Consider the following 1028135-nt stretch of genomic DNA (forward strand, 5'->3'; position numbering starts at 1 on the left):
GCACAGAGACTGGGGTCCTGATTAGCAGGATCCCAGTCAGATTGGTCAGAAACCATAGCAACACCAGGCAAAACGTGGAGTTAACCATGCAGAAGGATCCTACCTTCCAACATTAAGCATTCTATGAGGGTGCATGTGGTTTCCATCTCATATTCTTCTCCCCAGCACTCCCTGCTACTGTCTCCGTCATGTCATAACCTCTCTTCTATGTACCTCTCCCCTGTCAAACTCCTGTTACTTTCTCGTGTGCTTCTTCCCCACATAGGGATATAAGTGGGATGAAAAAACATGGGTGGGGTCTCTCAAAGTGGCATGGTCCTACTAATTAAGGGTCTGGCTTAAAAACACATAAGCTAAAAATTTGTGCTTAGCATAGTGTGCCGCCCGACTAGTATTCTGCTCGATATATAATACAACAAGTGACATTTCACCTATAATAAAGCGGGACTATTGGCTTTATCAATGGTTGTTATTTGCGTAAGAAAAATAAGCAATAACAATGGCTACACTGTATACAATATTGAAAATGCTTCAGTTCTGAAATGGGACTGTGCAAGAACTATAACAAGTCTCTTTGAAGTTAAATCACAGGCTGTTGCAAAGTCATCCTGTGCCCTGGGCACCCCCCAACTTTTTGCTGACTGGAACTGGTGGTAACTGACTCTGACTGACCCTGGGCTCTGTTTAACCAGGCCCAGGGCCAGTGCCAAGCCAAAAGGAACACATTAGAACACAGTTAAGACACCCAACATACACTAGGGTACACTTAATTATGATGGGGTACCCCTGTAGTTGGCATGACCTACCACCTAAGCCCCTAGTACAGTGTTCTTCAATCTGTGGGGCGCACCCCCCTTGGGGGGCGCGACACCTTCCCAGAGGGGTCGCGTACTCCACTTCAATCTGACCTTTGTGCCCTGCGTCGTCGGTCTGTCCGTGCAAGTCTTCTTGAAGGACTCCGGTATGTGGAAGGGGGAGGGAGGGGAGATCGATGGGGCAGGAACACATTAGAACACAGTTAAGACACCCAACATACACTAGGGTACACTTTAGTATGGTGGGGTACCCCTGTAGTTGGCATGACCTACCACCTAAGCCCCTAGTATGTAATACGGCAGGGGATTGAAACTACCTAGAAGTCTCTGCTGGCCTCTAAACTGCATGGCAGTTTAGAGGCCAGCAGATTCTCTGCACCAGCATGTGTGCAGTGCTGAAGCCTGGGGTCAGTTTAAAAGCTGCACCGGTGGCCAGGACAGCTTTTTAAACCTTAAATTGTACCCAAACTCGACTTTGGGGGTAGGGGCCCTTAAAAATTAAAAACCTACCATGTTTTTGGGACCTCCAGTGTCACCCCTAGTATCCCAGGGGTGGGGGGTCAGTTATCTATAAGGAGCGCCCTTATAAATGAGTTTTTATAAGCCTGGGTAAAGTGTAATTTTACATTTCACTCCCCACATTGTCTTAAAGAGGCGCTCAAATTCGACTTTGATGCTGGAAGAATTGGGTAAGGGTGATCTGCAATATTTCTGTAGATTCAGAACCCCTGAAGTCTCCCCTAGTTGCACAGGGGGTGGGGGTCCGGTAGAAATTAGGGAAATACTTATAAAATATGGTTTTATAAGCAAAGCCCTGGTGCTACAAAAGTGGCGCAAGTCATTTTCCCCATTGCAAACCCCATGGCCCATAGGTTAACATGGTAGGAAGTGATTGATTAATAAATATTGATAGGAGAGGACTAGCCGGACCATTCAAAGACTTTGATGCTGGACGAATTGGGTAAGGGTGATCTGCAATATTTCTGCAGATTCAGAACCCCTGAAGTCTCCCCTAGTTGCACAGGGGTTGGGGGTCCAGTAGAAATTAGGGAAATACTTATAAATATGGTTTTATAAGCCCTGGTGCTACAAAAGTGGCTCAAGTCATTTTCCCCATTGCAAATCCCATGGCCCATAGCTTAATATGGTAGGAAGTGATTGATTAATAAATATTGATAGGGGAGGACTAGCCGGACCATTCAAAGACTTCCCAGAATGGTCGTAGTAAATCCAACGATATTATATTGTTGAATTTCTCCTAAAGTGTACATACAATAAGTTATGAGACTTTCGAAGGATGATGCACTCTGGGACAAACTAATGCTACACTCCACAGGATGTGGTCATAACTATGAGGAATTTCCCTGCTCTCATTGGTCAGCAGTGACCTGGTGCTTGACCCAGAGAATTTTGTATAAGTATCTGAGAGGGGCAGAGCCCTCCAGATCTGCTGCTTGAAACTGAATGAAGCAAGAAGTGCCCTGCTGAAGTTTGCTGTGCAAGGAACTCTAAGGCCTGGCCTATGAAGACTGCCCCATTTGAAACTACAGCCCTGTGGATTACCTTGCTGCCAAAAGACTCAAGAGTGGAAACTCCCTGCAAGCTACAGGTTAACAGAGCTCACCTGGACAGCCCCACAAAGAATTCAAAGACTGGATTACCAGTGGATTTGTAAGGGTTTTGTTCAAGTGGATTGCGGAATTGAAGTTTCACACTTTCAAGGACCCTCTTGGAGATTCCAGAACCTTGGATTGCGTGTTGGATACTTTGGGACCCGCAAGCAGAACGCCAGGAAGGTGTTCTAACTGGACCCCGCTTGCTGAAGAAGGCGGCCCACTACAGTGGTGAGAATTCTTCAGAACAATTTATAAAGGTATGTCCCTGACAGAGAAAACGAAATGACTTAAGGGGCACTGTTGGTTTCTAAGCACTAGAAAGTGACTAATCTTTAAAAATTCATATCTCTGGTTCCCTACAGTGGATTATTTTCTTTTTGGTGTCATTTAAAATATAAAAATATTACCTATTTTTATAAATTGGTGTTGGATTTTTATTTTGTGTTGTGTCTTAATTATTTACTGAAATGGTGTTTTTGAATGCCTTACATACCTGTCTTTGAAGTTAAGCCTGTCTGCTCGTAGCCACGTTACCAAGGGTTGAGCAAAGGAATAATTTTCTAAGACCTATGCTGAGTCCTATCATGTGGTAGTGGTCTTATTGCCAGTGGCAGACCTACATTTGCCCCTACCAATAACCCACTTTCCAACATTTGGTGTTCAGCGGTGTGGATGAGGACTTGTGTTTAAAAAGTACACCTTTCAGTGAATATTTTAAGATTATAAAAATCCTCTAAATTGCCTTAGAAAAAACTTTTAAGTGTGATTTTTGGAATTTGGACTAAACTGTTTTTAATCCATTGTTTTGATTTTTCCAAATTGGTCTAAGTCCATTTTGCCTATTTTTTTGTGACCCAAAACTAGGGAACCATGGAGCTGGACCAGGCTAAACTGTCCCAGTTTAAGATGACTGATCTCAGGGAACAGTGTAGGCTTAGGGGGCTGCATGCTGCCAAGAAGATCAGGAAGGCAGGGTTGCTTGAGTCCCTGAAGGCCTGGGCCAGGGCAGCTGAGGAGAACCCAAGGGGGTGGGAAGATGTTCCCCCCAACCTCACCCGAGAGGGGGGTGAGGATGAGACCTTTCCCATTGTGACTAGTGTTAGCCAGGTGAATCAAGGGGGTGGTGGGAGTGGGGAAGGGTCCCTTACTCAGGTACCACTACTGTCCCTTGCAGAGAGACAGCTTCAGGCTCAATTAGAGTTGATTGCCTTGGAGAAGGAGAAATTCAAATTGGCTAAGAGAAAATGGGAGAGGGAGGAGAAAAGGAATGGTGGCAGCGAAAGTGAAGAAGATGCTGAGATGTCCAGGGGTGGTAGATTTGAACCTAAATTTACCAAGGGCATAGTACCCAAGTACACTGAGAGGGATGACATTGACAAGTGGCTAGCAGCTTTTGAGAGGGCTCATAAAATGAGTAGGGTCCACTCTAGATATTGGGATGCACTCCTGTGGGAGTTGATTCCAGTAGCTGGTAGGAATAGGCTCCTGACCCTGAAGGGAGAGGATGTAGAATCATACCAGCAGATGAAGGCATGCTTAGTCAAGAGATTTGGTCTGACTCCAGAACAGTACAAGGTGAAGTTTAGACGCAAGCAGAAATTGAGTTCAAAGTCTTGGGTAGACTTTGTGGACGTTTCAGTAAAGGCACTGGAAGGCTGGATTGTGGGTAACAAAGTTGACACATATGAGGGATTGTATAATTTGTTTTTGAAGGAACACATTTTGACTCATTGTGCAGAAGAGAAGTTTCGCCAGTATCTAGTGGACTCTAAGCTGACAGACCCCAGAGAGCTGGGGGAATGAGCTGATGAGTGGGTGGGAACCCGGGTTTCCATTCAGCATCAGGGGGGTGACCAGAAGAACGGAGGACAGGTCCCTCCACAGGGGAAAGCCCAGGGAAATGAAGGTCAAAATCCTAAGGAGTCCTCCAAAGACCCACAAAAACCTGCACAAGGAGGGGGGGGGGGGGGGCCCGAGCCAACCCAAATTTAAAGGGAGGGGGTTTCAGGGAAAGCCTGGTAGGTTATTTGATCCCTCAAAGGTGGGTAAGTGCTTTGACTGTAACCAGCCAGGGCATAAGCAGGGAGATGCTGTCTGCACCAAGAAGCTCCCCCCTAAGGGGCCATCCACAGGGATTGCCAGTGTCACTGTAGGGGTGGAGGGTGGTGTACAGAACAGGCAGGTGGTGGAAGCAACCTTAGTGTCCCTGGGTGCGGTGAGTATTGCCACCCTTGCTGCCTTTCCTCCAAACATGGACAAGTACAGGCAGAGGCCTAAAGTGCATGGGACTGAGATTGAGGCTTTCAGAGACACTGGGGCTAGAGTAACTATGGTCCTGGATGAACTGGTGCCCCCAGAGAGGTTGTTACCTGGTGAGTTTCACCAGGTGACATATGCAGACAGCACTACCAAACTCCATCCCATGGCTGTGCTGGATTTGGAATGGGGAGGTGTGACAGGCCCTATGAAGGTAGCTGTGTCAAGGGTGCACCCAGTCGTTTACTGGGCAATGATCTTGAAGCCTCTGCGTGGTCAGAGGCGGTGAGAGGACTCCATATGAAAATATTGGAGCTCCCTGAGTGGGTATGTGTTGTGACTAGGTCACAGACTAGCCAGAAGGGAGGGGCTGGACACTTGGACCCTGGAACAAAGGGCCAAGCATCCAAGGACAAGGGCACTGGGTCTGGTGAGCCAGCCCAGGGAACTCCAGAGGCGCAGGAAGAATCTAACCCTGATGGGGAGGATTTGGCCTCTGAGGGAGGGACTCCATCCCTGCCAGAGCTATCAGATTTGGCAGAACTGTCAGGAGCAGGTGGACCCTCCAGAGAGGAGTTCAGTCAGGGACAGCGTGGCTGTCCCACCCTTGAGAGCTTGAGGCGGATTGCTTCTAAGCAAGAGGAAGGGGATGACAGTGGGTTTCATAAACTCTACTGGGAAGATGGACTGCTTTATACTGAGGCCAGAAACCTCAAGGAGGGGGCCACCAGGAGATTGGTGGTGCCCCAGAAGTACAGAGAGTTCATCCTGACTTTGAGTCACGATATCCCCTTGGCAGGACATTTGGGACGGACAAAGACATGGAACCATTTCTACTGGCCTAATATGTCTGAAAAGGTAAAAGAGTTTTGCAGCTCCTGTGTCACCTGTCAGGCCAGTGGCAAGGCAGGGGGCAAGACAAAGGCTCCCCTAATACCACTGCCAGTGGTTGGGGTTCCTTTTGAAAGGGTGGGGATGGACATTGTTGGTCCCCTGGACCCACCTACTGCATCAGGGAATAGGTATATCTTAGTGGTAGTTGACCATGCTACTAGATACCCTGAAGCCATACCTCTTAGAACCATTGATGCACCTGCGGTAGCTAGAGCACTGCTTGGTGTGTTCACCAGAGCGGGTTTTCCAAAAGAGGTGGTGCCAGACAGGGGCACAAACTTCCTGTCCAGCTATCTGACTGCTATGTGGGATGAGGGTGGTGTCAACTACAAGTTCACCACCCCCTATCACCCACAAGGAAATTGTCTTGTTGAGAGATTCAACAAAACCCTGAAGGGCATGATAAATGGGTTGTCAGAGAAACTCAGGAGGAGATGGGATGTTCTCCTCCCATGCTTACTGTTTGCCTAGAGGGAGGTGCCACAGAAAGGGGTTGGTTTCAGTCCTTTTGAGCTGGTGTTTGGACACCCTGTGAGGGGGCCATTGAGCCTGCTTAGAGAGTCTTTAGAGAAGCCTCTTAAAGAAGCTAAGGACAATGTGCTTGATTATGTGCTAGGCCTGAGATCTAGAATGGCGGAGTACATTTTCAAGGCAAACAGGAAACTGGGGGCCAGCCAGGAGCTCATGAAGCACTGGTATGATCAAAAGGCTACTATGCCTGAGTATACTCCAGGACAGTTGGTGTGGGTGTTGGAGCCTGTTGCTCCCAGGGCCCTCCATGACAAGTGGAGTGGGTCCTATCCAATCTTAGAAAAGAAGGGTGAGGTTACCTATTTGGTTGACCTTGGCACCCCCAGGAACCCTCACAGGGTCCTGCATGTGAATAGATTGAAACCATGACAGGGCAGACATGACCATGTTACTGGCCACTGATGAGGGTGTGGAGGAGGAAACTGAGCCTGTGCCCGACCTCCTTTCCACCAATGTGCAAGATGGGTCAATGGAGGGAGTTGTGCTCTCTCCCAAGTTGACAGACCAGCACAACAGAGACTGTAAGCAGGTGCTGGAGCAGTTTGCTGGCCTGTTCTCTCTGACCCCAAGCATCACTGAGTTGTGTGTGCACCACATTGACACTGGTGACAGCCGACCTGTCAAAAAATAAATGTACAGGTCGTCTGACCATGTCAGAGCCAGCATTAAAGCTGAGGTTGCTAAGATGCTGGAGCTGGGGGTAATTGAACCGCCTGAGAGTCCATGGGCCAGTCCAGTGGTACTGGTACCTAAACCTAATCCTCAGGGGGGCCAAGGAGTTAAGGTTCTGTGTGGACTACAGAGGTTTGAATGCAGTCACAAAGACGGACGCTCACCCTATACCTAGAGCTAATGAGCTCATTGATAGGTTAGGGGCTGCTAAGTACCTGAGTACTTTTGATCTGACTTCAGGTTACTGTCAGATTGCCCTCACTGATGGAGCAAAGGAGAGGTCAGCATTCTCCACACCAGAGGGACATTCTCAGTTCAAAGTAATGCCCTTCGGATTAAAGAATGCACCTGCCACCTTCCAAAGGTTGGTGAACAGGGTCTTGTCTGGGTTAGAACAGTTCAGTGCAGCTTACCTGGATGATATAGCTGTATACAGTTCTACCTGGGGGGATCACTTAAGCCACCTAAGGGAAGTGCTTCAGGCCATGCAGCAGGCAGGCCTGACTATTAAGGCAAGCAAGTGCCAAATAGGGGAGAGTTCTGTGGTGTACCTGGGCCACCTGGTAGGTGGGGGCCATGTACAGCCTCTCCAAGTTAAAATCCAAACTATTTTGGATTGGACAGCTCCTTTTACCCAGACTCAGGTCAGGGCATTCCTTGGACTGACAGGGTACTATAGAAGGTTTGTTCAAAATTATGGGACCATTGTGGGGCCTCTAACAGAACTGACTTCTAAAAAGGGGCCCAAAAAGGTGATTTGGACCCCAGTGTCAGACGGCTTTTGACACTCTGAAAGCTGCCATGTGTTCAGCACCAGAGTTACTGGCCCCTGACTACACAAAATAATTTGTAGTTCAGACTGATGCTTCAGAGCAAGAGGTTGGTGCAGTTTTGTCACAGCTGAATGAAGGGAGCCTTGACCAGCCAGGTGCCTTTATTAGCAGGAGGCTTCTTCCCAGAGAGCAGAGGTGGAGTGCCATTGAGAGAGAGGTTTTTGCTGTGGTGTGGTCACTGAAAAAGTTGAGACCATATTTGTTTGGGACTCACTTTCGTGTTCAAACTGACCACATGCCTCTCAGGTGGCTCATGCAGATGAGAGGGGAGAATCCCAAGCTGTTAAGGTGGTCCATTTCCCTACAGGGAATGGACTTTACAGTGGAACACAGACCTGGGGTTGCCCATGCCAATGCAGATGGTCTTTCCAGGTTTTTCCACTTAGCCAATGAGGACTACCAGGGTGTAGTTTACTAACCCATCACCTTTCGTTTGGGGGGGGGGGGCTATGTTGCATAGTCATACTGTGCCCTGGGCACCCCCAACTTTTTGCTGACTAGAACTGGTGGTAACTGACTCTGACTGACCCTGGGCTCTGTTTAACCAGGCCCAGGGCCAGTGCCAAGCCAAAAGGAACACATTAGAACACAGTTAAGACACCCAACATACACTAGGGTACACTTTAGTATGGTGGGGTACCCCTGTAGTTGGCATGACCTACCACCTAAGCCCCTAGTACAGTGTTCTTCAATCTGTGGGGCGCACCCCCCTGGGGGGGCGCGACACCTTCCCAGAGGGGGGCGCGCACTCCACTTCAATCTGACCTTTGTGCCCTGCGTCGTCGGTCTGTCCGTGCAAGTCTTCTTGAAGGACTCCGGTATGTGGAAGGGGGAGGGAGGGGAGATCGATGGGGCAGGAGGTGCCCGTTCTTTTGACATGTTAACTTTCCCAGGAGGGGGTTAATTCACAGAGCAGACAGCTTCAGCTGCAGTGGGAGGCGAGGCGTCTCCTCTTCTAAAACCAAAAGCAAACCAACAGACACACTTTCGGTTTTAGCAGAGGAGACCCCGCGCCTCCCACTGCACCTGAAGCATGTCAGCTCTATGAATTAACCCCCTCCTGGGAGAGTTAGCTCTTCCCAGAGAGGAGACAAAGTTTCCAGGGACCTTTCAAGGCATAATGCACCATTTGCTACCTCTTGTATTTGTTTGCTCACAATTGTCACTTTTGCCTCATGTAATGTAACGTTTGATTTTGTAATTTGTTCGCTTGTAATGTTCTCATGTATCAGTTCTGTTCCTATTGTGAAGCGCTCTGACCCCTTCGGGTAAAGTCCACGCTATATAAAAACGCATAAATAAATAAATAAATAAAGGGGTTGGGTGGGGGGACTGAAAGAGCCAGCTCTATTCTACAGAGTCTTGCCCTCATGACCTTGAATCATTTTAAATGATTCAGAAAAGGGGGTGGTGATGAACAGAGTGTCTGAATTAAGCAGACCACTCTTACCCAGTCCAAAGATCAGGGCTTGATCCATCACCGTTTTTTAGCTCACTGCACCATCCCAGCTCAGAACTTGGCTATATGCAAATTAGTCTGACCCTGGCCCAGTGCATCATGGGAACAGGGCAGACCAAACTACCAAGCCAATTCTTATACTGGGAAGGAAACAAGCTACCGGGGACCGGTTTCTGGCATTTCAGCCGTCTTCGGCCCGGCTTGCTTGAATCCTGATGGTGCAATGAGCTAGGGACTCACATCTGAGTATACCCTTCCACGCTTATGGTGGACAAAAATGATTCAGAAAAGGGGGTGGTGATGAACAGAGTGTCTGAATTAAGCAGACCACTCTTACCCAGTCCAAAGATCAGGGCTTGATCCATCACCGTTTTTTTTTTTAAAACACAATGTTGTAAATAGCGTTTTTCAATCATTCATTTTTAATGTGTAAAAGTCTATTACAGACATTTTGCAGACAAAATGTGTTTATGCGTCATGCGACATCCATATAAAATTATTTTAGATCAATACATGACCTCACATATGAGAAATAGAAGGGTGTGACAGATTATTTACAGTAATAATAGTGAACTGCTGTTGTATTCCATACTGAAAACACACATCACCTTCCCTGAATATCCGATTTACACACATTTAGTATTTTACCAAAGAAGGCATGAAAGAGCTGCAACTAGATCATAAAATCAAAGCTGGTTCGAACAGGGGCCCCAAAAATACATTTGGGCCACAGGCCCCAAAATCCTTAAAACGTCCCTGAAAGTTTATTATAAAATTACATAGGCAGGCGCGCAAATGCCAGGCAGCCATGTGATGTTTAAACAGCTTTCAAATTGCTAAATATGGTTATAAATAAGAAGTATATATTCATTTGTAATGTTAAAAAGCTCCCGGTCCCCCCTTCTTTTGTTGATTCATTTGTAATGTGACTTTTCTATCTTTGTTCCCTTTTATTGTCAGTCATGGATCATTCATGCAGCTCTAGGAAACAATTAAAAGTGCTTTCTATTTATATTTGCTGTTCAAAGTATGCACAGACAAGTGCTGAAAATACAGCTTTAGGTGACTGCTTATTTTTATACCATCTGTGACATCAAAATAATGAGCTGGCAACCGTAATCATAAGACTGGAAGTTTGTTGAGGGATCAGCACATTATTTATTTCCTCCACCCTGATTCCTGATTACCCGCCATAATATTACTAGTTTAACACATTTGAAACCCTACGCTGCCGTCAATAACATGCTGAGTTACTTCAAGTGTCTGGGAAAGCACCCTGCATTCAGGCCACTCACTCACTCCTCATTCTCACCCTTCACTTTCACTCTCACCCAGCACTCACACTGGCCCCGATGCACTCACGCCATTCATCCACTTACCCTCCACTTACAGTGATCACTCTGCACTCACAGCGATCACAATGCACTCACACTGACCACAATGCACTCGCACCATTCACCCGCTCACCCTGCACTCACACTGATCACCATGTTCTCACACCATTCACCCACTTACCCTCCACTCACAGTGATCACTCTGCGCTCACAATGCACTTGCGCTTTTCACCCTGTGCCTCAGCCTGCAGTCACACAAGCCCACTACTTAACCTGCACTTGTCACACTTCACTCACCTGTCCCCCTCACTGTTCAATCTGCAATCTCACTCCAATAAGCCCACCACTAACCATACATTAATTCGTCCCACTCTGCACAAACATGCGCCCCCAATTTCATATGGTCGCCTCACTCCCCCTGTACACAAGTATGGGCATGTCGTGCCCCATTAAAGTTTTCGTCCTAAATTACAAAAGGAAACATCTAAATGAACTACAATCCAGCCTTCCAGGGGGCCCTTGATAGAGACACTTCTGAATATTAGCTGTAAACGATTTTAGAATTTCGACTACAGTGCCTGTGCACCGTTAGTTGCCTGGCTAAATAGGGTATGGCAGAGCTGAAAATAAATCATTTAAACTCAAACCTGTACTGAACAGGGGCTGCCAAAATAGTTTTGGTCCAGGGCACCCATAATCCCTAACATGTCCCAGCCATCACAAAGTGTGATGACGTGACTTGTTTCCATGACTTGGTTCCATGGGAGTGTTCCTGCTTGGAACCAAGTCAGTGGAATGTCGTCTATGTTCCAGCTTTGTCAGTTATTCCTTTTGAGGAACAACATTATCAATATGGCCCATGTTGGTCATTTGGGAATTTCAAAGACAAAGGAGCGTATTAGACAGAATTTTTGGTGGCCTGGTCTTGATTTGATGGTGGAAAGGCTGTTCGCGACTGTGTGGCGTGCTGTGTAAGTGACAAGGTACTCAAACCAAGGTGTACGCCTATGGTGTGCAGAGTTTTGCCGTTGTGCCCGTGGGATGAAGTCGCAATAGACATTGTAGGTCCATTACATGGAGAGCAGAATACTCCTTATTTGTTGGTGTTGATGGACTTATATTCTCGGTGGGTGGAAGTTAGTGCTGTACGTGACGTCACCTCTCGTTGTGTGATACATTTTCTAGAAACTTTATTTAAAAGAGAAAGTTTTCCTAAGTCCTTACTTTCGGATAATGGGCCTCAATTTTGTTCTGTTGAGTTTGAGGATTATTTGACAAAATGTGGTATTGTTCACAAAAGGATTTCGTTATATCATCCGGAATCCAATGGTTCCCTGGAAAGGGTAAACAAAACTTTGAAAGAAGGAATTCAGTTAGCTAGAGTTAATTCGATTGATTGGAGGGTGGAATTGCAGAATAGAGTTTCTGCTTATCGTTTCACTCCTCATTTCACAACTGGCAAGACTCCTTTCGAGTTGTTTAGGGGTAGATCATCTAAGCCTGATAGACTCCACCCAAAAGATAGCAGGGAAAGCTATACTTGGTAGGATTTTCCATTGGGTGGAGGAAAATAAAATATTATCAGAGTTCCAGGCAGGCTTTCGGGCAGGAATGGGGACGATAGAGCAGGTGTTTAGGTTGGCACTTCTTGGGTGGAAGGTGGTGGAGCTAGGCAAGGGCAGTCTATATCTGGCTTTTATAGACCTGAGGACTGCCTTTGACCTAGTCCCCCGGGAGGAGCTATGGAGGGTGCTTTATGGGCTGGGACTGCCTCCTTACATCTTGTCCCTCCTTATTAGCCTTCACGCCCACACCTTTGCTCAGGTCCGCTGGGGAAGAAATGGAGAGCTAACAGAGAAAATACCAGTGTCTAGGGGTGTGAGACAGGGATGCGTTCTGGCGCCCACCCTTTTCTCATTATATGTGAATGGGGTGGTGGAATATCTCCAGCAAGAACCAGCCGACGCCCCCTGTCTCGGAGGAGTGCGGATCCCCACCCTGCTTTTTGCGGACGACACGCTCTTGATTTCTAAGACTCCGCAAGGCCTCCAGAAACTGCTAACTCGTTTCCAGAACTTCTGTGTTGCAAAGGGCCTAGTAATCAATGTGGATAAAACTAAGTTTTTAGTCCTAAATCCTCCAAGGAAACTGGGCCGCCCTCCTATTCTTAATTCTGTTGCCTTGGAGAAAGTATCCGAATTTGACTACCTCGGAATTCGGATCACGGATAGCATGAACTGGTCACCTCACATTGCTAAGATGGTCCTCAACCATAAGAGAGTAGGAGGGGCCCTCCTGAGGGAATTCCGGGCATCACAGAGGAGGTCGCTTACCCCAGTAATTGACATCTATAAGGCTAAGGTAGTAACATCAGCCTTGTATGGGGCCGAACTGTGGGGGCATTGCTGTCTGGACTCCTTGGCAACAGCAGAGAGCAAGCTCTTGAAATCCTTAATCGCCATCCCTCCGAGCACCCCAACAGTACCTGTACTGCTGGACACAGGTTGTAAGAACATTAAAGACCAAGCCCGGCTCCGCCCACTCCTCTTATGGACACGTATCTGGAGGGGTGAAGAGTTAAAATCGTATGCTGAAGGGTTGGCGGAGATAATGAGCTTGGGCGGTTGGGCAAAAATTAGATGGTTGAGAGATACCAAAAAACTTTTGGAGGATATTGGACTGGGGGACTGTTGGTTATCAAGATCGGCTCCACCAAAAGAGGTTCTGAAGAGACTATACTGGAATTGGGTTGCGGAACAGCTAGTTACAAACTCTGAATATTGTAAATCCACAGCTGCCTTTTTAACAGTAAAAGATGCAGTAGTCTACGAGCCTTATCTGGACCTAATTACTCTTCCAGTTGATCGAGCACTGTATTTTAAATTTAGAGTGGGCTCCCTTCCAGTTGGGGCTCTGGTGTCTAAGTGGAAATCAGGTGCTCACACGTCCCCTTTTTGTGCAGGTTGTCCTACTAGGATAGAGTCCATCACGCATATCCTATTTGAATGTCCGGACTATGCAAAGCCCAGGAGTTTTTTGCTTAAACCCCTTTGCCGCAATATGGGCACACGTAGTTATCTAGTAGCCCTGCGCATCCTAATGACGGACACTTCCCCCCCTATTGTTTGTGGTATAGCCAAATTTTTAAAACAGTTTTGGTTGATTCGATGCAAGAGACTGTCAATAGCGTTTTAATTCACTTTTAGCTCATTTATTCTGGCACCACATGCCCTTTTATCTTTTTTAAATGTGCATTTAATATCGCTTTTTAAAAAAATGTTTTTTGTAGTTTTGTAAATGGCTGTATTTTGTGTACGCTTACAAGATATCTTGCATATCGAATAAAAGCTCAATCATCATCTAATACAAATTTGTGTCCAGGTTGGATGGATCTGGACAAATGTCTGAAAGATAACAGTATTGGGCAATGGAGAGTCAGAGAAGTCCAGCAACAGAGGAAAAGGAAAATCTACTATGATGAGAAGAAAAATGTTTTGGTTCCCAATTTCAAACTTGGTGACATGGTAAAAGTTAGGGTTCCTGTAGGTTGTAAGAGGTGGTCTAAGTTTACTGATGCAAAGAAAATTGTAAAATTGTTCAAAAATGCAGTGAAAACAGATGATGGGCGAATTTGGAACCTTAATAGGGTTGCTCATGTGCATATTAGTGATTCAAATGATGTTTTGTTACCATCTGTTTCTTATAAAAAAAATACTCTGAGTCTGTCACGAGGGTTAATGACTCTCGCAGCTCTAGCAGAGTTACTAGAGCACCTGCCTATTTGAATGACTATGTATAACATCTCTTTTGGTGCAGGAAATTGTCTAAGGTTTTCATATTATTGTAAGGGAGGTGTGGGTTGTAAGTCAGCTAGAACCATGTGTAATTTTGTGTCATTATTTTATTTAGTCATGATCTCTGTTCTTCTTCTTTATCTTTAAGTTTGATCTTGTAAAATGTAAAGAGGAAGGAGTGTGATGACGTGACTTGGTTCCATGACTTGGTTCCATGGGAGTGTTCCTGCTTGGAATCAAGTCAGTGGAATGTCGTCTATGTTCCAGCTTTGTCAGTTATTCCTGTGAGATGCTGGATGAGGTTGATTAATAAAGACCTCCTACTTAAACTATACAACTTCTAGTATGTGCCTTATTACACAAAGTCTGTCAGACAACATCATTAATTTATTATTAGTTCTATTTTTTTTAAACATAAGCCTGACGTGTCCCAAACCCCCGCTACTTCAGGCAAGCAACTTATCGTACCACTAAGGAATTCTCAATGAGGTGTTTGTTCAGCACCTTCTCTGTTGACTTTTAACTGTCTTAGGATCCATAACTGGTTGGTGGGCAATTATCCCATTATAATACTGCCTAAAACGTTTGTTAATGATTTCTAGAGAAGATTTGTTTCTCGTGTACCAGCTCTGAGCTTGGGAGTTCTCGAAACATCTGACAACACTGTCTCCCTTACAGTCCCTGTCTTGGCTTAAAATGTCTGCAGAATATTCTGCTTTGGGAGAAACTGCTATCAAAACTCTCTTGCCTTTTAGCACATCCTATTTATAGGAGATTGAGTTCTCAGCACTTGCGGTATTAAAGACGAAGTATTGTTCAAGACTGGATGTGGAGCACATGGCCCATAGGTTAACATGATAGGAAGTGATTGATTAATAAATATTGATAGGAGAGGACTAGCCAGACCATTCAAAGACTTTGATGCTGGAAGAATTGGGTAAGGGTGATCTGCAATATTTTTGCAGATTCAGAACCCCTGAAGTTTCCCCTAGTTGTACAGGGGGTCGGGTCCGGTAGAAATTAGGGAAATACTTATAAAATATGGTTTTATAAGCCCTGGTGCTACAAAAGTGGCGCAAGTAATTTTCCCCATGGCCCATAGGTTAACATGCTAGGAAGTGATTGATTAATAAATATTGATAGGAGAGGACTAGCCGGACCATTCAAAGACTTCCCAGAATGGTTGTAGTAAATCCAACGATATTATGAATGAATGAATGAATGAATGAATAGGAGTCTTATAATGCGCAGACTTAGCCCAGAGGGCATCAAGGCGCAGGAAAAAGACAGACATAAAGTGTCAGAAACCACAAATTAATAAGCCTGAGAAAAGAGCCAGGTCTTTAAAAGTTTGCGAAAAATCCCCATTGAGGGTTGACTGGAGAGTTCACGGGGGAGAGAATTCCATAGTTTCGGGGCAATGGTGGAAAAGGCTCTTCCTCCCTCCGCCCTTTTAAATCTGGGAACAGAGAGCAGATTTCTAGAGGCCGAGCGAAGGGTTCTGCTAGGGGTGTAGGGGCTGACAAGGGACCTAGTACCTTCAGAACCTGATCCGAAAACTACTCTATGGGCCATGCAGATCAGCTTGAAGAGAGATCCTGGCTTGTATTGGTAGCCAATGGAGCTCTTTCCTGGCCTGGGTTGCAGATGCAAGCCTGGGGAGGTTCGAGACCATCCTGGCTGCGGCATTTTGGACCATCTGGAGGCGATGGAGGGACTTCTTGTTAATGCCGCCATAGAGCGCATTACAATAGTCGAGCATGGAAGAGACCAGGGCAACTGTTGACTGTTTGAGGGCATCAGGCGACAGATATAGAGCGATCTTTTTCAGCGTCCGGATGATGGCACAGCAGGTGGACACTGTTCTGTTGACCTGGAGGTCCAAGGAGAGGACCGGATCTATAAGTACGCCCAAATTCCTTGCCGAGTGGGTCGGGTGGAGACATTCCCCCAGGGAGGGAGGCCACCAATCTCCAGACCAAATGTCTTGGCTTCCTCCAAAAATCAGGACCTCAGTCTTTTCCCCATTTAGTTTTAGATAGCTTTGTACCATCCATTGCGAGACTGCCTCCATTAATACTCGAAATTTTAAGGCAGAATCTTTTAAAGACTGAGTAATGGAGACAATAATCTGGGTATCGTCAGCATAAGACAATACCTGGTAACCAAAAGAACGTACTACTTTGGCAAGTGGGGTTACGTAGATGTTAAATAAGAGCGGGCTCAGGGCAGAGCCCTGTGGAACCCCACATTGCACAGACTGAGAGGGGACAGAAAGTTACCCAACTTCACTCTCTGCTGTCTCTGGTGGAGGAAGGAAGATAGGAGATTAAGGGCACTGCCTCCCACCCCTATCCCCTTCAGCCTGTCAACCAGGATTGAAGGGGACAGGGTGTCAAAGGCTGCCGTAAGATCAAGCAGTACCAACAGCGTGGTCTGTCCCCTGTCGACCTCAGATCGGATGTTGTTAACCACGTCTGTGAGGGCAGACTTGGTACTGTGGGCAGCGCGAAACCCATGTTGGGAGATGTCAAGCAGGTTCGCACTCTCTAGGTAGGAGGTCAGATGGCGATTGAGATGGGCCTCAAGTATCTGGGCCGGGGCTGGGAGTAACAATATGGGCTGGAAGTTTTTTAGGACTTCAGGGTCCAACGAGACCTTTTTCAGAAGGGGTTTGACAACTGCAGTTTTCCAGGGTACTGGGAAAATCCCCTCGGTGATGGCTATATTCATGACCTCTAACAGAGGAGGAAGGGCAGTCTCTCTACAAGCTTTCAAGGTTTTTAAAGGACAGGGGTCCAGAGGCGAGCATGACTTGATGGCGTCTAGGAAGCAATTTAGTTCTTCCCGAGTCAAAGGAGGAAAGCCTGCAAAACCAGGAATGGAACCAGATTCGAAAGCCTCATCTTGGACAGGAGAAGGGGGGGGGGAGACAGGGATGCGAGATTAGTGTCCACCTCCAAATTGAGGGTTTTAAGGGAGTTGTAGATGTCAGCAATTTTAGAGTGAAAAAAGCTCGCGATATTGTCACAGAGCTCCTGTCTCTCAACAACAGAATCGGCAGCTTTAGGTGTCGACAGAGTATCAATGATTTTGAAGAGCTCTCTCGATGATTTTAGCGAGGCAGTGATATTGCTACAGTAATTCTTTTTTTCCTCAGCTATAGCCCTTTTGTATTCCCTCAGAGCTAATTTGTGTTGCATTTTCCCAGGGGAGTCAGGACGTGCATACCAGGATCTTTCTTTTTGTCTGCACTTCTGTCGCAAGATTCTTAGACGTTCCGAATACCAAGGCAACGAGGGACTCTTCCTGGCAGAGTAATGTTTTTTAGGTGGCGCTATGGTGTCCATAGCGTTAAATAAGGCGTTGGACAGACCAAGTGCAGTGGCATTGGGATCTGACGAGGAGGGGGAACTAACGGCCGTCATAAATGGGGCGAGGGAAATGTTAGAAACCTCTCTATAGTTTCTTCTGGTTTCCCATACCTTCCTATTTATTTGATTGGAGGCTGAGGAAGAGATGTTAAGATGGAGAGGTACAGCCCGATGATCCGACCAGGATAGAGGAATCGAAATTCCCGCCACCAGTCTGGTGTCATTCGAAAAGATACCATTGAGCGTGTGCCCAGCAAGATGTGTAGGGCCTTCAACCAGTTGGCTCAGCCCACAGGCAGTCAAACCCTCCACCAAAGACCTCGTGCCTCTGTCATCTACCACCTCTAAATGAAAGTTAAAATCGCCACGGAGGGTTAGATTGGGCCTATTAATGTAGGGCTCTAACAGTTTGAGTATTTCATAAGAGAAGGTGGCCCTGGGGCCATGGGGCCTATAACAAAGAATGCCGGAAAATGAGGCTGAAGGTGCAAACTGTATGGAGAAATACAATGCCTCAAAATTATCCGAGGGGGACAAGATGGGGTCAGTACGCAAGTAAAACAGTCTCTTCATAAGATTCCCAGCTCTCCACCCCTGCGCCCGGTCTGATCCATTCTAATCAGGGCATAACCATCTGGAATGGCATCAACCAGGTCTGGGCCAGAGGAATCCGAGCCCCAGGTCTCCGTTATGAAGACCCAGGGGGTTTCCTCTGTAGTACAAAGTCGTTGAATGCTACGTTGTTTTTGACCAGTGACCTGGCATTAATAAGAAAGCCTGCCTCCTTTACAGGATTATCTAAAACCTTAGCTACCTTCGAACTTGCCCGGTGCTTTCTGAGATTTCGAGTGCGAGCAGGTCTGAGTGTGAAACAAACACAGTTATTGGTTGATATATCATTCGGAGATCGGGTGTGATGGCATGGCATAGGAGGGGGGTCTAAGAGCGAGCAAGATGGAGAGTGTATAAGACTCACTATCAGCAGAGCGTGGGAAGAGAGGCCCGGGCAGCCCAGCCCTTAGCACGGCCTCAGCGCGGACGGGCGCAGACGGGCTGGAGTCTGGCGTGACTCCAGCGCTGATGCGACGCTTCCGCTGATCGCGTCTGTTGCACGGAGGCATCACTGTCTCTTTTATGTGCTGCGACTAGAACGCTTCAGGTGTAGCCTCCCACCCATCCAAGATGGCCGCTGCTAGTTCCGAGGTCCGTGTGTCTCAGCGCCTGAATCGGCTGAGCACCGGATGAGCACCACATAATGCGGGAAAGGAGCTGACGATTGCCGAATGGTCAGCAGAAAGCAAGGTCTGTTTCAAAGTGAGTTGTAGGAAGGGTTCTAACGTGAATCTTAAAACACAACGCTTTTTAAAGTAAAATTAAAATAGGGCACAACAGAGAGGTCCACCCACACAACACAACCTCCCGGCTTTCCGCCTCAGGAGGGAACAACACACAGCAAGGACTTACGCCTGCTTGGGATGCTCTTTTATCTGCTGGCGACTAGAACGCTGCAGGTGTAGCCTCCCACCCACCCAAGATGGCCGCTGCTAGTTCCGAGGTCTGTGTGTCTCAGCGCCTGAATCGGATGAGTACCGGATGAGCACCACAAAATGCGTGAAAGGAGCTGCCGGTTGCCAAATGGTCAGCAGAAAGCAAGGTCTGTTTCAAAGTGAGTTGTAGGAAGGGTTCTAACGTGAATCTTAAAACACAACGCTTTTTAAAGTAAAATTTAAATAGGGTACAACAGACAGGTCCACACACACAACACAACCTCCCGGCTTTCCGCCTCAGGAGGGAACAACAAACAGCAAGGACTTACGCCTGCTTGGGATGCTCTTTTATGTGCTGGCGACTAGAACGCTGCAGGTGTAGCCTCCCACCCACCCAAGATGGCCGCTGCTACTTCCGAGGTTCGTGTGTCTCAGCGCCTGAATCGCCTGAGCACCGGATGAGCACCACAAAATGCGTGAAAGGAGCTGACGATTGCCGAATGGTCAGCAGAAAGCAAGGTCTGTTTCAAAGTGAGTTGTAGGAAGTGTTCTAATGTGAATCCTAAAACACGACGCTTTTTAAAGTAAAATTTAAATTGGTCACAACAGAGAGGTCCACAAACGCAACCCAACCTCCCGGCTTTCCGCCTCAGGAGGGAACAACACACAGCAATAAGTTATGAGACTTTCTTGTTTGTATGTCCAAATTCAGCCTTTCAGTGGTCTGCCCTGATTAGTCAGAGTTAAGTGGATTAACCAGGCTGCTGGGAGGGCAGTGATCTGTTCTATAGGAATGCCAGGCCAGGAGGTGGCGTCCTAAATTACGCTCTTCAAAGGCAAGAGGGGAGGCCTGGCTTTTAGTCCACGATGACAGTCGTGACCCAGAGTCAGGACTAGGCTTAAGAAAGGTATTTGCAGATGGCACGGGGATGGTCCATGGAAATGAGATACCCCAGGGGGTGTGTTTAGTCAGCTCTTACCTCCTTGCTGGAAAATCAGCCATTATGGATTTGGAAGGATGATGCACTCTGGGACAAACTAATGCCACACTCCACAGGATGTGGTCATAACTATGAGGAGTTGCCCTGCTCTCATTGGTCAGCAGTGACCTGGTGCTTGGCCCAGAGAATTTTGAATAAGTATCTGAGAGGGGCAGAGCCCTCCAGGTCTGCTGCTTGAAACTGAATGAAGCAAGAAGTGCCCTGCTGAATTTTGCTGTGCAAGGAACTCTAAGGCCTGACCTATGAAGACTGCACCATTTGAAACTACAGCCCTGTGGATTACCTTGCTGCCAAAAGACTCAAGCTACAGGTTAACAGAGCTCACCTGGACAGCCCCACAAAGAATTCAAAGACTGGAGTACCAGTGGATTTGTAAGGGTTTTGTTCAAGTGGATTGCGGAATTGAAGTTTCACACTTTCAAGGACCCTCTTGGAGATTCCAGAACCTTGGATTGCGTGTTGGATACTTTGGGACCCGCAAGCAGAACGCCAGGAAGGTGTTCTAACTGGACCCCGCTTGCTGAAGAAGGCGGCCCACTACAGTGGTGAGAATTCTTCAGAACAATTTATAAAGGTATGTCCCTGACAGAGAAAACGAAATGACTTAAGGGGCACTGTTGGTTTCTAAGCACTAGAAAGTGACTAATCTTTAAAAATTCATATCTCTGGTTCCCTACAGTGGATTATTTTCTTTTTGGTGTCATTTAAAATATAAAAATATTACCTATTTTTATAAATTGGTGTTGGATTTTTATTTTGTGTTGTGTCTTAATTATTTACTGAAATGGTGTTTTTGAATGCCTTACATACCTGTCTTTGAAGTTAAGCCTGTCTGCTCGTAGCCACGTTACCAAGGGTTGAGCAAAGGAATAATTTTCTAAGACCTATGCTGAGTCCTATCATGTGGTAGTGGTCTTATTGCCAGTGGCAGACCTACATTTGCCCCTACCAATAACCCACTTTCCAACATTTGGTGTTCAGCGGTGTGGATGAGGACTTGTGTTTAAAAAGTACACCTTTCAGTGAATATTTTAAGATTATAAAAATCCTCTAAATTGCCTTAGAAAAAACTTTTAAGTGTGATTTTTGGAATTTGGACTAAACTGTTTTTAATCCATTGTTTTGATTTTTCCAAATTGGTCTAAGTCCATTTTGCCTATTTTTTTGTGACCCAAAACTAGGGAACCATGGAGCTGGACCAGGCTAAACTGTCCCAGTTTAAGATGACTGATCTCAGGGAACAGTGTAGGCTTAGGGGGCTGCATGCTGCCAAGAAGATCAGGAAGGCAGGGTTGCTTGAGTCCCTGAAGGCCTGGGCCAGGGCAGCTGAGGAGAACCCAAAGGGGTGGGAAGATGTTCCCCCCAACCTCACCCGAGAGGGGGGTGAGGATGAGACCTTTCCCATTGTGACTAGTGTTAGCCAGGTGAATCAAGGGGGTGGTGGGAGTGGGGAAGGGTCCCTTACTCAGGTACCACTACTGTCCCTTGCAGAGAGACAGCTTCAGGCTCAATTAGAGTTGATTGCCTTGGAGAAGGAGAAATTCAAATTGGCTAAGAGAAAATGGGAGAGGGAGGAGAAAAGGAATGGTGGCAGCGAAAGTGAAGAAGATGCTGAGATGTCCAGGGGTGGTAGATTTGAACCTAAATTTACCAAGGGCATAGTACCCAAGTACACTGAGAGGGATGACATTGACAAGTGGCTAGCAGCTTTTGAGAGGGCTCATAAAATGAGTAGGGTCCACTCTAGATATTGGGATGCACTCCTGTGGGAGTTGATTCCAGTAGCTGGTAGGAATAGGCTCCTGACCCTGAAGGGAGAGGATGTAGAATCATACCAGCAGATGAAGGCATGCTTAGTCAAGAGATTTGGTCTGACTCCAGAACAGTACAAGGTGAAGTTTAGACGCAAGCAGAAATTGAGTTCAAAGTCTTGGGTAGACTTTGTGGACGTTTCAGTAAAGGCACTGGAAGGCTGGATTGTGGGTAACAAAGTTGACACATATGAGGGATTGTATAATTTGTTTTTGAAGGAACACATTTTGACTCATTGTGCAGAAGAGAAGTTTCGCCAGTATCTAGTGGACTCTAAGCTGACAGACCCCAGAGAGCTGGGGGAATGAGCTGATGAGTGGGTGGGAACCCGGGTTTCCATTCAGCATCAGGGGGTTGACCAGAAGAACGGAGGACAGGTCCCTCCACAGGGGAAAGCCCAGGGAAATGAAGGTCAAAATCCTAAGGAGTCCTCCAAAGACCCACAAAAACCTGCACAAGGAGGGGGGGGGGGGCCCGAGCCAACCCAAATTTAAAGGGAGGGGGTTTCAGGGAAAGCCTGGTAGGTTATTTGATCCCTCAAAGGTGGGTAAGTGCTTTGACTGTAACCAGCCAGGGCATAAGCAGGGAGATGCTGTCTGCACCAAGAAGCTCCCCCCTAAGGGGCCATCCACAGGGATTGCCAGTGTCAGTGTAGGGGTGGAGGGTGGTGTACAGAACAGGCAGGTGGTGGAAGCAACCTTAGTGTCCCTGGGTGCGGTGAGTATTGCCACCCTTGCTGCCTTTCCTCCAAACATGGACAAGTACAGGCAGAGGCCTAAAGTGCATGGGACTGAGATTGAGGCTTTCAGAGACACTGGGGCTAGTGTAACTATGGTCCTGGATGAACTGGTGCCCCCAGAGAGGTTGTTACCTGGTGAGTTTCACCAGGTGACATATGCAGACAGCACTACCAAACTCCATCCCATGGCTGTGCTGGATTTGGAATGGGGAGGTGTGACAGGCCCTATGAAGGTAGCTGTGTCAAGGGTGCACCCAGTCCAGTGTTTACTGGGCAATGATCTTGAAGCCTCTGCGTGGTCAGAGGCGGTGAGAGGACTCCATATGAAAATATTGGAGCTCCCTGAGTGGGTATGTGTTGTGACTAGGTCACAGACTAGCCAGAAGGGAGGGGCTGGACACTTGGACCCTGGAACAAAGGGCCAAGCATCCAAGGACAAGGGCACTGGGTCTGGTGAGCCAGCCCAGGGAACTCCAGAGGCGCAGGAAGAATCTAACCCTGATGGTGAGGATTTGGCCTCTGAGGGAGGGACTCCATCCCTGCCAGAGCTATCAGATTTGGCAGAACTGTCAGGAGCAGGTGGACCCTCCAGAGAGGAGTTCAGTCAGGGACAGCGTGACTGTCCCACCCTTGAGAGCTTGAGGCGGATTGCTTCTAAGCAAGAGGAAGGGGATGACAGTGGGTTTCATAAACTCTACTGGGAAGATGGACTGCTTTATACTGAGGCCAGAAACCTCAAGGAGGGGGCCACCAGGAGATTGGTGGTGCCCCAGAAGTACAGAGAGTTCATCCTGACTTTGAGTCACGATATCCCCTTGGCAGGACATTTGGGACGGACAAAGACATGGAACCATTTCTACTGGCCTAATATGTCTGAAAAGGTAAAAGAGTTTTGCAGCTCCTGTGTCACCTGTCAGGCCAGTGGCAAGGCAGGGGGCAAGACAAAGGCTCCCCTAATACCACTGCCAGTGGTTGGGGTTCCTTTTGAAAGGGTGGGGATGGACATTGTTGGTCCCCTGGACCCACCTACTGCATCAGGGAATAGGTATATCTTAGTGGTAGTTGACCATGCTACTAGATACCCTGAAGCCATACCTCTTAGAACCATTGATGCACCTGCGGTGGCTAGAGCACTGCTTGGTGTGTTCACCAGAGCGGGTTTTCCAAAAGAGGTGGTGCCAGACAGGGGCACAAACTTCCTGTCCAGCTATCTGACTGCTATGTGGGATGAGGGTGGTGTCAACTACAAGTTCACCACCCCCTATCACCCACAAGGAAATGGTCTTGTTGAGAGATTCAACAAAACCCTGAAGGGCATGATAAATGGGTTGTCAGAGAAACTCAGGAGGAGATGGGATGTTCTCCTCCCATGCTTACTGTTTGCCTAGAGGGAGGTGCCACAGAAAGGGGTTGGTTTCAGTCCTTTTGAGCTGGTGTTTGGACACCCTGTGAGGGGGCCATTGAGCCTGCTTAGAGAGTCTTTAGAGAATCCTCTTAAAGAAGCTAAGGACAATGTGCTTGATTATGTGCTAGGCCTGAGATCTAGAATGGCGGAGTACATTTTCAAGGCAAACAGGAAACTGGGGGCCAGCCAGGAGCTCATGAAGCACTGGTATGATCAAAAGGCTACTATGCCTGAGTATACTCCAGGACAGTTGGTGTGGGTGTTGGAGCCTGTTGCTCCCAGGGCCCTCCATGACAAGTGGAGTGGGTCCTATCCAATCTTAGAAAAGAAGGGTGAGGTTACCTATTTGGTTGACCTTGGCACCCCCAGGAACCCTCACAGGGTCCTGCATGTGAATAGATTGAAACCATGACAGGGCAGACATGACCATGTTACTGGCCACTGATGAGGGTGTGGAGGAGGAAACTGAGCCTGTGCCCGACCTCCTTTCCACCAATGTGCAAGATGGGTCAATGGAGGGAGTTGTGCTCTCTCCCAAGTTGACAGACCAGCACAACAGAGACTGTAAGCAGGTGCTGGAGCAGTTTGCTGGCCTGTTCTCTCTGACCCCAAGCATCACTGAGTGGTGTGTGCACCACATTGACACTGGTGACAGCCGACCTGTCAAAAAATAAATGTACAGGTCGTCTGACCATGTCAGAGCCAGCATTAAAGCTGAGGTTGCTAAGATGCTGGAGCTGGGGGTAATTGAACCGCCTGAGAGTCCATGGGCCAGTCCAGTGGTACTGGTACCTAAACCTAATCCTCAGGGGGGCCAAGGAGTTAAGGTTCTGTGTGGACTACAGAGGTTTGAATGCAGTCACAAAGACGGACGCTCACCCTATACCTAGAGCTAATGAGCTCATTGATAGGTTAGGGGCTGCTAAGTACCTGAGTACTTTTGATCTGACTTCAGGTTACTGTCAGATTGCCCTCACTGATGGAGCAAAGGAGAGGTCAGCATTCTCCACACCAGAGGGACATTCTCAGTTCAAAGTAATGCCCTTCGGATTAAAGAATGCACCTGCCACCTTCCAAAGGTTGGTGAACAGGGTCTTGTCTGGGTTAGAACAGTTCAGTGCAGCTTACCTGGATGATATAGCTGTATACAGTTCTACCTGGGGGGATCACTTAAGCCACCTAAGGGAAGTGCTTCAGGCCATGCAGCAGGCAGGCCTGACTATTAAGGCAAGCAAGTGCCAAATAGGGGAGAGTTCTGTGGTGTACCTGGGCCACCTGGTAGGTGGGGGCCATGTACAGCCTCTCCAAGTTAAAATCCAAACTATTTTGGATTGGACAGCTCCTTTTACCCAGACTCAGGTCAGGGCATTCCTTGGACTGACAGGGTACTATAGAAGGTTTGTTCAAAATTATGGGACCATTGTGGGGCCTCTAACAGAACTGACTTCTAAAAAGGGGCCCAAAAAGGTGATTTGGACCCCAGTGTCAGACGGCTTTTGACACTCTGAAAGCTGCTATGTGTTCAGCACCAGTGTTACTGGCCCCTGACTACACAAAATAATTTGTAGTTCAGACTGATGCTTCAGAGCAAGAGGTTGGTGCAGTTTTGTCACAGCTGAATGAAGGGAGCCTTGACCAGCCAGGTGCCTTTATTAGCAGGAGGCTTCTTCCCAGAGAGCAGAGGTGGAGTGCCATTGAGAGAGAGGTTTTTGCTGTGGTGTGGTCACTGAAAAAGTTGAGACCATATTTGTTTGGGACTCACTTTCGTGTTCAAACTGACCACATGCCTCTCAGGTGGCTCATGCAGATGAGAGGGGAGAATCCCAAGCTGTTAAGGTGGTCCATTTCCCTACAGGGAATGGACTTTACAGTGGAACACAGACCTGGGGTTGCCCATGCCAATGCAGATGGTCTTTCCAGGTTTTTCCACTTAGCCAATGAGGACTACCAGGGTGTAGTTTACTAACCCATCACCTTTCGTTTGGGGGGGGGGGGGGGGGGGGGCTATGTTGCATAGTCATACTGTGCCCTGGGCACCCCCAACTTTTTGCTGACTAGAACTGGTGGTAACTGACTCTGACTGACCCTGGGCTCTGTTTAACCAGGCCCAGGGCCAGTGCCAAGCCAAAAGGAACACATTAGAACACAGTTAAGACACCCAACATACACTAGGGTACACTTTAGTATGGTGGGGTACCCCTGTAGTTGGCATGACCTACCACCTAAGCCCCTAGTACAGTGTTCTTCAATCTGTGGGGCGCACCCCCCTGGGGGGGCGCGACACCTTCCCAGAGGGGGGCGCGCACTCCACTTCAATCTGACCTTTGTGCCCTGCGTCGTCGGTCTGTCCGTGCAAGTCTTCTTGAAGGACTCCGGTATGTGGAAGGGGGAGGGAGGGGAGATCGATGGGGCAGGAGGTGCCCGTTCTTTTGACATGTTAACTTTCCCAGGAGGGGGTTAATTCACAGAGCAGACAGCTTCAGCTGCAGTGGGAGGCGAGGCGTCTCCTCTGCTAAAACCAAAAGCAAACCAACAGACACACTTTCGGTTTTAGCAGAGGAGACCCCGCGCCTCCCACTGCACCTGAAGCATGTCAGCTCTATGAATTAACCCCCTCCTGGGAGAGTTAGCTCTTCCCAGAGAGGAGACAAAGTTTCCAGGGACCTTTCAAGGCATAATGCACCATTTGCTACCTCTTGTATTTGTTTGCTCACAATTGTCACTTTTGCCTCATGTAATGTAACGTTTGATTTTGTAATTTGTTCGCTTGTAATGTTCTCATGTATCAGTTCTGTTCCTATTGTGAAGCGCTCTGACCCCTTCGGGTAAAGTCCACGCTATATAAAAACGCATAAATAAATAAAGGGGTTGGGTGGGGGGACTGAAAGAGCCAGCTCTATTCTACAGAGTCTTGCCCTCATGACCTTGAATCATTTTAAATGATTCAGAAAAGGGGGTGGTGATGAACAGAGTGTCTGAATTAAGCAGACCACTCTTACCCAGTCCAAAGATCAGGGCTTGATCCATCACCGTTTTTTAGCTCACTGCACCATCCCAGCTCAGAACTTGGCTATATGCAAATTAGTCTGACCCTGGCCCAGTGCATCATGGGAACAGGGCAGACCAAACTACCAAGCCAATTCTTATACTGGGAAGGAAACAAGCTACCGGGGACCGGTTTCTGGCATTTCAGCCGTCTTCGGCCCGGCTTGCTTGAATCCTGATGGTGCAATGAGCTAGGGACTCACATCTGAGTATACCCTTCCACGCTTATGGTGGACAAAAATGATTCAGAAAAGGGGGTGGTGATGAACAGAGTGTCTGAATTAAGCAGACCACTCTTACCCAGTCCAAAGATCAGGGCTTGATCCATCACCGTTTTTTTTTTTAAAACACAATGTTGTAAATAGCGTTTTTCAATCATTCATTTTTAATGTGTAAAAGTCTATTACAGACATTTTGCAGACAAAATGTGTTTATGCGTCATGCGACATCCATATAAAATTATTTTAGATCAATACATGACCTCACATATGAGGAATAGAAGGGTGTGACAGATTATTTACAGTAATATTAGTGAACTGCTGTTGTATTCCATACTGAAAACACACATCACCTTCCCTGAATATCCGATTTACACACATTTAGTATTTTACCAAAGAAGGCATGAAAGAGCTGCAACTAGATCATAAAATCAAAGCTGGTTCGAACAGGGGCCCCAAAAATACATTTGGGCCACAGGCCCCAAAATCCTTAAAACGTCCCTGAAAGTTTATTATAAAATTACATAGGCAGGCGCGCAAATGCCAGGCAGCCATGTGATGTTTAAACAGCTTTCAAATTGCTAAATATGGTTATAAATAAGAAGTATATATTCATTTGTAATGTTAAAAAGCTCCCGGTCCCCCCTTCTTTTGTTGATTCATTTGTAATGTGACTTTTCTATCTTTGTTCCCTTTTATTGTCAGTCATGGATCATTCATGCAGCTCTAGGAAACAATTAAAAGTGCTTTCTATTTATATTTGCTGTTCAAAGTATGCACAGACAAGTGCTGAAAATACAGCTTTAGGTGACTGCTTATTTTTATACCATCTGTGACATCAAAATAATGAGCTGGCAACCGTAATCATAAGACTGGAAGTTTGTTGAGGGATCAGCACATTATTTATTTCCTCCACCCTGATTCCTGATTACCCGCCATAATATTACTAGTTTAACACATTTGAAACCCTACGCTGCCGTCAATAACATGCTGAGTTACTTCAAGTGTCTGGGAAAGCACCCTGCATTCAGGCCACTCACTCACTCCTCATTCTCACCCTTCACTTTCACTCTCACCCAGCACTCACACTGGCCCCGATGCACTCACACCATTCATCCACTTACCCTCCACTTACAGTGATCACTCTGCACTCACAGCGATCACAATGCACTCACACTGATCACAATGCACTCGCACCATTCACTCGCTCACCCTGCACTCACACTGATCACCATGTTCTCACACCATTCACCCACTTACCCTCCACTCACAGTGATCACTCTGCGCTCACAATGCACTTGCGCTTTTCACCCTGTGCCTCAGCCTGCAGTCACACAAGCCCACTACTTAACCTGCACTTGTCACACTTCACTCACCTGTCCCCCTCACTGTTCAATCTGCAATCTCACTCCAATAAGCCCACCACTAACCATACATTAATTCGTCCCACTCTGCACAAACATGCGCCCCCAATTTCATATGGTCGCCTCACTCCCCCTGTACACAAGTATGGGCATGTCGTGCCCCATTAAAGTTTTCGTCCTAAATTACAAAAGGAAACATCTAAATGAACTACAATCCAGCCTTCCAGGGGGCCCTTGATAGAGACACTTCTGAATATTAGCTGTAAACGATTTTAGAATTTCGACTACAGTGCCTGTGCACCGTTAGTTGCCTGGCTAAATAGGGTATGGCAGAGCTGAAAATAAATCATTTAAACTCAAACCTGTACTGAACAGGGGCTGCCAAAATAGTTTTGGTCCAGGGCACCCATAATCCCTAACATGTCCCAGCCATCACAAAGTGTGATGACGTGACTTGTTTCCATGACTTGGTTCCATGGGAGTGTTCCTGCTTGGAACCAAGTCAGTGGAATGTCGTCTATGTTCCAGCTTTGTCAGTTATTCCTTTTGAGGAACAACATTATCAATATGGCCCATGTTGGTCATTTGGGAATTTCAAAGACAAGGGAGCGTATTAGACAGAATTTTTGGTGGCCTGGTCTTGATTTGATGGTGGAAAGGGCTGTTCGCGACTGTGTGGCATGTTGTGTAAGTGACAAGGTACCCAAACCAAGGTGTACGCCTATGGTGTGTAGAGTTTTGCCGTTGTGCCCGTGGGATGAAGTCGCAATAGACTTGTAGGTCCATTACATGGAGAGCAGAATACTCCTTATTTGTTGGTGTTGATGGACTTATATTCTCGGTGGGTGGAAGTTAGTGCTGTACGTGACGTCACCACTCGTTGTGTGATGCATTTTCTAGAAATTTTATTTAAAAGAGAAAGTCCTTACTTTCGGATAATGGGCCTCAATTTTGTTCTGTTGAGTTTGAGGATTATTTGACAAAATGTGGTATTGTTCACAAAAGGATTTCCTTATATCATCCGGAATCCAATGGTTCCCTGGAAAGGGTAAACAAAACTTTGAAATAAGGAATTCAGTTAGCTAGAGTTAATTCGATTGATTGGAGGGTGGAATTGCAGAATAGAGTTTCTGCTTATCGTTTCACTCCTCATTTCACAACTGGCAAGACTCCTTTCGAGTTGTTTAGGGGTAGATCATCTAATACAAATTTGTGTCCAGGTTGGATGGATCTGGACAAAGGTCTGAAAGATAACAGTATTGGACAATGGAGAGTCAGAGAAGTCCAGCAACAGAGGAAAAGGAAAATCTACTATGATGAGAAGAAAAATGTTTTGGTTCCCAATTTCAAACTTGGTGACATGGTAAAAGTTAGGGTTCCTGTAGGTTGTAAGAGGTGGTCTAAGTTTACTGATGCAAAGAAAATTGTAAAATTGTTCAAAAATGCAGTGAAAACAGATGATGGGCGAATTTGGAACCTTAATAGGGTTGCTCATGTGCATATTAGTGATTCAAATGATGTTTTGTTACCATCTGTTTCTTATAAAAAAAAATACTCTGAGTCTGTCACGAGGGTTAATGACTCTCGCAGCTCTAGCAGAGTTACTAGAGCACCTGCCTATTTGAATGACTATGTATAACATCTCTTCTCTTATTGTAAGGGAGGTGTGGGTTGTATGTCAGCTAGAACCATGTGTAATTTTGTGTCATTATTTTATTTAGTTATGATCTCTGTTCTTCTTCTTTATCTTTAAGTTTGATCTTGTAAAATGTAAAGAGGAAGGAGTGTGATGACGTGACTTGGTTCCATGACTTGGTTCCATGGGTGTGTTCCTGCTTGGAACCAAGTCAGTGGAATGTCGTCTATGTTCCAGCTTTGTCAGTTATTCCTGTGAGATTCTGGATGAGGTTGATTAATAAAGACCTCCTACTTAAACTATACAACTTCTAGTATGTGCCTTATTACACAAAGTCTGTCAGACAACATCATTCATTTATTATTAGTTCTATTTTTTTAAACATAAGCCTGACGTGTCCCAAACCTCCGCTACTTCAGGCAAGCAACTTATCGTACCACTAAGGAATTCTCAATGAGGTGTTTGTTCAGCACCTTCTCTGTTGACTTTTAACTGTCTTAGGATCCATAACTGGTTGGTGGGCAATTATCCCATTATAATACTGCCTAAAACGTTTGTTAATGATTTCTAGAGAAGATTTGTTTCTCATGTACCAGCTCTGAGCTTGGGAGTTCTCAAAACATCTGACAACACTGTCTCCCTTACAGTCCCTGTCTTGGCTTAAAATGTCTGCAGAATATTCAGCTTTGGGAGAAACTGCTATCAAAACTCTCTTGCCTTTTAGCACGTCCTATGTATGAGAGATTGAGTTCTCAGCACTTGCGGTATTAAAGACGAAGTATCGTTCAAGACTGGATGTGGAGCACATGGCCCATAGGTTAACATGATAGGAAGTGATTGATTAATAAATATTGATAGGAGAGGACTAGCCGGACCATCCAAAGACTTTGATGCTGGAAGAATTGGGTAAGGGTGATCTGCAATATTTCTGCAGATTCAGAACCCCTGAAGTTTCCCCTAGTTGTACAGGGGGTCGGGGTCCGGTAGAAATTAGGGAAATACTTATAAAATATGGTTTTATAAGCCCTGGTGCTACAAACGTGGCACAAGTAATTTTCCCCATTGCAAATCCCATGGCCCATAGGTTAACATGGTAGGAAGTGATTGATTAATAAATATTGATAGGAGAGGACTAGCCGGACCATTCAAAGACTTCCCAGAATGGTTGTAGTAAATCCAACGATATTATGAATGAATGAATGAATAGGAGTCTTATAATGCGCAGACTTAGCCCAGAGGGCATCAAGGCGCAGGAAAAAGACAGACATAAAGTGTCAGAAACCACAAATTAATAAGCCTGAGAAAAGAGCCAGGTCTTTAAAAGTTTGCGAAAAATTCCCATTGAGGGTTGACTGGAGAGTTCACTGGGGAGAGAATTCCATAGTTTCGGGGCAATGGTGGAAAAGGCTCTTCCTCCCTCCGCCCTTTTAAATCTGGGAACAGAGAGCAGATTTCTAGAGGCCGAGCAAAGGGTTCTGCTAGGGGTGTAGGGGCTGACAAGGGACCTAGTACCTTCAGAACCTGATCCGAAAACTACTCTATGGGCCATGCAGATCAGCTTGAAGAGAGATCCTGGCTTGTATTGGTAGCCAATGGAGCTCTTTCCTGGCCTGGGTTGCAGATGCAAGCCTGGGGAGGTTCAAGACCATCCTGGCTGCGGCATTTTGGACCATCTGGAGGCGATGGAGGGACTTCTTGTTAATGCCGCCATAGAGCGCATTACAATAGTCGAGCATGGAAGAGACCAGGGCAACTGTTGACTGTTTGAGGGCATCAGGCGACAGATACAGAGCGATCTTTTTCAGCGTCCGTATGATGGCACAGCAGCTGGACACTGTTCTGTTGACCCGGAGGTCAAAGGAGAGGGCCGGATCTATAAGTACGCCCAAATTCCTGGCCGAGTGGGTCGGGTGGAGACATTCCCCCAGGGAGGGAGGCCACCAATCTCCAGACCAAATGTCTTGGCTTCCTCCAAAAATCAGGACCTCAGTCTTTTCCCCATTTAGTTTTAGATAGCTTTGTACCATCCATTGCGAGACTGCCTCCATTAATACTCGAAATTTTAAGGCAGAATCTTTTAAAGACTGAGTAATGGAGACAATAATCTGGGTATCGTCAGCATATGACAATACCTGGTAACCAAAAGAACGTACTACTTTGGCAAGTGGGGTTACGTAGATGTTAAATAAGAGCGGGCTCAGGGCAGAGCCCTGTGGAACCCCACATTGCACAGACTGAGAGGGGGACAGAAAGTTACCCAACTTCACTCTCTGCTGTCTCTGGTGGAGGAAGGAAGATAGGAGATTAAGGGCACTGCCTCCCACCCCTATCCCCTTCAGCCTGTCAACCAGGATTGAAGGGGACAGGGTGTCAAAGGCTGCCATAAGATCAAGCAGTACCAACAGCGTGGTCTGTCCCCTGTCGACCTCAGATCGGATGTTGTTAACCACGTCCGTGAGGGCAGACTTGGTACTGTGGGCAGCGCGAAACCCATGTTGGGAGATGTCAAGCAGGTTCGCACTCTCTAGGTAGGAGGTCAGATGGCGATTGAGATGGGCCTCAAGTATCTTGGCCGGGGCTGGGAGTAACGATATGGGCTGGAAGTGTTTTAGGACTTCAGGGTCCAAAGAGGCCTTTTTCAGAAGGGGTTTGACAACTGCAGTTTTCCAGGGTACTGGGAAAATCCCCTCGGTGATGGCTATATTCATGACCTCTAACAGAGGAGGAAGGACAGTCTCTCTACAAGCTTTAAAGGTTTTTAAAGGACAGGGGTCCAGAGGCGAGCATGACTTGATGGCGTCTAGGAAGCAATTTAGTTCTTCCCGAGTCAAAGGAGGAAAGCCTGCAAAACCAGGAATGGAACCAGATTCGAAAGCCTCATCTTGGACAGGAGAAGGGGGGGGGGTGGAGACAGGGATGCAAGATTAGTGTCCAACTCCAAATTGAGGGTTTTAAGGGAGTTGTAGATGTCAGCAATTTTAGAGTGAAAAAAGCTTGCGATATTGTCACAGAGCTCCTGTCTCTCAACAACAGAATCGGCAGCTTTAGGTGTATCAATGATTTTGAAGAGCTCTCTCGATGATTTTAGCGAGTTAGTGATATTGCTACAGTAATTCTTTTTTTCCTCCGCTATAGCCCTTTTGTATTCCCTCAGAGCTAATTTGTGTTGCATTTTCCCAGGGGAGTCAGGACGTGCATACCAGGATCTTTCTTTTTGTCTGCACTTCTGTCGCAAGATTCTTAGATGTTCCGAATACCAAGGCAACGAGGGACTCTTCCTGGCAGAGTAATGTTTTTTAGGTGGCGCTATGGTGTCCATAGCGTTAAATAAGGCGTTGGACAGACCAAGTGCAGTGGCATTGGGATCTGACGAGGAGGGGGAACTAACGGCCGTCATAAATGGGCGAGGGAAATGTTAGAAACCTCTCTATAGTTTCTTCTGGTTTCCCATACCTTCCTATTTATTTGATTGGAGGCTGAGGAAGAGATGTTAAGATGGAGAGGTACAGCCCGATGATCCGACCAGGATAGAGGAATCGAAATTCCCGCCACCAGTCTGGTGTCATTCGAAAAGATACCATTGAGCGTGTGCCCAGCAAGATGTGTAGGGCCTTCAACCAGTTGGCTCAGCCCACAGGCAGTCAAATCCTCCACCAAAGACCTCGTGTCTCTGTCATCTACCACCCACTAAATGAAATTTAAAATCGCCAAGGAGGGTTAGATTGGGCCTATTAATGTAGGGCTCTAACAGTTTGAGTATTTCATAAGAGAAGGTGGCCCTGGGGCCATGGGGCCTATAACAAAGAATGCCGGAAAATGAGGCTGAAGGTGCAAACTGTATGGAGAAATACAATGCCTCAAAATTATCCGAGGGGGACAAGATGGGGTCAGTACGCAAGTAAAACAGTCTCTTCATAAGATTCCCAGCTCTCCACCCCTGCGCCCGGTCTGATCCATTCTAATTAGGGCATAACCATCTGGAATGGCGTCAACCAGGTCTGGGCCAGAGGAATCCGAGCCCCAGGTCTCCGTTATGAAGACCCATGGGGGTTTCCTCTGTAGGACAAAGTCGTTGAATGCTACGTTGTTTTTGACCAGTGACCTGGCATTAATAAGAAAGCCTGCCTCCTTTACAGGATTATCTAAAACCTTAGCTACCTTCGAACTTGCCCGGTGCTTTCTGAGATGTCGAGTGCGAGCAGGTCTGAGTGTGAAACAACCACAGTTATTGGTTGATATATCATTCGGAGATCGGGTGTGATGGCATGGCATAGGAGGGGGGTCTAAGAGCGAGCAAGATGGAGAGTGTATAAGAATCACTATCAGCAGAGTGTGGGAAGAGAGGCCCGGGCAGCCCAGCCCTTAGCACGGCCTCAGCGCGGACGGGCGCAGACGGGCTGGAGTCTGGCGTGACTCCGGCGCTGATGAGATGCTTCCGCTGATCGCGTCCGCTGCGCGGAGGCATCACCGTCTCTTTTATGTGCTGGCGACTAGAACGCTTCAGGTGTAGCCTCCCACCCACCCAAGATGGCCGCTGCTAGTTCCGAGGTCCGTGTGTCTCAGCGCCTGAATCGGCTGAGGACCGGATGAGCACCACAAAATGCGGGAAAGGAGTTGGCGATTGCCGAATGGTCAGCAGAAAGCAAGGTCTGTTTCAAAGTGAGTTGTAGGAAGGGTTCTAACGTGAATCTTAAAACACGACGCTTTTTAAAGTAAAATTAAAATAGGGCACAACAGAGAGGTCCACCCACACAACACAACCTCCCGGCTTTCCGCCTCAGGAGGGAACAACACACAGCAAGGACTTACACCTGCTTGGGATGCTCTTTTATCTGCTGGCGACTAGAACGCTGCAGGTGTAGCCTCCCACCCACCCAAGATGGCCGCTGATAGTTCCGAGGTCCGTGTGTCTCAGCGCCTGAATCGGATGAGTACCGGATGAGCACCACAAAATGCGTGAAAGGAGCTGCCGATTGCCGAATGGTCAGCAGAAAGCAAGGTCTGTTTCAAAGTGAGTTCTAGGAAGGGTTCTAACGTGAATCTTAAAACACAACGCTTTTTAAAGTAAAATTAAAATAGGGTACAACAGACAGGTCCACACACACAACACAACCTCCCGGCTTTCCGCCTCAGGAGGGAACAACAAACAGCAAGGACTTACGCCTGCTTGGGATGCTCTTTTATGTGCTGGCGACTAGAACGCTGCAGGTGTAGCCTCCCACCCACCCAAGATGGCCGCTGCTACTTCCGCGGTCCGTGTGTCTCAGCGCCTGAATCGGCTGAGCACCGGATGAGCACCACAAAATGCGGGAAAGGAGCTGGCGATTGCCGAATGGTCAGCAGAAAGCAAGGTCTGTTTCAAAGTGAGTTGTAGGAAGGGTTCTAACGTGAATCTTAAAACACGACGCTTTTTAAAGTAAAATTAAAATAGGGCACAACAGAGAGGTCCACCCACACAACACAACCTCCTGGCTTTCCGCCTCAGGAGGGAACAACACACAGCAAGGACTTACACCTGCTTGGGATGCTCTTTTATCTTCTGGCGACTAGAACGCTGCAGGTGTAGCCTCCCACCCACCCAAGATGGCCGCTGATAGTTCCGAGGTCCGTGTGTCTCAGCGCCTGAATCGGATGAGTACCGGATGAGCACCACAAAATGCGTGAAAGGAGCTGCCGATTGCCGAATGGTCAGCAGAAAGCAAGGTCTGTTTCAAAGTGAGTTCTAGGAAGGGTTCTAACGTGAATCTTAAAACACAACGCTTTTTAAAGTAAAATTAAAATAGGGTACAACAGACAGGTCCACACACAAAACACAACCTATCGGCTTTCCGCCTCAGGAGGGAACAACAAACAGCAAGGACTTACGCCTGCTTGGGATGCTCTTTTATGTGCTGGCGACTAGAACGCTGCAGGTGTAGCCTCCCACCCACCCAAGATGGCCGCTGCTACTTCCAAGGTCCGTGTGTCTCAGCGCCTGAATCGGCTGAGCACCGGATGAGCACCACAAAATGCGGGAAAGGAGCTGACGATTGCCGAATGGTCAGCAGAAAGCAAGGTCTGTTTCAAAGTGAGTTGTAGGAAGTGTTCTAATGTGAATCTTAAAACATGACGCTTTTTAAAGTAAGATTTAAATTGGTCACAACAGAGAGGTCCACACACACAACCCAACCTCCCGGCTTTCCGCCTCAGGAGGGAACAACACACAGCAATAAGTTATGAGACTTTCTTGTTTGTATGTCCAAATTCAGCCTTTCAGTGGTCTGCCCTGATTAGTCAGAGTTAAGTGGATTAACCAGGCTGCTGGGAGGGCAGTGATCTGTTCTATAGGAATGCCAGGCCAGGAGGTGGCGTCCTAAACTACGCTCTTCAAAGGCAAGAGGGGAGGCCTGGCTTTTAGTCCACGATGACAGTCGTGACCCAGAGTCACGACTAGGCTTAAGAAAGGTATTTGCAGATGGCACAGGGATGGTCCATGGAAATGAGATACCCCAGGGGGTGTGTTTAGTCAGCTCTTACCTCCTTGCTGGAAAATCAGCCATTATGGATTTGGAAGGATGATGCACTCTGGGACAAACTAATGCCACACTCCACAGGATGTGGTCATAACTATGAGGAGTTGCCCTGCTCTCATTGGTCAGCAGTGACCTGGTGCTTGGCCCAGAGAATTTTGAATAAGTATCTGAGAGGGGCAGAGCCCTCCAGGTCTGCTGCTTGAAACTGAATGAAGCAAGAAGTGCCCTGCTGAATTTTGCTGTGCAAGGAACTCTAAGGCCTGACCTATGAAGACTGCACCATTTGAAACTACAGCCCTGTGGATTACCTTGCTGCCAAAAGACTCAAGCTACAGGTTAACAGAGCTCACCTGGACAGCCCCACAAAGAATTCAAAGATTGGAGTACCAGTGGATTTGTAAGGGTTTTGTTCAAGTGGATTGCGGAATTGAAGTTTCACACTTTCAAGGACCCTCTTGGAGATTCCAGAACCTTGGATTGCGTGTTGGATACCTTGGGACCCGCAAGCAGAACGCCAGGAAGGTGTTCTAACTGGACCCCGCTTGCTGAAGAAGGCGGCCCACTACAGTGGTGAGAATTCTTCAGAACAATTTATAAAGGTGTGTCCCTGACAGAGAAAACGAAATGACTTAAGGGGCACTGTTGGTTTCTAAGCACTAGAAAGTGACTAATCTTTAAAAATTCATATCTCTGGTTCCCTACAGTGGATTATTTTTGTTTTGGTGCCATTTAAAAGATAAAAATATTACCTATTTTTATAAATTGGTGTTGGAATTTTATTTTGTGTTGTGTCTTAATTATTTACTGAAATGGTGTTTTTGAATGCTTTACATACCTGTCTTTGAAGTTAAGCCTGTCTGCTCGCAGCCACGTTACCAAGGATTGAGCAAAGGAATAATTTTCTAAGACCTATGCTGAGTCCTATCATGTGGTGGTGGTCTTTTTGCCAGTGGCAGACCTACATTTGCCCCTACCAATAACTCACTTTCCAACACAGGCACTGAAGGATGGTACTGCTGCAGAGGTAAGATTTTTTTTTCACCTTGATCGTGAGGGAAAAAATTGAGAGGCTGATAGAGACCCGTCTCAGCAGTGGCCCACTTAAAGCCTTGCCTCTGTGTTGCTCTGCCTTGTCTGTTCTTGTCTGCTCTGCCTTGTCTGAACCTTTTAAACCTCTTGCCACCAGACCACTGTCTTTTGCGCTACTTCTTTTTCAATTGTTTTTAATTTACCAAATCAATGAAAAAAATGCAACATGCGTAATTTTTGGAGGCGTGCATGCGTAGTGACATACGCATACACATCATCGCTCATGCACATGTCTACAAAATTACGCGGCAGTGTCATTGCACCTTTTTTTCTTTTGGCCATACTAAACAATATCTTGCAGATGCTGTACATCATCACCAAAAACATTGACAGCGCTGATAGGTCCCAGAGGTGACACCAATTGGCTTTGCCAATACTAGTTTTCTTTGCATTCTGGAACATTTATCCATTCTTATCCTATTTGAATCCTTTGTGCACCGTGAGGATGGCTCCAACCCGTCTTCACACCCACCTACTGGGAAGCGCTGGCACTCCCCCCATGTGCCGCCCCTCTACATGCCCCCATCAGGGATGGCAGCAGAAGCGTTTCTGCTGCTACCCCCAAACCTCTCCTCCCTTGGCTGTCTGATGATGTCATTGAGCAGGTCGTATGCCAACATCATCTGTGCAGGCTGGGGAGGCAAATGTCTTCAAGCGCATTCAAGGAGGTAGGTGAGTGTTCCTCCAGTGAAGGCAAAGAGGCACCAGGGGAAAGAGTTTTAAATTTCCACCGGTGTCTCTTTAGAGTGCATTCCTGCTGCGCAATCATAGGTGGGGCTGTGATCGTGCAGAGGAATGAACCCACTAAACACCAGGGATGTTTTATATTGGGCAATTTGGATTTATTTGGTGTATGGGAGCATCCCCATGGCCAAGGGTCGCTCCCAATAAGTTGGGCATTGTTTTGATCGGCCATATTTTTAGGCCCATCTGCCCCAAGCCACTAGACACCAGGGATGCTCTACGCCACTCTATGCCACTCCAAGACACGTCACTCTTTGACACTCCACAACACTCTACTCTTCGCCATTCTACTCTATGACCCTTCATGCCACTCTCCCCTTCCACTAACTTTTAGTCATGCTGAATAGCAGCCACGCTGGTGTACAACATGGCTAAAACACATTGGCAAAGCGAATAGCTCTTGCATAGAGGTGACCTATTTGCTTTGCCAGTGCTTGTTTTGTAATAAAAACAACTTCAGCTGAAGTCTCCTGAAGAAACACATGTAAATATTTAAAACTGATTATTAAATGTTTCGTATAGTTGTTATGAAACATTCAGAGACTTTAAAACTAAGTGCATCCTGCAAGAGCCATGAATTACATTTGAGCTCAAGGTATTTCCCCCAGGGAGCCCACCAGCATGCAGGTGAAGGACAATGTAATCAAACAATAGCATGTGAGTTGATAAGGGCTCCTTTGACATTCCTCCAATGCAAAGTGATATTTACATCGAGCTTGCAGCAATCGAGCATGTGTGACACCAAAAGAGATGTCTTTTCTACTGAGGAAAAAGTCATGGGCGTGTTCTGGCTCGCTGACTTAATCAGGCAGCTGTACAATAAAACAAACATTGTCATAAACAATAGCTCTTGTGTGTCGAATCTAAAAAACTGAAACCAAAATACCCCCAAAGCCATCTGAATCAAGCGAGACCAGCAAAATGACACACGCATTGGCAAATCCAATAGGTCTCGCCTGTCAATGTGTTTTAGCCATGTTGTACACAAGTGTGGCTGCTATTCAGAGTGGCTAAAAGTTAGTGGGGTGGAGGGTAGATTTGATTGGGGGTAAATTGGAGTGGGGTAGATTGGGGCTAGAATGGGGTGGGTTAGATTGGAATAGAGAAGAGTGGGGTAGATTGAAGATAGAATGGGGTGGGATAGATTGGAGTAGAGTAGAATAGGGTAGATTGGAGTCGCGTGAAGTGAGGTGAAGTGGGGTAGGTTGGAGTGGGGTGTGAAGTAGATTGGGTTGGAGTGGGGAGGATTCAAGTGAAGTGGGATAGACTGGGCTAAATTAGGTGGAGTGGGGTAGATTGGAGAGGAGTGAAGAGGGGTAGATTGGATTGGAGTGGAGTGGGGTAGATTGGAGTGAAGTGGACTAGATTAGAGTGGGGTAGATTGATGTAGAATGGAGTGGGGCATATTGAAATAGGGTGGGGTAGATTGGAGTGGGGTAGGGTTGTGTAGGGTGGATTTGGTTGGAGTGGAATGAAGTAGGGTACATTGGGGTAGATTGGAGAGGGGTAGATTGGGGTACAGTAAAGTAGGGGGGATTGGAGTGGGGAAGAATGGGGTAGAGTGGGGTAAATTGTAGTGAAGGACTGTGGGGTGGATTGGAGTTGCATGGGGTGGAGTGGAGTGGGGCAGATTGGGTGGGGTAGATGGGTGGAGTGGAGAAGATTGGAGTGGGGTAGATCGGAGTGGAGTAGGGTCGACTGGAGTGGAGTGGGATCGAGTGGAGTGGAAAGGGGTAAATTAGGGTAGATTTGGGTGGATTGGGGTAGAGTGGGGTAGGTTGGAGTGGAGTGGGGTAGGTTGAGTGAATTATATCAAAGTTAGTTAGACTGGAGTGGAGTGGGGTAGATTGAAGTGGTTTAGGTACACTGGGTGGATTGGAGAATGGTAGTTTGGAGTTTAGTGGGGTAGATTGGGGTTGATTGGAGTGGGGTATGTTATGTTATGTTATGTTAAGGAATGCTTGTAAAGCGCACTGTCACCGTGGGTTTCCTGGCGCTGATCTGATGCTGAGAGAGGCAGAGGGGGATTTAGCGAAGTTATGGGAAAAGCCAGGTTTTAAGGGATTTACGAAATTGGATGAGAGAGTTAGAGGTTTTGACCAAAAGAGGGAGAGAGTTCCAAAGTTTAGGGGCTAGATGTGCGAATCTCCGACCTCCAGATCGGCAGAGTTTGATGGAAGGGACAGCCAGGAGGTGAAGGTGAGAGGATCTCAGATTGCGTGAGGGACAGTAGGGCCTGATGAGGGATTTCAGAAAGGCGGGGCAAACACCGGTTAAAGATTTAAAAGTAAAGCAGCCGATCTTGAAGGCTGCCCTCGAAGTGACAGGGAGCCAATGCTGTTTGGTAAGGAGAGGTTTGGCAGATTGCCATTTCGGGATCCCGAAAACCAGTCTCGCCGCTTGGTTCTGAACAATTTGCAGTCTGAGGAGAGAGGATTTAGGCAGACCGTGGTAAATAGAGTTCGAGAAGTCCAAGCGGGAGAGGACAAGGGCCATGATAACTTGAAGCAAGGCTTCGGGAATCAGGAGATAAGCCACCTTCCTGATCCTCCGCAACTGATGCATGCAGGAAGAGACCACCGCCCCTATCTGGGGCCTAAGGGATAGCTCGGAGTCAATAGTGACCCCGAGACTTTTCACCGAAGCCACAGGGGTAGGGGGGGGCCAAGTTCTGCCGGCCAGAAGTGCGGACCCCAGTGGGCAGAGCTCCTACCCGGGAGAAGGAGCTCCGTCTTTCCGGGGTTCAGTTTAAGTTGGTTCAGGCACATCCACTGGAGGATATGGGACATAACTGCCTGGAAATTAGAGATAGCAGAAGAGGAGTTAAGAGGAAAGATGAGTTGCAGGTCGTCAGCGTAGTTGAAGACGAGGACGTCCCACTGCCTCAGAGAGAAAAGAAGAGGTCGAAGATAAAGGTTGAAGAGAAGAGGAGATAAAGAGGAGCCCTGGGGGACCCCGCAGAGCGAGTGCTCCCTGGGTGCCCTGAAAGTACCCGAGCTGAGGGTCTGAGACCTCCCGGTCAAGAAGGATCCGACCCATGCCAGCGCCAGGCCCTGGATGCCGGCCTGCTCGACACGGTGGAGAAGAATGTTGTGGTCCACCGTGTCGAAAGCGGCCAACAGATCTAATAGGTATATTGGTGGATTGGAGTGGGGTAGATTGGGGTGGAGTGGAGACAGGAGTGGAGTGCGGTAGATTGGAGTGGAGTGGGGTAGATTGTAGTTCAGTGGGGTAGATTGGAGTTGAGTGGAGTTGGATAGATGAGTGTGGAGTGGAGATTGGAGTGAAGTGGGGTAGGCTGGAGTTGAGTGGAGTTGGGTAGATTGGAGTTGAGTTGGATGGACGGGTGTGGAGTCGCGATTGGGGTGGAGTGGAGTAGATTGGAGTTGGTAGATTGGAGTGCAGTGGAGTAGATTGGAGTGGGGTAGACTGGGGTAGAATGGAGTGGAGTAGATTGGATTGGAGTGGAGTGAGGTAGATAGGAGTTGAGTGGATTAGATTGGAGGGCGGTCAATTGGTGTGGAGTAGGGTTTAGTGGGGTGGAGTGAAGTGGGATAGATTTGGGATAGATTGGAGTGTGGTGATTGAGTTAGAGTGGGATGGGGTAAATTGGGGTAGAGTGGGGTAGATTGCAGTGGAGTGAGGTAGACGGTAGTTCAGTGAGGTAGACTGGAGTGGGGTAGATTGAAGTGGAGTGGGGTAGATTGGAGTAGATTTTGGTAGATTGGGGTGGAGTGGGATGGATTTGGGTAGACTGCAGTTGTGTGGATTGGTGTGGAGTGTTGTAGATTGGGGTAGAGTGTAGTGTTGTGGGTAGATTGGGGTAGATTGGAGTGGAGTGGGGTGGACTGTTGTAGATTGGAGTGGAGTAGTTTGAAGGAGAGTGGGATAGATTGGAGTTGGGCAGATTCGAGTGGGGTGGGATAGATAGGAGTGGAGTAAGGTAGAATGGAGTGAAGTAGACTGGGGTGGAGTGGGGAAGATTGGAGTGGAGTGGGATACAGTGCAATGGAGTGGATTGGAGTAGATTGTATTTGGGTTGATTGCGGTAGATTGTAGTGGAGTGGGGTAGATTGCACTGGAGTGGGGTAGATTGCACTGGAGTGGGGTAGACTGCTGTGGGGTATGTTGAAGTGGTTTAGATTGGGGTAGATTGAGGTGCAGTGGGGTAGAGTGAGGTGGAGTGGGGTACATTGGAGTGGAGTGGAATAAAGTGGAGTGGAGTAGATTGGTTTAGACTGAATGGAGTGGGGTAGAGTGAAGTTAAGTGGGGTAGACTGGAGCGGAGTGGAATGTGTTAGATTAGAGTGGAGTGGAGTAGGGTAGTTTGGAGTGGAGTGGGGTAGATTGTGGTACATTGTAGTGGAGTGGAATTGGGTGGAGTGGCTTGGGGCAGATTGTGGTGGAGTGGGCGATAGTGGAGTGGAATGGGGTAGATTGTTGCAGTTTGGGGTGGGGTGGGTTGGGATAGAGTGGAGTGGGGTGGAATGGGTAGATTGGGGTGTAGTGGGGTAGATTGAGGTTGAGTGGGATAGATTGGTGTAGATTGGAGTGGAGTGTGGTAGATTGGAGTAGAGTGAAGTGGGGTAGATTGGAGTGGGGTGAGGCAGATTAGAGAGGAGTGGGGTGTATTGGGGTAGATTGGAGTGGGGTGTAGTGGGATAGATTGGCATGGAGTTGGGTATATTGGAGCAAAGTGAGGTGGATTGGAGAATGGGTGTAGTGGGGTAGATTGGATAGACTGGAGTGATGTAGATTGTTGTAGATTGGAGAGGACTAGAGTGGGCTGGAATAGATTGCGGTAAAAATTGGAGTCCAGTGAGGCAGATTGGAGAGGAGTAGGGTAGATTGTGCTAGATTGGAGTGTGGTAGACTGTGGCAGATTGCAGTAGGGTAGTTTGGAGTGGCCTGGACTGGAGTGGAATAGATTGCAGTGGAGTGGAGATTGGAGTGGAGTGGGTAGATGAGAGGGGAGCGGGGTCTTTGGAGTGGGGCAGATTGGAAATGGAGTAGATTGGGGTGGAGTGGGGTAGATTAGGGTAGATTGGAGCAAACTGTATTGGGGTAGAGTGGAGTGGGTTAGATTGGGGTGGATGGGGATAGATTGGAGTGGGGTAGATTGTGGTAGATTGGAGTGGAGTGGGGTAGATTGGAGTGGATTGGAGTGGAGTAGGATAGATTGGATGGAGTGAGGTAGCTTGAGGTGGAGTGGAGCGGGTTAAATTAGGGTAGATTGGACTGGAGTGTGGTAGATTGGAGTGGAGTGGGGGAGATTGGAGTACAGTGGAGTGGGGTAGATTGGTATAGACTGGAGTGAAGAGGGGTAGATTGGCGTGGAGTGGTTTAAAATAGATTGGATTGGAGTGGGGTACATTGGAGTGGAGTGGGGTGGGGTAACTTGGTATGGGGTAGATTGTTGTGGAGAGGAGTGGAGTAAGTGGTGTATAGTGGAGGGGTTCAGAGTGGAGTGGCTTATAGTAGAGTGGTATATCATGGAGTGTCATAGAGTGGAGGTAAGGGTTGTAGAGTGTCATAGTGTAGTGTGTCTTAGAGTGGAGTAGCGTAAAGTGGAGTGGCACGCCATAGAGTGGAGTGGATTGATATGAAATGTAATGGAGTGCAGTGGAATGCCATATAGTGGAGTGGAGTGTTGTAGAATGGAGTGGTGTGGTGTAGAGTGAAGGGGGATAGAGTGGAGTAGAGTGTTGTAGAGTGGAGTGGCGTAGTGAGGAGTATGCATGGTGTGGCAGCGCACTGCCTTTACAGACAACACATTTGCAGTTGAAATGGCCATTATATTTGTACAGACATACAGTTTTATTGTGCACAGATGATCATGTGTGGAAATGTCATCACCTAGTGTATTGATGTTTTTGATTGTATTCAAATATTTGTTCCCACCACACTTCAGAATTAGAAAAAAATGTGCTTCATTTTTACTTTCCTAACTGTTATATTCTGAAGTATCATCACAGCTAATTTACAAACATGTGTTTTTTTGTTGTAAGCTAAATAAATCCTCTCCTTTCACAGTACATTTTTCACATAAATTCCCTCACTTTGATGACAGAGAAAGAAAAGTAAACACCTTGTTCCCTCTGAAAACAGAGCCTGATATTTGACCTCTGTCTTTGAATGCACAGCAAGTGTGACAAGATAAGAATGACAGTCACAGGCCGGTTTACAGACAGAAAGAATACAGTGTACCATTGATGCCCCACAGGAGTGACTGTGACGAACACAAGCCGGACAACCTAAAACAAATATAGCTAAGCAAATAGAAAGCAAGTAACTGTGAGTTACAAACCACAAAGCCAATGGTAAGCAATGGGCAGAATGCATTCACAGGGAAGCTTTCAGAAAGCCCACAAGAAGTTGTTAACTGGTAGGCTTTGACCTAACCAGCTGCTGCTGACCAATAAAAGTGAGACAAAGGAAAGCCTATCAATGGTATTACGAACTAAAAACAATTCACATATAAGTCAATGTGATGTTTTATTGAGTGCAAGACAACAGCCTCTCAGCTGCTCAGTTCAGAGCTCACAAACCATTAACTGTCAAAGCCAACTATAATAGAATGTTGGCAGGTACCAACTATAGGGAAGGACAAGGGAGCTGGGGAAAAGGTAAAATGGAACACCTAGGGAACATAGTGAAAGGGACAACATATCATCAATAATGAATTACAGTGGGATAAATGATAACACTTCTCCCTTCTATAATTATTGAAAAACATAATCTTTGTGCCAAAAAGGTACAGTGTGAGCCCTAATACTGCGGAATGTTTTATTAGAACTCAAATCCTCCTGAGACTCCTCACTCAGATGCTCTAGACTCTGAGAATGGTTGCAGTGTGTAATTCTTTCCATGCTCCATGTCCTACCATCCTATAGAGTCACAACATTTTTCTACACTCTGACTACTTTTAATGTTTTAGAAAATGTTCTGCCACCCTTTTGGCGGGAATCAGGAATTCTGACCATTACTCAATCACCCACCTTCCATTTACTTCTCCTGGTTCCATGATTGTGATCATACCTTTTTTTGTATCCCTTTTTATACACCTTAACTTGTTTGCCCATCCTATTTTTGCATACCCATCTGGGCTCTCCGCCATCTAACCAATTCAGAGTCAATTTTGTAGCTGGAAGTCTGCCTTTGAGTGCCAGAAATGGTAAATCATTGGTGACCTAATTAGGTGTTGTGTGGTATAACTTTAAAAAAATTTGAAGAGCTTTATCTGCAGGATTTCCTGACATATGCACCAGTTGAATACATTCTTTAATCATGATATTAACAAGTTCCAGTAAACCATTTATCCATGGACAACATAATGCTGTTTTGTGATGCAGAATTGACATTGTTTATAAGAATTTCCTGATTTCCTCTGATGCAAATGGAACCCATTATCTGTTATAATGGTGCTTGGTACTCCTTCTCTCATAAATGCATCAGTTAGGACATTTACGAGAGATTGAGTGGTAATGTTGTTGACTACTTTGGTAACTATCCAATGGGAATGATAGTTTACCAGTACCAGCATATATTTCCCTGCCTACTTGAAGCGTTTTAAAGGACTTATGATGTCCAGACCAAGTCTATCCCAAGGCTTGAGCGGTAGACTCACAGGAGACAACAGTGCACCACTTGTGCTCTTGGTTTTATCACTCATAGCACAGATCATATATTCCTTGACTTTATTCCCCAAAATAAAGAAATCTCTATCCATACCTGAGAACCAGTATTAGGCGCTAACTTTTGATTTAGTGAGGCTCCTACCTAAATGGCCTTCATGGGCTAACTCTGCTATTCTGTCCCATAAGTCCTTGGCGGGCACCAATCTATCCCCTCTCATGACACTGCCATCCTTTATGTTTAACTCATTATTTACATCTTAAAAGTTCTTGAGATCCACTTTCAAGTTACCAAGCTTGGCTGAACATCCCTGGACAATCTTCTCCTTCACCAATTTAAGAATTTGGTAATTTTACATGACTATTTCCCACTCCTCCTTTGTGATTCCAGGAATCTTGACTAACAATATAGATTGGTAGGAGCATTATTTCTACCTGCTTGTGCTGCTTGTGCTTTTACAATCTCACTGCCAGAACTATACTGATGTTATTTTCCTTTTAGCACTCTGTGCATGGAGATGCCTGGCTTCATGAAAGGCTTGGCGGCTTGGTAGCTCAACCACCTCGGTTCATTTCAGCGTTTGATTATTTTATTGTTTTTTTCCCTTTCTCCTGCTTGTTTTACGGTTATTATTTTCATTTGTTTTAATTTCACCAGTATTGATAACTGGAAGGGGAGCCTTCCTGCTACGTACGGGGCTCCTAGGCTCCGGTTTGTGAATATTTGTCCCTCCTTTGTTTTTAGGTGTTTTCAGCCAGCACCTTAGCCATGCCCCTATGGAAGGCAAGCTATTTAGTCCATGGTTGGTGCATGGACTCCTTGGATTTCTCACTGATAGGAGCATTATTTCTACCTGCTTGTGCTGCTTGGGCTTTTACAATTTCATCTGCCAGAACTATCCTGAAGTTATTTTCCTTGTATAGCTATGCGCATGTAGATGCCTGGCTCCACGAGAGGCTTGGCGGCTCAGTAGATCGACTACCTCGGTTCATTTTAGCATTTTAGCATTTGATTATTTTATTGTTTATTCCTTTCTCCTACTTCTTTTATGGTTATTATTTTATTTTGTTTTAATTTTGGCAGTTTTGCCTACTGAAAGGGGAGCCTTCATGCCAGATATAGTGCTGAGCTCTGGTTCATGATTGTTTGTCCTTCCTTTGTTTTAGGGGGTTTTCACCCAGCACCTTAGCCACACCCCATTGAAAGGGGTTGATTTAGTCCACGGCCAGTGCGCGCCAAACTAGCTGTATTATACCCACTCCTGAAGACCAAGTCGATGCCCATGCAGAGCAAGGTGCGAGCAATCACCGCAATAATTCGACCAACTCTGACATACGCTTCACCAGTTTGGAGTGGCTGCCGCCCGCAGCTTCGGGAAGACCTACAAAGACTACAGAACAAGGCCTTACGGATTGCAGCAGGTGCACCTATGTTCACAAGAACAGCAGACCTCCACAGAGACTTAGGCATTGAGATGTTGGACGACCATCTCCTCAAACTCAACAGGAAATTCTACAAAGGATTAGATCAAAAGGAAAACCCACTGATCAGGAAACTCGCAGACATCTCTACAAACCCATTTGACCGCTACCCGCGTCCCATTGAAGCGCTAACCTTGCGAAACTGAAACAGCAACGCAGCATCCAAAAACTCATCACTGCTTGAAGGCAAACGCCGGCAGGTTCGCAAAGCTCACCGCTGCCAGCTGGCATAATCGCCTCGGCAAGCAACCAAAATCCTTTCGCTGTCTGATGGCATAATCGCCGCGGCAGGTACCCAAAACTCAACACTATCAGAAGGCACTAGATAGACAAAGACGAGACTCTCTGAGGAAACATGCTGACAATTCTGCAAACTCAACTGACCCCTACCCGCGGCCCATCACTGAGCTGACCATGTGATACAACCTCAACTGTGACAAAGAGTCACGCATCAATAAGACAACCGAAACAGCGACTAAATAAATCGAAATGAATATGGAGTAATGAGGCTACTGCCTCGGTATCCAAAAACTCATCACTGTCAGAAGGAATCTGACAGACGAAAACAAGACAGACGGCCAGTGCGCAGACACGCCAAAGACAAGCCTGTCCGTGTCTGAACAGCACCAGGGGCCACAACCCCTGCCGGTCCAGAATCCCTGCACAGATGGTACTCTGCTAACGCAGACCGCACGTTGATTCCGGGGTTAGCCTTGGAGTGCTGCCATGCCTAGACCTCAATACTCCGAGTTGACTCCCATTCAAGGATTTTTGGTGAATTGTAAGGATGCTAATCACCTTGTTTTTTTTTCTCCCCCTCCGTTGCACAGTTATTTATTGTTCATGCTGTATTCTTTATCCGTGGTTTGCTTACTTACTGTCAGCCTCCTAGGTAATGTAAGGCCCTTCTGTTTTTCACAATGTGTTTGTGAAGCGCTCTGATACCTACGGGTCTAGATAGCGCTATACAAAACATTTAAAATAAAATAAAATACTGGGTGTGAGAAATATAGGTTCACGTTGGTGAGACTGACAACTGCGCCACCTCCAGTAGAGCCAGGAACACCCTGTGTGCCACATGCCTGTAGTTTTGTACTGAATTGTCGGTTCTTGGCCGAACATAAAAGTAAGATTTTTTTACTTTCTCAGGGATTATAATCCGGACATGTTATTTTTAACTGAAACGTGGTTGACCAAAAGCTCTGCTACTGAAATTCTGAGCATCATTTCTGAGGGCTATGCACTGATTGGAAAGGATTGCTCCTCTCAAAGGGGTGGTAGTGAGGTAGCCTAGAATCAAAAATCCCCAGAATCGTGCAAACTGTGATACGAATATGGCACTTGGCACGTTGTTTCAGTAGTCATATGAACATTGATTTTTGATATAGACCCCAAAAATCTGAGCCCCCATTTTAAGCGTGTGATGTCATAATACAAAGTGGCCGCCAATAGGGCCAGTAAATGATCATAAATGTAATATTAATCTTCCACAGTGACGTAGCTAGGCCTCAGGTCACCCTTGATGGCCCCTACAGCGGCCGAATCTAAGAGCCGGGGTGGCGCTGGTGATTCCTGCAGCTGACTGCCACCCCCCAAAACGCATGCTGCCCCCCCCCCCCCTCCACGCCACCACCTGCTATGCTATTGTAATGTTTTTTAGCCAAGGATTTTAAAATGTTGCAATTTAATTGACTCATATTACACTACAATAAGTATGTAGATATGTCATAGATATACAGGGTGTTCCACATAACTTTTGAACAGCTAAAGATAGAAATTTCAAACAAAAATAATGTTTCATCAGAAAATGTCTAGATTATGTTGTTAGAGTTTTAGGGGCACTTAGGTCCCATATACAGGGTGTACCAAAAATCTATTACAACATTTTAAATGACACCCTGCATATTTTTGCTATATTTTTTGTTATAATATAAAAACAGATTTTGTAACATTTAAACATTAAAGCTTTTTTTGATGAAAAAGAATGAAGACACAAATGATATTGTTATTAATGTTTATTGTTATTTTAGTCAACAGTTTTTTTAAAGGTTACAATATAGTCAGTCATCTAAAACATGTCCTCCTGATTGCAGTCTGCCTGATTGCATTGTCCATCACAAACACAAAGTCTAGAACATGAAAGAGACAATTGTTTGCATTTACGAGCATGGGTACACAAGGCTTTAAATCCACACTTAACAAGTTCCTTGCAGTCTTTTGAAGCATCAGGCAAAAGTGACCACAGAGGATCATATCCAGAATCTTCCCTCTGCCATCCCCACTGAGCTGGATCAAGTATATCAGGATACACATTCCACCACTGAGACTACACATAACCCGCTTGCAAAATTGCTCTCTTGGTGTGCTGTAAAAGAGCAACCTCACTTGGTGGCACATTTCCTAGAGAGGGATTACGTTTGGTCACCATCATTCTTCGACACTCTTTAACAGAATCTGTGTTAATGTTCTAATTGTACAATCTAATTACAAATTGTTGAAGCTGACTGAAACTGTTATTTGAAATATCTGGTGGGCAATGAGAGAGCTCAATAAATGTTTCTGTGACAGCATGTACATTTTGCCACGTTTCCCAACCTGTTTTCTTGGCACGACCTGCAAATACAGATACAGTGTCACAACCTGTAAATGCATCGAAAAATAAAATACCTTCACAAACACTTTTACCAAGTTCATTAGCAAGCTCATGGATTGGCAGTAGCCCTTGATATTTCCCAATACCAAAATCAATCCACAGATTTGAAAGATTTAAGCTGCTAAATGCAAGAGCAATAACTGCTACATCAGAATCAACAGTATGTATAGTTATAGACTTCTGGCCACTTTCACTAGCATGTTTTGCATGTAATAGTATTCTGGTTTCAGCTTATTCTTGATAATATGGTTTGAGTTCAGATACATTCAGATTTTCAGGAATATTCATCACATTATCATCATTTGTCAGTATTACAATTTTACCCTCTGATATCTCAAGCCTCAGAAAGTTAGAAGCCAAGAATTGGAACAAATCATTTTTGTTACCTTCATTTTGTAGAAACGTCATCCAGTTTCTTGGTATATTTGTTGAACCTTTGACACAATAGCGTTGACCAAAACCTCGCCTATTTCTTTCTTCCTTATTCAGAGACCCCTCTATGTAACAGTCAAATACTATGTCTACTCGTGTGATTTGTTAAGTATATCCATTCCATAAGGCTAGAATATATAGGTGCTAGTCTTGAAAATTGCGTACGTTGTCAAATTTTAAGAAATGGATCATTGACGATCCATCCATAGTAATACAACTTGCAGTGCTCAAATATTATTTATGTTATCTACAGCACCATTAAGCTTTTCAAAACAAGAGATAATGTCAGACTTTGTCCCTTTTTTTTTAGCAATCCTTCTTCACAGAGTGATGGGGGATAATCAAGATTCTCATGGGCAAAAAAGTTCCTCTAAATCTCCTTCTCTATCTTGGCAAGCAATATACAGTCTAGTGAATAGTGAGCAGTCACCTTTTAAAATGGATACTTTGTGGTGCACTATTTTTAGGAGTACCTTATGAAATAAACATAGCTTGTTTCAAGGAATAGGTTCGAAAATAGATTTTTCGCGGCATACCAGGCATTTTTGAACAAACATTCCATATTGAGTTCTCCCCACGTCGTCAGTAATTGCATTATCACTCATGATTAAGTTGGATGCAATATTCATACAATTTTTGCCAATGCTACAGGAATAAGGATTTCTTTTATCATGTGAAACCACTTGTGTTCCTTAACATCATTTACAAATCAAGTGTTGCAAGAGACGTTGTCCTCATGGTGAACACAGTTATTTTAGTTTTTACTGAATCCCATTTCATCATCAAATTGTCCCCGTAAGCTGGCAATTAGAGGTCCAGACACCATCCATTTCATCAATGCATTAGCATTATCAAGAATATCAACTGCCCAGCCGGCTGATTTTATATCCTTTTTAGTCTGCTTATGCATCTGAGCATGAGATCTGCAGGAATAAGGCCTACCACTTTTACAAGCAACAAAATATCTGTTTGAAAATTCTTTATAAACATCTGGAATTCTTGTTTTCAGCTCGACAAGTGTTTTAATTAACATTGGCATCCACCTGGCATAGTGGGTGTGGTCCATAGCAAACATCCATGGACAGATCATTTGCAGGGTTACAATAAACTTCTCAAAATTTGCTGATCGAATGGTATCAAGAAATTGGAATACCAGTAATTGAAGTGTAATATACCAATATTTGAAACAAACAGACTCTGCAACTCTTTGTGGAATCCTTTCTTTCATGGATATTTGCCCAGCAGTAGATACATCATAAGTCTTCTTCAAAAGTATATACCACTGGCGTAAGGCATGTGGTGGGGCACGTGGGGGGGGCCTCCTCCCGGCTCAATCAGGAGCTCGGCAGCCAGAGTGCTGTGCAGAGGGGACCCCTGGAGCTTGGGGCCCCCCGCACCACGGGGGCTGCGGGGGGCCTGTGATACGCCCCTGGCATATACAGTGATGCATAACTAACTGTGTTTATGTAGCGGGATCGATTTACATCAGACCCTTTTAGACATTTGTTGGACCCGGCCTCGTGGAGTGGTCCGACCCCTCCCGCATGGCGGGTCCCGGACTACTGCTACCCCTGTTCCCCGGACAAGAGCCACACCTCCAGCCCCTCCGGGCCGCCCCCAGCTCTTCCCCGACGGAACCCAAACTCATATCCGCACCCTTCTCGGCTGGCCCGGGTCCTCTCCCGAACCACTGTCTCCGGCCCAGCCGCCATCTTGGACCCTCCACGACCAGGCCTCGTGGCCTCGGGTCGACCTCAGCCTCAGGCCCAGCCAAGCCCCGACATCGAGGCACCACCATCCACCCAGGGGGTAAAAAGACCACTTGGCGAGTCAATGGGAGAAGGAGTTTCGATGGTCCCCCATCCGCCTGGTTTCAATCGCCCCCGGCCTCCCTGGGTGCTGGCTCCACCCCCCTGCTGGGTGTCTGGACTCACTCATCCCGGACCTCCCGACCTCCAAGTGCGAGGGTCCGGACATCAAAGGGCACCAGACCTATAACTGGGGCAGCTCCAGAGCAGGAAGTCAGTTGTATCCTGGAGTCGAGAGACACCGAGACGAACTCATCCTTGGAGGCCTGCTGGCGCTGCCGCGGCTCCTCTTCGTTAACCATCCTTGGAGTCCTGCTGGCGCTGCCGCGGCTCATCTTCGTGAACTATCCTTGAAGGCTTGCTGGCGCTGCCGCGGCTCATCTTCGTGAACTATCCTTGAAGGCCTGCTGGCGCTGCCGCGGCCCATCTCCGTGAACCATCCTTGAAGGCCTGCTGCCGCGGCTCAACTTCGTGAACTATCCTTGAAGGCCTGCTGGCGCTGCCGCGGCCCATCATCGTGAACCATCCTTGAAGGCCTGCTGGCGCTGCTGCGGCTCATCTTCGTGAACCATCTTTGAAGGCCTGCTGGCGCTGCCGCGGCCCCTACCCGAGAACCCTCCAGCTCGAGGATTGAGAGCTGAACACCGGATATCCCTGTACCAGACCGGTACCAAGACTGTCCCGCTACCCCCTTCCCACAGAGACTAGAATCGAAGGGATCCCAGTGTCCTGTTCCTACTGTATCGTTAAGACTAACCTGCCTAAGAATACCGATAAAAGCGTTACGAACCTATCTTTGTGTGGCGTCCATCTGTGGGGGGGTGGTTGCTCGTCCGTACGATCTAAGGAGAGGACCCTCGCCAGGAGGCCTCTCCCCCTTGCTCGGCCGACCCTCAGGTTTCCTGTCTAACAACATTGTCCAACTCTACCCCCACTGGTAACATTGGCTGCAACTAAAATATCGGCCACTACCATCAAGCCAATCTCCTAAAACAGAAAAGGAATGACATTTCAATGTTTAATGCTCCTATCATGACTACCAATTTGTCTTCCCCATACAATTCTGAAAGTAACTACTGTAATTGTTCAGCTGTTGCATAGACTGGGTGATCACATGTCACCACAGCAGTCTGATTCAGATTAATTGTGGCCAGTATACACCTTAGTATATCAAAGCAGTGGCATACCATGGAAGGAGAATTTATTGACTCATTTAATAAAGGTAGCAATAAACTATGGCTTTTTGTGACAGAACCACTTCTGTTGGAGTGGAAAGCAGCCCAACTGGTCTGGCTTATATTTGTTAGATTATGGAGATCAAGAGTTTGAATCATCTGCAGTCATTCTTCTGACATAGGTTCACTATGAATAGGAGGAGGCTGGAAGGCATTGATATTACTTACTGGTACATTTGGCTGTTATTTGTCATTGTACATGGTAACTGCAAATACCACTCTGGTAGGGATGAAGTACATTTCTTGGTCCACTCATTTTCTTACATTTTTTAGAAGGATGATATACCCTCTGCATCTGATTTTCTCTGTATCAGAGATATGGCTGTTCCATGGAATGACTGAGTGGATGAAGATGACGAGGGGTTGTGATTAATATTGTCTATTGCAGCACAAGTGAAAGTGCAGAGTTGAGGGCCTGTTGGACACACAGCCCTGTCATTTCAGAATTGCTTACATTTTATGTTAGTTATTTTTGCTGACACTTCTCGGACACACTCATATGACATGCATACGCCCAATTTGTGCAGTTGGTTAACGAATTCCGTTTTTTTGTTTTAGCATGCACCAGTAATCCAATATAAAGAGGTAGTGGAGTTTCACTTTTTTTTGTGGCAGATGTTTTCTTTTGGATTTTCCTTCTTACACTTACTGGTATGCTACCAAACAAGCTGTCAGACTAACAAAGCTGCACTCCTCATCACTTACTGTGCTATCATTTGAAATGTGACAACCTTCCATAATCATTCATATTAGATTTAGAATAGCAGTCCCTACTGACTTGTCTTGGTAATTTTGCTCAAACTGTCCACTAAATCCATCTACTTCAAGTTGAAACATTTCTTTTTAGGTCTCGCCTATTATATCCCGCGGGGATAAATAGGCGAGATTATAGTAAGCGGAAAAGAAAAGTCTACCTAGCCTGCGGATCGCGTACAGTTCATGTGAGCTATGCGCGTGCACATCATCGCCAGACACTTGACACACCACCATTTGTCTGTGCCTCGGCATCAGACTTCAAAGGCTGCCGCTCCCCCGCCCCCGCGTGCACATCGCACACCACCATTTGTCTGAGCCTTGGCATCAGACTTCAAAAGAATGCGCTCTCGCTCCCCGCCCCCCCCCCCTGCCACAGCAATGCCAAGAGCTTGTTTTTTTGCATCCATTTTGCAGGGAAGCCGTGTTTTGTTCGGCGTTCTCTGAAACTTTCTCAGGTTTTTTTCTGGACGAAAGTGAAAGCCTACCGTGCTTGTTTACAGTAGCTTGCTCCTCAAATGCTGTTTCTGAGTGTCCATCTCTATAGGGACACTCAGCTTGAAAACACTGAACTTGCCAGCTGCAATGCTACATCCGCCATGCTTTGCCTCTAGACACGTTGATCCCTTGCAGACAGTGCTGACTCTGCCCCTCCTGATTCTGAAACTGACCAATGCAGTCACCAGGCAGTCTCTTCTCTCGGACCCTGACCCTCACCCTCACACCTCCTCACCCTCACACACCCTCTCACCCTCTCACCCTCACACACCCTCACTCACCCTCACCCTCACACCCTCAACCTCACAACCCTCTCACCCTCACCCCCTCACACCCCCACACCCCCTCACCCTCCCACCACCTCACCCTTACCCTCACACCCCCTCACCCTCACCCCCTCACCCTCACACACCTCCTCACCCTCACACACCCTCACTCTCACACCCCATCAGCCTCACACCCCCTCATCCCCACCCTCACACACCTTACTCTCACACAACCTCACCCTCACTCACCCTCTCACCCTCACACACCATCTCACCCCTCTCACCCTCACACCCCTCACCCTCACATCCCCACATCCCCTCACCTTCACATCCCCTCATCCTCACATCCCCTCACCCTCCCTCATCCTCACCCTCAAACCCCCTCACCCTCACACCCCCTCCCCCTCACAGCCCCTCACCCTCACTCACCCTCTCACCCACCGTCACCCACCCTCTCACCCTCACACACCCTTTCACCCTCACACACCCTCTCACCCTCACATACCCTCTCACCCACCCTCACCCACCCTCACCCTCTCTCCCTCACATCCCCTCACCCTCATCCTCACACCCACCCTCACCCTCACACCCCCTCACCCTAACACCCCCTCACCCATACCCCCACACACCCTCACACCCTCACTCTCACACCCCCTCCCCCTCACACACCCTCACCCTCACACACCCTCACTTCCTCTCACCCTAACACCCCCTCACCCTTGCACCCCCACCTTCACACCCCCTCACCCTCACACACCCTCTCACCCTCACACCCCTCACCCTCACACCCCCTCACACACCCTCACCCTCACTCCCCTCACTCTCACACACCCTCACCCCTGTCAGCCTCATCCCCGTCACCCTCCCTCACCCTCACACACTCTCACCCTCACACCATCACACTCACACCCCCTCACAACGCCACACCCTCACCCTCACAACCCCACACCCTCACCCTCACAACCCCACCCCCTCACAACCCCACCCCCTCCCCCTCACACACCCTCACACCCCCTTACCCTCAGACACACCCTCACCCTCACACATCCTCACCCCCCTCACCATCACACCCCCTCACCCTCACACCCTCACATCCCCTCACCCTCACACCCCCTCACCTTAACACACCCTCACCCTCACACACCCTCACACACTCTCACCCTCACACCACCTCACCCTCACATCCCCATATCCCCTCACCCTCACATCCCCTCACCCTCACACCCCCTCAAATCCCCTCCCCCTCACAGCCCCTCACTCTCACTCTCCCTCTCACCCACCCTCACACACCCTCTCACCCTCACACACCCTCTCACCCACCCTCACCCTCTCACCCTCACATCCCCTCACCCTCATCCTCACACACCCCCTCACCCTCACACCCCTCACCCTAACACCCCCTCACCCTCACACACCCTCACCCTCACACATCCTCTCACTCTCACACCACCTCACCCTCACACCCCCTCACCCTCACACCCCCTCCCCCTCACAGCCCCTCACCCTCTCACCCACATCACCCACCCTCCCATCCTCACACACCCTTTCACCCTCACACACCCTCTCACCCTCACACACCCTCTCAACCACCCTCAACCTCTCACCCTCACATCCCCTCACCCTCATCCTCACTCACACCCTCTCCCTCACACCCCCTCACCCTAACACCCCCTCACCCATACCCCCACACACCCTCACACCCACACCCCCTCCCCCTCACACCCCCTCACCCTCACCCTCACACACCCTCATTTCCTCTCACCTTAACACCCCCTCACCCTCACACCCTCACCTTCACACCCCCTCACCCTCAAACACACCCTCACACACCCTCTCACCCTCACACCCCCTCACCCTCACACCCCCTCACACACCCTCACCCTCACACCCCCTCACCCTCACACACCCTCACCCCCGTCAGCCTCATCCCGTCACCCTCTCTCACCCTCACACACTCTCACCCTCACACCATCACACTCACACCCCCTCACAACCCCACACCCTCACCCTCACAACCCCACACCCTCACCCTCACAACCCCCCCCTCACAACCCCACCCCCCCCCACACACCCTCACACCCCCTTACCCTCAGACACACCCTCACCCTCACACACCCTCACCCGCCTCACCATCACACCCCCTCACCCCCCTCACACTCACACCCTCACATCCCCTCACCCTCACACCCCCTCACCCTAACATCCCCCTCACCCTCACACACCCTCACACACCCTCTCACCCTCACACCACCTCACCCTCACATCCCCACATCCCTCACCCTCACATCCCCTCACCCTCACATCCCCTCGCCCTCTCTCATCCTCCCCCTCACACCCCTCACCCTCACACCTCCTCTCCCTCACAGCCCCTCACTCTCACTCACCCTCTCACCCACCCTCACCCACCCTCTCACCCTCACACACCCTTTCACCCTCACACACCCTCTCACCCTCTCACACCCTCTCACCCACCCTCACCCTCTCACCCTCACTTCCCTCACCCTCATCCTCACACACCCCCTCACCCTCACACCCCCTCACCCTAACACCTCCTCACCCACACCCCCACACACCCTAACACCCTCACCCTCACACACCCCCTCACACCCCTCACTCTCACACCCCTCCCCCCACACCCTCTCACCCTCACACACCCTCACCCTCACTCATTCTCTCACCCTCACACATCCTCTCGCCCTCACACACCATCTCACCCTCACACACCCTCACCCTCACACACCCTCACCCTCACACCCCCATACCCTCACACAGCCTCACTCACCCTCACACACCCTCTCACCCTCACACACCCTCACACCCTCTCACCCTCACACCCCCTCACCCTCACACCCTTACCTTCACACCCCCTCACACACCCTCACAAACCCTCAACCCCGTCAGCCTCATCCCTGTCACCCTCCCTCACCCTCACACACTCTCACCCTCACACTCACACACCCTCACCCTCACAACCCCACACCCTCACCCTCACAACCCCTCACCCTCACAACCCCACACCCTCACAACCCCTTCCCTCACACACTCTCACCATCACACTCCCTCACCCTCACCCCCCTCACACCCTCACAACCCCACACCCTCACAACCCCACCTTCTCCCCCACAAACACCCTCACACCCCCTCACCATCACACTCCCTCACCCTCACCCCCCTCACACCCTTACAACCCCACACCGTCACAACCCCACCCCTCCCCCTCACACACCCTCACACCCCCTCACCCTCAGACACACCCTCACCCTCACACCCCCTCACCCCCTCACCCTAACACCCCCTCACCCTCACATCCCCTCACGCACCCTTACCCTCACACCACCTCACCCTCACACACCCTAACCCTCACACACCCTCACCCTCACACACCCTCACAAACCCTCACACACCCTCACTCACCCTCACACACCCTCACTCACCCTCACACCCCCTCACCCTTACACACCCTCACTCACCCTCACACCCCCTCACCCTCACACCCCTTCACCCTCACACACCCTCACCCCCTCACCCTCACACACCCTCACCCCCTCTCACCCTCACACACCCTCACTCACCCTCACACACCCTCACCCTCACACCCTTACACCCCCTCACACCCCTTCACCCTCACCATCACACCCCCTCACCCTCAGACACCCTCACACACACACCCTCACCCTCACACACCCTCACTCACCCTCACTCACCCTCACACACACACACACCCTCACCAGCATAGCATAACAAAACATGGCATAGCATAACAAAACAAAGCATAGGAGAGCAAAACAAAACATAGCATAACAAAACATAACATAGCATAGCAAAACGCAACAAAGCATAGCATAACATAACACAACACAACAAAACATAGCATAGCATAACAAAACATAGCATAACAAAACAAAGCATAGCATAACATAACAAAGCATAGCAAAATAAAACTTAGCATAGTAGAACAAAACATAGCATAGCATAACACAACAAAACATAGCAGAACAAAACATAGCATAACATAACAAAACACAACAAAACATAGCAGAACAAAACATAGCATAACATAACAAAACATAGCATAACATAACATAAAACAAAGCATAGCATAACAAAACATTGCATAGCATAACAAAACACAACGAAACATAGCATACATAACAAAACATAGCATTGCAAAGCATAGCAAAACATAGCATAGCATAACAATCACAACAAAACATAGCATAGCATAACAATCAAAACAAAGCTTAGCATAGCATAACAAAACATAGCATAACAAAACATAGCACAGCATAACAAAACATTGCATAAGAAAACATAGCATAGCAAAACAAAACATAGCATAATAAAACACAACAAAACATAGCATAGCATAACAAAACATAGCATAACAAAGCATAGCATAGCAAAACACAACAAAACATTGCATAGCATAACAAAACACAACACAACATACCATAGCATAACAAAATAAAGCATAGGATAGCAAAACATAGCATAGCATAACAAAACAAAGCATAGGATAGCAAAACAAAACATAGCATAGCATAACAAAACATAGCATAGCATAACAAAACATAGCATAACATAACAAAACATAGCATAACAAAACACAACAGCACATAGCATAACAAAACATAGCAAGACACAACAAAACATAGCATAGCTTAACAAAACATAGCATAGCAAAACAAAACATATAATAGCATAGCAAAACATAGCATACCAAACACAACAAAACATAGCATAGCAAAGCATAACAAAACATAGCATAGCAAAACAAAGCATAATAAAACACAACAAAACATAGCATAGCATAACAAAACATAGCATAGCATAACAAAGCAAAGCATAGCAAAACATAGCATAACAAAACATAGCATAGCATAACAAAACACAGCATAGCATAACATTGCAAATCACAGCATAGGATAGCAAAACATAGCATAGCATAACAAAACAAAACATAGGATAGCAAAACAAAACATAGCATAGCATACAGCATCACTCCGCACCACCACAGCATCACTCAGGGGCACCACAACATCACTATGTGCTACGACAGCATCACTGAACGCCTCAGCATCACTCGTTCACCATCACAACATCACTCAGCGCCACCACATCATCAATCTTTGCAACCATTCAACAACACCTGGTTCAAATATGTTCTCTCAATATTTTAAGCTTTATTACAAATGTAACAAAAAGATGTTAATATTTCACTTCTGTTGTTGGATTTTCGTCACAATAAAATACACTGAACATAATCTTCACAAAAGTTATTTACAAAACTTTAAGCTATTGCCATTATAAATTACAATAATTTTTATTTAAGTATTAATTATTGAAAAAAATTAAAAGCCATTATTATTTAGTAATATCAATACATGTATGTCACATAAATACAACACATATTGCATTACAAATGCTATTGGTGTCACATTTGCGAAAGTTATAACTATTGGCATTGTAAATGACAAAGTTGTTAATTTCGCTATTTTCAAAAACAAAACATAAATAAACAAGCATTTACAATGCAATGGTTTTGCCTTTGCAAAAGTTAGAGCTATTGGCATTGCTCATGACATTATTTTTATTTATGTTTTTTTTTTAAACATAAATAAATGGCATTGTCATTTACAATGCCAATAGCAGGGCAGGAGAGCAAGCACAAGCAACGAGGGGGCAGGACAGCAAGCACAAGCAACGGGGGGGGAACAGCAAGCACGAGCAACGGGGGGCAGGGGAGCAAGCACAAGCAACAACAGGACAGCAAGGGGGCAGGACAGCGAGCACAAGCAACGGGGGACAGGGGAGCAAGCACAAGCAACAACAGGACAGCAAGGGGGGAAGACAGCAAGCACGAGCAACGGGATGGGTGCAAGGTCACAAAGGGAATGACGGCTGGGTGGATTGACAGGTTGCAGGGTGGAACAGAGACGGTAGAGCAGGGTCATATGGCCAAGAATTGCGGCACAAATAACAGGGTATACAAACTGTTCTAACAGTAATAAAAGCTTTGATATGAACTACAAATCCCATGATTCGACAAACTAACCAGTCCACTGACCGGAAACGATGGTGTAGTTCCACTAATGATCCTGAGGTGAAATACGATTATTTTGGAAAATGTAGAGATTCTGTAATGAGAGCAACAGAAAAAAAACCTATGTTGTTGCCACCACGTGAACTGCAAATGCAGAAGAATTTACTTCAAATAGCAGTTCTGACAGGCCGGGCTGTAGCCTCCCCTCTGGACCCCCGTTCTCACTCACCGCGAGCCTTCTTGGTTAAGGAAGGGGGAGATAGAAGAAAAGTGAAATTTGAAGAAAAAGACTAGGAGAGAGCAGATTGAAAGCAATGTTGATGTTGAAAGGAAAGAAAATTGCAGTATAAAGGATGCTAGAGATTGAACGAGAAATGAAATTCGGATTGAAAGAATCTGAGGAAAGGGTGAAATTGAGGCAAAAAGAAGATATTGAGAAGAATGGAAACGGGACACAAAGAGAATGGTCAACAAGAGAAGTAAAGAAGGCAAAAATATCCATGGGATAATGAACTATAGAAAGATAGAAATAAAGACAAAACGAAACTAAATGGGGGTGGAAAATAACAAAGCAGAGCAGGACAGGACAGAAAAACAAGAAGGAAAAACAAATAAGGGTGAGAGAGAGTGGTGCATTGGAGAGAGTTAATAGTGTGGTGAAGGGAGAGTGAGTGACGGGATGAGAGTATGAGCAGAAGAAAGAGAGGCAGGTAGTGGAAAATAACAAAGCAGAGCAGGACAGGACAGAAAAACAAGAAGGAAAAACAAATTAGGGTGAGAGAGAGTGGTGCATTGGAGAGAGTTAACAGTGTGGTGAAGGGAGAGTGAGTGACGGGATGAGAGTATGAGCAGAAGAAAGAGAGGCAGGTAGTGGAAAATAACAAAGCAGAGCAGGACAGGACAGAAAAATAAGAAGGAAAAACAAATTAGGGTGAGAGAGAGTGGTGCATTGGAGAGAGTTAACAGTGTGGTGAAGGGAGAGTGAGTGACGGGATGAGAGTATGAGCAGAAGAAAGAGAGGCAGTGAGAGAAGGAGAGTGTGGTTAAAGGGAAGAGTGAGTGACGGGATGAGAGTATAAGCAGAAGAGAGGCAGTGAGAGAAGGAGAGTGTGGTGAAAGGGAAGAGTGAGTGACGGGATGAGAGTATGAGCAGAAGATGGCGATAAACGCAAATCTAGTGAAAGGCTGTGGGCAGGGATGTCCTGTGGTAGTTCTTGCTGCTGAGCACCGAATGGGACATATTTCTGGTGAAGGCCTACTCAGAGAGGCACTTGGCAGAGTGTGCACTGCTTGCAGATTCCACGAAAAAGTCCCAAGAGTAACAGCCTGCGACATAAACTTGCAGAACTGAACGGACCCAACTCACAGAAAAGCTACCCAACTCATGATGAATATTGGAGAACGTGTTCTTTAAGAACCAGTGGGTTGGTGGGACAGGTGGGTGTTGAGGGAGCAGTCGCAGAGGAGACAGGCATGAAGGCTAAAAGTCATGAATCTGACAGAGAGCAAGCCAACTCATGGAACTGAATAGCAACACAGACAAGCAATTTCACAAGACTCTGGGACGGCTAGAGGCTTGAAGATGCATTGCAGAAGAGACTGGAATTTACCCCAAGCTCTCCTTTGCCACCAGAAAAATAGTCAGGCAGCAATACTGTTTTTCATGTCCGAACGCATTACAACCACTGCTGTGTTACAATCCTCGTCAACACTCACCACAAACAGAACGACAAATAAAGTGTAAATGGTAGCTTAAAGTTCCGACAACCATTCTCTACTTCAAACTCTGCCAACATTGCAAAGGACTGGGACAAGGAAGTGTAGAGATGAGTAATTGCAACATTACCATCTCCGTTGCTTTGCTCATGCCAGTCATTAAGTTTGAGAATTACCAAGCTACAATAAATAACCTCAAACACTACATGTTATGCACCACTATGAAAATGTATTAAGAATGCAAATCATTCAAGTACGGACTGTGTTCAAAACCCCCAAACAATAATAGAATGGTCCTCCCACCGTTATTTTATAACACTGGACACAATTGTTATTAGTGACTGCCCACATGGCTGAGCAACAACACAAAGAATCTCAGCATGTGAAGCAAAAAGCCAGATAGTACACCTAGCGACCACTTTTACCTAGAAGATGAGCCTCTGCTGTCTCATATGCTTTTAATGAGGCCATATAAATCCACCTACTTGGGGTACTTGTAGATGAGCGTTTTACTGAACCCCCAAGCGGTACAAACAATGCATCAGGTTTACGAAACAGTGCAGTTCTATTGAGATAGTCTCAAGCTCTGCAAGCATCAAGACATACTGTTATCTACTGACTTGGGACCTCGAGGGAGAAGACCAACTCTTGCTCAGAATGAAACCTATAAGAAGACACTTTGCTTAAAAGCTGGCTCAGTTGGTAACCAAACCTTATCTTTGACGAAATGTAAATTAAGGCTCATGGTCTAACATGGCCAACTCTAAAATAAATCTAAAGGAATTCTTAAAATGCACTCACCATGTGTTGTAAAATAGCATTAAGGACAAGTCCCATGGAGAGACTCTAGAATACAGCAGAGGAAATGAGGAGGTGGTCTGCATCATCTGAACCTTGATCACCAACCACTACCCAATATCAACAAAATGCTGCAAATGTGTAAGTGCCCAGGTGCAAGCTGAGTAGCTTGAGGGCACTGTTCCTCCCAGATAACCAAAGCAGAAAGAACAAGCAACGAGGGAGGTAGGGGGTAGGGGGAGGGGGGTGGGGGAGGTGAGGAGGACGCAAAGACGGAAACGCCAGCCGACTGGAAACTGGGAAGAACGAGCATTAACATATGAGACAGCCTCAGTAGATTATCATGAAGCAGGCACTACGGGTTGGGTTTGTCGAGCGTTAACATGAGACAGCCTCAGTAGATTATCATGAAGCACTTTGAGAATGTTGATGAGCACTTGGCAGTTTATCGCAAAGCACCCGGAGCGTGTTGTAAGGCACTTTTTGAATACGCATGTATATCGGCGGCTGATTTTATCTTGTGATACACAACTAGAGAAGTGCTGACACGCCCGGACTGACACGGCAGATCGTTGACTGCAGGCCCTTACCATGGAGGCCGCTGTGGCATGCTGATTTAAAGCACCAAGAACGCACTTATGCACACACAAATAGAACACACCTAGAACGTGCGTACCTCCACAATTCCGGACCGTCTACAGCCCGTGTGTTTCAACCACGAATGTGCACCCACGCTCTGTGCAACCCAAGCACGACTTTGTACTTGACGACGTGCACAGAACCAACACACGTGAGAAAGCAACCCCTACAGTCCAGCTCTCCCGCACCTGCACACAGCTCCATATGCAATGGCCCACCCTCCACACGCATACCCTTTGCAGGTGTCCGCAAGACACACAGACAACACGCCTGGAAATTCGCCGCAATACGCAAGTGACCACCCACGGATCCACGACTGCACTCCTGCACATAGAACCACCCCCCCCACTACACCAAAGCTCCCCACCGTCTCAATCCACTGCACTGGGAGTGCTGCCGGTTTGCCTCGGGGTAAACATTCTCCGCAATTTGTGGCCTTCCAACCTGGGACAATTACCACACGACTGAGAACGTGTGGAATCGCCTCTACAACAACGCTACACCAAGTGCGCTATGCCTAGCCAAAAGCAACCCCCACGGAAACACAGGGTGTCTGAGCCGCCGCCAGGACTCAACAGCGGAGGGGGGGTGCGGGAACAGACACACACAGACATAAGGCAACAAAAAAAAAAGCACTCACCTGGACTTCTTCCGGCGGCCGTGGTCGGCATGGAAGAGGAGCGGGAGAGGGGGCGGGAAAGGCGACCATGCCCACGCGAGCAGGAAGGCGGGTGCCGGCTCAATGCCAGACCAGATTCGGGGGCGTTCCTGAGGGCTTTTGGCTGATGTAGCGTGACGTCGCCAAAAGCGAAAAATTCTCGGGAACGCCCCCGAATCTGGTCCGGGATTGACGGACAGAGCTGTCTCCCAATGGCTAGCCTCCATTTATGGAGCTAGCCAATAGGAGCAGGGGGCGGATACCTGACCCCACAGAGAAAACGTAAGGTTTTTTGGCGCATGCGCACTACGTGCGCATCGCCAGGCAAAACCTAAAAATGTGTCATTTACAATACCAATAGCTCAAACTTTCCTAATGCGAGACCTATTGCATTGCAAATGCTTGTTGAATAATAACAGCTGCATTGGCCAGGCACATACCACCCTGAGGAGCATTTTGTTTACAGATACTGAATATATATTCTCCTATATCATTTTTGCACAGTAGAAGAATATCTCTACCTTTTGTGTACATATTTGTCTGCCTTTTCTACACCTAATTCTGTCATATGATGAACTACGAGTGATTTGATGTTAGATAAAGTAAATACTGGCGATATTTCAGAATCTTGAAGTGTATCTTGGAGATGGTTTACAATTTCACCTAGTACCATGCAATAGATTAATGTCAATTTGTTTTCTTCACCTTTTTCTAGGTAGCCGGTAATAAAAACTAACAAGATACTTTTTGTAGTACTTCGCTTCAGTCGCAACCATATCACCACCACTTAACTTGGCAAGTACTTTTGAGTCACTTAATGCAACTGCAGCATCTCAAACTCGATTACTCAGTTCAAGTGTACACACATGTATAATCTCTGCTTCTAACACTTCGTCACAGAAGAAACATGTGTCTTTCAATTCACCAACTTTAAAAAAAGCACTAGTTTAGGTTTTTTTGATAACCTTGCAAGTTTTTGTTTGTCAAATTTGTTTCTACATGTTTTATGGAATTTTCCACAGTTTTCATTTAATAGTTGTTCAACTAAATCATGATTTTTTAACAATTTGGTCTTGATGATTAATGGAAGTCCTTTTATTTAATCAAAAGCAAACAGATCATCAAGCAAACCTTTGTACCCAGTTCCTTTATCAGAACTTTTACTATTAGCTGGACACATCAAAACCTCAGGTAAATCTTGTTGACACAATACACAGATTCCAACATTTTGTGTACTAGATATAATCTCTTAATTAATATTTACAAATTCACATCTTCTTTTAGTAGACATTTTTACTCATTTACAATGGATAATCTTTTCACAATTTCGAAAACCGGCAACAACAACAAAATATTTGTTAGTTTACAAGGGCAGTACAACATCATTAGGTATTTACTTACTGGATCCATTAAAAATGCCTCATACTTCGTCAGGGGTCACCAAAAATGCAGAATTTGTACCACATTTGCCATTCCCAACCAGAAGAGCATGTAAAATTATGTGATTAACACCTAACATGAGATTCATAATCGCTATACAAATAATATCGGCAGCCATTTTCTTTTATGACGTAATACTGGCAAAGTACCCATACAGTTTTTGGAGTCTATATCATCACTCATTATTATTAAGCCCTGTGCAAAATTTCATGTTGGTATCACATTTTGCACAATTCTAACGCTAAGTTACCTACCTATTGGGGGATTGCGAATATTTTTAAACACCCTATTAGTTGCGCTTTCACTGATAAAGAGCTGGAAGAATGTGAGGTCTCCTTTTTTACTTTGGCCTTCTCCAGCACTTGTTCAATGGCTGGTTGCATTACCTACTGGCCCCCTGGCCCTGCTCCTGCTGCCAATTTGGTTTCCTCATTAACGGACTGCTTACCTTCTTGTGCACTGGGGAATAACAACCTGGGGGCCACTGGGGATTTTACTATTCAACTTGAGGATGTCAATTATTGCCTGACCTCTACACTTGTAGCTTGAGGAGCTTGACATCATCCAATTATCTAAATGGGTTATGAGCCCTATGCACATTTTAGGACATTTGCTCGACCAAGTCTTCACCAATTCACCAGCTTTGATTGTTGGCACATCTAGCCCCATTTTGTGGTCAGACCACTGATGGCGCGCTGGACCACCAGCTCAATTTACCATACTCACCTGGGCCCATAAACATTCACACTTTGAACTAGTAGTCCTGCTTTCTATTTCCAGCTTATCAGTACTTTGAGCCCTTTTAGAACTTATACCTGTAAACCATGACTTACCAATCCTTGTCACCTATGCTATAAGTCCTAGGGATCGAAAGGGTGTTAGCATAATAAGTAGTATTTAACAATTTTACCTTTCCTGTAATAACCACAGACTTGGCCGTGTAATGCAAATATTAGTAAACAAAACCTGTTGATTAATTAATTATAGGTTATTTCGAGAGTCCAAGCAAGTTTCTGTACATATGAAACCTTGCTCCATCAATCCCCTCTTTGATGATATTTTATATCATCACTAATTACGGAACCAGATGCCAACTTTAGCACTCTCCCAGCTCAATTTCTTTTTTTTAAAAACTTTATTTTGCAGTATAGGAAAAAAGGGAAAAATAAAAAGAAAAGGCGACATACCGCCACGAAACCCCACACAGGGGGCGCAAAGAAGGGGGAGGGACTCATCTAAAGGGGAAGGGCGATAGAGCTCCATAGTCCATCCATAATAGGGATTCTAGTCCAACATAGGAAGTGGTAGAGCGAGGCAGCGCTCAGAGTCCGCCCGTGGCTCTGTAGCCCTCCCCAGGCATAGTTAGTTGCAGCGAGAGAAAAAGGGGAAGGGAGAACAGAAGACGAACACCCCAACTATCCCCCACCCACAACCCTCCCCAACATCACCCTCCCCCCCGTGACGGCGACTAGCACTCATAGCACTCAACACAGGCATTCTTAAAATCAAATCTGGAAGAGATGAAGAGATCGCAGCGTTGGCGGGCACACAGCTGAGGGCAAACCTCGGGACAGAAATCGCACAAGTGGGCCCCAATTATACATGAAGTTCTTAAAGCGCCCCAGGAAGATGTCAGAAAGGCGTTCCATGCTTAACAGACGCCACAGTCGGGCATGCCACAAGGAAATAGCCGGGGCAGAGGAGGATTTCCACGCTGCCGCTAGAGTCTTTTTGGCCGCTCCCAAACACAACCACATCACCCTCTTATCCGCCCTAGTCTGGTGTTCAAGCAGCGGGTCTCTGAGTCCCAGTAGGACAAAGTCCATGGAGTGTGGTATCGGGTAACCCAGGATGTCTCTAATGTGGGATAGTATCTCAGCCCAGTACGGCTGGATGGTAGGGCAGTCCCACCAAATATGTTTAAAGTCTCCTAGCATTCCACAGCCCCGCCAACACCTATCTGAAGTAGCTGGGAAGATGCGGTGCAACTTGGAGGGATATAGGTACCAATCAAAGATGACTTTCATATGTGCTTCTCTGAGATCAGCAGAGTGATTGTGCGCTGTCACGTCTCCCCATAGGGCCCGCCATTCGACAGCAGATATGTCCTTCCCCAGCGTGGATTCCCAGTGATCTTGATATCGTGGGCGTGGTGACACGGCAGAGTCTAATAACAGTTTGTACAGGAAGGAAACCGCACCCTTCATGGTAGTAGTGTGAAGGAGGAAGGACTCAAATTTCGACAAGGGCCTGGTAGCCGCGTCCACCACTGCAGGCGATGTAGCCCAATGCAGGAGTTGGAGATGCCTGTAGCGCTCCGTCGGGAGGACGCCATAGTCCCTCATACAGTTGTGGAAAGTGAGGGGTTCGGCGCCATGGAACAAGTGGGTGAGTGCTCTGCAGCCACCCTCCCTCCATCCGTCAAACGGTCCCTCCTCCAGAGCCGGTGGAAAAGCCGGATTGAAATGAATTGGGGTGAAGGGGGACGGGAACGTGGTCCAGCGGTCGTCACCGCTCACCGTGTCCCATACCTTCAGCACCGTGCTCGTGGGGGTGCTAATGTAGGCATTCCTGGGGCGGTCCGCCTTAGGTTTCCAGGCTAAGTCCCAAACGGAGCGGCCCGCCACGCTACGGTCCATGTGGAGCCAGTGCTTCTCCGACTGTTGCTGGGACCACTCTACTATGACCCTCAGTTGGGCAGCTTTGTAGTATAAGTGCATGTCCGGAAAACCCACCCCTCCCTCCAAGCGTGGGCGCCTCAGGACGTGGAATGGGAGCCTCGCTCGGCCACCCTGCCAGACATACCGGAGCATCACGGTCTTCAATTGGCGGAAGTAGGCCAGCCCTATCGGAATAGGTAACGCCTGAAACAGGTATAACAGTTTGGGAAGGAGCACCATTTTAAGGGCGTGCACCCTGCCTAGCCACGATATGTATTTAGGCTTCCAGCGTTCCAGCTCAGCCCTAACGGAGGACAGCATCGGAGGGAAATTAGCGTGGAACAGGGCATTCACGGTAGAGGTCAGTCGTACTCCCAAGTAGAGCAAGGACTCTGAAGCCCAGGCAAGTGGAGTGAGCTGCTCGGCCGCGCGTACCTCCCCCGCCGAGAGAGTCAGGTTGAGGATGTAGGACTTATCAAAATTCACCCTAAAGCCCGCCACTCCCTCGTAGGCCGCGAGCACTGAGTGGACATGTGGCAGTGACCGCGCCGGATCTTTGATGGACAGCAGAACATCGTCCGCGAAGAGCGAGATCTTGTGCTGTTCGCCCGTAAAGGGAAGACCCAAAATCCCCTCATTATCCCGGATTGCTAACGCTAAGGGCTCAATACTCAGAGCAAAGAGAAGGGGTGAGAGGGGACAACCCTGTCGCGTCCCTCGGGAATGGCGAAAGATCGTGGATCGATGGCCATTGACCAATACACGGGACGTGGGCCCACTGTAATTAGCCTCAACCATCCTTACGAACGCGGGTGAGAAGCCGAATGCCACCAGAGTCCGATGCAAAAAGCCCCAGTCGACGCGATCGAAAGCCTTCTCCGCGTCGAGCCCCACGAGCACCGCGGGTATGTGGAGGCGCTCCGCCTTCTCGATGAGGTGTATGACGCGGCGCAGGTTATCATGGGTCTGTCTGCCCCTGATAAATCCCGATTGGTCAGGATGGATCAGGGCCGGCATCAGGTCCTGCAGCCTAGTCGCCAAGATAGAGGAGTACAGTTTGGCGTCTATATTGAGGAGCGCTATCGGGCGGTAGGATGAACAAAGGGTAGGATCCTTCCCCGACTTGGGAATAATGCTAATTAGCGCTTCAGCCATAGAATCTGTGGTTCTGCCATCAGTCGCCATTGCGTTGAAGAGGGAAGCCAGGTAGTCGCATATCTCAGAAGCAAATGTTTTGTAAAAGAGGGCCGTGTAGCCATCAGGTCCGGGGGCCTTGTGTAATTTCAGGTTTTTAATGGCCTCCAGGATCTCCTCGCGGGTGACGGGGGAGGATAGCGATTCGTTCCATTCTCTAGAAACCTTCGGGAGAGATAGTCCCTCCAGGAATTTGGACTGGGCGTCGGGATCGAGAGTGTCACTCGAATAAAGTGCCGCGTAAAAGCGCCCGAAGATGGCTGCTTTGTTCGCGTCACTATGCTGGACAGAGCCCGCCTGATCGCGAATACCCCCGATATAGTCCTTCTCGTGTTTGTCCCGCAGTTGTCGGGCCAGATGACGCCCGATCTTGTTGCCCTGGGAGTAGGAGGTACGCCTGAGTCGCAGAAGGGTGAATTCCGCCCTGTTATTGTAATGGGCCCTCAGTTTCCCTCGGACCGCTGTCAGGGGGCGTAGGGTCACCCTGGATGGGTTCGCCTTGTGGGCCTGTTCCAAGGTAGCCAATTCCAATTCCAAAGCCTCCCTCTCCTCGCGCCGCAGCTTATTCAGGTTTGCGTTGAGAGCGAGGCATGTGCCCCGCAGGGAGGCCTTGCACGCGTCCCACGTGGTATACACCGACGTGTCCGAGGGCGGGTTAAGGAGGAAGAAATCACTAATTGCCTTGCGCAGCGCCTTACACGACGTCTCATCCCGGACTAGAGCCGCCGGAAAGTACCACTTGCGCCAACCATCCCCCCCAGCGGTCCAGCGCAATCCCAGAACAACAAGGCTGTGATCCGATAGCGAGAGTGGAAAAATATTCGCCAGTTGTACATCTCCCCGAAGGGCCTGGTTGAGTAAGATATAATCAATACGGGAGTACGTGTGGTGCACGCTGGAGAAGAAGGTGTAGTCTCTGGCCTGTGTGTGAAGAAAGCGCCAACTGTCAAACAACCCCAGATCTCCCAATTGCTGCTTAGTTTTGTCCGAGAAGACGCCTGTGTCCGCTCTGCGGCCCCCAGAGCTATCCTGACCTCTGTCCCACACCATATTGAAATCGCCTAGCATTATCAAGTGACCCTCCACAAAGTCCCCCATTTTATCCAGCAAGTCCTGTAGAAAGCCATTCTGACCCGCATTAGGGGCATACAAAACAGCAAGGGTACACAGGCGGTCCCGCAACAGACCTTTCACCAGAAGCCAACGGCCGTCTCTATCCGCCCTCACACCCATGGGTTGAAAATGAAGGGAAGCCCGAAAGAGTAGGGCCACCCCTCTGTGCTTCGTGGCCGCAGAGGCCCTGTAGATAAGGGGGAACTGCCGGTGACGAAGCCTCAGTTCGTCTTTCCTAGCCAGGTGGGTTTCCTGGAGGGCCACTATATCCAGATGGTGATCTATGATGTACTTCCAGAGTTTCTGCCTCTTCTGTGGGGAGTTAAGGCCCTTGACATTCCAAGTCCCTACGTTAACAGGCATAAGGATTCACACAGATACCACTCCAAGCTCACCTTCAAGCAGCCACGAGGCCCGCTCCAGACTCGTACTCGCCCCACAAGCCAAACCCAAAGGAAATGGACAACCACGGGTTCTCTAGGGAAGAAACCCAGCCACAACCCACCCAGGAGGCCCTCCCGTGCACCTCGCGAGTCCCATGAGGCAACCACAATCCCAAGGCACATAAGGATCAACAAGGGCAGTTTCCAGAACCCTACGTAAAACACAAGTGAAAACAACGAAAATGAACCTGTCATCACACATTCACCACACAGTGTCGCCGCCACCCCTCGAACTCCCAACCCCAACCCAAAACCCCCCGCTATGACACCCATAATCAGAGCGCCAACAAACCCCCCCAGCACCCCTCCAAGAACCAAGAACAACAAAATGCCACCCAGGGCACTGAACCTGAACCTCGCAGTCTTCAGTTCCAGCAGGTCACGGTTCAAGAGTCCCCCACTGGACTGTAGTAGGGGCAGGGGAGTCTTCCTTGGGACCCCCAGGTCCGAAATCCGGGGTGTCTTCTCCAAAAGTACTTCAGAACCCCGAGGACCTCAGGCCAAGAGCCCTCCCCGACGCCACCTCGCTGAAGTGGGGTCAAGCTGCACCAGAGCCCAGCTGGGAGTCCGCCACAGTGGCGGAGGCCACCGATGCCACCGCTGCATCCCTCTCTTGTGCGCTAGCCGCCGAATCTGGTCGTCGCCGCTCCGGAGATGGGCCCACCCTTTGCCACGAGGAAGAGCGCCGTCGCCTACGGAAGGGCGAGCCACGCGCCTCCTGTGATGGTGTCGACTCTTCGATGCCCAGCAGCTCCTTCGCCACCTGCAGGGAGTTGATCTGTCTCAGTCTATTCTCCCACCGAAAGACGATCCGGAAGGGGTGACCCCAGGAGTAGGACACCCCGCGCTCCCGGAGGAAGGCGGTCACAGGTCGGAAGTCCCTCCGCTTCTGCAAGGTCGTCGCCGCCAGATCCTGATAAAGCTGGGGGTGATGGCCCCTGAATTGTAATGAAGAAATGGTTCTAGCCTTTCTCAATATCCTCTCCTTCAACTGAAAGTCATGCACACAGACAAGGATGTCCGGCGGTGGGCCCCCCCCTCTCCTGGGCAGCCCCACCCTGTGCACTCTGTCCATCAGGACCTCCCGCACATCTTCATCCTCTAGGATCTGAAGGAACAAGGCTTGGACGTACCCACGCAGGTCCCCCGCTTCGCCATCCCACGGGACCGCCTTAATACGGATGTTGTTCCTTCTGGAGCGGTTTTCCAAGTCCTCTGTGTGGGTCTGCAAACTCAGATTCTGCTCTGTGAGACGTAGGATGTCCTGCTGGAGTTGGTGCACATCATTAGCCATGCTAAGGTCATGGTCCTCCAGCGTCGCCACCCTCTCGCCGATCCCATCGACATCCCTCCGCACCTCCCTGAGGTCCGAGGCCAGCTGTGTGCGAAGTTCGGTAATGTCCTCCTTGATGGTAGCGAAGAGTTCCTTCATAAAGGCCTTGGTTGCCGGTGCCTCATCATCCGACTGTTTAGAGGAACCGCTGGCTCCCGGCGACGCAGGTTGCTGCGATGGTTTGGAGGCCCCCTCCTTCCCCTTATTCCCTCCTCTGCGCTGTGAGTTGGACATGGCCGCGATCTCCGTCTCGTGCCCACCACCAAACTCTAGGCAGACGCAGTTGGGAGGACCAGTCACCAGCAGGGGACCCACAGCGTCGGGCCTCCCGTCGGCGGCGCAGTACACCTTATCCCGTGTTCAAACAGGCGTGCCCAGTCGGCAAGGCGGCTTCCTCCTCTCGGGGCGCTGACTGCACGCCGATGCCCGGGTTAGACACCCACCTTCAGCGCCTGCAGGACCACGCGGGCCGTCGCGGGAAGAGAGACCCCCTCCGGTGGTCAGTGAATGCAGCTCGCCTCCAACAGGTCTCCGTGTCCTCCAGCCGCGTCCCCCCCTCTACTTCAGGGTGCACGAGTCAGCTTCACAGCGCTAGCGGTCAGCTGGTTGCAGGTGTGGGGAAAACGCGGTGGGCGCCTCCAGTTAGCAGCACAGCGAGGACGAGCACCAAACAGGGGCACACCAAGATGGCGGCGCCGGTCCGCACTGTGAGTCGCCCACCTCAGGCAGTTAATCGTCCCAACCGCTGATGAGGGTAGAGTGCTCCTTCGGGCAGGACCAAGCAACGCAGAGGAAGTACCTTCGCCTCGCAGAGGCTGTGATATGCGAGGGGCTCTCAGGGCAGCTAATGAAATGTCCCTCCAAGCTCACACGTGGCAGCACCTATGGGACGAGGAGCGTCTTCGAAGGCAGCCCCCAAAGTTTGCACAGACCTTCCCCAGGTCGAGGGCTCCACAATAACGCGGCGCTCTAGCAGGCAGTTGCAATAGCGGAGAGGAGCTCAGAGCGCCGGAAAGCCGAAAGGACTCCCCCGGTGCCGTCGGTCAAGTCCTCGCTCCTCTAGGGCCGAGGCGCCGCTCTCGATCCGCCCCCGGCTCAGGTCCCCTTCAGCTGCAATGCTCTGCGCGTCTGCGCCAGTACCTTGCGCACCTCCGCCGCTCCGGTGTGTCCCCCGCCGTGCTCTGGTGGTGAGGGAAGTAAAGGCGCCCTGGCCGGTCCACCTCCGTCGGGGGTAGGGCTGCCGTCTATGAGCCCGCCTCGCTGGGACCGCCGATGCGCTCCTCCTCGCTGCACTCCGCAGGGACACGCCCGCACTGCGTCCGATCCACGCCGGGGGGTCACCAGTAGCAGCCGGGCCCGCCAGGGGCGAGACGCCGCTCGAGTCGAGGCCGGGCCCTCTAGCACGCGAGGACGAGGCTTCACAGGCCGCAACTTGGATCGGCCCCCAGAGGCGTCGCTGGCCTCAGAACTCCTCTCCGGTGGCACCGGAGCACTCCGCCAGTCGCTACACTTCGTAGGGCGCCGGGCAGCACTCTTGGGACCCCGCTATACGCTGCTTTGTAGGAGCGGCGCCGGAGAGGTTAGAAAGTGCGTCCTACTCCGACGCCATCTTGGCCACGCCCCCCAGCTCAATTTCTTCAATTACTTTGGGAGTTCTTTTTACACTTTTATTTTGGAAAACTTTCATTCTTTTATATGTATCCCCCTATAACTCCTCCATTAGAATTTCGTCAATTTTTCTTTTCTTCCTTTTCTCATTTACTGTATATCGCTTTCTGTTTCTGCAGAATTTGCACCAAATCATTATCACCAAAATTATTAGTGATATCCCCATTATTGGTACTTTACCCACAATGCTTCTACCAACATTAGAAAGCCAACTGCCTACTGAGGAGAGAACATCATTTAGTCTCTTCCATGCACTATCAAACTCCAGTGGTTTCAGTTCTTCTTCCAAATGAGTAATATTTCTTACATACCTTTCAATTTCAACAGTTTTATCAGGTATGTAAGTGCAACAATGTTTCGCCTTCAACATTCTACAGACTCCGCCCTCTTTTGCCAATAATATATCAAGAGCAAGTCGATTTTGTAAAACCATTGATCTGATCGCAACTAATTCAGTATTGATCATTAAGAATCCTCCAGCAGTGTCAGTCGATAAGCGATCCACCACTGTAGACAATTTGCAAATTCTTTGAGTGTTCAGATTTACTCTCACTGTAGGTATCAATGCACTAAATATGTCACCTACAATTTCTGAAAAACTAGCTATTTTATGTCATGTTAGTTCATTATCGTTTTCATTGCTTCTAGTGATTCTTTTTACATGGTATACTTTTCGGAATACTATTCCGAAATAGCAACTTCCATACCAATGATCAGGCAGTTTAAAATAAGCTTTGTTCCCACAAATATAATAGACTCCAGGAAAGACTGGATCAGTTCCCCATTTTAGTCCCCAACCCCCAATTATGAGGAAATTGTGTTCACATTCAATGGAACCAATGAATACATTGTTATATTCAGTTTTCAACCTATGGAGACAGATTTTCCCCTTCTTTTCAAAATCCAGAGACATAGCAGCATGAGTCTTGCCAGTTGCCATAAATTCCTCCCTTTCAGCCCATTTGGGTATCTTGGGTTTCGGTTCAGTGGCTTTTCTATGAAAATCCTGTCTCCTTTTTTCTACTAAATTTAAAAATATTTTCTCCTCTTCATGTAATCTACAAGTTAAATTGTCTTTGTGTGCTTCAGCTATATCTATTGTTTTCATTGTCAAAAGATATTCACCCATGAACTGTGAGTCTCTACTGCTAAGAACAGGATTCAGTTTTCTGCGTATAGGAATTTCAGAAAAAATGACGTCTAGATTAGAATAATAATACTGTAACTTTTCATTTCTATAAAACAAACTAGTTAATATACAATATGAAATACCATATGTCAGTGGTAAATGATGGTAAGTAACTCCTTCAGCTACTGATGTTGGTAATTTCATACAGTCATAGCAATCACTAACTTGCATTGTCTCTACATATTGTACTAATAAATAAGCAAATACATTCAAATCTGTTTCATTTCTATTTCTAAAGTGATGTAATTCTATCTCATCTGGTGCTTTTAAGTCTACTCTATCTTGTTTGTGGTGTTCTACCCTTCCGTGTATACTAGTGTCATTCTGTTTAGCAGCCATCAAGTAAGGTATTGCTATTGTCAGGTCTAGCCATACTATAAGCACTATCAATACACTACATATGCATATCCTACAGCAAGGCTTTATACAATTTCTTTTAGAGTTTCCAGTAACTCTAGTATCAGCCATTTTTGACTAAGGAGACTTTGCCGCTCTTTGTAAACTGTACACAGAATATAACTGTGAATTTTATCTCCAGTTGGTCTCACTTCTTCGATAGATTGATCAGCAATCAATTCTTCATCACTTTCATCACTGATTTCCAAATTCTCGATAACGTATGTCCATTCAGGACCTTTGAATTTATTGTTCAATCTTTTCAAGCGTGGACTTCTTCTTCTGTGATTACTTGTTGACGGTTCAGTATGACTGGTTACTTCGTCCACTTGTTCAGGTTCTTCATTTATTGTGACTAGGCAATATTTCAGTCTTTTAACAAAACCAGGCCATTTATCACCTTTTCTGAGTCTTTTAGCTGGCACTGTGCTTTCATTTTCTTCAGATGTTCTTTTGTTATCTTTTAGTTGTGGCACAATTTGATTTTCATCGTCTTCAGGTATCCTCTCTATTTGACCTTGTCCAGGGTTTATTACTGTTAGACGGGAAATCTGAAGGTCGGCCGAGCCAGGGGGAGAGGCCTCCAGGTGAGGGCCCTCTCTGAAGATCGTACAGCCGAGCAACCACCCCCCTACAGATGGACACCACACAAAGATAGGTTCTTAACACTTTTATCAGTATTCTTTGGCAGGTTATTGTAACGATACAGGAGGAACGGGATTCTGGGATCCCCTTAAACTTAGTCTCTGTGGGAAGGGGGTAGCGGGACAGTCTTAGTACCGGTCTGGTACAGGGATATCTGGTGCACAGCTCTCAATCCTAGAGCTGGAGGGTTCTCCGGTATGGGCGGCGGCAGCGCCAGCAGGACTCCACAGATGGTTCACGAAGATAGGCTGCGGCAGCGCCAGCAGGACCCCAAGGATGGTTCACAAAGATGAGCCGCAGCAGCGCCTGCAGGACTCCAAGGATGGTTCACGAAGATGGGCCGCGGCAGCGCCAGCAGGACTCCAGGGATGGTTTACGAAGATGGGCCGCGGCAGCGCCAGCAGGACCCCAAGGATGGTTCACGAAGATGAGCCACGGCAGCGCCAGCAGGACTCCAAGGATGGTTCACGTAGATGGGCCGCGGCAGCGCCAGCAGGACTCCAGGGATGGTTCACGAAGATGGGCCGCGGCAGCGCCAGCAGGACCCCGAGGATGGTTCACGAAGATGAGCCGCGGCAGCGCCAGCAGGACTCCAAGGATGGTTCACGAAGATGAGCTGCGGCAGCGCCAGCAGGACTCCAAGGGTGGTTGCAAGAAGATGAGTTTGTATCGGTGTCTCTCGACTCCAGGATACAACTCCCGACCTGCTCCGGAGCTGCCCCAGTTATAGGTCTGTTGCCCTTTGATGTCCGGACCCTCGCACTTGGAGGTCGGAGGGTCCGGGATGTGCGAGTCCAGACACCCAGCAGGGGGGTGGAGCCAGTGCCCAGGGAGGCCGGGGGCGATCAAAACCAGGCGGATGGGGGACCATCGACACTCCTTCCCCCATTGACTCGTCAAGTGGTCTCTTTACCCCCTGGTTGGATTGTGGTGCCTCGATGTTGGGGCTTTACTGGGTCTGTGGCTGGGGTCGGGCCGAGGCCACGAGGCCTGGTCGTGGAGGGTCCAAGATGGCGGCTGGGCCGGAGACGGTGGTTCGGGAAAGGGTCCGGGCCAGCCGAGGGGGTTGAGGAGAGGAGGTCGAGTTCCACCGGGGAAGAGCTGGGGGCGGCCCGGAGGGGCGGCACTCGTGGAGGGTGGATGGTGCTGCACCAGGGGTCGAGGTAGTCCGGGACCCGCCATGCGGGAGGAGTAGGGCCACGCCGCTTGGCCAAGTCCAACATGCGTCCCCCCCAGCTGAAGGCAGGGAGAGTCACCCATCTTCTTGGGTATTCTCCTCGCCGAGGCGGAAGAAGCGGGACAGGCCGTCTGCGTTGGCGTGGTCGTTGCCTGGGCGATGCTCCACAGTGAAGTCCATCCCTTGCAGGGAGATAGACCAACGCAACAGCTTCGGATTCTTCCCTCGCATCTGCATCAGCCATTGCAGAGGTCGGTGGTCAGTTTGTACCCGGAAGTGGGTGCCGAAGAGATAGGGTCGGAGCTTCTTGAGAGCCCACACCACGGCGAAGGCCTCCCGCTCGATGGTGCTCCAGCGTTGTTCTCGGGCCAGCAGACGTCGGCTAATGAAGGCCACTGGCTGGTCAATTCCCTCGGCGTTAGCTTGGGAGAGAACTGCTCCGACGCCGTGATCGGAGGCATCAGTTTGCACTATGAATTCCCAGGTGTAGTCGGGGGCTTGGAGCACGGGTGCGGTGCATTGCTGTCTTGAGGGTCTCAAAGGCGGCCTGACACTCTGGTGTCCAGTGTACCTTCGGTGGGTGTTTCTTTGACGTGAGTTCTGTGAGGGGGCCCACAATGCTGCTGTAGTCCTTCACGAAGTGCCGGTAATATCCCGTGAGCCCCAGGAAGGCTCGGACCTCTGTTTGGGTGACTGGGGGTTCCCAGGCCAGGATGGCGGCGATCTTGGGTTGGAGGGGGGCCACCTGGCCACTTCCCACCTGGTGCCCCAGGTAGGTCACGGACCCTCGGCCGATTTGGCACTTGCTGGTTAGTCCTGCCCGTCGGAGGGCGGCTAGGACCTCATGGAGGTGTTGGAGGTGTTCGGTCCAGTGGAGACTGTACACCGCAATATCGTCCAGGTAGGCGGCGCTGAACTCCTCGAGCCCCGCCAGCACTTTATTCACTAGTCTCTGGAACGTGGCGGGGGCGTTTTTCATCCCGAAGGGCATCACCCTGAAGTGGTAGTGGCCATCAGGGGTGGAGAAGGCGGATCGCTCCTGGGCGCCCGGGGTGAGGCCGATCTGCCAGTAGCCCGCGGTTAGGTCGAAGGTGCTCAGGTATCGGGCGGCCCCCAGGCGGTCGATCAGTTCATCAGCCCGAGGGATGGGGTGAGCGTCTGTTCGGGTGACGGCGTTCAGGCCCCGGGAGTCCACGCAAAACCTGAGCTCGGGGGCGGCGCCAGGGGCGGCGGCCTTGGGGACCAGCACGACCGGGCTGGCCCATGGGCTGTCGGAGGGCTCGATCACTCCTAGAGCCAGCATCTTGGACACTTCCGACTGGATGCAGGCGCGTACCCGATCGGGAACTCGGTAGGCCCGGTGCCGTATAGGTGGGCTATCCCCGGTGTCGACATCGTGGAGGCACCATGGGGTGACCCCGGGGGTGAGAGAGAATAGATCGGCAAATTGTCGTAATAAGTCTTGGCAGCTTTGGCGTTGTGCTGGGGTCAGGGTGGAAGAGAGGTTGATTCCTTCCACGGAGCCGTCTTTTTCGAGGGTCTTCAGGAGGTCGGGTAGGGGCTCGGAGTCCTCTTCCGCCCCACTGTCGGTAGCTATCAGGAGGCTAAGTTCTGAGCGGACAAAGTGAGGCTTAAGTCGGTTGGCATGGAGGACCCGGAGGGGGTTCCTGGGGGACTCCATGTCCACCAGGTAGGTGACAGGGCCCTTGCGCTCCACCACCTTGAAGGGCCCCGTCCATTTGTCCTGGAGGGCGCAGGGTTCGACCGGGGACATCAGCCAGACCTGTTGTCCCAGCTCGAACTCGATGGACGAGGCGTTTTGATCGTACCACCATTTCATGTCTTCTTGGCTGGCTTCGAGGTTGGCCTTGGCAAGTTCCCTGAACCGCCGAGTCTGGTTCCGGAGGGTCAGAAGGTACCTGTACACACCAGGAGGGGCATTCTGGGTGCTCACCTCCCATCCTTCTTTGACCAGACTTAGGGGACCCCGGACGGGGTGCCCATACAATAGCTCGAAGGAGCTGAACCCCAGGGACTTCTGTGGGACCTCCCGGTAGGCAAATAGGAGGCAGGGCAGCAACACGTCCATTGGCGTCGTAAGGGCTCTGCTAGGCCCATGATCATACCCTTGAGGGTGCGATTGAAGCGTTCCACCAGTTCGTTCCCTTGCGGGTGGTAGGGGGTCGTAAATTTGTACGTGACCCCGCACTGTTGCCATAGGGACTTCATGTATCGGGAGATGAAGTTCATGCCTCGATCACTGACGACTTTTCGGGGGAAGCCCACCCGTGAGAAGATTCCCATCAGGGCCCGGCCCACCACGGGTGCTGTCATGGTCCAGAGAGGTATGGCTTCGGGATAGCGAGTGGCATGGTCCACCCGGACGAGTATGAACCGGTGACCTTGCGATGTCCGGGGCTCCAGGGGCCCCACAATGTCAATCCCTACCCGCTGAAAGGGAGTGTTGACGACTGGAAAGGGTTGCAGGGGGACTTTTCGTTTTCTGCCGCTCTTCCCGCTGGCCTGGCAGGTGGGGCAGGCTCGGCAGTGGTTGATCACATCGTTCCTCATCTTGGGCCAGTAGAAGTGGGTCACCAGGCGGCTGTACGTTTTGTCCTGCCCCAGGTGCCCGGCGAGAGGTACATCATGAGCCAGGTTCAGGGGGAAGTCTCGGAATCGGAGGGGAACTACCAGCACCCGGCTGGCCCCTAGCTCAGCAATCTTCTGTTCGCTGTAGAGGAGCTCATTGTCCCAATAGATCCAGTGAGCCCCCGAGGCATCCCCTGCGCTCTGGGCTGCGGCTTGCTGTCGGATCCCCTCGAGGGAGGGACACGTTTTTTGTTCTTGGCGGAACTGTTCTTGAGTGGGGCCACCTTCCTGACGCCAATGGGCCAGCTCCGGGAGGTCACGGAGTGGGTCAGGTTCTTCGTCGTTGGGCCCCGGTGGACCGGGTTCAGGGGTGGTGTCTTCAGTGATGACGGGCGGTGGAGGCTCGGGCCACTCGGGTTCTTCAGTGGGTGGGATGGCGCGGGCGGCCATGGATCGGGTCGTTGCACAGACCCATTCAGGGAGGCCAAGCATCCCCAGGTGCTCCCTCCGCTCAACGGCAGTCCAGGGGGAGCTCTCGAGGTCGTTCCCCAGGAGGCAGTCTACGGGGGCATCGTCTCGGATGGTCACCTTCAGCATACCCGACACTCCCCCCCATTCAAAGGGGATGCGGGCCATCTGGCACAGGCTTTCAGAGTTATCCGCGGACCGTACTGGGCATAGCACATTGGGCAGGATTTGATCCGGGGTCACCAGATGGCAACGGACGGCCGTTACGCTGGCTCCCGTGTCGCGGAGGGCTTCGGCCCGGTGTCCATTAATGGTGACCCACTGGCTGTACTTCTGGGTGTTGGCTGGGATGGGGGCCCGTGGAACCATGTCTCTCTTGCCTAGACATACCAGGGACATGGCTGCGGGTTCCCATTCGGTCGGGTATTGTTCACAGTCGTCGGCTTCTTCTTCGCCTTGTTCCTCCCACAGAGAGACGGCGGTGATCTGGCGGTTTTGTGGACCCGGGAGTTGGATGGTTGGTTTCTCGGACAGTTCGGGTCATTGGCGTAATGACCGGGTCGCTGGCATTTGTGGCAGATAACGTTGGAGCGGGATCCCGGCCGTGCCAGAGGGCTTCCTCTCCCGGCCAGGGACAGGGAAGTGCTGGTGGGGGGCACCGTGGCGGTGTCCCGGCCCCGGCCCTGGCCTCCTCCTCCTCCTCGCGGACGGTGGGATCCCTGGGAGGCTCGGCCTTGGTCGCCCGCCCAGTTCCGGGGGACCCGGGTGCTCTCCCATCGATCCGCTTCAATGGCGAGTTTCCGGGGCTCGGTCAGTTTGCTGTCGAGGAGATGCTGCCTTAGTTCAACAAAACAGTTATTGGAGAGGTGTTCCCATATGATGATATCGAACAATTGTTCACAGGTGGTGACCTGGCTGCCCTTGATCCACCCCTCTAAGGCTCTGCTATAGAAGCTTACATATTCTACCCAGGTGGTACCGGGGATCCTTTTACAGTCTCGGAATCGCTGCCGGTTCAATTCGGGGGTGAGCCCATAGCGAGTGAGGAGGGCAGCTTTCATATGCTCGTAGGAGGTCATTTCAGTGTCGGGGAGTTGTAGCAGGGCGTCTCTCCCTTCGTTGACAAATCTCCCCCACAACCCGGCCCCCCAGTCTTTTTTTGGAACACAGTGGGAGGTCATGGCTACCTCGTAGACCTTAAACCATTGCTGGATGTCATCGTTCTTATAGTATTCTCGGACGACATCTTTGGTGATGTGGACCTTGGTGTCCGTAGAGGGAGTGGAGCTCTGGTTCCCGGAGACGCCAGTGTCCCCGTTTTGTTTCCTAATCTCTAGTTCTTTCAAACCGCGCTCGTGCTCGTACGCGAGCTTCTTTTCCTCCAGCTCCCTCTGGCTTCTTTTCTCTTCCAGGTCTCCCTGTAATCGTAGTTGCTCAAGGGCTATCTTCTTTTACGCTAGTTGCAGCTCCCCATCTAAGCGGACTCTAGCCAGTTCCAACTCGTGGAGCCGGCTCCTTTCTTGTTCTCGGGCATCCTCGTGAGAGAGGCCCGTGTTTCTCTCCTCCTCGGGGGTTGCAATGTTTTCCGTGATTGCGATGTTTTCGTTTTGGGGTGGCGACACTCCCGTCTCCACCCAAGTCTGCAGGGCATGCTTGAGATCGCCTTTGGTGCTTAGTCCCGTGGTAGCGATACCCAAGTCTGTGCAGAATTGCTTCAATTCCTTGTGGCTGTAATCTTCCAGCCGTTCCATCTGGAATTTTGCGGTTGGTCCGGTTTCTTTAGACGTCATGGTCGCTGTGTGTTTTTCGCTTGTAGTGGGGCGAGTTACTCTCTGTACGATTTGCGTCGGCTCGAATCGCGCCGCTGGCCAACAATGTTAGACGGGAAATCTGAAGGTCGGCCGAGCCAGAGGGAGAGGCCTCCAGGCGAGGGCCCTCTCCTAAGATCGTACAGCCGAGCAACCACCCCCCTACAGATGGACACCATACAAAGATAGGTTCTTAACACTTTTATCAGTATTCTTTGGCAGGTTATTGTAACGATACAGGAGGAACGGGATTCTGGGATCCCCTTAAACTTAGTCTCTGTGGGAAGGGGGTAGCGGGACAGTCTTTTTTTTTTTTTTTTTTTGAAACCTTTATTGTGCAATAACAGCATACAGGTACGGGCCTACAACCACCTGGCCGGCCTCGAAATCAATTTGCGGCACAAAAAGCAACCATAGAACAGCTCAGCAGTCCCTAGAGATTTAAACGCAGCAAGTTTTCGAAATATCACATATGGGAAAAGCGACCGCCGAGTACAGGAGAAGTTAGGTTTATTTTAAAATTATAAAGAAGAAGGATCAGACGCCATACAATCCGCCGCAAGCACACAGTGGGCAATGAACACAGCAGGACATCAACGATACTAAGAGTTACAATCGGAAGATCAGCTGAAAGATACGCTTATCAGGATAAAAGACATGTGTGCACAGTACATACTGGACATTACCCACCCCGTGAACATAGAGCGTCCTAACTAATGTTAGCGGTAACACTAACAACAAAAACAATAGGCAACGCTACACCTAAGCACCATACTGACCCAAAAGAAGAAAGAGAAAGAGAAAGGAACCAGGAAAAGAGAAGAGAAGAGAAGAAATAAGGCCCATAGAAACTAAGACAAAACAAAAAACCCACCCCCCAATCCCCCACCCAGCACGCATGCAGAGGCTACGGCCTACCCCCCCCCCCCCCCTCCCCCCCTAGCAGTGTGCCTGTCGCCCGAAAAACAAGAGCCCGAAATTTATGTACAGAAAGAGAAAGGAAAAGGAAAAAGGTTACATAATACCGGAGGAGGGCCATCCCAACAGGCTCCCGGTCTCCCCTTCCATGGAAATAGTCACCACCCTAGAAGCAACAGTCAAAGCATCTATCACTTAACACAGTGAAAATGGGGGTGAAGCATCACGTATTGCGCCATTAGGTATATCTTAAGAACTCGCCAACCCGCTTCCCCACCAGCCACACAGACATCAAACACTAGAGAGAACCGCTTAGCCCTGGCCCGTTCTTGTAAGTCCCCAGTGGCGTGCATGCAGAGGAGATCCCGTATCAGCAGACATAGGAAGACAAAATGTCCACTCGCAGCAGAAGCGCAACTTGCAAGTACAAAATGGACGCCGCCGACCACCGACAGAGTCCCCTTCACCGAAGACCAACACTCCCAGTTCCAGTTCAGGGGACGCATTCCCCAGCAAAAGTACAGGGGCGGGGAAAGAGGAAGCAGTCACAGGAGGCAACAATAGCTGAACCAGTGTCCGAGTCCTCCACGACGCTATAGTGGATGGGACCACTTGCAAATGCTGGGAAAGGCATTCTTCAGCACAATAGAGACGTGTGGACATTCTGTCACAGGCACCCACACTGTCCGGGATCATCCATTCCCCTCCGCAACCGTGTAGAGCCACAGTACTCTCCTCAAACGTAGGTGGGGGCAATTCCTCGCGTACCTGGGGGCCATCCGAGCGCAGCCGCTCCAGTGCGAGCGCGATATCGTCTAGCTTCCCACCAAGCGCTCGGGAGCCATCCCTCCATTCAGTGTAGAAGTCACTCAGAGCCGCAAGAATATCACTGCGGGACAGCACAGGCTGTATTACCCCCATCACTGAACTACTCGGTGGCTCGCACTCACCCTCACATAGCATTTCGGTAAGCAGGGTATTGTACTCCATCTTATTCAGGCACCCATCGGGCTTTTCCAACTGGCCGGGAGAACAAAAGCAGGGCAGGGACAAGTCCGGTGTAGACAGACCACAGCTGAAACTCCTAGGGCCCCCAGAGTAGAAGCCTGAGAAGCAATCCACGGCGGAAGCCATCCCCTCGCCGACTCAGCAACAGTATCAAATCCGGGAGCGGCCCGCAAAAACCGGGCAGGACCAAAGACAAAGCCGACAGGCTCACCTTCTGCACTCCGCAGTCAGCAGTAGGTCCATCAATCCTCCATGGTGATAATGCACTCCAGCCGCATCGTGTGGCAATCAGGGCACCCTCAAAAAATGCCTCTTTGGAGTTGCTGCGTCCCGGTGGGCCGGCTCCGCCCAGGTCCAGCTGGCCGCCGCCGAGGAGTCAGCGCCCGGCCATGTTTACCAGCGCGATCTCGGCTCAGGGTCGTCTGAGGCCAGCAGTCAGTTCCGTAATTATCTCCGTCTGTGGTGCCGGTAGAGGCGCTGGGATTGCGCAAGCGATATCTGCGCGCTTTCACCGTCGCCCCGCTGCCATGCAATGCCAGGATCTCGGGCAGGATTGTTTTGCGGGGCTCGGAAGCTCACGGAGCCGTGAGCCTACACAGCCGTCCCGATCGCCATCTTGGCTCCTCCCCCTATTCAGAGGGAGAGTCTTGGTACCGGTCTGGTACAGGGATATCTGGTGCACAGCTCTCAATCCTCGAGCTGGAGGGTTCTCCGGTATGGGCCGCGGCAGCGCCAGCAGGACTCCACAGATGGTTCACGAAGATGGGCCGCGGCAGCGCCAGCAGGACCCCAAGGATGGTTCACGAAGATGAGCCGCAGCAGCGCCTGCAGGACTCCAAGGATGGTTCACGAAGATGGGCCGCGGCAGCGCCAGCAGGACTCCAGGGATGGTTTACGAAGATGGGCCGCGGCAGCGCCAGCAGGACCCCAAGGATGGTTCACGAAGATGAGCCACGGCAGCGCCAGCAGGACTCCAAGGATGGTTCACGAAGATGGGCCGCGGCAGCGCCAGCAGGACTCCAGGGATGGTTCACGAAGATGGGCCGCGGCAGCGCCAGCAGGACCCCAAGGATGGTTCATGAAGATGAGCCGCGGCAGCGCCAGCAGGACTCCAAGGATGGTTCACGAAGATGAGCTGCGGCAGCGCCAGCAGGACTCCAAGGGTGGTTGCAAGAAGATGAGTTTGTCTCGGTGTCTCTCGACTCCAGGATACAACTCCCGACCTGCTCCGGAGCTGCCCTAGTTATAGGTCTGGTGCCCTTTGATGTCTGGACCCTCGCACTTGGAGGTCGGAGGGTCCGGGATGTGCGAGTCCAGACACCCAGCAGGGGGGTGGAGCCAGCGCCCAGGGAGGCCGGGGGCGATCGAAACCAGGCGGATGGGGGACCATCGACACTCCTTCCCCCATTGACTCGTCAAGCGGTCTCTTTACCCCCTGGTTGGATTGTGGTGCCTCGATGTCGGGGCTTTGCTGGGTCTGTGGCTGGGGTCGGGCCGAGGCTCGTGGAGGGTCCAAGATGGCGGCTGGGCCGCAGACTGTGGTCCGGGAAAGGGTCCGGGCCAGCCGAGGGGGTTGAGGAGAGGAGGTCGAGTTCCACCGGGGAAGAGCTGGGGGCGGCCCGGAGGGGCGGCACTCGTGGAGGGTGGATGGTGCTGCTCTTGGCCGGGGACCAGGGGTCAAGGTAGTCCGGGACCCGCCATGCGGGAGTAGTGGGGCCACGCCACAAGGCCAAGTCCAACAATTACTGTAGTAGTTTCTGCTTGGATGGGTTCTTCTACACTAGTCTGACTTGGTTCAAGATATTGCTTTGCTGGGCCTGGAATTTGTTCTTCTTCCTGAACCTGTTTTTCTAACCCTGTCTGGTCCTGCACAGGTCTTGCAATTTCTTGATTGTCTTCTGCCTGTGCATTTTTTCTAGTACCTATCTGTCCCTCCTCAGACACAGGAGTTCTGGTGAGTGTTCCGTTGGTCTGAGTATATTGCTCTTTCCTTATCTGGTCCTCCTCAAGATTACCAATAGTGTTGATTTCTGTAATCTGAGAAGGTTTTTCTATTCCTATCTCATCCTCACTATCAGTCTGACTATATAGATATGTTTGGCTTCTTGTTCTTATTCTTATTTCAGGTATATCGACCACTGGAATCCATTCATCCTGACTGGTGCTCGGTTGTTCTTCGTCAACTACTTCAGGATCAACTGTTTGAGACCCTTCAGCTGCACAACCTTCAGCCTCAACTTCGTCAGGATCTGTTACCCTTTTTGTGTGGCTGGCGTGGATCCAGTTTGGGACTCCCTTGCACTTTACAGCTGTGGTGGTAACCAGTATCACTTGACGTAACTCTTCCCACCTTGGTGCTAGGCAAGATTCCCAAGTATGATTTTTTATCACTACCCAATCTCCGGGGTTCAAATCATGTGCTGGAGTTGATTGTCTGGCTTCAGCATCTTCCCCAACCTGGTGAGAGATAGAACACACTTGGTCAGCCAACTCTTTGCAGTACTCCAACAATAAATCATCAGATATAGTTAACAGCTTGTGTCCTGGCACACATGCCTGCCTCAGTGCCCTTCCCATGAGTATTTCATGGGGACTCAAGCCCGTTTTCTTGTCTGGAATGCTTCTTAGTCCTATCAGGACAAGAGGAAAAACATCAGGCCATTCCAATTGGGTAGATTCACACATCTTTCCCAATCTTGCTTTGATCGTGCCATTCAGTTGTTCAGCCACTCCAGAAGCCTCTGGGCGGTATGCACAGTGCAGCTTTTGCTCAATTTTGAATGCTTCACAAATCAGTCCAATTATTTCATTTTTGAAATGAGACCCTCGGTCTGATTCAATCGTTCTGTATCTGGCACAATGTTGGGCCACTTGGTCAGCATTACGATTACCAGCTGTCACTTTGTCATTTCCAGATTGGTGAGCAGCACACTTGACCACGGCCAATTCTTTTGGCAATAGAATTGCTTCAAGTAGTTCCTGAGGAAGTCATGAACTCCCTTTGCATGCATAGTTGGACAAAGTCATGCACAACCCCATAATCATACTGGCTATTAGTGTTAATGGTTACTCTCCAATTTCTCCCAATTTTGCACACTTTTATTAAAGCAATCAATTCGGCTACTTGTGCAGACTTGACTCCTGGTAAATAGGATTCTTAGACTATACAAGGGATTGTACACACAGCATAAGCAGCGCTTAGTCCTCCTTCCTCATGGCGCATACATGAGCCATCTCCAAACAGTTCATGTTCAGGATCCTTTAGAGGTTCTTCTTGTATGTCTGCTGGTGGTTTAGTACTGAATTCAGTGAGGCTGATACAATCATGTTCGACGTCCTCCCTTACTTCCTCAAAGTGTTAATTTGGCAATAGGGATGCTGGATTTAAAATAGTACACCGGACTATTGTCACGTTCTCTGAACCAAGAATATTTATTCATCCGACTAGGAGTTAAATACTGAGTACGTGTTCGAGTTAACAGAATCACGACTGCATGTGGGACATATACTGTTACAGGGTGTCCCATGACAATAGATTCACTTTGCTCAAGACTCATGCAAGTTGCAGCTGCAGATTTTAGGCAACCTGGCAATACTTATGCCACTGGGTCCAATGTGGCAGAAAAATATGCCACAGGACGTCGCATTAACCCATCGGTCTGGGTTAGAACTGAGAGAGCATAATTGTCTCTTGTGTCACAAAATAGTGCAAACTCTTTTGAATAATCAGGGATTACTAATGCTGGAGCTTCACACAGACAGTTGCGTAATTTTAGGAAAGCAGTCATGCTTTCATCATCCCATTCGACTGGATCTTTTGCTTGTTTCTTTTTCACCTGAATCAGTGGTTTAGCTAGCACTGCAAATTCCACAATCCACTGCCTGCAATAACCTACAACTCCGAGAAACATTCTGATTTCTTCCTTAGTTTGGGGTAGTTTCTTGTTTTGAATTATTTTGATTTTCTCAGATGTCACTCTTCTGACCCCTCCTTCTATCTGGTGTCCCAAATACTTGACTGAGGTTGTACAGTATTGCAATTTCTCTGGGGACAACTTATGTCCACCCTTTGCTAAACGGTTCAATAATGCAATGGAATCAATCATGAAGTCATTTCTGGTTCTCGATGTTAATAATAAATCATCGATATACTTCACCAGAACAGATTGTCCGGTCAGCACCAGTGATTCAAGACATTTTTTCAAAATCTGATTAAAGATAGATGGGCTTTCCGTGTACCCTTGTGGAACACGATTCCAGACATAAACATGCTCGTCAAATTTGAACGAAAATAAAAACTTGCTATCTGGATGCTATGGAATGGAAAAGAAGGCATGGCACAAATCAATTACAGTGAACCATCCTGTTCTCCATGGTATTTGATACAGAATCACGGCTGGATTTGGTACTACTGGGCAACATGGGACGACAATTTTATTAATTTTACGGAGGTCTTGGACGACCCTGTACTTTCCGTTTGGTTTCTTTATGCCAATATAGGTGAATTGCAAGGACTGCTCATTATTTCTTCTAGAATGCCTTGTTCAACCAAACGTTCCATTTCTTTTGCAACACCTGCCTTTATTTCGGGACTCATTTTGAACTGTCGAATATTTGGGTAAATTGCACCTTCTTTTACTGTCACTTTTATGGGATCGACCTCTGCCATCAACCCTACTTCTTTTCCAGAAAAATCCCACACATCAGGATTCACAAAGGTTTTCAGTTTGTCTGGTAAATCTTCTAGGAACATCTTTTTAACTTGCGTTTCCTGTTTAGCTAACATAATTTTGTACACTCCATCTTCATATGGAGTCTGAATTTCAACACCATTAGGTGTGCAAAAGATTTTGCAATTCATCTTGCACAGTAGATCCCTTCCTAGCAAGTTTACAGGGCTATAGTTGCACACTACAAATTTGTGCATCTCTCTAAAATTACCTACACAGACTTCCATTGGCTCTGTGACAGGGGTCCTAATCTGTTTATTAGAAACGCCCACTACTTGGATCGCTTCTCCCGAGAGGGATAGGTTTGGGATGTCTGCTGTTCTCACAGTAGAACGGGTAGCACCAGTGTCCAACAAAAGGTAACATTTTTTCCCTCCACTTTTCCCTCAATGTAAGGGCCTGACAGATCTACTGGTAAGGATGCGCCAAGTACGCAATCGTCTTCCCCCCTCTCAGGCACCGTCAATAATCTTCTGTTTCAAAGAATGTATCCTGCAAAAGAAACTGTGGTGTTACCGTATTTTTCTTACCACTTCCCTCCCAAAATCCAGTGTCCACACTGTATTTGGCTTGACTCACAAAATTTGGCATAGGGGCTTGAGGAAACTGATTCTGTATTACCTGTTGCGGTTGTCTCATTGACACCTCATTCAGCGTCTGTGGATTTAAATTTTGATTTTGGAAATTATTATTCAGTATTAATTTACATTCGTTTTTTCAATTCCCCCATTTTCCGCACCCATGACAGAGAAACTAATTCTTTGATTCTTCTTTACTCATCTTTCCTCTCGGTTTACCTCCACTTCCTTCACCTTCACCTTTGCCTTCCCCTCTCTTCTGAATATTTGCTTGCTGACTTAACTGAAGTTCCTGTTGTTCTGCCATTTTTACTTGAGCCCACATTACCTTTTCTTCTAATGTCTTTCGCTTGTTATCAATTTCATCCTCACAGTATTTTGCATACTTGAGAATCTCGTCAACAGGCTTCGCTTGCCAACATAATTCATTTTCCTTAATCGTTTGGGAGATTTCTGGTTTCAGTCGGGACACAAAACGATATATAAAATGTGTTGTGTCCTTATTATCAATGTTTTCTAAACAACTGTACTGTATAAATACCTGCAATAGGCGTTCATAATATGCATGTACAGATTCATCTTTATTTTGGGTGGTTCTGTCTATTTTAGTCCAGTCTGTTTCTTTTGGGGGAATCTTTCCCTTTAAATAGGTTATAACCTGATTATATTTTTTCATTACCTCTTCTGACGGGGCTCCTGTTTTTAGATCTCTAGGGTATTCATCATTTGGCCAATCTACAGTAATTTTACAATCGGTCCACAAATCAGTTGGAACAACAATGTCAAATAACCCATCTAAATCTTTTAACAGTACCTTCGAAACTTTCACAAACCTCTCAACTTGCCGGTACCATTCTACAGGTTTTCTCTGAGCTTTGGGAAGTCATTAGTAAATCATAATATATCCTGTCGGGATCATGGGACATGTACATAACCTCCTCCTGGCACTTCTCTCATTGAAAACAATCTTTCAACCTTTTCTGTTTCTGTCAGTAAATACTCAGATGTAATTTTATTTACCTGTGCTTCTTACTTCTTCTTAGTCCATCTGGCTTTCCATATGTCTAAATCTCCGCATTTTTGCAACAGTGACAACAGTTCCTTTATCTGTGATTACGTCCTGACACATTCATGTTTTCTAAATCCTTGTCAGAAAATTCAGCTCTATACGGTTTCTGTAATACCTTTGATTTGCCAATGTCAATTCCCATTTCAGAAGCCAAATTCATTAACTTTTCATGGTATATTTTTGTATTTCGAGAAAAACTTCTTCATATAAACAACAGTATATCTTCATTAAATGAATTCAACCTTTCCAATCCTACATTTCCTGCTACCATTTCTTCCAATTCTACCCTTAATTTGAATATGTCCAATACCTTCGGAAGTGATTTTGGCTTTTCTATGTCCCTGGTCTATCTTTCTAATTCATCTGGGCTTACTACAGTTGCACTTCTCGTTCCTGAATATGTTTCAATCTGTACTTCCTTTGAACATCGGGAAGTAATTCTTCTGATCGATTCACCCACTGGTTCTCGTATAGGTAAATCCATTAAGGAAACTACGGACTCGCACTCACTTGCTTGATCATCAACTATTAGGGTTTCTTTCCTAAGCTGTACTACGGATCTAGTCATAACGGGAGTTTTAGGACTAATTTGCTTGTCTCCATATAGAGGAACTACGGGACCTATAGTTACTGGTATTGTTAGAGCTTCAGGACTCGTATTTAATTGAGTGATTTTCTGAATTAACTCATTACACTCTCTGTTTAATGCTTCTTTCTCTCTTTCTTGTAGTACTTTTTCCAATAAAGTTTCATGAATAAAATGTGGAACCAAAAGAGGTTGTAGAAATGGAGCACTAGGGATAGCTCTATTGGTTTCTTCTTGATAAGGTGGCGGATTTTTCATTAACAAATCATCTAAATAATCATCTTCCGAATCACCACCACTAGTCATTAAACGTTTTGTTTTCTCAGTACTTTTACTTCCAGTCGGTTCTTCTGTGGTAAAAACAGGATATAATCCTTCCACTAGCATAGACTGTCTCCATTGTTTCATTTGTTTATCTCGAGTATCCTTTGTAAATCTGGGATAAAATCTGCTAAAACTTTTGTCACCTCGAGATCTATCTCGCTCAAAAGCTTCTATCTCCCACTCTTCTAGGTCTTCATACTGCGTTAATCTTGGTCTGGGGTCTAATTCATTCATGCAAGTTCGCAAATTGTGCAATATTCTACCATTAAATGTACATTCTATCCAATTCTCTAACCACACACACGTGTGGTAGCCTCTTTCTACCATTATATATGATGCGGGCGTTTTTGGTGGTGGAATAATAATTCCTTTTCTCATTTTCACCGGTATATCTTTTTAAAAATAATTCTTTATTTTCTGCATAAAAGACTTTTTTCGTTTTTCTCCGTACATGTTATATTGTCTTCCTCTAATACTCTGTTCTCGGGCAAAACCTAAATATCTTCTATCTGGACGATTTCCTACGATTGCTGGATCTAAATACCACATATACCGCTGCCTAATTTCGACGAAATTCTAATCAATTAAATTAAATTAATTTGTTTACTTTGCAGAAATATTTCTCAAATACCAGCGTGTCTTTTAATTTCAATGACCAATCAATATTTGACTTAAAATCAGCGTTGACCAATGCTTGCATTGTTTTTCTGTGACGTGAGTCTCACTCTCTGCGACCCACCACTCCTTTACAATTTTCTCACGGTTACACACCCGCTGCTTCTACCAATCCCAGCGCAGCTCTCTATGACGTCAGTGCGGCACCCACAACTGACTCCCTATTTTGCAAGGTAATACAACAATTCAATTTTTTTTCAAAATTAAATGCACATGATATTATAGAACAACATAGAAAAATTCGCTACTGTGCCTGATTGACTAAATTCAAAGAAAAGATCATTTCTTTCACAACGAGTAAACCCAGTTCCGTCTACTCTTCATGCACTGCGAGTAAAACAACCTTCCGCTTACTCTTCACTTAAGCAAAAAGAACCTGTTACTCCTCTAGACTTACCCTTTCTAGGTAATATAAAACCAAAGTTTCACCAGCGAACTCTTTTGATACCAATCACTCTCACTTTTATACTGGAAATAATCCCTAACTAGTGTTTCAAGTTTTACCTAACTTTTCCACACCTATTCCATGAAGGCAAGTAACCTCACAGCAGTGTGGCTTCTATTTACCACCCACTATTCAATATCCCAGGATTTCCAAACAACAAATAACAATACAAACGGGTTTTGGTTAGTACATAAAATCAATAATCAAAAAAACAATCAATAATCAATGCGCAAACTACCTATCTTTAACTAAACATTCCTGTCGCTCTGCTACCAGAAAAGTATACCAATGGCGCGCTGGACCACTAGCTTAATTTACCATACTCACCTGGGCCCATAAACATTCACACCTTGAACTAGTAGTCCTGCTTTCTATTTCCAGCCTATCAGTACTTTGAGTCCTTTTAGGACTTATACCTGTAAACCATGACTTACCAATCCTTGTCACCTATGCTATAAGTCCTAGGGATCTAAAGGGTGTTAGCATAATAAGTAGTATTTAACAATTTTGCCTTTCCTGTACCAACCACAGACGCGGGAGGAGTTTTAAGCACTTTATCTATGCAAGTTTTGGTGAGTCTTTATCCAAATTACAGTGACCACAAATTTCACTAATAAGAATATGATTAATAGGACATAAGGTTTGCAAGAAATCACAGTAACACCTTTAAACATTGGTACCTGGGAAGGGTGAGAAAGGGAAATAGCACAAGGACATACTACACAGATTACCTTGAATGGTGTGAAGACTAACCCTGGCCACGGGCTGGGACAAAGATAGGGCTCCCGACTAATCAGGTGCCCACTGGACAGGACAGGTGCAGATCAGGACAGGTGACCTCAGCTAAGTGCAAAGCCAGCGTTACACCCCTCTCTCTACGCCAAATTAGGTACCCCAACTGGGTAATCGATAATTCTCCCTCAGCAACACCTCGATTCTTCTGACACAGTGCTCCGCCAGCACCTCTGCTCTCGATCTCCTATAGCATGGGATGGGTCAGTGACAGGTCAGCTACCTGGACAAGTAGGACAATTTTCTCTAACTAACCCTACCTTAGTTGTACTATCTCACCATACTAAGATGAGGTCATTACTTATTCAATGTAATGGATCAATGTCCCCGCCCATAATTTACTTTCTCACTTTTTTATTCCACCCAGCAATATTATTTCATTTTAATATACAAAGTTTAATAAAGTAGCAATTCTTCTTCCTTTCCCAGGTTTATAGGTTGTGGTTCACATGCGCGTTGCCGGAAAAACAGTTCACTGGCATCAGTTCAATGCCATTGCTTGAGGTCTCTCAAAGTTCTTGGCACATGCGCAGAGTGGATCCAGTATAGCTGAACATATCACCCCTCAGGCCCAAATACGAGCTATTAAAAAAGTCAAAGAGAGACACATTAGAATACAAAAATAAATGAATGCACTGTATACCACTTATATCTACTCTAACCCCATTACTTTATTTATACTATAGCATTAATAGTTAAGCAGAACGAACAAAGTTTAGTACAAGAAGCAGCAGATGCTTAAATGTGTGAGACATGAAGCAGCCACTTGGCACTAGTGCGCAGAAGCAAGAAGCTCCCACCAAAAGCACAGGTACGTCACACCACGTAGATGTAGCAGACGCATGCGCAGAAGAGTTCCCGCGTTTTCGGCAGCCATTGTAGGACACTCGGGTTACTGTTAGTAAAAGCACATAGGAAAGCTTCCCCTAGATACTAAATGTCATGTAATGCGAATATTAGTAAACAAAACATGCTGATTAATTAATTATAGGTTATTTCGAGAGTCCAAGCAAGTTTCTGTACATATGAAACCTTGCTCCATCACCACTACCTTGTCCCTTTCCAGCTAGAGCCTTCTAGTTAGCCCATGGGTCGCAAGGTATGCATGAACAAAAGGATCAGGAAATGGGCGTAGGTCAGCACAAAGTCTTTTAAGGAAGGCGCTGCAGACCAAAGGACTTGTGTTTGGCAAAGACAGTGAATCGGCTAACCAGTTTTTGGATAAGTGGATCACTAGGGCCCTAGAAAAGATTGCCCCTCTAGGGGATCATGTAGCACTGAGAGAAATGGTTAATGCTGAGCTCTTATTTTTAAAATAACCTGTAAACAGCTAGAGCGCCTATGGCACAAAGTCCGTAGTGTCAGCAGCAAAGCAGACTATCCTGTGGCCTTGATAACCTATCATAAAAGAATCTGTGCTACTCATAGGCTCTTCTATGCCGATAAGATCAAATCATCTTGTAACTCATCTAGAGTAGAGAATTGTTCTCCATTGTTAAATCCCTGACATCATTGGGCTGCGTTTCCGTACATGCTACTCACTCCCTTCAGAGCTGTAATCCCATTGTATGCTTTTTCCACTATGCTTTTTCCATGCCAAGGTAGTGCATATCTACCAGATGTTCCCAGAATCAGTGAGGGATATAGGAAGCCTGGAGGCTTGGTTTGAAGCCTCCATCTATTCAAAGGGTCTTCCTAGCTTCACCTGTCCCTCTCCGGAGGAATTGCAGATTTTGGTCACCAGACTAAAATCAAGATCCCCAGAGGACCCTTCTTCCCCCAGAATCTTGAGACAGGTCATAGAATCCATTCTGCCTGGACTGGGCAATCTTCTGAGTAGCTCGTTTTCCTCTGAACTGACACCTAAAAAATTAAACACCCGCCTATTTAGACAGAGTTAATTTCCTATGGTGCTCACAGTTGTTTGACATCTGTTTTATACCTTGGATGCCTTATTCATTTTAGGGTTCCTGTTAGCTTCTTGTGTTGTTCTTTAACTGTTCCTTTAGGGTAGCAATCCTAGCACAGGGACACTCCAGCCGGAGTAATCTGAGCTCTTTAAAAAACTGCTAACATAACATAACATTCTTCTACCCTGATTTCTTCCTCTTTCTCCCCTATGCAACGTATTCTTTACAGTCAGCTACTAGATTTCTTGTACCAGGGACATATTCAATTATAAAATTGCATCCTTCCAAAACCATGATCCATTTAGCTATACAAGAAGTGGTATCCTCCCTCCCTTTGGCAGAAAAAATATACACAAGGGTTTATGGTCTGTGCATACTGTGAATGGTAACCCCATAATAAAAATTTGAAGTGAGAAATGGCCCGAGCATATACTAGAGCCTCCATACAACTGTAGAATAGTCGCATTCAGCATCTTTTAACGCCCTGGAGGCGAATGCCATAGTCTTCTTCTTAAAAGCAAGTGGAACTCGCACAGCTTGTTCAATCGGTAAAGTTGCAAGGTTGTAAAGTTCTGTAGTGTGCTCAAAGGAAATCACTGTCTGGCCAAGCAGTGAGAAATCCACAAGAACTAATACATTGCTCCCCCTCTTGGGAGAGAGCACCTTCAAGCACAACTTAAGGGGGACCACGGGGTCTTATTCCATAAACGTAAGGTTCAAAAAAAGTTTCAAAAAAAGTTTCTTCCAAACGCACGATGGTGTTCATCCAACATTCACAGTTTATTAAACTCATTATAAGTTCATGGCTTAAAGTGAATCACTGGGTAGTTGGTGTTCAAAATATCTTGATCAGCAATGCATTGTTACACATGATAGCAAATCCCAATGCATTTCGGGCTACGCCCTTCCTCAGGGGTTACTCTACAAGCAAAACAGAAAGTCAAGGCATCAGCTATACATCCTCATCCTGACATAGTCAATAAATAAATCAATGCAACACATCTCCTATTTGCGAAGTGAAAAGAAAGGAAAATTAGGCAATGTCCAACTAGTAAGCAAAGGACTCTGAGGAGTGTAAAGAAAACAGCGTGTCTGAATAAACGAACCAGTTACAATCACGGGAAAAACTTAGTCCCAAGGTACCCCATGTTAACCCCAAGGGAGTGAAAGCAAGGATTCGAAAATCAGGGTGAGCACTCGCGGTGCGTGATGTAAGGCCAAACTACGCGTACCAAACATGCAACAACGCTCGGCATACTGGAGGACGTGTAAAACAATAAAGGTCCCATCCGAGTAATTACAATAGCGTAACTACGCAAGAACTCAGCGGAGTTCCGAGCAGCAAACAGTGAACCGAGCTAACAGCTACACAGCAGTGTTAAAGTGCATGGGGGAGTCAACATAGTGAACTGACTATGATAGAAAGAGCACTACTGTGGGCGCCATGATGTAACGGGCAAGTCTCACCAGGTAAATATGTGAAACATAGGTAATAATGGTAAAGTCTTCAAACAGCAAAATAAATCAATGTCGGACAATGCTAAGGATACAGAAATGAGCAAGAAAATAGTCAGTGTGAAGGTTACAAATAACATTGAAATTCCATACGGTCATTCAACCCATGGGGCACCATGGTGGACATAAATCGGATCCAGAAATTTTCTCTTTTCAGTAAAGTGTTCTTATTGTTCGGGGTAACCTTGACCTGTTCCAACACTTGGAATTTAAGCTGAGCAACACTGTGTCGATTCTCATGGAAGTGTGTCGCCACTGTGGATTTCAAGTTCTGGGTTCTAATGTTACTCTTATGTTCCAGGATCCTGACTCGGATCTTTCTTTCTGTGTGACCTATGTAACATTTTCCACAGGGGCATTTTAATAAATAGATGACATTGCTACTGTTGCAAGTGGCATTGACTCGTAGTTTGATAGGATGGCCTTTCATGGGATGGTTGGTCATATTACCTGGAATGCAGTTATTACAATTACTACAATTGTAACAGGGTTTTAAGCCTTTATACGTAGTCTGTGTGTCTGATTCACTGGGTTTGGTTAGAATTTCTTTCAAATTTCTGCCTCTGGTGAAGGCAAACATCGGAGGGTGGCTGAAAAGGCCATGGAAATCTGGTTCCATGGTGAGGATTGGCCAATGTTTGCGGATAATGCGTTGAAAATGGTTGGAGATCACAGAATATTCATTTATTCAGACACGCTGTTTTCTTTACACTCTTCAGAGTCCTTTGCTTACAAGTTGGACATTGCCTAATTTTCCTTTCTTTTCACTTCGCAAATAGGAGATGTGTTGCATTGATTTATTTATTGACTATGTCAGGATGAGGATGTATAGCTGATGCCGTGACTTTCTGTTTTGCTTGTAGAGTAATCCCCTGAGGAAGGGCGTGGCCCGAAATGCATCGGGATTTGCTATCATGTGTAACAATGCATTAATGATCAAGATACTTTGAACACCAACTACCCAGTGATTCACTTTAAGCCATGAACTTATAATGAGTTTAATAAACTGTGAATGTGAATGAATGAATGAATGAATGGATGAATGAATGAATGAATGAAATGGTTCTTATCTTGCGCATACTTAGCCCAATGGGCGTCAAGGCGCCTAAGTCAAATATAGAAGCTAAGGCCCCCCCCTCTGCAGCATTCTCTCATTGGTAGGCCCTCTTAAAGAAGCCTTTTTAAATGACTCTATTGAAGGAAGAGTTTTTATTTCAATTGGGATAGAATTCCAAAATGTTGGATGAACACCATCGTGCGTTTGGAATAGTCTTCTTCTTGCCATCCACAATTGTGTCAAAGAGGTTCCAATTCCGTTTCCAGTGGCATCTGTTTTGCGTCTTGTGTCAAAATTCCTTAGGATGGTGCGTCTATGGTGGCTTTTTTAGTCAACTCAAAAGTAGTTTGTTAATCCGAATCCCAATCGAAATGAACCCCTTCTTTAATAAGCTTCTCATGGGTGCAGTGAGATCCGCAAAGTTTTTAACAAACTTTGTCATGTAATCAACTTGAAACTGGAGTATTCCCTGGGGCAGAAGTCGGACTGTACTTGTACAAAAGGACAATTAATCTAAAGTTACCCTTCCGTTTTCCCTCCGGTTTCAAGATAAACAAGACTCTATTACTTTGGCTGGCATAAAGTAAGCGGATTTACTTATTAAAGGGACACTCCTGATTAATCGAGTTCTCTTCAAGACAGGACAGTTCACAATGTAGTTTTTCCTTTTCCCTTTGTTTTTAGATTCACAGCGTATAGTCCAACTATTGGGAAGTCCACGGCTGTGGTCTCTCAGAGTTAGGTAAGTGGAGGCTGAGTTGCCAGGTGGTAGCAAACTTATTCGTAAAAATGGTTTTATAAAAGTCATTATGCACAGTTTTTCTTTCTTTTTTCTTTAGTTGTATTTGGTCCTGATGAGAACCCCGGATCCAGTGGGGGTTTGAAACGCGTAGACCTTTTTACTCCTCAACACCAAAACAAGTTTTATTCATTAGTGCTCTTTTGATACTCTTTTGTATATAATTGTTATAACTTAATGAAAGATGGTGATTGATCTGTCACGTGCATCATAAGAAAAGTTGTAAGCAATCTTTCTGTTTTGGTGTGAGCAAGGGCCACTGCATAGTAAAAGTCACGGTGGTCCTTAAGACTTTTTTGGTGTGTAGTGAGCATGGTGAGTGAATGTATACAAAGTGAATGTGAGAATTTGAGTGAAATCAGGCAATGTTTAAAGGAATGCAAAGTAATGTGAATTATTTGTTTGTTGTTTTGTTATTGTGATTGTATTTGTAGAAAAAAAATGTTTTCCCTGATCTGACAAACATGAATTCAATCCCTTTTTGATATTGAAATAAAGGCAATTGATGAGCCTAAGGTTGCATTGTTTGATGGTCTTTGCGTACCTTGATTCAAGTATTTGAAATAGTTATCAGTATTGGCATTTATAATAAAGAGGTGACATGACAACTTCTTTTTATATTACCTTTATTTTTCAGTTGGAACAAACATGTAGCAGCAGAACAGTTACAACTGAAAGGTTTGGCAGAGGCAATGACAAACATACGTTATTATACAACGGCAGACAATGTAGTCTCGAAGTATCACAGTTCACACTTCCACTCCCCGTCATCTGCCCAGTCATGCTTAGTTTCATACGTATTTCTTCAGCCAGTGTCCACTTCAGCACATCCCAATGCCAGACTTCAACTGTGGAGGCCGTTGACCTATCCCCATTATGGCTATTCTACGTCTCGCTGATTAATACCAAAGGCAGTTGCAGTTGCTTGTATGCCATCCTGCACCCCTTTGGTTTTTTAACACTGCCCAGTAAATATTATAGTGGTGAACTAACAACGTGGAAACTTGTACCCCTCTATATATCAGTCATCACCCTGGTCCAGAAAGTATGCCCCATAAGGCATCCCCAGGCTAATTGCAGAAAATCAGCTCCCCCCTCACCACATCGTGGCAGGCATCTGATCGGGAAGGGGTGATACGACAAAGTCTCTCGAGCGTCATATATTTTCGATGTAAAAAATTGTAAAGCAACAGCTTGAAACGGCCATTGTTGGGTACTGTGGGTGTGAGTCTGCTAACAGCAGACCATATCTTGTCCTCCAAAGTTGTACCTAGGTTTATACCCCAAGTAGCTCGTGCTTTGGGCGGTGGGCCAGTTGTATCCAGCCTCATTGCTTTATAAAATAGGGTTATCAAACGCTGACCCGAACCACAAGGGTAGTCGGGTCATGTTACTTTAAATATTTCAGTCAATTCGGCGTAGTGCAAGTAGCGTCCCTGTCCCAGCACAAAATCCCCACATGCCTGCTCATATGTATTGAAGCAGGGTATAACTCAGCCATCACCTAACAACCACCTTCCCTCCATGCCCGAAAAGACATATGGGCCATCATCTGCCTTACTTGCGCCAGTATCCATACAGGAAGTTCCTGGTGGAATAGAGCATGTTTCAGGACTTGTTCCACATATAGCTGCCAAATGCGTGCAGTGTGTCGCACTATGTAGGGTCTGTCATCACCAACCCCAGTGCCTTCCATCAAGGCTACAGCAGTACGTCAGTAGGGACAAGTCCTGTCAACAATCGCTTCTCCCAATTGTCCCCCTCGTTAAACCACCTGGCCACATGTTGCGGGTGTGCGTAGTAATATAAGTCCAGTCTTGGTGTCTTCAGCCCTCCCTCCTCGTACCGTCGGGACAAGATGCTCAGGGCTACTCTGCTACAGCGACCAGCCCAAAGCAATGAGATGAATGCTAAGTTCAGTTGTTTAAAAGCAGTCTTTGGGAAAGGTCATAATGCGTTTTGTAGAATATATAGACAGCGGGACAGTACCACCATCTGAGACACCGCCAGCCTGCCCATCAGTGAAAGGGGTAATATGTTTCAGAAGGCTACTGTGCTCCCCAATGCAGCAATGACCCTGTCCACAATAAGGTGTAGCTGGGCATTCGTGTGCACCACTTGTATACCCAAGTTGTCGAAGTGTGCCAAATCCCAGTGCAACCCAAGACAAAGGAGGCGATCCAAAAGTGTAGCAACCATGCTCGCCAGATGGTACATTAAAGACTTGGTGTGATTAAGCCATAGGCCGGACCAGTCTCCAAAGTCATCTAGGAGACATAACAATCTAGGTAATGTCACGTGGGGTGAAGCTATATATAGATTGACCCCGGGCCAAAACTGCAGCCTATGCCCACTACCATCAGCATTTCCAATAAGTAGCCCCAATCTACTGTATCAAAGGCCATTTGCAGGTGAATCGATACCAAGGCCAACTCCCCATTCCTGCTCTTCACTTTGTGCAGTATATGGGTCAATCGCTGCAGATTCATGTCGGTATTTCGTCTGGGTTAGAACTCACATTGATTCTCATGCACCAGTTGAGGAATTTGGGTGCCAGGCGAGTAGCCAACGACTTGCACAGCACTTTTATATCTGCGTTAATCATAGTGAGCGGTTGATATGCCACTGGGTCCGATTCATTACGCCCAGGCTTCAAACACATATTTCCGCCTCTCTCATGGAAGGTGGCAACATGCCGTGTTCATATGCCTCCAGGAACACCTGTAGGAGATTTTGCACCAGTGTCGCCGAGAACACCTAGTAAAACTCGGGTGGGAATCCATCGCTCCCGGTGGCTTCACGCTTGAGAGTGCCCTTAGCAGCATGCTTAGATCTTCTAGTGTTAATTGAGGAACCCATGCCTCCACATCTGGCAGCCCCATTTGCGTTAGGGACAACCCTTCCAGAAATGACATATATCGGTCCGCCTTAATAGCGGGGTCTGTCGAGTACACTCGGAGGTGCAGTTCAAACACCTCTACTATACCAGTCCTAATGGCTACTCTATTGCCCTCAGGCGTAATCAAGTGAGTAGTCTGAGGAGGGGACTGTTGTCTTAGCAGTATTCATGCTAGAAGGCGACTGGTCTTATCTCCCTCCCTATGTATGCACTGTATATATGGTCAAAGTGAATATTTATCTAGCCTGTCCCATATGTCACTGATGCGTCTGCGCCATGTCTGCTCTCGGTCAACAGTGGTTGGATGTATTTGTCCCTCTGCCTGGATCGCAGCCAAGGCTTCCTCCTCCCCATGGAATTCATGATGGACCTGCTGACGAACTCCATATGTCAATCCAATGCATGTACCCCTTAGCATTACTTTAAGTTCATCCCATTCTTAGATCTACTAGTTGGTACTTCCCAGTTGAAGGTCATGCATTCGGTTAACGCTTGGTACAAAGCCTCCGTACCAACCGGTCCTCCAGGATATCGGCGTACATTCTCCATGTCCTAGACTCTTGTTCAGGGCAACCCCATTTCACCACATAGCTGACAGGGGAGTGGTTGGATAAGAAATGGGCTAGGCCTGTCCCTACAATGTCTTCTACCCTGGGTAGTCCTGCCACTACAACCTTATCTAGTCTACTATGGGTGTTATTAGTAGATGAATAGCAGGTGTATATCCGTTGTGCTTGATGGCTGAATCACCACACATCGTGTATGCCCACATCTCTCATCACCTCACAGAGCTTTTTTGGCATTTAGGGTTGGGTGCCCGTTCTGGGCGGGAGTCTATCCAAGTTAGCATCTAGTATACAATTAAAGTCCCCGAGCCACAGGAGGGGCAAGTCTATCTCTTCTGTTATAAAATCTTGACAGTCTGATTCAATATAGGGTCATCAAAGTTTGGGGCATAGGAATTCAATATGGTTATTTCATGCCCATCAAGTGTCCCCCTAAGCAACACACAGCACCCACTTACGTCAGCCTCCATGTATGATAAGGAGAAAGGTATTCCAGGAGCCACCCATATCAACAAGTCAAAAAGGAGGAATGAAACATCTGTCCCTGCCAGTGCTGTATCAATCTCAATCTGGTTGTACACCACAAACAGTGAGCACATCTCAAACCAGCCCCCTCGGCACTAAAGCAAGCGTAGAAACTCCCCCATCTGTTCAGCATGTAGTCCTAAGACTCTATCACACTCATTGGTCACAGATACAGTGTCCCAGGCATACACAGGCTTCGGGCATAGGATAATAATAATAATAACAAGGAGTCCACATTAGTGACATTCTCACAAATCCACTTTTTCGGATGCAGGGGCAGGCAGAGTGTTGGGAATAAAGTCTGCCATCTGGCTCAGTGCCATTGGTACGTCTCGAGTCAGTACCAAAGACTGAGATGCATTTTGTTCTAGCCCATGCATTTCCACAGTTCCAAGTTGCATTGTTCCATCCTCATTCACCGTGACCCTCCACTCCCCAAACGGAATCACATTGGGGTCTTCTACGGATGGGCTGCTGTGCCGCTTCCGCCTCCGGGCATGGGAACCCCATCTTCGCTGTTGATTAAGCACCTCACGGGGAGGGAGGGCATCTCCTTTGATCTCAAGCCATTCCCACACTTCTTCTGGGGTCTCGGAAAAGTGTGCTTTTCCTTGTGTCAGAATTTTTAATTTAGCTGGATACAGGAGCTTATATTGGAGTTGTAGCGCTCGCAAATTCTGCCTGACCCCAAGAAATTACTTGTGAAGGTCCTGCACCTGTTTGGTGTAGTATGGGTAAATAGTGATCTTACAGTTACCAAAGCTTAGGTCCTGTTGCCCATGAGCTGCACGCAGTATGCAGTCTGTGTCATGATACTTAAGAATCTTATATATGATGGACCTTGGATGGGCCCCCCGTGGCGGAATCTGATAAGCCCTGTGGACACAGTTAAGTACTGATCCATTTCTCCAGGAACTCATCTGCAGACCTCCCCCCTCTATCCATTCCGGGAACCCCAAGACACAAACATTAACGCATCCTCAACTAGATGCTCCAGGCCCTTTGTAGTCATGGTCTTCTGGGTCATCTGTTATTTAAGAGTGGCATCTCACCATTCAACTGCACAATGTCTCCCTCCTCAGTAGACACTTTATGTGCCACTTTTCACAAGTCGCCCCTCAGTAGATCCACATCTATCAATACTGTTTCAATTTGGTGTTCCAAGGGCGTTCTGGAGCCCTATATGGCCTCCAGCATGTCTGCATTGGAAGGTTCACAGCTGCTGTCAGCCTCACCCTCGTCATTGGTGCCCTTTTGCCTAGTAATCTGCTGGAATGGATGATGTGGTGTGGTATACTGGGTGATGGTATTGGTATTCGTAGAATGGGCTGCTTTGTCTTCATCCATGTCGGAGCGGTCCGCGCCTTCCGCGCCTTCCGCGCCTTCCGCTGCTCCAGATATCTGGCCCAGGGGCAATCAGGGAAGAAGGGCAGGTGTGTTTGTCTGCACTCAGTTCAGCCTCTGTAACAGTTTCCAGATTGGCCCCCACAACACCACTGGCACTGTGTGTCCACTTCTTCTATAGGCTTGGTACCCAGGAACTGCTGGATACAGCGTTTGCTTGGCTCCACTCGCACTGTCGCAGGGTCCCGATGCAGTCACTAGGTACAATGCACCCCTGGTGCAGACGTGGATCTAGGACCCCTAGATCAATCCCGATGGGCAGCTCCAACCACTGTGGAGGGGGGGACCGGTCAGGCCAGGAACCAGCCAGTTTTATGACGGTGCTGCAGAGCCTCAGGTTTCTATGACAAAGATCCACCGCCTCTTTACAGTATTATCTTGAGGCGTCCTATGCTGGGTGGCCCTGCGTGTGTTGCTCGGAGCATGGGGGTGCCTTACTACCAGCAGTTCTTGTCAGGACCTTCCACCACCCCCTTCGGACCGTCCAGGGGCTGCAGGGCTCCTCACTTGTACTCCCTGGTGCTTTCGGTGTTGCACGCAAGCCCATTTCTTCACTTCAAGGGCTTGTGGAGGGGCAGCCAATCAGCTGCGACATCCAATCAGGGCGCCCGCATCACCGGGGGGCCATGGCCTCACCCCTCTCAGCAAAGGTAGTCTCAACATGAGCAATGCGGGCCAAACCCCGGGCACCTGCCGACAACAGCTCCGACCAGGGCGCAGTGAGCCCGGAGGCCCCGCTTCACCTCCAGGTGGGATGACCCTCACACGTGGCTGGCCCCCACTACTGCAGTCCTGCACCGGGCAGGCAACCACAACGTCATCAGCTGCAGTGTACCCGCCAGACGGCCCTCTCCCCATCTGGCATACCGATCAGTCTCTGGGCCACAGAGCAGGGGCCCAACACTCACCCACAGCCACCATTCTTCTACTCAACCACGGTGACCGACTCACACCCTGCCAGATTCTGTTCCCACAGCGCTCAGGGTCATCGGGGAGCCACAGAGTCCACCCAGGAGCTAGGCAAGGCTTCTAGTTGCAGTAGGCTGCTGCAGCGACAACTCTGGCGGGGGGCTGGGCTCAGTTGTTTGCCACTGAAGACCACGAGGCAGGCCGGGTAGCAATCTCGGCTACGGCGCAGGCTGAGTTTGCAGGCCGCCCCCGCAATGGCGGTTTCACTTCGCCCAAAGCACTTTTTCTTATGCAGCCCAGTTTCCGCTGCTAGTGAGCATTGGTTTACACTGGGAGCAGGCTTTCTCTGTCAGGATTAAGCAGGATTTATCCATCGGCCATGTTCCCAGGCCATGCCCTGCCACATGATAACTTAATAATACCTCCTGTTAATAAAAGGCTCTCCTGAAGGATTGATAAGTCTTTATCCCTGTTTCCTGCTTAGAGGGGATAGCTCCTATCCCCCTGTTATTATTTGATTATCTTTGTCTTTGGAATTAATTTTACACTACCAAATTTTAAATGTTTAGCTTTGTTACATGTGGTAGCAACTTGCACTAGATTTAACAATAGTAGCATTATAATTTATTATCATTGTACTGAGTGAAAATTAGAATACAGAAAGTCTTAGAAATGCAAAACGTTGCATCTCCACCCTTCGTTCTGCCTTCTCCAAGTGAGCCACTAATTGGGTGGTCAAAGTGGAAAAAAGTATTTTGGAATTATGCTCCAGTTTGTGGCACTAATTTGAGTGCTGAACGTAAACATGCACTGCTTTTACAGAGTTTGGGGGCAGAGGGCTAGGACGTGTTGGAGAATTTACCTGAGCTCCGGCACGACATTGCCATTGCAAAATTAGATCAAAATTATTTGCCACATGTAAGCACAATTTTAGAAAGATATCACTTTGCTTTGAGGTGTCAGGGTAAGGATGAGTTGGTGGAGGAGTTTGTGACTGCCATGAGGAGGTTGGTCTCAAAATGTAAATTTGGGGGGCGTTAGAAGAAAGGATTAGAGATCAGTTTGTGTTGCGGTGCAACAGTGACAAGTTATGGGAGGAACTTTGGATGAAAGATGAGCCACCTCTTGAGGAGGTTCTCATTGTCGCAAAACAAGTTGAGCACATGTTGAAGTGTGTGGGTGAACTAAAGGCAAGGAAAAAGGTACATAGTTCTAATGTTTCTGGTACAGAAAATGTTGCAGTGATTACTGCAGATAAGTCTTGAAGTGTTCCTGAGGCGAAACAGACCTCTGAGGTCAAAGGTGCCAGAAGAAGGGAACAGGATCTCAATGCTACTTGCTACACATGTGGGTTCGTAGGCCATAGGGCAAATTATAAATTCTGTCCCGATTTATGCCAAGTTTGCAACTCATGTGGTTTCAAAGGTCATTTCAGTAAATGTTGTAGGAACAGCTATAAAAGAAACAACAAGGGTGGGAACAAGGAACCGTGTCAGGCGATTCTATTACAAGTTGATGAGTCCAAAAATATATTCCTTACTGAGGTAGGTAGTATTGATGGCAAAGAGATCCTGATGAAGTTTGATTCTTGTCCTCGTATCACTATTATCTCTGAACAAACATTGTTGAGGTTGTTTCCAGATAATAAGTCACTCACAAAAATGGACATACAACCTGGAGGCTATGGTGGGAGCAAGATTGAAATGCTAGGATATTTTGAAACAATCATAGGTGTATGTGGGAAAAGCACTTGTGTTTAAATGTGTGTGTCATGTAAAGGTGATGATCTTTTAGGTTGGAGTCATCAAAAGAGGTTGGGTGTCAGCTTGCATCCAAGTAAAACCCCGCAAGTACAAGTTGATGAGGTTGAATGTAATCAAAACAAGTTTGTTAAGGAGTTCAATGTCTTGTTCCAAAACATACTTGGCAAGTTGGTTGGTTACAAACACAAGATCAGACTAAGAGATCACATAACCCCTGTTGTGGCAAAGGTAAGAAGGATCCCCGTGCATTTGAAAACAGCAGTTGACAATGAACTCAAGAGGTTGGTAGAGTGTGGGGTCATTTAAGGAGTTGAAGCTACAGATTGGTTGGCTCCCATTGTCGTTGCTCGCAAGGGCAATGGTGACATTCGCCTTTGCGTGGACTTGAGAGCCCTAAACAAAGAGGTTGTGGTTGACAGATTTCCGTTACCCAACATTGAGGAAATGATCATGACTTTTACTGGTGCTAAGGTATTTAGCACATTAGATCTAATGTTGGTCTATCACCAGGTCAAGTTACATGAGAGCTCGCAGGATCTGACCGCCTTTACTACTCCTTTTGGTATTTTTCGTTTTAAGATGATGCCTTTTGGCTTAATTTCTGCTGCTGCAGTCTTTCAGAAGAATATGCCGGTCATTTTGAAGGATCAGCCCAGTATGAAGTGTTATCAAGACGACATATTTGTTTTTGGATCTAACAATAAAGAACATGACCTGTGTGTTCTCCAGGTGTTACAGAAACTTCAACTAGCAGGTTTGACACTGAAAGCTGAGAAGTGTAGGTTTGGCGTTGGTGAAGTAAGCTATTTGGGATACAAAGTCATTTCAACAGGGATTAGACCCAAGAATTAACTTGTGGGCACGATAAGAGCTCTAAAGGAACCTAAAACCCAAGGAGGAACTTTCATCTTTTCTGGGAATGGTTAAGTATTATAGCCGTTTCAGTAAAGACTTTGCTAGCAAAACTTTTAATTTGAGGAAAGCAGATTTTGTGTGGGGTGTTGAGTGTTCCCAGGAATTTTCAGATATAAAGCAGGAGTTGAGTACTACACCTTCTCTGCAATTCTTTGATGCTTCGCCTGTGAGAAAAATTGTGTGTGATGCAAGCGGAAAAGGGCTGGTTGTACTGCTCATTCAAACTTGAGATGGCAAGGAAAACCTCATTGCATGCATCTTGAGAACCCTCAGAGACGCAAAACGCAACTATTCTGTTATTGAGCGAGAGTCGTTAGCGGTGTTTTGGTCCATTATGAGATTTAAGCATTTCTCTGGGGTATCAATTTTTATGACTGATCATAAACCTTTGGTTGAAGTTTTCGCCAAGAAGGGACTTGATTCCATATCATCTTGCATACGGAGATGGGTTGTGGGGTTGCAAGACTTCTCTTTTACTGTCCAGTATGTTCCAAGGGCGAGCAACTTTCTGTTGACTACCTTTCTAGACTTGTAGACATTGAAAATTTGCAGCCTGATGGTGGTGGAGAACTGGACGAGGAGGAGGGAGTCAGTGTGTGTGAAGTGACTGAAGTATCTATTGGTGAAGAGGAGTGGTTAACTGAACTTCAGAATGATGTGACCTTCTGTAAGATTAGGGATATTATTAGTTCTGGAACGAGGTGTAAAGCTCAGCTCAAGGATTGTGCAGGAGGATGGGAGAAGATTGTGGACAAACTTACTGTGGACAAAGGGTTTTTGTTAAGAGGCAGAAGACTGATCCCTCCTGAGAAGTAAAGAGGTAAAATATTCCATTTAGCCCATGAGGGTCACATGGGTATTGTAAAGACTAAAGGGAGGCTTCGGAGAGATTTTTGGTGGCCATCACTCAATCGTGATGTTGAGTGTCTGATAAGAGATTGCTTTGAATGTTTAGTCTGTGACAAGGGGCTTAAAACTAGTCCATTGCCTATGGCATGCAGAACTCTGCCAAAATATCCTTGGGAAGAGGTTACGATGGATATTTTTGGGCCGATAAGAGGTGAACATGCTACTCCCTATGTCATTGTCTTGATGGACTTATTCTCCAGGTGAGCTGAAGTATCTTGTGTGCAGGACATTTTATCTTTGGGAGTGATCAGGTTTTTGGAGGGTGTGTTTAAGAGAGAGAGTTTTCCCAGGTACCTACTTACAAAAAATGGAGTACAATTCTGCTCTTGTGAGACGGAGTCGTGTTTGTAGAATTGCGGTATTGTTCATAAAAGAAATCAGCTCTGTATCAAATGGTGCCATTGAAAGAGTCATTAAAACTTTAATGGAAGACTTACAACTAGCAAGAGTGAATGGTTTGGATTGGAAGAAGGGGTTGTCAAGTAGACTGTCAGGCTATCGTTTTTCACCACATGGCTCCAATGGGAAGATTCCTTTTGAATTGTTCAAAGGGAGATCCCTGTCTATGTATGCATGTCCTGGTTGGATGTGCTGGAGCAAAGGATGTGGTGACAATACCCCTGGTGAATGGAGAAAGAAAGAGATTTCTTTTCAACACAAGAGGAAAGAAGAGTTTGACTCCCATAAGTGAGTAAGAAATGTTTAAGTTGGTGTGGGTGATTTTGTCAAAATCAAAGCGCCTAGAGGGTGTGCTGATTGGTCTAAATTCACTAGAGAAATGCAAGTAATCAAATGTTTTAAGAATGCTGTTAAGACACATGATTGTTACAAAAAACAAGGGAACCCAAAAGGTATAGTATAGGGACCTTGGGCAGTATCATGTTATAGAGAACAATGGTCCCTATTTTCAGAGGAAGCATCACTTATATACAATATTCATACTCTAAATAGGTAGTATCTCTTTTGTCCAGCCGTACAAGAATTTATTTAGCAAATATGTATAAAATTAAATTGTTAGAAACATTCAATGACAAGTGGGCACAGCCGTGACCCATGAACCAGTGAGACAACACAACGAAGCACAGAATGGCCGAAGGGCAAAGTGAAATACATCTGTACACTCCTATTTGAAAGTTTTAACAGACTAAGATCATTTTCCTATACACTATTGCACATTACAATATTGCATAGTCATATTGCATATGGCGATTTTTGGTGTCGACGACGTTTCGATGCCACCACTAGATACTGGGCATCATCCTCAGCACAACATAATATTTCATTGTTGTCTTTATGAATTTACAATTGCACTATGCCTAAATCGCATTACTGTACAATTACATAACACAGGCGAGAAATTGGGAAATTGGGAAAGAAACAAAAAGGAACATGAATTGGTAAACATGAATACTGTTAGGCATGTAAAAATGTGACTGTTGTGAGTTTAAAATCGGCGAGATGTGTGGAACAACGAGTGGGGGAGGAAGGTTTGGCGTGACTGAGTGCCTTTTGTGCGTGGTCAAAGAGGTGAGACCACTCTTTGCTGATCAATCTATACAGATTACACTGTGATAAAGTGAAAGGGAGGACGGCGCAGTGATTGGTGTTGTACGGCTGCTGAGAGACCACAGACGTAAGGCGCAGCAGTCAGTGTGTTTAAACAATGACAGGACCACAATCTCAGGGTTCATGCATTAGATCGTGTGAGCATGAAGGTGGTAATGAAATGAAAAAGTGGATACAAACGGCGCAGTGATTGGTAGGACACATTCGATAAAGCATGTGTCAGGAACAGAAAGCTGATGTTGTCTCCTGCCGTGATTAGATCACTAGTAATTACGGCGCAGTGGTCGGTGTGATGACATAGAAAAGGGATCATGCAATAATATCGAGCTGGCACAAGATCGGAAAGGCTAATTAGGGCGTGAAGTAGGTTTAAAGACGGGCTTGTGAGAGGATAACTGCAAAATGGATCAGAAGCGGGCGTGATAGCTCGGGGTCACAAGGGGTGGTTAGCCAGCTGATAGGGATCTAGAAGCGAAGGGAGGACAGAATTACTATCACTCAAGCCATTGTGACAAGGCTTGTGGCACATCCCTGGGATGAAAAGCGGGAAAGCTGCAATTACCATGTTAGTTCGGGAGTCCACTTGGATAGTCGAGATAGGGATTCCTTACAAGTGCGCAATCGCACAGTCTGAAAAAGAGGGTCTTGCTATAATGACTTAATATTAAATGTCTTTTGATGCTTAGCTGTGTACATTTCATACTTGTTTTCTGTTTACATTTGTTTATTATGCACTGCAGTGTTTTTTGTTGTATGAGGGGGAGAAGTGGGACGTGGAACCTCATCTCCGATGACGTCACTATCAGAACTCCCACAGTGGATCCTTCTTTTGAGAAAATTCTGTGAGATGACAGTTGCTCTGCCATCGCTTTACTGGCCATTGGCCGTCTTTTACCACTACACCACAGTTTACTCCTTGCAACGCCCGGGGGGGGGGGGGGGGGGGTCATAAAACAATATACTGGAGCACTCTAACAGTTTATTTAAATAACACTGTTTGGGGACAAATAACTAGAAAAGTCAGTCTATAAGTCTAAGGTCATGGGATACATTTTCGTCATAGATGAAGTAAGTCGATAAAGGGCCCACGGTATGAGTTTCTTCTAGGTGATCTCTATTGTGGCCTCTTGGACTTCTGGATTCTTCCTCATAGCAAAAGTAGTTGTCCTCACCTATTTATATTCAATATTTTCAAGCTCACAATGAAGGGCTGTTGCTATTCAGTCATGGGGCGACACCAGCGTAGAGAGCCTAGATAAGCTCTGTACTGTCCTTCACAAAATGAAATGTGCCAAGTACATTTTTGTTAATTTTCAGCTCCGAAGAACTTCCAATGTATGAAGGAGTGAAACACACTGGCTGATGCTATCATTTATGAAATAAGGAATAAAAGATGATTCTACATTGGATAACAGAACCCATTGCTTGATTTACTTATAGAATGAATAAATTGTGTGCTCTCCCAACCTTTGTGAGAAGAAGAAAGCTGTCTTGTGAAAACAGTTGTTACAACTACTTTGATTACACTTCAGTTCACATTCCACCTAATTTCGTACCCTCACCTTTGTTGTTTTTCCCTGTCTGGGACCCTTGGTTCCCCAGCCTTTATAATTCCACTGACTTGCTTGTAACCTGTGATTGCTCGTTTTGTCTCCCTCTTCCCAGGCTACCTCCTTACTGATGCTGCATTGCCATTGCCTCTTACTTTGGCTTTTGAGGGGATATTCCGGTGTGCCGATAGCCGCCCCCACCCATTGCGCGCCCGGAGGCGCTTTAAAATCGAAGGTGAACATCAGAGGAGCGGGTTGCTTTATAGAACACTGGGAGCACTTTCCCTGCATTATCGGACGCCGTACCCGATTCAGCCCTGCAGCTGGGACATTCCTGCCTGTTTCTTTTTGCCGGTCTCCTCCCGCCGCTGCGTGCCTTCTGTCACCTGGCACTACAACCACCATCAGTCTCAGCGGCAGGAAGCCGCCCCCACCCATTGCGCGCCCGGAGGCGCTTTAAAATCGAAGGTGAACATCAGAGGAGCGGGTTGCTTTATAGAACACTGGGAGCACTTTCCCTGCATTATTGGACGCCGTACCTGATTCAGCCCTGCAGCTGGGACATTCCTGCCTGTTTCTTTTTGCCGGTCTCCTCCCGCCGCTGCGTGCCTTCTGTCACCTGGCACTACAACCACCATCAGTCTCAGCGACAGGAAGCCGCCCCCACCCATTGCGCGCCCGGAGGCGCTTTAAAATCGAAGGTGAACTTTGCGTCGCGGGACGCGAGCGGGACGCCCGGGGCTAAGCCCGGGCAAAGGGCGGGCCCTCTGTGGCCCTCAGGGGACCTAAGGTGAGGGGACGGGCCACCCCTCTTACGTGTTCCAAACAAAATTCATTATTCATTCCTGATATTACCGTCAGGATCCGTGTTTACTTGCTGCCCTCATCGCAGTCGGCTCTGATCCGGGACTGTTTGGGAATTCAAGCAGGAAGGTAACAAGAATTCTTTGGTAACCTTGATTGACTATATTGACTCTAGAGGGGTAAAGATTGTAAGCTATTACCATTAGCATCAAAATGTCGAAGGCAAAAAAACCTAACGTTCCGGGGAATACCATGGATAATTATTTAGTACAAGTGGTGGAAAAAATTAATCTTGAAAGGAGGGCTTCGTTGGGTCTGAGCTCCCCACTATCGTTGCCCCAAAATGAGATCTCTGATACGGATTTAATTGCTCTGGGCACCCCGATTATTTCATCCCCAGCCTCCCATGACCTGGACATGGGGCTACCACAAAATGTATCAGCCATAGAGCACTTAGCTACCACTATTGAAGCACCAGCTGGAGATTTTGAGCTAGACATAGAACCCCCCCTGCATGAACAAGATCTAGATTTGGAGATAGTAGATTCCTTCCCCCCCCACCGGATGTTCCTGTTCCGGCTCCAAGAGTAACAAAAGCTATTGCTAAGATCCTGACAAAAAGAGAAGGGCTAAGGTCTAGCAGGAGAAAGCCAGCTACTCCGCCTAACAGGAAAAATGTAGATGGGAATGCGAATAGAGGAGATATGAATCAAGGATGGGATGAAGAGGGTATATTAAAAAAACTCATGGGTATGCTGGATATTAAGTTAAACCAGCTAGTAAAACCCTTAATCTCAAAAATAGATCAGCTAACTGCTAAAATAAATAAATTGGAAGACCATGTAACAGCAACTAACAATAAAATGGGGGAATTGCCAACCATGTTGGTAGAAAAGCTGGCTGAAAAAACTCAATTAGAAGTTCTACCCCAAGGTGAAATAGAGCTACTTCAGAACGAGCAAGCTCGACCCGAGCGTGGCCCACAACAAGCTAACCTTGCTACCATTCCATCAATCGAGCCTGAAGGCAATTGCTTACTGCAGGGCCCCTACATAGAAAACAGCCCCATGGAGCTAATTGTTGAAGCTTCACCCCTTATCCTGGTTCTTGCCAATGTTCCCCCCTTAAATATAGGTCAACAAGAACATCCAGAATCTCTATTAAACAAGGCATTTAACTGGTTAAGTAATAACATGCATATGTGTCCCGGGGGCGACCATAAACTGGCAGAAGATTTATTAACCGCAAGACGGGTAAAATGGATAGGGAGTAGCACTAAGAAATTTTCTGGAGACTGTGTGATCCTGAGTCTTAAAGGCCCCGAAGTCTTACCTGAAATCTTGAATAACCTTTTTCCACCTCAACGCAGAACAGCGGAGTTAATCCCACTAACCCTGGACTTTTTTTATAATAGGAAAGGCCTAGCATCAAATCCGAGCATCCTGAGAACTAAATGGTCAACAGTGACCAGTAGATGTGCGAAGGGGGGCCTAGCCAATGTCTGGGGATTAAACTTAGATAACAGATATACAGCATTGTCTAATCTAAATGAGTGTGACTGACTCGTAATGGATAAAGGACTATTAGTGAAAAATGAGGTACGACATCCTACAAGCCAACTAGACAATCCTATGGTCCAAAATAATAAAAACATGGATCCCAGCCACATGGTCCCCAAAAGTCCAAATAGCAACATATTTATATTAGGGCCAGAGGATCTTATCAACACTAGTCCAGTAGCTGGGGTTAATACAGGACCTGAGCAGGGGGGCCCATCAAGAAGGGATGTCAGTATAAATACGGAGCTGGCATGTACACTAACTTTTATATCCTGGAACATAGCAGGTATAGCTAGCAAAATAGATAACCCTGATTGGCTTGATTGTATAGACATGCATGACATAGTTATGTTACAAGAAACCTGGTCAGTCGACCCAGTTTTTCGAGTGGGGTATTTAAATTTTTTTAAACTTGCACTTAAAGGTGGAAAGGGACGTCCCTCTGGAGGATTGTCGATATGGGTTCGTCAAGCATTGTCCTGTACCATATCACAAAGGCAAATAACATCAAATGATATTCTAGCACTAAATATCAAATGGCCTAATGGACAAGAAACAGCCTTGTATAATATCTATGCCAGGGGGGTTAGTGCAGGTATTCCTTCTGATGTCTTTTCCACTCTAGAACAAGACATTGAAACCCTCTGTTCTAATCCACACATTATAGTGGGTGGTGATTTTAACTCAACCTTTGAGCCCCTAGGTGAAGAGGATGGGAGCCTAACGGAGGAGGAGGATAGTAGATGGGGAATACCACAATTGGAGCTCCCTCCTATAAAAAGATGGAGTGCCACGGCCATTAGAATTAAGAGCCTCTGCCTTTCTAGAGGCTTGAGAGCTGTTAATGGGAGAACACAATCCGACCAAAAAGGGAACTCCACTTTTGACAATGGTCGTGCCACAAGTAGGATTGATTATCTCTTAATTGATGTAAGAGCATGGCCCCAACTACTAGACATGGAAGTCGTCCTACGATTAGAGAGTGATCACCACCCCCTCTATATGACATTCCATCCTTATCAAGAGTCTAGAGTACCCACTAATAAAAAGCTGATGGTAACACGAGATCTTGTCTGCTCAAATAATCAAAGACACCTGAAATGGGGAATGTTGTTAAGAGATGAAAGGAACCTAGAAAATATGAAAAGTCAGGTAAGAGAGGAAGTGAGTAACATCATAGTGCAATCTGGGACTCGTAATTTCCAGAAATACATGATGGAGGCTCATAAAAACCTATTCTATAAATTGCAAAGCTTTTTTATTAAAACAGTAGATCATACCCCAGCCAAAAAATCCATAGCCGTTAAAGGCTGGTACGATAAAAGCTGTAGAATGGCAAGGCAAAATTTAAGTCAAAAACTAAAAATAGGAAACCCAACAGCTGTTAAAAGGGCAAGGGATATCTATAGGCAGACACAAAAACAAGCAAAGAGGAGATGGGATGAAGAGGGATGGAGCGAATTAAAACAGGCATGTACCAACAAAGATTCCAAGCGGTTTTGGGCCCTAATTAAATGGAATAGGGGTGGGACAGCAGATCAACCACAAAATCATGTGCCAATAGATGGCTGGAATGATTTTTTTAAACCTCAGTACGCAAGAGCCTAGACATATGCATCCATATCTCCCCCCCAAGCTATATTTTTCAGCGATCATATATTCACTGAAAAGGATGTTAACTTGGCACTAGATTGTGTATCGGGTGGAAAGGCGCCAGGCATGGATGGCATCCCAGCTGACGTCTTTCTATCTGACCGTGCCTCTTGGTGCACATATTTCACAATGCTCTCAAATGCTATCGCTATGGGTGGAGAAGTCCCAGCCTCATGGAAAGGGGCAGAAATCATCCCTATCTATAAAAAGGGGGACAAAACCCAGGCAAAAAATTATAGACCCATTAGTCTGATTGATACAGCGCAGAAAATAATGGGTCGACTAGTCCAGAATAAACTGCAACAATGGATTGAAGACCAAAATATACTGTCACCTTATCAAGCGGGTTTTCGCCCCTTGACTAGTAGTGTTGACCTAGTCTTTTATTTTCTAGCCGTGTATTGGAGAAATGTCACGTTGCGAAAGGGAACATTGTATGCAGTTTTTGTGGACCTAAAAGCGGCGTTTGACCTGGTGCCGAGAGAGAAATTGTGTGAAACCCTGGATGAGGTGGGAATAAGTCCTGAGCTCCTCACTTTGCTGGTGCGCCTTCACGAAAATAATTATGCGAAAATAAGGTGGGGCAAACAGGGGGAAGTGACATCCCCCTTCCCAGTAGAACGAGGGGTGAGGCAAGGGTGCGTTCTGGCCCCAACGCTTTTTTCAATCTACATAAATGGAATTGTGGAGCATTTAAATAAATCTCCAACTGATGCTCCAACCATGGCAGGTGTACACGTCCCCGTACTTATGTTCGCGGACGATACGCTTTTATTATCACGTACGCCTAGTGGATTGCAGAAAGCGGTTGATGCCTTTGGGGTTTTTTGCGATAGTCGAGGCCTGGAATTAAATACCAGCAAAACTAAATTTATGTGCCTGAACTCCCAAACATGTTTTAAGGGGACGATAAAATACAAGGGTGAACCACTGGAAAAAGTAGATGCCTTTGCTTATTTAGGAATCACCCTCCAAAATGACATGAAATGGAATTCACACATCAACATGGCATCTTTAAAATTTAGCCAGCTAGCAGGTGCAGTTACAGTCAAACATAATACTTCTTTGACAAGACCTATAAATTGCGCACTTAAAGTTTATAGTATGAAAGTAGTAAGTGCATGCCTGTATGGGTCTGAGCTCTGGGGTTTTTCAAATCTAGGTGACCTAGGGCGGGCGGAAAATAGATTCTTACGAGGGCTTGTTAGGGCCCCACAAAGTACACCTATTATCCCACTTAAGATGGATCTAGGTAGGAAAAATATTGAAGACATTGCCCGCCTACGTCCCTTGCTATACTGGAGGCGGTTAATGGTAACCCCAGAGTTAAGTCACTATGCATCTGCTTTTTTTGATGTTGTGAAGTTTGATTGCTTTCATTCCATTGTATGGCTAAATGAACTGCGGAGCACACTGGTGAAATTGGGTCTGGACCATTTGTGGGGTAATAAGGATGATGCCCTATTCCCTTCAAAAAAACAACTCAAGGATATTTACTGGGAGCCAGTATATGCAACACTGTACTGCAAAGGTTTGCAATCTTCCCTGACCTTACGCTTTTTGGATACAAAACAAATTCCATCATACGAAAAATACTGGGATGTAGTTGAACGTCCATTGGATAGGAAACTATATTTCCAATTTCGGGTGGGAACTCTCCCAGTGAACGCTTTTACACAAAAATGGTCTCCACTAAAGGACGCTTATTGCAATCATTGTAAAAATGAAATAGAGGACATTGCACACTTGTTTTTCATCTGCCCCCTCTATGTGACCCCGCGCCAAAAGTGGTTAAAACCAACCTGTAGGAATTTGGGTACTCGTTGTTGCTTACAGGCCCTAAGAATTTTAATGTCTGACACCTCAATACCACTGGTAATAGGCGTAGCAAAATTCCTTGCATGGGCGTGGGTAATAAGATCTCGTGCTTCACGGCCTATTGAATAATATGATTTATTAACTGCTGGTATAACCTTCCTTGTCCATTTTTAACATTTCTATATGGAATTTTATAAAACTGTATGTATACATTTTATAGTATTACTAGCTTTTCGATTTTTGCTGTTTAATATGTTTTTTAATGTAGTATTTTAAGTATTTATTGTATGATGTTTAGGAGGTTGCTTTTATGACTAAAAGTCGAATAAAGCTTTGAAACGTACAAACGATAGGCTAGCCACTGTCTGCCAACACTCTGCATTGGGCAAGTCAAGATCTTGTTCATTTTATACCTATATCTGTATACCTCTTGTGTGTCTCTTCACTGATTGGACTTTCTTTCCCAAAGAGGAGACTTGGCTGGCACCTTGATTATAGGGCGAAAATGCTGTCCCACATCCTTCGAGTCCAGGTTTTCCAACAACGAGCCTGCAGGAGGATGGGCCTCTTTTTCCCTGTACGGTTCACCCCTTCTTTCCTCCTTCGGATTTACCTCTTGTTCTTTGAGCTCTTCAAGGCTTTCCTTTTGATCCTCTAAGATCTGTGGAGTTTAAATTCCTTACCTTAAAGGTTCTATTTCTAGTTGCCATCATGTCAGCAAGGAGGATTGGAGAATCTGGTGCTCTTCTATGTAACCCCCTAATCTTCGCATTTTGGAGGATGGCGTAGTTTTGAGGCCAAATGCAGAGTTTTTGCCTGCGATCGCTTCTTTGATGCATAGGGATCAAGAGATATTTTTACCATCTATCTCTCCTGATAGTGATTCTGAAGAACGTTTCTTTACACACTTTCGACGTTAAGAGAGCTGTGCTTATTAATTTGGAACGCACCCAGTCTTTCAGGAAATCTGACCATTTGTTTACTTTGTTTGGTTTTTCTTATCAGGGAAATAGACCATCAAAGAATTCTATCAGTAGATGGATAAAGGACACTATTATGTTAGCTTATGATCTGGCTAACGTACCACTTCCAGAGGTAGCTACTGAGAGATACTAGAGGCTGTACCGACCAGATTCTCGGACCAGATGAAATCAGCTCCTAGGAGCCCCTCTAACCCAGCCGGAACGTACTCACCTCCCTCCTTAGAATATATTTACAATGGGTATGGATATATGTATGTACATCTTATACCTAAGGATGGGAAAAATAGCAATAAACATGCATTGGTTTTCTACAATATCCTATTCACACCTATTGGTCTCGAGGCCACGTAGGCCCAGACTGGTCACCCCTAGGGCAGGTCTGATAATGTACCATTACACACTGATCATCAGTGCTCACCCGACGCACAATCCGGCGCGCCTACACACACACGGGCCTGCAGACCCAGTGCTCTCATTGATATCCGACCTGCAATCTGGCAGATCTACACACCTCTCTATCTTAGGTGCTCTCACTTACACACGGCCCACAATCCAGCGAGCCTCCACACCGTCTCCCTCCGGTGCTCTCACTTACACACGGCCCACAATCCAGCGAGCCTCCACACCGTCTCCTTCCGGTGCTCTCACTTACACACGGTCTGCACTCCGGCAGATATATATACATGCCATGTACCAATGACGATCACTTTCCTATGAACATTTAAGGATAAAGTCTTTGGCTATCTACTCGGGATAAAACTACGATAATAGAAATTGATATGGCCAAATTATAATATGTACCTTCTGCTCCTGACATCAAATGTTCCCTCTCTCCCTACTTGCTCAGTCATTCTTTACCTGATCGGGATTCGCATCCGTTCATGCAAACAATGTCTAACTAGAAGCTCAGGTTACCCTGATTGAACAAGAATACAAGGCACATGTCGGTTCATTATGAACTGGGGTGTTTTCTTTATTACAACAAAAATAAACACAATACTACACAATGTATATACTGTAAAGAAAAGTAAAGGTTAGAATGCGCGCTTAACAAGGAAAAGGGCAGAGATCACCTTATTAATGTGAAGTCGGGGCTCGGCAGTCATCTAGGTTCCCTTCTCGTCTCTGTGTCTTGGCTCGTCTTGGAATCACACCTCAGCAGTCACGGGTACACGTCTGCACCGCTATGCTCAATCTCCTCTGCTTCCCTCCAAGTCACTGGAACCTCGCTGGCTATTAGCTACCGTCTCTCTCTCTCTCTGTTTCTGTGCGCTCCGCGCTATTTCTCCTTCAGTCTTTCTTAGAGAGTCTCGGTTTCAGAATCTTTTCTCGGACTTCCAAATGGCGATTGTCTGCTCTGGAAATAATTAATGGCATAGATGCTAACGGCTAGCTGCCGCCTACAGACTGACTGACTCATTGCCTAACACTTTCGCTAATATCAAAACCTGCCCCTTCATGGAAAGTTACGGCCAGTAACCTGCAGCCCACCAAATTCTTGTACCTCCCCGTACCAAGGGCACGTTCCCAGCCGGCCGGCCTGGAGTTGTGTCTTCGGAGTGGAGAAAAATACAGTCTTTCGATAAGGGCCAGCCTGAACCGGTTCTCTCCAAGCGAACAACACCTTAAAACTAAAACATTACACTTGACCTAGAAAGCCTCTCGAACTACCAGGCAGAGAGCAAGATGGAAGACAACAAACCCTATGCACACACTTGACAAGTAAAAAAACGGATTCGATGTCCAGATATGAGAATTCGATAGAGCAGAGAAACCAAAGTAATGTTTGAATTGATATATATAAAATGAATAAGTATCAATGAAGAAGTCTTGGTCTCCTTGTTTTATTCCAACACAGCATGTGAACAACCAGCCGACACGTGTTTCATCGCATCTTGCGAATCTTCAGGGCTCTATTGGTTGTGCATCGGACTTTATGGTCGCTCTTCCGGTGATACTTCCGACCCGGAAGGGCCCAAGACCATCCAAGCTCTATTGAAAATTGAGGTATGATATCTTGCAAGCGTAGTGCGCTTGTTATGGGGTGCCCGGGGGAAGATGTAGTGCTCGGTCACTTTGTATCTGAAATTCCCTTAGAATTGAGCAAGTTCGGAATTTCAGATACAAAGTGACCGAGCACTACATCTTCCCCCGGGCACCCCATAACAAGCGCACTACGCTTGCAAGATATCATACCTCAATTTTCAATAGAGCTTGGATGGTCTTGGGCCCTTCCGGGTCGGAAGTATCACCGGAAGAGCGACCATAAAGTCCGATGCACAACCAATAGAGCCCTGAAGATTCGCAAGATGCGATGAAACACGTGTCGGCTGGTTGTTCACATGCTGTGTTGGAATAAAACAAGGAGACCAAGACTTCTTCATTGATACTTATTCATTTTATATATATCAATTCAAACATTACTTTGGTTTCTCTGCTCTATCGAATTCTCATATCTGGACATCGAATCCGTTTTTTTACTTGTCAAGTGTGTGCATAGGGTTTGTTGTCTTTTGTTATTGTGGAGCAGTGAGCTTGCTCGCTTCTCCTTTGGGTGGTTATATGGTTTTCCACTCACCCAGTTGCACCACACTCTACTTTGTTTTCCTATAGTGCTTCCATACTGGCAGAGCGCCCGCTCTCTGACAACCTAAAAGCCATTTCCCTTTCAAATTCTTTGAGAGAGCAAGATGGAGTCTGTCCCGTTTAAGGCCTACAAGGCCCAAAATACGCATAACTCCACAGAAGATGTACTAATACTCTTACAAAAGGATGGATCATCACTAATACTTATATATCTATCCCCTAGCTTAAGTTTATAAGCCCTGATCTAAAGAAAAGGGTACGAAAATGCACTACTGTGCCTCATGGATAGGTCCTACTTATAGTCCTAATCCCTATACTCTAAGGGTAATAGGCTGGAGTCATTCTCCATCATCTTCCCTCTCAAAGAGGGTCGAAAAAGTCGGTTATCACACTTCACCCTTGACTCCAGTCTATTAGCCATATCTTATATCGAACTAACATCAGTGGAAGAATAATAAGAAACAAAATTAACTGACCTATTTCTCCTACCAAAGCCACAAAATTGTAATAGAGAAGGAATGCACTGAATACAACAACAAATAGCTATCAAAACACAAATGGCAACAATAACACCCCCTAAAATCTGTCGTAAAGAATGCAAGTCAGGTAACATATTAAAGAGCCAGTCAAATAAGCCCTGATCAATGTGTTGTCTAATTTCTGCAGTCAAGTCGTGTAGTTTGTCAATATGGGCTTGGATTGATTTGGAATGGTCGGACAAATTAAAACAGCATAGGCCCTCAAAATCAGAACATTCATGTCCATGTTTTAACAAAAGATAATCAATAGCTGCGCGATTCTGTAAAATAGCTCTACGTTCACCCTGGGCATCTAATAACAGATCAGACAAAACAGTAGAGGTTTGGTTGATGGATTTAACCATCCAGCAGGCCATCTTGCCAATTGTTTTGGCATTATAAACAGCCAATGCAGGGACTCCAATAATAGAAAAAGCTAAACCAAGGTATTCTGATTTAGAGTACAGGTGAACAGAGGAATCACAATCTTCATGTAATGACATTGAATCTCGTACCATACGGGAATGTGAACTAGGATGTGAAGAAAACATTAATAAACTCAATCTAGTGATGGCACAAGGACCACCAGAAATATTAGCGGGAATATAGGGCCAAGATGAGTTCCCGCAGGAAAACAACCACCCAGAGGGCAGCAACATAGAACGGTAATAACTAGGGGCAACTAATAAACGTTTACATGTCATATTATTTTTCACGGAAACACATGAATTCGGAAGTCTCTTTAAACACAGCAATCGTTGATGAGCTGAAAAGGAAGTGGCAGCCTGAATTTTTAATTTGATGCATTCGGTGATAGCCTTGGGATCACATGTTAGAATAAAACATAAGTCACCCTGCATAATATTATAGGTCGTGATTTGGGAATGCATAGGGAAATCAGAATCAGGAAGAACAGTACATAAAGGGCAAAACTCATGGGCCGCAAAGTCGCCCAGAATAATATTGGATCGGGCACTTGAAATATTGAAAATATGTCTCAAAGTTTCAGTAGATGCAGGGACAGCAACCAAGCAGGTCGCCAAGATATCAGTCACAGACCTCATGGGAGTGAGGCAAAAATGCGGAGAGTTAGTAACCCGTTTAGCAAGGGTAATCCAGAAGTTGGACGACGAATACCATGCAGCGAAGGATCGTGGAACTCGTGTTCTCCAATCAACCGAAGTCGGTGGGTCCTCTCCTCTCCCGGCGTAGCAGACCAAAAGGAGTCCAACGCTGGCACATCCTGCAGCAGCAGTCCAGAGAATGACCTGAAAGAATACAAACAGAGGCCTTAATCATTCTCGTAAGTAACATTTGTCAGCTGGGACAGCTTCCCAGCTATCTTTCCCTGGCTTCATCACCAAAATGGTGTTATCATGACCGGTCGCAATAACTTCAGCCTGTTCAGGGGGATGTTTAGGCGATTGCACCCATATTTTGGCACCGGGATTATCGGTGGAACCGAATCCTTTTTGGCCTCGTACTGTCAGCAAAGTTGGGGCAGAGCCTCTCTTAATCTCACCACTGAAGACAGGCATAATGAGTAACTGAGCAACACGGTCAGATTTTTTGATCGATAAGTCAATTTCACTGATAATCACTGTCAATTACTCCTCCGAGAACTTGAATACCTTTCATGGCAAGGCCCGATCTAGGGGCAATAAGTCCAAAACTACCGGCTGGTATACAGACACCAACGCCGGTTTCAACAATAATTCGGTCTCTGCCTTTCAGGATTGCATCATTCATAGCATGCAGGTCCAAGCCTGCGGAACCTGGGGTCGCTCTGCATGGAGCTAAAGCTCCGGGGGTAATTTCCCAGTACATAACAGTAGTGGACGTGGAATAGGGTTTTGCATCAACAGTTGGAGGAAACAAACGCATTAAAGGAGATTCAGCATGTAACAAAGGGCGATTATTTAGAATCATCAATGCCTGGAGCAAAACATCTCTCCAGTTTTTGTAATGGTCGTCAGTCAATTTACGTAGTTGTTCTTTTAACAAACCATTCATACGCTCAATGAGGCCCGAGGCCTGTGGATAATATGGAATATGAAAAATCCATTCAATGTTATTTCCCACACAGAATTCCTGCACCAATCTTCCACGAAAATGGGATGCATTATCCGATTGAATTTGGAATGGAACACCATAATATAAAATAAGCAATTCCAGGGTCTTAATGGTATTCACTTGGGTGGCTTGTTTGCAAGGGAAAGCGACCAACAGGCCACTAAAAGTATCAACAGCTGTGCAAATATATTGACAATTTTTGCTCATAGGGAGCGGGCCAATATAATCAACTTGCCAAATTTGGGCGGGCATTTTTCCTCGATGTAAATGGCCTTTAACAATATGAGGTACTGTTCTTTTTCTAGAATGCTGACAGATAGGACAATGCAGAATGACATCTTTAATTAAATTTAAGGGAATATGAATCCCTCGATCGGAAGCCCACCTGCCAGTGGCTCTTTCTCCAAAATGTCCCGCTTTTTGGTGGGCCCATTTCGCCAATCCTGCCAAATCAGAATCCTGCATGTCCACCACTGCCTCAGCAATTTTAGACTTTTCATCTGCAATGTTATGAAAGAATTTGTCAAGGGAATCAATCGGGGTATGAGCGTCCACATGAAAGATTGTACAGTACTCTGTGGGAGCAATTCCCAAATTTCTTGCCATAATTCTTTACCCCACAGTTCTTTTGAATGCAATTCCCAATTATGAGAATGCCAAGTTGGTAACCAAACCGCCAGTCCATTAGCAGTGGACCAGGAATCAGTAAAAATATGACATGTGCCAGGTAGTTCCTGTTTCAAAACTTGGTAAACTGCATATAATTCAGCATATTGACTACTCTTTCCATCACCAGTTGTACTCAATAATTTTTGCGTGACAGGATTGAATGACACTGCTTTCCAGTGCCGTTTCTCACCAATGAACTTCGCTGAACCATCCGTAAACCACACATGTTTTCTGTCCTCCGCGGACAAATCATCAAATGGCTTACCCCACCTAACAGGAGATTCCTGGACTACAGGCACAGAACAATCATTTCCAGTCTCATTCGATGGCGCCTGCGCCACTCGCTCATGCAACACAGCCACACCTTTCGGACCCACACGCGCTCTGTCCTGAATGTACCATTTCCATTTAATGATACTCGCCTCCTGAGCATGTCCAATTCGATGGGATTTCGGCGAACTCAAAACCCACTGCATGATAGGAATTTCAGGTCTCAAAATCACGGTATGACCCAACGTCAATTGCTCAGTATCCACCAGAGCCCAATAACAAGCAAGCAACTGTTTTTCAAAAGGTGTATAACGCTCACCAGCCTCAGGTAACTTTTTAGTCCAAAAACCCAATGGCACTTTCTGTCTGCCCTGCTTTTGCCACAGACTCCAATTGGCATACAGGCCATCCACAGAAACATTCAAATCCACATCACCCTCGCCCACGGGCCACAAATCCAAAGCATACTGAATTGCTTCTTTCGCCAAATTAAAAGCATTTTGTTGTGGTTCACCCCACTCAAACGCATTCTTTTTGCGGGTGACTCGGTACAGAGGAGCTAAAATCTGACTCAAATGGGGAATATGTTGACGCCAAAAACCAAACAGGCCAATAAAACATTGAGCCTCCTTTCTGTTCCTCGGAACAGCGAAATCCAAAATTTTACGCCTCACCTGCGGGATCACTTCTCTGTGACCTTCATGCCAATTAATTCCTAAAAATGTAACATTCTGGGAAGGGCCCTGCAATTTATCAGCATTAATCTCCCAACCTTTTGCACGTAAACAGTCAAGAATCTGATCTAAATGTGATTGGACTTGGTCGTGCGTCTCACCTTGAATCAAAACGTCATCAATATAATGACACACCTGAATCTGGGGATGTACGGGCACTTCAGATAAATGTTCCGCCACCAGCCGGTGACAGATCGTAGGACTATGTACATAACCTTGAGGAAGACTCCTAAACGTCATTTGACGGCCATGCCAGGTAAAACTGAATTGCTCCTGACACTCGGGGGCAATTGGAATCGAAAAGAAAGCATTAGCAATATCAATGGACGCATACCATGTACCTGGATGCTTCTGAATTCTCTGAATCAAAGTAACCATGTCAGGCACAGCAACAGCCAAAGGCGGAGTGTGTTTGTTTAATTGTCGATAATCAACCGTCATGCGCCAAGAATTATCACTTTTGCGCACAGGCCACACAGGATTATTCCAAGCAGAAGTGATTGGAGTTATAACTCCTGCATCAATCAGATCCTGAATTGTGGCACTAATTTCTTCATGACCACCTGGAATTCGATATTGTTTCTGAGAAACAACTTTAGTAGCTTGGGGAATCTTAATGGGGGGCATCCGCAAACGACCAACCCGTACGGGTCTGGACGAAATGTAATGCTTCGTACCAAATTGATAACAGCCATCATCAAGATGCAAAGTCATTCCTTTCAAAATGTCAATTCCAATTATATATTCCAGGAGAGGCACAACTAACACAGAATATTCTTTACGGGGAATTCGGCCAATTTTCATGTCAAGCGCAGTTTGCACTGCGGGAGTTTCCTTACCACCTAAACCAGTAATTGTAAAAAACTGTCCTTTGAATTTTTTCGATTTACCATGAATTAAAGTGGCCTCCGCCCCAGTATCCACCAATGCTCGGGCCCTTTGGATATTACAATGTTTCCAAAAAATGTCAATATCTACATAGGGTCTATTGTCTTTATGAGCCCACCTGCGTACCGGAGCTTGACCAATTTCCTAGTCATTTTTACCATGGTCAGCCAACCAAGACAAATCAGGATAGATGTTTTCAACTTTTTTCGGAATCAGAACATCCTGCTCATATCCATCTCTATTACGAAACGGATTAGTGTCATGTTCAAAGAATTGAGAATTACGGTCAGAAAGCTTGTGACGATCCTCCCGTCGTCTAACATCAGGGGAATACCTTCTCTCATCTCTGCGTCTATTAGAGACACGATCATCTCTACCCCTGTCTCTCTCTCCCTCTCTCACCCTTACGCTCTCACGGCGGGGGGAAATATCACGTTCATAACGCCGGTCATCACGGCGATCAGCATCCACACGACGCCTCTCATCACCACTGTCATCAGATCCTCGGTCACAATCATTCTTACGTACACGACGGGCACCCTCCTTCCGATCCAGACCACGCTTACGAAACATGTCCCACAAGCGATTATTAGGTTCACCATCAATGTCCTCCCTTTTCACACCATCAGCCAAAAGTGCAAGAAACATATCACGTCTAGAAAATTTATAATCCCCAGCGGTACGACCTTCAGGTCGAGATTGCCTCTCAGGTTTAAACCATTCACCCAACTCACCAAGCTGACGAACAGATTCAAGCACCATAGACAAAGGATTGCCAGTTTGATTGATCAACAAAGTCATCATAACCTGCTTATAAGCAACAGGCGAAGAACGGATAATGCGATTACGCACAGAAGATGTTAAAAGACCATCCAACAATCTGTCAGACGTACTGAGAAAAATGGCAGTTTTCATTACTTCCTCTTTCAAACGTTGCGACGCATCGAACAAAGTGTACCATGGCTTGTCATTGACAGGCCAATCAGATTCAGTAGGGTATTTATGGTTACAACCATCGTTCGCAAGCTGGAGCAAGCTAATTTGGCCAGCACCATTATAATTTCGAAAATGATCTTGTACAGTAGAATCGGAACTCAAAGAGCAAAAACGTAAGCAATCACCAGCATCAAGCATAATACCGGCAGCACCTAGTTCATAAAGGCGCACCATCCAGGTAAGCAAAGTTTCACCGGGTCGTTGTCGAAATCGTTGTAAAATGTCACTAACCTCCTGTTGAGTAAAATCTTCAATACTATCCAAATGAATACCATTCGGCATACCAGGAGCCTGTTGTAATTTACGTCGAAACACAGGGTGAGCAGAAACCTCCGGAAGAGCCTCCGAGGAAGCCCGGTCCTTAGATTTAGAAGAACAATCAGAGCGTAATATGTCATCAGAATTGGTAGAGCGACCACGATCATCAGAAACGTCGTCTTTGTCACAGGAAGCAGATTTACAATCACGTCCGGTGCGAGAAGACTCGCGCTTGTCACCCTCCTCAGCCGAGGAGCCAGATTCGTTCGAGTCCCAGATATTACCATCCCACTCATCAGGATTCCAATCTAGTCCGGCTTTTGCCATGACCAGACGCACTTTCCGTGTAGACACACGACCACGGCGGTGCCTATATTTATATTTCGCAATGCGCACCGCAGCCCTTTCGGCTATAGTCTGATAAGTCTCAAGTTTGTCGGCAAGCAACTTATTCTGACATCGCAAAAGAGTATGCGCATTCTGCACCTCAACAAACTTTTCTTCCATATCAACAAACCGCTTCTGCAATTTCAGAAACTTCTCATGAAGCATCCTGTAAGCAGTCAGCACAATCCAACCTCTGCGTCCTAAAACAGGAAGCTCATCACCCTTCACTACTGGCGCTTTTTGCAAGGAAGAAACCACATCAGCGGGCTCCGCCTGCTCCAAACAAGAAGTCCAATTCTCACTCAAACCAGTAGAATCGGCCCACTCACGGGCCAAAGCCTCATAAGGCGTTGATTCCCAGCCGGGAATGTCAATCGGTAATTTGAAAGTAGATTTAGATTTCTTCGAGAACATGTTAGCACACAAAAAATATATACACAATTATAAACAAAGAAAAATACGTACGAGCCGAGCGCAAACCAACAAGATGAAAACAATACAGCGCACACAGGCTTCGTAAACAGTTCGTGACGCCAGATGTACCGACCAGATTCTCGGACCAGATGAAATCAGCTCCTAGGAGCCCCTCTAACCCAGCCGGAACGTACTCACCTCCCTCCTTAGAATATATTTACAATGGGTATGGATATATGCATGTACATCTTATACCTAAGGATGGGAAAAATAGCAATAAACATGCATTGGTTTTCTACAATATCCTATTCACACCTATTGGTCTCGCGGCCACGTAGGCCCAGACTGGTCTACCCTAGGGCAGGTCTGATAATGTACCATTACACACTGATCATCAGTGCTCACCCGACGCACAATCCGGCGTGCCTACACACACACGGGCCTGCAGACCCAGTGCTCTCATTGATATCCGACCTGCAATCTGGCAGATCTACACACCTCTCTATCTTAGGTGCTCTCACTTACACACGGCCCACAATCCAGCGAGCCTCCACACCGTCTCCCTCCGGTGCTCTCACTTACACACGGCCCACAATCCAGCGAGCCTCCACACCGTCTCCTTCCGGTGCTCTCACTTACACACGGTCTGCACTCCGGCAGATATATATACACGCCATGTACCAATGACGATCACTTTCCTATGAACATTTAAGGATAAAGTCTTTGGCTATCTACTCGGGATAAAACTACGATAATAGAAATTGATATGGCCAAATTATAATATGTACCTTCTGCTCCTGACATCAAATGTTCCCTCTCTCCCTACTTGCTCAGTCATTCCTTACCTGATCGGGATTCGCATCCGTTCATGCAAACAATGTCTAACTAGAAGCTCAGGTTACCCTGATTGAACAAGAATACAAGGCACATGTCGGTTCATTATGAACTGGGGTGTTTTCTTTATTACAACAAAAATAAACACAATACTACACAATGTATATACTGTAAAGAAAAGTAAAGGTTAGAATGCGCGCTTAACAAGGAAAAGGGCAGAGATCACCTTATTAATGTGAAGTCGGGGCTCGGCAGTCATCTAGGTTCCCTTCTCGTCTCTGTGTCTTGGCTCGTCTTGGAATCACACCTCAGCAGTCACGGGTACACGTCTGCACCGCTATGCTCAATCTCCTCTGCTTCCCTACAAGTCACTGGAACGTCGCTGGCTATTAGCTACCGTCCCTCTCTCTCTCTGTTTCTGTGCGCTCCGCGCTATTTCTCCTTCAGTCTTTCTTAGAGAGTCTCGGTTTCAGAATCTTTTCTCGGACTTCCAAATGGCGATTGTCTGCTCTGGAAATAATTAATGGCATAGATGCTAACGGCTAGCTGCCGCCTACAGACTGACTGACTCATTGCCTAACACTTTCGCTAATATCAAAACCTGCCCCTTCATGGAAAGTTACGGCCAGTAACCTGCCGCCCGCCAAATTCTTGTACCTCCCCGTACCAAGGGCACGTTCCCAGCCGGCCGGCCTGGAGTTGTGTCTTCGGAGTGGAGAAAAATACAGTCTTTCGATAAGGGCCAGCCTGAACCGGTTCTCTCCAAGCGAACAACACCTTAAAACTAAAACATTACACTTGACCTAGTAAGCCTCTCGAACTACCAGGCAGAGAGCAAGATGGAGTCTGTCCCGTTTAAGGCCTACAAGGCCCAAAATACGCATAACTCCACAGAAGATGTACTAATACTCTTACAAAAGGATGGATCATCACTAATACTTATATATCTATCCCCTAGCTTAAGTTTATAAGCCCTGATCTAAAGAAAAGGGTACGAAAATGCACTACTGTGCCTCATGGATAGGTCCTACTTATAGTCCTAATCCCTATACTCTAAGGGTAATAGGCTGGAGTCATTCTCCATCATCTTCCCTCTCAAAGAGGGTCGAAAAAGTCGGTTATCACAGAGGCTTAGCTGCATCTTAGACGGGACTGAATTGAGTTTCCATGCGGGATAGGCACATGACCATCTCTGCCAACTTTTGTGAAACACTATAAGATTCAGGGGTTGCAGATAGAGGATGGGAATTTTGCTTATAATGTGCTTAAAACAGCTAGATCAAAATTTTTAAATAAACTGTGATTAATTTTGCTTACTCATGTTTCACTATTAAATGTGTTTTCTTTACATGGTTTTTTGTTTTTACTTGTAAAATTTTTTGGGCATCAGTACTTTGGTATACCTCAGTAGTAATGACTGGGACAAGGATGTTGGACATAGGAATAATGCTCCTATTACTTACCGGTAATCCTCAGTATCCTTAGTCCATATCATCCTCGTCAAAGTCATTAGGACCTGCCTACCCTCCTTTTCTGCTAGCCTTTTTGGGCTTGGCATGATCAGAACAATCTATGGGTAATGGAGCCTATTACCGGAGCCCATACGGTGGACAGAGAATAGGCACGACTATTCCTACTTTCTGATTTCTTTTTCTTGTCATGAGGTGGGATCACCTCAACAGTAAGAACTGGGACGAGGATGTTAGATGCAGGGATAACTGGAGCAAAATATGTGTTGCACCCAATAAAATCTTATTCAGCTGGGTCAGAATGTCTCAGGTGCGATAATCACTACCCAATGACGAGCTGCTCCCCAATAACGGGGAATGTCCAGGGCCGGATTAAGACCTTGAGAGGCACTAAGCACTTAAAAAATTGTGGTGCCCCCAAATATATCTAATTCAAAATGCAAACAATAATAAACTGTAAAATAACATTGTATTTTTCAAAATGAAACAAAACTTACAGTAAGATGGAAAATAATGTGTATTTGTATATACTTCCACTCTAGGTTCAGCTACACAATTTGCAGTTTTGCACCATTTGGTCCATAGTAAATCCGGCAATGGAAAATCTCTGTAGTGCCTTAAACACATGCCTATTTTTTGCTTAATGGTTAATCCCACCCTGGCAATATCATGCAGGTTTTGTTGCTTTCTACACCGCTTTGTTTCCACAATTGATATCGGGAGGTTTGCCCTGCTGAAATATAACGGGTGTGCGATATTTTTTTTACATACTCATAATTCCGATATGCGAGGTGGCTCGAATTATTGCACATGTCAGAATTTAACAGCAAACTCATAATGAGGGCCTAAGTGTCTTTTCAATACAGCCCCCTACTTGGGAGGGCAGAGGAAGGGAGATCACTTAGACTGTATGTTGTGAAGTGGTAAAAAGGAGTGGCCTCCTTGCTGAAACCACACCCTAAACATGTTGAAGGTAAACACGTTTTTCGCTTTAAACACAAAGCAGGGGCGGCTCTAGGCTCATGGCGGCCCTGGGCAGGGAGCCTAGGTAGGGGGCCCCGGAAGAGCGGGTTGGGCGGAGCGCGGAGGCCAGTGAAGAGGGGGGGGGAATCAGGGTGTTTGGAAGTGGAACAGAGCAAGAGGCCGCCAAATCCCTGCCAGGGGTCGCCACGCAAATATGTATCCATCCTCAGAGGATTATTATATTAAGGATATATATTGGTGTGGTGGTCCCTGGGGTTTGGTGGCCCTGTGCAGGTGCACAGCTTGCACATGCCTAAGGCTGCCCCAGCACAAAGACATACGTAGTTACCTCGTCGTTCCTTATTTTCTTTAAGTTTCCTTTCCGCCTCGACTATGGGAATGGCCTGTACGTGGGCATACCTGCTTACGAAACTTGCCGGCTCCAGGCCATCCAAAATCAGGCCGCTCGCCTCATTTTGTCTCTCCCCAAATCCTCCCATATCACTCCCGTTCTCAAATCTCTCCATTGGCTTCCTATCCGATTCAGATCCTTTTTCAAACTGGCTTGCTTAGCTTTTCGAGCTCATTCCCGTTCTGCCCCCTCTTTCATCACTTCTCTCATCTCTTCTCACGCCCCTAGTCGCACTCTTCGATCTTCCTCCCTCTCTCTCTTGCACATCCCCCGTTTTCGCAAATCCAGAACTGGCGGCACTCGGTTTTCTGTCCTGGCCCCCCAGTTCTGGAATAGCCTCCCACTTTCTATTCGCTCCATTCCCATCTACACTCACTTTCGTAAGGCCCTTAAAAGTTTCCTTTTTTCTCAGGCTTTCCCCTCTTAGTTTTCCTGGTTTCCCTCTGTGAGCTCTGACCAGGTCCCCAGCGCCAGGAAGCCGCTTGGCCACAGTGCGCTTTATTAAATATTTTTTTTCATTTCATTTCAATGCACTGGAACGTTGAGTCGTGTCGTGTCCCGTCAAAAACAGAATGTCCTGAGGCCACTTGTTGAACTCTGGCGTACTCCGGTTTTGTTTATGATTGATAAAAATACAAAACTCAACAGAGGACAGTGATATCAATTTCTTGCCCAACATGTTCACTGTGCAGTAATCGGAGGCACAGTGTAGTCAGCACGTGACCAGTTCGAGTAGGGGTTGGTGATGTGTATTAATTAGTATTATGTGACAGACACACGGTGCTTGGACCTGTTTGCATTTCACACACATTCTTCAGACGGAGCCAATGGCGACTGACTCCTGAGTCACTCTGCTTATACTAACAGCTGTCAAGAAAGAGCTGTTCGGCAGGGTTCTGCTCTTCTGGAAAGACGAGCCTGTGAATGCAAGAACGAGCCGGCGCAGGGCTGTACAGAGGAACTAAAGAAGACATAACTAAAATCCATGGCAAGCAAACATGCACGTGCTTGCGTTTAACACTAGGAGGAGCCCTTTCTCCGCCAGAGAAGAATTAATACTTCGGCAAGAAACTGCAAGTAGCAATGACCGTTCAAGGTGTTTATATAAAAGCAAAGTCTTGCGCGTGGCACACAAGCACTTCCAGATGTCTGGAGTATAAAACATGACGCACAGATGGTTTTAAGGTCTAGTGCAAGGGAGACCGGGCGGCCAGGATTTCTTTGCAGATTGAGTCTCTGTGTTTCGAGGTCGGTCCCGGCCACCTCACACATTTAACTAAAATAAACACATGTCCAAGTTATTGGAGAGGGTCGAGTGAAAATATTTTTCGCGCCGATATTTCCAAAGGCCATCATCTCTAGTTCCATCAAACCCATGAGGATGTTAATTGTAATATTTTTGGCATCAGGCGGGCAACCAGAGCCAAATTTCGGGGGGAGGGGGGGGGGGGGGGGGGGGGGATGGCTGAAAAATATTTTGGGGGGGGGGGGCTAAATCTTCCAACCATAGACAGAGTGGTTATAAGAAGGGGTGAAAACACAACACAAGCCTAATTTACAAGTAAATGGTCTTTTAAAGACCTGTTAAGTACTCGGGTGCGGCTGCAATTAGATGGTCGCCAGCTCGCAAAGCTGTGTCAGCCTGGGCTGACACACACCGGGGAGGGGCGGGGGGAGACTGAAGCCCCGTGAGCCCAATGGATGTTGCACGCCAGGTTGGCATCTGTGTAGGCTATCTGTGATTCCCATCTCATATAGAGCATTCTGACGGGCATTCGGACAAGTCCTAAATAAACAGAAGTCCAGGGGACTGACCTAGTTTGGCAGTATGCAAGTGACATCACGGCGCGCTACATCACGGCGCGCTACATCACAACGTACGACATACAGCACACGATATCACACATGGCATCACAGGAATTGACATCATAGAAAGTGGCATCACAAGCCATGACTTTACAGGAAGTGGCATCACAAGAAGTGACATCAGATCTAAAGCCCTCACATATGTGTTTAGCAGGTCTATCGTGCACAGGTTTGAGCGACCTGCGAGGACAATAGCACCGTGAGCTATGGAAGATGATATGTGACTTCTACACCTTGCAATCCCCCAGTGTTATGCAACACATCCTGTACATTAATTTAGAAACTTATATAATTTACTATACATGTAATATGCACGTGTTGATGTAAAGTGCTGTGACATCCTGCATTGGAATGAGTAGGGCTATACAAGAAAAAATAGTGGTACTTAAATGATTTCAACACCTGCTCAGGAGAAGTAAGCTCTATATAAATGCAATTTGCTTTGCGTAAATACTGGGAAACGCCAACACATCTGATATTCTTACAGTGCATGCATATCTTCTAAACTGGGACTGGACCAAGTGAAAAGCTGCCTCTCCTAAGTATGCGTGAAGTGCTAACGAGGGGTGAGCCTTTGTTTCCCCTCTGCTTCATTTGCATCAGGTGTGATGCTCCTGCCTGCTCCCAGCCAGGAGACTGATCAAAAAGGAGGCCTGATCACCCCTCAAATATGGCCTTTGTTATGGGCCCTGCAGGAGTCTTCAATAAGAAAGCCCCGTCCCTGCCTGCACGTTGTTGCTTGTTGCAGATAGAAAGCAGACACTGTGCAGGTGCTGCTGAAAGTGTCCCGGTGTTTAGAAATTACACCGGGAGGAGTTCAACACTTTATTCAGTGGGGCTCAAATGCTTCGAAGCCTATTAAAAAAGTGGGTGACGCCGTCACTTTTCCTATGGAACTTTAAAGGAATTCAAACGAGTCTGATGTTTGTTAAAGTTTGTGAGAGATTAATAGAATGTAGTTCTAATGTTGACCTTCTACCTGGTCTGTATAAGTTGGTACAAAGTTAAGTTAGGATTGATCTAGGGAGATCTTGTAAAGTCTCACGAGTTAGTACAGGTGAATGTACAGAAGGACTCTAGGATTTTATCTGCTTTGGTTTGTCTATTGGTTTGCTGGAGTAAAAGCTTTCTGTACCTCTGCATCAGGGTCCAGGTAGGAAATTGTGATGTATGAGTGCATGACTGGTGTGTTTATGCTAGCTTTATAGGAGTGGTTCTATGGGGTATGTTACTTTGCTGCATGACTTCTGTGGGTTTAGTTGCGCTCTCCCAACTATCTAGTTAGGTTGCCAAGTTGTGTGCATGAAGATGTTTAGGTTGTATTTAGAGCATGGGTACTCATAGTGGGGCTCGCGGTCCCCTTCCTTGGCGGGCCGCAGACCTTGCAGACATCGCACCCATGTTTTATTTTAAAAATGTTTTAAAGAGTATCCGCAAACACTGCTGGTTGCTGCAGCCTGACTCTGAGAGAGACTGCTCTATGGGGGCCGGGCGATTCTAGCGATAGGCAAAGTGGAGTTGCAGGGGCGCAAGAAGAGGTGAATTTACAACAAAGCCTCATTAACAAGTAAATGGTCTTTTAAAGACCTGTGAAGTACTGGGGTGTGGCTGTGTGTGTGCCCGGGAAGCTGTCTCAGCCCGGGCTTACACACACACAGGGTGAGGTGACAGAGGGAGAGGGAGTGAGGGTGGGAGTGGGAGGGAGGGAGGGAGGGAGGGAGACAGAGAGAGGGAGACAGAGGGAGACAGAGAGAGGGAGATAGAGAGAGGGAGACAGAGACGGAAGGAGACAGACAGAGACAGAAGGAGACAGAGGGAGGGAGAGGGAGGGAGGCAGTGGGAGACAGAGAGAGGGAGACAGACAGAGGGAGACAGACAGAGGGAGACAGAGAGAGGAGAGAGAGAGAGAGAGAGAGAGAGAGAGAGAGAGAGAGAGAGACACACAGAGACGGAGGGAGACAGACAGAGACAGAAGGAGACAGAGGGAGGGAGAGGGAGACAAGGGAGGGAGAGGGAGACAGAGGAGGGAGACAGAGAGAGGGAGTCAGAGAGAGGGAAACAGAGGGAGTCATGGGAGACAGAGGGAGACATGGGAGACGGAGGGAGACAAAGGGAGGGAGACAGAGACAGACAGAGGGAGACAGAAAGGGAGGGAGACAGAGGGAGGGAGACAGACAGAGGGAGACAGACAGAGGGAGACAGACAGACAGAGGGAGACAGACCGAGGGAGGAGGGAGACAGACCGAGGGAGGAGGGAGACAGGCCGAGGGAGGAGGGAGACAGAGGGAGGGAGACAGGGAGAGGGATACAGACGGAGGGAGACAGACGGAGACAGAGGGAGGGAGACAGAGGGAGAGAGAGGGAGGGAGACAGAGGGAGAGAGAGGGAGGGAGACAGAGAGATGGAGGGAGACAAAGAGAGAGAGGGAGACAGACAGAGGGAGTGAGTGAGACAGAGGGAGACAGACAAAGGGAGATGGAGAGAGAGAGAGGGATAGAGGGAGACAGACAGAGGGAGACAGACGGAGGGAGACAGAGAGAGAAAGACAGAGAAAGGGAGACATAGAGAGGGAGACAGAGGGAGGGAGGCAGAGGGAGACAGAGAGAGAGAGGAAGAGAGACAGAGAGAGAGAGGGAGACAGACAGAGTGAGTGAGACAGAGGGAGCGAGAGACAGAGAGAGATAGAGAGAGACAGAGAGAGGAGACAGAAGGAGACAGATAGAGGGAGACAACAGAGGCAGACAGACAGAGGGAGACAGACAGAGGGAGACAGACAGAGGGAGACAGAGAGAGAGAGAGACAGAGTGAGACAGAGAGAGGGAGATAGAGAGAGGGAGACAGAAACGGAAGGAGACAGACAGAAACAGAAGGAGACAGAGGGAGGGAGAAGGATACAAGGGAGACAGAAGGAGACAGACACGGAGACGGAGGGATGGAGACAGAGGGACGGAGACAGAGGGTGATAGACAGAGGGAGACAGACAGAGGGAGACAGACAGAGAGAGACAGACAGAGGGAGACAGACAGAGGGAGACAGACAGAGGGAGACAGAGGGAGGAGGGAGACAGACAGAGGGAGGAGGTAGACAGACAGAGGGAGGAGGGAGACAGAGGGAGGGAGATAGATGGAGGGAGACAAAGGGAGGGAGACAGACGGAGGGAGACAGACGGAGACAGAGGGAGGGGGAGGGAGACAGAGAGGGGGACAGAGAGAGAGAGAGAGACAGACAGAGAGAGGGAGACAGAGTGAGTGAGACAGAGAGAGAGTGAGAGAGATAGAGAGAGGGAGGGAGACAGAGACAGAGAGAGAGGTAGAGAGAAAAGGAGGGAGACAGAGAGAGATGTGTGTATGCCGGGTCTAGTGGCTCATTGGACAAAGGCGTCCTCTGCAGGGACCTGTGTTCAACCTCATGGTCACAGTTTGTTTTGCTCCAGCCCCGCCCCCCCACTGAGCCCGCCCCCACCAGTGCGGCCCTCGGCCACAAACCACACTAAGGGACCTAGTACGATGGAGGATTTTCCGCATCCTCCGGTCCGGCGGAAGCCACCGCCAACCCGGAGGATGCGGAAAATCCTCTGCAGACCCACCAAAGACCCACTGCCACATTAGGATGGCTGGTGGGTCCTGGTTTCCGTCCGCAGCTTTTCTGCTGCGGTTGGCTTACAACCGCGGCGGAAAATCTATAATATGGTGACGGTGTCTCTCAGACACCGTCAGCCAGATTAGGATGGGCTGCGAAACATGCTTTTCTGCGACGTCTTTTCCGCCGTGGAAAAGCATGTGTAACTTCACTGCGGGGGCCCGTTGCAGGCCCCCTGGGTGAAGGGGGTGTGGGGGATGCACATGGGGGGTGCCTATGGTGCCCCCTGCATTTGTATGCAGAAATCGGCAGGCACGGCACGGTGCCTGCCGCTTTCTGCATACAAATGCAATGTATGCATTTTTACCATTGCGGCGGATGCAGCTTGAAGCCGCACCCGCCACAATGGTAAAAATAGAGGATGTGACCGCCAGGATGGCGGTCACATCCTAATTGCACAGGAGGGAACTCTGCAGGCCATGCGGAGGTTCCCTCCTACTCTATGGTGGCGGACGGACTCAGGTCCGTCCGCCATCATAATCGGCCCCTTAGTTTGCCCCCCGAGAGAATGTTTGTGAGTACCAATGATCTAGAGTGTGCTGCAGAGGATGCCCATTGGAATGTGTGTCCGGAAGGATGGTGCATGAGTTTATTCTTCCATTGAGAGTTCTCTTGCGAACATAGATTCTCCTAGTTTTATGATCAGGGAATCTGGATTTCATTAAAGAGACGGAGGTGAGCATTATGCATAACCATTTATTGCTACTCCAAACGACAGCACCTTAAAGCATACTTCAACCACACTTCCAGAATTAGAATCCGTACACAGTCCATATAAACCAAAGCCCAGCAGCCATCTTCTTCTTTATAGCTGCTGCAAGACTAACTTCTTGTTCTTGTAAAAAAAAAAATAACAAAATTATCCTCTTCTTCACTCCTTTCTTCTTTTCGCCAGATCTCCATCTTTACTAATTCTCTAGAAAAACAACAACACTGAACATAAATGGCATTTCAAGCAAAACCACATAACAAATGGATGCAAATTAAAAAAAATCACCATACATTTACAAGATCTTAATATAGTAAATCTTCACTCTCCCTTCAATGCAGCCTACCTGGGAAGATAGGGCAGGATAATGCTCACCTCCATGTCTTTAATGAAATGCAGATTCTCATATCATAAAACTAGGAGAATCTACATTTCATGTCAAGACCAGAGACGTGCATTATGCATGTTCCAAGCTAATCTAAGAAACATGCTCCATAGGCTTTAAATAAAACCTTGCAAATACACCAGCATTTGACCAATCTGCTGCCATCAGAATCTCCTCAAGATGACCTCCAAACGTGAACTTTACTCACCATAGCTCCTCTTGCTGAAATTAAATGAATCTTTATTGGGATGCGATCACAGCCATGAAAGATAAAATCATGGTACTCAATACATTCATTATAAATCAGAAAATATTAAAAATATAGACACCTGATTACATCCGTCTAAAACAACAAAATAGAGAAAAATAAGTCCACATCCCGATCAATTGGGTCTTGATTGTCTTGACCTAAAAGCGGCCCGCAGGAAGTTCGTGACTACAAAAATGGTATGTTCATTGGGCAGGAGTTGCAAGTACATGAGCGCCACTCGGGCTTGCCTGAACTTTAAAGATTTTAAAAAGGTTTGGAGAAACTGCTTCCTAGGGTAACACAAATATTTACATAAATGTACAAAATGTAAGGTATCTGGTAGAGACCTAGAGTTGCAGCCACAGGGCCCTTTCGAGTTTGAGTGATAACCAGACGGGGTAGCCAGGAGATGATGAAGCTGATTGAACCTACAGTGGGTCACTCGAAACCTATCACTTGCACTAGTAAGGATAAAAAGATAATTCTTCATTCCTTGCACTGGTTTCAGCAGAGCACGCCCCTCACCGCAGGTTTCCGGAGCTCAATATTTTCACAGTGAGCAGCGGCATGCTTGAAAAACAAATTCTTTACTATGTTGAGCTCTTGGGGCCTCAGTGAGTAACGGTTCAAAAAAATGTCTGCCCTGCCCAGAGTATATAGGGACTCCTTTGCATACGATATCCATGGAATTTTAAGCATGTGATCCAGGGCCCGATGTAGGTAGGGCGTTACCGATCGGTAACGGCCGAAAATACCGATTTTTGGCCCTTACCGATCGGTAAACAGCCATCGAGATGTAGGGAACCAAAAACAGAAAGAATCGGATAGAAAACCGATTCGGAATGAGTACCGAATGGGAAAGAATCCGATACGTACATACCGAAAATCGGATATGTAACGAATCGGAAAAACACCGAATCGGATGCAAAGACCGAATCGGTCCATGTACCGAATCGTTAGTGACACCGAATCGGAAAATCACCGATTCGGTCCAATTACCGATTCGTTAGTGACACCGAATCGGAAAATCACCGATTCGGTCCAATTACCGATTCGTTAGTGACACCGAATCGGAAAATCACCGATTCGGTCCAATTACCGATTCGTTAGTGACACCGATTCAGAAAATCACCGATTCGGTCCATTTACCGAATCGGTACAAATACCGATTCGGACATGAGCCGAATCGGAAAACATGCCGATTCGTATGAATCTCCGATCGTGAAATTCCCCGATTCCGACAGTTGGGGAGATGTAGGGAGGCACAGAAACACCGAAATCGGCTCAAAATCGGTAGAATTCACTCGGTATTTACCATGGATTGCAATCAGGTGGTAACCAACTCCAACCCATATAAACAGTCCCAAAATGCATTGCAACTTGCAGGATGGCAGCTTTCTATGTCATTGCGAGGCGGCTACGGCTACAGCAGGAAGGACAGAGGGAATGGCTAAGAAATGAACAGGTCTACAGACAGAGGATACCCCTGTTCATGCTCACTGAGGCTGAGATCCTACAGAGATACAGGCTGGACTCTGACACCATACTTGAGCTCATCAGGGACCTTAAGCCATTCTTGGACCACCACACCCCAAGGGCACACGCCATCCCTGCGCACGTCCAGGTGCTATGCAGCCTACACCTGCTAGCGTCTGGCAGCTATCAAAGTGGAGTAGCAGCAGCAGGAGGGGTGAGCCAGAGCAGCCTGTCAAGGTTCTTCCACATATTCCTTGACGCCATGATAGACAGGATGGACCAATACATCTCTTTCCCTGCAACCCACGCAGAACTGCTACAAACTAAAGCTGACTTCTACCAGATGGCACAATTTCCCCAAATCATCGGTTGCATAGATGGCACGCACATTCCGATTTGCCCACCAGCGGACACCGAATACATATACCGCAATCGGAAATCTACACACACCATCAACGTGCAGGTGATCTGCAATGCCAAGTGCACCATCACAGACCTGGTAGCAAAATTTCCAGGGAGTACCCATGACTCCTATATATTCCAACAGAGCGGCATATATGCACGGCTGATGGCTGGCGAATTTGGAGAAGGATACCTCCTAGGTGAGACACATCATCAGACCCCCATAACACATAGTAGGTAGGTGGAATACATGTATGCATGTGTCTAATGTGACCCCTTTCTCTTCCAGGCGACAGTGCATATGCCCTCCGCTCATTCATACTCACCCCCTACCTCAACCCCTCCACACCCAGCCAAAGGAGGTATAACCGGGCCCACATACGCACAAGGAATGTTGTTGAACGGACCTTTGGCATCTGGAAAAGTAGATTCAGATGCCTGCACAAGAGTGGAGGTGCAAGGCAGTATACCCCCATCACCTGCTGCAAGATCATAGCTGTATGTGCAATGTTACACAACCTTGCGGTCAAGAAGGGCACTGAGGTGGAGTTGTCTGACTACGAGGACTATGACGACGACGAAGCTGTGCCACTGACACAGCCAGCTGGGGTGTGTACGCCAAGTGATGGCAGATACAGACGTGAGGAGATCACAAAGAACTATTTCTGACTGAGTACAGATGCAAAGACAGCTAAATGTTGCTTGCAAAAAACAAATTTTTTTTTTCATAACCAATTTTATTATGAGTTCAGGCAAAGTTCAGCACAGCCCTCCACAGTCAGGAGGAGACTGCCAACAACAGATAGAAAGAGATACATCATCAATATAGCATCGAACTCAGCGTTATATAGAAAATGACATCAAACTACCCCCCCCCCCCCAACCCCACAACTACCCACCCCTTATCCCACCCTAACCCAGTGCACGTGATCACAGTCTAGCAACATGAAAAAGCCTACCAAGGTGGAGCCAGCCATTGGCCTAGGGTGCGGGATCCCCATCCAGCCGTAATGCATCATCAATGTCCATAGGGGGGTCAAGGAGCAGGCCCCGGTAATCCGCCCACCGTTTCCAGATTTTGTAGTGTTTGCGGGGACATCCCCGGGCTTCAAAAACAGGTTGCTCTAGACCCATGAGGAAATCCAGGCCCGCCCTCCAAGCCCCGAGTGGGGGGGCGCGCTCGCTCTTCCAGGCCTGTGCCAGGTCCCTCTTCGCCACCACTAGCCCCAACAACAGCAAATGGCGTTTGTAAATATTGCCCCCAACGTTCTCGAGAACATGGAGAAGGCCCAGCTTGGGGGTACGGGGCAGGTCCCAGCCCAACACTTCTGACAGGCAGTCCCAAACCCCAGCCCAGAATCGAGTCAGTCTCTCACAGGACCATATCGTGTGAAACAGGGTACCCTCTTCAGAACCACACCTCAGGCATTCCGGGGACGCAATAAGGCCTGCCCGCCATAGGCGGCGTCTAGTATAATACGCCCGGTGGAGGTATTTGAACTGGATGAAGCGAAGGCGGACAGCGATAGCAGCACCTCGGGGAGATTCCAACGCCTCACGCCAGTCATCATCATCCAATGGACCAATATCACCCTCCCAGGAGGCCCTCAGCGCTGCGAGTGAAGGGGAACAGTGTGTGACCAGAGTGCGATATATCTGCGAGACCTTCTTGTCACCCAGGTCTCCCATAAACAGTTTAGCCTCGATAGGACTAAAGTCAGGGAGCTGGTCCAGGCCCACCAGACTAGGGGTAAGGGCGTGGCGAAACTGAAGATAGCGGAAAAATTGTGTCTTGGGCATGCTAAATTCGGAGCTAAGTTCCTGAAAGGACTTTAGGGTAACACCAGAGAGGACATGGCCTAGGGACGAGATCCCAATCGCATCCCAACCGTCAAATCCGGATAGAGATGCCAGCGCCGGTAACAAGCCATTGCGCCACAGCGGGGTCTCAGCTGTAAGCCGACCCCACCAGCCCACCCGATGCAGAGCCCGCCGCCAGACAGCGAAAACCACCTGGGTGACCTGCGGAAGCAGTCGTCTCCGCCTAGCCGAATACAGCAGGGTGTGAAGGGAGGCACCACCCATCAGTGAATGCTCAAGAGCATAAGCCGGATCACTACGGTCTCCATACCACCACTCGTTGAGCACAAGGAGATGAGAGGCCTGATAGTAGGATAAAATATCCGCGGCCGCCAAACCGCCGCAGTAGGTTGAGAGGAAGCACGTGCGCAGCGCTACCCTGGCGGCACCGCCAGCCCACAGAAACCGGCCCAGCACAGAATTAACCGTACGGAACCACTGCGGGTCAATCTGGAAGGGATGGTTCTGCAGTTGATATAGCAGACGGGGCAAAGCCACCATCTTGAAGATGGCCGATCGGCCGTAGATATTAAGTGGCATGCGTGTCCAAGTCTTAACGTCCAGCTGGACCCGGTCCCACACCGGCAGGATGTTCCGGTCCCAAGCCACTACAGACGAGGTGGAGAGGTAGACACCCAGGTACCTCACACCCTCTACAGCCATCCGAAGGGATGCAGCCCAAGGGCAGTCCACCGTGGCACTCCCCAGCACCCACAGGGTCGATTTGCGCGGGTTGAGGAAGAGTCCCGATGCCCGGCCAAACTCGTGCATCAACTCCAGGACACGAGGACCCGTACGCTGCAGGTCAGTCATGAAAAACAGCACATCATCCGCGTATAATGCTATGCGGTCGGAGTGATCCGCACCCCAGACGAAGCCACGGTAGAGCTCATCGCGGCGCACCCTGGCGGCCAGCGGCTCCATGGCCAGCGCAAAAAGGTAGGGGGAAAGTGGACACCCCTGACGCGTGCCCCTGGACACCGGAAAGCGAGCAGATGCCGTTCCCGAAATACGTACCGAGGCCGTGATCTCAGTGTAGAGCAGCCTGACATAGGATAGGAATACCGGGCCAAGATTCAGCAGCGGCAACAGAGCAAAAAGAAAGGTCCAGCTGACCGAATCGAAGGCACTATCAATATCAGCCAGCAGGAGCGCCGGCGGGTCCTCCGAAGACTCGATCGCTTGTATCGCAGCCTGCGCCCGTCGTATATTGTGTCTCGTTGCCCTGCGCGGCATAAAACCGGCCTGATCCGGGTGGACAAGGGCCGAAATGTGCGGAAGCAAGCGGTTCGCTAGCGCCTTTGCCAGGAGCTTGGCCTCGAAGTTGATGAGGGATATGGGGCGATAAGAGTCATGGCGATCGGGGGGCCTACCCGGCTTCGAAAACACTACTATTTCGGCATGACGCCAGTCCGGTGGAAGGTGACCACACTCTCGTGCCTGTTCCAGAGCCCGCAAGTAATGCGGTCCGAGCTGTAGAAAGTACTTCTTATAAAATTCGTTGGGGAAACCACTTGGCCCCGGCGCCTTGCCTACATTCAACTGACCCAGTGCATCCCCTAACTCCTCAACCGACATGGGGAGGTCCAGGGCCTCGCGCACCTCATCGGACACTGCCGATGGGGGAACCGATGCAATATAATCTGTGATAGTGGCAGGGGAGAGAGTCTCCCGTGAGGCATACTGGCGCTCATAGTAGCGCGCAAAACTCGTTGCGAGAGTTGCCGGGTCTGTAATCGCCACTCCGGCACCATCAACAAGGCCCGGCAGAGTAAGAGGCTGTAGGTTCTGTTGACACAGCCTATGGAGCATGGCGCAGGACTTATCGCCCCACTGGTAGACCCGACTACGAGTGGCCAGCCACGCCTGACGAGCCTCATCCAGCAGGACCGAGGAATAAGATTGTTGCGCCTGCAGGAGTAGGCGCAGTGCCACATCATCGGGTGCCTCGCTGTGCCGAGCCTCGAGCTCCTCCACCCGCTCCGCGGCCGCAGCAATGCCTCCCAGCCTAGTCCGGCGAGCAGACGCACACCAAGCAATATCAATGCCCCGCAGAGTGGGTTTCATAGCCTCCCAGACTGTCACTACATCCATCCCCCCGGTAAGGTTGTCCTGCCAATAATGGGCGATCGCGCTACGCAGATGCTGGGAATAGTCAGGGCGCTGCAGATGCCACGCTGACATTCGCCATCGGAAGGGGGATCGCGCCCTGCACAGGTCTATTTGTACCGCCACTGGGGAATGATCAGAAAGCCCGCGAGGCCGAATCGCGGCCCCCGTCACCCTGGCCAGGAAGGCCCTCGGGACAAACACATAATCCAAACGGGACAGGGAGCCATGGACCGCTGAGACAAAGGTGTACTCTCGCCGGCAAAAAACAAATTTTAATAGTGTTGCACCACAGTTACAGCACTGATGTGCATCAAAAAATGGAGTATGTAAAATCAAATAAAGTCCAGGGTTCTGGTTGCCTCATCCGCCCTTGCCAGGCTATTTTTTTGCCCGCTTGCCAGACCCACTGGGGTGTCCCTCAGCCCCCTCTGAATGCCCAGCAGCATCAGCGGATCGCCTGGTGCTCCTCCGTGGCTCAGACGCAGCGCTGGCCGGGCTGCTGCGGCTGCTGCTGTCTCCAGCATCACCCAGGTCCAGGGCAGGATTGGAGGCGGTGTTTGAAATTATCATGGCCTCCATAGCCGTGGTGATCCTGGCCATCCCCCTAGTGAGCTCAGCTGTATGCTGACTAAGGACAGATTCCTGGTTGGAGCTGCGATGGCACAGTTGTGCCGTCGCCGCTGCAAGGCGGGCCATGGCCCGGTTCAGCACCCGGGCATCCCGCCTGCGCACCAGCTCATGCTCCTCCTGTCTGGCAGATGAGTGGGTGATGGCAGTGGTCAGCCTGCCTAACCCTGCTGCCACCTCCTTGTTGGTTTCCACAACAGCCTGGAATCCCTTCACCAACTCTCCCATCTGCATGTTGTGCTGCAGGAGCTGGCGTTGGCAGGCCATGGTGGATCTTGCCTGTTGCCTCTGGATTTTAACCATCTGTCCCTCCAGGCCCAGGAACACACTGCCCTCCCGTGCTGGTGCAGCAGTGGTGGTGATGGCACGGCGTCGGGCACTGCTGCTTCCGGCCTGCTGAGTGGGCTGGGGTGCCACTGGTGGGGGTGTGAAGCTGGCCGGTCCCTGAGCCCCTGCTCCCAGGACAGGTTGAACAGGTGGCAAGGCCACGGTTGTGGCAGGAGCTGGTGTAGGCGGAATGGTGTGCCTTGTAGGGGAGTTTTCTGGGGAGAATTGCAAGGGGGGTGTGCTGGGCAGTACTGGGGAGTGCACTGCATGGAAGTCAATGACCAGGACTCCCTCCATACCTAGCCCTGGGGTGTCTCCTTCCTCATCCTCCTCCTGGCCAGCCTGGCTGGTGCTCGGCCCTGCGACTGCAGTGTTGGACGGTGCTGCTCCCTCTGCTGTCACTGTTGTTCCGCCTGATGGGGCCCCTAGGTACAAAGAAGCATTTGTAAACTGAGTGCCGATGTATTACAGTCAGTACAATTATGGCATTCCACATGTCCTTGCATCTCCTTACACTGTGTCACACTGTTTCCTGTCTTGTGATTCTGCACTGACATATTTGGCTAACTTCTGCTGACTACATGTACCATGATGCTTGTCTCTTGTATGTTGGTGACAGTACAGTGCTGGGGTTTGCCTATGCATTGTGTCTAATGGGGAGGTGTCTGGTAGGGTGTGTCATGATGCGCATGCTTCTTACCTGTAGCTGTAGCTCTCGCAGAGCTGTCCAGGGTCCCGATTCCAACGACACTCTCCCTCTCAATGGTGCTGGAGACCAGTTCCTCCAGCTCGGTGAGGGGTGGCGCCGGGTTGTTGCCTCCTCCAGTGAGTCCAGCCTGCCTCTGTATCTCAGCCATCTTCCTCTTAGTGAGGCTGCGGATGTCATAAAACCTCTTTTTCAGTTCTTCTATGGACCTGGGGGTGACACCCGCAGCATTCACCTTCTGGGCGATGTCGGCCCAGATTCTCCTCTTGGTGCTGTCTGGCACGTTGAGGGACAGCTTGCCAAACAGCTGGCGGTGCACCCTCACCACCTCCTCGACCAGCACCTGAAGTTCGGTGGTGGTGAACTTGGGCTTCCTCTTCTGGGAGGACTTCTGGCTTTCAGACTGCTCTGCCATGTTCTCCAGTTCAGTTGGCAACCTCCTTCTCCCACTGCTGCTAACTGTGAGTGTTGGGCTCAGGCAGGCTTTCCAGAAACTTCTTAATTAGCTGCACCTGCCAGGGTTGCCACTCCCTGTTTGGGTGGGGGAGGGGGAGCCACCTCATTGGCTGAATCGCCTATTGCCGAATCGGCTTTTACCGATTCGGTAATATCCGAATCGGTAAAATCCGATTCGGTATTATCCGAATCGGTAAAAGCCGATTCGGTTCATTCAATGCATTCCTATGGGCTTTTTCGCCATGGGTGTGTTTTCATGGCTACGAATCTATGATTGCCGAATCGGATTTTACCGAATCGGCTTTTACCGAATCGGTATTCGCCGAATCGGGAATATCCGATTCGGTGGTAGCCGATTCGGTGATTTCCGATTCGTTGTTGGCCGATTCGGTACTTTCCGATTCGGACCGAGCAGAATCGGAACGTACCGAATCTCATTTCCGATGCCGACCGATTCGGTATTCATTCGGTTTTTTTTCCCTACATCTCGTTTTCCGATTTCAGAATACCGATTCGGCCCGCCTCGGTATTTTGAAATCGGAAAATCGCGTTTACCTACATCGGGCCCCCAATAACAGACAATCTGAAATGATCAGGCGGTTTAGCTCAGCATCCTCCCTGGACCTTATCTTCACCCAACACAATTGGGTTTCAGAAATTGTTTTTTGTTTCAGAAATTTATTTTGGGAAGCTGTAACTTGTGCACTTGTGCACTGAGGAGTACCCCCATACCTCACTACCGTATCAAACCTTAGAAATACATTCAGACTGTTATACCTTTAAAAGCACGCCTGCCGACCATTAACCCAATCTATGGGCATAGTTGGCAATAGCCCCTATTGATTTATTCATGTCAAGTTTCCAGTTCAATTTTGCATCAAACATAGTTCCCTAATAATAAATGGTCGGAACCTTTGCTAGGGTATGGTTCCTCATCTTAAAAATGTTGGACTTAGTCAACAGAGGGCCATTTTCCAAAACGTAAGATTTTGTAAAGTTGACCGTCAGTTCCAATCTGTCCATAAAAGAAACACACCCATCAATTAAAACCTGCAGGCCCAATGCTGTACATACCATGAGCACTGCCTTGTAAGCATACAATAAAACTGGCAATAGTTTCTTATCAACTCTAGGACAGTCACACTGTAGTGCAGAGAGGGTGGCTTCTAGGCTGTTAATATAAATAGTGAATAAAAAAGGGGCAAGTATACATCCTTGACAAACACCCCTGGTACATTTAAACTGCTCTGAGAGACCCACCCCCTTGGAATAACAAACCACTGCTGTAGTGTGGGCATGGAGGTTCACCAGTAAAATTACAATAGCAGGATCAGCACCTTAGAAATAAGTGAGTCCCACAGTTTATTTTGATTCACCTGGTCAAAAGCCGGCATAAGGTCCATAAATGCTAAAAACAGAGCACCAGGTTAGAATACCATGAATTTATTAACAAGTAAATAAAGGTTGAGGCATTGCTCAGTAGTTGATTTACCAGAGTGAAAACCAAACTGCATCTCAGAGATTATCTGATTTGCGTTGGCCCATGTTGAAATCTATTCAATATGACCCGGCCAAGGACCTTTACCACTCTTTAAATAAGGGATATGGGATGGTAGCACTGTGGGTTATCCTTATCTCCCTTCTTAGAGATCGGTATTATAGAGGCCTTTGACCAGAAAGACAAGATCTCTTTCCATGCTGCTGCGTTTAACATCATGGTCAAGACTGGGCCCCAGGAGGGAGGAGCTTAGCGCGCATCCAAGATGGGCGCGTGAGCACAGGGCTCCCCGGACCCTCGCCACTCCTCGCAATTTATCCTGATGATATCCTGAATTCTTGGACAGACTCTCGAAGATGAACCTCGACTGAGTCCATAACTCTTTTCAGAATTTAAATCGGACTTGGGTAGCCGAAATTACAGCGCTTTGAACTTTTGAGGTCTACCTGGAGGCCGTGCCGGGGACTTGGCGACTTGTGGATCCGGGACGAAGTTGAACAACAACGGCAGTGAGGCCTCCTCGGTGGCCGTACCTCCACTTTCGGTTTCGTTTCCGGATCCTGGCATGGTCTGATTGAGAGACCGTTTCACTCGGCTGGGGACCAATCCAGCCTCCATTTAGTGTCAGCGCTGCTTCCTCATCATAGCCTTTTGGGTCAAGTCGTGACTTTCTCTTGGCCGTATGAGCCGGCTTTTGTGGTCTCTTTGTGCCCGGCCTGCCGGCGGCCATTTTCACCAGGTCTCACGGGCCCCTCCGGGGCGCATCTTCCAGCATGGCGGGCAGGGGTGAAGCAGAGAAGCGGAAGACCAAGACGCCTCTTCGTGGGGGACCGGTCCAGACAAACTTTATGGACCGGTACACTCAAGCCAAAGGATCCCCCAGGCTCTCCAGCCGTACTCCGGAGGATGCCAGAGAAGACCCTTCTGCTCCTGTCGACTTGTCCCTGCAGGACATTATGGGCGCCATCACCGGCATGAAGGAGACCATCGGCCAGCAATATGAGGCTCTGGCTCGTAAAATTGACATGGTCGCCATTGATGTCACTCTAATCAGGGCCGACCTGTCCAAGACTAACGAGAAAGTGAAGTCATTGGATTTGAAGACTTCCAGCCTCACGGCCGATGTGTCGGAACTTCAAACCGAACTTGGCAATTTGAAATCGGCCAATGACCTGATGTCCCATCGGCTTGATGATTTCGAGAACAGGGCAAGACGCAACAACATTCGCGTCATAGGTGTTCCAGAAAATCCCGAGACTCACTCAGTTGACCTCCTGGTTGAAGATCTAATCCTCACCCATCTTGCCCCTTCTGGACAGAGCAAGTTTTTCGCTGTGGAGCGTGCCAACCTCGGACTCGCTGTGGAGCGTGCCAACCTCGGACTTAAACAACTGGTCACCTCCCCCACCCACATCGCAGGTCACACACTCGACCCTATCTTCACCTCCAGCAATCATGTCTCCTTCAGCCACACCACGGCTCTCCTCTGGACTGACCACAGCTGCGTCCACTTTACCTACAACAAGCCCAAACCCAACAACCACCCCCAACCAACTTTGCAAAGAAACTGGAACAAAATCAACATCGACCAGATCTCCTCATCGCTTCTTCTAAACCCCCCAACCCACTCCTCAACCAAGCCGCCACCTACCTCACCCTATGGCTATCCAACAGCGCCGACATCCTAGCACCATTGAAAAAACGACAAATCAAACTTGGCAGCAAGAAAGCCTCCTGGTTCAACGATGATCTCAAGAAATCCAAGAAACTCTGCCGCTCCCTGGAAAAGGCCTGGAAAAAAGACCCAACCACCAGCACCAAGGAAGCCTTCAAAAACGCCACTCGCACACACCACCAACTGATCCGAAAAGCCAAGAAAACCGCCTTCAAGGACCGACTAGATAGCAACGCCCACAACAGCAGGGAACTTTTCAACATCGTCAAGGAATTCACCAACCCCTCGGCCAACGCCAACGACATCACCCCCTCTCAAGCCCTCTGCGACTCCCTAGCCTCATTCTTCCACAACAAAATCGCAGACATCCACAACAGCTTCGACAACCAACCCGGAGACCAACCCACCCAACCATCTGCTGGACCTTCACCTCCCTCGAACATCCTTAATGACTGGAACCCAATCTCCACTGAGGACACTATCCGCCTGATGAACTCCATCCACTCAGGATCCCCAACTGACCCATGCCCTCACCACATCTTCAACATAGCAGACTCCATCATAGCACCGCACCTCAGAGACGTCATCAACTGCTCCCTCAACTCCGCCACCTTCCCGGAAAGCTGGAAACACGCAGAACTCAGCGCACTTCTGAAAAAACCCACAGCAGACCCCACCGAACTCAAAAACTCTAGTCCATTTCGCTCCTTCCATTCCCGGCCAAAGTCATCGAGAAAGCTGTCAACAACCAGCTCGCCGCCTTCCTCGAAGCCAACAACTCTCTCGACTCCTCACAGTCCGGCTTCCGAGCCAAACACAGCACTGAAACCGTCCTCATCGCAGCAACAGACGACATTCGAACCCTACTGGACAATGGAGACACAGTCGCCCTCATCCTCCTCGACCTCTCCGCAGCCTTCGACACAGTCTGCCATAACACCCTTCTTCAGCGCCTCAGAAACATTGGAATCCAAGGAAAAGCACTGGAATGGATCACCTCGTTCCTCACCGGAAGAACCCAGAGAGTCCGCCTTCCACCATTCAAGTCAGAGGCCACTGAAGTCATCTGCGGCGTTCCTCAAGGATCTTCACTCAGCCCCACCCTTTTCAACGTATACATGAGCCCCCTCGCGACCATCGCACGCCAACACAACCTCAACATCATCTCCTACGCGGACGACACTCAACTGATCCTATCACTCACCAATGACCCTCGCACAGCCAAAACTAATCTACACGAAGGAATGAAAGAAGTTGCCGAATGGATGAAACATAGCCGTCTGAAACTGAACTCTGATAAAACAGAAGTCCTTATCGTAGGTACCTCCCCCTCCGCATGGGACGATTCTTGGTGGCCAGAAGCCCTTGGAAAAGCACCCATCCCGACAGACCATGCACGGAACCTGGGCGTCATCCTGGATTCCTCACTCTCGATGAACAGACAAGTCAACGCTGTCTCTTCATCCTGCTTCAACATTCTTCGCATGCTCAAAAAAACATTTCGTTGGATCCCCACAGAAACTAGGAAAACGGTCACCCACGCCCTGGTCACGAGCCGACTGGACTACGGAAACACCCTCTACGCCGGTACTACCGCTAAACTCCAGAAAAAACTCCAACGAATTCAAAACGCCTCAGCCAGGCTCATATTAGACATCCCTCGTAAAGAACATATCTCTGGTCACCTGAAAAACCTCCACTGGCTTCCCGTCAATAAGAGAATCACCTTCCGGCTACTAACCCACGCACACAAAGCACTCTACGAAATCGGACCAGAATGCCTCAACACACGACTATCCTTCTACTCCCCCTCTCGCCAGCTACGATCATCCAACCAAGCCCTTGCCACTGTACCTCGCATCAACAAAACCACCATGGGAGGCAGATCCTTCTCCTACCTGGCAGCTAAAACCTGGAACTCCCTCCCCACTCACCTTCGCCTTACACAGAATCACCTAGCATTCAGAAAGCAACTTAAAACGTGGATATTTGACAAGTAATTCCTCTCCCCTCCTCAAGCGCCTTGAGACCCTCTGGGTATGTAGAGCGCTATATAAATTCTTTGACTTGACTTGACTTGACACATCGTGTTCCGGGCGGTAAGCCCAAGCCGGGCGCTCCTCCGAGGCCTATCATCGCAAAACTTTTTCATTTCAGAGACCGCAATGCGATCTTGCAGGCATCGAGAGTGCACGGCCCGGTGAAATTTGAAAACTCCTCTGTCAATTTTTTCCCGGACTTTACTCAACTTGGCCAGAGACAAAGGATGGGCTTTCAGGGGGTTAAGCGACGTCTCCGGGACCTGGGATTGAAGTATGCAATGCTTTTCCCTACCAGGCTTCGAGTGGAATATGAGGAACGGACTTTCTTTTTCGATCGACCGGACAATGTGAGTGACTGGTTGGATTCCCTGCCTGGCCGAGGCAATCGGACAGAGAGCCCTGGCGGTGCCGAGGGTGGTGAGCCTACACAGAAGTGACTTTTCGGTCCCTGACCTCCGAACATCGGACATTGCTCAGCTGGGTGCTATTTCCTTTGTATATTTTGCCTTATAGTAGTCCACGTCTGGGTGGCGGGTGGGGACGGACCTCTTTCCTCCTCCGGGGTCTTTTTGTAGAATGGGATTGTTAGGGCGACAGGCACACTGCATTTTGGGGTGGCTTTTTAGTCTACTGCAGGGGTGCAGGGAGGGGAGAGTTGTAACGGGTTTTGGTTCGGGGGTGGAAGGGGGTGTTTGTCTTTTCCTTTCTCAAGGCGGCATATTGGTTTTTTCTCTGCTTCAGGTGTCCTGCTCTTTGTGGGGAGGCTCATGCAACACTTGTGGGGATGGGGGGTAGTGGGTTGAGGTTGATATCTTGGAACGTCAATGGATTGGGGGACCGTATAAAACGGGGTGTTGTACTGCAATATTTGCGTCGTTTGTCTCCTGATGTGGTACTCTTGCAGGAGACGCATTTGGTCAGCAATGTTTTTCATGCTATGAATAGGTGGAGTTACCGATTCGTTGCACACTCCGGGTTCACCACTGGTTCCAGAGGGGTTGGTATTCTGGTCCAGTCTTCCCTCCCTCTAGAGATTGATAATGTAATCCTTGACGACAGAGGGCATTATGCCGCCCTAACCGGTAGGTGGGAGGGTAAGACTCTTTCTTTAGTTACGATATACGTTCCCCCAGGCCTCCAGACCTCCACTTTCTCGGATGTTGGTCGGATGATGCTGGAACTCCCTGATAGTTCTCTCCTTATGGGTGGGGACTTCAATTCTGTGCTATCCGGCGATTTGGACCGTCACCCCCCCAGGGACCTTCCCGCTTCCCAATTATAGCTCGGTGGGTTCTTGGACACCTTTGGTCTGGTGGATTGCTGGAGGTTAATGCATCAGACAAAATGTCAATACACCTTTCACTCCGGGGCTCATGGGAGTCTCTCCAGGCTTGATTACTTCCTCATGCCCGCTGTCCAGTCCTCCTATGTTGGGGAGGTTAGACACTTGGCCTGGGGCATTTAAGATCACTCTCCTGTGTGGCTTATTTTCGATACGGGGATACACGCTGCGGGCGGATCGCCCCTATCAATCCTTGGCATCTGAGCGACCCCAAGACCTGTAACAGCCTCATAAAGTCGCTCGACCACTACTTCCTGGAGAACGAGGGGTCTGTTTTGTCCTCAGTGTCCCTGTGGGAAGCATTCAAAACTGTCATTCGTGGAAAGGCCCTATCTTTAATAGCTGAGACCAAGAAAGCTAGGAATGGGGACGTCGTGAGTCTGGAGGCCGAAATACTGGAGTTGGAGGCTGATCTAGACTTAGGTGTCACCCAGGATAGACTCCACGCCCTTAGCTTGAAACAGTTTGATTATAAATCCCTTGTTACGGATGCTGCCAAGACAATGTATAGGGAACAGCAAGGTAGACTGTATGATGTTGGGGATAAAGCGGGTAAATTGGTGAGAGCGAATCGTGTGGTCCCTGTGATTCAGAATTCTGACGGTGTGAATGTGACTGACCCTGGCGAGATTGTGGAGTGTTTTGCTGACTATTTTCGTGTGGTCTACTCCCCGGTGTCCGATAGAGCTGAGGACGACTCTCGTTTATTGCTGAGGGACATCGCGCTGCCCTGCCTGTCTGATGAGGATCATGAGTGCATGGAGGCCTCGTTGTCGGTCGACGAGATTGCTACCGCGATCCGTTCCCTCCGTTCTGGCAAAGCTATGGGCCCAAATGGTTTGCCTATTGAATTGTACAAATTGCGCCCGGATAAAGTCGCACCATATCTTTGTGATATGTTTATGGAGTCGCGTGATCTTAGCTCCCTCCCTTGTGACCAGCGTCTGGCTACTATAGTTGTAATTCCAAAGGAGGGCAAGCCTCGTGATCGGTGTGCCTCATACAGGCCTATTTCCCTACTGAACGCTGAGCCGAAGATTCTCGCCAAGGCCCTTGCCAATCGTCTACTCACTGTCATTTGTGACCTGATCCATCCGGATCAATCCGGTTTCATTCCGCACCAGAACACCGCTCTCAATTTGCGGCACTTACATGGCGTTCTCGCTAGGGCGGAGTTTCTGTTGGAGCCGGCCATCTTGGCTTCCTTGGACGCCACGATGGCCTTTGATACGATAGAATGGCCATATCTTTGGGCCACTATGGCGAAGTTCGGTTTCAGTGCGGGATTTATCAGTTGGGTGAGACTTTTATATATGGATCCGCTGGCTCAGGTTGTTGTCAATGGTAGGGTGTCCGAGTCCTTTGCTCTCGGGAGGGGTACTAGGCAGGGGTGCCCGCTGTCCCCCCTGCTCTTTGCTCTTGCTCTAGAACCGCTTGCAGCCTGGCTCCGATGGGAACCGTCGATAAAGGGCATTCAGTGGGGCCCCGATTTTGAAGACCGGGTTTCGTTGTATGCCGACGATATTCTTTTGTACCTCACCTCCCCTCGTAAATCCCTTAACGTCCTATTTGACGTCCTCACTTCATTCGGTAAAAACTCCGGTTTGATCATTAATTGGTCTAAATCGTGTGTGTATGTCAACTCAGGCGGCCTTCCCCCCTTGCCGAGTAGGTTTCCCATTCAAATTTCACAATCCAGTTTCAAGTGCTTGGGGGTCTACGTATCGTTGGACCCGGCTGTCCGCTACGAGCATAATCTCCTTCCTCCTCTCCGACTATTGAAGTTGGACGTGGCTCGGTGGCGTAGATTGCTGTTGTCGCCACTTGGTCGAGCGGCACTCTTTAAAATGATGTCCCTGCCCCGATTTCTCTACGCACTTCAGAACTCTTTTGATATTATTCCGGCGGCCTACTTTCGGGAGGTGGAGGGTTTACAGAGGAGGCTTATTTGGGACGGCCGCGCACGCATCGCTCTCGCAAAACTAACTCTCCCCTGGTATGATGGGGGCATCGCGCTCCCGGACATCAGGAGGTATTATTGGGCCTCCCAGTTGTCCTCCATCAATCATGCTATGTACGCACCTGGTCCAAATCCGGCTTTCGAAATGGATAAATATCAGTTGCCTGGTGGCAACTTCAACAGAGCGCTCTACTCTCGGACGGCGGGGAGGAACCTAACGGGGCCCACTAAGATTGCAGTGCGTGTGTGGAAAGATGCCAATGCAGCCATGGGATGGAATGATCGATTGACACGAGCGACCCCTTTGTTTGCTTCGGAAAGATTGGGATGCCTCTGGACAACGAAAGGTTTTGAGAACTGGGATACGATTGGCATTAGCAGAGTGGGTGATCTCTGGGTGAAAGGTGCGGTCAAGTCCTTTGTGGTGCTTCAGAGTGAGTATGAGTTGAGTGAGAGGGAGTTCTTCAGATATGCACCGGTTCGTCACGCTTTGCTTTCGGTCTTTACGGCCGGTACCACTGTCCCTGAATCTTCCCCACTCGAGGACCGTATACTTGATGGTCATCTGCCTGATAGTACGATTTCCTTGATTTATAAGAAACTAATCAACAATCGGGCGGATCTCCTTGTGCGTCTCAGGGAGGCCTGGACCGGAGATGGGTTGGAGTTGGTTGACGAGGACTGGCAGTCCGCACTGTCCTCCCCGAAAGAGGTCGCCATTCCTGCCCGTCTCAGTCTCGTCCAGCTCAAAATTCTTCACCGTGTGTATGTAACGGGTACTTGTTTGGTTGCTATGGGTTTTTCCTCGGATGGGTTGTGTAAGCGCGGATGTGGAATGAGTGCCACCTTCCTTCATATCCTTTGGGAGTGTCGTGAGGTCGCGGCGTATTGGGAGTGTGTCACTGGGGTCGCTCTGCTGCCTGAGGCTCATAGATTATTGTTGAATGTGTGGGAGCTGAATGATTACAACGTTGCCCAGGCCCGGTGGCCGGCACTTGGGGACATGATTGCAAAGAGGGATATTGCGCAGCTTTGGGGTTCCCAAAGGCCTCCAACCGTGTCAGTATGGAAGGAGAATATGGACCGGTGCATGTTTAGAGAGAAGACGGTATATTTGGCTAGGGGCAAGCCCAGGGCGTGGAGTAAAATTTGGGGCCAGTGAAACACTTACCGAGGGAACATCTGTACGCCCCCCTTTGAAGACACTCCGGACATTTCTCTGTCCCCCTGACCCTGAGGTTCCTGGAATACTTTACTCCTTTTGCTGATTGTTCTGACTTCCCCACTGCCTCCCCCCTGGTCATCTCTATTGTCCTCCTGATTCTCTATCCGGTATGGCAGGTCCCCCCCATCGGAGCCCGACATCGTCTAGAACGTTTCTCGCCTTGAGTTTTGTTTCCTTGGTTTTCTCTTTGTTCCTTTTCTAAAAATTTTAAAATATTTATATCCTGCCTATCTCCTGAGTTGCCGAAAATGTATCCTGTAATTCTGCTGGACCTCTGGGGATCAGTCACTGCTTCGTGACGTCAAGTAATTGATTTGCATGCACTAGCGGCCGGCCCCTGTGGTTGTAGGTCCATATTTGTAATGATGTTGTTTTGCTCAATAAAGTTTTTTTTTTAAAAACGACTGGGCCCCAGACCTCAATATTATCCCAGAAGCGGTCCGGAGAAATCTCATCGGGTTCTGGGGCCTTGTTCTGGGACACTGCTTTGATTCCCTGACAAACTTCCTCCAAAGAGAAGGTAACTTTGGCATTACCCCAGGTTGATTCAGCCTCGGTTGGTGTCCCTTCGATCTGGCCAAAGTTAGACTCACCCTCAAAGTGGTCAACCTGCTGTTGAGGGGTGATATTATGGCATAACACTGATCTTATAGGCCCTAAAATCAAGGCCTATTTATGACCTGCCAAAAAAGTGTGCTATCCCTCAGCTCACCAGCTTAAGTGAACTCGTCCCATGACTGCTTCTGTAACAATTTCCTCCATCTTTTCAGAGTCCCCTTATAGTTAGATCAACAGTTTGTCACCTACTCTCTATCTTGAGGGGACTGCATCAAGGATTTCTTCAGGCGGTGGAGAGCCCATGAACATTCCCCCGACACAAGAGGGTCCAAGTAGGTAGACTCCTGCAGGCTGGCTGCAGTGAGTGGATAAAGACCTCAGGCTCTCTCTGCGACCACCGTAAACACCTCTTGTGGCCAGTTAGTGATAATATTCAAGGAGGAATGCTCCTTTAGGCACCCCACCACCTAAAATACTAGAGACAAAGGGTTATGGTCACTAAAGGGCTATGTGTGATGTTAAAGATAACAGACGCCCATCCCAAGGAAGCTAAAGCGAAAATAAAATCGATGATCATAGCACTACTGCTCCCTTTGAATGTGGGGGGAATTTGAAGCTTGACTGAATTAGTCAACTTATCTAAAGTACAGACCAAATTGTCAGTGTGTAGGGAACTATTTAGTTCAATACCTTTGGGGGTATGCTTCATGTGAATGCCCTCAATAGAATTGCAAGATGGTATGCTATGAGGAGACTTAAGGAATTTAAAAACAGATGGCAATTAAAATCCCCTGCCAAAATAAGTTTCTCTTGAGCAAGGCCCTCCCTTATTAATGAGGCAAGGGCACCACTTAAGACTAAGAGGTTTGAGGATCCACGTGACCCCCTTTTTGCATTGTAGAAATTGATCAATAACAGGGAAAGAGATTTCCAGACAAACAATTTAAGTCCCTGGACACTAATTTTGGCAACCTCTCTGACAGATGGTGTCCTGAATAGAATAGAGGTTACAAGCTGGATCTTCTTTGTTTATTCCAAATCCCCATTTTCCTGGAGGGTTATCCACTGACATTTGGTTTCTGGTGCTAGTGTTCAAACGAATCTATTAGGCATTGGGGCTATTATCTTCGCTCCCAGAGAACTAAAACACTATTCCTCAGTCCGAGCGAAGATGGAACAGGGTTCCTTACAAATAGGCGCTACACTAGTTTCCCCTAGAGCAACATCAGAGGCCATCGACGGGGGAACTGGCTAATGCTTTCGTGGCCATCCAGGCAGAAGTTCAGAGTCTGAAACAGGAGAATCAGGCATTAAAACTGGAACTGTCCAAGTGTAAGCACCCAATGAACTCTTGCGGGGATAAGATCGGAGCAATCGCTAAGGGCAGAGGGCCTGTCCTTCGTCCAGCCACTTATCATGATGCTGGAACCAGAACATCCCCTCAAGTTGCAACACCATCACCAGGGTCTTGCCCATACATTTAACTGTATTATCCCTGTCTCCTGTACCCATAGCACCCCCGGAGCACTTTAGTGGAGACAGCAACAAATTCAGTAAATTCATGATGCAATATCAAATACGGTTCATGTGTCATCTCACAGCCTTCCCGGATGATGTAGACAAAGTTGCTTTCGTGATATCCTACTTGGTAGGGAATGCTACTACATGGGTAGTTTCTTTAAGTAGATACCGATCATCCCGTATTGTATAATTGTGGGGCCTTTAAGGAGCAGATGCGAAGGCTGTTCGCTAGGCATACTTTTATGTAAGTAAGTGTTAATGAATTATTAACCCTTTCCATGCAGCCGCGATTCCCCTGGTGTGCTGTAAACAGCACGAACAGGGGCGGGCCGTGACGAACCCCAGCCTTCATCAGCACACGAGCACCGTAGTGCATGATGGCTGGGGTTCGTCATCAGCATGGAAGGGGTTAAATCTAAAAGAAGGAAATAAGGATTTGCTTTCATATATTACAGTGTTTAACAGACTGGTATACGAAACAAATTGGCTAGAGGAAAAAAGAAACATTTTCTTTTAATGAGTATTACGAGATGAACTAAAAGATGTTTTAACTCAAATCATGGATCCACCTGAAATTTTTGCAGAGATTACATTGACTTGGCAGTGAAGGTGGATCAACATTTGGGGGAATGAAAGGCGAGAAGAACAAGGGAGATAATTCCAGAGTATTACTTTCCCGGGGTGAAAAGAAGGAAGTTAAATGGAAACAAAAGTACGGATGTCTCAGAGCCAATGCAGATTGACAGCATTTGAGGACCATTGCCTATACAAGAATAAGAGAAAAAAACGTGAAATAAATTTGTGTCTCTACTCTGGGAAGGAAGGCCACTGTGCGAAAGAATGCACAGTGAAGCCAAAAAGAACTGGGAAGAACATAGCCATAGCATGTATGATCAAATCTAAGGGTCGGTTACTCAGCTTGGGAGGGCATCACCTCGTCGAATTCATCCAAAAGTTTGATCCTAGAGGACTAGCGATACGCTTCGACCCAAATTCCGAAGCACTTCATTGTTACCAATACTATGATTATCAACAACCAGACTCGAAAAGTACTTCCCAGCTTACTGCATTTTGCACCCACTGGCAATTTCTTGGATATTACCTTGGGGAAAACTTTAGACATCTCTTTTCTATGCAAAGAACATCCTCAGCCTGTGAGAGCTGTGGATGGATCAGAATTCTCATCTCAATTGATTTCCTTCCACACACAACTCATTATCCTTCAATGTGATAACGGACATTGAGAGGATCTTAGTTTTGATATGATAGATACCCCTACTTTTGGAGCATTTTCAGGGGTTCCATGGTTACAACAACATAATCCTAGAATCAACTTATCAGCTAGAACTGTAACTCTGAATTCCAGTTACTGTCTTTGCTATTGTTACCAGGATGCCACTGAGTGGGTAACCCCATTGACTTGCACAGTAAACTCCACACATCAACCAGAATTACATCCTCAGACCTACGTGGAATATGTAGATGTCTTCAATAAAGTCAAGATGACTACTCTGCCTCCTCACCGTAGTTTTGACGGTAGGATCTACCTCATCCCAAGAGCCACTTTACTAGGTAGTACGATATATGCCCTCACAGAGCCTGAAAACAAGCATCTACGGGATAACTTGGATGAACTTCTTTCCTATAGATTTATTCAGCATTCCTCCTTACCTGTTTCCTCCCCCTTTTTTGTTTCTCAAAAAGGGTGGGGAGTTAAGGATCTATATCAACTATAGAGCATTTACCAAGCTCCCCATCAAAAACAAATAACCTTTACCCTTGATTCCAGTGTTATTGTATCAGGTACGAAAAGCCTCTCTACCAAGCTAGACCTACAAGGGGCCTATCATATTATACGTGTCCATGAAGGGGATGAATGGAAGACGGCTATTAGGACAAAGTATGGCCCATACAAGTACAATGTGATGTCATTTGACCTCTGCAACACCCTGGCAGCATTTCAATAATTCATCAAGGAAGAGCTGCATAATTTCCTTGTTCTTTTTGTTATCAACTTAGATAATATGTTGATCTACTCGCAAACAGAACAAGAACATATACAGCATGTTATGGGGGAGGAATAGAGGGTTGACCACAATGTCGACTGAACTCTATTTTGTATCCCTGGATGATATCTAGTACCCATGCATCAGAAGAGATCATGGCCCAATTGTGTACAAAATGACGAAGTCTGCCCCCCACGGAACCAAAGGAAAAGGAGTCGGTTTTACATGAATTGTATGTTGAAGGAAGCTTGAGATCAACGGGCCACTCCCCTGTTGATGGGACCTCTGAAGCACCTTGATCTGGAGGGGAAAAACAGCTCTGGAATTGCCTTGCCATCCACCATGACATCGAAAGCTGAAGCCCCTCTGAGGACTTGTGAGACAGCCAAACGTCCACAACCATGACCGGTACGCCCGAAAATAGGATGAAACACTTTCGTAAGGCAGGTATGCGCCTTGTCAAGGTGAACGTGTTCATTAACTTTCTAATTTCTTTTACAAAATGGTCTTCAAACAGCTTCCCTTTGGCAAATGGGTGTCAGGGACTGTCCGGGACTATGTGGGGAACACAGTCAGGGACTTGGGCAAGGACTGAGAAATGGGTAGAAAACTTACACAGGAAGAGGAGTACAGCGCTGCCCAGGATCATACAGGGAGTCAGAGAAGAAAAGGGGATCCAAAGGGGACGCCTGTACAAGTGAGCAAGATGGGTAAGACTCAAAAAGGAAAAGCACTCACAAGGCAATTCAGCATTCGGAATAACTACATCCAGGACGAATGTGCAAGACATATATATGAAACAACATTAACAATAAAGGGGGGTGTGGGGTAAAGCACTCAGGAGTTCCACACGGTAAGACTGAAGCTCAGTAAGTTTCTTACCCACAATTGCTGTTACAGATACTGACTGCAAATACCCACATGTAGGATATGCATGCAAAGGCAGGGTCTGTGGAGTTTATACCTACGGTGATGTTATAAATGTAACTCAAAGATAATACTCACAGTGAACAAGAAACACCACCTAGGCAGTCAGCTGTGCCCACGGATCCTGGCAGTCAAACAGGAACACGCAAGGCAGTAACAGCAAGAGGGTAGAACTAAACACAAGCACAATAGACAAGGAGCTAGCAGGGAGGAGTGCTTAACAGGAAAGGAAGGAAATCACAGGGCACACTTGGCAGAAAGCAGGTAACAAACATACAAGGCAACAGAAGCAAGAAAGCAGAATAGAAAGACAGCAAACTAAGAACTGGAACCAAGGAATTGGGAAGAAAGGCAGGGACTGGAAAGGGATATACAGAAGGGGAGGCTACAAGGGTATACTTGAATAGTGCAGGTTAAGGAACCAAGAAAACAAAGTAACGTCGAAGGCAGTGCTCGGACAGGAACAAGAATTGAGCTAAAGCCCAGGATTCTAGGTAGCACTGCAGGCAGTGCTAGTTCAGGAACAGGGAATTAGCTACAGCTCAGGAAACAAGGAGTCAAGAGAGCACTGCAAGCAATGCAAATCAGGAACAAGAAAATAGCTGAAGCTCGGGAACAGGAACAAAAAATAACTATAGCTCAGGAACCCAGGAAACAAGAGCACTGTACGCAGTGCTAATTCAGGTACAAGGAATAGCTATAGCTCAGGAACTCAGGAAACAAGGTAGCACTGCAAGCAGTGCTAATTTAGGAGAAGGGAAACTGATGCAGTTCAGGAACAAGGAATACTAAGGCTCGGGGGTCAAGGTAGCACTGCAGTCAGTGCTAATTCAGGAACAAGGAAAACAGCAGCAGGTCATGAACAAGGCATAACTAAAGCTCAGGGAGCACTGGAAACAAAGATCGGTCTCACCGGTATACAGCTACAATGACCAACCTTGGCCTGAAGGGAGCTGGGGCTTAAAAGAGCTCACAGTAATCATATGCATCAGGTGTGAGCAGGCTAGCAGCATCCAGCCACAGGTGAGCTGAATTCCTTTACCCATCCTTGGCCTGCAGGGGTGGAGACAAAGCAGTGAGCAGGGAATTCTGGGGAACAGAGTTTCAGGCATGAGTAGGCTGGCTTCAAGTATAAGGAGGCTGGCTGTCACAAAACCCGGCATGGATTTGGAATGGATGTCAATTCCCAATAAGTGTCGAAATGGCTGAAAGTCAAGATATGCATGCAGGGGAGTGTCTGGAAGCTTATTAGAAGACTGGAAAGTCTCACTATGTGGCCCCCTGGTGGTGGGTACGAGAGCACAGGGAGCAAATCGTGATAATGGGCCAGCTGCAGATGTGGTTAAAATCTACAAGCTTGGGATCAATTATCATCAGGACCGATCTACACCGTTCAGACAAGAGCAAACAATTGGCATTTCCATGAAGGCTGAACACCCTTTGGGCCCAACCGGCAAGGACCTCAGGGTTCATCTCTCTCCCAGTCACTTGCACCTCAAAGACCAGTTCTAAAATCCTTTGCAAGGGTCCGGAGACATCTAGCAGTTTGTCTTGGCAGGCTCGTAAGACACGGTCAATGCCCTTTTTGGGATTACACACATATTTTTGTGGAAAGTAAGCATACTCAGGTCTATGTCTGGGGTCTCAGCAGTATTTTAGGGGGAGGTAGGGACAAGGGCATTCAGCTCTGAGGCAATTATGCTCTTCCTTTTGAAAACTTTTGCGAACATGAGCCTGTATGTAGTCAGGCACAACAGGGGCTAGGGTCCAGTCTAAGGATTGTGAGTGGACGATACTGTCCAGCTCAAAGTACAAGGGGTTATGAGAAAGAGATTACAGAGAACCGCTCTGCAGGGGGCTAGTGGTCCACTTACACTTGCCTCCCAAAGGCCTACTCAGGTCGGAGAGGGGAGAAGAAAGAGGATTGGAGTCTGAGTCAGGATGAGAGGCATTCCAGAATGTCCTGCGACAGCTTCGCTATGGTCTTTACTGCCAACAACAGAATTAAGTACAGTCATGTCACAAGCTCTCCTGGACTGACCATACAAAGTCCACTTCACCATCACAGGATCCCAAGACACCACCACCAGGCATCCAAGCCCCTCCCACCACAGCTGGAGCAAAATAACAGAGAACCAGTGGACTGACGCCCTCAACACCACCCAGACTGGATCCGCCACCAACAATTGAGAACTACTCCACCTGGATCACAACTGTGCTGACAGAGTTGCCCCAATCAAGACCCCAAACCCAGGAGATCCAACAAACAGGCAAGCTGGTATACTTCGGAACTAAGAACTATGAAACACAACTTGAAATGGAAGAGATAGGGTGTGCATTAAAAGTAACTGTTTCTTTTCATAAATGGATATCCACAATCTTTTTTGTTTTCAATCATTTTATTTGGATCATCTAGAGTTTAACCTGACATAAAGTGTACAGCTGACACAAGTTTCGCCTGTTTTGCTGGCAAGCCTGGGGCTTTTTCAAGGATGATGTATATATCTACCATAAATACATTACCACAGTGATACACACAATAATAAGCATTACAATGAATAGGACATCAAAAAAACAAATAACCAAAGACATGACATACATACATTGAACACAGATCACAACCAACATTTGCAATGGAATAGGTCTCGCATTTACGTGAGTCACAGCTTTTGGCGTTGTAAATGACAACACCTTTTACCCATATGTTTTGGTTTGGAGTGGAGTGGACGTATAAACAAGCATTTGCAATGCAATAGGTTTCGAATTTGTGAAAGTTAGAGCTCTTGGCGTTCAAAATTACAATGTTTTTTACTTTTTTTTTGTATGCAGCTGAGTGATGATATTTGCATAGCACTATTGACATTTATATGACCTTGCAGTGCTGAAGAACCAGAAAACGGGAAATAGGTTATGAGGGAGGGGAGACAAGAGTAATATGCTGGCTGAAAAAAAAGTAACAACATTCTGGAAATAGCAAACACTCATAAGGAATGCAAGATTAATTAAAGCATGTGAAATGTAAGCAGGAACAACATTGTTACCTTAAAGCTTTTACACTTATTATTCAGAAATCATTGTACGTTTTCGCCTGAAAAGTTAAGAACATGACTAAGGAGCCGGCAGGGGTCTCAATGTCCATTGCTTATATCCTTACAAAACATAAGCAGTATGATTTAAAAAGATCAAATCCCTGAACACAGAACCGCTGTACCCATTTTATAAACTAATATAAGGAAATCCGCTGATAAGGATCGCATTAACATTTTAAACTTTACGCATCAACCAGGTATTGCAGTACCTCCAGGAATGGTGCACTTCCCCACCCGGGGAAAACAATGTTGTTCAAAGACAGAGGAGAAAACGAAAGTAACTCTTCACTGGCAAACTCTGTAACGTGGCAATAATGCGTGTGGTTGTGAATAAAACCAATCTGCCTATTTTGCAACCACTCTGTATTGCTTGGTTTAGTTTTTCTTTTGCAACTGCAAAAGAATAACAGGAAAGCGGTGTCCCCATTAGTGAGCGTAGAAACCAAAGGGATCCCAACTGCCCATGCACACCTAATTGCAAAATGAAATTAAACACCTCTTCATATTAGTGCACAGAGCAGTCATGCTGAATATAATACAAATGTCCTCATTGGAAAATGTTAGCGTGGCGAGCTGCGACTCTAGAACTGGAGAACTTGTGCTTATGTAAAGTGCTCCAATACCTTCCGTTTGGGTTTGTGCTATAACTGCAAAAAGAAAATACAGGAAAGCGGTGTCTTGGTTAGTGAGCGTAGACACCAAAGCACTCCCAACTGTGCATGCACGCTTAATTGCAAAGTGAAATTAAACACCGCTTCATACTAGTGCACAAAGCAGTCACTGTAGGGAGGTGGGTGGTGTGAGATGAGTGTGGCGAGGGGAAGGTGGGTGGGATTTATCATATTTAGAAGGGGGCCCCTGTTAGTTTTATTGCGATTGGACCAAAGACGAGCCGAGAAGCAAACTTAAACGTTTTCCACTGTACACAATCAACAAGTTATTGCAGTACCTCCTGGAATGGTGTACTTCCCCACCCTGGAAAAACAATGTTGTTCAAAGAAAGACAAGAAAATGAAAGTAGAGCTTTACTGGCAAACTCTGTAAAGTGGCGCTAATGTGTGTGGTTGTGAATAAAAATAATCTGGCCCCTTTGCGACCACTATGTCTTGCTTTAGTGTTTATTTTTCGGATTTTTAACCTTTTTTGTTCTCTCCTTCCCGAGGCTGCACTTTCAAATACAAAAATGCCGGATAAAGATAACATTTGCACTCAAAGTGATTTTTTTTGTTTTTTTGATCCATTTCACAGGGGAACAATCAAGGAAATGGAAAGTCAGGGCCGATATCAGCCCTGCTGCACTTATGGCGGGGTGCACCGTCCCCCACTCGCCCTGGGTTCCCTGGTGACCTGGAAGTGACTTCCGGATCACGAAGGGAACAAAGACCAGGCCGTTTAGATCCAGCCTGGCCTGTGAAGGGTTAAAAGGCCGTGCAGCGCGGGAGTCGGCCTCTTCGGCTCCTGCGCGCCACGTCCTGCCCTTCCAGCCTCCAGGAGGCTGTAATTCATTTTTGCTTTATCTTTTCAGGACGTGGCGAGGCTCAACTAAGAAGATTCCATCAGCGCTTTGTGGTTCGCTGGACGGCGGTAGCGGAATAGGGCAGCCTCGTATAGAGGCCTTTTTACCATGTTATTTTCTTTTACAGGCTTTTAAAAAAAAAAAAAAAAAGGGAGGCCGTGGGCGGATGAGATTCAGCATGGAAAAAAACGGTGGGGCAGGAGCAGATGTACGTCATCGTCGTAGCTTACCTCAGGAGCGGGCGAACAGCTGATCGCAGCGCATCGGCGCTCAACTCCACGCCAACAGGGATGGCATCCGGAGTCTCAGCTGAGTGGGAAGCGTTATCAACATTAGAACAGCGTTCGACCCAACCGCCCTTTACCTGGCAGAAAGCTGCTTCTCTGGCAGGACCGGATGGCGGGGATCGGTGTGTCAATCGGTGGAACTGGGTGCTCGGCCCCGGAATGGTGAGTTTGGCACATCCAGGAGTGCTCCATGTACCCGGCAAAGCGCCTAACGCCTTTGGCCCTCCAGATTAATAAGCTCCTAGTAACCCATTCCCTTACAGCCTGTAACGGCAGAATACCTCCTGATGTCCCAGGAAAGAGCACCTATAACAGAGTGGGTAAAAGCACAACCATTGACTATATTATGGTCAATGTGGAATTTTGGCCTCAAACGAGGGCCTTCACGGTAATCCACAGGGTAGATAGTGACCACAATCTTTTGTCACTAGCAATAAAATATACACTAGGACAACAACATGAATTGGGGGCGTTGGAGACTTTCGCTGACTCGAATTTAATTACAGCGGCGGGGGCAGACGTATTAGGTGGGCCAAGTTTGCGTTAGCTCCTGATAAAATAGCTGAGCTTTATCAACACGTCGCCAGCTCCCTAGCAGAGGCCTTCGAACTCCCGGTTGACAACTATGATCTTTCCTATTTCCAGGAGTTTGAGCATCTCCACACTAACCTCTTTTCTACTCTGGCAGACTATTTCTACACTACAGTCAACAAGAAGTCACGGGCAAAAAATCAGGCACAATGGTTTAACAATAACTGTAGGGCTGCTAAACGCGCTCTTGTTAGGGAGGTTAAAACCGGCTCTCTGTTGAGTATTAGAGGGGCTAAGTTCAACTCTTGAAGAAACCCTTTAGTGTATAGCCCTAACAACTCGAAATGCCAAATTCGTCGAAAAATATACAATCTTTAACTATATTAGACATATAGTGAAAACACAGGAATAACAAAAATTTTAAATTTAGCAATTGCTCAATTTTTAAATCAACACACAAAGCTTTTTCAATTTTTAATTTTTGTTATTCCTGTGTTTTCACTATATGTCTAATATAGTTAAAGATTGTATATTTTTCGACGAATTTGGCATTTCGAGTTGTTAGGGCTATACACTAAAGGGTTTCTTCAAGAGTTGAACTTTGGGACTTGTTAAGTTCTTTACCTCTATTCTCCTTGTCCCCAATTGGATTTATAAGGAGACCTCCCTTTTTCTTTTACCTATATTAGAGGGGCTAGACTCACCTACAAAAGTATAATTACGGAGTCCAAGTCGGAATGGGAGGCTTTGAGATGGGAAAGCATAAAAGAAGCCCTGGACGGACGTGATTACAGGGCCTTCTGGAACCTAGTCAGATCAGGCTCGCCAGAGGGGTCGTCCGCTATAATACCCAACCTGAGCGAAGAGGTCTGGATAGCCCACTTTAAGCCTCTCTTTTCCCACACTGACACTGCATCCCCAGCTGACTCAGTTTCACTATTGAAGAGTATACTTGCTACAGCGTTATCGGATGCAAATGATACCGATTATCTACCCTGCACTATGCTCGAAATCCAGGCGGCCCTTAGAAGCTTGTCCTCCCTGAAGGCTCCCGGTCTGGATAGGATCCCTGGAGATCTATTTTTGAGTGAACAGAAGGTATGGGCTCCCTACATTTTGCTATACTTTAATGCCATTTTACATGGCATGGAGATACTCAAGTCATCTACTCCCTCTCCACCAATAAAAATCTCCCCTCGTCCTCTCTTCAATCCGGGCTGAAACAAATATCGAATTGGATGCTGAAGCACAAGCTAAAATTAAATGGGGACAAGACAGAACTTCTCCTGTTTGGCCCAGACACTTCACTCTGGGGCCCACACCATTGGCCATCGGAGATGGGTCCTCTACCCACTCCATCAGAGTCTGCTCGCAATCTTGGGGTCCTTTTCGATAACCAGCTAACCTTCAAGCAACACGCTGTGAAAGTCTCCGCCACCTGTACCACCATCATCAGGTGGCTGAGAAAAATCATGTGGATGCTGCCTGCAGACACCTTGAGGACCGTAGTCCAGGCTCTTGTCATCTCCCGCCTGGACTATGGGAACATCCTTCTCTTGGGTGCCGCCAAGGAGGTTACCAGGAAGTACCAGGTGGTGCAGAATATGGCAGTTCGCCTTATCTGTCACCTTCCTGCTAGATCCTCGGTTTCTCCCCATATGCGGAAATTGCACTGGTTGCGCATTGAGAACAGAGTTAAGTTTAAAGCACTCTGCTATATGCATAAAATCATGACTGGCAGGGCCCCTCACTATCTGCCTGCCCTAGTGCAGCAATATATTCCCCCCCGGACACTCAGGTCGTCCACGCAGAATAAGTTCATGATTCCACGCATCAACAGAGCCAAAATGGGTGGACGCTCGTTTTCCCTGCTGGCCCCTTCCTTATGGAACGCCTTACCTCAACTGTTGCGCTCCGAATTCTGCTTCCTCACTTTCCGTAAGGGAATTAAAACCTGGCTTTTCAACACTTAACTCTATGGTCTATTATTTCTCCCACCTTTTCTTACCGTTTAGTCTGCCTTAGCGCCGGGAAACCTCCGGGTAGCTGTGCGCTTAACAAATGTAATTATAAATAAATAAATAAATAAATACCCCAACCTGGATGGGTGCAGCGATCATCCACATCCATCCATAAAAAGGCTTCCCCACTCGACCTGGCTAACTACCACCCCATTAGCCTCATTGAGGTCTTGCAGAAACTGTTTGCCTGCCTTTTACTATCGAGGTTGCAGAGTTGGATGGACGACCACCACATCCTAATCTCCCTCCAAGTGGGCTTTCGTGCCAAGGTCTCTACTCATGACCAACTGTTTAGACTCCAGCTGGTATACTGGAAGACGGTGACCATGGGGGCTGAGAGTCTTTACCTGATCTTTGTGGATCTTCGATCCGCATTTGACTTGGTACAGAGGGACAAGCTCTGGGCGATATTGTTAGAGTTGGGAGCCCCGGTTTATCTGTGCCAATTGTTCAAAGTCTTCATCAAGGCACTTTTGCAAGGGTGAGGTATGGGAGGAATGGGGAGCTTTCGGCTCCCTTTCCGGTGGAAAAGGGTGTAAGGAAGGGGTGCGTGCTGGCCCCTACACTCTTTTCCTTGTTCCTCAATGGATTGATCGAACATCTAAAGGGAGCGAGGGATCTAGATTCTCCTAGTTTAGCAGCCCACAAGATACCAGCCCTGATGCTCGCTGATGACACCCTCTTGCTATCAAAATCTCCTATGGGTTTACAGCGAACACTGGAGGCGTTTTGCTCCTTCTGTAGATCTAGATTAATCTTTCCAAAACTAAATACATGGTTTTTAACGCAAAAACATCCAACTGCCCCCACCCCCATATGGAGGGTTCGGTGTTGGAAAGAGTCTCCACTGTCGACTATTTAGGGGAAACACTAAACGACAGGATGGAATGGGGGTCGCATATGGCCAAGGCAAACTTGAAGCTGGCCCAATCCTCTGGCGGTATACTAAAGGTTTATAATGAGTGTTCATTTAAATCCTTGGGGCCGCCAGTGGAAATGTATAAAGCTCAGGCAAGAGGTGGGGCGCTCTATGGAGTAGAGCTATGGGGCCTCGTCAGCGCCACCTCGCTGACCACCACTGAGAATAGTTTTATGAGGCGCCTATTGAGACTTCCCCAGAGCACACCTCTGACCCCTTTACGGTTAGACTTGGGTTTGGCCCCCATACAGGAGGTCATCTCAAACCGCCCTCTGCTGTACTGGAGGCGACTCTGGTCTACTCCAGAGCTCCTAAGCTATAGGGAGGACCTAAGGGACTTCGTGACCATAAGGGGTGTGGGAAAAATCCCCTGGCTAAAACACGTTAAGCAGCTTTGTTATGCATTGGGCAGGGGAGACATGTGGCTCTTTTCCGAGGAAACTTGCGCCCTGACCTCCAAGAGGTTGTTGGTTGCTGTACTTAAACAACACCGAATGGACCTTATATCATCAAATCCATCTTTGGGTAGGCTGACCAATAGATTTCTGGAGGTTAAAGATAACTATCAATTTAGGAAATTCCTGGACGACATCCAGCCTCCACTGGCAAAGAAGTTATATGTCCAATTTAGACATGGAATACTTCCAGTGCGGGCTGTGACAAACAAGTGGTTGAACGCTCCCCATGTACCGAGCTCTTGCCCTGGGTTTGATTGTAGTGAAGAAACGGTTCTGCATGTTCTGCTCTTCTGCCATTTCTACTCTAAGGCCAGAGCTAAATGGATCGTCCAACTATGTAAGTCCAGGGGTCTCAGGGACTATAGGGAGGTATTTAGAATATTAAAATATGACACCACCCCCCTGATCGTGTTTGCAACCTCCAGATACCTTCTGTCTATGTGGTGCGCAAGAGGCGCCAAAATAAAAAATAGCCAAACTGCCCTAACTGCGCTAGCGTAACTACCGTAATCCAGAAGGTATTTTTAATACCATTACGCGCCGGGACCGACCCTTTCTTCCTATCTTTTTTGTACTATTTTAATCTGTATAGGACATTGTCATGTTTTCATCATTCCATTTTAAACCATTTTAGGAAGTGTTGCTCGTTATTTTGAGTACACAGTATTGTTGTATAATGGTATGCTTTTATCTGAAATTATTGTATACATGTGCTTTTATGGTTTTTAACCAATAATAAAGCTTTTTTGACTGACTGACTATAATACAATACAGATATGGCAACCCTACAGTAAATCGAGGAACATGTGTTCTGTGTTGCTTCAAATTAACCACGGGAGACCATGACCTAATTTGCTGATGAACATTTTTATATTTATATTATCAGCTTTCTTTAGCTTAGATGAAACTTTCAAAGTTAACGGGTTCTTTTCAATGAATGCAAAACCACCAGAGCTTGCAAATAAAGAAAAAAGTTAACTTGTCAATTAAATAATGCTATTTAACCTACAGGAAATTATACGACCAAGGGCAATCAATAAGAAAATGCAAATTCAAAGTGTTCTAGTCCAAGCCAATCAGTAAAAAAAATATGTACAAGAGAATCAGTGGAAGAAGCAATCTATTAGCTGAAATCGGTAGAATTTAAAAACCAGGTGTGAGAGGGCGCAGGGACATACCCTAAAAACGAGTCTCCCGTTGCGGGTTTCGGAGCAGCGCCACACTCACAGACCATGACGTCCATGTCCCTCTGCTATTTCTATTCAGGAATCCACAGACTGCCGTAACCCGGAAGCACCGCCTCGGTACGCCGGATGGAGAACTCCAGAACCAATGAGAAGGGCAGCGGTTACAGGGGACGGCGCGCAGAGAGAAGACGCGGGACCCGAATCCAGGAGAGAAGACGCGGGACCCGAATCCAGGAGAGCAGACGCCGGACTAAGCATGGGCGGAAAATCCATTTCGCTCGCGGATTTTGTGGATTTTCGGTAAATTTGCAATCCGCGAGATTTGCGAATCTCCCGCAAAATCCGCAAATCCGCGAGCAGCGGATTTTGCTCGCACTGCTCGCACTGTTCGCGTGAGTTCGCGGCTTCCCAGTACAACTTCGCGCCCCGCGAATAAGTGCAAAATTGCAGAAATACGATCTTAGCAAAACTGAAACTACTTACCAGGTTCAAAAGTTCAGGCTCATCATTAGTAGCCATTTCCTGTAGTGCTTCCTGAGGGGCCCCTCCAGAGTTCAGTTGCCAGTTGCAACTATTATGTGACCCTGCTCTGGACCTCAGAATAGTTACACATATGCCACAAAGGTCCTGAATTACAGCTAAGGGAGACAAGCAGGAGCCAGGCTGGAAGTTCAAATCCATTAATCAGCCCCTAATTCATTATTGTCAGTTGGGGCAGGGCAGGTGTTGTAACTAATTTTGCAACAATGAAAGCACTTAGCAAGTGCAAAAGATCACTAATCAGGAAGCACTAAGGAAGCAGGTGCCAGCTAAAAAAATATTCTGTGACACATTAATCAGCCCCAAATTAATTCAGGTCACTTGAGGCAGGGAAGGTGTGCTTGCGTTGCCACAATAATGTACACTGCCTGGACAACCAGAGGGTGCTGTGATGAAACAGAGGGTGGCATGGGTGGGCCAGAGGGTGGCATGAGTAGTCAGAGAGTGGCAGTGGTGACAGAGAGTGGCAGTGATGAAGAAGAGTGTCCCAAACATGCTGGACACGTAGAAACAACAGGTTCGCGAAACTTGTGACCCGACAGGTAAGTTCGCAATTTGCGAGATTGTACAAAACCCTCGCGAACTGGCAGAAACCCGCGCAAACACAAAAAAAACCGCAAATTCGCGAGAATTCGCGGATTTTGCGGATTGCGAGTTCGCAAATCCGCAAAATTCGCGAACGCGAGATTCGCAAAATTCGCCCATGCTTACGCCGGACCCGAATCCAGGAGAGAAGACGCGGGGCCCGAACCCAGGAGAGAAGACGCGGGACCCGAATCCAGGAGAGAAGACGCAGGACCCGAGTACAGCAAACCCTTGTCGGACGTCCGAACAGCTGGAGATCCGGAGGACGAAGAGGAGAGCTGATTCGAGGACTGGTGGTGTCCGGAGGTGGCTGGGGAGTGGCCGTGACTCAGGAGAGTTACGGCGGGAGCCGGTGAGTACAAACGGCTCGAGGGTGTTAAGTAAAGGAAGGGAGGGACGGAGAATGGGGAGGAGGGTGGAATAGGCACGTGCATGATTCTTTTTGGCTTTCTTTCGTTTCTTATTCACATATTGTTGAAGCTGGACTGCACCATAGTAATTCTTTCACCTTCATTGTACCTGTTTTGGCCATAGTATGCCTTCCTTATTGCACAAGCCTTAGACTAGCCTGAATACCATATTCCTCACTCCGAATTGTATCCTTAAATCTCAACCCTGACTTGGGCAATATTCTTGGGATCCGTCCCTTCTTGGTGGCACTAAAGCATCATAGAGCACTGTGGTGTGGTGAAGGAAACAACCAAACGCTTTAGCGACAGAATTTGTTCTTACGGTTCCTTTTTGTTCTTTTCACTCCTATGAGCCTCCGGGGTAACCACCCCGGTCCAGAGGAACCAGGAAAGAAGACAACATCTTTTTCCGACCCTTCCACATCATCGGAGACCTCGCACGAAGACGAAGGACCACAAGAACACTCCTTAAAATCTATCTCAACAATTTCTACTACCAATAAACCTTTTTCTAAACCCCTACTGCAGCCTCCATGCCTGTTTATCAAACCTGCCCTCCCACACCAGGGGTGGCTCGCCTATAAAGGGCGGGGAGGAAGAGTATTGCCCCATCACTTGAAACCACCTTTATTCTATGTCAGTCCACGGAGGCTTCAGATTATGCTTCTCTTATCTTTACTGACATGAACAGCAGCCAATAAACTTTAAATTAGCATAACCCCGGAAGGACAACTCCTGCCAGTATGCACCAATCCTATAACGTCCATCAGTATATATGTCTCTGATGCCATACAACTTCCTTTTTCTTTGCTGCTGCAGCAGCGAGTTAAGTGTCTTTTATTTTTCTTGAATGATTACTTGTTTTGTACTTGGCAATAATTAATGCTGTTGTGCACGCTCATATTACTCATGGCTAATTGTATGATGTATTTTTCGCTTAGAGGGTGTGTTTAATTGCTGCAGTTGCTCCTGTCTATTTTGATTGGGGATTAGTGCTCTGGCATGCATAGTGGCTTTTCAGTGGGTGGAGCGGGAGCTGGACAGACGCGCATTGCAAACTTGAGGAGCAGTCCTTTTTTATTGCCACGTGCATGCGTGGGCAGCCTATTCGGAGATCCTTTACCGATCGGCTTCCCATGGATTTACGAGCTTCACTGCGTATATCCTCAAGCCCAAAGAACGCCCTACAGGGGTGTAAACGTTTGAAGGCACAGCACTGCCTGAGGGGGGATTGAGGGGTGGCTCCCTCCACAGAATACAAATCTGATTTGGCAAACTTTGGAACCAAGTTAGTGATAGGTTGAGTGCCTGATTTCTTCTTCACGCTAGGGACAGGTTAGTGAGGGCACCTGGAGGCTGTTCCTTCACCCTCCAGTATATACCTTTGGCATCAGTGACACCCCTGGGTTTCTCCCCACCTGAAGCTCCTCCGCATCTCCATACTTAGCACAGTGGCGTACTACGCAGAGGAGGTTGACCAGTGGGCCAACTATAAGGATTATGCAGAATTTGAAGAGGTGCCCTATGAGCACCAGATGGAGGAGCAGCTGGTGAAAGCCTTGGATACCCACGTCCAGGGTTCTGGGAACAGGGTATTAATCAAGGCTCTACAGCCATTTACTAAGCCCCTGCAGAATTATGGAAAGTGCAAATTTAAGGCATCACTGGGTGAGTCGTCCCTACACTCCTCAGCGGAAGTCTTTTTCTCAGGTGGCGTCCAACGTCATGGAAGACCATGGTTATGGCGGTTCTCTCCCTTCTGGACATTCATCCCTTTTGAACCCAGGAGACGAGGAAGAGTCTTCTCAGGACTCTCCAGATACCTCTTACTTTGAGCAGGAACCAGAAGAGCCTAAAAAAGCAGCTAAGAGAAAGCCCAAGACGCATAACGTGAGCAGTCTCTCCACTAATAAAAATCTGCTCCTTGACCCCAGAAATATTGTGCATTGAGGTCCAGTGAGTGGGTGTCATGTGTGGGAGTTGCACACTGCATACAGGAGAACCTCCGCCAAAGTGTTGAGCTCAATGTGCGCGCTACCCTAAGATCTGAATGCCCTAGACCAGCCTTACTGGGGAAAGTGGCGGACACGCCAGAGTTGGACCCTAATATGGCCACGTTCCTAAAGAAATTTTCCAAAGATCCTAAAAAAAGGTTAGCTAGGGCATGGAGAGGGTGCCAGGATAAATTACTGGATGTATCTGGTCCCCTCACGATAATCCTCGACGCGGCTGTGCAGGCCAAAGATTCCAACACTCCCTTAGACGTGACAGAGATCTTAGAATGGGCGCACAGGACCCTCTGTTTCCTGTTGTGCATTTTCAACCCAGAGGAGGAGATTGTTCCTAATGCGGATTGACCCGCAACTTGCGGACATGGCCACGACCGAAGCCGTAACCCTGGCGAACAGGTTACTGTTCGGTGATAAGTTTGTCAAGGAGTTGGGGAAATATGTGGCAACATTCTCGGCATTGGACAAGGCCCAGAGTAATATCAAAAAGGTTTTCCACACTGGCCTTTTTACCAGGGCCGGACGCTTCAGGGGTCCAGCAACCAGCCGTGGATTTAACCAGACCTCCAGAGGCTTCGACCAGAGAGGACGTGGGGGAGCCCAGTGGTCCAATTTCTATCCCACCAGAAATAGTGATGGTAGAGGCAGACATCAGAAAGGAGGCTGTCGTGGACAGAGTAACGACAGAGACGCCGCCTACTCAGGCAAACCTGATTCAGTGTGGGGATGTCAAGGTGGGGCGTCGGATTGCTTGGTTTATACACAAGTGGGAGACACTGACGTGCGACCCTTGGGTACTTCAGACAGTACAAGGTTTTCAGATAGATTTTTACCCAACACCACAACAGACTTTCAGATCACGACCGCTACATTTTTCCCATGTAGAGAGGTCTTTTTTTGACAGCAAAGTGGCATCTCTGATGCATAAAGGGGCAATTGTAGAGCCAGCTATCACGGCTTTAAAAGCACAGTGTTTCTAGTTCCAAAAAAAGGATCAGGGCTTCCGGCTGATGCAAAATCTCAGGGAGTTTAACTCTTGGGTTGTGTATCACTACTTCAAGATGGAAGGCATACACTTACTCCGAGACCTGCTCTTAGAAAGGAATTGGATGGTGCGGCTCAATTTAAAAGACCATATTTAGCGGTACCCATTTTTCCTCCGCACGGACGATTCATTCAGTTACAATGGGGGTCCAAGTGGTATGAATTATCCGCAATGCCGTTCGGACTCTCGCCCCCCCCTTGGTGTTTTACCAAACTCCTCAAAGCGGTAGTGCTGTTTTTTTTTTTTTTTTTTTTTTTGGAAGACCTTTATTTAGAAAAGGGTGCACACAGCTATTCAGCCAAACATCCCGGAGGCATGGCAGCAAAATTAGAGCATCAAACTGTTACGGCACACCCAGGAGAGCAACTCAGGATAAGAGAGGTCAATTTTTAAAAATAAAACAGGATATACACGGTAAATACGTAATACAGTTCCATATGTTAACAAGAAGAAGAGAGAGAAAGGAAAACAGGAGGGGGCCGGCTACGGGATCTAAAGTAGATGCAATCATCGGGTGGGCAGGGAAGCGTGTCCAACTGTAGAGACAACCACATTTTGAAGCAAGCAATATAAGCAAGCATACATTACTGAAGGTTTCCGACTAATACCCCACCCGATGAATCCAGTGACGGGAGAGGCTGAGCGGCCACAGTCCCAGCACAGCCCAAAAAGCCCAAACAGTAACCCGATACCCTGACCCCCAACCCAGGGAGAGAGAGAAAAAGGAAAGTCCAGTCAAACTAAAAAGAGAAAAAGGCCATAGAAACAGATAAAGGAAAAACAAAAATACCCCACCCCCGACCCCCCACCCTGCACCCCTGCAGATCGCTACGGCCTACCCCCCTAGCAGCGTGCCTATCGCCCAGCGACCAAAAACTCGAAATATAGTAGAAAAGAGATTTATGAAGGAAGGAAACACAGAAAAAGAAAGAAAGGAAAAGTTAAGGGAGGAGGAGAATCACGCATCCCCGGTCACACTACCCCCCTCCTGCGACGTACAGTCCTGGTCATTAAACAAGCAGCAACAAAGCAAAGTAGGTTCGGTAGAACCCAGGAAAGACGTCCTACACCGCCTCGCCCCCAATACAAGAAAATGGCGGATCCCGGGTCCCTCACGAACCCCTAGCATCCAAGTCGAACTTCAGTCTCACCCTTGACCTCTACGAGTGTTCACGATGAGTTCCGCACACCGCACCCGCCTATTCACAGGATAAATCAAAAGTCCAGCCAGGCCCCGAATCTGTGCGGCGAGTCCAGCGGATGTCCACAGTCCACCACAATCCTCAGCCGCCATGACACTCACCACGGTGCAACCAGATCCCGTCCGTCCCATACTCCAACTCACTGCACAGCTCACACGATCGGTAGATGCCCGCTGATTCCGTCGGGTCACAGTTTCAATAAAGTCATTGGGGGACGAGCACGTGAACACGACCACAGGCGGACTCGTAAACGTGGACGGACGATACACCATGACGGCAGATTCAGTCGCACACTGCGGTACAGACATTGCTATCCATGCTTCGACACTAGATGGGCCTCGAGTCGTAGATTGCGGGATCAAAGTGGGAGAAACGGCTCGCTTAGGGGGACCAGACAGATCAGAGTCATTATGCGATCGGGCAGTTTCGGTGTCATCCGCGATCGACTTATGTGGGAGAGCAACCATAGAGGAGCACAGACCCTTAATGGCGGCCATCACGGTTCGCAATGATGGCTCTTCTTCACCCCGCACCGCCGCAAACTCATCAACTCCAGACATCAGTGCGCCCTTCGGGTCACCCGATTCCCCCAGGGACCGAAGTGCGATGAGGGCAGGTGGGGGCAGGAGGCACACAGAACAGCAGCGATAAGGCCTCTCGGACGGGGGCCCCACCCCGGCGGGAAGGGAACGCCGAGAAGGGGACCCCGACCACTCAGCCCTCACAGGATCATTACACCTCCTCAATGCGGGTAGAACCGCAGGCTCTCCACCAATCCAGGGGCAGGTTGCTCTCCACCCTTATTGACCGGACCGTGTCTGGGTCCCCCGGCCGCCGTTGTTGCACTGCAACCCGGCAGGGTCAGTACTCGAGGTCCCGGCTCTCGGTCAGCATTAGGCCTAGGACTTCCACTCGATGCAACTCCGGCAATCCGGGTCGTAAGTTTCCCAGGACCACACCGCCAGTATCTGCAACAGGTCACCCACACGGGGGCTAGGCGAAAAAGCAGGATTTTTAACAGGATATTCAAGCAGCAGGAGGAGGTCGACGGAGCCGAGAGCTTATGCGGCCATCTTCGTTCGTCGCTAGGCTCCTCCGGTAGTGCAGTTTTTGAGCGAGAGAAGGACAGTCTCATATTCTATTTGGACGACATCCCGATAATGGCTCAGAGTGTGGCCACTGTTCTTCAACATCTAACGTGGACGACGCAACTTCTACAGGAGTTGGGATTTGTCATCAATTCGGACAAGTCTATAATGACTCCAGCACAGTCGATGGAGTTTTTGGGGTTCCAAGTGAACTCGGTAGTGGCACAATTATTGCTTCCTTTGAAGAAAAGAATTGCCATCAAGAAGGAGTTGAGGAGAGCACTTGTCTCTCAGACTATATCCTTACAGACGTTGGCCAGGTTAGTGGGCCTGTTAGCCTTGTTGATTCAAGCCATCTTCCCGGGTCCCCTTCATGACAGGGCACTCCAGAGGTTAAAAATGATGCACTTACGCAAGGGTCTGAGCTACACAGAACAGATTTTGTTAAATTAGGAACCCAAGACGGAAATTTCTTGGTGGTTGGAACACATGGATGCATGGAATAGCAAGGCCATTTTCTCGTCAGTCTCAGAAGTCGTGATTGAGTCGGATGCCAGCAGATGGGGCTGGGGAGCCCATTGCAGATCCATGGAGACTGGGGCAGATGTTCCCCGGAGGAGCTGAAACTCCACATAAATTGTCTGGAGCTACTGGCGGGCTCATTTGCGATCAGGACACTTTTGCCACAGAAAGCGAGTTGTTGCATACTCCTGAGGATGGACAATGTCTCTGAAATGAGATATATCAACTGTCTGGGTGGCACAAGATCCCAGCTGTTAGTGGAAATAGCCAAAGATTTATGGCATTATTGCCTCCTCCACCACATCTCGCTGACGGCGGAGTAAATTCCAGGCAGCACCAATGTGGTGGCGGATTGGAACTCACGTTTCCTTCGATATTCCAGCGATTGGCATCTTCACCCCAGAATATTCTCTCAAATGAATTGAAAGACAAGTGGAGTCCTTGTTCGATAGACCTATTTGCGTCCAGGCTGAATGTGCCACTACCGCGGTTTTACAGTTGGCGACCAGATCCTCAGACGATCAACTCTGACGCATTCCTTCAATCATGGACGACAGGTATGCTGTATGCATTTCCTCCATTTGTCATGATTCAGAGAGTCTTAGCGCAGATTCGCAGACAGGGGGCGGAAGTGATGTTGATATCCCCGTGTTGGAGAGCACAAGCGTGGTTCCCAGTAGCACTGACCTGGTCATGTGTGCCTCCAATATGTCTGATATCGTTTCCAGAAATTTTGACAAACCCTCTGGGTCAACCCCATACGTTGGTTCTTCAGGAGAAATTGTCCCTCATGGCATGGAGACTTTCCGGAGACGTTGGCAAATGCCGGTGAGATTCAGAGAAAGCAATGATTTTCTTGTCTCAATCATGGGCCCCTGCTACGCATAAGCGATATGAGTCAGCTTGGCGGAAGTGGGTTAATTGGTGTGCTGAACGGCAGGGGGATCCCGTGGGATCCGGAATTCATTCTATAGTTAATTTCCTGTTGGATATGGCAAGAAAGGTTTGGCTTCAAGGACAGGTAACAATTTCAGATCTGCAATTTTAGCAGGTCATCCTCATGTGGACGGAAAACCGGTGGGGGAACATTCCTTGGTATGCAAGGTGATGAGAGGCATCAGGTTGGTGAACCCTCCAAAACCTCGATATTCAGAATTGTGGGATGTGTATGCAGTTCTGTGTTTTCTCAGGTATTGGCCAGCAATTGAGGGCTTATCCCGTAAACAGTTGTCTGTGAAACTGACAATTTTGTTATGTTTAATTTCATGTAGAAGAGTCTCTGATGTACGACCACTGGACTTAGCAGGTAGGGTATTCACTCGTCTGGGGTTTCATTTGTTATTTCAAAAAGAACTAAAAACAAATTCTAAATGTGTTTCTTACCCTGTGTTTCCGCATCACAGTAACTTTTGTGTTGTACTATGTTTGAAATGTTATGAGTGTTGCACTTGAGAGTTCAGAAATGAAGTTGCAGGACAATTGTTGATTTCCTTACAGAGACCTTTCCGCCCAGTCACTGCCGCAACGTTGGTGAGGTGGGTCTCTTGGTAGTTGAATTTTTGTCAGGTATTGATACAACCGCCTTTGGAGCCAATTCTGTAAGAGGAGCTATGGCTTCTAAAGCCTTTACTACAGGTTCAAGTTTGGAAAATATCATGACTGCGGCGGATTGGTCTTCTGATTCTACTTTCAAGACGTTTTATCATAAACCAATTGTTGATGTAGCAACAATGGTGGTGGATCAACTTTGAACTAGCATAATCTAAAGCCTCAGTGGACTGACATAAAATTAAAAAAATTCTAGCTACTGCGTCAAAAATTTTCAATTCTATTAAGGACACGGAGGCGAGAATTATCACACCCTAGAAACTATATTATATTTTATACGGTTTGATTTGTTCTGATTGACAAATGTGATTATATACAAACATTACGTTTTATGATGTTAGGTTTCTGCCCACCCGTATTCTTGTTGGAAGTACATTCAGTGAATGGTTGTTACGACCTATAGTCTTTTTTCAGGAGCGCAGAATAAACCAGCTTAAGGAGTCGAGGGGGAATGTATGACGTTACAACGCATACTTTTACAACGCATACTTTTACAACGCATACCTTTACAACGCATTTTTTACAACGCAACATCCATTACAACGCATTCCATTACAATGCAGGCCATTACAACAAATTTTTAAAAAGTACCTTTACAACGCATTCCATTACAGTGCATACTTCCTTTACGACGCATACCATTACAACGCATACCATTACATTAGATGTATGGTAAGTATTGGATAGTGTAGGGGTCAAAAATGACTATTCTAACTCCAGGGGGGTGCAACAGTAGGGTAAGTGTTGGATAGTGTAGGGGTAAAAATTACTATTCTGACTTTTGAAGGATGCAACAGTAGGGTAAGTGTTGGATAGTGTAAGGGTACTATGAGTTGTGATGGTATGCGCTGTAATGACTGCGTTGTAATGACATGCGTTGTAGTGGTATGCGTTGTAGTGTCATGCGTTGTAATTGTTGCGTTGTAATGGCATACGATGTAATGAATGTTGCATTGTAAAAGTTTCATTGTAATGGTAGGGCATTGTAAAAGTTGCGTTTTAAAGGTTGTTTCCCGTCGAGGGGTATTTCAATCTGGATCAACAGGAGAGTTCCCTGTGGATAAGTTCCGGTTCAGGTCGACGGAAGATCGGCGCGTTCCAAAGTTCAACGGTCGAGTTTAAGGACTGTGTTTGAAGGTTTTTTCGCAAAGAAAGAGGAAGATGTATGGCATCAGAGACATATATACTGATGGACGTTATGGAATTGATGCATACTGGAGGGGGTTGTCCTTCTGGGGTTATGCTAATTTAATGTTTATTGGCTGCTGTTGATGTCAGTAAAGATAAGAGAAGCATAATCCTTGCCTCCGTGTCCTTAATAGAATTGAAAATTCTTGATGCGTAAGCTAGAAGTTTTTAAAATCATATTAGATTTAATTAGTTCAGTGTGCGGGTCCAGGCCATTGCAGCCTAGGAGGAGGGCCATGACGTGACATCATTGTTGTGGTACTGATGGACAGCTGTTTTTACAGTGTAATTGAAGTGCACATGTCAATCTGATCAATTACTTTTTAAAGGCGAACCTGACCTGTGCACTTTATATTTCTGATGCTGGGTTGTATGGATGGCTGGTGGAGTGCAGAGCCAACAACCCCTCAGTCTACTGTGGAGAGAGGGTGGTTATCCTGTCCTTTCCAGTCACATAGCTTCTCTCATGCTCCGTGTTGTTTTTGTGTGCTTTAGTCTGCTCCACAGTTGGACCCTGAGCAGTTGCATAGATCTGACTCTCACTGCCTGTTACTTCCTTTTATCAGATTATAAATCTTCAAAGTTGCGGTGAGTAAATGTTGTTTTGCAGGAAGAAAGAAATGTGTTATTTTTTTTTAGTTAAAGCCGATCTGCCAACTAATGATATTTTCTTTCATAAGCTCTGGCACTAATTAAAATGTCACATGGGTATGATTAAAAACGTACTTGCAAACGCTGTTAAAGGTTGTGCATATATTATTTCTTCAAACAAGAAACAATTCCTTACATAAATGGTGAAAGAAGTATATCTTCAATTGACAATGTTGTTAATTGCTGATGGCATTTAGTACATTTTATTCATATAATTATTTCATTTGGTTTAGTCCCAGAATCAGAAAGAATGCTTCTTTGGGGTGTGATACAAAAATTGATTGTTTTGTGTCTGGAATTGCACCAAATGAAAAAACAGCTGTATGTTGCTGTAAATCAACCAATATACTGTATATGTTCATAATTGCACTTTACCTTCATGTTTTCAAACTCAGTTTTGGTTTGTCTTTTCACTTGGGGTTCACTCACTCTACCTGAAAAAACACACACATCTATATGTTCAAAACTACTATTCATTGCTCTAATAAACTCGGTTCAGCTGAACCGCAGCTGTTTCTTAAAAAATACTGGCTTTGCTGATTCTTTCTTCTTTTTCCTATCCATGGATAGAATGTATGATATTTCCATGAGTTTTTTTGTAATAGATTTATTTTGTAGAGAAAAGTCTATGAAATAATAAATATTTCCTAAAATGAGTTCCATGTGATTATTTGCCAAGGAAGGCTTGATTCCACTGTTCACACGGACATACGGAGTGCTCTTGTTCTTTTATAAACCCAACTAACAAGCACACACCATGGGGGGCGCTAGAGGGCGCACAAGCAGAATGGCCGCACTAACATGAGGCTCCTGCAGCCTGGAAACAAAATCCATACAGAAAAGGGATTGGTGATGAACAGAGTGTCTGAATTAAGCAGACCACTCTTACCCAGTCCAAAGATCAGGGCTAGATCCATCACCGTTATTTATCTCACTGCCCCATCCCAGCTCAGAACCTGGCTATATGCAAATTAGTCTGTCCCTGGCCTAGTGCATCATGGGAACAGGGCAGACCAAACTACCAAGCCAATTCTTCACCAGAAAGGAGACAAGCTACCGGGGACCGGTTTCTGGCATTTCAGCCTCTTCGGCCCGGCTTGCTTGAATCCTGATGGAGCAGTGAGAAAGGGACTCATGTCTGAGTATACCCTGCCACACTTATAGTGGCCAAAATCGATACAGAAAAGGGATTGGTGATGAACAGAGTGTCTGAATTAAGCAGACCACTCTTACCCAGTCCAAAGATCAGGGCTAGATCCATCACCGTTATTTATCTCACTGCCCCATCCCAGCTCAGAACCTGGCTATATGCAAATTAGTCTGTCCCTGGCCCAGTGCATCATGGGAACAGGGCAGACCAAACTACCAAGCCAATTCTTCACCAGAAAGGAGACAAGCTACCGGGGACCGGTTTCTGGCATTTCAGCCTCTTCGGCCCGGCTTGCTTGAATCCTGATGGAGCAGTGAGAAAGGGACTCATGTCTGAGTATACCCTGCCACACTTATAGTGGCCAAAATCGATACAGAAAAGGGATTGGTGATGAACAGAGTGTCTGAATTAAGCAGACCACTCTTACCCAGTCCAAAGATCAGGGCTAGATCCATCACCGTTATTTATCTCACTGCCCCATCCCAGCTCAGAACCTGGCTATATGCAAATTAGTCTGTCCCTGGCCCAGTGCATCATGGGAACAGGGCAGACCAAACTACCAAGCCAATTCTTCACCAGAAAGGAGACAAGCTACCGGGGACCGGTTTCTGGCATTTCAGCCTCTTCGGCCCGGCTTGCTTGAATCCTGATGGAGCAGTGAGAAAGGGACTCTTGTCTGAGTATACCCTGCCACACTTATAGTGGCCAAAATCGATACAGAAAAGGGATTGGTGATGAACAGAGTGTCTGAATTAAGCAGACCACTCTTACCCAGTCCAAAGATCAGGGCTAGATCCATCACCGTTATTTATCTCACTGCCCCATCCCAGCTCAGAACCTGGCTATATGCAAATTAGTCTGTCCCTGGCCCAGTGCATCATGGGAACAGGGCAGACCAAACTACCAAGCCAATTCTTCACCAGAAAGGAGACAAGCTACCGGGGACCGGTTTCTGGCATTTCAGCCTCTTCGGCCCGGCTTGCTTGAATCCTGATGGAGCAGTGAGAAAGGGACTCATGTCTGAGTATATCCTGCCACACTTATAGTGGCCAAAATCGATACAGAAAAGGGATTGGTGATGAACAGAGTGTCTGAATTAAGCAGACCACTCTTACCCAGTCCAAAGATCAGGGCTAGATCCATCACCGTTATTTATCTCACTGCCCCATCCCAGCTCAGAACCTGGCTATATGCAAATTAGTCTGTCCCTGGCCCAGTGCATCATGGGAACAGGGCAGACCAAACTACCAAGCCAATTCTTCACCAGAAAGGAGACAAGCTACCGGGGACCGGTTTCTGGCATTTCAGCCTCTTCGGCCCGGCTTGCTTGAATCCTGATGGAGCAGTGAGAAAGGGACTCATGTCTGAGTATACCCTGCCACACTTATAGTGGCCAAAATCGATACAGAAAAGGGATTGGTGATGAACAGAGTGTCTGAATTAAGCAGACCACTCTTACCCAGTCCAAAGATCAGGGCTAGATCCATCACCGTTATTTATCTCACTGCCCCATCCCAGCTCAGAACCTGGCTATATGCAAATTAGTCTGTCCCTGGCCCAGTGCATCATGGGAACAGGGCAGACCAAACTACCAAGCCAATTCTTCACCAGAAAGGAGACAAGCTACCGGGGACCGGTTTCTGGCATTTCAGCCTCTTCGGGATGGTGCAGTGAGCTAAAAAACGGTGTTGGATCTAGCCCTGATCTCTTGACTGGGTGAGAGTATTCTGTTTAATTCAGAGACTCTGTCCCTCACCACCCCTTGTTGTAAATATTTTTGTCCACCCTAAGCGTGGAAGGGTATACTCAGATGTGAGTCCCTTGCTCATTGCACCATCAGGATTCAAGCAAGCCGGGCCGAAGAGGCTGAAATGCCAGAAACCGGTCCCCGGTAGCTTGTTTCCTTCCCAGTGTAAGAATTGGCTTTTGTAGTTTGGTTTGCCCTGTTCCCATCATGCACTGGGACAGGAACAGACTAATTTGCATACAGCCAGGTTCTGAAACTGGGATGGTGCAGTGAGCTAAAAAACGGTGTTGGATCTAGCCCTGATCTCTTGACTGGGTGAGAGTATTCTGTTTAATTCAGAGACTCTGTCCCTCACCACCCCTTGTTGTAAATATTTTTGTCCACCCTAAGCGTGGAAGGGTATACTCAGATGTGAGTCCCTTGCTCATTGCACCATCAGGATTCAAGCAAGCCGGGCCGAAGAGGCTGAAATGCCAGAAACCGGTCCCCGGTAGCTTGTTTCCTTCCCAGTGTAAGAATTGGCTTTTGTAGTTTGGTTTGCCCTGTTCCCATCATGCACTGGGACAGGAACAGACTAATTTGCATACAGCCAGGTTCTGAAACTGGGATGGTGCAGTGAGCTAAAAAACGGTGTTGGATCTAGCCCTGATCTCTTGACTGGGTGAGAGTATTCTGTTTAATTCAGAGACTCTGTCCCTCACCACCCCTTGTTGTAAATATTTTTGTCCACCCTAAGCGTGGAAGGGTATACTCAGATGTGAGTCCCTTGCTCATTGCACCATCAGGATTCAAGCAAGCCGGGCCGAAGAGGCTGAAATGCCAGAAACCGGTCCCCGGTAGCTTGTTTCCTTCCCAGTGTAAGAATTGGCTTTTGTAGTTTGGTTTGCCCTGTTCCCATCATGCACTGGGACAGGAACAGACTAATTTGCATACAGCCAGGTTCTGAAACTGGGATGGTGCAGTGAGCTAAAAAACGGTGTTGGATCTAGCCCTGATCTCTTGACTGGGTGAGAGTATTCTGTTTAATTCAGAGACTCTGTCCCTCACCACCCCTTGTTGTAAATATTTTTGTCCACCCTAAGCGTGGAAGGGTATACTCAGATGTGAGTCCCTTGCTCATTGCACCATCAGGATTCAAGCAAGCCGGGCCGAAGAGGCTGAAATGCCAGAAACCGGTCCCCGGTAGCTTGTTTCCTTCCCAGTGTAAGAATTGGCTTTTGTAGTTTGGTTTGCCCTGTTCCCATCATGCACTGGGACAGGAACAGACTAATTTGCATACAGCCAGGTTCTGAAACTGGGATGGTGCAGTGAGCTAAAAAACGGTGTTGGATCTAGCCCTGATCTCTTGACTGGGTGAGAGTATTCTGTTTAATTCAGAGACTCTGTCCCTCACCACCCCTTGTTGTAAATATTTTTGTCCACCCTAAGCGTGGAAGGGTATACTCAGATGTGAGTCCCTTGCTCATTGCACCATCAGGATTCAAGCAAGCCGGGCCGAAGAGGCTGAAATGCCAGAAACCGGTCCCCGGTAGCTTGTTTCCTTCCCAGTGTAAGAATTGGCTTTTGTAGTTTGGTTTGCCCTGTTCCCATCATGCACTAGGACAGGAACAGACTAATTTGCATACAGCCAGGTTCTGAAACTGGGATGGTGCAGTGAGCTAAAAAACGGTGTTGGATCTAGCCCTGATCTCTTGACTGGGTGAGAGTATTCTGTTTAATTCAGAGACTCTGTCCCTCACCACCCCTTGTTGTAAATATTTTTGTCCACCCTAAGCGTGGAAGGGTATACTCAGATGTGAGTCCCTTGCTCATTGCACCATCAGGATTCAAGCAAGCCGGGCCGAAGAGGCTGAAATGCCAGAAACCGGTCCCCGGTAGCTTGTTTCCTTCCCAGTGTAAGAATTGGCTTTTGTAGTTTGGTTTGCCCTGTTCCCATCATGCACTGGGACAGGAACAGACTAATTTACATACAGCCAGGTTCTGAAACTGGGATGGTGCAGTGAGCTAAAAAACGGTGTTGGATCTAGCCCTGATCTCTTGACTGGGTGAGAGTATTCTGTTTAATTCAGAGACTCTGTCCCTCACCACCCCTTGTTGTAAATATTTTTGTCCACCCTAAGCGTGGAAGGGTATACTCAGATGTGAGTCCCTTGCTCATTGCACCATCAGGATTCAAGCAAGCCGGGCCGAAGAGGCTGAAATGCCAGAAACCGGTCCCCGGTAGCTTGTTTCCTTCCCAGTGTAAGAATTGGCTTTTGTATTTTGGTTTGCCCTGTTCCCATCATGCACTGGGACAGGAACAGACTAATTTGCATACAGCCAGGTTCTGAAACTGGGATGGTGCAGTGAGCTAAAAAACGGTGTTGGATCTAGCCCTGATCTCTTGACTGGGTGAGAGTATTCTGTTTAATTCAGAGACTCTGTCCCTCACCACCCCTTGTTGTAAATATTTTTGTCCACCCTAAGCGTGGAAGGGTATACTCAGATGTGAGTCCCTTGCTCATTGCACCATCAGGATTCAAGCAAGCCGGGCCGAAGAGGCTGAAATGCCAGAAACCGGTCCCCGGTAGCTTGTTTCCTTCCCAGTGTAAGAATTGGCTTTTGTAGTTTGGTTTGCCCTGTTCCCATCATGCACTGGGACAGGAACAGACTAATTTGCATACAGCCAGGTTCTGAAACTGGGATGGTGCAGTGAGCTAAAAAACGGTGTTGGATCTAGCCCTGATCTCTTGACTGGGTGAGAGTATTCTGTTTAATTCAGAGACTCTGTCACTCACCACCCCTTGTTGTAAATATTTTTGTCCACCCTAAGCGTGGAAGGGTATACTCAGATGTGAGTCCCTTGCTCATTGCACCATCAGGATTCAAGCAAGCCGGGCCGAAGAGGCTGAAATGCCAGAAACCGGTCCCCGGTAGCTTGTTTCCTTCCCAGTGTAAGAATTGGCTTTTGTAGTTTGGTTTGCCCTGTTCCCATCATGCACTGGGACAGGAACAGACTAATTTGCATACAGCCAGGTTCTGAAACTGGGATGGTGCAGTGAGCTAAAAAACGGTGTTGGATCTAGCCCTGATCTCTTGACTGGGTGAGAGTATTCTGTTTAATTCAGAGACTCTGTCCCTCACCACCCCTTGTTGTAAATATGGAAACAAAATCCGTCATTTATCCTACTTAACCGACTCCTTGCCCGACCAAACCACACACGAGTGCAGAGGATACCACTATGCCACCTCGGTGAAAATTTCAGAGCTCCACGTCGTACCGCTACAAAGCTGGAAGCAGCGGAGTTTGGACCATGAGCTGAGCTGGTGCTGGGCGGAGCGTGCTGAGGGGGCCTGCGGACTACGCCAGACTGCAGCGCACCACGAGGCACACAGGCCTCTGGAGGAAGATCGCTAGGAAGTGCCCACCTTTCGGCGCTGCTGCAGGACGAGAGACCAGGAGGCACCGGAGTAGTAATGGACACTATTATTGGCATTGGCGGCACCTATACGAAAAGCGACTGAGGTTTGTGCGGCGGGCGGGGGAAGACTGAGAACTGCGGCGAGACGCGCTGCCTAGAAGGGGGCTTATGGACTTCTAAGTGCCGCCGTAACTAGGCGCGAGGGCATCTGCGTGTACCTGCAGACTGCGGAGCACCGATCGAGAGGTCTAAACCCCCCCCCCTCCCCACTCCTGGACATTTTAAACAGGCTGTAGCTACGTGCGAGAACCTACCTGGGCAAGGCGCAGACCCCCCGCTGAGGTGCCTAGTCCCCGAGGGGTGATCTGTGTGCATCTCGCGGAGGGAGCACGAGACTCGACTACTGCGTGGTGCGGTAGAGGAAGACTCCTACCCACGCAGAGACACCCTGACGAGCCTCTGCGCTCGCTACAGCTTATTGTGGAGCCTATAGGCCGCAGATAGACACACCTAAGCACACAGCACAGAGGGCCGTTGACAAGGGCGAAATAACTACTGAAGTTGCCTGACGCGTATCATGGAGTCTAATGCTCAGATTTAGAGGGACAATTGACAATATCCTGAGGTGATTGTGTCCACCTTGCCGCTCATTGCTACTAGAGGAGCTGCGGGCCAGCATATGCGGCCATATTGGAGGCGCTACTCTGCCGCAGGTCCTACCGACTTTCGCCGCACTGTCTTGGCCTGCAGTATGGTGTCCCCACGGTCCTGCTCTATCTGCCCTGATTGAGAGGAGACTATCTACTGAGCCACGTGGGCAGGCCCGACTTGCTACCTGGGACCGCGGGCAGCCACTCAGGACGGTTCCCTGACTTTCTGCATGGTGGGGTTGGAGGTCCATAACTGCCTCACCAGCCTCATATTCTCACTGAAATTGCTATGGGTGCCGCAGGGCTGTATGTAGCTGGGATCACTCTACCAGAGGCGGTGCATTGAGCCTATTTCACCAGCCCGTATTCCACATCTGGTATAGACTGCTCGGACGTTTCAGCATCTTGGTGGAGGAGACACCCAGTCGCATTGCACTGTACTCATGAATACAAGCTCCATCCCTCGCCGGGAAGAACGTGAAAAGCGACTCTCACCTACCGCTGCGAGTCCCTACAAGAGACCCACCATGGGCAAACAGGATAATCTGCAACCTAAGCTAACGTTTGAGTCCACCACTTCAAAGAAAGGGTTGCGGAGCGCGCCGGATGCAGGGGGCTCCCAAAGCCCATCGACAACTGGAACGAGTTCTAGCTCCTCCACGTCGGAAATGCAACAGATGATGCAAGAAATGATGCAGGAGTTTGCCACAATAGTGGACAAAGTCGACCGGATGTCGTCAAGAATGGTCGCCATCGTACAGAAAATGGATGTACACGAAGAGCGCATCACTGAAACTGAAAGGCGAATATCTGAAAACGATGACACCACGGCCTCACATACCACGCAGCTCTCGAGAATGGACATTGTCCTCAGAGTTATTGCTGCGAAGAATGAGGAGCTGGAGGCTCGCAGCCGGCGAAATAACATTCGCGTAATAGGCGTGCCGGAATCCACTAACACGGGGCGCATGGAAGAATACGTGGAGAAGATACTCATTGTTGCTATTGGGCCTGAGGCGTTCTCCAAACAATTTATCGCCGAAAGGGCACACCGCTCGCTTGGTCCACGGCCTAAGCCTGGAGCCCCTCCGCGACCCATCATTGCACGGCTCCTAAACTACCGGGACCGAGATACTGCGCTGCGAGCAGCACACACCAACCAAAATCTCACGTGTGAGGGTGTCAGTTTTTCCATCTATCCAGACTTTACGCCTATAGTGCAGGAACAACGACGTAAATTCCTTGAAGTCAAGAAAAAACTCTGTGCACTACAGGTGGAATATGCGCTGCTGTATCCTGCGAGGTTGCGAGTGACTCATCAAGCTAAGCAACACTTCTTCACGAATCCGCAACAGGTGGAAGATTTTCTGAAGACTTTGAGACGGGAACGTTCTGGGCACAGAAACAATGGCGGCGAGAGACAGGACGATGTCCACTCGCCAAATGAAGATGATTAAAATGGAGCTCTGATCCCCGGGGTGTTGGGATATCCCATTGACATTACCTGGAGGCCCACAGGAGGGCTTCAAATGTGAAAGGACGCTGCTGCCGATGGTGTGTCCCATGGACGGGTACTGGACTGTTGGTGGTAATGTATTCCAGGTACCACCCCCTTCCCTAGAATGCGCCCGAATGCGGCCGAACAGGACGAAGGGCAAGGTGTAGGGGGTGGCTATGTGCGCACCTTAGACAAACCCCATAGGGTGTACCCCAATGGACATGTTGACTCTATTGCAAATGTTGGGTTGTTTAATGGTTGCTAAGGGAGGGGGGATGGGGATTCTGGCAAGTTGGAGATGCTTCAGTGGGTGGGGGGTGGTATTGGGCTTTTTGAGACAAATTGGGTTTTCTATGCTATCATCCATGATTTGGTTGTCTTATTATTGAAAATGCATGATGCCGATTGTTTGAGATACGAGTTGCGACTCATACTTGCAGGAGCGAATAACATGGATTATAGTTTAGGCTTAACTGCAGTTATGTCCTGGTTTGTGGTACGGAGCTGGATGTATCCAATGTTATTTAGATGGGGGGAGGAAGGGGCACGAGGCCTTGCATTGTATTGGATAGGACTTACCGCATTAACAGTTGACATTATGGTAGGGGCTTCTGCCTTTGGAAACTTGGAGTTGTTTCAGTTGAGGGAAAGGGAGGGTTGGGTGTTTGCTAATTACAGTATAAGTTTGGACGCAATGGCTATCGAAGAGTTGCTACATATAGATCCGACAGGCCTTTGTGAGGATGGTAGGCGGGAGGACATTCTCGCAATGCATTTTGTACACACAAGCATAGATCCACAAGATTACACCAGCATGTGTATTACCTTAGGGCTCGGTCTGTTTGACCATTGGCCCAATGTGACAGAGCAAGACCTTGATGCGGCTACTCATGACTTCAGAACCTCACGGATGTACCTAATATGCTACCTAAGGTTGAGAGACCACACCACTCATGGGGGATACTGATTTAAATGTATTGACATGGAATGTGAGGGGCTTGGGAGACCCTAGGAAACGGCGTCAAATTCTATCGTATCTGGACCGCCACTCAGTGCATATAGCCTTTCTCCAAGAAACTCACTTTAAGGCACAGGCTGTCCACACCTTTGCCAACAGATGGGCGATTCACACGGTATTCTCGTCCTTCTCAACATATGCTAGGGGCACAGCGATACTGGTACGGAAAGGTACCCCCTTTACTATGGCTGGTACTGCAGTTGACACTCAGGGAAGATATTGTATGATGTGGGGCAGGCTAGGAACCATTGCGGTCACCTTGGTGTGCTGCTATGGTCCCAACATTGATGATCCTCAATTCTTCACGGATCTGTGGGCGGCAATTGTGGGGACAAGCCTGCAACAGCTCATCTGGGGGGGAGACTTCAACACTACCCTGGACCCTACTTTGGACAGGTCACACCCGTCCCCTCACCATTACACTAGGGCAAGAACGACACTTCGTGCGGCACTCGCGGATCATAATTTGATAGACACCTGGAGACATTTGCACGCTGACACAAGGGAGGGTACACATTTTACGGCACAAGCGCGTTCATGGGCGAGACTTGACTATATATTTCTGACGCCACAGCTTTATACCTCACTTGTTAAATCACAGCATCTCCCTAGGACATACTCTGATCACTCACTGGTGAAAATCACTCTGCGCTCGGCAGATATAGGCCCCCCGACCACTGCCTGGCGAATGCAACCTACGATGTTACTTGACGCTACGTTTCAGGAAGAGCTCCGCGAGGAATGTTTAGATTTTTTCAAGCGTAATAAAGATTCTGTTAATGACGTAGAAACTATTTGGGACGCGTTCAAAGTGACTTTGAGAGGGTTCTGTATCGCTAAGAGTTCAGGGGTTTTAAAGAAAATCGTGGCACGACTGACGACACTAGAGATGGAACTTAAAAACCTTGAAGCGTCATTGGTTATTTGTCCTGATGATACCACACTCTCGAATATACGTGATAACATTTCTGAATAAACTGACGAAGCCGCTAGGGAATCGAAATTTAGGGGCAAGTATTGAATTGCTCGCCGCTATAGTGAAGGCGAGAGACCTGGGAAGGCCTTGGCTGCAACAATGAGACTGGCACGAGTGCCTAATATTAAACTGGAGCTCGAAAATCCGGAGGGAGAAGTGTTTAATGACACCGCACAAATCCTAAACTCTTTTGTGGCGCACTACAGCACACTATACACGTCCACTAGGACGGGTGACCTCCACTTGCAAGAATATCTAGCCGATGTTTCCCTTGGTTGGCTTAGCGATGCACAGAGGGCGTTCTTGAGTTCCCCCTTCGAGCTGGATGAGGTGCGTGAGGCGATCATGCATATGCGGTCAGGTAAAGCTACGGGATTAGACGGGATCCCAATAGAATTTTATAAAACGTACATAGATTTTATGGCTCCGGTACTACGGGAGGTCTATGAAGATGCCCTTGAGGTGGGCCACTTGCCGCCCTCTATGCGTGTAGGACTTATTACATCAATTTTAAAACCCGGGAAACCGGCGAATAAATGTGACTCTTACCGGCCCCTATCCTTACTAAATTGTGATGTGAAGATACTTGCCAAACTGATTGCTACTCGTATCAGCCTCCTGCTCCCTACCCTGATATTGCCCGACCAATTGGGTTTTGTGCCTGGCAGAGCGACGTCACATAATTTACGTACTTTCTTCTCGCTTCTAAACTCGGTACGCGAAGACCAGCCGATGGCTGCCGTTTTCCTCGATGCCACTAAGGCCTTTGATTCTCTAGAATGGGATTATGTGTTCCGAATCCTGGAGCGAATGGGATTTCCGATAATATTTATTTCATGGATTAAGCTCCTATACGAGAATCCAGTGGCCAGAGTACTCCTTAATGGCAGACTTTCCTCTGAATTCCCCGTCACCAGAAGCACTAGGCAGGGGTGTCCCCTATCGCCGCTCCTGTTTGCTATAGCTACGGAGCCCCTGGCGGCAAAGTTGCGACAACATCACAATGACAGCGTGCTGCAATGCTTTCAGAGACAAATTCTAGTATCCATGTATGCGGATGATATCACTTTATACGTGCTCGATCCCAGCAAGCGCTTGAACCCCATTCTCAGAGAGTTTATACGGTTTGGTAGACTCTCCGGAGTTCAAATTATTTGGGGTAAGTCGTGCATATTCCCACTCACGACATCCATGACACAATTTGGGCTGGACTACCCCATCACTTGGTGCGAGGGAGACTTCAAATACTTGGGTATCCACATAGAGAAGGACCGAGATGAATCGCTCAGAGCTAACTATGGCACTACGATGACTCGCACTGTTGATAATATAACGACATGGATTACCCTGCCCCTATCTATAGCTGGTAGGGCGTCTTTGATTAAGATGGTGACCCTCCCCCAATTGTTATACTTGTTTTTGAATATTCCTTTCTACCCAGGCAGGTATTTTTTTCAGCAGCTTCGAACAGAACTCATCAGATTGGTATGGGGCGGAAAAACACCTCGACTGAAATGGGACACCCTGACTAGGCCGTATAACCAGGGTGGGTTTGGCGCACCATACTTTGAATTGTATTACCAGGCTGCTCAGGCTCACTATGCCTTCTTTTGGGTGCATCAGCCTCGATACATGCCCCAATTGACGGCGGAGCACTGGCTGGCCCATCCGATCCCCATAGAAGGCCCGTTCTACGCCTTGGTACCAGGCAGGGACAAGACACCCACGACGGTGATGAGTACAGTAACCGCGTGGACCCGACTTGCAGCTAGATTGGAGACCGCAATGCTCTATGTGCCGCTATTACCGCTTGCTTACCACCCAAGTGTGCCCTTACTGCAGGAAGGGGGTTTTCGCAGGCGGCTCCACAAGATCCACATTACGACATGAGGTGACTTGTATCACAATGGAACATTCCGTACTATGGAACATTTATATGAAGGCATACAACCACCTCCACTAGACGTCTTTCTGTACATTAGGCTGCGTCAGGGACTGAAAGCACTTACACCTGATTTCCCTCATGAACCTCAAACTTTTGCTCCCTTGCAGCACATACTTCAAAATGACACCCCTAGCAAACTGGTATCGACAATATATAGGTCAGTGCACACACAAATAGCTACCCCACCTCTAGCGGCTAAATTAAAATGGGACCAGGAACTGGAGACGCCACTCACGGACAGGCAATGGGAATTTTGTCACCAACAAACGGAGCGCATTTCTTCCAGCAGCAGGTACAGAATTATACATTACAAATTTGTACACCGACTGTACTACACTCCAGCCCGAATGTGTAGATTTCAACTTCGCACTACTGATAACTGTGACAGATGTCACGCCCCAGGGGCTGATTTTTTGCATCTGGCGTGGGCATGCGATGCAATTCAGCTCTATTGGAGTCAGGTGTTTGCAGCACTGTCCAAAATGATTGATGCAGAGATAGACCCCTCCCCTAATCTGGCTCTTTTAGGATATGTGGAGCCCATACAGGCAACACACCGCAAATTTATTGCACTAGCCCTCCTGGTAGCTAAACGGAGAGTTGCATGCAGATGGGGCAGGGGTAGGGATCCTAAATTTAAGGACTGGCTGCGTGACCTTACTTATTGCCAAGAACAGTTAAATACATATTCAGAATTATTGCCAATCACTTCACGACCAAAGGATATCTGGGCCCCATTGCAATGTTACCTATTACATGAGAATAGTGCTGCGGGAGAGGAGACGACTTCCTAGAAAAGCCCATATCTATCTTCTATAAGGTATTCCGGGAGCGTACATGTGAGTACAGGGTACAGAGAATGTAGATCCGAAATAATGGACTGAGTACTTTGTGAGCTTTCTTTTTTAAAAGGATGAGGGAGTGTTAATATGCGGGCGGGTATTGAATAAACTGCTTTGATGTTATCTGGGACTGGTGCTTGGGTGATCGGGGCGCCTTTTACATGTATGCTAATTTGTAAAGGATTCCCCTTTGTAGAAATGTGAGGGCGCTGCACGCCACCTGAGACGCTGTGTGGCCTACTACTATGTACGATGTGAGACCAACTGAGAATGATGCACAACTATTGTAACGGAAAAATATATAGCCTATCCCCTGGTTCTATGCATGCATTAAGGATTATGGACTAAAATGTGTACATGTGAATGCACGCTTTGATGCTGGTTTGTCGCTAAAAAATCAAAAATAAAGTTTTAAAAAAAACAAACTAACAAGCACACACCATCACTAACAAAAAAAGTACCACTTCCCCTGCTTAATTCCATTCCATCCCTACTTCAGACTCCCCCTTTTTCAATCAATTCCTATTGTATCCCTACTCTAATCTCTACTAAACATGCATGAAATCTAAGGAACAAACCTAACACAACTAATACACAAGAAAAAAAAAAAAAAATGTGTACCTACTTGCTAATAATCTTGGTTCTGGACTAGTGCGCTATGTGCTGCGCCCCAAAACACGCTTCAATGCCTCATCAAGGGTTGTAAGCACTATATAAATACACTTACAATTCTATGTCAGGAAGCGGAGGCAAGGATTATGCATAATCTTTCTTCATTTATTAACCCCTTCCACACTCATGACGAGCTGGGCTCGTCATGGCGTAGCCTCCTCGCACGCTGATGCCGAGCCCAGCTCGTCATGAACAATGGACTTTCAAAGAATTCAGCACCGGAGGAAAATATCAATAGCAGTGATGGTGTTAAACAGCAAGTTCAAAGTGAAACAAAAAAACACACTCCTTGAACTACATCTTCCATGAACCCAACCAGTAACCATGGGTACCAAGTAGCCAATCACAGTCCATAAAGCCAGTCCATATAAGGAATGGTCCCTCGTAGTCCTTCCTCTTTCTTCATTGCTACCCCCGTCAGTTAAGTCCCTTCACGCATTCCTTTGACTTGGGGACTTGTCGCGTGGGGTATTTCATTCGTACTGTATATTTCACTGTTTTCTGGTTACTGTGTCAATTCAGGTTTCACCCGCTTCATTGGTTACGCGGTAGGCTTCTGGCCCAAGTGTTTCTTATTTGCTTCGTGCGAGTGCGCAGTGTGGTGCCGATTCGCGCTGCTGCGTTTCTCTGTTTCACCACAGTGCCCTTTGCGCGCGTGTGGTTGAAATGCGTAGGGGACCTCAGCGCATCTGGTACCATTGTTTTTCTCCCCTCTCTCCTTTGCCTGACACCGCATGTGCGGTAAGACTGACGGGCCTGGCCCACTATTTCATTAGTTTTTGCATTGCTCACAGTTTCTTTGCATGTGCAGTTTTATGTGTTATTCTGTGACTGGGCACTGGTGAAGGGGGGAACCCTTTTATATTTTATTGGGTGTGTGGTACTTGTATGGGTGCCCGACCCTCTGTTGATATGCAGTCTCATAAGGAGCACGATTATGTAGCCTTGCCCTCCCCGGGGAACAGCCTTCCCAGGGACGCCCTCCTGCAGAGGTGGACAAGCTCCTTTCTTCGGCCATTGCCCAGGCGCTTGTACCCCTGCAGGACAGTGTCAATAAACTGTCAGCATACGTATTTAAAAATAGCGCTGGCATCCTGGGTGATGTAGGGGCTGGGCCTAGTGGTATTCCCTCCGTGATGCCAAACAAGGCCGTTAAGCGTGACGCGGGGCACCTGGAGGGCTTCAGTAAGCTAGCAAAAGCCTTCCATAAGGGTGCGCGCACGCTGCGAAGCGTGCCCTACCGGGGGGAAGAGTTACCCGGGACTACTGGTGACTTTGTCACCCCGGTATTTGACTCTGAGGAAGGGTTTCCCGATGGCGGAGAGGGTGATGATGATGATGATTTTGAGGACGAAGATGATTCTTCTGATGATTTGCAGGATTCTAGCAGATCTTGGCGTCCCCAGTCTTCCTGCTTGGATGTGGGGGATGGAGAGTCACTTGCTTCTGATATGTTTGATCTGACCTGCATTTTTTGTCCGCGTTCTGCGGATTGGGTCCCTGATTAGAAGGTAGCTGATTATGTGGCGCAGAAAATTCGGCAACCACTTAATCAAGAGGTTAGATCCAGTCTCCGGTCGGAGTGCCCAAGACCTTCTCTTCCCAATGGTGTCACAGCTACCCCGGAAATTGACCCGAAACTATGTACTTTTTTTGTGAAATATATGAAAGATCCTAAAAAGGGCATAGATAGGTCTTGGAGGGCTTGCCAAGACAAGCTGTGGGATATTGTTGGTCCCCTCACCAAGATAATTGAGCTGGCAGAAAGGTCACGCAAGTCTGGACAGCCTCTCCCTACGGATGATGTCGCCGGGTGGGCGCAGAGGGCTATGTGCCTTTTAGGCAACGCCAACTGCGCACTTTCGGCTGAACGGCACCGTTCTCTGTTGTTGAAAATAGATCCAAAGCTTGGAGAATTGTCATCTTCTGAGGCCAGCCCGGTGGCACAGGGCTCCCTTTTTGGTGATCCATTTGTGAAAGAATTAGGGAAGTTTGTTGCCACCTTTTCAGCTTTGGACAAGGCACAAGCTTCCATGAAGAAGCTTCCCCAAAAAGGTTTTTGGTGGGGCTGGACGAGGCAGGGGTCGCTCTTCCGGCCGACAATACAGTCAAGGCCCCAACAGAGCACAGGCCAAACGCAACAATGGCTGGAATGATGGTCGTCAAGGCACCTTCTACCCCTCCTGGGGTGGCAGAGGAAAGAACAGAGGCTGTGGTGGAGGTCAGGCCAATTCCGGAGGATACAATGGTAAGCCTAGATCTCCTCTCTCCTGTTTGGTTGGGGGGCAGGATTTCTCTGTTTCTAGCAGAATGGGTGTTTCTCACGTCAGACCCTTGGGTGTTGGAGACGATCCAAGGTTTTCACATAGAATTCTATGGGACTCCCATTCAAACTTCTCGTCCACGTCCCTTAGTGTTTTCAGCCCTAGAAGAGTCTCCCATAGATCAGGAAGTTCACAATCTTCTTTCCAAAGGGGCTATTTCTCTTTCTCGTCTCCATTCCCGCAGCTTTCTAAGAAATATTTTTCTAGTAGAAAAGAAAGAAAAAGGCTTCAGACCGGTTATTAACCTCAGGTCTTTCAACGAGTGGCTGGTTTACCGTCACTTCAAGATGGATGGGATTCACCTCCTCAGAGATCTTCTCCTCCAAAACGATTGGTTAGTTCGGCTGGATCTCAAGGATGCTTACCTGTCGGTACCCATCTTTCCTCCCCACTCCAGGTTCCTTCAGTTTCAGTGGAAGGATCAGATATTTGAGTTCAAGACTCTTCCCTTTGGTCTTTCCTCAGCACCTTGGTGCTGTACCAAACTTCTCAGACCAGTAGTGGAACATCTATGGACAAAGGGCATCCGGTTGATCATTTATCTGGACGATATTCTTTTGATGGATCAGTCCAGGGACCAGCTTCTCCTCCATCTGCGGACAACCGTTTCTCTTCTGCAGAATTTGGGCTTCACCATCAATGTTCAGGAATCAGATCTTGTTCCCCAACAGAAAAAAAGTTTTATTTCAAACCAATTCACGAAGCCGCAGCGTTGGTGGTAAGTAAGCTTTGAACATGCATAATCCTCCCCTCCGCTTCCTGATATAGAATGAGAAATTTCCTAGTTAAAACAAAGGAAAGTTTCTATTAAGGACACGGAGGCGAGGATTATCCCCCCCAGGCAATCTTCTTTGCCTTCCACCCTGACGACCTGTCTGGTTTGGACCTTCTGATATTTATTTCTACGTATCAGGGAAGTACTGTTGGTCTTATGATTCTTTGCTTTCAGTTCTTGGTACAATGATCATTTGCATTATTGGTCTTGTTCTCTTTATGTATAATTTGCATCCTAATCATTTTTCAAATGTACTTCATTCGTATTTGCATTCTTGATTACATGTTTTTTTCTGCCTGATAGTCCTTTGCTCGCTTTTTATTCATGTGTTTGCTGGACCTGGGTATTATAGTTTTTTCTGTTCTCATATGAACTGCTCCCAAAGCGGAATAGGAGGCGGATGGCTTAACTTCCTGCAGCGCTGAAAGAGGAAGAACTACGAGGGACCATTGCTTATATGGACTGGCTTTATGAACTATGATTGGCTACTTGGTACCCATGGTTACCGGTTGGGTTCATGGGAGATGTAGTTCAAGGAGTGTGTTTCATTGTTTCACTTTGAACTTGCTGTTTAATAAATGAAGAAAGATTGTGCATAATCCTCGCCTCTGCGTCCTTAATAGAATTGAAACTTTCCTTTGTGTTAACTGGGACATTTATAATTTTCACATGTCAACTCTGCAAGAGTGTATGATGTACTTATTATTTTCATAACATATTTTTATTGCGTTTGAGATGATAAAACAACAAAGCAAAGTCCAAAGAACTCACCTGCCCATCAGACCCCTCTCCCACCCCATCCCAAAATGTATACCAATGTCGCAAAGGCAACATTTGCCAATTTCCCCTGGTCACGCCCCCCATGCTCGGATTTCATCCTGAAGTATGTGGTGAGCAGGACAAACAGGTTCTAGGAATACACCCCTGTAATCGCCCTACTTTTCCAAATTTTGGGGTGTTTGTGGGGGCCGGCAGCCTCTAGCCTTGTGAACTGCAATCTCCAAATTCATACAGCGATCCACACCACGTGTCCACACTGTTAGTGACTGGGGAGACTCAGCTGTCCACTCTGGCTAGATCACGTTTAGAGTCAATCCCAAGGAGAGGTGACAGTTTATATATATTCCCACCTAGGTCAACTCATCCGTGAGATGTTAGAAGGACTGCTTTCGTATCCCTGGGGTCTGCCACGATAGAACCTCATTCAACCATGACAACACTCTCTCCAATGCAGGGCAGCTTCATTCCGTGTGGAAGAATGTGCCCATCGCTATACACACCGGGTAGACAATCACTTCCATACGCCATAGCCTAAGGCGAGTAAAATATACACTGATTTACTTATTTCTGCTTAATAAACAAAAACATCACTGTATTTTTGCATAGCTTTAGGCTCCTGCTTGTAGAACGCAAGGCAAGCAGCTGAGAGCAGTAAGACATCATTTCCCCGCCCCTCTGCCTTTCACGCAAGCACTACAAACCACGTGGCGCGAACAAGGGGTTGATGATGTCACCAACAAGAGGAAACGTTGCAGGGTTCCTTCCTACGCACGTCCGAACCCCCGCCTCCCACTCACAGTCCGCCTCCCATTGAGAGACTTCGGTTATCTGTGGGCGGATGGGCCAATGGAGAGCGTCCTGCCATTGTGACGCGTCCGAGGCTGTCTCGGATCCTCCGCTGGGATCTGAGGTAGCCAGGAGTACGCTAAGGGCACGTGACTTCAGCTGCACAAGAGCCCTGTCTGTGCGAAACCCTGTAAGCCATTGACACGTGACTGTGCGCCTGCCGGTGGCGCTGCCTATGCACCCTGCAGTCATGCTTCATGTGCAGGGGCAGCCTGCACGCCCTGCCATATGAACATTTGCAGACATGGCTCCCACCCTGCTGCAGAAGCTTTTCTGCAAGAGACCCGGAGCTTCAGCGGCAGGGGGAGCTCCATCCCGGGGGCTCATTGGAGAGCCAGCAGTACCCAGGTGAGAATTTGTGGAGCAGATCCTGTTACACGCGTGTTTCTGGGTGGAAAGCGGGTGCGAGGTGGGATGGAAGGCGAGTTCTGGGAGCCTGTATAGCAGCGTGTCCGGGGTAAATCATGACATTTTGTGTGTGGGAGGATGCGCATTGGCTCGATTGATTAATGCGTCTTTCTTTCTGTTTTGGTGGGATTAGGTGGCATACAAGAAGGTGAAATTTAGAAGCGTCATACCAATGGGATTTACAAACTGGAATTGGATGCTTATGTGACGTCTCTAGATATATAGTGGCTATGGCTACATGGGGTGGGGGATGATGATGGGGGGGGGGGGGTAGCATGATGCTTGCAATTAGGGTAAAACATATCAGTGTTAAATTAGAGGAGGAACTCCTGCATACCGGGTCTAAGAAGGGAGTAACTAATTGAGGTAGAGTATATTGGAGTATTGTGCGGACACATCATGCAGCCCATTCATAGTTGTCGACTGGCCCCACATATTTATCCTAGTACTGCCTTTTATCAACAACTCCCTAGAGATGCTGGGATTTATAAGCACATACATACTAACTACACCTATTGCAATCAGCTGTTGGTTAAAAATCCAGGACAGGTGATGGTTTCACATCTTAGTTTATACAAGCATGTAAGGCAGGAGTCTGAAGCAAAGAGGAGTAGTGCAGATAGGAAGAGGTAAATTGACCTGGGCGGAGTTCTGCTCCGTGGACAGGGGCAGTGGGTGACATTTCAAAGTGGTGGGGCGCAAAGTGATGTGCATACAGCACCATAGCGAGCGAGCGTAGCGAGCGAGCCCGAACCCCAAAAGTGGGGCTTGGGGTATTACCCCCCCCCCCCCCCCCCCAAGAAAATTTTGAAAAAAAAGAAGAAAAATCGTGCATTTTCAAGCACATTTGAGAAAGCAGGAAGGTTAATAAAGCAATTGTGAAAGTGCAGTTATTACATTAATAGATGGTATAACATAGATAGCAGCTTATTCAGTATAACCACAGAGCTTCATACATTCCGTCCTATTACGCTAAGGTGCTGAATTCAGACTATAAGACTTTAATGAAAATCTCAGATCTAAGAGTAGAAGAAGTTGCACAGCAGTTGGGAAACCGCCTTCACAAAGCATTGGGAAAATGAGAGGCAATTACTTGAAAGCAATGCATCAAGTAGTAACTTAAAGCAATGCATCCAGCAAAACAGTGCATGCAGTCAACCATGCAAAAGTAAACTAAAGCAAGTGTGAACCTGTGAACCTTCACTTTGAAAGCAGGGTGCTAGTCAACAGGCCAGTCACATACATTTAAACTGCAGAAGAGTACACCTCAGCATGCAGGCACCAACATAAAAGCACCAAGCAAGTCAAACAGTTTAATGAAAGAAAAATGAAAGCAATACTTCCAGCAAACTAGACAGTGACTCAAAAAGTAAACTGAAGCAAGTGCACACTGAAAGGAATGCGCAGTCATAAGTCAGACATTCACATAAAAGCAACTTACCAAGACACCCAATCAATTACATGGGAAAAAACCTGAGCCAATGCACCCAGAAAACCAGACCAGCACACCAAAGCATCCCACCCCTGATAGGATGGCAGCTGTGCTCTTAGGGTCACCTCTCAGTTTTTTGGCAGGGTTGAGCACCCCCCAGTTTTATGCCCTGTGCGCCTGAAGGGGAGACAGGCAAAAGGGTCATAATGGGACATTTGGCACAGCCACTTTGTAATCGAGGTCACCCACCCAGCTCAAGACTGAGTTACAGGCTGATCTTAAATCTTTAAACAACCACAAGGGTCTCCAGCTAGTTGGTTCTTGAGCCAAAAGAGTCCTCAGCTCACTGGGAGTCTTTACATCGCGCCTGAGATGACATGACAATGTCCCTTAATCCGGAGCAACTGTGGGGACTGGTCTGGGTCTGACTTGGTACATCAGAACTGCCCCATACCTTACTGCATTAAAAACATTCAACAGTTTCTGGAGTGAGCCACTTGTACAAGTGGACATAAGTACACCGAAACTCTGGAACTGTCACAAGTAAGCAATCTGAAGTCTTGGCAGCTGTAAATAAACACTTTGACTGTCAGATCACCAATTAGCAATTAAAAGGCTTAAAGGCTCACAAAAAGCAACTTAATTACACCAAATGTGAATGTCACTTCAGACCAGCTTTCTCCTTTCTCTTTATTTTCACTCTACACACTCCAGCAGGCTGCAATCACCAGGGAGGAACACATCCAGCTCACAATTTGACTTCCCAACAATATAACCAGCACGTGGGTCCTCACAGACTGCATTTAGGGCACTTGTGGCTGTCAGGGCTGGGCATGGGATGCAGGGCGGTGGCTTCCGGGCGGTGCCAGGCTTTGTTCGTAGCAGTGATGCTGAACCACTGGGGGCCGTCTGCACACGGGCACTGCCAAGTATCTCTCCTGGGTTCTGCTCGCACCCAGAGTGTCCCGGGAGGGGTCTTCGTGCCAAACCCTTGCCCCTTGCTGTCATAACCAGCAGCTCTGGTGTTTGGAGGAAGCACCGAGAAGCCCCACCCTAGAGCGCGCTGACATCCGAGCGGAGGCACCGCAGGAGCCCCGGTGACTTCCTCCCAGTGCCGTTTCCTCCCGATGCCAAAGGCTTCCGAGCAGCCTGCTCTGTCAGGCCACTGCATCCCACGCCCTGCTTCCGGACGCTTTCTTCTAGAGCCGGCTTCTACATACTTTAAAGTTGACATGTCACAGGACCCACCAAGCAACAGGCACCAAGACTGTTATTTAAAAAGAAAATCTGCCCAATGAGCCGCAGACACACCCATGAAGCATCCTTTCATGAAACCATCTGAGGACGGCCCTCGCGTTACTAGCGATTAACTGTCAATTCTCCAATCCAACCTCCTGGTGACCTTGCCGTGCACATACGCACGCTGACCCTCTTCCGGGTAAAGAGTGCAAGGGCCGCGGAGTTACATCCCAGCAGCGAGAGAAAATCTCAGTGAACAGACGTACAAATACTATACTTTTTAATTGCATGAGCAAAGTGGGCAGTCGTCCTGAGTCCCCCCCCCCCCCCCCCCTTCCATGGGGCCTCTGATACAATTCTTGGGATAGCTGTAAGACAAGAGTCACACACACTTTGCCTTTCGTTTCTCCCTGTCCTCATTCCCTCGCTGTCTCCCTCCCGGTCTTTTCTCTCTGCGTTCTCTGTCTCGTTACTTTTCTCCACCTCTCTCTGACTACCTCTTCCTCGCCCTACGCACCATTTATCCACTCTCTCTCTTTCGGTACCTCACTTATCTCTTGCTCCATTATCACTCACTCACTACATGACTCACTTTCTCCCTACATCGCCACCCTTCTACTTCTCTACCTCCCTTTAATGTACTCATACCTCCTGTTGTCTACCATGCATCTCTACCTCTCTTCTCTTTCTAACTCCCCTTTTTTTTGTACTTTATCTCTCTCTCTACCTCTAATTTGTTGTATCTCATCTCTCTACCTCACAAATCAGAAAACCCTTCTTTTTTCTCTATCACCCCACCCTCCTCCCCTCACCTCTTGACTCCAGCTCTCATAAACTCGCCACTAATGAGGGCCGGAATTAATGGAAAATGAGTAATAACTTCATAGACGGCGCACAAAATGCCTTGCCCAGGGCCCCAAAAATCCCTAAAATGGCTCTGTCAAGTAGGCATATGAGAAGACCGACAATTCAGAGGTAAAGAAACCTGACATAGTGGGTGCCACGGGCCCGCATGCCAGAATGGAAAGTGGTCTCTGCCTCCGTGTAGGTTGAGAAATACAACCCACATTGGCCGATGCACCTGCTGCTCTGTTGATTGCTGAACCAATGAACACCCAGGCAGAACCATTTTTTCGGGGTGCCCATGCCTGAGATGTCGAGTGTGGGACTGCCAGTGAGGACGTGGGGTGATATTGTGTGCTTTTCACGAGAAGGGGATTTCCGTGTGTCAGGGTGAGGCGAGGTGCACGCTGGTGGTTTGGTATGTTTCCTGTCCTCAACTTGATAGTTGGCCTTCATGTGCTGTGTTGACACGTTCACGGTTTCACTGCACCCTGACGGTGACACCAACCGTGGTCTCGCTGGACACATTTCACATTGTTTTGCGAATACTGTAAAGTTGCTCTTCAAATAACCAACGTCCGACGCGGCAAATATGTGTAAGGTGTGCCAGGTGGATTTACCATGCAGCAATACCGTGACATCGACTCCTGTTCATAACCGACTTCAGTAAAGTGCGCGTGAACTGACAGGAAGGGGCACATCTGCGGTGACGTCAGTTCAGTCCGTGCCTGAAGGAGCGGGCCTTGCGTGCCCTGTGCCTATTTCAGCTGTTGGTAGTATGTCAGTCACCTCAGCCGCTTGTTCACTTAGACGGTGCACTATTCAGAGGATCCCTACTGTCTGTGAGACATGGGAGATTTAGGGGGCTTCATCTAGTTCTACAGGGGCCCCCGTCATTTTGTGTTACGTCACTACCCCTACATGCACACATGCTTAGCTAAGCTGCCGTCGGCCCTCTCACTCTTGGGCCCCGTCCGTACACATTACGTTATTGTTAGCTACTTGGCAGTACACGCCATAGCCAGCGGCTCTCTTTTTTTACTGCTCACTTCCAATGGCAACAATGAAAGCACTTTCTCACAATTAAGCCCGTTTCCGGTCCAGGGAAGACATGGCTTGGCAGTTCGTGCTGGACTGTTCCCATGAGGCACAGGGTCAGACTGATTTGCATATGGCCATGTCTGAACTGGGGTGGCAGAGAGGGCTAAAGAACGGTGATGGATTAAACCCAGATCAGTTGAGTGTTTGATTTGCTCAAACGTTCCGTCCATCATCCCCTTTTGTTTCGCTATGCTAAACCTGGAGCATTAAAAACAGATGCCTCTGTCCCCATTACTCGGACCAGCACAACATCCAGAGTTCTGCTACAATACATGTTGTATACACATACTCCACACTCTTTCTTTGTCTAACTTTTTGTATTTCTTTATCACATCACTGCAAGATTCTGGGTTTCAGAGCAAAAGAAGATCTGCTGCAAGCATTGCTTTATGTGATGTAAAAAGGGCAAGGACAGTAGTCCACTGTCTAGTATGAGGGCATGCTAGGTACACTCCTGTAGGTCTCAGGACAGATCCTGGACCTTGCATTGTTTGGGACATGCCTGGGACTCTGCACTCATGGTAGGTTAGTCTTATGCCATGGCCAGAGCAAAAGTCAAGATACCAGTTTCATATGCAGTTGGGCACTCAGGGCAAGGGTACATGCCCATTCACCATCCTGCGGACTCTCCTGCCCCAGCAAGCGGTGCAAGTTAAAGCGCAGTTTTCTCAAGAATTAAATGCACTGCCAGTATGAATACCCAACCAATGGCAGTTTGGGGACATTAATTTCCTGTAATCACGTTAAGGGTTCAAGTTTAAATGTGAGTAGCAGAACCACTTGGAGCCAGAGCCCTCATCTATTCTGCAGACTTTGCAGTCTTGAGTGCATTATTAAGAAATCAATCAATCAGGATTTATAAAGCGGGAAAGGGTATCCAGATGCTTGCAGGTCCCTGAGGCTTATTCGAACAGCCAGGTCTTGAGGGCCATTCGAAAATCTGGATGTGAGTTGATGATCAGGAGGTGCATGGAGAGGCTGCTGCAGGTCTTTGCTGCAATGTGGGAGAAGGAGCATCCTCCACTTCTGCTTCGGTAGATGCGGGGAGTGTGGACAATTGTAAGGGAGGTGAAGCAGAGCCTTCTCAATGGTGGAAGTTCAGGCGGTGGTTAATGAAGGCGGGTCCTTGGTTTTGTACAGCCTTGTATGCAAGGGTCAGCAGCTTGAACTGGCAAATGCTCCCTCTTTGCTACAGATAGTATTTGTGGACCCCGAACGGCATAGATGGACGAATTCAACTATTGTTCAAACATTATTTTCTTAAGTATTGCCCTTAAAAATCAATTCCTTTGTATCTTTAAATGCAGGCATAGTGTCAATATATGAGAGATGGTTGCTGGATCCAATCCATAGATCCTTCAGCAGTTATGAATTAATAAATTACCTTGCCACCATCATCTTACTTGGAGCAGCAACACTTAGTTTCTAGCAGAAGGAACCTTTCCCACTCATTGAAAAAATATTGCCAAGTAGGAAATAAAATTGTTTGGTCTGGTGCTGCTGCTGAGTGAATAGTGTGTATTTTTCTAGCTACTGTCAATTTAATAAGGACTAATCAGGTTCTCACTCTACAAAGTCTGACTGAAATATCATTTAGCAGCTGTCCAAATGATGAACCCCTTTAAAATGTACTAATGTACTCTCTGCTAAACAAATGCGGCAAACGAAATCTTTTTTAGTTACTCACAACCAGGGTTGCTGTCATGGTACATTTTAATTTGTTTAATTCAGGTGTTACAGATATTCTATAATAACACAAGAAAGATACCAAGGGTTTTAAACAGTCAATTGTGGTGTGTAGAGGAAGAATACCGAAGGAGAGAACAAGAGAGAGAAAATAGAGAAAATACCCATCAGCCCACCCATTGGCGGAACTTCGTCATCTGGGTTTTTATGAAATGGAAACTGGTATCCGCTAGGCACCTCATTAGAATGTTTCTTGAGGAGTGCTAGTATCGGATCCTCCAGTTAGATTGACAGCCAGTAGGTTGAGATTGTAGGCTGAAGGGACAAGTTGCAGTGCTCATAAAGTGTGAAACAAAGGAAAAGATAGTGATTTTTAAAAATACCTTTTGTGATGTCTAAAGGTACTTTATTGGATGTGACCATCACAACGGCATGATTAAAAACAGAGTGAAGATAGTATGTAAAAAATTACTATCCAACATGGATATTAGTTGGTCGACATGTTTCAGCCCTAACAGGCTTTCATCAGGACCTATGCTGTACACTACTGCAACAGTGAAGATAAACTGTGATAGAAAAATGATCTTTCTTGTGTTATTATATTGTTCAGTTGGGGGACAAGATACAAGTAGGTCTATAAATATCACTTCCCCTTGGACCCCTCTTATATTCTGTTCTCAGTAGTTATTACAGATATTCTGTCAGAGGTTCCTTTGGGACAGTAATATGATCAGGACATAATTGATACAACATCCCTAAGAACATATGTGTGATGTAAATTTGGAAATATAATTGATGAGACCTTGCTCTCTATTACACCAGCCCATGACTAGGATAGGTTTGCATGAGATGGTGCACATGACTGTACCTGCTACCTTGGAATTGAAAGTAGGCAGATTTTATCCAGTAGGCATTATGTACACAAATGTAGGTCTCTCACTTGAACATATAGTTGGAGTCATAGATAATAACTTTACTTTTGTGCAGGCAATTTCCCTTAACCTTCTGGAGTGCTTAGAAACGGGTTACATGCTAAAACTGAGAGCCATATAAGAAACCAGCTTGGTAATGTTAATGAAGGACATTACGTTGTGTGGGTATGCTCTTTGCGAAATAGCAGAATGCTATCACTCAGTGAAATTAATCCGGGCCTAATTGGTCCCCATACTGTAGTGGGGGGAGGAAAACGGCGAATGACTCAACAGACCACAGTGGATGAAGAAGTCTGGCTAAAGGCTCCTATAAATAAAGTAATTAGAGTGTGTGTGTGTGTGTGTGTGTGTATATATATATATATATATATATATATATATATATGTTCCAAAGACCGCTCAAGCGCTGACAGCGGCCCCGTGGGAAGTGGCACCAACGCCGGCCGAGCCTGCCGGTAATTTAAATATTCCAAAGTTTCCAAGTAACGGTGCTCTCAGCCCACAAATCCACGCAACGCCTCTCAAAGCTCCAAGGGTGTTTATTAAACCAACAACATGTTTCGGCTGCGGACAGCCTTGTTCACGTTAGTTTTCAATGTGCACAGTTTCCGGTAAATAAAGTTTCATTTCAACACCATAGAAACAGGACTTGGTAATACATAGCAGTAAAAAGTAAAATAACCACATTACAATAGTCATGTGCATGACCCTCACACAATGTTTGTGTCTAGTAAGGTTCAATTCATATTAAAACGAAAATTAATACATTTTCATCGCGTGTAATTATTATTCACAAAATATGAAAATAAATACAAAAAACTCTACTGTTAGATGCACAGGAGAACGTAGTATGTTTAGAGCGCTTCTAAGTTAGATATGCATGTTGTAGTAAATGCACCCCAGCCCGAGATCCGCCATGATGGTAGTTTAAGCGGCAGCGCTGAACTACAGGTTGCTATGGCAACCTAGCGTGAAACCAATGTTTTCACAAATCAAGCGGGCTGCCAGAATGTACGCCTGGAAAGTAAGAGAATCCTATTACACATACACTGGCATGGCCCAATCACGTGAGTGTGTGGCACAGAACGTGGCTGGCATGGGTGTCAGACAACACGCTGATCGTGTTGCCGGAGACACAAAGTGTCATGGGTGGTAACATTAAGCCCGTTCCCACTGTTACTCAGGCTAAAAGGGAGCTACAAAAATTGTGAACTCAGAGGAAACAAGTGTAACCTGCGTTCTACAACAAAGAAGCAAAGCACAAGGATCTGGTGTGCACTGGACCCATATTGGTCAGGGGACTATGTTTGTAAAATACACGGAGTGATGGAACAGAAAGGTCTGATGCATTGTGCCTGACAATTGTCGTGACCCATAAATTCCAACAAATTCATACGGAAGGCAATATGTAACCAAGTCCAAAGTGTGGTAGCCCCCACAAGTGGGGCCTACCTTGAAGGAAACTGTCTAGATGCCAAGTGAAGAGAAGGAAGTAGAGTGCTCCCAAAGAAGAGTGTCCAAATTAGAGGGACGTGAGAAAATTAATTTGCAGTCGTGTTCTTAATGGAACCAAATCTGTGAAGCAAAAAGACATAAATTACAAGAGTTCAGTGCTCAATGAGTTTGTTTCAACAATTTAAAAGATTCACTCAAAACATCATAATAAATAAACAAAGCATACTCAATCATGGAAGAAGCCTGATGTTACAAATAACTGCGGGGAAACTAACACAGATAATGGTGCTCATGCTTTAAGGTGGACTGCTAGCTCTTCATCCTGGTTAAGGCCCCCCGGTGTCTTGGTCTGGAATTCAATGATACATTTGGACTCTTTTTGTCTAAGTTTCAGGGTCCTGTCTCCCCCCCGAGGATTTCTCTCAATCTGTTCCAATATATGGAAGCTCATTACGGCTGGGTTGGAAAAATGAGTTTCGGCAAAATGTCTTGCCACAGGGTATTTTTCGTTTTTGTTGGCTATGGCACGGTAGTGTTCAAGCACACGATGTTTAGCTTGTTTGGTACTACTACCGATATACCATAACCCACAAGGGCAGACAATGACATATATGACATAGTCGGTACTACATGTCAGGAATTGTGTCAATTCTCTCGTAATTCCATTATATGTGACTGATTTTTTGTGGAAACTGTGTCTGCAAGCTTTACAGTGGCCACAAGGGAAGAATCCCAATAGGCCCAAACTCTGGGATTTGGGGTAAACAGTGATGTCACTTTTCACCAACAAATCGCGCAGGGACTTGCCTTTCCTGTAGGTGATGCGAGGCGTGTTGGAAAGATCCTTACCGATCACACTGTCAGCGGTGAGGATGTTCCAATTTTGGGAGACAATTTTGCGAATTTGTTTGGATTCGGTGTTGTAAGTGAGAATGAGACGTGTCTGATCCTCCTCACTGTCAGTCTCAATTTCCTTGTCTCTGTCAACTAACGTGTCTGCTCTAGGAATACCATCTGCCCGTGCTTTGGCTTTTTTAATCACCCAGGCAGGGTATCCTCTCTCTTTAAATCTTGCCATCATATCACGGCTGGTCTGTTCGTAACCCTGATCTGTGCTGCAGTTTCTTTTTGCCCTGAGTAGTTCACCAAAGGGAATACTCCATTTGAGTGTTTCTGGATGACTACTCAGGGCATGCAGTACACTGTTGCCTGCAGTAGATTTTCTGAATAGGCTGGTCTGTAGTGTACCTTGGATCACCTCAACTTTAACATCCAGGTATTCTGCGCTACTCTTACTGATGTTACTCGTAAGTACAATGTTGAGATCATTGATGTTGAGTTTGTTTACAAACTCGTTAGCCATTTCGGGGGAGCCACTCCATATCACGAAGAGATCGTCGATGTATCTCCACCATGTATCCACGAGTGGCCAAAAGGACCTGAGGTTGGGGTCTGAATTGATGCTTTGCTCCCAGTAGCCCAAAAAGAGGTTCGCAAAACTGGGAGCAAAGCATGAACCCATCGCCGTCCCAGTTGTCTGTCTGTATAGGACACCATCTGATGGATACATGGTGGAGATACATCGACGATCTCTTCGTGATATGGAGTGGCTCCCCCGAAATGGCTAACGAGTTTGTAAACAAACTCAACATCAATGATCTCAACATTGTACTTACGAGTAACATCAGTAAGAGTAGCGCAGAATACCTGGATGTTAAAGTTGAGGTGATCCAAGGTACACTACAGACCAGCCTATTCAGAAAATCTACTGCAGGCAACAGTGTACTGCATGCCCTGAGTAGTCATCCAGAAACACTCAAATGGAGTATTCCCTTTGGTGAACTACTCAGGGCAAAAAGAAACTGCAGCACAGATCAGGGTTACGAACAGACCAGCCGTGATATGATGGCAAGATTTAAAGAGAGAGGATACCCTGCCTGGGTGATTAAAAAAGCCAAAGCACGGGCAGATGGTATTCCTAGAGCAGACACGTTAGTTGACAGAGACAAGGAAATTGAGACTGACAGTGAGGAGGATCAGACACGTCTCATTCTCACTTACAACACCGAATCCAAACAAATTCGCAAAATTGCCTCCCAAAATTGGAACATCCTCACCGCTGACAGTGTGATCGGTAAGGATCTTTCCAACACGCCTCGCATCACCTACAGGAAAGGCAAGTCCCTGCGCGATTTGTTGGTGAAAAGTGACATCACTGTTTACCCCAAATCCCAGAGTTTGGGCCTATTGGGATTCTTCCCTTGTGGCCACTGTAAAGCTTGCAGACACAGTTTCCACAAAAAATCAGTCACATATAATGGAATTACGAGAGAATTGACACAATTCCTGACATGTAGTACCGACTATGTCATATATGTCATTGTCTGCCCTTGTGGGTTATGGTATATCGGTAGTAGTACCAAACAAGCTAAACATCGTGTGCTTGAACACTACCGTGCCATAGCCAACAAAAACGAAAAATACCCTGTGGCAAGACATTTTGCCGAAACTCATTTTTCCAACCCAGCCGTAATGAGCTTCCATATATTGGAACAGATTGAGAGAAATCCTCGGGGGGGAGACAGGACCCTGAAACTTAGACAAAAAGAGTCCAAATGTATCATTGAATTCCAGACCAAGACACCGGGGGGCCTTAACCAGGATGAAGAGCTAGCAGTCCACCTTAAAGCATGAGCACCATTATCTGTGTTAGTTTCCCCGCAGTTATTTGTAACATCAGGCTTCTTCCATGATTGAGTATGCTTTGTTTATTTATTATGATGTTTTGAGTGAATCTTTTAAATTGTTGAAACAAACTCATTGAGCACTGAACTCTTGTAATTTGTCTTTTTGCTTCACAGATTTGGTTCCATTAAGAACACGACTGCAAATTAATTTTCTCACGTCCCTCTAATTTGGACACTCTTCTTTGGGAGCACTCTACTTCCTTCTCTTCACTTGGCATCTAGACAGTTTCCTTCAAGGTAGGCCCCACTTGTGGGGGCTACCACACTTTGGACTTGGTTACATATTGCCTTCCGTATGAATTTGTTGGAATTTATGGGTCACGACAATTGTCAGGCACAATGCATCAGACCTTTCTGTTCCATCACTCCGTGTATTTTACAAACATAGTCCCCTGACCAATATGGGTCCAGTGCACACCAGATCCTTGTGCTTTGCTTCTTTGTTGTAGAACGCAGGTTACACTTGTTTCCTCTGAGTTCACAATTTTTGTAGCTCCCTTTTAGCCTGAGTAACAGTGGGAACGGGCTTAATATTACCACCCATGACACTTTGTGTCTCCGGCAACACGATCAGCGTGTTGTCTGACACCCATGCCAGCCACGTTCTGTGCCTCACACTCACGTGATTGGGCCATGCCAGTGTATGTGTAATAGGATTCTCTTACTTTCCAGGCGTACATTCTGGCAGCCCGCTTGATTTGTGAAAACATTGGTTTCACGCTAGGTTGCCATAGCAACCTGTAGTTCAGCGCTGCCGCTTAAACTACCATCATGGCGGATCTCGGGCTGGGGTGCATTTACTACAACATGCATATCTAACTTAGAAGCGCTCTAAACATACTACGTTCTCCTGTGCATCTAACAGTAGAGTTTTTTTGTATTTATTTTCATATTTTGTGAATAATAATTACACGCGATGAAAATGTATTAATTTTCGTTTTAATATGAATTGAACCTTACTAGACACAAACATTGTGTGAGGGTCATGCACATGACTATTGTAATGTGGTTATTTTACTTTTTACTGCTATGTATTACCAAGTCCTGTTTCTATGGTGTTGAAATGAAACTTTATTTACCGGAAACTGTGCACATTGAAAACTAACGTGAACAAGGCTGTCCGCAGCCGAAACATGTTGTTGGTTTAATAAACACCCTTGGAGCTTTGAGAGGCGTTGCGTGGATTTGTGGGCTGAGAGCACCGATACTTGGAAACTTTGGAATATATATATATATATATATATATATATATATATATATATATATATATATATATATATATATATATATATACAATTAATATATTTGGAAGCACCAAAAGGTCTTGGCTAACACTAGACCTTAAAAAAACCCAGATTCACTTTTAGACTTTAGCATTCGCCTCTCACAAAAAGAGTGGTGATTTGTGTTGATTATAGACACAAATGGAAACCTTGAATTGAGGTTGGTGGAGTGTATGTGGGAACGGTCCCACATGGAGGAAATGCTTCTCCAAATTAGCTATTCTACATTTTATAGGTACAAAGAAAAATAAACATTGGAAAAGCCAAAAGGACTTGCACATTATTACATTTATTGGCGTTGCAAATTCTTGTATTTTGTTTCTCAGATGGTTTGGAATGTTTTTTGTTCTGTTTTAAGAAAAAACATTCACAAAGGATGCACACATGAGCAGACATCTTGGTATGGTTTAAACTACATTCTCAAGTTGGCCGCTTGGCAATAAAGCATAGTGCAGTAGTGGTGAAAGCACGATGTAATTGTGGAGGCAAGTTGGAGCTGATGGGCTAATAATATATAAAAAGAGCGGGAGGACCAAAATGGGAGAGAAGAGCAAAGAGAAGCACACAGTGGAACAAAAATAGTCTCTTGTGCACTGCGGTGCAAGGTACTGTGCAAAGGAATGATTATGTTCCTCGACTCATCTGTTGTATTCCTTGACAGTTTGTTTTTTTGTCTTCACCTGCTCACAGCGCCAAGAAACCGTCAGGTGTTAGTTGTGCTCTATAAGAACTTTTACATAACATAACATTCACCTCGTCTTCCACCTTTTTTCCGTACTTGTCCCTAATACCAAAAGTGATCAGATTCTTTCGCCTTCTGCTTTTTTATTAATTCTTAAGTGAGCTGTTGCTGCTACATGCAGTTAGTTAGGACATTTGTAACCACTTTTGTGGTATGCTGCTGTGATTGAAGTGTAACAGAATGTTCACTGAAACGAGAAGTAATTTCATTTTCAGAAAGAGGTGAAGGTATAAGCCTTCTAACTTCAAGGCGTACGAGATGGTATACCTAGAAGCTTCTGTTTATTCACGAGCCACCGAAGCAAGAATTGTCGAAGAAGGAACAATTTATAAGTTATACAATTTTTAAGCATCAAAAAACAATTGGCGTCAATATAAAGAAATAATAGGTCTCTGTGAGTTCTCAGGTACTGTCAAAGACGTGTCGATAAAATTAAACCTGAAAATCACCACACACAAATAAGGTTTGTGTCTGTTCAGGTATATATTTATATCTGAACCTTATACATCTTATATTTTCACCACCATCATTTAGAAAATAATTCTCTAATTATGAAGCATTAGCCTTTATTTACACATGCATCTTATAAGAAAGAGTCACACATCTCACCGAAATGAAGTATTTCTTTTTTTAATCTGGTTTTCACAGATTTCATTCATTTTCTCATTGTACTTACACCCACACAGTCCTGCTGTTTTTAGGTTGAGCATGAAAACGTTCCATTACATGACTAACGCATGGCTTGCGTACAGTAGAAAAGAAGAGTTCCCTGTTATTGCACGCAACCCATCGCCTACTACCGGCCTTGTCTTTTCTTAGCAATGCCTGTATGACTGACAAAGCCATATGAAGACTGTTTAAAAAAAAAAAAAAGTTATTATTATGAGCCTTTTGGGACTATCAGCCAAAGAATGTGACCATGCAGCTATCTCTTTAAATAATTCTCCTACTCCTACTCCTACATACAGAGTTGAACTGACATGAGTCTTGGCCCATGTATGTCAGGATTACTGCAACCCCTTCTTTAGACCCCACCCCTAAACAAACTTAGTGCTGGACTCTCAAGTCTCCAGAACTAGGCAGTTGAATGTTGACTTTATTCATACAAGAAGGCCCCATCAAACCTGTCCTTGATACCATACCCCCCCCCCCCCTTGATGCAGAGGACAAGACATTGGTGTTCTCCTTATTACCTTGTTAATGATTAATGCATGGGACTTAAGACTATTCCTTCAAATTGTGTGAGAAAAGCCTTCTGTTGTAAGCACCAGTAGGGTTTTCTTTTAGTAACATAAACTCCGAAAGTGAAAGAAAAGATTCCCTTGCATCCAAATTTTGTTTTATGATTATGTGATGATCACATCACTTTGATCTGAGCCTCTGAGCACCTATCGAAGCGGAAAAAAGGTAGAATTGAAATGGTTAAGGTCTCTTTTCCAGCAATACAACCCCATAGTAGATGCCTGAGTGTGTATCGCTGCTGGGAACCCTCCACTAGACACCAGGGATTTTTTTGGGTGGGATAGGGAGGAGAATGGGCAAGTGCTTAGCCCCTAAAAAAAAAATAATAATAATAATAATAATTTCCTGGTCCCTGTCAATAGGACGTTTACGCCCAATCTGCCCCAGGTGTGTGGGGGTGGCAGAAATCCCACTAAAGTACCAGCTAACCCGCAACTCACTAGTTATAGCTAACTCAAGTAACTATAACTTGCCCCTCCATGCACAGTGTTGTCATAAAGTATGTAATTTCAGATGTCATCAGTGATGTTTTCAAAGTTGCCATTGAATATGTCATGAGTTATGAATAATGTTGGAGTAGAAGCAGTACATGGCGAGCGCCCGAGTTATGGTTGCTTCAGTTAACGATAACCAGTGAATTTCAGTGTTATGTTTTTCTTTTGTTAGTTTAAAATGTTATGTTGTAACTGACATTTTCACCTAACTATAATGCCAATTTAACCTTTGTTTTTTTTCAGAGAATTTCAAATGTTTTTTTTAATGTAAAGTATATATTATACCTTTAGTAGATTTATAGTTTTTTTTTTAAACTTAAAATATTATTTTTTTTATCATCATTGCCCGTGAATGGCTTGGGATAGGCATGGCTTGGAATGGGCCCTTTGCCCAACTGCCGGTGGCTGGGCAACCCCACACCTGACAAGGCATTTTGCAGCGTCGAGTTGGACTCCCAGCCAGATCTGGAGTCACATATATGTGTGATCTGTGACACGTGCATGGCATGTGATGCTGTGCTATGTGTGTAATTTACATTGTTTGAGTCTGGGTGGGTAGGAACTTGTGGATCATGTCTTGTAGAAAGTCAAAGCGATAGTCTCACTCTTCTGTTCCAGTATGCCAAATAATCTGCCATTGTCTCAACAAGATCTGCTTTTCAGATCTGTGATTTTCTGTTTCATTGCCCATATTTCCAGTCCCCATTAAGGTGAGCAGTCTAACTTAACTTCTATCTGTGTTATTCTTTGTTCGATTGCATGTAGGCGATTGTGAAAGGAGAATAGTATTATCTCATGTTTCCAAAATGACTGTTATTCAGCAGGACGTCTAAATCTGCCACACTGGCGTATTTGTTCACTGTTAGGTGACAGGTTGGATCGGGAACAGGTACATGGTGAAATTCTGTAAGTATTTTTACTTTGGTCCATGTATCTGAAGAAAGATTCGCCACCACAATGCACAGTGACTCATATCTGAGGCATCCCTCTCCTCCATTCCATGATTGATTGGGAGAGAGAGAAATACATACTACAGAGAAGGGGTGAAGTATATTTGAGAGGATGCTTTTTGAACCAGTAAAATTAGAAAGGCAACAATGGGTTGCAAATCTTTGACATTATAGTCCAGATGTACTAATGCTTTTTGCGGTCTCGAAGGGTCTGATTCGTAAATATTAGACCTGCATATTTTTAGATACCAAATATAAGTTGTGATTTGGTATAATATTTCTGAATCGCACTTTGGGTTTGCGACTAAATGCCAAATCAGTATTTGGAAGTGGCATGATTAGGGTGTCCTTTCCAACTTGTGGTTTGGAATGGGATGGGTTAATGTTTTGCGACAGAAATCCGGTCGCAAAACCTTAATATTTTACTGCCTGCTGAAAGGTAGTGGTAAACTATTTTTAAACTGGAAGGAGTCCCCTAGGGACTCCCACTTTTTTTACAAAAACATGTTTTAACAGTAGGCAGTGGACAACTGCCTAGTCTTAATTATTATTTTTTTTTTTTTAAGGTTTCATTTATTTTTTTGAACACTTGCCGTTCTCCTTTTAAGAAAACATGCTGCATTAAAAACATTGCTTTATTCAAAAGCAATCCTAGATGTGGTGGTCTGCTTACCCCAGTAGGCCGCAATCCCTGTGATAGCAACAAATCATTGTAAGTCGCAATTTGCAAACTACCTCATTAATATTCATAAGGTAGATCAAATTTCGACCTCCTACAATGCAATATCTTGTGAACAATCTATTGATACATAGGTCTGTTTGCAAAATACTACACTAGTTGTAAAGTTACTGATTACAAATTGCAGCCAATATTTTGCAATAAGTGTTTAGTGCAGTTCACCCTAAGTTTTTGCGGTTGACGCTTCATTTGTAGTTTGGCACACACAAATTGCATGCATCATATTATATTGATAATTGTATCTAGATTCTTTAGAACATGATCCCGAAATATGTTTTCTAGACCTACTGATACAAAGACTTTGTCACTGTAAGAAAGCCAGTTCGACTGCAACCAGCCCCCCACCGTTGCCCTCCTCCCCCAGTAACGAACTGAGCAGTACTCACCAGTTCTTAAGTGAGATGCATTTCAAGGAACAATCAAGCCTGTGAAATATTACAGGGTGATTAGTGTAACCCAAATCCTTTTTCATGATAGAAAGACACACTCCAGAACACTAAGAAACAATTGATACATTTTAAAGATTTATTTTAAATTTAAAATCCTATCTACGCACATACAATATAAATTGTAACAAAAATAAAGAATAGTAGCTGCAACATTTAAAAGTAATATGAACGGCATAAAATATTCCAGAATTTTGGCTGTTTAGTTTTATATCAATACCACCCTCATATCTTTGGTCTATTAAGCTGAACTCCACACCAAAAGAAAAGCCTAATTTGAGGTTCAAAGATTGTCCACACACACATACTGTCTTCGAATGTTGAAGTTTTTGTTCAGTATAATAGCACAGCCTGCTGTTCTTATCTGCCCTGGGAGGAAGGCTGACAAACTTATGGCAAGAAGTCCCTTACTACCCTACATACTGTGTTTTTCTTTTATATAACAGTATCTAGCCACTGTTGCCTCTTTAATAATAAACAATTTACAGAAAGGGGCTTCATGCTCTTAACGTAGTTTCATTCTGTGAACCTGTGCTTTTTTCCCCCAATAATAATAAATTAGAATGAAATTATCAGTTTACATGAAGCCTTGTTCACAACTCAGCAGCAATTATTTTAAAAGAGAGAAGGCAGTACAGATTAAATACTGTGAATATATTTGAGCAAACTTGATTATTACATGGCAAGAAAATGGACTTTAAACCAACATGCCTTCTATATTTATCATACATATGTAAATCATTTACAGATGTAACTTAAACAGGGGTATATGAAAAAACAATTATAACAGTGAAGCTGCCATTATTAGTCAGTGTATTGACAATTAATGTAAAATGTAATTAAAAAGAGTGATCAGAGATATGTAACAAGAACTGGCGAGCAAGAGGAGAAATTGCATGTAAAACAAACATTGCCCTGGAAATAGAACTGGAGCAAGGTTATTGGCAACTTTCGACAGAGAAGAGATGCTATGAAGAAGATGATTGCCACAAACATTGGAGGCGCGGGGGCAGGGCATGGATGAAAAAACTGGAACTGAGAGCAAATTAACGTGTAGCCTACAGAAACAAATACATCCTTGTGACAATTCCCTGAGGTAAGATAGAGTAGCTAAAGAACCAACTACGGCCTTCGCCCCTACAATCGCAACCAGCGACAACCCAACACTCTCCACATGGAGCCCCACTTCAGTCGAACTAATCACCACCACCATGAAGAAGACTCACACGGACGCCCCCACGGACCCCTGCTCCCGCACATCTTCCATCGCTCCCGAGCTAACCCGCACCATCAACTCCTTCCTGGCCTCGGGCACCTGCCCCATGGACTGGAAGCGTGCCGAAGTGAGGCCCCTCCTCAAAAAACCATTGGCGGACCCAACCGACCTCGGGAACTACAGACCCATCTCCCTCCTTCCTTTTGCGGCCAAAGTCTCAGAACGACTCGTGAACACCCAGCTGACAACCTTCATCGAAGAAAACAACATACTGGACCGCTCCCAATCTGGTTTCCGCAGCAACCACAGCACCGAGACAGCCCTAATCGCGGCCACCGATGACATCAGCATGCTGCTCGATCAGGGACACACCGCACCCCTCATCCTCCTCGACCTCTCTACAGCCTTCGACACCGTCTCACATCGCACACTCACCACCAGACTCCACAACACGGCAATTCGATCCTTCCTCTCCAGCAGAACACAGAGGGTCATGCTCCTCCCTTTCCTCTCGAAACCCACCGACATCATCCGCGGGGTCCCCCAGGGATCCTCTCTGAACCCGACCCTATTCAACATCTATATGGCCCCCATCGCCGACATCGTCAGACAGCACGCACTCAGCATCATATCCTACGCCGACGACACCCAGCTCATCCTCTCCCTCACCAGCAACCCCGAAGATAACAGAATGAGCTTCCAGGAGGGAATGAGTGGAGTGAAGGACGGTTGCCTCAAATTCAACTCCGAAAAGACCGAGGTCCTCCTCTTCGGACCCAGACCCTCAGCCTGGGAAGACTCCTGGTGGCCTCCCGCCCTTGGCCCCCCTCCGACCCAAACAGACTACGCTCGGAACCTCTGCATAATCCTCGACTCCTCACTCTCCATGAACCGCCAAATCAACGCTATTGCCGCCACCAGTTTCGACTGCCTCCGAACCCTACGAAAGACTTTCAAATGGATCCACTCAGACTGCCGAAAGACCGTCACTCACGCACTCATCACCAGCAGGCTCGACTACGGCAACTTCCTCTGTGCCGGAATCAACAAATCACTACTTTGCAAACTTCAAACCATCCAAAACGCCGCTGGTTTTTTGAGGAGGGGCCTCACTTCGGCACGCTTCCAGTCCATGGGGCAGGTGCCCGAGGCCAGGAAGGAGTTGATGGTGCGGGTTAGCTCGGGAGCGATGGAAGATGTGCGGGAGCAGGGGTCCGTGGGGGCGCCCGTGTGAGTCTTCTTCATGGTGGTGGTGATTAGTTCGACTGAAGTGGGGCTCCATGTGGAGAGTGTTGGGTTGTCGCTGGTTGCGATTGTAGGGGCGAAGGCCGTAGTTGGTTCTTTAGCTACTCTATCTTACCTCAGGGAATTGTCACAAGGATGTATTTGTTTCTGTAGGCTACACGTTAATTTGCTCTCAGTTCCAGTTTTTTCATCCATGCCCTGCCCCCGCGCCTCCAATGTTTGTGGCAATCATCTTCTTCATAGCATCTCTTCTCTGTCGAAAGTTGCCAATAACCTTGCTCCAGTTCTATTTCCAGGGCAATGTTTGTTTTACATGCAATTTCTCCTCTTGCTCGCCAGTTCTTGTTACATATCTCTGATCACTCTTTTTAATTACATTTTACATTAATTGTCAATACACTGACTAATAATGGCAGCTTCACTGTTATAATTGTTTTTTCATATACCCATGTTTAAGTTACATCTGTAAATGATTTACATATGTATGATAAATATAGAAGGCATGTTGGTTTAAAGTCCATTTTCTTGCCATGTAATAATCAAGTTTGCTCAAATATATTCACAGTATTTAATCTGTACTGCCTTCTCTCTTTTAAAATAATTGCTGCTGAGTTGTGAACAAGGCTTCATGTAAACTGATAATTTCATTCTAATTTATTATTATTGGGGGAAAAAAGCACAGGTTCACAGAATGAAACTACGTTAAGAGCATGAAGTCCTTGGACTACCACGCCGGGAACACATGACGCTGCACCTACGAGAGCTCCACTTGCTCCCCATTGAGAAGAGGGTCACCTACAAACTACTCACACACTCCTACAAATCCCTGAACAACATCAGACCCAAATACCTCAACGACCGAATGATTTTCCACAAACCAAAGAGGGACCTTCGCTCTTCTGACCTCTCCCTGGCAGAGGTCCCCCGCATCCCCCTAAGCAGAGCCGGAGGAAGAGCTTTATCCTACACCGCCGCCACAGCATGGACCGCTCTCCCAGTTGAAATAAGACGCTCGACTACCCTACTCGACTTCAGACGGGCACTCAAGACCTGGCTTTTCAACTGATCGGAGCTGCTAGACCTCCCCCTCCCATAGCGCCTTGAGACCCTCGCGGGTGAGCAGCGCTCTTCACCAACCTTTTGATTGATTGATTGATTGATTGATTGAAAGATAAAGGTGGGCGGTTGAGTATTGTTAACAAATTAATTAGATTTAATAGTGCTTGTGAAGTAATGTCACTGTTCCGTCCAAAGCAGTTGCTTCTGGAGTATAAGCTCTATCTGTTAAGCCTAAATTCTCCATAAAACTAAGCGAAGCATATGTTTTCCCTCATTACACAAAAAATGAGCCTTTAGCATGAATGAAGCCAGAGCTTACCGCAGGGATGCGTGGAAATTACATGAACCCATTGAACATGTGGGCCCTTTGGAGTTCCAAGGAATCCAAAACTGTAATGCATTAACATTTTGCATCTGAATTCCTTGTAAAAATGCTCATTGTGACATAATTCAGAATCGTACCCAATTTTTAGTTTAAGTGGGTGCAACCTGAGCTCTGTTGGATGCTTTATGGAGGTAATTGTAATTTGTAATTGCATTTATATAGCGCCTACTACCCTTGACGAGGTGTTGAAGTGCTTTATGCCGGGCAGCACGCAGCACCGGAACCCAAGGTTAATGGTTAGTTCAGTGGTATTGGTTAATGTTAGTTATAGGGATTAGCAGCAGAGAATGTGTGAGATTCCCTTCTATTGGTTACATAATCTATAATTGTTGATTTTTTTTTTTTTCCGAGAGCTCTCCAGGTTGGATTCAGTTCTCTGATTAGAAGCGGGACTAATCTGGCTGGTATAATTTGTTTTAAAATGTGTTTTCCTAATGCCTGGTGGAGATGAGATTTGTCCGAGTTGCTCCGCAGTGGTGCCGGTATTGATTAATGAAGGTCCCTGGCTAGAAGAGCTTCTTTGTCCAATTCCCGTGAACGATGATGCAATTGTTTTTTTATTGCAAATTTTAATCCAGGTATAGTTGATCGCATTTATGTCCCAGCTCTCCACCGCAAGTTGTGAATGTTCCTTAGCTACGGCAAGACTTGTTGGACCAGGGTTTGATGGTGCTTGTAAAAATTGTTACCTGAAAGTAGTACTTAGCTAGGGCTGCCAAGTTTTCAAGCTTTTCCTGCACCAGCCCAAATTCCAACCTAATTAAGATGTTCCTTGTGTGAGGTGGAAAGTGAAATAACTTCTTGTAGGCTGTGTACTGAATCTTTTCTAGGGCTGTCCCTAGCATACCTGGAAATGCTTGTTGGGCATAGTTAAGTGAAGGGAGCAATTTGGCGCAGACCATTCTTCAGATGGCGATGGACGTTGGGCTATTGAATGTGGTGTTTAATTCGCTCTAGGCATGTGGGCGTTTTTGCTTTGCTTTCATTTTATTTAGCTGCAGTGTCGGTCTGCCGATTTCGCATAGCCATGCTCCCAGGTAATTAGTGTTGTACACAATCCAGCTTCAGTAGCTCCAACCACAACTAGTAACCCTCTTCTTTGGGCATTTCCCAAAGATTGTTACTTTCGTTTTGCTTCCATTAGCCACTAGCTCACTCCTAAGATCATACATATTCAGGGCGTTGAGGCCTGTTTGCAGGCCAGTTTTTGTATGTTCAAGCAACAGTAGGTCTTCTGCGTACTGCATAAGTGGGATCCTCCTATCTAAGATTCTTAAAATAATAACATTGATGCATGGATGGTACTCTGAAGAAATTCAGGCATGACAGGAATGTCGCAGGGGTTCTGTAGGTCTCCATGTGAACCAGCTGGTGTCTAGGTGGGAATGTGATGACTCAGTTGAGCACCTGTTATGCAAGCATGTGGAGATGGTACTGTCGAGGTCACATAATTGAATGCTGCTGAGACATACAAGTAACCAAGAGTGCCAATTTAATGAGTAGGGTGACCGCAACTACGTGAAAAGAGGCCGTTTCAGCATTACATCCTGGGTGAAAGTGTGACTGGCAGGAATGTAGACTGCTGTTATCAAGGTAAGACTCAGTTGTACTGCCCCTGTTTTTTTCTAGAGTTGCATAACTTTGACCACATGTTTGGGTTTGGAACCTACCCTAAAGCAGTGCCAGCCCATATTTTTTTATGCAACATAATGATACAATCCATATTCTCTCATTCTACAGGAAAGAAACAAGTCTGGGCAGCAGGGCTTAGAAACACTAAGTGAAATGTAAGTGGGTATTCAGGCAACAAACATTTGAACAAGATCATTTGTGTACCATAATTTAACAGAACACTTTGGCAAAGTCTCGATTCACTGTCATACAAAGGGATGTTTGTGACTGAGTGAATGGATTAAAAGCATGGTCAATCACTTTCCCCTGAGAGTTACTCACAACTGCTACAGTGGTATGTTTTGTAAATTGTGCTTCATAGACTGACATTACCATCCGGGGTTAAGTGACTTTCTACCACCCATATTTAAATCTTTTAATATAGACAATTTAAGCTGAGTATTTTCAAGAGCTCATTGAAAGTATCAGATGCTTAGGCTCTCCTTCAGACCCATACGTCATTGTACCAGTCCGCTCCTCCTCAAAAAGTAGTGCCCAGTCACAAGCGATCTATCAAATCATCATTCTACCTACACCTACTATCTGGCAAAATATCTTGAAGGTGATTCAAAGGCAGTCATAGACAGAATTACACTAGCTGTTAAAGCCAGCCCAGGACAGCTTACTCCTGAAAGAGGTACAGATTTTCCGATCTTTTAACGCTGATTAGGGACATTAGGTGGGAACTAGATGGCTGCTATTTCAGGTCCCTCATCCTTCTATATCTATTAGCAACTTTTCAACACCTTGGGAGGGTAGTAATAGCTTTATACTAGTCTTAGTTGGCGTCTTGCTCACGGACAGTGGCTAAAAATGCTTCACTTAAAACATAATCTTACATTTTATCAAGTCTGCTCTTAGTTTCAATAACTGAAATCAAGTTGACTATTTCTCTTATCTTTTTATTGATCCCACTTCACTGCAATTTGGAAACTTAAGAGAGTTTATCATAGCTGCAGGCAGATCTTTCAAACCAATGGACAGAAAAACACCACCCCAACCTTTTTCTTTATGAATGCGCCTGGTACAAGGTGATCTGTGTCGAATTGGCTGCCTGGCAAGCTGTTGGTTCAGATACATGCGGAGAGGAGTAGAATTCAGGGAAAAAAGGAAGAGGTGCCTCGTCCAGGAATAAATAGGTCTGTGGCCCCTCCACAGAGCAGGCCCAACAGTCTTTCGGCCCCTATTCTCAGGCAGGAAAAATGGAAGTTGTACCCAAAATAAAAGAAGGGGAGTGGAAGGCACACCCAGACACTGACCATGATGCCCACTCAGAAGGGGGCCAACAGTTTCTCTCCTCATCCTCTCCTCTAGGAGGGATTTTACTAGATACAAGGGATTCTTTCAGGCAAGGGCATGACCCTCCATCCTAACACTCCACCCTCAAAGGCACAACAGTCTTGTTGCCTGACTGGAGCCTATAGCATCCACATACCCATGGCAAGCAAGAGGAAAACGGGATTATTTTCTGCATACTTTTCAATAATAGGCATGCTGAGCGGGGGTAATCCTCAATTTCCTCTCGCCTCTGATTATGAATGGTTGCCCTATTTGGGCTCTGGGTCAGCCAGCAACCATGGAACCCTACATACCATGGGCATTTCTGAAAACTAGGAACCCAGAGAAATCCAGGTTGGTGCGGGGCTTGCCTGGATCCTGCTGCCTTTTCTTACCCAGAATGCCCTGCAAATATCAACTTTTGATTTAAAATCCTACATTTCCCTCACATTTCCGTAGTGGTCAGTTCCATAATCTGTGGAGATGCACCAAATTTCTACCACCCAGTGTTTCCACACTTCTCCTGATTTAAAAACTGTACCTCATGTGTGTGGCTTGGTGCATCGCCTGAGACTGGCACTGTCCAAACTAGGGACAGTGCGAAGGCCATACTAACTTCATATGGTCAGTTTTCACCCGTTCCTTTTCCGGGTGATAATGACTCCTAATTGCAGCAGGAATAGCTTCAGCAGCTAATGCCTTAGATGGGGCAGGTGTACTATACAAGAGAAAGAAAACATGAAATTGTAGGTGCTTACATCAGGATCAAACCTAATATATTGCTTTATACTGCACTTCTGCTATTTCTAAGCGTTGCAATTATAAGCCATTACTCTTACCCAGTTTATTGGTACAGATTTCAAAGGATGGAAAGCCAAGTGAGCCTTGTTGGGAATTAACTTGTATGCTTAAACTCCAGGCATGTCAATGGTGAGTATTTAACTTACGGAACCGTCATGCCAGCTGTTGGACTTGGCCCTTTCTGCAGGGTCATCCCCAGACTTTTTGCCTTCATCCTTCTAGTTTCTCAACCCATTTTTGGTAGCTTTTAGAACTCTGCCCGCTTCACCACTGCTAACCAGTGCTAAAGGACTTCTGCTCTCTCCTTAAAACATGGTAGGATTAGCTTATACCCAATTGGCATATTTAATTTACTCGTAAGTACATAGTAGGGTGGCACTACATGTGCCCAGGGCCTGTGAATCAAATGCTACTAATGGGGCTCCAGCACAGATGGTACCATCCACTGGAGTAGTATTTTAAACATGTGTTAGGTCTGCCACTGAAGCCTCTGTGTGCAGTTTTAAACTGCCATTTCGAACAGGCAAAATAAACCTTTTGCCAGGCACAAACCTTTTTTTTTTTTTTTTTAAATACTCATCAGGGGTAGTAAATGCTATATAAATGCAATTACTATTACAATATGTCACCCACAGGGTAGGCCCCAGACAGCCCCCTGGGCAGGGTGCAATGTATTTAAAACGTTGAACATGTACCTTTAAGTTGTACATGTTCTGGTAGTGTAAAACTCCTACATTTGTTTTTCGCTACTTCAAGGCCTTGCCTTGCATTGCATTGGAGTTACCTTATTTCATTTAAAAAGCTGTAATTTCCACATGGGAGCCAGTAATCAGTTCATGTTTAGTGTCTTTAGAATTGTAATAAAAAATCCAGACTTATGGTGAAGTCGGATTTGAAATTACAACTTTGAAAATGCCACTTTCAGATAATTGACATTTTACTGCCTTATCCATTTGATGTCTGCACCCTGTCTCTGGGTCACATGATTGGGTGTAGTTAGGCTTTGTGTATTCCTGTAATGTAGCCACACACAACGGGGAGCTTAGGTGTGCCTTGATGTCCCATTACTTGCAGGATGGGAGGGAGGAGCTGGGCCCAGCCCCACTTACACTTCAATTGGCTGCATCTTGCCCCCACACAAAGGGCTGCATACCCCCCGTAGTTAGTCTGTGCACTTCTAAGGCCTGCCTCTAGAAGCTTCTCCCCACATCTAAGGCAGAGCGGAGTATAAATACCGGCCCTCATATTCTAACTTTTCAGTACTCTTCTGGACCTTTGGATACTCTGCCAGGAAGAAGGACTACTTAGCTGCTGAAATAATGGCTCATCTGCTGTACTGCTGCTTTGAAGGACTGCTGATCAGCTGTACTGTGATGTGCTGACCTGCTGCCCTCTTACCTGGGGCCGATGGACTGTAATTGACTCTTTGGAACCCAAGAACCTCAGAGTGACTCGAAGGGCTACTTGAATGGCCTCCTGATCTGACCACAGGCATCAACGACCTTACACCTGCACTTTGCCATCTGTGAGTCTACCCTGGCAGGTGGTACCACCCCAGTCCTGGACCCTGGTAGTGGGCTTTAAGGTGCCCTGCCCTTCTCTGTGGATTCAATGGAACCAACTCATCTCTTCTGTGGTGTGGCACAAATCCTAGCAGAACGGATGGATCGCCACTGCTGCATAGATTGAACCCGTCGCAAAGACCTGCATTGCAGCCCAAGGGAACCACCGCTGTGTAATGAATCCTTGTTGCAGGCCCTCGCATACTTCGTCAAGGGCAGCCTCCGAAGACGATGCCGGACACTGCATCGCAAGCCCTTGTTGACTGGATCCTCAACAACGATGCTGGACCTCTCACTGCAGCCTCGCTGCATCTTACAACCGATGCATTGCTTTGGCTGTGCAACAAATCTTCAACGAGGATCCTCCCAACTCTCGGCCAGGATTTAGGGTATTTTGTTTAGTGGACCTAACTGGCTACCTGGAGCCAGCCCACGCTCCTTTGCAGTCAGTCTGAATTTGTGAGTTGGCCCCAGTCCGGTGCGACCAGATATCCACAGTTGGCGCTTTGTGCTTTTTGGAGCTAGTTTCACAAAAATCTTCAAATTAGCATATCCCCGGATCTGGATTTTTGTTGTTTTGATCTTGTTTTATTTATTAAAGAATGCTCTATGTTTTTAGGTCTCGTTACCGATGCAGCGCCATGCGCTGCTCGCGTAAGCGAGACTTATTGTTGCCGGGTAGCTTAGCGAAGTGGGACAGGAAAGGTGCATGAGCGTGTAAATACATTGGAGACAATGGCTGTACCCGTGCACTTTTGGAGACATGGTCTTTGAACGAGCACGTCTCTTCTCGCACTCCTCCATGCTTTCACTTTCGCTTTCACAAGCGAGGGCGCCTGGACAGCCCATGTGCACGCTCACTGCGTCTAGTTTTTAAATGTCATACCCAGAAAATAACACACCTGTTTACCTGTTGATATTGCCTGTATACCTTTAGATCACTTGGACCAAGTCTCTCCTTTCTTCTAAGCTTCCTTCCACAAAACTTTGTACTTACCGGGTTTGGACGCCGGATAATTGAGGCAGGCTGGCAAAGTGAAGAGTCGGGGAGCTCATCGAAGGATGGAGGACGGACGTGCAGCAGGTAAATCGTTTGTCATAGGGGCAGTGTATTGTCAGAGAGACCTCACAAACGAAATGCTGTTCAGGTCTCTTGCTCAGTACCCTAATTGCCAGAGTGGTGCTGCCGCCCGAAAAGACAGGGTTCCTCGTCCCTTAAAAATGTAAAATGTAAGGCGGCAGCACCCTGGTGGCAGAGTTACGGTGCACAGGAGGGAGTGCTGCATGGGGCCACAATACCGATCCCTGTGACGCACTGTACAGCCCGGGTGGCACTCGTTGGCATATGTCCGCTCAGTAGCAATGCTCCCGATCACAGGGGTCTTCCAGTTGGCTCGGGCCTGTAGCCGGTTTACAGGTAGGGGGAGGCAAACCACAGAAGAGTAGGGAAGCCTGTCTGCGGACGGAAAACGGTATGTCCAGCAGGTAAGTTCTGTGCCAGAGATGAGCTACCGGCAGCACCTCTTAACATGAAGGGTGGAACCCAGTGTCCTCAGTGGGCTGCGCTATATCCTCCAGGTTGGGTGATCTCCCCAGCATGGCTGAGCAGCAGTGCTGATATAATCATTTAAGTTGCCGTACACAGCAGTTACCGGTGTGCCCATGACTATGGTTGGAAACGAGGGATCTGGCGGGACCAGCACACACTGGGTGTAGGGAAGCCACGCCCTCCGTCTCGTTACCGCCGATTGTGGCCGACCCTGTCCTTATAATAGTTGATGTGTACAATTGTTTGTATTATTGTTACTTGGGACGCATGCGATGTGAAGTCTCTACTAGACATGACACCTTATCAGTAATTAGCAGACCCCATGTGTAAGTACAAGAGTTGACTTACCTGTCTCTCCGCTATTTCTTGTTCTAATCCGTCATTCTCCAATTAATGGAGCCTCTCGCATAATTTTGCAGTTCGCGGAGGCGAAGCCCGTTTGCTGTCAATTAAAGGGTGGCATCTGTTCTAAGTGTCGGTACATGCGTCAGCACCAACCCGAGCTGGCCTGGCGGACTTCACCAGGGCAATGTCAGGCCACGGGCATGACAAGTATGTGTCTGCAGCGTGAGCGTCTCCGCATCCTGCCCCTTGAGCCGGCTGGACCTCAGAACCCGGCCAGTCAGCCTTGTATGTGAGCCCTTTCACAGCAACACTAGTATGAGAGACTTTTAGATATGTATGTGTTCTGGAACACAAGGGGGAAAGATTTCCTGGTTGACAGGTTGGTTTTTTTTTAATGTTCCACTCAGTGTCAGGTTTTTTTTTTTTTTTTACTAAACCTTCAGAGCCACCATGAGGTAAATATTAGAAAACATATTTTTCCGGTCTTGGTGCATTTATTTTGTTTTTGATTTAGTATTTATTATTTTCATAACTTTTTTTCTCTTATGTCTGCTTTTTATTCCTCCTCTGCCTGGTGGCCAGTCCATTGGAATTATGCGGCAAAGTTGGACCAAATTGTGGAACAAAATTGCTGGTTTTCTGCAGTAGAAAGACATAGTATGGCGCAGAATGCAGCACATTTTGTGACATTATTACTTCACTATTTTATCTTATGTTAACGCTGTCCGTGCAGAGGTTCCACCTCATTATTATCTGCTTAACAAATATGTGCGGCAAATACCAGCTGGATGCTGCCCTCATAACTTATGCAAAGGACCCACTATTGTGCGGCAACATGTGCGGCAGTGATTTTGTTAACTTTTAATACGTTTAAATTGGAAACAATCTCTTTGTCACAAACTGCAAATTACGATAGAGAATATGGATTCTGCGTCAAGTGTGGCAATCCAGAACTATGCGATAAACACTGCAAACGCAGAGTGTCATGATTCCAGTGGCCCTGTTTGGGACCACTTCCAACAGAGGGTGAGTGGTTTGAGACATTCCTTTGTTACCCCAAGACCCACCATCTGGAGGAAATCTCTGTAGTTATATATGCTCTCTTAATATATTTTCATATATTAATTGTTATGGTTCACTGACGCAGATTCTTTCATGTAAAGCTCCCAGGCCTCGTCCATGGCCAATGGCCTACAAATTCACATCAGTAAATACAGAACACCACCCAGCCTCTGACATCAACATAAAGCTACTTCTGAACCACAAGCAAATGCAAGAGAGAGAGAGTTTTTATTAGTGAAATCTAACTATGATAGCTTCTTTAGGAGAAATTGCCCCTTCCGATTAATTGCGGGTCAGGTCAAGGGGTCATCACTTCATCATGGGGCTACATTGCAATCTGCAAGCCAAGCTGGCCATTATGTGAGCACCTCATGACACCAAGGGGCAGACATCCGCCCTCCGCTTCTAATTATCTGATTTATTTATTTATCCCCCAATCCAAGCCTCATCTCTCCCGCTGTAGGGCCGGGCTTTCTAGAATTGAATTCAGTACAGTTGTTTCAGCGGGGGAATAAAATCGGTGTTTGAATGAGGCCTATCTCCTTCTTGGAACTGACCGGTTTGTGTAATAATCTACGGTGGCCTCCTCCGCCCCGTCCATGTCTATGCCCAGAGCGGGACGGAGGGTGTTAGAGAGGATGGATTTCAGCTGGGGAGCCCTATGTCGGTCAAGGAGGGCCGGTTCCATGTCAGATGTTCAGGTTAACCGCTGGCTGTTTAGACCTGCTCAGTGCAGGTTCACTGGGGGCCAATTCACAAAGCCATCTGTGCAAGTTCAACTTCTGTGCACAAATGGCTTGTTTTACTAGTTCGAGCAATTCACAAAGGGGAACTAGCATAAGTAAGTCCATTTACACGTGTGTAACATCACTGCTTGAATAAATCCGGGGGAGGGAAGTGGGCATTTTATTGCATAGATTCCCTGGACCGGTTGAAACCCTCCACAAACTCCCAAATTTAAGGATACAAATTTCAAACTTACCAATCTGTACCTAGAGACGCCAGCCCGTTAATAATCAGGGGCCTACTTTTAAACAGACTGGCGTGTAACAAAATACGTTTTTGATGTTTCGGTGCGCACATAACCTGCCACACAGTAATCTTCTGAAAATACAAACCACACGTAGCACATTTTTCGAGCAGCGAATTTACCACATCATGCCAGCCAGGGGGGGGCAATTCGAAAGATCAGAACAAACCTCTGGCCGCACAAGATGACCACGCCCACCTTTGCAAAGGCCTGGTTTTTACAATCCATATCAGAGTTTTCCAATAAAACTTTGATGTCTGTGAGGCATCCATTTTGCCGTCAGGCAGTGTCCATTCCTTACCTACTTTTGATGGCGAGCGATGGATCGCACTTATTACCTTTGCAACTTTATCTATTTCTGTGGGCAGAGGAATGGAGAGACGCCTACCTTACACAGCGATGGGTCGCGAACAAAAATCCTTAATACATTTAAACCAGTGACCAAAAAAGTTACCCAAACTAGAGCCTCAACACTACAAGCATTTGCAATGCTATAGATCTCGCATTTATGTGAGTTTAAGCTATTGGCATTCTAAATGACAATGACTTTTTATTTATGTTTTAAAAACAAAAATAAAAGGCATTGCTATTTGCAATGTCAATAGCTCAAACTTGTGTCAATGCGAGACCTATTGCATTGCAAATGCTTGTTTAATTTGGTGTGGGATCCTTTTTTATGTGGTGTTTTAAGTTATTACTGTTTAAAAGTGTTACACAAATACTTTACACATTGATTCTAAGCTAAGCCTGACTGCTCTATGCCAAGCTATCCGAGGGTTGAGCACAGGATATTTTAGGGTTGGCTTGTGCCTCACCCTGACAAGAATTGGGGTTGCTGCTTGATGAAGGCTCACAACCCAGTCAAACTTCAACCCAATTTCGTAACCAGCTAAATTATTAAATATTATGAAGGGGTCAATAACACTTAGAATGGTCAAATACCAAGCAACGGGTTCCTAAACTGCACCTGAAACAGAAGTCCATGCCGTAGCCTAGCAGCAGAGAAATGCCTTACTGGATTCTAGCACCTATTAAAAATTCCCAATATAGTATAAGCTTCACAAGTAAATAATGTTATTTCCTTACTCATTTTTGCATCCTCAAACTGCATGGTTTCTCAAAAATATTCACTACTTCCATTAAATCTGGAATTAAAAACTGTCCTTTTAATTAAAACTTCTGTCACCTCCTTTTTTTCTTCTCTCTTTCCCTCCCTTCCATTCTCTGCATGCCTCCTCTCTGAGCACATCCTACACTGACACATGCATGTTTGACTATTTCAAGAAATTTCCCACAACTCATTTACAGGATAACAATCTCTCCTCCTTCCGCTAACAGTCATACCTATGTAACCTAACAATACCTATTCTCCTCTAACTCTTGTATTTTTTCACCAAGCATGTGCTTGATCTCACACCCCAACTAATGATCACAACCAACCACTATTACTTTAGTCCTGTATAAAAAAAACTGAAATGACTGCATGGAATGGATGGTTCTGAGTGCACAAGACTAATTCCAATAACAGTAACCGATAACACTTAACTAATCATTAACCAGATTTCGGAGCAGCGTGCTGCCCAGCGTAAAGCACTTCAACGCCTCGTCAGGCGCTATATAAATGCAATTACCTACCTAATCAATGGCCAGACAAAAGTTTAATACTGTGCGCCCGAGCTCAAGATATCCACACCAACGTCTACTCATGACCTGCATCAAATTTGAGACATGCCAGCAAACTAGACTACCTTGCCAGCAAGTTTATATTCTCCGATGGCCAGAGAGCAGCAACAGCAATGCCATCACCTACATAAAATGGAGGCAGCAGATAAAGAAGGGACTTTGAAACACACAGTCTCCAGTTAGATGCCCAGACTCTAGAATTACTTCCCACGGCACCAAAGATTGGATTGTTGGGTTCAGGAAACAACTGAAAATATTCTTATCCTGCAAGGTTATCCTGCATTTAAACACATCTGCTAGCTAAGGTATTTTTGGTTTTGCATTATCAGGCCTCCCAGTGCCTGTTTTCTTTTCCTTTCACAATCTGTACTGGGACCTTAGTTCTATGTGCAAACCTTTTATTCTTATGCTCAATGGATTTTCCAAAGTATCCAGTATGGCAATGTTAGATAAAAATGGTTGCTCTTTGTAACTGATCATTTATGACTAATACATAGTTAGCAGGCTTCTGTTAATTCTTAGGTAGAAAATACCAGATATCTTTAGCAAAACAATCGGACAAGGATTGAGGATTAGGGCATAAAATTGGATTTGTTTGAGCCAAAAGGAAGAAGCAATTTTTCAGTGGTATATTATGGTCACCCGAATGTGGTACGTTATGAAAAAAGTGTTGTATGCCCCACTTGTATATCTAATAGTAGTATTGCTGTATTTTGCTTCTTATTATTTGTAAAGTGTTTTCCAACCTCTACTGAGCTGGTAAAGTGCTTTCCTGGTAGTTGACAAAGTCTCTCCTTAGTTTGTCATGAATGATTGGTAGTGTTGGTTTGAGGTGTAGCCTGAGAGTTACGTGTTTGATATTGTGTGTGAGGTTTGGGTTTGTGCTCCTGTCATATTGAACACTAAAGAACAAGGGCCTTGTTGTAATATTCACTATATTAATCAAAATAACACAATTTCAGGAATAACATTTTGTAAAAAAAAATTGTATCAATACAAAATACTATGAATACCTGTTACCAACAAAGAACAAGTTTAATTCATCATAATCTGTGCTCAAGTGAACACACGGTACATGAATAAAAACATGCGCAGAAGTGTGTCTATGATAATGGACACACTACCCATTTGGCAATTGCCAATGTTACCTGCCGTTTCCTGCATTCTCTGGTTAAAGCCGGACAGACAGAGAAATATGGCTGGGATTCAAGAATATAATTAAAGTCTACATGCTCCCCCCAGTAGACACTGTTTCCATTTCCAAAGAAAGCTCACGGAAAGAGTTATGCCAAAGGGAAGCAAATGAACAGCCATTTCATGAAATCTAGGAAAGCCTCTTCTATACTGAGGAATAGATTGTCATAGTACCAATGATCTTCCAGGCATGGCTACTCTGCTTAAATACTTTATATGACTTTTGATTTAAACCCATGAGTTGTTTAAAATCCCATGCCTCTGTTAAAGATAACTAATCAAGTTGCTCAGTAAAGTACTTACTCCAAGTATTTCTAGTCTGTCAACAAATTACCCATCGTTATTTACATCCACTGAAGGGACTTTGTGGTATTTTACTGGAACATTTTCCTCATAAATTTTTTTAAGCATTGGTAAATACATTGTTTTACCTATGTGATTGCTTCATAATAAGCTGTGTTTTTGTAAGTTGTAGCTTTCTGGGTAATTGTACAATATAAGTAACCGAAAGTTCACCAATCTCCCATTTGTATGATCAATCTAGCGGTTTTCAAACCACTAACGACCCTAGTCAGATGGAGGTGGCTTTCATCTCGTGCCAAGGCCTTGGGCCGTCCCCACCCGTTAAGTAGTTCTATGATGGGGCGGCCTTATTTGTTCACAAAGGTGAAGCCATTCGCTGTAAAAGACCAAGATGAAAAGAAAACTTGCAGAGGGAAATCTCGAAGCCCGTGGAAAAATGACTCACATGGTCGAAGCTCCTTTAGTCTGGTGCTCAATGTAGCATGTCCTTCCATATGATTGAAAATGTACTCATTGGCCCTGTTTATTGGCCCGATCAGAGCTCAGATGCGCTCCACTGAAGTCATTAGCCCTTGGCCCACTTGGGATTCAATTTCATGTTGATGGAATGACAGATCACCTTCTGACTGACATCACTACGTCTGATTGAGTGCAGCCAATTGCCGTGACAGTGTGTCTTCGGTGTGGCAAGGTGAGAAATTATACAGTTAACCAATCAGGAGTCTGGTTCGGCTCTAAGGAGGTGTGACTTGTGTATTCGCACCTGGCGCTGACCAGGGAGTGGGGTCGCTGTGTTCAAAATAGCTTATGGGTTTCAAAGCATGCTCTGTAGAGTTCCTGGTGTGTCCAGCAATTTTCAGTTAACAATAAAAATTGTCAAGAAAACTTTGGTGATTAATGTTCCTGCTGGAGAAGAATCTGGGTTTTGTTTAGTGGTATTTCTGACCCATCAAACTTAGTGCAGAGGGTTAATGTGCCTGCTGCAAAGAACTTGGACCATGCAGATCACAGAACTGAATGCGGGTGAACTATTACTAGCACTATATAAAAAAAATGACATGTATGTCAAAGAGGGGCTATGAAGAGATTAGAGGCACTATTGGAGGGTTGTTGTGAAGGAGTTTGTGGAGAAGGAGGCCAATGGGGGTGCAGGCACCAAGAAAAGAGTGTTGCACCAGGCGCCACCAGGGTTCAAGCTGACCCTGTCAGGAGTAACTTCTATAATGAGGAAATCTGCTGACCTTTCTGACCAAGGGCTGGTCAGCTATCTTAAGTGCCACTAGGGTTCTCAGGTAGCGCCAACTTAAGGCAGGTAGCTGCTTTTATCCACAAAGATTAGTAACTAAGATGAACTGGTTCATTTTGAAGAACTCTTTCAATCAGAGCTGTACCTCCGAGATAGCGCTATATTATTCTTCAATAATAGGAACTGGGCTGCGACGCCTGATTGGACAGCCCGGCCTATTTTAACTCGCCCATCCCTGCACATGACATAGAATTTTGTAGGCAGGATTCTCGGCTACAGACGACGGTGGCCCATTCCACTGACAACAAGTATCACAGAAGTGGCGAGGATGTAAAGCAGCGACCAGAGCAGCTGACTCGGGAGTTGGGGATCTCGGCACGAGTATCGGTGGCGCAACATCCTGTGATTCTGGGAAATCACTTCATCTCTCCGGGTGATTAATTGCTCTAAATAAATCTGCTAATTTAATTTTAAGTATCGCGCAAGATGAAAAAGCAGAAAGGGGGAAACTTTTTTTTTAAATAGTTCCACCAAAGTTGATGTTAACCTTATGTTGGCTACGGGAAACTTATAAGAGAAGCAGACCAGGAACAAGGATTGGTAAATGCAGCAAAAGAAATGTGCTACAGCCGATAGAAGTGGAGAAAAGTAAGGAGCAAGCACAGGATACAATGAAGAGCCAGGAAAACAAAGGGGCGGGATGTAAGCCCCTTACAAGATTTATATTAAAAACAATATATTTCACAAGCACAGCGCAAGCACTGTTATGTTACATTTCTTTTGTAAGGCGCACAGCTACGCAAAAAGGGTTTCCTGGCGCCAGCCAGGTTGGGAATAAGTATGGAAATTATTGGTTAAATTGCCATGTTTTTAAATTCTTACGAAAACTTGCGAAATTTGTTTCAAGCCGAAATGATGCAGGCAAAGTGTTCCACAAAGTAGGACCAAGAAAGGCAAAAGAGCGACCTCACATCCGAGAGAGTCTAATCCTGGGCACCAAAATTTTTCTCTGAGTAGTAGATCGCAGTTGCCGTGAAGGATAGTAAGGTTGGGCCAAGGCCTGCAGATACTGTGGAGCAGTGCCAAACTTGATCTTAAATAAAAGTCTCAGTGCTTTAAACTTAACACGACTTTCCACCTTCAGCCAGTGGAGATCGCGTAGGTATCTGGTGATGGAAGTGAATTTGGGAATACGGCATAGTAATCTCGCAGCCTCGTTTTGCCCTACCTTAGCTTCCACACTATATCTTTATTGGCCCCAAGATAACGTTGCCATAGTCCATTTTTGAGGTCACACGTGCCTGGACCACTATTTTCTGGGTGGAACAAGGAAGCATCCAAACCACTTTTCTCAACTACTTCAATACAGTGAAGCAGGTGGCTGCCACTTTTACAGCTTGCTGTCTCAGGGACAGCTGATCATCAACAATAAAACCCACGTTGCGGGCTTGTTGAGTGGGCTGGTGGGCAGTACCCAATGCAGTAGGCCAGTGACGGGGGCCCCAAAGTTCTTTCTTGTTTCCAAAAACAAGAACTTCGGTCTTGTCACCATTGAGTTTAAGCATGTTTGTTTGCATCCATGCAGCAACTTTCCTTAAGCCATCTTGTAAAGCTGACGGACCGGATTCCTTCTCAGAGGAAAGAGAGAAGATGATCTGGGTATCATCTGCATAAGAGAATAGAGATAGCCCACTTCTTCTACAATGGTTGCCAATGGTTTAATATAAACATTAAAAAATATTGGGCTAAGAATGGAGCCCTGATGGACTCCACACTCAGATGAATAAACTTTAGATGTGGCAGCATCAGAAAATATTTGAAAAGTGCGGTTGGTCAAGAAAGATACCAGCCATTTCAGGGCTGCCCCTGAGATGCTGAGGGATTGAAGGGATCGTATTAGCACGGTGTGAGACACCGTATCAAAAGCAGCGCTTAGATCAAGTAATACAAGGGCTGCTGTTCCCCCATATCCAGACGGTGTCTGAGCATCTCCGTCACGCCTAGCATAGTCGTCTCTGTTGAGAAACCGGCTCAGAAGCCGGACTGAGAATCATGCAAAAATTTGGAGGATTCAATAAACTGTGACAATTGGTCATTTATATGCTTTTCCAAAATTTTAGAATAGATTGGGAGAAGGGAAATGGGTCTAAAATTGGAAAGCTGGGCAGGGTCATTGTTAGCTTTCTTCAAAAGTGGAAGAATCATAGTATGCTTCCATGCGAGGGAACGCTTGCATCCTGTATAGAGGCATTAAGCAGATTCATAATTAATTCAAGGGTGGGTGTATCAAGTTGTTGCAGCACCCTAGACGGTAAAATGTCCCGGGGTGAACCTGATTTTATACTGCCCAGATATTTAGTAAATGAACTCATATCTAGTAGTGACCACGATTCTAATTTATTAATGGATTCAGTTCTGTTGGCAGCCTCCAGGTCAAGGCTTTGTTTCATAGTTGTGGCTGTTGGAGGGCTCCCCAACATAGCGTGAATGTTTTTAACTTTGTTCACAAGGAAGTTGGCAAGATCATTGCATTGTGACTATTCCAAGGCAGGGGGCGTGGGTTGAGTATCTGATCCTTAAATTTTTTTTACCATTGAGAACAGTGTTCGCGGGCAATTCTGTGCCATAGAGATTGTTTGAGCGACGTAGTTAGCACGTGTTTCTTTGCATAGTGCTTGATATTTTTTTAGGGCGTTTTTGTATTTTATATTAGACTCAGTGGTATGGTTTCTTCTCCAGTGTCTTTCTAAGTTTTTACATTTACTCTTTTCTTCTTTTAATATCTCTGTGAACCAAGGTGCATAGGAGCGGTGATTATATGCTTTCTTCTTAGAATTCGGAAGGCAGTAGTCGAGTGCTTTAGTAATCCATCCTTGAATTATATCTAGAGAGGAGGTAGAGACATGGGGAATAGAAGGAAAACTGTTAAAAAGATGCTCATTAAGAGCTTTCATGTCCAATTTATTCCAGTTTCTGGATTTCTGCTGCGAGCCAGAGATCATTAAGGGTGAGTTGTTTGGATCAGTGCACTGAAATTTAATTGCATAGTGATCTGACCAGCATAGAGGAAGAGGGGAGAGCATTGAGTATCGGACAGATTGGAAAAAATAGGATCTAGTAAATGGCCTGCCTTGTGAGTAGGGCCTTTATTGCACAAAGGCAAATTTATTACTGCTAGATCTGAGATCAGCAGGCCGCTGGTAGAGCATGATGGGTTATCCAAATATATGTTAAGGTCACCCAAGACCGTGAAATTGGCCGCCTTAAAAAGATGAGTAGAGATTAATTCAGGAAAAGAGGCCGCCCAAGAAGTAGGCGCTCCAGGGGGTCGATAAACAAGCAAGCCGGACAGAGTAAAATGAGGGCCGGCTTTACAGCCCTTATAAGCGAGTCCATCTAGTTTGCATGAGTAAGATTTTTTAAATATTATAGCAATGCCACCCCCTATCTTAGGTTCCCTGTCAACTCTAGCTAAAGAATAGTTGAGGGGGAGGGCCAAGGCTACATCTGGACCTGAACTCGCGTGCAGCCATGTTTCTGTTAGAAACATAGCATCAGGCTGTTCACTACTTAAAAAGTCAAATATATCCAGTTTATGTTTGGAAAGAGAACGACAATTAATATTCCAAAAAGTAAAATTCGAATCAGTGGGTTTACAACAAGTGGAGGGGCGGTGTGTAAGGGGGTCATTTACACTGTACTCTCCATTGGAACATGATTTGTCAAATTTAAAACGACAACAATTGCATTTGGAGGATCATCCAAAAGATCAAGGCACTCATTTGGTTTGAGGAGGGCCACTGTAGTTTTCTAGCTGTGCAGACATATATCTTATTGGGCCAGAGTCTTTTGATGAGTTTAGGCCAGGGATTAGGGCCCCTGGTCCCGTTCGGGCGCAGACGGGCACAGACAGGCTTGCCTTTGGCGCCCGCTGCGCGAGTCTGCTGCACGTTCGATGCTGCATCCGGTTTTATCGCGGGAGGTAGGGGCCGCTAAAACGCCAACCTCCTCGCGACCGGAAGTGGTGCAAAGTAAGCAAAGTCCCTCCACAACAATCGGGATATACCCGCGGTGGACCGGGAACCAGCCTTTAGGCAAGTTCAAAATGGTGATATTAGTTTTAAAATTATGGCTAAGACACAGTCATTTCAAAATAACATAAAAACAATTCAGGCAAGAATATCGCTAGATAAAAAAGTAATTTGACCCACTCAGGCTGAGAGCAGCGAGCACTTAAGTCTTTCCGTGAGCGTCCACTGTGCGAACGAAACATAAAAAGGCAGCTTTTGCCGCAGTGGAGTGATTTGTTAGCCTAAACTACTCCCTTATTGGGTTAGTACGGCTGATCATAGTATGTCAAAAAAAGTCTTATGAGTACATTAAGCTAGATAAAAAAACGTTGCTAATTTACTCTAAATACCTCTGCACCGTTATTCTGAGAAGGAAGCTCTGATAACAGCGAGAACTAGTATGAAGATGAATTCGCTATTTTTGTTGATTACGGGATAGATTCATCAACCAAAATTGCGATCGCAATAGTTGCGAAACAGCTATTGCGATCGCAATATCTAGTCTCGCAATTCATGATTGAAAAACCAACCAATTTGCGAATTCGCAAAAATATTTTGCGAGATCGCAATTCAAATCGCAGAATCAACGTGGAACCCCCTTTGCGATTCTGTAATAGCGATGTTCCACTGATTCTGCGAAATAATTGGTGAATTCGCGAAATATTCGCAAATCCAATTCATCAAAAATCGCAATTAGCGAAAAAAAACAAAATCGCTATTGGCGAGGCGCTATTCAAGGAGAAGTAAAACCAGGTGGTAACCATAAAGTTCAATTGGAAAAAAAAAAAATCAAAATGTAAAACTGGGCGGGGCAAAACAAACACACTTAAGGAGACACAGTAGGAGCATGAGGACATTCACAATGCCAGGTCTATACATCGGTACAGAAGGGGGTGGTGATGGACGGAGCATCTGAATCAATCAAACACTCACACCCAGTCAAAAGATCTGGGTTTAATCCATCGCCGTTCTTTAGCCCACTCTGCCACCCCAGTTCAGACATGGCTATATACAAATCAGTCTGACCCTGTGCCTCATGGGAACAGTCCAGCCCGAACTGCCAAGCCATGTCTTCCCTGGACCGGAAACAAGCTTCCGAGGACCGGTTTCTGGCATTCCAGCCGTCTTCAGCCCGGCTTGCTTGAATCCAGTGGCAAAGTGAGCAAGGGACTCACGTCTGAGCATACCCTGCCACACTTATGGCGGCCAAAAGCGGTACAAAAGGGGGTGGTGATGGACGGAGCATCTGAATCAATCAAACACTCACACCCAGTCAATGAAACCGGTCCTCGGAAGCTTGATTCCGGTCCAGGGAAGACATGGCTTGGCAGTTCGGGCTGGACTGTTCCCATGAGGCACAGGGTCAGACTGATTTGCATATAGCCATGTCTGAACTGGGGTGGCAGAGTGGGCTAAAGAACGGTGATGGATTAAACCCAGATCTTTTGACTGGGTGTGAGTGTTTGATTGATTCAGATGCTCCGTCCATCACCACCCCCTTTTGTACCGAGCTCTATACATCGTGGCAAGGCGGCTGAGGCTCCAGCGTGCAGCCCGGAACCAACGCAGGATTCAGGAGCGCATCTTCCGGCTGCGGATAACACTCCTGGGCCAGACTGATGAGGAGATCTACTCCAAATACAGGCTGAATGGGGCAATGATTAAGAAGCTCATCGATGACCTTGACCCCCTGATGCAGCACCCAACACGGAGGAGCAATGCCGTGCCCACCCATGTCCAGGTCCTGTGCTGCCTGCACCTCCTTGCCTCTGGAAGCTTCCAGGGGATAGTTGCATATGCAGGGGGGGATCTCCCAGAGCACACTGTCACGCTGCCTACGGTGTTTCCTGGACGCCATGCTTACCCGGATACACCACTACATAACCTCCCCAACCACCCAACAGGACTTAAATCAAACAAAGCTTGCCTTCTACAACATTGCGCATTTTCCCCATGTAATTGGATGCATTGACTGTACCCACATCCACATTTGCCCACCCACTGAGACAGAGTACATGTACCGGAACCGCAAGTCCTACCAATCACTGAACATCCAGATGGTCTGCAATGCAAAGACAATCATCACTGACATAGTGGCCCAATACTCGGGGAGCACGCATGATTCCTTCATCTTCCGGCACAGTGGCATACACACCTGCTTGGCCAGGGGTGACTATGGCCAAGGACACCTCCTAGGTAAGTACACATGCCCACATACAGTACGTCGAGACCATGTAGCTGCACATAACAGGCACTGACCCTCTGCTCCTTTCATTCAGGTGACCGCGCCTATGGCCTCCGTGAGTACCTCCTCACCCCATACCTCCACCCTGCCACACCACAGGAACGGTGTTGCAATGCTGCACACATTCGCACTAGAAATTGCAGTGAACGGACATTTGGGCTGTTAAAGAGCCGATTCCGCATCCTACATTAGACTGGTGGGGCCCTCAAATACCAGCCTGAGGTCTGCTGCCGCATCGTGGCCGTGTGTGCCATACTCCACAATATTGCTACCAAGCGGAGGATACCTGTGGAGATCTCTGGCAGTGAGTCGGAGGGGGACAACTGCCCCCCCCTGCACATGTGCATCATGCACGCGGGGAGAATCCTGCAGAAGGACACAGGCGCAGCAACCAAATCACAATGAACTATTTCTAGTGCAGCCATACCCCTTACACAACACTGCACTCATGCATGCCAAATGTAACAAGCATTGGAAATGCAATAGGTCTCGCATTAGGAAAGTTTGAGCTATTGGTATTGTAAATGACACTTTTTTTATTTATGTGTTGATTTTGAAAGTAGCAAAATTAATAGCTTTGTCAGTTACAATGTCAATAGTTTTAACTTTTGCAAATGTGACACCTATAGCATTTGTAATGCAATGTGTGTTGTATTTACGTGACTTAGATGTATTGATATTACAAATAACAATGGCTTTTAATTTTGTAAATAATTAATACTTAAATAAAAGTTATTGTAATTTATAATGGCAATAGCTTAAACGTTTGTAAATAACTTTTGTGAAGATTATGTTCAGTGTATTTTATTGTGACGACAATCCAAGAACATTGCATTTGCACCTACACACACAGAGCCACACACATGTAGATGTGGTGGTGGTGGATGTGGTGGTGGTGGTGGATGTGGTGGTGGATGTGGTGGTGGTGGTGATGGTGGTGGATGTGGGGGTGGATGTGGTGGTGGATGTGGGGGTGGTGGATGTGGGGGTGGTGGAGGTGCTGGAGGTGGTGGTGGTGGATGTGGTGGTGGAGGTGGTCGATGTGGTGTTGATGTGGTGGATGTGGTGGTGGTGGATGTGGTGGTTGTGGATGTGATGAAAGTGGTGGTGGATGTGGTGGTGGAAGTGATGGTGGTGGGTGTGGTGGATGCGGTGGTGGATGTGGTGGTGGTGGATGCTGTGGTGGATGAGGTGGTGGATGAGGTGTTGGTGGATGCGGTGATGGATGTGGTGGTGGTGGTGGATGTGGTGGTGGCGGATGTGGTAGTGGTGGTGGATGTGGTGGTGGTGGTGGATGCGGTGGTGGTGGATGCGGTGGTGGTGGATGCGGTGGATGTGGTGGTGGATGTGGTGGTGGATGTGGTGGTGGATGTGGTGGTGGATGTTAAGGTGATGGATGTGATGGTGGATGTGGTGGATGTGGTGGTGGATGTGATGGTAGATGTGGTGGTGATGGTGGATGTGGTGGTGTTGTGGTGGATGTGGTGGTGGTGGATGTGGTGGTTGTGGATGTGGTGGTTGTGGTGGATGCGTTGGTGGATGAGGTGGTGGATGAGGTGGTGGATGATGCGGTGGTGGTGGATGCGGTGGTGGTGGATGCGGTGGTGGATGTGGTGGTGGATGCGGTGGATGTGGTGGTGGTGGTGGATGTGGTGGTGGTGGATGTGGTGGTGGTGGATGCGGTGGTGGTGGATGTGGTGGTGGTGGATGTGGTGGTGGTGGATGTGGTGGTGGTGGATGTGGTGGTGGTGGATGTGGTGGTGGTGGATGTGGCGGTGGATGTGATGGTGGATGTGGTGGTGGTGGTGGATTTGATGGTGGATGTGATGGTGGATGTGCTGGTGATGGTGGATGTGGTGGTGGATGTGGTGGTGGTGGATGTGGTGGATGCGGCGGTGGTTGTAGTGGATGTGGTGGTGGTGGGTGTGGTGGTGGTGGGTGTGGTGGTGGTGGATGCGGTGGTGGTGGATGCGGTGGTGGTGGATGTGTTGGTGGTGGATGTGGTGGTGGCTGTGGCGGTGGATGTCATGGTGGATGTGGAGGTGATGGTGGATGTGTTGGTGGATGTGGTGGTGGTGGTGGTGGATGTGATGGTGGATGTGGTGTTGATGGTGGATGTGGTGGTGGATACGGTGGTGGTGGATGTGGTGGATGGGGTGGTGGTTGTAGTGGATGTGGAGGTGGATGTAGTGGTGGTGGTGGATGTGGTGGTGGTGGATGCGGTGGTGGTGGATGTGGTGGTGGCTGTGGCGGTGGATGTCATGGTGGATGTGGAGATGATGGTGGATGTGTTGGTGGATGTGGTGGTGGTGGTGGTGGATGTGATGGTGGATGCGGTGGTGGTGGATGCGGTGGTGGTGGTGGATGGGGTGGTGGTTGTAGTGGATGTGGTGGTGGATGTAGTGGTGGTGATTGTGGTGGTGGTGGATGCGGTGGTGGTGGATGCGGTGGTGGTGGATGCGGTGGTGGTGGATGCGGTGGTGGTGGATGCGGTGGTGGTGGATGTGGTGGTGGATGAGGTGGTGGATGAGGTGGTGGATGAGGTGGTGGATGTGGTGGTGGATGTGGTGGGGGTGGATGCAGTGGTGGATGTGGTGGTGGTGGATGTGGTGGTGGTGGATGTGGTGGTGGTGGATGTGGTGGTGGTGGAAGTGGTGGATGTGGTGGATGTGGTGGTGGATGCGGTGGATGTGGTGGTGGTGGTGGATGCGGTGGTGGTGGATGCGGTGGTGGTGGATGCGGTGGTGGTGGATGTGGTGGTGGCTGTGGCGGTGGATGTCATGGTGGATGTGGAGGTGATGGTGGATGTGTTGGTGGATGTGTTGGTGGATGTGGTGGTGGTGGTGGATGTGGTGGTGGTGGTGGATGTGATGGTGGATGTGGTGGTGGTGGATGCGGTGGTGGTGGTAGTGGTGGATGGGGTGGTGGTTGTAGTGGATGTGGTGGTGGATGTAGTGGTGGTGGGTGTGGTGGTGGTGGATGCAGTGGTGGTGGATGCGGTGGTGGTGGATGCGGTGGTGGTGGATGTGGTGGTTGTGGATGCGTTGGTGGATGCGGTGGTGGATGAGGTGGTGGATGTGGTGGTGGATGAGGTGGTGGATGTGGTGGTGGATGTGGTGGTGGATGTGGTGGTGGATGTGGTGGTGGATGTGGTGGTGGTGGATGCAGTGGTGGATGTGGTGGTGGTGGATGTGGTGGTGGATGTGGTGGTGGATGCGGTGGATGTGGTGGTGGATGCGGTGGTGAAGTGGTGGTGGATGTGGTGGATGTGGTGGATGTGGCGGTGGATGTGGCGGTGGATGTCATGGTGGATGTGGTGGTGGATGTGGTGGTGGATGTGGTGGTGGATGTGGTGGTGGATGTGATGGTGGATGTGGTGGTGATGGTGGATGTGGTGGTGGATGTGGTGGTGGATGCGGTGGATGTGGTGGTGGTGGATGTGGTGGATGCGGTGGTGGTGGTAGTGGTGGATGGGGTGGTGGTTGTAGTGGATGTGGTGGTTGCTGTAGTGGTGGTGGGTGTGGTGGTGGTGGTGGATGCGGTGGTGGTGGATGTGGTGGTGGTGGATGTGTTGGTGGATGTGTTGGTGGATGTGTTGGATGTGGTGGTGGATGTGGTGGTGGTGGTGGTGGATGCGATGGTGGTGGATGCGATGGTGGTGGATGCGATGGTGGTGGATGAGGTGGTGGATGAGGTGGTGGATGTGGTGGTGGATGTGGTGGTGGTGGATGCAGTGGTGGATGTGGTGGTGGGTGTGGTGGTGGTGGTGGATGCGGTGGTGGTGGATGTGGTGGTGGTGGATGTGGTGGTGGATGTGGTGGTGGATGTGTTGGTGGATGTGGTGGTGGATGTGGTGGTGGTGGTGGTGGTGGATGCGATGGTGGTGGATGTGGTGGTGGTGGATGCGTTGGTGGATGAGGTGGTGGATGTGGTGGTGGATGTGGTGGTGGATGTGGTGGTGGTGGATGTGGTGGTGGAAGTGGTGGATGTGGTGGTGGATGCGGTGGATGTGGTGGTGGATGCGGTGGATGTGGTGGTGGTGGTGGATGTGGTGGTGGATGCGGTGGTGAAGTGGTGGTGGATGTGGTGGTGGATGTGGTGGATGTGGTGGATGTGTACCCATGCATCCATCCATCTATTCATCCAAGGTTTATCCACATATAATGTACATTGAAGAGATATAACACCACTTTGGTAAAATCCTGCATTCTCCATACATCACCTACTCACTTTAATCAGGATATGGATAAATGAACACTGAAAAACTCATACCAAGCCGCCCTGTTAATGTCCCCCTATACAAAACACATATAATAATATTCGCACATATTGCATCTCTTGAATGAAGAAAAGATCACCCACTATCTATGGTGATCTATGGTGATAGATACCAGTTCACCCTTATGGATATGCCTACCACGACGAGCCACAGAACAGCAGGCGTGGTTCTCTAACTTCATAAAAAGGCACCTTGTACATGAATAGAAGATTACTTAGTTCAATAGGTCATCATAAAAAGAAGACTGTAAGCGCTGATGTGCTGAAGAGTATATCTGTTTAGCATATAAGTGTTAAAGGAATGTACGTGCAACAGGCACAATTCTAGTGACATGTTCTCTACCAAGGTCTCTAGGGCGTCGATTGTAAATATTTGGAGATGCTGCAAAGTTGTTTTCACCCTACCAAAATATAATACATGCTATGGAATGGAAAACTGATACCATAAATCACTAGTACGATTGCCACATAAGACAAGCCTGGGCAAAGGCAAGCGCAGCTGAAGCCACAAGTCAAAGATGCTTGCTCGATTTACTCATCCGCGCAGCTCTTTGGCATCTGCAGACTGCCAAGACACACAGACGCTTAATTCAGAAAGAATGCGAGTCGAATGAGGAGGTGGTTTGTAGGTACAGGGTCATTTAGGGGAAAACAGCATGTAAGGTAAAGAATAAGGTTCCTAAAGACAATGGAACACTGATAAAGTATATCTTACACACGTGCATGTGTGTTCACTTTAAGAAATCACACGGAGCACACCTACTTTGCATATGATTACATATGGTTGTAATCTAACATCCCACATAACTCCACACGATGCCGTTGGCAAATCTGGCAGACACATGCCGAAATGGTTTGAAATTCAGGCATTCAAATGCAAATGTAAGGACACTGGCTGCCTGCGTCGTTTTGTAAGCATGCGCACCATAAATGCGTGTAACGACAAAATGGCACAGGCATACAAGCCGGCTGGCTGAGGGCATTGCTGTGGGGAGGGGGGATGAGAAATGCGACACGGCGGGCAGGGGAGGGGGCGGAGCGGGGAGAGCGGCATGAGGGTGTGAAGCAGCATGGGAGGAGTGCTGCTGGCGATTGACTGGCGATTTGATGATGTGCACGCGCATTTTAGGTCAATGCGCTTGCGCATTGACCTAAAAGCCACGGGCACAGCATCAAATCGCCAGTCAATCGCCAGTCTAGGTGAAGCTTATTTAAGCCCCTATAGAGCTTTCCAGCTATGCGCATGCGCACAGCAGGCGAGCCCTAAAAATGACATGAGTCGGATTTACGTTTGAAATAAATTCTTATTGTTTTTCACAATAATGTCTTTAAATTCTTTTTTCACAATACATGACAACTGTATTTCCTCATACAGCCCCATGATAGCGAAGCAGGCGTGCTTGTCTTATCAACATGGCACTGCTGCTAGAGTACATAGTCACTGGCGCCTCCGGCCGGACGCACCCGGTCGCCTCTCCACGTCCTCCTCGCCAGTATTGGCCCGTGATGCTGCACTGGGCCTGGTGCTGGGGCGACGTACGGTTACCACCGGCACGGACAGGCTGCTGAGACTTGATGTGCCCTCACTGGCGACCCCCCCCTCCTCACCCCTTTGCTTGGCCAAGGCCACACGCCTGATGATTCTGGACAGCTGTTGTGACCTGTTCCAAGGCCCTGGCGACGTCCTGGCAGCATTGAACCATCTGAATTTGCATCGCCAGGGAACGGTGCGAAAGTTGGGAGGTCCCATTACCAATCAGATGGTTGGATCTGGTGTATGCTGACAGGCGGGTCAGCAGCTGGTGGAGGCGGCGGGTGATGTCTGCTGTGACACCATGATCTGGCTGTTCTCCCTGACAGCAGCCGTCAGCACCTGCACGCTTTCCGTGAGCTGGCTCACGTTGCGCGCTGTCTTATAAAGCTGCAGCTGCATGGCTGCCATGTGCTGTGCCTGCTTTTGGTGGACAGCAAGCATCCGGCGTTCTATGCCAAGCCCAGGATGTCGGACATGTTCCCCCTTGCCAGCGCGTGTTGACACGTTGCGCTGCTGCCTCATCAGTCTGCTGGACTGCGAACGCACAGTGGCTGTGCACAGTGTCTGCCTCCTGGGTGGGGGTGTGGCCTGTACCACTGCCATGGGTGTAACATGGGGTGGTTGCTGTCCTCCTGTGGCTGCAGGGGTGGCCCTGTCCACCTGGGGAGGTGGTGGTACTGGTGCTGGTGGTTGTGATGGTCCAGTTCGTGGGGCAGGATGGCCCTCTCCCTCGGTGTCCTCAGGGTTCTCCTCAATCTGGAGTGCCTCGCTGTCTGTGTTGGGTTGTTATGACGCACCTGTGATGTAAATGGGTGCATGATTAATGATATGTATCTTGCACATGGGATGTTGCAACATGCATGCAGGCTTGCATTCCCTGACTGGGTTTAGGGATATGTTTCACTTGATTGGTCTGGCTGTGTGGGGCTGGGTCGGTCCGGGAAATATTGTCACACTACAGTTCCCACAATGCAATATGGCATTTCAGGTGTGCATGGCCTGCATTACTGGGGTTATCAAATGGCTAGCTCTGGAGGCATGGGCATTGTTGGGGGGACGGGGTCGCAGTTGCATGGCACTTACCTTGGGATTGTTGGGTGGGTCGGCAGGTGTCCAGCCGGGTGACCCCCACGCAGGCTGCAGGGTTGAGTGTGTCCTCCACCAGGTTTTCCAAGTGGAGAGTTGGGCACAACTGTGGGGTCTCCTCCTCAGGTGGCATGTTGCTCCCCCAGCCTCTCAGCAATGCGTTCTTTGGCACGACCTCTGAGGTCGTACCACCTCCTTTTCAAGTCGTCAATGGAGCGCTGGGTCACTCCAACAGAGTTTACCTTGGACCGGATGCGCCTCTTGTTGGCTTCAGGCACCTTCCGGGATTCCTTGCCAAACAGCCTGTCATCGTCCCTGCTTACTCCCTCGATGAGGAACTCCAACTCCTGTTCAGAAAATTTTATTTTGCGTTTTCTGCCAGGTGCACTGCTTCCTGCTGCTTCCTGGGACATTCTGTTTTGGTGTGTGTGTCCTGTTGTGGTGCTGCAGGATGTGTCTTGTGGAGCTCTGGGCTGTGCATCTTCCACTTTCAGGCTCTGTGTTCTGAATGAGTGAGGGAACTGCCTACTACCTGGTTGTGATGTCATCACTGTGCTCGAAATGCGACTTCCCGTTTTTGCGATCTCGCAATTTGCGATTTTGGTAATTGCGAGATCGCAATTTCGACATGGGAAACGGGCGATTCTGCGATTTTTGTGCGATTTTGCGAAAATCGCAATCGGCAATTGCGGCCGACTGTGATTCGCTTTTTTTATTCGCTTTTCTTGATGCATCCCATTCTGATAATTCTAAATTGCGATTCGGTATTTTTCGCAATTTAGAATTCGCAGAATCTGGGCTTGATGCATCTGGGGGTAAGACCCTTAATGCTAAATTTACAGAGAAGGCTTTTGGTTTAAAGCCTGGTTGATATTGATAGTATGCCCTTCTTTTACTGACTCGTACTGCCAAATATTGGTAATGTGACAACCGCATAAATTATTGCCCAAGAGCTTCTGTTCTGGATCTTCCTTAAAAAATTACATCCTTGGTTTTTATTTATAATCGTATTTATTACAGTCAATAAATCAGTTTTTGAAGGCTTGTACTTGTCTTGTCTAGTACGGTGTCATCTGCGTCTAGAAGTGATGTTATTTTATGACCAACCATTTTTGGAGATAATCTATCAGCGTTATATTAGGCTCTGTCTTGTTCGGCTGTAAACAAGTTATGTAAAATGCGCCTTTATTTTTATTCACAGTAGGTTGGAATTTTCCATCTAATTGTATTCTTACCCATGTATATGTTGAGCGTGTAGCGTGGATGAAAACATAATCACAGGAATAGCCAGCCAATAAGTTTAAGCCAGTGATACCCTTTATCCACTTGTTGAAAGGCTGTTGTTTTAGTTTAAGAAACCGGAGTATTACCACGTTTTCATGTAATTCTAATTATCTACAACCATTGACAAAGCAGCAAAGTTATACTTTCAGACTCATTCAGGCCGATTCAATGATAGAATAAAGGGAATTAACTTTATAACTGAAGCTCAGCTTCCAAATTCTGTCAGCAAGGTTCTTGAAGATCCCTTGGCCTTGACACTTGGTTAGACATTCTGCTTGAAGGGTGCTGGATCTGACCGAGAACTTTGTATATGATTTGGATGTACCACTGATCCCTGCTACGAGTCAGGATTAGTGCTGTTTTAAATATAATTAGAGACAAAAACTGCATAAAGAAAGTTGCTCCCAAAATCTTGATCAGGCTGGAGGTCACACTACTTAGTTTTAAAAAATGTGCAGGTTTGCCTGGTTTCCGTGTGTGGGATAAGCTAGGGTCCAAAATCCACAGCTACCCAGATTGCATTTTTTGACTGAAAAATGAACACTTTTTTGCAATGTGTCCATGTTTCAATGTTGGCTCTTTCCTGTCGTGAGTGCTATGCCTGCCTACACACGTGAGATACCATTTATATCGGTAGACTTTTCGAGGGGGGGGGGGAGATAACTGGGTTGTCGGAATTTCGTTGGTTGCTGCAGATTCCAGAAGTATTCCTCACAGACATTTGTAGAACATGCGTTTTTAACCAAAGTGTGAGGTTTGCAAGGGCTTCTGAAAAACAACAAAACCTAGTAAGAGCCATATGTCACACTACTCTGGACCCCGCTGATTGTCTAGTTTTCAAAAAGGTCAGAGTATGGAAGGTTTTCCTGGGTGGCAGTTGAAGTAGGGCCCAAAATCCATAGTTTTTTACATTGTAAAATAAAAAGCATGGATTCTGCTGGGTCAAATTTATTTATTTATTTATTTATAAGATTTTTTGTGCGCAACTAATACCCTAAGGTGTCTAGGCGCAGCGAAATACTCCAGATTCCAGCACAGATCAGCACGTTCTTATTGATTAAAAATCCAGGTCTTCAGTAATTTACGAAAATTAATAAGGGTGGGAGCGGTTTTAATGTGCAAGGGGAGTGAATTCCAGAGCACCGGCGCCGCCACCAAGAATCGCCTGTCACTCCAGGTGGCCGTTCTTGTGCGGGGGACAGTCAAAAGATAGCTAGCTGCTGATCTTAGATTCATTTTGGGGGTATACACCTGAAAAGCCTCTTTTAGAAACTTTGGTCCTGTCTGATGAATGGCCTTCTAGGCTATACAAAGAGCCTTGAATTTGATCCTGCTATCAACCCTTAACCAATGAAGGTGGCGTATGGCTGCAGAAGTGGGATGTCGCCTAGGGATGTTAAGCAGGATCCGTGCTGCCATGTTTTGGACGGACTGAAGCTTGTTTAGGATGTATTTGTGTGCCAAGAAAAAGAGCATTTCCATAATCTAATTTTGAAAATACTAGTGTGGTGACTAACGTTTTTCCTGCAGATACTGGGAAGTACGGCAGGAGTTTTTTTATTTTCTTCAGTACAAAGAAAGCAGCCGAGACCACCTTATTAACATGGCATCCAAAAGTTTATTTATTTATACATTTATTTATTTATTTATTTATAAATTTGTAAAGCGCCTGGTGACCCGGAGGCATCCCCGCGCTGTAGAAATGCGATATCCAAGAGGAGGGGGGGGGGGACCGGACGACTATTTAGGGAATAAGAAAGTCTTAAGTTTTTTTCGGAAGATGGCGTGGGAGGGTTCCAGTCGCAAGTGGCGAGGCAATGCGTTCCACCCTGAAGAGGCTTTGACCGAGAAGCGGCGGCCGCCGGTACGAGCCTTCTTAAATTTAGGGACGATGGCTAGATGTTCGTCGTCCGAGCGCAGTGACCTTGGGGCTTTGTAGGGGGTGACAAGGTCTTTCAGGGCGGCCGGGCCGGCACCATTAATGAGTTTATGACTGGTGCACATTGCTTTAAAATCAATTCGCTGGCGGACAGGGAGCCAGTGAAGGGCCTTGAGGGCTGGTTTGGCAGAGGCTCTAGGGGGGAGGTCCATTATGAGCCTAGCCGCAGCGTTTTGTGCCCGTTGGAGTTTGGCTAAGGTGAACTCTGGTGCACCAAGGTAGACGGCATTGCTATAATCAAGTCTGGCTAGGATGAGCCCTTGAACCAGCAGTTTCCTGGAGAGCGGGGGGAGGAGGGGGAGGATCTTGCGGGTAGACCGCAAGAGGCCAAAGCATGTTCCAGCGGTCTTGGTCGCCTGGGTTTTCATGGTAAGGCTTGGTTCGAGCCAGACGCCTAGCGTTTTGACTTCAGTCTTTGGAGTGGGAATCTCACCAAAGGTATCCGGCCACACCGCGGCGGGGATTGAAGACCATTTGTTACCCAGGAGCATAATTTCGGTCTTAGCACCGTTCAATTTTAGGGAGGATTCGCACATCCAGGAATAAATGTCCTGGAGACAGTTCCGCAGACTGTCTGGATGTTTGTCCAGCTGGGAGAGGGAGACGACCAGTTGGGTGTCATCAGCGTAGTTGACAACCTTGATCCCATGGGGGGTCACAACATCTTCCAGGGGGGCCATGTAAACGTTAAACAGGGTGGGACTAAGCGAGGACCCCTGCGGGACTCCGCATGTGAGTGGAAGGGGGTCTGAGCGAGAGTTGCCGTCCCACACCTGAAAAGTACGGCCTGATAGGAAGGAGTTAATCCAGGCGTGTGCAGAACCCACGATTCCTGCCCTGGCCAGGCGATGTAGAAGTTAACTTGTAAATGTTATGTTTACAAGTAACCTTTTGAGGTTTATTGTGTAGCAGGTGCTAGACCTTGCCACACGAGTGGGGTACCATGTTATCAGGAGACATATGGAAACACAGAATAATAGAACATTTGTTATTACCAATTGTGCATTTTTGTCTTCCAAATGTAAGCCATTGTGTAAGAAAGAAGACATTTTGCAGAATGCCCTCTAAATCATATGCCAGTAAGATAAATTCAGAGATGTACAAATACCTGCTGCTCCTAAACTCAGCATCTGGTGTACATTTCAGAAGTGCATAGGTTTTATTCATGCCCATTTTGTATTTTTTATATTTTACTATATGAATTGCTCTATACTCTGTAAACAATAAAAAAAACATTGTATGTGCAGCTCAGTTGTTGGCTCTGGGTAACTCAGGTTCTTGGGGAATCTAACCCCCTAAATATCTTCATGGCCAGAAGGGTCTAGTGGACGTAATGGTATATTGCTTTTGTAAATTGCCCATTGTGACAAGAGGTTACAAAGGAAAATGTTACAAATGGCAATTTTTTTTCCTACTCATTTTCATTTGTTGTTATTTTATTTCAACAGTTAGTTTTTGAGAAACCCTAGAAGGATCTAAACAAATGATCCTTTTCTGAATTCAGAATGTTGTATACTTTTCAAAAATGTATAGATTTCTGACATCACACATGGGCTTCACACCTGTTTCCCCTATAAACTGGACTAGGTTAAAAGCACAAAAATTAGGAAAAATGGGCTGCGTCTTAGAAAAATTGCCTAACCTGTAGTAAAAAATGTGTTTTTTGATACAGCTGTGTGTGTTCTTCAAAGCTGGGAAGATGGTCATTTTAGCAAACCAACCCTTTTGATGCTGTTTAAAAAAAAAAGCAAACTGACGATTTTTCCCCAATTTGTCTCTCTTGTAATATTCACCTGATGCATCATATTTTTGGGATCCTGGCTGGTCTTTGATTTTCAGAATTTTAGATGGTGTTTGAATTTAGGGACTCCCTGGCTGGGTGTTCCTAAATGTAGCTGTGTGTACAAATAAGTAGGCCCCGCTAATGTGGGATATTTTGAATGAGAGTATGATCAACAAGCATTTACAATGCAATGGTCTCGGCAATATTAAAGGTAGAGCTATTGGCATTGCTCATGACATTTTTTTTGGGGTGTTTTTTGTTAAAAATCATAAATAAATAGCATTGTCATTTACATTGCCAATAGCGTAATTGTTAAATAAATGGCCTTGTCATTTACAATGCCAATAGCTTAATCGCTCGCAAATGCATGACCTATTGCATTTTACACCCACACAGAGCCACACACGCAAAGCCACCCACACACAGAGTCACCCACACAATCTGCACTCTGAATCTGCACTCTGCATCTGCACTCTGAATCTGCACTCTGAATCTGCACTCTGAATCTGCACTCTGAATCTGCACTCTGAATCTGCACTCTGAATCTGCACTCTGAATCTGCACTCTGAATCTGCACTCTGAATCTGCACTCTGCACTCTGCACTCTGCACTCTGCACTCTGCACTCTGCACTCTGCACTCTGAATCTGCACTCTGAATCTGCACTCTGAATCTGCACTCTGAATCTGCACTCTGAATCTGCACTCTGAATCTGCACTCTGAATCTGCACTCTGAATCTGCACTCTGAATCTGCACTCTGCACTCTGAATCTGCACTCTGCACTCTGAATCTGCACTCTGAATCTGCACTCTGAATCTGCACTCTGAATCTGCACTCTGAATCTGCACTCTGAATCTGCACTCTGAATCTGCACTCTGAATCTGCACTCTGCACTCTGAATCTGCACTCTGCACTCTGAATCTGCACTCTGAATCTGCACTCTGAATCTGCACTCTGAATCTGCACTCTGAATCTGCACTCTGCATCTGCACTCTGAATCTGCACTCTGAATCTGCACTCTGAATCTGCACTCTGAATCTGCACTCTGAATCTGCACTCTGAATCTGCACTCTGAATCTGCACTCTGAATCTGCACTCTGCACTCTGCACTCTGCACTCTGCACTCTGAATCTGCACTCTGAATCTGCACTCTGAATCTGCACTCTGAATCTGCACTCTGAATCTGCACTCTGAATCTGCACTCTGAATCTGCACTCTGAATCTGCACTCTGAATCTGCACTCTGCACTCTGAATCTGCACTCTGCACTCTGAATCTGCACTCTGAATCTGCACTCTGAATCTGCACTCTGAATCTGCACTCTGAATCTGCACTCTGAATCTGCACTCTGAATCTGCACTCTGAATCTGCACTCTGCACTCTGAATCTGCACTCTGCACTCTGAATCTGCACTCTGCACTCTGAATCTGCACTCTGAATCTGCACTCTGAATCTGCACTCTGAATCTGCACTCTGAATCTGCACTCTGCACTCTGAATCTGCACTCTGAATCTGCACTCTGAATCTGCACTCTGAATCTGCACTCTGCACTCTGAATCTGCACTCTGCACTCTGAATCTGCACTCTGCACTCTGAATCTGCACTCTGCACTCTGAATCTGCACTCTGAATCTGCACTCTGCACTCTGAATCTGCACTCTGCACTCTGAATCTGCACTCTGCACTCTGAATCTGCACTCTGCACTCTGAATCTGCACTCTGCACTCTGAATCTGCACTCTGCACTCTGAATCTGCACTCTGAATCTGCACTCTGCACTCTGAATCTGCACTCTGAATCTGCACTCTGAATCTGCACTCTGAATCTGCACTCTGAATCTGCACTCTGAATCTGCACTCTGAATCTGCACTCTGAATCTGCACTCTGCACTCTGCACTCTGCACTCTGAATCTGCACTCTGAATCTGCACTCTGCACTCTGAATCTGCACTCTGAATCTGCACTCTGAATCTGCACTCTGAATCTGCACTCTGAATCTGCACTCTGAATCTGCACTCTGAATCTGCACTCTGAATCTGCACTCTGAATCTGCACTCTGAATCTGCACTCTGCACTCTGAACTCTGCACTCTGAATCTGCACTCTGAATCTGCACTCTGAATCTGAACTCTGAATCTGAACTCTGAATCTGAACTCTGAATCTGAACTCTGAATCTGAACTCTGAATCTGCACTCTGAATCTGCACTCTGAATCTGAACTCTGAATCTGAACTCTGAATCTGAACTCTGCACTCTGAATCTGAACTCTGAATCTGCACTCTGAATCTGCACTCTGAATCTGCACTCTGCACTCTGAACTCTGCACTCTGAATCTGCACTCTGAATCTGCACTCTGAATCTGCACTCTGCACTCTGAACTCTGCACTCTGAATCTGCACTCTGCACTCTGAATCTGCACTCTGAATCTGCACTCTGAATCTGCACTCTGAATCTGCACTCTGAATCTGCACTCTGAATCTGCACTCTGAATCTGCACTCTGAATCTGCACTCTGCACTCTGAATCTGCACTCTGAATCTGCACTCTGAATCTGCACTCTGAATCTGCACTCTGAATCTGCACTCTGAATCTGCACTCTGAATCTGCACTCTGAATCTGCACTCTGAATCTGCACTCTGAATCTGCACTCTGAATCTGCACTCTGAATCTGCACTCTGAATCTGCACTCTGCACTCTGAACTCTGCACTCTGAATCTGCACTCTGAATCTGCACTCTGAATCTGAACTCTGAATCTGAACTCTGAATCTGAACTCTGAATCTGAACTCTGAATCTGAACTCTGAATCTGCACTCTGAATCTGCACTCTGCACTCTGAACTCTGCACTCTGAATCTGAACTCTGAATCTGCACTCTGAATCTGCACTCTGCACTCTGAATCTGCACTCTGAACTCTGCACTCTGAACTCTGCACTCTGAATCTGCACTCTGCACTCTGAATCTGCCCTCTGCACTCTGAATCTGCACTCTGCACTCTGAATCTACACTCTGAATCTGCACTCTGAATCTGCACTCTGAATCTGCACTCTGAATCTGCACTCTGAATCTGCACTCTGAATCTGCACTCTGAATCTGCACTCTGAATCTGCACTCTGAACTCTGCACTCTGCACTCTGCACTCTGAACTCTGCACTCTGAACTCTGCACTCTGAACTCTGCACTCTGAACTCTGCACTCTGAACTCTGCACTCTGAACTCTGAATCTGAACTCTGAATCTGAACTCTGAATCTGAACTCTGAATCTGAACTCTGAATCTGAACTCTGAATCTGAACTCTGAATCTGAACTCTGAATCTGAACTCTGAATCTGAACTCTGAATCTGAACTCTGAATCTGAACTCTGAATCTGAACTCTGAATCTGAACTCTGAATCTGAACTCTGAATCTGAACTCTGAATCTGAACTCTGAATCTGAACTCTGAATCTGCACTCTGAATCTGCACTCTGAATCTGCACTCTGCACTCTGAATCTGCACTCTGAATCTGCCCTCTGCACTCTGAATCTGCCCTCTGCACTCTGAATCTGCACTCTGCACTCTGAATCTGCACTCTGCACTCTGAAACTGCACTCTGCACTCTGAATCTGCCCTCTGCACTCTGAATCTGCACTCTGCACTCTGAATCTGCACTCTGCACTCTGAATCTGCACTCTGCACTCTGAATCTGCACTCTGAATCTGCACTCTGAATCTGCACTCTGAATCTGCACTCTGAATCTGCACTCTGCACTCTGAATCTGCCCTCTGCACTCTGAATCTGCCCTCTGCACTCTGAATCTGCACTCTGCACTCTGAATCTGCCCTCTGCACTCTGAATCTGCACTCTGCACTCTGCACTCTGAATCTGCACTCTGCACTCTGAATCTGCACTCTGAATCTGCACTCTGAATCTGCACTCTGAATCTGCACTCTGAATCTGCACTCTGAATCTGCACTCTGAATCTGCACTCTGAATCTGCACTCTGAATCTGCACTCTGAATCTGCACTCTGAATCTGCACTCTGAATCTGCACTCTGCACTCTGAATCTGCACTCTGAATCTGCACTCTGAATCTGCACTCTGCACTCTGAATCTGCACTCTGAATCTGCACTCTGCACTCTGAATCTGCACTCTGAATCTGCACTCTGCACTCTGAATATGCAATCTGAATCTGCACTCTAAATCTGCACTCTGCACTCTAAATCTGCACTCTGCACTCTAAATCTGCACTCTGAATCTGCACTCTGAATCTGCACTCTGAATCTGCACTCTGAATCTGCACTCTGAATCTGCACTCTGAATCTGCACTCTGAATCTGCACTCTGAATCTGCACTCTGAATCTGCACTCTGAATCTGCACTCTGCACTCTGCACTCTGAATCTGCACTCTGAATCTGCACTCTGAATCTGCACTCTGAATCTGCACTCTGCACTCTGAATCTGCACTCTGAATCTGCACTCTGAATCTGCACTCTGCACTCTGAATCTGCACTCTGCACTCTGAATCTGCACTCTGAATCTGCACTCTGAATCTGCACTCTGAATCTGCACTCTGAATCTGCACTCTGAATCTGCACTCTGAATCTGCACTCTGCACTCTGAATCTGCACTCTGAATCTGCACTCTGCACTCTGAATCTGCACTCTGCACTCTGAATCTGCACTCTGAATCTGCACTCTGAATCTGCACTCTGAATCTGCACTCTGAATCTGCACTCTGAATCTGCACTCTGAATCTGCACTCTGCACTCTGAATCTGCACTCTGCACTCTAAATCTGCACTCTGCACTCTAAATCTGCACTCTGCACTCTGAATCTGCACTCTGCACTCTGCACTCTGAATCTGCACTCTGCACTCTGAATCTGCACTCTGAATCTGCACTCTGAATCTGCACTCTGAATCTGCACTCTGAATCTGCACTCTGCATCTGCACTCTGAATCTGCACTCTGAATCTGCACTCTGAATCTGCACTCTGAATCTGCACTCTGAATCTGCACTCTGAATCTGCACTCTGCACTCTGAATCTGCACTCTGAATCTGCACTCTGCACTCTGAATCTGCACTCTGCACTCTGAATCTGCACTCTGAATCTGCACTCTGAATCTGCACTCTGAATCTGCACTCTGAATCTGCACTCTGAATCTGCACTCTGAATCTGCACTCTGAATCTGCACTCTGAATCTGCACTCTGCACTCTGAATCTGCACTCTGCACTCTAAATCTGCACTCTGCACTCTAAATCTGCACTCTGCACTCTGAATCTGCACTCTGCACTCTGAATCTGCACTCTGCACTCTGAATCTGCACTCTGAATCTGCACTCTGAATCTGCACTCTGAATCTGCACTCTGAATCTGCACTCTGAATCTGCACTCTGAATCTGCACTCTGAATCTGCACTCTGAATCTGCACTCTGCACTCTGAATCTGCACTCTGAATCTGCACTCTGAATCTGCACTCTGCACTCTGAATCTGCACTCTGAATCTGCACTCTGCACTCTGAATCTGCACTCTGAATCTGCACTCTGCACTCTGAATATGCAATCTGAATCTGCACTCTAAATCTGCACTCTGCACTCTAAATCTGCACTCTGCACTCTAAATCTGCACTCTGAATCTGCACTCTGAATCTGCACTCTGAATCTGCACTCTGAATCTGCACTCTGAATCTGCACTCTGAATCTGCACTCTGAATCTGCACTCTGAATCTGCACTCTGAATCTGCACTCTGAATCTGCACTCTGCACTCTGCACTCTGAATCTGCACTCTGAATCTGCACTCTGAATCTGCACTCTGCACTCTGAATCTGCACTCTGAATCTGCACTCTGAATCTGCACTCTGCACTCTGAATCTGCACTCTGCACTCTGAATCTGCACTCTGAATCTGCACTCTGAATCTGCACTCTGAATCTGCACTCTGAATCTGCACTCTGAATCTGCACTCTGAATCTGCACTCTGCACTCTGAATCTGCACTCTGCACTCTGAATCTGCACTCTGCACTCTGAATCTGCACTCTGAATCTGCACTCTGAATCTGCACTCTGAATCTGCACTCTGAATCTGCACTCTGCACTCTGAATCTGCACTCTGCACTCTAAATCTGCACTCTGCACTCTAAATCTGCACTCTGCACTCTGAATCTGCACTCTGCACTCTGCACTCTGAATCTGCACTCTGCACTCTGAATCTGCACTCTGAATCTGCACTCTGCACTCTGAATCTGCACTCTGCACTCTGAATCTGCACTCTGCACTCTAAATCTGCACTCTGCACTCTGAATCTGCACTCTGCACTCTGAATCTGCACTCTGCACTCTGAATCTGCACTCTGCACTCTGAATCTGCACTCTGAATCTGCACTCTGCACTCTGAATCTGCACTCTGAATCTGCACTCTGAATCTGCACTCTGAATCTGCACTCTGCACTCTGAATCTGCACTCTGCACTCTAAATCTGCACTCTGCACTCTGAATCTGCACTCTGCACTCTGAATCTGCACTCTGAATCTGCACTCTGCACTCTGAATCTGCACTCTGCACTCTGAATCTGCACTCTGAATCTGCACTCTGAATCTGCACTCTGCACTCTGAATCTGCACTCTGCACTCTGAATCTGCACTCTGAATCTGCACTCTGCACTCTGAATCTGCACTCTGAATCTGCACTCTGAATATGCACTCTGAATCTGCACTCTGAATCTGCACTCTGAATCTGCACTCTGAATCTGCACTCTGAATCTGCACTCTGAATCTGCACTCTGAATCTGCACTCTGAATATGCACTCTGCACTCTGAATCTGAATCTGCACTCTGAATCTGCACTCTGCACTCTGAATCTGCACTCTGAATCTGCACTCTGAATCCGAATCTGCACTCTGCATCTGCACTCTGAATCTGCACTCTGAATCTGAATCTGCACTCTGAATCTGCACTCTGAATCTGCACTCTGAATCTGCACTCTGAATCTGCACTCTGAATCTGCACTCTGAATCTGCACTCTGAATCTGCACTCTGAATCTGCACTCTGAATCTGAATCTGCACTCTGAATCTGCACTCTGAATCTGAATTCTGCACTCTGAATCTGCACTCTGAATCTGAATCTGCACTCTGAATCTGCACTCTGCACTCTGAATCTGCACTCTGCACTCTGAATCTGCACTCTGCACTCTGAATCTGCACTCTGAATCTGCACTCTGCACTCTGAATCTGCACTCTGCACTCTGAATCTGCACTCTGCACTCTGAATCTGCACTCTGCATTCTGAATCTGCATTCTGCACTCTGAATCTGCACTCTGAATCTGCACTCTGAATCTGCACTCTGAATATGCACTCTGAATCTGCACTCTGAATCTGAATCTGCACTCTGAATCTGCACTCTGAATCTGAATCTGCACTCTGAATCTGCACTCTGAATCTGCACTCTGAATCTGCACTCTGATTCTGCACTCTGCACTCTGAATCTGCACTCTGCACTCTGAATCTGCACTCTGCATTCTGAATCTGCATTCTGCACTCTGAATCTGCACTCTGAATCTGCACTCTGAATCTGCACTCTGAATCTGCACTCTGAATATGCACTCTGCACTCTGAATCTGCACTCTGCACTCTGAATCTGCACTCTGCATTCTGAATCTGCATTCTGCACTCTGAATCTGCACTCTGAATCTGCACTCTGAATCTGCACTCTGAATCTGCACTCTGCACTCTGAATCTGCACTCTGCACTCTGAATCTGCACTCTGCATTCTGAATCTGCATTCTGCACTCTGAATCTGCACTCTGAATCTGCACTCTGAATCTGCACTCTGAATATGCACTCTGAATCTGCACTCTGAATCTGAATCTGCACTCTGAATCTGCACTCTGAATCTGAATCTGCACTCTGAATCTGCACTCTGAATCTGCACTCTGAATCTGCACTCTGAATCTGCACTCTGATTCTGCACTCTGAATCTGCACTCTGATTCTGCACTCTGAATCTGCACTCTGAATCTGCACTCTGAATCTGCACTCTGCACTCTGAATCTGCACTCTGAATCTGCACTCTGAATCTGCACTCTGAATCTGCACTCTGAATCTGCACTCTGAATCTGAATCTGCACTCTGAATCTGCACTCTGAATCTGCACTCTGAATCTGCACTCTGAATCTGCACTCTGAATCTGCACTCTGCACTCTGAATCTGCACTCTGAATCTGCACTCTGAATCTGCACTCTGAATCTGCACTCTGAATCTGCACTCTGAATCTGCACTCTGATTCTGCACTCTGAATCTGCATTCTGAATCTGCACTCTGAATCTGCACTCTGCACTCTGAATCTGCACTCTGAATCTGCACTCTGAATCTGCACTCTGAATCTGAATCTGCACTCTGAATCTGCACTCTGAATCTGCACTCTGAATCTGCACTCTGAATCTGCACTCTGAATCTGCACTCTGAATCTGCACTCTGCACTCTGAATCTGCACTCTGCACTCTGAATCTGCACTCTGCACTCTGAATCTGCACTCTGCACTCTGAATCTGCACTCTGCACTCTGAATCTGCACTCTGCACTCTGAATCTGCACTCTGCACTCTAAATCTGCACTCTGCACTCTGAATCTGCACTCTGCACTCTGAATCTGCACTCTGCACTCTGAATCTGCACTCTGCACTCTGAATCTGCACTCTGAATCTGCACTCTGAATCTGCACCCTGCACTCTGAATCTGCACTCTGCACTCTGAATCTGCACTCTGCATTCTGAATCTGCATTCTGCACTCTGAATCTGCACTCTGAATCTGCACTCTGAATCTGCACTCTGAATCTGCACTCTGAATCTGCACTCTGAATCTGCACTCTGAATATGCACTCTGAATATGCACTCTGCACTCTGAATCTGAATCTGCACTCTGAATCTGCACTCTGCACTCTGAATCTGCACTCTGAATCTGCACTCTGAATCTGAATCTGCACTCTGCATCTGCACTCTGAATCTGAATCTGCACTCTGCATCTGCACTCTGAATCTGCACTCTGAATCTGAATCTGCACTCTGAATCTGAATCTGCACTCTGAATCTGCACTCTGAATCTGAATCTGCACTCTGAATCTGCACTCTGAATCTGCACTCTGAATCTGCACTCTGAATCTGCACTCTGAATCTGAATCTGCACTCTGAATCTGCACTCTGAATCTGAATTCTGCACTCTGAATCTGCACTCTGAATCTGAATCTGCACTCTGAATCTGCACTCTGCACTCTGAATCTGCACTCTGCACTCTGAATCTGCACTCTGCACTCTGAATCTGCACTCTGCACTCTGAATCTGCACTCTGAATCTGCACTCTGAATCTGCACTCTGCACTCTGAATCTGCACTCTGCACTCTGAATCTGCACTCTGCATTCTGAATCTGCATTCTGCACTCTGAATCTGCACTCTGAATCTGCACTCTGAATATGCACTCTGAATCTGCACTCTGAATCTGCACTCTGAATCTGCACTCTGAATCTGCACTCTGAATCTGCACTCTGAATATGCACTCTGAATATGCACTCTGCACTCTGAATCTGAATCTGCACTCTGAATCTGCACTCTGAATCTGAATCTGCACTCTGCATCTGCACTCTGAATCTGCACTCTGAATCTGAATCTGCACTCTGAATCTGCACTCTGAATCTGAATCTGCACTCTGAATCTGCACTCTGAATCTGAATCTGCACTCTGAATCTGCACTCTGAATCTGAATCTGCACTCTGAATCTGCACTCTGAATCTGCACTCTGAATCTGCACTCTGAATCTGAATCTGCACTCTGAATCTGCACTCTGAATCTGCACTCTGAATCTGCACTCTGAATCTGCACTCTGAATCTGCACTCTGAATCTGCACTCTGAATCTGCACTCTGAATCTGCGCTCTGAATCTGCGCTCTGAATCTGCGCTCTGAATCTGCACTCTGAATCCGCACTCTGAATCTGCACTCTGAATCTGCACTCTGAATCTGCACTCTGAATCTGCATTCTGAATCTGCACTCTGAATCTGCACTCTGAATCTGCACTCTGCACTCTGCACTCTGAATCTGCACTCTGAATCTGCACTCTGAATCTGCACTCTGAATCTGCACTCTGAATCTGCACTCTGAATCTGCACTCTGAATCTGCATTCTGAATCTGCACTCTGAATCTGCACTCTGCACTCTGAATCTGCACTCTGCACTCTGAATCTGCACTCTGCACTCTGAATCTGCACTCTGAATCTGCACTCTGAATCTGCACTCTGAATCTGCACTCTGAATCTGCACTCTGAATCTGCACTCTGAATCTGCACTCTGAATCTGCACTCTGAATCTGCACTCTGAATCTGCACTCTGAATCTGCACTCTGAATCTGCACTCTGAATCTGCACTCTGAATCTGCACTCTGAATCTGCACTCTGCACTCTGAATCTGCACTCTGCACTCTGAATCTGCACTCTGCACTCTGAATCTGCACTCTGCACTCTGAATCTGCACTCTGCACTCTGAATCTGCACTCTGCACTCTAAATCTGCACTCTGCACTCTAAATCTGCACTCTGCACTCTGAATCTGCACTCTGCACTCTGAATCTGCACTCTGAATCTGCACTCTGAATCTGCATTCTGAATCTGCACTCTGAATCTGCACTCTGCACTCTGAATCTGCACTCTGCACTCTGAATCTGCACTCTGAATCTGCACTCTGAATCTGCACTCTGAATCTGCACTCTGAATCTGAATCTGCACTCTGAATCTGCACTCTGAATCTGCACTCTGAATCTGCATTCTGAATCTGCACTCTGAATCTGCACTCTGAATCTGCACTCTGAATCTGCACTCTGAATCTGCACTCTGAATCTGCACTCTGAATCTGCATTCTGAATCTGCACTCTGAATCTGCACTCTGAATCTGCACTCTGAATCTGCACTCTGAATCTGCACTCTGAATCTGCACTCTGAATCTGCACTCTGAATCTGCACTCTGAATCTGCACTCTGAATCTGCACTCTGAATCTGCACTCTGAATCTGCATTCTGAATCTGCATTCTGAATCTGCACTCTGAATCTGCACTCTGAATCTGCACTCTGAATCTGCATTCTGAATCTGCACTCTGAATCTGCGCTCTGAATCTGCGCTCTGAATCTGCGCTCTGAATCTGCGCTCTGAATCTGCGCTCTGAATCTGCGCTCTGAATCTGCGCTCTGAATCTGCGCTCTGAATCTGCGCTCTGAATCTGCACTCTGAATCTGCACTCTGAATCTGCACTCTGAATCTGCACTCTGAATCTGCACTCTGAATCTGCACTCTGAATCTGCACTCTGAATCTGCACTCTGAATCTGCACTCTGAATCTGCACTCTGAATCTGCACTCTGAATCTGCACTCTGAATCTGCACTCTGAATCTGCATTCTGCACTCTGAATCTGCACTCTGCACTCTGAATCTGCACTCTGAATCTGCACTCTGCACTCTGAATCTGCACTCTGAATCTGCACTCTGAATCTGCACTCTGAATCTGCACTCTGAATCTGAATCTGCACTCTGAATCTGCATTCTGAATCTGCACTCTGAATCTGCACTCTGAATCTGCACTCTGAATCTGCACTCTGAATCTGCACTCTGAATCTGCACTCTGAATCTGCACTCTGAATCTGCACTCTGAATCTGCACTCTGAATCTGCACTCTGAATCTGCACTCTGAATCTGCACTCTGAATCTGCACTCTGAATCTGCACTCTGAATCTGCACTCTGAATCTGCACTCTGAATCTGCACTCTGAATCTGCACTCTGAATCTGCACTCTGAATCTGCACTCTGAATCTGCACTCTGAATCTGCACTCTGAATCTGCACTCTGAATCTGCACTCTGAATCTGCATTCTGAATCTGCACTCTGAATCTGCACTCTGAATCTGCACTCTGAATCTGCACTCTGAATCTGCATTCTGAATCTGCACTCTGAATCTGCGCTCTGAATCTGCGCTCTGAATCTGCGCTCTGAATCTGCGCTCTGAATCTGCGCTCTGAATCTGCGCTCTGAATCTGCGCTCTGAATCTGCGCTCTGAATCTGCACTCTGAATCTGCACTCTGCACTCTAAATCTGCACTCTGCACTCTGAATCTGCACTCTGCACTCTGAATCTGCACTCTGCACTCTGAATCTGCACTCTGCACTCTGAATCTGCACTCTGAATCTGCACTCTGAATCTGCACTCTGAATCTGCACTCTGAATCTGCACTCTGAATCTGCACTCTGAATCTGCACTCTGAATCTGCACTCTGAATCTGCACTCTGAATCTGCACTCTGAATCTGCACTCTGAATCTGCACTCTGCACTCTGAATCTGCACTCTGCACTCTGAATCTGCACTCTGCACTCTGAATCTGCACTCTGAATCTGCACTCTGAATCTGCACTCTGAATCTGCACTCTGAATCTGCACTCTGCACTCTGAATCTGCACTCTGCACTCTGAATCTGCACTCTGCACTCTGAATCTGCACTCTGAATCTGCACTCTGCACTCTGAATCTGCACTCTGAATCTGCACTCTGAAACTGCGCTCTGAAACTGCGCTCTGAAACTGCGCTCTGAAACTGCGCTCTGAAACTGCGCTCTGAATCTGCGCTCTGAATCTGCACTCTGAATCTGCACTCTGAATCTGCACTCTGAATCTGCACTCTGAATCTGCACTCTGAATCTGCACTCTGCACTCTGAATCTGCACTCTGAATCTGCACTCTGCACTCTGAATCTGCACTCTGAATCTGCACTCTGAATCTGCACTCTGAATCTGCACTCTGAATCTGCACTCTGAATCTGCACTCTGAATCTGCACTCTGAATCTGCACTCTGAATCTGCACTCTGAATCTGCACTCTGAATCTGCACTCTGAATCTGCACTCTGCACTCTGAATCTGCACTCTGAATCTGCACTCTGCACTCTGAATCTGCACTCTGAATCTGCACTCTGAACTCCACTCTGAACTCTGCACTCTGAACTCTGCACTCTGAACTCTGCACTCTGAACTCTGCACTCTGAACTCTGAATCTGAACTCTGAATCTGAACTCTGAATCTGAACTCTGAATCTGAACTCTGAATCTGAACTCTGAATCTGAACTCTGAATCTGAACTCTGAATCTGAACTCTGAATCTGAACTCTGAATCTGAACTCTGAATCTGAACTCTGAATCTGCACTCTGAATCTGCACTCTGAATCTGCACTCTGCACTCTGAATCTGCACTCTGAATCTGCCCTCTGCACTCTGAATCTGCCCTCTGCACTCTGAATCTGCACTCTGCACTCTGAATCTGCACTCTGCACTCTGAAACTGCACTCTGCACTCTGAATCTGCCCTCTGCACTCTGAATCTGCACTCTGCACTCTGAATCTGCACTCTGCACTCTGAATCTGCACTCTGCACTCTGAATCTGCACTCTGCACTCTGAATCTGCACTCTGAATCTGCACTCTGAATCTGCACTCTGAATCTGCCCTCTGCACTCTGAATCTGCCCTCTGCACTCTGAATCTGCACTCTGCACTCTGCACTCTGAATCTGCACTCTGCACTCTGAATCTGCACTCTGCACTCTGAATCTGCACTCTGAATCTGCACTCTGAATCTGCACTCTGAATCTGCACTCTGAATCTGCACTCTGAATCTGCACTCTGAATCTGCACTCTGAATCTGCACTCTGAATCTGCACTCTGAATCTGCACTCTGAATCTGCACTCTGCACTCTGAATCTGCACTCTGCACTCTGAATCTGCACTCTGAATCTGCACTCTGCACTCTGAATCTGCACTCTGAATCTGCACTCTGCACTCTGAATCTGCACTCTGAATCTGCACTCTGCACTCTGAATATGCAATCTGAATCTGCACTCTAAATCTGCACTCTGCACTCTAAATCTGCACTCTGCACTCTAAATCTGCACTCTGCACTCTGAATCTGAATCTGCACTCTGAATCTGCACTCTGAATCTGCACTCTGAATCTGCACTCTGAATCTGCACTCTGAATCTGCACTCTGAATCTGCACTCTGAATCTGCACTCTGAATCTGCACTCTGCACTCTGCACTCTGAATCTGCACTCTGAATCTGCACTCTGAATCTGCACTCTGCACTCTGCACTCTGAATCTGCACTCTGCACTCTGAATCTGCACTCTGAATCTGCACTCTGAATCTGCACTCTGCACTCTGCACTCTGAATCTGCACTCTGCACTCTGAATCTGCACTCTGAATCTGCACTCTGAATCTGCACTCTGAATCTGCACTCTGAATCTGCACTCTGCACTCTGAATCTGCACTCTGAATCTGCACTCTGCACTCTGAATCTGCACTCTGCACTCTGAATCTGCACTCTGAATCTGCACTCTGAATCTGCACTCTGAATCTGCACTCTGAATCTGCACTCTGAATCTGCACTCTGAATCTGCACTCTGAATCTGCACTCTGAATCTGCACTCTGAATCTGCACTCTGAATCTGCACTCTGAATCTGCACTCTGAATCTGCACTCTGAATCTGCACTCTGAATCTGCACTCTGCACTCTGCACTCTGAATCTGCACTCTGAATCTGCACTCTGAATCTGCACTCTGCACTCTGCACTCTGAATCTGCACTCTGCACTCTGAATCTGCACTCTGAATCTGCACTCTGAATCTGCACTCTGCACTCTGCACTCTGCACTCTGAATCTGCACTCTGCACTCTGAATCTGCACTCTGAATCTGCACTCTGAATCTGCACTCTGAATCTGCACTCTGAATCTGCACTCTGCACTCTGAATCTGCACTCTGAATCTGCACTCTGCACTCTGAATCTGCACTCTGCACTCTGAATCTGCACTCTGCACTCTGCACTCTGCACTCTGAATCTGCACTCTGAATCTGCACTCTGCACTCTGAATCTGCACTCTGCACTCTGAATCTGCACTCTGCACTCTGCACTCTGCACTCTGCACTCTGAATCTGCACTCTGCACTCTGAATCTGCACTCTGAATCTGCACTCTGAATCTGCACTCTGAATCTGCACTCTGAATCTGCACTCTGAATCTGCACTCTGAATCTGCACTCTGCACTCTGAATCTGCACTCTGAATCTGCACTCTGCACTCTGAATCTGCACTCTGCACTCTGAATCTGCACTCTGAATCTGCACTCTGAATCTGCACTCTGAATCTGCACTCTGAATCTGCACTCTGAATCTGCACTCTGAATCTGCACTCTGAATCTGCACTCTGAATCTGCACTCTGAATCTGCACTCTGCACTCTAAATCTGCACTCTGCACTCTAAATCTGCACTCTGCACTCTGAATCTGCACTCTGCACTCTGCACTCTGAATCTGCACTCTGCACTCTGAATCTGCACTCTGCACTCTGAATCTGCACTCTGCACTCTGAATCTGCACTCTGCACTCTGAATCTGCACTCTGCACTCTAAATCTGCACTCTGCACTCTGAATCTGCACTCTGCACTCTGAATCTGCACTCTGCACTCTGAATCTGCACTCTGCACTCTGAATCTGCACTCTGCACTCTGAATCTGCACTCTGAATCTGCACTCTGCACTCTGAATCTGCACTCTGAATCTGCACTCTGAATCTGCACTCTGAATCTGCACTCTGCACTCTGAATCTGCACTCTGCACTCTAAATCTGCACTCTGCACTCTGAATCTGCACTCTGCACTCTGAATCTGCACTCTGCACTCTGAATCTGCACTCTGCACTCTGAATCTGCACTCTGCACTCTGAATCTGCACTCTGAATCTGCACTCTGAATCTGCACTCTGCACTCTGAATCTGCACTCTGCACTCTGAATCTGCACTCTGAATCTGCACTCTGCACTCTGAATCTGCACTCTGAATCTGCACTCTGAATATGCACTCTGAATCTGCACTCTGAATCTGCACTCTGAATCTGCACTCTGAATCTGCACTCTGAATCTGCACTCTGAATCTGCACTCTGAATCTGCACTCTGAATCTGCACTCTGAATCTGCACTCTGCACTCTGAATCTGAATCTGCACTCTGAATCTGCACTCTGCACTCTGAATCTGCACTCTGAATCTGCACTCTGAATCTGAATCTGCACTCTGCATCTGCACTCTGAATCTGCACTCTGAATCTGAATCTGCACTCTGAATCTGCACTCTGAATCTGCACTCTGAATCTGCACTCTGAATCTGCACTCTGAATCTGCACTCTGAATCTGCACTCTGAATCTGCACTCTGAATCTGAATCTGCACTCTGAATCTGCACTCTGAATCTGAATTCTGCACTCTGAATCTGCACTCTGAATCTGAATCTGCACTCTGAATCTGCACTCTGCACTCTGAATCTGCACTCTGAATCTGCACTCTGCACTCTGAATCTGCACTCTGCACTCTGAATCTGCACTCTGCACTCTGAATCTGCACTCTGAATCTGCACTCTGAATCTGCACTCTGCACTCTGAATCTGCACTCTGCACTCTGAATCTGCACTCTGCATTCTGAATCTGCATTCTGCACTCTGAATCTGCACTCTGAATCTGCACTCTGAATCTGCACTCTGAATATGCACTCTGAATCTGCACTCTGAATCTGAATCTGCACTCTGAATCTGCACTCTGAATCTGAATCTGCACTCTGAATCTGCACTCTGAATCTGCACTCTGAATCTGCACTCTGAATCTGCACTCTGAATCTGCACTCTGATTCTGCACTCTGAATCTGCACTCTGAATCTGCACTCTGAATCTGCACTCTGAATCTGCACTCTGAATCTGCACTCTGCACTCTGAATCTGAATCTGCACTCTGAATCTGCACTCTGCACTCTGAATCTGCACTCTGAATCTGCACTCTGAATCTGAATCTGCACTCTGCATCTGCACTCTGAATCTGCACTCTGAATCTGCACTCTGAATCTGCACTCTGAATCTGCACTCTGAATCTGCACTCTGAATCTGCACTCTGAATCTGCACTCTGAATCTGCACTCTGAATCTGCACTCTGAATCTGCACTCTGAATCTGAATCTGCACTCTGAATCTGCACTCTGAATCTGAATTCTGCACTCTGAATCTGCACTCTGAATCTGAATCTGCACTCTGAATCTGCACTCTGCACTCTGAATCTGCACTCTGAATCTGCACTCTGCACTCTGAATCTGCACTCTGCACTCTGAATCTGCACTCTGCACTCTGAATCTGCACTCTGAATCTGCACTCTGAATCTGCACTCTGCACTCTGAATCTGCACTCTGCACTCTGAATCTGCACTCTGCATTCTGAATCTGCATTCTGCACTCTGAATCTGCACTCTGAATCTGCACTCTGAATCTGCACTCTGAATATGCACTCTGAATCTGCACTCTGAATCTGAATCTGCACTCTGAATCTGCACTCTGAATCTGAATCTGCACTCTGAATCTGCACTCTGAATCTGCACTCTGAATCTGCACTCTGAATCTGCACTCTGATTCTGCACTCTGCACTCTGAATCTGCACTCTGAATCTGCACTCTGAATCTGCACTCTGATTCTGCACTCTGCACTCTGAATCTGCACTCTGCACTCTGAATCTGCACTCTGCATTCTGAATCTGCATTCTGCACTCTGAATCTGCACTCTGAATCTGCACTCTGAATCTGCACTCTGAATATGCACTCTGCACTCTGAATCTGCACTCTGCACTCTGAATCTGCACTCTGCATTCTGAATCTGCATTCTGCACTCTGAATCTGCACTCTGAATCTGCACTCTGAATCTGCACTCTGCACTCTGAATCTGCACTCTGCACTCTGAATCTGCACTCTGCATTCTGAATCTGCATTCTGCACTCTGAATCTGCACTCTGAATCTGCACTCTGAATCTGCACTCTGAATATGCACTCTGAATCTGCACTCTGAATCTGAATCTGCACTCTGAATCTGCACTCTGAATCTGAATCTGCACTCTGAATCTGCACTCTGAATCTGCACTCTGAATCTGCACTCTGATTCTGCACTCTGAATCTGCACTCTGATTCTGCACTCTGAATCTGCACTCTGAATCTGCACTCTGCACTCTGAATCTGCACTCTGAATCTGCACTCTGAATCTGCACTCTGAATCTGCACTCTGAATCTGAATCTGCACTCTGAATCTGCACTCTGAATCTGCACTCTGAATCTGCACTCTGAATCTGCACTCTGCACTCTGAATCTGCACTCTGAATCTGCACTCTGAATCTGAATCTGCACTCTGAATCTGCACTCTGAATCTGCACTCTGATTCTGCACTCTGATTCTGCACTCTGAATCTGCATTCTGAATCTGCACTCTGAATCTGCACTCTGAATCTGCACTCTGAATCTGCACTCTGAATCTGCACTCTGAATCTGCACTCTGAATCTGCACTCTGAATCTGCACTCTGAATCTGAATCTGCACTCTGAATCTGCACTCTGAATCTGCACTCTGAATCTGCACTCTGAATCTGCACTCTGAATCTGCACTCTGCACTCTGAATCTGCACTCTGCACTCTGAATCTGCACTCTGCACTCTGAATCTGCACTCTGCACTCTGAATCTGCACTCTGCACTCTGAATCTGCACTCTGCACTCTAAATCTGCACTCTGCACTCTGAATCTGCACTCTGCACTCTGAATCTGCACTCTGCACTCTGAATCTGCACTCTGCACTCTGAATCTGCACTCTGAATCTGCACTCTGAATCTGCACCCTGCACTCTGAATCTGCACTCTGCACTCTGAATCTGCACTCTGCATTCTGAATCTGCATTCTGCACTCTGAATCTGCACTCTGAATCTGCACTCTGAATCTGCACTCTGAATCTGCACTCTGAATCTGCACTCTGAATCTGCACTCTGAATCTGCACTCTGAATATGCACTCTGCACTCTGAATCTGAATCTGCACTCTGAATCTGCACTCTGCACTCTGAATCTGCACTCTGAATCTGCACTCTGAATCTGAATCTGCACTCTGCATCTGCACTCTGAATCTGCACTCTGAATCTGAATCTGCACTCTGAATCTGAATCTGCACTCTGAATCTGCACTCTGAATCTGCACTCTGAATCTGCACTCTGAATCTGCACTCTGAATCTGAATCTGCACTCTGAATCTGCACTCTGAATCTGAATTCTGCACTCTGAATCTGCACTCTGAATCTGAATCTGCACTCTGAATCTGCACTCTGCACTCTGAATCTGCACTCTGCACTCTGAATCTGCACTCTGCACTCTGAATCTGCACTCTGCACTCTGAATCTGCACTCTGAATCTGCACTCTGAATCTGCACTCTGCACTCTGAATCTGCACTCTGCACTCTGAATCTGCACTCTGCATTCTGAATCTGCATTCTGCACTCTGAATCTGCACTCTGAATCTGCACTCTGAATATGCACTCTGAATCTGCACTCTGAATCTGCACTCTGAATCTGCACTCTGAATCTGCACTCTGAATATGCACTCTGAATATGCACTCTGCACTCTGAATCTGAATCTGCACTCTGAATCTGCACTCTGAATCTGAATCTGCACTCTGCATCTGCACTCTGAATCTGCACTCTGAATCTGAATCTGCACTCTGAATCTGCACTCTGAATCTGAATCTGCACTCTGAATCTGCACTCTGAATCTGAATCTGCACTCTGAATCTGCACTCTGAATCTGAATCTGCACTCTGAATCTGCACTCTGAATCTGCACTCTGAATCTGCACTCTGAATCTGAATCTGCACTCTGAATCTGCACTCTGAATCTGCACTCTGAATCTGCACTCTGAATCTGAATCTGCACTCTGAATCTGCACTCTGAATCTGCACTCTGAATCTGCACTCTGAATCTGCACTCTGAATCTGCGCTCTGAATCTGCGCTCTGAATCTGCGCTCTGAATCTGCACTCTGAATCCGCACTCTGAATCTGCACTCTGAATCTGCACTCTGAATCTGCACTCTGAATCTGCACTCTGAATCTGCATTCTGAATCTGCACTCTGAATCTGCACTCTGCACTCTGAATCTGCACTCTGCACTCTGAATCTGCACTCTGCACTCTGAATCTGCACTCTGAATCTGCACTCTGAATCTGCACTCTGAATCTGCACTCTGAATCTGCACTCTGAATCTGCACTCTGAATCTGCACTCTGAATCTGCACTCTGAATCTGCACTCTGAATCTGCATTCTGAATCTGCATTCTGAATCTGCACTCTGAATCTGCACTCTGCACTCTGAATCTGCACTCTGCACTCTGAATCTGCACTCTGCACTCTGAATCTGCACTCTGAATCTGCACTCTGAATCTGCACTCTGAATCTGCACTCTGAATCTGCACTCTGAATCTGAATCTGCACTCTGAATCTGCACTCTGAATCTGCACTCTGAATCTGCATTCTGAATCTGCACTCTGAATCTGCACTCTGAATCTGCACTCTGAATCTGCACTCTGAATCTGCACTCTGAATCTGCACTCTGAATCTGCACTCTGAATCTGCACTCTGAATCTGCACTCTGAATCTGCACTCTGAATCTGCACTCTGCACTCTGAATCTGCACTCTGCACTCTGAATCTGCACTCTGCACTCTGAATCTGCACTCTGCACTCTGAATCTGCACTCTGCACTCTAAATCTGCACTCTGCACTCTGAATCTGCACTCTGCACTCTGAATCTGCACTCTGCACTCTGAATCTGCACTCTGAATCTGCACTCTGAATCTGCATTCTGAATCTGCACTCTGAATCTGCACTCTGCACTCTGAATCTGCACTCTGCACTCTGAATCTGCACTCTGAATCTGCACTCTGCACTCTGAATCTGCACTCTGAATCTGCACTCTGAATCTGCACTCTGAATCTGCACTCTGAATCTGCACTCTGAATCTGCATTCTGAATCTGCACTCTGAATCTGCACTCTGAATCTGCACTCTGAATCTGCACAGAATCTGCACTCTGAATCTGCACTCTGAATCTGCACTCTGAATCTGCACTCTGAATCTGCACTCTGAATCTGCATTCTGAATCTGCACTCTGAATCTGCACTCTGAATCTGCACTCTGAATCTGCACTCTGAATCTGCACTCTGAATCTGCACTCTGAATCTGCATTCTGAATCTGCGCTCTGAATCTGCGCTCTGAATCTGCGCTCTGAATCTGCGCTCTGAATCTGCGCTCTGAATCTGCGCTCTGAATCTGCGCTCTGAATCTGCGCTCTGAATCTGCACTCTGAATCTGCACTCTGAATCTGCACTCTGAATCTGCACTCTGAATCTGCACTCTGAATCTGCACTCTGAATCTGCACTCTGAATCTGCACTCTGAATCTGCATTCTGCACTCTGAATCTGCACTCTGCACTCTGAATCTGCACTCTGAATCTGCACTCTGCACTCTGAATCTGCACTCTGCACTCTGAATCTGCACTCTGAATCTGCACTCTGAATCTGCACTCTGAATCTGCACTCTGAATCTGCACTCTGAATCTGCACTCTGAATCTGCACTCTGAATCTGCATTCTGCACTCTGCACTCTGAATCTGCACTCTGAATCTGCACTCTGCACTCTGAATCTGCACTCTGCACTCTGAATCTGCACTCTGAATCTGCACTCTGAATCTGCACTCTGAATCTGAATCTGCACTCTGAATCTGCACTCTGAATCTGCATTCTGAATCTGCACTCTGAATCTGCACTCTGAATCTGCACTCTGAATCTGCACTCTGAATCTGCACTCTGAATCTGCACTCTGAATCTGCACTCTGAATCTGCACTCTGAATCTGCACTCTGAATCTGCACTCTGAATCTGCACTCTGAATCTGCACTCTGAATCTGCACTCTGAATCTGCACTCTCAATCTGCACTCTCAATCTGCACTCTGAATCTGCACTCTGAATCTGCACTCTGAATCTGCACTCTGAATCTGCACTCTGAATCTGCACTCTGAATCTGCACTCTGAATCTGCACTCTGAATCTGCACTCTGAATCTGCACTCTGAATCTGCACTCTGAATCTGCACTCTGAATCTGCATTCTGAATCTGCACTCTGAATCTGCGCTCTGAATCTGCGCTCTGAATCTGCGCTCTGAATCTGCGCTCTGAATCTGCGCTCTGAATCTGCGCTCTGAATCTGCACTCTGAATCTGCACTCTGCACTCTAAATCTGCACTCTGCACTCTGAATCTGCACTCTGCACTCTGAATCTGCACTCTGCACTCTGAATCTGCACTCTGCACTCTGAATCTGCACTCTGAATCTGCGCTCTGAATCTGCGCTCTGAATCTGCGCTCTGAATCTGCGCTCTGAATCTGCGCTCTGAATCTGCACTCTGAATCTGCACTCTGAATCTGCACTCTGAATCTGCACTCTGAATCTGCACTCTGAATCTGCACTCTGAATCTGCACTCTGCACTCTGAATCTGCACTCTGCACTCTGAATCTGCACTCTGCACTCTGAATCTGCACTCTGAATCTGCACTCTGAATCTGCACTCTGCACTCTGAATCTGCACTCTGCACTCTGAATCTGCACTCTGCACTCTGAATCTGCACTCTGAATCTGCACTCTGCACTCTGAATCTGCACTCTGAATCTGCACTCTGAAACTGCGCTCTGAAACTGCGCTCTGAAACTGCGCTCTGAATCTGCGCTCTGAATCTGCACTCTGAATCTGCACTCTGAATCTGCACTCTGAATCTGCACTCTGAATCTGCACTCTGAATCTGCACTCTGAATCTGCACTCTGAATCTGCACTCTGAATCTGCACTCTGCACTCTGAATCTGCACTCTGAATCTGCACTCTGCGCTCTGAATCTGCGCTCTGAATCTGCACTCTGAATCTGCACTCTGCACTCTAAATCTGCACTCTGCACTCTGAATCTGCACTCTGCACTCTGAATCTGCACTCTGCACTCTGAATCTGCACTCTGCACTCTGAATCTGCACTCTGAATCTGCGCTCTGAATCTGCGCTCTGAATCTGCGCTCTGAATCTGCGCTCTGAATCTGCACTCTGAATCTGCACTCTGAATCTGCACTCTGAATCTGCACTCTGAATCTGCACTCTGAATCTGCACTCTGAATCTGCACTCTGAATCTGCACTCTGAATCTGCACTCTGCACTCTGAATCTGCACTCTGCACTCTGAATCTGCACTCTGCACTCTGAATCTGCACTCTGCACTCTGAATCTGCACTCTGCACTCTGAATCTGCACTCTGAATCTGCACTCTGAATCTGCACTCTGCACTCTGAATCTGCACTCTGCACTCTGAATCTGCACTCTGCACTCTGAATCTGCACTCTGAATCTGCACTCTGCACTCTGAATCTGCACTCTGAATCTGCACTCTGAAACTGCGCTCTGAAACTGCGCTCTGAAACTGCGCTCTGAAACTGCGCTCTGAATCTGCGCTCTGAATCTGCGCTCTGAATCTGCACTCTGAATCTGCACTCTGCACTCTGAATCTGCACTCTGCACTCTGAATCTGCACTCTGCACTCTGAATCTGCACTCTGAATCTGCACTCTGCACTCTGAATCTGCACTCTGAATCTGCACTCTGAAACTGCGCTCTGAAACTGCGCTCTGAAACTGCGCTCTGAATCTGCGCTCTGAATCTGCACTCTGAATCTGCACTCTGAATCTGCACTCTGAATCTGCACTCTGAATCTGCACTCTGAATCTGCACTCTGAATCTGCACTCTGAATCTGCACTCTGAATCTGCACTCTGCACTCTGAATCTGCACTCTGAATCTGCACTCTGCACTCTGAATCTGCACTCTGAATCTGCACTCTGAATCTGCACTCTGAATCTGCACTCTGAATCTGCACTCTGAATCTGCACTCTGAATCTGCACTCTGAATCTGCACTCTGAATCTGCACTCTGAATCTGCACTCTGAATCTGCACTCTGCACTCTGAATCTGCACTCTGAATCTGCACTCTGCACTCTGAATCTGCACTCTGAATCTGCACTCTGAATCTGCACTCTGAATCTGCACTCTGAATCTGCACTCTGAATCTGCACTCTGCACTCTGAATCTGCACTCTGCACTCTGAATCTGCACTCTGCACTCTGAATCTGCACTCTGCACTCTGAATCTGCACTCTGCACTCTAAATCTGCACTCTGCACTCTGAATCTGCACTCTGAATCTGCACTCTGCACTCTGAATCTGCACTCTGCACCTGCACTCTGAACCTGTACTCTGAACCTGTACTCTTTATGCACGGATTAGTTCATAATGGCGAACCACACCTGATTGGAAGTGGGGCCCACTGCTCAATCTGCATACGTTAATGGCGGGCTCAGTGAGAGAGCCGGAAAGACCCTCCCCCTAATAGATGCCCATCTGCCTGGGAAAGGCCGCTCAACCCCCCACTGGCGGCATCTGAGACAGCCCAAATTGGCCACCACCCTGGCCAAAAGGCAGCTTATGGCTTCATCTCAGACACAAGCCCATTCCAGAGTGCCTGCCTTACCAATCGCCCCAGTTTTGCAAGTGAGCTGTGGGAACACATTTTTTTCCAGTTGTATTCAGCACAAACTCGACCCGAAGATATTGGAGCGCTTTCCATCAGCATCAGTTACATAAGTACACAAGAACACATTTTTTTGTAGGCATCACGGGAAAATTAAAATGATTTGCCCAGAATCACAGGACCTCGAACCCCCGCCAAAACTCGAACCCTTTTCCCTAGTTGCAAAGTTGGCAGCTCTGGACATAACGCACATCTCTCACCAGGGACCGACGGGAGCAGAAAAAAGGCCAGGCTTTCAAAATTAAAGTGCCCACAATAGCGAATCTAATAGCAAAAAAAAGCGTCCCACGTGAAAATCGGGCAGTTTTGAACTTATAGAGACACGTTGTGTAAGTGTTGGTAGTGTACCCCTGCCACTCCACTCCACTCAGCTGTCAAAACAAGTCATTGTTTAGTTTTTTCACGCTGGTGAGGTAATTATCCGTTCAAGAAGGGAATGTTTTATACACGCATGCATGATTGCGTATTTTACTTTTTCATGCTGGGCCACTGAACAGTAAGCACATTTGAGCTTCGCCCTGGGTGTGGTTAATTATTTCACTGACGGTCGGGGACGGTAAGGTCTTCAGCGGGAGGGGGGCGGGAACGGCCACACACTGACAGCAGGGGGGAGCGGGAACAGACACACACGGACATAAGGCAAACACAAAGCACTCACGCAAAAAGCCGTCATTTTAAAGTCACCCTTGGTTCATTTGGTATTCACCGCCGTCCATCACTACCAACTAATGTGGCATGAATGTAAATGTATAGTGCGAGAGAAAGCTACGGGAGGAAGCCCTAACTCACGTCGCTGTTTTGACAGAAGCTGTTAACTTTAAGCCTTGCGACAAATAGTTTGCACTGCCGAGAAACGCCAGAGAGCAACAACTTAATGGAAGCTGAAGGGTTAGTCTGCGTTATTTATTTGTTGCGCGTTTCGTTTAAACAGGATAAATGACCCCAGCGGAGGCGCCGTTCAGCACCAGCGGAGCCCCGAGTCAAACACATGCACGACTGTGAGCCATTATAATCAACAGGCGGGCGCGAGGCATCGTCCCGCCATTTCACCATTACAGGATGAACATTCCACCAGGATAGAAATGCAATAATTTGCCTCAGCAATTTGGATTGCCAGGGGAATGCGTTTCAGTTCAGAGTCGACGCTCAGAAGTACAAGAAACTAGAGGAGGGGGCAGCGGGGGGGGCGGGGGTGCGCTTAAAGAAAGGGGCTGCCGACTGCCATGGTGTTGTTTGACCCGCAGCGTGCCTGCCTGTGTGCTGCCCGAGCTCGGCCGACTGCTCCGCTGGTGACCTGTCCTCCGCACCACAATGCCTGGCTGGTGAGGGACCGAAGGCACAGATGATGAAGCCCGGGTCCTCGCAAGCTGCCCCTGCTGCCGCTACACTGGGTGAGTTGTCTGGAGCCAGGCTGCTCGGTGGGGGCCAGGAGCACAACACCTGTAGCTCGGCAATTACGTGCAGCTCCTGGCGGAGCTCATTATTTTAAAACTTCAGCCTTGCCGTGGCCTAATCATGATTACGAATGCGGGAGGGAGGGGTGGGGGCCGGGGAGCGGCAGAGCACGACGGAGGAGAGCTGCAGCAGAGGGAGGGGGGGGGGGGGAGGCGAGAGCACGACGGAGGAGGGCAGAGGGAGGGGGGAGGCGAGCGGAGCCAAGCAGCTCCTAAAAGCAGCAGGGAAGGGAGGCGAGCAGCTATGAAAACACGACCACGTCTCTCCGAGGCAAGGAGACAATGCCTCGGAGAAACGCACGGCCATTTTCGGATTCGGGGCGTGTTTTTGCGCCCTGAGTGACAGACAACGTCACAGGGCTAAAGAATGCAAAAAATCACGCCCCCGAATCCGAAAAAGACGGAGCTTCTTTGGAGGGACGGCTCTCTCCTTCAATGGCTTGCCTCCTTTTAGGAAGCCAGCCAATGGGAGATGAGACGAAAAGGGAGGTGGGATAAAGGAGCCACTCTAAGTAGCATTAATTCTCCTGACTTCCGGTCTTGGCCTTCGGCCAAGCCTACAGTCCCTCGACCTAAAAAGGGGGGCAATTCTGAATTTGAAGTTTCTCAATTGCCATAGTTTATTCAATATAATCATCCAAGGGACCACTGCCTGCCCTTAAAAAATAAAACTAAAAGGGTCGTACATCTGCCCCTCTGCCCAGTAGCTGACTCGCACTGTGCTCGCATCATGAATCCGTTGCGTCCCTGGAAGAGGAAGACTGTTCTAGGTTGCCTAGCAACGGCCTGCTGCTGAGGAGTCCCCTGTAGATAAGATAGGCACATGTTGCTTACTGCAGCCAAAGTGCTGGCCGGACAACACAAGGTCTGTAGGCTTTCTGTGATCAAGTCCAAAGTGCAGACTGTTACATCTGCTCACAATGCGCACATACGTGTTTTTCTGTTTTCTGTCTGTGTTTACATTTTCAGCTATGTTACGTAACAAACCAGTGCAGTTTAGAATTGCTGCTTATAAACACTTGCATGTAATTTCACTAAAGGCTAACCAATACAGTTTTTTGATGGATCGTAATAACTGCCCTTTATGTCAAGTTTTCAGTTTATTGTAACCTGGGAAGAAACTCCATGGGAATTTGACACAGTTAAGATTTTTCTTCCTATCTGAAAAGTTTAACAGCTAAACTAATTAATCTGCATGAATAAGTGAACAAAACGATTAAAATTCACAAACATATTGATTTTTTTTTTTTACTTGATGTACTATTTAGTTGATTTTCCAACTCATCGTACATCTCACAATGACAGGGGTTTTGCGCTGCACTGGACCCAAGCGCCTTACACCATATTTTAAGTTGTACAGCTCAAACTCCCCATTGGTGTTATGTTTATAGTACGATTTTCCTCACTGGATTATCGTCAAATGTTGCAGTTAACGTTGATCGGTTATATATCATAAACCAAATTGGTTCTCTCCTATTGCGGTGTCACTAGTCACCTCCCCACCAAGTAACAGGTTGTAAGTTGCTCGTCAAGATGTGGCCGGACCGCACCCCATATGTGCACATAAAGAGACCATGGCCCTGCCCTTCTATGAGTGCATACCCTCACGTGTTACCTTTTATCCAGACAATGAGTGTACACATTAACCAGCTAATCTTATGATCACGGTTTATGCATTAAAAGGTCTTAAAGTCCTGACCGTTTTCTCCATTTCATGTTTTCTCTTTTTACCTCAATCTCGTAGCACAAGTTCAGCCAGTTGTGCAGTAGATGACCCATGTAAAACCTATTGGGGTAACGACGGAGGTTACTTACATCTGTTTTCTGTGGGAGGCAACCACAAATTAATTGGCAGTCAATGTGCAGAGATGGAAGATTAGTAATTTAACATTTTGTACTATTTTTTATTTTTATTTTTATTCATTATGGAAAAATGAACAATCTTGCGTGATAAACCCTATCTATTCATTAAACATGCAAAATAGCTGCAGCATTTTCTATATTATGAAGAAAAAAAATACCTAATAGAATAAACCCAGACTCTTATATGCATGTAATAGAACGATTATAATGGAGATTGTAAGCTTTTTTTCTTATTCTTAAAAATAAAAAGGGTAGACAATTCACAGAAATATAAGGCATTTATATTGAAGAATTAAGCAAGGTGTACCAAGATTCTCACAATTCAGTGCAGTATTGATAAATCCCATTCAGAGACTCCCTTCATTAGACATTGCCCAACCCTTTCCATAGAATTCTGAAGTGGTCAGCCTTTAAAGCCCTATCTCTCACAGATCTCAACTTCTTCAAAACTCCTTTTTTTGTTTGTTTGAGCGTGTGTGTGTGTATGTGTGTATATGTATGTGTGTGTGTGTATATATATATATATATATATATATATATATACACACACACAAAAAAGGAGAGAACTCTGGATAGTTCTCAAGTTTAGGTGGAAAGCAGCTCCTGTTAGAGCACTCTCAACACCAGCGACACTCTAGATCTGCTCACCTCAAATGTCTGTTTTTCTATCAAAGTCTTTAAGCATAGGATTAGCACAGTGCCATCCACGCCGAGATAGAAAAGGACATAGTCTTTTGCCATTTCTACAGCAAAGTCTTTAGGCATAGGACTAGCACAGTGCTGTCCTTGACGAGCTGTAAGATGACAAAAGCCATGTATCACTCCAGGCAACAGCAGACATTTGAGGGGAGCAGATCTAGAGTGTCGCTGGTGTTGAGAGTTTTGTTTTGATATATATATCTATATATCTTATAGAAATACCATATGCATACATACATACTTCTAGCATTAGCAACAGTTGCAGGTAACTCACAGGACAGATTAGATTACAAGGTCACAAATTAGACCCTGGAGACAAATGAATACCCAGAATTTTCACTTGCTTTTTGTCCCCTGATAATACAAAGCTGGAATCTACATCATTGACATTATCAAAGTTATCGCAATTCCCTCATCCAATCTTTTGATCTAGTAGCCCCTATTAAAGGTGCTAAAAACAGACCTTCCAAATCCTAATCCCCATGGCATTCATCCGAGTTACAAATCAATAAATCTACCAGTAAAAGGCTGGATAGGACATAGCACAGAACAAATGCCTCCCTGCATAGAAGGGCCTATAAACATGGCCTTTGCGCCTACCATAGGAAGATTAGATAATTTCGTAAATCCAACGTTGTTAGGATAGATCAGGGAGGCAACTCCTTGAAAGAATTAGTTAAAGTTCTTAACGAATTTACCTAACTAGCAGCCTGCAAACTCACAATTCCTTTGTCTCAATAGTTCTGTGATGTACTTGCAAACCTTTTTGAGGGCAAGATCTCTAGGACCTATAAGACTTTTCCAACAGTGAGAGTTAGTTCTGGTGACTCGTGCATTCTGACTTCTCTTCCTCATTTGGCCTCTGCCTGGTTGATTCACTTCGAGACCATTTCTCAAGACCAGGTGCAGGATATGTTGAGGAAGGTTACATCCGGCTCTCTGTGCGACCCTTGTCCTCCCCTTTATAGCCTCTTCTCTAGCTTCCTCACTTATACCTTGTATCACAGACCTTATCTATCTATCTTTAGATACGGCAAAGTTGCCACATGCTTTGAAATCTGCTCAGGTTATCCCTATTCAAAAAAAAAAAAACTAACGCAGATCGCACTGACCTTTATAAGCATTTCCCTTTTACCTCTTCTTAGCAAAATTCTGGAAGGCCTCGTCATTAAACAGCTCTCCAATCATCTCGAAGACCATGGTATATTGGATACTTAACAATCAGGTTTCAGGGCCTCTTATAGTACAGAGACCGTCCTACTAGCAGTAATGAATTCAGTCAACCTAATTACTGTTGGACGAAGGCATTCCACACATGCTGGTCTTACTTTACCGGTCCATGGCCTTCGATATGGTCTCACATTCTATTGATTGGGCTAGGCAGGAAAGCTCGAGATTGGCTTAAAGATGTTTTGGGCCGACAGAACCCAAGTGGTCACGCTCCATCCTTTTAATTCTAAATCTATGACCATAAATAAATGAATGCCCCAGGGGTCTTCCTTAAGCCCAACCCTTTTTAAGCTCTATGAATCCCGCTTGCTAAGATTGTGTGTGCATGTGTCCTTGATATAATATCGTACGCCAACGACACCCAATTGATAGTCTCTTTTGGAATGGACTCTGAGTTGTCTAATAATGACCCTCAACTGTCTCCATATGAATGGAGAAAAGACCAAAATTATTTTGCTTGGCAAAGTACAGACACATTGGTCAGATGATTGGTGGCCTACAAAGTTACGGCCTGCTCTGAGCCTCAAGAGAGTTGAAAAAACCTGGGCATCTATCCAGAAAAAAACAAGTCACCAGCATCTGTGGTACCTGCTTTAACATATTATGACTATGGGTACCCATGGGTAATAGCCACATTTTGACACTAACTGTGGCTATATGCTCCTCCAGCAAGTGCCCAGGGATGCAGAAATAAATGGATATAATGTACCCTGGATCTAGTTTTACGTTCACATATCTCTCTTGCGCTGCTGTCTTCACTGACCTTGAGCTCTTTTTGTGGGATTTAGTTTACCTTCCTCCACCCAAAACGTCCTTGAGCTTCTCCCTCTCAGTGAGGGGGTTGTAGCCGGGCTGTGACTAGGCATCACGGCACAAAGAGAATCCCAATGATGACGCATGCCACCTTTGGTGGGTGAGGGATTTCGTCCTTTTAAACGGATACTCCAATGCAGCTTGGTCACCCCTTGTGACAGTTCCTCTTGTTTCTTCAACCCGAGGGTTTCTTGTTTTTGATGTATATGTGTCATCTTTAGGTTCGCCTTTAATGAGAGGAATATATTGTTCCAGTCCTCAACCATCAGACACTTAATAAGCCTCTAGCTTCCTCTCTGCATAGTTCTATACTGTGTGCCTCAGGAATTCTGGACAACTTGATCCCAGGTTTTTGGTGTGGGGTTGATTTTAATCTTTCATTTCATTGTTATTACTCTTTTTGCAAACAGGAGGGCGAGGTCTAGGAAGGAGTCAGTCATTCTGTTCTTTTTGGAGCACTTAGAGAGAACCAAGGCCACATCTTCTCGTGCATGTGTTTGACCGGTGATCTTCACCAGTGTGTCTGTCACTTCGGTACAGTAATCTGCTAGAGATAAACAGTACCACACCATGAGTTTTAATTCAGCTAATGTGTTGTGCAACGAGGACAGTTGCATCTGTTGGGAGGTAGGTATGCTCTGCAAAGTCTGTTATATTAGATATGTTTGTTTGGTGTTGCAGAGGGTGTGTGTTTTTGCTAAAGCTCCATTCCATGCCTTGTCATGTAATGCGCCCCTATGTCGGTTTCCCACTTTTTGAGCCGCCCTTGCAATTCTAGTTAAGTATGAGCTTGAGGGGCTTTAAACAGCCGGCTAAGTAGTCTCTTCCGATTACCTATTGTATGTAGGATTTGTATTTGCCTGTGTATTTGGGGTTCCTCATCAATCCTCGCTTTTGCTCAGGACCCGAGGAGCAAGGAATTGAGCATTGCGTACATCAAATTGTTTTGAGGGCATCAGATGTGAGGAGCTAACCATCTTGTAAAAGGTCACCAGATGTCGTGCTATCAACCTCAGACCAGCCCTTGAACTCTACAGATGTGAGGCGATTTCTGGCATAAACCATAAAATGTCTGGTAAGTGTTAAAGGCCGTAGTGTAGCAGCTCAGTGCAGTGCATAACAGTTTGGGCAGTAGGGGACATACATGCCCAGTTCTAGTCACCCACAAAAGGGCCTATTCAGGTCTCTTAGTTGCAGGGTGACCCAATCACAGCAGGTTTCTTCCAGCGATGGCCAACTTTTGGGGTAGCAGCCTACCCCGTCTGACTGGAAGACACCGCTTAGCAAGTGCAACACGGCTGCAGCCATTGTGCCATTGTGCCATTTGATTTCACCCAGCTGTTTTTAAAGTCTTGGAAAAAAGGTTTTGTGAGATAAAGCGGGAGGCAGAAGGAAGGTCATCAATACCATCTTGGACAGAGCAATGTGACCCATTACTGAGCTGAAGGGGCTTTCAAAATGTTATTTGTGACTTTCAGGCAGATACAGCTCTAGTAAGGTTCCCGTTTGGGCTGGAAAATTCTGATTCTCGTATAGCGAAATTAAACTCCCTCTTTTTTCCTACTCGTTTCTTCCAGCGATGGCCAACTTTTGGGGTAGCAGCCTACCCCGTCTGACTGGAAGACACCGCTTAGCAAGTGCAACACGGCTGCAGCCATGGTGCCATTGTGCCATTTGATTTCACCCAGCTGTTTTTAAAGTCTTGGAAAAAAGGTTTTGTGAGATAAAGCGGGAGGCAGAAGGAAGGTCATCAATACCATCTTGGACAGAGCAATGTGACCCATTACTGAGCTGAAGGGGCTTTCAAAATGTTATTTGTGACTTTCAGGCAGATACAGCTCTAGTAAGGTTCCCGTTTGGGCTGGAAAATTCTGATTCTCGTATAGCGAAATTAAACTCCCTCTTTTTTCCTACTCGTAACCCTAGTTGTATTGGCGTTGAGGTAGGCACTGTACTAGCATAGACAAGTACTCCAATGATCTGCATATTCATCTAGCTGTCTGGCAATGTAAAAGATTACTTTAATTTTTTTTTAAAAGAAAGTATTTTATTTAACGGAATGCACCATAAATAGATAATGCACTTGGGCATATTAACTGACATCCCATTTGAAGTAGCACATGATACGCAAGATGACCATTTCTAATACTAGTGAGAAAATGAGCTTCTAGTTTCGGTTATCACAAATCAGAGCTAGCACACATGGGCATGCAAGTGCAGGCCACCAAATTGTGGTTGCTGTCGCCCACAGAGAAATTCAAGGTCAAGCTGTTTAGTCGTCATAGGCTTTTGGTCTCTACAGTCTTAGTTCTTCTGTACTCCTTTAGATCCGGCACACACCAGTCACTCAGTCGCCATCCTGTTGGTGACCAACGGATAAAAATGGGAAGAAGGCACATCCGAGGACAGTCGTACTAAGGAGCCTGATGTCACAAGGACACTACATCACGAGCGGTAAACCCTCAAGGCACCATTAATGATGAGACAAACCGTTGTTCGTAGAATACATTTAGAGTCTTTACAGTGCAAACATGATTTAATTCAATCTAGTGTTCCAGAACAATACATTTTAGGAGCTCTGTACAAAATAACTTTCTAAAAATCAGGAGCCACTTTGCAGTCGACCAGCATGTGAGACTCGCCAGGGACATATTGAACACTGCAGAAGAACCTCCCTCCAGATCAACCTTTGACATCTTCAGCAGTTAGCGATATTTGCACAAGATAATCACTTGCTGCCCGAAAACTGAGTCAAGATTTGGACTCTGAGTTGATTTTGAAATTCTTCTCAGATGGCCCAAACAGATGCCCTCTAATATTTGAAGGCCCAGTTAGTTCTCCCAGTCACGTTTCTTATCCGAAGACCTGATAACTAATGCTCCTTTTGCCCAGCAGCGTGATTGCCAGTCCAACATATGCTGAGAGCTAACTAGCACTGTTATCGTTTACGTGAACCTTTTGTACTCTTACAGGCAGCCGTCTTGTAAGCAATGTGGTTACATGTGGATTGTGTTTGTTACAAGGCTTTCTCGTTTTACAATTTTCCATGGTATATATTGAGGTTTGCAACCAATCGCAATGCAGCATTTTGGTATTGTATAGCTGTCTGATATTCAGCTGTTAATATTACAGCAGATCACGCCACAATAATGAATTGGTATCAATAAATTAATAATTGCCGTTCCAGCAGTTTTCTGACAAAACCAGCTCCTGCATTATAATTATTTCAATGAAGTGGAGCTTACTGGCTCTTAATGCCCCTGCATGACGACATACCCTAAATCTATAAAACACACACGCTGTGGTATGTTTCACTAATTAAACGTGGGCGGACCCTTAAGCATGTTGGAACTTTCTGGTTCTAAACTGTTTTACGAAGACTTCATTTGTTGCATCCGAAACTACTCTGTTGGCTTACCAGGCCCAAAGGATTCCTGAATCAGGGCTTCAGAAGTTGTAATCTTTAGTTTGGGGTAATTTCAATGTCACCGTTGCCAATTACAATTACAGCGTTTGTTGTTGAACATCTTGTATGAAACCCGATGACTCATGAACACCCGCTTCTCACGAGCAATTGTTGGACTACAGCCTATCTTAAATTTTGTTTTTAGAAGTGCAGTATTAAATAGTGCGGAAACTAGGGAGGTGACAAGCAAGAAAAGTTTCCATCAGGATAAAATCAGCAAATATTGACCTAGCCATGAGGAAAAGTGGTTATTGATACGGGTTTCACCTAATATGTTTAGTTTAGAATGTGCTTCTGGTTAATGGGTGAACCATTTGGGAAACAAGAGTGGGAAAACCATAGACCTCCACTTGGATATAATAGGTGTATTTCTGTACTGTGACTTTAGACTCGAGTGTTAATCACATTTCAAGAGGGAGTGGACACTTCTTTAGTACACACTTGAGTCTTTTCTTACACTTTTTATCATCTGCCAAATTTCGCAGCTGTTAAGGAAGACAGAGTTATTTTCTTTGAGCTCATTAGGCTCCATTCACAAACTGCTTAAATTAAAATTATTATTTTTTCTCTTTAAAGCAACTAAAACGGAGATTGTGTACATAAGTAACCCTCACATTCAAGGAATTTGAATATATTAAAATAATAAGAAAATAATGCAATTCGATATATTAGGAAAGGCGAAAATAAGGAGATCTTGACCCATTTTAATTGTCCACAAACAAATTACTTTTACTACTGTGCCATTTTCTGCTGCCTTCCTTTAGTGGTTTGCTGATAAAGCTCCCCCTTCCCAGGTATCTGTAGTTCTAGAAGCACCTCTGGTACAAGGTTATGTATTTGCTGCTATTAGGAGGCATACTAGTGCTGCATGTGATTAGTGATGGGTTTTGTTTCTAGTATCCTTGCTGTGAATGCTGTTGGGTCTAATTTTCTCCGCATACATACGTGAGAAGGTAATAACTACTAGTTGTATCTTGTTCCAGTAACACTGCTGCATTCAGTGGGGAAAACGAATGGGTGTTTAATTGATTATTTTGTTCCCGTCATGTATTGGTGTCCAGTAGCACTCTTTTACTCCTTTTTTCCAAAATGTTCTACCTCTACATTTATTGTACTTGGACATTTGATGAGGCCTTGAGCCTCTGTCAAGAAAAATGTTTGCACGGATGTAATTTACTGTATGTCCTAAAGCATTGAAGATGTATGTTGTCTTGTCTGTGCCATGTAAAATGCTAAAGTCATGTTACTGCTACGAACTTAATGGCAGCTGAAAAAGTATCTTTACCCTGAAAATATAGATGATTTATGGTTTGGAGATAATTGTACTTAAGAAATATCCTCAACTCGTTCTTTGCCAGCACAGGTAAGCTTCCTACGTTGTGAATTTGAATTTTATATATGAAGAGGGAGTTTGAAGATCTCAGGCGTGCTTGAAATTATCTTGTGTTTCTGATGAGAGAAATTGAATAAAAACTTATAATGCGCGACTTTGCCGAGAGGCATCAAGGCGCCTACAAAAAAGATCATAAAGGGCAAATCCAGGAACTAAGGGTAAGCTTTGGCAAAAAGCCATGTCTTCAGGGCCTTTCTAAAAGATTGCATCGATGACAGAGTCCTAATATCACAGGGTACAGTATTCCACAATCTAGGAGCAAGGCTGGAAAAGGCTCTGCCTCCCCACTTGGCTCTTCGAACTCGGGGAACTGAAAGAAGAAACTTCTTTGAGGAACGAAGGTTTCTAGAAGGAGCGTAGGGGATCAACAGATCTTTTATTCCTCCTGTCTCTTTTCTGGTCAAGGCCCCATATACCAAACAGAGAACCTTAAAAGAGATCCTGGCTTCGATTGGAAGCCAGTGCAAGGATTTCCTGGCGACAGTAGCGGACGACCTCCTAGGCAAGTCCAGTACAAACTTAGCCGCAGCGTTCTGCACAATTTGTAGTCGCTGTAACAAGCACTTATTTATTCCAGCATATAGGGCATTGCAATAATCAAGCCGAGAGGCTATCAATGCAACCACAATTTGCTTACGGGCTTGTGCGGACAAATAGTGCTTGATCTTCCGCAGGATCTTAATGATGCCCCAGCAAGTGGAGATTGTCCTGTTGACTTGATGACCCATCGCAAGGGCCAGATCGATCATGACCCCCAAGTTTCGTGCTAAGAGGGTAGGCACAGGGCAAGTCCCCAGAGATAGGGGCCACCATTGCGTCGACCAGATGTCATCCTTCCCGCCGAACACGAGGATCTCCGTCTTCTCGCCATTCAGCCTCAATGAATTGTCAATCATCCATTGAGCAACTGCCTCCATACAGTGTCTAAAATTGGAGGCAGAAGAGCTGACAGACTGGGCGGGAGACAGCAAGATCTGGGTGTCATCGGCGTAGGAGACTACCTCCATCCAGAACGATCTAATGAGCCTGGCCAGAGGGGTCACATAGATGTTAAACAGGGTCGGACTTAACGCCGACCCCTGTGGGACCCCATACTTCACCGGCAGGGATGGAGATAGGAACTCCCCCAGCTTCACTCTCTGTTCCAGGAAGGAGGCCAAAAGACTAAGAGCAGGCCCCTCCACCCCTATCTCCCTCAGTTGAGATGTTAACACGAAGTGAGACAGGGTATCAAACGCAGCCGTGAGATCTAACAGGATCAGCAGGGTACTCGTGCCCTTATCAACTGTGGTGCGGACGCTATCAAGCACCATAGTGAGGGCCGATTCCGTGCTGTGTCCCTTCCGAAATCCGTGCTGCGAATGATCCAAGAGACCAGAGGTTTCCAGAAAGGATGCAAGATGCTGGTTAAGGTGGGTTTCCAGCATCTCTGCAGGGGCTGGGAGCAACGAAATGGGGCGAAGGTTTTTGAAAACCTCCGGATCTAGGGTAGGCTTTTTCAAGAGGGGTTTGACCCCCGCTCTCTTCCACTGAGAGGGAAAAATGCCATCCCGCATTGCCCTGTTCATGATCTCCAGTAAGGAGGGCAAGAGGGTATCCTTACACTGCTTGAGAAGTTTAAGGGGGCAGGGGTCGAGAGGAGAACCCGACCTAGTCTTGGCCAGGAGGACATCCAAGTCCTGCAGGGAAAGAGGGGGAAAACTAGACAGATGGACCGTAGTAGCGGATCTAACAGATACTTGGGAGGGAGTAGCCTGAGAGGTGGAGGAGGATATTGAGGCCCTTTGTAGCTCTAGGGCCGAAACAATATCAGCAATTTTGGTATAAAAATAAAGGGCAATATCGTCACACAGCTTCTGAGTGCAGGTGACGGGGTCCGGGGTCTGCAGGGTGGTCAACGAGTCCACGATCTTGAATAACTCTTTCGGCGAGGTAAGAGCAGTGGTGAGATTCGAGAAGTACTCCTGTTTAACTTTTATCACCTCAGCCTTGTATTCCCTCAAAAGAGTTTTGTGGGTTTCCCTATCCTGTGTATTCCAACTGGCCCTCCAAAGTCGTTTCTGCTTCCTACAGCCCTGTCTTAGATGTCTTAGCGACTTTGAATACCAGGGGGCAGACGGCCTTTTTCTGGCAGAGTAGCGAAGGGAGGCGGGTGCTAATTCATCCATGGCCACTGTGATGGCACTTTCCAGCTTGCACACCGCTGAACCCACATCCTCCTCTATAAAGATTGCTGTGGTGGGAATAAGGGGGGCCAATAGATAATTAGTTATCCTCTTCAAGTTTCGCCTAGATTCCATTTTACTAGGGCCCTTCGGGATATTATTTATAGGAGTAGTATCCAATTTCAAGGGGACTGCAGAGTGATCTGACCAGGTGAGCGGGATAGGGGCATCGGTGGTCAACCGACTATCATTCGAAAAAACCCCATCTAGCGTATGGCCCGACTGGTGGGTGGAGCCCTTGACCAATTGCTGCAGGCCACAAGCCGATAGGGTATCAAGGAGAGAGAGGGGTATCAAGGAGAGAGAGGGTTTCGTTCACCTCTAGATTTTCAAGATGGAAATTCAAATCTCCCAGAACCGTGACATGGTCGCAGCCAAAGTAAGGTTCTAAAATACTGAGCAAATTTATTTATTTATTTATTTTGAACGTTTTATATAGCGCGAACAAGATCTTTGCAGATATCAGAGCGCTTTACAGACAAAGGAAGAGCGTGTGAGTAAATCACAAATGGGGTGGGGAAGGTACATGTGGGAACATAGTAAACCAAATACATCAATAATGAAACAAATACAAATAATTGATAGCGTAAACACTTAGACAGGTCAGTAACACGAGTCATACAAAAATGCAGAAAAGCACAATAGATCTGAATGGTCCAACGTCTGTAATATCATCCTCAGTAATAATTCAAGTGTATTTAGCCATGAGGATAGCTTTTACTTCTTTCTTAAAAAGTATGGTAGAGGAGATGAGCCTGATTTCAGTGGAGAGTGAGTTCCAGATCCTGGGTGCCATTCCTGAGAAGGAGCGTTTATACGTTTTTTCCTTGCGGAATCGTTGGGGCTTTAGCAAGAGATTGTTTGTACCTCTGGTGTTTCTAGAGCCTCCGGAAATCGTCAGCTTCTGGGCGAGATATCCGGGTGATCTCAGGTGGACCGCCTTGTGCGTGATGCAGGCGATTTTCAGATGTATTCTGTCCAAAATCTACTCTGGACACAGGAGGTCTGTATATAAGAATGCCCATAAATGGAACAGCATATGATGCATTAATAGAGAAATGTAAAGCCTGAAAGGAATCGTGAGGGGCTGATGAAGGGGTGATGCGACACGAGTGAGAATCCCTATACAGAATGCCCAGCCCCCCACCTATACGACCCACTCTGTCCTGCCTAACTAGGGTATAGCCCTCCGGCACTGCCTCTACCAAATAAGGTCCCGAAGATTCCTTAGCCCATGTTTCTGTAATGAAGACCCAAGAGGGTCTTCTGTCCAGATCGAAATCCTTAAAAGAAACATTATTCTTGATCAAGGATCTCGCATTAATCAGGAAACCATGGTCCCTACTTATGCTAGTTGAAAATGTGCCTGTAGAGCCTCCCTTCAGGGATCCAGGAGATAACACAGCTCCTGTGGAGCATGACCTAGAGCACCTACAGACGGGCGAGTCTTGGAGAGCCTCGGGGGTAAACGAGTAATGGCACGGTAACCGGAGAGGTTTAAATTTCCGTAGGACCTAATGTGAGTACCTAATGCAGCCGTGTCCGCTCCCCGTAACACAGAGCGCCCCCTCGTCCAGCTCGTCCTTAGCGCGGACGGGCGCAGACGGCTGGACTCTGGCGTGACTCCGGCGTTACTGCGGCACACACGCCGTGCGCATGCGCCGTGCGCTTACATACTCCGGGTTATGTAGGGCTCTAGTCAGTCAGGCTGACTGCTAGAGCGCTAACCCCAATGGCGTCCCGCCGGTGTCCCCTTCACACCCCCAAGATGGCGGGGAGACTCTACGGGAGCGCTCAGGAGAGCCGCTGAAACCGCGGTGTGGGCACAATTATGGTGCAAGATTGTGGAGAGATTTAAAAACAGGGCGACAGAAGTATATTTTAAATAAAATACAAAACGGGAATATTAAAATACAATGCGGCACTCAATTATCAAAGCGTTTACGCGCAATAAAGAATGTGGAGACAGTTAAGAACAGGGGCTAACAAATAAAGTATAATTAAACCCAGATACAAAACGGGAATTTAAAATACAGAGCCGCGCTGAATTGTCAAAGTGTTGCGCACAGTAGTGGGTTGTCTTGTCAAGGAGAAATGGCTCCTTTGCTAGAATACTTTCAGACTCTGACTGAATATAGTGTATTTTGAGCTACCGTCTGACTGCAATAGGTCATGTGATAGATAAGGCTGGAGAATCACAATGACCACTCTTGATTCTTGAATAAGAACTTTCTCTTTCAAACATTGGAACTCTGCGTTCATGGAGGGAAGAAGAAAAGAAATTTCATTTATTTAACCATGATAGTGCAATCCATTTGATAAACGTATTATGCCCACCTTGCTTTCCCAAGATAGGTGGGATATTTTTAGGCATTGGTGCCAGAGCATGGAAGAAGCTTTTTATAAGCGAAGAGGATTCCAGGATCGATACAAGAGAAAGCCAACTCCATCTCCAAACTGGGTTGATGGGACTGTTGAAATCAAAGGACACTTCTCTACAGCCCTGTCTATTCCATATGCCTACTTAGCCAAAGCCCCTATTTATGGTGTCCTGAGTAATTGAAGAATGCACAGAGCTATCTTGTAGCTAACATGTACAAAGACTCTCTTTGCAGCTCTAATGCACTTTGTTGCTGCAAGTGAAGGTATGTTTGTGAGTGCCAACACCATGGCTGCATTTACAGCATTGTTTTGGTGTCTGAAAACCCAGCTTCAGTTGTCCAATACAATCTGTTTGTTGTCGGTTGAGTGAAATGAATTGTAAATACTGGTTTATTGTCATGGATTGAGTCAAATAGCTCTTGTTTCTTGTTGCATATTGTTTTGCATGGAGGTTCTTGATGATTTTTTTGTGGATTCCCATTTTAATAGTTGAGACTATTACCTTTTTCGGTCTTTTTTTTTTTTTGATTTAAAGATTTTTATTGAAAAATAAAGTGGCATATACATTGGCAGTCTTACAACAGTGCTGTAACAAACTGGAAGAACACGGCGAAGGCAAACTTCAAAACATGGATCAACTGGGTCACCTTCCTAAGAGGAGCAGATAACATCACGGGCAACCTCTCGAAAGAACACACGCCCCAAGAGCACATGTGGAAACCACTCGACAAACATTTAAAGAAGCCACACTAATAAATATTAGGTGCCTGTCTTTCTTTTTCAGGGAGTTTGTGGTTTACTTTAGGCTAGGGAATGGGGCTCATCTAGTAATCCATCCAAATTTGCCTTATTGTTTTTCGAGGATTACTCCCTGAATCCAGGAGACCGTTTTGATGACATTTTATATAGAGCACGTTGTAATAAAGACTTGGTGTGCAAAAGAAAAGTACCTTGTATGGTCAGCCACTGTTGCCGAAGTAGAACCAGAGTTGTATGTAACCTATGAGGAAACTATACGCCCGATGTAGTGAGGTCAGGCCGCAATGCAGTCAGTGTGTTTTTGTATGATGACTGCTTTGGAACCTGAAGGGGGTTTTGTGCTGCAACTGATTTATGAATGAGGTAGGCCGTCTGACCTCCTACAGAACCTCCGCATAATAAAAGTACATCACAATAAAGGGTTCCCTAATGGATAAAACCCATTTAACCATGTTTGCCCTCAGTAATGTCTGGCACTATAGGGCATCATAACCATTTCTTCTTTCACACTCAATTATTTATACCATTTGTTTGGTCCTTGTATAGTAAACTCCATCCTATTTTTCATCTCAAACTCCCATATCATGTGAATCAATTTTATAGTCTTTCTTACAGTATATTTTAAAGTTCACATAATTAATAATGTAAAGTTTCGCCAAACATCTTCCCTTTTAGATCCCAGCATTTGCATTCAAGGGCGGCTCCTCCGCTAAGGTGGAGGGTCGCCAGACTGCTTTCAAAGCAGTGAAAAAACAATGATAATAACTTTATTATTATTTTGTTTTTTTAGTAGCTGTGGGGCTTGGTTAGGGCGGGGCTGGGGTCACAGGGGTAGGAGTGGTGGGCATACTCCAAGTGTGCATGACTGTTTGGCAAGCCGTCTTGGGCTGGCCAAACAGTCACGCACACTTAACATGTTCCCCACAAGGCTGCATTACACAGCCTGGTGAGGAACATGCCCGGGCTCCCATTTCCCGTCTGAGCGAGTAACCACGGCGCACAGAACTATCACAATGCTGCATTGCAGCATTGTGAGTAGCTTAAGGGATGGAGCCTGTGTGTGCTTCCAGTTCCTGCTTCCATTCTGGGACGTCGGCAGAGAAGCAAGGAGAGGAGCGGGCGGCCGAAGAGGTAAGTGTTTTTTTTTCCCGTTTTTTTTTTTTCAATAGCCACTCCCCTTTTCCCGCTCGGCCTCTCCTGTTCCCTGCCAGCCACCACTGTTTGCATTCACCGAACGCCAGCATTTTTTTTAATGTAGACCAAAAGGCCAAGGGCTCCTTAAAAAAAAAAAAAAAAAAGTGGCCATTCATTGAATGCATTGGAGAAGAGGGCTTATAATAGTTTCCTGAACACGCTCACCGCTCCTCCCTGTGCCACAAGCCCATTTTCAGAAGGTGGAAGATTTTCATAGATACCAATTCCACTTTGTAAATAGGTACCATCTATTTCAGTGAAAGGTTATCTGTTCAGTGGTTTGTGTCTGCAGTTTTGATGGGAAACCATTTATAGATTCCATAGTGAATTGCAAAAGCAAGGGGACAAACTTTTCATATCCCCTTTAGCTAGCAGGAACAATAGATTTCCTTGTCTGCAAAGGACCCTTTCCAAATCTCCGTGTGCCATTAGTACCTTGCAGCATACCGCTTTGCAGTCGCAAAGCCTGTGATTTTGTAATTTGCAGGCTTTGCAACCCTGAAAAAGGGTTGTTGCATCATACCCCTAAGTCTCAGTCTGAGCTGCTTTCTTTCTCATCGTGCTCCATCGAAAGCACAAAGAAGCAAACCTCCACCTATAAAGAAGGCAGCATTAATCAAGCTGTGCTTCTGTGATGGTCGAGTGCTATTGAGGCCAGTTGAGGCTTAAAAAAAGGGGGTTGGAAAAGGGGATGAGACCACATGATTTATCTGAGCTCCTCTGGACATGGGTGAATCTAAATCCCTCTGGAAGCAATCTGTACCCCATTACGCAGGACTCACTGCTGGATGCATTCATTTCATAATACCAATTACAACAAGATACCATAGGCGCTCCTTTTTTGACACCATCAGACAGCGCGAGTTCGATCTCGACCACAGATGGATTTTGCCAGGAATTTCATGTAGCCTTAATATAAATCCACAACTAGGGCCCCTGTCAAACGGAAGACCTCCATGGATGTGCGAAACTTCAACCCTCTACTGTGAAAGAACCAGTCTAGTGGTTTCAGGCACCCATTCAATCAAGACCCCAGCGGGACCCTCCAAGCAACTGGTGCCAAAGTGGGAGCAACCAGGCTGAAGATGCACACGCAAAGAGGTTAACCAGGCCAGGAAGCCAGCCAGTCGGTGGCTGCTCCTGAACTACACTCCCCAGCTTCTAGGCTTTTCGGAAAGACTTGAGTGGTTGTGGGTGTTCAGTACTGTAGACTTGTCCAGCAAACCAAAACAGCAACTCTTATTGCTGTGCTCCCCCTTGTAATACGTTTTGACTTCTGTTTCTAGAAGATGAGAGCAGTTAGACCAGGTAGAAATAATTTAAACATCCACTAGCAACATTTTGCTCTGACAGCATGGCCGAACCTACATTATTTAAAATTCACATATCAAGTGGCTATGCCCAGTACTTTTTGAGTTCAGGACCTGGGTTTTGGCACGACCCTGCCTCCAATCGCTGCTTCATTGATGTTGTGTGATGTCATCAGCGATATTATATGGGAGGTCATTAGCATTACTGTTGGTTGAGGGAGGAGTTATGTTTACATCACTCACCATAACCAGTGAATTTCATCTTTAGTAGTAGTAATCACATCCCTTCAGCTGAGGTTTATTTTTTTAACAGTTTCTTTATTGATTTGTCCCCATAGAAATACAATATACTTATTCAACAAAAGATAATAAGAACTGACAAGTAAAAATGGAATTCAAGGGTAAAACAGGAGAAAAGGTAATTTAAAAAAACAAAACGACTCAAACCAAATGTGCATGCATGTGGTATCGGGTATTTCTTTCAAGCCTTCGAGGAGCCGAGGACTTGTGTTCTGTATACCAAGTGGTGTATGTGGCGATGACGGTGGCGGGAGTACTCTCCTGAACTTGAAATATTATGACCTTATACTGTTGGACTGGATATTCTTATTCCTTTTTAAGAAATTTGACCTTACAGTTTGTAGAATACAGATTGCTGTAATTGGAAGGAATATTCTCCACCCTTTAGACCCATACTGTATGGGACCACACAGGTTTTACCTGGAATGTGGTGACGATATTACCAAAAGAATACCTTATGCCCTGATGAAGTAGTCAGGTGATTTTTCCCCGAGACGAAACGCGTGTCGGCTGTTTGGCTACATTTCATGATGTCAATGACACAGGATCTCCATTGAGAGACATTGCTTCAAATTTCTGCACTTGTGACAAAGAAAGAAAAACAAGACAATAAAGGAATTATCATTGTGAACTATCATACCTGGATGTTCATTTGGACTGATGAAATTGATAGAATTGAATTTTATTATTAGGTTGCGGTTGCTCGGGGGCAATACCTTGTTTTCAGTCTATCCTCTGTGTCTTATCACAGAAGAGTTTTCCTGGCACATGGTTGGCGTTGCCTTTTATTCCTGGAGCATTTATTCTTGAAATTTGGCTGTATTACTATTTGGTATGGCTTTGCGTAAGGTTTAACCTAGCCACACTTCGCAGTTTTTCGGTGTATGTGGGGGTCCAGCAGATATAGTCTAATTCTCTATTCATCTATGCCCTTTTCAAAATGATAATGATGTACCAGCCTCATCAATTGCCCTGGTTGCCGCAGTCGAAACCGTTGGTCGATAGTCGATGGGCTTGTGTCAGGTGGGACCGGCTAACCAGGCCTTCCTCAGAGTCCACTCTTCAGAGGAGCCTGAGACCCTGCAGTCTCCGTTTCCTACTTAGTTCAGACACATGTTCTGCCCACCTCCGCCCCCTCAAGCCGGCCATTCACACAAGTTTTTAAAGATTTCCATGTTTTCTTAAACTATTCACATTGTCAATCAGTATGGCCAATAGCTTTTCCATGAGATAGATATGCCACCTTTTTGATCACCACAACCTGAGAGGCTGGGGGGTTTCTGTTTTCCAGAAATGTGCAAATGTCAGACTCCCTACCAACAGCAGGTTCGATACAAATGTGTCTATGAGCTGAACTTCTCAGGGAGGCTGAGAAGTAGAACAGTTGTGTCCAGGGCCTGGGCTACAACTGTAATTTCTTCCAATATATGTAACAGTCCTGTCCAACAAGGCTTTATGTGTAGGCATGCCCATCAGATGTGAAGCATTGTTCCTCCCATCCTGTGCTCCTTCCAGCACAAGCAGAGTTGAAGGTTTTTAGGATAATTTCAGTTTTTATCTTTCTGCTTGGGTTGTATGTCACAATATTGTGTCTCAAAATGTTGGTTGGAGAAAAGGCCATCACTCATGCCTCCTGCCCCAGCTTCCAATAACCCATGAGTTCAGGTCCCACTGTGCATGCCCTTCTGCTATATGCGCCACACAGCCTTGCCTCCATTCAGACTATGCGCCCACCCATCCATGCATCTCGGCATTTGTGCATAGGACCTTGTGGCCATCCACCAGTACACCCTACCAGACCATGCACCTACAGAGGGTTGATGACTTACTTCTTTTTTTCTTTTATGTTTGCAAATGTCTTGAAACTCCGGTTTTGAATTTGTTGAAAATGAATCCGGTGTAGTTCAAAAACTTTATTCGGCAAGTTGAAAACCGCCATAAAAGTACATAAAAACATAGAATTTAAACAATGTTAAGCAATCTCAGCTGATCCACATAAGATATACTCTATTTCCTAATAAAATGTCGCAACGTACTTGTGAATTTCAGAAAATTTGCAAATTTACAATACATTAAGTGAATTTCGGATAGAGGTGGGAGAGCCAATACATTAATAGGTAGAGCCGAGCCTAGGGTCGACTCTGGCTCGAAGAACCTATGCACGAGCCAAACCGTGACATTTTTCTTGCATGTAAATCATGCAACACCCATGATTAAATATGACGGTGTCTTCAAAATTCAAAAAAGTTTCTCTTAAACACGCAGAAGTGTTTCACCTCTCTTCATTGAGTATTAAAAGTGAGAGTTTTTAAACCGGTACTGAAAAAGTGAGAGTTTTTAAACCGGTACTGAGAAAACATTAGTTATCGCCGTGATGCCAATGTCATTAGTCACCTAAGAGGCAAATCAGTGGTCACATGAACTCCGGTATGTGACCTAGATTAATATTTTATGTGGAGCTGTTATATTAAGCTATTAAATTAAACGTGAGAGGTTTTTATACAGCGCACATCCTAAACTTCAAAGCATGCTGAACCGAGACTGAGATTCAAACCTGGTTTTCCCATTTTGCATGGTTGGCAGCTGTAGCCACTAGGCTACGCTGCCTCCTGTGAATCTCTGTTTGCTTTAGGCTCGAAGTTCCAAGAGAACATCGAGCTGAGCCGGAGCCAGGATTCTGGCTTGAGCTTTCAGTGGCTCACCCACCTCTAAATTCAGACCATTTTTCATACAAGATACATGGATATGGATATAAGAACAGGAAACGCTTCCCTAAATAGAATTACCTTCATGCCACTTGAGAATAAAATACATATCTTACCTTTTAACAAAGAGATTTCAGCATTTTTAATGATCCAATAACCTGCTGTGCATTGTAAGGAAGTCAACAGTCTAGTAGTTGGGGGGGGGGGGGGGGGGGGGGGGGGAGCGGAGGAGCGAGTTGGGTTGAGGGGAAGAGGAGGAGTCAGGACAGGATGAGGGCAGTTAGAGTAGGGACAGGGCTGACACTGAATGTACAGAATAAAGCTCCAGTTAAATCATAACCAGTGTCTGTGGTTATTAGTAGCGCGATGCTACAACTGGCGACGAGGGTGGGATGACTAAGCCCACCGCTCACAGAACCCCACGAGGACACCCTGTCCCAGGCAACGTCGAGGAAAACGCTGCCAAGTGAAGCCGAGCTGCCGCCTGAAGAGAAGAGGCCAGCAGCAGGGACCTTGCCCCTCCAGAGACCGTGAGGGAGCCGAGAGAGGCCGCAGGAACGAGCGCTGAACTGCTCGAAAAGAAAAAAGCCGATCACGCCGAAGCACGACTCACGCCAGAAGCGTGTGACTTGGGTGAGTCCTGGCAGCGCAGAAGTCGGGAGCCCACTCCGACCCTGCCTCGCACCCAAGAGCGAAAGAGAAGTGCCCCAGCGTAGAGGACGCCGTCCCTGAAGGCCCGCTGGTGAGCGCTGCCGAGCGCATTGAAGTCAGGGCTCGAGTGCCCGTCGATGTCGGAAGACCTCACGCCTGATGCGTGAGTCTTGGCATGCTGTCGCAGAAGAAACGCGGGAATCTCCAGAATAAGGCGGGAGCCCACCCCAACCTCACCTGGTAGCAGCAGCAGTGGGGGAGAAGCAGATCCTGACGTGTGCTGCCCTCTGAAGTCGCCCGCCGGTGAGTTCAGAGTGAAAGAGGACCGAGTGAGCCATGAGAGAAAGCCTCGTGTGCATGCAGTGACGGCGGCCATCTTGGAGTCAGGCAAGTTTCAAGACAGACCCCTTGATCATTGTAGAGCGGCCATTTTGAAGTCCGGCATACAGCATCAGAAACAAGCACTGACAAGAGCAAATAATCAAGCATTGGCGAGAAGAAATAAACCAGCATTGACAAGAGCAAATAAACAAGCATTGGCGAGAAGTAAACAAGCATTGTCAAGAGTAAATAAACAAGCATTGGTGAGAATAAATAAACAAGCACTGGCGATAACAAACGTGAATGAACCACAAAAACACGAACATTGACAAACTCAAGCAGTGTGGTGAAGAAACAGGCACAAGCAAAGAGAGTGAAAAGAAAGCAGCGACACAATGGTGACCCCCGACACCTCACCACAGCGGAAGCCCCTTGTCGCGGGAGGATCACGCCTACGAGCTCCTGAACCTCTGACCGTGACCACGGGAGGGAGCATGGGCCCCAAGTGGCAAGAATGGCTAGACGACTTCGAAGATTATATTGAGGGATCCAAGGTGACGGCAGACAAAAAGAAGCTAATTGCCCTCCGCAACCTAGCAGGCCGGGAAGTAAGCAAAATAATCAAGGACCTTCCGCCTGCAGATTCTGGAACCTATGACAAAGTGCGTGAGGCACTGAACAAGAAGTTTCTCCATAAAAGAAATGTGGACTATGAGCGCCACGCATTTCATCAAGCGCGTCAAGGAAAAGAGGAAGCAATGAGTGCATTCATCACCCGGCTACGACGGCTGTCGAGACACTGTGAGTTTGAAACCTTCTCGCCTGGCGCTGCCATCAAATCGCAAATCATAGCCGGCTGTCACTCAGAAACATTCAGGAGGCGGCTACTGAGAAAACCCCACGAATTGGAGGAGAATGAGGAAATGACTCGCATATATGACCAAGCGGAGGAACACGCCGCCACCATTGAAACAGGACACAGTGTCAGTCATGAGCAAGCACACCGCGTTCAAGAACAACCTCACAGCAAAAGGAAGTATTCGCAAGAGAATCAATGGAGACCTAGACCGTCATCTCGCCAACGACGCCCGGAGTACTGGAGAAGAGAACCAGGGCGAAAGGACCGAAAGCCAGAAAGGACTAAACCGATGTTATCGGTGTGGATATGACTATCCTCATATAGACACCTGTCCAGCCATGGGTCAGCGATGCAGGAAATGTGGGCGATCCAACCACTTTGAAACAATGTGCGGGGACTATCACAAGGAAAGGCGAAGAGAAACACCGAGATCGTCCCGCTCAGAAACAAGAAAACACCACATACGAGCTGTTCAAGGAGAGTCCATGCGGTCCCCAGGCTCATCACATTCCAGCCGAGAATCACGCAGGTCACGATGGGAACGCAGATGCCCATCTCGGGACTCGAGATCATCGTCCTCCAAAGACTCTGCTTACACCGTGGAATACTTGAACATGATTGCGGATCCTGATCAACTGAAAAAATATCCACGCCTAGACATTAGAGTGGGGAATCATGACACCAAATTTGTAATGGACCGCGGAGCCTCGCTGAACTATATTCCAGTTACGGAACACGAGAAAATGATCCCGAAACCCCCACTGACTTTTGCACCAGTCCGCGTCTTCACATGGATGTCCAAAAAACCACTCCCCTGTCTGGGTAAATTCCACACAACACTTACCCATGACGACATCACCATACAGGCGGTCATACATGTCATCAAAGGGCCTGAAGCCGACTGCCTACTCAGCCTACCCACCGCAGAGCGTCTTCGTCTGGTGGAAATCTTATTCAAAGTCATTGACAATCAGAACTGTGTCAGCAAGTTTCACAAATTATTTCACGGCTTAGGCAAGCTGAAAGGGTGTCAAATTCATCTGCACATTAACGAACAGATCAAACCCGTTGCGCAGCACCCACGACGTGTTCCATTTCATCTTCAAAGTGCTGTCGAGGACAAACTTCAAGAACTTCTATCTGCAGACATCATAGAGCGCACGGATGGCCCGACCCCTTGGGTGTCGCCGGTGGTCATCTTACCTAAAAAAGGGACTCCCAACAAGGTGAGACTGTGCGTTGACATGCGCCTACCCAACACGGCAATTGAAAGGGAGCGATATGATCGCTGCACTGAATGGCGCAAGGGTTTTCTCGAAGCTAGACCTGAACAAAGGTTATCACCAGCTAGAATTAGACATCAAATCTCGCTACATCACCACGTTTGCAACTCACCTAGGACTTTTTAGGTACAAACGGCTGAGCTTTGGTGTCTCGTCCGCTGCAGAAATCTTTCAGGAGGCAATCCGTCAAATCATTCAACACATCCCCAACACCTTGAACTACAGCGACAACATCCTGGTCTATGGGTCTGATGTTCGTGAGCACGACATCGCTCTTGATCGTGTTTGCCATGCCCTGTTGGATGCGAATTTGACTTTGAACAAGGAGAAATGTGAGTTTCCCCAGGCCAGTTTGAAATTATTTGGCCACATTTTCTCAGATGAGGGCATTTTTTTTTTTTTTTTTTGTATGTTCTTATATAGCGCTCGACTACCCGGAGGCATCTCGGCGCTTGCCTTGGGAACCCGTCCTGGCTTTTCCCTGTGAGATAGCCCCTAACAGGCATCCCCAAGGTGAAAGCCAGGCATCCCGCCGCGGGGGGCCGTTGTGGAGATTAAGCAAGCTTAATGCCCAGAGTTGCAGAGTGTGAACCCATGATTAGGTCAGGCACCGAAGCGAGAATTATCGAGTCCGTGGACATTTGAGCTCAATACCCTGCCGCGTCGGGAATTGAACCCTGGTCCCGGGTCTGACCTCTGCTTCAGGGTCTGCCTGCTCTAACCAGTGAGCCACACTTCTCCGCATGAAGCCTGACCCGGACAAGATCGCGACCCTGATTAATACCAAGAGCCCGCAGGATGTCAATGACTTGAGGTCTTGCTTAGGGATGGCCAGCTACTGTGCCCGCTCCATCCGTGACTATGCGACCATCAGTCACCCCCTTCGGATCCTTACCAAGCTTGGTCAACCGTTTGACTGGACCCCTGAGTGTGAGCGGGCGTTCAAGGACATCAAGCGTGCTGTGGAGTCGGCCGACAGCCTCTCCTACTTCAACCCTCAACGGAAGACTGAGATCACCGTCGACGCCAGCCCTGTTGGATTGGGGGCCATCTTGGCTCAATACGATAATGACTCTGACCAGAGGCGGATTGTTGCCTATGCCAGTCGCAGCTTGTCTGATCCCGAGAAGAAGTACTCGCAGCCAGAGAAGGAAAGCCTTGCTGTGGTGTGGGCATGCGAACACTTTCATGTCTTCATATATGGCAAGCACTTTACCCTGATCACTGATCATCAGGCGTTGGTCACCATCTACGGCAACCCGAAATCCAAAATTCCTCCGAGAATAGAGAGATAGGGTCTCAGACTTCAGGAGTACACTTTCACTATTGTTCATAAACCGGGGAAGGCGGAGAACCCGGCTGACTACATGTCCCGCCACCCTCAGCCATCTTCAGAATCCAAACCATCGATTGCTGAGGAGTATATCCACTTCGTGGCTGACCAAGCATTGCCACCTGCCATTCCCATGGACGTCATTCGGGAGGTCAACGCCCAAGACACCATCCTGCAAATGGTACTCCACCGGATCCAAACTAATAGGTGGAGATATAACACGCAAGAAGACACAGACTCTACAATCCGGAAAGAGATACAAGCATTCCGGCACGTCTGCGATGAACTGTCGGTCACCACAGATGGAGTCATCCTGAGAGGTCAACGACGAGTCATCCCCAGTCAACTACGGCAGGGAGTTATCAATTTAGCCCATGAAGGCCACAGAGGAGTATTATCTACGAAGCGAGCTCTACGGGAACGCGTCTGGTTCCCCTTTCTTGACGAAATGGTGGGGTCTACACTGAAGGATTGCCATCTCTGCCAGTTGACCAACAAAAGCAATCCACCGGCACCACTACAAATGACCACCCTACCCAGTGGAGTGTGGCAAGAAATTGCCATGGACTTCTATGGACCGCTGCAGTCTGGAAAATATGTGGTTGCCATAATCGAAGAATATTCACGATTTCCCATCGCACAAATAATATCGTCTACCAGGGCCTCCTGCACTCTCAAGGTGCTAGATGAGGTATTTGCAACATGGGGTGTCCCCAAAGAGGTCAAGATGGACAATGGGCCCCCATTCAATGGACACGAATTCAGTGCATTTGCGAAACACATGGACTTCAAGCACAGAAAAGTTACACCACTCTGGCCACAAGCAAATGGAACCATTGAAAGATTTATGGCTACGATCAAAAAGACATTTCAGCAAGCCACTGCTGAGAAGAGAGAACTGCAGGCCGCTCTGAATGAAGTTCTCAGAGCTTACAGCACAACTCCCCACTCAACCACCGGACAATGCCCTGCGACCCTCATGCTAGGGCGGCCAATGAGAAATCGCATCCTGACATGGGAAGGTGCTTTGCAAGCGGTGTCGCCAAGTCACATTCACCAGGAAATGGCCGTGACTGACAAGCATAACAAAGACAGAATGAAATCATATGCCAATGCCAAAAGGAGAGCGAGGTCTCCATCCTTGCATGAAGGGGACCATGTCTTTGTCAAACAGGATCAGCAGAGAAAGACTGACTCCCGATTCTGTGATGAGCCACTGCTAGTTACCCAACAGAAGGGCACCATGCTAACGGCGGAATCTGAACAACGCCGAATCACCAGGAACGTCTCCCAGTTCAAGAGGTGTCCGCGAGACATGAAAGGACCCGGGATGAGCCCGACTGGCACTCTTGCACTTGAAGAACCTGACCTTGGTGATCCAGAAGGCAGAAGTAAGCAGAATGAGCCCGTGCCGAGTGTGTCCACTGGGACCATGTCGTTGCGACCACGTCGTGATATCCAGCCACCAAAGAGACTCATTGTAGAGATGGTCTGAAGCATTGTTTGTTTGTTTTATTAAGAAAAGGGGAGATGTAATGAAGTCGACAGTCTAGTAGTTGGGTGGGGCGGAGCGAGTTGGGTTGAGGGGAAGAGGAGGAGTCAGGACAGGATGAGGGCAGTTATAGTAGGGACAGGGCTGACACTGGATGTACAGAATAAATCTCCAGTTAAATCATAACCAGTGTGCTTCAACAATATTATGTGGTCAATCTTAGAGCTTTTCTCAGTGCCTGGTCTTGTGCCCACACTCTCTATACTCGGGATGGATAAATTGTGGGCAGCATGTGGCCCTGTTCAGCAGGCATTGGGCCCAGAATGACCTTCGACTGTACCCCCAGTCCTCCTCTCCTCCATGTCCACATCCATTTACTTTGCTCAGTAGGATTTGCAGATGGAAGCTTCCACAACCTGTCCCTAGTGCACCTCCTTTTTTTTTATTTATTTTTTTAGTTTTATATAACGCGATCTGGACCCGTGACATCGGGTATCAGAGCACTTTACATGAGTAGCAGTTTCGTTACACGTTGCTAGGCACGGGGAGATTAAGTGATTTGCCATGTTGAGCGTCGTTTCTAAGACTCGAACCCCGTTCCAGCTTCGAGGTCGACTGCTCTAACCCTAAGGCTACATCCTCTCCCTGTTTTAAGTGCCCACTGTGCACTGTTTATCATTTGCTTCCTGTGACACTAGAAATAGAATCTAATTATAAAAGAACAGGAAGTCTCCCAAGAAGCACCCACGCACTTGCCAATGTGCCAGCAAGATAGCTCAGACAGTTGAGCACTAACTGCTGAGATCTGTGTGAAACCTGCAGGCCATATATTTGAATACAGCTGGATATATATTTGAATGCAATGCATGGCTGATTCCGCCATTCATCTTCGGAAGATTGGTTAGATGTGCATCTTTGAATTGTGCAATACTGGCACCCAGTATTTACAGCACATGAAACACAAAGAACAGCAGTATCAAGTCAATAAAAACGGTTTATTACCTTCTCATTTCTAATGACTTTCCTTTAATTTCAGTTCCGGGAGCCTTATATGTAGTAGCATAGCAAAGGTGCAGTGAGCCCTAATGTAAGCAAGGGAATGGTTCCTCGTCCCCTGCTTTGGGAATGCTCTATTGGTAGCTATACATTTGGTCGTATACATTTCTGCTCTGTTTGGGTTCATTTGGTACGCTGCCTTTTTGAACGTCAGAAGGCCGGCTTGGCCTTCTTTTATGGTTGACAAAAGTTAATTTGTTGGCACTAGCTGTCTTTTTCACATCGCGATGGAATGTCACAAACGGGAATAGTCCTCAGTAAAGATACAAGCTATTACCTCCGCCTTGCCTCGCAGTTCCCCTTAACATTGAATCGCTGTATTTCTTAACAGTTCACCCATTTACTCACAGTGCACCTAGATTCAGGCTGAGTTGGTGATCGCCACGGTTGCACGAGTTTCCTTACACCGCCATTCCTCTTGGAAAGACCGAAAATAATTAAAACATTTGCTGTTTTATGTGCGGATGACAAGGTTACTCGCCATTCCAATACTTTTGAAAAATAGCAACAGTTATTTTATTTACTGATGTATTTATTTATTTTGTTATTTTATTTGCATTACAATTATTGGGAGAGGTTTTGTGTACAGCTCCCATGTTTTCGCCTCCGGTACGCTCTGTGGTTCTGTGTCACGTGTCTTGAGAAGTCACTGCTTTAATGTTATATGTGTTTGAACGAGCTAGTAATGGGTCACCCTAAGATTTTTCTGATGTAACTGTGTTAAACCCTGCTCCTAGCCTTACTCAGCAGTAGTATACGCAGAAGCCTCTGGCATGTTGGTTAAAGAGGGAAAATGCACGCTTCTTTGTTCAGTGCAATCAGAGTGAAGCTCGCTGAGCTGCCTAAGAACCATTTCTTCCTTTCAGTGCAGGGTCGCCGTGTATCCCAGAGGTGGTGCAGGGCGAGGCGCCCTTGCCGCGAGTTGCTCCTGCGCCGATAGCAGGCTCTGGTGTTTGCGGTCTCCACGCTGGGCTCGCGCGGTTGCTAGGCCGTGTCAGATGACGCCTGCTCACATGACACCCGTTACAGAGAAGTGCGTGGCCAGCATTGGAGCACCCTTGCAGCCGGGGGCAGGGCAAGGCAGGGCAGCACAGCACGTACAGGATAAACCTACCACAGCACAGACCTCCTGGCAGGTCTTGTGACCGAGAGACTGACTGTATAATCCCACCCAGGGAGACACTGTTATCGGAGGGCAGACATGTGCAGTGCCTGTCAGCTGCTCTGGCCGAGATGGCAAGAGTGCCCGGAGAGTGCACCTAACTGGTTGAAGTTTTTTTTTCCGTTCTAGTGCACATTTTTTGGAATTCTATGGGGGTTTCTCTGATTGCAGACCTACCTGCACGTAGTAAACTTCTATTTGCTACATGCCTCTTGCTTTTCAAGCAAGGTGTTTCAGCTGCCGGTGGCTCTGCAGAAACCCAGTTTAAGAGATGAGCACGCACGCGAGGTAGTCGCCCAGGGAGCTGGAGTGAGAGGCGGCTCGCGCAATGTGTGGGGTGACCACTCAGACCCACGCAGGTGGGCAGCTGGAGGGCCCGGGGTACGGCCATGTCGACTGCGCCGTGAAAGCTGAGCATGCACGCGCCGAGAATCACAGGATTACCTCGAGAGATTCTGGAACAGGGCTGGAAGCTCCTGAGCACAGCAGCTCTACCGAGAAGCCGCAGAGGTAGGACAGATTGCAAAATTAGCTTGTTTGGGGGGGGGCTGGAATCTTTATTAGACTTTAATGACCTTACTCAAGTGGGTTGAAGTTTTTGAGTGTTTCTTTCACATTAACCTAAAATTGTACGATAGCAAACGAGGTTTAATTTTGAAATTTCACTCTGGTTTCCTTGTCAAAATAGCTCACCCGTCTATATTACAATGATTATTTTACATTTTTTGTCCCGTCACTCAAAGACAAAGGCTACAAGGCTCCAGTGAGTAGACCTGATAAGGCAGTCCTTTTACAGAACTTTGTTTTTTCTTAGCTATATTTAGCATGCTGAATACATTTCCATGAGCTGCATCTCCGACTACTCTAAGTTTCAACCAGTTACTGTACAGTATGAATTATGGTACAATACTAAAACTATTTTCTACCCCCTACCTATACTTACTTTACACAAGTGAACCTGTGCCAAACCTGTGTGCCGGGAAGTAAACCGCAACGGTGTGGCAGTAAAACAGGGCAGATGTACATTGAGTCACGCGGGCCCGATTACCCAAGAGTTATTCTAGGGTAAAACCATTTTAAGTTTGTTTTAACGAAGAAGACAAGTGTGACTTCTATTTTAAGCCTGAAGTAGACCTTCGAAAATCCGGCACCCATGTGTAAAACACTGAGCCCCAATATTTGTTTGAGTGGTGACATAACCCCTCGTTGTTTGTTGGGAAAACGTTTGTGAAAGTGTCACTCAGTAGGCATATTTGGATGCCTGTCTGCCTGCTAAGCAGTAAGCTATATTTGTTGTTTAAACCTGCATTTTCAAAGTTAAAATTAATGATTAAAGAAGTATTTTTGGAGAATTTAATGGACAGTTTTTTGTGGAATTCAACTGAGGAGGAGCACAAATACTTTAAATGATCATGTTTGGTGTTCTTTTCTGGGCAGATGGCTTCTGTTTGGGCCGTGACCTGCCCAGACAATTGAAAGTTGGGCACAGTAGCTTGCCCTCCTCTTGGCAAGTGACTTCTCTGTGTTCTTTCCTTCGAAATTGTCCTCAAGTTTGGTATAGATATTTCTTGGAGGTGATTTTGTAAGGTATGATGCTCGCCTGTCTTTCGGGGTGCCTGGAGAATGACTGATTCATTCAGACTGTTCAGGCGGAAAGGTTGAGTCTTTCAAAAAACGTGTTTTCTGGTTGGTTTATTATGTCAAAAGCCACACCAACCCCAAGTTCTGGACAGGTCGCTGCTTCTGGATGTACAGCTTAAGAGAGCATTGATCCATCTGGTCTAGGGTTTCAGTAGCCGAGTCATGTGGTGTCAGTAGGAGGTAACTAATGCAATTGAAGTAATTTAGAGTCGAAGCAGTTGTCTTTACAGTTTGGTGACCACAGATGAGATGAAAATTATGATTGGCATTTAAGATCACTATTAATACATGTTATCAGTGAGGCATGTGTCAACCTGAGTTTTACATGTGTGTGGATCTTCGTTAAAACAGTTTTCCTGTAACTGTGATCTGACTGTACCAATGTATAATGGCCCCTTATTGTTGTGAAGTAACTGTGCTTGTAGATTTTTTATACGGTAACCACTTTGTTGTAAAAACAAACTCATTGCTCAGTCACCAAATAGCTCGTCTTCCATTGCATTAACATAATTACAGCTGATTTGACATAATTACAGCTGATTTGACCACAGTCCGTGCTTCACTGTCCACGCATGTCTTTGTCTCGCTGAAACGCACCTCTTAGGCAAGTTGGGGCGAAGATTGAAAAGTAGTCTGCAGCGTTTGAAAATGTTTTCAAGTACATGTCATGCCAGGTGGAATCATGAGAGTCCGAGTATTAAGTGCATTTGGCTTTGTTTCTTGTAACACCCTGTGACCATATGAGGCGTTGCAGCAATCACACCAAAAATAATGTGTTCGTTGCATTATGCAAAATGAGAACCGAATATCCTGTAGGTGCTTTTGGTTAGTTTTCTTGTGAATGTACTGCTTTGTCAGTTGGTTTGAGAGCATGTTAGAGTGCAGCCCTTCACCCCAGTGCAGAATCCCTCACAATCCCCTCCAGTGTAAAACCAGTACTTTTGCCTTTCGACTAGTTGCACATTCAGTCCTTGGCCTCTCTTCTGAGGCACTCAATTTGGGGACCGTTTTTGTCCAGTGTGGTAGAGTTTGGGTTTGAAATATGCATAGTGCCCAGGTTACGAGCCGATCCTACAAACCTGGTCTCCTAGCTCTCTGGTTTGTAGATCTTAATCAAAGCCTACTGGCATCTCTAGCCACAAATACTGTGTATAAGTTCTATAGAACAATTCTAGATGGCTGCATGAACGTCCCATGCCTGTACTGTTTCACAGCATTACACATTTATAATAACTGTTCAGAACCCGTGTTTTTAACCCTCACTGATAAGTGAGAGCAGAATAACGCAGGTTGTGATTAGACACTGGCTCCCCCAGTTTTGGCTGCCTGAAGCCACCAGTGCCATAAATTGAGCTCCATGATTTACCAACTTCTCCTCCTGGCAGTGCAAATTGCAGATGTCCCTTCCACTGAGGTGGATGGTGGAGACGAATGTCCCCGAAATGAGGAAAGGGAGGCCTATAGATTCATCATATGTGACATACTATGCTGGGTGGTAACGGTCCATGCTGGTACCCCCTTTTTTTAATCTATGTTTTGTAATACAATTCATTCTATTGCACTTTATTGTGTATCTTGTATGTCGGAAGGTTTATGCATCATTTAACTATCGTGTGGTAATTCAAATGCCGATAACATTTTTGAACAGAAAGGGAGGCCTATACTTAATAGAGTATGCAGTGAGATTTTCATGCAAGGATACCCAATGCGGGCACTTATTAGTAAAAAATGCCTCCTCTCCATTAACTCTATAGCTTATAATATCCTAATGCTTCAGCAACCAATGACCATGTGTAACTCTCTGCTTTTTTTTTTTGGCAGATGCTGCTTAGCTTTTTTCAAAGTACTCATTCTGAAATGACATAAATGTGCATGTCCGCCACCTTTGCTTCGCAGGTACACTAAACAACCTCACACTGCATCTTGGCTTATTTTAAACCAAAGCTCCCTAAGGCGTTTTACAAACCCATACTTCTCCAAGAGAGCATATCCCGGTAGCATTTCATGCATGTTCTAAAGGGTATCCTAGTTACTGAACCAATCTATAAACTAGTAATATGCCCCGCCTTTCATCACTTTGGTGCGGACCATTACCTCATGAGCATGATTTCCAGAATATCCATTACACTTCTTCAAAGTGCATTATCCCGAATCATCTGCTGCACAGTATGAAAATGCCTGTTATCCGATGTCATAAAAAGGTTTGGCCTGGGCGCCATATTAAACGGAACATCTACAACCTGATTTAGACATGGATCAATCAATCAATCAGGGGTTTATATAGCGTGCTACTCACCCGTGAGGGTCTCAAGGTGCTGTTGAGGGGGGGGGGGTGTCAGCTCCGGATCATTCGAAGAGCCAGGTCTTGAGGTCCTTCCGGAACGTGTGCATGGTCTGGGAGCGTCTGATGTTAACCGGGAGCTCGTTCCAGGTTCTGGCTGCGATGTGGGGGAAAAAGCTCTCCCGCCGGTTCTGTTGCTGCGGATGCGGGGGATGGTATGGTACATACTGTGATTTCTGGTAGGAAGACCCAGGAGGCAGATAGGTACAGGTACTGTATTCAAGAACAAGTTAAGTAAAGGACCCCACTAGGCGCTAGTATGTAACCAGCTCAGGCCCCAGTCGTAGACAGAAACTTCAACTGACAGGGGTAGAACACTCGCACCAATCACATCACACATTCACCATGGCTTACAATGTTCCACACCATTCTAAATCAAGACATACCAAGGTAGAACAGAAGACCGAATACTACACATCTTCCTCTCAAAGTGCAAAAATCTAAAAAACAAACCCGAGCATCAATCACATAATTGCCTAACGAAAAAGAACACAACTTTGACTTAAAATACACAAATTACACTGAAACAAAGCAAGTAAAATAGACCCTTTTGATCCATGCACACACAAGAAATAAGTTAAAACCTAAACGCCACTGCACACAACTTCACACAGGACAAATATCAACAAGCAAGTTAACACACCTCTTCACACAGGGAACTCAACTGCACACCCACGCAGGGCACACAAAAACAAAAATAATCTCAACACCAGTAATCTGCATTTGCATCACACCCGCTGGAGTACTCTCTACACAAACAATACACAGAAATAAAACACATTGTAGTACCCACACGCTAAGCAAACAGCACCTGGGCTTTGAACCAAGTGGAATACGCACTCTACATGGAAAAAGCACATGGGAATAAAACACAGTGGAGTACCCACACTCCATGCAACAACACACCGCCATCTCTTCCAGTGGAATATGCACCTTCCACACAAACAGCACACAACATCAGAATACCCTGGGGCCCACACTCCCTACTGTGTGTCCTGCAACCAAAAGAATGCCAATAGGCATAATGTGGACGCTGTCGTCACATACCAAAATACACTCAACACTACACACACTCCCTACTCATGAACCCACTAACGCAGTTGCACACAGTAAAATACTACAATCAACTCCGCAATCATCAGCAATGAAGTCGGATGATGAGGTACATGTTCCATGTCACACAAAATGAAACACTCCTTTGCACAAAACGTCCAATAATGCCAAATTCATCATCAGTGGAATTAATTAAAATAAACCCATGTATGAGCACAAACATTGGTATACTTTAGCAATGGAGAAAATTTGCAAGTGAGGAAACCGAACAGGTCAGTCCTACTTCAGTTTTTGAAAGGCTGGATAGTGCGTCTTTCATTTCACTGAATTCCCGTCCATGGAACATCAGGTCCAGAACGCAAATGGCATGTTCTATGACAACACAAGTGGTATCTGGAGGCGCTGATAGTGCATTGCACACCATACTGTCCTGTCTGCACAATGCAGCATTTGTATTCAAAAACAACACCAATTGAAGTTGTGCTCATTTTGCAACATGTACTTGCTGACAGCTGGTTCTCCAGAAAGCCACTTGTAGCCAACCAGGTCACCCAAAAATTAAGTGAAAGCAAACTCCCATAGACCCGATAACTTACACTGCAAAAGTGCCTCAATTAGTTAATATGAGCAACCTCTTTTCATTCTACACTGTGCTTAACTTTTAGTATTGTGAGGCTGGTATTTTCTGATTATGCAGCACCATTCTTTTTTGTGTTGTTCGCTCCTTTCACTGTACAACAGTACCATATAAGCCACTATATCACAGGGCTCACCCTCCTCATACTGTGCTGACACTCCTTGTGAGCCTGGGCAGAAAGGGGTTTGGCCTTTTGAATGCAAAATTGTAAAAGCTGCTGCAACAAACACATTGTTAGCTCTCCTAGATCAGGACTGCTCAGTGCTGCCCGGTCTACTCTACTACTTACACTGACAATGCCTCCCTTAAACTGAATTAGCAGCCCTTCATGCAACACCTAGCCGTTGAGTTAGACTCTGGGATACCTGTCTTAATTAGAACTACTCCTTAGCGCGTACTCCTGCTGGGGCACACTCCTCATACAGCTGCAGCGCCCTGCTTTGGGGCTGCCAAGTCCTGTGGCAATGGTGAGGTTCCTTCTCCAGGTTGGCAGCTACTTCAGTCTCCTTCAAGCACCTTTAGTTTTTGCTGATCGCCGCTGTCGCATTTCGACAATGCAAGCTGGTAGGAACACTCAGGAGGCAGGTAGGTACACAAACGGGTACTTCATTAAAGATCAAGTTATTGTAAGGGAAACCCACCAGGAACTGGGGTGTAACCCGCTCAGCCCGAACTGTAGACAGAAACTCCAAATGGCAGGGATAAAACAATCACACTTATGAAACCGCATATTACTCATGACTGATAACATGCCACACCATGCTAGAACCCAAAAAAACACCAAGCTAGAAAAGAAGATGGGCTACAACAATGTGTTAAATCTGAAGATCCTCTTATTACATTTCTTTATAACCACCGCACCCTTATGCTGGAGGGAATTCTACCAGTGGTTTCTCAAGTGTTTTTGCCCTTTCAAAACTTGTCAATTTAGATGAGATCTGGCAGCAGGATTAAATGATGCAGCAGGGGGTCCGTTTTGTGTTCACTGGTCAGTTCCTGGATGAGCAGGGACTGGCCCCTGAAATAATCTGATGTACTATCATGAATGCTTCTGCTTGTTGAAGTAATAAACTGCATTGACTTTTCATGACACCCTATAATATTCTAACACTATCTTTGTGGCATGGTTTACATGTCATATGTGTTCGAGGCTCTGATTGTGCAGGGGCTCTCTGAGTCGGCCCTTGTCTTGGTTCTGGCTCGGTTTGCCCCTGTTAATTTGTAGGCTCGCCTATCTCTACTCTTGCTCAGGCACTTATCTAGATGGCGGCTTAGGCTTGTGTTGTTAACTTTTAATGCTTTCATTTCGTTAAAATTCTTCCATGCGTTCTCCGCAGCCACCAAGCCTTGGTGTTAGTATTACTCTGATACTCGGTCTGTAAATGTGTCTTGAACACATTTTTGAGAGCTAAATGTCATTGCATGGTTGTCAAGCTTCCAAGTCCTTACCCTGTTTCACAAACGTTTGTTCGAGCATCCTACCTTGGCAAGTGAAGCCTCACTACATGCACAACTTTACCTTCACTTTAGGGGACAGGGTGGAAGCTTCGTTCATGGCAGTCTGAGGATTCGGATCATTTTCAAGTGTAAAAGATAGTTTTTTTTCTTCTCCTTGCATGTGGTTATGCATAGCTTGAAAGGTTAGTTTAGTCAGCGCAAAGCAAACCAAGCAAACCGTGTCTCCCCAAGAGGCATTTCGTGTGTGCTTCGTGTACAAATGTCACGTGTTGGTGCAATTTCAGACTGCTGAATTAACCATATTATATATTTATTGCATCGTCAACGTAGTCACGTTTTTCCATGCTGGTACAATTAATGACGTTGATATTCGTTGGCCTAGAACGTGCAATATATGCTTTATGGGGTGCGGCAAGTTTTATGGCGAACTGAAAAGTTTCATTTTACCTTGGTGAGTGCGCATGCCCATGCAACGTCATGAGGTTCCCAGACTTCGCATTTTGTTTCATTTGGTTGCCTAGTATTATTTTCTCTCTTCGGCGTGACTAATATCTACCCTGAACGCCATTCACCTCGCAAAGAGGTACGGCTGAGTCACTCCACCAGGGCCTGAAACTTAAGCCCCTAAGGATAATGCAGAGAATGATGTAATACATCTTAATAACACAAGCAGACATCACCATACAAAGCCACATTCTTGAATGCTTATTGTTGGTGATTGAGATGCACGAATGAGTAATGATAACTGCCTGGTTTTTCCCCTCTACGCAGTGGCGTAGCTAGAGCTTCTGGCGCCCAGGGCTATCCCCCAGATTGCCGCCCATGGCAGGTAGCGGCGGGTGGGTGGATCTGGGGTAAAATTTTGGCGAGCAGCAGGGGTGGATTGGCAGGGTTTAAGTTATGACGCCACTCTCTACTCCAATGCATAAGGAAGGGTGTGAAACTGCAGCGTGAGCATAGAGCAAACCTCGAAGGTCAAGTCTCAGTTGATGAAGGCCCACCAGCACTAAAATGGCAGATAAACGCATAAGTAAATGTATCCCTTCCTCCTCTTACACCTCTCCATACTGAACTGCTGCTACAAGCACACCACCAAAACAACTCCCACATAGGTCACACTGTACACCCACACTCTACCAAACAACGACAGTACTTAGAAACATGGGTAAAGCTATAGCAATAGAACAGCTTCATTTTCTCTTCCATCCATGCATCTATCTATTCATTCTTTTACCCTTCCATCCCACCTACTAGCATCCACTATTTCACCTTTAGATTCTGTCATCCATTCATTCTTTCATCCAGCATTCAATATTTCCCCATTCTATCAATTTATCTATCTAGCCATCTATCCAATTTGCCATCCATCTATTATGTCATCCATCTGCCCATCCATAGTCTAAAAACCAATCATCCACTCTGCCACCCATTGATCTATTCACTCTGCCATCCATCCTCCACTCTGTTATCTTACCATCACCTCTGCCATTCATCGATCAACTGACATCCTTTCTTCAAATTCATTAACTCTTCCATTCATCCACTCAGCCATCCATCAGCCTACTCTGCCATCCATCCTCCTATCCTCTCTACCATCCATCCATCAATCCACTCTGTCATTCACCCTCTCTGCCATCCACTCTGCCACCCATTCACCAGCCATCCACTCTGTCACCCATCCATTCATCAACTCTTATATCTATCCATTCAACCACCCATTCACTCTGCCATTCATTCATTTATCCATCAATCCACCCACTCTGCTATTCAACCACCCATTCATCCACTCTGCCATCCATCAATTCCCTCTGCCATCCATCCATCCATTCTGCCATCCATCCGCTCATCCAGTTATCCACTCTGCCATCCATCCTGCCATTCATTCATCAATCCATCCACTCTGCTATCCAATCATGGATACAGTCACTTTGCCTTTAATCCATTCACGCTGCCACGCATCCATCCATTTACTTTGCCATCCATCCAATCTGCCATCCATCCATACATTCATCCATACATTCATTCACTTTGCCACCCTTCTATTCACCCTGCCATCCATTCATCATCCATCCACTACGACTTCCATTCACAGATCTTTCGCCCACTCATCCATCCCTTTACTCTATCCTCCTTTCAGCTGTCCCTCCACCTATTCATTCACTCAACGATTCATCCATTTGTTCTGCCATCCTTTCACTTGCCCATCCACCTATCCATTCATGCATTCACCCATCCCTTTACTTTACTATACTTTCATATGTCCATCCATCATCATTCATTTCTTTCACCCACTCATTCATCCACATATCCATTCATCCTCCTACTCCATCATCCCTACTTCCTTTTTTTTCACCCTTTTCTTCCAACATTCCTTCTTTCTTTCCCTGTTCTATTTTTACAGCTGTCGGTTTTCGTCTGTGGCTGTGGGAGTGCTTCCGGTTTCCACTGAGACACGTTTGGTGTCCTTGCTGGTCCACAAAATGTAATTAACTGAATTTGTGCTTATTGTGGCGCTGGGAGTGAGCCTCGCATAACAGAGCACACGAGGACGGAGACGAGAGCAGAGAGACGGGCGGGGCGGCGAACATAGGAGGATATTTGACTTTTTGGGAGCACTGGATTCAATGTCGGGCATCGGAACGCCTGAGAGAATCCGAATGAACAAGTGCAGTCCTATCCTAACTAAAGCTTACTTAGGAGGATCTCCTTATGTAGGCGGCTTGGAGCGGTGGTGGTCGGTCTCAAACTAAGTGAGACTGGTGTTCTTAATGTAGCTGGACTCGACTGTCTGCAGAAAATACCCGGCACTCCAACAGTGCGTTGTGGTGGCGCGCGAGCGTGCGCCTGCGCATCACTTCTGCATTTTAAAAGCACAGTGCGGGGGCTGGCCCAAAAGGCAGGGCCTTTAATGGTAGCACTTTTGCGCGCTACAATATTGACGACCTGGCCCCTGGGACCAGGTGCGCGTGCACTTAGATACACGTGAGGTGTGTAGTGCACTGTGCTGCTCGACAATGTGCCTAAGTGAATCCTGGGCTGGCCACTAGTATAAGGCAGCTGCCGCCCCCAAAATAGTGCCGCCTGGGGCGGACCGCCCCCCTCGCCCCTTCCCCTAGCTACGCCATTGCCTCTACGAGGGTATCCCCTTAAGTGTTTAACAAGCATCTTTGCGACATGCAAGCGTATTATCTGAGCTCATTTACTGTTTTAGGTAGTATGAGGTTGGTAGTTTCCTCTAAGAACCGAACATGCTGACTTTGGGGCATGGAACGCATTTCCACTACTGACCACGTTATATGATACCTTGCAAATTGCTTCACGTCGGTGCTTCCAGGTGCGGTTTCATGACCCAGAGCTCTGCGCAGCGCTGACACAGGCTGTGGCAGAATGCATGCAGTGACTGGGTTGCTTCTGCATCTATTGGACGAGAAAGAAGCAATAAGTTCCTATGAAGGCCGCCTACTGAATAAGAGGTGGTTAGTTGATTTGTGATTAAGGGCTAGGCCTCACGTGCCGCAGCATTATGCTGTGGAAGAGGCATTGGGCCGGTACTGACAGGGTTTTCGCCCAGCACGGTTAGGAAAGGTGGCCTGTCTGGCTTGAGCCGTGCTGGTGCAAGAAGCTGGATAGCCGGGTGCATATTTTCCTTTCCTCATTGGATCTGTGCAGTGATGGTTGCATTGGTGTGGCCTTACTCCCCAGCATCAAGTGAGGAAATTGCAGTACAAAAACGGGTGGACAGCAGAGACCGATGTCAGATACCCAACAAGGAAGCGAGAAGTAAAAGGCATGCTAGAAAGAAAGAGGGAATTGCAGTATTGGCAAAGCAAATAGGTCTGTGCACTAAAAGGCCGACCTGTTGGCTTTGCCAGTGCTTCTTTTTCATCACCGCATATGAACGCATGCATCCTGATGCGTGTGCGTGCATGGCCAGCAGTTTTAAAATAGGGTTTCTATGGAAGAAAACCCATTCCATGATGGCTGCTGCTGCACGCAGGCACACACATCACAATGCCTATGCATTTGTGCTTTATTAACCTTTTCCCCACAGTAGAGGACTTAAAAATCCCGATAGAGAGCGGTATGTGAAAGCTTGTAGAGAGGAGGAGGGATGAATCTGAAACACAGTTGAGAAGAGTGAGTGAAAATGACAGGTTTGGGGTAAAAATGGGTAGAGCAAAAATGTGTGAAGCTTGGCGAGTAAAGATAGATGTGAAAAGTGGAGTAAAGAAAGATTAGTATGAAGAGTAATGATAAGTACAGCAAGTAGAGTAACGACAGGCAGAGCAAGCGGAGTATAGAGAGCAGGGAAATTATGGGTACAGCAGGTGAAGTAATAGTGAGTGGTTATGGGAAGTAAAGTCTGTTGAACCAGTAGGATGGTGGAACAAGCACAGAGACTCAGGGGAAAAGACCCTCCTTCCTTCAAATTTCAGTTCTTGATGTCTTGTGACCTATGAACTGATTGAGGGTTAACTGCTGTTCATGTAGAGAGTCTCTTACATTTCAGAGAACAAGTCCAAGAAAAGGAGCCCTAATGCCTCAACTGGGAAAGTGGAGTTGAGCTATAGCTGGTCCTGTGACAGAGATGTCAACATAGAGACTAAACCAGCCAAAGGTCTGATGCGTGCAGACCCAGTCTGAGGTACCCAGAAACAAAGGTGAGAGGCCACTCATTCTGCCTGCAGATACTTGTTGCGTGTTGAGATTTTAATGCAAGTTCCTCACTTTTGTCACAGGCCAGCACTTTGAGTCTGCCAGACACATTTTAGGGGTTCCTTTGGCGATAGTTAAATGATATTCCTCCCTGTTGCTTGCTTTCCTTCACAGGCGTACCGGCATACAATTGTTAAATTAGGTACTTGAAAAGATCAAGTTATTGAAAAGACAGGTGTGCATCCAACCAGTCAATCAGTTTTAATGCATTTGGCGAATCTATGGATATGTGCGAAAATGGCGTTACAAGGCACCTGTAAGAAAGTGGTAATGGATATGTACACTGTCCCTGTGGGTAACAGTTGTAATGTCGTAGGTTCCAAATGATGAATTCATAGAAAGAACGGACATTGGCAAAGCCGATTGGTTTCACTTACACAACATCTATTTGTATTTCTCATTTGTTTTTTTAGAGATGTTGCACAGCAACGTGGGCTGCTGTGCAACATGGCCTAAAGTAATCAAATAAAAAGTGCTATGACGTTGCCAGCATATACGTGTCATTGCTCTTTTTTTTCCTTTAAGCAATGTTGCAGCTGGTGCTGCTGTGAAATGTGTAAAAACAGCGTGGGTGGCAAGCAACACAAGGGAGAGAGTTTCAACCACGGACAGCAGGAGGTGTGGTGAGAAATCAAGCATAGACAGCTGGAGGACAAATCCAGCATGGAATGCGGGAGGATGAAGCGAGCATGGAGAGCGGGAGGTCTGAAAGCACCAACGAACAGTGGGAAAAGGGTTGGGGAGTGGGAAATAAGCAACGGATAGCAGGAGGAGGGCAAAAGGATGTTAAAGAAACAATGTGGGAGGAGGGTGGGGGAAAGCAACACAAGGGTGGGAGCAGCAAGAGCAGGAGGAGGGCAGGAGTGAAAGAGAAAAACTGCAGGGACAGGCACTCTATAAGAGTGCATGTAAAAAGTATAAAAAGAATACCTGAAGGAGCCTGCGACCAGTGGAAGGACACTAGCCACAGACAAGAGGGTGTACTTGGCCAATGGTCCATGGCAGGGACACACATTAAGCCCCAATAAGAAGCCGGGGACGAGGCTCTGACCAATAAGAAGCAAAGAAACAAGAGTGACATGGTAGTCAACCAATGGTAAGTAAGGGGCGGGCTCTAATCATGCTATTGTGGCGAAACCAATATGGGGTACCTAAACTCGTAGCGAGTTGGTATGTTTAAAACTACTATCTAACAAACAACTGTCTAACTGTCTTAGGTCACGTTCAGCTAGTATCAAGGACTGACTGTGTCTGGCTCTCTTGATAATGCTTAGTCCATCATCATGAAGAGCTTAAATGCAGTTGGATGGATCTGCAAAATGGATGGAATCTGCAGAAATCGTCAGTCTGTAACTTTGCAGGGGTTGTGTATCACGTCTTTCCGAGTCAGAACGTTCAGTGGCTTGAGCTGTAGAGCAGTGGTTCCAAATATTTGACTGCTGTGGACCCCAACTGAATCATTACTGCAATTTGGGGGCTTCACTGAGTCATTATTAGAAGCCTGGGGGCCACTGGCCTGAGCAATTTTTATGATTTGAATCTCCTAACAATACATACAAATATAAAAAGAATTATACACCTAACATCTCCTCCTAATATTTAAATATTTTGTTTATTCATATTCGGAAATAGAAAAGGTTTTCAAATGTGCTTCTTTATTGTATACACTTTACTAATTTTAATCTTTCATTTTTTAACCATTTGCAGACCCCCTAAGTAGATCTGGTGGAACCTCAGGGGTCCTCAAACCGCAGGATAAGAAGTGTCACTGTGGTAGAGTGATTTGGGGGAAGGAGCGTAGCCAAGGCTTCCCCACGTGCCAATAACTTGTGAGGTCAAGTGAAACAGCTAGGCAATGTGCACTTGGTTCAGATATGGGCAGGGGTATCAAGGAAACTAGTGGCAAGCAGTGTGGAAAGTAAACTCTGAGGGGATACTGTTTGATGGTCCACATTATTTAAGTTACATTGGGGTTCGTTTCCTGCTTAGCCGAGCAGAATGCATAGCAGGTCGAGAAGTCCGACTAGAGCATGATTAACACTGTAGAGTGTAGGGCTTTAATTTGGTCTTGAGTTTAACAGGACCCTGACACAGGGTGTTTGGGTAGAATAGGAAGTCCCTGCTGTGGTCCTGCAATGTCTCTTGCAGCAGTTGGCCTTAGCTGTCTTTGTTACCATTCTATTAGCCTTTTTGCTGTCCCTAAATGTTGATTTCTATGTCCTTTGCTTGATATATATAGCTACAGTGGGTCGAGAACGCATTCTCCTTTTGCTGTGTGCTTTGTCTTTTAAACATGATTTAGATGATAATTATGAGAACATGTAAGTGTCCTGTTCTCTACTTAGCGTCATTTTTCAGTAAGAACACCCGCCCCTTCTAGCACTGATAAGAAATAGAACTGTACAGATTCTAGAGATCCCGTTAAGAAGGTTTTTCACCAACAGTTAATGGTTTTGTCTTCCGAGCAAGTGAAATGCTATATTATTAGCAGTGACATTTCGAACTATTAGCTTACAACAGTTTAAGTAAAACAGCATATAACTAGAAACAGGCCAGTGCATTTTTTATTGTGTTTAAATCTGTTTCTTATCTTGACTGGTTTACGTGCTTTATAATGTTTGTCTTCGTAAATGTTTGCCGCAGATCTTTGGTCTGGTCAAACATGACCTGCAATGAATGTACAATGTTTACTGATTGTAGGACCCTTCACATTCCTGGAAAGCAAGCTGTTGGGTAAGTTCGACCAGTATGAAGATTGCTTTAGTGACGTTCTGTACTGAGTACAGTGTGCTGACATTCTCGGAAGGCAGGATAATAGATAAACCCCCCTTTCCTATCTACTGTACCAGCAATCATCCTAAAAAGAGAAACAATTTGGAAAATATTCAGTTTTTTTAAAACGCTGTCGGTCAGCGGTCGAGGGCATAGTTGAGGTTGAACGATCTTGTGCAAATGTCTTCTAAGTTTAATGCTTTATATGCTGTGGTGTAAATTATGAAAATAAATGGTTTGCACTTGTAGTGTAAATCTTTAAAATGAGTCTAACTTCTAGCTAGGTTAAACAACAGAATTAAAACCTGAATCGTGGTACCGAAATGGTCATTCGGTAAGGTTTTATTTCATTTAATTCTGGTGACTGGGCGAACTCAACCCAGCTACGGGCTTCATTGGTGCGCGTTTTTATTTATCTTATTTAATTTTCACAGGGAAAAATTTGCAACTAGTATATGCATTTCTGTGGAGCATCATAATATCAAATATCAGCCTTTAAGTTTGGTCAGACTATCAAATCCATACTTAGATACAGGAGGTCTCGTTTGGGAGTAGGTGCTAGTTTGTCCCTCTGGCTAACCAGTTCATCAGGATTGACCCCCTTCCAGCATTTGGCCCTCTGTGATGGACCCTATCCTTTGTCCATTTCCTATTCTGAAATAGTATCTCCATGACCCCCATATATTTTCACATTTCCTTAGGCATCCCATACCCCCATACAACACTCTCTGATTCCATGTATTGACCAATTCCAGTCAACCATTTTGATCAAGTGGGCTGTGAGTGGCTCCCTGATTATTTAAAGATGTCCCTTTTCGCTACCTTAGGTCTGTTTACCAGCATTAGCTTAAACCTCTGTAGGCTTGCCTCTTTCGTAACCCTTAATCGGAGAAAGGTTGGAGTCCCTGGGAGCGCTGCGTCTCGTACCGCATAGAGCACTCCACCACCCACGAGGTGTTTCTCTGGTGTATGACTCGAAACCCTGAGAGGATGTGCCCTTCTGAATCTGAAGGCAAATTGGGAACGTGAAGTGAAGCTGTACGTTGCTGATCACTGATAGAAGTCCTGAAAATCCCGCCAGTCCTACTTCTGTTCAAAGTCAAGGGCATAGACTCTTGTTCCCGCTCTCTGAGCCTTTCCCATGACAGGCCTTTGTCTTGGTCCAAGTCTTTCAGTAAGTTGAATCGAGGCGGAAGCAGAAGAAAGCTAAACTGGATTCATCAGAGTCTCACCCCTCTCATCCTGAGAAGTCGTGATGATGTCAGAGTGCCTCATGGTCTCATCCCCTCAGCCCTCGTTACCTGCTTGAGGGATCCTAGTCCCCTCCACCCTGTAAATAGTGTAAATCTTTTCTAATGACTATGTCCACCCTGTCCAATCTAACCGCCAGTTCATTGTCTGGCACAAAAGTCCCCAATCATTAATAATGACCAGTTGTATGTCCCAGTAGTAGAATCCGACATTTGGAAAAGCTACAGTACATTATCCTGCACAGGGTAGATAGCGATATCTCTCACGCCTCGGTCCAAAGCAGAATGCCCGATTCTCTGTATGAACCTTAGAATGTAGTCTCAGAAATATGGTGAGGAGTGATCTGGATGACCTAGAATAAGCAGGGCAGTGACTTAATTTTGAACAGGGCAGCCCAGCCCCTTTTTAATAGCGGGAATGTGCACCAGTGTTTCACATCATCAATAAGTGTGGGGACCAAGTTTTGATCAAAGAATGTTTTGGTATCGAAGGCCATTTCTATTCCCAAGTACTTTAACCAGTCTGTGTGCGTATTGTAGGTTTCACCGTCTGAGGTTGCTCACCCTCCCACTTGCACACCTTAAGCAGTGTGATTTGTGTCTGAGCTTTCCACAAACTGCACAAGACTGTATAGCTATATTTTATCCTCCACTTTGAGTTCCAATCAGAACCCCTTAACCTCCAAAGCCTGTTTGATCGAGCAGGCTAACGACTCCACCGCAAGTTTAAAAAAAGCAGCAGGAAAAGGTGGTACTTGCCTAGTTCCTCCCCAGCTGAGCAGCCTGTAATGTGACCCCAATGACCCTCACCCATGCCATTGGATCGGTGTATAACAATTGCTCCCATGCTCTGAATTGCGGGCCCAAATTTTCTGACAAATAAGCGAGCTGCGTCCATCCAATAAAGTTGATCGCCGCTTCAGCATCTAGTGACACTGGTGCCATGGGACCCTTCAGCTCTCTCATCCCGTCATTCCAGTGTGTAGCTTTCTCGGATCGAGTCAAGTGGATCTTCCTGGCGTACATTTTAACTGATATGGGGTGGATCAGAGCACAATGCTCTGATTCTATGGGAAGTATTTTGGGATAGATTTTGGTCTCTAAGATTAGGAGAGATATTAGGTGGTGAAACCCTCATCTGGTGTTTTTTGTTCCTTGTGCATAAGTACTGCTGTTGTGGCATGTTTAAGGTCTTCCGGCAGATGTCGGCTATCATTTGCCTCTAGGAATATATTCAACATCTGACTCAAGTTAATTCCCCCAAATTTTGTATAATTTCAGGAAAAACAAATGTTAACGATTTTGCGCATTTTATGCTTTTGACGGCCCTCCCGGCATGTGGCTTTAGTTTGGATTGCTGCACTTGAAGCAGGTGCTCAAGGGAAGCCCTAGAAACGTCAGAATCCCTTTGACTACTGCAGTCGCAAGACTGACTTCCACTCTGGTTAAAAACTAGACTGCCCTTCAGAATGTTCAGGAAGATCTGGCATATTGTCTACACCAAGGCTTCTTGTGTGTCTTATTCCTAGCGTTCCTGTGGAGTAACTGATAGAAATTTAGATTGTGACTTCGAAAGATCGAGGTATGTTTGACGCTCTTTCTTGTCTGGTTGCTCCACAGACCTCTGGTATCTGTAATCCTACAGTCAGTATTCACCCTAACCCACTGTCGGTAGTCATCAGGATGTTCCACCTTCACTTCCAAATCTATGACAACAATATCCATGTGGTCTTGAGTTGGAGAGGAAATCCAACCCCAATTTGACACACCACGGCCTGAAATTCCACTGTGCTGGGACAAATCCAGCCTTCAATGGGTAAAATGGAATTCTTTTGCTCACCCCCCTTTCTCCTGCCCCGAGAAAAGTTCCCATACCAATGCAAGACTATAATAAATGTAGGCGTTGTTTGCTACTGTTTAATTACTTTCGGCAGTTAGGTTTCCAAAACTTGTAATTACCCTCTCCGGCTTGCCCATACCATCAATCTTTTCCGCCTCTGAAAAGCGTAGTCTGTCACACCTGTTGGCTGAAAAAAAACATAACTATGTTGCTTGCCCCTGTGACATTTGAAGTGGGGGGTAGGGAGGTAGACAAGGGTTTTTTTTGCACAGAGGTATCCACACCATAACCATCTGATTGTTGGCTTGTCAGTGCTGTCCCTCAAATTTTACCGTTTGTAAATTTTCTTTTTTATTCCGTACCGTTATTACAATCCTTAAGCCTTTTTTCCCGAACAGTGCCGTCCGGGCGGGCGCGATAGATCTGCCCAGAGCACGGGGTTTGAGCGGGCTGTTTTATGAACAGCGCCTCAGACAATGAAGGGTGCAAGGACGGCTGCCCGCCTGCTCAGCAGCTTTTGTGATGAATGCAAGCAGGCGCTGGTCATCTGACTGTCTTGTGCTCAGTGCTGATCGCGTGGAGGTGCGAGCTGGTGCTTCTGTCGATGTCTCACTCATAACTGTGCTTGCCTCACGGTCAAAATCGCTTGTTCAGCAAAAGCAGAACTACTGTTTTCATCAACCACGCGTCTTATCCTCCTTCCCATTTCCTTTTGTTTGATCTTACGTGTTCATGATAAGTTTGATTTCTATCGGATATTGTGGAGAGCGGAAAGGGCATAATGCAGTTTTAGTCTGTACGCAACATCCTGCTGTTGAAGCGGATGACTTGTGCAGTTCTCCTGTTGCAGCAGTATTGACAAGCATTTTTGTGTGCAGTTTCGCGTCAGCTTGTGACGATACTTACGCCTAGTTCAGATGGCTGTTTATTATTGCACTTTACTTTTGCATTTCAGAAGCATAAGTCGAGCCGGTTTATATTAATATCTAGCACCTTGTATAACGTGAAATGAGACCAGCTGGTGCAAAAGTTATTTGCAGCATACTTTCTCCATAGGGCATATGCATCTTTACCAATAGGTTTGTGCAATTTGGAATTCTTTTGTGCCATATTGGTTTTACTCAACCTAGACTAGGTATAATTTCTAAAGTCTGGTTTATTTTTTGCTGAAGTTTAAAGGAGTCTCTGGCAGGGTGCATTGGTCGTTGATTTGAGTGTTTTGGGGCCAGATTTACATAACTTTGTGTTTGAAATTACCTAATTGCTATTAGGTAAACGCATACAGCGATGTACTACAGTGCGTTGTACACTGTTTACAATTCCAAGTGGGTCACAAATAGACCTACCTCATTAATATTCATGGGGTAGGTCGCAATTGGCGAATTGGGAATCGCTAATATCACAGAAATGATGACCTGCTGGCGTCAGCAGACCACAATGGCGTTATTGGTTTTAAATAAAGCAAATTTTTTTAAATGCAGACCATTTTCCGTAAAGGAAAACAGGATGAGTTTCAAAAATGAAAAGTTTTCTTTTCATTTTTAGGGCTCGCCTGCTGTGCGCATGCGCACAGCTGGCAAGCTCTATAGAGGCTTAAACAGCGTTTAACTAAGCACGATTCCGCTGGCGATTCCACAGAGTGCATGTGCTTTTTAAGGTCATTGCGCAAGCGCAAGCCCTAAAAAGCGCATGCACAATGCCACCAGCCGCCTGCCTGCCTCGCATTATCACATCAAAGGCAGCCCAGCCCCCCTCCCACAAGCTTCGCCCCCCTCCCACAAGCTTCTCAGCGTGCGCTCATCCCCTAATTATTCACGGCCGGCCGGCCGTACTTTCAGTTTCACGGCCACCGGCCGTGTCTCCTTTCATGCATCTACTTTGGTTTGTTAGTGTATGCCTTAAATGCGTACCTGCCTGAATGCCTTTCTCGTTTTAATACCGATGTCCCTCGGTTCTCTCAGCACGTTTTGGTGTCAGTATTTATCTCAGGCTTTGCTATCACTTATTTTTTTCAACATCTGTTGTGCCTATCTAAAGCAATCTCTCCCGTCACTGTTTCTTTATGTGTTTAAATTATCTCTTCCTCTGACTGTACTTCATGGTGTGTTCTGATTAGTAGTTGTAAGTATCTGTTTATATGTGTGTGTGTGTGTGCTTCAGTCTGTCTTTTGGTCTGCCAGTTCTGTCCCTCGAGCATGTAGTACATTAATCATGATTCTCTATATCTGTTAGAACTATTGAGGTATTTAAAACAAGTCTTGAACTCTTCTCGTCTTAAATTCAATGAAAATACATTTTATTCACAAAAAGAGATGAAAAATGCTACGAAATGCTCCATTTACACCCGGTGTGCAATAATGCGTGGCAGTTTCACCCGGCATGAAGCAAGCGCCACCTTTCTTTTGTTTTGTACGCCGCAGGGTGCTCCTTGACGCTCCCCTGTCGTTCGCATTGAATCCCCCTCCTCCCCCATGCTCGGCACACATGCACTCTTTCCCTTAAGGCGGCAATACTTCTTTAATACACACTCCCCTCTGCAGCATTTGCTGCCCTGCCCAACTTCCTCCATCCGCCCGCGGGTCCCTCCCTGCTCCACCACGCAATAAAAGTACCAGTAAGCGCTGGACCATAGAGACACCCGCAGGGCAATAAAAGTTTCATAGTTCGTGCCCGACCTACATGCTCGCCTGTGAAGTGAACATGGTTACTTGGAGAAATGTATTTAATGAAGAGCTAAGAATCGACTGACTATTTATCCTTTTCATTAAAATCAACATTAAAAGGTTTGTTCGTGCATGTGTGCTACTATCCTCCACTAAATCAGAGTTGAAATTTTTTCGCCCCACCCAGCTCTCGCGTGCTCCACTTCCTTCGTTTCTTTTATATCTTGGTGTAAACAGCACAACAATCAGCCACACCAGTGAATTATTCACGTCTTTAATTTGCTCACTTAATGACACTGGCGTTCTGTAATCAGAGTGCAGAGCCTGCTACCAAGCATTATGGATGACAGACAGATTTAAATGCTGGACAAAATGAAGCTCTCAGTGGTTCTGTAGTTAGTTGTTAACAAAGCAGTACTTAGATAAACTGCTGGAACGCATATTTAAAACCTACTGTATGATGTAAATTAATCACGTTATCCTGTAGACAGCCCTGTTTTAATCGTTTATTTGCTTTTAAAAAAGACTGGTTAAAACTGTGTTTCATGAAATAAATGTTTTTTTTTTTTAAATAAATGCACAACTGCACAGTTAACCAAGGGTAAGTTGTTGATTCAAATAATTTTGTTCAGCCTTTGTAGGTAAAATTAAACAAGATCTAAAGCGCAGTTTCAGGGCAATGTGAACAATGGCACCATGCTGTGAGTGAATACCTATAATTTTCTCAGCCACGCAATACCTACAATGTGCACGGCCGCCAAATACTGTTATTTTATTAACCTGACGTCCGCTTTATTCACAGCCCTGCCATACCTATAATATGCACGGCTGCCGAAAACTTTTATTTATTTACATGGGGCCCGCATTATTAACAGCCATGCAAAACCTATGATATTCACAGCCACGCAATACCTAGAATGTGCACGGCCGCAAATACTTTTATTTATTAACATAAAGCCCGCTTCACTCACAGCCGCACTTAAAAAACTGGCAAGCGCAAATCAAGTTCCATTAACTTGATAAATGCGCTTGTCAGGGTGCAATCTAAACACAGAACGTTGCTCGTCAGCTGCTTTTGAACCACATGAACAGTGTCACGCAGGGACGCCAGTAGGGGGAGGAATGCCCCCTGGTTGCTGCCTGCTGGTATGGGGCACAATACAAGGTAATGCACAGTTTCTTTTTTACTGCTGCAGTTACTTGGAATTCAGGTGAAATGCGTGTTCTGCTTTTACGTTGCAATGTAATATATTCACACTGCAATGCTTGCATTGTTAAGTCACCTTGTTTAACCATCCGTTTTACTCGGCCAAATATAGCACCGTGGCCCTAACAACTACTGTTAAGGCAGACACCACACCTCCTTAAACCCCCCCTAAGACTACAAAGAGCCTAGGCTATGAAATCATAAAAATTAGCTTGGGCTTTGCTGTAGCTTTAATGCAATACTTTTTTCTTATAGTTCAGCAATCTTGTTAGTGGGTGTTGCTGTCCATAAAACATTCAGTACCCCTCGGGCGTGCAGGGAACTGCTCATTAGTGTATTCAATTTAGTCACAATCTGTGGTGCACTAGCCCGTCCCTTCCAACTCATGCTGGTTTAGAAGGCCATCAGCGATAACCCAGGCCCTGCTTAAACTCTGTGTCTCTCTACTGTCTCATCTCATTCTAGTACACACTGCTCGTTATAGGACCCCAAATATGACTTCACAACCCTGAGTGGCTTTTCTGTGTGCATCTCTGCCATAGCCGCTCTAGTCCTCCATCCAGGTTGGCATAAAGGAAGTGATAGAGCTGTGTGGCTGCCCGTGGTGGCATCCTTTGCTCCGCACAGTGTGCAGTGTGCGACTCTGATTCGACTCTTCTGTGGTCATTGATTTCCAATGATTTTGTGTTGTGTCAATTAAGTTCACATATGCTGGCAAGTGGGCTGCAGGTAGGCAGCACTCCTCTTTAATTTCTAGAAAGGTTTTCAATGTGCATATTGTATTAACATCTCCTACCTTGTCTATCCCAAATTTTCCTCAGATCTGTGCATAGTTATCCACCCCCACAGTAAAGCTTTGAACACTATGTTGGGAAAATAAATAGCGCATTATGCCAGTTTGCACTTCAATGTCCCCCACATTTGCATCATTGGTTCCAGGAGTATGGGAAGTTCCTCCTGTCTCCCAAACCATTGGGATCATAAGAAGCTTAAAATCTTTTCCTGTATATTTCCTGCAATCCCCACCCCCGCCCTCCCGTCATTTGAAGTCCCTTCGCAATTCACTGTAGTTGGGATGATAGTTGGTAATATTCAAAGTTTGGGAAGCTAAGTCCATCCTTTGCAATCAGCTTCGACATAGCTCCACCGATGCACCCACCACACAGCTCCACCGAGGCACCCACCATACAGCTCCACCGAGGCACCCACCATACAGCTCCACCGAGGCACCCACCATACAGCTCCACCGAGGCACCCACCATACAGCTCCACCGAGGCACCCACCACACAGATCCACCGAGGCACCCACCACACAGCTCCACCGAGGCACCCACCACACAGCTCCACCGAGGCACCCACCACACAGCTCCACCGAGGCACCCACCACACAGCTCCACCGAGGCACCCACCACACAGCTCCACCGAGGCACCCACCACACAGCTCCACCGAGGCACCCACCACACAGCTCCACCGAGGCACCCACCACACAGCTCCACCGAGGCACCCACCACACAGCTCCACCGAGGCACCCACCACACAGCTCCACCGATGCACCCACCACACAGCTCCACCGATGCACCCACCACACAGCTCCACCGATGCAGCCACCACACAGCTCCACCGATGCAGCCACCACACAGCTCCACCGATGCAGCCACCACACAGCTCCACCGATGCAGCCACCACACAGCTCCACCGATGCAGCCACCACACAGCTCCACCGATGCAGCCACCACACAGCTCCACCAATGCTCCAACTAAGCTCCACCAATGCACCCACCACACAGCTCCACCGATGCACCGACTAAGCTCCACCGATGCACACACCACTCAGCGGAACCACAGCATCACTCAGCGCAACCACAGCATCACTCAGCGCAACCATAGCATCACTCAGCGCAACCACAGCATCACTCAGCGCAACCACAGCATCACTCAGCGCAACTACAGCATCACTCAGCGCAACCACAGCATCACTGGTTCAAATATGTTCTTTCAATGTTTCAAGCTGTTTTCAAGCTTTCATGCTTTATTACAAATCACAAAAAGATGTTAATATTTCACTTCTGTTCTTGGATTTTCGTCACAATAAAAAACTAACATAATCTTCACAAAATTATTTACAAAAGTTTAAGCTATTGCCATTACAAATTAAATACATTATTTAAGTATTAATTATTTTTAAAAATTAAAAGCCATTGTTATTTGTAATATCAATACATCTAAGTCACGTAAATACAAAACGTGTTGCATTACAAATGCTATAGGTGTTTGCGAAAGTTATATCTATTGGCATTGTAAATGACAAAGCTAATAATTTAGCTATTTTAAAAAATAACACATAAATACAAAAAAAATTCATTTATAAGACCAATAGCTCAAACTTTCCTAATGCGACCCCTATTGCATTTCCAATGCTTGTTTAAGAGTAGGCAGTGGTCCATGTGGCAGTGGTCCTTTGGAGACCCCTTTCCCATTCGCAAATGGGTTACCACCTACTTGAAGTATGCGGTAAAATGCGAATGTAAAAATTCACACATACCACTGCGGGTCCCTATTAGGATGGGATGCCCTTAATTCACCCCTTCATTATACCGAATCGCTGACCCATTTTGTGATTTGGTAATAGGTTACCGAATCGCAGAAAAAGGTTCTGTACATATTAAAATGCTATTTGGCGGTCATAAATTCCCAATTCTGCAAACCTGATCATTTGCGAGCTCAAAAAAACTACGCTCATCTGGCCCTTAGAACGTTAACTGGTCATTCAAGGATGAGGACTATCCCAGGGAATTTGGATTTGCTGACATCAGACATCTGTAAATGAAGGGTTTCATAACATTGCTAGGTACATATGTTGTTGTGGTAGTAGGACATGCAGCTTTTACTATCTGTTGCCAACAATGATAGCAGTACTCACAAGGGTATTTTTGAGCTTTTAGATTAGTAAATGTGCTTACACCATCAAATGTGTTGTGCGTTTCCGCTGTCTGTGATGAAATTTACTTAGATTGATTTCTGGGATGATTTTAAGTCATTAATTTCTGGCTGCTCTGAAAATTACATTTTGCTTGTACTAATTTGTAAATATCATTTATTTTAGCTGTGGAAAGAATCTGGAGCCTGATGTAGGAAAAGGATATTGAACGATTCCTAAATAGCAACAAATACGAAACCTTAAATTAGAATTTGTTAACTATGACTTACGCACCTCTCGGCAATTGGCGATAACGTAAATATTCAGTATTTTTAAATACTGAATCGCAAATCACGAGTCTGTAGGAGTTGCAAAATAGTGATTGTCGCACCAGCATTTCAGGTAGTACATTTACTTTTAGCTGCCCAGCAGAAAGAACTTCTTTCTCACCGCAGGAGGTATTCAAACCACCTCACTATGTCCATGCAGGCGCCAAAAGACGAAGTTGGCAGTAAGAGGAAGCCCAAATTTAGTAACCAACAGCTGGAAATTCTTGTGGAGGGGTGTGTCTCTGAACATGGTAAGCTGTCTAGAAAATCTTCCATGTCTGTACGTGATGCACCAAATAACAAATTAGGACCATAATACAGCAAATGATTAATGCTGTTGGCATCACAAAAAGCGAGGTAGGAGACATTGTGAAGTGGTGGTACAATCTGTGTTCCAGCACCAGGCAGAAGGTAGCATCAAGAATATAGGAGGCTGCAGCTGCAGGTTTTGGGACCAAGTACAGAAGCATTGTCTACACCTTTGGGACATTTAAGAGAGACAAGCGACAGGAGGGCAACACCCCTGGTATGTTCTGAGACCATGACATGGATAGTAGCCAGAGCCTGGGCCCTCAAACGAACAGCCCCTTCAGTTCAGCCCGAACCAGCTACCTCTCTGAGTCAGAGACAGAGGATCATTAAGTCCAAGAGCGCTTAGAGACCGTTGGTGATAATGCGCTATATAAATGCAAATTACAAGAGGTACATCAATGCAGCAAAAGTTTTACCGTGAGTGTACCCTGCATAGCACCTGGTGCACCCCAACACTATTCACAGGCTCAGCACTTCCTCAGCTGGGATTGGACTTCGATCCCCGGAGCACAGAAATAGGCTTCTGGTCTGGTACTGCCTGCAGGCCATGCTCTGCATCAACAGAAGGATTCAGAGCTTATTTCAAGCCAGCCCCTGGTGCGGTAACAGCCACACAAGTCCTGGCCTCCCCCAGTGCTAACAGCTCCCTCAACTCCGGCACCCATAGCACATTTGAAGTCCTCTCCGGTTCCGAAACATCAGGTGATGTCGAAAGCTACTTCGGCGCCCATGGTCCAAAAGACTCTCTCCCTGATTCTGCTTATAAAGTGCGTTTTGCTAAGCATTCATCAGGACCAGACCTCCACGGCGGTGTACGCTCTCTAAGGCGTACCCTAACCTGTGGACCTAACAGTCCGAGGACTGGTTCAGATAGGTCTGATACGGGAGAGCGCTCTGTTGGAAATTCTACTAGCAGCTCCAACCACCACCTGGACCCATGACGTGAAGTCATTTGTCACTTCACAGTGCGTTGGCTTTTTGGAACTCCAGAAGGCCGCGTGGTAAAACTGTGAGTTTTACCATTCATACACCTCAACAGGTGAGGGTACGCCTTAGAGAGTGTACACCGCTGTGGAGGTCTGGTCCTGATGAATACTTAGCAAAACACACTTTATAAGCAGAAACAGGTCGACCACCAACCACTTTTAGACTAATTTGGATGTGCCTGATCAATCTAACCAGACCGCTAGTGTCCATTACACCTGTTTTTAATGATATCTCGTATTCCACCATTAAAATTACTTTGGGATAAAACCAGCCATCTTTTAACTCGCACTACTGTCACTGCTGCACTGACACTATCTCACCAGAACCCGCTCTGCTGTAATTCAGGCGTCGTAGCACACCAGGGAGGCACTTGGCCTCTCTGGTGGGAACCCAATGTTGAAGCATGGCACCAACTAGGTTGGTGAGTAAGGGTTCTTTTAAATAAGAGGTTTTCCTCGTGCTTTTCTCCCTCCTTTCCTTCGTATTCACTCTTTTTTTGTTACCAGGATTATAATATAACCAAGACGCAGTTCCCCACAAAAGGAAGTTAACCTTGAGGAGGAATCTGCATTGGAGCCTTCACCTCCACCTAGGCTGAAGAAACACGAGGGCAGGGGCACTAGCCCACAACCAATTTGTCTCCCCACCTCCTCCTTCTCCCTGTCCTCTACATGGACCGCGCCGCTTCACACCAGTGGGTTCTCCACATTCTTCCTATTGCAGGAGGAAGCCCCTTGTACTCTCTAGAGTTGTATGAAATCCCATACGATCCCGAGCCTAGAGATGGTTTGTGGGACGATTATCATGTTGATGCCCTGGGGGACACTGATCCAGATCTCTACCCCACAAAACCTTCCCCTCCTGATTACACCACCTCTTACCATGTGATCATCCATAGAGCTGCCTCATTCTTTAAGGTCGACTCATAGTGTTCAGGAAGATAAGGACTTCCTCATTGAAACAGTGTCCACCACTCAAGGAACAGGCATACTCCAGACTGCTCCTGACACATTCAAAGAGCCCATAAAGGCCAGCATGGTGACATCCAGGGTAGATCAGAAGTACAGACCATCACGTTCCAACCCACACTATATCCAGGGCCATCTTCCACTGGACTCTGTTGTATTTCAACCTGCACGTAAGTGGTCTAATGCCTAGGGTACTGGCGATGCCCTTCCACCAGATAAGCAGAGTAAGAAGATTGACGCGCCAGGTAAAAGGGTCTCCGCACAATCAGCAACTCACTGGAGAATTGCCAACTCAATTGGCTTACTCTTTCGTTATGATTGAGCTCACTTGGATGAGATGGAGTAACTCTTCGAGCATCTCCCATAGCAATATAAACAGCGTGCCTACAAGCAGTTTTCGGAGGGCAAACTAATTTCTAACACCACTAAAAGGTGCACCCTTAACTTGGATGATCATGCCGCCTGGGGCATAAACTCTGGTGTGCTTATCGGGTGCATGCTTGGCTGTGTGTCTCTGACTTTAACCCAGAGGTCCAACCGCATCTGATCAACCCACCCTTCGGCAGGGAGCAGTCCTTCGGCCTGCAGATTAATCACATGCTAGAAAAGGTAAAAAAGTACACTGACATGGACAAGGCTATGGGAGATCTCCAGATGTCTTCTCCCCTGGGTTCCTTTTGTTGTTCCCAATTCAGAAGGGATATTAAAGCTACTTCCCCCGAGGCATCAGCCTCCTACCAGAGGCAACAGCTTACACTTGGCTACTCCAGTGGAGTCTGTAGAGGCAACAACTCAAGAGTAGGGGTTGGGGTGTGTGACTAAGGAGGCCCCCCGGCTAAGCAGTGCCTCTCTCTTTCACCCCCGATCATACAACACCTGTTGGGGAAAGACTTCAGGGGTTCCTTTCACAGTGGGTACAAATTCACCTCTGACCAGTGGGTCCTTTCCATCAAAAGAAAGGTTTACTACTTAGAACTCACAACAAACCCCACCAAACAACCCTCCCCGTAAATACACCCTCACTCCAGAGCACCAGCACCTTTTTCAGGAGAAGGTACAGGTTCTCATCCTCAAAGGGGCGATAGAGCCAATTTGGCCACTTGAGCACAGCATAGGCGTGTATTATCTTTAGTTCATTATCCCCAAGAAGGATGGAACACTCAGGCCTAAACTCGACCTTTGACCACTCAACGAGTACATCCTGTTAGAGCCCCTCCACATGGTCTCGCTACAAGAAGTTATTCCACTGTTGAAGCAAGGCAACTTCATGAATGCTCTTAATCTAAAGGACACCTATTTCCACATTCCAATCCACCCTGCTCACCGCAGCTACCTGTGGTTCATGGTAAGTGGTCAGCGTTTTCAGTTCAAAGTGCTTCCTTTGGGGTCACTTCAGCCCTAAGTTGTGCACAAAATGCCTTGCCATGGTAGCCAACCACCTCACGTTGATTCATTGAAACCAGCAGTCCAGGGCATAGTCTTTTAGCTACTTCACCTACAAACGTTAGGCCTCCCCACCTCGATTCGCTCTCACTTGGCTGTGGCTGCAGCTTACCTACTAAATAGAGGGCACTTCTTTATTCAGAGTCATCAAAGACTTCATGGAAGGACTTAAATTAATTATCCCATAGAGGGTGCCCCCAGCCCCTGTCTAGAACATCATTGTAGTCCTAACTTGACTCTTAGGCCTCACATTCGAATCCCTTCACTGATGCCTAGTAGTTTTGCTCTTGGAAAGTTACCTTCCTAGTTGTCATAACATCTCTCAGGTGAGAAAGCGAGCTTCAATCTCTTACCCTAGAAATGCCTTTTTTCCAAGTACACAATGAGTCTTCCTCAGGACCAACCTAAAGTTGCATCCCCCTTCCACCTCAATCAGTCAGTTGAGCTCCTGGTGTTCTTCCCACACCCAGACTAGGTGGCAGAGAGGGCCCTACACGAACAAGATGTCAAAGGCCCCTCCTGTATTACATTGACAGAAAAAAAAACATTTAGCAAGAAACACCAACTCGTTGTCGCCTATTCTAAAACACCCAGGGGCCACACTCTTTCCAAAGCAGGCAAACCCAAATGGCTGGTCAAGTACCTTCAAACTTGCTATGCCGAAGTCAAAAGGCAACTCCCTATCCCACCTAGGCCTCACTCTTATCCACTAAAAGAGGGCTTCCATGGCCTTCCTTGGTAAAATTCTTCTGTGAAGAAAAACAAGTTGCACACATCCGAGCCCAAGACCAGATGGCAGTAGTATCCACAACACTACATGCCATGAACAGATGCTGACAGAGTTCTAACATATTCCTTTCACTATGTTTTGACCTAGAACATCTCACTCTACTCATACAACCCCACCTGAAACAGAGGATGTTAGTGATTCCTCCTGTCACACAGAAGCAGAAACCGTTGATACAACTATTACTATTCCTACAGAGACAATCCACCCAACAGGCAAAACTACACCCCTGCATTAGGAGACCCAGTTAAAACTATTGCTCTCTCTGCAGTTACTCAACATCATCCAACACCATCCTGTATTATCTTAGAAAGAGAAAAAAGACATTTAAGGCCAACCGTAAGGACCTCCCCCCCGCCACCCACCACCCACCTTACTCCAGCATAGTTCCATGTGTTGGAACAATCAGTTTTGAAAATTCAAACAAAGCGCCATAGATAGGGCTACCTCTGAATAGAGTAGGCGAGTAGCAAAACTAGATAGAACAATTTGTGAAGGTAATGCAGCCATTTTATCTGGCTATGAAGAGTTAACAGTGGCTAAGAAGGATACTTTCACACATGGATCAAAACTGCAGCACGCAGGCGTCAACTAAGACATATGAACTAACAGCTCTAAACATTTGGGTGCTCTTTTGAAAGGTTGGTTGGATACAGCAATTTAAACTATGTGTCAATGAACTGGTCAGACTAGACCACAATGGACTAACCTCCTTGCTGGTAATGTAGCAGGGAGCCTAGCTCAAATAACAAAGACTTTAGAGGAAATACAGACCGTAGAGCGGGAATCGAGGCACCAAGTTTGGGTCGAGAAACTGAGGAAGGTGCACGTCACTCTGCAACACTTACAGCCTGATGTCCTGGAGGCAGTATTCGAGGGGGATTTTCTGCATCATCAGGTTCCTCACTTGCTGGCCCCTTTGGAAGTCTCTTTCGGATGGCTACATTATGCATCATTGCACCAGTGGCTATGGTTTTACAGCACATAGATGTTTCATTCTGTAGGGCTCCCCCACTTTTGTGCAGACCCTGGAATCTGCCTTTGAGTAAACCAACAGCCCGCTTTATAATGCTCCTTGTTTATGATCAGCACTATACCAACTTTCTTTAGGAGTTCAGGGATTACAGTATGGAGTCAAGATCCAGGGTTGTAATGCATCTACTGTTTTGTATTTTGTAGCTGATTACTATCCACTTCCAATTGATGTTATTTTGCACATGCAAAATGCTGTGTGTTCACAAAATTCCTATTTGTGAATGCCTAGTACATTGAAATAGTGATTTACCATTTGGTAATCGCAGTTAGTGATTCTGTATTTTATATCGAACAAACAAGAAATTGGTAATTATTAGGTACAGTGCGCTCTCTTACTTAGTGGTACCAAACAATTTGCGACTGGTTCTCAATTTGCTATTTTTTGAAGCCCCTGATTAGATGCTCAGCTCAAGGGTTGGTGAACCCTGTGAATCAGTCATTTTGCTTCCAAGATGCCACTGCAGGACAGTGTGGCGAGAAAGCTGATGTTTAATCTTTTATTTTTCTGTGGCTATGCTCAGTTTTCAGATTCAAGCATGGCCTGGGTATTTCCGGCAGCATGCCAGTCAATACCCCTAGGCCCAATGTACTAATTATTTCTGGATTCTTCTCACTGCACTGATTAGGTTTACGACCAGCAGCCATTGGCAGCCTCATAGCTGTATAGTTTTATGATAATTGCAGTGTAATAACCCTTTTTAAAAGGACTTAAAAGCGATGGTCGTTTTCCCTGAAATTGCAGATTTATATTATTTTATGGTACCCACCGAACTTCCAAGACATCTTGGAAAGCCCACCCTTTGATGGGCAGTTTTGTCTTCATCTAACTGCCCCATCACTTTGAAGCAGTCTTCTGGTACTCAATTCGTCCAAGAATTGTATTTTAAGTGAGTGTCCCAGAGGGGCAATTAGTAAAGACATTGAGCCTTGAAGAAAATCCAAACGCCTACTAAAATTGACACTTGAAAAGTGAATCCTTTCTCGTGAGTATCAGATGAAACGTGATTACACCGAACATATAGGATGCAAAGAGACATTGCTGCATTCCGTGCTATAAACTGTGGGTGGTGATTTACAGCTTGTAACATAAACCAGTGTAGCCATTCATTGTGGGATCATGAAAACATATGCACAAAGCTTATAATGAACTAACTAGATAACCAGAACATTAATATGATGACACATTCACAAACTGGTCAAATGGGAACATCCTAGCAATTCGGCCAGGTGCAGGAGCACAATAGGCTTGTTGTAATCAGTGAGCTTAATTGAAATGCTTCGGTTCGTCTGTGCTCGCAAATTAATTACTATTCTTAACTTCATAAAGCCACTGCAAACTTATACATGAGGGCACGCATTTGGGTGCAACAAAAATCTCTCTCAATAGGCCCTTTGAGACATTGGCTTATAATATATACCATGGGCCCATGACTTTAAAATGGAGCCCCGTTAAATTAACTATGTCTCCTAGACAAAATAAATGTCGAAGGGAAAGCTATCTAGAGGGAATCCTCAAATTCAGTTTTGTTGATTCAGTGGCTTACAACTTTACCACACTTGAACCACTTCACCTCTCCATAGCCCACCTATTATGCCCAACATCATAGGGACTACTCCTTCCCCTTTCTGTGTTTCTTTTGGGAGTGTCTGTTTGCCTCTATTCCCTTGGCTTAGTGTATGGATCCTGCCATTACCGCCGCTCTCACTTGGCATCAGTAGACAAGCAATAAAGCACAGCTCTGGCACATTATGAGGTGTGATTCAACTACATTTCGTTTCCTTTAGCCACTTTCTGAGCTGTGCACAGTTATAACATTCCTTTATGTAGTTTTACTCATTCCGCCCCTGTATTTCTAATAGTGAGACCTGCTTGTAACACAATTTCGACTTTATTTCCATCACAGATCCACGTTATTTCCCCCCAGGGTAACCATATCTTAGACAGAATAGTAGGTTTACTAGAGTTAATTTGTTTTTTTTCCTCTTACTTACTTACTGTGGACAGTCTGATGAAATCCCAAGAATAAACCTTTGTTGGTCTGACTTGACAGTGTATCTGTCACCAGACCTAATGTAGTCAACCTAAAAAATCGCTTTCAGGAGTACTACAAAGAGGGGGTTTGGCTCCACTCACATGTTGGTAGCCAGAAGTACATGTTTTGATCGGGCAGAAGTTGTGTGCTTCCACAGAAAAAAATTGCTTTCCTTCCACGCAGCTGTGGTTATTTTGTTTATTTATACAGCTGCCCAAACCAGAAGCACTATGTTTGCCTGAGCTTGAACTTTCAGGTGCACAAACACATCATTTTAATGCTGTTAAAGTATCTTAGATAACTAGATACTTTTATGGGATTTGTTTTCATTTGACAACAGCACTGATTGGAGGAGAGCAGCAATGAGGAATGTATTGCAGTCCCAGCACCCTCATCTTTCACCATTAACTTTAGATATATTGCAGTTTTGTGTTTGATAGCAGTTTGGGATGCCCAGAGCTACACTAATGTAAATGAATTTTTAAGGTCTGGCTTGACACAGAAACAGTCCAATTCCCTTATTTGATCAACAAAAAGTACTTACAGACTACTACTGAGAGAGGGACCGAGTTTTCACCCACATGTTGGTTCCACTGAGATTTGGCTGTGCTGTATTTGTGTATTTCAACTTGCACATTTTGGCTTGTGGCAAAGCTTATTCTCGATACAGCAGGGCTGAGTTGACTATAGTGGCAAGCCAATGATCATGGGTTCAAGCCTGATCTGTTTATTATGAAATGTTCTGATAAAAGCACTAGACCGGACGTATTTATTATTAACCGCATATGTTAAACTCAATAGGCATTTACAGGTGTTACTCCAGATGAAATGCTCTCAATAGGTATTTTGTTAAACATTATTTCACATATTACCATAGAAGGCAATGGTTTTGGTGTTGTTTACCCTGTGTGACAAACCATACATCAAGAAGGTTTGCTCTATTAGAATCCTTGTTAGGCCCTCTTAGGAGAGAGAGTATTTTACCTAGCTAACTGCTATTTTGTATACCTTACTAATTTTATGATTGTATTTCTGGTGGTCACCTTGTGGAACGTCTTATGCTCATAACTGTCGGCTTGAGTTGGTTATCGTGACAAACCTTTGGCCTGATTGGTGAACTGGGAAATGTACGGTCCAATGCTGTAGGTCTGTTCTACTTATTATAAAATGTTATGACACTTGGTCTAGCTTATTATTTGTGAAAAACATTTGTTGAAGCCAGTTTAGTCTTTAACAGTTGGATGTTATCACATTGTGTTACAAGCCTTAGACCAGTAATTTACATGTAACCTCACAGATTACTGCAGTAGATAACATTTTTAGTGTTGGCCACCCACTGTGACAAACTATGAGGATTTTCAGTGTCATGACTCTTGTTAAACCTTATTGACTTATTGAGAGCTTTTGTTTGTTTTGCAGGCTGTACATTTCTAGATATTTGTAATTTTGTAACTGTTTGCGTGCTGGTTGCCAGTTTATGGGCACTTGAATAGGCCACCATTGTGTAAGGTGTAAAGCCAATGTTAAAGGCTTCATTCGATCAATGGGAGAAGTCATGCCGTATGTCATAGGTTTGATGTTTTTATCCGGAATCGTTTTGAAAAAAACAGTAGGGTGATCTATTAAAAAGCATGTGTTGAAAACAATGGACTTTTAAAAATATATTGTTATGACATTGTGCTAAAGCCTGTAGGCAGGTATTTTGTTATGTGGAATTTCACAGATTACCATAGTAGGCAAGAGTTTTGCTGTTGGTGATCCAACCTCATAAACCTTAGGGATAGAAGATATGCACTACGATAATCCTGGTTCAGCTTTTTTATGAGGGATAGTATTTTGCTTTGCTATTTTGTATACCTTTGCATTTTTAAGACAGTTGCCTCAGTTGGTTACAGTAGGCCTCAGTTGGTTTTGGTAACAAGCCTATGAGAAAAGCTATGGGCTTGATTGGTCTGCAGGGAAATGTTATACCAAATGCCATAGGTCCGGCCGGTTCATTATTACAAAGGTCATAAGTCTGACCTATTTTTTGTGAAAAGCATATGGTGAATATGCATCTAACAGTGCATTGTTATCACCTCATGTTACAAGTCGTAGAAAGGTATTTGCTTACATTTAAACTCACAGATTAACATAGGAGACAAGAGGTTTTGGTGTGGATCATCCACCGACAAACCCTGGGAGTAGAATTTCACTGTGATTCTTGCTTGGCCCTGTTGAGAAGGGTACAAGTTTTGTCAACTGTAATTCTGTACATATTTGTAATTTTATGAATGCATGCCCCATGGTTGCCAGTTTATGTGCACTTCAGTAGGTTTGGAGTGTATATAGTTTCAAGCCATTAGTAAAGGCTAGAAGCCTAGTCCGTACACTGGGAAGCATTGTTAGATTTTTTTAGGTGTGATCTGTTCATAATGAAAAGTAAGGACAACGAACGTAGGCGTTACCTACTTATTGTGAAAAGCTTGTGTTAATTGCAATAGGCTTTTAATTGATGATTGTTATTAGACTGTACTAAAGACTGTAGGGATGTATGTTACATGGAATCTCACAGAATACTGTAGTAGGCAAGGGGTTTGGTAGTGTTGATTCACTCAAACAAACCATAAGATTAACGATTTGCGCTATTGTAACCCTTACCAGGCTATATAATGAGAAATTTTATACAGTTTTAACAACTGTATTTTATACATAATTGTAATTGCCTTACAGGTTATCTAATGGTTGCTTTGTAGGAAGGATTAGGTCCAACACTGTAGGTTTCAGTTGATTATGGTGACAAGCCAATGATAAAGGTCATAGGCCTGATTGTTTATAACAACAAGTTACGATAAAGGCAGTCGGCCTGACATATTGATTGTGAAAAGCATATGTTAAAGCCACTAGCTATAAGGGTAGATTGTAATTACTCTTTATTAAACCATACCGATACATATTTTTTTATATTTCATTTCAGATTATTGTAGTAATATAATGTAATGTAATGTATGTGTTTTGTAAAGCGCACTGCTGCCCTGAGGCGTCGTGGCGCTGTAGACCGCTGGGGAACCCGTCCTGGCTATCCCTGTGAGATGGTCCATACTGGGTATCTCCAAGGTGAGACCAGGCAATCACCCGGCGAATGTGGGGGGCCGTTGTAGAGATGGGGCAAGCTAATGCCCAGCGTTGCCGAGTGTGATCCCTGGTTAGAGTAGGCACCGAGGCGAGATTTATCGAGTCCGCTGACCCTGGTCCACGACCCTGCTGCGTCGGGAATTGAACCCTGGTCCCGGGCTGTTCTCTGCTTCCGAGTCTGCTGCCTCTAACCAGTGAGCCACACCACTCCACGTAGTAAGCAAGTGTTTTGGAAAGATAGTATTTTGCTTTGCCAACTGTACTTTTGTATAATGCGTGAATTTGTGACTGTATACCTGATGGTTGCCTTGTTAGAAAGCTTATGTTAAGTAGAGGGGGTCTTAGTTGGTTACGTCACAAGCCAATATTAACAGCTAGAGCCCTCATTGGCTCGCTAGCAAAGGATGTTATCCATGCCTTAGGGCTGATATATGTATTATGAAAATCTATAATAAATGCAGTAGGCCGTGACATATTGATTGTGAAAAACATATGGTAAAGTCAATCCACATTTAAGTGCGAATTGTTATTTCTCTTTATTAAAGCCTACAGTTAGGTATTTTGTTACATGAAATGTTTCAGATTACCTTTGTAGGGAAAGATTTTGATGCTGGTTACCACATCTGATCTGACAAACACTACTTGGAGAAGATTTACTCTAATAATGCATATACAGTGTTGGGGGTCCCCGTCGGCAGCATCTTTTGGAGGATTCAAATTGGGGGACATGACCCGCTCTCCCCAACACAAGCCTAAGAAATGCCGGCAATTCATGTGTTTCGGGATGAGAAAGGGAGCAGAACGAGGCTCATTGCCTTGTTAAGCAGGTCTTGGACTCTGCGCTGATTTTAAATTGTGTGGCAAGAGCGTGCTTTGGATGTGCTCCAGTTCTTTCACCCCGCAGTGCCATACTCACCTGGTTACATCGAAACTTTGAGACAGTTAACAACAAACATCACAAAGATTGCACGACAAAGACGCTGTCTCACGAATTGCATCTTGGGAGTTTAAGTGTGGCCAGCAACGGGGCGTGTGATCAAGCACTACACTGGGACATTGCACATAAGAGGACACACCTTTGAGAAAGGCAATATGCTGAAACGCGTCAGGTGCCTCTGACACGTGATTACCTGCGCCAATTGAAATAAAGCATCTTTGTCCAGGAACTGGGTTTTGGCGCATTTCTTGGTTGGATGTAAGTTTGCGGGAATTGCTGTCTCCCGTATTTTGCCATGACCGCCCTGCAGGGTTAGGGGTCCCCGTCGGCAGCATCTTTTGGAGGAGATATATATATATATATGCTGGGTGTGGTCACGACAACAACCTGATGTGGTACAAGTAATGAAGGATGCAGTGTGAAAGCGGCTTCTACTATAGAAAGGCTAATACTTACCCGGACTACATGAACCAGCAGTCCTCAAAGTCCCGCCCACTGAGGTTTCAATACTTATATCTGAGACATTTGCACGCTTTCACTGCTCCAGTAACGCCAAGCCAGTGATCAAGGGAAGTTGTTCTCGTAACGCGTATGGCAGAAAAAGTAATTTGCTGAAGGGACACGCTGAACATGCCGCTGCCTTCGAATACATGAGGTGAAAACAAAGCGCTGTGTGGGTGTCTTCACTGTGGTAGCAGTTTTGTTGGATATATATATATAGATATATATCTATATATATATATATATGTATATCTTGGATTTCACTCGTACAAAACCAGTGAAATTCAGCAGTTATAGTTACGTGAGCGAACTATAATTTAAGTCCCCCGCAGTGGACTGCTTATGAACTCACATATTGCTTCACTCGTGACATGGTAAGTGACATCACTGCCTTTGGAGGGGGGTCCGCGCAGCCCCCCTCCAATATACTAATTAAGCCCCGGGGAAGTGGTAGTCACTGGGACTCAAAAGAGCCTCTGGATGAGGGCTGCGTGTGCCCCCCTCCTAACTTTATATAAAAGACAATGCCCCTGGGACCTGACCCACCCTGGAGTTAATCTCTAAACCAGTGCGGGAAACAAAGCTTTTTATTTGTTTTTTCTAAATAATTTTTGCTGCGGATTTGCGGTTCCACCTGTGATTTCACTGTAAAAAAATTTTGAATGCTTTTTTGCCCTTGTGGGGTCCGTGGGAGACCCCAGCACCATAGCTAAGGGGTCAGGGCAATCCTACCCTGCCCCCTTCTCTCTTTTTTTATTTAAAAAAAAAACATTTGGGGGGGGGGGGGAGACTTGGCTGAGTCAGAGTCTCAAGTTGGCTGCCAACACTTCCTGGTTGAAGTGTTGGTAGCCAATTATATCTCTGCACCAGATCTTTAGGATTCACAGAGGCTCCTCGTCCCAAGGTATACAACTTTCTTTTTCCTTTAATTACTCAAAACCTATTGAAAGGATTTACACCAAATCACGAAAACGCTTTCTGGAAAAAGAGCTAGCTTTCTGACAAACTTGGTATTATTCTGTCCATTGGTTCGGGCTTTAGTCATGTTCAAAATCCTTATGGGAAATTGCATGGGGAAAATGTGTTTTGGATCCCCTTTTTTCTCTGCCCCCACTTGATGAATCGCCCCAATTTTTTCAAGACTGAGCTCAAGTGAGTGAGTGGAATACTAATTTGGAACATTTCGTGAAGATTTGCCGCTTGTTGCCAAAGTTATATTGCAAAAGAAAACTAGGTCCTAACTATAATATATATCGTGCTTTTTGTGATTTGGTGTAAATTCGCTGAGCAGTTTGGGATATATTAAGTGGAAAACAAATTTGTATATCTGGAGACGCAGATAATTTGGATCTACCTACCAATTATCCTCAAATCTGGTGGTCAAAAGAAGGCCCTGATGGGCTGGCCACAGCTTGAAAGTAACGTTGTGGCCGCCATTTTGTTTCCTTGCATCGGCTCGGTGAAAATACACTGTAAAAAACATAGTGGGGGCAGTTATCCTTACCTCAGAGGACTCCTAGAGGGGGGACCCTATGACCCTCAAAATAGTGATTTTAAAAGTTTATTTGATCACCGCAATTTACTATCCGTGGATCCTCCGAAAACTTTGGCCCCAGCAAAAATAAAAACTTTGAAAGTCACTGATAAAACTAAAGGTTAAAGGGTTGTTATAGTTACACCTACTTCTACCCATATAAAACCATAGAAATTCAGCAGTTATAGTTATACTTATAGTTATCCTTATCTGAAGAAACTATAACTCAATGAGTCCTAGTTTCTTAACAGAAGTATAACTATAACTGCTGAATTTCTATGTGGAGAAGTGTGGCTCAATGGTTAGAGCGGCAGTCCCTGATGCAGAGGTCTGGTCCGGACCAGGGTTCAATTCCCGCCTCAGCATGTCTTGAGCACAATTTCCCCGGACCTGATAATTCTCGCCTTGGTGCCTATTCTAATCATGGGTACCACTCTGTAACTCTGGGCAATAGCTTGCTTAATCTCCACAACGGCCCCAACAGCGCTAGGATGCCTGGCTTCACTTTGGGGGTGCCCAGAAGTGGGCACTTCACTGCAAAGGCCAGGAAGGGTTCCTCAGCGGTATGTTCACAGCGCCTTGAGACCCCTTCGGGGGTGATTCGTGCGTTATATAAAAGCACTACATTTACACTTACATTCTATGTTTTTGTAGGGGTAAAAAGTCACCGTAACTATTTCAACCCTGTAACCTTTGATTTTATCAGTGAATATAGATAGATATAGATGGATGTTTTTAAAGAGATTCGAGCTTGAATCATTGGAGTGTAACAAAATCTTCTTTCTCTTCTCCAGTGTTTGTCAGATAGTAACCCGCACCAAAATGTTATCTATATATATATATATATATATATATATATCTCCCCTATGGATGCTTATTGGGTTGGCTCTACCTTGCACTTGGTCTGTCTAGAGTGTCACTTAAACTCTGCTTTCACCTTGATACCATATTGCATGCTGTAATGGTTCAGTTCACATCAGTCATTGGCTTTCTTGCCCCTGTAAATGACAGCATTTTCTGATCATGTGTACATTAACTTGAAAATGAGTGCACTTAAGTGCCTTGACTGCCTGGCCAGACCCTTAATTTTCAGGTTTCTCCTTTTATAGTTCCCCCTCTCATTTGAGAACATTATGGAATGCTGGTGTCCATAGTATTTCATAGTTATACCAATTCAGGATGCCCACAAACCTTGGTTCTAAATGTGGTGGCTAAGCTGCAACTTTAAACTATGATTAATCCTTTACAATACCTCTGCAAGACAGACACCCACTTCTATGGTTAAATTCGTTATTGCAAGTGTATGCTTTTTTAGGTCTCGCAGAGAGACCTATTGCCGCCGATCCAGAATTCTGACTTTTATGATCCGGATTTGTAGAAGTGCACATGCTCGTGACCGCGCTTCTATCCCCCTGCCTTGCTCTTCAAAGGCTTGCTTGATTGCCATGACTCACAGCCCTCCCCCTCCCCAGACAGCTTTGTCGAAGTGCACGTGCTCGTGACCGCCCTTCTATCCCCCTGCCTTGCTCTTCAAAGGCTTGCTTGTTTCTACTTGTATTTTAATTTATCCTGCATATGTTGTGGATTTTGTGTGTGTTTGTGTGTGTTTTTACTGTGGTTGTTGCAAAAGATCAATGCATGCATGGATGAATGGAGAGAGGGATGGATGGATGGATCCATCCCAAACCCATCTATGACACAAAATGCACTTTTATTTATAAGCCAGACCTAATGTCATTGCCAATGCTTGTTGCGACTTGAAATACTCTATATGCATGCAATTGAAAGTGTCGTGCATCACCTTAAATCTGGAGTTTCTCAACACATTGTTCATGTGCCATGACATCCTAGCCCACTCAGTGGTGTCTAATGGGTCTCCAACCTCCGATACGCCCTTGGCCCTGGTCTTTAATGGTACAAGGCTTTTTTCAAATATCATATGATGCAGTTGTGAAATGCTCCCTCCATTTCTTTGCCAGTTCTTTAAGGACCTTCTGAGCACATATTCCGTATTGGTTCTGTCATAAGGTGTGGGCCCCAGACACATTGGTCCTACTATTGCTACTATTACAGCGCGTATAAGAAGCTAATGAATTATGTACTCACTGGGCTTCACAAAGCACCTCAAATGGCATCTCTTTACCATCCAAATAAAGATGTCAACTGTCGTATATCCAGCTTAAATCTGTGTCTTCCTGCCAGTGGCATTGGGTATCCTATTGAAAAGATTGCTTGATTGCCGTGCTAGATCGCAATACTCTGTTCTTATGGCCGACTGTAACAAGCTGTCTCCTCATTTGCCGTTTTGTTAGTCTAATATGTGGATGTGACCATGAAAACGAAACTGTAGTAATCTGCTTCTTATGTAATGATTCTCCCTGGTCCTGGTTCTCTGCCTGATGCTCTAGCTATATGAGAGGTTAAAAGATTTTCGAATCGGGCTAGTTTGTTTTTAAATACAGAGACGGCTTGTGACATTCAGCAGTAAGAATACTGCTCTAGATAGAAGGTTACTAGAACAGAGCATTACCCAAGACAACTCTTAAGATTTTTTTCTGGCGTGGACTGTGTGCTGGACTTGGAAGAAGTCACTGTTGGTTATTCCAGTACCCTATCCACGTAGACCCCTCACCAGTGTCCTGAGGATGGTCTTTAAAATGAGAAGAGTGGGCCCAACATATCGATAGTTCGAAAGCTCTGCAGGACATCCTAGTGTTGTTATTAAAAGTAGAGTGGGTCATTACTCTTCAACACAAGGAGTGCGATTGCCCTCCTGATTTGCACCCTTAGGCCCACAGGCATATTTCCCTTGTTTTGTGTTTATTCTTTTAAACTGTGGTAAGCGTATTTATGTGTTTTCGAAGAGATGTGTTATGGGGTTTTTATGACTCTCTTGTGGGGGGACATTTAAGGCTTTCTCTGCATTATTTTGAAGTTGTCCTTTTCATAGGTTACACAATGCATCACGTTTGTGATAGTCTGTCCCATCCACCAAGCACTAAATCAGGCTTTTTGTCTTGTCCTTGTGTCCCTTACTTGAGGACCATCTCCTGAAGTAATTAGTAAACTTTAGAAAATGTTTGTTTCGTCTGATATTTTTAATTTGACGATGCTCTAACCTTATTCCTGTATTTTCCTTTCCACCAGCTGGTCGTCATCTCACTTTGATCGTAGCCACATCCGGCTGATTGTGTACCAAGATTGTGAAAGGAGAGGGAGGCAGGTCCTCTTTGATTCCAGGGCTGTTCGTGAGATTGATGCAACGTCCTTTCAGGTATGATGATTCAAAAGGATCCTTGCCACTTTTTAAAAATGTTTTTGTCAGGTAGGTTGTGTTGAAATAAACCACGAAAACCGTAACATATGGCAAGTTTCCTTTTGCGTGGGTTTTGGAGGCTTCTTTTAGGATAGCTGTTTTTGCATGTTGTGGCAGATGCCCTCACATTTCTTGGACATTGTTATGCCGTACCTACGTAGCCATACCATAAATTCTTTAAATGAGTGGATAACAGTATTTTCTGAGAGCATCAGATTTGCACAGTTGATTTTGAAATAGAAGATTTTCTGCAGAAAGCAGGGCTGTGTGCCATACTTGAGAGTTAACGGCAGATTGGCGTTTTCTTGTAAACTCTAATTCAATCATTCCATACCACTTTCTTCTTATGCAGGAGATCCCTGCACCACAGTGTATCATAAAAGATATTTGTACACATAGCCTATCATCTTACAAGTACTTATACGAAAAACGTTATCAGGCTACACAAGAATAATTTTGCTTGTGTAAGGCGGAGAAATCAGGGCCAAAACACTGAGCTATTCAAGATCAGGCGTGGGGTACGTCAAGGGTGTGTCCTGGCCCCCACCCTCTTTTGCCTTTATGTAAACCAGGTGGCCGACCTTTTGTGTTCTACTCCGGCCGACACTCCCTCGCTGGCAAGTCATAAAATAGCTACTTTGTTTGCAGATGATACCCTCCTGGTGTCTAAAACTCCCATGGCCCAAATAAAACTTTTAAGTCGATTTGTGATGCGCGGGGTTTGGTCATCAACACCACTAAAACAAAGTTGATGATGTTAAATCCCAACAAATCCTCTAAAGGAAATGTTCTGCTCGAACGAGTGAGTTCCTTTGATTACCTGGGAATCAAGCTGTCCGAGGGAATGGCATGGAAAAAACACCTAGAGAGGGCATCCTTGAAATGTTCCCAGTTAACTGGGGCCTTTGCGATGGGAGCACTGCCTTTCTTACACCAGGCCTGTAACCCCCGTACTTAAGTTGTATAGCTGCAAGGTAGTGAGTAGTGTGCTCTATTGGGCAGAACTCTGGGGTTCCACAAATGTCAACATCCTCTCAACAATAGAAAATAAGTTTCTTAAGAGCCTGGTATCACTTCCACAGAGCACTCCCCTCCTTCCCTTGAAACTTGACATGGGTATCAAGTCTATCAATGACCATGACTGGCACAGATTGGTGACAACCTCAGAACTGATGCCCTACGCTGCTGCTTATACAGAAGTTTCAGCCTTGGACATAAACCATAAAATTGGGTGGTTTAAATACATAAATACCATCCGGGCAGACATAGGTGTGCCTAAGGAGCTAGAAGGTCACCTGCACCCATACTCTAGGGACACACTAAAATCACAGTTTTGGGCATGGGCAGAACAGACGAATTTCTTGAAAATATGCCATGGCTGCTTAACTGATGTGTTCACTGATGTTAAATCTGGCAGCCGGCTAGAAAGTTATCTTGATTTTATAAAAGTCCCGGCAGACAGAAAATTGTACACAGAGTTCAGATATGGCTGCCTACCCATTAATGCTTTTACTAACACTTGGCTGACAAATACATCACAGCACAAGGGCTGTTCCTCTTGTCCATAACCTAATGAAACAATAGGCCATGTATTCTTTGCCTGTGCTGCTTACGCCAGACCTAGAAGGAACTGGCTAACTCCTGTATGTAGACTACTTGGGACACATAGCCATAAAGATGCCCTTCGTATTTTAAAGTCCGATGTGAGACCACTTTATGCTTGTGCAACAGCAATATTTCTGGGTCCATTTTGGGCGATAAGGAGGGCTCCATCTACTCTTCCGTCTGGTGCGTATAAAATATACTGAGAATTAAATGATCAGACCAGTCGGGCGTGTACTCTGCACTAGCACTTTGGATTGTAAATAGTTGGTTTTTAAACTATTATTTTAAACTCTTATCTTTCTACCGGTTACTTGGGGTGTGGGTTTTAAAATGGAAGTTGTTGTGTAATTGGGTTACAGATTTGTAAAATTAACATAATAACAAAAGTCACACAGGCACTAGCACTTTAGCTCTGTTTTGACAGGACAAAGCACTTAAATACTAAAATTCGTGTAGCTTTGTACCTTTTATGTATTCGTATTTTAGTGCCAAGTTTTTCTGAATTTATATTTGTTTTTTTACATTTTCAAGAGTCTGTATAGGGAGTATTTTATAGTACCTTTTATCTTGTTTATTGTCATATAAGATGAATGTGCTTACTTCTTTTATGGTACTGTAAAACCGAAATAAAGACTTTTGATGATGAAAAACTTTACCCCATCTGCCACTTGCTCCCAAGCACCTCTACCATCTCTTACTGCTTTTGTTGCCACTCATGTCTTTTGCCCTGATCTCTGAAAATACATCCAAGTTGCGCCTCTACCTTAGTCTTGCGATATTTGGGTTGGTTGGCTGTATCAAGGTCTTCAAGAAACATAGCATTATTCCACATACTGTGTATAAAATATATCTCGAGGGCTGGATAAAGAAGAAGAATGCTAAAGTTCTTCCAAAACTGCAGGAATATTTAAGGGCTTAATATGCAAATGTTCTGTCACGTGTTGGAATATCAAATGTTTGTGCTTCTTTCTGGTTATTTAACTCTTTATTTCCTGTACACATTAGTGAGTGCAGCAAAATTTCAGGATGCATATATTGTCTTCAGATTTTCAAACGGTGCCAGACAAGAAGTGGTTAAACTGGAGGCAAAGTGGATTTTAGGGATAAACTATTTCCAATGATGACATTTAGACCTATTTACTTTATTGGTTACTTATAAATTATGTTCCACGAACCTGTTTAGTCCTATTTCACTGTACCTGAACAGTTGATACAAGTACAGTTGTGTACATTTTACAGGTCATCAGCTTTGGAGTCAGGTAAAGTCCATTGACCTCATTTCAAAAGATTAGGCCACAGTTTAAGATTTAATCACCAAAGTTTATTATCCTTTTGGTCTTTACTGATCGCTCACTAGTTGAATACATTTTTTGTTTTGTGACAACAAATTGTATCTGAAATTAAACCTACTTAATCTTGCAACAAAATGTGGGTTGCCTAACATGAGCCAGTCAGCATCATATGATTAGACTCGGCTATCATCTGCTTTTGAGGGTAAATAAAGTGTCAGGCTCTGCAGCATTATTGACTGTCTGAAGTCTTCTGTTGAATGCAAGGTCATCATTACTGAACAGCTTAGCAAAGACTCCCATGATAAGCCATGTTCACAACACACGAGGAAATTGATATCAGCTGCTCGCTGAGACTACAATTATTGTTTCATAAAAAGAATGTCATAGTATTTTACAGATCCCACAATGAATAATGTACATGGTGTAATTTATGCTTATGTAATTAGATAACAAAGGCGCATTTGTGTGTGCTATGTTTCTTTTTTTCTCCGAGTGTAAAGCAGCAGCTCCCCTTCACCCCCCATTAGGACAGCGGAGTGTCACCCCCCTTGTGCCAGTGCAGCAAAGGTGAAAAATCAAGTGGTAATAAAATTAATTGCCATTTTATTTCTCACCGCTCCCATCCCGAGCAGTTTGAGAGTGGGGCCATTGTTGCTGACTTCAACCCTGTGAGTAGTGCTCACTCCAGTTTTAAGTGCGTATGTCACTTTGGCCGGCCGTCTTGTGACTGCCAGCCTGACATGCGCACTTTAAATCTCTCCATCTAGCTGTCTTCGACAGCTGGGTGAAGAGCAGGCACAGACCCCAGTGCCTTATTGTTAGACAGGGATCCGGAGGGTCGGCCGAGTACAGGGGGAGAGGCCTCCGGTGAGGGCCTTCTCCGGTAATCGTACAGACAAGTAACTTCCCCCCCACAGATAGACACCACACAGAGATGAGTTCTGCACACTTTTATATATATCTTTAGGCAAGGTGATGAGCGGTACAGCAGGACCAGGATACGAGGATCCCGTCAATTCTAGTCTCTTTGGGGAAAAGGGTAGCGGGACAGTCTGAGTACCGGTCCGGTACAGGAGCAGCAGAGGTGGAGCTCACAATCCTCGAGCTGGAGGGTTCGCAAGGAGGGGCCGCGGCAGCAGGCCTCGTAGATGGTTCACGACGAGGAGGGCCGCTGCAGCGCCAGCAGGCCTTGAAGATGGTTCACGACGAGGAGGGCCGCGGCAGCGCCAGCAGGCTTTGAAGATGGTTCACGACGAGGAGGGCCGCGGCAGCGCCAGCAGGCATTGAAGATGGTTCACGACGAGGAGGGCCGCGGCAGCGCCAGCAGGCTTTGAAGATGGTTCACGACGAGGAGGGCCGCGGCAGCGCCAGCAGGCTTGGAAGATGGTTCACGACGAGGATGAGCCGCGGGAGCGCCAGCAGGCCTTCAAAGGTGGTTCACAAAGAGGAGCCGCGGCAGCGCCAGCAGGCCTCCAAGGATGAGTTTGTCTCGGTGTCTCTCGACTCCAGGATACAACTGCCTTCCTGCTCTGGAGCTGCCCCAGTTATAGGTCTGGCGCCCTTTGATGTCCGGACCCTCGCACTTGGGGGTCGGGAGGTCCGGGATGAGGGAGTCCAGACACCCAGCAGGGGGGTGGAGCCAGCGCCCGGGGAGGCTGGGGGCGATCGACACCTGGCGGAGGGGAGCCATCAACACTCCTTCTCCCATTGACCTGCCAAGTGGTCTCTTCACCCCCTGGGCGGATGGTGGTGCCTCGATGTCGAGGCCTGGCTGGGCCCGGGGCCGAGGTCGACCCGAGGCCACGAGGCCTGGTCGTGTAGTGTCCAAAATGGCGGCTGGGCCGGAGACAGGGGTTCTGGAAGGGACCCGGGCCAGCCGATAGGGTGGTGTTCAGGAGCCATGGTTCCGTCGGGGAAGGGCCGGGGGTTGCCCCGGCGGGTTGCAGGGGTGGTTCTTGTCCGGGGAACAGGAGGAGCAGGGGTCCGCGACCCGCCATGCGGGGAGGGGACGGGCCGGCCACGAGGCCTGTCCAACACATATGGAGCGCGAGGCAGCCCGCTCCAGCCATCCTGGTGCTGCTTTCATGCTGCTCATCTGCAGCATTAGAGCAGTGTCTGGATTTGGAGAAGGGAGTTGGCTGAGGCTCCATGAGATGCTGTCGCACTGACTGCATTCAAGTAGAAAGAAGAAAACCTGGAGAGGAATGTGGGTACGCACATTTTTTAATTATCTTTTTGGCCTTCTGACAGGCACGGTGAGAAACTCGCATTGCCTTGAGCCTCTACTCCAGAGCTGTCAGTCACAGCCCGTTATAAACAGCAATCTGTTAACGAACCATGATTGAGAGCTTTGGCATTGGAGCCTAAAGGTATTATGATTTATTACATTGCCTGCCATTGGCTCCCCTCGACGCATCTTCACTGTTGAGGGTCACCGACCACCACTGGTGAAAAGTATTTTCCCTGTGGAGAAATCCCTATTTTACACCTCTGCAAATTTATGGGTGTTCCCTCCACATTTCCACCTTGGATGGTGATTTACACCTGCTCTTGACCAGAGGAAATCACCAATTGTGTCTAGGAAGCAGCTGTGAAAACATTTGTGATTACAAACGTGCATTAATGGATATTCACCAACTTTGCATGGCGTTCCCATTCTGGAATATCCACTCCCTGCACCTGGAAACAGATTTACTCTTTAGTGACATTACAGCATACTAGTATAATATTTAATGTGAGCAATTGCATTATGTAAATAATGTTGAAAACCACTAATGTCCCATGATCAAAATACCGGTGCAATCCAAACTGCATAGCCAATAGACGCCTTTAGGCACTTGCGTCTCTCAGGGTAGCGAGGGAGAGTAATCGAGTCTTACGTTAGGAGGTGGAATGGTTTAGAAACATGAAATATTGTAGGGCACAACAAGGAGCACACAATAATTGAATGTTCAGTCTATGCTTGACTTTATTAAAGAAATACACTTTAATAACCGTTTAGTAACAAATTACGATAAGTATTGAAATCCTTAAGGTGGTAGCATCTTGTTTGGCTCAAATTACAAAGCGTGTCCACGTGCTAGGCGCTAGATGCCCAGTTGAAATTCAGTCCTATGACTAGGTTCATTAGGTGGGAATGATTTGTTTTTTTCAGAAACATTGGTTTTCCTCCTTTAGAAATGGTGGTTTAACTTGATATAGGCAAGGGTAGTGGGAGAACCTAGGCTTCTCTTTGAAGCAGCTATCTGAACATCCTTGTGTACCACAGAGTAAAATATGTTACACCTAAAAGTAGTTCAAGTTTTTGGATCAAAAGTGTAACACCTAAAAAGTAAAGTAGGCTTGTCTTGGGTAGCTGTGGCTCAAATACACGTTAAAGTCAAGAAATCAGTACTTAAAATTTCCAAGCCAATTTAGTGAAAAAATTACTTTTAGTAACCAACCTAATTTAAAAAACTACTCATTGAAGGGATATCTGTTTTTAAGGAAAATGAATAAGTTGAAAATATTACTTCTAGTAACCAACCTAACTAAAAAAACTACTCATTGAAGGGATATCTGTTTTTAAGGAAAATGAAAAAGTTGATTATAGAAGCCAACAGTGAAGTCATAGTCATTGATAGTGCATGTGCATACCGCAAGTGTTCACAAATGCCCCTTTGCGAGCTGATCTTCCAGACATTGGCTGTAGGAGCAGGGGCAGAGTCTGTAACTTCGGAGGCAGATACGTACAAATCCTCTATATCTTCCAAGAGCTCTTCTGGGCTGTGGGTTAGGGGCTCAGGCCAACTATTCAGCATAGAGAGACACATACCCTATTCTTCCCTTTGCCTGTCCCGGCTAGTCCATTAAAATAGAACATGGATGTCACTTGTTAAATCACAATATTACATCTGAAATTATTACTGCCCATCCAGAGGCCTGAAAACTTAGTGCTACATGTAATATTGAGCCTTAAAAACTCCTTACTACCCAATGCACTACCCTTCCTCGAGCACTGACTTGAGCCCTGTGAGTAGTGCTTACTCCAGTTTTAAGTGCGTATGTCACTTTTGCCGGCCGCCTTGTGACTGCTTGCCTGACATGCGCACTTTAAACCTCTCCATCTAGCGGTCTTCGATATCTGGGTGAAGAGCAGGCACAGACCCCCAGTGCCTTATGGAGCGTGAGGCAGCCCGCTCCAGCCAGTCCTGGCGCTGCTTTCATGCTGCTCATCTGCAGCCTTAGAGCAGTGTCGGGATTTGGAGAAGGGAGTGGCCTTACTACCCTTGTGCACAAGTCGTCACTGACAATGTCTTGATCAAGTACTTCTTCTTTTCGGTCCTGGCATTCGATATCAGAGCTCTTCGTTAACTTGACATTTTGCCAAATTGACTTGGTAGTATTTTGTTTATTAAACTTGGGTTTTGCCAACCAGAATATTTTTTTAAAAACGACGTTGTCCTGTTTTGCTTGCCAGTATGTGCGTTTGTAACCTGTCATACAGTCATTTTAAATTTTCAAGGGCGGAAAACGATGCTGTTTATTCTGTATTCTTATTAGGAGTTATACAGAACCATTGGTATTGGTAATTGAAAATGTTGCACTTGGTTTGGGAGCTTTACTGCTTGTGGAGTTTTCCAGCTTCTTTAGTAAGAGAAATTTACTGCAAATATTGTTTTGTGAGATGATTTTCTTATAAATGTATTTTTTTGGGACCATGTTCTGGTTTAAAATGTTTTAGAGTGCTCTTCTCTCACAAAACTTCAATTTTAATTGTGAAGTTTAGAACAAAATCATAACTTGCAGCTTTTCAAAGCCCTGCTGAAATGTTTTAGCAAAAGTAGAGCAAGCTGCTCCGGTGCACTGCATCTATCAGAGAGGTAGCAAGATCAAACACAGAACTACCCTGTTAGGGAAATAGTCTACTTATTTTTTAAATGCTTTGTATTTTTATGTTATTGTTATTTGGCTATATTCAAAAGTTCAATTGAGAAGTCCTCTTAAAATTCCACGCCACTATGACAGTAACGCAGCAAAAATGTTGTGGATGGAAATGCTTGAAACAATGTGAGCTACTGATTTTTGTCCGTGTATGCACGACCGACCAATGAGCAAATCTCCTTGCACTGCTAGACCACATCCACTCTGAATGGAAACACAAGTAACTCGAGCATATTTGTTCTTTTTCAGTCTTCACAAGCAAGGTGCAGCTTGTGTTCAAATAGCACAGTGCAGCGTCTTGTTATAGCCTTCCCACATGGTGAATCTGTGAGACTTTTCTAAAGTAATGGATGAAATGATTGATTTAATCTGAAACACTGTATATAAGAGATTTGCATGCAATGTAAGATTGTCAGATGTTTGTCTGCCCCAGTATTTACACAAATAACAATTTAAATATCACTATTTCGTTTTTTTCTTTTATAGCGCTACTCATCCCTTTGCAAGGTTTCCGTAGCGCTTTAAATCAGACATACACATTATACATTGACATTAAATCATAAGTGCGCAAATCAATTTGCAGGTTGTGTTATATCGGACAGTGAGGGGTTCAAGGTGTAGGAGTCAGATGTCCTTGGCTTGCTGTGCTATATTAGAAGTGTTTGAATTTATGAACTGCAAATAACAAAACGATCTGTTTTAAAAGCAGTAACCCACATACCTTGCGACATAAATAAAATCTGTCAACCGCACGTTTCATGATGTGCTTTACAGGCGACACATTAACCCTCTACACTCCTTTGATTAAAAACTGAGATTAGACAGACCCATATCTCTACAGCAAATGCAGACTTTACAACCAATTTAGCATAACAGAATTACTGCCACTTTACTCTTTGTTGCCAATTTATTTGTGACAGAATTATTTTTTAAAAAATGAAGGTGAAATTTATCAATCTTTCACACAACACAACTTGCTGTATTGCGTGAAAGAGAGAGGGCAGGATTGTGCAATTATTTACCAATATATGGCACGTTCTTTCTGCCCGCACGGGCACACAATCTGCTCCGAGCACCAACGCAGGCACCCTTGCGCCATGGTGCAAGGGTACCTGCGCTGCAGGCAGGATTGTTTTTATGCAGGAAGAATCACCTTCTTGCACAAAAAAATCCTCTGAGGCTTTTTACCCTCTCTGTTTGCTGCAGAATGTAGCGCACTTAGAGGAAGCAATGAGGAGAAATAAAGATATTTTCTCCTCGTTGGGCCTCCCCTGGGAAGGTGTAGCATTTTGACACATTGGTAAATCTGGAAATGCAGCAAGAGCCATAGGTGGAAGCGTGGATACACCCAGGCTCCTCGCATTGAACACCTTCCCATTGCGGAGTAATGCAAGGGAGTCACTTGCACTGGCTTCCGTTACTCCAGATTTGCCAAGCAACGCAGGGCCATTCAAGGTGACCTTGTGTGGCTTGGTGAATCTGGCCGTATTGTGTTGCCCTTGTGACACCACGTGACCTAAGGGCAACACAATACTATGCTAACCAAGGCTCTTTGGGCCAGATGTAGGTAAATCCCATTTACCGATTTTGAAATACCGAATTTTACCGATTCGGTATTTCAAAATCGGTAAATGGGATGTAGGTACCAACATCTGGATTTTTTACCGATACCTTGAAATTCGGTATTTACCGATTCGGTAAATACCGAATCGGTATTTGCTATTGAATCCTATGGGCCTTGAAGCCCATAGGATTCAATTCAAATACCGATTCGGTATTTACCGAATCGGTAAATACCGAATTTGTCAAGGGTGCAGGGGGTGAAGTGAACAAAGAAGGGGGTTCCCCGTGGGTGTCTTTAGGATATGGGCAGGTAGTAGGGGGGAAGAAGCCAAAATAGAAGAGGAGAGTACCCTGCCTCAAGATATATAGGCCCTAGCTAGGGGGTCCTAACTGATGTGTTTGGAGGGGTGATTAACCTAGGGGTTGACAATACATAGAAAAATCACATGGTCAAATCAAAAGGACTATACAATTTAAGTTTGGAAAATTATATTTTTTATTTTTATTTTTTGATAACGGGGATTAAAAATGATTTTTTTTGGAAAAATATTTTTTTTTTGGTATATCGTAGGTACATATAAGTCCTAAATAAGACAGACAGATATGGGAACAACAATATCACAACAATTCGTCCTACCCAGTAGCAGCCTATATTTACACACACATTATCATTCACTTCAATCCCTACTCACACTTTCTCTCCTAATTTCATACAACTTTCACTCTGTCATTCATTCTAGTATTCCTTGCGAGTATAGCACATAGGTGGTAAAATCGGGATGTTCATCCGGATAGATGGTTTTAGCTACGGGTCCTGATGTAATGAGGACAATGACCGTATTCCTGGAGACATACGCCGACGCGCGTTTCGGTGACCGGCCAATAAGGCCGCACCTTCGTCAGGGCAAGGGGCAGTATACTGGGGCGGGCACAAGGATAAAAACTCTGATTTTGTATTAGGTTCTGCTCTTCAAGTATAGCAGGTTTTAAATGGCGTCATAAGGGTGCATGGGCGCCGATGCTGTAATTGTATCACGGGACAGGCTACATACAATTCGAATCCAGTATTGTTTGGCTTCTCAGCGTTGTGTTTTATCGCACCTTTGGGTTTTAGCGTTCATCAGGATTCTAGACAGTAGTAGGCACACACGGAGCCAGGGTTGCAGACTTTTAGTGGTAATCTGTTTCTTTTCAATGTTCATGGGGCGCAGGGGTGCACACCTCTATAGAGCATCAACAATCCTTTCAGGCTGCAAGGAGGTGTTAATAGTCGGGGATTCCACTCATATTCAGGTCTATCCGTTCTGTCCCTGAGTGTATTCCGGGGGCACAGACGTGCAAGATTCTAATAGGCACCTATAAGCCTTTTTACAGGCGGAGAGGCCGTTCCTAGGTGGCGATTTCAATTATAGTCAGTTTCCCTGCTAGTCGGTAGAAGTGTTCACGTCTTGTAATTCCGGGCCACTTTCGTGAGGTACTGGTTGCTACATCGCCTTTGTCCCGGACGCCGATGTCTTCAAGCTGGGGTTCCGCCGACTCAGTCTGTCGGCCAGTTGACGGATGTCGGATCAAAGGGTGCAGGGGGTGTCACTTTGACACCCTCTAACACCCCCAAAACGGGCATGTGTGCAATGTGGCACACAGACATGCCCTAAGGGCACGTCTGTCTGTCACATGGCACATGTGTACATGCACAGATGTGCATGTACACAGGAATCGGTATTTTACCATGGATTTGTATTCCATGGTAAAATACCGATTCTGAAAGCCATGTGCCAATGAAAAATTGGCTACCCACATAGCATTTTCGGTAAATTTACCGATTCGGTAATAATAACGATTCGGTAAAATTACCGAATGTGTCCCTACATCTCCATAGCCCTTTACCGATCGGAAACGGCCGAAAATCGGTATTTTCGGCCGATTACGATCGGTAAAGGGCTACCTACATCTGGCCCCAAATGTATAAGTTGAGGCCAAGATTTGACGTTGGGTTTGCATCACTTTTTTGGTACAACCCCAATGCAAAATCTCATTCATTAAATCTTATAGTGAGCTCAAAAGTACTCATGATAGACCTGCTAAACATACGTGTTGGGTGTTAAGACCCGATGTCACTTCTTATGAGGTCTTTTCCTGTGAGGTCATGTGAAGTGACATCACTTCCTGAGATGCCACGTGCTGTGATGTCAGTCACGCACCATGATGCCATTTGTATTCTACCTAATTTGATAAGTCCCCCCACTTCTTTTTTTTTTTTTTCTCAAAAGTCCGATTGGTAGCTCATCATGTGCTCCTCAGCCTCACTCCGTCAAGAGAAGTCTGCTTCTCCGTCTCTTCCCAAACACAGATTTGATCGCTTTCCGACAGTTCTGACACTTTAATGCTGGCAGCTGTTGAATGTAAAACTCTCCTGCTGGCGACCACGACTAAGATTTTATCCATATCTATCTTGTTAGGAGCACTGCATGGCAAGGGTTCTTTTTCTACTCCCGGGAAGGCGGGGGTGGGGGTGGGAGGGACGAAAATAAGCCTGGCGTGTTTATCCACCTGACCCGACACCTTCATATGGCAGACGGGAGCGTGACTGCTTGTGCTGCGTGACCTTTCCTGTGTTTTCCAACTGTTGCTGTTCAGGCAGTAAGAAAGAGAGTGCACGTGTAATGGCTTGTTTACCTCCGTTTATCATGATCCGAGCACATGACTGCCGTCCTTTGTGCAATTTTACCATGATAATGACAGTCACGCCGTGGCGCTGATAAGCAACAGTTGTAAAAGTGGTGTAGGTGAGCGCCGGGGCACGTGCGCGGATTGTTAATCAAAGAAATGGGCAGAGAAAAAGGTCACATGCCAGGCCCTGCCTGCATGTGCGTTATCTTTGAAACCGACTAGCCCACTTTTTTTTATTTTTTTTAATGTGTGTTTTTTTCTTTTTTTTTAAAGACTAGCCCACCTTTAAACACTATCTAGAATCTGTTCTTTCGACTTCTCAAACCATTGATGTGCATTCAGTAGCTTGCAGTCTAATATGGAACGTGCCAAAAAGTTATATTTTGTGGCAATTGAGGGCATACATTATTTTTAACCACAATTTAAATGATTACCAAACCATGGGGAAAGGCTTTCCTTTGAATATTAAATGACGCTGTGTTTGCATAACTCGGCAAGTGCAACCTACTGTGACTCTAGGTACTGAGGTGCATACTAGCCTTTGGAGGTTGTCGCTTTTAGCCACAGAATGGCCTTTGTACGAGGGTCTGGGATACAGCCTCAAGACGTTTAAAAAAAATATTTATCTGTGGGATTTCCAGCTCTCTGGGGTGTAGATAGTTTCAAAAGAAGACTTTCCAAATGAGAGAAGGCGATGCATCTTTTTTCCCGCAAAACTTGTGTGTGCAAATAGTATGTTGCATGCCTCTCAAGGGAAGCAGTCATGTGGGGTTTAGTGTTGTGATTGGGGAGGGGGGCGGTGAATACTGAGCGTCGATTTCGGATACAATTAAAATCTCCGTATAAATCTCTTATAGTATAATGCTGGCAAAAACAACTCCTAATGTCAAGAAAAATTGTCCATCATTTATATTGGATCCGTAGGTATTGACAATAGCTACGTCTATACCATCCAACCTGCCTTAAAACAAGAAGTATCACCTCACTACATCTGTCTCCATGTACATGAGGGCAAAACGGAACTCCGGAGCTATCCATGTTAGGACTCTCCTAGCAAAGTTCAAGTAGTTGGCATAGTAAAGTTGTCCCCTCAATTTCGAGGCCTGTTTGGCGTCCTCAACGTCAAAAAAGTGTCTTCTACAAGCTGGCAATGTCAACAGCGTGTCTCTTAAAAATGGATAACAACCTTTAGCGTTTATGAAAATTGCCCAAATGCCATACGTTCCAGAAGTCAAGCTTGTATGATCCAATCTTACCCATAAGAAAAGGGTGATGCGCTTGGGTACCTATTTTTCCCCTGTGAACAGATGGCAACGACCCACTGGTCAACATATGGAAAAATTTCACAACGGCTCCTCCACCCCCCCACCCGCCTCACCCTCCACCCTGGACTAGTCTAAAATAACTACTTCATTACACAAGCCCATAAGATTCGATATGCAAGGACGTGCATCATTGGAACCAAATGTTGTTAGGTCATCATAGAATGTTTGTGGTGGCTGAGCTGCAGATGGAAGGGAGAGGGCTTGACAGTAGTTTGAGTGGCTGGATGAGACCTTTCATGTAGAGAATAAACTACTCTCATCTCCACGTCATCACTCCTGCATTCTCTACCAACGCACCTTGTTACACTGGCGACCTGTGTGAATACGTTTAGCTATCACAACGCCCTGTCCTGCTGCCAGTCATGTGTATACATCTGGCACAGGTGGGCAATTAGTCTGTTTGACCTGCGCATATTTTCAAACAACTAACTTCTCTGTGTAAATGCAACTCTTCACCTTGTGAAGGATTGTACTGTTTCAAGTGATAGCACTAGCCTGTCAGCTGCATGAAGTTTGTGGTGTTTCAAAAACAGTAGTATCCATACCTACAGACCTCAAGACATTGCACGCGCAAGAATCTGAGGGTCCTTCGAGAACCAGTGGCCACTCCTTAATTAGTGCGCTTGACTCAAAGCGGCTCGCGTGACTGAACACAGTAAAGCTAGCGTTATGGAGAGCATGGTGGCCTGCAATAAAGCTGCAAGGCTCAGTGTAAGGCATTGCGACTCTGTGAGGCTTGCGCTACGGAGAAGACTGCGGTCCATAGTACAGCTCCCCGTCTCGCACATCCACCCTCATCATATTTCTGTAACTCTGCTTTTTCCTTGTCTCTTATCTATCTATCTATCTATCTATCTATCTATCTATCTATCTATCTATCTGATGCCCGATGGAGCTACCTTGAGAGCTAAAATGGAGACTGCCTGTGGATTCCCTCCTCGGCCGTCACCTACCCATTTGGTCTTAGGGCAGACTTTCTCTACGTCTCTCATACCGTCTTCCCCCTCTTCCTCTCCCTTCTCACTCCCCCTCTCCCCCTTTCCACTCTATTTGTCTCTCCTTCTCGCTCTTCAATGTGTCGCATATATTTAATGTAACGTGTAATTGTTTTCACTGTTGAAACCTTGTTGAACCTTATGTAAAGCGCTCTGATACCTACGGGTTTAGCCAGCGCTATATCAAACTCGGTTAATAAATAAATAAATGCCTCATCCTAAGACACCAGCAAGCGTCAACACAAGACACAAAAGGTCCCCCCCCACCCCCTCCCCACCAACTGGTTTATAACGCATGGGACAAAGAAATAAACAGAATCGTATTCTTGGCTCCCCCTATCGCAGGAGAGATACAAATCAAGACAGTAAAGATTGTATGAAAATATAGGAAGTACCCTCACGTAAGTGGTCATGATGAGCCTGTTACTCATTAACTTGCTCCCTTTAACTTCATTGGCAGCTTTTCTATAAAACTGGAGGAACCACCACCAAGACTGAATCTAATATTGCTTCTTGTGTGTGTTTCTCTAAAGTCAGAAACCCGCATTAGTTTCTTCAAGGTCCTCATAAAGGAAGAGATAACTATACTATCTTTCTAACACAAAGTACATTAAAATGAGGATTCAGACAATAGCGGGTCGCATTTTAAGAAATATTTATGCTTTGTGTTACAAATATCATGGGTAATGTTTTTAGGTCTCACCTGAGCCAGCGCATGTGCTGCTCTGCGAGACATTTAGTTAGTGGGCTTTTAAATGTCCTACCACAGCTTTTTGTGTGGCATTCTGTGTGCGGTTTCGCGCACAGGCACGAGCAGAGGCGCCATCTGGCTTTCCTCTCGCTCTCCCGTGTGTGCGCCTCGCTCTGCCTCTGTGTCTTACTCGTCCCTCCCCCACCACATGCAACCCCTTCCCCGGGTCGAGGCAGAAGTAGCAGACTCCTGTCCTGCTGCAGCCCTACCCACTGCAGGTCATCAACCTACCCCCACAAAGCAAAACACAACGTACCACACCCTCCCCTTGAAGCAGCTGCGTGCTGCACAGCTCCTCTCAGGAGAAGCTTGCAGAAAACTCCTGCCCGAATGACCTCTGCAGTCCCTTTACCTGCTCCGCAAGCCATAAGATGCATACTGGTAAGTAGCATATTCCTTTTTTGGGACCATGTTCTGGTTAAAAATGTTTTAGAGAGCTCTTCTCTCACAAAACTTCAATTTTAATTGTTATGTTATGTTATATTAATTTATTATGCGCACAGATACTCCAGCCAAGGAGCGTCCCGGCGCAGAGACAAGGAGAAACATAACACAACAGGGAAATGAAGGTGTAAAAAGAGGCAGCTAAAACAAGAATGTTTTTATAGCCCTCCGGAAGGTCAGGAGGTCCTCCAACAAGCGAATTTCAACAGGGAGGGAGTTCCAAGCTGATGCAGTTTAGAAAAGTGAAGTTTAGAACAAAATCATAACTTGCAGCTTTTCAAAGCCCTGCTGAAATGTTTTAGCAAAAGTAGAACAAGCTGCTCCGGTGCACTGCATCTATCAGAGAGGTAGCAAGATCAAACACAGAACTACCCTGTTAGGGAAATAGTCTACTTATTTTTTAAATGCTTTGTATTTTTATGTTATTGTTATTTGGCTATATTCAAAAGTTCAATTGAGAAGTCCTCTTGAAATTCCACGCCACTATGACAGTAACTCAGCAAAAATGTTGTGGATGGAAATGCTTGAAACAATGTGAGCTACTGATTTTTGTTAGTGTATGCACGACCGACCAATGTGCAAATCTCCTTGCACTGCTAGACCATATCCACTCTGAATGGAAACACAAGTAACTCGAGCATATTTGTTCTTTTTCAGTCTTCACAAGCAAGGTGCAGCTTGTGTTCAAATAGCACAGTGCAGCTGTTGTTATAGCCTTCCCACATAGGGTAAATCTGTGAGACTTTTCTAAAGTAATGGATGAAATGATTGATTTAATCTGAAACACTGTATATAAGCGATTTGCGTGCAATGTTAGATTGTCAGATGTGTGTCTGCCCCAGTATTTACACAAATAACAATTTAAATATCACTATTTAGTTTTTTTCTTTGATAGCGCTACTCCTCCCTATGCAAGGTTTCCGGATGCATTAAATCAGACATACACATTATACATTGACATTAAATCATAAGTGCGCAAATCAATGCACAGGTTGTGTTATATCGGACAGTGAGGGTTTCAAGGTGTAGGAGTCCCATGTCCTTGGCTTGCTGTGCTATATTAGAATTGAACTGCAAATAACAAAACGATCTGTTTTAAAAGCAGTAATCCACATACCTTGCGACATAAATAAAATCTGTCAACCGCATGTTTCATGATGTGCTTTACAGGCGACACATTAACCCTCTACACTCCTTTGATTAAAAACTGAGATTAGACAGACCCATATCTCTCCAGCAAATGCAGACTTTACAACCAATTAAGCCTAACCGAATTACTGCCACTTTTGTCTTTGTTGCCAATTTCTTTGTGACAGAATTTTTTTTTAAATGAAGGTGAAATTTATCAATCTTTCACACAACACAACTTGCTGTATTGCGTGAAAGAGAGAGGGCAGGATTGTGCAATTATTTACCAATATATGGCGCGTTCTTTCTGCCTACGCGTGCACACAATCTGCTACCGAGCACCAACGCAGGCACCCTTGCGCCATGGTACCTGCTCTGCAGGCAGGATTGTTTTTATGCAGGAAGAATAACCTTCTTGCACAAAAAAATCCTCTGAGGCTTTTTACCCTCTCTATATTTGCAGCGCACTTAGAGGAAGCAATAAGGAGGAATAAAGATATTTTCTCTTCGTTGGGACTCCCCTTGGGAAGGTGTAGCATTTTGACACATTGGTAAATCTGGAAATGCAGCAAGATCCATAGGTGGAAGCGTGGATCCACCCAGGCTCCTCGCATTGAACACCTTCCCATCGCAGAGTAATGCAAGGGAGTCACTTGCGCTGCCTTTCGTTACTCCAGATTTGCCAAGCAACGCAGGGCCACTCAAGGTGACCTTGTGTGGCTTGGTGAATTTGACAGTATTGTGTTGCCCTTGTGACACCACGTGACCTAAGGGCAACACAATACTATGCTAACCAAGGCTCTAAATGTATAAGTTGAGGCCAAGATTTGACGTTGGGTTTACCCCATTTTTTTGGTACAACCCCAATGCAAAATCTCATTCATTAAATCTTATAGTGAGCTCAAATATACTCATGATAGACCTGCTAAACATACGTGTTGGGTGTTAAGACCCGATGTCACTTCTTATGACGTCTTTTCCTGTGAGGTCATGGGTTGTGACGTCACTTCCTGAGATGCCACGTGCTGTGATGTCAGTCACGCACCATGCTGCCATTTGTATTCTACCTAATTTGATAAGTCCCCCCACTTATTTTTTTGTTTTTTTTTCTCAAAAGTCTGATTGGTAGCTCATCATGTGCTCTTCAGCCTCACTCCGTCAAGAGAGGTCTGCTTCTCCGTCTCTTCCCAAACAAAGATTTGATCGCTTTCCAACAGTTCTGACACTTTAATGCTGGCAGCTGTTGAATGTAAAATTCTCCTGCTGGCGACCACGACTAGGATTGTATCCATATCTATCTTTAAGTTCAGAAAAAGTTTATTAAACAGCAAAAGGTGTCAATACAATATACATAGGTGATACAGAGAAGAAACAAAAACCTTCTAGAAAAGCATTGCATGAATATCAAGAGGTAGACTGGCTTTAAAGGAATAAAGGAGGTTATACAAGAAAACGAGACATTTAGTTAGTGGGCTTTTAAATGTCCTACCACAGCTTTTTGTGTGGCATTCTGTGTGCGGTTTCGCGCACAGGCACGAGCAGAGGCGCCATCTGGCTTTCCTCTCGCTCTCCCGTGTGTGCGCCTCGCTCTGCCTCTGTGTCTTACTCGTCCCTCCCCCACCACATAGCGCGTCTCGCGGCCACACGTCTTGCGAAATCGACCACATGCTGCACGCTTCAATTTCTTTTGCCTCTACAACTAACTCAGCACAGCTCCCTTTTGCAGGATACCTTCAATATGATGCAACCCCTTCCCCGGGTCGAGGCAGAAGTAGCAGACTCCTGTCCTGCTGCAGCCCTACCCACTGCATGTCATCAACCTACCCCCACAAAGCAAAACACAACGTACCACACCCTCCCCTTGAAGCAGCTGCGTGCCGCACAGCTCCTCTCAGGAGAAGCTTGCAGAAAACTCCTGCCCGAATGACCTCTGCAGTCCCTTTACCTGCTCCGCAAGCCATAAGTCCCGCTCTCAGCCCCTGAGCACCATGCCTGGCCCCGTGAAAGGAGCCCTCTCTTTGGTGATTAGTCCTCGTTGCCCCCGGTGTTTAGCCCTCGTCGCCCTGCTCTCCCTTCAGACCTGGCAGGTTCATCTTGCTCGCTTCCTTCTCTCTCTCTCAGGCAGCAGTACACTTTGGCAGAGCCCAGCCCAGGAGAATGAGGTTTGTGATTTTCACTCGTAGCTCATTTCAGCGCAAACTCACAGTGACGTACAGAGTTTGGCGAATCCCTGCTGTATGTAATTTCTGTGAAAAGAAATTCGGTTTGTAAATTACGCTTCAGAGAAAATATGTGCTCTACTGTTGGGCACTGTTGTTGGTAGAAATGTGCACTCTGATTTGCAGAGTTGCACTAGATATTGCAATAGATATTGTGTGACTAGTTAAAGAACCTGAATGTGTAAGCGGCTAAGCACACCGATCTCATGATCATAGGAAATTTTAGTGGACATGTAAATTGATTCACACAGATACAAATTTCACAAGGGTAATTTCATTGCGAGGGAAACTCTGCCCAACTGGTATCAGGTTAAGTGTGTTAGGCAACTAGGTATCACATATTTTTTATCAAACTATTTTCTATTGAGGTAGCCCAGAAGAGCGAGCAGCGTGTGCACGGGCTGAATCTGGGCGAGTCACACCACTTTAAAGTGTTCTGTTGGGTGCATGCCTGCAGGAGCGTGGCTTGTCTAAATGAAGATGAATGTTTTCGGTGATAGTGTGAGTGAGATAAGGGCTCTCTTACACTCAAGACAGAAGTAAGGTGCGCCTGTGCTACTCGGGACCTCGTGGCTTGGGCTGTTGCTCGCGAGCTCCATTCGAGGTGAGTGTCTCGAATCCTTTGGAAATCAAGGTCTGGGCGTGCCAGCATTAAGCGGATACCGAGCCATCACTGGTAGCTCTTCTGTGGAACTGCTTGGTCCCAGACCACGTCTGTGGCACAGAATGAGTCCACATCCTCTAGTAATATGAAATGTAGTAAATGAGCGGGAACGTGCAGGTCACTATAAATGGCAATTGACCTGATTGCTGATAGGGAATCCGACTGGTCAACTTTTTATCACTTGGTAGGCTGTGCCTCAGATATCACACACAGTGAGGTGCTATGCCTAAACATTTCGCTCAGAGTGTATGCAGGCTTGACTGGTGGGTTGGTCACCACTGGCGTAGGTCCCTACAGTCCAACATTCCGGAAAGGGGAGCTGGAGACATTTTTTTCTTTTCTTCAGTGACCAATATTGAAACAGGCACTTTTAGGTGAAAGATCGTCAAAACAAAGCCGTTTTTGGCTTCGAAATCGGGGGTTCTCCCACCTGACTCTTGTTTGCTAGCAGCTATGGTAGCTTTTATTGGTTTAGCAGGTGCAGTGACACTGGGGCACAGAGGGGAACATTTCTGTATTATATTATTCAGACAGCAGCCAGGGTACCCATTTCCTTCCTTGTACTAGGGCCCATGACACACTGGCTACGCTACTAGGTGGTCCTTCCTGAGTCAGCAAGGGTCAGTCCATCCCATGATCCCATCTAAATGTAGTAATTTGCCTTACAATGTAGTCCCAACACTCCTTGATCATGTCATAAAGATGCCCTATGAACTTATTTCGTAGGACAGAGGTATACCAATCACAAGTGGAAGTATTCTACATCATTGGAACATGCTACTTCTAGTCCAAGATGCGCAAGGGCTATAAATGCCGAATGCAGGCGAGGGGATGCGTGTTTGCCTTTATGAGTCTAAATAATCTGTGTGACCTGGCTATCCTGAGGCTTCAGGCTCTCAGAAAGTGGGGGTGCAGGGTTTGAAACACCGTTAGTGAATAATAAATAATAAAACACTAACTAACAGTTATTTTATTCATTTCTAGCCTATTGATAAATGCCTTTTTTTAAAAAAACGTTTGGATTCTTCTGTACCTCGAAGCCCAGCACTGAATAAGCAGGATTGAGAATGCTCCACCCACTAGCTGTTTTTACATTGTGCTAAAAAAAACTATACCACACACCTTTGCTAGCAGTAAAGCCACTTTACTTGTAGTTTCAACTTATGGTTATTGAAATACCCCATAAAATCAACCTTCTAATACACTATAAATTCATGACTGCCTGCCTTCCTTAAACCCTCCCCCAAAACAACTTTCCAGAACCCAAACTATATTTTTTCTATCGATCTCCTTCCCTTGCATTCCACAATCTTTCTTTCTCTCTCCCACATCACCTTGCATCCCCAAGTCATTTCCCTTTCTCCTGCTCCAAAGCCCCAAACTCGCTCTTCCTCTGTAGTCTCCCCACAAGCGGTGGATATGCCCAAGCCCTACTCTCCATCCCCCAAACTACAGCTGTCCAGGAAGGGCTTGAAAGGTATTTTCTTTACCCAAGGTAGGAAAATTCTTATGACCCGACGCCCAGGACATATTGTTTGCTGACCGAGACAACCAGTTTTCATGTTTTAATTGACTTTTGGCAAGTAGGCTCAACCTCCTGCAGCACAACCCTTCCTGCACAGGACTGCAAAATCCTTCTCACTTGCTTACGAAGCCGAGCTTTTTTTGGGGGCACAACAAAGTTTCTTGGGCTTACTAGTACTTTGGTGAAGGAGGACCTACTGACAATAATTGCCAGAAGTATTTCATGCCCCGCCTGAGCCTCTCTAATCACTGTGTGAGGCACTATCGTCTCTGAGTTCCACAACCTGTCTGGCACACCCTTCTTAATAACAAGCATTGGCATAGCCAATAGGTCTCCCTTTTGGAACTTTTATAAGTATTTAGTTATGCAGCACAATATCCTTGGTGCAACAACATCAGCTGTTGCATCTCTAAACCTTGTACCTTATAAGTGTTTAGCCATGCAACAGTTGATGTTGTTGCACCAAGGTTATTGTGCTGCATAACTAAATACTTATAAGGTCCCAAAAGCGAGACCTATTGTCAATGCCAATGCTTGTTTTGAGTGCCTGTCACCCTCAGTATAGATCCTTTCCTCAGCCTCTTTTGTATTGGACCAGAGTCTCAAGCACTAGCAAAGCTTCATGATTTGCACCATCGATTGTGCCGTCCTCCCAGACCACAATGCGAGAATCACTCTGGGCCTCCGGGGGATGGGGGGTTGGGGGGGGGGGGGGGGAAGAGAACGGTATGTGCTCTCATGTCTAGTCTGTCTGCCCCCCCCCCCCGGCGGGTATGGAAGGGGTCTGCAGCATTCGGAGGGTGCACAGGGATTGTCTGACCTGTCTAGCCAAGACCATCCATCCTCGAGGCGCTCGAAGAAGTGAGTCTTCCCTGCAGCAAAGATGCTGGGTTTTGCTGGGCTAGAGGAGCATGTACCAGAGATCCATCTCTTGCAACTTTTTCTTAATCTACAAAGATTTACATGGTTCCTGTAATTCTTTTAGTGTAATCCGGTTAAATTGCGATATTAGGGTTCTGGAAGGGTGGGGCAGCTGCCTCCATGCCAGCCCTCAGGATAAAGTTCAGATCCCTTTAATTAAGGATTTTGGCAATAAGGGCCTATGGTGGTACCCTCAAAAGGGGTACAGGATCCGGTGCCCTGTAGGCCCCCTCAACAACAAAACGGTCAGATAAACCTCTATGGCGAATGGCATTTGTTGGACCCGGCCCTTTGGGCAGGTTCACCCCCAGACTTTTTGCTTTTTCCTAGCCTGTTTCTGGAACCTGGTGGTGGTGATTTTAGGCCTCTGCACACTTTTTCACTGTGGTACAGTGTAAAGTGCTGGAGCTCTCTGTGTATGTATGGTGAGTGACCTGCCCTCCCATAGGAATGAATGGGGAATATGTATGCCCATGGTAGTTCCTGATGTGTGGGGAGTGCAGGGGCGAGTTTGGTATGTACGAACTCGTGAGAATGAATGCTGCAAAATGATATATGCGGCATGACTGTGTCTAGTCTAGAAGTACTACTTTTGGAAGTTGGCATATTTGTGTAAGTTGTTGCTGGCGTGTGATTCGCTGGTGAGCCTGGCCCAGAGTGCCTGGGCCTGCTTGTGGATTAACTGTCTGGTTTGAGGATGACAGGGGCTGGAGAGCCCAGGAGGTTGTCTGAAGTCAGCCCATGGATGAAAGGCAGCATCTGCTGCCAGGGAAGTGGGAGGAGATGGCACCTGATAGTGAAGGGCTGTGCCTGCCTGACTACAAAGCTGGCTCCACCTCCCGCTGGGCGACTGTCACCTCTGTCCCTGATACTGAAGGGACTTCCCTCTAAACCAGTCCAGCTGGTTCTCTCACTGAGACTTCAAAGACTTCAAAGACTTTTCACTGTATAAGAAGGGGCTGTGTCCCCTTCCAAAAGGTTCTTGTTTCTGACTTGAATCTACCAGGGGCGGGCGCTGCCCAGCCCCTGGATGCCTGGAGGACTTCTGGGGGGACCCCTCTGCCTTGCCTGGGCTGATGGAGGGACTTTGCTTTGCCCTGGATTCCTGATGGACTGGTCCTGGACTCCTGAAGAACTTTGCTGGAGGATTTCCCTTAATAGGAGCTGCTGTGCTGACTCCTGGATGCCTCAGGACTTTTGGGACCCTTCTTGATGTAGGGGTCATCTCTGGGGGCTTGTGAGGCTGTCAGTGCCCCCAGCGCGATGGAAGCGCTTTATTTCTGCCTAATAGCGCTTGAGAGCGCTTTATTTTTCACCCGTAGCGAGCGTGTCGCTATCACGCATTTTGCGTGAGATGTTGCAGGTGCCACCCTGCGTTATGCCCGTATTTATTTAATTAATTACGAGTGCCCACCTCGATTGCGTGATTGTTCTTAGGCCGGTGCCCACCCGGCATTGCCCCGTGTTGTCACCGCTGCGGCCCGGGGGCCTGAAGGTGACCAGAAGCCGCGGGGAGAACCACGAAGGGGCCGCGACCTGATTGGCCGAGCCCCGAGGAGAGCCGTGCTCTGATTGGTCCTTTGAGAGGGGCCTGGTCCAGGAGCCGCGCTGCAATTGGCTGACTCCTGGAAGCTTCGCGACGAGTGAGGGAGGCTCGCCGCCCGAGCCGCGACCGGATTGGCCCCTCGATGAGGAGCTGCTGCGGAGGTCGAGGCCGGCCCGTTAAAGAGAGGAGGAAGTCGTTCTCGCCTCCCCCGGTCGGGGGGAAGCCATGGCGTGCTTGTTCGGTCTCCCGTGAGGAGAGGGAGAACGGAGCTGCTGCGCCGAAGAAGGCGCCCGAGAGATGGCGGCCGGTGCTGTGAGGAGAGAGCGGAGGGGGCGCGGGGCACATTGTCGGTGCCCGCCCCCACCGCCAGTGAAGCTGCCCGAGAGGAGGAGTGTGGCCGGCTGCTGGGGCTCCCGTATGCAGAGGGAGCCCCGAGTGAGGAAGTGAGCGGCCGACAGGGCTCCCGTGATGCGAGGGAGCCCTGCTGTATCAAGGAGCCGCCGCCGCCTGAGAGCCCCGCAGAGAAGAGCCGACGCCGCCTCCCAAGGTACCGGTGAGTGCGGGCGTGCAGGGGACAGTGCTGCTTCTGCTCCAGGAGGGAGCTCGGGGGTGTTCCATGCCGGTGAGGCAGAGTTGGTGCTTGGGCGGCCCCGGTTGGCAGTGGGTCGCCCCAACGTTAAGCCAGAGCCTTGAGGCTCCAATGAAGGGGCATATTTGGCGTAGAGAGCCCAGAGGGCTCATGGGCATGTGTTGATTCGAGCCTGCAAGGCTCCAACGACCCCTCATGTGTTTCAGAGCCTGCTAGGCTCAGGGGGGTTAATCTGCTGAGGAGCCAGAGGGTTCCAGAGAGAGTACAGAGCCTGTGTGGCCCAGAGGGGCCATATTTTGTTTAAGAGCCTGTTTGGCTCCAGCGCTTGGTATATCTAGTTAGAGGGGGCGTCGGGGCACATTGCCGGTGCCCGCCCTCTCCTACCTGAGAGGAAGGAGTTTGTAGAGCCTGTGTGGCTCCCACAGTGGGTGCAGTTTGCGCCCAAGGGTCAGTGAGGACCCTGTCGCAGTTTCTTTGATGATTCCCCAGCTGCCCAGCACTTTGTGGGCAGCTGCCACGTTTAGGCTTTTTGTACTTTGAGACTGGCGCTGCATGGCGGCGCACCCTGACATTGAGACTCAAGGCGTCTTAGCCCCAACACGGCCAGTTGGCCTAGGGACTGCCACAAGTGGTGGCTTATGTAAGTTATGCGCAATGTGATTCCTATGTTTTTAATAGTAATTGCCTACTGTGTGTTTTTGCGCTATTGACTTAGGTTCTGGCACCTCTGAATGTGTAGGTTTACGCATCATGTGTCTTTCTTTCCATGCGCTGCACCTCTGAATGTTTAGTCCTCATGTGTCTTCTTGCGCTGCACCCCTGAATGTATTTTATTGCATCATGTGCTTTATTCTTAACACCTCTGAATGTTTTAGGCATCATGTGTTTCTCTTTATTACTCCTCTGAATGTGGTTCATGCATCATGGGTAATGTGTTCTGGTACACCCCTAAATGTATTTTATTCTTAGGTGGTTGTCCTTTTTAGTACAGGTGGTCCTAGTAAGGTCCTGGTTCCTGTTACCAGTGGATACTGGGTGTGATCTTTTTGATTACCATTTTATGTTTAGTATTACTTATTTTAAAAGTACTATATCTGATTCTGACAGTGGCCCATGTGGCCCTGTCTTGTAAATAATCCCATGTGAATATTGCCCGTGCCAGTTGGCACAATGTACATGTGTGATGTTTATCTGATATGTGTTTTGACAATACAAAAGTTATTTTATAATAACCTTGTGTGGAGTCCCTTTTGTGGTGTGCCTAGTATGTTGTTGCTGTTGTGCGCTGACGCAAATGCTTTACACATTGCCTCCGAGTTTAGCCTTACTGCTTGTGCCAAGCTACGAAGGGGGTGAGCAGGGGTTACCTTGGCGTGTGACTGCCTTGCCCTGACTAGAATGGTGGTTTCTGCCTGGCTTTGGCGTCAGCCTTAGCCTACCAGAAATAGCCAGTTCTAACAGAATTCCTTACCCAGTTTTTGTGGAATCGCTCCGCTGATTGGACTTTCACTTTCTCTAGAAAGCCCAACAGGCGTACTTTATTCTGGAGTGATCACTCCTCTGCGTCTTCCACACGTTCCTCCAGGGTGTGAGAGACCACAGACAGTTGGGAGACCGGTTATTTAAAGCATTGCACCTTCTTCTGAAGCGTGATATTAGTTTCTACATTGTCAACTCTATGAATAACTTTACGAAGATCTGCCTGCAACAGATTTACCTCAGTGGAGACTACGCTCCCTGTACAGCCTCCAGGAGGGCTGTACACAAGGGTGGCTCTTGTCGCTTGGGGGAGCGCTCTGGAGACCGCGAGGCCTCTTGGTGAGTGAGTCCATGAGTTGGCTAATGGGGGGAGTGTAGTGTACTGAGTAACAGCATTGCTCTATGGGTGCCGCTGAGGCCTATCCTTCCCCATAATGCAGACAGGAGAGCACGAGCAGGATCAGGATCAGGAAGCCTATTTAGTTAGGCTTGACTGCTCTGTGCCAAGCTACTAGAGGGTGAGCATAGGTTAATTTAAAGTGTGTTACTGACTTACCCTGCCTGGGATAATGTTCCTGCTTTTACAAGGTACATACCTCTGCCAACCACAAGCCCAATTTTTAACAGTGTTTGGTAATAATTCCTATGGAGTCAGTCGGATGGTGAGGCTAGCAGAGTGTAAAAAGTTATATAGTGTAAACAAAAATGGTATGTGCAAGTGGTTAAAACTTACTCCAGCAAAGACTTTCAGCTTTATTCTTGTCTGTCAGGTTTTGCAAAAAGTGAATTAACTTGGCAGCAGTCACATAACCCTGCCTTTTTGTGTTCTAGTGAAGCCTAGCCTCAACACCGACCGACTTCATAAGGATTATTACCACACACTAAAACACCTGAAGAGCTCCTCCCGATTAGAGAGGGAGTAGTAGTCCGCACCATGATTTGCTGTCACGGTGTGAGGAGAGTCCCTATGATGAAGCATGCCACCTCTGGTGGGTGAGAGGTTTCATCCTATTAAAGGATTATGTCTTTGACATTCTAGATTTCTAGCTTGGTTTCTGCTTAAGTTGTGTGTAGTATTAAAAATACATGGTTGCCAGGATGTAGAGAGTGGAGGTGAGCCCTATGCTGTATGGTGTACTGTTTTGTTCTTGATACCTGTCAAAGTCTCATGGAGAGTGTTGCTTCTTACTGTATTGCTCTAGATTCTGCATATGCAGCTTTGTTGCAGTATTGGAAGACAAATGAGCTGACCTAACCTAGCTATGAGGTTGTTAATGTGGTAGAGGATGCTTTGGTGTTGAGTATGATGTCTGTATTCAAGACTGTTACTGCAAACTGGATTGCCGTGGCTACTGCATACATGGTCACAAACCTTACCTTGTTTAGTGGATGTTGCAGAGTAAAGTTTTTGTTGTATAGACTGGAACTCATTCACATCGCCATCTGATGGACGAGTAGTGAACACAAGTTTCGCTGAAATATTTCCTTTGTCAGAAATGTCTACTGTTGCGCTTGGTGGTCCGCCGTAAGTGTTATGGACCATCTTTCTGCCTACTATCACTATAAATAATGTACAAAAGTGTTTCCCGGCCAATAGTTAAAGAATTGTTGTGACGTCTGTGGTTAGAGTAGTCCGTACGTGGCTGGGTTCTCCCCAAGGCAGGCTGGGTGTTGAGAGGAAGAAAGGCATTTTCACGAATGCTTGCCTCCATTGATCACTGCTTTAGGTGTAGTTTGGAAAAAGTGTGATAAGACAAACACTGCAGACTTGATTATAATTGGATATGGAGAGAGCATAGAAAAATACAAGTTTTAAATGTTTTCTTGAAAGCGGATTAGTCTTTTATACAGTGAATGTGTGTTCATTTAGCATGACAAATTACCAGTTTTGTCTGCAGGAATTCAGTGACTTTATATCGCTGACATTTTGACCCAGTTGCAGTCTTTTATTGTTTGATCTCCATGACAAGGTTCACCCTCATGGGGCATTTGTTACCTCCTCTCTGCACAATCACACAAAAAACACCCGTCTGTGAAAAATTCCGGCGCTTATTAAACTATTAGTGGCAAAGCCATCTGGTCTGGCTTCTGCCTACGAATGTAAAGACAGCCAGCCATTTGTTAATATTGTTTATATGTGTTGCGTACCTTAAAACCTGACCTACAGTTTTTGCCAATAATGGGAAAAAGTAGCAAAAATGATTACCTTTCTGAAATCACATAGGAGATAAATTGAGTGTGACAAGTATCATTATGATTGAAAATAGGATTCAGATTAAAATGGTTCCTCATTCATTCTAATGGAAGCGATTCCTGGAACAATTGTCCAATTAGCCAATAGCTTGAAGTAGGAAGGTATACTGTCTTGTGTATTGCAGAGCGCAGGACCCTTATGTTCCGTTACGGACTCAGTAGTCTAATGACGTACGGTTTGGGTGTGGCTAATAAATTCATCACACAGTACTGGTCAGGGAGCATGTACAAATGTTTTTGGCGTTCTGGCGAGAGTAGCAGCGGTTTTTTGACAAGCACACTGGTAAGTGGTGGCTATGGGGTTCATAGCGTTTGACTTGGGGGCAGGCAGTTGGGCATTGGATTGAAGCATGGGAGCGAGGCATAAGCGCTGGAAGCCTAGTAGTTAAGTGAACATAGTGGCATTACGGTGCATGTATATTATGCACATTAAATAGAGACTTCGAGTAAGGTTTTGCACGTTTCTTTTGACCGAAACGAGGTATTTGACGTAGCATATTCGAGTGAAGTTCATTCAACGTTCAACAGAGATAGCAGCTTTGGTAAGGAGAAACCCTGTACTTCACATTTTGAAATGGTTTCGTTGGCTTCGGCATCGTTTTGGGTACTCAATAGTAGCATTCGTTTAGCATATCATCATGATATTTTTACAGGTTCACAGCCAGAGCGGCCACTGCTTACAACCTTTAGAAATTAGAGGCTGCTATATTGTTGGATACAGAGGACGGAACAATCTTTTCAGCGTTTATCATTGAGGTAACCTTGATATTCTTCACGTACGTCACATGTAATCATGTAAAGAACTAGGGATATGACATTGGGTATTTCACCTTTTTTACAGTCTTGACACCATCCCCGTCGCTTCAGATCGTAGTAGACAGTGACTCCCGGTTGCCACAGCTCAGAGTAAGTTCTAACTTAGTACACTTTGTACACTTTAGGCTTTACCGTTTAGCATGCATCCACCCGCTTGGTTGCTTCATTTTTATAACGATTCTCCACACATGGTATCGGGTTCATCGTAAGGGTCTTTCGTGCAGAACCATGTTTTTTCCAGATTATTTTATCGTATGGCGAGGATTCTGTGTTTCTTTTTCACCTCGTTTAACTTTGACAATCACGCTATTTTCTTCTGATCACAATCTCCTTTGATCAGTTTTTCACTAATGTGATTCACTTCTCTTGTGATTTTCTCTTCAATTGCCATGTGTAAACATATTCAGGTGTTGCAGTTTAATTCTGCCTTGAGTGGGCGTTAATTTTCTTGTAAAATCTTTGTGTAGGAAAGAGCTTTCAAATATGGATTATGTGTTCAACTTTTTTCACAGTTTCCCCTGAAGAAGAGATGAATAGAATCCCGAAATGCATTGGGCTGGGTAATTTAGTCGCAAAATGTATTAGATTTTTTGCTGAGTTGCAAATGATCTGATTTCTTTGTATATTATTGTTTGAATCACAGTTCATCCGTTTCCATCCATTATTTGACATATGTAACCAGATATTGATATTCATGTGGTTTTATTGTCACTGGTTGCAATACATTTTTGTATAAAACAACTGATTGAATTGTCTGCTTTTTGTTCATAAATTTGTGGAGTGTTGATTCTATACTTTACGCTCTGCATCCAGTATACTGGTGAACATTCACCTGTAGGGTTAATGGCTGCTCTATACCATTTATCATAGACAGTGGTGCGTCGATAAATATTATGCAAGCTGAAACATAAAATGTACTGGCTCCGGTGCCCTGTCTCACACCATCGAAAACCAAAGTATACACGTGAGCAGCCTCGACACCTGCAAAGTCCAGGTTAATTTATTGTTATTGTTATTGTTATCTGGGTTTTTTATCGCGCCAAATCACCGTCAGGTCTCAAGGCGCGTCTGACAGATACAGCAACAAGAAGTAAAATGAAAAGGGATGCAGATTATCGGCCTAACTCACAGAGATGCAAAGGCGTCTCTGAATAGAAATGTCTTCAAAGATTTCCTAAAAAGGAGGAGATTAGGTTCTTTACGAAGGGCCTCAGGTAGCTTATTCCACATTTTGGGGGCTTGGACTGAAAAGGATCTCCCGCCTTTGGTCGCCATTTTAAAGCGCGGACATGACAGCAATTGGGAGTTGGAGGATCTTAAAGCTCGCTTGGGATTATAAACTTCCAGCCTCTCTTTTATATAGGCAGGTGCCTGCCCATAGATTGCCTTATGGGTGATGCACAGGCTTTTAAATTCCACTCTTTGCTTTATGGGGAGCCAATGTAGCCTGTGTAATAAAGGGGAAGCATGGGTCTGTCTGGATGATCTAAAGATTAACCGCGCTGCATTGTTCAGAGTGACTTGCAGGCGGTTGATTAGATTTTTTGGTAGACCTAGATATAATGCATTCCCATAGTAGATCCTGGAGACTATTGTTGCCGAAACAATGGTTCGGAGCATATTTGTAGAAAGCAAAGGGACTAACTTTCGCAACTGCCTAATCAAGTTGGTGCAAGATCCAACAACGGCGGATACTTGGCTGGTCATTGAGAGCTCCTGGTCGATCTTAATACCAAGGCTCTTTACGCTGGGGCATGGCTTTGGGGTTGGTCCAAGTTCTTGGGGCCAGAATAAGTCATTCCAAGGTGAGGTGGCAGTTGAAACTACCAGGACCTCCGTTTTATCTGGATTAATTTTTAGCAGATTCGTCGTCATCCAGCTCACTGTGAACCGCAGTATATTCTGGGCCATGGACTGGGCCGGTGTTGTATTATCGAAACTCAGCAACAGCTGAGTATCATCGGCATAATTAAAGACTTTACAGCCCATGTTCACCAAGGAGTCTATCAGTAGCTTCAGATATAGGTTAAACAGGAGTGGCGAGAGTGCGGACCCTTGGGGGACTCCACACTCCAGAACACCCACCTCAGATACACGATCTGCTAGTTGAATCCTCTGCGTCCTCCCTAGCAAGAAAGATTTTAGCCATTGGAGAGCCTGTTCTTTTATCCCAGACATAACTAATCTGTCCAGGAGCAATGCATGGCTGACCGTATCAAACGCCGCTGAAAGATCTAAAAGTATCAGGGCGCTTGGTTTTTTACTGTCAGCCATGCATCTGAGCTCATCCAGCACCGAAAGCATTACTAATTCGGTGCTATGATGGGCACGAAACCCCGCTTGCCGCTCCTGGAGTAGATGAGATGATTCCAGGAAGGGTGACAAAGATTTTAATACATGCTGTTCTAAAATCTTAGACAACTATGAAGTATAAAACTATGAAGTATAAAAACTATGAAGTATAAAAAGACAAACGTACAAGCCCTAATCCATGTCCTTCAGGGCACTTTGCCGATTGCATGTTTGCTCAGCTTCAGCACTGTTGCTGACATGGGATTTATCTCTGTGAATTACAATATCAATGCGCTTCATGATCTAGTGAATCAGTTAGTTTGAGTCCTTGTTTCATGGATTATGAAAGCTTTAGACCATTAAAGTGCAGATCCACATGAATGAGAATATTTTTCCTGTTGACCAACAACATAATCGAATTGCATTTAATCTACAAGAGGCTGCTGAAAAACAACTTGAGAAGTTGCTAAGCCATGATATAATTTACTGGTCCAACGCTATGGATGTCGCCGATAATGGTGGTACCTAAAAAGAACAGTGGAGTGTCTGTGTCAATCTGTGGTGACCAGCATCAAGCAAACAAAGCCATCAAAAGAAAACGACACCCAGGTCTGCACATTGCCGATATGATTACCCAGTTGAATGGTGCCAAAGTATTTTCGCGACTTGATCTGAGCAAAGGATATTATCAGCTCGAACTCGAACAAAATTGCAGGCACATTTTCAACCCATGCTCGTTTGTTCAGATGCAAAAGATTGAGTTTCGGAGTGTCTTCAACTGCAGAACTTTCCCAGGATGTCATTTATCGCATTAAACAATCTGTCACGCATACTTTCAATTACAGTGATGATATACTAGTATTTGGGACCACAGAAAAAAAGGATCATGATGGAGCGCTTACACATGTGTGCCGCCTACTTATTGATGCAGGTCTCGTGAATTTCACAAAACTAAAATTCTTTGGGCACATTTTCTCGAAAAGGGGGCATGACTCCAGATCCAGCCAAGCTTCAGACTTTGCCATCTACATCCCCTCCCTCCTCAAGATGTAACCATGCGGCGTTCTTTTCTTGGTATAGCCAGCTAATGTTCCAGTTACAGTCATGACTTTGCCATTGTGAGGGCCCAATTGAGAGAGTTAATGAAGCGGAATGTTTTATTACAGTGGTCACAGGAATGTCATAACAGTTTCAAAATGATTAACCATGCTATTAAAAATGCTATTGAGATGGCTTACTTTGATCCAAAGTGCCATACAAAAATTGTTGTGGGTGCCAGCCCAGTGGGCTTGTCCGTGATTACTGCTCAACATAGTGGACATGCAAATGCACTAGGCATATTGTAGCTTATGCTAGCAGAAGTTTGTCAGAGATTGAAGAGCTTACTTGCAACCTGCGAAATAACTCCTCGCTGTTGTGTGGGATGGTGAATCCTTTTATGTGTTTCTGTATGGGAAACATTTTACACTTGTTACTGATCACCAAGCATTGCTTACTCTCTTTGACAATTCAAAGGCCAAGATGCCCCCTTTCATTGGTAGCTAGGGGATGAGACTGCAAGAGTAGGACTTCACCATTGTGGAAAAGCCAGGAAAAGATCAAAACCACAGCCGACTACTTTTCCGGAGTGCCTATTCAGTGCAAGGCTCCCTCTTCCAAATGTACAGAGGCCTATGTTAACTTTATTGTGAGATCCAGCACTCCTGCAGCTGTGTCTGTGGAGCAAATACTTGCTGCTACCAGTGCAGACTGGAATATGCTCATCCTAAAAGACATTATTATGCATTAATCCTGGAGAACACCTTCTCGACCTCTTGATAACGATGGTGAATATCAGAAATTCAAGATGGTGCGCGATGAACGGTCCGTTACACAAGAAGGAATTATTTTGTGAGGGTCAAGAATTTTTATTCCTGAAAGTCTACAACAGCAAGTTATTGAAGTGGCACATTAGGGAAATCATGGAATTATCACCACAAAGCAAGTCCTCTGAGACTGTGTTTGGCTTTCTCATCTTGATGAGTGAGTTGAGAGAGAGCTCCAGGTTTGTCATTTGTTTAAGGGAGAGGTGTGGCGCCTCGGCCAGGGCGACTGATGCTGGAATCTGGGGATCACGGTTCGATCCCCGGCGCCGGCTGCAGGTTAGCCCAGCACCATGTGACTCTGGGCAATAGCTTGCTTAATCTTCCCGACGGCCCCCAACGCCGGGTGATCGTTTGCGCTTTACAAATGTGAATTATTATTATTATTTAACTGTTTATCTCCTAAAGCAACACCGCATCCTTTGAACATGCCAGATCTTCCAAGACTCGTCTGGGAGAAAATTGTATTTGACTTCTTTGAACCCCTTGAAAAGGGCCATCACCTCTTAGTAATTATAGATGAGTATTCCCAGTTTCCTCTGGTGGAAGACCTTTCTTCAATCACTCATGGCTGAGTAATTGAAAGACTCAAAGGCATATTTGCAACCTGGGATGTTCCATCCATTCTAAAATATGACAATTGCACACCATTCAATGGTTGGGAATTCAGACTTTCTAACTCATTTGAATATCAAGCATCAGAAAAGCACACCTTTATGGCTACAGGCTAATGGCGTTGTTGAATATTTCAGGAGCAATCTTAAGAAGGCTGTCCAGCGCCCTGCACTAAAGGGACTTTATCTTAAGTCCATTCTTCGTTCTACAGATCCACCCCCCCATTCTACAACCTGCAAAACCACAACCACTCTAATCTTCGGGGGATTCATGGGTACCAAGCTGCCTCAGTAGACTACTGAAAAACCAATTGCCGCTCAGAAAGTTCGATTCACTTATTCTCATAAGTCCAGAATGAAGATTTACGCAGACAGGCATCGATATGCAAAGGGCATTCTTTCTGAATGGAGACCATGTCCTTGTCAAGCAGAGGCGGAAACCCAAATCTGATGCTCCGATCAATACCAATCCATTGCAAGTTGTGGCTAGTAAGGGACACAAAGTGACCTCTAGCTGTCCTGGAAACTCCATTGCGAGGGACTCCTCACATCTCAAGTGCCTTCCTCTGAGTCTATCGGTTAAAGACATCCATACTGAGACTCTGTCATCAGAGGGCCAAGAGATCCCCGGGACTGCCTCAGAGTCTAGCTCACCAGTGCCCGTTGCAGCTGTTTCTCCTGTGTCCCTCAACCACACACAACGAGATCAGGAAGAGTGGTTTAATCTCCTCAACGACTCATTGAGGAACTATGATGTCATCCAAATTGTAGGAAAAAGACGCAAACGGACCCAAAATTCAGTGCACAGGATTTTTAGATGCCCTGTACCTCCCCCAAGATGCGTTTCGATCTCCAAGAGGTCTTGTTCACATAACCCGCATACCAATCACATGGTATACCGTAACCAATCACATGGTATACTCCTAGACCTAGAAGAGTTGGTTCAAGTTATACATGACGTAACGTCTCCAGCTGGACAGTATGTACATCAAATAAGAAAATGCTGGCATGAACAATTTAAAAAACCTTAAAAACCTGTAAATATGTTAAAAAGGCACGCCAATGCATTAACTTTAAAAACCTTATTTTACGCTTTTTAAGAGAGGTATAACATTACAATTAGTGTCATTACTGAAAACAAGTGATTTATAACCTGCTAATGCATTTTATCAACTGTAAACAGTAGAAAAACAAATCTGTTATAACCATCTAAAAGACACAATTATACCTCAACTTATCCAGATAATGTTACTGTTTGTTAATGTAAAGTGCCGGTGCATAACAATAAAGCCCACAGGGGGCATTAAATCGAATCTTCTGTCGCTATGATAAAGTGCAAGTGTTCAAATTGCCACCCGATTGAACCGATCCCAGTTCATAAAGTGCTATGTGCTGATATTTGAAGACTTAAAAGTAAGGAAGCATGTGAGCAAATTAAAAAATTTGTTATGAGCAATTAATCTTATATTTGTGCAATTGAGCAAAGAAGAGGCTGAAGTTTTATAGGCAGGTGTAAAAATCCTCACTGGCGTTAAGACCAAGAGGCGTCTTTGTGTCTAACTCCAGGATATACCTGGTTTCCAGTTGGCGTAATCGAGCCTCAAGGTTGCCTCCTCTTCTTAATGGTGGGATTGTGTCTATCACATAGTATTTGAGATATTCTGGATTTTTACTACGCGTTTCCTTGAAATGTCTCGCAACAGGGTACGTTGGATCACAATTATTGATAGCCCTAATGTGCTAGAGAATCCTCTTGTAGACCTGCAACTTGTTACTGCCCATGTACCGCAGGCCACATGGACACTCCAGCAAATATATTGCGTACTCCTCCTTGCATGCTAACAACTTAGTGATTGGTACTAGTTCTGATCTAAATGGGCTGGTGTAAGATGTTTTACTACTAGCGAATCTACATGATTTGCACAAGGAACATTTCACAAATCCCTTACGAGAGGACAAACAGTTCTTAACACTTGTGATTTCTGGGCTGCTTTTCACGAACATATTTCTCATAGAGCGTGCTTTTCTAAATGTTAGGTATGGGGTTTGGGGTATTTGGTCTCCCAGGACCGGATCATTACGCACCAATCCCCAGTTTCTGTTAAATATTTTACGTAGGAGCTGGTGTTGTCGGTTATATGTAAGAATCATTTGCGTTGTTTGGTTGCTTGAATTGGTACTTGTTTTTTGTAAGTTAGGCTTGCCGGACAAAATAATTGCCCTCTCAATTGCGGACATCTTAGCAATGTCATTGTCCACAATCTTAGTAGAGTAGCCCCTTGCCAGGAACCTTTCTCTACTCTCTTGTTGAGCCAAACTACAAACTCGAGGAGTGCTGCAGATGCGCTTAATGCGTAGCATCTCCCCATAAGGTATGCTTTGGATAAGGTGTCTGGGGTGATGAATGGTAGCGTGTAATACTGTGTTCCCAGCCATTGGTTTTCTATGCATCATAGTTTCAATGTTTCCATCACATATGTATACTTCAACATCAAGGAAACCAATTTTTTCTCTACTCATATGTGCAGTAAATTGCAAATCTGTTCTATGAATTGGAGTGTCCGATCTTCTGCCCCCTCCAAATAAAGAACAGATCATCAATATATCTGTACCAATGACACACATGTTGACCCATGATGTCTGCATGCTTTGTTTTGAGGACTTGCTCCTCCAATAGTCCCATATGCAAACATAACTAGGGGAGAAGCAAGCCCCCATCGCCACACCCCTAGTTTGCTGATGGACCTGGTTTTGGAAAAGGAAATAGTTATTTTCCAAGCATGTCATTATCATTGTGACCAACATCTTACTGTGCATATACAAGCACATGGGTCTCTCATTCAAGTAGTGTTCAATAGCCTTAATTCCATCTTGATGCCATATACTTGTATAAAGTGACGTGACGTCCAAAGTGATCAGGATGCATACTGAGTCCCAGGTAACATCACTTATGTTTCTCAAAAAGTCACTAGTTTCTTGCAAATACGACTGTAAATTCCTCACATGGCTTTGTAAAATGTAATCAACATATCTTGAGATATTTTCTATGATACTGTTGCATGCAGGAATGATCGGTCTGCCAGGAGGTTTCATTTATCTTCGGTATGAAGTAAATAGCAGGAATTACATGACATTCATTCTTAAGGAATTTAAATTCTTCCGAGCTCAAAAGACCTGCACTTTTCCATGTTAAAAGTTTGGCATGGTAATTCTTCTGTGCTTGCTTGACACTCTGCATGTTACTCCTCTTATAGTAGTCTTTGTCATTGTCTTGTGGCCATAATACAACATAATACAACATTGCCCCCTTTATCGGATTGACGTATGATGACATTGTCGTTGTCATGCAATTTCTTCATTAATTGTAAATAACAGTTGTTTTTCCGGTTAATGCTGTGTTGGGGGGTTTGTGCTGTGGATCTATAATTTTTTTTCAATTCAGCTGTCACTTGATGATAAATATCCAAATTATCATGCAGCATTACAGGGTGGAAAGTGGACTTCGGTTTGAAGGTGTACGTATTGAGTCACTGATGTTCACTGGACTTATTTCATGTTCACCATTGTTGTGCTTGCAGTTGGTGTAGATCTAACAGTAAATTAACATCCCCTGCAACCAACATTGATGGACTTTGAGTTTTTCCGGTTGCTCGTACAGTCGGCTCCTTATTTTGTTTCGCCTATAATAGGTGATATTTGCGCAATTTTAGTTTGCGTATGAATCTGAAAACATCCATACGTGTTTCTGCATAGTTGAAATTACTTTCTGGGGAAAATAAATAAATGTGTGTGTATGTATGTATGTATGTATATATATATATATATATATATATATATATCCGACAACTTAAGGAAATCTCTGCACTTCCGCACCTCGTGCGGCGAACAGAGATGACACGAACCCCCACAGAATTAGGCACTAATGTTGTTTTATTTGAGCTTCAAATCTGACGCGTTTCGGACTAGATCTTCCTTGCTCACAGATATATTCCACAAAGTGATCCTTATGTTCCGAGAGCGCTCACCAGCGGGTGCTCTGCATAGGGGCCGGAGCCTGGCCCTAAATTAATTTTGAAAACAAAGGATGCGGCACTCTTAAGCAGACTTTTGCTTTAGTTTATTAACAAGCGTTCACTCCACCAGCGCGTTTCAGCCTAACTCCTTTTTCTCACCGTGAAAAAGGCTTTGTTATGCTGAAACGCGTTGCTGGAGTGAATGCTGGTTAATAAACTAAAGCAAAAGTCTGCTTCAGAGTGCAGCATCTTTTGTTTAAAAAAAATATATATATTAATATGTATGTATGTATATTTTATTAATATGTATGTATCTTGTATTGTTTGCATCTTTTTATTTAACGACGGGGCAGATGTAGTGTCTTGTGTATTAGAGTGTGGGACCCTTATGTTCCCTAATGGACTCTGTAGTCTAGTGTCGTATGGTGTGGTTAATAAATTCATGACGCAGTAAATGTCAGCCAACTGTTAAACTCTAGAGAATATAGATGTGTAATACCGAGCTCTGTTTGTGGAGTGATTCATTTACATGCCACTGGGCTGGGGAGGACGCTACCGTTACAGAAGCTAATACTCCTCTGGTTGGATGAAAAGCCCACTATGCACAACCTTTTGTTACAGACTCTTTAAAATATACATACAGCTGTGGTGTCATGCCAGAACTAAACAAGCATTAAAAATGCAATAGGTCTCGCCTGTCATTAAGTTAAAGCCATTTGCTTTGCTATACAATACCATTAGCAAAGCAAATGGCTTTAACTTAATCAAAGGCGAGACCTATTGCATTTTCAATGCTTGTTCTATGCGTGCAGCGTGTCTGCGGCTGCGTGTCTGCAGCGGTGTCGGACTGATGGCCGCAGTCTGTACAGTAGCAGGGACCAGGTCACGGGCGCCGCCAGCAAGCTTGAGCTGCTTTGCATTTAGAGCCCCGACGCGCCCGTCACACTGCCACCTAGCTCTCAGATCAGAACAGAGTGAGACAGTAGGTGTAATAAGCACTCAGCCACTACAGTCACTTCCCATCATCGTATAACGATGATCAAATTGCATTTGGAAGAGCGCATGATCTCGTAATTTGTGGAAGACGATCCCGGGCCACACAGAACTTAAGCCGTCAGCCATACCATTGAGACTTGTGACGTGTTTCCTACACAAAAAGCATGGTGTGTGTCAGAATGGTTAAATAGAGAGCAGTTTGTCACATAGACACAGCGAGTGAGTTTTCATCCGGCTGGTGTGCAGTGCGTGATGAGGAACTGTCCTGCACGCGTGCAGCGCTTTGTCTCATTCCCAGGCAGTGCCTGCTAGCATGTCCAGCCCCTGTTGGTTGTAGTGTCCGGGAGTCTGCAGTGCACAGATACAGGGCTTGTTGAGGAGTCTTTCTGCACATGTGCAGCGCATGACGAGAAGCCGCCATGCACGCGTGTAGTGCCCGTTAATGAGCTGAGCATACATAGACACAGCGAGTGAAAAAGCACGAACAAAAAAATAAGTTAAAGCATGCTAGGAACACTGATAGAAAAAAAGAATAAAAGTGAAAGCACATTTTTATTAAAAAAAAAGCACAAACAATAAAGTTACTTAAAGCGCACGACAGTGAAATCTCATTTAAAAAAAACAGATAGCCCAAGTTAGTTAAAGCACATGACAGTGAAAGCTCTTTAAAAAACAAGCAGCGCCAGAGAAATGAAAGGCGCGTCCGCCTTTGTTGAAGATAAACGCGGTAATACCAAAAAACAGTGCTTAGCAGCTAATTAAGAGACACTGTCTCAAGCTGCAAGTAAAGGATCTAATCCTGGTGGGCGGGGCCAAAAGCGGACAGGGTGGCAACCCTCAGTGTAATGATTGCCCCTGGTGCAATCATTACACTGTGTTTTGCATAATCCATGACGCAAAACGACGCGCACAAATCAAAATTGCAGGCGGAGCTGAGACAGCACCTCTGGAACCGTATTGATTCCAAGAAGCCCCTGCATGGCGAGAGCAGCGCATACGCTGCTAATGCCAGGCGAGACCTAAAAATTTAAATGAATAAACTTGAGGGTATGCCACCGTTGAATCTGACCTCTTCCTTCTCCTACCGTCAAGTTAAATGTTTCTTTTACGGATGTAAATCTCCACGGGTGTTATCGGATGTCACATGGCACGGTGATCAGATTAGCAATAGCAGGGCAAATTTCAACTTTTGCTGTTACAGATTTCTAACGTATTATGTTTGCAAGAAAGACTTGATCATGCATGTGACTAACACAGACTTTGGTCAGTTTGCTAAGCGGTTTACACTCAGAACTGAACAATTAAGAATAACTTGTAGTAAGTCTCATTTGGAATTTAGGTATCTTGTGATTACAAAGTCCTAGAGATATGTAGGGCTTTCCCATTTTTATTTCCCTTTCCTATCCCGTGATTCTCCTTTTATCTTGAGATTATTAATTTGTCCAGGTTGTCACTTCCTGAACACCCCATGCTAATTGGAACATTTTAGTCCCTGAAACACATTCTTGCTCTCAACAAATTTAACTCCTTGGGTGTTGGTTTGCGAAGGAGTCTGGAAATTGTCACGAAGTGCAGGGATGAAAAATTTCCTAGCTAACGTAACGGAAAGTTTCAATTCTATTTAGGACTCGGAGGGGAAGATTATGCCTTCTATTCTTCACTTTATTACTCAGCAGCCAATATTTAACAGACTACATTTCCCATCAACCTAGGGAAACTGTAGTCAACAACAAAACAACCAATCTGTAATGTCCATATTCCACCAATCAGGGAACTCCAGCCCCCATTTAGTCTGCTCTCACTGGCCCTTCCTCCTCTATCTGAGTGCGAAGTAAGCAGTCCAAAACCTCTCAGGCATCTTGTTTATTGGAGTCTGACCCTACGGAGGCAAAAGGAGCCATCAATTCACGAAGGGAACGATTGTAAGCAAAACCAGCATGAAATGAGAGACAGGTAAAATTGCAATCAAGACATCTCAGGAATAGTAACGAAATGTTCCCAACCCCAAGATGGGGAAACATTATCACAGCATGAAAAGAAATACAAGTCCACCCATTAACACAGAACAACCTTTCAAAAATGCATCACTTACTGGCATACGGGCGGGCAACCTGAAATGGTCTGTAGGGTGGGATAACAAAAAAATGAATGTGTCCTCATGTAATGCAACTGGTGCTATGTAAAGCGCTCTGATACCCGATTCGGGTCAAGTTTGCACTATATAAAACTTGGTAAAATAAAAAAAAAATCCTCGACTCCCAGTCCTTAATAGAATTGAAACTTTCCGTTACGTTAGCTAGGAAACTTTTCATTCTATGTCAGGACTGGTGGCGAGGATTATGCTAGTTTAAAGCTTGCTCACTATGAGGTGAGCCATATCCATCACAGGCTTGAAATAAAACCTTTTAAAGGTTGAGTCCGTAGACCAATCTGCCGCATTGAGAATGTCCTCTAAACGGGCGCCCAAGCCAAATGCTTTTGATGCCATCGCCCCTCTGACAGAGTGGGCCCCAAACTTCCGGAGGTTAATTCCAGCCTCCTGCATTACCCACCTGACCCCTCTAGCGATGGTCGGGGAAGAGACCGCCTTAAAAGGTTTGCGGAGCGATATGAGAAGTTGACGCTCTCCCGGGGGGGGGGGGCGGAACTCCTCAGTCATTTCCTCGTAAGCTTTCAAACAGCGAACAACGCAGAGCTTTGGAGAGTCCGGAAACTCCGGGTAGGAAACCGTTCTGGTGTGAGACTTTGTCCGCCAGTGGATAGTGAAAGTCACTCCCGAAGGAGTGAAAATCCGAGACGAAACGTCCAGAGCCCGTACGTCCGAGACTCATCTGCAAGAGACCAAACACAGTAACATGGCCTATTTTGCAGAAAGCTCTTTTCTGGAAAGGAACCTATTCGGTTGCCATGACAGGAATAAATTCAGGACATGATTGACGTCCCACAAAGATGAGTACTGAGGTTCCGGCGGTAGAGACAAACTAACTCCTTGGAGAAGACTGCAGACCAAAGGATGCTCGCTCACGGAGGACGTGTTAATGAGGACGTGGCCTGCCGAAATCGCAGAGCGAAAGGTATTAATGAAGCGGTAAGCCATACCTTCGGAAGCCAGATGTGCCAGGAAATTCAAAATATGTACTACATCCCTGTCCACGGGATTGAACCCCCTTCGCAGACCCCAATGGGACCATCTGCCCCAAGCGGATTTGTAGCGCTTGATGGTGCTGTCAGCCCAGGCTTTGGACATGAGGTCCCAAGCCTGGGCCGTCTTTTGTAATCCTCCACGCTACCAGTCGCAACAAGTGGGACAAGACAAGAGGATGGGGATAGCCGTCGGGATTGAGAAGAAGCTGAGGAAACGGGGGGAGTAGGATTGGAGATTCCCAAGAAAGTTCCAGAAGAACTGGACACCAAACCTGAGATCGCCACAGAGGAGACAGGACTACCAACTCTGCACTCTGGTGCCGGACTTGTGCGGTCACTCTGGTCAGCATTGCGAAGGGCGGGAAAGCATAGCCCACCTCCGGAGCCCAATCTTGGAGAAAAGCATCTGTTGGCACTGCTAGAGGGTCCGGCCTCCAACTGACGTACCAGGACAACTGATGGTCCAACGGTGAGGTGAAAAGGTCGATCGAGAAAGGCCCCCAGAGGTCGTTCAGCTGAAGGAACACTCCTGAATCCAACTTCAAGAGACTGGACCCCTGAAGTGGCGGTATTGGAAGTCCGCAACAAGATTCTCCCGGCCCGAGAGGTATTCTGCAGTCACCGAGACATGATTGTCCAGGCAATAGTGCCAGAAACTGGCGGCTAGATCGGAGAGAGCTTTGGATCTGGTACCCTCCCAGATGGTTGATGTACCTGACCGCGGAAACGTTGTCCATCTTAAGGAGGACAGACGTCTGAATGCGGTCTTTGGTCCAACAACGGACCGCAAAGCAACCTGCTAAAAGTTCCAGACAGTTGATATGCATACTGCGTTCGGCTTGTGACCACAACCCTCCTGTAGAGAACTCGCCGCAGCTTGCACCCCAGCCTCGATTGCTGGCATCGGACTCTGACTAAATCTGGAGCGGAGCAGAAAATGACACGTCTGTACCAAGCCACCACCAAATCTCTTCCTTGGACTCCTCCGAGAGGTCCACTTTGTAAGAGTAGTTAAACCCTTTACAAAGATGGGAAGCTTTGAGACGTTGCACGGCCCGATAGTGCAGAGGCCCTGGGAAGATTGCCTGAATAGAGGCTGAGAGCAAGCCTACCACACAAGCCAGGTCTCGGAGGCAAATCCGAGCTCTGGACAGATTGCGGCGCAACTCGTGTCAAATTTTCGTAACTTTCCGAAGAGGGAGACTGAGCGTGGAGGCACGTGAGTCGATCACGAAACCTAGAAAGGTCATAGTCTGTGAAGGAACTAGCTGGGACTTGGAATCGTTGAGGGCAAACCCCAGGTTCTCAAGGAGATTCACGGTCATCTGAAGATGTTGAAGTCAATGAGGACAAGACTCCATGAGGAGGATGCTGTCGAGATAGACAATCATCCGGGTGCCTCGAGCTCTCAGCCACTCCACCACTTCACCACTGGATGAAGGACCTTGGTAAAACACCTAGGGGCGGAGGAGAGACCGAACGGCAGGGCTGTAAACTCGAAGACTTGATCTTGCCAAAAGAACTGTAGGAACCGTCGATGGGGAGGATGAACCGGGATCACCAGATAAGCGTCTTTGAAGTAGAGATGGACCATCCAGTCGTTTGGACAGAACAAGTCCCTGAGAAGATGGATACCCTTCATCTTGAAGTGGTGGTACACCAGCCACTCGTTGAAGCTGCTTAGGTTGATAACCGGGCGCTTGCCCCGTCTGTTTTGTCGACGAGAAAGATGTTCCCCAGCCGCCCCCCTATTCTTAGATGGGAAGAAGGGAGAGGACTCACCGTTGGAAGAGGAAGCAGGTGCTCTGAAACCTCTGCCTTTGCCTCTCTTGCCTCTTGTCGGGTAAAAGTTACCGAATTGTGACTGATTCTGGTACTGTCCTTTTGCGGAACCTTGACCATGTGGCTGGTTGTTGGCACCTCGGGCGGACGAGTGGCCCCTGCCTCGACCGACCCCCCCCCCCCCCACCCCCCTCCCTGAAAACCCGGATCCCCAAACAAACCGCCCTGGGCCACCGCACCTTCTTCAGAATCCGCAAGATCTCCCAGTTTGGGGTCCACCTTTATCAAGAGCAAACGCCGTCGTTCTGTTAAAATGGCGCCGTTGGCGTTACCCGGGAACACTATAGCCTTCTGGGCCCAACCTTACAAGGATTCCGGGGAGTTGAGGGATCCCGAAGATTTTGCTTCCTCCACTATATCTAAAATGTTGGTCAGAGGGCCCAGAACATCCAAGAGCTTGTCCTGCCAAGTCCGCCAGGACCTATCAATACCCGTTTTGGGGTCACGCATAAACTTTTGCAAAAAGGTTGCCATATGGTTGTCGATTTCTGGTGTTAAGGCTACTTTGCCCTCCAAGGAAGGCCTGGGGCATGCTGCTCGCAGGCAATTACGAACGTCCTTATTCAGGGGCTTCCTGATGCGATGCGCAACATATTCTGCTACCTTGTCCGCCGGAGCCCAGTCTGAGGAGCGAGGATGTACAATTTCGTCGAACATGTCCGAAACGTTGGGCGGTGGGACAGCATTGGAGGTCCCATGGACCGGGGCAGCCAAACGTGCGGGAGGGGGAGGAAGAGCAGGCGGCTGGCCCTGTGGTAAAGCAGGCTGCGAAGCAAGGAAAGCTTGTTTAAGCCTATCATAGGCATCACTAGCATCACATGGGCACTTGGCCGGTGGGGGAGAGGTCACTGGAAGGTCCACTGACTGGGAAGCTGGAGCCTCCCGGCGTTCGCAAAGCACGCCAAAGCTTCATCAATGCGCTGTGTGAGGCGCTCTTCTAAGGGAGCCATTGCTTCCCCCACAGCCTGATAAATGGAGGTGTCTACTGCATCATAAGTCATCATCCCATTGGAGGTTGGTCAGGGCATCACCCCCTCCATAGGTGTAATCGTCATATTCATCCTCCATGACCCCTGCTGGATTAGATAGGTTAGCTTTATAATCTGGGCGTCAGACGCCACAGGAGAGCAAGGCTCCAAGTAAAGAAGGCTGGGTGTCAGCTGTGTAGCAGGGCGAGAACCTCGTAAACCAGTTGTGCACTAAGCAAGGGGAAATGAGAACCCCAGCACCACTGTCTGGTGAACTAAACGCTATTCCACACACTTCAAAACTGGCCTGGGAAAGGTGCTTAATCAGCGCTAATGTGTCCAGTACAGACCCAGAGGGCGTGAAGCAACTAAATACAGGACTCCACTAAATGCCTAATGGAGCGTGTCGTTTACTACGAGGGGCTGCTGGAAATGAGCGTGTTCTCATGGCAGCCCACTTGCATATTCTCCTCAGGCCAGAGAAAACCCCAACTACGGCGCGTCGCATAGACCCTTCAGGGTTTAAAATGCGCGCGCGGTACAGCAGTCCTGCCGTGCCCCCTGACGGGAAGAGGAATGCGGGGCACACCAGACTAACCTCGTAGGCGCGAAGCTCCCGCGGTTCACCGCACACAGACGGGCATTCGCCTCAAACAAAACAAGCACTGGCGTTGCCAATAGGTCTCGCAGTAGGAAAGTTGGAGCTATTACAATTGCAAATAACCATGCCTTTTTTTTTTTTTTTCATTTTAAAAACATAAAGGGCTTTGTCATTTACAAAACCAATAGCTCCAACTTTCCTACTGCGAGACCTATTGGCAACGCCAGTGCTTGTTAGATATGAAATTGTTCCACGGGAGCATGGTCTGCCCATTATTGTGTGCCCTTCTGCCATGTTCTGTAGCTTCCAATTAAGTCCCTTGCAACGGAGAGGATCTGGGCCTAAAATCCCCCGTGTGTCTGTACTGCCAGGATGACATTATTATTACTTCCCCTGGGGGAGACAAGTTGAGGGGGTGGGAGTGGGCCAGGCACCTGACAGCTCTGCTTGTATGGCGCAGGAGTTAGACAAGCGCAGGCAGCGGGTGACGTCACAGAGATGGGGGTGGGGGGGACAAGCGTTTGCTCAGAGGCAGGCAGAGCTGGTTACTCAGAGTGAGAAGGAGAGGGGGTTCTGCATGATAATCAGATAATGACTAACTGACTCATAGAGAGCCCTCGTTTATTTCCTCAGTTCTTTGCAGTAAAACCATCTTGATGTCAGTGAACATTTCTAGCCTGTTGTACGTGGCACAGTGGCATGCGAGATAGTTATGTTAGTAACGTCAGAGAGAGCACAGCAACTAATGCATAAACTTAGAGCAATTTCCGAAGGAGCTTACCGTACTCCGTAGAGGCCTAGGTGGAACTCTACAATTACGTAATTCTGCGTCATCACCTGCATGCAGACAATGCAAAATATAAATTCGTGCTGAATGTCAACTGCACTGTTATAATGCCAATCTCGCTGATAATCGAAATTGCCTTATTTCCCCATACAATATACGACTGTACTTTCTTGGAATACTAAATCAATCAATAAATAATTGTTCTTTGTCGTCAGTATCCGTTTCCTCCTCGAGCTCCCACGCCTGTTGGAGTGCAATTATTAGAAGGGAAGAGGCGACTCCGTTGGGTACAAACGCTGCAAGATGCATTATGGCCGCACAAACAAAACTCTAACAAAAGATTCACAGCAGTTGGAAAATGAACAAAAATAGAGAAATTCTTCCACTGCCAAAAGGATCTGCAATCAAAAGGGACAATGTCAAGACTAGCGAGCCAAAACAAAGCAATAGCTGCTGCCCGTGATTTCCCCCAGAAGAGCTCCACCTGAGATTAATATTGATCTGCGCGAGCACGGCGCGTTTTTATTCTCTCAGTCTTTGGTTTTTTGGGCGCTAAAGCTCCAGCGATGATTTGCATCACAAACTACCCGAATCCTTAGAATTATAGAAGAGCCCTCTAACAATGAGACGCCCCTCCTGGGGAAACTGCTCTGAGAGGTGTTTTACTACACCAAGAACGGCTATAAATATTTTATATGTGATTCAGATGCAAAAGAAATCACAGCACGCCGAGTTTTACTGTTTTCAGAAGATAACTGCACAGGGGGGATGCACCAGGATTGGTAAGAAAAGAATGAAAGTAGATTGATTCCTGCGGGCCCGGACCGCGAGGGAATGTCAACATAAACATATAATGGAGGGAGGCCTCACTGAATCGGGAATGAGTTTGCCAAAATGCAAATAGTGTCAGTCAGTGGATCGCCTGGGGGAGGGGGGGAGGGTGGGACAAACCTAGCAGTGAATAGAGGCTTACCATTCCTGCAATGCCATCATGTAAAAACAAAGCAACAAGTTGGATTAATAAAAAGCTGGTAATTCCTGTATATAGCTTTGTGGGTCGTCTAGTTTGTGGCAGCTAACCTGTGTATAGCCAGTCACAGATGAGAAGAACAGCACAGCTAACTCAACCAAATCGTTCCCAGGCTCACAAGAAGGTATAGGTTCACTGTAGTAGGCAGGAGGCTGCGGGTGAAAGAAAAGGGTCACTTTGCAGAGAAGAATGCAGATAAACAGGCATAGGGGAGGAGAAGCCGCAGAGCGCACGCTGGGTGAAGCCCTTTGATGTGCTGTGAGCGGCCGGTAAACTGAAAGTACGGCCGGCCTGCGGCCGGCCATGAATAATTAGGGGAGGAGAAGCCCTTTGGGAAACTGAAAGTACGGCCGGCCTGTGGCCGGCCATGAATAATTAGGGGAGGAGAAGCCCTGGCCGTGAATGCGCGTGCTTGTCTTGTTTGCTCACGTGATTCACGTGAACTCTAAGAAAACCGCAGTGCAAGAAGCCCTTGGTTTGACGAGGATTTCGAGCACTTGAATTCTCGCTCCCTCAATGCGCTTGCGCGCATTGTAGGTCACGAGACCTAAAAAACTGAGAAATCCCCATACCGCGGCTGCTGCCACGGTATTAACAAAAGTTGAACGGAAAGGGGGAACGGTCAGCAGACCGCCCGAACGAGTGCGTCACACGCTAACAGACAACAAAGTCACCATCTGTTAAGGAAAATAACAACACAGTTGAACCTGCCATAGCACACAGCGCGTATGCGCAATAAGGAAATCCCAAACAATTCACCACATTAGCATCGCAAAAGTACAAGTACAAGTACAATAGGGAAATGAGGAAAGCACTTAACTCGGCTGCTGAGCAGCGAAGAAAGAGGAGGAAGGGCTAGTGAGAGCGGACTACATGGGGGCTGGAGTTCCCTGATTGGTGGAATATTGACATTACAGATTGGTTGTTTTGTTGTTGACTACAGTTTCCCTAGGTTGAAATGCGGTCTGTTGTTAAATATTGGCTGCTGAGTAATAAAGTGAAGAATAGAAGGCATGATCCCAGTCCTGACGTAGAACTCCATTCTGCTCTGACATATATTTATCCTAAACCCTTTTAAAATGTATTTATTGTTCTTCTAACCCCCCAAAAAAGTTTCTCAGCCACCTTCATTGTCCAAATGATGAACCTTCTGCACATGTAAGATGGTTGGTGTTTGCAAGGTGACAACAGGTAGAATATCTATGTTGGAAATCATAGACCCTGCATTACTTAGCAGTGCTGATATCTTTGAAACTTACTACTAAAAATATAGAACATGTTTTATGGAAAGGAGCAGTAATGATTGGTTAACTGTTGGAGGGTTGAAAAGGCTAACGAGTATTTCTACATGAGATATGTCTTAGCTAGTGTTTAGCATGGAACTGTGAAGTCTGTCTTGACAAGCTGTAACTGATGATTCTTACACGTTGCCGAGCTCACGTTTAGACTAGCTGGGTTTCACATTAGCAGTGGTCCTGGAAGCTTAGGCTTCTTAAATATAATAGGGGAGAGGAGTTGGCCTAACGGCTAAGGCGATCGGCCTCAAATCTGGGGAACCAAATTCAATTCTCAGCAAGGACACGCAACGTCGTGTGATTCTGGGCAAATCACTTTTTGTCCCCCTGCCAAACAAAAATGAATGTGTTCTCATGTAACGCAACTGGTGCTTGTGTAAAGCGCTCTGATACCTGATGCCCTCGGTTCAAGTTTGCGCTATATAAAACTCTGTAAAAATAAAATAGAGGTCAAGCATCCTGATGTGCATCTGCAGGTAATAAGTCAGACGACACGCTCTTCCAGCTTTGTTTGGATTGATGAAAATTAGAGCTACTGCAAGATTAGACTCTAATTAGAGCTTCGGTGTAGGTGTGGTTCCTCTCGATCTTCAAAGTGTCCCCTTCATCTTTTCTGTGTGCAGGGTCAGATAGAAAGTGTCTAGCAGCTGGTAACCTCCAGCTGCCCACACACTGGACAGGAGCAACAAAGTAGATGTCAGAGTTTTTGTTCTCTGTGTGACTTTTTGTGCAAATTTATAGATGCCCTTTTACTCTTGTGTTTCAGCATGGCCTGTAACACGTGTCCCCATACAGTTCCAGCTCCTCAAGTGCAGGACTGTATACCCCTCGGCATTCTTGCAGTAGATACATTAAATTTGAGTTTAGCTGAGGGTGCAGGGTACTGTGTATGGTATGAGATGCAGATGGCACTGAGGATGCTAAAGGCATGGCTGAGCATGAACACAGCCAGACTAATGCTATTGTTTTTTGCATGGCTGACTATTGCAGGAGCAGATTATGTAGGCTGTAGTGGACGATGTGATGGAAGTCACTCTGGTGTTGCATGAATGAGCACAGGCGAGGATGTGCAGTGACTACTTTTTAGTGTGTGGATGTGCCGGCCAGAAAATGAAGGGACGCACAAGTCTAATTTTCTGGATCATAATGTGACATGCTTATTGTTATGTGCATCTAAATACAAACCTGCAGAGAGATTGGAGTTCTACCAGGAAATAATCTAGATCACTAAATCAGAAAAAGACTAATAAAACAGACTTGCTTGTTGCTTAGGTATTGTGTGGTGATTGATCAGGAAATTTCTTTTCTAGCTGTTTGATATTTGTTGGTCGTATTTTGCCTATCACAATGGCAGGGCATGTCATTGCTGCCTGTGCATCTTGTTTAGTAGCACACAAGTCTGCCTGAAATCTTAGAGCGAAACAAAAAAAGCCTGAAAATTAGATGACATGTGAGTGGTTGGAAAAATCCTTTATAAGTGTCCAGGCTTGATCTGTTTTGAAATGCAAGATGATTTGTTTTTTAAGAATACTTTTGAAAAATGGTAGCATTGCTTCTTTCTGATAGTGCTAGTATTATTTGGTGCTTATACAAAGAACAAAGACACAGAGTTTACCAATGGTCTGTTGTAGCTGGGTGCATTTCTTTGTCGTATATGAGAAATCCAATTCTCCTTTGTAAACACGTTGGAAGTGATAGATTGAATCCTAGCCAGCCAGAAAAGTAGTTGGAACTCTATGCCCCCAGAATGGCTTGTTTCAAGATTGGGATGACTACTGAACTCGAGATAAAATCTCCTTGGATGCATATAGTGATAAAAGACCAAGAGAGACACAAACATCATCTAAGTTAGATCTCATGTGATGCAAAATATGTAGACCATTTGTTACAAAATTATTGGGTCACAAGTCTGGGTTGAGATGTGGAGATAAACAGGGGTGAAAGAAGTTTGGCTGAGCAGCTAGACTGCAGGTGGGTGATAGGACACTGACACCAGCAGCACAGGAGATGGGTACAATTCAGCTAAATAGCAAACGTTTGCAGCAACTTCGCACACAAATCCAACCGCAGAGAACTCGTTGGTAACCTACCAACTAAGACTGCCACCTGACCCCAAATGGACACCCCACACCAGAAACAAAACAGCAGCAATCATGTGGACCATCTACTCAAGAGCCACAATGGACACATGCCCACACTACATCAGCAGCCTGGGAACATCACCAATCAGCACCACTCTGCTCCCCATCATAAACACTGCCACTTTGCAGGATGAATGGAAACTTGCAGAAAATAATGCCATCCTCAAGAAGCCTCACAGCTGACCCGAATCAACTGAGCAACTTCTGACCCATCTCCCTGCTCCCCAATCCAGCAAGAGTGATTGAGAAGGCCATCAACAAGCAACTCACAACCCACCTCAAACTTTACCATTTTCTAGACCATGCTCAATCAGGGTTCAAAAAAGAACCACAACACCGAAACAGCACTCATTGCGGTCACTGACGACATTGAGTCATCCTGGACTGAAGAGCAACAGCGGCCCTCATCCTGCTCAACCTCTCTACGCCCTTTGACACCATCTCCCATAACACCCTCATCAGAAGACTCCAGGAGACTGGCATACAAGAGGCTGCTCTCAAATGGATCTGTTTCTTTCTTATGGGAAGAACGCAGAGGGCCAGGCTGTCACCCTTCACATCAGACCCCAAGAGGTTGATATGCAGAGTCCCACAGGGATTGTCCCTCAGCTCCACCCTTTTCAATATATACATGACACAGCTCGCCATCTCATTGGATCACAAGACATCACCGTCATCTCCTATGCCGATGACTCCCACTTCATCCTCTCCCTGACAGACTAGACAACCACCACCAAGACCAACTTCTCCAACTGCATGACCATGTTAGCAGACTGAATACAAACCAACTGCTTGCAGCTCAACTCCAAGGAGACAGAAGTACTGCTCTTTGGCAACACGTCCCCTGGTGGCGGTCGGAGCTAGGACCAACAACCACACCTACAGACTATGCAAGAAATCTAGCGATCATTCTAGACGACAAGCTCCACATGATTGCTCAAATCAGTGTAGTGTGCTCCGCCTGCTTCCACATTCTGCGCATGCTACAAAAGATCTTCAAAGGATTGCCTCAGAACACCAGACCGACCTTCACGCAAGCATTCATCAGCGGACTGGACAACAGCAAATCACTCTACACCGGAATCGCCACACAGCGGCACAGACTCCAGACCATCCAGAACACTGCTCCAAGACTCATACTCTACCTCCCACACCACACCTAAAGAAGCTTCACTGGCTCCCCATTGACAAACACAGTTAATTAAACTTCTCATGCACACATACAAAACCCTACACAGGACGGGAACAGAATACCTGAACTGCCGCATACACTTTTAACAGCCCACCAGACACCTACACTCTGCCTCACATTATCTGGATCTGCAAAAGCAAAGTTGAAGGTCGCTCATTCTCCTACATCGCACCGATGACATGGAACAACTTATCTCAACACCACAAAGGATCCTTCTGACTTCTTGAGTACCGCAAGAAGCTGAAGACCTGGCTATTCGTATAAGCACCTTGGGTACATCACACCTACACACCTGCCCAAGCTCCTGGATACCCTCTCGGGTGATTAGTGCATTGTATAAATCAATATAGCATAACACAGCGGTGGCAAGCAGTTGAAGCGTAATGTAGACAAGAGACAGCAAACAAAAGAAGAGTTAAGGGGTTCAGAGGTCATGTTTGGACAGGGGGAGGATGATAGGATTTTGACACTCTTGGGGAATGCGCATGGGGAATAACAGATCAGAAACCTGATAGGTCAGGTTTCGACAGACCCTGAAAGGTACCTGGACATGCGAGCAGGGTTGGGCAGACCAACATTCACAGAAGGCAATTGGATAAGAGAATGGGCTAGGAAAGGACTATAATAGAGGCTTACAAGGGTGTGGATAAAAGGCTTCTTAGTTAACATGATCTCCCTTCTGGAGACGTGAGTAATGAGTGTGCTGTAGAATGCAACAAATTATTTATTTATGTAGCTTATCACACATCACTTCGCCAATTTAGAAGTGCTTTAACACCATCAGTGCTGCAGCAATCCTGCCTCTGTGCTGAAAGTGCTTGAATCCCATTGTTCATGACGAGCTCAGCTCGTCATGAGCACACGAGCAGTGTACTGCATGACGAGCTGAGCTCGTCATGAGCAGGGAAGGGGTTAAATACCAGCGCTTAGAAATTCCTGCTATTGGAAGGATGGAAGGCTGAATGGCTCATGCTGGGGTTTGACTTGTAACCCACAACTCAATATAAATGTTAATGACAGCTCTGGTGTAACAAATGTGCTATAAGTCCTAATGCAAGTAAGGAAAGTGGCCTCACACAGTTCCAGATTGGGGAGTAAAAGACTGTCGTAATTGGGGTGCAATGAGCCTCCCCACTCTTCTGGGCCTGGATGCCGATTCACTTGACACCCTAATGATAGTTCCCCCTCTGAGCATGGATACATTTATTGATCCATCTTGATTGCATAGTTGTATAATTGGAATTAGCAGAGTATCAATTTCAACAACTCACCCGACTTGAGTAAGAACGCATCCCTGGCCAAATCACTTTTTTTCCTCGTGCTGAAGTGTAAATATGTTTAAAGTAAGTTCGTGAAACATCTGTTCTGATGTGCAGCCTAATACTAATGTTGTAATCAAAAAGAGAGAGGAGAACTAGAGAGGCTAGTCCGCTTCCCCAGTTTATATGTTCGCAATCAATGAGAACTAGCTCTGGTTTAAATTGTTTGTATGTCTGCGGGTGGAGGAAAACCATTAGATTTTATGAAGGCCCTCACCCACCAACCTAGTTGGTGGCATGCTTCATCATCGTGCTCCACCCGAGGTACCGAGCTTCGGCACCAGATTACTGCGGAGCGGGTTTTTTGGTTCGTGAGGGTGCTGTGAGTGTGCTCTGAGTGAGGTTTAAAATACTGTCCTGGGTGTCCCAAAGACTGTTTTAATGGTGGGCCCCAGGCAGTCAATAAAAAAAGGCTATCGGACGTGCACAGTAGGCTTATGGCCTCCGACGTCCTGTGCGGTCAACTAGTTTCAGCCAGGCCTTTTCTTCTACTGGCTTTCGTCAGGACCTTCTATGTGTAGGGTGTTACACGGGTTAGTATGAGTTTGTCAGTGCCGTGTGTGTAAAGCACACGCTACGGTGCTTATATGTGCATGAGGTGTTTCCTCTCGAGTTGTGCACCTGATTTTAGCGAACAACTCCGCATGGAGCTCAACAGGGGGCCAGGACCATGTGCACTTGCGTGATGTCGCTGGGCCCGCAATGAACCTGTTGTCCGTATCGTGTGCTTTACACACAGGGCACTGACAAACTCATACTAACCCCTGTAACACCCTACACATATAAGGTCCTGAAGAAAGCCAGTTGAAGAAAAGGCCTGGCTGAAACTAGTTGACCGCACAGGACGTCGGAGGCCATAAGCCTACCGTGCACATCCGATAGCCTTTGTTTTTATTGACTGCCTGGGGCCCACCATTAAAACAGTCTTTGGGACACCCAGGACAGTATTTTAAACCTCACTCAGAGCACACTCACAGCACCCTCATGAACCAAAAAAACCTGCTCCGCAGTAATCTGACGTCGAAGCACACCTGAGGTACACTCGGTACCTCGGGTGAGGCCCGATGATGAAGCATGCCACCAACTAGGTTGGTGGGTGAGGGCCTTCATAAAACCTAATGGTTTTCCTCCACCCGCAGACATAAAAACAATTTAAACCAGAGTTAGTTCTCATTGATTGCTAACAGCCTAATACTAACACAATCAAATGTAACCCTACCAGCCTCCATTTTGTAATCCCATCTAAACCAGGAAGGCATAGAACTTAATGATTTATGCATTGCACCTTATATTTGAAATGCTTCTGTCACAATAAAAATTATACATTTGAAGATCTATGTTGTCTGCCTGATATTAAATAACAAGAATAAGATGTTGAGTTGTCCCAAAACATGTTGCTCTAGATTAGCAGTTGGAAGGTTCACCTTGAATGTCGGAAACTTCTAGATATTTTTGTGGATATCAAGAGACAATGGTTAAAATGTGCATAAGATCCTTGGACCATATGTACAAAAGGGTTTAGCATTTCTTAATGGACCGAATTGCAGTTTCGGTCCGTTAAGAAATTCAAAATTGCTGTTCCATATGCACAAACTAAAGACAGATAGGGAATTGCAACATGCTATTTCTACCCAGTAGGAATCACCTTTTGTGTTTTCCTAAATATGAACTCGCAAATAGGGATTTCCTATTAGCGATGTCCTAAGCACATGTAAAAAGCGTTTCCTAATTGTGAAATTTGCAGTTAGTAAATGCTATTAACATCGAGTTGATGGTAACCATGTGCAATTTAAAAAATTGCACCCAAAAAGTATTTTTTAAACTACAATTTTTGGGAGTGCATCGGGGGTGAGGGGGCATGTATAGGCACCCTTGGTTTTTGCATTTCCTAAATAGCGATTCCTACTCTGTCGAAATCTCTATTTTAGTACATTCCATTTTGCATTTCCTAAATAGCGATTTCTCAATATTCGCTCTTTAGATAATGCCAAAATGGAATTTCGTAAATATGGCCCTTAGTTTCTTATATCTTTGCGTGTTACTTGAACAGTTAGATCAAACACACTTGAAGAAGCGTGATAGGTACTCTGAAACCTGTTGCTAATTTGACTGTTGTGTCCTAATTTTGTCAGGGTTGTACTCCGGGCTGGAATGAATACATTTGTGACTGTAAATTATGTTATTTTTAGGAAAACAAACGTGTCTTTGTTACTTTAACTGTGGTCATTGTGATTTGAATGTTTCACAAACTTAAAGTATGGGGTTATCTTGATTAATTTTTTCCAAGACTGTTTTCCCTAGATACGGCCATCTTTTTCATTATTTAGACAGGCGTCAAATGCCTTTTTGATTAAACTATTTGTTTGAATGACGCAGTGTCTGTCTTCATCAGTCAAAATCTGTTTTCTCAATACAGCGAGCTGCAGAAGATGGTTACTTGAAGACATTGGCTAAAAGCTGCCATACGAGCAGCAGCGGCACCTGCACAATCACATCCCATGCTGCTTCCACTAGTTGTCCACAAAATGCCAAGGAACAGCTTCCCAAGTACCAGGTAAGAGACCGCAGATCCAAAAGATGAAATTCTGTTTATGCTCTTGTTTAGACATAAGTTCCTGTGTCACATGCTTTCACCCGTTTAACTATGTGTGGAGCTGTTGTTTGAAATAGTCACATCTGTCAGTTTTCATTGTTACTTGTGTTATTTTCATTCTTGGTACCATACCGTCCGGTAGTATATGACTTTGAAGTAAAGTGGTATAGTCTTATTGGTTGATGTATGTGCAATTCTTAGATTAAAATTTATTTTACCATCTCGGATGTAGATTTATGAGCGCCTATGGCTGTCCTGTAGAGAACCTTATGTATAAAATGAATTTAATTGAAGAACATGCAGAGAAAAGATGTTTAGTGTGGGTTTATATTGATAGTGCTGTTCATTGTAAAACAATGAAGAAATCTAGATTAAAATGAAACAATGGTTGAAAAGTAGTGTTGATGCTAATGGACTCATAAAGGTACATAGTGGTCACAAAGACCCATGGATGTCTTCCTAGAAGAGAAAATGGTGAATAGATTTGCAGGTGTGCTTCTTTGGTGGTGTATAAGATAGAAAGACAGAGGAATTTGAGCTTGGGTGAGATATGAAGTATATATAGTGACTACAGACTGAGGTACTGTGACTGATATAGAGCATCATCTGACCAGGGTACCGAAGATTATCAGTAAGAATAGACCCACTAGCTGGGTCCAAGCCATTGGCGTGACCCATTAATGAGGTCATACTTTGAAGAGGTAATCTCAGAATTGTTCCCTTTCCTATCATGCTTTTAATACTCCATTTAGTGCAAAATATTCCACAAGCTCTAGTAACCAGTAAGTGCAAAATGTTTATTTTCCTTTTCATTCTCTAGTACACGAGGCCAGCCTCAGATGTCAATATGCTAGGAGAAATGATGTTTGGCTCTGTAGCAATGAGTTACAAAGGTTCTACATTAAAAATTCATTACATACGGTAAGTTTGCATTTTCATTTATCTTATCAGAAAGGTTTTGTTTTACAAAAATGTGACTGAATCTGTAATAAACCTATAAAATCACTTCCTTTGTGTCGACAGCTCTCCTCCTCAGTTGATGGTCAGTAAAGTTTTCTCTGCAAGAGTGGGGAGTTTCAGCGGCAGTACCACAACGTAAGTATTTTCTCTGAAATTTTGCAATTTGTATGTTCTACTTTCCTTGTTCCAGAGAGCCCACTCTACCTTCCTACTCTCTAAGGGTACAGAAGATGTGGTATAATGAATTGTGGCTGGGGCAACATTCTATTCTGTTATGCACCCATTGACTGTGAGGGAGGAAAGTGTTTTTAGAATCTGAAACATCCAGTTGCTGTTAGGGCCAAAATAGGCTAAAAATTGTACTGTGTGTACCATCCTTCTTCTGCCCCCACAGAATCAGAGAAATCATTCTGTTAAACGGTCTGTACAGTTTTGTCAAATTCAACGTTGGATCAATTTAGATCTGAATTTGAAAAACTGATGAAAGATCCTCTAGATCTGAGACCAGTCAATCCATGCTTCATTATTTTCCTTGAGTGTTTTCCCAGTAAACCCCATTTTAAACTAACATAGCCTACTGATTGGATCTCAGAGTTGGGTCGACGGTCTTGCATAGGATCTAGAAGTTTTTCAAACTTGCTGCTCTGATGCCACTCAGTGTACCTTCACTTGGCAGCATTTCAACCAGACACCCTTTCAGAAGAGTCTACCCACTTTTCATATTTTGATACATTCTTTCCAGCATTCTCTTTTGCCCAGTCCAATCAACATTAAAGTAACACTCATCTCATCTCAATTGACGGCAATCTCTTGATTTTAAATACAGGCATGTGCTCTGCTGCATGCTTACACATCTTTTTGGTGACCAGGGCACATATTTCTCTGGCAAAATTATGGCCACCTAAAGTATTTTGCATATGAGTTTTAATTCAAGACTTGAGTATTGATCCATGTTCTAATATGCTTTTTGTTGTTTTCTTGACCATGCTGCCTTATTTTCAGTTTACAGGACAGCTTAGAATACATTAACCAAGAGTTGAGTTCAGGAAAGCTGGGTACGAATCTGAATGTTTTGAGCTCTTGTCGCAGTGGAGGTAACTTGGGTAAGTTCGGTGTGATTTATAAATAAATACTTTCTCATATGATATGGCTTTAAGTCCTACCCAATGTCACTTACTTATCCGATTCGCTGTCACTGAGTTAGAGATTGGTAAAAGCTGTTTACTTTAAGTTCAAGAATTGTCTCTTTGAACAGTAGAATATGCATGTTCCAAACATGTACGTTGTTTATTCTGCAGATTGTTGTGTGCTCTCTCTCAGTTGCTCCCATAATGCCTCTTGTATATCTGTTTATCAGTAGAAAAATGTGTTCCACCCCGATTTACAGTTGCATTGGAACATAATGACATGCGCTTAAGAAGATTGACTTACAACTGTAAGTGGTGCTAGAAATCCTCTTAGGACATGGGTCTCCAACCTATTCTGTAATGTAAGCTACTTCTTATCAGTGAAAATCGTTGTAAGCTACTGAAGCCAAGTAACTAGCGCATTGTTACCAGACACACCCTTGCCCAGCTTCTTCAATTTTAAACCTAATGTCCATTGGGCCCGATACTATGGTTTGAACAAAATTGTGTGGCTAGGGGTTCTATGATAGGGCTGCCATGTGCATCAGTGAATGCATGGTCTGTGGAGATGTATGAACATGTGTGTGAATGAATGTGATATATGTGTATGGGTGACTGAGGGCCAGTGTTGAATTTACTTGTGACATAGGACTTACCTTTCGCTTATATATATAATATAAATAAATATATATATATATATATATATATATATATATATATATATATATATATATATATATATATACACACACATTGGCTTTTCTTATCACTTTTCATCAGGTTTCATTTTTCCGATACACGGGCTATCACTATTGCTATTTCACTGATGCAAGCTATCTTTCTTTTCATGTGTTTTTCTGTTAGTGATTGCAGGGTTGAGAGGTTCTGGAACAGTTCACACACTTGCGTGTGTACGTACGTCAGTATATATTTGATTCTGTTTAAGATTCAGTTCTCTTTTTAAAATTCAGTTTTTATTTAGAATTAGTCTTTGTATTTAGAATTAATTTTATCGTCATTGGTACGAAAACGGTAAATGTTGGAATCATGAAGACAGACACTTCAAACAGATAGTTTCATCAAAAAGGCATTTCACACCTGTCTAAATAATGAAAAAGAAGGCTGTATCTAGGGAAAACCGTCTTAGAAAAAATAAATCCAGATAACCCCATACTTTAAGTTTGTGAAACATTCAAATCACAATGACCACAGTTAAATAAAGTAACAAAGGACACCTTTGTTTTCCTGTAAAGTACATAATTTACAGTCACAAATCTATTCATTGGTAGTCTCACATTTTTAAATATGGCGATCGGGCATCTAAAAGATATATTGTGCAGCCCTGTTTTGCTTTTCATAGTGAAAAACGCCGCCTTCGCAGGAGTCAAATTAGGCGAGTTTGCTGAATCATTCATAACGCTCCACAGAGTTACAGACACAGCTTATAAGATATTTGAACAGGTGCGAAATTGTCCCCCTGAGTTTGGATTAGAACACCTAGTACTAGGTTGTAAAAGTCTTCAGGTTCAGAATGATACTTAGCTGTTATTTTGTACTTGTTGTTATATAGAAAAGCTCGAACCCAAGGTTGCAAGTGTGGCGTGTGAATCAGTAGGTGGCTCTGCCATAAATGGTAGGTCATAGCTTTACCCGTTTTTGAAGAAAGGTTTGTTCTCTGAATCCCCTGTCTTGTGTACACTTTCTGAGCTGATGTGAATGTAATTTGCCATTTTGCATTATCTTAATAAATGAGATTTTTTTTATTCGTTATTTTAGTGTGAAGTGTTTCTAATAATCACCAAAAGGCTTTCACTATAGCAATTCTATATTTTCATTGATAGGAAAAATTAAGACCACAGAACGCTTATACCCAGTGGCGGCTGCCATTAACAAAGGGTGATGGAGTGGGTGGGGGAGGCGCCGTGTGGGGAGCGTGATTGAAATAATGGGGTCAAACCCAACAAAAGTCAAAGGACCTGGGTATTAAATGGTATAGAGAAAAGTGGTCCTAGACATAACTTAATCGTATCAATAAATGCTAACACTTTTTTGTTTTTTGGGGGATTCGATCCTGCAAAAGAAGAGAAGATAAAAACACAAAAACAGCCAGATGCATTTGTAATTCTTACAGTACCCAAGAATGATTCCAAACACAACTTAGTCTGAAGCAACTTAATTAGTAATTTATTACATTGTATACATATAAACAGTGAAGGCTGGGGGTTACTGCCAGGTGCAGTGAGAAGAAGGTGCAAAAGTAAGTTCTTGCGTAAAAAAAGGAAAAGAATTCAGGAAAGATTGAGAAGAAAATCCAATGTTTTATATTGAGCTAAGGTCCAATTCTCTTAGCAAACAAAAAGGGCCTGCCCCGAAGGTTTTTCACACAATATATTACAGGTGTCTGTCACAGTGTCACCGCATCTGTGCAGACGATCAATGGGAGGGGGCATCAAAGGTGCAGGTCCCAGATGGGGGGAGATCGTCGACGTTTCGACCCTGGCGCAGTTGAAGGAGTATTAACACCTCAGCTATGGGTCTTCCTCAGGACGGGGTGAAGGGAGAGGACCTAGGTTGCGGGGACCACGCCCCCAGCAGCGAGTTGGGCAACCCGTCAGTGGTGTGCCACAATATTCCGAAAGTTTCTGGTAGTCTTATATGGACTTAATGAAGAAGTTCCAAATGGGAAAATTTATTCCAAATACTTCCGCTTACAAGAAACGGAATGAGAGACGTGGGGGAAAAAGCAACTTATTATTCCGCCCGTCGATCCAATCAAGGAGTGGTTCTGCTAGCCCAGGTGTGAAGCGTCCTCGAGGGTTCCATCTAACAGACCTGGTCTGTGGGGGGCGTGTTCGCAGTGACTTGGCTGCCGTCCCGTCATATCTCCTTATCAGCCGGAGGCGCTGGACGGGAACCTTTACCCGCCGCTTCTGTCATCCAGGTTTATCAAATTACCAAAATGACTAAAACAGACTATTAGTCATACCTGCCCTGGGTTTTATTCTATTGAGAACTTTCAACCCCGTTTTTAGGGGATCCTTTACTCCCCGGGCTCAACAATATTGTCAGTTTGGGTCATCCGTAGAGGTCGACTATACCCTCCTGGCATAGGGACCTGGTAGCCCCACCGATTCTGATTTAAGCCCAGAGCCCACTCTTGAAGAGTCTTTATCCTTGAAAACTGATGTTTAGTTACCGTCTTTATCCTTGAAAACTGATGTTTAGTTACCACCTTTGTGGTTATCTGTTTCAGGCGCGTCCTCCCACGTTTTGGACCTGAGTATTGCGCCCTGAAGAAGGTGAGACTCACACTTAGGTCACACACCGAAACGCGTGTCGGCGCTTGAGTTCTTCTTGTTAATCAGTTGCTTTATTTTTTCCCCCTGTTTGCAACCATCAATATACGGAGAAGAAATTTGGAGCTCAAACGTGAACTGTATCACTAATTGATTTCTTGCTTCATGTGCTATTTTTTGGTATTGATCATACTTATTCCATGTCATACGGGGAAGTTGTTTATTGTATTATATTTTGATATTTTGTAAATGTGGAACTCTTATTTTGGAGGACGTCTGATTATGTGTTAGTATGTGTTTGCTTGGTGGAACGAATTGGTATGTGTGATGAGGATGTGCTTGATGGAGCGGTAATTTCTTCTGGTAGTTTCTCAATGCAAAACCTTCATGCTACCTCTAATTTACCGCTCAAAAGGTGTTGGGCCCTTCACACCATGTATTACCTTCAGGAGACTTTAAATAAAGATGAACAGTCAAAAATGCAATTATTATTTAAGCCAATAAAGAGAGTTGTTGAGTATTTAAAGGGTTTTATTTTCTAGTCAAAAGTTAATTTTTCTCTGACCCTTTATTCATTAGTAAAATATCAATCTGGTTACAGAATTTGGAAAACAGGAAAAATAGCATTAATACAGAACATATTACAGTCTGCATATAAGCATTACATATAGGAAAGAAAATGTGGCACAAAATGTCATTCAAAACTCTTAAAGAGTTTCTAAGAAAAATAGTCTTGCAAAGCTAATCAATAATTAAATAGTTGGCAAAAATCTCCCATAAAGAGAAATAAATGCATAAGACAAATAAATCTTTTCAGACCTAATTAATTAGTCAAAGCATAAACTTAAAGTTTAGCATCTAAATCTAAAGAGCCTTTCTATCTGTTGCTGCTCTGTGCATCTCTGTGTCTAAAAAGCAAACCAGGAGGGAGACAGCCCCTCCTTCACCAGACCTCAAAGGAATGTGGCCTGCAGTGCCAAAATATGACGTGGAAGCAAGAACCCTCCCCTTGACTCTCCTCGGACGCCCCAGGCTGCACCCGTGACGATCTCGTACCTAACCCATAGAATGAAGCAAAGCCTAAGCCAAAATGAGCAAGAAGCCAGCTGAGCTGAGAAAGCCAGCCCCTCCTCCGGAGAGGTCAGTATTTATACACAAAATTTTGGCAGACTACACAAAATGTTGCATCTCAGGAAAACCTGTAAGTGATTGGTCAGTCATGATGGCATGAGTTCTCACTACCCTGACTCATTCTAAAAAACCTGACTTTACCAGTTTTAACAAAAGAAGCATACATGAATAATACATTTATAAAAGTTTGCAACATTTACTAGGAAAAATGTTTCTATAGTTTTCCTTCCTTTCACAGCGCTGCATGACGGATACTTTATCAAACTGGTACATTGGCACAATCACAAGAATGTACAGTTCAAGATGGCCTTGACTTCTTCGTGGTTTGAGGAAAGCTGCCACAGTCTGCGCATGCTCTCTTCTCTTTCAAAGCAAGCCATATCCTTGCTGGTTTCACAGGCAGCCATTTAATGGTAGGCCCCAAAAATAAAACAAACACAAAGATAATATTAATTTCATGTAAATCAGCCCATTATGTTTCCCAACTCCATACTAATACCCCTTATAAATGTTTACCTAGCCAAGCTATTGGTTTCAAGCTGCTTTTCTATTATTTATGACAACATGCAAAAGAAATGTGCAATGTGCAACATAGTATTTTCATGCTTTAGTGTAAAATTTAAAAGCACACAGTTAATATAGCGCACACAGTTAATACAACACACACAGCAACATGCTTTAGTGTTTTAGATAGCTTTTCATGCAAAAAAGCATTTAGCCCCCTGTGTAGTGTTTGGTGCATTATTAATTCACACACATTATAAAAAGAGGTGTTATTAACTGAAAATATTTATCAAAATATGCAACAAGTCAAAGTCTCTTAAGACAGTACATTTAGACTATAAGGGATTCGCTGGGAAAGAGAGAAACACATTCTATTAATCTTCAAAGCTAAAAAGGCCACTTTTCTCTACATTACAAAAACACATGTTAATTCAGCAAAAGCATTTCAGACTAAATAGGCCTCACTTTCATATTTTTCATGTGCCATGTTTTTAACTTGCACCAAAAGGTGCGCGGCAATTTAAATGCAGTCTGTCTGAAGCACAAAAAATAAAACCATGCCTGACTGCAGATGAAATCTGCTTCATCAATTGGATCATTGTGGTGCTATTTTTCATTATATTTTTTATATAAATTATAAAACTATATTCAAGAAATAAATGTGATATTTTTGGTACGCCGTGGGTCTTTCTACCATTCTTTGGAAGGTCAGTTTTCTTTACATGCTCTTGGTACGACATCAGGGAATATTAGCACATTGTGATTATATATACAGGCAGATATTTGTTGTTCTTATTAGCAGTGTGGGGGGAGGCCACACGGCGGCGGGGAAATGTTAAAAACAACGAATAAAAAACACACCTGACACCACCGGCCGCCTCCCCCGTCATGTCATTCCTGCTAGCCTCTTCCTGGTCCTAGCAGCCCCTCGGACAGACTCCCATCCAATCCCCGTGCTGCAGAGCAGGAATGATGCTCCGCTCAGATCATGAAGTCTGTAGGGTTTCTCCAGTCTGGCTGCTGATTGCAGCCGGGTTGGAGAAACCTAGGTGCGCATGTGTGTTTTGATCGGCCTGAAACGGCCGGGTAAACACATATGCGTACATAGACTGTTCACAGGCACTCCTCCTCCCATTCCCGCCCCTCCATGCACATGCTGACTCAGAGCATTGTTTTATTTTTCGTTTGCTGGCTCTGCGCCAGGCAGTGGTGCGACTCCTCTGCCATTGCGGAGGAGCCGCCATTGCTTATACCGTTCTATGGAAGAAGGGAGATTTTGATTAATGCAAAAACCACAGTTGATGGACAGAATGCAGAACAATGTCATACATTCACCCCAGTACAGAGATCTGGGCCTAAATCCATCGTTTTTTTGCACTCCACACCACCCCAGTTCAGACATGGCCATATGCAAATCAGCCTTGACCCTGTGCCTCATGGGAACAGTCCAGCCCGAACTGCTAAGCCATGTCTTTCCTGGACCGGAATCAAGCATCCTAGGACCGGTTTCTGGCTATCGGCCGTCTTCAGCCAGGATAGCTTGACTCCAGTGGTGTGGAGAGCATGGGACTCACGTCTGAGCATACCCATCACACTCGGGGTGACAAATGCAAAAACCACAGTTGAACTGAGCTGAACTGAACTGGGGTGGTGTGGAGTGCAAAAAACCGATGGATTTAGGCCCAGATCTCTGTACTGGGGTGAATGTATGACATTGTTCTGCATTCTGTCCATCAACTGTTGTTTTTGCATTGGGAGATTTTGATTAGACACTAAATCGTTGATTCGGCAGATCACAGGAAAATAGAACAATGTCGAGAAGGCCGGGGATAAAAGGACAGGGGCATAAATAGTGAAGTAGAAATAGATGAACAAGGACTGGGAGAGAACCAGTGACAGAGGGGCAAGCACAGAGAGAGGAACATAGGATCAGGAAAAGACAAAGATTGATACTATAAGGACATAATTATGCGCACAATCCTATGCCCGCACACACACATCATACATCAGCACACTCACAATCTAATGCTGATGCACCCTCAAACCACTATCTTACATTAACACAACTAGCATCCCAAGTAAACTCGCCCAACATTGTATGTCCACATTGCCACAATTAAATGCATGGACACTATCCATCATATGGTCATAAATCACCTTTGTAAGACAGGACACCCACCACAATAGCTTCACATAATCAACATAAGTCCATACAGCCACCTTTAGACATCCACATACCCATGATCATGACACCACCCCCACCTTCATGCGCCTTCACCAACTGCCACACACTCATACACCCACCAGCAAATAGCCACCCAGCCATCATCATACAGTTCACACACCTCCCATCATATGGTGCATACCCACCTCCATACTCCCAGAAAGCAGCAATCTCATGCCCTCTCATGCACCATTTTATGCCATCACACCCACTATTCCATCCAGCGCGCCAATCATTATATGCCAGTTATCTGGAGCGACCACAGTCTCATTACCTTCAAGATCAATACCAGTCCATAACCTCCAAGACACTTACATACACCACAGACGGACACTGAAACAATCATTTAGAATGCAATGGTCTCTGCATTATTAAAGGTAGAGCTATTGGCATTGCTCATGACATTTTTTTTCATTTTCTTTTTCTTTAAAACATAAGTAAATGGTATTGTCATTTACAATGGCAATAGGTGAGCATTAGACAGTAGTAGAGAGTATTCCCGGACACAGAGCCACGCACACACACACAAACGGCTGTGTGTGTGTGTGCGTGGCTCTGTCTGTGTGTGTGTGCGTGTCTCTGTCTGTGTGGGTGTGTGCGCGGCTCTGTCTGTGTGGGTGTGTGCGCGGCTCTGTCTGTGTGGGTGTGTGCGCGGCTCTGTCTGTGTGGGTGTGTGCGCGGCTCTTTCTGCGTGTGTGTGTGTTTGTGGCTCTGTGTCCGCGAATACGCTCTACTACTCTCTAATGCTCACCTATTGCCATTGTAAATGACAATACCATTTATTTATGTTAAAAAAAAATGAAAAAAATTGTCATGAGCAATGGCAATAGCTCTACCTTTAATAATGCAGAGACCATTGCATTGTAAATGCTTGTTTTGGGTCTTGACCTGAGAAAATCTACTATGTGTATATCTATGTATATAGAGATAACTCTAATCACTAGTATATGCAGCAGACCTTTGTACTCTCTACCATTCTTATTTGACTCTTAGAGTATATCCATTCTTATCTCTTCCTTGAGTGACTTTAAATCTTGTACATTTGCATTTTTTTCTGTTTGTATCTTTTATGTAACGCATGTAATCCTAAATCCTTATGTTTTGCAACTGGTTCTTATGTAAAGCGCTGACACCTTCGGGTAATGTTCGGGCTATATAAAATCGCATTAAATAAATAAAGAACAAAGGTTTCTAACATATCAATTCATTTTCCCAAGTGCTGCTAAAATATATATATTCTTTCAACGTTTAACGATGACAATGGCCACGAGCATCAAGCTTTGGCATAATTTGTTCCTGCTCTTGTGTGAAAAACTATTGAATTCGTGCACATCCTGGATGATGCGCTATTACAGCAACGTGCACAAATACATATATTCGCTGATGTACGCAAATATGCAAGATAGTTTAAGTAGCACTTCTCAAGAATTCTTCCTGTACAGTTATCATCTAGCCCACAGTGTGAAGTACATTTAAATTAGTGTGTTTTTAAATGAGAAGTTGTCCAACACCGGATTGAAACTCGGTTTCCGAAATGTATTTTAGGAAAACTGTTGCATGTGGATTGTTGATTTAAAAAAAAAAACTTCCTGACTGACTGTAAACGGCCCTCCTTTGGGCGGAGCTCCGAGGGTCACAGAAAGTGGACAGGCATGAGGGTCACAGAGAGTGGGCTGGCATAGTCTCTGTGATGGAAAGACAAGTATGAGAAAGAGAACAAGGTATGGAGAGAACCAGGATCAAAGGAAAGGCTTAGAGTCCATGATGGAAACAAGCATTGGCAAAGTCAACGGGGCTGAAATTAGCTGTCAGACTATTAGCTTTGTTGGTGCTTGTTTTGTTTGCTATTGTTTTTGCAAAACGTTTTTGTTGGGGGAAGATGCTGGACCTCGCCCATCTAAAACACATTGGCCAAAAACAAAATATGATTTGGTTCCGAAAAGCACACATTGCCACAAGAGACCCTGGCACTTAAGAGAACTAATTTATGTTTGGATATGTTCCTCATGAAAGGGAAAATGCCGTCTCTCAGAGAAGTGAACCCTCTCTGAAGCGGGCTGACCCCCTGCTCAATGCTATAGTGGGCAGATTTAAAACGAGAATGCCCAACAACAACACAATGGGTGAAAAGGGTTGGATGAAACCCCCTATGCATATGTGCATTATATATGTATCATGTTAATAAAACGAACAGATGGCAAATTCTAGATCTTGAAAGTGTGAAGAGTGGAGCGAGATGAAAGTAAACGCAGGAACCTGACAAGGACAGGCATAAACACAGTGGAGTAACAAAAGCCCTTGCAGCCCCCGCGGAGGGGGGGGGGGGGAGCTTGGGAGGAGGGGTCCCTGTCCCCGGACCATGGAGGGGGCTCCCTGCATGTACTTTGCAAGGGGGCTCCCCCAAGTTACGTTACACCACTGGCATAACGTTACTCTTTGATGGTAGTGACGGGTGTGGAGAGGAGCTTTATGGATTCAGTTTGAAAATAAAACGCTGCCTGTGGTGAATGGACAAAGCGGGCAGGAAAGATGAGACAGGGTGTCACGATGTCCTGGTGCTCCAACGCTTCGCAGGGGCAGTACTGACGAATGTCCCGATCACCCTTCCACCGGTACCCTCGCTTCAAGAGCAAGACCACCAGCAGCAGGGAAAGGGGAAGTGGACAGAGAAAAGAATACCTGTACTTCGACTGGCACCTCTATCTTCTAGTGACTGCTATATTTCTTGCCGTCTACTCTGAAGGTGCCTAATACACAGAAGGGAGAGAAGCAGAGAATATACCACAAACCTTTCTTCACTACGCAGACTGTTCTTAAAAGGGTAACAAAACTTGTCCTACCAGTTTCAGCCCAGGTATTTGCCTCTCTTCTATATGTGTATTGTTTATCTGGCTGAGCTTCCTGCAGTGAAGACATATGCGTACATTAGAATCTCTACCCCAGATAATTCCTCCCACACTCTCTCACTCTCCCTCTGACTGAACTAGTACCTGTGAAGCCTTTTGCCAGACTTGGTCTCGGGGGTTCTCTGAAGAGATGTTATTCTTGGCAGCGGTACAAGAAATAGTTCAACAGATTTTCCGTAGCACGCAAAAAGGATACAGGGAGGTACAAAGGGGAGGAAAGTAAAGGAAAAACGCAAGGGGGAATGTCCGGGGGAAGATACGAATGCTGGACAATTTAGTTCTTGTACTTGAAGGCTTGACGTGAAGATATAACACCTTACTTGTAGAGTTCAGGAACCTCTTCTGCTGGATACTCAACTATGATGAGTCTTGTCGAGTCTTCTTGGAAGCAAGACTCCTCAGGAAAACGGCTATGATATCTGGTTGACAGTTGTCACCGCTCTATGACAGCGGCCGAAAACTTCGTCAGGACTGTGGTACCTCTCTGAACTGTGAAAGCACACTGTGGGAATTTATACTACTAAAGTCTCTGTATTCCCAGCTACTATGACTCTCTGACTTCCTACTATAATTGCTGTAATTCTCCCGTCATGAATAGTTGACGCGGAGCAGCGACTAGGAAAAGCTTCTCGAACGGAATCTTCGTTGAAGTGCGCAGTTAGAAGCGCGCGACTTCCAGAAACCCACTAGAGGGCGCACTTCTCAATTACTCTAAACGGGACATTGAGCGGCCATCTTAGGGAGGGGAACTATGTACAGTCTTATCAGTTCTCTTGTTCAATGACTCGGATTACCTCCGGAATTTCTCAGCTTACCAGAGGAGCAAGGGAACCAAACATTAGCTCGTGTAGAGCGGGGCAATGACAGGGATTTAGATAACTGTCTTGAGGAAACTACAGTAGCCACTCGATGAATCCTGACAGTACCCCCTCTCAAGGACCGATTCATCGGTCCTGGTTTGTGTGGAAATCTGGAGTGAAAACGTTTCAGCAGTTGTGGAGCATGGATATTACTAACAGGTTCCCAGGACCTTTCATCTGGGCCAAACCCTTTCCAATCCACTAAGTATTTCAATTTCCCCTTAAGGTACTTGGAATCTAAAATATCCTTAACCTCATATTCTGTGTGTCCTTGAATGTTAAGTGGATCAGGAGGTTTTGTGAGTCGTATAGGTGATTGAATCTTTTTCAGCAAGGATACATGGAAAACAGGATGCACCCCAATCTTGGTCGGAAGTTTCAATTTTACAGTAACTGGTCCTAACACCTTCTCTATGGTATACGGGCCCACAAATCTGGGTTGAAACTTCCTGTTTCCCTTCAAATGTAAATTCTTAGTGGATAACCACACCTGATCTCCTTCTTGGTACTGTGGGGACTCTTGTCTATGTGAATCTGCAAACTTCTTATAGGACGCCTTAGCTTTCTCTAAATTCTTCTCAGCTGATTTGTGCAACAAGCTCAAATCTAAAAGGGCTCTCTTGGCTGCTGGGACATCTAACTCCTCTTGCGTAATCATAAAGTTAGGATGCCTACCAAAGTTTAAATAAAACGGAGAGTATCCAGTAGATGCACTCTTCGCATTATTGCAAGCAAACTCCGCCATCCACAACTTTTCTGACCATTCCCCACCTTGATCCAATAGAAATAACCTCAAGTACTGTTCTAATTCTTGATTTATCCTTTCTGTCTGTCCATCGGATTCTGGGTGATAACTAGTAGACAATCTACCCTCAATACCCATCCCCTTTAGGAAGGCTCTCCAGAAGTGAGAAATGAATTGGGGACCTCGATCTGAGACCACAATCTTAGGGACACCATGAATCTTTACTATATTCTCACCAAATACTCTAGCTAACTGGACTGCGGTTGGAATTCCTGACAGCGGGACGAAATGACTCATCTTGGTGAAGGTATCTACCACTACCAAGATGGTATCAAATCCCTTGCTTAACGGTAGGTCTACTATGAGATCCAAAGAAATTGTATGCCATGGAGAAGTGGGAGTAGGCAAGGGCTGCAACAAACCTTGGGGAGCCTGTCTATTTGGTTTACTTCGAGCGCAAGACTCGCAAGACTGAACATATTTCTTGATCTGATCGGACATCCCAGGCCACCAAAAATAACGCTGTACCAATTCTTGAGTCTTAGCAATTCCCTTGTGACCCGCTAGTGGATGATCATGGCAGCTCCGCAAGGCCTTTTCTTGGAGATCTGTGGTAGGGAGATATAAGGCTTCTTTTACATAAGGTAGCTGGTGTCGACACTGTCGTTCTTCCCCTTGTTGGACCCACTGCTGAATCTCTTCTGTGGTAAGACTCTTTCGGACCTCTTCTTTGAAATTATCTAAAGTAAGTGCACACACTATCTTTGTTTCTGGAATGATCGGTTTAGTTTCAACAGTATGTTCGGATTCTTCAGTTTGTAGTCGGGACAGTGCGTCTGCTTTTCCGTTCTTGGGACCAGGTCGATAAGTAATCACAAAGTCGAAGTCTGCAAAGTAAAGAGACCAGCGCAACTGACGTGGAGTCAAGGTCTTAGCCGTCTTTAGAAACTGCAAGTTTTTGTGATCAGAATAGACTGTGACTGTATGTCGTGCCCCCAACAAATGTAAATGTAAATGTAAATGTGCTTCGATTTATATAGCGCGCTTTAACCCAGGGGCCTCAAGGCGCTTGCTTAGGGAACCCGTCCTGGTATTCCCCTGTGAGATACCCCGGCCGGGTATCCACAAGGTGAAAGCCAGGCATCCCGCCGCGAGGGGCCGTAGTGGAGATTAAGCAAGCTATTGCCCAGAGTCGCAGAGTGTGACCCCGTGAGTCGAGTAGGCACCAGAGCGAGAATTGTCGACTCCGTGGAATTTTTGAGCCCGAGACCCGCCGAGGCGGGGAATCGAACCCTGGTCCACGGCCGATCTCAGCTTCTGGGTCTGCCGCCTCTAACCACTGAGCCACGCTTCTCCACAACTAGTACAAATAGTGTCTCCAATCCTCAAAAGCATCCTTTACTGCTAATAACTCTTTCTCCGTGATGGTATAGTTGACTTCAGCAGAGTTCAGTTTTCTTGAGCGATACGCCACTGGATGCAGCTGCCCAGTCTTTGGGTGGCGTTGTGAAAGAACTCCCCCTATGGCCTGATCTGAAGCATCAGCTTCCACATAGAAGGGTTCAGCAGGATCCGCGTGCAGAAGGATGGGGGCGGAAATGAATTTTTTCTTCAGACTCAAAAAAGCGGAATTAGATTCATCTGTCCATTCAAATTTGACTCCTTTCTTCAAGAGAACAGTGATGGGAGTTATCAGCTGAGAAAATCCTTGAATAAATCTCCGATAGATATTGGCAAAGCCCAGAAATCTTTGAATTTCTTTCACGTTCTTGGGGGCAGGCCAATCTTCCACTGCTTTTACCTTTCCTGGATCCATGGTAACTCCATGAGGTGAGATAACGAATCCCAAAAACTCCACTTGAGATACATGAAAAACACACTTTTCCAACTTAACAAAAAGTTGACTGGCTTGCAATCGCTCTAGAACCATTCGTACATGCTGAGTGTGTTCCTGAGTGTTCCGAGAGTAAATCAAAATATCATCCAGGTAGATGATAGCAATCTTATCGATTAAATCACTCATGATGTCGTTGATGAAATGTTGGAGCACTGCGGGAGCATTACAAAGGCCAAATGGCATGACACAATATTCAAAAAAGACCAAACTTGGTTCGAAAGGCGGTCTTCCATTCATGCCCTTCCTTCATGCGAACCAAGTGATAAGCTCCGTGCAAGTCCAGTTTGGTGAAAATTTTAGCTTCCTTTATCTGATCCAATAGAACAGAAATCAACGGCAACGGGTACCTATTTTTAATGGTGACCTGATTTAATGCACGATAGTCTATACAAGTTCTTAGGCTACCTTCTTGCTTCTTCGGTATGAAGAACAGTGGTGAGGACACAGGAGACTGAGAAGGCCGGATAAAACCATTAGCAAGGTATCGATCTAGGTATTCTTTTAAGTGTACATTTTCAGCTTCTGTCAGGGCATAAATACGACTACATGGGAGAACTGCTCCAGGTTCCAAATCTATGGTGCAATCATAAGCACGGTGGGGTGGCAACAATTCGGCTTCCTGCTCACTGAACACAGTCTCTAGATCTCGATACTCTGGAGGAATTTCTTCAGTCATAACCGCTCCAATGGACTGTCCACCAAATGACAACAGCATAGATGGCGTAGATTCTTTTTCACGAGTTTTAGTACCATAACAGTGAGATAAGCAAAACTCTGAATGCAGACTGACAGTCCTGTTTTCCCAATCTATGGTCGGGTTATGAAGGGTTAACCAGGGCAATCCCAGGATCAATTGAAATTGCGGGGCGTCGATTAAGTTGAATTGCAACACTTCCCGATGCCCATCCCCCTGAGTAATTTCCAATTCCTCTGTGTGACTAGTAATTGGTCCGGAAGTCAAGTTGGTACCATCTACTGCACGTACTGGCTCTGGGCGGTCTTTTGCGATTGCTTTGATTCCCATCTGTCTAGCGTAACGGATATCACAAAAATTTCCAGTGGCACCAGAATCGAGCATGATTGCCACTCCAAAAATTTGATGTTCACGGAATTGCATAGTCACATGGAGAATTACATGGGGGGTCATGGTCTGTAGTGTATTTAAAATTAAATGAGATTCTGGAGCCGTCTTGTCTTCTTTCACCACCAGAGCGACCCCATCTACTGGTGGTTCGTCTCGTTTCCCTTAAACGGAGTCTTGGGACGCTTCATGCAATCCTTAACAAAATGGCCGGATGCGCCACAATACAAGCACAACTTTTTTTGCCTCCGTTGTTCCTTTTCTTCTTTACTCAAGGGACCTCGAACTGTCCCAATTTGCATGGGTTCCGACTCAGAATTCCCTCCAGGTCCTTTTTCACTCTTGGCTCTGTCAAAGCGCGGGAAATTTATCTTCCAATCTCTCTTCTTTTCACCTTTACGTTCCGAATTCCGAAAATCCAATTCCAGCACCAAATCCACCAAAGCTGACAATTCTGTGGGTCTATTAGGGATCTGAGCCAGAGTGTCCTTGATTTCATCCCTTAATCCACGATAGAATAAAGCAGCTCTTTTTTCCTCTGGCCAGCTAGTTTCCAGGATTAATTTGTTAAACTGCGTGAGGTACGTAATTAAATCTTTAGATCCCTGACGCAGCTCCAACAACTCGTTATCGGTGGCCTGAGATATCCTTCTCCGATCAAAGATCCTAAGAAACTCAGCCTTAAATTTGGGGAAGTCACTAAGCAAAGGATCATCCTCACTAACCAACGGCATGGCCCAATTGGCAGCATCCCCACTCAAATATGACAGGATAAATGCTACTCGAGATTGAGCATCCGGAAAAAGAGTGGGGCGGCACATGAAGTGGAGGGAACATTGAGTCAAAAAATATTGAGCCTTTTGAGGATCTCCAGAAAACCTTTCAGGAGTAGCCAACGGAATCAGCGGGGATACAGAATGAATTACTTGAGCTACAGATTTTGGATCCGCAGTAACACTACTAGTGACTGGGACAGCGGAACTCTGCACTGGATTTCCCATAGCTAACCCATCTACCTTTTGTGCTAACAGCCTTGTCTCTTGACGGGAAGCCACTAACTCTATTTTTAAACTTTGGTTTTCATCCCAAACTGCTCCCAAATCTCTTTGAATACCCACTAAGATTGCACCTAACTCCTTCAAATCCATTCCCTCAGCCATACTGCCCGGGCGAAGAAAAATACGTGGGCACTTCAATCTGTCACGATGTCCTGGTGCTCCAACGCTTCGCAGGGGCAGTACTGACGAATGTCCCGATCACCCTTCCACCGGTACCCTCGCTTCAAGAGCAAGACCACCAGCAGCAGGGAAAGGGGAAGTGGACAGAGAAGAGAATACCTGTACTTCGACTGGCACTTCTATCTTCTAGTGACTGCTATATTTCTTGCCGTCTACTCTGAAGGTGCCTAATACACAGAAGGGAGAGAAGCCGAGAATATACCACAAACCTTTCTTCACTACGCAGACTGTTCTTAAAAGGGTAACAAAACTTGTCCTACCAGTTTCAGCCCAGGTATTTGCCTCTCTTCTATATGTGTATTGTTTATCTGGCTGAGCTTCCTGCAGTGAAGACATATGCGTACATTAGAATCTCTACCCCAGATAATTCCTCCCACACTCTCTCACTCTCCCTCTGACTGAACTAGTACCTGTGAAGCCTTTTGCCAGACTTGGTCTCGGGGGTTCTCTGAAGAGATGTTATTCTTGGCAGCGGTACAAGAAATAGTTCAACAGATTTTCCGTAGCACGCAAAAAGGATACAGGGAGGTACAAAGGGGAGGAAAGGAAAGGAAAAACGCAAGGGGGAATGTCCGGGGGAAGATACGAATGCTGGACAATTTAGTTCTTGTACTTGAAGGCTTGACGTGAAGATATAACACCTTACTTGTAGAGTTCAGGAACCTCTTCTGCTGGATACTCAACTATGACGAGTCTTGTCGAGTCTTCTTGGAAGCAAGACTCCTCAGGAAAACGGCTATGATATCTGGTTGACAGTTGTCACCGCTCTATGACAGCGGCCGAAAACTTCGTCAGGACTGTGGTACCTCTCTGAACTGTGAAAGCACACTGTGGGAATTTATACTACTAAAGTCTCTGTATTCCCAGTTACTATGACTCTCTGACTTCCTACTATAATTGCTGTAATTCTCCCGTCATGAATAGTTGACGCGGAGCAGCGACTAGGAAAAGCTTCTCGAACGGAATCTTCGTTGAAGTGCGCAGTTAGAAGCGCGCGACTTCCAGAAACCCACTAGAGGGCGCACTTCTCAATTACTCTAAACGGGACATTGAGCGGCCATCTTAGGGAGGGGAACTATGTACAGTCTTATCAGTTCTCTTGTTCAATGACTCGGATTACCTCCGGAATTTCTCAGCTTACCAGAGGAGCAAGGGAACCAAACATTAGCTCGTGTAGAGCGGGGCAATGACAGGGATTTAGATAACTGTCTTGAGGAAACTACAGTAGCCACTCGATGAATCCTGACACAGGGACAACAGGGTGACAGAGTGACGAGGAGGGACCAGGCTGTAATGAGTGCACGTCTAGCTGTGGTGCGCCGGAGCTTGTGGTTGTGAAGGCTACTACAGCACTGCCCAGTTCCTAGCGCCTTGAAGTGGAGGCTGGGTTTACTATCGGAGCTGATCACCCCAGATAATGCGCCGATTCACTGAGTGTAATTTCCTGGGCCGGCCGGTGCGGAAATGCTGCCCCTGTAGAGTACGGCGGCGCGATGCACACTGTTGTCCGGAGGTCGGGAGATCTGTCAGATGCGGGAGCGCACGGACCCTGCTGGGGACACACGGATGTCTCTGGTGAGAGCGCGCTTGTGTCCGCTCCCTGCGAGCCACACTCTCCGTCCCTGCCCCTCTTGTTATAGACACCCTCTTTCACTCCTGCTGACCAGAAAATGCAGAGTGCAGTGAACGACGCCTCGTCTCCCTCTCTGCACTACGTTAGCCCTTTAGCTGACTCTGGATGCAATTGGAGCGGAACGGACTCGCCTTCCATCCCCTCTCCCGCCCCGTACACACCCCTCACTCCTTCCCTAGCCCTTCTCACCTTGTCGTCAAGTTTCTCCTTTCATCGCCGGAGCTGTTACAACCCTCCCCAGCGGCCAGAACTTCCCCTCGCTTCTCACAAGTCCTCCTTCTTAATGTTTTGAACTGCTGCGCCCTCACGAGCCTCGCCCCGCTCTAGAGCGTTTCCGGGATCCTCAATGTTGGAAATGAAGTGTCCCAATCCCCTCTTTTGGACTTCATAACTACAATGTTTTCTCTGCAGCAGTGGCCTTGATTAACACAGGTACTGGCATTGCAGATACACAGGACGCAGGGAGCTGTCGCAAAGAAAGGTAAACAGTAGTGAGAGCTGCTGTGTATCTCCGCAGGGTGTGCCTGCCTTCATGTGGGTTTCGGTTTGTCCGGAGCTGCTTGGTGAAAGGCTCCCTCGCCCTGCCTGGGGACACCATTCACGTTAACAAACAGACGGGCAATTTATAAGAAAATTCTTCCCTGGACTAAGACTCTGCTCATTGCTATCACGAGAAAACACATACCTTAAGAATACAAATGTGTGGTTTAACGTACATAATTAAGATTCTGCAGCCGCTTACACGTTCACCCCCGCGGGGCCGGAGCCAGCAATCGATTGGCTTCAGGGACGGAGGGAGCCGCATGGGAGGGTTGCGGAGAATATCAGTGGAGAGCGCCGAGTGGAGTCTCGGTGAGCTACAGTACGAGTTCTGGACAGACAGATCTGAGGAGGGACAAGCAACGAGAGGACGGAGAGACGCCCGACCTCATCTTAACTACAAGCATTATGGCGGCCACAAAGCTCCGAACATTTTCGGATTCGGGGGCGTGTTAGGCATTCTGAGTGACAGGTGACGTCACAGGGCGAAAGAACGCCAAAAACACGCCCCCGAATCAGAAAGAGACGGGACTAAATTGGAGTGATGGCTCTCTCCTCCAATGGCTGGCCTCCATTTAGGAAGCCAGCCAATGGAGGAGAGAGGCGGGTTAAACCACACTACTAAGAAACATAAGATCTCCTTCCGGAAGCTGGCAAGCCAGCATTTCCGGTCCTCGACCTAAAAATGACTTCAAACACTCCACTCCCACCTGGAAAAATCAATCAATGTGTGACGTCAGGACACCCCCCCCACTTCCAACAACTGGAACTCCACTATACTGGAGAACCAGATACCACCAAAGAACACTACCGGGGTTAACTCCAAGAAAAAGACCACATAGCTTAATAAATAGATCAGAAAAAGGAAAATGCAACTCAGCATCCTACAATGTAAGTTGAAGAAAACGAGTGAAAATGACAGGCTTCTACTGCACTGCTAGAACAGAGACTACAGTTCAGCCATCAGAACCACAAAAAGGCAAACACTACTCTTCACACATTATTGAAGCTGGCTATCCATTTAAGAAACTCAACAGGGGGGGCGTGGCCAAGATGGCGTCGGAGTAGGACGCTTCTTAGAGCCTCTCCGACGCCGGACCAACATAGCACCGGATAGCGGGGTCCCGGGAGTGCTGCCTGGAACCACTTTGAAGGCGGAGGCTGCTGATCCCTGGCGGAGTGCTCCGGTGCCATCTGAGAGGGGATTCGGAGCCTGTGGTGCCCGGCAGCGAGGAGCCGCGTCGCGGCCTGCACAGCACCGGACTTGCGTGTCCAAGGGGCCGGGCCGGGGCGGAGCGATCCCTGGTCCCAGAGGAGGACGCCGGTACCTGGTGAACCCGCGTCGAACCTAGCGGGAGCGGAGTGCGGGCTTCACCGGCGGAAATACTGCCAACGGGAGCGATCCTGACGGGACCTCGGCTGTACAGGTCAGGGGTGCCTGGGAGCCCGCCAGAGCCGGCAGGAGTGGAGCCGGGCTGAGGCCTGGGCGGCGGCGGCCTTGAGGGATCGGGTGCCGGGGCCGAGCTGGACGGCGCTTAGACGGCGGGGGACCGCTGAGCGCAGATTGCCTACACTGCGGCCTGTGGGGACAGTGGGAGTGCCTGGCCTGCAGGGGAGCGGGCCGAGGGGCGGCCCAAAGGAAGGAGTCAGCGTTACTGGCTGGGGCTGCAGGGTGAAGAGGAGCCCACGTGGGCCGGGCCCAGCGGGGACATACTGACTAGGAGTCCTTGGGGACGCTGCTCCCGTGCCGGGATACGCAGGGTGCGTGGGGCCGGACGGAGGGTGACCAGTGCCTGCGGTGGCGGCAGGGCGGGACGCTGCCTCTGCTGGACTGTTCTGGTGGTGGGCCCTGCCCTCGGATTTACTGCGGATCTGACCTGCAGCTCCCAAGGGACTTTTTTTGGCACATCCTGCATCTTTGGACTTGAGCATTTTCTCCCTTGGGGGGCAGTGGAACTGGTGTGGGGGAGACTCGGGGGCCGGACCGAGTGAACTGGACACTGCCGCCCGCCGGGGTGGGGGACGCCATCACCGGACGCACCTGTGGCGCCATCTTGGAGGGGCCTTGCTCCGCAGCAGTCGACGGACTGGCCCTGCATGCCCCTGGAATTGGCTGCTAGCTGGGGAACTGGCCCTGAAGCTCTCACGCACATCCTGCAGGCTGGGCGCCGATTTCGTGGAGGGGGCCTTGCCGACCCTTGTGTGCTTCTGGGTTTGGTGAGGTCCTCGGGTGCTCGCTGCGCTGGCCGGCCCGTGGTCGCCCTGGGGAGGGTGAGGCCGCATCACTGAAGGGATAAGCTGGGAAGTAGACTCGCTTTGCCTGATGCCTGGTGTACAGTCCCCCAGTTGCGGCCGCTTCGGAGTCTTGTGTCAGGAGTGCGGCTGTTTCGCGCGGCCGAGTGCAGCCGCCATGTCCTCCTCGCAGCGTAGGGGGAAAATGTTGAAAGATGGTGCCTCTAAATCGTCGCAACAACCGGCCTCGCCAGGTGCCAGTGGATCCTCGAAGCAGTCAGACGACGAAGCGCCGGCCACTAAGGCATTCATGACGGAGCTCTTCGCCTCTATTAAAGATGACATCTCCGAACTCCGTACGCAGCTGGCCTCGGACCTCCGGGAGGTGAGGAGAGACGTGGAAGGGATTGGTGAAAGGGTGGTGACGCTGGAGGACCACGATCTGAGCGTGGCGAATGATGTACACCAGCTCCAACAGGACATCATCCGCCTCACAGAGCAGAATTTGGATCTGCAAACCCACGCGGAGGACTTGGAGAACCGCTCTAGGAGAAATAACATGCGTATCAAAGCGGTGCCGTGGGACGGCGAGGCGGGGGACCTGCGTGGGTACGTCCAGGCCCTGTTTCTGCAGATTCTGGAGGATGAGGAGGTGCGTGACATTCAGATGGACAGAGTGCATAGAGTGGGGTTGCCCAGGCGGGGTGGGGGTCCGCCCCCGGATATCCTTGTCTGTGTGCATGACTTTCAGTTGAAGGAGAAGATTCTGAGGAAAGCTAGAACCATCTCCTCCTTGCAATTTAGGGACCATCGCCCGCAGCTATACCAGGACCTGGCGGCGACGACCTTGCAGAAGCGGAGGGACTTCCGGCCTGTGACCGCCTTCCTCCGGGAACGCGGGGTCTCCTACTCGTGGGGCCATCCTTTCCGGATTATTTTTCGTTGGGACAATAGGCTGAGGCAGATCAACTCCTTGCAGGCGGCGAAGGATCTTCTGGGCATAGAGGACGCGGACCCTTCTCAGGAGCCCCGCGGCTCGCCATCGAGGAGGCGGTGTCGGTCTTCTTCCTGGCACAGAGTGGGCCCCTCACCGGAGCGGCGGCGACCGGATCCTACGACTAGGGAGCAGGAGAGAGGGGCCGCGGTGGCATCGGTGGCCTCGGTCACTATGGCGGATTCCCAGTCGAGTTCTGGGGCGGCATGACCCCGGGCCCATTGCCTGGCGTCGGAGGGGCTCCTGCCCTGAGGTCCCCGGGGTTCGATGGTACTTTTGGAGGAGACACCACGGACCTTGGACCTGGGGGTCACCGGGTTGACACCCCGGCCCCGATTCCAGTCCAGTGAGGGACTTCCGAACTGTGACCTGCTGGAACTGATGACTACGAGGTTCAGGTTCAGTGCCTTGATTTGTGTTTTGTTGTTTCTCTGTTTTTTGGGGGGGATTGGAGGAGGGGTTCTGGGGCTGGGGAACGCGTTGGGGGTGTTGGGGCTTCAGGGGGGGGACGGGGGTCCGGTGGTGGCGACCGTTGGCTGTGTGTGGGGGATGCTGCGGGAGGGGATGGGGTTCTGATCTGCATCTTACTCCTATGACTCAGTTTTCAGGGGTTGTGCTTGGTGTGCTCTTACTTGAGGAAGGCGTGCTTGCGGTGTGGGGAGGGGTGCGATGGGTGATTGGGGGCGGGGGTGGCGATGACGGAGGGGGGTTGGCTGAGTCCGCGGGAGGGGAGGTAGGAGGCCCCCGTCCCTGGCTGTCCCTATCATGGAGCGGGGGCTGTTTCCAGACTGGTCATGATCCTTAGTATAGGCACCTGGAACGTGAAGGGGCTTAATTCCCCACAGAAGCGGCAGAAGGTGTGGAAGTATCTAGCGGACCATCACCTAGATGTGGTGGGTCTTCACGAGACTCACCTAGCCAGGAAAGACGAGTTCAGGCTTAAGCACCGACACTTCCCTCCTATTTACAGGGCGTCCGCTTCCACTAAGCACAGGGGGGTGGCCCTTTTGTTTCGGGCGTCCCTCCACTTCCAACCGATGGGGGTGAATGGTGATAAGGAGGGGCGTTGGCTGATGGTGAAGGGGTTGCTGTCTGGACGTATGTGCACCTTTGTGGTGGTGTATGGGCCCAATGCTGCGCAGAACGGCTTCCTGCAGACACTGTTGGAGAAGGTGGGGGGGTTCACGGAGGGACAGCTGTTCCTATTGGGGGACTTCAATATGGTGTGGGACAAAGCACTGGATAGCTCGTGCACACGAAGATCGGGGGCTGGGGTCTTTTCCTCTGAGACGCAGCGGCGGGTGGGGGAACTGGGGCTGATAGATAGTTGGCGTTTCCTGTATCCTCAGTCTAGGGACTACACCTATTTCTCCCATGTTCATTTGACTTACTCCCGAATTGATCATATTTTTGTAAGCCAGGCTTTGCGGGGGGACGCCCAGGTCTCCAGCATCTTCCCACTTTCAGTGTCGGACCAAAGCTTGGTTGTGCTGGGGTTGCAGTGGTCGATGGGGGGTGACGGATGGAGGAAATGGTATTTCCCTGAGGCACTGACTCGGGATGATGTGGCGTGTAGGGATCTGAGGACTGCTATCCGGGACTTCCTGGAGCTGAACCCGCCTTCGGACACCTCGGTGTATACCACTTGGGATGCCTGTAAGGCCTCGCTGCGGGGTACCTGCCTGAGCCTTAATGCCAATCTTAATAGGCAACGGAGGAAAGAACGTGAGGCTCTAGAGTCGGAACTGGCAGTGTTGGAACAGGCTCATAAAGCTAACCCATCCCGGGTAACCTTGCGGCCTTTGACTGCGGTCCGGGGGAAGCTCCGGGCTCACTATAATAACAGGGCTGAATTCACACTCCTGCGGCTGCGGAGGACTTCTTACTCGATGGGGAATAAGGTGGGGAAGCACTTAGCGAGACAGCTTCGAGATAAACGGGAGCGGGAGTATGTAGGGGGGATTAAGGATGGGGCAGGACAGGACCAACATAGGGACGTGGACAAGGCTGCTATCTTTGGCCGCTTCTATGCTGATCTGTATAGAGGAGAGGCCCTGGATCGAGCGGCTCAGTCTGCTTTCCTGGCTGACCTCCCTATACCCCAGGTCTCCAGGGAGTGGAATGAGCTTCTCTCGGCTCCTATCTCGAGGGAGGAGGTGCTGGACGCTATCAAAGCTCTGAAACTCCACAAGGCCCCGGGCCCTGACGGGTACACGGCCTCGTTTTACAAGTCGTTTGCGGGAGAACTCTGTGATTTTTTGGTCATCCTCTTCAACGCCATGGCGGTTGAGGGGCGGACCTCGGGATCGATGGCCGAGGCTTTGGTCACCATCCTCCCCAAACCGGGGAAGGATCCCACCCAGTGCACTTCCTACCGTCCGATTGCCCTCCTTAACCTGGATGCCAAACTGTACTCTTCGATTATTGCAAAACGTCTCCAGGATCTGATGCCGGCCATTATCCACCCGGACCAATCTGGGTTTATTAAAGGGCGGCAGACCCATGACAATCTGCGCCGGGTGCTGCATCTGATCGAAAAGGCCGACCGGTTCCGCATTCCTGCCGCACTGGTAGGTCTGGACGCGGAGAAGGCCTTCGATCGGGTGGATTGGGGGTTCTTGAACTTAACGCTGGAGGCTTTTGGGTTCTCCCCTCAATTCATGACGATGATCCGGGCTAATTATGATCGGCCTGTGTCTAGGGTGATGGTCAACGGACATAGGTCTGCCTGCTTTCCCCACTCTCGCGGCACGAGGCAGGGGTGCCCTCTTTCCCCGCTTCTCTTCGCTCTCAGCATAGAACCCCTGGCCCTTGCTATTAGGGAGAGGGAACAGATCGTCGGCCTTCCTTTCACCGGCGAACAACATAAGATTTCACTGTTCGCAGATGATATTCTCCTGTCGTTAGGAGACCCGGCCCGCTCGTTACCTCATGTTCACGCGGTCCTCTCTGAGTACGAGGAGGTTGCGGGGTTTAAAGTTAACATGGATAAGTTGTACATTTTAAATCTGACTCTTCCACCGGCCGAGGTAGACCATGTGCGAACACTTACGTCCCTCTCGTGGTCCTCTTCCTCTCTGCTGTACCTTGGTATTAGATTAACCCCCACTTTAGGCGGGCTGTTCGCTGCTAACTTCCCCCCTGCGTTGGCGGCGGTCCGTGGGGAGCTGGAGAAATGGAAACCGAAATTCATTTCTTGGCTCGGCCGTATTAACGCGATCAAGATGGTGCTGTTGCCCAAATTCCTGTACCTTTTCCAAGCCCTGCCCGTACCTGTGGATCTGGATTTCTTCCGACGCTTAAAGACACTGATGTTGAAATTTGTGTGGCAGGGAGGCCGCGCGCGGCTTTCAAATGCTGTACTTCGACGGCCGCGGGGGTGAGGGGGGAGTGGGTTTCCCCGACATGCATTTATATTATAAGGCTGCGCAATTGAGGGTGCTGGTAGAATGGTCGCAGCCTCTCTCGGAGAAGCATTGGCTACACATGGAACGCAGTGTGGCTGGAAGGTCCATTTGGGACTTGGCATGGAAGCCTAAAGCTGATCGGCCTAAGAATGCCTATATATGCACCCCCACTAGCACTGTCTTGAAAGTCTGGGACAAGGTCAGTGGCGATGACCGCTGGACCACCTTTCCGTCACCGTTTACCCCAATACACAGGAACCCGTCCTTTCCGCCTGCGGTGCGAGATGGACCGTTTACAAGTTGGAGCGACGGGGGCTGTAGAGTGCTTACTCATCTGTTCCATGGGGCGGAGCCCCTTACCTTCCACAACTGCATGAGGGACTATGGGGTCCCACCCACTGAACGATTCCATCATATTCAGCTCATGCACTGGGCTACTTCGCCGGAGGTGCGGGAGGCGGCCACGAGGCAGCTGACGCCCTTCGAGGCGTTTATCGTTCGTACTTCTGGTATGAAGGGGACGATCTCCTTCTTGTATAGATTACTTCTGGACACTGTCATATTCCCAAGGCCCCGTTATATGGAGCACTGGGAGACTTGCCTTGGTAGGGGCATCTCGAACGATGAATGGTCGGGGTTGTGGCGAGATATCAATGCCCATAACCATTCGGTGGCTCTTAGGGAGGCCCATCTGAAACTTATGTATGACTGGTACCTCTATCCGTCCAAGTTACATCGCATATTCCCATCGTCCTCGGACAGGTGCTGGCGGGGCTGCGGCCTCTTGGGTGATTTCCGCCATATATGGTGGGACTGTCCAGCCATTAAGCCCTTCTGGGCGGAGATACTAGCCCACATTAAAGAGGTGGTGGGGTATCCGATTCCGGAGTCCATGGACTATGTCCTGTTGGGACTTCGTGACCCGATGTTGGAGCACCAAACTAGAGCCGACAAACGGATTATTTGGCTTTGTCTGGGGGCGGCTAAATTGACACTGGCGGCGGCGTGGAAGCGACCGGAGGCGCCGGCGACCTCCTTGTGGCATGCGCGGTTATGGCGTTTACTGAGTCAGGAGAGGGTGTCTGATATATTTCTAGGTAACTTTAAGAATTTCTTGTTTAAATGGGGGCCCTTGGTCCGGTTTCTTTCATGAGGCCTTCCGTCAGCTGTATGTCCTTCTGCGATGAGAGCGCTACATCTCTTTCAGATCTGATCGGCGAGGTGTGTGCATCCTGGTACGACTGTGTGGTTGGTCGCCACCACGGGGAGGGGTGGGGCGGGGGGGGGGGGTCTAGTTGGGGACTGTTGACTTTTCTTTTTCCCTGTGTGACACTATTCAGCTGCTGGAGGCGGACTGTGGGGGACTCCGGGGCAGATGCTTACCGGGCTGTGACCTAGGTCTGATGGACTACTGCTTCTTGTAGCGATTTGGCAACTGGTGGGCCCGAGAACTGGCCTCGATTGATCCACTGTTACGAAGGGACTTTGATCTTGCAATGACTTTGCAGCTTTTGCATATTGTATTCCCGTGGGCTTTTGGGAGGATGTCCTCGGAGTCCCCAGGGTGGGACTGATTGTTATCTGTCGCTTGTGTCTTCTTATTGTTGTTCTTCTGATTCTGCAATCAATAAATACATCTTTGACAAAAAAGAAACTCAACAGGATTCTAACAGAATGTCACTATCCAGAGCCCCAAAACAACAAGATTCTGTGATTGCAAGCCTTCTATGACAGATTCTCCATGGAACTTCTAAAAACTACATTAAAGACAAACCAGCTAACACTTATATGCATGACAGCACCACTACAATGATGCATGACACCAGTCTTCCACCTTCAACGCTCTCACAGAAAAACAGTTCTAAAAAGTTATGAATGCTGGCAGCCTTTCAGGATCACCATCAGACCGGGTCCCTCAAAATTCTTCAAAAGTATCCTTTGCACAGCCAGTGTAGGTGAAATAGTTAATAGCTCACAATACTAGTCCTTGGAACTAGGGTCTTTCCCAGCATATCTACAAACCTCATAATCTAGACCACTCCTCAAGGAGACGAATCAAGACCTATCCAGTCAGCAAACAGGCCAGTCTCCAATGGCCTATTTTTGAGCAGACTGTTCGAAGGAGTAGTTTTTACTTAACTCTCCATTTTTGATTGTTGCTCATATATGAGTTTACCTTGAAAAAACAAGACCAGAGGCGTCTGGCAAAATAGTAACAGTTGGTTCAATTAAACACTTAGGCTGGGAGCGCAGTTACAGAAGTGGGTCTGAGGACTATTTCAAAGTACAATCATTCTGAGGGAGTTTTTATACAGATGTTGGGATTCCTAAAAATACTTTTAGCTGTCCTTGTTTGGTAACAGAACGTATGCCTTGCCTGTGGAGTCATAAATAAGGGCGCTGATAGCAAATGCAGGTGGACCTCCACCTTGCGTGGAAACAGTGGGGGCCAGTGGGTAACTTGTCCAGGTGTCTGACATTAGGTTTCCGTGCTCACGGAGTGTACTGTGGGTGCTTTGTCCTGATTGGCTCTATGTTCCTAACTCCGTATGGCATCTGACTTCATGATGTTTTGGGAATGCGTGCACTCCTCCAGCCATGTGTGCTTTATTGGGGCAGTTCACAAGGTAGGGGGAGGTGGAGGGTGTAAGACTAGGTCGCCCTCCTTACATATGCAATTAAATAAAACCCAAGGTATTGGCTTTTGAGACCTAGTTTCAGAATGTGGCTCCTAACCAGTATGTGCTACGACTTGCGGAATTACGTAGGAGCACTTTTTTAGGAAGACTGTGTGGTGCAGTGTGTGGTGGAGTGGTAAGAAGTGATTAAAAATACCTTGCTAGTGGGCCTAAACAACTTTATTCTTTGGACACTGAATTCCTTCTCAAATAGTCAGGTTTCACAGTGTCAACCCCATTTTTAGACATACCAACCTAGGAGCAAGAATAAAGTCGTAGCACGCCCCAGTTCGTAGAGAACTGGGATGGCCCCAATGATGAAGCATGTCACCCTGGGGAAACCCTGGTGAGTGAGGGCACTCAAGAAAGAATTTTTTCTTTCTTACTGGCTTTTTCCTGACCATACTGGTTAGGAGCCACATTCTGAAACTAGGTCTCAAATCCCAATACCTTGGATTTCTTTAATTGCTTTATTGGGGCCTCTCTCCCTGGACCATTGTGACATTGCTACGCCTATCTGGGGGAAGGACTTAAAGTTCCTGTTCGCTTGTTTGGCTACCTGCCACCGAACCTGTGATGTCAATCAGTAACTTCAGGCCTATGTCTCTGAGCCTGCCTGGCCACGTATTTCTGAGTTGGGGTTGATGGAGAGTTCATAATGGGCATGTTTAATAATAGTGATAGGATTTTGCTCGTATATGCGATAATCGTGATAGTATGCACACCTAGTACTCCAGTTTTATTGTTTTTCTAAGAGTATTCATGGGAAAAAAAATGTGCGTGCAGATTTGAAATGTGCCTTGTCCCAGTGGCACTGGCTGATAATCCCAAATTTTATAGTACGTGATGTCGCTCCAACTACAAGCCGCACAGCAAAGTCATGAAATATTCAAATGAATCCTTTTGAAGTTAGATGCTCCATTTTAATCTTTTTGAATTCAAGAAATTTAAGACACATTTTCACTGCTTTCTCCATTCACATTAAAAGTAACTTGATTTCCAATTCTTTTAATGCTTTCAAGTGCTGAGAAAATAACCATCCGGGCCTTTTTAGGTGGAGCCTAGCGCCGCGAGTATGCGTTGATCTAGGTAAAACGACCTCTTGGAATCGCTCTGGACTTCCGAGCTAAGGCTTGCGGTTACGAGCAACACGAGCGCACGCGCACCACTCGCGGGACGCTGCAGCTGCATTCCTCACTCGTGTTTTGTAACTGCATGGCTTAGGCCTGAAGTCCAGAGGACTCTGCAGCGCTTTCACTCCATCACGATGATGTCATTGCAGAGCCGCCACCTCACACACTGCCTTCTGTGAACACCTTTTGTTTCTTAATTGGGTTGTGCCAGAGCACGCCACAACTACAGATTTTTTCCAGTTTTAAGAGCCTGCACAACAGACATATCATTGATTCTCCCTGTAGCGTTTTGGGATTTTTCAGGAGCGCTATTTCGCAGCAGAGCAATGTCACATTTCTTTATTGAGCTGCTTAAAGAATAAGACAACAGAATTTTTTTTAAAGAAAAAATTAGATTTCACCCTTTTGCCCAAAACGTTATTGTTCCCTCTCTCACTACATATGTGTGTGTGTGTATATATATATATATATATATATATATATATATATATATATATATATATATATATATATATATATATATATATATACACCCCCCCCCCCCCCCCCCAAAGTTGGCATGCCTGAATTACTTACTCGGAAATGTAATTACTCATTAAAAATTATAGCGGGTAGGAACGGGTAATTCAGAGAGAGGCTGTTAAGTTTGATACAGTAAGAGAACCGTGCACAATCCACATGCAGGTGATTGGCATTGGCCGGGTAGCGTTTTTTTTTAACCTAGAGGTGTCCTGGAGACGTGTGGAGTGTCGAAAGCCTTTTTCACTGATTATGTAATGCTGGCCAGAGAACTTGATCATTTCAAGCATTTTTTTCTTTTTTGCAGTTTGTTTTGCTCCCTCATGCTGTCGCTCTCCCTTTTGCTTGCTTCCCTCTTCTCCACTGATCCAAATTGTCAGTTTTCTGCTGACATCACCCCTCCTCTCATGACGCTTACTTGATCTCACATGCTGGTTTTTAGTGGCTAGGGGTGCAGAGTTGGTGATTTAACACGCACCACATGGATTTTAAGATTGTTACTTTGTAATAAACAAGTGACGTTGAATAAGAGTAGCTATTTAAGCTTTGGCAGAGTGGTGAGGCGTGCCGTGCTGATCCAAGCATAGTACCTACTAAACCAGCTGCGTGCATTTTACTAGTGTTCGAGTCTTGGGGCTTTAAGCAGGACTATGTAAAACAAGCCTAAATATATTTTTATTTAAATGAATTGCGCTTGGGGGTCACCTCTTTTGCTACCAAGCGTGATGTTGCACGGAGGTGGCACTCTCCACAAACCCCCTCTTTGGTGGAGTGGAGAAGGGGCTGGACGGCTGCTTCGAGTAGGAGAAACCTATTTACGCTGTTCGCAAAAACACAGAGGATATGTGGGGAATATTAATGTTTGGACCTCTAACTGTAGAGTAAGACATATGTACTATGGTACTATTGCATTAACGATGGTGTAATGTTTAAAATGGACATGTAAAAGAACAAAAAATGTTTTATAAAAAACACCCAAATTGCGTTACCCTGCACATAGTAAGATTTTTTTTATGTGTGCCTCTTTATTTGTTTCTTCTGGTCTCTATTTTATTGTGAGATTGCTGTGATGTTTTGTTCCCTTTGCATTCTGGTACTTGTAGTTCTATATTTATAACGTAAACGTGTGCATCTTAGTACAGAAGTATCCTCCACAGCAAGGCAGCAGTCTGATTTATGGTTGTATAATTGTGGGACTACTGTGAGTTCAGTTGGACCGGGTAGAGGAGTATTGTTTCAGGTCAACATTATGTAGATGTGGGTTTGGTAACTTTATCCTGACACATGTCTCTTATACAGATGAAGTGACCTGTAGCTGAGAACTCCGGATCCAACATCTGCATGCCACATGGTCAGGGCCTATTGAGTAGGTTCTGGTCTCCATCAAGTACTACTGCTACCACGTGCACGCTCACACTCTCACACACTCTCACACACTCACAAACACTCCCAAACACCCCCTCCCTCTGCCACAAAAGGAAAGCACGGTTAAGAGTTAAGAGTGTATGGGCATGCCAGTGGGGGATAATGTACTGCATTGCTAAACACTTATATGGTCCCAAAGGCGAGACCTATTGGCTATGCCAGTGCTTGTTCTGGCATGTAAGGATACAATGTTTGTCCTGGGCTGCCTTATGTGCATACACACATTGCATTTCGGGCATGGTGGCCCTTCGTCAGGGGTAACTGCAATGTTAAAAACAAACATCAAAACACAGTCAATAAAAATAAAACAAATATTTAAACCCTCTGGAATATGCTCCAATGTAGGACACCAGACTGCCCGTTTCGATTACACAACTCTTTGTTTAATGGAATCTGCACCAGACCCATCCCCTGCAATCTCGTGAAGAACCAAATAAATCAAAAATCTAAACTTTAAAATATAGTACTTCCAAAATTAAATGCTCCCCTTTATCTCCTATTAAACAACCACAAAGAAACATCTAAATATCAACAGCGGGGAAGATTCCTAATATTCGATAAAACTTGCAGGTACTAAAGATTTAGTTGTTGGATTTATTTGCGGAATTCCATGGAAGTTACGTACAACCTCAGTGAGATGCTGCAGAGTTCTCTGAGCGGCGGAATTCTGGTCTGTGGCCCTGCTCGCGCTGATTTTTAGCACCAGGAGCTTGTACGACACTGAAAATCCGCTCGAACGCCACGACGAAGCGTGCAGAGGCGCTGCTTCTTTTTGCTGCTCGTGTAGATTTTCCACTCGAGCTGCAGATTTTGCAGTGTGTGCGACAACTTTCTCAGCGTGAGTAGTAACGACCTGCTGCGACCGCCGCATTGAGAAATCTCGCCAAGAGGCGATCTAGCACTCGTTTTTTCTCACTCGCGCTTGCCAACTTAACAGTGGCGAGCCGATGCGAGAAAAACTCCGTCCACGCAGTGGTTAGTGGAGTTTTTGCCAAACTCTAGGAAAAACTCCGCCAGGAGAGCGTAGAGGAGTTTATTAAGGCCTGGGCGGCAATTTCCGTTCCGCTCGTGGAATTTGCTGAATTTGGGTAATTTTGCGTTCCACGGAGAGCGCGAAATTGCCCAAAAATTCTACGTTCCACGGCTTCGCAGAATTTTTTGCTTGTTCGCATTCTCAAAATGCGTGTTTGCGAGATATTTCTCCCCGAGCACGCAAACAGCGATCGCTAACAAGAAAAAAACATAGTGAACAAGCAATTCCGCGTGTTCGCGGAATTTCTCTGTGGAGATTTTTTACCGTTTCGCGGAATTTTGTGTGGTGTGACTACGCAAATTCTGCCCACCCATAGAGTTCATCTCCCACTCCTACTTAAGAGGTGTACCAACTAAAGCCATGCTTGTGGGGCTGGGAGGGAACGTAATTACATTCGTAAAGAGGGCGTTTATCAGGTTGCTATAGAAGATTGATGGTGGATTATCTGCCTTCCAGGACTTTCAAATCGGCCATGGACGTTCCACGGAAGACTCTTTGATTTGAAGGCTTTCCTTTCATGGTTGCTCTTCTGAATTTATGCTGGCTGACCTGTTAGAGTAAACAGAAAAACGACATAACTTCAACGATACCATAAATTGAAACTCCACTGAAAATGTATTTCATGTCAGACAATTTCAGTTGTGCCATCTTTGAACGTCTCTGTGTCCCTTTCTTCCCCCGCACTTGCCCCCCCTGCTTGCTGTTCTAGGTTTGCTGCATCTGTGCAGTAGCAGGCTGCGGCTCGGTGTCCCTGATGGGGGTCCCCTCCGCCTGGTGCGCAGCGCCTCTTGCTTTGCAGGTTTGTGTGGAGGACTCAGCTCGGTGTGACCCACACAATGCAGTGCCTTTTCGGCTGCCCCTGATTTCTGGCATGAGGTTCCATAATAATCGCTCTGTTGAAATAGAAGGGCTCAGGGTCTGTGTGTATTGTTTCATATAAGTTGGAGGGTATCTTCCATCCCCAGTCCACAGCTCTGCATCTCTCCACAGTGGTGCTAACAGATGGTCTCCTGAGTTTGGCTGCATGGCGCCCGCGAGACCCTGAGCCCTTGCGTTTCTTAAGAGGATTCATGGCTTGCCTTGCTCATCTTGTGCTGGTGTGCAGTTTCCTTTCCTATCCACTGGTGTTTCTTTCCCTGTGTTGATCCTTGGTTGAATCTATTTTGAAGCAGCTGCCCCCGCGGAGTCCTAAATCTAGGTCACATTGCAGGGGCTGAGCAGTCTCCGACAGCATCTTTGGTGCCCCGAGGATGTCCTGGTCGCGTGCTGCGTCAGAGTGTATACGATTAGCTCTTAGTCACGTTGGCAGAGTGCCCGCTGAGGGTAATCCTCGGGTATTTTCGTCTCCGCTCAAGGGTGTCCACTGGAAACCGAGGTCACACTGCCGGCTAACTTCCCAGATCTTGCATGTTACAGCGCATGCTAACTGAAGACCAGACTGTGACACTACTAACTGAAGAGGGACACTGTGGTGGTGGTTTTTCTGTTGAATAAAGCTTTGTGCAGCTAAACACGTTACTGTCAAATATAACCTCTCCTTTCACCGTCATCAGTGCATCCATTCCCTTCCTTTATATGTTGACTCCGGTCCTTTACTTCCGTCATTTATTTTTAGCCTTAATTTCTTCTTTGTTTCGATCGTGTCTTTTTTTCTTCAACTACTTGCCGCTATCTCTTTTCCTTCTTTGTGTTCATTCTGTTCTTTTCTCCAGCTGTCTCCCTCTTCCCTCCCCTTAACTCGTGTTGATTTTTAGCTGCTTTCTCCTAAATCACGTTGATTGATGATGGCTGCACTGTGTGATCTTAATGAGCGAATTGCATCCACTCCCGGTGAACCATGATTGGTTTGAACTTTTCCATTTTTCAGAAGTGAACGTGTTGATAGGTTTGACTATTGCTTGTTTAGAAAGACCCCTACCTCCCCCCTGCTCCGCGGGGCTGCATTACTTTAAAGCATTGAAAGAAAGAACAGCTGTGCCAGGCCAGTATCCCGTGGTGTGCCTAACCGGGTCTTTTTATTCCGTGCAGCGCACAGCAACCCCGTGGACATGCCCAGCCGAGGACAGAATGAAGACCGGGACAGCGGCATCGCGCGCTCAGGTACCGTCTGGGCTCTCTGGGTTGTCGCCGCAGGTTGTTTTTAAATTGTCGAGCCCTGCAGAGGAGTCTGGAAGGGTTGGTCTCAGTGTGACCCGCGAATTGGGTCATCGTGAAGAGGAAAGGCATGAACATTCACCCCATAAAAATACAGCCCTTGCTTTATGGATTAGCAGTGCCCGGTGCTCTTGTTAAGTATGCATACCACGCAGGACACACACACATTTGAGTAACAGTGTAGTGGACCGCTACTTCTATGAAAGAGTATTTCATATTTCCCTATACTAACTACCCTCCACCTCCCATTTCTCATCTCAAACCCCCTCCTACTGCTATAAACTCCCCCTCCCAGGGCTTTAAGTGGGATGAAAAAACTGGGGGGGGGCTCTCGAATGGGCGTGGCCAATGTAATTAAGGGCGTGGCTTAAACACGTAAGCTAAGTGCTGCCCGACTGGTATTTTGCTGTTCCTGTCATTGTGTCCAGATATATGATACACAAGTCACATCCTACCTACAAGTCACTACTAGTTGCATAAGATAAATAAGCGTTCCTGAAGGAATTATTTCCTATTGTTTAGCAATTTATAATAATGTCATAAAAATGAAGATCATTCAATAAACAACTGGAGATTGTATTTGTATATTCATTGAGTTTATATCGTCAGTGAATAAATTATTCAATCAGCATAGGCAAAATCAATATGACATTTCATGAATGGCAACAAAAACAAAGAACTGCTATTTCAGTTTTTTCATGAGCAGTGATGATAAACACCTTTGCGTATTATATGGACAATATATACAATTTATGCCATATATACATCAGTTATCAACTATATACATTTATTTACAATACATAGTCAGATGATATCCGCAAAAAAGTGTCAATGCGTCGACGTTTCGGTCTCAGATATCATAACTACACGAGACCATCCTCAGGACCAGTGTTGCACCATGAATTCGTGATAAGCCACAAAGAATCAGTCCTATTGAATCTGATTTGGACAGAATCAGAGCCTTGGTTATACGCGGTGCTTAATTCCCGGTCGAAATTCGAGAATGGCAGTTTAAATATGCCCCGAATCCACGATTAAGAGTGTGGACCTGTCTTCAATCCAAATCAGATTCAATAGGACTGATTCTTTGTGGCTTATCACGAATTCATGGTGCAACACTGGTCCTGAGGATGGTCTTGTGTAGTTATGATGTCTGAGACCGAAATGTCGACGCATTGACACTTTTTTGCGGATATCATCTGACTATGTATTGTAAATAAATGTATATAGTTAACTGATGTATATATGGCATAAATTGTATATATTGTCCATATAATACGCAAAGGTGTTTATCATCACTGCTCATGAAAAAAATGAAATAGCAGTTCTTTGTTTTTCTTGCCATTCATGAAATGTCATATTGATTTTGCCTATGCTGATTGAATAATTTATTCACTGACGATATAAACTCAATGAATATACAAATACAATCTCCGGTTGTTTATTGAATGATGTTCATTTTTATGACATTATTATAAATTGCTAAACAATAGGAAATAATTCCTTCAGGAACGCTTTTGTTGTTGTTATTGAATATACCCAGTTCCGGGGGAATATTGGGTTGCCCTTTCTTGTGGTTAAGATAAATAAGCAGCAACTATGGCACGTGTATACTATTGAAAAAACTTCCCCATAAAGCCCTGGTGACACCACGATGAGGTTGCTGCTCCTGAGTTTAAAAAAGAGAAGGGAAATCCAGAGAGAAAATGAATCTCTAAAGGATTTCCCTTCCCCCTACAACCAGTGCTTAATTTGTAAAATTTGAAGTGCAGGTGCTCAAATGTTTGTCGGAGGCCACACCTACTTTTCTCCGGCTCCACCCACTTCTTCCACTGGCTCCACCCACTTACTATATCCGCTCCACCCACATCCTCAACTGGCACTGCTAAAAGTCAGATGTAATACCCAATCTGATTTTCAGGATAGGAGGTTCCCCTGCCTTGTGAACATTTTGAAAAAGATTAAATCAAAAAATGCATTTAAAGCACAATTTTGGAATAAATTAGCTAAAATCACTAATGCATTGAAAAGGAACAAATCCAGTGCTCTATGTGCCGATTTGGGGAAATTACAATATTGGGGTATCATAAGGAGGAATGTGCAAACACTGCTTGACTGACAAAGTTTTTTTTCTTCTGTTCATCAGGGATCCCAGCCAACATTCCTTCCCCTTGATAGCTAAAAGTAAATGAAAGGCAAACTGCGCAGCACCTTCTGTGCCCCATTTCAAAGTTTACGATGCAATGCAATTCACATACTTTTAGGTCATCGTGGGGGGCCCCAAGCACCACAGAGGTTGCAGAGGTCTCCATCGCGCCCCTGTAACACAGATCACACTGCAATAAAGCAGCACACTGTGGCACAAAAAACCCAGAAGACTGACATCATCAAATGTGTGACACATTACACCACGTCCAGAAAATTGTTTCCATAAGATGGTGATAATTTGATAAGAGATGTGAGCAGCAAAAGCAGCCTCAGTAATCATCCAGTACAACAACTATAATGTTTGTGCACTGGGCCGGCGCAAGAAAATCTTAATTTAAACAGTCTTAATTTAAACAGACTCTGGTGCAGTGCCCCACCAAGAGGCTCGTTCGGGGACCCAAGCTTCACCACAGGCTTGGGGCAGATGTAGGACTGTCTCACGTTCTTTCTGTTAGACAACAAGAATGTCTCGATGTCCCACCTGCCAGAATACAGGACTGTCTTTTGTATTTTGTATCGAGTAATATGAGTGTATCACTGTCCTTTCTGCCAGATACAAAGGATGTCTAGTGTTCCCTCAGACAGTCAGGGCCTCTGTGCGCCACATTTCAGCATGTCGGAAACTGAAACTTGGAGAGATCAAAAATGAGGTTAAAAGCTTAGAACTGTATGTATTGTGATCGTGTGTAAAGTAACTTGTGCTCAGTGGCACTTACCCCATCAATGCCTTGTTGATGTCACTGCCCTCCTAATGGCACCGCTGCAGTTTCACCCGTGGTGGCAGCTGAACTCTCCGCAAACAGCAGCAGTACCGGTTCTTGCCGGGCCAGGGCTGGGCTGTGTCAGTCACTCCTCGCTGATTGTCAGTGAGCACTGATTGATGGTGAAGGAGGCATGAAGGACGGGCCCAGCTGCGACGTGCAGTGGTAGCACAGCCCGCCCGAGAGGAGAGGACTCGAGTGCCTTGCACAGATCAGGCTGCATTCGGAATTTCACTTGGCTGCAGGCCGCTGCACTCTGCAATAGCAGGATGGCCAGGCTGCTGAGGTACCTGGCACCACTTCGTAGTGGCCGTGGGCCCTATTGACTTCAGATACGGGTGTGGCGGTTCCCAGTACAGGAGGAGCTTCCTGGTCCGTGCGGATACCATGTTCTACCGCCGCACTTGGAATGAGAGATATTGCCTCGGTAAAGTGTCACCCACCACTAAGTTTGTAGGGTCTGTGGTACGATAGGTGAACGAGGGTCCACCGCAGAGCTTGCCTAGTCACGCGGCACAACGAGGTGCAAATTACAGCGGCAGACTACTCCCGCCTGTGACAGTTTGAGCAGGCTCATTCATACTTTAAATGTAATGCGCGCGCCCGCCCAATTGTGTCACACTATCGGCTGTTGCGATTGGATGCAGGCCTACCACGTCAATACCGCGCATCATCATTGGGCAACCGTCACGTTGACAGACTCTCGTGAGCAACAGGTGTTAGTGGAACACTGTAACCAGGCGAGTCCAGAGCAAGCTCAGCCAGCCCCCAAACTTAGTTTACTGGCTGCAAAGCAGCGCGGACGCACAATCTCATCTAAGGCAGGAACTCGGAACACTCTGCACCGAGTCTTGGGGAAATCAATAAATATCATGTGGATAATGTGACGTTACGTGCAGCAGACGCATAGACCCGGCCCTGATAAGAAAGTGCCGGTGCTAAGCACCGGAAAGCACCGGCACAAATTAAGCACTGCCTACAACGCTCACCACACGCACATCGAGGTGGCTGCTGTCACTGCAGTCTGGAAGAAAAAAATCGGACCGCTGGTGCCAGGGCACAAAACAGAGCCCGATAGAGACCCGTTTCGAGGCCACCTTAAAAACACTACCGGTGCTCAGACCCCTTGAGACCCGGCCCACTTAAAGCCCTGCCCCCTCCCAAAAAAAGATCTCAGACCCCTTCTCTTTTCTAGCCCTGCTTCCTTTTTATCCCTCCACTATTCCTTTTCAATCCAAATTAACAGGCTAACATTCCACCACTCAACTGAATTGCATATTTCCCTATACTAATTACCGCTAATCCTGTTTGGGTTCTGGAGCAGCGTGCTACTGATCGAAAAGCACTTTAACACCTCATCAGGGGTAGCAAGCGCTATATAAATGCAAACCTTCTCCCTCTTCTATCACTCCACTATCCTTCTCAATCCAAATAGCCAACCTATTCACCAGACAATTAGTTTCATATTTCACTATACTAATTCACCACTGATCCTTTAAGGGTTCCGGAGTAGTGTGCTACTTCCTGAAGAAGTGCGACAACACCTCACCTGGGTAGTAAGCACTAGGTAAATGCAAACCTTTTCCTTCTACTTTCCTTCCCAATCGAAATAACTGACTAACATATCCACCACTCAAATTACTTTAATTTTTACTAAACTAATTCACTGCTATTCCTTCATGGTTTCCGGAGTAGCGTGCTAGTGACCGAAAAAGCCCATCGACGCCTCGTCAGGGGTAGTAAGCGCTATATAAATGCAATCATGATTACAATTTCAGATGGTGAAATGTGATCACTGGTCACTGAAAGAGCGAAGTGATCAATGTTTCCATTCACAGTTTAATGTGAGGTAAAAGCAGTCCGGTTTAGAGATATGAGAATAAATGGAGAAGAGCAAAAAGAAAAAAATGAAACGTCGCTTAGAATTAATGGCAGAATACAGATGGGGCGCAGTTGAAACTTGGCAAAACTTTTAAATAAGTTTATTGAAGCCAAGTATATGCTTTCTGGCCCAACCGCCAGGTACCCACCCTCCTACCTTCGGCCACAGAAAGATGTATTATTCTATAGTACGCCTTTTGCCATGTACTGCTGGATGTAAGCAAACTTCCTTAATGTTTTCATCTCTAAAATGGTGTCCTGTTAGTGAAGCTGTCTTGCAAACACCCTTCTTTCCACAGCCTCCCTGAGCAGCCTCCTAATCACTCCTTTGCCTTCGCCAAGTTCCTCTTTCACCAGCAGCTGTGCCAGTAGCTACAAGCGACGCTGGCTGCGGAGCCAGACGACCAGTGTCGAGAATGGCATTATTCCTCGCTGGTGAGTCTTGCCAGGATTGGCATTGGGGAAATACAGACTTTACGAACCATACTTTACTTTTCCCATAGTAATGTTTGGGTTAGTGTGGGTCAAGATAAGTGACTGCAGGGTACAAGAAGCATGTCTTGTGTGTGTGTGAGAGGAAGGGGTTTTGGAACTGTGGTGGTTTTGCGCCTTCTTCTTGGAAATTGTTTAGTCTTTTTAAAAGTGTACCTTATTTCCAAAACCATGTGCATTTTGAGGAAAATAGAGCCTTGATGTATACTGGTGTGAGAAAAAGGTGTCCTTTGAGTGTGGGGTATAATTGTTCTGTATTTTTTGTTATTTATTTTAAATGCCATTGATATTCATAGAAAGGTGAACTGTCTGAATGACTAACACACACTAGTTGATAGGTGGGTGTAGTGTGAGGAGAACAAGACGTAATCTCGAGCATGTTAAATGTTCGTTTGAGCTTTTCTTTGAGTGTTTCAGTTTTGTAAGTCAATAATGCACAACAATTGGGGTGACAGTAATTTAGCAGTCGCTATGAAACTGTACTTTAAGACCTCAAGATTTCAATCCCTGACAAAATGTATCTAGCTAAGAAAGCATACAGTTTTATATCACTAATCTGACCCTCCGCTGATGTCTATACCAGACCGCTGTTGAATATCTGCGTACAGCTCTTGTTCCCAGGCCGTGCATGACCAACACAGATTGTACTGGTCCTGCTGCAAGAACATAGAAAGTTCCAGTTGCTTTCTCGCTCAATGAAACAGTTAAGCCTAATAAGGAAGCTTATTCATGGCCGACATATGATCTCACTGTGTGACATCATAGCACGCTTCCAAATTTGCAAGAATGATTTTCAGTGTTGGATGCTACTTAGGTGGAACACTTACAGACTTGCATTTAAGTATTCCTACTTTCTCGATCTGTGCAGTGGGGTTTTTAGGGGGTCGAGGGGAGATGTATGTCTTTGTATCAATATTTGATTACCTGCCATGCATGTTTTGAAAGACCGTGCATGCTAAAATGTTGCAAAGTTGAATGCTGTTGCTTCTTTATCGTCCCAAAAAGAATCAGCAGTAGCAGCACCAAAACACTTATTCAGGCATACATACCGCAATCTATTATACCTGTTGCACGAGGAAACTTTTGTCTTTTCTGGGTTAGACTGTAGCAGGCAACTGGCCCAGATAAAGATCTTGAAACCCTTTTTTACAGACATGCACCAATCAAGCATCTGTCTGTCATCCATGTGAGTATGTATGTGACCAGTAAATGAGAGATTTTTTTTCATTGGAGCTCGAAAAGGGTACTGTGCCTTTGAAGGAGCTCTTTGTTGACCCAACTAGGACTAAAGCAACAGAAACAGTAGTTTGGTAACTAAATCAGTTTGCCCTATACAAATGCACAAAAAGAGCCCTCGTTAAAGTCCAGATCCATTTACCGCACAACCTCAAGGGTACCCGGTATGTCTATGCCACTAAGCAGTGTGTTTCTGAAGGATACCTCTAACTACAGATTCCACATCTTTAGAATATCCCCAATTGTCAAACTGGATACTGAAAGCTTTCCCAGCCCGGATTTAACGTGCCAGCAAGAAGCGCCGTGTGACTCTGCAATGACTCAGTTGCACCCCGAAATAGCAAGAGTGGAGCCGCATGCATGCGGTGCCCCTGCATGCTAATGTTACTTACTTTCAGTCTGTGCCTTTGAATGCAGATCCGCACCTCTTCCCCCTTTTTTCTCTTTCAATATGGCACCTGTTCCAAGCGCTGTTATTGCCTACCGGTAAAGAGGCAGGTAGCCAGATGCCACAGACTGAAGCCAGACAACCCTGATTTTTTTTACTCAACATCCTAGTCTTCAGGACAACGACTCACAGGGAAGGGGGCCGCTGAGGCGAATAAAAGGCAGAGAAGGCAGGGGAACAATCAAGAAGAACACTGCCTAAGAGTTACTTTATATAGTGCAGTACGTCACCGATATATACAGAACAGTCCTGAACTGGGTATCCTTCACATTATTAGTACAGAGAGCTTGTGAGTTAGAAATATCATATTTATTTGTATTATTTATTCAATATCGTAGGAAAAACATAAAAGACTAAGAATATCCACAGACTAATCTAAACATCCTAAGCTGCACACACACAATCTTTCAGTCAAACAGGCAAACACGGACTCAAACATGCTCGGACATTCCATCAAGTAACAATACATAAAATAGTGCCAGACACAGTCATATAATACAATGCGAAGTTCACATCACATAAAGACATCAAACAATGTTGGAGGATATCGAAAATCCAAAAACTGAAAAACTGGCTGTGCCCATTATCCTCTGGATCATTTTCCGCGCTGGCCTCTCTTTGGAGCCTCTGTGCACCTTTTACTTTAACAGATTGCCTATCTTTCCATGACTTGGGCCGCCGTCCTAGCATCCTAATCCAGGCGCTCCATATTTCCTTTGCTCGCACACAAATTTGTCGTCCTGAAGGTGTTACCCAAATTTGGGTCTGACAACGAAACGCGCGTCGGCGCTGGAGACCCTGTGCCTTCTCTGCATGCATCGTTCCTTTGGAGAAAAAACTAAACTATGGACTATATCCGTGTCTCGTAACGATAATCAACTGACCCTGGATTTTCCATATCATCCAATATTATCGGATGTCTTTATGTGATGGGAACTTTGCATTGTATTGTCATGGGATGAGCCTTGCATTTACACTGTGTTAAGTTGGCATGAGCTTATTAGAAGTTTAAACACAATTTTTCCTTTCTGCTGCCTTTGCACACGACACACATTATTATAAATGTTTAGGGTTTAGCAGAGTGTTTTGCTTCACGAGAATAATATGTTTTTCTAGATTAGCAGCCTTGCTTGGTAAGCTTTGTCTGAACAGTGAGTGCCGAGGCCTTCAAGGTTATTTCAACACAGTGGTGGTTGTTCGAACTGATCAGCGCACGTTCTAGACATAACATATATGCAGCTGTGGCCACCTCTGATTTTGGAGCGTTTAATACTGCACTGCGTAGGCTTGATCACACACACTTGGAGAACATTCGCATGCAGAGAGCTGGTGCAGAAACTGATGTGATCCATTTCTGCTAGGACCCGAGGTATGGGGCCGCCCCTGTAATCCCAAGAGACCTTTTGTAGATATAAAATAACCTACTAGCAAGGGAGGGTGAGATACAGGTGTATTCTAACCTGTTTACATTTAGCATTGCAACCTGCTTTCTCCCTTTGTGTTTTATGGAATAGTAACTATGCTGATAATCTTGTTGCTTATAATATGTTTGCTTGTATTAGCTAAGATACTACACATGAGAACACAGCATTAGAAATAAATAATTCAAACTGCTCGTGTCTTCTTTTACTCTCAGTTTTGGACTGGTATGAGAGTATAACGAAAGAGTGTTCATGTGTTCCACATGGCCTGAGGTATTCTAAGTTCCATGTTCTGGGTTGTCTAATCATTGAGTAATGGAAGAACCAATGAGACACTGATTGCTAGTCTGGTAGGGGATTTTGGCTACTAAGGTGAGTTTTGGAACACCCTAATTCACTGAGGTTCCAAGTCTCTATGCACAGTTCTGTGTAGGAGCAGAATCCCATGCTACAGTATTATTTGACTGTGTCTGGCACTATTTTATTTATTGTTACTTGATGGAATGTCCGAGTATGTTTGCGTCAGTGTTTGCCTGTTTGTCGGAAAGATTGTGTGTGTGCAGCTTAGGATGTTTATAATAGTCTGTGGATGTTTTTCGTCTTTTATGTTTTGCCTACTATATTGATTAAATAATCCAAATAAATATGATATTTCTAACTCACAAGCTCTTGGTACTAATCATGTGAAGGGTACCTTGTTCGAGACTGTCCTGTATATATCAGTGACGTACTGCACTATATAAAGTAATTATTAGGCAGAGTGTTCTTCTTGATTTATCCTAGTCTACAGGGTCGATTGTACAGGCTTCCACTAGCAAGGTGAAGCCTAATTCATTCCCCAAAATCCAATGGCTAACACCCCACAAACCCCCATATTCCCTGACCAAGAATCGGAGGTTTCAAGCATTTGTGACATAAATGTTCTTATCTGACAGCCTAGCATTAAGGGGTGGTCAGTTCTAGTTGCCTATTTGAACATTACATACATGCCGTCTGGGACGTAGTTATCAAGACCTTGCCAGCGGTCCCTGAGGAGTTTTGAGCCTCCCTGACCCAAACCATTGAGCACGGTCATGATGTGGTCAAATATGTATTTTATTTGTCCCTGGACACCACAGATTGTTTGGGACGACAAGTCACATTAGGGTGGTGCTCCTGTCATGCATGGATGAGGTCTACAGGCTTCTCTGTAGATGTCCATGGTAGCCACTATGGATATGCCTTTCAGCAGATTTCGCTTATTTGGTGAGAAAGCCGACTCTGCCCTGCAGTGATTCAAGGAGCGCTGGACGACAACAGGTTCTTTGTGACTTTGGACCTCTGCTGCTAGTCAGTTTCTCTAACTATTTCGACCCTTTTGGGGGTACTCATGACCACGGCACCCCACCCTACAATGGTCAACCCAGTCCTTTTGAGGGCAGGGACTTGGATCAGACTGTAAACCTGCTGGTCTGAAGTACACAAACCTTCCCAGTCCACTTCCCCAGCATCATCAGCATCCAAACTACTTTAGTTTGCCCTTAGTGGCACACAGCCAGCCTTTGAGAGGCTAGATCCGATATTTCCTCCAAGGGTGGCAAACTATTACATTTGACGGATCAGTCCTTTACATCGTTCAGTGGGGCTACGACTTTCAATTCTTTAGTGACTTTCTGCATCTTCTGACGACATCAGAGTAGCTTTCAGAGGAACTCTTTCCATCTTGTTGCAAGAGATGCAAGCCTTACTGTTCAAAGGGGCCATAGTGAAGGGTACTGGATGCGCAAATTGAGACTGGTTTTTAATCCCTTGCATCAGAAAAGAAAATGATTGGTTGTTTATTACTTGCAACAAAGAATCCGCGGGTCTCTAAAAGACAAAGAAAAGCAAATGCAGACCGGTAAGTAAGACAACCCCACAGGACACCACAACAAAGGGGAACTCTTAATTAAGAAGGAATCCCATCAGCCACCTAGATGGCAAACTTCATCTTTAAGGATCTCCTCGTGGTAGCACAGAGTGCCACCATAGAGCCACCACTCCTTGCTGGTGTATTAGGAGGGGCTCATGAATGTTTCAAATGAAATCCAAGGTTAAATAACCACAAAGAGATGAAGCATAAATATACAGTGGTAAAGGTATGTGATGCAGTGTATGGATAAAGTGCATTTAAAATTAACTACCAGGAGAAGAAAAAGTTTGAGTATCTCGTGGTGTCAAAAAGATAAAAACGCAGCAACAGCGCGATCTGAATAGATGTGCGAGCGCGCTAGTGAGACAGTCAACATGTTTCAGCATCCAATGATGATGAAAACATGTTTATTATTGTGTCACTGATGATCACTGGAATGTCCATGTTGCCCAGCGACAGAATCAGAGCTCAGGCAAACACAGGGCCAAGGACTAGCATACAGACCAAAACACAAGGGTCCTACAAAGCCCTACTAGCTTGACCGCCAGATGCGACGGAAAGATCATTTTGGCCATTCTGTCCTGCAGGGCACCCCACAGACACCCTCCCCCCCATGCCCCCCTCCCCTTGGGCGGTACCGATTTGGTATGTATTCCGTGAAGAAACTGCAGTTAGAAATATCAATCAGAAGTACAAGTTACTTAACTCCGGTAACACTCTTTCAGGTGGATACTCTATCCATACAGTAAGGGTAAGTAACCTGTTCTTTAGTGATAGGTCCATGAAAATGTCAATGTAGAAAAGAGCCAAGTTTATATATTTACTTTTGTTGAAGGAACACTTTATCTACTTGCCCAAAAATCTTTTGATGACATTGAAAATAAAATAGTTATATTATGTATGTATTGTCCATACTATATTAAAATATCTGACTCTTAGCCTCTATAGAAGTGCCTGTTTATGGATGTGGTGCCTAGCACCTACCACAGCTTTGTGACACTTAAACTGCTTTATTGGCCTGACATTTGCTCTTCAGTTAATAAGCGAGGGGTCTTGTCTCGTCAGTTAAGTTGTTAAAAGAAGGTAAGGTTCTGTATTAAACAGTACTAAAGGTGTGTTATATATTTAATGTTTGTAATACAAGTGTTTGTTTTGGAAAGTATCTGGTCAGCTGGTCTTTTATATTTAAATATGTGGATATATATCCAAACAGGCCAAACAAACTGGGTTGGAAAATTACCAGCGAAGGGCAAATGTCTCTTGCTATCTGGAGCTAGTTGCCCTTGGAAGCACACATTTTCCCTTGGCTTTGTCCTTTCAGTTGTGTCGTAAGAGAGTTTTATGTGTGGGTAAAATCAGCTCAGTCAGTTTATTCTTTTCTATTCACCTATATTCTTGGCAGACTCTTGGTTTATATCAGAACACTGCAGTCAAGCCCTATACCGCACTATCCCAGACAAATCCTGTGTGTTCCTGTCACCTCTCTTCATGTTTGATACATCATCTAGAAGGTGAACCCCATTTCTGTTCCAGCCGCCTTACTTTTGGGGTCATTTAGTAATATTGACAAACAAGCATTAGAAATGCAATAGGTCTCGCAGCATTAGAGTTAGTGCTTTTAGAATTGTTTATGGGTTTTTTTGTAAATCTTTAGCATTTTTGTTTCCTGTAGCCAATGCTAAAGAATTAAAAAAAAAAAGCCATAAACATTTCTAAAAGCTCTAACTCAAATGCTCCGAGACCTATTGCATTGGAAATGCAATAGGTCTCGCAGTAGGAAAGTTTGAGCTATAGGTGTTATTTTTTTTTTTTTTTTTTATTCATGTGTTGTTTTTTCTAAATAGCTAAATTAATAGCTTTCTTCTTTACAAAGCCAATAGTTATAATTTTTGTAAATGTGACACCTCTAGCATTTGTAAAGCAACATGTTTTGTATTAACGGGACTTATCTGTGACTTATATGTATTGATATTAAAAAAATCAATGGCTTTAAAAAACAATCAATAATTAATAAGTAAATAAAATGGATTTTATTTTATATTGCCAATAGCTTAAAGTTTATTACATATATTTAGTGAAGATGCTGTGGTTGCGCTGAGTGAGGGTGAGTGAGGGTGAGGGTGAGTGAGGGTGAGGGTGAGTGAGGGTGAGTGAGGGTGAGGGTGAGTGAGGGTGAGTGAGGGTGAGTGAGGGTGAGTGAGGGTGAGTGAGGGTGAGTGAGGGTGAGTGAGGGTGAGTGAGGGTGAGTGAGGGTGAGTGAGGGTGGGTGAGGGTGAGTGAGGGTGAGTGAGGGTGAGTGTGGGTGAGTGTGGGTGAGTGTGGGTGAGTGTGAGGGTGAGGGATTGAGGGTGAGGGGTTGAGGGTGAGTGAGGGTGAGGGGTTGAGGGTGAGTGAGGGTGAGGGGTTGAGGGTGAGTGGGGGTGAGTGAGGGTGAGGGTGAGGGGTTGAGGGTGAGTGAGGGTGAGGGGTTGAGGGTGAGTGAGGGTGAGGGGTTGAGGGTGGGTGAGGGTGAGTGAAGGTGGGTGAGGGTGAGGGGTTGAGGGTGAGTGAGGGTGAGGGGTTGAGGGGGTGAGGGGTTGAGGGTGAGTGAGGGTGAGGGGGTGAGGGGGTGAGGGGTTGAGGGTGAGTGAGGGTGAGTGAGGGTGAGGGGTTGAGGGTGAGTGATGGTGAGGGTGAGTGAGGGTGAGGTGTTGAGGGTGAGTGAGGGTGAGGTGTTGAGGGTGAGTGAGGGTGAGGCGTTGAGGGTGAGGCGTTGAGGGTGAGTGAGGGTGAGTGAGTGAGGGTGAGGCGTTGAGGGTGAGTGATGGTGAGGGTGAGTGAGGGTGAGGGGTTGAGGGTGAGTGAGGGTGAGGGGTTGAGGGTGAGTGAGGGTGAGGAAAAGAAAGCCCTTCGATCACATTTCCACTACTACTGCAATACATTTCCCCATTTGAAAGCTCCACACGTGAGAAAAACACAAGAAAACATCTCAGAACAAAAAAAATACCACATTTCTCATGGATGTGCAAAGCGGCATGTAGATCAATGCAGGACTCCTAGGGGTCTAACGGACACATTACAGCTCCCACTGACTCTAGTGATGTGCTATATATTTCACTTCGTCTCCGGAATGGATGCAGCTCTGGAGCCAACAAGAGGAAATCAGGGGACGATCGGGGGTGCAAGGGAAATCGGAACCCCGGCAGGAGAAGATCAGGAGCTAGGAAAAGATCGGGAGGCGGAGAGTTGAGGCAGGCAGGCAGGCATGGGAGGGGAGGAGGAGGGGGGAGGAGAGCGAAAGGATCGGAGACACGGCGGGTAAAATAAACAAAACAAAAAAAAAGCCGGAGGGAAGAGAGGGGAGGGGGGAGGAGAAATGCGACCGTAACATCCAAGTGCGTTCACCGGGAGAGAGGCGGCCACAGCTTCGAAACACGGCCTTGAAGGGGCGACTGTGGGCTGGAAGAAGACGGCATGGGCTGGGAAGGCGGGCGGGGGATTGGGGTGGGGTGGGGGGTGAGGTGGGGAGAGGCAGAATGAAGCAGGCGGACAACAGATCGCGGAGGAGAAACGATCAAGGTAGAAAGAAGAAGGATTCAGAAAGTTAGAACACTACAAAGTAAGTGACGACAACATGGGGGAGCGGAGGGGATGCGCATGTAGGCACTTTGAGGACCACAGCCATTAATTAGTACATCAGCATACACGAACAAAACATGAAAGTCCCTAGATGCAAAACTGAACAACAAAACGAGAGACGCTATGAACAATGCTTATGGAAGAAAGCCACGTGTCCAGGCAGTTCGACTAAACAGCAAATAGTTATGCTGAAGGCAGGCTGCCACACAACAGCTAAGTTGAACCAAAGAAAGCCCTTCGATCACATTTCCACTACTACTGCAATACATTTCCCCATTTGAAAGCTCCACACGTGAGAAAAACACAAGAAAACATCTCAGAAGAAAAAAAATACCACATTTCTCATGGATGTGCAAAGCGGCATGTAGATCAATGCAGGACTCCTAGGGGTCTAACGGACACATTACAGCTCCCACTGACTCTAGTGATGTGCTATATATTTCACTTCGTCTCCGGAATGGATGCAGCTCTGGAGCCAACAAGAGGAAATCAGGGGACGATCGGAGGCAGGCAGGCAGGCATGGGAGGGGAGGAGGAGGGGGGAGGAGAGCGAAAGGATCGGAGACACGGCGGGTAAAATAAACAAAACAAAAAAAAAAGCCGGAGGGATCAGGGGACGATCGGGGGTGCAAGGGAAATCGGAACCCCGGCAGGAGAAGATCAGGAGCTAGGAAAAGATCGGGAGGCGGAGAGTTGAGGCAGGCAGGCAGGCATGGGAGGGGAGGAGGAGGGGGGAGGAGAGCGAAAGGATCGGAGACACGGCGGGTAAAATAAACAAAACAAAAAAAAAGCCGGAGGGAAGAGAGGGGAGGGGGGAGGAGAAATGCGACCGTAACATCCAAGTGCGTTCACCGGGAGAGAGGCGGCCACAGCTTCGAAACACGGCCTTGAAGGGGCGACTGTGGGCTGGAAGAAGACGGCATGGGCTGGGAAGGCGGGCGGGGGATTGGGGTGGGGTGGGGGGTGAGGTGGGGAGAGGCAGAATGAAGCAGGCGGACAACAGATCGCGGAGGAGAAACGATCAAGGTAGAAAGAAGAAGGATTCAGAAAGTTAGAACACTACAAAGTAAGTGACGACAACATGGGGGAGCGGAGGGGATGCGCATGTAGGCACTTTGAGGACCACAGCCATTAATTAGTACATCAGCATACACGAACAAAACATGAAAGTCCCTAGATGCAAAACTGAACAACAAAACGAGAGACGCTATGAACAATGCTTATGGAAGAAAGCCACGTGTCCAGGCAGTTCGACTAAACAGCAAATAGTTATGCTGAAGGCAGGCTGCCACACAACAGCTAAGTTGAACCAAAGAAAGCCCTTCGATCACATTTCCACTACTACTGCAATACATTTCCCCATTTGAAAGCTCCACACGTGAGAAAAACACAAGAAAACATCTCAGAAGAAAAAAAATACCACATTTCTCATGGATGTGCAAAGCGGCATGTAGATCAATGCAGGACTCCTAGGGGTCTAACGGACACATTACAGCTCCCACTGACTCTAGTGATGTGCTATATATTTCACTTCGTCTCCGGAATGGATGCAGCTCTGGAGCCAACAAGAGGAAATCAGGGGACGATCGGAGGCAGGCAGGCATGGGAGGGGAGGAGGAGGGGGGAGGAGAGCGAAAGGATCGGAGACACGGCGGGTAAAATAAACAAAACAAAAAAAAAAGCCGGAGGGAAGAGAGGGGAGGGGGGAGGAGAAATGCGACACGGCGGGAAGGGGAGGGGGCGGAACGGGGGCGGAGAGGGGAGAGAGAGAGTAGGCAAGGGTAAACAAACACGGACGTGCACGCGCCCGTGACTTTTAAGGTCAATGCGCATGCGCATAAGCTTAATGCGCATGCGCATTGACCTTAAAAGTCACGGGCACTGCAAGGAATCGCCAAGATTCCTTGCAGTTAGATAAAGAGTGGATGAGCCCCTATAGTCTCGCTTGCTCGATGCGCATGCGCATCGACAGGCGAGACCTAAAAAGAGCAATTCGCTATTTGTTCATCTTTCCTTTATCATGCCTAAATTTGAAATCTTATTTGGCCTTCTGTTATTCACTACCACTTAAGATGCCATGCCATAAATACATAATGCGGCACAGTAATACATTGTATACAAGTTGAAACTGAAATATTAAATGTTGCCTGCTTTTAGTCTCTTGTTTGTGAGGTGTTTGTCAAGCTATTCCAGCTAGTCCTTCCACTGACGGTTTGAGCTAAATGTTTCTTAAAGTTACCAAACCCATGTTTAATTTCTTAATTTCACATGAGAATGCACCTTTAGTACATTGTGAAGGATGACTTGAAATTCTTAAAAAATATAATGTTGATGAATTTTTTTGTTTAAAGCATTTGACTAATTTATCTCTCAGAAATGAGCTCCTTAGGATCCGTTTACCTCTAGCTCAGACAACATAGGTGTGTATTGTCTGGAAACACAATATCCAAACAAACTGAAAAGCCTCTGCATTTATTCCAAAGACATTCACTTGTTTTTAGTAATCTTAATGTTTTTAAAACATAATTTTCTAAATCCGTTTGCTCTTTCTTTAGGTCGACAGAGGAGACATTCAGCATGGCGGATGAAAGCTGTAGTTCGAACCCTGCAATGGTCAGGAGGAAAAAAATTGCCATCAGCATCATTTTCTCCCTGTCTGATAGGGAAGAGTCACAGAGAAAGTTCCAGGATTTCTTCTTTTCCCACTTTCCTCTGTTTGAATCACACATGAACAAGCTGAAGGGTGCTATTGAGAAGGTAAAAATTATGTAGACTACTCATTGACGTGAAATTAAGGGGAGTGTTGCAAGCAGAGGTTTTATGTCCATGCACGTTTTTCCTGGAGAGTAGATATTTTTAAACGCAGAAATGAGGATAAACCTTTTTACTCTAGTCTTCTGTGAACGATTTTCCCATATATATATATATATATATATATATATATATATATATATATATATATATATATATATATATATATATATATATATATATATATATATATATATATATATATATATATATATATATATATATATATATATATATATATATATATATATAGGGCCATCACCAATGGTGACGCAGCGTATCCAGTAGCTAGACATTTTGAGTCTGTGCACAACAAGAAGGCTGCAGATCTGCGCTATTTTGTGATAGACACAGTCCCTCCCCAGAGGAGAGGTGGGGACCGTGATCTATTACTGCGCAGATTAGAAACACGACATATCATTTTACTCGACACCAAGAGCCCTAATGGTCTTAATGCAGGGGAAGACTGCCATACTTACCTGTAAATAGAAGCTGTATCTAGTCCATTTTAGCATATCACGATTTTAAATCAATAGTAGCTGCCTCAGACCATATATCACATTTTAATTGCACTTTTTCTCTTCACATATTTTCACGGGGTAGCACAATTGCCATGGAGTTGGTAACTGATTAAATACCACTAATGCATTGTATATGTGAGCAGGCAAATATGTGCACATAACAGGATTAGTACATGCACTAAGCAATAATGATTTTTCCTGTATCATGCACTTCTCTTAGGTAGTACAAAACTCTTTAAAAGATAGGGTTTTAAACTTTTAGGGATTGGTTATATATATTTATTTATTTTAACCGTCTTCTACCTATGAGAATTTTTCAATCATGTGCGAATATGTGTATATATGTATATGAATTCTGTAATTTTAGCAATATATATTTATATGTATTTATTTATTTATTGGATTTTATATTTATATTTAAATTCAATTTTGCACAGCATGATTTTGCACATTACTCAGTAATTTTACCAATTGTATTTTATTGTGTAAAAATATGAGTTTCTGCCGCACTTATGTGTACATATACAGCGAATGCATTTATGCAGTAATTGTTTTTAACAATATGTCGTCTATGTCTATGACGCTATTTTGATTGGCTCCAGGCAATTTAAAATGAGCACGCCCGCCTTGCAATGACTGTCATTTGATCAAGGTGCTGTTTGCACCGAAACGCGTCATGGCGGAGTGGTGATGAGGATTGTACTTGAATAAAACTTACCACATCCACAGAAATCGGGTTTGCCTCGTCTTTCTTGCTGCTGCATACTGTGGCCACGGACGTTCTATGCCGAAAAAAAATATATATATATATATATTATACCACCAATGCGCTCCTGAGCTTCAGAAAAGGCTCACCACCACACTCTCCAGCCGGATGGCTGATACTTGGCTCCCGAGCAGTTGTGCAACCTTCCCCCAACACTAAAACCTTGAGTCCGACGCGTTTCGGGGCCAAAACCGCCCCTTCATCAAGGACGTTGCATAGAGGCACACCACTCTCACCTGCTGATTCAAATGCGGTTTATTTGAATAAGTCCTCCCTCAGTGGGCGTGGTTTACAACAAAATGCCCCCAGGCTTGCTGGTTACTGTAGTTTAGCAGGTAAGTTAACATTGAAAGCCTTTAGTAGGTTGTGTGCCTCCATGTGTACAATTAATCCTTCATTACAATCCTCTAGTAGGAAGTGGGGGATAAGCTGCACGGTTGCATATTTCTTGAGAATGTCACACTGTTGGGAAAAACGCTGTCATTTCTCCCCAGTCTCTGCCGGCGTCGCAACACTGCACGCCTGTTCAAAGTGGAGCTCTTTTCCACGATCCGAGCCGACCGTCTGCCACATATACCACCAATGCGCTCCTGCGCTTCAGAAAAGGCTCACCACCACACTCTCCAGCCGGATGGCTGATACTTGGCTCCCGAGCAGTTGTGCAACCTTCCCCCAACACTAAAACCTTGAGTCCGACGAGTTTCGGGGCCAAAACCGCCCCTTCATCATGGACGTTGCATAGAGGCACACCACTCTCACCTGCTGATTCAAATGCGGTTTATTTGAATAAGTCCTCCCTCAGTGGGCGTGGTTTACAATAAAATGTCCCCAGGCTTGCTGGTTACTGTAGTTTAATAGCAGGGACAGATACTACTAATTATCTGTCTCAAAACATTGTGAATTGTACAGAATCAATCTATCATAATATTATAACGTTCATCTAGTGGCTATTAACACCAACTGAAAAAAAGGATACACAAACAGCAGTTATGATTTGTAACTTTCTTTTAAAAGTCCTTTTTCAATTTTTTATCATATGTACGAATCAACTAGTCACACAATATTTAATCTTGTGTAAAAACAATCAACAAAATCCAAGAAACAAAATTTCTTATTGTTAACACTTAATCCATGGGTTATGTATGAAGCCCAATTATTTATATACAAGGAAAATACTGGCAATGTCTTTTCTGGCCTTAATTCCTTTTCGAACACCAAAATATCAAGGAGCATAGGAAGCATTAATCAATGTCTTTATGGCTTCTAATCAAATTGTACTCCTAGGGATTGTGTCCAAGAAATTTCAAAATCAAAAGGGTGTCGAAATTGGTGATAACTGTCTTTAAGTAAAATACCGTTGGCATCACTTGTCTTTAGTTAGCTATATTTTACCCAGATGCCCATTGGTTTATCGGGTACCCCCTGTTGTTAATAATGGTTACTGTAGTTTAGCAGGTAAGTTAACATTGAAAGCCTCTAGTAGGTTGTGTGCCTCCATGTGTACAATTAATCCTTCATTACAATCCAATCCTCTAGTAGGAAGTGGGGAATAAGCTGCACGGTTGCATATTTCTTGAGAATGTCGAGCTGTTGGGAAAAACGCTGTCATTTCTCCCCAGTCTCTGCCGGCGTGGCAACACTGCACGCCTGTTCAAAGTGGAGCTCTTCTCCACGATCCGAGCCGACCGTCTGCTACATATACCACCAATGCGCTCCTGCGCTTCAGAAAAGGCAGAACTGCTCGGGAGCCAAGTATCAGCGATCCGGCTGGAGAGTGTGGTGGTGAGCCTTTTCTGAAGCGCAGGAGCGCATTGGTGGTATATATATATATATATATATATATATATATATATCTATATATCTATCAGATTCGGACCACCAAATTTTCGGATGCTGATTTATTCAGGTACTGTCGCCATAACGTTTCTGCTCATTCGAGCCTTGATCACATATATATATATCTTTAGGTATTTCAGTATTGAAATGGCTATGAGTAGAAGGATATGCTAGATCTTGCCAAGGCTCTATAAAGTGTTGCTTTGTAGAGTCTAGAACATTATAATAAAGTTTTTTTTAAAGTTCGATCGAATTATTTAACTGTAATTGCTGCCTTGGGGTATACTATTCTGTTGTGAATGTCAGGATATTCTTGTGGGTGTAGACCGATCCTGAAATACATTTAGAAACTTTGGGTCTTTATCCAATGTGATGATTTTCCAGTAAGGTAGGGTTGCTTATCCTGTGATGGCTATTATTTATTTATTTATTTATTTATTTTGGTTACTTGCTGGTTGCTCCATGGCACAATACATATTTGTTTTTGTGAAGAAAGGTAACTATGATGTGAATAAATATTCCATTAAGTGCATTCTTCATACTCTATTACCTTTCACCACAATTCTAGAGGTGGCCTAGGAGTATGTGGTCTGCTCCTTCTGCCCAAAACGTTTATATTTCATTTAGGCTATTTCTAACCAGTACCTTTCTATGTAAGGTGAATAGAGTGAGAGAAAGAAGCATGTACTGATCTAATCAAAGCTGAAGTCAGATGACAGAGCAGTAAGCATCTTTCACACTGCTGACACTAGCTTGTCAGTTACTCTCACACAGTGTAAGGCCAGACTCGGGAGCAGCTCCTGGTGGGCTCTCTTCCTGGAGATACATTGAAGATGTGAGGCGAGTGTGCACCCTTGATACAGATTCAGGTATCGACTTGGGGGACACTATTTCCCCATTCGATATTGGATCAATTTCGAGTCTTTATCAAGAGCATGCATTCTTGCCAGATTTGGCCAATAAACATGAATATCACTGAATGAAATTGTGGAATCAGAAGACAATAATTGCTAAGACACAAGAGAAGCCCTGATGAAGTTCACATGCCTTTTTGAACGAAGCACGTTGGCCTGATGTTCTTTTGATTTTATGCAATATATGAGAAATAAAAGAAATATATTTTTTACAAAACCAAAAATGTGTGGACTTGTATACCTCTGGGTGCACCATTCCACGTTATTGTTTCAAATGTGGTTCTGCTTGGCAGTGGTATCACATCGGCTGGTAGTGGCTATGAAGTGCACCAGAATCTAATTTATTGGAACTGTGTGTGGAGTGTGGTTATTGAGGTCTGCTGTTGGTGTTTTAGTTTTTTTGCATTCTCTCTTTCTAGAGTTTACCCACTTGCTGGAATTTCGGCAACTATCTTTTATTTTAATTAAAGTCTGTGTTAGGCATAGTGATGGGTAGATTATCCTCTTATTCATATATACCTGGTTGTCAACTTTAAAGCCCAGGTTGGCGGAAGCTTAGTAACATTCCAGTAGCATATTTCCTCCGCAAAGTTAAGTGCGAGTGGACAGCATGATTGCCTTGACACAGTTGTTAAGACCAATTTAGGAAATATATGCCAGACTGTATGGCTCTACTGTTGCACCAATGTATTAAATTTATTTAACAACTGGCACATCATTTTGGTTTCAGTTTTAAAAATGACATCAATAGTGGAGTTACCATTTTCCACTTGTTACCATGAATTGGGATGTGTCTCACCTGAAGCAAACAGTATTATAAAAAGGTACAATTAGAACAATTTGAAGCCCATGAGGTAGCTCTATGTATACCTTAGTGCCTGGATAGTTGTGCAGCTGCAAAGAAACCATTATGGAACACAGAGAAAATATTGTCTCTTTTGTGAAGGTTTTGGTTAAGGGAAAATATGCTGATATATAGTGACCGATGTGGAAGCAGTCCCTTGCTGTCATAAATCATGTAATAGTGTACAAATAAATGTGAGAGATACAGTCAGGAGGGATATTAGTAAAGGTAGTAAGAAATAAGTAACACTGAATAGAAAAGATTAGTCTTTGTTGAAGGCAGATGCAACAAAAAGTGAACCATGTGTCCAGGTGTTAGGCTGAAGTGGATAAGGTGTTGAAATGTTACACTGATATTGTATTGGTTGATTTATTACCAAATAATCCCAGATATGTAAAAAAAACATATATGTCCAGCATACCATTTTCTAGCTCGATGTATGCCAAGAAAAACAAACTATACTAAGATTTATTTCTGAAATTATAATAACCTTTGTGCTATCTATCCCATGCCCTTACCTATAGTGCATACTACCCATATGTTAAAACGGATATAAGAGCAGCAGTGAGCTGTATTTTTGTGCAAGCAATGGATTGGAGGAAATAAATTAGTCCATTAAAGGACTCCTACAGAATATTGTTTTTTTCTGGATTCTAGGGCATAGTCTCCACATGTGGGTGTCTTTGTAGAAATGAAGGCTCCTTATTTATCTGTCTGATAGAAAAAAAACGTTTAAATCTCCTCTGGGTTGAGACAGAGGAGGAGACGAAAAAAGTATGTCTTGGAGTGATATAAGTTGCCTCTTTGTCTCTCAAGAGTCTGAAAGATCTATTCAGTAGACCCTGGTAGGTTGCATAATAAATATCCGTCTCAGAGCACCGGACCCTTGAGGATGAGCATCTTCTCAACATCATAGTGACTCCATGATTAGCTCATCTCTGACAGATGTCTTGATGTTGGTTTCCTAAGAATCATCAACTTTGCCAATGTTTTCAAAATCATTTTGTTGTTGACTGGTCGCTTCAAAGGGACTGCAACTAATTTTCTGTGCAGAATGTACTTGTGTGTTTGGTTAAAGAAATATCATTCATGTTTTCTCTATTTGTACTTTTTTTGTGCTTTTTAAAATTATTTTCTAAACAGTACAGCAGATACATGGGATTAGCATCAATTTACAATTCTGATATTAATGATACAGACTTTCAATTAGTCATTCCAGGCGTAAAGTACACCCCCTTCTCAACTCATCCTATAATCCTTCCTCCATCCGCCTGGGATCCAATCACATACACTCACTAGATATAATATAACTAGTTAGAACATTTGTAATGTCTTGTCCAGTAAAAAGCAGGACCATAATTGTTTAGTTCCTGTTTTTAGTCAAATCACAAACTGCCTTTCTCATATGTCAAGAACATAGATTTAGAGTGCTCAAACGGGGCACCGGGCACCAATGTTATAAAAGGCTGTAGTCCCTTAATGTAGCCCCAAACAGTGGTTTCCATATTGTCTTGAATTTCAGGTGTTTCATTTGGACTTGTACAATAAGTCGTTCTACTACAAATATGGCACAAAAAGTGGGAGGGTCTGTTTTCTTCCACAAGGCAGCAATGGCTGATTTCGCCGCACGCCGACATTTGCCACATGGTGGAACGGTCTATGCATGTCATTTTTTAGGTAACCAGGAGATCATTATCCCAATATTTATACCCCAGATGTTTCACTGGGAGGATAACCTAGAATCTTACTAATTGGCCCCAGCATCTCCCTCCAAATGAGTTTTAGCCTTGGGAAACCCCTAAGAATTTAAACACAGTCTCTCCAGCCATTTGGTTTACCCATCGGAAATGTGGTGTATACTATCAGTAATACATCAACTTGGAATGATACTTTTTTCCCCATGCAAATAGAGCTCTTATGGATGTTCCTCCCGAAAGATTCCCATTCGTTATTTATCCTTACAAAAGGTGCGCCGATCTTGGCCTGAACATTACAGTAGAAGTTTTAGTATCTGAAAGGAGTTTATATATTTTTGGGATGATCCCGCTAGTGAAGTCTAATGTTAGACAGACGTTTTTTAAGCGTTTTTTTCTCGAATTATTGTTTTTTTGGTTGTTGGACCGCTGCTTTTTTGATTGATGGGTACATTACCCAATGGCATACTTGCGCATAATGGAGATATTCTGATTTGCTTATTTAGAAAGCTAATTTCCAACTTTTGTTAAAGCATTTCAGAAGTAAATATACAGCTCCGTTGCACCATATGTCAGTCAGTTCGTTACAGAGAGAAGGGGTGAAATCTGGCTTGAAGAAGATCCGTGTACATGGAAAAGAAGTAGACAGCTTTGCAATACCAATACTACCCCAGACTGAGAGTGGTCTGTAACATGTTTAAGTTTATGTTAGTTTGTTATAGGGCTCTTTTTAGCCAAATACATCACTTAGAGTTCGAGGCATGTGGGCTGCTAAATTCATATCTTAGCATTAGATCGCCGCCTAGTGTTGGGTCCGGATGATCGCACATTGTTGTCCTGGAAGAGTCTTCGAAGTATCCTGAGATAGGTGGCTCCTCCCCTGGACTACAGTGCGCATGGGCATCGGCTCCATCCCCAGATTGTTTTTTTCCGCCATTGGGTTCGGACGTCTCTCTGTCGGAACCGAGAAAACATAACTTTAAACGGCCAAAAGGCCTTGTATCTTTACGTCGGTATTGTTTGCGTGCGGTCTCGAGTTCTTCCGTCTCTCGGAGCCGGAATCAGCGGAGTATTTGCACTCTTCGGACATCGAGGCCTTCTCATCGCGACTCGACAGCGACTTTCCAGCATGGAGCGGAGTCCGTTTAAACTCTGTCCGCTCTGTGGGTCCAAATACCCACATATAGACGTACACCCGGTCTGTAACAAATGCCTTTCACCAGACCATAACGAAAACAACTGCATGGCCTGTGCGAGTTTCAGGTCAAAGAAGACACTCACGATTCGGCGCGCGGTGCGCCTTGTGGCCAAACAAGCGGCCCCGGATCCAGAAAACATCTTCGACGACCGAGAAGAGGAGGACCAGAGCCATCATCTTCAAATCTCCCCGCCCAAGACGGAGGTCGAGGCAGATCCGGAAGACGACGACGGAGTCGTGGGTCAAGGCCTTGAATACGTCGACGAGGTAGGGGACGTCGAAGAGGTTTATGGGGCCGCGGAAGATAGCTCAGGGGACGAGCTATGCCCCGAAGTTTACGGACATAAAGAGCGGGTCACGGGATCGCCTGTCGGCCTTACCCAAGACCCCGTAGCGCAAGCCACGGCCCCGCCTTCAGGCCCGGCCACGGACATACTTGCTGCGCATAGGGTATCGAAACCGAAACTGAAACCTACGGTATCGACTACACCTAAAATGGCCGAGCCAAAACCGAAACCGAAACTTAAAGACTCGAGCGTCCCTAAGATGGCGGCCGTACCAGCGAAAACGACTAAGCCCGCTGCTTCATCGACTCCGTCGACCTCCGGTCCACAGAAGTCGAAGAAATCTGTCGATCCCACAGTGTCGAAATCGGCGCCAGAGGAGGGATCCTCTAAGAAGGGTGGCACGCACAGGTCAAGCGCTGCGACGCCGGCTAAGCCCGCCAAAGCCAGCGACACGGCTCCAGCTCCGACTGGGACTTCGGTTGTCGGACGCGTGGTAGAAGCAGTGCCGTCAAAGTCACACGGATCGAAGGCTGGCACATCTGCGCATCGGTCCAAGGACTCTGGGTCGGCGGACGCGGCATCATCGTCCAAAACTCAGAAGGGCCAACACGACGTCGGATCCGAAGGCAAGGCCTCCTCGTCGGTGCCAAAGGCCACTGTCAGTGACGCGTCCCCCATCGCTTCTTCAATACAAAGAATTAGGGAGATGGCCTCTGCTTCGTCGGCGCCGGCGCCATCGCCGCAGAAGGCGATAGACATTCCGGTCAAGCCTGCGAGTAAACTCCTCTTCCTCCTGCCGCCAAAAGAGGCGCCAAAGGCCTTTTCAACAAAATCGAAGCCAAAGAAGTCAGATTCTTCGACGGCAGGGGCACTTTCAGGTCGAGGACTCAACTCAGAAGAGGATTCTGAGTGCTTTATCGATGCAGACACTGGCAAATTGACCCTTTACAAGAGGAGGATCACTTCACAGCCGGTGGACTATGTCATACCCCTAAAGAAGAAAAAGTTTCCCCAAGACGCCTCAGGCCTCATGGAACCTATCCAGCCTCCTCCAAGACGGAGCCCAACTCCGTCTCCCGACCACTCTGAAAGTGAGGGTTATGATGAAGATGGCCAATACACTTTCCCAGTCAATGAACCAGATTCACAGCCGGATTCATATGATGACATTGGGGACCAAGACACCCAAAATGTGGGGCAGGACCCACAGCCTTTCAGTACACGTGCATCCCCAACAGAGGATTCTGCAGGTTTCCATGCACTCATTGAGAGGGCAGCTGCTAATCATGATGTGGACATGCATGCTGACCCAGTTGAAGAAGACTTTCTATTCGACACTTTTTCAGTTTCAGACAGAACTGTAAAGACACTGCCTATGCTCAAAGGAGTCCTCAAGCATGCTGCGGACATCTTTAAAGAGCCTACCAGGGCGAGGGTGGTCAATCCACGTATTGAAAAGAAATACAGACCAGCACCTGCAGATCCTGCATACATTCGGGGACAGTTGCCGCTTGACTCCCTGGTGGTCGCCAATGCCCGAAAAAGGGCCAACTCCCAAACAACGGGTGAAGCTCCTCCCCCGGATAAGGAGTCCAAAGTGCTAGAGGCAGGAGGCAAACGTGTAGCTGCGCAGGCTGCCAATTTCTGGCGTATTGCAAATACACAGGCACTATTGGCACGTTATGATAGGTCGCATTACGACACCCTAGAGCAAATTGTGCAACACCTGCCTCCGCAGTTTCAAGAGGGCACCAAAATGATTATACAGGAAGGGCAACTGATCTCCAACGCGGCCATAAAGTGTGCACTTGATGCCGCGGACACAGCCGCTAGGACCATTAACACTACCGTCATGCTGAGACGACAGGCGTGGCTCCGCATATCGGGGTTTAAACCTGACATTCAAACAACCATACTTAATCAACCAGTCAATCCTGATAGACTGTTTGGTCCAGATGTTGACACCACCCTAGAAAAAATTAAAAAAGACACCGAAACTGCTAAGTCTATGGGGGCCCTACAATCACAACAGTTTCGTGGCAATAATTTTCGTCGCTCAGGTGCCCGTGGAGTCACCAGAGGACAGATGGGTCAGCAATCACAATTCTCTAGAGGTGGAGCACAATCCTCGTACCCCAAACAGAATAAGGGGGGCTACAGGGGAAACAGCACCAGAGGACGCGGCAGAGGAAACAACAACTCACGCTCTTCTACCCCAAGCAAACAGTGACTCTCGGTCACTGCCCCCCGACCACTTAACACCTGTTGGGGGGAGACTACAGCAGTTCCTGCCCGTCTGGATCAACATCACCACAGACAGGTGGGTGCGACAACTTATCCAGTACGGTTATTGTCTAGAGTTAAAATCCACTCCACCCAACATTCCACCAAGGCAAAGACCTATGTCCGCAGAGCACTTGCACTTATTGCAGCAGGAAGTGGTGGTGATGCTGCAAAAAGGAGCAATCGAGCTCGTGCCAGTGGGGGAGGAAGGCACAGGGGTATATTCCCTGTACTTCCTTATTCCAAAGAAGGACGGATCTCTCAGACCAATTCTGGATCTCCGTCCCCTCAATCTGTATATACTGTCAGAACATTTCCATATGCTTACACTGCAACAGATTCTTCCCTTGTTAAACCAAGGAGACTTCTTAGCAACCTTAGACCTCAAGGATGCTTATTTCCACATTCCACTACACCCGTCCCACAGAAAATACCTCAGGTTCACTATCCAAGGCAAGCATTATCAGTTCAAGGTCCTACCCTTCGGAGTCACCACAGCCCCAAGGGTGTTTACCAAGTGTCTGGCGACAGTAGCAGCGCACCTCAAGAGGCAGAACATCCATGTCTACCCCTACCTGGACGACTGGCTCGTTCAAGCCAAGTCGGAACAACAGTGCGCCGCGGACATGTCAACTACCATTCACCTCCTTCACGACCTGGGTTTCTCGTTGAATTACCCAAAGTCGCATCTTCAGCCGGCACATGTCCGGCAGTTTCTGGGTGCGACGATCAACACCCTGACGGCCAAAGCTCAACCAAACCAAGTCAGGATAGACAGCATGCAGTCTCTAATCCAAAAGTTCAAACCAAAACACTCACTTCCAGCGAGAGTGTTCATGCAGTTGATAGGCATGATGGCCTCCTGCATCTTCATAGTCCCTCACGCACGACTGCATATGCGCCCGCTCCAGGAGTGCTTAGCAAATCAGTGGACACAGGCTCAGGGACAATTAACAGACCTAGTGTTGGTTACCAGTCGGGCATACGACTCTCTGCATTGGTGGACTCCACACAACCTTTGCAAGGGCCGACTGTTCCAGGAGCCAGTGCCACAGGTTATCCTGACAACGGACGCATCTCTCCAGGGATGGGGAGCTCATCTGCTCACTTACACGGTGCAGGGACTATGGTCGACGCAGCAACAGAAGATGCACATCAACTATCTAGAACTGATGGCGATCTTCATGGCGCTCAAGTCCTTCATTGTACATCTGTGCAACAAAGTCGTGTTAGTCCGGACGGACAACATGACCGCGATGTACTACATCCAAAAGCAGGGGGGCACCCACTCACCGCAGCTGTCTCATCTGGCTCAGAGCATGTGGAAGTGGGCCATTCAGAGGAACATCTTCCTCATGGCAGAACACCTCCCAGGGAAGGACAATCAGATGGCGGATCTGCTCAGCAGATACAGCCATCAAATGCACGAGTGGGAGATACATCCATCAGTACTCCAGCCGTACTTCCAAAGGTGGGGTCGTCCAGAGATAGACCTGTTCGCCACAAGGGAGAACGCAAAATGCCAAAGCTTCGCCGCCAGGTTCCCACACCCGCAATCACAGGGCAATGCGATATGGATGAACTGGTCAGGCAAATTTGCGTACGCTTTTCCGCCGACACCTCTGATACCACTGGTGGCGAGAAAAATAAGGCAACACTCGATGACACTCATCCTAGTTGCTCCAACGTGGGCGCGCCAGGCCTGGTACACCACGTTCCTCGAATTCTCTGTAGTACCGCATCAAAGACTGCGCCTCACGCCCAGGCTTTTGACGCAGAACCATGGAGAAATTCAGCATCCAGATCCGCAACAGCTCAACCTAGCGATCTGGGTCCTGAAGTCTTAGAGTTTGGATACCTCAACCTACCTCCTGAATGCATGAACATCATCAAGGAGGCGAGGAAACCAACAACCAGAGCATGCTATGCCGCAAAATGGAAGCGTTTTGTCATTTACTGTGCAGCCAATGACATAAACCCGCTAGATGCATCTATCCCTAACATCATTTGCTATCTGTTACATCTTTACAAGTGCAAGCTAGCGTTCACTTCTATTCGGATACATCTATCCGCCATCGCAGCTTACCTTCAAAACAGGCAGCATCTCTCTGTCTTCAGGGTGCCTGCCATTAAAGCTTTCCTTGAAGGTCTGAAACGAGTCATTCCCCCAAGATCACCGCCAGCTCCGGTGTGGAACCTCAATGTGGTCCTCACCAGACTGATGGGACCACCATTTGAGCCACTGCACTCGTGTGAACTACAATTCCTAACGTGGAAAGTAGCTTTCCTAATTGCTATTACGTCACTAAGGCGTGTTAGTGAGCTACAGGCGCTCACAATCCAAGAGCCATTCATTCAGATTCATCCAAATAGGGTAGTGCTACGTACTAACCCCAAATTCCTTCCGAAGGTGGTGTCACAATTTCATCTCAACCAAACTATCGACTTGCCGGCATTCTTCCAAAACCCACAAACAGTGGCGGAAAGAATGCTCCATACGTTAGACGTACGGAGGGCGTTGATGTACTACATAGACAGGACACAACACTTAAGGAAAACAAAACAACTTTTTGTTGCCTTCTCACCACAACACAAAGGCAACCCGATTTCCAAAGCAGGAATAGCCAGATGGATTGTTAAGTGCATTCAAATCTGTTATCAAAAGGCCAAGCGCACTTTAACAGTACCCCCAAGGGCGCACTCCACACGCAAATTGGGGGCATCCATGGCTTTCCTAGGGAACATTCCTTTAGAGGACATTTGCAGAGCAGCCACGTGGGTTACACCACATACCTTTACAAAACACTACTGTGTTGATGTGCATTCCAAGCAGCAAGCGGCTGTAGGACAGGCTGTTCTCAAGACACTTTTTCAGGTTTCTGCAGCTGGCACGGGCAACCGCCGCTGATGGAGGGACTGCTATATATTCTATGCTAAGATATGAATTTAGCAGCCCACATGCCTCGAACTGAATATGCTACTTACCAGTATGCATCTGTTCTTGGCATGTAGGGCTGCTAACATTCATATCGCCCACCCTCCTCCCCGGTGCCTGTCGCAGCTGCAGATATACTATTGTATTCAATCATTAGCATGGACATCCTTTACACTTTTCACTCCATCTTCTGCCACAATGGCGAAAAACAATCTGGGGATGGAGCCGATGCCCATGCGCATTGTAGTCCAGGGGAGGAGCCACCTATCTCAGGATACTTCGAAGACTCTTCCAGGACAACAATGTGCGATCATCCGGACCCAACACTAGGCGGCGATCTAATGCTAAGATATGAATGTTAGCAGCCCTACTTGCCAAGAACAGATGCATACTGGTAAGTAGCATATTCATTTCGCCACATGGCCGTTTTTAGGTCGAGCCTACAGCAGCGCATGCGCTGTTGCTCGACTTTTAGTGAGCGAGTTATAAAAGTGCTTCCCCCCATCTTTTGCTGGCCTAATGCTTGCATTCACAAAAGCGTGAACGTGCACAGCTGCCAGCTTTCTTCGCCCGAGGCGCCATCTGGAGCGTGATTTCTTTCATTTTGGGTGCTGCTGCGCACGCACCACTCGCATGCTGGCCGGCACGCGCACACACTCCCTCAACAAATATTTTGAGGGTCTGGGTCTAATGTATTTTACCACGGAATCTTCTTGTGACTGTCCTTTTGAAGCGTCCATTGTTTGCTCAGTTAATTTTTTTACATCTTAAAATAAACGTGTTTGCCTTGAATGCACAGGGCATTGCTTGCCCAGCCCCCAAACAAAAATATCATGCTGTCGCTGGACATTCATCTCATTTTAAATTTAACTGATTTCCCACATTTTTTGCATGCTGCAAGCTAGCATTCTGTCATCAAACAAGATGTTTCAAAGATATTAGAATTGAAGTTGTACTTGCCTCCAAGCAATTTCTGTGCACGTCCCATGTTTACTGCAACATCCCAACAGAAAAGTAGGCAGAGCAGTCTTGGTATCATGGTTACAATCACAAGCCGGTAGTCACGGGGTAATGCTGAATATCTTGCACGAGGTACTGCAGCTGCAGGGCAGTGAGCTGCTCTCCCAGTCATACAACCAACAACTTTCACATGAGCAAACTTTCGGGGGGAGGAGACCGCGTGACGTAACAACCTGTCCCTGGCAAGCTCTCATTAGCATAGAAGGGCTAACATCCGATCAACCCCAGCGCGCGGGCTGGGTTGGCAACACCCTGCAGTGTCTATCGCTTAAGAGGGAAAGTACTGCTTTGCACTGCCTTCTTTCAGTTTAAAAAGAACAGAAGTCGGTTCCCCATTAGAACCGCCACGAGAGTCTGGAAGCTATCTGAAGGCAAATTATATTTGCTCTGCTGTATGCCATTCAGCATTACTCAACTGCAACTGAGAGAAGAAAGGCAAAAAGAGGTAATGCGACTTCATCGACTTCAAACAGATTGACGAGAGCTTGTAATCATCTCACGCCAAGTGCCCCCCTTACCTTATCAAGAATCCCTTCTGACTAATTAGGATAATCTTTTGCTGTCATTTTTGCAGTAAATGTACACATTAAATGGAAAACAGACACTGAAGTACCATATATCATCCCAAACCTCAAAAGATGCGGAAAGCAGGTCTCTTGTGTCCTTCCGGTTATTACTTTCTTAAAAATTAAGTGCCGAGTCCCCAGGTATGTCTCATGGGTCAACTGTAGCTGGCATAGACCACATCACTTTGAACTGCAGGTTTAAGTGTGGGTTGTGTAATTTTTACAGATATGCTGAATAGTTAAATGAGCTATTAATCAACGTTGATTAAAAATACACACTCGGGGGCGTTATGTGTTGAATTCTCCTAAATACATGCCAGTGTGTGCAAATAAGTACCAGTGCCCAACATCGGCAAACGTCAGCACAAATTAAGCACTGGATTGTCCTCCCACAGCATCTCAGCCGGCTATAATAATGGGGGGCACTTTAAAACATATCACACACGACACAACATTAATAAATTTTGCCATTGACACCCCAGTGAATATACATACAGGAGTGGATGAACAGTGTAATCACAAAACGTGTTTCCTATCACAACTGAGAAGCAGCAGTGGATAAACCAACAGAGGAAGAAACAAGCATTGGCATAGCCAATAGGTCTCGCCTTTGAGACCTTATAAGTGTTTAGTTATCCAGCACAATATCCTTGGTGCAACAACATCAACTGTTGCATGGGTAAACACTTAAAAGGTCCCAAAGGCGAGACCTATTGGCTATGCCAATGCTTGGTGCTATATGTGACCATAACTTATCTGTTTCTGATTTGGATCCTGTGACTGTTTCGGTTATCAACCAGCCTGCTAGAAAGCATTTTTAAAATTGGGTAATTCGCCCTGGCCACGTCTTATGTTCTTTTTTTTTTGTAAACATTTTTATTGAGGATTAACAATGATTCACAGCCGTTTAAAATGAAGTATGTCATAATAGCAAACAGCACATGCATTTTCAAATCCCTTGCCACTAAGATTGCCCCTCGTAGAAATTTAAGTTCTGCAATATTTTTCAGCCCTTTAAACAGTGACTATACGGCCGGTTTTCCCCCAGCACCCTCCCCTTAGTCGCTCAAATCTGGCTCTGAGTCCTTCGGTGGGGGGGCACATCTGTTCCTGCGAAAGTCGTTCCACTTGCCCCATACCTTCTTCCATTTTTGAGGACATCCTGGATTAGTGAAGACTGCTTTTTCTGCCACCATGGCACTATCTAAGTCACAGCAACACAGTCCGTGGGAGGGGGCTGTTGGAGCACCCCATAGCCGAGCAATGTTTCGTTTGACTAGTGTTATACCCATGGTTGCTCAGGTCTGATCTGTGTGACTCAGATCCGTTGGTTCCCAAACATTGAGTAGGCATTTTCTCGGCTCGAGGGAGATCTCATGACTACATACCCTGGTAAGTATGTCAATTGTTGCTCTCCAGTAGGCAGCTATGCGGGGACATTCCCTCAATGTGTGGTAAAAGGTACCCTCACCTCCACAGCCCCTCAGGCAAAGCGGTGACTCTGCTCTTCCTATTTTGAGTAGTGTGGTCCTAGTGTAATATGTTCTGTGTAATATTTTGAGTTGCACCAGTTTCAACCTTGATGGGATCGCAACCTCTCGCGGGAAGGCGAGGGCTTCCAGCCATTCTTGGTCATCCATTTAACCTATCTCGGTTTGCCACTTCTCCCTGAGGTCTTGGGTAGGATCTGACTGATTATTAATTAATGTACGATAAGTTTGGGAGGTTGCTTTTTTGGTGAGGTGATCTATCAATAGTCGGTCTTCTAGTGGTGAGGCTTCAGGGAGGCCTGTACCTGGGGCTATGGCTTTTGTGAGTGCATGTTTTATATGGATATATCGGAAGTATTCCGTCCCTGCCATTTGGTATGTGGCTTGTAGTTGGGCAAATGTTACCATCTCCCCTTTTTAGGTCGAGCAGACCTTACTCTCAATGCATGAGCATTGAGAGAGTCTGCTTCAGACCTTTTGTCGCCCGTTATTGGGAATGAGGACACCAATCTGTTACGAGCGTTTTTCCTCGCAGTTTTCACCGCGGGAGCGCGCGTCTGACCTGCGCATGCGCAGAGTACCCGCGCATGCGCAGAGTAACTCACAGCCCTTGCTCACACAGACGCAGGCAGGCAGCCCCCACCCCTCTGCATGCACGCACGCACACACAGGCGAGCGCATGCACACGCAGGCACACACATACAGGCACACAGACACTCGCTCACACACACACACCCACCTCCCCCACAGTCACACACACGCACGCACACATACATACAAAGCCCGCCCGCCCCCGCCCATGCTTCCCCCCCCCCCGCACTCGCGCGCGCGCACATGCTTACCGCCCCCCCCCCCGCACTCGCGCGCGCGCACATGCTTCCCCCCCAGCAACCCACTCACCGGCTTCCTTCGTGCGGCGGCTCTCCTCAGCTGCAGGGCCCGGCAGCAGGACTCTTCTTCCCTCCTTCGGCACCGGGGCGCAGGGTAGGCTCCTGCCTGCTCCGGTGCTCCAAACACGGCTCCATCCAATCGCGGCTCTTCCGTGGGAGGCGGGGTAGGCTCCCGCCCTCCTACTTCCTGTTTCCTGTTGTCGCGCCGGCCTGCCTGACTTCCTGGTCGCAGGCCGGCAGAGTGACGGCGGTGATTTGCGGTATTTATTTATTTAGTTATTTATGCATTTTTATATAGCGCAGACTTTACCCGAAGGCGGTATTTATTTTTTATATATTTTTTTTGAACGCTGCGTGCTGTCCCGCACCACCTCCTGCTGCATTTCCTGCTAGTCGGCGCCCGTTGCCATTGACAATTCTTTTGCATGTCCTATGTGAAAGCTGCAGTATTTGTCTTTGGTCAGTATTTGACACTTACTGAACACTGTTTTTACGTCAAGAATCCACTTGTTTTATTGGCAGGTCACTGTACAACTCTTCTTTTTTTTACAATTTGTTCACTTTTATTTAACCAGTAACAATGGTGGCGGCGCGGGTATGAACAGTTTTCCAAAATCGTTGCCACTATGTCGTGTTTTAGTAACTCAGCATAGCACCCGCTTAATGGCCGTTGCACTATAACCTTTAAATAAGCTCCGTTCCCCCTCCCTCTCCCACTGCATGGACGCTGTGTGAAGCGGGTGCTTTGTTAATTGAAGAAATCTGTGGATGCTTCCTCCATTGTTCCCCATCCATGCCCTTTTGTGACTTTTTATTTTAGCAGATTAGGTGTCCGCTTCATGATGTTTGCAGGTTTTTTCCTTCCATATTGGGCCAGCCCTAACCCTCCCTTACTCCATCCGCTCTGTCTCCGCAGCATACACGGTGCTGCCTCTCCTCCGGTTGCAGTCAGTGCTCCTGTAGCTGCCCAAAATCCCGCCTTCACCAATTTCAGGCTCGCGGGCAGCCAGTCCATGGACGAGGGGGAGAAAAAAGAGCAAGAATCTGTGAACCTCCCCCAGGCGCAGGTCAGAATGTGATTCAACAAAAAAGTACTCCCAGGGGAGGTTTGCATGCATATCAGGTATTTTTTATTGATATTGAATAAATTAACATTTTAGCTCCAAAATATTTGGTTATTTGAGGCATTTCATATGGTAAATATGCTCTTGACTCCCCCACCACCTCCACCGCTGCACGGAAGCCGACCAAAGCGGGTACTGTGTTAATTAAAGAAATCTGCTGACGCTTCCTCCTTTAATCCCTCTCCCTTCCCCATCCATACCCTTCGTGTGAAATCCCAATGGTTACGTTTAAAGCTGAAGATGCCATTAAACCCACAAGTTGCGTGTTTACTGCAACCTAGTGGAGAACAGTTGCACAAACAGCATAGTGAACTGGACATTTAAACGTTTCACACCACCACATGCCAAGAGAGGAACAGAACATTTCTTAGAACGCACCTGAGGCCCAATAATAACCTCCTTACTAACATTCCGAGCCGCCATTACTGCTGTGAATATGTGCATTTAAGTAAAGCACAGGCGAAGCTTACATCAAGAAAATTAAGTATGTTCGGGATTTTCTCAAACGCCTCGCTTTATTTACCACTGATGATAAACGTGTCTCTATAATGCAAAAATATAATCTAGAAAAACAAGAAACTAAATAAAGCCCTTACAAATACGTATTGCCTGAGCAACAATACTACAAAGTATGGCAGTAGAAAACAATCTTTGGGGAAATCCTTACAAGCCCTTTAAAGTTGAATGCCAAGGCGGCTGCAGACTAAGACCAGTGCTCCAGAAGCCCACATGGGCCATGCCACAAGAGAACATTACGTTTACACCGCCACTGCCATCAGCTGTGAGCGACTGACGGTCGGCACCATTTGTATTACAGTGCTTGGTTTGTTGGGGGGCTAAAAAATGCAGGCAAGTGTAGTTGTGTGATCCGTGGTACAAGCCTCAACAAGAATAATAACATCGTCTCCCGCATTTAGGTTTTGAGGGAGCAATTCAAGAGCCTACTCAAACTTTACACCTTACATCCTTGTAATTAAAAACACCTGGGGCAGGAAAACCGGTCATAAAAATAGTGCCAGGGTACTTTATATAAATGCAGACATCCACTGCGGATAGACCGACTCGACTATTCAGTGAACCAGGCTAAGTGACGGGGACTGTGAACATAATTGTACTCAGGCACACGGCAGCACCCCAGAGCGACCCATGAGGTAATAAGTAACGCAGGACACGTCCAAAACACAAAATATTTGACTTCAGCCACTGGTCCGAGTTTGTGTATACACTACCTCAGCATTTGAACCCAGAAAGTACCCCTCCTGCCATGTTACAGTGCCAATTACATGTTCTGCCTTTTAGAGTTGCAAAGTACATACCTTCTTCCAACCAAAGCGATCATGTTTGCTGCACCTGCCCTTCTAAACTTCCCCACCACTCAGCTCCTCACTCTCTTTGAGACACCCACTTTTGGGGTTGTCACAAAATATAACTGTTTAGCGAATCCTTTTTTGTTGACGATCTGCTTAGTCAACCGCGGTTCGAAGAGCAACACATATATCATCACTGAAACAATTCAATTGTTTAGATCAAGACCCATACTTGTGGATTTTGGCTTTATTACTTCCTGGTGAGTGTGACTGTGTTCGGTTCTGGCCTCTTCTAATTTGGAACCCATTCGTTGTTTTTGGGTATTCATCAACATTGTTACATTTTCACAGAGTAGGCAGGGGGCATCTTCTAACAATCAAAGATACGTTGAAGCCTCCACGCTCCGTATCACCAGGGACTGTTTCCTACTAATCATGACTATCAGATGTGTTGGCCTAATTAATTTAGTTAAAAAGACCAACACTACAACATCCAAACTGCTTTTTTTGGTCACATGGAAATCTAAGCCTGTAATCAGTTTTCACGATGACATGAGGTGAGGTAAAGACAATTTTCGCGCACAAATAAAAGCGAGCTGCCTCTTTTTTGGTTTGGTGCTGCAGAAAACTTACCAATTGAGATTAAATAATTGAGGTTGGCTGCAAGAAATGTATTATATATGGGGATCGGGGAGCACTCCTAAAAAAAAAAAAAAAAAGCTTGAATAATCTGATACGTCTCACTTCACCAAAAAGCATTGGCATAGCCAATAGGTCTCGTCCTTGGGACCTTATAAGTGTTTAGCCATGCACCACTTGATATTGTTGCACCAGAGATATTGTGCTGGATAACTAAACACTTATTATTTTTATGTCTTTTCATTCCCTTTTACGATTTCTCTCCAGCCCCCTCGTGCTCCATTTATATTCCTCTGCAGTCCCCTCCCTTCTTCTCCCACTAACACCTCATATTTCTCTATTTTCTCTCCTCCTCTCAACATTCTGCCTTTCACTCACTTCTGTTGTTCTCTGTCTCTCTTACTAACGTCCCTTTAGACCCGTTTATATGCTCCCCTCTCTCCTTCGTTTGCCGTGTCATTGCATTTTCTTCTTTATCCCTTCATCTCATTCTATCTATCGCCCTCACTCTGTCTATCTATTGCCCTCACTCTAACTGTTTATCTATCTCACTCACTCTATCTATCGCCATCACTCTATCTATCTGTCTTATCTATCTATCGCCCTCCCTCTATCTATCTATCGCCCTCCCTCTATCTATCGCCCTCCCTCTATCGATCGATCGGTCTCCCTCTATCTATCGATCTCCCTCCCTCTATCTATCGAGCGCCCTCACTCTATCTATCCATCGCATTCACTCTATCTATCTATTGCATCACCACAGCATCACTCAGCACCACCACAGCATCACTCAGGGCACCACAACATCACTATGCGCTACCACATCACCACTAAACGCCACAGCATCACTCAGCGCCACCACAGCATCAATCTGTGCAACCATTCAACAACAACTGGTTCAAATATGTTCTCTCAATGTTTCAAGCTTTATTACAAATGTCACAAAAAGATGTTAATATTTCACTTCTGTTCTTGGATTTTCATCACAATAAAATACAATGAACATAATCTTCACAAAAGTTATATACAAAAGTTTAAGCTAATGCCATTATAAATTACAATAACTTTTATTTAAGTATTCATTATTAAAAAAAATTAAAAGCCATTGTTATTTGTAATATCAATACATCTAAGTCACGTAAATACAACACATATTGCATTACAATTGCTATGGGTGTCGCATTTGCGAAAGGTATAACTATTGGCATTGTAAATAACAAAGCTATTAATTTCGCTATTTTCAAAACCAACACATAAATAAAAAAATTGTCATTTACAATACCAATAGCTCAAACTTTCCTAATGCGAGACCTATTGCATTGCAAATGCTTGTTTCCACATGTCCCCCACCATGGAGATGCCTATTTGGTTCCACCAGGAAAACCCTTTACTAGTGCGTAGTGTACCCAGCCGGTTGGGGGGATATCCCATAGCGGTGTATGTTGTGTCATCACTCCCTCCCAACCCAGTGCACGCTATGCCACTGACCATATAGTACCATGTGTGCTGCAGGGCCTATCATTCCTTGTTTCTGTTTTTTATCATAGAAGGCTCTCATTATCCCATCTGTACCAAGAGTATGCCTGTCCATACGTAATGTGGGTTCGTCTTGTTGGGCGTGGAGCCACTGGTTAATCACAAGAAGCTGGGAGGCCCAGTAATAGAACTTGACGTTGGAAAGTGCTATACCCCTGTCACACCACTATCCATGGTGGCTTTCCCTCCCATAGGAGGTATCCCACCACCACCTCGATTGATTTGAAGTAGGAGTCATCATCTTGAATAAAGCTGCCCTCCCTAGTAGTGTTAAGGGGAGGGAGTGCCACCATCTCACGTCACTGCGGACTCTCTTCAGTGGAGGCAGGAGATCATATTAATAAAACTGTGTGGGGTGTGGTGTGATGTATATACCGAGATATCTAAATCCTTCCATTGCCAGAGATATTTCTATGCCCGGGGGGAGACGCGGGGGTACCTTTGAGTATGTATAGCACCGACTTTGTCCAATTTATCATGTAGGCTGAAACTCTGCCATATATTTTGCAGATATCTAGCAAACAAGTAATGGATTTTCGGGGGTTCTCCATATAGAGCAGGATATCGTCGGCATAGAGGGATATTCTGTCCTCCCATCCCTCCGTCCAGCGCAATCCCCTTATTTCCGGGTCCCACCTGATCCATGCCGCCAGAGGCTCCAGCACCAGAGCGAATAGTAGCGGTGACAAGGGACACCCCTGTCTGGTGCCACACCCTAAGGGGAACTCCTCTGACAGTAACCCATTGACCACCACCTGTGCAATAGGTTTTGTGTATAGCAACCTGGTTCATGCACAAAAGTTGGACCCGAAGCTGAGGTGCCGCAGGACTGCGAAAAGAAAAGGCCATTGGACCCGGTTGATAGCCATACTAGCGGCTAGGGAGCGGATGACCGCCTCCTCCTGTATGGTAGGTAACCTAGCCAACACCCCGTATAGCCTTCGCAGATTCATTGCTGTGTTTCTACCCGGCACAAAGCCTGATTGGTCGGGGGTGTATTAAGGTCGCAAGATGGGGTTGTAGCCTGTTGGCTAATACCCTGGCCAGAATCTTCGCCTCAGCTTTTAGTAGGGAGATTGGGCGGTAGGAAGAACAGTCTTGTGAAGGCTCGCCTGGTTTTGGGATTGCAACAAGGGTTGCTATACGTTGGTCCCGTTTCCAAGCTAGTCTTCAACATGTTCAGTAAATGAGGTGCCAGCATGTCAGAGTCTTTCTTGTAGAGTTCTATCCGTATTCCGTTAGGACCTAAGGCTTTCCCTGACTGCAGCCCTTTAATGGCGGCAGTGATTTCCTCCAACGTAATGCCAGCCTTCAATGCCTGAGTGTCTTGAGATGCCAATTTTGGCATAGGTATGTCTTTTATGTATGTTAGACTTTCGTCTTCTGAGATCGTCGCTGCGGGGGGAGTATACTGCTTCAAAGTACTGTGCAAATGCGGTAAGGGTCTGTCAGCAATTCCCCCGAGGGAAGACAAATCTGCACCAAACAGTGGCTGGCTCGTTCTTTTTTTTCCAACCAGGCCAGCAACCTACCCACCTTGTTCCCAACTTCGTAAATGGTGTGTTGCGTTGTGGCGAATCTACTCTTGGTGCATTCCCATGCGTAATCCCTATGTGCTTGTTGTGTGAGTCGGAGAAAGTGGGTCTTGTGGTCTGTGGGGTCTGCAGCGTGCGCACTTTCAGCTAAGCTATTTGCCCGCTCAAGCTACTCTATCTGATGGTTTTGTTCCCGTTTATGGGCAGTGATCACTGAGAAGGCCTGCCCGCGGAGGACCGTTTTGAAAGCTTCCCATAGAATGACCGGTGAGGCCACAGAGTGTATATTTTCTTGGAAATAATGTTTAGAGGTCTTATGTAAAGTTTTCCAAATTTTGGGATCTTTGAGGAATCCTGGGTGTAATGGATATGTGCTTCTCTTTCCCAGTAGGTGAGAGTTATGTCATATTTATGGGCCCATGATATGAAATACCTCTTGGGAGATGTTCAATGTCGCCTATGCCTTCTAGGCTAGCTGGGGAAGTAAACACATAGTTGATACGTGATAGGCTGTTGTGTACCCCTGAGTGGAAGGTGTATTGTAGTGCGTCAGGGTGTCACGTGCACGAGACATCCACCAGCCCAATGGTGGTGTTAAAATCGCCTCCAACAATTAATTCCCCTTGGGAAAGTCTCAACCGAAATTTACCTAGGGCTGGGAGGGCAAGGCCGCGAAGCGCCGGAGGAATGTAGACTGTCACTATTTGTACAGTCGCCCCTCCCACTGACAGGATAGCGCAGCAACCCGCCCTTGATCAGCCGTCCATGTCCCTGTTATTATTAGGGGACAGCTTTTTCTCAGAAGGATCCCAACTCCTCTCAAACCCGCTGTAAACTCGGCGTGTACCACCATACGAAATCCCCATCTGTCCAAAGCCTTGGTCGCCGTTCCGACAAGGTGAGATTTCTGAATGAGGACCACCGATGGGGCGTGCCTTTTAAGATATTGTAAGACTAATCCCCTCTTTATTCTGTTACCTAGGCCGTTCACATTCCAGGATATAATCGTTAGGGGGGGCCCCTAGTGTGTGTAGTACTTAAGACTGTGAGCGGGGAGGGGCTGCGTATTGCGGTTTCTAGAGTCTGAGGGCAATCAGTCGACATAGGGACCTACCTTTCTTTCTAGGTTTATGAGGCCCTATCTCATCGGCAAAGTGTTTCGGCTGTGAATATTCTTTTGACACTACCTTCAGTGTAAGGAACATCAACATAAACAACACCCATCCCTCCACCCCACTCCCTGCTTCCCTGCAAGACTGATTCCCAACTACTCTCCACCCCAACATTGCAAAGAACTCCAACCCCGTAAACTGTACTTGGGTGCGTGAGACGAAGCCCAAGACCTACCCCGAGGCTCCCCATTATCCCATATTTACTAAACATGGTGTCACCAGTATCCTTGTCAGTGTTGACTCCTGTAGCGTCTATATTTGTCACAGCACTAGCTGGTCCTGTCCGACCACAGTAGTCCATCTCGCCTTGTGACCGAGCGTGCTGTTGTCTTCAAGTTTGCCCTTGGATAGGTATGCGATCGCTCGAACTGCAAGTTTCTTGACTTCACTATGCAGTCTCCCCTTGTGAGGCGTTTTTTAGTTCCATGCCGGTCTTCTCGCTTGACGATCGGTGCTGCAGTGTACGTCGTTGGTGTTGGCTCCCCGATCTTCCTGCACGTCACACTTGTCGCCAACCCTCCAGCCAGTAATGTGCCTCCACAGGAGCCTCGAAGAACCAGGTTTATCCGTCGGCCACGACCCTCAACAACACTGGGAACAACATAAAATAAGGGATTTCTCTGCGTCGTAGTTCCTTTTTCACCTCTAGAAAGTTGCGCCGTCTCTTGGTTACTGCCGCTGTGTAGTCCGGGAAAAAGGACACCACCGAGTTCATGATAGGCAATGGCAAGGTCACCCGCAACGTCTGAAGAATGGCGTCGCGGTCGTGAAAGTTGAAGATGCGGGCCAGCACCGGCTTTTGGGGAGCCCCGGTTTAGGTTTGCCTCCTGGCACTCTGTGTGCTCTTTCGACAGAGAAGAAGCTAGATAGACCCCCTCGGCTGGAGTCTTGTCTTGAGAACCTCTTCCACGTACAAGTCCATTGTTGGTCCCCCTTCATTCTCCGGAATGCCCGTGATCCTGACGCTGTTGCGCCGAGAGCGCCCTTCCTGGTCGTCCAGCTTTTCGGCCATGAGCCTATTTCAAGCTTCTAGGTGCTTGACCTTTTGTTGCAAGGCGGTGGTGTCACTGACCAGGGATGCCGTTACTACTTCCACTTCCTTCACTCGTGTGGCCATTTTCTGGAAGTCAGCATGTAGAAATGCGACGTCTGTTGAAATGGACCACACGGTCGTATGTATATTAGTCAGAGCGGCCATTATGTCCTCTAGTGTTACTTCCGGCAGTCCGTCCTGTGTGGGGGCTTGTTCTTTAGTGGCCGTTTTGTCAGGCAGTGCAGGGAAGTGCTTAGAATAGGCACATTTTTCTAGTTTAAGCTGCTGTGACGCTCGCTGGCCCTTACTCCCCATTATATTGCTGTGCGTGGGCTGAGAGTGCCCACTGTGGTTATGGAGCAGTAGTCTCTTCCGTCTGCTTCACAGGTGAATTCTGCGCTCGCCTCTCAGTTTACTCGTTATGGCAGGGGCACCGTCTCTGTAGTAGGTGGAGAATGTTGTTGCACAGCTGTAACTGGAGGGGTATTTAGGGGGCCACGGCACTCGGCCTTGGGTCTGTTCCCTCTATCGTGCTGGATGGTCTGCACCGTTTCTGATGTGGCCCGCAAAGTGCCCCGCCGGTCTGTAGGGTGGTATGGCATCCTGCGCCTAGAGCTGGTGATACCCTGGCGCACCAACCGTTCTCCTATGGGCCTAGCGCCTTCCCGGGTCCTTCGCCCAAGTAAGGGTTCTATCTTCCCCCCTGATGCCCGCTTGGTTCCTTATGGGGCCGCCCTTTCCAAAGCCTTGACTGATCCCCGCTGTACCTTCATATGCGGGTGGTCATACTGCAGTGGAGGTCAGCGCTATGTGTGCCGCTATGAGGTCTCTGGACGGGGCCTCTGGGTTTCAGGATCGCAAGGGGGGGGTGGGTATGTCCTGGTGCACTGTGGCCACTCTTCCCCTGTAGGAGAGAGGGGGGAGCTCTACCGCTTCGGGCGCCGCCGCCGCAGTCCGAGTTCTCCCTCGTCAGGCCTCCTCTGCCCTCGAGGCCGCTGCTGCAGGGGCGCGCGCAGACCGCAGATGGTTGCTCCGCACTCAGGCTTTGCAGCGTCACTTTTATATTCCTGGACTGTGCCCGCCTTGAGGTCCAATACCCTCCAGTTCCGTATTAGCGCGGGAGGGGGCCCGCCGTTCAGGGCTCTGCCACCGCAGTTCAGGCGTCCCTCCTCCGGGCCTCTCTCCAACTCTAGGCCGCAGCTGTGTGGCGCGCACAAGCCTCAGATGTTCTTCGGTCGCTGGGGCCGCGTCGCTGCAAGTTGGTCACTGAGATTCGCTCACCAGGGGGCAAACACCTTCTGATCTTCGCTAAAGCCTGTTGGGGCTATATTATAGGCGGATTATTGCTCGTCTTATGTTCGTAGTGTAATGAAAATCACCAGCTGCTTCATATGTTATGGGGACACTAATAGCTATAAAGTTCCCTAAGGTGTGACAACGCCTCTTCATGCATTGTTACATTTCTTTTTTTTATATTTGGAGATGAGAGTTTAGTACATGGAAGTATGTCTTTGGGCTTTCCTAGTGTTAAGAGAGATGTTATGCATAAATAGGGTTAACATGTGTATTTGGGCCAATGGCAAGTCCTGGATACTGAAGAGCTTGCCACCACAGAAGACAGTTTGATGTGTATTGAAATTAGGAGCAGGGAAAGAGGACAACCCTGCCTAAACTCTGTGTGCAACTTTATGAAACCTGTCATCTGGTCATTCAACACTATTCTTGCTTTGGAAGTATAATAGCTAGTCAGCACCATTTTAAGGACTTTGGGGCCTACACCCATAAAATCATCTCAGAACTTGTCTAAGAAATTCCCTGTCTACCCGGTCAAAGGCCATTTTGGGTCTAAATATACCGTTATTGCAGAGAATTTCTTTCTTTGGGGCTTTACTCAACTAGCGTTTTAGACCTGTCTGCCTCTAACAAACCCAGGGGCATATGTACAAGCCCCTATCGCCACCACAACATCACTTTTACGGACGTTGTGGTGGCGATAGGGGCTGTGCCTTAACATGGCTTATTGCTGCCTTGTACATAAGGCACTCTTTTACGCTATGGTTAGTGTGACGGGGGTGTGCAATGGGTAGTGTGGTGGGCATTCGACCTCCGCTCCCATTGTATTTGACACTGCCCCTTATGTACAAGGGTGGCGTACATAGAAGGCAGCGCCAAATTTAAGACCAGGAAAACCCTGGTCTTAAGTTGGCGAAACGAGGAGAAATAAATAATTTCTCCTCTTTTTTGCTTTTTTCCATGTGTGCTGCACAAGGCAGCACACATGCAGCACACATGGAAAAAAGCAAAATTTCATGGTTTGTTTATGTACAAGAAGTTGTCCCTTCCAGTACAGAACTTTTTTTTTGTTTTTTTTTTAAAGAAAAGCCATTTTGTCACTTTCTTGTGTGCTGCATGAAGCAGTACACATGAAAGTGACAGAATTGCATTTTAGGATTGTTTATGTGCAGGAAGGGACACCTTCCTACACATAAGCAATTCTCCCCTGCACGCAGACACCCTTGCACTCTGGTGCAAGGGTGCCTGCGTTGACACTAGGTAGTTAAACTTAGCGCAATCGCATGGGGAAACGCAAGGCTGCACCACATTCTTGTAAATATGGTGCAGCCTTTCGTTTCAGAAGTAGCTGAGTGTATCTTTACGCCAAGGAGGCTAACGACACTCTTTGCCACTTCCTAGTACATATCCCTCCTGGATTGATGTCAGTGGGCTAGGTACAGAATCAGTTGTTTAGGCCTGAAGCCAGGATTTTTGTGTACATCTTTTCATCTATATAAATGACTGTTGGCGTGCATGAAGAGAAAAGTATGGTACACTCAACCAGATTTAATGTTAACTATGGTATCAGCCTCGCTTATTGATGGTATCACCTTCTCTGCTTTTCTAAAGCAATTGTATAAATCTCCTAGTTTAGTTAGTAGGAGTGTGGTTAAAGTTTTTAGAAATTACCAGTGTAGCCTTCTGCACTGGGGGCTTTAGCGGTCTTAAGATTAGAGATGGCGAACATTATTGTCTCATTAGTTGTGAGTGTTTCTAGTATTACTTCGGCCTGCTGATAAGTGATTTTAGAGACGCTTACCTGGAAAGTCTGGCATTGGATATATGTATCTGCCGAGAGATTGCAGTGCTTCAAAACATTTCCTATGTTTTCACCATTTTTCAGCTAGCTAGATCCTGCGTTTGATCGTTTGATCGTATCTCCCAAATGTATTAAGTTTCAACTTTTTCTCTCGATTGTCCAGGCAAAACCTTCCCTTCCTGTTAACTCATCTCATGTTTGCTCATTACTCCTCTCTTAAGTTAGGGCTCTAAAACAGCTCTACATCCCTCAAAGCTGCAGAACTCGGGCATTGATACACTTTTCTATTACCCAAGCTGTAATGGACTTAGCCCAGAGGTCATCCCATCAGTATCCAGAGGAATTATGTCTCTGAAGCAATAAAAGGAGTTGTGATTAGTATTGATTTACACACTACAATCTATTGTGTTTCAGGAATGGAAGGAAAAAAAGCACAGTTATTAGAAAATGCTCAAGGTGCCAAATATCACCCCATCCGTTGTATCTTTTGTCTTCTGATGGTGATCAGTTGGTGGGCATGATGGGCAGTGTCTAAACCCAGTGAGACGTGCTATGAAGCAAAATGTGTGCCATGATAAAAATATGTTGAATCTGAAGTTCAAACGTACATTAACAATGTCGCTATATGTATAGACACCACTAATGAAGCGCATGGATCAGCAGTCGGAGCTATGGCATCCTTTGTTCTAGGGTCGCCATTGCTTGGAGAGTGTGCCCCATCACACTTTTCATTGTGATTTATTAAACCGCTCCCATTCATCGTATTTCAGTTACGTTGATGGCTATGGAAAAATATTGTATTCTAACTCTGCAGTATGGCCTACCTCAAATGACAAGTTCCAACCTACAGCTTTGCAGAGCGTTAAATCTATTTGGCTTCCATACTGGTTTAGATGAACATATGTCATGTTCTGATGTCCTCATGTTGGAACAGTCTATGCCGATAGAATACCCAGTCTTTAGAAAATCGACTATGGTCCTTTTGCTTGAACAGTATCGCTTAATATTCTAGAAGAGAAGGGGTAAGGATTATTTTAGTGCTTCAGTTCGGAGTCTGTTGTTTTTCATGAGCAGTAGTCTGAACATCTGTCTGACCCAACATGTCGAACATGACTTTAAGGTGTTTCAAAGGCAAGGATCTACATTCCAGTCTGGGTAATATATACTGTATCAGTGGTGAAGGGAAGCCTTCACTTTGGCAACTTAAGCAGGGTTTGACACTTGTCAGATGGGCCCGTAAATTAGATATTTATAGACCCCTTATGTCTGCAGGTATTCAGACAAAATGCTTATAACAATCACTGTTAGAGAATACATAAAGTTAGATTTTAGGCCGTGGTCTGGCATGCACAGAGAAGTTAACAGTGAGAAAAATCTGTAAAATAGTGGAAAAGCAGAGAAATGGGAATGAAATGGTTCATTGGCATTAGAGAGAAACGTAATAAAGAAAAAGTAAGAATGAGTAAATAAAAGAAAGGCACGAGCAAAGGAAGGGTGTTAAGAAGGAAGAAAGCATGAAAGGAAAAGGATGAAGGGGAAGAGTGTACAGATGGAAGGGTGAAAGGATGGCAATAGATGGATGGGTGAACTTTTTTATGCGAGCGAAAGGTGTGACAGAAGAAAGTGGAATTGAACAGATGGAGAAAGGTGAACGAATGGATGGGTTAAAGCATGGGCGGATGAATGGATACAAGAAAATATTGATAGGTAGGTAAGTGAAAGATGGACTTATAGATGGATTGATTGATGGAAAGATGTTGAGGATGGGTGCATTGAAAGGCAAAGGGATCCACAGTTGGATGGGTGATTAAATTAGATGACGGGTGAATAGATTGGATGAAGGGTGAATAGATGGATAGATGGATCATGGAAGCAAGATTAAAGGGTTAAAGTAATTATCATAAGGCGGGTTGTGTTTGCTCAGTATTTTCTCAGTTTACATTCTTAGTCCTATTCGAGGCATGTTTCCTGTGGGGCTTTTTTTCATTTTCTGGCTACTCCCTTGTTCTGGAGTGTCATTGTAAAAAAAATGGTAAGGGAATGAGAAATTCCAGTCAACTTTTCAGCCCATTATCAATGTTTGCACTTTGTTCCTTTTTTTATTTATTTTTTTATTTTATTTATTCATTGGTAAATTCAGACAATCAAAGCAAATGCTCAAAAAAGTCAATAATGAAAATAGATACAATGAGCATGGGGTACAAAGTAGGAACACGTTATATATTGAAATGGATAGTTAACATAGTACCTAGAGAGTATAGAACATTCGTGAATTAAATGATTTGAAAAATAAATTCAACCCATATCTTATATTTTTTAACCATAGCTAAACATCACTATGATGCAAAATCGAACACATAAAAGATCAAATAGTTAATAAGGAAAAAGGGACATAATACAAGGAAAAATACAGTAACAAAAATAGATAATTAAATATTTACAAAATTTGGTTTCCGCTTTCGATACTATACCATCTAGTAATGGGCTCTCACAGCTGTTTCCCTATTGCCCTCATTTTCCTACCTCTTGTGGCGTAAATTGCAATTTCTTGTTTATAGATGGCAATAAACCGACTAAGCCACATATGAAAGGTGGGGGGCTCTGCATCTTTCCATCTAGCTGCCAAAATTATTCGAAGCACGGCATATCCTAAAAAGATTACCGCCTGTTCTTCCCTGTTGTGATCCAAAGAATCATCATGACCTAATAGGAGCAATGTTATAGAGTCTCTAATTTGATGCCCGAAGACATGGGCCCAGTATTCCAGTATCATAGCCTTAACTGTTGCCAATGCCGGGCATTCAGAAAACATATGCAGGAGATCTGCAAGTGGCTGATTACCTCTAGGTATTTTCTCAGTTTACATTCTTAGTCCTATTCGAGGCATGTTTCCTGTGGGGCTTTTTTTCATTTTCTGGCTACTCCCTTGTTCTGGAGTGTCATTGTAAAAAAAAATGGTAAGGGAATGAGAAATTCCAGTCAACATTTCAGCCCATTATCAATGTTTGCACTTTGTTCCATCTTTACTTTGAATTATATCTGGTTTCATGAGACCTATAGGTAATTTAACAAATTAATTGCTCAGGGAATAAGCCACTGTAGTACATGTTACTTGTAAAGTTAGTCGTTGCATTTAGAGTTAGTATTATGTGCCTTCCAGAAACTGTTTGTCAATAAAAGGTATTATCTTTTCTATGGGTGACTCGTCTCTGTTTTTTCTCTTTTGAAGGCCATGATAACCTGCAGAAAGATAGCAGAATCAAGTCAGCGTGTTCATGTGTACATCAGCCGTGTCATGGAAGCTCTGGGTGAATTCAGGTACGATACAGGGATTGCCTATTTTATTTATTACCCAGATTTAAAGAGCGCTGATATGTTAAAGATTGTACATTTTAATCAATGCCATAGTAATTGCTGCTTGAGCTTCTTCTGTACAAATTTACAATAACAATGAACATTTTGAATTGGGGAAACTAGAGTCAATTTGGTATGAGGATTCCAGTACGATATTCTGACTTCACAAACCCCCACTTGAATTGAGTTCAGTTGTAGGCGCACTTAGTTTTGCTTTAGTTCTTGTGGACCAGTTCTGCCCTTAGGTCATGGTTCAAAGCATTCCATAGAATGATGTCTTGGACTTTCATGGTTGTCCCCCTTGCTTCATTCATTCATTTGAAGGCTTGTCAGATGATTAGGTGTGCAGTGTTCCAATAAAGGTTCATTTTAAGCCATTAGTGGAGTAGTAGGTTTTGCACTTTTCTTGGTGTTTTGCCCCAAAAGGCCTTATGTTTGGAGAAGATAACTTGAACTTGATTGTGGCATCTGCTTTGCAGCTTGTGGAGTGTTTTCATAGTTGATTTAGTATGCACATCCTTTCACAACTTCTGGCAAGTTTTGAAGTCTGTGCATTTATTTTACCAGGAGCCCTATCTTGACAATATTGTTTGTGTATCAATTCCTGGCACTTCTACCCACGGTCGATTTTGGAGAAGAGAGGATGGGGTGTGAATGAGGAAGAATAGTAGTTTAATATGCTTTGACCGCCACATACAGCCCCTTCAGTACTTGGCTCTCAAGGCTAGCAATAGCAAGCCGTCCCAGGCTTATCAAGGAGGTAGTGAGGGAGTGGTCAAACTCAGAGCAGAACAATCACACTGCAGTGCAATAAATGAATGTCCAACCCACATCTCATGATAAGAGAACAAGCATCTCATTAGGTAAGGCCAACCTTTCATTGAATAGGGATGACCTTCTCATTAGGTAAGCAACCTCTTCCTTATAGAACGGTAGGCACTACAATCCCCAGGTCAGTAGGTCAGAATCAACATTTCAGCACCTACCCTACGCAGACATAAACATTTCAGCACCTAAGAGTAATCCTGTTGGGAGGTAGACATTAGAACACTGGGGCAAGAAGAACAGTGGGTTCAGCATAGGCAAACCATCCCAATAGCATGGGGAACGTATTTCATGAAAGAGCTAAGCGGGTCATTACCCAGCAATAACCAGCTCACTAGGCAGAAGTAGAGCACTTCCCTGAGCCGAACTAACCATTCCATTGAGGGAAAAACATATATGAATCAGGGGTAATAAATCCCTACAAATCGGCCTAACATTTCATGAGGTAAAACGATAACATTCATTAGGCTTGAAGAAATCACCAATTCATGGTAAACTCCTGCAGTCTTCTGGAGGATGCAGGCATGAACATTCCCTGTGGAGATAACCAGTTCAATGGTTAGGCAAACAGGTCATTAACTCACTGTAGGCATTTCATCACAGCCCCTAATCAGGGGTTAACTTTTTATGAATTGAGGCCTATGAACTGTGGCCTTGGGACCTCTAACACAGCCTAATACCAGGGTTCACAGCTCCTTAATCAGGGAGGAACATTTCCCTACATGGACCGTAGGTAGAGCCTTTCATGAAACATATAAACTTGGCTCATGCATATAAACCATTTCATTAAAGTAAGGAGCAAACGGGTCATTTGAACCTAGGCAACATCTTATTAGGTCGGACTAAAACCCTATTAGAAATCAGGCAACATGTAAAACCAGTAGCAGACCCCTAGCCAGGGGTGCATTCTACTAATTCCAGGCCCCCAGTGTGTCTTTTGGGGCCTTGGCCCAGTTCAGGTTGTTTTATGGGGCTAATGCTCAGTTCGGGGGTTTTAGGTTCCCCCATCCCCAGTCTCGCGTTCCCGCTGGGTAATTAGGGCCAATTAAGGACAATGGGGCCCAACAGCAGTCTCCCTCGGGGAGGGGCGATCTCGGGGCCTCCCTCCGGTTCTCCAGAGGCCCCGCTCTCACTCAGCGGCCCGCCCTCCTCCCCCGAGGGATCCCTTAAGTTGGAGTAAAATCTTGTACCCCTTGTTTAAGGCGTGCCACCTCTCCAAATCTGTTCCTGCTTCCTGGAGAGGAAGCATTTTGGTACCTATCTTTAAAAAAGGTACAAGGGATAGCCCCAGTAATTACCGCCTGATTGCACTCCTCAACTCCATCGGAAAGGTCTTTGCGAAATGTCTCCTTAGTTCTCTTTCTGATTGGGTCGAGGATGGCAATATTCTGCCGTGCGAACAGACTGGTTTTCGAAGGGAGCATGGCACGCTGGACAACATGACTGCCCTTCAGGTGATCACAGACAAATATGTCCAGGTGAGAGGAGGAGTTGTATACGCCGCCTTCATTGATTTCTCCACAGCGTTCGATAAAGTAGATCGTGGAACGCTGTGGAGAAGACTGGCGACGCTGGGTGTCCCTACTCCCCTGTTGGAACTGGTGCGGGCCCTGCACACTGAGACCTGGTGCAGGGTCTTAATGGGGGGCGAAAGGGGGCTTTCGGCCAAAATTCCATCTCTGAATGGCCTGAAACAAGGCTGCTTACTAGCACCCCTTTTGTTCTCCTTATATACGGCTGACCTCCCTGCTGCCGTGTCTGCCAGTGAGGGGATTGCACCGATGATAGGAGGGAATCCAATATCCTGCCTGATGTATGCCGACGATGTTCTGATGCTTGACTTGACCCCTACTGGTCTTGCAAACCGGCTACAGGCTCTCCAGGCCTTTGCTGGGGAGCATTACATGAAGATCAATATTAATAAAAGTAAAGTGATGTGTATAGCCGGTAAGAAGAAGTGCCGCTCGACAAATTACGGTTGGGCTATTGGTGGGCATAGACTGGAGGTCGTAACCTCCTATACCTTTTTGGGAAAAATATTTTCGGCCAATATGAGTGAGAAACTCCATATAGAGCACTGCTCCCGCAAAGCTCTTGCCCATGGCAATGGGTTAAAGTCCCTATACCAGGCAACGGGGAAAAGACATTTTTCTAGTCTTCTAGAAGTGTTCAGAGCAAAAATCCCCGCAACTATCTTGTATGGTATTGAAGTAATAGAGGTGACAAACTGGGACTTTTGCCATAAGATTGAGGGGAAACTCTTAAGATCCCTCTCGACTCTTAATAATGCTTGCCCACTGGCCGCCTGCAGGCTGGACTTTGGACTCAGGAGTTCCTGGGTTCAGGGTCTATGCGCCCTAATAAGATGGGTGGCCAGTTTGGCTAGAGCGGGAGATGGTACCCTACGAGTTCTCCTCAAAAACGAACTATTGGGCAATTTTAAGGAGTTCTCTAAACTCGTAAGCAATTTTAGAAGGGCTGTGAAGATACTTAAACTTGATGAAAGTGCTCTCTTCTCCTACTCCCCCACGCAGTTAAAACATGTCCTTAAGGAGGCCTCGTGGGAGTTTTCTTTCCTCTCCGACAAAAAATCAGTTGGGGACAAAAGGAATGCGGAGCCTCTCATCTCCTCCTATAGGGTGAAACAGCCACAACCCTATGCCCTATGGAATCTCCCACATGGGATACGTAGGTTCTGGTTTTTATTACGCTATGATTTAATCCCACTTAATCTATTGCTATCCAAATGGTATGGCACTTCTGCCTTGTGCAATTTATGTAAACTGAACAACCAGGACTGTATGCATGTATTATTGATTTGTCCTATGTTACGTAACTTGCGCAATCGATGGCTAAAAGTAATCTCTCTCCGCCTTAACATCGTCACTTTAAAAGATTTTCTTCATGCACTTTATTGCCCTCCAAACGAAATGTTCTGTGCTTATATTTTTAACTTTTTTAAAGGATTTTTAGCTATTTATTAATATTACTGGAGCAACTGCGTCTGTCCGGCCTTGTTAGATTGATTGTTAGTGGTATAGCTATTGCGGATTGAATCTTGTGCCTTTTAAACTTTTGTATTTTCTGTTTGTGTTGCTATGTATTTCATATGCTTATGTGGCCCTCTTTGAGAGCCAAAACATAATAAATAAATTTGAAAATTTGATTACCTTTCTTTTCTTCGGCTCCTCACCAAGAGCCCTTGCGGAGGTGCGGGGGCTCGTGCTCTTTTATGAGCCCTCCAGTGGATTGTGGGCCGGTCAGGGGAGGCCCGCGCTACTCCGGCGCTCTTCTCGGGTCCTCCCTTCAGCCCCAATGTTTCTCCAGCTTCGGGGTTTCTCGCCGGCTGGGAGCCAATCCAGACACGGCTCCTGGTAGGTGTGGTGCCGGCCGCCAATCCCAGCGCGGCTGGGTAGGGAGTGCGGCCGCCGAGGCCAATAGGAGGCAGCCAAGACGGGGCGCGGCCAAGGATGCAGCCGGGCGCCCCCGTCACGTGACGCGGGTAATGCCGGTTTCGGCTTCGGGCCTAACGAGGCCTAGACTGAGTTCACAGCGGCGGCCCTTCAATGGTTCCTGATGCAGCGGGTCACAAGGGCGAGGCGGCGGCCCCACGGACTCCCGGCCGGCAGAGGGCGGCAGCGCTTCCCGGGCCAGAGGGATCTGTTTCCTCAGGCACCTCAGTAGGGCGCGAACAGCTCTGGCGGTGAGTCTGGCCCTGTCGCAGTGCTTTGGGGGCACAGAGGGGGTGCTCCACACAATGGGGCAGAGGCCAAAACACAGCGCCTCGAGTGTCACGGCGCGTGTGTGGGCAGACCGGTGCTGCTCAAGTAGAGCGCCTTGAGGGCCACCACAGTCAGTCTCAGCGCTGGGGTGGAGCCGGCAAGTCCCACGCAGCACAGCGCTCAGGACAGCGCTTGAGACACAGATCACAGCACTTTCAGAGGGCACCGTAGAAGAACGCTGTGTAGGCAGGGCAGACAGCACCACGATAGAGATGATGCAGGTTACAGCGCTCCCGCTGGGACACCGCGGGAGAGCGCCTGGGGCAGTTCACACAGCTGTGGTCATTTAGGCAGTTCTGGGTGCGAGCACTGCGCAGGGATAGCGTTTCTCAGGAATCACAGTGCTGGTGAATCGCGATGTGGAGGCACACACAGCAGTTTTGTCAGGTTGCAGCGCTGGGCAGTCAGCAGGTTACAGCATTTCGGGTAAGGCAGGACAAGTAGTTCAGATGATGCAGGACAGGCCACACGACAGTGGCAGGATAGCGCAGGGACCCAGGTCAGGACAAAGGGGCAGAAGGAGCACAGCCCAATACCTGGTGGATCCCCAGTGGTCCTGGTTAGCGCAGTTAGACTTCTTCTTGGCGCTTGATGGTTTTGGCACCCTTGTGGATAGTTCCTTGTTTCTTGAAGGGGGGGTTGAGTTGAGGGCTGCTGACAGGATTCCTCAGCAGGTCACTGTAGATGGTCCCTAGGTTGCCCCTTCCACCGGGCCAGATCAGTGGGCTAGTTCAGGGTTCCTCACTCAACTTGAAAGGCAGCACCTAAGCCCTGTCACTCCCAGTGGCATAGGTCCCTGACTAAGCCCTACCGCCTAAGTCTCCAGCGTGGGTCCCCCAGGTCAGTGATGCCCCAACTGACTAGAAAGTTTCCCTCCCTTTCCTTATATAGCGACAGTTGGCAGTGGCAGTTGGTGTCACCTCCCTTTTTCTAGAAGGTTCCAGGATCTTCCCTCATTCTAGCTATGGGCAGGCTGGCAGGCTGGTATAGTTACAATGTTTAGGGGTTCCAGCCAGCTCCTGGCTACTAGAATGCGCCTGAAAATACCATGCTGCAGTAGCAGGGGTCAGTGACAGCCAAGTTGTAGTAGCAGGGGTCAGTGACAGCCATGTTGGGGGTAGAGAGCACCGGCACCTAGCATTGATTTTAATAATACATTGTGCATCTCAACCTCACAGGGCCTATACAACTTTATTGTGAGGGAGGAGATCCAGAATTAGGGGAGCGAAAAGCGAAACATTTCAGGAAAAAGGGCCAAGTCCAAAAGTAATAAATTGCCAAATAGTCTTAAAGTTGTATTGTGATCTCAGTTTTCAGAATTTCACTTCAGTATAATCGGTTCGAGACTGTGTGATGGTACTTGTTTGCTTAAGACAGATCTCCCAGGATATTAAAACATCAAACACAAATCTTTGCAGCCTATCAAAAGAAAGTTTGCCTCCATTTTGCTGCAGAGTATGCGAAGTAACCAACCGTAAGTTAGTCAGGAATAACCTCTGCCTCACAGCAGTGTGTTCGGTACCTTTCTAGTTTGCAGTCAGTGTGGGGTAGTCCACCAGGCACAGCTATGGGTTGTTGTGCTGCTGGGCCTCATTTTACTGCCACTCTCTGCTCAATATCAGCTCTAGCTTAAAAAGCTGGCCAAAACCTCGGATGAAATGAGCATGGTCCCTTTCAGTTCACCCTAGCAGTACCCAGGAAGTAGCTGGTACTAGGTTGTGCCAGGATCTTCTCAGTGGACAGTTGCTCATCAATACGCAGACGGGTGAGGTCTTTCACAGGATGGTTTGTGCATATCAGCCATGATGCAATTCTAAACTTCTTTGCACACTCCCTCTATCTTTCTTTCTGGAGACAGTTTAGAGCGTCCGGGCTAAATGAGGGCTGTCACTACTTAGGTCCTTTAGAAGTGCTTCCAGCATTTCGCTGCTCCCACAGCTGATTGTCTGGAGAGGGTGGTGCCATGGAGGAGGCTGGTAGCACGCGACTGCAGTGCCAACAGCACAATTGGCCAAATGTACACGGACTAGAGGATAGTTATTCGTGTTAGGCCCAGCACCAATAAAGAACTCTGTAGGCAAGTTATATTATGACTTATTGGATGATGAACATGCATGAAAAATAAATGTGCAACACGAGAAACAGTTTTTGCTGCTGATGGGAAAGTAATCGTGATCATACCATACTTGAGTGAATTTGACAGGGATTCGGGATTTCAAAAGTTGCTAAAGATGGAGGTTTGTTAAGAGAAGGCGTAATCATGGCATAACTCCTTGGAGAAGGGAGATATTAAACATGGACAGGAGATCTGCTTCTAGAATGGGGATGAATTGCTTATCCATTGTAACATCTTTGAGATTTTATGTTAAGGGTGTTTCTACTCTGGCTCGGAGTAGTGCAATTATTGTAACTTTTCATATTCATCGCTGAGCTCAGGATCCAGATTTGTATGGTACTCCCAGTTTTTAGGTCTCGGCTAGCGTAGGCTGCGCACATGCGCAGTGTCGCTGGCGAGATTTAATGACTGATTAGCAAGGATAAACCCCGCACCTCTTCTCCATTGGCTGGCTTCCTAAACGGTGGCCGGCCATTGGAGAAGAGGTCTCAGTGATGTCATTCTTTCCATCTAAGCCCCGTCCCGTCCTTTTCGGATTTGGGGGCGTGTTTTTTAGTTTTGTTCTACCCTCTTCTCCATTGGCTGGAATGTAAAAACAACAGTCAAAAACATGCCCGTTGTTTACATTCCAGCCAAAGGAGAAGAGGGCAGAAAGAAAAACACGATCCCCAGTCTGAAAAGGACGGGGCTTAGTTCCTTCGTGTTTATCTATTTCTAGCCTCTTACTAACCCTCTTTCGTATTCCACCTCATCCTCGTTGCCTCCTCTCTCCCCACCCCTCTTCTCACCTCTCTCCTCCTCACCTTTCTCCTGGGCTCCCCCCCTCCCGTCCCGGCCTGTGCGCTCCCTGGCTGCCGCTGGGCTCTGTGTGTGTGACGTCGCTTCCTTCCAACATGGTGAGTGCGGGTCGCGACTGGGGAGGAAGAGGGGAGGCAGCACTCGGCACAGGCCCGCGCCCCCTCTGCCTCCCTGCCGGTGGGTGTGGTCTAAAGGGCTGGAGTCCCGGGAGGGGGCTCCCTTGCAGCCACAGAGGCTCACACTGCGTGGGCGGCCGGGTGGTCCTGCGCTCCGCCGAGCTGTTGCTAAGCAAATAATAATCGTATTTGCTGAATAATTTCGGGCCCGGCCAATGGCTGAGGCGGAGCAGGAGCATCTGACAGGCCCGGGGCTGGCCCCGGCCCGAGCCCGCCTTCCGCCGGCTCCTCCTTGCACCGTGCGGACGCTGTGGCAGGCAGACTGCTCCCGGAGTCTCACGCGCAGGCCATGCACCCCGGGCCCTCGAAGCAAGCAACCGGCCTCCAGCAGCCGTAGCAACCCGCTGAGGACGCGCCGCTGAGACCCCCGGAGCACTGTCCTTTGTGCGCCCGCACTCCCCAGCTGGACGCGCCCCGGGGGCAGGGGAGGCTGGAGCGGCCCCCGCTCTCCCTGCCCACCTCCACCTCTGGATGTGGGACGCGGCGGAGCCTCGCAAAATGTGGCAATGGGAGGCGCGCAGCCCGTCCCGCCGTCTGCAGCAGCATGAGGACCAGCAGCACCAGCCCAGCCACGGCCGCCAGCCCAGCCCGAGCCGCCTGCCCGCCGCCCAGGCTCTGAAGCACTCCCACTATGGTGCTTCTTCCCGAACGGGAGAGCAGCGGGCCGCCCCTGGACCCAGAGTACCTGCAGCGGCTGAGCTTCTGAGACGCGGCGTTCGCCCCGGAGCAGATCTCCAAGGTGCGCCTTCTGTGCGGGTGGTGTCCTCGAATCCTCCTGGCCCCTGAGTCCTCACCGCGGCTGGTCCACTGGGCCCCATCTCCCCTGCCTCCCGGGTGGTCCGCTGCTTGCGGTCAGGATGTGGTGTGAGCCCTCAGGCTCTGACACGGGGAGCAGCCTGGAGGCTCTCTAGACCCCTGCAGGACTGCTGGCACTGTTCCTACTACAGGCACGACTAGCCAGACACCCTACCACTGGCTTTTCTCCACCCCCACCACGTGGACCTGCCTATTTACTACAGAGTTCCACGGCCTAGGCCGACCCGTTGTCACACACACACACCATCTTGCCGTTTAGTGCTAATAGCAGCGTGCCCCTGCTGTGGCGTTTGATGACCCCCGTTGTGGAGAGCGGTGGGTAGTGTATGAATGTATTACGGACGCAGGCTTATTTTGGGTGGAAAAGTAATCTCCAGTATTTTTTTCCCATGTGTATATTCACTCCGTCTTGACAGCGAGCTGCACCAGATGCCGCGTGTTTTTCTTACCCATGTCTGCCTCCCTAGACTTGTCTCACTGCACCAGCCCCGTTGGCCTTCTTCTGCACTCTTAATGTTAGTCCGCACCCCCAGTTTATTTAGCCTGATTGTTTTCACCAGCCCCCCTCTCAATTCTCTCTTCCCCACCTCAATGTCCCCCTTTTGTGCGAGGCAACCCTTCTCGGGGGGGATTGTGACCTGGCGAGCCCAGTTTCAATCATGGCATGTGTAACTGAAAATTTCACAATTTAAGGGTCGATATATTGATTAATTCAATTGTCTGTGTAATACATGTTTTGTGCAACTCTTAAAAACGGTAAACATTTGGTATCTAATCCCTTTGTCAGTCAGTAATATCTTTATTTCAGTGAATTTGAGCTTGAAAGTACAACTAAAATTACATACAATTCATTTACTTTTAAAATCGATTGCAAAAAATGGAGCAAGGGTGGATACATGAAATAAACATGGTTGGGTAAAACATACATGGGTATGGCCTATCACAAATATTTTGTATAATCTATTTGAGTAGTTCCGCATGTGAAAGAATATAATCATGTAAAACAGTTGATTGGTCTTAGCTGGAGACAGTTCTGACAATACAAAGTGCATGTACGTCAATGCACGATATAAAACTAGGTATAGAAGATCAGCACTTCAATTACTTTAGAGCTAGCATCTGTGTGTGTGGCTCTGTGTGTGTGTGGGGCTCTGTGTGTGTGTGTGTGTGTGGGGCTCTGGGTGTGTGTGGGGCTCTGGGTGTGTGTGGGGCTCTGGGTGTGTGTGGGGCTCTGGGTGTGTGTGGGGCTCTGTGTGTGTGGGGCTCTGTGTGTGTGTGTGGGGGGGGCTCTGTATGTGTGTGTGGGGCTGTGTGTGGGGCTGTGTGTGTGGCTGTGTGTGTGTGTGTGTGTGTGTGTGTGTGTGTGTGTGTGTGTGTGTGCAAATGCAATAGGTCTCGCATTTGCGAGAGATTAGGCTATTACTCTGTACTACTCTCTAATGCTTACCTATTGCCATTGTAAATGACCATACCATATATTTATCAGTTTAAAAAAAAACAATAAATGAAAAAAATGACATTTGCAATGCCAATAGCTCTAACTTTAACAAAGACGAGACCATTACATTGTAAATGCTTGTTATTCTTTCCTTCTTTCTGACAACCTGTAAGATAATATTCCTGTATTGCATGTGTCCTTTGCGTTGAATAATATTAGTGAATCACCAAACAGGGTTTGTTTTGGCTCTTTATTCGTAAAGTACACTTAGAGTTATCATGGCTCTTCTCTGACAACAGGAAATCTGACTTGCATCAGTAAACACTGATTGGAGACCTGGCTAGATAATTTCCTCATGAGCAGATCTGTTTTAACTGGCTACATATTTCAAGACTGGCACTTTGATTACAAAGAGCAGTTAACAGCCCTACAGCGAAACGCCAGCCACACAGACTCCATGCACTCCGTGCGCCCCCACACACTTTGAATCTCACTGGACTCTACTATGACCAGGGACACCTGAATGCCACCTAAACCTCACACAACAAACTACTCGACTCTCTTACTCCCACCTCTAGGCAGCATAATGTACTTGCATGTTTTACTATACTAATTCAACACTAATCCTCTATGCAGGGGCGGCTCTAGGCTCATGGTGGCCCTGGGCAGGGAGTGTAGGTAGGGGGCCCGGAAGAGGGGGTCCGGGCGGGGCGGAGCACGGATGCCAGTGAAGAGGGGGGGGGGCAGGGTGTTTGGAAGTGGAACAGAGCCAGAGGCCACCAAATCCCTGCCGGGGCCACCACACAAATATGTATCCATCCTCTAAGAAGTATTATATTAAGGATCTATATTGGCGTGGTGGCCCCTGGGATTTGGTGGCCCTGTGCAGGTGCACAGCTTGCACATGCCTAAGGCCGCCCCTGCTCTATGGGTCCCGGAGTAGCTTGCTACTCGCAGAAAAAGCGCTTTGACGCCTCGTCAGGGGTAGTAATCACTATACAAATGCAATTATAATATCTGTATTCCCAATATCACTCTAGAACAAACCACACCACTTACCTCAGAACCATTATTTCGTGGACAGGCACCGCCATCCGACCCTCCAAACTATCTTCCCAGACCCCTTCCACCCTCCCCTCCACCCTCCTGGCCCGCTCCCATATTTCCCCAGTTCATGTTTAAACTACTTTCTTCTCTCCATGTTAATTGACAGATTATCAATAGTTCTAATGTGGCAAAATTATACTGAGCCGAAGTCCATGTCAGCTATTACTCTGTATGTACTTGCACTTTTGAAAATAATAAAAAAAGTTTTTTTTTTTTAATTAATAACACAACAATAGTTACGTACAGATCTTACGATATACATTTGTAGTACATAGGGGAAAGACACTGTCATATATGCTACAACACAATCACACATTATAATCCAATGGTTCGTCTTGTTGACCGTTCAAGTTCCACAGTTGGCAAGATGCACAATTCCCCCCCATAAGCATTCCAGGCCCTCCACTTTTTGTCCCATTTTCTAGGGCCTCCTCTATTTTTGTAGACTTTTTTTTTCAGCTATCATACATTTCTGCCGCCCATCCAATTAGCAACGGCTTGTCTCCTGTCCCCCACTTCATAGCGATGGCCCTTTTGACCAGGGTGGTGAATTGTTGTTCTATGTCTGTGAGGTCAGTTGCCTCAAAAATAATAAAAATATTTAACATAAAAAGCACAGTTTGCATTGAACCTGGATCACAAATCATGTCTTTCATTACAGGGATTCTTTTTTTTTTTTTTTTTTTAAAACCTTTATTGTGCAACAGAAGCATACAGGTACGGGCCTACAACCATTCTGGCCGGCCTCGAAATCAATTTGTAGCACAAAAAGCAACCATAGACCAGCTCAGCAGTCCCAGAGATGAAAAGCAGCAAGTATTTGAAATATTACGTATGGGAAAAGTGACCGCCGAGCACAGGATAAATTAGGCTAATTTTTAAAGTATTAGATAAGAAGGATCAGACGCCATTCAATCCACCGCAAGCACACAGTGGGCAATGAGCACAGCAGATTATCAACAAAACGAAGAGGCACAATCAGAAGATCGGCACAAAAAAGATGCTCATCAGGATAAAAGCATATATTAACAGTACATACTGGTCCTTACCCACCCCATGAAAGTGGAACATCCTAACTAATGTTAGCGGTAAGACCAACAACAAAAGCGATAAGCAGCGCTACGCCTAGCCACCATACTGCACCAAAAGAAGAAAGAAAAAGTGAGAAGAACCAAGGAAAGAGAGGAGAAAAATAAGGCCCATAGAAACTGAAAGAAAACAAAAAACCCCGCCCCCCAACCCCCCACCCTGCACGCATGCAGAGGCTACGGCCTACCCCCCCCCCCCTAGAAGTGTGCCTGTCGCCCGAAAAACAGAGGCCCGAAATTCAGATTCAGAGAAGGGAAAAAGGAAAAGGAAAAAAGGTTTAATATAATACCGGAGGAGGGCCATCCCAACAGGCTCCCGGTCTCCCCTTCCACGAGTGTAATCGCCACCCCAAAAGAAACAGTCAACTACTACAATCACTCAGTGCAATAAAAATGGGGGTGAATCATCACTTATTGCGCTATTTAGTGTGTCATAGGAACTCGCCAATCCGCTTCCCCTCCAGCCACACAGACATCAAATATTAGCGAGAGTCACTTAGCCCTGGCCCGTTCTTGTAAGTCCCCCGTGCCATGTACGCAGAGGAGATCCCGTCTCAGCAGACAAAGGAAGACAAAATGTCCACGCACGGCAGGGGCGCAACTTGCCAACACAAAATGGACGTCGCCGGCCACAGACAGTCTCCCCCACTGAAGATCCTCACTCCCAGTTTCAATCCTGAAAAAGCATACCACAGCAGAAATACAGGGGCGAGGAAAGAGGCAGCAGCCATGGGAGGCAACAGTGGCTGAACCAGTGTCCGAGTCATCAGCGGCGCTGTAGCGGACGGGGCCACCATCAAATGCTGGGAAAGGCAGCCCTCAGAACAATAGAGACATGTGGGCATTCTGCCCCAGGCACCCACACTGTCCGAGATCATCCATTCCCCTCTGCGTCCAAGTAAAGCCACAGTACCCTCCTCAAACTTAGGCGGGGGCAATTCCTCGTGTATCTGGGGGGCATCCGAACGCAGTCGCCCCAGTGTGAGCGCAATATCGTCCAGCCTTCCACCAAGCGCTCGGGAGCCATCCCTCCAAGCGGACTGGAAGTCACTCAGAGCAGCAAGGATGTCACTGCGAGACAGCACAGGCTGTATTTCCCACATCGCAGAGCTACTCGGTGCCTCGCACTCGCCCTCACGCAGCACTTCAGTGGGCAAGGTGTAGCACTCCGTCTTATTCAGGTACCCATCAGGCGTTTCTAGCTGGACGGGAGAACAAAGGCAGGGCAGGGACAAGTCCGGCTCAGGCAGACTACAGCTGGAGTCCCGATGGCTTCCAAAAGATAAGCCCGAAAAGCAATCCACGGCAGTGGCCATCTCCTTTCCGACTCAGCACCAGGCACCAGTGCGGGAGCGGCCCGTGAAAACCGGGCAGGATAGAAGACAAAGCCGGCACGCTCACCTTCCGCACTGCGCGTTCAATATTAATTCCACCGAGCCACTATGTCGAGGATGCACTCCAGCCGCACCGTGTGACAGCCGGGGCACCTTCAGAAAATTCCGCGCTGGAGTTGCTGCGTCCCGGTGGGCCGACTCCGCCCAGGTCCTGCTGGCCGCCGCCGATGAGTCAGCGCCCGGCCCTGTTTATCAGTCGAGGTCTCGGCTCAGGGTCGTTTGAGGCCATCAGTCCACATCGCAATTATGTCCGTCTGCGAGGCCGGTAGAGACGTCGGAATCGCGCATTCAGTATCTGCGCGCATTCACCGTCGCCCCGCTGCCATGTAATACCAAAATCGTGCACAGGATCGTCTTGCGGGGCTCGGAGGCTTACGGAGCCGGGAGCCTACACGTCCTTGCCCATTACAGGGATTCTTGAAGTTGAAAATCCTTGGAGAGCCTTCATTTTAGGTTCTCAGTTTGCAAATATTGCTCATAATTGTTGGCAAATAAGGTGAGATTTCTTCCCAGTAAGGATTTACCCACTATGCTTCACCTTCATTTGCTGACATGCTGGCCGCCACAGTAGATTTACCAGGACTGCTGAAAAACTATTGCCACTGGTTGGTCATGGTGTTTACTCATCCAGCCACATTCTGCAGCTGTGGTCAGTGGATCAGTGTAAGCTGTGGGCGTGCTAAGCGGAAACTATTGCTATAGTAAAGGCTGGAAGCGTGATGGAGCCAGTGACACTGTATGTATTCTGGTAGCGAAGGAAGAACCTGATGCAGTTTTCAAGGCTGTTAATGGCATGGTTTTATGGCCTTTGTTTAAGTCATGAAGAGCCTCCAACCCTCTTTAGTTTGCCCGCCAACCATCCTGGACAACCAGTGGGAGGTAGGATACGCCATCACCTGCACAACTGGAGGTTGATAACATCCAACCGCTAGCTTCTCCAGATTGTCCGAAGAGGCTACTCCGGCTTTTTCGTGACCACCCCTGCCCGCCTTGCAACAGGCTGACGAAGGATCATCTTTCCTTACTCAGCCAGGAAGTGTCAGCCTTTTGGCCTAAGAGAGCTATGGAGAGGGTGTCAGCAGAAGAAGTATGTTGTGGTTGGTATTTCAGCTACTTTCTGGTTAAGAAGGATGAAGGTCTTGGTTCTGTCCTAGATCTGCGCCTTCTGTTTCTTCCTGGAAAAGGAGATATTCAAAATGCTCCTGCTTGTGCAAGCCCTGTCTGTCCTGGAGCCTGCACACTACATCGGTATGCCTTCACTGACAGCGGTTCACTATGAACATGCCAAAGTTACACCTAACCCCTTCTCAGATGCTCCGTTTCATCGTAGCTGTTCTGGACTCAGTGCAGATTTGGCCTTAACCTCCTGAACGGTGAATGAAGGATATTCAGGCTGTGATACCGATGTTTCAGCTTCTATCCTGGGTTTTGGTGAGAATGACTCTGAAGCTGCAGGGCCTCATGACCGCCTGCTTGTGACACATGCCTGATGGCATATGCGGGCTCTGCAGTGGAACCTGGACTTCTAGTGGGTGCAGTATCAGGGGAATTTCTTCAACATGGTTCAGATCTTGAAGGGCACTTCAAAAGATCTGAGTTGTTGTTTAATGAATCACAAGTGGGTCAGTGAAAATGCTTTACCCATATTAATGGGGCAGGGACACTGTGATTTACCGCTTCAAACACTAAAGCTGTCAAATACTATCACCTATTCTGACATTACTCATGCTTAGTTAGCCACCGGTATCCGTAACGTCATGCACTATAACAGAAGCCAAACCTGGGCTATGGAGAAGACCTTCATCACACTATCTAATGTAAGCTGATGAGTAATACATACAGTGTTCTTTCCAACTGAGTAGAAATAGGGCTGTGTTAGACAAATTGCTGTGCCACTTAGGCCTCTGGTATAAGGTGGGTTGGTATATGTGTAGTGATACCATGTTGCCGGCAATTTCATTTATTGGCCAGTATCCTTGCATATAAATCCGTCTATTATAATTATTTACCCCCAGAATAGGAAATAACGTGTGGGCTCAGCATTACCAGGTCCAGATGCGATGTCCCTATTTTGAGAACAAATCCGCTTTGATTTACCACATGATGGTAAATTAGAGTGGTGGGCAAGCAGTGGGGGTTGAAAGAAAAGCAGGGGTGGCATGCTGACAGGAGGGAATAGTCTGTGCTCCTCTGTGCCATGGGTGGATGTTGGGTGGATGACAGGGGTGAAGGCATGGCTGCATTTGCAACCCAAACCTAAAGAATAATGACTTTTCCTAATTGTGATTTCCTTAATTCGATTTTCTATTTGGGATTGCAAATCTATAGAAATCACTATTAGAAGAATGCACTGTTTCATACATATCATGTTGCGATTTCTACAGATTCGCTATTTGGAAATCACAAAGATAAACATTTGTAAATATGGCCCTTAGTCTGTTCGATCCTGCAGGACTTTTTGGTGTGAAATTGTTTGCAGGCCCACCTCCCAGGAGGCATTGCTTGGATATCTATTCTGAGGTAAGGAATGTGTGGCTAGATCAGATGAACTAGTTACTTGCCTTTGGTAACGCCTTATCTGGTAGAGACTCTATCTAGCCGTAGACTCCTTATCGACCCACTCATCCTCCCCGCTCTGTGAACATATTTCTAGGGAAAGGGCTTTCCCTTTTCAGGCCGTAGTTTGCCAGACCAGTGGTTAGTGTTCTTCATGGCTCTGATCTCCTGGTGTGGAAAGTCTCAGAAAGAAACGTGACATCAACACGCTGGAGTGGAACTGTGTATGTCACTCCTGGCACAGACAGCACCATTTACTGGCTCGCAGGGGTACTATTCATGAGAAATTTCTGCATCCAGTCTGACGCCTGGGGATAATTCTAAGGTAAGGAATCTGTGGCTAGATATCTCTACCAGATAAGGCGTTACCGAAGGTAAGTAACATGTTCACCACCCCATATCATTTGAGGCCTAGTAGTCTCTCCTTGCTCCGAGGCCTAGTAGTCTCTCCTTGCTCTGACTCCCAAATGGTGTCTGATACAGGGTAACTGTTCTTTACAGCAACATATTATTGTTTTGCTGATCAGATATTATATGGATCATCCCAGATTTGGTTTGACTCAAAGATGTTTAATAAGTGGGGGGACTATGGCTTCTTTAAGGACTTAGATCATACAACCACCTCCTAGTGATATTGCTACATTTTCACTTTATACTTCACGTCCAGGCTCTGCCTGTATTTTGTCTGGTGGTGCATTCCAGATGATGTATGTTATATCTGTGACTTTCTTATCACTTGAGACCTATTGGCTTTGTCCATGATTTTTAATTCTGCTGTACATTAGCACTGCTTAAAATAATGTAAACAAACAAAAAGTGATATGATTGTTGTGAACAGAACACACAAGGGGAGGAGTATATTTTAGTTTGGCATTTGTTAGCTATCAGCTGATAATTAATTTAGAAATAACATGGGTTGCGTACACAATGTCAGCACAGAGTTTCTGCTCTCAATAGGAAAAAGCATGCCTTGCTCCCCATGCGCCCCCCCCTCTCCCCAACCATCTGACAGTTCTTAGCAACAAGGTTGAGAAGAATGTCGGAGAGAGCAAAGCCGTCCTGTGCAGGAGACATTAAATGAAGACAGAAAGAAACGGCTGGACTAACACAAAGCTCCGCAGTGTAGAAAGAAGGGATGGTGAGACTCCTGAATGCGAGTGTATGAGTACGAGGAGCAAGATCAAATAGGGAGTGAGAAATACTAGTCAGGCGAGGGTGGGGGGGTAAAGGTTTGGGGGTGGGCTGTTGGGAAAGAGCCCTTACAGTGTGAAGGCAAAAGAGTGTACCTGTGTGAAAGAGAGTAAGAGTCAACGAGGGCGGAGGAGAGAGAGGGAAACATGAAGGTGTCTGATCTTGTGTAATGTAATTGGGCTCTCATGTAAAGCGCTCCAATATCTTTCAGTAGAGTTTGCGCTATATATTTAAAAAACACTTCAGAAAAGCGAGAGAGACCGGGAAAGAGAGAAAAAGGGAGAGAGGAATGAAGAGATAGAGATATTGGGACAGTAAGTGAGAGACCAGGAGAGAGAGCGAAAACAAGCACCTAAGTGGTGCGTGCGTGTGCGTTTTTGCATAAAGTGCAACTCCCAATTCTTCTCATGACTTTACATATGCTGACTGAGACTGGTTTGAAATTCAACAGCGCATGCATGTGAGACTGCAAGGGAGCTGCTATGCAGCAAGTGTCCGGGAAGGAGCCAACTTGTGTATGGGAAGTAATGGATGCGGGCAAAAGAAAGTTTTAAACGGCCTGCTACAGTAGAGAGAGGCGGGGAGGGGGGGAAGTGGAGGCCAGCAGAGTGACGCGATCTGTGCTGGGGGAGGGGGAGGGAATTGAAGCGCGGAGAGAGGCATGCAAGGCTTAATGTACCTTGAAAGAAACCCACATGGCGGGTGCACGTGCACGCAAGCTTGAGGCCAGTGGTAGCACTTTGAAAACCCCCTTACTAAAAGTCGAGCAAGCAGCGCATGCACTGCTTTAGGCTCGACCTAAAAACGAATAATGGCTTGTCCTTCCTATGCTCTGTTTTTCGAGATGAATAGTGATAATCAGAAAGTATATATTCAGGGCAACAGGTTTGTTTTTGCAAGCCATGGACGTAATGGAAAAGATAGAATCTCCCAGCACGTTTCTACACATTCTGAACTACAACACTTTTTAAAAATCTGACTTGTTTAAAAATGATTCCAAAATATATAACTACTTTTTCGTGTTAAATTTTGCACTAGAGTTTCTGCTTTTATTTTTTATGTTTTCAAACATTCCATCTCTTTCATATAAAAGATCAGCATACCAATGATTTAAGTGGTATGTAAGGGAAGTGGACAATGTGACCATGTATTAAAAGGAATAAAGTAAACCCTGCTTTAAGTTATGAGGATATTGCAAGTCACCATGAAATTCCATTACCTATATGGTCTTGCAACTCCTCAGTGCTTTGCAGTATCCCTATAATGTGTTGCAGGGGTTGCTTTATCCCATATAATTCATCTGCATTTGCACATCGACAAATCGCTCTGCGACCTACAAATGAGACTTCCCCCCCTGCCTTTCACCCTCCTTGCGGCATCAAGGCACTGCAACATCAAGAAAGAGCAAAACTAGATAAACCTTCTTTATAAGTGTAGTAAAATCATGTACCCTACAAAAGGGTGTGAATAACAATCATTGCAACTAAATATGGATCACAGTCTTATATCAGGTCATAGTTAATAATTGTTTCCAGACCACTATTCATGTCCTCTCCCAGCAATTATTATCATCTTTAGAATTGTATTTTAAGATTGAGTTTTCAAATGTATGTTTCTTAGACTTTTGCAAAACATTGACATACCAAAAGATTTATGGATTAATTGAAAATAGCTGAATTCCAAACATTTGGCTATATAATTAAATTTGGATCTTCTGACCATTTTGAATGCGACTGCCAAATGTCGCCTATGCCAAACAACTATACATTGTCAAACTAATAAAATACAGTGAATAGATTAAAAGTAAAGCCCTTTTACTGTAGTATGTTTAGCACTACAGCACCTTTCACAATCTGCCACACAAAATATAATCGCTCCACCTGACACAGCTTGTTTTGGCACACCGAAAATACAACCTCTCCTTCTTATTACAGTAAAGTGTGAGGACTGCAGTGTTGCCCGAACAAAGAGACCCGCAGTGGATGTCCTGTGTGCTAACGACTGGACAGTAATTCTCCTTTGGCAAATGTCAGCCTTTCAGACATTGCTTAATTGGCTAGTTGAGGTAGTTGGCAGCCTGGGAGCATGCTTGGAGAGATCGAGCACAGTGTGGTCTCTTAGGCAGGACATTCACGATAAATGAAAAGGTGCTGACGTTCACTGGCAAGAGGATATAGAGCAAGAGGAAGTTTGGCATGCCTCGGAAAACCCAGTGCTCCATTGAGAGATGACAACATAAGTTTAACATCAGTGTCAACTTTCAAAGGGGTTCAATTATGCATTCCGTATTCCTCTGTCTTGTTTCCCATGCTGTTTTTTAAACCATTATTGAAATCCTTTATTTTAAAGACTTCTCTTCAAAATAATCTTTTTTTAAATATAAAAACATATTGTAGAGGAAGATTTAAAAATACATTTCTTCTGGTATTGTGTGATTTATTTTTAAATTTCAAGATTTCACTTATTTCCTAAGGAAGCAAATGTTTGTTGAGGATGACGCCACTTCATCCGTAGACACGGTTTTCACTCTATGCCTTGATGCTAGATTTCAACCTTCCCTAGTCTCCTCCCCTTACAGACACTACATTTGCAGCCCAAACCTCTAAATGAACTGTGTACCTGTAAGTGGTAAGCCTAATTTTCCCTAATTGATGGTGGTCGACGGTCCCTTGTCGGTCAGGGATAATCTTCTTCCTCCTAGGACTGGTCAAGGGCCAGCTCCCGATGTCCTTCTTCCTCTCTGTCGCCTGGTAAGTCACGCCATAGGCGGTCAGCATCAAGGCCTTTCCCAACTTTACAGCGTGTGTGCGGTGTCCCTGACTCACCTCCTATTCCTCCAGTATCGGAGTCGGAGCGGGTGTCTGTTCCAAGCATTGTTTTTTCCCAGCAACCAGGCGACTGTGGCTCAGATGAGGTACTACTGTCTCTCCCTTCATACCATTTTTTTGCTTTCAACCTTCTTCTGGCACGCCTCTCAGCCCGAGGAGGTCTGTGAGGTCTCGACTGACTCCACACCGGCTGGACCTCCCTCCTTGTTAGCGGGACCCTCCGAATCCATGCTCGACTCCCTTTCGGCTCAGATGCACAACCCTACGGGGTTCTCACCTGTGACGCCTATATTGGATCTGTCCGCGCCAACTCCGGCTTCGCCAACACTGATCGCCTCTAATTTGTCTCTTCCCCCGGACGCCGAGATGTGGTCTTCTTGACGTCGTTATTAGCAATGGTGGACCAGTCCCCTTCGGGCTACATTCTTCCGTTTTTGAGGGATCCCCCTGGTGTGTTCTCCATGGCACAAGGGTAATTTTGTGATGTGGGTACTTACATAAATCATCCTCCTCCAGAGCTTCATTGGGTTTTTGACCTCTTTGACTTATAACTGCCTTGACTCTTCCTCATCCTGGTGCCTGTTTTTTCCTCCTCGCCTAGCTTCAGAGGGTAGCTCAGCTTTTGCTCAGCTTTTGTGGAGAGTTGATGTCGTTCTGGGGCTACAGTTTCCTTCTTTGAAAGTGACCATTGATCCCCTACCGGGGGCGCTTCAGCAGAGCCCGCAGGGAATTGAGCCTGCCCTTCCCTTCAGTGAAATCTTCTTTGATATTCTGTTGGGCACTACGGCTAAGCCAATTTCAATGGCCTCTGTGGACCAGTCTATTGCTCATAGGCACCATCCTGCCCCTGGAGGCCAGCTGTGCCTTTTCAGTAAGCCTTATCCACGAAGCTTTGTGGTTCAGGCTGTTACAGCCTCCATCGACATCGGCGCCGTGCCTTACGTCCCTTCGGACAGGGAGTCTAAAGGGCTGGATACTTTGGGCCAATATATCTTTTCTGCTAGCATCTCCGCTTTGCGGTCACTTAATTTGACTTGTGTTTTGGGCCGTTTTTCTCATGTATTCGGCCTCATGCATTCTCCCTTCCATCCCGATGACTCGCCTGACACATCTTGCTCCTGTGATACAGGATGGCCGTCAGGCGGCTAGATTACGGATTTGTGGTGGCATAGATACCACAGATTCTATTGGGTGGGCCAAGGCCCTTTCGGTAGCTCTTGGCCTGCTTGCCTAGTGACATACCTCTGGCTTCTCCAAGGCTGTTCAAGCCGCCTTGGTGAGCTTGCCATTCGATGGCCAATATCGGTTTGTCTCTGTCTGACTCAGCTTTACTCTGTTTTCGGGCTACTCAGAGAAGAGCAAAATCTTAAGCCCTGATTGCTATACTGTCCTCTTTTCCTCTGTACTCTGGTTGGAAATTGTTTCTTTCATTTCTTTCTGCGTGAGCTGTTATAGGGCGGTGCCATTTAGCTTCATTTCACTCTTCCCTCCACGTGCCGTCCAGTGTGATGCCCTACCCCGGCAGCTATTTTCTTTTCTTGCATTCTTACCCTGTCATTGACAGGTGTTGGTCCCTGGTTTTATTCTGGGTCGCGTCAATTTCTGACCCTGTTGGTGTCTACACGGGTGGCTGCGCGGTGTTCTTTACTTACTACCCTAGTTCTGATAGGTGTTTTTTCATGGTATTGAGTGGATGCACTGTTGCCTTCTTCCCTGTCTGACAGGGTACTTCATCTGTATGCCTCAATATGTTTCTGACGCAATAGTACCACTTATAGGGGACTCCATATGCCGTGCTTGGTGTACAGGTGCAAGTCGGAAGATGGTGCACGGGGGTTCTTCTTGCCCTCGCCCCCCCCCCCTTTTTTTAGTGTTCTCCATACTGGCCAGGGGGTTCTTTCCTTACACTCTGTCTGGCACCCTTCTTTCCTAGCAGATGCAAGAAGGGAAGGGGCAATATTCTTAGTCTGGTGCTGCCGGGAGTGGTGTTGGTTCTTTCTCTCATCAGGCGTTGGCACTTCTTCTCGCTATACACGTGTGAGACTGGCCCCTGGCTGTGCGCTCTCTCTCTCTCTCTCTCTCTCTCGCTCTCTCGCTCTCTCGCTCTCTCGCTCTCTCTCTCTCTCTCTCGCTCTCTTTCTTTCGCTCTCTTTCTCTCTTAAGTTCCTTGTGGCCATTCCTTGTACTTATCTTGGCATTGATTGCCTTCTAGGCCCCTGTATGACCTGTTTTCCTCGACTTCTGCATTGCGCAGAGCTGCATTTGCTTTCACTTTTCGATTGGAGCTGTTTCCAAGAGGCACAGGGTCAGACTGATTTGCACATGGCCATGTCTGAACTGGGGTGGTGGAGTGAGCTAAAGAATGATGATGAATTAAACCCAGATCAGTTGACTGGGGGCGAGTGCTTGCAATGTTCAACACTCCGTCCATCATCCCCTTTGGGTTTGCGCTGTTTCCATGACACCTCTGATAGCAACCCAACATTTCTTTACTGGCCTGGCTGTTCTTAAGGTGTGCCTTTTGCCCTTTTGAGGGTATATGGCGAATGTTTCTCTCTTTTCTTCTTGAATAGGGGTCCTTGCCCTTGAATTTGAAATTTTAGGAATTTATAGAGCGCACGTACACTATGCAGTTTCTTGGCGCTGAAACTTGCCCTTCCACTACGGGTTGGATTGTATGGAGGTTTGTGATCCTATAGGATTCTTTTCCACTGCTTCTTGTGAGCTCGGTTGCAGTTCTTACCCTTAAGGGGGCTCATCTCCCTTGTACTTATAGGCAACCAAGAGTGATCTGTGATGGCATCAGGATCCCCACCCACATTGTTCCCTGGTTTGGTGTCCGGGCACAGGTTGTTCCCATGCATACAACCCGTTCATACAAGGGTTTTGCCTTGCTTATGGCCTTCCTCATTCCTAGGCTCTGGACACTGCCTCGCGATCTATTCCTTCTCTTCTTTAAACTGGCCCTTCGATTGGACTTTTTTTTCTGGCGTTGGACTTCTAATACTAATTTCTTTTGTGCTGTGGCCTGGTTGTCTGCATAGGCCTCGCAGGTGTTGGCCGCGTCCACCTCGGTCCCTTTTTCCAGTCGTCCATTGTGGTCTTTATTTCTCTATTCTAGCAGGGTTGTTTTCACCTGCTGTTTTCTGCTCAATTGTCTCACAACTGCCTCATTGCACCGTTCTGTCAGTAGTGCTGATTCTGTCTGCTCCCTTGGTTTTCCGGGGTGTGTACTTCCGCCCCACCCTCTTACTTTAAACCGGGCCATATGGCTGGTTGCCAGTTTGCCGTTCTCTCCTTCATCCTATGGCCGCTGCATTGGTCATTGTATGTACCCTTCTTGGGCACCTGTTATTGTACAGTGTGAAATCTGGTACGTTTATGTTCATACATATGTTATATATATTTTCATATCTCTTTAATTATATGTGTTTTATACCTTATTTTTTTTAGATTCTATTCGGCATAGTCCCAGAGAGCCTCCTCTCTCTCAAAGTGGTCTTTGGCCATGATTGTTATTTCTCATGATGCTTTATCAGCTATTGGTTGAAGCTTTCTGCCAAGCCTACTTCTATGGCTGGGAGCTTGGCTCTGTAGTTTCAGCTGCTGTCTTTAACCTTCCTCCTCAGTCTCTTTGACCGGTTGTCCTTTCGGAGGGTAAGGGGGGGGGGGGGGGGGGCGTTTTAGAGCTACGTATATATGATGTGTTCCTCCTACATGTCTTGTTCGCCTGCCATGCATTTTCTCCCATGTCTTCGCACGGCTGCGGATTCAGTTCCATACAAGGTTCTCCCCGAGTTTCTGGTGGGGTACTTTCTGCCACCCCTCCAGTCTCTCTTTTACTTATTCAGACCGGATAGCCTAGTCTGGGATATTTAATGGAATCAGTTTGCAGGCCCTCTTCCAGGATGGCATTGCTTGTGTATCTATTCTAAGGTAAGGAATCTGCGGATAGACGTCTTGATTAGATTAGGTTAATTGCCTTCGGTAATGTCTTTATCTGGTCTTATCTAGACCTACCTGCAGATTCCTTACTGACTCACCCATCCTCCCTGTTTAGAGAACTGATTCTCCCCTTTTTCCAGTTCCTTCTTTGCACGCTTTTGTCTTTCATTTTCAAAAGAAAAAAACATACAGAGGGGAGACCAAGAAGGACAATCCAAACTTCCAGTTGTTCTTCATAAAAGTGTTTTTCACAAAGAGGACTCTTTTTTTAACACACTGTTTCCATGGCAGTTTCTATACGTGGCTCTGTGTTTTGCAGCGGAAAGTAGTCGCGGAAGAAATTGACGTCAGCGGGTTAGGGGAGGGCTTATATGGACTCTGACGTCTCATCAGGTGGTCGGCGACATAGGGAGTCCCTCAGTGTCCTTACCGATGCACAGAGGTACTGCTGTAGAAAGATTTCTGGATCCAGTCTGGCACCTGGGGATAATTCTAAGGTAAGGAATCTGCAGCTAAAACTAGACTCTTAACAGATAAGGCATTACCGAAGGTAAGTAACTTATTCATACATTACAATCAGATTTGCTTCCATCAAATACTTAAATTTCATGTTGAGAGACAAAATATTTACAGGATGGAGGTCCTCTCAGAAACAGTTTCATGGTTCTCAAAGGTCTTCTCTTAAACCAAGGAGAAAAAAAGTTGGTGTCCTAACAGAAATAAATAGTGACAAATAGAATTTGGCAGCAGCATTTCTGAGACACACATTTTTAATTGTACAAAAAACGTAATTAAGGTAAAGAAATATTTATGATATTGGTGGTGGTGTTTTTATGATGATGGAGGATCATTTAGTGCCACTGTTGAGATTCTTTTCATAAAGATTTTGATAAATTACTAACATCATGGTTTCTCTGGGATGCAATTTCAGAATATCAAACAATATAATACCACTTTTAATTTAAGACAAGCAGCACAAGTATCTTGTTCTAGTGGACCAATGTGAGCGCAGTATGAATGGTTTTGGAAAGAATATGCGTACCTTTCATTTAGGTATGGTTCCTTCTGTCCCTCTATATTTGTCAGTTTTCATGCACTGTAGTATTTTGTAATCATGCACAAAATATTATTTGTAGTAGATAAAGTTTTGCAGTTGTCTGTAATTTCACACTCTGATATCTTTAAGTAGACCTTTCTTCTCAATTACACAAAGAGCATTGGTGGTTGGAGCATCTCGTAGTTGTTTCAAGATAAAGGGATGAATGAAATGCCATTTGTAAAGCGCCTGGTTGCACCAACTGTGTCCCCCCCCCCCCCCCCCCCCTCCTGCTCTAGGATCATACCTAGGCAAGAGAGACGAAGAGCATTGGTTGCAGAATGGAGGTGCAAGATAGCCACCAAAAATTACGATGCCGATAGCCAGATTTTTAATTGTTCCCCAAAGGAGTTTTCCCGAGAGTCAGAGCGCAACATTAGTGGGCAGGGATGGATACCCAGAATATTTGCAGTACTTGTAGACTGAAATTGTGATCTCAACTATAAATGTATCCAGTTCTTGCAGGTCTCTTCATCAACTGATTAGTTGAATAGTTTTACATTTTGATTGACTCCTCCAATACCCCCATATACAAAAGCCATTGAGGTCTTTCTAGAAGCTCACTGTTGGTATAATATTGTATTGGAAGAGTATTCAAAGAATTTCAATTGGACAGATCTATTTCTGAAGGCTTGGTTTAATGTGTGTTGTTGTGTGAATTGCTTCTAAAGCACTTAATGCCATACAAGTTGCTTCAAAGTGCTAGAGGGAAGGCAAAAAGATGACAGCTGCTTGCAAAGAGTTTCTTGTTTATAGTAGTTTAAAGGGATCCATGAAAGTCTTTAGAACTTAATAACTGGCATATGGCTTGCATTAGCAGTGAAGAATACAGAACACCTAATAGATACGCTATTTTATCATGGTTATAGGTCACGGATTTGAGAAATTATGCTATTAATATTGTTTTCTGTTTCAATGTAGTTAAATACATGTTAACTAGTATTCGTTCTTTGGCTTTTCACCCATGAAAAAGTAATTGTCTTCTCATAGGGAAACAATTTGGAACCTCTACTCCATTCCTCGGATCAACGAACCAGTGTGGCTGACCATGATGTCCAACATGCCAGAAAAGAACCATCTCTGCCATCATTTTCTCAAAGAACTGACTCTTCTAACAGAGCAGACCAATAGGAACCAGTATGTAATCATCTTCGTAGTGCTTTTTATAATATTGTTCAACATTTTCTTTTTCCAGTATTAAATATATTATTTTTATTGTTAGGTTTTTGGCTGCTTTACTTACTGCTGTGCTGACTTACCATCTGGCCTGGGTACCCACAGTAATGCCAAACGATCATCCTCCTATTAAGTCCTTCTCAGAAAAGCTTGCCTCCCAGTCTGTCAACTTGCTGGCAAAATCTCATCCTTATAATCCACTCTGGGCACAGCTTGGTAAGTAAACGGGCTTGTGAACTGTGTCCTGATTCATGCTGAAGAAAGCCGCAGAGGCTCGCACATTTCAGTGAACACATTATTTTTAAGTATAGCAATGTGTATTGATATATCAACTGTATGTAGCAAGATTGCTGTGTCCCTTACACAGTGTCGGCAGAATCTGTACATTGCCATAAGAGAGTAACATTCATTGATAAATATTACTAGGTTCTAGCACTTAGCTTTTCTCTTTTTATGTAAAGACTGAAAGAAACTACTGTTTTAGGAATGTTTATTATCCCTTTGTGTGGACAGTCGGAGATTGCTAGAACTACGACTAGGAATGTTTATTCCGACAAGTCTGGCTTTTACTTCGTATCCCATTAACAACTCAATTCCTCCCTTTGTCTTTCCAGCCTTTGTATTAACCCTGACTACTTGTTTTTTTTCTTTAAAAACCTCTTGCAGGAGGTATTTGAGAACAATGCAGTGAGTTGCTTACTTTTACATTTTAGCACCATCTTTTTAGGTTTTCTATTCCCAATAACTTCTCTTGCCAGGATAAGTTAAGTGATAAAATAGAAGGCCAAGCATTGATGCTCAACTTTTTTGCTAGGGTACATTGGGATGACCTGTATCTGAAAGCAGCTTTTACAGGTAGTCGACTGATACATTTAATTCTATTTATTAGATTATTGGTGTCAGTCCTCCCATTTAAAGGGTTAGTGGCTCAGCTCATAATATGATTGAACTCTGGGAGGCGCCTGATGAAGATAGGGGTGAAGAGGAACAGTGTTTATGGTGAAAACCAGATGAAACCGTTTTGATGATGTATTTATATCAAATGGGGTTGCTTTCTGATCCTTTTCAATGTGCGCCTCTTTTGCCTTTTCTAGTGCTGTCCATGTTACAGTTCCATCATACCTGCAACCATTAGCAGGAGGTCTAAGCTTCTCATCAAAATGAACTTCAACCACTTAACGTTTTGTCGAGCTTTCGGCTCTAAGGTGCCATTGTACGTTATTATCAATGATGATACCCTTGGTGCTCGTTTTAGGCCATGTTGATAACTGCAGGTACATTGATCTCAGCTCATATTCGTGTGCCTCCAATTTGTTTATTTGTAACTACCAAGAATGGCCGAAGTAATTTACCAGTATTCACGTAATAACCACATCTGTGGCTAACTATAGAAAGAATTTCCATATGTGACATGTTTTAAACTATTCTGTACAATTTAATCAAACATTGATTTTTATGTAAAATGAAAAACTCTTCAAGGTCTTGGCTGATTCACATATCACCTGGTAGGTTGGTGTCATTCCTAATACGCACTGTCCACTCCTATCACTGTTTACCACCTCTACAACTGTCAGCATAGCAACCTTTGTTTCATTCCTGGTTTGTTCTTCCCTCCCTGCCTTTCGTGTGGCAGCCTCTCTGAAGGAGTGAAAGGCATAGTTTTTCCTCAGTGGCTTTCAACATGAGACACAACTATTATTTAGTACAGTATTGGCATAGATCTGACTGCCCTTTGTCTACGCTATTCTGGTACTGGGGTATCCTGGATTCCTCCAGGTGCACTCATTCTTCATTCACCCACCATTTATCCTTTCTACCTACTACTAGTCAGGATGACGGAACTGCTTGATCAGTTGCGCTTACAGAGATAGTACAAACCCACCCAAAAGTCTTTGCTTTTGGGGGCCACCTTTCACCACCCACAATTTATCACCTCCGGGGGAGACTCCCCTGAGTCAGCCTGTCTTTGAGAATCTAGTACTCCTCCTACACCTGCCTTTGCTCTCAGAGGAAAAAAGTCATACTTCAGGAAACTCTGACAGGACTTGCTTTCTTGTCATCCTTCTTCCACTGATTATTTACATCGACTTACTTGGCTCTCAGGAAAGTAGTTGTAACCAGTCTAACTTCTACTTTTATATCACAGTCCCACAGCCTTTTTATGACTGATTGAAACCCTGAAACTCCAACATATCCATTTGCTAAACTCCTATTACTTCCCAAAACATAAATACACAAAAGAAAGAGTATAAAGCAATGTTCCACCATAGTCCACATTAAGAAGATTCAGTTAAATTGGTTCAAACACTCTTCCTCTTAAGTGAGCCTTGTACTAAATCTTGAAGGTGCCTACTGATGGGCATTGTTGGACTGAAATGGAAAATATGCTTTGTTGTGTATTGCATGTTTCTTTGAAACATCTTTGTCAAGTATATACCTTTCGTAAACCCCCAGTTTCTCTTATCTTTGGCAATTAATTCATCCAACATACGCCCCTTCATTCTTTTGTCTTGAATATCACTTTACCTTCCTCTGCCATGATTTGAAAACTCCAGTGGCTCCTTGATTTCTCAAAATCTAGCCACCCCTGAATTCTGTTGTCCCAAATGGACTTCGACTACATTAAGTCAACTAATACCTAGGGACAAAGCCCAGTTGGCCATTGAGTAAATCTAGCTGCAAGCCAGCTCTATCGCCAGTTATGTTCCCAATGCTCCATCTTGTCACTGATGATCTTCTATGTGAATTTAAAGTCCTTGGAAGTCCTGTTTGCTGACAGGGTCATCTTGGTTCACCAACTCTTGCACTTAGTTATATCAGTCACCGTCTTTCTGCAAGATGATTAAGGTCTACCTCAAACAAACCCAAACCAAGATGACTTTTGCACTCATCTCCATGGACTGGAAACATCAACAGGTATAGATGTTAATGACTTCACTTGTGGTTGATAGTGCTGAACCTCAATCTCTTCTTCAGTTCTCACATCGCACGATAGACAAATGCTGCCTTTTCAGTAAGCGTCTCTTCCTCACAAATCAATGCCCTTCCTCCCAAATAGCAGATTTTAAAACAGCAGTCCAGGCTCTGGGTCTTTTTTTATTGATCTCTGAATAGAGACACTGCTCCTTTAAGATTTTTCCTCCTTTTGACCCCTTGATGGCTCCTGCTTACCACGCATTCTTGCTCTGCAAAGGTAGCATTGTGCTGCAGGAAGGAATCATGCTAGAGTCCGGCAGCACTTGAATCAAAAGTGAAGACTCGCAGATGTCAATGGGAGGAGCCAAGATGGCGACCGGAGCAGACCTGTAGGCTCCCGGCTCCTCCAGCCTGCTACCGCCGCGCCGTGATCCTGGCATAAATCCTGATGCAATTCACTACTGGATGAAGTGCGGCGCGGCGCTGGTTCCAGCGGTGTGTTCCTGGTCTCTCGACCTGCCCGGCGGCCGGAGATAGCCGCGGTGCTGCCTGCAGCCCGGGAGCCCGCCTGCACAAAAGCTCTCTGCCGTTCCCCGGAGACCTGATGGCGGCCAGGATGCCTGATCGGCGCTGACGACCTGAGCACCGGTGGGGACCTCGCGATGCACTGTCTGTGCTGCGACGCTTACGGCGATTTGCAAACGGAGGCCAGGAGCGAGCGCTTGTTGAGCTGAGGCACCCTATAGCACCGGATCCTTTGTTTGGGGCAGGTACGAACGGAGAGTGTTGCACGGCCATGTTTGATAGCCTATGCTTGCCTGACCCCACGCCTCACTACCCCCCTCTGGTACGGGGCGCCTCTCCGCGATGTGTGCCTCACTGGTGCTGTACTTCGTAATGCTGTAGCCCCGCAAGGACGCTCGCCTGTGCTACGATTATCCTGCGATTTCCCCGGACTTTCGCCATGATGTCTTTGTCTGAGGCTCCGAGGCGTGGGGGAGAGCGCCCGTCCCTGTCGCTGGCCTGTGTTGCCCCGCCTGTGATGGGGTCCGATTCCCGAATACCTTCCTTGGGAAGTGAGAGCCGGGGGCTTCAGCCTGCACTTTCCCTCAAAATCCTCCTGACTGCCCTGCATGACCTCCGCGCTGATATGCGCCAAGGCTGCCAAGTGCTGCGAAAGAAGCTGGACGACATGGCGTCGTCACTGCGGCGGGACTGCGATGTACTGACCCCGCCAAATCAACCCTCATCTCAGCCTGCGCTTCATGGCGATACAGTGCTTCCTTCTGCCAACTGGACAAAGGTGCCCGCTCCCGAATTTACTGATGCCCGAGATTGTCCGCCTGCTGCCTCTATCTGGGATACTTTGTTTCTCCTTTCACCGGAGAGTGCAACATTGTTGGAATACTCATCGCGAGTGCCTTGGGACATGTCTCAGGCATTGTCGACCTCGTCACCGGCCCCTGGGTTGTGTTCTCCGACCTTGTATCCGAAGGACTCGTACGCTCTGCAGGTTCCTGGGGAACTCACTACTACAGTTGATGGAGTTACTGTTGGCTCTCGACGGCCATTTTGTGTTCCTGCGACACTCTCACTCTCTCTGTGGCCGTATTGTCTCACTGCTTCGCTGTGGCTCTGCCTGGTGGGATTCCGACGTTCGGGACAGGGCTGATGACTCTTCCCTTATTGGCACTGACTGTCTGCCTGGTTGTGACCCCGGACTGAAATACTTGTTGATGTATTGATTGTGCATTCAGTGAGACTTCCACCTATTTCATACTGTATTTCCTGTTCTGCGCGCTGGCCTCTCCCTTCATTTCAAGTCGCAAGTATTGTGTTCTATCATTTTTGGTTCCTCTTTATGGGGCGACTGTTGTTTTGCGGGCGGTTGGCTCAGGGACGGAAGTTGCGGTTGATGGCTGCGGGCCCTGTATCTGACTAGCCGGGGGGATCCGGACCGGAACACTAACATGACGTAGGGGTTGCAGATGGCTGGGAGTCCGGGAGTTCTGGTATTGTGAGGGCTCCTCCCCGCTTCCTTCTTTTTGGGAGTGGTAGATCAGCTTGTTCTTTTCTTCCTCCCTATATTCAAGTGTTAAAATTTTTCGTTTCCTGTTTTTTCTTTCTTCCTTTTCTACAATTTTCTTGCTTTATCTTACCTTTTTCTTCTACTTCTTTTCTTCTCTTGCTGTATTTCGGGTTTATGGGGCGACAGACACTCTGCTTGGGGGGGGGGGTAGGCCATAGCCTCTGCATGTGTGTAGGGTGAGGGGTTATATTTTATTTTTGGTTAGTTTCTATGGGACCTGTTTTTGCTTCTTTTATGTTTTTCCTTTTTCTTGGCCCGTGTTCAGGTATATTGGGTGAAGGGTGGCGGAGTAGATATGAGTGGGTAGTTGGGATTGCTACCCTGTAACGTGAATATTGTGTGGCCATCCTGCCCGGTCGGGACTGCTTGTAGAGATGTGGATTGCGTGAATCGTAGCTACTGTCATGTCCCACCTGCATGGTCCTTGCTCTTACTTTATCATTTTATGAGTACGGAACAATACGACCTGACTTTACTAGTTGCAAAAAAAACTTGAAAACTTAACCTTCATAACTCCTGCGACATGGTCTTGCGGCATCCTCCAGTCTGATTCCTGATTAATAGCCGATGTGCAGCTGTATTACTATGTCACCGTATTGCATGCTTTAGTGCTACATGAGAGTTTGTGGCCGGCCGGAAGGTTGTGGGCCCGTATTTGTTCTGTATTTCGTGCACAATAAAGGTTTTCAAAAATTAAAAAAAAAGTGAAGACTCCGCGAGATCCACAGAGAGTGTGGGCAATAAATGTTCAGCCTCAAATTGACAGAGCGACAGCTGACGTAAAATACTGGACAGCCCTCCCATTGTACCTGCTGGGTTGATTAGCAACATTCAAGTCAAGTCAAGTCAAAGTCCACTTTATTCGATTAGCAACATTCAAAACGGTGACGTTCCCCCGGCGACTTTATACACTGTAGAATTTTCTTTTCTCTGCTCCTAAATCCTTTTTCCAGAAAGATTATGCAGTGCTATGCAATTTCTTGTGGGATGGAGGAGTAGTTCTTGTATCCTTACAGAACTGCTGTAAATCCACATATGATGGGGGCATTGCTACCCCAGATATTACAATTACTACTGTGTGTCCCATCTAGTGGTGGTCAACAAGTGGTGGTTTGACCTTGAGCATGACCCGACTTAAGCACTGGAGAAGTGGGCAATGCGGGAGCCCTCGTTACTCCACCTGTTGTATGGGGGCTCGATGTGTCCTTTCCTTCCTTCAGCTACCATGGCCGGCCTTACCTTGGGACGAAATACTACAAGGCGGATTGGGGAGGAGCAGACTTGCTTCCGAGATGCCCCTGTGTACCCTTCCACAGGTGTCTGCCCTCTCTGTTCCGCTTGTGTGGGATCTGATCGGCATCATTCACTTGAGAGATGTGATGGGCGGAGTAGGCATGAAGTCGTTAGCGAATCTTTAGGTGAAATTTGACCTACATCCTACTTAACTCTTCCACTATCTGTAGCTGCAGCATGCCTTTTTGCCCTGTGTGAACAAACTCGAGGACCTTCCGTACTATAGTACACTTAAGGCAAAACCCCTAGTTAACGAACTACCGGATTATAAAAGATCCTGGATTTACAAATCCTTTGTGGCTAATATCCCTGACAATTTCACTTGTCTCAGTCGTGCGTGGGAGGCAGCTGTGGACACTTTATTAGATGCGGACTGGCGGGAGGCGCTAGCGGCGCCCAGATTAGCAGCAATGGCGTAACAATACTGTCATATCCAGCTCCAGTACCTACATCAGACCTACTTTACTATATCTAGGCTCTTGAAGAGAGGCCCAATAGCTTCCCTATTGTGTCTATGCTGCGACCTCATGGAAGGGACATGGTTTGGGTCTGTGTGGTGCTTTGGCCCTTTTAGGAGGGTGTTCTGTCAATCCTGGAACATGTTTTGGGGTGGGAGCTCCCTACGGACCTGGGTGATACTGCATCAACTTAGATAGCAATCGATATAAGATGGCTCTGCTAGGGATGGTCTTAATCTGTGCGTAACATGACATTACCCTTCACTGGAAGGACACCCTGGCCAACCTCGGTAGAGTCCTGGCACAAAGGGCTGCATCAGTACATACGACTAGACGGCCCAGTTGATGAAGCCGGGGTTGCCCTCAGAAACAGGCCAAGCTATGGGGGTAGTGGGCGGCCTACAGAGGTATAATTCCTGCCCCGAAGATACACAATAGGTGGTCCCTTGTCAAGGAAATCCAAAACCCTATAGGGCCGCTATGTGACGCTTCTCCAGGGTCTGAACTGGGCCTGATGTTCCTTGGGTCCTTGGGCGACTTTTCCTACCCTCTCATCTCTACCTCTTACACACCCACACCCCAATATATAGTGGCATTCATAGAGGGTCAGCCCCATCGTCCTTATGGGAATAGCTGAAATTGTCATGCTTTATTTGCCTTGTGTTGGCATTCTAGTGACCCCTCCCCTTCTGCAATGCATGCACCCTACATTGTTGTTTCCTGAGTATTCATATTTGGTCTTCTGTTGAGCTGAATTGTTTTGTGGATCTGATAGAGACTTATAGCTGCAGATTCCTTACCTTTTGATTGTCCCCAGGCGTCAGACTAGATCCGGAAGATTCTTTGTGAGCAGTACCCCAGCACCGGTAGGTGGTGTTGATTTGCTCCGCATCAGTGGTCTGTGTAGTCCGCGCCAGAAGTAACGTCGCAGTACCTATATAGGCGCCAGCCAGGCACGCTGACGTCCGTTATTTTCTCACCATGCCAGCCTGCGCTGATCTGGAGAAGAGCTGTCGTTTTCTGAACAGGCTTTAAAAAAAATGTTTTATCAACCGTGTTTGGGGTCTTATCTACTGGGAAGGTCCTGGATTAATTTGTGGAGCCCGAAGTCCTCTTCGTCCCATTCAAAGTCCTCGGGACACCCTGGTAGGAGGCACAAGAGCAAGAAGTCAAAGCGCTCTTTGGCTTTTCGTCCATCGGCCCACAAGATAAGGGAGCCTCAGAATTCTCTGCCTCGTTCTCCGAAACCTATGCCGGCTCTGCGCCTCCCTGAATTTCCTAAGGCCGGAGCAACCCCACCCAATTTAAGGAGTTCTTTGAGGCCATTTGCCTTATATTTGGGTGGAACTTAAAGAGGGTGCTGTTAAGTATACGGTAGAACAAGGAAAGCAAAGGAAGAACAGAGAATATTCAGAACCACCTAAGGATAACTGGTATCCCATCAATACGCAGTCATGTGCCCAGTGTCATCATCTGGGCTCCCAAACAACCCTCTCCTGACACTCTTGATTATCAGAGGGAACAGGGAGAAAGAGTTGTATCAGTCTGTGAGATTCTTACAAAAGGAGAAAATCAGATGGGATTTACTTAGAGAGTAGGTGATTGAGATAATCTCTAAAGTGCAGTGCAAACAAAACTGAAAAAAACTGTGAAGAAATGTGATTAAAAAGGATAATTTAGCAAAAAGAGGAGACAAGTGGGTTTTTAAAAGGTCCAACGTACATGCCCTAGACAGTTATGCAAAAGAGGGTACGTAGTTCCTTGCGAGGGTCTTGAGTAGACTAGAGAGCCAGCAAAGCTATTACCTCGGGGTAGTCCAACTGATATATCAAGAGGGAGGGGAATTCCTCCCTTTGGAACTAGGGCCCTCGCACACCCAGCCAGCTTGGTGTCACGCTTCATCATTGGGCCTGCTCCTTGTCAGGTCGGCGCTGTAATACCCGACGGGCACCCAATGTGAGGCTCTTTGGTGGAGATCTCTTGTTCCATGCCGTATGGTGTTGTGGGGGCGAGGGGCCTAATATGAGTAGATGTGGTGAATAAGTGCGTGCATTCATTTTCTTTGGTTCGATATGTTCGAATTTTACTAATCCAATGTAAATATAACCCAGCATAGCCCATGCTATAATTGTTTCCATTTAGTTACTCTGTGGAAAGCAATATGGTTAAAACGATGAACTGGGTGAGGCCAGCGACCTGGATACCTCTCCAGATGCTGGTCTGCTTTCTGCCCCTATCATGGCTACAGGAAGGGAGTGTCCTATGCAATGGTGGTGCAGAAGGGCTGCTAAAGTCCTTGACTTCAGCAATCCTCGGTGGCTGTCTAGACTAATCTCTTATACATTTCCTTTTCTTATTGCAAAAAGTCTAATAAAATGTTTCCCAAAAAGAGCGAAGCCTTCGTCTAGCCTAGAGCCTGGCACACTACCAGCCTGCCTTTCACCCAAGACCTGCCTGCAGGCCTTCAAGCAATTAAACCCTAGGCCTCCAAGATGCCAACGCCTAAATCAAGTGGTGCATGCATGAAATGCATCAGCAGCATCGCCAAACTGGAAATTAGAAGGTCCAGAAAGGAGAAGACTAGACTCCAAGGATTCACCTGCTGTGAACCTAAAATCAGGAATTGCTCAGTCGAGAAAAGTCTTTTCTACCCTATTCTTCCATCAGGAGCTACAAATTCTTCACGTCTCATTGGGTAGCCAGCCATCCGGGTGCCGGGCCAACCCAGAAGGATGGCCCTTCCCATCCCCTCCTACTAAACCCGCCTTTCACCCACAGCTCTGCAGTTGTCTCTGCCCTCCCTTTACAGGACGCTTCACCTCAGCACCCTTCTCTTCGCGGTAAACCATCGCCTATGATGATGTATTCCTGCTGGCCCACTTCCTCTCTCCCTTCCCCTACACTGCTCACTCTGTCCACGGATCGTTCTATAGAATTATCATCGTCTAAATTGTGTTGGAAGAGGCAGATATGTTTTGTTTTATCTCACTAGCCCCATGATTGCTTTGCGCATATACTCTTTTAGAACAATTGGCTGTTTCGAAGTGAGAAAGCGGTCGGTCTTCTCGACTCCTACTTCATCATATTTTGTTTCGCGAGACTGAACACAATGTTGGTTTTAAGACACTGCATTAAGATACAGTTAAATAAATGGTGTGTTGTTGCCATCTGGTGGTTATAATGGAAACACGTATGCTTAAAATGAGCTCGTTTTGAGTTTTTCTCCGTAGCTTTCCACATGCTGTAGTGCCATTACTATAAAACACTTAATGTCTCTCCCGTTGACATAATATATACGGGTGCCTTATCTATTTTCAGTTAACCAATTGTCAGGCTATAATTGTAATGGCCATGAAATAAACCTATGTATGTTTCACCTTTAACATGACTGTACCCTTTTATGTTAGGGGTCTTACACGTATACATTATGGAAAGGCTTTTATTCGCTTTGGCTGGTGAGCTCAGTTCAAAGTAGGATAGCCGTACTGCAGACTTACATTTTATATGAACTTGTATATATGTTTAGAAGGGATAGAAGAGGTGGGACCTATAGGACAGTAAGGAATTCTAAGTAGTTCCACAATACTGTGAAAATCTGCTTCAGACATTGGAGGAGGCTGCATAAGTCCCTACACGTGTCTTGTGTTCAGCTCTCCAAAAATGGTAACCATGAAACACAGTGGTATAGGATGCCTTGACATGTGCGAAGAGAAGGAATAGTGGTGTTAGGATGCTATGAGGCGAAAGACCATCCCGGGCGCATTACACAGATTGTCAAGGATATACTTATTTGCAGGTGTTGAAGTTTTCTACAGATGTATTTGAGGTAATCATTTAAATCAGTTTCTCATCTTCTGCTTCATGTAAGTGTAGTGTTCAGTAAGTAAGTTAACTTTGTGGAATCAGATGTTTCAGGTTTGGATTACGTATTTTGTGCATTATGTTAATCTGCTTTATCTTTTGGATTACACTAAATGGCAAGATGATTATCTGTTGCTGAGGTGAGGAAAGGTAATTTGTTATGTTACTGAGTCTTGTAGTTTTATTAATCTATTTAAAAAAGGAAAATCAGCATTGCCATTTCAACAAGATGGCATGAACTGTAGCTGAAAACATTATTCTGGTGTGTGTATAAACACCAGTTATAGTTGTCTCAAGTAACTATAACTTGTGCCCTAAACTATAACTATAATTTGCACCACCACCATGCACATTGTTGTCATCAGTCATGTTAGATGTTGCAGTGAGGTCATAGAACACATCATAAGTAATGTAATATGTGAAGTAAGTAGCAGTGCATGGCAAGTGTGCAAGTTATAGCTACTTTAAGGCACACAGTATAATTATTTGAAATAACTATAGCTGGTGAATTTCAGTGGTTTTGTTCTTTTAGAATGGTATGTTTGTAACTGACATTTTCGCCTAACGATAATGTCCCCTTAACCTTTGGTTTTTAAAAATGAATTTCTAAGGGTTTTTTCCAGTGTAGGGTAACGAAATATTACAATTCCTAACTATAATGTCGCTTTAAACTTTTTTTTCCTGTCAGTTTCTATGGAATTTTTTTTTTTAGAAAACAAATTTGTTTTAATACAGCTGTTAGACGCAGCGGTTTCCAGCCGACTGGGACGCACAGAAGCCAGTGAGAATCCACCGTTCTAGATAGGATGAGTACGATACATCTGTTTGATAAACTGTGCTCACCCTTGGCTAGCTTGGCACCGAGCAATCAGGCTTATCCTCTGGGCCCAAGTGTAAAGTATTGGCACAACACCACTCTTGCAACAGACTGCATACCCACAAAGAGACTCTACACTGTATGTATAAAACACTGGTCTTTGTATTGCACACACATTGAAATCAAATCTAGATACACATTGTATATACACTTTACAGTCCTATGCAATTGTCAAACTTTCCCGTTAGCAGAATGGTCAAGCAATCACAGGTCGATGACTGCGCCTCGCGTGCCTGTCCCTCAGGCACTCAACTACGCCAGCCAACGATACACATTGCCCTTGTAGGCGCCACGTTGACTAGACTATTGAAACCACCTAAAACGGAAAGAAACAATTACTTTGTTTCAACCATCTGGATAAGACTCTAGGTGCCCAGCGGCACCTGCACGATTGTGGGATCACTATCCCTCGTAGACAACAGGTTGTGACCCAGGAAGCTGACATGCTTCCAAGTATGACATTTCTTTTCCCCTCAGGCGAAGATGCGAGCTGCCGTAGCTACAGACAGCCAGCCTTAGGTGCCCCAAGACACAACGAAACCCTTCGGGCCCAATCTCGGTGTTCTCCACAACAAAGTACCTTGTGGCATTGGTCCAGGGAGAGGGAGCCAGCGACCTCAGAGAGAGGCCTCAATTTCAGGCATGTGTCATCTCCTGATCTGGAGGTCGAAGAAAATCTCCGCTCCAAGCTCAGGTCCCCAACGCCCCTCAGAAACCACACGTTCCAAAGTTCAAGCTAGCATAGGTCCCCTGGTTGCAAGCATGTGTCCCCCAGACTCTGCAAGCTCCCCACTGCACTCCTCGCGTCTCGGCACCTCGGTTAAATGCTGATCTTTACGAGCACATGGTGATGATGGCGTATGTCAGGGCGGTCCTTGTCCCAACCGACGGTGACTTCCACCTGTTATTCGCTGCACCCTATGTGGTTCTTACGATCACATGGAAATGGGGAGATCCTTTTTGTCCCTGGGATCTCGTGGATGAAGAAAGATATGTGTGTAACCTGCACACCACTGGTTATAAACCTTAATGCAGTTTGTTTTTAAAAAAATCGGTGCAGATCTGCTGCCTGACTGACCCCCGTCAGGTCCCTAAATTAACTGCACACTCAGACACAACTATGTCTAGTGCAGGAGTGCACTGTTCGAGTTTGCACAGGTGCAAAAAAATATTTTTTCACTCTTTTAAATCATTTTGATCATTTTTTCAACGTCTGAAAGTATTACATGCAACATTCATTGGTTCGTACTATACCATCATTTACTCTGATAAACAGCAGAAATAGTCAACAAAATTGAAATTCATTGATTACTATTGGTTTTCAAAAGTATATAGTTTTTTTCAGCTTTGTTTTGCAAACATATTTACAATTGATTTTCATTGAAAATATGATTCACTTATTTCTAACAAATGCCAAAACTGATGCGAATACTACCAAGCAATCCCATCAAAACTTGCGACGACTCCCAATGCATTTCGATGCCTCAGCATCTTCGTCAGGGGGAAATGCCTACAATCGGGGACAATGTCACCTTAACTGGAATTCAGTTATAAAAACGACTGTTCTTCCTATTGTCACAACTCGAAGCTCGAAACTCCTGTGTTTTTCTGATGTTCCGCCTTAAACTTCTTATCAGTCCGTGTACGCTTCCTCCATATTCCGTCTGAGTTTACTGGAACACGCCGTGGATGAAGGACAGCCAACCGGCCCTTGGAGAGTACGTAGGGACTCTGGCCACAACAGTTGCCACTTAGCTGTAGGCCTGCAATGTCCAGGCAAAATGCACCAAGTGATAGTCCCCTTCCTGGAGCACAACAAGCTCCACTCGACCACTAGTCTGCAGATAATCCAGTTGCAGTCCCTCCTGCCTGAATGATTCCTCTGGTCGATGTAGCATGTGTTGTAGATTGTATTGCCATTATTTTTGCTGTGTTTACATAATAACTTTGTTTGAACTATGTTTGAGGCAAAATCAGTGTGTTCCTGGTTTGCCACTTAGACAGCAAAACTGGTTTCTTTTGTTTTTTTAAAGGGGTGTACATAATATAGTATGACTTTTTCAAATCTCCTATTTTCAATGATTAATAAGCATCAATGTGTAACAAAGGTTCCACAATATCTGAAAGAAACATATTAGTGTTGGATTCCTTATGTTAGAATACCGTATTTTCCGGCGTATAAGACGACCCGGCGTATAAGACGACCCCCTACTTTCATGGACAAAATGTAGGTTTCATGATATATTCGCCGTATAAGACGACCCCCACTTCCTAACGTCCTACAGTCCCCTTTCTATCTCCATGGACTGAGGAGATCATGTGGTACTGACGCTCCTCTCCTTCCGATGAGCGTAAGAATTGCGGAAGGAGAGAGAGATCAGCACACGTGGAGGAGCGCCTCGTCTGCCTGGGGGATGCACACGTGGAGGAGCGCCTCGTCTGCCTGGGGGATGTGCAGCTGCAGTCCAGGTAGGGTTCACGGCGCCATTTGTTTTCTTTTAAAGCTTGCGCAGTGTTTGAGTTGCCTCTGGCTGGCGAGGGGCTGATATCGTGTTGCACAGTGCCACCATCGCCTATGTAACGTTCGTACTTCTGCTCTGCTCATTAGCAGCCTGTGGTACCGTAACAGTACCGTAATTTATTTTCAAGACCGCCTACGTTCTTTGTTCTGTGCTGGAGTTCCCTAAGCGGCACCCATTTCAATTGAGACGCGGTCTGACACCTTCGGGTGAAGTCCGCGCTATGTAAAAAATACCGCCATTTTTAGTAACCGGCGTATAAGACGACCCCCGACTTTCCAGAACATTTTAAGGGGTTAAAAAGTCGTCTTATACGCCGGAAAATACGGTAACCCCAGGCGTCAGACTGGATCCGGAAAGTTTTTGTCAGCAGTACCCCTGCGTGTCGGTAGGTGTCGTCTTGTGGCTCCTCGTCCGTCGTCGGCGTCGTGATCGCCAGAATGACGTCGCTGGAGTACTTAGACGCCGCCCTCCCGCGCTGTCGTCAGTTCTTCTTTTTTCCGTGCCAGCAAGCGCTGATCTGGGAAGAGCCCGTACCTTTAGTAATTTTTTGACTAACATTTTGGACATTTTTGTCTATCTTTTTCGAGTCGACTCGACTCCTGGTGCCAGTAGGGATGCCCGGTTTCAAGCCGTGTGACGACTGTCACCATATGATGTCGGTTACCGACCCCCACCGCCGGTGACTCTACTGCTTGGGGCCGACCACGATGACGAGGCGTGCTCAGACTGCCAGGCCTTGACATCGAAGGGAAGGCGGTAGCGTTCCCATAAGCTCCTCGGGCTCTGGCAGTCGACTCTGCGCCGCTCGAGGTCCTGGCCGAAGGACCGGTCGCGGAGCCACAGTTATCATCGATCGTCTGGATCAAAGTCCTCGCACTCAGGTAAGTCGAGGCATGGCAAAAAGAAGTCTAAGAAGCATCGCTCTTCGTCTTCTCCTCGCCGACTCGGCCGAGGGTTTGGGTGGTGCCGCCCAAGCGCGGCTCCGGCGAGGCCCGCGTAGTCGCATCCGGTCCCACACCCTCTGGTCCCTGGACTCAATGCGGCTCTGGAGCAGATCAGAGACTTTCTTCCCGCCGTCGAGACCCGCCACCGCAATACCACTGTATGTCGGGGGATCACTTGCGACTTCTGCAGGAGGAAGTTACGGCCCTCTTGGCCAAGGGGGGCATCGAGCGCATTCCTGGTCTAGAAGTAGGGCGTTGTTATTCCCACTACTTTCTGGTTCCCAATAAGGGCAAAGGGGGCCTGCGCCCTGTCTTGGACCTCAGGAGCGTCAACGTCTTCCTCCGGAAGGAGAAGTTCAAGATGCTGACTTTAGCTCAGGTTCTGGCTGCCCTAGACCTTGGAGACTGGTTAGTAGTGTTGGATTTGCAGGATGCTTATTTCCATATTCCCGTCCTGCCGGCCAACCGGCGCTACCTGCGGTTCACAGTAGGCCATGAGCACTTTCAGTTTACCGTGCTCCCCTTCGACCTCACCAGTGCCCCTCGGGTGTTCACGAAAGTGATGGCGGTGGTCGCACCTCATCTGCGCAGATCAGGGGTTCCAGTCTTCCCCTATCTCGACGACTGATAGTTGAAGGTGGGCAAGCTCCAAACAGCCATCTCCCACCTCCAGACTACATCCGACCACCTGCATTTGCTGGGGTTCTCCATCAACGTGCCAAAGTCGCACCTGATTCCCTCTCAGAAGCTCCTCTTCATCGGAGCGATTCTGGACTCGGCGCAGTTTCTGGTTTATCCTCCCAAGCAGCAGGATCGGGATTTTTAGTCTCGGATTCCGATCTTTCAGCCTTTAACCCGAGTTTCGGTCAGGATGACCCTAAGGTTTCTGGGACTGATGGTCTCCTGCATCCTGCTGGTGCATCACGCCAAATGGCGGATGCGGGCTCTGCCGTGGGACCTGAAGTTTCAGTGGGCACAGCATCAGGGCAACCTGTCCGACCACGTCCTGTTCTCGGAGGGCACTGCGAGACAGCTGCAGTGGTGGCTCACAAATCGTGATTGGGTCCATGGTAGATCCCTCTCCCTTCCCAAACCGGAGCACACAGTGGTGACGGTTGCTTCCCTTCTGGGTTGGGATGGCCACATGGGAGAGGCCTCTGGTCTCCGGCGGAATCCCGGCTCCACATCAACATGTTGGAGCTTCGGGCGATTCGACTTGCACTGAAAGCATTCCTTCCCTCTATCCGGGGAAGTGTAGTGCAGGTGTTCACAGACAACAACACCGCCATGTGGTACTGCAACAAGCAAGGCGGGGTGGGGTCGTGAAGTAGTGTGGCTCACTGGTTAGAGGCGGCAGACCCGAGAGCAGAGGACGGCCCGGGACCAGGGTTCGATTCCCGGCGCGGCAGGTTTCTGGACCAGGGTCAGCGGACTCGATAATTCTCTCGCCTCGGTGCCCACTCTGATCAGCGATCACACTCGCAACTCTGGGCATTAGCTTGCCTCATCTTCACTAACGGCCCCACCAGACTGCTGGGGATGCCTGGTCTCACCCTGGAGATACCCATTAAGGGACCATCTCTCAGGGAAGCCAGGAAGGGTTTCGCAGCGGTCGAAGCGCCTTGGGACCCTCCGGGTAAGTAGTGCGCTATATAAATGCCTATACATTTACACACACACCCTATGTCAGGAGGCTCTGCGCCTCTGGACATGGCTGGAACATCAGAGCATCACCCTTGTGGTTCAACATCTGGCAAGTTCCCTGAATGCCAGGGCGGAGGAACTCAGCCGTCGGTGCTTGATGGATCACGCGTGGGGTCTGAACTCGGACGTGGCGCAATGTCCCTTTCAACAGCAGGGAGAGCCTGTTCGCCACTGAAGAGAACGCTCTATGTCATTGGTTCTGCGCGTTGGAATTTCCGAGGCCGCACTCGCTCTGCAACGCTTTTCGTCGCGAGTGGAGCTGCAGTCTGTTGTACGCCTTTCCGCCTATGCCACTTCTGCCCAGAGTGCTGAAGAAGATCCGGCACGACCGGGCCCAAGTCATCCTTGTGGCTCCGGATTGGGCACGAAGATACTGGTATCCCGAGCTACTCAGTATGTCAATCGATCCCCCTAGTTGACTGCCTCTTCAGGAGGACCTTCTGTCGCAGCAACAAGGGGATGGTCCTCCATCGAACCTGCCCAGCCTTCACCTACATGCGTGAAGATGGAGCGGCGACAGTTGATGCCATTTGACTTGCCTCCTGAAGTCTGTGATGTCATTCTGGAAGCCAGGCGTCCCTCCACTAAAACGGTATACGCCTGCAGGTGGGAACAAATTTATGGTATGGTGCACAGCAAATGTAAATGTAAGTGTTTTGAACTTGTATAGCGCACAGCTACCCGCAGTGGGTTTCCCGGCGCTTGCTTAGGGAACCCGTCCTGGCATTCCCCTGTGAGATAACCCCGGCAGGGTATCCACAAGGTGAAAGCCAGGCATCCCGCCGCGAGGGGCCGTGGCTGTGGATCCTCTTGTTGCCCCTCTTTCAGAGGTTCTACTCTTTCTTCTTTCTCTGGCCCAGCAGGGCTCTGCTCTGGGGACTATCAAGGGCTATCTTTCGGCCATTTTAGCCTTCTCAAGGCTTCCTGATAAGCCTTCTCTTTTCAAGTCCCCTGTTGTAAATAGATTCTTGAGAGGCATTACTCACATGTTTCCTACTGCCCCCCTTGTAATGCCTCAGTGGGACTTGAATCTGGTGTTAACTTATCTGATGTGTGCTCCCTTTGAGCCGCTCTATAACTGTCTCTTACGTCTTCTGACTCTAAAGACTGCTTTCCTGGTTGCCATCACCTCTGCCAGAAGAGTGAGTGAGCTCCAGGCGCTTTCCTCTAAGCCTCCTTTCGTCTGTCAATCCAGACAAAGTTGTTCTGAGGACTCATCCTTCTTTTCTACCCAAGGTGGTTACTGCCTTTCACATCGGGCAGACCATTACCTCGCCCACCTTCTTTCCACCTACGCATCTCTCGAAAGAGGAAGAGAGACTCCACCGTCTGGACCCAAAACGTGCGCTCTCTTTTTATCTGAACCGCACACAACAGTCCTGGGTGGACGACCAACTCTTTGTTGGCTATGTGGGCGCTAAGAGAGGACAGGCGGTGCACAAGCAAACCATCTCTCGGTGGGTCGTTTTGTGCATCAAGATGTGTTATTCCTTGGCTAAAAAAGAACCTCCTGTGGGGCTGCGCGCCCATTCCACTCGGGCCACGGCGGCTACTACTGCCTTGGGTCGGGGAGTCCCTTTGCAGGACTTTTGTCAGGCAGCTACGTGGGCCTCACTGCACACGTTTGCCAAGCACTACTGCCTGGACAGCCAAGTCCAGAGAGACGGCTTCTTTGGCCGTTCAGTTCTCCAGGACTTCCTGGTGTGATCTTAGTTCACAGACCTTCAACGGGGTTGGTATTGCTGGGGTATCTATTCTAAGGTAAGGAATCTAACACTAACTTGTTTCTTTAAGATGCACAAGTTACTTACCTTTGGTAACAATATATCTGTTAGAAACATTAGTTAGTGTTGGATTCCTTACCGCCCCACCCATCCTCCCCATTCTGCGAACTGATATCTAGGGTTAAGGAATTTCCCTGTCAGGGCCCTAGTTTCGTGGCACCAGTGTCGGTTTCTTGCATGGCTCTGCGTTCCTGGCGCGGAAAGCTATGTACAGAACTGACGTCAGCGCGAGAAGGCGGCGCCTAAGTACTCCAGCAACGTCATTCTGGCGATCACGACGCCAACAACGGACGCGGAGCCACAGGACAACGCCTACCGACGTGCATGGGTACTGCATACGAATACTTTGCAGATCTAGTCTGACGCCTGGGGTTATTCTAAGGTAAGGAATCTAACACTAACTAATGCTTCTTACAGATTTATTGTTACCGAAGGTAAGTAACTTGTGCTTCGTCCTCGGTGTAAAAGCCTCTCTGTGATTATGTCCATAACTTCGACCTTTTTGTTCCATTCCATATTACAAAAGCAGCAAGCAAAAATGGTGTAAATGTATTTACCAACATTTCTTTAGTAAGGATCGTGGTGTAAAAATGTTTTTTATACTCGAAATTGGTTTGATTAACACTAATGAGTGTATAATTTAAGTTTGTTGCTTATCCTATTTTGCTTTATTTAATTTGTACACAGGTGACCTCTATGGTGCCATAGGATCTCCAGTCAGACTAACTCGCACTGTTGTGGTTGGAAAACGTAAAGATCTTGTCCAGCGTATCCTTTACATCCTCACATACTTTATACGCTGCTCAGAACTGCAGGAGAATCAGCTGTCTCGCAGCACAAAACCAGAAGGTGAACATATTCTTAATGGGAGGAAGATCACGACTGCGCTGGAGAAGGGAGAGGTGGAGGAATCGGAGTATGTGGTTATCACAGTAAAGAATGAACCTTCTCCTGTGCCTCCTGCCTTTCCTTTTATTAGTGGTAGAAGGAATGCTACATCCTCTCCATGTAGCAGTGCAGAGAGCTTTGAAACTGTAAAATTGGAAGACCGGATCACCAGGCACTCGGAGCACTGCTCAGGTGTCCCTCATCTTTCACCTGAAAGGGCAAATTATGGAAGTTTGGGTCCTTGCAAAGAAGTGGCACCAGGAACGAAAGATACGAAGAGAGAATCCTTAATAAATGTTACGGGTGCTGCAGTGCATTGCTTGGCGGGGCAATCAGTGGCAGTGGATTTATTGGCTGAGACTTCTGGCCTTTTTGTGAAGGCAAAACCTTATGCACTGGGAAAGCCAACCAATCATTCATCTGCTCGCCCATGCCCTGACAAGCTTAGTCAGCGACGTGCTGACTGTGAGAGAGTCACTTTCAAGATTGGCAGCTCAGCCTCTCCGGAGTCAGACTTTGAAAGTCGCAGAAGAGAAATTGATGAAACCTTAAAGGCATTCCAAGAATCACCAGAAATACGAAGTGAAGCTATTAACTCAATAAAAGTAAGGACCAAGATTGCCCAAGACCAAGCCACAGCTTTTAAAGTCTCAGAGAAGCCAGGCATAACGCCCAATGTTTCTTATGTAAGGATTCCATCGTGTGAGGGTAGTACAAGCCTATTTGATGAATATTTTGTGGATGGTAATAACATTGAAACCAGCACTGCAGATGCTACTGTGCAACCTGAGGTATCAGAAAAGGACTTTGTAACCTCTGATATTGAAGTTATGTCTGAGCTCTCGAAAAGCATGCCTCATTCTTCATTAAATATAGAAAGGGCATGCTCTCCAGCACAGAACTGTAGTCGAAGATGCACTGTAGGTATCACTTGTGCGAATTTAATGAAAAAGATTGCCTTCAGTGTTGATCTAGACATTCCAAGTACCGAGAGTTCAGACAGTGCGCTTGGAGAGAGTGATGATGAAAGTAGCACAGGCAATCTAAATGCCACTTTTCAGAGTACTACCATTGAACGACATGAAGAATTTGTGGAGGAAGAACTTCCTTTACCCCGGTAAGTTGTATGTTGGGACTGGGACAGCTGAATGAAATTGTTGAAAACTGTACCCTATTGCTCTAAGTAAAGACCTCATCAATTCTGTTGATTTACATTTCTGCACCCTAATCCAGAGTCCTCATTATCAAAGGTATGATTTTTCTTTTGCTCTCATTGTTAGAGATTTTTTTTTTCCCAGGAAAAGTAACACGTAGAGTTTTACAACGATAAGAAAAAGCTAAGAGTGCCATCAGTTAAAGAGTTCTATTTTACGGCATTGCAATATGATCTGTCTACCTGGTTGGTTTTGTGACGATTAAAATTAGTGATTTGAAGCAATATTTTGGTTGTGCACATGTGTGATGTTTGATTAAACCTGCAGATGTAGGGAATCAAAATGCTGAAACTGTACACTTCGTATACACAACGCTTGTAGACAAAGGTCTTGCCAGAGGGAATAGTATTTTTTGTAATTTTATCAATAAAACTCTAGTTATTCCTTCGGTCATCATAAATGTTTTCAAAATGGTATTGGTTTTATGATAGCAAATGGAAATACTTTTTTATTCTTTCATGGAAATCTCTAATTAACATTTCATAACAGCGAAATATATGGGACTTTTCCTTATTTGTTCTTTTAAATGGTGTATTTTCTTTAACTTACAAGTGCTCACTTGGTCGACTCCATGTTCCCAGCCTCTTGTAAGCTTGATTTGGACAATTGTGACGTCAAACAGTATCAATCTTTGGTACCATTTTGCAAAACACATGCTTTGTGTCCGTCAAGCAAGTTTTCCTAGACCTTCAACTAATTCCTTACATCAAAAAGACTCCAGCGAGGGCCTCTCGCCACCGGAGCATCAAATGTACAGATGCAACTGAATCTTTGACCAGATATTTCAATTAGCTTTGCTCTTCATTCAAATGAAAAGAGGAAAAATTAGATAGTGAAATGTGAGGCATTGTTTCCAGTGTATCCTATACAATGCTTTTGAGCCTTTGGGTTCATAAAGTGAACCAGTCCTTCCCTCGGATTAAACATGCAGTACCAGTAGCACAAACTAGTTATCTGTGTCTTACATAGAGATTGGTTCACTACTACCCTCTTATGAGGGCCATGGGGATCCATGTCTGTTTGTGCAACAAAGACTACTCTGACACCACCACAAAGAGACGTTCATCCATTTCATATCATTTTCATGTATTCATGCATCCCACTCTGTCTGGTCTCATTTCTGTTCTTCCTCGCTTCTTTCCTCCTCTTGACTCCAGCTAGAAGTAGGCATTTCTAGTGGCGGAACCAACAACAGATGTTGCTGCATAGATCCTTTTTGAGGTTCTATTTCCAGAGTGTGTCTGTAGTTTTCTGATTGTTGTAGCTGCAGCAACCCTCAAAGCCTGGTCTGCCTGTCTCACAGTCTCCCACAGTTGTTCTTCAGTAGGGCCTACAGCCAGCTGCCTCATGGTAGAGCCAGATAAGTGCGCTGGGTTTTATGACAAATATTTAATTCTGAAGAGAAAGATGTGAACCTTCCACTGCATCCTCATCTGTAATGTCTAAAGTAGTCAAATCATTTTACCCCAGTGAATCTTTTTGTCAAGGTCTCTTCCTCTTTTGTGTTTTTGTTTTTTTTTTAGAAATGTGCGGTTCTACTTGTATGTGGAGTTTGCACCTTTATTTCCACTTTTTGTCTACTACTCATTAAGGTTTGACAATTGATTCTTGCCAATATATCTCCCATGTTGCTTTATATTCACTTGCAGGATTGAAATATGTGGAGGTGAAACAATTCTTAGGCAGGGCCCCAGGATGCAGATTTTTTGGAACCCAGTGCTACAAGGAAAATAAATTTAGTTTGCTATGTTGCTTTTATTTTTGGCAATGCGCCATTGATTTCGAACTTCTTGTTCCCTTCCTGGCATGCATTAAGTTGAATTTGTATTTCCAGACTTACTCTTAAAAAAAAGTAAAAAAAGCAGCTGTTTCTTTGAAACGACCAATGTCGCTCAATTGTATTTTCACATTTGAATGTTGTCTTAAAACATGTTATAAACCTGTCTGTAATCTTGAAAACATAAATGGAAAGGCAGGTACTGGTTGAGCGTATCAAATCGGAAAGCCTTTTGGATGTCAAGCTGAGATAGATATTCCACTGATTATTTTTTGTTTCCTACCGATCTATCAGAGAGACCAGCCCGTTGTCAAGTATCTAAATGTCTCTACAGGCCGATCTGACAGTTTAACATTGTGTTAAGTTTGAAAATAATATTTGAATATGAAAATCCCTTAAGCAAGACGTGCATAGTGCTTTAAAGGGATCAGCTACGCAGTGCTGTGCCCTGTATACGTTTAATAAAGCTAAACAGGCCTAAAATGTAACAATAAACGGGATGACTTCTACTATCACAAGATCGGATGCTGTACATTACCATGGAGTTAAGCCAATTTAAAGAACGCCAATGTGAATGCCACACTATACTCTTATTTACAGAAAGTATATATCCTTTAAGCCTCATATTTATGTTCATATTGATGAAAAATGAACTCATAATTGTTTTCCTTTTTATTTTATAAATAGGTAGATAAAGTGGAGTGTGTGAGGGAGAGAGAGAGAGTGGGATTGAGGGTGATGAGATGGGTAAAATTTGAACAAAGCCGGTTTAGTGTAGACAGGGAGATTAGGAGGGAGGTTAAGAAATCACATGAGCACGTTAAAGGCAACAGGAGGGAGTAGGATGTATTTCTCTTATTTTGTGATAAATACAAAGATTTAGCTTTTCTCCCAAGCATGTCCTTTTCTTTTACACTCTAAACTCACCTAAAACCTAAAGTTTCATTGCCGCCAGCACTTGCCATCTGAGCTAGTGGCTCTATTAGCAAAAAGTTAACTTATAGTCCTGTCCAATTACTAGAACTCTGAGAGAGAGATCCTTAGAAGATACCTCTGCTGGTGTTGTCAAGCTTACTGTTCACCTGGTTCTTCAAGCATGCATGACGATACCTGTGAGGTCTTGTTGGCAGCCATTGGTACTTGTAGAGTTACTCAAAGGCAAGTCCTCTTTTTTTGTCAACCTAGTTGGTGAAATATATTTTAGGTGGCTGGAATTCCGTTCCCAGTAAGAAACCAACCTTTATTTGAACCATGATTTTGGGCAAATGTAACTTTTTGACCTTTCTAATAGCTCTCTTTTGGAGGTTCAGTACTTCAACTCAAAGCTTTTTGTGCTTATCCTGACACTGGTTAAGTGGTTCTTCATCTCAATACTTAACCATCTGAAGCGAAAAGGTGCACAATTTTTTTGATTGGCTCGCATGAAATTGTACTTGCAGAAGTTGAGCACACTTCCGGACTCTGATATTCTAACTCACAAAGTTTTCCTTTCATAATAATTTTTTCCTACAAGTTAATAGTAGAAGGTATTAATTCTGGTCTGTTTAATCAATAGTCTCTCATTGACAGATTAACCTTTGGTGCTCTTGACGAGACCAGCTTGTCATGAGTGAGAGTGGAGCTGTGCTCATGACGAGCAGGTCTCGTCATAACTGGGCCGCTCGGCCCACGCGCGATTGAGGTCCCCGCCTGTTCGGGTGAATTAATCAGTGAGCGGGGTTGTGACGAGACCAGCTCGTCATGAGCACTGCTCCACTGTGACTCACGAGTACCGCGACGCCGCGCTCACCCCCGCCCCCCAAAGTTAACGCTTCATCCTGTTTCAACTATAATCCCTAATGTTACTTTGGACAGACTGTCTTGTTGGAAACAAACCAGTGAGTGGACAGAGGGGACATTTTCGTCAGATCTTCCAGGTGGATCAAGTATGGGTTCTCTGACTTTACACATTGGCATAGCAAGTAGATTAATGTACTGGGATTCTGGTAGTGATGTCTATCATAGCTGCAGCTTCGGAAGGGATCATTAAATGGGGAAGTTTAATTCAGCCTTATATGAAATATTACACTAGTTCTCTACCAAATTCATGTTCCGCTTTAAGCCTTAATACTCTTTAAAATTTGATTGTATAAATACTTAAAATATTTTCTTTGTAGCTAACTTCAGATGTTTTCTGTGTAGGATGAAAACTTATATTCATTGCACTTCATGGTACATTTATTTATACAGCGTAACTTATTGTGGGCTGGTAGTTAAAACAGTGTAAAAAATGTTGTGACTGAAAATAGAAAAGCTCCAGCATGTAACATGAATTCTTCAAATAATATTTTAATATAACTGATGTACCATGATCTGTTCCACTATATTGCTTTGTACAAAGGAAGGACATTGGATAAGGAAATGAAAAAGAAAAACATTATATATTTTGAGAATCGCAGAAAACAATTGCCTGTGTTTTTCATCATCATCTTAGATGTTAGTCTCTGACTCTACAGCTCACAAAATGTAATTTACCCACACCTTGCTAACAAAACCCAATGTTGTAATTTTGATTTTAAGCTTTGTTAAAAGGCAGTAATCAGCAATTGTAATTTTCAGAATAGTTTTTAGTTGTCTTTCTTGTTGGCATGTTCTGATATTTTATTCCTCAGTATTGACATTATCTGAGTTTACCTACAAAAACACGTCCAAGGACTATGATCATTGGCACACTTTTACTGTCATTTCCAGGGCTGTATGATACATTACAGGTTACTTAAATTTGGAAGTATTTTTTCCAACATTCAATTAGAGGGATTTTGCCTAGCATCACTTGAATGTAATGCATGTTCTTAAGGGGAAACCTCATACGTTTCTGCCAGTGCAAGTTTGAAGTCACTTCATTTTAGATTCAGATCAAGTGGTCACAATTATTTTCCGGTAACAAAATTAGTTATAAGTCTAGAACCCTTTTGTTCTAGTCTATGTGTCACTGTAGTTTAGGGTTTATTCCTGGTGCAACAAGCGCAGTAGATCCTCAAGGGTATGTTGTTTTAGTTTGTAAACTGTAGTGCTTGTTTACAGATGATACTGAATCAGGTTTTAGAACGAATCACAGGCCCAGTCTGTTTCCCCCCAACCATCTATTATCAATTTACCTAGTGTTGGAATACTGAATATTCCAGTTAAATTGTAGTTTACCCCTATCTATGATGAGTGTTTCTTGTCTTATGAACATATGCAGGATACTAAGGGCCCGGTTGAGAGTTTGACGGTGCGGCAGCAGGACCGCCCACCAATTCCTTGTAGAGACAGCCCACCCTATTATGACTGTTTACGTCATTGTTGGGCTTTTACTTTCGCGGTCTCACGGCGGTGCTTATAAAATAGATACCGCAATGGGAACGTCAAAGGACGTTACAGCATGAAATGAACTGAAAAGTCTATGCTTTGCTGGAACTTCTGTGCATGCATACAGGGCGGCAATTGTTGTGCCCTTCTGTGTGTATCCACAAGGTGTGAGGCACATGGGGGTGGGGGGCTCTGCAGGGCTCCCTTTCTTTCCTCACCGCCACTGTTTTCATAGAGGAAAGAACTCCATGAAAAAAGTGGTGGTGATGAGTCATAATATGCTTGCCGGGACCGCAGCGGTACTGCCGCGGTACCGCCAAGCATATATAGGTGCCTCTGTACCGCTGTACCACCGACTGGGAACGGCAGTTCACTGGTGGAGTCGTCAGTCTCAAGGCAGCATGACCTCTAGGGTTGTAATGGGGCGGTCGCAAGAGCACCATCGCCGTGCCATTACGAGTTTGAAGGTCCGAGGGCCGCCAGACTCGTAATAGGCCCCTAAGTGTTTATTTTGCAGCCCTACTACATTATCTTAGGTCAAGAGGCAGCAATTGCCAATGTGAATACGTTTTCTTGTGTTGGGATCTGGTTCTTTCACATCACAATTTTGTAAGCTCATGTATGGGGCAGTTAATGTCATCTTTGATTTGTGCAAGAATCATCAGAAGATATGGTAGATTTCAGCTTGTGCTGCATGTACATCTGATGCTTGCTGATATATAATTTGCTGAATTTATTGATCTACATTTCAGGTCGGATTTCTTCAGCAGTCAAAGTTTGAACCACTTTGGCAGGTCGCTTTTTGGTGGTTATTGCTCCACATACATGCCTGATTTTGTTCTGCATGGAATCAGCAATGATGAGAAATTGAAGCAGTGTTTGATGGCTGACCTGGACCATGCCATGAATGTAAGTGACTTGCACATTGAAGGCTGACAGTCAGGGTATCCTAGAACTGAACTCCACCTGCTGCTACATCAAGCTTAATGTATTTTGTAATTGCAATATGGTAATGTGTTGACTTAGAGAAACAGGGACCTATTGAAATTAAGGTCGATCACTCTTGTGTAGGTGATTATATTGCTATGTTATTGAAACGTTTGTGTGTGTTATACAACTGGTACAAAATACTTTTTATTTTCTGTCAAATTATACCATGCTTCAACATGGTTCAGAGATACAAATTGATAATTTACTTGTTTACAATTAGAGCTAAGATTATTTGGTATGGTACAATCATTTTACAGTGATCTAAGAATAATGATGCTACTGTTAAAATTAATGTGCAGGACATTAGCCATAAGTTAAACATAGGCCAATGGACCTGCACAAACTTAGACTCACCAGGCCAAACACCATAATACCAACCTATTTATGAAACAGCGAAATGTAATAAATATCCACAGGAAACCCTTCTTTAAGTGAGGGAAATTAAATATATTTTTCATATTAATTTCATAGTTATCTGATAAATTCACTTAATAGAGATGTGGTTCAACAATTTAGTGTATTACAAAAAAGAATTCACAATGTTTTATATAAGATACATTTTACATTAGAAAATAAAGTATTGTACAACACAAATATTTATCCAAAATGTTTTTGTTTGAGCGTGAAATCTTGTGAATCATCTCTATAAGAGGCAATACATGATTCGCAGCATGCAGCAGCTTCTTTCGGGCTGAATACAGCAACAAGATAAATGGGGAAAAAAGAAAAATATATGCCACTTTAATAATAATGTATAGTGTTCATGGGAGAGAAGTTGGCCTAACGGCTAGGACGGTCGACCTCGAATCTGGGGAACTGGGTTCGAGTCTCGGCAATGACGCTGAACATCCTAGGATTCTGGGCAAATCACTTAATCGCCCCGTGCCTAACAAAAAAATGAATGTAATGCAACTGGTGCTATGTTAAAGCGCTCTGATACCCGATTCGGGTCAAGTTTGCGCTATATAAAACTCTGTAAAATAAAAAAATAAAAAATCTATAAGACAAACAGTTCATTGTTACATTAAAACGTTTAGATTATATAACAAAATGCTCTTAACTACAGTAAATTAAAGAAATATTTTTTATTTTAATAATTATTCTTGTCAGCATCTTTAAATTACTCCCGTAATCTGTTAAATATATAGATTTTTGTGAATTATGTAATGATTGGAAGGCCAGTGTTTAATTTATAAAAATTATTCATGTTATTGCATGTGTTCATTAATAGTTACAGCACTAGTAGTCCTACTAAATTGAAACCATTCTTTTTGCCTAATGCACTTCTGTTTTATTGTATATAAGATATTTAACAGATTACACCTGAACACCCCTTTTTACCAACCTCATAATAAGGGAATTTAAAATTTGTCTGTTTAATGATTTCGCTTTGATTGTGCAACTAGCTTATGAGTATGCACTGAATGTAATAAATTGCTGGGTATGTATTTGAGCACATACATTGTTATGAACTGAAGTCTGAGCAGTGAAAGTACCATTCAGAATTACAGTAATGTTGGAAAGGAGAGTAAGTAAATTGTGGTCTCTTCCATTTTCAGAACCTTACAAGTGATTCAGAGAATGTTTTTCCAAGTGTGTATTATAAATTCGATCCAAAGATAATCGCGGACTTTCAAATACATAAAACTGGGTGCTAAGTCAATGTGTCCTATTTTAAGACTTGCTGCTACTTAAGTGAACCTTCTGCATGTGAAAGGGCATGATTATCTCAATTGAAAAAAGCTTGATTGAGTGATTCTCAGTGCACTTGCATCCCACTCATTCTTGGTTAAGGTCTCTTTAGCAGGTAACCTGCCACTCCAAAAGGGAATATGTCAATTCATTAAGCAACTGAAGCTTTACAATTCATCTTAAGTGTGGAAGTGCACTAGGAGGCCTTTTCTGGTTGGGATGGTTGAAAAGAAAATTGGTCTTTGTCCTTTGAAGCATGTTTGGAGGTGGCTATACAGGTATAGTGACCGCTACACTTTGAAAGAGTGCTGAGGAAATTAGAAGTAAGGTATCTAGAGGGGTCAAATATGAATGTTAGGCATGCTATTTTGAACAAGATTTCGTCATGCATGAGTAAATAGTGCAAGAACTGCCTGGTTGCTGCTTAAACCACAGATTAGCATGACCCTGCTGCATTTTACACTACTTTGAAAGGAGCCTCTGTATAAGCTTTTTCTGATGGATGCCTTTCTTAATATTTCTCACCTTAAGAATATCACTTTAGGTGTCTGGTTAGTCTGGATAACCTTTCTCCAGCCATTGCTTTACAGCACCTCCAGGTGGTGCCAAGAGGCACTATCCTCAACTTTAACCACCTGGTATGAGAACATTTTAGTTTGTTAGGTATCTGCCCTCACGCTGATGCCAGTTGCTATTTTTGTGTGCCTCGTCAATACGGATCCAGAGCACTCTTGATGCTTTACCAGCTAAATTCCCAGAAATCTTAGCATTTAAACCCTCTTTTAGACGTTACAAGAAGATGTCCTTGTTGGTGTCACACGCTTGGAACACAATTCTGCAGTAGGCAACTGCTGTGCTTTGAGGTACCCAAAAACCGTCAGCAAGCACAAGATGTGGCTAGTTTTAATCACTTTTAAAGTAAACCCTCTTAAAGTAAATAAGCTTCCATAAGATCTTCCCAAAGAAAGCATGGAAGGTTAAGTCCTCTTCCTCAAAGAAACAGTACTGTTTCTCAATAATTCTTCCTCGTCTGATAGTGGAGTTCCTGGCTACAATACCCGACCCTATGCACATCAAGATCTTCTAGCTACAAAGTTGGACTTGTTCAGGACAGTTTTGTACCTGTAGTTCTGCCCCCACAAAGATTAGCACGATGCTGTGGACTTGGTGACTCCAGCAACTCCTAACCAGGCACCTTAGGATGGTGCACCTCCATGGGCTGCTATCCAGTCACCTAAGACGAAGTCAAAGCTTGCTAAGATGTCATCCTCAGTGTCTTTGAAGGTGGGCAAGATTATCCTCTAAAGAGAAAGTAAAGGGGTGTTTTAGTTATGAACGCCAGATGGACCTTCTACCTAGGGCTCTAGAGACTCACTCAGAGTTGTGGGTAAAACCACATGCTTTGGAGACCTATTGTTGGGTAAAAATAATTCCAGCCCAGTCTGGTGCCTGATGTGAGATTCTTGGGGTAAAGAATGTGCTGGAAGATCATCTATCCACCAGAAATATAATTACCAAAGTAAAGTAATATTTCTATGGTGCTCCTGCATATAGAGCACTGGCATAATCTGGGTGGGAGTTAACTGATGCCCTAATTACTAAGTTATTGTGCCACTAACAAGGCAGAGGGTGATCCTTTTTAAAGTATAGATGTGAAAAACCTATGCATAACAAAGATTTGGCTTGGTCTTCTGGGATCATAAGAGTTTAATTAACAGTTTAGATTTCTTTTACTTTTTTTGCTGGTCTCTCCTTCATGTGGAAAATTAATACAAACTTGGTGAACATTATCGGCGCCATCTTGCCCCCTTTTCAAGCCCATTCGTGCGCGTAAGCGGCAGCCATTTTGAACACCATGGCCTCCCTGCCCCTCGCTGATAGCCAGCGCGTCTCTCTCTCTCTTAAACCTCGCAAGCATCCCCCCGCACACTGGCAACCCCCGCTCTCTCATGCCTTGGGTCATAAACCCCCCTTCAGCGCAGCTTCACCACAGAATCCCATCCTGTTCCCAGCGCGACACCTCCCCTCATTCCTTTCATGGCCTCAAAATCCTTTTGATGCAAACCCCCTTTTCCTGTGTCCCCGTTTGTCTTCCTTGTTCCCAGGCCACCACCTGACCCTGCGGATACTGTTTATTACCCCGTACAGTAGGAAACTTCCCCTCCCCATCAAAAGACCCTCGAGCCGATCAAAGCCCCCACCCTATGAGATCCGATCAACCCCATGCATTCCGTGAATCGGCGGAATGCCCTGCTGTGCGGCAACCATCACCTGTTGTGACCGGGGTGGGGAATCCAACTGTAAATGTATGTGGGAACGGGCCTGAAGGGGAGATTCCGAGGATGTTCTTTCAACTATCAACGTGTTGCGAGAATGTGTTATGTGCAATAAAGGTCATAAACCCTAGTATAAGAAGCCAGGCCTCAGAGATGTGGTTAGAGCACCTCGTGACGATACTTGCTGTCTGAATTGATGTGTTCTCCTCCGGAGAGAATAAAATCCTCGTTTCCTGCCTTCCAGTCTCCAGCGCCTGCTTCTTCATTGGTTAACATTGGTGGGTCATAGAGGCGATACCGCCGGGCAACAAAAAAGGGTCTTTGGTTACTGGTTGTCTTTGGAACCCCTTTTTAACAATTGGCGTCCCAAACGTGGGGCCCATCAGCGACTCGTGGATCCAGTGGGAGAGGTCCTGACGACAGAGTGAACGACTGCAACGATCGGAAGGTACCCTGTCCGATAGACCCTCGTCTGACAGCCGATCATCCGAACTTCACTGGTTCCGAACAGACCTCTCTCGAGTGATCTGCGGTCCTGACTGGGAACCATCAGGAGTGCCACGAGAAGTACGAAGAGAAGAGGACGATCGGGCGCTGGATTCGGAAGACAAGAAACTGTCCATGCGGTCCGGGTAAGGTCGTGTAAACACGACGAATTGCGAAAGTGATTGATAATTGAAAGTGATTGATAATTGATGAGAAAATACTAGTATTACTTTTTGTTAATTTATTTGGAGATTCGCTGTCTGCAAACGGAGAAACAACAGGCTCTCTCTTTATAAACAGCGAAGGATAGGTACGCACCCGTCGGACCTATCTTTCTCCCCCACTGAACAATTGCCCCCCATTGATTAACTGTTATAGATTGTTTTCTGGAGATTCTCTGTCTGCAAACAGGGAAGAATAGGTCCCCTCTTTGCAGATAGTGAAAGGGTAGGTGACGCGAACTTTTGCGAGCCTACTTATTCTCCCCATTGACCATATTGATTTTTTATTTTTGACCTAACATTGATTGCTCAAGATTGGTTCATGAGGTATTCACTACGTGCAAACAACGTAGAATAGAAATATTCTGTCTAGTCTTTGCACGCAGCGATAAGATAGGTAGTGCTGACTATTATCCCATTGTGATCCGTCATGCCTGTCTTCTCCCCACTGGTTAGTAGCCTGTTTAGCCCGGACCGCTTATTAGAGATGAACCATCCGGCTCCGCTGGAAGGCACCCCTAATAAGGACATGTTCATGAAGCATGGATTAATCGCTATAGCCTATAGTGAGCTGTGGCATAAATATACGAAAAAGGATCGAGAAAGTCAGTGGCCACTGAGAGGATCCTTTGATCTTGACAAAATAGAAACAGTAGAAATAGCCCTTCGTAGGAATGAAACAACACCTATTATGCTCGATAGTCTCGGTATGTGGCGCAAAGAAGCCACACGACGAAGGGAAGGCGACGAATTCAGAAAAGGTGAAGGGACACGACGGACAACCCTCCAAACGTCTAGTAGGCAAAGGGAAGGGCCAGCGATGGCACAGTCCCGAGGAGTAGACATGGAAAGAGAACGGTGTAAAGGGATGTGCCGACAAGTCAACCCCGGGACACAACGACCCGAAGGTAATCCCCCGACACTGCGCACAGGACGAATAGATTTAAAACAGAACCAATGTGCTTTCTGTAAATGCCTCGGGCACTGGAAAGCCCAATGCCCGACTCTGCAGAGCATAGGTAAGAACGGAGGGTCGACAGAAAGGACAGGCCGACAGAAAGGGAAAAGGCGCGAAATAAAAACCAATCAGACTAGTGCAGACAGGACAGACAGAACCACCCCGTTTGATTATGCTCGATGGCACAGATTTCGTCAGACCAATTTTAACGACATGTTAGAGTTCTGGGACTGATTGCTCTCTGTTGCTCCCCCACTCTGAAAACCAAACACAATTACAGACCAGTGTAAACAACCCCCGTTAGAGAAAGGACTCAAGGAAACCAAGCGTCTATTATATAACTTAGGATTTAATTACGGTAAAGAAAACACACAACCAACGGTAAATAGAATAACTAGTTGAACACTCTCTAAAACAAACTGTACTAATAGGAGAAATATAAAACGTATTATGCTCACTCCGGAAGTCCTCGAAATGTAACAGTTCGATGGTCCCGCCCATCCGAAACACATAGCACGTGTGGGGCGGGGCCTGCCAGCAGCCATGGGCCAAAAGAGATCGCTGGCGAGAAGGTACTGGAGGCTCCACAAAGCAGGCAATGAAATGGTCTTCCCATACTACCCTTCCCGAGATGGCGCCCCCCGGGCCACGAGTAGGGAGGGGGCGGATGCAAATGACCCCCTCCCTCGTATCTCCTGGTCCGGCCATCACGAATTCCTCCATCGAACGGATGCAGGGTGGGCAGGGAGGGAGAGGCGACGCGGACGAGCCTCTCCCGCCTCCACAGGTAGGAGGCTCCCCTGCCCTGGTCCGGCGCCGATGTCCTCCAGCCGGGCGACGGCCATATACCTACGCTGCACAGGAAATATAATGCCCGACTGGTATATTTCCGCAACACAGGACATACAATGCCCGACTGGTATACCTGCATAGCACAGGACATACAATGTCCGACGGGCATATTTACGGAGCACCGGATGTACAATGGTCCCCCAAGAGTCGGAATCAGGGGTGTAGGGTGGTCATCATGTGCACCCCTGATTCAAAAGGGACGGCGTGGGATGCGCCGGGAGAGGGAGACGGCACGGGCGAGCCTCCCTCACCTCCCCAGATGAAGGCTCCACTGCTGCACCCTGGCGCCCCGAACCAAAATGTCCTGCTCCAACAGCATGATGTTCTATCTTTCATCACCACAAGAAGTTTCTTCCACTCCTGATAGATACGACGACGGGCGGCTACCGCAGGGTCTCAAAATGGCATCTGGGCCCTCGGAAGGCGGGTCTAGGCCGCTGGAGTAACTTTGTCCGAAATTGCAACTCGGGCACTTGCCCACCTGGGCGCAAGCCCCCACCATCGACAAACATCCCCTCGACTTTGAAGATTCTACCAAAGTCCTAAGAGCCCTCAGCCCCTTCAGGCTTCCGGTGAGGAACAGCTGCATTGATCTCAAATGAAATAACCACGGCACAGCAACAAGATGGCGGTGCTCTCGTGTCTGCATCAGCTTCCGTCTGAACCACCCAGGAACATTATGGGCTAACGAACTCGAGTAAGTTCCGGCTGAACATCAACATGACCCGGTAAGAAAGACTCTACCCCCTCCCTCTCTTGATTGACGGTCCACGCCACCAGCCCCTCTGTTAGCACAGTTTCTTTTTGAACTGCCGAAAGGGACCCTGGTCCAACCGCCAATCGTCGGGGACATTTTTTGCCCCTGATGCTACTTCCGGACTAAACCGGCCTCGCCCAAAATGGCGCCGGTATCAATGGGAACTAACGGATGCCTCGTGGTATTCCTTAGCTAATGAAACTTGATGTACTAAGATATATATACGAACCATTGTGCACTCGATGAGAAAGGGAGGAGGGTTCACTTGGCGAACATTTGAGAGGGGTTCCGTAAAAATGTTGATTTCAATGAACGATTTATTTTTGATATTTATTGTAACTGGTACATAACGTCGCTTATGATGCACACTCACGGTTTACATCTAGGAAATGTGATTCCGATGAGCTTGACTGTGTTTCCATTTATGAACTGAAATGCCCCTGATTCCCTCGTCACGCAATGAAATGTTTTTAGTTACTTGCAAATAATAAATTAGGCCTTTTCTCTTTTTTTACATGTTCTTGTGCTACAAAATAACCCCCTACTGTATATGCTTCCATCGACGACATGTCAGGCCAAATTATGATTGTGCTCTCACATTTTACGTACTGAATGATTATACAAATAAAGGTCTTAAAAACTATGAATAGGCATCGCATACTTTTGTAAATGCGGGTATCGGTGGGAGGGTTTTTCTGTACGCAACCGTTCTGCTCCTTTTTTTAAGGTTATCTGAAGAAATGGTTGTTCGGCCCTGGATTGATGACCGAATCGAAGGTATGATACGTTGCCTCCCAAAAAAAAATGCGACTAAGCTCAGGAACTAACGTATGGAGAAGGACCTCGACGTCTGAGAATGGGTAAAGTAAAGCGGTGTGATTGATAAAATGTTATAAAGATATGGTGGTCAAAGGTACTAAGGTACCGGGTTAAACGAAGAACTGATATGCCTTAGAACCTCACAGCTTTGGGAATGACTTAAGGATCCCGATGGCCGGATACATCTACAAAACCGGGTACCTCACGCTAGGCACCTCTGATTCCTTTTTAGCGTTTCCCTACACACGATCCTTCAGGCCATCCTCGAACCCCCCCCCCCATGAACCATCTATCACATTGTCCGCCCCCCCCCCCCCCCCCTTGACTTCAGAGACCAAGATCCTAAGGATTATATCCCGAAGAGATAAGTACGAGTATGCGGTAAGTAAAGGACTTTTCGTGCCCTCACATTTGATGTGTTCGAATGTTGTTCCCCCACCCCCCCCCCTTTTTCCCTCCTTTTTCTCTCTGCAGATTACATTGGGGTCCTGATTAGGGTACCGTAAAGGATCTGGAGCCACGTCACGCCCGATGCATGAAAACGGATTAACGCTGCAAGACGACACAAAAAGACGCCCTACCCAATGCACGATCTTTCTGTACCTGACCTAATGCTCTTCCGTCCCAAAACTGCATGCTTTCTACATCCTAACCTAGACCCAAAACGTCTAACGTTGGGTAACGCACTGAATAGCCCAAACAATACACGGTCATTCTCCATGTCACACGTGTACTGTTTGGCCTATTGTCTGTCTCTCTCTCTCTCTCTCTCTCTCTCTCTCTCTCTCTCTCTCTCTCTCTCTCTCTCTCTCTCTCTCTCTCTCTCTCTCTCTCTTCTCTCTTTCTCTCTTTCTCTCTTTCTCTCTTTCTCTCTTTCTCTCTTTCTCTCTTTCTCTCTTTCTCTCTTTCTCTCTCACTCTTTCACCCCTCCACACTTTCCCTCTTCCTAGCGACTGGCACCTAATTGACGAACCTGGTGCACCTCCTGATTGGCCCCAAATACCACAAGTATTTGCACAAATTTGTCCTAAATAAAATTGTATCGGTACCACGTTACTACCTCTCCTTTTCTACTAAAATATGGATGAAATTTAAATTGACCGAAAGGAAAAGGACAGGTAAGACAACTAAGGTTCTCCAAATTTGACCCACAACCAGGGAACTATTTGTCAGTGGCTTCTATGATAAAATATGTCTGTGGTAATGCGACCATCCCCATCCCAAATTGTCCCCATATCCCAAACAGTAAGAAATGATCGAGACACCCCCGTCTTCCCAAAATGCCCCCAGTTTGGTATCAGCTGCCCTGAACGAGAGCCTGAAAAACGCCCCCTGCTCCAATTCACTGTGTTCCTAATTGCTTTCCATAAGATCCCACCTTCCCCGAGGATAAGTTTACTAATTATCGCAAACCACCCCCCGAGTTTTTGTAGTAACCAGGTTGCGAGGATTTATATAGAAAGTTAGAAAGATGTGTGCAAAGTTAAAATTAGATCGAAAATCGAAAGAACTTGTTGCAGTAAGCCTTGTTGAAAATAAGATGTTTTGATGTAATGAAGACTTGTTTAGCCTATGTTCACCCCTCAGAAGGATGCCTATCAGACTGTGGTGAATAGCACGTTGCACTTTTTCGTAAAATACAAGGCCCTGAAGACCAGCCTAGCCTTGCAAGACTCGTACTAGGGAAATGGGTCTCAACCAGAAGAACTGACATCTACTATAATAGACGTATGCAATAAATGAGTACCAGACCTCGTACCTATTACAAATGAACGTAATAATCATCAAAGCGCCAAAGAATTAGCCAACAAAAGGAAGTTGTAAGGAATCCAGCAAGCCCATCATCAAGTGTTTATACGTTAGCCGCAAAAATCTCAAATGTAGCGAGTGCTTACCCCAGTTGCTTGGTGTTGGGAGAGAAATAGATTTATGTAATTACCTTCTTCTGCAAAATCTCTAAAGACTGTCTTTTCAAAACTCATTTAAGGGTATCACTGTCGGAGGAGAAAGAGACCGGATGTGGGAGCACGCGGCCTGACTGCGGATTGTGGAACATCAGCGGCGGAGGCCGAGGCGAGACCACAGCAGTAAGGAGTCGCAGGACGGGGCACTGTTTCAGACAAAGCTAAGGAAAGGGCTGACCTGAAGCCCCTGCTCTATGATCAACGTGTGCCAAAAAGTCCCCGCTCTCTGAACATGGTTACGGACCCGCCTGTCGCAAACTCTCCGCCCCCCTGATCTGTTCCCGACTTGGCCCTGCTCCATCCCCTCCTCCTCCGACCTACCATAAGGACTGTTCACACCCACACCTTTCCACCTAAACTTCCAAGTTCCTCCAAATCCTACTGAGATACCCAGAGAAGAGTACTCCCTGCGTCAGAAGGGAGGGAGCTCCGACTAAGTAGACCACGAACTATGTTAATCTTAGAACGGTGACCTAGAACTCCACCAAGGGTCGCCTCTAAAGAGAAGATGAACGAAGTATGTGGTTCTACCCGCTGCTGAACGCCTCGAAGATGATGGAAGCAACAGGAAATACCCACCACAGAGACTCAAGAAACAAACAGATCTCACAATTCTGGAACAATTGCATTTTCCATTGCAAATCTATGCTCTGCATTACGGAAGAAGATGCACCTGCTCCAAAACCGTAACGCATTTCTCCTACGAGGTCTGACGAAAACCAAACAAAATGCACCCCTCCCCGCAGACCCCCAACGACTCAATCCACATGAACATTTCTGTTGATAGGTAATCCAGGTGCTCAACAGTGCCGACAGAAGACGACAAAAGACAACGAGAACTCTGATATTTTTTACTGTATCTCCTTTCTCTCCCAATCACCATTGGACTAACTATGCACCCGCCGAATACAAAAAGGACTTACTTATATGATAACTTACCAGCTCCTATTTCGAATGACTATAAGTACCTATGATCTGTACCCAACGCCCTCACTACGTAATTCTAGTCTGATATTACATTACGATGATTTTTTTTTCTACAACCAACTTAACGATGAACCTGCTTACTAGATGATGAGATTTTTCAATGTGACGTTTTATAATATGATGTAAATGTACAGTTCCTTTGCCTAAGTCCTCCCTCCCTTACTTATGATCGCTGCATATAGGTATAGATAGGAAATAGGCCAGCAAGATGTCTTGGAAATGTTAAAGGGAGGACTGTGGAAAATTAATACAAACTTGGTGAACATTATCGGCGCCATCTTGCCCCATTTTCAAGCCCATTCGTGCGCGTAAGCGGCAGCCATTTTGAACACCATGGCCTCCCTGCCCCTCGCTGATAGCCAGCGCGTCTCTCTCTCTCTTAAACCTCGCAAGCATCCCCCCGCACACTGGCAACCCCCGCTCTCTCATGCCTTGGGTCATAAACCCCCCTTCAGCGCAGCTTCACCACAGAATCCCATCCTGTTCCCAACGCGACACCTCCCCTCATTCCTTTCATGGCCTCAAAATCCTTTTGATGCAAACCCCCTTTTCCTGTGTCCCCGTTTGTCTTCCTTGTTCCCAGGCCACCACCTGACCCTGCGGATACTGTTTATTACCCCGTACAGTAGGAAACTTCCCCTCCCCATCAAAAGACCCTCGAGCCGATCAAAGCCCCCACCCTATGAGATCCGATCAACCCCATGCATTCCGTGAATCGGCGGAATGCCCTGCTGTGCGGCAACCATCACCTGTTGTGACCGGGGTGGGGAATCCAACTGTAAATGTATGTGGGAACGGGCCTGAAGGGGAGATTCCGAGGATGTTCTTTCAACTATCAACGTGTTGCGAGAATGTGTTATGTGCAATAAAGGTCATAAACCCTAGTATAAGAAGCCAGGCCTCAGAGATGTGGTTAGAGCACCTCGTGACGATACTTGCTGTCTGAATTGATGTGTTCTCCTCCGGAGAGAATAAAATCCTCGTTTCCTGCCTTCCAGTCTCCAGCGCCTGCTTCTTCATTGGTTAACATTGGTGGGTCATAGAGGCGATACCGCCGGGCAACAAAAAAGGGTCTTTGGTTACTGGTTGTCTTTGGAACCCCTTTTTAACATTCATGCCTCAAGATTTTGTTCATACTAGGCTTCTTTTTTAGCAAAAGACAATTACTTAAATTTGGTCCATGAACTGTAAAGAGACAATAAACATTGCGATTTGATTGGGGTACTTTTACTCTTATCACTTGTGGCTGGGAGATCTCTTGCGGGGTTACAATAGGAGGTTGCAGCTTTAAAGCGAAAAAGAAAATCTATGTTTGAGGCATGGAGAATGCTGTTGTAGATGTGAAGGAAAAATTACCAGAAAACATCTATACATTCCACATTCTTTAGGCAGTTAGATTGTTTCATAAATATTTCTTGTGAATTTTTGCAGAATTGATCGATGTTATTCCAAAATTGAATATTATATTCTGCCATATAATTATCATGATTAAACATTTACATTGAGGAAATGTCAAGAGCTCACATCCACTGAACTACGTGTGGGCACTGACTCAACATAATCTCTCAATTGCTGGGCAAAACTACTAGCAATTGCAAGCTTGCATTCTGCTGGATTTAGTCGCCATCCAATGCCTTTCATTGTGACCATTTAACCAGCTCAGGATCAAGAAAGGCTTCAATTGATTTATCCTGAGTACTCTAGGGAGTCCCTGTGGAAAACTAATTCATTCACATTTTCTTGTGCATAACACATGCCAATACCTTATATTTGGTGGTGGTCATTATGAATCTTGAATAAAATCTAGATTCCTCTTTCAGCTACAATTAGGAATTGTAAGTGCAGCGTCAGTTGAACATTACTCTTTGGTGTACACATGCTCTATTGTGTGGGTTTATACCCTGAGGTGTTTGGAGTCTTATTTCTTATGTTTGCTGACACGTAAAATAAATTCCATGTTGCTAACCTTCAGGGAATACGTTCTATGGAAGTTGCCTTCTTCCGTTCTTCAAAAATATGTGTCTAGGAAGGTTTTAAAAAGTGCATTCTTTGACCCATAATAATAACTATATGTAGAACTAATATTCATTCAGAAAAAAGGATGTTGGTAACAGTTAGATGTTCACTCCATATATCGAGGATCCCTTGTTTACCTTGGACGCAGAACATTCAGCCCAACCTATTATTGATTCAGTTTAAAAAATCACTGAAGTGTAAGCTGTATGCTAAACAGATCAAAATCCAAATGGAACCAGTTGCATATTTTTTGGACCATAGCCTTGACTAAAGATACTGTTCTTAAATTATGTTGCAACCTCTTAAACAGTTGGCATTCTATTTTTAAAAGAACAGTTGGAAAAAAAATAAAGCATCACACGTCTGTATTGTCACTGAAAAGTTCTGACGTGGTATGACGTGGAGGATATAAATATAATTCTCTCTGCTGTTGTTAACCCTACTTTATATATTCTACCTTGAATGATACCCTCCTCTGTTTTTAAAGGCATTTGTTTGATCATTATTAAGTTCCAATTGGCCAGGAAAAGAAATGGAAATGGTAGTCAACAATTATGTGATTGAGAGACCGGTTACCCAAAGATATAAACACATTTTTTCTTAAGTGTTACTCTGTTGTGCTTTTGTGGTATTGATGATGACCAGTTCTGTAGTCACAGGGTTAATTGAAAGTTACATCAATTGATGGTCAACCAGTGATTCACTGTAATGAAACTGAGCCATCGTACCGATCATGGCATCTTGATGATATAGAGATATGCTAGTTTTAGAACACAGACGCATCATCACAACTTAAGAGTTAAGCGAACTCAGAGACCTGAGAAGTCAGGTGCCTGAAATATGTTGTCTGATAAAGAATGAATCTGAAAGAGACAGTTAGTTGTAGATTCCTTACCTTTAGAATTTCCCCCAGGTGTCAGTCTGGAACCGGAGATTTTTCTTTAGCAGTACCCCTGTGTGTCGGTAGGTGACGTCTGTCGACTCCACGTCAGTCGTCGGCGTCATGGTTGCCGGGATGACGCCGTGGTGCCTACTTAACCGCATCGCTGCGGCAGCTTTTCCTGCTGTGTGCGGCAATTTTCAAAAAGCCGCGTTACATGACGAGCTTAGCTCGTCATCCGCATACGACCGCCGTAGCTGATGACGAGCTGAGCTCGTCATCGGCAGCGAAGAGGTTAAACGCCTCCCCTGCGCACCGAGTTAATTCTTTCTTTTTCTGCACTAGCCTAGCGCAGAACCGGAGACAGCTACCCCTAAGGCATTTTATGGCTAACCTTTTTGCGACTTTTGTCAGCATCTTCTTCGAGTTTTGGACTCCTGGTGCGCGAGGGATGTCCCAACGTCGGACCAGTTTCAAGCCCTGTAGGTCTTGCCACAAAATTATGTCGGTGACGGACCCGCACCTCGTGCACTTGTGGTGGCTGAAGCGCGACCATGACCCAAAGTCGTGCTACGACTGCCGGGCCATGCACCCAAAGACTTTGCATCTCTGGGTCTTTCCCGGTCTCGTTCGAAAGGAAGCTCTCGAGACCATTTGCGGAGCCCCCACTCCTTGTCGCACTCTTAAGTCGTCGATGTCTCCAGGTAAGTTGAAACACAAGAAGGTGGTGAAGAAGCACAAGCACTCTTCACCTTCTCCCCATCGGTCTGCTGACGCGACGTGGAACTCGGAGCGTCGTTGCTCAAACATCCTGGCTCCGGTGCCTGTTTTAGGGACGACTCCACGCCTTCCACCCTTTCCAGGAGCCAGAGTGTTCTCTGCCCAACTTCAGTTTTAAGAGGCCTTACAACTCGTCTTTGGGTAGCCCGTCCCCGCCGACATGCCTTCGGGCCCCGCAGAGTGGGTGGGGGTCCTGGGCCTACAATGCTGCTGGCTCCCGCGGACCCCACATGGATCCAGGCTGGATCCGGATCGATGCCGGTCGATCTTACTCAACCTTCTCCGGCGCCGACCGTGCCACTTGTCGACGCTGTTCCCATTCTTATCCTCATCCCCAAGTTGTAGCAGATTCTCGCCGGAGGTCACTTTAGTTCCCCTGTTCATCCCTGGTGTTCCCTACTGACCAGAGAGTGGTGGTGATGAGGACTGTGAGGGGTCACTGGACCCTTTAACTGACCAGCTAGAAGAAACTGACTTGCGAGAGGATCTGGGTGACGCTAGTGGTCTGGACACCTCTCCAGTCACTATTTTGCTTTCTCCCCCTCCCATGTCTATGGAGGAGGGAGCGTCCTATGCTGTGGTGGTGAGGGCAGCCGAGGTCTTGATCCTTGAGCTCCCGTCAGTGGCAGTCAGGACTAACCTCCTGACAGAGGTGCTTCTGCCTGCGGGTTCATCTTCTGAATCCCTATTGCGTTTCAATGAGGCCCTCACTGATATTCTCCTGGGCACTTGGTCCTGTGGAGAGGACAGTTGCCCGCCGCCACCGTCCTGCCCTGGGCGACCATGTGTTCTTTACCCAACACCCTTCTCCAGGATTCGCCATGACCTCCTCTACTGGCTATCCATCACGTTGGACAGGTGAGTTTTGCAAATCGTCCAAAGGGGCTATTCCCTCCCCTTGGATACTACTCCTCCCTCCATGCCACCATCTTACGAACGCATATCGGAGGATCATTTAGCACTTTTCCGCCAGGCAGTCTTAGCTTTCTTGGCCAAGGGAGCTATAGAGAAGGTCCCTACGCCAGAAGTAGGTTGTGGTTGCTATTCCTGCTACTTTCTGGTGCCCAAGGAGGACACAGGCCTGCCTCCTATTCTACCCCTAAATGCCTCCTCTGGAAGGAGAAGTTCAAGATGCTCACGTTGGCTCAGGTCCTATCTGCCCTCGACTCCAGAGACTGGTTGGTGGCATTGGACTTGCATTTGACTTGCAGGATGCTTATTTACATATACCTGTCTTGCCAGCCCACAGGTGCTATCTACGGTTCACGGTGAGGCACAAGCACTTTCAGTTCATCGTGCTCCCCTTTGGCCTTACCAGTATCCTTCGGGTGTTCACAAAGTTGATAGTTGCAGCTCATTTGCGCAGATTAGGGGTTCCAGTATTCCCATATCTCGATGACTGGCTGTTGAAGGCTGGCTCGCCCCATGCTGTCGTCTCCCACCTCAAGTCTATGGCGGATTTCCTGCACTCGCTAGTGTTCACTATAAACGTGCCGAAGTCACACCCGACTCCCTCTCAGATGCTGCTTTTCAATGGAGCTGTTCTGGACACACTGCAGTTTCGAGCCTATCCTCCCAAGCAGCGAGTCCGCGATATCCGGGTTATGATACTGATGTTTCAGCCTCTATCCCTTATGTAGTTGAGAATGACTCTGAGGCTCCTGGCCTCATGGTCTCCTGCATCCTGCTAGTGGATCTTGCCAGATGGTGTATGCAGGCTCTGCAGGGCGGACCTGAAGTTCCAGTGGGCACAGCATCAGGGGAATCTTTCAGACTACGTTCAGATCTCAGAGGGAACTGCACAACCACAGTAGTGGTGGCTAACGAACCAAGATTGGGTCCGAGGCTGATCTCTCTCCCTTCCCCAACCATATCTAACGGTGGTGACAAATGCGTCACTCCTGGGATGGGGCGGCCATCTGGGTGAGGTGGAGATCAGAGGCGTCTGGGCTCCATATCAACCGGGCGATCCGACTGAGATTGAAGGCATTCGTTCCATCTCTCAAAGGAAAGTAGTGCAGGTGTTCACAGACAACAACACCGCCTTTTGGTAGAGCAACAAACATGGTGGGGTGGGGTCGTGGAGGAGGCTTTTCGCCTCGTGAGATGGCTGGAACATCAGGGCATGACCCTTTTGGTTCAACACCAGTCTGGTTCTCTGAATGCCAGGGCGGACAAACTCAGCAGTCGGTGCTTGGTCGATCACGAATGGCGTCTTCATTCCGAGGTAGTGCAAGGTCTCTTTCAACGGTGGGGAGAGCGTAGGTTAGATCTGTTAGCCACCATAGAGAATGCCAATGTCAACAGTATTGCGTGTTGGGGTTTCTAAGGCAGCACTTGCTCTGCGATGCTTTTTGGCGTGAGTGGAACAGAGGCCTCCTGTACGCCTTTCCGCTGTACCACTTCTGCCCCAAATGCTCAAGAAGATCCAGCAAGACCGGGCCCAAGTTATTCTGTGGCTCCAGACTGGCCATGAGTAGTCTGATACCTCGAGCTTCTGAGCATGGCCATCGTTCCTCTAATCAGACTGTCCCTTCAAGAGGATCTTCTGTCGCAGCAGCAGGGGACAGTTCTCCACCGAACCCGTCCAGTCTCCACCACCTTGCATGGAGATTGAGCGGCGACAGTTGACAGCTTTCGACCTTCCACCCAAAGTCTATAATGTCATCTTGGCAGGCAGGCGTCCCTGCACTAAATTGATATACCCCTGTATATGGAACAAGTTTGTGGCATGGTGCACAGCAAAGGCTGTGGGTCCTTTCTGCCCCGCTTTCAGAAGTACTTTTGTATATACTTTCTTTGGCCCAGTAGGGCTCTGCACTGGGCACTCTCAAAGGTTATCTTGCAGCTCTCACTGCTTTTCTTCGGCTGCCAGATCAGCCATCCTTGTTCAAGTCTCCTGTTGTTAATAGGTTCTTTAAGGGCCTTACTCATCTGTTTCCTCCTTCTCCTTTCATAATGCCCCAGAGGGACTTGAATTTTGTTCTCACATACCTTATGTGTGCTCCATTCGAGCCTCTTCATAACGGTCCTATCAGGCTCTTCACTCTCAAAACTGCCTTCCTTGTGGCCATCACCTCTGTGCGCAGGCTGAGTGAACTTCAGGTTGTCTTCCAAGCGCCCTTTTTTTCTCTGTGCATCCGGACAAAGTAGAGCTTAGTATGAGGCCTTAGTTTTTTCCTAAAGTAGTTACACCATTTCATGTGGGACAATCTATCATTTTGCCCACCTTTTCCCACCTCCGCACCCTTCCAAGGAGGAGGAGAGACTCCATAGTCTGGACCCTAAACGTGCGCTGTCATTCTACCTTGACGGCACCAAAGATTTCCAGGTGGATGATCAACTCTTTATTGGATATGTAGGTTCCAAGAAAGGCTGGGCTGTTAAAAAAATTTCAATCTCTTGATGGGTTGTTCTTTGCATAAAGCTCTGCTATGCTTTGGCTAAGAAGGATCCTCCAGTGGGGTTGCGTCCTCATTCCACTAGGGCTACGACAGCAACCACTGCGTTGGCACACGGAGTCCCACTTCTTGATATCTGCCAGATGGCAACGTGGGCATCTCTGCACACGTTTACCAGACATTACTGCCTGGACAGCGAAGTCTGGAGGGACGGCTATTTTGACCCATTCAGTTTTCTAGGACTTTCTCGTCTGAACTTGGTTCGCAGACCCTCCTCCGGGGATGGTATTGCTGGGGTATCTATTCTAAAGGTACCAAATCTACAACTAACTACCTATTTCAGATGAACAAGTTACTTACCTTATATAATGTTGTATCAGTAAGAAAGATATGTTATTTGTAGATTCCTTACCGCCCCACCCAACCTCCCTGCTCCGTTAACTGATTTCTAGTGTTGGGGACTCCCATACACGCTCCTAGTTGTGGCGCACCAGTTGTCTGTGTTTGCATGGCTCTGCGGTTATGGCATGGAAAGTAGTGTCAGAACTGACATCACCGCACAGGGATGTAGGCACCAAAACATCATCCCGGCGACCACGATTCCGACGACTGTTGCAGAGTCAACCGACGCCACCTACCGATGCGCTGGGGAAAAATCTCCGGATCCAGGCTGACATCTGGGGGAAATTCCAAAGGTAAGGAATCTACTACTAACATATGTCTCTTACAGATAGATTATTACCCAAGGTAAGTAACTTGTTCTTTAAAAACAAACTGTCTAGTAGCAAATTATGAATGTAGTATCATAGGTCATTCTAATGAGGCGCGATTGGAATGCCATTTCTGATCCACGCAAAGATGTAAGATATAACTGTAAGGATTCGTGAGTACCCACTAAAGGATTATGTTGAATTTAGTAAAAGGGGACACATAACGTAGAAACTTAATGAAGTGGTAGTACTTTGATACATGCTTCTTTATGTATTCCTTACTAAATCATATAGCTTTGTGATGGGGTTCAACATGATGACAGTGGGAAAATAAGTAATAAAATAACAAGGTGTGATGTTTTTCATATGTGAGATTTTTATTTTAAACATGCGTGTTTCTTACCACGCAGCATCCTGTTCTGGATGAGCCAGTGGCGGAAACTGTCTGCATTATTGCCGACACAGACAAGTGGACTGTGCAGGTGGCTACAAGCCAGAGGAAGACGATGGACAGTGGAAAACTGGGAAAAGAGGTCTTGGTCTCCAGTCAAGTGTCAAGTTTACTCCAGTCCATTTCACAGCTTTACAAACTCAATCTCCCAGCTGCCTTTGTAAGTATGTGATTATGTTTATTTTGTAGTTATATTGTATACAGATAGATAAGACAAAAGATGAACAATTTGCTGAAATGAATCGGTTATACTAATAGGGTAGGTACACGCAGGAAACTGCTACAGGGTTCCCCAGTAATTTTCTTTTAATCACAGTCCCTTCCTCTTACCTGAATTTTGTGGATGTATAGTGTGACCTATATTTTTATTACTCTTGTCGGGTGAGCATAAAGGGAGGAGAGGAAACCTGTTATCTATAGAAACCAGCTTGCCAACTAAGAGACGTGATACCGCTGTGTATTCACCATTACTGCAATCAGTATTAATGACTAATCAGTCAATAATCTATCTATTGCACACCTGCACTGTCCTTACTTAAAAAAAAATTTGGGAACTGAAATCATAAATGCAGAAACAAACTACAGAAAACCATTCAGTAAGTCTTCAAGGCTTAAACACGCATAAATGCTAAATCTAGAAAAATGTTGTCATTCTGCTGTCCCAAAAAAGCCTGTCATCCTTATGAGGTTGATAAAATGTGTGTCATTGAGTTTGGTAAAGACCTGCCACCACCCTACTCTAAATTCCTTGTTTAGAGTGTGCTTTGAAAGTGATGCAGTACACTACAGTCTGCTTTGAAGTGCATCTTACATATTTAAATGTTTACAACATAACCAAGGCAATATTGGGCATCCACATGATTAAAGAAAACAAAATCTCCATATTTGGAAACTTTAGGTATCCAAACCAACAAAAGCCTTGCCTTATGGCTAAACTCGATTGAACCTCCCATATGTCCAGAACCTACACAGGGCTGGACCACTCTCCATGTCATTCCTACTAAACTTCTTTAGCAATTTCTGACGTAATTTCCCATTTTCTAGGCACCGTTTCTTACAGTCCTTCACTGAATGATTAATGTCAGACCCACTTTAGGCCACCGTCGTCCCTATCAAAATTGAACCGCCCAATTGTGAAGCTTACAAGTTGTGAACAATTGGATGTGGTCTATACACATCAAGAATAAATCTCCTCATGTCAAGCAAATTGGACAGCTATGAGTTTGGATATTTATCTAATTGTGATTATAAGTTTGCTATGATCAAATGTCCCCCATGAAGCAGCATCAAAACGCAATAAAGAAAATTGATATCTGTTGAATACAATCCCTTTTACTTGTTGCATGTTGTTTTTTTGGAGTAGGTCAATCTGCACGGCCAGTGCATCCTTCTAAAATACGAATTTCTCAGAATTGATTTGGAAGAAGTGCAGATTAACACCTAAGTTGACAGACTTATCTTTTTGATGCTTGTACATATTTGTTAAGCGTCCATTGTGTGACTACAGCCATGATTCATGGAGTCTAAAAGTCTTTTGTTATTTCTGCAGTGTGTAATGCATTTGGAGGACAGACTTCAGGAGTTTTATTTCAAAAGTAAGATGCTCTCTGAGTACTTGCGAGGGCATACAAGGGTTCACGTGAAAGAGCTCAGTGTTGTATTGGGGTAAGTAGGAAGCCACTTTAAACTTTGTGTACATTGTTGTTGAAAGATATGTATGGATACTATACCTCTACTTTCCTAAAAGGAAACAGAGTGTGATGCTGCAAAAAAATAAATAATTTCATAATAGTCTTCAATTGCATGCCAGTAAGATTACGAATTAATTTTGAATACAAATGTGATATTGAGTATGCCACATGCTTATAAGTGTGAACGGCTATTCGTGTACATGCATGTACATATATTTGTCTGTAGTAGTAGTAGTGCAGATTGAAATGTTATATACAAAGCAAAAGAAGGGGATAGTGTATTTATCAATACCCGCTATAAACATGCCTGTATGTGTTTCCTTCAGTAATTGGTATTGAAAAAGCTCCTTCCATATGACCGTGTTTACCTTGCCACTTTACTGTGTCCCCTTACTACCGGCTGCATGTTTTCAAATCTTTGAAATACTCATACAAAATTGTTCCACATAAAATATTCAAAACCATGTTAGATGCAGGGACCTTTATCTTCAGTTCCTCTGTTTGATATTCGGGTGGATCCTCAGAAAATGGTTCTCTTCAGTCCTTGGCTGGAGGATCCCTAAATCACAGCTCAGGCTATGCATACAGCTACAAATAATCCAATCTTTTTCTGTTACTGGGCCACTGGCTGATTAAAAATGCCCACTGAAGTTTACATCGATGTAATCTCAGTATACAAAAATAAAAGGGATATTCACATTTTTCTAGCTTAGCCCCAACATCAATTAAGCTTCACAAGGAAATGGCTGATTTGAAGAGGAAGCTGTAGAAATGAACTATTACTGTTAGGTTAGTGTTTATATCTCATGTAATGAATCGTCCATATTCCGTAAATGCATAATCCATCATTCTGTTGCTTTCAACAAATTGCTGGTAAAAGTCTATTCACCAAACAACTTGATTTTATCACATTGGTTATCGTTAGGCTACCTGGGTATTTTCTTCACCTTGATTGATGGCCTAACTACTCTTGGTTAGAAAACTGTGTCACTTACAAGAATGTATCAAAATACTGGATCCACTAGATTTTACTTTATCTGAAAAATGCCCAAGGTATGCATGATTTTGAATTCCACTTTACAAGACAGTACATAGACTTGATGGGGTCTTAATGCATTTGTTACCACATTGTGTGCTAATTGCACACCCTTACATCAGCTAGTTTATGTCTAACTTAGTTTCTCCCTCTTGATTATTCCCCTTCATTCTCCCACAGTCTGCAGATAAACAGAATGTTCTACTCTCTTATCCAGTGGTTCAGAAACACCCAGCAGCTTGACTCCCTCCTCCCTAATTTACAGTTATACATCTGCATGCTCTATTAACTGTGGTGACTAACAAGTGGATGTTGTGTACAACAATATCCAAGCTACACTTGACATTATTTTCCAATTTTACAACTGTAAATCAAAAAGAGAAAAGAGATCAGTTTAAGTTACTTGCAAATGAGTTATCTGGTATCAAGACACAAGATTAGGTGCCTGCATGAAAATGACACACATTTCTCTACAACACTATTAATATTAACAGTGCATAAAATAAAAAATAAAAACTGGTCCAGCCAGTGGCAGCTCGTTCCACTGAAGGTATTCCATACCACATATGCAGTCAGTTAACTTCCAGAGTTCCAAAGCTACATGAGGTCATGGAATGAAGATAGACAGCCTGATTTAGCAATCTAGCCATCAAAAACTGCCAAATTTAACTTGTTCCCTTGCTCAGTGTAAGGGAAGCAGGTAAAGTTAGAAGTGTTCGCAAGAACAAGTCCTCCTGCTATATTGAAATAGCTTGTAGTGCAAGCCTCTCATGAAAGTCTTCCTTGTCTAAGCAAAAACCCCAGCTGCAGACACGTTTTCAGTTTGCAATGCACTCATATACCACATTGCAACAAAATATCTCCAAGAGTATCTTAAATCTATTGGTTATGTGTCAGTCAACAATTTCATACCATAGTGGTGACCTATCATGTTACAAAGATGGATCTCACAAACTGTTCAAAATGCCTATGCCCTGCCTTTTCTTTTTGCCCCACCAAAAATTCCCTCCACATCAGAACAAAGTTCAGATGAGCGCCTGCCTGTTTTCCTGCAATAGATGTGGGTGTTGCTCCCCTAGACTTTAGAGGGTGCCGAACTCAGAAAGAGGTGAGGGTTGTTACTCTTGCTAATTCCTGGTCCCGAAGAATGACAAGGGCATTAGGCCTAAGTTGGACCTTCAGCCTCTGAATATCTAACATGGTAAGGACGAACTCAAAATTCTCAAGCTGATCCATATCTTGTCTGTCCTGGAAAAGGTAAGTGAATAGTGGTGTTGGAACTGAAGAACACATTTTTTCATTTACCCATACTGTGGTCGCTCAGATGGTAGCTGTGGTCCAAGGTAGGCCAGGAGCAACCCTCTGGGGTCAACAAACCTGACGGTGGTGGTTGTTGCCCACATTCAGATTTTGGGTGTACACATTTTCCCTTACCGACTGGTTGTTGAAGGTGGGATCACCACAATACATCATAGGACACCACCAGATGACGGCAAACCTTCTAACATCATTGGGGGTTCAGGACATTAAGGCTGAGATTCAAATTGTTTTAGCCTCGGTCCTGGATCACAGTGAGAGACATTCTGAGGCTTCTTAGCTTCCAGCCTCCCTGTAAGCTGTGCTAGGTGATATGTGCGGGCTCTGCTTTGCAATGGAATCTTAAATTAAAGCGTACACCGAATCAAGGAAATCTGTTAGGGTCACCCAGATCTCGGAAAAGACTGCTCACATACTGCAGTGGTGGTTGTTCAACCAAAGTTGCTCCAGCAGCAAGCCTCTCACCCCACCAAGAGCTGACAGTGGTGACCGATATGTCCCTGTTGGGTTGGCGAGTTCATCTGGGTCGGTGGAGATCAGAGGGCCATGGTCTCCATGAGAGGCCCAGCTCCACATCAATCTGTGGGAATTGGGGACCATTCATGAAGTTTTGAAGACATTCCAGGCATCCATCAAGGAAAAGCTGGTGCAGGTTTTCATGCGCAACACTAATACCATGTGGTATTGCAACAAGGAGGGCAGAGTTGGGTGCTAGGTCCTGTGTCATGAGACTGTGTGCCAGTTTGGAGGCTAGGACACTTCCCCTATCGCGAACCACCTGGACATTTCCCTGAATGCAAGTCCCGACAAGTTGAGCAGGCTGTGTCTTGCAGATCATAGTGACAAGTTAAGTCTACATCCCAAGGTGGCAGAGGGCATCTTCCAGCAGTTGGAAATCCTGGCTAGATCTTTTTGACACTGCTGAGTATGTGCAGTGTCAAATGTTTTGTGCTTTGGAGTTTTTGGAGAGTCACTTGTTAGGAGATTAATTCCGGATGAAATAGAATAATAGCCTCCTTTACACCTTCCTGCCCCTGCTGATCTTGCCCTGAGTTTTGGGCAATAACCATGACCTTCTGGTTATGAGCACCTGCCCTCCGATCAGGGCTACCACTTTAAGAGGATTCTGTCATAACAGCAGGACAGGGTTCTTCACTTGAACCTTTTTAATCTACTCCTCTGTGCTTGGAGATTGAGCAGCAGCAGTTGACTGCGCTTGATCTGCCACCTCAGGATGTATTGGTCATCCTTTATTGCCAGGTGCCCTTCCACAAAGTCTATTTACACTGGGCAATGAAACAAATGTGTGACCTGGTGTAAGGTCCGTAATCGAGACTCTTTACAAGCGAAGCAGTCTGATGTGTTACTGTTTGTTTCATTTTTTGCCCAGCAAGGACTTGCAGTAAGTAGACACTACTAAAAGTTATTTAATAGGCTTCTTTTGCATTTGCTGGACCAACTATTCTTGTTTAAATCACCTGTTGTGATGTGGTTTATTAAAGGTTTAACACACGTTCCCTCCCAAACCATTTGTGATGCCTCAGTGGGACCTTAATTTGGTCTTGACGTTTCTGATATGTACACCAGTCCTGCTAATGCACAACTGCTCATTGCAGCTTTTGACCTTAAAGACTGTTATTAGACCTAAAAACTCCAAACTACGGCTGACCACAGGTTCTGCACCTCTATCCCAGTAATACAGTTTGTAAAAGTCCTGTGCAATCCACCTGCGAGACCTGCCACAGTTGGGCCTCACTGCTGTCCAGTCAAATTTGTTTGAGATAATGGAGGGTGCACCAAGAACAAAGTCACACACTGTTAGATAAGTCCTTTCAGATTTTTTTTATTCTCCTTAGTAGCATAAAAGTAGGACATCAACCAACCCATGAAGAAGGAGAGTGCTCAGATTACCGCTGCTGGAGGTAACTACTTTATAACCCCTATTGTGGGGCTCCTTCGTTTATATAATTATCAACTCTAATTTTTGATGCTTCAGAGTATTTCACCTCAAATATTCAGCCCTGATGAAGTTCCTTTGATAGGAACGAAACGCATTGGCTGATGCCCTACCGTTTATGCTACTAAGGAGAATAAAAGAAATCTTAAAGGACCTATCTAACAGAGTGTGCTTCGTTCTTGGTGAACCCTCCATTATCTCAAACTGTTATTAGACCTGTTAGCCTTAGCCTTCCTCCAAACGTTTTGCCTCACCTCCTCACTTTTTGCAGACCTTATTTTTGTAGGCCTTAGGACTCTGTACTCTTTGCGACTTCTAACATGCGTGTGCTCACTCCCCTAAAATATGGTTGGCATATTTAACTTACTTTTAAGAACTTAATTACAAGTCCCTAGTAAAGTAGCAGTACATGTGCCCAGGGCATGTAAATTAAATGGCACTAGTGGGCCTGTAGCACCTCGTTGTGCCACCTACTTACATAGCACCGTAAAACACATCCCAGGCCTGCCATTGCAGCCTGAAGACCGTTCTAAACAGCCATATCAACTTGGCATTTAAACCTCTTGCCAAGCCTTAGACTCCCCTTTTGTTACATATAAGTCACCCCTATGTTGGCTCTAGGTAACCCATAGGACAAGGTGCTGTGTAATTAAAAAGTTAGACATGTACTTCTTAAGTTTTACATGTCCTGGTAGTGAAAATTAGTTTTTCACTACTCTGAGGCCTACCCCTCCCATGGGATAACATTTGGGGGTTCCTTATTACATTTAATAAGCGGTTATTGGGAGCTGGTAGCTATGGCATGTTTGGTGTCTATGAAATTGTAATGATAAACCCTCTTTAATGATAAAGTCCGATTTTTCATTACAATTTTGAAAATGCCACTAAGTTGAACATCAATAGAATACCTAAGCTGATAATTCTTTATTTAACTCAGGTTTTTTTAAAGAACAAGTGATTTAATTATCTTAACCTTATTTTAGATTTTTTAGTATTTTCAAACCATTGAACATGCATACGAAACATATCCTTCTGACAACATTTGTAAGACATTTCCCATATTTACAGTCCATCTGTTTTTTTATGAAGAAACAAAATCATTTTAAACCACATGAAGGCAAAACAATATATCAGACTGAATACATGAAACAAAACATACATGGAACATAAATTGATTCACTATATACCAGTCTTTTAGTTGGAAATTGCTGGAGTTTCCTATTGCTAGTCCCTTTCTCTTGAAAGAAATCTGAAACTCCTATTTTGAAGCAACTATTGGGGGTTTATTTCAACACACTCCTTTATAGGCCTCCAGTGTCCTTTTTAGGCTTGCCTAAGCTTGCTTCTCATTTTTGCTCAAACTCCCCAGTTTCTTTCGGTCAACTCATTTCAAACCTCCCTTCTGTTTTTGGTTATCCTCAGGATCTTGACTTTTTTTTAACCTTCCTTCCCTGTAGTTGGAATTATTCGTACGATGCTCCTACATTTTCTGGCGTACATTTTGGCCACCGCAACTTTTTCTTGTCTAGCACGGCACGATCACAGTAATTTATTCATAACTCCAGTTCTACTAATGGATTTTTGTTGCTTTGGTCTTGTTATATTTATTGAATTCTGCTCTATTGTTCTAACCTGGGATCTTTTTGTTTGATGTTTTCAATGTTTTGTTTTAATGTTTGAAGTGATGCACAAATACTTTAAACACTGCCTCTAATTAAAGCCTGACTGTAAGTTAAGCCTGACTGCTCTGTGCCAAGATATCAAGGGGGTGAGCACCACTGTTCGGGACAGGCATCTAGTCCATCTGACTTGCAGATTAAGTACAAGGAGTACAGTGATGAGGGTGACAAAGAGGAATACGTCGAAAGTGGGAAAGATTTATTTCCTGTTGACGAAGCAGAGACAGTAACTTCAGAACCTGTTACACAAATACCTTTATCTTTAGTCAAAAATTTACAGCACATGCTAGATGACTATAACCGCAGGTTCCCTCCATCTACACCTGCCTCCCCAGCATCACAACCTCCTCCCCAGCCTCAACCTCAACCTCTACAAACACCTGCTCCGGTTCCACCCGTGTCACCGGAAAGAACTCGACCTGACACTGACAATGAGGATCCTGCTCCTCACGACACTGACGATGACGTCGATATGAGTGAGTGGGACAATTACAGGGCTCAAACACCTTCCACTCCGCCCACCTCACCTCTGGCGTCGCCTCCAGTGGACATTGCAAACTTCCATAATTTAATGGTCTGTGCAGCTAAACGCTTTCATCTCACTGTCGAGAAACAGCAACATGAAAGTGAATGCCTACTGTATGATTTTAAGGACGTTTCACAAAAACAATCCCACACAATTCCAATTATTGACTTTATTTGGTCAGAGGGACTTAAACTCATGGAACATCGTAACTCTGTACCTGCAGTCTTACCCAGATTAGACAAAAAATATAAGGCTCCAGCCTGTTTAGTGTCACAACCAAAAGCACAGTCGGTTATTACTCAAGCAGCACAGAAAAGATCTCGTAATCCGGCTACACCACTCACGTCTCCTCCTGATCAGGAAGGCCGCAAGTTGGACTCTATAGGAAAAAAGTTTACTACAATGGCGGCCACTACTGTCAGAGCGGCAAATACCTTGGCAATTCTGGGCCGTTACGACCGCCAAATGTGGTTGGAGATTGACGCACTGATTCCTCAAATGCCTGAGGCCATCCGTGCAGAAGCGCAGGCTATTATCCAAGAGGGAGAGGTAATTTTGTCTGAAATTATCGAATGTGTGCTCGACATTTCATCCACGGGCTTTCGCCAATTAGCTGGGGCTGCAGTCTTGAGGCGTCAAGGCTGGCTGAAATCTACAACATTTCGCCCAGAAGTACAAGCAAAAGTCCTCGACTTGCCGTACGATGGAGAGTATTTGGCAAGCATGTAGACGATGCTCTTGAAGCGATCAAAAAGGACACTGACACCGCAAAGTCCTTAGCTACTCTCCAATATAATAAGCGGCCCTTTCGGAGGGCACGAGGTAGAGGCGGTGGCTCCTCTACTTTTCGTGGATCAGGCCAGTATCGCTCATACAATACCTACGGCGATAACCGGCAGAGAGGTTCTTACCAAAACCAAAATCGTCAGTCTTCCTCCAGACCATACCAACGGAAAACAACTTATAGAGGGGGCGCAAACAACAAAAAACAGTGACAGTCTCAGTTCCTTTCGTCTGCCGACTGTGCATCTTGGAGGTCGCATCTCAAAGTACTTTTGCAAATGGTCCGAAATCACCTCCGACCAATGGGTCCTGGACGTTATCTCCTAAGGCCATACCCTGGAGTTCACAAAATTCCCTCCCACTCGTCCACCTTCGGGGCCACCCTCCCCCCACCTCAAAGAACTTTTGGCCCAGGTAAAATTAATGATCCAAAAAGGGGCCATCGAGGTAGTGCCGCTAGGTCAACGCGGCAAGGGATTCTATTCCCGGTTTTTCTTAGTCAAGAAAAAGTCGGGAGGATGGCGTCCAATTTTGGATTTACGGGCCCTGAACAAATTCATCATTTGCAAAACCTTTCAGATGTTAACTCTGCTTCAAATCCTGAATTACCTCAATCCAGGGGAATTCTTCTCAACAATCGACCTCCAGGACGCATATTTCCATGTGCCAATTCACCCCAGACACAGGAAGTATCTGCGCTTCACAGTCGGACAACTGCACTTCCAATTCAAGGTCCTACCATTCGGCCTCTGTTCAGCACAGAGGGTCTTTACCAAGATCATGGCCCCGGTAGCTGCCTTTCTATGCCTACGAGGCATACAATTTTATCCATACCTGGACGATTTTCTCATAAAGCCTCCGTATCTTCAACTGGCAATCCAGCATGCACAGTCTTGCCTCTCCCTGTTTCAAGACTTGGGCCTTTCCATCAATTGCCAGAAGTCACACTTCCGCCCATCTCAACGGCGAGATTTTCCAGGAGCCTCTCTAGATTCTCATCTGGCAATGGTTTTTGTCTCCCAGGAACGACAGGACCGTATGCTCCAGATGGTACGATCCCTCCAGTCAAGACTGTACGTTTCAGTCCGGATGTTGAAATCATTCCTCGGCATGGCTTCTTCTGCCATACAGTTGATTCCCCACTGCTGACTACATATGAGGGTCATCCAAGAGGAGTTAGACAAGCAGTGGAAGCAGATTTCAGGATCGTTCAACGACAAGATCCTTTTTACGCCCGCATCCAAAAGGCTCTGGAGTGGTGGGCTCACCCTCCAAACATTTCAAAAGGTCGGTCTTTTCAAGACACTACTCCAACTCTGACGCTTACAACCGATGCATCCCTGGAGGGCTGGGGAGCACATCTCGAAGGCCTGTCAGTACAAGGAAAATGGACTGCGGTCCAATGCACTTGGCATATAAATCGCCTGGAGCTTCTGGCGATCTTCCTCGCCCTGAAGTCTTTTCAACGGATCGTTCAAGGTCAATCTCTGCTGGTGAGAACAGACAACACCACCAGCATGCATTACCTGAACAAGCAGGGCGGCACCAGGTCCCTTTTGCTTTCCCAACAAGCACAGGAGATATGGAAATGGGGAATTCATCACCAGATTCATCTCACTGCCATACATGTGCCGGGTGTTTCCAATGTTCTGGCGGACACACTCAGCAGGTCTTTCTCGAACAACCACGAGTGGGAACTCAATCAACAAACTCTGGAGTTCATTTTCCTCCAGTGGGGCCATCCGCAGATAGATCTTTTTGCGACTATCACCAACAAGAAATGCCAACGCTTAGCAAGTCTTCATCCCCACAGAGAGTCGAGCGGAAATGCATTTTTGATCAGCTGGTTGAACGCATTCAGCTACGCTTTTCCTCAGTTTCCTAGGATTCCACGCTTGTTGCACAGGATGAGGCTTCAACCCTGTCAAGTCATCTTGATCGCACCCAAGTGGCCGAGGCGCCCATGGTTCCCGGACCTCCTCTTGTTCTCCCAGAGCGAGCCAATTCCGCTTCATCCGTTGCCTCACCTCCTCACGATGCAGCAGGGGCGGATTTGCCATCCGGATCCAGCATACCTCCAACTTCATGCCTGGAATCTGAGCACCATGAATTTGCGCGTTTGACCATCGACGCAGACTGTAGAAAGGTGTTAGCGCACACCGTGCTCCTTCCACCATTAAAACCTATCAGTTGAAGTGGAAGCGTTTCTGTGTCTGGTGCCACACCAAGGCCTTGGATCCGATGACCGCTAAGCCAGAACAGATTCTGCCTTTCTTCTTAACCCTTGCGAAGTCAGGACTTTCACACTCCACTCTGAAGGTCTTTCTAACGGCTCTATCCCGCTTCCATCATGATGGCTCTTCCTCGCTATATTCGTCTAGAATTATTAAACAGTTTTTCAAAGGTCTCTTCCGAATGTTTCCACCCATTCGACGTCCTCCGCCTACTTGGCGCTTAAACCTGGTCTTGTCTAGGCTCCTCCTTCCTCCTTTTGAACCCATCCATTCAGCAAGCTTAAAGTTCCTCACGTGGAAAGTTGCCCTATTGCTCGCCTTGACGTCATCTAGGCGTGTCAGTGACATTCAGGCATTCACAATTCAACCTCCTTTTCTCCAGTTCTCAAAGGAGGCTGTTACACTACGTACTAATCCTACATTTATTCCGAAAATTCCCAGTGATTTTCATCTCAATGAACCGGTCATTTTAAAGACTTTCTTTCCGGATCCACAAACTCCTGCGGAACGTATTACATTCCCTGGATATAAAACGTTGCCTCAAGTTTTATATTCAGCGCACTGCATCCTTCAGGAAATCTGATCAACTGTTTGTGGCCTATGGCCCGGTCTCTAAAGGACAACCTGTTACCAAACAAACTATTACTAGGTGGATTTCTTCCACTATTGCCTTTCGTCATCAGCGAGCTGGCAAGCCTCTTCCAGCTCCAGTACGTGCTCATTCAACTAGAGCTGTGTCAGCTTCTACTGCCCTTTTTGCGGGGGTACCTCTGCGACACATCTGCAGAGCTGCTACGTGGTCGAGCAGCCATACTTCTACGAAGCACTTCTGTCTGCAGTCAACAGATGCCACAGATGCAGCAGTAGGACAAGCGGTGCTGCGGAATCTTTTCCATTAAAGGTGAGCCTTTGTTGCTACCCGCCTCCTGTCATAAAGGTTATCTCTCTTTAATATGATATGTCTATTATATGCTTGAAGTTACTGTTACCTTTATAACTTATATGATGATTACTGCTTTCTACTCTTATTCAAGCATGTGAATCTATGAAAGACACCCCTAATACTGGAGAAGAACATAAGTTACTTACCTGTAAACTGTGGTTCTCCAGTATCGGTGTCTTTCATAGATTCACATGCGACCCTCCCATCCTCCCCTCAGAGGCTCTCTTCTCCTCAGGCACTTTGGTTACTCTGTGCTACGAAAATCTGAGGTCTTGGGCTTCTGAGGAGAAGGTTCTAGAGGGAACTACAGCCTGATTGACTGGAATTTGGACCAAAACATAATGACACTAATATGTTACCAAGTTGAGTTTTCTCCCTTAGGCTTTCTATGGACCTATTCAGTTCTATGGTACTTTTGAGTTTACTGTATTTTATATATATGTAAAAGTATTTTTATAATTATAATAATTTTACTTCTATATGCATATATTACTGCTATTTTATGTACCGTGGGACTCCCACTTCGACGACGGGGAATATTCAAGCATGTGAATCTATGAAAGACACCAATGCTGGAGAACCACAGTTTACAGGTAAGTAACTTATGTTCTTCTGTCTTCTTCAATATGATCACGTCAGCTCGTCACGTGATTGAATTTCAGGCAGTATCAGTGCAACCACCTTGGACCATCTTTTTCTGAACAAACTGGTGCTGAGGACATTGGTTGCCTTGTTACCAAAAGTTCTGACTTCTTTCCATGTTGAATAATCCATCACTCTACCGTTATTCTTTGCCTTTCCTCGCCTCTCGAAAGAGGAGGAAAGACTCCATTCACTTGACCACAAAAGGGCTTTAAGCGTATATATAGATCGTTTCAAGGATCATTGGGTGGATGATCAGCTTTTTGTGGGGTTTTCAAGGCAAACAATGGGAAGGCTGTGCAGAAGAGTACTCTCTTCTGGTAAATAGTCCATTGCATTAGCTTCTGCTATGCACTGGCCTAAAAGCAGCCTACAGAAGAACTGAGAGCCCATTCAATCAAGACTGAGGTTGCTAACACTGCTTTGGCATTCTGCATGTGCTGCGACCTGGGCGTTGCTGCACACGTTCATGAAGCACTACTGCCTTGACATCCAGGTCCAATAGAAAGGATATTTTGCCTGCTTGGTCCTGCTAGACATTTTGGTCTGAGTCCACTCCACATACCACGTACTGCTTTAATATCTCTTCTGAAGGTGCTGAATCTGCAGTTCGATATAGCTATCAGAAGAACAAGTTACTTACTTTCTGGTGGAAACTCTATCTAAATGCAATTTCTTGTCAGCTTCCGCCCTTTCCTTTCTCTGGAGTAGCGTGTTTTCTTTACCATTTCAAAAGGTCCCAGGTTAGAGATCTGCACACTGGTATTGATCATTGTTTTTTTGCTCCACGTCTGATGGCGCCAAAAGATTCAAGCAAGAAACTGGTCTAGATGCGCAGGGGTGACACTTAGATTTCAGGTCTGTGCGGAGCAACACTGTGCCACTTTGCAGCGCACAAGATTACAGCTGAAAAAGCTTTGGGATCCAGTTTTGCACCTGCGGAATATTCTAAAAGGGAGTAATCTGCGTTTATATAGAGTATTCACCAGATAGAGCGTTACTGAAGGTAAGTAACATTTTATCTGAGTCCACTCCACAGACTGTCCACCTGGGGAGGTACTGCTTATGTATTAATTCTAAGGTGAGAAATCTGTGATTTGAAGTTTTCCTTTAGTAATGCTCTTTCTGGTGGATACTCTGTCTAACCGCAGATTCCTCACTGCTCTCCCTCCAACTCATTCATTAAAGTGTTTACTTTCTTACATATAAAAAGGTCCCAATTTAGTATTTATCACACTGGTACCAACATCTGTTTACTCTTTGCAATTTAAGGTGCTGAAAGGGAAGCATAAGAAACTAACATCAGCATGCCATGGTTGTACTTAAATGAGGTGCAGCTCATTCAATGTCGTAGCAGTATGGAGCCAGTGAAGAGCCACACAGTATCATGTAGCATTGCACAAGAGCACTGCAGGACGAAATTTTCAGGATCCAATTTGGTGCCTTTTGAATTTTTAAGGTTAGGATCATTTAGATCGAGTATCTACCAGAAAGAGCGTTAGCAATGGTACTCAACTTGATTATCTGATCTCCACTTTCACATCACCTTCTTTGAGCTAGGCTTTGACTGTTTAATCAAATAATTAGTATCCTGCTTTAGTATTTACTCACCTCTTTGATATTGCTAAATGGCCCAAGTAAAGACCTGATGAGGATGTTGGGTGATCCAAGTACTCCGGGGAATTGCGGTGTACCCCATGAGAATTGCCAGAAAGGGACCTGAGAGGGTGGAAGAAACCATTTCGTAAGCATGCCTTAAATTATATAAACAACTGTGGAATTATCCTGACTGCCATTGTGCTGAATGGATTTTTTGAAAACTGATCTTCGAGGCATGTGAGCTGTAGATTACATGCTGTGAATACTCCTGCCATCTAGTGTTGGGTTCGGATGTTTGCATTTTGTTTCTCTTCGAAGAAGTCTTTTCCAGTCACGAGGTAGGTGACTCCTCCTCCTTTCGGTGATAGTGTACATGGGCATCGACTCCATTGTTAGATCGTTTTTTTCCGCCTTTGGGTTCAGACGTGAATTGCTGCGCTTCGGTTTGACACTGTTTCTTCGGTTTACCTCGGTGCGCAAAAAAACCCTCAATGGTATTGTTTTCGTTCGTGTATCCCATTCTCTGCACATCGTATTTACCTCTTTCGATCGGGAAGCTCGTGGAAGGCAGTCTGGCCTAGCCACGTCAGTCCGCCTCGCCGTCGATGGAACAGACTTCATTCAAATTCTGCCCTCTGTGCCACAAGAGGTTTCCGCGCATGACTCGCACGAAGTGTGCAACCACTGCTGGTCTCCGGAGCATAGAGAACAGGTCTGCGACACGTGCAAACCTTTCTGCTCCAAGAAAACGCTTCGCAATCGACAGGCTTGACAGGCTGAGCCAACATGCAAGTTCTATTCCAGACCTCCCCGGAGAGGATTCGCAACAAGAAGCCGGAGACGCCATGGGAGCCGAAGAACAGGATCCCATCTCCGACTACGGCTCCGAGGGGGACGTTGAAATCCCGCAAGAGCACCGTACCGTGAGTACAGATCCTCCCTTGCCCCAAAGTCCTCCTCAGTGTAAGAAGAAAGCTCCGGTCCAACCCCTGCCTCTGGGCCAAGGTCGGCACAGAGAACATGTTTCGGACGCCCGCCATCTGACTTGGCACCGAAACACACCCAAAAGCCTTCCGGCTCCGACCCGAGCTGCCCGAAAATGGGCTCCAATCGAAACCTTCGGGATCGAAGTCAAAGCCAGGCTCTGGCCCGCCTCCTTCGACGCCGAAATCATCAGGATCCAAAACCTCGCCAGCAAAGCCATCGGCACCAACAACAACCTTTCGATGCTCCACCTACCAAACCGGATCCGAAACAGACAGGTGTACATCCATCCAACATATCACCACAAAAGTGACCCTTGAAAGGAAACCTGACACAGGAGACCTACCACATTCCTTTAAAGAGGAAGAATGTCGGGACTAATCCTTCTCCTCCTCCCCTTCCATCTCCTTTTTCTCAGCCTTTAATCTGTAATAATTTCACCTGAACACTCACCACCACATTCACCTGAATTTCAATATAATGAGGATGAGGCTGGGGACAGTGCACCACTACTCCCAGACCCTTGGGCAGATTACAATACCGAGACTCCCACAGGAAATTATCCTGACCTATACCCTACCAAGCCCTCTCCACCGGAAGATAGCATAGCTAACGTAGAACTGCTGGGTAGAGCTGCCAACTATCATGGTGTACAGCTGCACAAAGAATCCCTTAAAGAGGATTTCCTTTTTGAAACCCTTAGCAGCACACAGAAGTCATCGCACACACTCCCCATGCTCAAGGGCATGATCAGGCTCGTTGATGACCTATTTAATACCCCGTCAGGGCCAGTATCCTTACCCGTAGGTTGGATAAAAAGTACAAGTCCGCACCATCTGACCCAGCGTACATAAAGGGACAATTACCATTGGACTCCCTAGTGGTGTCAAACGCATGTAAAAGGGCCAACTCTCAAACTACAGGCGATGCTCCACCCCGATAAAGAATTTAAGATTATTGACGCTTCGGGGGAAAGGGTAGCCTCTCAGGCAATCTTCTGGCGCATCTCTAACACGCAAGCGCTGCTCGCAAGGTATGACGGGGATCATTGGGAAGAGATGGAGCACTTGCTCCAATTTCTGCCAGATGAACATAAATCTAAAGCGCAAGACCTAGTGCGGGAGGGACAGCTCATTTCAAATAATGGAATCAGGTCCTCCCGAGATGCTGCTGACTCTGCTGCTAGAGCTGTAAACATCAGCGTACTTTTAAGAAGGCACACCTGGCTATGTATCTCAGGTTTCAAACCTGAGGTTCAGACTTCCATACAAAGTACGCCTCCTTGGCCCGGTGGTAGATTCCTCACTGGAAAAAATGAAGAAAGACTCTGAAGTAGCCAAATCCATGGGAGCCCTTCAACTACCACAAGCACGTGCTTCCTTTTGGCGCTCCTTCTACCGCGGAGGGTCCAAAAATATCTCCTCGGAGACCACCACAACGTACAAGTGCAACAACCAACCCTCTGCCTCTAAGGGTTACTTCAGAGGGGGTTACAGAGGCAACAAAGGTAGAGGTAGAGGCTCAAATACACGCACCTCCCCCTCCAACACAGAGCAGTGACATCGGCTGCATAGTCCCCCCCCCCCCCCCCCCCCCCGCGCCCCCCAACAACCATTTATCACCTGTTGGGCGACTTTCAGATTTTCTACCCATCTGGCAGTCCATAACAGACAAATGGGTACTGGAAATGAAACGTTCTGGTTACTGCCTGGAGTTCACCAACAGTCCTCCAAACATTCCCCCAAGGTCACACAAACTCTCACCGGATCACCTACACCTCCTCAAACAAGAGGTTCAGTCTCTCCTTCTAAAAGGGGCTATATAGACCGTTCCACCCTAACACCAAGGGTCTGGCTTGTACTCCTTTTCCTTCCTAATACCCAAAAAAGACGGTTCTCTCAGACCAATATTGGACCTCAGAGAACCAAATCTTTACATACAGTCAAGAAGTGCTACCACTTCTTCAAAAGGGCGACTTTCTGTCTACTGTAGACCTAGAGGACGCCTATTTCCATATTCCAATTTCTCAGATTTGTGATAGCGGGTCAACATTACCAGTTCAAGGTACTCCCGTTCGGAGTCACCACTGCTCCCAGAGTCTTCACAAAGTGTCTGGCGATAGTCCCTGCTTACCTGAGAAGACAACACATCCATGTCTTCCCCTACTTGGACGACTGGCTCATCAAAGCCAGTACGTATCCAAAATGTATCCAGCACACTCACAGAATAATTCAGTTACTACATCAACTGGGGTTTACAGTCACTGTGCTAAAATCACATCTCCAGCCTGCCAATACTCAAAACTACCTAGGAGCCACCTTAAATACTCAAAAAACTCTGCTGTTTCACAACGCAGCCAGAATTCATTCAGAATTCGCAACATTCAGGCTTTAGTTCTCCAGTTTCAATCCAATCACTCGCTTCCAGCTCGGGTGTATATACAACTACCGGGAATTATTGCATCTTGCATCACGATTGTTTCCCATGCCATGCTGCACATGGCTCCCTTTCTGGAATGCTCCGAGTCAGTGGAACCAATCACAGGGTCTGTTAACCGATCTAGGGCTCTTCGTAGACCCGGTTCCACAGACAGTCCTAACAGCAGACTCGTCCCTCACTGGCTGGTTTGCTCATCTTCAGTACCACACTGTGCAAGGCCTATGGAGCCAACAGCAAAAGTTGCTCCACATCAATCATTTAGAGCTGCTTGCAATCTTTCTAGCTCTCAAGGCATTTCAAACTCACCTGGTTGGCAAAGCTATCTTAGTTTTTACCGACAACATGACAGCCATGTGTTACATACAAAAACAGGGGGGACACACTCTCACTAACTGTCCCACTTGTCCCAAGACACCTGGCAGTGGGCCATTCACCACAAAATCTATATCCTAGCGGAAACCCTCCCAGGAGTGAATAACCACATTGCATACCTCCTCAGCAAACAGAGGCAGCAAATATACAAATGGGAACTTCACCCTCGGGTTCTCCTCCCATATTTCCAAAGTTGGGGAGTCCCTCAGATCGATCGGTTTGCCACACACCAAAATGCAAAATGCCAAAGCTTTGCCTCCAGGTACCCACTCCCTCTCTCCAAGGGCAATGCACTATGAACTGGTCAGTGATATTTGCCTACACTTTTCTGCCTCTCACACTCATTCCATTAGTGGTTTGGAAGCTCAGGCAAACATCCCTCACACTGATCCTAGAAGCTCCCACATGGGCCCGTCATCCATGGTTCACAACCCTGTTGGAGCTTTCTCTTGTCCCGTATAAAAAGCTGCACCTAGCATCCAGTCTCCTCACACAGCCATGGAGAAATCAGACACCCAGATCCCAAACAACTGTACCTCGCAATCTGGCTCCTGAAAACAAAGTTTGGTTATCTGAACCTTCCACCAGACTACATGAACATCATCAGGGAGGCCAGAAGGCCTACTGCAAGATCCTGTTACACAGCTAAATAGAAACGCTTTGTTATTTATTGCAATAACAATCACATCAACCCTCTTGATGCTTCCATAAAAAATATCATGTGCTATCTGTTACACTTGCAGCAGTTAGGATTGGCTAACACCTCCATCAGGCTACATCTCGCTGCAATAGTTGCATATCTACAAAATAGGCAACATTTATCGCTTTTCAGAGTGCCCGAAATTAAAGCTTTCATGGAAGGACTTAAGAGTCAAACCACCAAGACGTCCACCTGCCCCAGTGTGGAATCTTAACATAGTCCTCACAAGATTAATGGGGCCATCTTTTGAACACTTGTATAAATGCGAGCCACAGTTTCTCTCTTGGAAAATTGCTTTCCTTATTGCTATCACTTCACTGAGGAGAGTGCGTGAACTACAGGCACTAACCATAGATGAACCTTCTTTTTTCCTACTGCACAGAGACAAAGTGGTTCTTTGTACAAACCCCAAATTTCTACCTAAGATAGTATCTGAATTTCACATAAATCAGTCGGTAGAATTACCTGTATTCTTCCCTAAACCTGATTCTGTTGCAGAACGAGCTCTACACACTTTGGATGACAGAAGAGCAATTTTATATTACATCAAAAGATAAAAATCATTTTGTAAGACCAAACAACTTTTTGTTGCTTTTGCACCACCACACAAGGGCAATCCTATCTCCAAATCAGATATTGCAAGGGGGATTGTTAAATGCATTCAAACTTGTTATACAAAAGCAAAAAGAATTCTAACAGTACCCCCCTAGAGCACATTCCACTCACAAGTAAGGGGCTTCTATGGCTTTCTTACGGAACATTCCCATAGTTGACCTTTGCAAAGCTGCAACATGGTCTACACAGCACAAATTCAACGAACAATATTGTGTAGATGTGTTAGCGAGACAACAAGCTAATGTGGGCCAAGCAGTACTTAAAACACTATTTCAGACAACTCCAGTGACTACAGGTTAGCCACCACATTGGGAGAATACTGCTATATAGTCAATGCAAAGCATGTGATCTACGGGTCACATGCCTCAAACAGATAATGTTACTTACCTAGTAAGCATCTGTTCTTGCATGGACATCTCTATTCTACACTACTAACTCCATTCTCCCCCTCGGCGGGAAAACGATCTAACAATGGAGTCGATGCCCATGGGCACTATCACCGAAAGGAGGAGTCACTTACCTTGTGACTGGAAAAGACTTCTTCGAAGAAAAACAACTGCAAACATCAGGACCCAACACTAGATGGCAGGAGAATACAAAGCATGTGAATCTACAGCTATACATGCCAAGAACAGATGCTTACTGGGTAAGTAGCATTATCTATTTTGTTGGCTTTCACATTGAATTATATACTGAGGGTCAGATTGCATTTGGTAGGTATGCATCTCCAGTGAAGTGTGTGCACGGCTGACATTCTTTTGTTTAAATGGCCAAGATCTTTTGCCAGTTTTCAAATTCAACTGATCTTTCACACACTGAATGTCTTGTGCTTATTTTCATGTTTGTCTATGATTGGTTACATATTTTCTTACTGTTTGTGATTGCCTTAGATGTATTAAGTACAGTTCACTTTTCTGTATGTTTGTGTATTTTGGGTAGGTGTAAACATGATGCAGGACTTTTAGAGGAAGATGTATAGTAATTTTGTAAGTACTGGCAAGCTATCTGCCTTGGTCATGAATTGTTCCTGCTTTGGTAGTCCTGTAGTGCATTGTTTGTTTGCTACTGATGGTGTAAGCATCAGGATCACATGAGGTGGGTTGGGCATCTCAAAGTACATATATGGTTTGTGTCACAGCTGAGGTTATTGGTCTTTAAATCATGATCCTTTAACTAAAGGAGTAGGCTGATATACGTGAATGTTATTTTGGTTTAGTCTGCACAATGATAAGTACATGACTGATTTTTGCTTCCTCCCGCTCAATAGGGAAATTATCTTGATTTATCTTCCTCACTTATCAGCAGAGGAAATAAAGGAGTGGTAAATGCTCTGCTCTTCTGAGTGTGCTCTTCTGAGTGTTGAGTGTTCATGTAGGTCAGTTTGTCCGGTCACAGAACTTGATTCCAGTGTTGAGTATTATTCTCGTATAATTGTCAGAGTAGTAATTGGGTGAGACACAATATTGTACATCGTCTTCTGATTGTTAGTTGGGTGTATTCAGGAGCTATTGCTCGATAATGTTTTAGATGCTTATTGCCATTGTGTGTGTCACTATTAGGTACTTCTACCATTCTTCGTTCTTTTTTTAATTAGAACATGAAAATGTTATCTTATTGACCCCTTGGGTTTCTGTAGACTGATTTTGTTACTGATCTACTTAGTCTGGTATATCTCCAGTTTTCAGCAATGGTACTTAGTAATTTGAGGTGTGGGAATTTGCCCTTTTCTTTCAAGATTTATAGTTGTAGGTTGCATTTAGGTCTCAGTTGTTTTCCTTCTTTGCCGGCATTCTTCAAGAGCTGCATAGTTATCTCACTTTTTATTTAGGTTAGCGATTGGATCTCCAACATAATGATATATGCCGCAACCTCTGTGACCGTACCCATCCTTCACTGTGCCACTTACATTGGTCCTCTATATCATTTCGAGGCTTGACAAATCAGGTCAGAAATCTTTAGCTGACATGGTTTGCTACTGTTTTTTCCAGTTGAATTTCATGGTTTCAGGATGGGAGCATTAGTTTTGCTTGTCCTCTAGAGAAGGTAGGTATTCCACAACAGATTTGCATGAGAGGTAAGACGCATATGAAACCTAGTCATCTAATACCTGATGCATTTCAAATACTATTTGAAATGCAGAAGGGATTAGATTAATCTATTTCTGGCTACAATATATGGAAATCGCTAGCATGATGTACCAGGCGTGTTAAATTGTGCCTGTTACCATGTGTTTTATTGAAGGGCTCTTAGAGCCACAGTATGTGTAGGTGCATTAGAAGAGAAGTGACTTTGTTCTAGATTAAACATCCATTTACTAGTCTGATGGCAAGTTTGAAGACCAGGAAAAGGAGGTCTTCCGTGGCTGTACCTAGTGACCACTGTTCCTCGCGTCTGTAGTACTTTCTGAAACCAACCAGTCTGTGCAGTCACGTTGGTATCAGGTTATGGTCACCTACACTGTACTTGATTAGCCCAACAGGTACTTGGAAAAGATTTCTCACAATGTCTAAAACGGTTATGAGTTAGTAGTAGTAGTTGGCCAGATCAGCCCTTGAGGGTTCACCTCATTTTTGATATATTGTCTACTTTGCAGCTACGTTTGTACACTAGTGACAAGATGACCATCTACCACATGGAGACCTTCCTGGCCTTCAGGACCTAGTACCTTTTTCCTTCTAGTCTACATCCGATTTCCATTTGTATTGTTCAGGACAAGGAACATGTTTAATTGCAAAGTTGTTGTTGGTTTGAGTTCTAAATTGTGCTGTTATAGTTTTTGTGTTGTAGCCTGTGCATGCTACATGTCTTACACTGGGACCATGATATCTTACTCCGTTTCAGTATACATGACCTTCTGTCATAATCTAAACTGCATCCTCTACCCAGGTTTTATTCCTTCATTCCATTTCGCGCTAAACAAACCTCTCTATATTTTTTGATTTAGCTGTGGGGCAAGATTTTAGTTATATTGCTGTTGTGTTTCATTGACTTTGAAAGACACCTGATTGTGTGCTGACTCAGGCCCACGTGGTGGAAGCAAATAAGTGTTCTGAAGACGTTCTTATTTTTCAATTTAAAATGAGACCCGGAATACCTGAATTAGTAAGACTATGTTGATGGGGGTTCATTAAGTGTAGAGCTCCTGCCATCTATTTGACAGTTACTAACAATCATTGAAGCAAGAACATTATTTTTTCTTCCAGGATTGAATCGAACGACCTGCCTCTCCTGGCTGCTGTAGCCAGCACTCACTCTCCTTACGTCGCACAGATACTCCTATAAGCTAAGCTGTCTGGTTAGTTATCGCCTTGCTACAGGATGGACACGACAGTACGTGAAGATATTCTGAGCCAAAATGGAACCGCAATGCAGCAAATTATGGGGCATCGCCCCCTCTTTGTTCCAGTGGTTTGTTTTCAGGGTTCATAGCTTGAAGACTTGGTCAGTGAACTTGTTTACATGAAATGAGTCATACAGGTTTGACATGAAGTCATTTCTTTATTACAGTTCTTTTAAACTACTACACCAAAAAGAGGCAGAGGAGAATATTTAAGCAGTGACTTCAGACACTTTGAGGGCTTGCACATATGATGACAGGGTTGTGCCCCCCAAGCCATGAAACTAGGAACTACAAATGTCCTGCTCGCTTTACACTGCCCTTTCGGATAGTTTGGCCTGCCTCTTGAGTTAACTGTGTTGTACAGTATGTAGCATTCCGACACATAATGTCTCTTTAGCAGAGCTGGAGGATGGTTTGTTGAAGAAAAATAAGTCATAGGCATGGATCAACAAGCTTGGAATCAAACTGCTAAAAGTGTGCTCAAAGAAAACGAAGTAAAAAGAAGTGGAACCAGCCTCCTCACTTAATGATCAAGCATGAAAAAATATCTTGCCATTGGTTTTAATGATTGCGGCATACTTCTTAAAGGGATAAGTATTTATTTTGACAACAAATCTTACTTTTATGTATACTGGAAGTTTACATGTAATGTTGCACATACAATGATACATAACTGTGTCTTGTACAGTCAGTCCAGAAATGGGTCTAATCATAGGAGCAGATTATTTTGTGTTGCCTGCATTATTTTCTGACACACTACATAGCAAGAAATCGTATTGTTTATTATTATGTCACTGTGTTCTCAGAAAAGTCCACTTCCGTTATTATAAATGAAAGCAGATGGACAGCCTAAAGAAATTTCCTTAGGAAGCCCAATAACTTTTAGAATGTTGATAAAGCTTCTTTATTTGAAAATGTATTTTTCCTATAAACATTTCAAGTATAGGAGGTTGTAGTAGCACCGAATTGGACTTGTATGCATATAGTGAAATGCATATAGAATGGCCTTCAGGGGCTTTGTGAACTAGTTGACAAGTGTCTCTGTTGGTTCTGTAAAAACGGCCACAGCCTCCTGCATGTACAGTAGATGAGCTGCAACTTTGCACTATCACCTGTGCCTTTCTTTCTATCGAGGGCTTTCTGCTTTCATCAGGGAGGTTGGCTAACAGAAGGATTTGTCTTTGTAACCTGTGCCTCTCGCCCAAAACAATCATGTGTTGAGTTGAACACTACCAAAAGTGTTGACGCGCTTGCTAATCCCCAATAGGTTAGTAGTTTTCTGTGTCAAGATGGATCTTTGGTGGCATTTTCAAGATTAAGATGGGTCTTAATACCGAAAGCTGTCATCTCTTAAAATGAATTAGACCATCAGTTTCTTTCACATAGAATTATACCTTTTCTCAAGCATTCCCAGTTTGAGGAATAGAAACAAGTGCTAATTAAACATGCCGCACTGTGAAATTCACATTTATTTAGTCCCATATCTAGCATTCAACTGCACCTGTGAACTTGCGCTGCTTGTGCTGAGCATCTTTACAATAACCAAACTTCTTTATAATTCGGGTATGATTTTGTTTACAGTTGTTTTCAGCATGGTTGATATTTTGAAGCCACACACTGTAATTGTTGTGCAATGCTTTCCAGATATGTTTTTATGAAATGTTAATATAGATATGTGGACCAGGTCTTGTTCTAAGGATTGGTCAAGATGTTTCTTAAATTACTACCTCATTTAACAGGATCCACTTTACTAGTCTTTCGTTTGTTAAATGTTCAACCTTTTGCAGTATGTTGCTGTTGAAGAAATGAAGACTGTGCTTTTCGTTGTATAACTTGTGTAAAACAATTGGTGGGAACAGCAGTGTTTCTGTTGAGGCACATTTTTGTGAACTGCATAGCTTTTGTTGCAAAGAAGCACTAGATGTAGAACTGCCAATGAAATTAAAATGTTGCTTTCAAATTCTGTGAAAGATTACCTGTTTATATCTACATTAACAGTATTACGTGATTTTTGCAATGATTTGATGGGTTGTTTCTGATTTTTATTGAAAAAGCAAGAAAACTCACAAAACTTTTTCTGATGTGCCCAATAACATTCTGCAGAACTAGAAGGAAGGAACTATTTTGACCTTGTACCCAGTACCTTTATTTTGAGCAAACAGAATTAAATGAGCTCTTCTTTAAAATGAATGTGCAGTAGATGTTTTGTGAATTACTACACGTGTAACTCTTTTTTTTATTTTCAGTCTTATTTTTGGGAAATTATAAAGGATCCCTTTTACCAGCTTTCACAAAATATAATTTGTTGTGTTATAGTTCGCCCAGAGGTAATGATGTTTATCTGAAAGCAAGGACTGATCATAAAAATGATTGTTTTAAATTCTGATTGTAATGTGTTTCCAATCCATACATGCTTGTCCAAGTAATTTAACATGTACATTGACTCTACACTTAACAGCAATTGTAACTACCTAATGTGGACTATATATTCCTTATATACTCCTCCAAGGGATTGTGCAGACGATATAATATAGCAATATGTGTACTAAAATAGATGATTTGTTCGGAGTCCTTCTTTTAACCCAAAGTGAGCACTTGGTATTCGGCAAGATAACATCGGGATAGCGTTACATGAGAATCCTTTTTCCTTTAGGGACTCTATCCTACACTTACTTTTGTGGATCCATTTGAAAAGTATTTCAATGTTAAAGTTGCAATGATGATTCATTGGTAAATGATGAATGATATGTCCCAAGAATATAGTACTATTAGCTTATTTGATCAATTGTGCACAGGATATTGATCTAATAAACGTTTACACACTGGGAGTTCTCCGGCCGACATCTAGTAAGACAATGCCACACTTTCTTGGGTTTGTCACTTTTATCGCTGTCAATAGCAAGTGGCCACATAAAAAGGACAGGGGGAACCTTGGAGTTCCTGGGCAACAGAAAAGTATTGGAACACGATAACAGTAGGCAGTTACAAGTAGTTACATCCCATTTTCCATTAAATGGAGTATCCAATGTAGAATCCATTAACTGCTCAAAACTAGATGATTGCAAAACAAATATGCTTAAATCGGATTTATACTGTTTTAAATCACTCTTGTAATTCTTTAATGATGGAGGAACATTGAGACAAGCTGTGTTACTATTTAATAAAGTCAGTTCACTTCTTATAGTTAATTGTTTATTTACATGGAGTTTGGTGCAATAAAGTTTTCAATACAATTTACATGCCTCTGTTTTTAATAAAGTTGCAGTTTTGCATACAATTCTATATTTCATCTTTTTTGTGAAACTGATGTGTTGACTCGGCTTTTCTGAAAAAGAACAAATGGCTGTGTATACAAACATGTTCTAAAGGATTATTACCGTTCCAGGTTGCTGGCAATTTGCTGAGAAAGTTTGCTGAGACAGAAACTATAGTTCTGAATTTAAAAGTTACATTTCCTTTACTTTTTTCTGGGACTTTGTTACAAAAGTTTGATCAGAAAAAAAAATATTCTGAATATAAAAGTATTATGTTGTATCCAGTTTCCTGTGAATTGAGGCAGTTTGCCGACAGCTGAGTAACTATATTTGTCAAAAATTCATCAAATGTTAGTTTCACTAGAGGCACTGGTTGGTACCATTTACTCCATCAAACTAGCCGATATATACTTGTTCTTCTCAGCAGTGTGGTACTGAACATTTTGGCTGCCCTATAAAAACAGAACGAGATTTATTAAAGTGCGGTAAAATACTATATCTAACTATACTATTTGTACTCTAGTGCAGCGGTTCTTAACCTGTGGTCTGGGGGTCCAATATTCCTACTCCGTAGGTCTGCAAAAGGTTAAAAAATGTTTTATATATATTAACCGATTAATAAAATGTATGTAGATAAAGGAGCAAACATTTGTATGTGTTTGATGAATGCATGTTTCTGTAATTTAGTATACTGTTTTGAGGTTCACATCATGGAAATTGCTAAGGACAGTGTCCAAGATTTCCAATAATTACTCAGTGGACGTACCAGATTCCAGTAATTAAGTGGGGGGTCCACAGATTTTAAAAAATTAAGAACCACTGCTCTAGCTTTTTTTAACAAAGCATACTTTATTTCAGTGCAAAATCAAAATGCATCTGTTTCAGAATTTAAGTGCATATAATGTTCTAATGTGAATGCCACTTGAACTTAACATTTGAGTACATTTTCACTGTTGAAAATTGTACATCTAAAAAGAACACATCACATTCTATTAAAATTTATTTTTTAATAAGTTTATTAGTTTTAATACAGGCACTTAATACTCAAATCCATCACAAGACTTCACAGAGAATCTGTTAAACATTGCTAGTAGTTACCCCCATTCAACCTAATTCACCCCTTGGCTCACCCACAGATGCAGTCTCCAGTCCCTAATGCTTCCATCATTTCACTCATATCTTCCGGTGCTTCTTGGAGCATCCTGAGGTTAAAATAATTGGTTCCTCCAATTTTGTACAGTTGTTCATGCACGCTCTCCACTCCTTCGCTGTTGGGGCTTCTGGTGACCTAAAGTATTTAGCCACATCTCTTTCACGATCAATGTGCCCTACTCCTCTAGTCCGGACCCCACTTCGGCCTCCCACCTCATCTACCAGACCTAAGAATTCAACTCTTGGTCATGCCTCAAGGCTCTGGCCCAGAACCGCTGATGAGGCCATGAATGTAGATAGCCAGTACTTCTGGATGAAGGGGCACTTCCAAGCCATATGATAAAAATCGCCAATGTCCCGCCCACATCTACTGCAGGCAGGTTTGGGAAGTTTGTAGGCTCTCCACAAGCCCTTGGGTTTGTAGTAGGTGCAGGGAATTCAATTGTAGAAGACGCAGCCGGTCTGAATTGGCTATGGTTCGAAGTGTCAATCATGACTCCCTCCATTCCACCTCATCCAGCGGAACCAGCCCCCCCCTCCCAAGCTCCCTTAAGTGCATCTGTGTATATTTAATTGGAGTCATTTACCAGGGTTCTATAGATCTGGTAAATTCCTCCCTTGGCTAACTGGTCCATAAGGAGCTGAGCCTCTAAAGGGTTATGTTCCTGATGTCCAACTAACACCCTTCCTATATCCTGAGAGTGCATAATGTAGTTAGAGGTATTGAAAAAAAATGTGATTTTTGAGGGAGAATTCTGTTTGGAGGTCGTCAAAGGTCAACCAACCGGCCAACGCCAATGTTGTCCCAACCCCAGAACCCATCGAGAAGTATCACCTAATCCAGCCATCTATCAACCCATAGGAAGTTTCCAGCGTCACTCGCTGTTCCCATTCTGTCCTACATAAGGCAGCTCTCTATGCCAAGAAAACTACTCTAGTGGTCTTGGGGAGGGAGCAAGTGAGGGATCAGTGTGCCATAAACCATGCCCACAAGATTATCAAAGCCAATCAGTGAGACCTTTTTCCTAAAGCTGGGAAATGCCCACCTCATGCAGAGACGGTCATTTACCACTACGGTGTGTGCTGACCAGTAATCGAGATCGATTAAGACCATTGCTAGACCCCCATCATAAGTGGTGAGAAGTCACAGCAATGAACCATTGGTTAGGGATGGAAAAGGGAAAATTCTGGAGGACATAAAGGAGTCGTGAGAGGGCCATAATTGTATACAGAACCACCCTACCCAGTACATTGAGTGGCAATTTAGCCCATCTTTCTAAATCGGTCTGGATAATGTGGATGAAGGTGCGTAGGTTAAGACTCCATGCTAGGTCTGGCCCCCATGTCCTCTGGATTCCTATGTAACAGACACTTTGACGCCGGAACGGCCGGGCCAGGTGCCAGTTTTGTGATCTCTAATATCAGTCAACAAAGGTCCTTGACAGAAAACAGAATGCACAAACTTAAAATAATTATAGGCCACAATCTGCACTATAATAAGTAAGGTGTCCAGCTGGACCCTGAATTTAATCAATGGCAAGGATAGAAAACATTTAAAAACGACATGTATATAGTGGGACACAATCCTGTATCCACAAGCTGGGAGTTACGCGACCCCCAGCTTGTGGATACAGGATTGAGTCCCACTATATACATGTCGTTTTTATATGTTTTCTATCTTTGCCATTGATTAAATTCAGGGTCCGGCTGGACACCTTACTTATTATAGTGCAGATTTTGGCCTATAATTATTTTAAGTCTGTGCATTCTGTTTTCTGTCAAGGACCTTTGTTGACAGATATTACCAATAACCTTGGTCCTTGCTTACCGAGTGGGTTCCCTTGTTTTTCTTAATAGTTTAGTCATCTCTGTCACCTCTAATAGGGATCAGTAGTGATTTGGGCCACTTTACTGTCAGTCCTGATGCCTCTCCGATTGCATCAAGAATAGAAGTGGGGTGAGGTTCAGTTTCCACTGAGCGAGCCATAATCAAGAGGACAACACATAAAGGAGGGGCACAAGCAAACCAAATTACTGTTATACATTCACTAATATATCTCTTCACAATGAAGGGCAACAAGAGGGGGCTAAAACTACACAATAACAGAAACAGACATCACGAAATCTGCTTTGCTTTATATGAAATTAATCTTTTATTAAAGACAGGAAAATGAACACAGCCTAGGGCATGGCCAACTTGTTTCGTTCTTATACATAAGGACTTCCTCAGGGCCGCCATAAAAACATAAATACTCACTTTAGACAAACACTTGGCATAAATGGAATTCAAGGATTCAAATGATCGTTCCCTGAGCTCAAAAACAAGTTCCAATACTCCATGATACTGGTATAAAGATTTCAATGGCTTACACTAAAGAGTAGGAGATGCTATGGATACCAATGTATCCAATATGAAGTTCTTATCATAGAGGTACCAGGAGCTCATAATAGAGTTTTTGAATGAAATGTATATCACAGTATCTACTTTTTCCCAAATGGGGTTAGACGTCGCAACGGAAATGGTAACTTTGTTTTGTGGACTAACATTGAGCCACTGCAGGCCATAACCCAATCCGCATAAGCGGGGTCCGGAGTAAAAGGCGTCTTAGACACTGGGGCCTCCATAAATGTCATGGGAGTACAGCATCACAACTGCCTCTGACCTAAGCCGCAACTAGTACTGTCCAACCCCAAGATATTCGCATATAGGAGTCAGTCACCTCCATCCCCTACGCGGACGAATGACGGTGCCCGTCCAGTCAGAAGGTCACCATTCCAGCTTCGGCCACTGATGGAACGCTAACTACAAAAATTTGAAGAACAAGGGGTAATAGAAAAGGTATCCGGACCAACCCTTTAAGCAGAGAAGCCAAAACAGCCGGGGAAAATAAGGCTATACATTGACATGCGGCTCCCGAACAGAGCCATTCAGAGTGAACGCCACAGAACCCCTACCATAGACAAGATAGTGGCTGATTTCAACGTCTCCCGGTGGTTCTCTAAGCTGGACCTGAATGGTCTTGGCAAAAGAAAGTAGGTACATAACCACCTTCAGCACACATCAGGGGCTGCTCCACTATTGGCACCTCAACTTTGGCATCTCCTCGGCGGCAGAGGTATTCCAAAATGCCATACGCGAGACTCTATCAGGGCCACCGGGCATCTTAAACGTTAGTGATGACCAATGTTCCCTCTAATTTTTTTACTCTGTGTGCAGCAGTATAAGGTCTCTGTGCGCTGCAACTAAGGCTATGTGTGCCGGGAACAAGACTGCATATGTGGGTACAGCGCCAAATATCACTCCAAACCTTTGCTTAAAAAAGTGAAGAGTGCATTTCCACACATGTAGCGCCGCATGAAATGTCTGAAGGCAGGCTTTCAATTTAGATACACACGGAATGACATGATTTGGTTACACAGGGGAGTACACTTTGGGTTTAGAAAAGCACAGGACTCCCATGGTGGTATCAGAATTCGATTTTGCTGAAGATCCTCAGCTCAAGGACTGTTCATAGGGTGGGGAATGTTGGGAGCCTATACAAGATCACATATACACACAATTACATAACATATTTACAATTAGACCTGCAAGCTACGGAGTAATGTCTGGATATCCCGTCAGAGATAGTTTGTCACCAGTCCAAAAAAAGAGTCCCCTACAGCAAGTCGTCATAACAACTTCTGGGTTAAAGTAACTTGTGGTAAAGTCGCAGTCGGTGTAGTGAATGCTTTGCAAAGGCTGGTCGTTGTTGAGACTGCGTGGTAAAGGAGATTTCCCGTGACTAATATTTCTGCTGGAGAGAGATGTTTGTCTGGTTGCAGTTTTGACTCATCATAAAGTAGTACAGAGGGTTAATATTCCTGTTACAGGGTAAGACTTTAGCACTCAGCTGAACATAAGTTTAGGAGTTACGTCAAACCTTTAAAAAATCTTACCTTCTCTTTGTATGGCAGCCAAGACTTTAAAGCGTTGTCACCTCTACATTAAGGGCTTACCCTCCCTCGATGAATAAAAACATGGCACGCTATATTTTAAACTAAACAGAGTTGGAAACATTTTATGTGTTTCATTTCTGATCACTTAGGTAAGGATGCAAAAAGAAATTCCCTGCCAACACACACCGCACTCAGACGAGCACTGGGGAAAGAAAAGTGCTGGTAATGCACCCGTGGTGCATGTTCCATAGACGGTCTGTGTGCGTTCGCTGTGACTGAGAACTTAAAGGCCAAGCAGAAGACAATCCAGACAGAAAATGATGCCGCAGAAGCACGGAAAGAAAAACAAACACCTCATACTATGGCGAGTTTGAAGCCCCTTTTTTGCAGCAGTGCACCTGAAACATGTGCCACACAATTGAAGGTCAGGCTGGATTAAAACATTATCATGTGATGGTCTGAAAGGCTGGGAATGCTGGTATGTGCGCCCCGAGGAGACAAAACGGTGTAGTTGAGGCCGGAAGGTCCGTAAACCAGTGTCATTTACAAGAGGAGGGTGGGTCGGTTTCCTAAACCTGCACAGATCCTTTCAACTCTAACACCTCGAGATTAACAAGCATTTGCAATGCAATAGGTCTCGCATGATTAAAGTTTGAGCTATTGGCATGGCTAAATATTTATTTATTTATTTTATTTATTTATTTGTGTATTTTGTAAAGCGCGACAGCTGCCCCAACGGGGCGTCCCGGCGCTGATAAATCATGGAACTTAGAGGCTAGGCACCAATGGGGCATTATATGGGGAAGAGATGTGTTTTCAGGGACTTTCGGAATGCTAATTCGGTTTGACAGGCTCGTAATGCAACCGGGAGGTTATTCCAACACCGAGTGGCACAGACCTCGAATGTTTTTCCTCCGGCGCGAGTACGTTTAAATCTAGGGGTTTCCAGCAGAAGTAGGGAATTTGAGCGTAATGTCCTGGTGTTGACATACGGTCTCAGAGTGCTTTTCAGATGGGCCGAGCCTTTGCCCTTGGAGGCCCGAAAAGCCAGGGTCATGGCCTTAAAGATACATCTCTTGGAAATGGGGAGCCAGTGGAGTTTACGGAGGTGTGGGGAGATGTGATGTCTGGCAGGAATTCTCTCCACCAGCCGAGCAGCAGCATTCTGGACAGTCTGTAACTTGTGGCATAGGCCTGCTGTGATGCCAAGATATAGTGCGTTGGCGTAGTCCAGGTGAGATATTATCAGGGCTTGTACCACAGTCTTACGGCAGTCCATCGGCAGGTAGTTGATGAGCCGTCTAATTGTCTTGATCTTAGCAAAACAGGATGCTGCTACTGTTTGAACCTGGGCGTTGAAACTGAGATGATTATCCCAGCGCACTCCCAGGTTTCTCACCGAGTCTTTAGGCGTGGGGGCATGGCTGAGATCATCCGGCCACCATAAATTAGAATCAAGAGGGGATGATGAGTTAAAAAACAGAATCTCTGTCTTTCCAGCGTTGAGTCGGAGGGAATTGGAGTCCATCCAGCTAGAGATGTCTCTTAGACAGTTTTTCAATGGGTCGAAGGCAGAGGCAGTGGGGGTATCAAAGGTGAAGAGTAACTGAATGTCGTCAGCGTAGGAGGTGGATTTAATCCCAGTTTGCGCAATCAGTTTAGCCAAGGGGGAGAAGTAAACATTGAACAAGAGCGGGCTCAGGGAGGAGCCCTGTGGAACTCCCCATTTAAGTGGTCTAGCGGTGGAGGTGTAGGGAGGGGTGTATACCTGCTGAGTACGGTCACCCAGGTAGGAAGAGAGCCATCTCAACACTGTACCGCCAATACCCAGGTCTCCCAGCCTTCTCAGCAGGATCTTATGAGAGACGGTGTCAAATGCTGCTGCTGCTGCTGCTGCTGAAAGATCCAGCAGCACTAACACCGCCCTCGACCCTCGATCCAGCGTCCATCTCACCGAGTCAGCCATTTCAACAAGGGCCGACTCCGTGCTGTGGCCCGATCGAAAGCCGTGCTGAGTCATGCAGGAGCCCATGGGATTCGATGTAGTTGGCAAGCTGGGCGTGCACCAGTTTTTCCAGGATCTTAGCTGGGGCAGGCAGGAGAGAGATGGGCCTGTAGTTACTAGGGTTATCTGGGTCAAGATCAGGTTTCTTAAGGATGGGGACTAGGGACGCATGCTTCCATTTTGCGGGAAAAATGCCCGTTCTCAGGGATTCGTTCCAGATATGGTTAAGGAATGGGTTGAGCAGGGGTGCCAGTTTTTTATATTGTTTGGCTGGCAAATAATGCAACTGCAATAGCTCAAACTTTAATAATGCGAGACCTTTCTCGGGTATTAAAATAGTCATGAATTAAAATATATACATAGAGGAGGTTCTGAGCGAGCCCTCTTCATCCGTTCATACGTTAAATTGTCCTTCACATGTTGCTTCGGCCGACCACTGCAGACAAAATGGGTCAGCCCACTTAAGCTCCTGACTCTCTTGCCTCGGCTAGCATTTCATAGCAACACATGCACTTAGAAAGCAGAGCACTTAGTGCTGAGGGCCAATCTGTCCTTTCATTTTTTTTTGTATTTTTACTTATTTCTTAAACTTTAATTTCTATTGCATATGCATAAGAAACATACAAAAAAAGGCACACTAGCCTATGCCCGTCCTATGGATTTTGTTAATGCTTGCTAAAAAACAATGCTGAAATGAAAGCCATGGAGGGAAATCCCCTCGGCCAGAAACCCACAGGTGTTCAGGTAACAGATGCGTCTCCATATGTAACAAGATACTGTTGAAAGAAATAAACAAGCTACTATGGAGAGTCAACCGCTGATGGGTTACTTGGGCCAGTTGCTTAGGACCTATGGTAAGTCGAGCCCTAGGAAAATCAGAGGTAAAAGGGCTCAACTTCCAAAGCTGGACCCAGTAGTCCTCTGTAAGGGGCTCTGATAAAAAGTTCATGCTGTACCAGTCTGTAATTTTGATAATGTGGTTCAAATTGTTATACCATTTCTTAGGCACTTACTAGAGGTTCAGAGGGTGCGGCTTCAACAAATAAATTAGCATGCAATAGTTGTAGACAGAGCCTAATAATGTTTTTTAGGATTAGGATGGGGGAGGTGGGGGGGGGGTAGCTGCTATGTTTCTTTCACATATACACACACAATAAAAAAAATATTTGTAAAAAGATAATCTTCAACTATAACAAAAAGTAAAAAAACAACCTTTGAGGTCTAACTTGTGAGGTAACCCGTGAATGGCAGTCTGAATAGTATACGGAATAGAGCACACCCAACTGCATATTATACGGATAGTGGAAGGAAAAGAGGGGTTCTGCCATGTAAAACACGGGCTCCCAGGCAGAGAACTCGGAGATAGTATCTGATGGAGCACATCCCAGTCCTGCCCAGATAGATGCCCTTGTCCTCCTACTGCCCAAAGCACCCACCAGCCCAAACGCTGTTTGTGTGGCTCCCCTGTGACTGTCTGCAGCCCAGTCCAGGTCAGCAACTACCACCGTCCTGAATCTGTCAGGCAACACCAGTCAGGGCCGCAACTGGTGTAGCCCGCTTTGCCATATCGGAGACCAGTGCAAACCCATGACAGAATTCTAGAATTGGTGAGTACAACGCCCAAACTACTTACGCCATTTTTGGTGCTCTACACAACCATGAATAGAAAGCGCACACACCACATAATGTATGGCTTTGCAGGGCTTGAATTCTTTATTTGTTTGTTTAATAAAGGGCTGTCATCTGGCAACAGGCGGGCAACTAGAGCCAAATTTCGGGGGGGGGGGGGCTGAAAAATATTTCGGGGGGGACTAATTCTTCCGAACTTAAACAGAGTGGCTGTAAGAAGAGGTGAACACACAACAAAAGCCTCATTTACAACTAAAAGCCTCATTTACAACTTAATGGTCTTTTGAAGACCTGTTAAGTACTCGGGTGCGGCTGCAATTAGATGCTCGCCAGCCAGCGAAGCTGTCTTCGCCCGGGCTGACACACACGACGGGGGTCGGGGGCTGAAGCCACGTGAGCCCGATGAGTGTTGCGCGCCTGCCTGGCAATCACCCAGAGCCATACTGAAATGTGTTTACAATGCAACAGGTCTGCAGCATCCAGGGAAGAGAGCCAGAATTAGGAACACCGCCCTAATGTTCTCCACACAGGATAAGAGATGTGAACTAAGTTTAGCCATTGGCAAGTCTTTACCCAAGAAAACATGGTGCATTTGATTGACAGGGTTCACCGGCCAGATCTGCATCTCTTGCAGACATGGATCTGCGTCCAGCAAGCAGTGCCCACTCATCTCACCGAGCCATCTTACCCCCCAAAGCAGGCAGGAGAGTGCAATCTCACAGAAAACAGACCAAAAACATTCTGTCCCACTAAATGCAGCCAGCATCTAAGAATCAAACTGCATAATAGACGCAAGTCACACCGGGAGGTACATTGCACACAGAGGTTTAACAAGTGCACAATGAAAACCCGGGATTCCAGACTCCAAAACATAACCCAATATCACTAGTACACGAAGCTAGTTCCACGCTGCAGATACTGGCTGGAATGCGATTTGACGTCACCAGCTATAGAAAGGTAGCGGTCAGGACAAAAGAAGGCAAGCAAGAGGCCTGAAAACCGGAACCGCATACATAAACAGCACGGCGGCCAAACCAACGAAAATATTGTGCCAGGAAAGTAAGGAAGTAAACTATTTTTGCATCCCACAAACTAACCAAACTTTTGCGGCTATAGGTTTCAAATGCAAACTTATATAAAGTATTATGTGCATATGAAATTACGCACGTAAAAGTTAAGCAAACGGATTTCGATGCCTTTAAAGCAGCACAATAAGTACCTTAGCCACAGCCGTCACATAGAAAACTAGTAGTGCGCGAAGAATGCCGGTGCCCGAAGCTCTGGCTCTGAAGTCCTCTGCCAGTGCAATTTAACATCAGCCTCTTTAATTCATTGCCAGATACTTCTTGCAATTTTATCTGACCCTTTACATGTTCGTGCTTTCTCCCTTTGTGCCAGTAGGAAGTGTGGAGTCTGCAGATGCAGGGGCTAAGAAGGTGTGAAAAAACGACAGAGCCCATTAATGTGCAAATGGTCTTTTAAAGACCCGTGAAGTACTTGGGTGCGGCTGTTGGGTGCCCGGGAAGCTATCTCAGCCTGGGGGTCCACACATGAGGGGAGGGGGGTGGGGGGGAGCGGTGGTGGGGGGCGGGGCTGAAGCTAAAGTCTGAAGCACTTTGAGCACAATGGGCTTTGCGTCTCTTCCTCTGCGTCCCGCCTGGATTTTGCGCCGCTCGCGTTTTAAAAGCGATTCAGAAAAGGGGGTGGTGATGAACAGAGTGTCTGAATTAAGCAGACCACTCTTACCCAGTCCAAAGATCAGGGCTTGATCCATCACCGTTATTTATCTCACTGCACCATCCCAGCTCAGAACCTGGCTATATGCAAATCAGTCTGTCCCTGGCCCAGTGCATCATGGGAACAGGGCAGACTAAACTACCAAGCCAATTCTTCACCAGAAAGGAGACAAGCTACCGGGGACCGGTTTCTGGCATTTCAGCCGTCTTCGGCCCGGCTTGCTTGAATCTTGATGGTGCAGTGAGAAAGGGACTCATGTCTGAGTATACCCTGCCACACCTATAGTGGCTAAAAACGATTCAGTAAAGGGGGTGGTGATGAACAAAGTGTCTGAATTAAGCAGACCACTCTTACCCAGTCCAAAGATCAGGGCTTGATCCATCACGCTTTTAAAAGCGGCGGCGCGAATGGTCTGGTAGGGGTGTGCACGCTAAATCCTGGACACTGCGCACTCCGAGTGACCATCGTGGGCTCGCCCCCACGCGCGCAGCTTAGTGGGAACAGTGGTGATGACATTCTCATACATTCCGCCACGGCATCTGAAAACTGAAGAGACAGCATTCCAACGTGTCAAGGACGCACTCCTCGACAATACAACGCTGGTGTATTTTGACCCAGACGAACGTACTGAACTATTAGTGAATGCCAGCCAGTAGGCCTTGGAGCAGTGCTAGCCCAGGAACAGGAGCCCGGGTGTTGGGCAGCTCTAGCATTTGCCAGGACAGGGTTATCGCCCACTGAGGCGCGATGCGCCCAGATTGAGAGAGAAGCCCTAGCAATTAAGTGGGCATGCAGGAATTTTGACCTTTACGTGAGGTCAAGGTCAACACTGACCATCAGCCACTAGTCCCGCTGTTCCGGGAATCAGCCTTGCATCCACCACCAAGAATCGAGTGGTGGGCCATCCAGCTTCAACAATACATGATGGAGGTTGTCTACCGAACCGGAGCATAAAATCCGTCCAACCACCTCTCCCCCCACCTAGTGCCTTAAGAACCCCAAGCTGACAACTGAGGCTGAGGTGGTGGAAGCCTACGTCAATATGATTTTTTGTGCTGCTTGCCCTCGAGCCCTGACCCTGGCTGACAAGGTGTTGAACGCCATCCAAAGTAAATCAAGGCAAAACGTTCTGCAGGATACTAATGACTGGTCGTGGTAAGATCGTGAATGCCTCACCAAGATGTCAAGTCAAGTCAAGTCATAACATTTATATAGCGCACTACATACCCAGAGGGTTTCAAGGCGCTAAGGAAGGGGAGGAGGATTATTTGTCAAATATCCACGTTTTAAGCTGCTTTCTGAACGCTAGGTGATTCTGGGTGAGGCGAAGGTAATCGGGGAGAGAGTTCCATGTTTTGGCAGCTAGGTATGAGAAGGATCTGCCTCCCATGGTGGTCTTGTTGATGCGAGGTACAGTGGCGAAAGCTTGGCTGGAGGAGCGAAGTTGGCGGGAGGGGGTATAAAAGGACAGTCGAGAGTTGAGGCATTCTGGTCCGATGTCGTAGAGTGATTTGTGTGCGTGGGTAAGCAGTCTAAAAGTGATCCTCTTATTGACGGGTAGCCAGTGGAGGTCTTTAAGGTGACCAGAGATGTGTTCGTTGCGTGGGATGTCTAATATGAGCCTGGCTGAGGCGTTTTGGATTCGTTGTAGTTTCTTCTGGAGTTTTGCGGTAGTACCTGCGTAGAGGGTGTTTCCGTAGTCCAGTCGGCTCGTGACCAGAGCGTGGGTGACTGTTTTCCTTGTTTCGGAGGGGATCCAGCGAAATGTTTTTCTGAGCATGCGAAGAATGTTAAAGCAGGAAGAGGATACGGCGCTGACTTGTCTGTTCATAGAGAGTGAAGAATCCAGGATGACGCCTAGGTTCCGTGCGTGGTCTGTCGGGATGGGTGCTTTTCCGAGGGCTTCCGGCCACCAAGAGTCGTCCCATGCAGAGGGGGATTTACCTAAGATGAGGACTTCTGTTTTGTCTGAGTTCAGTTTCAGACGGCTTTGTTTCATCCATTCGGCGACTTCTTTCATTCCCTCGTGTAGGTTAGTTTTGGCGGTGCTGGGGTCCTTGGTGAGGGATAGGATCAGTTGAGTGTCATCCGCGTAAGAGATGATGTTGAGGTTGTGTTGGCGGGCGATGGCCGCGAGGGGGCTCATGTATACGTTGAAAAGGGTGGGACTGAGTGAGGATCCTTGTGGTACGCCGCAGATGATTTCAGAGGCCTCGGACTTGAATGGTGGGAGGCGAACTTTCTGGGTTCTTCCGGTGAGGAACGAGGTGATCCAATCCAGTGCCTTTCCTTGGATTCCGATATTTCTGAGGCGTTGTAAAAGGGTGCTGTGGCAGACTGTGTCGAAGGCTGCAGAGAGGTCGAGGAGGATGAGGGCGACTGTGTCTCCATTGTCCAGTAGAGTTCGAATGTCGTCTGTTGCTGCGATGAGGGCGGTCTCAGTGCTGTGTTTGGCTCGGAAGCCAGATTGTGAGGGGTCGAGTGATTTGTTGGCTTCGAGGAAGGCGGCGAGCTGGATGTTGACAGCTTTCTCGATGACTTTGGCCGGGAATGGAAGAAGCGAGATGGGGCGGTAGTTTTTGAGTTCGGTGGGGTCTGCTGTTGGTTTTTTCAGAAGGGCGGTGAGTTCAGCGTGTTTCCAGTCTTCTGGGAAGGTAGCGGAGTTGAAGGAGCAGTTGATGACGTCTCGGAGGTGCGGAGCTATGACGGAGTCTGCTTTGTTGAAGATGTGGTGAGGGCATGGGTCTGTGGGGGAACCAGAGTGGATGGAGTTCATCAGGCGGATGGTGTCCTCAGTGGAGATAGGGTTCCAGGCGTTAAGGGTGTTAACGGGGGGAAGATGGTCAGCTGATGGTTGTCTTCCGGGTTGGTTGTCAAAGCTATTGTGGATGTCAGCAATTTTGTTGTGGAAAAAAGAAGCTAGGGAATCGCAGAGGGTTTGAGAGGGGGTGATGTCGTTGGAGTTGGCCGAGGGGTTGGAAAATTCCTTGACGATGTTGAAAAGTTCCTTGCTGTTGTGGGCGTTGTTGTCAAGTCGATCTTTGAATGCTGTTTTCTTGGCTTTTCGGATCAGTTGGTGGTGAGTACGGATGGCGCTTTTGAAGGCGTCCTTGTTGCTGGTGGATGGGTCTTTTTTCCAGGTCTTCTCAAGGGAGCGGCACAGTTTCTTGGACTTCTTGAGGTCGTCGTTGAACCATGAGGCCTTTTTGATGCCAGGTTTGTGTTGACGTTTTTTCAGTGGTGCTAAGTTGTCGGCGGTGTTGGATAACCAAAGGGTGAGGTTGGAGGCGGCTTCGTTGGCGTTAGAAGAGAGGGCTGGGGAGGTTTGAAGGAGCGATGTGGAGATCTGTTCTGTGGTGATTTTGTTCCAGTTTCTTTGTAGAGTTGGTTGAAGGTGGATGGTGGGTTTCGGCTTGTTGTAGGTGAAATGAACGCAGCTGTGGTCAGTCCAGAGGAGATCCGTAGTGTGGCTGAAGGATACATGGTTGCTGGAGGTGAAGATGGGGTCGAGTGTGTGACCTGCGATGTGGAGGCTGAGGAATGAGTTCAACATGAGCCAAGACTAGATCATCCTGCGCCGGTCCCGGATAGTCATCCCAGTGGCCCTGCAGCATCGCATGATGCAACTAGCCCTCGATGGACACCAAGTGTTGATGAAGAGGAAGTCTAGGATGAGGGAGAAATTATGGTTCCCCGGACTGGAAGACCTAGCTGAAGAAGTTGTCCGGAAATGCTCTACATGCCAACTGGCCTGTGTTCATGAAAGATCAGCACCAATAATCACAGAGGAATCATGTAATACACCCTGGGATAAAGTAAGCACAGACTTAGGGAGCTTCCCAGATGGAAGAGTCACGCTAGTTATTATGGATACCTGCTCCAAATACCATATTGTGAAAGTCATCTGCTCGACAGCGTTCACACATTGGGCCATGTGGCTCCCATCTTGGAGAGGGTGTTCACAATGTTTGGCTTCCCAGCAGAGATCAAAAGTGACAAGGGACAGCCATTTCAATGCAGGGAGTTCTGTGTTTTTTTTTTAAAGCATCACTGAATCCGTCATCCCTGTATCGCCCCCAATGGCCTCAGGCTAATGGGGAAATCGAAAAATTCATGCAAACACTCAAAGCACTCCAGATTGCGGTGACAGAACAGACTGATCCGGAACGCCACCTCCAGCTATTCCTGAGAGATTATATGGGCATGCCCCACAGCACCTCCCAGTGGCCCCCCGGACATTGATGTTTAACAGTCTTCGCCAGGACACAATCCCTGCATGCCCTTGGTGAACGCTGCCTCCCCCCCCCCAATGATGCCCAGGCGACTCATACATGCAGGGAAGGGCAGAATGCGGCAAACAGCTATAAGAAAAGGGCCAAGTCCAGGGACCTCAGGCCAGGGGACAAAGTGGTCAGCAAAGACCGAAGACCTGGGTGGAAGGTCAGGACACAGTACAAGCAGAGGGTGTGGACAGTGATGAGGAGTGAGGGAACCAGGATAACGGCCATGGAAGGGCAAGAAACAGTGGCCTGGAACATCTCATGGTTCAAAAAGATAGAGATGGCCCGCAAGATATTACCCTGGAGGGTGAGACCGCGGAGGAAGAAGACTGGCCAGTATGGAAGAAACATCGGGGGCTAACATGGGGCAACCGACTGGCATCCAACGACAACATAGGAAATTCTGCCAAGCAATGCATTTATTTGATTATTTATTTATTTATTTCATTTATAAAGCGCTCTATCGCCTTGCAGGCATCCTGGCGCTAGCATGCTCGAGTACAGTTAATGAGTCTGCCTGGGGACTGACAACCAAATTATTTAGACTTTGAGGAACAACCAAGTTTTTAGTCTCTTTCTAAAAGGAAGGAGATCGCTGACTTGTCTCAGTTCTAGTGGAAGTTCATTCCAGAGTCTAACAGCTGCTAAGCCGAAAGTTCTGCCCCCCGATTTTGTTTCCTGACTCTGTATTTTCACCAGTCTCGCCGATGAGGAGCGAAGGTTTCTTGCTGGAACATACCATTCAAACTTTCTCCGCATGGCAGCAGGTCCAGACCTATGCAGAGCTTTGAACACTAGATGGAGAAACATGCATCACCCATGGCAGCACATCAGGGGCTGCCCTGTCGCAATCAGCATCCCCGATGCTACCTTCGGCACAACCCTCAATCAAGCCTGCGACTCCAGGACTTTGCATGCTGTCTGGAAGAACGTGTCTAATTTGTCACAAGTACTGAGTTGGGATGGGGGCGTGGCCAAGTGGGCTGCGATGGCGGACGCGCTTTTTTGAGGTTCCCCGTTAGGGCAGCCCAGGAGACGGTGCCACCTCATCAGCTGGGGCGCCAAACCGACCTACCTGAAGTCTGAATTGAAGATGTACACTGCGGGGTGCTGAAAACACCAAAAACTGCAATACCGATGGAGCACACTGCCAGAGAAGCGCCCCGGCACCCGGACACAAGATGGCGGACTCTTGCACCTTGCCCTGACTCCGGAGCAGCCGAGCTCCTTTTCGCCGGGGGACGCACTCCCAGACTGAAAGCGCCAGAGCGCGGCTCCGGGCGACGACACACTCAACGTTGGTCTCCCCTTCTGGCTGCCACAAATTTTGCAGCCCGTGGAAGAGATCGGGGCAGGCGGGGACATTGCAGCGCCAAACACCCTGATACATCAAGCGCTGGGGGCAGCCTCTGGCACCGGTGCAAGGGCTCATCACATGTGCGCCCCCCCCCCTCACCGGCTCATCCCAAGGCGGCTGTTTCTTCGCACCACACTCGCCTGACTTCAAAATGGCGCCTAGAAGTGAAGCGCTTGTCCCACCAGGCTGGTCTCTACTAGAGGACCTACAAGCTACAACACAGGAGGTGAGATGGACAGGGGACTGACCCAGCTGTGCTGACCCCAGCTTTGCCACCCCGTCCCGTTGCTGTGCGGACGCCTTTCTTTCTAATTGGGGGCTGGACACCGTGACTGCTAGACACAGTGACTGCCACTGCCAGACACTAACATGACGGCCACCAGAAGGCAGTATCACCAGTAAACGCTGCCATTTCGCCCACGAAGTAGCAGACAAGTGCCTGGGACACCCTAGACACATTGCCCCATTTGGGCGCCTCACACAACTGATGCTGCCAGGTAGAGAGCGCCAAAAGAAGTAGACCGGCACAGACCCCAACGCAGGGCCTAGAAAAAACATGGGATAAGAAGTGGTGGGATGGACAGGTCACGGCCACCGCAGCAGGTGCCCACCGCAAGAGGGATTGGCGACTCAACAGGACAGCCCCCGCCGGGGCAGGGGGAACCTGTGGGCGCACTACTCCCCATACATCAAGCGGTCCACGAGACGGATACTCAGGCCGCAAGGAGGCATCAGACTGCCCACATCCCTTCAGTCATTCACGCAGAGCACGAAGACCTTTCCTCCAAATGGCGCAATGGGGAAGTCCAGAGCTACACAACAAACGCCGGTCCCTGAAACCGCCCCGGAGAACCAACCACAGACCAGTACACTGGCCACACTGTCCATGACCAGACCGGAACCGACCATCTCAGACAAACTTGATCAAGTACTAGCAGCAATGGAACTCGCCAGAGTTTCCATGGAAGAGCGACTCGGCACCCTCACTACAGACATTAGTCTCATTCAAGACGACCATAAGAAACTGGCCGACAAGGTAAAAGAGGAAGAGAAGTCCCTCGCCGACATACAACCCACTGTTCACGCACAGCAGAAACTGCTTCAGACCGTCCTGGGTCGCCTAGCAACTGTGGAGGAGCGTATGGATGACTTGGAGGGGCGCTTGCGGCACTGCAACATACACGTGCTGGGCCTTGAAGGGGGCGCACCCACGTGCATACATGGAGGCCTGGGTTAAATCTTTCACCCCAACCACAGATCGGACGCCTTTCTTTTCAATAGAGCGAGCACACCGGGTCCTGCCCAGCAGGCCGCCGCCAGGAGCCCCCCCTCGGACAATGCTTGCTAAATTTCTACACTTACAGGACCGCGACGCAGTGCTTAGGGCCGCCAGAAGAGAAGGCCCCCTACAGGTGGAAACAAGCACATCATCATCTTCCCTGACTATGCACTGGCAGTACAGAAACCAAGTTCTTCATTCCTGGAGGTGAAGCGCAGACTACGGGAAAACAATATTCAATACTCATTGCTGTTCCCGGCCCGCCTAAAGGTCATCCATGCTGGCACCAACCACTTCTTCTCCAACGCTGACGACGCGTGTGAGTGGGCAGACCACCACTGCGCATAGGGCTCCACAGTAGAGGCCTCGTGGGAGTGGAAACAAAAAGCACCACGCAACAGGAGACGCAGCCCGCGACAAACACAAATGCAGAGACTGCAGGGAAGGAGAGAGCTCACAGAACACCACACCGTGGAATCCCCATACCTGGAGCAAATCATACAGGAGCGGCACAAGGCCCTGCAAGCCGTAACAGATCTGCTGTCCACCCCGCTTGGGGAAGATATAGACTGTGCCCCCCACCTGTTCTCTTTGGAAGGAGAAGACGACCGCGATGAGACTCAAACTAAGACTGACTCCATCTCCCTCCCCAAGATCACTCCAAAAAACAGCCGACAATATGCATTAATGGACACGTAAGATGATGATCAGAAATGTCTGATTATAGCGGCAGTCATAAACTGTTGCGTTTGAAAAGGACACACCAGCGTCATACACCCCGACACCCTTGCTGATCCATGATATGGATGATAAACATTGATCCTACAAATGCCCCGACGTGAATCCGCCTTGGAGGCCGGACCGCCACCCCATGTATCGACTATTTACTCTCTAGTGCAATGAGAGTCAGTTTGGACGTATCTGCCCCACCGATATGTCCCAGGTATTGGGATGTTCTCCCCACCCTGTTTCTGGTTTCATTGCCCCGGTTTACTCCACCTTTTACCCCTCAGGGAACACACACACTAGGGCACCCATCACACCTGGGTGGATGTCATCAACCCCCATATCCGGCGAACGCAGGGCTAGGACACCACTAGAATCCAAGATGTAGCCTCCTCTGTCGCACTAAGGTGCAAAGGCAACGATAATCACATACCCAAATGCAGAGCACGACATAAGCATTCTAACCTTAAACGCACGGGGTCTACATACCCCCCTTGAACGATACACCGCATACTCATACCTTAAACGCCAAAATGCACAGGTGGCACACCTCACAGCACCAGAAATCAACAAACTACGGGTCAGATGGCGTGGTACCATATGTGCTACGTCATACTCAGCATATGCACGTGGCGTGCTGATCTGGGTCCGCCCGGGTACCCCCTTTCAGGAGCTCCGGAGAGTGGTGGACAAACAGGGTAGATTCGCATTGCTAGAGGGGCTCTTAGATGGTGGGGCTCTTAGATGAACAATCCATCCTATTGGGCCACATATATGCCCCGAATATTGAGCAAGACAGCTTCTGGGATTACCTTACTGGGGTTTTAGCCCAATTCGCGTCTAGCCCATGGATCCTGGGGGGTGACTATTACTGCGTGCTTAATATCGCACTGGACAGATTGCACCCGCCACGGCACATTCTCCCGCCCCAAGACAGACGGAGCGCTTTCAACGTTGGGGGGGTTGTGTGTGGGGATGGGGATGTGTGTGGGGGTGTGTGTGGGGGGTTGTGGTTGTGTTTGAGGTTGTGTGTGTGGGGGGTTTGTGTGTGGGGGTGTGTATGGGGTTGTGTGTGGGGGGTCATGGTGTGTGTGGCAGGTTGTGTTGTGTGTGTGGCAGGTTGTGTGTGTGTGGGGGGTTGTGTGTGGGGGGTTGTGTGTGTGTGGGGCAGTGTGTGTGTGTGAGGGGGGTTGTGCATGGGGAGGGGGTGTGTGGGGGGGTTGTGTGGGGGGTTGTGTGTGTGTGGGGGGGTTGTGTGTGTGTGGGGTTGTGTGGGGGGTTGTGTGTGGTGGGGATGTGTGGGGGTTGTGTTTGGGGTGGGGGTTGTGTGTGATGTGGGGGAGATGTGTGTGTGCGGGGTGTGGAGGGTGTTGGGGGGTCTGGGTGTGTGTGGGGGGTTGTGTTTGGGGTTGTGGTTGTGTTTGGGGTGTGTGTGGGGGGTTGTGGTTGTGTGTGTGTGTGTGGGGGAGGTTGTGTGGGGGAGGTTGTGTGTGTGTGGGGGGTTGTGTGTGTGTGTGTGTGGGAGGGTGTGTGTGGGTGGGTTGTTTGTGTGTGGGGGTGGAGCGGTCTGGATGGGGGGGGTGTGGGGTTGTGTGTGTGGGGGGGGGGTCTGGGTGTGTGTGTGTGGGGTTGTGTGTTCATAGGGTTGTGTGTGTGTGGGGTTGTGTGTGGGGGGTCTGGGTGTGTGTGTGGGGTGTGACAGCAGTGAGAAATATCTTTTTTAAACAAGCAGGAAGTGGGATAAGGGAGAGGGGGTGGCAAATGGTGAGCATTTTCGCGGACGCTTTGATGTTCACAGTGGCTGCGCGGCTCACCAAGAACATCAAAGCAGTTGTGAAAGTCCTTCCAAAGGCTGCAGGCTAACAAAGGGTGCGCAAGCCTGAAGAACCGGGTTTAAGAACCCAGCGGCGCCAGGGAAAACGCCCGATGTCTTGGAGTTCCCCTGCCTTGGCAAACAGAGACACGGGACACTTCTCAGTGACGTCGAAGACCAAATTTGTTGGTTGCAACCAGGAACAGAGGTCTACGAAGCACAACACGGGTGATTCGCTAGAGACTGCACAAATTCATAGAGCGAGACATCGTCTTTTATGCCAAAAATCACATTCCTGGCTAGCATCAATTATTTACAAACGAATCAATCGAACAGTGACATTTCAAACGTATCGCAGAACGACAAACCCACCTTCGGTTGTCCAGCCCACCAGAAATGACTAGGCAAAATTCAACATTCTTGCTCGGACAGGCCGGACGGACCCATAATAAAAGGACCTCAACCCAAACCATAATTAACACCTTGGCTGCTGTGCATTTTCCCCTCCTGTGCTGACATCCCTTGGACTCCTTTATTCATGACGAGCTCAGCTCGACATCAGCACAGCTCAACTGTGCCTCATGACGAGCTGAGCTCGTCATGAGCATGGAAGGGGTTAAGCCATAAAAAGGAAGGAACAGAAACAGATCAGAAGCAAGATAGAAGGGTGTGTGCATGTACCATAAACCCAGCAACGTCCTGCTCTTTGATCTCTATTTGACCAGCTGCCAAACAAGGAACTGGCTCAACAAGGTCAGCTTCGGGCAAGGGAGTCAGTTCGTTCAGGTCACACAAAAGTCAGCTAACGGTGTACGTGTCCCAAAGACTCGTTCGGCCGTAGTCATCGGCCTATGTGAGGGCAACCACAAAATGGCTGCAGTACACAAAATGGAACCCAAAGGTTCGAACGAAATCCCTGAATACGTAATGTTCCCATTGATCGATTATGATGAAAACACTCGTACATACCGCGCTCGTCATTTGCGGTCCGCTGACACCAAAATCGTCTAGGCACGACGACTTTTATTGAACGGGTTCAGAATCCCGGAACCTCAGACCCTCCTTTTGCCCTTACATAGGCAACAAACCCAAACTTATGTCAGTCTGAATCCAGGTCTATATTCATCAGATCATCAAGATGTTGCTGTAGCATCATCCTAGTACTTAGCAACTCTCTCTGGACAGGTCTCCTCGCACACGAAGTAGCACAAAGGCCACAAATAGCAGGAGCACACTGTACACAAAGACAGAAAAGGAAAAGGATAGCTAAGATCATCCCAATGACCATCAGAATCTTCCATCCCCACGTGGATAACAATCCCCAAAACCATCCCATTAACGACCAATCTCCTTCGTCCACATGTACGGACTCGGAGATCTTATGTAGCTTGGAAATGGCTTGGAAAGCTGTCGGAGCGTTGTCTGGAATGAAAACGCAGCAGCTCGATTGAATCAATTTACATACCCCTCCTCTATCTGCAAGTATGACATCTAACGCAACTCTGTTCTGAAGAGTCATAAGGCGATCCGACTGGAGCTCAGCAGTCAAGTTACTAAGGGCACCGGCAGTTTCGACTATGGTGAACTTAACCACTCTCGTCAACTGTCTAATGTTCCTGCTGTTAGCCATATGTCCCCAAAACGGCAGAAAACCCTTCAGAAAATCTCCCAATTCTTGCTCTGCGGTATCTTCCTGACTGAAGACACCTCTAACAACTCTCACCTTGTGGTAATCTGCCGCAGCTGTATAAGTGGGTGGCAACAGGAACGAGACAAAACATTTGCCCGAGAAATCAGGGGGCAACCATGTATACGCTCTATCGTAACAAATGAAATGGGTACCCTTAGCTGCTAGAAACGCTGGAGAAGACTGGGATGCAAAATATACGTCTCAGTGAAGACACTCTTTCCTAACTGAGCTCTCGGATTCTTGCCATTACCTTGCAGACAATAATGACCCTGATGGGGCACTATCCAAATCGGAGGAGATCTTTTTGCTCGCTGGTTAACACTCAGACTAACTCCATATCCAGTCACGTTCCATCCAATGTATGCTTGTGTCTCATCTCTCGGGATAGTCTCATAGGAACTAATTCCTCTAATCATGTCGACTATACCCTTGACTAGAGCACTTGTCTTCGGACTATCTTTCACGGAACGTAGGGGGTAGACATCACGAGCATAGATGAACATCGTTCTGTATGCCCATACTGAACCATTGTAGCTAAAAGGCAAAACCAGGTAGGGAATACCTTTATCGGTAGTATGGGGCATAAGGCCACACACCCAACAATTAGTCCTGTTCACTACTAGCTGGTGTTGGTGCAGAAGCTGAACAAAGGAATTATTAGCAAATTCCATTCTCCTGATAGATTCATTTTCGGGCAGAGGGTGAAAAAAATGTGAGGAAACAGTAGGAGGAGGCATAGGTTGTGTAGTGGGCATGAGCGCCACTTGAAAAGACAATGTCACATATCCAATTAGGAACATCATTAAGCTAAACAACATAAACAAACACCATATTAAAAAACTTTTTCTGATCATTACTTTACAGATTTTGCTCTTAAAGCTCATTCTTTCAACAGGTCTCTCCATCTCGAAAAACTCCATCGTCTAATCATGCTGTTCGAGGCGGTAGGGTGTTCCGCGCTAGGGAATGAGTCTGTCAGTCCAGGGAACGCCCTTAGACCAACCAGAACCATCGACCTAACGTCTTCGGCTTGCACTCCAAAGACTTGACACCGCGACCCTACAGCTGAACCCGGATGGTGGTTTGAAAAACAAAAATCAAAACAGTTCCTCGGAGGAGAGCTAAACCTTAAAAATCAGCAAAAAAAGAATGTATTATTTTATTTGTCCAGCGACTCTCGGTCGCAAATTATAACATTCTTTGCCAGGCAATGTCTGTTCTCGGAACAAAAGTTCAGATTCAGACGTGTTCAAACGATTCGACGGAGGTACAGCTTCTTGAAGAAGATCGTTGCTTTCTCGCTCAGTGTTCGTTCCATCAAACGGGCATCGCTAAAAGGCAGAAAACGAGGCACGGTTTCAGTCTCAGAGTCAGGAAGTCCTTTCTGGACCCACCGGTCGTACGGCAGAGGCAAATGGGCCCTCTTACAATGTACGCCGTGGATCCAGTTCTTTTTACTGCGCACTGCTGACCGTGTAGATAAAAGAACCAAGTAGGGGCCAATCCAGCGGGGCTGCTCGTTCTTGGTCCGCTGGAAATTCCTAATTAGAACCAAGGATCCAGGTTCGATAGCATGTCCTAGATCTTCAGATGCTTGTGGCAAAGTATCATGAACTTGTTGATGCAAAACACGCAATTTAGCCGTCAGTTCATAAAGGTAATCAAGCAACACAGGGTACTCTATCTCACAAAATTTTGTCGGCCGCGGCACTCCCCATATATTTGCCGGGCGACCAAACACAACCTCATAAGGACTAAGTCCCATTCATGAATGCACAGTCATTCTAGTGGACAGGAGCACTAACGGTAAGGCATCAGGCCATTGAAGACCAGATCTCGCATGAATTTTGGCTAATTTTAGCTTAAGGGTGCCTGTTGGACCTGCGATGGGCAAGCCCAGCACAAAGGGGGTAGCTTGGCTCAAGTGACAAGGCAAGTGAAGGCTTTAGTGCTAAGCCGGCTCTGACCCAATAATAACTCCCTGTACAGCCACCAAAAAGGACACCACACCACTGCTGTAGAAAAATACGATTCCTATATATAAAAACTCTCTGTTGTGAATAGGGTTCAATTGGGAAAGCACATACACATTTCTTTTAGTCACAGATTTCTGGGCTTCAGTTTTAAAATAAATACAATAAATAATATCAGGAATAAATATCACCAATAAATAGAATAAATATCAGGAATAAATATCACCAAAAAATAGAATAAATATCAGGAATAAATATCACCAATAAATATCACTTTTGTTTAGCAGAATAAATACTGGTTCATTTAAATAAACAAACACATGTTCATTCTGGTATCGCTGCCACCAATTAAATACTTCAGGAATATTACACTTGCAATACGTTTCAGTTGGGAAAGATAACTCTTACAGTTTGTGTTGATTTCAATGATAATGTATACAGGCTTCTCTGGGCACAAAAGGAGTTTTGGGACTCTTTAAGGTTCACTTGGGAAGTATGCGCGTGTATCTAAAAGGCAAGGAAACACAGTGAACACTTCATTTACACTTTGCTGCCACCGGGATGAAATCTCTGCTTGCCGGTGGGGTCTAAGCGCGCCTACAGGCTTTGTTACCGCTAGTACTCAGGCGGCACCAGTTCAAAGTCTTTAGACTGACGAACGGGCTGCCGGAGAGGTCACACAATCTTCGCGCTCAGTCAAATAAATGCCGGTTCACAGTTCATTTACAACGCCGCTCCCCACCTGAAGAAACGGGCTCACCTCACATCGGCTGCAATCGGGAAGCGATTCAGTCAGGGCACAGCACTTCTCACGCCAGCGACGGGGTTCTCAGGGGCTCCTCGGACCTCCCTCCGACTTCCTCATACGGGATGGTTCCCGCCCACAGCTACAGCTGCCGATTAACTGGGCAGGGGCAGAGACACTAGTCCCGCCCAACGAAGGCCGGCCTTTCCCCGCCCCGGCGCACCACCTCACCTTCAGTCCGCGCAGGAAGCACTCTACGCCGGTGGGGCTCGGAGATGTCCGAGCTCCTCGCTGGAGGCGCCTGTCGCGAAGGGGCACAGAAGACGATCGCGGTCGCGGCGAACTTGCTCTCGCCTCGCGTCACGCGGAGTCTATCGTGATTCACCACCGGGGGTGGGGAGACACACGAATTCGGCCACAGTCTCTTGGGGGTAATGAGGCACTTGCTGGGTAGGCTCTGTAGGCGCAAGGTCACCGCTCACGCAGCTGACTGGATCGCCAGTCAGAATCAACGCCAATGACCTTTGCTACTCTACTGCCCGCGCTACCAGCCACCTCAGGGGTCAACAGGGCAGGTGTCAATCTGGTGTCAAGTCTGGAATCTCCTTCTTCTTATCTCTTTCTCATCTTCTTCTAGAACTAAAATGGCCGCCAGGGACTGGACCTTATATAGCCAGTGCCCTGAGGTGCTGGCTCGTGCCAGTAGGTTCTAGAACCTTCTCTGGCTATGCCAATGACATGGCACTTTTGAGGTGTATTTAGGACCCTATCAGCCACCATACTGTGGTTCTAGAGCAGCCATTTTGTGTACCTGAGGGAAATAAAGCAATTCCTGTCAGGAATGTGCGCCAGACAAAAGGGCGACAAAACCTTGAAAGGTCAAAGTTCATGGAGGCTCCAAGGAGAGTCACTCACATGAGGGAAAAGGATGACCACCATTTTAGGGCCATTCTTACAGGTTGCCAATCCCAGTCTATAATGCCACAGGTTTCTCCAGGCGCCTTGTAAATAGGTGCCAAAAACCTTGTGAGCAACTGGGCGACAAGGAACATCTAGCCCCATGAAACAGCACATAAAAAGTCCTGGTAGACAAAGAAAAGCGACAAATTTTCGGAGGTACAGGGGAACAAAAGAAATCATAGTGGTGAGGGGACTCTCAGAAGCAGACGGGTCTAACACGTGTCCCCCCCCCCCCAGCTGAAAGTGGGGAGAGCTACCCAACCCCATGGGAGTTCTCAACACTAAGGCGGAAATACCTGGAGAGACCGTCTGCATTGGCATGGTCAACTCCGGGTCGGTGTTCCACCCGAAAGTCCATTCCCTGTAGGCAGATAGACCACCTCAACAGTTTGGGGTTTTCCCCCTTCATCTGCATGAGCCGGCGAAGGGGTCGGTGGTCTGTCTGAACAAGGAAGTGTGAACCAAACAAGTATGGTTGCAGCTTCTTCAGTGCCCAGACCACCGCAAAGGCTTCCCGCTCAATGGTACTCCACCTCTGTTCCCGGGGAAGCAGTCTCCGTGACAGAAAGACCACGGGTTGATCCAGACACTCTTCATTGAGTTGCGATAGCACCGCCCCAATGCCAATGTCGGATGCATCTGTCTGGACAATGAATTCCTTTGTGAAATCTGGAGCCTTCAGGACGGGAGCGTTACACAATGCTCGCTGACAAGCCTCCGTCCAGATGACTCTCCTGGGTTGCTTCTTGCCGTGAGTTCGGTAAGGGGTGCCACGATAGTGCCATACCCCTTCACGAACCGTCTGTAGTAACCTGTGAGGCCCAGTAAGGCTCGAACCTCAGTCTGGGTCTTGGGGGGTTTCCAGGCCATGATTGCCTCAATCTTCGCCTGAAGGGGCTGCACCTTTCCCCTGCCCACCCAGTGACCTAAGTACACTACCGACCCCTGTCCAATCTGACATTTGCTGGCCTTGATCGTCAAGCCAGCCCTTTCCAGGGCCTGGAGAACGGCTTGCAAATGATCCTCCCAACTGCTACTGAAGACAGCTATGTCATCCAAGTAGGCAGCAGAGAATGACTCCATCCCGGTGAGGATCGTGTTCACCAACCGCTGAAAAGTGGCAGGAGCGTTCTTGAGCCCGAAGGGCATGACGCAGAACTGGTTGTGTCCATCAGGCGTGGAGAAGGCTGACCTTTTCTTGGCTCCATCAGTCATGGGAATCTGCCAGTACCCTGCAGTGAGGTCAATGGTACTGAGATATTGGGCAGCTCCCAACCGGTCAATCAGTTCATCCTCCCGAGGGATCGGATGAGCATCCGTCTTGGTTACCGAATTTAGTCCTCGGTAGTCCACACAGAATCGCAATTCTGGTGTGGCGCCAGGTGGAGCAGCTTTGGGCACCAAAACCACCGGGCTAGACCAGGGGCTACTTGAAGGTTCGATGACTCCTAGCTCCAGCATCTTAGCTACTTCACTTCGAATGCTGGCCTTCACCTTGTCAGACAGCCGGTAAGACTTTGACTTCACAGGTGGGCTGTCTCCTGTGTCCACGTCATGGGTACACAGGTGGGTCTTACCCGGGACAAGGGAGAACAGAGGAGCGAATGACCCCAAGACCTGGCGACATTCCTCCTGCTGCTCAGGAGTCAGGGATGGCGAGAGTTTCAGTCCCTCCACCGACCCATCCTTTTCTTGAGACGCAAAGAGGTCAGGGAGAGGCTCAGTGTCCTCTTCCTCTGATCCGTCAGTCACCATAACCAGCATGACTTCGGGCCTCTCGTAGTGGGGCTTGAGGCGGTTGGCATGTAACACCCGATGCGGATGCCGAGGGGTCTTTACGTCCACCAGATAGGTAGCCTTGCCCATCTTCTCCAACACCTCATAGGGGCCTGTCCAACGGTCCTGGAGGGCACTCAGCTCTCCAGGCTCCATCACCCACACCTTCTGGCCAGGCTCCAGCTCCACTGGGTGAGCATTGTGGTCATACCACGCTTTCATGACTGCCTGACTGGATTCCAAGTTGTCAGAAGCTTGCTTCCACAACTTAGCCATTTGGCTCCGGAAGGCCAGCATGTAGCTCACCACGTCCTGGGGAACTTTCTGAGGAGACTTTTCCCAGGAGTCCCTCACCAGGCTGAGAGGTCCACGTACAGGGTGCCCGTACAAAAGCTCAAAGGGGCTAAAGCCCACTCCCTTCTGCGGCACTTCCCTGTAGGAAAAGAGTAAACAGGGTAGGAGGACGTCCCATTTCCTCTGCAGGCTTTCGGGTAGACTTCTGATCATACCCTTCAAGGTTTGGTTGAACCTTTCCACGAGGCCATTGGCCTGTGGGTGATAAGGAGTGGTAAATCGGTAGGTCACTCCACACTCCTTCCACATTGCCTGCATATATGCTGACATGAAGTTGGTCCCCCTGTCAGACACAACTTCTTTGGGGAATCCCACTCGGGTAAAGATCCCCATCAGGGCCTTCGCCACTACCGGTGCAGTAATGGTTCTCAGAGGTATTGCCTCTGGATACCTTGTGGCATGATCCACCAGTACCAGGATAAACCTGTGACCGGATGATGTCGGTGGATCTAGGGGCCCAGCAATGTCGATGCCCACCCTTTCAAAGGGGGTGCCAACGACGGGAAGTGGTTCCAGGGGAGCCTTCAGCTTCATCCCTGTTTTCTCACTGGCTTGGCATGACACACACGACCGACAGTATGTGTCGGACGCCACCCTCATTCGAGGCCAATAAAAGTGGGAGACAAGCCGGGCAAAGGTCTTGTCCTGACCCAAGTGTCCTGCCAAGGGCATCTCATGAGCCAACTGTAATAGGAAGGCTCGGTAACACTGTGGGACTACCAGGGCCCGTGACAATCCGTGCACTGGCACCCTGGGTTCACTGTAGAGGAGACCTTCCTCCCAGTAAACACGATAGTTCCCAGACTCGTTACCTGCTGCTTGGGCTTCAGGCTGTTGCCTCAGACCCTCGAGGGTGGGACATTTCCTCTGTCCCTTGCTCAGTTCCTCCCTGGATGGTCCCCCCTCCACTCGCCACTCAGCGGGGATTGGCGGATCCTCCAACGGAACTATGTCCTCCTCCGCGGACTCCGGGTCCACCTCCTCCGGTGGCCTATCCGTCTCACAGGGCACGGACATCGAGGCAGGCTCCTCCTGTCCTCGAGATGACCCCTCATCAGCAGCTGGGTGGGCCATTGTTCCAGGCTCCAACCCACGCGACTGCTCCTCTCGAGCAGCCGCAGACCTGGTACTCACACAGGCCAATCAGGTGTTCCCAGCATCTCAGAATGAGTCCGGTATTCCACCTCCTTCCAAGCATTGTGTTCCATATCATTGCCCAGCAGACAATCGACTGGCACGGCGGGGCTTACGGCAACTCGAAGTGAACCTGCAACCCCTCGCCACTCAAAGGGAACCTCGGCCACAGGATAGTGGCTCATTCTGCCGTCAGCCATCACGGCTGGATGAAGTACGCCTGGGATCACCTGCTCTGAGGACACCAGATGACTCCTGACTATAGTCATACTGGCTCCTGTATCTCTCAGAGCTTCCCCTCTATGGCCATTGATGGTGACCCATTGCCCATACTTGGTAGTATTTGAGGGCACATGGATCTTTGGAACCATCTCCCGATCACCCAGGGACACTAAGGTGACACCCGCCCACTCCCTCCACTTAACTAAGGGCATCTCCTCCCCAAGCGCTACACTAGCGACTCCCGGGGCCTTTCCTCCAGTGGGAGGGGGTGGTCTCTTTGGGCATTTCACGTCTCCCTTATAATGTCCAACACCACCGCACTCAAAGCAATGGACAACCCTTGGCTGCTGACTCTGGCCAGGATTAGGGTTCTTTTGCGGGCTAGCCTTAGAGTTGGAAAATAAACTTTTCCCCTTAAAGTTATTTTGGGGGCCTTTGGAGAACTCCTGTTTCTTGTTATCTCCCCCCTCTTTCTTCTGGGGAGCGCCCTGTCCGGACTTCTGAGAATCTCCTCCCGTCCCCTTCGTGGACACTCGGGTACTTACCCAAATGTCCGCCTCCTCAGCAAGCTTACGGGGGCAAGTAAGTTTGCTGTCTACCAGGTGGTGCCTCAGCTCGGGAAGACATTTCTCGAATACATGTTCCTTGAGTATTAGGTTGTACACCCTCGATAGTCTTCCACCTCACTACCTTGGACCCACCCATCCAGGGCTTTCTTGGCATAATCCAGGAAGTCAACCCAATTCTGTGAGCTCAGTTTGTGGCTGCCCCTAAACCTCTGCCGGTATTTCTCTGGGGTCAACGCAAACTTCCTGATGAGCGCCACATTCATGGCGGGGTAGTCTACCTGCTCCTCCCGGTCTAGGGCCAATAGGGCATCCCTACCTGTCGGAGGCATGTAACGATATAATCCACCACCCCAATGCTGCTCATGGATCCCATGGGCTCTTAAGGAGACATCATAGGCTGCCAGCCACTTAGCTATGTCATCTCCAGCGGTATAACTGGCGACCACGTCCTTGGGTAAGTGAGGCCTGGGCTCCCTGGCAAATTCCTTAGACTCGACACCCTCCGGAGTGATGTTATGGGCCCGGAGGTCAAGCTCTCGTAGCTTGAGCTCGTGTTCCATCCTCTTCCCTTCCGTCTCCAGCTTGGCTAACTCCCACCTTAATTGTCTTTCCTCTCTTCTGTTGGCTAACTCGGTCTCTGACAACCCTCCTGTTGACGCACTGCTGCCCTCCCGTGAGGCTACCTTGGGGCTGATTAGCATTTCAACCACCCCCAGTGGACATTCCGCAGTCCTCTTAACGACAGTATCTCTGTCTGACTCCTCCTCCTCTACCGCTCCCACCGGATGCGCTTCCACCCAGGCTCGCAGACTGATACGGAGCTCCTCTCTTTTGGCCCCTCGCCTAACGAACACGCCCCTTTCCTGACAGAACTCCTTTAGCTGCGCCACAGTATAGGTCTCCAGCTCTGACATGTCGAATTCCATCTTGTCAGTGAAAAGTGTGGACAACCACCCCGAAGTAGGTTACAAGGATAGGAACTCTGAGGGTCACCTCCACCCACCTCCAGAAGAGAATTTGGAAAAAGCAAAATATTGAATTGGAGGGCCGCTGGGAGAAAACTCCGGGTGTGTTCCTGTGGCGCACACTGAATTTTTATGGGGTCCAAAACAAGCACGGCTCGTAATCCCACCCGCTGAGCACCAATTTTATATTCGACCTGCGATGGGCAAGCCCAGCACAAAGGGGGTAGCTTGGCTCAAGTGACAAGGCAAGTGAAGGCTTTAGTGCTAAGCCGGCTCTGAACCAATAATAACTCCCTGTACAGCCACCAAAAAGAAGGACACCACACCACTACTGTAGAAAAATACGATTCCTATATATAAAAACTCTGTTGTGAATAGGGTTCAATTGGGAAAGCACATACACATTTCTTTTAGTCACAGATTTCTGGGCTTCAGTTTTAAAATCAATACAATAAATAATATCAGGAATAAATATCACCAATAAATAGAATAAATATCAGGAATAAATATCACCAATAAATAGAATAAATATTAGGAATAAATATCACCAATAAATATCACTTTTGTTTAGCAGAATAAATACTGGTTCATTTAAATAAACAAACACATGTTCATTCTGGTATCGCTGCCACCAATTAAATACTTCAGGAACATTACACTTGCAATACGTTTCAGTTGGGAAAGATAACTCTTACAGTTTGGGTTGATTTCACTGATAATGTATACAGGCTTCTCTGGGCACAAAAGGAGTTTTGGGACTCTTTAAGGTTCACTCGGGGAGTATGCACGTGTATCTAAAAGGCAAGGAAACACAGTGAACACTTCATTTACACTTTGCTGCCACCGGGATGAGATCTCTGCTTTCCGGTGGGGTCTAAGCGCGCCTACGGGTTTTGTTACCGCTAGTACTCAGGCGGCACCAGTTCAAAGTCTTTAGACTGACGAACGGGCTGCCGGAGAGGTCACACAATCTTCGCGCTCAGTCAAATAAATGTCGGTTCACAGTTCATTTACAACGCCGCTCCCCACCTGAAGAAACGGGCTCACCTCACATCGGCTGCAATCGGGAAGCGATTCAGTCAGGGCACAGCACTTCTCACGCCAGCGACGGGGTTCTCAGGGGCTCCACGGACCCCCCTCCGACTTCCTCATACGGGGATGGTTCCTGCCCACAGCTACAGCTGCCGATTCACTTGGGAGGGGCAGAGACACTAGTCCCGCCCAACGAAGGCCAGCCTTTCCCCGCCCCGGCGCACCACCGCACCTTCAGTCCGTGCAGGAAGCACTCTATGCCGGTGGGGCTCGGAGACGTCCGAGCTCCTCGCTGGAGGCGCCTGTCGCGAAGGGGCACAGAAGACGATTGCGGTCGCGGCGAACTTGCTCTCGACTCGCAACACGCGGAGTCTATCGTAATTCACCACCGGGGGGGGCGGGGAGGCACACGAATTCGGCCACAGTCTCTTGGGGGTAATGAGGCACTCGCTGGGCAGGCGCTATAGGCGCAAGGTCACCGCTCACGCAGCTGACTGGATTGCCAGTCAGAATCAACGCCAATGACCTTTGCTACTCTACTGCCCGCGCTACCAGCCACCTCAGGGGTCAACAGGGCAGGTGTCAATCTGGTGTCAAGTCTGGAATCTCCTTCTTCTTATCTCTTTCTCATCTTCTTCTAGAACTAAAATGGCCACCAGGGACTGGACCTTATATAGCCAGTGCCCTGAGGTGCTGGCTCGTGCCAGTAGGTTCTAGAACCTTCTCTGGCTATGCCAATGACATGGCACTTTTGAGGTGTATTTAGGACCCTAGCAGCCACCATACTGTGGTTCTACAGCAGCCATTTTGTGTACCTGAGGGAAATAAAGCAATTCCTGTCAGGAATGTGCGCCAGACAAAAGGGGGTCAAAACCTTGACAGGTCAAAGTTCATGGAGGCTCCAAGGGGAGTCACTCAAATGAGGGAAAAGGATGACCACCATTTTAGGGCCATTCTTACAGGTTGCCAATCCCAGTCTATAATGCCACAGGTTTCGCCAGGCGCCTTGTAAATAGGTGCCAAAAACCTTGTGAGCAACTGGGCGTCAAGGAACATCTAGCCCCATGAAACAGCACATAAAAAGTCCTGGTAGACAAAGAAAAGCGACAAATGTTGGGAGGTGCAGGGGAACAAAAGAAATCATAGTGGTGAGGGGACTCTCAGAAGCAGACGGGTCTAACAGTGCCATTATAGCATTCTACCAGACCAGCTGATTGGGGGTGATTTGCAGCGTGGAATTTCTGCCGAATTCCTAACCCATCACACACTCTCTTCATCACTTGACCCACAAATTCACTCCCTTTGTCACTCCAGACCATTCTCGGCAAACCATACCTAGGGAAAAATTTCTTAATAAGGGCTTTCACTGTGGACAAGGCAGTGTTATCTTTCAAAGGGTATGCTTCCACCCATCTCGAAAAAGAGCAAACAACCACTAACACATACTTAAGGTTGTTGCACCTCTCCATGTGGATGAAATCTAGCTGCAAAGCCTCGAACGGATACGTTGGAGGAGCAAAATGACCAGCTGGAGTTGGAGTACCCTTACCAGGATTGTACATCAAACACACCATACAGTTCTTGACCAGATTCTCTGCACACTTACGAATACCAGCATTCTGCCATACTGGAGCTAACAACTTACAAATCCCTTTCGCACTGATATGAGCCATTCCATGAGCCATCGTAACCGCTGGAAGTACATACGCATCGGGTAACAACCATCGCTGATGCTCTGACAACTCAATCCAACAACCATTCGTATCCAATTTACCCTTACTTTCTCTCCATTCATTCAACTCTTTCTCTGTAGCTTCAGCTTGGATGGATTTCACGCTCTCTATCGTATCTTCACACATACTTCTATCCGGAACCCATCTCGCCGGACCCGCAACATACATTCGACTCATCACATCTCTCGCAGTTTCTTTCGCAACTTCATCTGCAAACTTATTACCACGACCAACATCATCAGTAACTTTCTTATGCGCACTGCATTTCACAATCGCAACTTGCAACGGCAAAGTAAGAGATTCAAGAAGTTCATTCACCAACTGACCATGCTGAATCTTAGTTCCATGCGAAGTCAGGAACCTACGTTCTTTCCACAAACGTCCAAAACTATGAGCCACACCAAACGCGTACTGGATATCAGTATACACAGTTACTCGCTTTCCTTTCCACAACACACACGCTCTTGTCAATGCAATCAACTCTGCTGCTTGTGCTGAATTATGTGGGATACGTGCAGCTTCAACAATCGTATGCAAAGTCGTAACAGCATATGCCGCAGTCGTATCACCATTCGGAAGCTTAAAGCACGAACCATCAACCCATAAGGTACCATCACACTCTGGAAGAGAAGTATCCCTAAGGTCTATCCTCCCTTTCGTTTCTTCCTCTGTCCTAAGGAAGCAATCATGCTGTTCAGAAACATCTGTCTCAACGGAAATCGGCAACAACGTAGCTGGATTCAACGTGTTGCATCTCTTTATATGCACATGAAGCGCTAAGAGTGTCAATTCATAACCTGACAACCAAGCACTAGTTAAGTTCTGTGTCTTGGTGCGATTCAACAAGGTATCCACTGCATGTGGAACCATCACCACCAACGTATTGTCCATTACCAAGCCAGCAGACTGTCGAATAGAGACAGCCGCTGCTGCTGTAGCTCTCAAACAACTCGGCAACGCTCTAGCTACTGGATCCAAAGTCGACGAAAAGTACGCAAATGGACGTTGCTTATCGCCGAACTGCTGTGTCAAGACTGACAATGCACATCCCTCTCTCTCGTGGACATACAGTGTAAAAGGCTTACTGTAGTCGGGAGTACCCAACACAGGAGCCGAACACAACGCATCGCGTAATTCTGAAAAGCTCTTCTGACTTTCGTCAGTCCAAGGAATAGAATTTGGAGTATCCTTAACAGTAAGAGCTATCAAAGGCTTCGCAAGCAACAAAAAATTAGGGATCCACTGTCTACAGTACGATGTAATACCCAGAAAAGCACACGCTTCTCTCTGTGTCGTTGGCACACTCATTTTCGCAATCGCTTGAATTCTTTCTGGGGTCAATCTCCTTCCCTCCTTCGATAAGAGGTGACCTAGGTAGGTAACTTCTTGTCGACAATATTGCAACTTCGAAAGAGAAACTTTATGATGGAAATCAGACAAATGACGCAACAACGATAAAGTAGCCTCTTTACAGATCTCTTCACTGTCAGCCGCAACTAACAAATCGTCAACGTACTGAATAAGGGCAGCACCATCAGGTAAAACAATCGAATCAAGTTGTGTTTTCAAAGCCTGACTATAGATCGATGGACTCTCACAATAGCCTTGAGGAGCGCGCCTAAACCGGAAACTTTGGCCTCCTAAAGAGAAGATAAAAATATCTCTACTTTCCACGGCAATCGGGATGCTGAAGAAAGCATTCTGCAAGTCAATCACCGAAAACCACGTGGCTGAAACCGGGATCAAAGTCAATAAAGCGGTGATATCAGGTACAACTGGAAATTGCGGAACTACAATCTTATTCACCTCGCGAAGATCTATCACAAACCTATATACAGGAGGCTGTGAAGAATCTTTTCAGAACAGGCAAAACAGGACTATTGCACACATTACCTCTCATTTCCTCAATCACACCTTTCTCAATCAGATCATAGATGATCGCAAAAAGTGCTCTTTCACCATCACTAGAAATTCGGTATTGGGGAATACGAGGCAATCTAGCATTCACCTTCAACGTCACAACATATGGTGGAATCTCCAAAAGACCCACATCGTTCGGACCAGTAGCCAAAAGAGAATCGGGGAGAGAAGACAATTCAGCTGGAAGTTTATCTTTAGATAAATACATCGGAGAGATCACTCTATTACCTAATGTAAGCTGTACTACTGAAGGAGAACAATGCAGCGTCACATACAATCTTTTCAATAAGTTTAATCCCAACAAGTTCTCACCACAACCTGTCGTCAAAATAAGTGGTGCTTCGAATTCACAAGTTCCATCAGAAATCGGCAACATACTAGAAATCTGATTCGTAACCGGGGCGCCAGAAACACCTACTGAAACATTTGTTAAGCCAGACAAAGGAGCGCCAGTGAGTTTAGAGAGCATAATAGAACTCTTCGCAGCACCAGTATCCAACAAAAAAGGCTCTGACACACCTGATGCAATCACTTCAACATAGGGTCCACTCTGATCTACTGAAACTGAAACAACTCCCTCTCTTTGTCTATGGCTGTCCATGCAATCATTACCGTCCATATTCTCACCTTCGACGTAGTAATCGTCCGCATAGTACTGAGCCGTCCTATCAGACGCACCATTCTGCTGATCAAAGCTATTCATTGAATTCTGTGGAGGCAAGGAACGCGCATTCTGAGGAAACACACCACGTCCTCTACCTCTAGGAGCTTGCTGAACACCTCGACCTCTCACACCAGAAGCACCATTCGTATTCGATACGCTGTAACAGAACCGGACAACTATTCTTGAAATGACCCTCTTCTTTACAATAGGCACACTGATTAGGGCCTACGGGAAAATGCTGTTGAGAAGACTTTAATCTTTGAGAGTTTCTCTGACATTGCTGAGGTTGCTGATAATCACGCTGATTATTACGAGGCGGATACGCTTGCTGTAAAAGAACCTTAGTCTTTAATTCTTTAGTCGTCTTATCCGCTTTCTCTTTCTCATCCTTATCCCTATTCTCGTAGTACTGGGCCGTAGCCAAAATCTGTGCTGACGAAGAAACAGCCCAAGCACTCTCAGAATCCTTCAACTTAGCGCACAACTCGGGAAGCAAATTATGCACGAACTTGTCAACGAACAACCGTTGACCACCTTCCGTACTCATGTCCTGACCACTATGGTCGATAAACGTTTCTTCGAGCCTGGTGAAGAAGTCGGACACACTTTCGTCTTTCTTCTGCTTACACGCAGACAACTTGTCCCAATTAACACTCACGGCAGGCATTAAAGTCTTTATGTAATTAACAATCCTACCAGGAAGTTCTGCAACTAAATCTTCTGGTTTAGCACCACCTACTTGTCTAGCACCTGCGGGCCTAATTTTATTCCATGTATCACCTAACTCTTGCGCATGATCCGTATGACGAATCATTCCCCATATAGGCTGTGGAACAACATTCCCAAACAACATGTCTATATCGGCTAGATTCATAATACATGAATCCGCAGTCTGTGATAATTCCTTATAGTACCCTGCAGGATTTTTACGTGGGTCAGGCAAAGATTGCTTAAGGGCCAAAACTTCAACTCGCTTCCATGGAACATGTACCCAAACACGCTGAAAATGAGGCGGACCAATTGGAACAGCATTTGCATCACCCGGTCTCCAAACCAGGGGAACCTCTCTCATCGGATATGGTCTCGCCTTTCTCCGGCACAGTCGCTGAGGAGACTCACTCCTAAACGACAACAATGTCGCAACTGCTTTCTCAACATCAATACCCACTATAGTTCCCTTCGCAAACTCAGACTGTATACGGAACAACTCAGGCGGAGCTCGTCCTAATTAACCATCTTCACATTCTTCACGAAGGAAAGCACACATTGTCCCAAAAACATATCTCTGCGTCGGTGCTTCCCATTGATGTAAAACATCCATGACACACTCAAAACTATAGTGCAAAGGGTAAGTAACCCATTTACGCCCTAAATGATCCAATACTGAACGTTCATCAGGACCAGGCAATTGACTACGCAATTGTTTATGCTCTGCAACAGGGGTCATACCTAACGACCCAGGTTACGTGTCCTAAGCAACTGTTCGCTCTCTTGTTCTTCTTCGTTATCCCTAAACTGTATAGCAGCTTGCACCATTGACATACCTCGTTCTCATTTATTTTTCTTTACTAACTTAATTTCTTTCTGTTTGGCTTCCTTTCGCCAAAGGCGGAAAGAGTCTAACATCGCCGGCCGGGCTTTCTTCTTGAACAATTTGACTTCTAAATTGTCTAAAATCTCAGTTTCAAAGCTACCATATCGGGGCCACTGTAGAACACCATCTTTCCTGGTATACCTAATCCATACTTCATTATACGTGATAGGGCCTACACCGTGTTTTAAATAGAGCTCATAGGTCGGAGTTCCAATCGGAGGAACCGGACACGAGTCCTCCAATCGGGAATCCCTATTACAACCAGAACAAAATATCTTTCCAAATCTTCTAAGACCAGGCATCTTCATTCACTAGTCTAGCTTCAAACTTCAAGGGAATATCAAAGACGATAGCCTCATGAATACACGAGTCCCTCGGCTTTGGGGCTTGCAAGTCCCAAATCAAAGATCCCAAGGGGATACCCAAAAACAAAACTAAGGACTGGGAGACGCTCCACTCATACTTAACTGAAATGTCGATGGCGTCGCCAGAAGACCCGTCTATTGTCTCGCACTACAAATCATCTAATGGCTCCAAGACAGGGCGACAGTCAGGGCAGCAGTCCTTCGTAGCCGACGAAAAGCGGGGAACCTCTCAGCAAAGACTTTCGGACCACGACGACATACAGGGAGCAATGAAGTGGCAGGCCTTCCTCCTGAATTTTCACACGAAGCTCCTCACGATCTTCAGGCTTGGACCGGTACCGCTGAAGTCGCCCCACGTTGGGCGGCAACTGAAGAACCGGGTTTTAGAACCCAGCGGAGCCAGGGAAAACGCCAGATGTCTTCGAGTTCCCCTGCCTTGGCAAACAGAGACACAGGACACTTCTCGGTGACGTCAAAGACCAAATTTATTGGTTGCAACCAGGAACAGAGGTCTACGAAGCACAACACGGGTGGTTCGCTAGAGAATGCACAAATTCATAGAGCGAGACATCGTCTTTTATGCCAAATATCACATTCCTGGCTAGCATCAATTATTTACAAACGAACCAATCGAACAGTGACATTTCAAACGTATCGCATAACGACAAACCCACCTTCGGTTGTCCAGCCCACCAGAAATGACTAGGCAAAATTCAACATTCTTGCTCGGACAGGCCGGACGGACACATAATAAAAGGACCTCAACCCAAACCATAATTAAGCCATAAAAAGGAAGGAACAGAAACAGATGAGAAGCAAGATAGAAGGGTGTGTGCATGTACCATAAACTCAGCAATGTCCTGCTCTTTGATCTCTATCTGACCAGCTGCCTAACACGGAACTGGCTCAACAAATTCAGCTTCGGGCAAGGGAGTCAGTTCGTTCAGGTCACACAAAAGTCAGCTAAAGGTGTACATGTCCCAAAGACTCGTTCGGCCGTAGTCATCGGCCTATGTGAGGGCAACCACAAAATGGCTGCCGTACACAAAATGGAACCCGAAGGTTCGAACAGAATCCCTGAATACGTAATGTTCCCATTGATCGATTATCACGAAAACACTCGTACATACCGCACTCCTCATTTGCGGTCCGCTGACACCAAAATCGTCTAGGTACGACGACTTTTATTGAACGGGTTCAGAATCACGGAATCTCAAGCCCTGCGCACATGCACTGTGCCCAATCCGCCTGCAGACTTTGGGGGCATTTTTGAAAGTCCCTTACTATACCCTCGTGGAGAAACGCATGCGCGTTGGCTCAGCGAGACCAAAACATAGGAAGAACCGAACTTCTAAGGAAATCATGTTACATTAAACATATAATCTTTGGCTATAGACATCTCACTTTCGAAGATCTCCCTTAACATTGCCCACCATTCATAAGCTCTGGGTGGATGCTTGGATATCAATGTGCGGGCAATGCCTTTGCTATAATAATTGATGTAAGGGATCTTAATCCCAGAGCTACATCTGGCTTATAACCAAATATGTTCTTTATCCGTTCAGTGTATATTAATTTTTAAACGATTAGTTATAAAAAGGACATCCTTCCAGAAATCAGTCAAGCCTGAACAGGTAAAGAACATATGTAGAATGTCAGCAGCAACCAATCCGCACTTAGCGCATTTACATTTATCATTCATGTTTATAGCGGTGGGATCTGTCCATTTGGCTATTCATTCTGGGGTATAGTAGACCATATATACAGTTTTAAGCTGTTGCAACTTTAAATTAGTAGAGTATATCACAGTATCTAAACTTTCCAATGAGACTTCTATATCCCCAGAGCTTACATCTTGTCTCAGTATCTCCCTCCATAATGACGCTATTTTAAGGCTGTCATTCTCCTATATTTGAGAAAGTATTTGGTAAGCCTTGCTAATAGTCAGTTTCCCCTCTAAGTGTAAGTAAGTCAGTATATCTGAACCCATAGGATGTCTTATTTCTCGACAACCCCATAGACAGTCTCTAATCTATAGATATTTATAAAACATATTCTTGGGGATGCCATATATCTTCTGAAGATCTAAAAACGTACGGAAGCCCATATCATTATTTAGATGACTGAGTTTAATACCATATGTATTCCAGGATTTAGCTTGCATATCATGAAAGATTTCCGGAAGCATCGGGTTGCTCCATAATGGCATGCTTAGATGCATCAAAGGTAGATTGCATTTAGCGGTTATATCCCGCCATATGTACACTATGTCCCTCGGTGTCTTGATCCTTACTTTTTTAAAGTATTTGGATCATGAATCCTATGTAATAACATAGTGCTGTCATTTCCAACAGTGAGATTATAGCAACAATATTGCCTATCTGAAAGAGACACGTTAGTGATAGATTTCTTAACTTAGAATATCCCCAGGCGTCAGACTGGATCCGGAAACTTTTGCGTAGCAATACCCCTGCGCGTCTGTAGGCGTCGTCCGCGGCTCCACATCCGTCGTCGGCGTCGTTATCGCCGGAATGACGTCGCTGGAGTACTTAGATGCCGCCCTCGCGCGCTGACGTCAGTTCTTCTTTTTTCCGCGCCAGCTAGCGCAGATCCGGAGAAGCTCTACCCCTTAGTCATTTTGTGACTAAACCTTTTTGATCTTTTGATCTACTTTTTCTCGAGTTGTTCGACTCCTACGGTGCCGGTAGGGATGCCCGGGTTCAAACCCTGCTCCAAGTGTATCCGAATAATGTCGGTTACCGACCCCCATCGTCGGTGACCGGACCTGCTCCGACTGCCGTGCCCTGACGTCTAAGGCTAGGCGGGAGCGGTCCCGCAAGCGACTTGAGATCCGGCAGTCGGCCACGCGCCGTTCAAGGTGCCGGTCCCACAGGAGATCGAGGGACCGGTCGCGGGGGTCTGAGCCCTCGTACCTCAGAGAGTCGGTATCGGTCTTCGGGATCAAGATCCTCAGGTAAGAGGCATGAGAGGTCGGACAGGCGTCATCTCTCTTCCAACCCACCCCGACGCTCGGACAACACGGCCGGGGGTTTGTGTGACACCACCTACGCGGCTCCGACGGAGTCGCGGGCACCACATCCTGCCCCACACCTTCCGGTCCCTGGGCACGATGCAACGCCTGAGGAGGTCGAGCGGTACCTCATGGCCTTGAGGTCCCTCCCTCTTCCGCCGGGTTCTGCTTCGTCTTTGGGCCCATTGCTCCCGTTTGGGAGCCTAGCGGGTCGGGTGCTTCGGCCCCGACGCCGCTGGCGACTTCGGTCCCGATGCCGCAGGCCCCCACTGGATCCGCTTCCGGATCCAGGTCGTCGCCGGTCGGCCTCATGAACTCACCGACGCCGGCCCCTAGGGTGTCACCCCCGGCGCCGCCTATGGGCGAAGCCATCCCCAATCCTACCCTTGATTCGGTTCCGGCGCCGGAGCGGCGCCTAGCCGTCGTTTGGAGATTTTCATTTCCACGAACCGGCCCCATCCTATGAACCTGAATTTCAGGTGATGGGTGACGAGGGGGATTGGGAGGGGTCTGTGGACCATCTGACACAGGAGTGCCAGTCTCAGCAGGACTGGACATGTGAGCTTGGGGATGCCAGTGGACTGGACACTTCGCCAGACACTGGTTTTGTCTCCCCTACAACCGTGGCTGCGGAGGAGGGGGCTGCCTACAGTGTAGTGTTGACGCGGGCGGCCAAGGCCTTGAGCCTGGAGCTCCCCGTCGTGGCAGTAAGGACTAACATCCTCACTGAGGTCCTTAAATCGCAGGCAAGCTCGGCTGAGCCTCTGCTGCCGTTTAATGAGGCCTTGTGTGATGTTCTTTTGGGCACTTGGTCCAGGCCCGCTACAGGTCAGCCTGTGGATAGGAACGTTGCCAGACGCTACCGCCCGGCTCCGGGCGACCCTTGCTTCTTGTCCACCCACCCCACCCCCGAGAGCCTGGTTATCCAGGCCTCTACTTCCCAGACCGCAATCGTGAATACAAGAGGTACGAACAATTCGGTAAAAAGGTGTTCTCCTCCCTGAGTTTGGGATTGCGGTCAGTCAATACCGCATGCCTCTTGAGCCGCTACACTCACACTCTGTGGGACACGGTCGCGGACGTGCTGCCACAATGTCCGGAGGAGGCCCGGACTAAACTCGCCCAAGCCCTTGCGGAGGGTCGAGATGCGGCACGTTATTCCATCCGGTGTGGGCTGGATACCACGGACTCACTGGGCAGAGCAATGGCAAAAACGGTGGCAGTTCGATGCCACGCCTGGTTGAGGACAGCCAACTTTTCGGTTGATGTCCAGTCTACCCTTCTGGACATACCGTTTGATGGCCGTCACCTCTTTGGCGACAAGGCAGACCATGCGCTTGAGCGTTTTAAGGACTCCTGGGTTACGGCCAAGTCCTTGGGCCTCTCGGCCCTAGGCCAGCAAACAGGTGCCTTTCGCTCCTTTCGTGGCCAAGGAAGAAGCGCTCCCGCACCTGCTGCCAGCCACACGCCGTAAACTAATACACAGCACGGTGGCGGCCGTGGAAACCGCCGTGGCGGCGGTCGGGGACAACAGCGAGGCCAGTCCACACGTTCCCCCTGCAGCATCCGCCTCAAAACCCTCCTAGTCCGTGTTTTCAGGCCCATGTGATGCCAGTGGGGGGCAGGGTTCACCATCACCACTTCCACTGGCGCACTGTCATGTCAGACATGTGGGTGCTGCAAATCGTCCGGAGGGGCTACTCGCTCCCCTTCGAGACGACACCTCCAGCCATACCACCGCAGTACCACCGCGCGTCGAGGGGTCATTTACAACTTCTGCAAGAGGAAGTTACGGCCCTCTTGGCCAAGGAGGCCATCGAGCGCGTTCCTGGGCCAGAAGTAGGGTGTGGTTGTTACTCCCACTACTTTCTGATACCCAAGAAGGGCAAAGGGGGCCTGTGCCCTATCTTGGACCTGCGGAACGTCAACAGCTTCCTCCGGAAGGAGAAGTTCAAAATGCTGACATTGGCTCAGGTCCTAGCTGCTCTGGACCCAGAAGACTGGAATGCAACATTGGACTTGCAGAACGCTTATTTCCACATCCCCGTCCTGCCAGCCCACCGGCGCTACCTGCGGTTCACGGTAGGCCACAAGCACTTTCAGTTTGCCGTGCTCCCCTTCGGCCTTACCAGCGCCCCACGGGTGTTCACTAAAGTGATGGCGGTGGTCGCAGCTCATCTGCGCAGGTTGGGGGTTTCAGTCTTTCACTACCTCGACGACTGGTTGTTGAAGGCGGGCTGGCCCCAAACAGTCGTCAGCCACCTCCAGACAACGGCGGACCTCCTGGGGTTTTCCATCAACGTGCCGAAGTCACACCTGTGCCCCTCTCAGAAGCTCCTCTTCATCGGAGCGGTCCTCGACTCGGCGCAGTTTCGGGTTTATCCTCCCGAACAGCGGGTCCGGGATTTCAGGCTCTGATTCCCCTCTTTCAGCCTTTATCCCGGGTCTCGGTCAGGTTGACGCTGCGGCTTCTGGGGCTGATGGCCTCCTGCATCCTTCTGGTGCATCACGCCTGGTGGCGGATGCGGGCTCTGCAGTGGGACCTGAAGTTTTAGTGGGCCCAGTATCAGGGCAACCTGTCCGACCATGTCATGATCTCAGAGGGCACTGCAAGACAACTGCAGTGGTGGCTTACGGACCGCGAGTGGGTCAGCGGCAGATCCCTCTCCTTTCCCCAGCCGGAGCACGTAGTTGTGATGGATGCGTCCCTCCAGGGCTGGGGAGGCCACATGGGAGAGGCGGAGATCAGAGGCCTCTGGTCTCCGGCGGAGTCCCAGCTCCATATCAACCTTCTGGAGCTGCGGGCGATTCGTCTAGCACTGAAGGCATTCCTCCCCTCTGTCCGGGGGAGTGTAGTGCAGGTGTTCATGGACAACACCACAGCCATGTGGTACTGCAACAAACAGGGCGGGGTGGAGTCGTGGACCCTCTGCCAGGAGGCTCTGCGCCTTTGGCAGTGGCTGGCACATCAGGGGGTGACCCTGGTGGTTCAACACCTGGCAGGTTCTCTGAATGCCAGGGCGGAGGAGCTCAGTCGAAGGTGCATGATGGATCAAGAATGGCGTCTGAACTCGGACGTGGCGCTAGGCCTCTTTCTGCATTGGGGAGAGCCTTGGTTAGATCTATTCGCCACCGAAGAGAATGCGCAATGTCATCAGTTCTGCGCGTTGGAATTTCCAAGGCGGCACTCGCTCGGGACGCTTTTCGTCGCAAGTGGAGTTGCGGTCTGTTGTACGCCTTTCCGCCTACACCACTTCTGTCCAGAGTGCTGAAGAAAATCAAACGCGACCGGGCCCAAGTCATCCTTGTGGCTCCGGACTGGGCGCGAAGGTACTGGTATCCCAAGCTACTCAGTATGTCAGTCGATCCCGCGATTCGTCTGCCTCTTCAGGAGGACCTTCTGTCGCAGCAACAGGGGACGGTCCTCCACCCGAACCTGTCCAGTCTCCACCTCAATGCTTGGAGATTGATCAGCAACAGTTGAGGCCATTTGAATTGCCTCCTGAAGTCTGTAATGTAATTCTGGCAGTCAGGCGTCCCACCACAAAGTCGGTATACGCCTGCAGGTGGAACAGATTTGTGGCATGGTGCACAGCAAAGGCTGTGGATCCTCTCAATGCCCCTCTTTCTGAGGTTCTCGTCTTCCTTCTTTCTCTTGCCCAGCAGGGCTCTGCTCTGGGCACTATCAAGGGCTACCTTTCTGCCCTTTCAGCCTTCTTAAGGCTACCTGATCAGCCTTCTTTGTTCATGTCCCCTATTGTAAACAGATTCTTAAAGGGCATCACTCATATGTTTCTTTCGTGATGCCCCAGTGGGACTTGAACCTGGTTCTAACTTACTTGATGTGCGCTCCCTTTGAGCCGCTTCGTAATTGTCCTCTACGTCTTCTTACCCATAAGACTGCTTTCCTGGTTGCCATCACCTCTGCCAGGAAAGTGAGTGAGCTCCAGGCTCTTTCCTCTAAACCTCTTTTCCTTTCTGTTCATTCGGACAAGGTTGTGTTGCGGACAAAACCCTCTTTCCTGCCCAAGGTAGTCACAGCCTTCCACATCCGGCAGTCCATCACCTTGCCCACCTTCTTTCCACCTCTGCATCCCTCGAAAGAGGAAGAGAGGCTCCACCGTCTGGACCCAAAACGTTAGCTCTCTTACTATCTGGATCGCACACGACCGTTCCGGGTGGATGACCAACTCTTTGTTGGTTACGTGGGCGCTAAGAAAGGACGGGCGGTGCACAAGTGGACCATCTCTCGGTGGATAGTGTTGTGCATCCAAGCGTGTTACTCCTGGCTGAGAAGGAACCTCCTATTGGGCTGGGGGCCCACTCCACTTGGGCCACGGCGACTACTACTGCCCTGGGCCGAGGAGTCCCCTTGCAGGACATTTGTCAGGCAGCTACGTGGGCCTCGCTGCACACTTTCGCAAGACACTACTGCCTGGACAGCCAAGTCCGGAGGGATGGCTTCTTCAACCCTTCCGTCCTCCAGGACTTTCTGCTGTGATTATTGATTTGCAGACCCACCACCGGGGTTGGTATTGCTGGGGTATCTATTCTAAGGTAAGGAATTTATCACTAACGTGTCTCTTTCAGATGCACAAGTTACTACTTGTGTAACGATATATCTGTAAGAGACATTAGTTAGTGATAGATTCCTTACCGACCCACCCATCCTCTCCGTTCTGCGAACCGATATCTAGGGTTAAGGTCATCCCCTTTCAGGGCCCTAGTTTCATGGCACCAGTGTTGGTTCTATCATGGCTCTGCGTATCTGGCGCGTAAAAGCTATGTATAAGAACTGACATCAGCGCGCGAGGGCGGCGTCTAAGTACTCCAGTGACGTCATTCCGGCGCTAACGACGCCGACGACGGACGCGGAGCTGCGGACGAAGCCTACCGACGCGCAGGGGTATTGCTACTTAAATGTTTCCGGATCCAGTCTGACGCCTGGAGATATTCTAAGGTAAGGAATCTATCACTAACTAATGTCTCTTACAGATATATTGTTACACAAGTAGTAACTTGTGCGTTAGGAACAAGAAGCTTGTGTAGACGTCCTACAAAAGAAGCCCAGAAATATAATTTAAAATCGGGTAGCTGTAATCCTCTATATCAATAAGGTAGTTTAAAAATGTTATTGCACGTCTTGGTTGTTTATAGCTCCATATAAAACTACTTCCAGCCCCCTCCAGTTTAAACAAAAATATATAGTTCGGGACACGCAACGGTATTGCCCTAAATAAATAAAGAAATTTGGGCAAAATTATAATTTTAATAATATTACAAAGTCCTTTGATACTGATAGGAAGTTTATGCCATTCCTTCATTTTTAGAAACCATAGATTTAAACAAGGACTCATAATTCAGTTTTATGACCCGTCCCAAATCTGCGGTAATCTGTAGTTCTCAGTAGGTTGCTGACGTGACGATCCCAGACACTGCCCTGTTTGTCTGAAAATTAAGAATTATCGGGGTCTTGTTAACATTTAATTTATATCCAGAAAAGTCCCCAAAAGTACCAGCTTTAATTTGAATAGCCTCTATAGCACTGGCTGGATCCACAGAGAAAACGGCAATATCGTTAGTTCTTCAGAGCCTAATATAGCTGGCGGAATATATGGGTTGATGATTAGTGATCTAATATATGGCTCTATATATATAGAGCAAATAGTAAAGGTGATAGGGAGCACCATTGTCGGGTACCCCTCAAAATAGAAAAAGGAGCAGAATGATGATTTAAGTAAATTAATTTAGCTACTGGGCTTTTATACAAAGCTCGAATCAAGTGGTAAAAGCGGCCATGGATAGTATATGCTGAAAGTGTAGCCCAAAGACAGTCCCACGTTACACGATCGAATGCTTTCTCAGCATCAAGCATGATCATCCCTAAGACTGTATTAAGTTTAAAAGCAGCATCAAAAGCGCCTAAAGCTTTATTCACATGCGAGGTTGTGTCCCTACCGGGTATGAATCTGTGTTGTTGGTCAGAGACTAATTGTGCAATGCAAGGTGCAAGACGCATAGCCAATATTTTTGCAAAGATTTTCGCGTCGCTGTTGATTAATGAAATCGGTCGATATGACCCACACTCTTCCCTTGGCTTATTCTTTTTCAGAAAGAAGACAATGTTTGTCATATACCACGAATTCGGCACTGACCCCCTTACACCAATATGATTCATAAGCTCAGACATCATAGAAACTAAGCTAGTCTTAAATATTTTGTAGAATTCCAGTGGTATTTTATCTTCTCCTGCCGCTTTTCCAGAAGGGAGTAGAATGGTAGCGTCACATATTTAGTCAGCTGTGATATCTAGATTAAAGTCTTGAATCTGATCTATTTCTAATCTGTGAATTGTTCCATAGAATTTACATGTATCCATATATTTGATACATTTCCTTTCACCAAACACAGAATTACTATAAAGTGCCTGATAGAAGTCTGAAAATTGCTCTAATATCTCTTCCGGATGTGTATGAAGTAACCCCCCGCCTCCTCTGATGCTCTTTATTACTCGCCCCGCTCTTTTATCAGGAAGTTAATGTGCAAGCACTTTACCTACCTGTTCAACATACTCCTATTGGAGAGTTCTATTTTTATTGTAATTAGCCGCAGTTTTATCTTTTAGGGACCGTCCAAATGCAGCACGTTTCTCAATTAGAAGTAAGTATGTTTGAGAGTATAAAGGAACTGAGGTTTTTTGAGTATTCCCTAGCCTAATTTCATCCACATGAGCTATTTCTAATTGTCAGATTTCTGCTCTAGTATCTTCACTTGTCTGATTCTTAATTCGGTTTTGTCTCCAAACATACTCCTGAGTGGCTTCTCTTATATAAGCTTTAAGTGAGTCCCAGACTGAGAAAAGGGAAGCAGATCCTTATTTCATTAAAAATATTGCTAATGCTCTCCTTCATAAAAGATTGGTACTCTATATCAGTCAAGAGATAATGAGGGAAAGAAAACTGATGCATTTGTTTATTAGATGAGTTAAATGTCAGTGTCACAGGATTATGATCTGAAATTATCTTAGGACATACTTCACATTTAGCTATGTTAAAAATAGAATCACTAACAAACATCATGTCAGTTCTTGAGTACAGTCGGTGAGGAAATCTATAATAAGTGTAGCAAGGTATTAAAGGATGCAATGGACACCATACGTCTTTCAGATCATGCAGTCGAGTCATTTCTGTAATTGCAGCCCTTACCTTCCTCATTCTGATTAAAGCCCCTTCGTAAATTGAGTCTTTATGTGGGTTCATAGTTCAATTAAAGACACCAAAAATTATTAGATCCCCATGCCACTCGAAAAGGTCCAGAGATAGTGACTCAAAAATGGATGGAATCATCCAGGTTTGGACCACATACAGTGCATAATATAAGCTCATGGTCCTTGATAAGCAGCTGCGCAATTATTCATCTGCCTCGATTGTCATGGGAAGTTCTGAGCAGAGTCGTGATTTAGAAATACAGACTACTGGCTGTTGGAGACCAGAATATTTCTCATGCTCCAGTCCCTGCTCACTTAAAATTCAGAGGAGTCTATTTATAGAACAGAGCTGACGTTGCGAGCAAACTAGGCAAAGGCTGTGTTTACATTCAGTTGAAGTCTTCTTAAGGGGAGAATACATATTGATCAATGACGACTATTTAAAGCTGCGCGAGGAGACTATTTGCATTTATGATTTGCAAGCAACCAATTAAAAGCGCCCTACAAGGCACAGGGACACAGATTTGTGGGACCCACGGTCATTAGTCACTGCTGCGCCGACATCAATGGATGCGGCTGCGCCGCGTGCGCACTCCATGGATGGAGTGTTTGTGAAAGGCGGTCCTGGCCTGGTGCGATATTCCTAGACCAGGACACATACACAAAACATTCTGTAAAGGTCACTGTTTAAATCCCTGTCACCTGGAATAACAGGGGGGTGGCCTGTAAAGGTTGATTCCTATGGCCTGACCTGAAAATGGATTAGGGAAGGCAGTCCAGAAATGCAGTAAAATGCTAGAACATTTACACCAAAAAAAAAAAAAGTATGTATTTAGTAGCAAGTAGGCAAAATCTTAGACCAGTGTAATTTTTTTAATTTTATTTTTAAATAATGCATCAAAATACAATCTAATTGAATTGAGCACGGTGCCAGTCCGTGTCGCGCATCGCTCTACAAGACCAATAGTAGTTGTTATACATGTAAAGCGCTCCAATGCCTTCAAGTATAGCTAGCGCTACATAATACTGTTTTTTTTAAAAACATACATTAAAGTCTCCAAGTGCCTGTCGGGTTTCAATGAAGCTGTGCAGGAAGAATCTACTTGAAACCTCGCGCTCGGAAGTGAAGCAGTGAGTTGACCCTATTGTACCCCATTAGGACGGACTGAAGAACTGGAGCGGGGGTACCAAAAAAAAATAACAACTACTGCTGACTGTAAATTAAAGAGACATCTAGGGAGGAGAATTGGGGCTGAGAAATTAGGGTGTGGCAATGAAACAGAATTTGGTGTGACAATGGAATAGGCATTTCCCAACTATAACAAGAAAAGCCTGGCTTCGAAAGTGGTGCGCGCGCGCGAAAGTGAAAGCAGCGCGTTTGCACATATGTTTCCAATTAACGCGAGACACGGCGGGGAAGTTGAGCATTGAGAGAGCGAGCGAGAGGAAAGCCAGATGGAGCCTGATTGGGCGCTTAAAGCTGGCGGCTGCGAGCATGCAAGCGAGCGCTAGGCTAGCAAAAGTGTGTGGTAGCACTTTTAAAAGCCCACTTGCTAAATATCTCGCAGAGCACCGCATGCGCTGACTCAGGCGAGACGTAAAAAAAAAAAAAGAAAAAAAAGTGCCATGTTTGTGCTGCCCCAACTATAATTTTCCAGTCTGAGCACATCAGAAACTGGTACAAAATCTCCCCAAACCGTCCCACTGTTCAGAAAGAGTTGAAGACTCACCTCTTCATACAAACCTACATAAAAACACCTTTCTGCATCTATGTATTTGCATCCTTTTGTTGGCCTCTGTCTGTGTACCACGCTCTGATGTCCCTGAGCTAGGTTCACACTTTACAAATACTTACACTTGCAAACGCTGCTTAAGTTAACTTTGCCATGTTCTGTGCAATAGACAAATTGTGCCTCCTTCAACAAATTATTTTTGCTTGTTCCTGGGCATTCTGGTAAGTATTGTGGCAATCCCAGGAATAATGCCCCTCACACCCTCTTTATCGTACTGTGAGCCGACTTTGTGTTTGTAGCCATTCAATGCACTATATTAGCCCCACTCTACTTGTGACTACCCATGTTGTTTTTGGAGAACTCCGGGATTAACTATGACTATTTATTTTATGGTCTCCCTTGGCATCATGTTGAAACACTTTATGCATTAGTACCTAGCTGTGGTATAATATTAACCTTGATCTAATGGCACCCATATCTTCACTGCTGTTCTCACTGGGGTGGGACTTCATCCCCCTGCTTTCCCGGTAGTCACGTGGGGGGTCAGCTGAGCGCCGGAGTGCTACTTCACTGCCAGTGGTGTCCCGCAGAGCATGTGCCTCATAGCCTGCTTCACTGTCCCCAAACGGGCTACTATCTTCACTGCTATACTTCACCCCCAGCTTTCCAGGCAGTCACATGGGTGCCAACCAAGCCAGAGCTCTACTTCACTGCCCAGCGAAGACCGGGCTAAGAGCAGGCCCTTCTCTGCCTATCCAAGGCTGGACGATGCAGGGCTGCGCCCACTCTCTTTGAAGCCCATCATCGGTGGTATGTGCGGGGAGCGTGTCAACAGGTGAGAGCTGCCACTGTTCTTTGAAATCCTGGGCAAACGAAAAACTTCATGCACTGCTACCCGGCTCTGGCCAACAGTGACTATCAATAGAATGCTTGAGAGGGTGTTTGGGATAATCTCCACTGAAATCGCTCTTGCTGAGGGCAACGACCCCCCTTAAATAATATTGTAGACTGTTCCACCTTAAATGATAGAACCTTAGAACTCGCTGGTACCTGAGCTGGTGCAATGCAACTGGGCTCCCCGATTAGTGACCATGTTAAAACAACTCCCATTCCTGAGCTGCCCAGTCCAGTCATCACTCAGATCCAAGGTGGGATGGCTAAAAAAAGGAAAATACTCACAGGATAGAATCGAACCCCTAGTCGTAACAAAACCACCTGTCAACCCAACCAGCAACTATTCCTCCAAGGGCATCAAAGCCAACTCTGGATGTGGGTTCAGCCTATTGCCCAGATTCAACCCAGCCGCAGCTAACTCCAACCCATGATTACTCTTCACATGTTCCCACAGATTTTGTTCCATTCTGGTGGAGAAATTGCAGCCAATAATGGATCGTCTTAACAGTATTGAAAGTTTGTTAGCCAGTTTGGTCAATAAACAATGTGCCAGTACCAACAGAAGTAGCTCCTTGGTAATAAGTAAAACTATTTGTAGCCAGCCTGGCCCTGGTAACCTGCAGATTAATGTTAAGCATGCCACAACACCCGCTACCCTCGTCCCCCCACCGTCCATACCTGCAACTTTTTACCCATTAGTAACGCTGGGTCTGGGTAGCCCCCAGGGAACAGATACGAACTCCACGTCAAGAAATGGCACGTGCTACACAGCCAAATGGATATCCCTTATCTGTAGGAGGACCTGATGATTGTGACAGCACCCCGAATAAGGATATTTTGAACTTACCCCCAGCGTCCTGCCTGTATGTTTTAATTCTGGCAGGAGTACCCCCTTAGGCCTGAGCAACACGAAATGTGAGATCAGCTCTGCATAAAACTATTCATTGGTTAAACAAACATTGTAATGTGAGGAACTTCAAAGAGGTTATTATGGTGAGAAGGGTAAGTTGGGTGGGGCATTCGAAGAAAACCATTGCGAGAGATTGAACCCTACTTGTGTTCGAAAAATACTGGTCATGAAGGAATTCGTTTTTCTGAATCACAAATCACTGCACCCCCACTTGGGTATTTCTATAATCTAGCCACACTACACCCCTATATGTATACCCCCGCTCGATTGTGCCAATAGGTTTGCACCGTTGAATGGCCTTGAGGATGTAGATTCACTGTCCGGGTACACAAAAGTTCAACAGTGTTTAGGATCAAACAGCGCAGTGCTCCCACCCCGCTTTGGTGTGCCACCCTCTGCCAATGCCTTGAATGTCTCACAGGATAATCTGCTGAGAATACTAAGTTGGAACCTTGCTGGAATTCAGTTGAAGATCGGTTTAACCAATTGGTTATCCTTTGTAAAGGAATTTAACATTTTCATGTTCCAAGAAACATGGCACCTATCGCCCTCTGTGGTTGATGGCTTCCAGTGTCTGTGTCCCTACCCTAACTTCCTGCCATGGTTGTGCATTAGGGGCCTAGACGGGTGGGTAAATATAATTACATGGGGCCGTGCTTGCACCCTTGAATCACCAAACTGCGATAACCACGTTTATAATTGAAGACCCACATAAGCGTGTATCTAGTAATTTTTTACCAATACTCTAAATTCCCTGCATTGTTTGATTACATGATCACACTGATAGATGGAATTACCTCCTCAGGGCTTTCAGCTTACTTATGTCTGGAAGGAGACACCATGTATTGGCACGTATCCCTTAGGTAACACAGACCCTAGGAGCCAGGATCTTGTATCTCACTTAGCTTCATGTTATGTAGTTAACATAATAGAAGTAGCAGGTTCAACTACAGAGGCAAAGGTAATCCTTTTGTGATAGACTATATTTTCATCCAACATAGCCTCTTAGACAGACTCCTACATGAGTCAGTATTCATATCAAACTATGGTGATCATAATCCCCTGGAAGCAGCACTCATTATAGCCCCCAAATAGAAATTAGGGTGGACATAGGGGCAAGTGACTACCAACCCTCAACAGACAAACTTAGCCTAGTGTGGAGATTGCTATAACCTTTCCAGTTTTTCTACCTAATAATCAGAGAAAAATTTGATTTGGTGGAATTGTGTCTAGCGGTGGAAGAGACGGCCCACCAGTTACTTAAAGCATTTAATAGTTTATGCCCAAACATTAGGAAAGTAACACTGAAGCTCTTTTGCTCTACAGCCAACTCCCCTAGATGGTTCAATCATGATTGTCCCATAGCTAATCGCTTACTACGCCAGGCCCTCGCACCTCAACCTAGACAGAGACTGTGCTACTGTGACCTCTGCACATAAGCATTATAAAGAGGTTACCTTGAAACGCTGGAGGGAAGTACTATTACAGCAGTGGGATTTGCTGGCACAGAAGCCTCTCTGAATTACAGTAAATCCTTTCGGTCCACAGTGTCAGATTTGAGGTGCAAAAATAAGCCAGTTACCTCAATCACCTGTCCTATTGCTAGTGAAACCTGGGAGGCTCACTTTGCCAAGATTTACGCAGCCCTTCTATCAGATGTTGAGTTTGTTACAAATCCCACCAGCATGAGAAGATTTCATGTAAGCCCAGGTGAAGTAGAGGGTGTGATCAACCAAAGTGTTAGTTTTAAGGCTCCGGGCCCAGAGAGGGTCCCAGTCGATCTAATAAAATGTAACCCTGACTTCTGGGCACCTTTGCTGACAAACATTTTTAACAATCTAGCTCACTCCCTGCTGCCTTCCTCATGGTCCACATCTATTATAGTACCTATTTTTAAAAAATGTGATCGATCCAATCCTCGATCTTCTAGACCGATCTCTTTGAGCGATATACAATAGACTTAAGGAGTGGATCCAAGCAGAGTCGGTCCTATATTCGTGTCAGTATGGCTTTTGAAACAAACTGGGAACAAGCGAGCAGTGTTTAAATCTGAACTTGGTGCTTGGGAAAAATACTATTGCCAAACAAACCCCTATTTACCTGGCATTTATGGACCGACCTCCGCTTTCGATTGTCTTAACCGCTCCAAGCTTAGGCATATGCTTATCTTGCGTGGGATAGATGAAGTTTTAATGCACTTCTTGGCATACTTGCATACTGACTCGAAGGCAAGAATCAGCGCACAAGGAGACGTATCCAGGGATAAAGATGTGCATCAGGGAGTAAGACCGGTGTGTCTTAGCCTCTCTCTGATTTATCTTAAATATATATTAACTTCCCCCATTTTTACACACTGTTATGCAGGATGTACCCAAAATCACAGATATGCGGTTACCTACTCTCTTGTATGCGAACGACGCAGTGCTTATGGCATGTATGCCTTAGGCACTGCGTTTTCTGCTGCTTGCTTTTGTGAACTTCATGTCCACTCTAGATTTAGTCATAAATTTCACAAAATCACACATTATGGCGTGTGGCCCAAAGCATAAACAGCTCGCCACTCCCTCTCTCTTTTGCAACCAATTAACTGAGTAGCACAAGCACTTTTCCTTATGGGGGGGGGTTACCTTCTCTACCTCTGGGTCTTGAGTTCCCAATATTGCCTTGCACAGAGCAAACCTGTCACGTGCAATTGGCTCGCTATGTAGCCTTCCGCAGCTAGTGGGAGGTGGCTTGCTCAGACCATTATTGCAGATGTATAAGGCCCAATGTATTTCCATCGCAGTGTACGGAGCTGAAGCATGGGGGGGCTATGCAGCACGAAGAAAACAGCTTTTGTAGGAGACTCCTCTCAGTCCTAGTTTAATTTGCAATGAAGAGCTGGGTTTGTCTTCCCAGAAGATTGCTTTACTTATTTTACAGAGTGGTGCGGCCGGCACTATTATGGTTGGCCATATGGAGAAGCAAGGAGGCCAGTGTAACAAGGGACATTATTTTTGACTGCCTCTCCTGTGAAAGAGGTATGCGCATCCCCTTGTTAGCCTATGCAAAAACTGCCTGTTCTAGGGTTGGGCAGCTGCGTGCTTTTGAGGAGCCTGAGTTTTGTAACCCCCTCGTTAAAAAGCACCTCCATCAAGCTTTGCACAACTGAGTATTCCCAACAAATTAACAGGAAAATCAAGCTTTACGGCTGACCAGAGGAGGATTGTGCCAAACAGTATCACCAACTAACTCTGGTATGCGCATGGGTGGTAGAAATGCTCACTATTATTTCACTTTAGGGCAGTCGCAGTCAAATTCTTGTGCTTCCAGCTAGGTTACGCGCAGAATTTAGACGACATTGCATGTCCCTGCAATGGCAAGTCAGGACAATCCATGATACACTTTGCATTTTTTTGTAAATTTTATGAAAGCTATACACATTTTTTTTATTCTGGTTTTAGAAAGGAAATGCTGGGATAATAGTCAGGTGAAACCCAGCTTTTATTGCAATATCTGACCTAGAAACTGTTACAATCTGCTGTGCAGGCACGAAGCTCTATGCTCTACTACCTCTGTTGCTCATATTGCCCCATTTTAGGGATTTTTTAGAACGTTGCTATGTAAAGCATATATTGTTTTATCAATCACGCTGCTATCACTGTTTTATTGTAGGGCTGCTACCTGCATGCTGCTAGGTATATTGAGTGAATGTGTTAACCTATGTTTTATTATAATGTATTTTAATCGTCGTCTGGCGGTGCAACTTTTATGGGTGCATGTTACATCCGAATAAAGTTATCTGATTCTGACATATAGGATGCAGGGGTGATGTAATTTTTGCTACCGGTGATAAGTGACCGCTCTAGCATAACAGTGGCCATCCTTGACATATGTTCTCCATTTGTAACCTATTTACAGATATCCAACTTATGAAAGGGGTTCTGTCATAAGGAACCCATCCTGTGGAAATGTGAGATGTGAATCTGCCTATCATCGGCATAGCAGTAGTGCAATATGATGGGCAACCCATGGTATGGGATGATAAATGGAAGGTTAGGATCTGCCCATGTGTGGAAGTTGTACATGGGACTACTTGATGAAAAAGGCAAGTTATGCTTCAGAACCAAATCTGCAGTTACAAAAAGTACAAAAAGCTGATATTTCAGGACAAAATTAGTCTTTTGCTCATTAAAATGGTAAGCTTGTTTTCAGGGTGGATTGAGCGTCTTTATCAAATGTTAAAAAGTCTGTATTTGACTCTGGGGCATTCGTATATCATGTGAGATAGATCTCCTGTTGCCTTCTGGCAATTCCAGCATGTGTTGCTCTCGCTAGCTCCAACTTTCCCTAGTTTCGCTGGTGTCCAGTGCAGCCTGTGGAGTAACCAGTATTTGGTTTGCGCTGGTGCTGACCCAATTATGGCCCTCACGGCGCACAAGCACCCAGAGGCCAAAAACGCAATAATCCGCAACACAAAGACAGCGCTGCTGAGAGTAGACAGGGAAATGGCAGTGAGTATCAAGGGCACCAAATGGGAATCACTGTGGCATAATACCAAAGTCACATACAAGGGAAAAACACTAGACAGCAAGGAGTGGTATAGCAGAGGCATCACAACGCCGTCACAACTAGAAGCAGGGAACAACCCACTCACCTACAAGGCACTACAGCAGACAACCTCCCTACCAGACAAGGAGTTCTACGAATTCCTAAAAATCAAAGCAGCTATCACCAAAGCAAGCCTCTCGAAACTGACAGCGAATCACACTGCCAAAGACAACATGTGGGAAGCTCTCGACGCCTATCTGGAGCAGTGACCCCCCCCCCCTCCTACCCACCCTCCTCCCCCTCCTTTTCTTTCTTTCTCTCTTCCTTTCTTCTCTCTCTCTAGGCCCCACCAGGCCGCAACATTGCAAGAACAGTACAAGTATTACGAATGTTTTGCTTTTGTATATGGAAAATTTACTTTCAATAAAATATTTTGAAATAAAAAAAAAAGAAACACGAAAAAAAATAAAAAAAAGTCTGTATTTGAAAGAAAAATGTGTGTACTTTCAGGAACTGTGAAGCTTATATTTGGGGAGAAAAAGTTGCGTTTGTGAATTATAAAACTGATGTATGAGTGATAATTATGGAGAAGGTGTATCCAGTACTGCTGTGCCTTTCTTCATCCAGTCTTCATTTACTTTACTTGTATCATTTTAGCATGTATCGTTTTGTTGTGCCATATTTTATAATATTCGTTACCTGTAACATAAGCTCATGTTCTGTGTCCGCTACCAAATTTCGCAGAAGCCGATATTTCTCCACCACGGCTGTAGTTCTGATGTTGTGCCTGAACGGGCACATTTTTGACTTCATGCTGTTGAAGATCTTGTTTAGATGGATACCTATGAAAATACATTTGAAAGCATTCATAAGTTACAGATGTTGCCCAACGCCATCTACTCTTTTTTTGTTGCGCTCTACGTTTCTTGCCTCGTTAAGTTCACAAAGCAATAAATGCAATATTAACATAGTGTGATCTCTGGATTTTCTTGTGTCTGTTTTACAAGCCAAATCGTTTCGTTTTCACGTATAAGTACTGAGAAAAGATTACTCACCTTTTACTGTAAACTTGTTTATGTAAGTCTCCATGAGTTACTAAGGGCCGTGTACTAAAGGATAACAGTCAACTTGGCAAAGCTCGCATTTACCCTAAAGCGCTTGGGCTACCATCTGTATTTGAGATCATTAGAGAATTGTAAGAACATTGTGCTTTAACAGTGCCCAATCTCCACAAACTATTTCTCTTTGAAATATGTGTCGTAATTAAATGTGGACAAGCCACTGAAAACTCGACCAAGGCTCGCACCGGGGGCCTGGTACAGATGAAGTTCCTTTTAAATACTCAAGCCCAAAACGAGCCGAGCTTTCATGCGGCTTCTGTCTGCCACTCACACTATACTCTCAGGCACCAAGAATTCAAGAGAAACATTAACATTTTATGTGAAACAGAAGGGCCAGGGATGTACCTGTCCAGAGGCTCAACAGCACAATGTGAAACACCAAAACATGTGATCAATCCTGGTTGCCCTGCTAGCAAATTGTGTGATCGTAAGACAATATTTTATTGTGCCGCCTTGTTTTTCATTATCCCATAAGACAATATCTTCCAATAGCTGATTTCAGGATGTGTGCTGTGATTTAAGGCTATATTGTTGCTCCGCCAATAAGAACCTTGGCCACATTCAGGTTATATATGACAAATTACTTGCCTCTCAGTCCAATAATAAAGTATACAAAAAAGTGATGGAAGGAATGCTTAACTTAATCTCAACCACCTGAAATTACTTGGGGCCCCATCCCAGTCCATTGTTGCTATGCACACCATGTCACCTCAGTTTGGACCCAGCCAAATGCAAACCAGTCTTGAACCTGCTAGAATGGGAGCAGTCCAGCTGAACTGCCAGGCCAGATCCTCCCTGAACTGGATCATAAGCAATCCAGGGCCCGTTTTGCCCTATTGAGGATTTATCAGCCAGTTATAGCTTGGTTCAAGTCCCATTGCGGCAGGATCAAGACTGATTTCCATATGGCTGGGTCCAGAGGTGCAACAAGAGACAAATTTCGGGGGGGAGGAGGGGCTACTAAACATTTCAGGAGGGGGGGGAATAATTCTTCCAGCAATAGGCAAAGTGGAGATGAAGGGGTGCAAAAACTACAAAGCCTAGTTACAACGTAAATGGTCTTTTAAAGACCTGTGAAGTACTCGGATGCGGCTGTGATAAGCTCAAAAACTGCCTGTGTGTGTGCCCGGGAAGCTGCCTCAGCCTGGGCTGACACATACGACGGGGGATGTGGGGGGGTGATGCCCTTTGAGCCCCATGGGCGTTGCACACCTGGCTGGGTCCACTCTGAGGTGGCATGGTGTGCATAGTAACGATGGACTGGGTTGCGGCCTAAAAGATTACCAGTGGCTGAAATTAATTCAAGCATTCCATCCATCACTGTCCTATATATATATATATATATATATATATAATATATATGAGTCCAATAATGGCGTTGTCATCAAAGTGGGGGCAGAAATGTTCATGTATAAAAACTATAACTTTATCAAAATATCTCTAAATGTAGCGATCTAATCTGATGTACTAATATGACACACGTAAAAACAGTTTTATGAATTTTGAGGACTCTTTTTAAAAAATATATATTTTTACATGGTATTTGTGGCATGATTTGCATCCCAAATTTTTGCAAGGCTCAGCTCCTTCACTGGCTGCTGAAGTCAGCGCTGACCCTTGGCTCAGCATTCCCTGTGAAATTGATAGCTTGCCCCCCTCTGTCTATTTGTGCTGCACCTTAAGTGGGTGCTTATGTGCAGGCGGGGACGTGCATAGTCTACGTAAATAAGACCCATGCACTCCTCCATTGGTTGGGCAATGTAGGTCCTTGGGATCCACTCTTTTTATGTGTGATCTTTATGTCCTTGTGTACTGGGTCATTTACTTTCAGTACACCCAGGGGCTCTTGACCCTTCTACATACTTCCTTTACACAGAGTATGCTGAATGGCAAATGGGTTCCCTCATTTGTATGGGTCGTAGCCTCCGTGTAAATTAGGGGAACCCTTTTCTGAATACCCAGCCTCTGCGTGAATGGGCGCATATTTGGCAGGCGCGCAACACCCATTGGGCTCACGGGGCTTCACCCCCCCCCCCCGTCTTGTGAGTCAGCCCGGGCAGAGACAGCTTCTGGGGCTGGCGATAATCTAATTGCAGCCGCACCCGAGTACTTAACAGGTCTTTTAAAAGACCATCTACTTGTAAATGAGGCTTTTGTTGTGTTTTCACCGCATTTACAGCCTCTCTGTCTATGGTTCGAAGAATTAACCCCCTCCCCCCCCCTCCTCGAAATATTTTTCAGCCCCCCCCCGGAAATTTGGCTCAAGTTGCCCGCCTGATATTTGGAAATATCTGCCACCGGCACCCTGCAGTGAAACAGCCCACAGGGCCATTCGCAAAGGGGGCGCAGATTTTACCTGTCCCCAAGGGCGCAGTCCCAGGGCCTGTCTCTACAGACATCCGTGTTTGGTAACACGGGTTTTTAGTACCGCAGTAAACTCCAGCGTAGGGTGACCTGATGACGGACATTCCTATGGCCATGCCGACGCTACAGAAATCCGCATAAGTTGGTCGCATCAGACCAGTCCCATCACATTTCCCAGCTGTACCGTCATTCTGCAAATAAAGCTCAAATGAGCGCCTCTCCATGACGCACGTACATTGAATCGACCTGAGGCTGGGCGCTGGGCTCTCTGCATGTAAGCGGTCCTGCTGCGGCCGCGACTCCTGAATATTTCATGTACATTCAGCAGAACCTGCTCTTCCGGTCTAAGTGCAACAAAAGAGGGACACGGGGAGCACGGCCAGAGCATTCCTCTCTGGAGCGGCCCCGTGAATAGGGGATTGTATTTGAGGTATTGTGTTATGACTCGCCATCTGGCTCCCGTCTATGCGGCCAAAACAAACAGGGCACGCCAGCCTCAGCGCCTATTTCCACACTGCTACCGTTTTGCTCATAGAGCGTCCTTTCAGGGAGCTGTTATATTATCATTATGGACGACGGAGTGCTTTAACCCAGACAGTTGTCTGATAAGGCGGGGTGGTGTAGCGCGCCTGTGTTCGTGTCAACCCTTCCTTGAAAGGAATAGGTTGAATTGTACTGCAACATGTATGTAGCACTAACTAACCCTATGTGGGACGCAGAAGCACTTGCCTTCCTGGCTAGCATGCAACACATTGGAGGGTGGTTATTGGAAATGTGCTGTCTTTGTTTTGATTCTATGTGGGGAGTTTCCACGACGTGCGTGATGATATGCAGATTTGTAGAGCGCACTGTCACCCAGGACGGTGTCCTGGCGCTGAGCAGGTGTGAGCCTAGTCAAACAAGGGCCAAGTGGGACTACTCCCAGCCAGGTCTGCAACTTCTTGCTGAATTCAAGAAGTGAGAAGGAGGCTCTTATGTGTAACCACAGGCCGTTCCACGCTTCAGGAGCAATGCAGAAGGCTCAACGCTGGATCTGCTTTTCCATATGCATGGAATGTGTGCAAGTAGGAGTCAGGATGTGTGGAAGGTTTAGGAAAGCAAAGGCGTTTGTTGAGCCATGCTGGGCCAGTGTTATATAGAGCTGAATTGGATGATGCTCTACAACGTTTAAAAGTGGGAGGAATCTCAAGAAGGCACAAGATTCCTTCAAGGTAAAACATCCTGGCATTGAAATGACAAGCATTGGCATAGCCAATAGGTCTCGCCTTTGGGACCTTATAAGTGCTTAGCCAGAGGTTTTGGCTTGGCCTTTGTTTTTAAGCGATGTTGTAGAGCAGTGTGGCTGCTGAGCAGCATGTTGAAAAGTTATAGTAAACAAGGATGGCCACATTCCTAGAGGAGCAAAAAAGATCAACCGACGGAGAAAGGAGAGCAGGTCAGAGAAGAGACGGTGAGGGTGACACAGAAAGGCAGGTACTGGACAGTGAGAGAGGAAGTGTGACAGTCAGCCACACAGAAAGAGAGGCAACAGGAGAGATGTAGAGAAAGGAGATTCTCGCAGAGTCACTTGGAGTGAGAAAAAGACAGATAGTCAAGAGGTACAGAAGAAGCAAAGGGGGAGAAAGAAAGAGAAAGATAGAGAAAGTAGAACGGAAAAGAAAAAGAAAGCGTCGCAGAGATAGAGCACCATATATCCGTGAGGTGAAAGAGGATATCTGCTTTACTGCACCAAAAGAAGCATTGTGACATTGACAAAGCGCTGGATTTCAGTGCAGGGCGGGGGTGTTGTGGCACCAGACGCCTTTAATGGAACCTATGGAAATAACACCGCGGCCTGCTGTACACCCTCCACATATATGTCACTTTATAGATCTGGATATACATATAGTCAAGGTGCAATAAACACACACATGGTCATAGTTACATTATGCGATATGTGCACACATTTGCATCGAAGCACACGCTCACACAACTCAGCTCAAAATGTTTACATCAATATGTACATTCGGATACAGGCCCTACTCATATTCTTGTAAACTAATTTACTTTAAAGATGAAGTTATAACAACATTAAATGCTTTGACCTACAATAACAGGTGGCTTTTTAAGGAGGTATGGATGTAAATGGTTTGAATTTTTTTTTAACGCAGAACCCTTGACAAGTACCAAGTCAACGCACCCTATGTGCAGCTGGGTGATGTCACACTGATGCGGTTATGAAAAGGACGCTGTGTAAACCTACGAGCGATTCAGGAGGAATAACAGCACTCAGTACCCACCCTTGGACACTCTGATAGTGCAACACCTTAAACGGAGTCCTCTCTTGGTGCAAGTAGGCTGCATAGTATACGCCTAATGTCTGTGAGTGCCTCGAAGACGACAGATCACGGTGTGCGCAGTATCACACAAACTTGTTCAAGTATGAAACAGAGATTATAGGTTCAGAATCAACAATTCATTCCTGCACATCCCCTTACTACCACATGTTGGGAGCACCCCACAAACATCTACTCTGGGGCTTAAAGATGAGCGAGGCGTCACAAATCGGGTAATTTTATTTATTTCTGTTCCAAGCATTATGTAGGCTTGTTGCATGTGCGGTTGCTATCATTCTGTAGTGTAAACCGCGAAGTCCTGTGTTTTTGTAAAGCACCTTGAAGTAGAAAAAAGGGAAAGTGTGAGAAAGAGGGGGAGAGAGAGAGCGAGAGAGGGGGAGAGAGAGAGAGCGAGAGAGAGAGAGATTGTGAGAGACTGAAAGAGAGAAAGCGAGAGGAAAGAGAGAGAACCTGGGATTGGTGCGTGCGTGCGCGCGCAGTCTGCTCATTTTCAAGCACTGCACTCATGCTTGTGCCGCGCCCCTGCTTGCTCCCGCAAAGTGGATGCCGCCACAAGCACAAGTGTGTGCTTGAAACTGACGAGAGCGACGGCTAAAGGTCCTCCTATTCAGCGCAACTGCGCTGCGTAGGCGAAACCTAAAAAGGTTCAGGGGTCACTGCATTACTATGTTGTTTTTAACCCCTTCGCCGTGGCACGAATTCCGCTTCCGTGCTCGTGACGGAACCGCGCCGTCATGAGACACGGCTGGCGTGTGCTCATGACGGCATGGTTCCGTCATGACCACGCCCGCTCATCAATTCGCCCGGGGAATCAGTGCCGCGATGGCGGAGCACCCGCAGCATGACGGAACCACGCCGTCATGAGCACACGCCGCCTGTGTCTCATGACGGCGTGGTTCCATCACGAGCACGGAAGAGGTTAATACACCATGCTAAATTGGCAGACAATATTAACAAATAATGATTAACTAATTGGACTGACAAACACTATTATTTTAAAAAGCAACCCAAAAAGGCAACACATATTGGACATATTAACAGACTGATAATGTCACATGTTTTAAGGAATAATTCTTTAAGTTTTGTGTTGGAGATTAATATGCTTAATTAAGACTTTCGTGATTGGTTCAGCTGTAGAGAAGCAAGTGACCCTTTTGTGGTAGATATGCTTATCATTAGCTCCTGGAAATGACCAGCAATGTAAATATAGCTGTTACCTTGATCTGAAATTTTCAAATTAATTTCTGAAAACAAACACCTCAGGATTTATCTACTAGTCGCTCATGGGAAATATCTATTGCCCCTCAAGTAGTGGTGAAAGGATTTGTGCCTGTCCTATGAAAAACCTTCTGAAAGAAAGCTTACCTGGTAAAATGATGATGAATATAGGTGTTGCAATAAATTACCAATATCTGGGAAAATCTCGTATCATGAAAAAAAACTGTTGATTATGGATTTGAATCATGAATGGCGGAAATAGGTTCATGTTAGTAAGTGAAAAAAAGTTGACCAGTTTTTACTTTTCCAGAAATAGAGTGCTTTATTACTTAAAAGGAAAAGGATCCTCATCCGCAAGACAAAAAAAACCACGCTGGAGGAGTATCTTTTTCAATTCTTTGGTGACATAAGAAATACGTAGGAACTTTGGAGGAGTCAACACAGTGATTCCGGGAATGACCCTGCAGTTAGGAACGGGCAACAGGTCAGGGTTGTGGGCAGCCCTAGAATTGGAGGGAGGAGGCCAAGGGTTTAGTGCTAGAATGGTGAACTGCACATAGAAGGCAGTGGATAGTGGCTTTTCAGGGCTGTGTTCTGTAAAATGACGTGTGGACTAAATTGCATAATGAAAAAGTACCCTTTTTAGAAACGATTTCAATAGGATATTTTCATCAGGAATGTCCAAGCAACAGGCATAGCGTTTTTTTCATCGTACATCGTTTTATGGTTTGGTTTGTTTGGGAGTGGAATTCATCAGACAGAAAGAAGCACAGCCCTTAGTTACAGTATATTTGTGACATTTAGAAACTGAATCAATTTTCTACTTAATGTTAACCTGTGTATCTTTTAAAACTTGAAAAATACCCTCGCGTTTTCTTGTGTTGTAGCTGTTTCATTTTTGAAGTTTTGTATACCAAGAACATTTGTCAGCTTTTTGCCTGCCCAAAAGCGTATAGCCAAGTCATTTGGGAACATCGGTTCTTTTTCTTAGCCCCAAAGAGTTATATTTTAGTTTTAGAACGTTCACTGTTTTACTCTATTCTTCTAAAGAACTAGATTCCATGTTCTGTTATTTATGATCATATAGACAACGCAAAACCAAAAGGGATGAGGGACGGAGTGTTGAACATTGCAAGCACTCACCCCCAGTCAACTGATCTGGGTTTAATCCATCATCATTCTTTAGCTCCCTCCGCCACCCTAGTTCAGACATGGCCATTTGCAAATCAGTCAGACCCTGTGCCTCATGGGAACAGTCCAGCCCGAACTGCCAAGCCATGTCTTCCCTGGACCGGAATAAGCATCCTGGGACCGGTTTCTGGCTAATCAGCCGTCATCAGCCAGGCTAGCTTGAATCCAGTGGCAAACTGAGCAAGGGACCCACGTCTGGGCATACCATAATTTAGACAACCACATTTCAAGAAAATTGAAAGTGCTGTTCATCCACTGTAGACATCAATTGTTTTTACGCTATTGTTTTTCTTAAACAGGGAACACAAAGTTCACTCCTGGCCTCCCCTTGAAAGACGCAACCCAGTTCTCTGAACACCTGGAATTCTTACAAATAGAAGGAACAGCAGCAGCACCCTTTCTTGTTAAGAGGAAATATGATTGCTCAGACTCCGCCAGCAGCAGGCAAGGGTGCAGGTACTTCTCTCATGTGCTGGGAAAGCTATCCTTGTGGTGGCAGCGATGAAGCCGTGTTTGAGTGTGACGAGTGTGGAAGCCTCAAGGCCAGCAGTGTGAGCAGGAACTCCACAGGCAGGAGAGGCTGCGAAACCATGAACGGATCCGTATCAAACCCGGCCATGTGCCGTACTGTGACTCTTGTGCAACAAGTGCACGCCTTACGCTGAAAGTTAAAAAAAAAAAAGCGTGCAGGCTGCAGCCGGAGAGAAGGCGGAGGGGTGCACCCGTGAGTGGTGCGCGCGTGCTGAGGGGAGAGCAGTCTGCTCTTTTTCAAAGCACATACTCGTGCTTGTGGCACGCCCCTGCACACTCCCGCAAGGCGTATGCCCCCACAGGCACGAGTATGTGCTTTTAAAAAGAGCTGCACGATGGCTAAAGGTCTCCTATGCAGCGCATGCGTGCTGCATAGGCGAGACCTAAAAAACAAAAGCTAGGAGAGGGCATCTTTTTAATAAGGGGGTAATCTTGCTGAACCATATTTTATATAAAGAGAAGCCAGGTTGTGTTCATAGAAGTAGGACTTATTATTGTATTCTTTTATATTTTATTACTTATAGAAATTGAAACAATAAGGATAGACCAATGGAATACCAAAGGGAGTAGTGGGGTCATGCGAGAACCACAAACATTATCCTTTTTTATACGTTTGCAAAAAGTAAGTTAGACATATCGATCGGATAGATTACAAAGAGACATAAAGGAAATATTTGATTATTACTCATTGAAGGAAGCATATTGATTTTATATGTTTGCTCTTATATGTAGAATCCATTTGATTATCTAAATCGGTAACATCGCCCTATGATCATGTTGTTTGTGGCAAGAGAGGGTTTTAACGAGCACCCACTGAAAAAATAGTTGATATATTCATTGAAAATAATTCAAAAAGATGTTCAGAATTCTAACACTACACACACTAGGTGTAGTGTTGTAAGTGTAATATATAGGTTAGAACACGTATTGTGTCTATGAGAGAGTGGAAGAATGTATGTAGAGTGTAACTGTTAGGAATCAGGGAGAGGAGTGGTGTGAGTACAAGTGGGTGCTTGGCAATTGGATAGCGGGGTGGACTACAAGTATGGCACTAAAAAAGTGTAGATTGTCATATATTCTGGGAATGTATTACATCAGTGTAGATGAAATGTATTTCTATTTGATACTGTCTACCGGCTCAGGATATAAGATGCCAGACAATCACTCTATATATGCTGGGGTCTGTTTTTGATATATGTTTTTCTTTTTTATTATAAAAATTGTGATTTGTGAAATGTATGTGAGTATTTTTTAAGTAGCCATATAATGAAGATGTTAGATGTATCATTCATGTTTTTTTTTATATATGTGTGTTTATATTTATAGATTTGCAAGAAACAAGAGGTTTTAATTTTTTGTCTTGATAAAGAAGGTGGAAGAAGATAAGGCCTTTGTAACGGGGTGTACAAAAGGGCATCGGGGGGCATGCAGGACACAGAGCCTCCAGGTGCTGGTCTCCCTCGAGCAAAGAGGACGACCGAGGGGAGGTCCGACCTAACGCTGGTTCCCTCCCCTCCCCTCTCTCTTTCTAAATCACAGGACCCGGGTGCAAGCTGGACTGAGCCGAACGCCATGGACTGGCCCTTTAATTCTGGAGAGGACGCCGAGTGGGAGGAGCCGACCTACCCGGCCTGCCCCTCAAAAGGAGAACCCGACGAGTCTCAGGTGTGCTTGTTCACCTGGAGGACGGAAGGAGAGAGTGCGCGGAGAACGGATGGTCGAGAGGAGGAAGATAAGGATCGGAGGATCGGACTGTCGGAGGAGAGAGCGGGAGACGCCAGTGGAGAAGCCGAGAGCCGGTCAGCGAGAGCGAGAGAAAGAAGCCGGACGTCAGGAGAGGAGACGAGAGCAGAGTCGGCGCCTGCCACGGACGGAGGGAAGCCAGGAGGCCACCGTTCCCACGAGCCGCCCAGCCACTCACCCAGGGGAGGTGCGTGGCTTCTCCAGGTACGTGACCGGTTAAGGGGTTGGGTTGGAGGTCATCGTACGCTAGGTACAACATCCCGGGACGTCTAACCACCCTGGTATCCTACCGGTGCACTTAACCCCTCCCATCACTCGATAACTAGCGCACAGGTGATCCCCTCACTCCCTACCCTGCACGGATTATTGTTTGAAACAGACGCCTGACACTTTTCCTTTCTTCTCTTTGGGTGATTGCTGGAGAGCTACTCCGATAGTCGGGACGGACTCCGAGGAGGAAGAAACACCACCCAGAAGACCTGAAGGGACCCGGAAGAAGGAAAAGGTCGTCCATCGCCGACGGAGCAGAAGCCGGTCTCCTCGGAGATACCCTAATCGTAAAAGCTGTACAGACCAACTTTTTGCTGCAATAAAACCACAGTTGCCACGAGCTCGCCTCTTGCCCATATCTTCTACGCCGCAACCCGCACAAATTGTAACAGCCTACGAAACGCGTCAGCGCACTTTTTCTGTTGCCACATACCCAGCTATACGGACAAGCACCCTAGATATTGTACATCCGTCCTCTTCCAGAGCGTATATATCCAATTATACAAAAAAATGGGCTCTAGCATTGGGATCATTAGGGTCATCATTATCTGTATTCCCTCTTCCTGGAATGAATTGTGGGGCGGCTTCCCTCATAGGTCTTATTCGAGGAGAGGAAGAAGGAGAGGAAGAAAGTTCATTACGATATCCAATTATTGTTGCTATAGCATTATTAACTCTACTAACAGGAAAGATTCCTATCTGACACTGTCAACTAATAGCTCTAACTTCATCGGGACCGTTTTGTCCTGCAGTCATCTCCCACTGAACTATAAGTTGATGAGAAAGCTTATTAATCAGTTAAAGAAGTTCACCCTATAAAAAAATTCTGTATCTGATCTATAATTTCTTCTACTTCCATTTCTAAATCACTTAACCACTTCAGTACTATCAATGTTAGACCCGGACTCGTGGCGTGGTCCTCCCTAACCCATAGCGACCCAACCCTGACCCGTGCCCAACACCAGGCCCCTGGTTAGAGCGGTCTAACCGACCCCCTCCACACATGATCCCACACAGAACACTGAGTTGCCCCCTTCCTTCCCTCCATCTTCCCAACACCGGACGCCCTTCCAAACTCCATCGGCCACGCGGCCAGCGTTGACCATGCCCTGCACCTAAGATGGTCGCCCTCGGCCCCAGCGCGACCCAGGCCTAGTCGCGCCATGCCCGGCTGGGGGTTGGAGAGCTCCCTGTGAGCAGGAGAGGGAGGAGTAGTTTCTATCACACCTCTGGCCTCCTCTCGAGAGATGGGTTTCGATCGCCCCTCCGGCCTCCCTGAGGGCTGGCTCCATGCCTGCTGTGTGTCTGGGATCCCTCCAGACCCTGACTTGACAGGATCAAAGGGCCACGTGGCAGGAAACCCCAACAAGCGACCCTGAGGTGCTAAGACCCCTGCCTGCGAGGACTCCGGACATCAAAGAGGAGTCGACCTATAACAAGGGGTGCTCTGGGACTATCAGGCATATTGAATCCTGGAACTAAGAGAGCCCTGCTGAGGTGGTCGCGGCTGAACGAACATCATCGAAGAAACGACTGGAACCTTGGAACCTTGGTGAGCCCTGCAGACATCGTCGCGGCTCCAACTGGCAGAGACGGACTTCTGCCCTGAATCATCTGAGCCCTGCTGACGTGGTCGCAGCTCCCCTTGTAACCTTGAGAACTCTGAGCCCTGCTGATCAAAACGCGTTCCTTGACGATCGTAAGACCTCCGACATCCTTGCCCGACCCCTGCAGACTTGGTCGGGGCTTAGAGACTATTCTGGTCCGGCTGGACCCCAAAGATTGTATTGTATCCCCCGGCTCGAGGATTGAGAGCTGTGCGCCGGATACGCACCTTCATTGACCCAAATCCTAAGACTGTCTGGCTACCCCTACCGCTACCGAGACTCTTTGAGCCCTTGCTCTACTTGTACATACGAATCTTGCGGATCATAAAGGTCCTAGCACACTCCAGAATGATCATCCTTGGTGATTTTAATTTGTGGGAGAATGCCTCCTTGGGTAACCATTTGAGAGAACTGACACACACCTGTGCCAGCCTAAATCTGCAACAACTGGTTAAACTCCCGACTCACCAAGGTGGTCATATACTTGACCTGTTTTTTGCCAATGCCTTGGAGACCGAGGTTCTGAGTGTCACACCTAGAACTGGAATTACCATTACCTAGTCTCATTTCAAACCCTACTCCCAGAACATACGGGACAAGCCAAGATACCTGTGGCATTTAGGGTCGTAAGAGCATGGGCGAAGCTGGGTAGGTCAGGGGCCACACTAACATCACCACCAGACAGCCTCTTCTGCGCCTCTGCATCAGTGAAGACTAACTACAACATCTATCAGAATTATATCATGAGTGCATTGGATCAAATAATCCCGATAAAAAAATAATCAAAATAAGTAATAAAACAACAGCACCATGGTATAATGATGACTTGAGACATCTACATCTGCTGTGTAAGAAGGCGGAAAGGAAATGGAGGAAGGGCTACTTGGATGGTGACAGGCTTGAGCTGAGAGCAGCACAGACTGCGTATAAACAACGGATCCTAGGCTGTAAGGCCCACTTTTATGCCAATTCCATCTTGCACAACTCTAATGGGACTAGAGAACTTTTTAGGATAGTCAGAGATCTGTCAGCTCCAACATGTCTGAGCATTAAAGTGGTGGCTTCCCAGGAATTATGCAATGAGTTGCTCTGTATTTCCTGGATAAAGTGGGAAAGATTGCTAGATCACTTGAGCTGCATAATACCGACACCCACCCCCATAGACCACTGGAGACGGAGGGGGCCCCGAGCCAATTATACATTCTTGATGGCTTTCAGGCTCTCTCTGACTCCACTTTCAATGAGGTAGTGCAAAATATATCCTCAGGATCTCCCTCTGACCCATTGCCACAGAAAATATGGAAAACCTATGGCCGGGAAACTCTTCCCTGGCTTAGACAGATATGTAATCAGTCATTGGAAACCGGAACTGTCCCGGGGGAATGGAAACACGCGGTGGTGACACCACTGATTAAAAACCTTCTCTAGACCCCACAAATTTAGTCAATCTCGCTGCTTCCCTTTCCTATTAAAATCTTGGAGAGGGTTGTAAGCAGGTCCTTGTCAGACTTCTTTGAGGAACATCACTTGTTGGACAAGGATCAGTTTGGGTTTCGGCCAGCGCACGGGACGGAGTCTGCTCTCCTGACTATGCTGGACAACCTACGAATGAGGGCCGACAACAGGAATGGTGCAGTACTGGTACTTCTCGATATGTCGGCCGCGTTCGACACGGTAAGCCACTCAATCCTAATAGAGAGACTGGAAAATATGGGGGTCAGGGGTAAAGCCTTGCAATGGCTTGGCTCCTATCTGACAGCTAGAGAACAGACAGTTTCTATGGTACCTTTCACCTCCTGCAAGACGCCGGTAACTCATGGGGTGCCTCAGGGTTCTGCTATTAGCCCTGTTCTCTTTAATGCCTATTTACAGCTGCTGTTTTCCATCATCAAATCGTTCGGGGTTGACTTAGTCAACTACGCGGACGATACACAGCTGGCATTTTCTTTAGAAGGAGAACACGCAGTTCCCCAAGAGTGTATGCGCCACACCGCAGATTGGCTGCGAAGGAACTCTCTGCAGTTCAATAGCGGAAAAACTGAAGTGCTCTACTGTTCCCCTGCAAGGCCAACTATCTATTCCCCATTGGAGTTGAGACTCACTCCGGAGGAAGACCCACTGACCCCGGCAAATACAGTACGGAACCTGGGGGTCCTAATTGACAAAAACTTCCAGATGGAGTCGTAGGCATCCAAGACTGCAAATGTGTGCTTTGGTCTGTTGCGCCTGCTCCGTCGAATACTCCCCATGTTGCCAAAGGAATTGCGTGCTATGGTGGTAAGCAGCACAGTGCTGAGCAGACTGGACTATTGTAACTCTCTATATTTAGGAGCCCCCAGTACATCTTTCGGGGGCTGCAAAGAGTCCAGTCTGCGGCGGCAAAATTGGTACTGGGGCTGCGACGTGACTCTTCTTCCACCTCCGCACTGAGGCAGCTCCGTTGGCTACCAACCAGGGAAAGGGTTCTATTCAAATTACTCTGCCAGGTGTTTAGGGCCTTACACGAGATGGGCCCAATCCCATTACAGGAAAGATTTTCCTGGTATCCCCCTCAGAGACAGCTCCGGTCCTCGGGTACCGGTCTGCTAGCAGTCAGAATTTTAAACGCTCCCCAATGGGGGGGGGGGGCTTTTAGTGTGGTAGGGGCACAGTTATGGAACAAGGTACCACAAATGATTAGACAAGAGTGTCTCATTAATCGAATTTAGGAAAGGCCTGAAAACTTGGCTTTTCCCAAAACTCTGATCTATGTTTCCATTTCTCTCCTCATCAACCAGCTGACCAAGTATCTGGATATCTAAAAGCGCCAGGATACTCGTAGGGTGAAAGTAGCGCTATAGAAGTATAGATACAATACAATACAACAATATTGCTAGATAAAGAGTACGTCTTCCGAATCTACGGTGTGATGTCTCTTTGTTGAATGGTGCTAGTTCAGCGCGTACAATCCTAGATACGAGACCCTGCCCAGAAGGGCCTCTCGCCAGTGCTCGGCTGCATTTCCTAGGAGAGGTGGGTCGCAGGGTGGTCAGGTACAAATTCTGTCCTTCCTCGAGACCGCCCCTTCTAACATCAACCTTATTGCGTCCTGACGAAACTGAGATACAGTAGAACTAAGAATTTGAGAGGTGGAGACAGATACAAGAAGTACAGAATCATCAGTCATTTCAGGAGCAGTGGCCTAGGATGGGGGTGCAGTGGCCTGAGATGGGGGGTAAGGGATGTACCGGTACTTGTTGGAAAATAGGGAGCTGAACAACAGCGGGTGAAGGTGGTGGTGCCGGAGGTACAGGGGAACGACATTTGGCGGTCCAAGGGGAAGAGGTATAGTAAGGTACACATGGTGGTGGGGGTCATTCAATCAATAATCCGTCAAGGTCTGAATCCACATCTTCTTGGTGGATTTGTGCTGTTACTGTCAGTCTGACTACATATTCCTTAGATATTAGTAATATATGCTCTCGATCTAAACATTCCTTCTTCTCCTGAACTTCCTTATCCTTCAATTCCTTATACTCTTGATACTCTGTCTTCCTTTCTTGTTTCCTTTGTACCTTCTCCGCCTTGCGCTGCCACTCTTTTACTTCCTTCTTCCACATACGCAAAATGTGAAACATAGCTGGCCTAACTTTCTTTAAAAACAATTGTTTCTCTAAATACTTGAGTTTGTGAGGGTCCATTGTCCCCTCTAATGGCCATTGTAACTGGGGATCTCCTTTTGTATATTTGTTCCACAATGCATCATACATGATGGGACGAATACCATATTTGATGTACATCTCGAAATTCGGCGTACCTTCTTGTGGCGCCGGTGACTTGCTTCCAAAATGCTCTGCTTATCACAGCAACAAAACTTCCAAAGTGTGCTAAATACAGGCATGTTATATAAGATATAAAAAATGTATAAACAGAGAGAAATTAAAAAATATTCTCACATTACCTGTAAGAAAAAATGTTAAAAATGTTAATCAATACCTAATAGCAAGTTCCAAAGAAGGTTCAAAACAAATTCGAAACAGATTCCAAACAAAGGTACAAAAAAATTCCAGACAAATTCCAAATAACCAAAAGAACCGGTTCAATACAAATCTACCTTATTCGTAGTCTTCAACTCCCACCTGTCGATCCTCCCTGTTCCAAAAGAATGACCATACGAGAGCCCCAGTCAGGGCTAGCAGCTGCCAGGATGATCAGAGTCGGAGTGCTGAAAAATCACCTTGGACACGAGAGCTAGTCTCTTCAGGTGGTGCGCTCCTCAGCCAAGTTCGTCTTACCGACATGATCTCCTCCCCCGGTCCGACAGCAAGCCTTTGATGGGGCCCCACAGGTTGGGCGCCAATTTGTGGAAGTAGATTATTAATAATCCACTGGTGCGGGTCACCCTTTAGTCCACGGGTTCTTAACAATTAAGGAGGAATCGACACTGGAGTGAAGTACAAACCAAGGATCATTTATTTAGCATTCATGAATGGTGGCCCATCCCACAGGCACCATAGAGATACTCTAGGAGAAGCACACTGAACGATGGGTTAAATGGTTTTTATAGCAAAAGATTGCAAACAAGGGACACCCAGAGTTAAATAGAGTCTTGGTGTCTTGTGCAATTGCTACGTCCTAAGGCTGAACAACAAGATATGCTATCTGAGTATACTTGAGGATTAGCCATTGTCTGAAAAATATCGAGCAGACACCAGCTAATCTTTTGCGCTGACTCTGCATGTATACACAGCCTACAATGCCCTAATCTAGATTAGTCTCTCATGTTTATACAGATGCAGTGTCAAGGATAGAGCCGGACTGGAAGTAGGGCAGGGGTTAAAAATGGATGAGGCATAGCTTATTCAAAAACAAGAGAATCAGATTTTACATTTTAACAACTGTACGGAAGGTCCGACTCCTGCTGCACCTGCACCAACATTGACGAATCGCGAAGGGATGCAACTCTGCTGTATCTACATACAGCACATCTTCGAGACAAGGACATTAGCAGGAGCTCCGTCATTTACATTGAAGGCATCTAAGAAAACATTTGAATCTAACTCCATTGCAAGATCTTTTTCCATATAAAGTCAGCTAACGCTTGGGTCCTGAAAGGGTTCTTGGTTATTGCAAAATATGGAACCCTGACTGGCATCACGAAGCACGTCCTCGTTTGCATAGCTTATTTTAATCAATTGTCAAGACCCCTCCTTTCCTGTTATCCCCTGAAACCTCACCCCTGCTGACAGAGGAAGGCAAGTTGCCTTCCCCTTCTTCTGCACGTTATTTTCTTTCACAGCACTGATCCTTTGGGAGTGGGGCTCATCTAACCTTCCTTTCAACAAACCATCCCTCGGAATCCTTCAGCCCTGGCCCAGCACACTGAGGGAAAGGAGCAGGGCAGGCCTTTCGTCAGACAGTGCCTCGGACGAAACTAAATTCAGTGCCCCACCTGATTGTCATCCCCACCCTTTCCCTAACTCCCCCTTCCCACTGGTTATCCTGGTGGGAAGCCCTTTTGAAGCCTGGGCAGAATACCTCAGACCAGTGAACAGCCTGTTAACACACATTTGCCCCTTGAACCTCAACTTAATAACCTGTTCATTTGCTAAACCGGAGGTGAGAGTCCATGGAGGGGCGAGGAAGAATGAAGGGAGAGTGGGAGAAAGGTAATGGGAGGGAGGATAGCAAAAGCATACAGCCTGCACTCCTAATGTAATAAACTCAACTGCCGCCCGAATTTAAACATTATTCATGGCAGCTCGGGTGGTGACCTACATGTGCACCCCTTTACCTGTAGGCGCCCTGGGCCTGGGCCCAGCACGCCCATGCCAAAATCCGGCCATGGAAAGGCTCTAGTAGTCCCTAGTGCTGTGGTTCCCAAACTGTGCGCCGCGGCACCCCAGTGCGCCGTAATGAGGTGCCAGGGGCGCCGCGCACAGCTAGGGTGACCAACAGTCCGTAAATTCCACGGACCCTCCCTACGCCTTTTATCTATCATTTTGGCCATCACAGGGAGCAGCGCTGCTCCCCTGTGAGAGGCCTCACCCTCGCTGCTGGAGCCGCCTCGCACTCCTCCTGGAGCACAAGAGCAGCCCCTCCCATCCATTGAAATTCTGTATGGAGCTGATTGCCACTTACTGAATGACAATGGGGCAGTCAGGGGTGTGACAGCATGTGTTGGCGGCCTCCCGCCTCAGTGTACAGAAGGGCCTGTTACATAAAAACTAAAACGGCCCATGCTGCAATGTTAGAGAACACTACATTTAAAGAAGCTTGTGAAATAAGTTTAAAAGAACAGGTTATCGTTCTTTCACTGTCTCATCATTTTTGAACGGAAGTATTTTCAATAATATATTCAACAAAGCCATGGTTGCTGCTTTTTTATTTTAAGGAACTAGCAACCATTGACCAAGCCAATAGTCCTGGCTTGTTGTTGGTGCAATGATACTTGCTGTATTATATATCTGGATGCAATGACATAAACAACATAATACCAGTTGCGCGGAACACTATGCTAAGCGCAGATTTTTAGCCTAGGTGTTTTAAACTGCGCTCTTATTTACATCCAACACCCCCTTTGAAGAGACCCCTCATTTTTTTACACCGCTTAAAGCCCTGGAAACAGCACCATGTTACAGTAACCTCACATCCTGGCACTGTGCATCATGCATGACTTCTACGTTTTCAGTCTGCCTATGTGCAGGGGATAGTGAACTTTCCCCCACTGCACCCCACCCCTTGCTGTAGTTCGTTCTTGATGGGCCTCTTCTGCCTGCAACTCTGCAGACAAAGGCTCAGCTCTTAATGTGGAAAGGTGGGTGAGTAAATAAGTGAAGGAATGTCTGAATGGCTGGATGGATTACTGGAAGGATGAATGCATGAATGAAAGGGGGAATGGATAGATAATGAAAGGATGGATGGATGAGTGAATGAGTGGAAGTATGGATGAGATAAAAGGTAAATAGATGGATGTATGGGTGGAAAGGTAGATGGATGGGTAAAAGTGTGGATGGGTGTGTGAAAGGATGGATGGATGAGTGAAAGGGCAGCTGATGGGTGAGTGAATTGGTGGATGGGTGTGTGAAAGGATGGATGGATGGATGAATGAATGAAAGGGTAGATGATGGTCAAGTGAATGGGTGGATGGATGAATTGATAAGTGAAATGGTGAATGGATGGATGAGTGAAAGGGTGGATGTAAGGATTGATGAGTTAGTGAAAGGGGGTAGATGGACTAAAGGATGGATAGATGAGAGAAGTGAAAGGGTGGATGGATGACAGAACGGATGGCTGGATGAGTGAACGGATGGTTGGATGAGTGAAAGAATGCGTCCCAATTACTTTAAGGAAGATAACAGGAGGTACATACCACCCAACCACCGGTAAAAAAATGGTGCGGAGCCACGGCCAACAGCCGATTAGGTCAAGTGAGCCACAGGTCAAAAAAGTTTGGGAACCACTGCCCTAGTGGGACAGAAACACTAACACAACAAATATTTTACCAATCGTAGCACTGTATTTATGTTCGAAAGAGACTCTTAATGTGTTTTGTATGTAATATATGTAAAGGTACTTGTATAGCAGAACCCTGCAAGGAAGCAAAGTAACCCTGACCAACAGATGAATGTCCAAAGGCACGATTCATGGTCGTTTAACGGGGTATAGTGGCGATAGTATTCTCTACAATGGCCACCCAATTTGCAGCCGTTTCAAGGCCGGCATCCACACTCAAACAGGACAAAGGGGGATGGATTTCTAAATCCTGACTTTGTTCAATCAAGCACAGCATCCCCACTGACCAAACCCTAGTAGCACCAACTTCACTTGATCCTGGTAACCGTTACATGCAACAGCTCAAAAAAGTTATGGAATGTGCAGACCAACCTCGAATTAGACCCTGACTGGAATAGAGCTGAAGGAAACTCCATGACCAAAGAAGGTTGGACAGAAAGCTCTCACCAGGGCCCATGCTGGACCTTATGTGCTAAGTAGAACAATTAGTTGAGTTGAGGATTACCTTAAACAGAGCCTATGTGTGATGAGGTGACATTGCATCTGGTTCTGAATAATAAGGAAAGCGTCATAGAAATTGTCGTGGTGGTCTCTTAAATTTAAAGCCTTCATGCCGACGTGACTTCTAAAACCATGGAAGAGAAACTCTATACTTGTTTAAAGGAAAACATGTTACCTGCAGCAATGTGAGGCCCAGATCACTAACTACTTCAGCGCAATTATTATTATTTTTTTAAATGTTTGAGGTCAATTTTCAGCTTCTGAACGCTCTAGCTCTTGCGCTGCTCTGCGAGTCAAGCTGTATTCAGATAGGAACTTGAAGCTATGCCCACTCTCTGCCCATATTTTTCATTGCCTTGTGTCATTGTCCTTTGTAAATTGTAGCTTTTCATTGGTCAATAGGCCTACTAGTACCTCCTTAGGTCCACCTTGTCTCATTTTGTAACCTTCCATGAGGACACCCCGTGTTACATGAGTTGCTACTCGGTCGGCTTTAATTACAGCCTCTGAAGCACTATTTTGTTTAATGGTCTTCACCTGCCTGCTGTTGTAGGCAGGACATTCTCTCCCGCAATTATTATTATTATTTTTTTATAATGCGGCACGTCACGCTGATACAGTGGTGGCTGTGCCTTTTTTTTTGCTTGCGGCACCGAACATGGGCCCATAGTTTTTTTCTATTTCTTCACTTTTTTGTTGTTGTTTACAAGCGCCCCATGCAGTGCTTTCACGTTAATGGCGGCCGCACCCCTTTCTTTAGATGAGCCGCGCCTAAAGAAAGGTGTGCGGCCGCTATTAAAGTGAAACCGCGGCATGGGGCGATTTAACAAAAAAAGCATCTGTTTGTCAACTTGACAAAAGGATGCTTTTTTTGTAAAGGCCCCCCATACCATACTTTCAGTTTAATGGCGTCAGCGCCCCTTTCTTTAGACGAGCCACGTCAAAAGAATGTTGTGCAGCCCCCATTCAAATATAAGTGCGCCATGGGGCACTTTCGCAAAAAAAAGCATTTGCAATACAATAAGTCTCGCATTTGCGAGAGTTTAAGCTATTGGCATTGTAAATGACAATACCTTTTATTTGTCTGTTTTAAAAACAACACATAGATAAAAGGCATTGCCATTTACAATGCCAATAGCTCAAAGTGTCGTAAATGTGATATACCTATTGCATGCAAATGCTTGTTTTCTGATGCTCATTGTTGTAGCTTTCTTTCTTTTCCTGTAGGTAAATATTTAACTGATTTAAATCCTGACTCAACGTTGAGTTTGAGTGGGCTTAATATGTCAGACTATATGCAAGTTCGTATCCTACCCCCACCTCCTGAAGTAAGCTCAGATTGTTCGATCTGCTGTCCCTGGGATGCCAAGCTTCTGTATGGAATAACGTGGTTATCCATTGGGAGTGCAATAATACCTGAGACCCGGGGACACCAGAGGTAACCACATATAGCTACCACTGATGCTGTGCAGTAACCACTGACTTTTCCCAAACCCACAGAGAGGGCCTCCCACTGCTATCATTTCTTAAGTGGGTGATCTGTGTTTATTAAACTTCTCCGTACCATTCCTTCTGAAAGGACGCCTCTTACTCAGTTGACTATATAAAGTGAGCCAGGATTAGGCGGATGTATAGGTAAGTATGTGGTGCTGACGTGCAGGGCTGTGGTCTGACAGCTTTTGGGGCAGATGTGATCTTGAGGGCCGAACAGATGGGAAACAGCCTCTGGGCTAAGACTAACAGAATCCCAATAAAGATAAGTATGCCCATCTCCTACAAAGGACTGATGCACAAACATATTTGAATACTGTAGCCCAATCCGGCTCGCATTTGATGCAGGCGAGGGAATGAGGGAGGAGCCTTATGATCAGAAATAGTTTTTCCGAAATACTCACAATTTCCGGCAATCGGAGTGCTAGATGACCAGACAGCACCCTCAATTGGCCGATCAGTTGGACTGGACCTGGGAGCAGACGAGGCAATTCAAGGCAGAACCGATAAAGAAGGAGCCTTAGAGCTGGGTGAGACTGGGTGGGAGAGAGTCTGGGAAAGAGATCAGGATGATGGGTGGGCGTGAGAAGGAACGGTACATACACTGCTGACTTGGGAATCTCTGGACCCAGGTTTTACACCTGGCATTGCACTTATAACTCAGAAGTGTAGATTCCCACATAATGTGCACGATCGACTTCAATGTAGTCTACTTGGATTTCAGTTAACGTTTTGGCACGTGGCACACAGTCTACTCACAGGCAAGCAGAGCAGCTGTGGTGCTGGGCTCAAAATGGTGGATAAGAAATAGACTAGGGGAAACGCCAGGATGGCAGGCCCAATAGACATGTGTTGGCCAGATCGGACCGGCTGAAGGCGGCGGCCACAGTGGCCACCAAGTTTGTTCTAATTCCCTGCAGGCAACTGCAATGCCAGTCATTGGCTGACAGGAGGGTAATGGGGTCGCCTAGGTGGAATGCAGGGGCACCCAGATGACTTTAAAGGAGGGGCACATTCAGATCACCACTACCTGGTTTTCACCTGGCTGCTCCTGATGGCCGTCAATGGGCCTGCACCTGGGTTCCTGCATCCTCTTCCGGACCAGCAGGAAATTTGTGTTTTTTTAATCCTGTGACCAGCTCTGACTGTGGCTGTTGCCCTGTCTTGGGTTGGCTCTGGCATGGTTGTTTTCGCTTCCAGATTTTATGCTGGACCATGCTCCTACTATCTTGAAGGAGCAGGTGAATTCACCTTGTGATGTTTAACTCGTTGTGGGCGACCATGGCCCCCGCAACAACTGGAACAGTCGATGCCATAGGAGAGTGGCCAACCATGACTCCTTTGAGAGCTATTGTTAGTAGAATCCATGTATTAATTACCCCCAATTAAGTACTGTACTTATTGTAAATAATATGCAAGAATGTTGTGGAAATGTTTTTAATGTCGTGTTGATGGAGCGTAATAAGTACGGCCAGATAATTGTTATGTTCTCTAATGCAAGAACGTCATATGGTTGTCGACAGACGAGGAAAAACTAAATAAAATTAGATGTTCCCTCTTTGTCGAGTTCCTCCCATCCCCCACCACACCGCTCCTACCTGCACGGGTCGCTCCTGGGAGAGGTAGATAAGTGGAGGGGCCTCACACCTTCTATATGTTTTGTTTTGGGTATCCCCTCTCAAGGAGCTCCAAAAATGTAGCCCAGCTTCCTGCTGACACTAGAGGACAAAAGACTGTGACCAATCTGGCGGGAATACACAAAAGGCATGAAATGCCTGAAAATGGTCCCTACACTAGACTCATGGAATACACACACAGTCTGCTTCTACAAACTAAGAATAAGCCTGGAGCTGAAATCCCTGTCATTGTAACTAGATTTCTCATTTCTCTGAATCCAGGGTCTCTTGCCAGAGAGTACTGAGAAACTCTTGTGCTCCAAGGTTGGGGTTGCTGACTGCCAAGGCCCCTTGCCAGCCCAGAATCAGGAACCTGGAAAGTTCTGCACACTGCCAGGAAGTGCTAACTCTACCTTGAGTGAAGGCTGGAGAGAGGTGCTAGAGGCCATGACCTCGCCATATTTAGAGATCTCCACCTTCCTGGTGTAGATCTTTGTGCCTTCAAAGGAGCAGCTGCCACAGCAGAGCCTATGAAGACGCTAACATTTTGCTGAGCTGCCGCCATGTTTTATGCTGCCGCTCAGCAAAATGTGTTGTTTTCAGAAACAAATTCCCAGAGCAGAAGTTTGTTTTTGTGAAACACAATGCTGATGGCCCTTTCACCCTCAGAGTTATAATTTTCACAATGATATCATAACTACCACATGTTTCAAACAGTGGGCAAGGTGGCAAGATAAGCAAGGCAATTTCGTGGTACACTAAAAGAGGCCTAATCAGCAGAAACACCAAAGTGTGGTAACAGTCTACAAGTAGCTGGTGAGGGCTGGTGCCTTTTATGCAAACCCACAGGAAGGTTTGTGCAATATGGTTCTATCTCAGAGCAGAGATGTTTCCCTTCTTCTCGGGTTCTCCTTATTAGTGACTGTCAATCATTCAGAATCAGCAGATACTGCCAGATTTGTCTAGATTATATGGCATTAAAGTGTAGTGGGAATTTTGTTTTTAAAGGGAGTACCACTGCGGGTCCTCACCAGGAGTATTATGCCAATTTCTGGATGCTGCATCTCAACAAGGATGAAGGTACATCAGAGGTATCTGTTCTTTGGCAATATATATTATATACCTATAGAAGCAAATAAATATTCTGGGGGCTGAAGTTATAGATGATCAACTATATGTGCCCAGTAGCATGCCCCCCTTCGAGTCCATTCTCGTCTCAGGGTCGTTTATTTTCATGACAGGACACAGCAAATCGAGAAGGAAGGGATGGAATAATTTCGCGTGGGTGGCAGGAGTGGTGAGCGGGAGGAAGGGAAAACACACATTGTCTGCAAGGCACTCAACAGATACCAAAAACTGGACTGACTATAAGACTTGCATCTTTCTTTTTCTACCGTCAACTCATTGAGTTTGCATGGTGGTAAACTGGCAGCATCTATAAGTACCCCAGAGCATGTGCTCTCAGATCACACACGATTACAAACTTTGATGCACAATGTGCTCTGCTTATTCTGGCCAAATTCATTAAATGGCCCAAGAAAGCAGAGGATGGCTGTGCAGACAGCATTTCCATGGTCCAGAATGGGTGCAGCTGTTTATGCCATCACTTTTATACCTGGCATTGTCCACACACACACGTCCCATGGTTTCCTATAATTGTTATTTGTTACTTCATTCAGAGACGAAAGGCGTGATTCTCTGGGTACTGATTAAGTAATCAAAACAATATTTCTGAACATTTGGAAATCACCTAGATCTCCTCTTGCTTCAAAGTGGTTAAAATGTGGCTGACAGTGTATGGGAAGTAAACAGGGAACTAAAAGCAGACAGGCAAACCAGATGAAACCGGTCCTGGACCGCACCGGGCCTGTGAGGGTAGTGAGTGACCCTGACCCTCTTCCAGAGAGTCAGGGAGCAGAAGTGGGGGCGGGTTTCAAATATTGCTTGAAATATCTCGGATTATGCAGAGAGTTCTGAAGCCAACTAATAAAATAGCCCATTACTACCGAGGCTTCCATTGTACCCACAACGATTACTCTGCAGTTGGAGGTCATGCATGAGCCTATGAGCAAAGAGCCAGACTTGAATATTAGAGGATTGTTGCTATTTGAGATTAGAGTGTATGGAACAGAACTGGCACTTACTGCAAGATTGCCTTACTTTTTTTTTTTCACAACTGCGTTTATTAAATGTTTAGGCATAGCATATGTACAGTTCTCCACAATCAGGAGGACACTGTCAATGGCAAACATGTAGCAGGATGTATACATAGCCTAAACGCTTAAATCACCCCCCTCCCACACCCCCTTACCCTGCCAACTACCCCCAAAAAAACCCCGCTGCCCACCCCTTATCCCACCCTAACCCAGCGCACGTGTTCACTTTCAGCTGCAGTATACAGTTAAAGCACAGTAGGCATCAAATACCCTCCGAGGCCCCGAGGTCACCATCGGCAGGCAGTACTTCATCTAAGTCAATTGGGGGCTCCAAGGTCAACCCCCTGTAATCCGCCCACCGCTTCCAGATCTTGTAGTGTTTCCGGGGGCATCCCCTGGCCTCAAACACAGGCAATTCTAACCCCATGAGAAAGTCCAAGCCCGATTTCCAGGCGCTAAGTGGGGGAGCACGGTCGCTCTTCCATGCCCTCGCTAGATCCCGCTTGGCCACGACCAGGCCCAGCAACAGGAGGTGACGCTTGTAGATGTTTCCACCTACATTCTCCAGGACATGCAGGAGACCCTGGGCGTACGAGGAAGATCCCACCCCAGTACCTCTGACAAACAATTCCACACCCCATTCCAGAATCGGGTCAGACCCACACAGGACCACACAGTATGTAGCAGCGTGCCTCTCTCAGTCCCACAGCGCAGGCATTCCGGGGTAGGAATGAGGCCAGCCTTCCACAGTCTCTCCCTGGTGTAATAGGCCCTATGTAGGTATTTGAACTGTATGAACCGGAGTCGCACAGCTATGGCAGCCCCACGGGGGGACTCCAGGGCCTCCCTCCAGTCATCCTCATCCAAAGGGCCAATTTCCGTCTCCCAGGAGGCCTTCAACGACAGGAGAGAAGAATAGCAATGAGTGACAAGCGTTTGGTATATTTTGGAGACTTTCTTATCCCCCAGATCTCCCATGAAGAGCTTAGCCTCCACAGGGCTAAATTCAGGAAGCTGGTCCAGCCCCACCAGACTCGGTGCAAGTGCATGGCGGAATTGTAGATATTTGAAGAATTGGGTCTTGGGCATGTTGAATTCGGAGCTGAGGTCTTGAAAGGATTTGAGGGTAGTCCCCGCAAGAACATGACCAAGTGACGAAATCCCAATGGAGTCCCAGCCACCAAACCCCGACAACGAGGCCAGTGCGGGGAGCTGTCCGTTGTTCCATAATGGGGTTTCCGCTGTCAGCCTACCCCACCAGCCCATGCGGCGCAGCGCCTGTCTCCAGACCATGAAGACCACCTGAGTGACCTGCGGCAATTTCTTCCGCCGCCCGGCCGAGTACAACAGCGTATGTAACGTGGCATCACCCATCAAGAAGTGTTCCAGTGCGTATGCCGGGTCGTTGTGATCGCCGTACCAACACTCATTCAGAACCAACAAGTGGGAGGCCTGATAGTAGGACAGAAGGTCCCAAGTAGCCAGACCTCCACAGTACGTGGATAAGAAGCAAGTCCGCAGCGCCACCCTGGAAGCGCCCCCGGCCCACAGAAAGCGGCCCAGTACTGAATTCACACAACGGAACCACTGTGGGTCGATCCTATACGGATGGTTCTGCAGTTGGTACAGGAGCCGTGGGAGGGCGACCATTTTAAAGATTGCGGACCTGCCATAGATATTGAGGGGCATGCGAGACCAGGTTTTGATGTCCGATTGGACTCTGTCCCACACCGGCAGCACGTTGCGCTCCCATGCAATTGCGGCAGACTCAGACAGGAAGACTCCTAGGTATTTTAGACCACCGACCGCCACCTGTAGGGCCGATGCCCAGGGGTATGTCTCCGACTCTCCGCCCAGCACCCACAGGGTCGATTTGCGCAGGTTGAGGAAGAGTCCCGACACTTCACCAAAGACACGCATTATTTCCAATATTCGAAGGCCAGAGCGGTGAAGATCAGTCATAAAGAAAAGGACATCGTCCGCATATAACGCGATTCTGTCCGAGAGTCCCGCCCCCCACACAAAGCCACGAAGCTGTGCATCGATGCGCACCCACGCGGCCAATGGTTCCATGGCCAGTGTGAAGAGGTAAGGGGATAGGGGGCATCCCTGTCGGGTCCCCCTGGCAATTGGGAATTTCTCCGAAATCGCCCCTGAGATACGCACCGAAGCGGTGATGTCCGTGTATAGCAGCCTAATATATGAAATAAACACCGGGCCCAGGTTGAGGCGCGGCAAGAGGGCGAAGAGGTACGTCCAGCTGACCGAATCAAACGCCCTGTCAATGTCTGCCAGCAATAGCGCTGCCCGTTCACCAGTCGCCCCCACAGCGTCCACCGCCGCCTGTGCACGTCTGATGTTGTGTCGCGTCGCCCTATGCGGCATGAAGCCCGCTTGATCCGGGTGAACCAAGTCTGCAACATACGGGAGAAGACGGTTCGCCAACGCTTTGGCCAGTAATTTGGCTTCGAAGTTGAGCAAGGATATGGGACGATATGACTCATGTCGGTCGGGGGGCCTACCCGGCTTCTGAAAAACTACAATTTCAGCCTGACGCCAGTCCGCCGGCAAGCTACCACGCTCCCGCGCTGCCTCCAACGCCCGCCTATAGTGCGGTCCTAGCTGCAGGCGAAATTTCTTGTAAAATTCACTGGGGAATCCACTCGGTCCCGGCGCCTTACCCGTGTTGAGTTGGCCCAGCGCATCTCCCAGTTCCTCCGCCGTCAAGGGGAGGTCCAGGGCTTTCCTGGCATCGTCTGATATCGCACGGGGGGGGGAAGGTCAGCAATGAACTTATCAATTGCATCCGGTAGGAGACTGTCCCGGGGAGCATATTGTTGCTCCGCATAGTAGCCGGCAAAGCTCACCGCAAGAGTCGCAGGGTTCGTTATGGCAGTCCCCTCCCCGTCGATGAGGCCCGGTAGAGTGATCGGCTGCAGAGTTTGTTGACACAGCCTATGGAGCATGGTGCAGGACTTATCGCCCCACTGGTAAACCCTGCTCCGTGTGGCCAGCCACGCTTGTCTAGCTTCATCCATTAAGTCCGAGGCATAGGATTGCTGCGCTTGCAGGAGCAGTCGTATCGCCATTCCGTCACCTTCCCCATGACACCGTCTCTCCAACACCTCCACCCGCACCGCAGCTGCGACAATGGCCTCTCGGCGACTACGACGGGCAGCAGCACACCATGCAATGTCAATACCTCTCAGAGTGGGCTTCATGGCCTCCCAGACCGTCACTCCATCTACCACCTCCGCTAGATTCTCCTGCCAGTAGTGGGCAATCGCGCTGCGCATATGCTGTGTATAGTCTGCCTGCTGGAGATGCCACAAGGACATCCGCCACCGGAATGGCCGGCGCGTCTTGCGCAATTCGATCCGTATCGCGACAGGGGAGTGGTCAGATAGCCCCCGAGGCTGAATTGCGGCCTGCTTCACCCTGTCAAGGAAGGCTCCCGGTACAAACACACAGTCCAGCCGTGAGAAGGAGCCATGCACAGCAGACGCATATGTGTACACACGCGTCCTGGCATGCAAGTGTCTCCAGGCATCCACCCAGCCCAACCCGTCAATCATCGGCTTTAGCCGTGTAGGGGAGGTCGCCGCCACGACCCCCTGCGACCTCCGTCGATCCAGGCACACATCCACAACATCGTTCCAGTCACCACCTATCACGGCCAAGGAGTCTGGGATCTCGGCCCACAATTCAAACAGTCTCTCTGCCAAGGACCATTGTAAAGGGGGGGGGCATACACACTGCCAAACACCACCGGCTCCGTACCAACCATGCCTTTAACAAACACATACCGACCCTGGGGATCAAGCCAGTGACGTTCGTGGGTATAAGACAGCCTCCGATGGATAAGAATGGCCACCCCCCTCGAGCCCCTGGAAAACCCTGCATGGAATACTTGATGGTAACCAAATCGCTGTAAGCTCAGTGCCTTTGTCCCAAGCATATGCGTCTCTTGTAATAGCATCACATCGGCTGAGTCTCTCTTACCCCAGCGCAAGACTGCCCCACGCTTGATTTTGTCCAACATCCCCCTGACATTCCAACTTAATATTTGCATAGTCACCAGCGAGTTCCTGCCTTGAGATATCAACCATTGTCCCGATGGAAAAGTCTCTGAGGACCCCAGGACCCGGCCCAGGCACCCAACACCACATACGTCAATGCAGCAGAAATCACGTGCACCCCCCTCAAAACACCCACCATCCCCCCGTCCCTTCCCTCCAACCCTGCTCCCCCAACTGCCCAACACCCGTTCCCCACCCCCCACCCCTATACCTCATGAAACACTGAAGTACCTGTCGCGGCATGGGGAGCTTCGGGCCCAAAACAGAGCGCCCAAAGCCAACCATACCAATGGATCCCAACTACTCCCCCCAACTAACAGGACCTTCCCTTAGGGCCACCCCCCTACCGTGGGAGGACTAGGCCGCCCTACAGGTCAGTACCCCGAATCCCATTGTACCACAGTTTTCGGAACACAAGTAGAACGAGGCAGTCAGACATCTCCAGGATTGTTCCCCTTGATCCAAACCAAGGTCCAGGTCACACTGCACCAGTTGCTATCCGCTCGACCGATGGAGCAGCCACACTGGGCCCTCTGTGGAGTCCAACAATGGATAAGGGTTAAGTAAGGAAGGCTGAATTCCCATGGTGCTCAGTTCTCTTTCCCCGACTGATCGGTGTCCGGCTGCGCCCCATCCGGGAGGCCACCACGGGACAGGGAGCATCTTCGTGACCGAGATTTCCTGTGTCGTTTACCCTTGACGGCGGAGTCGCCCCTCTCCTGCGACGATCCACGCGACGGTCCAGAGCCTAGGCCCGGCTGGGCGTTCGGTCGGAGCCTGACCGTCTCATCCGTCCACCTGAACACTTCCTCCGGGGTATCAAAAAAGTGGGTCTTGGATTTGAAGACAACTCGAAGGCGGGCCGGGTACAGCAATGAATATTGGATCTTCAGACCACGCAGTTTGGCCTTCGCCGCTAGGAAGGAATGGTGCTGCTGCTGTGCCTGTTTGGTATAGTCTGGGAAGATCATAATCTTGTGATTGTCAAACAGCAGAGTCTCTTTGGCCCTCGCTTCCCGGAGTATAGTGTCCCTATCGTGGAAGTTCAGGATTTTAGCTATGACCGGCCGAGGCCGTTCTCCCACCGGCGGTTTCTGCGTCAGGGCTCTATGTGCGCGCTCCACTACAAAGCAGCGCGACAAGACGTCTGGGGAAGCCAGCTCTCTAGCCACCGTGTCAAAAATGCATCCATGGGCCCCTTCTCGCAGTCCTCTGGAAAGCCCACGAAGCGTAGGTTATTCCTTCGCGCTCGCCTCTCTGCGTCCTCAACGCGGAGTGCCAGCCCTTTTTGGATCTTGTCCATCTCCGCCACTTTCTGTTTCAGGGCGCCAACATCACCCTCCACTCCCGTAATCCTGGTCTCGGTCTCCGCGATGCGAGCGACAGCGTTACGGAGATCCTGTCGTAGTAGCATGACATCCGCTCCCACCGCGCCGATTTTAGCGTCTAACATGTCCCTTGATTGTGTGATGGCTGCCATCAGGGCCGCGTTGTCTGGTCCCGTGCTCTGGCCACCTCCGGCGGCCCCGGACCCCCCGCTGGGTCCAGTAAATTTGTCAATCGGCCCTTGCTTGGCGGAACCAGTGCCACCCCGCCTCTGGTCATGGACAGGAAGGTTTAGGCGGGCTGCTCCATGCCTGTGGCAGACCCTCCACTCACCGTAGTTCAAATCTAAAGTCCACCCGGAGGGCCTAGACCCACTGATGTCAAGGCCGGGAGGCCCGCAGGGCGCTTCGCCGCACCAGATCGCCACTACCGAACACTTCCACTGTCCAGGCACCCAGCGAGCAATTGCCACTATTGTCACTCGGGCCAGGGCCACAGCAAAGCCCCCGACCCCGGGCCTCAGGCAGGGCACCCCCGCCCCAACAGGAATTGCTGTACTAGACCCGACTCCTCACCTTCACGAGGTCACGAAACTGCAGGCCCCGGCCCACCGGCTCCGCACCGGCCACCGCCGTCTTTACAGTTCCAGACACCCGCCTATATCCGTGGGTCAGGACGGGCACAGCAGGGCACTCAAGCTCAGGGCGACCAGGCAACGCTGTTTCTCTGGGCCACCCCGGCCCCCAGTCCGGTCCCAGCACAGAAGGGGCGAGGTAGGCTCCGAGGCTCCGCAAGCCGCCCCGCAAGTATATCCAGGAGAGAGGCGCTCCCCAAGATGGCGCGGGCACCACACTGCCCCCCGAGCCACCAGTCTCTCCGCGCCTGGGGGCCACACTGCAGGGGCCCATACACTCGGGCAATCGGGCAGAGCGTGCCCCTCCTTTCGCCGATGGTCCGCCTCCAGCCCCGACTCAGCCACGGCCACCGGCAGCCCAGGGGGACCCGACTGGTCCCCGGGTCCGTGGAGCTCGCCACCGATACCGCCCTCTCACAGCTCCCAGCAGCGTTGGTGCTCTCCAGGCGGCAGGAAGCGCTGTTGCCCCCTCTCCGGCCGCCGGCCGCCAACTGTCCCCGGGAACACGGGGTCCGCCGGCGAGCAAGCCGGCCGACGTCCAGAGCCTCCGGCCGGGATCAGCACAAAATCGAGGCCCCGGCTCTCCACGCGGCAGGTAGGCCCAGGGGGTGCCGCCGCCGCCAATTACACCAGCCAGGGACCAGGGACCCCAAACACGGCACCGGAGGGTGCACCCTGTCCACTACTGCCGCTGAAGTCGCTGTGTGGCCAATGTTAGGTTCGGGGGTCAGGATAAATGCAAGGATTAATTAAGGGCCGGCGGGAGCTCTAGGAAGCTACGTCCGCCATTGTCGCCCTCGTAGCCACGCCCCCAGATTGCTTTACTTTTAATGGTGCTCTGGTAATTGCGGTGACAACATTTATTGTTACCCATAAAATGTATTTACCTCTGTGTTTACTATCAATCAATCAATCAATCATATCATTTGTAAAGCGCACTACTCACCCGTGAGGTTCTCAAGGCGCTGGGGTGGGGAATGCTGCTACTGCTCGAAAAGCCAGGTCTTGAAGAGTTTTCTGAAGGTCTTGGGTCTGCCGTAGGTGGATGGGGAGGGTGTTCCAGGTCTTGGTGGCGAGGTGGGAGAACGATCTACCGCCGGAGATCGCTCTTCGGAAGCGGGGGACTGTGGCGAGGGTGAGGTCAGCGTAGCGGAGCTGGCGGGTGGGGGGGTGTAGAAGCTTAGTCATCTGTTGAGATACGTTGGTCCAGTGTTGTGGAGTGCCTTGTGTGCGTGGATGAGGAGCTTGAAGGTTATCCTCTTGTTGACCGGGAGCCAGTGCAGGTCTCTCAGGTGGAGTGTGATGTGGCTGCGGCGAGGGATGTCAAGGATCAGGCGTGCAGAGGCGTTCTGGATGCGTTGGAGCCGTCTCAGGAGTTTGTCTGAGGCTCCTGCATAGAGGGCTTTTCCATAGTCCAACCTGCTGCTGACGAGGGCCTGGGTGACCGTTCTTCTCGTTTCAGTGGGGGATCCACTTGTAGATCCTGCGGAGCATGCGGAGGGTGTTGAAGCAGGACGAGGAGACGGCATTGACCTGTTTACTCATGGAGAGGGTGGAGTCGAGAATGACCCATAGGTTGTGTGCGTGGTCGGTGGGTGTTGGGGCGGTTCCCAGTACGGTCGGCCACCAGGAGTCGTCCCAGGCCGAAGGGGTGGATCCGAGGCTGAGGACCTCTGTCTTTTCAGAGTTCAGCTTCAGTCGGCTGTTCCTCATCCATTCAGCGACAGCCTTCATTCCTTCGTGAAGGTTGGTTTTGGCGGTGTGGGGGTCCTTGGTGAGGGAGAGGATCAGCTGGGTGTCATAGGCGTAGGAGATGATGTTGACGTTGTGCCGACGGGCAACGTGGGCGAGCGGTGCCATGTAGATGTTAAACAGAGTTGGGCTGAGGGATGAGCCCTGGGGTAGGCCGCAGATGATCTCGGTGGCTTCGGAGCGAAAGGGAGGAAGGTGGACTCTTTGTGTTCTGCTGGAGAGGAAGGAGGTGGTCCAGTCCAGGGCCTTCTCTTGGATCCCGGCGCTGTGGAGGCGTGTTCGTAGTGTGTGATGGCAGACCGTGTCAAAGGCGGCTGACAGGTCCAGGAGGATGAGGGCTGCTGTTTCTCCGTTGTCCAGCAGGGACTTGATGTCATCGGTGGCGGCGATGAGGGCAGTCTCGGTGCTGTGGTTGCTGCAGAACCCAGACTGGGAAGGGTCCAGGATGTTGTTCTCCTCGAGGTAGCGGGTCATTTGTTCGTTGACAGTCTTCTCAATGACCTCTGCCGGGAGCAGGGAGATGGGCCGGAAGTTCTTGAGGTCCTTGGGGTCCGCCTTGGGTTTTTTGAGTAAGGCGTTGATCTCGGAATGCTTCCAGCTCTCCGGGAAGGTTGCTGTTTCGAATGAGGTGTTGATGACTTTCCGGAGATGGGGTGCGATGGCTGTGCTGGCTTTGTTGAAGATGTGGTGTGGGCCTGGGTCGGAGATCCGGAGTGGATGGAGTTCATGATCTTGATGGTGTCGTCATCGTTGATGTTGATCCAGGAGAGCAGGCGGTTGTTGCGGATGGTGGTCGTTGGGGCGGTGGTCTCAGTGGTTGTCAGGGCGGTCGTGGCGTTGAAGCTGTTGTGGATGTCTGCGATCTTGCAATGGAAGAACGTGGCCAGCGAGTCGCACAGGTCTTGCGAGGGTGGGACGTCGTGGGTGTTGGTGCACATAGAGAAATACTTTAAATGCCACTTTCTCCAGCGGTTGTAGGACAGGAGTTAGAATAGTATATTATTGTATCCTTTAATACTTAGGGCTGTATCTGTTTGTCATTTAGCCGCACGTTGGGACTGTTGAGGGAAAACCTCCGGAACCACAATTGACGGGGAATGTTTTCAATACACCAGCTTTCCATGTGCTCTTTCTATCTCTTTTTCTGCCTTTAGGAATATTCAAATGTATATTGAGAGGCTTCTGGCCTGAACTACATGTAATATAAAGAGATTGTGTCAGCTCCTTTCCGTGCACAGACAAACACAAGTGTGTATGTATATATATATAAAGTTATACATTGCTTCCAACAAAAAAGAGACAGTCACTAACAGACAAAATCAATGCTATCACAAGCTGGTCAAGAAATTGAAAGCTGAGGATAAAATCATTGTTAAGCCAGCCGATAAAGGAGGCAATATTGTTCTCTGGAAACGTGAGGAGTACATCAAAGAGGCTGAGCAACAGCTGGGTGATGTGGATTGCTACAAGAAGAGTAATCTGTCCACCATCAGAACAGCATGGAATGACCAGAATTCAAAACTAATGGCATGGCGAAGCAGTGGATTAATCTCGTTTGATGAATATAGATACTTGAAAAAAGACCATGCAGTCATCCCTAGCTTCTATCTCCTGCCCAAGGTGCATAAGGATGCTCTAATGCCCCCTGGGAGGCCAATAATATTGGCCATAGATAGCTCCACGGAAAATATTTCCCGCTATATTGACTACTTCCTACAAGAATGGGTAAAGAACTTGGGCTCTTATGTTAGAGACACCACTGACTATTTATGCAAATTGGCCTCAATCACTTGGGATGACGAACTGTTGCTCATCACCATGGATGTTACCTCGCTATACACATCAATTCGACACTGTGATGGTATAAAAGTAGTTGAGCATTACCTCAACAAACGCCCCATAGAGTGTGTACAACACAACAAGATGATTATTGGTATGTTGAAACTATGTTTGGAACAGAACTTTTTCATTTTCAATAATCAAATATACCAGCAAATGAGAGGGGTGGCTATGGGGGCCTGCTTCTCCCCCAGCTTCGCTTGTCTACATATGGGGCTGTGGGAGGAGCGGGTCCTCATGGACCAACATAAAGAGACTATGTACAATAAGGTAATGCTTTACTTAAGGTATATTGATGATCTGTTTATGATCTGGAGGGGGTCGCCTGAAGAGGCAACGGAATTTGTGAAAGAACTCAACACAAACAATCTAAACCTTCAATTTACATCACACATCGACAGAGAGAGAGTCACTTTCTTAGATGTAGAGGTTTACATCAGGGACAACACTCTGCAAACGAAATTGCACAGGAAACTGACTGCTGGTAATACAGTACTTCATGCCAGCAGCCAGCACCCCCAACATCTAATCCGTAGCATCCCCTATGGGGAGATGTTAAGGTTACTGAGAATCTGTAGCTCTGACTTAGAATGTGATCTGGCTCAACAAGCCAGCAAAGCCAGGTTTCTAAAGAGGGGATACAGTAGTACTCTAATAGATGGAGCGATTAGACGTTCTAAAAAAACGACAAAGGAGGAAGCCCTAGTGCCCAAAGTTAGACCGAGTGCAGAGGATGCTAACAATGAGCTAATTCAATCCAGAGCCATTGGGACCTACAGTAACCAACATTCCCAAATTAGGAAAATCTTGAATAAAAATTGGAATCTGGTTAGAGGTGACCCAATCATAGGGAGCCTGGTACCGGATAAACCCAGTCTCACTTTCCGTAGATCCCCCCAGCTTGGCCAGTGCACTAGTCAGTAATACATTAGAGCCCACTAAATCCTGGATGGATCACATTACAGGTTTCAAGAAGTGCCAAACGTGCAAAGCCTGTCGCCACGGGATTAACAAGACACAGGTTTCACGTCCCTTTTCAGAAAAGCCTTTTGTGATCAACAAGAGACTCACTTGCAAGACGGAATACGTTGTCTATGTCTTGCAATGCCCTTGCGGACTACAGTATGTGGGTAGTACCCGCCCACCCGCCCACAAGCGCATCTTACAGCACCTCAGGGCAATTTCTGGAAAGGACCAAGCCTACCCAGTGGCTAGGCACTTCGAAACAGTACATAATAGTGACCCCAGTAGCCTACAGTACTTTCTTGTTGACTCAGTCCCGCCTCTGAAAAGAGGGGGAAATCGGGACGCTAAATTGCGCCTGTTGGAAACCAGATTTATTCTTGAGTTCAACACGAAGAATCCTGGAGGTTTGAACGCTAGCGAGGATTTATACACCTGCCTCTAGTCAATGTTAACCTGTTGCTAGACACATTGCATTTACTACACATCAATTTCATATTTAATAATTGTGGGTTTCTGAATAGTTCCCCCAGAAAGGATCTCGATTTGTTTACATTTGACTCTGCAGCCTGCTGTGAACTGTAGTATGTTTTTAATATTAGCATTAGCACTTTTCACTTTATTACAATTTTTGATCTGCAGTAACCTTAAAAGGGTAATTAATCAGTGCGTCATTATATTGGATTTATGAGCTTGTACAGTGTTGGGTTATGCCCACTTGGGCGTGATTTTCTTAACAGTGTAACCTACACATCACTCTAGTATTGAATTGAAGTGATAATTTTGGGTTCTTATAGCACTTACGAAAATAATATGTTGTACATGGAATGTATTATCCTATATGCACATGATGAAAGAACTTCTCTTCAGATTAACGTGTATATATATGAAAGAAGAAATCTTTGAAGTATGAGTGGGAATTTTAAACCTTGTATATATATGAATTTATTTATTTATATGCATTTTTTAAATGTAATACATCCTTCATTCTAGCATCTATGTGCTTTAGAACCCGTAGGGCACCATGCCCTTTATCCTTCGCTAACTCAGTGTAGTATGTTTTCACTGTTTACCAAATGTAACAAGCACAGCTGTATCCAGTTAAGCACTAGCACTTTAAATTCCCTTGTTTGTGTCCATGGCACGCTATGTGATCAAGCCTCTCTTGAGGTGAAACGCGTCATGGCGGATTGCAGGCTGTAACTCTAGGCACAAAATAAATGCACTGAAGAATCTGCACCTACTTTGTGGTCTCGCTCCTTTCGTTGTTCTGTGGGGGAAGCAGGAGCAAAAACGACGACTTTTGGATATATATATATATATATATATATATATATATATATATATATATATATATATATATATATATATATATATATCGAAAAGTACTTGTCACACAGAAACACCACTCATAGGTAAATGACGATGAGCAGACCCTTGTTACTGGTGCAATTTCTTCAGTGCTTTATTGCTTGATCACATGATATATATATATATATATACATATATATATATATATATATATATATATATATACATATATATATATATATATATATATATATATATATATATATATATATATACATATATACACACACACACACACACACATTTATGACTCATGTACATAGATTCATAACATCTTTATTTCTATCTCTACAAAAGAATGATTCTCTGCCTTTACTGTCTGTATATGCCAGCTGCACAACCTGTAACTAGCATACTCAAGTCACCGTAACTCGAACCAATTTTTCTTAAAGCACACGCCCCTAATTATAGCATCTAACCTAGGGGTAGCAGGTTTATGGGGAACCCTAAAATGTTATTTTGTCCAAGACAAGAATTATATTGCCTAATTGTCGAGAGGAACCAACATGTAATGCAACATCACCTTCTAGCATGAGAATGTTGTTGCCTTCGCTGAGGAAATGGTAGGCGGCAGCGAGAATGTTACCAACCGGACTAAAAACAGGGCAGCAGCCCCTCCTGCTGGGAAATGAGTAACGATAAGTAGAGTCAATGTAGATGGAAGCATTGTTAAAAAAATAATTATATGAGTCTACTCTTCAACTCTCCCCCGTTTGGTTCAAGAAAAGCTCTGATTGGTGGTGTTAGCGCCTCGAGGTCCCCACCGAGCTGATGTTCACATATCTTTATGAGCTTTCAGACGGTGAAACCGACATATTACAAACTATTGGGTTAACTGACAACGTTTTTATTACTGCTGCATTACTAACTGTACCTTTTTTCTTAATGATGTATTGTGATTTCTGGACCATTTTTTATATATGTCTGTACTTTTATGGTTTTGAAAATTCGAACCGAATAAAGTATTTCTTGACTTGACTTGACAACCTTGTCAGCCGCCGCTGCTTCGTCAAGGGTCCTTTTTTATTTTATTTTTTAATTAACAAGGCAGGCTGAATTGGTGGACAGGAACATTTCTTTTTTTTTATTTCAAATTTTTTTTATTGAAAAGGTTACAGATATAATACAAATACAGTACAGTCGTGATGCGGGGGCACGGAACATTTCTAACAACATATCAGCCTTGCTCGCTGTCCAGAGTTAATTCGGTCCATTGTAGGTCCTTTGCAGGTTGAGGAGACCCTTGATTTGAGTTAATGTGAAGACGCCACCAGCCTTTGTTGTGGGTTACTGCTAGAAGATAATTTGTAAAACTATTTTCATCCTCGCAGCTCCAAGCACTGACCAGGAAACAGCAAGTGCCACCAACTGAGGCTAGCTCCTCTTGGCGCTAGTAATTTCTTGCTTCATGACACTTAAGCTAATAGTCTCTACTTGAGTATCCTGAAGTGCTAGAACCACCGATCTTGTACCTTTGTCTTCAGAAAGAAGTCACAAAAGATGTCACTGCTCCATAGAAACAAGCTCACAGAAGATATTTTGAACACTAATTGCTGGCAGATTCTACAGGTCAATATTCATTTCCGCTCAAGACAGCGAGCACCTGGTGGAACCCAAATGTGGAATTGCAAACTCAGTCAAATACTCCCTGCAGCTGTCATCTCCCTGTGACATACAGGACTCAACAAAGAAACAAGGACACCCTGCTTTGGCTTCCGCATGCCCTGCGCCCACACAGCCTGCCCCGCCATCTTTAAGCTGCTTCACTGTGAGCACTATTCACACTGATACAACGATGCTGAGACTTTACAGTGCGTCAGCCTAACTTGCTCCCGTGAGACGAACCTTTTTTAGGGCTCGCCCCTTTTCTATTTCGCAGAAATAGAAAACAGGGGTGAGCCCTTATGTCGCTGATCTGCTTCTTTCCCCAAAGGCTCTATTCAGGCAGCTGATTGACTCTCTTCAAGCCGGATTCCCAACAGTTCACGAGAAATAGAATCATGTGACAAGCTCCTCGTGGACGAGCTTGAACGATCCTTCCCCCTGCCAGCAGCATTTGGCACATCAAAGGCTTCGTTGCCACATCCACAATTTCGCCTCACTTACTTCTCCTCCCCCCTAATTAACATCCCTGTTTCCCTGTCCGTCTCCATGGTAAACATTTAACAATTAGCTGGGGAAGTGCTTGCTTGTTTTTTATAGGCCGCCCTTGCCGCCCCAGGTGGGGAAGTGCTTTGATGTGGTCCGTGTGTGGCCCCTCAAGTTTGTTTTGTGCTCTTCCGCATTATATCAACTTTAATTTTTAGCTGCGGGAATGGGAAATACGGCTGGCTCCAAGTTTGTTTACAACGCATGCCCTTAACTTTTAAACGCGTCTCTTCTTTCCGTCCCCTGCCTCCTGCACTCTCGCGGACTCCGGTGCATGTGTCTGGCACCTCTCAGCAGAACACAGGCTGATACAGGCAAAATGTGCCCCAACCTCCGCTCCACTGTAGCCAGCAACAGACTCCGCACCTTTCCCTCTGAGCTTTCAAAAGCATTTTAGAAGGCATTGTGTTCCCAGTCTTTTCTCCTGCACAGACCAGCGCCATGTATCCAATGGTGCACAATAGCGCTGCAAATAATGACGGTCTTTAGCGCTGGCGCACGAGACGCAAACTCTGCCTCTGAATGAAACCTCTTCACAAGTGTGCAGAGCTTTCAGCTGCTGAGCCCCAACGCCGAGGAGTCAGCCCGTTCAATGTGCTGTTCGGAAACACCACAGCCATCTGCCCACCTATAGTCAGCAATCCTAGCTAATAAACTGCTTTGCGCACACCTAAAAAAGCACAACAATTCGGAAAGATGGGCTGCGAGAGCATAGGGAAGGCGCATATAATGCAATTCCATAAGCACCGTGCTTATTCTTTTAAACAAATAGAGGCTTCCGTCAAGGTGTAACTAGCGACCCGTTCACCTAAATGTCTTCCAAATATTAAGTGCCTTTGTTAATCCGATTTTTTGTGACATCTTTGGCTTTTTCTGCAAGAGTGTGTGCGTGAGAGTGTGTGCGTGATTAATTATTCATGCCCGGAAATAATTCCAGAGCCACTTACTGAAATATTAAAAATGTTGTGTAAATTAATACACACCCATATGGTGCAAGCTGTGGGGGCTGCTATGTTATTGTGGGAGGGGCGGCTGGCTCAGGCCCCATTTCAGGCGCCTTACTCGACCTAACGCCTTAGAACATCTGTGAGATACAGGAGTCATTCGCCGTGGCCCTGCATCACATTTTGTTGGAGGACAGAGGGCCCATCATGTTGTGCTGCGCCGCCGCCACGCATCTCCTTACACGTGCACACAATGTGGATCAAGCCCCATTCTGTAGCAAGAGCCCCCTCCCCATCTCCCTCAGTAGCCCACAAAGTTCACTCCCAACTCCCACTGTGTCCGGTCAGGACCTCGCCATTTCCCTTATGCTGCGAAGAAATATCTCCAGCCCCCACCCAGTGCTCTGGCCCGCAGGCCAGCGCGGTAAAGCATAGCTGGCATCATATATGGCTTGGCACCTTTCAAGCTGATAGATGTGCACGGATGCTGCCAGCTGGAGATTTGCGCTTGTGTGACACAGGTCAACTCAGGTGCCAACATAGACTGTCGCAAGGAGCCTGCTGTTGTTCTCTTTTGTTATGCAAGTAGCAGCATATTACAACCAAAAAATGCCATCTTACAATGGTTAAAAGAAAAAAAACAGCATTCCTGGCAGCGCCCATATAAGCATTTTTTCTATTGTAACATACTAATGGGACGATACCATTCTTTAACGGGATAAGCCTTCAGCAAAAGGTGACTTGGCCTACTCCAGGCTTGTCCTGGTCTCAGAGTTTTGTCCTGCTAAACACATCCATAAACTGCACTACTACTGTCATGAACTGTAATGTGATCACGTAAAGGCCCTATCGCTAAAACCTGCCTCAATGATGTACCCTAGTTTACAGCGGCATGGCCATTGTTTATGTTTTACCAGTAATAGTTTTATTTAACAATTTGTTATCTATGGAATGTGCAATATCTGGACCTTGTGTTCTTGTTTTGGACTGTCCTGGAACGTGTATGTTATTTACCGTATTATCTTTAGCTTGTATAATCAATCGTTGTGTTCGGCCGAGGTTGCCTTGGAGAGAGTCTGTTGTTCATGTCTATTGAAAAGCTGTATGCAGGAGCTGTGGAAAGCTGAGGGCCGTGCATTAATCTTACTATCTCTTCCTGTACTGCAGGCTGGTGAGGCCCTCACGGAGGCATATATTCTGAATGGACACTTCAGAAACAGTAAGCTGGGAGGGATAAAAAGCAGATTCACCCTGAACTGGGTGTAAAACTGCGCTAATGTTGATGGGCCCTAAACAAAGCTCAAGTGGGTAGTAGCCCAATCACCTTCTCCCAAAAAGTTAACATTTCAGGGCCTTTTTCAAAGAGGCCCTTATTTTGGAGTTACACCTCAATCAAATGACTTTGAATGGATCCTTTTATGTTAGACTGTTCGCAAACAAGGGAATTGTGTAGGAAATTTAACCAATTAGGACTCTGCAAGCACTTAGCCACTCTGTTTTAGATTACTGTTAATCCTCTAACCTTTTTTTTGCAGTTTCAAAAGCGCGACCTTGTCCCAAGGGTATTAGAGCGTGTCACATGAGCACCAGATTGCATTACACTTTTTTTTAGGTGCAAGGAGATAATGTAATTTTCCCAGAATGGCAGGATGTTGCGATGAGGTCGGACTCGAACCTGGCTTTCCAGTTCCTAGGTAAACAACTAGGGCCGTTTGGCTACATCTCCTATTTCTAAAAAGCCATGAGCCCTACAGACTGCAGACAATATAGAATGCAACCACAGGGAGAGTTCTAAAAGCTTGTAAAACTCAGCATCTTTCCACCCAGGGCACAAGTCCTAAAAAACAGAAGTGTGAGTACTAACCAAGTTAGGCAGTATGATAGTGACATCATGGCACCTGATATCACGGCGTATGACATCTCATGTGTCATCACTGGAAGTGGCAACACAACCCATGACATCCCAGGAACTGACATTAGATCTTAAGACCTCACATATGTTAAGCAGGTCGATCATGAGTATATTTGAGTGCATTACAAGATTTAACAAATGAGATTTTGCGTTGGGGTTGTACCAAGAAATTGAAGAAAATCTGGGCCTCAACTTATAAAACATTTTTTAAAACCCTGCCACAAAGAAATTGGCAATAAGGAGAAATGTGGTAGTAAATCTCTTTTGCTTAATTGGTTGCAAAGTCTGTATTTGAAAATATCTTTTGGGGTTAAGGCATCTGCTGCAGAGATCTTTGTATGTCACCTAAATCTCAGGGAATAATAATGGTAAGATACCTCCGGAGAATAACATCTTTTCTGGAGAAATCTGTGTTTTGTCTAGTTCCAGTTGTTCCAGTTTTCAATCAAAGTAGTATAGAAGGTTAATATGTCTCCTACAAAGTGCATTAGGTAACACTCAGATGACAGATTTTTATTTGATGTAAATGGGTAAGTGGTTTACTGCTTTTAACACAGAAATCCTTTTGTTACTTGCAGTTCACAAATTGTAATCCTACTACTATACCACAGTGAGCTTTGAAGGAATTGTGGCTCCTACATCTTGTAAACATCACTGTTGTATGTAACCCATCCTGTGCCTTGATTTACACTCATGGGATTTATTGTCAATGTATAATGTGTACTTGTGATGTAATGCGCTCTGACAGCCTGCATTGGGATGAGTAGTGCTGAAGCGCCATAAAAGAAATAAAACAAAACAGTTGTATTCAAGTTGTTATTTGTGCAAATACTGGGACAGATCAACATTTCTGGCATTCTAACAGTGCATGCATATCTCTTATCTACAAAGACTGAGCAAAGTCAAAAGTTTGCCTCTCTTAAGTATCTGTGAAGTGATAAGCTGTGAGCCTTTGTTTCCCCCACCATTGCATATAGGTGTGAGGCTCCTGATAGCTCCCAGCCAGGATACTCCAACAAAAAGAGGCCTGATGGACCCTTAACTTTGTCTTTTGTTATGGACCATCTGCAATCTGATAAGTCTCTTCCCTGCCTGCACAATGCTGCTTGGAACAAAAGCAGACAACAGTGCAGGTCCTGCTGAAAGTGTACCAGTGTCTGAAAATTACACAGGGACAAGTTTGGCATATTTCTGTGGGGTTCAACCTCTTGGCAGGGCTCTCGGCGTCCACCCCGTGAAAATTGTGGGTAGACGCTGTCTACCCGCATGTACCCTCAACTTGTGCCCAGCTTCCACCCCGACTACCAAACACTGAGCAACAACACTGATGCTTGTGATATAATGGCCACCCTCCGAAAGAACTGGCAAGCAGGACTAGAAATATATAGTCCTGCAGGATCCCTCGATCGGTCTTGTAAAATAAAGATATCCCATGATACAAACAAGTTAGGAAGGAAAACAAAAACCTTGCTGTACTTGGCTCACAAATGTGAATACGTAAAGAGTTGCAAGCTGAAAAGCATACATTTCTGTTCTGAAAGCCTTTTACATGTGTATCCAGCACATCTCTTTCTGGGCTGGATTCAGGTGAGAATTTCAGGATTTTCCCTTAAGGTATATTTGAAGTCAAGTAATGTAACCCATGAACTGGCCCTCTAGGATATATGTTGGACCCGCCTGTTCGATGATCCACCAGAATACTTTCTGTTTATGCTACATATTGCTGTTCTCCATGCAATTTGAAATTATGTGTGTTAGATAAATACATTTTACGGTTCAAAATGCAAGATTTGCAAGATTGAGACCACCAAGTCTCTCTTGAGATACTTGGAATGGTGCCTCCACTTTAGTTGGTAGATCAGCCCTTCTCGTCATTATTCTCAGTTCAGCCCAAGGAAGAAGATAATCATAATGGAGCAGGCCCCTCTTCAAGTCTTAAAATCAGAGAGCATTGTTTTATAAAAATAAAATAGAAGGTGTCTCTTCCTTTGTTTCATGGAGGACTTTATCCTCTTCCACCTGGCTCTTCCGTACTCTGCCACACCCCCAGCATCTTCTATAACAGCTCAACTCAGCCCCAAGTGCGTCTTTATATTTTTTGAGGAATGCCAGCTGAGCTCCCACAGCACCTAACTAGATCATATGTAGCTCCTCTTCGAGCTGGCAATTAATGCCTAAGTAAGGCTAGGCCTTGATCATTGCAAGTGGCTTCCATTCACTTCCTCAAGATAATATAGGTTGCTGTTTTTCCAAAAGAGAGTTTTGTTTTCTTAATCTTCAAGTGAGGCACATTTTGTTTCATATTTAAGATATACTGCACCTGTGTCCTCCGTCTGCTGAAGAGTTATTGGGCCCCATCCTGAACACTAAACACCTTGCAGGCTCAAGCAATCCCAAGTGGATTCTCCCCTCATATATTAGCAACAATAATTTATTTATATTGTGCATCACATTTGTAATTTGTAATTTCTATTGACTGTAAACTGCAGATGTTATATTACCCTACTCGATTTATCGACCTCTGGTGGATAAAAGTCAGAGGAAGCCTCTTAGACCTGACAGCCTTATTGTTGTCTCCCCTCATCCCACTTTTTACCTTCCTGTTCCGCCTCCATTATTCTGACTACGTTTTTGCTGGTATTAGGACATCGCGCACTTTACCATTGCTAACCAGTGCTTAAGTGCTCGTGCTCTCCTAAAACATGGTAATATTGGTTCATTCCCAATGGCATATTTATTTTACTTATAAGTCCCTAGTAAAGTGGTAATACATGTACCCAGTCCCTGTAAATTAAAAGTTATTAGTGGTCTTGAAGCACTTTTTTTGCCACCCACCTAAGTAGCCCTTTAACTATGTCTCAGGCATGCCATTGCAGACTCTGTGTGTGCATTTTACACTGCCATGTGACCTGGAAAAAGAAACTTTTTGCCAGACCCAAACCGTCCCTTTTTATACATATAAGTCGCCTCTAATGTAGGCCATGGATAACCCAGAGGGCAGGGTACAATATATTTAAAAGGCAAGTCATTTACTTTTAAGTTTTACATGTCCTGGTAATAAAAAACTCTCAAATTCCCTTTTCACTACTGAAAGATCTATCTCTGCCTTAGGATAACATTGGGATAACCTTATTACATTTTATTAGTGTAATTTCCAATTGAGAAGAGATAAACCCTTCAAGTCTGGTGTCTGAAATCATAATTTAAAATCGAAATGAATGGTGAAGTCGGATTTTTAATTGCAATTTTGAAAATGCAGCTTTTAGAAAGTTGGCCTTTTCTTGCTTTAGCCATCTGGTTCTTGTAGCCTGGCTCTGATCACATCACTGTGTTTAGTTGGTAGTTGGCCTTTGTGTATTCCTCCTAGACAGCCAAACACAATGGGAGCTTAGATGTGTCTCAATGGCCCATCACTGGCAGGGTGGGAGGGAGGAGTTAGGCAACCCCTCACTTACATCTGAGTAGTCGGTGTCCTGTTCACACACAAAGGGCTGCATACCCCCCTCTAGAGAGGTCGGAGCCAGTGCAGGAAGGGAGAACATCTATGCACTACGAAGAAAGGTATTTGAAGTATCCCCCACTTCAGAAGCACTACTGGGTATAGGTAGTGGACCCCAGCACCACCACTTCAGTACACTTCTGGACCTGTGGGTACTCTGCCAGAAAGAAGGACTGCTGTGCTGTTGAAGGACTGTCACTCTGCTGGAAAGCACTCTTCTTGACTCCTGCTGTGCTGATATACTGTCTGCTGCCCTGTTGTCTGGTGAGAAGGACTGGAGCTGCATCTCTTGACCCCAGAACCCAGAGTGACTCCAAGGGTTAGTTGACTAGCTTCCTGATCTGAAGCCTTGGGACATAAAAGGCTTCCAGCACCTGCACCTGGACTCTGCCATCCGTGAGTCTATCCTGCCAAGTGGTAGCACTCCAGACCTAGACCCTTGTAAGTGGGCTTAAAGTGCTTGCAAGAGGAACTGACACATCTTCACTGCTGAGCAGCGCAGAACCGACTCATCTCCTCGGCTGAGTGGCGTGACCCCAAGCAGAACCGGCGCATCACCACTTCTGCGTGGATCGAACCCACTGCAAAAGACTCACATCACCGCTGCAACCTGTGTCTTGGGAATGACGCATCACCTTCGTAACCGCCACTGCACGACAATTTCTACAGTGCAGTTCCTCGCATCTCTCACCAATGGCCGCCTCGATGATGGCTGAACTTCACATAGCAGCTTCACCTCTCATTGGAATTGGCGCATTGTCTCCACTGCGCATCACATTCCCAACACAAGACTTTGCACCGCAAGCCGTGCCAACGGGATCCTCGATGCAACAGGACCACGCACCGCAGCCTCACTGCATCTCGTAAATGACACATTGCCTCGGCTGCGCAGCACATCTTTCACACTGACCACGCAACGTTCTGCAACTAGGATTTAAGGTACTCTGTTCAGCGGGCCCAACTGGGTCCCCATAGCTGCCCCACTCTCCATCATGGTCAACCTGAACATGTGACTTTTCCCCAGTCCTGCACGACCAAATATCCCCAATAGCGCTTATTGTTTCTAGGCGCTATTTTCCTTAAAAACGTTGAAATTCAATATCTCCGGTTCTACTAATTGGATTTTTGTCGGTTTTGTCTTATATTTATTAAAGTCAAATCTATTTTTCTAGCTTGGTGTGGGACCTTTTTTTGAAGTGTTGTACAAATACTTTACCCACTGCCTCTAAGTTAAGCCTGACTGCTCTCTGTCAAGCTACCAGAGGGTGAGCACAGGTTAATTTAGGGTTTGTCTGCATATTACCCTGACTAGGACTGTGGTTGCTGCTTGACCAGGGCTTATACTCCAGTGAACTAGTAACCAGTCGCGGCCGGCATGACTCGCGGGTAGGGGATTCACGCGGGGATTAAAAAAAAAAAAGTACCTTACCTGGTCTCGCGCTGCCTCCGCTCCTGGCCAGGTCCCGTGTTTTCCTGCTGTTTTCCTGCTGCTTTCCTGCTCTCCTGCCGAATTATAAGCACACAGCCTCCCTCCCCTCCTCTAAGCCAATCACAACGTTGCAATGGCAGCACTGTGATTGGTGGGGACAGCTCCCAGCCGGGTACCTATGGGGAGGCCATTTTCTCTATGTAGGCTACATGCAGCCTACATAGAGAAAATGCAGAGTGCACAGGACTGGTTTGGTCGGCCCCAGAGGGCCGACCAAACAGTCAGGGCCCCCAGCATTGGGCAAGCCACTCCTCCCCGACCCGCCCACCAGCCCACCCCCCAACCAGGCATACCCTTCTGCTTTCTCAGAAACATAAAATGGTATTTAAAATAAAATTTTATGTTTCTGCTTCTCGCACTGCAAGAAAGCAGTGGGGCAATGCTCCTCGCCCTAATGGAGGAGCCGCCCCTGCCAGTAACCCAATTTCTAACAAAGCCCTGCCAGGATTCAAAGTTGTGCCTGCAGGCTACATCAGATGTCACTAACAAGCGCATTTCTCACCAAGACATCTTGTTGGGAACACTGGGACATGTATGGAATAATTCATCAGCTACCCAGACAAGGGAAATTAATGTGCTGATAGTACGGAAAAATATAAGAGTCTAGGTAACTGAAATGCCAAAGGTCAATGAGTCAGAAAAGGGGGTGGTGATGAACAGAGTGTCTGAATTAAGCAGACCACTCTTACCCAGTTCAAAGATCAGGGCTTGATCCATCACCGTTATTTAGCTCACTGCACCATCCCAGCTCAGAACCTGGCTACATGCAAATTAGTCTGTCCCTGGCCCAGTGCATCATGGGAACAGGGCAGACCAGACTACCAAGCCAATTCTTCACTGGAAAGGAGACAAGCTTCCGGGGTCGGTTTCTGGCATTTCAGCCGTCCTCGGCCCGGCTTGCTTGAATCCTGATGGTGCAGTGAGCAAGGGACTCATGTCTGAGTATACCCTGCCACACCTATAGTGGCCAAAAACGATTCAGAAAAGGGGGTGGCGATAAACAGAGTGTCTGAATTAAGCAGACCAGTCTTACCCAGTCCAAAGATCAGGGCTTGATCCATCATCGTTATTTAGCTCACTGCACCATCCCAGCTCAGAACCTGGCTACATGCAAATTAGTCTGTCTCTGGCCCAGTGCATCATGGGAACAGGGCAGACTAGACTACCAAGCTAATTCTTCACTGGAAAGGAGACAAGCTTCCGGGGACCGGTTTCTGGCATTTCAGCCTTCGCCGGCCCGGCTTGCTTGAATCCTGATGGTGCAGTGAGCAAGGGACTCATGTCTGAGTATACCCTGCCACACCTATAGTGGCCAAAAACAATTCAGAAAAGGGGGTGGTGATGAACAGAGTGTCTGAATTAAGCAGACCACTCTTACCCAGTCCAAAGATCAGGGCTTGATCCATCACCGTTATTTAGCTCACTGCACCATCCCAGCTCAGAACCTGGCTACATGCAAATTAGTCTGTCCCTGGTCCAGTGCATCATGGGAACAGAGCAGACCAGACTACCAAGCCAATTCTTCACTGGAAAGGAGACAAGCTTCCGGGGACCGGTTTCTGGCATTTCAGCCGTCGTCGGCCCGGCTTGCTTGAATCCTGATGGTGCAGTGAGCAAGGGACTCATGTCTGAGTATACCCTGCCACACCTATAGCGGCCAAAAACGATTCAGAAAAGAGGGTGGTGATGAACAGAGTGTCTGAATTAAGCAGACCACTCTTACCCAGTCCAAAGATCTGGGCTTGATCCATCACCGTTATTTAGCTCACTGCACCATCTCAGCTCAGAACCTGGCTACATGCAAATTAGTCTGTCCCTGGCCCAGTGCATCATGGGAACAGGGCAGACCCGACTACCAAGCCAATTCTTCACTGGAAAGGAGACAAGCTTCCGGGGACCGGTTTCTGGCATTTCAGCCGTCGTCGGCCCGGCTTGCTTGAATCCTCATGGTGCAGTGAGCAAGGGACTCATGTCTGAGTATACCCTGCCACACCTATAGTGGCCAAAAACGATTCAGAAAAGGGGGTGGTGATGGACAGAGTGTCTGAATTAAGCAGACCACTCTTACCCAGTCCAAAGATCAGGGCTTGATCCATCACCGTTATTTAGCTCACTGCACCATCCCAGCTCAGAACCTGGCTACATGCAAATTAGTCTGTCCCTGGCCCAGTGCATCATGGGAACAGGGCAGACCAGACTACCAAGCCAATTCTTCACTGGAAAGGAGACAAGCTTCCGGGGACCGGTTTCTGGCATTTCAGCCGTCGTCGGCCCGGCTTGCTTGAATCCTGATGGTGCAGTGAGCAAGGGACTCATGTCTGAGTATACCCTGCCATACCTATAGTGGCCAAAAACGATTCAGAAAAGGGGGTGGTGATGAACAGAGTGTCTGAATTAAGCAGACCACTCTTACCCAGTCAAAAGATCAGGGCTTGATCCATCACCGTTATTTAGCTCACTGCACCATCCCAGCTCAGAACCTGGCTACATGCAAATTAGTCTGTCCCTGGCCCAGTGCATCATGGACTGGGACAGGAACAGACTAATTTGCATATAGCCAGTTTCTGAGCTGGGATGGTGCAGTGAGCTAAAAAACGGTGTTGGATCTAGCCCTGATCTCTTGACTGGGTGAGAGTATTCTGCTTAATTCAGAAACTCTGTCCATCACCACCCCATGCTGTTAAATATTTTGTCCACCCTAAGCGTGGAAGGGTATACTCAGATGTGAGTCCCTTGCTCATTGCAGCATCAGGATTCAAGCAAGCCGGGCCGACGACGGCTGAAATGCCAGAAACCGGTCCCCGGAAGCATGTTTCCTTCCCAGTGTAAGAATTGGCTTGGCAGTTTGGTTTGCCCTGTTCCCATCATGCACTGGGACAGGAACAGACTAATTTGCATATAGCCAGGTTCTGAGCTGGGATGGTGCATTGAGCTAAAAAACGGTGTTGGATCTAGCCCTGATCTCTTGACTGGGTGAGAGTATTCCGCTTAATTCAGAAACTCTGTCCATCACCACCGCTTGCTGTTAAATAAGGTCAATGAGGAGCACGGGAAATTATAATTTATATGGAAAATCTACACTTCTTATACCCATAAACATCCTCAACATTTCTGTGGTGTAAATAAGTTAAACTCACAGCCCTTGCGTCGTGCAATGCGGGACAATAGCCGGCTATGGAAGCCTCGGGGTGTGCAGAAACCTGACAGTTTCACTCTCCATGATGATGCTGCGGCATTCAGGACTCACTTCTTCCAGCACCGCCGCCAATCTACTGCCCCACACTGTCCTTTCACATGCGGTTAAGGTGTCGGCGCCTCACAAAACAGAGCAATGGTTGTGTGTAAGTAATCCATCACCACAAAAATATGACAAACTTGTCCCTGTGTGCGGTTAATCAGAAGTCCAATTCTTCGATCAAATTGTTTAGGACGATGTGTTTGAAACGGACCGAGCCACTTGCTCGCTGGGCTCTGCTTCTGTGCTTTCCTAGAGTTCACATTCTTGCGGTAATTTCCTGAAATTTCAGTTTTCCACCCAAGATTCAAGCTGTTGCGGAGATGGGATGTTTCAAAGGCAAATGTACGCTTGTCGTAGTCCCTGCCTACAGTCTGGATAGACATCGAGGCACTATTGACCTAAGGAAGGTAAGAAGTTCATAATCCAGCCTCGCGCTTTAGATCTATATCCCGGTCATATTACGTCATACTCGGTATACATTCAGCCAGCCAAATTGTTCCCAAACTGCGGAGTCTGCCCTTCAATGCCTGCATTTGAAGTTTACTGTAACCAGCTAGTAAACCACTCTCGCCTGTATAAAATGTACAAAGGTGTATTTATATTTTGTGTCTGCCAAGTAGAAGAATGTTGTGTTTGCCAGCCTGCCAGTAGGTGGCAGCGATGAGCTGTTCTTGATCTGCAGTGGTTTTAATGAGCCCGAGAAAATCTTTCATGGTACCTCGGTTACCTTTGCCACTCTTGGCACTGGCGGCCCTCAACATTTTGAACAGGTGCAGCACGAAAGCTGGCATTGTATAGCACCTCGGGCACGCGCATTGAAAACCTTTTTGAAGAAGTTGCCTCCTGTGTGCCTGAATAGAGCATAGTTACACAGGCTGCGGCTGGGTTGTTCTAAATAACAATGACCTATGGTTAACTCGGATTCTCAATATGTGGTAGACTAGGGACTTTCCGGATGTTGATGTAGAATTTCACCTGTGATAATGGTGTTAGAACCCGCAATTACCTCACCCATAGATTTGCCACAGTGAGTTAAGCACCCACTGCAGAGATCTGCCTCCAGCCTGCATGTCACTCATGCCTTAACTCTGCATGTTCTGTGAGTGATGGAAGCGTGTACTAGTCTGGGCTTCTGAACCTGTTCTGCGTGGAAAGAATGGAACACTGCACCGGCTGCGTTCTGTGTGAATGGGAAGCTTGCTTTGCTAGTGCCACCCTGTACCAATTCTCTGCTGGAACATCTTATGGATATGGCGGGCCCTGAGCCAAACGCATTTTGGGGTCCCCTGTTCAGTACAGCTTTCAATATATGATCCAATTTCAGCTCTTTCATGCCCTCTTTGGCCAGGTCACTGACAGTGCACAGACGCACTCCTCCAATTTCTAAATGTGTTTACATCTAATATTCTTGAATAGTGGTATGCATTTTCAATATTGTAACACAACAGCACCTCACTAACATACCGCAAATAATCTCTGCGGCGCCCTCTCATTTCTCATATGTCGGGTCCTGTTTGATCTACAAAAAATGTGTTTATGGATGTTGCTTGAAACATAAGCACACATTGTATCTGCAAAATGTCTGTAATAGACTCTAACACATCATTCACATTAAAAATAAATTAAAGGAAAACGTTTTTAAAACCGTCTGTTCGAGAATTATTCAAGGTAATCAGGGCAGGACTCCACAGAACAGAGCTGTCTCTATCAGGGCCCCCTGAAAGTCTGGGGCCCTGGGCCCGAGCCCACTTTGCCCATGCCTTAAAACGTCTCTGATTTCTGTGAGGACGCAAAACCTGCACTGGTTTGTATGTGTCCTGTGTGGGGAAAGCTTGCACTGCTGCTGCCCTACATAAAGGTGTCCTCTGCAGGAGGAAAGCTTCTGACCAAGGTGTACCCGTTATATGTAGAATGGGTGTTTCCAGTGCTGAATGACGGTGTCTCCACTGCTTATAAAGAAAAGAAATATATATAAAAGGCACTTGCATACCATTCCCTATGAACAGGAACATTTCCACTATATTTGATATGAGGTGCCTGTAGCTCTGAGTAAGTTCCTACCTCCAAAATCTTTGCTCCAAAACATGTTGACATGTTCGCCCTAATTTGGCAGGGTATGCTCAGATGTGAGTCCCTTGCTCACTTTGCCACTGGATTCAAGATAGCCTGGCTGATGAGGATTATGAATCCGAAACCGGTCCCAGGATGCTTGTTTCCGGTCCAGGGAAGACATGGTTTGGCAGTTCGGGCTGGACTGTTCCCATGAGGCACATAGTCAGACTGATTTGCATATGACCATGCCTGAACTGGGGTGGCGGAGTGAGCTAAAGAATGGTGATGGATTAAACCCAGATCAGTTGACTGGGGGTGAGTGTTTGATTTGCTCAAACGCTCCGTCCATCATCCCCTTTTGTATCACAGGGAAAGAGTAGCAGGGTCCGTTGCTCTACACTCTTTTCTAGTCTTGTAGGGGGCACTGGTAAAACAATTTTAGCTCACCCACACACAACTTTAATATGTGTCTGAGAGTTTAACAAAGTGGAACATACATGTTGACATAAGGGTCATGACCATACCAAATCTAGGTAGCCCATAACTAGGAGACTGTACAACTAGTGTAGGAGGTTGTCAAGGAATTAGAGACATGGGAAAATTCCCATGTCTCTCCTTCCTAAAAAAATGAGAAATTTCCCCCCCCTACCGTTTTTTCATCCGAAATATATCAGAGTATTGGCACCAAAACGTACTTGTCTTTCATCCCTGCTCTTGACAACCTCCTTCTAGGTATGTGCCTCTGTATCTCATATCTCTCTTATGACCTATATTATTCCTGATTCTCTATTGTATCGAATGTGTTATTGTTTGCATAAATGACTGTCAGCATTGTCGTGGTTTGCTTACCTTTTTTAAAATGTCCTTATTTTGCGGTATATCATATTGTTATATCATTTATCTGGCATGAAGCTATGTAGATAGATTGATTACAAACTACTACAAATGTCTATGTCTATAAAGTGAATATCATCATGTAACAAGAATGAGTAACCTTATAGAATATATTTTTAAATTTTTAGAATTATGCTGAATTTGTCCTGAGGAAGACAGTGTTTGTGTCGAAACGCGTCAACAGACAACAGCTCCCTCAATTATTTCTGGGAATCATCAAATATTTCTGATAAAACCTTTTTGCATATATTATCATGATCCAATAATTGCTTTGTTTTTATCTCATTTTAAACATCATTCTTTGTATGATTGAACATGTCCATATCAATTTGTATTATCATAATTAAATTTTCTATGTTATCATAGTATGTGGTTGCTCTAATCTTTTCTTATGTATATTTGATTTTATTGTATGATATATCACTCTTTCTTGCCAGATACTTATTTTGTTTTTGCCTGGGTATTTACCTTTGCCATAACCATCCCTGCTGATATGCAGGGATGCATCAGTTATTGTAAATCAGCCCCAAAGAGCAAAGCCAGTTGTAGTGTTTAGAAGCCTTCATGCAAGGCTGCTCTGGTTATATATGACATTACAAGGGAAATTGTACCCTACCGCACTCTGAGATGGACCTTGAGTGATGGAGGACAACAGATATAATAAGCCTGAAAGCACCAGCACTAATAGGCTTATGGCATGCTTTTCAATAAGCAGTTGTTGTAAAAAGGGCCAGAAACTTCAGGGGAAAAGCTGCAAGACGCTCATGGACGAACCCATCCAGACACACCATTAGTGCCTGTGTCTTTCTTACAGGTACTCACACTGGTGATGAAGTGTGGCTCAATGGTTAGAGCGGCAGACCCTGATACAGAGGTCTGGCCCAGGACCAGGGTTCAATTCCCGCCTCGGCGGCTCTTGGGCTCAATTTCCCCGGACCTGATAATTCTTGCCTCGGTGCCTATTCTAATCATGGGTCCCACTCTGCAACTCTGGGCAATAGCTTGCTTAATCTCCACAACGGCCCCAACAATGCTAGGATGCCTGGCTTCACCTTGGGGGTGCCCAGGAGTGGGCACTTCACAGGGAAAAGGCCAGGAAGGGTGCCTCATAGTGATTCGTGCGCTATACAAGTACCATTACATTACACTCCTATTTCGTTTATCAACATTGAAGGATTTGCCATGAATGTCTATGAACCATAAGAAAGATAGGATTACTATTTAGCCCATTGGTTACTGGCAGAATGCAAATGACCAACAAAACCCAGTAACACAATGGGGGAAATGATACAGAGATATCAAGAATACTGGTATGGAATTAAAAGGATGGGATTCAGTCTAGAAAAGTATCATTTGATTTTTAAAGCCACTCACCTGAAGACGTCTAAAAACCACCAAAGCTCCTAGACAGTGCAGTTAACGATCAGTTAAAGATCTAGATAACTGACTGCATTTTTTATCACCACTACTGTTGCAGTGAAGGTGAACTTGGTTCAGTTCCCAGTTGTTCTTTATTTCCTTATGTAAATATGGCTATGTCAACATCCTAGTCCGATAATGGTGAGGCCTTTAGCTTCTGTGGATAATCGTGGAATACTTCACTCATATAAATAAATAACATATCTTCTCTGTCCGTTCCACTGTGAAGACCAGAGTGTTTGTGCAACTAACCAGTTTTTCACAGTTTCCACAAGTAATGAAAGGAACAGCACCATTTCTGACGCTGGACTAAACCCAAGGAGATAGTAATAAATCCCGTTAACTGGGAGCTCACTATTCGTCTGTGCCTTCAGAAGAATCATACAGAATCGTAGCGATCCAGTGGAAGTTAGGTGGTATTTATTACAATAAAACCAAAGGCAATAGATTCCCTTAACTAAGCCACAGTAGAGAGGCAGTGTTTCTAGCCTAGCTGTGGGAAACAAAGGACTCTTAATGGCCATGGTAAGTGAACAATTGTATCCCCTGATTTACTTTTGGAATCATTAATTTTTTATTACGTGTAACTACTGAGATAACAAGTAGTAACCAAATGGAGAGCTAAAGATATCAATAGGATCACATTGCTTTCAGTTAAAGGCAATGGCGGCCGCTAGCCGAGGAAATTGAGGATGCAGCATGGGGGGACAAGGGAGAAGAATACAAAAAAGAAAAACTGCTGCCTGGCGCTTCTTCAGACGATGCTCATAGAGGCTCCCAGTGTCCCCTGCGCCAATCCAGACACTACTCTCAAGCTGGTATTACCCAGCATGAGAGAAGCATAGGGATTGGGCGGTGCAGGCTGGTTCCACACTCCAGCAGGGACTGGGAGCCTGTGCTCCTGAGCCCTCCAATATCTCCAAGCAACCAATTGGAGATATCTAAGTGTGCATTTTGGTTTGGCCATCCTAAGACGGCTGGCGAAATCTACATGCGAACTGGCAGTGCCCTGAGCTCACCACTCTTCCCTCTCCTGATGGCCGTACCCTCAAGACTCAGCGCGAGCTCTGGAGTAAAATAAAATGAAAATAAAGTAGGTTTATTAACTGCTTTATTATCATTTTATTTTACATGTGCCTGCTGGTTCCAGGAGTGGGGCGGCGCTCCTCCGCCATAACGGAGGAGCTCCCCTAGTTAAGAGCTGGAATTCTCTCTAGCCTATCAGTATTGTGGAATTAGGAGCCAAAATTCCAGGTCCCTATGATCGAATTTCAGGCTTGCAATGGTAGTGGTTATCTTAGATTCATGGAGAATAAGTTCCTGGTGTTTCAGCGCATTGGTTGCTAGGCAATAAAGATACTTAGGGGGAGATTTACTATTTTTTCATGTAGCACACTGCAGCAGCCGCAAATGCTGTGCTGCGCTACGGGAAAAGGAGAGAGGAGGAGAGCGTCCTATTTACTAAAATAAGGCACCCTCCTCCCCTTCTCACTAGCGCTGGTGCTGAAATCAGCTGCCGTGAGCCACGGAGACACCTTTGTGCCATGGTGCAAGAGTCTCTCCTTGAGTTTAAGATAGGTTTTGTACTGAAAGGAACCCTTCCAGTAACAAATACTATGCACAGACTCAGTTTAATCATTTTCCCACTTTGTATGTGTGCTGTGAAGTGCAGAACACATGCGAAGTCAGAAAAAAAAGGAGAAATGAAAGCATTTCTCCTTCGATGCACCTACTTGAAAATGGCGCACTTTTCTCATGCTAAACCCAGTCTACTTTATTTAGTAAATTGGGTTTAGCATAAGAAACCTTGGGTGATTGAATGGGAACGCCCATGCACCACCCTTGGTACTCCCCCATGGTGCACAGCAGCACTATGCTCTCCTTTGCATTACTTTTCTGTTCCACTGCTAAACAAGTTTAGTGCTGGAAAGTAAATTGGGAAAAAAGATTTTGTGCTGATTTGCGTCACTTTTGTAAATCTCCCCCTCAGTTGTTGCAGCCAGATTCTTATTGCCAGTGTTTGGAATTCAAAGAGCTACGCCCGTGCTACTTGCTGACAACAGAGAGCCATTCTGGATAGTACTTGGGATCAAGGATTTAGACTTTATGATCTCATTCGTAATGGAGGCTTCTTTTCAAGGGTTGTGAACTCTAATTCCACTTAAGGTTTTATGGAGAGAAGGAGAATAATCCTCACTTTTTACAGACTCATTTATGTTTACATTTGACTCCAGTACTATATTAAAGTATTGAAAGTGATCAATAAGTATGGCTTGTTATCAGAGGAAAGGAACGATACTAATGTGTATTCATGTTAGAGCTGATGAACTTGTTGCATCAAGAATCATTCAGAGCACAGACTTAATTGGCGAATCACAGAAGGTAGTTATCAATATAGAAACAGATGTTGTAGCTCAAGTATTCTATTGCACCTGTTACAGCTTCATTTGTATTTCTGCTCTAAAAGCGCCTTTAGTGATTCAGAAATACAGATATTGTCACATGGTTACACCATATGTTAAATTAGGAATAGTGAGTTGTAATGTTAATAGTGAAATAGTAAAAGAGTAATTGCTTGTTTTAAGTATCAATGCTTTTGCAGTGCAGGTTATTCCCAGCTGTAAGCACTGGCAGACAGATGATATCCAGTGTCTCTGCTTCTCTCTCTTATCTCATTCCCCCGGGTCTACTGCTGGCCAGCATAGTATTCTTTGCATGACTGTCAGTGGGATCTGGGAATTGGACAGATTAGCATTACTCGGCTTGGCAGGGCAATACAGATGTGTCATAAATGCAAAACCAAGAGTTTGAAAGCAAGGCTCCTTTGCCAAAGAACCAATACATCCACCCTATCACACTTAATATAAACTCAAGATAGCATGCACACCTAGGAAAGAAAAGGGAATCCACAGCGCGGGGACACGCCGGGATGGCGTCACCATGCGCTTTATAAACCCCTTTATTATTATTATTTTTATTATAATCACTGGTGCCTGGGACTCAATCTGCCCAACCAGTTGAATGGAACATGAGTAAAGGTCGAGACAGTTTCTAAGTGTCCACAATATAACACATTGCGCAAGGCCCTGCGATGGCATCCATCCATCACAACAAGTTCACCATTTCTAGATCCAGAAGAGCTAATTTTATAGATGCCTACCCGATCAGATACCCATGAAGAACTGTCACAACTCCCTATGCCAATCTACTTCCACAAGAAGCTGTGGACAGACATACAGATGGAACCAAGGAGTTTGAAACTCCAGAATAACCTATCACAAAGATTTTACTTGCTTGCCATCTATGTACTAGCAACAACGTATCTGTCAGCAGTTCTCATGTCTCAGTTGAAATAACCATGGCAAAGTCACCCATGTCATCCTACAGCGTATACCCCTGATTGCAGGACTTTTTCAATGATAAAATGTGGATATTGGAAATCCAATGGAGCCTTTCAAAAGAGGGAATAACTATGTGTTGCGTTCTTTGTCTATAGGCCAAGGGTTGGGATGCCACATGAATTGGTGAAATACCAGTGAACCACTTTTGTATTTCATTGGGACTTCTGGGTTTACAAAGTGTCCATAAACCTTTTAATCTTCATTTTTTAAATAATGCTGTCACGTTTCATGCTCAAATTTCCCAAGGCTACAGACAAACACAAAGTACATAAACTGCTCACAAAATATCATGTCCTCTTCCTACGCTGTTTGGAAAACATTTCACCTCTCCCACACCAGTTTTGGAGGCTCCTTCCTCTCCTGTTGAGTTGTCATTCTTTGGAGCAATCTTCCACCTTCGCTATGCGCTAATGCAGTCCACTTTGTGGCGTACTGCGCCTGACCAGCAGAGAAGAGAAGTTGGTTATTTAGCCAGGGATTGAGGTCCAGGCAGCTTGATCAAGGTGGCTATGGGATCTGATGGGTCTGGGAGAGCCGAGGAGACGCTGCAGGAAGCAGTTGGTGAAGTATCTGAAAGCACAAACCAGGCTTTTGGATTCGGTAAAGAGAGGTGAGAAGGCGAACAACATGTCTGAGAGCCTGAAGAGGTTTCTGGGGAGAGATTAAGAGTCCCCTAGAAGGCAGCAGGAGAGCAGGGCCTGGCCTTAGGGCAGCTGAATTCCCAGTTAGAGAGAAGTGGAGTTGTGGGGGACCAAGCAGAGTAGCTCCAGTGAGGAGGGTCTGCCCCGCACTGAAAAAACTGTTGTGTCGAAAGGCAATATCCATCGATAAGAAGAATAAAGGGCTGATCCCCCTGATGAAGCATAGGGGAGGGGGATAGATGAATTACTGGGGGCCCTAGTAGTAGCGTAAGTGAAGACAGACCCCCCAGAGTGTTGAAGCAAGTGTTGTGAGTTACCCTGAGGGGTGGGGGGGGGGTTAAATGCCTGAACATCTTGTGGTCCTTATTCCAGCCAGGTAGTCCACAAGTGCCTTAGAGTGCAGTGAAGATTCGGTTCCTAGTGGAAGAAAGGACATACATAGTACTATGCGATATTCCCTAAAACAAAGAGACCGAAATGGGGTGCAATAGACGACCTAAACATCAATTGCAAACTAAAACAGACAATTATGCTTTCTTAAGATGCTCCATGACACTGGGGCAGCTGATCTGTTCTCAGAATCATCAGCAGAGCGAGATGTGCTGGAGCAGTGATGGAAGCCACTTGTTGACCCATGCAGGGTTTACCTTGAGCTCCATGGATAGGGATTCTCCTAAAAAACTCTTCTCAGCTCGTCCTAGAGGATACCTGGGTGGACCTGGAGGGGTCTTACACTTTGGTACTTGGCAACAGGCTTTGTAAAAAACAAAAATGTAATGCAGCACTGCATTGCTTACCTCTGCATGGGGGAGGTGTTACATGGGTGGAGGATGCCTGTTCCCGTGCATTCACTCATGTACGTTGACGCAAGCCCAGATTTACTAATCTGTGAACTGTTTTTTTTTTGTTTAAATTTATTTATTGGATTTTTGTTTGCATTTTACAACCAGCATGACAGTGATTATACGGTATAGTAATGCATGACCATAAGTACACAGTTTCAGGAAACACCTAGTAGCCTTCCCCATACAATAATCACGTGTCCATCGACCACACCAAGCTGTGCGGTCCAGTAACGGTTACCATATATTCCCCTGCAGGGCCGGTTGCTCACCCCTGAGAAGAGCAAAGACTGTCCGTGGTGAGCGGTCTACTAGTCTAAGCGTGGTAATGACCTCATGGTATGTTGATTGTTATTCGGTCGTCTCAAATAGCGCTGACTAGGTCGGCATGATCCGTATCTGCATGTGCCGTCATGACGTCATTATCTATAGGTCTTCCTAATAAACCATTGATAGGGGGGGATACCCCCTCCAATCTAAACTTTCTAACTTTTTCAAATGTTAGGGGTGAACTTGGTGGGCTGGGGGGAGTCTAGGGGGGGAGTGGGGGTTAGCTGCTGCGCCGGGGTGAGGCGTCAGTGTTCCTGGGTTGCAGGGTACGACAGCGTGCGGGGAGTCAGTGGCACGCGTTGGGACGCAGGGGTTGCGGGGCACGGTTTCTTGCGATGTTCGGGTAGTTTTTGTGGCTGTGTCATTGAGGTGCGGGGGCTGGCGTGGCTGTTCATGTCTGGGATTGCAAGGCCGTCGGTGACTCTTAGGGGCATGTTGCCTGTGTAAATTTGTACATTAACTGTGCCCAGTCTAAGGATATAGGGTGTTTGCGGTGTCCCCTCACTTCCTCCTCCCGGAGTATCTCTTACTCCGCTTTACCCCACTTATGCATCGCGCCCATCCAAGCCGCTTCCGGTGGTCCCGTGGGGGTCCTCCAATGCATAGCTATTCCCTGTTTTGCCATGAAAATGGCTAGTGAGAGGAAACGATACTGCACTTACTCGGTTTTCCGCCTGCGGAATATCCCTAGCGCGCATGCTTCCCATGTGGACATGGTTGTGATGGCAGTAACCTCTTCAAGGGTCCGATGGACTTGTAGTGTAGTTCCTATTTTCCCAATAGGTCCTGCGCATTGGAATAACATAAACAGTAGTATCGACGTAGAAGTGCGGATCTTCCAGGCCTCTACTGACTATGCTAAACTTAATTGGGTTTGTTACCAACTAGCTCAGAGGTCACTGGAAACTTTCTTCTCTGAATAGGAAGTGATCAGCTTCCCTGGTACAGACAAGAAGGGATTCAGTTTTCCAACAACCGTGCAACATGACAACTTTGCTCCTCAGATAAGAGTCAATCTCTAGAGTCGTGTGAACAATAGACAGTTATTTTACTCAGTCAGTGGTTGTGCAGTTTACTTTCACAATATGTAGAGAATAGAGAGACGGGCGTTTTCAATAAAGGGTAACATTTATTGAACAGTCTTTCTTCTCGTACAAGAGAAATGAATTGCCACAATTGCAAGACTTGTTATTATAAAAAGTAGGTACAGTAAGATGAGTATTGCGAAATAATACTGTAAAAGCATTGATATGGTTTCTTAGCCATACAAGGGTTTAAAATGAATAAAACATATATACATTCATATATACATTAGGCTAAAATACTCAACTGGTGCTTCTAACTACGCCTACCCCAGTGTACCTGACCTAAGCCTAATACTTGGGAGGGGAGTAAGTAAGTAGCTTTAGTTAAGTTGGTTTTGCCAAGGTTTGCTTCAAGAATTCTCTCTAAGGGTTTAGTCAACACCATACCTCTGGAATAGAATGATGGAGGTCTGGTATCTCCTTCAGGGGGTCGATATCTCAGTCACCCGCAAGGGTAGCCTGGAAACGCCGGAAGCTGGATTTCTCTGCAGGAGAAAAGACAGCGTCTCTCTCAGTGCGTCGAGGAAGAGGAGGGGCAGCGTCCGCGGGCAGCTTGCATCTGCTGGGCTCTTGCAGGGGGACGGCTGTTCAGCTCCTAAGTTCACCACACCATCGTTCGCTAGTTAGCAGCGATAGCAGTAGCGATAGCAGCTATGGTATCATCAGCATAACAGCAACTTCAGCAGCGTTTGCTTAAGGCAACTATGGTAATATTTATACCTGAAAGGTACCTTGTTTGACGTAAGTTTTTGGACCTAAGACGTCAATAAAGATGTCACTAGGAAGTGATCGTCTATCAGTGCTCATTATAGTTCTATCACTAATCAAAGCACAGCAAGCGGGGCTTTCCAGGTTGCTGAGTTTTTATCTTGTTGAAGAACTCGGAGTGTTAATCTAGGAATCTTAGATAGTAACTTCTGCTATGTCATTGCACTAATTAGCTGCAAAGGAAGTGGCAGAGAAAGCGATTCTGAAATGTGGCTCTGTTCGTGTGAGGCCAGAGACGAGTTTCTGAATATTGCATTTGATCGGTTATGCCAATATAGGGAATAAATGGATTTATAGCCGTATAGGGGCATAAGGTCACAGTATCGATCAGGGTCCTAGATTAGAACGCTACACCCACTCCACGAATTCATGTCCATCAAATTACTAAAACTAGAGCAATAAGATGCATGTGTAACATTGCCCACCCCAAAATACATATATGCATTTGAAATAGGCGTATTTGTAATACGTGAAAATATAGGTACTGTACGTTTTTGAAGCATAGAAATCATTCAAAAATTATAGCATATGAAATCAATGAACGATTTTGCAAAAAGAATTACACATGAAAATATCTCTGAATACAGAAAGGCAGGTGGAGATAATTTCATCACATATAAATGCATTGCAGTAAAATGTGCTAGAGGCTGGTGTAAAATTATTATGTCTCTAGATGTATTTAGAAATAGAAGTAGAAGCTTCTGTTCTCTATGAATAGTTCTACTTTAAGCAAAGAATTGTTCGTGCCAGAAAAAGGGTGAATATAAAAGTGTTCAATTCAAAAGAATTATTGCTTGAACGGGGAAAGAGTTCCAACGCTTTTAGCAGTTTTTGTTGTTCAAAACTGAAGGCCGAATACAGAGTTCATGGGAACGCTGTGTGTCGGAATGCTTCTCTAAAGTTATTGTTTTTGTTCGGGTGAGAACATCATATCAGACAGGCTCTCAAAGAATTGGTCTACAAAATCAGGTGACAGTTCGACCAAATTCGATAGTGCTGTAACTTGGCAGGTGTGAGAATGATTGCTGTCATCAAAGGCTGGATCAGCAATGCTCACAGAAGCTCGTACCTGGGTGATGTTGCTTTTGTCACTCGCTCCACTGTTACCACCTAGTCGTAGCACAGGAGTCTCAACGAATGCCGTCATCAGGATTGGTAGCCGCTGGGGACAACACAATGCGTGAGCCGTTATCGGACTTAGCAAAGTATCGATATCCATTGGTACTGCTGATGGAAGTGCAAGACAGGTGTCCAACACGCACTCATCTCCGCATAGCATACATCGTAGTACAGGTAAGATGCAGTTTTGCCATATCGGTCTGAATGAAAGAAACCAGGTCATGTTTAGATCTCTCAGCCTGTCCAATCCAAGGACTCTAGTTATTCTGTCCCGGTAGCGGATTGCTAGGATTGTTTCTTCCATTCCCATAGGAGTCATGTCTGAGCTGTGGCTTGCCATATCGAAGCAGGAGGGTCAAAAATAAAATCCCTGCTACAAGTCCCAAAAATAGGGGGATGCCGCCAAAAACAGAGTGGACAAAATTTGGAACGATTCCCAGAATTGCTTGAAATGATGTTAGCAGTCCCGTAAAAATCGTCTTAAATATGCCTGGGATGCCTGTGGCACTAGACATGTTAAGGAGTTGGCTCAACATTTCTACGAAATGCACGGGGCAATTTGTTGATAAAAGGTCATGAACCTCCGTAGCTGTCCTTGCAACTAGGAGATCATACGCCTCTTTTGATGACGTGATGGGCACTGTTGTCTGCAAAAGCACAGACTTCATTTTGCTTAAAGTATCAATTCGTATAGAAGAGAAATGCAGACGAGGCCAGATGGGAGTCTCTATGTCTCCAGGCCCGCTCGGGAACAATGCTTGCATACAGCATTTGACCATGGAAGTTACGCTTACGAGATACGCTTTTCCTGGCAAAAGGCCACAACATCTGTGATCCGTTCTTAGAATGTAACTCCCATTCGCGAGTTGCATAAAGAAAGGCTCTATCTGCGTTGCAGGTGTGACAAGCTGGTGGCATGAAAGGTTGTTAGAATAACCTTCCCAGGCTCCGTGTAAATTAATACCCTGGCACAAAAGTATACCGCTTAGTGAACGTTTACAGTTTTCACCACTAAGAAATACATTTTTGTCGCTGTCACTGTAGCATGAATGTGTGTATGGTAATTTCCATGCTGACTTAACATATCCTTTACCCAATCGTTCATACTGGCCAGTAGGTATGTATTCAAGGCACTTTTTAAATCGGAAAGTTGTTATCGGAATAGTGATAATTCCGTGTATTATCCATTCAATGACAGGACTTTCTGACATTGTCAATGGTAATCTCTCAAGTTTTTCGATGCTCAGGATTGTATCGTCTGCTCCTTTCTGTGCCAAGCTGATTTGTTTATCAGTAAGGTTAAAAATGGAAAACAATGACGTTGTGTTGATTAAACGCCAAGGCACATAGCCTGAACGAAGATTTTGTAGCGTCCAGCCTAATTGTACAATAGAACGTAATTGTGACTGGCCATGCTGTAACATTAGCAAGTCTCTGTCTATTATATCAAAGGCAGAGGATACAATATTGTCCAACGAATATATTCTGGAGGACAGAGTCATTAACCCATTGTCCACTACAGAAAGTGATTTTTCCAAATGAATACGATCAATTTCTCGTATTTTTTCTGCTGTTTCAATTTGTGTGACTTTCCAAGCCTCGTTGTATGCAGCATAGATGCTGGCCGCTATGAATCGCTTTTGACGCTGTTTGCGTTGTCCCATAATAAAATCGCGCAAATCAGCACCATCTTTAAGTAAAGATAAGTGTTGCTTAATTTCAGCCAGTATGGATGATCCTAGCCATTCGAGGCAGAGTTTCCCTACACTGTATGTTGTTACTATCCCTGGATGTTGTCTCTGGGAGTATCTAGGGTCTTGTCTGGTAATTTTTAACCCCTGTGTTTTGTTCAGGAATCTATCTTGACAGTTGTTTGTGTCAGTAGGCCAGATTAACCACTTTTTCCAATCAGGATGTGTTCTGTTAAAATGCAAAATTTTAGTTACGTCTATCTCAATATCTGTTGTTGCATTATCAGGTATTGGCTTCGGAATAGATGGTTTGTTTAGGTCTTTGATCTTAGCTAGGCCAAGACAGGATGTTTGGTGAATTGTGTCATTTAAAAACATCATTTGTTCTGGTATCATGCAGGTTCTGAATAATGCTTCTAGGCCTTGTACCTGCCAATCTTTCGTACCCCAAATGGTTTTTGTTTCAATGTTATTTTTCCAATAATCAAAACCAAATGTCATCATTTTTTCATAAAATGCTTCTGAATATATTAATTTAGTGTTTGTCAGCATTGTTTTCATTCCTGTTTTATCTAACAGTTTGTAATAAAACGTTTCTGCATCACTGGTGTTAAACCCTGAGAAGTACTTGAATTTCTCAAAGAATGTTTTAGAACTGCTTTTAGGTGGTGTAGCACAATGTTCCCATTGATTATACTTAAAAACATTTCTAGGCTGTGCAGATTTATGCAAATAATGATCACCATAATGTGTAAAACAGAACATCTGTTCATAACTCGACGAACCTTGTAAATAATCATGTTCTGTGAATCTAGCTGACATTACTAAATCAGACATCATACTTTTAATACTGTCAAAGTCCCAATCATCAGAGAATATACTAGGTTTTACAAAGTCACTTAAGGAAACCTTCAGTTGATGAGGATACTTCAGGATCTCGACCGGACCATAGATCTCATAGTCAGTTTTCTCCCATACTACCCCACCGGGTATTGGAATGGCTGTGACATTTACTGTTGACAGTTCTCTTTTCTTCACGTGGGATGATTTGTGTGGTTTGAGGACTAAGTTGAAGTTCTGACTTGCTGTGTCCATTGTACTATATTTTCCCTCAATGAATTTTCCCAAACAAAGTACCATGATGAGCCAAAGCAGGAGGAAAAATACACCTAGACCGAACCAGAACTCTAACCATGGTGAAACTAGATAAATTTCCTTTAGTTGATGAAAGAGTTCTGTTGCTTTTTCTTTAAAAGTCTTTTTCGTTTCTGGCATCACTTCGGGGTTGCTTTGATCCTCGGAAAAGTTGTCGAAGTCGATGAAATAACCAGAGGCAGTTCTGTCAATTGTTAGGATTGTTCTTTCAATCTGTCTTTCGGTAGCACTTTCTGATGCCACATTATTGTAGACTGGTGTTTCTTGACTAACTGTTTCAATCTGTGTCTCAAGAGGCACGAGTTCCATGGCATTATTGCATAGTCCTTCTCTGTGCACTGCAGGCTGATCGAATGTGATTTGTCTTTCAGTTTGAACCTCTTGGATTGTTGCAAGTTTGGGTATTCTGTTGTTTCTTGGGAGTCCACTGAGCCTACTGTTGATTATAGGCCACATGCTTGTGGTTTTACCAGGTCGATTGATACAACTCTGTTCTCCTTTTTACCAGCAAGGGGCGGTAGTACTACTGATCTTGTTCCGGTGACTGCCAAGACAGGTACTGCTTTTCTGTAAGAAGGCCCAAATTCCTTCTTCACCGCTATTTTTTCTCTGACTAGATCCCCAATCTTTGGAATCCAGACAGGCCTTGCTGGGGCTGTTGCTTGTGGTGCCTCGTCAGTGGTAGCTGGCTGTTGCTTTAACTTTATGTTGCTTTAGGATTTTCTTGTTTCATTCAAGTCCTGTAAAACAGCCAAACGATCTTTGATGTCAAAGTCTGTTTTCTTATCTTGTACCACTGATACTTGACTATCTAAGTCCTGAACTCTCATTCTAGTTCCGAACAATAGTTCGTATGTGCTGAAACCTTTTAGAGAATTTCTTGGCAAATTATTAAGACTGATTTGGACACTTATTAGATGTTTGATCCACCCAGCGCCTGAACCTAATACCTTCGCTGTTATAGATCGCTTTATGTCCTGGTTTTTTCTTTCTACCACACTATTCCCTTCGGGGTGTGACGGACAAGAATACCGCAACCCAACTCCCATGCTAGCCATGGCCTCCTTATAAGCTCGAGAGCTAAAAGCAGGACCCTGGTCAGAATGGAACATGGCAATTGCGTATGTGCCGATAAAGACTCGCAGATCTTTTATAACCGTTCTGGCGTCAGCCGAGCGCTGGAGGCCACATTTTCTAAGTGCGTTTAGCCTTAATGATGTACAATGGGACACGTTTCTCTTTTTTGATAGCGCGGATAGATTGCCTGATGCTTTCTATTAGGGCTTCTGACACTACACTGGCCGGTTCTTCACTGCGATCTCTGTTGCAGTCTTCACAGTTTTTTGCAAACTCATGAATGCCTTCACTCATTTCCGGCCACCAGTACTCTGATTCTAATTCTCTCAGAGAGTCCCTGATTGTTTGGTGTCTCAGACCCAACCCCATGTGTGCTTCCTGTAATAGGAAGCCCCTCCGGTCCCTGTTTGGAATTACCTTATCCCCCACTCCAGGGATTCGCGCAAAAGGAACGGAGTTTGCATCGAGTACGTATGCATAATTGAGTGGATAGTTCACGGGTAGTGCTGCACAGTCGCCTTTTACGGTCGTTTTTACTGCCAGCATGGTTTTCCCGTCTATGTATTTTTCTGTACGCTTTTTTGTGGCTACGGAAGCTGGTTTAGTTGCTTCCGCTGTGGCTGTATTAGCCAATGAATTCCCTGCAACGTGAACGCCATCACGCTGAAGACTCTGTGCGTGTATCACGTGAGTCTTTTGTAGTTCTTTCTGTAAAAGAGCTACCTGTTTCCAAAGCATTTTATGCTTTATTGTGGCACCTGTGTCATCTTTGTAATCATTTTGAATCCAGCTCTGCAACTTATTATTGTAAGAGTTGACGCAAAAATGCGAATCGCACACGATTAGTGTCGGGAATTCACGTTCTGCATTTTCAAGCACCATCTTTAAGCATCTGATTTCAGATCTCTGAGCCGAACAGTTTCTAACTGATTCAGTTTTTGTTATTTTCGGTCTGAATTTACCGCACAGCCAGCGACCTTTAATAATCGCTCAGGCTGCATTGTAGGATTTGCTCTCTACGTTAAAATGCTGTACAAATCTATCTGTATAGATTATACAGGCGTATTGTGGGAGAGGCAGAAGTTCGATTGGCAGAGGATATTCTTCTTCATATTCTAAATCATTCAGTTCTTCAAATTGCGGGGCGAAATAGTATTTCACATCTTCCGCTCCTAGAGAATCTACATACTGTATCCATTTCGGATCCACTGACACTGTAGGCAGGTTTACTGGGCTGAATAGCGCCTCGAAGGCGGATTCCGCTGTGAGGATATTAATCCTTTTGCCGTGTGCTAGTTCCCGTTCATTTGCTAATGCAATTTGCACTGCTTTCACAGTATTTTCTGTGTGACTGAATGTTTTTTCTGCTTGTCTGCACAAGTGAGATTTAATTGAAATTGGTACCTTTTCTCCCTCATTAGAGGTCAGGTACGTGAATCTGCATCCTCCTGGGAGGACTTGGATTACAAGATTGCGTGTGTTGTCACGTGTATCTAATTTTGTTTTTGCTAACATGTCTGTTTGCAGTAATCTCAAAATTTCTGTGTGTTTTTGAGTCCAATTGATTTGTTTAAAATCAGGTTTTATTAGTTCGTAGAGAGGTTTAACCCTCTCTGCGTAATTTAGAATATAAGTTCTTCCGAAATTCAGAAAACCTAGTATGGTTTGTAAATTCTTCAGCGTTTTTGGAGCTTGGAGTACAGCGCACTTCTCTAAGAAGTTGTCCGCTAGGCTTTTTCCTTCACTTGATAATTCGTATCCTAAAAATAATACTGTCAGATGGGCAATTCAAGACTTTTTAAAGTTGAATTTGTAACCCTCCGCTGCGAACCCAAGTATAATGGTGTTCACTCTTTTCAAGTGAGTATCCAAGTCGTCGTCTGTGAGATAGATATCATCTACGTAAGATAATGCCTCATCATCATATATTTGTAGTAACTCTGTTACTCTAGCTGAGAATAGTCCTGGGCTGTTCTTGAACCCCTGTGGGAGCCTACAGAAATTTTTCTGAGACCCCATTACGGAGAAAGCGGTCAAATATCTGCTTTCTGGTGCAATGTTTTGACAAAAAAAACCATTCGATGTGTCTAATGTTGTTTTATATTTTTTCCTAACTATGTTGTTCATTAGTGCAGCACTATGCGAGTTTTGTACTGCAAATGTTTTGCAACATGCATTAAGGTGTCTGTAGTCCAAAACTAGACGATATGAATTGTCTGGCTTGGAGACAGGAAACAAAGGATTGTTCATTTGAGAGGTGCACGTTTCAATCAACCCCTGGTATTCAAGTTGATCTAAGATCTCCCTGACTTGTTTTTTAGCTTCTTGCTTAATGGGATACTGCCTTTGGGCAGTTGGTTCACTTTTTAATTGGATTTTGTGAGGAGGTGAGTCCTCATCCCATCCTACATGATTTTTATATAATGCCGGTGCCTGGGCTACTGCCCATTTCCTTGCATAAGTATATTTTTTGTGAATCGGAATGTGATTCGAGAAGGCAGGCATAATCATTTCTTCGCCACGAGGGAACTCCCTGACAAACTCCGGAGGCCAATCTTTTTCAGCTAACAGAATATCATAGCCTTTTGAGAGTTTATCCCAAAATAGACCCTTTATTTTCCTAGTCTTATCACCCTCTATACGCAATGTTATTTCGTATATCTTATGGGGCTCGCTAAGTCTGGTGTCGGCAGTTTCAACCTGAATGTATTCATTCGTGTCCACTGTCTCCAGATGACTCATCAAGATCTTGCGGGCTATACTGATTTCTGCTGCACTGTCTAGCATTGTCTGTGCCCACTCCCCGTTTTTCAACTGTGTCCTCAGTATTCTCGGCATGGTTGATTGCTCTAATACTGGCTACCTTCTTTTTCGGAAATTGAGATTTTTTACTCTGAGCAGGTTCCTTGTCTTTGGACTTGGTGTGCTCTCCTGGGTCTGACCGCCCTCTTCTTTCCGATTTCTGCGAAAAAGATCGAGAGGGACGTGTATCAATACTTTGATATCTATCAGGTTTTTTCAAATTATCCCTATTTCTAAGGTTGTATCTTTTCTCAGAGGGCTCCCTCTGGGGAGACTGGTGTTCTCGAGTCGGAGTTCTTTCCCTCCGTCGAGGAGACCTTCCTCTGGACTGGAAAACTTTTTCCTTGGGAGTGGATTGTTTATTTCCATCCCAGCTCTTTTTAGGAGTGTTTGAATTATTTTTAATAAATAATTTTTCAGGATTTTCGAGCAGTTGGGGCTTTACTGGTTTTCCACCCAAGCTGTCTCTACCTAATTCTTCATAGCATTTCTCTATGATTCTGGCAAGCTCAATTGGCTGATCTGTTATATCTGTTTCCTTCAACTTCTGGCGGATCGCCACAGATGCTGCTTCTCCCTTTAGGTTGGCTAATAATATAGCCGAGACCTGCTTGAAGTCTTTCAGTAATTTCATACCAAGAGTTAAAGCAGGCTCTGGACCGTATTAATTTTGAATCTGTCTTAGTACATCTGGTATTACCGCCATAGACGGAACACCATGTGTTTTTCTGTAAATGGAAGCAAAGACTGTACCCCAAGTGTCACAGTCCTCCACGTGTGGTGCGATTCCCATAGGAAGGCAGATGGTCAAGATTCTGTGTTTCTCGATAGGGGTAGTATCCGGAAATACTGCCTCTATTTGAGTGATTTTTTGAGCTAACCAGAAAGGAATTTGTTCCCGTTTTATGGGTGTTTTACCAAGACATGATTGTATGTTCCTTGGTGTAATTTTATTAGTGTTCCCCTGATGAGGGGTCAGCTGTGGTAGATTAACAGCTGGTTGGACTGTTGCAGTCCGCATTACATATTGGACTAATTGCCTATGTATTTTTATAAGTGTTTTTAGCTGTACTAACAGCTCTTCCTTTGACATTTTTGCAATGTCCAGATGTGGTGTGTAGCTGGCTAGAACCGGCCACGTTGCTCCTGGTCTACCTAGTGAACCGAGCCTGGTAATATGATCATTATGTTTTAGGGCGCCTTTAAACCAAAGTAAACGTTCTTGGTATTTTAATGGGATTTCAATCTCCTCGAAAGGAGCGTACTCTTCCGGTGGATCCTCTATTTTATAATAGTGGAACTCTTTTGTTCTAGCGTTTGCCGCTGGAAAGTTTATCCATGAGTAGAATACCTCTGTCTGCCGATGTTCGTGTGCCTCTATCACGAAAATCACTGTACCACCTTGTGGTGTCAGTCCGTTTTCTATAAGTTTTAAAGTTATAGATTTTCTTAAATTGACCGGGATGAATATTGCATCCGGTTCAGTCTGTAGGAGACTCGTGTCTTCCTCTATTAGCAGGGTTGCCAGTCTAGCTGCTTCCCTTTCTTCTTCACTGTCTGACATTTTATTGTCAGAAAGGTTTTTGCAGAGTAGGTCTCCAAGGAGACAAAGATTAGGTGCACAATATTTTGGAACACTGTATCCTTCAACGTTGAATAAACCAGAGCTTTACATAGGAATCTCTTCCTACTAAGTTCGGGCGGATTTTAACCTTTCACCCACTCCAGACGTCTATTAGAGTATTTACGGGAGAAAGGGGTCTGTGTGAAAAATGCACGACTGAGTTACTCTAACGTCTTGCGTTAGTTTATCGCCTTACCAAACGTTGGGCACCATGTAGTGTAGTTCCTATTTTCCCAATAGGCCCTGCGCATTGGAATAACATAAACAGTAGTATCGACGTAGAAGTGCGGATCTTCCAGGCCTCCACTGACTATGCTAAACTTAATTGGGTTTGTTACCAACTAGCTCAGAGGTCACTGGAAACTTTCTTCTCTGAATAGGAAGTGATCAGCTTCCCTGGTACAGACAAGAAGGGATTCAGTTTTCCAACAACCGTGCAACATGACAACTTTGCTCCTCAGATAAGAGTCAATCTCTAGAGTTGTGTGAACAATAGACAGTTATTTTACTCAGTCAGTGGTTGTGCAGTTTACTTTCACAATATGTAGAGAATAGAGAGACGGGCGTTTTCAATAAAGGGTAACATTTATTGAACAGTCTTTCTTCTCGTACAAGAGAAATGAATTGCCACAATTGCAAGACTTGTTATTATAAAAAGTACGTACAGTAAGATGAGTATTGCAAAATAATACTGTAAAAGCATTGATATGGTTTCTTAGCCATACAATGGTTTAAAATGAATAAAACATATATACATTCATATATACATTAGGCTAAAATACTCAACTGGTGCTTCTAACTACGCCTACCCCAGTGTACCTGACCTAAGCCTAATACTTGGGAGGGGAGTAAGTAAGTAGCTTTAGTTAAGTTGGTTTTGCCAAGGTTTGCTTCAAGAATTCTCTCTAAGGGTTTAGTCAACACCATACCTCTGGAATAGAATGATGGAGTTCTGGTATCTCCTTCAGGGGGTCGATATCCCAGTCACCCGCAAGGGTAGCCTGGAAACGCCGGAAGCTGGATTTCTCTGCAGGAGAAAAGACAGCGTCTCTCTCAGCGTGTCGAGGAAGAGGAGGGGCAGCGTCCGCGGGCAGCTTGCATCTGCTGGGCTCTTGCAGGGGGACGGCTGTTCAGCTCCTAAGTTCACCACACCATCGTTCGCTAGTTAGCAGCGATAGCAGTAGCGATAGCAGCTATGGTATCATCAGCATAAGAGCAACTTCAGCAGCGTTTGGTTAAGGCAACGTTGGTAATATTTATACCTGAAAGGTGCCTTGTTTGACGTAAGTTTTTGGACATAAGATGTCAATAAAGATGTCACTAGGAAGTGATCATCTATCAGTGCTCATTAGAGTTCTATTACTAATCAAAACACAGCAAGCGGGGCTTTCCAGGTTGCTGAGTTTTTATCTTGTTGAAGAACTCGGAGTGTTAATCTAGGAATCTTAGATAGTAACTTCTGCTATGTCATTGCACTAATTAGCTGCAAAGGAAGTGGCAGAGAAAGCGATTCTGAAATGTGGCTCTGTTCGTGTGAGGCCAGAGACGAGTTTCTGAATATTGCATTTGATCGGTTATGCCAATATAGGGAATAAATGGATTTATAGCTGTATAGGGGCATAAGGTCACAGTATCGATCAGGGTCCTAGATTAGAACGCTACAGACTGTACCCCAGAATCCTTGAAGTGTGGGGCAATCCCAGAACATGTGCCTAAAATCTGCTCCCGGGGTTTGACATCGGGGGCACTCAAAGTGTGTATCCGGAAAGAAGCGCTGCAGTTGGTGTGGTGTGAGGTTAATCTGTAAACTGGTTTTGCAACAAAATGGTGCACCTACCCAAGGTTGGTGTAACACGGAGAGATATATTTATTTCTCCTTGTTACTTTCTCTCTGAATATGTGCTGCATTCACAGAGCGCACATGCAAAGAGGAATACGCCTCTAAGAATAGCTTTTGTGCTGCATGTTATCCCTTCCTGCACAAAAACTATTATGGCCACAAAACTCCTGGAGAAAGGGTGCCTGCATTGCCGTTTAGTTGCCACGATTCTACCAGTGCAAGAAGAGAGCAGAGATGCACCATTTCCTGGTAAATGTAAAGGGCCTCATTTATGAGAAATGACACATTGCTGCGTGAAAGCAGAGATGCGTCACCTCTCAGTGCGCACTCCTTGCGACATTCCTGATGCGTCATATTTAATGTATGACACATCATGTCGCAGGGAGTTACAGATACGTCAGTATTTCTGACGTATCTGTAAGCGCAAAAGTGACGCATTGCTGGAGTGTGTCACAAAAGTGACGCAACTCTAGCAATGCTTCCTTTCACATGGGTCAAGCCCCATGTGAAAGGGCCTGCATCAGTCTTACGCCTGCTGTGAGGCAGGCACAAGATTTTGACGCAACGGCGTCCTAAAAGTGACACAGTGAAATCTCCTAGATTTCACTGCGTCACTTCTACGACCCTACCTTGCGTCAACACACCCCGCTTGCATACATTATACCTGGCGCATGTATAATGTGGCGCAGGGGTTTACAAAGTGACACATCTACCTAAATTGTCACTTTGTAAATATGGCGCAACAATGTGCATTTTTTACGCCACTGGTGCGTCACAAACAGTGACACACCGGCGGTGTAAAAGTGATGCACAGCCTCATAAATGAGGCCCCAAGCATTTCTGCTCTCTCCCTTTGACCCAACGCAGGAGGGGGGTTCCTTACTGAGGTTCTCCGGAAATTCATTCCAGAGTTGGGGAATCAAGACAGAAAAAGCTCTGCCATCTGTCAATACCATTTTGGCTCGTGAGGGGGCCAAGAGGCCCGCAGTGGACAATCGCAGTGTGCGTCCCGGTGCATATTTCATATTTCAACAATATTTTATGTATTCTTTCATTTTCCCCTCTATCAAAATCTTCAGATTGATGATATGTCCATTCTTTCTTTTAAGACCTGGTAGCATGTATCTGTAGGAGCCAGTATCTCCAAGGGTTGGACTATTTTCTGCCATGTCATCCCAAATGTAAGAAGAAGCAGGCAGAACCCATTTTTTCACTCAGAATGTGTATCTTCAGATTAGAGTTTTTTTACCTTCGAAAATGTGACTAATCACCAAATATTTTTTTTGCCAGGAAGATATGCTCAGGGTCTGCAGTGGCTACAATGATGGTACAAAAAGTTCCATACTCAGGATGACTTTCTTCAGACAACAGAATTAGACCCCATGCCAGTGATGTGAAGGCCAACTTCCTCCTGGTCCTCATAGGGTCGATAAAGAGATGATAGTGGTACAGCGTAGGTGTTTTGGGAACAGTTCAGCCTGTCTCTTGAGATAATGACAGGCAAAGAAGCATCTTCATTGCCAAGATGACGTTTGCCAACAAGATCCTTCATCAGCTATGCCTTGTGAAGACCTGCCTTCGATTAGGTTGACTTCTCCTGGCAGGCACAGTTACACTCTTCCTACAGGTAAGCTCTCCTTCTCCCCGCAGTGTACAAACAAACGGTCTCTTTGCAGACTTCCCAGCTTTAGAACCAGTTTAGAGAAGCAATAGCAGCCATAAGGAGACTCAGCTCTTGATTGTGTTGTCTTCTTCCTAAACTGGTGTTGAGGTCATTTTGGAGTACAGAAACCAATAATGAATCACATACTGGTTGAGAGACTGCATACTTATACCCCTCTAGTAACCAAAGCAGGAGACAAAATACAGCCAGTGGAGCTACAGCATTTTAAATTTGTAGGCATCCTTCAGTTCCCCTTAAGATCCCAGATGAGATGTGAATTCAACTTAAACATGGCTCAGTATCTCCTCCTATTGCCATGGGAGATGGCAACCACACATGACTCAGGGCAGATGAAGCCTACCAAGAGATAGGCTGGTTTATTCTCCTAAGTACAAGGTACAAGAAAGAGGGGCGGCAAAGGAATACATGTATACATATAGTGTACAGGATTTAGGTAGCCAGCCCCCACAAAGATAAACATAATTTGCCACATACTAATGGAGTCCAAAAGGAGCACACAATTCACCAAGTCATCTGTGAACCACACACCTGTCATCCAGAGATATACATGCTCTTCGTTCATGTTGCAAACACAATGAAGGCAAGGTCCTAAATTATAGGGACTGGCTCGACCTTTTACTGGGGATAACTGGTAGGCAGCCTTCCCTCAAGGTTTGAAGAAAAAAGGCGAGTGGCCCTGGACAACAAACCAACTGCTGTCACCGCCAGTCATTGCCTAGAATGGTTTAAGGGTGCAGTAGCATCCCTCACTCAAAAAAGGGGTGTACTTTGGGTGTCACAGCTCTTACTCCACTGAGTGTTCACAATATAGAGGGAACCATGGCCTATACTCACCAGTTGTAAGCTTCACTTTAAAAAGCTGCATGGCATTAATGTAGTATCACAAGCAAGCTCACAAACAGGGCTTCTGTGAAGAGTAACGGCTCAATTTAGAGTTTGGCGGAAGGGTTACTCCATCACAAATGTGACCGATAGCCCGTCCACTGTATTACAAGTGTATTATATCCTATGGAACTTGTAATATGGCAGACGGAATATCTGTCACGTTTGTGACGGTGTAACCCATTCGCTGAACTTTAAATCAGACCCTAAGAAGTTATACTACCAGAGAGCCCAATGTAATTTGTCTTACTTTTCAGATTTTCTCTCCGGAGTTATACAACTGACAAAAATGGAAGCCTGCAACTGTTATGTATTTAAAATGCTGTAATGAAGAATATAGTGCACACAGGCTCTGTGGTATGCTGTGTATTTAATGCAAAATCAACATCTGCAAGTTAGCCTGCTGGCCTACAGCACTGAGGGTCTAATTTAGAGTTTGGTGGACCTAGTTTACTCCATCAGGATGTCGGAGGAGAATTCCCTCTACCACCGCAAGGGATAGCCGCCTGCCAAATTTACAGTTGTCCGCTAGCCCAGAAGACAGCTCCCTACATTAACAGGGCCCCATAACATGCTATTTCCTGTTAATATAGGAAAAGCCTGATGGATGGTATCATCAGCTATGAGGGCCGTCCGTCAAACTTTTACAACGTTTTTTGTCTATTAGACAAAAACTCCCATAGAGGCAGTTTATTTTTGAAAAACAAAACACCTGATGACACTCCCTTATTACTGTTTTTTCTGTCCCTTACCACCAGGTTTTTCCTGGCGGTGAGGGTCAGAAAAAAATGACTATACACCATCCATTCTAATTAGGGCGGAAAGTGTAAAGTCCTTCTTTTGATGGCCCATACTTCAGGCCACTGGAAGAATTATTCCACCAACTAATTCTTTCTTAACATAGGCGAAATTCCATAACTGCATGCTGCTCCAAGTACAATCTCACCGATAACCTTCTGCAAAAGAAATATGAATTCTTCAACCCTACTAGTTACTCCTCTATTTATGAAGTTTGAATGGTGTCAATGTTCTTGAGACTATTGTTGAGGCACATAACATTCTCTAAGTTTAGATCATTGTTCATTAGTATTATTTACATTTTGTATATAGTATAAAATACCACTGATGACATCAATGAATTTGACATGGTTTCTATGCTGGTTATGAAACAGTGTTCTATACATACTGCATTGTCTATGGGAAGCCGTTCATGTCAAAATTACAACTCTACAAATATGACACCTCTTAAAATGCCTAGCAGATAGCAAAAACAATATAACAGACCAGAATCAATATAATTGGGAAGAGTGGTGTCGCTACACAAAACCAAGCATTAATACTGTTCCACGCAGCTTGTAATAAGTCTGTCTCTGTCTTTGTTCGCCAAACTCTTCAACCTGCATGTCCTTGTACCACAGGCTCCTCATGTCACATGACCATGCATGGCATTTTAAAGGGTTTATCCTATAGGGTGTGCCCAGCTAGCAACCAAGATAGCCTCATAATGCTGTAACTCCAGCCCCACTCTTCGCTAACTGGGAGATCTGCCGGAGAGAGAAGCAACCAGGTGTAGGTCCTGCTTCCCCCAGTCAGCAGCTGGTAGTGGACACACCTGTATTGGTAGGGAGGTGATTTGTGCTGTACTGGATTATGGTAAGGCCCAGGTGTGGAGGACTGAAAGGTACTGCTTGTCAACAAAACTGACTCTATATCTCAGCGCCTGGATCAAATAACATAACATGTATTTGTAAAGCACACATTCACCCAAGGGCATCTTGGCACTGAATAATTGATACGCATTGTTACCTATCACAGTGGCACGTATTTTATCGTCCTTAAACGGATGAAAGGCTGAGTGGACACCCTGAGATTTGAACCTGCGACCATGAGGTTGAACACAGGCCCCTACAGTGGACGCATTCGTCTACTAAGCCACCAGACCTTGCTGAATGCCTGGACAGGCAAGGTAACCAACAAGATGAAGCCAAGCAAAACATCTCGGACCTGGAAAACACACATAGATCATCAAGTGATATTTTCACCCTGCTGGAGAAAGAAATGGCTTCTGCCACGACTAAAGTGAAAGACTTAGAAGCACAGACCAAACACAATGACATCAGCAGCATGGGAATTGCAAATCTACCTCATTCAATAGAGCCGAGATAATTATTGAGACACTGTTCATTAAGATATTGGCAGAGAGTTATTTTCATTGAGCTTTGGAGTGGAGAGGGTCTATTGGTCCCTTGCCGCAAGGGGAAGGCAGAGAGCCCCTGCCTACCTCATATACCTACATTTCTCAACTACAGGGGCCTTGTCCATGTTTTTTTGTTGGCAAGGGAACGTAGCAACATTGAACATTAGTGTGCCTGCCTCTCCTCTTTCTCCGTTTTTACCATAACCTGTTCAATCAAATCAATCAATAGATACTTTATTCGGTTAAATAAAAACCACAAAAGAACATCACATGAATAAATACAAAGATAAAAAGTACATTTAATCATAAATACATATCTTCAATAATTAAGTACTATAAAAGGATTCAATTTGAAAAAGCCATTGTACAATTTCAGCTACTCAAACGTTTTTTCCTACATCTGAGAGCATCCACCAGAATGCTTACCACATTAAAGCACATTTTAGTGGACTGTAATATTTGAAGGTGCATCAGAGCTGGCTTTACCTGCCAAAATCCCTTCCCTCTGAGCAACGGTAAAATATATAATTGTCTTAAGGTCTGGTAATGATCATTAAAAAAGTGCACTGTATCCTGGAACGAGAAGTTATCAAATGAGCATGGCCATTGGTCTTCCACCTTATGCTGCCCTTGGGGTTCTTGTAAAAGCCAGTGCAAAAGATTCAATCTAAAACGAGTTAAAAGAAAGTGGTGATGGGGTGATATAACTGTAATTAAGTAGGGTTCCATAAAAACATCTGTTTTTAGGAGTATATGGGCCTGAGCTGTAGGTTTTAAAACTTCTCTTTCTTCTCTATCTGCTTTAACTCTTGTCATAAATTGCTTTTTAATCCAGGACTGATCCTGACACCCTAGATTTTCCGGCCACACTTTAATATAGTGCAGCCATGGGATGGAATTATCTTTATCCAGGGAAATACAGGGGCATATTATCAAGCCAGCGATAAATGCGTTAGCGACTTTTTAAAGTCGCTAACGCATTTTCTTTTAATCGCACTATTCTCAATACGTCTGTAACCGGAGTTAGAGACGTATGCTTGACTTCATCTATCGCCCTCGCGCTGGGGGCGATAGATAACGCTAATGGGATGCAGGGCGGGCGTTCCCACGTCCAACCACATGTAGAATGTGGTTGGAGATGGTAACACCCTATTATCAAGGCAGGCGTTGGGAGAAGGAGACCTGCGATAAACTCGTTTAGCGCAGGTCTCCCAATGCCTGCTTTGATCAGGTGTTAGGCATTGATAACATGGGGGTGTGGATCATTAAGCTGATTCCACCCCCCCCATATTATCAAGGTACACATTAGCGATTGACAACAATGCTTGTTTTCACGCGCTAATGTTCCCTATTGCTGACTATCGCCAGATTTAATATCGCCTACGTGTTGCACGTTGATAATAACGCACTATCACGGCGATAAAATCCGGCGATACGGAAATGTGCGATGTGCGTTTTTTAACGCACATCTTGATAATATGCCCCACAATCTTTTATGATGGCCTGGATCAGCTCTATCTCGATACTTGATCAAATTGTGAACCACTGAGCTAGGGCTGAAAGAGCCAGTATATACTCCATTCCCAGTTCTTCACAAACCCATAAAATTGGCGACTGATTGTGGGATTAACAGTAATCTTCTGATAAAATCATTTTCAGCTCTCTGTATCTCACCACAATCCTTATATTCCCATACATCACTTCCATAACTAGAAATGGATAAAAATTTAGCTTGGTAAACTTTAACCATGGCTTGTATGGGTTTGGCCCCTAACCTTTTCATAAATTCAAATGCTCCATATCTGTTCAAAAGGCTAGACAGGCTTTTCTTGCAAACTGCGGGTATAAGATATGCCCTGATGTACCCTACAAAGCTTAATGTGACAGCCGAGGGTCACACCTTATTCTTCAATAAACGAGAAGGTGCTTGCAAATTCTTAATAAAATTGACTGTCTCAAGATCTGTATCACTCTGCGCAGAACCAGACTGGAGTTCCCAGCAACTACTAAGTGACGTGGAATGAATAACTGTGGTTTAGATTATGAAACACAAGTATGTGTGAAGCTATGCATTAGAACTGGTATGATATTGGATGTTTAGTTGATATGGTTAGCTAGTTTCTATGATTCTTTTATCCTTTTTTGAACTCTACTACAATGAGTGGGGCCTGAAGGTGAGATAGCTACGTACCCTAACAGCTGCTACACATTTTTGCTGTCGGCTTTTAATTCACTATTTCTCTGGACTGTGATAATCTATTGGAGCGAGATTTAGTGGGTGGTGGTGCATGACCCGATATGCATTACACTCAGAGTTATGTACCTAAGCAACTGGGACACACCACCGGCAGTTGGGGTTGTATTGTGGGTGGGTGGAGGATGTCATTTGCATGTTTCTTAATGTTTCCCTTTTTAGGTCTCGCCTGGCGTTGCAGCGCAAAGCACTGCACACTGGGCAAGTGATTTTGTTGGAGAGTAGATCTGAGAAGGGGACTTGAAGCCCCGCCCCTCATTTTCATTGGCTGGCGTCACCGTTTATGCTAACCGGTGGCCTGCCATTGAAAATGAGGGGTTTTTGTTGACGCCCTTTCGCCACCGATCCGGACTGGGCCGCCTGCTTTGCTGCTGTTGCGAATCACTTTCTTATCTTTATGGGGCCAAGTGTTTCTAATTAGAGTGGAGTAGCGCACTGCCCCTGACCTCTCAAAGGAAAAAAATCTTGGTTTTGTAAAGATTTTTTTCCTTTGAGAGAATGCTAATTAGAAACACATGGCCCCATAAAGATAAGAGATCGAGGCTTGTTGTAATTGAACACTGGCTGTTCCTACTTGAAGACAGCTTTCCCTTCTTCTCCGGCCACTTCCTTTCCTCATAAACCACCACAGACTTTCTAATGGAAATTCCTCTGAGACGTGTCAATAGTGCAAGCTGTTGTTTACTCTCAGCATTGCAAATATTACAAATTCCAAGAAACTTCCATTTACTCGTTTGCTAAGGCAGCTCAAATATCTTCTCTTGGCCAGAATTAACGAACTGCAGGGCATAAGTGATCATTAAATATGGCTCATTTATCCTGTCACTCGTGTGTGTCTAAAGGTCGCCAGCACATCCCTTTTTAAAGTAAATGAATGAATAAATAAATAAATTATTCTTGATACAGGTGCGCGACTGATTGAGCACCTTTTAATTACCGTCCCATAAATGCGGCTTCTCATTCGCTCAGTGGGCACCTTTGATTTCTGATAATGCGGACTGCTGACTGGGTCGGACTGTTTTCCAATAAGGCGTGGGCAGCAGGGCCGGGGACAGGCTGGAGCCCTCGGAGAGCGTCACTGACAAACTACCTATCGATCTCGCAGCATTAAAAGGACCTCTTGATTACTCACATTCTGCCCTGGATGTGTAACAATGAGACAGATGTAATATCTTCCTAATTACATTATCGTATAGCATCCACGGGTCTCGCTGACTCCCAGAACTGGCACTTTTTTCCCACGCTGCCCTGTGTTTGTAGTCCATCTCTGGGTCACACTTCGTCATTCCACAGCCCGAACATCACCCCACGCAAAGCACCGCTTCTGTGGCCCCAGACTGCAGTCTGTATACGCTATGTTAAATGAGAAAGACACATCTTTGTATCTATCCAGCAGGGTCCTCAGGTATGACAGTGTTTTCGAACTGGTCTCCCAGTGTGTGATAAAGTCATGCCTCTCAGCAGCCCTCATGTCACCCCTTATCTCGATAGAGTATTCTGAGAGTGCTTTGAGGCAGGGCTGTGTACAGATTGACGACCCGTCCTGCAGCAGCCTGTCCCTAGGTAGCGTTGACTGTCCTTTCAACCCACAGGCTGCAAGATGCTCTAAGACCTTCTCCGCACGCTCCAGGTAGACAGATGCATGGAGCATGCACATACTTGAAAGAGTTCAGCTGCAGCGTGATTCACTTCAGTGCATCACCTCTCCTGCTGCGACAATGTATTTGTGTATACATCATTTGAGCAGCAGGATACTCACCAGGGAGTTGTCTCGGTGCAACACAAGATTACGTATTAGCCGTTTCAGTGTCAGCCAGAGGCACATTATGGGGCACAGTGACTTATTCATAGATAAATAAACTACGAGGGTGCTTTTTTCTACTTTCCACTCTTCTGAAGACATAATTCACGCAATCACAGACCTGTGCAGTGCAGCTTGTCGTTCAGACTTGGCAAACACAAACGGCTTGTGTTCGAGGGGTGTACTATCAAACAGTACAGAAGGTGCAGTGGCACAGGGGCCCTTCGGTCTAAGGGGCCCAACGCACCCCGCCTGAAGCTACTTTTTACTGCCAATATCAAACCAAGAGATGAGGAGCCAATTTCCCCTGTTTGCACCACGGCACATGGCACCCTTCTATGCCACTCTTCTGCTTATGTAGGTGTGTTTGTGATACTGTAGATACTGTACCAGACAGCACTGAGCACACACTGAGTTCATTAACTGTGGTTAACCTTTAGAGGAGTACAATGACGTATTGTACGCGCATAATGGTTACATTTTAACTTGTGAAAGATGGCCACTGGTTTAAAGAAGCATTAGAAATGCAATAGGTCTCGCCTTTCATTAAGTTAAAGCCATTTGCTTTGCTATACAATACTGTTAGCAAAGCAAATGGCTTTAACTTAATCAAAGGCGAGACCTATCGCATTTTCAATGCTTGTTTTGTTTACTAAGCTGATGGGTGCAGTGCTGCATTGGGACTTACAACCTGTTGGTATTTTATTATCTTGTGTACTCAAATTGCAAACCCATTGTTACTAAGGGGAGTGAGGGAGTGGGGCTGGCAACTGCCCATAACAATAAAATGGTGACCTGGTACATTAGAGGTCTTAATAGTGTGAAAAAAGAAAGGGTGGTACCCATTACGTTACTTTGCTTCATACAGCTCTTATGCGAGGGGTATATCTGTTCTTACACCTAAATCTGTTGCTTCCTACCTTGACTGTGTGTAGGCTGACCCTGATGGGATGATTGCAGTCAATGCTATTTTTTTGATTGGCCCTCTGATATTTTTAATGTTTTCTTTTTACAAGTGAGTCTCCTCACTTTTTGTGGATTTGGCTTGAATATATATGATTTGGCAACAATATGCGTCATAACACCTTATCTGAGGTGGTGGCTTTAATTTTGTTTTAGATGCAGCTCTGACTAAGACTGGTGTTATCTCCTTAGATCATGCTAGAGAGGTGCGTCCCCCAAAGGGGGTAGTGGGGGAATAAGCACTCCTCTAGCCCCTGTATATGCCATCATGGATACGTGGAGGTATATAATTGACCCTAAGCAAGTATTCGTCTTTTATTCCTCAGTACATGTTAGCTTTTTCCGTACTGACTATTGGTTCGTAAATACTGACCGTTTACAGTATGGGACAGATGTTCAGTATTTATTGCAGAGATTATCACATCGCTCTCCAGTGACATTGGAGTTCCAACTCCCCGTTGCACTTCCACACTAGGTTAGATGGAGGTTTTTCTCTATGGCCCTCTGTGATCGAATATTCTGTGATGAGATGAGGGCACTGATTAAAGAGTTCTTTGAAAACAACCAAGGCTTAACCTCCAGAGAAGCTATAATCACATTTACTGCTAAAGACTAGTAATGGCCCCTCCTAATGTCCTTTGTAAATGCCCTTGTTGTTATGGGACTTGGTCAATAAGATCTTGGCCAAGGTCACTGCAACAAGATTTGCCCTATATATGGACAACCTAGTGCTCCCATGAGAAGTCCAGTTTATAACAGGTAGATTTACTTCTAATAATTATTGTACTTTATTTGCCTTAATGCAACAAATGCATTCAGAACTCATGGCAGTGTCATGCTTTCTAGATGCAGAAAAGGCCTTTGATTTGCTTGAATGGTTGGATTGGTACTCTGTACTCGTGCATAGGGGGCTAGGTACATATCTGCTAAAATTGGCAGGCCTATTGTGTACCCTCACCAGGGGTAAGGCGACGGTGAATAATACTCTATTCTGTTGGTTCCCAAGCGACTGGGGCACAGCAGGGATGTCCACTCGCCCCTTTCCTATTTACTCTGGCTGTTAAACCCCTCGCCTGTAAAATCAGGCAGCAACACTCTCATAGGGGAATTGCCCACCCAGACAGAAGAATGATAATTTCCTTACATGAGGATGGCATCTTGCTTTTTTGTTAAAGATCCTGGACATAACCTTCTACCTCTATTGAGGAAAATAGCGCGCTATGAAGAAGTGTCTGGACCTTCAATTACCACCCCTGGAGTTTCCAATAAAATGGTAAGAGACCTCCATTAAATACTTAGGGCCACACTATTTCATGACAAAGACATTTTGAATCGTGAACATTATGGACTGATCTTAGATAAACTTAAAACCTATGTGAAACCATGGATTAAACTGACACTTTCAATGGCATGCCATAATAAAGATGGTAATATTGCTTCAATCCTTTTACTGTTCACAAATATGCCAATCCCACTCAACATTCATTTCTTCAAGACCATGGGGACTATGCTGGCTAGGGTGAGGTGGGAGACCTTGGCATTGCCCCTGAAGTGGGGGTGGGGGGACTTTTAGGTCCGAGACCTCTACATGTATTATTTAACAGCACAAGCACATTATGTGGTACACTGGTGCAAGCATTGGTCCCAACTGCCACATTTCCTCATCAAAAAAGACCAGGTAGTGGAGGGTTGTTTGTTGACAGCATTAAGCACCCTAAGCCCTCACTTGTTGGGCCTGGTGGACTCTGGTGTGCAGGGCTGGCCATGACATGTCATATTTCCGAGCTGCGACTCTGCTGTGGAACCTTCTGCTTCCTCCTACACTTTTACCCTCTGTTGTAGCAACACTTCCCAGGAAAGGTCTACTACAACTATGACATCTGTGTCCAGTGGAGGAAGTCTTAACACTAGATGCATTCAAACTGGTGACTATGACCTGTCCGTTGACATCTTTTCATACTTTAGGCTTAAGCACCCCGCTAGGGATGCATTCCCAACCTTTCCTCCTGGGCCGCCTGAATATACCCACAGACATAGGTCTAACATTAGACATTAACAGAAGGTGGGTGTCCTAGGTTTATGGCAGTTGTGCTTCAGCCATGGCTGCTCTTTACCTCCAGTTAAATAGAACAAGGGAAAGGGAATTAGAATCAGCATTTGAAGACAAGGTATGCTCCTACTTTTGGCCAAGAGCAGGGTAGCATTGACCTGGCTGAAAGACACACCACCCAAAACTGAAGCTTGGCTGCGGAAGGCAGCTTACTGTATTGAATCTGGCAAATGCTATGCAATGCAACAACTGCTTAAATGTAGGCCTAGAGATATATGGAGGTCATTTGAGAAGATATTTGAAAAGGTAATTGCATTCAAATGTGTAGGCATCTGATGGAACAGCCCCAGTCCCGATTACAGTAATGCAGCCAGGACAAACATATTGGAAATGATAATGCCACTGCATGTGACAGGCTGCTAGGATGTTTGTCTTACAGCTTTGCTAGTGATTATAAATGTCATCTCTCTCTTGAAATGACTACACCAATGTATTTCCTCTTGCACAACCCTATGCATTGTTCATGGTTGTATTAATGGCGCAGATACACAAAGTTACTATGCCATGTATGTTAATGCCCAGATGTGTGCAGCTTTGTTTGTCTGCAGTTATTGATTACAATTTAAATAAACACGAAAGAAAGATTTATTCTCTTTTAAAAGCATGTTATATTAATTTCACTGCATTTCTTATCCATTTTAGTGTATGTAATAACAATTTCAATATGTCACATTTATTTCGTTGCATATCATCATCATTTCAATGTATGCCACATGTTTTTACACAGGATAGTCATATTTATTTCAATATATACCTTATTCATTCCCTTTTTGACAAATTTATCTCAGTGGGTTCCTATTATCTTCCAGGATTTTCTTACTCATTTTGACATGGGTTATAGTCATTTCTATTGGTTCTATAGTCCTGTCAACATGTGTCAGATTAATTTCAACCCTAGTCATATCCATTTCAAAACATACCAGATTAATTTCAACACATTTTGTATTAATTTTAGTGTAGGTCAAATGTATTTTAGGGCATGTCAAATTCTATTCCTATTACTTTCAATGGATGCCATATTCATTTCAATGTGTCATATTCATATTAGCATAAGCCATATTTATTTTAATGCATGCCATGTTTCTTTGAAGGGGGTCATATCCATTTCAATACATATCATAATTGATTGAAAGTATGTCATATTAATTTCAGTGTGGGTCATTTTCATTTCAATTCATGTTGTATTCAAGCATAGATCATTTTGATTTTAGCAAAAGTCATATTTATTTTAGCATTTCATATAATATCAATACATCTCATATTTGTTTCAACACATGCCGTATTAACTTTAAGGTGTGTCATTTTCCTCTTGATGCATTCCATATATATTTAAATGCATGTCAACTTTATTTCAGCATATATAACAATCCTTTAACACTTCTCATATTCATTTGAGCTAAACCTACATTCATTTGAACTTGTTGTATATTCGTTTTAATATAGCTTATATTAATTTCAACAGGTCTTGCATAAATGTTCATGTTTTTGTGGTAATTTCAAAGTATTCTATATTCATTTCATTGCGAATTTTTATTAATTTCAGTCTGGGTCATATTCACTTCAACAACAGTCATTCATTACAAGGAGTCACAGTCATATCTTTTTTACTTATATTCATTTCAAAATACCGGACATTTATTTTATTGTGTCATAATTATTTAATTCAAGGTTATTTGTATTTACATAGCGCTTACTACACCTGACGAAGTGTTGATATATTCATTTCAGATCATCATATGCATTTCAACATCTGTCATATTTCTGTTAACGTCAGTTATTTCAGCGAATGTCATTCTGTTATCAATGCACGTTATATTAATTTTAGATCTTGCCATTTTCTTTTTAGTGAGGGCCATAATTATTTGAATATCGTTGACATATTTAAGGATATGATTTATTCCTTTTCACATATGTATCATTAATATCATTCACTAAGTTATGTATAAATTCTGCTGTGTATCTTATTAGTTTTGTGACATGATATACTGATTCTGCCATTTATCATATTGGTTTTGAAATGTATTCATTCTGGTGGGTGTTATATTCTATTTCATATGTGCTATGTATTTCAGGCAGTTCCTTATTTGTAGAGCTATAATTTTGATATGAGCAGTATGCCATAGTTGGCGTAAATAATTTATTTATCCTTCCGGATTATTCAAGCCAGTCTTCAAAACTCAGTATATAGAATGATTACAGACATTGCATCATAGTTTTGCTAATTCTCCTAAGATTTGAGATATGCTTACCATGGATTTTGATACCGATGGGTCACTCTGTCTTCACTGGCCTGACGAAATTCCGTGCGCTATTGAAAGAAAAACAGCTTTTTTTCATCACAAAGTATAAGGCTTTTACTATGGTGTACATATATATGTGTGTGTGTGTGCTTATAATTATTTTCACACAAATAAGTTAAAGGTTGCTATAAAACAACTGTAAGCAAATATTAGTGGTTAATCAGGAGAAACATAAGAGCAAACATAACCATACACAAAATCTCAATAGAATTTTTTTTAAATGTGATGCATCCAATTATTTTTATCTGTTAAAACTCATCGCAATTTGATGATTCGTTGCACACACCTGCAATGTAAAAATACATTTATCTTTAACTAACACTGATAAAATTTCGACATACCTATACTTTACACAGACTCATTTAGGAATTCTGTTGACCCATTTCACTACAGTGAAATGGGTCAACCCTCCAAGGAAATTGAAATTAGAATAAAAATCCATGACTATCGTTAATTGTTTTATTTTAGACCTGTGTCTTTAACATGAATAGAGAAAAAAACTTCACAACAATATATTTTGTCTCTTCAGCTGTTTGCCGTTCACAGAAAAGTGTGATAGGAGGATGTATGACGTTACATCGCAAACTTTTTCAACGCACACCATTACAACGCAATTTTTACAACGCAGGATTCTTTACAACGGAAGCCTTTACAACGCATGACATTACATAGCAGATGCTATTACAACGCATGCCATTACAACTTAAGTCTAGGTAAGTATATTATTTTTTTAACAAATGTAATTAATAAATATTAACAAAATGTTATTTATCAAATAATTTTTTTTAATATATTTGTAAATATATTTAAATATTTTTTACAAATAGTGTAGGTGTATAAAAATAATATTTAAAATCCAGTTAGTGTAAATCCCAAACCCAGCCCTGAACCCTAAAAATACCCCTGTACCCCATAACCCAAACCCAGCCCTGAACCCTAAAAATACCCCTGTACCCCATAACCCAAACCCAGCCCTGAACCCTAAAAATACCCCTGTACCCCATAACCCAAACCCAGCCCTGAACCCCAAAAATACCCCTGTACCCCATAACCCAAACCCAGCCCTGAACCCTAAAAATACCCCTGTACCCCATAACCCAAACCTAGCCCTGAACCCTAAAAATACCCCTGTACCCCATAACCCAAACCTAGACCTGAACCCTAATAATACCTCTGTACCCCATAACCCAAAACGAAATAAATACAATTACTTAAATTAATTAATTTAATTTATTTTTAATATTAAATGTTTAAATAAAATGACATACTTACCAATACTTACGTTGTAATAGCATGCGTTGTAATAGCATCTGCTATGTAATGTCATGCGTTGTAAAGGCATTCGTTGTAAAGGATCCTGCATTGAAAAAGAATGCATTGTAAAAGTTGCGTTGAAACGGTTGCATACCGTGATAGGATTGTCTGGTGGTCTTTTCTGCTGGTGAACTACCATAGAATGTGATACCTGAAAATGAATTCATAGGATGAATGAATGAATGGAAATAATGTGTAAAGTACACTGTTGTCCAAAATAGGGGGTCCTGGTGCTAATGTGAGAAGCGGGGGCAAGACTAAACTAGACAAAAAGATTATACAATGCTGTTATTTTAATTTCCAAGTCAATCCCCCAGCTTTGTACGCACAACACCCTCTCTGCTCACAAGTAGTGGCAGGTGATCTTTGACAATAATGGAGTATAATTAGGCTATCCTGTTTTGTTTTAAACCGATAATAACTGATAAAGCCCCACTGAAAGGAAAATAGCCCTCACCAGTGTAAACATATAAACACTGAAAAAACACCTTTGCAACCACAAACTACATGCTATTCAAAGATTGGTATGATATTGTTTGTATTTGCAGTAATTCAGCTACGTATATAAAAAAGTTGTGCGATGACCTGTCAAAATCGATGCCTGAGCTGATTGCTCCACTGTAAGAGATCCTTGCCACTTTCTTGATGGTATGCTGAAAACATTTGTATAATTTTCAGAGTTAATGAAGAATGCTATTGACAATGTAATCCATTCTGGTGCTCTATTTCATTATGAATGGATACTAAAATGCTAATATTTCTCATTTTGTGGTTTATGTGGCATCAAAGAAAGAGTCTTCCCAACTGGGCTATTGAGCCTATGGTTCTAGAGGCCATGAGTGCTATATTATCCATGTGGTGACCAATTACAGAATGTTTGCTTAGTGATGATACAAAGGCAAGAAATGTGAGGACTTTTGATTGCATATTGATAGTGGTGTGAAAAAAGAACACTCTACTGCATTCTTAGATTTTTACAGGAAAATATGACTGCTGTGGTGGACATAATCTAACTAAAGTCTGAAAACATACTTGTCTACCAAGTGTTCAGCATAATTGGTGTAGATGTGAAACATCTCCTTGAGAGTAGGCTGGGCAACACTTTTACTTTAGCACTGCAACATGTTCCATGTTAGAATTCTTGCCACTTGATAAGCTAAAAAATGTTGAGGAGCAATTCAGGAACTTTGATTTTACAGTACATGAGAAATGGGCTGCAATGATGCATAGAAATGTCCCTTCACCAACCATGGCATTTGAAGTCAATGATGTCTCATTGATGTACTCTTCACAAGTTCTAGATCCCTATCGTAAAGGGGAATTTTCTCTGGACTTTGAAAAGCACTGCTTCATTTTTGATCTCTTCAATAACTGCGGGCATATGCGCCCAGTTCAGTACATATGTTGCAGAACCTGTCCCAGAGAATTGCAATCTTTAGGTGCACCAGTTGGCATGGAAAGCTACGTCAGATGCCAGAGTTTGCAAATTGTGTACTGGCTGTTTTGGTGTTGCCCGTCTCAAGTGCCAATGTTGAGAGGGCCTTTTCACAGATAAATGTTTACATGGGAAAGAAAGAGCAAGCGCACATGACCAAAAACTCACTAAAGAAGTATTGTATGATGTACTACAATAAGTTTACTTTGTAAAAATGTATTTGGACCTCATATACCCTGTAGAAACACTGTCTGTACACATGCACTATTAGTTTCAGACAGCAAGCAATAATGAAAGCAAAACATTCCATAACCACAGGAAATACACTGTTTTTGTTGGTTTTAATGGCATGAAGATGTGTAACCACTAATAACCATTGTTTTTCAAGGTATTGAAAACGATGAAAAAACCCTACCAGAATTGACTAGAAATAGAAACTGAAAACAGGAAAGCCTAAGTATAACAATTGACCTGCTTTCTAGTGAATGAAGCAATAGTGCATTTTTTTAGCAAGTTTCATACCTAAATTTGCTAAAACGCCAAAGGCTCTGAAAGGGCACTTATCGACTGCTCCAGCACTTTCACAACGTGCCAAGGATACCTGAACTGCCATAGAAGCTAACCCTTTTTTTTCCAAAATTTAGTGTGTTCACCTAATATGTCAGGAATTTTCTCCAGTAAGCCAGGGCTAGAAATTTGGAAAGGGTGCTCCGCATATGTCAAGAATCATATCCAGTTTGCCAAGGCCATCATTTTGTCATGGGTTCGACGGCTCCTTATATATCACTTTTTCCACCGTGGCAAAAACTACCCTGGAATGCTAGGGCCAGTATTTTGCAATGGGAGTTCCTATCTATGATCATTCCTTTCTTATGCTATGAATTACCTTCAATACCTCAAATATATCAGCACTAGCATGTTGCTTCGGGTGCCCCCATGTGCCAGTATACCAAGACAAGCATTCTGCCATGGGTAGAACCCCCCACACATATGCCATAAGTGCCCTCCCACATAAGCCAAGAATTACCTCCGGCATTGGCAGGGAAATCAATACACAAAAAGAGACACATCCACTGTCTCTTTGACATGTTTCTCTTACATTCTCTCAGACTCTCACTCTCAGTGACTCACGCTCTGCGTTCAACTTTCTCGCACACTTGGTCAAAGAAACAAATTTACCCACTGTTAGACCTGTCTGCTTCTGGGGATATTCTAACCATTATTATTTATTTTTGTCCCCCTTAGCCTCCCAGAGTTTCTATTTTTATTTTTACATATATGTCCATCAGGATTTTTCAGTGCTGTCAGGGGGCTAGGTGTTCCTTGGCTATGACGCCATTTTTCCCTCATAACCTGTGAGGCCCAGTCAGGCCCCTTGAAAATCTAGGGACATCCAGAAACCTAAAATGGTGGCCACCAACTGCCATAACGGACACTACTGGAGGACAGGCCCATAGGCTAACATAGGGAACTTTCTAGAAACAACCAGAGACTTCTGCAGGTCTCAGGCCACCCTATATAAGGCCAGTGACCAGCAGCCATTTTGTGCTGATCCAAGAGTGGAGGAGTGAGGCAGTGGTGAGAGGAGGTGGACGCACTGAGAGCAGCTAGTTTGTCTTGGAGGCAGACAGTCACTTCAGAGAGACGTTCCCCCTTCAGCCTCTGACCAATCCCTCCCCATACATCAACTGCTAAGAAGAAAAACAACCTGCGTGTGAAGGAAGACCCTTCCAAGTCTGAACCCGAGTGAAAGCTGACAGGACACTCTTACTGAGGATATCCCTAACTTCCCATGCCCAGCGCTGCACCTACCAGCGTGGAAGAGCAGCTGTGAGCCCCGTGACGTGGCTAGAGTTCCTTGTTGTGCCCTGGTGAAGTCGTGGGTCTGTGGAGCCATAAATGTCCTGAGGAGCGAGGGCGCTGCTTGAGAACATCCTTCCTGTGGAGCCGGTGAGGGAAGTGACTGGGGGAGAGCAGCGGCGCTGCTCCGATCGTCTGTGGGACCCCGGGGGCACCGGCCGCGTCAGTGGAAGAAGGAAGCGCTTCCGCGCATGTCCCCAGCGTGACCGCTACTGGAGGCAGGAGGGGCCTAGGTTCGAGCAGGCCCAGAAGTGCAGCGTCTGTGAGGTGAAGCTTCCGGCTGTGATCGCGCAGGCTCCAGGGAGTAGCGCGACTCGTGAGGGCGGAGGCGGAGACGACGGAGAGCTACGCGCATGCCCGGGAGAACAGCGCGCTCATCGAGGATCGTGTGAGGAGGCGCCGGAAGTTTCCCCTGGCCGCTGCAGCAACGCGGAATCCCCGGTGCAACTCTAGCGCTCCACGGAAAGGCGAGTGTGAGGAGCCCAGTCGCCAGACAGCTGTTCTAAACTCTCTCCCCGCTTGAGCGCTAGCAGGAAATACAGCGCGAGCGGGAGAAGAGAGGAAAGTCTACCGAGTGGCTACTGTGGGACCGCAGTACTGAGTCTCCTCTGACCTGAAAAGCAGGTTCTTCCCCTGGTCCACGCAGATAACTCTGCTACAAGTAAGGAGTGACACCCGGAGGGAAGGGGAACAGCTATCCAGGAAGGGGGGAAGTGGAGAGCTGTTCCCCAGAGTGGGTGCTACCTCCCTGTGAGAGAAGGCACAGTTATAAGCTCCCAGTGGTGGTGGAGGTAACCCACAGAGGGAAATTGTAAACCCTGAGTTAATTCAACTGCCAGAGTTAACCCTGAGGGTAGTTGGTGTTGTGAGTGTCCAGTATTGGGCATCGTGTAATACCCTATTGAAGCTGAGTTTGGAGTCTGTTGAGGTGGTTAATTAATGCTCCACCTTGAGTTTAAATAACTAAATGGAAGTGTAATTTTTGTACTCTATTGTAATGTGAACTGTATTACTGGTCAACTTTGAAGAGTGGGTTTCCCTGATCTCTAGAAAACTGTATGAACTGTAATTGGAAATTTATCTGATAATTTGCTAGAGTTAAAGAGGTTTAATTGCTGAAATGTCAATAATCTGAAATGTCATAAACTGTAAATTTTGACCACAAAGAAAATATTATTTTTATAAAACAGTACGTATTTTCCCACAATTTTTGGTGTAGTGTTTTCTTTTTGTGTGCTATTGCGTAGCTTTACTTTTGGGTGGTCTGCAACCTTTACACAGAGCCTCTGTATGCTAGTCTTGCCCTAGGCCAGGCTACCCCAGGTCCCACACCCACATTCACACACTCAGAAACACTGAAACACACATGCTTTCACACATTCCACCACTCACACACTCTGTCTCTCAGATTCCCATTTTTCCAATCCACCTTTGTTCTTTTACAAAAGCTTGCACTGCTGCAGCCAATGGTATACCCGTTTTGTCTTTTCATCAGAGCCGCTGGAATTATTCTGCAGGAAGACCAAATTATGTGGCAGGCACGAAAAGGCAAACTATGCGTGTGGTGTAATGCAGCACATTTTGGGATAGTGTTACTTCTCTATTTGATCATTTTTCCACAACACTACCTGAGCAAATGTTTCTCCCCATTAGTACCAGTTTAACACCGAAATACAGCAATAAGCAACTGAAAAGTGACCAGTCAACCTTTGCAACAAGCCTTCCACTGCATGGGAAAAAGCGTTACTGTGTTTTTTGTAACTTTTGATCGTTTGAGCCAGAAACAAAGACGTTGTTTAAATCTGCAAATTATGCAGCAGATGATGCGGAGAACATTGTGCCTGCTGTGTTTTTTTTGTACAAGTAGATCTTTTTATTTATTTATTTATTTTTAAGTTTCAGCAATAACAGCAAGTATGATAGACATAGTCCACAGATAAGTACATGCGTAGCAGCAACATCAGTGTATCGTTACAGTATAATGTAGAGTCCAGCATATAAAAAAATCGATAGAATATACCACATATCAAAGGAGTAATGCAAAAAATAGACAGTTTATCAAATGAGAAGAAATAAATATCAGTCATGTAAAAAATAGACAGTTTATCAAATGAGAAGAAATTAATATCTCTCATGTATAGAATGGTTTTGCCAAGAAATCATGGGGCATATTACCAAGTAATAGCGATAATTATCGCTATTGCTTGGTTAGAGACACAAATTTACCGCTGAGCTGCAGCGATTTTTACCGCAAATAAACCTTGGTATTACAAAGGTTTATCGCAAATGCGATAAAAATCGCCGCAATGCATGAATATCGCTGAAAAGTCAGCGATATTCATGCATTACCGAGCTAATGCTCTTAGCCATGTTATCCACCTCCCATTGGATAACATGGCAAAGAACTGCTCAGGGGAGGTGTCAGCTTTTGGAGATATTCGTGCTTAGCGCGAATATCTCCAAAAGTTGGTAATAGGAGATAGCGATATTAGCGACTGTTTTCAGTCGCTAACATCTTGGCACGCCCACTTTGCATGTCATTAGTGATAAATATCACTGACATGCAAAGTGGGGCCCAAGATGGTCGCTATCTCCTACTAGCTGTCGCTAACTGGTGTTAGCGACAGCTAGGTAATAGGGAGATAATTTTATCTCCGCTTTCTTGGCTTTTTAAGCCAAAAAAGCGGAGATAAACCCCCTTGATAATATGCCCCTAAGTCACTAATCCGTTCTTTAAATTTAGGTGCTCTACCGCGACCCCATCTGCATGCTACTCGCCTCCTGGCCAACAATAAGCTAAAGGAAACACGTTTACGATGCTTTTCGTCAAGATCTTCCGTGTAACCAAGAAAAGCGAGGAGGGGAGAGGGTGACAGTGTAGAGGACATCAGTTCTAGAGCGTCTGTAGATACGCTGTGATAGAGGGTGGATACTAAGTGCGAGGCATTGTCAGTGCGCAGTATGTGGCGTAAAGCTGAGACATCGGGTGGTTCAAGTGGGTATGAGGTAGTATATTCCTTGAGGCCCTGCTGCAGTCGAACGTACATAAAGATGTCGATGGGGGAGGGTGGTGACCGAGAAATGAGCTGTTGTGACGTGCAAAATTTCCCGTGCAGATAAAGATCCCCCCAGCAAATGATGTTGTACTTGGTCTTAGTTTTTTTCAAGCAACCTCTTGCATAACGGCATTTTTGGATGATATGTAAGGGGAAGCAGAGGCAAATATAGCATAGGGGCTTGCAGACGAGTAGAGATGCATTGCCAAGCCTTCACCGCGCAGTGCACAGAGGCCGAGCGCGCAGTGTAAGCGCAGTCAGCATAACCCATCTAACGGAACCGGGTCTGCCAGGAAATGCTTGGTCGCCACGTGAGGAATGTATTTGGGAAGGGGGGGGGGGGGGGGAACCAAAAATGGGCATAATGTGCTTGGGCGCAGAGATAGTACAGTTCAAAATTGGGAACGTCGAATCACCCCTGAGAATAGGGGCGGCAAATACATCCCATTGTAGTATCTGGTGTTTACCGCCCCATAATAATCTGGTTAATTCTGAATGCAGTGAGGAGAAAAAATGTTGGCCAGGGTCACAAGGAATATTTAAGAACAAGTACATAAGTTTGGGGAGGATGACCATTTTAATGAGGGAAATTCGACCAGTCATAGAGAGAGGGAGAGCGTTCCATCTTGTTATACAGTTGGTGATATGTTCCATCGTCCTCCCATAGCTGAGTCTCATAAGTTTGTTGCGATCGGCGGTAACATGGATCCCCAAATATGTTAGGTCTGTGCTGCACCATTCAATCGGAAAGTCACTGTCAAATGGCGATACAGAAGCAGTAAGTGGGGAAAGTTGGAGCTTTGCCCAGTTGATATGGATTCCAGAGAGACCACCAAAGCGGACGAACTCATGAAATAATGAGTTGAGATTTTGCAACGGCTCACGGACATAGAGGGTAATATCGTCCGCGTGGAGGGAAATAAGGATGGGACGAAGGAAGCAGCGAAGAGCCTTCTCGTGATGATGCTGTCTGACCCTGGCAGCCAGAGGCTCCACGGCCATGGCAAAGAGAAAGGGAGAGAGCGGACAGCTCTGCTGCGTGCCTCTGGTAATGGCAAAAGGGGAGGTGTGGCCATTGATGAGGGCTCTGGCTGCTGGAGAGGAATACAGGAGGAGTATCCATGCTAAAAAACCACTGAGGAGTCCCATACATTGGAGAACCGGTAATCCCACTCCACTGAATCAAAGGCCTTTGTGGCATCTAAAAAGTTCACCGCCAGTTGAGGGTTGAAATTTTGTAGCATGGAAAAAAGAGAGTAAGGAGACTGTGGGAAGTTGCTCAACCGGGGATAAATCCAGCTTGATCCGGCAGAAGCGGTTTGTCCATCAGGAAGCTGAGCCAGTTAGCTATCATCTTGGTGAGAATCTTTGTGTCAGTATTAATAAGAGACAGGTGCCGGTACGAATCGCAACGACCTGAAGCTTTGACAGGTTTCAATAGCGAGGTAATAAGGGCCTCTCTCATCAAGCCAGGTAAGATCTGCAATTCCTGTGCCTCTATTTAAACCTCCTTCAAGACAGGAAGTAAATGGTCAAGGTAAGTTTTGTAAAAATCAATGGAGAGCCCGTCAGAGCCTGGGGCCTTTTCCGATTTCATCTGCATAATGGCTGCCCACAGCTCATCATCTTCAAACGGCGCTACCCAATATTCTCTGTGGTGATCCCCAAGCAACCCCAAGCAACCCCAATGCAATATCCCCAAGGTAATGAGAAAGGTCAGGAGGCTCAGTTCTGCGAGTGCTATATAGGTCAGTGTACAATTTGGTGAAAGTGTGTAGTATGTCGAGGCTGTCCCTGTGTCACAACCCAGTACTATCGACTATGTCCAGGACATAGTTTGAAAAATGAGGTAGGTGAATTTCCATCGCTAGGGCTTTACCAGGTCTCTCTCCCTCCCCATATTTACTAGCTGTAAAATATTTGCTATGAATGCAGGCCTCTGGCTCCGCCGTATGTTTGTCTCGCAGTGTGAGTTCGTGAACCCCTGTTGCATTTTGCCACATGCCCATTTTTGATTGTTTCAGTTCCCCTTCAAATTTGCGCAGGGTACATTGAATGTCACGGAGGACACTGAAGCTGTTCTAAATGCGCGAGCCGCGCACCGTAAGTTTAAAGGCCTCCCAAACTCTACCCACGTATCTGACTGACCCTTTATTGCGCATGAAAAAGTCCGCTATTTCTTCCCCTAGTTCCGTCTTAAAGGCAGTGTCTAACAGTGCCTCAGGTATGAGACACCAACAATGTGGGGTGGCAATAGAATTAGGGAGGGAGATCATCAGGGGGACAAGGGAGTGGTCGGAATAGGTCTGGGCCAAGTGCTCTGACGAAAGTATCCAGGAGGCAACCCCTCGGGAGACAACCCAATAATCCAGCCGGGACCAGGAAGAGTGCATTGCAGTGTAATAGGTGCCTTCCCTCCCATCGAGATTTACATGACGCAATGCATCAATAAGCCCATGATCAAAGAACAGTCGTTTGAGCGTGTCGTGAGTCCTGGTGTGATGATGAGGAAGCGGGTTGGACCTATCAGTGTCAGGGCATAGGGCAGTATTAAAATCACCCCCCAAATGACGTGCGTGGAACCCACTTTGAGAATTTGGCCCCAGAGAGTAGTGAAAAAATCTGGGTCATCAATGTTCTGTCCGTAGCAGCAGATGAGCGTGACTGATTGTATACCCAGTGTACCCCATAGCATACAGATCCTAAGAGAGGAGTCTCCATAAGTACCGCCTAAGAGCTTGTTCTTTTTAACTAGAATCAGTGTCCCCCTTGAATAGGTAGAATAGGAGGAGAAAACTCAATCAGTGGCCCACTTGCTCCCAAAGTGAGTGGGGCGATGCGGATCCATATGTGTCTCCTGAAGCATGGCGATATGTATCTGGTGCCTGTCAAGATATGTGAGGATTTGCCTGCGCTTCCGTGGATCTCCAAGGCCTCTAACATTCCATATGAGCAAATGTATGCACAGTGCCTTAGAAGGTAGGGACATAGTTAGGGAGGAAAATGCTAGTGTGAAATGTCGCATGTGGAGTCATATGTGCAATTATTCTGACGTGTGCTGGCATGACTACCTGTTGCTGAACCATAAGAATGACATTAAGAGACATCAATAATACCCAAACCACCCCCGCCCACAACAGCACCCCAATTGTGCTGGCATTACATAGCCCACCCAGAGACCAAAAAATCTCTAACAGTACAATCCAGGTCAAACGTAACCACCATAAAGTCAAGTTGTATGGGGGATCAGCCATATGGGGGGGAACGCTGATGGGCCGCGGAGACCTCCCTTCTCCTAAAACTGCACAGCAGCTACCCCAATGGTGGTGGGATTGAGGGGGGTAGGAGAAGGTGCTCGGCACAATTTGGTGAAAGGGAGATACAATTGTCAGATTAATACATTTAGCCAACCGCAACGAAACATGATGCACCTAAGGTGTGAAGTACACTAATCTGACGCCGTCGAGCTGTATGCAGTTTAAACCACCAGATGAGACGTTACTGTTCCCCGCTACATATGTGGATGGGAATTTTTCTGTGTCATAAGGAACAGTTGTCTGGAAGAAATAATATCATAAAAGAGACAATCAGTGCAGAGACTTCTTGGCGTCTTCATTTACTGTGGAGGGCCATCCAAGGCAGGGGATTGAGATCTAGAGTTGAAGTCATCAGAATTTCTCGAGGCGAGCGGCGTTTGACATTCTTAAGAAAGTCTTCAACCTGCTGCAGATTTAAGAAGATGTTTTGCTTGCCATGGTGGGTGACCCATAGGCGTGCTGGGTACATGAGGGCATAGTCAATTTCGCCTTCCGGAACTTGCGGCGTGCCTCCTGAACAGCAACGGTGAAGTCTGGATATATGGTGTACTCCATGCCTTCGAACCTTGGGGTTTCTTCTCACGTGACAGTCGGGCGCAGTGTCCCGGTCTCGGTAATTAAGGAGACGAGCCACAATGGGGCGTGGAGCACCGCCCAGCAGCGGCCTGGGACCAAGGGAATGGTGTGCTCGTTCCGTGATAAGCTTGGAAGAGAAGGCTTCCTTTCCAAAGGTATCTCTCAAAAGACGTTCAATGAAGTCTTCCATACGCCCAGTATTGGTGCTTTCAGAGATGCCTAATATGCGAATGTTATTATGGCGGCTGCGAGCTTCAAGATCTTCGTTTTTGGCAGCAATTACTTTTAGAAGCGTATCCATTTGAGTAATTTGTTGTTGCATCTGGGACGTGGTGTCTTCCGTGTCCGAGATACAGTGCTCCGCCTCCTTAAGCTGTTCATCATGCTTATCCACCTTCAGGACCGGAGAAATCCAGGTGACTGTTCATTGTGTCCATTTTACAGGATAAAGCCGTAATACTGTGCTGCACAGCCAACAGCAAAGTTTTCACTTCGTCGTCTGGGGTGGACGACTGTGCTTGCGACTGCTCCTCTGGTTTGTACAGGATCCTCCGAGAATGAACGTGGGACAGTCTTTTTGGTGTCAAAGACAAGTTTGGGCTGTCGGACATCTGATTTCCCCATTGCAGCATGATAGAGCAAATCAAACAAGATGTCGCCTATGCACCAGGCTATGCGGCTAGCGAGATTAGGAGATCCACCAGGGAGTCCAAGAGCAAGCAACAGTCAATGCGATGATGAGATGAGTGTAAGGGCAGTGCTGACGTTATTGTGACTGAATTCCAGCGTGGGAATCCTAGCAATGGTGAGTACTGAGGCAAGTGGTGAGGAGTAGCAAGATCACAGGCCACACAGCAGCGGGTCCGCCAAACTTGATGGGATGTGAGTCAGCCAGCCGAACGGTTGCAGGCAGGAGACCCCAGTAAGGAGTAGGCCACTGCACACCTCCACCAATCAGTCGCAGTGGCCTCAGAGAAATGAAGGAGAGGGGCGCTGTGTAAGGAGTGAAAGCCACTGAGGTAGCGCAAGCACGTACCGGTAGCCCTGTGGTTTGGCTGCAGAAGGAGTGTTCAGTGTGCCACAGGTGTCCTCAGAGGCAAAGGGATGAGGCCAGGAGAGTAGCGGAGCTGCGGTGCACAGTGCCGCAAGTGTTGTCCAAAAATGGCTATCCTGTCCGTGGCCGTGCACAGCCCAGTAGATGTCATGGGCAGCAGTGTGTAGCGGTGAGCCAGGTCCCCAGATCAGAGCACCAATGTCGAGTAGCGCCTAGCGGGGGTACGCAGAGGTCATCAGTGTGAGGCAGCAGCGGCGCTGATGGAAGCATGCGATGTGTGGCCAATACCGCAATGGCATCCGCCCTGCGACTCAAGCTGAGGTTTAACGCGCAATGCCCTCACCTCACCACTCAAGTCCGTTACAGATGTCTGGGAGCTGCCAGCGAGGAGATCCTAGGATCATATGAGGCAGCTACCGCCAAGCAGGCGGCAATTCAAAGCTCCGGATCAAAGCTGGCGTCCGATGCAACACAGGGGCACAGCACCACATGGAAGCCTTGGGATTCACGTAGTGGTAGCGGCCACGCAGGGTTCTGAGCGCGCCGCCACTTGCCTCCCGCAGCCACAAGGATGTCGTCCGGAGATCTTCACCGGAGGTCCGGGAGAGCTGAAAATCTCACCGGAGCGGGAGGAGGTGAACCGCTGCTGGCGGCGGGCGTTGAAGGCAGATTTCACATGGTATTAGGAGGAGAAATGCAGGGTGATGTGGCTGAGCTACCGGAGCTTCACAGAGGTGCGGCCATTGTGGTTGTGCACCAACTAGCGCCCCCGTACAAGTAGATCTTTATTAGCATTCCTGGATTAATACATTCCTGTTAACAGCCAGTATACAATAATTTTAAAGACGTTCTCTCAGCTCTGGCCGATGCCTGCAGTTTCTAATCAGTACATGAAACAAGTGTGTATAGGTCACAACACATAGATACATTCACCTTGGTGCAATGTCGTAAGTGACCCTCGATACGTTGCGGCCTTGTGTTAATGAAGTTTGGTAAAAACATTTACCTAATTGCTATCTTAATATGAAAACAAGGTTATTGTCAATACTTGTTTTCATGCATGAAGTGAATGAAATAGTGTACTTCCATAAAATAAGTGAGCTTGGTTAATATTTGTTTTTAAAACCTCAGTCAAGTAGTAACCATATTAGTAAAGCACTGATCACTTTGTAAAAGAAAAAAAAACATCAAGGTGATTTTATTTCATGATGACGCCTTCATGCTTTCTTGGCTTTTTAGCCAGCAACACTTTGCATTTTAGAATTTTCAGGCCACATTACAATGTCAGAAATGTACAAGTCCCAGAATGCAGCATTGCTCTGCTGAAAAAGTGAGGTCTGGCTGAAGTGTCACACAAGACAATGGGCCACTTGGCAACTACCTGAAAACACGTTTTTGTGTGATTTGCAGCTTCTATTCATGCAAACAATCAAAGGTTTAATTAGTAAAGTGGTGAAAGGGCAGAGATTGCATTTCATGTGCAGATGTTGGGATTTCACAAAAAATGGAGCTTGCTTACTACCCACCACAATGAGAAGTCACCTGTGGTTTGCCCTTGTGTGCCAGCAACTTCCAGCCCTTCGGTGGTCATGCTGGGGAGCAACAGCAACAATTTAAAGAGCCTGTACTGAAAGATGCAAAGGAAGCCTCCCTGCTGGTTCCTCTGTTCCCATGCTACTGGCTGGTGCTCGAACCAGAGTTCCCACAGAAGTTGGCATCTGTGTCCACTAACTACTGTCCCCATCAGTTACCTATGCAGACAATCCGTGGATTGGCGGCATTTCTATGTCCGATGAGGGTACAGAAACGAATACTCCTCCTGCGGACCAGAATCAGAGTATATCCACCCGTAGATCAGTTATTTGGGTGTGTATGTTCACTAACACAAGTTCCTCTTACATGCGCAAAGAGTTTGTGAATCCAGCATAGGCGTGCATTCATTGGTGCTTGTGCATGTCATTGATAAAACAGCACTAGTTTCAGTTAAGCTGTAAAAATGTCACTTTGCAATTGATCAAACCATGTTTGACAATACTGACAACCGCTACATACATGCCTCTGTGACTGATAGTTTGAATGTACTACTGCACTGATTTTAGGCACTACAGTTTCCTCTTCAAGGTGTTTGTATTTAATTGGACAATTATCTCATGGGAAAGCACTTTTCAGCCTTTGAATTAACAACAGCAGCAAAACATGTTAGTGAGCCAGCCCCATGAGCATAAGCACTGGAAAAACAAATGGCGTCATCAGATAATAAACCTAGTAATCCATACAAAGGGTACAATCTAAACACTGTTGAACTCTGGCTGCCAGGCGAAGAATAAGGTGGAAGAAAGGAAGTGTTAGCAATTCGGTTTAACATGGTCGATGCTGTATTAGAATCCTCAGACACTGGAATCTTGGGCAAAAACCAGAGGCCCGCCTGAGTGGGAACTCTTAAGAGGTGTGAAGACGGCTCAGGGCTGCAAACGTTGCACCGAAATGTGGGGCAGGAGTCATAAAGGTTTTTACGCACCTCATCTTTTTCCTAAGTAAAAATAATTTGTAATTCTACTTTCCCATCGAAATTCAGAGAATTAGGATTAGTGCAGTTTTCAAGGAGCCATATGCTCTTAGAACAGTGGAAAATATACGACATGGCTGGGTTTTCACTTTCACAAGCTGGGGATTTGGGGCCTCATTTAGATTTCGGGGAGAATTGAAAATCCTTTATTTTTTTAAGCAAACTCTGAATATAGAGTACAATCTACAATTTGTTCCATCCCATGGTTGCAAAGTGGATTGGAATGTTACTTCTGTGCCGAGAGAAGAGCTGATAGCTTGCCAGAGACTACTGAATATTCAGGGGAGGGAGGTGTGCTCCATGTGCTTTTAGGTACCTGGCTGTTGAACTCTGCACTCAATGCATGATTGGGTGTCCTCGCTGTCTAGGCAGGGGCGGCTCCTCAGCTAAGGCGAAGAAGTGTCACCCCACTGCTTTTCAGCAGTGCAAAAAATGAAAAAAAAGATGATAAAACAATGTTGTTCCATTTTATTTTTCCCTGTGATGCAGTTTTACGGGGAGGGCGGGGCTATGCTGCTCATAGAACAGGGGGAGGAGTGGTTGAGGCACTTTCTAAGTTCGTATGACAGTTTAGCCAGCCTTCTTGGGTGGGCCAAACGGTCATGCGCACTTTGCATGTTCTCCACCAGGCTATATTACTGCCAGGGTGGAGAACATACACAGGTTCAGCAGGAAGAGGTGTGGCGCCGCGGCCAGGGCGACTGACTCTGGAATCTGGGGATCACGGTTCGGTCCCTGGTACCGGCAGCTGATTAGCCCAGCACCATGTGACTCTGGGCAATAGCTTGCTTAATCTTCCAAACGGCACCCAGCGCCTAGAGACCCTTACGGGTGATTGTTCGTGCTTTACAAATGTGGATTATTATTATTCATAGTCCCTGTCTGAGAACTCAAACACGGTGCTCAGACCAATCATAACGCTGCTGTCATGGTGACAGCAGCATCGTGATTCGCTTAGGGGAGCCTGTGTGTGCCTACTGCTACCGTTCTGGGAGTTGTCGGAAGGGAAACAGAGGAGAGATGAGGCTGGCCAAAGAGATAAGTGATTTTCTTTTTTCTACACCTAACCCCGCCACCTCTGATCCGTGCCAGCTGACACTGTGTCTAATGGGTGGGGGTATTCCAGCAAGTTGCCAGGAGCATCAAGCATAAAGGATGATAAAGGGTGGTAGTGGAACTGGGTGAAGGATGTCAAACTTTGGCATTTTCTTCATTTGTCAAAATGGGTTCCTTGAAAAGTAGCACGGATCAGCCCCATAAACTGCCCTTTTCATGATGGTGGTATATAAAGAAAAAGTTATCCAAGGTTCCCAATTCATGACAAAGTAGAGTCATTTCCTGTAATGTCATATAGTGACACAATTCCAAGAGATGGATGCGTCATAATATATGAATTCCCTTATTTTTACTCCTGCTTTTCACTTCCATGCAGCTATTTTTATCGATGATTTTTGTTTCGAACATGATTTCACTTCTGGATATTATGCCTTGATGACAAAATGCTGAACAATGTCAAACATTCACCCCAAATACAGAGATCTAGGCCTAAAATCAATCGCTTTTTGCTCCCCATGCCATTCCAGTTCAAACTCAGCCATATTCAAATCACCTTGATGCTGCTCCCCATGGGGAAAGTCCAGCCCAAACTGCAAGGCCAGATCCTCCTTGGACAGGAAACAAGCATCCTGAGACCGGTTTCGGGGTATCACACCTTATCAGCCAGGCTAGCTTGAGTCCAGAGGCGTGGAGAGCACAGGACCTACGTCTGGGAATTCCCGTCCCACTCGGGGTGACAAATTCAAAAAGAACAATTGATGGACAGAATGCTGAACAATGACAATCATCCTCCCCAGTACAGAGATCTGTGCCTAAATCCATTGTTATTTTGCCCCCCATGCCATTCCAGTTTAAAGCCAACCATATGCGAATCAGTCTTACCCTGTTCCCTATGAGTTGCAGGGTCAAGACTGATTTACATATGGCTATGTCCAAACTGGTGTGGCGTAGTGAGTAAAAGAACGATGGATTCAACCCAGATCTCTTCACAGGAGGAGAATGTTTGCTTTATTCAGCATTCCGTCCATCATTTGTTGCTGCAGCACTTTGCTAATCACTTTAGCATTAATCTTCATCTCTTTCAAAAAAGAGCCACAAGACAAGCTTTTTTACTATTTTTCTTCTTTTTTCCTCCTCATTGGTATCTTCTTTTCGAGACACCGTTCATGTAGTCTAATCTGTGCAGGGTAGCACCACCAAGGAGCTTGGAGTCACCCTTTACTCAAACAAGCAGGTGGCTCAACAGAATTTCTCAGCACCCAGTCCTTCACTTGAACTATTTAATTTGTAGATATTCAGAAACATTTTGCATGCAGTTTTCTATAAAGGAAAGGCAGGTAAAACGTCCTCTATGATAAGAAGGAATTGCGTACCTTTCTAAGGGGAAAAAGGAAGGGGAAAGGGAAGTGAAAGGTGTTCCTCTAAAGGGAAAATATTTTCCTAGAGGAGAAAGAAAAAGCAGGGTTAAAACTGCAAATGTTCATTTACGCATGGTTTTATTCTTTGTCCTGACTCTTTTTGCTACTGACTGGAAGTGCACCAGAGCATCTTTAGATACACAAATTATTGGACTTGCCCCTCTCCACAGGGTCCTCCCCAAACGTTTTGCCTTCATCCCTCCTGTTTTCTGATTTTCTTTTTGTTGGCATTAGGACTCTGTTACCTTAACCACCACTAACTAGTGCTAAAGTGCTTGCGCTTTCTCTCTAAAAAAATGGTAAATGTGGCCTGCAATTTATTGGCACATTTAATTCACTTATAGGTCCCTAGTATATGTTACTACCTATACCCAGGGCCTGTAAGCCAAATGCTACTAGTGGGCCTGCAGCACTCATTGTGCCACACACTAAAGTAGCCCTTTAAAACATGCCTCAGGTCTGCCATTGTAGCCTGCAGTGCAGTGGTAAATTGCAATTTCGACCTGGCAGAATAAACCTTTTGTCAATCCTAAACCATCCTGTTTAGTACATATAATTCATCCCTAAGATAGGCCCCAAACAGCCCACAGTGCAGGGTGCTTTATACTTAAAATGTAGGATGCGTTTTTAAGTTTTACATGTCCTGGTAATGAAAAAAATCAAAATTCGTTTTTCACTTCTGCGAGGCCTTTCTGTCCCATTGGCTAACTTTTGATTGGGAACGGGTAAAAAATGTCATGTTTGGACTTAAATGTATTGTAGTTAAAGTTCTCTTAAATGGTAAAATTGGATTTTAGATTTTAAAAGTGCCACTTTTAGAAACGTGTCATTTTCCTGTCCAAAAGCTTCTAAGGCCTTCCAGCTGCTGGACCTATCAATGGCTCTCCCATTAAAAATGTGTATTGGGCCCGGACAATGAACAATAGGGGACTAGGTGTGGGTAGGATGGGACATCCTTTTCAGAATGGTTGGGGCAGACCTGTTCTCTGCCCCACTCACATTTCAAAGTGCTTGCCTCCAGCACCGATAAAAAAACATGAGACTAGCCTTGTGTCACCCTAGTGTAGAACATAAAACGACAAATATGAACATTGCCAGCGCCATCTTGCTTTGTGAGGGCCTTTACGTGCGAGTAAGCAGCAACCATTTTAGACATCGCGGCCATTTCATACTCTGCTGGTCACCTGTGGAATCACCCCGACCTCGCTATCATCCCTCCGCGCTCTGACCAAGCCTGAAAACATGTACCAGGGTCGTAAAACCTTGTCAGCATGACAATGCCCCGGAGTCACTTCCCTGCACCTGGCCACTCAAACCAACCCCTGTGGACATAGTTTATTACCCGCACACGGCAGGGCTTGTTTCACCAACAAAGTGGCCTGATCTAATCAAAGACACGAACCCTTAGATCTGACCAATCCCACATACTTTTAGATCCTGTCGGAATGTCCAGCTGCAAGATAGCGATCATCTGTTAGATCTGGGTGGAGGGACGATTCCTGCTGGGTTTGTGTAGGAACTAGCTTGAGGCGGGGATTCCAAGGATGTTTGACTATGCACTAAACTGATGCCAGGAATGTTTGACCATGTAATAAACTGACGAAAAAGCATACAAAAGGCCATGCCACAGAGATGCAGTTAGAGCACCTCCTGACGATAGCCCCGGTGTCTGATGTGATATACTCTCCTCTAGAGAAATACACCTGTTCTTCGCCTTCCAGTTAATCTTAAGGTGAATCTTAAGGTGAATTAGAGGTGGTTTGCACCAAGCGGCATCGAAAGTCTTGGGAGTCACGCTGCTTTTCATCAATTGGCGCACCAACGTCGGCCCATCAGCGACACGTGGGTCCGGTGAGAGAAGTCCTAACGACGGAGTGAAAATCTAAATGATTGGAGTGCACCTGCCTGAAAGAGACCCTTGTCTGGCTGCCGATCAACTGAACTTCACCGGTTCCGAACGGACCTCTCTCGAGTGACCTGCGGTCCTGAGGGGGACCTTACAGGAACGCCGCATTTTTTGGAGTGAGAGGAAAAACGGGCGCTGGAAGGGGACGACGAAGAAACTGTCCATAACGGTCCGGGTAACGTTGTGATATACGACAAAACTGATTGTCTGATTGTATTGAAATTGTTTGCTCGAATACTAGTATTCCGCTCTTTGAAGTTATTGGTAGTAATTGGGATATTCCCTGCTTGCAAACAACGTAGAATAGGAATATTCCCTCTTTGCAAGCAGCAAAGGACAGGTAGTGCGGACCTTTGTCCATGACCTATTGAGATATTTATATTGACCGCTTGTACGTTATGCCTGTCTTCTCAAAATTGTTTCACTGTTTTGGACCGGACCGTTTGTTAGAGGTCAGTCATCCAGCACCGCCGGAAGGCACCCCTATTAAGGACATGTATGTTGAATATGGAGTAGTCATCGTTGCTTATAGCAAACTATGGCACAAATACACTAGAAAGGACCGGGTAAATCAGTAGCCACTGACAAGATCTTTTGATCTCGCTAAAATAGAAATCTTAGAAATAGCGCTCCACAAAAAGAAAGCTACGCCAGCCATGCTTGACAACTTTGGTCTGTGGCAGAAAGAAGCAACCCAACAAAAGAGAAGAAACGAAGGTTGACTAGATAAAGAGATGCGAAAAGCAGCTCACCAAGCTTGTAAAAAGTTAGAGGACGATATAAAAGAAAGAGAGACTGATAGAAATGAACAAGAATCGAAAATATCAGGCCAGTGCCCTGTTAGAACACCTTCAACACTTTACCCCGAGTTACCGGCTAAACAGAGAATAAATGATGACCTCTTGTTGGGTCCCCCGATCATCTACATGCCACCTCCTTATGCCCCTACTCATCCCGTAGTACAGCACCAAGAACAGCAAGGTACCAACGGAGACGCCACAACTGTTTCTGCTCCAGTCGAGCCACTTGCACCAAGTGCCTCATCAACGAACGCATTAGTAGAAATAGGATCAATAGAAAAAGGGTTGCCCAGGGTTCCACGATTAAGTACGCATGAGCGGGCAAACATTGACAAGATAGTCAAAACCCTCGTGAAGAGAAGAGAAGAGAAACGGAAGAGTATGTGACTGACATATGCAATTCTGATGTCGAGAGCCACAAATGATTTTTCATTGTGCGCTTCTGCTACTACACACTTACTGCCTATGAAGAGAAATATCAGGATGTAGGACCAGGAAGGCTAATGGCTCTTTATAGAAAAGTCGACATAGGAGACGAAAACAACAACGATGTAGCAGAACTCTTTTTGTCCACGTAAGAAGTATTCCGCCACCTCGTAGAACAAGGGCGAATAGATACAGACAGAGCATCGAAGCCAGTAACACCCCCAATAGAGAAGCTAGACAACATGATGCTGATAAAGGAAGCCGCTCCGTATTGGGTCCCCCCTAGGGGACAAGGGACTAATGACGACATAAACCATCAAGACGCTAAAGAAAGGGTGGTCTACAATTGGGTGTATCAGCCATGGGACAGACATGACATCCTGACATTCCGTAAATCTCTTCCAGATTTGCGAAAGAATCCCACCGCCTTTTACACAGAACTAGGTACTGCTCTGGAGTCCACAATAATGACACTTGCTGACATTGACGTGTTCTTCGGGTTATGTTTGCCAGGCGATGTGTGGAAGCAGATTAGGAGGATAGACCACACAGAATTGCTCGGTCATACCTGGGAACAACTCAGCACATTAGATAAACAGCGGAATCCTGGCCAAAAACCAGTTAAAGCTATATTGGACCTCCCTGAAAAAATACTGCAGAAGGTAAAAACACTGATACCGGAGAAAAAGATAGACTGGTCCATAGTAACAGCGTGCCGCCAGAAACCACAAGAGGATGTTTCTGAGTATTTCTCGAGATTCGAAACAGTGTTCTCCGATTACAGTGGACAGGACATGTCCACTGCGACCGGACACCACTTATTCGTGCAAAATTACATCAAAGGACTGCTGCCGGAGGTATCACAGAAGTTACAAACTAGCGAAAATAGCTGGGCAGCCTCTAAGCCAGCGGCTATTCTCCAAATGGCCCAGTATTATGAACATCAGAAAAACGAGAATGACAGAGCCACAGAAAAGAAAAAGAAGGACTTGAAGAAAAGAGTAATGATAGCCCAGCTCCAAGGGGTGAATACAGGAAGGGAACAATATAAAGGAGGATACCAACAGAATGTCCCTAGAGTACAGCCTCCTAGAAATGACTCATTGACACCATGTGTACGACGCCAGGACTTAGGACAGGATCAATGCGCATTTTGCAAGGATTACGGACACTGGAAATCCCAATGCCCAGCCCTTATCAGGAGCTGGTAGGGGCAGAGGGATAAGGGAAATAACAAATGAACAGAGAGGAAGAGGATGTGGGAGAGGGTATGCAAGTGAAGCTAGCGAAGGAAGGCCAGGAGGGGTGAAAGCATTTGACCGCCCTAGACAGAACCAGATTACGACAACATGTATGACTTTGCATAGAACAGTCAGGGGCAAGGGAGGGATCCAGTTGAGCTCTATGTTGACCAACAAGGCCCTTATGTTACCGCAAAGGTCCTGGGCACAGAGTCGCCATTTTTGGTAGACACAGGAGCAACACGTAGTGCGCTATCCAAATGACTGATTCCAAGGGCACCCTTGTCTAGCTCACATATAACCTCAATAGGATTTGACGGTACGCCCTCCACCAACCCTTTGTCCAGACCGATCCCCTTCAAACTTGAAAACAATGTTATCGACATGACGTTCCTTCTCTCCTCCAACACTCCAGACGCCATTATGGGGCTCGATCTACTGAAGTATTTCCGTGCGACTATCAGATGTTCGCCAGACGGAGTACGAGTCATCTTATATGACAATCACTAACACCCGAGAGATAATCAATCCCAACACATGTATCCCATTTCTGAGACAGACACTCCCCTACTAGACACTTTACCCTCGCATCTATGGGCTAGGGCTGATTCAGACGTAGGATGAATGATGATTGACCCAGTACACGTGACAATATGACAAGACGCAACCTTACCTAAAGTACCCCAGTACAAGATATCGCCAGAGGGCGAGAAAGCCTTGACCGAGATCATACAGTCACTAGTAGAGGGAGGAGTGGTAGAAGAGGTAGTGAGCAATGTTTGGAATAGTCCTATGCTACTGATCATAAAGAGACAGGGAGAGGGAGATGGAAAAGCCTACCGCTTCATCATCGACCTGCGGGAGATAAACAAAATAGTACTACCACAATACCCAGTAGTTTCTGACATCACCACCATCCTGACCCTAATTCCGTCAACTGCTACCACTTTCACCGTTATCAATCTCAAGAATGCCTTCTTCTCCATACCCATTCACCAAGACAGTCGCTATCTTTTCGGATTCACTCTAAGGTCCCCTCACATAGATTTTGTCGAGCACCCCAGGGGTACACCGAGAGCCCAAGCATCTATAGCTAGGTGCTCAAAAGACAGTTAGATGCCGTTCAATTACCAGACGGGGTGGTGTTGATACGGTATGTAGACAATATCCTTCTAGCAGCAGACACAACTCCACTAGCCATCACAGCCACCATCCAACTCCTACACTTCCTTGCAGAAAATGGCCACAAAGTTTCTCGAAAGAAATTGCAGTTCTGCAAACCACAGATAATATATTTAGGTCACCTCTTATCGAAAGAAGGGAGGAAACTCACACCCGACAGGATCCAGGCAATTCTAGACACTCCCGTTCCCAAGAATCAGAAGCAAGTCCGCTCTCTGATAGGCCTCACCTCATTCTGCCGACAGTGGTTACCGAACTTTAGCCTCATTGTCAAACCCCTTCTCTCCCTCCTAGCCAAAGATACCCCCTCACCTTTTCCCTGGACACCCGAATGCCAGTCAGCATTCAAAGTATTGCGAGATGCCCTTTGTTCGGCACCTGTTCTCAGACTGCTCCAAACCATTCTTCCTCTACACACATGAAAGGGAGGAATGTGCATTGTCCGTCTTAACACAATCAATTGGTCACAAACATCGCCCTTGTGCATATTTTTCTGCCACCCACGACCCAGTAGCTAGAGCGTTGCCAGCGTGTTTGCGCGCTGTAGCACTGCAGCAGTATTCATACGCCAGAGCGAAGGAATAGTGCACTCCAATCCAATCACTGTGTTAGTTAGTACCCCATGCAGTCGACAAGCTACTGAACCAGACCAAAACCCTACACTTGACTAGCGCACGGCAGGTTACAAGTTGACCCTGCTAGCACCACACATCACCCTGAAGCGATGCACCACTCTCAATCCAGCCACATTGTTACCTCTACCTGAAACTGAACCTGGTGTGACTCCCCTGCACGACTGTGTGACCCTCACTGACAAACAAAGAGTAGAGTGGATCTCAGAGACACTGCCTTTTCAAAACCAGATTGGGAACTATGGGTAGATGGCTCGTGCATCAAACTCCACGATGGCACCAACTCAGCCACCACAGCCCGAACCATCCTAGAGACAGCCCGTATTGCCCAACGATCCGCCCAAGCAGCAGAGCTCATTGCCCTCACACGAGCATGTATTTTAGCCTCTGGTACGACAGCAAACATACACACTGATAGCCAGTACGCCTTTGGGGTGGTTCACCATTTTGGGCTCCTGTGGAGGGAAAAAGGGTTCCTGACTTCACACGGCACACCCATCCAACATGGAGATCTAGTCTCCACATTGACAGAAGCAGTCCTCCTCCCCAAGCAGCTAGCAGTGATTAAATGCCAGGCACATAAGAAAGTGATCGACCTCATTGGACAGGGAAATGCATTAGCCGACATTACTTGCCGAACCACAGCCCAGGACAGAACCACGACACGAATGTACGTGACCAGGTCACAAGCAGAACAATGGACTGACGCTAGAATGACTGTAAGGGACATACAAACGACAGGCTCACAGGACGAACTAACTGAATGGGCTCGGGTGGGACTGAAAGACGAAGAAGGCTTACATCCAGCTAGAGAGGTGCCATGGCCTAAAATACGTGCTAGTGATCGTGTGCGCCTTTAGCAAATGGGTGGAGGCCTACGCCACCCGTGACAACACCGCCTTAGCTACTGCGAAGGAATTACTGAAAAAGTTCTTCCCCCGATATGGCCTTTGTAGAATTTTATGGAGCGACAATGGCCCCCACTTCGTAGCAGAAGTTATACAAAACATACTGAAAGGGTTAGGGGTAAAGCAAAAGTTCCATGCCGTTTTCCACCCCCAATCAGCGGGCCTGGTAGAGAGACACAACGCCATGCTAAAATTGAAGCTAGCAAAAATAGTCGCCACGATTGGGTTGAATTGGCCCGACTCCCTCCCAATGGCATTGCAGTCAATGCACTCCACCCCATCCAAACACCGACTGACCCCTTACAAAGTAGTCTTCGGCAGGCCTATGAACATTTGGGCGGCACCAAAGCCAACCTCTATTAAGGATGTCCCGGACATACTAATGTCCAACTATTTGTACAAATTAACGAACAAACTAACACTTATCCACCAACAGGTGCAGCAAGCCATACCAGACGTATCCAGGGGCCCAGGACACGATATCAAGCCTGGGGACTTCGTGCAGACGCAAAATTTACAGAGGTCGAAGAGTCTGGAATCCAGGTGGACGGGCCCCTGGCAAGTCTTGATCACCACCCGAACTGCCCTGCGAGTGGAAGGAAAAAGAAACTGGCTTCATGCGCACCACTGTAAGAAGATATCTCTGACACTGATGGCCCCCGAAGAAGTGAACAGCCAAGAAGAGCTCCTGACAAAAGACCGACCAGCCCTGAGTTGCTACCCACAGACAGAGACACTTGAACTGGCAGAGTTTCCCGACCCCACGGTACCATCCAAGAAAGGGTACAATTTGAGATCGACGAAAGGAGAGTGCTCCGGCAAGCAGGCCACTAACTGAGTCAAAAGTCTCAGAATGGTAGCTAACACTACAAGTGCTACCAGGAGAAACGCTAGACGAAAGTATGTGGTCCTGCCAGTCGTCGAGCCTCTTGAAGGTGTTGGAAGAACCCGGACGACCGAAGAACCACAGCGACAACTCCAAACTTGACAAATTGCACAGTACAAAGACAATAACCCTTTTGGCAGCATCTTTCACCTGCCTCTTGCTGATGGTGACAGTCTGGATCGTTGAAGAGAGTGCTCCTGCTTAAAGGACAATGTCACCCACAAGCAACCCACCACCAAGAAAGAACACTATCTGGTGTCACTGTCACCACGCCTCCGAGACCGATGCAAAGACTTCTGGAATAATTCTTTCGTACAATTATTGCACCAGCACAATCTTGCCGCAAATGCCACGAACTGCTGGATCTGTGGGTTTCTACCTCATGCCACTGAACATTCCATTTCTTTCATCCCTTCACCCTTTTCTGTTCATGGATCTTGCCTCGCCTGGTTAATGCTCCTGCAAGAGAGCTACAAAGACAATGCCACATCCGATGGGACAATCAAACAATTTTACAACAAGTTCTGGCTGAACAAAACGGGAAGAACATCCGCTCCCATCTGCCCTCTGACTTCGAATGCAACCTTTCCAATGAACATTCCCGCCAAAGAACAAGTTGAAATGCAAGTGTACAACAACCCAGCCAGACCTACCTTTTCCTATCTAAAGAAATGAACTGGCATAACTCTGACAGTGGCCCTATCTGTGGTGAACGTCTCAGGCCTTGTCTGCATCGAAATCCATGGGATTAACATCGTGGGTCACAGCTCTTTCCAAATAACGAAGACTCTGAACACTGCCGACCCCCCTTCATTTGTTGCATCACCCAACATGTACTTCATCTGTGGTACCAAAGCCTACACCTGGCTCCCAAAAGGCTGGGGGGGGGGCACATGCTACATCGCTTTTGTTCTGCCTCCAACCTACACAGCACCTGCGGACCATCACAGAGAAAGGCGTTCCAAAAACACAGAACAAGCAGACTCCGCCGCATCACAGTTCCTCGACGCAGCAAAAGGACTCGTCCCACTATGGGGTCCAATGGCAAACAGCCGAGCCATCTGACACCTAACTCAGGCAGTTGAAACAGCCTTGAACGTCACTGCTGGCATCCTCACCAACAACAAAGCTGAGCTTCAGGCGTTCCGCCTGGTGGCTTTACAGATCCACATTGTTCTAGATGTGGTACTAGCGGATCGTGGAGGAGCATGCCGCATCATCGAAGCCAGTTGCTGTACTTGAATCTCTGACAGAATATCGAGAGACAGGATATCGACAGACAAAATATCGACGCTGGAATATCGAAGGTAAGCATATCGACACCCTATCTACAACATGGTAAGTACAAAAATATCCAAAATGAAATATCGATGTTAAAAATATCGTAGTTAAAAATATCAGGTTTTTTTGTAATTAAAAAAAATATATAAAGTAAATAATACTTGTATATAATTTAAAGTTATGTTAAAATATTTTAGAATGTTTAAAATGAATAAATAATACATATTTAATGTTAAGCATTTAATTAAAATTAAACATACAATATGTAATATATATATATATATATATATATATATATATATATATATATATATATATATATATATATATATATATATATTCAATGAAAAAACCATTGGTTTTAGGCCATATATAGTTAGGGATTTGCATTTACAAAACCTTATTTTACTCGCATAAAACCATTGAAATTCCATATATAGTTATAAGCGCTAACTATATATCGCGCACCCGCAATCCACTGCTGATGATGTCACATATTACATCATTCATGACATGGTTAGTGACATCACTGATGACATCACTGATGACATCTCAAATGACATCACTGATGACATCACTGATGACAACACCCAGTGACTGTATGTTTCTGTAAAGTTAAAATATGTCTTACATATTGAAGAATGAGTGGATGTATAAGTGTCTGGATGAAGGATTTAGTAGCTGCATGACTGACTGTATGAGTGAGTGATTAAATGTGTCTCACTGAGTGCATGGGTTAGTGACTAAACTGTCTGAATGTGTGCATTATTATGTCTGTTGTTCTGTAAACTGTTGCATGTGTTGATAAGTAGCTATATGAGTAACTATATGGATTATTGATTGGTTGCCCAAGTATTTGTATGGGAGACTGGGTGTGTGTGTGGGTGGCTGGGAGGTGTATGACTCTGTGCATAGATGTGTGAGCAGTTGATTCACTAGATCTATGGGTTTAAAACTGCATGTGGAAACAGCTGTATGGGCGGTTGACTGTGTGCATAAGTGTATTGGTGAGTGAATGGATATCTCAGTGCTACATGTCAAAGTAAGTACATATGTAAAACACAGTACATGTGAGAGTTGACATATATAAATAACTGTGCATAAGAGCCAGTGAATGTGTGAGTGGCTGTATGGATCATTGTGAACTTGTATCAGGGATTGTATAAGAGAGTAAATATGTGTTAGTATATGTTTGAATAAGTAAAGTTTGTATAACTGTATATTTGAGGAAATGGAGGTGTGATTGATTCTCTGCATGACTGACTAGGTGTGTGAGTAACTCCATGGATGAGTGACAGTCTGTGAGTGTCTGTTTACACTGATTGTATCTAAGGTTATATTAGAGTCTGAAGAGGTTCATCGTATTATCACATGAATGATATCATCAGTGATGTTATCAGTCATGTCAAATGAGATGTTTTCAGTGATGTCATCAGTGATGTCATTTGAGATGTCATCAGTGATGTCATCAGTGATGTCACTAACCATGTCATGAATGATGTAATATGTGACATCATCAGCAGTGGATTGCGGGTGCGCGATATATAGTTAGCGCTTATAACTATATATGGAATTTCAATGGTTTTATGCGAGTAAAATAAGGTTTTGTAAATGCAAATCCCTAACTATATATGGCCTAAAACCAATGGTTTTTTCATTGAATTTTCAAGGTTTTGTAAATGCAAATTCCTAACTATATATCCACTATAACCTATGGTTTTTTCTGTGAATTTCATTGGCTTTTTAATAGCAAATATGAAAAGCTTTAAAATGTCAAGTACGTGATAGATAAAAACATTTTCGTATTTATGCACGCTGATGTGCTTTGAACGCTGCACCCCCCTCTCCCCTCTTTTGCCTTAGTAGTACTCTCTCTTTGCAGATACTGAAGGGTAGTTAACGCAGGCCTTTACCCCCGTTGTAATCCGTCGTGCCTGCTTGTCTCTCCATTTGATTGATTGTTGTCCAAGCATTTACTGTTTTAGAATTGGTTCTCTTTGGATCATTCTCTATTTACAAACAAGCACAAAGTCGCAATACTCTGTTTAGTCTTTGCAGATAGTGAAAAATCGTGTAAAAAAATAAAAGTAATCGAGCAAAATCAGTAGGCCACTAATTGGATCTCTTTTTGACCTCGCTAAAATAGAAATATTAGGAACAACCCTTCATGAGAAATACGAAAATAGTGAGATGAACTGAGCTCCACACCATGAGGGCTGCAAGACAGCTCGGCTCCATCACCCATCCCGCACAAAATAACGACAAACCCTATGCAAATATTAAAAGTATAGACAACACACCAGCAAAGAAACAGGGTAAAACATTTTATTAAAAAACTATTTACATAACGTTGGTTTATAAGATGATGTCAGTAGTGGACCGATGTGTGAATAGGTCGAAAGCAGCACAAGGCTCCAAGATCCGGATGGCAAGCTCCTGGATGTTGGGTGCCATAGTTCAGAGTTCTGAGTTTGAGCCTTTTTCAATGCCTGTGCTTTGTTGAATCAAAATGGCGGCTTGACACAAAGCTGACTCAAGCGTTGCTACTGATGCTATGCAGACCAAAACTGGTTTTCAGTTTGTACATTTTTCTAGATTTTTCAATCCAAGTTTGGTTGACTTTGTAGAACGATGGCTTCAAATTTTCAACATACGGTGTGGTGGCGCTGACTGGGAGGGGGCGCTTCGCTCCTGCCCCCTCCCCAAGTAAGATTTTCATACGTGAAAGTACGTTAATGGTTTTGGTCCCTGAGTTGCTTCGATGTCACTGCCATTCTCAAATGGCATAAGTTCTGGATGTTGGGTGCCATAGTTAAGAGTTCTGAGCAGCGCTTGTAACACTGTCTGAAGCTTATTTCCACCTACTGCAGCTTCACTATTCTCAAAGTAAGTGAGTGTCGTTTGTGGACCTGACTGCATTAGAAAACAATGTGATATGTTACCTTCCTAAACAGCTTGACGGAGGCCCCTGAGGGGCGGTGTGATGGCCATGGACTCGGAGAAGACGCTTGGCTCCGACACCCTCCCCAAGTCTTATAGCACTGGTGTAGCCTGAGATCGCCCCCGACATAGGCGGCCGGCTCCCGGGGTCCGGCGGAACTTTTTGCCTTTTGATGACTCTTCAATTCTGAACCTTGTCCCATCCAGCTGAGTTGCGCCCACTCTTGCGGCTACAGCGTCTTGCCCACCATCCAGCTGAATTGCGCCCACTCTTGCGGTGCAGCGATAGGCGGCTGCCACAGGACTCTCAAAATGGCGGCCGGCTCTTCGGTTTTGGGCCTGGTCCACTAAAATGGCCCTGGGACACCTTGGAACTCGGACGCTTGCCTGCTAGGGCTTGGGCTCCATTCTCGAAAAGCGTCCCCTCAGCCGTGAAGATTCTACAAAAGTCTTGGGGGCCTCCGACTCCCGCAGGCTTCTGGTGGGGAGCGGCTGCCATGATTGCTCGTGGAATGGCCACGACGGAGCTACCAGATGGTAGTGGTCTCATGCTGACGCCAGCTTTAGTCTGAAACATCCAGAAACACTGTAGACTACCAATTCGATCAGTTCCGGTAGCGCCCCAACATGACCCGGAAGAGAAGAACTTGCCCTCCCCTCTTTGACTGATGGTTCTTGTTGCCTGTCCCCTCTGTTGTCATTTAACAGAACTTTTTGGACTGCTGAAAGGGGTTGTGTTCCGAACGCTGGTTGGTGGAGACATTTTGACTATATTCTTGACCTACGTTGTCGCGTAATGCGTTATATGACACGCCGCGTTACCGCACCCGGAAGTGATCCGAGGCGCGGCGCGCAGCGCGTAACGTAAGCATAACAGGTCATGTGACTTGTTAATAAAACTTTTCATTGGTTCATTTTACTTTTGTTAATTTAATGATGAAAAGCTTGGTCATATGACCTAAAAATTACGCTTTTTATTGTTTTCGAACAATATTTTTTTTTCAAACATATGTTATAATATTCCAGGCTAATGTACTTTCCCGGAAAATTTACAACTGTCTTGTAAGTAAAATATATTCCTTTTTCGAGAAAAAAGGCGTTTCTTCCTTCCATGACGGAGCCGTTGAGTAAAAGAGATTCGGCCTGCTGTCTTAGTCGCCGATACGCCTGATTATCAGATTCTTATCGATCCCTTTATATTGCAGACATGAAAAACACAACTGCCCTTAAGCATTTATCTTTACTGCGTTCCTACATATTATACCTTTTATCCGTCATGTAATTGGACTGCTTTATTTCACTTGCCTTTACTGATTCGAAAACAGTGACTAAAAGTAAAAACTTTACCAATGTAAATACTACTACCGTGTTTTGTTTTAAAAACCTTTATTGTGAAAATGTCAGTATACAAATACGGGCCTATAACCATGTGGGCCGGCCACGGAGCAAACTGAAATCGTATATGATGAGGAGACATTTACACTGTAGAAGAACGTAACGAGCGGGCCATTAGGTTGCAAGAACAAAGGTGTCTAACAGTTGCGGAATCGGTGGACATACATTTTGTAATTAAAATACGACAGGGCCACTTACAATAACATTTTCTAGATATACATTTGCGGGCAAGGAGTTACGAGTCCCATTTATACCGGCGCCATTTTGGGCGAGGCCGGGCAGGTCCAAGATATAGTCAAAATGTCTCCACCAAACATCGGCCAGACCAGAACCCCTTTCGTCCCTTTATGCTACAAGATGGTGTCTTCCATTCAGAAAATATTGTTGGCAGCATTTTGAAAGGAAACAGAAACAGCCGTTCTCCTAGTGAGTTTCACATTGTTACATTTAGGAAGAATGTTGAAGAGTAGTATGTGGAAAATCTGAAGCCATTTTTCTACAAACTCTCAATCAGACTTGGATGGAAAAAAAAAACCTGAAGAATGTACAAACTGAAAACCAATTTTTGTCTGTATAGCATCAACAGTAACGCTTGAGTCAGCTTTGTGTCAAGCCGCCATTTTCATTCAATCAATAGCGTCCCCCTGCACACATTCAGGGACCTGGTCGTGTCTTCAGATGAAACGGATTGTAGGAAAAGAAGCAGAAAGGAAAAGGAAAAAAGTTCAGCCGGACCTCGGGAACCGGCCGCCTATGTCATGTGCCACCTTTGGCCACACCAGGGCAATAGTGAAGCTGCAGCAGGTGCAAATAAGCTTCAGACAGTCTTACAAGCACTGCTCAGAACTCTCAACTGAGGCACTCAACATCCAGGACTTGCCATTCGGATCTTGGCGCCTTGTGCTGGTTCCGACCTATTCACACATCGGTCCACTACTGACATCACCTCATAAGCCAACGGGGCACCCCACGCCGACTTTCGGCGCAGCATTGTAGGATGGCCACACCAGTGCGGCAACTTGCTGGACACAACATCGGGGCCATCCAGATCTCGGCGCGTTCGACTCACTGTACCGCAAGAGTGACCGCAACTCAGCTGGACACGCCATCTTTCGGCGCAGCATTGTAGGATGGCCACACCAGTGCGGCAATTTGCTGGACACCACCTCGGTGCCATCCGGATCTCGGCGCGTTCGAGTCACTGTACCGCAACAGTGACCGCAACTCAGCTGGACACGCCGTCTTTTGGCGCAGCATTGTAGGATGGCCACACCAGTGCGGCAATTTGCTGGACACCACCTCGGTGCCATCCGAATCTCGGCACGTTGTGCTGCCTTCGGCCTATTCGCACATCGGTCCGCTACTGACGCCGTCTCACGTGCCAACGGATTTTCTACGCTTTTTGTAGCCCTATGCCGCATAACAGGTCATGTGACTTGTTTATAAAAGTTTTCATTGGTTCATTTTACTTTTGGTTTCCTAAAGATGGAAGGCTTGGTCATATGACCTAAAAATAACACTTTTCATTGGTTTAAAACATTTTTTTTCCCAAACGATGAAAGCCCCACCTTGTTTCTGGATCATTCAGACTGAAGCTGGCGTCAGCATGAGAGCACCACCATCTCGTGGCTCCGTCGTGGTCATTCCGCGAGCAATCATGGCAGCCGCTCCCCACCGGAAGCCTGCGGGAGTCGGGGGCCCCCAAGACTTTTGTAGAATCTTCACGGCTGAGGGGACGCTTTTCGAGAATGGAGCCCAAGCCCTAGCAGGCAAGCGTCCGAGTTCCAAGGTGTCCCAGGGCCATTTCAGTGGACCAGGCCCAAAACCGAGGAGCCGTCCGCCATTTTAAGAGCCATGTGGCAGCCGCCTATCGCTGCACTGCAAGAGTGGGAGCAACTCAACAACATGGTGAGCGAAACGCTGTAGCCGCAAGAGCGGGCGCAACTCAGCTAGATGGCCGCCACCTGGGGAGGCCCGTTCACGCCGCCTCCCCCACGCCCCCCCCCCCCCCCCCGGGGCGCCGCACGCCAATTTTCGGAGCAGCATTGTAGGATACCAAAACCAGTGCGGCAGTTTACTGGACATCACCTGGGTGCCTGTCGTACATGTTGTGTCAGCCATGGGACACTGGACACAGTCCCATCAACATCTCAACGCGTTCTGCTGCCTTGGGACTATTCGCACAACAGACCGCTACTGACGAGGCCTCCCCCCGCACCACCCGGGACGCCCCACGCTGTTTTTCTGTGCTGCATTGTAGGATCCCAAAACCAGTGCGGCACCCAGGCGACATCACCTGGGTGCCGTCCAGAACTCTGCACGTTGTGCTGCCTTGGGACTATTCGCACAAAAGACAGCTTCTAACCATTGTTGCTTTTTGAGTTGAAAAATGTTTAAATGTTTTTAGTTTTTGTTCCGTTCATTATAGTTAAAAGTTAATAAAGTTTTATAATCTTACTTTGTCGGAGTGTTATCTATTTTTTTAAAAACGGGTGAATAGGGCCTTGAATCGGGTTATTGTCATGTGTGGGCTTTGGAAGTGTGCTGCTGCAGGATCGGACATTTCAAACTCAAATGCACGTTCTTTTTCTTACCTTTCCGAAGCATGGAGCGCAATAGCAGGCAGAGAAAGGGTGATGCACGTGTTGAACACTACCTGACCTGGCAAGTTGCTGGCAGTGCCCCCCCGCCCGCTCCTGAAAGAGGGCACACACACACCGCCGCCCCGAGTACTTCACAAATCTTTAAAAGACCATGCGCTTGTTCATGAGGCTTAAATGGTTTATCACCTCTTCTAGAACCCCTGCATCGACCCTCTGACGTTTCCTGGAAAAATTACCATGTAACACAATACCAAGCCCTGTCAGCTGAAACCCCCAAGGAATCGTGGGGCATATTATCAAGGGGGTTTATCTCCGCTTTTTTGGCTTTAAAAGCCATGAAAGCGGAGATAAAATTATCTCCCTATTACCAAGCTGTCGCTAACACCAGTTAGTGACAGCTAAAAGGAGATAGCGACCATCTTGGGCCCCGCTTTGCATGTCAGTGATACTTATCACTAATGACATGCAAAGTGGCGTGCCAAGATGTTAGCGACTGGAAACAGTCCCTAACATCGCTATCTCCTATTACCAACTTTTGGAGATATTCGCGCTAAGCGCGAATATCTCCAAAATCTAACACCTGCCCTGAGCAGTTCTTAGCCATGTTATCCAATGGGAGGTGGATAACATGGCTAAGAGCATTTGCTCGATAATACATGAATATCGCTGACTTTTCTGCGATAATAGCAAGGTTTATCTGCGATAAAAATCGCCGATGTGCGGCGATAATTTTTGTCTCTAAACAAGTTAGAGACAAAAATTATCGCTAGTTGTTCGTAATATGCCCCCGGGTTTTTGCTTGCAGAAATCGGGAGGCGGGAGACTAGCACTGAAATCAGTAGTCACACGCCTGAATCGGGAGGGTTGGCATGTCTGAATTCTCTACAGCTGGGGCCATAAACTACATCCGCAGGGGTAGGTGATAGCCTGGGACCAGCCTGGCATCTAAAATGGCTGCTGTGCACGACAAAATTGTGGCATTGGAAAAAAGGCAAGATGGCGCAGCCGCTGGAAGAGATGTATCAACATATATCAGCCTCCTCAGCCACCCTCAGGAAACATAGGGGATTAGGATACGTCTCCCGCACCCCCTTATACCTAGTAATTTAATTAACGAAGCACAAAATGGCGAATTCCCGTTTCGCTACCAGTTTGCGGCCCAGTTCGCGGCCCGTGAAGCGCTTCTACCGTGAAAAATCATTTTTTTTTTTTTTTCCCCACGGGACCCTTTAATAACCCCAACAACATTCCTAGGGGGTCAAGAGGGTGATACCTTGCCCCCTTTCATTAAATTCCCCCTTCGTTTTTCACCTCTTCTTCTCTCTCGATCCTACCGAGAGACAAGATGGCGGCCGCTCCGGACTGTCACGCAGCAAAAAAAAAAAAAAGCTCACGCACAGCCGCTGGAAGAGACGTATCAACATATATCAGCCTCCTCAGCCACCCTCAGGAAACATAGGGGATTAGGATACGTCTCCCGCACCCCCTTATACCTAGTAATTTAATTAACGAAGCACAAAATGGCGAATTCCCGTTTCGCTACCAGTTTGCGGCCCAGTTCGCGGCCCGTGAAGGGCTTCTACCGTGAAAAATCATTTTTTTTTTCTTTTCCCCACGGGACCCTTTAATAACCCCAACAACATTCCTAGGGGTTCAAGAGGAGGATACCTTGCCCCCTTTCATTAAATTCCCCCTTCGTTTTTCACCTCTTCTTCTCTCTCGATCCTTCCGAGAGACAAGATGGCGGCCGCTCCGGACTGTTTAGAATGTTGACAGACACCGGAGAGCCAATCAGCTTTCTGCGCGCAAAGTTCCGAAACGCGAAAAGTAAGCGGACCGGATCGCTGCCCGGAGCGCTGTTACAGATATATATCTTGATTTAAACGTTAATTTCTCAAAATCCACTGAAGCACATATATTGAGACCTAGCAAAGGCACATCGGGCTAACAGTCCCTACAATTTTGCCAAGTTTCGTGCAAATCCATTCAGCCGTTCGAGCTAAAAGTAAGTCCAACCGCCCTATGGAAAAATGAATGGGAAAAACACGTTTTGGGACCCCCCTTTTTTCTCGGCCCCCCCTTGACGAAACCCCACCAAATTTTCAGGGGCTGCTCAGAAACAAAATGTGCCATTTTCCTGAAAATTTCAGCCGATTCCGTCCACAAACGCCAAAGTTATTAGACATAGAATTTTCAGAAATCCCATAGGGAATTAATCCTAACTATATATACCTACTGGCGATAGCCAGTAGGTAATATATATATATATATATATATATATATATATATATATATATATATATATATATATATATATATATATATATATATATATATATATATATATATATATAAATGATTTTAATATTCATTATTTTTTTAATTATTTTAAAATTATTAACAAATACTATAAATTACAAATACATCAACACTCATAAAATAATAACATATTATGATTAAAACATAAAAACAATGAACTATACTTTCAATATTTGAAACATTAATTAAACACAACATTATGTAACATACTAAAAATATTATGAAATACATAAATAAATACAATTTATATTGGATAGCGTAAGACTAAAAATTACTATTCAAACTCCATAGGATGCAACAGTAGATAAAGTGTTGGATAGCGGATAGGTAAATATTACTATTCCCACTCCAATGAGTGCAACATTAGGGAAAGCGTTGGATAGCGGGTGGGTAAAAATTACTATTCCCACTCCAGTGAGTGCAACAGTAGGGAAAACGGTGGATAGCATACGGGTAAAATGTACTATTCCCACTCCAGTGGGTGCAAGAGTAGGGAAAGCGTTGGATAGTGTAGGGGGTAAAATTACTATTCCCACTCCAGAGAGTGCTACAGTACGGAAAGCTTTGGATAGCGTAGGGGGAAAAATTACTATTCCAACTCCAAAGAGTGCAACAGTAGGGAAAGCGTTGCATAGCGGGTGGGTAAAAAATACTATTCCCACTCCAGTGAGTGCAACAGTAGGGAAAACGTTGGATAGCGTACGGGTAAAATTTACTATTCCCACTCCACTGGGTGCAAGAGTAGGGAAAGCGTTGGATAGTGTAGGCGGTAAAATTACTATTCCCACTCCAGAGAGTGCAACAGTAGGGAAAGCTTTGGATAGCGTAGGGGGAAAAATTACTATTCCAACTCCAAAGGGTGCAACAGTAGGGAAAGCTTTGGATAGCGTAGAGGGAAAAATTACTATTCCAACTCCAAAGGGTACAACAGTAGGGAAAGCGTGTAATAACATAGATTGTTATTTTAACATACTTCTAAATAATGTTTATATTTGAAATAATGTATAATTAATTTTTCAAATACATCAACATCAATAAAAAACAATTATTAATAAATAAAACGATTTAAATTTGAATAATTAATTGAAAATAAATTAACAAACACCAATAATTATTATTTATTAAATAATACTCACCAAATAATAAATATTACAAAAAAATATTTATCATAACAATAAAATATTATTTTCATTTAAATCAATATTAAAAATTAAAATACATTATACAAATTAAATTTTTTTTTCTAAGTATTAAAAAAATTTACAAATTACAAATATTAATTAACAATTTGAAAAATAATTATCTATTAAAATAATAATTACCAATAATAATTATTTAATAAATTAATTATCCATTACTAAAAATGTATAAATAAATAAATGTTTACTATAAAATTACTTTCCACCCAATACCCCTAAAAACACACAACAAACTCAGGTACTAAAACATATCATTGAATTAAAATTAACTTTAATTACCAATTAATTAATTAATTTATCAATTAAATTAATTACTTGCCATTTAATAATTAATTACAACATAAAATATACATACAAAAATATTTTATTAATTACAATTAAATTACTTCCTACCCTATTCCCCTATAAACCCACAACCCGCTACGGTACTAAAACATAACATTTAAATAAAATTAACATTAATTACCAATTATATAATTAATGTATCAATTAAAATAATTAATTGCCATTAATAATTAATTACAAATTAAATTATACTTAAATAAATATTTTATTATTCACAATTAATTTACTTCCCACCCTATTCCCCTATAAACCCACAACCCGCTCCAGTACTAAAACATAACATTTAATTTAAATTAACATTAATTACCAATTATATAATTAATTAATCAATTAAATTAATTATTGCCAATTATGAATTAATTACTAAATAAATTATACATAAATAAATAGTTTATTAATTACAATTAAATTACTTCCCATCCTATTCCCCTATAAACCCTCTACCCGCTCCAGTACTAAAACATATAATTTACTTATAAATATATTTATTAATATATACAATTAATGCACATATAATATAAATTATTTTAAATACTTAAATAAAACATATAACACATACATAATAAAATACAAAAAAATACAGATATCGAAATTAGTTACATCGATATATATGCGATCGATATTACTAACTTCGATAATGCTTACATCGATATTAAGAATTTCGATATTACTTACCTTAGGGTCGATATTCTGTCCAACGATATTCTTGGCATCGATATTCTACACCTTCGAAATTTAAAACACAATGGGCCAGATGTAGGTAGGCTTTTACCGGGTGGTAACGGCCGAAAATCGGTAAAATCGGCCGTTACCGAGAAAATGAGATGTAGGAGGCCATGATTTACCGAGTTGTGAAAATCCGAGTCGGAAACATACCGACTCGGTAAGAATGACCCGGTAAAATTACCGTGTCGGAATATACCGTATACATAAATACCGAGTTGGTATTCTCCGACTCGGTAAATCAGGAACGGTAAAAATCTGCCATGGAGATGTAGGTAAGCAGAAAAATACCGATTCCGCCGAAAAATCGGTATTAATTAGTCGGAATTTACCATGCATTCAAAGCAGGTGGTAACCAAGGGAGGGCTATAAAAAAAGTCCCAAAATGCACCTCAGGACCCATGATGGCGGCTTTTTACGTCATAGCAAGACGGCAGAGACTACAGGCAGCAGGACAGAGAGAATGGCTAAGGGAGGAACAAGTGTACAGGCAGAGGATTACACTGTTCCAATTGACAGAGCCTGAAATACTGCAGAGGTACAGGCTACACCCAGACACCATCAAGCAATTGATCAGGGACCTACACCCTCTCCTGGACCACCCAACACCCAGGGCCCATGCGATCCCACCTCATGTCCAGGTGCTATGTAGCTTACACCTGCTGGCCTCAGGTAGCTACCAGAGTGTGATAGCTGCAGTGGGTGGCGTGTCCCAGGGCTGCCTGTCCCGCTTCTTCAGGCGGTTTATTGACGCCATGATGCAGAGGATGGGGCATTATATTTCATTCCCTGTTACACCGGCAGAATTAGCCAAAACCAAGACTGACTTTTATCACCTGGCACACTTCCCTCACGTGATCGGCTGCATCGATGGCACCCACGTCCCACTCTGTCCACCTGCAGCCACAGAGCACATATACCGGAATCGCAAATCGACGCACTCCATCAACGTCCAGGTCATATGTAATGCAGGTAACCTCATCACTGACATCGTAGCCAAGTTCCCCGGAAGTAGCCATGATTCATTCATCTTCCAGAACAGTGGAATATACACGCGCCTACTTGCCGGAGAATTCGGAAATGGATACCTGCTAGGTAAATCACATTGACACACCCTGACACTCACATTAGATCTACGTCTCATGTACTTGCAATTAATGTCTATCTTTCTCCCCCTAGGCGACAGTGCATATGCCCTGCGGTCCTTCGTGCTCACTCCCTACCTCAACCCATCCACCAGGAGTGAAAGGCGATACAACGTGGCTCACAGATCCACACGAAACGTAGTTGAGCGCACATTTGGGCTCCTAAAGAGCAGGTTTCGCTGCCTCCACAAGAGTGGAGGTGCACGGCAGTACACCCCAATCATCTGCTGCAAAATAATAGCGACCTGTGCAATGTTGCATAATCTCGCCACCAAGCAAGGCACTGAGGTGGAGCTCACGTATCATGAGAACATTGATGACGACCCAGAGGTGGCAGAGCCCCAAGCTTCAGTGGCAGCAGCAGCTACAGATGGGAGACTGAGACGGGCAGAGGTTACACAACAATATTTCTGAGTGAGTAAAGAGACACAGGCATGAATGTAACTTTGTTGAAGTAGTTTAATATTCACTACGCCACAGCATTGTTAGCTCACATTGGGCTCACTAATACAAACACTCCATGAGTGTGATGTCACGGTTAACACCACCGTGACTACAGCCTTGGTTGGAGTGATAAGTCATTGTTTGTGGGCACGGGCCACAGGGCGGGGCTGCTGTGGCTGTGAATCTATGTCCTCACGCTGGCCTGTCACACTTCCACCACGCCTGCCACTCCTCCGTAACTCATGCACAGGAGTGCCTGCACCACTCCTGCTGGCGGACCCCTCGCTTTCGGCAGCACAAGTGTCGCCTCCAGTGCCAGTCTGTTGCGCGAGCACCAGCTCCATTGCAGAGGTCATCCTGGCCATGCCTTCACTTAAATTGTTGCAGCACTGCACTATGGCAGTTGCAAACGTGTTCAGGGCCGTGGTTTGCTTGCGCGCATCCACACGGGCCTTGCGTCTCGCCAAATGGTCCCTGTCCAATTTGTCACACAGGACAGTCATGCACTGTGTGATATCCGATATTCCTGTCGCCATGGATTGCATGCTCTCTGCCATGTCCCCTATGCCCTTGCCTACTGCATCCAGTTTCTCATTTGTTGTGCGTGCGTGCCTCTGAACCCCCATCATTGCTTTCGCCTGCAGGCGCTGCACCTTCACCATGGTGGCCTCCAGTCCGCAGAAGACACCTTGGACTTGCCGCACATCCTCTTCCTCCCGTGGACGTCGCCCTCGGACACTGGCCCGCGTGACTCTGGGAGTGGGCTGCTGCTCGGTATTGCCTCTGTCCTGTGTGCCACCCTCCTCCTCCTCCGATGATGTTTGCAGTATTCTGCGAGGGGGCACATCATGGCTCCTGACTCTTCCCAGCACTGGGGATGGTGATGTGGGGGTGGGTGATAGTTCTGCCGCTCCTGTGTCCTGACTACCGAATAGGAGAGGGGATTGTGGATTTTCAGCAATTGCCTCCTCAGGTATCGGGGCTGCCTGCTCTTGGTCCTGCCCTGCGTGAGATGTGCTAGGTCCGGCTCCTTCCCTCCTCTTCTCTCTGACCTCAGCTGTGTTGCGCTTTGACTCTCCTGTGGACAGACATGGACATTGAGTCAGTTATGTTGATCACCTGTGTCATGTGATAAAATACACTTCTATTGCACTTTAGCCTGTCTCTCATTTGCCTATGCTACTTGTCTGTTGCTCCCCTTGCTGCAATGCACGCTGACTGCTCTGATCTACACGTGACTACATTTCACAGGATGCATTGCAGGACATTAGTTGAACCTGTTGTGGAGTCTGATTTGCCATGTGAGGGGAATAGGTAAAAGGGTAAATGATAGTGTTCTTGCATCTTACCTGGTTTCTTGGCTCCTCTTGCTGAGCTGTCTGCGTCTCCTATTCCGTGTATACATTCCTTTTCAAGGGTGGATGCAACCATCTCCTCGATGTCGGTGAGTCTGGGGCCTCTGTTACGTCCTCCGCCTGTGAGATCACATTCCTTGCGGTAGGCAGCAAGCTTTTTCTTGGTGATAATGCGGATGTCATACCACCGTTTCTTGAGGTCTTCTAGGTCACGGTGGGTGACACCAATGGCATTTACCTTGCCTTGTATGTCCAACCAGGTGCTGCGTTTGATGGATTCTGCAACATGCAGAGTTTGCTTTCCTAGAATTCTGCCATGATGTCTGACAACCTCCGAAATCAGCACCTGCAGTTCCTCCTGGCTGAACTTCTGCTTCCTTTTGCGCTCTGCAGCTTCTCTCTGTGCCTCCTGGCTCTCCATCTTGCAGTGTATTTCTGTCTCAGGTAAGGCTGCTCCACACTCTGTCCTCCTGCTCTCCTGACTGTTTGTTTCTGCACCTGCATGGGCGTGGCCTGTCCCAAGTACTGGGGTGTGGTGGCTGGATCTGATTGGTTAGTTCCCCTGTGGCTTGAAATTTGGGTGTGGTTGAAGTACCTGATTGGTTCACAGGCGCACATGTTTGTCAGTTTCAAAATCTTCGGCGGGTAGTTCCGACACGGTAATTACCGGGTCGGTGTTTACCGACTCGGTATTTACCGGGTCGGAAGTTGCCATTCATTCCTATGGGCCGTGGCACCGGTGGATCGGTTTGGGCTTTTCCGTCTCGGATTTTACCGTGTAGGTATATTCCGAGACGGTAAATACCGTTTCCGATTACCGACTGGTTCCGAGTCGGTATTTGTTACCGCCTTCATTACCTACATCTCATTTTCCGACACGGTAATACCGAGTCGGTATGACTCGGTATTTAAGAGGTCGGTAAAAAAATTTTACCTACATCTGGCCCAATATTTTTGTAGTTCGAAAGTTAGAACTCAATATTTTGACTGTGTACCGCTGTACTTACGTCCCTGACAACTCACCCTCTGTTTTCAAGGCAATTGAACACCTCCACAGGCTGGAGTCAGAAATCCATCAGGAGTCAGAAACTTGGACACTTGGAAGCTGGTTTTGGGGCATTTTGAAAGAATGGGGCTGGAAAATAATGATGATCCTCTTGGTTCCAATATTAATAATATGTGGTTGTTGTTTGGGGATACATTGTATACCACTTTTGTGTTCTATTTGCCTGAACTCCTTGCACCCTAAGACTATGGACACTGAGCTCACGAAGACGAGAGTAATAAACGATAGAGAGATACAGGACATTATGGACATTGAGATAGACTAGCAAGCTGGCTGGACTATGTTCAAAGGGAGGACTGTAGAAAATAAAACGACAAATATGAACATTGCCGGCGCCATCTTGCTTAATGAGGGCCTTTACTTGCGAGTAAGCAGCAACCATTTTAGACATCGCGGCCATTTCATACTCTGCTGGTCACCTGTGAATCACCATGACCTTGCTATCATCCCCCCGCGCTCTGACCAAGCCTGAACACATGTACCAGGGTCATAAAACCTTGTCAGCATGACAATGCCCCGGAGTCACTTCCCTGCACCTGGCCACTCAATCTGGTCCCAGGCACTAACCAACCCCTGTGGACATAGTTTATTACCCGCACACTGCAGAGCTTGTTTCACCAACAAAGGGGCCTGATCTAATCAAAGACACAAACCCTTAGATCTGACCGTTCCCACATACTTTTAGATCCTGTCGGAATGTCCAGCTGCAAGATAGCGATCATCTGTTAGATCTGGGTGGAGGGACGATTGCTGCTGGGTTTGTGTGGGAACTAGCTTTAGGTGGGGATTCCAAGGATGTTTGACTATGCAATAAAGTGATGCCAGGAATGTTTGACCATGTAATAAAGTGACGAAAAAGCATATAAAAGGCCATGCCACAGAGATGCAGTTAGAGCACCTCCTGACAATAGCCCCGGTGTCTGATGTGATGTACTCTCCTCTAGAGAAATAAACCTGTTCTTCGCCTTCCAGTTTTCAGCGCCTGCCTCATTATTTTGATCACTAAATCTTAATGTGAATTAGAGGTGGTTTGCACCAAGCGGCATCGAAAGTCTTGGGAGTCACGCTGCTTTTCATCACTAGACATCTGGGAGCCTTGTTAGGGAAAGGAAGGAACTTTCCAGACCCAGATGTGGGGGTAGCCTTGAAAATTACCCCACTTCAAAGGATGGCACCAAGTATGAATATAGGACCCTCTGAGCCACTCTTCAGTACACTCTTGGAGTTACCGACATTACAGAATAATGACTGCTTTGTTCCCCATACGACTTCCCTGCTGCATGAGGCCTGCCTTGTTCCCCAGTAGACTGCCCTGCTGCTTTAGGCCTGCCTTGTTCCTCAGAGGACTGCCCTACTGCTACCATTGCATGAAGCTTTCCTTGCTCCCCACAGGACTTTCCTGCTGCTTGGGGCCTGCCTTGTTCCCCATGGGATGGCCTTGCTGCTTGAGTTCTGCCATGCTCTCTGCTAAGGAAGACTGTACCTGCTCCCTTCTCCCGAGACTACATGAGTGACTCAAAGAGCCGTTGGCTGACCTCCTTTCTGAGTTACAGGGACACAACAAGCTCCAAAGGTCTCCATGCAACTGCCAAGTTGACCTTGTGCAATTGGACCTGCCTGAACCTACAGATGGACCTGCCTATGCCTTGCTGGCCTCTGCTTGAGTGAATCCCTGGTCTCCAAGTAGTGCCTCCCCAGATCCTGGACCTTAGGCTGGCATCTGAGTACTCTCCTCTACAAGAAAAGGAGAAATCCTGAAGTTCTGGACTCCTTGCGCCAAACTTTGAGAAGGTAACATTGTCAACTGAACTAACCTGTTCCTTGTATTTGACCCAAACTCCATCGCAGTCAGCATGAATTGGTGACTTTCCACCTGTCTATCATGCCCAGGTGACTCCAAGTGGCTCTTTGTGCTTTTAGGATCTATTCATACCTACAACTTTATAATTGTATATATCCAGTTCTACTGATTGGATTTTTGATGTTTTGGTATAATTTTATTTACTAAAATTTACCTTATTTTCCTAAATTGGTGTGTGATTTTTCTTGTGTTGTGTTTTCACTTTATTACTGTTTGTGTGGTGCATACATAATTTACACATTGTCTCTAAGTTAAGTTTGATCTCTTTTGGGCCAAGCTACCAGAGGGTTAAGCACAAGTTAATTATTGATTTTTTTTGGTTCAACCTGTCAAGGATTGTGATTGTTGCTTGAGAAGATATTTCACCACCCACAGTAAATAACCCATTTTCTTACATAATTGGTGTGCATTCATTATCATATCATGTAGGCATGCAATGCCTGCTCTACCCGGGCCTATTCATGAAAGCATTTCTAGTATGCAAAGTAGTACTCCATTAGCACTGCTTTACATACTCTCAAATGCTATTCACAAAACTCCAACCAGAGGTCTTCACCAAGCCACCTGCATCCCTTACGTGTGGAGTTCTCTGCCACAAGTGCAATGGATTCAGCACACATGGGTACTTCTTTTAGAAGTAAATGTGATAGGGGAAATGTGAGTGATGGGAAAATAATGAATATCTACTACAAAATCGGTGGACTAAAGAGAAATTCAAGGAGGGGCATGAGGAGACCCAGGCAAATACTATAACACACCCATAAACAATCAAGCTACTTTCAATTCATCAAAGTTACAACCACATCTACGTCAGTAGAGCTACTGAAAACATAGCCTCAAATCTACTCCAGCCAAGCCTTGTTGTAAGTCACAAACAACACATGTCCAAACACTGCTACTGCAAAGCCCTATCTTACAAATCATCTATTAACACTTAACCACAGAGCAAATAATGAATGGAAAATATTTTTCTTGAAACAATATTACAGTTTTATTTATTTATGATACAAATTCAACACAACATTAAATATATCTACAATAGAGTACACATATTGCAACTGAGGCAAGATGGCGTCCACTGGCTGGACGTGTGTGTGAGCGGCTCCCGAATAGCTCACTGTTATAATGAAGATGAACTCTGAGGCAAGGTAAGATCAAACATCTTTATTCTGTCATCCACTCTCCGTAACTGACAAGTTGTTCAACATTCCATGGGGAACTCTGGAGGAACGTTCCAAGACAGTGGAAGAGGCGGGGGAGAGCGGGAGATACCAAAAGGGAGAAGGAAGAAGGAAACAACAGGGGGAAAGAGCCAGGGGAGAAAAGAGGAAGATTACAACACAACTCCCTACGGACGGGGAAGGGAAAGTACCGGAACAACTAGAGGGAGGAAGGGGTGGGAGTTCTAGAGGAACCAGTGAAGAAAACAGGATAACCATTTCAGTAACATGGGAACCCATGGGCCTGGGAGGCAGAGGGCACACAGCTGTCAAAGGGAGGGACAATCCGGGTTACATTATGATGAAGACAATTTTGCGAGAAGTATTGTGCACGGCAAATCAGGGGTATAGCAATGGCAATCTGATCTCTTCCCCTAATGGAAGCAAAAGGGGTAACTCCCGTTGTCAAGTCAGAAGAGGTGTGATATGCCCAAATGCTTTCTCTTAACATTTTATCTACATCCATGTTGTTGGTACAAGCTAGATGAGTGAGATTTTTGATCCAGAGCATTGCATTGCCATCCAAATGGGGTCATTGTCTCCTTGGCAGAATATTGTAGATTCCTCATGCTTGATGCCCAGCTCACACAGGAATGTCTTCATGTCCATAGGTGAGAATTTGGTATCATTGTTAGTGATTATGCAAGCTGGCACACCTTTGCATGCAAATGCGTCTCTTGAGAAGTAGATGAGGGCTTTTGTCGAGACACGTGAGACCCACTTGCATTTGATCCAGTGAGATATGTAGTCCATGAGAACCATCAAAAATCTCATAGAGACTCCGGTTTGTCCTATGGGACAGATTATCTCCAATGTCAACTTAACCCATGGAGTCTTAGGAACTGCTGTGGCATTGTCGGACAGGTTACAAATATTCACAGCAGGCCAACTTTAAACAACATCAGTTCCTGATATAGCATGAACCATCACTGGCATGTCCCCTTCTACAGAGGTTTTGGCATTTTATTTAGAAATTATGTTCACCCCCGTGGGAGGTATGTGGCAGGCATTGTTATTTACTCTTTGTCCTATTCCGGTGAACAACTCAGAACAATTTTTTTATGTCACTGCTGGTTTCCTCCACCCCCTCCCCCCCACCCCCCCACCCCCAGCTACAAGTACTTGGTCTTTATTGTTGGGGTCAAGTACAATCCCCAGCTCTCTTTGATGGGGCCAATCCAAAATGATTTGACCCTTTGTTCACCATGTACACTTTGCCTCATGTAGTTCTCCCTTTGAATTTAATACATACACTCATCATCCCCACTAAAGGGATGTTCTCACCGGCATACCCTACAGCTGAAATGTCAGGTTCCAGCATTTTGAGACTGGAGGTATCAAAAATGTCTTTTATGACATCAACATTGAATAAGGTAACCGGGGCACACGAATCGGCGAAGACATCTATGGGCTTACTATTCACAAAGATGGTACATTTCGAATATTCAATAGGCCTGAGGTCACTGAATTGCCCTTGAAACTTGGGGAAGCTTGGCCGTCCCTAGCTTGTACTTGGAAAACATACTTAGGGGCTATGTCCCCTTCACTGTGCACTACTTTCACTTAGTAGTTTTCACTGTTGTTGCACACCCTACTCAGGTGCCCCTTCTTGTTACATTTTCCACACGTGACATTGCGGGCGATACAACGCACATCATTGGCAAGGTCATTGGTGCTGCCACATCTATAGCATTTCAACCTTCCTTTTTCACTGGTAGAATGGTTATCTTTGGCTTCTCTGGGTTTAACCTTGAAGACCTCATTACCAATGGAATTGGCCTGTACATCACTGCTATTGCGAACATTGGCAACAAGCTCATTGGGAGTCCTCATCTCTTTGATACACTTAGCAGTGTGTTCTACAGAGACTGCTATACTAACCGCTTCTTTTAAGGTGGTTTTTTTTGCCAGGAGCTTTTCTTGAATTTGACTATTATACGCGCACCTGACAAGTTGGTTTCTGATGAGGGAATCAGTGAGTTCACCAAAGTCACATAGTTGTGTTAGACCTCTAAGTGCTGCTATGTAATTGATGACAGATTCCTGTTTACCCTGGAAGCGGGTAAAGAACTTATGTCGCTCCAAAACTACGTTTACTCTGTCACCAAAATGTGACTCTAATTTTAACAGGGTGACTTTAAACTCATCAGTATCCTCCTCATCCTCTTCTAGTTCTGGTTCGGGTAAGGTGTCATAAATCTTTCCACCTTGTATGCCTAAGTTATGCAACAATATGTGCTGTTTGCGAACTGCGGAATACCTTTCGCCGCCTATGGCAATGAGGTATGAGGCGAATAAATGTATCCGTTCCTTCCAGTGAATTTCGGGTTCTCCGATTTCATTTAGGAACGGAGAAGGTTGGCTCCTAGCTTGTCCCGCCATGGTGGGAAAGGGAGCTGGCTAGTTAGGCTGCAGCAGGAGTATACAATGGTCAGGAAGGTCACTCAATACCCAGCAGTAACTGGAGGGGAGATGGGAGACTAAGCACATGTGGTGGGGGTCCAACTTTTAGATAATAGGATTTCAAGTAAATATAATGAAATTAGCCTGTAAGGAAGCACTACTAGGATTAACACCCCAGAATTTACAGAATTACCTAAAATGATAAAGATTAGCAAAATCTGGTCTACCAGGCTTGTAACATAGTATCAATGCCACTGAAGTAAATGTCAAAACTGCCCCAATAGTAGTATTAGCAAAGTACAATCGAGTATCAATGCAACTACAGAGATTTGAGGTGTAATATCCATGCAACTGAAGTAAACATCAAACTGCCCCCACAAGTACTGTTATGACAGTTACATAAATTACATAAGATTTTGTCTCCTGTAAGAAGGGTGTGCGTGTCGCCATAAGAAACGCAACACGGGGAGGAGATGGGAATTTAAAGACCTCTCAGGGATAATTAATAGATGAAAGGTAGATTCAAGAATTAATCTTGCAAATATCTCAGCTCAATAGCAGGCTTACAAAGTTGGAAGAAAATTTCGGTAATTAGCCTAGAAGACTAACGGAGGCTGAAGCTCGGGTCTCAACTTTGGAGGATACCATCACCATTATGCTAAAGGACCTCCGCGCAGCAACTAAAGATAAATCTCAAATAGGGGCAAAATTACAGGATTTAGAGAATTATAACAGGCGGTCTAATCTACGATTAGTAGGTGTTCCGGAAGGTTTGGAGAGCACAGACATGGTAAACCCGAACTTCAAGGTGACTTAACAATTACAAGAGCACATAGAGTACCCGCCCACAAGCCTAATAACCTTAAATACCCACGTACTATACTAATGAATTTTCGGAATCTAGCGTCAAAGAGAAAATCTTGAATATGGCATTTTTAAAGAGAGCCTTTAACACGGATAAAGTAAAGAATTTAGGATTTGTTCGGACATGTCAGCGGCATCGGCCCATAGACACAGAGACGTTGGGAAAATGATCAACTCATTTAAAGCTAGAGGTGCCCAGGCAATGATTGTCCAACAGTCTAAATTAAAGGTGTCCGTCAAATGAATTTTTTTATATTCACAGATATTCAAGAAGCTCAGTTATTTTTGGAGGGATTAAATACATAAGTGGGCCAGAGACACCTAAGGGTAGTAAAAAAAAGCATGGAAATTATTGAAGAGCTAAGATCTTATAAATAGATACTGCTAACAAGAAGGCGGTAGCAAGATGACCCAGGGAGCGCGCACGGATACAATAAAATGGCATCCAGAAAGAAGAAAAACAAACTGAAGGGGACGGAAGTGGGACACTGGGGGTGTCCGTTCCCTCCGAGGGGGGTAGGGAGGGGGGTTGGTGGAGGTGGTGCTGCAGAAGGAAAAAAGAGAGTTCATATTAAAAATGTGCACAATACTTGTAGGGGAGAAGTTAATAGAGATCAGGTATATAGTTTGTACTCTAAGGTACTTTTTGCATTATAAAACGTATGTTGGTTGGTTTAAATAAGCTAATATTTGTAATATTCTTGCACTTTACTGCAGTTTTGCACAACCAGATGCCCGATGCCGATACTATTTGCACAGAAACACAGATTTTTCATACTTGTATGTTTTTCGTTAACGGAGGGCATAGTTTTTGAAACAATGTCGGGACTTCTTGTTATTTTTCAGTCTAATACGGGTTTTATATACTCTGTCTTTTCAGATTCTTGGTTTGCACATTTTGCACTTAGCAGGATGCTAAATTCTTATGTTATATGCACTTTAAGGCTAATTTTGCTGCTTGGTAATAATGTTTGCGCACTTTGCACATGGAAGGATGCATATTTTGCACTTAGTAAGATGTCGAATCTTTATGCCGTATGCACTTTAAGGTTAACTTTGCACATTTCTTGCTGCTTGGATATATGGTTCGCGTATTTTGCACATGGAAGGATGTTTGAATTTAACGTGATTTGCACCTTGAGATTTCTTTGTATATATTGAATTAATGAGAAATAATTTGATTTTTTGTCTCTCAATGCAAATGGGTTGAATAACATTCGTAAAAAAAATGCTATAGAATGTTGGTTAAAGAATCTCTGCCCAGATGTGATTTTTATACAGGAAACCCATCATAGAACCTTAGCAGACTCTGATACATTTTTAAAGAGCTGGGCAGGCTATGGTTTCTCGTCAGTATCTGGTCGGGCACAGAGGGGCGTTAGCATATATGTAGGCAAATATGTGAGGTTTTTTATTGAAGGGTCACACTCAGACCAGAGCGGAAGATGGGCCTTTGTTTATGGGAAATTAAATCAGGTAAACATAATATTAACTAAAATATACGCACCAGTTATCGATGACCCTCTCCCAATATTGCAGCTTAAGCAAGCACTGACGGGTATACCAGGACAAATAATATGGGGAGGCGATTTTAATTGTTTACAAAATCCCACAATTGACTCATCTAAAAAAGATCGGCCCCAAAATAAACCACTAGTGGCCATTGCGCTCCAAAGCTGTAAAACAGATTTGGATATTTTTGATTGTTGGCGTTCCAAAAACTCATTTAAACGTGAATACTCCTGCCATTCTGCAAAATACAATTCATCTTCCAGGCTGGATTTCTACCTAATATCGCATGGTATGGAAATAGGTACCTATGAACATCTCCCAAAAGCATTCTCAGACCGTGCATTAATTAAAATGGAAATAAATATAGGAATTCAGGAAAAAGAGGGACTTTGAAGATGGTATTTTAATACATTGAACCTTGCAGAACCACAGTGGTGCACAGATATTGAGGAGGCGATTCAGACATTTTTTAATCTGAATAGAGGTTCCGCCCAAGTTAATATAATATGGGATGCATTTAAGGCCACACTTAGAGGCATAATTACCTCCAAAGAAACCCCTAAACAAAAGGCCAAAAAGGAGGAGAAAACTACTATTCAGAAGAATCTTATACATGCAAACCAAGAGCATTATAGAATCAAATCTTTAGCCACTGGGCAAAAGGTATCAGTAGCGATAAAGAAAATGAGGGAATTCTATTACGACTTAGGCGATGCGGCTAGCAGTCTATATGCTCAGAAGCTTTATGAAGAAAGCGAATATACAGGGAGACTCCTAGCTTGGCGAGCCAAAGAAAATCAAGTATGTAATAGAATAGACCATCTCTATGACCGAGTTACTAAAACACATGCGAAAACTACTGCAGCTATAGGAGAAATGTTTTTAAAAACCCTATGCGGGAATCTATCAGACTTATGAACAAGCAGCATGTGAAACAGTTCGTGACTTTCTAGCTGAAGTACGAATTCCAAAACTAGGAAATGAGTATAAAAACTTACTAACAGAGGAGTTTACAAAGGTAGAATTGGATGAGGTAATAAGCACCCTGCCTAGAGGTAAAGCTACCAGGGAGGACGGCTTCCCCGGGGAATTTTTTAAGATATTCTCAGGAACATTACGTAGTGAGTTCTTGATATTAGCTAACCACTTGCTTCAAGGAGGGCTACCGCCAGAATCTTTCCGTTTGGCAGTGGTAGTTAGCATTTTGAAGAAAGGAAAAGATAAAGAAAATATGAATTCCTACAGGCCAATAAGCCTTTTAAATACAGATTATAAATTTTTTACCAAACTCCTGGTGAAACCGACTTAATAAAATGATAGAACCACTTATTGAACCAGATCAATGCAGTTTTATAGCAGGGAGACATCTGTATACTAACACAAGATTCCTATTAGAGGACCTGGATTTTTTTTATGTTAATAAAGTCAAAGCACAGATCTGGTTTTTAGATGCAGAAAAGGCTTTCGGCCTTGTTTCATGGGACTGTCTATTTGCGATTTTGCACAGTTTTGATTTCCCGATTGACTTCGTATCCCTTTTGAAACAATTATATCAGCATTCTAAGGCACAGATTATGATTAATAATGTAAATGTAGGGACATGCGATATAAATAGAGGCACTCGTCAAGGGTGCTCTCTATCCCCAATTTTATTTACCCTATTTATTGAGCCTCTAGCTATTGCAATTAGGGGGAAAATGGCCCATACGGCACCAATATCTGGAATGACGAATATAAAACTTTACGCCGACGACATTATGTTTTTTTAAAATCCTGAGCCTTCGAGTCAGTTGGAAATTTTAATTTTTTTTCGGATTTTCAGGAATTGGGGGGCTATAAGATAAATACAAATAAAACGGAAATCATTTTATGTAATTGCACTCCAGACACTTTATTAGCAGAATTTAGGCAGACATACAATACGGTCCCTAAGAGATATTTGGTAGTTTGTATAACAGAAAAGTTGGAAGATCTTTATGCCCTAAATTATATGCCATTATTAAAAAGGGTTAGTTCCCAACTAGCTCGCTGGAATCAACTCCCACTATCAATAATGGGCCGGGTAGCTTTAATTCGCATGTCTATTTTACCACTTTTTAATTTTCTCTTCAGTGCAGTTCCATGTGCAATTCAGGCTTCTTTTTTTAAGGAAGTGGATGGTATGTTCTCTTCTTTTTTATGGGCAAAAAAGACTCCAAGGTTGGCACTCAGCACTTTGAATTGTTCGATCACAGAGGGCGGTCTCTCACTTCCAAATATTAGAGACTATTACTATGCAACTTTTGCACACCACAGCGTTAGGTTTTTCTTCCTAGAAAGCTATGAGGCAGATAATTTTTTTATGAGAAAGATCTTAATTGAGCTTAAGGTTAATGACCCAGTAAGAGTGACCAAATACCCAAAGAAGGTTCGACATAAGTCTATACAATGGCTATTCAAACAAAAAATCCAGCTCCTGAAATACTTTGATATTCACAGAACGAATGGTTCAACTAGCTTAATGAATCTGAGTATAGGTGAGAAGGGTATTTTGGACAAAAACATTTTGAGACTTTGGGGAAAATGGCTTTGTGAAGATTCAGGATTTTGTCCTAGGGAATAGTTGGAAATCCTGGGAAGAAGTAGAAAAAGAAATTCAGCATTCAAATACAATTTTAAAATGGTCGTTTATTAGCTTACATGCCTTTTTGAGAGAATTAGATATAGATAATCTATTCTATAACACATATATAAGTGAAGCATTAAACAGCCAGACACAGAGGAAAATTAGCACTTGGATCAACATTTTTAATGAAGATAGATCAGGTATGGCATATGATAAAGCAAGAGACAGGTGGAGAAAGCGAGAAGATATGGAGATTAACAGATCCACTTGGGATGAAATTAATAAATTTAATAGATCATTATTCCGAGGTGCTAAATTCAAACGGATGCAATTCTTTTCTAAATGGCTAATCTATAGAACACCTTTGTTCCAACACAAAGTATACCCCCAAGCAGAGGATAAGTGTTTTCGGTGCGAAGAAAAGGGTAATTGGAAACATATTTTATGGGAATGTACCGAAATACAGAAATTCTGGAAAGATATCGAAAAATACCTTAGAAACACTATAGATACCCAAATTTCTATTAACAATTCAATTGCAGTTATAGGTTGTTCATTTAACTCCACTCCCTATGAGGAGTTACTATTTATGGTATCCCTGGTATTCTACAACTGTGGAAAACAGATAGAGTACCGACTTTTAATGCTTGGAAAGCTGAAATACTAAAAGTTCAGGGAAGGGAAAGAAAATATGCACTAAGGTCAGGGGCAATCAAAAAATATGATAAATTCTGGAGTGTTTTTGAATGCTAATGGGTTTCTCTATTATATTATATTGTTCAATGCACGTTGCACCTTATAAGGAATATGCACTTTGCACTTTATAAGAAATATCTTCTCCCAGCATTAGTACTTATGTGCCACATTTTTACCTTGTTGTGTATGTATTTTATAGTTTCTCTTAAATTTTAAATGAAACTGATATGTACTGTTTTTTATGCTTATATGAACTCTCAATAATTCTTTTTTTTTTAAGAATTAATCTTGCAGCTATACTGGGCAATGTCAGAGCTAAGGCTGGAGAAAACTAGTAGAACAGGTGTGTGTGTCACAGACACACAATGCAGCTGATCCTGAGAGAATTTTAAAGAAGCACGACCGTTATACTGGTTGAAAACTCAGGTTGGTACACAGGATGTGAGCATGTCGCTGGAAGTTCATAAAGAAATGACAAAAGCGGTACAGGTCCCTACACAGACTCTGCAATACCCTTACTGAAGATGTATGTCACCCCAAGAAAGCAAGGGTGGCACGCAGGGTGCGAGCGTGTCACATGGAATGGCACTGAAAATGACACACGGGCCCCAGAATGTAATTTGTAAAAGACCTTACTTGGAGCTGGATGCCATTCAAAAGTCCTGGCCTTGAACAATGGAGTGATAGGGAACAGGTAGGGTCTATCATGTAATGGGTAGTGATCATTAGCTGGGGAAGCACTATGAGGGAAAGTGCGCTCCGATGACCCTAAAATTGCAACAGGAAGCAGGACAAATGAGGCTGGGGCGTCAAAGGAAACAACAAGGAAAAAACGCCCTCTAGTTGTTGGTGCGCAGGAACCTCCGGTGGAAGGACTGCCTCCCGCAGATAACACGTCTAGCCACGAGAGGAAAGCCGTCTTCTTTGCTTACTGACGCAGCATTGGTCATGTAGATGTGAAGACAGTGTGGCTGAGGCGGCCAGGTAAACTCGGGTCCACAAGACAGACAGCTCGGCAGAAGTAGCGGACCAAAGAGACTGAAGAAGAATCACAAAAATGCCGCTGCCAGAGGTAATGTTATGGCAGACGACATCGGCGCGCCCACGCAGGTCCAGGGAAGAAGAAAGTTTGACCTGCTAAGGGCACAGGAGCGAGTCTCATGTAAGCAGGGGACATTCAGGTTCAGGAATGAGGGTGGAGGGAGAGCCTCTAAAGCTAAATCCTCGGACAGACAGTATACCGAGGCAGGGTGTCAGCAGGACTGCGTAGTCCGCCTGAGGGAGGCTCACCGCGCACCTTGAGAAGTCTCGAGACACCAGGCAGCCGTCTAAAAACGACGCGGTGAGTCCAGCAGCCAGGCGGCAAATGATGCACAGAAAGAGTACATAGGCCCTCAGGAGACACACAGGATCATCCGAAAGTTCACACACAACTCCCAGCAGACTTCCAGCGAGCGTGTCACGAATAAGGAAAGGATACAGGATCAGTTTCTCTGAGGTACTCACAGCAAGAAGAGTGCAGCACGAAGATCACCACAGAAATAACAACTTCCCGCGAAGTGAGGTATACCACACGTTTAGATACTGGTTGAAAATATGAACGCAGGAGCCCAAATCTCAGTAGATCCCAAAAAGCGTCGCTCGCACAGGACTTGCTCCACCAGAGGTACCTCTTCAATCAAATGAGAAAATCCTAAAGCATAGTTGAAGCACTTCTTTCTCCAGACACAGCCGCTCTTCCTAGCTGAAGAAATCACCAAGTAGAAGAGCAGGAAGGAGAGAGCAATGAAAGGGGAAATGACAGAGATGGCCCCCTTTGCCAATTTGTCGCCAGTGTTATAATGAAGATGAACTCTGAGGCAAACTAAGATCAAACGTCTTTATTCTGTCATCCACTGTCCGTAACTGACAAGCTGTTCAACATTCCATGGTGAACTCTGGAGGAACGTTCCAAGACAGTGGAAGAGGCGGGGGAGAGCGGGAGGTACCAAAAGGGAGAGAGAAGAAGGAAACAACAGGGGGAAAGAGCCAGGGGAGAGAAGAGGAAGATTACAACACTCACCTATCCCCCACAATTACAGGTTAATGGTGGAGAAGACGGGAGTACTGCTGGGACGAAAAGTGAGAAATTAAGGAGAAAGTACTGATAGTTTCAACTCCTAAGAAACTAATAGCGGAAAGGGGTAACTTATTGTGCTGGGAGTGCAAGAAGTACTACGGAGACTGCATTCAGCCGGAGAAAGTTAGCTCACCTGATTTGGACATGTGTGAGTGGAGAGTGGAGCGGCGTCTGCAAGTGGAGACGGTTTGGTCGTTGCAGCGGGTGCCGTAGCAGTTGCTGGAGTGGAGGTGATCCTCGCTGCTGGCAGAGAGGCCGGTGGCAGTGGAGAGCCTCCAGAGGGACAGAGAGGTGACAGTGTGGGCGTATGACCGCCGGTGCCGAGAGTCAAGGTGCCAATGAGTGGCCGATTTCAGCAAGATAGTTCGTGAAAGTACACCCACTGGATTATTGAGTGTGTGAGCAAGCAGTATACTGCAAGTGGCGGGGGTAGCAATCGTGGAGGACCGCGTATACGGGTGCCAGGGCTGGTACTGAGAGGCAAAGGGGCTGAAGCCTCAGTGAGGTTGTCCCATAACGTTCTTGGCAGGAAGCAGATAACTAACGCAGCATATGTACTAAGTGGCAACACAGGCTAAGTGCAATTGTGGATGTAGGCGACATTGATAGACTGATAGACTGCAGGAGGCAGCTGCGGTGCAAGTACTTACTTCTTTGGCTGAATATTGCATATCTCTGTTTTTGAAAGCAATAACTTATGATACAAATTCAACAAAACATTAAATATATCTACAATAGAGTACACATATTGCAACTAGGCTAATTCACAATCAACACACCTGCTAGTGCATGTGAGATTGAACAGTTAGCACTTGACTACACACATCAACAGGTAAAACAAATAATTTGGACCAACACTAATAGCCCTAATGTTCAGTGGTGGGATTCAGTACTTATTTGTGCAGTGCCACTCAGTGATTTTGTGTAACACTAAAATCCCATAAGAGTCAATTCAAGTCAAGTCAGTAAATTTATATAGCGCGCTACATACCCAGAGGGTCTCAAGGCGCTTGAAGAAGGGTGGGGAATTACTTGTCAAATATCCACGTTTTAAGTTGCTTTCTGAATGCGAGGTGGTTCTGAGTAAGGCGAAGGTGAGTGGGAAGTGAGTTCCAGGTTTTAGCTGCCAGGTAGGAGAAGGATCTACCTCCCATGGTGGTTTTGTTGATGCGAGGTACAGTGGCAAGGGCTTGGTTGGAGGATCGTAGCTGGCGGGAGGGGGTGTAGAAGGACAGTCGTGTGTTAAGGCATTCGGGTCCGATTTCGTAGAGTGCTTTGTGTGCGTGGGTTAGGAGGCGGAAAGTAATCCTCTTATTGACGGGGAGCCAGTGGAGGTTTTTCAGGTGACCAGAGATGTGTTCTTTACGCGGGATGTCTAATACGAGCCTGGCTGAAGCGTTCTGGATGCGTTGGAGTTTTTTCTGGAGTTTTGCGGTGGTACCGGCGTAAAGGGTGTTTCCGTAGTCCAGTCGGCTCGTGACCAGAGCGTGGGTGACCGTTTTTCTAGTTTCCGTGGGGATCCAGCGAAATGTTTTTTTGAGCATGCGAAGAATGTTGAAGCAAGATGAAGAAACGGCGTTGACTTGTCTGTTCATCGAGAGTGAGGAATCCAGGATGACGCCCAGGTTCCGTCGGGATGGGTGCTTTACCAAGGGCCTCTTGCCACCAAGAGTCATCCCAGGCTGAGGGGGAGGTGCCTAGGATGAGGACTTCTGTTTTGTCTGAGTTCAGTTTCAGACGGCTGTGCTTCATCCATTCGGCTACTTCTTTCATTCCTTCATGCAGGTTGGTTTTGGCAGTGTTCGGGTCTTTGGTGAGTGAGAGGATCAGTTGAGTGTCGTCGGCGTAGGAGATGATGTTGAGGTTGTGTTGGCCTGCGATGATCGCGAGGGAGCTCATGTATACGTTGAAGAGGGTGGGGCTAAGTGAAGATCCTTGTGGTACGCCGCAGATGACTTCAGTGGCCTCTGACTTGAATGGTGGAAGGCGGACTCTCTGGGTTCTTCCGGTGAGGAACGAGGTGATCCATTCCAGTGCTTTTCCTTGGATTCCGACGTTTCTGAGGCGTTGTAGAAGGGTGCTATGACAGACCGTGTCGAAGGCTGCGGAGAGGTCGAGGAGGATGAGGGCGACTGTGTCTCCATTGTCCAGTAGAGTTCGAATGTCGTCTGTTGCTGCGATGAGGGCGGTTTCAGTGCTGTGCTTGGCTCGGAAGCCTGATTGTGAGGAGTCGAGGGATTTGTTGGTTTCGAGGAATGCGTCGAGCTGGTTGTTGACCGCTTTCTCGATGACTTTGGCCGGTAATGGAAGGAGTGAGATAGGGCGGTAGTTTTTGAGTTCGGTGGGGTCAGCTGTGGGTTTCTTCAGGAGGGCGCTGAGTTCGGCATGTTTCCAGCTTTCCGGGAAGGTTGCGGAGTTGAGGGAGCAGTTGATAACGTCTCGGAGGTGCGGTGCTATAATGGAGTCTGCTTTGTTAAAGATGTGGTGAGGGCATGGGTCTGTGGGGGATCCTGAGTGGATGGAGTTCATCAGACGGATGGTGTCCTCAGTGGAGATTGGCTTCCAGTCATTGAGGATGTTCAGGGGGGGTGGGGGTCCTGCAGGGGGTTGTGTGGGTTGGTCTTCGGGTCGGTTGTCGAAGCTGTTGTGGATGTCTGCAATTTTGTTGTGGAAGAATGAGGCTAGGGAGTCGCAGAGGGCTTGAGAGGGGGTGATGTCGTTGGAGTTGGCTGAGGGGTTGGTAAATTCCTTGACGATGTTGAATAATTCCTTGCTGTTGTGGGCGTTGTTATCTAGTCGGTCCTTGAAAGTGGCTTTCTTGGCATTTCGGATCAGTTGGTGGTGTATGCGGGTGGCGTTTTTGAAGGCGTCCTTGGTGCTGGTGGTTGGGTCTTTTTTCCAGGCCTTCTCAAGGGAGCGACAGAGTTTCTTGGATTTCTTAAGATCATCGTTGAACCAGGAGGCCTTCTTGCTGCCTAGTTTGATTTGTCGTTTTTTCAGTGGTGCTAGGATGTCGGCGCTGTTGGATAACCATTGGGTGAGGTTGGTGGCTGCTTGGTCGGGGTTTGAGGAGTGGCTGGGGGGTTTTGAAGAAGTGATGAGGAGATCTGGTCGATGGTGATTTTGTTCCAGTTTCTTTGCAGAGTGGGTTGGGGGTGGTTGTTGGATGTGGGCTTGTTGTAGGTAAAGTGAACGCAGCTGTGGTCAGTCCAAAGGAGAGCTGTGGTGTGGCTGAAGGAGACATGTTTGCTGGAGGTGAAGATAGGGTCGAGTGTGTGACCTGCGATGTGGGTGGGGGTAGTGACAAGTTGTTTAAGTCCGAGGTTGGCGAGGTTGTCCAGAAGGGTGGTGGTGTTGCGGTCGTTGTTCTTTTCAAGGTGAAAGTTGAGGTCTCCCAAAAGGATGTAATCCTCGGAGGGGAGCGCGTGTGGAGTGATGCAGTCCGTGATGTCTTCACTAAATTGTGCGTGGGGTCCTGGTGGCCTGTAAAGGAGGGTGCCTCTGAGTGTGGTCTTGGGGTCGATGTGGATCTGGAAGTGAAGGTGTTCAGTGTTGGCGAGATTGACGTCTGAGCTGGTTGAGATGCGGATGGATTTCTTATGGACGATAGCGATGCCTCCTCCTGTGTGGCCGGTACGGTCCTTGCGAATGATCTTATAGCCTTCCGGGATGGCAATGGTGATGTCTGGGGCTGATGTGGCGTTCATCCCACAAATTTAAGTTACCTCACATCATTTTTGCTACAATTGAGATGGAGCGGATCAACGCTGAATACATCAGCAAGAAAGAGTGGTAGAGGCTTTGCAAGGAAAAGGGGCTGAATGTGGGAAACAAGAGCACAAAGCTGGACCTCTAGGTATCCATCTGAGCTTCTGAGGAAGTCAGAAATATGCAACCCCTATTGCCCCTCCCAACCTGAGCAGCAGCAGGAGGCTGGTCCTGAGGAGGAGGCCGACTTAGAGGGGGAAGAGGGCCTGGCCACAGGACCTGTGCTGCAGCACCCCTAGGGGGAGGAGGACAGCTAGTCTACAGGAGTGGAGCCCCCTGCCAGGGCAGGGAGCAGTGTGTCCTCACACAACCTTTCCCCTGAGAAACTGCCAGACAGGAGGAGGTAATGCAAAAGAGCTTTGGAGGAAAATAATCTGGACCTGGAGAAGAAGAAAGTGGAGGCTGTAAGGGCCTTGGCTGAACGAAAACTGGTATTGGCTCATGAAGTGCGTCTTAAAGAGGTGGATATCCAAGCAAAACAAGCCTCAGAGTCCAGCAGTAAAGGTGGCAGCAATACAATGTCCAGTGCAGGCATGAAGGTCCGCATTCCCCAGGACCTACTGCTTAGCTATGTGGCGGGGAATAATATTGACTAATGGTTTTTAGCCTATGAAGTAGTCCTGAGGATGCACTGGGTCCCAGAGGGGGGTTGGGGGCAAGTCCATGGAAAAATATGCTTACAGTGTGGAAGGATAATATGCTGACACTAGAGGTAGGGGACTAGGTGAGGTGGGCTCCCATCAAAGCCATTCTTCTCACTAAGTCTGGACTCACCCGAAAAAATACCACATAAGATTCAGGGATGGCCAGAAATTGCCAAACCAGTCTTGGGGTGATTTCTTAGATTACTTTAGTAGGATTTTATTTATTTATTTATTTATTTTTTGCACTTATAATGCGCACAGATACCCACAAAGGGTTTCCCGGCGCAAAGGATGTGAGAGCTGAGAAAACACCGAAAAGCGCAGAAAACAACCTGTTAGAAGCCTGCAATTATTTATCAAAGAGCCAGGTTTTTACACCTTTCTTAAAACTGGCGAGATTTACCTCCTTACGCAGGGCTAAAGGCAAAGAGTTCCAAAGAACTGGTCCCAGATGGGAGAAAGACTTTCCCCCCATACGGGCCAGTTTAAATCTAGGAACCACAAAGTTGGCTCCATTTGAAGAGCGGAGGTTTCGTTCAGGAACGTAGGGCCTAACCAGATTCTGCAGGTACTTTGGTGCGGTCCCTGCCTTGATCCTAAACATGTAGGTCAATGCTTTGAACCGGACCCGGTTCTCAACCCTAAGCCAGTGAAGGTCCTTCAGGTGCTTTGATATCCTAGCTGTCCTAGGGATCTTACAAAGCAGCCTGGCGGCTGAATTTTGGACCAGTTGGAGCCGCCTAATCACAGCTAAATTGGAGCCCAGGTATAGGATGTTACCGTAGTCAAGCCTAGATGTAATCAGTGCATTGACTACGGTCTTCTGGGTATCCATAGGCAGCATCCAGATGATCTTCCGTAACCATTTCAGGATGGTAAAGCACGTGCCAGCTACTTTGTTTACCTGCTGTTTCATTGATAAGGAGTCATCAATGCATACCCCTAAGTTTCTGACTTGAGTGGCCGGGCAGGAGAAAGCACCCAGGGAGGGCGGCCAGTGGGTATCCTGCCATAGATCTCTCTTTTTCCCTAGGAGAAGAATCTCCGTCTTCTCCCCGTTAAGCTTCAGCTGATTAGTTGACATCCAGCTGAAGACTTCCTGAAGGCCTGTTTTCAGCGCAGAGGGGGATGAAGGCTTTGCGTTGGTGAGGGAAAAAATAATCTGCGAATCATCCGCATAAGACATAAGTTCTAAACCAACTCGCTCAGCTAGATCGGCGAGTGGGCGGAGATACAGATTAAAAAACAGCGGGCTCAAGATTGAGCCCTGAGGCACGCCATGTGGAGACAGAAAGGTGTCTGACTGAGCTTGCGAGGACGAGATCTGAAACGTCCGGTTGCTCAAGTAGGACGCGATCCAGTCAAGCGCTTTCCCTCCGACACCATCATCACTCAGCCTAGCAAGTAGTCTGTTGTGTGAGATGGTGTCGAAGGCCGCACTGAGATCAAGTAAGACAAGAGCAACCGTTTGCCCCTCATCCAAAAGTCCCCTAATCTTTTCGGTGACTCCCAAGAGGGCGGACTCGGTGGAATGGCCTGCCCTAAAACCTGACTGAGTAAAATGGAGTAGATTATTGTTCTCAGTGTACATTGAGAGTACACCGTGAATGTGCTTCTCTAAGATCTTAGAGAACGCAGGTAACAGGGAAATTGGGCGGTAGTTGGCCAGCACCTCAGGATCAGCCGCCGGCTTTTTCAATAGAGGGCTGACCATGGCATGCTTCCAAGCCGCTGGAACAGTTGCCAGATGGATGGAGGCATTTAAGGTATCAGCAATAGTCCCCAGAGCTGGGTCGTCCAGCTGCCTCAGGATGTTGATGGGGAGAGGATCACAGGGAGAGCCTGATTTAATGGACGCGGCTAAGGATTTCAGAATGTCCAAGGAAATAAGTGGCCAAGAGTCAAGCCGTGGTCCTACTTGATTTGCCAAAGGTGGGGACGGAACTTCCCCGTCGTCCCTCATCAGAGGATAGGGAGTACTTGGGTAAGGGGCAGTAAAGTGAGTGATTTTGTTGGGCTGCATGACTTGATTTTGAGGGATCACGTGCTCAGTACTTGCTCTATGGAGTTGCGCCAACAGCTTTACCAGGCGGTGGACCTGTGAGTAAGCATCAGGGTGTCCAAGAAGGTACCTGGGAGTAAACCCTAAAGGGCCGTTCAGGTTCCCCCAGACAGAGAGGTCCAAGGCACCCCAGACAAGTCCCAAAGTAATGTGGTGGAAGAGTTTTGAAGCCCCTTCTGAAAAACAGGTGGTAGGTGGCCCAGGATATCCCATCTTCAGCTCTGTTGCTTTCACTGTTCCCAGTTAGGATACACGCAGGGGGATTCTGTCTGTCCTAAGAAACCACCCAATGGTGGGAACTCTACAGGGATGGCAACATGGCCTTAGGGGGTAAGTAGTCCCCAGGGGCAGGTGGTAGAACATGCCCTAGTCTCTCTTAGTTAGGAGACGCAGAGGGTGAGGGTGAGATTTGTTACTTTGTCCAGGTCACAGAAAATGGGATCCCTGTCAGTGCTCTGAGAGATACTGATAAAAACCAGACCATGACAGTGGAAAAGCTAGTTTCTCCAGAACAGTATACGGGACATATGTGTAGGGTACCTCGGGCACCTGAGCAAGACTTCTTCCGCCCTATGGCTCTGTTATCCCTGGAATGAGCTGTGGAGGTGACCCAGAGGGGGACATAGTCAGTATCCCAATGCCCATTGACTGTGTCTTGGAAAATTATTGAGCGCCAGTGTTAGCAGAGCGGGGAGGGGTGGCTGCTCAGGGCGCCATGAAAGCTCAGGTTTCTGGGGTAATACTCATAAGGGGAGGGTGGGGAGGCCCAGTTGGAGGGGCAGGAAGTAGAAACAGTCCTCGGTGGGAGAACCAGTGGGTCAGGGGTTGTCAGCTCAGAGAACAGAGCACCCTAAAAATGACTATGCTATGGCCACTTCTGACCTCAAAAGGCTCCCTGTGACAGAGGGCTGGAGACCTGCAACAGGCTGATCCCTGTACGACACAGACACAGTGTAACACCCTTGAGGGGAGTGGTGGTTTCCCCTTGGAAGTCCTGGCTTGCCAGGAACCTGTTCAGTCTTAAGGTATAGACCCTCGGCTGAGTGGCCAGTCGCAGGCTACCACTATTGGACTGGTGGGATGGAAAGAGGAAATTGGGTACCTAACACCTGGAGCAGTGCCATCTCACTCTGAGAAACTTCAGAGGTCAGAGAATCTTCAAGAGCAGTTAGGGAACTTCTTTCCAGTCCTAAGAATGAAAGTGAAGTCTACCCAAGGCCCTTGCTTGAAGCCTCAACCTGGCAGTGGCTGGCCCTGGGCTGGTTCTTGACATTGATAGCTGTCAATGGCCTCTACTGGCTGCTGTCCTTATCGACAGAGTTTGCTTGGGTGGGGGGGTGATGTGGTCCACAGGTGAGGAGAAGGGTTCCCCATGGGTCTGTCCAGTGGCTCAGAAGAGTATTAACAGGGGGATCCATTTAGGTTTAGAGGGGCATAGAACTGAGAAGTGTCACTGCGGAAGAGGCCCATAGTCCATATTCTATTGCCTAAGCAGGAAAGCCCATGATTAGCCTAGCTTATGGCCGAGGGGGGTCACATTGGGCTTGGCTCTATATGTATATATATATATTCACTGAAAAAAACATAGGTTTTACAGACGTTATAGTTAGAAATTAGCATTTAAAAAACCTTAGAAGTTCACTGAAAAAACCATAGGTTTCAGGGACGTTATAGTTAGCTGGACATTTCACTTGTACAAAACCATAGAAATTCCACCGTTATAGTTAGTTCAACTAACTATAACTCATGCCCCCGCAATGCACTGCTCATGATGTCACACATTACATCATTCATGGCATGGTCATGACATCACTGATGACATCACTGATGACATCTCAAATGACATCACTGATGACATCATCCAGTGACTGTGTGTTTTTGTAAATTTAAATGTTTTATATATATGCCAAGATGTATTGAAGAATGAGTGGGTATATAAGTGTCTGGATGGAGGATTTACGAGGTGTGGGACTCCTTGTATAAGTGACTGATTAAACGTGTCTTACTGAATGCATGCGTTACTGACTAAACTGTGTGAATGTCTGTATCAGTCTGTCTGTTGTTGTGTAAGCTGGTACATGGGTTGGTCAGTAGCTACATGAGTACCTATATGGGTTATTGATTGTTTGCATGAGTATTTGTATGGATGCCTGAGTGCGTGTGTGGGTGGGTGGGTTGGAGGTGTGTGACTCTGTGCATAGATGTGTGAGTAGTTGATTCACTTGGTGTATGGGTTCAAGAGTGCGTGTGCAAACAGCTCTATGAGTGGGTGACTGTGTGTATGGGTGTGTTGGTGAGTGAATGGATGTCTCAGTGGTACATGAGAGTAACTACATATGTAAAAGGCAGTATATGTGAGTGATGGTGTATAAATAACTATATGTGAGAGTGGGTGATTGCGAGAGTGGCTGTATAAATGAGTGTGTGCCTGTGTCAGTGATTGTATAAGAGAGTATGTTTATGTTAGTATTTGAATGAATAGGGTGGTAGTGAATGTATAACTGAATAGGTGAGTAAATGGCAATGTTATTGATTCTTTACATGACTGGCTAGGTGTGTGAATAACCCTATGGATGAGTGGTAGTGTGTGAGTGTCTGTATAGATAAATGAGTGCATATGATAGTGCTGTATTGATGGGTGACTGCATGTATGAGAGGCTGTATGGGTGAATGAATGAATGTGTGTGTATACCTAGGAATCAGTCAGCGCAAATGTAGTAACTGTTATTGGTTTGTCTATGGTTTCAAAAATGGTAGTCTGTATTATAGAGTGGGTGGATCTAAGCTTATATTAGGGTGTGAGGAGGTGCATAAAATTATCACATGGATGATGTCATCAGTGATGTCACTGACCATGTCATGAGTAATGTAATTTGTGACATCATCAGCATTGCGGGGGCGCAAGTTATAATTAGCTCTACTAACTATAACGGCCGAATTTCTCTGGTTTTGTACGTTAAATGTCCAACTAACTATAACGTCCCTGAAACCAGTCGCCACTCAGGAGTCATAGTTAGGATCTAATTACCATAGGAAATAGTTTTTTTGGTTTGAATATAACTTTGGCACAATTTGACATATCTGCATCAAATTTTTCACAAAAAAAGTTCATCCATCTCACTAAACTTATCAACATCTGAAATTACGTAATGGATGACAACACTGTGCATTGCGGGCGCGTCTTATAGTTAATTTAGGGCACAAGTTATAGTTACTTGGGATAACTATAACTAGTGTATTTCAGTGGTACTGTTAATTTAAAATGGTATATTTAAACTGACAGTTAACCTAACTATAATAGCTCTATAACCTTTGTTTTTTTCAGTTAATATACATAAAGCTATATATAGATACTAGCAGCCCACCCCAGCGTTGCCTGGGGCAGAAGGGGGCTGGGGGCAGCATTTCCGGATTGCAGCAGTGTTGCCCGGGGCAGAAGGGGGCTGGGGGCAACATTTCATGCTTGGGTGCACTCCCGCCCCGCCCCCCGCCCGGCCTGACATTGCCCAGACCGCCTCCCGCCTCCCGCCTTTGCCTTACCCCGCCCGCCCCGACATTGCCCAGACTGCCTCCAGCCTCTCCCGCCTCCCGCCTTTGCCTTACCTGAGCCGCCTCTCTTCCCCGCACTCCGGACTTCACCGCCACTCCTCGCTGCTCGTCACCGCTCCTCCCCGCCTGTCGTCATCACGCACGTTGCGAACATCGCTAGGTCGCGGCCAGCGCTACGTCGCGGCTGGCGCTACTTTTAGGGGACTACTTTGTTTTTAAAGTTTAATTTTTTATTTTAAGTTTTTTTTTATGCAGCCTATGTCCATCTACACACCCTGAGGATTACCACAATGTATTGGGTGTGTGGATTGGCGCTGTGGTTCCCGAGTTTACCTTGCCAAAAGGTTTCTGTTCTCTCTTTATAATAGTAGTATAGATATTACCCAGTGGTGGTCACCTCTGGGTAGTTATTTCCATAGGAAATGCCTAATTTCTTTTGCTTATACATTTGGCACCATTTGGTGAATCTCAACATAACTCTAAAAAATGCTCTTTTGCATAGAATGTTTCAGGGTGATCCATCAAGCAGGGGCTGACAAAAAAGAGGCTCCCAAATTACTAAACTCCCATGCATTTTTCATTGACTTCTTTGGACAGCGCTACTGCAAAAACTGCTGAATGGAATGGCACCTAATTTGGCAAGAAGCTAAATCGTGGTCATCAGATTGTGTTTTTTTTTTGTAATTTGGTGTAAATCCGTGCAGTAGTTTTTGAGAAATTAAGGTTCAAAATTATTTGTATATCTGAACGGTTTGGTTAAAGCCCCCCAACCCCAATTTTAAACAATTAAGCCTTCTAAGTGGCCCAGGAAGCTTTTTTCCCTTGGGCCAAATCTCTCCACCAGGAGTCAGACTCCCACTTGAGAGAGCGCTCTGATTCGCTGCCAGCAGCTTGAGAAAAATGTTGCTGGCAGCCATTTCAGGACTCGGGGACTAAGACCCCTTTCTTGAAGTTAAACAAAAATATTATAGAGGGTAGGGTGGGGATACCCTACCCCCCTAGGCCTTGTTGGGGGACCTAGAGCGACCCACCCTTGAGCCCAAAATAAAAAAATCTGCATTTTTTGCTGCTATCCCATAGGGCAATAAAAAAAAAGAATATATGAGGAGGGGGTTGTGACTAGAGCTCTACTCCCCAAGCTCATTTTGGGTCCTGTGGACCCCGCCCTCTGGGACTGGGTATATTACTGAAGGGGAGATAGGGCCCCTCTTTCCCAAGCTGTTTTTGAGCCCTGGGGACCCCTTACATTGGGGCCCAATGTATTAATTAAGGGGAGGAGGTCATTCATCTTCCCTAACTAAGCCTAAGAAGGACCCAGGAATCTCAATCCTAGGGGCCAAAATCCTGTGTGAGTGGGGTGGGACACATGCCCCACCACCTTGAGCTTAAGGAGGCCCTAGGGACCCCATCCCCCGAGGTCCTATTAAAAAATAAAGTAGATGCGGGCCAAAATACCCACTCCCTGAGCCTTAAAAAGACCCTGAGGACGCCATCCCTCAAGGCTGTCACTTAAATTATAAGGGAGGGGGTCACGTTCCCCCTCCGAGCCTTTAATGGCTCTCACGGGCCGGCTAGGTGACTGTGTCCCAGGAAGCCCACCCCCGGGACACAATAGGTTACATGCCTGTACTACCATGGGCAGCGAAACATGTGTTTGCTCCCATCTGGCAGGAGTATTTTTAAATATCCCTCCAAACGACAGCAAACATTAAGGGGCTGATTCCAATTTTGGTCGGAAGGGCTCCGAACGATGGTCGGAGCCCTTCCTACCGAACCGGAATGTGTGGGCCATTCTGATGGGCTCGGTTGGAAATGAATCCGACTCGGATTTCCGGATTGCGGACGACAGGCTCGGAGAGCCTGTCCGCAGTCCGGAAATCCCTCAGTACTCCCCCGGTTGCCACTTTACGACCGAGGGAGTACGATTGCAGCTTTTCACTGCCTTTTCGTGCTGGTGTGTCCAGCATGAAAAGGCAGTCCGAAGCTGTCTCTGGGGACCCCCAGCAGGGCCCCTATGGGTGTGAGGCTGCCGGATGGCGGCCTAGGGGTACCTATGGTCCCCCTCCGTTGATCCCTGCACCCGGTGGCAGTCACCTTGGGTTGCTGGCCACAGGGTGCAGGGATGAACTGCACCCCTGCATTCAATAATACAGGCATGCATTCCGCTCGGAATGCATGTCTGTGTTGTTAAGTATACAAATGTGACCGAACTCTGTTCAGTCGCATCGTACTAGCAGGGCTGTAACCGAAGACAGCAGGTCGGATGGTTACAGCAAGACAACAAGGAGAGAGGTCACAGCTCCAGGCCGATGTCGGACGGACTCAGGTCTGGTCGACATCAGAATTGGCCGCTAGGCCTGCATCCAGTTGGTGGGACTTTAAAGATGCTCCTGCTGGCTGGAGGCAGACTTGTGTTCTGTTTCCCTGCCCACACTGATGCGGGTACAGAAACAGAACCTATATTGCCCCCGCCCAGAGGGAGCATGCAAAAAGCAGCTGCTCCCTCCGGGTGAGAGCAGTGCTCGCTACTGCACTATGGGGGGAGCCAGCCGGGGCAATGGGTCTCCACCACGGCCCCCAACTTGTGGTATGCTACTCCTGGGCAAGAGAATGATTGCAATGTATTGGGGTTGCGCCACAGTGCCCACTGTTGGCGCCTGGCTGACTGACGTCACTTTCTGCCAGGAGCGCCTTAAGGGCTACTGGACTCCTATGCCGGCCCGCAGCAGACCAAAGGACATGGGCAAGGGACTTACATGCCACTCCATCCAGGCTTTAATTTGTAGCCCTAAACTGGGCTCCCTGACTGGTACCGACATCACTGACAGCCACATGCTGTCTTTGATTTGCATTATATCTGAATGTTTTTTCCTTCTTTCTGTTTTACTGTCTGTAAATTTTGCTTTAGGTTTGATGCAAAGCGAACACATTTTTTGTGCTAAGTTGTGATAGTTGTATCTGAAAAGTTAACAAAAAAAAATAAACGGTATAGAGTCATAATATGGAATAAAAATATCAATTGGCCAAAATATCGAGTTAAAAATATAGAATGGACACAATATCGAATGGACAGAATATAGACTACAAAAATATCGAATAGAAGAAATGCGTTACTTACCTGTAACTGCAGTTATCCAGTATTGGTGTCTTTCATAGATTCACATGCCTCAATCATTCCCCGTCGTCGAGATGGGAGTCCCGGTAAATAGAAAAGTAATCTCCTATAGACATACATAGAGAAAAGTAGGCCTAAGGGCCTTACCTTAGTAGCCTATCTATGTCATTTTGTAAAAAGGACTATACTCTAGAAGGTAGCCAATCAGCTACCACCTCCCTCTAGAACCTTCCTGCCAGGAGCCTCAGTCTCTCAGATTTTCATACGCACCAAGCTAGGTAGGCGTAATATATAATAGAAAGACAGAGAGGAGACCTTCCTGGGGAGGCGGGAGGGTTGCATGTGAATCTATGAAAGACACCAATACTGGATAACTGCAGTTACAGGTAAGTAACGCATTTCTTATCCAGTATTATGGGTGTCTTTCATAGATTGACATGCCTGAATCAGAGTAGCGAGCAATACATTATGCACATTTGTGATGAGACAGTATAAGCAGTCTGAGATAGTACATATCATACGACTTGCAATCATCAACAAGTGAATATAAAAAGAAGAAAATGTGCAGACCAATAAAGGATGGAGGGAAGAAGGAAGGCTCATCTCACTGGAATAGATGGCGAAGTACAGCCTGGCCCACAGCTGCATCCTGCATCAGTTCTGTATCCAGGCAGTAGTGCCTGGTGAAAGTATGCAGAGACTTCCAGGTCGCTGCCCTGCAAATGTTCAGAATGGGCACTCCAGCAAATAGTGCCGCCGATGTGGACACAGCTCTTGTGGAGTGAGCTCGAACTGTGGACTGTAGTGGTAGTCCAGCTTTATCATGGCAAAATGCAATTGCAGATGATATTTGATTTGATTTTGGGCATTTGTAAAGCGCCTGGTTACGCCACTGGCGTGTCCCCGCGCTGTAGTAAGTGAAGTGGCTGTCCCCCCTCCCACGGAAGGCTACCTGCTGTAAAGGTGGGTTTTAAGCTTTTTCCTGAACAGGACTTCAGATGGTTCAAGTCGCAGTTCTAACGGTAGAGCATTCCAGCATCTGGGAGCGAGGTGTCTGAAAGATCTTTCTCCCATACGTGCTTTCCTGACTCTGGGGATCTTTAGCAGTCCAGTCCGAGAGGACCGTAGGCTACGTGTGGGCTCATATTGGGTCACCAGACTTAGGAGCGGAGCAGGGGCTTTACCGCTCAAAATGCGGTGGCATGTGGAGAGGGCTTTGAACTCTACCCTCTTTTCCACTGGGAGCCAGTGGAGGGCTTGCAGAGCTGGTTTGGAGGATGACCTCCTAGGGAGCCTGAGTACAAGCCGCGCTGCGGCATTCTGAAGCACTTGCAGGCGGCCCATGACCTTGCTCGCGGCCCCCAGATATAGCAGGTTCCCGTAATCGAGCCGCGATGTGACCAGGGCATGCACCAGCTTCCTTCGAGCGGAAATAGGGAGAAGGTCTAAGACTTTCCTTAAGGCTCTCAGGACACCGAAACATACCCCTGTCACCCGGCTGATCTGAGGACCAAAGACAAGGTCCTTATCCAGCCACACGCCGAGGTTCCTGGCCTCATGGCAGGGAACGGGGACCTCACCTAGGCAGGGTGGCCACCACGCCGACGACCAGGCAGACGGCCCTCCCCCCACCATGAGCACCTCAGTCTTGCTACCGTTCAGTTTTAAACAGTTTGCGGACATCCAGGTTGCTAGGTCTTGCATGCAATTCCTGAAGATGTCCGCTGCAAGGCCGGGAGCACGCGATAGTGAGATGACCAGCTGCGTGTCATCAGCGTAGGACACCAGGCGAAGACCGTGGCCCTCCACGATGGCTGCAAGGGGGGAGACATAGATATTGAATAGGGTTGGGCTCAGGGACGATCTTGAAATGCTTTGCTTAGAAAGTGGCATGCCTTTTCTTGGTCTGCTGAAGGCAATGAAAAGCTGTTTCGTTTTCCTGATATGTTTTGTTTTGTCTAAATAGAATTTAAGACATCTTTTTAGGTTTAAAGAATGAAGTGATCGTTCCGCTGGAGAACTGGGATTCGGAAAGAATGATCGGAGGACTAGTGGCTCGTTTAGGTGGAAATCCGTAGGTACCTTGGGAACGAAGCGTGGATAAGTCCTTAAAATCACTCTATCTTCTCTAAATTGCATGAAGGGGTCTTGAATGGTAAGAGCTTGCAGCTCGCTGACCCTTCTTGCTGAAGTCAAGGCTAATAGTAGTGCTGTTTTCCATGAGATGTATTTGAGTTCAGCTCTATGGATGGGCTCAAACGGATGTTTCATTAACTGGTTGAGTACCACATTAAGGTGCCATGTTGGTGGAACTGTGCGTGGTCGAGGAAAGGATCTGTAGAGTCCTTTCAGGAATTGTTTAATTAATCTGTGGGACCATAGTGAGGTTCCTTTTGATGTTCTCGTGAAGCGGGAGATGGCTGCCAGATGAACTCTGATAGATGCATGGGCAAGACCAGATTGTGCAAACTGTAATAATTATGGTATAAGCTGTTCCGGAGTGATTTGAAATGGATGGAGGTCATTATCCCTACACCAAACACAAAAACGTTTCCATTTTAGTGAATAAGTTTTGTTTGTGCTATCAGCTCTAGCCTTTGCTAGGACGTTCTTGCATTCCTGTGGAATGTTTAGCTGTGAGAATTCTCTGTAGTCAGGAGCCATGCTGATAATCTGAGGGATTTCAGATTTGGGTGGAGTACTTGGCCTTTGGACATTGTGAGTAGTGATGGATGATGTCCCAGATGGATTGAAGGTTGGACTGAGAGGCGACGAAGGTCTGTGAACCAGTGTTGCCTCGGCCAGAATGGGGCAATGAGAATCAGTGTGCAGTGCTCCGTCTTCATTTTCCGAATGACTCTTGTTAGTAGGGGAAATGGCAGAAATGCGTATGCAAACACGTTTCGCTATGCGATGGAAAATGCATTTCCTAGTGACTGCGATTGGGGATGACAACTTGCGAAGTTGCGGCATTTGGCATTCTCCCTGGTGGCAAATAGGTCTATTTGTGGTTTCGCCCATTTTGCGAAAATGTCGTTTAGAACATTTTGGTTGAGTTCCCATTCGTGGGACAGAGACCTCTGTCTGCTCAATGCGTCCGCTATGAGGTTGTCCTTGCCCGGGACATACTCTGCTGTGAGGTTGATGTTGTGGAGTACTAGCCAGTTCCAAATTTTTTGTGATTCTAGAGATAGTGTCAGAGAGCGTGTTCCTCCCTGCTTGTTTAGATAGTGCATTGTGGTTGTGTTGTCTGTTCTCACAAGCACTGCTGAGTTTTTGATGCGTGGGAGGAAGGCTTGTAGAGACAGAAACACTGTCCTCAGTTCTAGGAGGTTGATGTGGAGTTTCTTCTCTTGTTCCGTCCACTTGCCACTGATTTGCAACTCTTGAAGGACTGCTCCCCATCCTTCTAGAGAGGCTTCTGTAGTTATGATATGTGGAGTTGGAGGCAGAAGGAACGTTAGTCCTCGTGATAGGTTGGTGGAAGTCTTCCACCAGCGTAATGCCTTGGTGATTTGTGGAGTAATCACTATGTGGTCCTTGAAAGAGTCTGTACACTGAGTCCACTGCTTGGTCAGTGCCTCCTGGAGTGGGTGCATCCTGAGCGGCAGTGAGGAATGAGTAGTATACACGAGGATATCATCCCTAGAAGGAACTTGAAAGTACGGACTCGGATGGTGTTCTTTGAGGTCACTGCATTGGCCGAAGTAATTAGTTTCTGTTTCCTTTCCTGTGATGGGAATGCTGTTGCAGATGTCGTATTTAGAGTTGCCCCTAGAAAAGTTATAACTTTGGAGGGTTGCAAGATTGACTTCTCGTGTTTGAGAGTCAGGCCCAGTTTGACGAAAATATTGAGACAGGCGTTGGAAGACATTTGCGCGCCTTTCATAGAAGGTGCTTTCACCAGCCAGTCGTCCAGGTAGGGGAAGACCTGGTGGCCTTGCTGTCTTAGGTAAGCTGACACTGGAGAGAGGCACTTTGTGAAAACGCGAAGCGCCGATTTTAGGCCGAATGGTAGGACACAGAATTGGTAATGTTGTCCTGCTACAGCAAATCGCAGGTATTTCCTGTGGCGCCTGTGTATTGGGCTGTGGTAATATGCGTCTTGGAGGTCCAAGGATGTCATAAAGTCTCTTTCCTCTAGAGATCCTAATATTTCCTGAAGGGTTACCATCCTGAACGATTGGCTCTTTAGGAATGAATTGAGTGCCCTTAGATCTAGTATGGGCCTCCACTTTTTCTTTTCTGTTGAATCAGAAAAAATCGGGAATAAAATCCTTTTCCTTTTTGAGCTGTTGGGACTCGTTCTAGTGCCCCTTTCTTCAACATTGATGAAATCTCCTGGAGGAGTAATCGCAAATGTGCGTGTTGGATCTTGCGAGGAGGAGTTGTTGGAGGGATTGAACTGAATTCCAATGAGTGTCCGTATTGGATTAATTGTATCACCCATCGATCTGTTGTTATTGTTTTCCAATTGTGGAGGAAGTGTGATATTTTGCCTCCAATTTTTAAAGAGTGAGATGGTTGAGGGGCTAGCAACTGGAAACTGTCATTGGCGTCCGCCTGTTGGTTTCCTCTGGTTTCTCCCTCTGAAATTTGTTTTCCCGTAGGAGGTCTGGCGACCTTGTTGCTGCTGTCGCTGTTGGTATTGCGATCTACCTTGATTATATGCGTAGGAGGATTTTCCCTGGCATGATCCTCTGTAAGACGGCTGACCTCTGCCTCTGTGTCCTCGAAAGGACTGGTTTCTGAACTGTAAGGTGCCTAGAGCTCGTGCAGTATCCGTGTCTTTTTTGATTGCCTGTAGAGCTTCATCAATTTTGTCCCCAAATAGATGTTGTCCGTTATAGGGCATATCCAGTACATTAGTTTGAATTTCTTGTCTGAAGGATGTTGCCTTGAGCCATCCTTGCCTCCTTAATACTGCTGCACCCGCCAGTTGCCTGAAGCCTGTCATTGCGACATCTACTGCGCAATCGATGATTTCTTATGCTGACATTTGTCCTTCCTTCAGGAGGGATTGGACTTCTTCCTTTAAGTCTTCCGGTATTTCTTTCAGGTATGGGACGATATCTTCCCATAATTGTCTGTTGTATCTGCCTATTAGCGCAATTGCGTTCGCTATTTTGACAGTCATGGCGGACTTAGTGTAGAAGCGTTTGCCTATGCTGTCCAATTTCCTGCCCTCCTTGTCTGGTGGTGCTGACAGTGGCGAGGATGGATTTCTAGAATTCTTTTGAGCCGCTTGTGTGACTACAGAATCTGGTTTGGGGCGTGCATTAAGGCAGGTAGCTGCTGTTGATGGCGCTTTGTAATTTTTATCCAGTCTGGGCACTACTATAGAGACCGATGCTGGCGTTTGCATCAATTGCTGACCTTGCTCCCATATGTGTTCTATTATGGGAATAGATCTAGTTGTCTTCTTGATCGGATCTTTAAAATCATAAAGAAAACAGTCTGTTTCTTGTGACTCTATAGCCATGTGAAATCTTGTGGCTGCTCTTTCCACCAAGTTGTGGAAACCTCCAATATCCACTGGGGGGGGGGGAATCTGAAGTCTGAGGTTCAGGTGAGGCTAGAGAATGAGCTATATACTCCTCATCATCCCTGTGAGAAGAGAGGTCATCCCGTACCTCCCCTTCTTCTGGTTCCTCTTCATCGTCATCCGATGACTGAACATTATGAACTGGTTCTCTCTCTTGAGAAAGATCTAGAGGTGGTGGCCTTGTTTTTGGAGATGAATGCGTTTTGGAAGATAATGAAGATTTCTCTTTTGGAGGTTCCGCAGGTGTTTCCGGAAAACGTTTCTTGTAGTCTGCGATCAAGAATTGGAGATCTGAGACAATTGAAACTGGAAGGCAAACCATAGGAGTGACCTGTTGTGTATGAACGGTCTCTTCTGTAATAATTACATCATCTTCGTCTGTGCTCTGGCACTTCACAATAAGATCTGAAGGACTAGTAGCTTGTTCATAGTAGTCGTCCTCAGATTCATCACTTTGTAGTAGGCAAGATGGAAGTAATCCTTGTACTCTACTTGGTGACTTTATTTCAGGTGTAATCTGAATCTTTTCATTCCGTTTTGGAGGAATTAAATCAGCTTTTTTCCACGGCGTCGACGATGTCGTCGTCGATTTCGTCATCGACGGTGCAGACGCCGATTGTTTTTCATGTGTCGACGATGAGGTCGTCGACGGTTCCTTCGTCGACGGTTCCTTCGTCTACGGTTCCTTTGTCGACGATTTCTTCGTCGACTGTATCTTCGTCGTCGAGTGTGTGGTCGTCGACGGTACCTTCATCGTCGACGATGAAGTCGTCGACAGTGTCTTCGACGACGCGGTAGTCGTCGGCGGTGCCTTTGTTGACAGCGCGCTCAACGCCGATACTTTCGTCGACGACGTTGCGCTTACCGTCATCGATGTCTTCGTCGACAAAGCGCCTGGAGTCAATGGTGTCTTCGTCGTCGGTGCTGGCGTCGACAGTTTATGTTTCGTCGTCGACGTTGTTGTCGTCGACGATGCCGTCGACGGAACTTTAAGTAACGTCGATTGCTTCTTTATAAGTATAATTGACGACAGAGGCTTACCCGCCGTCGACGATTGAGTTATAGATGTCGTCTATGAGGAGGCTGATGCCATCGTCGTTGAAACCGTGGTCGTCGATGTGGAAAATAGGTTGTCTTTAGTGAAGAATGCGTCGACGAACTCGTCGTCGATGATGGAGAAGGCTTTCTGAAGGTGGTAACTTCCTTTTCGGACGTGACAGATTTTACCTCAGAAGACTTAGAGGCAGCCTTTTTAGGAGGAACGTCCGTAGGGCCAGGGGAACTCATCCTAGGCCTCTTCAAGGACAGCTTGGATGACACCAAAGCCATTTCTCTTTCTTCTGAGGATACTGCTTCATCTCTGTTTTTAAGTCTGCTTAACCAGAGTAGCAGTCTTCCATCCCTGTCTTTAAGAGTCTTAGTAGAAAATGTTCTACATTTTCTACATTCTTTCACCGAATGGTCAGGGTAAAGACAGTAGAGGCAAGTTTCATGTTTGTCATCAACATGCAGTCTTTTCTTACCGCAGGATGAACAGGCTCTGAAAAGTCCTTTCTTTTGCTGAGTAGACATTGTTGTTAGTAGAAGAAAATATATAATTTCTGTGAGGAAAAGAAGTAATTCTTGAAATCCTGATTAGAACTCAGGTGGAGACTCCCTAGCACAACGTGCGGTAGAAAATTTGAGAGACTGAGGCTCCTGGCAGGAAGGTTCATGAGGGAGGTGGTAGCTGATTGGCTACCTTCTAGAGTTTAGTCCTTTTTACAACAGGACATAGATAGGCTACTAAGGTAAGGCCCTTAGGCCTACTTTTCTCTATGTATGTCTATAGGACATTACTTTTCTATTTACCGGGACTCCCATCTCAACGACGGAGAATGATTCAGGCATGTGAACTATGAAAGACACCCATAATACTGGATAATAGCAAAATATCGAACAGAATAGCATTAATATGGAATTCTAAATATAGAATGGACAAAATATCGAATGAACAGAATATAGACAACAGAAATATCGAATGTGAGGTAAGTAACTTAATATGAATTTTTTAAAGTGTTTTTTATGTTACTATATGTGTGAAAAATGTATATTTATTTTATAATTCATTTTAATTAATTAATTTATTTGTATTTAATTTTTGGGTAATATAATTCTGTTGCGGGTTGTGGGTTCATAGGGGAATAGGGTGTGAAGTAATTTAAATATAATTAATTAAATATGTTAATTTATTTATTGGTATTTATGTTGAATTAATTGGTAATTAATTATTAATTGGTAATTAATTAAAATATAAATGGTAATTAATTTTAATTAATTGTTTAATTGATAATTATGTTAATTAAATTAATGTATTTTCTGCAGCGGGTTGTAGGTTTATAGGGGAATAGGGTGGGCAGTAATTTAAATATAATTAATTAAATATGTTAATTTATTTATTGGTATTTAGTTTGAATTAATTGGTAATTAATTACTAATTGGTAATTAATTAAAATATAATTGGTCAATAGTTTCAATTAATTGATTAAGTGATAATTATGTTAATTTTATTAATTTCTTTTCAGTAGTGGGTTGTGCGTTTATAGGGGAATAGTGTGGGAATTAATTGAATTATAAATAATTAAATTTTTAAATGTATTTATTGGTTATTTTTGTTGTAAGTTGTAATATTTAAGTTTTTTACTAATTGTTAATTAATTTCGTGTTTGCTAATAATTTGTATTAGTAGGTAATTATTTTTAATAATTACATTTCATTTCTATTTTTAATTGATTAATTAATATATTATATAAAATTGTTAATTATTTTATATTATTTGTAATTGGTATTAATATTTAATTTAATTCATATATGAAGTATTTACTTTCCCTACTGTTGCACTCACTGGAGTGGGAATAGTATTTTTTACCCCTACGCTATCCAACTCTTTTCCTACTGTTGCACTCTCTGGAGTGGGAATAGTAATTTGTACCTCTACGCTATCCAACGCTTTCCCTACTGTTGCACTCTCTGGCATGGGAATAGTAATTTTTACCCTCCCGCTATCCAGCGCTTTCCCTACTGTTACACTCACTGGAGTGGGAATAGTAATTTTAACCCCTACGCTATCCAACGCTTTCCCTACTTTTGCACTCTGGAGTTGGAATAGTATTTTTTACCTCTATGCTATCTAATGCTTTCCCTACTGTTGCACTCTCTGGAGTTGGAATAGTAATTTTTACCCTCCTGCTATCCAATGCTTTCCCTACTGTTGCACTCACTGGAGTGGGAATAGTAAATTTTATGCCTACGCTATCCAACGCTTTTCCTACTGTTGCACTCTCTGGAGTGGGAATAGAAATTTTTACCCTTGCGCTGTCCAATGCTTTCCCTGCTGTTGCACTCACTGGAGTGGGAATAGTAATTTTTAATCTCCCGCTATCCAACGCTTTCCCTACTGTTGCACCCACTGGAGAGGGAATAGTTATTTTTACCCCTACGCTATCCAATGTTTTCCCTACTGTTGCACTCTCTGGATTGGGAATAGTAATTTTTACCTCTACGCTATCCAATGCTTTCACTACTGTTGCACTCACTGGAGTGGTAATAGTAAATTTAAACTTCTTGCTATCCTACGTTGAAAATATTGTATATGTTTTGTTAATAATATATATATATATATATATATATATATATATATATATATATATATATATATATATATATATATATATATATATATATATAACCTACTGGCGGTCGCCAGTAGGTAGTTATAGTTAGGATTTACTTTCCATAGGAAATCCGCAACATTCTATTGGGAATAACTTTGGCGCCGGTGGACGAATCTTCGCGAATTTCTCAAAGTTCGTGGCCCGCTCCTTCCCTGAAAATGTGGGGGGAATTCGTCAAGCGGGGGCCGAGATAAAATGGGGGTCCCAAAACGTGTTTTCCCCATGTTAATTTCCATAGGGCGGTCGAACTCACTTTTAGCCCAAACGGCTAAAATTTGTAGGTACTGGTACCCTGATGTGCCTTTGCTATGTCTCAAGATATATGCTCCAGTGGTTTTTATGAAAATTAACTTTGAAAAAATATATATTGGGCTACATTGGGCTATATATATGTTTGAGCCCAAATGTAGCCCAATGTAGCCCAAAGATGGACACCAGAGACAAAAAAAACAAATGTAGCCCAAATATCAGCCAGATGTAGCCCAACAATTTGCTATTAAAAAACCTATGAAATTCACTGAAAAAACCATAGGTTTCACACACGTTATAGTTAGGAATTAGCATTTAAAAAACCTTTGAAATTCACAGAAAAAACCATAGGTTTCACACACGTTATAGTTAGGAATTAGCATTTAAAAAACCTTTGAAATTCACTGAAAAAACCATAGGTTTCACACTAGTTATAGTTAGGAATTAGCATTTAACAAACCTATTAAATTCACTGAAAAAACCATAGGTTTCACACCAGTTATAGTTAGCTGGAAATTTTACTGACCTAAAATCATTGAAATTCCCAGTTATAGTTTGTTGGACTCACTATAACTTGCGCGCCTGCAATGCACTGCTGATGACGTCACATATTACATCATGCTAAGCGCGAATATCTCCAAAAGCTAACACCTGCCCTAAGCAGTTCTTAGCCATGTTATCCAATGGGAGGTGGATAACATGGCTAAGAGCATTAGCTCGGTAATGCATGAATATCGCTGACTTTTCAGCGATATTCATGCATTGCGGGGATTTTTATCGCATTTGCGATAAACCTTGGTAATACCAAGGTTTATTTGCGGTAAAAATCGCCGCAGCTCAGCTGTAAATTTTTGTCTCTAACCAAGCAATAGCGATAATTATCGCTATTGCTTGGTAATATGCCCCTATATTTATACAAATGAATAGGAACATCCAATTACTGGGTACAGTGTGTCTGTCAAGCCAGGGAGTAGGGAACCCCAGGTACCTGGTGCCTATTAAGGCTCAAGGAAGGGAGCTGGATACCCGACTCCCCATACATTGTGGCATCCCTGGGGCCCAAGAAGACTTTGGGAAGGGGCCCGCATGCTCTCTCCCCTGTATAATTGTATTTGTCCCTGGACCATGGGATCCCTGAAGACTTTTAAGGCTTGTGGAGGAGGGACCCCCTCCCCTTAATATATATATTTTGGCCCTGGGAGATGCAGTCTCCAGGACCTAGAGGGAAACCCTACTCTGCACACCCCAAAGGCTGTGCACGGCGTGGGGTTGATGACCTGCTGGGGGATTGGCCACAGGGTCTGGTGGCAGGCTAAGCTCTTTAGTCAATCCCTTCTGTGCATAGCTGAACGACGTGCCCAGTATGGGATTGACTGCCTAAGGGAAATTGGACCCAGGGCCTGGATCATTATTATTATTATTATAGGCACTTGTTAAGCGCGCAGCTACCCCAACGGGGTGTCCCAGCGCTGTAGCAGACAGTGAGGAGAGCAGGAGAATCAGGCTGGTCTAGTCAGGCTGGCTAAATATCCAGGTTTTAAGGGCTTTACGAAACAGAAGTTCCGTCTGCATATGCCGAAGGGGCATGGGGAGTTTGTTTCAGCATTTAGTGGCACCCACCTCAAAGGATTTTCCACCGGATCTGGCTTTTTTAAATCTGGGTGTGATCAGTTGTCATTGGGTTTTAGACCGTAGCAATCTGGACCTTGAATTCAATTCCCTTAACAATGGGAAGCCAATGAAGTTGGCGCAGAGAGGGAGAAATATGTTGTCTGAGAGGGGTACCACATATTAACCCCTTCGATGCTGATGACGAGCTCAGCTCGTCATCAGCCACGGGTGACATGTGCGGATGACGAGCTGAGCTCGTCATGTATCGCGGTAAATCGAAAACAGCCGCACAGCGCAAAAATCACCGCAGCAGCGATGCGGTTAAACGAGCAGCAGCGTCACCCCGAGTGGGATGGGTATGCTCAGACGTGAGTCCCATGCTCTCCACACCACTGGATTCAAGCAAGCCGGGATGAAGATGGTTGGAATGCCAGAAACCTGTCCTCGGAAGCTTGTTTCCGGTCCAGGGAAGGCATGGCTTGGCAGTTCGGGCTGGACTGTTCCTATGAGGCACAGGGTCAGACTGATTTGCATAGAGCCATGTCTGAACTGGGGTGGCGTGAGTGCAAAAAAACGATGGATTTGGGCCAAGATCTCTGTACTGGGGTGAATGTATGACGTTGTTCTGCATTATGTCCATCAACTGTGGTTTTTGTATTTACAATAAGGGGCACCATGGAGGAAGGACTGACAGATGCGTCAGAAATTCTGACGCATCTGTTGGGGCAAAAGTCACGCATTGCTGGAGTTGTGTCGCAAGCACGACGCAACTCCAGCAATGCATTTTCTGGCCTATTCCCACTATACTGCATCACTCCTTACGCCTGCTTCAAGCAGGAGTAACGTTTTGATGAAGCGGCGGCCTAAAAGTGACGCAGGGAAATCTTGTAGATTTCACTGCATCACTTGTTCGAGGCTTTTCTGCGTGGGAACACCCCCCTGCATACATTATACCTGACACAGGTATGATGTGAAGCATTGCTTTACAATGTGACGCATCTCCATAGATGCATCACGTTGTAAATAGGGCGCATTGTTAGCGTCGCCATTGCGTCAAAAAAAGTGACGCAATGGCAGCCCAAAGGGGCGCAAGGAGCTTGTAAATCTGCCCCTTTGTAAATATTATACAGCAAAGGATCTGCTAAGCCAATAGATCTCTTGGAGATATCTGATTGGCTGGCACCACATCAACAAGGATGTGGCGGTAGCCATCTTAGAGCTTGAGACTCAGTCCAGAATCCTAATAAAAAGTTTTTAAAAAATAAGGGGGCACTGTAGGGTAGGGATACACTGACCTTCTTGGCCTGGTAATGGTATGCCAGAGGGACCCCGCCTGGGGACAAAAACTTAATTTTTGTAATTTTGCCGCAAATTTGCGTAGGATCCATGATTCTACGATAGAAAAATGTTAAAAGCGCAGACTCCAGCATCCTTTAAAGTACTACCCTTAGGGTGGGCGAGGGCACAGGGAAGCGATTCATTAATTATTTGGGGACAGGTGTGCGGCCCACCTCTCCGGGCCCTTTCCCAAGGGCCATAGAAACAATTAAGGGAAGGGGACTCATGGCTTCCCTCCCTGAGCCTAAAAAGGCTCCGGGGTCCCCTCCCCATTCCCCAGGGCCGACTCAGGTACAGTGTCCCGGGGTCCCCAACCCCCAGCCACCGTCTACACGGGTGCGAACATGGACAGTGCAAAATGTTCTCCTGCCGGGAGAGAGCACAAAGCAGCTCTTGCCCAGTGGATGAACAAAACGTTTTCCTGCTCACGCTCTCGAGCAGGGAAAATACTGTCAATTGCTCCCGCCTGACGGGGTGGGAGCAATCCCAGCTCCTGCTGCACCAGAGATGGGTGAAAACAGACGACACAGCGGGGGCCCTGGGCCTCTCCCCTCCAGTCCCTAATGAGAAGCGTGCTGTTCGGTGCCCTTGGGCACCCAACTTCGAAATTAAATCAATTATTACAAAATATAATGTCGCTCCTGCAGTAGCAGTGTGCTGGTGGGGTTAATGGGGCCCACAGGCTTTCCATCGCGTCCCCCAAAAAGAACAATGGCCTGGGGTGCTCCAGGTGGCACAGACAAAACAGGTCCTTCAAAATAAATGATGAAATTACATGTGTGAGCACTACAGAGGCCTATGATATTACATTATAGTTTTGTATAGAGAACATTTTAACTTAACATATATAACAATTATTTTTAATGTTGAGGTATGACAATCACAAACATGCACTTTTTGAAATGTGTTAGTGACATTGATATTAGTGTGGCAAAAATCTGTGAGTGGGAGGGATGAACAAGATCTAGTTGTCGCCTTGCCACGTTAAAGACTACTCTTGCTCCAGCTCTTGCTAACAATACGCTTGATATGGTAAAAGTATACAAGGAAAATGCAATAAGAATATTATAATAAATAGTAGATGTACAAGCATGTGTGCGCGAGATGTGTGAAATGTGTACCTACATTTGCGGAGGAGGGAAGTGTGGCATGAGTTCAGAGCAGCAATGTAGTTTATAGGTAGAAGCATCTAGGGGCAGATCTTCAAGAAACTAACGAAGCGCGGTGGTGCAGGTCATTTTGCTGTGTCGCGCAGCGTTAGTTTCGCAGCACAGGGATGCAACATATTTACAACAATATGTTGCATCTCTGTGCTTCCCCTGCGTGGGGCACAAACTGCTGCCATGCGCAGGCATCCTTGCACCCTGGGGAGTGGGGAGATTGTTTTTGTGCAGGAAAGGACACCTTCCTTCACAAAAAGAATAAATTGAGGCGATTTTCTCTTCCAATGTGTGCTGTAGAATGCAGCACGCATGGAAAGAGGAAAAAACTAGGGGAAATGACAACATTTCTCCTCGTTGCACCTCACTACGCAGGGGTGGCGTAGCATTCTGACGCATTTCCAGATTTACGATTTCTCGTAAATCTGGAAATGCATCCGTGGACATGGGTGTTGCGTGGGCACACCCACAGCAACACCCATGCGTGAACAGGGGCGATATTTACAAGCACAGGTTAAGTCACGCAGGGTGACTTTACCTGTGCTTGTAAATATCACACAGCAGGCTGCGCCACCGGTGCGTCACGCAACGTGATACATCGGAGGCGCAAGGGACTTGTAAATCTGCCCCCTAGTTTCTTACCTGGCCAGACTCTGAGGTTCTGGAACAGATGTGTCAAAGGTCAGGGTACATGGTGAAGGGGATATATTTATCGAAGGGACTGAGCCTGAGATGGCATCCAGGTCAACTTCCAAGAAAAAACATTGTCACCTGAACCCTGGAAAACATTACCTTTAACTGTCTCTTGACATCTTGACATTTTTTAGGTCCTCCACAAGGGTACATCCATCCTCAAACATTGAGAAAATTTGCCAGCTCCTACCACAAGTCCACGTGCCCTTCGCCACTGAGAGTGTATGAAAAGAAATCATATATACAACAAAGCTTTTTACAAAGTCAATCTCTTCAGTAAATATCCTCTTCCTCTTGTCTGGGGCAGGCTGTGACCTGGAGGCTGTGCAGGTCTCAGGATTTGTGATGTAGCAGCCATGACTGTAGGGTGACAACAGACGTAGGGCACTAGGACCCTGCGGGTCATAGGGCAGTGACCAGGTCACTGGACACCACATCCTGTAGGGACAGGAAGTGGACAGACGACTGAGGAAGACGAAGAGGACAGACGTGCTGTGACACGCTCGCACCAAGGATAATAAAGAGAGTGCACGTTCAACAAAAATTAGGGAGGGTCTAAGGGCAAGTTTACCGACCAACCAGATATGAGCCCCAAACACAATATATCACAACAAATAATATCTGGGGGTCAAAAAGAGAGTCAGTAAGTCTGGCAGGAAGGACCACTATACCAAATGCATGCAGGGCAGTATCGGTGAGAGATAATAGTTAGTGAATGGTCAAGTCGAGACTCAAGAGTACATGGAGAAAAATGTATTGTTCCCATCAGAAGCCACACTGTACCGCCCTTGTTGTCATCATATGGGATCTCCTTACCCAGGAGACAAGACGGCCGGTAAATAATTACCGTGACCGAAATGTGATGTGAGGGCAGAACAGAAAGGTATGATAGTGGCTAATGACAAAAGCAGTGTATAGTGATTAGAGTGGAAAAGTGAAGGGTAATTATAAAATTAGGTGAATGGGTGGAAAAAAGAAATTTTATTAATATCCCCCAAACCCTAAGATTAAAAGGCAGGTGTGGGTGCAGGTTTTAAATAATAACCGCACTGAATGGTGGTCGACATGTTTCAGCATTTCACAAGATTTTCTTAATGCATTCCTCAGGACCTAAAAAAAGATACACTACTGCTTTGTAAAAGAATGAATAATAAAGATATCACCTGGGCATCCAGGCGTACTCAACCGTATACTGTCAGTGCAAAATGGCAAGGGATCCAACGTGTAAAACAAACAAACAAACAAACGGAGAAACAAATAGAGCACCCTTATGCGTGAGTGTATACTTGAATTGATGTCCTAGTATGATTGAACATATTGCAATGCCATTATGAATACAAACAGAAACAATGTGAATAACATCAAGTGCTCTATTTGTTTCTCCGTTTGTTTGTTTGTTTGTTTTACACGTTGGATCCCTTGCCATTGTGATATATTGTGTTTGGGGCTCATATCTGGTTGGTCGGTAAACTTGCCCTTAGACCCTCCCTAATTTTTGTTGAACGTGTTACTAGTACAGCTAAGGCTGTGGGTCTTTTTTAATCCTGGTTGACTACTCTAGTCACCAATGCAATAGAGTATACTTCGAGAATCTCGCTTTGTGGTTTGACCGCCTCACCTGTCTTTCCAAACGATGGCTACAAACTGGGGTTTAGCATTTGAAAGCGCTGAAGTACAAAACATTTTAGATGAAAATCCTAGTCTTTTAGATAATGTCCCCATTCCACCCCAAGCAACAAACAATGATGACAGTTGGAATAAAGTCCTAATCCTAAAGAAGTCCCACTCCAGAACTTCCGTCCATGGTATTATCATGGCACAGTACCTTCGAGGCAACTGTGCTCCCACAGGCCTCATCGTCAACAATGCACCACGCCTTTTCCTTGACGACAAACAATTTCTTAAGGATTGGGCCATGATAGCTTGGAGGTGCACGAGGGACTGGCTGGTCCTGATCATAAAAACCGCGAAAAGAATTGCGGATACCATCCTGATTGAGATTCAGGTCCTTGAGGGCCATATAAAAGCCTCCTTAAAAAGTGGACAATTTGAAAAGGGACAGGATGATACGGATAAGACCAACAAAGATTTTAAGGAATCTATCTTATCTACAAAACTAGAAAAGTTTAAAAAGGATTTGGCGAAATTCTCAATGGAGAAAGTATATCCATACAGTAGTGACACCTATACAGCACCTACATTCAGTCGCAGTGGCAAAAAGGGAGGCTCCACATATGGCACCTCCAGTTCAGATGGGACATCCAGTGACTCAGATACATCACAAACCGGATCGTCCAACCAAGCCCCTAGGGGTCGCGGTAACAGGAGAAATTGGAGAAATCAACCACAGAACTTTGGCAATTTCCAACCATGGTGGCCTATTAACCCTTGGATGATGGGACCAAACTGCCCTCCGCAAATGGGCCCGCCCTTCTGCCCACCACAGATGCAACAAGGCCCTGGATCGTTTCCTTTTTTAGGTTTTGGCCAGAGACGAGGCCGAGGCAGGAGGAGACAAGGAGCAGTGCCACAACAAGTCCATTGGAACACGGACACGAATACCCCGCAACAATCGAGGATGGATCTACGCAGCGGGAAGAAAGTCCCCCAAGACGCTGCGGGAACAAGCAACCAGACGGCATCGTGATCAACCTCAGCTCACACACACTGTCTACCAATGAGGAACACCTCTTAAATAAAGGCTTGGGATTCGTGGCTACCCAGAAAGGTGATCCTTTCCTGGCCCAAATTGAACTATCCAAGCTGTTTAGGAAAATAAGGTTGCACTATTTCTTCGCAAAATCGACCGCTTTGGAAACCATTGCCATAGACAACAACACTGGCTTGAAGAGACCCTCCTCGTTCAATCCACCAAGTGCCACCTTACCCCCCAAAGTTCTGACCTTTGAAGCAGCTGTGGAAAATGACGTCACAGACCTGTACAGAAGAGATGTCAAGCCCTTCATGAATCTTTCCAAAGATGAACAGCAAGCCTTGCGCTCACTAACTTCCAACGACAATATCACCATCAAGCCGGCCGACAAAGGCGGAGCAACCGTGATCCTAGACACTGAAGTGTATAGAAATGAGTGCCTCCGGCAACTCAGTGACCGCAAATCCTACCTACCGTTGAGATCGGATCCAACTGAAGGGCTACAAACCAGAATAAGTGCCTTAGTAGAGGAAGCCACGAGTGAGGGATGGATAACATCACAGGAAGGACAGTACCTGGTTACTAAACACCCTACAATTCCATACTTTTACTGCCTCCCCAAAGTGCACAAGCCACTAAGGCCACCACCCGGTAGGCCTATCATATCAGGCATTGGGTCGGTATTAGAACCCCTCTCAACCTTTGTGGACCACTTTCTTAACCCAATGGTCAAAGCAATGCCTACCTTTCTCCAAGATACTAAAGATGTCTTAAGACTCCTTCCAACGATACAATATAACATCGAAACTGACATCCTAGTATCGTTCGATGTAGAATCTTTGTACACATCGATCCCCCAAACTGAGACCCTAGAAGTAGTGGGTACACTTCTGGAGCAGAACAACCACCAATCCATAACACCAATACCCTTCATCATGCATCTAGCAGAAATTGCAATGAAGGAAAACTACTTCCGCTTTGAGGACACATTCTACCTGCAAACGTCCGGGACCAGCATGGGCAGTGTTTTCGCGCCGAGCCTGGCGAACTTGTACGTGCACCATTTTGAACAACAGAATGTCCTAACAACCACCAATCCATACTTACCATCAATATATATATGGAAACGCTATATTGATGACATTCTGGTGGTGTGGCGTGGCACGGAAGAAGACCTCTTGTCATTTCACGGTTGGTTGAACAGCAAAAATACATATCTCAAGTTCACCATCGAGCACAGTAGAACATCTCTGGCTTTCCTTGACCTGAAATTGCACGCGACTCCAACCGGCATCGAATCGGAGCTATATCGCAAACCCATGGCCAAGAACGCGTTGTTGCGATACGACAGCTGCCATCCACGAGCCCTGAGGGACAACCTACCCTTTGGTCAGTTCCTCAGGGTACAGAGAAACTGCTCTAAAAAGGAGTCTTTTGAGGTGCACTCCAAAAATTTGGAAGAACAACTAAAGGAGAAACAATACCCCAAAAAAATCATCCGCAGGTCTAAAAAGAGGGCCTCTAACAACCACAGGGATGCCCTACTTGAAATTCACCCTCCAAAGGAGAAAACGGATCGTATTGCCTTCGTTAACACCTTCAACAGCCGATCAAACCAGTTGCAAAAAATCATAAAGAAACACTGGTCTATCCTCAAAACTGGAGGTGACGACATTCCCCAGCCCATGTTTGCATACAAAAGAGGACCGAACTTGAAAGATCATCTGGTCCACACACGCCCACGCAGCAAGGAAGGGAGGCAAGTGGGCACCCTATGGGACTTACCACCTGTGGTCGGACACCATCCATGCGGGAATTGTACGGTCTGTCCCCAGACCAATAAATCTACTGAGGTCGACATTGGCACTAACCGCCCATGGACACAAAACAAGTTTACGAATTGCAACAGTAGTAACTTGATTTATTTGATCAAATGTCCGTGCCAATTACAGTACGTCGGGATGACAACCAGAAAGGTACGGACACGCATCCAAGAACATAAAAGCACAGTGCGGTGCCGAAAACAAGCTACCAGACTGACCGCACATTTTCTGGAGAAGGGTCATGGTCCTGAAGAGTTTTATTGGACAGTCCTTGAGCAACCACACATTCCCGACTCGTGTGCGGATGTTAGCCGTTTTTTGTTCAAGATTGAACAAAAATGGGTATACCGCCTCAACAGTGACAAAGAGGGCCTCAATGAGCCTATACCCTGGATGTCCCTCTAAATGGTGTTCTGTAAGATGTCCTTCTGAATGGTGCTCTGTATAATGTCACTACGCATCGTCTATTAATATTTGTCTGTAAGCCATCTAGCAACCATACTCCAGTATACATACACCACAATACTCATGCCATACCATGGAATGATTTTTGTAATATACACATAGTATGGTACAACCTTGAAACATACCATTCTTCTATCAAAAAGAGGTTGAAATGGGTAACAAACTACATCTCCCAGAATCCCAAGCATCACGTGACTGCTTGGGTCACGTGTTGTCTGTAGAGTTAGAACCATACAAAACATTACCTCATTCCGCGATCGGCGCCCCCCCGAGCAGTACTGAAGACTGCCCGGAGACACCGACGGATAGGTGAGTGAACGCTAAGCGCGTGGCGTTGGTTCTTTCCCTGCGCGGATACGCCGCTAGAGGCCACTCCGCCATCAAAAATACGAAGCGTTTTATGTGTACGGTTTTAAACAAAATCGACACGGAGCGTTTTCCATGCATAAGTTTTCTCTACTGAGTAGTCATCCTTACGGATTGTGATAGATTACGGCGGTTATGCCTAGCCTGGTCACCATTTGATTTTATAAGAGGTTTAGACTACCTCTTCTCTCGAAGTACACTCTATTTTCTCATTCATTTTGTCTAGTGTCACATCACTAATCGCTCTGTAAACATCATATGATTATTCACAGAGCGGTGCTCCTTTTACCTGCGCTGCAGCCAGGTGGGGTGAAGCTCCTCAACCTACGCATAAGGGTGAGTGTATACTTGAATTGATGTCCTAGTATGATTGAACATATTGCAATGCCATTATGAATACAAACAGAAACAATGTGAATAACATCAAGTGCTCTATTTGTTTCTCCGTTTGTTTGTTTGTTTGTTTTACACGTTGGATCCCTTGCCATTTTGCACTGACAGTATACGGTTGAGTACGCCTGGATGCCCAGGTGATATCTTTATTATTCATTCTTTTACAAAGCAGTAGTGTATCTTTTTTTAGGTCCTGAGGAATGCATTAAGAAAATCTTGTGAAATGCTGAAACATGTCGACCACCATTCAGTGCGGTTATTATTTAAAACCTGCACCCACACCTGCCTTTTAATCTTAGGGTTTGGGGGATATTAATAAAATTTCTTTTTTCCACCCATTCACCTAATTTTATAATTACCCTTCACTTTTCCACTCTAATCACTATACACTGCTTTTGTCATTAGCCACTATCATACCTTTCTGTTCTGCCCTCACATCACATTTCGGTCACGGTAATTATTTACCGGCCGTCTTGTCTCCTGGGTAAGGAGATCCCATATGATGACAACAAGGGCGGTACAGTGTGGCTTCTGATGGGAACAATACATTTTTCTCCATGTACTCTTGAGTCTCGACTTGACCATTCACTAACTATTATCTCTCACCGATACTGCCCTGCATGCATTTGGTATAGTGGTCCTTCCTGCCAGACTTACTGACTCTCTTTTTGACCCCCAGATATTATTTGTTGTGATATAATAAAGAGAGTGACCAACCTCATCTGGCGTCCTGTGTTCTCTATGCTGATTGCAGCTACAACAACACGACATCTGGCGATGAAGACGGTGACGAAACCACACGCGTGAGGATCCCACCGTGTGTTCGAAAGGAATAACATCAGTGGCAACAGACAGACGCAAGGAGCTACACGGGAGCCCACCCCGACAGCGTCCAACTCAACACATCAGAGCGTGGTAAGCAAAGTGCAGAGAACAGCGCTAGTGCCCGAAACGAGAAGCGCGAGGTCCTCGTGCTCGGAAATTAAAGAGCAAGGTCTCGTGAGAAAGGCAAACATCGGCGGCCATCTTAAGGACAGCCAATCAGAACACAGGAAAAACGCGGCGGCCATTTTAAAGACAGGCAACGCAAGACTTCGATCGCTAAGTCTCGCGTGAACACGAGCGGCCATTTTGAGTGGGACACAAAGGAAAAAACAGTGAAAAAATACAGGGCAGCTACTTAGGGGCAGGCTAAATGAAAAAAAAACGAGAAATAAAGAGAAATAGAGGAAATAACAAGGAAAGGGACATAGAAGGATCCCCACATCAAGGAACAACAGATAACAAAGTGAAACATAAAAGGAGAAAGTGACAAGAACAGTATCAATTTTTTTTTTAAATTACAGAAATAAAATAAGAAAAGAGGCAACAAAATAAAAGGAAGCAAAGATGCCCGAAACAAAACAAAGCGCACAGTATCGCAGACCAATGCCATTCAGTGTATCAGAGCCACAAGAGGGAATACGATGGGAGAAGTGGATTGTGAAGTTTGAGCGATACATGGAAGCAACAGGTGTAGTAGAAGAAAAGAAACTAGGACTATTCCTGAATCTGGTGGGGGATGAAGTGGATGACCTTCTGATAACACTCCCAATGAGCGAGACAAGAACATATAAAGGACTAATAAAATGCCTAACAAATAAATTTGATCCCCAAAGAAACATCGACTTTGAAAGATATAGCTTCAACATAGCTTTTCAGCAGCCAGAGGAATCGATGGACGATTTTGCAACAAGGTTAAGGAAACTAGTAGCGCATTGCGAATTTGAAAAATACGACAATGAGCAGGCCATCCGCCTAAGACTGATAGAAGGCTGTCGTGACACAGACTTTCGCACGAGAATACTAAAGGAGCCAACCACTCTAGAAAGAATTCTAGATCTAGCGAGAGCGGAAGCAAGGTCAATGGCGCATGCAAGACAGATGGACCGAAGAGAGGAGCAAGTCCACAGAATGACAGACACGAGTAGAACTGGAAATTGGAAGAAAGGGTCAAAGGAACAGGGGACAAGAAAACAAGGGTCCCAGTGCTACAGATGCGGGCTAGAATTTCCACATCGAGGAGCATGCCCAGCATTTGGGCAAATATGTTGAAAGTGCAACAGAAGCAACCATTTCGCCACCATGTGCCAAGGAATGCACTTCAAGAATGAACGGGGAAGGCCAGGGAGACCGAGAACAACAACAAACCGACATGTGCGACACTTGGAAGCGACCACCAGGAGCTCGTCGCTGGAGTCGGGAGATGAAGGAGAAGAAACAACAGAGAAGGTGGAACGCCTATGCCTCATGTCCACAGATGAAGGGCATGAAGAAGAACACATCAGACTAGTGGATAAGCAGTCAATAAAGAAGACAGACTGGGTGACCATAGATGTAGGGCCACACCAAACAGAATTTGTGCTAGACAGTGGGGCCACGTGCAACATTATGTGCGCCACTGAATACGAAAAAATAAAGAGGAAACCACACCTGCAACCATCAAGTGTACGAGTATTTACCTGGGGTGCACAAAATCCAGTAACAAACATGGGAAAGTTCACGGACACCATGACGCATAAAGGCAAGACCATCACTGAAGAAATTCATGTGCTACGAGGAGACATTCCCGCACCATGCTTACTAAGCAATGTCACAGCGAAAGTCATGGGCCTGTTACAGATGACATACCACATATCGGACAAAGGGAACATCTTACAAGAGTACCCGAAGTTAACGAAAGGACTCGGAAAGCTGAAAGGACGACAGATCACACTGCATATCAACGAATCAGTCAGACCTGTCGCCCAGCACCACCGAAGGGTACCCATCCATCTACAACCACAGGTAGAAGAGGAAATAATAGCACTGTTAGAACAAGACATCATCGAACCAGCTGAAGGGCCAACGCCATGGGTGTCCCCAATAGTTTCTGTACCAAAAAAGGACACTGCACAAATCAGAATATGTGTGGACATGAGAATCCCCAACACAGCCATTGAACGAGAACGACATCCGGGACCACACCTAGATGACATGATTAGCTGCCTGACGGGAATGAGAAGATTTTCCAAGCTTGGCCTATGTAAGGGGTATCACCAACTGGAACTGGACCAACAGTCCAGATACATAACAACCTTCTCAACACACCTAGGTCTGTTTCGCTACAAGCGGTTAAGTTTTGGAATATCATCAGCAGCTGAGATTTTCCAGGAAACGATCAGACAGATCATTAGACCAATCAAAAACAGTTTGAACTACAGTGACGATATCCTGGTATTTGGCAAATCGGATGAAGAACATGACAAGGCACTGAGGGAAGTATGCTCGCAGCTCGAGGAAGTGGGCCTAACAGTAAATTCAAAGAAATGTGAATTGGGAAGAGAAGAACTGGTATTCTTTGGACACATTTTCTCGAAGAAAGGAATGAGACCAGATCGCAGTAAAGTGGACACCCTAGAGAAGGCAAAAGAACCAAAAGATGTAGCTGAAGTGCGCTCATTCCTCGGCATTGCCAGGTATTGTGCGCGATACATCAAGGACTTTGCAACTGTGAGCACCCCACTGCGAGAACTCACGAAGCAGAGCCAAACATTCGAATGGACCACAGAATGCAGTAAGGCATTTGAAGAGATAAGGGCGTCAGTCACGGCAGCAGATCACCTGGCATACTTTGACCCGAACTTATGGAACTGAATTGACAGTAGACGCCAGCCCAGTAGGTCTTGGTGCATTACTGGCACAGCATAAACATGGAAAGGACTCGCCACGAAGGATCGTAGCCTATGGAAGCAAGAGCCTGTCGGACATTGAGAGAGCATACTCTCAACCAGAAAAAGAGAGTCTGGCGGTAGCATGGGCATGTGAGCACTACCACATGTTCATCTATGGGAAGCCATTCCCGATCGTAACGGACCACCACGCATTAGTCACCATCTATGGAAATCCGAACGCCAAAATACCACCAAGAATTGAACGATGGGGGATCAGACTGATGGATTACAACTTCAAGATTGTCCACAAGCCCGGAAAAGACCACAACCCGGACGATTACAAGTCACGACACCCACTTCCCCATCAAGAAAATGGCGCCACCATGGCAGAAGAATACCTAAATTTCATCTTAAAACAGATCACTCCGTCATCAATAATGATTGCAGAGCTAGAGCGAGTAACCAAAAGAGACCCGACAATGCAGGCAATCGGGGACGCAGTGCGGCAACAGAGATGGAGACACATTAACAATAACAGCTCCGCAGGAGAAGGGGTCATAAAAGAAGAACTGCTGGCCTTCAAAAAGATAAGTGAAGAACTGTCTGAAACTGAGAACGGAATTCTGATGAGAGGGTCAAGAATTGTGCTACCATACCGACTAAGAAAAAGAACAATTGAACTAGCTCACGAATCACACCGAGGCATTGTAGCGACAAAAAAGATGTTGAGAGAAAAAGTGTGGTTCCCAGGACTGGACAACATGGTAGAAGAAGAAGTAGCACACTGTCATGTCTGTCAAGTAACGGGACCACCCTCCAAGCCAACACCGTTGCAAATGTCGGAACTACCACTGGCAGTATGGACTGAGCTGGCAGCAGACTTTTACGGACCACTAGAGACTGGAAAATACCTGTTAGTGGTCATTGATGAGTTTTCAAGATTCCCAATTGTGAGAGAAGTATCGTCGACATCAGCAAATGCCACATTACCAGCGTTAGACGACATATTTGCTGCGTGGGGTTCCCCACAAACATTAAAAACAGACAATGGCCCTCTGTTTTCTGGAGAAGAATTCCGTCGATTCATGGAATATTTAGGGATTAAACATCGGAAGATAACACCGCTGTGGCCACAAGCCAACAGCATGGCAGAACGATTTATGGGAACTATAAAGAAAGCCATCCAGCGCGCCAAACTAACACAAATATCGATTGGACAAGCACTATGTCAAGTGCTGAGAGACTACAGAAACACCCCTCACAGCTCCACAGGTCGATGCCCAGCGGAACTGGTGTTGGGACGATCAAGCAAAACAAGACTGCCTCAAATAGATACAAAGGCAAGCAAGGATCGAGGTGACATAGTGGAAAGAGATCATGACGCCAAGAGGAAAATTAAGGAATATGCGGACAAGAAGAGAAACGCATCAGAACATCAGCTAAACGAAGGGGACTTTGTGGTGGTGAGACAGAGGCAACAACGGAAGTCGGACAGTCCATTCTCAAAGGATCCACTAGTAGTGACCAACATAAAGGATCAATGGTGACAGCAGCATCCGACCATCAACGAATAACAAGAAACAGTTCCCATTTCAAGGAGCTCAAAGTAGAAGAGGAAGAACCAGTGGCAACATCACCGAACGTGGAAAACAGAGAGACAAGACCAAGCAGAATGTGCAGAAAGCCAAAAAGACTAATTTAAGAAATGTAAAGAAAATATCTCTCTCTCTTTCTCTCTCTCTCTCTCTCTCTTTCTCTCTCCATTCACTACCTCCGTGATGTACCAAGACTTCGTGCATGTGACAAAGAACTTTTGTTTGTGACAAAGGGGGAGATGTAGCAGCCATGATGCCGATAGGGAGTGATTAACGACGGATCCTTGACCAACGCTACTAAGTGTTGCGAGTGTTTTGGACTATTGCCTACATCTCGCTCTTGGTCTACATTGATTTCCACATAATACATGAATCATTGGAGTTTGTATTCGAATTTTGGAAGATAACATCTATATTTTTGGACAGTAGGTTTTTGCAGTGCATAACCTTGTGACTTCCGGCTGGAGGTCTTGGATTAATATGTGCAGCGTATGGTCCTGAAGATGGTCCTATGGATTGTTTTAACCAATTAAGGACCGAAACGTCGACGCCTGGCAACGTTTTGCTGACTACTGTCATATTAGTTTGAGTATCAAATAATTGGATCATTGTGAAGTACTGTTGTTTTGACATGATATTCATCTTTTCATGTATATAGCAAAAGATGCCTGATACTACTGTGAAAATATATATTTTTTTGTTACTTGTATAGTAGTATTTCTGTTGCCATATTTTAGATTTGTGTATCAAAAAAGAAAAAAGATCCAAAAAACAAAAAAGAAATAATTTTGCGTAATAAAAAACAGTTTAAATCTGTTTCTTTCCTTGCTCAAGTTTAAATGATTGACCACTCTTGTGGCAATAGTATTAATTTATTGAATAGAATTGAAATAATTCCTTCAGGGACACCTGTTTAATTGTTAATGACTGTAGGGTGGCAACAGACGTAGGGCACTAGGACCCTGCGGGTCATAGGGCAGTGACCAGGTCACTGGACACCACATCCTGTAGGGACAGGAAGTGGACAGACGACTGAGGAAGACGAAGAGGACAGACGTGCTGTGACACGCTCGCACCAAGAATAATAAAGAGAGTGACCAACCTCATCTGGCGTCCTGTGTTCTCTATGCTGATTGCAGCTACAACAACACGACATGTGTTAGCGAGCAAAGTAAGAAAGTCTAAGGAGAAGAGATTAAAGCTTGAGATGTGGGCTGTATTTATGTGTTTGCGGGGTTAATTTTTGTGAAGTGTGTGTGATTTATTCTTTTCTATTCTGAGTTTTCAATGGCAGAAGCAAAGTTAATTGCCTCAGCTGCAGATATCTTTACATATGGGCCTAGATCAAAAATATGTTTTAAAGTTACTAGTCGTAACTTTACAGTTGTAAAGACTGAACTACATGGAGTTGGTGAATACCATCCTTGCGGATGTCTCCATCCAAGTATAGGCAGAAATCTATATGTGCCAAGAGATTCCTGGATGTAGATTTCCCTTTTTGAATGTGTCCAGTGGATCTAAACTTCAGCTACATATGCAAACAAACGAATAAAGCAAAAACAATAAACATGTTTCAAGAGTATACAGCAATATAGCGACACAATACATATCTATGTAGTTTTCACAGGTGTCTAACAGCCTGATTTAGAATTTGGTGGCTGGGTTACTCCGTTTCAACGTGACAAATCTCTTGTCTGCCTTATTACAAGAGCATTATATCTTATGCCCCCTGTAATAGGGCAGGCAGGATATCTGTCTTGTTTGTAACAGAGTAAATCATTGGCTAAACTATAAATCAGGCCCTCTAGAGCTTGACAAACAGGGTACTTTATGGCAAATGTGACGGAGGAGCCTGTCCACCAAACTCTCGGTCCACCAGCCACAATTAGGGCAGACAGTAAGAATTCCATCAACAGAGTCCCCATTGGCTCCCTTGACAGAATACTTCCTTTGACTGCCTTTGGGCCCATAGGAAGAAGGACTGTACAATGTCCTCCCTATTTAGAGAGGACAGTGTATAGACTTTTCTTTCCTGTCCGTCACTATCAGGAAAAACCTGGTGGTAAGGGATGGGAGAAAACCAAATAATGACCCCAACACCCTGGGAGACACTCCCAGGATGTTTGAGTCATTCTTTTTTTTTGCTTTTCAAAATAAACTTCCACTTTGGTAGTTTGTTTTTTTAAAAACAAACAACTTTTGAAAAGTTTGACAGCCACCCATCATTGACAGTACAACCACCAAACTTTTCCTATATTGACCGAAACCGCCATGCCAGCAGTTCCTGTCAATGTACAGAGTTGTCCAGCGGAGGTCCCTCAGGTATTGTCCTCTATCATCCCGGCGGAGAGACCTCTGTCTGTCAAAATCTAAATCAGGCCCTAGGTATTTTTCTTCTACAGATGACAAACCAAACTCAGGTAGCACTAGCAATTCAATCAAATCAAATCAAATCAAATCAAAATAAACTTACCGGTAGATGCATCAAAGTTGTCATTTGCGATTCCTTATTTGCGAAAAATAAGGAATCGCAAATAAGGAATCGCAAATGGCAATGCATCAATAATTTCGCAATTTTATTGAGAATCGGTAAAAATCGCAATTTTTACCGAATCCCAATAAAATTGCGAGTTTCAAATAGCGAATTCGCAATTCCCATTCATTCCTATGGGCTGAAATGCCCATAGGAATGAATGGGAATTGCGAATTCGCAATTTGAAATCGGAATGCAACAAAGCCTTTCAAGGGTGGAGAGGGGGGTCCAAAGGACCCCCCCCTGCACCCAAGAAATGCACTTTTACATGTGAGTTACATACACACATGTCCTAAGGACATGTGTGTCTGTAACGTAGACGTTTAAAAAATGCATTTTTATGCGTTTTTACACATTTTTGCAAATTACCACGAAGTTCAACTTCGTGGTAATTTGCATTTGCAATTTGTAAAATCGCAAATGTTGTGAGGATGATGCATTGCATTTAAGGAATCGCAAATTTGCGATTCCTTAAAAGCAATCGCATTTTTGGAACTCGCAAAAAATAGCGAATTTCCAAAAATGCTTGATGCATCCCAGAAACCAATTTAGGAAGTGCAAACGGCCGATTTTTGCGAATCGCACCGTTTGCACTTCCTAAAAAAGTTGATGCATCTAGGCAATAATTCGGTTTTTCAAAAATAAAAACCATAAAAGTATCCTAAAACACAGCCCTACAGTACAGATTAGTCATTAATGCATCATATAAAAACAGAGAACATATAATCATTAGCAGCCCTAATACATAATAATTGCACTCACATTTCTTAATTACAAATTTAAAATCAAGACATAAATATATAAAAATAATTAATCATAACTGACCCTAGACTTGATTGCAGACTTTAAAAAGCCAACAATAAAAGGGACACAATCTTCCCTCAGTAACTGAAGAAACAGGAGAGCTGGCCGTGCCTGTATAAAATTCATCTTTTTTAAAAAAGGATTTAAAAAGTATTTCCGGGGGACATCATAAAACTTATATAAAAATATAAAGTGTAAAATATCCTGTGGGGACAACCCCTCGCAACCACAGGCTGCTAAGTGTTGGCCTTTCCTGGTGACTTTTGGTACGGCAAGCAGGAGATGAAATAGATCTAAACGAAATCTGGTCAACAGATAGCGATCATAATTCGTAAGAGCCCCCAATAAGTATGGCTCAGCGCCTAGTGTGGTTTTCAGCATAACAAATTTACGCACACATGGTTTAGACAACTCGATATCCTCCCTTTCCTGTGATTTCAGAGTAAAAAAATCTTCCTTGATTAATCCTATATCTTTTTTGCAAATTGTATCGAGGTTGATGAAAAGATTTGAGCGATTAAGGTTTCCCAGCATTCGTTTTATGTACTGAAACCACGGGATTCTCAGCATGTTGTCAAGTTTCATGCAATCTTTTAAAATTTGTTGCATCATCAGCAAATGCTCGTTTATCCATATATTTAACCAAAAAATAATAGGACGCAATTACCTAATTTTGAGGCAAAATCAAATGTAGCACCAATAAGTCTCATCAAGTCTCCCTCTTTTCTCTGTATTAACGGGCCCCAGGTAAATTTATCAACTAAAACCACGCCCGGGTAAGAAAAAACATCAGTGCGTGGAATCGTAACTGTGTCTGCTCTAAACTGAAAGCGGGATTTTTTCCTAGCCCCCAACTGCATGACAAATGATTTCGGGTTGTTGACTGTCAAATCCCGATCTCCCATAAAAGTGGAAAAAAGTTACAGGAGTGACTGCAGACCCCTAGCAGTTCTTGAGATAAGAAACGCGCCATCCGCATATAAAAGAATTGGAAGTGGGCATCACCCTATGTATGGACAGTCAACAGCTGCAGTTGATAACCCAGACCCCCCAGGATATAGCGGCTTTTGTAAAAATGCCGCACGATTTCTACAAAAGTGCTGATTTCGCGGGCACTTTTGTAAAAATCGCTGCATTTTTACAAAAGTGCCAATTTCGCGGCAAACCGCGAAATCGCGATAACCTGGAGGGTCTGATAAGACCTTGTCAAGATCATTGATATAAAGGTTAAACAAGAAGGGTGCTAAAATACATCCTTGTCGCACCGCCCTCAGTGGAGCAAACGGCCTAGAAACCTCCATGTTCTCAGAGTACACCTGAGCAATGGTTTCATGGTGTAGATCCTGTAGGAATTTCACAATGCTACAGTCAGCTCCCATGGCCCTCATGGACTGCCACAGCTTCTCCCGATTTACACAATCGAATGCCGAGGACAAATCCATGAAGGACACTCAATCACTCTGGGCCTTCCGTCGTCGTGTATCTAATTTCTCATTCCTTATTGGTTTAATCCAAACTCTTGTATGGGTTTATCACAGGTATTTAATAATGGAAAGCTTTACTCATTTTCACCACCGCACATACGTAAGGGAGACTGTACACCAGAAGTTCTTACACGTGTGATTTCTGTGGACCCCTCCACCTGAATCTCTTCTGGAAAGTGGGGACCCCACCTAAACATTTTCTACAGTTTGAACCTCAAAATAATGCCCAAATATACAAAAGGATATATCAACAAAGCACACAAATGATGGTATATTTAATAAAAAAACGAAAAAATAGGCAAAAATCAAAATTGTAATTTTAAAGTGACTTTGACAATGAGAGCTCTATATTAGCAGAATCCTAGGATTAAAAAGTGGCACCTTAAACAAACTAAAATATTTATTCTTAAAATGCATCAATGTCACAACCAAGACCCACTCGAACTCTGAGCACCCTAAGTCCCAGCACAACTCCATACTCGTATGTTATGTTGTAGGTGCTGGAGAAGTTACTGGTTGTCTGATCACTACATGACCTCTTTTGTATCGTGGAACAAAATTGTTTAAGGCATAAGAACCGCCTATTGTTCTTACATTTTTTAAATTGATTTAATTAAATGTATTTGGCCCATTTTAAAATATTTAAATTTTACCCTTGACTAACTTATATGAAATGATTCGGGCCATTGGAGTGTGCCATATTGTTTTGAGGCTCCTGTACACCCCTTGCAGGAGGGGAGGCCTCTGTCCCTGGGCCGTGCTGCGCATCACCGCTGTTTGCTGGCACTGCCCGATGCTGGGACCGCGCCGGCGGTCAGGACTTGGGAGGAGGAACAAACCCTGTGTCACTGGAGCGGGGGGCACCCGGGGGCACGCAGCCTACGGAGAAGAGCACTGCCAGGTTCGGGCTAGACGGACCCTACAGCAATTGTGTTTGGGTGGTGGAGGCGTGCTTGGGCAAGCTTGATGCCGCCTGGCCCACGGCGCCGACTCATTACAACGTGCAGCGGAAGGGTTGGCCGCTCCCTCCCCGCCCATTCCCGCCCTGGTCGTCGTGTCAAAACCTGAACGGGCGTGTGGATGCCCACGGCGCAGCAGCTCGCAATGGGCAGGCTGCGAGACAAGTCGCAGACGAAGCAGCAGGAATCCAGAGGCCCTGACCCACTACCGGAGCAGAGGCGGATGGATGTGAAACCCGCGGCCGTCCTGGCGGCCAAGATGGACACTGTTTTGGCGGCGGTGGAACGCATTGGGACTACCCTAACGCAGACCAAGACCTCCTTGGAAGCGCGCCTTGATAAAGTCACCTCTGACTTCACGCTGTTGCACGCGGATCATTGCAAGCTGTCAGAGTCGGTCACCGTGCAGCACCAAACGATCCAGGAATTACTTCCCGTGGTCAACAGTCACGCCTCGGCTTTGCAGGACCTGATTGACAGAGTCCATGTTCTCGGCGGTTCGTGCGGAGGACGCGGAAGGGCGCTCTCGGCGCAACAATGTCCGCGTGGTGGGCCTGCCACAGGGAGCAGAAGGGAAGAACCCTAAACGGTATATAGAGGATTGGTTGCGGATGATCCTGCCGACTGGAGTACTGTCCCCGCATTTCGTGGTGGATAGGGCACATAGGGAGCGGCGCAAGCCCAGAGGCCTGGTACTCGGCCCCATACGTTCCTTTTTAAACTCCTCAATTACCGAGACCGTGATGCGGTGCTTCGCGAATCGCGAAAGATGGAAGACATCAAAGTGGGCAACAGTCAGGTGCTGTTCTTTCCTGACTACACGACGACAGTGCAGCGACGACGTGGCTCCTATCTGGCATTGAAGCGACAGCTATGGGAGTTGGAGCTGTCATACTCGCTACTGTTCCCTCCCGTTTAAGAGTGGTCACCACGGAGGGCACGCGCTTCTTTGAGGCCCCATCGGAGGTTTGGGACTGGCTGGAGGAGACAGGGCACTGGTCGGGGTTGAGGCTGTCTGATTCTGATGGGGGTGGATGGCAGGAGCAGCGATCCCGGAGGCGGAGGAGGAGGAAAGGATCCAGGCAGGGTGCGGGCCCGGGACGGGCTTCCCCCAGTTCAGAGAAAATGCGGCAGGAACGGCAGGAGGCACTCGAGGCGGTTGCGACGTTGGGAACAGTGAGCGTAAGCACTGACTTAAGCTGCGGACAGGTAAGCGACGCACACGCCAGAGGTTCGTCTTCACCATCTACTGTTACGTCAGAGGACGCTGCGATGCCTGTAGTCACTCCTCAGACAGCGGACTTCATCATGTGACCAGAGGCGGACTTGAGACAGTCTTATATGCTACCTATGTTAAATGCAATGCTCATTGTATCCTTTATTTGCTTGATACACCATGCTCTTTTAGCTGACTGTGTGCGCATGTGCCCTGTGCAAGCTTGGGTCTCAGAGGCGCGCCGCAAGTACACAGCCGCGCCCTGCGTAGGGAGGAGCCCGGTGTTTCCCACACGCGTTGCTCCCGGGGGGCACCGTTGGTTAGACTCGGTGCGCCTTCCTGATTTGATTCTACATGAGCACCTCCGACTCTATGCGGGCCCTGGATGAGGGTGTGATATGCTACACCACTGACAGCATGCTCCGCCACGCACCCTTGGCTTGCGGACACGTCACCTTGAAGAGTAATCACTCTAATTAGTTTGGACACTTAACCCGTTGGGGTACCGCCCTTAAGCTTACAATGTTGGTTCTGGTTTATATGTTTCAGACGCGACGCTCAGTGTATACACCCCATAGACTCAGCCCACGGCCTGGTGAGGCGACCCCCCCCACCCCCCGAGTAACTACATTACAACACACACCATGGCATGCACCAACATTATGACCTGGAACATCCGCGGCATGCACACCCCGTCGCGCAGATATGCGGTCTTTGCCTACATGCAGCGACACCGGGTGGGAATCGCACTTCTCCAAGAGACACACATGTCCCAGATAGAGCTGGGACGACTCCGCAGCCACTGGAGAGGGCAGATCCATGGCACCACCTACTCAACACAGGCGCGGGGCACTCTGGTATGGGTAAGAGCCGGCGTCCCCTTTACATGCACTGATGCACAGGTGGACAATGAGGGGAGGAACACCTTCGTTCGGGGGAAGCTCAAAGGGCAAGAGATACTGCTGGGTTCCATCTATGTCCCCAACGTGGACCAGCCCACTTTCCAGGTGACCCTAAACCCCATCCTTCAGCGGTACGCGGGTCTCCCCTGGCTGATTGGTGGTGACTTTAATATGGTCATGGACACCCAACTGGACCGCTCCTTTCCGCCCCTTTGTGCAGCGGCAGCGACATCGACAGCACAGGCCCTTAGGGATTGGTTAGTACACTGGGACATTTACGACCTTTGGCGCGTACAGCACCCTGTGGATAAAATATACTCTTACTACTCGGCAGTGCACGACCTGCATGTCCGCCTGGACAGCATAGTAGGTTCCCAGTCTCTGCTTCCCCTACTGTCCCGGTCAGAATACCTAGGTAGGACACTCGGACCACAATCCCCTGTGGTTCCAGCTCAGTTGGGCGGCGGATAGACCCCCAGTGCCCACATGGCGGTTACAGCCCGCAGCTTTGGAAGACGCTGAGTTTAGGTCCTCCCTGAGCACAGCCATTCTCTCCTATTTTGAAGACAATGAAGATAAAGTGAATGACCCTGAGATAGAGTGGGATGCCCACAAGGTGACCATCCGTGGCCACTGCATGGGTGCCACGTGGAATATCTGCGCGCAGGTGTCTGCTTCTCTTGCTCGCATAGAGTCTGAGCTCCTGCGCTACGAGAGGGACGGGGAAGGGGCTGGCACACATGCGCGCAAGCTTGGAGACCTGCGTGCCGAGCATGCAGCCCTGCTTGAATGCCTAAGGTGCCATAATTACGCGGCACACACTGCCAAGATGCATGCCAAAGCCGATAGGGCTGGACGCTTGCTAGCCTGGTTGGTGAGATGGACAGAGCACATGACTCCGATTGCTGCCATCCAGATGGCGGACCGGGTACTAGTATACACGCAGCGCGAGATCCACCGGGCGCTGACCGACCACTATCGGGAACTCTATAGGCCGCATAGCACAGGCCGCATGCGCTCGCTGACCGACTTTTTGGAGTCGATCGCACTGCCGTCCGCCGCGCGGGGTCAGAATGAGGAGCTCGGCGCTCCACTCACGCTGGAGGAAGTGGGGGACACGATCCAAGCGCTAGCGACCGGGAAAAAACCGGGGCCAAAAGGCCTGCCGGTTGAGTATTATAAAGCCAACAGAGACATCCTGGCGCCTAGGCTCCTTCGGATATACAGGGCGTCAATTGATGCCGGCCAACTCCCGCCATCTCTGAGGGAAGCGTTCTTAGTGTCCCTGCCTAAGCCCGGCAGAGACCCCCTGTCCTTGAGCTCCTATTGCCAGCTGGCGATGCTTAACACTGATTATAAGGTATTTGCCAAATTCCACGGACCTGATAATTCTCGCCTCGGTGCCTATTCCAATCATGGAGTCCCACTCTGCAACTCTGGGCAATAGCTTGCTTAATCTCCACAACGGCCCCCACAACGCTAAGGATGCCTGGCCTCCACCTTGGGGGTGCCCAGGTGTGGACGTCTCATAGGGAAAGCCAGGATGGGTTCCACAGCGGTATAATACGCCCTTGTGAATTCCCATAGAAGCCCCGGTTAACACCAGAACCTGGGCGTCTATGGGAATTCACAAGGGCATATTAGCAAGCCCATTATTGCCGCTTTAGCGGCAGTTTCCCGCCGATAAAAGCGGCAATAATGTATCGCCCTTTCTTGATAATATGGCCTTAAATTCTCCTAAAATGTAGTGGAAACGATGTTGTATTTAGGTGATGCAGGTAAGGCGATGTACAGTGAATGCCTATGCCCACCTTGTCTGCGCCCAGGACCCTTTGTCTATTTTTTCTACAGAATTCTTTACCTCAAATCTGTCACTATATCTGAGTATCACAGTATTGTTTCTGCACTGGGATGTTGAGGATATAACAGTGCACCAGATTGAGAAGAACTATCAGAAAAGTTTTTGGGGCCAAGTACCAAAAGATGATGCAGGACCCTTGCAGCATTCCTCCCTATTAAAAAAGCACTATATTCAAAAGGAAAACAATGTCCTTGGACATATTTAGAGGTAGCACCGGTATATGGTGCCATCAAGTGATCACTGGCCATTACCTGCTTCATCATAATTATAATCACAAAAACAGATTCATCCTGCTTCTGTGACATATGAATCTATGTATGTGTGTGTTATTTCTGTAGTGCGAATGTAGTCAAAAGGTAGCGGAGCTCTGTACAGGGTCAAACACCAGGATAAAGTCAAAGATGTATAGAAGAGTGTGCAGGTTTGTGGCTAGTTAATGCATTGTGATGTAGTGTTCTTTAAAGAGGTGCATCTTCAACTCTTTTGTAAATTGGAGTAGGGTTTAGGTGGCCCTGATGAATATGGGGATGTTGTTCCAGATTCTGGGTGCATAGATGGAAATGGCTTTCTGACTTATTTTTGGGTTTTTTACACCTCTTAATCTGCATTCTGGTAGTGTTCTGGCTGTGGGTGTTCTGAGAACCCCCAGAGATTGTGAGCTTGTCTACAAGATAAGCATGAGTGCTGTTTGTGATGGCTTTGTATACGACGCAGCTACTTTTGAAGATAGTGTGGGCTGGAAAGGGGAGCCAATAGAGTTACATCAAGATGGGGCCGATGTAATCATATTTCTTCAGGTCCTGGATGAGACTTGCTGTGGTATGTAGGATGCTCCTTAAGGGTGCCACTGCGGAGCCAAAAAGGCCATGGAGTCAGCCATTAACCAACAATCAGATGCAAGACTGTGAGGGCTTGAACAGCAGTTCTAAAGACCTTTGCCGGAAGAAACAATTTCACTTTCCTTAGACAATTGAGGTGGTGCCAGGTCATCTTTGTGTTTTTGGCAATGTATTCTTTGAGAATGAGGTTGGTGTCCAGAGTGAATCAAAGTGACTTGTTATTCAGTGAAAGTTGACGTTCAAAGCCATGAAGTTTCATGTCACTGAGACAGGTTTGCACTGTTTCTTGTTCTTGTCAAATAAAAGGAATTATGACTTGTTTGGGTCGAACTTCAGGTAGGTGCTGGATATCCAAGAGTGGATCATGTGCAGGCAATGTTTGAGGTCTTAGATGTCTGAAGCAGAACTTCAAGTAGAGTTATGTATCACCTGCATATTGTTGAATCTTAATGCTGTTATTTGTGAGTAGTGGCTCCATGAAGAGGTTGAAAATGACAAGGAATGGGTCGAAACTCTAGGTACTCTATATGTGATATATATAATTTAGGGCCTGGAGGTTCCCATGTGAACAAACTGGTGTCATTTGGGAAGGAAGAAGGAAGGAGGAGAACCAGTAAAGTGCATTACCAGTGATTTCCATTCCAGGTGCATGTGAGAATGGGATGGTTGACTGTGTTAAAGGCATCTGAGACGTCAAGCAATACCAAGAGGCAGGGGTTTTCTTTTTCTGTGATCAGGAAGGCATCTTCTACAATGTGTAAGGGAACGGCCTCCAAGCTGTAGTATGATCAGAAGCCAGCCTGGTAATCGTACAGTAGAGGGCTAGCATTTATGTGAGCCTGGAGTTGAACATAGACTGCTTTTTCAAAGATGTTGCTGATGCATGGTATGTGAGTGATGAGTTGATAATTCCAAAACCATCAGGGTCTAGTCTAGCTTTGGGATGAGTGGGACAAGATTGGCTGTCTTGAGAGCGTCTGGGAAGATGCCTTCGGTGAGTAGGGATCAGAGAACATCCCCACAGAGAGCTTTGATGATGGACAAGGCTAATATATCATCTTCATATGAAGTGGCTTTGACAGAGTTGAGTCTGTCACGGAGCTCTAAAGGCTATTCATTGAAGGGTAGGGGGGGCTTAAAGATGAATCAGGCTTAGTATTGTCGATATGCTGCTAGCTCTTCTTTATTTTCTCGTTCACGAAGAGGTTAATGGCATTGCACTTTTCTGTGGAGTGAAGGATAGGTGGATCTGGCAGGGTGTTGATGCAATCTTTGATTGCACTGAAACACATCATGCTTCTGTTGGTGGTTTTGTGATGGATACACTACAATACATTTAGCAGTGTGAAAAGATATTTATAACCCGTATATATTATGATCACATATAAGCGCCATGTTAACAACCATATATGTAGTTATGATTAAACTAGTAATCAAATATGGATGCTGCTTTCTATTTTGGCTTTGAAGTGTTTGCAAAACTTTTGCAGGGTTAGTAGGCCTGGAAGCCATAGTTTTCAGTGCTGCACTTTTTATACATTTTCAAGAGCATTACCTCATTTTCAAACCTTGCAAAGGAAGCAGGATTTTGTGAAAATAATTGGGCTATTTTGTGCTACTTCGAGGCAGAGATCCTGACACCTACACGTTAAATATTTTTATGCTGAGAGTAATACATTTCTGTTATGTGGCCATGTTGCATTTATTCCTATTAAGAGATTCTGTATATCTACTGGAATGATTTTGCATGTATTTTATCTCTAATCTCCAATGGACCATTTTTTAGCGAGAGACCCGATCAGTTGAAAAGACAATTGTCCTTTGATTTTTTTTCTTCACTGGCTGCTATTTTGCATTAAATGCAAGTTGGACATTAGGCTTTCTGTCATGTTTGTGCTTTATTTTAACATCAGTAAACATGCGTATATATCTAAGTATGTACGCATGTATATAGTATTTCTATAGAGGAAACCTAGCCAAAAGACAGCAGAACACTGTACTTGGTCAAAGACAAGCATAAAGTCAACGAGTACTAGGAGAGGAAGCTGGGTTGCGGCAGCATGGGCCCTGCAAGGAGCAAACCTTGGGGCAAGCCTGTCTGGCCCCCTCTTTCATAATGGCTCTGAGAGCTGAAAACCTGTGGATGAAGGAACATTCTTCTGCAAGGCAAAGTGACATAGAGCTTAGACTAAATCTGACATATGGTAGGGACCTATACATGGCAATGGGGCACTCAATGAGCACATACATTTAACGTATTTACCTAAATAATTCTCTTGCACCCACTGGATTAATAAGATACTTGATTGCACACAATGTCCACAGACAAAGGTTTGGAATAAGCCGAGCTATGTCTTAGAATTGACTTACCTTGATCTGCATGTCACTTAAGAGATTGGCTCTGTTCAGGTACAGGTGTTCCTCGACGCTCCAGCCAACTTCACCAGGATACTGACATTTGGGGCGTGGTTCAAAGGTGCCTGAGGGAGCGTGGGTTAGGTGCTCAACGCTAGTGGTGCTTTCAGGCGAGGGCTCTGTGTCACCAATATAGGCAGTAAAATCATAGCGCCGAGTTCTGTAATCCCCCAAGCCATCAGGAGCTTAAAAGAAACACATGAAAAAACATTAACTGAGAAGAGGCAGTACTTCTCCTGAACAACAGCTTTACTTCAAGGAGATACCTGGTGCTTTCTCAACAGAAGAGTATGTTGTGCCTCACTTGTAATGTGTTAACTTATGTCAGATTCACTCTTCACAAGATTGTTCTTTTTTGATGCCCATCCATGCTTCACCAAGTGCAGAAAATCCACAAAATAGAGGATAATCTAAGTAATCTAAATGCTATACTGAAGTTAAAAATATGGTATGTGTGAAGACTTTTAGGTAGAAAATCTTCCAGCTCAGGCATCAATATTAATTTATTAACCAATATGCCTCAGCAGTGCTCTCGACTGCAATAGACATTTAGGTATGTGTGGGGACATGGGGAAACATTTGGGGATTTACTAGGGACTAACATATCAACCACTGACGCAAAAAAAACAGTGAAGACAATTCCATCAAGCAATGTTGAAATTGCAGCTGCTGCTGTACTACACTAAGGGGCAACAGGCATTTGTTCCCGGTTTTTTTGTCACCCCGGCATTTTGATATTACAGAAAGAGCTACAGACGCTTGCACTGCTTCTTCTGTATGTAGTACAGATTGCACCAATGATACATGTGCACTGGCGCAATCACAAGCGGGTGTTTCCTCATTTACCTGGAGAATTCCCCCATGCAAACAGGAGAACACTTTCCTCTGCGTCCATGCTATATTTCAGATGTGGGCACAGAGGCAAAAGTGATGTCCAGGGGAGCACATTGATTTGGCGCACAGTCAGCTTGCCTCCTAAAGGTGCCCCTTGTAATGGAAGAAATGGCATATAAGTATATGTCTTCTTCTGCAGGCAGTTGTAGTTACTCACTGCATGCGCCTGCAGGAAGTTCTCTGCTCTTTTTCTTCTCGAAATTAATGACCTCAAACAAATCTGTCAGTCACCAACCAATTCCAAAGGAGCCACCCTTGACGCTATCATTACCAGCAAAGATCTAGCCCTCCTATCTAACATCATTCCCATTGATTGGTCCGACCATCACCTCATCCTGTTCTCCATAACCACCTCTGCCTCCACCCCTCCGTCCAAAACTATTAAACCCATGAAACTGATCAGAAATCTCAGTCATATCCCTCCTGACTTACTTGAATCCAAACTTCAGGCCCATCTTCTCGCAATCCCTCCCTCCCTTAACACGAATGAACTTACCGAACAATATAACAAAGCTGTCACTGCTACCCTTGACCTTCTAGCCCCTCTCAAACTCAAAAAAACTAAGAAATATCCCCTCCAAATCATGGTTTAATACAGACCTAAATAATGAAAGACGTAGACTCAGACTGACTGAAAGATTATGGAGACAGCACCCCTCTCCCTCTAACCTGGCCCGCCTCAGACTTGCTAGATCGTCCTACAAAAAACACATCTATAGACAAAAAACTTCCTACCTCAGGTCACAACTAGATCGAGCTCAGAATAGGCCAAGAGAACTATTCAACATTGTGCGCAGTCAAACTGCGTCCGCTCCCCCTGTCCCACTGGCTTCGACGACTAGATGTGAAGAAATAGCTCTCTTTTTTTCAGACAAAATTAAACTAATTGAGCAATCCTTCCTCTCTACTGCGATCCTACCACCAATCCGAACACCTCTACTGCCCATCATAACTCTGATCTCCCTCACCCCTCCTTGCCCCCCAATTTCATGGACTCCAATCATCCTAACTCTCTTACTAAAAAAAATGCCGCTTGGCTTAACTTCCAGCCAGTCACGGAAAGAGACGTCTTTAACATCATTTCCAAACTCAAGCCTTCCTCCCACACTAAAGACCCTCTCCCCTCCAAACTTGTCCAAAACCTCAAACATATCATCACCCCTACCTGGACCTCTATTATCAACAGCTCCCTTGCACCGGCTGTGTCCCCACTTCATTGCAACTAGGCCAAATCACCCCCATTATCAAAAATCCTTTGGCAGACCCAAACGACCTCAATAACCTTCGTCCCATCTCCAATCTTCCCCTTCTTTCTAAAGCCCTGGAAAAATGTGTTCTTCTCCAACTAGAGAGACACATTGAACACTTTAACTTACTAGACCCCTTCCAATCTGGCTTTAGGAAAGGATGCAGCACTGAAACCGCCATGCTAAACATTGTTGATGACATCCACCACTCACTTGACAATGGTGAATCTAGCCTTCTGATCCTCCTTGATCTCTCTGCAGCGTTTGATACTGTTAACCACTCTGCTCTACTCAATGTTCTTAGAGATCGATTCGGCCTGAATGGTACGACACACAAATGGGTCGTCTCATACCTACAACACCGTTCTCAACAAATCAAAATCCAAAATTGCCTATCTAACCCTCCCTCCATCTCCTTAGGAGTCCCGCAAGGATCCATCCTCTCTCCCTCTCTCTTTAACCTTTTCATGGAACCCCTCACACTCATTCTTAAACAAGCTGGGATCAACTACCATTTCTATGCCAATGACACCCAACTCTATTATAAGATTAAAACTCATGCTGACATCCTTCCCCTCAACAACACTCGCATCAAGATTCAAGCCTGGTTCCACATTAACCACCTCAAACTCAACCCTAAAAAAACTGAAATAATTATTTTCTCCCCTAAAAACAACCAGCTCCCCATTCAGAATTGGATCTCTGACCTTAATGCCCTCAACTGCTCCTTATCTTTGTCCTCCTCAGTCAAATCACTTGGGATCTCCCTTGATAACCTCCTTACACTCAAGACACACATCAATAATTCTGCCAAAGGAGCCCTCTTCACTCTGCGCCACCTTAAGAAAATCAAGCCCTTCATCCCTATCGATGGTTTCAAACTAGCAGTCCAATCCCTTGTTCTTTCTCGCATCGACTATGGCAATGCCATTCTCACCGGAATTCCCAAGATCTACCTAGCACCGCTCAAATCTGTGCTGTACCTTGCAGCTAGGCTTACCTCAGACTGCAAGCGATTTGACTACAACTCCCCTACCCTTAAAACCCTTAAATAGCTTCCCATTGAAGGTAGATCCACATACAAAACAGCCTGCATTACACACAAAATTCTCCATCAGAATACACCGACCTACCTCGCTAACAAACTCACAAATGCCGGTTGCTCTCATTCCTTGAGAAGCACAAACATCCTCCTTCTTATCCCCCCTTCTAAAAAACAAAACCACCCAGTCTCGATCCTTTTCCGGCAACGCTCCATGCATTTGGAATGCCCTTCCAACTGACCTTCGTTGCAACCCTTCCTACTCTAGCTTCAAAAAAGAACTCAAACTACATCTCCTCAATAAATATTGGGGACCATAATCCATGTCTGCTCTCTTCCACTGGCCACATCTGTCCGACCTCAGATGCATCCGCCCTCCCTTCTTTTCAGCCTTACTTCGCCCTTCCCCCTCGTCACTTCCATCTCCATGTTTACCACCTTCACTCTTCCCTGCACCCCCCTCCCCTTGTCCACCCTCTGCCCTCAGTTCTGCCCCTCCTGCTCTTCTTCCTTACAAACCCAATCTTACCACCAACCTCCCTATCCTCCTCTGCAATTTTCCGGCTATCTTTTCAATGTATGCCTGGTTATTTTTGATTTTCACATCTCCCACATTTCGGTGTTCTTATTTCCCATATTTATCATTTTGAAATTTGTCAGGCGGAGACTTATTATGTTGTTTATATCCATTGATGCTATGTATGACCCATGACTTACTGACCTTGTCTCAAAATGTAAAGCGCTCTGATACCCCTGGGTCCAGCCAGCGCTATATAAAACCTCTAAATAAGGAACTTCTGCTCCAGATTGGCACCTTGCCTCAAAACTCCAGCATGCAAGATAGAACATGTGTGGTACATGTTTCTCTGTTCAAGCAGCCAAACAATGGAATTCATTACTCTCAAACAGGAGAAACATGGATAACTACTTTTCTTAAGAAGACTACTCAAGAGTTGGCTCTTACCTTATGACCACCATTCTCAAAGCACAAATGTACAGCCTATACCTATGTATGTTAAACATATTGGGTTGATTCCAGTTCGGGAAATGAATCCGTACGACGATTCGTTTTCGAAGCCCTTTCCGTACGATTCGTACAAATCCGTCCGAATCGCGTAGTACGATCCGTAAAATAGAAATACGTTCAAATCCGTGCGAACTGTACGAAATACAAGGCTAAATCCGTAAGAATTAGACTCTCACAGTGGACCGTACAATTCGTAAACATGCCGTACGACTCGCCAAGTATGATCCGGACCGGGGAATGAGTACGCAATTCATACGGAACACGTCGCGAATAGGCAATTCGTACGGAGAGCCACACATTCACATATGCACTGTACCCCTAAACGCAAGGGGTGTACGCACCGTACACCTACGGCCTTGGGGGTACGAACTGTACCCCTACGTGCCGTACGCCAACATTCATGGGGTATACGCACCGGGCATACGCATCGTACCCCTGAAATCCAGGAGTGTATGCACCGTACCCCGACGCACCGTACTCCTGCTATCATGGGGTGTACGCACCGTACCCGGGGGTCCATTTCGTACGCATTTCGAGGAGAAATATGCTTTTACGGATGTTTTAAGCTCCCGTAGAAAAAGAGTTGTACGGAGTGTTGTCGATACGATTCGTACTTGCTGGGTCGGAAAATACAGCTTCGATCCGTACGGACGTCTTGTACTGCGCGTTTCAAATGCGATTCATACGGATCAGTGAGTTGTACGGTCTCCGGTACGATTCGTACGGAAAACTGCGTTGGGTACACATCGTACTAGGTCGTACGTACGGGAACGGTTCTCCATACGAATCGTACGGGAAAAAAGCTCCGTACGGCTATTCGGAGGGCATTTTCCCGAATCGGAATCGACCCCATAATGTGATTATATGTATATATTGGGATTTGTTGATTTCCTTGCACAAATATATATACTATATATAGTTTAAAAATATATAGATAGTCTTATAGGTCTGCTTAAAATGTTTATATATTATGGATAGAATATACATATATATTATTTGTGTTTAACATGTATATATGTCACTACATATTTCACATATAAGTTATTTGATAATATGCTTATGGGTCTCAGCTTTAATTATTTTGATAAGTTATATAGGTTATTGGATTAGATACTTACGGGTCTTTGTTTTAATGTATTTAATCGACCACAATGTGTAAACATGATCATAACAAGGGTGTCTATAAATACTTCAATTATTGAAATATTGGGGAAAATATAAAATAAAAATAAAAAATAAACACATATAAATAAATAAAAAAGTGCATACATTTCCCCCCAAACATTTATACAATTACATAAAAATGTGCTTTATGTATAGCAACACTTAGGGACCAATTCCGATCTCGGTCGGAAGGGCTCCGAATCGGGTTCGGGATTAGCGGGTTGGATTCATAGGCTGAATTTCCGTCCAGTTCATACACGGGTCCGGACAACGTAGTACGATGCTAACAAGCGCAAAATCTCCGGCCGAATCGTTTCAAGGTCCGAACCGCTCCGTACATCTCGGCTGTAAGCTAACCGTGGCGCGCAATGGAGGCGACTTTCGACCGAGCCAGTACGATGCGCGATTCGGACAGCTGGATCAAGTCGGAGCTTCCGGCTCTCAATAGCTCCCGGAGCTGAACTTTGGGGGTCCGATGCGGACCCCCTGTTACCCGCAGCCTTACGGCTTGGATACAGGGGGAGACCCATGGGTATCACCAACACAGGCATGTACGATGCGGATGGCACCGACGCGTACACACTGTAGGGGGCGCACTTGTCCGGAACGTACCCATTCAGTCAATGGGAGCCCATGTACCCATTGTACGACCGGCTCCCATTGACTTCAATGAGAGTCCGACCGAAACGAGTCCGACAGCATACGGCTGCATCGTACTCGCTCGGTTGGACTGCAGGAGTCCGGATCGGTCAGAAAACACCCCAGATCCGGCTCGGATGGAGTGATTTCCGACCCAGATCGGAATCGGCCCCTTAAAAGTCTGGGTGCAAGATATACGACTCGCAATTTGTGAGTCACAAATTGGTATGTACAACAGTGTCTGCGACACTGATTGCGATTCCCAATGGGGTCACAAATTGCATGCCTCATGCATATACATGGGGCACTCACAATTTGTGACCCCCTTGGCAATGTCTGGCCTTTCCACGTATGGTGGCCTGCTGGGCTCAGCAGACATCCATGTCTGGGACTGCTTTTCAATAAAACAGTTTTCTTTTAATGCATCCCGTTTTCCTTAAATGAAAACGGGATGCATTTAAAAAAAGAAAAATGAAACGTTTTCGTTTCATTATTTAAGGGCAGGTAGTGGTCCCTGGTACTGCCTGCCCTTACAAAACATTTTTAGAGCCAGTCACAAAGGGGGAAGGGGTGCCCTGGGGACCCCTTCCCATTTGAAAGTGGTTTACCACCCTTCTGTGAAGGGTGGTAAACTGCGACAGTTTGGCGACCGGAATTGCGGTTGCTAAACAGTCATACATGGCATTTGGGCCCGCTATTAGGAAGGGAAGGCCCCTTCCTAATAACGAGTCGCTAAACGCTATTTTGCGAGTCGCAAAATAGGGTTTGTACACGGCCAAAATGATTTTTGCATGCGCAAACGGGTGTAAGACACGTTTGCGCATGTAAATATTACATGTCTCTTACTGTAGAAATAAAGGGTGCACAGACAGAATATCGAATTTAAAATGTAGACAAACCAAAGACACCTCTTCGTGGGGGACTGGTCCAGACAAATGTCATCGATCGCTACACTCAGCCCAAAGTATCCCCCAGACTCTCCAGTCGTACCACAGAGGATGCCAAGGAGGACCCATCCGCTCCTGCTGATCTGTCCCTGCAGGACATCATGGGCGCCATCTCCAATATGAAGGAGACCATCGGTCAGCAATATGAGGTACTGGCCCGTAAAATCGACACGGTCGCCATCGATGTCACCTTGATCAGTGCTGATCTGTCCAAGACCAATGAGAAAGTGAAGTCATTGGATCTGAAGACTTCCAGCCTCACGACCGAGGTGTCGGAACTTCAGACAGAAGTTGGTAACTTGAAATCTGCCAATGACTTGATGTCCCATCGGCTGGAGGATTTTGAGAACAGGGCGCGACGCAACAACATTCGTGTCATAGGTGTGGCAAAAAATCCAGAGCCTCACTCGGTAGATCTCCTGGTCGAGGATCTTGTCCTGAACCATCTTTTTCCCTCTGGACTCAGCAAGTTTTTTGCAGTGGAGCGCGCACATCGTGTGCCGGATGGAAAGCTCAAGCCGGGCGCTCCTCCGCGGCCCATCATTACGAAACTCTTCCACTTCAGAGATCGAGATGCTATCCTGCAGGCTTCGAGAGTACATGGCCCGGTAAACTTTGGAAACTCCTCTGTCAACTTCTTCCCGGACTTTACTCAGCATGTCCAGAGACAAAGGATGGATTTCCAGGGGGTAAAACGACGTCTTCGGGACCTTGGTTTGAAATATGCAATGCTTTTCCCTACTAGGCTTCGAGTGGAGTATGAGGAGCGGACTTTCTTTTTTGATCGGCCTGACAGTGTAAGTGACTGGCTGGACACCCTACCTGGCCGAGGTGATCGGACGAAGCACCCTGGCGGTGCCGAAGGTGGTGAGCCTATGCAGAAGTGACTTTTCGGTCCCTGTCCTCTGAACATTGGACATTTCTCAGCTGGGTTCTATTTCTTTTCCTAGTGTGTTTCATTGCGGTCCACGTCTGGGTGGCGGGTGGCGACAGGCCTCTTTCCTCCTCCGGGGTCTTTTTGTAGAGTGGGGTTTCTAGGGCGACAGGCACACTGCATGTTGGGATGGCTTTTTGGTCTACTGCAGGGGTGCAGGGAGGGGGGAGTTGTAACGGGTATTGGTTGGGGGTGGGATGGGGTGTTCGGGTGTGTGTTTTTTCCTCTCAAGGCGACAAATTGGTCTTTTCCTTGCTTCAGGTGTCCGACTCTTGGTGGGGTGACCTATGCATTACTTGTGGGGATGGGGGGGTAGTGGGTTGAGGTTTGTATCATGGAACGTCAATGGATTGGGGGATCGTATCAAACGGGGTGTTGCAATATTTGCGTCGTTTGTCTACTGATGTTGTACTCTTGCAGGAAACGCATTTGGTGGGAAACGTGTGTCATGCTTTAAACAGGTGGGGTTACCGACTAGTTGCTCACTCGGGGTTTACCACTGGTTCCAGAGGGGTTGGTATTTTGATCCGGTCTTCTCTCCACATTGAGATAGATAACGTTATCCTTGATGACAGAGGGCGCTACGCCGCTATCACCGGTAGGTGGGAGGGTAGCACTCTTTCTTTGGTTACTGTATACATTCCCCCGGGTCTCCAGACCTCTACTTTCTCTGATGTTGGCCGGATGATGCTGGGCCTCCCTGACAGTCTCCTCCTTATGGGTGGGGATTTTAATTCTGTGCTTTCAGGCAGTGCGGATCGCCACCCCCCCCAGGGCACTTCCCACTTCCCAATCTTGGCTCGGGGGGTTCATAGACACTTTTGGCCTGGTGGACTGCTGGAGGTTAATGCACCCTACGCAATGTCAGTACACTTTTCACTCCGGGGCTCATGGGAGTCTATCCAGGCTTGATTATGTCCTGATGCCCGCGGTCCAGTCTTCCTACATCAGGGAGATCAGACATTTGACCCGAGGCATTTCTGATCATTCTCCTTTGTGGCTTAGTTTTGACACGGGGACGCGCGCCGCAGGGCGGATTGCCCCTATCAATCCATGGTATTTGCGCAACCCCAAGACCCGCACTAGCCTGATAAAGTCCCTAGATTCCTACTTCCTGGAAAATGAGGGGTCTGTCTCATCCTCTGTGTCCCTGTGGGAGGCATTCGTGTCAGGCCCTATCCTTAATAGCTGAGACCAAGAAGGCCCGAAATATGGAGGTTGAGAGTCTGGAGGCAGAACTACTTGAGATGGAGGCCGACCTGGAATTAGGCGTCACCCGGGAGAAACTCGACGCCCTTAGTTTGAAGCAGTTTGATTATAAATCCCATGTAACGGATGCCGCCAAGACAATGTTCAGGGAACAGCAGGGTAGATTGTACGATGTTGGTGATAAGGCGGGCAAATTGATCGCATGGCTTGATAGAAAGGAAAGAGCGAATCGTGTGGTTCCCGTGATACAGACTTTGGATTGTGTGTGCCTGACTGACCCTGGCAAGATTGTGGAATGCTTTGACGATTATTTTCGTGTGGTTTACTCCCCGGTGTCCGACAGAGATGAAGATGACTCTCGTTTGCTGCTGAGGGACATTGCTTTGCCTTGTCTGTCCGAGGAGGACCGAGAGCGCATGGAGGCCCCGTTGTCGGTTGATGAGATTGCTACCGCAATCCGTTCCCTCCGTTCTGGGAAGGCATGGGCCCTAATGGCCTCCCTGTCGAACTGTATAAACTGCGCCCGTACAAAAGTTGCGCCCTACCTTTGCGCAATGTTCAGGGAGTCACGTGAGCTCGGCGCCCTCCCTTATGATCAGCGTTTGGCTACTATAGTTGTGATTCCCAAGAAGGGCAAGCCTCGTGATCGCTGTGCGTCGTATCGGCCTATTTCCCTACTGAATGCCGAGCCTAAGATCCTTGCTAAGGTCCTTGCCAATCGTTTAATCACTGTAATTTGTGACCTGATCCACCCGGATCAATCCGGTTTTATTCTGCACCGAAACACTGCTCTTAACTTGCGGCGCCTACACAGTGTTCTCGCTAGGGCGGAGTCTCTATCGGAGCCGGCCATCTTGGCTTCCTTGGACGCCACGATGGCCTTTGATACGATTGAATGGCCATATCTTTGGGCCACTCTGGCGAAGTTTGGTTTCGGTGCGGACTTTATTAGTTGGGTTAGACTTTTGTATTCGGATCCGTTAGCTCAGGTCGTCGTCAATGGCAGAGTGTCCCGGTCCTTTGCTCTCGGGAGGGGTACGCGGCAGGGATGCCCGCTGTCCCCCTTGCTTTTTGCTCTTGCTCTCGAACCGCTCGCAGCCTGGCTCCGTTGGGAGCCGTCGATAAAGGGCATCCAGTGGTCCTCCGATTTTGAAGATCATGTTTCGTTGTACGCCGACGATATCCTTTTATACCTTACCTCCCCTCGTAAATCCCTCAACGTCCTGTTCGATGTTCTCACTTCTTTTGGCAAGAACTCTGGCCTGATTATCAATTGGTCCAAATCATGTGTGTATGTCATCTCGGGCGGTCTTCCCCCCTTACCGAGTAGGTTTCCCATTCAAATCTCGCAATCTAGCTTCAAGTACTTGGGAGTTTATATATCGTTGGACCCGGTTGCCCGCAACGAGCACAATCTCCTCCCTCCTCTCCGTCGATTGAGGGTGGACGTGGCTCGGTGGCGTAAACTGCCGTTGTCGCCACTTGGTCGAGCGGCGCTCTTTAAAATGATGTCTCTGCCTCGCTTTCTCTATGCGCTTCAAAATTCTTTTGACGCTATTCCGGCGGCGTACTTTCGGGAAGTGGAAGGTTTGCAGAGGAGGCTCGTTTGGGACGGTCGTGCTCGCATCGCTCTTGCAAAGCTCACTCTCCCCTGGTATGACGGGGGCATCGCGCTCCCGGACATCAGGAGGTATTACTGGGCCTCTCAGTTGTCCGCCATCAATCATGCCACGTATGTACCCGGTCCGGCTCCTGCATTCGAGATGGACAAACATCAGTTGCCCGGTGGTAACTTCAATAGAGTACTATACTCTCGGACCGCGGGGAGAAACCTCACGGGACCCACTAAGATTGCGGTGAGTGTGTGGAAAGATGCAAATGCGGCTATGGGATGGAATGATCGATTGACGCAAGCAACCCCATCGTATGTATCGGAACAACTGGGATGCCTCTGGACAACGAAAGGTTTTGAGAACTTGGGACATGATTGGTATTAGCAGAGTGGGTGATCTTTGGGTGAAAGGCGCGGTGAAGGCCTTTGCGATGCTTCAAAGTGAGTACGAGTTGGGGAATCGTGAGTTCTTCAGATATGTGCAGGTACGCCACGCTTTGCGGTCTGTCATTGCAGCTGGTGATTCGGTTCCTGAATCATCCCCACTCGAGGACCGTATACTTGATGGTCATCTGCCCGATAGTACAATCTCCTTGATCTATAAGAAACTAATCAACAATCGGGCAGACCTTCTAGTACGTCTCAGAGAGGTATGGTTCGGAGACGGGTTGGAGTTGGACGACGAGGACTGGCCTTATCATCCCCAAAAGAAGTCGCGGTTCCGGCCCGTCTCCGTCTCGTCCAGCTCAAGATTCTCCATCGTGTACATGTTACGGGTCCTCGTTTGGTTGCGATGGGTTTTTCCTTGGATGGGTCGTGTAGGCGTGGATGTGGTATGAGTGCTACCTTTCTCCACATCCTCTGGGAGTGTCGGCAGGTAGTGGCGTATTGGCAGCTGGTGCATGCGGTCATGGAGAGTGTTACCGGGGTTGCTCTGCTGCCTGAGGCTCGTAGATGTGTGTTGAATGTGTGGGAGCTGAATGATTACAACATTGCTCAGGCCCGGTGGGCGGCACTGGGAAACATGATTGCGAAAAGAGATATTGCGCAGCTGTGGGGTTCCCCACGGCCTCCCACCGTGTCGGCGTGGAAGGAGAATATGGACTGGTGCATGTTTAGAGAAAAGATGGTATATCTGGCTAGGGGCAAGCCTAGGGCGTGGAGTAAAATCTGGGGTCAGTGGAACGCTTACTGAGGGAACATTTGCACACCCCCCTTTGAAGACACTTTGGACATTCCACCTTCCCCCTGATCCGGAGGTTCCTGGAACGATTTATTCCTTTTCTCCTATTGTCTGACTTCCCCACTGCCTCCCCCCCCCCGATTAGCTTTCATGCCCTCCTGATTCGTTATTTGGTACTGTGGGTCCCCCCCTTGGAGCCTGACATTGTCCGTAACGTCTTTCGCCTTGAGTCTTTTTCTTTGTTTTCTTTCTCATTTTCCTTTTTTTTTTTTTTTAAATTAAAAATTACTATATCCTGCTTATATCCTGTGTTGCCGAAAAGGTATCCTGTGTTAAGTTTGACCGCGAAAGAGCGGTTGCTGCTTTGTGAATTACATAATTGCCTCACATGTTCTAGCGGCCGGCCCTTGTGGTTGTAGGCCTGTACCTGTAATGCTATTTTTGCACAATAAAGTTTTTTTCAAAAAAATAAAAAATAAAAGTCGACAAACACAAATATCGAGTTTTGAATATTGTGTTACAGAAAAATCGACAGGAAGAATATCGTGGTCAAGAATATTGACTTGCAGGTAAGAAATATCATTTTTGTAAATTTTGAAGTAGTTAATATTGTTTGCGAAAATATAGTCGTTTAAAATATCGATGTTTTAATTACTTTATTTTAGTTTGTATTTTAAAAGTATGTGTTCTATTTTTTTGATTTTGTTTTATTTTTTAATACATGTGTTTTTAAGTTCTGTATAGAGTAGTGGGTTTATAGGGGAATAGGGCGGAAGTAATTTAATTATAATAAATTAATGATTATTTTGTATGTATTAGTATTTATTTAATGTCTTTTTTATAGTGTTAATTGTGGGAATGAATTTATTATTAATTATTTATTAATTGGTTGGTAATTATTTTTAATTAATTAACTGTCAATTATGTTAATTGTGTCATTTTGTAGGAGTTGGTTATGGGTTTATAGGGGAATAGGGTGGGAAGTAATTTAATTATAATAAGTTAGTTATAATTTTTGATATATTACTGTTTATTTAATTTAGATTTTATAGTGTTAATTTTGGGAATTAATTAATTATTAATTGGCTGCTAATTAGTATTAATTAATTAATTGGCAGGTATGTTAATTGTGTCATTTTTTGGGAGCCGGTTGTGGGTTTATAGGGGAATAGGGTGGGAAGTAATTTAATTATAATAAATGTATTCATATTTTGTATTTATTATTATTTATTTAATTTATATTTTATACTGTTAATTGTGGTAGTTATTTTATTATTAAATATGTAGTAATTGACTGTTAATTATTATTAATTAATTAATTTGCAATTAATTATGTTAATAGGGTGGGAAGTAATGTATTTATTTTTAATTAACAATTGTTAATTAATGCTATTTAAATAATTAAAATTTAAATATGGCAATTGTATAATACATTTTTGATGTAAGTCATGGGGTTTATAGTGGTAAAGGGTGAGAAGTAAATTCTTTTACATTATTTAATAAGTTGTTGCTAATTGATATTAATTTAGTAATGTAAAATCAGTTATGGAAATTGTTGTTTTTTTAAGTGTGGGTTGTGGTGTTTATTGGGGTAGAGTGTGGAAAGTAATTTATGTTTAATTAAAAATTAGTTGATTATAAATATTAATGTATAAATTGATACATTTTTATGGTAAGTGTTTATTGTTATTTTGTGTGTGTGTGTTTTTGGTTTTATAGAGGTATCGTTTGGGGAGTAAATTACCTTGTATTTATCTTCATTTTTTAAAATTACTAATATCTGTTTGATTGCTAATTAATTATGTTAATTATGGAGGTACATTTAAAAAAAAGTAAATGTGGGTTGTGAATTGTGTGGTGTTATATAGGTAAGAAATAACAAATATTACATTTATGTAATAATTAATGTTTTGTTTATAAACATTTTCTATTAACCCCTTCGCTGCGGCGGCTATTCCGCCGCAGCGCTAAGGGGACGGGGGTGCCGCGCGGCGCGCCCATGCTGGTGACGGAACTGCTCCGTCACCAGCCGCGGTCGCGCTGTGCTCATGACGGAGCGGTTCCGTCACGGCCCTGCCCACTTAATGGAACGCTCAGCGCAGGCACGGAATCCGCGCAGGCGTGCCGAGCGGGCCGTGACGGAACTGCTCCGTCATCAGCACAGCGCGACCGCGGCTGGTGACGGAGGGGTTCCGTCACCAGCAGGGGAGGGGTTAAAAATTTTTTTTTGTTTTTAAATGATTTTTGATTTTTTAAAAATATTCTTTCTAGGCATTTGTTAGATTGTTTTAACCCCTTAAGTGCTGCGTCGGTGCGTTGGCCGACGGCAGCACTACCTCCCCAGTGCTGCGCACGTCCATTGAACGTTCATTCAGCACTAGTTCCAATGGACAGCGCAGCACTGGGGAGGTTTGTTTACGAGCATCTATGAGGTTAACATTCTAATCTGTTTCTATCTTTTGTAATATTTAAAACTTTTATATATGTTTTTGAAAAATCTTTTGTATTGTTGTTGATTTTTTTTATTTTTTTTATTTTGAAATGACTCCAGTGGAAATATTAACTTTTACCCCTCCGCTATCCAACATTTTCCCTATTGTTGCATACACTGGAGTGGGAATATTAATTTTTACCCCTCCACTATCCAACACTTTCCTCACTGCTGCACTCCCTCCTCACACAAGGACTGCAAGGTGCCTTGTGTGGGCTACCTTTCCCGAGTATCACCAGCAGGAGCGGAGTTGTTTTGATGAGCAGGATATAGGTTTCTTTCTTGCACTCTGCCCCTAACTCATCATCATTACCATTCTGCTCATCAAAACACCTTTGCCCCTCCCGGTGATACTCGTGAGTCGTAGCCCACGTAAGTCACCTTGCGGTCCATGTGTGAGGAGGGAACCCTATGATGAAGCATGTCACTTTCGGGTGAGTGAAGTTTCTTGTTCTAAGAGCTAATTTTCACATGTACCAAACGTACAAATAGTATGTAAGACAGCCCTTTTGGGAGCAGAATGTTTCTGGTAGTAAAAAATGCTCCTTTGGGGGGCGTGGCCAAGATGGCGGCGGAGTAGGACGCCTTTCCGTGCCGCTCCGGCGCTGATCCAGCAAAGCATCTAAAAGCACGAACTTGGGGGAGCTCACACGCCCCAAAAGCGGCGGGGAAGACCGCCTGACGGAGCGGGAGGCTTTGGTGGGGTCGCCGAGGCGGTGTGACCCCGGGAGCGCCTCTGAGATCGAACGCACCCCGCGGCCTGTGAGACCCCGGGCTCTCCGGACATCGAGGCCCGGCACGGTCGAAGGGCGGGGCCCTAGATCCGCCCTGCAGTCGTTGGGGTAGACGGAAGGCTGGAAGAAGCTGCACTTGGGCGACGGGTGTCCTGACGGTGGGACCCAGACCGTACCCCCCTGCCCCTGGGGGAGGTGAAGCGCCGGCCCCCTGGCACTGCTGTGGCACCCAGACGAGCAGCAACATTCTACAATCTGCACCGCCCGCCATTGCCTTCGCGGGGCCAGGCTCGGCTAGCATCTGCCGCCTGATCGGAATCTCGAGGCCCGCCATTACACTTGTCCACGAGGCGCCGGGCCTGGGCGCGGAGTAAGGCCGTGACTACTGCGAGGCAAAGGTGTGGTTCTCCCGCTGGCTGGTGGCGCAACACGTGTTGGGTGGAGGCCCGGAGGGCACAGGCATACAGACACCGGCTCTCGGGCTTTCCCGTCTTGGGCACCGGAGGGTCCCACGGATCGAGTAGCTGTGTGCGGGGGGCTGGACATACTTGGTGACACCCGTGGACGCCCTCCCGAGCACTTGGACTGCCTGAGGGCCCCGCTACTTTCAACAGCCACGTGGCGCCGGCTCAGGGCGCTGTGAGCCGCCATGTCTACTATGCCGCGCAAACGGGGCCAGGGGAAGGACAATGCCCCGAAATCCTCTCAACAACCGGCCTCCCCTGGAGCGAGTGGGTCGTCGAAGCACTCGGATGAAGACGCCCCAGCGACGAAGGCTTTCATGTCAGAGTTGTTTGCCTCAATCAAGGAGAACATATCCGAGCTCAGGGCGCAACTCGCCTCCGACTTGAGGGAGGTGCGGAGGGACGTGGATGGCATAGGCGAAAGGGTGGCGACCCTGGAAGACAGAGATCTGAGTGTGGCTACCGACGTCCATATGCTTCAACAAGACATCATCCGCCTCACCGAGCAGAATTTGGACCTACAACTACATACGGAAGACCTTGAAAACCGCTCCCGTAGAAACAACATCCGAATACGGGCGGTGCCGTGGGACGGTGAGGCTGGGGACCTGCGGGGGTACGTCCAGGAGCTGTTCCTCCAGGTCCTCGATGAGGCAGACACGAAGGAGATACAGATGGACAGGGTACACCGGGTGGGATTGCCACGGCGCGGGGGGGGCCCCCCTGACATTCTGGTGTGTGTCCACGATTTCCAGCTTAAGGAAAGGATTCTCCGAAAGGCCCGGTCCATCGAGTTGCTGCAATTCCGGGGTCATCGACCACAGCTGTATCAGGACTTGGCTGCATCTACCTTGCAAAAACGGAGGGAGTTCCGACCGGTTACATCGTTTCTGAAAGAGAGGGGCATTGCTTACTCCTGGGGACACCCTTTCAGGATCATCTTCAGGTGGCAGAATCGCCTAGCTCAAATCCGCACGCTTCAGGCGGCAAAAGAGCTTTTGGGAATGGAGGATGCGCCATCTTCGCAGACCGCGGCGGCCTCCCCGTCTCGGCGGCGCCGCCGTTCGAACTCATGGCACAGGGTGGGGGGTTCCCCCATCAGTTCCCCCGCCAGACAACGCCCAGACCCTTCTGCCAGCCTGCAAGAACGGGGAGCGGCAGTCGCCTCGGTGGCATCGGCCACGTTGGCAGACTCACAGCATAGCTCTGGGGCGGCGTGATCCCCGGGGAATGGCGGATCGGCGCCGGAGAGGCCCGGGCCTTCTGGTCGAGGGCTCTGAAAGTACTCTTGTAGGAGACGACCTCGATTGTGGCCAAGGGGAATAGTGTCTTCATTCCCCCGGCCTGCCTCTTGAGTGGGGGCCTCCTACGGACTTCGGCCTACTGAACTCGATGAGTATGGTTACTGCACTTTTTTTTCTGATTTTGTACAATGTTGAGTTTACATATCATTTAGGGGGGGGTTTGGTTGGGGGTTCTTGGGGTTGGGGGGGGGGGACCCGTGACGGGAGGCCATTGGGGGTGTCTGTGGTGTGTATGTGGATGAGTGCGTACTTTGCTACAGAGGATGCGGTTCAGCGACTATTCTGGAAACGCTTGGGTGTATTCTGCCGGGGGGAGGGGAGGAATGCGGGATGGGTGCCAATTGTATCACTGAAAGCGGGGTCTGTGGTTTGTGTTTGCCATGCCAATTAGTATAGGGACATGGAATGTCAAGGGCATGAACTCTCCTCAGAAGCGACAGAAGGTCCTGAAATATGTGGTGGACCATCACCTTGATGTGGTAGGGTTGCAAGAAACTCACTTGGCGCGAAAGGATGAAATGCGGCTCCGCCATAGGGCGTACCCCATTGTATACAGGTCCTCAACTGTCACGAAGCATCGGGGGGTGGCATTACTGTTCAGGGCGGCGTTGCACTTTCAACCGGTGGGGGTCCCAGCGACAAGGAGGGACGGTGGCTGATGGTCAAGGGGCACATCCAGGGTAGGTTGTGTACGTTTGTTGTGCTCTATCTGCCCAATGCAGGTCAGAACAAGTTCCTGCAGGAGTTACTGGTTAAGGTGGGAGACTTTGCAGAAGGTCTCGTGTTCCTGCTGGGCGATTTTAATTTGGTTTGGGACAGAGATATGGACAGCTCGGGGGGGGCGGCGGGTGGACACGGGGGTCTTTTCTGATTCTACGCAGAGTGGGGTGGGGGAGTTGGGTCTAATAGATGGATGGCGGTTTTGTCACCCCGATGTGAAGGACTATACGTTCTTTTCCCATGTGCACCACTCCTACTCCCGTTTGGATCACATCTTCCTTAGTCAGTCTCTTAGAGGGAACATTCTAGATGCCGCCATTCTCCCGATATCTGTATCGGACCACAGCCTCATGGTGCTCACGCTCCGTTGGTCGCCACCCGACACCGCGAACCGGAAGTGGTACTTCCCTGCATCGGTGGTCAGGGACGAGGTATCCAATCAAGCTTTACGTTTGGCCATACGTGAATTTTTCGATTGCAATCCCCCGTCGGACACTTCTCTGATGACCACGTGGGACGCCTTCAAGGCGACGACCAGGGGGACATGCTTGGGCCTCAATTCGCAACTGAACGCTCTACGTAGGAAGGAGAGGGAGGCGCTGGAGGCCGAGGTGCTCACACTTGAGAGGGCACATAAAGCTAACCCCTCGAGATTAACCCTGCGTCCCCTGACAGCGGTGAGGGGCAAGCTGAAGGCACACTATACAAACAGGGCCGAGCTCACCCTCCTACGGCTGGGACGGCATTCCTACTCCAGTAGTAACAAGATTGGCAGACACTTGGCCCGACAACTGAGGGACAAGAGGGAGCGTGAGTACATAGGTGGGATTAGAGACTCCGCGGGAGCGCTCCACCATTGTGACGGGGCGTAGGCGGACGTCTTTGGCCGCTTCTATGCCGCTTTATACAGGGGAGAGGAGCTGGATGCAGCTAAGCAGCGGGAGTTCCTGCAGCGCTTATCGCTTCCGCAGGTCTCCGGGGCCTGGAATGACTTACTCGACGCTCTGATCACGAGGGAGGAGGTCCTCTCTGCCATCAAGAACTTGAAATTGCACAAAGCCCCCGTGCCCGATGGGTTCACTGCGGTTTTCTATCAGACCTATGCGACTGAGGTGTGTGACTTCCTGGTCGCCCTCTTTAATGACATGGTTGGACCTGGGGTGAATTCCGGGACCCTCGCGGAGGCAGTGATTACAGTCCTGCCGAAGCCGGGGAAAGATCCGGAGCAGTGTGCCTCATACCGCCCCATAGCCTTACTCAATATCGACGCGAAGCTATACTCGCCGATTTTGGCGAGCCGCTTCCAGGATCTGCTACCGACGATTATCCACGCAGATCAGTCCGGCTTCATCAAAGGCCGCCAGACGCACGACAATACTCGGAGGGTGATCCACCTCATTGAGAAAGCGGACAAGTTCCGCATCCCGGCGGTCTTGGTGGGTTTGGACGCGGAGAAGGCTTTCGACCGAGTGGACTGGGGCTTTCTATTCCACACATTACAGGCGTTTGGTTTCTCCGACAGATTCATCGCTATGGTGAGAGCCAACTTCTGCAGCCCACGCTCAAGGGTGGCAGTGAACGGCCACCTGTCGGCCTTCTTCCGGCACTCACGGGGCACCAGACAAGGGTGCCCCCTCTCACCCTTGTTGTTTGCGCTCAGCATTGAGCCTCTGGCGTTGGCGGTCCGGGAGCATGAGGGGGTAAAGGGCATCCCATTCACGGGGGAACAGCACAAGATTTCCCTTTTTGCGGATGACGTTTTGCTTTCAGTGGCCGACCCTGCTAACTCTCTTCCGTGTGTTCGAGATATCTTGCTGGAATTTGAAGCAGTGGCCGGCTTCAAAGTTAATTACGGCAAGTCTTATGTCCTGAACCTGACTCTATCTCAGGCCGAGGTGGCACAGGTGAGAGCGACGACGCCTCTGGCCTGGGCCTCGGCCTCCATTCTATACTTGGGAGTTCACCTCACCCCTACGGTGGGCGGCTTGTTCGCGGCCAACTTCCCGCCTCTCCTGGCCAAGTCGCGTGCAGAACTGGAGAAATGGAAACCAAAATTCCTATCCTGGTTGGGTCGGGTGCACGCTATCAAAATGGTCCTTCTCCCCAAGTATCTGTACCTGTTCCAGGCCCTGCCGATCCCACTGAGCTCCTCCTTTTTTAGCCATCTTAAATCGATGATTTTAAAATTTGTCTGGCAGGGTGGTCGGGCGCGACTTTCGTTTGCACTCCTGCGACGGCTGCGGACTGACGGGGGGGTCGGCCTTCCGGATTTCCACCTCTATTACAAAGCGGCCCAACTTAGGGTCATGGTGGAATGGTCACAGCAATTCTCCGACAAACACTGGTTACATATGGACCGAAGTGTGGCGGGCCGGTCAATCTGGGATCTGGCTTGGAAGCCGAAGCGGGACCGCCCAGCAAACGCGTATATTAGTACCCCCACGGGGACTGCGCTGAAAGTCTGGGATACCCTGGCGGGTGATGAGAGATGGACGACCTTTCCGTCCCCGTTCACTCCATTGCATTTCAATCCGGAGTTTCCGCCGGCACTCACCGAGGGCCCCTTTGACGCCTGGAGGGAGGGGGGGTGCCGTGCGCTCCTCCACCTGTTCCACGGCCCTGACCCCCTGACGTTTGGGAACTGCATGCGGGACTACCAGGTGCAGCCGGTGGAACAATACAGGCATTTACAACTGCTCCACTGGGCCACGTCACCGGGTGTACGGGAGGCTGCGACGAGACCTCCGTCCGACTTTGAGGCCTTCCTCCTGAAGACATCCACCATGAAGGGGGCCATCTCCTTTCTCTACCAACTGCTGCTTCGTTCGGCCCTCTCCCCTAGACCGCGCTACATGGAGCAATGGGAAGAGATGGTAGGAAGGGATATCACCGACGGAGAATGGTCAGCGCTTTGGAAGGACATGACGCAATTTAATCACTCCATACTCCTGAGGGAGGCACATTTAAATACCCTCACGCAATGGTACATGGTCCCGGCTCGACTTCATCGCATTTACCCGGCTGTCACGGATAGGTGCTGGAGGGGCTGCGGCCTCCTGGGGGACTTCCGCCACATTTGGTGGGACTGCCCGATCATCAAACCCTTCTGGGTCGAGATCTTATCCCATATTAAAGATATTCTGAGGTACCCTGTCAACGACTCCCTGGAGTTCGTGCTACTGGGTTTGAGAGACCCTGGCCTTGAGCACCAGACACGAGCTGACAAAAAAATCCTCTGGCTGTGTCTCGGCGCGGCCAAACTCACGTTGGCGTCAGCCTGGAAGCGGAAAGAGGCACCGGCGATCTCCCTTTGGCACGCTAGACTGTGGAGGCTCCTGAGTCTCGAGAGAATGGCGGACATCTTCCTAGGCAACTACAAAAACTTCAAACACGTGTGGGGCCCCTTGGTGTCCTTTCTCTCTACTGGTTTGCCCTCAGCAGTTTGCCCGGCATCATTGAGGAATTTACATTTATTTCAGCTCTAAAGTATGCCTGTCGGATGTATGGGGGATGAGTGCGGCACCGTCACGGGAGGGGGGGGGGAGTTGTAGGGGGTTATGGTTGGGAGCTACTTTGGAACAGTTATGTCGATAAGGCGAGGCTCACTTCGAGGGCAAGGCGATTCTGGACTTCCTGTCGGCTGCACTAACTGAGCAACCCCATGTTGGGGGGTACGAGCAGGACTGCCGACACTTACGGCTGGCGAAGCCTCTTGTTTACTGACTTTCTTGTATTGCGACATTGCCTCGTCTTACTTTAACGCTTTCCCACTGTGTGGGATCATCTGTGCGCCCTATGTGGTTCCTTTTGTTTGATGTTTTATTCTTTCTGCCTGCAAAATAAAAAAATTTACAAAAAAAAAAATGCTCCTTTGGAGACCCTCTGTGTGGTAATATATACTATAAATGTACTCAACATAACTAGAGTTTGGTATTTTTTAATTTTGTGGGCTGTAGTACCAGACACGTAATCTCTCTATGGTAATTTCTGTGGATAATACTCAGCACACACTGTGTCTTCAATAATCACATTATTAGAGACGAGTGGTACGCAGCAACCACTTTAAGCACACAAATATGGCTTAGCCGATTCTTTGCTTAACGCACTGTGCTTTCCAGGGCAGGTACAATGTGTTTTTAAAAGAACACAGAATAATATTGAACGTCATGAGTTTTAAATACGTTCTCAAGCAGTGTAAGAAATCAGTCGGGATGCAGGGCTCATATCTGGGTAAACCTAAATCCTCTTTAAAGCAGACGAGACATCGCCTGTTAGACAAGCATTGGTAATGCATTGGTTACACCTATTTAATGAATGAAGAGCTGTTTTCATCAATCATGGTCCAGAAGGAAAGAGCTCCCTGACAAATAACAAATAAGTGGGGAGGATGTGCTGCAGTGGCCAAAGGTGCTGTCGCAAGAGCTGGGGATCCCGGTTTGAGTCTCGGCGGCACCACACAGCATCCTGTGATTCTATGCAAATAACTTAATTTCTCAGGGTGATAAATTGTTATATAAATATGCTGCAATAGTAAAAGGCAAACCTTTATGAAAATAAAGTTCCACCAAATCGGATGTTAACAGTATTTTGGTGGCGGGAAACTGATAAGAGAAGCAGACAAGGAACAAGCATTGTTAAATGCAGGAAGATATGCTACAGCCAATAGAAATGGAGGAAAGGTAAGTGCCACGCACAGGAACCAATAAGAAACCAGGAAAGAGAGGAGGCAGGATGTAATTACCTTTTCAGTGTATGTTAAAAATAATAGATTTCTCAAGCACAGAGCAAGTGCTCCCTCCCTCCCTCCCTCCCTCGCTGGTCTCACGCACTGTGGAGGCTGCAGATCGAACTTGGGTGACTAGCGCTGTACTTTGTGGTGACGCTGATTGTGCTCTGTGCTTAGCGCTGTGGCTGTACGCTTACACTGCATTATTGTTGTAATTAGCGCTGTGCCTGTGTGTTTTTCGACGCCCGATTTTCATTAGCGCTGTGCCTGTGTATTTAGACGGCCGATTTTCATTAGCACTGTACCTTGCTGACGCTGTGTTTGTAAAACGACCTGCTGGTCCATTTGCTGCCCCTGCCTCACTTTCACTATCACCCTCCATTTTGCTGGTTGTGGTTTCCTGGACCGCCCCTCCTCCCCGCTACCGCCTCCCAGCTGCTGCCCCTCCCACCCACGAACACAGGGATAGCCTCGTCCCCTGACCCACTGTGACCTCCTGGACCTGCTCCTGAACGGTCGCTCCCTCCCTCCCTCCCTCGCTCGCTGGTCTCACGCACTGTGGAGGCTGCAGATCGAACTTGGGTGACTAGCGCTGTACTTTGTGGTGACGCTGATTGTGCTCTGTGCTTAGCGCTGTGGCTGTACGCTTACACTGCATTATTGTTGTAATTAGCGCTGTGCCTGTGTGTTTTTCGACGCCCGATTTTCATTAGCGCTGTGCCTGTGTATTTAGACGGCCGATTTTCATTAGCACTGTACCTTGCTGACGCTGTGTTTGTAAAACGACCTGCTGGTCCATTTGCTGCCCCTGCCTCACTTTCACTATCACCCTCCATTTTGCTGGTTGTGGTTTCCTGGACCGCCCCTCCTCCCCGCTACCGCCTCCCAGCTGCTGCCCCTCCCACGCTCCGCCCCCTCCACCCTCCATTTATGGCCAATGTCTCCACGCGCAGCGTCCACGCGCTTCGGACACGCCGAAGGTGCGCCAAAGGTAAGCCCGTCTACGCCCGTCCGCGCCTGGACCGCGCCCAGCGCCAGACCCCCTGCCCCTCGCGCTCCCCAGCCCCCCCGCATTACCTATGATGCCGCCGCCCTCCTAGCCCTTGACCCCGGCCGCGCCCCCACCTGCGTCCAAGCCGCTCCTGGACACACCCATGGACCCTTCTCCTGCTACTCCTGCAGATTCAGCGGCACCGACAACATCTCCGCTACGACCACAACACAGACTCCCGACCCCAACCACCTAGAATGCATCCTTCTCAACACCCGCTCGGTCCACAAGCACGCCATTGACCTTTGGAACCTACTAGACACCATCTCTCCTGACGTCGCCTTCCTAACGGAAACATGGATGAACGCTTCCTCCGCCCCTGACATCGCCATCGCTATCCCTGATGACTATAAGATCACTCGCAAGGACCGCACCGACCATACAGGAGGTGGAATCGCTATCGTCCATAAGAAATCAATCCGCATCTCAACCAGCTCTGACGCCAACCTCGCTAACTCCGAACACCTTCACTTCCAGATCCACATCGACCCCAAGACCACACTCAGAGGCACCCTCCTCTACAGACCACCAGGACCCCGCGCAAAATTCAGTGAAGACATCACGGACTTCATCACCCCACACGCACTCCCCTCCAAAGACTACATCCTTCTGGGAGACCTCAACTTCCACCTTGAAAAGATGAACGACCGCAACACCGCCACCCTCTTGGACAACCTCGCCAACCTCGGACTTAAACAACTGGTCACTTCCCCCACCCACATCGCAGGTCACACACTCGACCCCATCTTCACCTCCAGCAAGCATGTCTCCTTTAGCCACACTACGGATCTCCTCTGGACTGACCACAGCTGCGTTCACTTCACCTACAACAAGCCGAAACCCATCATCCACCTCCAACCAACTCTACAAAGAAACTGGAACAAAATCACCACAGAGCAGATCTCCACATCGCTCCTTCAAACCTCCCCAACCCCATCTTCTAACGCCAACGAAGCCGCCTCCAACCTCACCCTTTGGTTATCCAACACCGCCGACACCTTAGCACCACTGAAAAAACGTCAACACAAACTTGGCATCAAGAAGGCCTCATGGTTCAACGATGACCTCAAGAAGTCCAAGAAACTGTGCCGCTCCCTTGAAAAGGCCTGGAAAAAAGACCCATCCACCAGCAACAAGGACGCCTTCAAAAGCGCCATCCGTACTCACCACCAACTAATCCGAAAAGCCAAGAAAACAGCATTCAAGGATCGACTTGACAACAACGCCCACAACAGCAAGGAACTTTTCAACATCGTCAAGGAATTTTCCAACCCCTCGGCCAACTCCAACGACATCACCCCCTCTCAAACTCTCTGCGACTCCCTAGCCTCTTTTTTTCACAACAAGATTGCTGACATCCACAACAGCTTTGACAACCAACCCGGAAGCCAACCCACCCTACCATCAGCTGACCACCCTCCCCCCGTGAACACCCTTAACGCCTGGAACCCAATCTCCACTAAGGACACCATCCGCCTGATGAATTCCATCCACTCTGGATCCCCCACAGACCCATGCCCTCACCACATCTTCAACAAAGCAGACTCCGTCATAGCTCCGCACCTCCGAGACGTCATCAACTGCTCCTTCAACTCCGCTACCTTCCCAGAAGACTGGAAACACGCTGAACTCACCGCCCTTCTGAAAAAACCAACAGCAGACCCCACCGAACTCAAAAACTACCGCCCCATCTCGCTTCTTCCATTCCCGGCCAAAGTCATCGAGAAAGCCGTCAACAACCAGCTCGCCGCCTTCCTCGAAGCCAACAAATCACTCGACCCCTCACAATCTGGCTTCCGAGCCAAACACAGCACTGAGACCGCCCTCATCGCAGCAACAGACGACATTCGAACACTACTGGACAATGGAGACACAGTCGCCCTCATCCTCCTCGACCTCTCTGCAGCCTTCGACACAGTCTGCCACAGCACCCTTTTACAACGCCTCAGAAACATCGGAATCCAAGGAAAGGCACTGGAATGGATCACCTCGTTCCTCACCGGAAGAACCCAGAGAGTCCGCCTCCCACCATTCAAGTCCGAGGCCTCTGAAATCATCTGCGGCGTACCACAAGGATCCTCACTCAGTCCCACCCTCTTCAACGTATACATGAGCCCCCTCGCGGCCATCGCCCGCCAACACAACCTCAACATCATCTCTTACGCGGATGACACTCAACTGATCCTATCTCTCACCAAGGACCCCAGCACCGCCAAAACTAACCTACACGAAGGAATGAAAGAAGTCGCCGAATGGATGAAACAAAGCCGCCTGAAACTGAACTCAGACAAAACAGAAGTCCTCATCTTAGGTAAATCCCCCTCTGCATGGGACGACTCCTGGTGGCCGGAAGCCCTCGGAAACGCACCCATCCCGACAGACCACGCACGGAACCTTGGCGTCATCCTGGATTCTTCACTCTCAATGAACAGACAAGTCAGCGCCGTATCCTCCTCCTGCTTTAACATTCTTCGCATGCTCAGAAAAACATTTCGCTGGATCCCCACCGAAACAAGGAAAACAGTCACCCACGCTCTAGTCACGAGCCGACTAGACTACGGAAACACCCTCTACGCAGGCACCACCGCTAAACTCCAGAAAAAACTACAACGAATCCAAAACACCTCAGCCAGGCTCATATTAGACATCCCACGCAACGAACACATCTCTGGCCACCTTAAAGACCTCCACTGGCTACCCGTTAATAAGAGGATTACTTTCCGACTACTTACCCACGCACACAAATCACTCTACGACATCGGACCAGATTGCCTCAACTCTCGACTGTCCTTCTACACCCCCTCCCGCCAACTTCGCTCTTCCAGCCAAGCCTTCGCCACTGTACCTCGCATCAACAAGACCACCATGGGAGGCAGATCCTTCTCATACCTGGCTGCCAAAACATGGAACTCACTCCCCGCTCACCTTCGCCTAACCCTGAATCACCTAGCCTTCAGAAAGCAGCTTAAAACGTGGATATTTGACAAATAATCCTCCTCCCCTTCCTAAGCGCCTTGAAACCCTCTGGGTATGTAGTGCGCTATATAAATTTTTATGACTTGACTTGACTTGACTAAAAAAAGGCATGGTTCAAGATACCGTAGAAATGAAGTTTAGAATATTGGGAGTGTATAGCTTACCTTACCAGACTATACATTTCACATGACAGTCAGGCCCACTCCGGCTATTCATTGCCTTTTATGTGGCAAGTTCAGTTCTTCTTCAACCCTTGCATTGTCAGTGGCATGAGAACACCTGTCTGAGAATCAACAGATCAGGTTGGCCAGAACCTCAAAACAAGATTCCAGGGGCGTAGCTTCAAGGGGGTGGTTTTGGGTATAACCAAACAAATACATTCTTGGCTTGGTAGTTGGATCTGGGGACCCTGAGTCGTGTCTGTTTTGTCTGTGTCGGTTTTTCTGATCATACTGATTTTACAAAAAGGTTTTAACTTGTTCATTTTTTGGATCACAAACTTGAATATAGTTAGACCCTGATTTACAAAGATTTAATGTCTGAGATGCATCACTTTTTTGGCGAAGTGGAAACTCTGAAGAACATATCTTGAAACGCAGCAGAATTCTGGACAGAATCAAAGACAATTATACAATTACCTAGTGATTGGAACAGTAGCTGGATTCCCGAGAGTGAAAGTGGATTGTTACTGTTTTGTACTATTATTTAAAGGGATATGCGCTCAGGTCTTTCCTAAAATAAAGCTGGATTATGGTGGTTCTGATGGATATGGAGATATTGCTCTAGATCTTGGCTGCCTACATGGAGAAGGCATGTTTCCTTATTTTTCTTTTTTGCAATCTTCATTGCTAGTTTGATGGTGTCCTGGCTGTTGGTGTGTTGAGTGTAACCCGAAATGGTGAGCTTGCCAGCCTTATATGCAGGGATGCTGCTTGTGATGGCTTTGTAGATGATGCATCTGTTTTTGAAAATGGGAGATCCAGCAAGAGGAGTTCCATCAAGTAGGGGTTGATATGATTGTATTTCTTCAAGCTATTGATGAGGGGTGCTGTGGCATGTACAATCCTTTTGAGGGGGGACAGTGTAGAATCTGAAAGGGTGTTGGGCAAATATAAGGGTCTGAAATGCAGTTCTGAAGTCACTTTCTGGGAGGAATAGTTTCACTTTCTTTATGGAGAGAGTTAGTACCATGTTGTCTTTGTATTCTTCTGAATTGGTTCCTTGTGGGAGAAGTCATTGTCTGGGATGAATCCACGTAATTTGGAACTGAGTAAAATTTGGGGTTTGAATCTGTCCTGTTTTTAACATTGAGTCAAATTTGGACTAGTTGTTGCATGTTTTTGTTTGGGGAATAGCATCAATTATGTTGTAGTGTGGTTGAACTTCAGAGAAGTGCTAGACATCCAGGTCTGGAAGAGTTGCAGGCAGTGTTTGAGGCGTTGGTGACTGGAGTGGAGCAGACTTTCAAGTGGAGCTGTCTGTTGTTGGCAAACACTACTATAGAAAATCAGACAGAAATGGGAAGAGAATAGTCTCTAACAAATATCGGATGGGAATGGGAGAAGTAAAAGTGGATTCCTGCAGCACAAGGTTTAAGATAAAACACTTCAATGTCTTGCACCACACATACTTGACCCCGCTACAACGTTTGGAAGATATACCCTGAAAGGCCCTCTGCTTGCCATAGGGTTGGAGGCCCCGAAGCCTCAGTTGGCCATCTGACATGGTATTGTGAATCATAAAAGAGCTATTGGGAGGAGGTGGTGATAAAATGAAGATGGCTTTTGGGTATTCATCTGGAGACCATTCCCTTATAGTCTGTGGGAGTCAATCATGTACCTAAAAAGGGAATGCTCAGATACAGGTATTTGTCCCTAAGGTTGGTACTTCTGAAGACCTGGGTTCTACCACAAACTCTTGGGAAATGAGAACGGACAAAGTGATCAATTGTAGAGAAGTTTCATTGAAGGGTTGTCAGACTGGATGAAAGAACTGCAGAGCACCTGGCAACCTGGGCACATATCTTACATGTATTGGTGGGCTCTAACAACACAGGGAGTTCAGTTCATATCACAAGCCTGAGAGAGAGAAGGAAGCGATGAAAGTTGTCACCCTTTACCAAAAAAGAGAAATCCGCACCACTCAAATTGTGGCAATCTAATTAACAGGCAGCATGGATAGAATCGATTTTTTTAAATCTTAGGCTCCTCTTTCAATGATCTTGCCATGAAGGAAAGGTGATTGACGGGCCTGTAGTTAGTCAGGTCATCAAGGTTTAGCATGGATTTCTTCAGGAGTGGGATGTGAGCCACATGATCCAGAGTACATGTACATGGAGTCCACCTTCGCCAGAGGGAACATATGCTAAAGCTCTGCTTCTGTGTTTCTGGTAAACTGATGTGCTCATATGCTGTAGAATGTTACAGTGGTGAACACTTCGAGGCGAGCTCCCTGCGAGGAGTGAGAGGAGAGTCAAGACTAACAGCTGTGGCTGTGGTCCTTTCGCTGTATCTCAAGAAATAAACCCTACCTTTTCATATCTGAGTCTCCTGTGTTCCTGAATATTTACTCAATTTTACACTGGCGACGGAGGACGGGATCAGGGAGCAGAGGAGCATAAGAAAAAGGGACCTCAACACGCTGGGAAACAATCCTAAGGTGTACAGTACTGGCACTGTGAGTACAAAGAGGACAGTTTCCTGATGCCCTTGGAGGAAACGCATTCAGGACAGTGTGGAGCGCATCCTACACGACAAATGCGGGGAAAATGTTAAAGTCGTAAGTAAATAAAAGCACTCACCTACCTCCTGCAAGAGACGTGGTCAAACACACCCTAGAAAGTACCGGCTACTCGCCGCTGGTGTCTCGTAGCGGTGGTTTGTTTGCTGTCACCAGGGTGTGTGGTGTTTTGACTAGGAGGAGGAAGGACGGAGGCTGGGGCCACCTCACCAGTCAAGTTAAGTCAAGTCAGGGATATTTGTATAGCGCACAAATCACACCTGGGGAGTCTCATGGCGCTTGCAGACATCTCTGACAAAGAAGCAGGGCAGTTAGTTTGCAAAAAGCCAGGTCTTTAATTTCTTACGGAAAGAGCTATGTTCAGGGATACTGCGAAGGTGAAGGGGCATTTTAATCCATGAAGCGGGAGCCAAAAAGGAAAATGCACTGCCGCCGCTACTGGACATTTGTATTCTTAGAGGTGTCAATATAAATTCCTAATTGGATCCGAGTTCTCTTTGCGACCGATACCATCTTCGTTTTTTTACCAATATCTGGGGCCTTTCTCATACATATGTCTGCGGACCAAGCACAGAGTTTTAAACAGAATACGCTTTTTTACCGAGAGCCAGTGAAGGCTTCCTAAACATGCAGCTGATGGGGTTCTTTGCGGGAGGTTGAGAACCAACCGCGCAGCAATGTTCTGAAGAACCTGGAGCCGGCTCAAGTGATGTTCATTTATGGATAGTTTCAAAAGGACAAGGGAACCCTTAAGGTAATCAAGGCCCTGGGGTATTAGTATAAACAAGAAACAATGGTCCTTAATTTAATACAATGTTTAAAATAAAATGTATTATAGACAACAATCTGCACTATAAGTACGTTATGGAATACAGGGTTAAACCCACTAAAGACAGTAAGGACCTGGGTAGTAATTAGAATGGAAGGAAGGGGTCCTCAGACACAAAACAAAGAATTCAAACTTATTTCATTTGTATTAAAAAAGCAAAGCTATTGAATGCAAAAGAGTTTAATTCAAAAGTGCATATACATCTTATTCAATGGATTAGAACTCATAATACATGTAATTATTATCAACAAGTTCATATAAATGTGCGTGCCCACATTCACAACAGGGAGGGGTGAAGTGAGGGGAGTGTCAGGGATAGGATAGGAATGGTCTGAATCATTCAGTGACAAGTCTTATTCTTGATTTGAAGACTATGTACATGTGGTCCCTTAAACCAAAGGCCACGAGGCTCGTAAAGAGTCCGAAATACGACTAACGAACAAAGGCCTAGCTCCGTTAGAGCCGTTAGTGTCTCGATTGGGGCCGGAGTTGGTCGATGATTGTGTAGTCTACGTTTCGACCCGGATAAACAGTAGGAGTCTGTTCCTTACAAAAAGGGTCTTCGTCAGGACAAAGAAGTTGTGGGTGGGCAACCTCCTAGGGGACAATTAAAAAAACTAATTAGAAACGCACCCATCCAGTTGTGTATTCCAAGGAGGGTGGAACATTGTAAACAATTAAAACCTGTGTTGTCTATTTGTGTCAGAATCACATATTGTTAGGTTGAACAGTACATAGAAACTATCGCTCACCTATCGCGAGGGGCGAGAGGGGCTGGATCAACAGAAGGTGGATTCTCCCGGACCGATGTAGTGATTTCTAACAGTAGATAACGAGGAAAAAAAAAACCTGATGTTTCTACAGATCTTTCGGATGTCAGTTAGTACGGACAAGAATTAGACAGTAAACAGAGCTTGTTGGGTCGTCCCTTTACCTTGTTTGAAAAGAAATCTATGCTCAATGGACACACATGAGCGCAATAGTTTAATGTGCCACTTAAAAGTAAAAAACGCATTAAACTATTGCGCTCATGTGTGTCCATTGAGCATAGATTTCTTTTCAAACAAGGTAAAGGGACGACCCAACAAGCTCTGTTTACTGTCTAATTCTTGTCCGTACTAACTGACATCCGAAAGATCTGTAGAAACATCAGGTTTTTTTTTTTCCTCGTTATCTACAGTTAGAAATCACTACAGGCCTCCTCACGCCAGATCTTCATACCCTAGATCCAGCAGTGGGTTGATATCCTTCTCAGATTCAGGCTCTATCTGATGCCACCATCTCACATCACTTCCTGCCCTGAATTTTCTGTTAATTACCAGGTTCAGTGCCCCCCGGACATCCCATTCCACGGATTTGCCCTCCCGATCCTTGCTCCCCAGCAATCATTAGGCTGGCACATTCAGGCAATTCATTGTTAGTCCTGATGATGATCCCTTATTGTTTGTAGGATCGAAACGCCGTCGACAGTTTATGTAGTGACACAACCTTTATCATTTTTCACTTGAATTGTGTATACTACATGAGGTCAGCTATACTATCTTGTACTGGCATTAGCGCCTCCCCTTTCTCCAAATTGCCTGCAAATTGTTCACCCTAGTTTTGTTTTTTATGTGTTATATGTACTGGATACAGGATTGTATCCCACTGTAAATTTGTTCACTTTATTTTTTTGTATACCTTTACATTGATTAAATTAGTGTCCGGCTGGACACATGCTTACTTATAGTGCAGATTGTTGTCTATAATGAATTTTATTTTAAACATTGTATTAAATTAAGGACCATTGTTTCTTGTTCATCTATGGATGCCAGGAGCGCATTTTCATAGTCCATTCTATTTATGATTAGACCCTGGACCAAGGGTTTTCGAGCCTGGACGGGAATCCACTTGAAGATCTTCCTCAGACTACGCATTAGTCCGAAACAGGTACCTATGATGCAGTTAATTTGATTTTTCATGGACAATTTATTATCCATGTAGAAGCCCAAATTCCGGACTGATTCCTTTGGCATTGGACAGCTACTTAGGCTGGTTGGCCACCAGTCATCTGTCCAGTATTCAGCTGCTTTGCCGAAGAGCATAATCTCTGATTTGCTGTCATTTAACTGGAGGTGGTTGGTGGTCATCCATTCCTCAACATGAATCAAGCAGTTTTTGAAACGTTGTTTTGTTTCATTAGGATCAAAGCCCAGTGTGACTAGGATCTGGGTATCGTCGGCATAAGACAGAACATCAAAGCCGTAGGCTCTGATCACTTTAGCCAAAGGAATCATATAAACATTAAAAAGCGTTGGGATCAACATAGAACCCTGCGGAACGCCCATCTTAACAGGTCTCTCGCCTGCTCCATTTTGTCCAATCTGGACCATTGTTGTATGATTGGATAGATAGCTGGAAAACCATAGTAGGGCATTTCCTCTGACACCAATCTCCCACAGCCGTTGAATTAAAATGCGGTGGGAGATGGTGTCAAAGGCCGCCGACGGATCGAGCAGGACGAGGATAGTTGACTGGCGTTTATCCAATGCCAGCCTGATGTTATCAACAACCTCGACCAATGTAGTCTATGTGCTATGTAGAGCCCTAAAGCCCGATTGCGAAGGGTCCAGGAACCCATTATTTTCGAGATGGCTCACAAGCTGATTGTTGGCAAGGGATTCAAGCATTTTCCCAAAATATGGGAGAAGAGAAATGGGCCGATACTTTAGAAGGATATTCGGGTCGGCCGTAGGCTTTTTCAGAATGGGTCTAATTTTTGCTGCCTTCCATATTATTGGGAAATCGGCATCCGCAAAAGATTTATTGAAAAGGTTTGTGAGATGTTCTACTAATGCTGGTGCAAGTATAGAAAAAAGTTTAGGGGTGATGTGGTCGGAAGGAGACCCAGACTTTATTTTCAGCCTGGGAGACATGGTCACATTACAGTCACATTTTACAAATTCCTCCATGATATACCAGGCGTGTGCAGAAGCAGTGCGGCGGAGTGAAGAGGAGCACATCAACAGAGTTAGGTGAGATTTGAAGCGGCACTGTAAGTCCTGTCTTGGTTTTGTCTCACTTCACGGTAAGACATTTGCCTGCGGACGGCTCATTGAGGCTTGCCGTATATGAGGGGACACTCAGTGGCCAGGAAGTGTGTACCAAAGGAGAATGTGTGCATTTTTCTTCACGGCGGTGGGCGGCGAAAGAGGAAGCCGTTTCGGTTGTGCTGACTGGCACAGCTACCAGCGGTGGGGCCTGTGTGGAAATGCTGTGTAGTGACTGGGAGAGTGTCGCCAGGTCAGGTGGGTGACGTAAGCTAAGCGTGGAAGACTGCAGGTCGTCAGGAAGTAACTGACTCAATGCACGTTCTCCTGCCAGTTGCGCTGACTGGCACAGCTCTGCAGGCAATTTTGCTCAATAACAAAAGTTGGGATCTGGCGAGGGAAGTGCGGATAGCTGCTGGCCACGCTGATTAACCCAGCCTTCCCCTTGATTGTTGTCAACGGGGGAATTGCATGCAATGTAACAACGTGAGGAATCATCTGCAGGAGCTCTTTTGTCTCTGTACATCGGCGTATGGACAGACTTCAGAGAGAGTAAGCCTGTGGTCTAGGCGGGCAGTCCAAAACACTTTTCATCGTCTTCTGAAAGAAACTCTCTGGAAAACTCGACGAGCAGAGCATGAGAGGAGCTCTGCCTCTCACAGGAACAGACTGGTTGTAGAACAGCGCTATCTAGCTTATTTCTAGCATTATTTATCCCCTATTTGTTTCCGTGAATCATAAGTAACTCTTAGCTATTCCATTCAATTCTATATACATTGTTGTCCTCTGCATAATTGTAGTCATATCGTTGTAAGGTGAAAGTTAGGTAGATCAAGGTGCATTGCATGTTTGACTTATTGCCAAGAGAGAACCCGTAGGACACCCCCCACATTCGGTGTCAATTGTCACAGCACCTAGCAGTCGTCATGCAGAATGTCACGCCTCCCCCATTCTTTCTGTTCACTCCAGGGGAACCTACTCTCATATGGAATAAATGGAAAAAAGTTTTCCAGAATTACGCGGTAGTATGTGGACCGAACTTGGGGCTTGAAAGATAAGTAGCTTTGCTGATGCATTACCTGGGGGCTGAAGGGCAAGATACATTAGAACATCTTCCAGAGCTTAATGCCAATGATGCGAGGGGGTTGAATGAATATGAGATAAGTCTGAAAAAGCTAGACATTCATTTCTTGCCAAAGATAAGCACCATTATGGAGCGTTATCATTTTGGGCGAAGAGGACAGAAGGAGGGAGAAACTGTAGAAGAGTTCATTTTTAAGTTGCGCAAATTGTCAGCTATGTGCAAGTTTGGGGGAGCCTGTGAGGAGTGGATACATGACCAGTTTGTCTTAACGTGTAAGACTGAGCATGTACGAGAGGAGTTGTGGCTTAAAGATGATACGCCGCTTGGGGAGGTGCTCATCGTGGCGAACAAGTCGAAAACATGAGGCAGTGTGTGAGTGAAATAAAGCAGGATAGTGAGGGAAAAGTCAAAGTGAGTGAAGTCTCTGTGGAGAGTGAAAGTGTACTCGCAGTCAAAGAGCAAAAAAAGGAACAGAAAGAGGTCAAAGGGAATAGGGGTTTCAAAGGAAACTGTTACAGGTGTGGCAAACCAGGTCACGTGGCGAATGATAGGGAGTGCACGCACTAAAATCAGCATGCAACAAGTGTGGAAGAAGGGGATACTTCAAACAATGCTTCAGGAGCAATGCCAATTACAGGAAACAGAATAGGGATGGTACCACCCATGTCTGTGATGAGATTGTGTTACAGGTACAGGGGGAGTCAGTGAGTAATCCCAAGGATTTTATAGCTGTGGAAGAAACAAAAATTAAGGCAATGTTTGATTCATGTTCCAAACTGACGATCATATCTGCAGAAGAGTTTGAAAAAGTGTCAAAAGATAAATTGATGCTGTAGAGAATGCATGTACGACCAGGAGGCTATGGGGGAGCAACCCATACACATGAGGGGTTACTTCTGGGGCACAGTAGGCTACAAAGACAGGTTAGCGGTTGCTAAGATTTATGTGTCCAAAAAGGGGGACAACATACTGGTGTGGCAATCCCAAAAAGATCTAGGCATCTACCTCAATCCTAACAAGAATCCCCAGATACTAGTACAGGAGGTGGGGAAGACCCTGGTGGGGATAGGGGAAGAGTTCAAGGAGGTCTTCGCAGAGAAATTAGGATGTCTCAGAAACTATGCCCACAGAATAAAGCTCAAAGAGAATTCCAAGCCGGTTTCAGCCAAGGTTAGGAGTCTCCCCATTTCCATACAGGAGGCTGTGAAGGAGGAGTTGGAGAAGTTGTGCAGGTTGGAGGTGATCGAACCAATAGAGGCCACTGAGTGGTTGGTACCAATAGTCGCAGCCAAGAAGGGGGATGGGTCCGGGCGATTATGCATTGATCTCAGAGCATTAAACAAGGAAGTCATAGTCGACAAGTACCCCCTTCCGAACATTTCACAGATGATGAGCACGTTAGAGGGGGCAAAAGTATTCATCACACTGGCTCTGACCTCAGCCTACTACCAGGTCAGGCTCCACCCTGACTCGCAAGAACTCACAGCATTCATTACCCCCATGGGGGCATACAAATTCAAGCGGAAGCCTTTTGGACTAGTCTCTGCTGCTGCAGATTTTCAAAGGATAATGAGCAACCTCCTTAAGGGTATTTCTGGGGTCATTTGCTACCAGGACGATGTGCTGGTCTTCGGAGAGGATGGCAAACAACATGAGATCAGAATAAGGCAGGTTCTGGAAAGATTTAAAGAACAAAAAATCACGCTGAAGAAGGAAACGTGCAAGATTGGCTGTGCTGAAATAGAGTTCGTTGGCCACAAGGTGACGGCGAAGGGCATTTGCCCGAAAGCAGATCTACAAAACACTATTATCAACCTTGCACCACCCAAAAGCAAAGAAGAAATAAAATCATTCATGGGGATGGTGGAGTTTATAGTAAGTTTGTGCAGAATTTTGCCAGACACACATATGCCATACGCAACCTACTCAGGAAAGGAGTGACTTTCGAGTGGAGTGGGGAGTGCCAGAAGGAGTTTGAAGATACAAAAAAAAACACTAGCCGAAGCCCCGAGTCTCAAATATTTTTTACCTGGCAGGAAGACCGTACTGACCACCGACGCCAGTTTGAAAGGATTGGGAGCAGTCCTCATGCAGGTTGGTGAAAGAGGGGAGGAAACTATAGCATTTCAGACTTCTTTGATACCAAAATTTTAAAAGTCTATGACACTTTTACGGACCCTGAGCCGACATTAATGGATGAGCTAAGAGTCTCTGAGTGCCTTATTACCCCTTTAAATCAATTTCAGCCTATTACCCTCTCTGAAGCAGTAAAAGAATTACAAAAATGTAAATCGGGAGGCCCGGACGATCCCTGCCCACCTAAACTGTGGAAACTAATGTCGGAAGCAATTGCAGTTCCCCTCCTACACATATGGAACACGTCCATTGCTACGGGCACGTTTCCGGACTGTTGGAAACAGGCCACACTTCTCCCGCTGAAAAAAAAAACCCAAGGCGCACCGGATGATCTGAACAATCTCCGACCCATCTCTCTCCTTGCAGCCCCCGGCAAAATGCTTGAAAAAATAATCCAGCGGCAGCTTAACAAATTTATTGAAGACAGCGGCGCCCTACATGAAACTCAGTCGGGCTTTAGGGCCGGCTTCAGCACCGAGACGGCCCTCATTGAGGTTGCCGAGTCTATCAGGTGGTCCTTAGATTCAGGGGCATCAGCTATGCTGGTGCTCCTGGATCTATCAGCTGCTTTTGATACTGTAGATCACAGCAGATTGCTGACCCGACTTAAGGACATAGGTATTGGAGACAAAGCTCTCAACTGGCTACTCTCCTACCTCACTAATCGCTCCCAGAAAGTGGCCTTGGGCCCCTTCTCTTCTGGACCAAAAAATCTCTGGTGTGGCGTCCCACAAGGGTCGGCACTCAGCCCCCTGCTGTTTAATGTATACTTGGCCCCACTCTTCACCTTGATTGCCAAATGGGGGGTCAAGGCAATATCCTACGCGGACGACACGCAATTAGTCTTCCCATACACAGACACGTCCGAGGCAGCATTTAGCAAAATCAGGGGCTGTCTGCAAGACGTGGCCAAGTGGATGAACACAAACAAACTTAAAATGAACGCGAGCAAAACGGAGGTGCTATTCTTTGGTAACCCCAAACATCCCCCTCCGGATCTGTGGTGGCCAACGGAAATGGGCCCTGCCCCATCTCCCAGCCCCCATGCAAAAAATCTAGGAGTAAAATGGGATGAGAAGTTGTCTTTCTTGCCGCATATACAACAGCTCACCACGGGCTGCCTGCATAAACTCAAAAATTTGCGGAAATTTCTGCCTTTGCTACCACTCGAGTGCCGGAAAACGGTTGTTCACGCAACAATCACCTCTCGACTCGATTACTCTAATGGCCTCTATCTTGGTCTGCCTAAATATGCGGTGCAACGCTTACAAATCGTGCAGAATGCGGCTGCGAGATTAATAAAACGGGTCCCTTTTAGGCAGCATATCTCTCCGCATCTGCACGAGCTGCACTGGCTACCAGTGGCAAGCAGAATTAAGTTCAAAGTGCTAACCCTGGCTTTCAGAGCGCTAAAAGGCACATGTCCAAATTATCTGAAACTCCGACTTCCTCGCTACCACCAAAAACGTGAGCTACGCTCAAACTCCCTACTCAAGCTAACTGTACCGCACATAAGGAAAGCGAGACTTGGAGGCAGATCCTTCTCGGCCGGCACGGCGAAACTTTGGAATACCCTGCCTCCTGCCATCCAATCCGCTACGTCAGAAGCAAGTTTTAGGAAACTCCTAAAAACCTGGCTTTTTACGCAATAATCCTGCCCCCCTTCCTGACTACTTACTCGTGTTGTGGGACTCGCTAGCGCCGGGACACCTCCCCAGAGGTAGCTGTTCGCGCTCAATAAATTTCTGTATTATTATTATTATTATCGTGCTTGCTACACAAAGCTGTGCTCAATTACTCGGTAATCGAGAAAGAAGCGCTAGCGGCGCATTGGGCGATAGGCAAATTCAGAGATTTTGTGTGAGGAATGAAGTTTAACCTGAGGACAGATCATAAGCCCCTGGTCAAAGACTTCAGCAAGAAAGGGCTAGACTCCATTTCAAGCAGGATCAGACGATGGGGCGTGAATCTCCAAGAGTACACGTTTGAGGTGGAATACATACCCGGACTAAGGAACCTGGCAGCTGACTATCTCTCTCGCCTGGTGAGTGAGGCGCGGGAGGAAGCAATCGTTGGGAGGAGGATTATGAGAATGATAAAGAGATGCAGGCGGAGAATGTGTGCATCATCACTAAAGCAGCCATCGAAGAAAGAAGCTGGAAGGAAGTTCTCAGAGCTGAAGTGCTCCTACAAGAAGTTTGTGAGAGGACGAAGGAAGGTTGGAAGGTTGGAAGGACCAAGATAAGCAAGAAGAGACACTAAGATCATTCTGGATGGTCAGAAACGAACTATCATTCACTGATGATTGACTGTTCAGGGGTACAATGCTGGTCCCTCCCGAGACCTTGAGAGAGTGTTTAGTCAATCTGGCTCATAAGGGGCATTTGGAAGTTACCAAAACCAAACAAAGGTTGCGGCTAGACTAATGCTGGCCCAACATGGATATCGAAATCGAGAGGAAAATAAGAGACTGTGTACCATGCTTCGCCAGTGACCACGTGTCTAAAACAGCACAAACCTCCCATGCAGTCTAGGCCACTCCCTGTGGGTCCATAGATGGATGCAGCTTTGGACATTGTGGGCCCATTGACTGGAGAACATCGTACATCTTATATCCTGGTGCTCATAGATCTATACTCCAGGTGGCCAGAGGTGAAATTTGTGTCTGAGATCACCACAAGGGTTGTCACAGACTTTCTACAAGAGGTGTTGTTCAGGGAAGGTTTGCCAAGTAGCTTGTTGCCGGACAATGGGGTGCAAATCAGCTCTAAAGAAATTAGAGATTTCCTAGAGAGTAATGGGTTTGTACACAAGTGGTGTGCGCTGTATCACCCAGAGACTAATGGGATGGTCGAACGATTCAACAAGACCATCAAGGAGGGGATCCAACTAGCGAGGGCTAGTGGGCTGAGTTGGAAGGATGAGGTTGTGAAACTTCTGGAAGCCTACAGACTGACCCCCTCATCAAACCACAGGCATCACGCCATTTGAGCTTCTTCGAGACCGAAAACCCAACACAAGGCTGGTACCAGGGTGGATGGAGTGATACAAAGGTTGGACAGGCCACTCTAAAGAGTCACAGTGGCGAGACAGAGAACACAAAGCCATGAGCGATAGGAAGACCAGGTCTGATAGGCTACATATCTTCAAAGACGTGAGGTTGCAAGTGGGAGATCTGGTCAAAATTAAAGCACCCACTAGCAGAGCAAATTGGTCTGAGTTCACCAGACCCACCAAGGTTGTAAAGGTTTTTAAGAATGCTGTCAAGACACAAGAGGGGAAGATTTGGAATTTGGGGAGGGTGGTAAGGTACACTGCTCCCACGGTGGACAGCGACAACACACCAAGGGGTGGGAGTGAACCCCAGAGAATGGGCGACCCGCCCGAGCCGGTGTGTTCAGGACAGGCCAACCCTTTCCCCAGGACAAGCCATAGGATGGTTGGCCACCCAAGATATTTGGAGCATTATGTCACTAAATAATCATTCTTGTGCATTCTCTTCATATTGTGTTCAATTGTTCTTGGTTATGTAAAGGAGGGGGATGTGTGGTATCCTCTGCCTTAGGGGGAACCCTGACCTTGCCACTCACCCCCTCCTCTGGTTTCACATTGGTTGACACCCCTGTGACATGCTGTAGAATGTCACAGTGGCGAAGGTTCCGAGGCGAGCTCCCTGCGAGGAGTGAGAGAAGGAGAGTCAAGACTAACAGCTGTGGCTGGGGTCCTCTCGCTCTATCTCAAAAAATAAACCCTACCTTCTCATATCTGAGTCTCCTGTGTTCCTGAATATTTAATCGATTTTACAATTACCTCTAGAGAGTCACAGGATATCCTGCATCTGCAGGAGAGGGTGTGTCAAAAGATTTCCTAGTGCTGGCAGGGTTATTCCAGACAGCAAGAATTGGTGACAAGGGCCGCCTTTAAACTGAAAGACGTAACCTTCAGAGGCTGCAAAGTCATATTTTTCTCATATCCGAGAGGCACGACCTAGAAAGGAAGGGCGGAGTTTTAGTCTGCCAACAATGAACTCCTGAGAATAAAGAGTGTACCGTCCTTGTGGTACCCAGGGTCGTTGAAGATAACAGCGACAATGTGTTTACATTCCTGCAGCCCACCAGTGATTTTTGGAAGCTATACAAAGTGTGCAAACGGATCCAACTTCCAAAGGCTCTGCTGCATGGACATTGTGGCTAACAGTCGTTGGTCTACGCAATGTTCGATCTTTCCAGTCGGCGTGTTGCTTGGGGACGGTGGTATGCACTGCCGATGTTTTCTTGTTGTATTTGGTCAAACTCGCTACCACAGCTGCCTTGTTGCCTTCACCCAGTCTTATCTTATGACTGCTGGAGGACAGTCCGTACTACAGGCGCCAGTGGCTCCCTGCCCACTGGTATCCCTGGTCCAGCCTGACTCTTTGTGACCTGCTCGGGAAAGTATGCAATGGCTTGGCGGGGCGGCTTGCCTCTGCGTGCCCTGCGGGCGCGTGGGCGGAGAAAGCCTGCAAGCGAGGGCCAGCAGAAATGTTCCAATGCTAAAAGATCATCTGTGGCCTGTATCCAACTAGTCTCCATATTTGTGTACTTCTATGTTCGTATGCCTCCTGTGTTTTCGGAATCTACATTTTTAACTGATATTTCAACTGCAGTTCAAACATTTTTCCCTTCTTATTTCTTTTCTTTTCCACTAATAATATTATCAGTTGTAACCCTTTATTCTGCAGAAAATCAGAATTAATAATAAAACCCCGAAAGTCAAATCTTGCTCACCTTCGTTCGCTCCTACAAAAAGTTCACACGAGCATCAGACTGACCGTCGGCGCAGTGTGGGGTTTAGCCCAAGACAGACTGCACTGTGCTGTTGTTACCCCCACTTCATGCTTGGAATCTGTTAGGGATCCGTTTTGTCCTGCTATTATATACCATGCCAGTAAAACTGCACATCTGTTTAATTCCGGAACTAAGACTGCTCCGCCTGGCAGTATATTACTACCATCATAGACAGTATTTACTATTGTTATCCTCGAGAACTCCAGGAAAAGATTCCAAAAGTCACTGCAAGTAATGGTAATACCAAGTTTCCCTTTTCTGGCATGCTTTCCAGCAAGTCTGCCATTGGACGGCTTTGCTCTGATTATGAAATGATCTGAGCCTGCCAATCAATGCATCTGAAAGGGCTGGGCTGGAAATGCCATGACTCGCAGCCATTTCCACCATATTTAGAAGTTGAGTTGTAATGTGGGGGCTAACTAGCCTTCCCTCTCAGCAGTGATCACCAACATAGTTCGTGGCGAGTGGATGTGCTGGCCAGTGCTGCAAGCTAACACCCAATTTACTTATCCTCGTTCCTGTAACTCAGTTTATTTTAACATTTTTAGTGTCCTTGTGTGGTGTTGGTTATTGAATAACTGCTGCCTGTTTGATGCTTAATCCATCCAGAACGTTTATTTGCTGACATCAATGTGTACTTTGCATGGGGCTATTAAACCATGAAGGACTCTATTGCTGCTAGTCCATAGATTTGACCTGCAGACGCTGCAGTGAGCAGCCCTCTAACACCACTGTCCAAACAAGTTCTTTTTGTGGTGTGGCCTGTGGCTGTGAGCCGTTTCCTCTCCCACTTGGAGTGCAACACTGCAGTAGTACACCGCTAATATTTAACCTGTTTGTCGCTAGAGACCGCCCATGGGAGTGTGAAGTGGCCTGCTCTGTACAGAGCAGATCTACTTTCCACTAGTACTTGCAAGCAATCATTTCAAGATACCGTACATTAGTTAAGGAAAGCCCCCAAGAAAAAAGATGAAATCTTGGGTATTTAAGATGACGAAAAAGAAGATTTCATCTGCATTTTCTCAGATGCCCTTCAGCATTACTGAGGAGAGACTTGACATGGAAAATGTACCAAGGCACCCCAAAAAAGTGTTTTGTATTTGTGGATCACGACGTTTCATGAGCCAGTGCTTAGAAGGAAAGGGCCCCTCAATTTTGACAAAATATGTGGCAAAACAGTCCAGTCGGTCTTTCAACCTCTCCTCTTAGATCTTTTCATTTCTTCACCTCTCCTAAAGTCTCCCCCTCAGCCTCATTCTTCACTCTTCTGTTCATCTCTTTCCCTCAGTTATTTATGCTTTTTTTTCTTCTAAACCATTCTATCTTTTTCGACACGCACCTCATCACACTCCCTTCTTCTCGTCCAAACTGTTACTGTATTTTCTGCTGTCCATTTTTCTCCCTTTAACACTTTCCTTTATTTCCTACCCTTTCCTCCTCTCCCTTGTTCTCACATACCTTGTCTGCTTTGCTTCTAAGTCCTCATGCCTTCCCAAATCCTTTATTTCACTCAGCCCTTCTCCCTGTTTTCACCTCTCACTTCTCTCTTTCCTCACATACAGCCTGTGTGTTTCTGATCTGGAGTTTAAAAGACGGGTACTCTCTCACAGACATGATGGAGTGCCTGTTCACCTTATGCGCCTTAAGCTTTAAGCAGCAGGATATCTGTTACATTTGTGATGGAGTACCCATCTACCAACCTATAATTCGGTCCTTTTGTTCTTTTACATGCAGCCTGTCTCTTCTTTCTTTTGCTCCATCCACACCCCCCACCTTCTAATTCCCCATTCAGTCTTTCCTCCTTTTCAGTCATTCAGATTTTCTACTGCCATTTTTCTCTTGGGCCTTCAGCATCCATTTTCTCATCTGTGCCCATATCTCTCCATTTTCTTTCTTTAGCTCTAAACACATCGTCTTGGACCCTTTACTCTTCCATGGGTTAAGGTTGAACTGTACCCTGTTTTGCACACAGACCCTGAATATGCCTTCTTGCTCTCTCCTCACTAGCATGCTAAGGTAGATAACTTTACATTATCACTTCATAGGACACTTTGAAAGGGCTAACACACGAGAAGACATTTAGGAGGACCATTACTTGCAAAGCACATTGTGGGGTTCAATCTCATACCATCCTCCTTCAAAACAGGGTCCCAGATTTTTTTTAATTGAAAGCTCTAACCGGACATTTAGATAATCGAGTATGATCACTTGGTTGTATGACATGACAACGTGTGGTATTACCATACGTGCCATTACAACGCAGGAATTACAACAAAAGTCTTTACAACGACTTTCGCTGGAGGGTGCTGGATAGTGGAATAGTTTAATTTTCTATTCCAACTCCAGCCCACGTTGACAGTAGGGAAGGAGTTGGATAGAAAATTAAACTATTCCCTATCCAAGAGCGCCCTCCAGCCAAAGTCGTTGTAACGACTTTCGTTGTAATTCATCTATTGTAATGGTAGTGCGGGGTAATCCCCGCGTTGTCATGGCTGTTCACCGATCACTTGTGCCATTCTTTATCTGAGATCCAATCCCTTTACCACCTCCTAGAGTAAACCTTTAGTGCTCACTACCATTACCATGGGAGATTCAAGGGTAGACCCAGAGTTACGTGGTCATTCAATAGGAATAAAACCGTGTCTTAGGCACTGGAGAACCAATGTATAATTTAAGTATCCACTCAGGCACTATCTGGGGATCCCTGATTACCCTAGGGCCCAAATAAAAGACTTCACAGTATGCTTACATTATGGTCTTATCTTTCAATAAATCCAGTAGTGAAGCTGGGCAATTCCTTAGTCTGGGCAGAGGCCATGACATAGAAAGACCCCATCAGCATATTCTGCACAAGTTGTGGTCCAGTTAGTAAGTTGTAGCCCTGGATCTTAGACTTCATAACTAGTTCCAGCTGCCTCACAATGCATGTAATAAACATTGTATTAAAGGTTTGGGCAGACACCTCAACACAGGAGCATTTCCATGGTGATGCCATCCCAAAAGTAGTGCCTTCAGACAACCCCACGCTCCAGTTGTGCTCCAGCGGGCAGGAAGGAAATTTCGGAATTATTAAACATTGTTTTTAAGTTTGACTTCTGCATGTCACCAAATGGTAGTCAATCCTTTTTTCGTTCTTTTCCCCTCCTTCTGTTTTTTTATCATTTCGAATCAAGTTACCACAGGTTGTAACTGTGTGCTGAAAAAACCTACATGGAACATAACACACAGAATATATTACCACGGTAGAAAAAATGCAGTTGTCATGACATACTCACTAAAATGTGGGAAATTTATGGGCTTTGGAAATAGGGGCGTAGTTTCAATGGGTGTGTTTGGGGTGTGACAACCCCTAAATAAATACATTCTTGGCTTAGTATTTGGATCTGGGGGCCTTGAGTCGGGTCTGCTAGATCTGTGTCTGTTTTTCAGGTAACCCTGATTTAACTAAAGTTTTACCGTGTTCATTTTTAGATCACAAACTTAAATATAGCTAGACCCGGACTTACAAAGATTTAGTACTCAATTACGATGCTGTAAGACATGGCTCCAACCGTCGGTCGAAGCCATTCTCACTGCATCGTAATCTCCTGTTTGTAATAATTGCCGACCGACCCATTTTGATGGAGTCGATCGGAAATCATTACAAACAGGAGTTCCGAATAGCTTACGACTGGCTCGGAGAGCCTGTCCGCCATTCAGAAGGCCTTTAGTATTCCCTCAGCTGTCTTTCCGGCCGAGGGATTACGATGGTAGCTTCCCACTGCCTTTCTGTGCTGGCCTTTCCAAAACGGAAAGGCATTGGAAAACTGTCCTTTGGGGGCCCCCAGCAGGGCCTCCATGGGTGCAAGGCTCCGAATGGCGGCCTGCCCCCCTATTGATCCCTGCACCCGGTGGCAGGCACCTCAAGGTGCCTGCCACCGGGTGCAGGGATCAACAGGTGGGCACCTCAAGGTGCCTGTCACCGGGTGCAGAGATGAACTACACCTCTGCTCTTTACAATAAGAGTATGCATTCCATTCGGAATGCATGCTCCCATTGTAAAGAATAGGCATGCAACCAAACAGGGTTCGGTCGCATCCAAATTCCTGGGCTGTAACCGACGACAGGAGGTTACAGTTCCAAACTGATGTCGGACGGACTCTGGTTTGTCCGACATCAGAATCAGGGCCTTAGTGTCTGAGCTGCATCTCTTTTTAACATAGCCTGATGAAAAAGTAATGCAACGCAGCACATTGTACTGCCATGCGTTACTTTGCGTCAGGTAGGCATTCCATTGCTAGTACAAGAGCGTTCCCATGCAGTAGCCTACCCATGGATGTTGATGCAAACCCATATTTCTGATAAATCGAGGAGAAATATCTTTGTTTCTCCTCGTTATTTCCCTTTGGATGTGTGCTGCATTTTGCAGTACATACAGGGAAAAAACGTTCAAAGATAGCTTTTGTGCAAGAAGGTACCCCGGTGCTGCACAGAAACTATCCTGACCAATGGCACAAAAATGCCTGCATTCACACTAGGCAGCCCAAAGAGAGCCAGTACATAGAGAGAACAGAACTGCCCCATTACTTTGCAGATATGGCGCAGTTCTGCTTTCTTCAGGTGACACAACGCAGTGCAAAAACTTTGTACCTAGAGACTACCTACTCAGAGACTACCCAGCTGGGGCAGAGAAATCTGCACATAAAAAGATATGACATGTCTATCTTTTTGTGTGTGGAGCTCTCGCCCTGACTGCAGAGCCTCCAGAGCCATAAACGTACTATTAAATTTGAGTTTGTGAATTCCGAAACAAACGTAAACTTACACAAAAGTGTAGGTTTATCTTTGTGAATCAGGACCCACAAGTGTAGTTTTACGTGTATTAGCTGTATGACTGTAGATGCTGTTCTATATTATATGAGTTGAGTTCTTTGCAGTCATACAAATACTATATGTGAAACTACACTCATAGTTTGTGACTAGCAAAAGAATAGTAACCTTACACCTAAAGTGTGAGTTTACCTTTGTTAATAAAGTCCTGAATCTTTTCTTTGCTGCCACATAGGTGGAGAAAGAACGCAAGAAAGCATTGCTGTTACACCTTTCAGGGGCAGATATATCTAGGTAATCCTGGACATTCCAGAGACCAAGGCCCCGATGTAGGTAAAACGCATTTACCGATTTCAAAATACCGAATCGTACCGAATCGGTATTTTGAAATCGGAAAATGATATGTAGATAAAAAAAATCGGAAAATTACCGATTCGGTAGTAATCGGTATTGTGATTCGATACGTACCGAATCGGCAAGTACCGAATCGGTATTTACCGAATCGGCGAATACCGATTCGGCAAATACCGAATCGGTAATAGCAATACACCCCCATGGGCCAAAAGGCCCATAGGAACGCATTGTAAATACCGATTCGATATTTACCGATTCGGTAGTAGCCGATTCGGTATTAGCCGAATCGGTAAATACCGAATCGGTAAATGCCGATTCGGCGAGCAAGTAAAACTGAAACTAAAGACATCAGCCAATGAGGTGGAACCACCCTCCCCCACCCTAGCAGGGAGTGGCTACCCAGGCAGGTGCAACTCATTAGAACTTTCTGGAGAGGCAGCCTGAGCTGAGCATCCACAGTGAGCAGCAGTGGTAGCAGTATCCCAGATCTCTGTGAAACATGGCAAGCAGCTCTGAGAGCCAGAAGGCAGAGCGCAAGCAGAAGGCCAAATTCAGCACCATGGAGCTGCAAGTGTTGGTGGAGGAGGTGGTGAGGGTACACAGGCAGCTGTTTGGGAGGCTGTCCCTCACTGTCCCAGAGAGCACTAAGAGGAAGCTGTGGAGTGAAATAGGGGAAAGAGTAAACGCTGTTGGTGTCACCCCCAGGAGCCTGGACGACCTCAAGAAGAGGTTTTACGACATCCGCAGCCTCACAAAGAGGAAACTGGCAGAGCTGCAGAAGCAGGCAGGACTTACTGGTGGAGGCAGGAACCCGGCGCCACCCCTCACTGACCTGGAGGAACTTGTGGCGACTACCATTGAGAGGGAGAGTGTGGTGGGAGTTGGGGACCTGGATAGCTCATCCAGAGCTACAGCTAAAGGTAAGAAGCATGCGCATCTTGACACACCCTACCAGACACCTCCCCTTTAGACCCAATGCACAGCCAAACCCCAGCCCCGTACTGCTAGCAACAGACATGAGCAATGCATCATGGTAAATGTAGTCAGCAAAAGTAGCCAAAAATGCCACTGCAGAAGCATAATAAAATGAACTGTAAAACTGAATCAAAGTATTTGAAATGAGATGTGCAATGCTTTAATAGTAGTGACTGGAATACATTAGCACTCAGTTCACAAATGCTTCTTTATACCTAGGGGCACCATCAGGCGGGGGAGCAGCAGCTACTCAAGCACCAGCTCCAGCACCATCAGCCAGTGCGGTGGCAGGGCCAAGCACCAGTGTACCAGCACAGGAGGAGGAGGAGGAGAACAGCAGTACCCTGGGCAATGAGGAAGACACTGGACATACCCTCACATTTCCACACTCCCCCCGACTGTCTCTAACGCCCCCATTGCAGTTCTCCCCGGAGAACTCACCACCACAGAGCGACCCTGCACCTGCCACATCTCCTGCCAGGAGGATAATTGTTGCTCCATTAAACCTCATGGAGGGAGCAGCGGGCCAGGCTCCAGCAGACAACCCTGTAACACCTGTGGCACCCCAGCCCACACAGCAGGGCAGCAGCAATCCCCGGAGGCCACATACATCCAGCAGTGCTCTTCCAGCACGGGAGGGCAGCGTGTTCCAAGGGCTGGAGGGCAGTATGGTCAGAATCCAGAGGATGCAGGTAAAATCAATCTTGGCCTGCCAGCGCCAGTTGCGGGTGCACAACCTGCAGATGGGGGAGATGGCACAGGGATTCAAGACATTTGTTGAGAGCAGCAAGGACATTGCAACAGGTCTTAGGCGAATGACCACTGCCATCACCCAGCTCTGCAATAAAATGGATGAACACGAGCACTGTCGCCGCAGGGATGCCCGCGTGCAGAATAGGGCTATCAACCGCCTTGCTGCTGCAACCGCCCAGCTATGCCAACGTGGGGCAAACATGGAGGCCAGCCTAACCCAGAACACGGCAGAGCTGACTAGGGGCATGGCCCGCATTACCACCGCCATGGAGGCACTTATCATATCGAACACAGTTGTTAATCCAGCCCTGGACCTGGGCGAGGCTGGGGACAGCAGCAGCCGCAGCAGCCCGGCCAGCGCAGTGTCTGAGCCGCGCCGGAGCAGCAGGCGCTCAGCTGAGGCTGCTGGACATACAGAAGGGGATGAGCCATATCCTAGTGGGGCTGCTAAGCGCAGCAAGAAATAAGACTGCCAGGGCGGGTGAGGCAACCCGGACAATTGACATTTACCCACATATTGTTTACCTTTTCTTTTGTTGCATATCAGTGCAGTAACGTTGTTGCAACATTATTAAAAATTTATTTTTCTAACATCCATTGACCTGTCTGTGCATCTGTACTCACTCAGAAATAGTTTTCTGTAATCTCCTCACGTCTGTATCTGCCATCACTTGGCGTAGACACCCCAGCAGGTTGTGTTTGTGGCACAGTAACGTCGTCGTCATGGTCCTCGTAGTCTGACAACTCCACCTCAGTGCCCTTCTTCACCGCAAGGTTGTGCAACATTGCACAGACAGCTATGATCTTGCAGCAGGTGATGGGGGTATACTGCCTTGCTCCTCCACTCTTGTGCAAGCATCTGAATCTGCTTTTCCAGATGCCAAAGGTCCGTTCAACTACATTCCTTGTGCTTTTGTGGGCCCGGTTATACCTCCTTTGGCTGGGTGTAGAGGGGTTGAGGTAGGGGGTGAGTATGAATGAGCGGAGGGCATATGCACTGTCGCCTAGAAGGAAAAGGGGTAACATTACTCACATGCATACATGTATTTTACTTAGCTACTTTGTGTTATGGGGGTCTGATGATGTGTCTCACCTAGGAGGTATCCTTCACCAAATTCGCCAGCCGTCAGCCGTGCATAGATGCCGCTCTGTTGAAAAATGTAGGAGTCGTGGGTACTCCCTGGGAATTTTGCTACCAGGTCTGTGATGGTGCACTTCGCATTGCAGATCACCTGCACATTGATGGTGTGCGTAGACTTCCTATTGCGGTATATGTATTCTGTGTCAGCAGGGGGGCAAATCGGAATGTGCGTGCATCTATACAGCCGATGATTTGGGGAAATTGTGCCATCTGGTAAAAGTCTGCTTTTGTTTGTACCAGTTCCGCATGGGTTGCAGGGAAAGATATGTATTGGTCCATCCTCTGTATCATGGCGTCAAGGAATTTGTGGAAAAACCTTGACAGGCTGCTCTGGGTCACCCCTCCTACCGCAGCTACTCCACTTTGATAGCTGCCAGACGCAAGCAGGTGTAGGCTGCATAGCACCTGCACGTGCACTGGGATGGCGTGTGCCCTTGGGGTGGGGTGGTCCAACAGTGGTTTGAGGTCCCTGATGAGCTCCAGAATGGTGTCTGAGTCCAGCCTGTACCTCTGTAGGATCTCTGCCTCTGTGAGCATGAACAGGGTGATCCTCTGTCTGTAGACCTGTTCCTCTCTTTGCCATTCCCTCTATCCTTCCTGCTGTAGCCGTAGCCGCCTTGCAATGACATAAAATGCCGCCATCCTGCAAGTTGCAATGCATTTTGGGTCTATTTTTATAGGTTGCAGTTGGTTACCACCTGATTGTAATCCATGGTAAATACCGATTTTGAAATACCGAATTTGAGGCAGAATCGGTATTTCTATGCTTCCCTACATCTCAATCAGAGTTTTGCCCTGTCCGAATCGGTAATTTACCGATTCGGTAACTCTACCGATTCGGTAGATTATCCGATTCGGAATAATTTCCGATTCGGTGTCTCTACCGATTCGATACATGGACCGATTCGGTATTTTTACCGAATCGGTGTCACGACCGATTCGGTACATGTACCGAATCGGTATTTTTATCGAATCGGTATGTTACCGATTCGTTCTTTTACCGATTCGGGGTATTTCCGAATCGGATTATTTCCGATTCGGTAACTATTCCGAATCGGTATATATACCGATTTGGACGATTTTCATCGCCCTACATCTAGATGGCTGGATACTGATCGGTAAGGGCCGAAAATCGGTATTTTCGGCCGTTACCGATCGGTAACGGCCTACCTACATCGGGCCCCAAGTCCCCACAAATGCTACAATGATCCGGGTTCTCAACACTCATTTGGAGCCTATGACAAACCTCTATTACGAAAGATTCCTTCATTGCCAAGCCTGACAGGAGTCAGATGAGTCTCTTGATACTTTCTATGCAAGACTCAAGGAACTAGCAGGCAAGTGCAAATTCACAAACAAATGTGAAGAAATACGCGCCCAAACCACCCAAGGGTGATTTTCAAACAAACTAATGGAGCAAATGCTCCAAAAAGCCAGGAAGACCCTCAATGACATACAAATACTGGGCCGTGTGGAGGAGCTGTCGAAAGCCCATGCATCCAACATGGAAGCAGTGTTGCATAAGTAAGTCATAGCTAAGCCTTTGAGTCTTGTCTCCCTAGTCTGTCCGACCATCAAAACCAAGCAATGTCAGACCCCACGAGTACCCTGCAGGTATTACAGTAGCTCAGCCCATCGTCCAAGTGACTGGCCTTCACAAGGAAAAGCCTGCGCGAACCTAGTCACTTTGCAAAGGCCTGTCGATTGAAACGCACAGTGCAAACAAAGCCAACAAAACTGGTGCAGGCATTCACTGAACACCGGGAGAAGGTAGGGGATAAAGCAGACGACATGGACCACAAAACATTTAAAGGTGCTGTACACTTTATGTTTGCCATAAGACAGAGCCTCTGCAATACAAGGGCCACTGATGTGCCATGCAAATCTTGAAAACATCTGACTGATGATTCTCATTGTCCAAAGAGCTGTACAACCAACTGGCTCTGTGACTGAGCTTCACCCCTGCAAAGGTCCAAGTATTTCCCTATGGGCAGATGCAGCTAATGCAGATAGAGGGAAAATTCACAGCAAACATCCGGCAAGGATGTCAGGTGACTACCACTGCTGTATTTGTCTGAGCTGCCAGACAACAGAGGAACTGAGCTTGGTGCAATTTGCACTCCAAGTTCATGCATCAAGCATTGAAGATATCCTGTCTAAGTATCACAACCTGTTCCAAGGCTTTGTATGCCTAAAGATAAGACAATAGTTCTCATCGACTGGCCAGTCCAGCTGGTCGCTCTTCGACACTGACGGATTTCTTTTCTTCTCAGGCCAAAAGTAGAGGCAGACTTAAAGAAACTAGAAAACATAGATATCATAGAGAAGGTTGAAGGCCCCACACAGTTGGTGTCACTAATCATTGTCACACAGAAGTCCATACATCCTGGCAAAGTAAGGCTGCATGTAGACATGACGGTACAAAAGGCGGTGGTGATGGACGGAGCATCTGAACCAATCAAACACTCACACCCAGTCAACAGATCTGGGTTTAATCCATCACCTTTCTTTAGCCCACTCTGCCACCCCAGTTCAGACATGGCCATATGCAAATCAGTCTGACCCTGTGCCTCAGGGAACAGTCCAGCCCGAACTGCCAAGCCATGCCTTCCCTGGACCGGAAACAAGCTTCCTAGGACCGGTTTCTGGCATTACAGCCGTCTTCAGCCAGGCTTGCTTGAATCCAGTGGCAAAGTGAGCAAGGGACTCATGTCTGAGCATACCCTGCCAACTTATGGCAAACAAAGCGGTACAAAAGGGGGTGGTGATGGACGGAGCACCTGAACCAATCAAACACTCATACCCAGTCAACAGATCTGGGTTTAATCCATCAGATCTGTTGACTGGGTGTAAATGTTTGATTGGTTCATGCATTGGGGTCATCTGTACTTGGCTCTACTGGGCTGTCATTTCCACTAGCAATCATCCCCATCTTGCTAGGGTGCCAACATCCTGATTCTAGTCACCAACAACAAGAGGGCTGATCTAAAATGGTGGCTATGTCCTGCAATTCTCTTTTCCTCCCAGCGCCAACAATGGTTACAAAAGATTTCAACAGGAAGGGATAAGGGGCTTTGGTTCTCTGGCTGCTCAGGATCTGTGCCTTCTATCAGAACCCACTCATCCAATTGGAAGATATGGCTGCCGTAGTCAGGGTCCTCCTCTGGTTTACCCCTGTTTTAAAGGGTTGATTGGTCCTAGTCAAAGCCAACCAAACAGTACCAAAGACTTATATCAACACACAGTTGAGCACAAGAAGGTTCTTGGGATCAGCCCTTCCTAGCTGTACAGACTTACACGTGTGCAGAAACTCATTTTTTAGCCTTATCAGCATCCGAGTGGACAGTACAGAAGCAGAACACTTTTTTTCTTGAGGTATACAGAAAATGTGTAATCCCAGTAGCGAACCTCTTTGGCAGCGCCAGAAGTGCTCTCTTATCTTGATTACTCTCTCAGGTTCCTGAAGTGGAGACATTTGCCATGAATGCTCTGACCTTCCCTTGACTCCCTACTTACTATATGCCTTCACTCTTTCTCAGTTATCCTCAGGTTGTTGGTGTGTCTGCTAAGGGAGAAATACGTTCTAACCCCGATAGCCATGTTTGGCCTTACATTGGATGGTTTCCTCTGCTGAGGAAATGTCTGTGTCTCCAGAGTGGATATTTCCTCAGAATCCTTGCCAACTCCAGAGTCCTTTTCCTCAACAAGTGGCATGTCAATGTTCCGTTGGCTTGGCAGTTGAGAGAAAGGGACAGTTCGGCAGTTTCTCTTGAAGAATTCCAGGCTCTATTTCCATATCATTCTAACGATTACCACTGGGCTTCTTTTGCTTCATGTTCAGAACGCTCCTTAAACCCTTGCGGATTTTCGCCGAAGTCCATGCTGAAGTTTCTGCATGATGGGTTTGATCTGGTATACACAGTCTCCAAACTATGTGTCCAATGCTCATTTATGTCAAGTTATTAGAGCTCCTTGGGGTGGTCTCTTAGAATTGGAAGGCTTGGGTGAGAGGCTCCTGAAGGATTTTGCTCTTTGTCACTCTCTCTTGATATCAGTGGTTTCCACCTGAGACTTGCCTCTGGTGCTTAGGACTTTGCAGGTCCTCCCTTCAAATCTCTAGCAGAGGTCTCCCTCACTTCTTTTACTCTAAAAGTGTATTTTCCTGGGGCCTTCACTCCCATCCTACAAGTCAGGGAACTAGAATTTCTTTCCATCCACGCTCTATATTTTCAGATATCTCCTGAAAGGCAAGCCTTGAAACTAGCTCCGGGGTTCATCCTAAAGTAGTTTTTTTTTAAACTTTTCATTTGGACCAGAAAATTACTCTTTTTCCCCTCCTGTACTGATGCGGAGAAAGAGGGTTAGCATCTCCTGGCTGTTTCCAGTGCCTTCAAGATCCTTTGACTGCTTCCTTTGTGAGAGTTTTTTGTTAATTTTGATCATTTCAGGGCCTCCTCTTCATCTTTAAGTTGTTGGATTAAGACAGTGTTTTCCCTTGTGTATTCTTTCAAAGGGGTCTCTTTGCCATGACTGGTTCTGGAGCAGTCTACCCATGCAATGGCTGCTTCTTGGGCTGCGGCTCCAGGAACTTCCATTCAGGACATTGTAGGCTGCACCTTGGGCAGCTCTGTCCACTTATGTATCCCACTACCGACTGTATGTGGGGGATCAAAGGTCCTTAGACTTTGAGATTAACGTATTTGTTGCTCTTTCTTCTTGATTGGTTACTCTCATGCAATGTTATTTGAATTTATTAAATGGATGGGTGGCATTACTCTGGAGTCTGTGTCTTTTTTTAGAGTAAGAAATCAAGACAAAGTTACTTGGTTTTGTCATATTTCCTTCTAATGTGAGGACTGTGTGTTGATGTAATGCACAGATCATTAACCCCTCCCCTGCTGATGACGGAACCGCTCCGTCATCAGCTACAGTTGAGCTGTGCTGATGACGGAGCGGTTCCGTCATGGCCCAGCCGCCGCGCCTGCGCGGCGCTGATTTTGCGCCTGCGCGGGCGTTCTAATGAGCGGGGCGGGTCATGAAGGAACCGCTCCGTCACCAGCATAGCTCAACCGCGGCTGGTGACGGAGCGGTTCTGTCACCAGCATGCGACCGCCGCGCGGCCGCCCCGCCCCTTTAGCGCTGCGGCGGGATAGCCACCGCAGCGAAAGGGTTAATGGTAGTCTCCATCACTCGGATAAGGATTATCCATTTTGGTCCTAGTATTTACGTACCACCCTCCCTCTCTTGTCAGCGACTGAGATTCCGTGTACTACGGTTTGATATGGTGCTTTGGTGCTCTCCTCTTTTGGGATTCTGGGTCAAGGGGGTTTGGGCACTGTATGCCAGAAGGGAATTGTTTTGGTTTTAACTCTTTCAAGTGGTGCCTGATGGGAGATGGGACGCCTCATACTGTAACAAAAGGAACGAGGAAAGATAATCGGAGTAGTAAAGATTACTGGTAAGTAACCGCCCCATTCATAGACGGGTGTACATTAGATTGTCCTACATGATGGAGAGATGCTGTGCCTATATCGCAGTCATGGCGGGCACGCGTAGATGCTTCAGTCACTGTACCTCTGCTGTGCTGGGGTTTCTGAAGAAATGATTAGTAGGAAATTGCCATTTGAAGGTAAATCCACATTATTTTCAGTTTTCTGGAGGGGGGTTAATCTCTGCTATTATCTTTAACTTAGACGCATTTTTATTAACTTATGCATTCCTATGAAAAGCTGTGCAAATACATATTAGTATAATATCGCTCAGATTTGTATAAACACTTTTGAAAAGGTGCAGCTGGAAGGATTCGCGCCCTCTTTCTACAGCATCCTCGGTGCATTGGCAGAAGGCCTGCAGGCATGACATCAAAAGACACACACTCCCTCGGGCACGCCTTAGCATGTAAAGGAGCAGGTGTAAGGAAACACGGCCTGCCAGTTCACGTGTGCATCTGGCTCGGTGAGACCACCCAGTGACTGGCCGTCTTTGCCCCCTTGCCGTTTTTTTGTAGTCAGTCAGTGGGCAGTGATCACTGCAAGGATTCCTATCACCGCGGAGTTGTAATCTTGCATTCTGGCAATGCAATCTACTGTGGTTTCTAAAAAACATGAAATTCGAGAACTAGAAAATGTGATCCGGTAACATGAAGCCATGAGCATAAACTATCTTGTTAAAATATGTAGTGGAAGCTGTCAGATGCCATAGTGAGGTGTGGTTCCTGAGAGTCGGAGTCCACAAAGAAGTGGGTGAGTCAGGAGCTCAGGGGGAAGTATAACGTTTCAGTACATGGAGGGCGACAACGAAGGGTGACAACTTCAAAAGATTTATCTTTGGTATAAGTTACGACTTGTTTTGCTGTCATGTATGGTTCTAGTTCAGGAAATCTGCTGGTGTCAGTAGAAAACGTGAGAGATGGAATTAAAGCGAGTGGATACACTGAATGTCCCCTAAATCATTTTCTATTGAGCAGGAGTTCGTTTTATAGTGACGATTGACAAGTCAATTTTAAGATCTTGAATGTTGGGGTAAATGGAAGGTTTGCAGTATTAGGGGCAGATTTACAAGCCCCCTGTGACACTTTTGCTCCACCGTTGCGTCACTTTTGTGACGCAGAGGCCGTGTAAACAATGCGCCACGTTGCAACACATTTACAATGTGACGCATCTAGGGAGATACGTCACTTTATAAAGCCCAGCACCACATTATACCTGCGCCAGGTGAAATGTATGCAGGGTGGGTGTTCTGACGCAGGGAAGCCTCATTAAAGTGATGCTGCGCCACTTCTATGACGCCACTGAGTCAAAACCTTACGCCTGCCTGGAGCAGGCGTGAGGAGTGATGCAGCACAATAGGTATTACAAAAGGGGGTGGTGATGGACGGAGCATCTGAATCAATCAAACACTCACACCCAGTCAAAAGATCTGGGTTTAATCCATCACGTTCTTTAGCCCACTCTGCCACCCCAGTTCAGACATGGCTATATGCAAATCAGTCTGACCCTGTGCCTCATGGGAACAGTTCAGCCCGAACTGCCAAGCCATGTCTTCCCTGGACCGGAAACAAGCTTCCGAGGACCGGTTTCTGGCATTCCAGCCGTCTTCAGCCCGGCTTGCTTGAATCCAGTGGCAAAGTGAGCAAGGGACTCACGTCTGAGCATACCCTGCCACACTTATGGCGGCCAAAAGCGGTACAAAAGGGGGTGGTGATGGACGGAGCATCTGAATCAATCAAACACTCACACCCAGTCAAAAGATCTGGGTTTAATCCATCACCGTTCTTTAGCCCACTCTGCCACCCCAGTTCAGACATGGCTATATGCAAATCAGTCTGACCCTGTGCCTCATGGGAACAGTTCAGCCCGAACTGCCAAGCCATGTCTTCCCTGGACCGGAAACAAGCTTCCAATTTTCATATAGCCAGTGTCTAACCCAGGGTGGTGTGGAGTGCAAAATAAACGATGGATTTAGGCCCAGATCTTTGTACTGGGGTGAATGTATGACATTGTTCTACATTCTGTCCATCAACTGTGTTTTTTGCAATTTTCACCCCAAGTGTGCTGGGTATACTCAGACGTGAGTCCCAGGCTCTCCACACCACTGGAGTCAAGCTATCCAGGCTGGGGAAGGCTGATAGCCAGAAACCGGTCCTTGGATGCTTGATTCCGGTCTGGGAAAGACATGGCTTGGTAGTTCGGACTGGACTGTTCCCATGAGGCACAGGGTCAGAGCTGATTTGCATTTAGCCAGTGTCTAACCCAGGGTGGTGTGGAGTGCAAAAAAACGATGGATTTAGGCCCAAATCCTTGTACTAGGGTGAATGTATGACATTGTTCTACATTCTGTCCATCAACTGTGTTTTTTGCAATTTTCATCCCCCAAAATAGGTATGCCTTCCTGAGCATTGCTGGAGCTGCGTTGTGCTTGCGACACGACTCCAGCAATGCGTGACCTTTGCGCCAACAGATGCGTGACGCATCTGTTAATCCTGGCGGCATGGTGCGCTGTATTACAAATGCAACGCATCCATGGAGGCGCAAGGTTTTTTTTGCATGGTGCAAGGAAACTGATGCATCTCTGCTATAACGCAGAGATTAATCAGTTTCTTGTCAATCTGCCCCTCAGACATCACCAAATCAGATAAAATCAAAACCATATTACCTATTGACCAGTCCTGGGATGTATTGAAAGCCAAAATCAGAGCCATGGGGCAGATGCCATGCAGGTGCTTCAGGATCTTCGCCGGGCTGTAGACTGAATAACAGAGGCAGAAAAGCGGTTTCTGGGGGAAGGACACAGTGGCGGAGATGAAGAAGACTATAGCGTGGCTCACCTCGATCTCTAAAGAGCTGGCTGTGAGAGAAGAAGACGCCAATGGACAAGTCCGGTGGAACAACCTCTGCTTCATAGGACTTTTGGAAGACTGTGAAGTCACTTCAGAAAAATTCTTGGACCTCTGGCTGCTCTCCCTCCTGCCGGCAGAATCAATGTCTCCCTGCCTTATCATTGAATGGACTCATAGGGCTTTGGCAGCAGTGGAAATCCCAAATAGAAGCCAAGAAATGGCTGTGCAACCTCGACATCTGCTACCCCCACACAAAATTGTTGATGACTAGCTGCAGCGAGCGGATAACTTTAGGAGGGGTGCCGTCGGGATGGTCTGAAAGATGTACAGAATGGGCGGTAAGATTGTCATCTTAACCGCGGCCACCCTACTAAACCAGGAGAGGCCCATCTGGCTCTAGTTGGTTAGAGCCTGCGACGTTTGTGCCACAAGAGCTGTGTAGTTCATTGTCGAAGTCTTAGGAACAGTGGTGGCAAGTGAGATACCAAGGTATGTAATAGACTTTTCTGTCCAGGAGAGCGGGAACGTACTCTAGAGTAGGTCTCTCTGGGCGGGGGCCATCGAGAGGTTCAAGATCTGGGATTTACCCAGTTTAACTTTGAATCCCGATACCTTCCGGAAGTGGTCCATCTCAGATAGCAGAGCCGGCAATTAAGTTTGTAGCTGCGTCAACGAAAGGATCACATTCTCAGCATACAAGCTGATGGTGTGTGTGTCCGCGCCAAATTTAATACCAATAATCTGAGGGTTGGCCCACACCTTCAGCGCGAAAGGATCCATATAGAGCGCAAAAAGAAGTGGGGACAAGGGACAGCCCTGTTGAGTGCCTCTGGCTATGGGGAACCGGGTGTATGACTCCCCATTTACCCGCACAAAAGCTCTGGGAGCGCTATAGATATAGGAGACCCATTTGATAAAGCCCTCTCCGAAGCCAAAGTGACGTAGCGTATCGAACAGATAGGACCACCTCACTCGGTCAAACACTTTTTCAGCATCAAGGGCAAGGAGTGCCGCCTCCCTACCCGATCTGTGGGTAACATCTGTAAGGTGTAAAAACCTGTTTGTGTTATCCCCGCTCTGCCGGGTGGGTATGAATCCCGATTGATCAGGGTCCATCAACCCGACCAACAGCGAGTTGAGTCGGGCCGCTAGTATGCCAGCAAATATTTTCACATCAATGTTTAATAAGGAGATTCGGCAATAAGAGGCACAATCAGCAGGATCTTTCATTGGTTTCAGGATAACGGATATCGAAGCTTCCAGCATCGAATCCGTCAGATATCTAGTTTCACGGAAAGAGTTAAAGACTCGGGTCAGCAGGGGAGCCAGATCAGGACAAAATCTATCTATCTATATATATATAAAAACGAAAGTATGTCTGTCTGTCTGTTTGTCCTTTATGCATTACTACACCGTTCATCCGATCGCCATGAAACTTTGGGAAGTTGTTGAGTACACTCCCGCAAAAGTTTCTGTCACAAGTTTTTTTTTAAATCGGCCCCCCAGGGCCCTCATAATCTTTCTAATACTGAAATAGACAGCGAATTTGTGAGCATCGTCGACTGTTATGACCCCCAAATGGAAATTGATTGGTCAATCTACATCAGAAGCAGGAAAAAAAAGGCATTAGGAGCTTCAGAAACAGACGAGCAACGGGAAGCAAGATTAGAAGCTGTTCGAATACAAACTGCTCAAGCCCGTAATTCTCAAACGAACGAGCAACGAGAATCAAGATTGGAAGCCGATCGAGTACGCACTGCTCAAGCCCGTTCTTCTCAAACGAACAAGCAACGAGAATCAAGATTGGAAACAGATCGATTACGCACTGCTCAAGCCCGCTCGAATGGAACAGGAGAGCAACCAGAATCAAGATTGGAAAATGATCAATTACACACTGCTCAAGCCCGCTCGAATGAAACAGGAGAGCAACCAGAATCAAGATTGGAAGCCAATCGAGGACGCACTGCTCAAGCCACACTTAGAAATGTTTTAAAAAATAAAATGAATACGTTTCAATAACAATGACACAATGTAAATTTAATGTTATCATAACGAGTTTCCTTGAATTTCCTTTTTTCTGAGATCGCAGCAACGTGCGACGGGTACGCTAGTAATTAAAAAAATTGGACCGTGAACCTGTCTGGACCCGGTGCCTTATTCCTTTGGAGATGTGAAATGGCCACGATCACCTCGTCCGTGCGGACAGGTTGGTCCAATTGGTCTGCAATGGTTTCTGTCAGTCTAGTGACCTGAACGTCTTGCAAAAACAAGAGAGGGGACATTGGGGGTGAGTAATCCTCAGCGTACAGTGAGCGGTAGAAGATTTGAAATTCGTTTGCTATGTCTCTGTATATTCGCACTGAATCCCTGGACACCGTTCTGATGGAGCAGATCTTAGTCGTCATGGTCTTGGCCCTGAGTCTTTGCGCTAACATTTTGCCGCACTTGTCGCTGCTAATAAAAAAATGTATGTTGAAGACGTAAAAGTGCATATTCTACTCTATCAAGGTCTAGATGGGACAACAGGAGTCTCTTTCTTTCCAACTTGAGGTTCCGTGACAATTGTAAGTGATGTTTTCGACTCGTACGAATATGGTCGAGTCTGGTATCTACGAACCGCAAATGACGAGTTTAGTAAGTGTGCGCAGTTTCGCTGTGCTAACCTAAACCGTTCGTTTGCTACGTGGGTTTTTCCCTTGTACCCACGGGTTCCATCTTAGATACGGCATCCATTTTGTCTCTTGCCCTCAAGTAGCCAGCGAACGGACGCTGTCCGCTTCGCGACCCTGGGACTCCCAAGATATTTTGCGGAAGACACATGTCCTTTGTAAGAGTCTTTATGATGAGGGGGATGATACTGTAAGGCAGATGGCCCCGCTCGAGGCTCATCTCGCCGTGCCGGTTTATTGTCTCAGCCGTGCATCTCATTAGGCACGTCCCTTTGATGCCTGTAGCTCGTGTTTGCCGATACCTCCCCTTTTACACCCTTTCCAATCTCCCCACTGTTTCCATCTTCCTCTACACCTTTCCTTGTTCCATTTTCGATCTGTTTTACTGCTGATTGGAATGTACTAATGGTGGGAAGATGGGTTTTTACAGTTGGGAACCGCCAAATGTTTCCGCACTTATGTTCCGGACCTTATGAATATCAAAGTGACCAAAGCGACCCCTCTCGGGGATAATTGTGGGAACCGGGTTGTAAACCTTTGTCTGCTATGCAAACCTATGGGAAAATCGTGTATAAAAGGAGCGATCCACAGAACCAATTTGAAGCAGTCTCCCCAAGGTGCACGTGTTGTACTTGTCGTGACTTCTGTGTTCCCTGCAGTAAATAAACCTTGAATCTTTGACGCCGAAGGAAGTGTCCCGTGTCTCTGTCATTCGTACGCCGGTGCAGGTAACCCACAAAGGTTTCAGGTGTTGTCCCCTGGCACCGCTGGGTCTTAAAGAACCCAGTCCTTCAGTTGGCGCCCAACGTGGGGCTGCATCAGTGGTACCGGTCCAAGCCCGACGATCGTGAGGAACTTCGTGTGAAATCTCCGAGGGAAGGTGCACTCCGCTTCATCGATCCTGTTGTCGAAATAAGTGGCCCGAAGACTTTTCCCGCGAAGATTCCCGCCTCCTGACGGCTGCGACGGACTGCTGCCCTGACTGTAGACCTGTTTTGGCGCCTGGCGTAGACCTTAGTAGAGCGAGACGATTGACGGGCCTTCCTGGTGACGCCATCGATCTTTGAGTTAAGTATTTGTGGGTCGCTCCCAGAGTTCTTGGTTGTGGTTGCTTAGTTGTTGCATGGTTCCATTGCATTTGTGGTTCTTGGTACTTTGTTGTGTTGTTTGACGACTGCAGCCGCCAAAAACCGAGGGTTTTCGCTCTTTGCTGGGACTTGGTAAATCCCGTAACCCTTGAAGTTTGTGAAACTCGGCTAGTGTGCAAGATGCCTGGTCGCAGTACTTTGTTTAGATGTTTCAGACCTTGTGGTGCGGATTCCCGACTGGAGGACTCGTGTCCGATACCTCCGGTTGGAACTCCGACTTATGAACTGTACAGTAAACATGGGCAAGGCCCGATTACTTTTAATGATTATTGGATTCGCTATACTAAGAAGGACGGTGTCCTTAGTTGGCCACCTCATGGTAGCTTTGAGACCCCGATCTTAGATAACTTAGAGGCTAAATTGTTCGAGAAAAAGTCAAGGCCGGCCATGTTTGATGCCTTTCGGTTGTGGCGTAAAGAAGCCCGACAGAAAGAAATCAGACAGACTAAACGAAATCAGAGAGATAGTGTTGCTACCATTGTAAAGAAAGCAGAGCAATTTCAGCATGATAAGGAGGTTAAGGAAAAGGAAGTGTTTGATAGACTGCAGCGCATGACTATGGATAAATGCTATCCTGCTTTGCCTACGGAGTCGGAAAAGAAGGAAGACGCAGTTGAGGATCCGTTAATGTCTTATCTTATGAAGTCGCCACCTCCATATGTACAGGGTACCACGGCTCCTGTGGTTCCTCCTGTACCTATTCTTCCACCTATTCTTCCTCTACCTGTTCCTCAACCTGCACCCGTCCTTCCGACTGTCCCTGCTCCTTTGCCTGTTGCTAACCCTACTGCTCCTCCGCTTCCACATACTCCTGCTCCCGCTACTGCTCCTGCTCTGTTAACTCCTGCTGTTGCTTCTGTCTCTACTCCTTCGCTTGTTAGTCCTGTGTCCTATACTTCTCCCTCTACTCGTAGTCGTAATTCTCCTCTTGCGGCTAGCTTCTTTCATTCGCTCGGACCTGTTCTTGGGTCCGCTGGTTCCGATGGTCCTCAGAGATGTAGTCAGCTTCCTGGTAACAGGGAACGCGCTTCGCTATATAATATGGCTATGGGTTGGATGACGCATCCCCTTAGAAATCCACCTCGTATTGTACTCGACACATTTTGTCAATTCAATATACCAACCCAAAGATTCGTGTTCGAAGAAATGTGTAAGGTCCTTCGTGATCAGATATCGGCCGACGCACCTGACGAGGTGCTGACCGCTTTGTCTGATCTACAGCTTCAGTTCTCGACTGGACTGATAGTGGATTCCAACGTTCGACGTGCTGTTGAACGATTGGTATCTTTTCGTCCCACTCCTATACCTCAAGCCTTGTTTGTTGAGGATATTGAAAGACAGCCAGACGAGTCTGGTCAATTTCCTATGCGTGAAGTTCCGCCAGTCTGGATGCCAGGTAATGCTGCAGCTCAACCCCCGATTTTGCCGTTCTTTCAGAGAGTATGGATACATCTCCCATGGAAAAGATCAGAAGTGTTGCAGGTGAAGCAATCTTTGCCTGACCCTCGCAAAAATCCTGCAGGGTACTATAAAGAATTATCGCAGCTCGTAGATGCTACGATAATGAATCTTGCCGATATCGACATGTTGTTCGGAAATGTCGTGCCTCAACTGGTGTGGGCTAAGATTCGTCAGGAAAACCATGCAAATGAATTAGGTGGTGATTGGGCGGCCATTATAGCGGCGGATGGGTTGCAAACCGGTGGTGCTAAACCCGACCAGCTGATTGCTGATCTTCCTCAAAGAATAATAACGTTAATGAAAACTCTTATGCCAGCTATGAGAGTGAATTGGGACAAATTGTCAGCTTGTAAACAGAAGAAGGACGAGAGTATCTCCGACTTCTTTACGAGGTTCGAGGAAGCATTCATCGATCATAGTGGTCAGGATATGAGCACTGAGGGTGGTCAACGGTTGTTTGTCGACAAATTTGTTTCAAACTTATTGCCCGATTTGAGCAATAAATTAAAGAATTCAGAAAGTGCGTGGGCCGTTTCTACTTCAGCTCAAATATTGGCCACGGCACAATATTATGAGAATAGAGAGAAAGAAGAGAACGACCGCGCTGATAAAAAGACGAAAGAACTTAAAACTAAAGTGTTGTTACAGCAGGCCTATCCTCCACGTTCGAATCAGAATGCTTCGCAACAAAATAGATCGCAGCCGCAATCGAACCGATCACAATCTCGTAATGACTTCTCTTCCCAAAGATCTTCGTTAGGGTACAATCAATGTGCCTATTGTAGACAGGAGGGTCATATCAAATTCAATTGTCCTGTTTTAAGCGATCGTAATAGTGGTAATTCATCTAGAGGAGGTCGTGGTGGTTCACAGCAGGCACCACGTGGTAGAGGTCGTGGTGCTCAAAATGACCGTTCAGATAACTCATCAAATTCCGATAATTGTTTTGATCAACGTGGATCGTCGCAAGGACGATCTGCGCAGTACAATGTAGACGATTATTACGTCGATCAGGGAACTGACGACAGTAATTACTAGGACAGCCGAAGACAAGGAGAGGGAGTGGTATCAGTTCCGGTTGATCAGAGAGGGCCTTACGTCGCAGTTGCTACATCGGGCGTCGTTGAGCCTTTTCTGTTGGACACTGGTGCAGCGAAAAGTTCCATAAAGCATTCAAAACTCCCTGGCGCACCTTTGTCTGGCTTAACAAATGTTTCCGTTGGATTCTCTGGCGCCCCCGTTAGCAATCCAGTTTTGCGCCCTCTGCCCCTTACAATTGGGCCTCGTGAGCTAGAAGCTCCGTTAATTTTGACTACTGGCTGTGGTGAAAATCTTTTGGGTCTGGATTTGCTTAAACGTTTGTATGCAACTCTGTATTGTTCTCCTGCGGGTGTAAAGCTTACGTTGGGAGAGAGGGTTGTCTCTCCTATGTATTTGTCTCTCGATAAGCTTCCACCGGAATTGAGTTCTCTTCCTGCATCTTTGTGGGCAACAGGTCCCAATGACGTGGGCCTGCTTGACATCTCCCCTTATGTTGTTCAGTTGAAATCGAATGTACGATTGCCACGTATTCCCCAGTATCGTATCTCTCTTGATGGTGAACGAGCATTGTTAGCGATCATCTATGATTTGATCGAGAAAGATGTTATTGAGGAGACATGGGGAAACGTGTGCAACAGCCCTGTACTGCCCATTCTAAAACGTACTGATCCTTCGAAACCACCTGTTTATCGTTTTGTCATCGATTTACGGGAGGTGAATAAAATTGTGATTCCTCAGTTCCCCGTTGTGCCTGACATCACGGCACTACTGACTCTGATTCCAGCTTCTGCATCGTGGTTTTCGGTGATTGACTTGAAGAATGCGTTCTTCAGCATTCCCATTGCAGAAGAGAGCAGAGACCTTTTCGGTTTCTCTCTTGGTGGACGCAGCTTCCGGTTTAAACGCGCTCCTCAGGGCTACTGTGAAAGTCCATCAATTTACAGTTAAGCCTTGAAGGGTCAACTGGATGCGTTTAGGTTGCCGGCTGGTGCGGCCTTAATCCAATACGTCGATGACTTATTGGTAGCTGCAGATACTCAGGACATTTGCAAAATTGCTACGGTATCGCTGCTACAACATCTCTGCGAGTTAAATCACAAGGTGTCCCCTTCTAAACTCCAATATTGTTGTCAAGAAGTAACCTATCTAGGTCACTTATTGTCAAAGGAGGGAAGGCGGTTGACCCCAGAGAGAATTGCAGCAATTGCACGAATGGCTGTGCCAACAACCCAAAGAGATGTGCGTGCCTTTCTAGGTATCACGTCGTACTGCAGGCAATGGATTCCAAATTTTTCATTGCTAGCGAAACCATTGGTAGCTCTTACGTGCAAGGATGTTTCAACTCCTTTACCATGGACGGAAGAATGTCAGAAAAGTTTTTCTGAATTACGTGATTCATTGTGCTCGGCTCCTGTGTTAGGTACTCCTTATTACAGTAAGCCGTTCTCATTATATGTTCACGAGAGGGAAGGTTGTGCGTTGCGTGTTTTAACGCAACCTTTTGGTGGTAAGCAACGTCCATGTGCATATTTTTCCTCGACCTTGAACCCGGTAGCTAGAGCATTGCCGAGTTGTTTGAGAGCAACAGCGGCAGCTGCGGTGTCCATCCGACAATCAGCAGGATTGGTCATGGATAATATGCTTACGGTGATGGTTCCGCATGCAGTCGACACTCTTTTAAATCGTACGAAAACTCAGCACTTGACGAGTGCAAGATTATCTGGGTACGAGCTGACGCTGCTGGCAAGCCATATTCAGATAAAACGTTGTAATGTCCTGAATCCGGCGACTTTGTTACCAATTAGCTCAGAGTCAGATGAAATAACAGAACACGACTGTTATTTGAGGACAGAAGAGGAAACAAAAGGTCGAGTGGACCTTAAAAACACTCCTTTGGAAGACCCAGATGGAACGCTGTATGTGGATGGGTCATGTTTTAAATTACCGAATGGCGATGTGACTACTGCATATGCTGTTGTAACGTTGAATACTGTTGTTGAGACTGCAAGATTAAATCAGAATTCTGCCCAAGCTGCAGAACTGATCGCTCTTACTAGAGCGTGTGTGTTAGCGAAAGGGAAACGTGTGAATGTGTTTACCGACAGCCAATATGCCTTTGGCGTCGCACATAGTTTTGGACGGTTGTGGAGAGAGAGAGGTTTTCTAACATCGCATGGTACGAAGATTCAGCATGGCCAGCTTGTGAATGATCTTTTGGATGCACTTACGTTGCCTAAGCAAGTGGCGATTGTTAAATGTAGTGCGCATCGTAAGGTGACGGATGATGTTGGTCGTGGTAATGCGTTTGCGGATGAGACTGCTAAGGAGACTGCCCGGAACCTTAGCACTCGAATGTATGTGACGAGTTCGGTTAGGTGGCCTACAGAATCGAGTATGTGTGAGGACACTATCGAGAGTGTGAAAGCAATTCAGAATGAGGCCACCGAGACTGAAAAGATGAAGTGGAAAGAAAGTACGGGAAAGTTGGATGCGAATGGTTGTTGGATTGACTTATCGGATCAGAAAAGATGGATGTTGCCTGATGCGTATGTGCTGGCTGTTGTGACTATGGCACATGGGTTAGCACATATTAGCGCGAAAGGTATTTGCAAGTTGTTGTCTCCTGTGTGGAAGAAAAATGTGCTGAACGACTGGTTAAGAATTGTATGGTGTGTATGTTGTACAATCCTGGTAAGGGAACCCCAACTCCTCCTGGTAGTTTTGCTCCCCCTTCATGTCCCTTTGAGGTGATCCAATTAGACTTCATCCATATGGAGCGATGCAATAACCTGAAATACGTTTTAGTTGTGGTTTGCGCGTTCTCCCGATGGATTGAAGCCTACCCTCTTAAGGACAACACTGCTTTGTCAACTGCGAAAATCCTACTAAAGGAATACTTTCCTCGGTACGGAATGCCTAGAGTTGTGTGGTCCGATAACGGAAGTGAGTTTGTGGGGAGTGTGATGAAGAGTGTGTGTAAGGGCCTTGGAATTAATCAAAAATTCCATAGCGCCAATCATCCCCAGTCGGCTGGTTTGGTTGAAGGGTACAACGGCACCCTTAAACTAAAACTAGCGAAGATTCAGGCTACGACTGGTCTTTCGTGGCCTGACGCTTTACCCTTAGCATTATTGTCAACAAGGGCAACTGTACACTCCCGAGTAGGGCTCAGTCCCTATGAAATAGTGTTCGGTCGTCCTGCCAATGTTTGGGGGGTCCCTAGGCCGGGCGTGTTCTGTGATCTTGAGTATCCAATGTTGATCGATTATCTTCATGACTTGACTGCTAAACTGAGGTTAATTCACCAACAGGTTTACGAAGCATTGCCGACGCAGACGGAGGGTCCAGGCCACCAGCTCCAGCCCGGAGACTGGGTGGTGACGCGGAATTTTTCGCGCAAGAAAAACTTGGAGCCAAGATTCACTGGACCCTACCAGGTCCTCCTTGCCACGAGAACTGCAGTTCGTCTAGAGGGTCGGAAAAACTGGGTGCATGCCACCCATACCAAAAAGGTCCCTATTCCGTTGCCAGCAGACTCGTGGGTGAGGAGAGGCATTGCATCAACTGAAACCGAAGGATTGCCGGTGTTTGTACCTTTCAGCGACGCACAACCTGTCGGAGAATCCTCAGTGCAGCAGAAAGACACTGTTGAACATTTGACATCAAAAGACTCAAGACCAGAACATTCAACTGATCAACAGGACGCTGTCTCTTCAACGGATCCTTTGTTTGACGAACAGACACGTCCTGGGAAAACCCGATACTTTTTGCGATCCAGCACTAAAGACTAATAAAAGATCCTGTTCTGTCCCTTGACAATTGCATTATCCCGTTTTTCCACGATCAGTTTGAACACTCGTATCACTGTAATTATTTTTGTATATGTACATTGAGTTTCGTTCCTCATATTTTTGCTTCCACAGCTGAGAGACACTTTTGCATACATAATTGTGAATAAAGGCCGTAGGGCCGCGCGTGTACTTCCTTCTGGTTAGTAGGTCTTGACACTAGGTTAAAGACCGTCGGTTCCTGGGAACTCCTAGGGATTGACTACTGCTACACAGAACGAAGTGCGTCAAGAAACGTTGCGGACGGTCGTAGGGAATGGCATTTTCGAAGCTGATGGACTTGGAAGGAGCTCAGGCGTAAAGATTCAAGCTGCAACAACTTAGTCGTACCAAATGTTTTATGTTCCAAATATTTGTATTGTTTTTGACTGTTTCTGCATTATTGGCGGGTGGGGTGTATTACACGATGTCTTACTTCTTACCTTCTGCCATACCTACTTCTACCCCTGACCCTAAACTCACCTCCACTGTTTCTCCCCATTCTTTTCATATCTTACCTGAACATGAGCAGGCTAGACGTGCAGAATTCCGCAACAATTCCTTTATTCAGCTCCTTCATCAGCATCAGTTAGTGGTTAACACTACTAATTGTTGGGTGTGTGGGTTGATGCCACACACTACAGATAAGGGAATTCCATATCTGGTGTTACCGTATAGTTCCCAAGGGTCCGCTCGAGCATTTCAAACAATGTTTCGAAGCGCACTAGGCTTCCACCCCATTCGAGAACCACGTTCCCCCTACTCTGGTCCTACCTCGTATCAAAAACCTTTGTCTATAGCGATTGAAGACTTAGATAGCGATATCTATGATCCCTCGCTTATTCCAGAAGAAGAGGTACAAGCCTATAGGGTCTTGAGTAGAGGCGAGTATAGTGTGTTCACTAGTGAAAAGCAGCTTAAAAGCTCGCCTCCGATATGGGTCGTACCCCACATTGGTAATTTTTGTCTAATGGGTCGTGGCCGAAGATCGAAAGCCCGACTTGGAGAAAGTGCTTGCACTGAAAATTACATTCTGCCGATGGTCTCGTCCCCTGTGTTTCTGGCTGCCAAGGGTACATACTTTATCTGTCATGATCGTGCGTATGCATGGTTGCCCTCTGACTTCATGGGCTCATGTTTTATCGCAAACTTGTTGCCTCCGACGTTCACTGTAGATGCAGATTATCACAAGACTAGAGTTGTGAGAGGCGTAATTAGCGAAGAGGATACTGCCGGTCAAGAGGCAGGAGACTTTTTCAAGGGTTTCCTCCCGTTTTGGGGACCTATGGTTAATAGTAGGAACCTAAGACAGTTGACTCGAGTGGTAGAATCGACAGCTAACATTACTGCCAGTGCCCTTGGTAATATCACCACTGAACTTCAGGCGGATAGACTTATGACGTTGCAAAACCGTATGGTTTTAGATGTGATCTTAGCAGATCGAGGTGGGGTATGTAAGGTGATCCATTCGAGCTGCTGTATTTTCATTCCTGATAACGCTCCGACTGTCTATCAAGCCATCTCGAAGTTGCATAAGATCTCCGAATCCATACACGTGGATGTAGGGGATTGGACGCTACTTGGGTGGTTTTGGGGCCTGATGTCGACTTGGGGTTGGAAGATTCTGATGATCATCGGAGTTGTTGTGGCGTTCCTGTTCACGTGTTGCCTTTGTGTGCAGTGCGGTCCTGCCTTATGTGGCCTCTGCGCTACAACGTGTATGAGACAGCCGCCTGTTACCAATGGAACTCGGTTGGACAGAGCTATGCTACAGCAACATCTAGATGGTCTGATGAATATCGAGTATGATTCCGACTAGTGCTTGCCTACATGAGGGCAAAAGGAGCGTCTGAGGTTCCGTGACAATTGTAAGTGATGTTTTCGACTCGTACGAATATGGTCGAGTCTGGTATCTACGAACCGCAAATGACGAGTTTAGTAAGTGTGCGCAGTTTCGCTGTGCTAACCTAAACCGTTCGTTTGCTACGTGGGTTTTTCCCTTGTACCCACGGGTTCCATCTTAGATACGGCATCCATTTTGTCTCTTGCCCTCAAGTAGCCAGCGAACGGACGCTGTCCGCTTCGCGACCCTGGGACTCCCAAGATATTTTGCGGAAGACACATGTCCTTTGTAAGAGTCTTTATGATGAGGGGGATGATACTGTAAGGCAGATGGCCCCGCTCGAGGCTCATCTCGCCGTGCCGGTTTATTGTCTCAGCCGTGCATCTCATTAGGCACGTCCCTTTGATGCCTGTAGCTCGTGTTTCCCGATACCTCCCCTTTTACACCCTTTCCAATCTCCCCACTGTTTCCATCTTCCTCTACACCTGTCCTTGTTCCATTTTCGATCTGTTTTACTGCTGATTGGAATGTACTAATGGTGGGAAGATGGGTTTTTACAGTTGGGAACCGCCAAATGTTTCCGCACTTATGTTCCGGACCTTATGAATATCAAAGTGACCAAAGCGACCCCTCTCGGGGATAATTGTGGGAACCGGGTTGTAAACCTTTGTCTGCTATGCAAACCTATGGGAAAATCGTGTATAAAAGGAGCGATCCACAGAACCAATTTGAAGCAGTCTCCCCAAGTTGCACGTGTTGTACTTGTCGTGACTTCTGTGTTCCCTGCAGTAAATAAACCTTGAATCTTTGACGCCGAAGGAAGTGTCCCGTGTCTCTGTCATTCGTACGCCGGAGCAGGTAACCCACGAAGGTTTCAGGTGTTGTCCCCTGGCACCGCTGGGTCTTAAAGAACCCAGTCCTTCAAACTCCCTCCCTACTCTTGGTGCCTCATCCTTTTATGGATCACCTCCAACTCTCTCACTTCCTGCTCTATGCTCTGTCTTTTCTCCCTGCCCCCTCTATTCTCTCCATCAGATATCGCTATACGCTCTCCTCTAACTACCAGTTTCAGTGCTTCCCAAACCGCCATTAGGGAGGTAGTCCCCGTGTCATTGATCTGCAAATAGTCTGTGATACAGGCGCAGACCGCCTCTACCACTGATTTGAAGTGCAGTAGGGTGTCCCTCAGTCTCCAATCCCCAGGCGTGGAGTATGTATTTTCTTCTGCAGTGTAACCGTGATCATGGCATGGTCTGATAAAGAGGGTGGTTTGATGGTGGGATCTGATATGGTCGAGGCCAACGCCGGGGAGGCCAGGAAGTGCTCTATGCGTGCTTAGGTTTTGTTTGCTGCTGAGTAGTATGTGGAGCCCCTGACGCCCGGGTGATGGGTAAACCAAAGTCTAGAAACCCGTGTTCTCCCAACCAGTGCATGCCCGGGTCCGACAGGGAACCCGTCTGTGTGTATCGTTGTCTGACCAATCTAGAGTCAAGTACATTACTAGGTTAAGATCCCCACCCACTATTATGTCTGCATCATCGGATACCAGGACCACACCCAGAACTTTGCAAATGAGTTGTTCTTGTTGTAGGTTCGGGGTGTAAATATTGGTGAGCGTGAACTGCAAGATCTCCCAATGAATCCTTACAGCTAAAAGTCTCCCCTTTATTTCTGCAATGGTAGCCAGCAGCTTACAGCTAGACTTTGCACTAAAAAGAATTGCAACTCCATTGGTCTTTTGGCCCGTAGTGGATGACCAAACTTGGAGGGGGAGCGCCGGGAGCGCTTGCGGTGTGTATCGCGCTGCAAAAGGTGAGTTTCATGCAGGAGACAGATATCCCCTCTGGAGCTTTCAGGAAAGGACAGAATCGCTGTTCTTTTCACCGGGTGATTCAGGCCCCGGACATTTAGGCTAATACGTTACAGAGCTTTCCCCGTCATCTATAAGTGTGTAAGGTGGCTTGTCTATGTGGGCGTAACTACTGCCCCACCTAGGTCACCCAATCCATAGTCTCTCTTGCCCTGCTAGGACAGTGTCTTTATCAGGTATCGGCGAGGAGAAGTGAAGCAATGAAAGGATAAACAAAAGCAATAATGAAACCTCAAACTTAACCCAAAAAAGTCATTCCCCATAAGAGCAAAGAAAAATCAATCTCATCTCAACAGGAGACAGCAGTTCGTCAGAAGAAAAAACACGAGAAGCGTGGGTCGGCCGCTCTGAGTGGATCTTCAGTGGCGGAATTGCTGAATTCCCTTGACAGGCTGGAGGAGTCCGATGGTCGGGAGTTCCCCGTCGCCATCTGAGATCAAGCCGTTTGATGCCCAGAAGACATTTCGAGAGGAGACAGTGCGTTTAGGCGCTTTGGCTAGGGCGTTAATCACTGCCTTTCTTTCGCTGGCGATTGTTTCTGAGTGAGGTTTGTGGCTAGCGGGGGGACCCTCCATCCGTCGCCACTGTGAATCAGGAGTATTCATGGTCTTCCTACGCCTTGATGTTTCGCTTGAGGAGGTTCCTCAGGGAGTCCCAGCACCTTGACGGCTTCTTTCAGTGATTTTATTTGCGATAACTTGTTCTCAAGCTGAAAATTGATGCGAAAAGGGTGATCCCAGGAGTACGCTATTCCCCTTTCTCTCAAGTGTGTGGTGACAGCTCGGAACGCCCTCCGTTTGGCGAGTGTGGTCAGGGAGAGGCCCCGGAAGAAAGTCAATGTGTGGCTCCTGAACTGGACCAGATGAGCCTTTTGGGTTTGAAGGAGGAAGGTATCTTTGAGTTGGAAATCTTGTACACACACAAGGATATCCGGTGGGGAAGCTTTGGCTCCGTGGGGCAGACCCACTTGGTGTACTCTGTCCATCTGGATATCTGAAGGGCATTTATCGTCCAGTACTTGTTTGAAAAGAGCCAGAACGAATTTGCGGATGTTATCTCCTTCTGTTCGGGAAGGCGCCCCTCTGATGCACACATTGTTGCAGCGTGGGCGATTTTCCAAATCCTCTAGGGCCGCTTGCAACTCCGTGTGCTGCTTGTGTAGTCGCAGTATCTCTTGCTGCATCATTTCCAGCTCTTCGGCACTACTAGTTTCTCGCTCTTCCAGTGATGCGACACAATCCCCCACCTTGTCCAGGTCCTTTCTAACATATTTCAAGTCCGCCGATAGCTGATTTTGCATGGTGAGCAGATCCTCTCGGAGGGACGAGAAAAGCTTGGACATGAAGGCCTGGGTTGCAGGAGCATCCTGAGCTTCCAGATCCTCCTTCAGTTACTCGTCCTCCACTGGTGCGCTCAAGGTGGAGGATGCGTTAGGTTGCTTCAGCAGCATGTCTTTAATGGATCTGTCTTTCTTATTTCTGGCAGAGGCCATTGGAGCAATGGAGGGCGTCTGCTGTATGAAAGGCGGAAGTCGGCAATGGCGGCTTTAGATGTATGCCCTGATTGGCGTCCCCTTTCACAACTTCTCTAGGCGCTGCCAGTGTGCAGGATGCTACAATCGGATCAAGGCCTCCTGAAGTCTGACCCTGTCCACTCTAGTAGGTAGTGCAAGCAGAATGTATGGCAAAGGTTACAGCAATGGCACCAACTGTAGGAAAAAGCCTCTTCCAGTGTCACCCTTCCGGCGCTGACCAAGGCTCTGTGAGTTAAATACAGTGGAGTCACCGAGCACTGCAAGTGGGTCTTGTAGGTAGTGTCAGCAGCACCCTGGAGTGGTGTAGTTCTTATTAGCCTGTGTAGGTCTTCCTGCGACTTCAATGATTCCTTGGTTCACCCAGGATGCACCCTCTGGGCATCTCGGGTCACGCTGCGCCGTTCCATACGCCAACTTTCTCTCTGGGGTGCACCTTATCCCGTGAAGCTTGCCAACGCCAGCACTCCGAACCCCACCTGGGGACCAATATCCCTCCCTCGGGCCTCTTTCCATGGATGCGCGGCCCGGTGGGCCACGGGGACCAAGTTCTCGTCTGCGTGTTTTGGCGCTGCGGTCTAGGGGCAGCCACTCTTCCCTTCCGCACACAGACCACCACCTCTCTGTGATGCACCAGCTCTGCCGAGGGGAGGAGGTGATTATAGCCTCACCCTGGCACCTGGAACTACCCGGGGGAAGACTTACCGGCACAAGTGACATACGCGGCCATAAAAAACTCGCCACTTCCATAGCTCAAATGCCCGTTGATGTAGCTGAGGGCTTTCACCCAGAGGGACTTGGGGTATTCTCTCAGTGCTGGCTCCTACGATTGAACCACTCCAGCTGGGGCATCTGCAGTGAAGCACACAGTGATCCTCTTTGTCGGGTGCCCGGCGATCTCCCGCCACGCCAAGCATTCACCCAGGGGGGTCCTGCCCGGTGCTGTGCTTACTGCAGAAAGCACAGTTGATGGACAGAATGCAGAACAATGTCTTACATTCACCCCAGTACAAAGATCTGGGCCTAAATCCATCGTTTTTTTGCACTCCACACCACCCTAGGTCAGACAATGGCTATATGCAAATCAGTCTTGCACTGTGCCTCATGGGAACAGTTCAGCCCGAACTACCAAGCCATGTCTTTCCTAGACCGGAATCAAGCATCCAAGGACCGGTTTCTGGCTATCAGCCTTCTTCAGCCTGGATAGCTTGACTCCAGTGATGTGGAGAACCTGGGACTCACGTCTGAGCATACCCAGCCCACTCGGGGTGAAAATTGCAAAAAACACAGTTGATGGACAGAATGCAGAACAATGTCTTACATTCACCCCAGTACAAAGATCTGGGCCTAAATCCATCGTTTTATTGCAGTCCACACCACCCTAGGTCAGACAATGGCTATATGCAAATCAGCCTTGACCCTGTGCCTCATGGGAACAGTCCAGCCCGAACTACCAAGCCATGTCTTTCCTAGACCGGAATCAAGCATCTAAGGACCGGTTTCTGGCTATCAGCCTTCTTCAGCCTGGATAGCTTGACTCCAGTGATGTGGAGAGCCTGGGACTCACGTCTGAGCATACCCAGCCCACTCGGGGTGAAAATTGCAAAAAACACAGTTGATGGACCGAATGCAGAACAATGTCTTACATTCACCCCAGTACAAAGACTCACTCCTGAGGCGGAAGCCGGGAGCAGTAGCTGTCTCACTTGCTTTTAAAAATTGAATGTCACTCGATTTATCTGTGTTTTTTTAAATTCACACCACTCAAGGCACTCTCGGGGCAGAAGCCCGCACTTTACTTACCCGCGCAGCCAATCTAAAACGCTGTCGCGGCTTGAAGCAAACAAACCGGAGCTGCCGCCATCCCAGACGTGCACCCTGGCCACGCCCCTTCGAGCCCACGCCCCCACGCCGCCCAGTTAAAAGGCCGCTGACAACTAGCGCCTAATCGGAAAAGACTCACTCCTGAGGCGGAAGCCGGGAGCAGTAGCTGTCTCACTTGCTTTTAAAAATTGAATGTCACTCGATTTATTTGTGTTTTTTAAATTCACACCACTCAAGGCACTCTCGGGGCAGAAGCCCACACTTTACTTACCCGCGCAGCCGCTCTAAAACGCTGTCGCGGCTTGAAGCAAACAAACCCGAGCTGCCGCCATCGCAGGCGTGCACCCTGGCCACGCCCCTTCGAGCCCCCCCGGCCGCCTAGTTAAAAGGCCGCTGACAACTAGCGCCTAATCGGAAAAGACTCACTCCTGAGGCGGAAGCCGGGAGCAGTAGCTGTCTCACTTGCTTTTAAAAATTGAATGTCACTCGATTTATCTGTGTTTTTTAAATTCACACCACTCAAGGCACTCTCGGGGCAGAAGCCCGCACTTTACTTACCTGCGCAGCCGATCTAAAACGCTGTCGCGGCTTGAAGCAAACAAACCCGAGCTGCCGCCATCGCAGGCGTGCACCCTGGCCACGCCCCCCCTCTTCGATATAATGTGCATCTACCGGAAGCGCAGCGGACGAGCGCAGCGGGAGCGCCTAAAGCAAGCCCGTCTGCGCCCGTCCGCGTTGGCCGGGGACAGGGGCCACCCCCCTTGATCCTCCTCACAGGGCGCAACATAACTCTGCCACCCTTCTCACATTGAGACCCCCCTTGAAGGATAACTGCCTCCACCAATATCATCCCCTTAACCTTCCCACCTTCTGCCAACATTGCAATGCTAACCTAAAAACGACTCAACCCAAGCAGTCACAGCAAAACTTCACCCTATTGCTTTTAAATTGCAGGTCTATGCCGAAACACAAAACAGAAATCTCACTCCTTCTAGACGAACGATCCCCTGATGTCCTCTTTCTAACCGAAACCTGGTTAACCTCAGACTGCGACCCAGATATAATTCAAGCCTTGCCACCGGACTATCACATCGAACGCCGGGACCGCCCATGCGGGAATGGAGGAGGCCTCGCCATAATCTATAAGTCTATCTATCAATGCCATTGCACCAGCGACCCCATCCCGGACTGTGAAAGCCTATCCTTCTGCCTCAAGCTCACTCCTAACGATTGCCTAACAGGTGCGCTAATTTACCGCCCTCCAGGCCCGTTGCACAATTTTCCCTCCTCTTTACCTTCGCTCGCTGCAGAAACTGCCATGTCCTCCTCGAACTACACGCTGTTGAGCGACCTCAATATTCATTTTGATGTCTGCACCGACTGCACCGCCAGCGAGCTCACCTCCAGTTTAGCTGCAATCCAATTACTACAATTGGTAAAGGCGCCTACCCACGACATCACCACCCCCTTTTCTGAATCGTTTTTGTCCACCATAAGCGTGGAAGGGTATACTCAGATGTGAGTCCCTTGCTCATTGCACCATCAGGATTCAAGCAAGCCGGGCCGAAGACGGCTGAAATGCCAGAAACCGGTCCCCGGAAGCTTGTTTCCTTCCCAGTATAAGAATTGGCTTGGTAGTTTGGTCTGCCCTGTTCCCATGATGCACTGGGCCAAGGTCAGACTAATTTGCATGTAGCCAGGTTCTGAGCTGAGATGGTGCAGTGAGCTAAAAAACGGTGATGGATCAAGCCCTGATCTTTGGACTGGGTAAGAGTGGTCTGCTTAGTTCAGACACTCTGTTCATCACCACCCCCTTTTCTGAATCATTTTTGTCCACCATAAGCGTGGAAGGGTATACTCAGATGTGAGTCCCTTGCTCATTGCACCATCAGGATTCAAGCAAGCCGGGCCGAAGACGGCTGAAATGCCAGAAACCGGTCCTCGGAAGCTTGTTTCCTTCCCAGTATAAGAATTGGCTTGGTAGTTTGGTCTGCCCTGTTCCCATGATGCACTGGGCCAGGGTCAGACTAATTTGCATGTAGCCAGGTTCTGAGCTGGGATGGTGCAGTGAGCTAAAAAACGGTGATGGATCAAGCCCTGATCTTTGGACTGGGTAAGAGTGGTCTGCTTAGTTCAGACACTCTGTTCATCACCACCCCCTTTTCTGTACCCACGACAAAGATCACCTGCTTGACCCAGTCTTTACCAACTGTCCCACACTATCAGTCGGCTCCATTACTCCCCTACCCTGGACGGATCACCATCTAATCCTTCTAAACTGGTCTATAGAAAACGCCACCCCGCCCCCCCCTCCCATAACTCGGAAGATGAGAAATTGGTCGAAACTTCCGCTAGAGGCATGGTCTGGCCTTCTCTCAAACTCCAAACCTATCCTCTCCAATAACCCGGAACAAAATAGCATAACCTTTAACAAATGGTCAGAGGACTCCATTGACACCATCCTCCCGCAAGAAAAACCAAACTAAAAAGAGCCCGAGAAACTGCTCCTTGGTACTCGGACAAACTCAGGGAGTTAAAACGACAGTGCAGAAAAAATGGAGAGGAAGTGGCGCCTGGGATACGCCCTAACCGACAAAGAAAGGTATAGAGAAAATATTAGAGCCTACAAAATGGAAATAAACGCCGCTCAATCTATCTACTACAATGAGAAAATCATGGCAGCCAGGTCTAAACCCAAAGACATTTATCAGGTAGTTAAAACCCTTTCCAAAATTCCCCCACCTACAATCAAAACCCTTGATCCCATCTCCCGTTGCAATGAATTAGCCGAATTCTTCTTTCAAAAAATAAATAAAATATACTCCTCATTTACAAAACCCAACCCAGAAACTGCTTTACCACAATTCACATGCGCGATTGAACACCCTGGGCAAATTCACCTGAATGATTTCCCATTATTAGACCTGGAATCACTCAAATCACTGGCACTTCAGGTAAAATCTGGCTCTCCCCTCAACCCCGCACCCCCTAAGACAGCGACGGCTCGTGGAGGGAGTTACGGTGGGGCAGGAGGGCGGGGAGGGGGAGGGGCAGGGCGGAGGTTGCTAAAAACCGGCATATGGATAATTGCAGGTAAGTAAACAATTTAATTAATAAAACGAATTTCGTAGCTCGCACTGCATTGCATTTTGCGATGCAAGGCACACTACGAAATTCGTTTTATTAATTAAATTGTTTACTTACCTGCAATTATCCATATGCCGGTTTTTAGCAACCTCCACCCTGCCCCTCCCCCTCCCCGCCCTCCTGCCCCACCGTAACTCCCTCCACGAGCCGTCGCTGCCCTAAGATGATGAATATGGTCAACCCAATCATTCTTCCTGCTCTCCTGGATCTACTCAACAGTTCAATCTCTTCAGGGGTGGTCCCCCCGGCCTGGAAACAAGCAATGCTGAAAGCACTATTAAAAAAGCCGAATCTCAACCCAGCAGATCCTAATAACTACCGCCCAATTTCCCTGCTACCATGGGCAAGCAAAATCCTGGAGAAGCATGTCAACCTCCATCTCACTAACTGCCTTGAGGAGAACCTCCTACTGGACGCCTCCCAAACAGGGTTACGGCACTGAGACGGCGCTATTAGCCGTCACAGAAGAAGCTAGGAAGATCTTGGATCGAGGAGGGACAGTGGCAGTGGTCCTCCTCGATCTAAGCGCAGCATTCGACATGGTATGCCACAAAACTCTACTAGCCCGACTCTCTGATCTTGGCATATCAGGAATCGCCCTAGACTGGCTGAGTTTGTTTCTCAGCAACAGAACCTTCCAGGTCTTTGATGGTGACTCTTACTCTAAAAACCGACCCCTAGACATCGGTGTGCCTCAGGGCTCCTCACTGAGCCCCACGCTGTTTAACGTGTACATGAGGCCACTGGCGGGTGTCGTCCAAAAATACGGTATCAAAATCATATCGTACGCAGACGACACCCAGCTGGTGGTCTCCCTGACACAGAAAGGCAGCGTGTTCCCCCAACCCAATCTGGCAGCATGCATGGAGGAAGTCAAAAGATGGATGACAATGTCATCCTTAAAACTCAACGGTGATAAGACCGAGATTATGATCCTCGGTCCTTCTCCCCCCACCACCTATCACCAGCTGTGGCCCTCAAGCTTGGGACCAATGCCAACTCCCAAGGAAAATATTAAAAGCTAGATAATAAACTTTCATTAAACACCCAAGCAACCAAAACAGCTGCAACCTGTTTCAGGATTATCCGAATGTTGAAAAAAACCCTGCCACTACTACCCTTCGAATCCAGGCAAGTGGTCATTCAGGGCCTTGTACAATCTAGGCTGGACTTCAATAATGCTCTATACTTAGGAGCCCCAGAGTATGTGTTGGAAAAACTGCAAAGAACACAGAACTGTGCCGCCCGCACTCTCCTACAGACCCCTCGCAGAGAGTCAGTCAAGGCAGGGATCAGATCTCTTCACTGGCTCCCAGTCAGAGAGAGAATAAAATTCAAGGCGCTCTGCATATCGCATCAAGCATTTCACTGAGCAAGCCCGGAAATTAACCATTCACTTCTCTCCCCCTACTGCCCTGGAAAAATCCTGCGCTCCACGAATGCACTTCTCGCCGTAGTCCCTAGAATCAAAAAAGCTAGAGCAGGAGGCAGGTCCTTTTCTCTGAACGCTGCCAAACTCTGGAACTCGCTCCCCTTCTCACTTAGAGCCAACCCTACCCTTCTACACTTCCGCAAAGAACTCAAAACACTCCTATTTAGAAACTAATCCCCCTGCTCCCTCCCACCCTCAGAATCTTTTTCTTTTCCATTATCAGCGCTTGGACGCCTTCGGGTAGCAGTTGCGCTCTACAAAACCCCTTCACTTCACTACACTTCCCTTCACAAAGATCTGGGCCTAAATCCATCGTTTTTTTGCACTCCACACTACCCTAGGTCAGACAATGGCTATATGCAAATCAGCCTTGACCCTGTGCCTCATGGGAACAGTCCAGCCCGAACTACCAAGCCATGTCTTTCCTAGACCGGAATCAAGCATCCAAGGACCGGTTTCTGGCTATCAGCCTTCTTCAGCCTGGATAGCTTGACTCCAGTGATGTGGAGAGCCTGGGACTCACGTCTGAGCATACCCAGCCCACTCGGGGTGAAAATTGCAAAAAACACAGTTGATGGACTGAATGCAGAACAATGTCTTACATTCCCCCCACTACAAAGATCTGGGCCTAAATCCATCGTTTTTTAGCACTCCACACCATCCTAGGTCAGACAATGGCTATATGCAAATCCGCCTTGACCCTGTGCCTCATGGGAACAGTCCAGCCCGAACTTCCAAGCCATGTCTTTCCTAGACCGGAATCAAGCATCCAAGGACCGGTTTCTTGCTATCAGCCTTCTTCAGCCTGGATAGCTTGACTCCAGTGATGTGGAGAGCCTGGGACTCACGTCTGAGCATACCCAGCCCACTCGGGTGAAAATCGCAAAAAACACAGTTGATGGACAGAATGCAGAACAATGTCTTACATTCACCCCAGTACAAAGATCTGGGCCTAAATCCACCGTTTTTTTTGCACTCCACACCACCCTAGGTCAGACAATGGCTATATGCAAATCAGCCTTGACCCTGTGCCTCATGGGAACAGTCCAGCCCGAACTACCAAGCCATGTCTTTTCTAGACCGGAATCAAGCATCCAAGGACCAGTTTCTGGCTATTAGCCTTCCTGGCTATTAGCCTTCTTCAGCCTGGATAGCTTGACTCCAGTGATGTGAAGAGCCTGGGACTCACGTCTGAGCATACCCAGCCCACTCGGGTGAAAATCGCAAAAAACACAGTTGATGGACAGAATGCAGAACAATGTCTTACATTCACCCCAGTACAAAGATCTGGGCCTAAATCCACCGTTTTTTTTTGCACTCCACACCACCCTAGGTCAGACAATGGCTATATGCACATCAGCCTTGACCCTGTGCCTCATGGGAACAGTCCAGCCCGAACTACCAAGCCATGTCTTTCCTAGACCGGAATCAAGCACCCAAGGACCGGTTTCTGGCTATCAGCCTTCTTCAGCCTGGATAGCTTGACTCCAGTGATGTGGAGAGCCTGGGACTCACGTCTGAGCATACCCAGCCCACTCGGGTGAAAATTGCAAAAAACACAGTTGATGGACAGAATGCAGAACAATGTCTTACATTCACCCCAGTACAAAAATCTGGGCCTAAATCCACTGTTTTCTTGCTCTCCACACCACCCTAGGTCAGACAATGGCTATATGCAAATCAGCCTTGACCCTGTGCCTCATGGGAACAGTCCAGCCCGAACTACCAAGCCATGTCTTTTCTAGACCAGAATCAAGCATCCAAGGACCGGTTTCTGGATATTAGCCTTCCTGGCTATTAGCCTTCTTCAGCCTGGATAGCTTGACTCCAGTGATGTGGAGAGCCTGGGACTCACGTCTGAGCATACCCAGCCCACTCGGGGTGACAATTGCAAAAAACACAGTTGATGGACAGAATGCAGAACAATGTCTTACATTCACCCCAGTACAAAGATCTGGGCCTAAATCCATCATTTTTTTGCACTCCACACCACCCTAGGTCAGACAATGGCTATATGCACATCAGCCTTGACCCTGTGCCTCATGGGAACAGTCCAGCCCGAACTACCAAGCCATGTCTTTCCTAGACCGGAATCAAGCACCCAAGGACCGGTTTCTGGCTATCAGCCTTCTTCAGCCTGGATAGCTTGACTCCAGTGATGTGGAGAGCCTGGGACTCACGTCTGAGCATACCCAGCCCACTCGGGGTGAAAATTGCAAAAAACACAGTTGATGGACAGAATGCAGAACAATGTCTTACATTCACCCCAGTACAAAGATCTGGGCCTAAATCCATCGTTTTTTTGCACTCCACACCACCCTAGGTCAGACAATGGCTATATGCAAATCAGCCTTGACCCTGTGCCACATGGGAACAGTCCAGCCCCTTTTGTACGGCTTTTGGCCGCCATGGGTGTGGCAGGGTATGCTCAGACGTGAGTCCCTTGCTCACTTTGCCACTGGATTCAGGCAAGCCGGGCTGAAGACGGCTGGAATGCCAGAATCCGGTCCCCGGAAGCTTGTTTCCGGTCCAGGGAAGACATGGCTTGGCAGTTCGGGCTGGACTGTTCCCATGAGGCACAAGGTCAGACTGATTTGCATATAGCCATGTCTGAACTGGGGTGGCAGAGTGGGCTAAAGAACGGTGATGGATTGAACCCAGATCTTTTGACTGGGTGTGAGTGTTTGATTGATTCAGATGCTCCGTCCATCACCACCCCCTTTTGTACCGCTTTTGGCCGCCATGGGTGTGGCAAGGTATGCTCAGACGTGAGTCCCCTTGCTCACTTTGCCACTGGATTCAGGCAAGCCGGGCTGAAGACGGCTGGAATGCCTGAAACCGGTCCCAGGAAGCTTGTTTCCGGTCCAGGGAAGACATGGCTTGGCAGTTGGGGCTGGACTGTTCCCATGAGGCACAGGGTCAGACTGATTTGTATATAGCCATGTCTGAACTGGGGTGGCAGAGTGGGCTAAAGAACGGTGATGAACTGAACCCAGATCTTTTGACTGGGTGTGACTGTTTGATTGATTCAGATGCTCCGTCCATCACCACCCCCTTTTGTACTGTGCTTACTGCAGGCCACTTCTCCTCAAAGGCCTCAGTGCTTGTTGTCGGCCTATCTTTGCGTGGCTTCGGCCTGCACCAATGGCTCTCACTCAGCTCTGTGCCGGCCACTCCTCCAGGGTGTGTATGAGGCGAGCCACTAGTTCTATATGGCCTCCACTGCGTGCCAGTCTAACCTTCGCTCTGGGCATCACCGGTGTTCAAGCCACAGCACGAACCCTTCGCTCTGCACTGCGCCGGGGACCCCGGTGGGGGATCTCATCAGGCCATCTCATGTAGCAGGGTCACTCCTTTCCCTTTCCCTCAGACTGGGTTCAGTCTCTCCGCAATGATTCGGCCCTCAGCAGCAGACCTCGTTCCACTCCGAACCGGTCACGCACCGGGCCGTGCATGAGGCGAGGCTGTGAGCTCTGTCCAATCTCCGCTGCACACCGGTCTCACCTTCACTCTGAGAGTCACCGCTCGACGGGCAGCACCCCAATCCCTTCTTCCTCCACAACCGCAGAGGACCCAGTCGGGGATCTCTCACTAGGCCGACTTGCAAGGCGAGTCCGCTCCTTTCCTTCATGCCCCAGGGCCTTGATACGACTTCGGCGTCAATCGCTCTGCATCTGCCGCAACAGAGTCACAAACCCTGCTAAAAACCTTCGGTATTGTGCCCTTGTGCATACGGTTCGTCTCCCACAGCTGCAGGTGCCGGCATCGGGCTGCAAATTGTAAGCTATTTGACGATGGCGCCGGAGACACTCACAAAAGCGTCTCACTCGGCCGCCATCTTGGCCACGCCCCCTGACATCCAACTTTAAAACATGGGCGACCCTTCTCATGTCACTCCTCAGGAGATCTGCCATATTCAAGATGATATCACATCCTCACTTCTTATACTAGTTGCAGAAGTGTCCATATGATAACCCACGCATCCTTTTTCGCAAGATTGACCCTATGCTCTGCAATTCTCTGTAGACCCAAGGGTTCCCCCCATCACCCTAACTAAATGTTTTAAAATCCAGATATGTCCATGGAATTGTAGTGCCTGATATTGAATCATATTACAAGGCTTTCCACCTAGTCATAATTAACAAGTGGTGGTACGACAACCTGGGAAGTCCTACATACGCTTCAGAAAAATGAGCACTCCGGGGCATACCGATCCGGCACCTACTCTAAGGAGGCGAAGCGTGCACACTGCTTCCACTGGCGACTAAGGTGGTAATTTAGACATGGAATACCACCCTGCGATGCATGGGGTGGGATAATAAACTGACAGGACAGACCTTGCTGTGGGTAGGCACTACTCTGCGACAGGTGTCTTGGCTGAAAGGCATCATAGGTCATAGTATATCTACTTTGTGTGACTTGACCTTGATGGAAGACACAGTACTCAACTCCTACCACACCCTACAATAGGAATTTAAATTACATTATAGCCATCACTATGTACAACTCAGACTTGCCTTGAAACCCTACATTGCGGACCTGTAAGAACTTCCAGAATTCAATCCCCTAGAGGCAAAATTGCTGATGGAGAACTAAGAGACCATAAAGTGAAGAAAGTATACGGCACTTTAATACATCACACAATAGACTTCTTAACTGCCATGTGGCCTGGGAACATGACGTGGGAGCCCTCGAAGATGACAACTGGATGGATGCCAGGTCCTCCCCACGATACTCAGCAATAATGGCCAGGCTCTGCCTAGTACAGTTGAGATGCCTTCATAGAGTATACCTCAAGAGACACAAGCTGTGAAGGATCAACGTGATCACCCCCCCTGCCTAACTTTGTTGCTTTGCAAGTGGTGGATGTTCTCATCCACACAATATGAAGTTGCCCTAACATAGCGCAATATTGGTGTTCCATGTTCTCCTGCCTGGGATTGAAGCTGGGGTGGTCTCTATCGGTGGATCCTAATGTAGTCCTGCTACATATTCACAGAGACCATGATCATGATTTTTACAAATAATCAATGTCTTTGTTGGATCTGATCATGGCAAAAAGGGGCATCTCACGCCAGTGGAAGGATGAGTGTCCCCCTCCATTGAGGAATGGGGATGGGGCTTAGATTATTTCATGTCTATGGAAAAAACTGTATATGACTCCAGGAACTGTCCCCAGAAATATATGAAAAAAGGGGGAAGATGTGAAAATTAGCAGGCACTATTCCAACTCCTGGGGACGCCCGCATGGTGAGGCAGAAGTCTGAAATTTGCACCTATGAGGTATGACCACATACGTTCAGGACTGGATTACATGTCTGAGGGCCTTGCCGATGTGAGGAATTGGTGGGATGATAGGGGTGGAACGTTTGGGGGGGGGTTGGGATCCAAGCACTGTACGGTTTTGTTTATTTTTTTCTGTCATTTCCTCATTAATCCTGGACCTAACTATTGTTCCAACACGTTTTGCACATGTACCCTGTTATATAAAACTTTTTTTGTAAATGCATTATGAAAAAAGAGCTACTTGGTTCCAGAAATACTGCGGAATAGTGGAGAAGAAAAGACCCAACATTTGAAGAGACCCCTTTAATAGACTCTTACACAGAGACTATACGTGAGATGGCAAAGTCATTTCATTTTTAGCTGACCAATGCACTTAGCTATGTATCATGAGTATAGCGATACTTTGGTGATCTAGACTAAGTGACGATTTGTAGACCCCTTCCCCTCTTTCTTGACTATGCCATAGACAGCTGTCTTGGTACCATCTGCTGTTGCCCCGATTTTACAAATTGTTGGCTCATGTTGGAAATTCACCATGAATCCTACTACAACTGACATAAATAGCCAGTTTTAACTCTTTTAATGCCCACACTTAAATATTTCGGTCACTATTCCTCATCAAATCTGGCATATTCAACTGCTCAGAGCTAAATTGCATCCCCTTTACTGTTTTGATGCAAGAAACTCAAATAATGGCCCTGTCTGTGCAAAGGATAGCCACTGCACAGAAAAGAATATGGTCAGAAAACAATGTTGGAAAACTCCCTCTTGGACTCATTAGACTCATTAGACGATATTAGCAAACACTGGAATAAACTTAACTCCACCCATATGGTGGTCACATTCTACAGCCTTTAAGGACATGCTTGGACCTAGTGTGACAATTTTAATAAAAAAAATACATACCGTATTTTCCGGCGTATAAGACGACCCGGCGTATAAGACGACCCCCTACTTTGGCAGAAAAATTTTAGGTTTTGTGCTATACTCGCCGTATAAGACGACCCCCCACTTCCAGCGCAGCATAGCCATTCCGAGTATGTACCGGTATTTTGAACTTACCGTATTAGTCTAGTCCTCCTCCCTGTGGGTGAGCAGTAAGGCTTTATCAGTGGGCAGTGGGTACCTATAAGCGTTTATTTTACAAACTGAAAGACTGAACGCAAAGAAATTGGTTGTAGAAACAATCTTGCTTTACTCGGAAACATTTTATTTAAAACCATATCAAAAACTGTCACTTCTGAATATACGGTACCGGTACGGTACGGCAAACATAAATAACGTAGTGCATGAAACAGTGCAAGTGCATTAAACGTTCCATAACTTCCCATAAATCCAAGCGATTTCTACAGGATTTATAACGTTCCCTTTAAAAACCTTCAAAATCCTCCTCTTCGTCATCTGATCTCATAAGTAAGTCTATGAGATCTTGTGGTACATCTGTAAGGCAGTCATCGTATGGATCTTGTACCAATTCCGTATCAGATGATGTGGTCTCTTCTTCGGCATCCTCTTCACCTTCCCACAGATAGTCGTCCTCCATACCATCTAATGAGTTCGATATGCCACACTTCTTGAAAGACTTTATGACTGTTTCTGCATCGATGTCGTTCCAGGCCTTTATGACAAAGTTGCACAAAACATCCAACTGTGGCGCACGCATGTTTCCTCCTTTTGTGAATGTTTTTTCACCGCTAACCATCCACTCATTCCACTGTTCTCGGATGCGATCTTTAAATGGCTTGTTTAGGCACACATCCAGTGGCTGCACCAACGATGTCAGTCCTCCAGGTATAACAGCAGCATCCGTTTTCAGTCTTGCCAGCCTTTGCTTGGTGCTGGGAGTTAAATGAGCCCTGAACATATCCCACACCAGTAGACTACGCCTTTGTAGAAGTCCACCTGGTCGCCTGCTCCATACGTTATCAAGCCATAGCTTTACCCCTTCTTCATCCATCCATCCTTTCTCATTCACATGCACAAAACAACCAGCAGGAAACTTGAGTTTCGGCATTGTTTTCCTTTTAAAAATAACCATTGGCCTCAGTTTGCCACCATCAGCTGTGCATGCAAGTACCACAGTGAAACTGGACTTCTCATGTCCTGTTGTTTTTATTAAAATTGTCTTTTCGCCTTTTTGATGGACAGTTTTGTTGGCGATCATATCAAAATTCATCGGAGTTTCATCCATGTTTCCGATGCTACTTAGCGCATACACATGTTCATTGCGCAGCCTAATGACGTAGCGATGGAAGCTATGCATTTTGGCATCAAGATCCGCTGGTAATTTCTGGGCAATTTTTGTCTTTTGCCGCAATACCAGATTATGCCTTCCCAAGAATCTGGTACACCAGGACACAGTGGCCTTAAATCTGTGGCTGAGATCGGGATTAGATTTGGCCCACTGAAGTGCAACCAATCGGATTTTATTTCGGGTCACGACATACCCGCTTTGCCGATGCTCGGCCACCATGTCTGCTACATGCTTTTCCAGTTCTGGCCAATGTGGGGTGCCTCTTCTTAGTGCACACTTGCCCCTTGGCATACTCCGCAATGCTTGCTCATTTGCTCTCCAGGCCCGAACCATCTTCTCTGTCACTCCATATTGCCTAGCAGCAGCACAGTTATTATGTTCCGTGGCAAAAGCCACAACTTTGAGTTTGTAGCTGGCTTCATATTTTCTTCTCCTTGCCACAGCTGCAGCCTTGCTGAGTTCTAGACTGCCAGCCATTTGCTCTGGATGCGCTGCTGGAGCCTTGCCGGGTTCTTCGCTGTCTGCCATTTGCACGGAATGTGCTGCTGGAGCCTTGCCGGGTTCTTGACTGTCAGCCATTTGCACTCGATGTACGGTACTGGTGCTGTACAGTATGGACAGGTGCAGAGACTGTCTTCAACACCACACGTACGGTACGGCAAATACGCTATCTGGTCACGAGACTGCTTTTCCTCTTAGCAACAACCAGCCAATCACGGCAAGTGCTCTACTGCCTTCGGGAACATTCGGGAACATTGTACAGTCCCCTTTCTATGCCACGCCCATGCCAAGGGGAGAAGTGAGCGTGCCAAAACGTGCCAAACGTGCCAAACATGTCAACACACCGGGCGCTGCCATCTTCGGCGCTGGCTGCCCATTACCATGTACCGTGTTTCGGACGTCCTGCTGCCTCGTCCTGCTGCCTCGTCTGCCTGGGGATGTGCAAGCGGTTGGAGGCGCGTGTACAGCGGCAGCGGCAGTCGAGGTAAGACTCATGGCGCCATTTGCTCGCTTGTGAAGCGGTTTGACACCTTCGAGTGAAGTCCTTGCTATGAAAAAAACGCTCGCTTTCGATACTTCATGGCGCGGGGCCTGGGTGTGGACGTTGCCAAGGTCGGTGGCTGTATTTTTTGACATAAGGTGTGTTGTTTCTTGTTAGGTATTTCCTATTGTGAAGCGGTCTGACACCTTCGAGTGAAGTCCTCGCTATGACAAAAACACGCTCGCTTTCGATACTTGCACAATTCATGGCGCGGGGCCTGGGTGTGGACGTTGCCAGGGTCGGTGGCTGTATTTTTTTACATAAGGTGTGTTGTTTCTTGTTATTTCCTATTGTGAAGCGGTCTGACACCTTCGAGTGAAGTCCTCGCTATGACAAAAACACGCTCGCTTTCGATACTTGCACAATTCATGGCGCGGGGCCTGGGTGTGGACGTTGCCAGGGTCGGTGGCTGTATTTTTTTACATAAGGTGTGTTGTTTCTTGTTATTTCCTATTGTGAAGCGGTCTGACACCTTCGAGTGAAGTCCTCGCTATGACAAAAACACGCTCGCTTTCGATACTTGCACAATTCATGGCGCGGGGCCTGGGTGTGGACGTTGCCAGGGTCGGTGGCTGTATTTTTGGACGTTGCCAGGGTCGGTGGCTGTATTTTTTAACATAAGGTGTGTTGTTTCTTGTTATTTCGTATTGTGAAGCGGTCTGACACCTTCGAGTGAAGTCCTCGCTATGAAAAAGCGCATGAAAAAATACCATAAAATTTTGTACCCGGCGTATAAGACGACCCCCGACTTTCCAGAAAATTTTAAGGGGTTAAAAGGTCGTCTTATACGCCGGAAAATACGGTATGTCATGCAACTTACCAATGGTACACTCTGTAATTAAAACAAGAAAGGATCACTCTACCCAAACTGGAAATGAATTGGCATACAAATTTGGATTCTCAACCAGAGCTACCTTCTAATGCCAATTAAGGAACTTCTTAATTAGAACTGCTAAAGAATTTGATAATCCAGCAAAATATTAAATACAAATATAACACTGTCAAATATCTCACTCAAATTTTCACAGCTTATAATTAGGTGCCAGGTAATCAAACCTTAGTATGTAATCCTGCACAATATTTTGAAAGTACAATAAGCCTAATTCGAAAAGAATTAGCAGAACAATTCACTTTACATTCACCACTGGTGAATGTAAAGTGGGGTGACTCCATCTCTAATTAGAAAAGTGATTTGATAATTATTCTTTTAGTGCAAGTTAGTATCATATACAGTTCTACTGAGAGTAGAGAGGACATAACGCCAGAATGAGCTAATCATACCTTTGGGGCTTTCAGCTCCACCATGGGTAAAGAGTGTTGTTTGCTTACTGGTAACAGTGGGCCTTTCAGTTTGCCCGATGATTTAATTCCAGGTGTGCTGTGGATTCTCCGAAGGAGTCCGTGGTCTGTTTTTTGACCGACATCTTTAATTCCTCCTTCATGCCTTACATTTTTCTGGAGCGGATAAACATTTTTTCCCTGTGTTCTCTATTGAAACAAATTGTTATTGGATCCATCTGAGTCCATGCATTTTAGGCCTATTTCTTTATTCCCTTTTATTGCAAAACTTATTGAGAAGGCTGCCACTCAGCACCTGCTAATTTACATTGAAGAACAACACATTTTACAAGATAGCCCGGTAGGATTTAGACCCAGCCTCACTATTGATTTGGTGATCAATTGAGTGATTGATGACTTAAGAACTAAGGTGTGGTTGTGAGCGCAGGGGAGGAAGGCCTTATTCGCACGGATCTCTGCCGTTTGAGACAGACCATATCAGTCTGCTACAGTACCTTCAAAACCTAGGAATGAATGGCATTAAGGCATTGTTTTAAAGCGCATTACTTCTTTTTAATCTAATATATCTCAAGAAATGCAATTAGAACACTTTCGTTCGTCTCCAAATTCTTTGCTTTGGATCGTATCGGAAGGATCCATTATTTTCCCTATACCATTTAATTCATATTTAACCCGTTAGCACATCTTCTATGAGAACAAGGAATTAAGACACATTTTTCCACTGATGACCTGCAAGTTATTGCTCAGTTGTCAGTAAACTCAGATGAAATAGCACCAAGGTTAGTGAAATGTTAGACCAGACTCAAAAAATGATGAAAGACCGGTATTAAGACCCAAACCCAGTAAAATAGATATATTATTATTCAGCAATAAAATTAATTAATGGGACCATGTTTTATGGCCACAATCCCTTCCTCTGTGAAGAGTGGTCGGAATCGTGGTATCATATTGGATTGTAATTTGTCTCTGGATCCTCAGATATCAGCTGTCTCAAAAGTCCTGTTTCTTTCATCTGACATAACTCTGACGAGTTTTCTATTCCTATCATATTTCCAAAGATTCATAGTGACCAACACTTTTATTGACAAATACTCCCCCCTCCACACACACACAAATTAAGCAAGGGTTAATAAAACGAGGTTTTCCCATACATTTCACTAAGTAGGTGAGATGCTGACAACATGAACCTTACATACAAACAGCCAAGGTTTTATTGCCTGCTGTGCTGTATTTTGGGCGTCTGGTGGCTGTCCGGAAATCGTAAGCCTTTCAACCCTGCTGTTCATTTACGGCTTCTCTGCCGAGCTTTCCATGCTGCGAGAGGAGTGCAACACGTCGTATTTTATTCATGCTTGCAGAATTCCGCTCTGTTGAACAAAAATGTATGACCTCATGGTTCTCAAGTGCATTAGCAAAATTGGGCCGCCGTGCTCACCGGGGAGTTGCTGTCTACGGTAAGTCTAATTATGAATTATGCAGGAGCACACGGCAGCCATTTGGGAGCTGCTGCTGCTGGTTCGAGCAACAGAGAGGCACCAGCCGGAATATGTGTACAAAGCTCGACAGCGTGGCGTCTGTGGCAGAACCTTTCTTCACCACAACCAGGCAATACCAGAAGCGAGCTTTAAGTTTGAAACTTTATTAGAGAGTACTGCACTCTTAGCTTTAAGACGATGTTAGCAGGCACTTTAAAATAGGGCTCTCCATCTGCAACACTTCATCTTCTGAAGCTAGTATTCACGCCTTAAATAATGTTTTCCGCGTGGCTCTTAAAGGGCAGCTTTTGGGCTATAGCTAGCAAAAGCACAGGTCTAAAATAATTCCTATTAATTTTAAGTATTACAACAATTAATACTTAAAATGAATTTTAAAATGCTGATTACTTAACGAAAACTAAAATAATGATCTATTTCAAAAGGAATTGTTTAAATAATAGTGAAGTTATTACTCCAATAGAATTGTTTATAAAAAAAAACGGAGTTTAAATGAATTAAAAATCAAACTCAGTGGAAGTGCTTCCTCCATTAAAACGCCCTCTCGAAAAGGTAGATGGGACCGGGGAGTCACCTCCTCTCCTTCCCCCATTACGATTTTCTGTTTTTTTTTTAATATGTCGAATGGGTGTATTTTATGGCTAAAATTATTGCCTAGCTGCGGACAGTTCACCTTCCTCTCTGTTCAATTTACATTGAAGGAGCTACTTTTGTTTGTTCTACATAAAAAGCATTCATCCTTTAAAGATCCGTCATTAAGTAGTGTTTTTTGAGTTATTAAAACATCATTTTAAGAATCAGTTATAAATGCATTCTTTAGTAGAATTACACTGTGTACAATGTTTTGAATTCTAAAGAGGAGAGGTCTTCAACCTGATATTTAAACATTGTCAATTTAATAGAATAATTGTGAAAAAGTATGTGGGGAGGCCCCAATTATTATTATTTTCCACGGGGGGGGGGGGGCAGCATTAAAAGGTTTGAAGATAACTGCAATTTAGGAATGATAAAAGTGGCCCTCTGGGTAGAGAGAGAACAAAGACCAAAGCACCGAAGTATGGCCTGCCACAACACCTGGTGGGTGGTTCTGTGTGTCTAAAATGACTGTGAGTTTACCATGAGGCCAAAAATTCCTGACACTAGACCTCTCATATGTCCAGAAATGCAGAATAGGAGAGCTGTGAATGTCTAGAGGAGGGGACCACATATAGCTGCTAATACAACTGCTTAATTGTCTATAACACCATTCATTACACACTGCCAGATTGAACTCACCCCATAAACCCTGATAATCCCTGAACTCCCCATTGATATCAATTAGTCCAATGTTGTAACGCCATTCCCCACCCACTCCAGCCCCCAATGGGTTTCTTGTTGATCAAAGGTCCAGCATTCCACAATAATGGAGAGGGGCACAGAGAATAATGTGAGATAGAAGGAGTTTGTGACATTGTGTCCGCATAATTAACATGTGGGTTATCATGGGATATGATTCCAATAACATCCATGAGAGATGCCTGTAGAGACCACGGGCAGCCCTGCTGTGGTGATAGTATCAAGATGGACTAAGTTATAGAGGGCTTCATAGTAAGAGGCAAACCTTGCAACAATATCAACAAGATACAAGAGTATGGGGCCGTCCGGGGACTTAACCACCCAGATCACGCTCTGCACCTCTCTCTCCTTCAGTTAGGTAGCTAGAAGTCAGCCTATTTTGTCCTTCTTTCAGAGTGCCACAATTTCAACTTAACTAGGGCACGCTCCTTTGCTTGGATGTGGAGGGCATTCAAGGCCAGCTTGCATACTTCTGGCTTATGTTTCAGGGTCAGATTTGGGAATTCATTAGACAGAATCATTAGATAATTTCCCACTCTATGTGGATACACTTACACCCAGCTATCATTTACACAATATCCCTCACCAGACTGCCCTCCACGTAGCCCAAAGTAACTATGCCCAAAGAGCAGAGTCAGAATTGATGGGGAAGTAATCTTGGATATGACCCATCAAGACACTTTATTCAACTAGTGCCCAGTATGAGATTCCCTTTTATGCCAGAGTCCATGAGATGTTTGCAATAATGAAAAATCAAGGGAGAGTAGAATTAGAGCATGATCCTACCTTCCCACCATCCAAAATCCTACACCCAAGCACCTCGCACCAGGAAGTGATCCAGCCAGGATGACATATCATGAACGCCGGCGAGAAAGGTTGGATGCACCATTGGATGTGTCAAGTGTCAGTCATCAGACAAGTTGTGGCTCTGTGATCGCCTTTCAATTTGTCCAGCAGGCAAGTCCTATTATGGTTTTAAACATGTCAAATCCAAGTAAGAGCCTAGATAAAAGGCATAAAAGCTGTAGCTCGATTGGCATGTACATTGAGCCCACTATGACTACATCTTCATAAAGGTTAACTTGACGAACACATAACATCCTTCAATATCTGATCAAGTTCATAAAACCTTGTTGGGGACTGAGCAGTTAATAAGAATGACTACACCACAGCTCTTGGAGGAACTACAAGTGGTGGAGGGAGCATTTTGTGACAACCTCCCAACTCTTGCTTATAACAGAACCCAACCAATCTCGATTTAGCTTAGAGCATTTGAGGGCAGACAGGTACATTGTCTGGAGTAGCGCAATGTCAGCTTTTTTCATGTGTAAAGAATGAAACATGTTCTTCCATTTTATGAAGCAGGAAAGACCATTCACATTGAGAGACACAATGTATAAGGGTTTTTCAAAGGGGGCCATCCCCAAACATTAGGAATAGGCGACTAGCTCCCAGCAGACATATGTACAGACCACTGGCAGATAAATGCGTATAGTAGATAGTAACAAATAGGATCAAAAAGAATTGTTCTCAGGGACATGCAATGACACTGAGACAGTGGAGGGCCAGAACCCTGTGCTCGAAGGTCAGGTAAACTGTCAGTTCCCCCAAAAGCCCCATAGAGGTAGATATGAATGAGGAGTAAAGGAACAGGTTAGGGGTAGGGACACAGGAAAAAGGAGATGCAGTTTGGTTGGGTACGAAACCCTAACCCAGTGCTAATTGTATTCCAGGAGCTTAATTCTGGCACTGCTGGGCAGTTTCCCACATGGTGGACGTGACTGAAGACAGGGCACAATTTAAAATATCCAGGAATCGGATAAGTAGTTTGCCTATAACTGTAGATTCCTATTAAAGGTAGAAAGTGAGGGGAAGTGGATGGGCATAAAGAACTAAGACTAAACTCCAAAGATGTATTCGACACTTACCAGAAATCCACAAAGCATCATTAAGCTATACATCAGAAAATTAAGAAGCAACCCATGGCATTCGATGGATGGATACAAAGGACAATGAGGATATATCACAAGCAAAGAGCCTTACAGGAAAAACAAGCAAAAGTAGGACCAATCACTGCTATACAGTAAGGCATTCAGTATCCCCTGCGATAAATACACAAATACATTAGAACTGCAGGACAATGGTGAAAACCAAAAGGAAATGAGCAATACAACTCAAGGAGGAAAAATGAGACCATAAATTCTTGCATATCTCCAAGGAATGAGCCCGGTCAAGTAGTCGCAGTGGTCAAGTGGGTTCACCCTGCACTTCTGGTAAAGCCTTTATAGTTGATTCTGACAAAATTCCGTTAGTGTGCAACTTATCCATGATTTTGTTTAGGCAGTCGTGTTCGGAGCGACAACAAAGTGGCCCTCCTGAACCCTGTTGAGATCCCCAATGTCGATCATGAGGGGAGTGTAGTAGATCCATTTCCTTCTCTACAGAGTCAGGTGGAACCATGTCTATGGCAGAGGTTTCCAAAGAGTCCAGGTAGTTCTCTAGATCCTTTGGTTTGTTGTATTTCCCTGTTTTGTCATGCACAGTTATTAACATAATAGCTCAGTCCGATGGGCCAAACCTGATACCCAATTTACACAGGCACGTTTTTAATGCCACAAAACAGTGCCTCTGCATTGATTTCATTGGAAAAGTCTGAGGAGTTGTGTATTAGGTGTCAATCAAAAATCAAAAGGTCCTTTGTGTTGTCTTGCAGGGAAACTGAAGGGTAGAAGGTGCCAGATGGGCGAAAAGGCATTGGTATTCTAAGGAGTAATCTACACAGGGAGCAAAAGTCACACATCAATTTCACTTTTGTGCATTAGGAGTAGAGACACCGTAAAGCAGTAGTGCCTATCTCATATCCAAATATGTGGCAAATCTGTATTGAAGGCATCCTCTTGCAGAGACAACATTCAGTAGCTCAACAGAGTCAGGAGTCACCATTTGTGGGATATAGCAACCACACACTTCAGAATGCAGCCCGAGAGCATTCGCAAGGCTGCATTTGCCCTTAATGCAGCCTTCCTCTTTAGGAGAGCCAAGGAGGCTCGTTGTGCACACCACAGCTAAGGCCTGGCAGGCCCTTTCCCCATCATAGTCACCACTCCACAGGAAAAGATAGTGGACCACGAATGGAGAAATTCAGGCCGCTGGCTGGTTGATCAGTGCCTACAGACACTGAGCTACACCACAGTGGTCACGTGATGTTAGCCAAACTCCTCTTAGAAGGCAGAGGAAGTCCACAGTGGGTTTGTGTGTTCCTCTTTGCATCTGCAGCTGAAACCTGCAATCCGCTATCAATGAAAGAATCATCATGTGCAAACATCCGGGGTAGCTGCACAGCAGAGCACTGTCACAGGACAGCCATCATGACTGAGACCAAGCTCCGCCCACTAGCAAAACATTTTGAATGGATATTGATGTAAATGTTTTGGTATTTAGAGACAATTCCAGTTGATTCTATTCACATCTTGTGAAGTTAATTCTTAATTTCAAACTGCCTTACGAACAAACATACAGTCAACATGAGCAATATACAAATTGTTAGCTTTAAGAGGATTTAGGCAAATTAACAAAGAGTTTGGGGTAGGAATCATTTAGAATCGTATATGTGTACAAGTACTTGGTTATTCCTTTTACTAAGGACATTTTGGAAAGCTATGCCTAGGAGAATGATGGCAACTTGTACTGCAGCAGCCATAAATGGTTAATACAATTTAACGTAGTATTTGGGAGACATTGATGTAGGCCTTTATTGATGGCCTTTAAAGCAAATGTGGCCCCTGTGGTGCTTACGCACTAGATTGAAATGTTTGATAAGATGTCAGGCATTTGGAAACCAAATGATTGAAAAATATAGTAGGCTTGTCCTCTGCCAGTCGAAATTGAGGCACTGCACGGGTACTTGGGGCTCTGGCTTTGAATTTTGAAGAAGAAATGTCAGGAATGACAGTCTTTTCATTTCGCTACATTAGCATCAGAATCCAATGATGGTCTATATTTGACTTGTTTACTTAGGGGTACATCTAATTAGGTGTGCCCCTTGGTATATTCCTTTTGAGAGCTGATGGAAAGTATGAGATTGTAGGTTCACCCTCCCCTCCTTCAGGGCATCTGGAATTGCACTAAGAATATTATCCGTGCCAATGGGTTACCGAATGTTGCTCGCAGAGAGAGGAAGGGTGTGTTTATTACACACTCATGACCCATGTTGCTGCAGTGAATCCTGGACATCTATACATCTTGGATCTTGCTGACTATGCAAGGGTCACAGTCTCCCCAAGGGTTGTTCCACAATCAGTTCTCCAGTTTTTGCCACTCCCAAGGTGTGCGCACTTAATTCTCTTGGTCTATATGATTGCACCACTCAAACTGAATCCAGCACTATTCTTCCTTTTGGACATATTTGTTCCTTAAGGGAAAAAGAGAAAGACATGCAAAAGTTTTATTTACGAGAGCATTTTCAATATGAGTTGATTGTGCCACCTTCTTCGCCAGCTGGAGTACCTTTGCTTTCTGTGGTACAAAAGGGGTTGGTGATGGACGGAGCTTCTGAATCAATCAGACACTCACACCCAGTCAAGAGATCTGGGTTTAATCCATCACCGTTCTTTAGCCCACTCTGCCAACCCAGTTCAGGCATGGCTATGTGCAAATCAGGCTGACCCTGCGCCTCATGGGAACAGTGCAGCCCGAACTGCCAAGCCATGTCTTCCCTGGACCGGAAACAAGCTTCCGAGGACCGGTTTCTGGCATTCCAGCCTTCTTCAGCCCGGCTTGCTTGAATCCAGTGGCAAAGTGAGCAAGGGACTCACGTCTGAGTATACCCTGCCCCACTTATGGCGGCCAAAAGCGGTACAAAAGGGGTTGGTGATGGACGGAGCTTCTGAATCAATCAGACACTCACACCCAGTCAAGAGATCTGGGTTTAATTCATTACCGTTCTTTAGCCCACTCTGCCACCCCAGTTCAGACCTTTGCTTTCTGTGCCCATGAAAGATCTCTGTCCTTGCGTTGATTAAAGAGAAAAAAATTACGTTATGGTCCAGGATTAATATCCTTTGCCTCGTATGAAGGCTATTTTGGGGTCAATTGAAGGAGCAAGAGTTTTTTACTGAACTTGATTTGCACGATGGGTATAATCTTTTACATTTAAAGAAGGATGAGTAGATGAAAATGGGTATGCAAACCCCATGTGGGCATTCAGAATATTGTTTAATTCCATTTTGGTTGTGCACTGCCCCAGCCATTTTTTCAACCTGTTATGGATTCAAGCTTCCTGTTATCTTGATCAATTTGTATTGCTCTATCTGTATGATGCGATATCAAAGGGGATGATGGACGGAGCGTTGGAGCAAATCAAACATTCACCCCTAGTCAACTGATTTGGGTTTAATCCATCATCATTCTTTAGCTCACTCCACCATCCCAGTTTAGACATGGCCATATACAAATCAGTCTGCCTCTGTGCGTCATGGGAACAGTGCAGCCCGAACTTCCAAGCCATGTCTTCCCTGGACCGGAAACAAGCATCCCAGAACCTGTTTCTGGCTAATCAGCCGTCATCTGCCAGGTTAGCTTGAATCCAGTGGCAGAGTGAGCAAAGGATCCATGTCTGGGAATACCCTGCCAACTTAGGGCGAACAAAGCTATACCAAAGGGGATGATGGACGGAGCATTGGAGCAAATCAAACACTCACCCCAAGTCAACTGATCTGGGTTTAAAAAATTCAAACAAGATTGACAGTAGGGGATAAATGCCCAAGAAGTGTACTATTTCTTACAATAATTCAGGCAAGCAAATGCTCAAAGGTAAAGATACAACCACTGTCAACAGTTGTAAAAACAGATAGACAAAGTCTACCCTAAAACATGAGCGCAATTTCCAACCCGAACAAAGCTAGCATCTATCAGTATACATATCATTAACAAACTCTCTTCAGCACTGTTGAGTTTCTTTTCTTCTTTTTATTGTTGTTCCTTTTTCAAGGTTTCTTCTGAGTAAAGACAGTTCCCATTTCTTTTCAACCACGGGGTAACCAAAACAAATTCTTGCCACAGTTCTTAATTTAGATTTCTTCAGTCAAAGGATAGCACAAAGATCTTGCCAACACGTGTTTCGTCCGGCTAGTATGCCAGAGGACTTCGTCAGGGCAAGATTATTTATATATTTCAAAAAGAACAATTAAAATAGTCAATCAAAGAGCCATATGCCCAACCTAGGTCAGGTTCCTCGAAGGTGAGGTCGTCACTTCATATAAAAGAAGAAGACTAGACGGGCATATTTTGAAAAGATCACGGTAAATAACCCGAGTATGAACCAAAGTATCGTGGTAGCTACAGTCGCAAGAGCGTGGCGGGGAATGGCGTCTAGTAATGCGAGGTGCTGCACGTACACAGTCCCGGGTTTCTGAACTAACGAGTCATTCACGGTGTGTGTTTAATTTGGGTTGGTGGCGTTGCTCCTTAGGTACAGGAGTGAGTGCATTAGCTAGGGTGGATTGACACTGGACGGAGTCTGCGCAGAGTGAATCGTGGTCTGAAAACGGTACGGAAAGGGTGATGCTCTTCTTATGTGTTTCTACTGATGGTGAAACTGTTTTGCCTAAATTTACTGATTTCGATCCTATTTAGGTTGAGGAGAAAAGGGTTTATTCTGCGTAAATTATTTTACAAAGGTTTTGCAATCACTTTCCTCATTCATTGAGATGTTGCATTACAGCAAAATGGGTATATCTAGCTCAAGTATAAGATGAAGAAGAATCAGAGATTATTTTTCTGTTGATTCTTGTTTTTGAAGAAATAAGAGGGAATGAAAAACTCTGATACTTGTTTGGAAGAACATTTTTTTTTATTATTTTTCAATATTTTGAGCCACGCCATCCCTTTTTTTTGTTTGAGTAGAAAATGGAGTAAAGCAGATGGTGTAAAATTTGTGATGTATTTGTTTTATTAACAATATTACCAATCTCAGTTAGCCTGTTGTTGTGCTTACTATCTCTGGTAGGACATATTTTCAAAAGAGTTGAATTAATTACAGTTCCTAATGAAATGAAACATAACATATGTGAATCTAGGAAAGGGTTGGTTAATGAATTTCAAGATACATCATTTTATACTAAAATGGTACAAGAGTATTTGGACATGATGAAGGTTCAAAATTGCTCCAGAGTTAAGATTGTGAGAAATTGGTTTGATGAAAAAGCTATAAGGCAATAAATAAAGGAAGTGGAAAAATGTTAATTGTTGAATCTGCATCAAGTTAAAAGGGGCCGCACTTTTATCCCTGACAAAAGTCCTATAATTAATTCTTATATCACAAATCTAACTAATATTTCTTACAAAATACAGTCTTTTGAAGAACATGGCCTATGGCAAGCTGTAGGGTCCTGGGTTAGTGAGATAGGGAGGGTTTTATTAAGGTTGGTGAGTGTATTGATAGTTTGGAAGGGGTTACTTAGCACCTCATATTAGCCCCAAAAATAATTATAATGATTTGTGCAATCATTTTGTTTCTTTTTCTAAACCTTTCTAACTGTTTAAATAAAAGTTGTAGATGCAAGGTTAAAGAGAGATCGTTAAAGAAACTATGAGATGGAGAATTTCAAGTATCAGATCTACAATCAGTTAAAAATGGTGGAGAATTCCAGAGAGAAGCAAAAAGTGAAGCTGATGGAATAAGTTCCAGATTAATAAAGGTATTTTAATTTTTTACTGATTATAGAATAATCAGAGGGTGATTTGTTAAATTGTGCCAGTGTTTCTATTTTGTACACTAACAATGATTTATATTTTCTTTAGTACATGAATACATATATAGACTGAAGTGATATATTTGTAATTGAAACAAATTTTATATGATGAGTAAAAATGTGTTTAATAATATGTTTTAGTTATGCCACATTTTTATGTAAAACGCCATTTTGAACAAGATGGAAGCCATCACTGTCACTCATTCCTGCTTTTCCCACCTGCACACATCTTCTCTCCACAGGCTCTGCATAGCACAATCAAGCTGACATGTAGTAGTTTTTTTCCACTGTTAGGATAACATTACTTTTGATTAACTTTTCCCTGTTCTCTATTATATGACATGTTGTCAAGGTCTCATCTACTGCCTTCCACTGTGATTACTAGTCTATCCATTCAAAGAAAGGTCCATTGTTTAAATGTTTCATAATAGTTAGAACTTCTTTTGGGTGAAATTAGCACACAGGGTGTTGATTACGTTTTTCAAAAATGAGATGGTGCTTATATATTAAAGTAATGGCGTGTATTTTTCTCAGGTTCCTATTTGCTAAATTAGTTATACTTTTGCTCATACCATGATGGAATCAAAGTTATTCTAATTTGTTATGCAAGAAAGGTGTACAAAAACCCCTCTGTTTTGGGAGTGAATCAGAGGAGTTTCCTGTGCTACTAGGGATGCTGTCCAGCTGTCTTTTGATTTTGCTGCTCATGTGTCACTTCGAATAATTTCTGATTTTTACATACTCTGTATAACTTTACATCTGAGAGCCTTCATAGCTTTGACTCTTTATTGTTAATTTTTAATTTTGTAATAAAACCCTTTAACTTTTATAGATCTGGAACTCAATAATTGAGTGGACCTCGTTATTCATTTGAACTGCTTTATTCTGCTAATTTATGTTTAAATGGACACATTGATGCGCAATTCAAACTGTTGGAGAACTGGATTAGGTAAATTCTTAAGGTTTAAAAAATGTTGGGGTGTCTAAATGTTGGGGTATGGCTTTGTTCCCACACCTGAAGCCCCAAGGAATAGCTAAGTGTCCTGCCTATCAATCCCGTAAGGTAGGATGATGGAGCCTATGAGTAATTAACATGCTGTTTATTCTCCTGCTCCACTCTACAAAAAGAGAAAAGGGTGACTTTCAACACTCAAAAGCATGGCTTTTTATGAAGAAAAATTCAAAAAAGCATTTGACAAAAAGAGGCAGTAAAAACCAAAAACGTTTGCTAAAGAAAGAAAATACGAAAGGTCGGCATTGTGCATTTTTGTTCTGCTCTCACATTCACTCTACCACCGTCTTCTTCAGAAAATAAGCATTGCCGATGCCATTAGGTCTGGCTTATACCTAAAAGTGTCTCTACAGTCACTAGTGAGTTTAGATATTCTAAAACTCATCATAAATGAACTCTGTAACTCCTACCTGCACTTGTGGATCAATTCATCCACCAACTGCCTTAATCTTGCATTCACCCATCTCCCATCCATAATAAAACACACAACCTAATTCAGCAAGCATATGTAAAATGATAAAATATAAGAATAGAAAATGACCACCTCTTAAACATTGAAGTATACAAAAAGTGATTGTAGAATGCTTGAATTAACCTCAGCCACTGGCAATCACTCTAGGCTGCATTCCAGTACCTTGTTATTTTGCACACCATACCACCTCAGTTTGGGCCCAGCGATATGTAAATCAGTCTTGACCCTGATTCAATGGGATCAGGTATAGCCTGGCTCCTATAACACAATGTGCACAGGACCAAACATCTGGGCATACCCATCCCACCAAGTTTGACATACTGAAGTATACAAAAAGTTATGGATGTAATGCTTTAATTAATGTCAGGCACTGTTAATTACTCGGGACACATCCCAGTACAATGTTATTTTGCACACCATGCCACCTCAGTTTGGACCAAGCCATATGCAAATCAGTCTTGACCCTGCTCAATGGAAACAGTCCATCCCAAACTACCAGGCGAGGTACTCCTGAACCAGAACACAGCAACCTACGACCGGTTTCACCCCGATTAGGGGTCATCAGCCAGGTATAGCTTGGTTCCAGTGACACAGTGTGCATGAGACCCACGTCTGGACATATCCGTCCCACTTAGGGCAACACACTGAAGTATACAAAAATTGATTTAATTATTCAGACCCACACCACAGTACATTGTTATTTTGCACATCTGGGTTGTTTGTGTTTCGGTACAGGAACTACCTCACCTGGCAGTTTGGGGTGGACTGTTCCCATTGGTGCAATCTCAAGAACGATTTGCAAATGGCTGGGTCCAAACTGATGTAGCATGTTGTGCAAAATAACAATGGACTGGGAGGTGGCCCTATTAATTAACAGTGGCTGAGATTAATTCAAGCATTCCATCCATCACTTTTTGTATAATTCACCTCCTAAACATGTCCAAAATATGCTTGCAATATAAAATAAATAAATAAACAAAGCAGAAAGGGACAATATTGGAAATAAATTGTGTTTAGTGTATTGTTTTAAAATTCCAATATGGCCACCATGTTGAGAAGCAATGTGTTGGCCATTTTGGAATGGGAATACACTATGTACTATATAATTACAAAATCTCCGCTCAGTAAACATTGCACTGGGTGCCTTCTTGGAAGGTTATTGGGCATAGTGTATCATTTTACTGATCAAATTGATGATTACATCCTTTATTGAAACTTGTTGAAGCCAGACCAGGTATCAGTTTTTAATTCTTCTCACAATATTGTCATGTATGTAAATTCAAACTTATATTAGAGTACATCCTTACTGATATAGTGACTCTAAATGTGGTGACCATCTTGGAACTGTAAAACAAAGATACACTATGGAATATATCATTCAGCATAGCCACCTGGTTTAGAATCAGTGGCCGTGTGGCACGCGGGTCACACACACACACAAGGAAACAAATTAAATAGACTGAAAAAGCAAATAAAAATAAAAATAGACAAATGGGCTGTCAATAACTGAACTCTGAAAAGGTCTATTAAGGTTTTTTCTTGATTGCCCTAGGAAAGGACAACTTCTCTCAGTAGCCATGTTGACACCTTGCACTGAATAGTTGATACGAAATGTGTCATGCTCCTCCTAAGGGATCCCTAAGAGGGTCCTAGTTAGGAGGAAAAAAAGCCACAAAGGGCACAAAATCCTCCATCACAATACTATGGTTGTTGATAAGATAAAGATGAATGTAGAAGTAAATAGTAAGCAGCAATCTCTCTCTGACACCTGGTAGGAGTAAAAATGCAGACAAAGACATCCAGCAGCATATCCAGCGGAAATCCCAGCTGTAAGGAGCCGAAATCAGGAACACAAATAGTAGCAAGACGGTGAAGAAGGAGACAAAAAAAAGGGAACAATGGTGATGTAACTAATCCACCACTCGCCTATAAATGCTTCCTTTGTATACGATTCAAACAGGATCTGATTAAAATGTCCTAACAAGGATTATCATAGTGCAAATGTTTTAACCCCAGGGTTTATCAGAGGGGTAAATGAACCCCTGGCCCTTGGTTACAACAGCAGTGAACAGATTTGACACATTTCCTTTACCAAATGTTTTTTTCTAGTACTCCTCAGGCATACTGCCTTGCGCAGAAGCTGCCCCTCTCTCTGTACTGACTCTCAAAGCTTTTTTTCAGCGATCATCATACACGGAAGTCTTGTCAAACCAGGCCTAAAAGAGGAGAGCTGCACAATACACACAGAGCATTAGTATTTCTGAGAAGCAGGCAATGGGTCTTGATCACTCGCTCTGTTTTACCCTGGTCGGTGTGAGGGATGCTTCAGCAAAAAGAATGCTTACTGTTCATGTTTTTTCTGGTCTTTATATAAATGAACCATACTGAACCCTGGGGATGGGGGGGAACTTGCTTTTCTACATATTCAGTTTGCCTAGCTGCTTAGATTACCTCGCGCATTAATTATCAAGCTAGAACTTGTAGAGGAGAGTGCCTCTGCGAGTTACTGTATATAATATGGTGCATGGAATGAAGCTTCGAGAAGGAGCTGGGTGTCTAGAAATGTCCCCCTTAGCGATCTATCTCTCTCTCGTCAGGGGAAGACGGCCCAGGACAGCCTGAAAAAGGCCGCTGCCATGCTGCCCTCGTCTGCTCATCATACCCGGCGTCTTACCCGTGAAGAGGATCCTGTGCCCGGGGATGCTGGGCAGCGAGAGGCGGTGGGGGATGGAATAGAGGCCGGAGATTCTCTTATGTCCTGGCATGGCGACCGACCCTGGACGGTTGCTGGCAGCAGGAATGCGGGACGGGAGACTGCAGCGCCGGGTGGCTGGTTGCCAAGGACGCTCTGTTGCCGAGGGTCACCTCGGCTGCATTATTTAATACTGCGACCTCACCTGGCACGGCGGGCGCGTGCCCTTTCAGAGACGGCACAATGACTTCCCTCGGAGTTCTTTCAGTGTGTCCTCGCGGCCGCCGCCGTGGGTCAACAGAAGGGAGAGGCCGCAAGAACTGCAGGCACCGCGCGGGGCAGGTTCTGTCCTCTCCTCAGACAGACGCAAATAAATGTATACAGGGGTAATCGTTTTATATTACCAGTTTTTGACTCATTAACGGAAGAATGCTGCGAAGTACTTCATATTGGAAGTAAACAAAAAAGACGGTATTTTATCAGGCGCTTCAAGTCACTTCACATAGTATCCTTAAGCAGTGCATTTGCACGCACCCAATAATTGTATAGGTTGGCAGGGGAGTTTTCTACAGTATACGCCTAAGGACTGCATGCAACAAATATTTACAAGAATGTGCAATGCGCTAGCTCTACTCACAAATATATTCAGATCCAGTCTGCAGCTGACGCCAAAGCAAAAAGGGATTACATGTGAAGGGAGGTGTAAGAGTGCACTCCTTACCAATGAATATTCGAATTACATTCTGAGTGGTGAATCTCCTGTCCCTAGAGCCCCATCCAGTCCTGCTGCACCTCTTTCCACGGCTCACCCGGTTCAAGCCTAGGCTCAGAGACAGCGCGTCCAGCTGGCTGCACGGAGAGCACCTTACACCCTGAACCGTGGCCCTAGGCAGGCCAGGGAATGATGCATTACCGCGTCATCCGTTTTCAAGGACAAGGACAAGAGGTGTCTGGTCGTGCACACACTGGAGAGGGACATCCGGGGCTCAGTCCATCTCTAATCATTTTCCAGGCAAAAGGACTGAACATCTACCCGAGGGCATGTGTCATCAAAAGAACTATGGGCAACATGTACTATAAAAAAAATTCCCCTTAGACTCAGTATGACTACAACAATTTGATACACCAGGCCCGAAGTCTCACATGTACTCTCCCTTTTCTGAGTGTTCTGCATATTTGACTAATGTGTGCCCCCATTCTATCACAATCTCTGCACTCCTTACCTACACCAGGTCAAAACTTACCATTAAAAGTATGTTAGGTTACGATAATATTTGTATACCACACCTACACATGTGCTTCTTGGCACTTTAGAGCGAGACCTACCATTAGCAAACCTAAAAGAGTAATCTAATTTATTGATTTTTGCACACCTTTTTCATAGAGATGCAGCAGCTTCAGATCGTAGAGTGAAAGACAGAATTCCACATCTTGGGAAGGTGGTGCAGCATCAAGTTGCCCACTCTTTACAAGTCACAAAAATCCAAAACAACGATTCGTGACACACCAGATCAAGGTGCATTCTGCACATGAGAATTACGTGTCTTTAGGATTCTTACATACTTTGTACCTTATACTGCTGATGCAGAGTCTTCATTTTTAAAATATTATAATTAAGGCTCCCAGTTTTCTGTTCTTACTGATTTTACAAATAATTATAGACAGAAAACATTGTGCTTCCTATCTGTATTTATTTTTAAAAGCAAAAACATATAGAAAATTGTGCTTCTTGTGAGTGACTTTCGACGCTGTCTTTGTGAATTCCAAGACAACATCTGAGCAGATAGACAGCATGGGAGTTAAACAAGCATTTGCAATGCAATAGGTCTCACATTATGAAAGTTTGAGTTATTGGTCTTGTAAATGACAATTTTTTTATTTAAGTGTTGGTTTTGAAAATAGCTAAATTAATAGCTTTGTCAATTACAATGCCAATAGTTATAACTTTCGCAAATGTGACACCTATAGCATTTGTAATGCAACATGTTTTGTATTTACGTGACTTAGATGTATTGATATTACAAATAACAATGGCTTTTCATTTTTAAAAATAATTAATACTTAAATAAAAGTGATTGTAATTTATAATGACAATAGCTTAAACTTTTGTAAATAACTTTTGTGAAGATTATGTTCAGTGTATTTTATTGTGATGAATATCCAAGAACAGAAGTGAAATATTAACATCTTTTTGTGACATTTGTAATAAAGCTTGAAACATTGAGAGAACATATTTGAACCAGTTCTTGTTGAATGGTTGCACAGATTGATGCTGTGATGGCGTGGAGTGATGTTGTGGTGGCACTGAGTGATGCTGTGGTGGTGCTGAGTGATGCTGGGGTTGCGCTGAGTGATGCTGTGGTGGTGCTGAGTGGTGCTGAGTGATGGTGTGATGGTGCTGAGTGGTGCTGTGGTAGTGCTGAGTGGTGCTGTGGTGGTGCTGAGTGATGCTGTGGAGTTGCTGAGTAATGCTGTGGTGGTGCTGAGTGTTGCTGTGGTAGTGCTGAGTGGTGCTGTGGTGGTGCTGAGTGGTGCTGTGGTGGTTCTGAGTGATAATGTGGTGGTGCTGAGTGGTGCTGTGGTGCTGAGTGATGCTGCGGTGGTGCTGAGTGGTGCTGTGGTGGTGCTGAGTGATAATGTGGTGGTGCTGATTGATGCTGTGGTGGTGCTGAGTGGTGCTGCGGTGGTGCTGAGTGATGCTGTGGTGGTGCTGAGTGGTGCTGTGGTGGTGCTGAGTGATGCTGTGGGGGTGCTGAGTGGTGCTGTGGTGGTGCTGAGTGGTGCTGTGGTGGTGCTGAGTGATGCTGTGGTGGTGCTGAGTGGTGCTTTGGTGGTGCTGAGTGATGCTGTGGAGTTGCTGAGTGATGCTGCGGTGGTGCTGAGTGGTGCTGTGGTGGTGCTGAGTGATAATGTGGTGGTGCTGCTGAGTGGTGCTGTGGAGGCGCTGAGTGGCGCTGTGGTGGTGCTGAGTGATAATGTGGTGGTGCTGAGTGATACTGTGGTGGTGCTGAGTGGTGCTGTGGTGGTGCTGAGTGATGCTGTGGTGGTGCTGAGTGATGCTGTGGTGGTGCTGAGTGGTGCTGTGGTGGTTCTGAGTGATGCTGTGGTGGTACTGAGTGGTGCTGTGGTGGTGCTGAATGATAATGTGGTGGTGCTGAGTGATAATGTGGTGGTGCTGAGGGATGCTGGGGTGGCTCTGAGTGGTGCTGTGGTGGCGCTGAGTGGTGCTGTTGTGGTGCTAAGTGATGCTGTGGTGGTGCTGAGTGATGCTGTGGTGGTGCTGAGTGGTGCTCTGGTGGTGCTGTGGTCGTGCTGTGGTGGTGCTGAGTGATGCTGTGGTGGTGCTGAGTGGTGCTGTTGTGGTGCTGAGTGATAATGTGGTGGTGCTGAGTGGTGCTGTGGTGGTGCTGAGCGGTGCTGTGGTGGTGCTGAGTGGTGCTGTGGTGGTGCTGAGTGATGCTGTTGTGGTGCTGAGTGGTGCTGTGGTGGTGCTGAGTGATGCTGTGGTGGTGCTGAGTGGTGCTCTAAACATGGAGTGCTGGCATCACAGTACTTAAGCAAAAGGTAGTGTGGAACAGTGTCAGAATAGCTCTGTGCATGCTCATACGTACTTATTTGGTGTTAATTATGACAAAATAATTATAGATGTGTCCAAAACGTCTGATGGACAAGCTCCCGCCTGCATGAAAAAATGATTAGAGCTATCCTGGAGCATTGTGTATCCCATAAGCATTACGCAACAAGTACTGAAGGATTGGAGAGCAGGTACAATAAACACAAAGCCAGCTCTAGCAGGTGCTGCAAGTGGTGTCTTCTAAATGATTGATTTTGTCTCAAACAAAAACCTGTCCAGCACATTTGAAAAGTTGGGAATGGAATTTTCGCCACGTGGTTGTGTGAAAACAGGGCAGAAATCGTGTGAATTGGTTTGATAAGTTTATGGTGCAAATATATTTTGCTCCATTCTAATTACGCAAGCAGCAAAAATGGTACAAGTAGAGTTTTCCTTAATTTCTGCCCCTGGGCCTGTATAACGTTTCTGTAATGCGGCCGGTGGCGTTTTCTTGGCGATGCATTTAAAAGCTCTGAAACTAAAGGCTGAAAAAATACCATTGAAACATTTAACTATCTAATTCTAAAATAATAATATGCTGTGTGGAAAGAGTTGCGAAAAACTGCAGTTTACCCGAAAAAATAAGCTAGTCACGATTTGGTATCCGCTGTTTAATGTTTTATAATTGCAACAGATGGAATGCTGCCATAACAATGTTTAAGCATTAATAACCCGGCCTGGCCAGACAAAAAATAAAAAGTAATTAGCCAGGTATGGACACCTGAAAGCTCCGTTTGTCCCGCTGCAAGCGACCGATCATGAGGGCAATGTCCCTGACAGAGAAGTGTGGCTCAGGGGTTAGAGGCGCCAGACCCGGAAGCTGAGATCGGCTCTGGACCAGGGTTCAATTCCCCGCCTCGGCAGGTCTTGGGCTCAAAAATTCCACGGACTCGATAATTCTCGCTCCGGTGCCTTCTCGACTCACGGGTTCACACTCTGCGACTCTGGGCAATAGCTTGCTTAATCTCCACAACGGCCCCTTGCGGCGGGATGCCTGGCTTTCACCTTGTGGATACCCTGCTGGGGTTATCTCACAGGGGAATACCAGGACGGGTTCCCTAAGCAAGCGCCGGGAAACCCTTTGTGGGTAGCTGTGCGCTATATAAGCTCAAATACATTTACATTTACAGAAGGGCTCTTTGCTTTTTAACAGGCCGGAGTATGACAGAGGAAGAGAAACGAGTTACTGTTTATCGCAGCTTGGGGAACAATGAATTTTCTATGCCACGAGCGTTGTCCACGTGCCAAGCCAAACTGCCTCTGAACAACGAAGAGAATGGTGAAGAAAATAAGACTGCAGGAGCAGGATATTAAAATTAAACTAGTGGAATTTGCTCCCGAACTGCAGGTGGCAGGGTGGACCTCTGGGAGATATTCTTACTTGAAGGCAGTAGCGGTTGGCAGTAGGTGTTTCTGTAGGGCGGTGACGTGGGCAGGAGGAGGGGCAGGGTGGGGGGAAATAATGTATGGATTACGGAGTCTTACAGGTAAGTAAACATTTAAATACATAAAACGAATTTCGTTGCGCACACTGCATCACCAAATGTGATGCAGTGCGCGCAACGAAATTCGTTTTATGTATTTAAATGTTTACTTACCTGTAAAACTCCGTAATCCATACATTATTTCCCCCCACCCTGCCCCTCCTCCTGCCCACGTCACCGCCCTATAGAAACACCTACTGCCGACCGCTACTGCTTGAAGGCAAAATGGCTGACCAGGTAATCAGGAGGAAGCTTCCACGTAAATTTGGCCAGCGAAAGGCTTGTTTCTCTGACTAGACCAAGCCTATGCAAGACCCTGCTTCTGCCCTTTCATAAGCGGCTGGAAATGTCTCACTACAGGCATCATTAATGAGGGACGGTAAGGAATATCAGTTTTTTCTAACAACCAGATGGTGTAAATGGGGCTCTCCCAATGAAAAAAGATTGCAAAAGTTTACATTTTCACGGGGAAGCCTCTTTCCTTAGCACACGGAAAACATGTAGTCCTAGTGAGCTTTATACACTCTACTCGAGAAAAACAAATGTAAATGTAAATGTAAATGTAGTTGAGCTTGTATAGCGCACAGCTACCCGCAGTGGGTGTCCCGGCGCTTGCTTAGGGAACCCGTCCTGATATTCCCCTGTGTGATAGCCCCAGCAGGTATCCACAAGGTGAAAGTCAGGCATCCCGCCGCGAGGGGCCGTTGTGGAGATTAAGCAAGCTATTGCCCAGAGTCGCAGAGTGTGAACTCATGAGTCGAGAAGGCACCGGAGCGAGAATTATTGAGTCTGTGGAATTTTTAGCCCAAGACCCGCCGAGGCGGGTAATTGAACCCTGGTCCAGGACCGATCTCAGCTTCCGGGTCTGCCGCCTCTAACCCCTGAGCCACACTTCTCCAAATACGCAACATTCTCCAGCCCCGCCATTGGGTGGGTCTCTTAGTACCTGCTGGCAGGCTCGGACTGGCCGTTGCGGGCACCGGGTAATCCCCCGGTGCGCCGCAAGGGTGGGGGCCGTTTTTGTTACAGAGCCGTTTTTGCAGCAAAGCTGCAATATTCGCCTGTAACAAAATGGGCCGAAAAGCAGCCCTGGCAAAGCGCTCGGTCACACACCCAAACATCCCCCGGGGGTCGGACGAGCTTTTAGCCAGGGCCGGTTTTGATTCCCAGTCCGGCCCTGCCTGCTGGGCGAGGCAGGTTTTCTCAAACTGATCATTGAAACTCGCATTGCGGAGGCGGTGGGGCGCATTCCTTTGAAGTGTGAAGCAGGGGGCGGGAGAGCGGATCCCTTTGAAGTGAAGCTCTCGGAGCACTGGAGAAGCGTGAGCCTGGTGGGGGGCGGGATGCCAGCGAGTGGGAGTGAACGGGCCAAGCGCGCGCTCATAAATAAAGAGCAATTTTTCTAAAAAGAACGGACTCCTTCGATTCTATTCATACAAAAAGGATTGAGCCTAAGGATATTAGGATGTAACGCTTAACACACTCATCATCCCCTCTAAAGACTTTGTTGTTTGAAAACTCAAGAGGTCCAGAGTTTTCTTGAGTGTGTTACCATTATCAAATAACAGTGAAAACTAATGTGGACTTGGATTCCTTTTGTGGACCACCTCTCCTTGTAGCGCGCTCGAGAAGTCACAGATGAACAATTAACATGCATTGTAGGAAATCCGGCTGGTTTAAGAGATTTTGGTTCAGTAGTAGTAGGTTCGAGTAGAACTCGACCTAAAAAAGGATGAGATTTCCTTAAATGTAGGCATCTATTTGTAATAAAACCCTTAAAAATGGCTATCTATTCCTGGTCCTCATTGTGTGGTCAATTTGCTGCACTGTTAATACCCTGATCAGACAAGTGATGCTAACTCTCTTTCCACTCAGAGTGACACAAAAAGGTAAATCAGAGCATAAAGTTAGCAAGTAAGTAAAGCAGAGTTAAATGATCCAGCCGAGGAGTAAAGTAGAGGTGGAAAAGAGATAATAGGGCCCAGTATTGTGGGGTTTAAATCCGCTGGATCAAAGGTCTGTTCCAATGATGGTGGATTTAGATTGAGGAACATAAAGGGTGAACAGACTGGTGGAACCCAGGTTTCTGCCAGGATAATACCCTACTAACAAGATACAGTAAAGGATCAAAAAAGAAAGCTTTTTCATACAGATTTTTTTAAAATTGGTCAGGATTTAAAAGTAATCCTGTTATATATAAGTAGCCAATGGAGGCCCCTCAATATGGGAGTGATGTGATATAGTCTGGTACTTCTAGAAAGAAGATGGTCTGCAGTATTTTGCAAGAGACAGAGACATTGTGCTTATTTCAATTGCGAAGCCAGATAGATTGAGTTGGCGGTTTTTCAACATATTAGATAAAAAAACAATTAATAGCCACTTTTGTAGCCTAAAGATCAATTAAAAGGAAGGAATCAAGATGAATGCCGAATTTGTTTACTGAATTAGCAGGATTGGAATTCAGGTCCCTTGTAGTAGTTATCCAGCAGTTCAACAACAACAGATACTCCACTACCATATACTCACCTGGGCTCATAAACTCACAGTGCGTAAAACCGCTGGGGTCAAGTTTTTAATTTTCTCAGTGTTCAAGATTAGTTATTTCATACTCCTAACTGACCTTTCGCTTATCAAAAAGTTCTTTCCTCTGGTGAATGGACCATTAGTTGAACTAGTTGATGGTGAAAATAATATTAAACTAACTGTTCTTCATTTCTGTGAAAATAACCACAGACTCCGGAAAGTTTAAAATCTTTATCTACAATTAATGCATGTGAACCATTCCAAAATACATTGCAGTCACCTTCATTCATAGGAGAGAAAAATTAATTCATAAACGCTAAGCATATACTTCGGACACATACAATGATAAATGCTCAGAAAGGGAGAGGACAGAGAGAAAAGGACATCAACAAATAACAAGGAAATATATAATTATCAAGGATGGTGTGAAAGACCAACCCCCTGGCCAAAGGGCTGGTAAGGGTCCCCCCGGGATAGGTAAGGAGACAAAGACTTCAGGACAGGAATCAGGACAGGATAGATGACCTCTCTAGAATACCGACTGTTGCGTCGCACCCCTCTCTGACACTCTCTTCCTCCTTGAGAGTCTTCCACAATCTTCTAATCTAACCCAATTAATTAGGATAGCAAGTTCTGCTCCAAGTTCTGCATTCAGTTCTTCATCAGCATCTCACAGCATCTCTCCCAGCAACAGCATCCCCCGCAGCAATGACAGCATCCCCAAATCGAATCTCTCTAACTAACTAAGGGTATCTTAATTATACCTTTCATTCTTCATGTTCCACCCACTAAAGTTTCAATATCGAAAAAATACGAAATCTGATTGGTCAGGTCAGGGGGTGGTTCCATCACACCATGCTTACATGTCAGTTAAACCATTGTTCGCAAACCCATCCCTTATTTTTTATTAATACATTTTATCCCCATCCACTACATGTATCCATTTTGACATTAATGTCACTACGCGTCGGCATTTTCCTTTTTCATCTATGAGGGAATGTAATTTAGTAGATCTCTCGAGAGGTTGCCAGTATAAATATGCCCTTGGAGAGACCCTCAAACTTCATTCTCCCCATAGACAGCTCGTCTCTAATAAGCAGAAAAGTATAAGGTCTTCAGTTAAAGAGAAATTATGTATCATAATTATTGACTGGTGTAATAATTTGCAATGTTAAGTACACAAGAGTTGTAATGGTATGTACAAAATGTTTAATGTTATTTGTTGCACTTTCACAATATTGTTTACATGTTTGTTTTATCTTTCTGTGTAAAATGAAGAATGTATCTTTTGAATGCTTCATTGAAAAGTAAAATGGTTACATAAATTGTTAAAAAAAATATTTTCAAGTGATAAAGTAAGGGACAGAGACTAAATGCGCTGCACCTTAGTCTCCTAAAATAAATAGCAGTTTTGCAAACTGGTGGCCAGGTTCCACATTTTTGTAAACTTTATTACGTCCTACCAGGCCTCCAAGACGGACGTTACCCCCTTTGTCCAAACTACGATGAATAGAACATCTCATTGCTGAAATCTGCACCATCCATTCCCAGGCTGTGGCATCCAATCCTTGGCTTTCTTTCAGCTGCTGTGTCATTGACCTTCATGACTTCCCTCAGTGGGCATGCGCAAACCTTGCATCATTCAGTTCATTCAGTTATGCGAGAGAGGCCCAAATATGTACTAGTGATAAAGTCAAAAGACAGATGTCACTTTCACAAAATAAATGGTCATACTGTATTCCACCCACCTCTACTCTAACCCAATTTATTTATTTATGTGTTTTCCCGCATTAGCATTAGTAGAAATCACTTGTTTAAGTTTAAACAAGCAGATGCCATGCACACGAGTCTTCAAGACTCCATTTTATTATTTTCTGCTCATGAGCCAGAATTTCCCTCCAAGCATTAGCTCGTCATACTGTGTAGATGCAGTTGACGCATGCGCACAACAGTTTCCCAGTTTAGAGTGGTATTACTTTGTTTTCATTGTTTTCCGCATTAGTACACACATAAGCAAGGTTCACTAAGCTGTGTGTTCAATGTGGTGCGTATTAATTATTCACAAACATGATTAATAACTTGTTAGTGAGTTAAACGAGTGGATTGCTCTGAGCAAGTCTCTTCTCTACGAGTCCTTGCTCCATCAGAAGTGCAAGTACTCACATGCTAGTTATAGGTACCTGACAGAAGAATCAATACTTCAGTTTTTAATGGATTACGTTTGAGAAACATTCCCGATCATGCAACAGCGAGTGATAGTCAGGCAATTATTCAACGCGTACTGATTGAAATTTGATGAGTAAGACTTTTGATGGCAGGAGATGGTAAAGATAAACTGTGCTGTTGTAGAATCGCACCCCATGAAGCTGGAGTAACCTGGTAATGGGTTGTCTGTAATAGATTAAAAAGCATGTGGGATAGTGCGGAGCCCTGAGGAACACCACAGATTACCAGCCTTGGCTTGGATTTAAATGGAAGAAGTGACATTGACTGTTTTGTTGGTAAGACATGATGCATTGCAGACCCACAGGTGTTGCATAATATGAATGCTCCCTCTGGGCCACAGAGGTCAGCTTTTCTTTCCGACCGCCATCTATTAACTTCACTCCTCCTTTGTCACATGTCAATGTAAAGAAATTGATTTTTGCAGAGTTCACCCTCAGCCTTTTTGCCCCACATTTTGGTAAATTTGGACTGATGCTGCTGTTTTTCGACTCTGTGGATGCACTGAGTCCTGCCAAACAGGCCTCAGTGTTGGTGTTATGATCCTTTAAAAGGTACATGTCTAATTGGTTTACCCACATTATGCATACATTAACTTACTTTTAACTTCCTCGTATAGGGTAACTCTTGACAAGAAGCTCAACATGCAGAAGCACATCAGTACCTAGGACACAGCAGCTAATTACCAAACGAGTAATTTAAGAAAATTAAAACATTTCCTTCCCCCCAATGACTTCAAGCATCGACTAAAAGCCCTAGTGATTCCCAGGTTGGATTATGGTTGCACAACACTATCTTTACTGTCCAAGTCCAAACTTGATCCTCTAAAGGCCGTGCTCAGTTTTGCAGCTAGACTCATCACTGGCTCGAAAAGATACAACCAAGTCACCTCCGAATATGGAATCCCTTAACTGGCTCCCTCACAAAGCAAGAATCCAACAAAAATTGCCTGCATGACTCTTAAAGCCCTCATTCACAATACCCCCAACTATCTCGCTCAGAAGTTTGAGCTCTCTAGCGGTTTCAGAGCATCCAGAAGCTCCAAAACCTACAACCGTGCCGTCTCTGGGATTGCCCCAAAAAACTGGAATTCACTCCCAAAATCAGAACGAATCCCTCAATCATATCATTCAAAAAAGAAGTCAAGTAACTCCTTATGAACACATTTCTTCACTGGATCCCACAATTCTAGACTCTTCAGGCGCTCACATGATTACTCATCTCTGGCTAACCTTTTGCGCTGTTCCGTGCAGTAAAATTTTTACTCCCCTGCTCCTCCACACTACCTAGTACTTGCAGTGATCTGAACTATGACAATATGTTGGTATTAATGACGGAACTATTATAGGTTAGGGGTGGTCGGATTCACAGACCCTCTGTAGCATGTGTTCAGCATTGTGTATCATGTTTAACCAGAATTGAATGTTTTTAGATATTCCCTAACAGAGCTCCTTGTGTTTCCTTGTACCCTGTCCTGTAATTTGGAGACGATCCCTAAGGAACTGAAAAGGACGTCTCTCACGTGAATCCCCGCTTCATTACTGATTGTGACGTGACCACGCCCCCTTTAACCAGCGTTCGCTCTTCGTGCTTCGTAGAAGCTGCCGGAGCCTTGTTTCCTGGTTTCCTTCCTGCTTGAGTTCCTGATATTGTTCCTTGGCCAATTCGTTTGGTGGATAGATTCTTGGTATCTTGCTGTCTAACTATTTTCCCCCGGATTCCTTCACCCTCCCTCGAGGGGCGGGGTGTCTTGCCCCCACTATCCTGCAGTTCCGCATTCCGCCTTCCCCTGATTTTTCCTCTATCACCTCCACCTGGTATTGTCTACATTCCTCTATCACCTCCACCTGGTGTTGTCTACATCGTGTTCGTGAGTAAAGTCTTTGTGTGTGTCTGTCGCGTGAAGTGCTCGTTCCGCTCCGTCTTCAGTTTAAGAGTCGGACGGCACTCCATTGTGTCTTTTGTATGTCTGTGTCATTCTGGCCATTTGAGAGCCTCGTTCCACTCTGTCTTCAGTTTAGGGGTCGGACGGGGCTTCTCATTTGTACGCGTGTTTGGTGTACACCCGTTCCGCTCGGTCTTAAGGTTATGAGTCGGACGTGGTGTGTGTATTCCGTTCCATTTTGTCTTTAGCTTCATAAGTGGGGCGGAGTTTTTCATCTGTGTTTCTTGTATTCCCGGTCTGCTCCGTCTTTAGTTTAAGAGCAGGACTGGGTGGCCTCTTTGGCTAGTTCATGTTCTTACCGCGCTGAGTTTTGTGCATAGCCGGTAAGACTTCCCCTGCTTGTGAGTGTGTCTTTCACTTTTGTTGCTATTAGCCGGGTATCACTTCATTCCACCTGGCTCATTGCCTCTCTGGAGTAATCCTGGTGTCTCTTCACTCAAGATCAGACGCTCACTATCCTGTGGTAAGTGGAGCGTCATGTTGAACACATGTATGTAAGTTTTGGAGGTTATACTTGAGTTTTAGACGCACTGTATATTTCTTACAGCTTTCTCCTGACTTCAAGAGTGCAACTACAACGTCCAGCTGGGGGAGAGTTGGTACACTCCTTGGATTATTACCCCCACACTTTTTGGGAGCAGTCGGCATTGAGTGTGTTTATATCCCACTCTTGTCATTGCTGTTTGAAAGTGTGGGGGACTTTCATCTTCGCTTCTGTGGAACTTGTCTCCTCCCCATTGTGGGGAACCCTGACAGATACTCGGTTGTGAGTAAATTTAGAAATGTTACTGATAGTGATATTACTCTATTTTTACAATTCTGCTTGCTGCAAATCTGTAAAGCGTGTTGCTAACCACAGAGAAAGGATCCGATCCTTTCTCTCCGGCAGAACACAGAGGAAGAGACTCCCACCTTTCATCTCCGAACCCACAGAGATCAACTGCGGAGTACCACAGGGATCATCGCTCAGCCCCACACTCTTCAACATCTACATGGCCCCCCTCGCAGCCTTCGTCAGACAGCATGGGCTCAACATAGTATCTTACGCCGATGACACCCACCTCATCCTCTCTCTCACGAAGGATTCTGAGGACACCAGGCTCAGCTTCCAGGAAGGCATGAGGGACGTGGCGTTCTGGATGAAGGACAGCTGCCTGAAGCTCAACATTGAGAAAACTGAGGTCCTCATCCTAGGACCCTCGACCTCCGCTTGGGGTGACACATAGTAGCCCTCCACCCTCGGAAGTCCCCCAACCCCGACAGACCACGCTTGGAACCTCGGCATCGTCCTTGACTCCTCTCTCACTGTGACACGGCTGATCAACACTGTCGCCTGCACCAGCTTCCACTGCTTCTGCATTCTCTGAAAGACCTTCAAATGGATCCCCCGAACACAGAAAAACCATCACCCACGCACTCATAACCAGAAGACTGGACTACGGCAACACCCTCTATGCCGGCATCAACAGGACCCTTCAACACAAGCTCCAAAACATCCAGAATGCCTAGGGACCCCACGGCACGAACGCATGACGCAACACCTTCAAAACCTACACTGGCTCTCGGTCGAGAAGAGAATAACCTACAAGCTTCTCACCCACACCTACAAATCCCTCCACAACATCGGACCAAAACACCTCAATGATATAGTATATTTCCTTGCACCCGAAAGAACTCCCCGATCCGCCAACCTCGCCCTAGCGGGGATACCCTGCATCCGCAGAAGCAGAGCAGGAGGAAGGACCTTCTTCTACATTGCAGCTAAAACCTGGAACAAACCCAGTCAACATCAGACAATCCCCTAACCTGCACACCTTCAGGAAGGACCTCAAGACCTTGCTTTTCGACTGAGCCAGATGTGCCTACCCCCCACCCCTACCCCCAGTGCCTTGAGACCCTCACAGTTGAGTAGTGAGCGGTATAAACCCCATGATTGATTGATGGGTGCACTATATAAAACTATAAAAATAAATAAATAGGGTACCGGATGTACCTAAGGCTTGTAAGTTAAGTGTCCCTCATGGACTGCAGCATTGGTTGTGCCACCAAGAGTGTGACAAGATAAAATATGACACCCAGAATGCAGGCTGTCAGAGCAGTGTCTAAATTGCTAACTTGACATTGCCATTTAAAGTAATGGCAAAGCCTAAACCTTCCTGAACCGACACCGGACAACTACACAGTCCACTAGAGCGCCATGCGCCAACACCATCACCTCATCAGATCCGCCAAAAGGGCCCCCTTCAAAGACAGCCTAGATGACAATGCACACAACAGCAAAGAGCTCTTCAACATAGTGAAGGAACTCTCCAACCCCAGCTCCAACACCAACAACATCCCACCATCGCAAGACCTGTGCGACTCCCTTGCCACCCTCTTCTATCGCAAGATCGCAGACATCCACAACAGCTTCAACGTCACGACCGCCCTGACAGCCACTGAGACCCCCGTCCCCAAGGCCACCATCTGCACCGATCCCCTGCTCTCCTGGACCAACATAAGCAATGATGACACTATCAAAATCATGAACACCATCGACTTCGGATCTCTTTTTGACCCCTGCCCACACCACATCTTCAACAAAGCCAGCACCACCATCGCACCCCATCTCCGAAAAGCCATCAGCATCTCCTTTGAGACAACAACCTTCCCGGAGAGCTGGAAGCATGCACGCCAAGATCAACGCCTTACTCATAAAACCCTAGGCCGACCCAAAGGACCTCAAGAACTTCCGGCCCATCTCCCTGCTCCCATTCCCGGTGAAGGTCATTGAGAAGACCATCAACAGACGACTGACCCGCTACATCAAGGAGAACAGCATCATGGACCCTTCCCAGTCCGGGTTCTGCAACAACCACAGCACTGAAACTGCCCTCATCGCCGCCACCGACGACATCAGGGCCCTGCTGGACAACGGCCAAACCGCGGCCCTCATCCTCCTGGACCTGTCAGCCGCCTTCGACACTGTCTGCCACTGCACCCTACGTACACACTTCCACGAAGCAGGGATCCGAGACAAGGCTCTGGACTGGACCACCTCCTTTCTCTCTGGCTGAACCTAGAGCATCCGCCTCCCCCCTTTCTGCTCCGAAGCCACCGAAATCAACTGCGGCGTACCCCAGGGCTCATCCCTTAGCCCGACATTGTTCAACATCTACATGGCACTGCTCGCTCATGTCGCCCGACTACATGACCTCAACATCATCTCCTACGCCGACGACACCCAGCTGATCCTATCCCTCAGCTGGACCCCCTCACCGCCAAATCCAACCTCCATGAAGGAATGAAAGCTGTCGTCAAGTGGATGAAGAACAGCTGCCTGAAGCTAAACTTGGACAAGATAGAAGTCCTCATCCTCTGCTCCACCCCATCAGCCTGGGACAACTCCTGGTGGCCGACCACACTGGGAACAGCACCAACACCCACTGACCACGCACGCAACCTGGGGTTCATCCTCGACTCTACTCTCTCCATGACAAAGCAGGTCAACGCCGTCTAGTCCTCCTGCTTCAACACCATCTGCATGCTACGCAAGATCTACAGGTGGATCCCCACCGAAACAAGAAGAACGTCACCCAGGACCTCGTCAGCAGCAGGTCGGACTACGGAAACACCTTCTACGCAGGAGCCTCGGCCAAGTTCCTGAAACAACAACAACGCATTCAGAACGCCTGGTCCTCGACATCCCTTGCCGCAGCCACATCACACCCCACCTGAGAGACCTGCACTGGCTCCCCGTCAACAAGAGGATCACCTTCAAGCTCCTGACCCACTCACACAAGGCACTCCACGACACCGGACCAGCATACCTCAACAGACGACTCACCTTCTACACCCCCAACCGTCAGCTCCGCTCCGCCAACCTCTCCCTCGCCACCGTCCCCCTGGTACCGAAGAGCGACCTCCAGCGGCAGATCATACTCACACCTCACCACCACGACCTGGGGCACCCTCCCCATCCTCCTGTGGCAGACCCAGGACCTGCTAACCTTCAGAAGACTACTCAAGGCCTAGCTATATGAGCAGTAGCAGCATCCCCCTCCCACCCCAGCGCCTTGAGATCCCCACGGGTGAGTAGTGTGCTTTACAAATGTTCTGATTGATTGATTAATTCCTTTTTTATATATATTTAATTCACACCTACTCACCTACTGCAGGCTCTAAGGAAGGGTGTTGTATATTAAAAAATAGGACGTGTGTTTTTTACATGTCCTGACAGTAAAAATCCTGCATTGTCATTTTGACTGCAGCAAGCTTAGTAGCCCCATTGGCACGTACATGGTTACAAACTGTATGGAACTACTAAATTGGTAATTCAAGGTATCAAAATAATTTTTCCATTAAATCCATCTCGTTGCTCAAGTCAAATTTAATGTAACTGTTTCACAAATGGCAAATTTAGAAAGCGCATAAAGGTTTGCAGTGATCATTTACGGTTGCACACAAGCTGCTGTCCTCCAGACAGCCTTATGCATCCTGGGGAGAGGTGTGACCTCCTTCCCTTTTTTTAATAACAAAGTTTATTGCTTTTAGAATATTATCATCAAATATGAATGAAATTATAAGGCTTTTAAGAGTGCACAAATGCCCCAAAGTGTCAAGGCACTAGTAGTTAGTCCTGATATGCAACTCGACAATTAGCTGGCTCTAAAACATGCAGTTAATACTAACCTCCTTAAACGGTAAGAGCCAGGTTTCTATGGTCTTCCTGAAAGGAGTATGCATATTCAGCATGTAAGGTGATGAGAAAGAGAGTTGCAAAGCTTAGCTGCCTCCACCGAAAAGGCACTGCCTCCCTATCTTGTTTCACGAAATCTGGGGACCACAACCAAGTTATGGTCTGCCGATCCAAGATTTCTAATTGGGGTGTACCACTAAAACTTGGTTTGATTCCTCCAGGACTTGCAGTATACAGGGCTTTATGAACAATACACAGTGGTTTAAACATAATGCGCTTTTTCAGCGCTAGCCAATGAAGTTCGAATAATCCTCTAGAGACTGTCTGATGTTTGGGGGTGTCAAGGGTCATTCTTGTCGCCGCATTTTGCACCATTTGCAGCTTTGTTTGTGCTGTATTTTTAATATTGAGGTAAAGCATATTACTATAATCAAGCCTGGATGCAATTAGCACAAGGGCAACCTGTTTGCGCGCTTGTAGGGGGATGAATAGAAAGACTTCCCGCACATTTTTGATGATCCAAAAACAGATCGCAGTTACAAATATTTTACATTTATTTTGTTTTGAAATTATAATTTTATAATAAAATAATGTTTTTAATTTTTTTTAAAAATAAAAATGGAGATTTTAATTAATTTTGAATTTTATGATTGTTAATTTTGGATTATGATTAGGATTTTTTTTATTGTATGGTATAAAGTTTAGGATTAGTCGCAAATATTTGTGTGATTATATCACATTTTAATTGTGATACATCTTTAAATATATTTTTATGTTATATATATATATATATATATATATATATATATATATATATATATATATATATATATATATATATAGGTTTGTAGTTTTGGATAGTGTTCTTTCAGATTACATTTTATTGTATTTTGTAGTTAAAAAATTGTGTGTGAGTATGGGGTATTGATTGAGTTTTTAAAATATTTAATTTGTATTACCTTCTTTAAAATGTTTTCGACTGAAGTGTATATAGTATATATAGTAAATTTCACCTCATTGGCGTCTAACAACGTCTTCAAATAGCCTAAGGGCCTTATTATGAGTTTGGCAGTGTGATAGCAGGAGCACCCCACTACCGCACCACCAATCCCATGTAGGAATCACCCACCAAATAGAGCATTTACTCCTGTCTGGCCGGCAGTTCTTTGGCGTTCCCACAGCGGTGCCTATAGGCACCGCAATGAGAACATCAAAGGCAATACATACATGATATGGACTGCTGATGTCAATACTGTGCAGGTACTGGTGTGTATGCAAACAGGGGGGGCACAAGGTGTGCATCCATTCCTCGCTGCCACACTTTTCATGGCGGTCGCCGCACAATGAATAGTATGGTGGTGAGGAAACTCATAATATAATTGGCGGGGCTACAGCGGCCCCGCCAAGCATAATGCAGCCTCAAGACCATAGCACCCGACCGCTCTGGTCCTAATAGGGTGGTCACAGCGTCTCCGTGAGTCTGGCTGTCGGTGGACTGACACTCTTAATAAGCCCCTAAGATTGGAGTGGGAATGGTAAATGTAACTGTTTTAGTGTCCAAAATCGTCTACCAATATGGTTAGATTGGAATGTGAATAGTAAATGGCACCCCTTTAGTGTCCAGCACCTTCTCCCAATATGGTTAGATTGGTGTGGGAATAGTAAATGTCACCCCTTAAGGGTCTAACATCTTCCCCTAATATGGTTAAACTGGGGTGGGAATAGTAAATGTCACCCCTTTAGTGTCCAGCGTCCTCCCCAAATTGCTTTAGATTGGAGTGGGAATAGTAAATGTCACCCCTTTAGTGTCCAACACCTTCCCCCAATATGGTTAAATTGGAGTGGGAATATAAATTATACCATTTTAGTGGTCAATGCCTTGCCCAAATTGGTTTAGATTAAAGTGAGAATAGTAAATTTCACCCCTTTAGTGTCCAAAGCATTCCCCCAAATTGGTTGAAATTGGAGTGTGAATAGTAAATGTTGCTCCATTAGTGTCCAACACCTTCCCCAAAGTGGTTTATATTGGAGTAGGAATAGTAAATGACACCTTTTTACTGTCTAACACATTTTTCTTTTTCAATGGTGTATGTTGGAGTGTGATTTTTTAATGTTATAATTTTAGTCCGCAATCCTTTGTTTTAGTTGTATTTGTATGCAGTGAAATAGTGTGTGCTATTTTATTAGTATTGTTGAGGTTTAGAAATATAATAAAAACATGGTCAGTTGTATGTTTGTAGGCAATAATATAATTACATAATTTGTTTTAGAGAATCCAGATATTTTTGAATGTTATTTATGTTTTCAAAAATTATTGATTGTATAATTTTACATTAAAAAAGCATATTATATTTAATCACTATTGTATGTTGTATTTTTCCACTTTTATTTTCCATTTTTAACATTTATTTTACAATTCTTACATTGTTTTATATACATATTTTCAACATAATTTTAACATATGTTTTTCAGCATATGTTAAATAATTGTATATATATTATACTATAATATAATTTATACATGACCATTTTTTAACACTTTTTTGATAAGCTTAATAATTTTTAAATATTTTTTCACACCTTTAGTCAAAACTTTTACATTATTTCCCATTCATTTCTATGGGGAGATAGTCTTTCTTTTTCAGTTTCATTTAGTAGACATTTTTTTACAGGTAACTTCTATTTTGCAATCTATTTGTGTTATTTTTAGTCACATTTTCCAGAACCAGGTTGTGGTAAGGTGCTGCTGTTCGTCAGAACAGGTAAGTCCATTTGTAAGGATTTGTATGGGTTTAGAGGGTGGGGTGTTATGGAGGAGCTCTACAAGTGATTTATAGTGTTGTTTGTGGCTTTTTGGTGTATGTAGATGTATTGGCACTACTAATTTTCACTAGTATGTCATTTTGGGTTTTTGTACACAATTTTTTTAATACATCGTTATGTTATGTTAAATTGGTCTCCAAATGTTCCCATTAGGGCATGGGGGTGTCCATTTTTTTTTAAAGGAAATCAAATTTGGTTAATAATAAAACAATGCTTTTTAGTTTGATTTCTTTTTTTCAGGTTTTCTGGAGCATTTCTTTATTTTAAAACTTTTTTTAGATTTTTTTATGGTTCCTACATACTTTGGAATTGTTTTGAGAGATCTCTATTGGTTCCGTTTCATTGCATTTTTTGGGGGGCTATTTGGACAATACTTTTCCCATTTTTTGTAGATTAATATTTTAGACTATGTGGCTACAGAAGAAGATCTACAGCTACAGAACAGTACGTTTTATTTATTTCATTTCTTTAGGATGGGAATGTGATATTTTACTGTTTGTGTAAATATTATGTGATTGCTATTTGGAATAGTGTGGCTGCCTCTCTGTTCGCCCTGCTTGCCTGCACATCAGTGATCTCCCGTGGCGGAGGATGGTCAAGAGCAGCCATGTTGAAGAGAATGAGGCAGCCATAATGTCCCCAACCCTGTACTCCCGAGCTACCAGCTTACGAGCGGCACTAACCTGGTCCTGGTATCATAAACTATTCTCAAGCTCCCAAGAGCGTTGAGGCAACCAGGACAACAAGCGTGGAAGACATCTGGCCATCACCAACTCTGGGATCTCACCAGGCCCAAGATCACCCCCTGTGAGTGCAACAACTTGAAAGCCGGGCTGAAAGCAAGAACCCCAGTAATGGCAAGAAGATAATAATGTGTAAATATGTAGTATATATTTGTCCAACCCTAATGGCTTCAACCTCTCTTAAATTGTACCCTTGAGTGAATTTACAACTTGTATATAGGTATCTCTAACCACTAGTATCTGTAGTGGACTTATGTACTTACTACCATTCTTATGTGAATTTAGAGTTTATCTGTGTGTATCTTTTATGTAGTTTATGCACTCTGAAGTCCTTGTGCAATGTAACTGGTTCTATTATAAATCACTCTGACATCTTCGGGTAAGGTTTGCACTATGTAAAAGTGCATAAAGAAATAAATGAATAAATATGGGTGCATTTATGTGATGCGATGGATTGAGTTTGTTTTAAGTTTCTTGGTTGGTGACATTTATATTTTTTATTTAAATAATTTACATATAATTGTATAATCTCAGTCTTCCTTAACATCGGAATTTTATTTAATGTTTGACTGAAGTAATACACTTGATTTGTTATGTTGGTTTAGATTTTGTGATACATTTTTAGGACTTCGGTTGGTTAATATGTATTTTATAATATGCTTTTTGCTTTTATTTTTAAGTAATCTACTCCTTTGTTATTTATGAAGAGTTTGACTTAAAAATGTAGTACATTCTTTTGGTTTGCTTGCTAAGTTTAGAGGCAATTCAGATTGCTCTATTCGTAGTTGTTAGTAGATTTGCTCTTTATTTGGTGGTTCTGTCAATTTATAGAGTGTAGGTTGGGGTCTGCCAAATGAGGATTGGAATTCATTGTGCCATCCTTTCACTGCATTGTTTGTTTTGGCTTCCTGTGCCAATATGCTGTCATAGACATTACACCATGGCATTTGGAATTTGGGTTGACGATTGTGTCCGGAGTAATGCAGTCTGCTAACCCAAGTGGCTTTGAAATAATCCATGAGAAAGCTTAGTTTGTCTTCATGTTGTTGGTAGAAAGGGCTTTCTATTAGTAAATTGTAGTGGTTGGATAACTCTGTGACTGAACATAGGCTAATGCTATCAATGTTTTATTTCAAATCTAATTTGGCTGTTTGTAGAATTGTCCGACTGCCGGAAGACTGCCAAAAGACAGTGTCTGCAACCGTGAGAAGAATGCAGCGCTGGCGGTCTTCTGCCTTCCGTATTACGAGTTGACTGTGTGATCCGCTGTGTGGCTGCGGCGGTCTTGCAGCAGTTGTCAAAGTATTTACATATCTCACAAAGCATGTGTGTACATTTTGATCACATATGTGTTGAATGCACACATTGCCGGAATCCGACCCATATGTGGGCAGGCCGGGCAATGAGTATATGGTATAAAGAGCACTAACCTGTGCATCGCCACAGATGGGGTCCTATTCCTTGGGGTGAAGATGCTGCTGTGTAGGGGGAACCAGGAGAAAGGAATCCATGTTGAAATCTGCTGGGAAGAACTGGAAAGGGGTGAGTATACACCCCAAATCCTTCATTTCCGCTGACCTGAAGACTGTGGTCGGCTCATTGGAAGGCCAACTCACAATACAGACATTGGTGTTGCTCCTCTGTACCACCCTATGGAAGCTGCCTTCCCCCGACCACGGTCGGCGGTGTGTTCCCAGTGCTGGCTGGCCAGCCACAGTGTTTGCAAAGGCAATACTCCCATTTCGTAATACGCAGGTTGAACCACAGAGCTTGTGTCAGTCCATGACCGCGGGTTCGGCAGTCCACACACCACCAAAGTCGTAATAAGCCCCTTAGTGCAGATTGTTGGAGGGGTCTCCCTATGCTTTGATTGCTATGATAGTAACAGCCTTGAATGGTTGTGTGTGGGTAAATGTTTTAAATGGTTTGAACTATTGCTTGCTCAAAGTCTATGATTATTTTTTGGGGTAGTAGTTACTTGTTTGATGTTTAATGTGGTTTAATAGGTCATAGTAAGTAATGCATTATTTATTTGGTAGTAAGGCATATATAAAAGGGATATTTGTATTTTGATATTCACCATGTAGGTTGTATATCTGAGTGAATGGCACATTTTGAAGGTCCTGTCCATCATCCACATTTGACATTAGCTAAGATTTAGTAACTTATTTGCTGCAAAGAATATTATGATTTGCTTCTCATTATTTAGGTTGTCATGTAAAAGGAAAGGTTCTTTATTATGTGTCAATGTTAAATGTTCAGGTACCTTGTAGGGACAAGTGGAGTACTGCTGGTGGCTTTTTTAGTTTGTGAAATTAAACCTTTTAAAGTGGGTATAGGTGGTAGTTGGCCTGTTATGTGTTCAGGGACTTTAGGCAGTATATCTTTAAGGATTTTAGTTGTGGGTTCCTGGGAGCTAGTGCTTGCCTCTCTTATATCCTGCAATATCTCCCTTACTTTTAGTTCTGTCAAATTTGAAGTAATGGTTTTCTTCTCTTACATGAATTACAACATCAACGTTTGCATTTGCTGCCCCATAGCATGCATTAGACTAATATCTGCTAGAGTTCCAATTTATATTTTATGTTGATGCACTTTCTTGACTGTCGGTGTAGCCCCCGTGATTTAGTAACTTTTTTCCTTTCTGCAAAGTTATATACTTTGATGCCTCTGTCATTGTATCTGAAAGTAGTGTAATAGTATACATTTAAACAATATTTTAAAGTTTATACATTTGTTATTTTCATGTACAAATAAGCAACTACTTACTTTTACATGAATAAAAGTTTTTATATACTTCCATGTATGTTCTGTTTATATGTTTCACATGGCTTTCAGCTTTTACGTTGGGGATGTTCTAATGTAAAGCAGGTGGTTTATTTTCTGTTGGATAAAAAACATGTCAGCTTAATTTTAAATATTGATTTGTTAACTGTTTGTAGGGGCTGAAAGTTGTTAGTTTTATTTTTACTCGCAATTTTAGTGAGTTTATAGTTTCTTAATAATTTATGTATACTTACTTTCTTATAAATTCTTTAATATTTAGTATAGCGGATGACCTAGAAAATTCAGAGTGTCTTCGAGAAGCCGTGAAACCTTTGCAAGAGTTGTGTGACAGCCTCTTAGAATTTTTTAATAATAACATTGAGTTCTTTTTAAATGATATAAAATCTGACTACATGATTGGTGCTCCTCAGTCGGGTAAGATTTGTATCAGTGAATTTCCACAAGGAAAAGTGATTAGTACTAGATTGGAAAATGTAGAAAGGATGTAAGAAGAGGAGTTCTGAACTGTGGTCTTTACAATTTCTTCAGCATCCATTACCGCCCAGTTTATGGAAAGAAAGAGCGGATGTACTGTACCCAGGTTTACTAAAAGTATGTAGTCAATCATTGTCTACTGGTAAAGCACCAGCTGCCTGGAAGAAAGCTTTAATCACTGCCTTACTGCAAAAAACACAGACAGTTATAAATATCCAAGTAATTACCGCCCAATTTTGCAACTTCCTTATCCAGTGAAAATTATGGAGAAATACCTTAGTAAAACGTTAGCGAAAAATCTGGAAACACACCACATCTTGGAGAACGAGCAAATGGGCTTTAGATCAGCACATAGTACAGAAAAAACACTTATTCCGGCCATGGACGCACTAAGGATGATGGTTGAGAGTGGTCGGACGGCGGTGCTGGTATTGCTGGACCTTTCGGCTGCGTTTGACGCTGTCAACCATCAAATATTACGCCTTAGATTGCAAGAGATAGCAATGTAAGGTACCTTTCTGAAGTGGATTGAATCCTATCTATCAGGCAGTTGTCAAGCAATCTCACTCCCGCCTTTTCATTCGGATTTTAAGGAAATACAACACAGTGTACCCCAGGGATCTGTCATAAGTCCTATTCTCTTAAATGTATATTTATGCCCACTAATGACCTTGATTAAATCTCATGGAATTTCTTTTGTTAATAAAGTGGACAATATCCAACTAATTTTGACCCTGGAAAATAGCAGCCAGAGCCAATAGAAAGACTGCATTTATGCCTAAAAGCAATGGCGAGCTGGCTTAGGAGAAATACATTGAAGTTTAACAAAAGTAAAACGGAGTTCTTGTGTTGTGCCCCCTCCAATGTGCCATTTTCACTCCTGAACAATTTCTGGCCCTGAACTAGCTCAGAGAAACTTAAAACAGTCCAGGCAGTACGAAATCTAGTAGTAATGGTGGATCAACAACTGTCTATGGAGAATCATATCAATAAAACGTCTGCCATATGTATTGGTTTATTAAGGCATCTAAGGAATATTACCAAGCAATAGCGATAATTATCGCTATTGCTTGGTTAGAGACAAAATTTTACCGCAGCGCTGCAGCGATTTTTACCGCAAATAAACCTTGGTATTACCAAGGTTTAACGCAAATGCGGTAAAAATCGCCGCAAAGCATGAATATCGCTGAAAAGTCAGCGATATTCATGCATTAGCGAGCTAATGCTCTTAGCCATGTTATCCACCTCCCATTGGATAACATGGCTAAGAACTGCTCAGGGCAGGTGTTAGCTTTTAGAGATATTCCCGCTTAGCGCGAATATCTCCAAAAGTTGGTAATAGGAGATAGCGATGTTAGCGACTGTTTTCAGTCGCTAACATCTTGGCACGCCCACTTTGCATCTCATTAGTGATAAATATCACTGTCATGCAAAGTGGGGCCCAAGATGGTCGCTATCTCCTACTAGCTGTCGCTAACTGGTGTTAGCGGCAGCTAGGTAATAGGGAGATAATTTTATCTCCGCTTTCTTGGCTTTTAAAGCCAAAAAAGCGGAGATAAACCCCCTTGATAATATGCCCCATTGTTCCATTACTACCACGGCCGGCTAGGAAGTCAGTAATACAATGCACTGTATTAAGTAGAATTGATTACTGAACACCCTTCTACTAGGTGCGCCAGACTACCTAATTAAAGACTCTGCAGAATACCAATCTAGCAGCCAAACTGGCACTGTATAAATCAACGTTTAAAGAAAAAGTGGTTCTGTCGGGTAGGACTGATACTACTTCAAAGTACATTAAATGTCACATGGAATATATTCTCTCCACACACAAAAAGAAAGAAGATGAAAGGAAAGTCAGTACTCATTAAGTTTTTTGCTGATTATTTATCTGAATTCCTTCATTCAGTTATGAGCTGTTCAATTGTAGCTCAAAACATGTACAAAATACTGTTTAGTGACAGTTGTGCATAGTGAGAAAGTGACAAAGTGAACAATTTATACAGTGTCAACAAGGTATTATCTAGAATTATTTCATTTAGACGAGGCCAGAGTTTAGTTAGAATCCACAGTTTCATCCCTAGTGTGGAAACCGGGTCATTCTGGACCTAAGAAATGCGTCGACGTTACGACCCTTCTGTGCCCCTGTTGGTGGTCCCGACGGGTCTTTTTCAAGACAGAGATGTGAGGATTATATGTACACTGTCCTACCAGGCATGGGAATTCTTTGCCTGTAGTGCAATGGCACAGGGCCCTGTAGATCAATGAGGTAATATCCGGGGCAATGTAGCTAATATGCTTACATTCCGCGTTCAATAGATTTCTAACAACGATGGAGCGGGCAGCGTCTCAGAAGGAATTCAGATAAATAATGAGCAAAAAACTTAATGAGTACTGACTTTCCTTTCATCTTCTCTCTTTTTGTGTGTGGAGAGAGTATATTCCGTATGACATTTAATTTACTTTGAAGTAGTATCAGTCCTACCCGACAGAACCACTTTTTCTTTAAACGTCTAAACTACCCAGGTTCTGAGGGACATAGGGTTACCCCATTGTTTGAAGTAACGATATAAATCAAGACATGATTAAGCCTTGGGTAGCTTGAGGGTGCTTCATTTGCTATCGGTGAGGGAGAGAATTGTTTGCAAAGCAATATGTGTATTCAATAAAGCTGTCAACAGACTATGACCTTTACTATTACAAAGGAAATTCAGCCTCGATAAACCTTCAAGATGTTTGCAGTCCGCGTCTACTAACTTGGTATGCATGCCAAGATTCAGGAAAGTAAGATCAGGTGGAAGAGCCTTTCAGTTTAAGGCAGCTCAGTTTTTGAACAATCTGCCAGCCCCTCTTAGAACCCAGGGAAACTGTTCAGTTTTTGGAAGAACTTAAAAACCTGGCTCTTCCCAAATTCGAGACGTAAAGTATAAGATACTAAGACTAGCTGTTACAAAATTAGGAGGATTTGTGTGTTCCGGCTGTATCATAGTACCATGATACCTGCAAGGTGAACGCTGTGCTTTACAAAAGATTTATTATAACAATTGATAATGCATATTTGCTGGTTTATGGTAGTTGTTTTTTCTGGCAGTTAATCGCTTTTGCTTGTCGTAGTTTTATCTTTTTAGGAAGTCTATGTAAAGAGATAGAAGTTTGAAAATGTTGTAATAATTTTTTGTTATTTTACATTTTTAAGTTTATTAACAAGTATGCTTTAGCTTACATTTAAGTTTTACTTAGGTAGTTGTTGGAATGTATATATTTCTTCTTTAATGGTCTGGTGAGAGAATCTGTCAGTTTCTTCGTCTTGTAGCATTTGTCATTTTCGAAGTATTTAAGGGTCTATTACGATGACGGGCGGACTTTGTCCGCCTGCCACCGTAACGGCAAAAGGGAACATCTGCCATATGTGCGGCGGTCCCGTGATGCATATTAGGATGCACCCGCCACACTGGCGGGCGCATCCAGCATTTTTTACATTATGGCTGACGGTGCTTTAAGCAGCACACACCGCAATGTAAAAAAGGCATGTTGTGCATTTTCATGCACTACGTGGCAGGCACCGCGCGGTGCCTGCCACGTTATGCATGCAAATGCACAACGTTGTGCATGCATGCCCCCCATGTGCACCCCCTTAATACCCTGGGGGCCCCCAATGGGCCCCACATTCAGGAACCGCATGCCTTTCCATGGCGTCAAAGTCGCCATGGAAAGGCACTTGTCCACCTGTATTGTAATATGGATGGCAGTGTCTTGCAGGCACTGCCACCATACTCAGCCCCATTTCCGTCCGGTCGACTCGTCGACGCCGGAAAACCGGTGGACGGTCCCGCCCGCCATTGTAATATGGAGGGGGGAATGGGAGGTGGGCGGTAGGTAATGGCGGGTGGATCGCCACTGTCATACCGGTGGTGGCGATCGGCCCGCTATTGTAATAGACCCCTTAGTTGCTTAAATTTAATTGTTTGTCTGATTTTATTGGTTAAAGTTGTTAATACTTTTATTTTATTGGTTGGTTTAGGTTTAGTTTGAATTTTTTTGGATTATTTATGTCCTTCTATGGTAAACGCTAATTTAGGTTTCATTTTTAATGCATGATATATGGTTTGATAATTTTGAATATGTTTATTTATATATATATATATATATATTTATATATATATAGTTATTATTATTTAAGGGTTGTTGTTTAACCTCTTCCGACCGTCACGAGTCACAGTGGGCGTGTGCTCATGACGGCCAGGAGCCAGCATGACCACAACCTCGATCGGAATGTCCAGCACAGTGATGAGGTTAAATGTTTGTAGTTAATAGTAATATTTATTGGGATTATATTGTTTTGATTTTAGCTACATAATTTATTGGTGTGAATGGTAAAGATTTTGTTAATGTAATATATTTATTGCACGGTGGACAGTGACTCGGCCCTCTGTGCTGTCTGCTTTCTTCTCTCAGGCCACGATACAGCCTGCAGCGCCTCCCTCTTTTTTCGGGTGCATTGCGATGCTGCATAGCGGCCCGCTGTTGCTATTTTGACACCGCAGGTGCATCCCGCAGTATCTGATCTCTTTCTGTGTTGGGCACACCGCATACCCACGCAGCGGCCCGTTATCTGACAATTTGAATGACAGGAATACCGCAGCTCCGGTTTTGGAACTGCGGCTTCCTATTTTCACATGTTGTGGCACTATATTCTTACCTTCCTTTCACTGGATTTTTTTTTCTTAATTTCTTCTGTGGGCCATCTTTGGCTTCCCATGATTCCATAGTCTTCTTCCTAGAAGGCCTTGGGAAGTATCTACTGTACCAATTCAAGATGCCGGCCTTCCTAATCCGGCTACTATCCTTTTCCTTATCCAAGATGGTGCTTACTTTCTTCCTGTTTGGTCACTTCTTGTTCCTGTTTTGTCACTTCCTGTTTGGTCACTTCCTATTCATGGGTATTTAAAGATCTGAATCCTTAATTTCCTTGCCTTGCAACACTCTGGTCCTGCTGGTGTTTTCTCGCTCCTGTTGGTATCCTGTGCTCCTGTCTGCTGTATCTGTGATTCCTGCTGGTGTAACTTGTTCCGGATTATAGTCTTCCGGTTTGGGTTCCTTGCCTTCTATTTCCTCCTTACAGTTAGCTTCTTTCCTTCCTTTTCATGCCTGGAATCCCTCTTCTATCAGAGGTTTTTCCTTATGTATTTTTTCCTCTTGGGGCTCCTTTTGGAAGGCACGGTCTGCTTTGGCCTTTTTCCTTGTCTGCAGCACTGTGGCTACCAGAAGGGATTTCCCTTACCTCGGACAGACCAAAACCCTCAAGAACCGAAGTCGAGAATTTTTCCTACACGACAGAACCAATAAGAACACTATAAGTTGTGAGAATATTCATATTTAATTTAAACATGTGTATAAAATGTTTTGGGTTTATTTCTAATAATTGTGTTCTGTAAAAAGTGATTTTTTATTTTTATTAGCAATTATTTAATTATTTTGGCAACAATAATGTAGTTGCTATTGTGTGAATCTATATTTTTGACATATTATATCTTTATCTAAAGGTAACAATATTTTTGTTTCTGATATTTCTATTTTCGATATAGGTAAAAATCTATATTTTTAACAATGATGTGGAATGCCTACTACAATCCGTATTCCAGATACATCAGGGCTGGAGCATTCACAGAATAAAACTGGTGATGATGGACAGGAAGTTGCTTGGCGTGCTAGATATTCCCTGCCTGAGGCTTCCTGCCATTGGTTTTCCTTACCTCTGTTTCCGGGTCCTCTTCATTGTTTGCAGCGTTCTCAGTGGCTCCTCGCTGGGTTCTCTTGCGGTTTGGATTCCTTCATTCTCCTCACCGGATCGACTCTTGTTTGATGCTGCATTCCAGCATTTTGAATACCTGAAACAAAGAGAGAAAAAAATACCATTAAAAGATTCTGCACTTTTCTCAATTCCAGTCTGGTAACGCGCTCTGCACGCTGGCATGTTTCAAGCGGACAATGAAACACATATCTGATTTTGCTTCTAGTTTTCTGGGATTCATAATAAATGTTTTTACCTCTGATGTGAAGACCTTTGAATAGTCATTACTATATTCAATGATATGCTTAAATTCTAAAGACTGAAATATTCTTACATATTATTCTTGTTACTATTACCTTTCTTGCTATTTTTAAGTCTCTATATTTTTGCTTTTTGACTATGGGCCTGATTACGAGTTTGGCTGTGTGGCAGAGGGTCATCATGCCAGAGCTCCGCTGCCACAGCACCAAATGTGTAACGAGAAGACCTGCCGGATTCTGCCTGGAATCCAGGTCGGGCGGTCCTGCAGTGGCAGTCCCACAGCGGTGCCATGCTAAGGCTCATATGTGAACCTTCACAAGTCATCGCCTTGGGATCTGCAGAGCGCGTTCCTGCATGGCATGGACTTTAAAGACCAACTGAGGGTGCATGCAGACAAGGGGGCGCAACATGTGCCCCCCCTGCATGCATCCCATGGTCCTAGGGCAACATGGGTCCTTTAGGACCCCCATAGTTTTCCTTATCGCCACACTTTTCATGGCGGCCCACCGCCATGAAAACTGTGGTGGTGGTGGTGATGATGAGGAAACTTGTACTATGCTTGGCGGTAACAGTGGTCCAATGGCGGTCCAACCACCTAACTTGGAATATGGTGGGCAGACTGCTGGAGCGGCAGTAGCAACACTGCAACCCTGGGTTTGGCAGTCCATCTGACCTCCAAACTCATAATTTGGCCCTCAGTCTTCTGACTAGTAATGAAATACATGTAGGAATGTATATACTTTCTTTTCGTTCATTCTTTTTTTCGGAAATTCTAGATAGTCCCTATGAGCCTAGAGACGTGAGCAGTAAAATATATGGTATGCTTTAGTATAGGAATTATATGTTCCTAATATCACCTGTTACTCCTCTACTATATATACAAGTACAATCTTTCTTTCTTTGGATATACAAAAATATCAATAGCTGCCATTTTTCCTATTGATAGACGAAAGAGGGGAAATGCTCAGGTATTTAGTTATACATAAAAGATTCATATGTAAAAAAGACACTCGCTTAGATTAGAGGCTTTTCTGCCCCATTCTTTATTTTTCCTTCATATGGGAGGAGTCTTACATAGCCCAGATATACACTCACACCACAGCACACTCTTCGTGGGACAGACTTGTTTTTCTCTTTCCTTTCCCTCTTCTCTGTCTATCTTTTACTATTATTGGGTTACCTTGGTATGTGGAGAAGTTGGGATCTAGCTTCATGGCTTCCTCTCAGTTCTGTGGAAAATAAGGTAAGATTCTGACATGAATTTGTGTTCTCAATATTTTTGGTTGTACTAGTTACATATAGGAAGTCGATATTTTTGTTACTGATATTTAATTTCCGATATTTTTGTGCTTTGATATTGTATGCATCGATATTATGTCGGTGATCCCTCTTGGGCAGAGAGGGAAAGCTGTTGCCAAAAGGGCTTTTTAAGGGAAATAAATCTCCAAACACCAAGAGTGGGGTTCTGCCATGCTGAGACTGGGCAGAATAGTTGACCTTGGAATACCTAAATGCCACACTTCAGAGGAAGTTGTCATCAGACGGGAGGGACCTGGTAGCCTGATTGGCTTGTTAGCCGCCCTGTCCCCATGAGCTTGTAGTGGGCATAAAAGCGGCAACCCTGGCACTCGGAACTAAGATCACATATGTACTGAAGAGAGGATTGAAGAAGGACTCCACTGATGTCTCCTAGGTCCAGCAAAAAGAGGCTGCACCAAGGATTGGACTGCACTTGTTGCACCTTGGGCTATCAAAGAAAGGACTGTACCTGTGGTGGAAAAGTCCTCCCGAGCCCTAGACAGAAAAAGGTGACTCAAAGAGTCAGTTGGCTAACTTCCTGTAACAGCCACAGGGCCATAAAAGCTGAAGAAGTCTGCCTTGGTGAATTGGTAGCCAAGTACATGTAACTGCCACTGAACACCAAAGTGCAGCCTAGGAGACTGAGTCCTGACACTCAAAAGTTGAACCCAAGTCTGGTGAGTCAAAGGGAACCGCTGGTTTTGCTGTAAACGGAGACCAGTGATAACAGGCTTTTGGCTCAAATTCACATGGAGTTCGAGGGACTTTGATCCATGTGGCCGAAGTCATCCCACCATGTTTGTGGACCAAGGCATGGCCCCTGACACCGGCTTAGCATCCTCAGCATTGTTGAGCATCCAGAAACCCTTTCATCAGGCCCACTCCATTGATGTCTATAGCGGTTCACCAATAAAGCATGAAACTGGACTGGAGACTGCTTTGACTGCTAGGTAACTGTCCAACTGGACCTTATTGTTCCCTTTGACTTGCTCCTTGCCATTGTTGGTCGCCACAAGATTGCCTTTATTTATAGCCGTTTCCAAGATACTTGTCATGGCTAACCCTAAACCATGGGTAGCGGTAGATTACAAGTGAGTATCTGTGATTTATTGTTTTTTTAAAAAGTCATATGTTTTGGAACCCTATGGTGGATTTTTTGTCATTGAGGTGTCTATTTAAGGAAATAAAATACAACCTATTGTTGTCTTTTCTTATCAATAAATGTTTTACACATGTTTTCCTTGATAAAACCTGACTGCTCTGAGCCACAGCTACACAGGACTGAGCTAAGGTTTTACAAATAAACCTGAATGGACCTTATACGTAAGTGTGTCTTGATTATATAGTGAGGTTGCACCGTCACACCATATAATAAACAACTTTACTCACAGTCACTATATTCACTTTGCTACCCACTTCATTTCTTCAGTTGACCGATGAGCACACATAATAATCCAATTGAGGGCTAATTACCTTTGACTATAGTTACTGTATAGTGTCTCCTCGACTGGGAGTCCTACAACCTAGTAATCTCTCCTGCACTTTTGTTTGTTGTTTATATGAATTATTATCTGCTCCCTTATTAGCTGGTTTATGAAGTTCCCAGACTCACATGTTGCAGCTAATACCCTTGATGCTGCTACACATGTTTCAACCGACTCTTGGGCTTGTTAATGGATGTGAAACCTGTATGTGGTTGAAACACAAGGCTTGGCTTAGCTGCGAAGTGCCCGGGTAACCTTGCCCAATCCCCTCACGTACATATACTTCTGATTTGTCCTCCAGGTCATTCACAGGTAGATGATCAAGAACCATTTGTCAGTTCAAGTCTACTGAGTGGAACAGAGGTGCATATGTATAAATTCAATTTTGGATACTGAATAGAGAATAAACCCAATTAGCTGGCTGTGTTGTAGCCAGTAACAAAGTTCTGCATCACAATGTCACTACATCAACCAATTTACTGAAGCATTTTCAGTAATTATTTCTTTTTCATCCAAGAATAAATCACCATCTGGGGTGAAAGTGGGCAGAGAAAACGTTTGTACATATGCATAAACAAATATGTTTCTGGCTGTTCATAATCTTTCAGAGCATTTCTATCTGGGAAGTATATTCCAGCCCCATGGAGAAGATTTACCCACACGAACAAGTATCTTGTCCCTATGATCAGGCCATGGCATTAATAATATGTTTTTAATGATTTCACTATTAGGGAGCCAGTGTAAGGATGTGTTTAAGTCAGAGTCAATGCTAACCTTCCCAAGTTTACTACTAACATATTAAAAAAGCCACAGTCTTAAAAATCGGTTGTCAATTTACACTTGCCTTAAAAACCAACTGAGGGTATATTGCAATATGTTAAGCCTGAGTTTGTACAGGCGCCCGCTTTTATGGATTGGGAACCAGTGGCAGGACTTTTTTTCAGGGAACAGGTCTGGCAAGAACAGTTTTACAGCCTCAATCCATTGCAGAGCATTTTGCATGACAAAAATGAGCCACCAGGGGCCCTCACATTCTTCTCTGATAGAGTCCCGGAGATAGGAAGAATAGGGGTACACAAATATTCAACCTCATACACCTGCAGAGTAATACATGCCTTCTTATTGGCTTACATTCTAGATTGTCTCTTGTGCAACGGCAAAGTAATTAACAATCATTAACAGTTTGTGGTGCCTATTTTTGATAAAACATGTATCACTTAACTTAATTCCACTTGTACCTTGTTTGCATATTCATAAATACATATCATAATCATAATATTGATGCAAGGAACTTCCTGTTACTTCAGAAAAAAACACATTTCACATGTGCAAGCAATCCTAAAGCTCTGAAGTCTTAAAGTACTAAAGTCAATGTTAAAATAATTGTTCACATTTTGTTTTCTAGACAACCTCTCTGTTTTCAACCTGTTCTTCTGCTAGTTCTTTCAAATGTAACTGTTCTTCCACAATGTATCACAAGTGCGAAAAGCAAGAGTCCTTGCTGCTGCAACATTGTATCAGGATTCCTTAGCAAGGATGCCATAAAGCATGAAGAAAGTTATATGCAATAATCCATGAGGGCCACTACCATCATGAGAATTTAAGAATTCTTTGGAATTGTAGTCTTGTTGTTGGGTGCCGTTTCATAGTATGTTCTCCACAAACATGAAGCATTTTGCCACGCTGCCCCAATAATCTGTCAACACTGCCATCCCTTCCATCTTGAAATACAGTTGTGCAAGTGGGTTCTTAGTATTGTGCCCCCACACCCACCTAGCCATCAGTAGCAAGCCATGCCATTTTTTTCAACATCTTCTTATTGGTTATTTGCATGGACACCCTGTTGTATGTTCAGACCGAGCATTGCCTTGAGATTGCCTTCCCCTCGCATTCCTGTCATCTGTCCCGGTCTGCATAGCCTCCAGCAATACTGTTCACACCTCTAAGTCCTCTTGTAATTTCTCATCGTGCCTATGCATCCTTATGTGCACTTCCTCTGCTAGTGCCCATTCTCCGACATCTGCATACCACAGACCAATAAATGGAGTTCTGCTGCTAAACCATCCCATTGCCACCCTCCTCTTGGCCAAGACAGGTCCAAATAAAGGAACTTCCATTGGTTCTTCCCCCCTTTTGTCTGTTAAACTATACCCAACAAACACGCCTGTGGTGTCTGCTCAAATTCCAGTGCTGTTACGGTACGCAGTAGGCATGACCACTGACGACCAATAGGGGTCAACTCCTGGGCATGTCCATGCCATGTGAACAAAGGAAGTTCACCCCCACACATCTCAGGCAATTTACCGACCTTTGTTTGTACATCCTACTAAGCTTGACCGGTATTATGTAGGTGCGGCGGACGTAATTGAAGTATGTCAGCTTAAACCTAGCATTACATGAAATATGTTTCACCAGTTCACAGGTCCCATTTCATTCCTTATCAGTCAGGGTTGCCACTAACTCTTCACCCCATGCTCGATGCGCCATGAGCTCAAGCCTGACCCTGTCTGTTTTGAGTGCTTCATAGAGGAGCATCATTAGATGCCTCGCTATCCCTTCTGTCAACCTTACTTGTATTGCTACTGTGGAGCAGATTAATCTATAACCTGCTGCTGCAGGGATCACCACTTTGCCACAGTTTCTTATCAAGTTAGGAGGAAACGACACTGGAGCAAAGTACAAACCATGGGTAGTTTATTCGATCATTCATGAATGGGTCTCCATCCGACCAGTACCATCAAGATACCGAGGATAGAATACACTGAACTATGGTTACATGGGTTTATATAGTGAAAACCACAGACATGAAACGCCATGAGGTAAATAAGGCTCTGGGAAGAACACAAAAATGAGACAATCGGTAAGAATCAACAACCTTGGTGCCTTGTGTACCTGTCGCATCTTGAGTAAGCATGGGCGGAAAATCCATTCCGCTCGTGGATTTTGCGGATTTTCAGTAAATTCGCAATCCGCGAGATTCGCGAATTTCCCGCAAAATCCGCAAATTCGCACGCAGCGGATTTTTTTTTCTTGGTGATACAATTTTGAGGCGTGCGGCGTTCACTTACCGTCATTCAGCATTTGCCGAGTTGTTTTTCTCGATATTTTGCGAGTGCTGCGCCAGTTTGGATCTTGCTGCGGGATCCCGCGGGAGTTTGGCGACCGCGATTACGTCATCGCGGCTTGCCACCTTGCATAGCGAGAGTTTGTCAACGCGAGTACGCCGTGATCACGTATTGCGGGAGTTCGCAATTGTGAACACGTAGATGCGGCGGGCAGCAACAATCTCGCACTCGCGAAATTACAAAATTTGCAATTCTGCACAAGAAATCCACCAGCAAGCAGCATAAACCTTCTGGAAATGATGATTTTTATCAGAATAACTCCTCAGGTTGACATTTGCCTGCACTTTTTTTTGCAAGGAGTCCATTTTTGGGGGTGGAGGGGGGGTGGGAGGAAGGAAGTGCCCCACAGTCTCCAACTTCCTGTTCCTGTCCAGCAGGCTCCTCCCAGTGCTTTCTTCATGTGCTGGTGACTTTCATTCGGATTCTTCACCTGGAAGGATTACTTTTTGTGGATGCTGCTGGATATTTGGATTTGAGGCCTTTTTGACTTTCTTTGGATCACTTTTGGATTAGAAATTTCACAAGTAAGTTTGTTTGGAGCATTACAGTTGCTGCAACTACAATTTTGGAATTTTCGATTTTAGGGCTGTTGTTGGGGCCTTTTGCCCAGGGGTACTCAGTGGTGGGTGGACTGAGTCTTTCTGTGGGGTGTCTTGAATTTAAACATCATGGAGGGCCTGGATGGCATGGGATTGTGCTGATTTTTCTGTGATTTTCATTTTTTTGGGCTGTTGTTGTGGCCTTTTCACCAGGGGTAGTGAGTGGTGCATGGGCCTAGTCTTTCTGTGGGGTGTCTTGAATTTAAACATCATGGAGGGCCTGGATGGCATGGGATTGTGCTGATTTTTCTGTGTTTTTCGATTTTTTGGGGTGTTCATGGGGACAGGCCATGTGGGTGGGGGCCATTTTGAGTGCTGCTATAGGCAGGCCCTGGCCATGTGCTGGGAGGCAGGGGGCCATTTTGAATGCAGGCAGTGTTCTTAGGTCTGCAACCATTTTGCCTAGCTTTCAACCTTTATGCCCAGGGGTAGTGAGTGGTGCATGGGCCTAGTCTTTCTGTGGGGTGTCTTGAATTTAAACATCATGGAGGGCCTGGATGGCTTGGGATTGTGCTGATTTTTCTGTGATTTTCGTTTTTTTGGGCTGTTGTTGTGGCCTTTTCACCAGGGGTAGTGAGTGGTGCATGGGCCTAGTCTTTCTATGGGGTGTCTTGAATTTAAACATCATGGAGGGCATGGATGGCATGGGAATGTGCTGATTTGTCTGTGTTTTTCAATTTTTTGGGGTGTTCATGGGGACAGGCCATGTGGGTGAGGGCCATTTTGAGTGCTGCTACAGGCAGGCCCTGGCCATGTGCTGGGAGGCAGGGGGCCATTTTGAATGCAGGCAGTGTTCTTAGGTCTGCAACCATTTTGCCTAGCTTTCAACCTTTATGCCCAGGGGTAGTGAGTGGTGCATGGGCCTAGTCTTTCTGTGGGGTGTCTTGAATTTAAACATCATGGATGGCTTGGGATTGTGCTGATTTTTCTGTGATTTTCGTTTTTTTGGGCTGTTGTTGTGGCCTTTTCACCAGGGGTAGTGAGTGGTGCATGGGCCTAGTCTTTCTGTGGGGTGTCTTGAATTTAAACATCATGGATGGCATGGGATTGTGCTGATTTTTCTGTGTTTTTCGATTTTTTGGGGTGTGTAACTGAACTGATGTTCCTCTGTCTTCCATTGCTTTTAGGTGCACAAGACTCAAGAGAACCACCAGTGCCAGGAAGAAGTCCTGCAGCGGTGTGTGTGTGCAGCATAACGTCACGCGACGTCACGTCTGGCCACAGACAACTCTGCAACTCTGCAACTCGTGCAACTGCGGTTTGCTGTTCTGACCTCTGAAGAAGATGGCCCCCAAAAAAGTTCCCCGTAGCTCCTCTAGCAAGAAAGTTGCCAGTAAGGAGCAGAAGAAGCAAGTTACCAAGGAGACTGGTGTGCCGCCCGCCACATTTTTTGGGAGTAAAAAAAAAAGTACGCCTGCAGCAGCAGCGGGATCTGCTGAGGACCAAGCTGGGAGCAGCACCCCGCTCCATTGGGGTCAGTGCCACCACCACCACCACGCCAACTGAAGTCCAAGCCCTTGAGTGCTGCAGAGGCACTTAGTCTAGTTGTTCAATCACCATCGACCAGTGATGTTGGCTCATCGCAAGAAAGTAGCAGCAATGTCCCTCAATCAACACAGGTTGTTGTAACTCATCTGACGAGTGTTGAACAACCACAGCCGCAACAACAACCACATGTGCAAGTACAAGCCCAAGTACTTGTGGAAGGAGAGGCAGCGCAAGGAGATGCGCAAGCAGAGGTGCATGAAGGGTCACAAGTGCCCACAATAGTTGTTCCTCCAGAAGGGGCACATCAGGAAATCGACAATCAAGCCGAGGTATCATTTGCGAAAGCCACTCCTCCTGATCATTCATTGTCTTCCTCATCCCTAGCAAGGAAAAGATCAAGGGTGGTGTCTACATCTTCTTCAAGCACACCTCCTTCTGATGATACGGATCAAAATTGGGAACCAGCACCACTACCGTCTGAGAGTGAGGCACACCATGATCTGACAAAGGTAGTTAAGCGTAAAAGGAAGCTTGTCCAACGTCTCATAGTTATAGAGTGTGATGAGGCTCAACAAGAAGTGGCGGATACTGCTGCTGATGAAGACTCTCACGACGACGACCCAGTCATCATAAAGGTCACTGCAGCCCCAGCGGGCATGCAGCAAACAGACATTTTGACCCTAGCCCGAGAAGCTGCTGAGTGTGATGATGTTGTCGACGAGGAGGCAATGGAAGAAGCACCACAATCATTGGAGTTAACTAGTACACCAACACGTACCGCTTCCATATTTCTTCCTCGCCAGAAGGAACCTCCATCCACCTTGACCTCAATTAGTGGTGGTGAAAGTGCAAAACGTACTAAAGTTCGGCAATCCACATTCTCCACTTCATCTGGCATTAGCAGCAGGACCACCACCACCAGTATCGCCGCCTCCTCCGGCCCCCAAAGACATTTCAAGTCCGCAGTTTGGGACTTCTTTAGTGTTTGCCCAAAAAAGGAAAACTTCGCCATTTGTAGCATTTGTAAGCTTGCAGTTAGTCGTGGTAAGTTTGGTACCAACTATGGTACCGGAGGCCAGAGAGGTCATCTTAAGAGACAGCACGCTGTCCAATGGTTTGCGCACCTAAAGGAGATCAAGGAAGCCCGAATTGCAAGTCAAGAAAACGTTGATGTTTCATCTGATGATGACGAGGAGGAAGAAGACGTGTCAAACACTTCACTTACACCCAGTACCCCTGTCAGCAGCACACCCCATGTGAGCCACACTAAGAGTGTGTGAGAGAGTGAGACACCAATGCGAAAAAGTTCATCAGCGAGCGTAACTGGGTCGAAGAAGTCATCATCATCATCATCCCGTAAATGCTTGGTCCAGGGCAACATTAGAACCATGTTTGTTAGAACTGGCTATTTCTGGTTGGCTAAGGGTGACACCAAAGTCAGGCAGAAACCACCATTCTAGTCAGGGCGAGGGAAGTCACACGCCAAGATAACCCCTGCTCACCCCCTTGGTAGCTTGGCACGAGCAGTAAGGCTAAACTCGGAGGCAATGTGTAAAGCATTTGCACCAGCACACAACAGCAATAACATCCTAGGCACACCACAAAAAGGACTCCACACAAGGTTATTATAAAATAACTTTTGGATTGTAAACACACATCAGATAGAAAAATCACACTTGTACATTGTGCTAACTGGCACGGGCAACATTCATAAGGGATTATTTACAAGACAGGGCCACAGGGGCCACTGTCAGAATCAACACTTTTAGAAATAGAAATACTTGTCAGAAATTAGAATAAAAGGATATAAAATCACTGTAGCACAAAGTAACAGTTATAAATCACATCCAGTAACTACTGGGAACAGGTAAGTACCACCTATGCAACCCTAAACACCTTAGGAGCATGTCACGCAGGGAACCAGGACCACACTAGGACCACCTGTATTAGAAAGAACAACCACCTAAGTATCACACAGCATTTAGGGGTATAAGCACAACACTGTAGTAAAGGGAAACACATGATGCATAAACCTACACATTCAGCGGTGTTAAGAATAAGGCACATGATGCAATAAAATACATTCAGAGGTGCAGCGCAAGAAGACACATGATGCCTAAACATTCAGAGGTGCAGCGCAGGGAAAAGGAAGACACATGATGCATAAAAACATTCAGAGGTGTAGGGAAGGAAAAACACATGATGCATAAACCAACACATTCAGAGGTGTAAGACAAGGGAAACACATGATGCATAAACCTACACATTCAGCGGTGTTCAGAACAAAGCACATGATGCAATAAAAATACATTCAGAGGTGCAGCGCAAGAAGTCACATGATGCCTAAAACATTCAGAGGTGCAGCGCAGGGAAAGAAAGGAAGACACATGATGCATAGAAATACATTCAGAGGTGCACAACAACTCAATAGCGCAAAAACACACAGTAGGCAGTTACCATCCTAGACATAGCAGATAACCACATTGCGCACAACTTACATAAGCCACCACCTGTGGCAGTCCCTAGGCCAACTGGCCTTGTTGGGGCTAGGACGCCCTGAGTCTCAATGTCAGGGTGCGCTGCCATGCAGCGCCAGTCCAAGCACAAGCCTAAACGTAGCAGGTGCCCACTACTTGCTGGGCACCTGGAATATCCCAAGACCTAAACGGTGCAGCTGCCCACTAATTGCTGGGCAGCTAGGGAATCATGAAATGAAACTGCGACAGGGTCCTCACTGACCCTTGGGCGCAAACTGCACCCACTGTGGGAGCCTCACAGGCTCTACAAAACACATTCCTCGCAGGCAGGAGAGGGCGGGCACCGGCAATGTGCCCCTACGCCCCCTCTATCTTATATGGCACTCGAGCCTCGCTGGGCTCGTAAATCGTGTATGTCCCCTAGAGCCTCCGTGGCTCTAAACACAAAAATGGCCCTCTGAGCCCCACAGGCTCTCTACACAATTCTGCCCCGTCGTTGGAGCCTCTCTGGGCTCTAGATTGCGAATGCCCCCTCGTTGGAGCCATCTGGGCTCGTGAAGAACGGTGGGGCGACCCGTAGCCAATCGGGGCCGCCCTGACTCTGTGCCTCTTGACCGGCACTTCCTCGCACGTCTAAGGGCTTTCAGGCGCACCTCGCCTATCAGCGCACACTCAGGCTCAGGCCGGGCCGGTCTCAACAAGCCCCCCGCCCGGTCTCAGTCCTTCAGGGAGCGGCGGGGAGCAGAGACGGCAGGCCGGGGGCTGGGAGAACTCACAAGAGGTCGGGTCAGTCTTCCCCGGTCCCGGCGGTGATCACGGCAATTCCTCGGCTTCCGCATCAGCTTCTGCAGAGCCAGCCAATCCCGTCGCGGCTCCTGTGACGAGCCCCTCTGGACGCGAGGCCGCCAACCAATGGCAGCGCGGCCTCGCCGATGACGCTACGCTCCACGGGCCAATCCCGTCGCGGCTCTGGTGAGGGGGCTCGGCTCTCTCACCCAATCAGAGCGCGGCGGGCTCGATCTTCGTGGCTTCAGCTCTGACCAAGTAAGGGGCACTTCCACGGGAGTTCACGGACCCCGGGCTGCGACGGTGACACGGCACACAGCGGTTCTCAGCGTTTCTCACACTGGGGAGGCCCACAAGTCTCCGATCTGCACCCCACATGCGATGAACACGTCGATCTCGGCCACACAGCAGGCTGGGTCAGCGCGGCGCCCTCACTCACATTAGAGAGCAGCCAGCGCGCTCCACGGGGCAAACAGCAGATCTCAGTCGAGCAGCCCCCGATTTCCACCGCACACAGCAGCTCACGATTTCCTCAGCCCACAGCAGCTTCAGGGGGGAAAACAGCACCCAAAGGTCCCCAGCAAAGTAGGACACACAGTCCAGCAACAAGGTTCTTCCAGGCAGTCCTGAAATCATAAAGAGGGAGCAGCGTAGCCCCCAGCAAGGAAAATGCAGCTTCTCCATGCTGCAAAAGGTCCCAGAGATTCCCAGGGGGCAAAGCCAAGCCCCCCCATAAGCCCAGCAAGGCACAGGGGTCCCCCAGGAGTCCAGGAAAGTCCATCAGAGTTCCAGGGGCTGGACAGGGCCCAGGGATTCCCCTAAGCCCCAGCAGCAGCATGCCCCTGGCAGATTCAAGTTAGAAACAAGAACATTTTGGAAGGGGACACAGCCCCTTCTTATACACAGAAAAGTCTTTGAAGTCTTTTTGTAGGCAGTGTGGGAACCAGCTAGAACTGGTTATAGGGAAGTCCTGTCAGTATCAGGGACAGAGGTGACAGTCGCCCAGCGGGGGGTGGAGCCAGCATTGTGGTTTGGCAGGCACAGCCCTTCACTATCAGGTGCCATCTCCTCCCACTTCCCTGGCAGCAGATGCTGCCTTTCATCCACGGGCTGACTCAGACAACCTCCTAGGCTCTCCAGCCCCTGTCATCCTCCAACCAGACAGTCAATCCACAAGCAGGCCCAGGCACTCCTGGACCAGGCTCACCAGCCAATCACACGCCAGACACAAATTACACAAATATACCAACTTCTAAAAGTGGCACTTCTAGACTAGACACAATCATGCCGCATATACCATTTCGCAGCATTCAGTCTCACGAGTTCTCTCATACCAAACTCGCCCCTGCACTCCCCACACATCAGGAACTACCATGGGCATACATATTCCCTATTCATTCCTATGGGAGGGCAGGTCACTCACCACACATACACAGAGAGCTCAAGCACTTTACACTGCACCACAGTGAAAAAGTGCGCAGAGGCCTAAAATCACCACCACCAGGTTCCATAAACAGGCTAGGAAAAAGCAAAAAGTCTCGGGTGAACCTGCCTAAAAGGCCGGGTCCAACACATGTTGTTTACAGAAGCGCCATATGAACGCAACCACCCACTGACGCATCTGTATAACACTAAGCTGGCTAAAATGCTAGCTCTGGACCTTCTCCCTTTTTCTTTTGTAGAAGGGATTGGTTTTCTAGAATTAGTGGCAGCGCTCTGCCCTAAATGGAAGGTTCCTAGCCGGTTCTATTTTGCCAGAGTTGCGGTTCCAGCACTACATGAAGATGTGCTGGAGGTGATTGGGGCAGCTTTGCAGAAGAGTGCTGTTCACACTATACATCTGACAACAGACATGTGGACCAGTGGCGCAGGCGCTGATTACATGTGCATCACTGCACACTGGGTCTCTTTTTCAGGGGTTAAATCAAAGCTAAACGCAGGTGTTGACTCGGACCAAGTTTTTAAAGCTGCTCGGAAACATGCAACACTAGCCATGTTTGGCTAGGAGAATCGTCACACAGCAGAAAACATCTTGAATGAGTTTAACACAAAGGTCTTTCACTGGCTGTCCCCAAAAAAACGCCAGATTGGTTATGTTTCCACGGATAATGGCGCCAATGTAGTTAAGGCCATGGAGCTGGGTCAATATTTCAGAGTGCCGTGTTTGGCGCACTGTATAAACCTTGTTGTTAAAAAATTCTTGAGTGATGAAGACAGTCCAGCGTGCGAGTTAGTGGCCACCTGCCAAAGAATGTGCAACCATTTCAGCCATTCTTTTAAGGCCTGGAAGCATATGAGGAGCCTGCTACATGAACGTCGAATGCCAGTGAAAGCACTCATCCAGGAGGTGGCAACACATTGGAACTCAACCTTCTACATGCTTGAGCGTCTGTATGAGCAGTATACGGTACTCGATCACTATTTCTTAACACTGGGTACAGCTCAGAAAGACCTGAGGCTAGATGCGGCGCAATGGAACCTAGTTAAAAGCCTGACAGACATGCTTCGTCCTTTTGAGGTCTGCACGCGTGCAGACAGCAAGGAGGACTGTAATTTGGGAAAGCTATCCCATTGTTGCGCATGCTGGAGCACCAACTGGAGGCGGTATCTTCTATGTTTCGAAAAGATGAAAAAAAGCAAGACACTTTTGTTTTGGCGGAGAAATTATTAGAGCGCCTACGTGGTGATGAACGTCTTAAAATGATCCACTTAGAACAGCATTACATTTGTGCTACTATTCTGGATCCACGCTACAAAAAGGCGCTGGCAGGCCGAGCATTCTTTCCTTTTGATGATGAAAATGTTACAAAGTACAAACGTTGGCTAGCCTTGTCAGCCAAGAGGTTTGAAAGAGAACGGCAGCAAATTGAAGGAAAAGGCAGTACATCAGCATCAGCAGGCCATCCCCAGTCAAAAGAATCCACCTGTGGCTGTGGCACAAGTGACCTCTCAGTCGTTAAAGACACCGGCAACCGGATCATCTGCACCAGACACAACAGTAACATTGGATGCAGAAGAGGATTGGCTAACTCGGCTTGGGTTTGGTACTCAAAAGGTCACAGCAAAAAGTAAGCAAAGTGGAGGAACCTTGGAGGACCTTGAGTCGATGGTGCAGGACTATCTGAATGACTCAACAGAGGTCTATGTTAATGCTGACCCATTGGCGTATTGGCATGGGAAAAAAGAATTGTGGGCACAGCTCTCCAACCTGGCTATAAACTACTTGTCTTGCCCACTAGCAGCGTGTCTTCTGAACGTGTTTTCAGTGCTGCTGGTGGCATTGTAACTTCCAAACGGAGCCGCCTCTCGCCCAAAAATGTGGAGAGGTTAACAATGATCAAGATGAATCAGCACCTCATACCACAAAGTACGGGAAAGCACGCCGGCTGAAGACGAGGAGGACAGCAACGTAGATGAGGGAATTTCTTCTCTGTTAGGTGACACTGACCTCATCCTGCCTGAATTCGCAGAGTATGATGACGAAGCCTTATTCTTATTCCCTGACACCGAGCCCTGAAAATGAGACAATAAATCAATAACTTTGTTTTTCGTCCTTATTAACTTTTATTCCTGTGTGTCTGTCTTTCTTTGTTTTGCACAGTTAATATAATTCAAACTTTAATCACCTAATCACAAAAACAAGCCCATCAGCAGAACTGTCTTCACTTGTTTGCTTATTGATTTGAAGGTGCCGCAGTCTGCATTCCTCAGGTTCACAAGTTCACAAGAACATGCTCCTCTATCCTCCTCCTCCAGACTCCTATTTCCCTCAAAGCAGAGGGCTGGATTACGCCCAATGAAGAAAGACTCTGCACTTGTGGGGGTTTTCTACTTCTTTGCGGGTGAGTTGATGGCTCTGGGGCCATTGCTGGGAAGCTCTAATACCGGATAAAAGTGGTTTGGACCGAATCGGAGGCGAAATTTTTTTTGCGTTTTTGCTGACTTGCTTGCCTTTGAGGTGCTCTTTGGGGGGGTTCCGGGTGTTTGTCGGTGAGTTTTGGGGTCTAGGAGCACTGCTGGGACAGTCTAATCTTGATTGCATTTGCTTTTCAGGAAATCCGTGGTGGAAAACGGGAGTTATGACCTAGCTGCACAGCGCGTTTGGACCGAAGGCCGATAAATATTGTAAGTATGAGATTTTCCTTTTTGGCTGTTTAGGGGTGTTGTGCTTTTTTGCGGGTGGGTTGGCGGGTCTTAGGGCATTCCTGAAGGTCTAATACTGGATAGAAGTGGTTTGGACAAAATCCATAAGGAAAAGCCTTTTGTCACTTTTTGTAACTTAGGGTTCGTTAGGGTTAGCCCTAGCAGCAGGATTGCATATGTTTCGGGGTGTTCTAGATTTTTGCAACTGAGTTCTGGGGTCTTAGAGCACTCGTGGGAATGTGTAATTTTGGTTGCAAGTGATTTGAAGAAAATCCATGGTGGGAAAGGGGGGATTTGGCAGAGTTAAAGAAAGCCTTTGCCACTATTCTTAACTTAGGGCTCGTTAGGGTTAGCAGTATTTGTATTGCATGTGTTTGGGTGGGGGGGTTTGCGAGTCTTGGAGCGATGCTGGGTATGGATACTTTTGCTTGCTTGCAAGTGGTTTGAATACAATCCACGGTGGGTAAGGAGGTATTTGGGCTTACTTTTACTTTCAAAGTACGTTTTGTTACCAGTTTTCTACTAGGCCTCGTTTTTTGAGATCTGATTGGGGTCTTCTACATTTTTGCGACTGGCTTTAGTAAGGGTCTGGGTGGGAGCACTTCTGGGAAGGTCTAATTTTGTTCTAAAACACAGTTTACAGTACACCTAGCTTGAGGGGAAAGATCCGCTAAATTAATTTGCCTATACTTATTTATCCTTCAAAAGGAGACTCAGACAGAGTACACACTTTCAAAAATATTGTACTGTCTATTAGGAAACTCAAAGTGTGACTTTTTGCACTACACAGCGTACATACCTTATATTTATTTATCAGTGGTGTTCTAATATTACTTCCTGTTTTTCCGTCAATTATTATTACAGGCCGGGTTTCAGTCTGTGCAATGGGAAAAAAGGATGGAGTCAGGCTTCACATTAGCGAGCCGCAATTCAGCATCCGCCAGGCAGGCAGTGGACAGGGTGTCTTCTGGTCACCAACATTGATGGACGAAGCGTCAGCTGGAATGGAGGAGTGCCGCTAATAAGAGGAATTGTTTGATGCGTGCAACTTACTTACCAAATTCAACAGGACAACTACAACAACATACAGATACAGTATCCATTGTTTTCTTCTATGAGTGTGACTGCATTTCTTGGATCTCTCTCTGCTTCTAAATTGATCCCTACAGCCATTCTATAGGTTTTACTTCGGCTATTTTGTAAACCTAATTTAATATAAGAAGTGTTTCTCTGAGTGCAGAGATAGGCAAGTGAAAACGCTGCAGCCCTGTATTGTCGCATTCTGTCATTCACGGTTGTCGAAAGTACTACTTACTTTTCAGTAACAATGCATGCAGTAGTGCATGCACTTCCTTTATGTCACATAAAAGATTTATGGTTAGCTTTGTACCCAAAGATTTCTTTATCTTCAATTATTGTTTGTCCATGCTGTGCTTTTTTTTTCTTCTCTCAACAAAACCTACCCAAAAAGAAACCCCTATTCCCATCCATTTTCCAAACCCTAACCCTCTTCCCCCGGGCTGTGTGGTTTTGATTGATGTGTGTCTAATTGACATCAATAATTCCACACACTTGCTGGGGAGGATAAGGTCATATCAACAGGCTGGTGAAGGAATCCGAGGATATATTCTAGACTTACTCTGCTTCAGTACTATTTCTTGTAGTAGTAGCCAATGTCAAAGAAATTCAACGCAAGTACTAGTTATACTTTCAATACTTTACCATTTGTTAGGCTACATTGTGGCACTGTTCTAGTGTACTGTCACCTGCTATATTCTCTATCATACCGTTGTAATGCTACAGTAAGGACAAACCAGGTTTCATTTTCTTTTTTTCCACAGGCATGCAACTGCCACTGTGTCACACCACTAGTACCACCGCAATGAGGACATTTCATCCGCCCAGGATTGCCAACCTTAATCCCCATTTCCCGTGGAGCCAGCCCTGGGCCTAGCCCTACTTTCAAACACAAATTACTGGTAAGATAAGCGTTTGGTGGGAGGTAGTATTATAATGGAGTATTAGGAGAGACGAGAGATTGATGGTAGTACTACTAAAGTCCTAGCACTCTTGAATTCACTTACTCTGTGAGAGGCACTTAGTGTTGAAAACATTTAGCCATTTACACTTAAAGGAAGAAAATGACACAGACTTAAGTTTCAGGAACACAAACTTTCTGTTAAACCCCCACCCACCAGACTCAAAAGCAGTAAAAAACAGGTATGCTCAGATAAAGTTTCAAAAAGTATATTTTTGTAGCCCTAACAAAATAATCTCCCGCAAGACCCTCCCTAACCCCAACGATTGTCCTTCAAAAGTCCCAAAAACAACCCAACTCCCAATTCCCACCCCCCAAAAGTCTCTAAAAAAGGGGCAAGGGACACTACGGCAGGCTGCTGTTCACTTTTGCGGCCAGGGCATCATACTCCTTGCGGAGGGTGGTATGGTCGGAGCGGAGGCCCTCCACCAAGGTCTTATACGTTAGGACCTCCTGCTCCAGGTAGGACACTCTGAGGCATAAGGGGTGCTGGCGTGCCTTGCGACTCCTGTGGGGGGCAGCTGCTGTCTTTGGTGCTCGGCGGTGGCGGTTGGCTTTGGTAGCCCGGCTCCGTACTGCTGGAGCACTGCGCTGGCTGGCAGCCCGTGGGGGCCCGGAGGAGGATGCAGCTGTCCCAGTGGATGTTGTACCGGTAGACTGCATGTCCTCCTCCTCTAGGGCCACCAGCCGCCGATATTCGGCGACAGTGGCATCCAGCCTCCTTTGCCGGGCCATTCGAGTCAGCTCCTTCCTTGATGGTCTGTTTGATTTGGAAGGAGCAACTATATGAAGAAAGAAAGACATAGTCTGTAACCAATGCTCCTTAAGATTTTTTATTTTTTTTTGAAAATTTCTTTATTAGCAGGATATATGAAGTTATGGTAAGCAGAGCATAACAGTTCGGTACATAAGTCACATATTTGCATCATATGGTCGCACTGACAGGATATACACATTTTTCATTTTTCATTATGTCACTGTAACACCCAAACTAAACTCCCCCCACCCTCGCCCTCCCCCCTCCAGGCACTTCCTATTCACATTTATACCAGCCCGTGGTGTCGGACATTCTTACACGTGTATATGGCGTGTGTTACAGTATCCCTGTTGTATGCGCACTAGGGGCATGTGGGGTTAGACACTGTCGTGTTAGTGCCGTCTGTGGCTGTGCACCTGTAGATTCGTGCGATGGGTCCTACCTGTTGGCGGGCGCCGCATAAGTGTCAGTCTGTGATGTGGAACTACCCTCATTCCTGGTGTCCCAAGTCTATGGTGTGTTCTGAGTCTGAATCGTTCCCCGACTCAAAGGACCCCAGCAAAGCATTCCAGTCTAGGGAGATGGGGTGTTTCCTAAGCCCTCTGCGTTCTTCGCGCTGCAACGTCGTACTTTCAGCCTTTCCCCACCTCACTAGCTCCGCCCTCCACATCTCAGGGTCTGGTGGCTTGGGGGACTTCCACCTCATGGTGATCTCACGCTTCGCTAAGATCATGGCTAAGTCTGTGAACCGTGTACCTACGCTCTTTCTCCGCTCCACAGGGCCCAGTCCCAGACAGGTATATTCCAATGTGTTGTATGGTTTGGAAGGGACTAGTCTAGCTAAATCAGACTGTACTGAGGTCCAGTAGTACCCCAGCTTAGGGCAAGCCCATAGCATGTGAACCAGTCGGGCATCCTTCCCCCAACACCTTGGGCATGTATTAGGAGTGTCTGGGAACATAGTGTGCAGGCGGTGAGGCGTCAGATATGCTCGGTGGAGGAGCATGAGCTGTATGAATTTAAACTTCTGGTTCCTCGATACCTTTTTGGGGTATTTCAAGATCCTGTCCCATTCCTTATCTCTGAGCGTTCACCCAATGTCGTGTTCCCACTTATCTCGTAATGGTTGCAGTGAGATGGCCCTGCTCTCTCTTATACCATGCGTTATCCACCTGGTCAGGTGGCTGCCAGTCCCCATTAGATACTGCATCGTGATTAGTGGGTTCGTGGGTGGCTCCGTCCCGTCAGGGGCCCATGCCTGTGCTATGTAACATTTCACACATGCGTGTAGCAAGAACGACCTCCCAGGTGAGTGGTGTGTAATGCGAAAGTCTTCAAAAGTCATCATCTTGCCACCATTAAAGAAATCCCCCACCTGTGTCACTCCCAAGTCGTGCCAATCTGTAAGCATGTGGTTTGATAGTGTTCGCAGCCCAGCTGGTAACCCTAGTAGTGGTATCGTAGGGGCGTATGTTGACGTGGGAGACGCGTATTTCACAGCCCTCCAATGCTCCTTAAGATTAACACAAAATGATTGAGCAGAAAGTTGTGTCATAGTACAAGTAGTAAATTGAAAGCACAGTACATAACTATTGAGGACAGTATCTATCTAACCTCCCACTTCTTCATCCTTGCTCTAACATTAGTGGGAGTTTAAGGAACAAATTCTACGAGCACTATGGACTTCCATAACAGTCGACTATGACAGTACACCAGTCTTATTCTTCTTCTTCTCTCTTGTTTAGGAAAATTGGTACGTTATCTTATGCAAGCCGGCATAATGCCAGCGCAGTGAACTTGCACCCGAGAAAAACAGACGCATACCATGATGAGTGAGATGAGACAGACTTGCGTTACTGTACCGGTCCAGTACATGCAGGTGGTGAAGCTCTGATTTTTCTATTACGGGTGGCACTGAGAATACTCTGTTAAAAGGGCTACTGCTTAATTAATTTAGCTTTCACCCTACAGTGCAAATGAGTACTAGAAAAGGAAAATGAAGAAGCAAAATAATCTGATTATCTATCACTTCACATGGGATGTATTTGATTACATATGGGATGACTTTAGGTGCTTTGCTTATTATTGAGTGAACAGTGATACACCCACACATGAATGACTTACTACTACTAAACTAAAGTTATTAAGAGAGGTAGGGAGTGTCCACCGTAAGAACCGGATATATGCTGTGCTTGCAGTTGCAGTACAAACTACTGCTACTATTCATGGTAGTATTTGGACAAAATTACAACTTCTTTTCCTTGCCTTTCATACACTGGAACGGACGTGCGGGTGCGGTGTTACATGCTCTTCAAAGTAACACTTAGTTCATCCAGTGACCGTCTACTCTCTCTAGATACACATATGCTATCTAAGAGTATATGCTATCTAAGAGTCAGATAGTACCATGATCCAGGCATCCATCCATTCAAAGTATATGCACACATACAGTTTCTGTTTCACCCACCCAGGCTGTTCTCCTTCCACCCATCCTTACTTCATCATTCACCCAGCCATGCACCATACCATATTCTTTCCTTCCCAGCCAGCTCGGGGACCAAGCAAACACATATCTTTCTTCTTTGCCAGTCATCATTAAATTTCTCGTCCTTCCACACTTACTTACACCCTTCTTTCGCTTTTCGTTCATCCCATCCATCAAGTTCATCTCAGATCTGATTGGGATTCTTCTCGCCAAAAACTACACAGCTAAGTCGAAGTACATTTAGAGGAGGCTACTACCTGGTTGATTTATAATACACCCGTGCAGATAGCGGGCGCAGGCTTCTTGCACTTGCTGGTGCGCCCCCTACCCCTCCCCCTCCCAGAGCCCCAGATAGCACACTCTGCAGTCTTCAATCTCAATAAGTAAGGAATATATAGCTTACCTCTGCCCGCCACCACCGTGTGAACCCTCACAGGCACATTGGTGTCGTCCGGCACTTGCACCGCATCCTCCCCAGAAGTGTTCCCCTCATCCACCACCACCACCTCTGCGCTGGCCCCGCCACCAGATGTTCCACCTACAAAGTACATTTAAGAATGTTAGAATACACCACTCACTACTATATAATATTTGGTCTAGGAATAAAGAAATGTTAAAAAAACAGCAAACAATGTAATAATTTGTGGCTGTCTACTCTAAAGTAAAAATGTCCCTTTTTCCAGGGAAGGCTGTTGTCTTGCTGCACTTTTTGGCACAACTGATGAATGCTTGCTTTTTATTTTTAACACGCACCACTTTTTCTCCTAACAGACAGAAGCTTGACTTCTAAGAACACGAGCAAGATCAAGTTCAAACCAGGTGAGAGCTCGGCCACAAGAAATTTGTCCAATTAATTGTCAGCACTAAGCACTTTTCCATTTTCAGTTAAACGTTTAGTTTTATGACAAACGTGATTTTAATAAATGTGTTTACTTTTAATAAAGCTTTTAAACTTAAATAGACTCTGTGGTTTTTGGTCCTCCAGAATAGAGTGGCTGTGCTAAAGATTTTGGAATTTTTGCAAGCATGAGTCCGTGCCTCTGACACTTCTTGACTCTGACTCCGTACTCTTGTCCTGCGTTGGATAATCTAATCATCATTGGGGATCAATCATCGGTGACTTTGGGAGCTAAATGAGTCTGCCACACTATCTAGTCAGTAAGGAGATTGGGGGTTCAACTACAAAGTCTGTTATCACTGAGGTATGTGGAAAGTCTAACAGCGCCTATTATAATTGATAAGCTAAGCAATGCATTATTTAGTGTTCTTAGTTCTGTTTGTGCAGATTTGTCCCTGCAACAGTAGTAGAATGGATTGTCCTCCTATCCAAACCAAAAGTAAAGTAGTATCTTATTCTTTCTTGGTGGTCATTCACCTTTTTATTGTTGGCAATTGTCAAAGCATAAACATTTAGAAGACTTGAAAAGACAGTATGGACAATCCCAGAGGACTGCACTCAGTGCATAGAGCTATTGCTGACTAGAATGGGAGTCCAATGGAATTGCCAAATGTGCAATCTTACTTAGCTACACAGACAGACTAATAAGAATAATCTAGTAATACCACAGGGAGTCATAGTCGAGGCAGGATAAGAATTTAGATACAGTCTACAAGAAGATCAAAGACGATTTAGAAAAAATCGAATGAGGAACGCTAGGAAAAAATAGGTACTCTATATTAAAATTAAAACTTACCGGGGCCAGCAAAGGAGCCCTCGCCTGCCCGATCCTGGCCTGCATCCTGGTGAACAGCAGCCTCCTCCTCCTGTGTCCTCTTGCCCCTGGGGGGAGCTGATGTACAACATGAAAGAAAGAAAGACCAGAAAACATGGATGATATTTGTCAACCAAATCAAACATTTCAAAAGAACAATAACAAAATATTTTGGCGAAATAGCAAATAGACAACTATTCCACGGGATATATTGACCGATCTCATGTGGTCTACTACGTTATTAGTATTGCTTGATTTGCGGACCGGCGACTTGGAAAGTTCTTATGTAACTCACTAAACAAAGTACTAAAAAGGTTTGCCTAGGACTGACAGGCAGCAGTCCGCAGCACGCGAAGTGACAGACAAAGTCCATCGTGATTGCAGATCAGCAACAACACTAACGTTTCCTACTACATTAACCAGTCATTAAAATACTTAAACTATCAATCCACCACCACTATTTCTTCTTATCGCCATGTGTACAAAGGAAGGACTGGACTTGAGTCTGTGGGGGCTGGTTTAGAAGCCCCTTGCGGCTCTTTTGCTCCATTGTTGCGTGACTTTTGTGACACAGCGGCAGAACAAAAGAGGCGCCATGGTGCGGCGTATATTAACAACGTGACGCATATGGGAGATGCATCACGTTGTAAAGCCCTGCGCCATCAGGGGGCGTTCCGGCGCAAGGGAGGGCGTTCCTGCGCAGGAACGCATCCTAAAAGTGGCTGAGGGAAATCTACAAGATTTCAATCAGTCACTTTGAGGACAATGATGCGTGACTCAAACCCTGCGCCTGCTTGAAGCAGACGTACGGCTTGACGCAGCATTGGGGGGATAGGGCACCCCAGAGCATTGCTGGAGCTGCGCCATCATTGTGAAGCAACTCCAGCAATGCGCCGCCTTTACGGCACAGATGCGTAACGCTTTGGTGACGTTTTGGGCCCATGGTGTGCCGCATTGTAAATACGGCGCACCATGGGTGGTGGTGGCGTGGCGCACAATTACTGGCGCATCCCTGCTACTTTGCAGGGATGCGCCAGTAATTAAAAATCTGACCCTTAGTGTCTAGCATTAGGCAGTTCTTTAAATTACACTCATGCATAATTTTACAGGCCAATGAAATGAACACAAAATCGAAAACAAATAAGCATAGTAGCAGCGCTACTGAGAAGGAGAGCAGTGCACCTGAAATGCACAGAAGATTTTGAAATATAATTTACCTACAATGTAATCAGCAGCATTACTGCTCTTGGTAAAAAAACAAAAAATTGCAAGATACTAACACACAGAGCAGGAGAAAACATAGTAAAGAAATAGCTACTACTACTCACCAAGCCCGGGGATCTCAAGGCCGAGCAGGTCGAGCAGATCACGTTCCCGGTCCAGGAGATCCGTCCAACGGTGGGAGGCCTGGTTGTAGGTGCGCCGGACCCGAGAGTGTTGGTACATGGCCCGGCACACCTTCTCCCACCGCTTCCGGCGCTCCTGGATCCCGTACCCGCTAGCGATCCTGCCGCCTGCCATGATGGTCCTGGGGAGGCGGCGCTGAACATAATAAACTAGTGCGGCCACCTCCTCCGGGCTGAAGATCTCCCGGGGTGAGACCTGCTCCCCCCTCAAACGCCCGCACGGGAGCCGGGCACGGGGTGCGGGACCCTTCCCCTTCTCGGGATGCTTCCCATCTCCCTTTACCATGGTCTGGGCAGAAAGGAAGCTAAATAATAAAGAAAATAGAATAGGGAAGAGAAGAAAAGAAAAGAAAAGAGTTTAAAAAAGTAGTTTAAAATTAACAAAAAGTAGCAGAAAACAAAAATATAGAGCTAGAAAAATAGAGGGATAGATAATAAGTAAAATAGATAAAAAAAACTTCAAACAAGCAAAGGATGGCAGAGATTCAGAGAGGATAGAAAAAGCATGCCCAGAACCATAGCAATGAATGAGAAACAAGATGGCCGCGCCCGTTCACGACCGCGTGGGTAGGTTCGCGCGAGATTTTCCTCGCGAACACACGCGAAATTGTACTAGCGAACCGCACACTTTGCGAGATTACACATTGCGCCCGGAAACGGAAATACGTCATGCAAACAAGATGGCCGCGCCCTTGAACGACCGTGAGGGTAACTTTGCGCCGTTGCGCTACAAGCGGCTCACTAAAACACACAAAACCTTGTGAACTAACACGCCGCAAAAAAACAAATCGCATATTCGCATGAATTCGCGGCTTCCGAATTCGATCTCGCGCACATTCGCGCCCCACGAATCTCGCGAAATTGCAGAAAAACGAGTTTTGCAAAACTGAAAGCACTCAGCAGGTGCAAAAGTTCAAACTCATCATTAGTAACCATTCCCTTTAGTGCTTCCTGACTGGGGCCCCTCCAGAGTTCAGTTGCTATTTGCAACAATTGTATGACCCTGCTCTGACCCTCACGTCAGGCTCATAGAATAGCTACAAGTAGGCCACAAAGGTCCTGGAAAAAAAAATTGCACTGCAACAGAAAGCAAATTACAGATAAGGAAGCAGGTGCCAGACTGGAATTTTAAAACAGTGACACATTAATAAATCAACCCCAAATTAATTAATGTCAGTTGAAGCAGGGCAGGTGTGCTTGCTTTTCCCCCCCATAATCTACAGTGATGATGAACCAGAGGGTGGCATTGATGTACCAGAGGGTGGCATGGGTGAAACAGAGGGTGGCAGTGGTGAAACAGAGGGTGCTGGGAACCTGTGATGATGAACTAGACGTAGAAACAACATAGTCGCGACCGTTGCGAGCCGGCAAGTAAGTTCGCAATTGCGAACTGGTACAAAACCCTCGCGAACTGGCAGAAACCCTTGCGAACACAAAAAAAAATCCGCAAATTCACGAGAATTTGCGGATTTTGCGGATTGCGAGTTCGCAAATACGCAAATTCACGAACGCCAGATTCGCAATATTCGCCCATGCTTAATCTTGAGGCTGCATAACAAGATAGGCTTATCTGAACAAACTTTATCTAAGGCTTTACTATTGTTTAAAATACACATGAAACCCACAGTGCAGACATCAGCTGTTCTTTTGTGCTGACTTTGCATGTTTACGCAGCCTACAATGTCTCAACTTTAGCTTCCTAACCTAATGTTTATGCAGGTGGCGTCAGGGACAGAGTCAGGCTGAAAAACAGGTCAAAGGTGAGTATGGATGAAGCATAGCTGAATCAGAAACGAGAGATTCAGATTTTAAGGTTTCACAGTCCTTCCTTTTCAGCTATGCTGAATCTATTTAACGTGGTATATGTATTAATCGTGTAATTGAATATTCATAAGGTCATGGATTTCAGTGAGCATAATCATTTCTCTATTTAATTCAGGAACGTTGATTGGGGAAGGTTTAATACTATTACAAATGGCAATACAGGCTGTACATATTGTGGGGGCACATTGAATGCAGCCACAACAAGTAAAGAAGATGGCCCCTATAATTGTTATCCCCATTAACAATCTCCAACCCCAAGTGGAGATAAGTCCCCATAATCAGTTAGAACAGGACCATGTTCCTTGGTCTGGATGTATTTCTGCAGCTATTTCATGAAGCTTTGAAAAAGCACTGTAGACAGAAGGGGCGTGGTCAGGTGTGAACACACAGTCGCTACTACTGATAATGTGGCATGCTCCACCACGATCGGTGAGCACTACATCAAGCACCATTCTATTCTGAAGAGTTACAATCCTTGTAATTTGGAGCTCTTCTGTAATATTTCCTAGAGCCATTGCTGTCTGATTAGTTACTGCTTCTACTACTCGGGTTAGGCATCTAATCTTTCTACTATTTATGGCTGCACCAACAAAGAGAAAGAGTCCCAAATTAAAATCTACATATTACTGCAAAGCTGCATCGGTTTGATCTACTTCATCACTATTTATGATCCGTTTGAACCTATTTAAAGAGATGTCATTATATAATTTCAGGTTTTTGTGATAAGAGGCAGGTGCTAAAAATACAGAGGGAAGTAAGAAAGACACAAAACAGATGCCAGACCAACCGACTGGTAGATGATAGTAACCCTTATATCCACAGACAAAGTAAGTATTGTGGAAAGACAGAAAAGTGATGATGTTTGTCCCAGTAATATTTAAAACAGTGGTACAGTCACTTTTTCCCACAGGAATACTGCCAACACTTCTCACATAAAGTTCTGCTCAGGCTCTGGTTACAGTGATAACAGGAGGCCCAGTACCCTTAGCTGTTCCGGTGTTGGGGAAGACATAGCTGGTGGAGGAATTTCCTTTGCGATATTACTCCATTTACCATACAGTTCCTTTGGATTGGGGATCTCCTTCTTCATTGGGGTAACAAACCTTGTTGAGCTGGCCAATGAGTCTACCCACATCAGCAAAACCTTGTGACTTATTTCAGTGGCCTATAATAATGCAAACCAGGCTGTACAGGAACCATTATGTGAGAATGGCAAGGGAATAAAAGGCGTTCCTCCCTTCTTCTGATGAGCTGGCATCATTACACACACTCAGCAGTTGGTAGTGTTCGTAGCATTGTGGGTATGATGTAGCATTTGTATAAAAGTGTTATTGAGGTAGGACATCTGGTGCTTTTTCTCATGGTAGGGAAGAGTGTAATAAAAGGGTTCTGTGGGGAAAGGACACCACAGGTCGGAGAGAGATCCAGGTAACACTGAGCACATATCATAACCCCCTCTGAACCTAGTTCAACCAATTCTGTGATCCCACTGTGTCACAGCTGAACCGTTCCACTAATTGAAAACGGCCCTCCGGTATCTCTATCTGCTCCTTCCCTTCCTTGGCCGTAGAATGTACCTTGATGCCGATGGCACAGTTTGGTCTGGGAACAGATTGTCTTCGTTCAGAGAAACAACGCTTTCTGAGTCTGCAAAATGTCTTTTAGATAATTTCTGCCTTCCGGCTGGAGAACAGTTGCTGGTATTCTTTTGTAGTGCCCTGCATGGATCCAGTGACGTCTGTTGGTGACACGGACAGCAGTTCGGGTTGCCAGCAGTACTTGCTCGACATTCTTCCAACGAGGCTCTAGATTCTTAGAACGCTGGAAGTTCTTGAGGAGGACGAAGTCGCCAGGTTGGAGACCATGAGCCGGACCCTCTGATTTGTCTGGAATAGCTTCACGCACCTGCTGATGAATCAGAAACTGCAAAAACAACAAGTGATGGACCGAATGTGGATCAATGTCACACATTCCCCCAGTCAAAAGATCTGGGCCCAAATCCATCGTTTTTTTGCACTCCACACCACCCTGGGTTAGACAATGGCGATATGCAAATCAGCTCTGACCCTGTTGCCCCATGGGAACAGTCCAGTCCGAACTACAAAAGCCATGTCCTTCCCAGAACGGAATCAAGCATCCGAGGACCGGACCGGTTTCGAGGTAACACCTCTCATCAGCCCGGCTAGCTTGACTCCAAGTGGTGTGGAGTGCCTGGGACCCACGTCTGGGCATCCCCAGCGCACTTAGGGCGGCAATTGCAAAAACAACAAGTGATGGACCGAATGTGGATCAATGTCACACATTCCCCCAGTCAAAAGATCTGGGCCCAAATCCATCGTTTTTTTGCACTCCACACCACCCTGGGTTAGACAATGGCGATATGCAAATCAGCTCTGACCCTGTTGCCCCATGGGAACAGTCCAGTCCGAACTACAAAAGCCATGTCCTTCCCAGAACGGAATCAAGCATCCGAGGACCGGACCGGTTTCGAGGTAACACCTCTCATCAGCCCGGCTAGCTTGACTCCAAGTGGTGTGGAGTGCCTGGGACCCACGTCTGGGCATCCCCAGCGCACTTAGGGCGGCAATTGCAAAAACAACAAGTGATGGACCGAATGTGGATCAATGTCACACATTCCCCCAGTCAAAAGATCTGGGCCCAAATCCATCGTTTTTTTGCACTCCACACCACCCTGGGTTAGACAATGGCGATATGCAAATCAGCTCTGACCCTGTTGCCCCATAGGAACAGTCCAGTCCGAACTACAAAAGCCATGTCCTTCCCAGAACGGAATCAAGCATCCGAGGACCGGACCGGTTTCGAGGTAACACCTCTCATCAGCCCGGCTAGCTTGACTCCAAGTGGTGTGGAGTGCCTGGGACCCACGTCTGGGCATCCCCAGCGCACTTAGGGCGGCAATTGCAAAAACAACAAGTGATGGACCGAATGTGGATCAATGTCACACATTCCCCCAGTCAAAAGATCTGGGCCCAAATCCATCGTTTTTTTGCACTCCACACCACCCTGGGTTAGACAATGGCGATATGCAAATCAGCTCTGACCCTGTTGCCCCATGGGAACAGTCCAGTCCGAACTACAAAAGCCATGTCCTTCCCAGAACGGAATCAAGCATCCGAGGACCGGACCGGTTTCGAGGTAACACCTCTCATCAGCCCGGCTAGCTTGACTCCAAGTGGTGTGGAGTGCCTGGGACCCACGTCTGGGCATCCCCAGCGCACTTAGGGCGGCAATTGCAAAAACAACAAGTGATGGACCGAATGTGGATCAATGTCACACATTCCCCCAGTCAAAAGATCTGGGCCCAAATCCATCGTTTTTTTGCACTCCACACCACCCTGGGTTAGACAATGGCGATATGCAAATCAGCTCTGACCCTGTTGCCCCATGGGAACAGTCCAGTCCGAACTACAAAAGCCATGTCCTTCCCAGAACGGAATCAAGCATCCGAGGACCGGACCGGTTTCGAGGTAACACCTCTCATCAGCCCGGCTAGCTTGACTCCAAGTGGTGTGGAGTGCCTGGGACCCACGTCTGGGCATCCCCAGCGCACTTAGGGCGGCAATTGCAAAAACAACAAGTGATGGACCGAATGTGGATCAATGTCACACATTCCCCCAGTCAAAAGATCTGGGCCCAAATCCATCGTTTTTTTGCACTCCACACCACCCTGGGTTAGACAATGGCGATATGCAAATCAGCTCTGACCCTGTTGCCCCATGGGAACAGTCCAGTCCGAACTACAAAAGCCATGTCCTTCCCAGAACGGAATCAAGCATCCGAGGACCGGACCGGTTTCGAGGTAACACCTCTCATCAGCCCGGCTAGCTTGACTCCAAGTTGTGTGGAGTGCCTGGGACCCACGTCTGGGCATCCCCAGCGCACTTAGGGCGGCAATTGCAAAAACAACAAGTGATGGACCGAATGTGGATCAATGTCACACATTCCCCCAGTCAAAAGATCTGGGCCCAAATCCATCGTTTTTTTGCACTCCACACCACCCTGGGTTAGACAATGGCGATATGCAAATCAGCTCTGACCCTGTTGCCCCATGGGAACAGTCCAGTCCGAACTACAAAAGCCATGTCCTTCCCAGAACGGAATCAAGCATCCGAGGACCGGACCGGTTTCGAGGTAACACCTCTCATCAGCCCGGCTAGCTTGACTCCAAGTGGTGTGGAGTGCCTGGGACCCACGTCTGGGCATCCCCAGCGCACTTAGGGCGGCAATTGCAAAAACAACAAGTGATGGACCGAATGTGGATCAATGTCACACATTCCCCCAGTCAAAAGATCTGGGCCCAAATCCATCGTTTTTTTGCACTCCACACCACCCTGGGTTAGACAATGGCGATATGCAAATCAGCTCTGACCCTGTTGCCCCATGGGAACAGTCCAGTCCGAACTACAAAAGCCATGTCCTTCCCAGAACGGAATCAAGCATCCGAGGACCGGACCGGTTTCGAGGTAACACCTCTCATCAGCCCGGCTAGCTTGACTCCAAGTGGTGTGGAGTGCCTGGGACCCACGTCTGGGCATCCCCAGCGCACTTAGGGCGGCAATTGCAAAAACAACAAGTGATGGACCGAATGTGGATCAATGTCACACATTCCCCCAGTCAAAAGATCTGGGCCCAAATCCATCGTTTTTTTGCACTCCACACCACCCTGGGTTAGACAATGGCGATATGCAAATCAGCTCTGACCCTGTTGCCCCATGGGAACAGTCCAGTCCGAACTACAAAAGCCATGTCCTTCCCAGAACGGAATCAAGCATCCGAGGACCGGACCGGTTTCGAGGTAACACCTCTCATCAGCCCGGCTAGCTTGACTCCAAGTGGTGTGGAGTGCCTGGGACCCACGTCTGGGCATCCCCAGCGCACTTAGGGCGGCAATTGCAAAAACAACAAGTGATGGACCGAATGTGGATCAATGTCACACATTCCCCCAGTCAAAAGATCTGGGCCCAAATCCATCGTTTTTTTGCACTCCACACCACCCTGGGTTAGACAATGGCGATATGCAAATCAGCTCTGACCCTGTTGCCCCATGGGAACAGTCCAGTCCGAACTACAAAAGCCATGTCCTTCCCAGAACGGAATCAAGCATCCGAGGACCGGACCGGTTTCGAGGTAACACCTCTCATCAGCCCGGCTAGCTTGACTCCAAGTGGTGTGGAGTGCCTGGGACCCACGTCTGGGCATCCCCAGCGCACTTAGGGCGGCAATTGCAAAAACAACAAGTGATGGACCGAATGTGGATCAATGTCACACATTCCCCCAGTCAAAAGATCTGGGCCCAAATCCATCGTTTTTTTGCACTCCACACCACCCTGGGTTAGACAATGGTGATATGCAAATCAGCTCTGACCCTGTTGCCCCATGGGAACAGTCCAGTCCGAACTACAAAAGCCATGTCCTTCCCAGAACGGAATCAAGCATCCGAGGACCGGACCGGTTTCGAGGTAACACCTCTCATCAGCCCGGCTAGCTTGACTCCAAGTGGTGTGGAGTGCCTGGGACCCACGTCTGGGCATCCCCAGCGCACTTAGGGCGGCAATTGCAAAAACAACAAGTGATGGACCGAATGTGGATCAATGTCACACATTCCCCCAGTCAAAAGATCTGGGCCCAAATCCATCGTTTTTTTGCACTCCACACCACCCTGGGTTAGACAATGGCGATATGCAAATCAGCTCTGACCCTGTTGCCCCATGGGAACAGTCCAGTCCGAACTACAAAAGCCATGTCCTTCCCAGAACGGAATCAAGCATCCGAGGACCGGACCGGTTTCGAGGTAACACCTCTCATCTGGCATATCGCCATTGTCTAACCCAGGGTGGTGTGGAGTGCAAAAAAACGATGGATTTGGGCCCAGATCTTTGGACTGGGGTGAGTGTGTGACATTGATCCACATTCGGTCCATCACCTGTTTTACTTGCAAATTCCGCCCTAAGTGCGCTGGGGATACCCAGACGTGGGTCCCAGGCACTCCACACCACTGGAGTCAAGCTAGCCGGGCTGATGAGAGGTGTTACCTCGAAACCGGTCCGGTCCTCGGATGCTTGATTCCGTTCTGGGAAGGACATGGCTTTTGTAGTTCGGACTGGACTGTTCCCATGGGGCACAGGGTCAGAGCTGATTTGCATATCGCCATTGTCTAACCCAGGGTGGTGTGGAGTGCAAAAAAACAATGGATTTGGGCCCAGATCTTTGGACTGGGGTGAGTGTGTGACATTGATCCACATTCGGTCCATCACCTGTTTTACTTGCAAATTCCGCCCTAAGTGCGCTGGGGATACCCAGACGTGGGTCCCAGGCACTCCACACCACTGGAGTCAAGCTAGCCGGGCTGATGAGGTGTTACCTCGAAACCGGTCCGGTCCTCGGATGCTTGATTCCGTTCTGGGAAGGACATGGCTTTTGTAGTTCGGACTGGACTGTTCCCATGGGGCACAGGGTCAGAGCTGATTTGCATATCGCCATTGTCTAACCCAGGGTGGTGTGGAGTGCAAAAAAACGATGGATTTGGGCCCAGATCTTTGGACTGGGGTGAGTGTGTGACATTGATCCACATTCGGTCCATCACCTGTTTTACTTGCAGATGAATCAGAAACAGCTTTTCAGTCAAGTTCGAAGATAATCACTCAAAACAGGGTACTGTATTTCTTTAATCATATTTGGTCTTGGGGGTCCTCATAAATTCACAGGTCTACCAAAGACGATCTCATAGGGAGAAAGTCCAATCTTGCTGTGTGGGATGGAAAAAAACAGATAGCAAAGCAAGTGGCAAAGCATCTGGCCATTTAAGGCCCGTAGTTGCTTGAACTTTTGCCAACTTGATTTTCAGGGTGGCATTATATCTTTCTACCAAACCCTCTGCCTGGGGATAATTAGCAGCATGAAACTTCTGCTTCACCCCTAAACCCTTCATCAGGTATTCGATTATCTGGCCAGTGCAGTGGGGGCCATTATCGCTCCACAGGACTCTACAAACCTCCAAAATGGGGGGAAAACTCTTTTAATAGAACTTTAGCTGTTGTCGAGGCTGTGTTATCTTTGGTGGGATAGGCTTCCACCCACTTACTGAAAGAACAAAACGCAACTAGTACATATTTTAAATTGCTGAAGAGTTCTAATTGAATATAATCCATTTGGAGTGCTTCAAAGGGAACCTGAGGTGGAGAAAATCCACCAGTATGGGTTGATACTCCCTTCCCAGGATTGTGCTGTAAGCAGATCATACAATTTTTAACCAGATGCTCAGCCATTTTCTGAATAAACGGACTATCCCAGACTGGATCTAATTGGGAAATAATGATTCTTGGCACTAACATGAGCAGGTACATGAGCCATAGTTACAAAAGGTAATACATAGGCATAGGGCAATTTCCATTTGAACATGTCTTTTGATCTCCAACATCCTTCATCATCTAACTCTCCTTCCTTTTGCCATTCTGCTCTTTCTTGTTCAGTGGCTGATTGCTGTATGCCCTTAATCTCTGTATACATGTTTCCCATCTTTCAGCTTGGGAGCGTAGTTAATATATTTTACTTGTGAGTGCACTTGCAGTTTCTCGTGCAACTTCCTCTGCAAAAGCATTTCCTTGTCCTACCCTGTCTGTAACCTTCTTGTGGGTACTACATTTGATAATGGCTACACTCTTTGGCAATGTTAAGGCAGTAAGAAGACTATTCACCAATTCACCATGTTGTATGTTAGAGCCAATCTGAGGTTAGGAATCCCCGTTCCTTCCATAGCTTGCCAAAATTGTGTGCCACGCCAACTGACTATCTGTATAAATATAAATATTCACTCTTAATACTTCACTAAGTTCACAAGCCCTCAAAGTGCAACAAGTTCAGGGGCTTGGGCCGATTTTTGTGGGATATGGGCTGTTTCCACCACAGTCTGTAATGTAGTTATGGCATAGGATGCAGAGGTGGTGCCATCAGATAATCTTAAACAAGAGCCATCCACCCATAGTTCTCCCTCAGGGTCTAACAAAGATGTATCTTTTAGGTCTATTCTTCCCTTAGTCTGTTCTTCTGTTAGGAAAATACAGTCATGCAAATCATGCGCCTGTTCTACTGGCAAAAGTAACAACGTAGCTGGGTTCAATGTTAAACATCTCTTGAGTGTGATGTGAGGTGCCAAAAGTGTAAGTTCGTATCCTGTAAGTCTAGCTCTAGTTAAGTGCTGGGTTTTCGTCTGATTCAGGAGAGCATCTACTGAATGGGGTACCATACCATTAGCTTGCTGCTCAACACTATCCCCTCATATTGGCGTATAGAAATCGCTGTGGCAGCAACAGCTCTGAGGCAACCTGGAAGTCCTCTGGCCACTGGGCCTAATACAGCTGAGAAATAAGCACAGGGACAATGCTTATTACCATATGGCTGTGCCAAACCTGACAATGCACATCCTTCTCTTTCGTGTACATATAATATGAAAGGCTTTGCATAGTCTGGAGTGCCTAACACTAGAGCAGAACAAAGGGATACGCGAAGCTGCTGATGTGCTTCCTGACATTCAGATGCCATGGTAGAGGAGAAAGAGTGTCTTTGGTAACAAGGGACAAAAGAGGTTTATTAATAAGGGAGAAGTTTGGGATCCACTTGCTACAGTAGGAAATAATACCAATAAGTGCCCTGACTTCTTTTTGTGAAATAGGAATTTATTAGGATAGTTTGAATCCTGTCCTTAGTCAGAGTGTGCCCTTCCTTAGACAAGAGGTGACCTAAGTAAGTGACCTCAGACTGGCAATATTGTAGCTTATTCTTAAAGACCTTATGTCCCTTTACAGCAAGGGCTGTAAAAGATAAAGAGTGGCCTCTTTACAATGATCAACTGTGTCTGCAGCTAGCAAAATGCCATTGACGTATTGTACAAGTGTAACTCCTGGTGGCAAAAGAAGTTCATCCAACTGTCATTTAAGTGCTTGACTGTAAATGCTAGGGCTTTCTGTATAGTCTTGTGGAACCCTACAGAATCTAAATGAGCGTCCTCGTAATGAAAACCCAAAAAGATATTTACTTTCTTTATGTATAGGAATAGAGAAAAAGGAATTCTTGAGGTCAATAACTGAGAATACAGTTGTTGTAGGTGGAATTAATGTCAACAAAGTCGTAATATCTGAGACAACAGGATATTGAGGTATCACTATTTTATTGACCTCTCTCAAATCAATCACAAATCTGTAAATCTTATCTCCTGTTCCATCGCCCCATTTTAGAATGGGAAGAATGGGGCTATTGCATACATTGGAGGAAACTTCCTCAACAACTCTTGTACTTATCATGTCATCAATGATAGACATCAATGCATCTTTACCTTCTTTTGTTATTTTATATTGCGGGACCCTTGGTAAGGAAGTATCCTCCCGAACCTGTATATGTAATTGGGGAGATATTCATTCTTCCCACATCTGTGTCAGTAGCAGCCCAAACACATGAAGGGACAGAATAAAGGTATGGACATAAAGAAAAATTATGTTGTTTAGGCAATGTCTTTTCCCCAAAAATGACAAGTTCTCCAGATGGGGAACAATGTATAGTAGCATGGAAATATTTCAAAAGATCAAGTCCCATCAGATTATCTGGAGCATGTGGGGGAAGTGCAAAGTGGGCTGTAGTGATGAAATTCTCAACCTGCAAGGGTAGTTTTTGGGACACAGGATTAGGAGTTAGGGTTCCATCAAACCCTATCGATGTGATCACTTGGCCAGACAAGGGTGTCCCAGGGACCAGTTTCTGAGATATTGCACTACGTGTTGCCCCTGTATCCACTAAAAACTTCTGTTCCTGCACAAGTTTGGTTGTTGTTACATAGGGCCCTCACTGATCTACAGATATCTCAACTGGTCCTCCTTGTCCTACGCTGTCCTAGGTAAAATGTGTTCCCACAGTTTCCTCTGATTCCCAAACCTCCATAGAATATTGGTTATTTCTTCGATCAAAATAATTTCCTGACCTATTCCTCTCTGGAGCTTGAACCTGCTATGGCTGTTGTCGGGGAGCTGAAGTCCCTTGATTATTATTCACCTGTCCCCTTCCTCTTCTACCAGCAGCTAAAACAGGGCATTCAGAACGCCAATGTCCTTTCTCTTTGCAATAAGCACATTGATCTAGCCCTAGTGGAGTTTGTCTACGCGGTGGCCCTACTGGAGGCATTTGTCTATAATTCTGACCATAATTTTGGCCACGGCCTCGACCTTGAGGTCCATAGGCCTGAACCATTATTACCTTAGTTTTCAATTCTTTTAATTGTTCTTCTTTTCGTTCTTGCTCAATGGTAACCTGAATCTGGTAATACTGAGCCATATCTAATATACCTTTTGGAGTCACTGAAGCCCATGTGCTTTCAGAGTTCTTTAAGCGAACTGATATCTCAGGAAGCAAATTTCCCACAAATCTGTCTACAAATAAATGTGCGCCTGTGGGTGTAGATGTATCTTGTCCACTAAAATCATGGAACACTTCCTCAAATCAAGTAAAGAAATCAGGGACGGCCTCTCCCTGTTTTTGTTTACAAGCAGTAAGGAATTCCCAATCTATTTTCCTGGCTGGGACTATTGTTTTTATATAATAAGTATGTTACCAGGGAGATCCAGTATAAGTTGACTAGGTTTCTGACCAGGTTTCCTATCCCTATCAGCTGCTATAATGGCAGTCCAATCTCCTCCCAAATCAACAGCATGATCCTGTTTCCAAGTAAGTCGCCACATATCAGATGGTAGAATCGTACCAAAAAACATATCGATATCCGCTAGAGTCATAATACAAGAATCAATAGCTGCCTGTACATCATCATAAAATCCTCTAGGATTTTTCCGTATGTCTGGTAAAGTGGCTTTTAAAGTGAATACATCCATCCTTATCCAGGGCGTATATATCCAATTATACAAACAATGGGCTCTAGCATCAGCACTGTTTGGGTCATCATTGTCTGCATTCCCTCTTCCAGGGATGAACTGTGGCGCAGCTTCCCTCATAGGTCTTATTCGGGGAGAGGAAGAAAGCTCATTACGGTATCTAATTATCGTTGCTGTACCAGTATTAATTCTATCTACAGGTAAGGTCTCTATCTGACACTGTCTATTAATTGCTCTAACATCATGCGGACCATTTCGACCTGTAGTCATCTCCCATTGAACCATAAGTTGATGAGAAAGCTTATGTATAAGGCAAAGAAGATCGCCTTCAGAAAATTTCTGAATCTAGTTTATCATGTCTTCTACTTCCATTTCTAAATCACTTAACCAATTTAATACATCAATCTTATCGCATCCTGACGTAACTGAGATACAGTAGAGCGGAGAACTCGAGGGGTTAAAACAGATGCAGGAAGTACAGAATTATTAGACATTTCAAATGCAGTGGCCTGAAGTGGAGGCGCAGAGGCTTGGGATGGGGTGCAGTAGCCTGGGTTGGAGGGGGTAAGGAATGTACTGTACTGGTTGGAAAATAGGGGGCTGAACAACCACAGGCAAAGGAGGTGGAACCGGGGGTACAAGGACGCTATATTTAAGGGTCCAGGGGGAGGGGTGTTAAGGGTACATATGGGGGCGGGGTCGTTCTATCAACAACCCATCAATATCTGAATCCACATCTTCTTGGTGGACCTGAACTGCTACAGTTGATCTAACTATATATTCCTTAGATTTTCATAATTTATGCTCTAAACATTCTTTTTTCTCCTGACCTTCCTTATCCTTCAATTCCTAATACTTTTGATACTCTGTTTTCCTTTCCTGTTTCCTTTGTGCTTTCTCTGCCTTGAGTTACCGCTCCCTTACTTCTTTCTTCCACATACGCAAACTGTCAAACATAGCCGGCCTAACTTTCTTCAAAAACAATTGATTCTCTAAATTCTCGAGTTTGTGAGGGTCCATAGTTCCCTCTAATGGCCATCTCAGCTGGGGATCCCCTTTTGTGTATTTGTTCCACAATGTATTATACATGATGGGACAAATACCATATTTGATGTACAATCTCAAAATTTGGCGTACCTTCTGGTGGCGCCGGCTGACTTGCTTCCAAAATGCTCTGCTTATCCCAGCAGCAACAACAAAACTTCCAAAGGGTGCTAAACACAGGCATGTTATATAAGAGAAAAAAAACATATAAACAGAGAGAAATAAAAAATATTCTCACATTTACCTGTAAGAAAACAAAACTTAGATCTCAAAATACCAAACAGAACCTAGGTTTCAAAAGGCAAAACATAGTCCGAAAGGATTACCAAATTCCAAACAAATTACCAATCAAATACCAAGTCAAGACGAATACCAAGTCAAGCAAAGACCAAACAGATCCAAACCAAATGAACAAATGAACCAGTTTAATACAGTTTTACCACATGCATAGTCTTTGCCTCCCACCTGTCGATCCTTCTTGAACCATAAATAACCGTCCAAAGGCCCGAGTCAAGGCTAGCAGCCGCCAGGAAGATCAGAGTTGGAGAGCTGAAAAATCACCTTGGACCACGAGCAATACTAATCTCATCAGGTGATGCGCTCCTCAGCAAAGTTCGTCTTACCGACCTGATCTCCTCCCCCAGTCCGACTGCAAGCCTTTGATGGGGCCCCACATAGGGCGCCAATTTGTGGAGCAGATTAATCTATAAACTGAAGGTTTCACACTACCGTCTGTTGGAAAAATCCGTCCAGATTTCCCACGCAGCACTCACCAGTTTAGCTTATTGTAAGAACTGCCCACATGCCAATGTAAATACCTAATGTGCCTCTGCAAAGGTAAGGGGCTTCTCCCCCCGGATATAGATCACCCGTCATCTCGCGCCCTCCTTCCCTCTACCGCACCATCAACATGTCAGCAGTGATCTGGCTAAATGGTATTAAGATCCATAGGATGAGTTTCCTTGTAAATGGCGGCCTCTTCAAGTCCCTGGTCACGACCTTCTCCCACACATCTGCTGCTGCTACCTGGCATATTACATACAGGACATCTCCTGGCGTTCTCAAACCTCTCAAAAGCAGGGTCAGCAGTGATTGTCCCATAAGTGCCCCTTAGTAGACTCTTTCCCTAATCATCTGCCCCTGCTGCCCAGTGAGTCACATATTGCAATTTCGTGGCATTATAATAGAGCTCCATGTCCGGGAGACCTAGGCCTCCCTCTAGGTTGTGCACTTTAAGCAGCAGCAATGCTACCCTGCTCATCTTCCCAGCTGACACCAATGACCATCCAGGGTCTTAAGAAAACTGCAGGTCAATGTATAGATTGTATGACGTTTGATGTAAAAGCATTTAATGTTGTAACTATCTCGGGCTCTAGTGTAATTTTCCCGATTCATGCCCTTATATAGATATAACTGATCATATCCTTATATAGGCATAAGAATCATAACCATATTTAGACACAGCCAATGCAGTCCAAATACGGCATGGCTACTTCCACTAAGCTCCCAGAGTACAACAAGTTCATGAAGACAACCAGCCTTCAGCAGTACGGGAATTCCCCCTGCTTCAGTATTGATTTGTCCCAGAACTCCTGGAGTGTGTAAAGAACTTCGAGTTCTTAGTGACGTTATTATGTCCACCCTTACGATTGACTGAGTGAAATAGCCATCTATTGTTTCCGCGACTCTGGAGATATATTCCTTATTCTTGGGGAACAAAGTTGTCATGTTATATGGTTGTCAGAAACTAATCCCTTCTTGTGTATTCGAGAAAGTTTCTATTGACCTCTGAGCTAGCTGGCATTCCCAATTAAGTCTAACATATTCAATAGAGACCTAGTCGACTTCCGTCCTACGTCTAAACTATTGTTTATGTTATTCCAATGCGCAGAGCCTATCGGGAATATAGGAACTACACTACATGGCTCCCAACGTTTGGTAAGGCGATAATTTAACGCTGGATACTAGAGTAACTCAGTCATGCTTTTCACACAGACCCTTTTTTCCGTAAAAACTCCAATAGACGTCTGGAGTGGGTAAAAGGTTAGTATTCGCCAGAACTAATTAGGACGAGAATCCTATGTATTAGTTTTTGGTTCATTCAACGTTGAAGGATACAGTGTTCCAAAATATTGTGCACCTAATCTTTGTTTCCTTGAAACTTGCTCTGCAAACTTTCTGTCAGCAAAATGACAGAAAGTGACAACGAAAGAGAGAGAGCTAGAATAGCAACTGAACTATTAGCAGAGGACACAAGTCATCAGTAAAACAACCTGGATGCCTTAATCATCCCGGTAAATGTAAGAAAAAGTGTAACTTACAGACTAATAAATAGTGGTGTACCATTGAGAGGTGGTACAGTCATATTTGTGGTAGAGGCACATGAATATCGGCAGACAGAGGTATTCTATTCATGGATACATTTTCCAGCAGCAAATGCTGTAACACACGAGTTCTACTACTACAAAGCAAAGGAAACTCCAGCGGAATACGTTCCTTTCGAGGACGTCGAAATTCCACTAACTTACCAGGAGCATCAGCTCTGGTTTAATGGCGCCCTAAAACATCAAAATCACATTACCAGGCTCGGTCCACTAGGTAGACCAGGAGCCACATGGCCGGTTCTAGCCAGCTATACACCACATCCTGACATTGAAGAAATGTCAGACAGAGAACTATTAGTTCAATTAAAACAATTAATTAAAATACATAGATAATTGGTCCAATATGTCATGCGGACTTTAACAGTCCAACCTGCTATACAAATTCCACAACACACCCCTCACCAGGGGAACACAAACAAAATTACACCACAGACTATACAATCAGTCATTGGTAAATTACCCGCAAAACGGGAACAAATTGGCTGGCTCAAAAGATTACTCAAATAGAGGCAGTATTCCCTGAGAGTACACCTCATGAAAAACACAGAATTCTGACAATCTGTTTACCAATGGGGATCGCACCACATGTGGAGGACTGTGACACTTGGGGAACAGTCTTTGCTTCAATCTACACAAAAACACATGGTGTCCCGTCTATGGCGGTTATACCAGACGTACTAAGACAGATTCAAAATGAATACGGTCCAGAGCCTGCTTTAAATCTAGGTATGAAATTACTGAAAGACTTTAAGCAAGTCTCGGCTATACTACTAGCCAACATAAAAGGAGAAGCAGCATCCGTGGTGATCCGCCAAAAATTAAAAGAAACAGAAATAGCAGACCAGCCTTTTGAACTTGCCAGAATAATTGAAAAATCCTATGAAGAATTAGGTAGAGATAGTTTGGGTGGGAAACCACTAAAACCACAACTAACAGAAAATCCTGAAATGGGAAACTACCAGACAGACTCTTCCCTAAAGAAAAACAGTTTCCGTCCAGAGGAAGGTCTCCCCAACGGAGAGATAGATCTCCAGAACGGAGGGGGAGGTCTCCACAACGTTAGCCCTCTGAGAAAAGATATAACCTCAGAAATAGGGATAATTTGAAAAAACCTGACAGATATCAAGATATTGATACACGTCCCTCTCGATCTTTTCAGACTTCCTCGCAGAAATCGGAAAGAAGAGGACGGTCAGAACATAAAGAAGAGCGCGTCAAGTCCAAAGACAAGGAACCCGCTCACCAAAGTAAAAAATCTCAATTTCCCAAAAAGAAGGTAGCAAGCATAAAGATAAAACATGCTGAGGATCCTAAGGACACAACTCAAGAACGGGAAGTGGGCCTAAACAATGCTAGACAGCGCAGCAGAAGTGACCATAGCTCGCAAGATCCTGATGAATCTTCTGGAGATAGTGGACACGAATGAGTACATTCAGGTGGAAACTGCAGACACCAGAGTTAGTGTACCCCAAAAATTATATGAAATGACATTGCATATAGAAGGGGACATAACTAGGAAAATAAGAACTCTCTTTTGGGAGAAGCTAACTAAAGGCTATGATATTCTTCAAGCTGAGAAAGACTGGCCACCAGAATTTGTTAGGGAGTGCCAACATGGCAAAGAAATGATTATGCCTGCCTTCTCAAATCATATTCCAATCCATAAAAAATACACCTATGCAAGAAAATGGGCAGTGGCCCAAGCCCCTGCATTATATAAAAATCATGTAGGATGGGATGAGGAATCCCCTCACCATAAAATCCAGTTAAAAAAATCAACCTACTGCACAAAGGCAGTATCCTGTTAAGCAAGAAGCTAACAAAACAAGTCAGGGAGATCTTAGATCAACTTGAGTACCAGAGGGTGATTGAAACATGCACCTCACAAATGAACAATCCTTTGTTTCCTGTCTCCAAACCAGACAATTTATATCGTCTAGTATTGGACTACAGACACTTAAACTCTTGTTGCAAAACATTTGCAGTACAAAATTCACACAGTGCAGCACTGATGAATAACATTGTGCGCAAAAAATATAAAACGACATTAGATAGTTCAAATGGTTTCTTCTGTCAAAACATTGCACCAGAAATCAGGTATTTGACCGCTTTCTCAAGTATGGGGGCCCAGAGGCAATTTTGCCGTCTCCCCCAGGTATTTAACAATAGCCCAGGATTATTTTCAACCAGAATAACAGAGTTACTACAAATGTATGATGATGAGGCATTATCTTAAGTCGATGACATCTATCTAACAGACGATGATTTGGACAGGCACTTGAAAAGAGTGAACACCATTATACTTGGGTTTGCATCTGAAGTGTACAAATTCAACTTTAAAAAATCCCGGCTTGCCCACCTCACTGTCCTATTTCTAGGATATGAGTTATCAAGTAAAGGGAAAAGCCTGGCAGCCAATTTCTTAGAGAAATGTGCACTGCTCCAAGCACCAAAAACGCTGAAAAACTTACAATCAATCTAGGTTTCCTGAATTTTGGAAGAACTTACGTTCTAAATTAAGCAGAGAGGAATAAACCTCTCTACAAATTAATAAAACCTGATCTCAAACCAACTAATTGGACTCAGAAACATACAGAAATTTTACGTTCAATACAAACAGACATGTTAGCTAAAACAAAGCTGCAAACACGCGTAAACAAACGCAACCTTGTAATCCGAGTCATCCCAGGAAAATGCGGATTCACGTACCTGACCTATAACGAAGGTGAAACAGTACTACCAATAGCTTACAAATCACACTTGTACACACAAGCTGAAATAAAATTCACGTCAACTGAGAAAATTCTGACAGCGGTTCAAACTGCTATAGCAAAAGAAAGAGCCCTCGCACAGGGAAACGCATATCGGTCGTTACACCTGTACCTGCCTTAGAAGCAGTGACAAGAGCGAGCATTCCAAATGCTAAAGCTTTACATCCAAGATGGATACAATGGGTTAATTCTTTTGCTGCAACAGACGTTGAACACGCTTTTGATCTCAATATGAAAAAACTAGAATATCTAGAATATTAACACGAATTTCCTCTGCCGACCGAAATTCTGCCTCTCGAACAGTACGTCTGCATAATTTACACAGACAGATCTGCGCAAAATTGGAATGCGGCATGTGTGATTGTAAAAGGTTGCTGGCACACAGGTAAATTCAGACCAATGGTCACTAAAACTCGATCACTCAGAAACTGTACAGCTCAGCGAGCTGAACTACAGGCATTAAAGATGGCGCTTGAAAATACCGATCGCGAATTCCCCACACTCATAGTGTGCGATTCGTATTATTGCGTCCAGTCTTACAATGAATACTTGCAGAACTGGGTTCAAAACGGTTTCAAAGATGCAAAAGGGGGCACAATAATGCATAAAATGCTTTGGGAACAAGTAGTTCTTTTACAGAAAGAACTACGAAAGACTCACGTGATCCATACACTGAGTCATCAACGTGATGGCGTTCACGTTGCAGGGAATTCATTGGCTGATAAAGCCGCAAAGGCAGTCGTCCACACGGCTTCCGTAGCTGCAATCAATCGTTCAAAAACAAAATTAGACAGCGAAATAATGCAAGCTGTCACTGCGTCAGTAAAAAACAGTGGTAAAACACTCCCGAAAGGCTTTCCAGTAAAGTACGCATATAAAACTGATGCAAACAATGTTCCTTTTGCTCAAATCCCTGGAGTGGGGGATAAGGCAATTCCAAACATGGAACATAGGGTAGGACTAATCTTAGCAGCGCACGAGGGGCTCGCCTCTGCACATGCAGGTGTTTCCGCCACAGTATCTTTATTAAAACAGAGATATTGATGGCTGCGCATGAGGAAACAGACTAGAAACTATGTTCTAGACTTTGAAATATGCCAAAAAATGAAAGTATCAACAGTGAAACGTCCTGCGCAGACGCCCCTTCTGATCTCAGATAAACCATTAGCGTGTGTTTACCTGGACCACTGTGGTCCCTTACAAAGGGATGGTAACTATAAATATATCATGGTCGCAGTGGATTCCTGCACAAGGTTCATTTGGATGTGGCCCCAGCGCTCGGCTGACGCCAGAACTGTTATAAAAGATTTGCGAGTCTTTATCAGCACGTCCTGCGTTTAGCTCTCGGGCTTACAAGGAGGCCACGGCCGGCTTGGGCGTTGTATTGCGGTACTCTAGTCCCTTCCATCCTGAGGGTAATGCGGTAGTGGAAAGAAAAACCGGTGACATAAAGCAATCTATAACAGCGAGGGTATTAGGTTCGGGTGATGGGTGGGTCAAACATCTAATTTATTTATTTATTTATTTATTTTTTGACACTTGTAGAGCGCGGCGAATACCCTTAGGCGTCTCGGCGCTGACAATTCATCTACTAAGTGTCCAACGTAGTCTAAATAATCTGCCAAGAAATTCTCTGGGTGGAATCACTCCGTATGAACTTTTGTTTGGTACTAGAATGATAATCGAAGACCTCGATAGTCAAACTTCAGTGGTGGAACAAAAAACCTTTGATATTAAATATCGTTTGGCTGTTTTACAGGACTTAAATGAAACAAGAAGAAGTCTGAGTAACACAAAGCTAAAGCCAACGGCCACTGAAGAAAAACCATCTGTCCCAGCAAGACCTGTCTGGATTCCAAAGATTGGGGATCTGGTCAGAGAAAAGATCGCGATGAACAAGGAATTTGGGCCTTCTTACAGAAAAGCAGTACCTGTCTTAGCAATCAATGGAACAAGATCAGTAGTACTACCGCCCCTTGCTGGTAAAAAGGAGAACAGAGTTGTATCAATCGACCAGGTAAAATCACAACTATGTGACCAATAATAAGTAGTAGGCCCAGTGGACTCCCAAGATGTAGCAGAAGACCAAACCTTGCTACAATTCAAGAGGTTCAAACTGAGAGACTAATCACATTTGATAAACCTGCAGTGAATAAAAAAGGACTATGCAACAAAGCCATGGAACTTGTGCCTCTTGAAACCCAAATTGCAACGGTTTGTCAAGAAACACCTGTCTACAATGATGTAGCCTCTGACTATACTAATATGACAAAGGAAGAAGCAACTACAAAGATTAATAACAATCCTGAGGCGATTCCAATAATTGACAGAACTGCCTCTGGCTATTTCATCAATTTCGATGACTTTTCTGAAGATCCTAGTGAACATGAATTAAAGCCAGCAAACAAGACACTCAAAGAAAAAATAACAGAACTCTTTCATCAGCTTGGGGAAATATATCTGATTTCACCATGGATTGAATTGTGGATTGTGTTAGGTGTACTTTTCCTCCTGCTCTGGCTCATTTTGGTTTTAAGCTTGGGAAGAATGATTGATGGAAAATACAGTACAATGGACACAGCAAGTCAGAAAATCAACTTGGTTCTAAAGCCACACAAGTCATCTCATGTTGAAAAGAGAGACCTGTCATCAGTAAACATCACAGCCATTCCTATACCTGGTGGTGTAGCATGGGACGCTACTGATTACGACATCTATGGCCCGGTTGAACTCTTGAAGTATCCACATCAGTTCAAGGTTTCATTAAGTGACTTTGTCTCACCGAGCAGTTTCTCTGATGATTGGGACTTTGAGTCTATTATTAATATGATGTCTGATTTAGAAATGTCAGCAAAGTTTACAAATCATGATTATTTAGAAGGTTCATCTGATTATGAAGAAATGTATTGCTTTAATCATTTTGGGCACCACTATTTGCATAAATCTGCAAAACCTAGACATTTTTAACTTATAATCAATGGGAACATTGGCCAAAACCGCCAAAAGGCAGCTCAAAAACATTTTATGAGAAATTTCCATACTTTTCAGGTTTTAACGTCACAGATCCAGAAACGTTTTATTTCACAAATGTGAATAAGACAGAAATTAAAAATATGTTAACCAATACAAAACAGATATATTCTGCAAAATGTTATGAACAATTGTCTACATTTGGTTTTGAATTCTGGAAAGACAACATTGAAACAAAAACAATCTGGGGTTCAATAGATTGGCAAGTATAGGGATTTGAATCATTATTCAGAGCGTGCATGATCCCAGAACAAATAATGTTCCTGAATGACACCATTCAACAAACAACCTGTCTTGGCCTAGGTAAGATAAAAGATTTAAACAACCTGTCTATACCAAAGCCTATGCCTGATAGAAATAGCACTACAGATGAGGGGTTAGACGTGTCCCATATTTTACACCAAAACAGAACTAATCCTAATTGGAAAAAATGGTTGATCTGGCCCACAGACACTAATAACTGTCAAGATAGATTCCTGGACAAAACACAGGGGTTCAAACAGAACAGGCCAGACCCAAGATATTCCCAGAGACAACATCCAGGGATAATATCAACATACAGTGTAGGAAAACTATGCCTCGAATGGCTACAGAAATCCACACTACCTGAAATTAAGCGACACGTGACCTTACTTAAAGAAGGTGCTGACTTGCGGGATTTCTTATTGGGACCTCGCAAACAGCGTCAAAAACGTTTCATATACGCCGGTATATATGCTGCTTACAACGAAGCTTGGAAAATAACGCAAATTGAAACTGCTGAAAAAATACGAGAAATTGATTGTATTCATTTGGAAAAATCACTGTCTGTAGTGGACAATGGGTTAACGACTCTGTCCTCCAGAATTTATTCTTTGGACAGCATTGTATCATCTGCTATTGATATAATAGAACAGGATATGCTAATGTTACAACATGGCCAGTCTCAATTACGTTCTATTGTACAGTTAGGCTGGACGTTACAAAATCTGCGTTCAGGCTACGTGCCTTGGCGTCTAATCAGCACATCGTCATTATTTTCTATCTTTAACCTTACAGATAAACAAATCTCTTTGGCACAAAAAGGAGCAGACTATCAGGTGCTGAGCATTGAAAAACTAGAAAGATTACCATTAACAGTTTCCGAGAAACCTGTCATTGAATGAATAATACATGGTACCATAACAATACCAATAACGAGATTCCAGTTTCAATACTGCCTACAGCATATACCAGCAGGCCTGTATGAATGGTTGGGTAAAGGATACATCAAGTCGACCTGGAATTTACCTTACACACATAGATTTTGGAGTGGGGGTAACAAAGAGGTATTTCTTAGTGGAAGAAAATTGTGAAAAGTCACTAAGTGGTACACTTCTATGTCAAGAAATTAATTTACATGGAGCCTGTGAGGGTTCATCTAATGACCTTTCTTGCCACTTGCACGGCACTCCAGCAACACAAATAGAACCTGTTTTCAGGCAGCTTTCCAACGATAGCTACGTTATGTTAAGTGACCACAGCTGTTGTGGCATGTTGCCAGGAACACCCTTTCTCGTCAGTGTAACATCCAGGGTCACTTGTTGTATGCAAGTATTGTATCCAAACAGCAAGCCAGACAAGGAGGCAACGATTTGGCCTTCATTGAATATCTCTTCTATTCGAATTGATACATTAAGCAGAATGAAAGCCATTCTTTTACAAAAAACTGTGCCTTTGACCTCCTCTAGAGAAACGAATGATCTGCAAGTTGCAAGGACCTCAGCAGAGATACATACATCATTAACAACAAACTGCCCCGTACATTTTGTAGAAATTTTAGGTCAAATTTTAAACATGTCAAATACCAGTGGCATCGCACATGTATTTAAGACACTTTTTTCTGGACTGTTAGCACCCTTTGAAGCAGTCCTGAGCATTTTCCCGAATTTCGTGCACTCTGTGTTCGGCGGCCTGCCTCTCATTTTGGGACTCGTAGCAGGAATTCTATTTTTGTTCCTTCTGCTCCGATATGGCAAGTCCAGTAACCAGCGATACCCAGGTTACCATGGAACAAGCGATCCAGGCACTGCGGTACCGAAATAGGATAACACAGGTTCTAGGCTTGGCTCGTCTAAGAGATCTGAATACCACATGGTTTCTATCATTCAGACCAATCTGGCAAGATTGCATCTTACCTGTTTGACGATGCCTGCTCTGCGGAGAAGAATGCGTGTTAGACATCTGTCTCTCACTTCCATCAGCAGTTCCTATGGATGTCGATACTTTGCTTGGTTCGGTAACAGCTCATGCAACATGTTGTCCCCAGCGACTACCAATTCTGATGACGGCATTCATTGAGACCTCACCATTACGACTAGGTGGCGGTGAGGTACGAGATGAAAGCGGCACACAGGTACAACCTTCTGTGAACATTACTGATCCAGATCACGCTGACGGTAATGCATCTCACATATGCACTATTTCTACTTTTTCGGAAATGGCCCAACTTTCACCTACTGTGGTAGATGAATTCTTTGCCAGCCTATCTGAGTTAATGTTTTCTCCTAACAACGAGAATAACTCTTGAGAAACAAGCACACAGCGTTCCCTGAACTTTGATTTCGGCCTACAGTTTTGATAAACAGAACTTCTAAAAATGTGGAACTATTTTTTACTGCAACGAGGTTATTTTTTCTCAATACCAAAATATTACCTTTTTTTGGCACAGAGTAATCTGCTTAATGTAGAACTATTCTTAGAGAACAAGATTTCTATGTTTTGATACCTAGAGACAATATTTTGAAATTAGCCTTTAGCACATGTAGAGTATTATATAAATCTGTGATGAAATGGTCTCGACCTTCTCCTCTGTATTAAGAGCCATTTCATAAATGTAAATTTCGGTAATCATTCAGCCAGCATTTCAAATGTAAAAACTATAGGCATGAATGATAACACTGCTTAGAAAACGTACAGTACAATACTCATTTTTCTTGTACAAACCATTTCAAATGCAGTTTATGATTTTTTGTGTTGGGATTGTAAACACATGCTTAGAAATGTTATAACTGCTTAGTATTTAGTAAAGATGGACATTCTACGTGGAGTGGGTGTTGTAATGTATCTAGGGCTCTAGTGTAATTTTCCCGATTCATGCCCTTATATAGATATAACTTATCATATCCTTATATAGGCATAAGAATCATAACCATATTTAGACACAGCCAATGCAGTCCAAATACGGCATGGCTACTTCCACTAAGCTCCCAGAGTATAACGAGTTCTTGAAGACAACCAGCCTTCAGCAGTACGGGAATTCCCCCTGCTTCAGTATTGATTTGTCCCAGAACTCCTGGAGTGTGTAAAGAACTTTGAGTTCTTAGTGACGTTATTATGTCCACCCTTACGTCAAACTAGGCACCTTCCAGGTATAAATATACCAGCATCTGTCCTAGCAAACACACGGTGGTTTTGGTGCAGATCGACTAACTACTTGCCCGACGCACTGCTGTATGCGAGTGCCGAAGGAAGCCGACCCTCCCTGCTGACGCACTGAGAGAGACGCTGTCTTTTCTCCTGCCGAGAAATCCTGCTCCAGTGTTTCCCTGCTACTGGGAGATCGAGTCCTGAGAGAGAGATACAAGACCTCCTTCATTCTATAACCAAGGTATGGAGCTGATTAGACCCTTAGAGAATTCTTGGATAGACTCTTGGCAGAAACTATTTAACTCAAGCTACACCTCACTTACTTCTTCCCTTGTACTAGACTTAGGTTAGGTACACTGGGGTGGGCGTATTTCAGATGCACCAGTTTATTTATTTATTTAATTGCTTATATCGCGCCAGAATCGACCCATGAGGTATCTCCGCGCTTTGCTCGCAAAAATTCTGGAATATGTTGACTCTGTGGAATACCACAGGGAAGGTTATGCTACCTGAAACAAAGAGTTTTTAAGGCCTTCCTAAAACATAGATGGTTGTCGTTGTGTCTTAGGTCAGATGGAAGTTTGTTCCACATGGTTGGGCCTATAAATGATAGGGCACGTCCACCTTGTCTGACTTTTTTTATAGTGGGGATTTCCAGTAGACATTGGTTGCTGGAACGTAATAGACGTTCAGGTTTGTATGTCTGAAATTTTTGTGCCAAATATCTAGGGCCTTGCCCATAGAGGCATTTGTGCACTAAACAGCAGATTTTAAACGTAACACGTTGTCGTATGGGCAGCCAGTGAAGGTGTCGTAACAAGGGTTTGGACGGGGTCCTTGCGGGAGCATTTAAAATTAGTCTGGCCACCGTATTTTGGACCACCTGCAAACGATTTAACGCCTCCTCATTCGCTGATATGAGGAGGCCGTTGCAGTAGTCTAGGCGACTTATCACCAGGGCCTGTACAAGGGTCTTCCTGTGATTGTCAGGCAGCATAGGGAAATTTCGCCTTAACTGGCCAATTGTTCTAAAACAGGCTCCTGTGACATAGTTAGCATGCTCATTTAAGCTCAAGTTCTGATCCAAGTACAGTTGAGTACTTTTAGTCATTATTTATCATTGTATGTATTTTATCTATTTTATGTATCTTATGGCTTAGAAACCATATAAATGCTTTTACAGTATTATTTCATAATACTCTTTTTACTGTACGCACTTTACTTCATAGCAAGCATTACGATTGCAGCAATTCACTTCTCTTGCATGAGAAAGAAGACTGCTCAATAAATAACCTTTTTATTGAAAACGCCTGTCTCTCTATTTCTCTGCACTTCTGGTGAAACGAAGCATGCACGATTGACTGAGTTTAATAGACATCTATTGTTTCCGCGACTCTGGAGATATATTCCTTATTCTTGGGGAACAAAGTTGTCATGTTATATGGTTGTTAGAAACTAATCCCTTCTTGTGTATTCGAGAAAGTTTCTAGTGACCTCTGAGCTAGCTGGCATTCACAATTAAGTCTAACATATTCAATAGAGACCTAGTCGACTTCAGTCCTACGTCTAAACTATCGTTTATGTTATTCCAATGCGCAGAGCCTATTGGGAATATAGGAACTACACTACAGTAAAGGAGAGCACCATTTTGCCACCTCAATTGTTCCTGCCAACGATGGTGGCAGCGAGTTCCAGAAGTGTACTGACCTTGTCAGCCTGCTCAGAAGTGGCTCAATACTGTGCTGACGTCGCCCTTCCAGAGAGAGCATGACCATGATGCTCAGATACCTAAAACTTTCAGTTTCCCAGTACAGCACAAACACTGGCGGAAGAATTTTAGCGTGGAAAGGAAGACCAGTTACAAAGCCACACTGAAGAAATACAAAACCACTCTTATTACCACTAAAACTGCATTCTTTGCGAACAAAATCGAATCCGCCGCCAATGCCCCCAGGGAAATGTTCAAGATTGTAAAGCTCTTGACAAAAATCCCAGATCCCCCCGTAAAAGCAGACGAGCAGGACACAAGATGTGATGACATGGCGAACTACTTCCAGACCAAAATACATAAAATCCTTGAGACGATCCCGGGATCGGACCCGGCCTCACATCATAGTGTACCTCCCCCGGAGGAAAGAAGTGAATTTCCAACACTCTCTGAGTTTGCCCCCCTCACGGAAGAGCTTCTCCCCTCTCTGTTGAGGAGTATAAAAAGTGGATCACCACGAGACCCAGTCCCCATGAAAATACTTAACCAGGCACTTCCAACCATCAGCGAACCCGTAATTAAGATGGTTAACACCTCCCTGGAATCGGCTACGGTCCCAAAGGCATGGAAAGTGGCCATGGTCAGACCCCTGATTAAAAAGCCGAACCTCGACCCAGGAGATCCGGCTAACTATCGACCGGTATCCTTGTTACCTGGGATGGGGAAACTGACCGAAAAATTGGTAAACATCCAATTGGCGGCATTCCTGGAGAAGTACAATCTTCTCCATCCATCCCAGACGGGGTTTAGGAAGGGACAAGGCACCGAGACAGCACTGTTGAGGGTGGTAGAAGAGGCCAGAAGGATTTTGGATGCAGGTGGCAGCGCGGCCATTATCCTTCTGGACCTCAGCGCCGCCTTCGACACGGTAAGTCATCATTTGCTGCTGTCTCGACTCCGGAACATCGGGGTAACCGGGAAAGCCATGGAGTGGTTGAGATCTTTTCTCGAGGAAAGATATTTTCAGGTGTTTGAGGGTAACAACTGCTCTCGCCTGTTAGTGTTACAGTGTGGGGTACCACAGGGGTCGTCCCTTAGCCCCATACTGTTTAATGTCTACATGGCCCCGTTGGCGGAACTAGTTGCTCCGTTTGGCATCCAGTTAATAAGCTACGCGGATGACACCCAGCTGGTGTTTTCCTTGCAACAAACAAATGCTCCCCCGAACAATCTGGCTAATTGTTTGGAGGTGGTAGTAAACTGGATGAATTCGTCTCAGCTCAGACTTAATGGAGGAAAAACCGAGCTGATGCTCTTAGGAAAGCAGGATATCCCCGACTGTCTAGCTTGGCCCACTTGTATGGGTGCCATACCACCACCCAAACCAGAAATAAAAAGTTTAGGCTTCTGGCTCGACAACGCTTTGTCCTTCGAAACACAAGCCAGAAAGACCTCTGCAGTTTGTCATGGGATACTCAAATCCCTGCGTAGAATCCTGCCCCAACTGCCTGAAAAAGCAAAGAAGACCGTAGTCCAATCCTTGGTTTTATCACGAATTGACTACGGGAATGCTTTATACCTTGGGGCACCGGCATCCACTTTTAAAACCTTACAAGTGGCTCAGAACTATGCCGCCAGGATTTTGACTGGAACTAGTCGATATATGTCGGCGAAGCCAGCTCTAAGATCACTCCATTGGCTCCCTGTGAAGGAACGGGTGCGATTTAAATCCCTATGCATCACATACAAGATCATGCATGGAGAAGGCCCTTCCATTTTGGAAAAACCACAACCTGGCAATCATTCCCAGGATAAAGCGAGTCCGCTCGGGCGGCCGGCTCTTTTCTCTGCAAGCAGCAAGAGAATGGAATGCCCTCCCATGTAACTTGAGGCAGGAACAGACCTTCCTTCAGTTTAGGAAGAAACTCAAAACCTTCCTATTCCCTAGAAATTAGCTTGCAGTATGAATGTAGATCGGACTAGCCCAGTGTCACCGTTGCCAAGAGCGCTGGGATGCCTACGGGTAGCCATGCGCTATATAAGTGATTTTACAATTACAATTACAGCGCAGCCTAGGTAAGGTTTACTCAGTTCTCCCAGTGGGAATAGCAGCAATTTATATTTATTGATTCACAAACCGTCAGCCGTCCCAAATTCATCAAGATGCATCAGCAATTGTGGAACCACCTCAATGGGTCACCATAGATAGAACAGCACATAGTCCACATACAAGGAATTAAGGTATGTGAAATCCCCTATCTTGATAACCACTCGCCCCTTAAACTCACAAAGTCAAGTCACCAGTAGCTCCACCTTCAGGGCGAAAAGTAATGGGTACAACAAGCATCCCTGTCATGTGCCCCTTTTCACATCTCTCCACTGCGCACTATTGCCCTGGGGCCGGGTAGAGCAGCCTCACCCAATTACAGAAATGAGGCCCAAATCACATGCGTCGCAACATCTGTAGTAAGTATGCCCATTCGATGGTGTCAATTGTCAGGATGTCTTGCATAAAATTCTCTTTACAAACGTGGGACTTGAAGATTAGAGGATAGCTCCCACAATCACACCTCTGGGCAAAAATCTTTCAATCTACTAAATATTGCATTTGCTTTCTGACAATTCTTGCATCTAATATTTTATGTAAGTCATCTTCCACTTTCAGCATTCACCTAAATTTCCACACAGTTTAGAGCAAGATTTGTTGTTTCAGAACATGGTTTTAATAGATTCATGACTTGCTGGGTGAATTTTCGGATTGAGGTAATTGCAGTCTTAGAGTAGCTGGATTTACAATCTAACCAATAGCAAGTGGATCTACACATTTGGATTGCAGCTTAGAAAATTTGTTCAAATGTACATTTTTTTAGTAACCACACTTTCTCATCGATAAAATATCAGGGAGTTGGATTATTTTTACAATCAGCATAGAATTTTAAATTAGATTTGGCTTTCTTCTACTCTTCCTGTGCAGGACTCTGTACTTCTGTTAATTCACTTAAATGTTCTTTTACCAAAGCCAATATTCAGAGATGATGGCAGTACACACAAAAGAAAGGAGACATTCCAAGTTGAAGTGA

The 1028135-nt window shown here is 46.0% G+C and overlaps 2 protein-coding genes and 2 pseudogenes across 4 annotated transcripts; 3 read left to right on the forward strand and 1 right to left on the reverse strand.

Moving 5' to 3' along the window:
* The first annotated feature begins 198528 nt into the window (after positions 1-198528).
* On the forward strand, positions 198529-199960 carry LOC147728589 (uncharacterized; annotated as a pseudogene).
* Positions 199961-202257: 2297 nt separating this feature from the next.
* FNIP2 (folliculin interacting protein 2) lies at positions 202258-590238 on the forward strand. Of its 3 annotated transcripts, none has more exons than XM_086962360.1 (18): positions 202258-202465; positions 351788-351914; positions 407177-407314; positions 408174-408274; positions 408377-408448; positions 409316-409416; positions 441626-441715; positions 442945-443016; positions 448220-448355; positions 459582-459783; positions 491751-491839; positions 518022-518168; positions 518254-518423; positions 537343-538660; positions 544617-544773; positions 564064-564264; positions 565654-565769; positions 586825-590238. In XM_086962360.1, exons 1-18 carry the CDS (start codon positions 202362-202364, stop codon positions 586901-586903), a joined length of 3420 nt encoding a protein of 1139 aa, XP_086818486.1. In that variant the 5' UTR covers positions 202258-202361; the 3' UTR covers positions 586904-590238. The 3 variants fall into 3 exon arrangements, with proteins under 3 accessions (XP_086818486.1, XP_086818488.1, XP_086818485.1); XM_086962359.1 differs by lacking the exon at positions 202258-202465 and adding an exon at positions 310128-310674; XM_086962362.1 differs by lacking the exons at positions 202258-202465; positions 441626-441715 and adding an exon at positions 310061-310674.
* LOC147728591 (uncharacterized) lies at positions 460451-470127 on the forward strand (annotated as a pseudogene).
* Positions 590229-945006, reverse strand: SPMIP2 (sperm microtubule inner protein 2). The gene is made up of 5 exons (XM_086962363.1): positions 944858-945006; positions 841025-841254; positions 733844-733902; positions 646830-646972; positions 590229-590667 (listed from the first exon to the last, which is right to left on the reverse strand). Exons 1-4 carry the CDS (start codon positions 944946-944948, stop codon positions 646843-646845), a joined length of 510 nt encoding a protein of 169 aa, XP_086818489.1. The 5' UTR covers positions 944949-945006; the 3' UTR covers positions 590229-590667; positions 646830-646842.
* Between the last annotated feature and the right edge of the window lie 83129 nt (positions 945007-1028135).

Source organism: Lissotriton vulgaris, chromosome 3_1 (assembly GCF_964263255.1).
Source record: "Lissotriton vulgaris chromosome 3_1, aLisVul1.2, whole genome shotgun sequence".
NCBI classification, from domain to species: Eukaryota; Metazoa; Chordata; class Amphibia; order Caudata; family Salamandridae; genus Lissotriton; species Lissotriton vulgaris.

Bases quoted from the DNA above. Each gene is read 5' to 3' on its own strand.
- FNIP2 (XM_086962359.1), top strand. From the start codon at position 310,493: ATGTGTGGGGTGACCACTCAGACCCACGCAGGTGGGCAGCTGGAGGGC. The intron at 407,315-408,173 runs GTAAGAGACCGC...TTCATTCTCTAG, and splicing joins AACAGCTTCCCAAGTACCAG to TACACGAGGCCAGCCTCAGA. The intron at 443,017-448,219 runs GTACCGTCTGGG...TTCTTTCCACAG, and splicing joins CAGCGGCATCGCGCGCTCAG to CCTCCCTGAGCAGCCTCCTA.
- SPMIP2 (XM_086962363.1), bottom strand. From the start codon at position 944,948: ATGCCAGGACATAAGAGAATCTCCGGCCTCTATTCCATCCCCCACCGC. The intron at 733,903-841,024 runs GTAAGTCAATTC...TTCTTTCAATAG, and splicing joins TAAGTGACATGCAGATCAAG to CGCACGGAATTTCGTCAGGC. The intron at 646,973-733,843 runs GTAAGCATATCT...GTATTTTCATAG, and splicing joins CATCGGTATCAAAATCCATG to GTATCCATCTAAACAAGATC.